Here is a 914550-nt window from a genome sequence, read left to right as displayed (position 1 = left end):
TTACAGTTATTGTCTTACTGTGATGCTTTTGCAAAGGTGTTTCATCTTTAGAGAGATTCATGGGAAGGACTCTGACAAGTACTCTAGAATGTAAGTTTCTGATAAAGACCATAAAAGTGACTTGGGTGAGAATTTCCAGAACTAATGGGAAAACTGTATTCAGCAGAACAAGAATTAATAACATGGGATAGAATGAACTGATGAGGATGATTATAATTTTTTTTACAACTTTTTCTATGAAACATTGCTGGATCTTTAATAATCTTTCCCCCCTACTTCCCAGGTTTAAGGAAAACTTTTTCTCTTTTTCTCTTAAGCTATCTATGACTTAGAGTAATTTTGTAAAGTATACCTTTATAAACAGAACTGGAACATTTACTTTTTCTCCCTACCCAATACCTCCAGAATTTAGAAAGTTGTTGCATATTCTTATTTTCATGGCAATATAGTTATTTGCATAAGTTCAATAAGAATATTTTCTTCTTATAATAAGATACAATTGGAGGGCTTCCCTGGTGGCGCAGTGGTTGAGAGTCTGCCTGCCAATGCAGGGGTACACGGGTTCGAGCCCTGGTCTAGGAGGATCCCACATGCCGCGGAGCAGCTGGGCCCGTGAGCCACAATTGCTGAGCCTGCGCGTCTGGAGCCTGTGCTCCGCAGCAAGAGAGGCGGCGATAGTGAGAGGCGCGCGCACCGTGATGTAAGAGTGACCCCACTTGCCACAACTGGAGAAAGCCCTCGCACAGAAACGGAGACCCAACACAGCCATAATTAAAAAAAAAAAAAAAAAAAGATACAATTGGAAACATTTGTTATATTACCAAAGCTTTGACTAGAATGTCATATTTGAGAATATGCATAAAATCAGATTTGACCTGATACTTTTAAGGAAGTCAGGTTGACTCTATGGAGCCAATAAAAGCCCCTTGGAAAAACTGGCCTCTTAACCTTGCTTAAGGATTCCTGGAAGCCCTACCAGGTGAATAAGGAAGCCCACTTCCTGGCAGGCCCAGAACCTTAGGGTACCCTCAGAAAGAGAGGAATTCACTCACATCTGTAGGTATGCCAGGTGTAGGTATGCCAGGTGAATCTCTATGGTCAGTCACTATTCTTGCTGCATTTATCTGAATAATCAGGCCAAATTTAATGAGACTACACTTTGCAAACAAATTTGTCTTACTATGATTATCTTTGATAGAAATGAGGGTGATTATAGAGGAAATAATTATATTTCATAGAAAATTATAACACAATCTTGTGGATATCGGATTCTAGTCCTGTTCATTGTCTTTGAGGTTTTGTTATATACCAGTAAACTGACTGGATCCTGAATTCTAGTTTCCTCAAATATCTGGCTACAACTCTCCAAACTAATGGTTCCAATTTTCTGCCACCCTTCTGATTTGGAATCACTAAGAACAAAGACTTATGCACAACAGAAGTCCCTAGGCTTTCTTGCTAAGGCAGTTTTACGTGATAGAATTGCTTTAGATTACTTGGCTGAAAAAGCAGTCTATGTCATAGCAAATACCTTCTGCTATACCTAGATCAACACCTTTGGTATTGTAGCAAATACAAGAAATTAACAAATAAGCCACTTGGCTAAAACAGGTTGATGCCCTTTCAGGTACCTTCTTTGATTTATTTGATATCAACTGGTTTGGTTCATGGGGTCCCTGGCTAAGGAGTATACTTAAGTCTCTTGGTATTATCCTCCTAATAGTTATCATTATAGTCTCCCTGGAGTGCTATTTTCTTTCTCTCTTTTTTTTTTTAATTTATTTATTTTTGACTGTGTTGGGTCTTTGTTTCTGTGCGCGGGCTTTCTCTAGCTGTGGCGACTGGGGGCTACTCTTTGTTGTGGTGCACGGTGCCTTTTTTGTTGCGGAGCGCGGGCTCTAGGCACGCAGGCTTCAGTAGTTGTGGCACGCGGGCTCGGTAGTTGTGGCTCATGGGCTCTAGAGCACAGGCTCAGTAGTTGTGGCGCACGGGCTTAGTTGCTCTGCGGCATGTGGGATCTTCCCGGACCAGGGATCGAACCCGTGTTCCCTGCATTGGCAGGCGGATTCCCAACCACTGCACGACCAGGGAGGCCCCTAGAGTGCTATTTTCTATCAAAGGTCTTAAATGCATGTTTGTAGCCATCAGCAGTACATCAGATGGTCTTGCTGCACTTGGAGAAACAGAAGCTAGATGAGCAACGAGATGAACAGCAAAAACAATTCTTCTGTGGATCTGACAACATATTCTGTGAGACAATGAGACAAGAACAACTTAACTTTGATGGTGATTGAGAGAGGCACTAATAGCAAATGTTTGGTCAGTCTCTCATGTATGAGAAGATAGCAAAAAGAGGGGAATTGTTAAATTAATTAAACAAGGAGGCTATTAAATTGGTGTAGCTTTAATGCTGTGGTGGCCTATGTAAGCAAATCAAAGTCTAAGCCTGTAAAGGCCTCATGGTTATGAAATCAAAACGCTAAGGCTGACCAGTCACAAACAGACATCTAGGCTTTGAGCTATAGCCAAACAATGATTGCCTTACTTTGCTTCTGCCTTTTCTCTATAAAAGTCTTTCCCCAAGCCCCTGTTGGTGGAGCACTCCTAACCACTTCTGGATGGGTGCTGCCTGATTCAAATCAATTTTGCTCAAATAAACTCTTAAAATTAAAAACAAAAATCATCTCCTTAAGAAAAATTATTGGGTTGAAAGTAATTAACTTTTTTTCATTTATTTTCCCCCGATTATTAAAGTAAGATACGTTTATTATAGTCAAGTAAAATATAATGAAACTGGGAAGGAAAGAATAGTCATTGAGAGTCTTCCACCTGGGGGCAACTCATGCTAATGTTTTGACATTATTTCTTCTGAGTTATTCGGTTATTTTCTCTTTAGTAAGGTTCAAGGATGTGAACATTTTTAAAGCTTTGGATAATACTGCCAAAGTTGTTTTCATTTTATCAATGTATGCTCCAGCTGGAGGTGTGTAAGTTGTGACTGTCCTGAAATCACTAACATCTAAAAATTATCAAGTAAGCATGATTGTTTCAAAACTTCCATGATTTTGGTCTGGCTTGCTGAAAGTCTGTTTGTGAACGTGGGAATGGGTGTGAAAAGTACAAAACAAATGTTACTTGGAAAACTCATTGCCAGTTTTTGATTTCTTCACATAACTAAAGGATTCTTTTTTTCATAGTGAGAATCCTATCCAGTTCATTCAGTTGTGTTCATAATTCTATCTTAGTCTAAGCTTAATGAATTTTCAAGGTAGCAGAAGCACAATTGTGCAAAATGCATCAATGTATACACTCTGGTTGAAATCTACCCTTTTGAAAGTCTACCTTTTTAATGATGTTTATTCTGTGTTCAGTGGAGAATGCCTATTTAACAGGTAGCCATGGAAGTCCACTCACTGGTCCTCTGGATGAAGATAGGCTATAAGTCACTTACTAGTACTTGTTTCCTGGGATGGATAGAAGAAAATGTTCTTCTAGTTAGGGCTTCCTGGTCTTTTTCATGGCATGGTATACTTAGAAAATAATGGTGCTGGTGTTTTACACTGGAGGAAATAGATGAGGCTGATGTCATCCGAGGTGAGCACCTGGGGGCCTGGGGCCCCACCTGCCTGTCCTGAGGGCTGAGGGATCCATGTTTCAGCCTCCTGTCATCCATTCAGGGCACATCACAGCCAGCTCTGCATCCTAGGGAACCTACAGGCATGTATCTTCTGATATTATGAAGACATATCTTTCTTTCTTTCTTGTTTTAAAATGTTGTTTCTGTGTGAGTGTGTGTGTGTGTGTGTGTGTGTGTGTGTGTGTTTAGTCTATTCCTTGCATTGATTACACAGAGACCTTATAACCGGGAAACTCTTTTTTAGTAGAAGTGTAGATGTTTTTCTTGACAACTTTCACCTCTTCACTGTTCTCCACAAAATGTATTTGTCTCCTGTTCCAAAAGTTTTATTTATTTGATTTCTCTCACCTGGAAGTCATTCATTGAATAATTATTAACTGAGTTTTATTAAATACCAGGTGTTTTGATAAAAACTAGGGGTAAAGAAATGGTCAAGATAGCGCCTGACTCTGATGTGGTCACGGTTTCATGGAGAACACAGGAATGGTAAGAGAAAAACAAGAAGCAGTTAATGGTGGTAGGTCCAAAGTCCCATGGCCTTCTCCTCGAGGCAGGTGGGAAGGCTTCCCAGGAGCTGTGACTTTGGAGGTGTGACTTGAAGGATGAGTGAAAGTTTGACATTTCAGTCAGGAAACAGAGTTTGTACTGGATAGGAGACAGAAATCTGTGGTTTTGAAAAATAGGTGAGATTGTCAGTATGCCTGGAACACAAATTCCAGGCAGCACCTAGAAGAGACAGAGGACCAGTCTGGAGAGGAAGACAGGGTTAGGTTTTGAGGAACTTTGCCTGCTGCATGAAGAGTTAGGAATTTTTATGCAGGAGAGTGACATCCGCAGACTTGTGCTTTGGAAGCATCGCTCTGGCATCTATGTGGAGAATGGACTTGTGGATGGGTGGGGAGGTCACCAGGAGGCTGCCACAGCTCTGAAAACAGAAGTGATGAGGGCTTGAGCTGGGGCTGGAGAGGTGGGGCTGGATGGAAGAAGGCAGTGGTGATAGAATCCATGGGAATGGCTGCAGAAGTACGGGAGAAGTCAATTTGGGCAACTAAGTCAATGTTGATGTCGTTAGCAAAGACTGGGAGAAAGCCCTGTCAGCTCTTCAAATCCAACTCGTTCTTTTTTTGCCAATCCAAGGGCCCTTCCGTTATAAGCCTTCTTCTTCCATCCTTGTCTCCTGAGGGACTGCTCTTTTTCCAGAATAGCTGTTCTGGCAGTTAGCAGTGGACAGTTTGCTCCCTAAGCAGGAGGCTGTTATTTCCTATGTGTTAGGCCTGTTTCCTAAACTAGATTATAGGACTGTCATTCTCAAGCCCCATGTCTTGTGCTTCTCTGATATTCATCCCAGCAACTCTCTCACAGTGTAGGCATTTACTAGGTGCTGTCTGCAGTAGGCATTGGGGCTCGTGCTGTTCTTGCAGATGAAATCTTAAATATAAAATAGATATAAAGTGAAGGTGCGTTGGTTAATGCAGGGGTAGAAGGCTCAGAAGGACCTGTGGCTTCTCCCTGTCTAGGGCTCCATGAGACGCGGTTTGAAAACTTTCGGCCTGGTGGACTGGCCATGGGTTTTGGAATCAGTTAGAACTGAGTTCGAATCCCTGCCCTGTCACTTACTTACTGTAATAGAGTGAACTAATGGAGAAACTGCTCGGGCCCTCAATTTCCCCTCTGTAAAACACAGATAATAATAGTTTCATTGTAGGTTTATTGTGAGGACAAAGTAAGAGAATGCATGTAAAAATCTCTGGCACCTATTAAATGCTCACTAGGTCATAGTTTTGGGTAAGAATAACAAGACCCTTGCTAACTGATCCCTGCTGAACTGATTACTTGTTCAGTCTAAATAAACCTACTCATGCTCATAGTAAGAAATGCCAGGGTTGGGGTGAAGTTATGGGTGAGTTTGGGATTCTGAGAGAACCCAGTCTTGTCTTATGCTACAACCACTCCATAAACCCACAGTAACCTGCCTCTGCATGAAGGCCTATCAATATTTAATGTGCAGGTGTCAGTTGCTGTAAACTGAGCGTACCCCAGCACCAGCTTGAATTAATTATATGCAGGAGAGAAAATAAAATGCCTTTTTCTCAGAGCCCCAAGTTTCACTGGCTACACCAAAGCCTGGAAACCACAAGGTGAACTTTCTGCTGATGGAGGACCCTGAGAAGAAGCTGAACCAGAAGAGTGACGGCAAACCCCGGAAAGTACGATTTAAAATCTCTTCCTCCTACAGTGGCCGGGTGTTGAAGCAGGTCTTTGAGGATGGGCAGGAATTAGAGTCGCCAAAGGAGGAGTACCCTCACAGTTTCCTCCAAGAGTCCCTTGAACCAATGGATGGTGTTTATGGGTCTGGGGAAGCCCCCAAACCCCGGTCGTACTCCCCTAAGCTGACTGCTCAGAGGATCAGCGTGTTTCGAGAGGGTAGTGCCTACACCTTGGCGAGCAGCCAGCCTTTCTTCAATGATTACAAGGCGAATGACCGGAAGGTTGGTATTGCCCATGGTGTATAAGCTTTAAGGACTAAAATGTGGTTAGAGAAACACCTGAATTGTTCAGATTTGTATCTGGCTCCTGCTCTGGTACCTACCAGAGCTATAGGTGCACCAAATGTGAAGCCACTCTCAGAATAATATTTCTGGGACGAAAATAACATTTTTGTTGACTACCTATTGGAAAGTGCAATATGCATAGCTAGTATTCAAATTCCATCCAGGGTAGCAAATTGTAATTGGGTCTTTGGCTGGGTAATCTTGGTAAGTAAATGAAATAAAGATGCAGCGGTTTTCAGGTTGCCAGTCTGCCGTTTTAGAAAATTATGTGGCAACGAGTTGTTCTTTTTCCTGAAAGAGCTAAGTGTTTGAAGGTGCTTATTTTATTCCAGCCAATTATGCAGCTTGTGGTTTATCCATGTCTTCTTTTATTTCTTATCTCCCTCCTGCTGCCTGCTTGTTTGTTTGTTTATTTATTTATTTTGCCTTTCCATTGCTTGTTAACATGAATGCTGGGTAGTTGGAGTCCTGGGAAGAAATGGTGAAAAGCAAATCAGCCGGAGGAAACGTTACATGGGAAGACATTTGAGCTAATATTTCACTTGAAACATGTATTTTATCTGTGAATTTCAGTTATCTTCTCCAGTACCATGGATATTCAAAAGCCCATGCATGATCTTCTTTGAAGCTAGAAGAACCTGGAAAATATTCGCTGATTTCCAAAAACTAATAGGAGATGTGTATATGCTCTCTGCCAGTAGGGCCATGAATGCCTTAAAAAAAAAAAAAAAAAAGAGTAAATACAATGATATAATGTACCAGGTTATTAATGAATAGCACACCAGGATATGTTCTCATCTTTAAAGTGTGAAATTCAGATAATTACTTTCTAATCATTTTTATTGTTCATTTCCTAAGGGAACAGATTATACATCTATAGCAGACAAATGTATTGGCCTTGCTGGCATTGGTAAAAGTGTAATTATGGGCATGTCCACATTTATCAAAGATAATACCAGGTTTCTTTTTGATATTAAAGGGGGCTGGAATGAACAACCCCTCATGTTAGTGGAGTGACTTATGCATTACAAAGCACTATCACATTCTATCTCATTGAGTCTTCTTCACAACCTTGAGGAGAAAGGCAAAGTATGGTCATTTCCATTTTGCAAATGAGGAAAATTGAGTTCCAAGTTGTAAGGGACCCACCCAATATTATAGGGTCATTAGGTGCAGAGTCAGAATAAGAACCCAGGTCTTCTGATTCCCCATGCCCTTGGCCCTATGGAATGTTCCTTTTAAGAGAATAAGGCCATTAATAATAGTGATGATGACGATAATAATAGTTACCATTTATCAAGTGCTTATTAGGTCCTAGGTACTTTGTTACATCCTGTACTTACAGTATTTCTTTTTAAGTAAATCTCATTTGTAGCTTTAGAATTTATAAAGTCATAGTTTATACGAACCTTGTACAAGGCCATGGTTTATAATATCGGACTGCTTGACCTTCATCAGTCATGTGTCGTACTTGGCATTTATGTAAAAGTATGATTAGGCATGGACTTCATAAAACCAGCTACCGGAGTCTTCCTGGCAGCACTGCACAGTGGTTTTAAACATAGTACTCTAGAGACAAGGTTCAGGGTTTGATTTCTGCTTCATCTGGTTACCCTTGTTTTCTTTGTTGCCTGAACAAATGCCACATCCCACTGCTAGCCCGCCTCTGGTGTGAGAGTGGTCAGGATGGATTCGTGCAGCTCCACCCACTGAAACAGCTTGTCAATGCAGTACTTAGGAAAAATAAGGAAATGAGAGCTGGGAAGTCATGATTTTTCAATAGTGAATCCAACTGTAAAATAACCCTTAGTAAATATTGGCTTTGCAGCAACACTGGGTAGCAGTTAAGCACAATAATTAAAAGTAAGGGCTCTGAACTTGAACAGATAATTGTACACCAGTGTTCATAGCAGCACAATTGCCCATAGGTGGAAACAACCCAAATATTCATCAATAGGTGACTGAACAAACAAAATGTGGTATATACATACAATAGAATATTATTCAGCCTTAAAAGGAAGGAAATTCTGATACACATTATAACATGCATGAACCTTGAAGACCTTGAGCTAATTGCAATAAGCCGGTCACAAAAAGATAATTGTATGATTCCACTTTCATGAGGTACTAGCATAGTCTAATTTAGAGAGACAGAAAGTAGAATGGTGTTTGCCAGGGGTTGGGGAGAGGAGAAGGTGGAGTTTAACTGAAGAGTTTCAGTGTGGGAATAAGAGAAAGTTCTGGAGATGGGTGGTGGAGATGGTTGCACAATAATGTGAATGTACTGATGTCCCTGAACTGTACCTTAAGAAGGTTAAAGTGGTAAATTTTATGTTTTGTATATTTTACCACAATAAAATAATAATCATAAAAAGCAAGGCTCTGGTGTCAATTAAACCTGGACTTGATGTCCGTTCTACCCACTTACTCTGTGAGCTTGAGCAAGCCACTTAACCTTGTGATAATTAAAGAACCTACTTTCAAAGATTATCATGGTGATTAAAAATATATGACATTAAAAGTACTTAGCATTGTGCCTGGCACATTGTATATGCTCAGTGTATGTTACCTACCATTGTGATAATGACCAGGTTCTTATCTAGGAAATATGGAGTCTTTTAAAATTTTATGTGATGGATAGAGAAAGTGGTTATAAACAATCAGATATTTTAAGGAATTGAAACTGACTAAAGTTTCATTAAAAAAATGAAAGGGAAAGGAAGAAGGAAAGTAACATTTATTGAACAGGTACTTTGTGTAAATTATGCAATTTTATCTTCACAGTAATTCTGTTGAGAATTTTACAAATTGGAAAAACAAGTTTATAGGGGTTAAAAAAACTTGCAAATCTCACACAGTTTGAGAGACTTAAAATTTGAACTCAGGTCTGCCTACCTCCAAAGCCCATTGAGTTTCTAGTACCCACTAGGCATGTCTGCATTTAAGCACAGAGCAGTGGAAAGGTTTCATGGTCCCTGAATGGCAATTCCCAGTCCTGTTGCTTTTGACATCAGAGTATTTATGAATGTTTAATCACATAAGTTGCCATTCCGGGCATTGGAAGGACACAAAAAATTCCTGGCTCCATCCTGGTCCTCTATAATGTAAGAGTGGGTATTCCTCACAGGCAATTGGGTGTAACTGGATAATGTGAACTTTAGTTACACCCAGAGAGTTTCCTTAGACACAAGGAAGAACTTGGCTGTCAGGGTGACTGAAACTTAAACACACCTTAAAGGTGATTTGGGACCCTCCATCTTTGGAGTATCTTAAAAATAAATTTACTGTCCTGGGTGTCTCAGATGCTGACCGGCTTAGAGGCAGGAGGTTGGACCAGATGAGTGCAATTTTTTTTTTTTTTTTTTTGGTATATTGAGAATTTTGCCTTGAAAACAACCAGCCCTATGTGTGAAAAAAGCTTCCTAGTACCTGAACCTCTTTGGCTATTACTGGAAAGAGATATGGAACCTTCCAAAAGTGCCACCATCTTTATCTTCTGATGCTCAGAAACTGATAGTCCAGAGTGTGAAACAGGAACCCAGCATGCATCAAACAGTAGGAAATGGAAGCTGCTACATGATCCCCTGAAGAGAGGGAGAGAATACAGGGCCAGGCAGGAAGCTTGTGGCTCCGTAAATAATTATTGAAAACTCCATGGGTGTTTCAAGGAAGGGGACCTGAAAATTGAAGTCCTGCTCAAGCCAGGTTGTGACTGAATGCCTGATGGCTTTAAACAGGAGACTGCTTAACTGTGGCATCTAAATAAATTTGGTTTATACAGTTCTGTAAAAGCAAGGCCAAATATTTTATGCTGGGGAATGTAGTTGTGTAGCATGATTGTACGTGCACTACTAAAGAAGTTTTTAATACTAATGGCAGTAACAATGCCCATCACTTGCATAGTATCTTCAGCTTTTGCAAACTCTTACATATTCTTCATTGCACCCTCACCCCTAGATGTTGATATAATTAGCCTCAAGGATGAGAGTCAAAATATTTAAGCACAGGAACACTGCTCAGTCAGCACAGAAGCCAGCAGAGTGCTGGGGCAGGGTCCTGAGACCTGGGGTCTTAAGCATTAATGTCTATGTTGCTGGGTTTGGGGATGTGAGAGGCTCCCTGAGGAGAGAGGCTGGGGAAACAGGAAGGCTCTCAGGAGTATCAGGACAGCACCTGATTACCACCCAGTATGGAAATATTCATATATTTTAATAAGTAGTTTGTCTCTGGTGGTGCCCATCAGTTGCATGTCAAACCATTTGCGTGAGCAAACAGGTTCTGAGAGGCCAAATGGCTCTCCACATCTCACAACTGGTGGACAGTGGAACTGGGATCTACTGTTGTTTCCCCCCAAGCTATCCTAGCTCTGCGAAACATTTCCTGCCCAGGCTTCTCTACTGCATTGTAGTATTGCCCAAGTTGTTTCTCAGCAAATGATGAAGTAACACATGATAAATCCATACAACGGAACATAGGCTATTAATAATGATGCTATAGAAGTGCATTTATTGACATAAAAAGATTTTCATATTATATGAATAATGAAAACACACACACACATACAAACACATATATATATCTTATCTGGTGGTGGTGGGGAATGTTTGTGAATAATACAGTATAGGTGTTAAGAATATGGTCCTTAGGGTGAGACAGACCTGGGTTTGAATCCTGGCCACAAACCCTGAGTAACTCTGTAAACGTGGAAGACTCTTAACCACACTGAACCTCAGTCTCCTTATCTGTATGTAGAAATCATAGCATCTACCTCATAGGGATGTTTGGGAGGGAAGTGAGGTAATGTTTGTAAAATGCTTAGTGTGAAGCCTGACCCAAAATAAATGCTATCCACTATAATAATAATAATAGTAGTTATTCAATAAATTGTGTCTATTGTTATTATTGATGCATAAAAATGTTGGAGAGATTTATTTATTTTTTAAAAAATACAGTTACTTTATTGATTTCTTACAATCAAATACTGCCAACTAGCATTACTTCCATTCATGCATCATTAAAAACAAAAAGATATTTCCTTGGTATTTTCAAATGATGCATTATACAATAAATAAAAAAAGTTAGAACTTAAAAGCCACCCTGATTAATTATGTAAACTGGTAATTTTTTTAAAAAAAGCATAACTAATAATTGGGTTGCTAAGAGATTTATTTTTTAAAAGCTTTCCTTTGTATGCATTAAGCACTCACTGTACCCAGCCCTGCACCAGATCCCATGGTATGTAGTAGGAATAGAAGCTCTGGACCCTGTCCTGCAGAGTCCTACATTCTAGTTACATGATTAATTCAGCTTTGGCTGGTTACCATCAACAGGAAGAAAGAAGCTGGTGTTCAGGGTTTTCAGACAGAGCAAAGAAACCAGAGAATGAACTGTAGCTTTGGGCTGTGATGGGATCCCTAGTGCCAGACCATATCTCTCTTTCCTGGGATATTGAAGAGATTCTGCAGCCCTGTATTTGGTGACTCCTGGTGAATCACCGTGCTCATTCTTCATTTCTCTAGTCCCCACCTGTTATAGATTTTGGAAAGATAATCATCTACACGAATAACCTGAAAATCATTCGAACTCCAATGGACAAGAGAGATTTCATGAGGAAAATGCTCCAGAAGGAAGAGGAGGCTGAGGAAGAGTCTCTGATGAGCAAAGAAGAAATCTATGGAGACCAGAACGATGGGCCTTTGGCAGAGACGGAAGGCACCTTCCCCCATAACCAGTACCCACAGGTATGTCAGAACGGTTCACTGCCCTGCACAGAGCTGGCCCTATAGCCGTTGGTTCCAAATTGTTTTGATTGTGCACTATTTAAGTAAGAACTTTTGAATGTGAATACTTATGTCTAAATGTTAAAGATGTTGAGGAATTTTAAGTTTATTATATTCTAGTGGTTTATCACATTTTATTGTTAGCAATAATAGTTATAAGCCCATATTTCAAATAGTCATAATTTGAATTATTTTGAATGATTTAAGATCTGATTAGGAGCTTATTGTTTTCACTTTGCATTGAGGCTTAGAACAGCTTGTTCTAGAGACTGAAAAAATCAGCTCTGTCCTTTTCTTATGGGTTTGCTTGTGCTCCTACTATTGGTGGTAGTCCTCAACCCACAGTTTCCTTGAGGAAATCTAATAAATCCACTTGTCTTTAGAGTTTGTGGAGATTAGTTTAGTTAAAACTAAGCAATATCATCTGTAAATCCACTAGACCAGACACGAGTGAACCACAACATGTTGTAATATGCTGAAAGTGAACGAATGAGCAGGGTCGTCGTTGTCACTTTATGTAAAGTGAGGTCACTTTACATCATGTATACAACAGGGTCCCTTGGGTACCACCTATGTTAAGTGACTGCCCAACTTAGTGAGGGTGCTGGTGTCACCTTGTTTATTAAAAATCAATATAACCGTTTCTTTTGAAGATATCATTAAAGCTTAATTTCTTGTTTTGTTTTCTTTAGATAAAAAATAAATATAGATAGTACGAATGTTTTTTCTCCCCACACCTTTCAGAGGTGTGCACTCCCCACTTTGGAAACCATTGCTCAGACATGCTCAGACAAGCGGGAAGGTGATGAGATTCGTTAGTTCACAGTGTGGGGTTGAGGGTGGGAAAAGCAATTTTGGTGAATTTAAGCTAAGAGAGTAAAAGCTTGGAAAGCAGCAGAAATGAATTTTCTCTTTTTAGATTCCGTCTCTTGGGACTTGAAGCTGAACCTCCCTTGGGTTAGCGTGACAAAATGGGCCAGGGGCTTCCTCGCACTTGAGTGATGTCAAGGGAATGAGAAAGCCGTGAACAGACTCCAGTTCTCCTCAGAACCATTCCTGTCTCTTTCCGACCTGATCTCACACTTGATAAAATATAGTTGAAATGCAAATCTGATCATGCCATCCCTTACTCACCCTCCCCCCGCCCTGCCACCAAAAGAAAACAACTTTCAATGGGCTCTTATCACTTGGGATAAAACCAAAACTCCTCACTTGTTCTAGAAAGCACTGTGTGGCCTGTCTTCTTCAGCCTCATCTCTTACACATATCTGCTCATTCTTTCTGCCCTAGACACACTGCCCATCTGGCTACCCCTCAGATGTTCCTTGCTCTTTCCTGCCAGAGGCAACTTCCCTGTGCCTAGAATATTCTCCAGACTCCCTACCTCCTTGCCCACATGTCTCGGCGGAGACATCACTTCCACAGAGAGGCCTCCCCTGGTTTCCATGAGGATAAAATCCCATGAGGATAAAAATCCACAAGGATGGACCCCTCAAGGCACCTCCCCCTCCCCCTGCACATGTAATCTTACATTTATTTGTGTGATTGTTTGGTTAATGTTTGCTCTTACCCACTAGGATTTGGTCTCTATGAGGTCAGGGGGCATGTTTATGTTGGGTGTAACATAGTGGTTCCAATGCCAAAAAACATAGAGCCTGGCATGTAACAGGTGCTCAGTAAATATTAGGTAAATGTTTGTGGAAAGAATACTGGAATTTGGAACGAAAGTGCCAATTGATAAGAAATATTCTGCCTCTGCCTTCTCTTGCCTTCTACAGAGCACTATTCAGAGACTAGCATAGCAGCAGTCAGACAACTAAACTTTGTGATCCAAAGCACTACCGTCCCACTTTAAAATTCATTAATTCTGTCCTTTTCCATACCATATTGTAACTTGGAGCATGCATTTTCAGAAGAGGACCAGAAATGCAGGTCACGTTGCAGGCCTGAATGAAAAAACAACAACAAGCCTGCTATGACAATTACCTTTAAATTCAATTTGGAGAGAACTGTGTTTTTTAGCTTTAATGCCATAAACCAAGACAGAGGTGTGCAGCAGAAAGTTGCTGTGAGAGGTTATACTCCGCTTGCCTGTCCTTTAAGCTCTATTTAATTTAATTTATTTATTTATAATTAATTAATTAATTGGTTGATTGATTTTTGCCTGCATTGAGTCTTCATTGTTGCACGCGGGTTTTCTTTTTTTAGTTGTGGCGAGCGGGGGCCACTCTTCATTGCGGTGCATAGGCTTCTCATTGCGGTGGCTTCTCTTGTTGCGGAGCACGGGCTCTAGGCATGTGGGCCTTAGTAGCTGTGGCACTCAGGCTTCAGTAGCTGTGGCTTGCAGGCTCTAGAGCACAGGCTCAGTAGTTGTGGCGCACGGACTTCGTTGCTCCGCGGCATGTGGGATCTTCCCAGACCAGGGTTTGAACCCGTGTCCCCTGCATTGGCAGGCGGATTCGTAACCACTGCGCCACCAGGGAAGCCCTAAGCTCTATTTTAAATTGCTATTTGTTTGCCCCATCCCTCATGCAGTAAATGCCCAGACAACTTTTATCCTAAAACAGAGGGTCAAAGAACAGCAAGGAGCCCATTCTGACCAAGAGACTCTTTGTTGTGTTATATGGAACAGGGAAACAGTAGGACCTTGATGAAAGAGCAGAGAGGGCTAAAAGCCAAGCCATGCTTGAACCTCTGTATTAACTGTAAAAGAAAAGGAGAGGAATAATTGAATTGAGCCACAATGAAAAGTAGAAGGGGAAAAATCTGGCCCTGTATTCAGTGGATTTGAGACCATAAGTCATCTGGGCTTCTTTATGCTTTATGTGATCTTACCTTTGAAACAGAATAATAATAATAATAATAATAATAATAATAATAATAATAATAATAATAACAACTGCCATTTTTTGAGGGTTCATGTTAGCCAGGCCCCATGCCCAGTGCTTTCCATGCAGTAGTCCATTTCATTCTCACAAGGACTCTGTGAGAGTAATACTCTGTAGTCTCATTCTGCAGCTGGGGAAACTAAGGCTCAGAGAAGTTAAGTAACTCTCCAGAGGTCACCAGAGTCAGTAGTCAAACCCAGGTCCATCTGACTACCAATCTCATGATCTTAATCACTCTGCTGATCGGCCTCCAGATGGTGCTGGTTACCATCTTCAGGGCCACGCAAGCCTTTGAGTCTCTGATGAAAGCTGAGACCCCTTTTCTTGGTCATGGAGCTAGTGAGAGGTGGTTTGGGTAGGTTGTTGGGTTCTAGAACCTAAGTTACGCTCTGCAGCAATGTTCTATATCTTCTTACTAAATGTTTTCTGAGAAGAATTTTTAAAAATACTGAGACTGGTACGCAGACGCTGATATCATGCATGCCTTATATAGAGTAGAGGCTCAATAAATACCTGTTGAGTTAACTGAATGATTAAAAAGAGCATATTGAGAGCAAACAGTTGGAGGAAGGGTGGTAACTTAGGGTAAGAATGGAAACTCCAGTGAAACCTCTAATGATGTGTCCTATTACCACGTGACGTGAGATGAAATTTGATTGATGATTGGTTCTTGCTCTTTATGGCGGGCTCACCAGGTCATTTCATGAATCTTTCAATATCTGGCCTGGCATTCTATGCAAATGAATTTTTGAATCACATGTATTAGCATTATGGTAGGATTTTACTGTATTTTCTTTGACAACATTGACTTATATCATTAAAATCTCAGTGAGATCAAGTGCAAAACAAAAACATGATGGATTTGGCAGAAAAATGGACCATGGCAATTTGCTTTAAGAATATTTTGGCAAATATATTTATTCTGCATACTTTAAGGGAAGAAAACCAATTTCCCCATTGTTAACGTATCAGAATACGGCAACAAGCAGTAAAATATTAACAAAAGGGAGCATGGACATCATCTGGGATTTTGTCAGCCGGAAAATGACCTCCATTCCCTACATCTAGAATAAATAAAATTTAATACCTACTTAGGCGCCTTGCAGTGCGATGCGGCTATTTTTAGAACGTAGGCCTCCCTTTTCAGAGATGATTTTTATTCTTAGGTTACAAAAGAAAGCTGTGTTAGCTGGTTGAGGCACCCAGTGAACTCCAGCTGTCTTGTTAGTTCCTAGAATTTAAGAATACTAAGGGATCTCCAGACATCATTGTTTTGTTTGTTTATTCATTCAGCAAGTATGTGAACAGAAAATATTGTGCCAGGTACTACACTAGATGTCAGGAAGTGATGGGGAGAGGCACGAGCCCAGAACACTTCCTGCCTAGTCAGCAGGAACTTTCAGGGGAGTGTGAGACCTTCCAGGCTAGGGGCAGTAGAGGCGGGGTGGGACTCCTGGTCCAGAGGTACGGGTGGGCAAGGCTTCCTGGAGGAAGAGCTGCTAAGCTGACATCTGAGAACAGGTAGGAGCTGGCTGGGTTGAGAGTGGGGAAAGTTCCCTCGACACCAGCTAGAGAGAGACCTAAGGATGAGAGCCTGATGAGAGAAGTAACTGACAATGTACGTCAGCTAAGGAGACTGGTTTTTTTTTCCAATAAATTTATTTATTTATTTATCTATCTATCTTTGGCTGCGTTGGGTCTTCGTTGCTGCACGCGGGCTTTCTCTAGTTGCAGCGAGCAAGGGCTACTCTTCGTTGCGGTGCGCAGGCTTTTCATTGCGGTGGCTTCTCTTGTTGTGGAGCATGGGCTCTAGGCATGCGGGCTTCAGTAGTTGTGGCGCACGGGCTTTGTTGCTCCGCGGCATGCGGGATCTTCCCAGACCAGGGCTCGAACCCGTGTCCCCTGCAGTGGCAGGCGGATTCTTAACCGCTGAGCCACCAGGGAAGTCCCAGAGATTGGGTTTTAACCTGAAGTTGATCTGGTGAGCAGGTGTTCATTACAGGGTTTCTTGGGTGCTTTCTATGTGGCAATCACAACTGTAGGTTCATGAGATTGGTATCCATGGTGAGAACATCCCACAAGCCCGGAGGCAGGAACTATGCTGAGTTCATGCCAGAATCAATAGGCGTCTGGATTGGGATTGTGGTTGCGGAGGGGAAGCTGGAGAGATTTGAGGGATGTTCAAAAGGTGAAATGGACAGGAATTGGTGCTGAATCTACCTGGTATCGATCTGGTATTACCCCTTATTTCACAGAAGGTTCGTGGTCTGTGCACGGTCATTGCATGGCAGTGCAAAATTGCCAGTTTCCTTGAGATGTCTTAGGGGAAGAGCACAGCGATAGCCAAGGGGCATAGTCTGGTGTCCCTGGCAGGAGGGGACAAGGTTTAGAAGTAAACTAACTTTAACGGAGAACCTGTAATATGCCAGATAATATATTAGGGCATTTACATATACTCTCTCATTTAATATTCCAGCTACTCAGAGAGGTAAGCAATATCCCTCCCAGATCACAGGTAAAGAAACTGAGATTTAGGGAGGTTAAGGGAACCGGCCCAGGTGCACAGTTGTTGTCAGAGGCAGGCCTCAGCTCCAGGCTGCTGACTCCAGAGCCGAGCTCTTAATCACAGGGCCTTTTCATGGTTCTCCAAGAGAATCAAGGTAAAAGTTCTGCAGGAATTCAGAGCTACACTCCAAAGGATTGCGACATCCATTCATCTGTCCCTCAGTCACACAGAACAATCCTGAGCCCCTACTGCTGCTGGGCAACTCCCATGAGGGCTGCATATGGAGTCATTAGGAGCATGATCTCTGGCGCCTGACCCCCTGGGACCCAAGCCTGCCTCCTTCTCTTCAAGCCGTGTGACCACTGGCACAGAGAGAGCTCTTAGAACAGTGCCCAGGGAATTCCCTGGCAGTCCAGTGGTTAGGACTCCGCACTCTCACTGCCGAGGGCCTGGGTACGGCACCTGACACCTCCCAGGTGTTTCACAAGTGTTCACTATTAGTTTGGCAATGAGGAGCATTAAGTCCTGCCCTTATGGGCACAGATATAACGTGTCAGATGGTGACAAGAGAGATGAAAAAGGTCAAGTTGTGGAGTGCACGGCCTGGTGGCATGGGCTGCTGTCTTAGAGAGGTCCATCAGGGAAATCTCGGATAAAGTGCTGAGCTTATTCTGTGCCTCTGGCCAGGTCCCTCATTGGCATGTGTGGGATGCATTTTCCTCTAATTCTGCCCCAGCCTCTGCAGGCTCCCAGTGCTATTTTGACTTGTGTGTGAACAATGGATTTGAACTGCTGCTGTAACTTAACCCTGACCTGTCTCTTGCAGGAAGGGGAACTTCCCGAGGACAACTGTTTTCACTGCCGAGGATCGGGCAGTGCCACCTGCTCTCTGTGCCACGGCAGCAAGTTCTCGATGCTGGCCAACAGATTTAAGGAGTCCTATCGGGCCCTGCGGTGCCCTGCCTGCAATGAGAATGGCCTGCAGCCTTGCCAGATTTGCAATCAATAGCCCGTGGCTTTGTATGTCTGCTTTTATCACATCCTCCCTAAAGCTATTTGTAATCAACTGCCCCTCCTCCACCTTCTCCTCCCTCTCCCAGCAAGGAAGCCACCATGGCTGCGATCACTTCCACCACTGGCACAACTCAGTTACTCGATGATATTTCGTGAGGCTGGTAACATCTCCGTGTGGGTCTAAGTGGCAGAGGCATTTTTGAATTAGAATCTGCTTTGAAACTGGTTCTAAAATGATCCTTCCAGGACCGTGTGCATGTATCTCACTTGACTTAGCTCAGGTTTCTCCTTGCACAAGTGAACAAATAAATGTACAATTCAGGCAGCAGGCTGAAGTCATTTTCTGGTTGGGAGTTATTTGAAAAATTATGCAGAGAGAAAGGAATAAAAAAAGGCAGGTTTCTGATGAACTGCATTCTTGTTGCTTATAATGCATTTCACACAGTTATTGGTCAAATTGCATTTTTAATTAAGCAGAAGAGGAAAGGGATGCCCAATGTTGAATGCACTAGCAAGGCCACTGAAAACAAAACAGGATGTGTTTGCTTCTTGCTGAAGAGAGGCAAACTGAGGAGCCCCTTTTTTTCAAAGTCCTGAGTCTCTCCTGTGTGATGTGCTTGGGTAATATGCATGCAGGCAATGAGCAATGCTACTTCTTAGGACAAGATGAGATAAGACATTTCTGTGTGCCTCTACACTACTGAGGTTATAAGCCAAGTCAAAGCTATTTATGATAAATTTGGTGCTTAAGTATATGGGTGTGTGTGATAACGACTTCTTCCAGCCCCCAAATTATTACCAAATGAATGCATTTATTTTAAGGCTAAGATATAGCCATGATCTCTTCATAAACGACTGTGGATATTTTATAGGTATCTATTGGAAACTTCTAAAAAAAAAACTAACCAAGGCTGATATTTAGTAATTATGTTTCTACTGTCTATGAATATGCATACTAAGGATAATTTTTCCTCTTAAAGTTGGTTGTAAAATTAGAAAAATACGTTTGTTAATGAACTTTTGCCGCTCTAACAGCCATTCCCCTTCCTCCTTGAGAATAACACTGTAAAATCTGTTATCTATTTATACGCATTGCTTTTCTATGGTAATTATTTTGATTTTCGTAACTTAATTTTTTCAAGATTTGTTTGTTATTCTCTAATATTCAGCTGTTAATATAATTCAACAGTGGAGTGATCTTCAGACAATATACATACTTCTAATAAAAATATTAAACTATTTTTCAAGACCAAGATAATTTTGCCTGTTCTCTTTTAGCCAAAACAATGGCACTATCGCTCACCAACTTTCTTTGCTTCTGTACTTAACTATTTCCTGACTCTGTTTATGTTTTCTTACAGCTATTGGCTCTTCTGTCTTTCCAGAATATCAGAGGAAGGAATGATGTCGAGAGATCCTAAGACCTTTAAGTGTATTCTTCTCCTTTTTGACAGGAACATTCGACCACAGATACTGTTTGTTGGACATGCAGGACGGTATTACCAGGTGCTTGATGCGCAGTGTTTCCCAGATGGGCACCACCCTTTGGTATCTTATGGGACTTAGAGTTTCAGTGGAGGAGACAGATATATAAACAGAAAATTACAATATAGTGTGACAAGTTCTGGGAAAGGGGAATTCCAGGGAGCATTTGGAGCACATAGAAGGGACACCTAACGTAGCCTGAGTGGGGTTAGAGTGGCTTCCCAGAGGAAGAGGTGTGAACTCTGTTGGTTTCTTTTCCTTACCCCAAGCTCTTAAGAGCATTTAATATTTTTCATTTCATAATCAATACATCTACTAATGATTACATTTATTTATTCAGTTAAGTATTTATTGAATACTGGGGATGTATCACTAGACAAAACGGACAAAGTCCTGGTCCCTGTGGAGCTTACATTTTGGTGGGGTGATATTGACAACTAAAATATATGTATTTAGAGACAACTAAAAATATGTAATACAGAATAAAAAGATACTTATCTGATTAAACTATACACATATGTATATAATGTATAGTGTGTTAGAGAAGGATAAATGTTTGATGAAAAATAAAACATTGCTGAGGATCGGGAGTTAGGAGGGGTTGCATTTTTCAATTAGTTTTCAAGGAAGTGTCCTTGAGAAGGTGTCCTTTAAATAAAGGCTGAAAGGGGATGAAGGAGTTGCGAAGTTATCTGGGGTAGGACTATTCCAGGCAGAGGAAACAGCACAGGAAGGAGAGCATGGTGTGTTTGAAGGGCAACGAAGCCAGCGTGGCTGGAGCACGGTGAGCAAGGTGACAAGAGGAGGTCAGAAAAGAAGGCGTGTGCGTGTGTCGGGACCAGGCGGTGCCTTCTTGTGAAACCATCGTAAGAACTTGGGTGTTACTGTGAGAGAGGTGCTGCTCTGGATGGGAGCTGTTTTCTGAAACCCCTCACCCTCTCCATCAGCTCCCTCCTCTTACTGCTGGGACAGGGGACCTGCAAACTACACTTCCCAGAGTCCCTTGCCCGCTGGCGTCCTCTTAGGTTCTGCCCTGGGAGGTGCTGGCAGGACTGCAAGAAGGGAGGAAGGAAGAGCCTTCCTTGTTTTTCCAGCTGAGAGTCCTGGCAGCCTTTCCCATGTGGCAGCTGCCCTAGCAGCAACGGCAACTGGGGACTCTGGCTCAGGCAGCTCCTTCCAGCCATGGTCCCTTCAGTGGCTCTGATTGCAGGTTCCATGTCACACCATATTCCCTTTGTTCCTCCAGCCTGAGGGTGGCAGTGGCTTCCTGCAGTTACTCCTCTTTGTCATCAATTCCTTATAATACGTATCCTCTCTCTGAGATATCTAGAGTGGTTTCTGGTTTCCTGATTGGATGCCGACGGATACAAATGTTTTGAGTAGCAGAGGATCACCATCTAATTTACGTTTTAACAAGCTACTCTGGCTGCTGTGTTGAGGGAAGATGCTACCGGGCAAAAGTGAGAGTGGGAGGCCATTTAGGAGACCACTGCAGTAAGCCTGGTGACAGCTAATGGTGGTCTAGGCCAGGGTGGCTCCAGCAGAAGTGGTAAAAATGGTCAGATTGTGGATATATTTTGAAGGTAGGGGTATAGGGTCTACTTACTGTCCTTTGTATGCAGAAATATTGCTTGTGACCTACTTAACTGTATGCAAAACTTTCCTGAGTTCTTTGCTTACTAGTGGAGATAAGTTTGCACAAAAATCCGCTTTCTGATTTGTGTACTACAAGCATTACCAGTGGGTTGGGCAGTGTCAGGGATAGGTTTAGGGCAAGGTTAGCCAACCAGGACGCCTAAGACTATGAGAATTCCTTCAGAGCTAGAGACAAATAAGAGGGTTAGAAAGTATCACAGTGATGCTGTGGTCAAAATAAAAATAATGCTATATCCTTTGAAAACTCAAAAAATTTTCAATGAATACATGTTTTCAAAAGGCACACTATCTATCCATTCATTTATATTCCAGCAAGATCAGATTCCAGGAAGCTAAAGTCTAAGCATTAATCTCTTTCTTATTTTGAGATTTAAAAAATATTATACATAAAAGACATTATATATAATATAATATCACAGTGTATTTGTATAGTCTTAGTAGCTTTTTTTTTCTGTTTGGTTTCATAGACTTTTGTGTATACTCTTTTTTTGTTTGTTTGTTATGTGTACTCTTTTAAATCATGCTTCTATTTAATAAAGAATTAATAAGTAGGGGATTCAAAGATGAAAATACACTTAGTATTTAGCATTAATGAGATTATAATCTTAGGCCTTTGGTCAGCATAATGAACAAATCTGGCTTTACAGCTCAGGGAGGATGCAGTTGCCTCCTCTGCTACTTCCTCCAGTGACTTTTGGTTCCTGTGCTGGCCCAGGTCAGCTGTATTGCAGAGTTAATTTACTTGTTTATTTTAACAAGTACATATCAGCTGTAGTGTGTGCAAGACACTGTTCTTTTTTTTTCTTTTAAAATTTTTATTTTCATTATTATAATAATACTTTTCTTCTGAATTTTAGAATTTTATTTATTTTTTTATACAGCAGGTTCTTATTAGTTATCCATTTCATACATATTAGTGTATATACGTCAACCCCAATCTCCCAGTTCATCACAAGACACTGTTGTTAGCACTCCACATTTACTAACACCTTGAATCGTCCTAACAATTGAATTAATTCAGTTTAGGGATCACCTCTTAGTCCCGATGCCGAAAACTCAGCCTCTCTGCACCAGTGCTGAACAGACTCTTGGAAACAGAGTTCTGGGTGACGTAGAAAAGAGCAGCTTTATTGCTTTGCCAGGCAAAGGGGGCCACAGTCGGTTTGTGCCTCTCAGAACTCTGTGTCCCAACCCGGGGAGATTTGGTAAGAAGTTTTTTTTATAAATTTTTATTTATTTATTTATTTATTTATTGTTGGCTGCGTTGGGTGTTCGTTGCTGCACGTGGGCTTTCTCTAGTTGCGGTGAGCAGGGGCCACTCTTCATTGCGGTGCGCGGGCTTCTCATTGCGGTGGCTTCTCTTGTTGCAGAGCACGGGCTCTAGGCACGTGGGCTCAGTAGTTGTGGCTCGCAGGCTCAGTAGTTGTGGCTCGCGGGCTCTAGAGCGCAGGCTCAGTAGTTGTGGCGCATGGGCTTTGTTGCTCCGCGGCATGTGGGATCTTCCTGGACCAGGGCTCGAACCCGTGTCCCTGCATTGGCAGGTGGATTCTTAACCACTGGGCCACCAGGGAAGTCCCTGGTAAGGAGGTTTTTTTTTTTTTTTTTCTTATAGTTGTGGCGCGTGGGCTTAGTTGCTCCATGGCATGTGGGATCTTCCCAGACCAGGGCTCGAACCCGTGTCCCCTGCATTGGCAGGCGGATTCCTAACCATTGCGCCACCAGGGAAGTTCCCCTGTTAAGGAGTTTTATAACAAAGGTTCAAGGGCGGAGTTGCTGATAGGGATCAGAGTGTGTGCAGGGCCTGCACTCCTTTAATCCGGCCTCCTGATGAACTTCTCTGGTTCCTTTAATCTGGCCTCGGGTAGTCCTGATGAACTTCTCGAGGTTATCAAACTGTGACCTTCTCTCTGGAACATCTTCCAGTTGGTGGAGGTTTTAGTTCTGCAGAAGAGCTTAAAGATATTGTTATGTCGTGTATCCCTTGAGGTGGAACCAGGATCCTGTTCCAAGGCTGCTCTATTGTTTCCTGGCGGCTCCGCCGGTGTCTCTGCATCCCCTCCCTTTCCTGATTAGCAACTGTTGGAATCTGCCCTTTGGATCTCAGGGAAGGTCATGGAGGCTGGAAACTATTCCCTACAAACAAGAAATGGGGGACATGGACATGGAAAGGCTTCCATGCCCAGGAGCCCCACAGGGTCCTGCTCGATTTCAGTTCCACACAGCATGTTCCTTTCCATTGGGTGCCACGTCCACCCAGACTATACACCTGCAGGCCCTTGCTGTGGTCCTCACAAACATCTTGCCTCACTATGCCTTTGTAAAAGGAAAAAGCTGTATGAAAACGGGAGCTGACCTTATATGATTGTAACGAGGCAACCTAACTTAGCAAGACTACCTTTGCTGACTGTGCTGGCCACTTGCAACCCTGGTCCTTCCTTTCTTTTCTAGTTCACCCTCTGTTTTTATTAATCTGTTGGGTAGAGTGACTTATCTTCATGGCCCCTATTCCCAAACACGGCTTAGCCTCAAGGCCTATCTGCTTCTCCACAGGCCAAGATCTGCAGGGCCAGGGGTTTTCTTTCACACACCCCACCCTTCTTGGAAGACGCTTGTGGTTTGAAATGACTTATCTTCCCTTCCCTTCCTGTCCAGGGGATTCTGTGGGGTGAGGAGGACAAGAGTCCATACTCCTGAAACCTTTGCCCCTGCAATAACTCTGCTATTTTTCTGTTTATATTTTGGCTTCCTTTTTTTTTTTTTTTCCAGATAAGATTCCTATTGAAGAGAATGTTGCATATTTAAAATATTTTTTGAAATCCACATAATTTACCTTTCCAAAGACATCAATTAAGCTTACATTTATAGGGAAGATGTTGTTCTTATCCTAAGTCTTCTGAAAACACGAATCGCTGTGGTAAAATATTCATTTAGACCTGTGCCAGTGACATTTGTAAAAAACTGTGGTTCACTAGAGCTTAAGCTGAGTGAATTTTATGCTAACGGTAAATTTGAAAGAAATGTTCACAGTTGTTTTTATCACCTGTCCTCATTAGTTGCGTCTCCTCATTTTCTAATTAACCACAGTAATTACAGAGAGTTTGCATTCCTGCAATTATGTGAGAGAGAAATGGAGTTATGTCAGTGTCAGATTGTGGCATATAATTACTGCCTGTGTTAAAGAACGTGTACAGCCCAGAGAAGAGAAGACTTGGAACCATAATACAGTAGAACTTCCTCATTGCTTGGGGGTGGGAGAGTGGGCGAAGGAAGTAGGAGGGGGAAGTTAAACCAGGCCTTGACAAAATTAGAGTCAACCTGTATCTCCTTTAACATGACGAGATTCCTCTTTGTACATTCCCCTTAGCATCACTTTTGTCCAGCTCCCAAGTCCTTCTTTCCCTATTAATGATTAATTCTCAGAAGACTGGGGCCGTTAATTCACGTTTAGGTGTGAATAGCTAGTAGATTATTGACCATGGCTGTTTTTTAGGTTCAAAGTGTTATGCTATTGAAAGCCTCCTATGAGTCAGGCCATGTGCAAGACACGAGGAGCCAGAAGATGAAACAGACATAGTACCTTCTCTCGGGGACATTATAGTCTCACAGGGAACCAGAGATTTAAATAAATATTTGCAAAATAAAATTATATTTGCCATAGGAGAGGAAGAGAAGAGAGAGTGGCTAACTCTCCTTGAATTGTGGGTCTCTTTCATTGAGCTACGAGCTCCTTAAGGGCAGGAAGTGTGCCTCATCTATCACTGTATCCCCAGCATCTCCTACAAAGCCTGGTGCATAGAAGGTGCTCAGGAAATGATTGGTGATTTGGTGTTTGCAGAGACATGACATTTGGTTGCACATACATGGCCCTCCTCAGTGTATTGCCGTATGGGCCAGTGCCTTGGGAAATTTTACACGTAGACAGCTTCTAAAATGGCTCCCAATGATCCCCACCTCCTGGTAATCATCCTGTGCAATCATCTCCTTGATGTGAACTGGACTGAGTGATTTGCTTCAAAGAGTAGGCTATGGCAAAAATGACGGGATGCCATCTCTGAGAATAGATTATAAAAGACTATGACTCTTTCTCTGGCTTTTCTTGCTTCCTCACCTGATGAAGCCAGCTGCCATGCTGTGAGCTGCATTATAGAGAGGTCACGTGGCCACGAACAGAGGGTGGCTCCTGGCCAACAGCCAAGGAGGAATGGAGGTCCTCAGTGCAGCAACCACTAGGAACTAAATCCTGCCGACAACCACATGTGTGAGCTTGGAAGAGGCTCCTTTCCTAGGTGAGCTTGAGACTCAACCAGAGCTGACCTCTTAATTGCAGCCTTGTGAGGGACCTGGGGCCACAGCCACCCAGTTAAGCCCTGCCCGGATCCCTGGCCTGTGGGATGCTAAACTTCGAGATAATAAATGTTGTTTTAAGCCAGTAAGTTTGGGAACCATTAGTTACATAGGGATAGATAATTAACACAAGGTAAGACTACCTTCTCTCTAGGTCTTTATTGACAGATCATTTCTTTGGTTTTGTTTTGTTTTTTTTTTTTTTGACAGATCATTTAAATCCAAAAGGTTTTCCCATGGAGAGGAATACACAGAATCATTTGTTCTTTGTTTAATGTTCAATTTATTAAACTCATGAATCTAATACCCCAAACTGAAAATGAATTTTTTCTTGGGGCCTTTAAATATTGATTACAGATTTATTAAGCATATCATTTTAAACAGTTTAAACTAACTGTAATTATATATTTAGAACAGCTGATCCTTTTAAACACTTCAAAACCATAATTCACAAACATATAAAACAAAGGCTACAGAACTTATTGTTATAGTTTCACTTAAATTTACTCTAAAGCATCAATAACATAGGTTTAATGTCTTTCTTATTTCTCTTCTTGTTTTTCTATATTTGTTTTTAGATATCCTCAGAGTTTCAGCATTATTAATTTTATTCCTTTCCTTGGGTCATAAAATTCTTAGCAGATTCTGAAGAAAAGATTACCTTATCAGAACTGCCTAGATTGCAGAGCTTTGGTTTATTGACTGACTAATTCTTGATCATACTTGTTTGTTTCTCTCAAGGTGATTCTAACCCAAACCACCTTTCTATATTAAGCTTTTCTATAAAAGCTTAACTATAAAAATTAACTATAATTTTCTATAGTTAAATTACACCTGTTAATGCCAGTGTGACGATTTCAGGCCTTATCTTATGCCTAGGGTTTTAATTTTGCAACCTAGTATTTATCTCTGATTGAAAAAAAAAATCACTTGGCCATTGTTATATATAACCTATAGTCTTGTCATAATCAAGTATTGATTTTTGTCTCTTAGCATTAAAAAGTTACATCTCCCTTATTAGCACTGAGATTTAATCTCCAAGGGGTTGAGAGATTAAGTCTGTGTAGTTAGTGTTCCTCTGTAGGTCATCTGGCAAACACTGTGGAACCCCCTTTCTGGTTGGTTATTGTGGGTGCCCACCCAAACTGAACAGTCCTTCCTGTTCTTGACATCTACATTTTCTGAGGCTATTTGACTTACAGCGTCCAGTGTTTATTCTTAACAGATAAAGCAGACATATGACTGTGCTTTATAAACATACAAGATTCATAGAAGAAATATCAAACCCTCTTAATTATTAAAATCAATAAAAAATAAACATGATCTATTATAGTCACTGCTTTCTATTACAGTCATCTTTCGGGCAAGCTTCATAATAACTTTTCTATTTTGAGTCATTTTGAATTCATGGTCTTTCACAAAACTCATCTTGTCCTGTAAACCATGATTATGATTATGATGGTGATGGTGGTGGTGATGATGGTGACGGTGCTTTTGATGCTCAAATTGTAACTTCATCCTAAGAGATACATTTTCTTTAAACGGGCAAGAGTAAACTACAGTGTTTAAGGGTGCACATTTGGGTGATAAAACCAAGAAAACAAAAAACAAGAAAGTCATTATTATAAAAGTGAGGATATGAAGAAGGGGAAGGCGGTGTCATCAGAATGAGGCTCGTGGAAGGAGCGTATGGAATAGGTGGCAAAGTTCTATTTTTTGACCTGGGCAAACATTTGATTTGTGTGTGTGTTACATCTGCTCTATTTGTATAATAGTAATTTTATTTAAAAAACTGTCACCGTATGGTCACTGGGGGGCCCTTTATGTTGACTCCTTTATCCTTTATACACTGCCCCTAATATTCTTGAAAACTCTCTTGCTTTTTGGCAACAATAGGATGTTGGAGAGGTGTTCTGAAATTTTTTGTTTTCCATCATAAATCATGAAATTAGCTACCTTCCAAAGGATTCTGTTTTCTTTTAATAGGAAATAATTCTAAAGGCCAGGAGCTGGGTTCTGGGGATGCACATGGAAATGTGTGGTGAGCAAGAATGCATTGCTGTTGCTACTGGGTCACTGAGAGCTGAAAACATTAAGGTTATTATTTCACACTGATATTTCCAATTTAACTTACGATATTGCTATTCCATACTTTTCTTGTATTATATAAGGTTTCATCAACTACAAGCCTTTCTCCTGAATTAACAATCTTTTTGGTCTGATGAAGCTCCTGGATGGAGCCAAGACATGCTTTATATCACATTCTGCTCTTTGGTACAATAATTCCCAAACTTCTGTCAGTCACATAATTCATAAATTTTTTTCTACAAATTTGCTAAGTGTATAATTTTGTAGCATTTATATTATTGTTTTCTTAATATTTTTGTTTAATCAACGTTAAAGTGACCCCCTTAAAAGAATGATATTCATATTAGGCAATAATATCTGTGGAAATATAAGATTTCATTAATGGGCCATGTATTTTTTCCAGTATCTATTAAGATGGATATGAGTGATGGAATTTGAGGAGACTCAATAAATGTCATCTTTCTCACTCAAGTTTAGCACAACATGAAAGGTAGACAAAAATCAGGAAAAAAAGAGCTCAAAATATGAGGTTCATTACTAATAAAGGCTGCACTGGGGGATGTTGCTTAGGAGCTGGATGATTACGGGCTCCCTTAGAGTGGACCCCAGGCTTGGACAGACACATCCACCGACAGGCCTGACCTTCAGTGTGGCCCCATTTCCCTCACAGCCAAGGACAGCACAGAAGTTGTCCTCCCTGAAGGAGACAGATTCAAAAAGTAAGGAGAGAAAGACTGAGCTACCATACTTAGTTTTTTCTCCAAACTCACCAATCAGGCAGGAATGAGTAAGGGAGCAGAGAGGGGCCAGGGAACATTAAGCTAATGGATATTTCTGTAAATAAAACACAAAGTCAGGGGAAATAACTACTAAAAATACATGTTTGTCCATGTATCGAGTTAAAGCATCTAAGTACAACTTTTGGGAAATGCTGCTATAGTGAACAGTGTTACGGTAAAGTGCCTGTGAAGTTCACCTTGTCCAATATTTCTTGGGTACCTTCCCTGCATCTCAATTTATTTGTTACATTTGGAGGAACACATTTAATGCAGAAGAATCTGTCTGAATCCAAATCAGAGTGAGTCATATTGACAATGTAGCACATATGCCATCTGGGTCATTTTTCAGATACTTGTGTTAAATAAACTATCATTATGAAATCATAATCAAAACGTTCCAGCCCTTCTTATGCCACTGGGTGTTATTTTACCTTCACTATTCACAAAATTACTATACAATGGCAAAATCTTCTGAGTTTTCATTCTTTATTTCCTTAATTGAGTCGGGGACACTTATTCCCTTCAAATATTTTGATATGGTAGTTTCCTCTGATCAGGCTCTATAGAATGACAGTGCTTAAAGGAAAAAGTAGAGATACCCTGACTCCCCCCTTGTTTTATAGAGATGAGAAGTGAAGGTCTGCAAAGGCAAAGGACTTGTCCAAGGTCACATCCTACTTAACTGACTTAACCCCGGATTTGGGGTCTTCTAACTCTCAGTTCATTAATTTTTTTTTCTTTTTTTTTTTTTAAATCATCAACAATTTTTATTTTTTTTAACAGGCAGTAAGTCTTTTTTTTTTAATTTTTAAAAATTTATTTATGGCTGTGTTGGGTCTTTGTTTCTGTGCAAGGGCTTTCTCTAGTTGTGGCAAGCGGGGGCCACTCTTCATCGCGGTGCGTGGGCCTCTCACTATCGCGGCCTCTCTTGTTGTGGAGCACAGGCTCCAGACGCGCAGGTTCAGTAGTTGTGGCTCACGGGCCCAGTTGCTCCACGGCATGTGGGATCTTCCCAGACCAGGGCTCGAACCCATGTCCCCTGCATTGGCAGGCAGATTCTTAACCACTGCGCCACCAGGGAAGCCCCATTAATTTTTTAATGCTGCCCCTGGGCTGTTAAACATAAAGTCAAAATGAGAAAGCAAGGGGTCTTAGCAGAGAAAAATTATTTCCTATCATTTTCTATCTCTAAAATATATTTTGAATCTCTCCATTCTTTTCCATATTCCACACCATCACCATAGTCCAGTCAACATCACCTCCTACTTGGATCACTGAAGTAACCTCAAAACACGTCTTCCCTATTTTCAACCTCCAACTCAGTTTCTTCCCTTCACATGAGTTGTTCACTGGAATGCTTTATCTTTTATTTTTCACCACTCAGAACTCAAGCCCTAACTTTTTTGATTCCTCATACTGTGATCTCTAATAGAACACAAACTTTCCCCTATATTTAGCTGATTTAAAGATCTGTAAAATGAAAATATAGGTACTAATTTATTGGAAAAAAATCCACCTATAAGTGGACCCATGCAATTCAAACCTGTGTTGTTCAAGGGTCAACTGTATATCTATTTTGTTTATTGATGTTTCCTCAGTGTCTGGAAAACTGCCTGTATGTGGTGACTCCCCCAAAAATATTTATTGAAAGAAGTAACAGCAAACACTACCCATTGGATACTTACAGATTTTAAGATAAAGACATGGAACAGAATTTTGGGGATTTTGGCTCAAAGATACTTGGCCTGATATGTCTAGGTTAACAAGGAGATGCATTTTATTTTTTTTAAATTTTATTTATTTATTTATTTTTGGCTGTGTTGGGTCTTCGTTGCTGTGTGCAGGCTTTCTCCAGTTGCGGCGAGCGGGGGCTACTCTTCGTTGCGGTGCGCAGGCTTCTCATTGCGGTGGCTTCTCTTGTTGCGGAGCATGGGCTCTAGGCATGAGGGCTCAGTAGTTGTGGCGCACGGGCTTAGTTGCTCTGCAGCACGTGTGATCTTCCTGGACCAGGGATCGAACCTGTGTCCCCTGCATCGGCAGGCAGATTCTTAACCACTGCGCCACCAGGGAAGTCCAAGAAGATGCATTTTAGTAAGACAGTACAGCTAACAGATTGCACTAATAGCATGGATTATCAAATGCTTCTACAATAACTTTTAGACTGCAGCAAAATGAAAAAAACGAGTTTCCAAGAATCTATAAATCAACATAGCATATTAAAGTGTTGTAAAAAACTAAGCAAATCTATATTTTTCAACCTCTCATCCTGTCTAGAAGATGAAACACAATCCTGTTATGAACTGGCTTAGGAAAGCCCTATTGGTTGAAGTATGGAGACTTTAAGATTTTCTTTTTATTAGTCATTAGTTAACTACTGAGAATTTTCATCTTAAGCAAACTTTAAGTATATGAGTAAGTGTGTTGGGCCTCAGCTTCGTTGTCTGTAAACTATGGATATAACAGTACCTGGCTATTGTGGTGAGGATGAAATAAGTTAACACATGCGAATTACTCAAAGCAATTACACAAAGAACAGTGCCTGGCTCATATTAAGTGCCCAAGAAATGTTACCTATTATTACGAACAGCTAGTATTAGTGCTTTAGTTCCTTTATTATTTTATTTGAATAGCAATTTCCTCTACCAGAGAACTTATTTGTACATCACCTTATCTGAATTGCATGAAAGATTCAGCACTTAGTGTTTGCAGGGTGCCAGAGATACAAAGAAATGTAAGACCCAGTCCCATCTTTGAGAAATTTGCAATCGAGTTCCAGCAAAGTACTTTATCCTATGGCTTGCTTTTAGAAAATACCCCTCCAGGGGAGCTAAATTTGGACTGTCAGCTTTTTACCAATTAGGATTCTCTAGGTTACAAGTAAGAGAAGCCAGCTCAGACTGGCTTGGACTATGAAGTGGATTTCTTAGCCCATGTATGCGGCAATGAAAATAGTGTGGTGTAATTGGGGGTAATTGGCGAGGGGTTCCATAGTGTTCACTTTAAGGCGGAGATTAAAAAAAAAAAGACTGGGAATTCCCTGGCAGTCCAGTGGTTAGGACTCCACTGGGGGGGCATGGGTTCAATCTCTGGTCAGGGAACTAAGATCCCACAAGCTGTGTGGTGCGGCAAAAAAAAAAGAAAAAAAGGTCCAGATTTTCCTATCTGTTGTTTCCTGTCATCACAGGGATGGCATCAAACCAAGGCTGTGGCCCCAGTAAACCTCTCTTTATGTCTCACTGGTCCACACTGGGTCAGATGCCCATTCTACTGCCAATCAGTGGTAATGAAGATCTGTCCTAGGCCAGTAAAGCCCACCACTGAAGCTAGGGGTCAAGTGAACACCTGAAGAAAAACAGGGTTCTATCCTGAAGACAGAGGGCAGGATGAATGCAGAGTAAACAACCAACAATTCCCAGCCTACCCTTTGAAGGGGGAACTGTATCTTACTTTTCTTTATGTTCTAACACGTTCTGTGCCAGCTGCACAGAAGATGCTTAATAAATACTAGCAGAAAGAATGGATAGTAAATAGACCTAGGAAGAATTATTTATTCACCTTACATAAGCCTCCTGAGTCCTAGAAATGTTTGTCCCAGGAACTAACATGACCAGTTCTTTCTTGTTTAATTGCCTTTTCCCTTAGCAACATAACCATGGACTCCGGTAGTGCTAGAGGGGAGGTCTGGATTGACCCTTCCTTCTGGAGCCCCATCGTTGATTAATTATAAGTTGTGATGTTCCTCATTCATTCCCAGGTCATGGGGCATCTTTTGGCTGGTTGGTATCATACGTCATGGTAGATGAGTCAATCTTCTAAGGTTTGTGCCCAGAGAAATTGCCATTTAAGCTCCCTCTTTATTCCACCTCTGAGGTTAGGGAAGCAGATGTTGATGGACTAATTAGCATCTTGGGAGGACTCAGAATGATCTCCCCATCCTTAAACTGTTGTTTAATCGGTTGTCCCAGAGAGACACTGAGAGCCTCGCTGGAATGTGGCTTCATGCAGAAAAAACAGCCCAGCCTAGCCTCCAAGTCACCATATGGAATGACAATGGTAACAGCTATAGTGAAAAAAAAAAAAAGCAAGTCTAATGCCTGGTCACAAGTAAGAATAATGTTAGGTACATGGGACATCGGTAAATGTGTTACATCCCTGGAATTAACCCTTTGACTTGCATGTTCAGCATCTCTTTTATCTCATCTCTAACTAAGAAAGCATCCATATTTTAGGGGTAGACTTGGGGTAACCAAGTACACACAACCACTGCATAATATCATCTACAATAAGTCATTTAAGCTTTTGGGGAGCTAAAAGCAAAGTCAGGAGCCACTTTATTCTGAGACATCACTACCACATTAATTAAATATGCTCTTACTGGTAAGATCAGCCTTCTTGGTGAGCAAACAAAGGCAGTTGCTTGATGGCTTAAGTTAATCTTGATGTGACCGTTCTAGGAAAAGAATTTTTTTTTTCCAACGAGGAAAGAATTATTCAGAGTCCTTGCATGAATCGTCTATTTCTAGGGGTAATTTCTCTAATATTTATGTTTACCTCGAATTTTATTTTCTCATGCTTTCATAAGTCACCAGTACCTCTTTTGATTGGCTTATTCTTTCTTCAGAAGTATGCATGCCTTTGCTCTAAACGCTCTTTTGTGTTCTGCCTTCAAATCATTCCAGTTTTCTTCCAGTGATTTTGTATCTATTAGTTTACACTTCTGCAGAGAAAAATTTTGGGAGACTGGATTCTACTCCCTTCGGATAAGTCAACCTCTGCAAGCTTCAGTTTATTCATCTGTAAACTGTAGGTAGGAATGATAATGGATGTGGTACTCTACCCAGATCCCCTCTTCAGGACCTATGCTTCCTCCAACCCCCAACTCAAAGCCGCGCTCCTCACTGGGAATTGTCCTGCACTGCAAGGGAATTGCCTCCCTTAGCCCTTCGCCTCAGTGGGGCTCTCCCAGAACCAGAGCTTCTGCTCCTATACGGTTGGCTGAGACTCAGTTGGAACCATATTTTGGGGCAGATTATCTCTTTGCCCAATCCTGCATTCTTCACTACCTGTAGTTGTATCTCCCAAAGCACCCCCAATCCTCCTGTACGTCATTGACTGATGACATTCACATTTCTGCCTGATCTCATCAATCAGATAGTCCTTTGAGAAAAGTAATAACTAACTCTAGGCAAAGTTAAGTTGTCTTAAGTTTGTTATTTGTCCCTAAACTCACTCTTCCTTTGCCCTGGGGCTCTTCATGGTTGCCTCTTTCCCCTCCAACAATTCCAGCGCTCCAGTGCCTTACTGCTCACCCCTTCTTGCCCTAGAAAAATAGGTGGGGAGGGAAAAGACTTGGTAAACTTATTCTCATTGAGGCTGAATATGTTACCCCTTAGCTTTCTAAGTTATACTTCTTTTGAAATTCTCTCTGTGTGCCTTTTGTTTTATTATTATTGTTGCCTGTATTATGAACACAACTGCCCTTCCGTAATTTCTGGTTTTCAGTCTGGTGTGAGATCAGTCTTTTCAAATTGGTCTTCTCAGACAGGAAATATCTTAGATTCTTTTAAAATTCATGCCATTAATTGCTACTGCTATTACAAAGAAAAATTCCCCTTTTGTATGAACATCATGAGGTAAATTGACCTTAAAGGATGCAGTTTTACCAAACAAAATGAATAAAATTCTCATTGGATTTCTAAACAATCAAGATGGAAAAAGTAAAAAGACAGAGTTGAAAATATAAATGTGAAAGGCAGCTCAACTTTCAAAGGTATCAAGAGTTGGGTTGATTTGCAGATGGAATAAGGCCTGGCAGGCAATAAGGGGTTCTTTTCTCTTTTCTTTTTTTCCTGGCATATGAACTCATAACAGCTAAATTTTTCTCCCACATTGTATTAGGCAGGAGTCTCAGTTGAAAGTGTTAGAAAACTCAACTCAAATTAAGTTAAGCAGAAAAGGCGATTTACTAGAAGGATTCTGGAGAAACTCAGAAAACCCAAGGAGCTGCAGGAAACAGGGCAATTCATGGGATTCAGGGACTAGACCTGGAAATCCGGTTCCACCAGACTCTCTTTTCATCTTTGATCTCTGCTCGTTTGTGTCTGGTGTTGTGGGTTGATACCTTTGTCCTCTAAAAGGTATTGAAGTCCTAATGCTCAGTACCTGTGAATGTGACCTTATTTGGAAAGAGAATTTTAACAGATGAGCAAGTTAAGATGATGTGTTAGTTTGTTGGGGTTGCCATAACAAAGCACCACAGACTGGGTGGCTCAGACAATGTAAATTTATTTCCTGAGAATTCCCTGGAGGTCCAGTGGTTAGGACTCTGTGCTCTCACTGCCGAGGGCCCGGTTTCAATCCCTGGTCAGGGAACTAAGATCCCACAGGCTGCGTGGCATGGCCGAGAAAAAAAAAGAAAGAAATTTATTTCCTTACAGTTCTGGTGGCTAGAAATCTAAGATCAAGGTGTTGACAGGGTTAAAATGGTCCTCAAAAAAAAGTCCTATCTTTTTACCCTGTAACTACCCTTCAAGGACTCTGTTCTAAAAAAGCAATGAAACATGCTGGTAAAAATTTACCCACCAGGATTTTCATGATAGCAATAGTTCCTATCATGTCCCTCCCCAGCTCAAAGTTTTCAGTAACTTCCCATTTCACACAGAGATAAAGCCAAAATCTTCACCAATGGCTTAGAAGACACTATGTGACCTACATCCTTATTACTTTTTTGACCTTTTCTCCCAGGACTCTGCTCCAGCCACAATGGCCTCAGTTCTCAAATACACCAGGCAAAGGAACGCTGTCTCAGGGCCTTTGAACTTGCTACTCCCTCTGCCTGCAATGATCATCCTTCAAATATGAGCATGACTCGCTCCCTCTCTTCTTTCAAATCTTCTACTTAAATGTCACTTTGTCTGGGAAGTCTTCCCTTCTGCCCTGCCCCCATTTATCATCCTTCTTCTCCACTTTTTCTCCTTAGCACACATACTTGTGTAATACCAGATATTTTACATATTTGTTTTGCTCTGCGTTGGAAATTGAATACCTTCTAGGTTCCCTGTAACACGTGGATGGTATGATGACCAGCTGGCTCCTTGCCCTGGAACGTTTCTTCTCTGCCTGATTAAAATTCTTGAACTTCCTTTGTATTGAGCTGCACCCCTCAGGCCTGCAAGCCTTGCCCAGCCTTAAGACTGAAGAAAGAGCCCAGAGTCAGGGACAGAGACATCACTGGTTTAATAGATGGGAGAGCTTACACGTCTAAAGCAAGGTCCTGGAGCTACACCCCACCGTCACCCCACTGTCTGCAGATGGAGGGCAGGGCATGGCAGAAGTCTTTGCCTGGGGAGGAATGTGTACGTGTCACCAGTTGCAGAGGGAATTGACGTCAGGTTACCAGGGAAACCAGCAGAGGGGCACGCCCCTTTGATAAATTAACATAGTGGAGGTAGTTCTGATCTAAAGATTAGAACAATCACTAGTTGGGGCTAGGGGCAAGTATGTAGGCATTTACCAATTAGGCTCTATGATTTAGAGGGAAGGTCAGTCATGTGAGGAGGTGTAGTTAAAGCAGGGGATGTACAGAGAGCAAGAGAACGGCTATCCTGAGTGGCCTGACCATACGCTTTGTCTGGTCAGTGTCATCCTTAATTGGGGGAAGAGAAGTCTGGTTCAATGATGCCATGGGTCTAACTTACCCTGACATTGTGAACTTGTTCTGAGATTTTGCCTTGTTTTCCCTGCAGATTTCTGCTTTGTGCCCTTGTATCCATGTTGCCTGCCCTGAGTCTCTAGTCCATATCTGAAATCTCAGGGAGCTAAAAGGGAATTTAGAGATAAAATTGGCCCATGTGGTCATTTTGTTGATGGTGAAACTGAGGTGCAGGGGCAGGAAGGAACTCGCTCAAGGTCATATGCTATGTTAAGTACATTCATGAATTTATTCAATATATACTATGTGCTAGGCACTTGTAGAATAATAGAAAAAACATATATTGGTCTCTGCCCCCCTCCCCCCTACACTCCCCTCTCCCACCTCTTAAACTCCTCCTGGCACAGAACTCCTAAAACCCTTGTCATATCCTAAGTGATAAAAGCACTAGGAGCATATTTTGTTCTAATATTTGGTCTTTGACTCTGTTCCTGACACCAAGCTCCTAAATCCCCTGGAAATTTCTGGGTGATAGGAGTGCCTTTTGTTCTAATGAGGCAACTCTGGGTAGGCTGCTGGATGGGGGCTGATCACCAGAAAGACCAAACCAGGATTAGAAACTTGGAATTTTCAGCCGCATCCCCCATGCTCCAGAAACGGGAAATGGGCTGGAAGTGGAGTTAACGATTGATCCTGCCTATGTGTGATGAAGCCTTCATAAAAGTATAAAAGCCCCAAAGTATGGGGCTTGGAGAGCTTCCAGGTTGCTGAACATGTGGAGGTGCTGGGGGAGTGGGATGGCCAGAGAGGGCATGGAAGCTCGATGCTCCTTCCCACCTAGTCCTGTGCAACTCTTCCATCTGGATGTTCATCTCTAACCTTTGTCATATCCTTTTATAATAAACCGGTACACAGTAAGTAAACTGTTTCCCTGAGTTCTGTGAGCTGCTCTAGCAAATTAATTGAACCGTGGGAACCTCTGATTTATAGCCCATCAGGTAATCACCTTGACTTGGGCTTGACATCTGGAGGGAGGGGCAGTATTGTGGGAATGAGCCCTTAACCTGTGGGGTCTGAAGCTATCTCCAGATAGATCGTGTCAGAATTGACTTAAATTGGAGGATACCCAGCTGGTGTCACAGAATTGCCTGATGTGAGGGAAACCCCTACGCATCTAGCGTCAGAACTGTTGTGAGTGTGGTAGTAATGTGAGAATAAAAGAAACACAAGAGGCGGACTGAGGTTTTTCCTACTCAGCACTGAATAGGGAAGAGTGAATACGACACAGTTCTTTCCAGTCTGGACAACCTCACAGTTCAATGGAGAATTCACATAAACAGACAATTACAAGACTGGATAAAAAGATCAGTGAGAGAGAGACGGTCAGCATGAAGAGGGTGAGAACAGCACAGAGGCGAGAGGGCAAGGAGAGTAGGTCAGGGCTGAAGCTCTCCATCCACTTAAACCTCAGAATATTTATAAAGGGCCAATCATCCATTCATTCCATCCAAATGTATTGGATGTTCTTCTACTGGGCCTTGCCTTGAAGATACAAAGATGAGTCTGGTATCTTTTTTTTTTTTTAATTTTACTTACTTACTTACTTACTTACTTACTTATTTATTTATTTATTTATTTATTTATTTATTTATTTATTTATTTTTGGCTGTGTTGGGTCTTCGTTTCTGTGCGAGGGCTTTCTCTAGTTGCGGCGAGTGGGGGCCACTCTTCATCACGGTGCACGGGCCTCTCACTATCGTGGCCTCTCTTGTTGTGGAGCATAGGCTCCAGACGCGCAGGCTCAGTAGTTGTGGCTCATGGGCCTAGTTGCTCCGCGTCATGTGGGATCCTCCCAGACCAGGGCTCGAACCCGTGTCCCCTGCATTGGCAGGCAGATTCTCAACCACTGCGCCACCAGGGAAGCCCAGAGTCTGGTATCTTAAAGGCCAAATAAGGTCATGAACTTGTGAGGTTGGCCAGCAAATTTCCAAACTCGAGTCCCTGACTGGTTAAGCCACTCAGTTTCAAAGCAAAGGAAATTTGTTTCACAGCCCTTTTCTCTTCCTTGCGACACAGCAGGTAAGCTGTGCAAACTGGCTGTGATTCTGAGCCACAAGACTGCTTGGAGGTGGCCTCCCTTGTCAAGCCTGGCACCCCTTTTCACCTTCAGAGTGCTCTGATATCCTTGGAATGGGCAGGTAGCGTTTGTTCTTACACAAGGCATTTGGCCAGCCAGCCCAAGTAGAGCCAGCAGGTGCTGGGTCCTTTAATCTTTCAGGACACAACCTTGGCCTTTTGTGGCTGGTTAATCAGGAGTGGGTGAGCAGCTGTCCAAGGATACATTCTGGAAGAAATCATTGGTCCAGGTGGAGCGTGGGCACAGGGTCCAGTCTGGTAGGAGCCTCTCTTTCACACCCAGTCTCCAGATGCTGTCTGGTTGCAGAGGCAGATTAGAGACACCATCAACTCCACAAGTAAATTATCTCTCCTTTGTAGGCCTGTGTAATTCCCCAGGGACATTGGTGTTTGTTTTTTTCCCCGTAAAGATGGGTTGGTGATATAGTAGAGTTGCTTTATACATACATTCAACATGTAATGGCTTTGGTGCCTAACTCTCCACCCCACTTCTCATGCAGTATTTCAAGGTGATGCAGCCCATAGGTTTAGTAAGGTGGGGATTAAGAATTAACTAGTGGGTTTAGCAATTTGGTCCTTGGTGACCTTGACAGCAGTAAGTTCAGTGGAGTGCCAGGGGCCTGAACTGGCTGGAATGGGTTCAAGAGATTATAGGAAAAAAATGGAGCAGAGAGTTGAAATAGAGCTGGAAGAAGATATGGGGTTAAGAGTTGATTTTTTTAAAAATATATTAATTAATGAATTAATTAATTTTTTGGTTGTGTTGGGTCTTCGTTTCTGTGCGAGGGCTTTCTCTAGTTGTGGCAAGCGGGGGCCACTCTTCATCGCGGTGCGCGGGCCTCTCACTATCACGGCCTCTCTTCTTGCAGAGCACAGGCTCCAGACGCTCAGGCTCAGTAATTATGGCTCACGGGCCTAGTTGCTCCGCGGCATGTGGGATCCTCCCAGACCAGGGCTCGAACCCGTGTCCCCTGCATTGGCAGGCAGATTCTCAACCACTGCGCCACCAGGGAAGCCCCTAGATTTTTTTTTTTTTTAAGATGGAAGAAATCACAGTGTACTTGTATGCTGGTTGTAATGATCCAATAGAGGCAAAACTGATGATGCAAAAAAGAGGGAGTAGATATGGCTTGAGATGTCCTTGAACCAGAAAGAGGACAAAGAACTTTTAGGGATGTGGTAGAGCTGTGTAGGGGAGGAAAAAGTTTTCCTTGACCCTCTTAGGGTCCCTGGCTGGATGTGAAAATTAAACTGACAAAGACAGATTAACAGGAGAAAAGCATACACATCTACTTACTGTAAATTTTATAACTGACATGGGAGCCTTCATCAGGAAATGAAGACCTGAAGAAATGGTTAAACCTAAGTGTTTTTATTCTAGGTTTGATGAAGAGTGGGCAGTTGTGGAGAAATATGATAGGGCAAAGGGTACGAGGTAAGTGTAGTAAACTGGGGGAAACTTGGCAAGGCCTGTTTGTTTGGATTCTTCCTGGTGACCCTTCATCCTGGAGATAAAGATGCTTCTTTCCTCCGGGTATAGAGGGGCACCTGTTAGAAGAAGGTCTTATGACCTGCTTCAGGGGAGAAGGGCGGGGGACAGCCAGCGAGATCTTCCTGCTTCTGCTGTTTTCTCAGACTCCTTCAGCTTAAAATATCCTATATGCTAAGGTGCAAGTTTTGGGCTACTGTGTTCTGACCCTCATCAGCTGGTTGTTAAACACAACTGTAATTAAATATTAAATTATATAAATTTACTATTAAATAAACTATATTTTAAATGGTAATAGATATTCAAAAATCTTCCCTTCCTAACTTCATTACTACCTTTACCATGGTCTGTGTTCTTGCAGTTATGTCTATCGTGAGTGGGTGGTGGAAATGACACCATGCTGGTCATTTCAAATTGGCCGTGGTGGGAGTATTTACATCACAAAAATTGCAGCCATTAGACATCAGGGCCTTGTTTCGGTTTGTTTTTTAAAGGAGAGCTGTTTGTTAACCATCTGCAGCCCATGCCCGGATTTGGTGGACAAGTGGAGAGATTGGCCCTCAACTAAGTGGCAACAGTTTGTCCACAAGAACAGGGGAGAAGGCAGGCCATTTGGACCGGTGGGTAGATAGATGTGGTAGAGAGATGTTTCCTCTTTACTAAGGGAAAAAGGAAGCAAGGTAATCACCTGAGAATAAGGCTGGGGGGGGAGGTGTTGGAGGTTTGAAGAGAGAGGAGCCTGGGACAGTAAGTAGGTTAGAGAATTGCAGTGTTTTTGTCTAAGCACCATTAAAAAGGCCCCTTGAGTTTGGTGGTTATGAATCTAAACAGAGGCCTGGGTGTATAGTTTCCTCCAGGCCCTTTCAGTGGCTTGGGTGAGGCAGTAAGTAAGTGGAGAGCTGGATTTATCCAAGGCTAGGGTTTTGCCAGTCCAGTATGACTGTGTAAGCGAGATTATAAAATTATAAGTGTAAAAGTCACCACCTCAGAGACCTCCCTTATTTATCCGAGCTAAAATCATGCCACCTGTAACTTTGACCTATTATCCTGCTTCTTTCTCTATTTTGTTTATTGGGTGTTAAATCATCTGACAGCAGGGACTGTGCTTTCCTTACTGCGGAATCCAGTGCCTACCACAGTGCTTGGCGCATAGTAGGTGCTCAGGAAGTAACATGTTGGATAAGTTATTGGATTAATGGATTCACTTGCCTGCTCTTGTAAAATCTGTACAGTCGAGTGAAGAACACTCAAAATTCTTGTTGTATCCCTTGTTTCCTTGCTCCATGGTGTTTAACTTTCAGGAGCGTAGGATTTCCTTACGGAGTCAGATGCAGATACGGGCAATTTTTAAGTACTTGAGACACAACCTAAAGCCTCAGAGGCAGCTGCCCGGGTCGTGTGGGTAATGCAGTTGTTGGCCTTTGTCACACCGGACTCGGCAACACGAGGAGGGTTATATTACAATCCCTAAACTTGGAAGGAGGGTAGTTTATGTATTTATTATTACTTTTTTTTTAGCGCTGCCAGTAGCGGCTTAAGGCTCCAGGAGAGGTGATAACAAAAGCCCCAGTTGCAAGGTCCAAGCCTCTAAGGAACTGTGCCGCGGCTCCTGGGCGGATACTTGGGCCCATAGGCGTGGTCGGGGGCGTGGCGCGGCCCGGACGAGGCGTGACCGGCGCGGGGAGGGGCGGGGCCGGGGCCGGGCCGCTCCAGGCGCTTCCAGCCGACCCCGCCAGGGGCCCCGGCACCTCCCGCGCCCGCCGCCCGACGGGACGCTGGCGGAAGGGGGCGGGGGCATGACCGACTGTCTGGTTCTCCGAGTGGACAATAAAGTTTCGAAAGTTTGAAAAAGGAGGAGAAAAAACCCCCCCACGCCCCTTCGGCTACCCTGGTGTGGACGCCTGCGGCCTGGCACACACAGAGCTCCAGCAGCAGTGTGCTCGCGGAGGCGTGCTCGGCGCGCCGGAATGGGGGTCACCGTGGACGTGCACGAGGTGTTCAAGTACCCCTTCGAGCAGGTGGTCGCCAGCTTCCTCCGAAAGGTATTCGCCCCGCTCCGTCTCGGCCGGGGCTCGCATTCTCCCGCGCTGCCCCGGTGGCCCAGCGGTCTGCGCTCCGGGCAGCGGGCGCCCGCAGCTCCCCTCTCCTCCACTCTGCACCCCTCTGCCCTCGGAGGTCCACACCCACGGTCGGTCTCCCCTTCCAACTGCGGGTTTCGCCTCTGGGATGTGCTGGCCGAGGGCGGGGGTGGATTTCCTTGAGAGCTCCCCCACCAGGACGAGGGAAAGTCTCCGTGCGCGGCATCACGTTCACACCCTGACCCAGCTGGAGGGAGAGTCGCGGGGAACCCAAGTTCTGGAGCCCCGGTGAGCTTGCACAGGGCTTGTCGATCTCTCTGGTACATCATTGACTCCTTCAAAGCTAGTGGAGGCTGTTGAAGCCGTCATCTACCACCTCGCCACTTTCTCTTTTATTAACAGCTTGGGACTTTGGGCAGTCTCCATGCCTTAGTTTTATAATATGTAAAATGGGAAAAATAATAGTACCAACTCAGGAGTTGTGAGGATTCAAGTGAAATAATTCCCGTAAAGTGCTTATCACAGTGACTGATGCTTGCTGAGTTCTTTAAAATATATTGTTGTTGTTTGTGCTACTATAACTGTACACCCTAGCCTCAATATTCAGTGGCCCTCTTTATCTCAAGGGCTGCTCCTGGGACTGTGGCTCGCAATGGTAGAATGGGAAATTTCTTTCTAGTCTGGCTCTGCCTTTAGTTAGTTCACTTGATGACCTTGGTCAAGGGTCGTTTTCTCTCTAGGCTTCAGTTTCTGCATCTAAGATGTGTCCACGTAAAAAAATGCACAACCTGAAAGTTGAGAATTATGTTCTATTGGGCAGACTTGCTGAGGACTTAAGCCTGGACACAGCCTCTGAGATAGCTCCTTGGGGCTGGTCTGAGGAGGTAAGGGAGGAACCAGGATATATAGGAGTTCAAACAGAAAAAAGGATAGTTGACCATCCAAAGATTACTGCTAATTAAAGAAAATGGGACATCTCAAGTTAATGAAATTAGCTTTTTTCTGTGTATGGAACAATGCAAGAGTCTGGGCTCATTGAAATTCCTTTGATAAGTGCCTTAACTATCTAGGACCTGTATCCTGTTTTTCTCTGTCCTGAATCCCCTCAGGGTGCACCGCTGGGGATGGCTGCAGAGGCTGAAGGACCTATGGCCACAACATCGCTTGTTTACTGAAATGGCAGGTGACATTCTTTGTCCACAGATGAGTGTTGTATCAGATCTTCTTTCAGCTTTCACAATCTTGAGGAAGATTTGCAAGAATTGTAATTTGCCTTGGACAGCTGCCACTGGCAGTGCTCCCAGTGTGCCACCTGGAAGCCTGGAGATGGATTTTTTTAAGTGATAAGACCTGACCTCCATTAGAGGATGCAGTTGGGGGCCCAGGTCACAAAGGAGTGAGTAGGACCCTGGTTAACATGATGGTGCCATGGAGGCCTTTTTTGGGGGAGGAATGTCAGCGGGTTAATATTGTTAATTATCTCCTGTATGTAGTACCTGGTACCTACTAGGTGCTCAGTACAAATCTGATGAATGATGAATGAATAAATGAATGAATAAATGAATTACAGATGTGCTGTAGACTTTGCCTTAGGCCAGGCTTCTGGGCCCTAAAGAGAAAAAGCCAACACCCCATTTTTGTTTTAGGACTGGCACTTTGGAGTGTGGATTCTCCGATGCCACTGCCCCTTTGGAAAGCCTTTCTGGGTTTTCCTCATCAAGAGGCAATCTCTGCCTTGTCAGAGCTGGAGGGACACTTTGGGCCTCAGTGACCGTCTTCTACAGTGTTGGGTAGTTACTACTGCATGTCTTTTCCCTCATTAGACTCTAAGCTTCCTCCGGGTAGGTCTCACTCCTGAAGAAGCACGTATCACAGTGCCAAGCTCTCATTTAGAGAGTACTTGGCATGTGTCAAGCTTCTGGGCTAAATGCTTTTCTTTCATTCAGCAGGTGTTTAGAGACACTTTGTGTGCCAGGCTCTGCGCTGGGTGTAGGGCACCACAGACAGACTCTCTTCTCATGGAGCTGATGGTCTCTGGTGGGTGAGACTGACATTAATAAATGATTAACAAGTGAACACATAACTCCAGCTGATGATGTGTATTTACACAGGGAAAGTTCACAGTGTTGTGAAGTCCCGGAGGGTGGCATGAGGGAAGCCTTCTTCGAGAAAGTGACATTTGTGAAGTGATGGCTGAAACATGAGACGAATTTCCTAGGCCAGCGGGGCGGGGGAGGAAGTGCTGTCATACGTTATCGTTTTTACTCCTCCCAGCAGCTTCAGGAAGTAGTTATGATTGACTTCCATTCCATGGTCTGGAGAAACTGAGGTTCAGATTCCAAGTTCCCACAGCTAGCAAGTGGGAGAGCCAGGATTTCAACACATCTGAATCCAAGCTCACACCTCCTAATCACCAGGCTGTGCTCCCTTGCACATAATAGACACTCAGATAATCACTGAGGGAATACAGTGCTGTAGACTCTACTTTGTGTGCTCTTTATCCAATCTCAGTTTCCTTTTGCCTGCAGTCTTCTCTCAGGGTTTATTCATCTCCGACGGGTTGTGTCTCGTCTAAGGGTATAGCTTTGAAGGTGCGAGGGTGAGAAAATACATTGTTTGGGTTATCTGCTGTGTAACAGATCACCCTAGTGATTTAGTGGCCTAAACCAATGGTAAGCTTTTGATGGAAAGCTTTTAATTCTCACATTTCTACGGGTTGACTGGGCTCAGGTGGGCAGTTTTTAGGTGCCATGTGTTATAGCTGAGGTCGCTTCTCTAGCTGGGTTCAGTTAGGATCTGGAAGAGTTCTTGTACAATACTTAGCAAAGTGCCTGGCACATTGTACATAAAAACTGAGGAGGACATTTTGGAAGGTAAGGCTAGGGAAAGTGGAGGAGAACATTTGTAGAAAAGGTCTAGGGATGGGACAGTGTTATCTCTATGGACACTACACTTCCATTCTTTCTATTCACAAAGCAGTCCTTCAGAGATCCCTGGATGGGGCTATGTGACTGTCTCTAGGATGTCAATAAATTCAGTTGCTCTGAGAATTTTCACCTTACATTATGCATTCTTTTTTCTTGTCTCTCTCTCTCTTTTTTTTTTTTTTTTTGGCCGCATGGCATGCGGGATCTTAGTTCCCTGACCAGGGATCAAACCTGTGCCCCCTGCAGTAGAAGCGAGGAGTCTTAACCACTGGACCACCAGGGAGGTCCCCACCTTGCATTATTTAAAGCCATGAACTGGAAGTCAGTAGACCTGGATTCCAATCATTGTGCTTCCTTCATTAAAAGCAGTTTTGAGGTGGCCTTGGGAAACAGTTTTCACCAGCCTATACTGTACCCTTGAGCAAATTAGAAAGAGGCATCATCTAGGTGGTCTACACCCATAAGCTCACAGTAAATGGGGCTAGTGGGAGGTGTATGGGGCTACTTATGCAAGTTAGAAGAAAGTGCTCCTTCTTCTAGGTGCCCAATGGCCTGCTTGACTGGAAAACCTTGTGCAGTGAGCAACATGCACAACCTTATGAGACAACCCTACTGTCTTAATTTCTTATCTGTGAAATGATATGCTATGTACCCCACCAATCTCCCAGGATTGTTGTGAGGATCAGATGTGTAACAGTCTGACAAGCATATGTTTCTTTTAAAGCATAAGGTAGTAAGAATGATCCTTTTGGCAAAATACACTTTTATTTTTCTTTTAGTCTTTTTGTATTTTTTTTTTTTTTATTCAAAGGAAAGCACTTGGCAGAAGGGACAATCATAGGATCTCTGGGAAGCATTTAATCTGATTTTGCACAATGGTATGTTTGAAAGTGCTACAGCGCTGAGGAAGTTCTATTTTAAATAGAGTCTACTGATCTCTGGCTTTTGGTATGTTAGGGCTTGCCTTCCAAGTTATAATATCCTGCTATTTTTAAAACCTGAGGAATGTTTGCTCTTCTTACACCTGCCTGTTGGATACCACAGGCAAAATATTAGCTACATGCTTTCAAAGCTAAGTGGCACCTTGAAAACAAACACCACAATACTCTTTGTTCGTGGAGTGCAATGTTTCTCAATGAACTCTTCATGGAGGAGTGCTGTGAGAACCAAAATGGTTTATTCATCAGATGCTAAACTGTACTTTCCATGAACTACAGTGTCAGTGGTCTTGACAGTGTGTTTTGGTTTCTTTCTTTGAATGACTCTTAGCTTTCTAGTTCTCATCATTTATAGCTGTTTCCTTCCTTTTACTTAAAACCATCTACAAAGAGAACACACTGTTGAATAGATGGATATAGCAGCTGATACGCTTACTCATCTCTGGAAGCTAACATGGGTCTGTTTAATGGGCTTGCCTTGCATGAGCTGGATTCCTAGATTTTCTAAAAATTTCTTCCTAAAAGACTTTCTAAAATTTGTCTACCTGAAATTTAAAGTCATAAAAAAGGCCATTATGTGGCCTGGATTTTTCTTGTTTATTCTTAAATGAGGCCAGAGAAGCGACAGTTTTTCTTACCATAGAGTTGTTTAGGTTGATTTTCTTGTTATGCTGTAGGTAAAAGAGTCACTGTGAATAGAGTGTAAGCTTCATGGGTGGAGATTTTATCATCTGTTCCTGATGTATCTCAAGTATCCAAAGAGATCCTGGACATAGTAGGTACTCAACAAATCCTTATTGAATGAATGAGTGAAATACTCTCTTCAGGATTTAGCCCTGTGTAATTTCAGACCGAAGCCGGTGTGGGATTCAGTAACATGTCCTTACTTTGGGTACTGTAATCAAACGGACAGATTAAAATAATTTCTTTGCTTCAACACAGTGGCCTCAGATTTTATTTATTCTAGCCAGGAGCTTGATGTTGTGAACAAAATGGTTTGAATGTTTACCCTTAAACTCAAAAAGGGGATTTATGAATGGCTATTTCCATTTAGAGTAGAAAGTTGATTGGGTAATTAATAATGTTTCCATTTCTGATCCTCTTTTTTCTCCCTTGCATATCTGACACATGTGTGGAACATCTCTCCCTACAGAGCTCCTGAAATATTTGGAGTGGACCCGTATTTCCAAAATAAGTGATTTGAAAATGATAGGCCTGGGTTAGCATAATGGTTATTTATCTTTTTGTTCACACTATAATAGTCTTTCTTCACTTTTATCTTCCTATCCTCAATTCTACTAGAAAATTAGGCACGACGGGAAGAAGGTGCAGACAGGAAGAGCGTGGGCTCTGGCATCAGCCAGGTGTCGGGGTGCTTCTAGCTGTGTGAGTTTGGGCAAGTCAGTTCATTTTTCTATGCCTCAGTTTCCTCATCTGCATAATATTAATAATAATAATATCTTCTGGAGTTGTTGGGGGAAAGTAAGTTGGATAATGCACACAGTTGCATACAATATACATAGTTTAATATCACCACACAGTAGGTGCTTTAGTACTTGTTTAAAACAAGTACTTTTAAAGTACTTGTTAAAAATCGTTATAGTAATACTAACAGAAATAATTTATGACATGAAATCCATGAACTTGAAAATAAAAAGCTGAGAGAAGTAGTCTGCAGAATTTTTTTTTTTTTTTTGCAGAAATCTTTTTAACTAGAAGTAATTAAGGGGAGAGTAAGCATGAATAAAGGTGCATATTTGAATTATGACTTATTTTTAAAATGTCATTTAAATACTATTAAAGCATACTTAGTAAGTTACCTAGTAGAGGTTGTGGCTTAATCAGTGCCTGAAAGATAGGAAAATTTTAATTATCAAAGTATAATAGTTAAACATTCATTATATGTCTCCTAATAGAAATCCACAATAGGTCTGTGTATCATTTGGCCCCTGGGAGATGAAAAGCTAAATAAAACATAGCCCTGGGGCTTCCCTGATGGCGCAGTGGTTGAGAGTCTGCCTGCCGGTGCGAGGGACACGGGTTCAAGCCCTGGTCTGGGAGGATCCCACATGCCGCGGAGCAACTGGGCCTGTGAGCCACAACTACTGAGCCTGTGCGTCTGGAGCCTGTGCTCCGCAACAAAAGAGGCCACGACAGTGAGAGGCCCGTGCACCGCGATGAAGAGTGACCCCCGCTCGCCACAACTGGAGAAGGCTCTCGCACGGAAACGAAGACCCAACATAGCCAAAAATAAAAATAAATAAATAAATAAATAAAACAAAAAAACATGTTTAAAAAAAAGACAAAAAAACATAGCCCTGGCCTCAAGGAGCTCACTGTCAAAGGGGACAAAAGAAAATAAATTAATTTTTGTGATAAGTGCCTTCTCAGGGGCATATCACAGACATAAAGTATGGGGCAAGAGTCACGTTTTAATTATAAATATTTAAGAGCTTTTAGAGTACTTAAGAGTTTGTTGCCTTTTTTAAAAGTAAGTATTCTCTCTATTCTCTTCTCCAGTGTGGGCTTTCCCTAATGCTAGTGGGTAGGGATGTGTCAAGGAGTCCTTGTCGTATCTTCTACAAATTCTGCAATGGTAAAGCATAAGCTTGTGAGGTTTTACTAGTCTAGGAAAATAAGAAATATCTTCTAGTAATTTTTGAATAATCATTTAAATATATCTGGATTGCAAATGGACACTAATAGTATACTTAATATGACACCACAGTAAGTTACAAGATAAAGACTGAAGTCTTGAAACTAAGTTTTCAAAAATATTGAGTCATTTTTTAGTAGCAAAGCAGTAAGGTGCCAGGTGTTACACTTCACATAAAATTATTTCCTTGAATTCCTATAACAACTCTTTGAGGTAGATTTTTTGTTTTGTTTTGTTTTTGTTTTTCTAATTTTACAGATGAAAAGACTGTGACTGACTGAGATAATTTGCCTGAGACTCCCATAGGTGGGCTTCAACTGAGGTCTCTTAGATTCTAAAACTCATTCTATTTCCCAGACTGTCTTTATTTTACTTTTGTTTATTTCTTAACTTTTCATTTAGAAATAATTTGACTTACAAAATGTTGCAAAAACAGACAGAAAATTCGTGTCCTTAACTTCCTCAAACCACTATATGATTTTTAAAATCAGGGAATTAACACTGATACCATGTTAGCTGTCCTATAAACATTATTCAAATTTTGGCTCTTGTTTACTAATACGATTTTTTTTCAGTCTAGGATTCAATCCAGGATCCCACATTACATTTAATGTGTTGTTGTATCTTAGTCTCCTCTTCAGTTCTTTAGTGCTTTCTGGACCATGGTGCTTTCCAAGAGTACTGATTAGTTATTTTGTAGACTTTGTAACTTTAAATGCATTGGGTTTGTGTATGCATTTTTTTTTAAAAAATAGATTTTTATTGGAATATAATTGTTTCACAATACTGTGTTAGTTTCTGTTGTACACCAAAGTGAATCAGCCATATGCATACATATGTCCCCATATGCCCTCCCTCTTGAGCCTCCCTCCCACCCTCCCTATCCCACCCCTCTAGGTCATCGCAAAGCACCAAGCTGATCTCCCTGTGCTATGCTGCTGCTTCCCACTAGCTAGCTATTTTACATTCAGTAGTGTATATATGTCGATGCTACTCTCACTTTACTCCAGCTTCCCCCTCCCTGCCCCCGTGTCCTCAAGTCCATTCTCTATGTCTATGTCTTTATTTCTGCCCTGCAACTATGCTCATCAGTATCATTTTTTTTTTTAAGATTCCATATATATGTGTTAGTATACAGTATTTGTTTTTCTCTTTCTGACTTACTTCACTCTGTATGACAGACTCTAGGTCCATCCATCTCACTACAAATAACTCAGTTTCCTTTCTTTTTATGGCTGAGTAATATTCCATTGTATATATGTGCCACATCTTCTTTATCCATTCCTCTGTAGATGGACATGTAGGTTGCTTCCATGTCCTGGCTATTGTAAATAGTTGTGCATTTAATGTTTAGGGAAAAGGATTTTCCTTGGTGTCACAATTGTATGAATGATTCTTTTTAAAAAACTTCATTATGTCATTGCCAATTATTGGGACATTTTGGTATGAATGAGTGTGAAGTGACGTTGGTTAGCCTTTGTTTAGAATCATAACTTGTCCCACCAGAAGGGCCTTTGAGGAACATCTGGTTGTTCACCACCCGGGCTTCACAGATGGCAGCATCACAGTCTGCACATCTTGCCTCCTTGTCCTTTGTTTCTTCTACTTCATCCTCCTATTGCGAAGGCCAATGAACAGCCATTCAAAATGTCTGTTGACTTAAATGTGTTTACTCTTTGGTCTTTGACATTTTGACTAATCATTTGGTCTTGGTATAAAGTCAGCTTTGCTTTTCTTCTAAGATAGACAATAGTATGTAGCTCATAAAGGGAATTTGGCACAGCTCGCAGTGATTTCCTTGTGTAGTTAAATGCCATAGCTCTTTTCAGCAGCTCCATCCCTTTGCACGTACATGTTTGGCAACAGCCCGGGTAGCAGAGATTCCCTTAATGCTTATAAAACTGATATGTTAATATACCAGACTTACTTTAGGTCTCCTTGGCCTTCTTTGAAGGACTAATACAGATATATCAGCTTAACTGCTTCCTTGTGTTCTCTTGGATAATGCCAGTTGGAAGTTGGTAAACAATGGCTCCTTTGGAGGTCATTGACTTTTTTGGTGGGAGTATTATAAAAGGCAGGCATCGACTTCTGAGCTTTTTGGAAAGTTGTTTCTTTCTTTTTTTTAAAAAAAAATTATTTATTTATTTGGCTGCACCAGGTCTTAGTTGCGGCATGCATGCGGGATCTAGTTCCCTGACCAGGGATCGAACCCTGGCCCCCTGCATTGGGAGTTTGGAGTTTTAACCACTGGACCACCGAAGTCCTGGAAAGTTGATATGTTAATAACTCCTTACTCTCTTAAGAGTCGGCTTTATGAAAGCTTATTATATTTTTCCCCTGTAAATAAGAAATGTAAATATACCCTATCTTCTGAATGTTATTCCTGTAGTTAGATGGACTCTATTTCTTGACCTCTCACTCTTCATAGCTATGTATTTGTTTTAATGCATATTTTGTTTTTTACCCATTATTTTGAAATTTTTGGGCTCTTGCCTTTTAATATGTAAAACAAATGAAAGCAAGGTATATGACAGTGTAGGAGAGTCTACGTTTTACCCTTGTTAGACTGTTACATACATATAATATAAGCAGTGATATTTGCAACACATTTATATCTTGGGGAAAGGGAAGGGGTTAGTTTTTATGTTCTGTGAAGAATGTAAAAATTATAAGTAAATTCAGAATGAACTCAAATATACCTTGAAAAATCCCTTGTGTCACCCAGAAAGTATGGCAAATGTGCAGAGCCCTGTGCAGTAATTATTAGACACTGCAGTTTGTGGTCCACTGAGTGAGGTCCAAGGATGGCAAGGGTTTTTGGTAGATATTTGGGTCATCAGTCCACTTTGCTTCCATGAAAGTCACTAGTGTGGAGCAGGGAGCGGAAGATCCCAGGGTTGCCCTGCTCGTGTGCAGGACTTATGCCATTATGTTTTTAACATGGAGACTCCTTATCTTAACGCTTGTTAAGAGATTTACTCATTTTGAGGAGGACAAAATGAGATAATACATATGATGACCTCTAATACAGCACTCTGCACGGGCAAAGTAGATGTGCAATTAAGTCTTCGATGGGCTTGATCCTGATATAGCTTAACCCTTTCCACTGTCACACTGTGTTTGTACAGGTGTCCAGAAAAACGTGGTCACCTGCTTCCTGTCTTCCCAATTGGCATTCCTGGTGGTGATCCTCTCTGAGCAGCCTTCCCTCTCTTGACCCCTTATTAGCTGACTTCAGATACATTTTTGTGAATTAAATCATGAATATTCAAGTTACCACAAGATGGTGTCAGAAAATTTTGAGTAATGCCAGGTAGGGGGCGCCTCAGCACAATAAATCTTTAATTTAAAAAAAGTTAAAATATATGCTGTTCATGTCATGGTATTTAGCTATTGTAAATAAACCTCTGATTTCTTTTTCCATTCTCATATGGAAGGAAACTTGAGGCTCACGTCTATTCAACTCCAAAAGTAGTTGCATAGGAAAATGCCTTGAATCTTGCAAATGAGTTTACTAGAGTGAATAGTTTAGGATTTCTTGTGTTTGGCTGAGACAACTTGCATTTTACTTTGTAATTTGCAAGCATTGTCTAATGAGTGACCCTTAAGTATTTTACAATGGCTCCTCTTCATGATTTCCCAAGCCCCTTTTATCCCTTAGTCTGATTTATTTTCTCCTTATATATTTTATTTTTTGTTTTTCTGACTGACATGTAAACTCTCTAAGAGGCTACAATTTTGTTTGTTTCATTACTCTATCCCTAGTGCCTGGAAGAGTGCCTAGGTAGTCAGAAAACTGTTAAGTGAAGAATAGTTTCACTATTATTTAAATCGATACCCTTCACCCTAATAAGCAGATATTAAAGTTATATAAAAGCGTGAGTAAAGCATTTGAATTTATAATCTTTAGGAATTTCACTGATAACTTTGTGAAGTAATCAGAACTTGGGAAATTTTTATCATTAGCCTTCTCTGGTGATTATGTTTCCAACCTCTTTCATAATTTAGTTCAGTCATCTTCGTATAACTTACAGTGTATTTATAATATTCAGTCAGTCAGGTTGTATTGATGAATATAATAAAATGAGTAAACTAGAATTGTAGTAGAGGCAATATTCTCATGCTCTCGTTTTACCTTAGTATAAAAGTTCTGATTTCTATACACACACACACACACACAATAAAAATTAAGGGCATCTGTGTGAGTCTCAGATATCACCCTCACTTCAAGGGTGTTGTGTAAGTGAAGCCCCCTTGCTGAGGGACAGAATAGCTAAACCTGACCCCCTGTGATGGACATTATCTTCACAAAAATACTGAAGGTTAAACTTCAGGAAAACAAGCATTGTAATTTTGAGCATTTTTTTCTGGAGCAAACATGAATGAATGAATAAATAAATATTTAAACAGCCATGTTGAGAAATTCCTTGGCAGTCTGGTGGTTAGGCCTTGGTGCTTTCACTGCCGGGGCCTGGGTTTGATCCCTGGTTGGGGAACTAAGATCCTAAAAGCCGAGCGTGTGGCCACAAACAAACAAACAAAAAAAAAGGCAAGTTGTTGATTTGTTATCAAGATTGCAGTTTCCCGGATGAGAGTGTGACTGGCAGAGTTTACGGCGTGGGGTGTCACGTGGTGTTGAGGGTGCCAAGGACTGAGCCCACTGCTTGCTTCATAGATTGGTTCCCCTGGTCCTCGAAGGGACTAAGGTTTAGTTTCCACCTTGATCCCGGAGGTCAGCAAGGTTTATCTTCCAGATTGTTCATTCATTCGGCAAATATTCATTGAGTGCCTCCTGCTACGTGCCAGACACCGTGCTGGCTGGTGGAGATACAAAATTCCTGCCCTTGCAGAGTCTGTGTTCTTATCCCAGGTCTTTTGGGGCCACAGATATCTTTAACAATGTGTGAAAGTGATGGATCCTTTTCCCTGAAAAATCGGTCACTCAGTCAACCTCTTATACAAACTGATGCATGCAGACACAGAGCTGCCGTGGGGTGGTGAAGAGCCCTGCTCACTGAGTTTTGTATACCATTTCCCTGGGTTCAGAAGGCTTAAAGCTCAAGCTTACCAAGAGGAGGGCCCTGTCCCCTGTTTGCCCACCCCCCCCAGCCTGTTCGCTGCTCTCATCTCCCCCTCAGCACCTTACAGTGTTTTGGATAAGACTTCCCTGTAATTTTCCTTTCATATTAGATTGCATGATGAAGCAGTAAACCTCTGGGAATAGAGCCCGGCAGGCGCTCAGCAGGCCTGGTCAGCAGCCTGCTTGTCCTCTGGCTTTGAGGACTTCTACTGTCTTGAGTCTCTTTTCACATCTGAGCAGTGGAAACGGTGGAGTTTGAGTGACTGCCGTGTTTGAGGGTAGGTTAGGTGGGCAGGCCTTGAAGGCAAAAGAAAGTGTCTGTGGCTAAATTGCAGTCTTGATGCTCATTAGCTGGGTGATTTTGAGCAAATGACTTAGTTTATCCAAGCTTAATTTCTCACAAGTGAAAGGGAAAGAAAAAAACCTAGAATGTAACTCATGGAATAGTTTTGAAAATTAAACTGAAATAATATATTAAACTGCCTAGGACAAAAATGGTAGCTGTTATCAGCTTTTTCTTTTTCATAAATTTATTTTTGGCTGTGTTGGGTCTTCATTGCTGCGCGCGGGCTTTCTAGTTGTGTCGAGCAGGGGCTACTCTTCGTTATGGTGCACGCATGGGCTTCTCATTTTGGTGGCTTCTCTTGTTGTGGAGCACGGGCTCTAGGCACGCGGGCTCAGTAGTTGTGGCGCACGGGCTTAGTTGCTCCGCGGCATGTGGGATCTTCCCGGACCAGGGCTCGAACCCATGTCCCCTGCATTGGCAGGTGGATTCTTAACCACTGTGCCACCAGGGAAGCCCTATCAGCTTTTTATTAACATGAAATTGTGTTTCAGGGGAATTTAATCAATAAATAAACTTTTTTTTTTGCATTTTTTTCCTTATTGAAATATAGTTGATTTACAGTGCTGTGCCAGTTTCTTCTGTACAGCAAAGTGACTCAGCCATACACTTATATACATAAATAAACTATCGAGCACCTGGCATAGACTCCTTCTGTGATTATACTCCTGGGATGCTGACCCAGCCACCAGGCAATAGTGAAGGAATTCACTATGTATTGATACTAGGCCTGATTTAATTTTGTGGCTCTACCACTAACCAGCTGGGTGACCCTAAGCTTTCTGATTTTATTTAGTTTCCATTTAGTTTCTGAAAGATGGGATAATGATATCCCATGACCCAGTCACAACAGAGAGGCTGATTTTAAAAAAGATCATGCAAGTAAAGCATTCAACACAGTGCCTCGTACAAAGAACACGCTTGATTTATGTAAGGCTGGTTCAACATTAATAGTATTATTTATTAATTAGCTTACCCTAACCTCCCCCTCCATCCAGAGCTAGGTTGACTCCAAAGAAGGTTTCTCCTGGTTTCATACAGGTCCAGTTGATGACAGCATCTCACTTACCTATTCCGAACTAGTAAAATTAAGACTCTTGATTGAAAACTGGCCTTAGAGATTGCTTGGATAATATTTACTGTTTCTGCAAATAACTGGTTGCTATGAAGTAATTCACTTTGTAAAAAAAAGAATGGTAATTTTTCTTTGTGTTTTCATTTAGTATCCAAACCCCATGGATAAAAATGTCATCTCTGTAAAAATTGTGGAGGAAAAAAAAGGTAAGTGCTAGTGATCTTTGTAAAGATGTGTGTGTCTTTGTGTGTGTGTATGGCCTGTTATATTTTAAACAGGTATATTAACAGGTATAATTCTGTATTTGAGGCGACTGATAGAAAAGAGCACCCGGCATTTCCCACAGTAGAAGGCTTGCCTTATGCTCTTGTCACTTTCTCCATTAAGAATTGATGACAGCTGTGACAGTTTACATTTTTGAACACTTAGTGTGTGCCAGGCACTCTTACTTTTATTAACTTAATCCTCAGAACAATGAGGTCACATGGCTATGCCTCTTGATATATTCATGTATCATTTTACAGATGGCAAAATAGATATGACTCATAGCATGTATATGAGATGTGACTGTAAAATGATTGGATTATGGAATCAAAACTGCTTAACAATACGGTTCAGTATTGACTAGAGTAGGGCTTGACAAATTATGCTTGTGTTGCCTGTTGTAAATAAAGTTTTATTGGCACACAGCTATGCCCATTTGTTTATGTATTATCTGTGCCTACTTCCTTATCACAACAATAGAGTTGTGGTAACAGAGACTGTATGGCCCACAAAACCTAAAATATTAATATTTACCATCTGGCGCTTTACAGAAGATGTTTACTGATCCTTGGACTGGAGTGTAGGAGTCTTTCCTGTTCTCTGTCATTCACATACATCTCCTCCGGTAGAAGCGTTTTCACTGTCAGTGTTTGAACTCGAGAGCTGGCAATGATGGAAGCTATAATGATGCACATCATCAATGTGTAAACCTTTGGAGACACCCAGGCTCGGTCTACCATGCTCTTGAACCTTCTGAGAAAATGTATGAGATGCTCATTTCGTGACTCTGAGGCCTTCTCTCTGCTTGGTGAAGAGAGAACTGTCTTTGCGAGGGTATTTCCTGCACTTCCATAACTCTGTAAATATGATTAAAAGCCATTTTCTCAGGTACCTGCACTCGTAGGAGAAAGGTTTTATATGGCATTAGAAAAGTCTGATTTCAGGTCCTGATTTTGTTACTATCTATACATGACCTAACTTCTTGGAGCCTCTATTTCTTCATCTGTTAAATGGGAAAATAATAACAACCTGCCTTTAGGTTGTTGAGAAGATCAAATGATAGAACAATGTGCATATTCCTAAGTGGTTAATTATAATTTCTACCACTGACAGGGGCTTCTTTGCCTCCGGGAGTGGCTCATCCATTTTCACTACATGTGCTGCAGACGTTGGATGAGATGGCCAGAGGCATGCCAGTGGGCAGAGGAGATGAACCAATTTCTCACCCTACCAACAACTTCTGGGCACTCAGGGTGTTTGCACCAAGGTTCAGGGCTGTTATAGCCAGAGCTTTGAGAAACTGTAGGAACATGGCTGAGTCACAGTAATTCACCGAGCAAAAGACAACACTTCAGAGTTTATATTTTTCTCTGATTTGGTTTCCTTTTTTTCTCAACTCACATTTATTGTGTGTTTTTTTTATGTCCCTAGTGCTATTCTGTAAACTTCGTTCCAAAACAGAATAGTTCCAGCCACGGTGGGGGGGGGGGGGTCTGCTCCCCTACGAGAGAAGAGTATGCCCAATATAATTAATAATAGGTTTAAGTTTGTAGCCAGAAACCTGTGCTTGAAAACACGTTTGGTGCAGAAGGTGGCAGAATCAGATTCTCCATTGTTTTGTTAAAACGTTCTCTTCGTTGGAGCTGAGCAGGAGGCTCATTGGCCATGGCCATTGGAGCGTTGACATTGATAGTCCAGAGCAGTGAACGATTTACGATTCTTTTGTCCTTGAATTTAGAATGTGCAGTGTGAGTGGCTAGCTATTTTATCCTTATTCCTTGCTCACAGATATTTGGAGGGATTTGGCCCAGAAAAGTGGTCAGGGATGCTGGGTTTTGAGTTAAATATTTTCTTTGGGAATTCTACATATAGAAAATTGAGATTGACATTAAAAGTTTTATTGACATTAAAACAAGAATACATTTCCTTCAGTTTTTTTTGAGTGTGAAAATTTTCTGTTTCTAGATGTGTCAACAGGGATCATCTATAGAAAGAGGATTGCAGTCTGTCAGAATGTGGTTCCAGAAATTTTAAGGAAGGTAAATTCATTTCAAAATTTAATCAGATTTGGTGTAACGCTGGGTGTTTTCCAAATAGTCATGGAAAGAGATAGCATTTTCTGATGTGAAGGAGTGTTGGAACTTCCCCAGTTCTCCTACCTCAGAGCCCTTCAAAGGAAGAAACCTGTCTCCTATCCAACCTCAGTTTTGACAGATGTTACCAGAGATAGTTTTTTTCCTGTCTGTTTTGTCTCTCTTGTGGAGGGCACTTAGTGTACATAGAGATGGGCTACAATTATTTTAAAAGATACTTTGGACATTTTGCATGAAGTGGCCATCTTTTCTAATCTGTCCATGGTTAGATATGACTCTTAGGTAAGAAAGATCAGAAGTGGGCAGATGGTAAATATTAAGCGTAATCTTCAGTAAGGAAAAGCTTCAGTTTCCATTTTACTGTCAGTGAGAATGGTTTTGGGAGTATAGTGTTTTCAGCACCCTCTGTAAGTCTTTTTGTGTGTGTGTTTCTGTAAAGTAATGGTATTGATGATGAAATCTTCATGATAGCAAATTGTTTTCTCTCTTTGAAATCCATGAGCACTCTGGTGATTGTTGGAAAAAGGTGAGTGAAATTTTTAATCACGTTGCTTTAACCGTAGAGGGATTATTGATAAGAGTCCTTTTAGAATCATTAGGAAATAGAGGAGAGTGTCTTGCTGTGCACTTTTAAAAATGTCTCAGTCTTTTCAACCTGGAAGTGATCCTGTGTGTGATATAAAACCCAGCGGGGCTCCTGCCGCTTAGCTTGCAAATTGCTTTGCTGTGCTGTGTGTAGAAAACATGGCAGCTTCCATCACTTTCTTATCATGGATTAAGACTCTGTTGCTTTCTTTAGTGGAAAGAAGGCTGATATGACAATGAAAATGAACTTTCTTTTATTTTCCAGATAATAACATGTTGCAGTATGTGCAGCAAATTATTGCAGGCTTTTTCCACAGAGTGTGTACCCTGCCTTTGCCCTGTATACATGCTTTGCATCTATTATTTAAAAAGGCATTCAACTTTGTCTGGTATCTCCATTCTTAAATAATTTAAGGACACCCTGACTTGTACAATTTTGCCTTTGTAGCTTTCCATGTTTCCTCCACCTAGGAAAGCATACATTTCTAGATATTGGGCAGAGTTTAAAATGAAGAACATATTTTATCTGATATTGTCCTGCATGTGAGCCCGTAAGTGGGCCCAATTAGAATCCGTCAATTTAAGAAAGCCATAACCAGCCCTAGAGGAGACACGAAGGAGGCTGATACTTTGCTTAGTGTTTAGCAGTTAGGGAAATCAGGCCAGGGACTATACAGGCTGCATAAATCCTTGGCCATTTGCATGTCCTTACCAGCATTTAGTAAGGTCATAGTATGTTTGATTATCAAGGACTTACAGCCATTGGTGTGCCATCATCCATATATCAGGATCACTTGTCCTCTTAATTCCCCAAGACTAAAAGCAACTCTGGACACAGTCCTTATGTAGCTTGTTCTTCCTAAATTCAGAAAGCCATCTTCCGTCTTTTGGACAGGTGAACATTTTAAAGGTACCTAATGTCCAGTTAGAAGAGGAATCATGGTTCAATCCGCAGGAAAGGAACATGGCTATAAGGAGTCACTGCCTTACATGGACACAATATGCATCCATGAAGGAAGAGTCTGTCTTCCGGGAAAGTATGGAAAATCCAAATTGGTAAGATCACCTCTGTGTGTGTGTGTGTGTGTGTGTGTGTGTGTGTGCATGTAGGTTGGGTGCGGGGAAGCACAAATGAGCACGCATATTAAAAAGCTATGATTCCATACTTATAACCTCTGTTTACAACTCACATAAATTATATACTATTAATTTTTAATCACACAAGTAATCAATAAATAGATTTCCCTTTGGGGGAAAAATGACAGCTCAACTCCTTTCTGACTGTCCTATCCAATTGGTGCCTTTTTGCCTTCTCCAGAGGCAGTGAGTGTTATCAGTGTATTGAGTATTCTTCCAGACCTTTAAGAGATACCTTTAGATACTCATAGAACCTGTATAGTATGGTTTTGATTATCTTTTTTACATACATGCTTTCATTCTGTGTAAATCATTGTGCACTTATCTTTTTCGTTTAGTAGAATGTTTCTAAACTTTATCCATTTGATGTCCATAAAATCTAGTTTATTCCTTTGAACTGCTGCATAGTGTTCAATCCTATCATTATACTACATTCTATTTAGCTTTTTTTCTTTTTGGATAGATGTTCAGATGGTTTCTAGTTACTCTTAGATATAAGCAGTACTGTAATATTTGTGAAGCATACGATCCTTGTGTATTCTATATGTGAATGTTTCTCTAAAGGAGAATTGATTTTATTATTGAAATATAGTTGACATACAGTATTATGTTAAAGGAGAATTTTTAATTGTCAGGTTTATTGAGTTATTATTTACATACAAAATTTATTCTTCTTAGTGTACAATTCAGTGAGTTTTGGCAAACACACACATATACAGTTGTGTAACCATTGCCACAATCAAGCTACAGAACGCTTCATGTAGATTTTAAAGAGCTGTATGCCAAGATAATTCCATGAGGAAAGAGTATTCTTTTCAACAAATGGTGCTGGCACAACTGGATATCCACATTCAAAAGAACGAAAATGGACCTCTATCTCACACCAAATACAAAATTAACTCAAAATGGATCAAAGAACTAAATGAAAGAGTTAAGACTATAAAACTCTTAGGAAAAAGCATAGGTGTAAATCTATGTGATCTTGGATTAGTCGGTAGTTTCTTAGATATGACACCAAAAGCCCAAGCAACAAAAGAGAAAAATAGGTAAAATTGACTTCATCAAAATGAAAAACTTTGGTGCTTCAAAGGACACTATCAAGAAGGTGAAAAGACAGCCCAACAAATGGGAGAAAATATTTGCAAACTGTATATCTGATAAAGGTTTAGTATCCAGCATATATAAAGGACTGTTACAACTCAGTAATAAAAAGACAGCCCAATTAATAAATGGGCAAGGCATTTGAGTAGATATTTATCCAAAAAGGTATACAGATGACCAATAAGAACATGAAAAGATGCTCAACATCTTTAGGAAAATGCAAATTAAAACCACATTGAGATACCACTTCAAACCTGCTAGGATGGCTATAATAAAAAAGAGACACAGTAACAAGTGTTGGAAAGGATGTGGAGAAATTGGAACCCTTGCACACTGCTGGTGGGAATGTAAATGGTGCAGCTGCTGTGGAAAACGGTTTTTCAGTGCCTCAAATAGTTAAATGTAGAGTTACCACTTGACCCAGCAATTCTATGTTGTATTGAAAAAATCCACAAAAATTTGCAGCAATGTTCATAGCCCCATTATTCGTAATAGGCAGAATGTGGAAACAAGCCAAATGTCCTTCATCTGATGAATATATAACCAAATGCGGTATATCCATACAGTGGAATATTATTCAGCCATAAAAAGAAATGGAGTAGTGATTCATGTTACAACATGGATGAAGCTTGAACACACTGTTTTCAGTGAAAGAAGCCAGTTACAAAAGGCCATATATTGTTTGAGTCAGTTGATTTGAAATGTCCGTAACAGGCAGATCCATAGGGACAGAAAGTAGATTAGTGGTTGCCATGGGCAAGGAGGACAGGAGAAGAGGGAGTGAACTGATGATGGGTATGGAATTTCTCTTTGGGGTGATGAAGATATCCTGGAACTAGTGTTGATGGTTGCACACCTCTGAAAATACTAAAACCACTGAACTGTATACCTTAAAGGGGTGAATTTCATGGAATATGAATTATTCCTCAATAAAAGAAAGTTATGTGGCTGGTTCTCAGGACATGCATATTTTAAGTTTATACAGATTCTGTCACCAATATATTAATAAGTTAACTTACACTCTCATCAGCAGCACATGAAAGCTCATTTCCTACAATATTGCCAGGACTTACTATTAACATACTTTTTAATGTTTGCCGGTATAATGGGTGAGAAATGATTAATTCCTTTGAAATAGGTTTACAAACAAAAGCAAACTATAACAAGTACCACATGTTAATAGTGATTATTGCTGTGAACTATGATTTCAGAGGATAATTGACTGTATGTTTTTCTGTTCTATATGGTTTGAGATTTTTATTTACCTGTCATTTTAAGGGAAATAAAGCCCTCAAACCCAAATAACTAAAAATCAGAAATCTAAAATCCATCTGAAGCCCCATCACTTGTTCAAATCATTTCTGCTCCCCATAATTTTGGTCCTATAGTGATAATTCTAGAATGCTCCAGCAGCACACTGGGTGAGTATGAATGCCAAGTCTTATTAGCGTCTGAGGTGGGCTTGCTCTGAACCACCCACTAGCTTTTTTTTTCTTAGTCTCCCTCATGTCAAGAGCTTCACATAGAACATAGATGTTTGGGATTAACTATAAAAGTTGTGGGTAAAGAATAGAGCTTTTTTTTCCCCTTTTTTTGTAGAAGTAGTAAAAGGACAGAATTGGCTGATTTTATGCAAAAAACACAGAAGTCTTTCGTTTCATATGCCTCATGTCAGCCTCATTTTATCAGCTATCTGGGCTGTCGGCTGGTCTGAAAAGCAGTACTAAACCTTCATCAGTTCTTTGTAAAATAATAACTGTCCTGGAGAATCCAGGAAAACTTCCTGCAGGACCTTTTTCCATTGTGTGTTTTTAAAAATTATTTTTTAAATAGTCATTCTGATTTTGGAAAAAATGTTACATGTATCTTGTAAAAAACACTAAATTCAGGGAAAAAAGAAGCAGTTTTCATCATCTAACAATAGTGCCTGTTTACATAATTTTCTTGATCCAATCCTAATGGCATTTAGATTGTTTCTGAATTTTTCGCTATTATAAACAGTGCTGTGATGAAATCCCTATGATTACATATTTCCTCACTTATTCAATGACCTTTTAAGGTAGATGGGACAGGTGGGATTTCTGGGTCAATTCAAAGGTTTTGTGCATTTTATATTTTGATACATATTACCAGATTCCTCTGTAAAAGAGTTTGACCAACTACACCTTTTCCTTTCTTTGGTTTGTTATGTTCTTGTCCTCTGCAAAACACTCTCTTATTAATGATTGACACAGCAGGCCAGTATTTATTGACTCCTATTATGTCAAGGTCAAAGCTAGATCCTTCACCTGAGGTGTTTTGAAGCTAAGGTTAGATAACTTACCCAAAGAGAGATGGTCACTAAGTTGCCCAGCCAATATGTGACCCCACCTTGAGCAAAGTGGTGAGGCAGGAATATGGACATTTTTAAAGGATGGACTTAATCTCAAACTGTAGGTTGCTTTGGATTCCAGGTTATGGAGAATGGGTTTTGTTCTTCTGGCAACAAGCAGTCACACAAAGGTTTCTGAGCAGGGGATGATGTAATGACAGCTGTGATTCAGGCTCTGGGAAACTTACGTTTTCTTAGGTCTTGACATGGATTTAGAAAGGCATTTTAGGCAGACATTCTAAATGAGTGGGTAATCTTGGGGGGACATGAAAGAAAGGACCCGTTATTATTTCCATTCCCGTCCTTTGCAGGGAATGTGAGAGTAAGGGCTATCCACTGCACCCAGAAGATGAAATATGGACCATCTTTTTTTAAAGAAAAAAAAAAAAAATGCTGTCACGGCTGCTGAGTCTAAAATTAGACCTTCAAGCTGTGTGTTGGTTAGCAGGTGCGGATGTGTGACGGGAAACCAGATGTCATTCTGTCCCTGTGCGTGGCCTGTCGGCTCAGTTCAGAGATGGCCTGAAATGGGTTTCCCGTAGAATCTGGCCAAGCCTTGACCTGTATCTCTTTACATAGATCCAGTTATGGCTTTCTGCTGATGTCTCTGCAGTTGCGGCACCTTCTTGGGCAAGAGCTCCTTTGGTCTTCCTCTGTCTGTGTATCACACAATTGGGTATTTCTAATATGCTTTCTTCCTTTATTAACTTCATTGGACATTTTTTCCCTGCAGTTTTTATGGAATGGAGTTTACATCCTTTTCAGAAGCTAGAGTGATGTGATGTTTCGCACTCATCTCGATTTTTCCAGAGTGCAGCTTGGCACTCCATGCCTCAGAGACGTCCTCCTATGCCTGTTCTGTCCCTTCTCCTATACCCATCAGGCCGCCTTCCACAGCAAATTACAGACACCCTGACTCAGGTGATTCCAGCCATCACTTATATACGTTTACTCTGTGCCAGGCTCTGTTCTAAGTGCTTGATATATGTATGTACTTGTGTATATATGAGTTTATATATAAAAATTCATTTAATTCTCATAGCAACCCTATGAGGTTGGAACTATTAGTATACCCATTGTACAACTTGAGGCTTAGAGAAGTTAAGTAACTTATACTAGCTAAGATGGCCAGTAAGTGTCAGAGTCAGATTCAAACCCCAGGTGGTATGGCTCCAGAATCTATGCTGCTGGCAATGACACTGTCCTTCCTCTTAGTAAGGAGCTCTATTATCTCATAACCAAGTGGGGTACAGTTTCATAGTTGTTCTTCTTTTGGCTCCACCTTTCCCTGTGTATCCAATTTTTTTTTTCAAGTTTGTTTAACTCATGGCTGCCAGCAGCAACTAGGGTAGCATGCATCTTTGTCCTCATTTAGTGAGGGAAAGAGACCTGTGAGAGTGAGAGAACCCATCCCAACCAAGAGGGAAAAGGCCTCTCCCTGAATCTCTTTGAGTCAGCCTCGATCACCTGCTCCCTCGTGAACCAGTAAGAGTGATCAGAGGCTGATACCGGCTGACTGGCCCTCACCAGTCAGGATCTGCCCGTAGAGCTGGGGTGGGATCCCTTCCCTCTGAAACACATGGGCTGCATGGGAGAGGGATGGGCACCTGGACACGAACACCCCTAGAGTATAGTAAGAAGGACCACTGCACACTGGTTTTCCCCTTCCCATTGTCTTTGTTATGCTTTGGAAGTGATAAACACTTATACTACAGCAAGTGAATACAGGGATATCTCTGTACCACCAGTCATTGGGCCTCCCAAGGGACAGGAACCAGGAACTAAGGCAGCCTCACAGTCTCTTGTCTTTCCATACCTGACTCGTTTGTCCAAAACACAGATCTACTTCATTCCACAGCCAGCCTGGCTCCTCCAGGCCTGTGCAGGGTCTCTCCTGTCCTGTGTCACAGTAACTGACTAGATTCTGGGGTTAGAAACCACCTCTGAAACTAAAATTATGTGCCCTTGCACAATTTATTTCTCTTCTCTAAGCCTCAGTGTGCTCATCTGTGTGATGGGGATGATATCCCTACCTTGGAGGGCTGTTGTGGGAATCAAATGAGTTCGTACACGCAGAGAGCTTCGAGCAGCACCTGCCCGTAGTGGTCAGTAAATGTTAGTGCTCAACATCGTGACTTTAATTGTTATCATCCTCATCGTCTTGAAAATTCACATGACTTTTGATTCTGATCCTAAGCATGTACTATTTTAATACAGAAACAGTGTTTATGGTTATTTCCATTACGCTGCGGGGAGATGTTCCACGTCGTGATTTTGCATTCCCCTGGTTCACCATCTCTGGGGGTATGAGCTCCTCAGTTCGAGCATCATGGGAGTAGGAACACTTCTCTTTTCGTTCCAGAGTGAGATTGAAGCGCTGGAGAGCATAGCATGCAGGGGTCAGTGCAAGCGTTTGGCATGGACTGAATTCTCATGGATTTGGGGCTCTCTTCTTGGCTCCTGCTATGACCACGGCTGCTGTAGACCCAGGACTGTCATGCGCAGTGCTCTGAGGAACTGACTGGGTTTCCAGAGTCAGAGATGCTGGGGGGCGATGCACAGCTTGGCCTTGGGACACTTGGGACAAATCAGAGAATAGAAAAATGAATTTTAATCTGAAATAAAAAATCGGAAGTCAGCTCTCATGGGAATGTGCTTTGTTTATATTTATTTATTTATTTATTTGGCTGTGCCACGTGGCCTGTGGGATCTTTCCGACCAGGGATTGAACCCCAGTCCCCTGCATTGGGAGCACTGAGTCTTAACCACTGGACTGCAAGGGAAGTCCTGTGCTTTGCTTATTATGTAGAGTAGGATACAGGCATTTACTCTTGGAAGTGGGGAAAGGAGTGCACTATTTTACATTTTTCAGAATGAAAAGTCATGATTTCTGCCCTCTGAAACATTACAGTCCAAGATAACCTTATTAATTTCTTACTCTTTTGTGTTTGCTTCTAGACTTTTTAATTTTTTAAAATTTTGTAACATCTTTATTGGAGTATAATTGCTTTACAATGGGTGTTAGTTTCTGCTTTATAACAAAGTGAATCAGCTATACATATACATATATCCCCATATCTCTTCCCTCTTGCGTCTCTCTCCCTCCCACCCTCCCTATCCCACCCCTCTAGGTGGTCACAAAGCACTGAGCTGATCTCCCTGTGCTATGTGGCTGCTTCCCACTAGCTATCTATTTTACATTTGGTAGTGTATATATGTCCATGCCACTCTCTCACTTCATCCCAGCTTACCCGTGCCCCTCCCTGTGTCCTCAAGTCCATTCTCTAGTAGGTCTGTGTCTTTATTCCCATCCTGCCCCTAGGTTCTTCATGACCACTTTTTTTTTTTTTTTTAGATTCCATATATATGTGTTAGCATACGGTATTTGTTTTTCTCTTTCTGACTTTCTTCACTCTGTATGACAGATTCTAGGTCCATCCACCTCACTACAAATAACTCAATTTCGTTTCTTTTATGGCTGAGTAATATTCCATTGTATATATGTGCCACATCTTCTTTATCCATTCATCTGTCGATGGACACTTAGGTTGCTTCCATGTCCTGGCTATTGTAACCAGAGCTGCAGTGAACATTGTGGTACATGACTCTTTTTGAATTATGGTTTTCTCAGGGTATATGCCCAGTAGTGGGATTGCTGGGTGGTATGGTAGTTCTATTTTAGTTTTTTAAGGAACCTCCATACTGTTCTCCATAGTGGCTGTATCCAATTTACATTCCCACCAACAGTTCAAGAGGGTTCCCTTTTCTCCGCACCCTCTCCAGCATTTATTGTTTGTAGATTTTTTGATGATGGCCATTCTGACCGGTGTGAGATGATATCTCATTGTAGTTTTGATTTGCATTTCTCTAATGACTGATGATGTTGAGCATTCTTTCATGTGTTAGTTGGCAATCTGTATATCTTATTTGGAGAAATGTCTATTTAGGTCTTCTGCTCACTTTTGGATTGGGTTTTTTGTTTTTTTGATATTGAGCTGCATGAGCTGCTTGTAAATTTTGGAGATTAATCCTTTGTCAGTTGCTTCATTTGCAAATAGCTTCTCCCATTCTGAGGGTTGTCTTTTCGTCTTGTTTATGGTTTCCTTTGCTGTGCAAAAGTTTTTAAGTTTCACTAGGTCCCATTTGTTTATTTTTATTTTTATTTCCATTTCTCTAGGAGGTGGGTCAAAAAGGATCTTGCTGTGATTTATGTCATAGAGTGTTCTCCTATGTTTTCCTCTAAGACTTTTACAGTGTCTGGCCTTACATTTAGGTCTTTAATCCATTTTGAGTTTATTTTTGTGTATGGCATTAGGGAGTGTTCTAATTTCATTCTTTTACATGTAGCTGTCCAGTTTTCCCAGCACCACTTATTGAAGAGACTGTCTTTTCTCCATTGTATACTCTTGCTTCCTTTATCAAAGATAAGGTGACCATATGTGCGCGGGTTTATCTCTGGGCTTTCTATCCTGTTCCATTGATCTGTATTTCTGTTTTTGTGCCAGTACCATACTGTCTTGATTACTGTAGCTTTGTAGTATTGTCTGAAGTCAGGGAGCCTGATTCCTCCAGCTCTGTTTTTCTTTCTCAAGATTGCTTTGGCTATTCGGGGTCTTTTGTGTTTCCATACAAACTGTGAAATTTTTTGTTCTAGTTCTGTGAAAAATGCCATTGGTAGTTTGATAGGGATTGCATTGAATCTGTAGATTGCTTTGGGTGGTATAGTCATTTTCACAATGTTGATTCTTCCAATCCGAGAACATGGTATATATCTCTCCATCTGTTTTTATCATCTTTCATTTCTTTCATCAGTGTCTTATACTTTTCTGCATACAGGTCTTTTGTCTCCTTAGGTAGGTTTATTCCTAGGTATTTTATTCTTTTTGTTGCAATGGTAAATGGGAGTGTTTCCGTAATTTCACTTTCACATTTTTCATCATTAGTATAAAGGAATGTGAGGGATTTCTGTGCAGTAATTTTGTATCCTGCGACTTTACCAAATTCATTGATTAGCTCTAGTAGTTTTCTGATAGCATCTTTAGGATTCTCTATGTATAGTATCCTGTCATCTGCAAACAGTGACAGCTTTACTTCTTCTTTTCCGATTTGGGTTCCTTTTATTTCTTTTTCTTCTCTGATTGCTGTGGCTAAAACTTCCAAAACAATGTTAAATAATAGTGGTGAGAGTGGGCAACCTTGTCTTGTTCCTGATCTTAGTGGAAATGGTTTCAGTTTTTCACCATTGAGGATGATGCTCGCTGTGGGTTTGTCATATATGGCCTTTATTATGTTGAGGTAAGTTCTCTCTGTCCCTACTTTCTGGAGGGTTTTTATCATAAATGGGTTTTGAATTTTGTCAAAAGCTTTTTCTGCATCTACTGAGATGATCATATGGTTTTTATTCTTCAATTTGTTAATATGGTGTATCACATTGATTGATGTGCATGTATTGAAGAATCCTTGCATTCCTGGGATAAACCCCACTTGATCATGGTGTATGATCCTTTTAATGTGCTGTTTGGATTCTGTTTGCTAGTATTTTGTTGAGGATTTTTGCATTTATGTTCATCAGTGATATTGACCTGTAGTTTTCTTTCTTTGTGACATCTTTGTCTGGTTTTGATATCAGGGTGATGGTGGCCTCATAGAATGAGTTTGGGAGTGTTCCTCCCTCTGCTATATTTTGGAAGTGTTTGAGAAGGATAGGTGTTAGCTCCTCTCTAAATGTTTGATAGAATTCACCTGTGAAGCCATCTGGTCCTGGGCTTTTGTTTGTTGGAAGGTTTTTAATCACAGTTTCAATTTCAGTGCTTGTGATTGGTCTGTTCATATTTTCTATTTCTTCCTGGTTCAGTCTCGGAAGGCTGTGCATTTCTAAGAATGTGTCCATTTCTTCCAGGTTGTCCATTTTATTGGCATATAGTTGCTTGTAGTAATCTCTCACGATCCTTTGTATTTCTGCAGTGTCAGTTGTTACTTCTGTTTCATTTCTAATTCTGTTGATTTGAGTCTTCTCCCTTTTTTTCTTGATGAGTCAGGCTAATGGTTTATCAATTTTGTTTATCTTCTTAAAGAACCAGCTTTTAGTTTTATTGATCTTTGCTCTCGTTTCCTTCATTTCTTTTTCATTTATTTCTGATCTGATCTTTATGATTTCTTCCTTCTGCTAACTTTGGGTTTTTTTTGTTCTTCTTTTTGTTTTAGGTGTAAAGTTAGATTGTTTATTTGAGATGTTTCTTGTTTCTTAAGGTAGGATTATATTGTTATAAACTTCCCTCTTAGAACTGCTTTTGCTGCATCCCATCAGTTTTGGGTCGTCGTGTTTTCGTTGTCATTTGTTTCTAGGTATTTTTTGATTTCCTCTTGGATTTCTGCAGTGATCTCTTGGTTATTAAGTAGTATATTGTTTAGCCTCCATGTGTTTGTATTTTTTACAGATTTTTTCCTGTGATTGATATCTAGTGTCATAGCGTTGTGGTTGGAAAGGATACTTGATATGATATGATTTCAGTTTTCTTAAATTTGCCAAGGTTTGATTTGTCACCCAAGATATGATCTATCCTGGAGAATGTTCCATGAGCACTTGAGAAGAAACTGTATTCTGTTGTTTTTGGATGGAATGTCCTATAAATATCAATTAAGTCCATCTTGTTTAATGTATCATTTAAAGCTTGTGGTCTGTCCATTGGTGAAAGTGGGGTGTTAAAGTCCCCTACTATGATTGTGTTACTGTCGATTTCTGCCTCGTGTTACTGTTGATTTCCCCTTTTATGGCTGTTAGCATTTGCCTTATGTACTGAGGTGCTCCTGTGTTGGGTGCATAAATATTTACAATTGTCATATCTTCTTCTTGATTCTTGGATTGATCCCTTGATCATTATGTAGTGTCCTTCTTTGTCTCTTGTATAGTCTTTGTTTTAAAGTCTATTTGTCTGATATGAGAATTGCTACTCTGGCTTTCTTTTGATTTCCATTTGCGTGGAATATCTTTTTCCATCCCCTCACTTTCAGTCTGTATGTGTCCCTAGGTCTGAAGTGGGTCTCTTGTATACAGCATATATACAGGTCTGGTTTCTGTATCCATTCAGCCAGTCTATGTCTTTCGGTCGGAGCATTTCATCCATTTACATTTAAGGTAATTATTGATATTTATGTTCCTACTGCCATTTACTTAATTGTTTTGCGTTTGTTATTGTAGGTCTTTTCCTTCTCTTGTGTTTCCTGCCTAGAGAAGTTCCTTTAGCATTTGTTGTAAAGCTGGTTTGGTGGTGCTGAATTCTCTTAGCTTTTGCTTGTCTGTAAAGCTTTTAATTTCTCCGTCAAATCTGAATGAGATCCTTGCTGGGTAGAGTAATCTTGATTGTAGGTTCTTCCCTTTCATCACTTTAAATATGTCCTGCCACTCCCTTCTGGCTTGCAAAGTTTCTGCTGAAAGACCTGCTGTTAACCTTATGGGGATTCCCTTGTATGTTATTTGCTGTTTTTCCCTTGCTGCTTTTAATACTTTTTCTTTGTATTTAATTTTTGTTAGTTTGATTAATATGTGTCTTGGCATGTTTCTCCTTGGATTTATCCTGTATGGGACTCTCTGTGCTTCCTGGACTTGATTGACTATTTCCTTACCCGTATTAGGGAAGTTTTCAACTATACTCTCTTCAAATATTTTCTCAGTCCCTTTCTTTTTCTATTCTTCTTCTGGGACCCCTGTAATTTGAATCTTGGTGCATTTAATGTTGTCCCAAATATCTCTGAGACTGTCCTCAATTCCTTTTATTCTTTTTTCTTTATTCTGCTCTGCAGTAGTTATTTCCACTATTTTATCCTCCAGGTCACTTATCCATTCTCCTGCCTCAGTTATTCTGGTATTGATCCCTTCTAGAGAATTTTTAAGTTCATTTACTGTGTCGTTCATCATTGTTTGTTTGCTCTTTAGTTTTTCAACGTCCTTGTTAAACGTTTCTTAAATTTTCTCCATTCTATTTCCAAGATTTTGGATCATCTTTACCATCACTATTCTGAATTCTTTTTCAGGTAGACTGCCCATTTCCTCTTCATTTGTTTGGTCTGATGGGTTTTTACCTTGCTCCTTCATCTGCTGTGTGTTTCTCTGTTTTCTCATTTTGCTTAACTTACTGTGTTTGGGGTCTCCTTTTCACAGGCTGCAGGTTTGTCATTCCAGTTGTTTTTGGTGTCTGCCCCCAGTGGCTAGGGTTGGTTCAGTGGGTTGTGTAGACTTCCTGGTGGAGGGGACTGGTGCCTGTGTTTTGGTGGATGAGGCTGGATCTTGTCTTTCTGGTGGGCAGGTCTGCGTCCGGTGGTGTGTTTTGGGGTGTCTGTGACCTTATTATGTTTTTAGGCAGCCTCTCTTCTAATGGGTGTTTTTGTGTTCCTGTCTTGCTAGTTGTTTGGCACAGGGTGTCCAGCACTGTAGCTTGCTGGTCATCGAGTGGAGCTGGGTCTTGCTGTTGAGATGGCGATCTCTGGGAGATTTTCGCCATTTGATATTACGTGGAGCTGGGAGGTCTCTGGTGGACCAGTGTCCTGAAGTTGGCTCTCCCACCTCAGAGGCACAGGCCTGATGCCCAGCCAGAGCACCAAGACCCTGTCAGCCTCATGGCTCAGAATAAAAGGGAGAAAAAAAGAAAGAAAGAAAGAAAAAGTAAAATAAAATAAAATAAGATAAAGTTATTAAAATAAAAAATAATTATTAAAAATATAATAAATTTAAAAAGTCATAAAAAAAGAAAGAAAGAAAGAAGAGAGCAACCAAACCAAAAAGCAAATCCACCAATGATAACAAGCGCTAAAAACTATCCTAAAAAAAAAAATCCAAAAGAAAAAAAAAGAAAAAACGGACAGACAGAACCCTAGGATAAATGGTAAAAGCAAAGCTATACAGACAAAATCACACACAGAAGCATGTGCATACACAGTCACAAAAAGAGAAAAAGGGAAAAAATATATATATCATTGCTCCCAAAGTCCACTGCCTCAATTTGGGATGATTCATTGTGTATTCAGGTATTCCACAGATGCAGGGCACATCAAGTTGTTTGTGGAGATTTAATCCGCTGCTCCTGAGGCTGCTGGGAGAGATTTCCCTTTCTCTTCTTTGTTCGCACAGCTCCTGGGGTTCAGCTTTGGATCTGGCCCCACCTCTGCGTGTAGGTTGCCTGAGGTCGTTTGTTCTTCGCTCATCAGTATGGGGTTAAAGGGGTAGCTGATCAGGGGGCTCTGGCTCACTCAGGCCGGGGGGTGGGAGGGGTATGGAGTGTGGGGCGAGCCTGCAGCAGTAGAGGCTGGCGTGACGTTGCAGCAGCCTGAGGCGCGCCGTGTGTTCTCCCGGGGAAGTTGTCCCTGGATCACTTGACCCTGGCAGTGGCGGGCTGCACAGGCTCCCGGGAGGGGCGGTGTGGATAGTGACCTGTGCTCGCACACAGGCTTTTTGGTGGCTGCAGCAGCAGCCTTAGTGTCTCATGCCCGCCTCTGGTGTCTGTGCTGATAGCCGCAGCTCATGCCCATCTCTGGAGCTCATTTAGGCGGTGCTCTGAATCCCCTCTCCTCGCGCACCTGGAGACAGTGGTCTCTTGCCTCTTCGGCAGCTCCAGACCTTTTCCCTGGCACACTCCGGGCTAGCTGTGGCACACTAACCCCTTCAGGCTGTGTTCACGTAGCCAACCCCAGTGCTCTCCCTGCGATCCGACCGAAGCCCGAGCCTCAGCTCCCAGCCCCCGCCGGCCCCAGCGGGTGAGCAGACAAGCCTCCCGGGCTGGTGAGTGCTACTCAGCACCGATCCTCTGTGCGGGAATCTCTCCGCTTTGCGCTGCGCTCTCCTCTGTGGCTCCGAAGCTTCCCCCCTCCGCCACCCGCAGTCTCTGCCCGCGAAGGGGCTTTCTAGTGTGTGGAAACCTTTCCTCCTTCACAGCTCCCTCCCACTGGTGCAGGTCCCGTCCCTATTCTTTTGTCTCTGTTTTTTCTTTTTTCTTTTGCCCTATCCAGGTATGTGGGGAGTTTCTTGCCTTTTGGGAGGTCTGACGTCTTCTGCCAGCGTTCCGTAGGTGTTCTATAGGGGTTGTTCCACATGTAGATGTATTTCTGATGTAGTTGTGGAGAGGAAGGTGATCTCCACATCTTACTCCTCCATCTTGAAGCTCCTCCTGCTTCTAGACTTTAAAATGTATTTATCTGTCAGTTCTGGTTCTTTTCCTTATAATGAATAGATTTTTATTGTACTATGTGGGAATGTAATTGATATGCACTGGATTTGGTATTAATAACATTTACTGTATCCAAGTAATGTAATTCTAAAAGATAATAATCTTGTAAAAGTATTTTCTTGGGCTTTGCCCTTTCACCATAACTGTGTGTGTTTTGGTGGTAAATAAAAACTGTTCTGTTATCTTCAAGCAGGATTTAAGTTATCACTGTCACTGGAGACTCATGCTGTTCATGATGGTACGGAGCTGGGTTTCTCTTGCTTTTGAGTGACAAGACCATAATCCCATACTCAGCATTGAGCATCTTGATGGCTCATGTCTTCACCTTTCCGTGTCTAAGAGCTTCTGCTTATCCATTGAGGCTTGCAGACCTTATTTCTGAGATTTGGAGATGTTCAGCCTAGTAGAATGTGTGTTAATAACATTGGTTATGTTGTCTCAACCTTTATAAGATATCAAAAAAAATCCCACCTGGAATATAGTAAAAGAAACAAAAAAGCCAAAATCAAACTTTATACACAGATTAAATGACTAGGACAAGCAGTTCTTCTTAGTTCAGTAAGTTTTCATTATCATTGAAGTGACTCATATGAATATTCTTTGTTCTGTTAAATAAGGTATATAATATTTTTAATTTTTAAATTTCTGGATTAAAACATCCCAAGTCTCAAGTATTCATTTGGTGATTCACAAATAGTATAATTTGCATGTTTCGAGGGACTAATTGTTGGGCATTTTTTGTTGTGTATTTGTTTCTTCCGTACTCTGATGTATTTTTTTCCCAGGAGCAAATTTGATAGTTTGGTGACTTGCATGCGTTTGGCAGTAGCCTTTTTAGTTGACCTCCAAGCTTGTTTTCACTGAGGTATTAAAATATTCTGGCTTTGTCAACTTTACTTAGGAATGATTCCTAAGCCTCGATCATGATGATAAAGGTCTTGAGGGTGTTGTTATCTAATATCCTGAATAAAAACCACTGTATTCATCCCCAAACAGGATGCCCTGTGCTTATATTGACCTTGATTTCCCATGCACCAGTGGGTGAGGAGATAATCAGCAGAACGTACTGCCAGTTATAGAACACGGAGCACCAGTGCCTTTTCTGTAAATATGGCAGGCGTCTGGGCAAGAGCCTTATTTTCCACTCAGTAAGACTGCCCTACAAAAGATACATTTGTGTCCATATAATCAGGGCCTTCTCTGCTCTTCCATCCTGTTGCACCCCTGCATCTGGCATAGTGCTGGGCTCAAAGAGGAGGCTCCGTGGCCGTTTGTTGAATGAATGACAGATAATGCTTCTTATGGGCTGAAAAGGGGACCGGCAGAAAGGGCACATGCAGATTGGGGAGGTCTGATAGGATATGGTAGGAAATTCGGTGTAGAGGGACTCTTGAACCCAGTAATGTGGATACTTCTCTGCTGGTTTTTGCTGCTTGGTCACTTATGTGCTGTTGGACTCTGGGAGAAGGGATAAAGCTGGCCTGAGCTCCCTCACAGAGTGTTGTGAAGATTTAATAAGATAATAAATGCCCTACACTTGGGGAGTATAAAGCACTAGATAATGTAGGTTGTCGTTAGAACTAATGGTGAATAAATGCTGTTTTCAAAGTGCCGTGTTTCCTTAAAGGTACTAACTTTGACAAGTGGAGTAAGCTGTTTTATTGAAAATGGAGGTGATGATTGAACTGGAAACAATGATGTTTAGCCAAGAGAGCATTCTGTGCCATTTACAAGTAAGAGCTTTTGAAATATATTAGTGAATGCCTATTGATTTTTTTTTTCCTCTCCCATCCTCCTTTGCCCTTTGGTTTTCAGTTGTGTATTAGTGAAGGGATGGGGGGAGTTTAAATGTGTGGATTCATTGTGGTGATTCTAGTTTTGTCGGCTTGGGCTGGCTTCTGGGAGTCAGTATATTTAAAGTTTTCCCGGTGAATCTGTTGAGCCTCCAGATTTGGGAACCCTTGATAACTAGTTAGTATCCTGTGGTTACAGTGGAAAGCAGACATACAGCTGGCACCCCTTTTGGAGCTCTGTTTTGTGCAATGTTCCTGTTAATCTTATAAAGCATGACCAGTTGATAATCTGACTCTCCAGCAAACAGTAAACACTTCTTGGCAGAAACACCCTGCTGAAAAGTTTAGCAAAATTTGGATTAACTCTTCTGGAATCTCTTATGGAGCAGAGAGACCAGTTTAATTTCCTTCCTCCCTTCCTCCCTCCCTCCCTCTCTCCCTCCCTCCCTCTCTCCCCTCTTCCCTCCTTCCCTCCCTCCTTCCCTCTCTCCCTCCCTTCCTCCCTCCCTTCTTTCCTTCCTTCCCTCCCTTCCCCCCTCCCCCCTTCCCTCCCTTCCTCCCTTTCTTCCTTCCCCCCTTCCTTCCTTCCCTCCCTTCCTTCCTCCCTCCCTCCCTTCCTTCCTCTCTTTCTCTTATTTTTTTTTCCTTTCCTTTTTACCTTCTCCCTCCCCTCCCCTTCTCCCTCCCCTTTCCTTCTCTTCCTCCATCCATCTCTAGTAAATAAAAAGTTTGGGTATTAAAAACTAGAATGTTTTACCAATCAAGAATCGATGCCATGCAGAAACCCTAACGGTCCTGGGACAGTAGCCGGGAGCCTGATGGCTGTCCTCCCAGTGTAAGGGTCTGCCTCCTCCATCAGGTTGCGGGTCAATGCCTGGGAGCTGTTCGCCCTTTTTTTAATCAAGGCTAGTATTGGTAGCTAAGCAAAGAGATGGGGAAAAAAATTGACCAGCTGAGTTCGTTTTCCTGGTTTGAATTCACAGCTACATTTTGAGACATTTTCTGTGCTGGAGTTGGAGGCTCTTCCATTTCATATGTGTCTGACCTCAAGAAGGGTGTAGTCTTGAGAGGAATCTAAGTGGTAATTCCTAGCTTGTTCTGTTTTATTCTCTGCTCTGCTCTGGGAAGACTCAACAGCCTCTTGTCTGAAGGTAGGAAAACCTTCTGGCCCTCACATAGGTCCTGTTTGGATGAGTCTTGCTCCAAGTATTCTTTATTACCATGTTTAAAAATAATGTTTCCTCTTTTTTTCACAAGTATTACATGTTCATTGTAGGACAGTTACAAGGTACATAGAAGAAAAAACAATATATTCATGCCCTCTTCAGGTCAGTGCTGTTTCTAGTCAGTGACCCCAGAGGGAACCAGTATTCTGACCTCCATCTTTATAGATTAGTTTTGTCTCTTGTTGATCTTCACATGGAATGGAATCGTATAGTATGTATTCTGTTGTATTAGTTTTTTGTCGTTGTTTTTTGTTCGGCATTGTGTCTAGGAGCTTCATCTTGTGTGTATCAGCAGTTTAGTTTGTTCTTTTCCCATTGCTGTGTAGCAGTCCATGGCAGGAGCATACTGCAGTTGCTACAATTTATTTACTCATTGTGCAGAATTTTTACAGACTTGGAATCATACTGTACATGGTATTCTGACTTTTACAATTTAACATTGCATTTGGGACTGTCTTTCCTTATTGAATGTGTCATTTTAAAATGATTTTTAAAAATGGCTGGTCAGATGTATTTATTGGATAAAATTATTCTAGTGTGTTTAATTATTGGGCATTGCATTATTTGCCATTATTTGCTCTTATAGATAGCAATGTGATGAATATGTTTGTAGCCTGGTGTATGCCCTCATCTAAGATTTTTTGCTCAGAACCCATTGTTAGAGGTAGATGTTATGGGTCCAAGGGTTTGCACGTATTTGAGGCTTTTATTAGGTATTGCTAAACTGAAGTATGTGTACCTAGGCATCTCATAAAACTTCCCAGAGACCTGGCAGTTGGCAGTGTTGTATAGACTTATGTTTGAAATGGGATCAGGAACAGCTACATAATTTGCAGGAGCCAGTGCAAGATGAAAATGCAGAGTCCCTTGTTAAAAAATAGGTAAGAATTTTGAAACGGTGACAGTGGAGCATTCAACTGAGTGTGTAGCCCTTCTGATAGCTGAGCCCTGTGCCACCCCGTAGAACGTACATCCTTGAAGCCAGCCTGAATGGGATACACACGCTGGTGGGCCCGATATCCCAAGACAAGCCTCCAATTGGACCAGTTCACAGACTTGTGTATTTTGAAGCTTTGTCCACTACTTAGGATGCCAGTAAGCACATTGCCAGTAAGCAAATGTGAATAGGCACATTTCTAGGAGGCAGGATTGTGGGAAGGGACACAGGAGCTGATGTTAACTGTGTGGATTCAAAAAGTGGTCATGCCAGTTATTTTTGTGTGACCTTAGCAAATTTGCCACTCTGAACCTCAGTTTTTTCATCTGTAAAATGGGGTTAATATTATCTACCTCATAAGATAGATAGTGAGAATTAACTGAAATGTGTATATAAAAGACTTAATACAGTGCTTCTCTGCACGATAGGCTGTTAATAAGATAGATTGTGAGAATGAATGCTATGTTTTAAGAGACTGAGCCACGCTGCCCTATAATGTTTACCCGCATTAGGCTGCTAGGCTCCTGAGATCCACCGTTTACTTACTCCCTGTTCCTGCTCCTGGTTAATCATTTAGGCCGCAACCCAGTGGTTCCTGGGATGGGTTAAAGGAGAGCCGCTCAGAGGGGAAGGGCTTCAGGAGTGAAGGTTATAGAGACCAGCAGGGTGTTTGGTCTCTGTGGCCGCTGTGCTGGGTGTGTGACATGTGATAGCAGGGAGGGAGGGAAGACTGGAAAGATGGAGGGTTCTGGAGCTCCGAGGGCCTTGAATGCCAGCATGGGGAGGGAGGGACTCCTTGCCAAGTAGTTTATGGGGATTGAGTGCCATCTAGATGCCAGTGAAGTGGACATACTTTGGAGTTTACTGGAGCTGGATTTGTACTGTGGGCATTTAACTTCCCAGACACCGTGCTCTTCTTTCTGCAAATGGGAATCATAATGATGGTAGTAGTAAATAGCATTATTACTACCAGTGTTAGTATGAGTAACTAACATGTATCAAATGCTTACGCATATTACCTTGAGTGCTTCACACATATTACCTTATTCACCTTTGGAACAAAGTTTGAGTAGGTGTGATTAACCCCATTTTACAGAGGAGACTGGGCTTCAGGAACTTGCCTACGTGGGCGGGTCCCCATTCCGTGTTAGAGAGGAGATGTGAGTCCAAGCCATCTGACTCCAGGAACCATATGCCTAATTCATGTCCTGTAAAGATATATATATTTAATACAGATATATAAAATATAAGAAGCGCATGTATAATTATGTGTGTTCGTGTTAAGGCTAAAAAGTGCTTAACACTGACGGAGCCCCCTGTAAATTGAATTGGGTCTCTGAGGAAGCACAGTTCTGTAAATGGGTCTGGTAAGCTGGGGGGAGGGACCGCGTGTCCTGGCGTGGCGAAGTGCACGCACGGGCAGGGCAGTCTCCGCAGCGGTGTCGGGCCCTGCCTGTCCCTTGGGCCACCCCTCTGTGTGGTTACAGGAGAATGCCGAGAACAGCCTGACTAGAACTGAGATGTCATCACAACAAGCATATCCGTGGAACCATTTTTCCTTCTCAAAGACACTTTAATTAAATTCCCATCGTGAAAACAATTGGGCAAGGTTTGCCATACCCAACCAGTCAATAATTCAGGGACAGGAGCTCATTAAGAGCTTTTGCTTTCTGGAAACTGCCGTTTTGAGGATTAAGAGCTGGTGGCTGTGTGCTCTGGGGATTAATTCCTGATCCGTGTTTCCTCTGAACTTTTTTATTTCCCCAAATTCAGAAGGAAACACATTTTTAAATGACCCCAGAGTAGGAGACTGATGGAATAAGCTGTCATTCACTTTCACAAAGGTGTTCCTAGCTTTGAGCTGTGTGCTCTGTCATGATTCCATTGTGTTCTGTGATGAATTCTGTCCGCCCATGGACAAAGCGATAGATGTGACTCAGGTATAGGCACCGTGTGAGTGAGTGAGCCTCCTCTTTGAACACGTTTCCGGATACTGTGCTGGCTTATCTCTCAGCCGGGTGAAGGCTGCCCCCTACTGACACTAGCAAGTGACCTCCTGAGACATCTGGTTCCATTTCCCTGACAGAAGTATTGAGATGTACCATAAATTTCTCTTCTTTTGCTTCTCCCCTCCCCTCCCTCCTCTCTCCATCCTTCTGCTGCTAATGCATTATTGATTTCTTACCATGTGCTAAGTCATTGCAATTGGAAATGATGCAATGAAGAAAAACAATATAGGTACAACCATTTAGAAAAACATTTGGCATGTATTCCCCCAGTTTCTTTTTTTTTTTTTTTTGGCCACGCTGCACGGTATGCCGGATCTTAGTTCCCTGACCAGGGATCGAACCTGTGCCCCGCTGCAGTGGAAGTGCAGAGTCTTAACCACTGGACTGCCAGGGAAGTCCCAGCATTTTTTAAAAGTTGAAACTGTGCATGTCCTGTGACCCAGATATTTGACCACTAGACACTCTAGAGACACTTGTGCACGTATGTAGCTGGATGCATTATAAATATTTACTTTACAGAACTATTAGTAACCCCAAACTGGGTCCACATTAAATGTCCATCTTCAGTAGAGTGGATAAATAATTTGGAGTATTTTCAAGCAATAGAACAGTATGCAGCAATGAAAACCAACAAACAACAGCTTCATACAACAGTATGGGTGAATCTTCACTGAGCATGCAGGTTTAATTCCCTGTGCCTTAGTGAACAGTGACAAGATCAGGGTGTGCTTAGGAAGCTGACGGGGCAGTGTGGGTTATGAGGAGCCCACGCTGGAGGCAAGGATCCCATTGGGAGGCAGTTGTGGTGGTCCTGGAGAGAGAAAGTGCTGTGCTAAACCCAGGCAGTAGCAGCAGCAAGAGAGAGAATGACATGGACTGTTGAGGAACATCAGAAGTTAAATAAACACAATCTGGGGACTGAGTGAATGTTTGGATTGTTTAGGAAAAGAACCATTTAACCTGTTGCTGAGATTTCTAGTCTCATAGACTAGGGTGATGGTTGTCTCCTTTGAGGTGGTAGATATGAATCTGCATGACATTAAGCTGTGACCTCAGGCAAGTTATTTAACTTCTCTTTGCCACAGTTTCCTCATGTGTAAAAGAGAGAAAACATATTAAGAGTAACAACCTCAGAACATAGTACAGTGTCTGATACATAATACACATTGTTACTATACAGTTTTTTGAAGAATAAGTGTGACCCTGAGTATATAACATCATAAATGGATGCAGTCATTTCTTTAGACTTAACAGAGATAAGACAGGTGTAGGAAAACTTGAATCATCTTTATATATCTCTTGAGTGAAACATCAAACAAAACCTGGGGGCAGGAGAAAGTCTTAGGTCAAAAGGCACAAAGAAATGGAGTTACATAGTGTGAGAAAAGGAAAGCCAAGAGGTGATTTAATGAGACTTTAAATGAAGGATAAGTCCAGAGTTAACATGTCCCGGGCCTCCCCTGGTGGCGCAGTGGTTAAGAATCTGCCTGCCAATGCAAGGGACACGGGTTCGAGCCCTAGTCTGGGAAGATCCCACATGCCACAGAGCGACTAAGCCCATGCGCCACAACTACTGAGCCTGTGCTCTAGAGCCCTCAAGCCACAACTACTGAGCCCATGTGCCACAACTACTGAAGCCCATGTGCTTAGAGGCCATGCTCCACAACAAGAGAAGCCACTGCAATGAGAAGCCCGCTCGCTGCAACTAGAAGAAAGCCCACATGCAGCAATGAAGACCCAACGTAGCCAAAAATAAATCAATAAAATAAAATAAAATACATTAAAAAAAAGTGGCAGGATACACATTTAAAAAAAAGTTAACATGTCCCTTTGCTGAAAAAGCTTCTTGGTAGCACAGAGCCTTTTAAAGAATAACTTTTTATTTATACAAAAATGATCCTCAAGGATTTATTAGTGATGTTTTTTGGTGATTGCCAAGTAATACATCTTTATTAAAGAAATTAGTAAAAAGAACAAAGTAAATAAATAACACCTATAATTCTAATGCCTAGAGAGTCTGTTCATAGTTCAGCTCTGTCTATTTTTCTGTCTGTCCATCCGTCCATCTATCCATCTATCTTTTTCTTTTTTTTAAAAAAGAGCTGATGACTTCCCTGGTGGCACAGTGGTTGAGAATCTGCCTGCCAATGCAGGGGACACGGGTTCGAGCCCTGGTCCGGGAGGATCCCACATGCTGCAGAGCAGCTAGGCCTGTGTGCCACAACTGCTGAGCCTGCGCTCTGGGGCCCACGAGCCACAACTACTGAGCCTGCGTGCCACAACTACTGAAGCCCGCACGCCTAGAACCCGTGCTCCACAGCAAGAGAGGCCACCGCAGTGAGAAGCCCACGCACTGCAACGAAGAGTAGCCCCTGCTTGCCATAACTAGAGAAAACCTGCACCCAGCAACGAAAAACCCAATGCAGCCAGAAAATAAACAAAGAAATTTAAAAAAAAAAGAGCTGAAATTAAACCCGTAAATTGTGTGTAAGCTGCTGTGTTTTGCGTAGGAACTTAAATGGAGGCTTATCTAGCATGAGGGATTGAGGTTAGCTATGTGTATTAAGAAGAAAATGTCTGATGTGCTTTGTCAATGAGTTATTGAGAGAAAGCACAGCAGTTCCTTCTCTGGCAGTCTTAAAATATAGTAGGATAAACTCTCATCTCATTGATGGCAAGGGCATGACCCTGCTTTACTGCCCTGTTATTCTCTTATATGTGGGCCAAGCCTGAGATTGCTTTTCTGAGCACTTGCTTCTCCCAAAAGTGGCAGAAAGAAATGTTGGTTAGAATATGATGTAAGTGAGACTTTTATTAATCCCTCACCTACGTTTTCCTTGCAGACTGAAGAGTAGATTTCTCCTAAGAGTGTAAGACTGCTCAACTTTTCATTTTGAAATATTAAAATCACTGTAAATTTCTACTCTGACTAATCTGGAACAAAGACAGGAAAGATTAGTGTCACCAGGATATAGTTTTACATGAGCAAATCATTTAAAATAGGCTTAAATCTAAGAGGTGGAAGCTGCTTTGCTTAAACTGACTAGTTGCCTAGACTATTTATGTCAGATTGGCTAGGATAACTGTGTGTGTGTGGAGGGGACGGGAGAGGGGAGAGAGGAGAGGGTGAGGGAGAGGGAAAGAGAGGGAGAGAGAAGTATTCTGAAGGCTTCCTTTCACTATATGCATGATCTAAACGTAGAGGCTACTGCTATTAGAGAATTAGAGAGAAGGTCTAATTAAGAGGTTATAGTAGCTATTTTTACCAAAATCACAGCTTTTTGAATTCATAGTTTTCTCAATATATTTCTTAGTGTTAGTGAATGTGCTCATATATACATGTACAAATACACCCAAGTACACCTATGGGAGATTTGGCTCCCATTTCCTTTCCTTAGAGATATAAGAAGGTAGGGGGAAGTTTTTTGTTGTTGCGGAATATTTTTGATTGTAAAGAAATTTAATATTAATTTATCCATTTAACAAATACTCATTGAGCTCATTGAGTGTAGGCACTGTGCTGAAAATGGGGGATAGGAAGTCATCTAAAAGCATTAAGGAATGGCAACAAGCCTTTTAGTCAATGGTGCACATGTAACTGTTCATCTGTACCTGTTACTTGGTGGCCTCAAATGCGAAGTCCTTCTTGCCTTCAGGGTGAAGTCTAAACTCCTCAGTCTGGGAATACCATTTGCAATCTGGTCTCCATCTGTCCTTCCAGCCTTATCTCCTAACATCTCCCACACCCACCTTATACTCTGGTCATTTTTATGGAAAAAACATTGATCAAGCCCCTTACCAAGTACTGGGTATTTTCAGATAACTGGCTGCTCTTCAGACCTTCTTGTCTGAGTCCTTGTGGTTTTCCTCTGGTGGAATGCTTTGCCTCCATTTGCTGGTGTGACACTCACCCTCTTGTCTATGTGTCTTTCCCACTAGTCAGTGAGATCCTGGAGGACAGAAACTGTCCTTCCCTGTGGGGCTGTTGCACCCAGTAAGGTTCTTAGTAGATAGTAGCCACTCAGTCAGTGTGTATTGAACAAATGAATAAATGAGGCAAAGTCCAGTATCTTGTGATGAACTCCCTCAGCTTTTGTTTATCTGGGAAAGCCTTAATTTCACCTTCATTTTTGAAGGATAGTTTTACCAAATACAGTATTCTTGGTTTACAGTTTTGTTTTGTTTTTTTTTTTTTCTTTAGCACTTTGAATATATCATACCAATTTTTTCTGGCCTACTAAGTTTCTCCTGAGAAATCGCTGAAAATTTTATGTGGGCTCCCTTGTATGTGACAAGTTGCTTTTTTTCTTGCTGCTTTCAAGATTCTCACTCATTGTCTGTGACTTGATGATTTGATTATAAAAGTCTTGATGTGGGTCTCTTTAGGATTTATCCTCTTTGGCATCATTGAGCTTCTTGAATTTGGATGTCCATTTTCTTCCTCAAATTTGGGAAGTTTTCTGCCATTATTTCTTCAAATAGGCTCTTTGCTTCTTTCTTTCTCTCCTCTCCTTCTGGCACTCCCGTAATGTGTACATTGACCACTTCATGATGTCCCATAAGTCCATTAGGCCATCTTAACTTTTCTTCATTCTTTTTTCTTTTTCCTTTTTTATTCTCCTCTGACTCAGTAATTGTAAATGACTTGTCTTCAAGTTCACTGATTCTTTCTGCTGCTTGATCAAATCTGGTGTTTAACCCTTCTAGTGAATTTTCCAGTTTTTATATTTTAGTCTTCAGTTCCTGGATTTCTGTTTTTTTTTCTTTTTCTTATAATTAGTTTCTATCTCTTTGTTGATATTCTTATTTTGTTCATACCTCATTTTCCTGATTTCATTTAGTTGTCTACCTCTGTTCTCTTTTAATTCATTGACCATCTTTCAGGTGGTTATTTTGAATTCTTTGTCAGGTAATTAATAGATTTCTATTTCTTTAGGATTGGTTTCCAGAGATTTATCTTGTTATTTTGGTTGGGCCTTGTTTCCTTGTTTCTTTGTTTACTTTGTGATCTTTTGTTGAGACTTGGGCATTTGAAAAGACAGCCACCTCTCCCAACCTCTACAGACTGGCTTTGTGCAGGGGAAGACCTTCACCCATCAGCCTGGGTAGAGATTTTGGGGGGGCCCCCCCTTGTGCCTTTTGTGAGGATGTTTCTCTTTGGGGCTTGTGTGTGTAATTTTCCAGTTAGAAGGTTTGCCCCTGTTATCAAGAGCTCATAGTCTCTTGCTCTCCCTGGTGTCTGTCCGTGGTACTGCAGATTCTTTGGTGCTATAACAAGCCACCATGCTTGCCTTTGTTCTTAGCAGCCCCCAGACATCCAAAGTATGCTGCTGTTCCCTTCAGCATTCTGAGTCAGGCAAGACAGAAACCAGTTCCTTGGACAGCCCACTGTAAGGTCAGAATGTTAGCTGTACATTCCGCTCTTTTCTTTCCTTCCAAAGGAGAAGCCAGGAGTCAGGGGTTGTTTCCTGATTGTGTTGCCCTATGCTGGGTGGATGGGGACTGTGGCAGGTAAATGCAACAAACATTCTTGTTCAGTTCAGTGTGGCTCTGCTTGGCTTTATACTTGCCTGGGGTGCTGCAGTTTCTTAGCTGGTTTATGCACTTCTCATAAAGGCAACTTGGCCCATAAGTTGGGGTCTCTGTGGGGGAATGAGGGCCTGGGGCTTCCTATCCTGCCAGCTTTATGACATCACTCTCAAGTGTTATTCAAATCTTTGCTTTATGAAATGGAGATAATTAATATTGGTAGAACTTTTTTTTAATTTTTAATAAATGTATTTATTTATTTATTTTTGGCTGTGTTGGGTCTTCGTTGCTGTGTGCAGGCTTTCTCTAGTTGTGGCGAGCAGGGGCTACTCTTTGTTGCGGTGCACGGGCTTCTCATTGTGGTGGCTACTCTTGTTGTGGAGCATGGGCTCTAGGCACTTGAGCTTCTGTAGTTGTGGCACATGGGCTTCAGTAGTTGTGGCTCACGGGCTCTAGAGCGCAGGCTCAATAGTTGTGGCACACGGGCTTAGTTGCTCCATGGCATGTGGGATCTTCCCAGACCAGGGCTCAAACCCGTGTCCCCTGCATTGGCAGGTGGATTCTTAACCACTACGCCACCAGGGAAGTCCCAATATTGGTAGAACTTTAAATAGGTTAGTGGCACATATAATCTGTCTCATCTCCTTTTCTGATCAAAGATTAAAGAAATCATTCCAGGCTTCTTTCCTGTCTCTGTCTGTCTGTCTCTCTTTAGTAATGGTGGCTAACATTTAATAAGTTCCTTACTGTGTGTCAGGAACTGTTCATGTTCCTGTTGTATGTATTCATTTACTTCTGACACTAGTTGTAAAAGGAAGATACTATAATTATTCCCAATTTACATGGGAGGAAACTGAGTTAAGAGAATCTAAGTAATTTACCTGAGGTCATACAGCTGATTATTGTCTCATACTCAATTTTAACAAGACATTTTGTAGCATGGAATGAGAAATATATATATAAATATATATATATTTATATATATATTTACTTAGAATAAGTTAAATTTATTTATTTTGGGTCAGGTAGAGATTCTTAAAGCTCATTGACTGTCCTGTCACAGTTTGATCATTGAATTATTTGTTAGGTATAAATAAAAATTCTGTGTTCTGCAGTTTTTCTAATCAGAATAAAGTACCCATGTGTTTTCTCTTCTTTCCAGCTTTATTGTGATGTAAGTGTCATGTAATATTGTGTGAGTTTAAGATGTACAGTGTAATGATTTGATATATGTATATATTGCAAAATAATTATCACAATAAGGTTATTTAACACATCCATTACCTCACATAGTTACAGTTTGTGTATGTGGTGAGAACTTTTAAAATCTACTTTCTTAGCAACTTGAAATGAATAGTCTTTAATTTGAATATAATATGTTGCTTATATTATATAAACTGGAAGTCTCCTTTTGATAAAATCTTTGGTGTAACAGGCAATTATTGAATTACTATAGATATTATTTTGTGTTGATTATAAGTGGTAATTATGCTGTTGGAAATCCCTATAATTTAAATATTCAAATATAGAATGACACCAAAGGTGTGTGTGTGTATATATATATATATTTTTTTTTTTAATTAATTTTTATTGGAGTATAGTTGCTTTACAACATTGTGTTACAAAGATGTATATTTTTGTTTTTTGCAGGACAGAGTTCATTCAAAAAGGCAGGATTTCAATTACAGGGGCTGGTTTTCTCAACTGCGTTCTGGAAACGTTTGCCAGCACATTTTTAAGACAGGGTGCCCAGAAGGTAAGCTTCTTTTCACTTTGAACCAACATTAATTTTAAGAAACCATGGAGATTCCCATTGGGTTCTTGAACAAGGCTCATGAACAGACAAAACAAGAAAAAAATACAATTAATAAATATATGAAAAGATAATTACCCTCACTAATTATTACATAAATCCAAATGAAAGTAAAACTAAAGTGCCATTTGTGGCTCATTAAGTTAAAAACATGCCAATGAAGAATATGTGATAATATGGGAATACTTATAGTCTAATAAAGAGAAATAATCAGAATGAATAATTATATTTACTGTATATACAATATGATGACAGCTGTTTAGTAAAAAAGATAATAATAGCTAATATTTATGGAGTGCTTACCATGTGCTACTCACTAAAAAGAATATTTAATCATTAATTCATTTAATGCTCACAAACCTTGGAAATAGCTGTTATTGTTGTCCTGATAGTCTGGACAAAGAAGACACAGAGTTCTGGAGCTCCTGATTGTCTTTTATTGTGGTTTTCAAGCTCTATACTTGTGGGAGCTTAGGCTTCCATGAATGTTATTCAGAGGCCACCTTGAAGTTCTAAGGTCCTGTGTTACCCTGTGTTTTAAGTAGTGCTATTCTTGTTTTCATCTGTTTTATATAGCATTACATATGAGATTGATATATCCTGTTTTCTTGCCTAGGAAAGTCCATTTCTTATGCACCTTTATATGCCTATTGTAGGTGTTCCAAAATATTTTAAAATTATTTTATTAGTATTTGTTTTATTTATTATATTTAAAATTATTTGTCATTATTATTGTTATTAATTATGTTGGTGAACATAATCACTTATTTCCAGGGTTTACTCAGGTATGATGCATATGTTACCTAGTTATGTTTTGTGGGACAGGCTTAATGGCTGGTCTAAAGAACTATCCTTACGACCTTAGAGGTTTTATGGGTAATAGACCTTGGTTCTCGTTTTACAGATCTAGGTTCAAGAATGAACCTGGACCACAATGTGTTAATCTGGGAGGCTGAGGGTGATGGATGAATATTTGGTGCTGTACTCTACTCCATAGACATACTGTCTAGATTGATGATGTGTTCCTGACCCTGGTGAGCACATCGCCAGGCTGGCCCCGCCTGTTTAAGCCTGGGCTTGAAGTGGATAGTTGAGCTTCTGTAAGGTCTGATGTGACTGTCATTTACTCAGACATTATTGCGGGTTTGCCCTGCTATACTGCAAAATATGCATTTGTAAAAAGCCCCATGTTCTGCAAAATTGCACTCTAAAAATAATAGTGCTGATGAGAAAAATAACTTTATTGCTATGTCCCTGACTGAGTTGACTTCTTGGACATTGTTTGTTTATTTATTTATTTATGGCCGCACCACGTGGCTTGCAGGATCCTAGTTCCCCAACCAGGGATTGAACCGGAATCTTTGCAGTGGAAGTGCAGAGTCCTAACCACTGGACCACCAGGGAATTCCCAGGGACATTGTTTAGATTAAAAGTGGCAAAGTTTTTCTGTAAAGAGCCAGATAGTAAATTTGTTAGACTTTGTGGGCCAATAGGCAAAATCAAGATACTGTGTAGGTGCTTTGTAACAAGAGAGAACCAAATTTGCACACATTTTTTATTGACAAAATTAAAATTATAATAATAGTAATTGAGTATAGTTTTTACAATAAAAGTCTACTAAGTATATAATTCTTAAAAGAATGGAATTCTTTTTTGGGAGGAGATAACATTTACCTGAGTTGGGGTTAAAAATTAGTATTCCCTGCCATCAAACTGGCTGCAAATGTTCATTTGTAAAAACCATTCTTATCTTGTGGACCATACAAACACAGGTGGTAGCTGGATTTGGCCTGTGGGCTATAGTTTGCCAGCCCTTGCTTTAGATAAATAAATATTGTTTGTTTAATCCGAGTGGGTCTCTATTTGACCTGCCCATCATTCTGAACCTTTTAATGACTTTTAATCACACAGTGATTGTGTATATTCTGATTCTGTGAGATACATAAAGAGAGACTATTATTCCCATTTTATTGGTGAGAAATGTCTTGAAGAGGTAGGTGCACCCAGTCTGTAGGTCGCTGCTTGCCCACAGTCCTTCCTCTTGAAGATATATTTTGCATACCTGCTTTGTGGGAGGCACTGCGTTGAGTGTGGGCTAAATGGATTTACTCAAGGTCACAGGACTGGCAAAGGGTGGAGACTGGACTCACATCCCCACCTTTTATCGCTTACTGTGCCACTTACTCCTTGCCACTTACTGTTCAAGATGTGCTCAGATGAATGAAGCAGAATGCTAGCCAGCTCAGCATCATGTTGTGCTTTAGATGAATTTGTGTTGCGGTCCTACTTCCTCTGTATTTATTAGGGCTCTTTGGTTGCAAGTAACAGAAACTACCTTAGGCTAGCTTGATATAGAGCTACAAGGGTGGTGAGGCTGGCAGGCTTCAGAATGGTCTGCACTGGAACTGAGAGCTGCCAGGAACCCAGGTGGTACTCCTTCTTTAGCACTTGTCCATACGAATATGCATCGGCTTCATTCCCTTCGTATGCAGTCTGGCTTTCTCTGCTTCACAGGCTGTATAGTGTGACGTGGGCCTCCGCAGTCCAAGTGTACTGTTATGTAGATTTCTGGCCAACAGAGAGACTGCTTATTTCTTCCTTTCCAAATTCTCTGGAAGGAACTCTCAGTGGCCTCCCATAGGTCAAACATGGCCAGGAGGGGAGAAGCCAGGTTGTGTAAATATGGCTAATCCTATGTCACAACTGCGTGGGTCAGCGTTAGGGGGTTAGTTCCCAGGGAAAGGGGTGGTAGAATGGGTAAATACTCCTAAAGGTTTCTGGCATGGTCTTAACAGTAGTACTAGGCTCTTGATGACAGAGAGACAGTTTTATTCATCTTACACCCAGTCCCCCCAACCATAGTACCTAGGACAGTGCTCAGTACATATACGTGGACATGAGTAAAAAGGAAATAGAATGCACAGCAAGGTCCACAGCTGGTTTCTGGTGACTGTTATCTGGAAATCATCAAGTGACTAAATTTTTAAAGTGAGTAATCCAGGTGATTCCTCTGAATTCCCACTTATTATACTCAGAAGGAAGAATATATTTTTCCTGCTAGCTTTTGCCTTTTCTGACTTTACTTTTTTTTTTTTTTTTTTAAAGAGGCTTAGTTTAATTAGTTAGCTTTTCAATTTTAGGAGCCACTCATGCTTAAGTGTCTTTTATCTTTTACCCAAGTGGTGATGTTTTCCGGTATCAGCCTGACTTCCTGATAAACCTTCACAGCTGAGCCTGCATTAAGTGGCTTCTGTAGAAGTCATCGTTAGAGTGTTTTAGGTGACTTTATTTTCAGTTTAGAACTTTATCCCTGAGGCTGTTTAGTGGGGACGTTACCAAATTGATCGTTGGACCATAGCTCAGCAGAAGCCCCCTGCCTCGGTGGCGAAGGTTCTTTTTCCATTTGGATTCAGACAGCCAATAATGAAACCGATGCTGTGACTGAAGCAGCACAGATTTTATTCAATGTCCAGAGAATGGAGAAGCAGGAAATTAGTTCGCAAATCAACTTCTGGGGGTGGGGAGTTGATCAAGGCAAGATTTTTAAAGGCAGGGTTAATGGTGGTGGCGGGTGCATATGCATTGGTTTTCTGGGAAAAGGCAGGGTTCTTCCTGCAACTGGGTGCCACTTCGTTTTCTTCCTTCTGTGGTCCGGTACTTCTTGTCATGGCACTGGTAGGTGTGTCATTCAGCATGTTATTGTTACCATGAGCATATAATGAGGCTCAGGGTCTACTGGAGGTCAGGTCTTCCACCTTCTTGCATTTGGCTGGTTCTAACCAATTCTGGTGGCCTCTTGTTTTTCTGTTCTGGTGGTTTCCTGTAAGACAATATAACACTTCCCTTTCTTCAAGAAAGCGGGCAGGTTAGAGCTTGAGGCTAATAGTCATGGTAACAGTGGTGAAGGTGGGATCTGTTTTTTTTCCCAGAAAAAGAAAAACTAGGTGCTCACTAAGTATATATATATATATCTGTGTGTATAAATTAAAACCTAGTCCTAGATATGGACCCCCAAGGTGAGATTGAAACCGTGCAACTCAGACTGGGACTTGAACCCACGTGCTGGGACTCAAACCTGGCCAAAACCCAGATTGGGACTTGAACCCACGGTCATTTTTTTTTTTTTTTTGGATATATGCATTCTACTTTAATGATTTTAATTGTGCCCTGTGTGACCATGGGAGAGAAGGAGATTAATCTTGAGATGTTATGGAATGCCTTCTTATTTATTTATTTTTTTAATATCTTTATTGGAGTATAATTGCTTTACAATGGTGTGTTAGTTTCTGCTTTATAACAAAGTGAATCAGCTATACATACACATATATCCCCATATCCCTTCCCTCTTGTGTCTCCCTCCCACCCTCCCTATCCCACCCCTCTAGGTGGTCACAAAGCACTGAGCTGATCTCCCTGTGCTATGCGGCTGCTTCCCACTAGCTATCTGTTTTACATTTGGTAGTGTGTGTACGTCCATGCCACCCTCTTACTTCGTCCCAGCTTACCCTTCCCCCTCCCCATGTCCTCAAGTCCATTCTCTACATCTGCGTCTTTATTCTTGTCCTGCCCCTAGGTTCGTCAGACCATTTTTTTTTTTTTTAGATTCCATATATATGTGTTAGCATATGGTATTTGTTTTTCTCTTTCTGACTTACTTCACTCTGTATGACAGACTCTAGGTCCATCCACCTCACTACAAATAACTCAATTTCGTTTCTTTTTATGGCTGAGTAATATTCCATTGTATATATGTGCCACATCTTCTTTATCCATTCATCTGTCGATGGACACTTAGGTTGCTTCCATGTCCTGGCTATTGTACATAGAGCTGCAATGAACATTGAACCCACGGTCTTTTAATTGAGATCACACACCTGGTCTCAGGACTTAATGAAACTCAGGTTCTTGATTCTCGTCACAGAAAGAATTCAGTGAGAGACAAAGTGATAGGTAAGAAGTGGATTTATTTAGAGAGAAACACACTCCACAGACAGCGTGTGGGCCGTCTCAGAAGGTGAGAGGCACCAGGGTATGGGGGTTGTCAGTGTTTATAGGGGTGGGTAATTTCATAGGCTAATGAGTGGGAGGAGTATTTCAGCTCTTTTGGGGAAGGAGTGGGGAATTGGACCATGGCCCACTTCTTGACCTTTTATGGTCGGCCTTGGAACTGTCATGGCGCCTGTGAGTTTGTCATTTAGCATGCTGATGTGTTACAGTGAGCGTATCCTGAGGCTCAAGGTCTACTGGAAGTCGAATCTTCCGCCATCTTGGACCTAGTTAGTTCTCACCAGTTTTTGTCATGTCCTATGGCTGTCATCCTTTTAAAGGTTGTGCCCTGCCCCCTTCCCTCCTGTTTCAGGATCACTTCTGTTTTTGTTCCTCTGGGGGCTTGTTCAACTGCTTTTCTCTTTTCCCTTTACCACTTTGAGGTGACTTGCAATTCGGGGGCCTTTCTGACACAAACGTTGCTACTATGAACAAGGGTGAATAAATATCTGTTTAAATCTCTGCTTTCAGTTCTTTGCTGGATTATATGGTAATTCTGTGTTTAATTTTTCAAGGAAACTTTCTAAAAGTCTCTTTTTGAGATAGCTGTCTATCTTTGTCCATGACAGCAATGGACAGTATCATTACTGTGTATTTTTCTCATACTGTGGACAAGTAGGATGCTAGTTGTCAAATACATATTTTGCCATATACATACAGATACATATGCCTCCAGGTAAGCAAGCACTCAAAAAACTGACTAAGGAAACAGAGGAAATCTGAAGGAAAATAGGGATTGGTGGAAATCTGGGACACATGTAAGGCTTCATACACATTTCTGCAGCCTAGGTGAATGGCCAGCAACTGTGAAGCAGAGCTGGTAGTAACTCAGGCCAGCCAAGTCCAACCTCAGGGATCCTCAGGACAGGAAAAAGAGATCAGGATATTACCTGGGGCAGACATGGCTCTGCAGATGCTCCCAGTTCTGGAAAGGCAACCCTCAGGCCGGTGTTGCTCAGTCTTTTTTCCATTATCACCCCCCAACTAAGGATCCTTTGCAGACTTTTTTTCCGAATTGTCCCCCCCACCCAATGTTAATACTAATATCCTATAGTATTATCCTATAATTACGATAAATATCCTAATTATCTGTTTATACACTGTATTATATCTTTGCTATATACATAAAAAGTGCAAGATATTTTTCACTTCCATGAACAAATTGTCATCTGGTTTCAATATTGTCCCCGCTGAGAAAGCGTGCTTTATACTGCATTGGGTGTAATTGTCTTTTGTAGTTTTTGTCTTCATCTCTCCAAATCAGAACAAAACAATCACCAGTTCACCCCCACTCCCCCACCACCCCCCAAATTCCAAACAAATATCAAAAGAACTTTTTGGTGAACTCCCATGTGGTTCTTGTAAATCCCACATTTTACTTTTCTGGGAGAGGTGCAGGAGATAATATGGGTGATAACAGTCTTGTCATGCAAGTGTTCTTTTTTTAGTCCAGTTGTCTGAGTACTTCGGGATGACTACAAATGCTGCGGAAATGCAGGGTCTTCATTATGCGCTCACACAGAGATATTTTTTTTAAGTTTATGAAATACATTTTCAATGTGTGATAAAATAATTTGTTATTTCAGCCACTCTCCTGGCAAGGCCCCATTATTGGTTCCATCATTATTCTTATTGTGTTGATTGGGAGGCTGAAGCAGAGAGAGATTGAATTCAACAGCATGTGAAATATTTGTCACTGAAACAATGTGGGCAAGTCAAACAACTTGTGCGTCTTTTTAAAGAAGGTCTGGCCTAGACATGTTATGGCTAAAGAGATCTGAATATGCTGCTTCCTTAGGGTGTGTGCTTATTTGAGCCTTATGAAATCCATTTTAATAGTGGAAGATAATTCTTTGAGACAGAAGATACTGTTCTTGTATATATACTAGTATATATATGTATATATATATGTATGTTGTGTGTGTATATATATTGGATGCATGTATATGTATATATGGATATATACACACACACACTATACGCTATATGTATATAGTATAGTATATTCAGGTACTATATATGTAGTCCAAATGGGCATTGGAAAAATCTGTTTGTTGCATCATTTTTTTAAACTAACTTAGTTATCTGTTGCTTTGTAACAGACTACCCCAACACTCCACAGCTTGCAACAGCACACGTTCATTGTCTCTCAGTTTCTGTGGGTCAGGAGTCTGGCATGGCTTAGTTGGGTGCTCAGCCTTATGGTCTCACAAGGATGTAATCAAGTTGTTGGCTGGGGCTGCGATCTCATCTGAAGGCTCAATGGAGAGGATTCAGTTCCAAACAATCACGTGGTTGCTGGTAGGATTCTGCCGGCCTCCCTTGGTTCCTTGCCGTGTGGGCCTCTCTATACAGCATCTCACAACATGGCAGCAAGCAAGAGGGAGGGCAAGAGGGTGCAAGCAAGGCAAAAGCCATAGTTTTTTTGTTTCCTAATCACAGCAGTGACATCCCTTTATTTTCTGTATTCTTTTCATTAGGAGCAAGTCACCAGGTGTAGCCCACAGTCAAGGGAAGGGGTTACACAAGGGCATAAATACCAAGAGGTGAGGAACACTAGGAGCAGTGTCAGAATTGCCTGTCATACTGACCTAAGCAGATTGGTATGCCAGGTTGTATGTACAGTTGTTAAGGTCTTTTTGGTACCTATTGGGAATGGTGAGGGTCAGCTGCACCCTCATAATCTCACTACCAGCTTATGAAAAAGTTCTGCAACACATACAGATGCTTTGTTAATCATTTACAAGGAAACCCAAAGTAGCTTCCTGTTCTGTAAGTTTGATTACATCTCCGTCCTTCTGGGTGCTTCGTTCTCTGCAGGCAGAGCTGATGATATTCCAAAGGCAAGATTCAGCTATTTTACAGATAGCATCAGGTAGCCAGAATCTTCAATCCAGTGTCTGTACAGGACTGTTTAGTCATAAACTGTGGGTGCCTTCCCTAAAGTTGGCAGGTGAAGGCATTGCTGAATAGTCTTAAATCCTCATTGCAAGGATGAGTGTCGCTCTAGAATTTTGAGCTAATCTGCATATCTTAAGTTCTTCTAATTGAGGTAATAAGAGTCCATTTCTAATATCCGTTATGCTAGTTAGCAAGCCAGTGAAAATTCACTATTTTAACATTCCTTATGCTAATTATCAAAGCCTCTGGTGGTTTCTGATAAAGATAACTGAGGTTTCTATAGAGTGAGATTGCTGATTAGAATGCTCATAGCCAACGCCTGGAGCGTGAAGCCTACATTAGGGCAACTTACTACCTGGTGTATAACTTGAACTAACACATGCACCATAACATTATGTTGCACATGCTGAAATATTTTGAAGCAAATTATAGACATCCTATTAATCGTTTTCCACATGCCAACTCCTGAACTAAAAGCCTAGTATGTTCTGCCTTTAGAAAGATTATTCGGTGTGAAACAAGGTTTTGCCTATGTGCTTAACAAATGTGAAGCTTTAGAGAAGTGCCCCTTGGTACATGATCTGGTTTTCTTATTTCCCAGATGTCACATTTCACATCTTGGACCCTCAAATTTCTCACCTCTAAAATGGAGTGATAATAATCTTTCACAGGGTTATTTTAAGGGTTAAGTGAGGGCATATATATGAAATATGCCTGGCACATAGAAAAACTTAAATAATCACTAGCATTAAGAGAAATTCTCTAATAAGAAGTATATATTTTAAGTAAATAGGCTTTTAAATATTTATCCAAACAAAAATTTTACATAGCAGCAGTATGGGTAAGGTTCGTTTCTTTAAAAATTATTTTTCTAATCATTTTTTAGATCCATAATTTTATTACTTGTTGTATTTACATTTAACATTTTGATATAGATCCTTCCATATGTCTTTGTGTATGTTTGCATATGTATGTATATGTATTTTTTTTTTGAATAACAAAATTGGAAGTGTCCTGTTTATTTAGCCCAACCTTGTCATTTATGGACATACTGTGAACATTTTTCTGTGTCATTACACATTCCTTGAAAACATGATTTTTGATGCTTTCATAATATTCCACTGGCATAATAGCTCTTATTGTTGTTTTCTATTTTTTTCACTATTATAGATAATATTGTAGTAAATCTATGAATGTAAATATTTGTGTATATTTCTGATCACTTCCTAGGCTAACGAGTGTGCACATTTTAAAGACCTTTGATATGTAACACCAATTTGCTTCCAGAAGAATTCTGCCCATTTGTAGCTTCCACCACCAGCTGGCTCTGGGTATTATCAGCTTTCTTGCTGTATGACTTGAATGAATCACAACCTCTTAGGAACTTGGATTTGTCACTAGGAAAGCAGGGCTAATTAGTCCATCCTCATGGGATTGTTGTGAAGAAGAAATGAAGTTGTTAGCTCCAGTCTTCTGATTCTTACTCCAAAGACAGTGAAAGTTAATGCTTCTGTCATTAACTAGTTGTGTGACCTCAGTCCTCCTCCAAGGTTTTGATTGTGTTACCTTGGGCTAGTTGCCCTGAACTGCTCAATTCCTTATCTATGAATTGACTATATAGTGTCCACACATGCATGGCAGTCACAACCCTAAAAAGAGCGGACATTTCAAAGCCCAGTAATAATTCCAAGATAGAAGAAAAGAGCAAATAAAACTGTCATTCAAAAGAATAAACTCACAAACATGACATAAGAACACTAGTGTAATGTTCTGCTGACTATATATTGGAGACTTCTATTTCCTGCTTGATGATGTGAATTCTTTCAAGATTCTTTTCATTACTTGAATCACTTGAAGAACTGATGAAATATGTTCTGTCCCTCTTATTTCCCAACTTTCAATTTAAATCTGTTGATAATACTTTTTAATCCCACTCTTCAGTGCTCAAATAGATTGATTTACTTGATATTTATTCATTAGATGCCATGAGAATATTACCAGGATTCTGATTTTCAACAACTTATTTCTAGATCAGTTAAGTAATAGTAACTGCTCTCTTTTTGCATACCCCACTCCCCATCAACTCATCTCAGCCTGCTCTTATCTCTAGAGTTTTTAGTCCCGAGAAATGTAACCTTTGCAGTGAAAACATCTTAGTGAAAATAGTATTCTGCAACTGATAACAGTTTTTGTTCCTTCCACGAAGTTTAAATCCATGCCTTTACCTTGACTGTGAGACTCAGGAATCCAAAACCCCTCAATGGCTCATTTGAATTCATCATGGTTGTGATAGACTACTCAGCGGTAAAGCTTTTGGGAATCTCTTAAGTCAGCCAGCTGAAATTCTGGGGTATTATCTTCTATGAAACTAGATGAAACCTGGGAAGTTAAGCTCTTTCCTGAAATGATAGAAAGTGGTTTCCTGAGCTTGAGATGAGTCTCTATGTCATTATTTGCATAGTGATCAGAAGTCATGTCCCTGCACAGTGGACTGTGCAGCACAGGGACCAGGAATCAGGAAACCTGAGCTCTGGCCCTGCCTTGGCTGCACTCTCCTGGCCACAGTGCTTGGACTAGTTGCTCTCACTTCACAATCATTTTTTGAAAATCAGGGATTGCACTAGGAGGTCATTTTCAATTCTGACATTGTATGATTTTTTTTTTTTTCGAACCCACCCTCCTTTCCCCCAATGTGTAAATACCAAGATTTTTAACTGTGATTAAAAATCTTCCAACAAACAAAAACCCAGGACCAGATGGCTTCACAGGCAAATTCTATCAAACATTTAGAGCAGAGCTAACACCTATTCTTCTCAAATTCTTCCCAAATATAGCAGAGGGAGGAACACTCCCAAACTCATTCTACGAGGCCACAATCACCCTGATACCAAAACCAGACAAAGATGTCACAAAGAAAGAAAACTACAGGCCAGTATCACTGATGAGCATAGATGCAGAAATCCTCAACAAAATACTAGCAAACAGAATCCAACAGCACATTAAAAGGATCATACACCATGATCAAGTGGGGTTTATCCCAGGAATGCAAGAATTCTTCAATATACGCAAATCAATCAATGTGATACACCATATTAACAAACTGAAGGATAAAACCCATATGATAATCTCAGTAGATGCAGAAAAAGCTTTAGACAAAATTCAACACCGATTTATGATAAAAACTCTCCAGAAAGTAGGCATAGAGAGAACTTACCTCAACATAATAAAGGCCATATATGACAAAGCCACAGCCAACATCGTTCTTAATGGTGAAAAACTGAAACCATTTCCACTAAGATCAGTAACAAGACAAGGATGCCCACTCTCACCACTGTTATTCAGCACAATTTTGGAAGTTTTAGCCACAGCAATCAGAGAAGAAAAAGAAATAAAAGGAATCCAAATTGGAAAACAAAAGTAAAGGTGTCACTTTGCAGATGACGTGATACTATACATAGAGAATCCTAAAGATGCTACCAGAAAGCTACTAGAGCTAATCAATGAATTTGGTAAAGTTGCAGGATACAAAATTAATGCACAGAAATCTCTTGCATTCCTATACACTAATGATGAAAAATCTGAAAGAGAAGTTAAGGAAACACTCCCATTTACCACTGCAACAAAAAGAATAAAATACCTAGGAATAAACCTACTTAAGGAGACAAAAGACCTCTATGCAGAAAACTATAAGACACTGATGAAAAAAATTAAAGATGATACAAACAGATGGAGAGATATACCATGTTCTTGGATTGGAAGAATCAACATTGTGAAAATGACTGTATTATCCAAAGCAATCTACAGATTCAATGCAATCCCTATCAAACTACCAATGGCATTTTTCACAGAACTAGAACAAAAAATTTCACAATTTGTATTGAAACACAAAAGACTCCGAATAGCCAAAGCAATCTTGAGAAATAAAAACGGAGCTGGAGGAATCAGGCTCCTGGACTTCAGACTATACTACAAAGCTACAGTAATCAAGACAGCATGGTACTGGCACAAAAACAGAAATATAGATCAATGGAACAGGATAGAAAATCCAGAGATAAACCCACACACATATGGTCACCTTATTTTTGATAAAGGAGGCAAGAGTATAAAATAGAGAAAAGACAGTGTCTTCAATAAATGGTGCTGGGAAAACTGGACAGCTACATGTAAAAGTATGAAATTAGAATGCTCCCTAACACCATACACAAACTCAAAATGGATTAAAGACCGAAATATAAGGCCAGACACTATAAAACTCTTAGAGGAAAATGTAGGAAGAACACTCTTTGACATAAATCACAGCAAAATCCTTTTTGACCCACCTCCTAGAGAAATGGAAATAAAAACAAAAATAAACAAATGAGACCTAATGAAACTTAAAAGCTTTTGCACAGCAAAGGAAAACATAAACAAGACAAAAAGACAACCCTCAGAATGGGAGAAAATATTTGCAAATGAAACAACAGACAAAGGATTAATCTCCAAAATATACAAACAGCTCATGGAGCTCAATATCAAAAAAACAAACAATCCAGTTAAAAAATGGGCAGAAGACCTAAGTAGACATTTCACCAAGGAAGACATACAGATGGCCAAGAGGCACATGAAAAGATGCTCAGCATCACTAATTATTAGAGAAATGCAAATCAAAACTACAATGAGGTATCACCTCACACCAGTCAGACTGACCATTATCAAAAAAGCTAGAAACAATAAATGCTGGAATGGGTGTGGTGAAGAGGGAACCCTCCTATACAGTTGGTGGGAATGTAAATTGATACAACCGCTCTGGAAAACAGTATGGAGGTTCCTTAAAAAACTAAAAATAGAACTACCATATGACCCAGCAATTCCACTACTGGGCATATACCCTGAGAAAACCATAATTCAAAAAGAGACATGCACCACAATGTTTATTGCAGCACTATTTACAATAGCCAGGACATGGAACCAACCCAAATGTCCATCGACAGAGGAATGGATAAAGAAGATGTGGCACATATATACAATGGAATATTACTCAGCCATAAAAAGAAACGAAATTGAGTTATTTGTAGTGAGATGAATGGACCTAGAGTCTGTCATACAGAGTGAAGTAAGTCAGAAAGAGAAAAACAAATACCATACGCTAATGCAAGTATATGGAACCAAAAAAAAAAAAAAAAAGGTACTGATGAACCTAGTTGCAGGGCAGGAATAAAGAGGTAGACATAGAGAATGGACTTGATTACATGGGGTGGGAGGGTGAAGCTGGGGCGAAGTGAGAGTAGCATCGACCTACATGCACTACTGAATGTAAAATAGTTGGCTGGTGGGAAGCAGCCACATAGCACAGGGAGATCTGCTCTGTGCTTTGTGATGACCTAGAGGGGTGGGATAGGGTAGGTGGGAGGGAGGCTCAAGAGGGAGAGGAGGTAGGGACATGTGTATGCATATGGCTGATTCACTTTGTTATACAGCAGAAACTAACACAACATTGTAAAGCAATTATACTCCGAAAAAGATGTTAAAAAAAAGATTTTTAAATTTGTCTGACAGTCTTGAAGTCTGCATAAAAATTCAGGAGTTGAAGCTAAGTAGGGATCCAAGAGCATCAGAGATAATTCATGTAACAAGTAGATGGTCAAGGGTTGAGGTGTTGGTAATAAAATATTTAAAAATAAGACACACACTTTTACCTTTTTTTTTTTTTTTTTAGCCATGCCACGCGGCTTGCGGGATCTTAGTTCCCCGACCAGGTATTGAACCTGGTCCCTTGGCCGTGAAAGCGTGAAGTCCTAACCACTGGACTGCCAGGGAATTCCCAGACACATGCTTTTAAAAAATACTAATTAGCAAGAGAGGGTAGTAAGCAAGTGGTACTGATGTTCCAATTTCATTTTAAAATCCTATGCACGTGAGCTGAATACACCGCATATTACAACGATTTGTAAATCTCGTAGATGTCTTTGAGTATTGGTGCCTGGTAATAGATATGTTGGCTTGTTTTCAGTCCACATCTTCTGTAAATGCAGACTCTTCTGGAAAATTTGGAGAAAGCCAGTTATAGTAATTATAGTTGTAGCTATAATTTATGGAGTGTTTACCAGGAGCCAGGCCCTGATGAGGAAGTGGAGGCACACGGAGGTTAAATTACTTGCACGGTGTCATCAGCCAGTATACAGAGCTTAGTATGCATACGACTTTGAAGTAGACACTCGAAGTGTACGGTATTGTACTTGCTTTGCTGTTGCTCTTTTACGTTCACAGCAGACTGGACTCTTTGGAAATTTGGGAGCCATGTTCTCCGCACTGTTCTGGATGGAATTTCCAACCAGTCTATTACTTTTCTGAGCCCGTTCTTGTACTCCGTTGTGCTAAATTCAGAGACAATGAGAAAATAGGAATTTGTGGCCACCATAAATCTTCACGTACCTCATGTAAACCTGAGGCAGACACAGAATTGAAAACTGAAACAGCTCTGGCTGGGCTGCATTGAAATAGCAGAAAAACAGGGGCTGCAGCCACAGCTCGTGTGGACTAAGAGTGTTTTAGTCACAGGTCTTTGGTGGATCCAATCTGTTGTAGGATCGGGCTTGGATTCACCTAGGCTCTTGGTGCAAAATTAAGGCTGTTAGTTTGACCAACAAGGCCAGGGATTAATACAGAATTCTGGGCAGAGCAACTTGAATTGAAAAGCTAATTTAATTTCTTGAAGGTACATCTAATAGTTAAACTTCAGTGGTGTGCTTAAGCCCTGGAGCATGCTAATTAAATGCCCCTTGAGCTCTCCGAGGTGTCCAGCTGTTCCTCTTGGTCATTCTTACCCCTTCTGTCAGTGGTCATTTCTTATTCTGTATCCCCACTCTATGGTAGAACTTCATCTCTTGCTGAAGGACCCCTTGATGTGCCCAGACTGTGTGGGACTAGGGGCACCAGGTAGAGCCCCAAGCAGATGATGGGGAGGACGCTGGGGTGTCTGCCTGTTAAGGAGAAAAGAAGCCTTGTATTTCATGAACCCAGGTTTCTTGGAGTGATATTTCTTGTCACTTTCAGTATCCTCGGAATTCCATTTGCTGCCTGGGATTTGACCCCTTATTCTTTGTCTAGCTTTCTTTCTTAGATTCTGGCTAAACTATTTTTTTCTCAATTTCCTTGGTAAAGGAAAATGGTGGGTTTTTGAGAGTTGAGTTGTTGGCACCCAGTTTAAGAAGAATTTAAAGGCTATAATTAAAAATTTTCTTGATCACTGGCCTTTGGTGAGGATGTAGCTTTTGTTACTTTTAAAGACATTGATGTTTGTTAAAGCCCACTAATTTTTCTACTCTTGGCACTTCTTGATATGTTTGAAATATTTCATAATTTAAAAAATTGCCGCAGTCCCCCCAAAAAGACTTGTTCTGTTTTTAAGCAGAATTTAAAAAAACATTTTATATAAAATGTTTTTGAGTGGGTATTACCTGCACATAAATGTTTTAAATTATATTTGCAGCAGAGCCATTTATGTTCTTTTGCTCTCGCACTCTCTGAAAGCAGCGTACCCTGTACTGACCAGCTGTGTGACCTTGGGCAAGCCGTTTAATTTTCTGAGTCTCACCGTTGTCATCTGTAGAATGAGGATAATATAGGAACCTATTTCATAGAGTACCTGTGAGGAGTGAATGAGTTACATACATAAAATGCTTAGGAGCCGACTTGGCATACAGTAAATGATCAGTTACTGTTTTTTAAAATATTTATTTATTTATTTATTTGGCTGTGCCGGGTCTTAGTTGCGGCATGCGGGATCTAGTTCCCTGCCTAGGGATCCAACCCAGGCCCCTTGCATTGGGAGAGAGGAGTCTTACCCACTGGACCACCAGGGAAGTCCCAGTTGTTACTATTATTTAAAAAGAAAAATGCAAGGAAATTATAGGCAAAAACTTAATTTTTTCATTATGACATGATAGACAAATGTTTAGCGGTTATAATGAGGCTGTTTTGGAGTCAACCCAACCTGATTTTAAATCTCTGTCCCCTCTCTGATAGGGTATATACGAACTTAAGATAAAAAGAGAATTATCTGGACACCCATTGGATTTGTTTATTGTCTAGGCATCAGTTGGATTTACTTACTCTTTTAGAGACAATTCATTGATTAAATGTACAAGCATGCTGCTAACCATTTTCTCTCTCAGAATAGGGAAGAAACAAGGGGAATTTATGACTGAGCTTAAATCTGATGAATAGTGAAAAAAATGGCTAATAAAGGGAATTGATAGGAACCTTGTTGTTTTTTAGTTTGGTAGTATAAGAGTTGGTACAAGACTTGGTACTAGGACCCTTTGGTGCCAGGCACCGAGCCAGTGCCGCTTCAATGTAAGGAAGATTGTCTTACAGTTAGGCCTGAGACAGAGGGAATAAGGAGTATAAAGCATCCCATCCATGGAGGTTTCTAAGCAAGATCACAATTGTCAGAAATGTCATGGGTGGGTGCGGCACTGCATGGGAGGCTGGCTTTGATGTTTAAAAAAATTACTGATAATTATACCCAACAGATACACATGAACAAGCCATATTTTGCATGAAGTCTAAGTCAGAAAAACTGAAATTATATACAAGTCACATTTAAAAAAACTAAAAATGGAAATAGACTTATTGAGTCACACTGGAGGGTGGGAGACCAGTGACTAAATGCCTTTTAGCCAACAAAAGGTTCATGTCAGATCAGGATTTATTTGCAAATTGGCAATATGGAAATGGCTTTGTCATCTTCCATTGTGATATTTGATCCCAGGACAACTCCTTAAACTGGATGGGCCACTTTCATTTCTTTGCTGAGAGTTTCCTATCTGGACTAGATAATATAATGTCCTTTCCAATTTTTAGATTTTATTGTTTTAGAATATATTCTTTCCCTTTACAAACTGTGAGATTAAATGTTCTCCTTCAAGAGAGAGGAAGCTTTATAATGTGAAACAAAGACATCTAAATTACTGTATCAGTTTAATGTTCTGCAGTTACACCTAAAGATTTTGAGTTACTTATCAAAATAAAAGTGAATCTTACTCAATAGTTTATTAGCCCCTGTGGGAAAATTATATTGAAGTCATATAGTCTGTTAGGATATTCCTACTTGAAAAACATTATATTTAAAATAATTTGTAGATGTGATTAAATATTGATTTGTATATTAAGAATCATGCCATTTAGTTTGGGTGTAGGGCTGAAGTACCTGCTTTATGTATCAGGCTTTTTGAACATAGACAATAGGGAAGCGAAGGAAAGCCCTTGCTGTGTACCCAGCATCATACTAGGTGTCTTCACACATGCAATCTCATTAAAACCCTACAGCCCCCAGTGTTGTAAGATCCTGGATCCTGGACTCTTAATCCAGATTGCCTTGGGTCAAATCAAGGCTTTACCTCTTGGTTATTATGTGATTTTGGTCCAGATGCTTAATTTCTCTGAGCCTTGGGTCTCATCCAAAAGAAGAAAATACTCTCTAAGGCAGATAGGAGGGTAAAATAAACCAGTGCAGATGAAGTACTCAGCACAGTTCCTGGCACACAGTATGTGCCAGTACATTTGAACTCTTGTTGTTTGGTGTTATCCTAGTTTTATAGCCGAGAAATCCTAAATATAAAAGAATTGGACAGCATCAGATTAAAAGATACTTTACTGTGGCAAAGAATCTTTTCCTGGAGAAGCATTGAGCAGTGTTTCTCTTACCTTTTGATGAGAAAACTGAATGCGGATTCCTCCCTGCCTCCCTCCCTGCGGTTGAAGTGGGCTAGAGGCAGATCAGACAGAGCCTTACGTTTTAAGAGCAGTGGAACACTGTTGAAGGGTTGAAGCAGGGAAGCGACATTTTCTTTTTTCTACCTTTTATTCATACTGTTATGATTCTACATAAAGTAAATGAAAAGATTCCGAGAAAGTTTTATGTAAACCAACTTAATAAAAAAAAGTTTAGAATCAAAAGGGAAGTGAGATTTTTAAAGTAAATTCGATGCGTACCTTTTTATCAAAAGGTGAGTGGTTTTATAACGCACACTTCAGCATCTGAGTTATGTCACTTTCTAACTCCTCTCGGCTAATCAGGATTCTTTTATTTTTTTTTTTAATTAATTAATTTATTTGTTTATTTTTGGCTGTGTTGGGTCTTCGTTTCTGTGCAAGGGCTTTCTCTAGTTGCGGCAAGCGGGGGCCACTCTTCATCGCAGTGCGCGGGCCCCTCACTATCGCGGCCTCTCTTGTTGCGGAGCACAGGCTCCAGACGCGCAGGCTCAGTAGTTGTGGCTCACGGGCCCAGTTGCTCCGCGGCATGTGGGATCTTCCCAGACCAGGGCTCGAACCCGTGTCCCCTGCATTGGCAGGCGGATTCTCAACCACTGCACCACCAGGGAAGCCCACGGATTCTTCAGGACCCATTTTAAATCCCTGCTCTGCTGTCAGTTCTTTCCACAGCATTCCCTTCCTTTTATCTTTCATTCTTTATTCTTTCCTTGTTTGGTTTTATTTCATTTCCTATGGCAGCCCCTGTTATCCTGACCTTTCACCACACTTTCTAGGATGCCAACTACTGGGCAGATCGCACTATAATTCCAAAATTCACACTCATCAGCCTGGCATTCAAAAGTATCAGTTGGTCTGTCTTATGATTCATCAACATCGAGCATGTATTTTGTGCCAGATTCTGCACTAGACAGTAAGGATTCAAACGTAAGTAACTTTTGTTCACCGTTTCTGAGCACCTTGCCATCTAGTGTGGTAGACTTGTAGGCTGATGATTGATGGGTTGATTGATAGATTCATTCGTTCATTCAGTAGACGTTTACTGCATGCCTTCTGTGTACTGGGCATTGTTCTCCTAGGGGTTACATCTTGAACAAGACAGACAAGGGCCCTAGCCTTACGGGATTTGAATTCTAGTGGGATTAGATGATCATGAAAGAGATTTAGATGAACAACCATGTACTGAGTGTTTACCAGAGGCTAGGTACTGTAGTAACCAGATCAGACATTATTTTGACAAATTCTTAGCACAAACCCATGTTACTATATTCTCCATTCAAAGATGAGGTAGTTGAAGGTTAGAGAATTTAAGTAATATGCCCAAGGTTTCACAGCTAGCTTGGACTCAACCCTAAAACCTTTTAAGAGTGTTGTTGCATAATTACAGGGCTATTTGTGAGATGTTTTATGTGCTGTTGTCTCTTCCGGGAAAGAGCAGAACTAAGGTGGGAGGGAGAGTATGTGTGAGCAGGTGGGGAGCTTGTGGGGGAGTGGAGACATTGGAAGGTGTAATAGTCTCATCCATTCTACTTTCTCATCCTTCAGGAAGGCAAACGCTTAACTGCACATGGACTGATGTTCCCACCCCCATGCCTTTTGTTAATCCCTCTGCTTGGACCTTCCCCTCACTCTGTGTGTCACACTCATAACCAGGCTTGGGTCTCATTCAAACCATTCACCTTCTAGCAGCTTCTGCAGGTCCTGCCTTCACGCAAGATCAGTCTCTGCTTCCCTTCTTCCATTGACCTTTTTTTTTTTTTTTTAAGTGTGGTAATGTTTCTCAGAGGCTATGTTGTTTTTCAGTTATTTTGCATTCCTCTGATTCCTCCCAAGAGACCGATGATGCCCTCTTGAGTAGAAGCATCATGTCTTATATGCATCTCATTCCTCACAGCAGCAGTGCAGTCTTGTACACACAACGGGCACGGATACTGTTTCCGGTACTTATTCCAAAGCCGTGATCCAAAAGAAAGCTTGTTTTCAGTGGTGGGAGGAGAGGTCTTCCAATGCTTAATCTGGTCATCACAGTACCTAGCTTCTGGTAAACACTCAGTACACAGACAGTTGTTCTTCATCTAATTATGGCCAATCTTTTATCATTGTGATAACTAACTGAGCAACTCTCTTTTGTTAAGATCTCCCTATATATGTGTCTTTTGAGAACTGCTTTAGAACTTTGTAATTTTTTTTTTTTTTTTTTTGGCTGTGCTGCACAGCTTGTGGGATCTTAGTTCCCCAACCAGGGATCGAACCCAGGCCCCTGGCAGTGGAAGCACAGAGTCCTAACCACTGGATGGCCAGGGAACTCCCCAAGAACTTTGTAATTTTTATAACGTCTAATATTACTCTCTTGTCCTCTGCTTGGACCTTCCCCTCACTCTGTATGTCACACTCGTAACCAGGCTTGGGTCTTATTCAAACCATTCACCTTCTAGCAGCTTCTGCAGGTCCTCCCTTCATGCAGACCTCTTCGGGGACTCATAGGTAAATCAGAGCTTCTTAAGGAAGCATCAGTTTGATAACAAAATAAAGATAGCATCTCGACCTAGCCACCTTTAGTTCCAACTTATTCTGCCTTCTCTTCAGGCAAGCTTTTCGTTTTCTGTAATAATCAGCTATTTTTCAGACACTTCTAGAGTGGGGAATTGGTGAAGTGTTTTGAATCTGAAAGACGTGACTCTGGGACTCCTCTGTGGGAACGTGTCTGGCCAGCACAGCCCTGGTATTAGCCTGGGAGGGCTCCCTTGTCTGTACATTGGCAAATAGAGAAAGATGGCCTGGTAACAGGGAGAAAAAATTCTCAGAGGGGAAGGACATAATAAAATCAAGCTGGTTTATGGTTTGTCAGTCCAAAAATCTTTTAAGTTAAGCTCTATCTATAAAGGTGGATCCACGTAATGTTTGTTCTGCATTTCAGCCATCACTGTGTGATAAGTGGTGTGAATTTAGCCCCTTTAAGCCTGATCTCTTGGGGGTTGAATTTTAAGCATTGAAACTATTCGAAAGGACTCTATCGACTGGGTTTTGATTTGGTCCTTCCTTACCAAAGAGACGGACTAAATAATGGCTTGGCCTCCCTGATAGGTTTTTTGTTTTTTGTTTTTTGTTTTCAATTCATTTATAGGTCTCTCTCTGTTTGCCCCTGTTCTCCACCTTCTATTTCTAACTGTTCTGCTTAAAAAGACTAAAGTGGTATGAGAGAGGGGGAAAAAAGGGAAAGAAAATCAACTGTCACAGTGTGAGCATAATTGATTCAATAAATAATGTCTTTCAATTCCCAAGGCAAACCCCAGCGTCTTCACTTACGTCAGTTAGCTCTCAGCTCAGTAAACGGTGGCGTTCTTAATTTAGACAGATGGGGAGAGCTCACCTGTGCTCACTTCCTAAGGAAGGAGTCTGCTTTTCTGGTTTTAAAGACATACCGACTAGAATTACGGCCCACTGCAAAAAGAAGCTTGCAACGGAATTAACATGGCTATTTTTATTCTTCCTGAAAATAGAAGGAAGGCGTTTAATTATTGCTCAGGGGTTTGTTGAAACAGACAAAAAAAGTTGAGACAAGGGGAATGAAATCTGTTAGTCTGTAAGTTCCATGAACGCAGGGACTTAGGTTTGTTCACCACTTAATCTTCAGTGCACATAGCAGGTATGCAATAAATATTTGTTAACTGTTCTGTTGTTGAGTGAGAGAGAGCAGAAGTGAGCACAATTCAGATCTTAAGGTTAAGAATTAAGTTAAATTTCATTCCACTGGTTGTTTCATCCCCCAACCCCTCCTTTTCCCCCTAATTCTTAAAAGGTGAGTAGCTCTAAGAGTACAAGAGTATATACTGTATCTTCACAAATGATTAAGGACAATTATTCCCTCAATTCCCAGGCTTGCAGAGGTGGTATCAAGCTGCTTTTTACAAATTCTAGTATATGAACTAGTTGTGCTTCAGAACCACATGAGGAATATTTGCAGATTCCATACCCCAGCCCTCGAAGTTCTGATTGAATGGGTCTGGGTAGGGCTTGGGAATCTGTATTTGCTTTTGTGGGTTCCCCTAGTAATTCTGGCGTGCGCCTGTACTATCCAGTCAACCTCCCAGCCCCCTTAGCTCTCTGGTCTAAGTTACAACTTTGTAAAAGTGATGAGCCTAAGGTACCCGGCAGAATAATTGGCAGGGCTGTGACCAGAACCCAGGTCTCTTGACTCTGACAACAGGGCTCCTGGTCCTACAGTCTCCTGTTTTGGCTCACCCCACAGTCCATGCTCCTTGGCATTGTCAAGATCCTTTAATTAATACTTCCTCCTCTCGGGCTTCCCTGGTGGCGCAGTGGTTGAGAATCTGCCTGCCAGTGCAGGGGACACGGGTTCGAGCCCTGGTCTGGGAAGATCCCACGTGCTGCGGAGCAACTAGGCCCGTGAGCCACAATTACTGAGCCTGCGCGTCTGGAGCCTATGCTCTGCAACAAGAGAGGCCGCGATAGTGAGAGGCCCGCGCACCACGATGAAGAGTGGCCCCCACTTGCCGCAACTAGAGAAAGCCCTCGCACAGAAACGAAGACCCAACACAGCCATAAATAAATAAATAATTAAAAAAAAATACTTCCTCCTCTCAAGCTAGTGGCAGTATTTGTGGTGATAGCCAGCTAGAATCTGAAGGACCTTCGGAAACCTCAAGGAAACGTTAGATTTTGTTCAGTGTACTTTAGTACTCAGTATATTTTATTGTCTTCTCTAGAGGTGCATCCCCCTCCCGTGGCTCAGAACAAACCCCAGGTAAGAAGTCCCTGCCTTTCTGTTGTAGGCCCACTCAGTGTCTCCCAGCCCTGCCTGACCATGGGGAGCAGCTGGTACTTGTTAAAGGTACAGCTCTCTGGGGCCTGCTTAAGTCCTATGAAATCAAAGCCTTCCTGTGCGGGGCCTGGGGACCTGCAGTTTAAGTTAGCGTTGATCATTATTACTCCCTCTCATCCACACTCCTGTCCCTGAGAGCATCGTGTCCCATTCCCCACAACCCAGCTTCGAGTTCCTTAACACCCCAGTTCATAATTACATCACAATCCTGCCTTTCCGTCTGAAGGTTCAGCCTCCGGTACAGAACTTGTCCTTGAAGGAGGAAAGAGGGAGTATCTGCTTTCCTCTTTCTTCCGGGGTAGAATTTGACCGGCCGGGGTGGGTGGGCAGTCAGCTTGATGCGTACAGTCATGGAGTGAGCCTTGCAAGGTTAAGGGGTGCCCCTGAAACCAGAATTCAGTGTCTGTTCTTTTCCTGGCTTTATTACTTAATAGCTGTATAACGTTGGGAAAATTACTTAACTCTTTGAATTTCTGTTTTTCTCATCAGTAAAATGGGGGTAAGAATAGTACTTGTTCATAGATTTTGTGTGTATTAAACAAGGTGTCCTAGTCGGCTCTCGGACACAGACTCAGATGGACATTTTTATGCGGAGGGTCACTGGAGAGGGCTCTCGGAAACAACTCTTGCAAGGGAGCGAGGCAAGCAGGATTAGGCAGAAGGTGACGTTGAAGTGCAATGCAGTTGTGATGTAGGTCCCAGCTGATCCCGTGGGGAGCTGTGGCGATGGGATGCCGTTCAGAGTTGTCCTGAATTGTGGGCGGGGGCTGGGCCTTTCTGCGGTATACCCACCAGCCATGAGATGTGGGCCACCCCTGCAGAGGGGCATGACCTCAGGGAATGCATTTCCCTTTGGCTGCGTGCCAGCCTATGGTGCTGGCAGAAGGGGAAGGAGTGCCGGAGTCCTGGGGGGATCTCCGTGGTGCACCCTGCACCTACTACCTCAGATAATGCACACACAGACCTTAGCAGTGAGTCTAGCACGTTTGTAAGTGTTCAGTGAACACAGGCATACCTCGTTTTATCATGCTTTGCTTTATCACACTTCGCAGATATTGCACTTTTTACAAGCTCAAGGTTTGCGGCTACCCTGCATCAAGCAAGTCTTTTGGCATTATTTTTCCAGCATCGTCTGCTCCCTTTGTGTCTCTGTGTCACATTTTAGTAATTTCAGTCCTTTTCGTTATCATTATACTTGTTATGGTGATCTGTGATTTTTAATGTCACTATTGTAGTATTAACTATTACCATGATTATTCCAGCTCTAGCAGTGCCGCTTAGTAACTGGGCCACTTTCAGGAAGTTCTTAATATCACTTGGATGGCTTTCTTATATTTAAAATGGAAGATTCACAGTTCTGCTCTGCCTGCTTCCCTGAGTAGTTCTGAGCACATGTGAAGATAATGTATGTGAAATTGCTGATTAGAATATTATAAAAATGTAAAGTATGACGACGAGCCTTTTCTGAAAAGAGTATATGGCCATGGCTTGGATTCCTTGAAGGGAAAGGTTGTGATAAATGTAAAAGTGCTTGTCCGTGAAATGTGGCATTTTGATTTTTCTTTCTTCTCTCCATAGGGAATTAGAATAATGGAGATGCTGTTAAAGGAACAGTGTGGTGCCCCCTTAGCTGAATAAAGAGTCATCAGTGAGTACCAAAAGCAAAATCAGAATTATTTACTCCAACCATGTCTTCATGCTTATAAGCCTGAGTATTATGTATCAGCCTCCCTGGGCTATTCATGCTGTACGTTTCCCAGTTATATGCATGGGATACTGCCTCACAGGTTTTTTGTTATCTGTTCTGTACCTTTATTTACTTGGTTCTTTGATTTTCAAAGCAGTTTTGTACTACGTTCTGGGTTACAACTGCACTCAAATTGTTTAAACTGTTTAACACAATCCACCATGATTAGCACCCTCAAGGTGGCATAGGTTTGTAGAGACTGCAGTTCAGAATTAACTGAAGCTTAATTTTATTGTCCTGAGAACAGTGAAAGGAGGGGTTTAAAATTGTATTTGGAGCAGCTTTAAACTGCCTCAACTGTTTAAAAGAAAACAAGAAAGGGGCATGTTGATTGGCCAGTGAAATACAGACATTTTACCAGTCATGTATACTCCTCCCGATTTGGGGGCGGGGGTGCTGCCTGAAATGCCATTGAGAAGGATTCCAAGGCCTTGAGAATAACTCTCCGGCTCTGGGTAAGAGTGCTATGATTGATTAGCAATGTCTGCCTTGGGCACAGGATGAAGAATATAGCACTCGTGCTGGAGCACATGCCACTTTTAGGGCAATTGATGTAGGGTTAACAGATAAGCAGGGGGATTTTGGAATTACTTCCTTTTTTTATTCCTTAAGTTTTCATTGTCTGCCTCAAGGACAATGGTCTTCATGGTGGAAAGGGCAGAACAAAATTATCTGAGAGACTCAAAGCCTAAAATAAATTTGTATAGTGGATTTGCATCTTACAAGATTTATTGGACTTTGATTTTTAACGTCTGAGAGAAGGTAAAACCTTTGAGTAGAGCACACATTGTTATGGGTAGTTCAAAATTACCTCAAATTTCCTTATGTTGGCTTAAAACTAGAGTATACATGGTTTTGTATAAGCAACTTGGTCTCTAATTTTGATATACAATAAAGTTTGAGAACAGTTAACCAAAGAGGAAGCAAAAGGAATATTTGTGTACGAGAACCTCAGCATTCAAAGCATGCTGGCCAGGCCTGTGAACGAGAATTGGAGAATTATAAAGGTTTCTGCTTGTTTGCAGGTTTGACTCCATTCTGATTAATATCAAGCCTCTGTATACATAACACATACTAATACATTTATTTATTATTGGAATGGCTAAGCAAGATAATTTCATTTAGCACAAGCCCGGAACATGGCAGGTGCTCAAAAAATGTTGGCATGGAATCTAAATGTGGCGTGCTCCCACATCTCTGTACGTGGAAAAGCTGTGGAGAAGAACTTGGCCATATCCCCCTGTTTTTCCAGACTGGCCTCCTGTGAGGCTCACCAAGCACCACTAGTACTTGTGCACTTGAGCACAGAGCCCATCTTATCCTGCAAGGTGGGATCTAAAGTCAGCTCCAAGTTAAAAGAGAGGACGAGGAAACTCCACTTACAAGTGTACATTGGTTTTCAGACTTTAAATTAGTGATTTGGAAACTTTAGTGAGTATCAGAATCATCTGGAGAATTTGGTAAACACAGCTTGGTGAGTCCCACTCTCAGAATTTCTGATTCATTAGGTCTGCAGGGAGGGGAGCCTGAGAATTTGTGCTTCTAGCCAGTTCCCAGGTGACGTTGGTGAGGCTGATCCATGGACCACACTTTGAGAACGATTGCTTTAAATAAGTTCTCATCTCTGAGTTTGAGATAGATGAAATGCAAGCCCCGCGAAAGCTAATAGCTGGGGTTTTGAAACTGTTGTCACGTATTCCATTGACTTTAGATTAATCAGAGGAGGAATGACTTTCTTTGTGGGGCCTTTCCCTGATTTTAGCATCTCAGCTTCTGCTTGTTTGCCCTTTTTTCTTTTTTTTTTCTTCTTCTTTTCTTCCCCCTGCTTGAATGTTGACAGGCTCCACAGTGGAGCAAAGATGACTGAAAAGAAGAGTTGAGATTCAACAACAACTCGTATTTGAAATTATCAACTTGTGTTTGTGATTTAAAGTGTTGCTAATGGGAAAGAGGAAACTAAACAAGTATTATCTCCTGTCTTAAATGACTCATGTTTTTGTTTTTTTGTTTTGCTTTTACTGTGGTGGAGAGCTAAGTCATGAACTCAGGGCTTTGTATTTCCTTTTTTTTTTTTTAATTTATTGTATTTTATTTATTTTTGGCTGTGTTGGGTCTTCGGTGCTGCGCACGGGCCTTCTCTAGTTGAGGCGAGTGGGCTCTACTTTGGTTGCAGTGCCGGGCTTCTCATTGCTGTCACTTCTCTTGTTGTGGAGCATGGGCTCTAGGTGCATGGACTTCCATAGTTGAGGCACATAGGCTCAGTAGTTGTGGCACATGGGCTTAGTTGCTCCCCGGCATGTGGGATCTTCCCGGACCAGGTATGGAACCTGTGTCCCCTGCATTGGCAGGCGGATTCTTAACCACTGTGCCACCAGGGAAGTCCCTGTATTGTTTCTAAAAAGCAACCAATTCCTCCTCTCTGAAGTGAAGTAGTTGAGGTCTGGATAACTACGAGTTTAGTGCAGGACAGGTGCATTTAATGCATTTAATGCAACGGAGTTCCCGAAGGATTTACATAGTTGGAACTGTCATAATTTATGACCAGTTTTCTCGGGAGCAAATATGAAGTAAGAGGTGTATACTCTTACCACTTGGATCTACAATTACTGCAAATTAGGGGCTATTGCTGAGACTTTAAGCTTTTTTCAAAATCAGCTTCATTTAAGTATCTGTGCACAGTTAAAACGACTAATTTCAATGTAGGATTTGGTAAGTTTTGACACATATGTACAGTTATGTAAGCATCACGAAAAACATGATATGGAACATTTTGAGGCATTGCTGTTGCTGCAGTGCTGTTGCCAGCTTATTACTTTTAGCTCATTTTCTTGACTGATTTTACAAAGTTTGGCAAGTTTGAAATACCCTTGTTTTAATGGAACTTTTTATTTTCTCAAAATTACATCTACTGGAAGTGGGAGAATGTTTGTAGATGGGGGATACCTTTTATGAGCCGTAAAATGCTACATTAAAAGAAAAGGCTGGGGTGAGGATTAGCTCCATAGCTGTAGAGCAGAGGTCAGCCAACTGTAACCTGGGGGCCAAATCTAGCCTGTGGCCTCCTTTTGTAAATAAAGTTTTATTAGAACACAGCTATGTTCCTGGCTATGTTCCAGCTACAACAGAAAAGTGAAGAACTGTGAAAGAGATCTTACAGCCTGCAAAGCCTAAAATATTTACTATCTGGTCCTTTAAGAAAAAGTTGTCTCTCCCTGGGATTAGAGTTTGCCTAAATTAACATCAGGTGGCCTCATGGTGGTGGTTTGGCCTTTTTTTAGTGTAGCATTTGATCACATCATACCTCTATTCCAAAGTTAATAGTGCAAGAGTTTATTTTCTCTGCATTAGCACCAACATAACCACTTGGATGCTATTATTTTAAGGCATAAAAAAGCATTAAAATGATCACAACAAGGAAGTTAAGATACCAGCAATAGTGATCATTAAAACTGCGTCATAAAGTTCCAATGCATGTGCATGAATGGGGTAGGAATATAGGCATTTTGTTTAGCAGATAAGATAGCACTGGGATGTGGCAATAGTGTAGGTGCCGTGTACAGTGTACTCAAATTTTGAGCTTTGGAATTTTGCAGTTCTTAATGTTTTAAAAAAACATTCCATGGGGTCTGCACAAGTGTGCCTAAGGAGACATTATTTAATATTTTTATATTCTACCACATTTCAAATTTGCATAATTTAAAGTCACATAGAACGTGACCACATTGTGTAGGGTACCTCACACTAAAGTTGCTCCCTAGATCTCTCTGGCCTGTATATCTAAGTGGGCGTTTGATAGTTAAAACGCTTAGAAGGTGATTTTGTCCTGAGCCAGAATGGAGGTGCATAAATCTCACTAATCAGTGGGCTTGGGGTGTTGCTGCTGACACATCCATCTGATAGATTTTTGATTTCCTGTCATTTTTGAAGAAAACAAATAGCCCCGACACCTGTTTGTTCTTGCTGCTGGCAGTTGGGAGACCGGGCTCGGTGAGGTTTGAAAACACAGTAGAGTTCTTTCACATCGGAATGATTAAGACCTCAGTTTTAGCTAATCTCAACTCCCCTTTGAACCAGCTGCTCTGGGCAGTTGGTAGTTTATTAATAAAATGAGGTACTTGCTTTGTTTGAAGATCATTAGGAGGCGGAAATGCAATTCCTTCAAGAATTATCCATAGTGATAGAATTCAAGTGACTCTTAAGAGTTGCTTCAGAAAAGAGGACAAATGAGTATTGATTGTTGAGACATGTTTACTAGGTGATAAAGCCTGTTTGCTTTCTCTTGCAGGGAAGCTGTGTTGTGTCTACTTTTGCTCGAGAATCTTTTCTCGGACACAACACATCCAAAGACACAGTTTTCGAAATACAGGTATAAGAATGCGGTGTTGGCAGCTTACAGAAGAGGAAACCTTTCTGCCGGGATATGACATGATACACTCCCCCTTTGAGCCGACCTCAAATAGCGGCTCTCGTGGAGCTGAGACCTTCTGGCTGATTCTTATGGCATAATCTCTACGATTTTACAAATAAAGGAAAAATCCCATAGAAGGTGATGTCTGCCCTTCTTCAGGATGTCCTGCTGATTGCCTGGTGGCAGTGTTGGGGCAGCCAAGGATGGGCCAGAGGCATGGAAAATGCTGCTTTTGCCTGTTTGTTCTCTACATCATTGCTCATAGGATTCATGAGAGGATTCTGGGATGAATAAAGGACTTAAACCTGATACCTGATTCTTAGGTGGCCTGGAACAGACAGGAATATACCATACCTGTGTTGAAGTTAAGCCATATTCACAGTAATGTTGAAGATTCTCAGAAATCAGGAGCATTTGATTTCTACCCATCAGTACTACATAACTGCCATCAGCTAGCTTGTATAATATAACACATGAACTGTGATTGGTCCTTAAAAGAACCTGGGGGGTGGGGAGACAGGCTATCATCTTGGCTCCTTCTAGCTCATTCTGGGATGTGGAGCAGATTATGTGACCTGTCTGTTTTTCATTGGGCAAATGGGGATAATTGGGCACAGATCTTTCTACTTGTGATGATTAAACAAGGTTGTTTGGTATGAAAAGCACAGGTTTGGGAGTCAGACGGACTCCGGTTTGAATCTGAGCAGGACCACACAGCAGCTCGGTGATTATGTATGTAATTTAAAATCTTTCTTAAAGATCTTTCCTAGATTCATTTTTTAGGTTTGTAAAATGGGATTATAGAGTTAACCTTATGAGGCTGTTGGAACAATTGGAGATCATGTGATAAAGTGCCTAGCATGCTATCTGGTACACAGAAGTAAATAGAAGCTATTATTAGTACATGAAACCATTTTGGAAATATACTTTTCTAACCTAAGGTAATGTAGTATTGTTTGAAAATTAGGTGACGGTAGTTTGCATTCCCCATGATCCGAAGCCAAAATGTAAATGCACACTACCTAAATGAAAGCTTGAAGAGGGGCAATAATTTGGAATTCATTGTCTTAAGATAAAACAAGTTGGGCCATTACTGGAAAGTCTTGGGGAAATTATTATTATTTTTTAATATTTGAAAAATTTTCCATTTAGTGAATTGATGAATTTCAAAGCAATTGTTTTTTTTACATTTCTTTTTCTTTTTTTAAATTTTAATACAAGCCTGCCACTGTGAGCTCCTCTTATCGCATTTGAGCTGTTTGTACTGCCTGAGTTTTGTGTCTTAGGATAATTTCCCTTCATTTCCTTAGTGTTTCATTCTTCAGTTGCGTTGGAGGGAAAATGAATGGTAGAAACCAGAACACAGTTTGACCTTTTTCCAGTTTGTAAACGGCAGTTGGTAGGCTTTTGGAATAAGAGCTCATTTACACAAATAAAAGGTGATGTGAATTATCACAGAGGTGAGAGGCGAGAAATCTGTACTTGGAGGTTGACGTTAGAATAAATGTAATTCTGGGAGTTCCCTGGTGGCCTGAGGGTTAGGGCTCCGAGCTTTCACTGCCAGGGTCCGGGTTCAATCACTGGTCGGGGAACTGAGATCCCGCAAGTCTCCTGGCGCAGCCAAAGAAAAAAAAAGAAAGAATAAATGTAACCCTTCATACTCAACAACTTGCATTCTGTGAAAGCAGGAGTTCTCAACCTTGACTGTCCATTAGAAACACCTGGGAGCTTTCTGCGCTCCTGCTGCCTACGTTACATCTCCGACCAATAAGTCAGAATCTCTGGGGGTGGAACCCAGTCAGCAGTATTTTTTAAAGCTCCCTAGGTGATTCCAATGGCCAGTGAACACTACAATCTGGGTGATATGCAGATATTATCTGATTCCTTTCTTCACACCTCCGAGGTAGGAAAGTATCTTTGTAGTAAGAATTATTGTTAGAGTGAAGCAGAGAGAGGCTGATTTTTTGCCTTAATTCCTTGAAGCTGGCATGGCCAATGCAAACGCCTGCAGGGGTCTGGCAGGTGATCCGATGTGTGCAGCAGGCTGGCGGCCACTGGGGAGACCCCAGGAGTACGTGGCTGTGGTGAAAGGTGGGCAGCTGCTGCCCGGCTCCAGCACGGTGTTGCCAAGTGTCTGGTTTTTCTAGTTCTTCCAATTTCCAATTTTCCAGGAAAAGATAGTATTAAAAAAAAAAAGAAAGAAATCACCCAATTTTTATGTGTTGGCAACGAATTCATAATTGTTTAAAACATTGTGCCAACCAAACAAAACATGTTTGCCAGTAGTTTCCAGCCTTTGCTTCAAGAGTGTTAAGGACCAGCTTAAACATCTCAGCCAACTTTTAAGAGATTTGCGTTTCCCTATTCTGGTTGTAAGCTGCTTTCTGCCTCTCCTCCAAGACTGCTTTTACATGTGTTTTCCTCCCCATTCCCAGGCAATCCTCTGAACTTGCATCAGACACTTATCCTCAGTTTTGTTTTTTTTTTTCCCCTGCGGGCATCCATTACTTCAGGTTTCACATATATGGCTTAGAAATCGTATGCTCCTTTTAAAATTAGTTAGGGCTTGTTAAACTTTTTTATTATGTGTCAGAATCTTCTTCCTGTGATAAAACATTTAGAAGTCCACATGTAATTTGATTATCTATAAAATGTCAAAACCGGGAGTATAGCCTTAACTTGGGTACATTAGGAACAAGGGTGGGAAGGGTTAATTCACAGACCTGGCCAGTCTCCTCCTGACTGGGTTGCTGAATCTACACACGAAGGTGCGGATGTATTACAGTGATTCCCAGGCTTCTACTTGTACCAGAAATCCTTGGGTAGGTGGGCTCAACTGCAGGTTCCCAGGGCCTCCCCCAGAGATTCTGATTCATGGAATTTCATTTGGGACTCGGGGATCTGCATTTTAAAACAAGTTCACCAGGATTCTTGGTTGTGCTGTTTCGCAGACCAGATTTTGAGAAACAGTGATTTAGGGGAGGTGTTGGTGCCCTCTGTGTCTTCTATCACTTAAGAAGGGTTTATAGTCAGTTGGGCCCACGGATCAATACAGCTGATCACTCAGGACACAATATAAAGTTCTCATGCACAGAGAAGCTGACTGAGGCTATCCCTACGTGATTGAGGTGCTTTTACCATGAACGGGCTTTTATGGTTTCAATCGTGGGGATAAAAAAAGGTGCTATATTCTTTTGATATAAATTGCTTTGTGTATTTTATAAGCAGTACCTGTGTAGTAATATCCCATTTATTCAGACATCGTGGGTGCATGGTATAGCTGACTCAAGGTTATTCTTTTAAGTCTCACATCTTTTTTGCTCTATTTCTGCCATTTACACAGCACTCTTTTTTTTTCACATCTTCATTGGAATATAAATGCTTTACAATGTTGTGTTAGTCTCTGCTGTACAACAAAGTGAATCAGTTATATGTATACATATATCCCCATATCGCCTCCCTCTTGAGCCTCCTCCTAATTTAGTATACATTTCCCTGCTTTTGCAAACAGAATCTACTGAAGATAATGAAATCATTTCAGAGTCATCATTTATGTTTTGAATTCTTTCAGGTCCTATTTAGGTTTGTTAAAGCCCCTCCACTGAATGGCTCTGCTCTTTGAGTTTTGCCATGGTTTTCATAGTTTCTTCTTTTCTGTCACTGTTCCCTGTCGTTTCTCTCCTCCTTAACTCTGCCTGTCTCTAGGAACTTTGCTCTCCTTTACTATATGGAGTTGGGAATTGCTGTAATTGCATACTGTGTCAAGTAACAGTAAACAGGAGCTGAGTGAGTCTTTGGGAGGCTTTTTTTAGCAGTGAAATGGATGAACGTTGCTGCATTGACTTGGTGACATTATTTTAGTGGCTCTGCTACTTCCTCTAACTTACTTCCTCATCCTCGACTGCAGTTGTCAGATCTGTGACCTCAAGATAACTGAGATATTGCTACAAATGATTTACTTAGATCTGTAAGCTGTTGTCTCCCCAGCTGTGTTAGTGTTTTTATATGTCCAGTTCTATAATGTGAAACGTAAGTAGATTACAAGTGAACATTTCTGTGCCAAGTTTCTGTGCAGGATAAAGTGTTTTTGATTCAGTGTTATTGTGATTTAGAGCTATAAATTAGTTGCATACCTGTGAAATTCAATCCTGCCGTCATTCTGAAATAAAGGTGTCACAACTAATATTTATGTGTGAATTTTAATTTCTTGAGGGTATCGTATCACCTGGCAGAGCTTGTGTTTATCATTTGTAGTAGTGATTTTAGTCCTTTCAGCAGCCCCAGATAAGAGTGTTATACCAGCCAGATGATGTTAGCTCCCCGCTTCCCCCAAGTTGAGCCATTAACGTTTCTCCCAGAAATAAGCAGAAGCTGCTCTTACTGGGTGACAGAATGGGCCATGTGCTAATGGAGCAAAGGACCAGGATATGCAGAGCAAGAAGAAATGAAGCACAAACAGTGGCATGAAGTCATGGGGTCCCAAAGGGGGAGGGAGAGAGAGCAACTGCTTGTTGACCTGCTTGTGAGGCTCAGCTATACCTTCTGTACTTTGTTTCCATGAGATTTGCCTTTATCCTTTTATTTGTCTGCCTTTTACTTGAATGTATGCGAGTGGATTTCTGTGCCTGGTTTCCAAAGTCCCTTGTCCAAGCCCTATTGATGCCTTTCTTTTGTTAGAGCCTGAGGACCTTTAGGGGTAGAGTCCTTGGTTCATCCAGCACTTACTGAGCACCTACTGCATGCAAGAGAAAGGCAGGATTTGTCTTCTCTTTTGACTTGATCCAGCGGGTTTCCAAGAGGCTTGCACCTTCATTGTACTGACAGAGGGCAGTAATGGGCACCAATTGATGGTAAGACCAGACACATTTACCTCTTGGGTAAATCACACCATGATTGCTTAAAGGGTGCAGAAAATAGCACAGGAGGCATAGCATAATGGAGAGCTTAGCACGAAATGTATAGCTTGATGGCCCCAGAGCCTCACCAGCAGATTGCATGGTTGTGTGATCATGTCTGAATTAGTGGGGGGCACCTCATACCTTTTTGGAAGATAACGGGTTCTCTCCAGCCTCAGCCTTATATACGGAAAGGTGGAGCTGCCCTGCATGAGACCACCTTCTCGTCTGAGCCACGTAGGGGCTGCACAGTACACAATGATTGCAGGGTGCAGGATTTTCTGGCACAAAAGTCTTTTACTTTCAAACTGTTCTATTACAGCCTGATCTGAGGACATCCCTGAATTCAGGGCTGCAGTATCAGCGTCTTGTTTCCCTGATGTCTGGGTGGTCATGCTAACTAGTTCTAGCTAATCCTGCAAACGCCGGAACCTTACCATGAGGCTTGGAGAGACTGAGGCGGATAGAGGGGTAAAGTCCTAAGAATAACAAACCCAGTGTGGTGAGGGCTCAGAATAAAAATTAACTTACAGAAACAATTGACGGAAATTTAAAATGCAGTATTTAGTTTTTAACACGCAGTATTTCTTACATTCCTCGACTGCCAATTGGAACCCCCTGAGGAGCTTCAGAAATATTGATGCTTGGATCCCACCCCCCGAGATTCTAGACTGCAGCCCCTGCATCAGGAATGCATCAAGCTCCCCAGGTGATCCTGATGCCATGGGCAGCAATTCTGTCAACTTCAGAAGTAATGTCTGGGGGGCTTCCCTGGTGGCGCAGTGGTTGAGAATCTGCCTGCTAATGCAGGGGACACGGGTTCGAGCCCTGGTCTGGGAAGATCCCACATGCCGCGGAGCAACTGGGCCCGTGAGCCACAATTACTGAGCCTGCGTGTCTGGAGCCTGTGCCCCGCAACGGGAGGGGCCGCGATAGTGAGAGGCCCGCGCACCGCGATGAAGAGTGGCCCCCGCTTGCCGCAACTAGAGAAAGCCCTCGCACAGAAACGAAGACCCAACACAGCCAAAAATAAATAAATAAAGTAGCTATTAGTTAAAAAAAAAAAAAAAAAAAAAAAAAAGAAGTAATGTCTGTTCTCCCAAAAGGGGTTATCCTTAAGCTAGCTGGCAGAAGGAGTTTGCAGTACGAGAACTCTTTTTTTCTAATGTTTTGCCTCTAGTCCTTAAGAAAAATATAACTCACTGTTTAAGAGAAAGGTGCTCCAGTGTCTCTGAAATGCTAATAGAAGAAAAGAGAGCCTAAAAATATTTCACCATGCTCAGCCTGCTTTGTTATGATCAAAAGTTTGGGGTTGTATTTGGTGGAACAGAATCCCATGCAGAAAAAGGATTCCATAGTAACTCAAGACCCTTACTTGTCTGAAAGGGTTAAACTGAGTAACTGTCCTTCCACACCTTAAGATGTAGCGCTCTGAGCTGCGGACAGCCATGCTGTGCAGGAGGCAACGGAGAGAAAATGCAGCCCCCATCCTGCTAAATTAAACTTCACGGAGCTCTTCTCCAGCATTCTCAGAGAAGGTTAGAGCCATTTTGTGCCTGCCATCTGCTAGGCTGCTGGTGCAATCATTACTTCTTTGTGTCGGTGCCAGGATGAACATTTAGATCCGATGACAAAGGAAAATGCTAACTGTTCAGTTGTGTGTTTTTGTTTTCCTATTTTGAGTTTAGGTGTCTTCTAAAATTCAGAAGTCCTTAAATTGTGCAAACTTTGAAATCATCACATTGCCACTTTCTTTAGAGGTTTAGGGGAAATTATTTTCTGGCCTGAAGCTCTTCTGTTATTTGTGTTTGTTTAAGGATGTAGTCGTTAGTGTAGTCAAAACCAAAGTCATTCTTGTCAGTCAGTCCAAAAAAAATTCCCCTGGTCCTCAGGACAAGAGGTTTACAAAAATAGCCAGAAATATTTTAATGAATGAATTACCCCAGAGTAACATTATTGTAAATGGGAACAGAATTTGGGGCAAGGCGGGGGGGAGAAATGTACAAGGTCATACCTGTCACTGATTAGGGTGACTACAAGGAAACCTTTACTGTCTGACAATTTCTTTCCCAAGTGACATTTCAGAGTTGGGGGATATAGCATGGAAGTTTAGAGCCTTAATTCATGTCTTAAAAAAATATTTCTGAACATATCCATAGGTACAGCAGAAAGAAGTTCAGTACAGTTCTTCTGGTATCTTGATGATTGGATTTAAAGCCTTTGGAAAACTTGGAGTCACATCTGAGGCACTAGATTGCTACGATTTTTAATTACAGTTTTAAATTGGATTAAACTATGCCTCAGAATACAATTAGAACGATTCCAGTATGGGAAGTAGTCTTTTTGTCTGTGTGAAGTTAGAGCTAGCATTATAACTTGTTTCCTTAGGTGTTAATCGTTCTGTCAAGTGCTATGAGTCCATTTCCTCCTGGAAAAATAAATGCTAACAATGTTTTTGGGCCTTATTAAAGGCAGAGATTTTGCAGAGAAGAACCGGGGAATAGCAAAGTGCTAGCCAGGCATTTATTTCCCTCAATCTGCCTCTGAAACCTCTTCCTGGGTTATCACCTGCCATAATCAAAGCAGGGTATTTGTAGTGGGAATGTACGGCCGTCTATGTGAGGGAGGTGTGGAGCCACAAGATAGACGGGCAAAATGTTCCTCTTAGAACATTTTTCTCAAAGATTTGTGGGAAAAACATTTTTATTAAAACGAATCTATAACTTCGTAGAGGGTAAGATTGGAATGGATTCTTAATTTCTCAAAAAGGAGACGTAGAAGACATTTTGCTTGGGACACTGCTTAGAAAGCTGCATTGTACGTAGCAGGTGTTATATTAGGTTGAATATACTGGAAATACCAAAGGATGACAATTACATATGCTCAGCCTGATAGAAGCACTTACAGTTAGTACATCCTCAAACACTGCAGGGCCTTGTTCTGCCGGGAAGAGGTCCCTCTTTGGAAAAGTTGGAGAAACCCTGATGTAGGCCATCTCCAATCCCTGGGACTCCCAGAATTCCCATGCCCCTCAGAGTCGGTCTTCCCTCCCAGCAGCATGGCCTTTGTCTGCCAATGTCTTGTAATATAAAATGGGTCAAATATCCAGTAAACTTGGGTAAACCTTGCCTTCAGGGGCATCACAGATCATTTTGAGGGCTGAGTTAATGTCTCTTAGTTGTTGAGAAGGAAGAACATAAGTAGGAAGAGCATTTATTGAATATTAAAATTTAAATTAGTTTTCACTATAATTTTTTTGGGGGGGGCAGTTGTGTTTCCACTTTTGTTCAGAGAAAACATTAGTCAGGAAATTTTTATTTGTCAATATAATGTTTTTCACATACTGTTTTCTCCTAAACAGAGGCAGTTCAGATGCACCTATAAACCACAGCTTTCTCTAACCAGGCTGTCTGCAGTGTTTAACCCAGGGTGCTTGTTAAAATCAATGGGAAAGGGTGTGATTAGTCTTGATGAGGTAAAATAACAAACGCAGGGAAAAATTAATGAAGCAGTGTTTTGATTCTTGTAATTATAGTGGTGTGACTGGCTCTGCTATAGTGAAGCTCTTATCATTTGCAATAAGAAACCTCTTTTCTGGTTTACAGATATATTTTAACTGTCATGTAGATAGAAATTGTATGGCAGCTGCTAGCAGGAATAACCTTTATTTTTGTTTACAAAACACATATTTCTGTTGAGAATGCCAGCTTTGGTATTACCCCAGCTTCTTTGTTGAAATAGCACATCCAGGTCAGATCTGAATTTCCCTGCACAAAAGTGATATTTGACAATAAATTTGCCATTAGATTAAAATACAAGAAATCTGAGCATCTGATTGGATTCAAATATAGCCCCAAGGTTTAAACTAGAATCCTAGTTATGCTCTGTGCTAGCTGTGTACATAAGCTCTCTGGGCTTCATTTTCCTCATATGGGATGGAGTGTAATAATAGGGACTATTTTATAGGGTTGTTGAAAGGATTAAATGAGTTCCAGACATGTAAAAACAGTTGGAATGGAACAGTGCCTGGCACATAGTAAACACTCAGCAATCTCTGGAAGAGACTGTGGCGTTAATTCTTTAAACATTTGGTAGAATTCGCCAGTGAAAGTATTCAGGCCTCAGATTTTTGTTTTAGGGAGATTTTTAATTACAGATGTGGTCTGTGTAATAGTTGTAGAGCTATTCGAATGTTCTGTTTCATCCTGGGTGAGTTGAGGTAGTTTGTGTTTTTCGAGTAATTGCTCTATATCATATAAATTGTCAAATTTATGTGTGTAGAGTTGTTCATAGTATTTTCATATTATCTTTTTGATGTCTGCTTGGTCTTTAATGATAAGCTCTGTTTGTCAATTTTATCAGTCTTTTCAAAGAACCCGCTCTTTCTTTCATTGATTTTTCTCTATTGCTTTTCCGGTGTATTTTATGGACTTCTGCTCTGTATTATTTCTGTCTCCTGCTTGCTTTGTGTTTATTTTTCTCTTCTTTTATAGGTCTTGAGATGGGAGCTTTAGATTATTCTTTTGAGACTTTTCCACTTTTTTAATGTATATATTTAGTGCTATAAATTTCCCTCCTAACACTGCTTTAACTGTGTTCTACAGATTTTGATATGGTGTATTTTCATTTTCATGCAGTTCAATGTATTTTTTAAAAATATCTCTCGAGACTTTCTTTCTGACCCATGGATTATTTAGAAGTGTGTTTGTTTAGTCTTCCAATTGGAGATTTTCTAGATGTCTTATTTTTTTTTTTTAAGCATCTTTATTGGAGTATAATTGCTTTACAATGGTGTGTTAGTTTCTGCTTTATAACGAAGTGAATCAGCTATACACATACATATATCCCCATATCTCCTCCCTCCTGTGTCTCCCTCCCACCTTCCCTATCCCACCCCTCTAGGTGGTCACAGAGTGAGGTAAGTCAAAAATAGATGTCTTTTTTGCAATTCATTTTAATCTGCTTACATTGTGATTGCAGAACACAACTTCTATGATTTCAACTCTTTAAATCTGCTGGGGTTTGTTTTCTGGCCCAGGATGTATAAACTATCTTGGTATATGTTTCATGGGCACTTGAAAAGAATGGATATTCTGCTATTGTTGGGGGAAGTGTTTTGCAAATGTTGATTAGCTCCTCTTGGTTAATGGTGTTGTTGAGTTCTTCTGTATTCTATCTGATGTTCTGTCTAGTTGTACTATCAATTGTTGAGAGAAGGGTATTGATATCTCCAACTGCAGTTGTGGATTTGTCTGTTCCTTCTTTTATGTCTATAGATTTTTGCTTTACATATTTGGTAGCTCTGTTGTTTGGTACGTAACACGTTTAGGGTTGCTATGTCTTCTTTTTGGATTAACCTTTTTATCATTTTATAACGTTGCTCTCTATCATTGATAATTTTCTTTGCCCTGAAGTTTCCTTTAGCTGGAGTACCTTTAATAGGAGTGCCTATATTTCTTTTTATTAACATTACATTTTAAGTGCATTTCTTATAAATAGCATACAGTTGAGTCATGTTTTTTAATCTGCTTTGCCAATCTCTGACTTTTAATTGGTGATTTAGATAATTTACATTTAATGTAATTATTGATTTATTAGGGCTTAAGTCTTTTCAAAAAAAATTTGTTCCTTTTGAGTGGGGGCCTTCCTTGGGGTTATTCAAACACATTTTAGAAATCGTGTTTGGTTTATCAATACAGTGTTTTTGAGTGAATCTCTTTGTATAGCCTTTTCTTTTAGTGATTGCTAGGCTGCTCCTTTCCTGGTCCTCTGCCTAGAGAGAGAAGGCTTTTATTGTTTTTGTTTGTTGTTTTTGTTTTTGTCTGTGCCTCTTGGCATTTCCGTGTTGCTGGCTTCTCTAGCACTCAGTCTGAAATATGAGTGTCATGGAGAAAATTCAGAAAACTCATTTCAGTGTTGTCATTTGGGTGTCAAGTTTCCTGGTTGGTTTGCATTCTTTACTTCATTTTTCCTGGCATTCTTGTTTTGTTTTGTATGTCATGTTCAGTGTTTTTTGTTTTTTGTTTTAATTGGGGTGTAGTTGCTTTACAATGTTGTATTAATTTCTGCTGTACAATGAAGTGAATCAGCTATATGTATACATATATCTCCTCCCTTTTGGACCTCCCTCCCCACCCCCATCCCACCCATGTAGGTCACCATAGAGCACCGAGCTGAGCTCCCTGTGCTATACAGCAGGTTCCCGCTAGCTCTCTGTTTTACACATGGTAGTGTATATATGTCAATTCCAATCTCCCAATTCATCCCCCTCCCCTGTGTGTCCACACATCCGTTCTTTACCTCTGTGTCTCTATTCCTGCCCTGCAAATAGGTTCATTTGTACCATTTTTCTAGATTCCACATATATGCATTAATATGCAATATTTGTTTTTCTCTTTCTGACTTATTTCACTCTGTATGACAGACTCTAGGTCCATCCACGTCTCTACAAATGACCCAATTTTGTTCCTTATTATGGCTGAGTAATACTCCATTGTCTACGTGTACCACATCTTCTTTATCCATTCCTCTGTTGATGGACATTTAGGTTGCTTCCATGTCCTGGTGAATTATTAGAGAAATGCAGATCAAAACTACAATGAGGTATCACCTCACACCAGTCAGAATGGCCATCATCAAAAAATCTAGAAACAATAAATGCTGGAGAGGGTGTGGAGAAAAGGGAGCCCTCTTGCACTGTTGGTGGGAATGTAAATTGATACAACCACTATGGAGAACAGCATGGAGGTTCCTTAAAAAACTAAAAATAGAACTACCATATGACCCAGCAATCCCACTACTGGGCATATACCCTGAGAAAACCATAATTCAAAGACACATGTACCCCAGTGTTCATTGTTCAGGGGTTTAAGTTTACTACTACTGACTTTTTATGAGTCCAAAGTCATTGGGCTCCTTTCTCTACTTCAATCCTACCTGTCTTTCAAGTCTTAGCTGAAGTGTCATTTCTGTGAGACTCCCTTTGAGTCTACACAGTAGGCTGGGGCTCCATTTCTCTTTCCCATGGCACTCTGCACTTCTCGTTCTAGTGACTTTGTTCAGTGTCTGTCTCCTCATTTGACAGCTCTGAGGGCAGGGATTTGGTCCCCTCCTGAATAAATGAGTGACATCATCATTTGTAAAACGAGGGAGTTGAAATAGATGCACTTGGAGATCCTTCATCTCTCCCTTCTTTTCCTTTTTTCTCCCCATTTTCTCTCTTTCTCTCTCCTTTTCTCCCACCTCCCCCTTCCAAATAATTTCCAAAATAGAATCATACCTGAAATCTTCTCCTTCTGTGCCTTGCCAACACTAGGTTTTATCATGAAAGACAAAATCAAAATTTTTGTTATGTTAGATGAATAATGACATCTTACTATGGTTCTATTTTGCACTTATTTGAATACCAGGAAAGTTTATTCATCCTGTCAGCAAATATTGAACATCTACTATGTTCCAAACTCTGTTGAAGAAGGCACTAGAGGTAGAACAATTCAGAAAACAAAGGCCTTGCTCTCATGGAGCTTACAGTTGAGGTTTTCTCATATTATTATTGATCATTTACATATCTTTTGTGAATTACATCTCCACATTAGTTGCTTATCCACCTGCCACCCTCTCTTTTTTTAGTGTTCATTTAACAAATATTTTGCTCAGGAGTATGGGAGATGTAAAGTTAAGACAGTCCATTTCACAATTCACTTAGCATCTATTTTGCCTCACCAGTACATACATTCAAACAAAAATGTTTTTCTCAAAAAACAGGTCTGAGCATCCCACTTGTCACTATATTGTACACTCGATAAAAACTTTTTTTTGAAAAAAAGGCCAAAGTGCTTGTGATTTTTGGCATTTTATTTTTATAATAAATGTGTGGCCTCACTATGTAGCAGCAGTTAAATATCATACGTTGGAAGAGGGAATTGAGCAGTTGGATTTAATGGAACCATTTTAACAAAGACCAGTTGCAGTGTTAGGTTGTAATTGCAAAGGAACCTGCCTGGACTTTAATTTGTCATCTTGTTTTATTTAAAAATGATACTTAATTTGCATTTTCCAGATGCCAGAGGCGGTAATGAGAGGTCCTGGGTGACAAGTCTGTAACATCAACAAGGTTTTATCTTTTTAATTTATTTTATTTTTAACATCTTTATTGGAGTATAATTCCTTTACATTGTTGTGTTAGTAGCTACTGTATAACAAGGTGAATCAGCTATACGTATACATATATTCCCTCTCTCTTGCATCTCCCTCCCACCCTCCCTATCCCACCCCTCTAGGTAATCACAAAGCACCGAGCTGATCTCCCTGTGCTATGCGGCTGCTTCCCACTAGCTATCTGTTTTACATTTGGTAGTGTACATATGTCAGTGCCACTCTCTCACTTCCTCTCAGCTTACCCTTCCCCCTCCCTGTGTCCTCAAGTCCATTCTATATGTCTACGTCTTTATTCCTGTCCTGCCCCTAGGTTCTTCAGAACCATTTTGTGTGTTTTTTTTTTAGATTCAATATATATGTGTTAGCATATGGTACTTGTTTTTCTCTTTCTGACTTACTTCACTCTGTATGACAGACTCTAGGTCCATCCACCTCACTGCAAATAACTCAATTTCGTTTCTTTTTATGGCTGAGTAATATTCCATTGTATATATGTACCACATCTTCTTTATCCATTCATCCGTTGATGGACACTTAGGTTGCTTCCATGTCCTGGCTATTGTAAATAGTGCTGCAATGAACAATGTGGTACCTGACTCTTTTCAAATTATGGTTTTCTCAGGGTATATGCCCAGTAGTGGGATTGCTGGGTCATATGGTAGTTCTATTTTTAGTTTTTTAAGGACCCTCCATTCTGTTCTCCATAGTGGCTGTATCAATTTACATTCCCACCAACAGTGCAAGAGGGTTCCCTTTTCTCCACACCCTCTCCAGAATTTGTTTGTAGATTTTTTTGATGATGGCCATTCTGACTGGTGTGAGGTGATACCTCACTGTAGTATTGATCTGCATTTTTCTAATGATTAGTGATGTTGAGCATTCTTTCATGTGTCTGTTGGCAACCTGTATATCTTCTTTGGAGAAATGTCTATTTAGGTCTTCTGCCCATTTTTGGATTGGGTTGTTTGTTTTTTTTGATATTGAGCTGCATGAACTGCTTGTATATTTTGGAGATTAATCCTTTGTCAGTTGCTTGGTTTGCAAATATTTTCTCCCATTCTGAGGGTTGTCTTTTCGTCTTGTTCATGGTTTCCTTTGCTGTGCAAAAACTTTTAAGTTTCATTAGTTCCCCTTTGTTTATTTTTGTTTTTATTTCCATTTCTCTAGGAGGTGGGTCAAAAAGGATCTTGCTGTGATTTATGTCCTAGAGTGTTCTGCCTATGTTTTCCTCTAAGAGTTTTACAGTGTCTGGTCTTACATTTAGGTCTTTAATCCATTTTGAGTTTATTTTTGTGTATGGCGTCAGGGAGTGTTCTAATTTCATTCTTTTACATGTAGCTGTCCAGTTTTCCCAGCACCACTTATTGAAGAGGCTGTCTTTTCTCCACTGTATATTCTTGCCTTCTTTATCAAAGAAAGGTGACCATATGTAGGTGGGTTTATCTCTGGGCTTTCTATCCTGTTCCATTGATCTATATTTCTGTTTTTGTGCCAGTACCATACTGTCATGATTACTGTAGCTTTGTAATATACTCTGAAGTCGGGGAGCCTGATTCCTCCAGCTCCATTTTTCTTTTTCAAGATTGCTTTGGCTATTCTGGGTCTTTTGTGTTTCCATACAAATTGTGAAATTTTTTGTTCTAGTTCTGTGAAAAATTCCATTGGTAGTTTGATAGGGATTGCATTGAATCTGTAGATTGCTTTGGGTATCTACCACATGAATTTTTACTTTTATCTATTATTTTCTTCTTTGTACTTTATTTTGGTTAACTTTACTGTTCTTTTAAAAAACAATTTTTGAGAGTAAACCTCAGAATATTGTGGAGGGCCTCCGTATGTCTGGGTTCCCTTTAAAAAGAAATATTTTTAGTTTGCAGTAAGCATATAAATCAATTTTTTTCTTCTGATTACTGCTTGAATGTATTCCATAAATTCTAATATGTAGTAGGTTCATTATCATATTTTAGAAATTTTGAAATTTGGAGCTGTATTTCCTCTTTCATTTAATATTTGTTTAAGAGAAAATTTTATTTCTTATTGCATTATAATTAGGGAGTGGTGTTTGTAATATTTCTTCTCATAGGACTTACTGATGCTTTCTTTGTGACCTAAGAGTTGACTGATCAATTTTGTAAATGTTCTGTGCTGCTTGAGAGGAAAATGTATGTTTCATTATCAGGGTTTAATGTTTGCTATGTTTCCATAAGATCTATTTTATTAAGAATGTTGTTTAGGTGTTCTATAGCCCTGTTAACTTTTTGTCTACTTCACCTGTGTTATAATGAGAGTAATTTGCTGAAGTCTATTATCAGGGTATTTTTGTGTACTTCTACTTGCTCCTCTTGTAGTTCCAGCTCTATGAAGATAATTGCTCTGTTATTTGGTGCATAGACACTTCTGAATATTATAGCTCTATTTTGAATTGCAGCTTTTAGCATTAGTAGTGCCCTTGTTGTCACATTAATATTTTTTTGTTTTTGACTTGCATCCTACTTTGACTGATATCAGGATTGCAAACACTGCTTTTGTATTGATTTCATTTGCCTGTTGTGCCTGTATCCATCCTTATGTGTTTAGCCTTTCAGAATCACTTTTTTTTTTTTTTTTCAGGTGTGGCTCTTGTATACCAGAGGTTCAATATTTCTTTATGAGTGATTTTGGAAATATTTTTCTCTTAAAAGATGAGTTAAGCTAACTCACATTTATTAATATACTTGTTACGTTGGGTCTCTGTCATTTTATTTTAATTATAATTACTATCTCACCTTATTAAATTTTCTCTGTTTCTCTACGTGATGTGTTTGCTTTGGTCTTTAATAACAAAACATTTTTTAAAAATTAGGATTAGGTATCTATTGATAAGCTCTGTACTTGTACCTTTTTAAATGCCCTTCTCTACTGTCTTCTTAGTTAACCTTTATTATCTGGTGTGTCAGTTTCTAATGTATCCTTTGACTCCTCCTTTTTATCTGTACAACTGATGTTCTCAAAGTGTGGTCCACTGGAGGCCCCTGAAACCCTTTCAGAGGGTCTGTGATGTCAAAACTGTTTTCATAATAATACTAAGACTTTACTTTGCTTTTCCACTCTCACTCTCATGAATGCACATGAACATTTTCCAGGGGCTACATGATATGTGATGATACTATCCCTTTGATAGCTAATGAAATGTGTGAAACACATATGGAAATTCAGGTGTCTTCTATTAAGCCAGACCTTAAAGGGATTTGCAAAAATGTGAAATGATGCCACTCTTCTAACTATATTTTTTGGGAAAAGCATTGTTTTTCATAAAAATGTTGTTTATGTTTCTATGTAATAGGCTTATTATTGTTATTTATAAGTAAATAAAATTCCATTTTCCCTCTCCCTTCTCTTGTACTTTTTATTTATATCATATTTACTTTGTCAAATATATTTATTTGCATTTTGTCATATGAGGTGTTCATATACACATGATTGTGTTTTTAAGATATTTATTCTGTTCCATTGGTCTATTTTTCTGCTATTGTGGCTTTATTGTGTGTGTTTATATATGGTGGCCAGCTTTTTAATTTTCTGTTTTATAGTTGATTTAGATATGCATTGACCTTTCTTCTTCCATGTAAATTTTAGAGTCAATATGATGACTTTCTCAAAGGTGTTCAAGTTGAAATTTTATTGGGAATTTTTACATTAGTGATGGGAAAATTTATATTTTAAAAATTATTATAATTTCCATTTATTCCGCTCATCTTTGTCCTTTATTGGATTTTAAAATTATTTTCTAGAGAGGTATTGAGATTTGTTGCTTAGATAAATTCCTAAATATTTAATATGTTTGTTGCTTATTATTATATTTTCTATTGGCTATTGCTGATGTTGAGAAATACTGTTGATTTTTGTAGGTCAATCATATATCAACAATATGGCTAAGCTCTCTGATTTTTTTCTAGTAGTTTGTCTTTAGATTATGTTGGTTTTTCTAAGTAGACAGCCATATATAATCTATAAGTAATGCTTCCACTACTCACTGTTGCATTTTGAGCATTTTATTTTGTACTTGGGTGAAATAAAAGTAAGAAAATATAGCAGTGTCAGGTTTGTTCTTTGTTGTCCCTGAGCTTCAATTATTCTTACCTGTACTGTCCAGTGTGATTGTTTGAGAGTTGGGGCAGCACCTGTAGGGGTGTGTGTGTGTGTGTGTATATGTGTGTATGTAGTATTATGTTGAGACTCATTATGAGTCCAAAAAAGTCATTCTTTGTAACATGGAGAGGAAAATATTCAGCCTCAAGGCCACATGTACTGAGGAGGAGAAACATTTCTCTGAAATCCTCTCATTTGTATGATACCTGCTGATCTTTTTTATTTTTTATTAATTTTATTGGAGTATAGTTGATTTACAATGTTGTGTTAGTGTCAGGTGTACAGCCTAGTGATTCAATTATACATATACATATATTCATTCCTTTTCAGGTTCTTTTCCCATATATTACTACAGAATATTGAGTAGAGTTCCCTGTGCTATACAGTAGGTCCTTGTTGGTTATCTATTTTATACATAGTAGTGTATGTGTGTTAATCTTGAGCTCCTAATTTATCCCTCCCCTACCACATTTGCCCTTTGGTAACCATAGGTTTGTTTTCAAAATCTGTGAGTCTGTTTCTGTTTTGAAAATAAGTTCATTTATATTGCTTTTTAAAAATTAGATTCCACATATGAGTGATATCATATGATATTTGTCTTTCCCTGTCTGACTTACTTCACTTAGTATGATAATCTCCAGGTCCATCCATGTTGCTGCAAATGGCATTATTTCATTCTTTTTAATGGCTGGGTAATATTCCATTGTATATATGTACCACATCTTCTTTATCCATTCCTCTGTCGATGGACATTTAGGTTGCTTCCATGTCTTGACAATATGTAAATAGTGCTGCAGTGAACATTGGGGTGCATGTATCTTTTCGAATTATGGTTTTTTCTAGATATATGCCCAGGAGTCAGATTGCTGGATCATATGTTAGTTCTATTTTTAGTTTTTTAGATATCTGTTGATCTCAATACCTTGGTGAGTTGACTTAACTAACAAAAATCAGACATTGTCTATTTTACTTATTTGATTTGAATTTTAAAAATTTTGTTATTGTTTTTATTGCACAATTTATTATTTTAAACTAAATAAGTAATAAATTAAAACATTTTAATTGTAAATTATTCAAATAGTATTCAAGTGATGTAGAACTAGACAGAATAGAAACCCCTCCTTTTATCTTATTTCATATGTCCACCCGCCCTTCCTTCTATCACTATCAACAGTTTTTGGGTGTATCTTTCATCCTGTTTCTTTATATTTAAATACATATGCTTATCTATTACACAACTTTTTTCTTCAGTTACTTTTTAAATATATTCTTTATTGAAACACAATTCACATGCCATAAATTCCACTGTTTTAAAGTGTACAATGTAGTGGTTTTCAGTATTTTCACAAAGTTACATAACCATTGTCACTGTCTATTTCCAGATCATTTTTATTACCCCAAAAGAAACCCCATAGTGGTTAATAGTCACTTGCCATCTCTCTCTTCCTCTAGCCTCGCACAACCACTAATATATTTTCAGTCATTGGATTTGGGTAGTTTGGATACTTCACATAAGTGGAATCAAACAATATTCTTTTACTTAGCTGCATATGACTTTTTAAAATAAGTATTAATGGGATCATAATAAACATATCATTCTGATTCTTTTTTCTCTTAGTATTTCTTCCATATCATCTTATATATTTCTGCATAATTATTTTTAGTGGCACTATAGCATACACGGACCTGATGCATCCTAGTTTATTCGTGTTCCATTATTGATGGATATATGGGTTGTAGCCAGTCAATATTATCAACAATCTCATACTGAAATTTGTTTTTGATACATGTAATGTGCATGTGCAAGAGCTTTATCTACCAGGGGAATCTAAAAAATAATAATAGTACCCACCTTAAAAATTTATTGTGCAGATAAAGCAAGATAATACCAGTGCTTTGAACAATGCCTGGCAAATAGCAAACTCTCAATAAATGGTAGCTCTTATTGATATTACAGAAATATTCAGATCTTCAGTAGCATAGAAAATGTTTATGATACAGTAGTGAGTTTAAAAAGCAACCCAGTAAAATAGTATATATTCTTTGGTTGCAATTTTGTGATAACTATATCTGCTTATGAATAAAAACTCAAAGGAAATATTTATATGTGGAAAGAATTGCTTTGCTATGATGATGGTATTGTGGGCTGCCTTTTTATGTTTTCAGAATGTCTTTCAAAATGTTATGTCAGTATAAAATGATAAGAAATGTAGAGAGAGAAGAAGAAATCTTGACTTGCCCTTGAGTGAGAAAGAGGTTCCCAAGCATCCTCCTACTGGGGCCCCCCACCCAAAACAATGTGGCTCTGACAGGAATGAGTCAAGACTAAGGTAGCTCACCATGATTTTTTCATCACCTTGTGAAGGCTTCCTCATGATTTTCTCTCCCTTCATTGTAAAAATCTTTGCTTTATCTCCTTGGTTATTCATTTATGCATCCATAATAGATATTTATTGAGAGCCCACTGTGTGCTAGGCGTTCTAGGCACTGAATGGACATTAGTGAACTATGTTGAACAATGGAGAGTTCTTGAGTTTTGCATTAGAAAAAAAATCTTAGCCTTATACCAACAAATAAATAAACAACAAAATACCAATGATAAGTGCTAGCAGATAATTAAAATACAATGATGTGATGATACTAGACAGGGTGGCTACTTTATTATTTTTTTTTAAACAAATTTATTTTATTTATTTATTTTTGACTGCATTGGGTCTTCATTGCTGCGTGTGGGCTTTCTCTAGTTGTGGCGAGCGGGGGTTACTCTTTGTTGTGGTGTGCAGGCTTCTCATTGTGGTGGCTTCTCTTGTTGCAGAGCATGGGCTCTAGGCACACAGCTTCAGTAGTCGTGGCTTAAGGGCTCAGTAGCTGTGGCTCGCAGGCCCTAGAGCACAGGCTTAGTAGTTGTGGCACATGGGCTTAGTTGCTCCACGGCATGTGGTATCTTCCCGGACCAGGGCTTGTCCCCTGCGTTGGCAGGCAGATTCTTACCCGGTGGCACAGTGGTTAAGTCCCTGGGGTGGCTACTTTAGTTTGGTGGTTAAGAAGACTTCTCTGTAGAGAGGTTTACCTGTTGAGACCTAAATGACAAGAAGAAGCCATCCATGGGAATGTCCTGGGAAGGAACATTTCAGGAGAGTGAATAGCAACACCTGAAGGCTTTAGAGCAGAAACCAAATTGGTGTGTGGGAAGTACAGAAAATGGGCCAGTGTGTGTGTTGCTGGATAGTGGTGGGTAAAGTGGGAGCAGAATGAGGTCAGAGAGGAAGGCAAGCATCGGATCGTGTGGGGCTCTGTAAGCTAGGGCAGGGAGTTTGGATTTTATTCTAAGTGTGGGAAGTATTAGGTGGCTTTAAGTAGGAGAGTGACTTGCTTGGATCTGTGTTTCAAAAAACATCTAACTGCCTGTTCTTTGGGAAATCGATTTTAGGGAGAATGGAATCAGGGAGATCAGTTGGGAGGTATAGCGACGGTCTAGACAAGAGATGATGATGACTCAGGATAGGGTAGGAACAGTGGAGAAGAAATGGTTGTTGCGATTCTTTTGAAGACAGTTACCTGGATCTGCAACTGAATTGTGGGGCATGAAGGAAGTAAAAGAGCCAAAGATAACTCCTAGATGTTTGACTTGAGTAAACAAGTAAGTGGTGAGGCTATTTCCTTTGAAGAAAACTGAAGACTGTCTGGGGAATAAAAAAAGTTCTGTTTTGATTGTAGTAAAGATTCCTATTAGATATGCAAATAGAAATGACAAATGGAGACTTGATTATATGAGTGTGGATTTCCAGGAGAGATACGGAAGTCCTCAATACAGCTGTGGTATTTATTTATTTATTAAGTCTAGTTTTCTTAACAGACTTCATTTTTTAGAGAAGTTTTAGGTTTACAGAAAAGTTGCACATATAGTAATTAGAGTTTCCACATTTGCCTCTCTTCCACACATGGTTGCTCCTGTTACTAATATCTTACGTTAGTGTAGTTACAATTGATGAACCAATATTGATACATAATTATTAAACTCCATAGTTAGAATAATTTACTCTTTGTGTTTTACAGTGAATGATGCATGTATCCATCATTACAAAATCATACAGAATAATTTCACTGCCCTAAAAATGCCCTGTGCTCCACCAATTCAGCTCTTCCTTCCTCCCCTTGAACCCTCTCATCCATTGATAGTTTTACTGTCTCTCTAGTTTTGCCTTTCTAAAATGTCACAGAGTTGAAATCATACAGTAGGAACCTTTTCAGACTAGCTTCTTTTACTTAGCAATATGCATTTAAGAATCTACCATGTATATTTGTGGCTTAATAGCTAATTTACTTTTTTATCACAGAATATACTCCATTGTATGTACCATAGCTTTTTTTTTTTTTTACCATTTATTATTGAAGGCAGATGTGGTATTTAAAACCAGGGGATTGGGTGGGCTCAGCTAGAGGGAGTGTGTAGCTAAAGAAGGAAAAGAGGTCCTGTCTTGTACTTTCATAGTGAGGCAGTTCTGATGTGAGATTTCAGATGGACCCAGAAGCTCCCCCTGCTCCTGATGAGAGAGATGACAGGAAGCCACATCATTTTATTTTTGAATGATTGTGGCTATGGTCCCTTCTGGAGTAAGATATTAATGAGGAAGGGGGAGAGAGGATTAATGATAGATCCATGGGAAAGCAGAACTGAGCACTACTAAGATTCACAGTGGGTGGGATGGGGGGGAAAGGCATTCTTGGGCCAGGAGAAGACACCAAAAACATGGCGACTGGAGGTCTAAAATCAAACCTGTTCTACAGAAGTTTTGCTCAGGATGGTCTTGTAGTCATTTTGGGAGGTGTCAGTTATATTTATTCCATGGGATCAGAGGTAGGGATACTTTCCCACTCAGGCACTTGCCCCAGCATAGCTCATGGCATCTCACTACCTTTGTGTGGTTTTCTGGCCATACCTGGAGGCAGCTGTAGACAGTGTCCTTGATGCCAGTTTGCTGGGGAATTTTCCACAAAAGCACATGAGGATTTGTCCCACCCGAATGAGAAGGCTGTTTTTCTGGATAGATCTCTGTTTATGCATGAGGAAACTTGGCACTGGTGAAGCGGTAGCTTATTTTCCTTTTTTGTTTGGTTTCATTTGTGCTTCAGAAATAGAACAGATTAAGCATCACTTGCTTTTGAAGGCTCCAGCTCTCCTTACAGCATGACTTTAAATTCTGTTCTCCCCAGGCGAGAACGTGGAAAACATCTCTTCTAGCTTTTGTTAAAAGCAAATGCAGGTAGCTGGGGAAACGCTATGTGGAGACTGGACTGAGTGGATGCGGAGCCCTGGAGCTGGGGAACTAGAGGGCGGATCTTGAATGGGATGCTAGACATTGCTCATGAGAAATCCGAGAAGGATACTAAAAAGACAACTACAGTTTTCCTGATGACTGCTGCCAAGTTTCTTGAGGGCCCAGCTGTTGCGGGTCTCTGGTTGAGTTTTTAAGCAGGATCAAGTTAAAAAGTGCCACACACCTATCCACAGGGGCTCTGATATGATGTGTTTTTTGGAGCTGAAATTCATATATACATCTAAAGCTATTGGTCAGAAAGCTCTTTGGTTCTAGATATTTATTGGATGTCTGTGATGCACCAGGCTTTATGCTGAGTACCAGCGATACAGGGTGAAGAAGACCAAACAGAATCTGCCTTGTAGAGCTTACAGTAGGGTGGTGAAGACACTGCTGAACAGGAGCTGACAGTCCTTGGGAGGGTAAAGAAGGAGCTGATGGCAGGTAGCCTTGTCCAGCTGTGTGGATGACAGGCTCTTGGTGCTCCAGCCAGGCGTCAAGGCTGTGACTCTGAGGTGGGAGAGCCAAGTTCAGGACACTGGTCCACAAGAGACCTCCCAGCACCACGTAATATCAGACGGTGAAAATCTCCCAGAGATCTCCATCTCAATGCCAAGACCCAGATCCACTCAATGACCAGCAAGCTACAGTGCTGGACACCCTATGCCAAACAACTAGCAAGAGAGGAACACAATCCCATCCATTAGCAGAGAGGCTGCCTAAAATCATAATGTCACAGACACCCCAAAACACACCACCAGACGTGGACCTGCCCAACAGAAAGACAAGATCCAGCCTCATCCACCAGAACACAGGCACTAGTCCCCTCCACCAGGAAGCCTACACAACCCACTGAACCAACCTTAGCCACTGGGGGCAGACACTAAAAACAACGGGAACTATGAACCTGCAGCCTGCAAAAAGGAGACCCCAAACACAGTAAGTTAAGCAAAATGAGAAGACAGAGAAACACACAGCAGATGAAGGAGCAAGGCAAAAACCCACCAGGCCTAAAAAATGAAGAGGAAATAGGCAGTCTACCTGAAAAAGAATTCAGAATAGTAATAGTAAAGATGATCCAAAATCTTGGAAATAGAATAGAGAAAATACAAGAAACATTTAATAAGGACCTAGAAGAACTAAAGAGCAAACAAACAGTGCTGAACAGCACAATAAATGAAACTAAAAATTCTCTAGAAGGGATCAATAGCAGAATAACTGAGGCAGAAAAATGCATAAGTGACCTGGAAGGTAAAATAGGAGAAATAACTACTGCAGAGCAGAATAAAGAAAAAAGAATGAAAAGAATTGAGGACAGTCTCAGAGACCTCTGGGACAACATTAACTGCAGCAACATTCGAATTATAGGGGTCCCAGAAGAAGAATAGAAAAAGAAAGGGACTGAGAAATTATTTGAAGAGATTATAGTTGAACACTTCCCTAATATGGGAAAGGAAATAGTTAATCAAGTCCAGGAAGCACAGAGAGTCCCATACAGGATAAATCCAAGGAGAAACATGCCAAGACACATTAATCAAACTATCAAACATTAAATACAGAGAAAAAATATTAAAAGCAGCAAGGGAAAAACAACAAATAACATACAAGGGAATCCCCATAAGGTTAATCGCTGATTTTTCAGCAGAAACTCTGCAAGCCAGAAGGGAGTGGAAGGACATAATTAAAGTGATGAAGGAGAAACACCTACAACCAAGATTACTCTACCCAGCAAGGATCTCATTCAGATTTGACAGAGAAATTAAGAGCTTTACAGACAAGCAAAACTAAGAGAATTCAGCACCACCAAACCAGCTTTACAACAAATGCTAAAGGAACTTCTCTAGGAAGGAAACACAAGAGAAGGAAAAGACCTACAATAACAAACCCAAAACAGTTAAGAAAATGGTCATAGGAACATACATATCGATAATTACCTTAAATGTGAATGGATTAAATGCTCCAACCAAAAGACATAGACTGGCTGCATGGATACAAAAACAAGACCCACATATATGGTGTCTACAAGAGACCCACTTCAAACCTAAGGACACATAGAGACTGAAAGTAAGGGGATGGAAAAAGATATTCCATGCAAATGGAAATCAAAAGAAAGCTGGAGTAGCAATTCTCATATCAGACAAAATAGACTTTAAAACAAAGACTATTACAAGAGACAAAGAAGGACATTACATAATGATCAAGGGATCAATCCAAGAAGAGATATAACAATTGTAAATATTTATGCACCCAACATAGGAGCACCTCAATACATAAGGCAAATAGTAACAGCCATAATTGACAGTAACACAATCATAGTAGTGGACTTTAAGACCCCACTTCCACCAATGGACAGATCATCCAAAACGAAAATAAATAAGGAAACACAAGCTTTAAATGATACATTAAACAAGATGGACTTAATTGATATTTATAGGACAGTCCATCCAAAAAAAACCAGAATACACATTCTTCTCAAGTGCTCATGGCACATTCTCCAGGATAGATCATATCTTCGGTCAGAAATCAAGCCTTGGTAAATTTAAGAAATTGAAATGATATCAAGTATCTTTTCCGAACACAACGCTATGAGACTAGATATCAATTATAGGAAAAAATCTGTAAAAAATACAAACACATGGAGGCTAAACAATACACTACTTAATAACCAAGAGATCACTGAAGAAATCCAAAAGGAAATTAAAAAATACCTAGAAACAAATGACAGTGAAAACACGATGACCCAAAACCGATGGGATGCAGCAAAAGCAGTTCTAAGAGGGAAGTTTATAGCAATAGAATCCTACCTTAAGAAACAAGAAACATCTCAAACAACCTAACCTTACACCTAAAGCAATTAGAGAAAGAAGAACAAAAAAACCCCAAAGTTAGCAGAAGGAAGAAATCATAAAGATGAGATCAGAAATAAATGAAAAAAAAAATGAAGGAAACGATAGCAAAGATCAATAAAACTAAAAGCTGGTTCTTTGAGAAGACAAACAAAATTGATAAACCATTAGCCAGACTCATCAAGAAAAAAAGGGAGAAGACTCAAATCAATAGAATTAGAAATGAAAAAGGAGAAGTAACAACTGACCCTGCAGAAATACAAACGATCATGAGAGATTACTACAAGCAACTATATGCCAATAAAATGGACAATCTGGAAGAAATGGACACATTCTTAGAAATGCACAGCCTTCCGAGACTGAACCAGGAAGAAATAGAAAATATGAACAGACCAATCACAAGCACTGAAATTGAAACTGTGATTAAAAATCTTCCAACAAACAAATGCCCAGGACCAGATGACTTCACAGGCGAATTATATCAAACATTTAGAGAAGAGCTAACACCTATCCTTCTCAAACTCTTCCAAAATATAGCAGAGGGAGGAACACTCCCAAACTCATTCTACGAGGCCACCATCACCCTGATACCAAAACCAGACAAAGATGTCACAAAGAAAGAAAACTACAGGCCAATATCACTGATGAACATAGATGCAAAAATCCTCAACAAAATACTAGGAAACAGAGTCCAACAGCACATTAAAGGATCATACACCATGATCAAGTGGGGTTTATCCCAGGAATGCCAGGATTCTTCAGTACACCCAAATCAATCAATGTCAAACACCATATTAACAAATTGAAGAATAAAAACCATATGATCATCTCAGTAGATGCAGAGAAAGCTTTTGACAAAATTCAACACCCATTTATGATAATAACCCTCCAGAAAGTAGGCATAGAGGGAACTTATATTTGATAAAGGAGGCAAGAACATACAATGGAGCAAAGACAGCTTCTTCAATAAGTGGTGCTGGGAAAACTGGACAGCTACGTGTAAAAGAATGAAATTAGAACACTCCCTTACACCGTTCACAAAAATAAACTCAAAATGGATTAAAGACCTAAATGTAAGGCCAGATACTATAAAACTCTTAGAGGAAAACATAGGCAGAACACTCTAGGACATAAATCACAGCAAGATCCTTTTTGACCCACCTCCTAGAGAAATGGAAATAAAAACAAAAATAAACAAATGGGACCAATGAAACTTAAAAGCTTTTGCACAGCAAAGGAAACCATGAACAAGACGAAAAGACAACCCTCAGAATGGGAGAAAATATTTGCAAACCAAGCAACTGACAAAGGATTAATCTCCAAAATTTACAAGCAGCTCACGCAGCTCAATATCAAAAAAAACAAACAACCCAATCCATAAATGGGCAGAAGACCTAAATAGACATTTCTCCAAAGAAGATGTATAAATGACCAACAAACACATGAAAGAATGCTCAACATTATTAATCATTAGAGAAATGCAAATCAAAACTACAATGAGGTATCATCTCACACTGGTCAGAATGGCCATCATCAAGAAATCTACAAACAATAAATGCTGGAGTGGATGTGGAGAAAAGGGAAACCTCTTGCACTATTGGTGGGACTGTAAATTGATACAGCCACTATGGAGAACAGTATGGAGGTTCCTTAAAAAACTAAAAATAGGACTACCATATGACCCAGCAATCCCACTACTGGGCATATATCCTGAGAAAACCAGAATTCAAAAACAGTCATGTACCAAAATATTCATTGCAGCTCTATTTACAATAGCCAGGACATGGAAGCAACCTAAGTGTCCATCAACAGATGAATGGATAAAGAAGATGTGGCACATATATACAATGGAATATTACTCAGCCATAAAAAGAAACGAAATTGAGTTATTTGTAGTGAGGTGGATGGACCTAGAGGCTATCATACAGAGTGAAGTAAGTCAGAAAGAGAAAAACAAATACCGTATGCTAACACATATATATGGAATCTAAAAAAAAGGTCATGAAGAACCTAGGGGCAAGACGGGAATAAAGACAGACCTACTAGAGAATGGACTTGAGGTTATGGGGAGGGGGAAGGGCAAGCTGGGACAAAGAGAGTGGCATGGACATATATACACTACCAAACGTAAAATAGATAGCTAGTGGGAAGCAGCTGCATGGCACAGGGAGATCAGCTAGGTGCTTTGTGACCACCTAGAGAGGTGGGATAGGGAGGGTTGGAGGGAGGGAAGAGGGAAGAGATATGGGGACATATGTATATGTATAACTGATTCACTTTGTTATAAAGCAGAAACTAACACACCATTGTAAAGCAATTATACTGCAATAAAGATGTTTAAAAAAAAAAGGGGGGGGGCTTCCCTGGTGGCGCAGTGGTTGAGAATCTGCCTGCCAATGCAGGGGACACGGGTTCGAGCCCTGGTCTGGGAAGATCCCACATGCCGCGGAGCGACTGGGCCCGTGAGCCACAATTACTGAGCCTGCGCGTCTGGAGCCTGTGCTCCGCAACGAGAGGCCGCGATAGTGAGAGGCCCGCGCACCGCGATGAAGAATGGCCCCCACTTGCCGCAACTGGAGAAAGCCCTCACACAGAAACGAAGACCCAACACAGCCATAAATAAATAAATAAATAAATAAAATATTAAAAAAAGAAATGCAGGGAATACTTGGGAGGGATTTTTTTTAGTTTAATTTATCTGTGGTTGAAAATAAATCTTTTCTCCCTACAAAAAAAATACATGCTTATTGTAAAGAAATTAGAACAAATTGGAAAAAATACAAAGAAGAAAGAAGAAAATTGGATGGTCATGAAAATGATGAAATAAGATTATGTTAAGAGCTGGAAGGGACCTTAGAAATAATCTAACTAAGCTCATCAAACTGTTTTATAAAGGATGAAACTGGGGCTCAGAAAAGTTAAGCAACTTGTTCAAGGTCACATGGCTAATAATGATAAGAAGACTTAGAATCTTTTTCTTTTTTGATTAATATTTTTCTATTGTACCAGGGATTGTGAAATTTTAATGTTTTCCCTTTTAGTGATGAGACTCTTTTTTTAGTCAAATCTTATTTCGAAGCCCAACATATAAAACAAAGATGTTCTAGTTGGATGGGAGCAGGTGGCGAGGGAGAGCTGCAGGTCTCTTCTCCCCACCTCCCATGACCCCCAGAATTCTTTGGAGATACCCCTAGAGAATGCCTTAGATTTTCCGGGGCAACATATAATACATGTAATAATCATTCCTTGATACCATTCATTCATTTATTTTTTTCACCAGCCATTTATTGAGTGTTTACTATGTGCCAGGCACTTTTTGAGTTGAAAGGAATGCATACAGCTTTGAACAGAAACAGGCCAAAAAAAGGCAGGATGTGTAGCGGCGGAGTGGGGGTGGTATAGCGTGTGTAGGCTGTCTCTCCTGGGCTCTGTCTCCTGCTGGCCCGCGGCAGCCTTTTCTGTTCCTTCTGTGTAGTTTTAGATACCCCTTATCATTTGAATCAGGGACAACAATTGTTCTAAAACATCCTGCAAGTCCTATTTTTTTTTCTGACTTGGTTTGAATAACTGTTTGGTCTTTCTTTGTTCTGAGAAGATCCAACATTCCTCATTGTTCATTAGGAGCCATCCATTTCTCTGACAGTGGGCTTAGGCATTGCCCTGAGACTAATTTCTGCTTCTACTTTGATTAGAGATGAGGAACTTGTCAGTTCCAAAGGCTGCCATTTTAGCATTTTTGGGACAAATTTTGTAAGGAAACTACACATCCTAATGTAACAGAAATTAAAAAAAAAACACAACTCATTTCTGGGGCAAATTGTCCCTTAATGTAGCTTATTAGAAAATCACCCTCTTTCCAACATTAGCAGTAAACTCAAATCCCAAAGGTTAACCGAACCTCTTGCAAGTTGGCTACGTGGTCCTTCACCTCCCTTTAGACCCCAACACAAAGCAAAAAGGCAGACAGAGCAGAGTTGGGGTCCTTGGGGTCAAATCCTGGCTCTGCCCTGCACTGGCTGAGGATGTTGGGCAAGTGATTTAACTTCCCTGAGCCTCAGGCTCCTTACCTATAAATATAATGGGCATGAAATCAGGGTCATTGTGTGATTAAAAGGAAAAGAATTCTATGAAAGTGGCACAGTGCCTGGCCCACAGATGGACACATAATACATCTGTTTCCTTCCTCCCTTTCCTTTGAATCTCTAGTTTGAATTTATTCTTTTCCTAAGAATAAATTTCTTAGGACAGTGACCTTATGGGGAACAAGACTCACCTGGGGATTGTGTCAAAATGCAAAATCAGAATCAGCAGGTCTGGGGGTGGTGGGGATTGAAAGTCTGCATTTCCAAGAGGTTTCCAAGTAGTAACTGCATATAAAGCCCCTGGACATGCTTTATATGCTTGGTCACTTTGGAGTCAGTCCTGTGATTGAATCCTGACTTTGCCAATCACTGGCTGGGTGATCTTGGGCAAGTCACTTCACCTTTCTGAGCCTCAGTTTCTCAGCTGGGGTGATTATGCATCACAGGTACAGTGAAGATTTAAAATGGGATAGTGGGTCCCAGGAGTACAGCACCATTACTATTTTTGCTTTTTTTATATTAAATATATTAAACTGAAGGCTAATAACACTGGCATTGAAAACATGACCTGCAGCTCTAGGTGAAGGGAGCACATCCTTTGAAGAGCGACTAGCCCAGTGCCTGGCACGTAGGAGGTGAAGCACAGATGTTGGCTTCCTCTGAACATTTGATGTTCATATTGGCAGAGGCTGGTTGAGAACTGGGAAGGGTTGCTCTGTGGAGGCATTCAGGCCAGGGTGAGAGTTTGGGTGGATGGTCCCTTGAGCTCCCTTCTATAAGCAAAACCAACTACTCATCAATCATCTGGGTCCAAAAAGAAGGAGTGATGCCATTAATTTTTGTTTTGTTCCTTCTGGAAACCACTATGATTCGAGGCTGTGGGGTTCTTATTATAACTTCTAGAACTGGAGGCCGGGATAGCTGAGGCTGGTGTGGTTGGTAAGGTGGCTCTGAGATGATGTGGGAGGCTCCTTTCAGACAGGATTCTCTGCCTTGTCCCAGCAGTGTAGTCAAGGTTCACAGTGAGACATGCATCCAGCCTAGCTCCCAGGGAGAGTGCCGGGGCTCCAGGGGGCCTCCAGCCCTGCCATTCTCATGCCTCCTTCTTTACCTATGTTTCATGAACTATATTTTATGACTCTGTTTTCCATTAAAATTTTTTTTAATTAAAAATAATTTTGTAAGTAATGTATGCCTATCCTAGAAAAATAGAAAGTATAGGTGATCACAAAGAAGAAAATAAGTAACCCTGAAACTCAACACCTTAAAATAAATTCTGTTAACATTTTTTTCTATTAAGAGCTTGAAGTAGTACTTTCTTTTATTTTAAATTTTTATTTTATATTGGAGCATAGTTGATTAACAATGTTGTGTTAGGACTTCCCTGGTGGCGCAGTGGTTATGAATCTGCCTGCCAATGCAGGGGACACGGGTTTGATCCCTGGTGTGGGAAGATCCCACATGCTGCGGAGCAACTAAGCCCGTGCGCCACAACTACTGAGCCTGTGCCATAGAGCCCACGAGCTACAACTACTGAGCCCACGTGCCACAACTACTGAAGCCCGAGTGCCCTAGAGCCCGTGTGCTGCAACTACTGAAGCCCATGCACCTAGAGCCCATGCTCTACAATAAGACAAGCCACTGCCATGAGAAGCCTGTGCACCTCAGTGAAGAGTAGCCCCCACTTGCCGCAACTAGAGAAAGCCCACGTGCAGCAATGAAGACCCAACACAGCCAAAAAAACCCCCCAAAAAAAGAAAAAACAATGATGTGTTAGATTCAGGTGTACAGCAAAGTGATTAAGTTATACATATACATGTATCTATTCTTTTTCAAATTCTTTTCCCATATAGGTTATTACAGAATATTGAGCAGAGCTCCCTGTGCTATACAGTAGGTTCTTGTTGGTTATCTATTTTTTTTCTTTTAATTTATTTTGTAATTTAAACAAGCTGCCAGATTTTTTTAAGAAAGACATCTTCATATTCCAGATTGATTTTTTTTTTAATTAATTAATTTATTTATTTATGGCTGTGTTGGGTCTTCGTTTCTATGTGAGGGCTTTCGCTAGTTGTGGCAAGCGGGGGCCACTCTTCATTGCAGCGCGCGGGCCTCTCACCATCGCGGCCTCTCCCGTTGCGGAGCACAGGCTCCAGACGCGCAGGCTCAGTAATTGTGGCTCACGGGCCTAGTTGCTCCGCGGCATGTGGGATCTTCCCAGACCAGGGCTCGAACCCGTGTTCCCTGCATTGGCAGGCAGATTCTCAACCACTGCGCCACCCGGGAAGCCCGGTTATCTATTTTAAATATAGCAGTGTGTACATGTCAATCCCAGACTCTCTGTCTGTCTCTCCCTACCCCTTCCCTCCTGGTAACGATAAATTTGTTCTCTAAGTCTGTGCATCTGTTCCTGTTTTGTAAATAAGTTCATTTGTATCATTTTGGTTTTTCTTAGATTCTGCATATAAGGGCTATCCTATGGTATTTGTCTTTCTCTGTCTGACTTATTTCACTTAGTATGATAATCTCCAGGTCCATCCATGTTGCTGCAAATGGCATTATTTAATTCTTTTTAATGGCTGGGTAATATCCCATTGTATATATGTACCACATCTTCTTTATCCATTCCCCTGTCAATGGACGTTTAGGTTGCTGCCATGTCCTAGCTATTATAAATAGTGCTGCAATGAACATTGGGGTGCATGTATCTTTTCGAATTATGTTTTTCTCTGGATATATGTCCAAGAGTAGCATTGCTGGATCATATGGAAGCTCTATTTTTAGTTTTTTAAGGAACCTCCATACTGTTCTCCATAGTAACTGTACTAATTTATGTTCCCACCAACAGTTTAAGAGGGTTGTCTTTTCTCTACACCCTCTCCAGCATTTATTGTTTGTAGACTTTTTGATGATGGCCATGCTGACTGGTGTGAGGTGATATCTCACTTTAGTTTTGATTTGCATTTCTCTAATAATTAGTGATGTTGAGCATATTTTCATGTGCCTCTTGGCCTTTTGTATGTCTTCTTTGGAGAAATGTCTAAGTCTTCTGCCCATTTTTTGATTGGGTTGTTTTTTTGATATAGAGCTGCATGAGCTGTTTGTAAATTTTGGAGACTAATCCCTTGTTGGTTGCATCGTTCGCAAATACTTTCTCCCATTCTGAGGATTGTCTTTTCGTTTTGTTTACTGTTTCCTTTGCTGTGCAAGAGCTTTTGAGTTTAATTAGGTCCCATTTGTTTATTTTTGTTTTTGTTGAAGTAGGACTTTCAAAGTTGTGTGTGTTTGTGTGTATGTACAGTGCACAAAGAATTTATTTTACACTTTATTTTTTAATGGTTGAAAAAAATCAAAAGAATATTATTTTGTGACTTGTGAAGTTATATGAAATTCACATTTCAGCATCCATGAAAAAATCTTTTTTGACACAGCCACACTCAGTTGTTTGCATACTATTTATGGCTGCTTCCTAGATGTAACAGTAGTGTAGTGACAGGAATTTTACAGCCCCCAAAGCATAAAATAGTTACTGTCTGCCCTTTTACAATAAAATTTTGCCCACCTCTGATATAAATAATGTCTGTGTTGGTAATCCGATCAGCTGCTTAATGATACATCTTTTTATTTTATTTTATTTAAAAAAAATTTATGTTGGAGTATATTTGATTTACAATGTTGTGTTAGTTCCACGTGTACAGCGAAATGATTTAGTTATATGTATACATATATCTATTCTTTTTCAGATTCTTTTTCCATATAGGTTATTACAGAGTACTGAGTAATGATACATCTTAAACATCCTTCCATATCAAGAAATTCCTCTCTCCAAGATAATGTTCTTCATTAGCAAAACAGGACACTTGTTTTGTCCAGGTCTATGTCTTTGTCAGTCACTATATTTATTGTCCTTACCAGTTTTTATAAGTACTTTCCATTTACAAGACATTATTATCTCATTTAATTCTCACAGCCACCCAGTGAGATAGACATTATGAGTTCATTAAAATCATTTTCTTGCAAGTAATAGAAACCAACTTAAATGTCTTAAACAAGAAAAGGGGATTTAGGAGGATTGATTTAAGATTATGGGATTTGCCATGGAACTCTTGAGCAGGGCTATAGCTGGAAGGGCCTGGAAGGTAGTCTCATGGTCCCCTCTCAGCCCTTTGTGTGTCCACTTTTTAATCTTTTTGCATAGATCGTCTTCCTCTGCTGGTCAGTACAAGTGGACTCTGGTTGCTAATAGTATGAGGTTCCGGATTACTGGCCCCACCACTCTGAAGGAGTTTAATTGTTCTCTTTTGGACCCAATTCTAAATATTATGAGGAAGAGTAATGCATTTGGCCCAGTATTGGCCAGATTTTACTCCTAGTTTGATCACCTGTAAGTTTCGTAGAAAACAGCTGCTGGGGAAACAGTTACAAAATGGTACCTCTATACATTGGGGAGAGTTAGGTGGGGTAATTGTGAATTACACAGCTACTTCAAAATGTATCAACTTCATTAAATTGCTCCCATCTTACAGAGGAGGAAATTGAGTCTCAGAGACACCAAGTGAATTACCCAAGTAGCAAAATAATTGGTAAAATATAAGTCTACAAACTCCAATCCCAGGCATGTTTTGAGTACAGCAGACTGCTGTTGGTTAACTGCCTTGCACTTGGGATGTTACAACAGTAACATTCTATTTGGCTGCAGATGGTGGTTCACTCATTTTTATCTCGTTGCTTTATATATTACTAGAAGCTGGGAATTCCCTCCGTGTCTTTTACTTTGTCTCCAGGCTGGGAGCTGGATGGACAGATGCAGGTTTTTGAATTTTCTCCTGGTTGATTGCTGTGCTCAGAGTACTTTGATCCATCCACGGAGGGAAATTGAGTGAAAATGATCCACTTGCCAATCTGTGGATATCATCCCTTAGCTTGGCTTTTGTTTCACATCCCTGTGTCTAATGCCAGTAACTAAATCTCCAAGCTTGATTAGCAATGGTTGCAGCCCAGTGAACATGCATCCTGAAACTGCTGTGACATGATGTTTCATCAGTGATGACTGTTGCTACAAAACCCACTCCTGTGCCAACCCAGGAGGACACTCCAGGTACCATGACTCTGATTCTGGGGCACTTGTTGAATAAAATATGCTGTGATTTTATGGATTTTTTTTCCTCTTAAGTTGAAGGAGTAAAATGAGCCATGTGGTTTTATAAAATGTAGTTCTGGAATAGCTCTGGAAACTGGGGACTTGCTGGAAGAATTCCTTTATCTAGAGGAACTCAGGTGTGGAGGACAGGTGTGGTGGAAATTTGTTGTTTGTCACTCCAATAACCATTCCTCTCTCCTCCCTTTCTCCCTCTGATATGCCCTGACCATATCCCCTTTCTGTGTGGTTTTGGGGTGGGACTGATCCCACACACAGTTCAAAAAGTAGGCTCTGATGGATCCACGCCAACCTGTGTAGTCTTTCCCCTGGTTACGGTTATTAATTTGGGTTTAGTCAGATGACTCATTTTAGGACAACGAAAGGTCCCAGGACCAGGGTATGTGCTATGGGAACTGGTATTTTCTTTGCCATAGATTATTTAAGATAAGGATGTGGGACCTGAAATTGAAGCAGCCATTTTGCCGTTAAGAGTAAAGTTTAAGCTGTTGCGTATATGTGGGGTGGGTGTGTCTGCCATCTGGAGTCTGATGATAAGGCTGACCCCATGGGAGGCAGAGCTAAGAGAAAGAAAGAAGACCAGGCACCAAGGGTTCTTGGTGATGATGTCTGAGCTGCTAAATCAACAAACTTCACTGAAAGCCACGCTGAGTGGGTTGCTTAAGCCATTTGAGCTGAGTTTAAAATCATTTGCATTAAAAAATTCCTATCAAATGTAAGTAGTGCCACCAATTGTCTGCTCTGAATAGATGATGTTTGCTTGGTTATTTGTCTTTTTCCAAAGGCTGAACACACTTGTTACTTGATGGCCAATGGGTGCTACACAGACCAGTAAAGGAACGGCAAATGTAGTTCCCAATTTGTTCCCAGCTTCCTGTTTGCATGGCTAGTGTACATTTATCAGGGTTGAGAGATGAATGATTGCTTTATTTGACAGTATTCGCTGTCTTTTGATAGAAATGGAAAAATTATATATCAGTCTGTTAAATTACTCCCTTTCTTCCTATGGTCTACCTTTATGAATTTTTCTAGTGAACGTAGAACTTAAGCCCAAGTGGTATCTTTTCTGCCTTTGGGCTGATGAAGCTTCACTAGGGGTGCTCTGGAATCTCAGGAGTGTCATGATAAATCTACGTCACTGGGACAATTCCTTCCCCTATGGGAGTACACAACTTAGAAGGATGTGTGTTGCCCAATTCTGGCCAAGGAGACAGAATGGAAGTCTGCTGGGGATGAGATTGCTTTAGGGAAAGGTTCCTTAGCTCATTGAAGAACAGAGGACCTTAATGTTATTGAATTGTTTTCCCTTTTGGCTTCTTATTTGGTGAGATTGTTATCTCACAGTTCTTAATGTCTTATTATGTGAGGCTGGTTGTTAGGGGTTTTTTTTTCTCTCTTTTTCTTTCTTAATTAATGTTATAGAATGTGTCCTGATGCATTCTGCCAGGACCACATGAAGTAAGGGAGTGTTGATTCTCCCAGGGAGGGATGCCGAGGACTAGCCCCATCCCCTGCAAAACAAATAAATAAATGAATAAATAAAATAATAAAAAAGGAAGGAAAGAAAGGAAGGAAGGTGGGATAGAGGGAAGGAAGGAAGATAAGAAAACATCTACTGTAGATCCTTTACATTTATCTGGATGTCATGAATCTCTGTGCGTGGCTCTAGCCCCAGCCATAGACAAGGAGTATTCTGTGTGTCTATGAGATTTGGAGGGCCGTTTTGTGCAAAGTTGTGGTGCTTGAATACTGTACTCAGATTACCATAAGTTTGCTAGCTCGCTCTAGTTCATACTTATGAAACGTCCTTTTTATAAGTGAATGCAGGGATGGTATTTAAAAACACTTAAGAAGCATTACATTAGTATAAATTAATGTGTAAATCAAGCTATATATAAAATTAGACATGCATTTCTCTTTATTTTCTGAACTAAACTTATAAAACTGCTTACCAAGTGACAGAAGTTGTAGTGCACACAGTTCACTAAAATGACAGTGATTTATAGGTCATTCACTGATTTTTAGACACTGTTGGTGTGATCTTTTTTGGCACGGCTGTCACATGCTACAAGGCACCATGTGGTTTGACGTGGGGAATCACATCCACCTCTTCTATCCAGCTCTCTATTCAATTGACAGTCATTAGGTTGTTTACAGTCTTAAAAAGTGGAGACTTTCTTAAAACTCAGTAATGTTTTTCATGGTCCTAAGAACTTTTTCAGCTTCTGCTGAACTAAGCAATTACATAAAAATTTTTTACTAGATTTTATAATGTTGCCAAAGATTTTTATATGGTCAAATTCTGTCCCATCAACTAAGCCATGAAAATCATTTACTGGAATGTCATTTTTTTTTTTTTTAGATTTTTATTTATTTATTTAATTTATTTTTGGTCAGGTCTTAGTTGTGGCACGCAGGGTCTTTTTTTTTTTTTAATAACACTTTTTTAAAAAATTATTTATTTATTTATTTATTTATTTATGGCTGTGTTGGGTCTTCGTTTCTGTGCGAGGGCTTTCTCTAGTTGCGGCAAGTGGGGGCCACTCTTCATCGTGGTGCGCGGGCCTCTCACTATCGCGGCCTCTCTTGTTGCGGAGCACAGGCTCCAGACGTGCAGGCTCAGTAGTTGTGGCTCACGGGCCCAGTTGATCCGCGGCATGTGGGATCTTCCCAGACCAGGGCTTGAACCCGTGTCCCCTGCCTTGGCAGGCAGAATCTCAACCACTGCGCCACCAGGGAAGCCCGCACGCAGGGTCTTAGTTGAGGCACGTGGGATCTTTCGTTGTGGCTCGTGGGCTCTTCGTTGTGGTGCGTGGGCTTCTTTCTTGTTGTGGCATGTGGGTTTTCTCTTCTCCATTTGTGGTGTGCAGGCTCCAGGTCTCATGGGCTCTGTAGTTATGGTGCACGAGTTACAGAGTGTGTGGGCTCTGTAGTTGTGGCGCGCGGGCTTAGCTGCCGCCACGCACGTGGGATCTTAGTTCCCTGACCAGGGATCGAACCCGCATCCCCTGCATTGTAAGGCGGATTCTTCCACTGGACCACCAGGGAAGTCCCTGGAATGTCATTTTTAATTAAGTTGAAACTATACTTCTGGTCAAATGAGAGGTGGTGAGTGTGAAGGTTAAGTACACACCCGCTGTCACTGACGTTTTAAATGGCCTCTTCATTCCTCAGTTTCCTTATCTGTGAAATGAGGAAAATCATAGTAATTATAAAAATTAAAATAAATTACTACAAAAAGTACTCTCCTCTTCTTTAGTGGCTCTTACTGTCTCCTGGCCTGACCATATGCCATCCCCATCTTTCTCTGGTTCTCTCAGAGCCTGGCTCACGGTGGCTTCATTTTCCGCAAGTGACCACACAGAGATGATTCTAGGGAGTGCTGGACCAAGGTGGGCAGTCACAGCCTCTGTGGTCCAGATGGGCATGGAGGGCTTGCCCACTTGGGTATAAGGAATGCCACCAAAGGCATCCCACACCCAACTTCTGCCGGATCAGAACACACTCTGGCAGGTGGAACAGATATTGGCATATGGGAGCATAGTGAATTGGCTGCTCTTCTATGTGGGTATCAGGATGGCCAGGGATTCCCAGGGCCTGGAGGAGTGCATGGAGAGAGTAGGGCTAGCCCTTGGGGATTATTTGGAGAATCTATGGTGGGGGGCAAGTACAGATACATTGGGCACATTGACTGTCTTGTGCATCAACCAATCATAAAGAATAGCAGCTGTGGGAACCTAGAGGTAGTGGATGTGCCAGTTACTAACACTTTTACTGCTGGGGATAGTGGGAAAGGGTTTCCTTGGAGAGCTCAAGGCAGTGCCTATTTATTAAAACTAAATAATATTTAATATTTTATAATGGCTACTGTCCTGCTTATGAAAGCCAGCAGAATATCAGTCAAACGAGATATAGGAATGTAAGTTAATATTTTTAGAACACATGGTATTAGTAAAGTAAGACTCAGATACATCAGGTAAGTTGCCCGAGGTCACATAGCCAATGTGTGAAGGATTTGGATCCAGGTCTGTAGGTTCTGGAATCATTACAGGTCAATGTCTAAAACAGAGGGAACATTGAGGACCAGAAACACCTCTGAGTTTCAATGCCTGTTTGGAAATATCATGTAAATGACTATTAGAGTTGCAAGGTCACATCACTCCACTCCAACCATTTTCATCACCTGTCAAGTGAGAATGAAATGACCACAAAGAGGTGTGTGGCTATGTCTATCCATATCTGTGTTTGCTCTAAAAGAAAAATGGTTTCCTGCCTGGGACTTAAACTCAGCCACCTGAGCTTGATATTGCATTCCCAGGAAATGAGGGACCCCATCAGGACCAGGAAGCCAGGTGCAGGAGAGATTGCATGTCACAGAGCACCAGGGTCTCTTTCTGGAAGAATCTCCAGGACTCTGAAGAATGGACGGTGATGCTTTCTTTCCAGAAAAGAAACCTGTGAAGCAACTTGTTATTGAGGGTGGGGAGAGTGTGTTGCCTGAGTGCTGGAGAGGGTGGGGCTGAGCTTAGTTTAAATGACAGCATCTGACATTTCTTCTCCCTGAATTTGGAAATCTTAAAGCAAGATCACATGGCTCTGAAATCAGTTTTTCCTTAGAACAGCACAGTGTCGCATGAACTGAAATGGGAGCTAGGAGTGGCACAAAGGCTTCCGGGTTTCCTTAGTGTCGTGGAGCAGGGAAGAGATGCATGTGATGTGGCAGTGGAAAGCTCTGGCCTCTGAGCCAGCCTGAAGTTGATCCCCAGACTTGCCATTTACTGCTGGGAAGTGGATGAATCGGCAGTTCTCCCAGCCTTAGTTGGCCCCTTTGTAAGTTGGGGTGTGTGTGTATCAAAGGGTAATAATAATACTAATATTCAACTTTCATATGTTAAATATTATTTTCTGGTCCCACTTTCCCCCAATCCTTAGCATTTCAGTGTGTGACCGTTGTGGTAGGGGTAAGGGTACTCTTCCCACAAAATTCATTTGGCTTTGCCCTGCTCCTCCTCTGGGAGATGACACTTCCTCCAGGGAGCTTTCCAAGTCTTCCAGTGGGAATGAGGTGGCCTATTATTCCCTTTCCTAGAAGGCTATTCTTCACGCATTCTGCACAGTTGTAATGATATAATTTTTTTTTTGCTATTTGTGTTTATTTGGGTTTTCTCTTCTCCAGTAGACTGCACACTGCAAGATACTAGGGACATATCTACTTTTTCCTCTTGTTTAAAGATGAAAAAATGTCTATCATTTCACTTAAAAAGGAGTATGTCATACTGGAAGGCTACTGACACTTGAGAAGTAACTGTTCTGTTAAGCAGTAGCAATGCCTGGCATATAGTAGGTCCTCAGTAAAACATTGTTGAATGAGTGAATACTTGAGATTTTGTGGATTGGAATTAAAATCTAAACTTTCTCTAGACTTATAATAGAGATTTATATAACGGAGCTTGCAAAGAAGAAAGGATGCTATTTTTAGTTGATAATACCCAAGGTCTTGAATTTATATTTTTCATTGCCTTGCAAGCCATAACATCTCTAAAATGATTTTTCATATTTGAGGGGCATCAGGAGAATCATAGGTCTCTTATGTGAACTTCGAAGTAAGCAGGCTGAAAATTTTTAGTGATTTTATTCTGGAGTGTCAGATAACAGGCAGCTGAAATCGAAACAGCTTCAAATGTCACAAAATGTCTTCCTGTAATTCTCCTCAAGTATTCAATGCATTAAATCTCAAAGGCACAGTCTGCGTATCCCAATTCACTGTAGATCTAAACTAAGCAGGCACAACCACACCCAAGGGATTTTCTTGTCTAAATGGATTGCAATTATTTCCCCTAAAACTTCAAATTAATTTTTTAAGTAAGATAATGGTTAAGAGCAGGGGTTGGGAAACTTTTCCTGTAAAGGACCATTTGACCATAAGATTTTAACCTTTGTGGGGCTTCCCTGGTGGCACAGTGGTTGAGAATCTGCCTGCCAATGCAGGGGACACGGGTTCGAGCCCTGGTCTGGGAAGATCCCACATGCCACGGAGCAGCTGGGCCCGTGAGCCACAACTACTGAGCCTGCGTGTCTGGAGCCTGTGCTCCACAACAAGAGAGGCCGCGATAGTGAGAGGCCCACGCACCGTGATGAAGAGTGGCCCCCACTTGCCGCAACTAGAGAAAGCCCTCGCACAGAAACGAAGACCCAACACAGCCATAAATAAAATAAAAAAAAAAAAAAAAAAAAAAAAAAAGGCGCTGCTATGAAATATATTGTAGTACTGGTTAATTAAGCTACATATTTAAAAAAAAAAAAAAAGATTTTAACCTTTGTAAAGTAGGACAGGAAGCTTGACTCCTTGGATACTACCTCTTCCTTAGCACCCAGCCTAGGACCTGGCAAATTCTAAGTACTCAGCAACTCTGTGTAATGATGAAGTGAATATTTGTATTTTTTTTGAATTTTATTTTTAAATTTTTATTGAAATACAGTGATTTACAATATTGTGTTAGTTTCAGGTATACAGTAAAGTGATTCTGTTATACGTATATATGTAAATATATTCATTTTTTACATTCTCTTCCATTATAGGTTATTATAAGATATTGAATATAGTTCCCTGTGCTATACAGTAGGTCCTTGTGTTTATCTATTTTATGTATAGTACTGTGTATCTGTTATAGTAGTGTGTATCCCAAATTCCTAATTTATCCCTCTCCCCCTCCCCTTTGGTAACTATGTCTGTTTTCTATATCTGTGAGTCTGTTTGTTTTGCTTATACATTCATTTGTATTATTTTTTAGATTCCACATATAAGCGGTATCATATGATATTTGTCTTTCTCTGTCTGCTTTACTTCACTTAGAATTATAATCTCTAGGTCCTTCCATGTTGCTGCAAATGGCATTATTTCATTCTTTTTTATGGCTGAGTAATATTCCATTGTACATACATACCACATCTTCTTTATTGATTCATCTGTTGATGGACCCTTATATTTATCAAAGGACTTTTCATCAGTTCTGGCATACATTGCCTGCTCAGTGAGGCTCAGTATGAACACTTTTAAAACCTGTAGTCCAACCTCCTTCCATCCCCTCTTTCTCTGCCCTCTGCTAAATCCCTGCCATGCTGCTTCATCTCTTTCAGACCCAATTATCATATTCTAGCATGCTGCATAATTTACTCGTATATTTTGTTTTTTTGTTTCCCCCCACTAGAATGTAAACTATAAGAGGGCAAGGATTTTTGTGTATTTTGTTCACATTGTAGGCACTTAAAATATTTGTTAAGTGAATAAATGAATGACATTTCTGAATATCATATAGGGATGGTTGATCCCAGGAAACAAAACGTTAAAAACAAAACAAAGGAAAACAAAACCACCTTACTTTATATCATGAACGTCACATTCTTTAACTGCAATGGATTTGTACTTAATTTCAAGTAAAATCTGTAGCTGGATATTACATTATACTGTAATATACTTGCTTTTAAAAATGGTTTTATTAATAAAATATTTTAAGAGCAAAAGCATATAAAAGGTGATTGATTAAAAGTTAACTGTTAATATTACAAAAATGCTGCAACTTTATCCTAGAAAAGTAAAAAAAAAAAAAACAAAAAAGTAAAGAAAAAATCTAAAAATTACCCTTAATCTCGTTGAGGTAATCATTGCTAATATTTTGGGGCATATTCGTCTAAGTATTTTTCCTGTGTGTAATATTTTCATCTGTTGTGTATAAAAACAGAAGCATACTGTAAATGTTAGTAAGAGCCAATGTTTACATTGCACTTACTCTGAGGCACTGTTCTAAGTGCTTGATTTATATTTATTTACATTAATTTCACAACAACCTTATGATCTAAGGTTTCACAGCAACCTTATGATCCTAGTATTACCCACATTTTACAGATGACGAAACTGAGGGCCTGAGAGGTTAACTTGCTTGAAGCCATACAGCTACTGAGTGGTAGAACTGGGATTTGAGCCAAGGCAGTCTGGCTCCAGCATCCATGCTCTTAATCACTATTTTTGCTGCTCCATATATTGCTTGTGGCTTGCTTTTTTTTTTTTTTTCTCCTCTCTTATCACTATATCAAGAACATTTTCCCAACTGTTATATGTTCTCCTCCAACATAATTTGTAAAGGCTGTGCAGTATTTCAATATTTGGCTACTCTAATTCTTCTATTTTTAAAAAATTGTTAGAAATTCTCCCTCCTTCCTCCTCTCCTCCCTTGCTCCCTCCCTTCTTTCCTTCCCTCCTTCCCTCTTCCCTTCTTCCCTTCCTTCCTTCCTTCTTTCTCTCCTTCCTTCCTTCCCTCCTTCCTTTCTCTTCTGCCTTCTGTCCTCTTCCTTCCCCTCCTCTCCCCTTTCCTCCCCTTCCCTCCCATCCCCTTCCCTTCTTGGCTACTATGAATAATTCTGCAATAAAGCAACTTGAAGGTAAATCTTTGCATAACGATATGATACCTTCCTTAGGTTAAATTTCTCAAACTGGTATATAAAGTTCAGCAAAATCATGAAATAAGGAAACTATGGGGAACAATCTTGAAAAGCAGACAATTTTGTAGTTTTATATATTTGGAGTATTAGGCAGTTGCTTTATGAGTTTCTCTAAGTGAGGTTGACCTGTATCCCCTCTTATCAAATGGTTGCTTCAGCTGAAAATCCCCTTGGTAACCAACTATGTACAAGTAAAAATGTGTTCCTAAATGGAGACCTTATGACTGTGGCAAGAGTTATAAATGACAGTGGAAAATTCAGAATGAAAATTCAGGTAAAGACTGAGCAAGTAAAGTAAACCAAATCCGTATACTTAACACTACAGGCAAATTGGAGTGTATTTGGAGCCAAACAAAAGATGTTGCTTAGGGCTTCCCTGGTGGCGCAGTGGTTGAGAATCTGCCTGCCGATGCAGGGGACACGGGTTCGAGCCCTGGTCTGGGAAGATCCCACATGCCACGGAGCAACTGGGCCCGTGAGCCACAACTGCTGAGCCTGCGCGTCTGGAGCCTGTGCTCCGCAACGAGAGAGGCCGCGACAGTGAGAGGCCCGCGCACCGCGATGAAGAGTGGCCCCCGCTCTCCGCAACTGGAGAAAGCCCTCACACAGAAACGAAGACCCAGCACAGCCATAAATAAATAAATAAATAAAATTAAAAAAAAAAAATTTAAAAAAAAAAAAAAAAAAAAAAGATGTTGCTTTACGAAGACACAGACCTAATTAATCTCTGTCAAATTGTTTTATAAATACTTGTCTTCTAGATAATTCAAACTCACTGTTGCAGGAATTAATCTATTTCTCCTTTGCCATTTGTAATTGTCAACCTGACAGGCATTTACTTTTTCTTTTTTTTTTTGGTAGGGTAAAGTGTTTATGGTGCAAAATTAACATCATTAGACAAAATGTCATCCTTTGGGTGAAAATACTGAACGTTTTTACCTCCTGAGGTGTCAGCTCAAACACTTATGATTGATGCATGGTGCTGTTCTGGGAGAAGGTCTCTAGCTGGTCAAGTGTTCCCTTTGCTAATAATCACAAACGCATGACATGGGTGCATCCAAGGCTTAGGGGTGTGTGTGTGTGTGTGTGTGTGTGTGTGTGTGTGTGTGTGTGTTTGTGTATGTGTACGTATAAGCTTGCAGAACTGGTTGGACAAAAATACATGTAAATATCTTCTGCCCCATCAACTGGAACTCTCAAAAATATTCAGGTTCAGTCAATTAAAAATTTATTTACTAATCAATTCATTTAGCATTTATCGAGCATACTGTATGTCTGCACTGCTCTAAATTTTGCAATACAAAGATGAATGAAAACCTCAAGAAGTTCATTGTATCATAGAAACATTTGCCAGGTAAATATTCCCAGGAAGACATTTATCATAATCTCTGTCCAACACCAACTGTGCATGGCCCTGCACTAGCTACTGTGCACAGTTTCCACTTCATAGTAGGCATATACTACATGTTTGTTGACTGAAATGTTGTTGGATGGTTATAAAGATGAGAGCTAGTACTTTATTTCAAGGAACTTCCAGTCTTCTTGACGAGATGAGCTATAAACATGTAAAGGACTCACTTACAATGCAAGATTTAAGTAATGGTTATATGCAAAAGAGATTTGATAAGATTACTGTAAACTACCCACCCTCCCCTCCAAGAAAAAGTTGAGCTTCATTAGTATACACAGAAATATTATTCAGGGTCCTGAAAATGAGTAGGAACACTGTATTCTACATTCTACTATATGTAAAGTATGGTGTACACTTTTAGTAATTAGTCTTTAAATAGGACATCGATGAACTACAGTTAGATGAGGAGGGTTGAGCAAGGTAGAGAATGGTCTCTGCAATTATTTTCTTAGGATACATTTATAAGAGTATGATTACTGGGTCAAAGCTTTAGACCATTAAATACATATTACAGTATGATTTCCAAAATAGCTATATCCATTTTTATGGTCACATGCATAAGTGTACTTGTTTCATCAGAACTGTGTTAGAGTTGGTTATTGTCATCTTTAAAGTTTTTTGGGGGGGGGCAATTTTAATTGAGTTGAGATCATTCTCATTGAAGTTTGCGTTTCTTTGTTGACTAGTGAAGTTAAATGATTTTCATTATGTTTAATAGAGGTATTTTCTATTGTGTGAAGTCATCTTCCTGCCAGTACTGTGATCCAAAAGGAGGGCAAGAAAAAGTTATTTTGCGAATAGAGAAAGAGTGGAGAAACAAATGCAAGACAAGCGTGCTGCATCAGTATCTCTATGTACTGTATTGTATTTTTTGTTGTTTTGTTTTTGTCACAAGTGAAAGAAAACCTCACTCCAAATGGCTTAAACAGAAGAAGAAAATTGAGTGGTTTACCTAACTGAAGAGTCCTGACAGTGGACTTGCCTTTAGTTACTGCTCAGGGCTCACATGGTATTACGAGGACCCATTTCTGTCTGTACTCTTCTTTTCGATGCAGTACTTCCAAATTCAAACAAGCTCTCCACTTGTGGTTGTTATGTAGCTGCAGCACATTCCAGAAGAAACTGTGAACCTGGGGGAGGAAGGAGGGCTTTCTCCTTCCTGTTTATGTAACCCAGCAATGCTTCTTCACCTTGCCCATGACACTTGCTTCTAGTAGCAGCAGTTGGTTCCAGTTTGTTTTTCTAACACTCAGAACCTGCCTCATGGTGCCTTCTCAGACATCAGTGCCTGCCAGCCAGCCTTTGTCTAAATTCCAGCTCTGTCAGGTCTTCTAACTTCTGAGAAATGAGCACCAGACAGGCAGTATCCTCTCCTCAGAGATTTGGGTGGAACTCTGCAGCAGCCCTCCTCTAAGCTTTTATATTTTAGTAATAACAACCTCTTCTCTTTGCTTCTCTAGCCTTTGAAGTGGTCACTACTTCCTGCAGTTAACTATTATGTTTACGATACCAGTGTCTCCTTTTGGTATTTTCAGTCTTCCAACATCTGGCAAATAATTCTCCATATTAAATTATCTTTCAAAATAACTGGTGGGGGCTCTGTTTCCTGTCTAGACCCTGACTGAAGCAGCCCCCTTCTGTCTACCTATGTTGTCTCGCCATCATTTGAACTAAGCCCAAAGAAGATCATCCTCATGGAAAGTTAACATTGGCTTCCCATTGCCCTTAGGATAAAGTCTAAACCCTCTTGCTGTCCCAGTGTTGCACCTAAACTCTAGGCACGTGGAGTGTCCTTAAATTCTTCTGATGTGCCAGGCTGTCACCTTCAGGCCATTGAATGTACAGTTCCTTCTGCTAAGGACTCTGGTAACTTCTACCCTTTTATCTGGGTAACTCTCACATATCCTTTAGATGCCAGTGGAGATGTCATTTCCACTGGGAAGGCTTTATTGATTTCTCCCCCTTTCCCATGGTATCCTATACTTTCCTTCTGATGGCATTCGTTTAATTGTTTGCCTTTTTTCCCCACTGGACTGCAGGCTCCTTGAAAGCAGTACCTGGAACTCAATAGGTAGCTTAATAAATATTTGACAAGGACTTCCTTAGAAAATCTCAATGCTTTCTTTTTACTTTTTTGGAGCAAGGACAAAAATCCAGCTACCATTACTGCTGATGCAAGTCATGCCCTAAATGATTACCGAGGATTTCATCTCCCATCCAAAGGACAAGCTAATGTTGTGAAAATTGCCAAAGTGGGACTTAAGGGCAACAAACAAGGTGCCTTAAAGACCTGAGATGACTCTGAGGCTGCCATATGTCACTGCAGTGTTGGAGGTAGACCGGGATCAGCCATTGATTCACCGGGTTAAAAGCCTTCCTGTCACCCACAGCCGCTGAAGGCGTTGTGTCAGACACAAGCGGCAGAAGAAAATGAAACCTTGTCAAGTTCTTACACAGATGATTTCAGGATGCTAATGAGAGGCATCAGATCAGAGGAGAAGATTGAATGTGCTTGCTTTCCTGAGGCTGCACCATGCAATGAAAGAACAAAGACTTTGGAGTCAGAATTTGGTTCAGGTCTTGGTTTTTGCCCCTAACTCCCGATAGAGTTAGGGACCTTGGTGAGATTCTTAGATTCTTAATCTGTAAAATGGGGCTGATAACATCTACTTCATTTTATTTGAAGAGAACTAAATGAGGTAGTTGATTTGAAGTGTCTAGCCCAGAGCTGAGACAGTATTGGTAATTTGTGGAGAATGATTGGATTGGCAGGTCTGATCCCACTTATTCATTCATTTTTTCATCCATTCAGAAACCATCATTGTACGCTGATGTGTATAAAATTGATGACTAATAAGAAAAAAAGAAACAAACCCATCATTGAACATCTCCTAAATGCTAGTGATCTACACGCAAATAAATTTTAAAAACGTTCTTTTCTTCATGGAGTTTCTACTGGGAGAGGAAAAATCTGAAACAGTAACACATCAATAAACAAGAGAATAACAATTTTGTCAGTTGATTTTATATTGTCCTTTATAGCATTTTTTTCTCCCGCCTGATCCAGGATCCAGTCCAGGATCACACATTGTGTTCAGTTGTCATGTCTCTTTAGTTGCCTTTACTTTAGAATAGTTCCTCAGCCTTCCACTGACTTCCATGATATTGACATTGACATTTTTGCAGAGTCCAGGCCAGTTGTTTTATGGAATGACTCAATTTAGGCTTGTCTGATTGTTTTTCTGACAATGTGCTTTTTAAGGCCATGCAGCCAGCAAATGACAGAGCTTAGACTGACCCTCTGTCTTGTACACTTTCCTCTTAAAAGCTGCCAGGAAACTTGGAGGTCAGACCCCATAGTTCCACACCCAGAAGAACAGCCCTGTTAACACAGCCAGGTTGTGAAATAACAGCAGCACTGGAATGGTAATAGCCAGAGAGCACCTCCTCCCGGGTAAACCTAGCTGCTTCCTTGGTTGTCGTCTAGCATCTCCAGGTCTGAGTAACAATTTAAAAAATCTGTAGTTATTTCATTAATTTTCTTTTTGTCTTCATCTCTCAAGGTGACAATCTGTCCTGCTTTAATAGAGCAGCTGGGAAAAACATGAGGAAAATTAGACCAAATGTGGGTAAAATGCCATAAGACCGTATCAGTTCTCTTATGATGTATTTTTCAAAACTGTAGGATGTTGAACAATACACACTAAAATTAAAAAAAAATTTTTTTTTAATTTGGAAAATTCTTTTTAAAAGCTGAACAGTTGCTGCAGATAATCTATAATTTACCCAAATGTTGGGTATATTATGATATTGGCATATTAGGAGTTAGCTCACTAAATTTTCTCAAAGAAATGGGAGAGACAAAGGGGCAAGTAATTGGTGTTCTGAGCCCATGTTCTGCTTCCCATTCCTTGAACTGGAACTCAAGTACATTTTAAAATTGGTCCAGATGTGAAAAAAATTTTTTCCAAACCAGCCCTAAATGAACTCTGCCTTTTCACAGCTTTCTCAATTCTAGATCAGCATTTCTTCTGCTCTTTCAAAAGTGGGATTAGGAGGATGGCACTAGGTAGGGCTGGGGGAAGACCCTTACCCCACTTAGCTCTTGATGGTGCGGGACATGGTGGGGGTGGGCCGTGAGGGGAAATATTTCACATCTTATGTGTCGTATTGGTGAGAAGTGATACAGATAGGTGGTCTGTTTATTTATATTATAAACATTCATTCATAATTGCTTATTGCATACAGCATTGTAAGCCAGGCACTGTGTTAGGTAGTGGATTTAGCAGGTGAATTGCTCAGATATGGTTCCTACCCTCAGGGAACTTATAATTTTATGTATGTGGGGTATGGGGGAGGCAGTTACGTAGGCTAAGCACAGGATGCTGCAGGGAGGCACATAATCAGACATGGGAGGGAGGTAGAGCCGGTGGGTTTAAGGGAGTAGTTTGCTCTGTAACAGACACTTTTCTTTTCCATTATGGTTTATTACAAGATGTTGAATATAGTCCCGTGTGCTATACAGTAAGACCTTGTTGTTTATCCATTCTGTATATAATAGTTTGTATCCACTAACCCCAAACTCCCACTCCATCCCTTCCCCACTCTCCTTCCCCTTGACAACCACAAGTCTCTTCTCTGTGTCTGTGAGTCTGTTTCTGTTTTGTAGGTAAGTTCATTTGTGTCATATTTTAGATTCCACATATAAGTGGAAATATAACCATCATGTAATCACATATAACCATCATATGGTATTTGTCTCTCTCTTTCTGACTTTACTTAGTATGATAATCTCTAGTTGCATCCGTGTTGCTGCAAATGGCATTATTTCATTCTTTTTTATGGCTGAGTAATATTCCATAGTATATATGTACCACATCTTCTTTATCCATTCCTCTGTCAGTGGACAGAGGTGGGTGCATGTATCTTCTTGAATTAGAGGTTTTTTTCCAGATATATGCCCAGGAGTGGGGTTGCTGGATCATATGGTAGCTCTAGTTTTAGTTTTTTAAGGAACCTCCATACTGTTCTCCATAGTGGCTGTACCAATTTACATTCCCACCAGTAGTGTAGGAGGGTTCCCTTTTCTCCACACCTTCTCCAGCATTTGTTATTTGTAGGTGTTTTTTTTTAATGTTTTTTTTAAATTGAATTATAGTTGATTTACAATATTGTGTTAATTTCTGTTGTACAACAATTTAATGATGGCCATTCTGACCGGGGTGAGGTGGTACCTCATTATAGTTTTGATTTGCATTTCTCTAATAATTAGTGATGTTGAGCATCTTTTCACGTGCCTATTGGCCATCTGTATGTCTTTTTTGGAGAAATGTCTATTTAGGTCTTCTGCCCATTTTTTGATTAGGTTGGGTGTTTCTTTGTTTTGTTTGTTTGTTTTTGTTACTGAGTTGTATGAACTGTCTGTATATTTTGGAAATTAAGCCCTTGTTGGTCACATTGTTTGCAAATATTTTCTCCTAGTCCGTAGGTTGTCTTTTTGTTTTGTGTAACAGATAGTTTATCCTATGGTAAAGAACAGAGCTATTGAGATTATGAGGATTAAATGAAGGCATAAGTGAGAAACCCAATGCTGCACATCATGAGCACAGAATAAAGGCTGATCGAGGAGAAGAAGAAGGAGAGGGAGAAAGAGATGATGTAGAAGAAGGTGATGGGTATATTATATTAGGTTTTTTTTTTCTTCTTTTTCTTCTACAACTTTCTGTCTGACACAACACAGTAGGATAACAAAAGTGGCCATTTGGGTAAAGAGGAAAAGAATCTTTTTTAGTAGGATGACATGAAGGAGGTATGCCAAGAAGAATGTATCTTGACCTTGTGAAAGTTCTGACTGGTCAACCCTGGGCTAGAGCCAAAGCTGGCGATGGGCCTACTGAGGTTTCCTCTATCTGGGCTGTCTTAGCTCTTTGCATGGAAGTTTTCCTCTCTCCACTTAAATGTCTTCTTCCTAGTCTTTGTTTTCAAATCTCAGTCTCCTGTGCCCTCCCTGCTCCTCCACCTGTCACTGTTTCCTCCTGCCTCTTCTCACAAAGTAGTTTCCAAAGGCTCTGGGCGTTTGTCCAGTTTCAGGAAGAGGTAGGGTATAGGAGCTCACGCTGGTTGAAGGTTGCCTTGCCTCCTGAAATCTCACCTTTCAGAAACATTGGATCACTCTGCCTAAAAACCTGACTTACCCTGAGTAGAGGTAGTGTTAAGACTCAGTGAATGATAATGATCATAACAGTAACAGTAACCCATTTGCATCAGTTCACTATGCTGGTTTTGTACAGTCAGCATCTATTCTGATTGGCCAGTGGTTAAGCAGCATCTTTTCTGATTGGTCAGCTCCCATGTAATACTGGTTGTTATGGGCTGAGTTGTATACCCTCCAAATCATTTTTTTGAAGCCCTAATCCCTAGTACTCCAGAATGTGATTATATTTGGAGGTAGGGCCTTTAAAGAGGTGATTAAGTGAGACACTGGGGTGGACTCTAATCCAATCCACCTGTTGTCCTTCTAGGAAGAGGAAATCTGGACACACAGAGACACATCAAGGATGTGCACACACACAGGAGAGACCCTGTGAAGACACAGTGGGAAGGCAGCCATCTGCAAGCCAAGGGGAGAGGCCGCAAGAGAGACCAACTTTGCTGACACCTCCAGAGCTGTGAGAAAATATATTTCTTTTCTTTAAACCACCCAGTCTGTGGCATTGTATGCCAGCCCTAGGAAACTAATACACCAGTGTGATATATTTTGGACTATCATGTCTGATAATAACAAGAATTTTATTAAGTGCTTACTAAATTCTAGAGGCAATGTGGATTACATCCTCACATCTTGAGATACTGTCCTGGTATTCTTATTCCCATTTTGCAAACAAGGGGACTGAGACTTGGAGGAGGAAATGACTTGCCTGAAGTCAAAGTCACAGAGCTAGAAAGTGGCGGGATTGGGCCCAAATATAAATCTTTTGAACACCAGGGCCAGGGTTCTTAACCACTATGCCATACTACCTAGAAATACTGGTATTCTCTGCCTGTTCCCCTTCTGCCGATGTAAATGATGCTGGTAGATGGCTCTCTGTTCTCTCCCTGGGAGCACTAGCTACACTTTGTAATCATAAATTTAATTCTATGATCATTTTTTTCAACTTCCACCTCTTCCAGTCCCAGAATGTAGCAGTGTGCTTATAATCATAGAAGATGGGGTTGGTTTTGGAACAGACTGCTTTCATTTTTCTGCCAGGTAGCAAGGCAGCCAGCCTTTTGCATATGGTGAAGTGATCAACCTCAGTGGGCACTGGCAAGTAACAGGAACTCCTGCTGGGCTCTTTATTTTATACCTTAATATTGCACCCATGTGGCCTCAGGAGTGGAGCGCGGCATGTAAGCTTCCCATATGGCAAATACTAGCGTTTGCACTCCTCACCGCTCCTGTCACGGAGAACGCTGCCTAGCCCCATGTTCTCGGACTTGTTTTTCCATTTTGTAATGCACTTCAAGGCAGGAAGCTCTGAGCCACCTGATGCTCCATTGGTGGCTTTTGTTTACTTTTCCTGACTTTCTACCCCGTTTAACACATCTGAGTGAAGTGACAGCTGCTTATTTTAGGAATAATGGAGTCTAAAAAAAAACGGAGCCCTGTCTGTTATACCAGATTGTGGCTCTTCAGTGAACAAGATCCCAGCAGATACTTGTTTTAGGGGTCACACTGGTTAATCACCACTTCAGCCAATGTAATATTATGATGAGAGTCCTTATTTTCCCAGTGTGTTTCCTCATTGGAGGTGCAAACACTTTGTACATTTCCCCCCAACCCCAACTAATAGAAAAATTCTATATACTTACCAAGGGCTGAATTTCATAAAGATATTATTTTTCTCTGTGTGGCTTTTTATATTTAGTTTCTCTTCTCCACCCCTCATTTTTTTTTTTTTTTTTTTTTTTTTTTTTTACCATTTAATGCTTTCAGAGAGAATGAATAGTATTCTACATTTTTATATTCTAAACACCTCTCCTGCATAATTCTCTTGAATTCTTTGTTGCTCTTTTTTTACAAGTTATGGTTTTAAAAATAATCTAGAACTAATTTGTCTAATGAATATGCAATTATTGCAAGAGTCTTTTGAAGTTTTTGAAAACCTTCAGTCAGCATCTTTCTGGGACATGGTGATGAATGTAGCATCAGGCACTTGGAAGCTGCTTCTAACTTGGCACGAGCAGGTGTAATTTTTGCACATTTCAAAGCTGGGCACAGTGCAGTCCTTTACTGTTTATTTATCATGTGTACTTATCTAGTGTGGTTGCTTTCTTCCTAGCCTATCTCCCTCTCCTGGAGGAATGGTTGTATCCTTGCTACTGGGGCACTTCTGGGGTTGAAATAAAAACCAGGTATAACAGTGATAATAGCATATGTGGGAGAGAAGGGGGCATAGTCTGGTTCTGCACTTCTCAGGCCAGTACCTACTAACAATAGCTCTCATTTGTAGTGTGTTTATCTCATGCATGACATTTTACATATGTCTTAGTTTTCACTTAACCGTAATCCAGAGAACAAGGGAATATTATTGCTCTTTTATAAGTAAGGAAAATAAGGCATGGATAAGTTGAGAAAATTTCCCAAGGTCACACAGGTAGTCAGTGGCAGAGCCTATGTCCTTAAACATTTACCACCAAGCATGTTTTCTGTGCCCGGCACTATGCTATGCACTTTGGCAAGTCTAGAAGTGAACTTGACCCGGATCCTACTCTCAGAGTGTTTATCTTCGGGTAGAAGAGTGAAGACAAACAACCATGATATGTAGCCAAGAAAATTCAGGAAACAGACAAGATAGAGGGCCATGTCATGAAGTGGAAGCAAAGGAAAGGGAGAAAAATTTTATCTCAGTAGAGGTAAGATTTATTCTCTGAGGGGACTGATGCTCAGAAGTTTTTGCTCACAACTCCGTTTCCTACCTACTTGCATGTTGTGTTTTTGAAAGTGACCCTTGGATAGAATTTTCAGTAATTGTTTTTGACCTGGGAAGCCAGCTTCCTCCTGTGTTCTTTTTTTCCAGTACCTGAATGAAGAAGCCAGCTGGGCTTTCTCCACTGCTGAAGCAGACAAAAGCATCCCAACCCCAACTGTGGGATTCATTAGCCTCTGCTATCAAATTGCTGTGATCACCAGGGTGTGGAAGGCACAGTGCCTTCCCAGACCTAGTGGGGTGCAGGCTGTCATAGCCCCCCATAAAAGCATGCAGGGCCTGCTGTTGAGTGCTGGGATGTGACATGTTGTGATCTGTCACTTTTGTGTGGGATTGCTTTTGTTTGATTAGGCAAATGGAACAAAGTGATTTCTCCCATACTTGGTCTGTGTTATACATTCCCCCCTTCTCTGGTCCCTTGTGAGTATCAACGCTCTGGTTGCAGGTAGTAGAAACACTCCAACTAGCTTAAACAAACAAAGGAGAATTTATTGTAAGAATCTCAGAATTTATTGTAGATCCAGGAACCAGAAAAATCTTTAGGAGCAAAGGCAGTTGGTAATAATTCTCTCTTTCTTCTTGTGCTTCTGGTTGTTTCTTCATATTTGTTTTTTTTCTTTTTTCTTTCTCTCTCAACCAGTTGTCTTTTCTCATGTGTTCATGCCAGGATAAGGCATTCCATATTCCCAAATGTCTGTCTTTGCAGTTTGAGCTACAAAAAGAAGCTCAAACTGTGCCCCAATTCTATTGCTGAAAGAGACAGGATGAATTATTCCAGGCTGGGTCCAATCAGCTGGGGTGGTGAAGAGTCATGTAACATGGACGTGACTTCAGGCCCCCATCCTGTCCCCAACCCCAGTGGGTGGGGCGCATTTTGCAGAAAAAGGAGAAATCGAGGGACAGGCCATCACATAGGTAATTGCATTTGTACATAAGTAATTTGACATAATTTAATATTTTCTTGGGAATCCACACAGCAAGCTAACTATCCATAAGAGGTCAGTATCTGTTGAAGTTCATTACTTCTTTCTTTTTGGAACAAACGGGCTTCACTTGGGCTGTGTAAATACTAGAATTGATGAAGCTATCTATATAATTCAGGTAAAACCCTGTTGCTGAGGGAAAAAGAGGTTGGGTTGTTTTGAATTAATTAGGCCTGTTAATGATACTCAAATACACAAGATAATTGGGAACCTAAGACTACCTTCCTGTCACATGCCTCTTCTGCAGAGAGTTCTCCTTGGTGTCCAAGGGTGAAAGTGATCTTTCCCTCTTTCAAATTTCCAAAGAAGTGCTTTGCACTTCTAGTCTATTTTACTTCCTTATACTTGTTTGTGTGCTCTTATCTCCAGATAGACTGCTATTTGCTGAGGACAGTGTCTGTCTTATTTCACTGTCTCTGACTGAGACAGAGTAGATTTACATAGTAGATTTCTAAATCATATATGCTAAACATGTGAGTCATTTTCGTGACCCATAGTAAAACAGACCAGCTAATTATTAGTTCAAAACTCTTTGAGTCAGAGATTCTTCAACTGGCCAATTAATTAATCAAATAAATATATTAGTACTGACAATGTGCCTAGCACTGTGTTTAGTACTACTAGAGAAGTGGCTTTATAGTTTATTAGCCAAGACCTTAGGAAAGCTTAATCCGAGTCTCAGTGTCCCCATCTGCAAACTGGGGGTGAGGAGGAGTGATATTACTTCTCTAGTGGGATGATTGTAAGGATTGGAAATTAGACACAGGAAACACCAAGCACAGAGTAACCTTTTTAATTTTTTGGTTTAATTTTAGTTATTACTTTATTTAGAATGAATTTTCATGCATAAATCTCAAGTGCAAAGAAGGTCACATTACTTTATTTCTTTGATTTATATTGCCTTCTCTGATCTCCCCATTTCCCTAGGAGAGAAATTCAGTTTCATTGTTCTAGAGACCTCTAACCCTTCCGAGGGTGTGAAAAGTCTCCATAGATCTTAGCAGTCCTCTGTACTTGGGAAGGGCTCTCTAGACCTCATTCTATTCTGCTGCCTCTTGATGAACTTGTTCATCTTCTTGGACCCTGAAGGTAGGTGGGTCCACATTTTTTCAGTTCATTGTGGACTTGAAGATCTCTTGCTGTGATTCCTGAGACCACAACTTGTTATTTTCCGTATTTCCCTTGGGCTGAGGAATCTTCCACTTTCCTAATTTGAACTCCCTTGCCCCGACTCCCCCAACCATAAAAGCCTGAGACTAGGTGGGAAGGGGTCTTCTAGGAATCTGGCAACTTCACTTTAGTTTCTGAAACATAATGTTGTTAGTTATCACTTACACTTGGTTACCTTCTTGATGTTTGGGAGTGGAATTGATATTTACGCTTTCCATTTTCTTCTTATTTTTTCTTTGGCTGCACTGTGTAGCTTGCAGGATCTTAGTTCCCCAAGCAGGGTTTGAACCCAGGGCCATGGCAGTGAAAGTGCCAAATCCTGAACTGCCAGGGAATTCCCTGCTTTCCATTTTCATACATCAACAGCAACCAAATATAAATGAGTGCCTCAGAAGATTATGGGTGCCACGCTTCCTCATCCTCAACATGCTAAAGTCCTACTGGTCTTCTTTCCATTCTTGAATATAGAGCTTTGCGCCAGGGCTCTGTGTTTGCATTTCCCTCTACTTGGAACATATTCTACTTAGAACATTCCCTCTACCAGATCATAACTGGGTTCTTTTCATTGTTTAGAGTCTCAGCTCAAATGTTATCTCTTCCTAAAGATCTTTCTAGAATACTCTTTCTAAAGTAGAGACCACTTCCAACTTCAACTGATTACATAGACCTATTTTATTATCTTTATGAAATTCATCACTACCTTATATTGATTATTGATTGTCTTTGTGTGCTAGGATGTAGTTTCCCCAAGAGCAGAGACCTTGTCTTATTTACAGTTGTATCCTTAGCACAAGGACTGGCACATATCAGGTACACAGTAAATAGTGCTTGAATGAAAGAATTAATTATCCTGTCAAGTTGTGATACTAAAGGCAATGAAGAACTTGATGAAAGAAATATGACAAAATATTTGTTTTAAGGTTGCTTAAACTATTTTGAATTAATATTCATGAAATAATTTGAGGATCAACCCAAGGGTTGGGTGGGGAATCTTGGAGAGGTGATGTGGCATTGATATACAGTTAGGAGAAAAAGTTCTTAAGTTCTTTAAATTCTAATGCTTGTATTAAGAACATTAAAGGTAGATACAAGAGCTTTATGTTTATCAAAAGGGGGCATGGATTTTAAAAGCTTGAGCACTATTGGTTTAAATTCTAGTACCAGAGTAAGTTCTGAGCTGGCTCCATCAGAATCACTGGGAATTTGTTAAAAATACAGGATAGAGGACACCACCCATAGCGATTCTGGCTTAGTAGAGTTGGGATGAGGCTCTGAAATTTTGAAAAAAGGTTCTCTAGGTGATTTTGCTTATCTAAATTTGGGAGCCTGTGGATTATACTAAAAGTCTATGGAATGTAAGGCAGAGTGAACTTAGGAAAGGAGACATTTATGGTTGATGCAGAATTTCATCTGAAAGGCCAGATTTTCCAAAGGGCAACTGTCATGCTCAGTGGTGAATTTTTAATGAAACCATAGGTAGTTACCAACTTGAAAACTCGTAAGTCACACTTTATGCCCAGTGCTTGAGGTGAATGATGGTGGTGCTACAGTTTTCCCCTTTTTCTGGTTTTATTGAAACACAACATTTTTATTAAGAAAAATTTCAACTATGAGATTGGTTCAAGATTGTGGAGTAGAAGGATGTGTGCTCACTGCCTCTTGCGAGAGCACCGTAATCACAACTAACTGCTGAACAGTCATCAACAGGAAGACACTGGAACTCACCAAAAAAAGATACCCCACATCCAAAGACAAAGGAGAAACATAATGAGACAGTAGGAGGGGCGCAATCACAATAAAATCAAATCCCATAACCACTGAGTGGGTGAATCACAAATTGGAGAACAATTATACCACAGAAGTCCATCCACTGGAGTGAAGCTTCTGAGCCTCACATCAGGCTTCCCAACCTGGGGGTCTGGCAACAGGAGGAGGAATTCCTAGAGAATCAGACTTTGAAGGCTAGCAGGATTTGATTGCAGCACTTTGACAGGATTGGAGAAAACAGAGACTCCACTCTTGGAGGGCACATACAAAGTAGTGTGTGCATCAGAACCCAGGCGGAAGGAGCAGTGACCCCATAGGAGACTGAACCAGACATAACTGGTAGTGTGGGAGGGTCTCCTGCAGAGGCAGGAGGGGAAGTGGCTGTGGCTCACTGCAGGGATGAGGACACTGGGAGCAGAAGATCTGGGAAGTACTCCTTGGCATGAGCCCTCCTGGAGTCCACCGTTAGCCCCACAAAAGAGCCTGTAGCCTCCAGTGCTGGGTTGTATCAGGCCAAGCAACCAACAGTGAGGGAACTCAGCCCCACCAATCAGCAGACAAGCAGATTAAATTTTTACTGAGCTCTTCCCACCAGAGGAACTCTACCCACCACCAGTCCCTCCCCTCAGGAAGCTTGCACAAACCTCTTAGATAGCCTCATCCACCAGAGGGCAGACAGCAGGAGCAAGAAGAACTACAACCCTGCAGCCTGTGGAACGAAAACCACATTCACAGAAAGACAAGATGAAAAGACAGAGGGTTATGTACCAGATGAAGAAACAAGATAAAACCCCAGAAAAACAACTAAATGAAGTGGAGATACGCAACCCCCCAGAAAAAGAACTCAGGATAATGATAGTGAAGATGATCCAGGACTTTGGAAAAAGAATGGAGGCAAATATCGAGAAGATGCAAGAAATGTTTAACAAACACCTAGAAGAATTAAAGAACAAACAAACAGAGATGAACAATACATTAACTGAAATGAAAAATACACTAGAAGGAATCAATAGCAGAAAAACTGAGGCAGAAGAATGGATAAGTGACCTGGAAGACAGAATGGTGGAATTCACTGCCATGGAATAGAATAAAGAAAAAAGAATGAAAAGAAATGAAGACAGTCTAAGAGACCTCTGGGACAACATTAAATGCACCAACATTCACGTTATAGGGGTCCCAGAAGGAGAAGAGAGAGAGAAAGGACCAGAGAAAATATTTAAAGAGATTATAATTGAAAACTTCCCTAACATGGGAAAGGAAATAGCCACCCAAGTCCAAGAAGTGCAGAGTCCCAGGCAGGATAAACCCAAGGAGAAACATGCTGAGAGACATAGTAATCAAATTGACAAAAATTAAAGGCAAAGAAAAAAAGCAACAAGGGAAAAATGACAAATAACATACAAGGGAACTCCCATAAGATTAACAGCTGATTTCTCACCAGAAACTCTGTAAGCCAGAAGGGAGTGGCACAATATATTTAAAGGGATAGGGAGGGTGGAGGTAGACACAAGAGGGAGGAGATATGGGGAAATATGTATATGTATAGCTCATTCACTTTGTTATAAAGCAGAAACTAAAACACCACTGTAAAGCAATTATACTCCAATAAAGATGTTAAAAAAAAAATAAAGTGATGGAAAGGAAGAACCTACAACTAAGATTACTCTGCCTGGCAAGGATCTCATTCAGATTCGATGGAAAAATCAAAAGCTTTACAGACAAGCAAAAGCTAAGAGAATTCAGCACCACCAAACCAGCTCTACAACAAATGCTAAAGGAACTTCTGTAAGTGGAAAACACAGGAGGAGAAAAGGACCTACAAAAACAAACCAAAACAATTAAGAAAATGGTAATAGGAACATACATATTTATAATTACCTTAAATGTGAATGGATTAAATGCTGCAACCAAAAGACACAGGCTTGCTGAATGGATACAAAAACAAGACCCATATATATGCTGTCTACAAGAGACCCACTTCAGACCTAGGGACACATACAGACTGAAAGTGAGGGGATGGAAAAAGATATTCCATGCAAATGGAAATCAAAAGAAAGCTGGAGTAGCAATACTCATATCAGATAAAATAGACTTTAAAATAAAGAATATTACAAGAGACAAGGAAGGACACTACATAATGATCAAGGGATCAGTCCAAGAAGAAGATATAACAATTATAAATATATATGAACCCAACATAGGCACACCTCAATACATAAGGCAAATGCTAACAGCTGTAAAAGAGGAAATCAACAGTAACACAATAATAGTGGGGGACTTTAACACCTCACTTACACCAATGGACAGATCATCCAGACAGAAAATAAATAAGGAAACACAAGCTTTAAAGGACACAATAGACCAGATGGATTTAATTGATATTTATAGGACATTCAATCTGAAAACAGCAGATTACATTTTCTTCTCAAGTGCACACGGAACTTTCTCCAGAATAGATCACATCTTGGGTCACAAATCAAGCCTCGGTAAATTTAGGAAAATTGAAATCATATCAAGCATCTTTTCTGACCACAACAATCAATTAGAAATGAATTACAGGGGAAAAAACATAAAAAACACAAACACATGGAGGCTAAACAATACCTTACTAAGTAACCAAGAGATCACTGAAGAAATCAAAGAGGAAATCAAAAAATACCTAGAGACAAATGACAATGGAAACACGATGATCGAAAACCTATGGGATGCAGCAAAAGCAGTTCTAGGAGGGACGTTTATAGCAGTACAATCCTACCTCAAGAAACAAGAAAAATCTCCAATAAACAATATAACTTTACACCTAAAGGAACTAGAGAAAGAAGAACAAAGAAAACCCAAAGTCAGTAGAAGGAAAGAAATCATAACGATCAGAGCAGAAATAAATGAAATAGAAACAAAGAAAACATAGCAAAGATCAGTAAAACTAAAAGCTGGTTCTTTGAGAAGGTAAACAAAATTGATAAACCTTTAGCCAGACTCATCAAGGAAAAGAGGGAGAGGACTCAAATCAAGAAATTAGAAATGAAAAAGGAGACGTTACAATGGACACCACAGAGATACAAAGCATCATAAGAGATTACTACAAGCAACTCTATGCCAATAAAATGGACATAGATGCAAAATTCCTCAACAAAATACTAGCAAACAGAATCCAACAACACATTAAAAGGATCATACACCATGATCAAGTGGGATTTATCCCAGGGATTCAAGGGTTCTTTAATATACACAAATCAATCAATGTGATACACCATATTAACAAATTGAAGAATAAAAACCATTTGATAATCTCAATAGATGCAGAAAAAGCTTTTGACAAAATTCAACACCTTTTATGATAAAAACTCTCCAGAAAGTGGACATAGAGGGAACCTACCTTAACATAATAAAGGCCATATATGACAAACACACAGCAAACATCATTCTCAGTGGTGAAAAACTGAAAGCATTTCCTCTAAAATTACAAACAGAACAAGGATGTTCACTCTCGCCACTATTATTCAACATAGTTTTGGAAATCCTAGCCATGGCAGTCAGAGAAGAAAATGAAATAAAAGGAATCCAAATTGGAAAAGAAGAAGTAAAACTGTCACTGTTTGCAGGTGACATGATACTATATGTAGATAATCCTAAAGATGCCATTAGGAAATTACTAAAGCTAATCAATGAATATGGTTTCAGGATACAAAGTTTCAGGATACAAAATTACTGCACAGAAGTGTCTTGCATTCCTATACACTAACAACGAAAGATCAGAAAGAGAAATTAAGGAAACAATCCCATTCACCATTGCAACAAAAAGAATAAAATACCTAGGAATGAACCTACCTAAGGAGACAAAAGACCTGTACTCAGAAAACTATAAGACACTGATGAAAGAAGTCTAAGATGACACAAACAGATGGAGAGATATACCATGTTCTTGGATTGGAAGAATCAATATTGTGAAAAAGACTATATTATCCAAAGCAATCTACAGATTCAATGCAATCCCCATCAAACTCTCAATGGCAGTTTTTACAGAACTAGAACAAAAAATCTTAAAATTTGTATGGAGACACAAAAGACCCCGAATAGTCAAAGCAATTTTGAGGGAAAAAAAAATGGAGCTGGAGGAATCAGACTCCCTGACTTTAGACTATACTACAAAGCTACAGTAATCTAGGCAATATGATATTGGCACAACAACAGAAGTATAGATCAATGGAAAAGCATAGAAAGCCCAGAGATAAACCCACTCACCTCTGGTCAGCTAATCTATGGCAAAGGTCGCAAGGATATACAATGGAGAAAAGACAATCTCTTCAGTAAGTGGTGCTGGGAATACTGGACAAATACATGTAGAAGAATGAAATTAGAACACTCCCTAACACCATACACAAAAATAAACTCAAAATGGATTAGAGACCTAAATGTAAGACTGGACACTATGAAACACTTAGAGGAAAACATAGGAAGAACACTCTTTGCCATAAATCACAGCAAAATCTTTTTTGAGCCATGTCCCAGAGAAATGGAAATAAAAACAAAAATAAACAAATGGGACCTAATGAAACTTAAAAGCTTTTGCACAGCAAAGGAAACCATGAACAAGACAAAAAGACAACCCTCAGAATGGGAGAAAGTATTTGCAAATGAATCATTGGGCAAAGGATTAATCTCCAGAATATGTAAACAGCTTATGCAGCTCAATATTAAAAAAACAAACAACCTAATCCAAAAATGGACAGAAGACCTGAACAGACATTTCTCCAAAGAAGACATACAGATTGCCAAGAGGCACATGAAAAGCTGCTCAACATGACTAATTATTAGAGAAATGCAAATCAAAACTACAATGAGGTATCACCTCACACTGGTCAGAATGGGCATCATCAAAAAATCTACAAACAACAAATTCTGGAGAGGGTGTGGAGAAAAGGGAACCCTCTTGCACTGTTGGTGGGAATGTAAATTGATACAGCCACTATGGAGAACAGTATGGAAGTTCCTTAAAAAACTAAAAATACAATTACCATACCACCCAGCAATCCCACTACTGGGCCTGTACACAGAGAAAACCATAATTCAAAAAGACACATGCACCCAAATGTTCATTGCAACACTATTTACAATAGCCAGGTCATGGAAGCAACCTAAATGCCCATCAACAGACGAATGGATAAAGAAGATGTGGCCCATATATACAATGGAATATTATTCAGCCATAAAAAGAAACGAAATTGAGTTTTTTGTAGTGAGGTGGATGGACCTAGAGTCTGTCATAGAGTGAAGTAAGTCAGAAAGAGAAAAACAAATATTGTATGCTAACACATATATATGGAATCTAAAAAAAAATGGTTTGAACAACCTAAGGGCAGGACCAGAATAAAGATGCAGGCGTGGAGAGTGGACTTGAGGACACGGGGAGGGGGAGGGTTGGGCTGGGATGAGGTGAGAGGGTGGCATGGACATATATACACTACCAAATGTAGAATGGATGGCTGGTGGGAAGCAGCTGCGTAGCACAGGGAGATCAGCTCTGTGCTTTGTGACCACCTAGAGGGGTAGGATAGGGAGGGGATATGGGGATATGTGTATACGTATGGCTGATTCAGTGTGTTATACAGCAGAAGCTAACGCATCATTGTAGAGCAATTATACTCCAATAAAGACGTTGGAAAAAAAAAAAAAAGCTTACGGAAAAACCCGAACGAACTTTTTGGCCAACCCAATTGATTGTGCTGTCTTCTTATACAGATGTTAATCCTATCAGATCAGGGTCCCACCTTTATGACCTCTTTTTGCCTTAATTACCTCCTAAAGACCCTGTCTCCACAATAACATTGGGGGTTAAGACTTCAACATAAGAATTTTGGAGGGACACAAACAGTCCCTAACAACTACTCCAACAGTGACCAATGTGCTGTTTTCTGTTTCTTTTATATCATCATGAACCTGTGTGTTTTATGTGTTTTAATCCTTTGCGGTGTGTTTTAATCCTTTGCAGTGTGCATTGTGTGAATGTACTGTGTTCATTCAACCAGTCAAGGGTTCAACAAACTTTTTCTATAAGGATACAATAGAAACATATTTGTCCCTTCTCCCCTGCCCCACCCACTTCTTCTTCCTTCTTCTCCTTCTTCCCACCCTTTAAAAGTATAAAGCCACACTTAACTTGAAGGCTGTATAAAATCAGGCCTGCAGATTTGGTCCGAGGGTTGTAGGTGGTGACTCCTGAGCCAGTTCCTGAGCTTTTTGGTTTGTCTACAGACTTTTACTGTAATAAATTATGCTGAGACACATAGCCTTTTGTATACATCTTCTGCTATTTTTGCCATTGAAATGGAGTCCTAGGAGTGCTGAGTCAAAGGGTAAAGGCTGATGAATTCTGCTAGATACTGCCAATTTCTTCTCCGTGGGTTCATTCCATTTTGTACCAGCATTGTATGAGAATGCTTATTTCTTCCAGCCTCGCTCAAAGACGTTGAACTGTCAGATTTTTGTCACTTGGCATTGAGTAATACGTAGAGTCTTAATTTGCATTTCTTTTATCATGAGAAAGATTGAGCTTCTTTTTGTACGGTTTAAGAGTCACATTTTTTGTGAACTGTCTTCATATTTTTTGCCCATTTTCTATAATTTATTGATCTATTAATTTTCTATTTTTAGAATATTAACTCATTATCCCTGCAAAAAGTGGCAAATATTTTTCTCTGGGTTGCCATTTTTTGTTTTCAGTTATGAAGTTTTTGCTATATAGAAGTTTTTATTTTAAAATATTTTGGGTCAAATTTACCAAACTTTCTCTTTATTGCATCTGAATTTTGAGTCATAGGAAAGTGTTTTCTACTTCTAAGTTTAGAGGAAATCATCCATGTTTTCTTTTATTACTTATATAGTATTATTCTTATATATAAGTCTCTGACCCATTGAGAATTTATATTGGTGTATGGAGTGAGAAATGGGTCTAATTTTACCTTTTTCCATATGACTCAGCAGTTGTTCCCATACAACTTATTAAGACATCCATCGTTTGCCTACTCATTTGAGATGCTGAATTTGAATTAATGAAAAAGTTCAATTATATAAAATCAATTATTAAATGCTAAATTTCCATATGTGACTAGGTTTATCTCTAGATTTTTTTATTCTATTTGTCTTTTTGTCTATTCATGCATCAATAAGACATTTAAAAATTTTTAAGTTTTAAAAATGTTTTTGTATAAAAGTCACCCCTGCTATTTCTTATAATTCTCCTTTTTCTCATAGTTTTCCCAAGTGAGCTTTAGAATCAACTTTATCTCCAGGAAAGTAAAAACCTGATGGCATTTTATTTGAGCTCATTAAGTATAAAAATTAACTTTGGGAGTGTTGACAACTTTATGATGTTGGCTTTTCCTAGCCAAGAATATGGAGAGTCTTTCTATTTGTTCAACTTTACTTCTGTGTCTTTCAGAAATATTCTGTAGTTTTTATCATGGGGATTTTGTTGAAGTGTTATTAGTATGTTAATAGTATCATTACTGATCTTATAAATGGGCTTTTCCCTTCCATTGTGTCTTCTAATAGGATTTTGCTTATATGTCCATCGCTTCACTTTTAACCTTTCCTAATCTCTTTGAGTTGGGTGTGTCTCTTGGTGTGTTGATTTAAATTTGTTAGCCAACCAGAAAATATTTTATAGGTGTCTTAAGCCCACTTACATTTATTGATGTGCTTGAGAAGTTTGACCTCAGTTATGATACACCGATGTGATGTGGGGTGTGTGTGTGTGTGTGTGTGTGTGTGTGTGTGTACCTATATAATATTTTACTACGTGTTCATTTGCTTGCTTTTTTTCCTCCTTCCTTCCTTGCTTCCTTCCTTCCCTCTCTCTTTCTTCTTTCTTTCCTTCCTTCCTTCTTTCCTTCCTTCTTTCTTTCCTTCTTTCTTTCTTTCTTTCCTTCTTTCTTTCTTTCTTTCCTTCTTTCTTTCTTTCTTTCTCTCTCTCTCTTTCTTTCTTTCTTTTCATCCTTCCATCCTTCTATCCTTCTTTTCCTTTCTTTTCTTTTCTTTTCTTTTCTTTTCTTTTTTCTTTTCTTTCTTTCTTTCTTTTCTTCCTTCCTTCCTTTACTTTATTCCTTTCCCCCTCCTCCTCTCCTCTCACCCTCTCTTTCTCTCTTCCTCTTTTTCTCCCTCCCCCCCTCTCTCTTTCTTTCTCTCTCACCTTTTCTCTTCTTCTCTCTCCTGGCATTTAGGAAGATCTGGAATTTTGTTCTAATGGCTGCCCTTAGGCTAATACCTTCATAAAATATACTTAAGGTCCCCTGTTTTGGGTGGTGTCTAATGCTTTCCTACCAGGAGAAATATTGAAATTAGCTATCAACCTCTTCCTTCACTTCCCCTCCTTTGCCCGTAATGTCTAATGTAATTCGATACCAAAGTAATGTTTTTTCCCCCTCAGTTAATACCTTTAAGGCAATTACGAAGCATAACCTCTTTTCTTTATGCTCTTTCCTTCTCTGTTTCCACTTTGATTGGCCATTCCTGAAAAAAAGGAAAAGGAAAATGGCAACATCTTTCCTCATACCTCATCCTACCTCTTCTTCCCACAGAGCCTGGGGAAGTATGTAGGTTGGGGAATGAGACCAGATTTTGACAGGTAAGAAGGAACCATTTTAGTCATCTGTTTTTAATAGCTTCTCTACCTTTTTAACAACAGGGGGATATTCTGAAGGTGTTTTATATACTTTCTTGAGTGCTTTATAAGAGGAGAGATAATTACCACTATGGGGACCAGTAGCCTACTGCCTTTCAGCACCCTGGGGAAAACTGAGAGGGAAGGCAGTTTTTAGTTCATGCATGAGTCTGGACACTAGATGCTTAGGGTCCCTCTCTCAGCAAACATCCTGTGCTCAAGTTTCACAAGAAAGCTGCAGTGCCATCTGTACTCAAAGGATGCTGCGAGTGTGTCTAATAGACATACCATTGAGAACAAGTTTGGACTTAAGGAGAACTCCGTAGAAGGCCCTTTCCCAAATATTATGAGCTGCCCATGTTATCAAGCATATGAGGAAGGCAATGGGCTTCCTTTAGCTTGACTGAAATTGAATTTCCAACATAGCCATCTGATAAAGAGAAATGAAAAATTGACTTTTGAAAAATATTCAGTGTTATGGAGTGAAATTTTGACCTCATCTCATGAAGTAAACTCATAACATATATATGAGATGATGAAATGGAAACTTAAGGTACCAAAACAGCAAGGTGGTTCAGGATGGAAGATAAAGCGTTGCCTGAAGCTATCCCCAGAAGTGGTGGGGTATAGCCATTGGAGTCCTGTTTTGGGTGCCTACAGCATTGAGTGGGGAGACATCTATTGGTTGTGGGGCTGATTCGAATATAAATGTCTGTTTCCAGTATGTCTGGTAGTCTTCAGAATCTCTGCACATTGCCTTCCTGAGCTCAAATATTTCCCTGTCCTGTAAAGACTTGCTTCTGACCTTGTGTGAGCTTTTCAGGTGCTCCATTTACCCCAGACCTCTGTCTTTGTCATCTCTCATAGAATTAGAATATGGGTGCTTGGTGTCCTGAACTGGAGAAATGACCCTGGTGAAGGATGCTTTATCCTGGGGTTCACAGCTGTGAAGGGTACATATTCCAGAAAAGTTTTAGAATTCGAATAAAATTGGATGTCAGTATGAAAATGTTTATGATCTAAAGCTGGAAGAAAAATTCTGAGTATCAGTGGAAAGATCAAGATTCCTTTAAAGTTATGGAAATGATGGCTATGGGTTATATGTTACATCAGCCCCCTTTTTTGTTTTTATTGCTCAGATCCTTTCTGTTTTGAGATGAGGTAAAAGCCAATGGAATTTTTTACTTGTTTTTAATTTTTGGTGTCTTTAATGAATGAAATCAAGGCTAACTCTCTTAAACAGCCTCTTTTTTCTTCTACATTTTGTATTACATGTAAAAGAAATGAGAGAGAGAAGTAGCTATACAGGCAGAAATAAGCTCTCATCATTTGAAGTGGCTGTTTTTTTTCCCACAGGCTCTGTGGGGAATTCTGAGCATTAGCTTCAAAAAAGCCATTCCTTATGCCAAAGCTGCTCTTAGATTTGGCTTGTTGAGACCTTTTCTGTGAACTACAACACTGATAATGGGAAATGTTGATTTTCAAAATGGTGGAAGGGTGAAGTAATAGGATAAAACCATAGGTTAGAGCTATCCAAAAATTTCTAAAGTGTGAGCATTCCCAATCCTTCCTCCTTCCGGCTGTTAAAGATGATGCTGATTTTGCTCTTTTCAGTATTTACCCCTTTGTGTCATTCCAGACTGGCTTTTTGCATTTTGGTAATATAAAACTGAAGAAAATTAGGAGTTCAAGAAGGGTGAAAAGGGCCTGTTATGGGGTTGGGTGACAAATATTTTGAAGAGTTTGACAAGTGAGCCATGACAGAAGTTGTATATAAAGGAAGTGGAGGGGAAAGAAAAGTGAAAATTTAAAAGAAATTATTCCTGAGCTCAGTATATCCCACTCATAGTATTTGAGAATGCAAGTAAAGAACTTAAGTTATTTAAAAATTGTTATTATTATTTTGTTTCACGACTGTAGTTCTTTGATTGCAATCATATTCTAAGACTAGTCCTCATGCGTGGTACCATCATAAGGTTTACACTTGTGTTTCTTACTGTGATAACTTGATTTCTGGTTTCTGATATAACATTTCCTTAAGTCCAGTATGGAAAATAGGTTACACCTTACACATCAAATGTGATTGAGTGGTGTAGCTTCTGGAGCTCTGTGTTGAGAAGGATTAAGAAATTTGAGTGTGGGTTTTAGTGGTAAAGAATACTCTGATTAACAATGTCTGCATGGGTGTGAGATGCTGGTGAACGATTTATATGCCATAGACTCAGCCACAGACACTGGAAAACATTCTTCTTGACTTTTCTTGTGATATAAAGCTAACATGAGAAAGAAGCCCTGCAGAATTCTTCTGTTTACAACTGCTTTTTGTTGTTAAAACTAAGTGGCAGAATATTATCAAGTTTTAATAGAGCAGAAGGAAGTAAGTTAATTCATACAGCAAAGGGGTTTTCCTTCAGCTTTATTGAGATATAATTGACTTATAACATCATGTAAGTTTAAGGTGCACGATGTATTGATTTAATCTGCTTTTATATTGCAATATGATTACCACCATAGCATTAGCTCACACCTGCATCACGCCACATAATTACCACTTCTTTTGTGTGGTGAGAACACTTAAGGTCTACTCTCTTTGCAACCTTCAAGTATAGAATACAGTATTATCAACTATTTTCACTATGCTGTACATTTGATCCCCAGAACTCATTCTTCTTACAGTAGGAAGTTTGTACCCTTTGATAACATCTCTTCATTTCCGCATCCCCCAGCCCATGGAAACCACCATTCTAATCTCTCTTTCTATGAGTTTAGCTTTTTTTAGATTCCATATATAAGTGATATCCTACAGTATTTGTTTTTCTCTGTCTGACTTATTTCACTAACGCAGCAAAGGTTTTAATGAAAGGAATCTAATCTATGACTGGGTTCTGCAAAATGGGAGAATTGACCTTGGTTTCACTCCTCTTTTGGACCTAAAATTTCCACTGGAGCTCAACATAGACTGAGTTCAAAAAATCAGGCACTTTGTTGTATGAATTATTCATAGTAACTACGTCGGCTGCCTGGAATCCCTACAGCAATAGTTCTTAAGCCCTTTTACCTCAAGTCAGCCCATCATTTTATTAAAGAGCTTGGCTCTTTATAGAAGCAGTGTTTCTGAGAAGAATATCTTTGTAGTTATAGGAATTTTATTTGTTAAAAATAGTTTCCATTTCTGGGCTAAAAGTTTTGCATATACTAACTTACTGAATATCTACAAAAATCTTATGAGATTAATATCATTATCCCCATTTTATGCTGAGATTACTGATGCTCAAAGAGATTATGTAACCAACCCAGCTACACGTTTAATATGTGACGATTTCATTATTGTATATTGCAGAACTTGAGCTCTTAATTATACACCATAGTGCTAATTTGTTTACTTGTTTGCTTATTTATTATCTACAGAACATTTTAAAACCTTGAGAAAACTATAGTTGTTTTCTAGACCTAGCGCATGAGATCAGGGCACACCGCGCGTGTATTACAAAGTGCTGAGTCCAACTCCATGGAATTTGTGGAGTCGAAGGAAATAGACGGAAGTTGGGAGTCAGGAGGTAATGGGTCATGGTGTGACTCTGCTTAAGCAGAACATTAGAGAAGAGGTTAAAAGAAGAGAGTGGAACTCTTGGTTTCTCTAATTTGTTTTTTAGTTCAACCAGTATTTCCTGACCACCTGCCATATGCCATGCAGTGTGATAGAAACCAGGGCTACAAACTAGCAAGCACAGAATCAATCCCTATCTTCATGGAGCTTACAGGCTGCTAGAGACTGAAGGTTTCTGTCCCCCACCAAATTCATATGTTGAAACCTAATCCCCAATACAATGGTATTAAGAAGTGTGGTCTTTGGGTGGTGATTAGGTCATGAGGTGGAGCCCTCAAAAAATGGAATTAGCGTCCTTATTAAGAGACCTCAGAGAGTGCTCTTGCCTTTTAGATTTAGGTTGAAGTCTAAATCTAGACTTAGGTTTCTTCTATTTGCAGATAAAAATATTGAAATCAATAAACTAGCTGTATAAACTTGGGAAGGTGAATTACTGTCTTCAAGCCACTTTATAATATGGATGAGTTATACTTGCTGTATTTAAATATAGTTGTGAAGATTTTATTATTTAATGCCCTTTATATGCTTAGTCCAGTGCCTAACAAATAGTTGCTCAATAAGTTGTTGCTATGGAGATGAATAATAATACTTTTTCATATTTGGGTCAATGAGGATGGACTTTGACTACATCTGGCCCCATGTCTACAGGTCATATACTAGCCAACTGGAAACAAATAAATAGCTATACTTTCTTTTTTTCCTACCCTGATGTATTTTGATTCTTGGGGTTTTGTCAGGACACATAAATGTACCCTAGACTTCCTGGATATCCTTTTTTTTGCCACCTTAATGCTCCATTTCAATATAATCATTTAGATTGGTTGTACAGATGATTCCATCTGGTTATTAGGTTGTCAGAAAATAACAGCTGAGTGGTTATTGAAGCCAAAAATTATTCCTCTGGCTGTGGCCTCCCTGCCTTTTGTTGAAGGAGTTCACACATATGATAACCACTATGTGGGGATCGTTTTGGCAGTATTTATTCACTTACTCTGTAGCAGGGGAACACTGAATCAACTTTGATATTTCTTGAATGTGCAGATCAATAGCCTAGTTCTTCTTTCCCGAAATCCTAAGAAGACTTTTGGACCACTGGCGGCATTTCACAAGTTAGGTTGACATTCCCAAAATGAATTGGATGACTCAAAACCAAAACTTGCTTTTGAGCATCAATCCTGAAATACTGTTTTTTCTTTCCTCTTTGTCTGTATCTCAATTCACTGGGTGATTTCTAGAATTGTGCTTTCCTTTGAAATGTTCCTCAAGGCCATTCCAACTCAGTGGCTGGGTTAGATGCTAAGCGTGTCTACAGTTAGCTTACTTGTGTCTGCAGGAAGAAATCTAACATTTGAGTACAAGGCATGGTGCTAGGGGATTGATATTATCTTCATGTAATAGATGAAGATCTAGGATCAGACAGATGAAAGGACTTGTCCAAGTCACTAGTTAGTAGGTGGTAGAGATGGAGTTTGAACCTAGCCCTGCCTCACTCCAAAGCCACTTTACTGGAGAAGCAGTTAGTACATGGTCAAAAACACAAACTGCAGTGTCAGGTGCCCGTGTCCAGTTGGTGGCTCTAACATTTACTGACTGTGAAATCCTAGGCAGGTTACTTAACTGCCTTGTGCTTCAGTTTTCTCACCTATATAATGGGAATCATATTAGTACCTATGTCAAAGGGTGGTTGTAAGGATGAAATGGGTAAATGTAAATGAAGTAGCCAGAATAATCCCTTCCATAAAGTAAGTGCTATATGTGTTTCTTAAATAAATAAATAAACGTTGTTCTCACTATTAGATAAATGTGTCCGCGTTGCAATATTTCTACTTTGGAATCAATGTCACGTGTGCTTTGTAATGCATGTAGAAATACTTTAAAGCCAGTTGGTTTTTCTTGGCAATAGAGCCAGAACATGGCAGGCTGGAATTTGAATGCAGAAATTAAAAACTGTAAAGCCAGTGTGTTTCCTACTACATCAGGCACAGAATGGGATACTTTAGGGAGTTCCAGAGGAAGAAAAACCCGCTAAAAGTATTAACTCTAAGAATAACATTCATACAAGCTTCTCAGACTTTTCAGGGATTACCCATGAGTGATCAGGGATTTTCTTTGCATATTGAGACTTAAAAATCAAATATGATTTCAAATAAAAGACTAGGGACAAGGCATATATATCTGTATTCACTAGACATTTTTCTTTTCCTTTTTTGTCTCTTGCCATTCACAAAGCTTCTCTTTTCTTATTCATTTTAACTCCCTTATCGTTTGTTTTTACAATAAGAGGTTTTAAATATTTTAAATTGGTCACATATAAGCCATTTTTTATTGACTGCATCAGTTCTGAATCAGTGTGTTATAAATAAGCACAAAAGCTGGAATAAATTTCATTAGCAAGTAAACATAATGTGTATCACAGAACACTTCACATAAATTCCCTTCTGTGCTTGTCAAGCAAGGACTCCAGAAATGCTTGTCTCTGCAAGCTGCACCAAAATTCATAAATTGCTTCACAGAATGAGGAAATATTCAGTAAACACAGACAGTTAATAACCATGTTCCCAAAAGACTGGAATGGAACTCCCATACACTTTCAAAGAGTTAAGGAAAAGTGCTTGTCCTTGTATTGTCCTTGAAGGCTCTGCCGCGGGCACCATGAATAGGTGTGATGGGCTCAGTTTGGTGGGGAAAAGAGACATATAAGCTCCAAATTCATCATTTTATGTGTGTGTGGATGGTATATTTTCCCTTCCTGGAACAGATGCTTCATTTTTCTGGAAACTAACACCCCTGTCTTCCTTTGATGAATCCAATCTTCCCCACTTTCAGTCCATATGGTTTGGGTGGAGTTGGTTTACTCCTCCTGCTTCAGGGGTGGAATCTGACTCAGACCTGGACAGTCAGCAAATTCTGTGCCCTTGACCACAATGCTTGGTCCAGGGGTGGGCAGGTGATCTAACACCGGCCAATAAGACTCAATTCTGGGCCTTCTCTTGGAACTATTAGGGAAGAAAACTCCCTGTAGGCTTGCGGCTAGAGCAGTCCCAACTGCCTGGAATTAAGGCAGTTCAAAGAAAAATGCCTGGGGATGAAGGAATCATCTGTGAAGACATCATTGAGCATCTTGATCCAGTCATGTTGGAAGACTCTATCTCCAAACTTTTCATTAACGTAAGGGAATAATAGCACATTCCTTCTTTAAAGTTATTAATTTGGTATTTTTCTTATTTCTTAAGCCAGTTTGAATTGGTTTCTATCACTTGCAGTGAAAGGGTCATCATTAATAAGACTGTGATATAAAAAGGACCATTATATGAACAAAAGGTCTTGGGGCATCCTGGAGGGAGAGACTAAGGGGTGAAGCTTTAATTGAGCTTTGAAGGATGTGTAATATTTAGCAAGAGGAGTATGGTAGGCAAAGCCATTTCGGATAAAAAGAGTAGCATGTGCCAAGAGGAAGGACATCTCAAGGAATGTGAGAACAGCATTGTGGTGAGGAGTGATGAGAGATGTGGCTGGAGAGATGGCTGGAGCTCAGTTGTCTAGGGCGTTATGCACCATGCTAAGACCTTGGACCATGTGAGCCATAGGAAGAATGATGTGTTAGATGTGCCCATTGGATTACTGACTATGGCAGTGGAACGGGGTGTGCATTGGTGTGTGGAGACCTGTAGGCAGGAAAGCTGATTTGGAGACTATAACAACAGCTCAAGAAAGAAAGAAAATATTCACAGACTAAAGTAAGTAAATATATGGCATAATGCTGTCTTTTCCAAATCCTGCATCTAAGGCAGACACTGCTAATTGACCACCTCCCCCCGACCCCTGCTCTGCTGCCAGCCTGCTTCCCAATTTAGTATTCTCAGCACAGTATTCCAGACAGCCATTCCCAATCTTTTGTCGATGCTGCCACTCAATTAGAAACCTACATGCTATTCCAGACCATCTGGCAAGTAGTCGATATGGATGCTGTAATGAGACTGGAATTCTCTTGCGTTGACTCTTGCTTTAGGTTCTTTGGGTTGTATCATAGAATTAGAACTTTTCTTCTTTCACTGGTAGAAGTAAATGGATGAGTGTTTGTCGAGCAGGAAAAATATTTTGGGTGAAATCCCAGCCTTTAAGGGAGGCTGCAACTTTTCTTCTCTCAATGCAAACAACAGCTCCGGCCCGGCAACCAAAACAAAGTTGATGGACTCCATGGGAGCCACTGTCTGGCTCAACTACTTTTAATGGGATGTGAGGCACGTGCATTTCCTTGAGGTCACAGCTTTAAATCTGACCTGTGGCCATAAGAACCACTGTCTGACAGCTCCTTGGCAGCCGCTGTGAAATGAGTTATCGGTCTCTGGACCGTTTCTAGTAGCATGAGTCTACTTGAGCAAAGCCGTTCTGGAGTTACTGCTGGAGAGGGAGTGCTAAACTGAAAGGCAAAGGAATAAATGGAGACAGAGCTGCTCCATCCACACATCAAAGGCGTTTTCCTACAGCCACCTCAAGACTCTTTGGGTTAAAGGTTACAGTGAGAGGATTCACTGGAGAAAGGACACTGCCAGGCAGTGAAAGCTGTGTTCTTTTACTGGCTCAAAGATTCACAAAACAGGAGCCTGAGTGGTTTTGCAGTTGAGAGAAGTGGCCCGCCGCCCAGATAGCAGAGAGGAGTTGTTTCTCCAGATCCATCAGATAAGGATCTTTAGAGTCACATCAAGTTTGTATTCTAATTACAGAAGAGAACCTGCTCATTTCAACAGAACCAGAGGCCATGTAAGAAGGAGTCTGGGTCTTGGATGCGAAGGTTTGAACTTTCAGAAGGCTTCCCTCATTCTGCTTGTTAGGACAGGCTTCTTGTTGTTGCTCATGTGGAAAGGAGAATACACAATTATTTTGGGGAATCCAGTGTTTTTCAATAAAGAAAGTGGGTCTAAAGTGGGGAATGATAGGGGATTTCAAAAGCCTGACAGTATCTGTGTTTTCAGAAATTCAAAGGAAACCTCTACGTAATATATATAACAAGAATTACCATTTATCAAACAAGAACAAAATGCCAGCCCTCTCTCTGTTTGACCTCATTGACATTCCTCAGCCGTGAGAGGTACTTACCATTACTTCTTTAATTTTACAAATGAAGTAACTTAGAGTTTTAAAAAGTAACTTACCTAGGCTGTACCCTTTGAAGTGGTGAAGCCTGTATTTAATCAAACATCTCTCTGCTGTTTTCACTCTACTTTGATAACTTGGGATAGAAAATAGCTTGATCTGGAACAGATATCCCTAACCAGGATGAAATAGAATGGTGTAAGTACTTAAAAAGAGTGGGTACTGGGGACCCTGCTGAGCACATTACAGGTATCCCCTTAATGAATCCTCAGAATAAGACTATGCATTGGGTTCTATTACTTACCCATTTTACAGATGAGGAAATTTAGAGATTTCAGTAACTTGCCAAGGCCTCCCAACCTATAAGTGATGGAGCTGGGGTTAGGATTCCGGTCCACCTTACTCCAAAGCACATACTTTTTAAAATTGAAGTATGATTGATTTACAATATTGTGTTAGTTTCTGGTATACAGCAAAGTGATTCAGTTATACATGTATATACATTCTTTTTTAAAATATTCTTTTCCACTATGGTTTATCATATTGAATATAGTTCTCTGTGCTATACAGTAGGACCTTGTTGCTTATCCATTCTATATATAATAGCTTACATCTGCTAATCCCAAGCTCCCAAACTATTGCTCCCCCAACCTCCTCCCCCTTGGCAAGGTCAAGTCTGTTCTCTATGTCCATGAGTCTGTTTCTGTTTCATAGATAGGTTCATTTGTGTCATATTTTAGATTCCATATATATGTATATTCTTTTTCAGATTCTTTTCCATTATAGTTTATTATAAGATATTGAATATAGTTCCCTGTGCTGTACAGTAGGACCTTGTTTATCTATTTTATATGTAGTATTTTGTATCTCAAAGCACATACTCTTAACCACTGAAGCTGGTATGGTACAGAGACCTATTAATAGAGGTACATGAGATTATCTTAGGGGGCATATAAACAAATATCTTAAAAGTAGTTATTATTTAAATTAACACATGCAAGACTGCCTTTTCTAGTGGCAGATATACAGTATTTCTATTTTAAAATTGATTTATTGAAGTTAAAAAGTGAGTTGATTTAAATAAAATATTAAGTGAATAATAATGTGACACATGGAGGTGGTTGAAATGGGCAAGATGGTTTGTGAAAGACTGAGGTTTGGGGGTCACTGTAGTGTGCTTAACTGCTTTTTAGGGTGACTCAACATGCTCTAGGCTGAGGAGTGGGAGTTGCAGTGCAGTGCAGGGCTGCAGGTACTACCCCAGGGTGGGGAGTCCCTTCCTAGAGTCAGGAGGGGCCCCACTGCCTGGAGGCCTTGAAAGAAAATGCAGATCTTCCTGTTAGCTCTTTGCGTTGGTTTCTTGAATGTTCTATTCTGTGGGCGGGTGTCCATGATTATTGAGTCTGTTTCACTTTTTAAATTCGACTCGAATGTCCACAGTCAGTTTAAGTCCCTCCTCCTCCATGAAGCTTTCCTTGGAATCCCTACTGCCTTAACTGTCTGTACCCCAAAACCTGGTTTTTCACAGTGCTGTTTGGTAATGGGCTGTTATTGTTACTCTGTTAATTGTGATTAGAAATGACAAATATATTTCGGATCGTGTACTAACTCTGAAATATGGATAGTGGCTATTTAAGTGCTGCCTTGGAGAGGATTCTGAGATTGCATGTGAGATCAGTAGAAAAGGATACCATGATTGATTAGTAATGTCTGTCATGGGGCAAGTTAGGTGAGAAGAAACATGCATGCTGCACGTTTGTCATCCCTGACTGTTGATTCTCCAACTAGATGATGGCTCTCTGAGGAAATGATCCATGGCTGCTTCATACATTGCACTTCCCTCAACATGTAGCATGTTAATAGATTCACTGCTTCTGTCTCTCATTTCCCATGAAGACTGAATCTGGAATTCCAAGAGAATCAAAAGCCACCTATGTTAAATTTCACTACAGATTGCAGGTGTAGAATCTGCACTTCTGGTTTGAAGACAAGGTAGCTGCTTACCAGAGAGCAACTGCCCTTTTCTTTCTCCCTACGCTAAAGTCCAGCAAGTAGTGAATAGGGGGTTTAAGGATGGGGGTGGGTGGAGAGGAGCCAGGGAAAGAATGCATCAGAAAAGCAATGTCTTTAGACCAAGACGAGCTTGCACGGAAACACTGGGAGACAGTATTTCCCCATATGTGAACTGAGTCATGGTCAATCATTTTTTCCTGTGATCTAACATCTCCCTGGTTTTCTCTATGATTCCATTATTTATTTCCAAAAGCGGATGGCCAACAGTTGGGAATGGTTGGTTCCCTGGTCATCTTTGCTTGAGATTTCATCAGTACCATGGTAGGATAAAGAGCAGCCATGGCCAGGATCCATTCACAGTGGGATATTGATCTAGACCAGTGCCTACACTGGACCCGGAGATATCACATCATAACGGGAAAAAATGACGTGCAGACAGAATCCTGTATATTCATCTGGTTTAAGCACTCCCTGAGCAAACTGTGAAGGCTCTGCTCATCTCTCCTTTGACTCTGCTCTATCTGTTCTCTTCGCTGTCCTGAGATGTTTACCACCCTCAGGGTAGGGCCCTCTTGGGAAAATACAATCTGTTCCTTCTCTTTTTTCCTCCTTTGCAAACTCACCCAACATCCTGGGTCACATTTCTTCAGAGTCTTTGCTTTTAACTCATTGGCTCTGTGCCATTTAGAATAAGTTATTCTCAGAGAGCTCATGCATTTTCCCTTCTCAACGGCACTTCTAAGCATAATGCTTTGTTTTTGATGGCTTGCTTGTTTTTAAGGTCATGGAATCAGCTCATGGTGTGAATCTCAGGCAGTGTGATACACCAGAGGAGGAGGTACTTTGGGTTCTAGAGGTTCCCATTGAATCAGACAGTGAAGCAGCTCATTCTGTCTCAATACTTCTAGGCAGTGGATCTCAACCAGCAACCCTAACAGAAGTGGGCTGTCAAATGATGAACAGTAAAGATGCTTGAGCTGATTTTTTCCTACGGTTAAAGTCATGCCTGCTGGATTGTAGAGTTAAGTAGGTCATGCACTGCTACAGAGAGTTGAGTATGACTGGGTGCAAAGAAAAGAAAAGACACGTAGTATACCATTAAGCTGGTACTGAAAGGGGCTGTATGTTTACTGAAACATGAAGAAAAATGACCTTGTGCACATAGGTGAAAGGCAGAGTGAAGGCAGTAAGTGGTTTCACTCAAATACCTGTTGAAAGTCACTATCCTAGAGCACTATGTATCTTGAGACTAGCTTGACACATGGTATAAGGAAGGCACTCAAGAGTGGCTTTGTAATCTAAGGAGTAAGGTTGAGGTTACTTCCTGCTACTTATACACATAGGCCCACATATATGGTATTTTTTTTTGACAGCATTCCTTTTTTTAAATTAATTTTTGTTGGAATATAGTTGATTTACAATGTTGTTAGTTTCAGGTGAACAGCAAAGTGAATCAGTTATACGTATATCCACTCTTCTGAAGATTCTTTCCCATATAGCTCATTACAGAGTGTTGAATAGAGTTCCCTGTGCTATACTGTAGGTTCTTATTATTATCTGTTTTATATAGTGTTATATGGTAATCTTGAATGTTTGGTGATCCTGCATTTTCTTCAAAAAGCATAAGATTTTAAAAAAATGGTTTTTGGTCCAATTGAACATATACACTTCTTAGAATATAGATGAAATAGTTACTGATCTACAAATAAAATTTATTTAGGTTATTCCACATACATAAGTCAAGAGGTAATATTAATTTAGAAGTACTTCTTTTTTTTCACTTTAAAATTTTTGACACAATTTTATTCAAACTCTTCAGATGCGTTTTTGATATGTGTCTTTGACATTGTTCCCTCTTCTCCTGCTCCTATACTTACTTTCCAAAAATTTATGTTGTTCAAAGGAAACTTAGGCTGTTGCCCAAAGATATTTCATAGTTGACAGTATAACACTAAATTATGCAGAACCCCATTGGCACCATTTGGCCTAATGCTGGTTCTGGAATACATTAATTCTTTGCTTCAAGAATCCTTTTGGTTGTTTAGAAAACACTGCTCTTAGTGCTGGAGCCATCAATTGAGCATACTTTTTTCTTGGGCTTCCCCATCAAGTAATAGAATATAACAAGAAGCTTTCTTCTCGGATTCACTTTTGGGCACTAGTCGGTCTAGAGAATTAAGAGGAGTGGCTGGGAGCTGGGGTAGGAGGATCAGAACAGGGAAGAAAGCCATGGGGTGCAGTCCAGCAGTGGGCTGGATTGTGAAGACTTTGGGGGCACAGAGCTAGAAGGGGTGGTAGAGATGATGGAATTCAACACCTTCATAAATTAGAAAAGAAACACACAAAAAGTCTAGGGGAGGCTTGTGTCCCAGTATATGGTTTTTTTTTTTTTTTTTTTTTTTTTTGACTTCAAACTCTTAACCATGGTACTGTCTGTCCTCCAGAGAAATCCGTGTGATTCTTGGTCTTGCTTGTTGTTAACTATGAACCCTTAGGCTAGAAATTTAGCTTCTATGAACCTGAGCTTCATTATCTTCAAAATGAGGTAATAATCCCCATGGTGATTTTGTGAGCAGAGATGAAATTAATGTATGGAAAGTGCTCATCACTATCTCTGACACAGTAGCTCAATAGACAGTAGCTTCTACTATTATTATCACTAGAGTTATTATTATTTTGTATTTTTAGGTCTTTTCCTAGGCATTGAGTGCCCTCCGGGTTCCCTTTTCCAATCCCTTCTGACCTAGACCCACTATACTTTGATACTAAACATATAATGAAAATTAAAAAAAAAAAGAATTCATCTATGGTGTTAAGTGAAGTTGTATTACATTATTAACAAGAGCTCCCTTTCCTTTACCAGAACCTTATCCATCCTTTATGACTCAGATCAAATATCACCTTTTTCAGGAAGTTGCCCTGTCCCTGCCAAACTGAGGTAGTGATGCTCTGAATGCTAGGAATGTGGGATAAAGGTGAGATGGTATGTGTGTGTGTTAATTCAAACCTAGAGCATAGCAAAAAGTATCAACCAAATACTGTGATTTAGCCACTTGACAGTTTGACTTGAAAGAAAAGAAAATGGGGTATTTTCTTTGCTGCAGTGCATTAGCAGGACATCCCAAAGCTCAAATTCTTTTATTTATCTTCCTCATTTAAGAAAATGAGCCCAGCTCCTGACAGAAGCAATAAATTAGATATTGGTAAAAGCTCGTCATCAGGGTTCCAATTAGCAGTGTCTTGCTGCTCTCACTGAGTACCTGTAATTAATAGAGAAGCTAGCAGAGGCCTGGAGATGCCAGTGTGGCATTCTCCAAAAATATGGCAACTAATATTTTCTTGTCCTAGCTGAAAAGCATAATTTAAAAACATCTTTTTGAGGAAGGACCTTAAAGATGGCAGAGTAGTAAGATGTGGAGATCACTTTCCTCCCCACAAATACATCAAACATACATCTACATGTGGAACAACTCCTACAGAACACCTACTGAATGCTGGCATAGGACCTCAGACTTCCCAAAAGGCAAGAAACTCCCCACGTACCTGGGTAGGGCAAAAGAAAAAACAGAGACAAAAGAATAGGGATGGGACCTGCACCTCTGGGAGGGAGCTGTGAAGGAGGAAAAGTTACCACACACTAGGAAGCCTCTTCACTGGCAGAGATGGTGGGTGGGTGGAAGGGAAGCTTTGGAGCCATGGAGGAGAGCACAGCAACAGGGGTGTGCAGGGCAAAGCGGAGAGATTCCCACACAGAGGATCGTTACCCACCAGCACTCACCAGCCCAAGAGGCTCGTCTGCTCACCAGCTGGGGCTGGTGGGGGCTGGCAGCTGAGGCTCTGGCTTCAGAGGTCAGATCCCATGGAGAGGACTGGGGTTGGCTGCGTGAACACAGCCTGAAGGGGGCTAGTGCACTACAGCTAGCTGGAAGGGAGTCTGGGAAAAAGTCTGGACCTGCCTAGAGGCAAGAGACCATTGTTTTGGGGTGTGTGAAGAGAGGAGATTCCTTCACTGTGTGCCCACAGAAGGCAGAGCACCACTTAAACAAGCTCCAGAGCCAGGGGCATGCTGCAGCTATCAGCTCAGGCCCCAGAGGTGGGCATGAAATGCTAACACTGCTGCTGCAGCCACCAAGAATCCTGTGTGCAGGCACAGGTCTAACTATCCACATCACCTGGGAGCCTGTGCAGCCCACCACTGCCAGGGTCCCGTGATCCAGGGACAACTTCCCCAGGAGAACACATGGCACGCCTCAGGCTGTTGCAACATCACGCTGGCCTCTGCTGCCACAGGCTCACCTTGCATTCCAATTATAACTACTGTACCAATCCCTCCCCCAGGCCTGAGTGAGCCAGAGCCCCCTAATCAGCCTCTGTTTTAACCCGTCCTGTCCTATCTGGGCAGGAGCAGAAGTCTGAGGGCAACTGACACACAGAGGTGGGGCCAAACCCAGAGCTGAAGCCCAGGAGCTGTGCAAACAAAGAAGAGAAAGGGAAATTTCTCTCAGCAGCCTCAGGAACAGTGGATTAAATCCCCACAATCAACTTTAGGTACCCTGCATCTGTGGAATACCTGAATAGAAAATGAATTAACCCAAAATTGAGGCGGTGGATTTTGGGAGCAACTGTAGACTTGGGGTTTGCTGTCTGAGACTGACGTGTTTCTGATTTTTATGTTTATCTTAGTATAGTTTTTAGCGCTTGTTATCATTGGTGGATTTGTTTATTGGTTTGGTTGCTCTCTGCTTTTTTTTTAAAATTTAAATTTTAATTATTTTTTTAATTTTATTTTTTATTACTATTTTTTCTTTCTTTTTTTCTCCCTTTTCTCCTGAGCCATGTGGCTGACAGGGTTTTGGTGCTCTGGCCTGATGTCAGGCCTGAGCCTCTGAGGTGGGTGAGCTGAGTTCAGGACATTGTACCACCAGAGACCTCCAAGGTCCATGTAATATCAATTGGCAAGAGCTCTCCCAGAGATCTCCATCTCAACGCCAAGACCCAGCTCCACTCAACAACCAGCAAGCTCCAGTGCTGGATGCCCCATGCCAAACAACTAGCAAGACAGGAAAACAAACCCACCCATTAGGAGACAGGCTGCCTAAAATCATACTAAGTTCACAGACACCCCCAAAACGCACCACAGGATGCAGCCCTGCCCACCAGAAAGAAAAGATCCAGCCCCACCCACCAGAACACAGGCACCAGGCCCATCCACCAGGAAGCCTACACAAGCCACTGAACCAACCATACCCACTGGGGAACAGACACCAAAAACAATGGGAACTATGAACCTGCAGCCTGTGAAAAGGAGACCCCAAACACAATAAATTAAGCAAAATGAGAAGACAGAGAAATATGCAGCAGATGAAGGAGCAAGGTAAAAACTCCATGAGACCAAACAAATGAAGAGGAAATAGGCAATCTACCTGAAAACGAATTCAGAGAAATGATAGTAAAGATGATCCAAATAGAATGGAGAAAATACAAGACACGTTTAACAAGGACCTACAAGAGCTAATAGAGCAAAGAAACAATGATGAACAACACAATAAAGGAAATTAAAAATTCTGTAGATGGAATCAATAGCAGAATAACTGAGGCAGAAGAACAGATAAGTGACCTGGAAGATAAAATAGTGGAAATAACTACTGCAGAGCAGAATAAAGAAAAAAGAATGAAAAGAATTGAGGACAGTCTCAGAGACCTCTGAGACAACATAAACTGCACCAACATTAAAATTAAATTGGTCCCAGAAGAAGAAGAGAAAAAGAAAGGGACTGAGAAAATATTTGAAGAGATTATAGTTGAACACTTCCCTAATATGGGAAAGAAAATAGTCAATCAAGTCCAGGAAGCACAGAGTCCCATACAGGATAAATCCAAGGAGAAACATGCCAAGACACATATTAATCAAACTATCAAAAATTAGATACAAGAAAAGATAGTAAAAGCAGCAAGCGAAAAGCAAGAAATAACATACAAGAGAATCCCCATAAGGTTAAGAGCTGATCTTTCAGCAGAAACTCTGCAAGCCAGAAGGGAGATGTGAGACATATTTAAAGTGATGAAAGGGAAGAACCTACAACCAAGATTACTCTACCCAGCAAGGATCTCATTCAGATTTGATGGAGAAATTAAAACCTTTACAGACAAGCAAAAGCTAAGAGGATTCAGCACCACCAAACCAGCTTTAAAACAAGTGCTAAAGGAACTTCTCTAGGCAGGAAACAGAAGAGAAGGAAAAGACCTACAAATACAAACCCAAAACAATTAAGAAAATGGTAATAGGAACATGCATATCGATAATTACCTTAAATGTAGATGGATTAAATGCTCCAACCAAAAGACATAGACTGGCTGACTGGATACAAAAACGAGATCCATATATATGCTGTCTACAAGAGACCCACTTCAGACCTAGGGACACATACAGACTGAAAATGAGGAGATGGGAAAAGATATTCCATGCAAATGGAAATCAAAAGAAAGTTGGAGTAGCAATTCTCATATCAGAAAAAATACTTATAAAGCAGAAACTAACACACCATTGTAAATCAATTATACTCCACTAAAGATGTTAAAAAAAATATATATCCCTAGAAAAAATAGACTTTAAAATAAAGACTATTATAAGAGACAAGGACACTACATAATGATCAATGGATCAAATCAAGAAGAAAACATAGCAATTGTAAATATTTATGCAGCCAACATAGGAGCACCTCAATACATAAGGCAAATGCTAACAGCCATAAAATGGGAAATCAACAGTAGCATAATCATAGTAGGGGACTTTAACACCCCACTTTCACCAATGGACAGATCATCTGAAATGAAAATAAATAAGGAAACACAAGCTTTAAATGAAACATTAAACAAGATGGACTTGATTGATATTTATAGGACATTCCATCCAAAAACTACAGAATACACTTTCTTCTCATGGAAAATTCTACAGGATAGATCATATCTTGGGTCACAAAACAAGCCTTGGTAAATTTAAGAAAATTGAAATCATATCAAGTATCTTTTCTGATCACAACACTATGAGACTAGATATCAGTTAGAGGAAAAAAACTGTAAAAAATAAAAACACATGGAGGCTAAACAATATGCTACTAAATAACCAAGAGATCACTGAAGAAATCAAAGAGGAAATCCAAAAATACCTAGAAACAAATGACAATGAAAACACGATGACCTAAAACCTATGGGATGCAGCAAAGGCAGTTCTAAGAGGGAAGTTTATAGCAGTACAATCCTACCTCAAGAAACAGTAAAAATCTCAAATAAAGAACCTAACCTTACACCCAAAGCCGTTAGAGAAAGAATAAAGAAAAAAACCCCCAAAGTTAGCAGAGGGAAAAAAATCAAAAAGACCAGATCAGAAATGAATGAAAAAGAAATGAAACAGTAGCAAAGATCAATAAAACTAAAAGCTGGTTCTTTGAGAAGATAAACAAAATTGATAAACCACTAGCCAGACTCATCAAGAAAAAAAGGGAGAAGACTCAAATCAACAAAATTAGAAATGAAAAAGGAAAAGTAACAACTGACACTGAAGAAATACAAAGAATCATGGGAGATTACTACAAGCAACAATATGCCAATAAAGTGGACAACCTGGAAGAAATGGACAAATTCTTAGAAAAGCAAAACCTTCTGAGACTGAACCAGGAAGAAATAGAAAATATAAACAGACCAATCACAAGCACTGAAATTGAAACTGTGATTAAAAATCTTCCAACAAAAGCCCAGGACCAGATGGCTTCACCAGCAAATTCTATCAAACATTTAGAGAAGAGCTAACACTTATCCTTCTCAAAGTCTTCCAAAATATAGCAGATGGAGGAACACTCCCAAACTCATTCTATGAGGCCACCATCACCCTGATACAAAAACCAGATAAAGATGTCACGAAAAAAGAAAACTACAGGCCAATAACCCTGATGAACATAGATGCAAAAATCCTCAACAAAAGACTAGCAAAAAGAATCCAACAGCACATTAAAAGGATCATACACCATGATCAAGTGGGGTTTATCCCAGGAATGCAAGGATTCTTCAAAATATGGAAATCAATCAATGTGATACAACATATTAAACTAAAGGATAAAAACCATAAGATAATCTCAATAGATGCAAAAAAAGCTTTTGACACAATTCAACATGCATTTATGATAAAAACTCTCCAGAAAGTAGGCATAGAGGGAACTTACCTCAACACAATAAAGGCCATATATGACAAACCCACAGCCAACATCATTCTCAATGGTGAAAAACTGAAACCATTTCCTCTAAAATCAGGAAGAAGAAAAGGTTGCCCACTCTCACCACTATTATTCAACATAGTTTTGGAAGTTTTAGCCACAGCAATCAGTGAAGAAAAAGAAATAAAAGTAATCCAAATCAGAAAAGATGAAGTAAAGCTGTTAGTGTTTGCAGATGACATCACACTATACATAGAGAATCCTAAAGATGCTACCAGAAAACTACTAGAGCTAATCAGTGAATTTGGTAAAGTAGCAGGATACAAAATTAATGCACAGAAATCTCTTGCATTCCTATACACTAATGATGAAAAATCTGAAAGAGAAATTGGGGAAACCCTCCCATTTACCACTGCAACAAAGAGAATAAAATACCTAGGAATAAACCTACCTAAGGAGACAAAAGACCTGTATGCAGAAAACTATAAGACTCTGATGAAAGAAATAAAAGATGATACAAACAGCTGGAGAGATATACTATGTTCTTGGATTGGAAGAATCAACATTGTGAAAATGACTCTACTACCCAAAGCAATCTACAGATTCAATGCAACCTCTATCAAACCACCAACGGACTTTTTCACAGAACTAGAACAAAAAAAAATTTTCCATTTCTGTGGAAACACAAAAGACCCCAAATAGCCAAAGCAATCTTGAGAAAGAAAAACTGAGCTGGAGGAATCAAACTCTCTGACTTCAGACTACAGTACAAAGCTACAATAATCTAGACAGTATGATTCTGGCACAGAAGTAGAAATATAGATCAGTGGAACAGGATAGAAAGCCCAGAGATAAACCCACACACATATAGTCACCTTATCTTTGATAAAGGAGGCAAGAGTATACAATGGAGAAAAGACAGTCTCTTCAATAAGTGGTACTTGGAAAACTGGACAGCTACATGTAAAAGAATGAAATTAGAACACTTCCTAACACCATATACAAAAATAAACTCAAAATGGATTAAAGACCTAAATGTAAAGCCAGACACTATAGAACTCTTAGAGGAAAACATAGGAAGAACACGCTTTTTTAAAAAAATTAATTAATTTATTTTTGGGCTGCATTGGGCCTTCATTGCTGTGCGTGGGCTTTCTCTAGTTGCAGCGAGTGAGGGCTACTCTTCATTTTGATGCACAGGCTTCTCATCACTGTGTCTTCTGTTGTTGCAGTTGCAGAGCATGGGCTATAAGTTCACGGGCTTCAGTAGTTGTGGCACGTGGGCTTAGTAGTTGTAGCTCATGGACTGTAGAGTAGTTGTGGTGTACAGGCTTAGTTGCTCTGTGGCATGTCGGATCTTCCTGGACCTGGGCTTGAACCCGTGTCGCCTGCATTGGCAGTCGGATTCCCAACCTCTGTGCCACCAGGGAAGCCCCAAAGAACACTCTTTGACATAAATCACAGCAAGATGCTTTTTGACCCATCTCCTAGAGAAATGGAAATAAAAACAAAAATAAACAAATGACACCTAATGAAACAAAAGCTTTTGTATAGCAAAGGAAACCATAAACAAGATGGAAAGACAACCTGCAGAATGGGAGAAAATATTTGCAAATGAAGCAACTGACAGAGGATTAATCTCCCAAATATACAAGCACCTCATGCAGCTCAATATCAAAAAAACAAACAACCCAATCCAAAAATGGGCAGAAGACCTGAATAGACATTTCTCCAAAGCAGATATACAGATTGCCAACAAACACATGAAAGGATGCTCAACATCACTAATTATTAGAGAATTGCAAATCAAAACTATAATGAGTTATCGCCTCACACTAGTCAGAATGGCCATGATCAAAAAATGTACAAACAGTAAATGCTGGAGAGGGTGTGGAGAAAAGGGAACCCTCTTGCACTGTTGGTGGGAATGTAAATTGATACAGCCACTATGGAGAACAGTATGGAGGTTCCTTAAAAAACTAAAAATAGAACTACCATATGACCCAGCATTCCACTGCTGGGCACATACCCTGAGAAAACGATAATTCAAAAAGAGTCATGTACCACAATGTTCATTGCAGCACTATTTACAATAGCCAGAACATGGAAGCAACCTAAGTGTCCATCAACAGATGAATGGATGAAGAAGATGTGGCACTTATGTACAATGGAATATTACTCAGCTATAAAAAGAAACAAAATTGAGTTATTTGTAATGAGATACAAATAATGTATCTGGATGGACCTAGAGTCTGTCATACAGAGTGAAGCATGTCAGAAAGAGAAAAACAAATACTGTACGCTAACACATATATATGGAATCTAAAAAAAAAAAAGTTAAGAAAAAATGATTCTGATGAACCTAGGGACAGGACAGGAATAAAGATGCAGATGTAGACAATGGATTTGAGGACACGGGGAGGGGGAAGGGTAAGCTGGGACGAAGTGAGAGAGTAGCATTGACATATATACACTACCAAATGTAAAATAGATAGCTAGTGGGAAGCAGCCGCATAGCACAGGGAGATCAGCTCGGTGCTTTGTGACCACCTAGAGGGGTGGGATAGGGAGGGTGGGAGGGAGACGCAAGAGGGAGGAGATATGGGGATATATGTATATGTATAGCTGATTCACTTTGTTATACAGCAGAAAGTAACACAACATTGTAAAGCAATTATACTCCAAGAAAGATATTAAAGAAATAAATAAAAACATCTTTTTGTTTTTATTTGAATTGCTTTGTGTGGAAAAATCGATAGCGCGCTTCCATGAGGCTGGGTTCTCAGAGGCCACATTCTGAAGGCCGTGTCTCTCCACCCAGAGTTTAAGTGCTAGTGACTGAAGAAGCAGTTTAAAGGAGGGACAGGAGAGGCTGGCTGGTGGCTCCCTTTCCTGCCACCCCTCCATCACCCTTATTCTGAGCTGGGAGAGTCCTTTTCCTCTCGACTCCCACCAGCCTTCAGTGATGAATCCTCAAACTTTCTAGCGTTAGATCTGTGCCTGCTTTTGAAGATCAGCTTAACTAACGTTTATTGAGCGCTTACTATGTTCAAAGCACTGGGATAGCTTCTGTGGACTCTGCCTTAAAACAAAATTATAGTCTACTAGGCCGAGAAAATTGCACGCGTAGGGTATGAGGAAGTAAAATGCGGACAAGGCGGTTTCTTTCTTTTTTTTGCTTATCCTGGTATGTATGTATGTATGTGTTTGTATTGGATAAATATGACATGTAACTGTGAATTTAAGGTGTACATAGTGTTCCTTGGATACATTTGTATATGGTAATTTGGTTGCCATTGCAACAATATTTATCACATTACACACTTACAGTAGAATATTATTGTCTGTGTTCAGTAATCTGTACAGGGAAGTTTCTCACTGTGAACTGAGGCTAAAAGGAACCAGGTGTAAAGTTCCAGATGGAAACCATGACATAATAGTGCTGGCCTTAATCCGCCCTGCACTGCTGTTGAGCACTCTCTGAGATCCAGGGAGTAACAATACATTATTGCCAGTTGGAAACTGAAATGTGTACAGGCTCGATCTCAGTCTGTGCTATGACCCTCCCACTTCCTGTGTGATCTGGCCGTCTCCTGACTCCAGCCTCAACTCGCATTAGACTCCACTTTTCTTCCTCCACTGCGGGCACAGTTCAATAGGCTGAGCTCTTCCGGCCTCAAGTCCTGATGTGTCTGCCTCTAACTTCCCACCTTTCCAATTTCAGCTAACATACCACATCTGCATGGAGGCTTTTCTGGAACACTCCACCAAAGAACCCTCTCCCAGTTGCTCTTCATCCCACTACCCTGTTTTATTTCCTTCTTAGCACTTTATCTATAACTATCTTGCTGATTTATTGTTTTACTTGCTCTGCCCTCACCCCCCACGAAAATGTAAGTCCATGCTGTGTAGAGCTGGGTACTAATTCCAGAAGGAGTCAGGGCTAGGGCTGAGTGGGGTGCGCGGCCACCCTTTGACCGCCATGTCTATCTGCCTTATGGTTTTGTTTTCACTCTTCTTCCTTTGACATCTTTTCCTCACAGTCCTAACAATTGTCCCATTGATATCTTAATACAAGAGGAGCTGTTTTTAGATTATGTGCTCAGGAGTGTCTTCTTCTGTTTCCTTCCTTAACTTATCGTCTTTGCAGGGACGTTGCCTTGTTCATTGTAGCCTCAGTACCTAGCACATTGCCTGGCACAGCACAAGTACTCAATAAATGTTAATTCGATTGTCTGCCACATACTGGCTATGTGACTTTGGCATGTTATATGACTTCTTCAAGCATCAGTTTACCTGTAGAATATGGGAGGGAAAGGGGGAATAATGGCACCTTTATTACCGAGAGAAGGCAGAAAGATAAAGAATGCAGTGCGTTTAACATACCATGGATGATAGAATGGAAATGTCATGAGCAAAAGGGGACCCTGTGAGCCTCTATCTCTCTTTCGGAGAAGTAACCTTAGATGCTCTGTCCCTGAGGCAGAGTCAACATTCACAGAGTCCAGAGTCTGTGCCTGATGCATCCGTCAGCAGGTAAGAGCTCACTTCACTTTCAGCTAATGTATCCTTGATGAGGCCAGAGTGTAGAGTCATCCAGTAATTGCCTGGTCTGAGTTCATCCTTCTTTTAAATTTGAAAACTTTCCTTTTCCATACTGATTCCCTACTTTAACAAAATTCACAACTTGATCTATTTTAAGGGAAAGAATAGTATAGCTGTACATCAGAATCCCCAAGCTAACACCAAATCCTTGCTTGCATGCTGGAACTCCAGTAGTATAGACAGCTATAATTGCTGTCTATTAGACTTCTTTCCTTCAAGCAATAATCTTTGAATAGCAAGAGGAATGATAAATAATCTCATTTCTACAAATTATGATTAAATTAGTATTTGTTGAATACTTACCATGGGCCAGGCGCTGTGCTAGGTACTTTTGTCTATTTGTTCTAATTAATCCTCCAAATAAACCTGTGAGGTAGTTAAGGTAGTGCTCTTATCCCTGTATTATGTATAAGGAGACTAAGAACAGAGAGTTTGTGTCATTTTCCTGGGGTGTCACAGCAAATGAGTTAAAACCAAGGCATGGTAGATTTAAAGTTCTGTACTTTTTCCTGTGAAAACCCTCTATGCCAACATAAACTTTCTTTCTATTTGCCTGTTCTTACACCATGTGGCTATATGAAATGGCTGGATGAATTTTAACCAAATTCAATGAATATGTTTGGGTCAACCAAGATATAAACACAGATTATCTGATATGCTCAAAATTTACCTTACAGGCATTCTTCTTCTGATAATGCCAGATCATGTTACTTCTGACTAAAGCTCTGCATAAGGACAACTTAAAAGGCTGGATAGTATATTTACAAATTCTAGTTGAAGGCATCAGAGAACCACCAAGGAAGGGAGGATTTGAAAGACAAAGATCTGAAAGAGGAGAGAATCTCTTAGTGGTTATCACAGCGTTCAATGCTGCTTCTCTCCTTGGGGGTAATTTTTTTTTTTACATCTTTATTGGAGTATAATTGCTTTACAATGGTGTGTTAGTTTCTGCTGTACAACAAAGTGAATCAGCTATATATATACACATATCCCATATCCCCTCCCTCTTGAGCCTCTCTCCCACCCTCCCCATCCCACCCCTCTAGGTGGTCACAAAGCACCAAGCTGATCTCCCTGTCCTATGCAGCTGATTCCCACTAGCTGTCTATTTTACATTTGGTAGTATATATGTGTCAATGCTACTCTCTCACTTTGTGCCAGCTTACCCTTGTTTGTAGATTTTTTGATCATGGCTATTCTGACCAGTGTGAGGTGATACCTCATGGTAGTTTTGATTTGCATTTCTCTAATGATTAGTGATATTGAGCATCCTTTCTTGTGTTTGTTGGCAATCTGTATATCTTCTTTGAAGAGATAACTATTTAGGTCTTCCACCCATTTTTGGATTGGGTTGTTTGTTTTTTTGATATTGAGCTTCATGAGCTGTTTGTATATTTTGGAGATTAATCCATTGTCAGTTGCTTCGTTTGCAAATATTTTCTCCCATTCTGAGGATTATCATTTTCTCTTGTTTATGGTTTCCTTTGCTGTGCAAAAGCTTTTAAGTTTCATTAGGTCCCATTTGTGTATTTTTGTTTTTATTTCCATTAGTCTAGGAGGTGGGTCAAAAGGATCTTGCTGTGAGTTATGTCATAGAGTGTTCTGCCTGTGTTTTCCTCTAAGAGTTTTATAGTGTCTGGCCTTACATTTAGGTCTTTAATCCATTTTGAGTTTATTTTTGTGTATGGTGTTAGGAAGTGTTCTAATTTCATTCTTTTCCATGTAGCTGTCCAGTTTCCCCAGCACCATTTATTGAAGAGGCTTTCTTTTTTCCATTGTATATTCTTGCCTTCTTTGTCAAAGATAAGGTGACCATAAGTGTGTGGGTTTATCTCTGGGCTTTCTATCCTGTTCCATTGATCTTTATTTCTGTTTTTGTGACAGTACCATACTGTCTTGATTACTGTAGCTTTGTAGTATAGTCTGAAGTCCAGGAGCCTGATTCCTCCAGCTCCGTTTTTCTTTCTCAAGATTGCTTTGGCTATTTGGGGTCTTTTGTGTTTCTATACAAATCATAAAATTTTTTGTTCTAGTTCTGTGAAAAATGCCATTTGTAGTTTGATAGGGATTGCATTGAATCTGTAGATTGCTTTGGGTAGTATGGTCCTTTTCACAATGTTGCTTCTTCCAATCCAAGAACATGGTATATCTCTCCATCTATTTTGTATCGTCTTTGATTTCTTTCATCAGTGTCTTATAGTTTTCTGCATACAGGTTTTTGTCTCCTTAGGTAGGTTTATTCCTAGGTATTTTATTCTTTTGGTTGCAGTGATAAATGGGAGTGTTTCCTTAACTTCTCTTTCAGATTTTTCATCATTAGTGTATAGGAGTGCAAGAGATTTCTGTACATTAATTTTGTATCCTGCAACTTTACCAAATTCATTGATTAGCTCTAGTAGTTTTCTGGTGGCATCTTTAGGGTTCTCTATGTATAGTGTCATGTCATCTGCAAAGAGTGACAGTTTTACTTCTTCTTTTCCAATTTGGATTCCTCTTATTTCTTTTTCTTCTCTGATTGCTGTGACTAAAACTTCCAAAGCTATGTTGAATAATAGTGGTGAGAGTGGGCATCCTTCTCTTGTTCCTGATCTTAGAGGAAATTGTTTCAGTTTTTCACCATTGAGAATGATGTTGGCTGTTGGTTTGTCATATATGACATTTATTATGTTGAGGTAGGTTCCTCTATGCCCAGTTTCAGAAGAGGTTTTGTCATCAGTGGGTGTTGAATTTTGTTGAAAGCTTTTTCTGCATCTATTGAGATTATTGTATGGTTTTTATCCTCCAGTTTTTTTGTTTTTTTTTTTGTTTTTTTGGTTTTTAATATGTAATTTTTTTATTATTCTGTAAAAGGTAACAAAATATACAGAATGAAACTTTCCCTTTTTTAAACTAATGTTACAAACCCACATTATCACTTATATATAAATACTATACTCTACAGCTGATCATTATTTAGGTGTATAAGTCCAACAATGTAGCCCTCTAACTGTTAAGCAAAAAAAGAAAGAAAAAAAATTATTATCCAAGAATACGGTCTCCTGCATTGTTTATCTTGAGTGATCGAATGATCACAGGATTTCATCAACTGAACTGAAGGCCTGGAGGAAGGAAATCGTGTGGGCAAGTGTGTGTGTGAGTGCTTCAGACTTTTCAAAAATTTCACCCTTCAAAAACCAAATATACAAAGATGTAGCCTTCATAGAAATCAAGAAGAAATCAATTTCAGTTAATTTCAAATAGAAAAAAGTATGGCACAGAATATAAGCCACGATGTGGTTTTAATTATATGGAATCTTGTATCACGCATGCCAGCACGGAGTTAGTTATTCAGACATTACAGGCATCTTAATTGATTCAGTCCTGCTCCAAGCATAAAACAGGAAGTGATTTAATAATAATAATAAAAATAAAAATCAGGCCTGTTTGGCACTATGATACAGTTTTTTAATATGGTGTGTCACATTGATTGATTTGCATATGTTGAAGAATTCTTGCATTCCTGGGATAAACCCCACTTGATCGTGGTGTATGGCCCTTTTAATGTGCTGTTGGATTATGTTTGCTAGTCTTTTGTTGAGGATATTTGCATCTGTGTTCATCAGTGATATTGGCCTGTAGTTTTCTTTTTTTGTGACATGTTCAGAATACTAATCACAATGAGGGGTGAAAATTGGAGTTCAGAACTTGCCAAGGAAGGAAGTCCCTGGTAAAATCCTAAGGTTTCAGTAAGGATCGTAGGAGTAAGTGAAATGGAAATAGTTTAGTGCTCACAGTAACTCAAACCCAACTTTGAATTATCTCACTATGTGATTAGATCAGTATTATTTGGGACACTGTTAGGAAAACAACATCATTCAGTCTCAGATATCTCTGTAAGTTTTACATAGAATATATCATATTCAATAAAAATTTAGGAGTATAAGGTGAGATTTGACCAAAACAACAGTAAACAAACCAGCAGGAGATAAAAACAGATATCGGAAACCATTCCCCAGGAGATATAGATGTTATAGTTAAAACAATTACAATTAATACGTTCAAGGAATTAAGACAAGATGGAAAAATTTGACAGAAACCTGGAAACTATAAGAAAAGAGAACCTAATAGAAAATTTGGAGCCAAGAGATACAATAACTGAAGTGAAGAATTAAGTGGACAAGTTAAACAGTAGGTTAGACACTGCTGATGGGGAATTTGTGAACTGGAGGATAAGAGAAAGAAAATATTCAGACTTAAGCATTAAGAAAGAAAAGGATGAAAAATGCACAAGAGAGTGTAGGAGACAAATGAAATGTGGTGAAATATATAAAAAATACATATGTAATGGGTAGACCAGAAAAAAGTAAAGGATAGTGCACAAGTAGTATTTGAAGATACAGTGATCAAGTATTTTTCTAAATTGTCAAAAATTCTCAAGTTATTGTTTCAGTAATTGATGGAGAGCTACAAACCTTAGGCAGGAAAGCACAAAGAAGATTATACCTAGACCCATCATTATAAAAGTGAGGTAAGCCAAGGTCAAGGAGAAAATATTAAAAGAGGAGAGAAAAAATTACCTTCAAAAAATCAACAATAGGGCTTCCCTGGTGGCGCAGTGGTTGAGAATCTGCCTGGCAATGCAGGGGATATGGGTTCAAGCCCTGTTCTGGGAAGATCCCACATGCCGTGGAGCAACTAGGCCCGTGAGCCACAACTACTGAGCCTGCGCGTATCAGCCTGTGCTCCACAAGAGGCCACGACAGTGAGAGGCCCGCACACTGCGATGAAGAGTGACCCCCACTCGCCACAACTAGAGAAAGCCCTCGCACAGAAACAAAGACCCAACACAACCAAAAAAAAAAAAAAAAATCAACAATAAATTGACAACCGACTTTTTCTTTTTTTTAACAGGTTTTGTTCTATGTTTATTTATTTATTGTATTTATAGCTGTTTTGGGTCTTCGTTTCTGTGCGAGGGCTTTCTCTAGTTGTGGCAAGCGGGGGCCATTCTTCATCGTGGTGCGTGGGCCTCTCACTGTTGCGGTCTCTCTTGTTGCAGAGCACAGGCTCCAGACGCGCAGGCTCAGTAATTGTGGCTCACGGGCCCAGTTGCTCCGCGGCATGTGGGATCTTCCCAGACCAGGGCTCGAACCCGTGTCCCCTGCATTGGCAGGCAGATTCTCAACCACTGCGCCACCAGGGAAGCCCCTGACAACCGACTCTTTAATGAAAACAATGGAAGCTCAATCCTAGTCATCTTCCCTTACTGAAGATAACAATTATCTTGAAGATGAAGTTTTGTTATTTTCATGATTACAAAAATACTTTTGCCATATATGCATGGGTTTACTAAAAATATAGCATTGTTTAAATACTTAAAACATTATTTAGTGTTTTAACTCTTTAAATGATATTTCAGTACACTTTTTAAAACCCCAGTGTTATATTTTGGGATGTATTCATGTTGATATATAAAGTGTTAGTTCATTCTTGGACATGTCTTCTTAGCATATATACAAGAAGGTCAGGATACACCTGTTAAGTGGACTTACTGAACTAATAGGTGTACACATCTTTACCACAACAATTTAAGAAATGTATACACATTTTCAACTTGACGAGTTTCACCCAATTCCTTACCAAAATGGGTGATGAAACAATTTCTAGTTCCCCCAGTATTGTATGAAATTCCCCATTTCTCTACATCAGAACCAACTTGGTTCTGTCAAGCTTATGTTTTTTGCCATTATTACATGTGAAATGGCATCTCATTCTTGTTTTAATTTGCATTTCTCTTGTTATTCAATGAAATTTACCATTTCTTATGTTGTTATTGGCCATTTAGAGGTTCTCTTCTGAAACTTGTCTATTAATATACTTTGTCTACTTTCTGTTCATTTTTTTCCTTATTGATTTGTAGTAGTTCTGGATACGACTCCTTTGCCAGATATATTTTTTACCAGTATCTTCTCTCAGATTGTGGTTTACATTTTAACTTATTTATGGTAACTTTTTGTTGAGAAAAACTATTATATTTTAGAAAGTCAAATTTATTTATCTTTTTCCTATGGCTTGCACTTTATACACATTGCTGAAGCAATTCTTTCCTAACTCAACACAATAAATGTATTATTCTGTATTTTCTCAAGTTTTAGAATTTTGCCTTTTTTGCATTTAGGGCTCTAATGCAGGAGGAACTGGCATACAATAATATTATAATTTATTTTGCAATATTGATATCCACTATGCATTGAACAAACCATCTTTCTTCCTTGATTAGTAATACCTTATATCATGTTACCATCTATCTATCATCAGTCAATCAATCAAGCAATCATCTATCTAAGTATTCCTGGATTATATTCTATTGATTGTTTATTTTCCATGTGCCAATATCACACTGTCTTAATTACTATATCTTTGTTACCTGGGGGATGAATCCTCCAACTTGTTGTTGAAAGTTGTCTCGAATACTCTTGGCCTTGCCTTTTCCAAGTGAATTTTTGATTCTTGTTGAAAAATATAGTTCTCTTTGTCTTTTGATTTCCGTTTTTTGATAGAGATACTGATTTCAAGAAACATCTGTGTACTATTAAAAAATGTGAGTGCAATGATAAATGCCGATAAACACAGACATTAAACACATACATTAAAGTTGGGATAAAATAGAAGATGGTGGAGACTGTGCAAAATTGGAGAGCACATGCCCTGTCCAAAGGGGGCAGATTCTCTTCAGCTTCAACTGATTTTTGCCATCTGGGAATATAGACTTAGTGCCAAAGAAAAATGGAAATTCAAGAGAATCTGGAAAGCTGATTTTTTTTCTTACAATATGGAATTTTCTATTTATTAAGTGTTGGCTCAATTATTTATAAACTGTTGTATAGGCCAAAGAAAACATCTCTGAAGGCCAATCCCAGGCACTTTCCTGATGTTAGACTTGAATAGTTTAAGCAGGAAAAAGGAGGATAGAAAGCTACGATTTGAGGTGAGGAATCTTGGAGCCATGATGAGACATTGAGGTGCTACCTTTGTAACCTCAGTGGATCTAGAGTATAGTCCTAAGACCCCAAAGCAATTATTCCAGTTCCACATGTATTGGCTTTGAATGCTTGAGACAGTTCTTGGGGAATTTGGCATGGGACATTTTAACAGAGGCCTCCATATGGCAGAAGCAGTGCATTCTACCTATGCTTGTACCACTATGACTCACCCCAGCCTTGCCCTCCTCCCTCTGATTTTCAAATTAGGCTTTGTTTTCTTAAGAGCTGATTTTGTAGTAATTAACTCACTCTTTTCCATATCAATGTTTATGTTTCTGAGATTGTATCCTAACAATGTAATATGACACCAAGTTGTCTTCTTAGAGCTTTATGTAGGAGATATTCCTTCTAACTATTAGGTACAATTTCAAAACTGCTATGTATGGACCTTTGTTAGTAGTCTTTCAAAGCCAAAGTTGCATGTTTTTGGAAAGACCAATCTATTTCTTAATCCTTTTGTAGTTCATTTGACGACTGATTCTCTTGAAGAATACACACTCTTATGACTAAAGCATCACTTAATCCACGTCTAAACCGTTATCTACGATCTAGCATAGATAATATGCTAGCCTGGCTTAAACCGGCTTCAATCTAACCTGGCATGAACTCGTGTGCCAAGAATTAACAGATATTGAACAATGGCTACAGTTGTTTTCATCACAGAAAAAACAAGCTAGGACAGCATATGAGGGCTTTTCTCTTGTCTGATTCCTAGGTGCTAAAAAGGATTTATGCTATTTACAAGCTTTATTTGATAAAAAACTATAATGCCAAGGATCACATCATTATAAGATGTATAAATATAGATATGTTCTAGGTTCCTCCCATCTTTTTTATTTTGTTTTGTTCATAGACTCCGTCTTGCTCCAGACAGATCTGGATAAAAGGGAACGTTCATGCATTGCACTGACTCAAGTCAATGGTGCCTCCCTCCATTCACTAAATATTTAATTCAAGGCTCTGGGGATATAGTGACATCCTAGACAAATGTAATTCATGCTCTCCTAGAGCTTACATTACATATCAAAGGGAGAGGGCTGACAGTAAACATCCAAACAAACAAACAAGATCTTTTTAGATAGTGTTAAGTACTTGGAAGATAATTCAATAAAAGAATGGGGTAGAGGGAGTGTGTGTATATGCAAGTGGGGTGAGGAAGACTATGTCATGTCATTTTAGGATAAAAGCTGCTTTGCATATGCCGTAGTAGTGGGTACCATCATCATGTACATAAAGCACAAGTGCCAGAGTATATCCTCGTGTCCATTTAGTGGGGAACACAGCATGGAACAAGTATCTCATGGGCTTTCTAATAATATCACTGTAGTCCTTATCATCTAGTAGTAATAGTAGTAATACTAATAGTAATAATAATGCTGGAAATGATAATAGTGGCTATTGTGAAGTACGTTAAGAGTGCTTTCTCATCTGTACCACGAAAGTAATGTTGAGACTTTGAAAAAAATCACTTTTCTCCTTGTCATCTGCTCAAAGATGCCATTGAAACCGATGACCTCTATGGTCCCTTCCACTCTCTTTTCAAAAGGGAAGAACATTAAATCCTCTAGGTCTTTATGTGCCATCTTCTTATACTGGATTTCCCTTCTACTTGGTTATTCATTATTCATTTCATCTTAATCAGGTTTTCTTCTAATAAGTAAGTGTGTGAATCAGTTCTGAGAACTGCTTTCTTTGGCAGAGAGAAATGCCAATTCTGAGCAAGTCCTTGAGACTTTGCCAAAGAGCCAACACAATACTGGAAATGTATAGATGTTATGTAGGGTAGAAATGAGGAAGTTAGGGTGCCGAGTCTAAGAGGCTTGGGTTTGAGTCCTGATTCCCCCACTTGCCAGGTATGGGTCACTGGACAAACAGCTTGATCTTGTTGAGATTTCATTTGCTTACTTGTAAGATGCTGGCAATGGTAGAACCTACCACATTGGATTTTTCTAAGGTTTATGTGGAATAGTAAATGTAAAATGTCTGTTATGTAGTGCCCAATAAATGTTAGTTGCTATTATTATCATTATTTCAGTGTGTCCAAAGGACTTTAAGACTGAATATCTTTTCTTGATCAGTTTCTGATCTGAATCAAATGTGAAATAATTGTAGCTGGAAGAGCCTTTGGGTCTAACCTTCAGTCTGAAGCTTAATGACCTTTATTCAGACCCCATAAATGATGGAAGTTTATTCTCTGCTTGATTATCTCCTGCCTTGAGCAGTTCACTTCCTCCTTCCATTAATAGAATAGTTTTCATGAGAAGATAGTACTTAAAAATAGTGGAAATAACTTGGAAAGGAAGACAGAGTAATTATCTCACCTCTGAAGGAATTATTTGCATTTAAAATATAGTGATTCAGTAATATTTCTCCCAAGGCTATAGTTTGATCACTAGGTTAATTCTTTCTTTTTTGTTGTTATTAAAATGAACTTTTAATTTTTGAATAGCTTTATTTAGATTCATACAAAAGTTGCAAAGAAAATTCTGCAGAGAGTTCCCACCTGGCCCACACCCCATTGTTAACAATAAGTTAATTCTTGAAGAATATGCATCTTCAAAGTTTGGAATCTTTGCCCCCCAAAGAACTCCCAGGCAATTTTATGCTTTAAGTTGTGAAACTCTGAACAAATATTTCCATTCTCTTTAGATATGTATCTACCTCTTCTGGTGGATAGAAACAGCTGTCTAATGACTGCCTAGCAGCATTGCTCAGTGGCTGAGGACAGACTAGGTGATGGTTTCACCCAGTGGAACACCCAAGGGCAATTAGAAAAACAATGTAATTATACAAGTTAGAAATAGGTCAAGATTTGGGACAAACATTCAGATGCTTGGGAAAGTAGCTTTGGGAATTGAATGCCCCTAGAGTGAGAAGTTATTTGGGTTGGTGTGCCTGGGGGCTCTCTCTGTTTTGTTCTGAGCACTTATGCAGAAAGAAAGTAATTCTAAGCATGCTCTTTAGGTACAAGCTTGGGTGATGCTGGTTGTCAGTGTAAGTTACAGAGAGAGATAGATGATATTGGAAGCAATATATAAAAGTGGTCATGAGTGTAGTCTATGGAGTTAGACCTATGTTTGATTTCTGCTCCTCTGCTTCTTTTTTTTTTTAAACATGTTTATTGGAATATAATTGCTTTACAATGGTATGTTAGTTTCTACTGTATAACAAAGTGAATCAGCTATACGTATACATATATCCCCATATCCCCTCCCTCTTGCGTCTCCCTCCCACCTTCCCTATCCCACCCCTCTAGGTGGACACAAGGTGCTCCTCTGCTTCTTAGCTGGTCATCCTAAGCAATATTAACTACTCTGTGTCAGTATTTTTCATTCCTACATTGGGTATAATAACACTTATATGGGGTTGTACGGAGTTAATAAGATAATGAATATAAAGTGTTTAGCACAGTGCCGGGTACTTGGAACATAACTCAGAAGGATATGATAAAATACTAAGCCCCACCCCTTGGCTGCAATCATGTGACCTGCTATGGACCTCCTTCCCATCCTTCAAGTTCCCTTGCAGAGTCCACACTCATGGCTCAATTGCCACATGTACAGAGGCATTTGTTTTATCTCAGGTATGTGGATTTGGACATGTGTAAGGTGGATGCTGGATTGTTGACCTGGTCGAGACTAATGTTGCCCAATTAAGGGGTATCACTGATGGACATGTGCATTTAGGGAGCAAATCTCCCACTAATAGACTATTGATTGCCTAAGACCTGCAAACCAGAGTAGGCATGACCCTGACCCCAGAAAAAGTTTTGTGAAACTTTGTAGGGCTGATTCATTTCAAGCACATTAAGATCCTATGGAAAAAGTAATACCAGGCTTCACTATGGAGACTTATGCTGTTGAAATGATGTGAACTTTTAGTTACATTGCACACTGAGAATGAAAATACAGTGTTAGTGGAAAAAGCTCAGGCACTGGACCCAGACAGACTTGAGTTCAAATCTTGGATCTTCTACTTACTCACTATGTGATCTTTGTCAGCTTACATAAATTAATTTTCAGTTTCCTCATCCGTAAGTTGGGAATACTAATATCCACTATGCAATTTGAGTAGATCACAAGGAATGAATATAAAGCATTCCTTTGGTGTATGGTATGCGGTTAATATCTAGTAGATATTATATTATTATTATTTTTAAAATTATTATTGCTATTATACCGTTTAATTCTAAAACCACATTAAAGCACACAATCATCTTGCATAAATGGACTATACATTACATAATATTATATATATTTATTGAGAACCATTTGAGGCTCTATGAAGACTAAAACACTGTTGCTGTCCTTAAGGAATTTATATTTCAGTTGAAAAGATAGACACAAAAACATCTAAGACAAAAACCCCAAAGTGCTAAACAGGAGGCAAAAGGAGGAACCAGAAATTAATTCTGTGTCGGGGAAACCAAATACGTTTACAGAGGAAATGTCTTGATAGTAGGATTCTGTTGTGAGGGACAGTGTGAACAAAGGCTCAGAGGTAGGACTGTATGGGGTGTAGATGGGAAATAATGGATGGTTCAGTATGGAGGGGTGTTGTAGAAGAGGTTGGGAAATTGCGTTGAGGTTTGATCCTGAAAGGCTTTGAATATGCAAGTATAATTTTTGCAAAAATATCTTTGAAAAGAATGACTTCATTCACTTGTTCCTTCCTTTCTTTGTTCAACGCCATTTTTTAATGCCTGCTCTCTGCCAGATACTATTATGGAGATAAAGCAGTGAACTGGATAAAGGCAGTGAGCTTCCAGATTAGTGTGTGTGTGTGAGAGAGAGAGAGAAACCCACGAATAAGTGATCCCAGTAGGGTGTGCTGAGTGCCTCCATAGCCAGGGAGGAAGGGAAGTGCCTTGCAAGTTTGTCCTGGCCCACAATTGAGGGATCAGAGAGTGCTTTTCAGGGGAAATGACTCTAAGCTGAGATCCAAGGGAATAAATCAGGGTTAATCAGGTGAAAGATGTAGAGGTAGAATATTCTGTGCAGAAGAAACAGCATGTTTTATAGTGTAGAGGTGAGACATCATAGTGGGTCTCAAGAATTGCAAGTGTGTTAAAAATTGGTGTAAGATGGCAGAGTTTGGAGGGATGAGGGAGTCATAGACTCTTTGGAAATCATGCTAGAGAGTGTGGGTTTTACTTAGAGGCCCCAGAATAATTTTGAGCAATGTTTGCTTTGCATATGGAAGGGCAGAGTGTTCACTTGACCTGATGACATTTGTATTTTAGAAAGGGAATTCTCAGCAAATTGAAGAATAGGGGTTGGAGGAAGAAAGACTGGAAGCAAGAAGACCGACTTTGAGGCTCTTGCAGTCGCCCAGACAAATGTCTGTGTTTACCTTTCCCCAAAGTTTACCAGAATGTGAGAGAAAGGAAGGCAACCCATTTTCCTGGATCATATCCTCACCCTGCTGATGTGCATAATGTACTTGGTTGCATAGGGTGAGGTAGGTCTCATGGTTTTTATCACATTAGGCAATGTTTCTAGCAATTGGTCAGAGGAACTGAGCCATCTGTGCTCTGTCAGGAAAGGGATCCTATCTTCTGCTATGGGGATGTTGGAAACGTGGCCTCTGCATACTTGGGCAATGTTTCCTGGATATCAGGAACCATCTCACAGAAGTATTTTAGAAGTGGTCGGATAGCTCTCTAAGAGACCCCCATTTGTCTGCAGAAGTGATAAGCAGGGAAAAACAATGCCCATTTACTCTAATGAGATGCAAAGCCAGAAGCATCTACTTTAGAGAGATATAAGTAAGGTGGCTGATTTGACAGCGATTGAGTGCACTTGTGAACTTTTTCTTTTTCTTCTAGGAAATCAGAATAGCAAACATCATAGAACTAGAGTGTGTTGATGCAAAGCTTCCCAAATCAGAGCTTGTCTGATACCCTGGTCAAATGGAGCAGTCTCCTAGATTTGTTAGAGATGATTGGAGCTGTTTTTCTTGATCCTGTGGATGTGTAGTTTATCTTCTCTGTTGCTGGCTATTTGCGTCTGCTATGGTTGAAGAGAGAGGGAGGGGAAAATGTGAATCTGTTATTCATGCTAAGACTGACTCAGATGTAAGACCTGGGGGCAGGCATGAAGCACATTGGATTTGAAAATCAGTTACTAGCTGGTTAGTGACTTGATTCTAGAGCCTGTTTCACTACTGTGTTAAGTTTTTTTTTTTTTTTTAATTGCTGCATAACAAATTACCACACACTTAATGTTGAAAGAACACAAATTTATTATCTCAAAGTATTTGTGGGTCAGGAGTCCAGCAAGGGTTAACTAGTCCTCTGCTCAGGATCACACAAGGCTGAAAGCAAGGTCTTGGTCAGCTATGTCCTCATCTGGAGGTTTGACTAGGGAAAAACATGATTCCAAACTCCTTCAGGGTGTTGACAGAATTAATTATCTTTCAGCTACAGGACCAAGGCTTCTTGATGGCTGCCAAGTCGGGTTGACCCCTCATGGCCGGGAGCTGAATGTCTCTCTCACTTTGAATTTCTCAGACTGATCTTAAGGGCTCACCTGATTAGGTCAGGCTCACCCAGGATACCCCCCTCCCCGTTTTGTTTAACTCAAAGTCAACTGATCTTAACTCTAACTGAAAAATCCCTTCTGCCATGTAACGCATCATAACTGTGGAGTGATATCCTATCATGTTCACAAGTTCGACTTGCACTCAAGGGGAGGAGATTGTTCAGGGTATGTACACCAGGAAGCGGGAATCTTGGGGTGGTCTTAGCACTTTGTCTACCACAAGTACCTACCAGATTTTGTCCACAGACAGGACCCCTAAATTTAAGGAGAATATTTCCTAATTTTCAAAACAGGTGTATTCTCAGTCTGGTCTACCCCTGATCAGGTAGAGTCTCAAGTGATATGATATTTGTGGTTTATAAATTAAGTGCTGTGCATACATGAGAGACTGTACCCTTGGAACCCAAGGAACCCTATGGATGTGATTTTTTTCTAGAGTTCACTATTTAAAAGTCGTTAGTTTTAAAAAATTATGAACTTATTGTTGGACATTTAAGTGGTTTATAATTTTTATTATTATAATTAATGGGGTTAAAGGGCACAACTTTAAGGTTTATTTTGTCTTTGATAGATATTGCAAAGTTAGGGTCTAAGAAAAGTGTCAGTGGTGACTATTTCTAAGTGTTCACAGCTTACCCTATATAAGAGAAATGTGCAGGGCTCTGGGGCCTGTGTCTACCCAGGGGTGAGAGAGAGTGGCTTCTCTGAATGGGATGAGGCAGGACATGGGATTCTAGAGCTACCATTAAAACCACTCTCCAAAGACCAACCATCTCAGTTCTTGCTTAGCTAAGACTTATGGCTTCTAATTTCTTTTACCTTGGCATTTCCCCTTATTATTGGTTAGATATTATATTTAAATAGTACAATTAGTTAATTAGTTCTGAAAATATCTAGGTGCCAAGTTTTCAGAGAATGACTTCCCTATTTGCAGGTGCCATGGTCACTGTAGAGTCTAGGGCATGGTTTTCTTTTATTTAAAATTGAAGTATAGTTGATATGTAATATTACATAAGTCACAGGTGTACAATACAGTGATTCACAATTTTAAAGGTTATATGCCATTTATAGTTATTATAAAATATTTGCTATATTTCTTGTGCTGTACAGTATATCCTTGTAGTTTATTTTATACATAATAGTTTGTACCTCTTAATTCCCTACTCCTATATTGCCCCCCCTTTCCCTCTTCCCACTGGTAACCCCTAGTTTGTTCTCTACATCTGTGAGTGTGATTCTTTTTTGTTACTATTCACTACTTTGTATTTTTTAGATTCCATATATAAGTGATATTATACAGTATTTGTTTTTCTCTGTTGGACTTATTTCACTTAGCATGATACCCTCCGAGCCCATCCATGTTGCTGCAAATGGCATTATTTCATTCTTTTTTATGGCTGAGTAGTATTCCATTGTATTGGGTGGGCCAAAAGGTTCGTTTGTTTTTTTCTGTAAGAGGGGTCTAGTGGCACTTAGTTGTCTTTAACTTCATTTGAGGTAATTTTGTTAGATTGTATATGACAGCTGTCATATCAGTATGCACTTAAAAAAAGACATCAAAATTGGTGAATTTTTGTGTAGCCATTTTAATATTGAAAATGGAAGAAAAAAGCAACATTTTCAGCATATTATGCTTTGTTATTTCAAGAAAGGTAAAAATGCAACTGAAACGCACAAAAAGATTTGGGCAGTGTATGGAGAAGGTGGTGTGGTTTGTGAAGTTTTGTGCTGGAGATTTCTCACTGGATGATGCTCCATGGTCGAGTAGACAAGTTGAAGTTGATAGCCATCAAACCAAAACAGTAATTGAGAACAATCAACATTATACCACGTGGGAGATAGCCGACATAATCAAGCATTGAAAATCATTTGCACCAGCTTGGTTATGTGAATTGCTTTGATGTTTGGGTTCCACATAAGTTAAGCGAAAAAAAAAAAAAAAAAAAAAAAACCTTCTTGACCATATTTCCACATGGGATTCTCTATTGAAATGTAATGAAAATGTTCCGTTTTTAAAACAAATTGTGACGGGCGATGAAAAGTGGATACTGTACAATAATTTGGAACAGAAGAGATCATGGGGCAAGTGAAATGAACCACCACCAACCACACCCAAGGCTGGTCTTCATCCAAAGAAAGTGATGTTGTGTATATGGTGGGATTAGAAGGGAGTTCTCTATTATGAGCTCCTTCCAGAAAACCAAACGATTAATTCCAACAAGTACTGTACCCAATTATATGAACTGAAAGTGGCACTCGATGAAAAGCCTCCAGAATTAGTCAACAGAAAATGCATAATCTTTCATCAGGATAACACGAGACCGCATGTTTCTCTGATGACCAGGTAAAAACCGTTACAGCTTGGCTGGGAAGTTCTGATTCATCTGCCGTATTCACCAGACATTGCTCCTTCAGATTTCCATTGATTTCGGTCTTTACAAAATTCTCTTAATGGAAAAAATTTCAATTCCCTGGAAGACTGAAAAAGGCACCTGGAACAATTCTTTGCTCAAAAAATAAAAAGTTTTGGGAAGATGGAATTATGAAGTTGCCTGAAAAGTGGCAGAAGGTAGTGGAACAAAAGGGTGAATATGTTGTTCAATAAAGTTCTTGGTGAAAATGAAAAATGTGTCTTTTATTGTTACTTAAAAAACCGAAGGCACTTTTTGGCCCAGCCAATATGTGTGTGCATGTGTGTATATATGTGTGTGTATATATGTGTGTCTTTACCACATATTCTTTATCCATTCATCTGTTGATGGACACTTAGGTTGCTTTTATATCTTGATAACTTAAATAATGCTGCTATGAACATTGGGGTGCATGTGTCTTTTCAAAAAAGTGTTTTTGTTTTTCTCAGATATATATCCAAGAGTGGAGTTGCTTGGTCATATGGTAGTTTTATTTTTAGTTTTTTTGAGAAACCTCCATATTGTTTTCCACAGTGGCTGCACCAGTTTACAGTCCCACCAACAAATGTACAAGGGTTCCCTTTTCTCCACATCTTGCCAACATTTGTTATTTGTGTTCTTTTTGATGATAGCCATTCTGACAGGTGAGAGGTGGTATCTCATTGTGGTTTTGATTTGAATTTCCATGATGATTAGTGATGTTGAGCATCTTTTCATGTGGCTGTTGGCCATCTGCATCTCCTCTTTGGAAAAATGTTTATTCAGTTCTGCCCATTTTTTAATCAGGTTGTTTATTTTTTTTTTTGATGTTGACTTGTATGAGCTGTTTATATATGTTGGATAGGAATCCTTTATCAGTCATATCATTTCCAAATATGTTCTCCTATTCAGTAGGTTGTCTTTTCACTTTGTTGATGGTTTCTTTGCTCTGCAAAAGCTCTAAAGTTTAATTTATGTCCCATTTGTTTTTTTTCCCTTTTATTTCCTTTGTCTTAGGAGATAGATCCAAAAAACTATTGCTATGATTTATGTCAAAGAGTGTTCTGCCTATGTTTTCCTCTAGGAGTTTTATGGTATCAGTATGGTATGGTGAAGACATTTAGGTTTTTAATCCCTTTTGCGTTTATTTTTGTATATGGTGTTAGAGAATGTTCTAATTGCATTCTTTTACATGCAGCTGTCCAATTATCCCAGTATCACTTATTGAAGAGACTGTATTTTCTCCATTGTATATTCTTGCCTCCTTTGTGGTAGATTAATTGACTATAAGTGCGTGGGTTTAGTTCCGGGCTCTGTATTCTGTTCCATTGATCTATGTATCTGTTTTTGTGCCAGTACCATATTGTTTTCATGACCATAGCTTTATAGTATAGTCTGAAGTCAGGGAGCATGATTACTCCAGCTCTGTTCTTCTTTCTCAAGATTGTTTTGCCTATTTGGGGTCTTTTGTGTTTCCATACAAAGTTTAAAATTATTTGTTCTAGTTCTGCAAAAAATGCCACTGGTCTTTGGTAGGGATTGCATTGAATCTATAGATTGCATAGTATGGTTTTCTATGTTCTGTTTCTTCGTGTATTTAAGAGAAAAATTGTTTCTATATTATGTACATTGAGGGGTTAATTTACACATAAGTTAATATGTACACAAAAGATGCTTTGAGTTTTAGACCTTACATTTTACATGCACATTTGGAAGAATAGTATTGGTGACAATGTGGAATTCTTACATTTATTAGTTATTCATTCATTCATTGACAAATATTTATTGAATATGTATTATGTGCCAGGCACTTTTCTAGATGCAGAGGATACATCAGTGAATAAAACAGCCCAAACTTCCTCTCCTCATGGTGCTTACATTTTTATAGAGGGAAACATTATATGCCATGGTAAAGTCTTTAGTGTTTTCAAGATTTCTTGACATATTGCCTTTGATCCACATCCTGTGAAGCCTGTAGGATAAGAAAGGGAAATATTATTATTCCTATTTTGTAAATGTGAAATTGAGGATCAGGTTGATTGTATAATTTATCCAAGATCTAATGATTCATAAAGGGGAGAGTTGCAGGACCTGATATTTTGTATTTTGGGGAGCAAGGCAGGCACACAGCCACATGCATTCTTGGGTTACCCACAAATAACTGAGTGATGCTGTGATACAATGACTTATCAACTGGTGTGCCTAAGGTCTTTCAAGCATTTTAATTCCTTGGAGGAAACTCTGTGGTATAATATTATTCCACAGGCAGTAGTGGGAGGAGTATTTGACTAAGAATCTTCTGGAGAAGTTCTGTGATTGGTGAATAACGGGGAAGGAATAGTTGTGCTCTTATTTTTGTGTGTGGTGTTTCATTTACAAAGCACATCTATAGTCGTTTCTTTCACTTATCTCCATGATCTTGTGAGAGAAACAGAATTGGTGGCTTATCTCCACTTTTCAGACAAGGAAAACTGAGTCATAGAGAAGTTAAGTGAGTTGGTCTGGACTTCACATTTAGTCACTGGCAGAACATGTCATGTTGGAGAGAGGTAAGCCCCAAGTGTCTGTATTTTCTTTGTATGTTTTCTCTCTGAAAATTTGTTGGACTATAGCATTCTAGTAATCACAGGAATAATGAGATAATTATGGGAGTATTATGTGTATACTATGTGTATGTTGGCCTAAAATATTACTATTGAAGGTCCCTTTTGCAGTCTTAGGTGAATTTTCTAAATTAGGCAGGCAATGGTATACCACCCAGACCTTCCCCATGGATTCAGGGTTGTTCTTTAGGGACAGGATCTCTTTTCATTGATCGAACTCTTTCGGAAGACCATGTCTGCTGAAGCTTATTTGGAGCCTGCTTCTCTTATCTAAGCTAACAGAACAAAGAAAGAACAGGTTACTAGGGAAATGGAAGGTAACCTTTACAGGTAACAGGATGTGTTGGTACAGTTGACTCAGACCTGATACTTAAAGCACAATTGTGAAATGAAGAATATTGGTCTTGTGTGTTCTTCCTTGCTCTTTTATGTATCAACTTAAAACAAATTAATTAAGTTTTGGAATGGGTAAGATATACACAACAGCACAAAATATTAAAGACACAAAAGGGTAGACAGTAAAAAAGGGAGACTTTTTCTGATCTCCTCCCCCAGTCACCCAGCTCCTCTTCCCATAGGCAATCAGTGCTACTTCTCCCCAATTTGGGCATCACCGTCATAGCTCCTTTGCCTTCAGTTTGCCCACTGACTGGTCTTGGAACCCAGTTGCCTTCAGTGAGAACAAATCCATCCATCCATCCATCCATCCATCCATCCATCCATCCATCCATCCACCTATCCATACACAAGTAGTTTTTTGGATACCTACTGTGCACCTGGTACTATGTTAGAGGCTGGATATGCTGAGGCAAAAGTTACAGTCCTTGACCTCAAAGAGCAGACATTTTTCCGTAATGTCTTGAATCTTTCATCCTCATTAAAACTTAAATGTCTTATGTCTCCCTTAATTAGGCCTCTGCTCTCTGCTAGCTAGTCTTCTAAAACAATTTATGTTAAGATTTTAATGGCTGATTATATGCTGTGCTTTCCAGATAATGTCTGTAGTTAATAGAGGTTTTCAATTCAAAGGGTTTATTTAATGTGAGAATTTTGAAAAGCATCAGGAAAAAGCCATTTTTTAAAGAGTGGAGCAAGATGGCTTTTTACCCTTCTTAGGAAGGCTGTAGTGTTTAGAAGTCATTAACTTCTCTAAGCCTCAGTTTTCACCTGTGTAAAATGAGGATGATAATAGTACAGCAATATTTATCCCATAGAGTGTTTATGAAGATCAATTTAGATGATTCCTGTAAAGAATCTAGCAAAGTGCCTGGCACATATTAAGTCACCGTAATTGCTTTAGTTGCTAACATTGTGATTAGCATCACATAGTGGGTGTCTAGGCCTGCCTGTCACAGGCCTGCCTGGTGAATGGCTCACTGCCTCCACATTCCTAGAGAAAAGCATGTTCCTCACATCAGTGGTCAGGACCCAGCACTCCTCATTTGTCATTAAGAAAACACAGAAGCACTGACAAAATGTCAAGATGCCCCTTGAAAATAAAAAGGACTTGGATGAACTCACCTTTGGGCTGGAAGACAGAGGTAGACATCACACTAGATTACTCACACCCCTCTCCTCATCAAGTGTGACCTTTCTGCTCTAGAAGCTCTTCTTGACACTTATTTTAAGGACCTCTGGTGCCCCACCACAGCTGTGTCCTCTCAGAGCTCCTGGGCCAAGGGAACAGGTGTGAGGAGCCATCCTGAGCTCCACGTTCTGTGTAAGCAGCCACGTGGAACAAAGGCTATCAAGGCCCAGCTGACCTGGCAGTTCTGGTAGATTACATGTGAGAACACTAATTTGTACTCTGAGACCAGGAATGAATTCCAGCCAGTGCAGGTAAAGCAAATTTTCAAGCCACCTTCCTTGCTCTCCACTCCTTTTCTGATTTTCTCTTGACGTTCTGTATGTGCTACAAGCTGGGCTGGGCTAAAGAATTCTTTATCTTACTTTTCTGGGAAGGAATTCCAATCATTCTGCAACCCTTGTGCATATGGACCGAGGTGAAGGATTATACTGCTTTTTAATATTGCTTTAATTGAGAAGCCAGATCAAGACTTAAATTATGGTTCTCCTGTCTTCTGTTTCCATTTTCTCCTCATAAAATGCTCAGTTAATAACCAGAGATCATAGTTCTTCCTGAAAGACTGGGAGGAGCTGGCTCTGATAAAGGAGCTATTCCTCCAAGTTCAGGTGATCATTCAAAATCTCATTAAGAATACATTTCTTGAGAATCCTTCATATTTCCTGAGAAAGAGTATTTAACAAAGAAAACACACTTCCTCATGGTGGAAGGCGGTGATTGTGATTATGGGTAGGTTGTGAGTGGAGCACGAGAGGATGATATATATTTGCACTTAATAGAACCTCTGCAGATTACCTTATAGAGATAGTATATTTTGGGAAATCAGACAATTCTGAATAAAATACAATGTGAAAATGTCTTCCAAGTCATGTGTATAAAAGGTTTCCAAAAATTCTTCAAAAGGAAGACACCACCTCCTCAGCATCAGACCTGATAGGAGGGTTTTATTATGTCACAGGTGCACAGAATTGGATCATTGATAAACATTGAATCACGGTGCATTTTTATCATTCGTTCTTCTAGGACCCATTTTTTAAAACTTAGTGATTTAACAATAGATACTAAGGCTCTAATGTGGCAGCCTGCTTTGCACATATAAGGACTGCCAAAAAAGTCTAGTGTGGCCAGAGTAGTAGTGAGTGTTAGAAGATAAAGTCGGAGAAGTAGCCTGAGGTCACGATCATGCAGGTCTTGGATTTAATTCTGTGTGAAGTGAGAAGCCACTGGTTGAGAGAATGTGGGAGTTGATTAGAGGAGTGATGTGGTATAAATTGCATTTTCACATGACCACTACCATTGCTACTTTGAGAAGAGCCTTGGTATGGAGGTAGTCAAGGGTTGATGTAGGAAGCTCAGTTAATGGGCTTTTCCTATGGTTCAGCTTAGAGAGAGATGGCAGTGGTTTGGGTCAGGGAGGTAGTGGTAGCAGTCATGAGAGATGGGTGGTTCTGCATATATTTTGAAGGTAGAGCCTGCAAGAGTTGTTGGGAAGATGGAGAGAAGTGGAGATTTATAACTTGAGAGTCCTTTTAACTTTGTAATCCACATATGGTTTTAATGGTAACTGTATTTAAACTCTTCATTTTGAGTAAACAAAGGTTTCCATTTTCTGACAATGCCAGAGAATTACAATGTTATCAGAGAGTGCGCTAATATTATCTTTCAGTATGCTAATTGGCTCACTCTAAAGATTTGCTTAACCAACCAAGAGAATTACAGTTACATACATTAGGTTTTCTGCACACAGTCAATTCCAATAATTCTGATTAGAGAAACAAAGGATGTTGGGTTTTTGTTGGGATTGTTTAAAAAATGACTCTTTTCCACCCTTGAAGAAAACTGAAAGTTTTATAAAAATGATATTTACTGAATGAGATCTAATGTGACTAGTTTTGTAATTCATTACTTTGTTTTTAAGATTCATCCATGATGATGTGTACAGCTAGAGGTCTTTCATTTTCATTGCTGAATAATAATTCCGCATATAAATACACATATAGCAAGTAATTCATTCATTTTCCTGGCAATGGTCATTTGATTTGTTTGCAGATTCTCACTGTTAGAAACAATGCTGCTGTGAACGTCTTTGTACATGCCTTCTGATGCATGTGAGCAAGGATTTCTGAATGTATATGACTGGTGTTATAATCGTTGGGTCATAGAATATATTAAAAAGTTCATCTTTAAAAGGTGCCAAATTATTTTCCAAAAATAGCAATTTATACTGTTGTCAGCAGTGTTAAGAAACATTTAAGCACTTGCCAACACTTGATGTTAACATTGTATTATCAACCTTTGCTCATCTAGTAGGTATAAAATGCTGTTCTTTCATGCATTTCCTGTACAGTAAGTCCCCTACATATGAACTTTCAAGTTGCGAACTTTCAAAGATGCGAACGTGCGTTCTCGTGTCCAATCACATAAGTTAGTTCATGTGTTTGGCGTACATTGTCAAGTGTGTGCATCCTCTACAAGTGGTTGTGCTTTTGTGTACTTGTACAGTACTGTATAGAGTACAATAGTACAGTGTCATTATTTCACGCCCAGAATGTCTGGAAGCAAGTGTAAAAGCAGCGGTATATATCAGATTGTGTTAGTTTGGTACCAAGACTAACTTTGTTGGACTTATGAAAGCGCTCTCGGAGCAGAACTTGTTCATATGTAAGGGACTTGCTGTATATTAATGAGGTTCACCGTTATATGTTTTTTAGGACGTTTGCTTTCCTCTTCTATGAAATTCCTGTTAGTGTGTTTTGCCAAATTTTTCCATTGTAAGGTTTATTTTTAATCATTGATTTGTAGGTGCTCTTTAGATATAATGGCTATTAATTTTTTGTTGGTTACATGTGTTGCAAATACCTTTTCCCAGTTTGTGCTTTGATTTTTCACATTCTTTATGGTATCTTTTGATAGACAGAATTTGTTAATTTTAAGGTAGCCAAATTTACACATTTCTTTTGTAATTAGTGCCTTTACTGTGTTGATTTTGAAATAATTTTTCACCTAGATTTTACACATATATTCTGTATTTTTAATTTTTACCTTTTGCATCCAGACTTTAATTCATTTGGAATTTATTTTTGTGTATGAAATGAAAAAGGAATATAATTTTATTTTTCTCCCCATATGAAGAACCATTTATCCCAGCACTATTTATTGAATAAGTCCTTCCTTTCCATAATGATCCATAATGTAATCTCTGTAATATATCAGTTTTCTATAGCTGCATGGATCAGTGTCTTGGTTCTGTATACTGTTTCATTGGGTAACTAATCTGTGCCAGTACTACATTGGACATTGTTTTAATTGCTGTGACTTTAGTTTAAAAGACGTCTTGATATTCAATTGTAAAAGTGATTCTTCTCCCTTTCTGCTCCCCACCAACTACCTTATTCTTTCTTCAGGGAAGTCTTGCCTATTGTCAAAGAACTTTGTATTCCATTAAAATTCTATTGAATATACAAACATATTTGTGGAAAGATAATATTTTTATAATATTCAGTTTTTTAAAAAATTATGATTTATAACCTTTTATTGCTGATATATAGGATTATAGTAGTTTGTATATCAGTTTTGTATTTAGCTACGTTGTTGAATTCTCTTATTTTAAATAATATGTTTGTATATTCTTTTGGCTTTTAAAATATAGGTAATTATATCATCTTTGAAAATAAACAATAGTTTCTCACTTGCCAATTGTTATATCTTTTATTTCTCTTTCTTGTTTTATCACCTGGCTAGGATCACTAGCACAGTGTTAAATAGAAGTAATGAAAGGAAATATCCTGATATTAAGAGAATATTTTGAACTTTTCATCATTAAATGTGGTATTTATTTTAGGTTTTTAGTAAATGTCTTTTAATGATTAAGTATGTTTCTTTCTATTCCTGTTTTGCTAAGAGCTTTTTTTCTATAATTGGGTGTTGAATTTTATTACATAATTTCTTGAATCTATTGAGATGGTCATATGATATCCTTTATCATCATGTTAATGAGGTAACTTGTATTTATATATTTTCTAATTATAAATAATTCTTTTATTCCTGGGATAATCCCAACTTGGTCAGTATGTGTTTTTTCAAGTATATTTTATTAGATTTGTTTACTAAGTTCCCAAGTAAAACTGATCTGTAATTTTCTCTATTACCTCTTGTTCTTGTTGGGTTTTGGTATCAAGTTTATGTGGCTGCATAGAATTAGTTAAGAGTATTCCCCATATTTTTCTGTTAAAGAGGTTGTAAAGCTAATCAAGCCTTACAGAACAAACAATCTAGGCCTTTGTGTGGGGGAAGGGAGGAGAAGAAATACTTAACTGCTAATTACTTTTAAAAGATGTTTTAGGACAATTTAGACTTTAATTTCTTTTTGAGTCAGCTCTGGTAAGTTATATTTTTTCTAGTAATTAGCCTAATTTATGGTTATAAGTTGTCCATAGTAATCACTTATTAGTCTTTAAACCTCTGTTCTATAGTCAGGCTTCTTTGTTATTCTTAACATTATCTTTTTTTTCTATTCATTAATTTCTCTTATCTTTATAATCCTCTATTTTCTTTGGGTTAGTTTTGGTGTTACTTTTCATACTTTCTTAAACTGGAGCTATAGCACATTCATTTTCTGTTCTTCTTTTCTAATATAAGGACACAGATTTCTCTCCATATACCAGTTTCATGTCATATTACTGGTTTTGATCTAGTCTTAATTTGTTACTATTTAACTCTAAGTATAGTTTAATTATTATTTATTCTTTTGACCCATGAATTAGAAGTGTAATTCTTTTGTTTATATTTTATGTTATTGATTTCTAATTTAATTGCATTTTGGCTATAAGTGATATCAGTTTTTTGAAATGTATTGAGATTTGCCTTTTGTCTGTATTTGATTACCTACATTTTCTAACCTGTGTATGCTAGAGAAAAATGCATATTCTCTAGTCGTTGAGTGAAAGGTTCTATGTATGTCCAATAATTTAAACTTGATAGTTATCATTTTCAAATATATATATTTACTTATTTTTTGTTTTCTTGAAAAACTAGTAATTGAGAGACATGTATTGAAATCTCCTCTCATGATATAAATTTACCACTTTATGTAGTTCCATCCATTTTTGCTTTTATGTTTTGATGCCATTTTGTTGGCTACATGTAAATTTAAAATTGTGATGTATTTCTGGATAATTGAAACTTCTGGCATTATGTAGTGACTATCTCAAACCTTAATATTCTTTGTTGTCTTTTGGTTGGTATTTTTTGGTGCATATTTTTACATTCTTTTGTTTTCAGTCTTCTGTTACTGTGTATCTCTTATAAAACTAGTTGATGTTTTCTTAATCCAATGTGAATATTTGTGTCTTTTGAGTGGTAAGTTTAGTCATTTATAGTTACTTCAGTTCTTGAAATATTTGTAAAAGCTTATTGCTTTCTATTTGTCCTGTTTTTTATATGCTTCTTTCCCTTCTGCTTTTTGTTAATTTATTTTGAATTTCTTATTCCATTTTTCTCTCTATGCACATTTGGAAGTTAAATCAAATTATTTACAATCTTTAAGTAGTTGCATTTGAAGTGTTTCCATGTGTATTTAACTAAAGAAAATCCAAGTATCTTAAACACCATTTTGAACCATACAAGGAACTCAGAATACTTTAATTACAGTCAACCTTCTCCCAATTTGTCATATTTTTGCCCAATATATTAGTTCTTTTACTTAAGCATACATATTAAATGTTGATGGTGGTGGTATTATTATTATTACTATTATTATTCCTATTATTATTATTTCATATGGATACTATTTGCTTTGGTTTACCTACTTTCCAACAATTTCCAATTGCTTACTAATCATTATATTGCGTATCTTTGGGAGAATATAATTTAGAATGTCCTCTAGTGTACGTAGTTAGTGCTATTAGTTTTTATCTGAAAATGCTTTTATTTTACTCTCATTATTGTTCTTAAATAGATACATGGAGCGATATTTCACTTACTGTACATTTTATCCATTTAAGGTGTACAAGTCAATGATTTTAGTATGTTCACAGAGTTATGCAACCATCACCATGTTTGATTTTAGATAATTTTTATTATCTCCCTCCAAAATATTCTGTTCCCATTAGCAGTGATTCCCCAGTTTCCCAGCCCTAGATAGCTCCTAATCTACTTTCTGTCTGTATGGATTTCTGGACATTTAACATAAATGGAATAATAAAATATGTGTTTTTTTTGTGACTGGCTTCCTTCAGTTAGCATAATATTTTCAAGGTTCATCCATGTTGTAGCATGTATTGGTACTTCATTACTTTTTATTTGCAGAATGATATTTCATAGTATGGATTTGCCACATTTTATTTATCCATTCATCAGCTGATGGACTTTTGGGTTGATTCTACATTTTGGCTACTATGGGTAGTGCTGCTATGAATATTAGTGTACAATTTTTTACTTGGATCTAGGTTTTCAAGTCTCTTGGAGTCTGTAGGAGTAGAATTTCTGGGTCATAAGGTAATGCTATATTTAACATTTTGAGAAACAGCCAAACTGTTTTCAAAGTGGCTCCAACACTTTACATTTCTACCAGCAATGTATGCGGGCTCTCACTTCTCCATATCTTTGATAACACTTGTTATTTTTAAATTTTTAATTGTTTTATTATAGCCATCTTAGTTGTTGTGATAGGTTTTATTTGCATTTCCCTAATGACTTAATGATGTTGAACAACTTTTCATATGCTTACTGGCCATTCATATCTACTCATTGTTGCCTTTGAGATGTCAGATATCAGTCTAATTTTAATTGTTTTGTAAATTATTTTCCTATGGATGCTTTTAAAATATTCACTTTGCTTTTAGTGTTATGTTTTGATGTTCACTATAATGTTGCTAGATGTGGATTTCTTTTTATTTATTCTACCTAGTATTACCTCTATCTTTGGACTGTGGTAATTTGGGGCTATTATAATAATGCTACTGTGAATAACATGAATGTCTTCTGGTGTACATACATATATAACTAGGAGCAGAATAACTTTGCCAGAAAGTATATGCATTTTCAGTATTACTAGAGAAGGCCAACTTATTTTCCAAAGGGGTTGAACTGATTTATAGTAGTTTATGACAATTTCCATTGCTTCTCATTCTACCAATATTTGGTATTGTCAGATTGTTTAATTTTAGGGAATCTGGTGGGTGTGTATTGTAACCTCATTGTAGTTTTGAATTTGAATTTTTCTATTACTAATCGGTTTTCAAATATTTACTGATTTCCCAGATTAATAATTAGTTTTCATATACTTAGTGGCCATTTTTATTTCCTGTTTTGCAAGTTGTCTATGCAGATATTTTACCCATTAAAAAAAATGAGTTGTGTTTTACATATCTGTAGGATTTCTTTAGGTATTGTAATTATGATTCCTTTGTCAATTATATATGTTGCAAAAGTTTTCTGTGATTTGCCTTTTGTGTTTTGGATAAGAGCATTTTCAATTTGAACATTTTTAAAGTATCCAATTGTTTCCTTTAGGATGAAAGAAATCTTCCTTTAAGTGATGAATATATTTACTTATATTATTTTGATTTTTTTTTAATTTTAATTTTTATGTATATTTTGGGGGGGGTAAGTTTATATTTTTTTGAATTTTACTTTATTTTTTATATAGCAGGTTCTCATTAGTTATCTATTTTATACATATTAGTGTGTATATGTCAATCCCAATCTTCAAATTCATACCACCGCCACCCATCCCCCACCACCCCGCCACTTTCCCCCCTCAGTGTCCATATGTTTGTTCTCTACATCTGTGTCTCTATTTCTGCCTTGCAAACCAGTTGACCTGTACCATTTTTTCCAGATTCCACATATATGCGTTAACATACAATATTTGTTTTTCTCTTTCTGACTTACTTCACTCTTTATGACAGTCTCTAGGTCCATCCACGTCTCTACAAATGACCCAATTTTATTCTTCTTTATGGCTGAGTAATATTCCATTCTATATATGTCCCACATCTTCTTTATCCATTTGTCTGTCAATGGGCATTTACGTTGCTTCCATGACCTGGCTATTGTAAATAGTGCTGCAGTGAACATTGGGGTGCATGTGCCTTTTTGAATTATGGTTTTCTCTGGGTATATGCACAGTAGTGCGATTGCTGGATCATATGGTAATTCTATTTTTAGTTTTTTAAGGAACCTGCATACTGTTCTCCATAGTGACTGTATCAATTTACATTCCCACCAACAGTGCAAGAGAGTTCCTTTTTCTCCACACCTTCTCCAGCATTTGTTGTTTGTAGATTTTCTGATGATGCCCATTCTAACCAGTGTGAGGTGATACCTCATTGTAGTTTTGATTTGCATTTCTCTAATAATTAGTGATGTTGAGCAGCTTTTCATGTGCTTCTTGGCCATCTGTTATGTCTTCTTTGGAGAAATGTCTATTTAGGTCTTCTGCCCATTTTTGGATTGGGTTGTTTGTTTTTTAATATTGAGCTGCATGAGCTGTTTATATATTTTGGAGATTAATCCTTTGTCCATTGATTCATTTGCAAATATTTTCTCCTATTCTAAGGGTTTTTTTCTTCTTGTTTGTAGTTCCCTTTGCTGTGCAAAAGCTTTTAAGTTTCATTAGGTCCCATTTGTTGATTTTTGTTTTTATTTCCATTACTCTAGGAGGTGGATCAAAAAATATCTTGCTGTGATTTATATCAAAGAGTGTTCTTCCTAAGTTTGCTTCTAAGAGTTTTATAGTGTCCAGTCTTACATTTAGGTCCTTAATCCATTTTGAGTTTATTTTTGTGTATGGCATTAGGGAGTGTTCTAATTTCATTCTTTAACATGCAGCTAGCTGTCCAGTTTTCTCAGCACCACTTATTGAAGAGGCTGTCTTTTCTCCATTGTATATCCTTGCCTCCTTTGTCATAGGTTAGTTGACCATAGGTGCGTGGGTTTATCTCTGGGCTTTCTGTCTTGTTCCATTGATCTATATTTCTGCTTTTGTGGCAGTACCATATTGTCTTGATAACTGTAGCTTTGTAGTATAGTCTGAAGTCAGGGAGTCTGATTCCTCCAGTTCTGTTTTTTCCCTCAAGACTGCTTTGGCTATTCGGGGTCTTTTCTGTCTCCATTCAAATTTTAAGACTTTTTGTTCTAGTTCTGTAAAAAATGCCACTGGTAGTTTGATAGGGATTGCATTGAATCTGTAGATTGCTTTTGGTAGTATAGTCATTTTCACAATACTGATTCTTCCAATCCAAGAACATGGTATATGTCTCCATCTGTTTGTGTCATCCTTGATTTCTTTCATCAGTGTCTTATAGTTTTCTGCATGCACGTCTTTTATCTCCTTAGGTAGGTTTATTCCTAGGTATTTTATTCTTCTTGCTGCTATGGTGAATGGGATTATTCCCTTAATTTCTCTTTCTAATTTTTCATTGTTAGTGTATAGGAATTCAACAGATTTCTGTGCATTACTTTTGTATCCTGCAACTTTACCAGATTCATTGATGAGCTTTAGTAGTTTTTTGGTGGTAGCTTTAGGATTCTCTATATATAGTATAATGTCATCTGCAAACAGTGACAATTTTACTACTTTTTTTCCGATTTGTATTCCTTTTATTTCTTTTTCTTCTGTGATTGCCATGGCTAGGACTTCCAGCACTATGTTGAATAAAAGTGGTGAGAGTGGACATCCTTGTCTTGTTCCTGATCTTAGAGGAAAAGCTTTCAGTTTTTCACCATTGAGAATGATGTTTGCTGTGGGTTTGTCATATATGGCCTTTATTATGTTGAGGTAGGTTCCCTCTATGCCGACTTTCTGGAGAGTTATTATCATAAATGGGTGTTGAGTTTTGTTCAAAGCTTTTTCTGCATCTACTGAGATGATCATATGGTTTTTATTCTTCAATTTGTTAATATGGTATATCACATTGATTGATTTGCATATATTGAAGAATTCTTGTATCCCCAGGATAAATCCCACTTGATCATGGTGTATGATCCTTTTAATGTGTTGTTGGATTCTGTTTGCTAGTATTTTGTTGAGGATTTTTGCATCTATATTCATCAGTAATATTGGTCTGTAATTTTCTTTTTCTGTAGTATCTCTGTCTGGTTTTGGTATCAGGGTGATGGTGGCCTCATAGAATGAGTTTGGGAGTGTTCCTTCCTCTGCAATTTTTTGGAAGAGTTTGAGAAGGATGGGTGTTAGCTCTTCTCTAAATGTTTGATAGAATTCACCTGTGAAGCCATCTGGTCCTGGACTTTTGTTTGTTGGAAGATTTTTAATCACAGTTTCAATTTCAGTGCTTGTGATTGCTCTGTTCATATTTTCTATTTCTTCCTGGTTCTGTCTTGGAAGGGCATACCTTTCTAAGAGTTTGTCTATTTCTTCCAGGTTGTCCATTTTATTGGCATAGAGTTTCTTGTAGCAGTCTCTTAGGATGCTTTGTTTTTCTGCAGTGTCTGTTGTAACTTCTTTTTCATTTCTAATTTTATTAATTTGAGTCGTCTCCCTCTTTTTCTTGATGAGTCTGGCTAAAAGTTTATCAACTTGTTTATCTTCGCAAAGACACAGCTTTTAGTTTCATTGATCTTTGCTCTTGTTTTCTTTGTTTCTATTTCATTTATTTCTGCTCTGATCTTTATGATTTCTTTCCTTCTGCTAACTTTGGGTTTTGTTAGTTCTTCTTTCTCTAGTTCCTTTAGTTGTAAGGTTAGATTGTTTATTTGAGATTTTTCTTGTTTTCTTTAGGTAGGCTTGTATAGCTATAAACTTCCCTTTCAGAACTGCTTTTGCTACATCCCATAGGTTTTGGATCGTCGTGTTTTTATTGTCATTCGTCTCTAGGTATTTTTTGATTTCCTCTTTGATTTCTTCAGTGATCTCTTGGTTATTTAGTAAGGTATTGTTTATCCTCCATTTGTTTGTGTCTTTTATGTCTTTTTCCCTGTAAATGATTTCTAATCTCATAGCATATTGTTTGGAAAAGATGCTTGATATGATTTCAATTTTCTTAAATTTATGGAGGCTTGATTTGTGACCCAGGTGGTGATCTATCCTGGAGAATGTTCCATGCGCACTTGAGAAGAAAGTCTAATCTGCTGTTTTTGGATGGAGTGTTCTATAAATATGAATTAAATCTATCTGGTCTATTATGTCATTTAAAGCTTGTGTTTCCTTATTAATTTTTTGTCTTCATGATCTGGCCATTGGTGTAAGTGCGGTTTTAAAGTCCCCCACTATTATTGTGTTACTGTCTATTTCCTCTTTTATAGCTGTTAGCAGTTGCCTTATGTATTGAGATGCTCCTATGTTGGGTGCATATATATTTATAATTGTTATATCTTCCTCTTGGTTTGATCCCTTCATCATTATGTAGTGTCCCTCCTTGTCTCTTGTAATAGTCTTAATTTTAAAGTCTATTTTATCTGATATGAGTATTGCTACTCCAGCTTTCTTTTGATTTCCATTTGCATAGAATATCTTTTTCCATCCCCTCACTTTCAGTCTGTATGTGTCCCTAGGTGTGAAGTGGTTCTCTTGTAGACAGCATAAATATGGGTGTTGTTTTTGTATCCATTCAGCGAACCTATTTCTTTTGGTTGGAGCATTTATTCCATTCACTTTTAAGATAATTATCAACATGTATGTTCCTATTTCCATTTTCTTAATTGTTTTGGGTTTGTTTTTGTAGGTCATTTTCTTCTCTTGTGTTTCCCACTTAGAGAAGTTTCTTTAACATTTGTTTTAAAGCTGGTTTTTTGGTGCTGAATTCTCTTAGCTTTTGCTTGTCTGAAAACCTTTTGATTTCTCTGTCAAGTCTGAATGAGATCCTTGCCGGGTAGAGTAATCTTGGATGTAGGTTCTTCCCTTCCATCACTTTAAATATATCGTGCCACTCCCTTCTGGCTTGTAGAGTTGTTGCTGAGAAATCAGTTTTTAACCTTATGGGAGTTCCCTTTTATGTTATTTGGTTTTCTTCCCTTGTTGCTTTCAGTAATTTTTCTTTGTGTTTAATTTTTGTCAGTTTGATTACTATGTGTCTCGGCATGTTTCTCCTTGAGTTTATCCTGCCTGGGACTCTCTGCACTTCCTGGACTTGGGTGGCTATTTCCTTTCCCATGTTAGGGAAGTTTTGACTATAATCTCTTCAAATATTTTCTCAGGTCCTTTCTCTCTCTCTTTTCCTTCTGGGACCCCTGTAATGTGAATGTTGGTGCATTTAATGTTGTCCCAGAGGTCTCTTAGACTGTCTTCATTTCTTTTCATTCTTTTTTCTTTATTCTGTTCCATGGCAGTGAATTCCACCATTCTGTCTTCCAGGTCACTTATCTGTTCTTCTGCCTCAGTTATTCTGCTATTGATTCCTTCTAGTGTATTTGTCATTTCCGTTATTGTATTATTCATCTCTGTTTGTTCTTTAATTCTTCTAGGTCTTTGTTAAACATTTCTTGCATCCTCTCGATCTTTGCCTCCATTCTTTTTCCAAGGTCTTGGATCATCTTCACTATCGTTATTCTGAATTCTTTCTCTGGAAGGTTGCTTATCTCCACTTGATTTAGTGGTTTTTCTGGGGTTTTATCTTGTTCCTTCATCTGGTACATAGTCCTCTGCCTTTTCATTTTGTCTATCTTTCTGTGAATGTGGTTTTTGTTCCACAGGCTGCAGGATTGTAGTTCTTGCTTCTGCCTCTGCCCTCTGGTGGATGAAGCTATCTAAGAGGCTTGTTGTTTTATTTTTTAAATTAGTATTTTGCCTTTTATATTTAGTCTGTAATCCACCTTGAGTTCATCTTTGTATACTGAATGAGGTGAGAATCAAGTTAAAACCTTTTTATTCCATAAAGGTATTCAATTGTCCTAGTATCGTTAAATAAGAAACCTACTTCCCACCTGCTCTGCATTGTCATTTTTGACATAGTGTTGTTTATATATGGCTCTGTTTCTTTCTGATCTGTTCCATTGGTCTCTTTGTTTATGCTTGTACCTCTATCATACCTTATTAGTAATTGTAGCTTTTTAATAGGTCTAGATTTTTCATAGAGCAAGTTCTACCATATTTTATTATTCTTCAAGTATGTTTTGTTTATTTTTGTCATTTTGCAATTGCATATTAATTTTAGGATCAGCATGTCAATTACCATAAAAAATAATCAAATAATCAAAAAAATCTGCTGGGATGTTGATAGAGGTTGTTTTGAAATTATAGATCAATTCATTAAAAATAAATTTAAAATGTGTTCTCCTTATCAAAAGATAGTATATCTTTCCATTTAGTTGTCTTATTTTACTCAATAATATTTATACTGTTTTATATAGAGTTATGACATATATTTTGCAAGACTTTTCCTAGGTATTGATAGTTTTGAAGCTATTATAAATATCTTAAAGTTTTTTTTCATTTTTAATTTGTTGCTGGTTAAGGAATTGCAATTGAGTTTTAAAATTTCACCATGCATCTGTCAACCTTGCTAAACTCATTTCTTAATTCTAATAATTTATCTGTAAAGTCTTTGGATTTTCACTGTGTAGAAACATATTATCTGCAACATTGACTATTTTATTCCTTCATTTATAATCCTTATTTTCTTTCTTTTGCTCTACTGCACATTCCAGGATCTCTTGTTCATTGTTATATAAATTTGGTGAGAGTAGGTTTCTTGTTTCTTCCTGATTTCAAAGAGAAGAATTTTGACATTTCCTCATTAACTGTGGTATTTTCTGTACATTTTTGTAGCTAACCTTTATAAGCTGAAGAAACTCTATTTCTGATTTGGCCACTTTTGAAGAGGATATGAGAGAAAATACCCATCTTGAGAGTTGAATATTTTTACAGTTGTTTATCTACACCTACTATTCAATCTCAAAGCCAGTACCATATATTTAAAGTTTTTATCATGATAGCACTCCACACTAGGTACCAATTTTTGTCTCAGCCAGATTTTAATAGATAACAAGAAAACATAGAATCTCAGTGTCATTCAACAGTCTGTATTTCTCACAAGCCTGTGGATTGGCTAGTGCAGTTATGATTCAGGCTGTGGTTCTGTGTCCTTATGTTCTAGATAGTTTTCTTGAATTATCACTTTTTCTTTGTGTAATTGAGACTAACAATATTTTCTCTTAACTTGAGGATATTTAATTCATTTCTATTCAGTATCATTACTCATATTTGAAATCAGTATCTTGTTAGGTAATTTTAATGTATCCTGTGTGTTATATATCACCTTTTGTCTCATTTCCTTTTCTGGGTTGAGTATTTTATTTTTTAATTATCCTATGTATCTACTTCTAGTAGACTAAAGGTTATTCACTCTTTGTCTATTTTTTAGGGATTACCCTAGAAATTATAATTTTTATTCTTCACTTAGGAAAATCTTTTAATAATTGACAACTTTATCCTCTCCCCCCAAAATCAATTCACCTTTGAACACTATAACTTTATCCCCTCCCAAATTAAATGCTAAAGTGTGTGTATGTGTGTGTATATGTAAAACCTCAGTTCATTATTTTATTCTTTCATAGAGTCAAAGCTTATTTAGGTATATTCATACAGTTATCTTTTTTCTCTCTTCACTTTTTTCTGCATCTTTGGTTTTCTATTTATAATAATCATTCTTCTGTCTGAGATCATCCTTGAGAATTTTCTTATTTTGTAGGTCTTCTGGTGGTGAAGTATCAATTTTTGTTTGTCTGAAATGTCTTTATTTTGCTTCCATGTTTAAAGTATATGTTCGCTTGGTAGAGCATTCTGGCTTGGTAATCATTTTACTTTTCCACATTGAAGAAATCATCTAAACATTGTTGCTATTGAGAAGTTAGCTCCCAGTTTAAATTTTACTTCTTTGAAAGTACTTATCTTTTTTTTTTTAGTTTGTTTCATTTTAAGATATTTTTCCTCTTTTTTTTTTTTTTTTTTTTTGGGAGGGAGATCTTATTCTGATATGACTAAGTGTACTTTTTATTTGTTCTATTTAGTTTTTGTTGATCTTTTTGAATACGTGACCTGATGTATTTCATCAGTTTTGGAAAATTCACAGGCATTATTTCTTCTAATACTAACTCTGTCCATTTGTTCTCTCCCTTCCTTTTGGTCCAACTATATGCATGATAAGTTTTCTCACTGTAGTCTCTCTATCTCTTACACTCTTTATATTTTTATATTTTTGGTGCTCTGTTCTTGATTTTGATTATTTTTCTTCTATATATCTTTCACTTCACTGATTCTGATTTCACTTCTGTGTAATCTGCTCTTAAACCTGTATATTGAGTTCTTAATTTCAGATTTATATTTTTCAGTTACAGAACTTCCATTTATTTCTTTTTCAGGTTTCTATTAAAGCAGTTTTTGTAGTTTCCAATTTTCTGTCAAAATAGTAATGCTTGGCTTTTATTTCCTTGACTGTAATAAACATACTTGGTCTGTGTCTGCTAGTTCCATTACCCTCAGTGCTATGGGTCTGTTGCTCTAGTCTGTTGTTTTTGCTAGTTAACCCTTATGATGTCTCCTGTTTATATCTTCTTTTCCTTTAGTGTTTCCTGGAAATTATATTTGAAAATTTATATGTAGAAATAACAATTTCTAGGATGATATTACCTCTTATCCAATGCAGATTTTCATTTTCCTCATTGTTGATAGGATTCATTCTTTTCAGGTCTCAGAACTAAGTAAAGGACATTTTACTAAGATCCCCATCTGTGGTGTGTGCTGAGCTTTGACTTTTTCCGTCTAGCTCTGTGAAATCACCTAAAGCAGGTGCTTATGGTATCTTACCCTTATCTCATTGAGCCTTACTGTTACGTACCATCCTGACTTCCAACTGCCTGTGCTTGCATCTCTTTGCCTGAGGGCTTTCTCTAGTAGCCATACATAGGTCAGCAGTGCCAGATGACAAATAATTCAGTGTGAGTCACACTTAACCAGTGACTGATTGGAGTTGATGTATGAATATCCAACTCCCTTTTCCCTAGGGTGAAATAATTTTTAGTCCCATGGTCTGCACTGGTTACAGAGTTCTGCAGTAGGATTAAACTTCAGTTACCTACAGTGGGAACATATTTAATAGTGCCATTATATGTTGCCCTTCCTTTAACTTCCTCACTCTCCTACGTGCGTTTTCTAGGCTTATCTCTCAATAAGTTACTTGCATTCAACTTTGCCTCAGAGAATGCAAAGTCACTGAGCCCAGGTGTACCTCAGGCTCTCAGATACCTTGTCTGGATCAGCAAACTCTCTCAGTGTAATAGTGGACCTAAGTCCTGGATTCACTTGTCTAGATTCATGCTTTCTATTGGAACTTGTTCAGTCATTTCTTACTCTCTTGTTAACTCCTTGATACTATGTAGCAGTCCTTCTCAGCCAATATTTTATTAATTTAAAAAATTTGTCTTCAGTGGGAGAGTTAGTTGAAATTTCCATCATTGACAGGTGTGGCAGCTTCAACTGTTACCTCTTCAAACATTTTTTTCTTTTCATTCTTCTCTTTGGGATTCTCATTAGACATATTTCAAACCTTCTCATTCTACCTTGAATATCTTGGAACCTCTCCTCTGTAGTTTCCATCTCTTTTTCTCTTTGTGTTGTAATCTGAACAATTTATTTATTTAGTTCTATCTTCTAGTGTTTCAATTCTTCCATCAACTGTTTCTAATCTGCCATGAATACCTTCTAAATTTTTATTTCACAGTCGTGTTTTTTCAATCTTCTTTTTTTTTGGCATTTTATTTTATTTTATTTATTCTTTTAACATCTTTATTGGAGTATAATTGCTTTACAATGGTGTGTTAGTTTCTGCTTTATAACAAAGTGAATCAGCTATACATATATATATATATATATCCCCATATCTCTTCCCTCTTGCATCTCCCTCCCTCCCACCTTCCCTATCCCACCCCTCTAGGTGGTCACAAAGCACAGAGCTGATCTCCCTGTGCTATGCAGTTGCTTCCCACTAGCTAGCTATTTTACGTTTGGTAGGGTAGTGTATATATGTCCATGCCACTCTCTCACTTTGTCACCTTACCCTTCCCCCTCCCCATATCCTTAAGTCCATTCTCTAGTAGGTCTGTGTCTTTATTACTGTCTTGCCAGTAGGTTCTTCATGACCTTTTTTTCCCCCTTAGATTCCATATATATGTGTTAGCACACTATATTTGTTTTTCTTTTTCTGACTTACTTCACTCTGTATGACAGACTCTAACTCCATCCACCTCACTACAAATAACTCAATTTTGTTTCTTTTTATGGGTGAGTAATATTCCATTGTATATATGTGCCACATCTTCTTTATCCATTCATCCGATGATGGACACATAGGTTGCTTCCATGTCCTGGCTATTGTAAATAGAGCTGCAATGAACATTTTGGTACATGACTCTTTTTGAATTATGTAAATTGATACAGCCAGTATGGAGAACAGTATGGAGGTTCCTTAAAAAACTAAAAATAGAACTACCATATGACCCAGCAATCCCACTACTGGGCATATACCCTGAGAAAACCATAATTCAATCTTCTTTTTTAACAAATAATTCTGCTGCTTGTTTTTTGACATTCTTTTCTTTTCTTTAAACATTTTACACATAGTTATTTATGATTCCAGCACCTGAAGTCCATTTTTTGTTGTTGTTTCTTCTGGTGGTTTATTTCCTTGTTTGTTTGTTGATCCTTGATTGTGAACTCAAATTTGGTTATCATTAACCTGTGGTAAACTTGGGACTCTAAACTGAGAGTTTTTTCTCCAATGAGAAATTATTTTTGATTCTGCTGAAAGCCAGGGAGTGCTAATGAACAGGGATCACTTTTTTCCCAGTCCAGGGTCCTTGACTTTATACGTGAGTCTCAGATACAGTTTTTTGTTTTGTTTTGTTTGTTTTTCCCTTCTAGTTTTATTGAGATATGACATACAGCACTGTAAGTTTAAGGTATATAGAGTAATTATTTAACTTATATACATCATGAAACTTACCACAAGTTTAGTAAAGATCTATAATCTCATATAGGTACAAAATTAAAAAAATAGAAAAAATTATTTTCCTTGTGATGAGAACTCTTAGGATATACTCTCTAAACAACTTTCATATATAACATACCATAGTGCTAATTATATTTACCATGTTGTACATTACATCCCTAGTACTTATTTATGTTATGATTGGACGTTTGTACATTTTGACTTCCTTCATCCAATTCCCCCCTACCCCACCCCCTTTACTAACCACACATCTGATCTCTTTCTGAGGTTGTTTATTTTTGAAGTATAATTGACCTACAACACTATGTTAGTTCCTGTTACACAACATAGTGATTTGATATTTCTATGCATTTCAAAATTATCACAAGTCTAGTTACCATCTGTCACTATGCAAAGATAGTTATTGACTATATTCCTCACACTGTACATTTCATACTCATTAATTTTGCAGCTGAAGGTTTGTACCTCTTAATTGCCCTCACCCATTTCTCTCTTCCGTCTATCCTCCTCTCCTCTGGCAACAACCTGTTTGTTTTCTGTATCTATAACTCTGTTTCTGTTTTGTGTTTGTTCATTTGTTTTTTATATTCCACATTATATTAAATCATAAAGTATTTGTCTTTCTTTGTGTGACATATTTCACTTAACATAATACCCTCTAGGTATGTTGTCACAAATGGCAATGTTTTGTTCTTTTTTATGGTTGAGTAATATTCCATTGTATGTTTATACCACTTCTTTAATCATTCATCTATTGATGGACAGTTAGGGTGCTTCCATATCTTGCTTATTGTAAAAATGTTGCAATGAACATAGGGGTGCATAATATCTTTTCTAATTAGTGTTTTCATTTTCTTCAGATAAATACCCAGGAGTGGAGTTGCTATATGATATGGAGTTCTCCTTTTAATTTTCTGAGGAATCTCCATACTGTTTTCCACAGTGGCTGCACTAGTTTACATCCCCACCAACAATGCTTGAGGGTTCCCTTTTCTCCACGTACTCACCAATGCTTGCTATTTTTTGGTAATAGCCATTCTGACAGATGTGATGTGATATCTCATTGTGGTTTTGATATTTGTACTTCCCTGATGATTAGTGATGTTGAGCATCTTTTCATGTGCCTGTTGGCCATCTGTATGTCTTCTTTGGAAAAATGTCTAGTCTGATTCTCTACCCATTTTGAAACCATGTTGTTTATTTTTTCTGATGTTGACTCATATGAGTTTTTTGGTATTTTTTGGATATTAACCCCTTATTGGATATATAGTTTGCAAATATCTTCTCCCATTCAGTAGGCTGCCTTTTCATTTTGTTGATAGTTTCCTTTGCTGTGCAAAAGCCTTTTAGTTTGATCTGGTCTTGTTTGTTTATTTTTGCTTTTGTTTTCCTTGCCTGAGGAAACTTATCCTAAAAAATATTGCTAAGACTGATGTCAAAGAGTTTACTGCCTAAGTTGTCTTCTAGAAGTTTTATGGTTCCATTTAAGTCTTTAATCCATTTTGAATTTCCTTTTATATATGGTATAATAAAGTAGTTAAACTTGATTCTTTTGCATGTAGCTGACCAATTTTCCCAACACCACTTATCAGATTCAGTTTTTCCACTTTACATCTGGGTCAAGGCTTGTCTACCCATCACAGTTGTGACATAAATTCTTTCCTCATAGCAAACCATGTTTTTTGGATGTACTTACTGTTCACCACTCTGGTATCAACACACTTCCCCCCTCTTGTTGGAGATTTATCTTATTTTCTAAAATTCTAACACTGTAATAAAAATGAGATTTCGCCAAGGATCTAGTTATTTTGTCATGCAAAAGACCTTTAGAGAAGCTAATGTGGCATATTAAAAGAAGCAGAAACTCTACAAATTTTAATTTTATTGCATTGAGGTTCTATGGTAAAAATATTTATTGGATGAAAATTTTGACTTTGCTTACTATTTAGAAAGCTAAACTTGAATTCAGATTCTTTTTCTTCTGGTTATTTAGATCCAGTGTTTGTAAGAACCTTAAAAATGTCACAGACAGCAACATGTAAAATATACATTTTTTGTGAGCCCCTAAACTTGTTCACAATAGGGCCACATTCTACTGGTACTATATTTGATTTTCTGTTTTGAAATTGAATGCTAGATCGGTAGATTTCAAACCTATTGCACATTAGAAATGCCAAGGAGGACTTTTTAAAACACAGATTTCTTAAGCCTAACCCAGATCTGCTCAGTCAGATTCTTGGGTGTTGGAGGACAAGGAAAGTGGAACCAGGCTTTTACATTTTGAATAAGCTACTAGGTTATTCTAATGTACAGTCGGCTTTAGAAACCATTCATCTAGAAAATGTCTGCTTTGCTTTTGCCAATGAGAGATACTTAAATGAATTTCAGGAAAGAACACAATCAAGACATTCGTTTGTTCATTCTCTTCAGTTTAATATATTTACTAGGCATATACCAAGTGCTATGGGGAATATAAGATTAATAAAACATCTTCAAGAATTTTATAGTCTATAGAGTAGGATTAGGTGTGCACTCAAATATCTTGCATAAGATATTTGAAATATTATAAGCATATGACAGAGTCCAGTGCTGAGAAGGAAGTGACCCTGGAAATTCGTGCAGTATTCATTAGGACTGTTGGCCAAGATACAAAGTTGAGACCTTCATGACCAAAGGCCAAAAGAGGAAAATCAGAAAAAACATAGAAAAATGGAGTCTTCTGAGGCCTTGGGGTCAGTTGAACAGAGATTCAATGATGATGATAAAAGAGTTTTCTTTCTCCTGATTTAACCAGGTGTTTGAATTCCCTGGAATTCTAAGGGTATAAACATATACTCTATCTTTCTAGACTTCACTAAATAGCTGCGAAAAATGGCTTTCAGCCTTGAATGGCTCTGCAGTAGTAGAATCGTCATGGGTGGAAAGATGACTTCCTGCCAATAAATATTTACTACTAACTTTTGGATTTATGGCAGCTATTGTCATCTCCATGTTGATTCTCTGCTAGTAAGGTAATGACTACCTCAGCAACACTTTCAGTCCCATAACTATTTCGGTTCATCATTAGTTGGAAAGGGTAACAACCTATGGGCTGAATCAAGCTTTCGTGTTTTTTTTTTTTTTTACATCTTTAATGGAGTGTAATTGCTTTGCACTGGTGTGTTAATTTCTGCTTTATAACAAAGTGAATCAGCTATACATATACACACATCCCCATATCTCCTCCCTCTTGTGTCTCCCTCCCACCCTCCCTATCCCACCCCTGTAGATGGACACAAAGCACCGAGCTGATCTCCCTGTGCTGTGCAACTGCTTCCCACTAACTATCTATTTTACATTTGGTAGTGTATATATGTCCATGCAACACTCTCACTTCGTCCCAGCTTCCCCGTCACCCTCCCTGTGTCCTCAAGTCCATTCTCTATGTCTGTGTCCTTATTCCTGTCCTGTGCCTAGGTTCTTCATAAGCATTTTTTTTTTTTTTTTGGATTCGAAATGTATGTGTTAGCATACAGTATTTGTTTTTCACTTTCTGACTTAATGCACTCTGTATGACTGTCTCTAGATCCATCACCTCACTACAAATAACTCAATTTCATTTCTTTTTATAGCGAATAATATTCCATTGTATATATGAGCTACATCTTCTTTATCCATTCATCTGTCGATGGACACTAAGGTTGCTTCCATGTCCTGGCTACTGTAAATAGAGCTGCAGTGAACATTGTGGTACATAACTCTTTTTGAATTATGGTTTTCTCAGGTATGTGCCCAGTAGTGGGATTGCTGGGTCATATGGAAGTTCTATTTTTAGTTTTTTGAAGAACCTCCATACTGTTCTCCATAGTGGCTGTATCAATTTACATTCCCACCAACAGTGCAAGAGGGTTCCCTTTTCTCCACATCGTCTAGAGCATTTAATATTTGTAGATTTTTTGATGATAGCCATTCTGAACGGTGTGAGGTGATACCTCATTGTAGTTTTGATTTGCATTTCTCTAATGATTAGCACTGTTGAGCATCCTTTCATGTGTTTGTTGACAATCTATATATCTTCTTTGGAGAAATGTCTATTAGGTCTTCTGCCCATTTTTGGATTGGGTTGTTTGATTTTTTTGATATTGAGCTGCATGAGCTGCTTGTATATTTTGGAGATTAATCCTTTGTCAGTTGCTTCATTAGCAAGTATTTTCTCCCATTCTGAGGGTTGTCTTTTCGTCTTGTTTATGGTTTCCTTTGCTGTGCAAAAGCTTTTAAGCTTCATTAGGTCCCATTTGTTTATTTATGTTTTTATTTCCACTTCTCTAGGAGGTGGGTCAAAAAGGATCTTGCTGTGATTTATGTCATGGAGTGTTCTCTCTATGTTTTCAACTAAGAGTTTTATAGTGTCTGGCCTTACATTTAGGTCTTTAATCCATTTTGAGTTTATTTTTGTGTATGGTGTTAGGAAGTGTTCTAATTTCATTCTTTTACATGTAGCTGTCCAGTTTTCCCAGCACCACTTATTAAAGAGGCTGTCTTTTCTCCATTCTATATTCTTGTATCATTTATCAAAAATAAGGTGACCATATGTGGGTGGGTTTATCTCTGGGCTTCCTATCCTGTTCCACTGATCTATATTTCTGTTTTTGTGCCAGTACCATACTGTCTTGATTACTGTAGCTTTGTACTGTACTCTGAAGTCAGGGAGCCTGATTCCTCCAGCTCCGTTTTTCTTTCTCAAGATTGCTTTGACTATTTGGGGTCTTTTGTGTTTCATACAAAGTGTAAAAATTTTTTGTTCTCTTTCTGTGGAAAATGCCATTTGTAGTTTGATAGGGATTGCATTGAATCTGTAGATTGCTTTGGGTAATATAGTCATCTTCACAATGTTGATTCTTCCAATCCAAGAACATGGTATATCTCTCCATCTGTTTGTATCATCTATAATTTCTTTCATCACTGTCTTATAGTTTTCTGCATACAGGTCTTTTGTCTCCTTAGGTAGGTTTATTACTAGATGTTTTATTCTTTTTGTTGCAGTGGTAAATGGGAGTGTTTCCTTACTTTATCTTTCAAATTTTTCATCATTAGTGTATAGGAATGCAAGAGATTTCTGTGCATTAATTTTGTATCATGCAAACTTATCAAATTAATTGATTAGCTCTGGTAGTTTCCTGGTAGCATCTTTAGGATTCTCTATGTGTAGTATCATGTCATCTTCAAACAGTGACAGTTTTACTTCTTCTTTTCCAATTTGGATTCCTTTTATTTACTTTTCTTCTCTGATTGCTGTGGCTAAAACTTCCAAAACTATGTTGAATAATAGTGGTGAGAGTGGGCAAGCTTGTCTTGTTCCTGATCGTAGTGGAAATTATTTCAGTTTTTCACCATTGAGAATGATTTTGACTGTGGGTTTGTCATATATGGCTTTTATTACATTGAGGTAAATTCCCTCTGTGCCTACTTTCTGGAGGGTTTGTATCATAAATGGGTGTTGAATTTTGTCAAAAGCTTTTTCTGCATCTAATGAGGTGATCATATGATTTTTTTCTTTCAATTTTTTAATATGGTGTATCACATTGATTGGTTTGCATATATTGAAGAATCCTTGCATTCCTGGGATAAAACCCACTTGATCATGGTGTATGATCCTTTTAATGTGCTGTGGGATTCTGTTTGCTAGTATTTTGTTGAGGATATTTGCATCTATGTTCATCAGTGATATTGGCCTGTAGTTTTCTCTTTTTGTGGCATCTTTGTCTGGTTTTGGTATCAGGGTGATGGTGGCTTCGTAGAATGAATATGGGAGTGTTTCTCCCTCTGCTATATTTTGCAAGAGTTTGAGAAGGATAGGTGTTACCACTTCTCTAAATGTTTGGTAGATTTCACCTGTGAAGCCATCTGGTCCTGGGCTTTTGTTTGTTGCAAGATTTTTAATCACAGTTTCAATTTCAGTGCTTGTGATTGGTCTGTTTCTAGTTTCCATTTCTTCCTGGTTCAGTCTTGGAAGGTTGTGCTTTTCCAAGAATTTGTCCATTTCTTCGTGTTTGTCCCTTTTATTGGCATATAGTCACTTGTAGTAATCTCCATGATCCTTTGTAATTCTGCAGTTTCAGTTGTTACTTCTCCTTTTTATTTCTAATTTTGTTGATTTGAGTCTTCTCCCTTTTTTCTTGTTGAGTCTGGATATTGGTTTATCAATTTTGTTTATCTTCTCAAAGAACCAGATTTTAGTTTTATTGATCTTTGCTATTGTTTCCTTAGTTTCTTTTTCATTTGTTTCTGATCTGATCTTATGATTTCTTTCCTTCTGTTAACTTTGGGGTTTTTTTCTTCTTCTTTCTCTAATTGTTTTAGGTGTAGAGTTAGGTTATTTGAAATGTTTATTATTTCTTGAGGTAGGACTGTATTGGTATAAACTTCCGTCTTAGAACTACTTTAGCTGCATCTCATAGGTTTGGGGTCATCGTGTTTCCATTGCCATTTGTTTCTAGGTGTTTTTTGATTTCTTCATTGAGCTCTTGGTTATTTAGTAGTGTATTCTCTAGCCTCCATGTGTTTGTATTTTTTACAGATTTTTTCCTATAATTGATATCTAGTCTCATAGTGTTGTGTTCGGAAAAGATACTTAATAAGATTTCAATTTTGTTAAATTTACCAAGGCTTGTTTTGTGACCCAAGATATGATCTATCCTGGAGAGTGTTCCATGAGCACTTGAGAAGAAAGTGTATTCTCTTGTTTTTGGATGGAATGTCCTAAAAATATCAATTAAGTCCATCTTGTTTAATGTATCATTTAAAGCTTGTGTTTCCTTACTTATTTTCATTTTGGATAATCTGTCCATTGGTGAAAATGGGGTGTTAATGTTCCCTACTCTGATTGTGTTACTGTCGATTTCCCCTTTTATGGCTGTTAGCATTTGCCTTACATATTGAGGTGCTCCTATGTTGGGTGCATAAATATTTACAATTGTTATATCTTCTTCTTGGATTGATCCCTTGATCATTATGTAGTGTCCTTCCTTGTCTCCTGTAATTGTCTTTATTTTAAAGTCTATTTTGTCTGATATGAGAATTGGTACTCCAGCTTTCTTTTTCTTTTGTTTTTTTAATTTTAGAATTTTGTTTTTCATATAGCAGGTTCTTATTAGTTACCCATTTTATACATATTAGTGTATATATGTCAATCCCAGTCTTCCAATTTATCACACAACCTCCCACCACTTTCCCCACTTGGTGTCCATACATTTGTTCTCTATATTTGTGTCTCTGTTTCTGCCCTGCAAAATGGTTTATCTGTACCATTTTTCTACGTTCCACATATGTGCGTTAATATATGATATTTGCTTTTCTCTTTCTGACTTACTTCACTATATGACAGTCTCTAGATCCATCCACATGTTACAAATGACCCAATTTCGTCCCTTTTATGGCTGAGTAATATTCCATTCTATATATGTACCACATCTTTTTTATCCATTCATCTGTCGATGGGCATTTAGGTTGCTTCCATGACCTGGCTATTGTGAATAATGCTGCAATGAACATTGGGGTGCATGTGTGTTTTTGAATTATGGTTGTCTCTGGGTATATGCACAGTAGTGCGATTGCTGGGTCATATGGTAATTCTACTTTTATTTTTTTAAGGAACCTCCATACTATTCTCCATAGTGGCTGTATCAATTTACATTCCCACCAACAGTGCAAGAGGGTTCCCTTTTCTCCACACCGTATCCAGCATTTGTGTTTGTAGATTTTCTGACGATGCCCATTCTAACTGGTGTGAGGTGATACCTCATTGTAGTTTTGATTTGCATTTCTCTAATAATTAGTGATGTTGAGCAGCTTTTCATCTGCTTCTCGGCGATCTGTATGTCTTATTTAGAGAAATGTCTATTTAGGTCTTCTGCCCATTTTTTGATTGGGTTGTTTGCTTTTTTAATATTGAGCTGCATGAGCTGTTTATATATTTTGGAGATTAATCCTTTGTCCATTGATTTGTTTGCAAATATTTTCTCCGATTCTGAGGGTTGTCTTTTCATATTGTTTATAGTTTCCTTTGCTTTGAAATGCTTTTAAGTTTCATTAGATCCCATCTGTTTATTTTTGTTTTTATTTCAATAACTCTAGGAGGTGGATCAAAAAAGATATTTCTGTGATTTATACCAAAGAGTGTTCTTCCTATGTTTTCCTCTAAGAGTTTTATAGTGTCCAGTCTTACATTTAGATCTCTAATACATTTTTAGTTTATTTTTGTGTATGGTGTTAGGGAGTGTTTTAATTTCCTTCTTGTACTTGTAGGTGTCCAGTTTTCCCAGAACCACTTATTGAAAAGACTGTCTTTTCTCCTTTGTATATCTTTGTCTGCTTTTTCATAGATTAGTTAACCATAGGTGCATGGGTTTATCTCTGGGATTCTTATCATGTTCCATTGATCTATATTTCTGTTTTTGTGCCAGTACCATATTGTCTTGATTACTGTAGCTTTGTAGTAGAGTCTGAAGTCAAGGAGTCTGATTCCTCCAGCTCCGTTTTTTTCCCTCAAGACTGCTTTGTGGCTATTCGGGATCTTTTGTGTCTCCATGTAAATTTTAAATTTTTTTGTTCCAGGTCTGTAAAAAATGGCATTGGTAATTTGATAGGGATTGCATTGAATCTGTAGATTGCTTTGGGTAGTATAGGCATTTTCAAATTATTGATTCTTCCAATCCAAGAACATGGTATATCTCTCCATCTGTCGGTATCATCTTTAATTTCTTTCATCAGTGCCTTATAGTTTTCTGCATACAGGTCTTTTGTCTCCTTAAGTAGGTTTATTCCTCGGTATTTTATTCTTTTTGTTGCAGTGGTAAATGGGAGGGGTTCCTTAATTTCTCTTTCAGATTTTTCATCATTAGTGTATACAAATGCAAGAGATTTCTGTGCATTAATTTTGTATCCTGCAACTTTACCAAATTCATTGATTAGCTCTAGTAGTTTTCTGGTAGCATCTTTAGGATTCTCTATGTATAGTATTATGTCATCTGCAAACAGTGACAGTTTTACTTCGTCTTTTCCAAATTTTATTCCTTTTATTTCTTTTTCTTCTCTGATTGCCATGGCTAGGACTTTCAAAAGTATGTTAAATAATAGTGGAAAGAGTCAACATCCTTGTCTTGTTCCTGATCTTAGAGGAAATGGTTTCAGTTTTTCACCATTGAGAATGATGTTTGCTGTGGGTTTGTCATATATGGCCTTAATTATGTTGAGGTAGGTTCCCTCTATGCTCACTTTCTGGAGAGTTTTTGTCATAAATCGGTGTTGAATTTTGTCAAAAGCTTTTTCTGCATCTATTGAGTTTATCAAATGGTTTTTATTGTTCAATTTTTTAAAATGGTGTATCGCATTGATTGATTTGCGTATATTGAAGAATCCTTGCATCCCTGGGATAAACCCCACTTGGTAATTGTGTATGTTCCTTTTAATGTGTTGTTGGATTCTGTTTGCTAATAGTTTGTTGAGGATTTTTGCATCTATATTCATCAGTGATAGTGGTCTGTAATTTTCCTTTTTTGTAGTATCTTTGTCTGGTTTTCGTATCAGCGTGATTTTGACCTCATATAATGAGTTGGGGAGTGTTCCTTCCTCTGCAATTTTTTGGAAGAGTTTGAGAAGAATGGGTGTTAGCTCTTCTCTAAATGTTTGAAAGAATTCATCTGTGAAGCCATGTGGTCCTGGACTTTTGTTTGTTGGAAGATTTTTAATCACAGTTTCAGTTTCATTACTTGTGATTTGTCTGTTTATATTTTCTATTTCTTCCTTGTTCAGTCTTGAAAGGGCACACCTTTCTAAGAATTTGTCCATTTCTTCCATGTTTTCCATTTTATTGGCATAGAAATGCTTGTAGTAGTCTCTTAGGATGCTTTGTGTTTCTGCGGTGTCTGTTGTAACTTCTCTTTTTTCATTTCTAATTTTATTGATTTGACTCCTCTCCCTGTTTTTCATGATGAGTCTGGCTAATGGGGTATCAATTTTGTTTGTCTTCTCAAATAACCAGCTTGTAGTTTTATTGATCTTTGCTATTGTTTTCTTTGTTTCTATTTCATTTATTTCTCCTCTGATCTTTATGATTTCTTTCCTTCTACTAACATTGTGTTTTGTTTGCTCTTCTTTCTCTCGTTCTTTTAGGTGTAATGTTAGATTGTTTATTTGAGATTTTTCTTGTTTCTTGAGGTAGGCTTGTATTGCTATAAACTTCCTTCTTAGAACTGCCTTTGCTGCATCCCATAGGTTTTGGATCATTGTGTTTTAGTTGTAATATGTCTCTAGGTATTTTTTGCTTTCCTCTTTGATATTTCAGTGATCTCTTGGTTATTTAGTAACGTATTATTTAGCCTCCATGTATTTGTATTCTTTACTTTTTTTCCATGTGATTGATTTCTATTGTCATAGCACTGTGGTCAGAGAAGATGCTTCTTATGATTTCAGTTCTCTTAAATTTATTGAAGTTTGATTTGTGACCCACAATGTGATCTATCCTGGAGAATGTTCCGTGTGCACTTGATAAGAAAGTGTAATCTGCTGTTTTTAGATGGAATGTCCTATAAATATCAGTTAAATCTATCTGGTCTATTGTATCATTTAAAGCTTGTGTTTCCTTATTAATTTTCTATTTTGATGATCTGTCCATTGCTGTAAGTGAGGTGTTAAAATCCCCCACTATTGTGTTACACTCCAATTTCCTCTTTTATAACTGTTAGCAGTTTCCTTATGTATTGAAGTACACCTATGCTGGGTACATATATATTTATAATTCTTTTATCTTCTTCTTGGAATGATCTCTTGATCATTATGTAGTGTCCTTCCGTGTCTCTTGTAACATTCTTTAATTTAAAATCTATTTTATCTGATATGAGTATCGCTACTCCAGCCTTCTTTTGATATCCATTTCCTTGGAATATGTTTTTCCATCCCCTCACTTTCAGTCTGTTACTGTCCCTATGTCTGAATTGGGTCTCTTATAGAGAGCATATACATGGGTCTTGTTTTTGTATCCATACAGTGAGCGTGTGTCTTTCGTTGGAGCATTTAATCCGTTCACGTTTAAGGTAATTATTGATATGTATGTTCCTATTACCATTTTCTTAATTGTTATTGGTTTGTTTTTGTAGGTCCTTTTCTTCTTTGTGTTCCCCACTTAGAGAAGTTCCTTTATCCTGTGTTGTAGAGCTGGTTTCGTGGTGCTGAATTCTCTTAGCTTTTGCTTGTCTGTAAAGCTTTTGATTTCTCCATCAAATCTGAATGAGATCCTTGGTATGCAGAGTAATGATGGTTGTAGGTACTTCCCTTCCATCACTTTAAATATATTGTGCCACTCCCTTCTGGCTTGTAGAGTTTCTGTGAGAAATCAGCTTTTAACCTTATGGGAGTTCCTTTTTATGTTGTCTGTCGTTTTTCCCTTGTTGCTTTCAATACTTTTTCTTTGTGTTTAATGTTTGTCAATTTGATTACTATGTGTCTCAGCATGTTTCGCCTAGGGTTTATCCTGCTTGGGACTCTCTGCCCTTCCTGGAGTTGTATGGCTATTTCCTTTCCCATATTACAGAAGTTTTTGACTATAATCTCTTCAAGTATTTTCTCGGTTCCTTTCTCTCTCTCTTCTCCTTCTGGGACCCCTATAATGTAAATTTTGTTGTGTTTAATGTTGTCCCAGACGTCTCTTAGGCTGTCTTTATTTCTTTTCATTCTTTTTTCTTTATTATGTTCCACTGCAGTGAATTCCACCATTTTGTCTTCCAGGTCACTTATCCGATCGTCTGCCCCATTTATTCTGCTATTGATTCCTTCTAGTTTCTTTTTCATTTCAGTTATTGTATTGTTCATCTTTATTTGTTTGTTCTTTAATTCTTCTAGTGTTTTTTCTTTGATTCTTCTAGGTCTTTGTTAAATATTTCTTGCATCTTTTCAATCTTTGCCTCCTTTCTTTTTCCGAGGTCCTGGGTCATGTTCACTGTCAATATTCTGAATTCTATTTCTGGAATATTTCTTAGTTGTTTTTCTGGGGTTTTATCTTGTTCCTTCTTCTGTTATGTAGCTCTCTTCCTTTCATCTTGTCTATCTTTCTGTGTATGTGGTTTTTGTTCCATAGTCTGCAGGATTGTAGTTCTTCTTGCTTCTGCTCTCTGCCCTTGTGGGGTTTAACCTTCAGCCCTGGGGTCCTGTCACCTCCCTGCACCAGGGCAGTTGCAGGTGGTGTGAGAGGAAAAGGATGAGCCCTTCTAGCTTTCTTTTGATTTCCATTTACATGGAATATCTTTTTCCATCCCCTCACTTTCAGTCTGTATGTGTCCCTAGGTCAGAAGTGGGTCTCTTGTAGACAGCATGTGTATTGGTCTTGTTTTTGTATCCATTCAGCCAGTCTATGTCTTTTGGCTGGAGCATTTAATCCATTTACATTTAAGGTAGTTATCATTATGTATGTTCTTTTTACCATTTTCTTAATTGTTTTGAGTTTGTTATTGTAAGTCTTTTCCTTCTCTTGTGTTTCCTGCCTAGAGAAGTTCCTTTAGCATTTGTTGTAAACCTGGTTTTGTGGTGCTGAATTTTCTTAGCTTTTGCTTATCTGTAAAGGTTTTAATTTCTCCCTTGAATGTGAATGATATCCTTGCTGGTTTGAGTAATCTTTGCTGTAGGTTTTTCCCTTTTATCACTTTAAATACGTCCTGCCACTCCCTTCTGGCTTCCTGAGTTTCTGCTGAAAGATCAGCTGTTAACCTTATGGGGAGTCCCTTGTATGTTATATGTTGTTTTTCCCTTGCTGCTTTTAATATTTTTTCTTTGTATTTAATTTTCGATAGTTTGATTAATATGTGTCTTGGCGTGTTTCTCTTTGGATTTATCCTGTATGGGACTCTCTGCGCTTCCTGGACTTGATTGACTATTTCCTTACCTGTATTAGGGAAGTTTTCAACTATATTGTCTTCAAATATTTTCTCAGTCCCTTTTTTTTCTCTTCTTCTTCTGAGACCCCTATAATTCAAATATTGGTGCATTTAATGTTGTCCCAGAAGTCTTTGAGAGTGTCCTCAATTCTTTTCATTCTTTTTTCTTTTTTCTGCTCTGCAGTAGTTATTTCCACTATTTTATTTTCCAGGTCACTTATCCGTTCTTCTGTCTCAGTTATTCTGCTATTGATTCCTTCTAGAGAATTTTAAATTTCATTTATTGTGTTGTTCATCATTGTTTGTTTGTTCTTTAGTTCTTGTAGGTCCTTGTTAAACGTTTCTTGTATTTTCTTCATTCTATTTCCAAGATTTTGGATCATCTTTACTATCATTACTTTAAATTTTTTTCATGTAGACTGCCGATTTCCTCTTCATTTGTTTGGTCTGGTGGGTCTTTACTGTGCTCCTTCATCTGCTGTGTATTTCTCTGTCTTATCATTTTGTTAACTTATCGTGTTTGGTGTCTCCATTTTGCAGGCTACAGGTTGGTAGTTCCCATTGTTTGTGGTCTGTGCCTTCATTGGCTAAGGTTGGTTCAGTGGGTTATGTAGGCTTCTTGGTGGAGGGTACTGGTGCCTGTGTTCTGGTGGATGAGGCTGGATCTTGTCTTTCTGGTGGGCAGGACCATGTCCAGTGGTGTGTTTTGGGGTGTCTGTGAAATTATGATTGTAGACAGACTCTCTGTTAATGGTTGGGTTTGTGTTCCTGTCTTGCTAGTTGTTTGGCATAGGGTGTCCAGCACTGTAGCTTGCTGGTCATTGAGTGGAGCAGAATCTTAACGTTGAGATGGAGATCTCTGGGAGAGCTTTCACCATTTGATATTACGCGGCGCCAGGTGGTCTCTGGTGGACCAAAGTCTTAAACTCGGCTCTCCCACCTCTGAGGCTCAGGCATGACACCCGGCCAGAGCACCAAGACCCTGTCAGCCACACAGCTCAGAAGTAAGGGGAGAAAAAAAGAGAAAGAAAAAAGAAAATAAATAAAATAAAATACAGTTATTAAACTAGAAAAGAATTATTAAAAATAAAAAAGTAATAAAAAATGAGAAAGAGAGAAAGAAAGAACAGCTAAACCAAAAAACAAATCCTCCAATGATAACAATCACTAAAAACTGTACTTAAAAAAGAAAAAAAAAAATTTAAAAAAACACCCCAAAACAGACAGTCAGAACCCTAGGACAAATGGCAAAAGAAAGCTATACAGACAAAGTCACACAAAGAAGCATACAGATACACACTCACAAAAAGAGAAAAAGAAAAAATATATATATATCTATAAAATAAAAAAAGGAAGAGAACCAAATCAATAAACAAATCTAACGATGATAATCTCTAAATACTAAACTAAAACAAACATAAAACCAGAAAGAAATTAGATGCAGAAAGCAAACCCCAAGACTACAGTTGCTCCCAAAGTCCACCAACTCAATTTTGGGATGATTCGTTGTCTAGTCAGATATTCCACAGATGCAGGGTACATCAAGTTGATAGTGGAGATTTACTCCGCTGCTCCTGAGGCTGCTGGGAGAAATTTCCCTTTCTTTTCTTTGTTCACACAGCTCTTAGGACTCAGCTTTGGATTTGGCCCTGCCTCTGCATGTAGATCACCTGAAGTCCCCTGTTCCCCACCCAGACAGGACGGGGTTAAAGGAGTGGCTGATTAGGGGGCTCTGGCTCATTCATGCCAGGGGCAGGGAGGGGTATGGAATGTGGGGTGAGCCCTTGGTTGCAGAGGGTAGTATAATGTTGCAACAACCTGAGGCATGCCGTGTGTTCTCCTGGGGAACTTGTCCCTGGATCATGGGACCCTGGCCTTGGTGGGCTGCACAGGCTCCCTGGAGAGGAGGTGTGGATAGTGACCTGTGTTTGCACACAGTCTTCTTGGTGGCTCTAGCAGCAGACTTACCATTTCATGCCCATCTCTGGGGTCCGTGCTGATAGCAGTGCTCGTGCCCATCTCTGGAGCTTGTTTAGGCAGTTCTCTGAATCCCCGCTTCTTGCGCACATCGAAACAATGGTCTCTTCCTCTTAAGTAGGTCCAGAGTTTTTCCCAGACTCCCTCCTGGCTAGCTCTGGTTCACTAGCCCCTTTCAGGCTGTGTTCATGCAGCCAACCCCAGTCCTCTCCATGGGATCTGAACTCTGAAGCCCGAGCCTCAGCTCCTAGCCCCCACCCACCCCAGCGGATGAGCAGATAAGCCTCTCAGGCTGGTGAGTGCTGGTCAGCACCGATCCTCTGTGTAGGAATCTCTCCACTTTTCCCTCTGCCCCCCTGTTGCTGCTCTCTCCTCCATTGCTCCAAAGCTTCCCCCTTGCCCACACCCCCGTCTCCACCAGTGAAGGAGCTTCCTACTGTGTGGAAACTTTTCCTCCTTCACAGCTCCCTCCCTGAGGTGCAGGTCCCAGCCCTATTCTTTTGTCTCTGTTTTTCCTTTTTTGTTTTGCCCTACCCAGATATATGGGGAGTTTCTTGCCTATTGAAAAGTCTGAGGTCTTCTGCCAGCATTCAGTAGGAGTTCTGTAGGAGTTGTTCCACATGTAGATGTATTTCTGATGTATTTGTGGGGAGGGTGGTGACCTCCACGTCTTACTCCTCCACCATCTTGAAGGTGCCCCTGTATCAAGCTTTGACATATAGCTGGAAGAAGAAAGGACAAGAAAGGGAGATTATGTTGTCTTTGAAATATATGGTTGCAGTTTATTTGTTGTTGTAGAACCAGGACTCTAATTATTCTTTCAGCTTTTAGCTTAATGGACATCTTCAACTCACTCTTTCTTACCAGTATCGTGGAGAGAATACCTCTCTTATATTCTGTCATTGCACCCAGTTTGTTTCCTTCATAATACTTATCACAGGTTTTAATGATATATTTATTTATTCTTCTTGTTTATTGTTTATATCTCTCACTAGAATTTAGATATTGGAGAGAATAGGTTGTATATGCTTAGTTTATCCTTGCATCCCCAGAGCCTAGAAATGTCTGGAACACAGAGTGCTTGTTAAATATTTGTTGAATAAATGAATTGCATAATGCTAAAACAGTGTGGAATGCTGAATTAGTTTCTGGTGAAATGAATACAAATTCATTCCCAAATTACTCATTCATTTCACTTCATAAATAACCTCCCTTTACATTATTTGGGTGCAATTTACTACATGTGTTTTAGTTATCCCCTTTCTTTTTTATAGCATAGAAGTTCTCTCTTAGCAGACTTCTGATTGTCTCTGCTTGCAATCCATCCTAAACAGGGATGACAGACCAGTTTTTCTAGAACAGTCTATCCTGTCGTGTCTCAACAGTATCATCCACAGATTATTTAAAGAATACTATGTGGGGTAGTAGTCAAGATGGCAGTGTGGGAAGATGCGGAGTTAGCATCTCCCCACAACTAGGGCACCTACTGGCTGCTGATGGGGAACTCTGAACCCCAAGGAGACGGGAGGAACCCCAGAGTGAACCGGTAGGATGTAGGGGGACCGAGGGGGGAGGAGAAGTGGAGACCAGACAAAATCATCACCCCTGATGCCAGGGAGATCAGGAGAGGCAGGTGGGAGGGACTCTTCAGGAAGAGCAGAAGAGGAGTGGAGGGAGACCACCTGGCCCAGTTGGGCCAGGGGACTTCCTGAGCTCCCAAGCCAGCCCTCCCCCCAAAGCCCCATCCAGGTCACGTGGGTCCTGGGGGCATAGGAGGGAGGCCGGGGAGATCAGTAGAGGCAGGCAGGAGGGGCCCTTGGGGAGGAGCAGGAGAGGAGCTGAGGGAGATTGCCCTGACCACTCGGGACCAGGGAGCCTGCTGAGCTCCCAGGCTGGTACCCTGCCCTCCAAGGCCCCCCCTTTCCCCCTTCCCCCCACCACCACACTGGTACTGGGGACATAGGAGGGAGGCCCAGGAGATCAGGAGAGGCAGGTGTGAGGGGCTCTCCCAGACCCCAGACCAGAGGAGCAGGAGAGGAGAGGAGGACATTTGCCCTGCCCACTCGAGCCCAGGAAGCCTGCTGGGCTCCCATGTGAGGTCCCCTGCCCTCTGAGATCAGTGGTGGGAGGCACGCCTGGGCCCCCACCCTTCTGTTCCATCCCCCAGCACCTTTTCCAGCCCTGTGGGTCCTGAGCATTGGCCCCACCCACTGCCCAAACCTTGCCCTTGCTTAGGCCCTGATCTCCACAGCCAAGGCCTTTCCCCCACCGCCTTTTTTTTTGTTTGCTTTTTTTCCTTTTCCCTTCTCCTCTTTTTTTTACTATTGTGGTACTTACGTACCTTCTGTTTGTTGATTCATCTATATTTTTATTTTTACATTCTTTCTAACATATCTGTTAGTTTCCTAGTCTAATTTTATTTTTTACCTCTTTTTTTTTTTTTTTTGCTACCCCATGTGGCTCACGGGCTCTTGATTCATGAGCCCGGGGTTGGGCAGAAGTTCCTGCTCAGGGAGGTCCAAGTCCAAACCACTGAGCTAACAGAGAACCTCAGACCCCAGGGAATATTCATCAGAGTGAGGTCTCCTGGAGGTCATCATCTCAGCACCAAGACCCAGCTCTACCCAATAGCCTACAAACTCCAGTGTTGGAAGCCTCAGGACAAACAACCAGTAAAACAGGAGCACAATCCCACTCATAAAAGAAAAAAAAAAAAAAGACAGCAAAAAAATATGTCACAAATGAAGGAGCAAGGTAAAAACCTACAAGACCAAATAAATGAAAAGGATATAGGCAATCAACCTGAAAAAGAATTCAGAGTAATGATAGTAAAGATGATCCAGAATCTCGGAAATAGAATGGAAGCACGGATTGAGAAAATACAAGAAATGTTTAACAAAGGTCTAGAAGAACTAAAGAACAAACAAACAGGTATGAACAACACAATAACTGAAATGAAAAATACACCAGAAGGAATCAGTAACAGAATAACAGAGGCAGAAGAACGAATAAGTGAGCTGGAAGACAAAATGGTGGAAATAACTGCTGAGGAGCAGAATAAAGAAAAAAGAATGAAAAGAATTGAAGACAATCTCAGAGACATCTGGGACAACACTAAACGCACCAACATTCGAATTATAGGGATCCCAGAAGAAGAAGAGAAAAAGAAAGGGTCTGAGAAAATATTTGAAGAGATTATAGTGGAAAACTTCCCTAACATGGATAAGGAAGTGGTCACCCAAGTCCAGGAAGAACAGAGAATCCCATACAGGATAAATGCTAGGAAAAACACACCAGGATACATATTAATCAAACTAACAAAAATTAAATTCAAAGAAAAAATATTAAAATCAGCAAGGGAAATACAAAAGATAACATACAGAAGAATCCCCGTAAGGATATCAGCTGATTTTTCAGTGGAAACTCTACAGACCAGATGGGAGTGGCAGGATATACTTAAAGTGATGAAAGAGAAAAACCTACAACCAAGATTACTCTACCCAGCAAGGATCTCATTCAGATCAATGGAAAAGCCAAAAGCTTTTCAGACAAGCAAAAGCTAAGAGAATTCAGCACCACCAAACCAGCTTTACAACAAAGGCTAAAGAAACTTCTCTAAGCAGGAAACACAAGAGAAGAAAAAGAGCCCAAAACAAACCCAAAACAATTAAGAAAATGGTAATAGGAACATACATATCGATAATAACCTTGAATGTAAATGGATTAAATGCCCCAACCGAAAGTCACAGACTACCTGAATGGATACAAAAACAAGACCCATATATATGCTGTCTACAAGAGACCCACTTCAGACCTAGGGACACATACAGACTGAAAGTGAAGGGATGGAAAAAGATATTCCATGCAAATGGAAATCAAAAGAAAGCTGGAGTAGCAATACTCGTATCAGATAAAATAGACTTTAAAATAAAGACTGTTAGAAGAGATAAGGAGGGACATTACATAGTGATCAAAGGATCAATCCAAGAATAAGATATAACAATTATAAATGTTTATGCACCCACCATAGGAGCACGTCAATATATGCTACCAACCATGAAAAGAGAAATCGACAGTAACACAATAATAGTAGGGGACTTTAACACCCCACTTTCACCAATGGACAGATCATCCAAAATGAAAATAAATAAGAAACACAAGCTTTAAATAACACAATAGACCAGATAGATCTAACTGATATTTATAGAACATTCCACTCAAAGTGGCAGAATACCCTTTCTTCTCAAGTGCACATGGAACATTCTCTAGGATAGATCACATCTTGGGTAACAAATCAAGCCTTGGAAAGTTTAAGAAAATAGAAATTTTATCAAGCATCTTTTCTGACCACAACACTATGAGGTTGGAAATCAATTACAGGAAAAAAACTCTAAAAAACACAAATACATGGAGGGTAAAGAGTACACTACTAAATAACCAAGAGATCACTGAAGAAATCAAAGAAGAAATTTAAAAAAAACAGAAAAAAATGACAATGAAAACAATACGACCCAAAACCTATGGGGCACAGCAAAAGCTGTTCTAAGAGGAAAGTTTATAGCAATTCAATCTCGCCTCAAGAAACAAGAAAAATCTCAAACAATCTAACCCTACACTTAAAACAACTAGAGAAAGAAGGACAAAGAAAACGCAAAGTCAGTAGAAGGAAAGAAATCATAAAGATCAGAGCAGCAATAAATGAAATAGAAATGAAGAAAACAGTTACAAAGATCAATAAAACTAAAAGCTGGTTCTTTGAGAAGATAAACAAAATTGATAAACCCTTAGCGAGACCCATCAAGAAAAAAAGGGAGAGGATGCAAATCATTAAAATTACAAATGAAATAGGAGAAATCACAACTGACACTGCAGAAATACAAAGGATTATAAGAGACTACTACAAACAACTATATGCCAATAAAATGGACAACCACGAAGAAATGGACAAATTCTTGGAAAGGTACAATTTTCCAAGACTGAACCAGGAAGAGTTAGAAAATAGAAACAGACCTATCACAAGTAATGAAATTGAAACTGTAATTAAAAATCTTCCAACAAACAAATGTCCAGGACCAGATGGCTTCACAGGCAAATTCTATCAAACATTAAGAGCAGAGCTAACACTGATCCTTTTCAAACACTTCCAAAAAATTGCAGAGGGAGAAACACTCCCAAATTCATTCTACAAAGCCACCATCACTCTGATACCGAAACCAGAAAAAGATATCACAGAAAAAAGAAAAGTATAGACCAATATTACTGATGAACATAGATGCAAAAATCCTTAACAAAATACTAGTAAACAGAATCCAACAGTACGTTAAAAGGATCATACACCATGATCAAGTGGGATTTATCCCAGGGATGCAAGGATTCTTCAGTATACGCAAATCAATCAATGTGATACACCACATTAACAAATTAAGGAGTAAAAACCATATGATCATCTCAATAGATGTAGAAAAAGCTTTTGATAAAATTCAACACCCATTTATGATAAAAACTCTCCAGAAAATGGGTATAGAAGGAACTTACCTCAACATAATAAAGGCCATATATGGCAAACGCACAGCAAGCATCATACTCAATGGTGAAAATCTGAAAGCATTTCCACTAGGATCAGGAACAAGACAAATATGTCCACTCTTGTCACTCTTATTCAACATAGTGTTGGAAGTCCTAGCCATGGCAATCAGAGAAGAAAAAGAAATAATAGCAATACAAATTGGAAATGAAGAAGTAAAACTGTCACTATTTGCCAATGACATGATACTGTACATAGAAAATCCTAAAGATGCCACCAGAAAACTATTAGAACTAATCAGTGAATTTGGTAAAGTTGCAGGATACAAAATTAATGCACAGAAATCACTGGCATTCCTATACACTAACAGTGAAGAATCAGAAAGAGAAATTAAGGAAACACTCCCATTTTCTATTGCAACAAAAAGAATAAAATACCTTGGAATAAACCTGCCTAAGGAGGTGAAAGACTTGTACTTAGAAAACTGTAAAACACTGATGAAAGAAATCAAAGATGACATAAACAGATGGAGAAATATACCATGTTCTTGGATTGGAAGAATCAATATTGTGAAAATGACTATACTGCCCAAAGCAATCTGCAGATTCAATACAGACCCTATCGAACTATTCCATGCAATGGCATTCTTCACAGAATTATAGCAAAAAATCTTACAATTCATATGGAAACACAAAAGACCCTAAATAACCAAAGCAATCTTGAGAAAAAAAATGGAGTTGGAGCAATCAGGCTCCCCGACTTCAAACTATACCACAGAGCTACAGTAATCAAGACAGTATGGTACTGGCACAAAAACAGAAATATAGATCAATGGTACAGGATAGAATGCCCAGAAATAAACCCACGCACATATGGGCACCTAATTTACAACAAAGGAGGCAAGAACATACAGTGGAGAAAAGACAACTGCTTCAATAAGTGGTGCTGGGAAAACTCGACAGCTACATGTAAAAGAATGAAATTAGAACACTCCCTAACACCATACACAAAAATAAACTCCAAATGGATTAAAAACTTAAATGTAAGACCAGACACTATAAAACTTTTAGAGGAAAACATAGGAAAAACACTCTTTGACATAAAGCACAGCAAGATCTTTTTTGACCCACCTCCTAGAGCAACAGAAATAAAAACAAAAATAAACAAATGGGACTTAATTAAACTTAAAAGCTTTTGCACAGCAAAGGAAACCATAAACAAGACAAAAAGACAACCCTCAGAATGGGCAAAAATATTTGCCAGTGAAACAACAGCCAAAAGATTAATCTCCAAAATATACAAACAGCTCATGGAGCTCAATATCAAAAAACAATCCAGTTAAAAAAATGGGCAGAAGAACTAAATAGACATTTCACCAAGGAAGAGTTACAGATGGCCAAGAGGCACATGAAAAGCTGCTCAACATCACTAATTATTAGAGAAATGCAAATCAAAACTACAATGAGTATCACCTCATGCTGGTCAGAACAGCCATTATCAAAAAAGCTAGAAACAATAAATGCTGGAATGGGTGTGGTGAAAAGGGAAGCCTCTTATACTGTTGGTAAGAATGTAAATTGATACAACTGCTCTGGAAAACAGTATGGAGGTTCCTTAAAAAAGTAAAAATGGAACTACCATATGACCCAGCAATCCCACTAGTGGGCATATACCCTGAGAAAACCATAATTCAAAAAGAGACATGCAGCACAGTGTTCATTGCAGCACTATGTGCAATAGCCAGGACATGGAACCAACCTAAATGTCCACCAACAGATGAATGGATAAAGAAAATGTAACTCATATATACAATGGAATATTACTCAGCCATGAAAAGAAACGAAATTGAGTTATTTGTAGTGAGGTGGATGGACCTAGAGTCTGTCATACAGAGTGAAGTAAGTCAGAAAGAGAAAAACAAATACCGTATGCTAATGCATATATATGGAATCTAAAAAAAAAGAAAAAAAGGTACTGATGAACCTAGTTGCAGGGCAGGAATAAAGAGGTAGACATAGAGAATGGACTTGATTACATGGGGTGGGAGGACGAAGCTAGGGCCAAGTGAGAGTAGTATCGACGTACATGCACTACCGAATGTAAAGTAGTTGGCTGGTGGGAAGAGGCAGCATAGTACAGGGAGATCGGCTCAGTGCTTTGTGATGACCTAGAGGGGTGGGATAGGGAGGATGGGAGGGAGGCTCAAGAGGGAGGGGATATGGGGACATGCGTATGCATATGGCTGACTCGCTTTGTTGTGCAACAGAAACTAACACGGTATTGTGAAGCAATTACACTCCAATAATGATGTATTAAAAAAAAAGTAAAGAATACTATAAAATATTCATTAGACTGCTTCCTCCACTATCCTTTCAACTTTCTTCTCCAATCTTACCCCTCATTCTCCCTTGGTAAAATTTCCACTTCACTAACACTTGAAACCTCTCTTCTCTTACCACCTTTGCTTCCTTCAAATACGCCATGAACATTCCACCTTGATCACACAGTTCCTTCTGATTGATATGACATCCATCTTTTACTGTCTATTGAAACCCTATATATCTAAAAATTCAAGTTTTAATGAAGACTTCCAGATCCATGTAGTCCATAGGATTCTTCCTTCCTCCTTATTTCCCCAAACTCAAATATCCCTTTATTTTCCCCAGTAGCATCCTAGGTTTATTATCTGATTTTGGTACATAAATTTTCTTGTATATATAATCAACACATAAAAGCAACCTATTGGTCCCCATGTATAGACTCTTTTGTATTTCCCCTAGCTCTTTACTCAGTGCTGTTTATAGGGTAGATGCTCAAAAAGTCATTGCTAAATGAATAAATGAATTAATTAATAAGTCTTGTAAGAACAGTGTGTTAAAAGAGGGATCTAGGTCTGGCTTGTCAGATAAGTTTCATCTCTTCTGAGGGTGATTGCTTGATATTGGATACGTTGAGCACAGAGTTGAGAATTCTTGGCTCAGCAAGAAAAGTACTGTATCAGTATGTTTGCCCAGGTGAGGCAGAGGAAGTGGCAGGCTGCATGCCGTAAGTTCATTTAAAGTGTATGAAATTGTGGTTTTCTCCAGGTATATACCCAGGAGTGGGATTGCTGGGTCATATGGTAGCTCTGTTTTTAGATTTTTAAGGAACCTCCATACTGTTCTCCATAGTGGCTGCACTAATTTACTATCCCACCAACAGTGTAGGAGGGTTCGCTCTTCTCCCCACCCTCTCCAGCATTTATTATTTGTAGACTTTTTGATGATGGCCATTCTGACTTGTGTGAGGAGATCATAATTTGAAAAGATACATGCACCCCAATGTTCATTGCGGCACTATTTACAATAGCCAAGACATGGAAGCAACCTAAATATCCATCAACAGATGAATGGATAAGGAAGATATGGAATACTTATACAATGGAATAATACTCAGCCATAAACGAATGAAATAATGCTATTTGCAGCAACATGGATGGACCTAGAGATTATCATACTAAGTGAAGTAAGCCAGACAGAGAAAGACAAATACCATATGATGTCACTTATATGTGGAATCTAAAAAAAAAAAAAGATACAAATTAACTTATATACAAAACAGAAATAGACCCACAGACATAGAAATCAAACTTATGGTTACCAAAGGGGAAAGGGTGAGTGGGGGAAGGGATAAATTAGGAGTTTGGGATTAACATATACACACTACTATGTATAAAATGGATAACCAACAAGGACCTACTGTATAGCACAGGGAACTGTACTCAGTGTTTTGTAATAACCTATAAGGGAAAAGAATCTGAAAAAGAATAAAATATATATATATCTGAATATATATATATAACTGAATCATTTTGCTGTAACTTGAAACTAACACAACACTGTAAATAAACTATACTTCAATTAAAGGAGTTTATGCAATTGCCTTGTTTATAGATAAAAAATGGTCATATATTGGTAACTTCATATTGTTGAACCTAATATTTGCTGATCTTGAATTATAGATTATTTCAAATTGATTTTTTTCTACCATGTGAAAATCTTGATGACTCCTGTCAGAATTCATGCCAATGAGTTAGATGAGTATGCATCTATCATCAAATAGTTGGTAAATATCCAGATCTGTTAGGTGGTGTAGCTACCACCAGACATGGTTTGAAATCTACACGTATTAAGACTGAGTACTGTCTTTTCTAAGGAGAATAAATGAAAAGAAATATTCTGGTACTAAATAGTGGTATATTAAATTACTTTCACTTACTCATACATAGGCTAATTTATTTATCTATTTAAATGCTATTTATAGGAGCCTTATAAGTTAATAAAATGTCACCGATTTTCTTAGATCTAGGAATCTTTGATCAAAATTCAGCTATTTAATTTTTATATCAATATTTGGTCTTGTAGTAGTAATAGTTTCTAATGACTTCCGTTCAGCAAGGTTAACTCTGCTAATGTGCTTATATTTTCTGCTATGTAGTATTTTTTGACCATATGGAGCCCTTAATTTGCATGTAGTGTTTGCCATCCATCTTTGCAATGGACTATGGAACAGTGACAAGTGACTAATCACTGAGGGGAGAAATGTTGGGTCTCAAACCAGGACAAGGCACTAATGAATAGCTCCTTTGGTTTGAAATATTTTCATTCTGCTTTTCAAGCAAGACTTAAGACAAATTCATAAGTTTCTCAGCACATTGTACTCTATATTTTATTTAAATCTCCATATTGAAAACTTGTCTTGAAGTCAGGACTTTCTGACATGTACTAACTCTGATATTTATTGTAGTTTCTGGCTGCCTAGAGGTCTTTACTGAGAAGAAGTCTGAGGGTTTGTCTGGAGGAAGTGCTCTGCGTTACTTAATCCTTCTAAATAGTGACTTATCACAGGTAGAAAGGCTTGATTTTAGCGTTTGAACAGGAAAAAGAAAAAAAACCAAGAACTTGGTTTTCAAATGAGAAGAATTGGGTTTCAGAGTTAGAACAACAAGACTCTTCCAATTTTTCATCTGAGTTTTGGTCTGGTGGAATGACCCTAAACTGTGGTTCTGAGGCCTCCTTCTAGGATAAATGCCAACTCTAACTACTATATCCTTATGCTTCCTGTCTGTAAAACAGAGATGAAACTGTGTTACCTTTTCCACTGTGCACTAATAACTTCCCTTCAGGTAAACCTAACCAAATAGGAGAGTTGAAGCCATCTAAATAAATTAAGTAATTAATTCAGACAGGGAAAATTATATTTGTAATCTTCTAAATATTTTCATGTGTGAGTTTTCTCTCTCCCTCCTTCCTTTCATTTTGTCTATTTCTTTCTTTCCTCATTCTCTTATTCTTTCTTTTGTTTTTCAGAGCCCAAATAGACTTTTGAGTAGAGAAGAAAAGGAATATTTGGAAAGGCTAACTATCAGCTTCATTTTATCTGAATTAATCTTTCAGGCATAGTGAATAACCCAGGGTGACATGAGAAAGTAGATGTGTAAGCATTAGAAAATGGGGGAAAATTTTTTTAAAACTTATTGAAATATAAATTATTAATACTTTGAAATACTGAAAGAGGAACATAACTTTGATGATGCCATTTTTTCTAGGTAGGGCAGAGACATTAGATGAATCTGATTTATCAATGGTCTACATTTAGCAGGGCAGGGACAGTAACTTGTAAAAACCTAAAGCTCTAAGCACGGTTCAATAATCTGAAGTCTTACTTTTCTACTAATCTGAGCTCATTACAGGCCAGGGTGTGTCATACGTTATAATAGTAACTTCTAGTCCATTGCCTAGCACTTTGAGGTGTTAAGTGAGAGTTTGCTGAATTAACGGATGGATAGATGAATTATGGATCTGTCAAGATGGAGCCCTGCAATTTGATTTACACTCTCTGTGAGGACTTCTAGGTCTTTGATTTGCTGTTTCCAACCTACAGTCCACATTTACCTTTTCCCTTTGGACACAAGGACTTAAAAGACTTTGCTTTCTCTCTTGGTGTCACTATCAATGAATCCGTCATTGGAAGGCTGTGCCCAAGAAATAAGTGGTGGTGAGTAACATGGTTGACATGTGATGTGCCTTTGACCTACTCTGGTTTTGTGTGTGTGTGTTTCTCTTATGACTCAAACTTTACTACTTGTTAAACTAATATATGTTCATTGTTTTAGAAAATATAATAATTAAAACCTCAAATTACTCATAATCCTATCACCTAGAGACAGTAACTCAATATTTTGGTGCATATCCTTATAGACCTTCTTCCTTTTCACTTGAATGTGTATATATATATTTTTAATGAACATGTTACAAAATATTTCCTTTTCATGCATTTTTAAAAATTAATTAATTAATTTTTGGCTGCACTGGGTCTTCATTGCTGTGCATGGGCTTTCTCTAGTTGTGGCGAGCGGGGGCTACTCTTTGTTGCGGTGTGCGGTCTTCTCATTGCAGAGGCTTCTCTTGTTGCAGAGCACAGGCTCTAGGCATGCAGGCTTCAGTAGTTGCAGCACGTGGGCTCAATAGTTGTGTTGTGTGGGCTCAGTAGTTGTGGCTCACGGGCTCTAGAGCACAGGCTCAGTAGTTGTGGCACAGGGGCTTAGTTGCTCTGCGGCACGTGGGATCTTCCCAGACCAGGGATCGAACCTATGTCCCCTGCATTGGCAGTCAGATTCTTGACCACTGCACCACCAGGGAAGTCCTTTTCATGCATTTTTTGGAGTAAGCAGAATTCTTCACAGCAAATTGAGATCATAAAAGTGATCAAATGTAAGCCACATTTCTGTAATTAGTAAGAGAAATGTTAATGTTATTTATTATTGATGCATCATGGACTAGATATACACTGACTGACTCAAACTAAAACATAATACTACTTATTATAACTCATTGTTAGTATGGATATACCCATGTTCTGTTTGTGGGACTTAACACTGGTACAATTTTTCTGAAGATTATACTAATTTATATATTTAACTCTTAGTTTGGAAAATTTCAAACATATGCAGAAGTAGAGTGAATATCATAGTAAATGTCTATGTATCCATCACCCCAGGTTCAGAAATTAGAACCTCATATCTAATCTTTCATTTATACCCTTGCTCACTAACAAATACTCCCAATTATTTTGAAGCAAATCTTATATATCTTTTTATTCACAAATATTATAGTATTATATCCAAAAAGATAAGTTTGTTTTAAAAATATGATCACAACACCATTATCAAATTAAAATATTTTAACAGGAATTTATTAATATCATTAGTGTTCAGCATTGCCTCATTTTGTCTTCTAAAGTTTGTCTGAGTCAGGATCCAAATAAGGTTACAGGTTGTAATTAGATGATATGTCTCAAGTCTCTCTTAATCAGTGAGTTCATCTGCCATCTCTCTCTTTTCTTTTTTTTTTTTTGGAAATTTTTGGTTGAGGAAGCCAGGTATTTTTTTCCTATAAGATTTCCATAATTTGAATTTTGCTGATTCCAACCCAAGTTATTAACTATTCAATTACTCTGAGGTAGAGTTCTTACGGTAAAGGTACAATATATACTTTCTTTCTGCCTTCCTTCCTCTTCTGCTAATTTTTCTTCTTTTTCCTTTTAATTAGTTTTCAGTCTGAGTTGATTCCTTGGCATCTAAAAGTGGCCTATGATTTCCTTTTTTAATCTCATGTTAAATTCATGGATTAAAACTATTGCATGTTTTAACTTACTGCAGTTATGAGTCTAATTGCATTTATGATTCAAATCACTCCGGCTTGAGCCAATGGTTATCTGTTAGAATTGGCTCCTGGGTCATTTTGAAATGACCCTTGAAGTCTTTCATGGATTCTTTGATGACAAGTTGTCTCTCACCATAGAGACTTCCTACACAGCTTTATATTTAGCCATTTCTCCAAGGAGCCCTGATTCCTTTAAATGGTAAATGGTGTTTAGAGACCCAACTTGGGTATCAGGGGTGCTCTTTGCAGCTGAGTCCATCCTTGTTTTTGTCTTTTCAGTAGACAAAGCTAGGAATATAATTTTTAAAAAGATAAAATGCATCATAAATTATACTGATGTTTATAATCCATATTTAGGACTATAGGCTTTTTCCTTCACCTTATCAATCTTATGTTTATTTCCTTTTGTCCCATGCTGGACATCTCAGCTCTCAGAAGCACCAACATAATTACTTTTTTGCTTAAACATGCAATACATTCACAATAGCCTCAGAATAAGAAAACCAACACTATTGCCAACAATAGGCTTACTAAAAATAAATTTTGTTTTCAATTCTTTCCTTTCTTACAGTATATCCACTTGGAAGTTATAGTCAGATCACTGGTTTTTAAAGGCCACTTGGAATAGTTATTTTCTGTATTCTTATGCCACAATTCAAAACATAGCTTAATTTATTTCATTTTATCAATGTTTAGAGATGGTATTTTTATATTAAATTTTATTTTGTAATTATCCAAGTATATGTTTTGGATGTCAAAGCTATAAAACAAGGTAGGTAAGATAAGCCTAGCTTCAATACTTATCCCTCAATCCTATTTACTTCTTTTTATAAGAACCAATTAAAAATATATGGCTTGATTTTTCAGTTTAAAAAAATATAGAAATATGTAGATATATTTGTTTCCTCTTTCTTAGATGAACAGTAGCAGACTTTACATACTTGCCTCCAACTTGCTTTTTTCACTTCACATTTTATTCTGGCATTCACTCCACAGTAGTATATATATGGCTAGTCCTCATTCTTTTTTTTTTTTTTTTTTTTTTTTACAGCTGCATAGTACTCCATGTTGGATTGAACAAGTCCTCTACTGATGGGTAATATGGTTGTTTCCCATCTTTTGCTATTACAAATCATGTTGCATTGATTATATATATGAGCCACTTTTGAGCCAGCTTAAATGTGTATTTCTCCAGATAGAATTGCTGCCTCTGGAGAAATTTCACTCTCTGAGCACATTCAGTGTGTAGTATACAGAATGTTGGATGAGGTAGAGGTGAGGTATATGTATCAAGCAATGAGACTGGAGTAGTTGATCTAGACCATAGATCAGCACCATTTAAAGCCAGATGTCTTTAATGTCATGCTGAGGAAGTTCAGTCTTTATTTCAGAGGCAAAGGAGATGGAGGGAAAGGTTTTGAGTGTGGGAATAAGGGCTCACGTGAGCATTAGTAAAGTGAGTCAGTGGCTTAGCTAAATGACGCTGGTAATTACAGTCAATATTTTATAATAACTTTAAACATAGTACAATATATAAACATTTTGAATCACTATGTTGTACACCTGTAACTAATATAATATTGTAAATCAACTATACTTCAGTAAAAAAACAAAGAACCCCTTACCTCCAAAATACCGAATGACTCTGGTAAGGAACAGGTTTCCTGGGAGGGTCCCTCACACAGCAGGCTTTTCTACCATGGAGACTTTGATTTAGTGCATGGTACTTGTGATTTTTCTATGGAAAAAAAAATCTCAAGAGCTTTTGAGTAATCAGTGAGGCCTGAGCACTTTGTCAGCTAAAGTGCCCTGAAATCAATGCCATGGTACTGCCATGAACATACTAATTTCATTCCAACATTCAAATTACATAGACGATTACTCTCCACAGTCCACTTCCCCTGGAAATCACTGAATTTCTACTTCCTCCTTTGTACTATGAAATGGTCTCTTCTCTAATGTAGGAAAATATTTGAAATTTTACTTTATTATTCTCATCACTATATTTTGATATAGATATTCATTTGTAAGTTTTTTTTTTTTGATAGAGCTAGTGTGATGTTATGGCCAAATCAATGTGGGTCTCAAATTCATATTGGAATAAGAAGCAAGTTGATATTTTCAGATTTAAGAATCCATGTTTTTATAGGCTTGAGCATCAGATGTTTTTCTCCAGTTTTATGAGAGCACTGAACAATTCAATATTCTCATCATTTTTAACAGTGTCAGTTCTTCCCTAATGTATTCATGGTTTGATTTAAGGTCAGTGTTTTCCTCAGGATGGGGATATATAATGGGATATAGGTGAGGCAAGGAATCTGACAAGCTGATTCTAAAGATTATCTAGAATAATAAACAAAGGTAATTTTGAAAAGGAATAGAAGAGGTGAATTTGTCTAACAAAACTAAGACTTTTTTTAGAGTTGTAATAATTTAGGAAGACTGGTAGAAAGTCAAGTGTAGACTGACATATTAATGAAATTCCTAGTTATTTATTCTTTTAATAGATATTTATTGATTATGTACCATGTTCTAGGCTCTGAGAATATAGTAGTGACTCAAACAGACAAGGTCCTAGTTCTTGAGTTTCTGTATTAGTGAAGGAAATAGTCAATAAACAAGCAAACACACAAATAAGCAAATATTATATTATGACAAATACTATGAAGAAAATAAAATAGTGTAAAAGAATGGAAAATATCTGAGTGCCTGAGGGGTGATTTTCATTGGGTGATCAGAAAAGACCTCTCATGAAAATGACTTTTGAAACAGAGACCAGAGTAATAAGAATAAAATGTCTGTTGAGAATTTTTATCATGAATGGATATTGAATTTTTTCAGTGCTTTTCCTGCATATATTTAGGTGATCATGTAATTTTTATTCTTCATTTTGTAAATGTGGTGTATCATGTTGATTGATTTGCAGATATTGAACCATCCTTGCATCCCTGGAATGAATCCCACTTGATCATGATGTATGATCCTTTTACTGTACTGTTGAATTCAGTTTGCCAATATATGTTGAGAATTTTTGCATCTATATTCATAAGGGATATTGGCCTATAATTTCCTTTTTTTGTAGTGTCTTTGTTTGGTTTTGGTATGAAGGTAATGCTGGCCTTGGAGAGTGGTTGTAAGTTTTTACTTATTTGTGGAATCTAAAAACAAAACAAATGAACAAATATAACAAAACAGAAACAGATTCACATATATAGAGAACGAACTGGTGGCTGTGAGTGGAGGGGCATGGAGGGATGGGTGAAATAGGTGAAGGTGATTAAGGGGTACAAACTACCAGTTATAAAATAAATAAGTCACAGGGATGTAATGCACAGCACAGGGAATACAGCCAATAATATAATAATAACTTCGGTGCATAGTGTATAAAAGTATCAAATCACTATATTGTATACCTGAAACTAATGTAATACTGTAAGTCAACTATACTTCAATTAAAAAAAAAGAATAAATCATCTGATAACCTGTAGGATTTTAGAGATCTATTAAGTGTGATTTAAAACTCCCTCCATAATCATAGTACAAAATTCATATGCAGTATATATAAGATTTTAATATATATTAAAGAAGGCACCTTAAACCAATGAGGAACTGATAAGCCATTCAAAAAATGGTGTTAGATAAATCTATTATTTGAGCAAAAAACATTATATCCTTACATCAAACTGTAAACAAAATGCATTACAAGTAGATTAAAATTTTTAGTATAAAAAGTGAAACCATGAAATACTAGAAGGAAACATAGATAAATATGTATATGATCTTGAGGCGGAAAGGAACTTCAAGATACAAAATCAATGAAAAATCACAAAGGAAAACATTAGAAAAATGTCTGCAATAAATATAGTAATGCATATAAAGCTCATAAAATAAGCCAAGAAAACACTAACCTCTCAATTAATAAGATGGTGAGAGAGAGAGACAGGTAATTCACATAAGAATAAAAACAAAGACTCTCTAAATTTATAAAAATATTCAACCTTACTAGAAATAAAATAAAATTTATTGAAAACAAAGGGGGTGATAAGATTTTTGTTTATTATGCTGGCAAAGAATAAATGATCATATTCAGTGACTTTGATGGTGGGTTGGTCTGTACATATTCAGGTACTTTTCATGTAAGTTGTATTCTTTTAACATTTAATCTTTACTTTTTGGGAATATGTATCAAAAATATTAAAATTAAAATTAAACTTGGATAGAGTTATATAACATCTGCTTATTCCCTTTTCAAAAGGAGTAATCAGAGGTGGGGATAAAAATTTAATGCAAGGATATTTGCCAGAGAATGGTTTAAAAGAAGAAGAAATGGGTAGCAACCTAAATGCTCAATAGTAGAGGAAGGGCACACAGTAAGTTTATGCAACCACTGAAAATTAAGCTTTTGCAGATATTTAAAGGATAAGGGGAAATACTTGTGATATAAAGCTAGGCATAAAAACAGAATTCTAAACCGTTTGTGCAGTAGGTATTTCATTCAAAAAAAAAATGCCAATTTTGTGTTTATACAGCCTTCCATAGCTCATTCGCAGTAACTCTATTTCTCTCTCTCTCTGGAAGAAAATATAACCAACAGCTGACATGGTAATAAACTGGAGGTAAGATTAGAGATGACTTTTATTTTCTTATTTTCCCAAATGTTTTACAGTGAGCACACATTACATTTATAATCTGGAGAAAATGACCATCATCTTAAATATAAAAGGCATCCCTTAAAGCGCAGTTATCTAGATTTGAACCAGTCCATTTCTAACAGTCATCGCAGGGCTCCATTTCCTCTCTACACCTACTCCCGCTGGGGCCATCCCGCAAGGGAGTATGGGAAAGAGTCAGTATCATTATTTTTGAGAGAATCCAGGCAAAGATTGGGCAAGAGAATGAAACTGTAAGAGGAAGTGCTTCAGGGGAGCATGAGGCAGGGCTGGCTGCCTTGTGGTCACCTGCCAAGTCAGTCCAATTTTAACACATGTGTACCCTCACTCTGTGAATTATTTTAATGCCATCTTATTGCATTACTTAAAATCCTACTAGTTAGAGATTAGTTGGGGGTAATGACCCCTATATATAAATAAGAGTATAAATATAAGAATGACTATCTCTGGGTAGGTTAAGGGTCTGTTTCATCATCCGTACTTGAGTATGATTTAGGACAAAAGCAATCAGATTGAATACATTTGAAGGAATAGGAGTTTTTTCAAGGATAAGGAAAGGCAGGACTTTTGGAATCTGCTGTTCTTTGGCTGACAGGAGCCTGTTGGGCGTTGTGTTGCACAGGGGTGCTTAGGCGACATGAACACTCTGTGTTTCTGGGTAGCTGGAGAGAAGGTGTGTGTAGGAGGAGCAGTTAGGACCTCAGGTTCTAGGTTCAGACCTGGGTTTGAGTTCTGGATCAATGACTGAGCCATTTTGGATAGTTTCTTAACATCTCTAAGCTTCAGTTTCCTTTCTTATATCATGGGAAAGATGCCTACTTCATAGGGTAAGATGGAGTGAGGGTAAGTAGGATATTAAATGCCTGGCACATTGTAGCATTCAATAAATGGTAGTGATGGAGATAATGATGTTGATGACATTGATGGTAATTGGAAAGGTGGTTCCAAAGGAAGGGAAAAGTACTAAACATCAGTGGGGCTGATGGAGGGGAAACAAATTTTTCTTCTATCTCCTTCTGGCAGTTTGAAGCTTCTTGTACTTAAAACCCAGAAACCAGGCAAGAATAATCAGTATAAGAAATTTTCTCTCTTTCTTTCTAAATTGGTGCCTGCTACTATGGCAGAAACAAAATCTTGCATGTTACTCATTTGCTATCATACTTCAAAGTAAATTACTCAGTGGTACCCCAGTGGCCTGAAAAAATTAATTCATCTTCAGAACTTGTTTTCATCCAGGGAGTATCTGAGTCATCCAAGGAGAATCTGAGTCAATTACTAGGGAATCAAGGAAATGGAAATGACATTTTACAATTAGGTTGCAACTGGATAAGGAGGACACAATTAGGCTGTCTGTAAAGTTTGCCTCGTGTACCTTATTATAATGTAATAAAACCCCATAAGGAATAGCTAATAAAATTGAGTATAATGTATCATCCTTTTTCAAAGTGACACAGAAAAGCCAAATTTTACTATTCATGCTCCTATGTAAACATCATTAAGACTAGGTTCTGTATTGCCTCCGAAGATATATTTTAGTATCTCTGCAAAATTAGAGCTGAATTTTATGACCCCCTTTTCATGGTTATATGTTCTGTCAGCAGAAGTTAACTGAAGATGCATGAAGAGGAGAAAGTCAACTTGACATCGGCCTCTTTCTAATGGTTGCTGATGTATAAAACATCCCAGCCACCAGAGCCCAAGGGCTGGAAGTAAACTGCGTTGTCCCAAAGCACAACATAAGTCTCTGTGTTCTCCAAGGTTAGGAAGAAGTATTTCCATAAAAACGCCACACACCAAATAGTAAACAGTTTTACACTCCTTTCCCAGCTCTATGACATCAGGGAGAGGCCAAGTTTAACCTGCCAAGTGTGGAGTTCCCTGGCTCCATGCTGTGTCTCATTTTCTGGCCACAATTACCCAATTGTGGGTATTACTCATCATTCATTCACAGCATCATTCACATACTCATCATTCATTCACCGTTGCCAGGCCAAATCAGACTCTAGGGCTATTTCTCCTTTACACTAACTAGTGACTTCCACTGAGTAGTGTGTTGTGTGTGTGTGTGTATTTTGTATTTAGTTCCTTCTCTATTTCTTTGTCATAGTTTCTTTCAGGATTATTGAAAATCACAGGGTAGTCTTGGCTCTGTAACCATATGCACAATATGTTTGAACTTGAACAAGTTATTTAACTTCTCTGGATCTGATATTTCTCATCAGTAATATTAGGGGGTTGGATTTAATGATCTTTCTTTCCTTTACTAAGATGTAGTGAGTGTGACCTATCACACGTTCAGTGATATGCGATATCTGGGGACTTGGGAAGAATGGAAGAGAAGTAAGACACAGCACACGCCCACAGGAAGCTTATATTCCTCTTGAGGGAGGAAGGGAATAATTAAATAACAAACTGAGATGGTGTATGATTAAAATAAGTGGTCAGCAAATGAACTGTTGACAGATATGAAAGTGCATGTTAGGCACTGAGTTAAGGGCCCTTCAAGCAATGCTATTAATGAATATGGAGTAGTCAGGGAAGGGCAGGTTAGGGTGGACTGCACTGATGGGGAAAGTTATGCAGCTGGAGATATTGGGGGTGAGCAGGCAGGGAACAGTGACAAAGTGCATTCCTGGCAAAGGAGTCGGCAGAAGCAAAGTGAGGACGTCAGATGAACAGTGCAGGTTTGGCTGCTGTCTACCCTTCTGCCCCTTGTATTTCTTCAATATGATTTTGCTTATAATAAATCCGCTTTTGTGGGTCAAATCTCACTTTCCCTTCTCTTTCTTCAAGTTCTACAGAAGGGTTATCAAGAGTCTGGAACAATGGACTCGAATCTCTAGATAAGCCTAGCATCTCTTTAGGTTCAGACAAGATTCATTGTGTGACCACAGTGGTGATTCATGAATTCACATCCTTTCATCTGTGATGATACCTAGGGGGACAAGTTCACACTGTGGTGTACTCTTCTTATGGGTCTACCAGGGCTTGGTGGTGGAGCTGGCTCTCCACCCCATGTTTTCCCACCAAAGAAAATATACTAGAATGAAAGTAAGCAGGGATGGAGATTGGAACCAAGATGGCAGAGTAGAAGGACGTGCTCTCACTCCCTCTTGTGAGAACACCAGAATCACAACTAGCTGCTGGACAATAATCAACAGGAAGACACTGCAACTCACCAAAAAAGATACCCCACATCCAAAGACAAAGGAGAAGCCACAATGAGATGGGCGCAGTCACAGTAAAATCAAATCCCTTAACTGCTGGGTGGGTGACTCACAGACTGGAGAACACTTATAACACAGAAGTCCACCCACTGGAGTGAAGGTTCTGAGCCCCACGTCAGGCTTCCCAACCTGGGGGTCCGGCAACAGGAGGAGGAATTCTTAGAGAACCAGATTTTGAAGGCTACTGGGATTTGATTGCAGGACTCTGACAGAACTGGGGGAAACAGAGGATCCACTCTTGGAGGCCACACACAAAGTAGTGTGCACATTGGAACCCAGGGGAAGGAGCAATGACCCCAGGGGAGACTGAACCAGACCTACCTGCTAGTGTTGGAGGGTCTCCTGCAGAGGTGGCATGGGGGGGGGTGGCTGTGGCTCACTGTGGGGGCAAGGACACTGGCAGCAGAAGTTCTGGGAAGTAATCCTTGGTTTGAGCCCTCTCAGAGTCCGCCATTAGCCCCACCAAAGAGCCCATGTAGGCTCCAGTGTTGGGTTGCCTCAGGCCAAACAACCAACAAGGAGGGAACCCAGCCCCACCCATCAGCAGTCAAGCGGATTAAAGTTTTACTGAGCTCCGCCCACCAGAGCAACAGTAAGCTCTACCCACCACCAGTCCCTCCCATCAGGAAACTTGCATAAGCCTCTTAGATAGCCGCATCCACCAGAGGGCAGACAGCAGAAACAAGAAGAAGTAAAATCTTGCAGCCTGTGGAACAAAAACCACATTCACAGAAAGAGAGACAAGATGAAAAGGCAGAGGGCTATGTACCAGATGAAGGAACAAGATAAAACCCCAGAAAAACAACTAAATGAAGTGGACATAGGCAATCTCCCAGAAAAAGAATTCAGAGTAATGATAGTGAAGATGATCCAAGACCTTGGGAAAAGAATGGAGGCAAAGATCGAGAAGATGCAAGAAATGTTTAACAAAGACCTAGAAGAATTAAAGAACAAACAAACAGAGATGAACAATACAATAACTGAAATGAAAACTACACTACAAGGAATCAATAGCAGAATAACTGAGGCAGAAGAACAGATAAGTGACCTGGAAGACAGAATGGTGGAATTCACTGCTGTGGAATAGAATAAAGAAAAAAGAATGAAAAGAAATGAAGACAGTCTAAGAGACCTCTGGGACAACATTAAATGCACCAACATTCACGTTATAGGGGTCCCAGAAGGAGAAGAGAGAGAAAAAGGACCTAAGAAAATATTTGAAGAGATTATAGTTGAAAACTTCCCTAACATGGGAAAGGAAATAGCCACCCAAGTCCAGGAAGCACAGAGAGTCCCATACAGGGTAAACCCAAGGAAAAACACGCCAAGACCCATAGTAATCAAATTGGCAAAAAATAAAAACAAAGAAAAATTATTAAAAGCAGTAAGGGAAAAATGACAAATAACATACAAGGGAACTCCCATAAGGTTAACAGCTGATTTCTCAGCAGAAGCTGTACAAGCCAGAAGGGAGTGACATGATATACTTAAAATGATGAAAGGGAAGAACCTACAACCAAGATTACTCTACCCGGCAAGGATCTCATTCAGATTCGATGGAGAAATCAAAAGCTTTAAAAACAAGCAAAAGCTAAGAGAATTCAGCACCACCAAACCAGCTCTACAACAAATGCTAAAGGAACTTCTCTAAGTGGGAAACACAAGAGAACATAATGACCTACAAAAACAAACCCAAAACAATTAAGGAAATGGTCATAGGAACATACATATCAATATTACCCTAAACGTGAATGGATTAAATGCTCCAACCAAAAGACACAGGCTTGCTGAATGGATACAAAAACAAGACCCATATATATGCTGTCTACACGAGATCCGCTCCATACCTAGGGACACATTCAGACTGAAAGTGAGTGGATGGAAAAAGATATTCAATGCAAATGGAAATCAAAAGTAAGCTGGAGTAGCAATACTCATATCGATAAAATAGACTTTAAAATAAAGAATGCTACAAGAGACAAGGAAGTACACTACATAATGATCAGGGGATCAGTCCAAGAAGAAGATATAACAATTATAAATATATATGCACCCAACACAGGAGTACCTCAATACATAAGGCAACTGCTAACAGCTATAAAAGAGGAAATCAACAGTAACACAACAATAGTGGGAGACTTTAACACCTCACTTAGACCAATGGACAGATCATACAAAATGAAAATAAATAAGGAAACAGAAGCTTTAAATGACACAATAGACCAGATGGATTTAATTGATATTTATAGGACATTCCATCCAAAAACAGCAGATTACACTTTCTTCTCAAGTGCACACGGAACATTCTCCAGGATACACCACACCTTGGATCACAAATCAAGCCTCAGTAAATTTAACAAAATTGAAATCATATCAAGCATCTTTTCTGACCACAACTCTATGAGATTAGAAATCATTTACAGGGAGAAAAACGTAAAAAACACAAACACATGGAGGCTAAACAATACATTACTAAATAACCAAGAGATCACTGAAGAAATCAAAGAGGAAATCAAAAAATACCCATTGAAAAATGACAGTGAAAACACGATGATCCAAAACCTATAGGATGCAGCAAAAGCAGTTCTAAGAGGGAAGTTTATAGCTATACAAGCCTACCTCAAGAAACAAGAAAAATCTCAAATAAACAATCTAACCTTACACCTAAAGGAACTAGAGAAAGAAGAACAAACAAAACCCAAATTTAGCAGGAGGAAAGAAATCATAAAGATAAGAGCAGAAATAAATGAAATAAAAACAAAGAAAACAATAACAAAGATCAATAAAACTAAAAACTGGTTCTTTGAGAAGATAAACAAAATTGATAAACCATTAGCCAGACTCATCAAGAAAAAGAGGAAGAGGATTCAAATCAATAAATTCAGAAATGAAAAAGGAGAAGTTACAACAGACACTGCAGAAATACAGAGCATCCTAAGAGACTACTACAAGCAACTCTATGCCAATAAAATGGACAACCTGGAAGAAATGGACAAATTCTTAGAAAGGTATAACCTCCCAAGACTGAACCAGGAAGAAATAGAAAATATGAACAGAACAATCACAAGCAATGACATTGAAACTGTGTTTAAAAACCTTCCAACAAACAAAAGTCCAGGACCAGATGGCTTCACAGGTGAATTCTATCAAACATTTAGAGAAGAGCTAACACCCATCCTTCTCAATCTCTTCCAAAAAATTGCAGAGAAAGGAACACTCCCAAACTCATTCTATGAGGCCACCATCACCCTGATACCAAAACCAGACAAAGATACTCCAAAAAAAGAAAATTACAGATCAATATCACTGATGAATATAGATGCAAAAATCCTCAACAGAATACTAGCAAACAGAATCCAACAACACATTAAAACAATCATACACCATGACCAAGTGGGATTTATCCCAGGGATGCAAGGATTCTTCAATATACGCAAATCAATCAATGTGGTACACCATATTAACAAATTGAAGAATAAAAACCATATGATCATCTCAATAGATGCAGAAAAAGCTTTTGACAAAATTCAACACCCATTTATGATTAAAAACTCTCCAGAAAGTGGGCATAGAGGGAACCTACCTCCACATAATAAAGGCCATATATGACAAACCCACAGCAAACATCATTCTCAATGGTGAAAAACTGAAAGCATTTCCTCTAAGATCAGGAACAAGACAAGGATGTGCACTCTCGCTACTATTATTCAACATAGTTTTGGAAGTCCTAGCCATGCCAATCAGAGAAGAAAAAGAAATAAAAAGAATACAAATTGGAAAAGAAGAAGTAAAACTGTCACTGTTTGCAGAAGACATGATACTATACATAGAGAATCCTAAAGATGCCACCAGAGAACTACTAGAGCTAATCAATGAATTTGACAAAGTTGCAGGATACAAAATTAATGCACAGAAATCTCTTGCATTTCTATACACTAATGATGAAAAATCTGAAAGAGAAATTAAGGAAACACTCCCATTTACCATTGCAACAAAAAGAATAAAATACCTACAAATAAACCTACCTAGGGAGACAAAAGACCTGTATGCAGAAAACTATAAGACACTGATGTAAGAAATTAAAGGTGATACCAGCAGATGGAGAGATATACCATGTTCTGGGATTGGAAGCATCAATATTGTGAAAATGACTATACTACCCAAAGCAATCTACAGATTCAATGCAATCCCTATCAAGTTACCAATGGCACTTTTTACAGAACTAGAATAAAAAATCTTAAAATTTGTGTGGAGACACAAAAGATCCCAAATAGCCAAAGCAGTCTTGAGGGAAAAAATCAGAGCGGGAGGAATCAGACTCCCTGACTTCAGACTATACTATAAAGCTACAGTAATCAAGACAATATGGTACTGGCACAAAAACAGAAACATAGATCAATGGAACAATATAGAAAGCCCAGAGATAAACCCACACACCTATGGTCAACTAATCTATGACAAAGGAGGCAAGGATGTTCATTGGAGAAAAGACAGTCTCTTCAATATGTGGTGCTGGGAACACTGGACAGCTACACGTAAAAAAATGAAATTAGAACACTCCCTAACACCATACACAAAAATAAACTCAAAATGGGTTAGAGACCTAAATGTAAGACCGGCCACCATAGAACTCTTAGAGGAAAACATAGGAAGAACACTCTTTGACATAAATCACAGCAAGATCTTTTTTGATCCACCTCCTAGAGTAATGGAAATAAAAACAAAAATAAACAAATGGGACCTAATGAAACTGAAAAGCTTTTGCACAGCAAAGGAAACCATAAATAAGACAAAAAGACAACCCTCAGAATGGGAGAAAATATTTGCAAATGTATCAACAGACAAAGGATAAATCTCCAAAATATATAAACAGCTCATGCAGCTCAATATTAAGAAAACAAAGAACCCAGTCAAAAAATGGGCAGAAGACCTAAATAAACATTTCTCCAAAGAAGACATACAGATGGCCAAGAAGCACATGAAAAGCTGCTCAACATCACTAATTATTAGAGAAATGCAAATCAAAACTACAATGAGGTTTCACCTCACACCAGTTAGAATGGGCATCATCAGAAAATCTACAAACAACAAATTCTGGAGAGGGTGTGGAGAAAAGGGAACCCTCTTGCACTGTTAATGGGAATGTAAATTGATACAGCCACTATGGATAACAGTATGGAGGTCCCTTAAAAACTAAAAATAGAATTACCATATGATCCAGAAATCGCATTACTGGGCATACACCCTGAGAAAACCATAATTCAGAAAGACACATGCACCCCAATGTTCATTGCAGCACTATTTACAATAGCCAGGTCACGGAAGCAACCTAAATGCCCATCGGCAGACGAATGGATAAAGAAGATGTGGTACAGATATACAATGGAATATTACTCAGCCATAAAGAAGAACGAAATTGGGTCATTTGTTGAGACGTGGATGGATCTAGAGACTGTCATACAGAGTGAAGTAAGTCAGAAAGAGAAAAACAAATATCGTATGTTAATGCATATATGTGGAACCTAGAAAAATGGTACAGATGAACTTGTTTGCAGGACAGAAATTGAGACACAGATGTGGAGGACAAAGTTATGGACACCAAGCGGGGAAAGCGGGGTGGGGGTGGGGGTGGGATGAATTGTGAGATTGGGATTGACATGTATACACTGATGTGTATAAAATTGATGACTAATAAGAACCTGCTGTATAAAAAAATAAAATAAAAATAAATAAATAAAATATTAAAAAAGAAAAATAAAGAAAGTAAGCAGGGATGACATTGTTCTAGGAACTGCCTTAGTTCACTCCATTAAAAAAGTATTCTCTTGCAAATTTGGGTAATATGATCACTTGTAGTCAATAGCAGTGATAGATTTCATTTATTGAGTGTTTAGTATGTGTTGGGCATTATGCCAAGCACTTTAGGACGATTATGTCATTTAAACATCACAATAACCTCATAAGGCAGGGACAGTTATACTCATCTTTTCAATGTGCCTGGCTCTATATCAGGGATCTTATATGCATTACCTTATTTAGTGCTAACCACGGCATTGTAAAATGTTTACTGTTATCACCATTTTATAGACGAGGAAACAGGCTCTGAGAAAGGAAGAGACCTGTAGAATTGTTTCTCTGGTGGTAAGTGACAGAGTTGGGGTCCAAACTAAGTTTTGGTGATCCCAGAGGCTGTGTTCCTTTTTTCTTTTCTTTTCTTTTCTTTTTTTTTCTGCATTGGGTCTTCATTGCTGCATGCGGGCTTTCTCTAGTTGCAGCGAGCGGGGGTTACTCTTCGTTGCGGTGTGTGGGCTTTTATTGCAGTGGCTTCTCTTGTTGTGAGCGTGGGCTCGAGGTGCACAGGCTTCAGTAGTTGTGTCACATGGGCTCACTAGTTGTAGCTTGTGGACTCTAGAGTGCAGGTTCAGTAGTTGTGGTGCACGGGTTTAGTTGCTCTGCAGCATGTGGGATCTTCCCAGACCAGGGCTCAAACCCATGTCCCCTGCACTGGCAGGCAGATTCTTAACCACTGCACCAACAGGGACGTCCCGAGGCTGTGTTCTTAACCATAGTAGTATGACTAAAAAATTACCTGTAGCACCTCTGACAACGGATCATAACCTGAAAAGAGGGCTGTCTCCATGGTTGAGAAACACTGGTGTGCAGGATTGTTTTCTGTGATTTCTTTTAAATTGCACTGAATATGGCTAATATGAAACCAGACAATATGGGGAGAAAAAACATAGCTGGTAACACTAGGACACTCATGCTTTGCTGAGCAAGAGCATTTGCTATTTGGAATAATGACTAGAATAATGATGTTTTTCCCGACTTTGTGATACTTGATTGACTCTCACTTTATCTTGTGCAGAACACAGGTGATGCACACAGGTTTTCTGGGAGCCCTCAGGTTAATGTAAAATCACAGGAGGATTACTCCCAAATGACCCTCAGTCTCCTCCATCTGGTTAGGGACCCTGTACTGCATATGCAGAATAATTAACACAACTTTCGATTAAGCACTTTGATTCTAAATGTTGGGACGTTATGTTCACATGGATGGAATGAAAGATTTCAACACCTACCAATGTATGAACTCAGGGAGGAAAAGGATGAGACTTGGTAGGCACCAAGTATCCATTGTGCAATAAAGGGGTCATGGAATGGATTTTAGGAGATTAAACAAATGCAAGACGCTTGTGTCACGACATTACTGCAAATCTCTACTGTGCCTATGGGTGCAGAGGCAGTCACCCTTCCCTCTTCCTTGCCTAAACGTTAGGCCAATTTGGGACAAACTGACCTGTACATCTAAGTCAAATAAACAAATTATTTATGTGGCATCTATAGAGTAAAAGGCATTATGCTCGGCACTAGGAAAACAGGGGAAGAAGTCGTAAAGAGCTTTCTAGCAGTTTTAGGCTTATGTGGCCTGGACAAGTGTGTGATGACATTGACATTGTATGCTGGCTCCTATGATAGCAAGAGGTCAGGGTGTTATGACAGCACTTAGTGAGGAGTGGAGGTGGGGTTGGGAAGGCCAGCCTCAGGAAGGGGTATCTAAACTCAGAATGAAACCTGAAGAGGAGTTGGCCAAGCAAGAGAGAGTTGGGACTTGTGTATGAAGCAGAGGGAAGAGCTATTTGAAGGCCAGGAGACAGAAGTCTGTGGTGGTGGAGGAGGTGGGTAGTAGGAAGAGGAGTGGGGAGAACAAGAGATGAAGCAGGAGAGAGAGGTGGGGTCCAGACTATAGAGGGCTCTGTAGTTAGTGCTAAGTATATTGGGATTTTACTCTAAGGGTAATGAGAAGTCATTGAAAGTTTTGAAGTAGGCATCTTGTAAAGCCAATTGCAGCTGATGGTAATTCTCATAGATAGCTCCAGTAATTCAAGTCCAATGTTAATCATCCTTGGATGGATTTCTTGGATCATATGCCTGTATTACTTTCCCTCTGTAACTGAAGAACACTCGATGCTTAGGATGGTGCCTGGGTTCACAGAACGTTTCTGAACACAGGGGCCTGGCTAGTTTAGGTGACTAGAATGTGACAGAAGTAAGACAGAGGGCTTGGTTCATGTATGGTGTGGGTGTTTTTAACTCTGCCTTTGGTCATCAAGTTAGTAGTCTTACAAATGCGTTCTTTATTCTAACGAGGAGGGATGAGTGTGAATTGGCTCAACTCAACTCAGCATTAGACTAAGTAGGGTTAGTGCCATAGGATGTGGCCTGAAAAGGTTTGTGTAGGCCTATGAGCCATGTGTTAGTGAATTGTGTAGAGGTGTTAGCTGTCCAAAGCTGGGACTCTTAGTCAAACCAGACTGACTTCTTGTCTGAACGTATATGATTAATCTGTACCCACCAGTGGACAGTGGAGTGGCTTCACTTCTGTTTTTAAATAAACCAGTTTAATGCTGGCCTTAAGTTAGGGGGTAGCGCTTGTTCACCATATAACTCTTCTTCTGGCAGAATATTCTGTAACTTGACCTTCTTGTTCCCTGATTGCTTTTGCTTATCTGTGGTCCATTGTGACACTATACAAGAATGTAGGACCTTGCCACTTACATGAATCAAGGCAACACAAGCTACCATAACAGATTCTTGGAGTGCCACAGTCTTGATCTGAAGGTCTCCCAGGATCTCAGAATGACTCTGAGCTTACCATAAAATGTTTTGGGAATGGTCAATAGATTGAATTGTATAGTTGAATAAGGACAATTATTATTATTTTGAAAATTATTTACTCAACTTGGTCAATTATTAATGATTTACCAAATACCTATTTTATAAAAAGCTGTTTTCTAGATGCAATGTAGGCTTATAGATGAACCACGTAAGGCTCTGCCCTTAAAACTAGAGGAGCCAAGGTGAGATAATATAAGACAGATGACATGCTGCTAAAATGTGAGTGCATTTTCCTTTCCTTTTTCATCAGCTAGGACCCGACAGCTTATGAGTGTCAAGCATCATGAAACTTGCTCAGCACCCCTCCTTAGACAAAGGAAAACTTGGCTCAGCTTCTTTTGCATGTGCCTATATATGAGATTTTAAGAAGTCCTTTTTTATTTAATATTTGGCATCAAAACATGATATGCAGGTGAGTCAGTGATTCACTCCAGGCAGGGCCCATATACAACTCTATTTGCTTTTTCTGAGTTTTAATGAAGTCAGGCCACAGAGTTAAATTATATGTTCAATAAACCTGATACTTGACTCCTCTTGTCATGGCTTGACAGTATCCTTAAACTTCAATGGACCAGAAAATACAATTGCACAATTATTGCTCTGACTGAGAGCAATAAAACTGATGGATGAAATGATAAGGATTAGCTAAGATGACATAACTAGAACCATATAGCACCCGTGAGTACTACCCCTTTCTTCCCTAAGTTTAACTACTGCAAACCCACTCCATCCAAACTAATAATTTACATGGATCATATATGTGGCTATTGGTCCTCCCTACCACCCCCCACTGGGAAGTTTGCAAATTATCAATTAGTGAAGACTTTATGCCTGATAGTAATCATGTTATATACATTTCCTTCAGCTTCTCTAGTGTTTTCACACTTTTCATAGTACTCTCAAATGTATTTATGTCAGCTTGATCCTCATACCCTGTAAGACTGAACAGACATTACTTTTCTTGTTTACAAATGAAAAGTCAGAGGCACAGAGTAATGAGATGACGCACTCATGGTCCACGCAACTGTTGTGTAACAGTGCTAGAGCTAGAATTGGGTCTTCTGAATAGCACATTTTTAGCATGGTGATTAACAACATGGAACTTGGCTGGGATCAAGTCCCAGCCCCACTACTACCAGCTGCGAACTTAGCTATAAAGTTCATAACCCCTCTAAGATCCCTTGGTTTCCTCATTTATAAGATAGGGTTAATTATAAAATCTATTTCTTAGCATCATTGTAAGGATCTGGCCAGGATAGTGTACCATGCTTAGTGCTGTGACTGTCATAGAGGAAGCACTCAAACATGGTTAGGTACCACTAGGACTAGTGCCTGGTGTGTCTTACACACTGTGTTATGCTGTGGTCTGTATTACAAGTATGAAGTGTTGCAACTTCAGCAAATAAAAAGAACACGGAAGCATCACTGTCTTAAAACTATGTCTGCATCGGACAGCAGACAACTCTCATTCACCCAAACTGCTGTCCCCAGCAGGGACTGCTCAGGACGGTCTGTTTTGTCTTTTCTGCTGGCAAACGTTTTGCTTTTCATGTATCTTTCAGCATAGCAGGCTGTGGTGATTCTTCCAAGTTGGCCACATTTTCCTTTGACTCCAGAGAACCAAAGAGAGCTAGACCTACTGGAGCATGCTTGAAAAGCTGGCAGCCTGAAACTCGAATTGTACTTGCTTTGTCCTCCCACCATTTGCAGCTCCACCAAGCTGTTACTTAAAAGGGCTTGCACATTTTCTGAATGGAAGTTGGGACATTGGGGATCACGTGCTGTGTAGGAGGTAGAATGGGCAGTTGTTTATGTCTCAGTCTTTGCAGGTACCCGTGGTCAGTATAGATGGAGTAGACACTTGATTTTAACACATGACAAGGTGGGACATATCTTCTTCAGGATTCTGCTCTTCTTGGAGGAGGCTTCTAATAGCAGCAAAGTCAAGTTGTCCAGAGTTTGGCTAAGCTGATGTAGTGCCTGGCATGTGTTATGTCCAAAGTTGAAATTATAGAATATTGGGGCAATTAGTGAGGAAAGTTCCCTGGATGAATTGAGAGGAGGATCCCTCTATTGAGAAGAAAAGTCATTCCTCTTTGGTAACTCCTATTTTTTGCTCAAACTCCTGTAGTTCATTCATTCATTTATTTATGTATTCATTTATTCTTTCATTCAACTAATATTTGTTGATGATGAGGACACAGTAGTGAGCAAAAAGCATTGACAATACTTGCCTTTAAGAGGCTTATTTCCTAGTATAAGAGAGAGACATTAAAGAAATAATCACATAAATATATAGTTACTGTTTATTAAATTTAAAGGTCCATGAAAAAGAACCCAAATATCCATCAACTGATGACTGGTGGTACATCCATACAGTGGAATACTGTTCGGCAAAAAAATGAAACAAAGTGCTGATACCTACTCTGATATGGATGACACTTGAACACATGCTGTTAAGTGGAAGAAGTCAGACACAAAAGACCACATATTGTATGATTCCATTTATATGAAATATCCAAAATAGGCAAATCCATTGAGGCAGAAGTATATTAATGTTTGCCTAGGGCTAGAGTGGTTGAGGGGAAAGGGAGACTGACTATTAATGGGTATAGGGTTTCTGTTTGGGGTTATGAAGATGTTTTAAAATTGAATGTACTAACGGTTGCAAAATTATGTGAATATATTAAAAACCATTGAGTTGTATACTCTAAATGTGTGAATTGAATGGTGTGTGAACTATATCCCAATAAAGCTGTTACAATAAGACCTATAAGAGCACACAAGAAGGCAGTCTGGTCTATTGTGCAGAGCCAGAGAAGGCTGCCCTGAGGAAGTGATGTCTGAATGGAATTCTTCAGGATGGGTTAGGAATTAATTTAGGTAAAGATGGTTAAGAGGTTGGGGGAAGAGTGTTCCCAATAGAAGAAGATCTGTGGAATATAGGAGGAGCAGAAAAAGGCCAGAGCATCAGGAGCTCTGAGAGCAAGAAGAGGAGTGCTACAAGGTGTACTGGAGAGATCATCATGACCACTTACTGTAGGCAGACCCTGTTCCAGATATAATGTATGTATTATCTAATGCAGTGTTCACCATGATCCCATGAGTAGGAACAGCTATAGGTAGGGGAAAATAATGTTGAGCTTTTTACATATTATGTTCAAAGTATTTTACTGGGGGCAGTGAAGAGAACACAGGAAAGAAATGATAAGATTTGTATTTTAAAGATCCCTCTATGCTGTTGTATAAAGAACATTAAAACTCAAGTGGCCATAAACCTTAAGCTCTGGAAGAGGAGATTACAGTCAGTTCCCACTACAAGCTAATTTCCTTTGTAATCTGTTATTTTTTATTTTTTTGCAGAGTCAGTGGGTGGACAGCATGGAGAAATGGAACTATTCAGAAAGTGTGTCCCACACATAATTTAAGAATGATTTGTCAAATGCATGAACCATAGCTCCTCCGTTCAATCAATTTTAGATCAATTAGCTGCCTTGAGTAGGACAGAACATGGAGTCCCTCACTTATCTCCCTGTACATATAAAGTTGTTGAAAAAAGACTTACGTCATGTGGCTTTATTGATCTGGGTTCTAGGAGGTAGTAAAGGGTAGGGATTTGGGGCATGGACTCTGGAGTCAGACAGATTCTGACTCTGGAATTATAGACCAGGTATTTGCGCTGAGCCAGGCCTGTTGAGTCAGCAGCAGGAAAGAGCTCATGGCTGGCTAAGAGCATCACTACAGGAAGGTTATGTACCATTTCTATTGCTTGGAGGTCTCAGTCGTTAAGCATGAAGTGTATCATAATTCATTACCAGTATAACATGATGGCATTAGCTGAAGAGTGCTGGGCTTGATGGAGAAGGCTCACAGTTGAGAACAAAGGTCAGTAAAGGCACTACATTCTAAGTTTAGAGAATTGCCTGCTGGTGAGGACAGCTACCTTCTCATCCTGCTGCTGAGGCGGGTCTCCTGCTATCACCTCAGAGGGAGACAACAAGGTAGATAGAGGGTTACATTTGGAGGAGGTATTGTTTCCTATTGCCACTGTAAGAAATTACCACCAACTTTGTGGCTTAAAACAACACGAATTTATCATCTCACAGTTCTGGAGGTCAGAAGTGTGACATGGGTCTCACTGGGCTAAAATGAAGGTGTCAGTAGGGCTGTGTTCCCTTCTGGAGGGTCCATTTCCTCACCTTTTCTGGTTTCCAGACCTGCTTCCTTGTCTGAGCTCAAGGCCCTCTTCCTACATCTTCAAAGCCAGCAGTGTTGGAATGAGTCCTTCTCATGCTATAATATCTCTGTTTCTTTCTCTTCTGCCTCCCTATTCCACTTTAAGAATGCTTGTGAATGCTTGTGATTGCGTTGGGCTCATTTGGATAATCCAGATTCATCTTTCTTTAAAAATTTTATTGTTACCTGATTAGCAACCTTAATTCCATCTGCAGCCTTAATTCCCCCTTACTGTGTAACATAACATCAAAGTTTCCAGGGATAGGACATGGTAATCTTTGGGGCTCATTATTCTGCCTACCACAGAGGGAATGCAGTTTATGGAATGGCAATCATATCTACCCTCTCTCTTCCTCTTGAAAGTAGGAATTTGATGTGGGCCCCTCTACTCCCCTTCTAAAAGATTGAAGGTACCTGAAACATTCTCTTCTTCAATTATTTGGAGAGTGGTTATTTTCTTCTGTCTGAAAGTTGTCAGATGTTGAAGTACTAGTGGACATGACACTGATGAAATATGGAGAAAGGGCTGGTAGAGTGATGGGAGAGTGATACAGAGAGTGATGTATAGGAGAGGTAAAGAGAAAGTAACCCCTATTCCCAGTATCTTGTATGGAGGAATACTTGAATTTCCTTTGGGTTGAGTAGAGACCTCAGAAGGTGGCCTGCTACTTCCTCTATATCTCCTTGCCCAACAGAGGGTAACCTGTTGGGCAATTTATTCATGAGTTATGAGGGCTGTTGATGGAATAAAGAGGTTGATCTGGGTCTCCCATGGTATAGGAATAATCATAAAGTGTACCCCACATGAGCAACAACAGAAAATACAGATAAATTGGACTTCACCTAAATTTAAAGCTTTTTGCATTAAAAGACATTATCAAGAAAGTGAAAAGACAACATGTAGAGTGGAAGAAAATATTTGCAAATCATATATCTGATAAAAGTCTATTATCCAGATTATATAAAGAACATTTAAAAGTCAAAAACAAAAAGGTAAACAACCCAATTTTAAAAAATGGGTAAAGGATTTAAACAGACATTTTATCAAAGAAGATACAAAAATGGGCAATGAACACCTGAAAAGTCTCTCAACATTCTTAGTCATTAGGGAAATATAAATCAAAATCACAATGATATACTACTTCATACCTACTAGTATGACTTTAATTTAAAAAATGCCCTGAAAATAGCAGTTGTTGGAGAAACTAGAACCTTTGTATATTGCTGGTGGGAATGTAAAATGATGCAGCTGCTGTCGAAAACAGTTTGACAGTTCCTCAAAAGGCTAAACACAAAATCACCATATGACCTAGCATTTCCACTTCTAGGTAGATGCCCTCCAAAATGGACAATAGGCAGTCAAACAGTTACGCATTCATGTTCATCAAAATGTTATTCACAATAGCCAAAAGGTGGAAATAATCTAAGTGTACATCAATGGATATATGGATAAACAAATTGTGGTACACAATGGAGAATTTTTCAGCCAGAAAAAGGAATGAAATACTGATACATAGTACAGTGTGGTTGAACCTCAAAAAAATTATGCTAAGTGAAAGAAGCCAGACACAATAGGTCACAATATTGTATAATTCCATTTATTAGAAATATCTAGAATATCTAAATCTATAGAGACAGAAATCAGATTGTTGATTGCCAGAAGCTGGAGGAAGGGTAATTGGGGAGAAATTGCTTAATGGATAAGGAGTTCCTTTTGGGTGATGAAAATGTTTTGGAACTAGATAAATGTGTGGTGATTGCACAATATTTTGAATGTACTAAATGCCACTGGATTGTTCACTTTAAAATGGTTAATTGATATTATGTGAATTTAATTTCAATTAAGAAACAAAAACCAAAAAGGGTACCCCACAAGAATTTGAGTCCCTTCTATAGAGAGGCGCTGACTTCCAGATAGCCTTAGAGAAGACAGACAACCAGCTTAGGGGTGAGCAGATCTTACTCAGACCAGTTACATAGGAGATAAGATCTACTTTCCTTCCAATACCACAGGGTATAGGCTCCAGTAAAGGAGGCACACATGCTTCTCCTACAAGCTAAACCAGAAGAGCCATGAATGTTTATTTAACACTGGGAATAGTAACAGGGACTGGGGAAGTTATTAGAAAAAATATAGTCATTTAATGTTTGAATCAGTCCAAAGTTAAGACTTCATAGTTAAAATAATTATAATAATAGCTAACACATAGCATTCAGATGCTATACACGAAGTGTTTTTATGTTTAATTCAGTAAATCCTTAAAAAATCCTGTGAGGTACGTAATTTCATTATATCCATTTTACAGATGAGGTAAAAGCACAGAGAGAATAAATAATGTGCCCAGCATCACACAGTTAGAAGTGGTAGAAATGGGATTTGAACCCTGAGAAATGAGGCTGAACTATTAAAGTTTTCAAAGATTAGATTTTTTTAAACATCAGGGTACATTTATGGGCAATTAGTATAAAAATGTTTTTCCCAGTCACTTGAATTCTGTTCTGTGTTTTTGATTCATTCATTCAGCAAATATTTGTTAAGAACCCAGCATGTCTAAGCAACAGCTGGAGCAGAGTAAGCAGGGGAGAGACTCATAGGAGATGAAGTGAGAGAGGAAATGGGCCAGGTTATGTGATGTCTTGGAGCTTCTGCAAGGCTTTTAATTCTACTTTCAGAATTAGAATTTTAATTCTACTTTCAGTTAGATGGAGAGCCTTGGGAAGATATTTAGCAGAGGAATGATATAATTTGATTTGTGTTTCAAAAGAATTACTCTGGTTTTTGTGTTTAAAATAGCCTGGGAGTTGGGAGGTAATAGTGCAGGAAAAACATAGTAATAGCTGGACCACTGGTAGCAGAGGAAAAAATGAGACATGGACAGATTTGAGATATATTTGAAGGTAGAGTTAATACAATTTATTGATGGATTGACTCTGAGATCTTAGATAAAAGCATGAAGTTACTGTTAATTCTAAGAATAACTTACAACCCACAGTGCGTCTCATTGGCACATCATACAGTCCCACGTTAATGGTTAGGGCTGTGCTCATTATTACAATGCCTGTGAAATGTAATTTATGGTATTTGAAAAAAACTACTCATGCAACATTTTTTTTGATAAGGGAGAGGGCAAAGCTAGAGTGCAATGGGTTTTGGGTTTTGTTAAATGGGTTTTGTTAAAACACACCTGTAGGAGTGTGCTCTTCATATGTATGTCATATTCACATGTCAGAGTGGAAAAATGGTGAGAACCTCTGTTCTGGAGGGCTGTTGTGGGTTGAATTGTGTCCCTAAAAATAGACACATTGGAGTCCTAACTCCCAGTACCTTAGAATGTGACCTTATTTGGAGATAGGGTCTCTATAGAGGTAATCAAGTTAAAATGAGGTTATTAGGGTGGGTCCTACTCCATTATGACTGGTGTCCTTATAAGAAGGGGAAATTTGGATGCAGACAAGCACTCAGGGAGAACACCAAGTGAACATGAAGACAGAGATCTGGATGACGGTTCTATAGGCCAAGGAACACCAAAGATTGCCAGCAAACTATCAGAAGCCAGAAGAGAGGCATGGAACAGATACTGTCTCGTAGCCTTCAGAAGAAGTCAGCCTTGCTAACACCTTGATCTTGGACTTCTAGCCTTTGGAACTATGAGACTATAAATTTCTGTTTAAGCCACCCAGTTTGTGGTACTTTGTTATGGCAGCCCTAGCAAACTAATACAGGGTCTCTGAATAAAGATGCTCAAGTCACAACTGAGCTGTGATAGAGGGCTGGAGGAAGGACTGGGGGCTGCCGATGACTAATAATGCTGAGACTAATGCTGAGCTGTCTACAGGTTGATGACCAAGGAGGTACTACCGCTACAGTACTCAGTATAGCGTCCGGCAAACAGTAAATCATCAGTAAACATTTGTTGCCTGATAGAATGCCTAAAGTATGTAGGCACCTAAAACATTATAGGTACTCGACAAATACTACTTTCTTTCTCCCCTGAATAGTAAGCTTGGGCACTGAAAACCATTGCCAACTATAATGGGTTTTTGAGACCTTCCAGAGGAAACCAGAATTGGAAGCAGATGTTCCAGTGTTAGCCAGTCAGATCCTGTTGCCAAGAGGGCCTCTGGGCTTCCCTTACACTGTGTCATTGTGTCAAGGTGCTATAATCCAGCATAACAGTAGAAGTTTTTAGGAAATCCAAAGTCAAGTCTCTATCCTCATGGACCATGGTAATGAGAATAGAGAATATAGAAATGGAAAGTAAAAATCCTAGCAACATAATTATACTCCTTTAAAAATGATAATTAAGGGCTGGATCTACCTGGTTTTGTTAAGAGTTTTAAGTTTAGAACTTCTGCTTTAGTAAAATTATGCTTTCTTATGACCTCCAATCGTTTTCTTTTTATTAACTCATCCGTAAAAATGAGAGAAACATTTTAGCCACTTTGATTCGTTTGCTCTGTTTCTAAGTTACTTTGAACTTAATTTTGTTAAATATTTCATTGCTTAGGTACAAACTGAACTGCCTCTTGACAGTTTTTCAGTCTGTACTTTTTATCACTCAATGGGTCATAACTGGTGAGGATGCTATATGATATTCCGGGTGATGATATAATAGATAACTTTTGTAAAATCTTTACAGTGTTTCTTTGAAGCTTCATGAAGGAAGCATGCAAATGGGAAAAGTTCCAAATAGCAATAGACCAGAAGAAGCAGACTGCCATGTTTCTTTATGAGAGCAGTAATAAAATATATGCCAATTCCAGTGGGCTGGATAAAACTTTGCTCTGAGATTGTGGTGGGGTGGCAGGCACAGTGTGTAATAGCCTGTCGGTGGCTTCTCAGTGACCTGAGGCCTCCTCTTTGAGAGTAATATTGTGCAGGCATACTGACAATGATTGGCTGCCCACGTTGTTCATAAATAAAAGCAGGTGGTTGCAACAAAAATCTAAGTAGCTGAGGCGTTATCATTATTTATGAGGCAGGCCTGGGAGAAGAAGAAGGCTCTAAAAGTACAACAGCGAACACCATCTTTCCCCCGAGAAAACAGCTGACTAGAGGGAAAATTCTAAAAGAGAAAGGAAGCCAGTGTCACATGCATTTTCATGTTATAGATGGTAAATAATAAAAAATAATTATCATAATGTAGGCCTTGCAAGTTCCCATGGAAACCAGTTTATTCGTCATGATTCCTGGTCGAATTGGTTGCTTTAGAGAAAATCCTTCTTATTATTGACTTCCAGTCATTGAGAAGAAGTTTGGGTAACCAAATCTTGAATAACGTTTTTAAAAACTCTTAATTACACTGATAGGGCTAATAGTTGATATATGATGATAATATGATGATAAGTTTGCAAAAGACTGTTTCAGGGCAAGGTGAGAGCACTGTTGTTTGGATGTGTGTTCCATATGGAGGGATCTCCACTAGAGTGTGCTTTGCCTCTTTTTCACTCCATTGCTCACTCTTTCCTAGGGGATTGAGTGATTTGATTGATGAGTTTGGGAGAAGTATCTAAGCATTCATGGCTCAACCCTTCTTTGTCTTAGGGTGGAACTCTGCCAGCTGGAAGCATTCTTTCTATGCTTCTCCGATATGCCATAGGTACTACAGGAGTAGACCTCCCTAAATGAAGGGGCAAAGTATCAGGGAGCCCAATTGTCTCACCAATTTGATAGCAATTGTTCCCTATCAGGTTTATTGGTAACAAAGCTGATTTTAAAAATCTTCCTTGTCTTTAAAAAAAACTGAAGTATAATTGACTTATTATATTAGTTTTAGATGTACAACAAAATAATTCAATATTTTTATACATTACAAAATGATCACCATAAGTCTAGTTACCATCTGTCACTGTACAAAGTTATTACAATATTATTGACTATATTCTCTGTGCTCTACCTTATATTCCTATGGCTTATTTATTTTATAAGTGGAAGTTTGTACCTCTTAATCTCCCTCACCATTTCACTCACCCTCCCACTCCTCTCCCCATTGGCAACAATCAGTTTATTCTATGTATCTATGAATCTGTTTTATTATGTGTATTCATTTTTTTTAGATTCCACATATGAGTGAAATCACATGTCTTTCTCTGTCAGACTTATTTCACTTAACATGATATCCTCTAGGTCCATCTGTGTTTTTGCAATGGCAAGATTTCATTTTTTGAATGGCTCAGTAATTATCCATTATTTATATATACCACATCTTTATCCATTTGTTTATCAGTGGACACTTATGTTGCTTCCATATCTTGACTATTGTAAATAATGCTGCAATGAACATAGGGGTGCATATATATTCTCGAATTAGCGTTTTTGTTTTCTTTGAGTAAATACCCAGAAGTGGATATGCTGGATAGCATCGTAGTTCTATTTTTAATTTTTTGAGGAACCTCCATACTGTTTTCCACAGTGGCTGTACCAATTGACATTCCTACCAGCAGTGAACGAGGGTTCCTGTTTCTCCACATCCTCACGAATGTTTGTTGTCTTTTTGATAATAGCCATTCTGACAGGTGTGAGGTGATATCTCATTGTGGTTTTGATTTGCATTTCCCTAATGATTAGTGATGTTGAACATCTTTTCTTGTGTCTGTTGGACATCTGTATGTCTTCTTTGGAAAAATATCTTTTCAGATACTGTGTCCACTTTTAAATTGTTTTTTTTTTTTTTTTTGATGTTGAGTTGTGTGAGTTCTTTGTATATTTTGGATATTAACCCCTTATTGGATCTATCATTTGCAAACATTTTCTCTCATTTAGTAGGCTGCCTTTTAATTTTGTTGATAGTTTCCTTTAATATGCAAAAGGTTTTTGGTTTGATGTAGTTCCATTTGTTTATTTTTTGCTTTTGTTTCCTTGCCTGAGGAAACATATAAAAAAAAAAATGGCTAAGACCGATGTCAAAGAGTGTTCTGCCTGTGTATTCATCTAGAAGTTTTATGGTATAAATTCTTACATTTAAGTTTTTAATCCATTTTGAGTTTATTTTTGTGGATGGTGTGAGAAAGTAGTCCAGTTTGACTCTTTTACATGTAGTTGTCCAGTTTTCCCAACACCATTTATTGAAGAAGCTGTCTCTTCCCCATTGTATATTCTTGTCTCCTTTGTCATAGGTTGACCATATAAATGTGGGTTTATTTCTGGGCTCTCTATTCTGTTGCATTGATCTATGTGGCTGTTTTTGTACCACACTGTTTTGATTACTGTAGCTTTGTACTGTTGTTTGAAATCAGGGAGTGTGATGACTCCAGCTTTGTTCTTCTTTCTCAAGATTGTTTTGGCTGCTGTGTTTCCACACAAATTTTAGAATTATTTGTTCTAGTTCTGTGAAAAATGTCATTGGTATTTTGATGGAGATTGCAATGTATCTGTAAATTTCCACAGGTAGTATGATCATTTAAACAATATTAATTCTTCCAATCCATGAGCATGGTATATATTTCCATGTGTTTGTGTTATCTTCAGTTTCTTTCATCAGTGTCTTATAGTTTTCCAAGTATAAGTCTTTCACCTCCTTGGTTAAATTTATCCCTAGGTATTTTATTCTTTTTGATACAATTGTAAATGGGATTCTTTTCTTAATTTCTTTTTTTGATAGTTTGTTTGTATATAGAAATGCAACAGATTTCTGTATATTAATTTTGTATCCTACAGCTTTTACTGAATTCATTTATTAGTTCTAAGTTTTTTTTTTTGGTGGGGGTGAGGCGTCTTTAGGATTTTCTATATATAGTATTATGTCCTCTGCAAACAGTGTCAGTTTTAGTTCTTTTCCAATTTGGATTTCTTTTATTTCTTGTCTGATTGTGGTGGATAGAATTTCCAATCTTATGTTGAATAAAAGTTGTAAGAGTGGGCATCCTGTCTTGTTCCTGATCTTGAAGAAATGTTTTCAGCTTTTCACCATTGAGTATGATGTTAGCTGTGGGCTTGTGGTATATGGCCTTCATAATGTTCAGTGAAGGATGGTTCAATATCCACAAAATAAATCAATGTGATATACTACATTAACAAACTGAAGAATAAAAATCATATGATTATCTCAATAAATGCAGAAAAACCTTTGGACAAAATTCAACATGTATTTATGATTACACATTTTGTTGAGCGTTTTTACTCATAAATACATGTTGGATCTGTTAAAAGGTCTTTCTGCATCTATTGAGATAATCATATGATTTTTATTCTTCAGTTTGTTAATGTGGTGTATCACATTGATTTATTTTGTGAATATTGAACCATACTTGCATCCCTTGGATAAATCCCACTTGATCATGGTGTATGATCCTTTTAACAGATTGTTGAATTTGGTTTACTAATATTCTGTTGAGGATTTTTACATCTATTTTAAATCAGTGATATTGACCTATAATTTTCTTTTCTTTTTTTTTTTTTTTGTGGTGTCTTTGTCTAGTTTTGGTATGAAGGTGATGCTGGTGTAGTATAATGAGTTTGAAAGTGTTCTTTCCTCTTCAGTTTTTTTAGAATAGTTTTAGAAAGATAGGTGTTAACTCTTCTTTAAATATTTAGTGTAATTCACCTATGAAGCCATCTGATCCTGAACTTCTGTTTGTCAGGAGGTTTTAAATTACTGATTCAATTTCATTACTGGTAATTGGTCTGTTAATATTTTCTGTCTCTTCCTGATTCAGTCTTGGGAGATTGTATGTTTCTAGGAATTTATCCATTTCTTCTAGGCTGTCTATTTTATTCATGTGTAATTATTCACAGTAATCTCTTACGATTCTGTGTATTTCTTTGGTGTTAGTTGAACGTCTCCTCTTTCATTTTTGATTTTATTTAGACCCTGTCTCTTTTTTTCTTGATGAGTCTGGCCAAAGGTTTATCAATTTTGTTTATCTTTTTAAAAAACCATCTCTTAGTTTATTGATCTTTTCTATTTTTTTCAGTCTCTATTTCATTTATTTCTGCTCTGATTTTTATTATTTTTTTCCTCCTACTAATTTTAGGTTTTGCTCTTCTACTTTTTCTAGTTCCTTTAAGTGTAAGTTAGGTTGTTTATTTTAATTTATTTATTTTTCCTCAGGTAGGCTTGTATCACTATTAACTTTCCTCTTGGAACTGCTTTTGCTGTGTCTCATAGATTTTGGAAAGTTGTGTTTCCATTTTCATTTGTCTCCAGTTATTTTTTGATTTCCTCTTTGATTTCTTCAGTGACCCATTGGTTGTTTAGTAGCATATGTGTTTAGCCTCTACAGTATTTTTCTGATAGATGATTTTCTAGTGTCATACCTTTGTGTTTAGAAAAGATGCTTGATATGAATTCAATTTTTAAAAAAATTATTGAAACTTTTGTGGCCCACCATGTGATCTATCCTGGAGAATATTCACTTGAAAAGGTGTATTCTGCTGCTTTTAGAATGGAAAGTTCTCTATATATCTATTAAGTCCATCTGGTCTAATGTGTCATTTAAGGCCAGTGTTTCATTATTGATTTCCTGTCTGGATGATCTATTGATACAAATGGGTGTTAAAGTCCCCTACTATTATTATGTTACTGTCAGTTTCTCCCTTTATGTCTGTTAATATTTACTTTATATATTTAGGTGCTCATATGTTGGATGCATAAATATTTACGTGTTATATCCTCTTCTTGGACTGATCCCTTGATCATTATGTGATGTCCTTCTTTGTCCCTTGTTACAGTCTTTGTTTTAAAGTCTATTTTGTCTGATATAAGTATTGCTACCCAGCTTTCTTTTTGTTTCCATTTGCATGAATACCATTTTTCATCTCCTTACTTTCAATCTGTGTGTGTCTTTAGATCTGAAATGAATCTCTTATAGGCAGCATATATATGGATTTTATTTTTTATCCATTCTGCCACTTTATGTCTTTTGATCAGAGCATTTAGTCCATTTACATTTCCAGTAATTATTGATAGGTGTGTGCTTATTGCCATTTTGCTAATTGTTTTCTGATAGTTTTAGTATTTTTTTGTTTTTTTCTCCTTTTGCTCTCCTCCCTTGTGATTTGTTGACTGCCTTTTGTGTTTTTTTTGGATTCCTTTCTCTCTCTCTCTCTCTTTGTATTTATTTTAGACTTCTGGTTTGTGGTTACCATGAGGCTTATGTATAACAGCATGTATATATGTATGTATACATATGTATATGTATATATAGTCATATATATATATATGAATAATCATTTTAAGTTGATGAGCTCTTAAGTTTGAACACAATCTAACAATTCTGCATTTTTTTACTTCCCCCACATTTAGTGTTTTTGATATCATATTTTACATCTTTTGGATTTTCATATTGCTTAACTACCTACTGTGGATATAGATAATTTTACTATTTTTGTCTGTTAACCTTCCTACTAGTTTTATAAGTGGGTTATCTACTACCTTTACTATATGTTTGCCTTTCCCAATGAAGTTTTTCCTTTCATAATTTTCAAATTTTTAGTTGTGGTCTTTTCTTTTCTGTTTAGAGAAGTCCCCTTAACATTTCTTGTAAAGCTGGTTTAGTGGTGCTAAACTCTTTTAGCTTTTGCTAATCTCTAATATTCTTTATCTCTCCTTCAAATCTGAATGATAGCCTGGCCAGGTAGAGTATTCTTGTTTGTAGGTTTTTTTCTTTCATCACTTTGAATATATTATACCACTCTCTTCTGGCCTGCAAAGTTTCTGCTGAAAAGTCAGCTGATAGTCTTGTGGAAGTTTTCTTGTGCATAACTAGTTGCTTTTTCCTTGGTGCTTTTAAGATTTTCTCTTTTGTTTTAATTTTTGCCATTTTAATTATAATATTCCTTGACATGGATCTCTTTGGGTTTATATTATTTGGAACTCTCTGTGCATCTTGGACCTGGATGTCTGTTTCCTTTCCTAGGTTAGAGAAGTTTTCAGCTATTACTTCTTCAAATAAGTTCTCTGCCCCTTTCTCTGTCTCTTCTCCTTCTGGGGCCTTATAAAGCAAATGTTAGTACATTTGATGTTGTCCCAGAGGTCTCTTAAACTATTATCATTAAAAAAAATTTTTTTTCCTGTTCAGCTTGGGTGATTTGCACTAGTGTGTTTTCCAGTTCACTGATCATTACCTCTGTATCACCTAATCAATTATTGGTTCTTTCTAGGATTGTTTTTTTTTTTTTGTATAAACCCTTGTGTTGAGAGCTGACTGTCAGTAGATTTCAGTGAGGGAGCTGCTCTGCTACATACAAAACCTTGATCCAGAAGCAGGTTGTCTAAGAATGGTTTAGCATCTGATTCCCCATATATGTGTGGTGTGTGCTGGGCGTTTTCTAGTGTTTTTAAATTCCAGTTATTGTATTATTCATTTTTGTCTAGTTCTTTTTTATATTTTCTAACTCTTTGTTCAACTTCTCACTGTAATCATCCATTCTTCTCCTGAGTTTGTTAGCATCTTTATGATCATTACCTTGATTTCTTTATTGGGTAGATGCTTTTCTCCACTTTGCTTAGTTCTTCTGGGGTTTATCTTGTTCCTTCATTTGGAACATGTTCATCTGTCTCATTTTGCCAAATTCTTTGTGTTCATTTCTTTGTATTAGGTAGGTCAGTCACCTTTTCTGATCTTGGAGAAGTGGTCTTATGTAGGAGATGTCCTATGGGGTTCAGCAGTGCACTTCCCTTTGGTCTCCAGAGCTGTATGCTCTAGGGAGTCCCCCCCTATGTGTACTGTGCGGGCCCTTCTGTTGTGGCAGGCTGACTAATGGGGGCACGCTGGTAGGTGGGACTGGCTTCTGGCTTGGTTGGCTGTCAGCCCCTGCTCTTGTGGTGGCTGGTGGTCCTTCCTTGGGTGTGCTGGGTCCTGGCCTGACTGGCCACATGGCTCAGGGGTCCCTGGGCTGATGATGGCCTGAAGGTGGTGGGTCTATGTACTGGTGGGGCTGCCTGTGAGTCTTGGGACTGGTGCCATCCAACTGGTGAGTGGGACCTGGTCCTGGTGACTGAGTGTGGGGCCTAAATGATCCTGGTGCTTGCCCACTAATCTTCCTTGTCTTGACTCCTCTGATTATCACTCAAATGGCTCTGAATTTTGGTTGGAGAAATAAAGAGATGTTATTTACTGTTAATTATTATTATTACTATTAAAACTCAAACTTCATATACAAAAATGATATATATGCTCTGTCCATAGAAAGAGACAGCTTGAAATGAATTCTTTTATTTATTAAACACACATCTTGTATAAATAAATAATACTTGCCCACTTAAAAAAACCTTTAAAAACTTTTGTTCTTTATGGAGATTACTCTCTTTTTTTTTTAAAGGAGAAAATAATATATTCTTTTTTGTGTGTATGTGTGTTAGTTTCTGCTTTACAACAAAGTGAATCAGTTATACATACACATATGTTCCCATATCTCTTCCCTCTTGCATCTTCCTCCCTCCCACCCTCCCTATCCCACCCCTCTAGGTGGTCACAAAGCACCGAGCTGATCTCCCTGTGCTATGCGGCTGCTTCCCACTAGCTATCTATTTTACATTTGGTAGTGTATATATGTCCATGCCACTCTCTCACCCTGTCACATCTCACCCCCTCCCCCTCCCCATATCCTCAAGTCCATTCTCTAGTAGGTCTGTGTCTCTATTCCCATCTTGCCACTAGGTTCTTCATGACCTTTTTTTTTTTTCATTAAATTCCATATATATGTGTTAGCATACTGTATTTGTTTTTCTCTTTCTGACTTACTTCACTCTGTATGACAGACTCTAACTCCATCCACCTCACTACAAATAACTCAATTTCATTTCCTTTTAGGGCTGAGTAATATTCCATTGTACATAAGTGCCACATCTTCTTCATCCATTCATCTGTTGATGGACACTTAGGTTGCTTCCATGACCTGGCTATTGTAAATAGAGCTGCAATGAACAATTTGGTACATGACTCATTTTGAATTATTTTTTTCTCAGGGTATATGCCCAGTAGTGGGATTGCTGGGTCGTATGGTAGTTCTATTTTTAGTTTTTTAAGGAACCTCCATACTGTTCTCCATAGTGGCTGTATCAATTTACATTCCCACCAACAGTGCAAGAGGGTTCCCTTTTCTCCACACCCTCTCCAACATTTATTGTTTGTAGAGTTTTTGATGATAGCCATTCTGACCAGTGTGAAATGATATCTCATTGTAGTTTTGATTTGCATTTCTCTAATGATTAATGATGTTGAGCATTCTTTCATGTGTTTGATGGCAATCTGTATATCTTCTTAGGAGAAATGTCTATTTAGGTCTTCAGCCCATTTTTGGATTGGGTTGTTTGTTTTGTTGATATTGAGCTGCATGAGCTGCTTATAAATTTTGGAGATTAATCCTTTGTCAGTTGCTTTATTTGCAAATATTTTCTCCCATTCTGAAGGTTGTCTTTTGGTCTTGTTTATGGTCTCCTTTGCTGTGCAAACACTTTTAAGTTTCATTAAGTCCAATTTGTTTATTTTTGTTTTTATTTCCATTTCTCTAGGAGGTGGGTCAAAAGGGATCTTGCTGTGATTTATGTCATAAAGTGTTCTTCCTATGTTTTCCTCTAAGAGTTTGATAGTGTCTGGCCTTATATTTAGGTCTTTAATCCATTCTGAGTTTATTTTTGTGTATGGTGTTAGGGAGTGTTCTAATTTCATACTTTTGCATGCACCTGTCCAGTTTCCCCAGCACCACTTATTGAAGAGGCTGTCTTTTCTCCATTGTATATTTTTGCCTCCTTTATCAAAGATAAGGTGACCATATGTGTGTGGGTTTACCTCTGGGCTTTCTATCCTGTTCCATTGATCTGTATTTCTGTTTTTGTGCCGGTACCATACTGTCTTGATTACTGTAGCTTTGTAGTATAGACTGAAGGCAGGGAGCCTGATTCCTCCAGCTCCGTTTTCCTTTCTCAATATTGCTTTGGCTATTCAGCGTCTTTTGTGTTTCCATACGAATTGTGAAATTTTTTGTTCTAGTTCTGTGATAAATGCCAGTGGTAGTTTGATAGGGGTTGCATTGAATCTGTAGATTGCTTTGGGTAGTATATCATTTTCACAATGTTGATTCTTCCAATCCAAGAACATGGTATATCTCTCCATCTATTTGTATCATCTTTAATTTCTTTCATCAGTGTCTTATAATTTTCTGCATACAGGTCTTTTTTCTCCTTAGGTAGGTTTATTCCTAGATATTTTATTCTTTTTGTTGCAGTGGTAAATGGGACTGTTTTCTTAATTTCACTCTCAGATTTTTCATCATTAGTGTATAGGAATGCTAGAGATTTCTTTGCATTAGTTTTGTATCCTGCTACTTTACCAAATTCATTGACTAGCTCTAGTAGTTTTCTGGTAGCATCCTGAGGATTCTCTATGTATAGTATCATGTCATCTGCAAAGAGTGACAGCTTTACTTCTTCTTTTCCAATTTGGATTCCTTTTATTACCTTTTCTTCTCTGATTGCTGTGGCTAAAACTTCCAAAACTATGTTGAATAATAGTGGTGAGAGTGGGCAACCTTATCTTGTTCTTGATCTTAGTGGAAATGGTTTCAGTTTTTCACCATTGAGGACGATGTTGGCTGTGGGTTTGTCATATATGGCGTTTATTATGTTGAGGAAAGTTCCCTCTATGCCTACTTTCTGGAGGGTTTTAATCATAAATGGGTGTTGAATTTTGTCTAAACCTTTCTCTGCATCTACTGAGATGATCATATGTTTTTTCTTCCTCAATTTGTTAATATGGTGTTTCACATTGATTGATTTGCATGTATTGAAGAATCCTTGCATTCCTGGGATAAAACCCACTTGATTATGGTGTATGATCCTTTTAATGTGCTGTTGGATTCTCTTTGCTAGTATTTTGTTGAGGATTTTTGCATCTATGTTCATCAGTGATATTGGCCTGTAGTTTTCTTTCTTTGTGACATCTTTTTCTGGTTTTGGTATCAGGGTGGTGGTGGCCTCGTAGAGTGAGTTTGGGAATGTTCCTCCTTCTGCTATACTTTAGAAGACTTTCAGAAGGAAAGGTGTTAGCTCTTCTCTAAATGTTTAATAGAATTCACCTGTGAAGCCATTTGATCCTGGACTTTTGTTTGTTGGAAGATTTTTAATCACAGTTTCAGTTTCAGTGCTTGTGATTGGTCTGTTCATATTTTCTATTTCTTCCTGGTTGAGTCGCAGAAGGTTGTGCATTTCTAAGAATTTGTCCATTTCTTCCAGGTTGTCCATTTTATTGGCATAGAGTTGCTTGTAGTAGTGTCTCATGATCCTTTGTATTTCTGCAGTGTCAGTTGTTACTTCTTTTCCATTTCTAATTCTATTGATTTGAGTCTTCTCCCTTTTTTTCTTGATGAGTCTGACTAATGTTTTATCCATTTTGTTTATCTTCTAAAAGAACCAGCTTTTGGTTTTATTGATCTGTGCTATCATTTCCTTCATTTCTTTTGTATTTATTTCTGATTTGATCTTTATGATTTCTTTCCTCCTGCTAACTTTGGGCTTTTTTTTGGTTCTTCTTTCTCTAATTGCTTTAGGTGTAAGGTTAGGTTGTTTATTTGAGATTTTTATTGTTTCTTGAGGTAGGCTTTTATTGCTATAAACTTCCCTCTTAGAACTGCTTTTGCTGCATCCCATAGGTTTTGTGTTATCGTGTTTTCATTGTCATTTGTTTCTAGGTTTTTTTTTTTGAGTTATTCTTTGATTTCTCCAGTGATCTCTTGGTTATTAAGTAGTGTATTGTTTAGCCTCCATGTGTTTGTATTTTTTACAGATTTTTTCCTGTAATTGATATCTAGTGTCATAGTGTTGTGGTCAGAAAAGATACTTGATAAGATTTCAGTTTTCTTAAATTTACCAAGGCCTGATTTCTGACCCAAGATATGATGTATCCTGGAGAATGTTCCCTGAGCACTTGAGAAGAATGTGTATTCTGTTGTTTTTGGATGGAATGTCCTATAAATATCAATTAAGTCCATCTTGTTTAATGTATCATTTAAAGCTTGTGTTTCCTTATTTATTTTCATTTTGGATGATCTGTCCATTGGTGAAAGTGGGTTGTTAAAGTCCCCTACAATGATTGTGTTACTGTTCATTTCCCCTTTTATGGCTGTTAGTATTTGCCTTATGTATTGAGGTGCTCCTATGTTGGGTGCATAAATATTTACAATTGTTATATCTTCTTCTTGGATTGATCCCTTGATCATTATGTAGTGTCCTTCTTTGTCTCTTGTAATAGTCTTTATTTTGAACTCTATTTTGTCTGATATGTGAATTGCTACTCCAGGTTTCTTCTGATTTCCATTTGCATGGAATATCTTTTTCCATCCCCTCACTTTCAGTCTGTATGTGTCCCTAGGTCTGAAGTGGGTCTCGTGTAGACTGCATGTATATGGGTCTTGTTTTTGTATCCATTCAGCCAGTCTATGTCTTTTGGTGGGAGCATTTAATCCATTTACATTTAAGGTAATTATCAATATGTGTGTTCCTATTACCATTTTCTTAATTGTTTTGTGTTTGTTATTGTAGGTCTTTTCTTTCTCTTGTGTTTCCTGCATAGGGAAGTTCCTTTAGCATTTGTTGTAAAGCTGGTGTGGTGGTGCTGAATTCTCTTAGCTTTTGCTTGTCTGTAAATTCTTTAATTTCTCCATCAAATCTGAATGAGATCCTTGCTGGGTAGAGTACTCTTGGTTGTAGGTTTTTCTCCTTCATCACTTTAAATATGTCCTGCCACTCCCACCTGGCTTGCAGAGTTTCTGCTGAAAGATCAGCTGTTAACCTTATGGGGATTCCCTTGTATGTTATTTGTTGTTTTTCCCTTGCTGCTTTTAATATGTTTTCTTTGTATTTAATGTTTGATAGTTTGATTAATATGTGTCTTAGCATGTTTCTCCTTGGATTTATCCTGTATGGGACTCTCTGTGCTTCCTGGACTTAATTAACTATTTCCTTTCCCATATTAGGGAAGTGTTCAACTATAATCTCTTCAAATAATTTCTCAGTCCCTTTCTTTTTCTCTTCTTCTGCTGGGACCTGTATAATTCAAATGTTGGTGCATTTAATGTTCTCCCAGAGGTCTCTGAGACTGTCCTGAATTCTTTTCATTCTTTTTTCTTTATTCTGCTCTGCAGTAGTTATTTCCACTATTTTATCTTCCAGTTCACTTATCTGTTCTTCTGTCTCAGTTATTCTGCTATTGTTCCCTTCTAGAGAATTTTAAATTTCATTTATTGTGTTGTTCATCACTGTTTGTTTGCTCTTTAGTTCTTCTGGGTCCTTGTTAAACGTTTCTTGTATTTTCTCTTTTCCATTTCCAAGATTTTGGATCATCTTTACTATCATTATTCTGAATTCTTTTTCAGGTAGACTGCCTATTTCCTCTTCATTTGTTAGGTATGGTGAGTTTTTGCCTTGCTCCTTCATCTGCTGTGTGTTTTTCTGTCTTCTCATTTTGCTTAACTTACTGTGTTTGTGGTCTCCTTTTCGCAGGCTGCAGGTTTGTAGTTCCCGTTGTCTTTGGTGTCTGTCCCCAGTGGCTAAGGTTGTTTCAGTGGGTTTTGTAGGCTTCCTGGTGGAGGGGATTAGTGCCTGTGTTCTGGTGGATGAGGCTGGATCTTGTCTTTCTGGTGGGCAGGTCCACTTCTGGTGGTGTGTTTTGAGGTGTCTGTGGCCTTATTCTGATTTTAGGCAGCCCCTCTGCTAATGGATGGTGTTGTGTTCCTGTCTTGCTAGTTGTTTGGCATGGGGTGTCCAGCACTGTAGCTTGCTGGTCGTTGAGTGAAGCTGGTTCTTGGTGTTGAGATGGAGATCTCTGGGAGATTTCCACCGTTTGATATTACGTGGAGCTGGGAGGTCTCTTGTGGACCAGTGTCCTGAACTTTGCTCTCTCACCTCAGAGGCACAGCCCTGATGCCTGGCCGGAGCACCAAGAACCTTTCATCCACACGGCTCAGAATAAGAGGGAGACAATAAAGAAAGAAAGGAGATAAAATAAAATAAAATAAAGTAAAATAAAATAAAATAATTAAAATAAAAAATAATTATTAAGAAAAAAAATGTTGAAAAAGTAATAAAAAAAATGAAAAAAAAAAAAAAAAACCGGACAGACAGAACCCTAGCACCAATGGTGAAAGCAAAGTTATACAGACAAAAATCACACACAGAAGCATACACATACATACTCACAAAAAGAGAAAAAGGGAAAAAATAATATATATATATATCTTTGCTCCTGAAATCCACCTCCTCAGTTTGGCATGATTCGTTGTGTATTCAGGTATTCCACAGATGCAGGGCACATCAAGTTGACTGTGGAGATTTAATCCGCTGCTCCTGAGGCTGCTGGGAGAAATTTCCCTTTCTCTTCTTTGTTCGCACAGCTCCCGGGCTTCAGCTTTGGATTTGGCCCCGCCTCTGCATGTAGGTCGCCTGAGGGCGTCTGTTCTTTGCTCACACAGGACGGGGTTAAAGGAGCAGCTGATTCAGGGGCTCTGGCTCACTCAGGCCGGGAGGAGGGAGGGGTACAGATGCGGGGCAACCCTGTGGCAGCAGAGGCCGGTGTGACGTTGCACCAGCCTGAGGCGCCGCGCGTTCTCCTGGGGAAGTTGTCCCTGGATCACTTGACCCTGGCAGTGGCGGGCTGCACAGGCTCCCGGGAGGGGCGGTGTGGATAGTGACCTGTGCTTGCACACAGGCTTCTTGGTGGCAGCAGCAGCAGCCTTAGAGTCTCATGCCCGTCTCTGGGGTCCGCGCTGATAGCCGCGGCTCGCGCCCGTCTCTGGAGTTCGTTTAGGCGGCGCTCTGAATCCCCTCTCCTTGCGCGCCACGAAACAAAGTGGCAAGAAAAAGTCTCTTGCCTCTTCGGCAGCTGCAGACTTTTTCCCAGACTCCCTCCCGGCTAGCTGTGGTGCGCTAACCCCTTCAGGCTGTGTTCACGCAGCCAACCCCAGTCCTCTCCCTGGGATCCGACTGAAGCCCGAGCCTCAGCTCCCAGCCCCCGCCCGCCCAGGCGGGTGAGCAGACGAGCCTCTTGGGCTGGTGAGTGCTGGTTGGCTCTGATCCTCTGTGCGGGAATCTCTCGCCTTTGCCCTCCGCACCCCTGTGGCTGCGCTGTCCTCCGCGGCTCTGAAGCTCCCCCACTCCGCCACCCACAGTCTCTGCCCACGAAGGGGCTTCCTAGTGCATGGAAACCTTTCCTCCTTCACAGCTCCCTCCCACTGGTGCAGGTCCCATCCCTATTCTTTTGTCTTGGTGTTTTCTTTTTTCTTTTTCCCTACCCAGGTACGTGGGGAGTTTCTTGCCTTTTTGGAAGTCTGTGGTCTTCTGCCAGCGTTCAGCAGGTGTTCTGTAGGAACTGTTCCACATGTAGATGTATTTCTGATGTATTTGTGGGGAGGAAGGTGATCTCCACGTCTTACTCTTCCGCCATCTTGAAGCTCCTCCATACTTTCTTTTTTGTAATTTCTTTTCTCTCTCCACTCTGTACTTTTTCCTTTCTCTTCCTCTTCTCTTTTCATTTTCATGCTGTATGCATTGCTTCCCCGAAGAGTACGTGAATAGACTGGCAAAGTATTGATGTTGGGGACAATCACTTTGTGTCTCAGTGCAAGCCCAGGGTTGCTTCTTTCTTCTGATGGGGTTGGAAGAGTAGGTATGTAGTTTACCTGGCCATGAAGAAGTGGCATATGTAGAAACATTTTGTAGTTTATAAAGCATTAAGAATATGTCACTTACACAGTCCTCTGTAGCCTATAGTCTCTTGCCTCTGAATTCTCTTTGTTTGGTCCAAGCTTAGTGGGGATACTAGGGTTAGTTTGCAGTTGTTCTCACTATTGCCAGAATATTTTGGAAGGCTGGTGACTTGAGTTGTATAGCAGAAGTCTGTTGCCTTTGCTCTCTAGCTTCCATTTACCTTTCTTCTTATAAGAGCATCTGATCCCTCCAGAGAAATACTCCTTTCCCTGTTCTTTGACCTAAGCTTCAAGTAGAGATGACTCCACTCTAAGGTGGCCATGTGATTATGTCTCTGCTTTCAGAGCATTATATTCCCCTGAACACAGTGATTGTTTCAGTGATGGGCATGTGACCTAGTAAGAGCCATTGAGGCTCATAGATACATGTGCTTAGACTTAGACCTGTTAACATGTAAGAACTGCTGTCAGCCCTCTTGTCACCACGAGGAGCCTGAAAATGAAGCATGTGAATGTACAGAGTTGAGGATGACATCATCTGAAATCCTGAATCCAGGGACAGATATACTCCTGGATTTTTTTAGTTAAGTGACCCAGTAAATTTCTATTTTTGCTTGAACCATTTATTTTTGTCTCTTCCAACCAAAAAGATCCTAACACGGTCTGGGTGAGCTAAAGAGTTGATATATCTGCCAGCAGACTAGTAGTGACCTGGCTTTTTGGCTTATAGATACTTGCATTACTGATTTAGCAACTGTCTGCAGTACGTGAGAGGTTAAATACACCTTTTTGAAGTCTTAGCTTTTGAGATTTACTATTGAATTGAACTAAGGAATAATATTTAGCTATTCAAGCTGGCAGCAAAGACACTTGGTCTGAGGCAGCAAGTGGTGCCAATGTCAGAATTAATATAACGGTTCCATGTCAAAACAATAAAGGGCAAATCACCTGGAAGGGCAAATCAATCACTTAGGCCTTATCACCACTGGCCAGTGGAGCACTGAGCCACCTGCTTTCCCTTGCTGTACACAGGTTTGCATGAAACTGAGCTGCCAACCAATTTAGATTTTTAAAAAATGGCTTTGGGAAATCACTGCTGTCTTAATGGCAAAAAATGCTCTTGTAATGATTTTCTAAGAGGTAATGGAAGCACCAGGAAGCTTTCGGGTACTGGGGATAAAGAAGATGAAGGCATGTTTGGGAGGAAGCTGTGAGCTCAAATTAGGAAAGAGGAACTTTAAAAAATATTTCTTCCTTCAATTTTAATATTTATCCAATGTATTCTAAGTGCTGGGCACTGGAGCTGAATAATGGTCTGTAGAGATGCATCTCTTACATGCAGTTCAGGAGAGAGACAGATAGTAAATATATAAAAAGGGAATAAAATAATAATATAATATAGATAAAAATTAAAAGTAGTTTTGAGTTAAAGAGTTATAGGGAGAGGGATCTGCTTCGTTGGAAGGTGTGGAGTAACACTGAAGCTGAGACCTGAAGGTGAGAAGGAATCAGCTGTGCAGAGTACAGGACAAGCATTCCAAGCCAGAGGGAAGAGCACGTGCCAAGGTTGGAGTGGGACAAGAGGGAGGGACATTAAAGGGCCTGAAAGAAAGAGAAGGTGACTGTGGCATAGTGACAAAGGAGAGTACTGTATGAGATGAGGTTGTAAGAGAGCCAGGGGTTTGACCAGTCAGCTGTGTGAAGACTATAGAAGGGAATTTGAATTTCATCCTAATAAAATGGAGAGCCATTGGATGTTTGCTGATGCTTGATGGGTTTTGATGCTCTGAGAGCAGATGTATAATTTTTTGTAAACCAATGTTTCTATCAAACAACCTTTGTTTATGGGTGGCATCTCAATTTCAAATGGTTCATTGTCTCCAAAATGAATCTTTAGTGACAAAATAGGAAAAAGACATTAGACTAAGGTATCTGCATTTGTGCCTAGATTCTGTTACTGATTACTGAGCAGCCTTGAGCAAGTTCTTATACCTCTTTGGACCTTAGTTTCTCCTCTGGAAAAGTACAAGGTTAGCTTGGATGCTACATTTATCATGACTTTTTATTAAAATTGATAGAAACCCAGTCCAAAATGACTTAAGCAGAAAGGGATGTATTTGTTCACTTATCTGTACAATCCAAGGGTAGTGGCTTCAGGTATGTTTGGATCTAGGAGCTCAGAGTAAGTCACCAGGATCTGATGCTTCATCTCTTGGCTCTGTATTGGCTTCAGTAACCAGGAGGTCCTTTCTGTGGATGGTTCCCAGCAGCACGAGGCTAACATCATTAGGTCAGAAATCCTTGTATAAAAGGGCATTTCTCTTCTGAACTGTGTTACCAAAATTTCCAGGATGGCATGTTGACTTGGGGCATGTGCCCATAGCTGAACTGTGACCAAGGTGTGAGGAATTAGATCATTGGCTAAGCCTGGATCATGGGCCTACCCTGGAGTCAGTCTGAACCACATGAACGTAAAGTAGGGAAGGAGTGGTTCCCCACATGAAAATGGAAGAGGGAATGGATTCTGGGTAGGTAAACAAGACTTGTCCATAAATATTCTTTTTGGCTTTAACAATTCCATGAAACCTACAATGGGAATCAGTTCTGCACACCTTCTTCTAAGAAATTAAAATTAGCCATTGGTTCTATAAAAAACTCCCACTTTGGGCTAAAATACCAGGATTGTATGTTTACATTGTGTAAATTATAGTATAACTACCAGTTCTCTCCTTCAATTTCTGCTCTGTGTCTCTAAACTCAGTTACCATGCACCTAGACTACCTCCAACAATTCTTTTTCACAGTTCATAAAACTGAGTGAAGAGCTTTGCTTCGGCACAACTGTCGACTTCCTGGCTGTGCAAGTATCCAGAGCCAAAATTTGTTTCCTCATTTATGTTTTTCAGATTGAATTGTTTGTTGAATTGCCAGAAAAAATTACAATGGGCTTATTCTTCAGTACTATTCTGGAGTTACTTTGTTTTAATAGAACTTGAAAAATGCTTTAAAAATCACCATGTATTCCGTATTATAGTGTTTTTTCCCACAAAGAGTGTGAAGACAACCCTTTTTTCTTTTTTTTTTAAAACATCTTTATTGGAGTATAATTACTTTACAATGGTGTGTTAATTTCTGCTGTATAACAAAGTGAATCAGCTATACATATACATACATCCCCATATCTCCTCCCTCTTGCATCTTCCTCCCACCCTCCCTATCCCACCCTTCTAGGTGGACACAAAGCACCAAGCTGATCTCCCTGTGCAATGCAGCTGCTTCTCACTAGCTATCTATTTTACATTTGGTAGTGTATATATGTCCATGCCACTCTCTCACTTCGTCCCAGCTTACCCTTCCCCCTCCCTGTGTCCTCAAGTCCATTCTCTACGTCTGTGTATTTATTCCTGTCCTGCCCCTAGGTTCTTCAGAACCAATTTTTTTTTTTAAGATTCCATATATATGTGTTAGCGTACAGTATTTGTTTTTCTCTTTCTGACTTGCTTCACTCTGTATGACAGTCTCTAAGTCCATCCACCTCACTACAAATAACTCAATTTTGTTTCTTTTTATGGCTGAGTAATATTCCATTGTATATATGTGCCACATCTTCTTTATCCATTCATCTGTCGATGGACACTTAGGTTGTGAAGACAACCCTTTAACATAACCCATCTTTCTCAGAGTATCTCCATTATTCCTGTCTACATTCCCACCCTTGTTCCTGTTATTCCCACCCACTAAAATGTTGCATTCCTTTAAGTTCTTGCTTTTCAATGAAATATTGGCAACTGCTAATCTGCCTCTGATTTCCATTTAGTACCAATCGTCTTTTGCTACTAAATTCTGATTCATTATTAATTACTTGAAATGCATGACCTTACAAAAATGAGACCTAATTTCTATACTATAACATTTGCCCCTTAAAATATATAATTCAGTGGGTTTTAGTGTTTTCACAATGCTCTGCAACCACCACCACTGCCACCACTATCTAATTCCAGAATATTTTCTTTCCTAAAAAGAAAATCTGTACTCATTAGCAGTCACTCGTCATGTCATTCATCCCTCAGAAAAGCATGAGTTCTGTCTTTGCTGTTAACTCCTTGAGGGCAGTGGCTGAGAACTTCACTTGTTTTGCGTGACTCTCACAGAAGCCCAGTTCTGGGGCCATAGGAAGCATTAATAGAAATGTATTGAATTGCTATCTCATTATGTTGATTGTTGTTTCAATTGAAGGCAAGACTAAGAGGCCGTGTGCTATAGAGCAAAGAATACTGAGCAGAGAGTCTGTTTCAGTTTTTCTTTTTGTTCTGCCCCCAGCTGTGTCCTTAGGTAACTCCCTCCCTCTCATTAGGCCTGGTTTTCCTCTTAGTGAGTGAGGGGCATGGACTCAATGATTTCTGTGTTGCTTTTGCAGTTCAAACTGGCACAGGACATTGTTAATTTTGAGATCAAGACTGACTTGAGACATAAGACAATTTATTGAATGAAAACAGCAGGGTTTCTTTCCATTTTCATTGGGGTTTTATAGGATATGTGAAATAATAAAGCTCCTTTCTGGGGGCTGAGCTTGGGAAGGTAACGTGGTCTGGCTCAGTCATGTTTGGGTTCAATTGGACCAAGGTGGAATGCACCAACCCAGGAAAAATGGGTGTGCTGTTCTGAGTCAAGGTCTCAACCTTAGCCTTAGTTATTTTGGGGGGAAGTTTACATCTGATTGCATTCAAAGTCTTCTCTCTGTAAATTATGAGCCAAAATACCATATAGAAGTAATGGCACAGAGAGGCCAAAATACACGAATTATGCACCATACTTTATTCCTGACTTGGAGACTGAGCATCTTTCCATTTCCACCTAATGAATATTTGTGGCCCTATGATTTCAATCATCCTTCAGCTCACCAAGGGTCCACTGTCTTCAAGAAGATCTTAGAGAAGAAAAGTGAATCAATCCTATTTTTCATGTTTCCCAGATGAGTGGTTCCACATCATGGAAATGAGGTCAGAATGGTAAACAGACAGCTGTTCTGTGTTTCTCCTTCTAGGGAGATGAAGGTCAAAGACACCTTCCTCCTGCTTCACAGATCCCTCCCAGATGTGTTGTAAACAAGACCGCAGTGCAGCCGGCTGCAGTGGTAAAGAAGAGAGGCATTTGGAACAGCCTTTAGAGGTGTTGAACATACAGATCTTTGATTCTGTTTTCTCATCTCTTTGCTGTGTCTGTCTTTCATGACATGAAGCCATTGATTGAATGAAGTTAGAATAACTTTTGACATAGCTAACCAAACTAGATAGCAAAGGGACTGGTTGCTAAGCACAGCTGTGCTGGGTTTCCCAGTTGACAGCCTGTATTAGCATGCAGGGCTTTGCAGAGGCAAATGCTTAGTTATCTGCGGCTCGTTGTTTAAACCTGCTATTGCCTCTCCAGGTAATAGTGAGTCAGCAGCACACGTGATATTAAGGAGGAATTACTGAAATTATATGCCTCCCAAACACGATATAAGCTACTTGAGGGTATGACTTATTCCAACATATATTTAACAAACAATATTGAGCACTTACTATGTTTTAGGTGTGTAGTAGGTTCTGGGGATATAATAATGAAGCCACAGTTCCTGTTGTCATGGGAACCGAAGCTTAGAGAGAGAAAGAGAAGGAGCAAGAGAAAGAGAGAAGCAGGTCTGATAGGACAACATTTCTTCGTGTACTAGTGTCTTCAGACTTCTTCTCCCGTTCAGTAAAGAGGGTTTTTGGTTTTGTTTTAACAAGGAAAAGGTACTCAGTATCTTCTCTTTCCATTCCCTCCTGCACTGATGGTCTGGTTCTTTGCTATTGGTAATGAAACTGAGAAAAAGGGAAGAAGTAGACAAAGAAAGGAGAAGCACAAGGATACTTTGGGAAAGACAAGAGGCACTCACACAGGGCGCTCGTGCTAGAAAAAAGGGGTTTTCCTAAATATGTGGGGGAAAAGAGACAATGGAGAATTGGCCATGGGACAATGGGAATGAAGTGGATGCCAGAGGAAAGAAGATTTTAAGATGTATTCCTGTGGATTTTGTCTATCACATCGTTTTTAGGAAAAAAAAATAATTTTAATAAGAAAAGTTATAACTGTTTATTGTTAAAAATTCAAACAATACCAAAGATGATATGATGATAGGTAAAAGCTGTCTGTTCCCCCACCTCATTCCCTCAAGCCATATGTCAGTGCCATTTTCCAGAAGTAACTACCATTTAGCATACTTGCAGATCATATACATATAAAGAGTAATATATGTACGCATACATACACTCACATATATTTTAAACAAAAGAGACTATATAATATATTTTGAAGTTTTGCAATCCTTTAGACTTAATATAACAGCATATTTTCAGGTCAGTAGACATTTATCTCATTTTTTAATGAGCCCCATGGCGTTTTAGTTTAGATGCTCTATTTGTAAAGCGATTTCTCTATTGATGGGAATTTATTACAATATTTCCAAGAGCATCTTTTTACATATGTCTCTCTATGTTTGTGTAAACATTTTTATAGAGTCTTAAAAATTAGTTTTCTGTATCTTAGGGAATGTGCATTACATTTTTTTCATAAACCTTGGCAAACTGTCCTCCAAAAATGTGTCATGTTACTCTACAAAGGGCTTGAGAGTGAATGTTTTTCACATCCTCACTGGCTCTGTCATTAAAGGCAAGAACTGCAGTGTCACTTGTGAATTTGCCTCAAAATCCTCAAATTCTTCAGCTTTTTATAAGAATGTGCACATAGCCAGATTCTCTGATTTGTGGAAGATGAACTGTTATGGGTATGTTCCCAGACATGTCTCGGATATGGAAGCGTTAAAGATTTTGACTCTCAGAAATACTTCTAAAGCCAGCTCTGAAGCTGCTTGGAGGATTCTGAGTGGCATAGAAGTTGAGTTCACTGTAATTGTCAGCATTTCTTAGGGAAAAATGTATCTACAGAGTTATTAACTTCATTCAACTGTCATCACTGGGGGATTTTTAGTCTTCCCTCAGGGGTACATTTAACTAATAAGGTTATCCATGTCATATGTATATCTGCCATTTGATCCACAGGTATAACAATAACAACAACAACAATAAAGTCCTTTATTCCTCCTTCTTCAACTCTGATATCGCAGCTCTGCAAAATGATTGTTTTTGGTTAATTATTGAGTGCATATGTTAGTTCTGTACTAAGGACTTTCAAATACATTATCTTATTTAACCGTTAAACACCTATATGAGCTGGGTATTAATATTCCCATTAAAGGCAGAAACCAAGTGTCAGAGAGTTTAAATAACAGCCCTGCAGCTAGACTGTGGCACAGCAAGTATTTGAAACTGTATCCATTTGATTCCAAATCCCATATTGTTAACCACTGTGACTTACTGCTCATTAACCAATGTGACATTAAATAATGCCTTTCGATGATCTGTTTAGGGACATCCGGTACCATCTGGTAAGATGCTTCCCTCAACTTATTTTGATTCTCACTGATTATCCCTCTTCTGATCTTACTTTATGGCTAACACAAGGACAGGCCAAAGTCATTAACAAGCCATTTTGGTCCCTAATCTCATAAGGAAATGGTACACTACTATGGTTAAAGGTTTAGAGTGAGTCTCCCCAGGTTCAAATTCTGGTGCTGCCACTTACTAATTGTTGACCTTGGGCAAGTTACTGAATCTCAGGTTTCTCATTTGTAAGACTGGTACAGTAAGTTTGCTGACCTCATTGGATTATTTTGAAGTTAAACTGAAATAATGTATTAAAGCATTTAGAAGCCTGTTGGCACATACTAAGTATAAATTACGAGTTTTGTTGTATGGCTATCATTACCAAGTTGACTCCCCTATGGCTCTTCCTTTCTACTGTCTTTCATCTTGTTTCAGCAGCAGCATCTCCTCTTGGGTTTCTATCCAGCTCCTTGACAACCCAGTTCATCCACTTTGTGGTCACTCAGTTATCTGTATCTTTATCCAGAATATAGCTCTCAGTTGGCAATCTTCCTATATTCCTGCTTTGGCTCCTGACCCTGATTTCTTGTCCTACTATTTCAACTCAAATTAATGATTTTGGTCTAGTATCTAACCAAGCTCTGGATAGCTCAAGCCCTCTGTTTTCTCAGTCTGTCCTGAATCAGTACCTTTCATAAATACACCTGACTTTTCCAACTTCTTTTTTCCCCATCTGGTCCTCAGCTTGGGCAAACCTATGCTTTGTCGATGAAAAATCTGGTTCTCATATACTGTTTCTGATTTTTGCTTACCTATTCCACTTATTCAACCTTTATTCAGTGAATACTTCTGAGAACTTATGATGTATCAGGCACAGAGTCAGGTGCTAGGGAGACAATGTGAACAAAACAGAGAAACATTGAGCTTACAGCCTTTAGATAATTATCAGATTATCAAATAGTCATGCAAATTTAATGTTGCAATTGTGATAAATATTATAAAGGTGAGTGATATGGTATTATGAGATTCTATACTGGGTGTATTTGACCTTGTCAGGGAGGTGAGGGAGGTCATTCCCTGGGGGAATGATGCTGAGATGAGGTCCAGAGGATGGGTGGGAATTAAGTAGGCAAATGGGGAGAACAGAGTGGTGAAGGCTGAGAGAAGAACATCTACAGAGGTGAAAGGGAGCATGGGAAGTGTTAGTTACTGAAAGAAGGCCAGTGAGGCTGGAACAGAGAGAGCAGAAGAGTACAAGTTGCAAGATGAGGTGAGGTTGGGTGAGATCACTCTGGACCTTGTGGGCTGTGCTAAGGATTTTGGTCTTTCTACCAAGTGCAACAGGAAGCCATTGGATGGTGATAAGCAGGGCAGTAGGGAAGTGATCAGATTTTCATTTTGTACAGGTCTATCTGGAGAAGACAAAGAGTGGACCATGGGTAGAGCAGCTAGAAGACAAGCAGGCAATGTTGGTAGCTTTGACTAGGATAGCAGTTATAGAGGGAAGAAATGAATAGTGTGGAGAGATACTGGAGATGAAATTAGCAATTCTTTTTTTTTTGGCCTCACCGTGTGGTATGTGAGATCTTCCCCGACCAGGTATCGAACCTGTGCCCTCTGCAATGGAAGTGCAGAGTCTTAACCACTGGACACCAGGGAAGTCCGAAAATTAGCAGTTCTTGGTGATATTGGATATGATAAGTGAGGGAGAAGGATGACCTCAAGGTTCCTGGCTTGCAAAACTGGCCAGAGGGTGATTCTCTTTACTGGGATGGGAGAAGAATGCAATTGAATACACTGGATTTACTCAATGATATGTTGTTTGCTCCAGATAAGGTTCTTATAATCTCTGGGAGTAGAAACCCACTTAAACTAGCTAGAGTAAAATTTTTTACGTAAGGATATAGGGAATCACATGGAAGCAATGGTAGAAGGGCCTTGGGGAAACTGGAAAGTTATCAGGAACTAAGACTTCATTCTCTGGCTCTCAAGGCCAATTTGTCTTTGCTTCTGTCTGTGAGTCTCCTTTACTCTTCTGTTTTTGTTGACTGGATACTTCTGCTGGCTCTCGTTGCATATGACTCACCATGGCCACCACCCTGAAATCTAGTCCTAATTGATCAGCAGTAGTATTCTTCACTAACTGCCTACACTTTCTGTATCCTACTTCAAATTATTGATAGAGACAGTATAGAGAGAGAATTGTTGGTCAGCTGTCCAGGGTGAGACCCTGATCCAATTAGCAGGACTGTGTCATAGTCAGTGATGCCCCAAATCTAGGGCTTGTTAACAAGGAAGACAATGGTATACAAGTCTGGTAAACCTCCTTCAAGGCAAGAAAAAATGTTATGCTTTTTGGTGATTTTTGGAGAGAATAGCAAATAATTTGCATCTAGTAGTTGCTCAGTAAATATTGTCCTTATTGAGTCATTGGTGATCTTTCAGTATTTTTGAAAAGCTGGGACACATAAGAATCTCCTGTGGCATTTAAAAAGAAAATAATAATAGTATTCATTATTCTAAATAATAAAAAAGTAATAGTGATAATAACAGTAACACTTATTACAAGAAAAATAGCAATACTTATTGTAAGTAATAATATAGTCATTTTAAGCACTGCTAATAGTGATAATAGTAATACTTAGAGTAATATTTATAGTAATACCAATTACTATATAGTAATGCTTATATTACTAATAGTAATGCTTATTACTATAATAGCAATATTTATAAGTAATAGTGGTAATTCTTATAGGTACTAACAAAAAATAGTGATAATAATGGTAACACATTACTATGAAAACAATAATAAACAACAATAGTATTACTTATCACTGTAATGATATAATGGTAGTTTCCCAATTAATGAGATCTTATCACAAGTAGGACACGTTGTCAATCACTTTACATAGATGCTTTCCCCCTATTCCAAACCTCATTTTGCTCATCTCTTAAATGGGGATATTAAAAATCCCAATTTTGGGGTTGAGGGAGGGATAAATGTGAAGGTTGGGATTAACATATATACACTAATATATATAAAATAATCAACAAGGACCTACTGTACAGCACAGGGAACTCTATTCAATACTCTGTAATAACCTATACAGGAAAAGAATCTGAAAAAGAATAAATATATGTATAAGTGAATCACCTTGCTGTATACCTGAAACTAACACAATACTGGAAATCAATCACACTCCAATATAAAATAAATTTTTAAAATTATTTATTTATTTATTTATTTTTGGCTGCGTTGGGTCTTCCTTGCTGTGCGAGGGCTTTCTCTAGTTGTGTCGAGTGGGGGCTACTCTTCGTCGAGGTGCGCGGGCTTCTCATTGTGGTGGCTTCTCCTGTTGCGGAGCATGGGCTCCAGGCGTGCAGGCTTCAGTAGTTGTGGCACACAGGCTCAGTAGTTGTGGCTTGTGGGCTCTAGAGCTCAGGCTCAGTAGTTGTGGTGCACAGGCTTAGTTGATCCGCGGCATGTGGGATCTTCTCAGACCAGGGTTCGAACTTGTGTCCCCTGCATTGGCAGGAGGATTCTTTTTTTTCTTTTAATTTATTTTTGGCTGCATTGGGTCTTCATTGCTGTGCGCGGGCTTTTCTCTAGCTGTGTCGAGCGGGGCTACTCTTCATCGAGGTGTGCAGGCTTCTCATTGCGGTGGCTTCTCTTGTTGCAGAGCATGGGCTCTAGATGTGCAGCCTTCAGTAGTTGTGGCTCATGGGCTCTAGAGCACAGGCTCAGTAGTTGTGGCACATGGGCTTAGTTGCTATGCAGCATGTGGGATCTTCCCAGACCAGGGCTCGAACCCATGTCCCCTGCATTGGCAGGCAGATTCCTAACCACTGTGCCACCAGGGAAATCCCAGGAAGCTCTTTTTCATATGGAGAAATCTCCAGGATTCACTCCCTTGGTTCCCAGGATGAACAGTTCTTGGAAAGGTGCTCTTAGAATGTGACTCCAGATTCCCATAATGTTGTTACCTAAGGGCAATCCTGCTTTGTTGTTTTCTTTTTTGTTTTTTGTTTTTGGCTCCACTTGGCTTCCAGATCATGGCTATCAGTTGGATTAAAGAGTCAGTGCTTGAGCTGAGTAGATGTCACAGCTCTGAGTCCATCCATGGAACCAGGATGCCCTCCTCAAGCATAGACAAGAGGAAATGCACAGGTGAGTAGGATGGAAAAACAGCTATATCCATGCTTCTGAGGCAGGATCAATACGAACTCTGTGCGGACCTTCTATCTTTGGGCAAAGAGAGTCCTGTGGCATTTTTAAAATTTCAGACTTCAAAGTCCACCTTTAGAGGAAAAGATCAATAGGTCTGAAGAGGGCCCCAGGAATATGCATTTCTGAAAAAAATACCCAACATAAATTTGATACAAGTGGTCCATGGACCACACACACTTTGTTGGACTCTGCCATAATGTGTTGGTGGAACATGGCTGGAAATCTCTATTGTGAACTCTGGACACTGAGTTCCTCTTGGATCTTGGACCTCTGTTTCTCCATTTATATAATGGGCCAAATATTTATTTCTTTCTTATATTCAAAATGAATTTGAAGGTTAATAAGATAACTTTGGAAATAAGTTTTGACCTGTCTTTTGCAGAATCATAAATATGAAAGATGGTGTTAATATGCATCTGGATAGCTTCTATATTGCTTGAATTACATCACATTCTTCCTAGCTGTTCACTATTTCCTTATGATGACCCAAGAATGAATAAGACCTCATCAGTGTTTTATTGTCTGCTTTTGGGAACTGGAAATGTAACTCTTAAATCACTGCTACTTGTCCTGACTGAAGTTCTTACAGGGGGAATAAAGTTCTTGGAAAGTCAGACAAAATGCTGTCTGTAACTGCCTGATTTTTCAAAAACAAGGCTTTTTGATTGTAAAAGATCCATTTTGAGGAGTGCCAGCTAACTAGACAGTCCCGTTATACTCATTGTTTTGTTACAACAGAGTCTGACTCTAAGGTCAGAGAATTTCAAAGTGAGGGAAGCCTGGGAGAATTGCCAACCAGCTCCTGGAAGGAGTGGGCCCTTACACCTGCTTCCAGATCCTCACCCTTCTCCTTGACCTCAGCCACTGCAGTCTGGCTTCTGCTTCTGCCACCTCCCTGAGACTTCTCTCACTGGGGTTAAAAATGATTGCTGTTTGCCAAGTGCAGTGGTGTCCTTTGAATCATTATGTATCTTAAGTGCTAGCTCTCTGTGCCCTTTATTTCTATAGGCTACTCCCTGAAGTTCTTTCCTCCCCTGCTTTTGAGAACTCCAGTCTCTTTCACCTCAACTTCTATTACACTGATGGTTACTTCTAAGACTCCTTTTCTGCTTCTTCCTACTTTTTGATTTGGTGATTTTCATGGTTTTAACCTTGTTGTTGGTCAGGTCCATCATCTCCCTTTCTTTAGCTGTAATAAATTTGCAGTTGATTCTCATGTATCCACCTCCTGCCTGGAGCTCTCTCTCTCTCTTTTTAAATTGTTGTTATTTTTTAATTTTTATTTAATATTGGAGTATAGTTGATTAAAAATGTTGTGTGTTTTGGGTGAATTACAGCAAAGTGATTCAGTTATACATATACATGTATCTATTCTTTTTCAAGTTCTTTTCCCATTTAGGTTATTACAGAATATTGAGCAGAGTTCCCTGTGCTATACAGTAGGTCCCTGTTGGTTATCTATTTTATTTTATTTTTTAACATCTTTATTGGAGGATAATTGCTTTACGATGGTGTGTTAGTTTCTGCTTTATAACAAAGTGAATTAGCTATACATATACATATATCCCCATATCTCCTCCCTCTTGCATTTCCCTCACACTCTCCCTATCCCACCCCTCTAGGTGGTCACAAAGCACTGAGCTAATCTCCCTGTGCTATGTGGCTACTTCCCACTAGCTATCTACTTTACATTTGGTACCCAAGGCAATCTACAGATTCAGTGCAATCCCTATCAAACTACCAATGGCATTTTTCACAGAACTAGAACAAAAAATTTCACAATTTGTATGGAAATACAAAAGACTCCGAATAGCCAAAGCGATCTTGAGAAAGAAAAACGGAGCTGGAGGAATCAGGCTCCTGGACTTCAGACTATACTACAAAGCTACAGTAATGAAGACAGTATGGCACTGGCACAGAAACAGAAATATAGATCAATGGAACAGGATAGAAAGCACAGAGATAAACCCACGTACATATGGTCACCTTATATTTGATAAAGGAGGCAAGAATATACAATGGAGAAAAGACAGCCTCTTCAATAATTGGTGCTGGGAAAACTGGACAGCTACATGTAAAAGAATGAAATTAGAACACTCCCTAACACCATACACAAAAATAAACACAAAATGGATTAAAGACCTAAATGTAACGCCAGACACTATCAAACTCTTAGAGGAAAATATAGGCAGAACTCTCTATGACATAAATCACAGCAAGATCCTTTTTGACCCACCTCCTAGAGAAATGGAAATAAAAACAAAAATAAACAAATGGGACCTAATGAAACTTAAAAGCTTTTGCACAGCAAAGGAAACCCTAAACAAGACAAAAAGACAACTCTCAGAATGGGAGAAAATATTTGCAAATGAAGCAACTGACAAAGGATTAATCTCCAAAATTTACATGCAACTCAATATCAAAAAACCAAACAACCCAATCCAAAAATGGGCAGAAGACCTAAATAGACATTTCTCCAAAGAAGATATACAGATTGCCAACAAACACATGAAAGGATGCTCAGCATCACTAATCATTAGAGAAATGCAAATCAAAACTACAATAAGGTATCACCTCACACCAGTCAGAATGGCCATCATCAAAAAATCTTCAAACAATAAATGCTGGAGAGGGTGTGGAGAAAAGGGAACCCTCTTGCACTGTTGGTGAGAATGTAAATTGATACAGCCACTATGGAGAACAGTATGGAGGTTCCTTAAAAAACTAAAAATAGAACTAACATAGGACCCAGTAATCCCACTACAGGTCATATACTCTGAGAAAACCGTAATTGAAAAAGAGTCATGTACCACACTGTTCATTGCAGCTCTATTTACAATGGCCAGGACATGGAAGCAACCTAAGTGTCCATCGACAGATGAATGGATAAAGAAGATGTGGCACATATATACAATGGAATATTGCTCAACCATAAAAAGAAACAAAATTGAGTTATTTGTAGTGAGGTAGCTGGACCTAGTGTCTGTCATACAGAGTGAAGTAAGTCAGAAAGAGAAAAATAAATACCGTATGCTAACACATATATATGGAATCTAAAAAAAAAAAAAAAACGGTTCTGAAGAACCTAGGGGCAGGACAGGAATAAAGATGCAGACGTAGAGAATGGACTTAGGACGCGGGGAAGGGGAAGGGTAAGCTGGGATGAAGTGAGAGAGTGGCATGGACATATATACATTACCAAAGTTTATCTGTTTTAAATATAGCAATGTATATATGTCAATCCCAAACTCCCAATCTATCCTACTCCCCAACCCTCCCCCCAGGTAACCATAAGTTCGTTCTCTAACTCTGTGGGTCTGTTTTTGTTTTGTAAGTAAGTTCACTTGTATCATTTTTTTTTTTTTTTTAAGATTCCCCATATAAGTGATTTGAACTCATATTTCCAATAGCTTCTGGGATTTTCCATTTGTGCAGCATATAGACAGCTCACACTTAGCATGTCCCAAATTTGAGTTTATTGTATTCTCTGCCAAATGCATTACTCCTTTTCTTATCTTTATTTATTAAACGTACCAGCATCCACCAGAAACTTTGTAATCTTCCTTGATACCTTGTGCATTTCTGTCAATTTTTCTCCATCTGTCCTGCTACTGTCCTGGTTCAGGCCCTCATGCCCTTATCATTTCTTGTAAGGAAGATTGTAACATCTCACTTTAACTTCAGTCTCTTCTCACTCCAGTTCAAGAGTCACGTTATTCTCCTAAAATACAAACCTTGTCATGTCTACTTAAAACCTTTGATGTTTGGGGTATATTAGCCACACTCTATAAAACCCAAATGTCTAGCAGAGCTCATAAGTATCTTCACAACCTGGTACCGGTCTGCCTAATCAATTATCTTTCTCCTAATAAGAACATACTTTTGAGTAATAGATGTTTTACATGTAATGGGACTTTTAATACTAACAACAAATATGACCAAAGTACCATTATTAGTCTTGTTTTACATATTAGGAAAGTGATACTAAGAAAAGTTAAGGAAATTACCCAAGATCACATAACTAGCAAAGGATGAAGGAACCAGGATAGAACCAAATTCTCCATATAATCACGCTGCTACTCTGTCTTTACTGAAGCTGCTTTGAACCTTAACATGCGAACATGCCTTTGTTCATGCTGCCTCCTCAGCCTGCATTGTTCAACTTCCTTGTCCAAGGTCCCTGGTGTACTTCAAGGCCTTGCTTAAAAGGCTTTGAAGCTTATCAGACTTCTTGCATTGTAGTAGAATTAATAACTCCTACTTTTGAGCTTCCCCAGTATCTTGTGTATTCTTCAATTATAATATAATATCACTTTGATATATCAAGATGAGCTTCTTGGTATGTCTCTGCTAAATTTGAGTGAACCCTTTGGTGATGTTATGTCTTAGTAATTTTTAGTCCCCAAAGTCTAGTACACAGTAAATCCTCAGGAGATATCTTCAGAATGTAGAGGGAGGAGTATTTTCAGAATCCATTAAATTGTTATTGGATCATCTAAACATTTCTTCTAATTAAAACAGTTTTAGGTATTAACATATAAATATGAAGCCTTCTCAGTAGCAGCTCAGAGTTTATTCATGATGTGCTGTAAGCAGGCATTTTCGAGAACATTAATTGAAACTTACCTAGGAATTAGTTACTTCTGCTTGAAGCACCCAGCATCCTTAATACAGTCAACCAGCCGTATGATACACTCAACCATATGATGAGATACCTCTCAGTTGTAAACCACAGAAAACCTGACTCAAACAATAAAGAGCATTTATTGCCTTGTGTTATGGAAAAGAATAGTGTCAGGGTGAGACTTGATCTGGTGAGAATAACATGCAGTTTCTTTTCTCTGTTGCTTCTGTTTTCAGCAAATTTCTCCTTTTGTGGCCCTAAGGCTACATGCTTGCTCATTCATACTAGAGGAGGGGAATGTGTCTCATGTGTCTCTTGCTCCAGTAGTCAGTAGGATTCAGTCTGTTTGGATCAATTAGGTCACACTTATCTCTAATAGTCAACTGTACTCGAGGGATGTGATTACACAGATCAGATAGTTCTCTGACATACCCCATCCTTAAGTCTGGAGTGGTACCAGCTTTTCTCAAGCAAATGGCCTGCAGTAGGAAAGAGTGGACACTTTAACAAAAGCCTGAGTGCTGATACCAAGTGGAGGGCAAATAGATGCTGGACAGTCAAAACCAGTAAAATGCCCTCCAAGTGACCATGATGATAGTGGATCAGAAAGACAGGGGAAACATGTGATCTGAAGGTGATTGCCCTGCTTTCCACAAAAGACTCACAGCTTGGTCCTGTTTCTGTGGAGGAGGAAGGCACACCACAATGTATCACTTTCCTACATTATCTGATACTTGGAAAGGAGTATGTGCTGGATATTGTCTGCTCTCTGCCAAGGAATGCTGACCTGCATGGTTTGCATCAATGAGATCTCCAGGTTTGGGATGGGTTTGGCCAATGGGGAGACCAGAAAGCAGGAGGAGGGTGCAGTTGGGGTATTTATTCCTTTGGCTCCCTGCCTGCTGGGCTGTGGGTTGGCTGTGTCACCAATCATGCCAAGTGGCCCTCTCTACATCCCTGCTTTCTCAGGATTCTAAACCATTCTTTGCCTTTCTCAGTCTTCATGCTGTTGCTGTTCCTGGGATTCTGCATTGTTGATTTCTCTAAACTCTGCCTACACCTTTGTAAAGATTGTTTTTAGTAAACTTGTCTCAAATTACCCAGTTGGAGTATGCCATCTGTTTTCTGCCAAGACCCTTACTGATACAGTGGGTAATCATCTCTCTTCTAGCATATTTTCAATTACTGCCAGTAACAATTTTCCAAAATAGAATGATCATGCTATCAGCCAAAGGTAAATTTTCCTTAATTGGAAGAAAGCAAAGCTTCCCTAGTCAATTTTGATCATTTGTGATTCAGTCACAAAATTAAAGGATTTGCAACCTGAGGACAAAAGCATTGGCCAGAATGGCAGAGAGTTTTATAATGGTTGTTAAGGAGGTGCCTCCTTTTAGTTGTCATGGGCATTTGCAAATTGGATAAGATTTCTCTTGACTCATTTAACTACAAATAATAAATAAAAATGTAAATTTTAGTTTAGTATTTTTGTGTTTTACATGATTTTAGCAGGAACATTTATTATCAAAATATTACTACAGTTTTTAACTACTAAAGGAAGAATATTTCTATAGTTGGATAGTTATGACAGTCGTATTTACCACTCAAATTAATGATGTAAACTTTCGTACAACTTAATATAAATGGCAACCCCAAGAGCAGATTACCTAAAATCATGTTAATATTATTTTTAGAAAAAACAGTAAACTTGTGATTTCTTTTATGCTGGGATTCAAGTCTTAGATAATGGGTCTAGAACTGAAGACCCCAGTGGGTTAGAATCATTAGTGTGGGTCATTTTATTCACTACTGACTGGATTCAATTTTTTCCCTTGGTTTGCTAGTTTCTTATTTGGGTATATTTCTGATGTCATTAAAACTTGTAAGAGTGATTGTGTCAATAGCTTGAAGTCCTTTCTTTAATGTAGGGAAGTTTAAATTTTTGAATACTTAAAAATAACTTGTGAAATAGATTTTTGGGTCTCATTTTTTGAGATTCTGATTTCATAGGTCCTGGTAAGTCCCAGACTTCACTTTTTTTCTAATTTTCTCCCTTGCTCATTATCTTCTTACTACAAAGACACTCCTGTTATTCCTCATTCATCAAAGTAGTTTCTGTCTCAAGGTCTTATACTGAAAACCATGAGGTTACACTGATATTTGTAATTCCAATTCACATTACAGGTTTCATTTGAATCCCTTCCTGTTTTTCCATATTTGTACTTTCCTTCTTCAACAGTGAGAAATTTGGCTTCCATTATCCTTAATATATTTGGTTATTTGTTTAATCTCCTGAAACTGTAGGCTAATTCCTTAACCCCATGGTCTGCTTTCTCATCTGGAATCCCTCCTTGTACAATCCCAACTCTGCTGGATAACCTTCCCAGTGCCCTCTGGTAATGGTGTTTTGTTTTTTGTTTTTTTTAACATGTTTATTGGAGTAAAATTTGGAGTATAATTGCTTTACAATGGTGTGTTAGTTGCTGCTTTATAACAAAGTGAATCAGTTATACATATACATATGTTCCCATATATCTTCCCTCTTGCATCTCCCTCCCTCCCACCCTCCCTATCCCACCCCTCTAGGTGGTCTCAGAGCACCGAGCTTATCTCCCTGTGCTATGCGGTTGCTTCCGACTAGCTATCTATTTTACGTTTGGTAGTGTATATATGTCCATGCCACTCTCTCACTTTGTCTCAGCTTACCCTTCCCCCTCCTCATATCCTCAAGTCCATTCTCTAGTAGGTCTGTGTCTTTATTCCCATCTTACCACTAGGTTCTTCATGACCTTTTTTTTTTTTCCTTAGATTCCATATATATGTGTTAGCTTACTGTATTTGTTTTTCTCTTTCTGACTTACTTCACTCTGTATGACAGACTCTAACTCCATCCACCTCACTACAAATAACTCAATTTCATTTCCTTTTATGGCTGAGTAATATTCCATTGTATATATGTGCCACATTTTCTTTATCCATTCATCCGATGATGGACACTTAGGTTGCTTCCATGTCCTGGCTATTGTAAATAGAGCTGCAATGAACATCATGGTACATGACTCTTTTTGAATTATGGTTTTCTCAGGGTATATGCCCAGTAGTGGGATTGCTGGGTCATATGGTAGTTCTACTTTTGGTTTTTTAAGGAAACTCCATACTGTTCTCCATGGTGACTGTATCAATTTACAGGTAATCGTGTTTTTTGACTGAATTGGAAGGAAGGAAAAAAGGAAAGAAGGAAGGAAATGACTTCAGCTTTTAAAATGAAATTATAAAAATTACCTATTTTCAGAATAGGTTTTAGGATTAGCAATGAAGAGCTTTATACTTTTACTGTAAACTAATATTCAATGGTTATTTGTACCCTAAAACCTAATATAGTCTTCATTGAACAAATATATAGACTGAAATGAATAATAAAATATACACCAAATTTAGTAGAGCCAAAAACACTAGACTGGTGTCTAGTCCTAAATATACTGTCAGTTCACTAAGAATTTGAGCAACTACTTTACTTTATTCATTCACTCATTCAAGAAATACAATTTAAACACCTTTTGTGTTCCAGAAACTATCCTAAGATCTAAGGATATAAGAATTGACATGATTGACTTGATCCCTGCCATCATAATGCTTGTGATCTGGCTCAGAAGACAAACACCTAACAAGCAGTAACAATAAAGGAGGCCACAGGCTTTGTTACAGATGTAGAGAGTTTTGAGAGTGCATTATGGGAGTGCTGAGCTGCATCTGAAGGAGTGGTCGAGAAGATTTCCTGGAAAACATGACAGTTCAGCTATAACCTCATGATGAGTAGGCATTAGCAAGTTGAAGAGGAGGGGAAGAAGGGTATTTTGGGCAGAAGGAGCACAGTGTGGGAAAGTGAGAGAGAGCATGTTGTCTTTGTGATATTAAATGAAATTTGATGTGGTAGGTGCAAAAATAGTGGCAGGCATGGAAGAGATGTGGTGGGAGAGGTTATCGGGGTCTTGTGAGTCTGTTATGAGCCTTGGGCATTATTTAGAGTGTGATGAGAAATTGCTGCAGAATGTAACACAGGAGTGGTGTATTTAGGTCTTTAGAAGCATTGCTCTGGCCTCTCAACTGAGGAGGGGATACAGGTTAGAGCAGGAGGGAAAGTGTGGAGGCAAAGCAAGAGCTCAGATGCAACCAGTCATGCAGGGGAGAGATGGTGAAGGCGTGGCCCAGGCAGAGATTGTGGGGCTGGATGGAAGTGGATATCAGTGAGAGCTATTTAGAGATGAACTCAACAGAAAGGATGCTCAGATCTCTGGTGTCGGCAATGCTCTTCCCTGAACTAGGGGACGTGACTAGACGAGTCGGTTGGAGTTGGAAGGAGGAGGAGGAGGAGATGAGAAGCTCGCTTTTGCAGTTGTAAAATGAGAAGGTTAGACTCCCAACAATAAAATTATGTGATCATCTTGTTTGTCTTCGTGTGGCCAGAGACAGAGCAATTTGAGGGCTGTGGAGGGATTCTCTAAATATCTCCCTCTTTCTCCTGTTGTCCAGGCATCTAACCAATCTAGCTTTTAGTTACCAATTAAGCTCAGGGAACAGAAAATGTTTGTATTGCTTAATATTTAAATCGAAACAAAAGAAAAGGAGTGGGGAGCTGGCATAAGCTGGTAAATATGATAGCTTTCATAAGCATGAAGTAACACAGAATTTATCATTCCACATTTTATAACTTGGATGATTTTAGATCTTCTGTGGCCAGGCTGACTTTATTGTCCTATAATTCTCAATTCTGTGCGTTTTTTCTTAGCTTGAGCAACCCTCCCGGTTGCTTATGACTTTACAGTTGCTATGGGGAGTCGTTATACACAGATGGCTTTTAGGAGGGGAGTCAATTTGCTAGGCACTTTCCTTGATTACGATGCCTTCTCTCTGCACTGATTGTTAAAGATTCTTGCATGTCAAATGGTGAAAATGTTTCTAGGGTCTTGAAAAAGGAAGGAACATTGCATTTGGTGGATGATCTGTGTATGATTATACTCTGATGAAAGGCTGCCTGGTTCCTTTAATTTATTCAGATAAATTTTTATAAACACTGGTAAAACCAGACCAACATGAGGCACCAAAGGGAAAAGACTGAGCAGAACTTGCCATAGAGAGTAGATATTGATTTGAACATATAATTACATCCACCTTGTTATATGGTTTCATTTTCGTCTCCTGCAACCTTGCAAATAAGTACAAAAATCTTACCAGACATAACTCGTACCCATTTTTTAAAGTACATTCAACTCTTCTTCCAGGAGAACACGGATTGAAAAAGAAATAAATACTTTTTTTATTTGAAGCCAGTTTTATTTCTTTTCTTATATTACTTTTAAATCAACTTTTTATTGCACCTTTGATACGAGTTTAATATAGAGATATCAGAAAATAGAAGCCAATGTTTTTCACCTAAATTTGTCTTCGTCTGAGGAAAGGCCTGATCCATATGAATGACCTTAGAGTCCAGAGCTGCAGGAGATAAAATAGACACCGTTGACTGGCCTGGGTGTTTTACATTCAGAGATTTTTTGATGTATAACAGAAAAGCCATGTCAGTATCCCTGTGTGGACTTTTCATGAGGCTTAAGAAAACAAAGCTAGGTGATAATGGGTGTCTTCTCCAGTTTTTTTTACCAGCTGTAATAAGTGGACTTTGCTGCCAAATTCTGAGAACCTGGAGCAAAGCAGAATGTATTCCCTGTTTGAAGAAATCTCTTTCCCGAGGTCTAAGAAGCATACTGCCAATGATTGAGCATTTACTGTGTGTCAGATGTTATGCTAAGTATTTCACACGTACTGTATTTAATTCTCATGGAAAGCCCACAAGGTAGGTATTACTCCCTCTTTAACAAGATGGAAATTCTAGTACAGAAAAATGAACTTGTTCCAGATCACAAAGCTTGTCCTCTTGACCATAAGACTAAGTCGTTTCTCATTTTCCCTCTCCCTTGCTCTACTCTTCTCTCCAGCATGAGCATGGGTCCATCTCATCTAAATTAGAATAGGCATTTCTTGCAAATCAAAACTACAATGAGATATCATCTCACACCGGTCAGAATGGCCATCATCAAAAAATCTACAAACAATAAATGCTGGAGAGGGTGTGGAGAAAAGGGAACCCTCTTGCACTGTTGGTGGGACTGTAAATTGATACAGCCACTATGGAGAACAGTATGGAGGTTCCTTAAAAAACTAAAAATAGAACTAACATAGGACCCAGTAATCCCACTACTGGGCATATACCCTGAGAAAACCATAATTCAAAACGAGTCATGTACCAAAATGTTCATTGCAGCACTATTTACAATAGCCAGGACATGGAAGCAACCTAAGTGTCCATCAACAGATGAATGGATAAAGAAGGTATGGCACATATACACAATGAAATATTACTCAGCCATAAAAATAAATGAAATTGAGTTATTTGTAGTGAGGTGGATTGACCTAGAGTCTGTCATACAGAGTGAAGCAAGTCAGAAAGAGAAAAACAAATACCTTATGCTAACACATATATATGGAAACTAAGAAAAAAAAAAAAGGGTCATGAAGAACCTAGGGGCAAGATGGGAATAAAGAAACAGACCTACTAGAAAATGGACTTGAGGATATGGGGAGAGGGAAGGGTAAGCTGTGACAAAGTGAGAGTGTGGCATGGACGTATATACACTACCAAACGTAAAATAGATAGCTAGTGGGAAGCAGCCGCATAGCACAGGGAGATCAGCTCTGTGCTTTGTGACCACCTAGAGGGGTGGGATAGGGAGGGTGGGAGGGAGGGAGATGCTAGAGGGAAGAGATATGAGAACATATGCATATGTGTAACTGATTCACTTTGTTTTAAAGCAGACACTAATACAGCATTGTAAAGCAATTATACTCCAATAAAGATGTTTAGAATGGGAGGAAATATTTGCAAATGAAGCAACTGACAAAGGATTAATCTCCAAGATTTACAAGCAGCTAATGCAGCTCAATAACAAAAAAACGAACAACCCAATCCAAAAATGGGCAGAAGACCTAAATAGACATTTCTCCAAAGAAGATATACAGATTGCCAACAGACACATGAAACAATGCTCAACATCATTAATCATTAGAGAAATGCAAATCAAAACTACAATGAGATATCATCTCACACTGGTCAGAATGGCCATCATCAAAAAATCTACAAACAATAAATGCTGGAGAGGGTGTGGAGGAAAGGGAACCCTCTTGCACTGTTGGTGGGAATGTAAATTGATACAGCCACTATGGAGAACAGTATGGAGGTTCCTTAAAAAACTAAAAATAGAACTACCATACGACTCAGCAATCCCACTACTGGGCATATACACTGAGAAAACCATAGTTCAAAAAGAGTCATGTACCAAAATGTTCATTGCAGCTCTATTTACAATAGCCAGGACATGGAAGCAACCTAAATGTCCATCGACAGATGAATGGATAAAGAAGATGTGGCACATATATACAATGGAATATTACTCAGCCATAAAAAGAAATGAAATGGAGGTATTTGTAATGAGGTGGATGGAGTTAGAGTCTGTCATACAGAGTGAAGTAAGTCAGAAAGAGAAAAACAAATACAGTATGCTAACACATATATATGGAATCTAAGGGAAAAAAAAAAAAAAGGCCATGAAGAACCTAGTGGCAAGATGGGAATAAAGACACAGACCTACTAGGGAATGGACTTGAGGATATGGGGAGGGGGAGTGGTGAGATGTGACAGGGTGAGAGAGTGTCTTGGACATATATACACTACCAAATGTAAAATAGATAGCTAGTGGGAAGCAGCCACATAGCACAGGGAGATCAGCTCGGTGCTTTGTGACCACCTAGAGGGGTGGGATGGGGAGGGTGGGAGGGAGGGAGATGCAAGAGGGAAGAGATATGGGAACATATGTATACGTATAACTGATTCACTTTGTTATAAAGCAGAAACTAACACACCATTGTAAAGCAATTATACTTCAATAAAGATGTTTAAAAAAAAAAGTTAAAAAAAATAAAGGCATTTCTTCAGGTTTCAGTGAAAAATAGCTGAGATGAAAAGGCATCTACTTCCTGAACACCTAGACATCAACATTAAGAGATCCAGCGGTTGAGGGAATCATGGTGGTGGGGAAGGGATGAAACGCTCCATCTCTGCTGTACCTGAGGCCGAGCCATATGAGGGATCCAATCTGGAGGAGACTGCTCATTTTGGCTCTCTGGCCAAACACTCTGTGCTGTGCTCTGATAACAAATCCTCCTGTTGCCACTTGCTCTGCAGTGTGATTCTACTTCAAGGGCACAATTTCTACAAAGCTGTTCTCCATGTCCCTCCTCGCAAATCTATGTCTTGGAAGGGGACACATATACCCTTTCATCTACACTTTACTGTACACGTTGTCCTTCCTCCAAATCTTGTTTAAATCTTGGAGATCATATTTATTCACCTATCTTTTAATTTTGAGTTTTTGCTAATGAGCGACTCTTTTCTTTTTCCCATTTGTTAAATATTGCATGTTAAAATAATTGTTTTCAGTCTATTTTCTGTTTCCCAGTTAGTTTCTTATAGATATCAATTTTTTTCCTTTTGCTCTTATATTATTTCCTCGATGGCTTGATAACTTACGACAATTACAGGATGCCTTGGAAAAGTGAAAGTATAATGATAATAATATCATGCACTTATACCACATACTTTTATATTTTATATTTTGTGAAACTTTTTTTGTGTGTGTATGTTTTTTAATATCTTTATTGGAATATAATTGCTTTACAATGTTGTGTTAGTTTCTGTTGTACAACAAAATGAATCAGCTATATGTATACATATATTCCCATATTCCCTCCCTCTTGAGCCTCTCTCCCACCCTCCCTATCCCAACCCTCTAGGTCATCACAAAGCATCGAGCTGATCTCCATGTGCTATGCTGCTGCTTCCCACTAGCTGTCTATTTTACATTTGGTAGTGTATATATGTCAATACTACTCTCACTTTGTCCCAGCTTCCCTTTCCCCCAGCCCAATATCCTCAAGTCCATTCTCTATGTCTGCATCTTTATTCCTGCCCTGCTACTAGGTTCACCAGTACCATTTTTTTCTAGACTCCATATATATGCGTTAGCATATGGTATTCATTTTTTTCTTTCTGACTTACTTCACTCTGTATGACAGACTGTTGCTCCATCCACCTCACTACAAACAACTCAGTTTCTTTTTATGGGTGAGTAATATTCCATTGTATATATGTGCCACATCTTCTTTATCCATTTATCTGTCGATGGACATTTAGGTTGCTTCCATGTCTTGGCTATTGTAAATAGTGCTGCAATGAACATTTTGGTACATGACTCTTTTTGAATTATGGTTTTCTCAGTGTATATGCCCAGTAGTGGGATTGCTGAGTCATATGGTAGTTCTATTTTTAGTTTTTTAAGGAACTTTCATACTGTTCTCCATAGTGGTTGTATCAATTTACATTCCCACCAACAGTGCAGGAGTGTTCTCTTTTCAGCACACCCTCTCCAGCATTTATTGTTTGTAGATATTTTGATGATAGCCATTCTGACCGGTATGAGGTGATACCTCATTGTAGTTTTGATTTGCATTTCTCTAATAATTAGTGATGTTGAACATCTTTTCATGTGTCTCTTGGCCATCTGTATGTCTTCTTTGGTGAAATGTCTGTTTAGGTCTTCTGCTCATTTTTTAATTGGGTTGTTTGTTTTTTTGATATTGAGCTCTATGAGCTGTTTTTATATTTTGGAGATTAATCCTTTGTCCATTGTTTCATTTGCAAATATTTTCTCCCATTCTGAGAGTTGTTATTTTGTCTTGTTTATGGTTTCCTTTGCTGTGCAAAAGCTTTTAATTTCATTAGGTCCCATTTGTTTATTTGTGTTTTTATTTCCATTTCTCTAGGAGGTGGGTCAAAAAGGATCTTGCTGTGATTTATGTCATAGAGTGTTCTGCCTATGTTTTCCTCTAAGAGTTTTATAGTGTCTGGTCTTACATTTAAGTCTTTAATCCATTTGGAGTTTATTTTTATGTATGGTGTTAGGTAGTGTTTTAATTTCATTCTTTTACATGTAGCTGTCCAGTTTTCACAGCACTACTTATTAAAGAGGCTATCTTTTCTCCATTGTATGTTCTTGCATCCTATGTTGTAAATTAGGTGACCATATGTGCGTGGGTTTATCTCTGGGCTTTCTATCCTGTTCCATTGATCTACATTTCTGTTTTTGTGCCAGTACCATACTGTCTTGATTACTGTAGCTCTGTAGTATAGTCCGAAGTCAGGGAGCCTGATTCCTCCAGCTCCATTTTTCTTTCTCAAGATTGCTTTGGCTATTTGGGATCTTCTCTGTTTCCATATAAATTGTAAATTTTTTTAATTCTAATTTTGTGAAGAATGCCATTGGTAGTTTGATAGGGATTGCATTGAATCTGTAGATTGCTTTGGGTAATATAATCATTTTCACAATATTGATTCTTCCAAACAAAGAACATGGTATATTTCTCCATCTGTTTGTGTCATCTTTGATTTCTTTCATCAGTGTTTTGTAGTTTTCTGAGTACAAGTCTTTTGCCTCCTTATGTAGGTTTATTCCTAGGTATTTCATTCTTTTTATTGTGATGATAAATAGGATTATTTCCTTAATTTCTCCTTCTGATTTTTTGCTGTTAGTGTATAGGAATGCCAGAGATTTCTATGCATTATTTCTGTATCCTGCAACCTTACCAAATTCATTGATTACTTCTACTAGTTCTCTGGTGGCATCTTTAGGATTTTCTATGTATAGTATCATCTCATCTGCAAACAATGACCGTTTTACTTCTTCTTTTCCAATTTGGATTCCTTTTATTTCTTTTTCTTCTCTGATTGGCGTGGCTAGGACTTCCAAAACTATGTTGAATAAGAGTGGCGAGAGTGGACATCCTTGTCTTGTTCCTGATCTTAGTGGAAATGCTTTCAGTTTTCCATCATTGATTATGATGTTTGCTGTGGGTTTGTCATATATGGCATTTATTATGTTGAGGTAGGTTCCCCCATGACCATTTTCTTGAGAGTTTTTATCATAAATGAGTGGTAAATTTTGTCAAAAGCTTTTGTTGCATCTATTGAGATTATCATATGGTTTTTATTCCTTAATTTGTTAATATGGTATATCACATTGATTGATTTTCATATATTGAAGAATCCTTGTGTTTCTGGGATGAATCCCATTTGATCATGGTGTATGATCCTTTTGATATGTTGGATTCTGTTTGCTAGTATTTTGTTCAGGATGATATTGGTCTACAATTTTCTTTTTTTGTGATATCTTTTTCTGGTTTTTGTATCAGGGTGATGGTGGCTTTGTAGCCCGAATTTGGGAGTGTTTCTCCCTCTGCAATTTTTTGGAAGAGTTTGAGAAGGATTGGTGTTAGCTCTTTTCTAAATGTTTGATAGAATTCACCTGTGAAGCCATATGGTCCTGGACTTTTGTTTGTTGGCAGATTTTAAATTATGGTTTCAATTTCATTACTTGTGATAGGTCTGTTTATATTTTCTTATTCTTCCTGCTTCAGTCTTGGATAATTGTACCTTTCTAAGAATGTGTCCATTTCTTTATGTTTGTCCATTGTATTGACATATAGTTGTTTGTAGTAGTTTCTTATAATCCTTTGTATTTCTGTAGTGTCAGTTTTGATTTCTCCTTTTTCATTTCTAATTTTATTGATTTGCGTTCTCTTCCTTTTTTTCTTGATGAGTCTGGCTAAAGGTTTATCAATTTTGTTTATTTTCTCAAAAAACCAACTTTTAGTTTTATTGATCTTTGCCATTGTTTCCTTTGTTTCTATTTCAATTATTTCTGCTCTGATCTTTATGATTTCTTTCCTTCTACTGACTTTGGGCTTTCTTTGTTCTTCTTTCTCTAGTTCCTTTAGGTGTAAAGTTAGATTGCTTATTTGAGATTTTTCTTGTTTCTTGAGGTGAGATTGAATTGCTGTAAACTTCCCTCTTAGAACTGCTTTTGCTGTGTCCCATAGGTTTTGGGTCGTCTTGTTTTTATTGTCATTTGTTTCTGTGTATTTTAAAATTTCTTCTTTGATTTCTTCAATGATCTCTTGGTTATTTAGTAGCACCCTGTTTAACCTCCATGTATTTGTGTTTTTTACAGTTTTTTTTTTTTTGCTATAATTGATTTCCAATCTCATAGCATTGTGGTCAGAAAAGATGCTTGTATGATCTCAATTTTCTTAAATTTTCCAAGGCTTGGTTTGTGACCCAAGATGTGATCGATCCTGGAGAATGTTCAATGTGCACTTGAGAAGAAAGTGTATTCTGCCACTTTTGTGTACAATGTTCTATAAATATCAATTAAATCTATCTGGTTTATTGTGTCATTTAAAGTTTGTGTTTCCTTATTTATTTTCTATTTGGGTGATCTGTCTGTTGGTGGAAGTGGGGTGTTAAAGACTCCTACTATTATTGTGTTACTGTGAATTTCACCTTTCATGGTTGTTAGCATTTGCCTATGTGTTGAGCTGCTCCTATGTTGGGTGCATAAACATTTATAATTGTTATATATTCTTCGTGGACTGATCCTTTGATCATTATGTAGCATTTTTCTTTATCTCTTGTAACAGTATTCATTTTAAACTCTTTTTTTCTGATATGGGTATTGCTACTCCAGCTTTCTTTTGATTTCCATTTTCATGCTATATCTTTTTTCATCCCTTTACTTTCAGTCTGTATGTGTCCCTAGGTTTGATGTGGGTCTCTTGTAGAGAGCATATATATGGGTCTTGTTTTTTATCCATTCAGCCATTCTGTGTCTTTTCATTGGGGCATTTAATCCATTTACATTCAAGGTTATTATCGATATCTATGTTCCTATTACCATTTTCTTAATTGTTTTGGGTTTGTTTTTGTAGGTGTTTTTCTTCCTTTTTTTCCTGCCTAGAGAAGTTCCTTTAGCATTTGTTGTAAATCTGGTTTGGTGATGCTGAATTCTCTTAGCTTTTGTTTGTCTGAAAAGCTTTTGGCTTCTCCATTGAATTTGAATGAGATCCTTGCTGGGTAGAGTAATCTTCGTTGTAGGTTTTTCTCTTTCATCACTTTAAGTATATCCTGCTACTCCCTTCTGCAGAGTTTCCACTGAAAAATCAGCTGATATCCTTATGGGGATTCCTTTGTATGTTATTTTTTGCTTTTCCCTTGCTGCTTTTAATTTTTTTTTAAGTTTATTTTTTATTAGTTTGATTAATATGTGTCTTGGTGTGTTTCTCCTTGGTTTTATCCGGTATGGGACTCTTTTTCCTGGACTTGGGTGACTAGTTCCTCTCCCATGTTAGGGAACTTTTCCACTATAATCTCTTCAAATATTTTCTTAGACCCTTTCTTTTTCTTTTTTTCTTCTGGGTCCCCTATAATTTGAATGTTGTCCCAGAGGTCTCTGTGACTGCCTTCAATTCTTTTCATTCTTTTTTCTTTATTCTGCTCCTCAGCAGTTATTTCCACCATTCTGTCTTCCAACTCACTTATTCGTTCTTCTGCCTCAATTATTCTGTTACTGATTCCTTCTAGTGTATTTTTCATTTCAGTTATTATGTTGTTCATCTCTGTTTGTTTGTTCTTTAGTTCTTCTAGATCTTTGTTAAACATTTCTTGTATTTTCTGAATCCCTGCCTCCATTCTGTTTCCAAGATTCTGGATCATCTTTACTATCATTACTCTGAATTTTTTTTAGGTTGATTGCCTATTTCCTCTTCATTTTTTTGGTCTTGTAGGTTTTTACCTTGCTCTTTCATCTGTGAGATATTTTTTGCCGTATCATTTTTTTTTTTTTTTTGATGGGTGGGATTGTGTTCCTGTCTTACTGGTTGTTTGGCCTGAGGCTTCTGGCACTGGAGTTTGTAAGCTGTTGGGTAGAGCTGGGTCTTGGTGTTAAAATGAGGACCTCCAGGAGACTTCACTCTGATGAATATTCCCTGGAGTCTGAGGTTACTCATGCTGGCTGTGTGACCTTGGCCAAGGCCCTTTCCCTCTCTGAGCCTCTTTTCACATCTGTATAGTAGGACTAGATCAGTGTTTGTTGGACTCTCCCACCAACATAGAGCAGAGAATCACGTTCAAGTCCTCAAAGAACTTAGAGCACAGCTGGAAGTAGTCCATTAATGATTAAAATTTCTTTGAAGTCTTGCCTTGAAAAGTAAGGTTTTTATTTAATGCCTTCTATTCCATCATATATGCGTGCTTTTTTTCAGTGTAAAAGCAATGTTTAAAATTAAACACCATTGAGTAAAACTGAAACCCCCATGGCTTCCCTTCCTGTTGCCCCACATCTCAGGGTTTCTATACCTGAGTTTGAGAATAGACTAGATGATCCCAAGGATTCCTTCCAGTTCTCTGATTTTATGATCTAAGAAAACTCTTTAAGTAAATTTGTCATTTAATGCACTGACCTCTGTCTCCAAAATGGATGTTCTCTGATGTCCAGGGAGTAGAAAAGTGTTCTGAAGGAAAAAAAATACTCACCTAAAAGGTGACTGTCATTATGATGTAAACGATCCAGTGCTAAATTTATTGACCTGATTCACAAAGGATTTTGTGATTCTCTAAACTCTCTTTAAGCTCAGTATGAATTCATTGGCCTCAGATTGAACTTGTACTTGCAAATAGTTATCAGCGTGTGGGTTTGAAGAAAAAAATAGAACTCGACATGAACATCCATACTGGAATTTAATGCAACTAAAGTTTGTTGAGGGCACTTTGTCACCCTTATTAAATGTATTGATCTTTCTGTGTCTTAAATCACCTTTCTTTGAACTCATTGGTCACTAATGATTCCTCCAAATTGGACATGTCTTGATCTCTTTGCTCTTAGAGAGAAAGATGATTTGACAAAAATATTAAGCAGTTTGAATTCTGTTATTTTCATAAGAAAACCTCACTAAGTTTCCAGTATACAACCAGTGAACTTAAGATGAACTCTGTTTAATTTTGTGGGAAGCAGAAGATGTGAAAACCACCACATAGGGGCGTTTCATTTTCCAGAATCTACCTGGTTCCTCAGACACATCTCCAGAGGGTGGCAGTCAATAACAATTGTCCTAAAAGCCAGGTTTCAATGAGACTCCAGTCTCTAGAATTGACTCTACTGAACTAAATTCACAAGCAACTGATGTATAAGATTATAGAATTCAATTTATTAATTTATTTTAAGAAATGTAATTTATAAGGGGGCTAAATATGTATATCTTTTAATCGGTACATTTGTATATCACCATATAAATGTGTACAAGAAACAAAATTATTATCTGCAGTATGCTTGGTGAGTATGGGATTAGAGCAAGAAATTAATTTGGATGATCTTGATAGCTTATAGGACACTAGAATACGACAGTGTGATGCATGCACCTATAGGCTGATAGTGAGCTAGCTTCATGGACTTAGTGGATCCTTATCATAGAGGTAATGGGCATGAACTTGGCACACAGGCTGCCTGGGATTAGTCTCACTCTGAAACTTACTAGCATGATTTTGATACCTTTCTTACACCCTGGCCCTCACCTTTCTCTTCTATCAATTCTACTCTACTTCATTCTATTCTTTTTGTAGATTTTAACTTGTGGTAGAAAATCCAATTTTCCTTATATCCTGGTTTTTGGAGTGCATCTCAGTGTCACCCACCTGTAGCCACTCAAACTTCAAGTTGAAATTTCACTGCCCTTCCAATTCTAAGAAAGAAAAGTTGACTGAAAGAAAACTCTTATCTCATAAAAGAGCCCAATGACCAACTTTATGAACTGTTTGACTTCTGGGAGAAAAGTGAAGCCTTAGTTCCCCATTTCTTTCTAGATGGCCTCCAAATGTGATAATTACTGATAGTCAAGGTTTCATAGAGGAGGGTTGTTGGAAGGGAAAAAAACACGAACTTCAACTCAGTAACTGTTCTCAGGACCTCATTAATCTCTCTATGTTTTCCGTGGATGCTACATGACGCTGTTGACATGCTAAATTGGAATTTTACTGGCTACTGTTCTTTTGGCGAGAAAGAAAGTTTGAGAAGGAGATAAAATTTTCAGTTCCCTCAGGTTAACTCAGCAAATCACTTACATTTGAATAAGGCAATGAAAATCATTGACGAGCAAATAAATAAACCTCCCTAAACATTCAGGAATCAAAGAAAGGCCTGCCTGCCAACAATTATACCAAAAGGATAAAGAGCCACAATTGAAAGTCCGTGAAAAATATTGTAATTGATTAACTTCCCTTAAGCCCAGACAATTTAGGAAAAGAGAAACAGATCATTAAAATAAAAGCCCTAATTTTCTTCATACATTCAGCAGATGTATATGGAGTACACTGACCCTTGAACAACTTGAGTTTGAACTGCAGGTCCACTTATATCTGGATTTTTTCTCTGAATACAAACTACAGTACTACACGATTGGTTGACTCCATAGATGAGGAACATGGAGGGCCGACTGTTAAGTTTTACTGGGGTTTCCGACTGCTCTAGGATCGGTGCCCCTACCCTCTCTGTGTTATTCAAGGGTCAACCATTAAGTGCCTGCACTGTGGTAGTTACTGGAGAGACAGTGGTGAGCAAAACTTGACTTGTCTCATGGAGAGCACAGCCTAGGGGAAGTCAGACAGTATTCACATGGTCACGTGAGCAAATGTGAAATTTCAAATGGGATACATGTTATGAGGGGGGCAGCCCTGATACTAGGTGTTCAGTAGGAATATTTGACCTGGAGAGGAAGGTCATGGAACACTCTCCCCAAGGAAGTGACACGTGAGCCAAGATGTAAAACATGAATAGAAGGGAACTGAGTAAAGAGCAGGAAGAAAAAGTTAACAGCTTGTGCAGAGCCCACTTGGCAAGAAAGATGAAGTGAGTTCAAGTGTGTAAAAGCAGGTGAGTAGGACGGGAGGTCACAAACCTTAGTACTTAGTTTGATAGGATTTGCACCACCGATGCAGGTATCACATAAAGGTGCATAAACAAAGGCATACTATGTGCAAAAGGAGAAAGAAAGACAGAAGAAGAAAGACAGAGAGAAAAAAGAGAACTTGCAATGTGTATTTACCATTTCTCTAATATGAGTATTTACTGGAAGAAGGGGGGGAAAGTGGTTTACAAACTGTTGCAAGACACCAGTGTCAGGAAAGCAGAGCTGTCCAGCATGCTGCTTTCATTCTTCATATGACCCTTAGGCAAAGCTCTCCACATCTTTATTCATGCCTTGGTTTCCAAAGACTTGGTGGTTGGGGAATCATTGCTTCTTACAGCTGTGGAGTTGAGAGCACCATGAAGGCAGGAGTCGGGTCAGTTGCATTCACTGCTAGAGCCCCTGTGTCTGTTGAGTGCCTGGCACAGATTAGAGGATCACTAATAGTTTTTGAAAAAAAGATCTGGAAAACTTAAAGGAAGCCCCATTTTCCCATTTGAATCCCCACCACATTTGCACTCTTAAACTGGAAATAGGAAGAGATGGGATTCTCCCAGGTACAATTCTAACTGCCACTGTGGAGCACTTAATGCGAGCCCATGGAGGGAACATCTGCTGGGAGCATATTGCAGTCGGGTGCTGTGTTGAGAAAGGATGGGAGAGAGCACAGTGCCCACAGACTGAAAGGTGGGCTCAGCCTGGTCGGGGCAGGACTGGAGGGGACAGCTTAGGGCTGCCAAGGCAAGGACAGCTACCATTGGGGGTAACAACCGTAACCCATTTGGTATGTATCCTTCCAGATCATTAAAAAAAAGTACAAATGTTTCACATTTATATATTGGTTTCTAAAACATAACAAAAGTATAATTACTTTTTGCTTGTCATGAATTTCCTCTTATGCAGAAATACAGATCTATCTCATTTTTTCCCATTTACATATTTTTACATAGAATTTGACAATTTTGTTTACTTCGTATAAATATTGTGATAATGTTTTTAAGTTCTTTTTTTTTTTTTTTTTTTTTTTTTTAGTTAGAGAATTATAAAAGAAAGCAGAAATGGCCCATATGTCAAAACCCAAATTATTCTTCTTGGTCTAAAAAAGCCATTTATACATGTGGTAAAAAAAACCCAAAACAATAAAGACAGTAATTAGTAAAAGCCAAATGTCTGCCACCCCCATGTTCTCTTTACAAAGCGAATTACCTGTATAATTTCCCGTGCATATTTATGGAGAGGAAACCTCATAACACATAGATGATACAGAGCAAAAGAAGGAGCATACCCTATCCAGTAGTCTGCACCCTGATTATTTCCCTTAATAAAATGTCCTGGAATCATTGTGCAGCCTGTGAGTAGCAGTGGGTGTATTGGTTTAGTTCTATGTAGTCTGGGTTTAAATCCCAGCTCTACTATTTAATGGCTTTGTGATGTTAGGTAATTTGTTTAACCAGTGAGTGCCTCAGTTCCCCTATCTCTAAAATGAGCATGTAAGGTACTTCCCTTAGAATGTTCCGTGAGGATTAAGTGAGTTAATCCACAAAATACATTCACAGCAGAACTTTCTACACACTAAACTATGTGCAGTAGCTGCTACCATTGTACCAAAATGTACTGTTATATCATTTCATTATACTAGCTAATACTATTTTTATTATTATGCCAACATGTAGAGATCTACATCACCCGTTTTTATTTTGCTTAAAAATTTGTGTTATGAAAAGTTTTAAACAGAAATGGAGAAAATAGGATGAAAAATCCTCATGTATCTGTCACCCAGCTTCAAAAATTATCAACACTTTTGCAAATTTGGTTCATCTATCTCCTCCACTTTTTTAATGGAATAGTTTAAAGCTTATCCCACATATTCTTTCATTTTACTTGTAAATACTTTACAATTTAAAACTGAGATAAGTTTTAAAAACATAACTTCTATGTCATTATCACACCTGATTCCTTAATATTTTCTGAAATCTAATCCATATTCAGATTTTTCTGACTGGCTCAAAAATGGTTTTTTTACAGTAGGTTTGTTCAAATTAGGTTTCAAACACAATCCATATATTGCATTTGGTTGTTATGTTTTTTATTCTCTTTTTGTCCTCAAACGGTCTCCTTTCTCTCCTACCCTCCTTTTATTTTTGCCATTGACTTCTTGGAGAAACAGGGTCTTATTTAATGCTTCATTTTTTGCACTTGGCTGATTGTTTCCTCATGGTGACATTTAACTTGTTTTCATATTTCTCTTTTTTCCTGTAACTAGGTAGTGAGATTTAGAGTCTTAGTTACTTGTACTTTCTAGGTGTCATATTCTGTTGACCCATCATAAGACTCATTTTTCTAAACATCCCAGGGTGTTCCTTTGGGTGGATGTGACATGTTTTATTTAGTTGTTGCTCTGTGGACAGTGCTACAAGGAACTGATGTGAGCAGATAACTTTGTTCACTTGTGTGAGTGTTACTGGAAGTGGAAAGTCTGTATCAAATGGTAGACTCCAGATAATGTTTATAAGACATGTGAAGCCTCTTATCTTCCCCTTATTAAGTTTCTAATTCTTTTTTTAAAATTTATGGATGGATGGAGGAGAATATAGGTAAACTCAGCTAAACAGACTGTGGGTAGAACCCAACTTGCAGAATATTAAAGCTAGTAGTATCTTTGCAACAATTGCAAGTAGAAAACATATAAGTTGTATGGATACAAGTTAGGGCTGAGATGCAAGTTAGTCTGGTCCAAATGTACAGTACAATAAAAGAGAAGGCAGTGTAGACTCTAAAGTGGTATTATTTTCATTTACTTTTTACATGCTAGTTGAATAATTGGAATTAGAGAAAAGTAGAAAGAAGAAAAAAACCAACCACCATAACTTCGTTACTTGGAGGCAACTTCTTTTTATTAATATTTTGGTTTATTTCTTTGTACCGTTTTTTCATATAATAATAACATTTTTCATAGTTGTGAACATATCTTAGAAATAATATGATAAAATGTTCTTTCACTTTACAGTATACATTCCCCCTTGTTATTAAGAACTTTCTACAAACGTAATATTTAATAAATGCATGCAAGACCACTGAGTGTGTTTATCACAGTTTACCATATTACTATTATGAGGGATTTATTTATTATTTACTAGAGATCCAGTATTACAAACATTTTTTGTGCATATAATTATGATTCAAAAAATATTTGTTAATGCTTTAGTTGTTACAATGTAAGTATTTGCACCAGATGTAAAAGTTTTCCTGGGTTTTGGAGTATGTTCTTCCTCATCCAAGAAAGGGAAAAAGAAAAAGAGGTAGAGTAGGAAGAAAGGCAGGGTGGAGTGGAGTAGGAGGAAGCAAATTAACCTAGTTCAGCAGTCCTCAAATTTCACTGTATGTAAGGGTCACTGGAGGTATTTATAAAACACAGATTCTTGACTCCACTCCCAGATGCTGATGTAGTAAGTAGTCTGGTTGGAGTCAAAAGCCTGATTTTGTTTTTAAATTTCATGGACGTTTAAACATCCAGATTCATGGATGTTTCTGACACGAGTGTTTTGTGGCATACCCTTGGAGAAAAGTTGCTATAGTCAGTTCTTCAGATACTAATGTGCTGGTGAGCCTTGGCTGTGCGTGTGTCCTCAAAATGAGACTGGTTCAGGACTGGTAATGAGTGCTCTGTAACTAACAGCCTGGGTCTGTTTACCACTCAGACCTCACCCATTATAAAACACTGCTGACTTTCTGCAAAAGGTGAGGTGCCGTTCCCTGGCTGAAAAATACTTTCTGTTTTAGGTGAGAGAGGAGCAAATATCAAGGGGTTTGAAGAGCCCTGTTAGTGTCAGGTGGCCCTGCTCCAGTAGAGAGGACTGCAGAAAGCCCCCTCTCTTTTTGGAAGGAGGCAGTTGGCATGGCTGTCTTTTTATCTCCATGGGACAGCTCACTCTGGCTATTTCTGGTTTTCTTCTCTCGTTACCTGTACATTCATTGGAAGCCCAGTGTTCGGCTCTTCTGATTCCTGCAGGTAAGATTGCTGTTTGGCTCCCTGGAGGCCTCTTACATGATTGGTCAGGATGATTTGTGGTGAAGCTGTCACGTATACTGAGTTATGCAGTGAGGCTCTCTGCTGATTGAGTATGTGCTTTTGAGCAGGAAATGACCTTTATAAATCTTTTCTTTAACAAGGGCTAAAAAAATTTGCTTCATTCATTGAAGCTCATAACTGTGTCCTCATATCAATAAACTTTTGCCCAGGAAAGATTGCTTGCTTGACGCACTCGTCTGTCTTTGGATGCCACTAAGCACAGGACAATCCATCTATCCAGGCAAGGAGGCTTTCATATTTCTCCAGGTAACTCCATGAATTATAAGCAAGGATAAATAAAAGTAGGAATAATCCAACACCAACTATCTGCAGAATTAAAAAGTCTCATGAATGATGGCAGACAGGGTAACATATACAACTAGACAGCCTCTTGTGGTACTCCAGGTATTTCAGTACCTGAATACTTTAAACTAGTGCTGAATAGTAGAACCTTCTGTGAGGATGGAAATGTTCCATAATCTGTCCTGCCCAATGCTGTAGCCACTTGCTACATGTGGCTATTGAGCACTTGAATGACTAAGTTGTATGACTTAGAACTGGAATTCAATTTAATTTAATTTCAATAAATTTAAATTTAAATAGCTACATGTGGTTAGCCCCTACCATATTGGGCAGTGCACCTTTAAACTATGCAGTGGACATTGCTCACAGCTTTGAATTAAAATAGAGAAAAGGTCAGCCAGATTGAGTTTTTAAAATAAATGTAGTTTATTTATTGTATATATAACTCCTCTCTCCTCTAACCGTGCCCCCCAGACTTGAAGGAACTATCACAATTGCAATTAGATAGTTGTAAGTCCAAAAGATGGTTCCAAATCATTCTTTATTTCTTGATTTAATAACCCTTAATCTGTAGAATCCACACTCTCTGGCTTCCTTTCTCCCTTTCTTCTGCCTCAAACTCCCTTCAGAACTTTTAGCCTCTCTATTCCTCTAGGATCAAAACATATTATTGAGTGAAACATGTAGATCACAAAACCATACGGATGGTCTCATTCAATTTTGATATGTAAAAACTATGCATAGAAAATGTTCTTTTACAGAGGGACCAGTAGTTATCTCTAAGAGATGGGATTACAGTTGTTTTTCATTTCCTTCTTTTTAACTTCTTTTTCTCATCATTTTTCTACAGCATGTAATACTTGTGTTATTTCATAATTAAAAAAATTTAAAAGTAAAAGTTAAAAAACTTTAATTCTCCCCCTCCACAGCAAAGTTATTAGAACTTCTGCTTTTTTCCTTTTCATTGAGGCTTCCTGTGAATACTCTCAGGAGTCCTCCATGAATTCAGGTGCTTCTGAAATATAAACCGAAAGGAACTAGAAAAGAGATACAAAGTATATTAAATTTTCTTTTATTCACCCTTTGAATCACTTTGTCACCTTTAGGCTTTGAGAAACTGGATGTGTCCTTATTTTCTTGTGGGCATTAAAGCAGATATTTCATTACAGCCTCTAAGAGGCCAGGACCAAGTTAATTGCCTTGAACTCTACAGAAAGAGCCTGTTTCCTGTGGACTCTAAGGCAGAGGGCACTGTCTCTTTTCTTCCCTTTCCTGATCTTTTAAAGACACAGAAAACAAATCCCAGCTTTCCCCCACCATCCCCCCTGTGAAATTAACAAGAAAGTGTCTTACAGATAACTGTGGGCACTTTAGAACATTTTGCAAAATAATGGAGAAATGAAGACCTTTACTCACCGGTGTCAACCAGCATCAGCAAGGTTGAGAGTTCTTGGCAGCTGCATTTCAAACTCATTGGGTCCATAAAATGATTTACTGTCCTGTTGTATACGAATGAGCAAAATCACATACTTCATTTTAGATTCTTCCGCAGTGATCATCTCTATTCCAGTTCCCCTGCTCATAATTTAAAATGGAGAAGGCTTATCTGCATTCATTTCTTAGATCATTGCTTTGGCACTTTCAAGATTTTATCCAAGCATGACTTTTATAACCTTGTGGAAATTGCAGCGATAAAGGACGCATCAGCCATTTTCAAACCCATTTCTTTTTGTGGAGCCATCCCTCAGCCCCCCTTAATAGAGCAGTAGAGAGAACCACAGGTCCTCTTCCGGTCCTCATTTTTAAAGAGCTTCGTTTCGGTCAATGAGACGTACACTGTGGAAACCAGGCCAACACAAACTTTGTGGTGCTCCTTCACTGCACATCTAACTAACCTTGATTAGATGTAAGGCATGGGGCTGGTCTGCCATCTTAGTCCCTAAAATTGGTTTCAGAGGAATTGGTTGTAATGGAAATGTCAAGCCCTTTAAATATCAAACCTTTAAATACCATGCAGACATATGGATGTGAACATAACTCTGCCCATTCTTAGATTCTGCTATGTCACATGTCAGAATTAAAGGAAGAAGCAATGAAATAAACTCTTGTTCTGGAAGAAGTGACTGAAACAATTGGATATTGTGAATGGATGAGGCCAATTTGTTCATCTTTAGAGTAAAGCTTTTCTGTGAAAGTCAGAGCCAAAATGAGATCTGTAGGACATTGGCAACTATGAAATTATGCACATACCTCATTGTTCCTTCCACCCCACTTCTTCTCATGCCCTGGAGGACTACTTTTCCTTGAAATTAAGCAATTGTGAGAGCAGCTCTTTGCGAATGAGTTCAGGAAGCTTGCCCTTTGAAAAATAATAATAATAAAAAAAAAATCTAATATTGGAGAGAGCAATAAACTCTACTGTTCTGTGCCTAATATAGATTAAGTACTAATTCAGTATTTATTGAGTTGAATTGAGTTCTGCTGATGACTGGGGACTGTATTAGGCTGGGAAGACATGGACTCGAGTCTCACTGTGTTCTTAACTAGCTGTGTGACCCTGGGCAAGTCACTTAAACTCTTTGGGCTATGGTAAAATAATGATTAAAAATACCTACCATGTATGAGGGGCGTGTCTAAGAACATGATCACCAGAACTTCTTTGAAAGTATAAGGTATAAATAAAAAAGATGAAACTGATGTGCAGAGAGGGCACTTTAAATGAAGAGCAGAGTGAAATGTTAACAAGTTCAAGCATGATTGAATCAATTGCTTTTAAAGAGATACGTGGCTGGGGGGAACGGCACATACGTCTATATTAGAAATAAGGCCTCTCCTGGGAGTCCTGAAGCCGTGCACGGTCTATAATTCTGTGGAATTGCAGACATGAGCTTGCTAAGTGCTGCCCAGAGAAAGGGTCTTATGCCAAAGGAGGTCTGAAAACTCTGTGTGACACATAATATCTTAGAAAAATATCAAATATTAGTCTTGGATCATGGAAATAGCAATATACTGATAGAATGACATTTCTTACAGGGAGAAAGTCTTTTAAAGTCACCTCACATAATGAGCTGGCTCCAGTTACAGACTGGAGATATTTTGTCACACGTCAGAGGCTTTTTCTGTAGTTAAAATTATAGGGCATGGGATGTTTAACCACTTCTGCGGTACCATTCGGCTTGGTCTTCTCAATTCTATCAGCACAAAAAAGAAACTAACATTTCTTGGGCAACTACCATGATGGGCCAACTATATTGCATTTAATATCTTGTTTAATCGAAGTCGTTTGGTTTGGTTAATTATCTGTCATTTTGCAGATGAGAAGATGAGGACTGAGGTTTAGTAGTGTGCTGGTGACAGGGGGAGCCAGGTTCTGCCAACCTTTCTCCATGGCCCATGTACTTTCTGGTGCACCAGTGTTTTCCCAAACTGAGTTCTACTGAAAGGCTCTGAGATCAAATAATTTGGGTACATGGTACATGCTCTTATAGCTTCTTAGAGATTTGTAAAACCTATTAACAGGTAAAAGGCTCAGCAAAGTCATATGATTAAGAGATTCTTAAAGATGCAGATGTAGAGAATGGACTTGAGGACACAGGGAGGTTGAAGGGTAAGCTGGGACGAAGTGAGAGAGTAGCATTGACACATATACACTACCAAATGTAAAATAGATAGCTAGTGCGAAGCAACTACATAGCAGAGGGAGATCAGCTGGGTGCTTTGTGACCACCTAGAGGGGTGGGATAGGGAGGGTGGGAGGGAGACGCAAGAGGGAGGGGATATGGGGATATATGTATACATATAGCTGATTTACTTTGTTATAAAGCAGAAACTAACACAACATTGTAAAGCAATTATACTCCAATAAAGATGTTAAATATATATATATATATATATATTTTTTTTTTTTTTTACTTAGTTTTCCTTTTCATAATTATAAAATAGCCATTTCCTATGTTTCTCAAGAAACACATTTGAAGAACAGGTACTTATGCATCATGGAACACAATTTGAGAAATGCTTGCCTCTTCCTAGTTTGGGTATGAGTGTGTTTAGTGTAAAAGTCTTATCATCTAAGAGTATGAGTGGGTGAATCAAAGGACCTAAATTGGATCCATTTCTTTTCTTTTATAACTGTATACCTTTGTTCATGGTAATTGACTTTGCTATTTCCTTTTACTATAATAAATACTCTTATTAAATATTGGAAGGTAAATTACAAAATTAGAGTCCAAATTCCTACCCAGTGTAGAATCTCCTCAGTCATGGGATTCATCAACTGATGCTTGGATACTTCTATGACTGGTAAGCTCATTAGTTGACAGCCTTGAGAAGGCAATCTGAATAGCTTTTTGTGAATCTAAGACAGGCAAATGGAAAGAGAAACATTGAATCAGTTGGTCATCTGGATATGCTTGCTTTGAGTAGCAAAGGACAACTCAGGTATTTTCACCAATATATTCAATGCAAATATTTGGAATCCTAAATACAAAAATCCAGGAGGCATTATTCACTGAATCCGCCACAACTTTCATCTGGCTGTGTTACTGAAAATGTGCAGCTTGAGCAAATTTACACACAAAAAAGAATATAATTTTCAAGAGGAAAATACATATGCCAGCTTTGCCTCTTATAACTGGATGACCTGGGATAAGTCACTTAATCCCTCCAAGTCTCAGTCACACATGGGACTAATAATTGTATGCTCCTCTGAAGGCTGTGTTGAGGAATAAATGAGATAGTGCATGTAAGACATTGAACAAAGTGTGAAATACCTAGTAATGCTTTTATCTCTAGTCTACCCAGAGAGGGATATTCTACCTGACATTCTTTTCTTGATTTTCACAATTCATAATACTAAAGAAAGGATCAATAGTAACTTTGATATTTTCTTTCTTGCTTTCCCACTTCTTACATAGGGTTCTTCTATTGAGCTTAAGATAGTGGGCTCAAATGCATAAGGGCTCTTTCTGTCTGTTCCTTTTTCTGTGATGTCATTAGAACTGAGAACTAGAACTCCACCTTAGCCCTAAATCCATTCAAATCCTTAGGGACAGAGGATGCCAAGGAGTGATTTCTAGAAAAATCAGAGTGATGCCTTCTATTCATACACCTCACGTTGCGGTACATATCACCAGTGTGTTGGCAATTAAATTGTGGTGTGGCTGAAAATAGTGATGATGATGATTAGGATAATAATAATCACAGTGACATATATTGAACATGTACCATGTGTCAAGACACATTCTAGTAGCCTTACATCTATTATATTATTCAATTCTTCCCCAAACCCTATGAGTAAGTATTATTATTAACATCCATATCTTGTTGCTGAGGAAGAAGACTGATCACACACTGAATGAGTGGTCTAGGTGGGATTAGAATGACACTCCCACCACTGATGCTTTTAACCACCACACAAGAAGCATAAGGCAAGAAAGAGAAGGATAATGATGGTACTGGTAATTCACCAGTGACATTTTTTGAATACTTACTATGTGCCAGACACTGTACTGACTTGTGCATATTTTGTTGTTTAATTTTTACATCACTCTTGTGTGACAGTTTCTCTTGTTACGACCGTTTTACTTGGGAACAAACAAACTTAAAGACCTTAAATAACTTTCTCAAAGTCACATGGCTAGCAAGTGGGAGAGCTAGGATTTGAATCCAGTTCCTTTTTGGTAGGTTTTTGGTTTTTATTTGGATATAAAAAATTTCACAGTGAAACTTGCACAGTAGATGTTGTTTAGCAAGTTAGTTTAGGTATTTAGACTTATTCTATATCTGGATAAATTTTTTTGTTGAACCAAGCTCCATTGATCCATATTTTTTTTTATTTTTATTTTTTTGCATCAGCACAAGGAATTTGTGCTTCTGTACCCAGCACAGAGGCTTTTCAGCACTTGGCAAGATGGCTCTGCTAATGCAGAGTGAGCAGTGAGCCTTCCAGATTCCTCAGCTTTGCTTTCCTCCTGGTGTAAGCTCAGTGAAAACTGCTTTGAGGTGAGTCACATTCCCAGTGCAGGATGAGACTTGCCAAATCGTTTTCTAGCCCTTTTCTTCAATTATCAAGGTTGGAGTTCTGACTCTTCACCCTTTGGGGAATGTGTCTGAACCACATTCATTTGCCCAGCAAAACCCAGCTTTGACACTAGCCAGAAGTAAACAACAATTACCTTCACTTGTCAAAACAGCCTTTTTTAGGAGAGAGAAAGTAAGTGAAGAAATGGGCAGTGCCTTTCAGTCTGTGTCAGAACAGTCAAAGGCTAGAGTCTTTCCCATCACCTCTCAAGGTGGGAATCAGGAGCTGTCTGACTCAGACTCTTCCTGAACATGCACGAGACTAGAGGATGCATGTGCGTGCACTGCATGATGACTCCTGCCTTGGGAAGTGTTTATTAACATCACAGAGGTGTGCAACAAATGACCATGATCCACATAATGAGGTAGATCAAAGAGCTTCTCAGGCGCTGGATGTACATGTATATATGGACTTTCAAACAACAGAATTAAAGCCCAGGGCTTCAATATTCTTTAATAATAATTCCAGTTAAAAGAAAGTAATACACAACTTTCAAGACTATACCAGGACCTGTAGAGGGCTTGGATAAAGGAAAGACATCTAGATCTTTGCTTTCTCCTCTGCCCATTATTTCTCCATAGAAGCTGAAGGGTTAGCTGCCTTTAAAATTGGCACTGTCCTAGTTCTGGACCTCTGCTTTTCTCCGTGGACAATTATAACTTTTATACTGCTCTCCTGCCACCAGCCACCGCCTGGCTTCAGCTCATTCTCTACTCTACCTTCAGAAGGCCTTTTCTAAGGTATTGATTGTATGTTATTATTCACAAGCTGTCAGTGCTCCAGTGCATTCCATTTCGAACAGAACGAAGTCCCCATTTCTTAACCTATCATTCAGTGACACTGACAGTTCGACTCTTGCTTAGTTTACGGACTCATCCTCTGCCTCAGTCACAAGAGTCTGATGGCTGCTTTCCTAACTCATCATTATCTTTTCTGTTTCTATTTGATCAGTTTCCTCTGGACCACCCCCCCCACCGGGTTTATTCTCTCCTTGGTAAGCCCCCGCTCATCCTTCAAGGCCCAGGTTACATGCTGCACTTGTAAAACTCCATCCCTTATTCCCCAGGGTGTTATGTTTTCCTAATGAGTTTACGTTTAATTATTTAAATGTTTTCCTGACTAGATTGGGAGCTTGATCAGGTGAAAGAGCCTGTCTTTCCCATTTTGAGTAATTTCTATCACTGGCAATTAACAGAACAACTATAGAAACTTCACACATGTTGATTAAACTAAATGAAGTTCTCTCTGTACTAGAAGTATATTCCGAAAAGGCATTGTAGTCAGTAGCCTTGATTTTGCATAACCCACTGGCTGTGTGACGTGAGGCAAGCCATAGCTTCCCTGCTAGCTCAATAGAGACAGCATTACCCACTTCTCAGCATCAAAGGAAAAATAGATGTAAAGGTATCTGAGAGGGGAAAGTAATATTATAGTACAAATTATTGCTTTTAGTTAAGCAGATCATTGTGGTTAATATAGTACTTGCTCTGGTGAAGGTGTGAGTAGGCAGAAAGTTGAAATAAATGGTCACCTCCAGTATTTTAATTGTTATTCATGGAGTAAAACATAGGCCAGTAGTTTAATCAAGAAGGTATTAAGCCTGTAGGAATAAGACATTTCTCAGACATACAAACATGGGACTTGAGGACTTGTGCTCAAATGTTGTCTCCTCAGAGAGCCCTTGGTGACATGCAATCTAAGGCAGATGCACAGTTATTCTGTATCATACATTATTTTGTTGACTTGTAGCTTACACGTTTTGTGTTTATATCTGTCACTGCAATATCAGTCTCCTTAGAAGAGGAACATTGTCCTGTTCACAGCTGTATTCCCATGCCTAGAACAGTGTCCAATACATAGTAGGTGCTCAATTAATACTCATTCATAAACGAATTATCTGTCATTGAGGACAAGTGGTAGGATTGTTAAATTTCATATATAATCACAGTTCTCAAGATTATTTAAGTGATTCCTTTGCTTTAGGAGATGAATCCAAAAAAATATTCCTGTGATTTATGTCAACGAGTGTTTTGCCTATGTTTTCCTCTAGGAATTTTATAGTACCCAGTGTTACATTTAGATCTTTAATCTATTTTGCGTTTATTTTTGTATATGGGTAAGAGAATGTTCTAATTTCGTTTTTTACATGCAGCTGTCCAGTTTTCCCATCACTACTAATTAAAGAAACTGTCTTCTCTCCATTGTATGTTCTTGCCTCCTTTGCCATAGATTAGTTTACCATAAGTGTGTGGGTTTAGTTCTGGGCTGTCTTTTCTGTTCCATTGATCTATGTGTCTGTCTTTGGGCCAGTACCATACTGTTTTTTTTTATTTTATATTTAAAATTTTTTATTGGAATATAGTTGATTTACAATGCTGTGCTAATATCAGGTGTACAGCAAAGCAAATCAACCATATATATATATATGAAACATATCCACTCTTTTTTAGATTCTTTTCCCATATAGGCCATCACAGAGTATTGAGTAGAGTTCCCTGTGCTATACAGTAGGTCCCCATCATCTATCCATTCTCTATATAGTAGTGTGTATATGTCAATCGCAATCTCCCAATTCCCCCCTCCCTCAAACCCTGATAACCATAAGTTTGTTCTCTACATCCGTGACTCTACTTCTGTTTTGTAAATAAGAGTACCATGCTGTTTTGATTACTGTAGCTTTGTAGGATAGTCTGAAGTCAAGGAGCATGATTACTCCAGCTTCGTTCTTCTTTCTCAAGATTGTTTTGGCTGTTCTGGGTCTTTTGTGTTTTCCCACAAATTTGAGAATTATTTGTTCAAGTTCTGTGAAAAATGCCATTGGTATTTTGATAGGGATTGCATTGAATCTGTAGATTGCCTTAGGAAATATGGTTATTTTAATAATATTGATTCTTCCAATCTAAGAACATGGTATATTTTTCTGCCTGTGTCATCTTTAATTTTTTCATCAGTGTCTTGTAGTTTTCCAAGTACAGGTCTTTTAACTCTTTAGATAGGTTTATTCACGGGTATTTTGTTCTTTTTGATGAGATGGCAAATGGGATTGTTTCCTTAATTTCTCTTTCTGATAGTTTGTTGTTGGTTGTATAGAAATGCAACAGATTTCTGTGTATTAATTTTGTATCTGACAACTTTACTGAATTCACTGATAAGCTCTAGTAGTTTTCTGGTAGTGTCTTTAGGAGTTTCTATATATAGCATCCTGTCATCTGCAAACAGGGACAGTTTAACTTCTTCTTTTCCACAACGGATTCCTTTTATTTCTTGTGGGAGATGTCAGTAGTGGGGGAGGTTGTGCACGTTTAGGGACAGCAGGTATACGGGAGCGCTCTGTAGTTTTCTCTCAGTTTTGCTCTGAACCTAAAACTGATCTGAAAAATGAAGTCTGTCTTTAAAAATGCCTTGGGAAAAAAGTGGGGAGAGTGGATATCCTTGCCTGGTTCCTGAACTTAGATGAAATGTTTTCAGCCTTTCACCATTAGGTGTGATGTTCGCTGTGGGTTTTTCATTTACGGCCTTTATACGTCGAGGTGTGTTCCCTGTATGCCCACTTTCTGGAGAGTTTTTATCATAAATGGATGTTGAACTTTATCAAAAGCTTTTCTTTTAAGGTTTTTATGGGATTTATAAAATTATGTGTGAAACTTCTGAAAATTGTAAAGCACTACAGAATTTAAAGAATCTTTCATTCAATAAAAAAATGACAGAAAAGGTAATTTAAGTGACATGATATACGTTTACGTACTTTGTAAACTATTAAATTCTAAGAGCTGATTCATAATTGTGGTCCACTGAAAAATCCTGTTCTGATCATTTTTGCACCATCTTTGTTTTAAAAATTATTAATTAACCTGGAGAGTTTGGTGTTATTTTATTGTCATCCCCATTTCACAAATGAAGATATGATAACAGAAGTTCCTGGCATATAGTAGGTAGTTGACAATGCTGGTTCTATTTTATGGCTTTTGGTTTTTCAACAGTCTAAATTCATAAATTAAATGTACTATACTCAAGGCAAGCCAGGGTACACAGCATTTGTTTCCACTGGGGGTATCTTCAGGTGTCCAGCCTGCTTTGTGACTCTAGCTTGGCAAACTGAACACCCAGGTTGGTTCTTTGTTCTGAGTTATTTCATCATCAGATCTCTCCTTGCTAACGAAGAGACTGTGCAGAGAGTTAAACAGGACCCAAGTTTCAGGTATGTGGCCCTAAGCCCACCCCCTTTCTCACCCCAAGGAATAGCTGAAGGATGGGTGCTTCTAGGTAGGCTTGCAGTTGGTGGTATGTTAGCTGAAAACACTTCCATCTGCCCAGGTATCTGGTCTGTTTCTCCAGAGCTGTCCCACCACAATGGGTGGTTGTGAGGCCAGGTCCTGGCTCCTCACCTATGTCTATTGTTATTAGTATTACTATTATTGTCATTATCATACACACAAAACCACTGGGAAGTAGGTGTTTTCGATGCCTCCTTAAAACTGAGAAAAGTGAGATTCTAAGACACCCAAGTCCATAGAATTAGAGCCAGGTTGTAGACCAGGCCTGTTGAGCTCAATATATGTCTTCTTTTGATGTTAAATTTTGGGATGATCATTTGATTAAGAGTAAAGTTACGGGTTTTTTTTTTTTCATGATTACTATTTGTCTGTGTATGTTGTGAGAACATTTAAGATCTACTTTTTTGGTACATTTCAATTATACAATACTGTATTATTAATTATAGTCACCATGCTATACATTAAATCTCTACAACTTATTCATCCTACATAACTGCAACTTTGTTCCCCTTAATTAACATTTCCCTCACCCCCAACTCTGGTTAACCACTGTTTCTTAGGCCATCTTCACAACTCAAGGAAAATAAGAAAGATCAAGTTCATCGAGTCTGTTTAGTGTTCGCTTATCTATTCCCATTTCTTGGAATTATACAGAGACTTTATAACTAGTTTAAATGCTTTGACAAATTCAGTGTGATTGCCTCTGGTTAGCACAGAGTGGTAATTAAGTCTGCAATTATATGTTCAGATTTTCATATTTTTCCTGTATGCGCATTTTGACAGTAATTGAACAAGGCAGGATTTGCAGTATCCATTCTGAAACTGTTTCACAATATTTCATTATATGCCAGATTAATTTGTTAAACTCACGTAGCAAATGAAAACTTCAACGTTGATCCAATTAATCCAACTGTGGGCCCTTTCTACTAACATGCCTTAGCAGGGAAAACTGAAGGAGATGTGGGCAAAGTGTCTAGAAAGACTAGGGGTATAATTGGGAGATGGAGGAAAGCCTGATGGTACACTTTATTTTTTTTCTCTAAGTTGCTCTTTTTTCTCATTTAATACCATTTACTTCCTTGAGAATCAGTACAGTGGGAAGATGAATAAACATTGATGAGATATGCATCTGTATGTTGAAAAGACCTGGGGAAATTTAGTTTTCTCTTTGGGTCCTTTTGTGTGCAAGTGAGAGTGACTGTGTTTGTGTGTGTGTGTGTGTGTGTGTGTGTGTATAGTTCAGAATGAAGAGGTATGGCTCAAAGCAGAATGGCATTTTGATTGTCTATGGCTCTATTATTTTTCACGTATTCCAGTGTAACTTACAAAGGGTGAGAGAATTAGAATCCCTTTTACTATGATAAAGATTTGAGATGACAGGTATGGAAATACTAGATGGAATATAAGATCCTTTTAAGTGTTAATGTTCTCTCTTGTGAACTGATGATAGAGCAGAAACCTACCGTCTGTTGGGTGAACAGCCTACTTTATAATGTCTTGCATATCTGTTAGCTTCTGTCATTATAGTTTTATTCATTCATTTATTTATTCAGTCATTCAACAAATAGTTATTGAGTATTTAGCGTGAGCCCAGGATTGCAGTAAGTGCTGAGGACACTCTTGAGAGCAAAATCAAATTCAGTTTTTCTCATGGAGTTTAAAATCTAGTGGAGAGGCATATGTCAATCACATAGCACTCCAGGTATATAATGAAACTACATTTAAGATAAATATTGTGTAGGGCTGAGCTTCATAAGAGCTTATAAAAGGAACATTTGACCTTGTCAGTGAGGTCAGAGAAGAATTCCCAGAGGAAGTGATGCTTGCATTGAGATCAGATGGATGAACGTGAAAGGTTACCATGTTGTATGAGGGTGAATAGGTAGAAGTTGGGAGAGGGGACAGCATATACAAAAGTTGTAGGAGAAATTATGGTTCAAGCAGAGCATAGGAATGGGAACACAGGGCCAATGAAGCTGGAGAGACTGGATGGAACTGATACCTGGCAGCCTTATAGATAATAACAGTTTTTGAGTGCTTATTATGTGCATGGTGCACTTGTAAATGTTTTACTATACTAACTAATTTAATCCTTATAAGTGTATGTAAAATTATAAATTTCATCTTACTAACTAGGAAACTGAGAGGTTAAACAACTTGCCAAGGTCAGTGGAAGGGTTTTGGAACTGTTAGAGTGAGGATTTGAATGCAGTCTTGTTCTAGAGTAAAAGCTTTTAATACAACACTATCCTTGGAATGGCAGAGCATCAACTTTCTGAGTGTCTGTATGGATCTGTATAATGGCAAAGAATACAGATTCAGAGGAATTTCAGGGGCTTCATGAACATTATGAAATTGTATGAAGAAAATTTTATGTGCATTTTTGTGGAAAAGAGTCTAAAGTTTTTGCCAGATTCTCCCGGTAACCCACAATAAATTGAGAACCACTCATTATTAAATCATATTTTGTTTTGAGATAACTGTAGATTCACACTGAGTATTAGGAAATGATATACAGGGATCCTGTATAACCTTCATTCAGTTTTCCTCAGTGGCAACATTTTGCATAACTTTGGTACAGTATGACAACCAGGAAATTGACCTTGATGCAATCTACTAGCCTTATTTAGATTTCACCAGTTTTACATGTACTCATTTGTGTGTGTATATTTGTGTGTATGTGTGTGTGTCAGAATTTAGTTCTGTGCGACTGTATCATATGTGGGTTTGCATAACCACCACCAGCACAGTCAAGACATAGAACAATTCCAAACAAGGATCCCTTGTGCTACCCTTTTATAGCCATAGACATTTCCTTCCCTGTCTAGATTATTTTTCAGGAAAAGAGTTTATATGTTATTCTGTCATTATTTATCATATGAATCTGAGACATCTTTTTTTCCCCTTGCCATTGTTCAGTATTATTGAACACTATGGATTACTTCATATTTAAAGAGTGATTAATGAATAAGATAGCTCAGTTGGCTTTTGGTTTCTCTAAAATTAAATGAATAAAAAGTTAACACTGATGCAAGAAAAGTTACCTAATTTGGCATTACTGTTCATAAAATACAATGTATGTGAAAAACTTGATTATAATGACATAATTAATTTTGCTGAATTTAAGGCAAGAAAAATAAAACATATAGAAAAGTTTTTTAAAATTCAGGTATAGAAATTCCTCTCCTGAAATCACTCAGTGGCTTCCCATGGCTTCCTGAGCCAAGCTCCACCTTCTTAGCCTGCCACACTGGGCTCTTCCTGGCCCTGGCACCAGCTTGCTCTCTAGCCTGGCCAGGTCCAGGTCCAGGTCTCGGTCCAGATCCAGCAAGGCATTTGCCATCTCTTTCCCTTGGGCCATTCCTTACACCTTTCAGACTCGGGGTGTTGCCTCCTCCATGAAGACTTCTGGATTGCAGCTTTTGTGTCCCTTCATTGTACTTTCTTAACAGTATTACAAAATAATTAAGAAATCAGGTTTTGGAATTAGGTCGATCTGGACTTAAATTCCATCCCTGCCATTAGTAAATGCATGATCTTGGATGAGTTATTTCCCTTGAATCTCTGTTTCCATATTTGTGAGAATAAGGACCCTGCTGGATTTTAATAATTAAAGGGGATGACACTGTGATGCACAGGGCCTGGTATGGAAAGGAGCTCAATAACTTTTATAACTAAGCTGTCACTCTGTGCTTCCCTCTGGCATTGCACTAGTCGTACTGTTTGGTTAGTGTTAACCTGCTGGTAAGGACTGTGTTTTGATGCCCTAGATTCCCAGCACCTTCCACAGGGTAGGTGCTTAGAAGTAGATGAGCGAATGAAGTAGACCAAGAAGGGAGAGAAAATAGATCAGGTCTTCAGTTGCTTCAGTGTCTATTCTTTTCAGAGAACTCCATCGTTTGGCTTCAAGTCATCTTTTAGTATGTTAGAGAGATCCACCTTTAAATGCAAGCCCCATACTCATTCCAAACCCCAGTAGAAACAAAACAATCGATTTCTTACAGGCTTTTTTTTCTAAACAGCTTTTTTTTTTAAAAAAAATACTCACATACTCATTCCTCAATCATTGAGAGTAAACTGAATCCTCTGAGCCTTTGAATAAAAGCTTGATTTTTGCTTGAGGGAAGAAGCGCTGGGTTAGAGAGAGAGAGAGACAGATTGTCTCACGGGGCAACTGCAGACCTGATTTGGAGAGTGCAATCATGCCTGAAAACAAGAGACTTCATAATGGGCTTTCCCTGTTGTGCTTGCAGAGTTTGTGAAGTGAGGAGATGAGGAAAATCAACTGCCCAGAGACTTCAGGTGGGAAAACCCCTCAACTACACATTATTTGGAAATTTTAAAAGGCCAATATCATTTTGTCTCACTCTTGGGGCAGTGTGTATGAATGAGATTCTTCCAGAGATTGCACCTAGAAGACAGCTCTGTGTAGAATAGGTACTTGGTAAATCATTAATAATTGACCAAGTTGAGTGAATAATTTTCATAATAATAATAATTGTCCCTATTCTTCTATAGAATTGAATCTATTGACCATTCCCAAAACAATTTCTGATAAGCTCAGTGTCATTTTTAGATCCTGGAAAACCTTCAGATCAAGACTGTAGCACTCCAAGAATCTGTTATAGTACCTTGTGTTACCTTGATTCATGTAAGTGGCAAGGCCCTACATTCTTGGATAGTGTCACAATGGACCACAGAAAAGCAAAAGCCATCAGGGAACAAGAAGGCCAAGTTACAGGATATTCTGTCAGAAGAAGAGTTATATGGTGAACAAGAGCCACCCCCTAAACTTAAGGCCAGCATTAAACTGGTTTATTTAAAAACAGCTGTGCAAGGTGGTCCGTCATGGTAAAAAAGGGGCTTTGTATTTGCAGCAATATGGATGAACTGGGAGGACATTATGCTAAGTGAAATAAGCCAGACACAGAAAGAAAAAAAACTGCATGATCTCACTTATATGTGGAACCTTAAAAAAGTTGAATATGTAAAAGCAGAGAGTGGAACAGTGGTTACCAGGGGTGGAGATATGGGTGAATAAGGGAAGTTGTCAAATGGTACAAAGGATGAATAAGTTGTAGGACTTAATATACAGCATGTGGGCTATAGTTATTAACACTATGTTGATTACTGGAAATTTGCTAAGAGAGTAGACTTCAGGTGTTATCACACACAAAAAAGGTAACTATGTGAGGAGGTATTTTAATTAGCTTGACTGTAGTCATCTTTCACTATGTATATGTAATCACAGCCTCATGTTTGCACCTTAAATATATAAAAATTTATTAAAAAAGTAAAATAGAAAGGGGATCTTGGAATTGGCTGAATCTAGTTTTGAGTTAGGCCACTCATTCACTGTCAACCTTGGGCAGGTTACTTAACCTAAGCCTGAATTTCCTCATTTGCAAAGTGACCATGAAATAATATTGATACCGTACTTGTGACAGTTGAATAAGATGACATAGCCCAGTGGCCCGAGATAATAAATATTCAATTACTGATATCGTTAGTAGTAGTATTGATATTCATATTAGCATTAGTATTGGTTCTGGTTACTTTTCAAATGAGAAGAGTAACGTATAATAGCTACCTTATATCAAACACTTCCTATAAAACAGATGTCACACACCTGTGTGATGACATCTAGTCCTCACAATAACCCCGTGAGATAGGGATGATTATTCTCATTTTGTAGAGGGGGATACTGAAGCTCAGTGGTTAAGTAACTTGCCCCAGACATCCAGGAGTAGAACTGCTGCTCAGATCCCATTACTGTATCCCTGAATGGCTGGTTAGTTCTGGGTTATTCCAGAAATCTTGGAGTTGGGCTTTTTCCAGGGGGATCTAATTTTGTGGGTTTACTAGCTTCCTGATGCATTGGATGATGTCAATGGGACTCCAAATATGTCAGCTTGCACTTGAGCCAAGGGCAAACTTAAGGAGTGACCACATGGAGAACTGAGCCACATTGCCTTCTTCGCTTTGCTTCTGGATCTGCTGCTTCTTCAGGTTGCTGATGGCTTCTATTCTTTCTCAAATCCCCAGTTAGTTTCACTCTTTAGTTTAACGAGGGGTAAGGCTTACCTTCATCCAGGGCCTCATTTCCTCTCGAGGCCTCTCTGTGCTCTCTAAATGGCCAAGACCTTCAAGCGTTCTGGTTGGAGCGCCCAGAGGCCATGCGCTGATGCTCGTTCTGGGATCTGAACTCCATAGTAATGAGGAGGGATGCCGCTCGGCAGAGATGGACCGAGGGTAAATAACAGAATCTCTGTGGCTGACCTATGACCCATTTCTGTGAATGTCGCTTTGAGACAGAGATTTTGGCTGGTCCCCAATTCACAAACAGTGGGGGAGGGCCTCAGCCAGGGGGGGAGGATTATCTCACACAGCATGGAGAGTGGAGAGTGGTGCTGCAAAGGGCTCCCTTATTAGAGTGACTTCTAAGAGGATCTGCCCTGGGATTTCAGCCTGGTTCTCAGTGGCTCTTTGACACCTGGAAAACAAAAAGTCCTTTGAGAAGCAGCACAGGATTCTAAAGACATTACAGGGTGAGAAAGTAATGCGCCAATTTTCCTTCTAAGCATATACACCAGAGAAATTCTTATTATTGGCCATGGGCAGGAGGAAACATGTACCCAGGTGTTCATTGCTACATTGTTTTTAATGAAGAAAAATTAGAAACAGTTTATCATATGCCTAAATATAAGGCAATTCCAGATATGCAGTGACTTCCCTCCCATTTTTTTCAATGAGACAATTAAAAGAGAGGTTTGGGGCCAAATTGAATTATTTAAACTTTTAGGGATGTAAAAGAAATACTCAACCATTTACTTAAAATGTTAAACATACATGTTTGGGGCTTCCCTGGTGGCGCAGTGGTTGAGAATCTGCCTGCCAATGGAGGGGACACGGGTTCGAGCCCTGGTCTGGGAAGATCCCACATGCCACGGAGCAACTGGAACCGTGAGCCACAATTACTGAGCCTGCGTGTCTGGAGCCTGTGCTCCGCAACAAGAGAGGCCGCGATGGTGAGAGGCCCGCGCACCGCGATGAAGAGTGGTCCCCACTTGCCGCAACTAGAGAAAGCCCTCGCACAGAAACGAAGACTCAACACAGTCATAAATAAATAAATAAATAAATAAAAGAACGTGAATTTCTTTAAAAAAAAAAAAAACCATACATGTTTGAAATCACATAATACATAAAATATCAATTTAGAAGTGTTCTTTTTCTCCAATCGCAGGTTTCAGAAAATGATTTGACTTAAACTTCTCTTATGTGCCTTCGACATCAGGATTCTTTCTCATCAGCAGAGAACTGCTTTCTGAGTCATAGAAATAGTGTCCCAGGGTGTATCATACTCAGTAATTTACGAATCAGTCAGTGATGTTTTCTCTGGAAAATGTATCTCAACTGCAAGAATCTCTATGCTTTAATATTAGGGCAATTGGCTTGTTCATTGTCCTATAGTTATATATTTGTTCTTCCCACAATAACCAATTACTGTATTGATTTAAAGTGATCTTTGAAGGTCTTACGTATAATGGCACACAACACTTGCAGCTATAAGGTCTTATAAGTCATTACCTGATCTATGTTAAATTTCTTTTTCTTTTCTCCCCCTCCTCCCCCTCCTCTTCCCCTTCCTTTTTCTTCTCCTTTTAAAGATATTCCATTAAGTGACTTCTATAAGCATCCAAAGCTACTATTGCATACTTATTTCTGGAGAAGTGTGTCTTCCTCAATGATGTGTGGTTTGAAATAAAGTAATTGAAAGATTGCACTATAACGTGAAAGACTGTAAAGTCTCAAACGTGAGTAATTCTTTTGCAGAGTGATAATTTGGGGGGGAAATTCTGCATTGTATTGTGGTATACATGCCATAATTTGGGAAAGAAAAACAATAAAATGAGATATGTTCATATGATGGAATACGTATAGAAGTTAAAAGGAATAAACTGCCTCTCTCTCTCTCTCTCTGTGTCTCCTTCTGCCTATAGATAGATTTCAAATACCTAGATGACTAGAGGAACATATTGTAGAGTGATACATACAGTATGATGACATTTGTGCTAATTAAAACCCCTAAAATAATGTAATATAGATGCCGTTTGACACAAATATATGCATATAAAAATGTAAAAAGGAACTATATAGGCATAGTTGAAAGACCCGGTCTTAAGAAAAGGGAAAAATGATGGGATTGGTAATTGAGTCAAAGAAACTTTACTTTCATTTGTAATATTTTATTTCATTTTCTTAAAGAAAAGACTTGAAGCAAATATGGCAACATTTTAACAGTTTTTACTTCTTGGCGATGGGTACATAACTTATTCTGTTTATTTTTTTGTTATTTTTTTAATGTCTCAACACATATGAATGAGTAAAAGAAATGAAAAGAAAAGCAGTATGGCACTTTTCTTTCACTGGTAGAGAGCTAGGCTGTACTGAAGAGGGGGTAAGTTGAATGAGGTTGACATTTTCTCCAGGCTGGCACCTTTGTGTGGTTAAATACAAGTTAGAACTGGTGCTTTTCATTCATTTCATAAATTCAGACTGCTTGTCACCAACGTGGTTTTCAGAGGGAGTGAAGATTGTGGAGATGTTGGTAATGGGGTAGTAGAGGAGTTTTCTTTGAACTTTGGGCCAAGAAGATACTACCTGGCTGTGAGTATGGTGTAGTCTCTGCCCTATACAGTACCTGGGTCCACCCCAGGCAGCATCTCTCACTACAGCCAACTCCCTGGTCCTGGAAGAACAAAGATAGGGATTGGGAAGCAGAATTGGCAACTGATGGTCCTCAGGTTTATTCATTTCAGAGATATGTTTTGTTTGGCCTGTACAGTGATTTTAAAAGTGGCCCTTATTTTAAAATAGGGAGATTTCACAAGCATATCACATTGGATTCCCATTTCTAATGTGGCAGCAGTTGACTACAGCTAACTTGAGTTTGCTCTTTCAGGTGAGGTGTGGGCTCTCCCGTGTGCTGCAGTGCCCCCTCCCCAGCCAACTTTGCTGGCGTTAACTGGCCCCTGTAGGAATTTGAGCATGCTGTCCCTGTGTAGAGTAACTGTGTGACAGGCAATAGCTGAGAGTCTGCAATAGGCTGTGCCAATCTTTTGCAGAGATGCTGGCAAAGCATCATACAGGAAAGTTCATTTTAGCTCCCCACTGTGCCTAATTATAAATAAATGGTTGGGACATTTAAACATGCCGCAGAAGAATGACTTGAATCTCAGCAGCTGGCAATTCTTCTTTCTTCCCAGCCTGGGATTAACTAACTGACTTTTCTCATCTTTAATTTCTGTGAATTAAACACTGTCTTTACCCGCGAAGGCTTCAGATTTGTTACCTCCCTGTCATCTTAGGATCTATATGCACATTAGCTAATTATACCCCGTGGGAAATATCTGGGAGACTCTTTTGCCTGACTCTCAAATGGGACCATTTTTAATGTAAACTGTGCCCAATTATATATATACTCAGAAAAGAAACAAATGAACGAAGGGAGGGCATGGTAATGATTCATAGGAAGTTTATATTTGTATTCATTTATTCAACATAGATGGCGTACTATGTTTTGGGCATTGTGCTAGTTTCTAGGAATACAGTGATAATATACAGCAGACAATCCTTGTCTTCTCACGGTTTACATTCTAGTGGGAGAAAGATATTAAAACATATTTCTATCATTAATTAATTACGATCGCATCATATCATGGAAAGCTCAGAGTGCTAAGGAAGGTCATAACTGTGGGAATTTACTTGCTGTGAGGTGTCAGGGAAGGTTCCTGAGAAAGGAATACAGTGGAAGAAGAGAAACTGTTTGGGTGAAGGTGGGCAGAGGGGAAAGAGGATGCGGTGATGGGAGCTGCAGGTGAGCAGGTGACGTGGAACGCTGTGTGTCTGGGGACCTGAAGAAGCCCGGCCTGTCTGGGGAGAGCAGAGAGGTACAAGATGAGGCCTGAGGGGTACTCCAGGGTGGACCTGGAAAGTGCAAGGGTTCAAGCTTTTCATTTTACTTTTTTGTTGTGGATGTTTTTTATAGAAAAATGATTTCCTTCTTTTCCTGCCTTTACCATTAGTTCAGAAGACACTGAAATGGCTGCTTTCAGAATCAGTTTGGACACATGGGATGAAAGGCCTCTAGATGTTCCATCTTTCTGCTGAGTAGGCTGTGCAGCAAATGGCCACTTGAGTTTCCTGTCCTGTATGCCGGCAGTAAAGAAGAATGCAAAATACACTAAAATAATATAGTCTAGGTTTTGGGAAAACATTTTTCCTTTTCAGATATTTTCTACTCCTAAAAGAAAAAAAAAAAAAAAAGCTCACTTAAATGGCAGCTTTACACAGGTGAGATACTCTCGAGGTTCTCACCAGGTGCTCAGATTGGTTGGAACTCCAGCTCTTCCCTCACTGTTGAGGTCCAACTTACCTCTAAATCAAAGTAGCTCAGTATTTAAATTACAAGGGGCATAAGCATGATTTTGAAGCATAATATATATCTTAATAAGTTTTACAACAGTTTCATTTGAGGTGTTTCAATTGTAATTTTAGACTAATTCTTCAGGGCAGAGGATAACCTAGCGCCTCCCATTTTATTTAATTTTTTGTAATGCAGAAGAAATCAATCTTGAAATGGTTCAGCACTTTCAATTAATTTTAATGGTCTGCTGCTTTCCACGTCATTGGATCAGAGCCTATGAATTCAGACATGTAGCTGAGCTTTTTAATAAGTTCTTACGAATTATGTGTAGGCTAGATTAGATTCAAGCTAAAAAGAGTTCCTACTCAATCGGTTTATCCTGAGAGTGTGTCTCAAGCAACTATATGGCCTTTATAGGAAAAGCAAGTTAACGTTTTTAAGTGGATGATCAGGAAAGTGCAAGAAAGTGACCATTAGAGGGAAACCAAGTAATGGTTTATGGGGTATGTGGCTATTCTTTACATCAACTTCAAAAACTTAGGACTGTGTTTCAAATAGCACAGATTTCCTGTTATAAATCCATGCTTAGTATTTGAGGTTACTAGAAATCAGCAATTTAGGTTACTCAGTATATCTAGGTTACTTCTCAGAGTAAAACATTTTGTCTAAAGTAGCAATTCTTTTTACGTTGTCCCAAAGGTTACCTTCAACATGTTCAAAATGCCTCTTAGATTCAGTGTCTTAAGAGTAATGATTGAATTCATTTATAAGAACTTTTTCTATGATCTTAATATTCAGGAGACTCAACTGTAAATTATGAACCACGTCAGGTTCTCATTTCCAGGGATGACTTTAAACATAACTTAAGTCAACGGTAGTACTCGTCTCCACGCATCACCACCAGAGGAGTCTTTGTGCTAGGAGAGCTGGTTCTTGAAAGCAGTTTTGCCTACTTTGTGCCCTGAACTTTAGAGACCTGATCTCAACCCCTCTAAGGGTTGGATGTTATTATCTCCTATCTATCAATGAAGAAACTTGAGATTCCGAAACGTTAAGAAATTAGTTAAGTAACTGGGCAAGATGCTCCATTTCTGCAACAATAAAAGAAAGAGAATAGCATCTCCTTTATAGTGTTCTGTTGTTCTGAAGAATAAAGTGGAGGGGGATGAAGAACGAAGAAAAAGGTTGGGTTTCTGTCAGGACAAACCAAAGTAGCTTGGGAAGCGATCAATACAGCAATGACTGTGCACTTTACAAGTAGTTATTACAGTTCCGGCAGAGAAGGCAAAAGGGAAAGGCAGAGTGGCCATGAGCCCTGGCCCTGGAAGCCTAGATAATGGGTGTTCAGACATGTGAACTTTTCCACTAGTGTGCAGGGCAGTCTAAGTGACCCTGTCTCTCTAAAAAGCCACTTAGAATGTCAGGGCAAAAATAACAGCATCTTGTCAGAGAGTGGTTGAGAGCATGGACTTGAGAAATCAGGCCAACATAGTTTTATTCCTGGCTCTGCCACTTATAATCTGTTGGATGAGTATTTAATATGGAAGATCAACATGGTAAATCTGTTGCAAGGATTTGATGAGAAAGTGTGTACAGCATGCTTCGCACAAAGCCTGGCTCAGAGTACATATTCAACAAATAGCCATTGTTGTTGTTGGGATTGCCAACCCTATCGCAGATACTCAAAGCCATTTTCCTATGACATGCACTTAATTTTTCCAGTGCATGATGGATGACGCCCACTCCATCTCTTACCTCTTGCATGGACCCTCCTTCTTAAAATAACTGGATTGACATATACATACTACTGTATATAAAATAGATAACTAATAAGAACCTACTCTATAGCACAGGGAACTCTACTCAATATTCTGTAATGACCTATATGGAAATAAAATCTAAAAAAGAGTGGATATATGTATATGCGTAACTGATTCACTTTGCTGTACAGCAGAAACCAACAAAACATTGTAAATCAACTATACTCCAATAAAAAATAATTTAAAAATAACTGAATTCTAGTGTTTGACCTTGACAGAGTGACCCTCATTTAAGCTTCTCTATGGATTGCAACTAAGAATTTGGACTCATTAAGGCAAGGATTCCAACGAAGCACTATTACTTCCAGTGTGGAGAGACAAACCTCACTTTCAAAAAGGACTGAAGAACAAGCTGATGCCTTCCCACAGTATGACATCAGATGATGGTGCACTAAAATCTTGCGTGCTGACCACCCACCCCAAGCCAGGGACTCCCTGCTGATTTGTTTTCTCCCTTGGCTGGCATCCTTGAGATGCTGAAGTCAATTATCTCGTTTTAAGAAGAATGTGTATGTTGTCCCTGAATTGGGAGCAAATGAACCAGGAACATGAACAAAAGAAGAAGTTGGGTGCCTTTAAATGTCTACTCCATACAATCCTGTAGGGACAGATGCATTTTCTTTCTCTTTATTTTATTAGTTACATATTTTCAAAATAAAATTAAAACCTACTCATGTGTAAAAATTCAATCATCATCCCATGAATGGAAAAAGAAAAGTTTCTCCTTTCCACTCCGTGCTTCTCTAATTCTCTGTGCCTTTGGTTCACTTATCTCCATTAACTGTTCCAAATAGTTTTTTGGTGCAGCCTTCCAACGTGTTTCTTGGCATATATAAGTTTAAGTAGGCTTGTTTGTTTCAATTTCAAACAATGCTGAGAAACAGAGTTATATAATCTTTATCTGTATACTCTTTAATATATGTATATATATTATATTATATACACACATATTCGTGCAAGAGTAACTGTAGCCTAGAGTACTAGAAACAGAGCTTCTCAGCCAAAGTGAATGTGCATTTTAAATTTGGATGTAAATACCAAATTACTCTTGGGAAATATTGTAGACTCACACTACCAGTAAGCAAGAGTAACTGTTTTCTTATGCTCTTGCCACAAAAGCATTATTAAACTACTCAATTTTGGTAATCATTATAAAATGGGAGGAATGATTGTACAGGAGGCCAATGCTAATTGAAGGTCAGTTCTAAAATAAGAGACTTAACCACATATTGTTGCAACTAGGAAAACTAATTCTGGGGTGAGTTCCTGCTCTTTGCCTTATAATTTATCCTTTTACCAAAACAGGGCTGTCTGATTGATTTCTTACCTACTTCATGGGAAAATTAACTCATTAGCACAGTTCTTCTAGGAAGCAGACTGTTCTGAAATGATGAGCATAAAGTCCTCTAAAAAACTAAAAGATTGAACCTAGCTCCATGGTCTCAAGATGGAATTTCATTAGGATCTGTTGGAAAAGTGTGACCATATCATTTAGGATTGATTTAGAGCTTGTTTCATAGAACTGAAGCAATGCCTGGGGAGACTGGAAACCAGTAAAAAAAAAAAAAAAAAAAAAAGAAGGCCATTGAGAGTCCCTCAGCACAGAGAAGCAAGGGCAGGCCAATGCAGCCACCAGCCAGCCCCAACCTGAATGGCCTGCGTGACAACAGGAACCAGAGGTCTGCTGATGCACTCCTTGCTCGGGAAAGCATTGGGGAAATCTGGTTGAAAAAGTTCAGAAGTAAGTGTCCCATCTGAGTCAACCATCAACACACTTTTCACATTGTCCTACAAGGCCTCCACTGTCTGTGCCATGTCTTACCCTTTTCAAATCACAGCATGCCACTCTCCCATCTTTAGGGTAAGTGTTGTACATGCATCATCTAATTTAATCCTTGCAGAAAATCTACAATTTCTATTCCCATTTCATAGCTAATAGCACTGAGTCTTCGGTCTTAAGATACTAGAGCTTGATTTGAAATCCTGTTTTATACTATATTACATTCTATATGTAATCATTCTCCCCAAATCTCCCACCCCTACATTCACACATTTATTCATTTATGACAGCAAGTAATTGAAAATTTGCCGAGGGACTAACACTGAACTGAGAAATAAGAATACAGATTTCTAGATTGTATTTATTCAACGAAAATTTATTGAGCTCTTACCCCATGCCAGGTTGTGGTTAGAGCAGTGAATAAGGCAGAGAAAATCCTTGCTTAAATTCTTAGTGGGGGCTTCCCTGGTGGCGCGGTGGTGGAGAGTCCACCTGCCAATGCAGGGGACACGGGTTTGAGCCTTGGTCCGGGAAGATCCCACATGCCGTGGAGCAACTAGGCCCGTGCGCCACAACTGCTGAGCTCACGCGCCTAGAGCCCACGCACCACAAGGAGGAGTAGCCCCTGCTCACCGCAGCTAGAGAAGGCCCGCGTGCAGCAATGAAGGCCCAACACAGAAAAAAAAAAAAATTCTTAGTGGAGGGAGATATGATAAAGATGTACGCCAAGATATAAATAAATGAATTTAAATCTGTACATACAATGAACAAAACAAAAATGGATAATGGATTAGAGAATCATTGGAAGAACATGAGCTGTGGCCATGTATCCCTGTGTATATGGTGGTGCGTGTACTTTTGGAATACAGTGGCCAGAGAGGACCTCTGTGAGGAGGTGGCATTGAAACTGAAGATCGAAGGAGCTAGCCATGAGGAAATGTGGGTACAGAGCATTCTAGGTGCTAGAAGCAAACTCATAGTTAGGATTATGGGTCCAAATGCCTCACTGCCCTATAACAGGATTACACATCCATTCTATTTGCCAGGTAACTTTGAGGTACACTCCCATTGTGGGTAGAGTGGATTTCCTGTCCCTCTGATGCTAGGCATAGTCATATAACGTATTTTAGCCAGTGGAATGGTCTTCAAGTCTTTAAACATATTTGCACAGTTCAACTTGGTCTCATATTCCTGCCACTTGCAATGAAAAGAACATGGCTGGGCAGCAGTGGTTGAAGAAGGATATGATATACCTGGGGCAGGTCTGAACCCAACTCATACCTTAGAGCCAGCCTCAGCCAACTTGCAGCCTGAAGCAGAGCTGGTCCCTGCAAAGCCACAGCTGACCTGCAGAACTGACACACAGGCACACCCACACATACAAGGTTTATTGTGTTCAGCCACTGACTTGGGCGGTGGTTTATCATGCAGCTTAGTTGACTAATAGAAGGAACCAAAACCCTGAAGTGGGAACAAACTCAGAGTGTTTAGTGAACAGAAAGGTGACCATTGTGACTGGAGCAGTGTGAACAAGTGGGTAGTATTAAGAGTGAGGAAGGAAGCAACCATATCTGGTAAGGTCTTGTCCGGCATGTCAAGAATTTTGAATTTTATTCCAAGGGTGAGGATTTCAAGCAGGAGAGACATATGATCTGATGTATATTTTGAAAAGATCAATTCAAGTGTTATGTTGAGAATAGGATATAAGTTGCCAAGAATAAAAAAGAAGGGAGACCAGATATTAGTACAGTAATTTAGAAAAAGATGATCAGGGCCACCCTGTATAGTTATTTGGGGTGTGTACTGCTGAGTGTATCCAGAGGGTGGGAAAGTGAGAGTTGAAGTCCAACCCAAACTTGCCCTATTGTGCATTCTGTTGTGAGGTCCAGAGAAAGTGCCTTTGGCTAATTTGCACAAAAGCATCATATGGACTCGTGATGGCATTGGCATTCATGGTGGCTTGTACTAGGTGATAGTAGATTCAGTTTATTACTTTTTTCTTTTGGTTATTTGATGACTAGTATTGATCAGAAGAGAAATCTACTGCATCAGAGGAGATAATATATAAGATGAAGTATACGTATAGAGCTAGTGTGTTTGCAAAGGTATCCTTTTGCCTTTATGTGTGTTGGAAACATTCTGTTATGTTATGTTATTGAACGAGAACATATCAAATTAGTGGGTTTGGGAGAATATGGTGTACTTGCTTAGGTACAAGACAGAGGCCAGGTGGGGCCAAAGAGACTGCAGAGTGTTTATGTTCCTGTGTCCCAAATGTGAGGTGAACAAGAACATTTGGAGGTTCAACTGTTTGGAGAAGATCTGGTGGTTCTTGGCCAAGTAGACACCATTCCCAGTAGCCCAGGTTAGAGTGATCCTGCTAGGTCATGATATAGTTAAATAAGCCATATGGAAATGAAGGCAACAGTCAACAAGAGTAGAGTGAAGTACATATGAAGACAGGTGGTTCCTCTTTGAAGGAGAATCTAAATGGAATCTGTAAAGGGTGGTTAGAGGACAATAAGAGAACATAGGAGGAAGGGTTGGTTACAACAAAAAAGGATACACTGAACCTGTGTTTGCATGTTTCCCTGTGGCAGTTGTCCCAACCAGACAAAAGAACCAAGTGTTTGTGACTCCACGTTGCCTTCCCTGTCCTGCCCATTGTCATCTGTGCCTCGGAAGATATTTAGGGGAGACAGTATCACCTTACCTTGAAAAATAGAACTCTTCTAGAAAACGTGATGTGCTTTGTTTGGAAATAAGTGGATAATTAGCGTATGTTTATCAAGCATTTACTATGGGCCAGTTACTAAGTCTTTAACCTTCACATCAACCTGTGGAATGTTGGTTTTATCGTTCTCATTTTATAGATGGAAAAAGTGAGGTTTGGTGAAGTTAAGTTGGCTCAGCCCAAGGTCACAGCCAGGCTCTGTCCTTTATCTTGTGCTGTTGCCATAGTAACATGCTACTGTTCAGGGTTTCTTGGTTGCTCACTGCTCCAAGTGGCAGTGGCATCATATACACAGTCCAGGAGTTCAGAGCATTGCTTCTGGGATCAGCCTGTCTGGGTTTGAATTCTCTTTCTTTCTTTCTCTCTTTCCTTTCTTCCTTCCTTCCTTCCTTCCTTCCTTCCTTCCTTCCTTCCTTCCTTCCTCCCTTCCTCCCTTCTTTTCCTTCCTTTCCTTCCTTCCTTTCTTTCTCTCTCTCTCTCTTCCTTTCTTTTCTTTCTTTCTTTCTTCTTTTTCTTTGTGTCTTCATTGCTGTGTGGGCAGAGAGCTGGGGCTACTCTTCGTTGCAATGCGCAGGCTTCTCATTGCGGTGGCTTCTCTTGTTGCGGAGCATGGGCTCTAAGCACGCAGGCTTCAGTAGTTGTAGCACACGGGCTCTAGAGCACAGGCTCAGTAGTTGTGGCACATGGGCTTAGTTGCTCCGCGGCATATGGGATCTTCCTGGACCAGGGCTCGAACCCCTGTCCCCTGCATTGGCAGGCGGATTCTTAACCACCTAGATGAAATGCATGGAAAAATGACAGGCATCTAGTAGATCTTAATAAGTTTTGAGTTCATTCTTACCACAATTATTCTTTTAAAAGTCTGAACACTGATACCATCTTATGTATATTTTTATGTGGCCTAAATATTTTTTTCTCTCTTTGTTTCATCAATGCTGTTATAATGTGTACCTTTTTACTAAATGTGGCTTTAAATTGTGGAGTTGGGTGGATGGGGTAGGGATGCTTAGGAAAAGGCGAGAGGGCCTCACGATTGCTTGGAAGATTAAATGGGGTCATGGACTTTGGGAAGTAGAAAGTACCACACCAATGAAATAGTTATTATCTGTCTTATTAGACCTTTCAAACATGCGGTGTTAGGGGAGTTGGGCCCTGTGATGTGCATTCTGGTGAGGGGTCTGCTGCCGCTGACCTCCCAGCTTTGACCACCCCTCAGCCTCCACCGTCTCTTGAATCGTCTCCTAGCCATTCACTCTGCTGCTTCTAAGAGCTACTGCCAGAGGCAAGGAAATTAAATTAAAGCTCATTTTAAAAGAGTGTGTACGCTGTGAGTCCTATCTGCCCTTCTTTCACTGAAAGATCAAAATGGGTTTTGGGCTCCTTGTAGTAGTAAGCCTGTCTCTCAGATAGATCTCATTTATTTGAAGTCCTCATTAATGATATCCATACCGACATGGCACAAATAAAACTTCTAGGGATCAAAAGCTAGAAAATCATTGATTTGCTTCCTTGTGTAACTGTCAGCACAACCATGGCTACTGGTGACCTGCTGATTATTGTTAATTAACTAATTCATGTGCTCATTAATTCATTATATGTATATTAAGTTGTTGCTAAGTGTCAGGTGTGCTCTCTATGAGAGCAAAAGAGATGACTGAGACTTGGTCTTTGCCCTGGAAAATCTCGAAATTCAGTTGGAAAGAAAATTCATGTGTACAAATGACTTTATTTCAAGGTAATTTTCGAAGTGTGTAATAGATACACAGCAGGATAAAGTTTATTAACCAGGTGGTGGTTATAACACCCCCTCTTTCCTATAGCTTCCTGTTATGTCTACCTTAATTTCCCTCCTTCCATCCCCTTGAGAGTGTCTGCCTCTGCCAGATGGTTTCTAGGTGTGTGTGTGTGAGAGAGACAAACAGACAGATAGACAGACACATGGAAGGGAGGGAGGGAAGGAGAGGAAGATGCAGAATCAGAAAATGTATACAGAAGAACAAAATAAAGACTTGCTGGAAAAGTTTGTCTTGTTTTCATAATATAGATGAGCAAGAGGAAAGCAGGAAATAAAGTAAGAAAGAGCTGGGGTAAATTAGGTGCTTCATGATGGGAGGGTGTCTGATATTTGAGAGCTCCATAGAATTAGGGAATGAGAGAAGAATTGTTTTGCCTGTACAGGCTCTCCTTTGTCATATAGCACCACTCTGAGACTGAACCACACATGAGTCATGGACTTCAGAGGGTTATAGACACGGAGTCTCAGAGGAGTTTGCAGGAGACAGAGTCGCTCTGGTAGGGATGGCTGGAAAACATCATGGAGGTGATGGCTTTTGAAATGGGCCCAAAAGAATGGATGGATTTTGTTATATAGTGGAAGAGTCTATAGAGAGACTGTGTTGTGGCCAGGGGGCATTTTTAAAGTAAAGTAGCAGAGTGGAGCAAAGTCTTTTGGAGATGCTGTTGCAAGTAGTCTGGGTTTTATAGGCAGTGATAGAATAAAACCAGAAAAGCTGGTTGAGGTGAGAAATCAGCAAACCAGCTTCTAACACAACACTGATTTTTATCACAATATGTCCTTCTTCATTTGAACCGATGATGGGGTGGCCTGGGCTCTTCGTTTGGCTTTTTGTGGTTGTGAGAATGAGACACACTCAGGTTAAGGGGGATTATCATTCCCCCACTGTGATTGGGCCTGTTGGCAGGGTAATTCCAGGAAACCACTTTCCACTGCAGTTTTAAGGGAGGCAGAGGTCCTCCCATTTGCCTTCGGAAAAACATCAGACACATCACCTATGCTCTGGCCCCTGGACTGTTGTAACTTGAGTGAATGACCCAAGGACAAGAGGGAGTGTTGGAGATGCAGCAGCAGTGGAATCTATCTCCCCTTGTAGCTGCTCTGGCAACAAGGCGGTTGTTATCCTCCTTGGACATCCAGACGTAATACAGTCCCTGCTCCTTTTGAAGCCTAGTACCCCAGCCACTCTTTCCTTTCTCTTGAACTCTGATAACTTTCCAACAAATCCTATTTATCTGAAGTTACTCAAAACAGATTTCTGTTACTTGCAACCAAGAACTTCAAGGATGCTTTGACCCAGAGCTGTCCATCGTCATTCTGTGAGTAGAGCAACATCAGGTCAAACATCAGGTCCTTCCTTACAGAGCTCAGGATGTTGACAAGCTCTCAGAGAGTTCTACCTTTTGCAGCTATTTTTGATGGGTCCTTGAGAAGATGCTTGCTGAATAACCTCCCTGGGAGCAAGGGCAGGATAATTATCATGCTCTCCCAGATATCAGAATGGGGAGTCCTGGGAGGTTAAGTGACAAACACCAAATACGAGAGCCAGTTGGTTCTTAATCCAAGATAAAAATCAAGTGTCTGGCTTGTAGGTATGTGTGCAGAAAGTTCAGCCTCAGGAATGTTACATTTGTTTGTGGAGTGAGAGCACAAAGCCCTTGGTTTTGTGTCTTTGAAGGAATTAATCTCCTTCATTCTGAAGAAAATGGCAAGGGAGTTGCCCGGGATCCTTCCATGATGCCTTCTGGTTGCAGGGTCAGGAGTTCACACGAGCTCCCTTTAGCAGCTTTGTTTTCCCACTAACCCAGAAGATGCCTGATGATCCCTTACATCTATTAACTAATTCTTCTCTTGCTGGGCAGTGTGACCACAGCTTTCCTCAGGCTCTGCAGACAGCTCAGGACACAGAAGAAAAAAATGAGTGAAAACTTTCCTTTGGCTGATTCAGTGTAGGTGCCTGACCCCTGGCCTTGCCCCACCCTGATCAAAGGGATGCCAGTTGTCTTTGGAGCACAATGACAATTTCTTCTTCTTTATTAACTAATATTTATCCATTTTCTTTCCTGAATATCAAAGGAAATCATATTCATTTTCAGAAAAATTGTCAACTTCAGAAAAGCATGCAGAAGAAAATCACTGTTGATTCTGCCATTCAGAAATTACCATTTGTGATAGATATCCTTCTAGTCTTCCTACACACAAGGATATATAAACACACACAGATACACGCATATATACATATATACGTACATACATATGTACATACACGTGTATACATATATATAACATACTTTAAAAATAATCTCCATAGAATTCTATCTATAGTTTTGTAATTTTCTTTTCATCATACCAGGAACATTCCTTCATGATTTCTAAAGGCTGTGTAGTATTTTAATCATATTGACACACTGTAATTCTATTTAACATATACCATATTGTTAAGCATTAGGTTGCCCTTTTGGCTGTGTAAAGAATATTGCTCCTCCTTCACTGTATTTTATTTAGATACATTTTTATAAGTAGAATTGCTGGGTCCTTTAGGTGATGCTCAAGGAATAGATTTAGCTTCCTAAAACTAGGCTCCTCAATCTTCTTTTAAAATTGCTTTGCAGTTGGACGAATGTCTTAGTCCATTTGGGCTGCCATAACAAAATACCACAGACTGAGTAGCTTGTAAATAACAAACATTCATTTCTTACAGTTCTGGAGGATGGAAGTCTGATATCAGAGTGCCAACATGGTCATATGGAGACTCTCTTCTGGGTCACAGATTTCTTATTGTCTCCTCATGTGGTAGAAGGGATAAGTCAGCTCTCTGGGGACTCTTTAATAAGGGTACCAATCTCATTCATGAAGGCTCTGCCTTGATGTTCAAAGTTTCTCCTCCTAATACCATCACCTTGGGGATTATGAATTTTGGGGGATCACAAGTATTCAGACCATAGCAACAAGTTACCCCAGGATGGGGTGGGGTGGCATGAGAAAGTTTTTAGCCATAGAGAATACAGAGTTGGATTATGAAGAGTTGACTAAAACTCGGGGCTTTAGGGAGTTAGCAGTGGTGTCCAATGGAGGGAGGCTTTCAGGTCCTAATTTAGGTGACGGGGAATGTTAGTGAAGGTCAAGTGTAGACAAAGAGAACACAAGGTCCAGGGCTGATCAAGCTCCACACTTTTGGATGCAGGGACCTTCTATAGATGCCTTATGAGACGGTTATGACAACCCTCAATTCTTTGACAACAGTAATAACCCTCTTGATCTATGCCCAGCTGCCCAAAGCATCCTCCCAGATGTGTGCTCTAGCATTTGGCTCACTTACTAAGCTTCTTCCCATTAACTGTACAATCTCTGCATATAAATAAACTCCAGAATATTTCAGCCATCTGTTGTGCTGGTGGGTCTTGGCAACGTGGAAATCCCAGACACTGCCTGAGTAAGCACAAGCAGCTTTGTGGCCATGTGGGTCTATGGCCATTTGAAATTTCCACTTACCTGTCTATTAGCTGGTGTATGAGTGTTTCTATCTACCTGAATGGAAGCTGTGAAACCCAACACCCCTAAGTTGCTGCTGGAGAATACTTAAAGCATTTTGATCGTTGTTCTCTCTTTAATATCTATCTTAGTATGGATTTCCTCAGATAAAAAGTTTCAAATGCAAGTAGTTTATTGGAAGGTGGAAGGGAAATGGGTAGGTAAGATACAGGGAAGGGAAGACAGCCAATAGAGAGCATGTTATTAGTCCAGATGCACAGTGGATGACTGGGGAATAATCCCCTGGGGAAGCTGAAATATGATGCTAAATTATCCTGGTCTGAAAAGCAGACACTAGATGAGAACAGACACACAAGGGATGTATTGAGGCAAACATCTATGAAAGGATCAAGGGAGTGTGAGCAGGAGTTGGAAGGGAGAACTTTCAGACCACATGGCTCATCTGACACTTGGGAAAGCCGAGAGGGAAGGAGGACTGGGTAGGAAGAGCCTCAGACCATAGCAAAGTCCTGAGAAAATCTCAGCCAGGCCAGTAGAGAGTCCCCAAGCAGAGTAGCCCACTAAGACAGGAATGGATTCACATTGGCATCCCCACTGTGCCCATTATTGGCTGGGCGCAGTCCAGGCAAAGAGTGGTCTTGACCGGGGACATAGTTTTCCTCCTAACTCGTTGGCCACTCCCTCTCAGTTCCTTTTGCTGGCCTATCTTTCTCATCCAGATCTCTACATGTTGGAGTTCCCAGACCATCTCTCCCTTTTTCTGTATATACTCACTCACTAAGTTCCCTGAAAATGTCAGGGCTTTAAATATCATTTATATGCTCATGATTTCCAAATTTATATCTCCAGCCAAGACCTTGCCTCTGAGCTCTACACTCACACATCCAACTGCCTATTTGGATGTCTAATAGGCATCCCAAAGTTATTAAGTACAAAATAGAGCCAAAATGCAACTCAACTTTGTATATTGTTTTTATTTGTGCTGTTAATCCTTTCTCCTCTATCTGAATGTATGATTCAATAAAGACAGGGATTTTGCCGGCCGTATCATGCTGTAGCCCCAAGAATAGCACACAGTAGTTTCTCTCTCTCTCTCTCTCTCTCTCTCTCTATATATATATATATATATAGATAGATATATAGATATATATATATATGAATAAAGGATATTCCCTGACCTTTGGGACAGGTTAACTGTTGTAAGATTGATCACAGTCTGGGCTAAAGCTGTGAAACAACCCAGCATGATCTAAGGGGCACATAGTAGTTGAAAACCTGACTCACTCTCATGAGCTGAGGTAATGGGCCCAGGCAATTTTTATTCAGTGAGGAAGTGTGATGAGTTGGTGCAAAACCCAGAGGCAGTAAAGACTTCAGTGCTTTAAAGAACACATGCTGCCCTAAGAGAGATAATGAAACTACCATCCTAGCAGAGAGTCCAATGAGCACAATTAAACCTAACACTGTTAATGCATTGCATTAAATGCCTTATATAAATCATTGCACATCATTGTCATAACAGCCATGTGAAAGAGACACTAACATTATCTCTGTTTTACAGTTGAGGAAACCAGGACTCTGAGTGCTTAGGAAAATTTTTTAAATAAAAGCATCTGGGATTCAAATCCAGGTTATCTGATCCCAGATTCCCCCCTCTTTTTAATGCTATCTTCTAAGATGTAAGTGAAAAATTAAGGGGACTAATATGAAACATTTTCGAGCTCAGAAAGTAAGGCTGAGTTCACTCATGATAAAATAGTTTCTCTGAGGGGAGTCAAAAAAGTTTCAGCATTTAGGTTCTTTAAAACAAGATGAGACCAAGTAAAAAATGTGGGTCTTGGAGTAATTTTGTGTTGGGAGAAAGCTTGAATGGACCAAATATGGAATTCAGTGCCCTACTGCCTCAACACTTCCATCTGAAAATAGATGTTATATATATATGGAATCTAAAAAAAAAAAAAAAAAAAGGTTCTGATGAACCTAGGGGTAGGACAGGAATAAAGATGGAGAGAATGGACTTGAGGACATGGGGAGGGGGAAGGGTAAGCTGTGACAAAGTGAGAGAGTGGCATGGACATATATACACTACCAAATGTAAAATAGATAGCTAGTGGGAAGCAGCTACATAGCAGAGGGAGATCAGCTCAGTGCTTTGTGACCACCTAGAGGGGTGGCATAGGGAGGGTGGGAGGGAGACACAAGAGGGAGGGGATATGGGGATATATGTATACATGTGGCTGATTCACTTTGTTGTGCAGCGGAGACTGGCATAGCATTGTGGGGCAATTATGCTCCAATAAATATGTTAAAAAAAAAAGATGTTATAGCAGTTTCTGAAGATGCTCCATTCCTACCCTCTGGATCCCTGCACCATTGTTATACAGAGCAGCCTATTTCCAGTGTCCAGATTGCCAGAAAAAGCGGGTGGTGGGGGGCGCGTTGCAGACTGCCTGATGATGGAGACACTGATGGACTGTGCCTTTAGTGCAGAGATGCTAAGGTAGTGGAGAAGTAAGAAATTTTCATTGGATTTAGCAACATGGAGATTTTTGGTGGCCTGGAGAAGAGCAGCGGTGGCTGCTTGGTAGAGGCAAAAAAATTCTAGAAGTGTATTAGGGAGAGAATGGGAGGAAAGAAAAGAGATGTGAGAGACAGCTTCTATGAAAGATTTGGTAACGACCTTCACCACTTCAAAAAACCATGGCTCAAATCACATGTTCTTCTAATAGGAAAGAAATATTGTCATCATCACACTTAATGTATTAGAATATCAGAGAGGAACAGTTTGGTGACAGCTGAATTAGGAATCATAAAACTGTGTTTAGGACTACTTTAAAATCTGACTAGGTTTATGGCAAGTCATTTCCCATTTTCTTAATCCCTTAGCTATACAGTGATTATCTTTCCAGTGATAGCCATCTGTGATTCAGTTATTTCCCCAAAGAAATTAATTTGAATTTTCTCAAGTAAGGTCTAATTTTCTTCTTTAGTTCTCATGGTACATAATAAATGTATCATGGTACATAATCTATTTATTGATAATATCTTCAATAAGAAAATATTTTTAAAATGTTCTATTCTCCCTCTTTTAGTTTTGTACCTGCTCACAAAATCATTTCTACAATGGCTCTAGAGTACTTGATGAGCTAAATCCCTTATTTCCCTTTGGTTATGACCTATCAGTTATCATTAATTTATGTGTGTGATCATGTAAAAATGTATCTACAGGATGGCTTTTCATTTAACCCACCATTACATAATTATGACATAAATGTTGACATGATACTAAAGTTGAAATTTATCATAGCTCATATTTCTTCAGTTAGAAAATTTGCCAATATCTGGAAAATACTCGAAGGAAGTCTTCTTAAAGACAGCATACTCATAAAAAGGAATGAAATTGTAATTTGCAGAGATGTGGATGGACCTAGAGTGAAGTAAGTCAGAAAGAGAAAAACAAATATCTCATAATATCGCTTATATGTGGAATCTAGAAAAATGGTACAGATGAACTTATTTGCAAAGCAGAAATAGAGTCACAGATGTAGAGAACAAACTTAGGGTTACCAATGGGGGAAGGGGGGAGGTAGGATAAACTGGGAGATTAGGACTGACGTATATACACTACTATGTATAAAATAGATATCTAATGAGAACCTACTGTATAGCACAGGGAACTCCACTCAATGCTCTGTGGTGACCTAAATGGGAAGGAAATGTAAAATGGAGTGGATATATGTAAACGTATACCTGATTCACTTTGCTGCACAGCAGAGTGCAGCATTATAAAACAACTATACTCCAATAAAACATAACATTGTAAAACAACTAAACTCCAATAAAAATTAATTTTAAAAATTAAAAAATAAAGATTGCATACTGTTTTGTGTCAATTTACTCACTCTTTCAATGTGCTAAAGTATTTGAATCATTTGATCAGTGTCATGTTTATTTTATTTTATTTTATTTTATTCATTTTTTTCATTCTTCGTTGCTTAGCTTTATTTTTTTTTAACATCTTTATTGGAGTATAATTGCTTTACAATGTTGTGTTATTTTCTGCTGTATACCAAAGTGAATCAGCTATACATATGCATACATCCCCATATTCCCTCCCTCTTGCATCTCCCACCCACTCTCCCTATCCCGCCCCTCTTCGTGGTCACAAAGCACCAATCTGATCTCCCTGTGCTATGCAGCTGCTTCCCACTAGCTAGCTATTATACATTTGGTAGTGTATATATGTCAATGCTACTCTTGCTTCACCCCAGCTGACCCTTCCCCCCGCCTTGTCCTCAAGTCCATTCTCTACCTTTACGCCTTTATTCCTGTCCTGCCCCTAGGTTCATCAGAACCCTTTTTTTTTTAGATTCCATATATATGTGTTAGCATACAGTATTTGTTTTTGGCTTTCTGGCATACTTTACTCTGTATGACAGATTCTAGGTTCATGCACCTCACTACAAATAACTCAGTTTCGTTTCGTTTTATGGCCGAGTAATATTCCATTGTATATATGTGCCACGTCTTCTTTATCCATTCATCTGTCAATGGACATTTAGGTTGCTTCCACATCCTGGCTATTGTAAATACTGCTGCGATGAACATTGCGGTACATGACTCTTTTTGAATTATGGTTTTCTCAGGGTATATGCCCAGTAGTGGGATTACTGGGTCATATGATAGTTCTATTTTTAGTTTTTTAAGGGAACTCCATACTGTTCTCCATATTGGTTGTATCAATTTACATTCCCACCAAGAGTGCAAGAGGGTTCCCTTTTCTCCACACCCTATCCAGCATTTATTGTTTGTAGATTTATTGATGATGGCCATTCTGGTGTGAGGTGATGCCTCATTGCACTTTTGATTTGCATTTCTCTAATGATTAGTGATGTTGAACATCTTTTCATGTGTTTGTTGGCAATCTGTATATCTTCTTGGGAGAAATGTCTATTTAGGTCTTCCAACTATTTTGGGATTGAGCTGCATGACCTCCTTGTATATTTTGGAGATTAATCCTTTGTCAGTTTCTTCATTTGCAAATATTTTCTCCCATTCTGAAGGTTGTCTTTCCATCTTGTTTAAGGTTTCCTTTGCTGTGCAAAAGCTTTTAAGTTTCATTAGGTCCCATTTGTTTATTTTTGTTTTTATTTTCATTTCGCTAGGAGGTGGGTCAATAAGGATCTTGCTGTGATCTGCCTATGTTTTCCTCTAAGAGTTTTATAGTGTCTGCCCTTACATTTAGGTCTTTAATCCATTTTGAGTTTTTTTGTGTTTCTGGTGTTAAGGAGTGTTCTAATTTCATTCTTTTACACGTAGCTGTCCAGTTTTCCTAGCACCACTTATTGAAGAGGCTTTCTTTTTTCCATTGTATATTCTTGCCTCCTTTGTCAAAGATAAGGTGACCATATGTGCGTGGGTTTATCTCTGGGTATTCTATCCTGTTCCAATGATCTATATTTCTGTTTTTGTGCCAGTACCATACTGTCTTGATTACTATAGCTTTGTAGTATAGTCTGAAGTCCAGGAGCCTGATTCCTTCAGCTCCATTTTTCTTTCTCAAGATTGCTTTGGCTATTCAGAGTCTTTTGTGTTTTCATACAAATTGTGAAATATTTTGTTCTAGTTCTGTGAAAAATGCCATTAGTAGTTTGATAAGGATTGCAATGAATATGTAGATTGCTTTGAGTAGAATAATCCTTTTCACACAATGTTGATTCTTCCAATCCAAGAACATGCTATATCTCTCCATCTGTTTGTATCATCTTTAATTTCTTTCATCAGTGTCTTATAGTTTTCTGCATACAGGTCTTTTGTCTCCATAGGAAGGTTTATTCCTAGGTATATTATTCTTTTTGTTGCAGTGGTAAATGGGAGTGTTTCCTTAATTTCTCACTCAGATTTTTCATCGTTAGTGTATAGGAATGCAAGAGATTTCTATGCATTAATTTTGTATTCTGCTACTTTATCAAATTCATTGATTAACTCTAGTAGTTTTCTGGTAGCATCTTTAGGATTCCCTATGTACAGTATCATGTCATCTGCAGACAGTGACAGCTTTACGTCTTCTTTTCCAATTTGGATTCCTTTTATTTCTTTTTCTTCATTGATTGCTGTGGCTAAAACTTCCAAAACTATGTTGAATAATAGTGGTGAGAGTGGGCAACCTTGTCTTGTTCCTGATCTTAGTGGAAATGGTTTCAGTTTCTCACCATTGAGAATGATGTTGGCTGTGGGTTTGTCATATATGGCCTGTATTATGTTGTGGTAGGTTTCCTCTATGCCCATTTTCCTGAGAGTTTTTATCATAAATGGGTGTTGAATTTTATTGAAAGCTTTCTCTGCATCTATTGAGGTTATCATACGGTTTTTCTCCTTCAGTTTGTTAATATGGTGTTTCACATTGATTGATTTGCATATTTTGAAGAATCCTTGCATTCCTGGGATAAACCCCTCTTGATCATGGTGTATGATCCCTTAATGTGCTGTTCAGTTCTGTTTGCTAGTATTTTGTTGAGGAGTTTTGCCTCTATGTTCATCAGTGATATTGGTCTGTAGTTTTCTTTTTTTGTGACACGTTTGTCTGGTTTTGCTATCAGGGTGTTGGTGGCCTTGTACAATGTGTTTGGGAGTGTTCCTCCCTCTGCTATATTTTGGAAGAGTTTGAGAATGATAGGTGTTAGATCTTTTCTAAATGTTTGATAGAATTCACCTGTGATGCCATCTGGCCCTGGGATTTTGTTTGTTGGAAAATTTTTAATCACAGTTTCAATTTCAGTACTTGTGATTGGTCTGTTCATATTTTCTATTTCTTCCTGGTTCAGTCTTGGAAGTTTGTACTTTTCTAAGAATTTGTCCATTTCTTCTAGGTTGTCCATTTTATTGGCATATAGTTGCTTGTAGTAGTCTCTCATGATCCTTTGTATTTCTGCAGTGTCAGTTGTCACTTCTCCTTTTTCATTTCTAATTTTGTTGATTTGAGTCTTCTCCCTTTTTTTCTTGATGAGTCTGGCTAATGACTTATCAATTTTGTTTACCTTCTCAAAGAACCAGCTATTGTTTCCTTCATTCCTTTCTCATTTATTTCTGCTCTGATCTTATGATTTCTTTCCTTCTGCTAACTTTGTATTCATTTGTTCTTCTTTCTCTAATTGCTTTTGTTGTAAGGTTAGAGTTTTATTGTTTCTGAAGTAGGATTATATTGCTATAAACTTCCCTCTTAGAACTGCTTTTTCTGCATTCAGTAGTTTTTCTGTCATTGTGCTTTCATTGTCACTTGTTTCTAGGTAATTTTTGACTTCCTCTTTGATTTCTTCAGTGCTCCCTGGCTTATTTAGTAGCGTATTGTTTGACTTCCATGTGTTTTTTTTTTTTTTAATTTACTATTAGGGTATTTTTTTTTAAAGACTCTTTTTATTTACTTATTTATTTATTTATGGCTGTGTTGGGTCTTTGTTTCTGTGTGAAGGCTTTCTCTAGTTGTGGCAAGTGGGGGCCACTCTTCATTGTGGTGCACGGGCCTCTCATTATTGCGGCCTCTCTTGTTGCGGAGCACAGGCTCCAGCCGCGCAGGCTCAGTAATTGTGGCTCATGGGCCCAGCTGCTCCGTGGCATGTGGGATCTTCCCAGACCAGGGCTCAAACCCGTGTCCCCTGCATTGGCAGGCAGATTCTTAACCACTGCGCCACCAGGGAAGCCCCATGTGTTTGTATTTTTGACAGTTTTCTTCCTGTAATTGATATCTAGTCTAATAGCATTGTGGTCGGAAAAAATACTTGATATGACTTCAGTTTTCTTAAATATACCGAGGCTTGATTTCTGACCCAAGATATGATCTATACTGGAGAATGGTCCATGAGCACTTGAGAAGAAATTGCATTCTGTTGTTTTTGGATGGAATGTCCTATAAATATCAATTAAGTCCATCTTGTTTAATGTGTCATTTAAAGCTTGTGTTTCCTTATTTATTTTCATTTTGAATGATCTGTCCATTGGTGAAAGTGGGGTGTTAAAGTCCCCTACTATGATTTTGTTACTGTCATTTTCCCCTTTTATGGCTGTTAGCTTTTGCCTTATGTATTGAGGAGCTCCTATGTTGGGTGCATAAACATTTACAATTGTTATATCTTCTTCTTGGATTGATCCCTTGATCATTATGTAGTGTCCTTCTTTGTCTCTTGTAATAGTCTTTATTTTAAAGTCTATTGTTTCAGCTATGAGAATTGCTACTCCACCTTTTGTTTGATTTCCATTTGCATGGAATATGTTTTTCTATCCCCTCACTTTCAGTCTGTATGTGTCCCTAGGTCTGAACTGGGTCTCTTGTGGACTGCGCATATATGGGTCTTGTTTTTGTATCCATTCAGCCAGTCTATGTCTTTTGGTTGGAGCATTTAATCCATTTACATTTAAGGTAATTATCGATATGTATGTTCCTATTACCATTTTCTTAATTGTTTTGGGTTAGTTATTGTAGGTCTTTTCCTTCTCTTGTGTTTCCTGCCTAGAAAAGTTCCTTTAGCATTTGTAGTAAAGCTGGTTTGGTGATGCTGAATTGTCTTATTTTTGCTTGTCTGTAAAGCTTTTAATTTCTTTGTCAAATCTGAATGAGATCCTTGCTTGATAGAGTAATCTTGGTTGTTGGTTCTTCCCTTTCATCACTTTAAATATGTCCTGTCACTCCCTTCTGGCTTGCAGAGTTTCTGCTGAAAGATCAGCTGTTAACCTTATGGGAATTCCCTTGTATGTTATATGTTGTTTTTCCCTTGCTGCTTTTAATATTTTTTCTTTGTATCTAATATTTGATAGTTTGATTAATATGTGTCTTGGTGTGTTTCTCCTTGGATTTATCCTGTATGGGACTCTCTGTGCTTCCTGGACTTGATTGACTATTTCCTTTCCCATATTAGGGAAGTGTTCAACTATAATCTCTTCAAATATTTTCTCAGTCCCTTTCTTTTTCTCTTCTTCTTCTGGGACGCCTATAATTCAAATGTTGGTGTGTTTAATGTTGTCCCAGAGGTCTCTCAGATTGTCCTGAGTTCTTTTCATTCTTTTTTCTTTATTCTGCTCTGTGGTAGTTATTTCCACTATTTTATCTTCCAGGTCACTTATCCATTCTTCTGCCTCAGTTATTCTGCTATTGATTCCTTCTAAGGAATTTTTAATTTCATTTATTGTGTTGTTCATCATTGTTTGTTTGCTCTTTAGTTCTTGTAGGTCCTTGTTTTTTTTTAATTTTTGAATTTTATTTTATTTTAATTTTTATACACCAGGTCCTTATTAGTCATCAATTTTATACACATTAGTGTATGCATGTCAATCCCAATTGCCCAATTCATCACACCACCACTACCACCCCCCTGCTGCTTTCCCCCCTTGGTGTCCATACATTTGTTCTCTACATCTGTGTCTCAATTTCTGCCCTGCAAACCAGTTCATCTGTACCATTTTTCTAGGTTCCACATATATGTGTAAATATATGTTTGTTTTTCTCTTTCTGACTTGCTTCACTCTGTATGACAGTCTTTAGATCCATCACGTCTCAACAAATGACCCAATTTCATTCCTTTTTATGGCTGAGTAATATTCCATTATATATATGTACCACAACTTCTTTATCCATTCATCTGTCGATGGGCATTTAGGATACTTCCATTTAATGGCTATTGTATATAGTGTTGCAGTGAACATTGGGGTGCATGTGTCTCTTTGAATTATGGTTTTCTCTGGGTATATGCCCAGTAGTGGGATTGCTGGATCATATGGTAGTTCTGTTTTTAGTTTTTTAAGGAACTTTCATACTATTCTCCATAGTGGCTGTATCAGTTTACATTCCCACCAACAGTGCAGCAGGGTTCCCCTTTCTCCACACCCTCTCCAGCATTTGTTGTTTGTAGATTTTCTGATGATGCCCATTCTAACTGGTGTGAGGTGATACCTCATTGTTGTTTTGATTTGCATTTCTCTAATAATTAGTGATATTGAGCAGCTTTTCATTTGCTTCTTGGCCATGTGTACATGTTCTTTGGAGAAATGTCTATTTAGGTCTTCTGCCGATTTTTGGATTGGGTTGCTTGTTTTTTTTTTAATATTGAGCTTCACGAGCTGTTTAAATATTTTGGAGATTAATCCTTTGTCCGTTGATTCGTTTGCAAATATTTTCTCCCATTCTGAGGGTTGTCTTTTCATTTTGTTTATGGTTTCTTTTGCTGTGCAAAAGCTTTGAAGTTTCATTAGGTCCCATTTGTTTATTTTTGTTTTTATTTCCATTACTCTGAGGTGGATCAAAAAAGATCCTGCTGTGATTTATGTCAAAGAGTGTTCTTCCTGTGTTTTCCTCTAAGAGTTTTATAGTATCCTGTCTTACCTTTAGGTCTCTAATCTATTTTGAGTTCATTTTTGTGTCAGGTGTTAGGGAGTGTTCTAATTTCATTCTTTTACATGTGGCTGTCCAGTTTTCCCAGCACCACTTATTGAAGAGACTGTCTTTTCTCCATTGTATATCCTTGCCTCCTTTGTCAAAAATTACTTGACCAGAGATGTGTGGGTTTATCTCTGGGCTTTCTATATTGTTCCATTGATCTATGTTTCTGTTTTTGTGCCAGTACCATATTGTCTTGATTACTGTAGCTTTGTAGTATATCTTGAAGTCAGGGAGTCTGATTCCTCCAGCTCCGTTTTTTTCCCTCAAGACTGCTTTGGCTATTCGGGGTCTTTTGTGTCTCCATACACATTTTAAGATTTTTCATTCCTGTTCCGTAAAAAATGCCATTGGTAATTTGATAGGGATTGCATTGAATCTGTAGATTGCTTTGGGTAGTATAGTCATTTTCACAATATTGATTCTTCCAATCCAAGAACATGGTACATCTCTCCATCTGTTGGTATCATCTTTAATTTCTTTCATCAGTGTCTTATAGTTTTCTGCATGTAGGTCTTTTATCTCCCTAGGTAGGTTTATTCCTAGGTATTTTATTCTTTTTGTTGCAATGGTAAATGGGAGTGTTTCCTTAATTTCTCTTTCCAATTTTTCATCATTAGTGTATAGGAAAACAAGAGATTTCTGTGCATTAATTTTGTATCCTGCAACTTTGCCAAATTCATTGATTAGCTCTAGTAGTTTTCTGGTAACATCTTTAGGATTCTCTATGCATATTATCATGTCATCTGCAAAGAGTGACAGTTTTACTTCTTCTTTTCCAATTTGTATTCCTTTTATTTCTTTTTCTTCTCTGATTGCTGTGGCTAGGACTTGCAAAACTATGTTGAATAATAGTGGTGAGAGTGGACATCCTTGTCTTGTTCCTGATCTTAGAGGAAATGCTTTCAGTTTTTCACCATTGAGAATGATGTTTGCTGTGGGTTTGTCATATATGGCCTTTATTATGTTGAGGTAGGTTCCCTCTATACCCACTTTCTGGAAAGTTTTTATCATAAATGGGTGTTGAATTTTCAAAAGCTTTTTCTTCATCTGTTGAGATGATCATATGGTTTTTCTTCTTCAATTTGTTAATATGGTGTATCACATTGATTGATTTGTATATATTGAAGAATCCTTGCATCCCTGGGATAAATTCCACTTGATCATGGTGTATGAACATTTTAATGTGTTGTTGGCTTCTCTTTGCTAGTATTTTGTTGAGGATTCTTGCATCTATATTCTTGAGTGATATTGGTCTGTAATTTTCTTTTTTTATAGTATCTTTGTTTGGTTTTGGTATCAGGGTGATTGTGGCCTCATAGAATGAGGTTGGGAATGTTCCTTCCTCCCCAGTTTTATGGAAGAGTTAGAGAAGTATGGGTGCTGGCTCTTCTCTAAGTGTTTGATAGAATTATCCTGTGAAGTCATCTGGTCCTGGACTTTTGTTTGTTGGAAAATTTTTAATCACAGTTTCAATTTTATTACTTGTGATTGGTCTGTTCATATTTTCTATTTCTTCCTGGTTCAGTCTTGGAAGGTTATACCTTTCTAGGAATTTGTCCATTTCTTCCAAGTTGTCCATTTTATTGGCATAGAGTTGCTTGTAGTAGTCTCTTAGGATGCTTTGTATTTCTGTTGTGTCTGTTGTAACTTCTCCTTTTTCATTTCTAATTTTATTGATTTGAATCCTCTTCCTCTTTTTTTTTTTGATGAGTCTGGCTAAAGATTTATCAGTTTTATTTATCTTCTCAAAGAGCCAGCTTTTAGTTTTATTGATCTTTGCTATTGTTTTCTCTGTTTCTATTTCATTTATTTTTGCTCTGATCTTTATGCTTTCTTTCCTTCTGCTAACTATGGGTTATGTTTGTTCTTGTTTCTCTAATTCCTTTAGGTGTAACATTATATTGCTTATTTGAGACTTTTCTTGTTTCTTGAGGTAGGCTTTTATAGCTATAAACTTCCCTGTTAGAAGTGCTTTTGCTGCATCCAATAGGTTTTGGATTGTCGTGTTTTCATTGCCATATTTCTCTAGGTGTTTTTTGATTTCCTCTTTGATTTCTTCAGCAATCTCTTGGTTATTTAGTAATGTATTGTTTAGCCTCCGTGTGTTTGTGTTTTTTACGTTTTTTTCCCTGTAATTCATTTCTAGTCTCACAGAGTTGTGATCAGAAAAGATGCTTCATATGATTTCAATTTTCTTAAATTTAATGATGCTTGAGTTGTGACCCAAGATGTGATCTATCCTGGTGAATGTTCCGTGCCCACTTGAGAAAAATGTGTAATCTGCTCTTTTTGGATGGAATGGCCTATAAATATCAATTAAATCTCTCTGTCTATTGTGTCATTTAAGGCTTCTGTTTCCTTATTTATTTCATTTTGAATGATCTGTCCATTGGTGTAAGTGAGGTGTTAAAAGTCCCCCACTATTATTGTGTTACTGTTGATTTCCTCTTTTATAGCTGTTTGCAGTTGCCTTATGTATTGAGGTGCTCCTATGTTGGGTTCATATATATTTATAATTGTTATATCTTCTTCTTGGATTGATCCCTTGATCTTTATGTAGTGTCCTTCCTTGTCTCTTGTAACATTCTTAGTTTAAAGTCTATTTTATCTGATGCAAGTATTGCTACTCCAGCTTTCTTTTGATTTCCGTTTGCATGGAATATCTTTTTCCATCTCCTCGCTTTCTGTCTGTATGTGTCCCTAGGTCTGAAGTGGGTCTCTTGTGGACAGCATATATATGGGTTTTGTTTTTGTAGCAAGCCTGTGTCTTTTGTTTGGAGCATTTAATCCATTCACGTTTAAGGTAATTATCGATATGTATGTTCCTATGGCCATTTTCTTAATTGTTTTGGGTTTGTTTATGTAGGTCCTTTTCTTCTCTTGTGTTTCCCACTTAGAGAAGTTCCTTTAGCATTTGTTGGAAAGCTGATTTGGTGGTGCTGAATTCTCTTAGGTTTTGCTTGTCTGTAAATCTTTTGATTTCTCCATCAAATCTGATTGAGATCCTTGCTGGATAGAGTAATCTTGGTTGTAGGTTCTTCCCTTTCCTCACTGTAAGTATATCATGCCACTCCCTTCTGGCTTGTAGAGTTTCTGCTGAGAAATCAGTTGTTAACCTTATGGGAGTTCCCTTGTATGTTATTTATCGTTTTTCCCTTACTGCTTTCAATAATTTTTCTTTGTCTTTAATTTTTGCCAGTGTGATTACTATGTGTCTCGGCATGTTTCACTTTCGGTTTATCCTTTATGGGACTCTCTGTGCTTCCTGGACTTGGGTGGCTATTTCCTTTCCCATGTTATGGAAGTTTTCGACTGTAATCTCTTAAAATATTTTCTCAGGTCGTTTCTCTCTCTCTTCTCCTTCTGGGACCCCTATACTGCGAATGTTGTTGCGTTTAATCTTGTCCCAGAGGTCTGGTAGGCTGTCTTCATTTCTTTTCATTCTTTTTTCTTTATTCTGCTCTGCAGCAGTGAATTCCACCATTCTGTCTTCCAGGTCACTTATCCGTTCTTCTGCCTCAGTTATTCTGCTATTGATCCCTTCTAGAGAATTTTTAATTTCATTTATTGTGTTGTTCATCATTGTTTGTTTTCTCTATAGTTCTTCTAGGTCCTTGTTAAAGATTTCTTGTATTTTTTCCATTCTATTTCCAAGATTTTGCATCATCTTTACTATCATTATTCTGAATTCTTTTTCAGGTAGACTGCCTATTTCCTCTTCATTTTTTTGGTCTGGTGTGTTTTACCTTGCTCCTTCATCTGCTGCATATTTCTGTCTTCTCATTTTGTTTAACTTACTGTGTTTGGGGTCTCCTTTTCGCAGGCTGCAGGTTCGTAGTTATTGTTGTTTTTGGTGTCTGCCACCAGTGAGTAAGGTTGGTTGAGTGGGTTGTGTAGTCTTCTTGGTGGAGGGGACTAGTGCCTGTGTTCTGGTGGATGAGGATGGATTTTGTCTTTCTGGTGGGTAGGACTGCTTCCGGTGGTGTGTTTTTGCGTGTCTGTGAACTTTATGATTTTAGGCAGCCTCTATGCTAATGGGGGCATCCTGTTCCTATCTTACTAGTTGTTTGGCATGGGATGTCCAGCACTGGAGATTGCTGGTCATTGAGTGGAGCTGGGTCTTAGCTTTGAGATGGAGATCTCTGGGAGACCTCTTGCCAATTGATATTACGTGGGGCCAGGACGTCTCTGGTGGTCTGATGTCATGAACTCTGCTCTCCTACCTCAGAGGCTGAAGCCTGACCACCAAGACCTTGTCATCCAACTGGCCAGTTACGTGTGGAGTTTCTTGCCTTTTGGGAAGTCTGAGGTCTTCTGCCAGCATTTAGTAGGTGTTCTGTAGGGGTTGTTCCACATGTAGATGTATTTTTGATGTATTTGTGGGGAGGAAAGTGATCTTCACATCTTCCTCCTCCACAGTCTTGAAGGTCCTCTCCCTATTTCCTCTTAATTTGTTTGGTCTGTTGGGTTTTTACCTTGCTACTTCATCTGCTACATATTTCTGTTTTCTCATTTTGTTTAACTTACTGTGTTTGGGGTCTCCTTTTCACAGGCTGCAGTTTCTTAGTTCCTGTTATTTTTGGTGTCTGCCCCCAGTGGTTGAGGTTGGCTCAGTGGCTTGTGTAGGCTTCCTGCCAGAGCGGACTGGTGCAGGTGTTCTGGTTGTTGGGGCTGTAGCATGTCCTTCTGGTGGGCAGGGCTGCATCTCATGGTGTGTTTTGGAGTGTCTGTGAACTTAGTATGACTTTAGGCAGCCTCTCTGCTAATGGGTGTGGTAGTATTCCTATCTTGCTAGTTGTTTTGCATGGGGTGTCCAGCACTTGATCTTGCTGGCTGTTGGGTGGAACTGAGTCTTAGTGTTGAGACAAAGATCTCTGGAGAGCTCTCGCCAGTTGATATTATGTTGGGCTGGGAGGCTTCTGGTGGTCCAATGTCCTGGACTCGGCTCTCCCACCTTGGAGTCTCAGGCCTGACACCTGGCTGATGCACTAAGACCCTGCCAGCCACATAGCTCAGAAGAAAGGAAGAGATAGAAAAAGAAAAACAAACTAAAAAACTAAAACAAAAACAAAGAGACAGAACCCTAGGACAAATGGTAAAAGCAAAACTATACAGACAAAATCATACAAAGAAGCATACACATACACACTCACAAAAAGAGAAAAAGGAAAAATATATATATATATATATATATATATATATATATATATATAAAAAGGAAGAGAGCAGCCAAAGCAGTAAACAAAGCCAACAATGATAATAAGCACTAAATACTATACTAAGATAAACATAAAACTAGAAAAAAATTAGACACAGAAAGCAAACCCCCAAGTCTACAGTTGCTCCCAGAGTCCACCACCTCAATTTTGGGAACATTCATTGTCTGTTCAGGTATTCTTCAGATGCAGTGTTTATCAAGTTGATTGTGGTGATTTAATCTGCTGCTCCTGAGGCTGCATGGAGAAATTTCCCTTTCTCTTCTTTGTTTGCACAGCTCCTGGAGTCTAGCTTTGGTTTTGGCCCTGCCTCTGCATGTAGGCAGCCCTCACGAGTCTATTCTCCACCCAGACAGGAAGGGCTTAGAACAGCAGCTGATCAGGGCTCTCTTACTCACTCAAGCCAGGGGGAGAGGCGGGTACAGTAGTCATAATTGGAATGTGGGGCGATCCTGACGTAGCAGAGGCCAACGTGACATTGCAACAGGCTGAGGTGCACTGTGTGTTCTCCTGGGGAAGTTGTCCTTTGATCTTGGGACCCTGGCAGTGGCATGCTTCACAGGCTCCCTGGGGGGGTGTCGTAGTGACTTGCACTTGCACACAGGATTCTTGGTGGCAGCAGCCCAGCCCTAGCGTTTCATGCACGTTTCTGGGGTCTGAGCTGATAGCCGCAGCTTGCGGCTGTCTCTGGAGTCTGTTTAGGTGGTGCTCTGCCTTCTGTGGGCAGACAGGGAAGGAATCCACTTTCCTTACACACCCTGAAACAATGGTCTCTTGCCTCTTAGGCAGGTCCAGACTTTTTCCCGGACTCCCTCCTGGCTAGCTGTGGTGCACTAGCCCCTTTCAGGCTGTGTTCACGCAGCCAACCCCAGTCCTCTCCCTGGGATCTGACCTCCGAAGCCTGAGCCTCAACTCCCAGCCCCCGTCCGCCCCGGCGGGTGAGCAGACAAGCCTCTCGGGCTGGTGAGTGCTGGTCGGCACTGATCCTCTGTGTGGGAATCTCTCCACTTTGCCCTCTGCACCCCTGTTCTGTGCTCTCCTCCATGGCTCCAAAGCTTCCTCCCCTCCCACCCCCCGTCTCTGCCAGTGAAGGGGCTTCCTAGTGTGTGGAAACCTTTCCTCCTTCACAGCTCCCTCCCAGAGGTGCAGGTCCCATCCCTATTCTTTTGTCTCTGTTTTTTCTTTTTTCTTTTTCCCTACCCAGGTACGTGGGGAGTTTCTTGCCTTTTGGGAAGTCTGAGGTCCTCTGCCAGCGTTCAGTAGGTGTTCTGTATGAGTTGTTCCACATGTAGATGTATTTTTCATGTATTTGTGGAGAGGAAGGTGATCTCCACGTCTTTCTCCTCTGCCATCTTGAAGGTCGGCCACTTAGCTTTATTTTGTCTAATGAGATTTAACTTAAGATTCTCTTCTTAAGCCAAATCCAGGTCATCTTTCTTACTTGCAAAATGTGCCTTCATGGGCTTCTGCGGCACAACTGATTTGTTTTGTTTAAGGTCTTTGACTTTAACAGCATGTCTCCTGTGGGTTGTCAGCAAGCTGGGAGACACTGGTCATCTGAGCATATCCAAACCAGAAACACGACTTTTTTTGTCCTTTGTGCTTAGTCTCATTTCACTTGCTCGTAGGGTACCACATGTGGAGGTACTGCAGTGGACACTTCAGATGAGAGTTCCTAATGTGAAACGGCTGCACCAGCACCTCAGCTTAGATGCTGTGGATGACTCTCCATGTTTATTTTAAAATAAACTTTTATTTTTCAATCATAACATGAAGTAAAGTTCAGTAGGGTCATGGTCTTTGGACTAGGACCATGTAATTGACCTAATTTTCAATCTTGGTTCTGCCACCTGCTTGTGTTTGGCCCTTCTGCTAGTTACTAGGCATTTCTGTGCCTCACTTTCCTTTTCTGTGAAACAAGAGGCTCTGAGTCTTGTGAGGAATAAAGAAGACATGCTTGCAAACTGTTAAGCAAAGTGTGCAAAACTAAGTAAATGTTCAGGAATTTGTTATTACTGTGAGCAAGCAACTTACTAAGTTTCAAAAGGATTAAAAAAATGTTATGACGTGGTACCTAGCCTCACGGAATTTATGCTCCAATGAGAACATTTGACATATACTTAGAGTACAAGGGAATTTATAAGAGCTTTTTAGACACTTAAAAGCCAAGCACTGTGGGGATGCAAAGAAGGAAAGGGTACTTTCCGTGTGGGATATTAAGAAAGGGTTCATGATAAATAGGATGTTCTTGAGAGAGAGTTAGGATTTTGTCTGGTGGGGAAGGAAGGCGAGGAAGGAGGAGTGGAGAAGGGAGAGAAGGAAAAGGAAGGAAAGGCTTTCCAGACCGAGGGAGCAGCTGGAACAGCTGGAGATAGGAAAGGTAAATAGTTCTGTGTGGCTGGAGCTGAGAGTGAGGTGTGTGGTGAATTGGGAGGTGAGAGTGGCAGATGTGGTGAGGATAGAGGTATGGAAATCATGGTGGATTTACGAAGCCATGTTATAGTGTCTGAACTTTTTATAAGCCATGGTAGAAACAACATTTTAGGAAACAGAATCACATAATCAACTCTGAAGCAATAGGTTGGAGGATGCAGGGGAGCTTGGAAATCCCATGTTTTGTTGGTAGTCTGTGAGAGCAGTTCACATGAGCCATAGTGAAAAAACTGGGTGGGGACATTTCAAGTTAAAGGAAAGACAGAAATAGATATATTTTAGAGGTGAACCTAAAAGGATCTGGTGACCATCTGGACATGGGTAGTGAGGGAGAGGGAAGTATTAAAGTAGAAAAATTTTGAAGACAGATGTTGGTAGGAGGGGATAGACTAGGGGCTGAAAAATCTCATGCCTATAAGGAGCAGACAGGTAAGGGAAATGAGTGAAGTAGGCTAGATTGGGAATATGACAGGGAGGGGTTGGTCTGTGGAAACTGCCCTGTCTGCTAAAGGGAGCAGCCTCTACTCAGCCTCGACTAGTCATTACCATAGAGAAATTTGTGTCTAATGGTATCAGATCTTTCAGTTTTCAAGAGAAGCTAAAATTTCAAAGTTGAAAGTAATTTCTCCTGATTTATTTCTTTAGATTTCATTTTTTAAAAAAACACTGTGTGGGTCAAACAAAACAGAGGGTGAGAGTTGAAAACTTAGGATGCATTGGTAATTTTCCTGATTGCCTGATATTCTCATCCATATATCTTCTGAAATTACTGCTTATATTTCCATTTAAAACATTTACATGCACTTTTCCAATTGTTTTAGGATGAATAGTATGAATACATACTGATTACTATTAGTACGTATCTCAAGCAAATAGTCCATTTGTTTCTGTTTCTACGGTGGTTTCTTTTGCAAGACATGCGTTTCAAGAGATCTTAAGATGTGATCAATACATCCAAAATATGGACTCTGAAATAAATGGTTAGTTTTTCAGACTGGGGGATATATGTGCATGCATGCATGTTGCTCTGTTGTTTATGCAGTTTCAAGGGAAAATGTAGACAATTGTATTAAATGCATTGGTGTAAGGTAGAATGGAGGTGTGATTTACAAAAATTCAGATCTTTCAATATAAGCATCCACATCAAATCTATGCATAATTTGTTTTTATGTAGCAAGCTTTGATGTCATTGAAATAATGGAAAAAATTTTTGATGGAAATATTATTTGTTAAGGTTTTGAAAAAATGAGTATGTATCTCATTACTGAGAAAAAGCTAACAGAAGAGAGTAGGGTCTCAGGCATAATTCTGAAAGTAAAATGGATCAATGAATTTTTCTCCCAATCATTTCATCTTCCCAATGTGCTATTCATCTTACAGCTGGTTGCCTGGTAACCTGGTGATTATCAGGGGCAGTCATGGCATATCAACATTGAGGGTACAGCTGATTGTGCATGTGATTCCTGCTCTCTTTCAGGCTGAATAGGTAGTGATGGGTGAGTCTCTGGTCTAAGAGGAAGGGCTTTGTTGGTACAGGGAAAGAATGCTGGATATCAGATGATAATCCCACCTCTAGTACATACTGGCTGTGACTCTTGGGAAAGTTATTTGACCTCAGACAGCCTCAGTTTCCTCATCTGTACAATGGCGGTAACTTTAGTTTCTACCTCTCAAAGTTGTGAATCTTACATGAGATCATGCATTAAAATGTGCAAATAGAAGGTACGATTATTTTAAATATTAACAGCCAGCACTACAATCACTACTACTAAAATGAATAAGGCATGCTGTTATTGGAGACCGTTGAAGTTATTTGTTACTGGAAGCTGAATTAAATAGCTAATGATGATGTTTTATGAATCGTGTGGAATTCTTCCATTGAAATTTAGAAAACCTGACTTTGGCCAGTTAAAGCGAAGAGGAATTTATTGAAGGATATTCATAGTGCATATATTCAGTGAGTGGCTCAAGTCCTTTATTTCTAGCTCTTAAGTACTGACAAAATATTTTTGTTTGAATAGGCACTATTCACAGCTGTCTTCAAACTGTCCTAGTAGATACAAAAATCTATGAAATCTACAAAGTGAGCTGTGCCCCTAGGATTAGGTAATTCCCTGCCTGCACAACTGTATGGATTCCTAGACACTTCATAAGTCCTCTAAATATGGTGGAGATCTTGTACACTCTGTGTGGGGACCATAGCACAAGGGAAGATCCTTGTCCCCTGAAAAGCTGGTCCTGAACACAACTGCTGGGAAATATCACTCTGAGTGGAGCAGAAGACATATTTCTACTGATGCATACAGTTTTCTTTTTCTGTTTTGGCATTTTCTTAATTTTATGGGTTATGCACCTACAGCACATACCACCTTACATTGTACACATACTTGCAATAAATTTTCCTCAGAGCGGTCTTACAGAAAAATACACTAAGATATAGCTTGGGGTGTGGTGTGTGATGATCAGTGTTGTGATTGGCAGAAAGAATTTCAGAGAACTAGACTCATTGCCTGAATTTGTTTTAGATTGAGAAAGGGCTTCTGAGGAATGGCTTCATTTATTCATTAATCCAACAAATTATGATTATAAATGGCTAAAAACTGAGGATAGCGTGATGTGATGTGATGAGCAAGATCAGTACAATTCTTATCGTTACTAAAGTAATACTGGAAACACACTGTAGCAATTAAGTGTCATCAATGCTATGATAGAAAAAGTATAGCCACTTATGGAAATGAGTAGAAAGAATGCCTAATCGAAGGGTTCTGGGAAGATGTTATTATCTTGCTTTCGATTTGGCTCTGTCCCCCTTTAATGAAATCATTGACTTTTTTACTCTGTGCTAGGCACCTAGACTGATTTCTAGGTGAAAACAAATATGGAACTCACATAGGAGCACAGCTGCCTTCATTTCCACTCTAAGCTTTGGGCCAGTGATAAAGGAAGGTGGATGAGAATTGGAAATGTGTATGACAAGGAAAGCACATGTCCCCATGTCCTTGTTACAGGCAGAGATAGACAGATTTGTACAGATAATTTTTCCTAGATAACATAAAAATTTTAATTAAGATCTCAGTAGGCATTTAATACAGAACTCCTAAATGAAGTTGTGTTTTTTTTTTTTTTTTCTCATTTGTTTTGATCAGCAAATTGTTTCCTGGGGTGAGAATGACAGACAGCATGGTTTGGCAGGAGGATGAGCATACACACCTTGCGTTCATAGATAAAACCATGCTGGCTGATGGCTCTGAGCCACCGAGAAGTCTCTAGTCAGTGACAGGCTTGGTGGGTGGAACGGGCGAGTGGATTGCTGTGGTTAACATTGCATTTCAGTGGAGACCTTCAGGATGGCGGAGGAGTAAGACGTGGAGATCACCTTCCTCCACACAAATACATCAGAAATATATCTAAATGTGGAACAACTCCTACAGAACACCTACTGAACGCTGGCAGAAGACCTCAGACTTCCCAAAAGGCAAGAAACTCCCCACATACCTGGGTAGGGCCAAAGAAAAAAGAAAAAACAGAGGCAAAAGAATAGGGACAGGACCTGCACCTCTGGGAGGGAGCTGTGAAGGAGGGAAAGTTTCCACACACTAGGAAGCCCCTTCACTGGCGGAGACAGGGGGTGGCGAGGGTGAAGTTTCGGAGCCATGGAGCAGAGTGCAGCAACAGGGGTGCAGAGGGCAAAGTGGAGAGATTCCCACACAGAGGATCAGTGCCGACCAGCACTCACCACCCCAAGAGGCTCATCTGCTCACCCGCCGGGGCGGGCAGGGGCTGGGAGCTGAGTCTCAGGCTTCGTAGGTCGGATCCCAGGGAGAGAACTGGGGTTGGCTGTGTGAACACAGCCTGAAGGGGCTAGTGCACCACAGCTAACCAGGAGGGAGTCCGGGAAAAAGTCTGGACCTGCCTAAGAGGCAAGAAATTATTGTTTTGGGGTGCACGAGGAGAGGGGATTCAGAGCACCGCCTAAATGAGCTCCAGAGATGGGTGTGAGCCGTGGCTATCAGCACGGACACCAGAGATGGGCATGAAACACTAAGACTGCTGCTGCAGCCACCAAGAATCCTATGTGCAAGTACAGGTCACTATCCACACCTCCCCTCCCGAGAGCCTGTGCAGCCCGCCACTGCCAGGGTCCCGTCATCCAGGGGCAACTTCCCCGGGAGAACACACGGTGCGCCTCAGGCTGTTGTAATGTCACGTCAGCCTCTGCCTCTGCAGGATGGCCCCACATTCTGTACCCCTTCCTCCCCTGGGCCTCAGTGAGCCAGAGCTCCCTAATCAGCTGCTACTTTAACCCCGTACTATCTGAGAGAAGAACAGACGCCAGAGGGTGACCTACACACAGAGGCAGGCCTAAATCCGCAGCTGAAACCCAGGAAATGTGCGCAAAAAGAAGAGAAAGGGAAATCTTTCCCAGGAGCCTCAGGAGCAGCAGATTAAATCTCCACAATCAACTTGATGTACCCTGCATCTGTGGAAAATCTGAATACACAACGAATCATCCCAAAATTGAGGCAATGGACTTTGGGAGCAACTTTAGACTTGGGGTTAGCTTTCTGTATCTAATTTGTTTCTTGTTTTATGTTTATCTTATTTTAGTATTCAGAGTTTATTATCATTGGTAGATTTGTTTATTGATTTGGTTGCTCTCTTCCTTTTTTTTTATATATAGATATATATATATATTTTTCCTTTTCTTCTTTTTGTGAGTGTGTATGTGTATGCTTCTTTGTGTGACTTTCTCTGTATAGCTTTGCTTTTACCATTTGTCCTAGGGTTCTCTCTGACCTTTTTTTCTTTATTACTTTTTAATTATTTTTTATTTTTAATAACTTTTTTATTTTTAATTTTAATTATTTTATTTTATTATATTCTTTATTTCTTTCTTTATTTCTCCCTTTTTTTCTGAGCCATGTGGCTGACAGGGTCTCGGTGCTTTGGCCGGGTGTCAGACCTGTGCCTCTGTGGTTGGAGAGCCGAGTTCAGAACATTGGTCCACCAGAGACCTCCTGGCTCCACATAATAACAAATGGCAAAAGCTTTCCCAAAGACCTCCATCTCAACACTAAAACCCAGCTCCACTCAACAACCAGCAAGCTGCAGTGCTGGACACCTGATGTAAAACAACTAGCGACACAGGAACACAACCCCACCCATCAGCAGAGAGGCTGCCTAAAATCATAACAAGTTCACAGACACCCCAAAACACAACACTGGATGAGGTTCTGGCCACCAGAAAGACAAGATCCAGCCTCATCCACCAGAACACAGGCAACAGTACCCTCCACCAGGAAGCCTACACAACCCAGTCAACCAACCTTACCCACTGGGGGTAGACACCAAAAACAACGGGAACTGGGAAACTGCAGCCTGCTAAAAGGAAACTCCAAACACAGTAAGTTAAGCAAACTGAGAAGACAGAGAAATGCACAACAGATGAAGGAGCAAAGTAAAAACCCATCAGACCAAACAAATGAAGAGGAAATAGGCAGTCTACCAGAAAAAGAATTCAGAGTAATGATAGTAAAGATGATCCAAAACCTTGGAAATAGAATGGAGAAAATGCAAGAAAGGTTTAAAAAGGACCTAGATGAACTAAAGAGCAAACAAACAATGATGAACAACACAGTAAATGAAATTAAAAATTCTCTAGAAGGAATGAATAGCAGAATAACTGAGGCAGAAGAACGGATAAGTGACCTGGAAGATAAAATAGCAGAAATAACTACTGCAGAGCAGAATAAAGAAAAAAGAATGAAAAGAATTGAGGACAGTCTCAGAGAGCTCTGGGATAACATTAAATGCACCAACATTCGAATTATAGGGGTCTCAGAAGAAGAAGAGGAAAAGAAAGAGACTGAGAAAATATTTGAAGAGATTATAGTTAAACACTTCCCTAATATGGGAAAGGACATAGTCAATCAAGTCCAGGAGGCACAGAGAGTCCCTCCCATACAGGATAAATCCAAGGAGAAACATACCAAGACACATATTAATCAAACTATCAAAAATTAAATACAAAGAAAAAATATTAAAAGCAGCAAGGGAAAAACAACATATAACATACAAGGGAATCCACATAAGGTTAAGAGCTGATCTTTCAGCAGAAACTCTGCAAGCCAGAAGGCAGTAGCAGGACATATTTAAAGTGATGAAAGGGAAAAACCTACAACCAAGAGTACTCTACCCAGCAAGGATCTCATTCAGATTTGACAAAGAAATTAAAAGCTTTACAGACAAGCAAAACCTAAGACAATTCAGCACCACCACAACAGCTTTACAACAAATGCTAAAGGAATTTCTCTAGGCAGGAAACACAAGAGAAGGAAAAGACCTACAATAACAAACCCAAAACATTTAAGAAAATGGTAATAGGAACATACATATTGATAATTACCTTAAATGTAAATGGATTAAATGCTCCAACCAAAAGACATAGACTGGCTGAATGGAAACAAAAATGAGACCTGTACATATGCTGTCTACAAGAGATTCATTTCAGACCTAGGGACACATACAGACTGAAAGTGAGCAGATGGAAAAAGATATTCCATGCAAATGAAATCAAAAGAAAGCTGGAGTAGCAATTCTCATATCAGACAAAATAGATTTTAAAATAAAGACTATTACAAGAGACAGAAAAAGCCACTACATAATGATCAAGGGATCAATCCAAGAAAAAGATATAACAATTGTAAATATTTATGCACCCAACACAGGAGCACCTCAATACATAAGGCAAATGCTAACAGCCATAAAATGGAAATTGACAGTAACAAAATAATAGTTGGGGACTTTAACACCCTACTTTCACCAATGGAGAGATCATCCAAAATGAAAATAAATAAGGAAACACAAGCTTTAAATGATATATTAAAAAAGATGGACTTAACTGATATTTATAGGGAATTCCATCCAAAACCAACAGAATACACTTTCTTCTCAAGTGCTCATGGAACATTCTCCAGGATAGATCATATCTTGGGTCACAAATCAAGCCTTGGTAAATTTAAGAAAATTGAAATCGTATCACGTATCTTTTCCGACCACACTATGAGACTAGATATCAACTACAGGAAAAAATCTGTAAAAAATACAAACACATGGAGGCTAAACAATACACTACTAAATAACCAAGAGATTACTAAAGAAATCAAAGAAGAAATCAAAAAATACCTAGAAACAAATGAAAATGAAAACGTGATGACACAAAACTTATGGGATGCAGCAAAAGCAGTTTTAAGAGGGAAGTTTATAGCAATACAGTCCTACCTCAAGAAGCAAGAAACACCTCAAATAAACAAGCTAACCTTACACCTAAAGCAATTAGGGAAAGAAGAACAAAGAAACCCCAAAGTTAGCAGAAGGAAAGTAATCATAAGGATCAGATGAGAAATAAATGGGAAAAAAAAATGAAGGAAATGATAGCAAAGATCAATAAAACTAAAAGCTGGTTCTTTGAGAAGATAAACAAAATTGATAAACCATTAGCCAGACTCATCAAGAAAAAAAGGGGGAAGACTCAAATCAATAGAATTAGAAATGAAAAAGGAAAAATAACAACTAACACTTCAGTAATACAAAGGACTATCAGCGATGACTACAAACAACTATATGCCAATAAAATGGACAACCTGGAAGAAATGGACAAATTCTTAGAAAAGTACAACCTTCCAAGACTGAACCAGGAAGAAGTAGAAAATATAAACAGACCAGTCACAAGCACTGAAATTGAGACTGTGATTAAAAATCTTTCAACAAACAAAAGCCCAGTACCAGATGGCTTCACAGGCGAATTCTATCAAACATTTAGAGAAGAGATAACAGCTATCCTTCTCGAATGCTTCCAAAATATAGCAGAGGGAGGAACACTCCCAAACTCATTCTACGAGGCCACCATCACCCTCATATGAAAACCAGACAAAGATCTCACAAAGAAAGAAAACTACAGGCCAATATCACTGATGAACATAGATGCAAAAATCATCAACATAATAATACTCGCCAACAGAATCCAACAGCACATTAAAAGGAACATACACCATAATCAAGTGGGTTTTATCCCAGGAATGCAAGGATTCTTCAATATTAGCAAATCAATCAATGTGATGAACCGTATTAACAAATTGAAGGAGAAAAACCATGTGATCATCTGAACAGATGCAGAAAAAGCTTTCGACAAAATTCAACACCCATTTATGATAAAATACCCTCCAGAAAGTAGACATAGAGGGAAATTACCTCAACATAATAAAGGCTATATATCACAAACCCACAGCTAGCATCATTCTCAATGGTTAAAATCTGAAACCATTTCCTCTGAAATCAGGAACAAGGCAAGGTTTTCCACTCTCACCACTATTATTCAACATAGTTTTGGAAGTTTTAGACACAGAAATCAGAGAAGAAAAAGAAATAAAAGGAATTCAAATTGGAAAACAAACGTAAAGCTGTCACTGTTTGCAGATGATGTGATACTATACATAGAGAATCCTAAAGATGCTACCAGAAAACTACTAGAGATAATCAATGAATTTGGTAAAGTAGCAGTATACAAAATTAACGGACAGAAATGTGTTGCATTCCTATACACTAATGATGAAAAATCTGAAAGAGAAATCAAGGAAACACTCCTATTTACCACTGCAACAAAAGGAATAAAATACCTAGGAATAAACCTACCTAAGGAAACAAGAGTCCTGGATGCAGAAAAGTATAAGGCACTGATGAAAGAAATGAAAGATTATACAAACAGATGGAGAGATATACCATGCTCTTGGATTGAAAGAATCAATATAGTGAAAATGACTATACTACCCAACACAATCTACAGATTCAATGCAATCCATAACAAACTACCAATGGCATTTTTCACAGAAGTAGAACAAAAAATTTCACAATTTGTATGGAAACAATAGACCCCGAATAGCCAAAGCAATCTTAAGGAAGAAAAACGGACCTGGTGGAATCAGTATCCTGGATTTCAGACTATGCTACAGAGCTACAGTAATCAAGACAGTATGGTACAGGCACAAAAACAGAAATATAGACCAATGGAACAGGATAGAAAGCCCAGAGATAAACCCATATACCTATGGTCACCTTATTTTTGATAAAGGAGGCAAGAATATACAATGGAGAAAAGACAGCCTCTTCAATAATTGGTGCTGGGAAAACTGGACAGCTACATGTAAAAGAATGAAATTAGAACACTTCCTAACACCATACACAAAAATAAACTCAAAATGGATTAAAAACCTAAATGTAAGGCCAGACACTATAAAACTCTTAGAGTAAAACATAGGCAGAACACTCTAGGACGTAAATCACAGCAAGATCCTTTTTGACCCAGCTCCTAGAGAAATGGAAATAAAAACAAAAATAAACAAATGGGACCTAATGAAACTTAAAAGCTTTTGCACAGCAAAGGAAACCATAAACAAGACAAAAAGACAACCCTCAGAATGGGAGAAAATATTTGGAAATGAAGCAACTGACAAAGGATTAATCTCCAAGATTTACAAGCAGCCCATGCAGCTCAATATCAAAAAAATCAAACAACCCAATCCAAAAATGGGCAGAAGACCTAAATAGACATTTCTCCAAATAAGATATACAGATTGCCAACAAACACATGAAAGAATGCTCAACATCACTAATCATTAGAGAAATGCAAGTCAAAACTGCAATGAGGTATGACCTCACACCAGTCAGAATGGCCATCATCAAATAATCTACAAACATAAATCCTGGAGAGGGTGTGGAGAAAAGGGAATCCTCTTGCACTGTTGGTGGGAATGTAAATTGATACAGCCACTATGGAGAACAGTATGGAGGTTCCTTACAAAACTAAAAATAGAACTACCATAGGACCCAGAAATCACACTACTGGGCATACACCCTGAGAAAACCAGAGTTCAAATAGAGTCATTTACCAGAATGTTCATTGCAGCTCTATTTACAATATCCAGGACATGGAATCAACCTATGTGTCCATCAACAGATGAATGGATAAAGAAGATGTGACCCATATATACAATGGAATATTACTCAGCCATTAAGAGAAATGAAATTGAGTTATTTGTAGTGAGGTGGATGGACCTAGAGTCTGTCATACAGAGTGAAGTAAGTCAGAAAGAGAAAAACAAATACTGTATGCTAACATATATATGGAATCTAAAAAAAAAAAAAAAAAAAGCTTCTGAAGAACCTAGGGGTAGGACAGGAATAAAGACACAGACATAGAGAATAGACTTGAGGACATAGGGAGGGGGAATGGTAACCTGGGATGAAGTGAAAGATTGGCATGGACATATATACACTACCAAATGTAAAATAGATAGCTAGTGGGGAACAGCCGCATAGCGCAGGGAGATCAGCTCGGTGCTTTGTGACCACCTAGAGGGGTGGGATAGGGAGGGTGGGAGGGAGACGCAAGAGGGAGGAGGCATGGGGATATATGTATATGTATAGCTGATTCAGTTTGTTATAAAGCAGAAACTAACACACCATTGTAAAACAATTATACTCCAATAAAGTTTTTAAACAAACAAACAAGACAGAAAAACCCCCAAAATTGCATTTTAGCACAGGCATCCAAGGGTGCCAAGAACTTGACAGCATAACAGATAGTGAGAGAGGAAGCCAAGGCAGTTAGGGGTGGCCTCCAATTCATGGTTGACAGCCAGGGATAATTTGTGCTTAACAGATCAGGCAAACTCGCAGCCTATACATGCGTCCTCACTCTGAAAGAGTGAGATTGTCTCAGTGGAGTCTGTGCCTAGCTTTTTTGGATTTTTGGGGGGCGGCTTTTTGCCTAGCTTTGAACTCTAAACACTGACTGTTTAGTGTGCCAGTATCTCTTTCTAAGTTGTCTTAAGTTACTTACCTCACTTTAAATAGTGATATATGTGATGTATAAGCTAGTTTATTCTAAACTTTAGGCCTATGTTTTGTTTTGTGTTTATTGAAGTATACTTGATTTACGATGTTTTGTCAGTTTCTGGTGTACAGCAAATTGATTTATATATATCTATTCTTTTTCAGATTCTTTTCCATTATAGTTTATTACAAGATACTGAATATAATTCCTTGTGTTATACAGTAGGACCTTGTTGTTTTTGTATCTCTTAATCCCAACTCCTACTTTAACCCTCCACTCTCCCCGCCCTTTGGTAACCATAAGTTTATTTTCTAAGTCTTTGAGTCTGTTTCTGTTTCATAGATATGTTCATTTGTGTTATATTTTAGATTCCACATATAAGTGATATCATATGATATTTGTCTTTCTCTTCCTGACTTACTTCACTTAGTGTGATAATCTCTAGGTCCATCCATGTTGCTGCAGTTGACATTATTTCATTCTTTTTTATGGCTTAGTAGTATTTCACTGTATACATATACCACATCTTATTTATCCATTGATCTGTCAATGAACACTTAGGTTGCTTCCATGTCTTGGCTAGTGTGAAAAGTGTTGCTATGAACATTGTGTTACATGTATCTTTTTGAGTTAGAGTTTTCTCCAGATATATGCTCAGGAGTGGGATTACTGAATCATATGATAACACTATTATTAATTTTTGAAGAAACCTCCATACTGTTCTCCATAGTGGTTGTACCAATTTACCTTTCCACCAACAGTGTAAGAGGGTTCCCTTTTCTTCATACCCTCTCCAGCATTTGTTATTTGCAGACTTTTTAATGATGGCCATTCTGACCGGTGTGAGGTAAACATAAGGCCTTTGAATTGCCACTCACACTGCCTAGAACACCCTGTCCTCAGATTGTCAGCTTAAATGGCAGTTCTTCAGAAAGTCTTTCCTGAGCCCCTATTTAAAGAAGTTAGACTCAATAGCTTTCTGTTATATTACATTGCTTTATTATCTTGTAGCATATATCACTTTTTGGAATTATCTTAAAGTTTTGTAATAGTATTTTTCTTTGTTGTAGGTATCCCCTTTCTGGTCTGGAAACTCTCTGAGAATAAGGACTTTCTCTGTCTCATTCACCATTGGATCCTCAGACGCTGGACTAGTCCCTGGCTTTTAAGTCTCTGTGCTCCTTCAAGGCAAGGATCGTATCTTAGACAACTTGCCAAGCCTGATGCCCAGGACAGTAAGTGATTCCCATTAATATGTAGACTTATGTAATAAATACAATTGAGCTTTGTAAAAGTAACCAATAGTGAACATTAAGTGAGCACCTTGTTGAAAAAAGGGCCATTTTTCTCTTAATCAACTTTTAAATTAATTTAAAACCAGCTATTATTTTTGTGTATTTGTGTGTTCAGCTTGCATTTGAGCATCATTTTGTGACAGGTGCTTTGAGAAATGAAAGAGAAGAGTACAAGTGGTCGTTGCCTTTCAAAGTCTTCTATTCTATTCTGAAAGACGTGGGTGAAACTCATTTTCCTTTCTAATCTTTGGAAATGGTGCCTAGCTGTGTTCTTAGATAAATAATGCTTTTTTAAAAAAAATGAATAAATGGATAAAAGTAAAAATCACTGAATGAATAAGAAATAGGTGAATTAAGTGATAGGAGTTAGAAGCAGATGCAGCCAATCGTCAGAGTCTTTGAGTCAGGGTGAAGGGATTTGATTGCATGAAGTCGTTGACTCATGAAGTAGACTTAATTTATTTTTCACCCAGTAGAAACCATTCACTGTTTCCTTGTGTTCATGTTATTGTTTCTTACTACCATGGGTTGTTCTTGATGTCCCCATGGCTGGAATGCGTGTTGATAATCTTTGTATGTTTAAAGTCCATTCGCTGAAGATAAAAGCAAATATCATCATCTCAGTGAAATAGTTTACTACCTCCCTTGCAGTAAGAAATTTCTCCACCTCTGAATTCCTAGAATGCTCTATTGACTCTCTGCCTGTCGCACATAACCCTTTTCATTTTATATTGCCATTATTTATGTCTGTGTTTAATCTTCTCTTTTAGACTCAGCTCCTTGAGGGTGGGCTTATTGCTGATTTATCTGAGTAGCAAACTTTTAGTAATTCATTCAAAAAGTATTTACTGAAGACATTGCATGTGAGGCAGAGTGCTAGTATTGGAGAAAGAGTTGTGAGCAACTAACATCGACAAGGCAAACACTAGTTTGCCTTGGATTTTAGAGTTTAATAAAGAGCAGAGTATTAATGGCTTTTATTAGTTGAGCACATCAGAAAATTTGATGAGATAATTATCTTAGCATATTGTAGCTGAAGACATAGGTTTTATTTATTTATTTATTTATTTATTCTGGATAAATGCATTTACTTTTTTTTATTGAAGTATAGTTCATGTAAAATATTATGTAAGTTACAGGTGTGCAATATAGTGATTCAAAATTTTTAAAGGTTATACTCCATTTATTGTTATTATAAAATATTGGCCTTATCCCCTGTGTTGTACAATGTATCCTTGTAGCTTATTTCATACATAATGGTTTGTACCTCTTAATCCCCTACCTCTTATGGCTCCTTCCCCCTTCCCTCTCCACACTGGTAACCACTAGATTGCTCTCTATATCTGTGAGTCTGCTTTTTTTTGTAATTGTTGTTATATTCACTAGTTTGTTGTTTTTACATTCCACATGTGCTATCATACAGTATTTGTCTTTCTCCCATTTATTTCACTTAGCATAATGCCCTCCAAGTCCATCCATGTTGCTGCAGATAGCATTATTTCATTATTTTTTATGGCGGAGTAGTATATCATTGTATATATATACCACACCGTCTTTTTTTTTTTTAACATCTTTATTGGAGTATAATTGCTTTACAATGGTGTGTTAGTTTTTGCTTTATAACAAAGTGAATCAGCTATACATATACATATATCCCCATATCTCCTCCATCTTGAGTCTCCCTCCCACCCTCCCTATCGCACCCCTCTAGGCGGTGACAAAGCACTGAGCTGATCTCCCTATGCTATGCAGCTGCTTCCCACTAGCTATCTATTTTACATTTGGTACTACATATAAGTCCATGCCACCCTCTCACCTCATCCCAGCTTACCTTTCCCCCTCCCTGTGTCCTCAAGTCCATTCTCTATGTCTGCGTCTTTATTCCTGTCCTGCCCCTAGGTTCTTCAGAACCATTTTCTTTTTTTCTTTTTTTAGATTCCATATATATGTGTTAGCATACAGTATTTGTTTTTCTCTTTCTGACTTACTTCACTCTGTATGACAGACTCTAGGTCCACCCACTTCACTACAAATAACTCAATTTCATTTCTTTTAATGGCGGAGTAATATTCCATTGTATATATGTGCCACATCTTCTTTATCCATTCATCTGTCGATGGACACTTAGGTTGATTCCATGTCCTGGCTATTGTAAATAGAGCTGCAATCAACATTGTGGTACATGACTCTATTTGAATTATGGTTTTCTCAAGGTGTATGCCCAGTATTGGGATTGCTGGGTCCGATAGTAGTTCTATTTTAGTTTTGTAAGGAACCTCCATACTGTTCTCCATAGTGGCTGTACCAATTTACATTCCCACCAAGAGTGCAAGAGGGTTCCCTTTTCCCCACACCCTCTCCAGCATTTATTGTTTGTAGATTTTTTGTTGATGGCCATTCTAACTGGTGTGAAGTGATACCTCATTGTAGTTTTGATTTGCATTTCTCTAATGATTAGTGACATTGAGCATTATTTTATGTGTTTGTTGGCAATCTGTATATCTTTGGAGAAATGTCTATTTAGGTCTTCTGCCCATTTTTGGATTGGGTTGTTTGTTTTGTTGATATTGAGCTGCATGAGCTGCTTGTAAATTTTGGAGATTAATCCTTTGTCAGTTGCTTCACTTGCAAGTATTTTCTTCCATTCTGAGGGTTGTCTTTTCATCTTGTGTATGGTTTCCTTTGCTGTGAAAAGCTTTTAAGTTTCATTAGGTCCCATTTGTTTGTTTTTGTTTTTATTTCCATTTTTCTAGGAGTTGGGTCAAAAAGGATCTTGCTGGGATTTATGTCCTAGAGTGTTCTGCCTATGTTTTCCTCTAAGAGTTGTATCTTGTCTGGCCTTATATTTAGGTCTTTAATCCATTTTCAGTTTATTTTTGTGTATGGTATTAGGGAGTGTTCTAATGTCATTGTTTTACATGTAGCTGTCCAGTTTTCCCAGCACCACTTATTGAAGAGGCTGTCTTTTCTCCATTATATATTCTTGCCTCCTTTATTAAAAACAAGGTAACCATAGGTGCGTGGGTTTATCTCTGGGCTTTCTATCCTGTTCCATTGATGTATATTTCTGATTTTGTGCCACTACCATACTGTCTTGATTACGGTAGCTTTGTAGTATAGTCTGAAGTCTGGGAGCCTGATTCCTTCAGCTCCATTTTTCTTTCTCAAGATTACTTTGGCTATTCGGGGTCTTTTGTGTTTCTGTACAAATTGTGAAATTTTTCTTCTAGTTCTGTGAAAAATGCCCTTGGTAATTTGATAGGGATTGCATTGAATCTGTAGATTGCTTTGCATAATATAGTCATTTTCACAATGTTGATTCTTCCAATCCAAGAACATGGCATATCTCTCCATCTGTTTGTATCATCTTTCATTTCTTTCATCACTGTCTTATAGTTTTCTGCATACAGGTCTTTTGTCTCCTTAGGTAGGTTTATTCCTAGGTATTTTATTCTTTTTGTTGCAATGGTAAATGGGAGTGTTTCCTTGATTTCTCTTTCAGATTTGTCATCATTAATGTGTAAGAATGCAAGAGATTTCTTTGCATTAATTTTGTATCCTGCTACTTTACAAATTCATTGATTAGCTCTAGTAGTTTTCTGGTAGCATCTTTAGGATTCTCTATGTCTACTATCCTGTCATCTGCAAACAATGACAGTTTTACTTCCTCTTTTCCAATTTGGGTTCCTTTTATTTCTTTTTCTTCTCTGATTGCTGTGGCTAAAACTTCCAAAACTATGTTGAATAATAGCAGTGAGAGTGAGCAACCTTGTCTTGTTCCTAATCTTAGTGGAAATAGTTTCAGTTTTTCACCATTGAGAATGATGTTGGCTGTACCACACCTTCTTTGTTCACCCATCTATTGATGGACACTTAGGTTGCTTCCATGTCTTAGCAAATGTAAACCATGCTGCTGTGAACATTGGAGTGCATATAGGAGGGTTCTCTTTTTTCCACATCCTCGCCAACATTTGTTATTTATCTTTTTTTAAAATTAATTAATTAATTAATTAATTTTTGGCTGTGTTGGGTCTTTGTTGCTGCATGTGGGCTTTCTCTAGTTGCAGCGAGTGTGGACTACTCTTTGTTGCAATGCTCTGGCTTCTCATTGCAGTGGCTTCTCTAGTTGCAGAGCACAGACTAGGCACGTGGGCTTCAGTAGTTTTGGTACGTGTGCTCAATAGTTGTGGCTCGTGGGCTCTAGAGAGCAGGCTCAGCCGTTGTGGCACACAGGCTTAACTGCTCCGTTGCATGTGGGATCTTCCTGGACCAGGGATTGATCCTGTGTCCCCTGCATTGGCAGACAGATTCTTAACCACTACACCACCAGGGAAGTACATTTGTGTTCTTTCTGATGACATAAGTTTTAGATTCCATAGATTATGGTTTCACTCCTGCTCTATTGTTTACTGGATATGTGACCTAAAGCTGGTAATGCGACATCTTGGAACTTCTGTCTCAGCTACTTGTTACCACAAATAATGCTGTATAACAAACCACACCAAAGTAGATTAAAATAGAATTTATTAAACTCATGAGTCTATGGTTTGACAAGGTGGTTCTTCTGGTCTGGGCCAGGTTAGGCTGTTTTTGTTTTGGCTAGCTCATATGTCTGTGAGCTGGTGAGTCAGCTGGGAGGATGGATCAGTCTAGATGTGCTTCACCCAAGAAAGATCTTTGGCACATGTTTTCTCACCTTCTACCACGTAAGCCTGGACTTGTCCACATGGTGGTTGTGGAGGTCCAAAAAAGCTAGTAATCTAGGCTCCAAGTTGGTAGTGTCACTTTTGCCACATTCTGTTGGCAGAAGAAAGTCACAAGATCAGATCAGATTCATGGAGTAGGGATTCTATCTTTTGATGTGAGTTACTGGAAAATCACGTTGTAAGAATGTGGATACAGGGGGACATGAACAGTTGTTGGTTATAATTTTACTTCATCTACTATTACTTCAGTCTATAAAAGAGAGATGATAATAATAGTTGCTACTTTATAGGTGGATTCTGAAAATTATATAAAATAATGTGGAAAAAACCTGGGGTGTTATCTGGCACTTAAGAAATGTTGGAAGTTTGTTATGATTTTTACATCACTTATCCTCACAACCAAGCATAGAGAGATATTATATTCCTCATTCAGATTACTTGTCCCTGACCACAAAGTTAGTCAGTTATGGGGCCAGGATTCAAATCAGGATTCAGTTCAAAGCTGGTATCAGAGACTTCCCAACTATTCACCAAAGTTGTTTTTCTTTTTTGTTTGTTTGTTTTTCCTGGACTACATTTCCCAGCCCCTCTTGCTGCAAGTGTGACAGTGTGATTATTTTCTAGTCCATAAATGGTGAGCAGTATTGCTCAGGAGGGAAGGAGTCCAGATCTCTGATTCTCCACGTGGAAGAGAACTTCCTACAGATTAGGAACACTGATTTTCGATTTTAGTGAGCTAGGAATAAACTTTTCTTGTGAATAGGCAATGAAATGTTGGAGTTCTTACAGTAATAACAAACTAACTACTCTGGTTTAGTTGTAACAAACTAGCTGTAACAAACTAATAGTACTGTAACAAGCCAACTGTAACAAACTAATACTAGCCATAACAAACTAGCTAGTTATAGCTGGTTGTTACTAGCTATAACAAACTAACCAATACAGAGTTTAATTTCTCAAACACTACGTGGTACAATTTAAGAGAGTGAAAACTTTTCTTGGTAGTATTTTGCAGGTATTAGGCTCTCTATCATTCATTGAAGAAATGAAGTTTCCAAAACTAAACATAAGCTTTCCAGTCCCTTAATACCATGTACCACTCTTTATCTCCCTTCTGTCTGCGATTTCCTCCTTTTCCTTCCACTCAGAGAAACACGTTCCTTTTTCATTAAACCAAACTGACTGTCGGGTTTACGTGCATCTAACCTGGGCCAGAAGATCAAATTCTCTGATTAGAGTACCATTATTAGGGTTCATTTTATCTACACGAACAAAAGCAAAACGAAAAAAAAAATCAAATGATCTTTTCTATAGATTGAAAATATTTGTTTCAGGGCCTCTCTTTTCCAATTCTGAGGACACTATCAAGGATTCGGTGGGGTTCAAGGAAATTCTCACAGGGTTGTGAAAGTGGGTTTTAAGCACTCTAATGGAAAGAGAGGAGTTGAAAATTAAAAGTGAAGGAAACTAAAAGGGTTCAAAAAAGCTGGTGAAAACAGAAAAAATATATCAACCTTACTTGAAACGAGAGAGCATGAAATTTACCCTCCCTTTGGCCCAGAAAGAAGATTCCATACTAAGTGGCACCATTATAGAAGCTGTAGAGAAACAATTAGGGCTTTAAATTATGACAAGTATTTGAGACCTCTGGTATTGACATCACTCAAAGAATTTGCCCTATGCCTTAGAGGAACATGGAATCATAGAGAGGCAGACGATGTAAACATTGAGCCAAGGAATAAGAAGTCTACTTACACGCCTTAAAAGGAGAACAATTAGCAATACAGTGAAATAGAATCCAACTTAAAAAAAAAAAAGTCATTTCTATTAGAAATTAGAAAGAAGAGGGCATGTTTGTATAGCTGAATCACACTGACTCCATTTTGTCAGCTCCATCTTGGTCCCAAAGTCCTACTCTCTCTCCCTTCTACGTGACTGAACTTTAGTCTACTCACAAGGAATATGCCCAAGCCAGATAAGTTCCTTATTGACTTTTACGCTTGCCTTCATCTGATATGAAAACTGGAAGAATGCCTTTTTAAAATTTTTATTTTATTTTTATTGGAGTATAGTTGATTTACAATGTTGTGTTAGTTTCTGCTGTACAGCAAAGTGAATCAGTTATACATATACACATGTCCACTCTTTTTTAGATTCTTTTCTCATATAGGTCATTACAGAGTGCTGAGTAGAGTTCCCTGTGCTATACAGCAGGTTCTTATTAGTTATCTATTTTATATATAACAGTGTGTGTATGTCAATCCCAGTCTCCCAATTTATCCCTCCCCCCACTTCCCCTTTTCCCCTGGGCAACCATAAATTTGTTTTCTACATCTGTAACTCTTTCTGTTTTGAAGATAAGTTTATTTGTACCATTTAAAAAATTCCACATATAAGCAATATCATATGATATTTGTCTTTCTCTGTCTGACTTACTGAACACTGGAAGAATGTCTTATGCTGACACATGGTTAGTGTTCGTGAGACACTTGGGAGGGGGCGGGAGGAAAAAAACCCTGGTTTCCATTGGTGCGAAAGTCTTTCTCACTTGGTAGTCAGATTCTATTCTTAGGTTTGGCCCCTTTAAATCCCCCTATACCCCTTTTAAGGGGTGCAGAATGTAGCTGCAAATGCTTCTGGATTGCTGTCTGCTCAATCCTGCCCGTAAGTAAGTACCCACAATAAACTTCATAATTGCATTTTATGGAGTTGCCTGTTTCGTGTTTCAGTCTCATAGTTCCTTCAGTTTGGAGGATATTATTCAATATCCCTGACATCCAACATGTGTGGTAGCCACTAAAAGTGTAGATAGAAAAGTGGTGACTCACAAAAACCTATCATGAACCACAAATATGAGTTATATAAGTAAACATGACTTATAATTTAAAATTTTATAGTAGTCATGTTAAAAAAAGTTTAAAAAATTGATCAAATTAATTTAAATAATATATTTCATTTAGCCCAATATATCCCAGATATCATTTCAATGACTAATCAATATAAAAATATTAATGGAACATTTTACTTCATTTTTTCATACTGTCTTTGAACTTCTCTGTGTATTTTATACTTAGAGCACAACTCAATTTGACCTAGCCACATTTCAAGTGCTCAGTGGCCAAATGGCTACCACATTGGACAATACAGGGATAGACAGTAAAACAATGGATTAAATGGTGAGAGATGGAAATAGACATGTAGAAGGAGCCAAATCCTGAGATGTTTTATTTCTTTCTTTGCAACCCAGTTACTTAGATGAGGTGGTATTTAAGGACCTTCTAACCCTAAAATTCTATGAACCTCTATCCTATTTCAGTGTAGGACGGCCAAGAAGTGTCCCAAACTGAATGTTCTTACCTTAACATCTCAAAATTATTTTAGCACCGTTGTTGGCATAGTTGTTGTCTCCTCCCCTCCTCTTCCCCACTCCTTTCCCTCCTCCTTCACCTCCTCATTCTCCTCCTCTTCCCCCTCTTCCTCTTCCTCCTTCTTCTTAACTCCAAAGGTATTTATATCCACCTCTGACCCAGGAATGCCATAATGAATACACTTACTCTCACATGAATTTTTCTTTAAAGCTCATTTCTCTTGGTTCGTCCAGAAGGACTTCAGTTTGACGGTATCTATTGTAGATTTTTACATAGTAAATTTCACATGCTGATTATAGCACCTTATTTTTTCTTTGAGAACTATTATGCCTCCATTCTCAGTCCATGTTGTTTGGGTGTGGCTAGCCATGCTCCAAGTCAAGGGATAGGTATGTTTCAGGCTTAAGGCTGTGTCCTTGGCCACAGTGATTGGTTCAATGACAGGTGTGTGGCCTAAGTCATGTTACTAGGTACCAATAAGAGCTCATCTGGGGGAAATTTTGCTCGAGCTATTGGCATAAAAGTACTCTTTTCTTTTTACTGGTAAAATTATGGGTAGCATGGGATGTGTAAATGGAGCTAATGGCAGCCTTCTTGTCATCACGAGGAGAGAGCTTGAATGAGAATGGAGCAAGCATAGAGAAATGCAGTAGAGAGATGGGAAAACTAGAATTTTGGGAAAAAACAACAACAACAAAACTTTGTGCTCTGGATCCAGCTGTACCTGAAGTCAAAAAATCCACTCTTGGTCTTCCCATTTTAAAAATCTCTATTTTTTTTCATGTTAAAGCCTCTTTGAACTAGAGTTTCTGCTGCTTGCAATGAAAAGATTACTGGCTAACAACTATTATCAACCTTAGTTGATAACACTATCAGATTAACACTATTATCAACCTTAACATCATTTTATAGAATGGGCCCCAGAATTATGTTACAAGAAAACTTTATCAGATAGACAATTCTGACGTCTGTAAAAATATATTTCTTCCTGTGAACGACTATAATTATTCATTAATTAAGACATTTGTTCATTTTATTAAACAAATATTCCTTGCAAATATACTCTTTTTCAGACACTGTGTTCTGTTTTATATATTATACCAATTATTTACTTGACTTTCTCTCTCACTTCTTTGTGATCTTTCAGTGGGCAGAATACTCCCGCCCAATACCAAATAAAACTAAGATTTTGGAAATAGAAATAGAGGCAAAATCTTTCCGTTTGAAGTGTTTTGTTCTCTTAAAAATTATGTAAGTCTCATGTTCTTTGAGAAGCAACAACTAATTCTCTCAAACTCCTCTTTTTCTACTCCCTTTACACACCTTGTATTAATTATCTCCATAATTTTCTGATTATAATTTTGGAACATTTTAGAATTTATTGTCTCCCAAAATTATGATTAGAATAAATGGGCAGTTTAAGAATAAATATACGTCTAGACCTTTCCCTACTGCATCAGAATTAGTTGGGATTATTATTTAAAATGAAAATTCGTGAGCTCCTTTTGCTCAGAGATTCTAAACTGGAGTCTTTGGGTAGTGTCCTAGAATTTGCATTTTAACCAGCTCTCTTGGAGAATCACATGTACACAAATGTTTTGGAATTACGTGGTTACTTAGGAAAAATTCTATAAGCATTCCAGGATATAGTGAAGGCATGGATTGACTTTGAGACCTAGATCATCGGCATTTAAATATTCTTTATCTGCTCTAGTCTATACCTGATAGCAAATAGTTACTTTAATAATCATAAACATTTCACACAGATGAAAGACCTGCTAAATATTATTCACATATTAATGTATGAGCAGAACAGTATTAATTAATCATAGGTAGACTCTATAGATCATAATATCTGTTTATTAAATTTAATTATAGAGTCCAAACTGTGTCTAATGAGGGATTTGCTGACTGATATTAAACTTAAGCTGGAAAAATTGGTCTAGTATTACTTTTTACAAACAAAAAAAATTGCTTGCTCCTAAATTCTGTTCTTATATATTTCATCTGAACTCCTAAAACATCTTGGTCATGCCTTTTTTTATATTAATTTGAGTTTGGAGGTTTGCTGGGGTTTTTAAAAATTTTTATTTTATTTATTTTTTTATACAGCAGGTTCTTATTAGTCATCAGTTTCATACACATCAGTGTACACATGTCAATCCCAATCGCGCAATTCATCACACCCCCACCCCCAACCCCCTGCCACTTTCCCCCTTTGGTGTCCATACGTTTGTTCTCTACATATGTGTCCCAATTTCTGCCCTGCAAACCGGTTCGTCTCTACCATTTTTCTAGGTTCCACATATATGCGTTAATATACGATATTTGTTTTTCTCTTTCTGACTTACTTCACTCTGTATGACAGTCTCTTGATCCATCCACGTCTCAACAAATGACCCAGTTTCGTTCCTTTTTATGGCTGAGTAATATTCCATTGTATATATTTACCACAACTTCTTTATCCATTCATCTGTTGATGGGCATTTAGGTTGCTTCCATGGCCTGGCTATTGTAAATAGTGCTGCAATGAACTTTGGGGTGCACGTGTCTTTTTGAATTATGGTTTTCTCTGGGTATATGCCCAGTAGTGGGATTGCTGGAGCAAAAGGTAATTCTATTTTTAGTTTTTTAAGGAACCACCATACTGTCCTCCATAGTGGCTGTATCAATTTACCTTCCCACCAACAGTGCAAGAGGGCTCCCTTTTCTCCACACCCTCTCCAGCATTTGTTGTTTGTAGATTTTCTGATGATGCCCATTCTAACTGGTGTGAGGTGATACCTCATTGTAGTTTTGTTTTGCATTTTTCTAATCATTAGTGATGTTGAGCAGCTTTTCATGTGCTTCTTGCCCATCTGAATGTCTTCTTTGGAGAAATGTCTATTTAGGTCTTTGGCCCATTTTTTTTATTGGGTTGTTTGTTTTTTTAATGTTGAGCTGCATGGGCTATTTATATATTTTGGAGATTAATCCTTTGTCTGTAGATTCATTTGCAAATATTTTCTCCCATTCTGAGGGTAGTCTTTTTGTCTTGTTTATGGTTTCCTTTGTTGTGCAAAAGCTTTGAAGTTTCATTAGGTCCCATTTGTTTATTTTCGTTATTATTTCCATTACTCTAGGAGGAGGATCAAAAAATATCTTGCTGTGATTTATGTCAAAGAGTGTTCTTCCTCTAAGAGTTTTATAGTGTCCAGTCTTACATTTAGGTCTCTAATCCATTTTGAGTTTATCTTTGTGTATGGTGTTAGGAAGTGTTCTAATTTCATTCTTTTACATGTAGTTGTCCAGTTTTCCCAGCACGACTTATTGAAGAGACTGTCTTTTCTCCATTGTATATCCTTGTCTCCTTTGTCATAGATTAGTTGACCATAGGTGCATGGGTTTATCTCTGGGCTTTCTATCTTGTTCCATTTATCTATATTTCGGTTTTTGTGCCAGTACCATATTGTCTTGATTACTGTAGCTTGGTACTGTAGTCTGAAGTCAGGGAGTCTGATTCCTCCAGCTCCATTTTTTTCCCTCAAGACTGCTTTGGCTATTCGGGGTCTTTTGTATCTCCATGCAAATTTTAAGATATTTTGTTCTAGTTCCATAAAAAATGCCATTGGTAATTTGATAGGGATTGCATTGAATCTGTAGATTGCTTTGGGTAGTATAGTCATTTGCACAGTATTGATTCCTCCAATCCAAGAACATGGTTTATCTCTCCATCTGTTGGTATCATCTTTAATTTCTTTCATCAGTGTCCTATAGTTTTCTGCATACAGGTCTTTTGTCTTCCTAGGTAGTTTTATTCCTAGGTATTTTATTCTTTTTGTTGCAATGGTAAATGGGAGTGTTTCCTTAATTTCTCTTTCAGATTTTTCATCATTAGTGTATAGGAATGCAAGAGATTTCTGTACATTGATTTTGTATCCTGCAACTTTGCCAAATTCATTGATTAGCTCTTGTAGTTTTATGGGGCATCTTTAGGATTCTCTATGTATAGTATCATGTCATCTGTAAAGAGTGACAATTTTAATTTTTCTTTTCCAATTTGTATTCCTTTTATTTCTTTTTCTTCTCTGATTGCCATGGCTAGGACTTCCAAAACTATGTTGAATAATAGTGTGAGAGTGGACATCCTTGTCTTGTTCCTGATCTTAGAAGAAATACTTTCAGTTTTTCACCATTGAGAATGATGTTTGCTGTGGGTTTGTCATATATGGCCTTTATTATGTTGAGGTAAGTTCCCTCTATGCCCACCTTCTGGAGAGTTTTTACCATAAATGGGTGCTGAAATTTGTCAAAAGCTTTTTCTTCATCTGTTGAGATGATCATATGGTTTTTATTCTTCAATTTGTTAATATGGTGTATCACATTGATTGATTTGCATATATTGAAGAATCCTTGCATCCCTGGGGTAAATCCCACTTGATCATGGTGTATGATCCTTTTAATGTGTTGTTGGATTCTATGTGCTAGTATTTTCTTGAGGATTTTAGCATCTATATTCATCAGTGATATTGGTCTATAATTTTCTTTTTTTGTAGTGTCTTTGTCTGGTTTTGGTATCAGGGTGATGGTGGCCTTATAGAATGAGTTTGGGAGTGTTCCTTCCTCCGCAATTTTTTAGAATAGTTTGAGAAGGATGGGTGTTAGCTCTTCTCTAAATGATTGATAGAATTCACCTATGAAGCCATCTGGTCCTCGACTCTTTTTGTTGGACGATTTTTAATCATAGTTTCAATTTCCTTACTTGTGATTGGTCTGTTCATATTTTCTATTTCTTCCTGGTTCAGTCTTGGAAGGTTATACCTTTCTAGGAATTTGTCCATTTCTTCCAGGTTGTCCATTTTATTGGCATAGAGTTGCTTGTAGTAGTCTCAGGATGCTTTGTATTTCTGCGGTGTCCATTGTAACTTCTCCTTTTTCATTTCTAATTTTATTGATTTGAGTCCTCTCCCTCTTTTTCTTGATGAGTCTGGCTAATTGTTTATCAATTTTATCTTCTCAAAGAACTAGCATTCAGTTTTATTGATCTTTGCTATTGTTTTATTTGTTTCTATTTCATTTATTTCTGATCTGATCTTTATGATTTCTTTCCTTCTGCTAACTTCTGGGTTTTGTTTTTCTTCCTTCTCTAGTTCCTTTAGGTGTAAGGTTAGATTGTTTATTTGAGATTTTTCTTGTTTCTTGAGATAGGCTTTTATAGCTATAAACTTCCCTCTTAGAACTGCTTTTGCTGCATCCAGTAGGTTTTGGATCATCATGTTTTCATTGTCATTTGTCTCTAGGTATTTTTTGATTTCCTCTTTGATTTCTTCACTGATCTCTTGGTTATTTAGTAATGTATTGTTTAGCCTCCATGTGTTTGTGTTTTTTAGGTTCTTTCCCTGTAATTGATTTCTAATCTCATAGCGTTGTGGTCAGAAAAGATGCCTGATATGATTTCAATTTTCTTAAATTTACTGAGACTTGATTTCTGAACCCAGATGTGATCTATCCTGGAGAATGTTCCATGCACACTTGGGAAGAAAGTGTAATCTGCTGTTTTTGGATAGAATGTCCTATAATTATCAATTGTGTCATTTAAAGCTTCTGATTCCTTATGTATTTTCATTTTGGATGATCTGTCCATTGGTGTAAGTGAGGTGTTGAAGTCCCCCACTATTATTGTGTTAATGTTGATTTCCTCTTTTATAGCTGTTAGCAGTTGCCTTATGTATTGTGGTACTCCTGTTGAGTGTATATATATTTGTAATTGTTATATCTTCTTCTTGGATTGATCCCTTGATTGTTATGTAGTGTCCTTCCTTGTCTCTTGTAACATTCTTTATTTTAAAATCTATTTTATCTGATATGAGTATTGCTACTCCAGCTTTCTTTTGATTTCCATTTGCATGGAATATCTTTTTCCATCCCTTCACTTTCAGTCTGTTATGTGTCCCTAGGTCTGAAGTTGGTCTCTTGTAGACAACGTATATATGGGTTTCCTTTTTGTATCCATTCAACAAGCCTGTGTGTTTTGGTTGGAGCATTTAATCCATTCACGTTTAAGGTAATTATCAATATGTATGTTCCTATGACCATTTTCTTAATTGTTTTGGGTTTGCTTTTGTAAGTCCTTTTTTTCTCTTGTGTTTCCCACTAAGAGAAGTTCCTTTAGCATTTGTTGTAGAGCTTGTTTGGTGGTACTGAATTCTCTTAGCTTTTGCTTGTCTGTAAAGCTGTTGACTTATCCATTGAATCTGAATGAGATCTTTGCCAGGTAGAGTAATCTTGGTTGTATGTTCTTCCCTTTCATCCCTTTAAGTATATCATGCCACTCCCTTCTGGCTTGTAGAGTTTCTGCTGAGAAATCAGCTGTTTACCTTATGGGAGTTCCCTTTTGTGTTGTCATTTTTCCCTTTCTGGTTTCAGTAATTTTTCCTTGTCTTTAATTTTTGCCAGTTTGTTTATTATGTGTCTCAGTGTGTTTCTCTTTGGGTTTATCCTATATCAGACTCTCTGTGCTTCCTGGACTTGGGTGGCTATTTCCTTTCCCATGTTAGGGAAGTTTTCGACTATAATCTCTTCAAATATTTTCTCAGGTCGTTTCTCTCTCTCTTCTCCTTCTTGGACCCCTATAATGTGAAGGTTGTTGCGTTTAATGTTGTCCCATAGGTGTCCTAGGCTGTCTTCATTTCTTTTCATTCTTTTTTCTTTATTCTGTTCCGCAGCAGTGAATTCCATCATTCTGTCTTCCAGGTTACTTATCCGTTCTTCTGCCTCAGTTATTCTGCTATTGATTCCTTCTATTGTAATTTTCATTTCAGTTATTGTATCGTTCATCTCTGTTTGTTTGTTCTTTAATTCTTCTAGGTCTTTTTTAAACATTTCTTGCATCTTCTTGATCTTTGCCTCCATTCTTTTTCTGACGTCCTGGATCATCTTCACTATCATTATTCTGAATTCTTTTTCTGGAAGGTTGCCTATCTCCACTTCATTTAGTTGTTTTTCTGGGGTTTATCTTGTTCCTTCATCTGGTACATAGCCCTCTGCCTTTTCATCTTGTCTATCTTTCTGTGAATGTGGGTTTTTTTCTCCAGGCTGCAGGATTGCAGTTCTTCTTGCTTCTGCTCTGGAGGTTTTTTATATTTAATTTTTAGTGTAGTTGATTTACAATGTTGTGTTAATTTCAGGTGTACAGCAAAGTGAATCAGTGATACATATACCACTCTTGTTTAGATTCTTTTCCCATACAGGCCCTTACAGAGTATTGAGCAGAGTTTCCTGTGCTATACAGTAGGTCCTTATTAGTTTGTATTGAGTAGAGTTCCCTGTGCTATACAGTAGGTCCTTATTAGTTATCTATTTTATATGTAGTAATGTGTATGTGTCAATTGAGTTTGGGGTTTTGAAGTTCATTTAAAAATTTGTATTGCCTTGCAAAAAAAAAGTCAGTACAGTGGATCCATGTAGCAGGAACTGGATGTGATAATGAGATCTTGTATTGTAGACATAGCAGCCTGAAGTTGGGATTTGGAGAGAAGGACTGAAATAGAAACTCAGATCAAAGTAGATGCTTATGATACTTCATTTGTCAGTTTCATAAATCAAGTGGAAATCTTATTGTGCTTGCAAAATTTTCTGGGCCCTGGTAATGTTTTTGCATTGTTTATATTTGGATAAAAACACTCATGCTAAATAAAGCAACTTGGGAAGGGTTTCTTTCTCAAGAAGATTACTCCAAATGTTGGCCTCTTATTCTGGCCAGCTAGGTTACATTTATTGATGTCATTTATTCATCCATCCATCCAACCATGTTTATAAAGTGCCTGCAGTATGCCCTGCACTGTACTAAGCACTTGGGATGGAATGTTGAACAACAGGGACCTAGCTCTGCTCTCAGGTATCTTATCATTTGGTGATTCTACTGATCTGTCCATCTCATCCTATGTGGAGGGACCCAGAGCATAGTCTTTCTCAACTTTCAGAAGAATATTATTTTAGTTCCCATAAATTATAGACTTATTGGCTTACTAGATATTTCATCTAAAATGCCTGATGATATATACCGTGGTTCTGTGCATCTCAGTCCAATGTCCTGCAGGAGGCATACACAGGTTATTCCACTAATTATCACTACTTTCTTGCAGAGAATCTTGTCATGGATTGTACAAGTCAGTACAAGATTATTGTGCCCTTCACTAATTTATGACTCCAATCTGTACAATGTCCACCCCAATTTACTTCATTAGAAAGAATATAAATATTCACACTGATCCCCAGAATAACTTTAGGATCAGGAGGCCCATCTTGAGGGGCCAATGATGACATTAATCACTTGTGGGTTCTGTTAGCCAATGTGGGCAATTATGATCAGTACTACTTAGAAAAATAATTAGATCAGGCTTGCCCATCACTCCAGAGTATGGGTTCTGAAGGAGCAAGTGCTCACACAGAACTGTTCAGTGAATTGTAGAGTATGCCAAATGACTGTCATTCTGGCTGATGATGGTCTGATAAATCTCTCTTAGTTGTCTAGATTTCTAGGTGGTGATGTTTTCACTGACAGGAAGATCTAGTTTTAGGAATCTGTGCTTGGGAGACTCAAATCTATCTTTTCTAGTTTTGTCAGATAATTAATGGGAAGAGACAATTAGTGGTAATATTGAGGCTCTGAGAACACTGGAAAAAGTCGACTTTAAGGTAATGTTTTAGTAACAAAATTACACAAGACTCATCACATCTACATCCTACATTTTTACTTCTATATTCTCTGATCTTGGGGAGACAGATTGATTAAGCAGTTTATTATTGTCATTTTTTAGTATTCTTTTAGGTCTTGGAATCACATCCGGTACATGCAGGTACAGTACTTTAGATTGGATGCTTTTTTCTTTTGCCATTAACATCAGGGTGAGGTTGATGTAGGTTTTTCCCTTAGTGGAGCCAGAAACGTTTTCCCACTCTCTGTTACAAACTAAGGTAGCTTCCATGGACCTAGTCATGACTTGGCCTCTGGTAATGGTGGTAAAACTAACACAATTGACATAAACATGCTCATATAGTATTTCATACTGTACAAAATATTGTCGTACAAATTTTTTTAACATCTTTATTGGAGTATAATTGCTTTACAATGGTGTGTTAGTTTCTGCTTTATAACAAAGTCAATCAGCCATATATATACATATATCCCCATATCTCCTCCCTCTTGTGTCTCCCTCCTACCCTCCCTATCCCACCCCTCTAGGTGGTCACAAAGCACCAAGCTGATCTCCCTGTGCTATGCGGCTGCTTCCCACTAGCTATCTATTTTACATTTGGTGGTGTATGTAAGTCCCTGCCACTCTCTCAGTTTATCCCAGCTTACCCTTCCCCCTCCCCTTGTCCTTGAGTCCATTCTCTGTGTCTGCATCTTTATTCCTGTCTTGCCCCTAGGTTCTTCATAACCATTTAAAAAAAATTTTTTTTTTAGATTCCATATATATGTGTTAGCATACACATTTTTATATTTGATTTTTGAAGCTGTGCCACGGGGTGGTTATTATCAAGCTTACTTTACAGATGAGGAAGTTAAGTCTCAGTGGGAGATTTATATAAGGTCACATGACTTGGAAGCCGTAGACCTAAACTAAAACCTAGCTCTTCTTAATCCAGTATCCTTTTCCTTTCCCACAGCACTGAATGCCATTTGAAAAGATAGTTGTTGCATTATGTGCTATCCAGATTTTACCCTGAACTGTCTTTGGATATATCTGATAATGAAGATAATGAAAATGCAATAATAGTAACAGTAATAATGATAGTTTAGTATTAAGGGTGTATACTCTGATAGACCTTTATTCAAATCCCATGGATTGTTTGACCCTGAGCAACTGATTTAAATTCTCTAAGACTCAGTTTCCACATCTGTTGAAAGCAATAAGTGTCTCTTAATATTGTAAGAATTAAAAGATACCATCCACATAATAACAGTAGTGAGATGATGATGATGATGACGATGACTATTGGCTTGGGATCCTAGGTATAGTAAGTGTCAGATATTTTACATACATCATCTCTGAGTTTTGTAATAATCCTGTGACATGTGTATTTTAGTTCTCAATTTAGGTATGAGGAAATGAAGATTAGAAAACTTATGTAACTGGTTGTAGATTAAATGGCCAGCATGAGCCAGCATTCGGATTTGAACCCACATTAGCCTGGCTACAAAATCCATGTTCTCTGCTGCCTTAGTTGTTTCAAAGCATTCTTTGAAAAGGATGGAAACCTTCAAAGGATCCTGGGCAATGACTTCACCTGAAATCAACTATCAGTCAATTCCTTCAAATCCCTGACATTCTCTGAGTACCAAGTCCATATCATACTCACAGTAGAATTTAGTGTACAAAGAGATATGCACAGTAAAAGAGGTTTGAATTTTGCCATTTAGCATAGGCAGTTGGTTGATGTGAATGAAAATGTGTCTTTTCGTGCTAATGAGCTCATATGTGTTATCCTAGCTTCTTAAAAAAAAAGTAGGTCAAAGTCGAAAGAAATTACGCTTTGGAAAAAAAATAGTTTAATGAAAATCTAAATTGTGCCCCACAAAATTGTGATTCTGTACTTAGCAGACCAGCAAATGGTGATTCAAGCTTACAGCAAAAGAGCTTTAGTGCTTTTTGAAGAACTTACACCTCTATTCTTACATCTTGCCTCCTCTATAAATCTGCGAGGTAGTCAAGGAAAAAATTCGCACACTTCACAGCCGAGGAAGGGGAGGCCCAGAGGAGTGAAATTTCCCATCAGAGATAACACAGCAAGTGGAATGTGTTTCTATCTCCCAGACACTTTTCCTCTGTGACCTTAAAATAGGCACATAGGGGTAGGGCTATTTCTTAGGCTCATATAATTTGTGGATGAAGATTTTTTTCCCACAGGGCATTGCAAAGGATTACAATCAGAAAGTTTTCTTTCTTTCTTTTTTTCCCCCAGTTGTATTAGTCTTCAATTTAGTTAGTATAAACTGAGTCAGTACTCAGGTTCCAGTCCTGCTCTGCCACATACCAGATAATAAAGTAGGTCATGTAGCCTATCTGGACCTACATTTCTTCTTGTAGAAAATGAGGATGTTGATAATTATTCTTATCCCACAGGGCTGTTAAGAGCATCTAACCAGAGGCTGTAGGTGATAAGAACGTGATCTCAATATCCAATTTGTGGATGCACTCTACCCACGCAGCATGACGTCCTCTTTCTTAACTACACCATGATTTCCTTTTCGGGAATCACCTCTTTCCCATTATGTGCAGTTTTGCAGGGGCTGGGAATCAGGATCTCCCTTTCCCACGATGGCAGTCATAAGTATCCTGGAGGCCACTGCAGGCTCCTCTCACCAGATCCTTCCTCCCCACGACAGTGCAGCCATAGGGCAGGCAAAGGCCCTAAGTCAGACAGATGGGGCTGGAACCGAATCCTCTGCAAAGTGACAGAGAGAGAATAAACAAAACAACTCCAACGAGTTAATCATTTGATTTCACTACAGCTCCTTCAGGAGACAGAGTAGTAGCTCCTCTACCCAGTAAGTAGTTTGTTGTTCCATTCTGGAGCTGGGTTCTCCATCCTACCCAGCAAGTCTATAGGAATCCATTCTCGTACCGAGTTTTCTATTAAGTTAGCCAGAGTTTGATTCTGTTGATTGCAGTAAAGGAATCCTATTATATTTCCAAGTTTGTAATCACATTTCCTTGATTTTAAGATGTCATAACTTTAATATGTACCATTGATTTTCTGGGACAAAAGAAAACAGCATTGCACTGTATTAAATAGTTATTATATTAATATATTGAAGACCAATAGGCATCCTGATTTGTGAAATGTGAGACATGAAAGGTGGAATGTGAAAAAATGTGTGTGTTAGAACTGAGTAAATATGGTACTTATGTTATCATTGTTAGTAAATTATAGCAGGATAATAATTATGACAACTAAGCATTTTTATGTGCATAGAACCCAGAGGAGTGAGGGAAGCATGTCAGAGGAGTCCATTCTAAAATTCTCTTGATTGCTTCTCTGAGAATTCCTGAATTTATTGCCTTTTGGTGTGAGAAGTCTCCAGTTTTGGCTGCCAGCTAATTTCCAAAGTTGAAGGCAGTTCTGGTTTACAGTGAGTGGGAGGTTTGCAGGAAAATAGCATACAGCAGTAGGGAGAAGCTCTCTGAAGTTGTTCTGAATATACAGCTAATAGGCAGTTATTTTTGATACATATTTTTATAGCTTTCTACATATAGTTGGTGAAAAATTAACCTTGATGTGGGGGGAGGAGCTTATCAATTTGGCTTCTCATCAAACTCAACTTTGTTAAGCAGCTGATTCTTAGGTGTTTTTATAATTTATTACTAAGATGTGTAAGTCTGTGTTGGCAGCCTTGATTAACAGATTAATGATCACTGCACCCTGCGATGTAATTCTCATTGTTGCCCCATCAGAACTATAAATTTATGTCTGAGTTTAAGAGCAGGTGAAGGTGACAATCTGGCATGGACATATATACACTACCAAATGTAAAATAGATAGCTAGTGGGAAGCAGCCACATAGCACAGGGAGATCAGCTTGGTGCTTTGTGTGACCACCTACAGGAGTGGGATAGGGAGGGAGAGAGGGAGACGCAAGAGGGAGGAGATATGGGGATATATGTATATGTATAGCTGATTCACTTTGTTATAAAGCAGAAACTAACACACTATTGTAAAGCAATTATACTCCAATAAAGTTGTTTTAAAAAAAGGAGAACAAAAAAAAAAAAAAAAAAAGAAACCATGGGAGGAATAAGAGTATTTGGGGCTGTTTCACTGAAGACAAAGAAATGCCCTAAAGAAATAATTTTCCAAGTCACCGTTTTGACTTGACTGTGGCAGTGACTTAATTGGAAGACAATGTGATAATGAACTGTAGCAGGATTAAGAGGAGGGGGGTGTCTATTAGTGATTCCAAACCTACTTGCTGTGCAGATCTTGCAACTCCGCTTTTGTTTCCATCTCCTCCTCTGTAGGGCAAGAGCAATTCTTCATAATTTGACTGCCATTTGCATCATGCTTAATGAGTTAAGGCTACACCTTCCCATGGCCCAGCTTATCACAGACGGGCTGCAGATTTAATGAGATGATGCATCTCTGCTCTGTCACCGCCTAGCTCTCTAAGCAACGGCAGTTATGTAACTCTTTGTATCTTACTTCCTCATTTGGCAAATGGGGATAATGACAACACCCACCTCATTGTTTTGTTATAAAAATTACTCTATGCCTGTGACAGGCTTAGCAGGGTAATATTTAGTAAACGTTAGCTACATTATTTAGTAGAAGGGCAAGAAGATATTTGTGATGGGTACTATGTAGATTAAATGCACTGGTTTATGATTCTTATTAGTGGGGGTTTGACAAACTATGGCCCCTGAGTCAAATCTAGCCTGCCATGTGTTTTGTATATAAAGTTTTATTGGAACACAGCCGTGCTCATTTGTTTATGTATTGTCAGTGGCTGCTTGTGTGTTATAAAAGCAAGGTTGAGTAGTTATAACACAGATCCTATGGCACATAAACTTAAAATGTTTACTATCTGGCCCTTTACAGGAAAAGTGTGCCAACCCCTGGTGTTTGTCAAGAAAACTGACACAAATCCCAAATTCATGTAATTTACATTTAGTAAATTTGGTTGAATTCTAATTTATTTAATCTTTACCCCACTGATAACTAATAGACATTCAGAAGGTTTCCCTTTTTTTTATTTGTAAATAATTCTTCAATAAATGGCACAGAATATATGTGAATATATCTGTAGGCTATGTTCCTACATATGAAATATTAGAGGTAAGTATTTGGGTCACCTCAGTTGATGCGCTTGCAGATTTACTGATGGGCCATAGTGAATATTCTCACCACCAAAGTTGTCAGAACTGAGTACAGAATTGAGCTGTCAGTTCTAATTCCCTGTAACAGAGTTTATCATTAATTAGCATCTTTGATCGAGCCAGAGGTTGTAGTCCCCAGAGAAAAAACACAACACTGAAGCTCCAGGAATTGACTACTTGTCAGATGAGGTTAGCTATCAGGATTCCTACCCATCACAAATACTCTTCTGGCTGGTCATTGCTTCCATCTCTCAGTTCATTGTTGCTGCCTTTGGGCCTCGTAATAGGTTGCCTGGATAGAGTCAGCAGGCTTAATGTAATTTTCCATCTGGATCATTACATCTGTTGTCCATAAAAGGCTTATGACTGCATAACTCTGGAAAAGAGAACAGTAGTAGTATTCTTTTATGCAAGGTGCTTTTATTCCTAAAACTTGAGCTCTTTATGAAACATGAAGACCTGATTGTGGAAACGGAAGTTTTATCCTTAGTAAAGGGCCCTTCTGTTTTTCTTGTGACATACTTAGGGTGATGGCACCACCTGCAAAGACATAACTGAGGGTTCACTATTGCTGCACATGATTATGATATACTGATTAGTAGATTGTAGAGATTCACTGACTATGACGAGATAGTATTTTAAAACAAGTTACTATGTTAAATCTGGAGTCAAAAACTCAAAAGGCAATAGGGGTCAGGCATATAATAGTAATGGTACACTAGAGAGTTCAGGTCCCATTTGAAGAGAAGGGCGGCTATCTGGTCCTAGCCAACTGTTGCTACACTGTCTTATTTTTCCAAAAGAAAAGTGAAACTCTTCCAAGTTTTAGAAATTTGCAACTACTTCAAAATAAAAACCAAAAGCATATATGGCAGGCCAATTGAAATATGTCTTCTTGTTTTACTCCATCTGTAAGCCATCAGCTGAGGTCTCGGCATTAGAAATTAATAGCAGAGCTGCGTAGGGCTGGGGGTGAAGTAGGAGGTCATAGGACTAGAAAGCTAACCTTCTAAAAGCAAACTAGCACACTAGAATTCAAGGAAGAACTTGAAACATAGTCAGGGGTAGGCCAGTCATGGCGATCATAAATAACACTGGTCCAGTGGCTGTAGGAAAAAAAAGATCCATATAGTTAGAAGCTAGAATGATTGAGTATGGGAATGGCTCAGGATGAGAAATTCATAGCTAAGGCCATAGAACATCTAGGAATTCCCCTTAGGAGCAAGGGCTTTGTCATCAGATAGACATACCAGCAGTGGGAATGACTTCTCTAAGCCTCCATTCCCATTCTGAGGACTAAATGAGAAAATGTGTGTAAAGTAGTTTGCACAGCCCTGATGCATGGCTGGTATTTAATATATATTAGCTGATGGAATTTAAAATGTAAAATGGTCCTGAGTTTGTGAAAATATATCATGCAATACACCTTTGATCTAGAATTCTTTTATACTCTCAGCACGTGTTTTGAGTTGGAATTATTTGCCATGTACCTATTTATTGGATAGTCACTATGGAATCCTGCAGTGTTGTTGTTTTGTGACTGGACTTGTGAAGGGCCCAGAAAACTCTGCAGCATATCAGGAACCAGAGCCCTGGGAATTCTGTGATGCAGATGCTCATTGTCAGGGCAAAGGGTATTTGCCCTTAGGGACAGACAGTAGTCCTCAGTGATTGTTATGAGTTATGGACCAGGGTAGTGGACTGAGTCAGAAGAGAGCTGTGAAGCATGTTCTAATGTGGAGAGGGTCCTGAGCTCTGCAACTTCTGTGAAAACTACTCCTGTGAGGTACTGTTGGGCCTCATAAGATCACCAAGGTCATCAAGAACCCTTCAGACTTGCCAGTGGCTCCAAAGAGGTCAAGACTAATGAGAGAGTTGATCTAGTGCTAGTAACATATTGTATTTATTTAGATTTGGTACTAGATTAGTATCTTATTTTTATAGACCAGTGAATTCAAGGTGGGTGTCAGAAGAGGTTTGTCATTGTGGAGGTACCTCTCCTTGCTTGCTGTCAGTTGAGCTGAGTGGGTCTGAGGAGGCCTGGGTGGGTGCATTTTAGAAATCTGTCCTGAAATACTCTGTCTTGGGCTTCATTATTTTCATGGTCTGCTTAAGCAGGAAACTGTTATTTCCTGGAGAAAGCCCTTTATCTATTACCAAAATGTTCTGTCCAGGGCTGTCAAGAGAAAATGTGGTCTTAGATTTTCAACTCAGAGGGGTTTAACTACCAGGTAATATTAAAATGAGATGTAAGATTTTCCACTGCAATTTTTTTTTCAATGCAGTTTTTCCACTGCATTGCCCATGCGTGTTACATAGAGAGATAGATCTACATATACATCTGTATGTATACATATGGATACATTTATACACATATATATATTAATGTAATACATATTCTAATTTGACTTTAATTACTAGTGTATTATTTAAATTAATGTTGTTTGATCACTATTTCCATGTAGTAAACTATACGCATAATTGTTTGTGTCACAAAGTCACTATTTTTCATTGTTTTTATATTAATCATAACGAAAAACAATATTAATATCATCATTTCTCTCAAGGTATCAATCTTGCCAAACTGGCATATGTATTTTTATTTATACTTTATTTTCCTATGGTAAGATACATTTCCTATGGAGAGCATCTATTTAGATATTTCTTATCTTTTTTTTCATTCATTTTATTAATCATGACCAACTGTTAAATAGTTCATCTTCCAAGGACTTTATTCCCCCAGTGCTTTTAATGACTAAGTACCTTGGAACAGCAGCAGGAAGAAAAATCTCTGAGGCAGAATCTGCTCACACAGATTCTGACAAGTCTCAGCTCAGGGCAAATTTCCAAAGGATAATTATAGATGTCACTAAAGTTGAATTCATGATGGTCAGATTGTCAGAAATCTTATTTATAAATGCTATCATAATGCTGTAGGGGAAACTCCATTTTACTTTGGAAAGTTTGAAATCAGCTAAGTTGCTTGAGTTGGCTTCTATCTCTGATTTAGCGTCTGAGTCACCCGTGGAGCTTTTGAAGGCTATAAATAAAAGTAAATTCAGCCCCTAGTATAAACTTTCTCAGCCAGTATTTATTATTAAGTAACACTGAAGTCATTCATTCACTCACTCACTCACTCACTCACCGATTGGCACTGCTCTATGAACTACAGATAACCCAGAGTTCTCCCATCAAGACTACGAGGCAGTTAGTTACCATTACAACGATTACTTTACCAATGAAGAAACTAAAACGTGGAGAGGTCAAGTTGCTTGCCCAAAGTCACATAAGTAGTAAGTTGCAGAGTCAGAGTTCAAACCCAGGCAGCTCAACTCTTGAGTTCATGCTTATAGCCATCGTATCTCACTGCTGCTCATCCTCAGGACCAGATCTGGATCTGGATTTGTCAGGATAATATCACAAAATGGAATTCATTGCCTGGTTCTCAATTCTTACTAATTTGATTTGAATATTTCCTTTTTTATCACGATTGATTTTTAGGGGATCAGACATACTGGTTGATTACTCTCTACTGAGCAAACAAATAAAAATTTGTCTCCAGTCTGGACTTTTTGGATCAGACTCCCTGATGGCTGGGGCCTGAGCATCTTTGACTTTGAATAGCTTCTCTGGCAATTCTGATGCATCGCTTGCCATATAAGATCAGAAGGAAGACAGGTAGCTGTACTATTTATTTCAATATGAGGTAGACTGAGGACCCTCCAAAGCTGTGAGAGGTACTATGGGGACACGGGAGTGAGAGACATTGATTCTGACCAAAAAGCCTTCTAAAAACCTGGCATATTGTAAAGTCTATGAAGGAATACAAAATAATAAGGACCATTTACTGAATACCTCTATGAGAAGGGAAAGAGTTATACTTGAATGCCCTCCTATAGGATAAACCTGCAGATGTTTGAAGTAGACTTCTTACTGTTTTGCAAGAGAAGATATTTCAGTTTCCTGGCATTGAGAAATATTTAAATATTAAGCTTGCTAAGGCCTAAGACTGTAGTACGAGAGGGTTAATATTAAGTTTCTAATGTTATAACAGAATTGGCACTAACTAAAAGTGAATAGTTGTTGCCCTTCTGTTTGTTCTGACATTATTTCCTCAATGCAAGAGCCTCAAACAGGCATACATTAGCATATTGGCTCCTCTATTTTTGCTTTATTTTTGTCTTTTCTGAACTCTCTCTGGAAGCATCTTTGCTTGGGATGATTAACGGCCCTCTATGAATCAGCATACGTATTAGAAAAGGTTCAGAATGTATGTATAAAATCTAGTAGATTTAATATTTTTTTAATTTAATTTAATTTATTTTTTTATACAGCAGGTTCTTATTAGTCATCCATTTTATACATATTAGTGTATACATGTCAACCCCAATCTCCCAGTTCATCCCACCCCCCACCCCCACTTTCCCCCCTTGGTGTCCATACGTTTGTTCTCTACATCTGTGTCTCAATTTCTGTCCTGCAAACCAGTTCATCTGTACCATTTTTCTAGGTTCCACATATATGCGTTAATATACAATATTTTTTTTTTTCTCTTTCTGACTTGCTTCACTCTGTATGACAGTCTCTAGATCCATCCATGTCTCTACAAATGACTCAATTTCGTTCCTTTTTATGGCTGAGTAATATTCCATTGTATATATGTACCACAACTTCTTTATCCGTTCGTCTGTCGATGGGCATTTAGATTGCTTCCATGACCTGGCTATTGTAAATAGTGCTGCAATGAATATTGGGGTGCATGTGTCTTTTTGAATTATGGTTTTCTCTGGGTATATGCCTGGTAGTGGGATTGCTGGGTCATATGGTAATTCTATTTTTAGTTTTTTAAGGAACCTCCATACTATCCTCCATAGTGGCTGTATCAATTTACATTCCCACCAACAGTGCAAGAGGGTTCCCTTTTCTCCACACCCTCTCCAGCATTTGTTGCTTGTAGATTTTCTGATGATGCCTATTCTAACTGTTGTGAGGTGATACCTCATTGTAGTTTTGATTTGCATTTCTCTAATCATTAGTGATGTTGAGCATCTTTTCATGTGCTTCTTGGCCATCTGTATGTCTTCTTTGGAGAAATGTCTATTTAGGCCTTCTACCCATTTTTGGATTGGGTTGTTTGCTTCTTTAATATTGAGCTGCATGAGCTGTTTATATATTTTGGAGATTAATCCTTTGTCCGTTGATTCATTTGCAAATATTTTCTCCCATTCTGAGGGTTGTCTTTTGTCTTGTTTATGGTTTCCTTTGCTGTGCAAAGGCTTTGAAGTTTCATTAGGTCCCATTTGTTTATTTTTGTTTTTATTTCCATTTCTCTAGGAGGTGGATCAAAAAAGATCTTGCTGTGATTTATGTTTTCCAGGGAGTTTTTATCATAAATTGGTGTTGAATTTTGTCAAAAGCTTTTTCTGCATCTATTGAGGTGATCATATGGTTTTTATTCCTCAGTTTGTTAATATGGTGTATCACATTGATTGATTTGCATATATTGAAGAATCCTTGCATCCCTGGGATAAATCCCACTTGATCATGGTGTATGATCCTTTTAATGTGTTGTTGGATTCTGTTTGCTAGTATTTTGTTGAGGATTTTTGCATCTATATTCATCAGTGATATTGGTCTGTAATTTTTTTTTTTTTTTTGTAGTATCTTTGCCTGGTTTGGGTATCAGGATGATGGTGGCCTCATAGAATGAGGAATGTTCCTTCCTCTGCAATTTTTTGGAAGAGCTTGAGAAGGATGGGTGTTAGCTCTTCTCTAAATGTATGATAGAATTCACCTGTGAAGCTGTCTGGTCCTGGACTTTTGTTTGTTGGAAGATTTTTAATTACAGTTTCAATTTCATTACTTGTGATTGGTCTGTTCATATTTTCTGTTTCTTCCTGGTTCAGTCTTGGGAGGTTATACCTTTCTAAGAATTTGTCCATTTCTTCCAGGTTGTCCATTTTTTTGGCAAAGAGTTGCTTGTAGTAGTCTCTTAGGATGCTTTGTATTTCTGCGGTGTCCGTTGTAAGTTCTCCTTTTTCATTTCTAATTTTATCGATTTGAGTCCTCTCCCTCTTTTTCTTGATGAGTCTGGCTAATGGTTTATCAATTTTGTTTATCTTCTCAAAGAACCAGCTTTTAGTTTTATTGATCTTTGCTATTGTTTTCTTTGTTTCTATTTCATTTATTTCTGCTCTGATCTTTATGATTTCTTTCCTCCTGCTAACTTTGGGTTTTGTTTGTTCTTCTTTCTCTAGTTCCTTTAGGTGTAAGGTTAGATTGTTTATTTGAGATTTTTCTTGTTTCTTGAGGTAGACTTGTATAGCTATAAACTTCCATCTTAGAACTGGTTTTGCTGCATCCCATAGGTTTTGGATTGTCGTGGTTTCATTGTCATTTGTCTCTAGGTCTTTTTTGATTTTCTCTTTGATTTCTTCAGTGATCGCTTGGTTATTTAGTAACATATTGTTTAGCCTCCATGTGTTTGTGTTTTTTACTTCTTTTTTCCCTGTAATTGATTTCTAATCTCATAGCGTTGTGGTCAGAAAAGATGCTTCATATGATTTCAATTTTCTTAAATTTACTGAGGCTTGTTTTGTGACCCAAGATGTGATCTATCCTGGAGAATATTCCATGCGTACTTGAGAGGAAAGTGTAATCTGCTGTTTTTGGATGGAATGTCCTATAAATATCGATTAAATCTATCTGGTCTATTGTGTCATTTAAAGCTCGTGTTTCCTTATTAATTTTTTGTTTGGATGATCAGTCCATTGGTGAAAGTGAGGTGTTAAAGTCCCCCACTATTATTGTGTCACTGTCGATTTCCTCTTTTATAGCTGTTACCAGTTGCCTTATGTATTGAGGTGCTCCTATGTTGGGTGCATATATATTTAAAATTGCTATATCTTCTTCTAGGATTGATCTCTTGATCATTATGTAGTGTCCTTCCCTGTCTCCTGTAACATTCTTTATTTTAAAGTCTCTTTTATCTGATATGAGTATTGCTACTCCAGCTTTCTTTTGATTTCCATTTGCATAGAATATCTTTTTCCATCCCCTCACTTTCAGTCTGTATGTGTCCCTAGGTCTGAAATGGGTCTCTTGTAGACAGCATATATATGGGTCTTGTTTTTGTATCCATTCAGCAAGCCTGTGTGTTTTGGTTGGAGCATTTAATACATTCACGTTTAAGGTAATTATTGATATGTATGTTCCTATGACCATTTTCTTAATTGTTTTGGGTTTTTTTGTGTGTGTCCTTTTCTTCTCTTGTGTTTCCCACTAAGAGAAGTTCCTTTAGCATTTGTTGTAGAGCTGGTTTGGTGGTGCTGAATTCTCTTAGCTTTTGCTTGTCTGTAAAGCTTTTGACTTCTCCATCGAATCTGAATGAAATCCTTGCTGGGTAGAGTAATCTTGGTTGTATGTTCTTCCCTTTCATCCCTTTAAGTATATCATTCCACTCCCGTCTGGCTTGTAGAGTTTCTGCTGAGAAATCAGCTGTTAACCTTACGGGAGTTCCCTTTTGTGTTATTTGTCTTTTATCCCTTGCTGCTTTCAGTAATTTTTCTTTGTCTTTAATTTTTGCCAGTTTGATTACTATGTGTCTTGACATGTTTCTCCTTGGGTTTATCCTGTATGGGTCTCTCTGTGCTTCCTGGACTTAGGTGACTATTTCCTTTCCCATGTTAGGGAAGTTTTTGACTATAATCTCTTCAAATATTTTCTCGGGTCCTTTCTCTCTCTCTTCTCCTTCTGGGACCCCTATAATGTGAAGGTTGTTGCGTTTAATGTTGTCTCATAGGTGTCTTAGGCTGTCTTCATTTCTTTTCATTCTTTTTTCTTTATTCTGTTCTACAGCAGTGAATTCCATCATTCTGTCTTCCAGGTCACTTATCCGTTCTTCTGCCTCAGTTATTCTGCTATTGATTCCTTCTAGTGTATTTTTCATTTCAGTTATTGTATTGCTCATCTCTGTTTGTTTGTTCTTTAATTCTTCTAGGTCTTTGTTAAACAATTCTTGCATCTTCTCAATCTTTGCCTCCATTCTTTTTCTGAGGTCCTGGATCATCTTCACTTTCATTATTCTGAATTCTTTTTCTGGAAGGGTGCCTATCTCCACTTCCTTTAGTTGTTTTTCTGGGGTTTTATTTTGTTCCTTCCTCTGGTACACAGCCTTTTGCCTTTTCATCTTGTCTATCTTTCTGTGAATGTGGTTTTTGTTCCACAAGCTGCAGGATTGTAGTTCTTCTTGCTTCTGCTGTCTGCCCTCTGGTGGATGAGGCTATGTAAGAGGCTTGTGCAAGTTTCCTGATGGGAGGGACTGATGGTGGGTAGAGCTGGCTGTTGCTCTGGTGGGCAGAGCTCAGTAAAACTTTAATCCCCTTGACTGCTGATGAGTAGGGCTGGGTCCCCTCCCTGTTGGTTGTTTGGTCTGAGGCGACCCAACACTGGAGCCTACCCGGGCTCTTTGGTGGGGCTAATTGCAAACTCTGGGAGGGCTCACGCCAGGGAGTACTTCCCAGAACTTCTGCTTCCAGTGTCCTTGTCCTCAGGGTGAGACAGAGCCACTCCCCGCCTCTTCAGGAAACCCCCCAACACTAGCAGGTAGGTCTGGTTCAGTCTCTATGGGGTCACTGCTCCTTCCCCTGCATCCTGATGCGTACACTACTTTGTGTGTGCCCTCCAAGAGTGGAGTCTCTGTTTCCTCCAGTCCTGTCGAAGTCCTGCAATCAAATCCCGCTCGCCTTCAAAGTCTGATTCTCTAGGAATTCCTCCTCCCGTTGCTGGACCCCCAGGTTCGGAATCCTGACGTGGGGCTCAGAACCTTCACTCCAGTGGGTGGACTTCTGTGGTTTAAGTGTTCTCCAGTTTGTGGGTCACCCGCCCAGCAGTTATGGGATTTGATTTTATTGTGATTGCACCCCTCCTACCATCTCATTGTGGCTTCTCCTTTGTCTTTAGATGTGGGATATTTTTTGGTTAGTTCCAGTATCTTCCTGTCGATGATTGTTCAGCAGTTAGTTGTGATTCCAGTGTTATTGCAAGAGGGAGTGAGAGCACGTCCTTCTACTCTGCCCTCTTGAACCAGTCTCTGATTTAATATTTTTGATGTTTGGTATAGGTTGTTGGGAGCACAAGGGTATCTGCCTTTGGTCTCTTTGAACTACAGTAGTCCCCCGCTTATCTGTGGTTTTGCTTTCTATGATTTCAGTTACTCATGGTCAACCATGGTCTCTATGACTAGAAATTAACAATTCATAAGTGTTAAAATGTGCACCATTCTGAGTAGTATGATAAAATCTTGTGTCTTCCTACTCTGTCCTGGCCAGGATGTGAATCATCCCTTTGTCCAGCATATCCACACTGTACACACTACCCGCCCCTTAGTATAGGAAAAAACATAGTATATATTTTAATGTTCAGTACTATCCACGATTTAAGGCATCCACTGGGGGTCAGATAAGGAGGGGCTACTGTACAGAGTCTAAGGTAAGGCCCCTAGAAAATGTAAAATTCTGCCTGTAATCTTTTTGTAATGTATTTTGTCCTAGTGATCAGAGAAGGCTGGAATAGGAGAAGTTATTGTCTAATACTAGTGTGTATAAAACCTTGGTAATTTTTTTCTCTCAATCAGGCATGAAGGACTAAAGCATTGTTTGACTCCCATACATAGTAGATGCCATGTGGAATAGAATGCTCCCTAAAGTTCTCTTAGCTGAAATCTGTTTTCTTTTGGTTTGTCTTTGGGTCTTTGTGGGATGATAACTGCGAAGATGAAGAGCTTTAATACTGGCAGTACCTTCATCCACAAGGACCTGGCTCTCTGTAGGCTGCTGTTTTGTCCCTCAAAGTTTCACACTCAGAATGAATCACACTAGACAGTGATTCTCATTTGTCCAGGACTCATATCAATCATTGCAATTACGGAGTTGTATAGGGAAGCACAATGGTCATAACATAATATTCACTAATTAACTATAATTGATGTAACCATTTGTCCAATGCAAATTAATTGCAAAATCAAATTGAAAACTATGCAAAATAGAATTTTATGAATTCATTAAAGTGAAATTGGAGAACTATTCCAATCACATGGACAACTGTTGAAAAAGGAGAATTTGACAAGATTATATCCATTAAAGTAAAAAAAAAAAAAGGTAGAGGATAATATGTGCTTCAAAGGGGATGATTTGAAGAAAATATGATCAGGAGATGTCTTTTTGAAAATTGTAATAGACAATTAATTTTTTTTTGCAAAGATTTATAATTGTGAGGAAATTTTAAACAAAAATGAAGGTCATCCTACGGTAATGCCACAAAATTATGTTGGTTAAATTACACCAAAAACAAACAAAAGGCTATGTTTTTCTTTGTTTATTCTAAAAAGGTACAAAGTTGCAGTTACAACATAAATTCAGTACACATAAGATAAACTTATTTTCCTTATGTTCAGTTTCATTATTCAACATAAAATCCCTAATCAAACTATCATTTTGTTTGCTATGTACTATGACATTTTGCTTAATTTGTATCAGTCAGGGTTTTGGCCAGAAGCAGAAGGCACAGTCAAACTGGTAGTTGAGGAGAGTTTACTATTTACAAAGGTCTGGAGAGGTTTTAGAGAAACTTCCAAGGGATAATACAGTACCCTGGGGCTAGCAATAGTGGGAAACCACAACCTTTCCTAGGATTGAGGAATCAGTTGGAGAGAGCAGTTACTTGAACTCAGAGTATTGTACGGAGAGTGCCATCTTTGGTAGGGAATGGGGACACAGCCAGCTCATGGTGATCACACAGGGAGGAAGTCGGAAAATAAACACTCTTACTTCACTCTCCTCCTGTCCTCTCATCTCCTGCCAGTGCCTCCAAATGGCCAAAACTAGTTAGAAGCCTGAGTGCAAATAGATCCATTTTCTTTGGCACAGAGCAGGGTGCAGAAAGATGGAGAGTAGAAGTGGTGAGGGCACATGGAAAATTTTAGCACACCCTTTGAAACGGATTACTTTTATTATTTATTATTTTAAATTAATTTTTATTGGACTATAGTTGATTTACAATGTTGTGTTAGTTTCTGCTTTACAGCAAAGTGAATCAGTTATACGCATACATATATCCACTCTTTTTTAGATTCTTTTTCCATATAGGTCATTACAGAGTGTTGAGTAGAGTTCCCTGTGCTATACAGTAGGTTCTTATTAGTTATCTATTTTATATATAGCAGTGTGTATATGTCAATCCCAATCTCCCAATTTATCCCTCCTCCACCTTCCCCTTTTCCCCTGGGCAACCATAAGTTTGTTTTCTACATCTGTGACTCTATTTCTGTTTTGTAAATAAGTTTATTTGTACCATTTTTTTTAGATTCCACATATAAGTGATATCATATGGTATTTGTCTTTCTCTGTCTGACTTACTTCACTTAGTATGACAGTCTCTAGGTCCATCCATGTCACTGCAAATGGCATTATTTCATTCTTTTTTACGGCTAATATTCCGTTGTATATATGTATAGTACCACATCTTCTTTATCCATTCACCCATTTGATGGATATTTAGGTTGCTTCCATGTCCTAGCTATTGTAAATAGTGCTGCAGTGAACATTGGGGTGCATGTATCTTTTCGAATTATGGTTTTCTCCGGACATATGCCCAGGAGTGGGATTGCTGGATCTATTTTTAGTTTTTTAAGGAACTTCCATACTGTTCTCCATTGCAGCTCCGCCAATGTACATTCCCACCAACAGTGCAAGAGGGTTCCTTTTTCTCCACACCCTCTCCAGCATTTACTGTTTGTAGACTTTTTGATGATGGCCATTCTGACCGGTGTAAAGGGATACCTCATTGTAGTTTTGATTTGCATTTCTCTAATAATTAGTCATGTGGATTACTTTTAAGTGGACTTTTCTTCAGAACCTAATATCCTCAGATAAAGAAGGTGGCTTCCTGTGCTCAAGGAGTGTTTGGCCAGCATAAAATAAAGGGACTTTTAATAGCTTATTTAGGATATGTTTTAATGTAAGATTAAAATAACATTTATAGTCACAATGTGTACTTCTACTGAAAAATTACTGACATGGTAATATCCTTCAGAATTCCACGTTCACACCGCTCCCCCATCTTGCCTCTCCAATTTTGCATTTGGGAAGTTGACTTTTTGGAGCTATGTGTAAGATGACATTTATTCAAATTAAGTTTTGTGGTATTCAGTTTGGATCATAATTTCAGTCTTCTGGGATCTTTCTGGAGCCTGATATTTATCATCTATCTTATCAGCTCCTCCTCCCAGCTTTTTGTCATGCTTAAATATGATCAGCTGCTAATGATCATCCAGTGACTGATAATAATGTTACTTTGGGCATGGCTGTGGATGGACTCCTGACGCACACTACTACAGACTCTACTCTAGGATGACAATAATTCAGTTTATTAGTAAGGTTAGACTAAGTTGTGCTGCAGTAACAATTAACCCCTGACATTTCAGTGACTTTCCATACCAAATTTTATTTTTCACTTACGCTTCAAGCTTACTGAATGTCCTTCTACTCATAGTTCACTGGCTGGAACTAGTTTTATGACACCAATCTAACCATAAGGCAGTTAAAAATATGGAGGACTGCAAGAATATTTAGTGAGCATTAAATTTCAGTATTTTTTAGATGAAGTCCTGTGACCAAATCCACCTGACACTACTCTTATCTCATCTGCATTGAATCCACCTGACACTGCTCTTATCTCGTCTACATTTCTCCATCTTCTAATGACTATTGTCATTTACTGAATGCCACTTATAGAATAGCAATTATTAAGCATATACTCTATAATTTAATCTTTATGACCATCCAGTGGGATAGGATGTATCATTTCCCTTTTATAAATGAGAAAACTAAAACTTAGAGGTTAAATATCTTGTCCAAGAATATACAGTCAACAAGCAGTAGGGAAAAGATTTAAACCAATCAATTCCAAACACACATATTGTTTCTTATTACCTATCTATCTAATCTCTTGGCCAATAATAGAATAAAAGAAAGGGTAAATCTCAGGTCACGTTGAAAATAGGATGAATTGATTTTTCATGCTGCCCAGAAATTATTTTCTTGTGCTCTCACACCACTTTCTTTTACTTATATTCATGCACCCTTAGCGCTCATTCTCTCTCTTTTTCCATGATCCATTGGTCTCACAAGAAGGTCTGGGAAGTCACTCACATTTAAGTAATAATGACTGAATAGCTTCTTTCACTTGTAAGAGTTTTTTATTTGTTAAAGACAGATCATACTGCAATGAAGAGGAATAAATCTTTAGTTGTGGGATAAGAAACATTTTTGAAGGAGCTTATTTGAACAAAGACATATTATTGTTATCTCTAATATTATATCATAGAACTGCTAGCAGTGTGGTCTTAGGAGGTAGTAGTATAGTGTAATAGAAAGCTTGGACTTTGGAGTCTGTGGATTAATTAAATCCATGTTGTACTTCTGGTATCTATGTGACCTTGAATAATTTATTTAAATTTCTGTAATTTTAATTTTCTCATCTGTAAAATGGGGTAAATAATTCCCACTTTGTATATTTTTGTGAAGTTTAAAGAGGTATTGTTTATGGTAGGTACTCAAAAATATTTGTGAAGTGAATGAATGAATGAATGATGTCTGTGATGTACCTAGCAGAGTCCTGGTACAGGAAAGAAAGCACATACTTGTAAAACTGGAACAGGAGCCTGGGGAGGGTAAGAGAGGGCAAGAAAATTTGGCAAATTGGAACCAAGTGTAGAAAATAAAAAGTTTGCATTTCAATCAGAATCATTTTTTATGCATTATAAGTTAATATGCTAATAGAGTAGATTCATTTATTTTGGAATCTATCCACTAGAAATATCCAGATATATGTTGTATGTCTTACCATTATAATAAATGAGGACAATTTGCTGTGATTAGGGTGGTGTGCATGGTAGCGGTGTGACCAGCCAGGATCCTTCATTGAAATCACTGGCCCAGCCTGAGAGACATTACCAAGTAGACTGGAAAATGATAGAGAATTGCAGTCAGGTTGTTGCTATCAACACAACTTGTGGCGACTCTTGGTCATTTTTGCATTGCTGGAGTAATAACTCAAAGTGTTAAATTGTAATTATGCAGTTATTTCCTACAAATTCCATTTCGGAAATTTCAGAAATGAGAGAAGAAGCAAGAGGATGCATCCAGCAGATGTTGGAGATATGATTGAACCTTTTAATTTTTTTTCTTTTAATCATTATACATCTCAAGGCAAAGAAATTTCAAATCTGAAAGTGCATCCAAGTAACAGGGGAAGTTTTGCTCTATGAATAAAAAGGTAAACATATTAAAATAATATGTGTCTCTGACTTAGACTGGTAATTAAATAGTCAAATTGTTTGTTGGGAATCATAGTTAATATCTATATTAATGGTAAATTTATGTGGAGGAATGGACTTTATGGGGAAAGGAGATATACATTTCTTTTTTCTTCTGCTACATTAAAAGAAAGTGTTTTCTGAGACAGCTTAAGGAACTTATCAATGGAAAATAAAAAAAGCTATTGCTCAGACTAAAGGGGCAGTAGTAGTGTCTCAAGAGTTTTCAGTTGTGGTGTAACATGCCAAGAAAAACAGATGAAGGATGTACAATTTGAAAATTATATGTACTCCAAATCACTGAGTCTCTAGGAGATTCCAGGGCACAGCTCCCAAGGGACATCTGAATTATCTGGTGATACAGCAGCCCAGTAGTCCTTGTTCCTGTCCCTCTTGTGATTGCCTCTTCTCGACTCAAGATGAAGATCAGTATCTGAATTACATAATAGCATGCTGCTTTTTGTTCCTAACACCCCAGGTGGCTGATGGCATTTCCCCATTTCCCTACCCAAGGAGTTAGAGCAGAAATAAAACCCCATGATAATTCATATTCATGCACTGTTGATCCTCCTCCTTCCATGTTCTAATTTTTCAATCTGTTTCTATGCTGACCTCATTCTTTATTGACTTACTTCAAAAAGGAAGGGCAAATTTGGAGTTTTCTTAATTGTTATTTTTAACAGATTATAAAAGAAAAATATGATTTGCAAAATATTTGTTAAATACAAAAATGTATAGAATCAATAAATCACAGATAAAATGTTATAATTAGAGGATATTTTCTTCCAGAATTTACCCTACACTTCAGGGGTTCTTTCTCAACCTCAGCACTGTTGACATTTTGGACAGAATAATTGTTGGTGGGACATGACCTATGAATTCTAAAATGTTTACAGCATCCATGGCCTCTACTCAGCAGAGATGTCAGCAGAATCTCCCCCCACCCAGTCATAATAATCAAGAAAGTCTCCAGACATTGCCAAATGTCCCCTGAGTAGCAAAATTGCCCTCAGCTGAGAAATATGTCTAACTATTAAAACAAAATTAGAATTTTACTGTCTGTACAATTTTATATTCTGATTTTTAAGCTAATGTCGCACGTTGGAAGTTTTCCTATATCATTAAAGATCCTTGAAACGATAGTTTCTGTTGGCTGTACTCCCTTATATAGATAGAATACTTATTTAGCTATCTTCTCATTGTTGACCCATTAGGTTGTTTCCTAATTGCCTTTTGGTTTATGAATAAAAATTTAATAAACATTCTTATACATAAATATTTGACCCCATCATTACCAGAAAATTTCTTATGTCTTTCAAAACCCATAATCTAATTTTCAAAATAACAAAGTACCTTTGAAACTAATAAGTAAGTTTTCAGAACTTTGAGGTCTTAGTGGAGTGGTAGACATCTTCCACTCAAAACAAGGCAGTGGCTAAAAAATCTCTGAGCCTGTTCTTAACCTGTTTTTTGTTTGTTTGTTTGTATGTTTTTATTGTTTTTGTTTAAATTTTTTCTTCTTAATCTGTTTTGAATAAAGATTCAAAGAGTTGAAAATCCAAATAAAGCTAAGGACACATGCTTTAAAAAAAAACACACATTGTTAAACACATACACACACAATTTTGTACACAATTTCAGGGGGCTGAGGATTTGTGAAGAATAGCCATAGACCTTAGGTTAAGGAATCCTGTTATAAAGACACCTGATCCCCACTGTACCTTTTTTAAAGGGGTAGGCATGGTGTATATTATAACCTCCACGAAGAGCAGAGGAAACCAAGATTAAGGGACATGTCTGTGACCATTAATCTGGTTCTGTGTCAGAATCAGAAGCCTGGTGCCCAATGAGCCTTTATAAATTTAATGAACTACATTAAGGAAAGCTTTGGAGACACAAAAGTGAAACATTTTTCTGGCCCTTTAGACCTGTGGTAGTATTTGACAGGTGGAGTCTAAGTTTTCTGAACTGACCTGACCCACCTGTGAAGTCCTTTTCTAATACCACCAGCAGTATGCAGTGAAGGTAAAACCAATACCAAGCATGAGACTTCTGAGAGCACTTATCTACATCTGTCCATGTCCATGAGGCTGAATATAATTTACTCCCCACTGTAGACTGAGAAATAATCATTTCTATGAGCAGTCCTCCCTGAAGTGAATTATATATTACAACACAGTGATGATGGTCATGGCCATTGCTTTTCAATATAGAGGTGGAAAAAAAAAAAAAAAGAAAGGGAAGGTAAATAGCATCTACTGCAACTGAGCATTTACTCTTTGCCAAACACCATTCACCATTTGCTTCCATACTTTTGTTTAAGCCTTACAATAATCTGGGAAATAATTGATATTACCATTATTTTACTGATAGTAATTCAGATGGTTGAACCATTTGCCCAGAATCAAGGAAAGCAGAATCAAGACTTCCTCCATCTCCTTTAACACCCTGCTACCACCACCTCCAATAAAGCCTGCATCTCCTTAAAAACAGGTATATCACTTTTTGGAGAGCCTTCTAAAACACTCTTAGATGGTCATGTTTTCTACTTTAGTAGACACTAATCTTGGATTTAGAAGACCTGGCTTTGTTTTCTTGCCCTTTATCACTTAGTTATGAATGATGCTGGACTAGTCACTAGTTTTCTTTGAACGTTGGTTTACTTCTCACCACAGATGCTGTAGTACTTAATACACAATATTAAGAGCTCATATTTATGAAAGTGCTTTCTAACTCTAAAGCAAAACAAAACTGTAAAAGATTGACACTTTAATAGACATTTCAACTCCCTGAACTTCAATTTTCTCAATTATAGAATTGGAATTATAACTCCTATCTCACAAGGCTGTTAAACTGTTCATTCAACAAATACTTAATGTGTATCTACTATGCACCAAGCACATTTTGTTTTGTTAGGGGAGAGGTAGTAGTGGTAGACATGTAATAAAAGAGCAGAGAAAACAAAATGATAATCGTGATAAGTACTATGAAAAAAATAGAGAAGCAATTGGATTGGAGGTGGAGGGTGCTGCTTTAGGTAGGGTAGTCAGAGAAAGCCTCTCTAAGGAGGTGATGGAGACCTGAGAGCTGAAGGTTGAGAGGTCACCAAAAAGGGTGCTTCTAGAGAGTGAAGACCCGTGTCACTAAAAGATATTGACACGAGGCGAGAGGGCTGTATGCCTTGCTATTCAACATGTGGTCCATAGACTAGTCCATCTCCACAGTCTCTGTTACTGGTCTGCAGCAAGCTTAGGAGCTTGCATAAGAGTGTAAATCAATGCAATTATTCTTTTATTGAGAAAATTTTTCTAAAAAAATGTCAGCTGAATGTAACAGTATGCTTAGTTATGTAGTTGATGTACAGCCTGGCATCCATAATGCATCATATCCCAGTAACAGTTTGCAGACTGGCTTCTTTTAGTAGAATTGGTAAGATGAAGCTGGAGAGTTGCAGAGGGCAAGGGCTAGACCATGTAGAACCTTGAGGTCATAATAAGGTTTCTGAATTTTATTCTAAGAACAAGGGGAAACCATTGGGGGATCTAAGCAAGAGAGTAGAATGATCTGTTCTTGAGAGAAACAGATGCTCTAATGCACTTGAAAACATTTTATGGACTGTGAAGTGATGATGAATGTGAGTTTTGACTTGATCATTTCATTCAATCAGGGATTTTTCTAGCCATTCTGCCAACAGTCTCCTCCTGGAGTGGTCTAAATAACATATGTCATGAATCTCTTGGAGGCATATTGCAGCATGTTTGTTTTGTTTTTTTTTCTTTTTTGTTTGTTTGTTTTTATTGTAGCAAAATATATGCACCATGATTCTGAGGTTATCTCTTTCCAATTCAAATGAAATTCCATGCTTGGAAAGTAAATAAGTTATATGCCTCTAGCTCAGGGGTCTCAGATCTCAAAATAAATCTCTTTTTGGCAACATTAGTATTCCATGTTCACACCTACAGAGCTTAGTATCAATTTGCACATATTTTGCTAAAGAGAACAACTGCTTAAGATCTAGAAACTTCATATCTACACTTCATTCCCATTGGGAGTTTTAGTGTTTTTCATGATAGAAACTGGCAAGTTCATTTTCTTCTCACCCAGGTAAATGGCTACATATTTTGAAAATCTGTGGCATTGATTTGTTTGCCCCAGAAATGATCATAGTTTCCCTTATTCTTCTCCCTCCCTTCCTTTTTTGATTATTTCCTGACTCTTTCCCCACTCCCTCCCTCTTTCCCTCCCTCCCTTCCTTCCAAACTACTTACTGAGCATTTATACTGTGGACTAAGAACCATTTTAGGCTCTGGAAATACCTCAGTCAAAAAGACAGATGTAGTCTCTACCTAAAAGGAAATTGCAATCTTGATGGGACGCAGATGAGTAACTAGAACGAGAATTACAACCCGGTGTGATCTATGCCACAGTGGGGGAAAATATAGATTGTATATTGAGAACATAAGCTGGGCATCTAACTTAGAACTGGAGTCAGGACAACTTCTGGGAGGAAAAGATGTCAAAGTTGAGGTCCAAAGAATAAAAAGTTATTATGTTGAAGGTTTGGATGTGGGTGGAGGGTTCTTGATAAAAATTTCATGTGTGAAAACTTGGAGATGAGATAGTGCAAATGTGAGTTGCTGTAAATAAAGTAAGTTAAGTGTAACTGGAGCTTTGGAGTCAAAGCAGAATAGGAGAGGGAAGAAGTCGGATATGTAAACAAGAAACAGACCATAAAGGGCCTTATACACCAAGCTAATGAGTATAGACTTTATCTCTAAAGTGATGGAGAGTCACTGAGGGATTTCAAAAGGCAGGTGATGTGATTATGTTACTTTATAGGGAAGTTATACTGTATCTAGGAAGGAAAGTGGATTAAAGGCAGTAAGGTTGGAGTTAGGAGACCACAGAGAAGGATATGTGTATGAATAAGAATGTAGAATGAACAGAATTAGAACACTATGCATGCAGGTGGTGAGATACTGTCCTTAATTAGATGCTCAGAAAGCTGCTGACTGGTTTTCTTGGGGTCAAAGGGCAGCTTGGAAAAGCAGGAATGGAGCCCAGGTCTTCCAATCTGTGTGTTGCTTTTCCAGCAAGAGCTGTTTTGAGACCAATCAACATTCATTCTTCTCTCTGCCCCCTTACCTACCCCAAATAGCTTGAGTTTTTCTTAGTCTTAAAGTGGAGAGTTTCTCTTTGATGATAATTTTACTCTTGGGAGCTGTCCAATATTCTCTTGCTGCATTAAAATATAAACTGACTTTAAAAAATAATGAACAGGATATTATGCAGGCAGCTGTCAAGGGAATGACTGGAAATTAGTCCTGAAATTCTGTTGTATCAAGCCTGCAGATTTTAAACTGTCCCCCTAAGGTTTTTCTCAACACACACCCATGATGGAAAGAAGTGGGATTGATCAAAAAACAAGTGTGTTCAGCACTATTCTGAGCTCCACACAGAATGAATCACCTGGGGACAACAAAGGGACATAAGACACTGCCTCTGCCCTGAAGTTGTCTAGTTTAAAGGCAAAAGCAAACATATATGAAAACACGAAGCCACTTGAAACAAAATCTAGGAATGTGTTATAGTTATATGCTTAAAAATGTAATATTCTAGTTGTTCAGAAAACAAAGAGGAACAAGTAGTCAGAAAAACCCTTCTGGAGGAAATGGTATCTGAACTAAGCCTTGGTGGGTAGAGGGCAGAGGGCAGTAGGCTGGGGAGCTGGCGTGGTGAAGATGTGGAGGTGTGAATGACTGGGTCATGTTGATGGTACTTGAGTGTGGATGGGAAAGTACTGAGAAACAGTGGGAAAGAAGTTCAGCCAGGCAGGGTGTGGGCAATAACAGATGACTCTGAAGTCAAGACACAGACAGTTTGAGACATGGGGACCCAGTGAAGGCTCTAAAATACAGGTGTTAAGGGCAAGAATGATACGATGTCCTTATGAGTGGGGAGCATGGTTATTCCCAACTCCTAAATAATTCAGCTCCCCTACTATCACTTATCTTGACCAAATTAAGTGACTCAATTCATGTCTATATTTCTTCCTGTCTCTGAGCCATCTTGCTGGTTAAATGAGACAATGCTTTGTAGATCCTCAATGATCGTGATCACGCTAATTATTGTTACCACCATTGCTGCCACTTTCACATTTTCCATGTCTTTGACGAAGTCCCTTTTAATTCAGTCTAAATAGCTGACTCTGAGCACTCCCTTCCTGCTCCCTTCCAGGCATCCTCTGCTTTACCACATGGCCTTTCAGAATTCTGTCTGGTTCTAGTCGATTGTGTCCTTTGATACATTTTCATCTCTAGCACCTTATACACATCCGGTTTGACAGAATCCAGTCTGATTAAACAATCCAGCAGAACAAACAGTAAGCTGAATTCAGCATTGAAGACAGCAGGGTGGTTTGATCTAAATTAATATTTAATTTTTGATCTGAGCATGGGGATTTGATGGTCATGGCCCGAGTCTTCTGTTTCTTTCAAAGTTCCCAACAGGACATTGCACAGCCTTAGTAACCGATGGCTTTTCTATTCAAGCTCCTGACTCACTGCCCAGGAGGTAGATTGTTGTTTCTCTGTGTGCTAAAAAGTGCCAGCTTAGTAGCTTTTCCATCATGGCCTCCAGCTAATATTTTTAGATGGCCAAGATGTTATCAAAAATAGTATTTAGTTGGGTGACTTCGATTATTACCTCTCGCTGACAACAGGATTTTAACTTCTTGGTCTCAGCTGTGTCTGTTGAAATCCTCAATTTCTGTAAATTCTCTGCAAGGCACTGTTCTGTGTTTTGCAATAAAGGGCTGTGCATTTTTCAATAGGTTCCCCAGGTAATGAAGATCCACAAAGACATGACTTTTGATTGATGACTGTATTTAAGAAGCTATTTAAGGAGTATTAGGTTTCCATGTTCTTTTTCTCAGAATCAGCTTTTTAAACTGCTCTTTCTCAGCAGCTTCATTCTAACAAGGAACATTTTGTTTGCATTTCATTTTTATTTTTAGGCATTTGCAAATGAACCTACCCTGAAACAGTGATCTGCTCTATCCAGAGGGGGGCAGACCAGTGTCAAAAATTCATGCATCCATTCCACAAATATTCATCAAGCAAGGGAGGCATGGCAGGTCCTGTTCTAGACATTGTAAATACAAGGATGTGTCAAGACAACCCAGTCCTTACCCTCAGGGAGTTAATAGGCCAGTGAGAGTCTGATTCTTTAATTATAATGATAATTGCTGTGAAGGAGAAATACTGGGAGGTGTTAGAGCCTATACTGGGAACTCATCTAGTCTGGGGGGGCTCTAGGAAGAACTTCTTGAAGAAGTGGTAACTAATCATTTATCTGAATGATACATAGAATTTAATAAGATAAAGAAGAAAAAGGGGACAAGGTTGGGGGTAGGAAGAATAAACAGAATAAATGAACTCCCTGAGGTTGGAAGAAACTAAAAATAACTTAAAAGTGGGGAGGGTTAACATATCTGAAACTTAGAAGATGAGGATGAAAATATAATGAGTTGAGGCTGAACAGATAGGCAGGGGCTGGATCATATAGAGGCCTAGTCGGCTATTGAAGGGATTTAATTTTTCTCTTCAGAGTATGGAGGAAGTCACCAAAGAGACCAAAGCAGTGGAATAACAGTATCTGCTTTGTGTTTCTAAAGGATATCCCTGGCTCTAGATTTCTATTACAATAGTGTGGGTTAGAGGTGATGCTGGCTTGGAGTGGAGTTGGCTGTGCAGGTGGAGTAAAGTGATTGCTTATGACACATAATTAGGAAGTGACATGGCAGGATTTAGTGACTGAGTGGATGTAGTGGATGAGGGAGAGGGAAGTATCAAAAATAACCAAGTTTCTTGGTATAGCACATAAAGGGGGGTCGGGTATGGAATCAGATGTGGTCAACGTGCCAACCTTTTTCCAGGCCAAGAGGAAGAAGTTACATCCATCGCTGATGCAGAGTAAGCATTTCAATTCCTAACAGTCAATGACTTTGTAAATATAGCTTCTTCAAGGGGAAGGGTTGCCCAGAAGCAGGAGAGCTGAGGAATAGATAGCTACTTTATTCTAAACTCCAGTTATACTGGTTCTGGTGGCCAAATTTTTTCCTGATATTTCCCCATTCCTTTTAGCTAAGTTGACTGCATCTTCTTCTGAGTGTACTTAACCCTCTGACCATATGTGACTTAGCCTTTACCAAATTGTACTTTTATCATCTATTGATGTGCTAGCTTCTTCTGATAGTTGGTTTGTCACTGGTACTTAAGAACTCTCTTCTTTTTAAAGCATCTTCAGAAATCACATCTCCTTTGGTAACTACACTTTAATTTTCATTGGGGAACTACTTGTCTTCCACTCTGGGTTCACAAGGGGCTGAAAAATCTTCTCTCCCCTATCTCCATGGCCACGTTGTTTGGTTCAAGGACTCTGAAAATGGGACCCAGCCTCAGCACTTTAATCAGAACCACTGAAAAAGAAATGGTCTTTTTGCAAAATCCTGGGGTTTTGGCAGAAGCAATAGTCATTTTGGAGCTTCTGGTGGTCATTTTACTCTTGAATAGGAGTCAGCCCGAGGATTAAGGCAACAGAAAAGGGAGCAGAGCAAAGAAACACAGAAAAAGCTTCCTGATGACATCATTAGTCTGATCTCTATGCCCTTAGCTTTTTCAGTTACGATCCAATATATTCCCTTCTGTTTAAGTGAGTTTTGAGTTCATTTTCTGTCACTTGCAAATGAGAGCTCTTGCAAATACAGTTATCTATGAAATCAGATCAATAGCCAGGATTAATGACTGACAATGATGATGCATATTTATTTAGCTCTTACTAAATGTAAGTGCCATTGACACTGAACATACTTTACTTAAATGTAAACAGCTCAACAACTCTATGACTTAAGTATGATGATCCCCAATTTATGGATGAGTTAAGTGAGATTCAGAGTTAGGATTCAAACCTATGCAGCCCGATTCCAAAGCCCATGTTTCACTCTACTTCCCTAGAGTAAGAAAAGATTCCATTATTACTGCTAAGGTAAAAATACCTGCTTGAGAATCATAACCAGTTCCTCTATTTGTCCAGTATATTTCCTGTAATGGAGAGGAAAGGGCAGCGATGGAAGCCATCGCTTATATTCCCTAGGTTAAGTCATGTGAAGTATCACCATTTAAAGTCTAGACATCATCAGATGTTGACTACTATAAAAGGGTTTTCAATCTCAGCCAACACTGCAAACCCAGTGAAGGCAGAGATCTCTCCGGTTTTAGGCCTATATAGCGAACTACCTCTTTTATGTCTTGAATTAGTTGTTTTACAGGAATCTCTTTACATGCCCAAAATGGGATTCATGATTCCCAAATGACACCTCAACCTGTTCTCTTGCTGACTTTCTCATTTTAATCAATGGAAGTCCCAGGTTCTCGGCTTCTCAAGGTCATAGTGAAGGAGAACTCCCAGATCTCTCCCTTCCTCTCTTTCTCTGTGTTCCTTCCATTAGCAAGTTGCCAGTCCTGTATACAAACTATATCTGAAAACCATTCACCAGCCACATAAGCTTTCTGCAGGTTCTTAGAACATTCCAAGCTCTTTTGTGTACTAGGACATTTATTCTTTCTTTCTTTTTTTTTTTTTTCAGTTTTATTGAAGTATACTTGACAAATAAAATTGTAATATACTCAAAGTGTGAAAGGATTCCTCCCATCCACCATCTAGTTAATTCCTCCCATCCATCACCTCACATATTTATCTTCTTTTAAAGTAAGAATATTTAAGTTCTCTCTCTTAGAAAATTTCAGTTGTACAATACAGTGTTATCAACTATAATCACCATGTTATGCATTAGATCATCAGACCTTATTCATCTTATAGCTGAAAATTTGAGAAAGTTTTCTTATATAATTGTTGTAAGTCTACAATTTCAGCCTTTTCATAGGAAGAGAGAATTTACTTCTCAAAAGTGAGTCAATTGTTACATCAGACTCATTTTGATTGACACAAGTAACTCATCCTTTTCTACATGGATTGTAGGACATTTTTTCCTGAGGTTTCTACTACCCCTGATGCTATCTCCCTGGTTCTTTCTCTGGCTAGCTCCTTCTTATATTTCAGTTTTCAGTTTAAAAATCTCTCTTCCCAGAGCCCTTCCCAGACTGCTCAGTCTGAATCAGTACTTCTCCCCACTGCCAGGTACTTTCTATCATATCATTTTATTTATAGCTCTTATCTCAAATTGGAAATTTTAATATATTAATTTGATTACTTATTTTCTGTGTCTCCCACGCGAATATAAGTTTCTTGAAAGCAGATTCCTTATTCCTTTAGTTGACCTTTGTACTTCCATACATAATGCAATGCCTTGTACATTGTAGACGCTCAGTAATCATGTAAGTTGAATGGACAAATGAGCACATCATGAGAGGAACAGTATAGTTAGAGAATCAGATACCTCCACTCTCCTTGTCTAGTTATATGTCATTGACTAAGTCTCTGAATCTCTCTGGACTTTATTCTCTTAACTTATCCAAAAAAAGAGAGAGGGGGCTAATGGTGACTGTGTTGCCCTCCTCAGCCAGCAGGATCACAAAGCCTTTAACTGGAAAGAGCATGGGCAGTGCAAATATCCAGGGAAAACTGTTAATTCATGACCCATGACTCAGGAGGCAGGCAATCAGAGCTATGGAATGATGACAAAAATGACAGTGTGGGGACCAAAAAAGAGCCCACTTGTAACATTTGAAGAGTAATTAGTGCCACACAGAGTGAAGTATTATCTAAATTTGTTGCAGAAATACACTCAGCCATGGGGAATTGTCTTTAAGTATTGGAAAGAATATTCCAGAATCCAGTGTTCATGCTAATGTCTACCACTTGAGTCCAGGGTTCACTGCTCTGGGTCTCTTCACTCAGTATAATTTTTGTGCCCAACAAAATTAAATTCTCAGGCAGAATAATTATATGTAAATGCTGCTGGGCTATTAGTCTCAAGGGGCCAATTTTCTAGCCATTTGTTGCCATCTGAAATGTCAAACTTATTACATGGAGGGCATGGTAATACATACAACATCCTTTCCTAAATAGGATATGAAAAGCACTAATCAGCACTGTGACTGCAAACGGTAAAGGCAGTAAGATGTTGCTTTAGCTAATAAGGTGAGCTAAATTAATTACATGGATTATTTTAAGGAAAATAAAACATTCTCACAATAGAAGTGCTACCTATACATAGGTTCCTCAGTTCAAAGGCTGTCTGCTCTTGAGAAGGCTAGTTATTCCCCACCCTCTCATATTTCATAGATTTCCAGGGCCCAGGAGAAAAGGCACTGGGCAAAAATGGAAGCTCTGGCTTTAAGTCCTGGCTGTCTATTGCCTTACTCTGTGATCTTGGGCAAGTCACTTACCCTCTCTGATCTTCAGTTTCAGTTTCTTACTTGTAAAGACAAAGCTTGTGTTGTTCTGGTGACATCCTTGAGGGATCAAAGGAGGAAATTGGTGGTTAAGAACGTTAAAGCTGAAAATGTTATATCAGTGTAGAACTGTGTTCTGTGCAGTGGGCACTTGCTGATTTTTACCTCTCCAGTGTCATTTCTACTGTTTTTATTAATCGTGAAAGACCCTAAACTTCATTTTGGGGAGATGCTCCTTCCTTTATTTTAGTCCACATAGTTCAGCTTGATTTCCTGAAAATTCAGAAATGGTTACGTGACCCAGGGTTGGCCAATTGAACATTTTCTTACTCTGGCCTCTGTGATTAGTTCACAGGTGGCATGTGACTGAGGCCAGGACAATGAGACTTCATTCTAATGTATATAGGGAGAGATGATGAAAAAGAGAAGCCTTTTGCCATTGGCAATGTAATCTGGCAGGGTATAAACCATGGTGCAGAACAGAGAGGTAGGGTAATGCTGAATTGTGAAGATATCTTTTGAGACCCTGGATCCAACCTACTGGATCCAACTCTAAATGCTTCGTTGAGTGCCTGATCTGTGCCAGGCACAACCAAAGGCATTAAGGATTCATCACTGTATGAAACAAATAAGTCTGACTCTTCTGGAACTCACATTTCAATTATATAAGCCAGTAGGTTCTCCGTTTGAGTTTTCTTCATTTGTGTTCTCTCTTGATCCTGAAAGTCTAGGATTTTATTTCCCAATTTATAAAATGGACAAAAAAAATACCTATTTTGCTGAAATATTGTGAAAATAATGTCTCTAAAGTCTTTGGCATATAGTAGATGCTAAATAAGTAATATTAAAGTGGGCATTAGTCATTGTTTTTGGCCACCCGATATCTAAATCCCTTTTTTTTTGTTTGGGAATCTCCCCAACAAAGGAGATTAGAGCCCATTTAGAGGCTGGCAATGCCAGCCCCCATGTGATTAGACCTGGGCTCCTGGCTGAGGTATCACAAATTGGATGCCTCTGACACAGATATGGAGTCTGCAACACATTAAGTAATAAAGTGCCAACAGCACGGACTTCTTTCTGGGGAGAGTGGTATAGGGTGGCACTTGCATGTGATCTTAGAGGCAGCAATTCTGGCAGCAATATCCAAAGCCCTGCCTCAGAGGTGCTAATGGTGCAAACGCAGAGTCTGTTTGGCAGTGAAAGCTGAGTACCATTCTCAGACTAACCCTGAGAAGAAAGGGATTCCTGGCCGTATAACCTCAGACATGGGTGTCTGGATTTCCTAAGGAATATAGAAACTACCCAGTATCCATTCAGTACATCCTTTTCTGCTTAAATTAGGCAGAGTGTATTTCTCTTGCTTGCAATTAAGACCTGACTGATTCTTTAGTTATGATAACATAATTTTAGTGACGATAATGGTGATGATAAGACCTGTCTTATAGGGAAAAAAAATAACCACTCAGTAATGTGGAGACTAAATAGGAGAGGGGTGAGAGGGGACGCTGAGAACAGTATGAGCTGATCATATATACTAAGAGAGATATGGAGTGGTAAGAAATGGTAAGGATGATATGGGTTGGTAGTGTGGCTCTAGCTATATAGACGGGCAGAAAGGAACACAGTTAAGAGAGATATTGGAGGTGAGATTGACATGACAGTTTCTTCAGCCATTAGACCACGTACAGCACAGAAATATTGAGGTTTCTTGGCCTTAGATGCTAATGTTATTTACCTAAGTAGAGAGATTTTGACTGCAGGGAGTACATTAAGCTGCATATTGTTTAAACTGGGTCAAAGAACAACGAAGGATAAAATTCAAGAGTGGATTCCCACATCTGGGTAGGGTACTAGCCTTCTCCACTTTTGGCTTTTCAAGTTGGTAAGACAGATGTTTCTCCAGGAGTCCCATATGCTGATGACATCCAAGTATTTTGCAAATGGTAAGTATGAAAGAAAAGTGCTCCTGAATAAATCATGGGCACTACTCATCACAATGTCCTTTGGTGCTTTCTCACTGTCCTGGATGCTGTAAGGCCAGCCTAATGAGCCACTTGTGGCCACGGGGTTGGAGCACAGGTCAGAGATGGTAATCGCTTCTTATTGAGATGTTTAATTTTCCCCTTAAATTCATTAAAAGTTTCTGAAACAAATAAATAAAACATAATTGATACAGATCCAGTCTCCTTTCCTTCCATAGATCATTAGGAAGTTGTAATTGCTTCCCAACCTCCAGGAAACTCTCATCTCTAAGAATAAAGTGTTAGTGTTCGACTCCCTGGAAATTGTTATTATTCTTAGGAATTAATTTACTCTAATTAGTTTTAAGCCCATTAACAGAAATAGAAAGCTGAGCAAGGGAAGGGAGGTCTGAAAACAACATTTTCCTCAGCCGGTTGTAAGAACTTTTCATGTGCTTAACAATTTGGCCACTGGAAATCAAATCTTGATAGAAACCAAACACAACACATATAAATTAGGATATAACTAGTATGATTCCTAAAAGGCACATTACCTCTTTTTTTATTTTATGAAAGTAAGAAATCAATTATAATTTTTCTCTCCCATGGGAAGGCTCCAAACTGAGTTCTAAAGGACCCTCCAAATCAGAGAAATGACTGAAATTGAAGCTCAGAAATGGTTGGTTTTTCTTAGGCAAAAACCGGTGCCTGCTTGGGATGCTTCAAGGGGATTTGGGAGAGTTCTACTCTCCCAGGAAGTAGTTTTCCCATCCCAAGTCACCCTGGCTAGAATTCTACCATGAGAGAAGGAAAGTGCCATCTTTGAGTTACTTTCTCCAGGTCTTTAAATGGTCTGTTCACCCAGGAGAACTTTTACTCCTTAGAGCTCAGCCTTGGGGTGAGAAGGTACAGAGTGATTTTGAAGACTGGGATGGAGCTGACTCTGGAAGATACAGAGCCAGTATGACCTTTAAGGTAAACTGGGGACAAATGGTGGAGGCTATGGTGTTCAGACTTGGCTTTATAGGCATTGGGGGATTTGGGGGTTTTTGAAGAGAGGAGTAACTGTCAAAACTGTGTCACTTGGTGGAACATGAAGGATGAATTTGAAGAACAGGGACTGAAGGATGGAAGGCAAGTTAGGAGATCCAGATAAAATGTAGGGATGGCCAGAGAGCAGGACAGTAGAAGTGGCAAGGAGGGGTTGGATTTTGGAAATGTTTCTGGGTGAATTGGATGGGATTTAGTGAGGGAAGGGGTGTAGCTGGAGAAACCCAGAGGCTTTGGTCTTGGGGAACCTGGATAGTGAGTTCAGCAATTGAGATAGGAAGGGAACAACAACAACACCAACAAAAAACACCCAGCGCTTTCCCAGAGTCTGAGATAATGGGCTTGGTTTTAGATAAATAGCTAATATTGATATTAAAAGTGATGGACTTCTGGGGAGAGTAATCTGAATTTCCTGTAGAGCAGACATTGATCAAACTCATATATCCTCCGAACCAGCCAGGAAATAAATAAATGAAGCTGGCTGGAATTTAGGGTCATTGGGTTTGAGAACATATCCCACATAGAGGGGCAGCTACCGCCTGGCTCCAGCAAGTTGCTGCTGCGCAAGAATGGGGCCGGGATTGTCCAATCATCCAATCCCTTAATAGAAGCCCCGAATCAAATGTTACTTAAAGTCTCTCGAATCTTACATGTTGGTAACTAATTCAAATCAGTTCTTTTTTTTTTTTTTTTCTTGAAACTATAAGTGAGCCAATCCCAGGCATGTCTGCAGAGCAGCCCTGGGGGCCACGAGTTTGAGATGCAATGAACTAACTTGCATAACCATGGAGAGGTGCAGAAAGGGAAGAAACAGCTAAAGGTGGATTGTTGGGGAAGGATTTTTTCGAGCAGCTGTAAGTTTACGAGCACAGTGCTAGTAACAGTGGGAGATATAATCTATGGTTGCTGCCTTCAAGAAGCTGGCAGCTGGGAATGCCAGGCCAGTGAAACAGCCAGAGAAGAAAGCAGCACACTCTGTGATCAAGGGCTATGGATAATAAAATTTCGAGAAAGGGAGAGATCAGCATTGCACAGAAGACTTAAGAAAGATAAAATGAAAGCTCTGGGTCTCAAATAGATGAAGGAGAGGTTTCAAGAAGAGGCAGGGGATGCACAAAGAACTAGAGAATTTTCTCCAAAGTCCATTTCCAAGTCAATAACTGCAGTTCAACAGGTTTTGTGTTTTCTCCAGGGAGGTAGACATGGAGTTTCTGAGAGCAGTTGGGAAGAACAAAATTATACGTGGAACCTGGTTCCACACTAATGATCACTCACCGACCAGTTTGGACTACTTCTTTTATATTATTTTTGAAAGGTTTTTCCCTGCTCCAATTGCTAGGCCCTTGGCATCAAGCTTAAGAATTAAAAAATAATTAAATTTTAAAAAACCCTGACAGTTTACATTAGGAGATAACACATCTCTCTAAAATGAGAGAGATAATCCCTGAAGCTGGAGCATCTCATCCACTGTTGGTTTATTTACGATTGCCCAAGGAGTGTGAAAAGAGGTTAACAGGGCAGTAAGAGTCTTAGGATAGAGGAGGATGGTACAAAGGGGAGATTTGTCATGTTTTTCATAACTAGGCTTTGGGGATGCAGCAGAGTGTCAAGTAACGTTTTCCCTGATAATACACTCCGTATTTCCTTCCCGATTCCTTGTCTCTCTTTTTCTAATCTTTGCTATTTTTTTCCTCCCAAATCTCTGACATTAGTAATGAGGACAGATTTATTTGTTGGGGGGATAAAGAAAATAGTGTCTTTGTCCTGAGTTGGTATCAATCATTTTATTTAAATGAGCTTTTTGCTGATAGGCAGAATCAATTTGTGAACCACATTTGATCACCTCAGTTCAATTACTGCGGAAAGCTGTTTCCAGGCTCAGGTGAGGTGAACTGAGAATATATTTTTGCGTTTCCCCTTCTGCGAGGGAGGACACAAGAGTGTAACAGCTTCATGGAAAACAGCATGACATTTGTGACTGTTCAGCTTTGTGCAGGCATGGCTCTTGGGGAAGGAAGCAGTTTCAGAGGGAAGATGCACTGTTTTCCATAAATAGGTATAGATTTGCATCTCCTGCCTTTCCAACCAATTACCATTATGTTTGGGTAAAAAGTTAAGACCATATTTTTCTCACAACAACATGGGTTCTGATACCTGACGCAATTTTGAGATTACGGGGATGCTATCTCTGCAGAGGGAGTGGGAAGGAATGGACCAACGGTTAGGGTTAGGACCAAGGGAAGCAGGGCTACGGTGCAAAACTCTAGAGGGCGCTGTTCCCACAAGATTTCTCTGGGACTGTCAGCTGCATGTCCAGTGATGTGGTAGATTGAACCCAAGGTTCTCATATGAGTCCTTAGGCCAAATAATATACCTCCCAAGAGATACTGTCTTCTCCATTATAGGAGGGACTATTTCCATTGTGCACAGTCAATGGGTACTTGAGAGAATGGTTAGAAGTTTCATTTCAGAGAACGCTAAAATATTAATGACATTTAATTGCTTTCTGGATGACTTTGAAAAGTCAGATTTTAAACATTCTTTGGGGATTAAGTGAATTCTTTTTTTTTTAATTTCCTCTTTTTAAAAAAATTCCCTGTTTCTTCCTTCAGTGATAAAATAACCAAGCATTGGAGCAATCGCAGGATTATTCCTTTGGGTTCACAGAAACAGTTAATGTTATACAATTCAGAAAACGTTGCAGTTATGTACATGCCTTGAGTTACAAAGAACAGACTAAAGTCATCCCTTACCCAGATGGCCAAGTTTTTTTTCTTCTTCCTTTCTCCAAGCCCCAGCAAGGGCTGCTCTCTCCATAGAGCTACTGAGATGTCAGAGAGCATTAATCAGTGGCTGGTTGTCTGGTCAAGAAGAATTCACTCTTGAATTTATCAAGCACATTGGGGATTTATTATTTGCAAGATATTGGGCTTTGTACTTGTGGTGCAAAGATGAATAAAGCACATTACTTGATATTAAGAAGCTAATAGAATAGAGGGATAGACATGGAAATAGGAAACTTCAATATGATGTGGTGAGTAGTAAGCCATAAAATAATGCGGGCCTGTGGGCCTTAACTCAGCCTGGAAATCTAGAGAAGATGACATCTGACTTGAGTCTTGAAGGAATAACAGAAAACAATCAGAAAAAAGAGGGAACATCAGTGTGCAAAGGAACATCAATAGTTAGCATTCATCCAGTGTTTTCCCTGCACTAAACTCTGTATCTTACACACATTCATTCACAGAATTTTCACAACAACCCTGTAAGTTATGTATTCTTAACTCTATTTTATACATGGAAAACCTAAGGCTTTGAGAAGCCAATTAACTTGCCCAGGTTAATATCACTACTGTCTGGAAGAGATAGGATTCAAATCCAAGACCTGATTCCAAAACTCAATAGCTTCCCCATTTTAGTCTATTGCCTCTCTGGCTCACAAGACATAAATTTTTGTGATTATTTCCTAAAAACAGAAAAATCTCTTTATAGGAAATGTGTGTGCACCTATTTGGTAAAGAGTGAGGAAGAAGACAGAAAATTGAAAGTAGAAGTATTAGGAAGTCATTGACCATTGGAAATTATGCAGTAAAAAGCTAACATGATAATGTAAGCAAATGAGAAGAATAGGACAATTGGTTTAGTGCTGTGCTTAAAGTATGTCCAAACAGATGACAGGTTGTGAATAGTTTTGTTTCTGCAAGGTCAACCTGACCCCACTCTCCCCATCACTCACTCAGGTCCAGCTGCGTTGGCCTGCTTTTCTCTTGCTCCACACAACAAACTTGCTCCCACTTGAGGGCCTCTGCACTCACTCTTCCCTCTGTCTAGAATGTTCTCCCTCTAGATCTTCTATTTTCCATCACCTCGTGAATCGGCTCCTCAAAGAGCCTTCCCTGACCTCCTGATGTAATGAGCCCAAGAAGTCTTTATCAAATTACCCTATTTAATCTTCCCGTAGCATTTATTGTTCTCTGAAACATCATATTTATTTATAAGCTATTTGTGTACTGTCTGCCTCCCTCTACTAAGATGTAAGCCTTAAGATGTTGAGGGTTTTGTTTTGCTCACTACTGTGTTCCCAGCTCCTAAAATAGTGCTTAGCCCACATATTTGTTGAATGAGTGCTTCTGATGGTTAATATAACTCTGAGAAGTAGAATAGGCATTTGTTGTTAATCTTTATCTTGCAGAGAATAAAATGGGGTTCTTTGTGGTAATATAACATGTTCAAGGTCAAATAATAAAAAAAAATGGAAGAGTCAGGAATTGAACCCAAGCTTCCTTTCCCACTGCATGTCCCTGTCAGTTATCTCAGGAAAAATATTTGCCAGTCTCCTGCTTTCCTTCCCTTCTGACTCTCACATTTGGGGATGGAATTCCCTTAGATTAAAAATGTTTTCTGTAATGACTAGTATTGTAATTCCTCCATCCCCTACTTAGTGCACCTTATTTATTCATCTTGCTTTAATTATCAGGAAGATTTCCCTTTTTAAGATACAGATCTCAGATTGACTGGGTGGAAGTAGGATGGAGGGTAGACTGTATGCCAGAAATCTGGGCCATGGCAGTGACTCTTGCTGTGTGGCCTTGTGTTCATCTCATCTTCTCTCTGGACCTGTTAAGTGAGGGGAATGATCTCAATAATCTATGAGCAAATGATTCCTAGATTGATGTTTCAATACAAGGTTTGTAATGCTGGGACTGGGTGTGTCAAGGGTATTTGTGTACGTGTGCACATGTGTGTATGCACATGTGATGTTATTAGGAGGATATCAGAAACTAATGACCCAGTTTTAAAAGCTTGAACATAGAGACCTTCAAGATGGTGAAGGTGTAAGACGTGGAGATCACCTTGCTCCCCACAAACGCATCAGAAATACATCTACATGTGGAACAACTCCTAAAGAACACCTACTGAACGCTGGCAGAAGACCTCAGACTTCCCAAAATATATATATGTATTTTCCTTTTTCTCTTTTTGTGAGTGTGTATGTGTATGATTCTTTGTATGACTTTGTCTGTATAGCATTGCTTTTACCATTTGTCCTAGGGTTCTGTCTGTCCATTTTTTTTTTTTAGTATAGTTTTTAGAACTTGTTGTCATTGGTGGATACGTTTTTTGATTTGGTTGCTCTCTTCTTTCTTTTTATTACTTTCTAATTCTTTTATTTTTAATAATTTTTTATTTTAATAACTTTATTTCCTTTTATTGTTTTTTCTTTCATTCTTTCCTTTTTTCCCCTTTCTTCTGAGCAATGTGGCTGACAGGGTCTTGGTGCTCCAGCTGGGAGTCAGGCCTCTACCTCTGAGGTGGGAGAGCCAAGTTCAGGACAGTGGTCCACTAGAGACCTCCCAGATCCACATAATATCAAATGGCGAAAGCTTTCCCAAAGATCACCATCTCAACGCTAAGACCCAGCTCCACTCATCAACCAGCAAGCTACGGTGCTGGACACTCTAGGCCAAACAACTAGCAAGACAGGACCACAACCCCACCCATTAGCAGAGAGGCTGCCTAAAATCATAACGAGGTCACAGACACCCCAAAACCACCACTGGACATGGTCCTGCCCACCGGAAAAACAAGATTCAGCCTCATCCACCAGAGCACAGGCACTACTCCCTTCCACCAGGAAGCCTACACAACCCACTGTGGGCAGACACCAAAAACAACAGGAACTACAAACCTGCAGCCTGCAGGAGAAACACACAGCAGATGAAGGATCAAGGTAAAAACCCACCACACCAATCAAATGAAGAGGAAGTAGGCAGTCTACCTGAAAGATAATTCAGAGAAATGATAGTAAAGATGATCCAAAATCTTGGAAATAGAATGGAGAAAATTCAAGAAACATTTGAGAAGGACCTAGAAGAACTAAAGAGCAAACAAACAATGATGAACAACACAATAAATGAAATTTAAAATTCTCTAGAAGGAATCAATAGCAGAATAACTGAGGCAGAAGAACAGGTAAATGACCTGGAAGATAAAATAGCAGAAATAACTACTGCTGAGCAGAATAAAGAAAAAACAATGAAAAGAATTGAGGACAGTCTTAGAGAGCCCTGGGACAACATTAAATGCACCAACATTCGAATTATAGGGGTCCCAGAAGAAGAAGAGAAAAAGAAAGCAACTGAGAAAATATTTGAAGAGATTATAGTTGAAAACATCCCGAATATGGGAAAGGAAATAGTCAATCAAGTGCAGGAAGTGCAGAGAGTCCCATACAGGATAAATCCAAGGAGAAACATGCCAAGACACATACTAATCAAACTATCAAATATTAAATACAAAGAAAAAAATATTAAAAGCAGCAAGGGAAAAACAACAAATAACATACAAGGGAATCCCCATAAGGTTAACAGCTGATCTTTCAGCAGAAACTCTGCAAGCCAGGTGGGAGTGGCAGGACATATTTAAAGTGATGAAAAGGAAAAACCTACAACCAAGATTACTCTACCCAGCAAAGATCTCATTCAGATTCAATGGAGAAATTAAAAACTTAACAGACAAGCAAAATCTAAGAGAATTCAGCACCATGAAACCAGCTTTACAGCAAATGCTAAAGGAACTTCTCTAGGCAGGAAACACAAGAGAAGGAAAAGACCTACAATAACAAACCCAAAACAGTTAATAAAATGGTAATAGGAACATACATAATGGTAATTACCTCAAATGTAAATGGATTAAATACTCCCACCAAAAGACATAGACTGGCTGAATGGATACAAAAACATGACCTGTATATATGGTGTCTACAAGAGACCCACTTCAAACCTAGGGACACATACAGACTGAAAGTGAGCGGATGGAAAAAGATATTCCATGCAAATGGAAGTCAAAGAAAGCTGGAGTAGCAATACTCATATTGGACAAAATAGACTTTAAAATAAAGACTATTACAAGAGACAAAGAAAAACACTACATAATGATCAAGTTCTCAATCCAAGAAGAAGATATAACAACTGTAAATATTTATGCACCCAACAAAGGAGCACCTCAATACATAAGGCAAATGCTAACAGCCATAAAACGGGAATTCAACAGTAACACAGTTGTAGTAGGTGAATTTAACACTTCACTTTCACCAATGCACAGATCATCGAAAAGGAAAATAAATAAGGAAACACAAGCTTTAAATGATACATTAAACAAGATGGACTTAATTGATATTTATAGGACATTCCATCCAAAAACAACAGAATGCACTTTCTTCTCAAGTGCTCATGGATCATTCTCCAGGATAGATCATATCTTGGGTCACAAATCAAGCCTTGGTAAATTTAAGAAAATTGAAATTGTATCAAGTAACTTTTCTGACCACAGTGCTATGAGACTAGATATCAATTACAGGAAAATAACTGTAAAAAATACAAACACATGGAGGCTAAACAATACACTACTTAATAACCAAGAGATCACTGAAGAAATCCAAGAGGAAATAAAAAAATACCTAGAAACAAATGACAATGAAAACATGATCACCCACAACCTATGGGATGCAGCAAAAGCAGTTCTAAGAGGGAAGTTTATAGTAATACAAGCCTATCTCAAGAAACAAGAAACATCTCAAATAAACAACCTAACCTTACACCTAAAACAATTAGAGAAAGAAGGACAAAAAATCCCCAAAGTTAGCAGAAGGAAAGAAATCATAAAGATCAGATCAGAAATAAATGAAAAAAAAAAATGAAGGAAACGTTAGCAAAGATCAATAAAACCAAAAGCTGCTTCTATGAGAAGATAAACAAAATTGATAAACCACTAGCCAGATGCATCCAGAAAAAAAGGGAGAAGACTCAAATAAATAGAATTAGAAATGAAAAAGGAGAAGGAACAATTGACCCTGCAGAAATACAAAGGATCATGAGAGATTACTACAAGCAACTATATGCCAATAAAATGGACAATCTGGAAGAAATGGACAAATTCTTAGAAAAGCGCAACCTTCTGAGGCTGAACCAGGAAGAAATAGAAAATATAAATAGACCAATCACAAGCACTGAAATTGAGACTGTGATTAAAAGTCTTCCAGCAAAGAAAAGCCCAGGACCAGATGGCTTTGCAGGCGAATTCTATGAAACATTTAGAAAAGAGCTAACAGCTATCCTCAAAGTCTTCCAAAATATAGCAGAGGGAGGAACACTCCCAAGCTCATTCTACAAGACCACCATCACCCTGATACCAAAACCAGACAAAGATGTCACAAAAAAAGAAAACTACAGGCCAATATCACTGATGAACATAGATGCAAAACTCCTCAACAAAATACTAGCAAACAGAATCCAACAGCACATTAAAATGATCGTACACCATGACCAAGTGGGGTGTATCCCAGGAGTGCAAGGATTCTTCAATATATGCAAATCAATCAATGTGACTAACCATATTAACAAATTGAAGGAGAAAAACCATATGATCATCTCAATAGATGGGGAAAAAGCTTTCGACAATATTCAACACCCATTTATGATAAAAACCCTCCAAAAAGTAGGCATAGAGGGAAATTACCTCAACATAATAAAGACCGTATATGACAAACCCACAGTCAACATGGTTCTCAATGTTGAAAAACTGAAACCATTTCCTCTAAAATCAGGAACAAGACAAGGTTGTCCACCTCACCACTGTTACTCAACATAGTTTTGGAAGTTTTAGCCACAGCAATCAGAGAAGAAAAAGAAATAAAAGGAATCCAAATCGGAAAAGAAGAAGTAAAGCTGTCACTGTTTGCAGGTGACATGATACTATACATAAAGATCCTAAAGATGCTACCAGAAAACTATAAGAGGTAATCAATAAATTTGGTTAAGTAGCAGGATACAAAATTAATGCACAGAAATCTCTTGCATTCCTATACACTAATGATGAAAAATCTGAAAGAGAATTTAAGGAAACACTCCCATTTACCATTGCAACAAAAAGAATAAAATATCTAGGAATAAACCTTCCTATGGAGACAAAAGATCTGTATGCAGAAAGCTATAAGACACTGTTGAAAGAAATTAAAGATGATACAAACAGATGGAGAGATATACCATGTTCTTGGATTGGAAGAATCAACATTGTGAAAATGACTATACTACCCAAAGCAATCTACAGATTCAGTGCAATCTATCAAACTACCACTGGCATTTTTCACAGAACTAGAACAAAAAATTTCACAATTTGTATGGAAACACAAAAGACCCAGAATAACCTAAGCAATCTTGAGAAAGAAAAACGGAGCTGGGGGAATCAGGCTCCTGGACCGCAGACTATACTACAAAGCTACAGTAATCAAGAACGTATGGTACTGGCACAAAAACAGAAATATAGATCAATGTAACAGGGTAGAAAGCCCAGAGATAAACCCACGCACATATGGTCACTTTATTTTTGATAAAGGAGGTAAGAATATACAATGGAGTTAAGACAGTCTCTTCAATAAGTTGTGCTGTGTAAACTGGACAGCTACATGTAAAAGAATGAAATTAGAACACTCCCTAACACCATACACAAAAATTAACTCAAAATGGATTAAAGAACTAAATGTAGGGCCAGACACTATAAAACTCTTAGAGGAAAACGTAGGCGGAACACTCTATGACATAAATCAAGCAAGATCCCTTTTGACCCACCTCCTAGAGAAATGGAAATAAAAACAAAAATAAACAAATGGGATCTGATGGAAGTCAAAAGCTTTGCACAGAAAAGGAAACCATAATCAAGATGAAAAGACAACCCTCAGAATGGGAGAAAATATTTGCAAATGAAGCAACTGACAAAGGATAAATCTCCAAAATTTACAAGCAGCTCATGCTGCTCAATATCAAAAAAACAAAAAACCCAATCCAAAAATGAGCAGAAGACCTAAATAGACATTTCTCCAAATAATATATACGAATTCCCAACAAACACATGTAAGGATGCTCAACATCACTAATATTAGAGAAATGCAAATCAATACTACAATGAGGTATCACCTCACACCATTCAGAATGACCATTATCAAAAATCTACAAACATTAATTGCTGGAGAGGGTGTGGTGAAAAGGGAACCCTCTTGCACTGTTGGTGGGAATGTAAAATGATCCAGCCACTATGGAGAACAGTATGGAGTTTCCTTAAAAAACTAAAAATAGAACTACTTTATGACCCAGCAATCCCACTACTGGCCATACACCCTGAGAAAACTATAATTCAAAAAGAGTCATGTACCACAATGTTCATTGCAGCTCTATATACAATAGCCAGGACATGGAAGCAACCTAAGTTTGCATTGACAGATGAATAGATAAAGATGTGGCACATATATACAATGGAATATTACTCAGCTATAAAAAGAAACAAAATTGAGTTATTTGTAGCGAGGTGGATGGACATAGAGACTGTCAAACAGAGTGACGTAAGTCAGAAAGAGAAAAACAAATACTGTATGCTAAGACATATATATGGAATCTAAAAAGAAAACAAAAACAAATGTTCTGAAGAACCTAGGGGCAGGACAGGAATAAAGATGCGGACGTAGAGAATGGACTTGAGGACACAGGGATGTGGAACGGTACGCTGGGACGAAGTGAGAGAGTCGCATGGACTTATATATACTACCAAATGTAAAATAGATAGGTAGTGGGAAACAGCTGTGTGTCACAAGGAGATCAGCTCGGTGCTTTGTGACCACCTAGAGGGGTGGGATAGGGAGGGTGGGAGAGAGACGCAAGAGGGAGGAGATACGAGTATATATGTATATGTATATGATATGTATATATATGATTCGCTTTGTTATAAAGCAGAAACTAACACACCATTGTGTAGCAATTATATTCCAATAAAGATGTTAAAAATAAAATAAAATAAAAGCTTGAACATAAGGTACTCAGGGAACCTGGGGTTGGTTTTATTTGTTCCACGTGCACTGCTTAGTGAATCCTTATGGAATGAAAGATGGAGTGAATGAAGTTGTTTGTGCAAACTTTCCTTCTTAGTGTCTTAGTATCATCTTATTTTCTTAAAGCAACAAAAACTAATTTTGGCTAAATGAAGAAAAAGGAATTTTTTGGAAGGTTTTCAGTGGGCCTACAGAATCCAAAGGAGGCTGGAAGATCTGGCATGAGGATGAACAGAAACAATGAGAGAAGGGGAGGACTTGTATAGTGGAAGTATGGCAATGGTTCTGTCACAAGAAAAACTTAGTCAAGACCACCTTAGGTCCACTTTGTAATGAAAACCACCAACCCCTCCTCATCAACTCCTCAGGGGTCAATATCCTGGGTGAGAGTGCCTGAAGCACTCAGGGGCTAGTAAGGAAGACAAAACCATGCTAGTTATTTTAACAGAGAGACTTTAGTGTAGGGATTGGTTGATTAAACAGAGGCTCGAGGATTGCAGTAGTGAAAACGAACACCAGGGCAACACAAATTTAGTAACTGCAGGAAGAAGTTACCATGCTAGGACTGGGAAACAAGAGAAAAAGTTGGTGCTATCAGAATCTAAAAGCTTGGAGAAGAAGCATGGAGGAGCTGAATCCCAGACCTTTGAAGGGAGGGCACCAGCTAGCCTCTGCTGGTATCTCAGGGGCTGGAACAGGATCCCCAGTGGGCTGGGGCTCAGACCTCAGAGGAGCAGGTACCGCCTGGCTGGTCCCTCTGAGGGAGTAAGATGAGGATGGTCCTAGGACCGTGGAAAGAAGCTGGAAAGGAACCAGTTGCTGTTGGAATGAAATGTAGCTGCTGAGGTGAAGAGCAACAGCTGGGTGAAAGAAAAACCAGCAAATGGGAAGAAGCAAGTTGCTTTTCTCTTCCCCCTGTTTCCAGTTTCCCTATGGGCAGAACATCAGAAGCCACCTGAGAATGGAGAACTATGGTCAACAGAGCCCCAGGTACGACATTACAAAGTTGGGTAGAGAAGTGAGTTTGTGGCTGAGACAGTAGCTTCATAACCTGCTGAGCATCTCATTGGCAGAACTTAGGTCAGGTGCTCACCCTCTATCTTACTGGGACAGGGCTAGGGGAGGACTTGACCTTTTTCTCCCGTCACTAAAAATGGCCTGCTGGAACAGTTTTCCCAGTACTACACCCATGGGGAAGAAGTACTGATAATTCTCCATGAAGAAATACAGGTGATCGTAGACGGAAGGAAAGGATTCTGGAGAGGCAAAATGCCAGCTATCTACTGTGGCCTTCTAGTAAGACCTGTCTTGGTGGAGTGCTGAATGTTGGTATCCTTTTCCTTTCTGTATAAATATATGGAATTGACCCTTCTTGTCCTTTTATAGCATTAAAGCTTGTTATTTATGTCAGGCTACAAACTGCAGATGCCCTGTTTAGGTGGGGATTATAAATTTCCCACATTGAACTTTAATTGGGGCCAAATAAAGAAAAAAGTTTGGGGTTATTTTCTTCCATGGTTTGGAGATTTATATAGGGTACTTACAACTTGTTTATCTTGGCAGGCAGAAAGATAGTTGCTTAAATGGATTTTCATGCTCTGGCTTCAAAACACAAAGCCCTGTGCAGCTTGGTGTTTGTTTTGCAAATCCTTATCACACTCAAATTACTGTTTGAGGAAGGAGGGAGGAAAACAGCTTGTAGCAGTGTCCTCCATCTCCCCCAATTTCTCTATTTTATGTCTAAAGAGATACACTCAAACATGTACTAGATCTGCATTTAGAGGAATTCAGTGCATGGTAATTAGTACACAGGCAGCTTTGAATTTCTTGAAATTAAGAACATTGATTCTTTGCTGAAATGTAAGTTACTTGCAGATACTTTACTCCTTTTATTCTAGGTTTTCTAAAACAACCTGAGCTTATTTTTCTAAGTCATTTATGTTTTACGCTGTTTGACTCAGAAGACTTAGGCGGGCAGTTCCTTAAAATTAAAAGCTCTCATGGATTTCTTCAAAGGCTGTTACAAAGAATTATTGACTGGCTAAACTACAACAGCCAAAAGGAAGTTCAATTGTCAATCTTGCATAATAATTTACTACTTGAAAAATAATGAAAAAAAGTTAAAATTGCCAACAGTAGGCTTAAAAAATATATATATATATCAATAAAGTGAAGTTTCTTCCTTCTCAAAAGTAAACTTATCAGCGTTACAAGATTTTTTTTTTAAATTTATTTTATTTATTTATTTATGGCTGTGTTGGGTCTTCGTTTCTGTGCGAGGGCTTTCTCTAGTTGCGGCAAGTGGGGGCCGCTCTTCATCGCGGTGCGCGGGCCTCTCATTATCGCGGCCTCTCTTGTTGTGGAGCACAGGCTCCAGATGCACAGGCTCAGTAATTGTGGCTCACGGGCTTAGTTGCTCCGCGGCATGTGGGATCTTCCCAGACCAGGGCTCGAACCCGTGTCCCCTGCATTGGCAGGCAGACTCTCAACCACTGTGCCACCAGGGAAGCCCCAAGATTTTTATATACATACGCGTACATACACACATATACACACATATATTAAAAATAGAACTATGATGTACATACTAGTCTGAAATTTAAGGTAATAATATATTAGAGGTATTTTCCAGTTCATCACATGTGAATTGCCTTCTGTTTTACATGGCATGATTTCTCGTAGTTTATTCAACTCTACCCAGTAGTGGATATTGAGGTGGATCGTATCCTTATTTTTTGTACTCAGATACAATGCCACAGTGAATGGCTCCCTCACACACCTATCGTTACACATACCTGCTATAACTTCTGTAAGACCGGTGTGGGGACACTGGCCTGTTGCCAAAGGATCCAGTTCAGAATCATGTTGTATTTAGCTGTCTTATTTCTTTAGTCTCCTTCAAGCTGGACTAAGTCTCCAGATTTTCCTTTATTTTCATGGTTTTGACACTTTTGAAACTACAGAAAGGCAGCTATATTTATTTCTTTTTACCAGATCTTTATTTCTTACCATATTTTTTTTTGAGAAAGTACCAAAAGCACTTATATGCAACATGGCATTAGGGGAGTGGAGTGATGCTCAACCCTGGCTACACACCAGGATCACCTGGAGGTATTTTTTTAAAAAGTGCCTTTGCTGGGGCCCAATTCCAGGAGTCAGATTTAATTGTTCTCAGTTGGTGCTTGGGTACCTGTATTTTTTTAATGCTCCCCTGGTAATTCCAGTGAGTACCCTGGGCTGAAAACCCCTAGATTAGCTATGGATAAGATGAACTGCATACCTTTGGGGGCTCAGGACAAGATGAAAATGGGAGACCCCCTAGTTCAAAAATTATTAAGGATTTCAAGATGGTGACAGCAGATCATTAAACCAAATGTGGGGTCCTAAGCAAGGGGCCCTGTGCAAGTGCATAGTATGCATGCCCATCAAGCCCGTCCTTGGGGTACCACATTTGGTATAAGAAAGAAAGCCATGCAAATGAAAGGCATAAAGCAATGGTGCCATGAGGAAGGATAGAGACATGACCAAGAGTCCATGGGCTCCTTTCCATTCCCAGCTCTCTTGCAGTTAGATGAGGCTGTACGATCAGGCCTGGACAATGGGCAATGAGTGGAAGTGGTGAAGAGCAGGTTTGAGTTCTCTGTGCACTCTCAGAAGCTTCCATTTGAGATGGCAGTGTCACAAGATGGTGCTGCTTGCGTCAGTGTGGGTCCTCGAGTGAACATGTGAAGCAGAACTCCCTGGCAACCTACATCAGCTATGTACCATGAGCAAGAAATAAGTCTGTGTTATACTAAGCCATGGACATTTGTTACTGCAGCACAATCCAGCCTATTCTGACAAATACAGAAAGGTACGAACCAAATGCCATAGGATCTCAGAGGAGTGAATGCTGACTTCTTGCTGTAGGCATCAGGCAAAGCTTCATGGAGGATGATACATTTAAAATGGGAAAGGTAAGATTTGAAACAACTGATAAAGGTTGTTTCAGTTCCCTGTTATTACATGGAAAACCACCACTACACTTGGTGGCTACCATACACTATTTCTCACGAGTCCATGGGCCAGTTACATAGTACTGCTCTTTTGGGCTGGATTCAGCTCATGCATGCTGGGCTCTCTTATGCATCTGTGGACAGCTACTGGGATGGTGGGGCCTGGCTGGTTTAGGTTGGCCTTATTCACATGTCTGGAGGTTGACAGGCCTTAGATATCCTGCACATGGTCTTTTCTCCTCCAGCAGGCCAGCCCAGGCTTGAATATACGGTGCGTATCTGATGGCAGGATCCCAAGAGGTAGAGTGGAAGGGCACAAGGCCTCTTTGAGCCTAAGCTCAAGACTAACACATTACCACTTGCACTCCATCCTATTGGTCGATGGAAGTCACAAAGCCAGGCTAAATTGAAAGGATGGGGAAATAGTCCCCACTTCTTTGTCTCATATTTTGGCATATGGGAGGTGTTGAATATTTGTGGAATAATTGTATGAATAATGGACTGGATTGCCTGGACAGCAGTTTTTTTTTTGGAGCTCAGACTTTGGACTTTAATTCCCTGTCTATACTCTCTCACCAGGTAATCTCATCCTGCACTCCCACTTGTGTATATCTAGCCCAGTCTCTTTCTTCAAGTTTCTACCATAAAATCAACTACCGACATGATATCTCACTTAACTCTCTAATAGGTAGGTCATGCTTGATATGTGCAAACCTGAGCTCCTTATATCCCCCTCCGAGATGCTGTCCTCCCACAGTTTTTCCCACTTCAGTCAATGGTAGCTCCATCGTTCCAGTTCCTCAGGCCATACACTTTGGAGTCATCTTGGTTTCCTTTTTTTCTCTCATACTTCATGTTCAATCCATGAGCAAATTTTGTCAGCCCTACCTTCTTCACATGTTCCGCATACAATTACTTCTATCCACTTCTACTGCTATCACTGGGTCCAAGTCATAATTTGTTTGCCTTGATTGTTGCAAAATCCTTTTCTTCTGTCTCCCTGCTTCTGCTCTGACCTCTGCAGTCAGTCTTTTCACATAGTTGCCAGACTGCATTTTTCAATATGTAAGTCATTTTCTGCCACTCCCTTGTTTAAGACCCTCCAAGAGTTTCCCATCTCCCTGAGAGTAAAAGCCGAAGTCTTTACAAGGGCTTTGAAAGCCATACAAACTATTCTCCTATTACCACCCTGGCCTCATTTCCTGTTCCTCTCTTGCTCCCGTTCACTCAGCTCCAACCACAGGACCTCCTCCCTGCCCCTAGAACACACCAACGCACACCTGCCCCCAAGGTCTTTAGTTTTGTTCTTGCCTCTGCCTGGACCACCCTTTCTCCTGACAGCTGCATGCCTCGCTCTCTTATTTCTTTCAAGTCTCTACTTGGATGTCACCTTTTTATCAGTGAGGTCCTTCTAGACCTCTGTACTTAAATAGCAACCTACCCCCCACCCCCGCTGAGCTCTCTCTACCCCTCACCCTGTTTTTATAATTTCTTCATAGCCCTTCCAATCTTTGACATATTCTGTATTTACCTGTTTATTTGTTTACTGTCTGATTCTCCTCACTAGAACATAAGTTCCAGACAGGCAGGGACCTTTTTTTTGTTATTTGCTCTACATCCAGAGCCTAGAAAAGCTTAGAAATATTTTTTAAATCAATGAATAAAATAGAGTCTGAGATTCTCACAATGGGTGAGAAATTGGATGAGATAGTCTCGAAGGTTACTGGAACTCAAATAGTCTATGATGTTAATAGGCGTAGAAATTGAATTGTTTAGAAGTTTTATTTGAGATTCATTTGCATCCAGTATCACTACTGTCCCCTCCAATCTGTTCTCTTCACCAGTGCCTCAATCTGATGATTTCTTTCTCCTCCTAATTACCAACTTCTCCTCCTTTAGATTTAAGTTTAATGATCACATTCTTGAAGTTTCTGCCCAAATTCTCTTTACACTGTCTCATAGTACCGTTCAATAATTCATTATAGCATTTATCACAACAAAAATTGTACATTTATTGCTGTGATTGTTTTCAGAGAGTTCTCCCCCTGAAAGCTCTATGAGGGCAGGGAATCTGGCTGGCTCTGTTCATCAGTAAATCCAGAGTCCAGCACAGGACCTGGTTTAAGGCTCTGAATGCCTACTGGGGACTGAATACAAGACTGAATAAGTGAATTTACCTTAAGCAGATTGTGCTGTTCTCTGATCCCTGATTCTGTAGGATTAACTCCTACCCCCAGTTAATTAGAAGGGAGCTATTTACAAATGCATGCCATCTTTAAAAGACTGTTTTTATTTTTCTTTCTTTTGTTTTTGCTTTTGTCTGTTTGTTGTTGTTTTTAGATCCTGGTCTCAAAAAAAAGCTAAGGCTGGGATAAAGGGTTGAGGAGAGAAGAGAATCTTAAATCTGATTAATGAAAGGACCATATCACAGGGGTCTTTCAATAACACATTACATTAGAGGGTTGAACCTCATAGTCAGGCACCTGGGATCCCAAGAGCTTGGGATCCATCCCTGGGAACTGTTTGTGAGTTTGTCAAAAGCCAGGACTTGGGGATTTTCTTGCAAGACAGTGTTGCACAGAAGCTCCTATCTTGGCAAGCTCTTTCTGGGAGGCAATGTCATATGTTAACACCCCAGGAGCAATTAGATTTATTTAACAAAAACAGAATTGTGTTTGTAAACTAGCTTGAAAGAGTCCATGGGACACAACAAAATTGATTTTAAAGTAGATCAGAGCTGTTCTGTACCTAGCCCGATTATGATGTGTAAGCAAGAGAATTCAGTTACCCAGTGATTTGGCTCAGAAAAAAAAAGCCCCCGTGGTAGGTAAACTGCATGTCTTTGGTTGCCTCCAGGTATGAGATCCTATAACACCATCTTAGTCAGAATCCTGGTGCCCTAGGTGGGAAGGAAGTGCCAAATTTGCCCTTTTCCCTCCCAATCTTCTCTTTTTGCATATTCTTTCTGTCCCAGGTAGTGTGATAGACTTGGAGCCCTGGATTCAACAGATCTGAGTTCAAATCCCAACTTTGCCACTTATTAGCTGTGTGTTCTTGGGTGAATGACTTCGCCTCTCTGAGCCTTAAAAGAGCAATCACAATAATAGGAAAGACTATGTAGGATTTCAGGAGAATTAAGTAGTGGATGCAAATGGTTTAGCAGTGTACCTGACATACAGAACATACATCATAAATGTTGATTATTGTCATTATTTGGGAGGTTCCCTCTGTATTACACATGAGAAAGAAATGAATAACATGGATAATTCCTCCAAGTCAGGCCTTCCTGGGGGGTTTCCCCCAGAGGTCAGACTAGATTCTGCAGCTCTTTAGGCATTTGATTCATCTTAGAGCACTTGCCATTTAATGTGTGGCTGAAAGTTAATTTTCCTCCGAAAACTCTCCATCCTCCCAGTTCCCTGTCTTTTCTTCACCAAAAATGAAAATTTAATGTCTGAAGGATATGTCAGTTGTTTCTATATTGATCTTGAGGGACAACTTATTTCTCTTTTAGAAAGCATAGATGTTTGGGCTGGACATCACTGAGAAACATGAGGAAAGCAGCACCAACCCTGCAGGCAAGCTACAGGACGGTATTAAAGATAGATTTTGTTTCTCTTCTCTCATCTGCCAGCTCTCATGGTTCTGACAGAGGCCTCTTCTTTTCCCAGTGGGATGTTTGGGGAAAATAATCAGCACATTTAATTCAGAGAGGGAAAGAAGGAGGAGTGGTGGTACTTGAGCTGAGCTCAAGGTAAAATTATAATAATGATGATGGGGCTTCTGGGTACCTTGCATCTCTCTGCTTCTGGTCTCCAAGAGAAAGCTGGGCAGGAGCTGGAAGGCAGAGTTGGTTTTTTAAACCCTTGATGAATTAATGCTGCGAACATCTCGTGTAAAAGAGGAGAATTAACCTCTGACTTGCAAGTCTGACATATTAGAGATTTGGGTGCATCATGTATTCATTCATTCATTCATTCAAAAAATAGATATTGAAGACCTACTACGTGCCAGCCACTCTTCTAGATGCTGGAAATTACCATAAACTATAAGACAGCTGAGTTTCCTACCTTCACAGAGCAGGAAATAATAATAGTAATAATAATGAATAAATAAATAAAGAGGGTAACTGCAGATTCTGAAGGAGTTTATTACAGAGATATGCTGGATGATGGGATAAATTTTCTGGAGGCCCAAAGGGCTAGTTTCAGTGGGTTGGTTATGGAAGAGTATCACCTTTGGCTAGATCAAGTGCAGCCAAGCAAATATAAACCCGGATTCTGTAGGAAATACGTATTAGAAAACTTGTTCTTATAAGTAGTTCAATTTCATGTGGCCAGAGATTATGAAATGTGGGGAATTCTTCATGTGCCTTTCACCAACCTTGTGAGATAGGTTTTTATTATCATTCCCATTTTTCAGATGAGGCAGATACGTACATTATCTTGCACACAACTTTCTTCCTGCAGTCCCCACACTGTGTTGTAATGGTTGGTCCTTTGGTCTGGCTCTGCCACTGTATTGTGCTCCTTGAGGGCTGGACATATTTCCTTCACCTTGGTGTCCACTTTGTCTGGCACAGTGCTGGATATGCCCTCGACAGTTTGAGGATGAATAAATGCACATGCCCAATGTCATGCTGCGGGGGAAAAGGCAAAGCTGATACAGGAATCCTTGCCTGTTTGGTCCCAGAGTCTCTGTTCCTTTTGTTGTCCTTTTAAAGGGCATCTCTGCCGCTGGTGCCTGAGCTAATGGAGGTGTACAGAATGTGGAAAGAGAAAAATAAGCCATCTTTCTTGCATAAGCTAAAGCTTCCGATACATTATACATTTTCTCTGTTCTGTGTTTGCTCTATTACTCAGAGTGAATGAGTCCACCGCTCAGTAGTTGTAAAGGATGGTGCAGAGCATGTTACATTGAATTTATCCTGCTGGCCTTCAGAAATCATAGAAGTCACAGATGCCATTGCCGACAGTTAATCCCCTTCAAATTAGAGTAGCTGCCATCTACAAATGAGACAGTTTGGTACACACATTTCTCTCAGTGTTAGTGCTGTGGCAGTTTAAAGAACCGACCTTATTCCCAGAAAAGATACACTGTCCTAATAAAAAGGATCCAGATTGATTTGGTTTTTCCTGGGAGCTAACATTGGCTGTTACAATGATGCAGTCTCTTTAAAAGTTTCTCTTTGGAACGTGACAGTATATCGAGTACAGGTTTTGGGTCTGATGGGCCTGAGTTTGAATCCCCCACTCCTCAATGGAATGACACTTGTCATGTGCCCAACCTTGCTGGGCTTCAGTTTCCCCATCTGTAAAACAGCCATAATAACACCCATGTCATAGGATTGTTAAGAGGACTAAGTAAGATGGGACACAGTAAGAATTCAGCATAGCACCTGGTGCATAGCAAAGCTGACATGAAGCTTTCTGACTTTTACCCACTATTTTCAAGTGTAGATGTTTGTGTCTGGGCAGGAAAACTGGCTGAGCATCCCTGCCATGATCCAGGGCATTCCCACTGCAGTTCATTCATTCTTCCTGGAAGGAGAACCAGGCCAGTGAGGGATGGGCCAGCATACAGAGGGCCCCAGACAAGACCCCCTTCCTCAGACTTGCAACTGCACATGGGTAAAGCAAGCACTCAAGCATTTGCCCCTTTTAAAACCACTTTCAAAGCTGTGAGCTTTTCGTTATAATCAGAAAAAGGAGAAAGGACACTGTCGGTCGACCTTAGACAAACTTCGTTCCCCAGTGACTCCTCACAGTGTTGGGACCTTTGGGAGTTTCGCCCCATTTTCATCCCCACTGGGTAAGCTCTACCTTCTGGGGAAGCTGTTTATGGTAGAAAGAGCATGTGTGGTGCAAGGAAGTGTGTCCAAATCCCAGCTCTGCCACTTCATCCCAAGGTGAGACCTTGGGAGTCACTGTGTCTCTGAACTCCAATTTCCATTCTGCAAAATGATGATAATAGCCCCCAGCCTCATAGCATATGGTATCTGGATGGCCTAGCATGGTCATTTTTTTTTGACATATTTATTGGAGTATAATTGCTTTACAATGTTGTGTTAGTTTCTGCTGATTAACAAAGTGAATCAATTATATGTATACATATATCCCCATATCCCCTCCCTCTTGCGCCTCCCTCCCACCCTCCCTATCGCACCCCTCTAGGTGGTCACAAAGCACCAAGTTGATCATCCCGTGCGATGCAGCTGCTTCCCACTAGCTATCTACTTTACATTGGGTAGTGTATATATGTCATTGCCACTCTCTCACTTCATCCCAGCTTACTCTTCCCCCTCCTCATATCCTCAAGTCCATTCCCTACTTCTGAGTCTTTATTCCTGTCCTGCCCCTAGGGTCATCAGAACCTTTTTTTTTTTTTTTTTTTTAGATTCCCTATATATGTGTTAGCAGACGGTATTTGTTTTTCTCTTTCTGACTTACTTCACTCTGTATGACAGACTCTAGGTCCATCCATCTCACTACAAATAACTCAATTTCATTTCTTTTTATGGCTGAGTAATATTCCATTGTATATATGTGCCACATCTTCTTTATCCATTCATCTGTCGATGGACACTTAGGTTGATTCCATGTCCTGGCTATTGTAAGCAGAGCTGTAATGAACATTGTGGTACATGACTCTTTTTGAATTATGGTTTTCTCAGGGTGTATGCCCAGTAGTAGGATTGATGGGTCGTATGGTAGTTCCATATTTAGTTTTGTAAGGAACCACCATACTGTTCTCCATAGTGGCTGTATCAATTTACATTCCCACCAACAGGGCAAGAGGGTTCCCTTTTCTCCACACCCTCTCCAGCATTTATTGTTTGTAGATTTTTCGATGATGGCCATTCTGACTGGTGTGAGGTGATACCTCATTGTAGTTTTGATTTGCATTTCTCTAATGATTAGTGATGTTGAGCATCCTTTCATGTGTTTGTTGAATCTGTATATCTTCTTTGGAGAAATGTCTATTTAGATCTTCTGCCCATTTTGGATTGCATTGTTTGTTTTTTTGATATTGAACAGCATGCGCTGCTTGTAAATTTTCGAGATTAATGCTTTGTCAGTTGCTTTGTTGGCAAATATTTTCTCCCGTTCTGAGGGTTGTCTTTTTGTCTTGTTTATGGTTTCCTTTGCTGTGCAAAAGCTTTTAAATTTCATTAGGTCCCATGGGTTTATTTTTCTTTTTATTTCCATTAGTCTAGGAGGTGGGTCAAAAAGGATCTTGCTGTGATTTATGTCATAGAGCATTCTGCCTGTGTTTTCCTCTAAGAGTTGTATAGTGTCTGGCCTTACCTTTAGGTCTTTAATCTATTTTGAGTTTATTTTTGTGTATAGTGTTAGGAAGTGTTCTAATTTCATTCTTTTACATGTAGCTGTCCAGTTTTCCCAGCACCACTTATTGAAGAGGCTGTCTTTTCTCCATTGTCTATCCTTGCCTCCTTTATCAAAGATAAGGTGACCATATGTGTGTGGGTTTATCTCTGGGCTTTCTATCTTGTTCCATTGATCTATGTTTCTGTTTTTGTGCCAGTACCATACTGTCTTGATTACTGTAGCTTTGTAGTATAGTCTGAAGTCAGGGAGCCTGATTCCTCTAGCTCCATTTTTCTTTCTCAAAATTGCTTTGGCTATTCTGGGTCTTTTGTGTTTCCATACAAATTGTGAAATTTTTTGTTCTAGTTCTGTGAAAAATGCCAGTGGTAGTTTGATAGGAATTGCCTTGAATCTGTAGATTGCTTTGGGTAGTATAGTCATTTTCACAATGTTGATTCTTCCAATCCAAGAATGTGGTATATCTCTCCATCTGTTTGTATTATCTTTAATTTCTTTCATCAGTGTCTTGTCGTTTTCTGCATACAGATCTTTTGTGTCCTTAGATAGGTTTATTCCTAGGTATTTTCATCTTTTTGTTGCAATAGTAAATGGGAGTGTTTCCTTAAATTCTCTTTCAGATTTTTAATCACTAGTGTATAGGAATGCAAGAGATTTCTGTGCATTAATTTTATATCCTGCTACTTTACCAAATTCATTGATTAGCTCTAGTAGTTTTCTGGTAACATCTTTAGGATTCTCTATGTATTGTATCATGTCTTCTGAAAAGAGTGACAGTTTTACTCCTTTCCAATTTGGATTCCTTTTATATCTTTTTCTTCTCTGTTTGCTTCCAAAACTATGTTGAATAATAATGGTGAGAGTGGGCATCCTTGTCTTCTTCCTGATTTTAGAGGAAATTGTTTCAGTTTCTCACCATTGAGAATGATGTTGGTTGTGGGTTTGTCATATATGGCCTTTATTACGGTGAGGTAAGTTCCCTCTATGCCTACTTTCTGGAGAGTTTTCATCATAAATAGGTGTTGAATTTTGTTGAAAGCTTTTTCTGCATCTAATGCGATTATCATATGGTTTTTATCCTTCTGTTTGTTAATATGGTATATTGCATTGATTGATTTGCATATATTGTAGGATCCTTGCATTCCTGGGATAAAATCCACTTGATCATTGTGTATGATCCGTTTAATGTGCTGTTGGATTCTGTTTGCTAGTATTTTGTTGAGGATTTTTGTGTCTATGTCCATCAGTGGTATAGGTCTGTAGTTTTCTTTTTTTCTGACATTTTTGTCTGATTTTTGGTATCAGGGTGATGGTGGCCTCGTAGAATGAGTTTGGGAATGTTCCCCCCTCTGCTATATTTTGTAAGACTTTGAGAAGGAAAGCTGTTAATTCTTCTCTAAATGTTTGATAAAATTCGCCTGTGAAGCCATCTGGTCCTGGGCTTTTGTTTGTTGGAAGATTTTTAATCACAGTTTCAATTTCAGTGCTTGTGATTGGTCTGTTTATATTTTCTATTTCTTCCTGGTTCAGTCTTGGAAAGTTATGCTTTTCTGAGAATTTCTGCATTTCTTCCAGGTTGTCCATTTTATTGGCATATAGTTGCTTGCAGTAATCTCTCATGATCCTTTGTATTTCTGCAGGGTCAGTTGTTCCGTCTCCTTTTTCATTTCTAATTCTATTTATTTGAGTCTTCTCCCTTTTTTTCTTGATGAGTCTGGCTAGTGGTTTGTCAATTTTGTTTATCTTCTCAAAGAAGCAGCTTTTAGTTTTATTGATCTTTGCTAATGTTTCTTTCATTTTTTTTTCATTTATTTCTGATCTGATCTTCATGATTTCTTTCCTTCTGCTAACTTTGGGGGGTTTTTTTGTTCTTCTTTCTCTAATTGCTTTATGTGTAAGGTTAGATTGTTTATTTGAGATTTTTCTTGTTTCTTTAGGTAGGATTGTATGGCTATGAACTTCCTTCTTAGAACTGCTTTTGCTGCATCTCAAAGATTGTGGGTCATCGTGTTTTCATTGTCATTTGTTTCTAGGTATTTTTTGATTTCTTCTTGGATTTCTTTAGTGAGCTCTTCGTTATTTAGTAGTGTATTCTTTAACCTCCATGTGATTTTATTTTTTACAGTTTTTTCCCTGTAAGTGATATCTAGTCTCATAGCATTGTGGTCAGAAAAGATACTTGATAAAATTTCAGTTCTCTTAAATTTACAAAGGCTTAATTTGTGACCCAAGATATGAACTATCCTGGAGAATGTTCCCTAAACACTTGCGATGAAAGTGTATTCTGTTGTTTTTGGATGGAATGTCCTATAAATATCAATTAAGTCCATCTTGTTTAATTTGTCATTTAAAGCTTTTGTTTCCTTATTTATTTTTATTTTGGATGATCTGTCCATTGGTGAAAGTGGGGTGTTAAAGTCCCCTAATATGATTGTGCTACTGTTGATTTCCTATTTTATGGCTGTTAGCATTTGCCTTATGTATTGAGGTGCTCCTATGTTGGGTGCATAAATGTTTACAATTGTTATATCTTCTTCTTGGATTGATTCCTTGATCATTATGTAATATCCTTCTTTGTCTCTTGTAATAGTCTTTATTTTAAAGTCTATTTTTTCTGATATGAGAATTGCTACTCCAGGTGTCTTTTGATTTCCATTTGCATGGAATATCTTTTTCCATCCCCTCACTTTCAGTCTGTATGTGTCCCTAGGTCTGAAGTGGGTCTCTTGTTGACAGCATATATACAGGTCTTGTTTTTGTATCCATTCAGCCAGTCTATGTCTTTTGGTTGGAGCATTTAATCTGTTTACTTCTAAGGTAATTATCGATATGTATGTTCCTATTACCATTTTCTTAATTGTTTGGGGTTTGTAATTGTAGGTATTTTCCTTCTCCTCTGTTTCCTACCTAGAGAAGTTCCTTTAGCATTTGTTGTAAAGCTGGTTTGGTGGTGCTGAATTCTCTTAGCTTTTGCTTGTCTGTAAAGATTTTAATTTCTCTGTCGAATCTGAATGAGATCCTTGCTGGGTAGAGTAGTCTTGTTTGTAGGTTTTTCTCTTTCATCACTTTAAATATGTCCTGCCACTCCCTTCTGGTGGGCAGATTTTCTGCCGACAGATCAGCTGTTAACCTTATGGGGATTCCCTTATATGTTATTTGTTGTTTTTCCCTCGCTGCTTGTAATATTTTTTCTTTGTTTTTAATTTTTGATAGTTTGATTAATATGTGTCTTTGCGTGTTTCTCCTTGGATTTATCCTATATGGGCCTCTCTGCGTTTCCTGGACTTAATTATTTCTTTTCCATATCAAGGAAGTTTTCAGCTATAATCTCTTCAAATATTTTCTCAGTCCCTTTCTTTTTCTCTTCTTATGGGACCCCTGTAATTCGAATGTTGTTGCATTTAATTTGTCTCAAAAGTCTCTGAGATTGTCCTCAATTCTTCTCATTCTTTTTTCTTTATTCTGCTCTGCAGCAGTTATCTCCACTATTTTATCTTCCAGGTCCCTTATCCATTCTTCTCCCTCAGTTATTGTGCTATTTATTCCTTCTAGAGAATTTTTAATCTCATTTATTGTGTTGTTCATCATTGTTTGTTTGCTCTTTAGTTCTTCTAGGTCCTTGTTCAACGTTTCTTGTATTTTCTCCATTCTATTTCCAAGATTTTGGATCATCTTTACTACCATTACTCTGAATTCTTTTTCAGGTAGACTACCTTTTTCCTCTTCATTTGTTTGGTCTGGTGGCTTTTTACTTTGCTCCTTCATCTGCTGCATATTTCTCTTCCCATTTTGCTTAACTTACTGTTTTTGGGGTCTCCTTTCACAGGCTGCAGGTTCATAGTTCCCTTTGTTTTTGGTTTCTGCCCCAGTGGGTAAGGTTGGTTCAGTGGGTTGTGTATGCTTCTTGGTAGAGTGGACTGGTGGTGTGTTCTGGTGGATGAGGCTTGATCGTGTCTTTCTTGTGGGCAGGACTGCCTCTGGTGGTGTGTTTTGGGGTGTCTGTGAACTTAGTATGATTTTCAGGCATAATGAGTGGGTTGTGTTCCTGCCTTGCTAGTTATTTGACATGCGGCATCCAGCACTGGAGCTTGCTGGCTGTTGGGTGGAGCTGGGTCTTAGTGTGAGACCGAGATCTCTGGGAGAGCTCTTGCAGATTGATATTACATGGGACTGGGAGGTGTCTGGTTGTCCAATGTCCTTATCTCAGCTCTCCCACCTCAGAGCCTCAGGCCTGACACCTGGCCAGAGCACCAAGACCCTGTCAGCCACTGGCTGCCTTGAGTCACGTGTACTGTGTCCAGAAGGTCTCAACAGCACAGTGCTCTCTCAGGGCTGCCTTCTTGAAGTAGCTCCCACTGTGGAAACTGGGCAAAATGCACATCCCAAAGATGAAGGAGGAGGTGAGGAGCCTCTGACCACAGAATCTAGCTTGAGGGTAGCATAGTCATTTTGAATACTTTGCGGTTCACTCATGTGTCTGAGAAAGGACTTATCTTCAGGAAGCCTGAATCAAACGTCTGGTATCTTCCCAGGCTTTTGTGTCTATTCATCATCACATCCTAATCATCACCATCAGGCATCTGACCTTCAGTCAGACCCACTCACACCTGCCAGTCACCACACTAAACCATTTACAGGCTCTAACTCATATCATCCTATCACAGACTCTATTATAATTAGGAAATATTATTCTTAATTAATAACAGTAACTTTGTTATGCCATTGTGCAGATGAGGAAACTGAGGCTTAGAGAGTTTAAGCAATTTTCCCAGGGTCACACAGCTGTTGAGAATTGGAATAGATTCAGAACAAAGAGATCTGCTCTCAAGCACACACTTTACTATACTGAGAATTTTAGTTTTCCTTCATGATTTTCCTGGGTCCAATTCAAACCAAGTCTAAAATGCCTCCTGGCATAAATTCAGTTTTTGCCCTAACTTTAAAATTATATATTTTAGAGATAAACCAATTTAAACATGTACAGATGTACCTTGTCACCTTTCTAGTATGAGTGCTTAAGTATCTCTGCTCAGGGCAGAGTGTTCTGAGTCTGATGAATTTATTCTGGAGATAAGGGAGCATACAGATATCTTTATCTTTTTCCCCCCCGCTCAGAAACCAGTTTTGCTAGGGGCACTTTAGAGAAAGCCAGTACGTCCCTGGGAAATCCACTTTCCCTCTCTGAGACCCTTCGATTCTCACTGTAACTCGGATATCTCAGTGTCTTTCCTTCCTTTGGGAAAAAAAAAAGACTTGGGGAACAGATTTCTTTTCTAGGCTTTGGTTGGTCCAAAGGAACAAAGCAAGACACTCTCTTTCTCACAGAATAGGTGATAAAACCAAGCATGTGTGCAAAGGAGAATGAAAAATGCATGTTATTTTCTGCAGGCTGGAGAATGATGTATGTTCCTGGGGGTAACCTACTACCTTGGAATTAGTCATTCCACATCGTGTTCTCTCTGCTGTTTGAAGTGCCTCATTTTAAAAATGTTAGGATTTTTTTTTCCTCTCACTTAACTGTAGGAACATTAAATGCACAACTTTATCAAAATGATATAAGATATATATTTCTGCCAACAGCAACAGGAGAGGATTAACAATTCAAATAGGAACAGGGAAAAGTTCCTCTCAAAAGATGGGAAGAAGAAAGTTTGAATGGAGATTCTGCTTTTTCCTCAGCCTGAAGCACATTATTGCACATTCAGAGACCTTGAAGTCCTGGTGGAAGAAAAGTTTTATGTTATGAGGGAAAAAGTTTTATTTCATGTTATTTTGTTCTGTCTCCTTGAGATCAGGACAAGCTTGAACACATTTGTTGAGTGTGCAACAGTATGCAGACATCTCTCAAAAATAATCCTTATTTACTTAATGGCCAATGCCTGAATTTGTTCACGGCTCACATTTCCAACCATTGTCAGATCCTCACAATCTAACCCAGTAATGAGCCAGAAAGCCAGCCTTCAGCAGATAGGGGAAGGGAGGAGAGCATAAGGGTGTGGAGCCCTTAGGAGATGAAGGGGTAGGAGAGAAAGAATCGCTTTGTAAGGTTAGTTGTGGCACACCAGAAACATGCATTGTAGATACATACATATAGATGACAAATGGTCTCCTGCACTATTTGGCTGGTGAAGGGAGGTATTCATAAGATTCAACTGGAAATTTTTTGAGGAAGAGAGTTTTTAGGATTCTAGATGAAGTAATAGAATTGCCTTGGTCTTATAAGGAAAAACATATTATTTTGCAAAACTTTGATATAGTTTTAGCAGGATATAGGACTGAATCTTTTGACTTCTCAAAATCCTTTTCTGGGATGTGATTTCCATGTATTGATATATTTTCTACAACTCTCTGTTTCCTACCTTCTTTACCAGGAATGCCTTTGACATTGGTTTTTCCATGCCCCATCTAACCAATCCCATCTCATTTTCCGTCACCACAGGGCATGAGATGGTAGCTAAGGCACTGACATTGACTAGACTCATAGGATGGGCTATGTAGAGTCCCCTTAATGACTAAGAGGAAAAGTCCCCCTCAGGGGAAAAGGACAAAACTTGTGAACTTTACCCAATAAGAATATTCTGGTGATTTGAGAGGAGGGGTAACTCTGTGTACAGTCTGGTGTTGGCCACTTGGATCAACCTTCACCCTCTCCAATCTCAGGAAACACCAGTCTCCCACTTGCTCAGTGGACCCCAGGCATGCTGTTAGAATTTATGGCCTTTGTACTCACTGCTGCTTTTTTCATGGAACCTCTTTCTATAAGATCTTTTCAGGAGTAGTTCCTTCTTGAGATTCAGGGCTGAGCTCAAATGTCGCCTCCTGAGAAGGTGGTGACAGGAAGTACCTCCTGAGGTACTTCCCTCATTATACTATCTAAATATCATTATACTATCTAAATACTATCTAAATTCATCTCACCGCCCTCTATCACTATCACATTCATCTTGTTTATTTTCTTCCTCACTTTATGAAATGACCTTGTTTCTTTGTTTACTTGAATGCAAGTAAAGTTTCTCCCCACTTGAATGCAATCTCTGATTGAATAGGAACACTGTTCATTGCTATATCCTCAATGCCTAGAAAAGTGCCAGGTGCATTGTAGGAACAGAGTAAGTATATGTTGCATTAGTGAATAAACCCACAGTCCTGTGGGTCACAACTTAAAAATCAGTGCTGTAGAGGACACCAAATGGCATCTATCTTAGATTCGTTTCCCCTGAAAGCAAAGACTGGGGAAAGACTGGTGTGCAGATAGTTTATTTAGGAATGTGATTCTGGGGAGCAGGCAAGAGAGACAGGGGAATGAAAAAAGGGAAGGCCATTAAAAAGGTGTGTTATTGATTTGGCTACTGCTAATCAACCAGTTAATTGGTTCTGAGAGTTGCTGAGGAGCTTGATGGAATGTGCCTCAGAAATCTTCATCTAAAAGAGGAAGAAGAAATAATGATACATCAGCCACCATGACCCATTCTGTGGTCAGCAGTTGTTCCATGGGACATTAATTCTTTTTTTTTTTTATTTAACTTAATTTTTTAAAATACAGCAGATTCTTGTTAGTTATCTATTTTGTACAGATTAGTGTATATATGTCAATCCCAATCTCCAAGTTCATCCCACCCCCCCACCCCCACTTTCCCTCCTCGATGTCCATACGTTTGTTCTCTACACTCTGTCCCTATTTCTGCCTTGCAAACCCGTTCATCTGTACCATTTTTCTAGGTTCCACATATATGCATTAATATACGATACTTGTTTTTCTCTTTCCGACTTACTTCACTCTGTATGACAGTCCACGTCCATCCACGTCTCTACAAATGACCCAATTTCATTCCTTTTTATGGCTGAGTAATATTCCATTGTATATATATGTACCACATCTTCTTTATCCATTCATCTGTCGATGGACACATAGGTTGCTTCCATGTCCTGGCTATTGTAAATAGAGCTGCAATGAACATTGCAGTACATGTCTCTTTTTGAACTATGGTTTTCTGAGGGTATATGCCCAGTAGTGGGATTGCTGGGTTGTATGGTAGTTCAATTTCTAGTTTTTTATGGAACCTGCATACTGTTCTCCATAGTGGCTGTATCAATTTACATTCCCACCAACAGTGCAAGAGGGTTCCCTTTTCTCCACACCCTCTCCAGCATTTGTTGTTTGTAGATTTTCTGATGATGCCCATTCTGACCAGGGTGAGGTGATACCTCATTGTCGTTTTGATTTGCATTTCTCTAATAGTTAGTGATGTTGAATAGCTTTTCATGTGCCTCTTGGCCATCTGTATGTCTTCTTTGGAGAAATGTCTGTTTAGGTCCTCTGCCCATTTTTTAATTGTTTTTTTTTTTTTTTTTTTACTGAGCTGCATGAGCTGTTTATGTATTTTGGAAATTAATCTTTTGTCCGTTGATTCATTTGCAAATATCTTCTCCCATTCTGAGTGTTGTCTTTTCTTCTGGTTTATACTTCCCTTTGCTTTGCAAAAGCTTTTAAGTTTCATTAGGTCCCATTTGTTTATTTTTGTTTTTATTTCCATTTCTCTAGGAGGTGGGTCAAAAAGGATCTTGCTGTGATTTATATCAAAGAGTGTTCTTCCTGTTTCCTCTAAGAGTTTTAAAGCATCTGGTCTTATATTTAGGTCTTTAATCCATTTTGAGTTTATTTTTGTGTATGGTGTTAGGAAGTGTTCTAATTTCATTCTCTTACATGTAGCTGTCCAGTTTTCCAAGCACCACTTATTGAAGAGACTGTCTTTTCTCCATTGTATATCCTTGCCTACTTTGTCATAGATTAGTTGACCATAGGTGCATGGGTTTATCCCTGGGCTTTCTATCCTGTTCCACTGATCTATATTTCTGTTTTTGTGTCAGTACCATATTGTCTTGATTACTGTAGCTTTGTAGTATACTCTGAAGTCAGGGAGTCTGATTCCTCCAGCTCTGTTTATTTCCCCTCAAGATTGCTTTCGCCATTTGGGGTCTTTTTTCTCTCCATAAAGATTTTAAGATGTCTTGTTATAGTTTTGTAAAAAATCCCATTGGTAATTTGATAGGTATTGCATTGAATCTGTAGATTGCTTTGGGTAGTATAGTCCTTTCCACAGTGTTGATTCTTCCAATCCAAGAACATGGTATATCATTCCATCTGTTTGTGTCATCTTTAATTTCTTTCATCAGTGTCTTATAGTTTTCTGAGTACAGGTCTTCTACCTCCTTAGGTAGGTTTATTCCTAGGTATTTTATTCTTTTTGTTGCAGTGGTGAATGGGATTGTTTCCTTAATTTCTCTTTTTGATATTTCCTTGTTAGTGTATAGGAATGCAAGAGATTTCTGTGCACTACATTTGTATCCTGCAACTTTACCAAATTCATTGATTAGCTCTAGTAGTTTTCTGGTGGCATTTTTAGGATTATCTATGTATAGTATCCTGTCATCTGCAAGGAGGGACAGTTTTACTTCTTCTTTTCCAATATGTATTCCTTTTGTTTCTTTTTCTTCTCTGATTGCCATGGCTAGGACTTCCAAAACTATGGTGAGTAGCAATGGTGAGAGTGGACATCCTTGTCTTGTTCCTGATCTTAGAGGAAATATTTTCAGTTTTTCACCATTGAGAATGATGTTTGCTCTGGGTTTGTCATATATAGTCATTATTATGTTGAGGTAAGTTCCTTCTATGCCCGCATTCTGGAGAGTTTTTATCATAAATGGGTATTGAATTTTGTCAAAAGCTTTTTCTGCACCTATTGAGATGATCATATGGTTTTTATTCTTCAATTTGTTAATATGGTGTATCACATTGATTGATTTATGTATACTGAAGAATCCTTGCATCCCTGGGATAAATCCCAGTTGATCATGATGTATGATCCTTTTAATGTGTTGTTGGATCCTGTGTGCTAGTATTTTTTTGAGCATTTTTGCATCTATGTTCATCCGTGATATTGGCCTGTAGTTTTCTTTTTTTGTAACATCTTTGTCTTGTTTTGGTGTCAGGGTGATGGTGGCCTCGTAGAATTAGTTTCAGAGTGTTCGTTGCTCTGCAACTTTTTGGGAGAATTTGCGAAGAATGGGTGTTAGCTCTTCTCTAAATGTTTGATAGAATTCACACGTGAAGCCATCTGGTCCTGGACTTTTGTTTGTTGGTAGGTTTTTAATCATAGTTTCAATTTCAGTGCTTGCGATTGGTCTGTTTATATTTTCTATTTCTTCCTGGTTCAGTCCTAGAAGGTTGTGCTTTTTTAAGAATTTGTCCATTTTTTCCAGCTTGTCCATTTTATTGGCATATACTTTCTTGTAGTAATCTCTCATGATCCTTTGTATTTCTTCAGTGTCAGTTGTTACTTCTCCTTTTTCATTTCTAATTCTGTTGATTTGAGTCTTCACCCTGTTTGTCTTGATGAGTCTGGCTAATGGTTTATCAATTTTGTTTATCTTCTCAAAGAACCAGCTTTTAGCTTTATTGATGGTTGCTATTGTTTCCTTCATTTCTTTTTCATTTATTGCTGATGTGACCTTTATGATTTCTTTCCTTCTGCTAACTTTGGGACTTTTTTGTTCTTCTTTCTCTAGTTCCTTTAGGTGTAAGGTTAGATTGTTTATTTGAGATGTTTCTTGTTTCTTGAGGTAGGATTGTATTACTATAAACTTCCATCTTAGAATTGCTTTTGCTGCATCCCATAGGTTTTGGATATTTGTGTTTTCATTGTCATTTGTCTCTATGTATTTTTTGATTTCCTCTTTGATTTCTTCAGTGATCTCTTCCGTATTTAGTAACGTACTGTTTAGCCTCCATGTGTTGGTGTTTTTTACGTTTTTTTCCCCTGTAATTGTTTTCTAATTTCATAGTGTTGTGGTTGGAAAAGATGCTTGATATGATTTCAATTTTCTTAAATTTACTAAGGCTTGATTTGTGACCCAAGATGTGATTTATCCTGGAAAATGTTGTGTGCGCACTTGAGAAGGAAATGTATTCTGTTGTTTTTGGATGGAATGTCCTATATACATTAGTTAAATCTATCTGGTCTGTTGCATCATTTAAAGCTTGTGTTTCCTTATTAATTTTCTTTCTGGATGATCTGTCCATTGGTGTAAGTGAGATGTTAAAGTCTCCCACTATATTGTGGTGCTGTCAATTTCCTCTTTTATAGCTGTTAGCATTTACCTTATGTATTGAGGTGTGCCTATGTTGGGTGCATATATATTTATAATTGTTATATTTTCTTCTTGGATTGATTCCTTGATCATTCTGTAGTGTCCTTCCTTGTCTCTTGTAATATTCTTTATTTTAAAATCTATTTTATGTGATATGAGTATTGCTACTCCAGCTTTCTTTTGATTTCCATTTGCATGGAATATCTTTTTCCATCCCCTCACTTTCAGTCTCTATGTGTCCCTAGGCCTGAAGTGGGTCTCTTGTAGACAGCATATATAGGGGTCTTGTATTTGTATCCATTCAGTGAGCCTGTGTCTTTTGGTTGGAGCATTTATTCCATTCACCTTTAACGTAATTACCTTTATGTATGTTCCTATTACCATTTTCTTAATTGTTTTGGGTTTGTTTTTGTAGGTCCTTTTCTTCTCTTGTGTTTCCCACTTAGAGAAGTTCCTTTATCCTTTGTTGTAGAGCTGGTTTGGTGTTGCTGAATTCTCTTAGCTTTTGCTTGTCTGTAAAGCTTTTGATTTCTCTGTTGAATCTGAATGAGTTCCTTGCTGGTAGAGTAATCTTGGTTGTAGGTCCTTCCCTTTCATCACTTCAAATATATTGTGCCACTCTCTTCTGGCTTGTAGAGTTTTTGCTGAGTAATCAGCTGTTAACTTTATGGGAGTTCCCTTGTATGTTATTTGTCAATTTTCCCTTGTTGCTTTCAATAATTTTTCTTTGTCTTTAATTTTTGTCCATTTGATTACTGTGTGTCTTGGCGTGTTTCTCATTTTCTCTATCCTGCCTGGGACTCTCTGCAATTCTCGGACTTGGGTGGCTATTTCCTTTCCCATGTTATGGAAGTTTTTGACTCTAATCTCTTCAAATATTTTCTTGGGTCCTTTCCTTCTCTCTTCTCCTTCTGGGACCCATATAATGCCAACGTTTGTGCATTTAGTGTTGTCCCAGAGGTCTCTTAGGCTGTCTTTATTTCTTTCATTCTTTTTTCTTTATTCTGTTCCACAGCAGTGATTTCCACCATTTTGTCTTCCTGGTCACTTATCCGTACTTCTGCCTCAGTTATTCTGCTATTGATTCCTTCTAGTGTATTTTTCATTTCAGTTATTGTATTGTTCATCTCTGTTTGTTTGTTCTTTAATTCTTTTAGGTGTTTGTTCTTTAATTCTTCTAGGTCTTTGTTAAACATTTCTTGCATCTTCTCGATCTTTTCCTCTATTCTTTTTCTGAAGTCCTGGATCATCTTCACTGTCATTATTCTGAGTTCTTTTTCTGGAAGGTTGCGTATCTCCACTTCATTTAGTTGTTTTATCAACTAAATGGCGTTGATATCTTGGGGTTTTATCTTGTTCCTTCATCTGGTACATATTCCTCTGCCTTTCCATTTTTTCTATCTTTCTGTGAATGTGGTTTTTGTTCCACAGGATGCAAGATTGTAGTTCTTCTTGCTTCTGCTCCTTTTGAGTTCAACCCCAACAAATGTCCTCCTGCCTGGTGTCCTTTGAGTTCAGTTCTGAAGCAAAGGAAAGCTTTATTCTTGGAGCAGAGAATGGAGAGGTGTGAGCTCCCACTCTGGCAATGACCCTCTCCTGACTGGGACATTAACTCTTTTACACCCTTTTATTGTACATGAATATGTGCCTAGTGGTTTCCTGAGGGATGCCCAGGGCGGGAAGTAGTGACTGAAGTGATGCGCTGTCAGGTTACACTCTTTGAAGCTGGTTTAAGCCTGCATAGAACTGGTCAGTGCAACCATGGATGGAAAATAGTGGGGCCAAGAGGCTTTAATTACTACATAGCAGATGCCCAAAGGTGATTTCAAACACAAGGTCATTTAAATAGCAAATGGTTCATTCAATTCCTTATTTCACCAATCATCACCTCACAGTTTTATTTTTATTCAGCCCAATGGATTAAGTATGATGAATCTTTCAGGTTAATTTCCTAATACTCACATTCCCCACCACACCTCCATCTGATGATTCTGAGCTAGTCTTTCTGCTTTGGCTCTCTCAGGAGATGAAAATGCAGTTCTCTCTTCTCTGATCATAGTGGCTAGTGAAGCCGAATCCAACCTCTGTACTCTGACACTGAATTAAATCTCAGAGACAGAGTTTAGGGTGAAGTAGAACAGAATAGCTTTATTGCTTTGCCAGGCAAAGGGGAACACAGTGGGCTAATGTCCTCAAAACTTTGTGTCCCAAAGTGGAGGGTATAGTGAGGAGTTTTATAGTAATGGTTGAAAGAGGAAGGTGTGATCAGCTCGTGGACATTCTTCTGATTGGTTGATTGGTGAGGTAATTTGGAGTCAGCATCACCAATCTTCTGGTTTCAACTGGTCTGGGGTCTACATGCTTGTGGGCTGCATACCATTAACTTTTCCTACCTGGTGGGGGTTTCAGTATCTGCAAAACAGCTCAGTTCCTTTGAAGAGGAACCAGGACCCTGACCCAAGTCTGCGCTATTGTTTCACGACTGTTTCTCCCTTGTCTCCACATCCCCTGACCCCTTCCCTATTTAGGAACTGTTTGAACCTGCCCTTGGAGCCCAGGGAACGTCATGGAGGCTGAATAAAGCCTATTTTCTGTGATCATGAAATGGGGGACAAAGAAAGGTTTTTGTGCCCAGGAGCCCCACAGGGTCCTGCTTGGTATCTCTAGTGGCAGGAATGGTTCATGATCTGGACCCACTATTTCTCAGCAGAAACCAGAATCCAGGCTTGTGATTTCTTAAAGGCTCTTACAAAGGTGCTGGTCAGTCTCTTGCCTCCCTCTTTTCCTATCTTCTTTCCTGGGGTTCCTGCTGAGTTTTGTGGGTGGCTAGTTGGTTATCAAAAAACGATTCAGAGGAGTGCAGAGGAGCTTGCTGAAGTCTTATCAAAACAGGTGTGGGGTTGGAGAACTTCAACGTGGCGGAAGACTAAGATGTGGAGATCACCTTCCTCCCCACAAATACATCAGAAATACATCTACATGTGGAACAACTCCTACAGAACACCTACTGAACGCTGGCAGAAGACCTCAGACTTCCCAAAAGGCAATAAACTCCCCATGTACCTGGGTAGGGCAAAAGAAAAAAACAGAGACAAAAGAATAGGGATGGGACCTGCACCACTGGGAGGGAGCTGTGAAGAAGGAAAAGTTTCCACACACTAGGAAGCCCCTCCACTGGCAGAGATGGGGGGTGGTGGCGGGGGACGCTTTGGAGCCACAGAGGAGAGCGCAGCAACAGGAATGCGGAGGGCAAAGCAGAGAGATTCCCACACAGAGGATCGGTGCCGACCAGCACTCACCAGCCCAAGAGGTTTGTCTGCTCACCCGCTGGGGCGGGCGGGGGCTGGGAGCTGAGGCTCGGGCTTCAGAGGTCAGATCCCAGGGAGAGGACTGGGGCTGGCTGCCTGAACACAGCCTGAAGGGGACTAGTGCACCACAGCTAGCCGGGAAGGAATCCAGGAAAAAGTCTGGACCTGACTAAGAGGCAAGAGACCATTGTTTTGGGGTGCACAAGGAGAGGGGACTCAGAGCACCACCTAAACAAGCTCCAGAGATGGGCGCGAGCCACGGCTGTCAGCACGGACACCAGAGACAGGCGTGAAACACTTACACTGCTGCTGCAGCCACCAAGAAGCCTGTGGACAAGCACAGGTTACTATCCACACCTCCCCTCCTGGGAGCCTGTGCAACGCACCACTGCCAGGGTCCCGTGATCCAGGGACAACTTCCCCGGGAAAACACACGGTGCACCTCAGGCTGTTGCAACATCATGCCAGGCTCTGCCGCTGCAGGCTCGCCCCACATTCCATACCCTCCCCACAGCCTGAGTGAGCCAAAGCCCCCAAATCAGTTGCTACATTAACCCCATCCTGTCTGAGCGAAGAACAGATGCCCTCAGGTGACGTACATGCAGACACAGGGCCAAATCCAGAGCTGCACCGCAGGAGATGTGCGAACAAAGAAGAGAAAGGGAAATCACTCCCAGCAGGCTCAGGGGCAGTGGATTAAATCTCCACAGTCAACTTGATGTACCCTGCATCTGTGGAATACCTGAATAGACAACGAATCATCCCAAAATTGAGGCAGTGGACTTTGAGAGCAACGATATATATATATTTTTCCCTTTTTCTCTTTTTGTAAATGTGTATGTGTATGCTTCTTTGTGTGATTTTGTCTGTATAGCTTTGCTTTTACAAATTGTCCTAGGGTTCTGTGTGTCGTTTTTGTTTTTGTTTTTGTTCTTTAGTATAGTTTTAGATCTTGTTATCATTGGTGGATTTATTTTTTGGTTTGGTTGCTCTCTTCTTTCCTTCCTTCTTTTTATTACTTTTTAATTTTTTTTAAATAATTAGTTTTAATTTTTTATTTTAATAACTTATTTTATTTTTTTCTTTCTTTCCTTCTCCCTTTTCTTCTGAGCCGTGTGGCTGACAGGGTCTTGGTGCTAAACCAGGTGTCAGGCCTGTGCCTCAGAGGAGGGAGAGCTGAGTTCAGGACACTGGTCCATCAGAGACATCCCAGCTCCACATAATATCAAACGGTGAAGCTCTGCCAAAGATCTCCATCTCAATGCTAAGATCCAACTCCACTCAATGACCAGCAAAATACAGTGCTAGACACGCTATGCCAAACCACCAGCAAGACAGGAACATAACCCCACCCATTAGCAGAGAGGCTGCCTAAAATCAAAATAAGGTCACAGACAACCCAAAACACACCACTGGACGTGGTCCTGCCCACCAGAAAGACAAGATCCAGTGTCATCCACCAGGACACAGGCACTAGTTCCCACCACCAGGAAGCCTACACAACCCACTGAAACAACCTTAGCCACTGGGGGCAGATACCAAATACAACAGGAACTATGAACCTGCAGCCTGTGAAAAGGAGACCCCAAACACAATAAGTTAAGCAAAATAAGAAGACAAAGAAACACACAGCAGAAGAAGGAACAAGGTAAAAAGCCACCAGACCAAACAAATGAAGAGGAAATAGACAGTCTTCCTGAAAAAGAATTCAGAGTAATGATAGTAAAGATGATCCAAAATCTTGGAAATAGAATGGGGAAAATACAAGAAACGTTTAACAAGGGGCTAGAAGAACTAAAGAGCAAACAATGATGAACAACACAATAAATGAAATTAAAAATTCTCTAGAAGGGATCAATAGCAGAATAACTGAGGCAGAAGAACAGACAAGTGACCTGGAAGATAAAATATCAGAAATAACTACTGCAGAGAAGAATAAAGAAAAAAGAATGAAAAAAATTGAGGACAGCCTCAGAGACCTCTGGGACAACATTAAACACACCAACATTCGAATTATAGGGGTCCCAGAAGCAGAAGAGAAAAAGAAAGGGACTGAGAAAATATTTGAAGAGATTACAGTTGAAAATTTCCCTAATATGGGAAAGGAAATAGTCGATCAAGTCCAGCAAGCTCAGAGAGTCCCATACAGGATAAATCCAAGGAGAAACACGCCAAGACACATAATAATCAAACTATCAAAAATTAAATACAGAGAAAAAATATTAAAAGCAGCAAGGGAAAAACAATAAATAACATACAAGGGAATCTCCATAAGGTTTACAACTGATCTTTCAGCAGAAACTCTGCAAGCCAGAAGGGAGTGGCCGGACATATTTAAAGTAATGAAAGGCAAAAACCTGAAACCAAGATTACTCCTCCCAGAAAAATCTCATTTAAATTCGACAGAGAAATTAAAACCTTTACAGACAAGCAAAAGCTAAGACAATTCAGCACCTCCAAACCAGCTTTACAACAAATGCTAAAGGAACTTCTCTAGGCATGAAACACAAGAGAAGGAAAAGGCCTACAATAACAAACCCAAAACAATTAAGAAAATGGTAATAGGAACATACTTATCAATAATTACCTTAATTGTAAATGGATTAAATGCTCCAACCAAAAGACATAGACTGCCTGAATGGATACAAAAACAAGACCCGTATATATGCTGGCTACAAGAGACCCACTTCAGACCTAGGGACACATACTGACTGAAAGTGAGGGGATGGAAAATGATATTCCATGCAAATGGACATCAAAAGAAATCTAGAGTAGCAATTCTTATATCAGACAAAATAGACTTTAAAATAAAGACTGTTGCAAGAGACAAAGAAGAACACTGCATAATGATCAAGGGATTAATCCAAGAAGAAGATATAACAATTGTAAATGTTTATGCACCCAACATAGGAGCTCCTCAATACATAAGGCAAATGCTAACAGCCATAAAATGGGAAATCAACAGTAGCACAATCATAGTAGGGGACTTTAACACCCCACTTTCACCAATGGACAGATCATCCAAAATTAAAATAAATAAGGAATCACAAGCTTTAAATGATACATTAAACATGATGGACTTAATTGATATTTATAGGACATTCCATCCAAAAACAACAGAATACACATTTTTCTCAAGTGCTCATGCAACATTCTCCAGGATACATCATATCTTGGGTCACAAATCAAGCCTTGGTAAATTTAAGAAAATTGAAATTGTATCAAGTACCTTTCCCGACCACAATGCTATGAGACTACATATGAATTACAGGAAAAAAATATGTAAATAATACAAACACATGGAGGCTAAACAATACACTACTTAATGACTGAGAGATCACTGGAAAAATCAGAGAAGAAATGAAAAAATACCTACAAGCAAATGATAATGAAAATACGAGGACTCAAACCTATGGGATGTAGCAAAAGCAGTTCTAAGAGGGAAGTTTATAGCAATAGAATCCTACCTCAAGAAACAAGACACATCTCAAATAAACCACCTAACCTTACACCTAAAGCAATTAGAGAAAGAAGAACAAAAAACCCCCAAAGTTAGCAGAAGGAAAGAAATCATAAAAATCAGGCCAAAAATAAATGAAAAAGAGATGAAGGAAATAATAGCAACCATCGCTAAAACTAAAAGCTTGTTCTTAGAGGAGATAAACAAAATTGATAAACCATTAGCCAGACTCATCAAGAAAAAAAGGGAGAAGACTCAAATCAATAGAATTAAAAATGAAAAAGGAGAAGTAACAACTGACACTGCAGAAATACAAAGGATCATGAGAGATTACTACAAGCAACTATATGCCAATAAAATTGACAACCTGGAAGAAATGAACAAATTCTTCGAAAAGCAGAACCTTCTAAGACTGAACCAAGAAGAAATAGAAACTATAAACAGATCAATCACAAGCACTGAAGTAGAGACTGTAATTAAAAATCTTCGAACAAAAAAAAAGCCCAGGACCAGATGGCTTCACAGACTAATTCTATCAAACGTTTAGAGAAGAGCTAACACCTATCCTTCTCAAACTCTTCCAAAATATAGCAGAGGGAGGAACACTCCCAAACTCATTCTACGAGGCCACCATCACCCTGATACCAAAACCAGACAAAGATATCACAAAGAAAGAAAACTACAGGCCAATATCACTGATGAAAATAGACACAAAATTCCTGAACAAAATACTTGGAAACAGAATCCAAAAGCACATTAAAAGCATCATACCCCATGATTAATTGGGATTTATCCCAGGAATGCAAGGATTGTACAATATATGCAATTCAATCAATGAGTTACACTATATTAAGAAATCTAAGGATAAAAACCATATGATCATCTCAATAGATAGGGAAAAAGCTTTTGACACAATTCAACATCCATTATTGTTAAAAAAACGCTCCAGAAAGTAGGCATAGAGGGAGCTTACCTTAACATAATAAAAGCTATATATGACAAACCCACAGCCAACATTGTTCTCAATGGTGAAAAACTGAAACTGTTTCCACTAAGATCAAGAACAAGACAAGGTTGCCCACTCTCACCACTATTGTTCAACACAGTTTTGGAAGTTTTAGCCACAACAATAAGAGAAGAAAAAGAGATAAAAGGAATCCAAATTGGAAAAGAAGAAGTAAAGCTGTCCCTGTTTGCAGATGACATGATACTACACATAGAGAATCCTAAAGATGCTACCAGAAAACTACTAGAGCTAATCAATGAATTTGGTAAAGTAGCAGGATACAAAATTAATGCACAGAAATCTCTTGCATTCCTATACACTAATGATGAAAAATCTGAAAGAGAATTTAAGGAAACCCTCCCATTTACCGTTGCAACAAAAAGAATAAAATACCTAGGAATAAACCTACCTAAGGAGACAAAAGACCTGTATGCAGAAAACTATAAGACACTGATGAAAGAGTTAAAGATGATACAAACAGATGGAACGATACACCATGTTCTTGGATTGGAAGAATCAACATTGTGGAAAGGACTATACTAACCAAAGCAATCTACAGATTCAGTGCAATCACTATTAAACTACTAATGACATTTTTCACAATTTGTATGGAAACACAGAAGAGCCTGAATAGCCAAAGAAATCTTGAGAAAGAAAAACGGAGCTGTAGGAATCAGGCTCCTGGACTTCAGACTATACTACAAAATTGCAGTAATCAAAACAGTACAGTACTGGCACAAAATCATAAATATAAATCAGTGGAACAGGATAGAAAGCCCAGAGATAAACCCATGCACATATGGTCACCTTATTTTTGATAAAGGAGGCAAGAATATAGAATAGAGAAAAGACAGCCTCTTCAGTAAGTGGTGCTGGGAAAACTGGACAGCTACATGTAAAAGAATGAAATTAGAACACTCCCTAACATTATACAGAAAAATAAACTCAAAATGGATTAAAAACCTAAATGTGAGGCCAGGCACTATAAAACTCTTTGAAGAAAACATAGGCAGACACTCCATGACATAAATCACTGCTAGATCCTTTTTGACCCACCTCCTAGAGAAATGGAAATAAAAACAAAAATAAAAAATTGTACCTCATGAAATTTAAATGCTTTTGCACAGCAAAGGGAAACATAAACAAGACAAAAAGGCAACCCTCAGAATGGGAGAAAATATTTGCAAATGAAGCAACTGACAAAGGATTAATCTCCAAAATTTACAAGGAGCTCATGCAGCTCAATATCAACAAAACAAACAACCCAATCCAAAAATGGGCTGAAGCCCTAAATAGACGTTTCTCCAAAGAAGATATACAGGTTGCCAACAAACACATGAAAGAATGCTCAACATCACTAATCATTAGAAAAATGAAATCAAAACTACAATGAGATATCACCTCACACCAGTCAGAATGGCCATCATCAAAAAATCTACAAACAGTAAAGCTGGAGAGGGTGTGGAGAAAAGGGAACCCTCTTGCACTGTTGGTGGGAATGTAAATTGATACAGCTATTATGGAGAACAGTATAGAGGTTCCTTAAAAAACTAAAAATAGAACTACCATATGACCCAGCAATCCCAGTACTGGGCATATTCCCTGAGAAAACCATAATTCAAAAAGAGTCATGTACCACAATGTTGATTGCAGCTCTATTTACAATAGCCAGGACATGCAAGCAACCTAAGTGCCCATCGACTGATGAATGGATAAAGAAATTGTGGCACATATATACAATGGAATATTACTGAACCATAAAAAAAAAGAAAACTGAGTTATTTGTAGTGAGGTGGATGGATCTAGAGTGTGTCATACAGAGTGAAGTAAGTCAGAAAGAGAAAAACAAATACCATATGCTAACACGTATATATGGAGTCAAAACAAATGGTTATGAAGAAACTAGGGGCAGGATAGGAATAAAGATGCAGACGTAGAGAATGGACTTGAGGACATGGGGAGAGGGAACGGTAAGCTGGGATGAAGTGAGAGTGTGGCATGGACTTATATATACTACCAAATGTAAAATAGCTAGTGGGAAGCTTCTGCAAAGCCCAGGGAGATCACCTCAGTGCTTTTTGGCCACGTAAAGGGGTGGGATAGGGAGTGTGGGAGGGAGACGCAAGAGTGAGGAGATATGCGGATATATGTATATGTATAGCTGATCCACTATGTTATAAAGCAGAAGCTAACACACCATTGTAAAGCAATTATACTCCAATAAAATGTTAAAAAAAAAAAAAAACCAAGCAGGTATGGGTTCTACAATATGGAGGGAAATTGTGAGGATGCAAAATGCAATATATTTTGACACTGCAGTTTATTGAATAAAGTCTTTTTTCCCTCTTTCCCTCCCTACCTAGATACATGATAAACGAGATAACCTCTTCCTTCTGGTCCCACTGTGGATAATATGATAACCATTTCTTGACAGCAAGCAACATGCTATTTCTTTTGGTGTGTGTTTTGTCAAAATATGTTTCCCTAGGAGATTCTCATGAGCCTCAGGTTTTTATTTTGAGGGTATTTTTGCTGATATCCCTAATTCTATCTGAAATGTTTGAACTCACTAGAGGGCCTTAGGACCATGTGAGAGGGAAACTGGATGCTTTATGGATCTTGGAAGGCCTCAGTTGGGCTTTTGGTGCTGAGATTCAATAACATCTCCTACTTTCCACTCAACAACTACCATTACAGCTTCACATTCAGGATGGGGTTTGACTGCTTTGTCTGGGGATGCTCTGGTCTTAGTGATAAGTATTTACGATAGCAGTGGACTCTTGTTCCAGTTGCTCTCCAGTGCATTCAGGATAACGTCCAGATGTTTTTCTGTATATAAGTTCTTTCATTTCTCACCTTTATTTACTTGTGTAGCCTTAAATCTCAGTAATACCTTGTATTCTGACCTTAGCTGGACCACTTGGATTTTCTCCAACTCCCTCTATTCTTTCGTACTTCTGAACATTTTCTTCTCTTCACCAGGGTAATTCATCCTCATCTCCCAAGTGATGATATTGATTTCTGATATGATTTCTCCTTTTGTGCCTCACTTTTCTAACTTTTATTCTTTCTTTGTTTCAAGAGAGAGTCTCAGGGAGCTTTACTTTGAGAGGTTATCTTAACTACCTGCTTAGAAATTAGAGTCAAATATGAAAGAAGGCTCTAGCTTTATATCTACTATATAAGTTTTAAGTAATGAAATGCTAAAATTTATTCTAGTTTGACGGTTGGTTGACATTTACCATAAAGGGCCAGAGAGTAAATATTTTAAGCTTTCTAGGTGAAATAGTGTTATGTATTTTTCTTTTTAATCTTATAGGCTATGGTACACATTTGATCCACAGGCTACAGTTTGCTGACGCCTGAGACTCTGGTTATTAATATTGTCAATAATAAAACATCAGTATTTTGCCAAGGCTCCCATGAGACTGTGAAGGACAAATAGCTCTGCTGAAAAATGAGACTTCATTTTCAGGCCCAATTATCTGATAAGTCCTGGTAGCTTGTTAGAGGACATTGGCTGTTTCATGATGGTTGAGGGGAAATTGGGAAATTGGGAAATTGGAGGAAAGTGTGCTTAATTTTATATAACCTTTGAAAAGGATTGCTTTTTTGAACTAGTCTTAAGAGGTCACATAACCTCTTATGTGACCTATGATGTTGATGGGCATCACCTGGTCAATGTATCTAACCTAGTTTCTGTGTTCCAGAATGGTTTCTGCTTTTGCCTTCTTCCTCTGGCCCCCAAAAAGCCACAACTATGAAGGCAAGTGGAGAAGGGGAGGTCTTTAGCAGCCAAGCCAAGGAGGTGGTCATGGAGACTATTGGTATCGTAGAACTGTGGCAAAGATGATGAGCCAGTTAGAGAATGTCAGCACTGGGAGGTAACTGACTCATTTGGGTAGAGAAAGTGAAGCCCAAGTTTTGGAATGAGGAACTGGCTGAGCTGGGACTGGAGTCCAGGTTCCAAAACTCCCAGCCCTGGGTTCTTTGCACCTTGCTTTGTTGCCTCCCTGGCCACGTTAAGTAGTGTAGACTCAGCTGGGTGGGTGTTTACTGCATGCCTACAACTGTCTTGTCTGGTTTACCAGCAAATGCAATGCTGCAGTCTCCCCGCAGCAGGCTTAACCCAAAGTCAGCCTATTCTTCTCCCACATGGGGGTGCTTCACTGACACTTGTCCTGGCAGAGTGAAACCTGCCAAGATGTATGTCCCCTGAGAAGACTGACAGCTGGGCTGTGGTTCCAAAATCAAAAATCCACAGATGGAGCCTCATATTGCTGGCCTTTTCTCCTTGATATGCCTGCTCTACCATACTGTGTCTTAATTAATAATGTCACTCTCCATAATGCTCTCGTTAAAGAAAGGCCAGCATCTGATTGTGTGATGGATTATACAAGATTCACATCGCTTTACACGTTAATCTTGCATATTAGCAGTCATCAAATAACTGAAGCTGCTCTTGGTGAGAAGTTTGGTGCTTCTCCAAACAAAGTAGCAAGGTGCAATGGAGAGAGAGGAAGAGGAAGGAGATTAAACCACTCAGCTAAGCAAATGAGATTTGACATAGGGGCAAAGTGTTTGGAGACAAACATAGTCAGACGACGCCACTAGACAATGTGGATACATCCCATCAGCTGTGTCACGGTGGGGGACGTGGTGGAAGGATGTCAGGGAAATATTTGAATGGCATGCTTGGAGAACACTCCTGTAGTTTTCTTTGAGGAGCTATGTTATTTGCTTGGCTGTAGGGCTATAAAGTCTTTAAAAAAAACCCAAACGATAGGCTCTTTTTGGTATATCCTAATAAAATTGATCGTAATTACAGAACAGATCATGGTTCTGTTTTTGTGTCTTGTATTCTCTGTAATTCAGCTATTATTTATTTAAATGTCCCTCATACTCCATACTTCCTCTGCATCTAGGACTATGTACATTCTGTTCTTTGTGTCTGGACTACTTCTCCTCGTTATTAGTCTGGATAACTTCTCCAAATGCTTTAAGGCCCAGCTGAGAAACTGCTTCCCTGAGAACCTTCTCTGATCTTCCAAAATAGAATTAGGTATCTTTCTTAGGTACTTTCCCTGACCTTATACTCATCGGAGCTCCATTACACTGTTTTGAAGATACTGTTTTACTCACCTATCTCCCTAACCAGCCTGGGAAGACAGGCATTTGTCTTGGGTTTTCATGGTGTTAACCTGGCATTTGCCTCCTAGGTACTGAATAAATATTTGTTGAGTATTTGAAAAAACCATACAAGTCCTTCTTACATGCAAATTCTAGTATTACTTACTAGAGACATTTCAGGGAGGTCTGACATAAGTTTCTGGCTTTCTCAATTAAGTGAACATAGATCCCTGAGCTGGCAGTGCAGGCACCTCTCCTATGCTACCTCAGCCTCTCCCCTGAACTACCAAGAATTTAAATTACAGAGACTAAGTGAGCAAGTCAGCTTTCATTCCAAATAACTCTATCTGCATTTTTTTCAAGTTTGTATGCATGCTGCTAAGAGAGATTTTTAGAACAACTCCTACAAGTTTTAATTTCAGTTCATTTGGACTGTGTGAGATGTATACTGTATTTTATGTGAGATAGAGTTGTTACCACTTATTTGAGCTCTTTGGAAGGAAGACATTACCCAAATGCAAAGGAGGAAGAATGGCAGATTTTACATTTTAATGCATTACTTTATCACTTTAGTAAAAACTCTCTGGGGAGCGGCAAACCTCAGACATTTACTGGTATTGACATTTTGGCTTTTGTAGATACTGCAGAGCAGGGGTGTATATTGCCTCTGTGTTAGGTGATGAGACAACTTATTACCCATTCTGGATGTGTGGAATTACATCATCCACAAACCCCTCTAAGATCACCTGTTTGTATTTCCTTAGTATCTGCCATCTCATTTAACAGTCACAAGCTCTGATCAATCAATCAATCAATCAATAAGTTATAGAGGGCAGATCCACCTGGAAGTTTGCTGTAAGCAGTAGGAGAGACAGATGAAATATGGAGCATGGTTCTTAGGGAACCATGGTTCTTATAGGGAAATTGTAATTTAATTGAGGAGGTAAAGAAGGAAATAATCCACAAGAACTACAGGGCAGAATGTGATACAGGACATTCCTTTGGCAAATATTGGGTAGACCAAAAAGTTCGTTTGGGTTTTTCATGTTACGGAAAAACCTGAACAAACTTTTTGGCAAACCCAATATTTATCACACAGCTATTATGTGCCAGGCAATGTACTAAGAGCTAGAGCTTCAGTGGTAAACAAGAAAAATCTCTCACCTTATAGTATAGTAGAGAAAACCAGAAAGTAAAAAGTAAACTTAGAAATTAAAAAGATAATATCTGGTAGAGATAAGTGCTAGGAGAAGGAAAATAAAACAGGATGATATGATAAATATGGATGGGAGGGGTGTGGTAGAGGATGGGAGAAGTGTTACTTTAGATTGGGTGGTCTTGTCAAGGTAGCCTTGACAAAGAAATGATATTTGAGCTTTTGCTTTGAGTCACAAGAAAGAGTCAGCCATGTGGAGGTTTAGAGGAACAGATTCCTGACAGATGGAATAATAAAGACCAATCTTTGATTCAGGAATGAGTTGGCATGTTTGAGAAACAGAGAAAAGGCCAACTGTGGCCAGAGCAAAGTAAGGGAGGAGGAGTGGTATGACACAGTGTTTGAGTGTAGGCAGGGAGCCTGGTATGCAAGTTCTGCCAGAGTTTAGAGAAGAAGGCTTCATGAGAGCCAGAGCAATCATTAAAAACATTATAAAGGTGACGGAGATCCAACTAGGCTTTGTAAAATGGGAGAGAGAAAAAGGAAAGCACTAATGGATAGTGGGAGTGTTGTTATCAATAGCCCAGAGAACTGTTAGCTTTGTTGTCTATATTGCTTGCATATTTTCACTTGCTGCTTGTGAGATTAAGATGCACTATTATTGTTACTTTGCAGAGATGGGTTATCTACTTGTTAATTTTTTAATGATTAAGAATGCCAATAATTTTTATTTTTATATTTTGAATAAGTAGTACTAGGATACAGAAGTCAAGGTAGAAAAGAAATACAGTGAAATGTGTTCTTTTTGGCTCACCCCACAGGCACCTAACTCCCCACCTGAGGTGTAATTAGTGCCAAGTGATGTGTTCATGTTGTAATATTTCTCCCATCCTCATCCTTTATTTCTTGAGCCTTCTCTTCTGGTTTTTATTAAATGTTTAGAATTTTATTTTACCTGTGTGTTAATGGTAAGCTTCCTCAAATGCTTTTATTTTTAAAGGGTATTTTGCCACTCTTAAGTTTGTAATAGTAGATTACTTTCTTTAAACCAGCCTCCAGAGGCCTAGGGGTCACATGTGGGCAAAATAGTGCAATTGTAACTAAACATCTTCAGTTTTCAAGTGCATAGAATTCGCTGGTTAATTGCTGATAAGTATAAATTCTTTAAAAAGAAACAGTGTAAAATAGTTGAAAAACATCCCTGAATTAGGCATCTGATAATTTGAATTCTAGATATGCCTCTCTCCTTAACTGATGTCATGACATTACATATATCACCTAACTTCTTCTGGTCTCATTTTCACATCTATTAAGTAGAAGAGGTGGTCCCTTCCCTCTTCAATATTCTCTAATTTTAGCTGAAGACCAAATTTTTGCTCCACATGCTTATATGTGGAATTTCACTAGCTCATTTTAGTCATGCAGCTACATTCCCATTGGAGAAGTAAAAGGTTTAAATAAGAGTTCACAAATATTTTTTTTGACATGTCTAAGAGCATCATTTAGGTTATATTTGCTCCTCTTTGATATGACAAATTGCATCATTTCATAAGTATATTTGGTCATTCACGTGACCTAATCTTCTATAATTTACAAAGTAGGTGCTATGTAAATATCTATCAATTTATTGACTTGTTGCTAATTAATGTAAAACAGTTTTGGGGGAGACCGTGAATTATCATGCTATGTCACTGATCTTTAGAGATGGCAGGAAGCTTATCCCTTAAAATGAAGCAGCTTGCTGAGTTCAATAAGAGAAACAAACCAGGCATTCAATTTTATCTGGGCTGCTCCCTGGAGAACTGGTGCTACAAAGTAATGTAGAATAAGCAGTTCCCTGATTCCAGAGAATAAGCAGTTCTGATTCCAGAGATCGAAGCTCCTCTGTGAAAATAATCATAAGTGCTCATTCATTATTTCAACGAGAATTAAGAATTTATTCAATGTGATATTTGCCTAATAGAGAGATATAGCTTCCATATCTCTAGAGGAATATGTAAACTTTTCAAATAATGCCAATAAAAGAGAGAAGATAATAAGAACTAAGAAAGAGAGAGATGTTCAGAGAAATAAAAGATGGTTCCAGTTTGTAGAGGATCTGAAAAGGCTTTATGCAGGATTCATGAAGGTGGCATTTGAGCTGGGCCTTGAAGGGTACAGTGTCATTTATGGTCTAAATATAAATAATTCCACTTTGAGGGAACAGTTCAATTGGATGGATTTCCATGAAAGGAAATGTAAAATGCAATAGTTCTCTGGTACTATCTGTACACATAGGCCAAGAGTTCTTGGTAAAAGAGGAAACAGTCCTACATTATTTACTACCATGTGTTACAGGGATAAAAAATGTATGAGTTGCAAAAATTTGATGGCTAAGATTGCTCAACGCTAAAGTGAATTGGTTTCCAACATGGATCCTATCAGACAGGGTGGTCACTTTGCATTTTTTCTGCCTACAATGTTGCCCAGGCAACTATCTGCTCTGATGGAAGATGCCATTAAGGCAGCACGTCCACCAGCATTTTCTGCAGAACATTAGTGCTTCAAGATGCTCTGGAAGAAGAAACAAATTCCATAGATAAATAACTCTGGGCAATAATAAAGACTCTATTCCTCCATAGACACAATGCCTATTGTCTTCTTAAAGGCTCTGAGAAGTCCCTCAGGAAAGAAACCTGTTTCACTTTGGTCAACTTGGCGTTTTCCAACCCAATTTTATTAAGAGACAAATTTTTAAATTTTAAAATGCTTTTATGGGGGAAGGGTAAATTAGGAGCTTGGGATTAACATACACATGCTAATATATATAAAATAGATAATCAACAAGGACCTACTGTATAGCACAGGGAACTCTATTCAATATTCTGTAATAACCTATATAGGAAAAGAATCTGAAAAAGAATGAATATATGTATATGTATAACTGAATCACTTTGCTATACACCTGAAACTAACACAACATTGTAAATCAACTATACGCCAATGAAATTTTCAAAACATACTTTTATTGAGGTAAAATTTACATGCAGTGTGATCCACAGACCTTAAGTATATAATTTAATAAATTTTGATAAATACAAACATTTATGTATTCATTACCCACACCAAGAGATAGAACATTTCTATTACCTCCTCAAATTCTCTCTTACCCTGTTCAAGTCAGTACTTACTCTCCATTGAAAATTACTCTTCTGATTTCTGTCATCACTGATTATTTTGCCTGGTCTTATATTTTATACACATGGAATCATACAGTATGAAATCTTTTGTTTTAGCCTTATTTTGCTCAATGTATGTTTTAGGGACTTATCCACAATGTTGTATCTGTACATAATTTATTTCTATTGCTAAAGAAGTATTCCATTGTATGAATATGCTACAGTTTGGTTATTCATTCTCCTATTGATGAATAATTGGCATTGTCTTCAGTTTTGGATATTATGAATAAGGTATTTTTGAATATTATTATGGAACTCTTTTTTTTGTGGACTTATGTTTTCATTTATGTTGGGCAAATGCCTATAAGAGAAGTTACTAGTTGTATGTCCAATTTTACATTTTCCCCAGAAATATATGAATGGTGTTTCACATATTACCCACATTTGATATTGTCATTCTCTTTAAATTTATCCATTCTAGTGAGTCAAAAAATGTACTTCTCTTAAATGTTGGAACTCAGCACTGAAACCATATGGTCCTGGAATTTTCTTTGTGGGAGGTTTTTTTTTGTGATAATACATTTAATTCTTTCTAAGAGGGGTTGTTTTCTGATAATATATTCAATTTACTATTATATATTTATTCTCTTTCTTCTTGATTCACTTTGACAGGTTGTGTTTTAAAGGAATTTGTCCATTTCAAGTAAATTGTCACATTTATTGGCATATAATTGCAATATTTTCTTAATATCTTTAAAAAATTTTTTTAATTGTATTGGAATATAGTTGGTTTACAATGTTGTTTTAGTTTCAGGTATACAGCAAAGTGATTCTGTTATTTATATATATATATATATATATATATATGTTATATATATATTCTTTTTTTACATTCTCTTCCATTATTGGTTATTATAAGATATTGAGTAGAGTTCCCTGTGCTATACAGTAGGTCCTTGTTGGTTACCTATTTTATATATAGTAGTGTGTATATTTTAATCCTAAATTCCTAATTTATCCCCTCCTTTGGTAATCATAGTCTGTTTTCTATGTCTATGTCTTCTATGTCTGTGAGTCTGTTTCTGTTTTATAAATAAGTTTATTTGTATCGTTTTTTTTAGAGTCCACATATAAGCGATATCATATGATATTTGTCTTTCTCTGACTTCCTTCACTTAGTATGATAATCTCTAGGTCCATTCATCTTGCTGCAAATGGCATTATTTTATTCTTTTTTATGGCTGAGTAATAGTCCATTGTATATTTATACCACATCTTTTTTTAATTTAATATTTATTTTATATTGGAGTATAGTTGATTTACAATGTTGTGTTAGTTTCAGGTATACAGCAAAGTGGTTCACTTATACATATACATATATCCATTCTTTTCCCATATAGGTCATTATAGAATATTGAGTAGAGTTCCCTGTGCTATACAGTACGTCCTTGTTGTTTATCTATTTTATATATAGTAGTGTGTATGTGTTAATCCCAAATTCCTAATTTATCTCTCCCTCCCACCTTTTCCCTTTGGTAACCATAAGCTTGTTTTCAAAGTCTATTAGTCTGTTTCTGTTTTGTAAATAAGTTCATTTGTATCATATTTTTAGATTCCACATATAAGTGATATCATATGATATTTGTCTTTCTCTGTCTGACTTACTTCACTTAGTATGATAATCTCTAGGTCCATCCATGTTGCTGCAAATGGCATTATTTTGTTCTTTTTTATGGCTGAGTGATATTCCACTGTGTATATGTACCACATGTTCTTTATCCATTCCTCTGTTGATGGACATTTAGGTTGCTTCCATGTCCTGGCTATTGTAAATAGTGCTGCTATGAACATTGGGATGCATGTATCTTTTTGAATTATGCTTTTCTCCACATATATGCCCAGGAGTGGGATTGCTGGGTCATATGGTAGTTCTATTTTTAGTTTTTTAAGGAACCTCCGTACTGTTCTCCATAGTGGTTGTACCAATTTACTCATACAACGAGTTTGGAAGTGCTCCTTCCTCTGCAATTTTTGGGAATAGTTTCAGAAGAATATGAGTTAACTCTTCCCTAAATGTTTGATAGAATTTGCCTGTGAAGCCATCTGGTCCTGGACTTTTGTTTGTTGGGAGTTTTTTAATCATAGATTCATTTTCAGTAGTATTTCCTTAATATCTTTTAACATCAGTAGGATTGTTTTGATATGAACTTCCTTTCACCCTAATGTTATTAAATTATGTTTTCTTGCTTTTTAAAAATTGGTCTCATTAGATTTTTATCAACTTTTGCTTTATTGTTTGTTTTCTATTTCACTGATTTCTGTTCCCACTTTTTTTTCCCCTTTCTTCTACTTACTTTGGGTATACTTTGAGTGCTAATTTAGCTTCTGTCCTAATACAAGTACTTAGAAATATGAATTTTAATATAAGCACTGCTTCATTTCACAGATTTTGATGTGTTGTGTTTTTATTATCATTTAGTTCAAAATAGTTTTTATCTTCCTTATACTTTCTTATTTGACCCACAGTATATTTCAAAGTGTGTTGTTTAATTTCCAGGCAGTTGGAAGGTTGCTCTATATATCTTATGATTACTGACTTCTGATAAAATTCTGTTGGGATCAGTAAACAAAGTCTGTATGACTTTGATTTTCTTGACAATTTTGGGACTTATTTTATGGCCCAACATATGGTCTATCTTTGTTAATTTTCTCTTTGCCATTTTTGTGTGTAGTCCTCCAAGAACATCAAATAGGTCAAGATGGCTAATAGTGTGTTCAAGTCTTCATATAGAATTTTCATAATACAGTTCTGCTGGTATTACATTCTCTCAGTTTTTGTATATTTGAAAGTATTTTTGTGTTATATTTGTTTTTGAAATATATTTTTCTAGAGCTGGAATTCTAAGTTGATGTTTATTTAATATTCACGTTTGCTCTTTAAAGCTCATTTCATTGTCTTCTGGCCTCCATGGTTTTGATGAGAATTTAACTGTCATTTTTATTGTTCTCCTGAATATAAGGTGTCATTCTTTTCACCTTTGTTAGAGATTTGACTATAAAGCATCACTTGCTGAGCTTTGTACACCTCTAGATTTATATTTTCACCAAACTTGGGAACTTTCTGGCTATTAATTAACATTTTTTCAGTCTTATTCATACTTTTATCTTGTTCTGAGACTTTAATTATACATATGGTGGATCACTTGACATTATTCACACAGGTCATGAATCTCTACTAATTGTTTTCAATATTTTACTATCTTCAGCTTAGATACTTTTTAATGTATCTGTCTTCAAGTTAACGAATCCTTTCTTCTGCCATGTCCAATTTGTTGACAATCCATCTGGTGACTTTTTCATTGCTGGTACTGTAATTTTAAGTTTTAGGATTTCTCTTTGGCTCATTCTTTAGGGCTCCATTTCTCTCCTATAATTCCCTATTCATTCCTTGGCCTTCATTATGCCTCCTCACCCCCTGCCCACACCTTTAAAGTTATTCAGTATACTTAATTTATGGTAAATCCAGCAACTGAGTAATCTCAGGGTCTATTTTTATGGATTTTTCTCTTGATTAAGCACCCAAGTTTTCTATTTTTCACATGTCTACTTATTTTAATGGACACTGTGGATGATAACATATAGAGACACTATATTCTGTTATAGTGTTCTACAGAATGCTGATTTTTATCTTAGACTGAACATCTTGAACGTGTGGTGTCTTGATTTTACTCTCTTATGGGATATTTATTGCATTTTTTTCTGAAGAAAATCTCTTAGTTCTGGATCATAGTATTTACTCCTGGGACATGACCTTTCTGGTATTTCCATGTAAAGCTCCAGGTGTTCAAATTCCAAGCCTTTCTAAGTGACTAGGATCCAACTCTGTCTCCCCTATGGTAGGCGGAAACTAAAATATCTCCTAAACATTTTCAGACTTCTAGCTGTTGCTTTCCACTGAGCTTTTTATAATGTTTCCCATACATGTATATTACAGGCATCAGCCAAGGACTGAAAAAAGTTTATATGCAGATTTTGTGGTTCCCCACTCTGTGGCATTCTATTTTCTCAGGGTTCCCTTCTCATTTTCCAGCCTCTTTGACAGTCCTGAATTTTTTTCTCTAATACTTCAATTCAGAAAGACTGAATCTTTCTGCTTGAGATTCAGATGTCTTAATGGAGACTGGCCTCCATGGAATAGATGTATAGACATGAAACTGACCATTTTTGGTTCCATTCTCTCAAGGATTGAATCCATTTTACTTTTTCTCCCTGCTTTTGACCATTCTTCAGTGCCTTTAAATTATTGTTGATGTGTTTATAAAATAATTTGTTTAAAGTTTATGATTGTTAATAGTGAAAGGTTCACTCCTATGCAAAATACACTGCTATTACTAGAACCAGAATTTCCAGTGGATCATTTAAAAACAAACCAAAAAGCAAGAACTGTTCTATCATGTTCCATGGAATCAGTATTCCATGTTACATCATTTTGGCTTTTCCAGAACATGTATAAAAGTTCAGCGTGTCCCATAGTTAAGGGATCACTGATAACTGGATTTATTTTATTCAATTACGTATATTGGACCCCTATATTGTAGATGGCAATGTTTTAGGCATTTGTGGAGACAAAAAAGGTAAAACTCAATCACAGCCTTCAAAGATCTTGTAGTCATTCATTCACTCAGCTAATAATTATTTAATGCCAATGATAGTGAGAAAAATAATGAAGATTTTGCTCTAAAAACTGGGTGAAGTCCAAAGAATGAACCAGAAATTACTTAAATAAATACAAGATCATATAAAAATAATGAAAAATTCTGTAAAATGTAGTAAAAGTCACTTTCTAGAATGTAGAGGATTGAAAGTGTGATTTAGAGTGAGAACTACAAAAGACTTTATTGAGAAAAGATATTTGAGCTGAAACTGTAAGTTAATTAGGCAAAGAGAGGGACAGAAAGGAGGACCTTTATGTCAGAGGGAACAGTATAAGGAAAGGCCCTGAGGGACCAGGGAGTAAATGAACTTTGAGAAATATTTATGAAGTAAATAAACAGTTCTTAGTGAGGATTGAATGTTAAGACTATATGAAGGACAGGGAAAAATCAAGGATTATATTAGAGGTTTGGTGTTCCAAGGCATTAGGTATGGTACTATTTACAGTGATATGGAATGCAGGAGGAGAAACTGATAAAGGCAGGGTTAAAGGCACTGGGTTGGTTTGGACATAGTGAATTCGAGATGCCTTGAAGAACCACTTGACGATATTAACTAGCATATAGGATGTATGATACTGCGGCCATAAGTGGATACATCAGCCATTCTTTTTTGGGGCGGGTGGTAGTAATTCTTTCTTCTTTTTTGAATTTTATTTATTTTATTTTTTAATATAGCAGGTTCTTATTAGTTATCTATTTTATCCATATTAGTGTATATATGTCAATCCCAATCTCCAAATTCACCCCACCACCACCCACCACACCTCGCTTTCCCCCCTTGGTGTCCATACATTTGTTCCCTACATCTGTATCTCTATTTCTGTCTTGCAAACCAGTTGATCTGTACCATTTTTCTAGATTCCACATATATGAGTTAATATACGATACTTGTTTATCTCTTTCTGACTTACTTCACTCTGTATGACAGTCTCTAGGTACATCCACGTCTCTACAATGACCCAATTTTGTTCCTTTTTATAGCTGAGTAATATTCCATTGTATATAAGTACCACATCTTCTTTATCCATTTGTCTGCTGATGGGCATTTAGGTTGTTTCCATGACCTGGCTATTGTAAATAGTGCTGCAATGAACATTGGGGTGCATGTGTCTTTTTGAATTATAGTTTTCTGTGGATATATATGCCCAGTAGTGGGATTGCTGGGTCATATGGTAATTCTATTTTTAGATTTTTAAGGAACCTCCATACTGTTCTCCATAGTGGCTGTATCAACTTACATTCCCACCAACAGTGCAAAAGGGTACCCTTTTCTCCACACCCTCTCCAGCATTTGTTGTTTGTAGATTTTCTGATGATGCCCATTCTGACCAGTGTGAGGTGATACCTCACTGTAGTTTTCATTTGTGTTTCTCTAATAATTAGTGATATTGAGCAGCTTTTCATGTGCCTCTTGGCCATCTGTATGTCTTCTTTGGAGAAATGTCTATAGAAGTCTTCTGCCCGTTTTTTGATTGGGTTCTTTGTTTTTCTAATATTGAGCTGCATGAGCTGTTTATATATTTTAGAGATTAATCCTTTGTCTGTTGATTCATTTCCAAATATTTTCTCCCATTCTGAGGGTTGTCTTTTTGATTGCTTATGGTTTCCTTTGCTGTGAAAAAGCTTTGAAGTTTCATTAGGTCCCATTTGTTTATTTTTGGTTTTATTTCCATTACTCTAGGAGGTGGGTCAAAGAGATCTTGCTGTGATTTATGTCAAAGAGTATTCTTCCTATGTTTTCCTCTAAGAGTTTTATAGTGTCTGATCTTACATTTAGGTCTTTAATCCATCCTGAGTTTATTATTGTGTATGGTGTTAAGAAGTGTTCTAATTTCATTCTTTTACATGTAGCTGTCTAGTTTTCCCCTCACCACTTATTGAAGAGACTGTCTTTTCTCCATTGTATATCCTTGCTTACTTTGTCATAGATTAGTTGACCATCGGTGCATGGGTTTACCTCTGGGCTTTCTATCCTGTTCCACTGATCTATTTTTCTGTTTTTGTGCCAGTACCATATTGTCTTGATTACTGCAGCTTTGTAGTATAGTCTGAAGTAAGGGAGTCTAATTCCTCCAGCTCCGTTTTTCTCCCTCAAGATTGCTTTGGCTATTTGGGGTCTTTTGTGTCTTCATACAAATTTGAAGATTTTTTTGCTGCAGTTCTGTAAAAAATGCCACTGGTAATTTGAGAGGGATTGCATTCAATCTGAAGATTGTTTTGGGTAGTATAGTTTATAGTATAGTCATTTTCACAATATTGATTCATCCAATACAAGAACATGGCATATCTGTCCATCTGTTGTGTAATCTTTGATTTCTTTCATCAGTGTCTTATAGTTTTCCAAGTACAGGTCTTTTACCTCCTTAGGTAGGTTTATTCCTAGGTATTTTATTCTTTTCTTTGCAATGGTGAATGGGATTGTTTCCTTAATTTCTCTTTCTGATCTTTTGTTGTTAGTGTATAGGAATGCAAGCGATTTCTGTGCAATGATTTTGTATCCTGCAACTTTACCAAATTCATTGATTAGCTTTAGTAGTTTTCTGGTGGCAGGTTTAGGATTATCTTTGAATAGTATCATGTCATCTGCAAACAGGGACAGTTTTACTTCTTCCTTTCCAATTTGTATTCCTTTTATTTCTTTTTCTTCTCAGATTGCTGTGGTTAGCACTTCCAAAATTGTGTCTAATAATAGTGGCGAGAGTGGACATCCTTGTCTTGTTATTGACCTTTGAGGAAATGGTTTGTTTTTCACTATTGAGAATGATGTTTGCTGTGGGTTTGTCATATATAGCCTTTATTATATTGAGGTAGGTTCCCTCTATGCCCACTTTCTGGAGAGTTATTATCATAAATCTGTGTTGAATTTTGTCAAAAGCTTTTCCTACACCTATTGATATGATCATATGGTTTTTATTCTTCAGTTTGTTAATATGGTTAGTCACATTGATTGATTTGCATATACTGAAGAATCCTTGCATCCCTGGGATAAATCCCACTTGGTCATGGTGTATGATTGTTTTAATGTGTTGTTGGATTCTGTTTGCTAGTATTCTGTTGAGGATTTTTGCATCTATATTCATCAGTGATGTTGGTCTGTAATTTTATTTTTTTGTAGTGTCTTTGTCTGGTTTTGGTATGAGGGTGATGGTGGCCTCATAGAATGAGTTTGGGAGTGTTCCTTCCTCTACAGTTTTTTGGAAGAGTTTGAGAAGGATGTGTGTTAGCTCTTCTCTAAATGTTTGATAGAATTCACCTGTGATGCCATCTGGTCCTGGACTTTTGTTTGTTGGAAGATTTTTAATCACAGTCTCAACTTCAGTGCTTGTGATTGGTCTGTTTATATTTTCTATTTCTTCCTGGTTCAGTCTCAGAAGGTTTTGTTTTTCTAAGAATTTGTCAATTTCTTCAAGGTTGTCCATTTTATTGGCATATAGTTGCTTGTAGTAATCTCTCATGATCCTTTGTATTTCTTCAGTGTTAGTTGTTACTTCTCCTTTTTCATTTCTAATTCTGTTGATTTGAGTCTTCTTTTTTTTCTTGATGGGTCTGGCTAATGCTTTAACAACTTTGTTTAACTTCTCAAAGAACCAGCTTTTAGTTTTATTGATCTTTGCTATCGTTTCCTTCATTTCTTTTTCATTTATTTCTGATCTGATCTTTATGATTTCTTTCCTTCTGCTAACTTTGGGGCTTCTTTGGTCTTCTTCCCCTAGTTCCTTTAGGGTTAAGGTTAGGTTGTTTATATGAGATGTTTCTTGTTTCTTGAGGTAAGATTGTATTGCTATAAACTTCCCTCTTAGAACTGCTTTTGCTGCATTCCATAGATTTTCGGTCGTCGTGTTTCCATTGTCATTTGTTTCTAGGTATTTTTTGGTTTCCTCTTGGATTTCTTCAGTGATCTCTTGGTTATTTAGAAGCGTATTGTTTAGCCTCCATGTGTTTGTATTTTTTACAGTTTTTTCCTGTAATTGATATCTAGTCTCATAGCATTGTGGTCGGAAAAGATACTTGATACGATTTCAGTTTTCTTAAATTTAGTAACGCTTGGTTTGTGACCCAAGGTATGATATTTCCTAGAGAATGTTCCATGAGCACTTGAGAAGAAAGTGTATTCTGTTGTTTTCGGATGGAATGTCCTGCAAATATCAATTAAATCTATCTGGTCTGTTGTGTCATTTAAAGCTTGTGTTTACTTATTAATTTTCTGTCTCGATGATCTGTCCATTGGTGTAAGTGAGGTGTTAAAGTCCCCCACTATTATTGTGTTACTGTTGATTTCCTCTTTTGTAGCTGTTAGCATTTGCCTTATGTATTGAAGTGCTCCTATGTTGGGTGCATATATATTTTTAATTATTATATCTTCTTCTTGGATTTATCTCTTCATCATTATGTAATGTCCTTCCTTGTCTCTTGTAATTGTGTTTATCTTAGAGTCTGTTTTATCTGACATGAGAATTGCTACTCCAGCTTTCTTTAGATTTCCATTTTCATGGAATATCTTTTTCCATCCCCTCACCTTTAGTCTGTATGTGTCCCTAGGTCTGAAGTGGGTCTCTTGTAGACAGCTTATATACGGGTGTTGTTTTTGTATCCATTCAGCTAGTCTATGTCTTTTGGTTGGAGCTTTTAATCCAGTCACATTTAAGGTAATTATCAATATGTATGTTCCTATTACCATTTTCTTAATTTTGGGGGGTTTGTTGTTGTCAGTCTTTTCCTTCTCTTGTGTTTCCTGCCTAGAGAAGTTCCTTTACCATTTGTTGTAAAGCTTGTGTGGTGGTGCTGAATTCTCTTATCTTTTGCTTGTCTGTATAGGTTTTAATTTCTCCATTGAATCTGAATGAGATCTTTGCTCGGTAGTGTAATCTTAGTTGTAGGTTTTTCCCTTTCATCACTTTAAATATATCCTGCCACTCCCTTCTGGCTTGTAGAGTTTCTGCTCAGAAGTCAGCTGTTAACCTTATGGAGTTCCCTTGTATATAATTAGTCATTTTTCCCTTGTCATTTTTAATAATTTTTCCATTTCTTTAATTTTTGTCAATTTGATTGCTATATGTCTCAGTGTGTTTCTCCTTTGGTTTATCTTGCCTGGGATTCTCTGTGTTTCCTGGACTTGGGTGGCTATTTCCTTTCCCATGTTAGGGAAGTTTTCCACTATATTCTCTTCAAATATTTTCTTGGGTCCATTCTTTCTTCTCCTTCTGGGACCCCTATAATGTGAAAGTTTGTGCATTTAATGTTTTCCCAGAGGTCTCTTAGGCTGTCTTTATTTCTTTTCATTCTTTTTTCTTTATTCTGTTCCACAGCAGTGAATTCCACCATTCTGTCTTCCAGGTCACTTATCCATTCTGCCTCAGTTATTCTGCTATTGATTCCTTCTAGTGTATTTTTCATTTCAGTTATTGTATTATTCATCTCTGGTTGATTTTTCTTTAATTCTTCTAAGTCTTTGTTAAACATTCCTTGCATCTTCTTGATCTTTGCCTCCATTCTTTTTCCAAAGTCCTGGATCATCTTCACTATCATTATTCTGAGTTCTTTTTCTGGGAGGTTGCATAGCTACACTTCATTTAGCTGTTTTTCTGGGGTTTTATCTTGTTTCTTCATCTGTTACATAATCCTCTGCCTTTTCATTTTGTCTCTCTTTCTGTGAATGTGGTTTTTATTCCACAGACTGCAGGATTGTAGTTCTTCTTGCTTCTGCTGTCTGCTCTTGGTGGATGAGGCTATCCAAGAGGCTTGTGCAAGCTTCCTGATGGGATGGACTGGTGGTGGGTAGAGCTGGGTGTCGCTCTGGTGGGCAGAGCTCAGTAAAACTTCAATCCGCTTGTCTGCTGATGGTTGGGGCTGAATTCTGTCCCTTTTAATTTTTTTATTCTGGGGTGACCCAGCAATGGAGGCTACAGGCTTTTTCGTGGGGCTAATGGTGGACTCTGGGAGGGCTCATACCAAGGAGTACTTCCCAGAACTTCTGCTGCCAGTGTGTTTGTTCCTACGGTGAGCCTTAGCCACCCCCTGCCCTCTGCAGGACACCCTCCAACACTAGCAGGTAGGTCTGGTTCAGTCTCCTATGGATCACTGCTCCTTCACCCTTGGTCCTGATGCACACACTACTTTGTATGTGCCCTCCAAGAGTGGAGCCTCTTTTTCCCCAACTCCCGTTGAACTCCTGCAATCAAATCCAGCTAGCCTTCAAAGTCTGATTCTCTAGGAATTCCCCCGCCCATTGCCAGATCCCCAGGTTGGGAAGCCTGACTTGGGGCTCAGAACCTTCACTCCAGTGAGTGGACTTCTGTGGTATAATTGTTCTCCAGTTTGTGAGTCACCCACCTAGTGGTTATGGGATTTGATTTTATTGTGATTGCACCCTTCCTACTGTCTCGTTGTTGCTTCCCTTTTTCTTTGGATGTGGGGTATCCTTTTTGGTGAGTTCCTGTCAATGATTGTTCAGCAGTTAGTTGTGATTCCGGTGCTGTTGCAAGAGGGAGTGAGCACACGTCCTTCTACTCTGCAGTCTTGAACCAATATCTATTTCAGCCATTCTTCCTGCCTATTCTTTGGTTAATCAGCATGTTGGTGACCTTAGAGCTCTGAAAGTTTCTGTGATGAACCTTCCATCTAACTAATTCAGTCAATTAGTATTTATTGAGTTCTATGAATATTCTAGGCCTCATACAAGTTGTTGAGGATACAATATTTATTTATTTATTTATTTATTTATTTATTTATTTATTTATGGCTGCGTTGGATCTTTGTTGCTGTGCATGGGCTTTCTCTAATTGCAGTGAGTGGTGGCTATTCTTCATCATGGTGCGTGGGCTTCTCATTGTGGTGGTTTCTCTTGTTGCAAAGCACGGGCTCTAAGCAGGTGGGCTTCAGTAGTTGTGGCACGCAGGCTCAGTAATTGTGGCTCGCCCGCTCAGTAGTTGTGGCTCGTGGGCTCTAGAGCACAGACTTAGTTGTTGTGGTGCACGGGTTTTGTAGCTCTGCGGCATGTGGTCTCTTCCTGGAACAGGGATAGAACCTGTGTCCCCTACATTGGCAGGTGGATTTTTAATTACTGTGCCACCAGGGATGTCTCGAGGATAAGATTTTAGATGAGACAAGGAGCTCGGATTCTTGTTGGGTGACACAGTCAAAACATACATAAACAAATGACTGAATAATAAAATAATATAAATAATAAATAAATAATAAATTTATTTATTATAAATAATAATAAATAATAATAATAATATATATTATTTAATTATATAAATAATATAAATAAATAACAATAAATAATAAATAATAAAATTTCAGACAATTAGTGCTTTGAAGAATGTTAAACTAATACTAAAATAGTATTTTGGGTTGGAAGTATGTGCAACTTTGTGTAGAGTGGTAAAAGAAGTCTTTTCTGGCGTTTCATCTGCAACCTAAATGATGAGAGAAGAGTCACAGGAGATTTTTGAGCAGGAAATTTCCAGATAGGGGAAACATCTAGAGAATATCCCAAGGTAGGAAAGAACTAATATTTTCTTGTGTGGCTGGATTTTAGTCAATGAGGGGAAGAATTCTAAGGAGCTGCTCATGTATGGATGTCTGGATAAAATGTCCTAATCAGACGAGCTTTCCAAATGATGGCTTTTGTAAGCCTTTTGACACCTTGTACACAGTCTGACCTGCTAAATCAGAAAAGTACTTAAATAGAGTAAAGAATGTCAGGAATATCACTTTTTGAGTATTTCCTTGAGACTGTAATAAATCCATAAAATAAAGCATCTGTGGGTATTTTTTTATTCTGAATCATCCTCATGTCCTCATTTGTTTGAGGAAAGAAGAGACAAGATTGGTATCTTTGAGCACAGTGTTCTCTTTTATGGGGCACAAAGGTAGGCTATGGTTTGTATGATTGTGAATGATTTCAACAGGAATAGTCAAAGTGGATCAGTAGTCTAAGAGTGGTATAGAACAAAAGATAATGAAATAAATTATAATGGAATATTTTTTGTCCTGTTAAGTTACTTGATGTGATTTAAAGGAGGAATCCTCCTGACAGGAGCTGCCACATCCTCTCAACAATGCTTAGTGACAGTTGAAGTTCCCTGTTTCCTTCCAGATTGTCACTATTTGGGGGTGGGGTGGGGGATATGACAAGTCACATTTGCCAACTAAACAATGCTCCAAATTCATGTTATTTTCTCCCTCCAATCATAGTTTTTCAAGTGTCAGAATCTTCTGTGGAAAATGATTGGACCTATTTGGAAAGCATAAATGTGCATGCAAATCAGAGTTGCAGACATGCATATAGAGCTATTAGTGTCTAATGGGACCTGTTCAGGTTATTTATGCCCTGGTTACTCCTTGGAAACAAGAATAAACTCCGTGGAATTTTGTGGATGAGAACATCACAAAAACCTAGTCTAATAATTGTGAAACATATGTCCTCCTACAATTTTCATAAAAATCCTTTTCTCCCCCACTTGTCTTCAGCATATCCACTTAGGTTAATTTAAGTAAAGTCTGCCCAGGTAAATTGAAGTAGAGAGGTGAGATAAATACACAGATATTTTAGAAATAGAAAATTGCTATTTAGAGAAAAAAAACACCCATTTTGGCCTGGATATCTAGAGAGTCTTTAAAAAAATTTTTTTAATACCATTTATATTCATCAGAGGACCACATATTCATTTTCTACTTTATCAGGATAAATTTTTTTTTTTTTGGCCTTAAGTATTTTGGGGACTTGGGACATCTAGTCAAATCACCTAGGCCCGATAGGTTTTCATGGATCCTAGAAAATTAGCCCTAAAAAGATTCTAAAATATCATCCTCTCCTACAGTCTTTTTTAGGCTCAAATGCTGAAACATTTGATTAAGGCTATTGGCAGAGGGAGGCCAAGTATTTCTAGCCCAGTGCTCTCTTGTCTAACCGAGAAAAGAATAACTCATCTGGATGTCATTCCCACTTGGCTTTGGTTATTCAGGTGCGTTCTTGTGGCTGCACACAGAGCCTGAGTAAAAGGGGCACATTTTACGGCAGGTGGTTTGGCCCAAATTAGGTTAAACTCCCTTCCCAGGTATTTCTCTTTAAATACCCACACATGAATCTGTGGACAGTTGACTCTATGTGTAAGTTACCATTATGTATAAAAAACTCAGCTTAGTTTTCTCTAGCAAGAGTTTGTCAATAACAATCCTTTCAGACTACTTTGCGTAGTCCAACAATTTTATATTTCACTTCCTATATTTATTTACCACAGACACGTCCTAGATTAATATTTCCTCTTGGAAATTTCCAGAAATGCTTTTGTATAGCACTTTGAGTTTGGTGGGCTGCAGTCAGATGGTCATGTATATGGAGAAGCAAAGAACAGGCAGAGCTTTTACCACATACAATTGATACATGTAAGAAATTATATAATTAGGTAAAATCGAACTGTTGTCTGCATATACCATCACATTTCAATTTTAGGCAAATAAAAGGCTTAAATTTGCTTACCAGGAACTGTTTCTCTCCTCTTATCTGTTGTCTTTCTACTGTTCACTTCTTCGATTTTCATTTGCTCAACATTCAATAGATATTTACTTAATACTGCTCTGTATTTGATACTGTTTTACAAGCCAAGAACCCAAAGGTAAATAAAACAAATTCCTGCTTCTCAGGGAGCTTACATTCTAATGGGGGAGCAGGAAAGTAAAGCAAGAAAATATGATAAGCGATTTAAAGGCCAAAATAATTAGACAAATACATAACTTCTTTCAGTACATATCCTAGCATGGAGGAGTTGTTTAGAGCATGGAAAATTACCCATTTTCTAGAAATTGTAATCCAGTAGCAGTAACACACCTCCCAGATGCCAAAAATCTAATGACATCATCGCCAGAATCCAGAAACTTAAAGGGACTGTGGAAAGAGAAAGCATTTCAATTTGGATATTGACAGAGTACTTCTCTTTGCATTTATTTCAAGCCAAATAGTTTTCCTTCCAGTTTTGTTTACATTTGGTATTTGTATCAAGCTCTTATTTTCTTCGGATAACCCATTAACTTAAAAGTAGCTCTTGTGAAGTAATAGTGACTTTTCCATTATTGAGTAACTGTTTCAAAGTCATTTAATCTTCCAAGCAGAATTTGTTGTGTGAAGTTTTATATGGCCAAGAATAATTTATTTGCAAATGTAGCAATAGCATACAATCAGCCAAATAAATCGAGTTTTTCCTCCAAATAATATTCTACTGGAAATTTAAATGTTTCTAGTCTATGTTTCATTAGAATTTGAATACGTATGTGCAGCTACTCAATATGTTCTCTGATAGTGAAATATTATTTAGGAAACAGAACCCTGTAAACATAGACCCTCCTTTCAGCATACTAACACATTCAAATGTCCTACTCACAGCAGATATTATGTGGAAGGCAACACTGTTTAAATGAAAGAATATAATTCCGATTATGATTAGAGTACTATGAACTAGCCAATTAATTTGGCAAATATAGGTATAAAGATACAGATGCATTTTCTTATAATAATTATTAAGAATTTTCCCTTTACACCTTCCAAGACTGAATCAGGAAGAAACAGAAAATATGAACAGACCAATCACAAGTAATGAAATTGAAACTGTGATTAAAAATCTTCCAACAAACAAAAGTCCAGGACCAGATGGCTTCACAGGTGAATTCTATCAAACATTTAGAGAAGAGCTAACACCCATCCTTCTCAAACTCTTCCAAAAAATTGCAGAGGAAGGAACACTCCCAAACTCATTCTATGAGGCCACCATCACCCTGATACCAAAACCAGACAAAGACACTACAAAAAAAGAAAATTACAGACCAATATCACTGATGAATATAGATGCAAAAATCCTCAACAAAATACTAGCAAACAGAATCCAACAACACATTAAAAGGATCATACACCACGATCAAGTGGGATTTATCCCAGGGATGACTGTACTGCTGAACTGAATGAATAAGCATTTTCAGAACTCTAATGAAAAACTGATGAACTCATAAAAGTGCTAACAAAAGATCAAGATGAAAAAAAAAATTAATTACATGGGACTGAGTGAACTGATGAGGATGAGTATAATTTTTGTGACTTTCTGTTTGAATTAAAAAAAAAAAATCCCACAAGGACTCAGAGGCAAAGAATATACAAATCAATTTTCACTGCAAAGTAAAGGAGCTGTTACAGTGGAGGATTACTGGACTGAATGTCAATATTATGACATAGTATGAGTGTGTTTCATGTTTGGTAATTGCAATCATTGTTGCTTTTGTTGTGGTCATCCATGTACAATGCTTGGTGTCAGTCTATTTATCTCTTGTAAAAATAAAATACAGTGTGTGTGTGTGAAAAAAAAAAAAAAAGTAACAATAAAGAATTTTCCCTTTACTTCAGCAGTGTTTTTCAAAAAGGTTGTAATAAACATTGAAAGTTTAAGGGAAATTTTAAAATGATCTATGAGGTCATAAGCTTTGTTGTAATACTTGTACAGTTAGCCTAAATGAGACAGGGGTTTACCTGTTAAGCTATCAGAACACTTATGAGTTTGCTTGTTTTGCATGGCTGGTCCCATTGGATTTGCATCCAAATTCCCTAATTTGGATGCTAATACATGTATATGGGGGCCTTGAGTTATTCAGTCTCCAGAACTTTGATATACCTCATTGGTATTGACAATAATAGCCAAACATCAGTGTTAGCCAGGTAATATAAACACTATTCTTTCTTATGGTGGAGATAAGTTTGTGCTGAACTAGCCTTGTCTTACTCTCTGGTTCTTTTGGCCATCATGTGTGGCTATAATCAAGAATGCAGGCCTTGTTTATTCCAATAATTTATGAAAATTTGAACCACATCTTTGGATGTTACAAGTGTAAGGTCTAAAGATCTAAATTAAGAGAGGGAGAGACTGAGGAAGGACTACCCATGATGTGCTGTTGAAACAGATAAAATTATCATGATTTCCCAGCCTTATATGGATGCTGGTTTCTAGCTATCAAGCATTGTCTAAATGTCTTAGAAAGATCTGTTCCTTTTACAGCAACCAAAACAGCACAGACATGAGGATACCTCTCAGACTTTTTGCCCAGGAGTCATCACTGATACATCATGGGAACAAGCATGACTCTGTTTATTCTCATGATTTTCCTGGTGTTGCAAAAGGATTTAGTAAGCCTAGATTGATCACAAGACTCTCATTTTTCTCCCTTAGTCCTAGATCCTTGACCTACAGCAGTTTTTTTCATTTCCATGAGTGAAGTATATTCCATTATTCATTCACCCAGCCATTTAGAAAATATTTATTCAGTGCATATTACATGCCAGTCTCTAGGCCATGCTTGGAGGACACAAAAATGAGCAAAACCAGAAACTTGTTTTCAGGGAATCAGAACAAACAGACAAGAAAGTGATCACAACAGCAATATGATTAGGTGGTGATAGTGGTATGAAAGTGTGCCTCTGTGGAAATACACAGCAGAAAGTGCTTTACTATGCTTGAAGATACCAGGGAAGGTTTCCCAACTACATGAAACTTGAAGGATAGGTTTGAAGACTCTGAAGATGGTCAGATCTCCCAGCCCCTCCCTCCTCAACCTCCATTTCTTTAAGTGAAAGTCTTCAGATGCTCACCATTTCAATACATTATCTTGACTAGGTGGTAATTCCCAGATTGTTTTTCCTATTTTCTTCATTAAACGTATACTTATTAGGCACCTAAGGTACACATAGAACTCTACTGGGCACTGAGAACAGTAATGAATGAGACGGATGATGGGCCCGCTGTTGTGGAATGCATATTCTAGTGAGGAATCTGATCATAATATCATAACGTGAGTACTTATTTAATCATGATTGTGTTGAGCACTATGCATGAGCATTACGAGTGCTCTGGGTCCATGTAACAGGGAACCTGGCAGAATCTGGGGTCAAAGAAGTTCCTTGAGCCACTAAACTTTCAACTGAAATATCAGGCACAATATAGAATTTTCCAGAGAAAAAAATGGGGAGGTAGGTGAGTAGGAATGTTGCTTTCTTGGCAGAGGGCAGCTTGAGTGAAGGTTCTAGAAACAGAATGAAGGCCAATCAGTGTCACCCAGAGGTCAGAGAAGAAGGTGAGGTGTGGTTCCAGAGGGACCCATAGAGGACTTAGATCATGAGGAGCCTTGTGGGTCAACTTTTTTTATTTTAACATCTTTATTGGAGTATAATTGCTTTACAATGGTGTGTTAGTTTCTGCTTGATAACAAGGTGAATCAGCTATACATATACATATATCCCCATATCTCCTACCTCTTGTGTCTCCATCCCACCCTCCCTATCCCACCCCTCTAGGTGGTCACAAAGCACTGAGCTGATCTCCCTGTGCTATGTGGCTGCTTCCCACTAGCTATCTATTTTACATTTGGTAGTGTGTATAGGTCCATGCCACTCTCTCACTTCGTCCCAGCTTACCCTTCCCCTTCCCCATGTCCTCAAGTGCATTCTCTATGTCTGTGTCTCTATTCCTGTCCTGCCCTTAGGTTCTTCAGAACCATTCTTTTCTTTTTCAGATTCCATATATATGTGTTAGCATACGGTATTTGTTTTTCTCTTTCTGACTTACTTCACTCTGTATGACAGACTCTAGGTCCATCCACCTCATTACAAATAATTCAGTTTCGTTTCTTTCTATGGCTGAGTAATATTCCATTGTATATATGTGCCACATTTTCTTTATCCATTCATCTGTCGATGGGCACTTAGGATGCTTCCATGTCCTGGCTATTGTAAATACAGCTGCAGTGAACATTGTGGTACATGACTCTTTTTGAACTATGGTTTTCTCAGGGTATATGCCCAGTAGTGTTATTGCTGGGGCTTATGGTAGTTCTATTTTTACTTTTGTAAGGAACCTCCACACTGTTCTCCATAGTGGCTGTATCAATTTACATTCCCACCAACAGTGCAAGAGGGTTCCCTTTTCAACACACCCTCTCCACCATTTATTGTTTGTAGATTTTTTCATGATGGCCATTCTGACTGGTGTGAGGTGATACCTCACTGTAGTTTTGATTTGCATTTCTCTAATGATTAGTGATGTTGAGCATACTTTCGTGTGTTTGTTGGCAATCTGTATATCTTCTTTGGAGAAATGTCTATTTAGGTCTTCTGCCCATGTTTGGATTGGGTTCTTTGTTTTTTTGATATTGAGCTGCATGAACTGCTTGTATATTTTGGAGATTAATCCGTAGTCAGTTGCTTGGTTTGAAAATATTTTCTCCCATTCTGAGGGTTGTCTTTTCATCTTGTTTATGGTTTCCTTAGCTGTGCAAAAAGCATTTAAGTTTCATTAGGTCCCAATTGTTTATTTTTGTTTTTATTTCCATTTCTCTAGGAGGTGGGTCAAAAGGGATCTTGCTGTGATTTATGTCCTAGAGTGGTCTGCCTATGTTTTCCTCTGAGAGTTTTATAATATCTGGCCTCACATTTAGGTCTTTAATCCATTTTGAGTTTATTTTTGTGTATGGTGTTAGGGAGTGTTCTAATTTCATTCTTTTACATGTAGCTGTCCAGTTTTCCCAGAACCACTTATTGAAGAGGCTGTCTTTTCTCCATTGTACATTCTTGCCTCCTTTATCAAAAATAAGGTGACCATAGGTGTGTGGATTTATCTCTGGGCTTTCTATTCTGTTGCATTGATCTATATTTCTGTTTTTGTGCCAGTACCATACTGTCTTGATTACTGTAGCTTTGTAGTATAGTCTGAAGTCCAGGAGCCAGATTCCTCCAGCTCTGTTTTTCTTTCTCCAGATTGCTATGGCTATTCAGGGTCTTTTGTGTTTCAATACAGATTGTGAAATTTTTTGTTCTAGTTCTGTGGAAAATGCCACTGGTAGTTTGATGGGGATTGCATTGAATCTGTAGATTGCTTTGGGTAGTAGAGTCATTTTCACAATGTTGATTCTTCCAATCCAAGAACATGGTATATCTCTCCATCTGTTGGCATCATCTTTAATTTCTTTCCTCAGTGTCATATAGTTTTCTGCATACAAGTCTTTTGACTCCTTATGCAGGTTTATTCCTAGATATTTTATTCTTTTTGTTGCAGTGGTAAATGGGAGTGTTTCCTTAATTTCTCTTTCAGATTTTTCATCATTAGTGTATAGGAATGCAAGAGATTTCTGTGCATTAATTTTGTATCCTTCTACTTTACCAAATTCATTGATTAGCTCTAGTAGTTTCCTGGTAGCATCTTTAGGATTCTCTATGTGTAGTATCATGTCATCTGCAAACAGTGACAGCTTTACTTCTTCTTTTCCGATTTGGATTCCTTTTATTTCTTTTTCTTCTCTGATTGCTGTGGGTAAAACTTCCAAAACTATGTTAAATAATAGTGGTAAGAGTGGGCAACCTTGTCTTGTTTCTGATCTTAGTGGAAATTGTTTCAGTTTTTCACCATTGAGAACGATGTTGGCTGTGGGTTTGTCATATATGGCCTTTATTATGTTGAGGAAAGTTCCCTCTATCCCTACTTTCTGCAGGGTTTTTATCATAAATGGGTGTTGAATTTTGTTGAAAGCTTTCTCTGCATCGATTGAGATGATCATATAGTTTTTCTCCTTCAATTTTTTAATATGTTGTATCACATTGATTGATTTGAGTATACTGAAGAATCCTTGCATTCCTGGGATAAACCCCACTTGATCATGGTGTATGATCCTTTTAATGTGCTGTTGGATCCTGTTTGCTACTGTTTTGTTGAGGATTTTTGCATCTATGTTCATCAGTGATATTGGCCTGTAGTTTTCTTTCTTTGTGACATCTTTGTCTGATTTTGGTATCAGGGTGATGGTGGCCTCTTAGAATGAATTTAGGAGTGTTCCTCCCTCTGCTATGTTTTAGAAGAGTTTGAGAAGTATAGGTGTTAGCTCTTCTGTAAATGTTTGATAGAATTCACCTGTGAAGCCATCTAGTCCTGGGCTTTTGTTTGTTGGAAGATTTTTAATCACTGTCTCAATTTCAGTGCTTGTTTTTATTTTCTGTTTATATTTTCTATTTCTATATATTTTCTAAATATTCTGTTTCTTCCTGGTTGAGTCTTGGAAGGCTGTGCTTTTCTAAGAATTTGTCCATTTCTTCCAGGTTGTCCATTTTACTGGCATATAGTTACTTGTAGTAATCTCTCATGATCCTTTGTATTTCTACAGTGTCAGTTGTTACTTCTCCATTTTCATTTTTAATTCTGTTGATTTGAGTCTTTTCCCTTTTTTTTTTAACATCTTTATTGGAGTATAATTGCTTTACAATGGTGTGTTAATTTCTGCTTTATAGCAAAGTGAATCAGTTATACATATACATATGTTCCCATATCTCTTCCCTCTTGCATCTCCCTCTCTCCCACCCTCCCTATCCCACCCCTCTAGGTGGTACAAAGCAATGAGCTGATCTCCCTGTGCTATGTGGTTGCTTCCCACTAGCTATTTTATGTTTGGTAGTGTATATATGTCCATGCCACTCTCTCAGTTTGTCACAGCTTACCTTCCCCTTCCCCATATCCTCAAGTCCATTCTCTAGTAGGTCTGTGTCTTTATTCCCATCTTGACACTAGGTTCTTCATGACCTTTTTTTTTTCCCTTAGATTCCATATATATATGTTAGCATACTGTATTTGTTTTTCTCTTTCTGACTTACTTCACTCTGTATGACAGACTCTAACTCCATCCACCTCACTACAAATAACTCAATTTCGTTTCTTTTTCTGGCTGAGTAATATTCCATTGTATATATGTGCCACATCTTCTTTATCCATTCATTCAATGATGGACACTTAGGTTGCTTCCATGTCCTGGCTATTGTAAATAGAGCTGCAATGAACATTTTGGTACATAACTATTTTTGAATTATGGTTTTCTCAGGGTATATGCCCAGTAGTGGGATTGCTGGGTCATATGGTAGTTTTATTTTTAGTTTTGTAAGGAACCTCCATACTGTTTTCCATAGTGGCTGTATCAATTTACATTCCCACCAACAGTGCAAGAGGGTTCCCTTTTCTCCACACCCTCTCCAGCATTTATTGTTTGTAGATTTTTTTCATGATGGCCATTCTGACCAGTGTGAGATGATATCTCATTGTAGTTTTGATTTGCATTTCTCTAATGATTAATGATGTTGAGCATTCTTTCATGTGTTTGTTGGCAATCTGTATATCTTCTTTGGAGAAATGTCTATTTAGTTCTTCTGCCCATTTTTGGATTGGGTTGTTTGTTTTTTTGATATTGAGCTGCATGAGCTGCTTGTAAGTTTTGGAGATTAATCCTTTGTCAGTTGCTTCATTTGCCAATATTTTCTCCCATTCTGAGGGTTGTCTTTTGGTCTTGTTTATGGTTTCCTTTGCTGTGCAAAAGATTTTAAGTTTCATTAGGTATGAAATTAGAACACTCCCTAACACCATACACAAAAATAAACTCAAAATGGATTAAAGACCTAAATGTAAGGCCAGACACTATCAAACTCTTAGAAGAAAACATAGGCAGAACACTCTATGACATAAATCACAGCAAGATCCTTTTTGACCCACCTCCTAGAGAAATGGAAATAAAAACAAAAATAAACAAATGGGACCTAATGAAACTTAAAAGCTTTTGCCCAGCAAAGGAAATCCCTTTCTTTCTTGATGAGGCTGACTAGTGGTTTATCAATTTTGTTTACCTTCTCAAAGAACCAGTTTTAGTTGTATTGTTCTTTGCTATCGTTTCCTTCATTTCTTTTTCATTTATTTCTGATTTGATCTTTATGATTTCTTTCCTTCTGCTAAATTTGGGGATTTTTTGTTCTTCTTTGTCTAATTGCTTTAGGTGTAAGGTTAGCTTGTTTATTTGAGATGTTTCTTGTTTCTTGAGGTAGCACTGTATTCCTATAAACTTCCCTCTTAGAACTGCTTGTGCTGCATCCCATAGGTTTTGGTTTGTCATGTTTTCATTGTCAAGTGTTTCTAGATTTTTTTTGATTTCCTCTTTAATTTTTTCAGTGATCTCTTGGTTATTTAGTAGTGTATTCTTTGCCTCCATGTCTTTGTATTTTTTACAGATTTTTTTCCCGTAATTGATATCTAGTCTCATAGCATTGTGGTCAAAAAGGTACTTGTTATGATTTCAATTTTCTTGAATTTACCGAGGCTTGATTTGTGACCCAAAATATTATCTAACCTGGAAAATATTCCATGAGCACTTGAGAAGAAAGTGTATTCTGTTGTTTTTGGATGGAATGTCCTATAAATATCAATTAAGTCCATCTTCTTTAATGTGTCTTTTAAAGCTTGTGTTTCCTTATTTATTTCTATTTTGGAGGATCAGTCCATTGGTGAAAGTGGAGTGTTAAAGTCCCCTACCACGATTGTGTTACTGTCGATTTCCCCTTTTATGGCTCTTAGCATTTGCCTTATGTATTTAGGTGCTCCTATGTTGGGTGTATAAATATTTACAGTTGTTATATATTCTTCTTGGATTGATCCCTTGATCATTATGTAGTGTCCTTCTTTGTCTGTTGTATAGTCTTTATTTTAAAGTCTATTTTTTCTGATATGAGAATTGCTACTCTAGCTTTCTTTTGGTTTCAATTTGCCTGGAATATCTTTTTCCATCCCCTCACTTTCAATCTGTATGTTTCCCTAGGTCTGAAGTGGGTCTCTTGTAGACAGCATATATACAGGTCTCATTTTTGTATCCATTCAGCCAGTCTGTGTCTTTTGGTTGGAGCATTTAATCCATTTGCATTTAAGGTATTTATCAATATGTATGTTCCTATTACCATTTTCTTAATTATTTTGAGTTTTTTATTGTAGGTCTTTTCCTTCTCTTGTGTTTCCTGCCTAGCGAAGTTCCTTTAGCATTTGTTGTAAAGCTAGTTTGGTGGTTCTGAATTCTCTTAGCTTTTGCTTCTCTGTAAAGTTTTTGATTTCTCCATTGAATCTGAATGAGATCTTTGCTGCATAGAGTAACCTTGGTTGTAGGTTTTTCCTTTTCATCTCTTTCAATATGTTCTGCCACTCCCTTCTGGCTTGCAGAGTTTCTGCTGAAAGATCAGCTGTTAACCTTATGGGGATTCCCTTGTATGTTATTTGTTGTTTTTCCCTTGCTGCTTTTAATATTTTTTCTTTGTATTCAATTTTTGATAGTTTAATTAATATGTATCTTGGTGTGTTTCTCCTTGGATTTATCCTGTATGGGACTCTCTGCACTTCCTGGACTTGACTGACTATTTCCTTTCCCATATTAGGGAAATTTTCTACTATAATCTCTTCAAATAATTTCTCAGTCCCTTTCTTTTTCTCTTCTTCTTCTGGGACCCCTATAATTTGAATTTTGGTGCATTTAATGTTGTCCCAGAGGTCTCTGAGACTGTCCTCAATTCTTTTCATTATTTTTTTCTTTATTCTGCTCTGTGGTAGTTATTTCAACTATTTTATATTCCTGGTCACTTATCCGTTTTCCTGCCTCAGTTATTCGGCTATTGATTCCTTCTAGAGAATTTTTAACTTCATGTATTGTGTTGTTCATCATTGTTTGTTTGCTCTTTAGTTCTTCTTGGTCCTTGTTAAACGTTTCTTGTATTTTCTCTATTCTATTTCCAAGATTTTGGATCATCTTTACTATCTTTACTCTGAATTCTTTTTCAGGTAGATTGCCAATTTCCTCTTCATATGTTTTGTCTGGTGGCTTTTTACCTTGCTCCTTCATCTGCTGTGTGTTTCTCTCTCTTCTCATTTTGCTTACCTTACTATGTTTGGGCTCCTCTTTTTGCAGGCTGCAGGTTCGTAGTTCCCATTGTTTTTGGTGGCTAAGGTTGGTTCATTGAGTTGTGTAGGCTTCCTTGTGGAGGGGACTTGTTCCTCTGTTCTGATGGATGAGGCTGTATCTTGTCTTTCTTGTCAGCAGGGCTTCATCCGGTGGTGTGTTTTGGGGTGTCTGTGACCTTATTATGATTTTAGACAGCCTCTCTGCTAATGGGTGGGGTTGTGGTCCTGTCTTTCTAGTTGTTTGGCATAGGGTGTCCAGCCCTGTAGTTTGCTGGTCGTTGAGTGGAGCTTGGTCTTTGTTGTGATGGAGATGTCTGGGAGAGCTTTTTCCATTTCATATTACATGTAGTTGGGAGGTCTCTGGTGGACCAATGTCCTGAACTCGGCTGTCCCACCTCAGAGGCACAGGCCTGACACCAGGCCAGAGCACCAAGACCCTGTCATCCACATGGCTCAGAATAGAAGAGAGAAGACAAGAAAGAAAGAAAGAAAGAAAGAAAGAAAGAAAGAAAGAAAGAAAGAAAGAAAGAAAGGGAGAGAGAGAGAAAGAAAGGAAGGAAGGAAGGAGGGAAGGAAGGAAGGAAGGAAGGAAGGAAGGGAGGAAGGGAAAGAAAGAAAGAAAGAAAGAATAAAATAAATTATTAAAATTAAAAAGTAAAAAATTATTAAAAATAAAAAAATTGAAAAGTAATTTTAAAAAAAGAAAGAAAGGAAGAAAGAAAGAAGAGAGCAACCGAACCAAGAAATCAAATCCACCAATGATAACAAGTGCTATAAAACTAAACTAAAAAACACACAAACAAACAAAAAACGGACAGACAGAACCCTAGGACAAATGGTAAAAGCAAAGCTACACAGACAAAATCACACAAAGTCCATTGCCTCAATTTTGTGATGCTTTGTTGTCTATTCAGGTATTCCAGAGATGCAGGGTACATCAAGTTGATTGTGGAGATTTAATCCACTGCTCCTGAGGCTGCTGGGAGAAATTTCCCTTTCTCTTCTATGTTCGCACAGCTCCCGGGGTTCAGCTTTGGATTTGGTCCCGCCTCTGCATGTACGTCACCTGAGGGCCTCTGTTCTTCGCTCAGAGAGGACGGGGTTGAAGTAGCAGCTGATCAGGGGGCTCTGGCTCACTCAGGCCGCGGGGGGAGGGTGGTGTACGGAATGCAGGGCAAGCCTGCGGCGGCAGACGCTGACATGTCTTTGCAACAGCCTGAGGCACGCCGTGTGTTCTCCTGGTGAAGTTGTCCCTGGATCACAGGACCCTGGCAGTGGTGGGCTGCACAGGCTCCCGGGAGGGGAGGTGTGGATAATGACCTGTGCTTGCACACAGGCTTCTTGGTGGCTGCAGCAGCAGCCTTAGCGTCTCATGCCCGTCTCTGGTGTCCACGCTGATAGCCGCAGCTCACACCCGTCTCTGGATCTCGTTTAGGCGGCACTCTGAATCTCCTCTCTTTATGCACCCCGAAACAATGGTCTCTTGCCTGTTAGGCAGGTCCAGACTTTTCCCCAGAATCCCTCCCAGCTAGCTGTGGTGCACCAGCCCCATTCAGGCTGTGTTCACGCCGCCAACCCCAGTCCCCTCCCTGGGATCCGACCGAAGCCCGAGCCTCAGCTCCCAGCCCCCACCCGCCCCGGCAGGTGAGCAGACAAGCCTCTCGGGCTGGTGAGTGCTGGTCGGCGCCGAGCCTCCGTGCAGGAATCTCTCCGCTTTGCCCTCCACACCCCTGTGGCTGCGCTCTCCTCCGTGGCTCCGAAGCTTCCCCCCTCCGCCACCCGCAGTCTCCGCCCGCGAAGGGGCTTCCTAATGTGTGGAAACCTTTCCTCCTTCACAGCTCCCTCCCACTGGTGCAGGTCCTGTCCCTATTCTTTTGTATCTGTTTTTTCTTTTTTCTTTTGTCCTACCCAGGTACGTGGGGAGTTTCTTGCCTTTTGGGAAGTCTGAGGTCTTCTGCCAGCGTTCAGTAGGTGTTCTGTTGGAGCTGTTCCACATGTAGATGTATTTCTGATGTATTTGTGGGAGGAAGGTGATCTCCACGTCTTACTCCTCCGCCATCTTGAAGATCTCTCATCTTAAAGATGTTGGAAAGGGGAAAAAGCTGAAGCTTTTAAGGGTTGAGTGGGGCATGGGGATCCTATGAGGAGATCTCCAAACTGCATTTAGAAAATAGCCCTCTGACTGTGGTGATTTGATCAAAGGAAAATTCCTCTGGGACCCTTTTACATACCAGTCTGTGTTCCTTAATGCAACCTGAACATAAGATTAAATAGATAAAGTCTCAACAGTGACCAGAGCTGTCTCAGGCTCTTGTCAGCTGTTCTAAGGGACTCAGCAGTCAGCAGAAGACACCCATTGAGGGAGGTATCTCTGGGAAGCATCATGGAAGTCGTATTGTTTGCTCATTGTTTTAGGCTGCCACTCATTTTCATACTTGCTATTATCTGCTTTCATTTAGAAAGCCTTTAGAAAGCTTTCATAACAGAATAAACCAAAACACCTTGATGTTCCTGCTTTTCCCTTTAAGCAATTGCAAATGTATTCTCTTCACTGCACAGCTAGCCTCCAACATTAAAGACATTCTCTGGACAGTGGATGCATAATTGGGTACCATGTAACTGAGCACAGTCGTTTCTCCGTTCTGCGCAGAACTGCTCTCACTCCAGCTGTTTTTATTGCCAAATGCTACTCTAAACTTTAGCTAAGGTATATATGAGGATGCATATTTATCACACAGGCTCGAATTATAGGAGAAGGCCTTACTTAAATAAGCAATTAGTTAGTCTCAACTTGATTACTGGACCAAGCTAATTGGTATTCTTGATTCCAGCTTCCACCTCCTCTGATGCATCCAACAAAATAGGATGGACCAGCCATGGGCAGAATTGTGCAGGCTAGTGAATCGTTGAACCCCTTCTGTACCTTCCTCCTTTCTTCCATTTCTTTCCTCCTATGAGACACAATTCCCTATAAGCTTCCTGCTGAGAGTCCCGAAAAGATCTTCAGTCCCAGCCTTCGTGGACTGCTACCTTCCCTCCTTCTTCCCCAAAAACTTCCTTGTTGTGGGTCTCATTCTCTCAATCTCTACATTTCAGCAAGATTAAACAATATGTTGTTTTGAGGTAAGGTGTCAAGAGCTGATTATAATTTATAATGCCACCTTCTCAGAAAACATTTACATTTTTTAACGTTAGCCTTTAGAGTTTTAACAGAGCTTTGAGTACTATGGCAATGCCAAAATACTGTGGCATGAACATAAAGGAGGTGGCTTGGAATAGAAGAAATGTTCCCATTTGGGTAGTGTTTTAAAGTTACAAATTATTTTTACCTTGGTATTTAATCTTTTTAACAACCTTGTAGGTGGGTAAATGAGAGGACTGAAGTAAGAATATCTTCTTGATTCCATCCACAAGACATAGCAATAAGATACAGCTATTATCATATCTTGATGGAATTTAGACTATGATGAGTACTATACAATAAGAATGTCATATTTATTTACTTATATGCCAGCTCTTACAACAAAAAGACATATGGAACAAAATTAGTATAATAGCATCATAAAGAAAAATCATGAGCTAGAAAGAAATGTGGAGGTAAGCTAATTCAAAGAAATAGGATTAGGTTTATTATGATGATGAAGTATAAGATTGTGTTATTGGCTTCCTAGAAGCCAAGTCAAAAAGAGAAAGGTGATGGATCTATTAGTCTTACAGTCAGGAAGAATAGGTGTTGGTAAGGGGTGTCAACATTTTTTGTTTTCTGGGTATTAAATTTGGAAAGGTCTTTCTCATACAACTTTTTATGGAAAGTATACTGAATGATGAAATGTATACTGAATGATAACAGCCTCAGTAGCTGTTATTTTACAGATCAAGTATAATTGGATGCTGGCTCTCTCCATTCTGGATTCCAGCTCAGGATGTTTTAAGGGTTTGTTCCTATGCCATCTGGCTGGAATCTTTGTCCATCCTCCTTGCACCTCTGTGAGAAATCTTACCTGCTATTCTGTGCTGACCACATTTCTGCCTCCCCACTATTCATTCCGACTGTTGTCTTTTCTCCCTGCTCTGGTGTCTGCTCTCATTCTACTCACTACCTTAGAGATGCCAGCACTGGCCTCCTCCTGCCAGTGTTTGCAGGCTGCCCACATGACAGTGTTGACATACTCTTGAAATCAAGGTATCCTCTGGGGGCTATTTTCCCTATTGATGTCACATTGTCTTCTTTATTTTCCAACTTAGTCTATACTTCCCTGTTGTGTGGCTTGCTTTTAAGAGAGGGGGGATCCCATCGGAGTGTGGGTGGGCCCCTAGTGATGCAGTTCTTTCAGCATTACTGGTCTTCCCAACACCTCCAGAAGCTCCAGGCTTCATGCAGCTTGACATGTCTGACTTCTTTCTCACTTATAGTCATTCTCACAGGAGTTCTGTTTTCTCTAGCTCTGCCTCAGTGTATCTTATATGTTTGTATGAGATTGAACTTCACTGTGAACCTGCTTAAAAAGTTTATTCCCATGAGGCTGTTTTGGACCAAGAGGAGCAGGGAACATGGCTTGCTAGCAAAATGTTACATAACTCAACATACCAGCATACATAAGCCTCAGCTCCACCCCAGCTAAGATCTCACTGAATAATGGAGCAGAAGTGAATTTCAAAAATTCTGTTTCTTATAGCAACCTCTGATAATAGTCATTAAAGAGCAATTCAGTGAGGAGTGTTCTATGAGGCTAATGTGGTACAAGTACATAGCTTTCTAGCTTTTTAACTTGTTCCAAGGAATGGCTTTTCAACAGAGGAGTGAATGGGTAGTTCTGAAACCATGCTTACTTTTATGAGATTGGAAAAATCGATTCTGCATCTTATTTCTACCACATGGATGTAATTGATGTTGTGCTAACCATGGAAGAGCAAAGAAAACTTTTTGTTTCCTTATTAAAATTCCCAGTGGTCATTTTGTTGAGAAATTCTAAGCAGTGTCTTTCTTAATAGGCAATCTCATTTCCTGCAGCCTTGCTCTTGATTGAATGTGGAACATCTGAGGACAGGGGGCGATTCATGGAGGATGGCCATTGTTCATTCTTAGTGGGCAGCTGTGATAGATTGAATGCCACTGGCTGCATTGCACTAGGTTTTCTGGCAAATCCTGTTTCTGACAATACACTATCCAGAGTATTGATTATGCTAACCTCTAGTTGTAAATTCATGTCTGGAGTGAAGACTTGCAATAAGGCCCATTTGTCAAGCACAGGCTTAATCAAAGATTATAATTGGCATTAATGAGTCCTCAGTAAAAGAACAGGATTGGAATGCCAGTTAAAGATTGGTCCAGGTCAGTGCATGCATCCATCATCACCATCTGAAAGGGAAGCTGACAGCTGTGCAGGGAATTAGGGGAGTTGCTGCTAGGATATTTCCCTTCTTGATGGGCAGGTGCCCACAGTCCCCATTATGAATTATGTTTGGAATGATGGGATGACCTTTTGGCAAGGCTCAGTACTATCATCCCTTAATCTTCTCGTGTGGGAAATCCATTCAAAAAGTAATTTAAAAGTTGACAAAGAGGAAGCAGAGGGCCAGTTTAAACTTAATTCCAGAAACTTGGGTTTCTCAGTCACAGTTCTGCAGATATTTTGAATGTGTATTTGAGAAGCAAAATCAAGACCTCTCTCTACTACTTCTCTACCCAAGGATCAATATCAAAAAGCATTGAAGAGACCCTTTTCCCTTTCATGGGATTCCATCTTTTGGGTACCATCTGTGTTTTAGTTCCACTACGTTAATGAGGTGACATCTTGCTCTTTTGCTTTCCTCTTCTCTTTTTTTGGTCATATTCTTGTCCATAAGGCTAGAATTAAAGCGGGCTAGCAGTTGTTTCCACCTGGAAAAAGACTCTGTCCTATCTTTCTCTGGCTCCCTTGGTTTTGTTTGTTTGCTTTTGTTTTTTTCTCACACCACTGATGAGAGACAAGACAGTTGAGCTTTTGCTAACTCAGCAAGAAGTACCTTTCTTGCACCTTGTCCGACCTTGTAGAAGGGCCAACAGGAGCACAGTGAGGCTCAGGGAAAAGGAAACCTTAGATCTCTCAAGCTGTCCTCCCACCTTCATGCAATCTAGTATAGTGTACAAGGGCAGGGGGGCAAAACCTAAGCCTATGGTCAAGTTCTAGTTTGCCTGGCCTTGTCTCTGTGCATACATTTCCTCTGTGAACTCCTATTTTGCGTCCGAGTTACCTTTCAATCTTTACATCCCTAACATTCTGGAATCTCACAAATACATAAGGCTTCATTAGTAATATCGGCTACATTCTTAAAACCTGCCAAATGTTCTCTGATTTCTTAATCCCCACTTCATTATGTTTTCTTGGCTTTGCATTTCTGAGGGATTATTACTTTTCACACTTAATATAAATCACTCTCCTCCTTGAAATAAGGTCTCTGCAAAAGATGTAGTTCTTTTATAAGGCCAAAGAAGATTGTTTCATTCTTAAATCCCCAAACCTATTCTTCTCCATTTTCGAACAGACATTTTGTGGTTCATATTGTGTCATTGTAAGGATACATGGAACATCAGAAATCCATGTCTTCATGTATGTTATACTTTATTGGCTGATAGGAGCAGTATCATTTGGAAAGGCCATTCAATCATGCATTCTTTCATCCAGTAATTTCCCATATGTGCCAAGCGTTGTGCTAAGGGCAGATGATGCAGTGGTGACAAAGAAAGACAAGGTCCCTAAACTCATGGAGTATACACTCTGAATTAATGTTAAATTACACTGTATGCTGAGAAAAGGCAGTAAAATAGGCACAGTACCTGATGTCTTAAAGAGTTTCAATGACTGGACGATTGTATGTTAAATTTATAAACGAGTTAAGTGTGTGCATTAGGGCACCTGTATAGTCAAATTGTAATTACTTTCTTGACTCACAGCCAAGTTAGAAAAAACTGTCTCCTCATATTCAAACCGATATGTGCAGAGACATAAGTTACTTCTGCACACATACAAAATGTTGCTGTTCATAAATGAAGGTTCAATTAGAGTGTCTGGCATAGAGCATGTACATGATGTATTTTTAATGTTACTAGCAGTATTTATAGTGCTAATAATAATTGCTACATTTACATGCCCACTGTGTAGCATTGCACTAGACAACTATGTATCAGCTCATGTAACTTTCAGAACAATTCTGTAAGACAGATATCACTATCCAGATTTCAAAGATGAGGTTATAAGAGGTTAGATAATTTATTTTCCGTAACATCATTAGTAAGTGTCAGAACTTGGATTTAAATCAGTGACCACCAGACTCCAAGGCTTGTGTTCTTTTTGCTAGATTCCTTTTTCTTGATGTCTTGACAACCATCTTCTTGGTGGATCTTTCAAGCATAAGTGTGAGTGTATGCATGGCCTACTGCCTCTGACTTCCCCCCAGTAAATTGTATAAAATCCCAAGGTCCTTTTGTGTTCTAAACTCAACTGACATATTAAAAACTTTAGTTAGCAAGGGACAGTGTCATCAGCAGAATCACCTTATTATGATAATAAATAAACATAGCTCTTTCCCTTAATCTCTACACACATGTATGCACACATGTGGAGAGAGAAAATTTTCAAAAACACTTGCAAATGCATTTTTTAACCTTTAATATTTCCATTAGTCTAATTACATATGAGCTTACTGCAATGTGTCAGAAGGTTGTCTCAACATCCATCCCATCAATGTTGTGGTAAATCCCATGGCAATTTTTCCACATATTTTTTTTTTAAGTTTTTCTTGTTTATTCAGGGAAGGTTTTTTTTTTTTTTTTAAACAATTTATATAATCTTTTTGCTCTTTAGAGAAAAATATCTTTAGGTTTCATTGCCATAACATACAACACAAAGCCCCAACTAAGGAGCCGATCTTAAAATAAATCACCAATTATTATAAATCATGAATATTAAACACTATCTTTAATTAAAAGGCTCATTATATACAAGATAGAGATTCTAGCCATTGAACCAATTTTCATTCCATCATCAATTTTGTTTGGTCTTCAATAGCACCAGTTGAGATACCCTTTATTGTTAGCACAACATAAAAAGAGAGCTTATGCAATCATTTGAGCCACTCAAATGAACAGTGTAGACATTGTGTGATACTTTAATTTGCCTAGTTGAGTAATTCTCTCTAATCTCCCCCTTTTCCCTAAAGTGACATAATGAAAAAGTTTAAGAATGAACCATGATTTCATTAAGAATTATGTAAATCCAGCCATTCATCCCTCTCTCTGGCATACTGTGGGTCAGTTTTACTTAGGAAATCTACCATTATTGTTATATTAGCCCACATATGGAATGGATTTGTTGTGGTGGACGTTGTTTTAAGAGCCTTATTGAAGTAATTCTGTACAGGAGCTGAGACAGAAAGTAGATGGGTATTGCTCTTGAGGTTAGAAATTTGCAATGCTTATCTGCCATAATCAATTATACAGGGCAGTAGAAAGGTTCAGTAATGAGAAGAACTAGTAAATTAGGGAAAACACAAATCTATGAAGGTAGGGAGATTGATTTCAACCAGGAATTTTCTTTTTCCACCATTCATTAATCCTGAGTATTGTCACCTGATAGCCACTCCATCAAGAATGAAGAATAGGGCTTCCCTGGTGGCGCAGTGGTTGACAATCTGCCTGCCAAGGCAGGGGACACGGGTTCGAGCCCTGGTCTGGGAAGATCTCACATGCCGCGGAGCAACTGGGCCCGTGAGCCACAACTACTGACCCTGCGCGTCTGGAGCCTGTGCTCCGCAACAAGAGAGGCCACGATAGTGAGAGGCCCGCACACCGCAATGAAGAGTGGCCCCTGTTCGCCGCAACTAGAGAAAGCCCTCGCACAGAAACGAAGACCCAACACAGCTAAAAATAAATAAATAAATTTATATTAAAAAAAAAAAATGAAGAATAAAGAAAATGTGGACAGCATCAAAATAAAATGTAAACATAGGATGTGGCAACCTCTCCAAACTGTGTCTCATAGTGTGGAAAACACAGTGGACTCGGGATATGAACTCAGGTTCAGCAGCCTGCTTTTGCGGTCTCCTAGTTATGGCATCTCAAGGAAAGTCATTGAACTTCTCAGAACCTCTTTCATTATCTCTAAGGGTGGGATGCTAATTCCACTCTCACAGACCTGTGGGGAAGATCAAATGAGAGTGTTTGGAAGGTGCTCAAAAATCACAAAGTGCCATCTAAATGAGAGGGGTTATGGTGCTGATGCCAGATTCCTTGGCTGCTGTCTCAGGGACTTGAACTCAGAGTATCCTTCTTTCCTAACTCTTGGGCAGGAGAAGGAAGTACACAGGTTTAATTTCACAGTAACCATTGGATATGGTAAGGACAACTCAGCAAAGTTAGTGAGAATCTAGAAGGCTGGGGAAGGACCTCAGGAAACCCTTTATGACCATGCATGAGGCTCTGTTACCCCTCCCAGAGTACCCAAGTGGATGAGACTTTGGGCTCTGAAGTCAGACAGTCAGACCGGAATTGGAATCTTAGCTCTGCCACTCATTGGTTGTGTAAGCTTAGGAAAGTCACTTCACCTTTCAGTTTCATTTTCCTCTGTTATAAATTGGGGTTAATTACACCTACTAGCTGCGTTGTGAGAATTAAATTATATAAAACATTCCAAGTGTTTACCTATTGAGTGGCCTGTATCAAATGCTCCATAGTAGTGTGCCATTAATCATTCTATGAGACATATCCTCTTCATGTTCAGTAAGTGGCTTTACTGGACATGCTCTGGGTTCAGACCTCACAAGCCAGGATGCTTTCTTCCGGGAAATTCTCAACCCAGAACATGGAAGAATGTGAGGTTCTCACTGTCTGGGCTGCTGCCATATATGCAAATCTTTGCTTTCCTTCCTGGAGCACAGGAATCTTATATACAGGAGTCAAGCTCCAGAATCATCTCAGTTCTGTGCTAGTGGTCCCCTCAAATCTGATTCCTTATGAGCATGGCAGTTTGATATAGATTATGTGTACAGACATGTAGACATGTGTAAGAGAGATTATGGATAAAAAATGAGGGTGAGTGATGAGTGACACCCCATAAGAGAGTGAGAAACAGATAACTGAATACACTTATTTTTCAGTCTCCTTGGCTGGGCTTAAATGAGCCCCAGTCAATCCTTAGCCTGCCTTCCTCGTCTCACCAGATGCTAGCCATCTCCCTGCTCACCATTACACTGACTCTTCCTTCTACTCCCTCCCTCCCAGTTTCCTCTACACATTGTAGGATTCCAAGCCTTAGAGCCTTTGTAGATCACTGTGCCTTCTGCCCAGAAGTGCCTTCTGTGCGTCTTAACTGCTTAGTGAATTCCTGTGCATCCTTCAAGACTCAGATCAAATATCACTCTTTGGAGAAATCCTTTCTAATGTTTTTCAGACTGATCATCTCTTCCTCATACAGCTTTTCTGGTACCGTGTAAATAACAATAAAATAAAGTTAAAAATATTAAAGACTAACATGATTGAGAATCTACTATATACTAAGCACTCCTCAGGTCATATGTTAGTTCACGCATACATAAACCTATGAAGCAGGTTCTGTAATTATGTCTCTTTTATAGAGGAGGAAAGTAAGGCTCAGAAAATTTAAGAAAATTTTTGTCCAAGGTCACAAGTATAGTAATCAGAGTTCAATGTGTGTCTAAAGCTTGTGCTCTTACCCACTAGGGTTCTGTTTATTTCATAGCATAATATCTCCTCTACTAGGCTGAGGTTATTGTCTTATTCCTCTTTAGATCTCTCCTTGGCATGTAGTAGGAATTTAATAATTGTTTCCTGAATAAATGTTGGCATGCACTCTCAATAAATATTTATTGAGTGATCGTTAAGCAGTAGCACTTACATTTAGGTGATTTGACAAACCATATTCTTCATTATTGAAGTACATTAATGGCACTATAATTTTACAGTTTGGATTGATTTTTTTGTGCATTTACTTATTAAAAACATATCTCAGAAATGCTTATGGATACCATGGATTTTAGTCTTTAATGCATGCTATTTTATAATGCATAATGTCAGCTGCAGAGATTTCTTCTTATTTTCTCTAATTAAAGGTGTGTGGGGGGAGAAGGGAGATGTTTTTTTCACCTTCGAGATTTGCTTTTTGAGCATCTCTCCCTAGTTTCAAGAAGCAATTATCCTTCTAGGTACAGAGTTTGAGAGAAAGAATCAAATTAAATCATACAATTGTGAGAGTAGCTTCCTCCTCTTAGTTCCTAGGCTGAGAGGTATATTTAGGATTTGATTTTTAAATTTGGACTTTGGAGCTTGGTTCAGATATCTGATCATGAATTCAAGTATCCGGAGAGTATCATGGAGATAATTAATAGTCACTGGATTTACCTGAAACTAATATAAATACTGTAAATCAACTATACCTCAATAAAAAATATTCATTGGATTTAATTGATTTAGCACAGGTAATATACTTTGTGTCAAAGGGAATACACTTTCTTAGTTCTGAATTTCAGAACACATGGATCTAAAGACATATCTGATGTTATCAGCTGATTTTATTGAAAAGATTACACTGAGAAAATGGACAGGCATTTATGTTATCAGGAGAGGAAACGTAAGCTTATATTAAATATGGGAATGTATTTCTAAGAAGGTTATATTTATTTATTATTTTTTAAAATTAAAAAAAATTTATTGAAGTATAGTTGATTTATAATGTGTTAGTTTCTGGTATACAGCAAAGTGATTCAATTATATATATATATATATATATATATATATATATATATATATTCTTTTTAATATTCCTTTCCATTATGGTTTATTACAGGATATTGAATATAGTTCCCTGTATTATATAGTAGGACCTTGTTGTTTATCTGTTTTATATATAGTAGTTTGTATCTGCTAATTCCAGACTCCTAATTTATCCTTCCCTCACCCTTTCCCCTTTGGTGACCATATGTTTGATTTCTGTGTCTGTGAGTCTGTTTCTGTTTTGTAAATAAATTTCATTTGCATTATTTTTTAGATTCCTCATATAAGTGATATGATATTTGTCTTTCTCTGACTTACTTCACTTAGTATGATAATCTGTAGGTCCATCCATGTGGCTGCAAATGGCATTATATCATTATTTTTTTAATAGCTGAATAGTATTCCATGGTATATATTAATATATGCCACATCTTATTCATCCATTCATCTGACAATGGATATTTAGGTTGCTTCCATGTCTTGGCTGTTGTAAATTGTGCTACTGTAAACATTGGGATGTATGTATAAGAAGGTTGTATTTAAAATCAATCTGTCTGCCATAATAGTCAAATCAGGTTAAAAAAAAAAAGAAAAGCCAAATAGTCAAACTGTTTGGATTAGACTGCTCTAAGCTAGCATTTCAAGTTTTTCCCTCCTAAAGTCTAACCATATTATATCCTCTCCTCATTATTGATTAATTTGTAAAAGAAAAAAATATATTAATATGGTAGCTACTCCAGATTGCCTAATCAAAGGTCTTTCTCAGCTTCCTTCTCCCTGGCCTGCCCAATGATAGAGAACCACTTTCCCTGCTTTCTTTGTATCAATGGGTGTCCATGTTTCCAAATTATGGTCAGTGACATATGAGAGAAATCTGCTGGTGACTTCTGGGAAAACATGTACTTCCCTGATTTAAAAGTACATAGGCAGCTGCTGCTATTTCTTTATACCCTTATTTCTGCCTGGAATTTGAAGATGATGCCCACAGATGTGGCAGTTTCTTTAACTTTGAGCTGCTAAGGATGAAGAGAAAAGTGAACATGTTAAGGACACCAGAGTAAAGAGAAAGAGCCTGGGCCCTTGATGGCATAGTTGTATAACCAAGGTCAGGAATTGATTGCCTTGGCTTCTTATTATGCAAGTATAGAAGATTCATTTGTGTAAGCCATAATTAATGAGGTTTTCTGTCACTTTCACCTAAAAAGTCAACATCTAGAATTGGTGGAGAAGCTTCAGGAGGACTTAAGGAAGCATCTGAGAGTTAGAGAGGAAGTGAACTGCCCCTTTTTATTCTCAGAAAGGAGCATTTCGGTTCTACCTTGGCCCCATATCAAGATAAGAATAAGAGCAGTATTATCAGCCTAACTTGTGACCCTTCCCTGGAAGCCAATCAACTATGACTATGATTGAGAGAGAAAATATCTGGGTAAATTTCTTCTTCATTTCTTGAGGAAAATGCATCTTGAGATCATCAGGACTGCGTAAAACCTGTTGGTTAAATTCTTTTTGAGGGTTTACCTAATGTGACTCCATGAAAAAGTCCCTGTGCTTCATTTATTCATTTAATAAATATTTATTGAATATCAGCAAAACCTAACATAGCCTCTCTTATATAGATTGTAACCTGATGAGCGACTGTGTATGTATGTATATGCGTGTGTGCATATATATATATGCACAAACGTATATATTTTATATTTATATTTGTATTATAAAAATGAACACACTTTTACAAGCTAAGGTAAGTGCTATGAAATAAAGGGACACAGTTCTAAGAGTACATGTAATAAGCCTATCTGGTTTTTGACATGCTACCAGTTGGAAGACAAGTCCTGTGAAAGTGATACTTGAGTAATAAAGGACGAGTGGATGTTAACTAAGCATAGAAGAGGAGGGAAAAGCATTCCCAGAAAAAAGAAGAGCCTGCAGAGGGGCTCAAGACAGAAGGCAGTGTGGTGAGTTTGAGGATCTCAAAGATCATTGTGATTGGAGTGCCGAGAATAAGGGAAAGTCTGGAGAGGCAGGCAGGAGCCAGGGCTTTGTGGACTACCTTAGAGTCTTTGGTCTTTATCCTAAGAACTGTGAGAAGCCATTGAAGGGTTTAAACTAGATTCATAAATACTTTAGTGCTTTGAGAAGGTCAGTCTGGCTGCATCATGGAACGTGGATGAGCAGGGAGCCAGTCTAAATGCATTTAGATGATTGAGAATCTATTGCATTAATTCATGGGGGAGAGGACAGTAGTTTGGTCTAGTTGGTGGTGGTGGCTGTGCTGTTGTTGGAGGTGGGAGAAATGGATGGCTCTGAGAATTATATTCAGGAGGTAAATGGGCAGACCTGGTGCTAGCTTGGGTATGAATTGCACAGAAAAGGGGGCTATGGTGATTGACCCCAAAGTCCTTTGCTTGCTACCTAGATGGATCATGATACTACTCTCTCAGATTAAGAACACAGAAAGAGAACCAGAATCAGAGGAGAATGTTATGTGTCATTCTTGGATCCACTGATTGTGTTTTAACAGGCTTACAGAGGGGTAGTGGTGGAGGTGGACGATAAAATGTGATGGAAAATCTTCGGTCACATTCACTAATCTGTTTGTTATTGGCAATGTTTTTCTTATTATTTCTGATGTCTTTAATTGACCATGAATTCCTTACTGACATGGAGGGTCTCAGGATAAATTGCCTGTTTACAGCATCTTAATGACTTCTTCTAAGACGTTGTTCTTTGGGGGATGGTTCTGAGCAGGTGAGGACCTGATCAGAGCCTTTTTGTAGATAAAAATACACCGTGATTCTGACCTAAAACATGGGAGACATTTGATTTAAAAGAGTAAAGTCTCTTTTTCCCACTGGTTCTGCTAGGGGAAAATCTATATTTAGAAAATGATTATCTTTTTTTATAGTCTTTATTTTTTAGAAGTTTTAGATTTTCAGAAATATTGAAGAGATAGTGTGGAGAATCCCATATATCCTCAACATAATTTATTATTAACATCTTACATTAGTGTGGTACATTTGTTATAATCAATTAACCAATGTTGGTACATTATGAATAATTTAAGTCTATACGCTATTCATATTTCCTTGATTTCTACCTAATGTCCTTTTTCTCATTCAGGATCATTCAGTTATCATAATACATTTAGTTGTCTTGTCTTCTTGGGCTCCTCTTGGTGGTGACAGTTTCTCAAATTTTCTTGTTTTTCATAACCTTAACAGTTTTGTGTAGTACTGATCAGGTATATTGTAGGATGCCCCTATTCTGAAACTTAATGTTTTTCTCATCATTAGACTGGGATTGTGGGTTTTGGGAGGAAGAATACAGGTAAAGTGTTATTCTCATGATATTGTATCAAGAGTACATAGTATCAACATGACTTACCACTGTTGATGCTACCTTTGATCACCTAGCTGAGATAGTGTTTACAAGGTTTCTCTACTGTAAAGTTACTGCCCACCCCCTGCCGCCTTCCCATACTGTACTCTTTGGAAGTTAAGTCACTATGCACAGCCCACTCAAGGAGTGGAGAATTATTTGGAATTCTCCAGCATGGGAGTTTTCTCTTCTTATTTATTTATTCAATCACTTGCTTATATCCTTGGACTCTTGGAAATTTATTTTTAACTTTAGGTTAAAATACAATGCTATTTTATTTATTCTATTGCTTAAACTATTCCAGCTCTGGCTATTAGGAGCTCTTTAGGTTGGCTCTTGTGTTCCTTTGATATACGTCTATTACTGTGGGTGTTTTTTCCTCTTTCTTACTTTCTGGCACTACAAGATGCTCCAGATCCATCTCATATATTTCCTGACCCAGTCCTAGAATCAGCCATTTTCCAAGGAACTCTCATTTATTTTATTAGAGAATAGTATTAGAAATGAAGATCTGGATGCTAGGTGTACTCTTTGCTGTTGGGTGGCATTTCTTTTAGGCCCTTTCAGATGACAGAGCAAAGAAATATATGAGTATGTACTAACCTAGTACATACAAGTATCTATAGATATTTCCTTATGTAATTATCTATACCTACATTAAGAAACAAGATTTCTTAGGGATGTCTCTTACTCTAGACCATTACCACATGGATCATTCTAGCTTCTCCCCTTGCTTAGTTGTAAATCCCCACTACAACAGTGAGCAACCTGGCTCCCACCATCTGCCATCCATTTATTTAATTGTTCGATCCAGTATGCATGCATATCAGAATTGTTACCCACCCGCCCATGGGCAGCATCCTTGTCAACTAGAATACACTGCTTATGTGCAGTTCCTTTTGCCTTTAACCTTACCTACTCTACTCTTTTCCAAAGTTACTTAGGTCAGCACCTTTCTCCCCACCCACTTCAGAGAAATTGTTTCATTCATTTGTAGCACAGTTAGATTCTTTTGTCACAGTCTGCATTTCTTCCTTGTATCCTGACCTCCCAAATGATAGTTTTCTAATTTGCATACATTAAGGTTTACTCTTTGTGCTATAAGGTTATATAAATTTTGACAAAAGCACAATGTTACATATCCAGTATCATACAGAACAATTTCACAGCCCTAAAAATCTCCCCAAACAGAATGTTTTATTTACTCAAAAGAAGGTGAAAACTTCTAGTAAGAGGCAGGAATGAATGCACACTTACCTAACTCCCTACTCTGAAGCTGCAAAAATGAGCACAAATAACTAAAAATAGAAAAAGTAAACTCAATAAATAATGAAATAGCCACCATAAACTGCTATCACAAGCCCAGAACATTTTTGAGTTACGATGAAATTTGGTTCAAATTTAAAGAGGAAATCCAAGTTGATAACATATTCCTTATTTTTGTGCAAACAGCTGTTTTCAGGAAAGGGCTCTGAGAGGCCATATAAATGCTGCACTTTGATGACTGTGACATAGGTGAACTAGGACACAAGCAAACAAGCATTCCCCTGGAGGCTCATTTCCTCATCACAAAGCTTTCAAAGAGGACTGAAAAGACCACATGACTATGCCATTTTTATTTTCTTCAACACACCTTCCTAAATTGGAGTGGTAGCCTGGAGGCCAGGCTGGGCAATGGAGCCAGACCCAGCCTCGTCATTACTGGGCAACACTAGTTGAGCAGAAATAAATAAGCACTGACCCACTGAGCAGAAGTTTCCTGAGATGTGGCATTTTCTGCTCTGACCCCATATCTACCCAGGAAGATCTGCTACCCTGGAAGGAAAAGAAGGAAAGGCTTCTCTTTCCCCTACAAGACCAGGCACCCCCCCACCCCCCACCCCACCTCCACACACACAGAAGCTTTAATGCTGTAAAAACAAGTGGAAGGTGGGACAGAATGACCACATCCTTTCTGGAGAATGTGGATCCATTTCTATATTCAGGTCAAGCAGCACTGAAGACCCTTGGTCCAGATATGCTCACCATCAATTTATTTGCTTTTCATTTCATCTCTCTCAGCCCTAAAACTGATATTCTTCCCTTCTGGTACTTAGAGATAAGAATAGTTCACACATAGGAAATGCAAGTCTGGAGAAATTATCAATGCTTTGAGACCAAAATTGGCTTCTCTCTCCATTGACAGACAAAAACATATCACCTGCTCAGAACCAGGGAGTAGGGTGTTCTCTTGCAAAGGGCCAGATGGTTTTGTCAATAATTTACTCTGACAGTGTAGAAATAGCTAGGCTCTAGGAAAAGAGATCCAGGTTTCTGATGCTCATTTTGCTATTATAGCCCCTCTAAATCTTATTCTTAGCTGCTATTAGTTTTAAAGCCCCTAAAATGGAACAGGCCTGTTGGACCATCTTTAGTCAATAATTCCCTTCCCAGTCTGAAACAATTTAGTGCATTATCTCATGCCAAGAATAGGAAGGGGGGAGAGGTAGCATTTTCCTTAAATGATGTCACTAATGTAACAGGCAATGTTAGTGATCCCACTCCTCACGCTCACTCTTGAGAAGAAGCTATAAATGCTGTCAGTCTTACATATCTGAGCAACCAAATAAATATGAGATTAAGATCACCAAGCTCTCACTGACTGTTTACAATTCAAATGTAAGCTTAACTTCCTCTGAGTTTCTGAGAGTTCCGAGTTTTTACCTTTAGCTCTGGAGGAATTATGAATGTTAACACTGGAAAATTAACTCATGAGGTATTAGTGCTGAAGGGCTTTTAATGTCTAGTTCAATCCTTTTGCCTCACAGATAAGTAAACAGGAGTGCACAGAGGTTGGGAAGTTTGCCTTAGGTCACAGAGCTGGTAAGAGGCAGAAAGGACTAGAGTGTGCATGGGTTCCTGGAGAAATGATATTTACCTTTATTATGTCACTGTCTGCACAAGCTGAGGCACCAGCCAACTCCCAGTGTTGCTGCAGTTTTCCATTTGCTCCTTTGTAGCTGAGACTCAGTTTATATATCTGAAATTTGCGATAAAAATGCCTGCCCTCATAGTTTGCCTATGATGCACGTGAGAAGTATGTGAAACGGCTGAGCGTGTATACATGTGTGTATGTGTGTATATAGGTGGCGGTAATTTTGCAGCTTCATCAATCTCCAAGCATTCATATTTCACAAGTCAAAAGCTCTAATGGCCCAGCATTCAGCAATTATTTTCAGATTACGTTAATGTGTTTTCCTCTCAAAGCACTTCACTTGCAGAGATTGCAATCTGTTTACATGTGATTCTGAAATGAGAAGGCTATTATTAGCTTGGAAGTAGGCAATACCAGATAAAGAGAGTTTCCCTTTGCTTGGATATCACAAGCTAAGATGCCAAGAAAGGCTTGGTTGAGGAGGTGTCCTGACTTTATTCTCAGCTCGTCCAGTCTTCCTTCAATATTCCTCCAGAGGGCATTGTGACAAGTTTGGGAGTTTCAAGGGTTTTGTTCCACTTATGGGTCAGTCTGGACTCCCTTATTCCAAGGGCTCAGGTGCTTCAGAAAATGAGTCTGTGGTTATACGAGTCACTTGACTAGGAGACAGACAGACAAGAACATGCCTTTCCTCAGCTCCGTGAGCTTGAGAAGAGAAGCTGCGTCTTATTCACCTTGTATACCCAGAGCCTCGCGAGAACACAATGATAATTAGTGAGATAAAAACATGACACATCTTTATTTCACAGTAAAAATCAAATGAATTCCAGATGGGCAATAAAAGATAGAAATGTAAAAACGAAACAGAAAAATGCTAGAAGAAAATATAGGTGAAGATTTATATGAATTTGAATTAACACCATAGGCAGAAACTACAAACGAAGCTTGATAGTTGTGATCAGGTAAAACAATCAGTTTTTGTAAGAACACAATACAAAATTTAAAAGGAAACTCTAAATTGGGAATGAGATTTGGAACTTGCACAGTATAGGTTAATACTGGTTATGCATAAAGAACACTTAAAAATCAGTAAAAGATGATGAATATTCCAACAGGAAAAGATGGGAGAAGGACGCAAATAAGCACTTCACTAAAGAAGAAATGTAAGTGCTCAATAAATATGAAAACATATTAAATCTTAGTAGTGAACAAATTGCATGTCTGAGAACAAAGAGGAAGTATTTGTAGCTATGAATTGGACATACGTTCTGAGAATATCATAATGTCCAACGTTGACAGGGTGTCACTCTCATGTATGACAGGTAGGGGTGTGCGTGGGTAAACTATTGTGCATTATGTACTCATTATCTTAAAGTCATATTTGCCTTTTGATCCAGCAATTAAACTTTAAAGAAATATTTGGGGGAGTGTGAAAAGACACATATCTAGTAAAACATAATTTATAACATTAAAAAATTAGATACATCCTAAATGTCCAAAACAGAGGATTTGTTTAAAAATTATTATATATTAGAATGTATTGGAATCTTCAAATTGTGATATATTAGAATGACATAATGCAACCTTATGCCACTAATACAAATGATAATATAGACGTGTAATTATTGATATGGAAATATATTTATGATCTATTACCACATGAAAAAAAACTTCCTATATATTTATATGATGATATATGAGTTGAAAAAGTCACAAAGATAATACTTCAAATACACGTGTATATTGAAGGTAGCTGTCTCTGGATAGTAGAGTGACAAGTAGTTCTTTAACTATTAAAGAGAGAAATTGAATATGCATACACTCTAACTTTTTCTAGACTGAATATATATAACATGTCCTTAGCAAAGAAATAGTAAGGGTTAAAAAACCAAGATAATAACACAAAATTAGTTCATGGATATTATTAAAAGCACATTGGGCCTCTTAAGAATTATCCTTACTTTTAAAGGGCCAAATGTTAGACTCAGAATGTAGGAAGCTGCAGTTTGGTTTCCCAGAAACTGACTCTGAGTCAAGGATCAAGTGCAAATTTTTGATTTGGGAAACATTAGTGGGGCAGTGGGGAAATGAGAGAGGGAGGAAAAGAAAGCCAATATTGTTTCCTTTGGGAAGGAAGTTACTATTGCAACTAGAGCTTAAGCTTACTAAGGAACTCAAGGGAACTGTGAGGAACCTGTACTTCAGAATTATATCGTGTAGGAGGAAAGGCAGCTGGGATATATATCCACCAACTACTATCAGTCACTGGCTGAGAGCTGTTCCTGGGGTATGTAAATTCACGGAATTTGTGGCCTTCTTTACTGTCAGGCAAAGAGATGCAGATCCTAGCAGTTGGGAATGGCCTGACATGTGTAGAAACAGTCAGGCTGAGATGACGTGGTGGGGCAGCAACAGTTGGAGTTGGAAATTCGTCTGTTAAACGGTGAAGACATGTTGGGTCATGAAAAGAAAGACATTTATTTGCATCAAGTTATATAATTAATGGCTGAGCCGGCCTCAAACATCAAGTCTTCTGACTTCCATCCGGGACTTTTTTGGTGCATGATGACCAGGTCCATCTTTGTCATGGTCACTTCTAAGCGTGACAGGTACCAAAGCTCTCTCCATTAAAGATAGGATGCAAGATTCTTGTGCTCTTATTCCATCTGCCAACTACCACCCCCTCTAAGAGTCCCCAGGTCAGTGGTTTGTAAATGGATTTAAGCCATGCAACCCTTATGTCTAATGAGAACTTATGAGGATGATGAAGACACAAAATGAGTGAATATGTTGCTGCTTAGATGGAAGCGGGCGAAGGGGTCCTCATTATGTTAGAACCCTAAGGAGGGATTTCAAGAAACACCATTCAAAAATGCTCATTTCCCCTGTATTCTGGCTAGAGAAAAAGGGAATAATTATTCCAAGGAGTCTCAGGTCAACAGTGGTTTTACAGAAGAAACTCAAGCAGGAGAATAAATAACGTAACAGATTTTCTTGGGAAAAAACACCACTTCTTTACTTTTTCTGCTAATTGCTCTTCTGTCAGATGTTTAAGTAGAATGGCTGGATCTAGATGTCCCCCAAGAACTCATTTTGTTTTAGAAAATTAAAGGGGGGTAACTGTTTTGAAAATGACCACCCTAATCTCAGATGAATTGATATTTCAAAAGTTAACACAATAACCCAGCACAGTGCAGTTGTTTGCAAATAACCTTAATGTATTTTTAAGAAAACATTTTTTTTTCTCTCTCTAGGTAATTTGTTTATATGTTAGAATAATGAGTATGTAAGAGCGAGAAATAGCCTATGAAGTTCTTTGAACTAGGCAACTTAAGGAAGAGTTGTTCTCACTTGATAACTCACTAAAATTCCTCCTCTCCCTTATCTAGACTTAAGGGGGGTGATTAGGCAGTACATTTAAATACATGAGCTATCTTTAAAACCTTGTCAAAATTGAGCTATTTTCATAATTTAGACCATTCACTTGAAATATACAGATAGTTGTGAATAAAACTAGTATCTACTTCAATCTCAAGTACTAAGATTGATTTAACTGACTGTTTATACCAACAGTTTGATTCATATATACTGCTGTTAAAAGCATGAACATAGGGGCATAGTGTTTAAGTACATAGGTACATGGCTTTGGAGCCAGACAAAGGTGGGTGCAAATCTCATCACCATGAATCAATAGCTGCGTGATGCTGAGCAAGTGTTATACCTATTTTGAGACTAACGTTCACCGTGATTGAAAGTCAGATAGACTGTGCTGGGTATTGTGGCTGGCACATAGTAAGTGCTTAAAAGGTAGTAGCTAGTGTTCTTTGCTTGACATATACAGGCTTAGGTCTGGTAAAAAAAAAAATCATTTCCAGCTGTGAAATGTGATGGGCTATTAAACATCAAAGTTTCATAGGCAAATTTGTTTCAAGCACATGTCAAACATAACACTAGCAAGAAAACTAATAGGTTGCTAAAAAAGTCTGCCTGTTCAGAGTGGGTATAAAAACTGATGTGTAATATAGCTGGTGTGTGTGCATGTGTGTGTGTGTGTGTGTGTATGTTTAAAAAGATTGCGGTTTCATTTCACAAGGTCATTAAAACATCATATCCCTATGATTTGTTACAAGGAAATGTGCAGCAGGTGGTCCAGGTGCACAAACTACCAGTCAGAGACAAAAACATCCCATCCAAGAAACAAATGGGAATGCATCTGAGTCTGAAATTAGAATAACAATGTTCCTTCCCAAGAGTGGTGCTTATTAGATCAAATTAACATGGAAAAATGAAACAGTGTCAACAGGGACAGAAACCAGAGTGACAGCAACATTTAAAAAGTTTTTTGTGACCATGATTTGATGTATTACTTGAAACTTACGTATAAAATTTTCAATATAAGGAATCCTATTATGTATATGTTTTTATTGAAAATTACTTTTAACAGACTTTTTTTCTTTTTTGGAGTTATAAATTACATTTTAATTTAAGTATGCACACAGTAAAATATATACATTTTGAGAATGACAGTTTGGTGAATTTTGACAAATGTCTACATGTATATCACCACCAGACTGATGAAGGGGTAGGAGATTTCCACCACTCCCAAAACTTTCCTCAGGCTGCTTTACAGTCACTTCTCCTCATTGACTGCCCCAGGCAATCACTGATCTGATTTCTACCGCTGAAATATTAGTGATTATTATTAGTGAATCATACTAAATATGAGTGAATATTAGTTTTGCCTGGTGTAGAACATCATATAAATGGAATCGTACACTATGTACTCTTTGTGTCTGGCTTTTTTTTCACTGAATGCATACCTTTGAGATTCAGCCACGTTGTTGCACTATGGTGGCCATAAAAATGTGCTGCTTAGAACTCGTGCTTCAGGGAACAAAACTGACCAAGAGCCCCGACTGTTGTGCCCTGAGCCCACCACTGTGGTCATGGCTGAGTCCCTACTTCCCTCAGCCTGCTCCCAGCTAAGACTGCACATGGCAGGGATGCTAGGGCAGGCCCTATCCTGTGAGAAGCAAGACTTTCTGACTAGCAGCTTTGGCTCAAGGATGACCTATTGGCCTGGCCAAAATCTTCTTAGAACTCTGGTGCCGTCTGAGATGATTCTTACCCAAACCTTTTTCTTTCCTTCTCTCCTTCACAGGAGCCATCTGCTGACGCTGGCTTCCTCCTCTTGTCCCTCCCATTTTTCTCTGAAGGTGTTTTCCCCTATAAGTCTCCCATCATGTTTACTTCCATCTTGTTGTTTGCTTCTTGGAGAATCTGAACTAAGTCATTTGCTATTTAGTAGTTCATTCCTTTTTATTGCTGATTATTATTCCATTTTAAGAATTTGTCATAACTGTTTATCCTTTCTTCTGCTAATTGAATACCTGGGATGTTTCCTATTTTTGACTACTATAAATAAAATTGCTATGAATATTTATATAAAAGTTTATGTGTTTTCACTTATCCTGGATAAATACCTAGGAGTATGTATGTTGCTGGGTCAAATGATAAGTGTACGTTTCACTTTAAAAGACATTGTCAAAAGGCTTTCCAAAGTTTATACCCTCTTACATTCACACAAGCAGTGTTTAAGAGGTCTTTTTGTTCCACATCCTCACCAATACTTGGCGTCAGTCCTTTTAATTTTAGCTGTTTTAGTGAGTGCATATTGCTATTTCATTGTCATTTTAATTTGCATTTCCCTGATGACTAAGGATTCTGAGAATCTTTGCAACAGCCTTTAGCCATACATATATTTATTTTTTGGAAAAATATGTGTTCAACTCTTTGACTATTTTTATTGGACAGTTTAGTATCTTATTGTAGAGTTGCAAGAGTGCTTTGTATGTTCTGAATACAATTCCTTTGTCAGTATATGTATTGGAATGTTTTCTCCCAGTTCTTGGCTTACATTTTCACTTTCTTACTTATGTCTTATGAGAAACTGCTGTTTTATTTTTGATAAACTACAATGCATCAGCTTCTCTTTTTTTTTTAACAGTTAGTGGGTTTTTTTTTTTGGTCTTCTCTAAAAAATCCTTGCCTACCACAAGGTTGGCACCTTTTATGGAAGTTATATATCAGTTTTTATGTTTAGTTCTATGACTCATTTTTGTTATTTTTTTCCTCTGTAGTGGGTAGTCGAGGGTTGAGGTTAATATTTTTTCATATGGATATACAGTTGTGCCCTCACTACTTGTTAAAAAGATAATCCTTTCTCCATTAATTTATCTTGATATGATTGTCAAGACTCAGTTGACTCTATATATATAGGTCTATTTCTGGATTTCTTATTCTATTCCATTGATCTATATGTCTATCTTTTTTCTAATACCACGTGGTTTTATTACTATAGCTTTAAAGTAAGTCTAACATTCTTCATCTTTGTTCTTCTTTTTTCCAAAGTTATCTTGTATTTTCTAGGTTCTTTGCATTTTCGTATGAATTTTAGAATCATCTTGTCTATTTACACACAGAAGACTGCTGGGATTTTGATCGGGATTGTGTTGATCAATTAGGGGAGAACTGACATCTTAATAATATTGAGTTTTTGGATCATATACTGCCTGTTCTCCAATGTCTATAAAGACACGTTTCATGTATTTTGGAAGGGCTAGTGTGGGACCAGTCATTCCATCATGGCTGAAGGCGAATTCTAATTGTATACAGAATTCCAAATAGGCTATCACTAGTGATTTTTCTCTAACTTCAAACAAAGTTTTCCCAGCATCAGTTTTGTTTTGTTTTTTTTTTAATTGAAGTATAGTTGATTTAAAATGTTGTGTTAGTTTTAGGTGTACAAAAAATGATTCAGTTTATATATGTGTGTGTGTGTGTGTGTGTGTGTGTGTGTGTGTATACACATACACATGTATATCTATTCTGTTTCAGATTCTTTTCCATTATAGGTTATTATAAGATATTGAATATAGTTCCCTGTGCTGTACAGTAGGTCCTTGTTGTTTATCTGTTTTATGTATAGTAGTGTGTATCTATTAATCCCAAATTCCTAATTTACCCCTCCCCTCCTTTCCTGTTTGGTAATCATAAGTTTTTTTTTCTATGTCTGTGGGTCTATTTCTGTTTTAATGTAAATTGATACAGCCACTACGGAGAACAGTATGGAGGTTCCTTAAAAAACTAAAAATAGAGTTACAGTATGATCCAGCAATCCCATTCCTGGGCATATATCCAGAAAAGACAAAAACTCTAATTTGAAAAGATACATGCACCCCAGTTCTAGTTTTGATACTTTTTTCCCCCTTTCCCTTTGATGTAGGGAGTAGGGGGGAAAAAAAAAAAAAAACACTACAAAAATCTAATCAACATAGGCAGCCAAAGTTCATCAGCAAAGAGGCAAACAAGGCAAATGAGAGAGAAAAATTTTGGAAGACCAAAGTTTGAGTACTGGCTTCACTTCAACTGGTATGGTCTTGGGCAAGCTACTTAATTTCTTCCAATTTTAAGTTTCTTATTAGAAAAATGGGTCTAATCCTACCTTGCTTTTTCCACAGAGATATTTTAAGTTCCTTGTAAAATAATACACGAATATGAAAACACGGTCTAAACTCTAAGGCACCAAACACAACTAAGAATTATTTTTATTATTCTTTAGTAAAATAAAATTCTGTCCTGTCAGACCACTCTAGTTTTCTCCCCACCTCTCCAATTACTTGGATATTTGTCTCAGAATTCTTTTATGCCTCCGCTTTTCCATTATTTTGTAGTTGGCAGGAAGAGAGGGAGGTCTCTGAGCACTCAGCTGGAAAGAAACAGTCTCCAAAGCATTTATATGTGGGAAAATTTCCTCCTCTCTCTGGGATTATGCCTGAGAAATAATACATTTTGGGCTTTCAGCCAATCAAGATAGGAACAGCTAAAAAACCTATTTACCCTCACTTAGAGAGGAAAATGATGATTTCAATTTTATAAGATTTCCTTATTTAAGAATATTTTTGCACATTTTAACAAAGTTTAAAATGAAACTTTTAAAAGATTATTGCTTATAGGAAAGTGTCATGACTGAATCCGTTGATGGCAGAAATTGTTCTGGCCTTGGTATCCTGTCATCTCCTGGAGACTCAAGCCCCTCGACTTTTCTGAAATGCTCACACATGAGATACAGCGCTAACCTTGTCTCAGTATATCACAGGAAACAGAACCTATGGATGCTCTGCTTTTCTTGATTAGTTCTGTATATTCTAAAGCTTGGAAACCAGAGTCCTTTCCTTCTAGTCCTAGCTCCTCCTCTTATTTAGCTATGTGACTTCAGGAAGTTATTCAAACTCTCTAGGCCTCAGTTTCCTCTTCTGTGAAATGGGTTAACATGAGTACCAATACACAGAACTGATGGAGGATTGAGTGAATTAACAAAATACAGCACTTAGTATAGTGCCTTGTGTGTGGTAAGCATACAAGGATTCAATAAGCATTCAAAAAGCATTATCATCAAAAAATCCTCCCTTGGTCTTGTGCTATTCTTTTAGTATATGTGATATAAAATTTACTGTGGGACTAAATATATTGGCAGGAACTATTCTAGTTTTTGAGGATATGAATTGAGTGGGCAGGAATCTTGACATTTCCAAGTCAGTTATGTTCCATAGCAGGGAACTCTTGGAACTCTCCATCAACAAACTTGCACAGATCAGTTGTTTGGGGGAATATCTAAGCTTACGCAGTCTACGACTTGGAACCTAGATTTTAGAGTTGAAAGTCCCTCCTTTGGTTTTAGGCAATCCAACTGCTTCATAGGTGGAAGATGCGAACACCTGTGCCTTTTTGGGCCTGTCTTTTTCATCATGGCCTTGGATGGGGGTTTGTGAAATGAGAGGGGTAGGATCCTTCCGTCTCAACGGTGCCATCTGGAGCATCCACAGAGATCTCCTAGCACCTTATAAATATCTCCAGTGAGTGATATTTCCCTCTTTTCTTGTAACTGCTTGTTAATTACTAAGTCTGGCTACCCTGTTAGTTTGAATTCTTTGTAGAAAAGGTCATTTGAGCCCTTAGCACCTAGCACAGTTCCTGGCATGTAATGGGTATTTAGTAAATGTTAAAATAACTTTAAATCAATTCCTGGTTTTACATTTCACTCTTCTTCTGTGTCCCTTTATGTTGGCTGGCCATTTAAATAAGTGGTTAAAAGAGAAAAAAAAAAATAGAAGGTAGTAATCAGTCCCATTCTTTGCTGAAAACCATAGTCCTTCAGTGTTTTGTGCATGTCTTCACTGTTTGCCCCAAGGAGAGAGTTGGGATTCATGCAGACCTAAGGAGAAGGAACTTAATGTCACTATCTCAACAATGCATATCTAGCTATGACTCTGACTTTCATGAAAACGTCTGCTCTTGACCCTTTCTAAATATATTCTCCATGTAGCAGACAGAGAACTGTTTTGAAAATGCAAGTCTGATTATATTATATATCTTCTCTGCTTAAAACTCTTTAATGGCTTCCCATTGGACTTGGAGTCAAGTCCACAACACCATAGCCTCCCAGACTCTTCTGCTTTAGCCCTTGCTGACCTTGCAGTTGACCTTGAAGCCATTCTCTCTCTGATTCTCTGTGCTCCGGTTGCTCCTAACTTTCTTACAGGTCCTCAAGCAAGCTCTCCAGATTTGAATGCTTAGTACATACTTTTTCCTCTGCTGGTCCTCTCTTCCCCACTGGTTTTCACATGCTTGCTCTTTCTTCTTTTGTGTTCTCCCTGAGAACTATTCTAGAGGAGAAGCTCTGCTTTAACTGACATCTCAGCACAGTGTTTATATGCTTCTTATCATTCACCACTATTTGTTTGTTTGGTTGGTAGTTTTGCCTTTTTATTGTCTTTAAAATTTTTATTAATATCCTCCATCAAAGATTTTTAACATCTATTGTCAATTTTTCTTAGGAATTTTATATATTTTTCTTGTCCTTGAATATGGTAACTTTTAAGTTTTTATTATGCAACAATATCAATCATGCTAATCTTGTTCGATTTATCCTCTCCTCTTTCTTTCTGGATTATTTGAAAGAAAACCCCAGACATTTTGTTATTTCACCTAAAAATACTTCAGTATTCATGTCTAGATAATATGGATTTTTTTAAAATTTTCTTTTATTTATTTATTTTACACAGCAGGTTCTTATTAGTTGTCTATTTTATACATATTACTGTATACATGTCAATCCCAATCTCCCAGTTCATCCCAACCCCCACCCCTGTTTTCCCCCCTTGGTGTCCATATGTTTTTTCTCTACAGCTGTGTCTCTATTTCTGCCTTGCAAACCGGTTCATCTGTACCATTTTTCTATATATATATGCGTATATATGCATATATTTTCACATATATGCGTTAATCTACGATACTTGTTTTTCTCTTTCTGACTTACTTCACTCTGTATGACAGTCTCTAGGTCCATCCACGTCTCTACAAATGACCCAATTTCGTTTCTTTTTATAGTTGAGTAATATTCCATTGTATATATGTACCACAACTTCTTTATCCATTCGTCTGTTGATGGGCATTTAGGTTGCTTCAATGACCTGGCGATTGTAAATAGTGCTGCAGTGAACATTGGGGTGCATGTGTCTTTTTGAATTATGGTTTTCTCTGAGTATATTCCCAGTAGTGGGATTGCTGGGTCATATGGTAATTCTATTTTTAATTCTTTAAGGAACCTCCATTCTGTTCTCCATAGTGGCTATATCAATTTACATTCCCACCAGCAGTGTAAGAGGGTTCCCTTTTCTCCATACCCTCTCCAGCATTTGTTGTTTGTAGATTTTCTGATGATGCCCATTCTAACTGGTGTGAGGTGATACCTCATTATAGTTTTGATTTGCATTTCTCTAATAATTAGTGATGTTGAGCAGCTATTCATGTGCCTCTTGGTCATCTGTATGTCTTCTTTGGAGAAATGTCTATAGAGGTCTTCTACCCATTCTGTGATTGGCTTGTTTTTTTTTTTTTAATGTTGAGCTGCATGAGCTGTTTATATATTTTGGAGATTAATCCTTTGTCCGTTGATTTGTTTGCAAATATTTTCTCCCATTCTGAGGGTCGTCTTTTTGTCTTGTTTATAGTTTCCTTTGCTGTGCAAAAGCTATTAAGTTTCATTAGATCCCATTTGTTTATTTTTGTTTTTATTTCCATTACTCTAGGTGGTGGGTCAAAAAAGATCTTGCTGTGATTTATATCAAAGAGTGTTGTTCCTATGGTTTCCTCTAAGAGTTTTATAGTGTCGGGTCTTACATTTAGGTTTTTAATCCATTTTGAGTTTATTTTTGTGTATGGTGTTAGGGAGTGTTTTAATTTCATTCTTTTACATGTAGCTGTCCAGTTTTCCCAGCACCACTTATTGAAGAGACTGTCTTTTCTCCATTATAAATCCTTGCCTCCTTTGTCATAGGTTAGTTGAGCAAAGGTATGTGGGTTTATTTCTGAGCTTTCTATCCTGTTCCATTGATCTATATTTCTGTTTTCGTGCCAGTACCATATTGTCTTGATAACTGTAGCTTTGTAGTATAATCTGAAGTCAGGGAACCTGATTCCTCCAGCTCCGTTTTTTTCCCCTCAAGATTGCTTTTGCTCTTTGGGATCTTTTGTGGCTTCATACAAATTTTAAGACTTTTTGTTGTAGTTCTGTAAAAAATGCCACTGGTAATTTGATAGGGATTGTATTGAATCTGTAGATTGCTTTGGGTAGTATAGTCATTTTCACAGTATTGATTCTTCCAATCCGAGAACACGGTATATCTCTCCATCTGTTTGTGTCATCTTTGGTTTCTTTCATCAGTGTCTTATTGTTTTCTAAGTACAGGTCTTTTGTCTCCTTAGGTAGGTTTAATCCTAGGTATTTTATTCTTTTTGCTTCAATGGTGATTGGGATTGTTTCCTTAATCTTTCTTTCTGATCTTTTGTTGTTAATGTATAAGAATGAAAGAGATTTCTGTGCAGTAATTTTGTATCCTGCAACTTTACCAAATTCATTGATTAGCTCTAGTAGTTTTCTGGTGGCATCTTTAGGATTCTCTATGTATAGTATCATGTCATCTGCAAGCAATGACAGTTTTACTTCTTCTTTACCAATTTGTATTCCTTTTATTATTTTTTCTTCTCTGATTGCCATGGCTAAGACTTCCAAAATTATTTTGAATAACAGTGGCAAGAGTGGACATCCTTGTCTTGTTCCTGATCTTAGAGGAAATGCTTTCAGTTTTTCACCATTGAGAATGATATTTGCTGTGGGTTTGTTGTATATGGCCTTTATTATGTTGAGGTAGGTTCCCTCTTTGCCCACTTTCTTGAGAGTTTTTTATCATAAATCGGTGTTGAATTTTGTCAAAAGCTTTTTCTTCATCTATTGAGGTGATTGTATAGTTTTTATTCTTCAGTTTGTTAATATGATGTATCACATTGATTGATTTGCGTATGTTGAAGAATCCTTGCATCCCTGGGATAAATCCCAATTGATCATGGTGTATGATCCTTTTAATGTGTTGTTGCATTCTGTGTGCTAGTATTTTGTTGAGGATTTTTGCATCTATATTCATCAGTGATATTCGTCTGTAATTTTCTTTTTTTGTAGTGTCTTTGGTTTTTTTTTTTTTTAATAAATTTATTTGTTTTATTTATTTATCTATTTATTTATTAATTTTTGGCTGCTTTGGATCTCTGCTGCTGCGCGCGGGCTCTTTCCAGCTGCAGTGAGCGGGGGCCACTCCTCGCTGTGGAGCACGGGCTCCAGGCCCACAGGCTTCAGTAGTTGTGGCTCGCGGGCTCCAGAGCGCAAGCTCAGTAGCCGTGGCACACAGGCCCAGTTGCTCCGCGGCATGTGGGATCCTCCCGGACCAGGTCTCAAACCCGTGTCCCCCGCATTGGCAGGCGGACTCCCAACCACTGTGCCACCAGGGAAGCCCTCTTTGTCTGGTTTTGGTATGAGGGTGATGGTGGCCTCATAGAATGAGCTTGGGAGTGTTCCTTCCTCTGCAATTTATTGGAAGAGTTTGAGAAGGATGGGTGTTAGCTCTTCTCTAAATGTTTGATAGAATTCACCTGTGATGCCACCTGGTCCTTGACTTCTGTTTTTTGAAAGATTTTTAATCACAGTTTCAATTTCAGTGCTTGTGATTAATCTATTCATATTTTCTATTTCTTCCTCAGTCTTGGAAGGTCATACCTTTCTAAGAATTTGTCTATTTCTTCCAGGTTGTCCATTTTATTGGCATAGAGTTGCTTGTAGTAGTCTCTTAGGATGCTTTGTTTTTCTGCGGTGTCTGTTGTAACCTCTCCTTTTTCATTTCTAATTTTATTGATTTGAGTCCTCTCTCTCTTTTTCTTGATGAGTCAGGGTAATGATTTATCAATTTTGTTTATCTTCTCAAAGAACCAGCTTTTAGTTTTATTGATCTTCGCTATTGTTTTCTTTGTTTCTGTTTTATTTATTTCTGCTCTGATCTTTACGATTTGTTTCCTTCTACTAACTTTGGGTTTTGTTTGTTCTTTCTCTAGTTCCTTTAGGTGTAAGGTTAGATTATTTTTTTGAGGTTTTTCTTGTTTCTTGATGTAGGATTGTATTGCTATAAAATTCCCACTTAGAACTGCCTTTGCTGCATCCTATAGGTTTTGGATCATTGTGTTTTTGTTGTCATTTGTCTCTAAGTGTTTTTTGATTTCCTCTTTGATTTCTTCAGTGATCTCTTGGTCTTTCAATAACGTACTGTTTAGCCTCCATGTGTTGGTGTTTTTTTACGTTTTTTTTCTCCCTGTATTTGATTTCTAATTTCAACCAACCGCATTGTGGTCGGAAAAGATGCTTGATATGATCTCAATTTTCCTAAATTTACCAAGGCTTGATTTGTGACCCAAGATGTGATCTATCCTGGAGAATGTTCCATATGCACTTGAGAGAAAAGTGTAATCTGCTGTTTTCAGATGGAATGTCCTATAAATATCAATTAAATCTCTCTGGTCTGCTGTGTCTTTTAAAGCTTGTGTTTCCTTATTAATTTTCTGTCTCGATGATATGTCCATTGGTGTAAGTGTGGTTTTAAAGTCCCCCACTCTTATTGTGTTACTGTTGATTTCCTCTTTTATAGCTGTTAGCAGTTGCCTTATCTATTGAGGTGTTCCTTTGTTGGGTGCATATATATTTAAAATTGCTGTATCTTCTTCTTGGATTGATCCCTTGATCATTATGTAGTGTCCTTCCTTGTCTCTTGTAACATTCTTTATTTTAAAGTCTATTTTACCTGATATGAGAATTGCTACCTCAGCTTTCTTTTGATTTCCATTTGCATGGAATATCTTTTTCCATCCCCTAACTTTCAGTCTGTACATGTCCCAGGTCTGAAGTGGGTCTCTTGTAGACAGAATATATATGGGTGTTGTTTTTGTATCCATTCAGCGAACCTGTGTCTTTTGGTTGAAGCATTGAATCCATTCACATTTAAGATAATTATCGATATGTATGTTCCTATTGCCATTTTGTTAATTGTTTTGCGGGTTGTTTTTTTTTTTTTTAGGTCCTTTTCTTCCCTTGTTTTTCCCACTTAGAGAAGTTTCTTTAGCATTTGTTGTAGAGCTGGTTTGGTGGTGCTGAATTCTCTTAGCTTTTGCTTGTCTTTAAAGCATTTGATTTCTCCGTTGAATCTGAATGATATCCTTGCTGGGTAGAGTAATCTTGGTTGTAGGTTCTTCCCTTTCATCACTTTAAATATATCATGCCACTCCCTTCTGGCTTGTAGAATTTCTGCTGAGAAATCAGCTGTTATCCTTATGGGGATTCCCTTTTATGTTATTTGCTGTTTATCCCTTGTTGCTTTTAATAATTTTTCTCTGTCTTTAATCTTTGTCAGTTGGATCGCTATGTGTCTCAGCATGTTTCTCCTTTGGTTTATCCTGCTGGACTCTCTGTGATTCCTGGACTTGGGTGGCTATTTCCTTTCCTATTTTAGGGAAGTTTTCAACTATAATCTCTTCAAATATTTTCTCAGGTCCTTTCTCTCTCTCATCTCCTTCTGAGACCTCTATAATGTGAATGTTGGTGCATTTAATGTTGTCCCAGAGGTCTCTTAGGCTGTCTTCATTTCTTTTCTTTCTTTTTTCTTTTTTCTGTTCCGTGGCCATGATTTCCACCATTCTGTTTTCCAGGTCACTTATCCTTTCTTCTGCCTCAGTTATTCTGCTATTGATTCCTTCTATTCTATTTTTCCTTTCAGTTATTGTATTGTTCATCTCTGTCTGTTTGTTCTTTAATCCTTCTTGGTCTTTGTTAAACATTTCTTGCATCTTCTTGATCTTTGCCTCCATTCTTTTTCAGAGGTCCTGGAGCATCTTCACTATCGTTGTTCTGAATTCTTTTTCTTGGAGGTTGCCTATCTCCACTTCATTTAGTTGTTTTTCTAGGGTTTTATCTTGTTTCTTCATCTGGTACATAGCCCTCTGCCTTTTCATTTTGTCTATCTTTCTGTGAATGTGGTTTTCGTTCCACAGGCTGCAGGATTGTAGTTCTTCTTGCTTCTGCTCTTTGCCCTCTGGTGGATGAGGCCATCTAAGGGGCTTGTGCAAGCTTCCTGATGGGAGGGACTGGTGGTGGGTAGAGCTGGGTGTTGCTCTCCTCGGCAGAGGTCAGTAAAACTTTAATCCATTTGTCTGCTGACAGTTGGGGCTGAGTTCCCTCCCTGTTGGTTGTTTGGCCTGGGATGACCCAGCAATGGAAGCTATAGGCTCTTTGGTGAGGGTAATGGCGGACTCCGGGAAGGCTCATGCCAAGGAGTACTTCCCAGATCTTCTGCTGCCAGTGTCCTTGTCCCTGCAGTGAGTCACAGCCACTACCCCCTGCCTCTGCAGGAGACCCTCCAACACTAGCAAGTAGGTCTGGTTCAGTCGCCTATGTGGTCACTGCTCCTTCCCCCTGGGTCCTGATGCAGACTCTACTTTGTGTGTGCCCTCTAAGAGTGGAGTCTCTGTTTCCCCCAGTCCTGTTGAAGTCTGCAATCAAATTCCACTAGCCTTCAAAGTCTGATTCTCTGGGAATTCCTCCTCCCGTTGCCAGACTTCCAGGTTGGGAAGCCTGACATGAGGCTTAGAACCTTCACTCCAGGGGGTGGACTTCTGTGCTATAATTGTTCTCCAGTTTGTGAGTCACCTACCCAGTGGTTATGAGATTTGATTTTATTGTGATTGTGCTCCTCCTACCATCTCATTTTGGCTTTTCCTTTTTCTTTGGATGTGGGGTATCTTTTGGTGAGTTCCAGTGTCTTCCTGTCAATGATGGTTCAGCAGTTAGTTGTGATTCTTGTGCTCTCACAAGAGCAAGTGAGCACACGTCCTTCTACTCCTCCACCTTGAACCAGTCTCCCACTATTTGTTAATTATATACTTATTAATGAGCTCCTTTTAGGTTTTTTTTTTTTGATAGTAACATATAATTTTTATGAGGCATTGAACTAAATATTTTCCCAGTTAAATATAAACATATAAATCTATAAAATTTCATGTTTGTGTTTGTGTTCATAAGGTTTGTGTTTGTCTCCTTGACTATTATATTCCCAGTGTCAACTACAATGCTGATTCCTAGTAAATATTTATTGAAATAATTATGTATTAATTGAAGTTTTCAAATTTAATTTGCATCCTTTTTCTTGTCTCACCAGGTAGGGAAAGAGTGTTTGGAAGTAACACATGCTAATATAAAGTGTGTCGAATCTGAGTATATGATCAGGTTTGCAGACTCACTGTGTTTAGTAGACTTCTTATTTTGGCTGAGCCATGAGGGAATTGTGTCTGAGAGGAAGGAATACATTAGATCAAAAGGAAGTTATAAAGAGACAGGTTAACCAGGTTTCAGTGTGGAGAGCTGAAACCTTATTCCCCCAAACCCATGAAAGGTCCTAGTGTGCATGGAAAGGATAGCCTAATATCCAGTTACAAGAAAGATATTTGGGGATAATGAAACGTAATCCTTGTGTGCAGTACTTTCAAATGGGCTGCAGAAGGGTAAGGAAACTTACTATGATTAACATTATTTCCAGATAATTTTTTTTGATCGTATAGATATTTTTGGCCACTTTCAAACCATTTGAGCAATTCACAAAGAAAGGCCAGGAATTATTAATATTTATTCAGAGTGGGCTTGCATTTGCAAATAAATTAGAATAAATATCTCTCTTCAGTAGACCTCAAACTGTAACGTGTTCTGTACACAAACAAAAATCAATCAAAATAAATCTCAAACTCAGTATACATTCATCTCCTGTTGAGGATGATGAAATCAAAGCCACATAATGGTGGACTTTCCAGATTGAATTGCCCTGCCTGCATATTAGGTCTCTATTACACAGGGCAATACCTTCTAGAATACTTTTTTTTTTTTTTAAGATTTTTTGATGTGGACAATTTTTAAATTCTTTATTGAATTTGTTACAATATTGCTCCTGTTTTATATTTCGGGTTTTTGGCCCCAAGGCATGTGGGATCTTAGCTCCCCAACCAGGGATCAAACCAGCACCCCCTGCATTGTAAGGCGAAGTCTTAACCACTGGACCGCCAGGGAAGTTGCTAGATTACATTTTGATGCATTAATTTATTTGCATGAGGAAGGGAGGGCAGCACAAATCATCTCATACCACGGAGAGGTCTTCTCAGCACAGAGGTAGCTTTGTATTTCTTCTGTAGGACAAAATCTTGGCAAATTATAGCTTCAAAATCTTAGTTTTACTGAGAGGCAATTGCTATGGCTAGACTAGTTTAAATTAATATCCAGACCTCAGTGTTTTCCCTTCCCTCTCGTGTCCAACACAACAAAATAGGGTCCTTGGGGTAAATGAAGAAGAAAGTATTTTAAGGGGGATCTATCAGTGGAGGAGCAAAATGTCCTTTTGTTCTCAAACTGATATTGTTAGTGGGCAATAAAAATTACCTGGACATAGTATTTACGTAGCATAGTTTCAGAAAGTGGAACGAACAGTTTCAATTGGCTTCTATAGCCATAATCAGCTACCCAAGAAGAAATATAGAAGAAAAGTACTATCTAAATTAACATCTTTCTAAATGGATTTCATGTTGCCTAACTCTGGATTTTCTTTAATATATAACTTCTCTTAACTCCTCTTTCCCCTTAGTAACTTAAAAAAAAAAACTTTATATACAAGAGAGATTGAATGGTTTTATTACATATTCTGATCACTAAAAAGGTCTCTTCCCACTCAGTGACAAATACTAACACAGCTACTCTGCTATACTGACTCATTAAAAGACGGTAATAATAGTGCGGAACCTGGGGCTTGAAACCAGGACCATCTGCTTTTAATTTCAGTTCTTAAACTGAATAGTGGTGAGACTTTGACCAATTCATCTAACCTCTCTGAGCCTCAATTGTTTAATCTCGAAAGTTAGACTAACAATACTGACTTTTGGGAATCAGGTGAGAATTGAGATAATGCATAAAAGTATTTAGCACAATGCAGGGCATGTAAGCAGCGCTCAACAGACAGCAGTTAATTTCAGTAACCATGACACTGGCCATTTTACCTGAGTTACCTTATGAGCCAAGTCAAATGCCTATTTGGATTATAGTATAAGTCTACCCTCAAAACTAGAGAGGAAATGGGAAACAAATAAATCAGCACAGTTGTTCTTCTCATTTTTCTGTCTTTTCAGATTATGGTACAGTTATTCTAAACTATAATTTCTTTCTACAGTGATTTAAAAAAAAAGCAAGGCAAATTTTCCCCAGCATTGGTCTTTCAGCATCACTCACTAGCAAAACAGGCAAAATCACGTGGAGAAATATTGTTACAAGCATTTGGAAAGGTGTATCTTTTGTATTAATTATCTAACTGTGAATTATCCTCTTTATGCTAACCCATCTCCCAGGTCACTCACTGTTCAGTACTTGGCTTCACTTGTCCATGTAGACAAAGCTGTTGTGTCCTGATGGGTTTTGATAGGTGACTAGTGCAGGCAGGAAATGCCAAGTGCAGGTAGCCTAGGGAGCCCTCAGGAAAACTATTTCCTGACTAAAAATATGATGAGACACTGCATCTTAAATTCAATCCAGCATGTAACCAGAGTAAATGGAACAGAAGAATAAAATGTATTTTATTCATAATGAACTGGGACTGCACATAAAAGAATCTTTTAAATATCCGAATGGTTAAAAATGGATTATATTTCCCTTTGGGAAAAGGAGCAGTCAAAGGGATAGGGCTGATGAACTGAGCTTATTAAATTGGTTTTTGGCGGTGATGAAAATGGTATTGACAAAAAGGCAGTGGTATATATTTCACACAGATTTGCGGGGTAATGAACATAAAGTACTGCTCTTGTGAAAGTTGAGATGCTTTATATTCTGACACCTGGACTCTGGTGGCATGCTTATCATCCAGAGTGGAGCTCAACTTTGAGAAACCAAAGTAATTTCATGAATAAGCACCTTTAATCATTGGTGGGGCTGGTTTCCAACATGAGACGATTCTACATTACTGGAGAAAAGATTCAGAAAGAGCACGGGTGGATACCACTTGCTTCAGTTGACATTATTAGGGAAAGTCCAGTCTTTTTAGTTCAATACCATGGAATCCTTGAGCACTGTGATGGAATTTATGGTATATGAAGGTGTGCCATTAACCTTGTTCTCAGAAACCCTCCTTTTCAAGAGTTTGCTGTAGAATACATGCAAGACTAGATGGTGAGTCATCTTATCATTCTTTATGGATCCCATCTGATTTAGACAAATTAGATTGCATGGAATTTCTGCCTCCATTAGCAAAATAAAATAGATGCTGAAAATTTTAACAAAGAAAGGCAATTTTGTGTGTGGAAGGTGGTGGCTGGAATGGACAGTTATGGCTCAGTTTCTGAAATTTGCATGCCTTTGCTGTATCTTCCTTAAAATGTGTGGCATCACCATGTTGGCCTTTTGGAAAGGTGGATACTCCCATAATACTTTAGTATAACATCAAAAAATAATCCTTCCCTTCCTTCCCAGGAGCCCAGTCGAGACTTGACTGTAACTCTAAATAATATTTACTGAACATTTGGGGATAGTATGAATACACACTGCCTCATTTTCTTCATCTGTAAGGTGGAATAACAAAAATTCCTACCCCAAATGGTTACTGAGAGTGCCCAGTTTTTAAAACAGTATCTGACATCTAATAGGCTTTTGGCAAATGTTAGTTGCTATTATTATTATTACAATGAGATCTATGGATCTAGAATTTTGATAATCTGTGTGTCCATCTGGATCTAAGTAGGAACACAGAAATCACTTCTACTATTTATAAGAGAAGGAATTTACAGCAGGCACTGGATACCCAGGTGAGGTGTTTACTGAGCATCAAACATGTTACAGTGAGGTACCCTAGAGATGAGTACCAGTGGGAAACTAGTACCATTCCTAGGCTAGTGGAACACAGGGAGTAGGTGGTGTTACTAGAGCCCCGGGGACAAGATCACCTGATAGAAGTGAACCTCGAAAGGTTCTTCTGGAGTGACCTAATGTCACAGAAGAGATTTAGCCTGCTGGGGCTATTCAATGACCACAGAAAAGAGAATACCCTGGCCTCTATCTTCTCTCCACCCTCTAGTCTCTCACCAACCCCTCTATTGTTCAAGTCAGTCAGAAGTCAAATAACTTGGTATCCTGGCAAACAAAACTTTCAGGGGTCAACTGTCCCCCACCCTCCATTATAGAAAGGATCAGGCTAAAGGTAAGAAAAGGATTTAAGGACAAACAGGCCTGAGAAAAGCACAAGCTGACTTAAAATGTAAGTTTGTTCTTGGAGTTCACAGGCTACCCTGAATCACCAGCTTCCTAGCTGCCGGACTTCTTCCATCGTAGGACCATTTTAAAACCCACCACTCAGGGGCACCCTTTTCTGCATCTTAGTAATGTCTTATCTAACTTTTATGCTCAGTGTGTTCTGGAAAAAATATTGTTAAAATGCACTGATACCCTTAAAGACCGTTGTCAGGACCCAATAGGATGATGTATATGAAAGCAAGCTTTAAACTGGACAAACACAAGGAATTGCCCTGAGTCCACAGTGGACCCCCAGTTATCTACTAATGAACTCTGACATTGTGTCTATTATACCCTTACTTTTAAAACACTGGTCTTCCAACTAGAAACCACTTCCTTCTACCACTGTGAGCCATAAAATGGATTCCAAAAGGGCAAGAAATATCTTGGTGGAATTTGATTTCTTCTTAGATAAAATGATCCTTTAGAAATGTGATGATTAGTGAGATCAAGACTATATTCTTCAAAGTTAAATGGAATTGTGGTAAATGAAGGGGAAAGGACTAAATGAGACATCATTTACATGCATACACATTTTCAGTGAGGGAGCAAACTTTGTTGGTGATTTTGATAGAAGCTCTTCTTTTATATGAAATGGCCTTAGGAACTGACATAAATGGGGTTCATCCAAACAAGCTGGGAAACATGATTTTTTAAGCTCTATTTCCCTAGTAGAAATGCACCTTGCTCCAATGAGTAGCCCTAACTCTCAGATCTAGGTCTAAGCTCCAGTAAATACAGAATGTTTTGTGAAAACTGCAGGCAGTGATATGATTATAGGAATTGTTCTTGTATTTTTATTTTCACTCTATTTCTAATCTGTCTAATAAACCTTTTAAATTACGGACATGTGGATCCAGTGGGGGAAGGGGAGGGTGGGACGAATTAGGAGATTAGGTTTGACATAAATACACTACCATGTGTAAAATAGATAGCTAGTGGGAACCTGCTGTATAGCACAGGGAGGTCAGCTCGTTGCTCTGTGATGACCTAGATGGATGGGATGGATGGACGGGAGGGAGGTCCAGGAGGGAGGGGATATATGTATACATATAGCTGATCCACTTCATTGTACAGCAGAAACTAACACAACATTGTAAAGCAATTTTACTCCAATTAAAAAAAAAGAGAGAAAAAATAAATAAATAAATAAGTTCTGCATCAGGTTTCTATTCTTTGCACATTAGGAGTGGAGGGAAGAGATAAAGATTTTAGTGATATGATGTATGTTTGGGGGGATTGACACAGTGGTGTGCTGGTACATGTTTAACAATTGGGTCTCCAAAAATATTTCCAACATGAATGTTGGTTGATGTTTTTCCTTATGTTAATGAGTAAGATCAAAGATAACAAAGACAGGGACTTCCCTGGTGGCACAGTGGTTAAGAATCACCTGCCAATGCGGGGGACACAAGTTCGAGCCCTGGTCCACAACTACTGAGCCTGTGCTCTAGAGCCCACGAGCCACAACTACTGAGCCCCCGCGTGCCTCAACTACTAAAGCCTGCACACCTAGAGCCCGTGCTCCATAACAAGAGAAGCCACCGCAATGAGAAGCCCACACACCTCAACGAAGAGTAGTCCCCGCTTGCTGCAACTAGAGAAAGCCCACACACAGCAACAAAGACCCAGTGCAGCTAAAAATTAATTAATTAATTAATTAATTTTAAAAAAAAGATAACAAAGACATGCGTCAGAATGTCACTAGTTTGTCAACAACGTGAGCAACTTCTTTGATGGTTCAGATAATAATTTTGAATACTGGAAAGATATTTCGTTTTTGTGCTATTCATAATATCATAGTTACAGCAAAATTTTAAATGTAATCCACATTACTAACATTTTCTCCACTTGGTTAGTCTGGACAGTGAAAAACAAAACAAAGAAAACAATAACCAGGCCCTGATTTGTAGTGTTTTCTGGTTCCTGTGGTGCCAATACTTTCACCATGTCCAATTTCAAGCTACACATGTGACATCACTGAACGTGGAGCTGGGAGAAGAAACCTAGTAGCACACCATTATATAGTGCTTCCACCATATACACACAAGAGAGGTAAATTACCTCAAGAGCACAGATAATAGTAAATGTAGTAAAATAATTAGGAAATTATGAGTTTTGAGTATGTTTTAACAGTTTTTTTGAGGTATAATTGACATATAAAATTGTATATATTTAAGATGTATGACTTGATGTTTTGATATACGTATACATTATGAAATGATCACCACAATCAAGCTAATTAACATATCCATGATTGCCATTTTCAGTGTCCTTCATGCCTTGTGTAGATTCAGTCTGGCATTCCATGTAAAATGTGCCACCCTCTGTTTAACATTTTTCATGGACATGTAGGTTATTTCCAGAATTTCCATCTTGTCAATTATATTTGAAACTGCCACTTGGTGCATATGTGTGAGGATGTGCCATTTCCAGAAAGAATGTCTAACTGGTATGATAGCTGCACAAAAAACAAAAAAGAAAAGAACAAGCAAACTTCAGGACTTTCAGGTCAATTAGTCACGAAGAGAAAAAAGCTGAAGAAAGGGAAACTAAAATGTTCATAATTCTTCACTTTATATAAAAAAGAGTTGGAGGTTATTCTTCCTTAGTAGATACATCTATATGCATAAATAGAGATTTAAGAATGATTGTAGAGTATATTAATAAAAGGGAGGATTTAAAGCACAGTTATAACCTTCTAAATTTATTTATCTTTCAAGATTAGAGAAAACAAATTATAAGTCATACAATAAAAATTACAATTAAAAAAACAATAGCAAAGTATAAAATTCAGAGTCAGATAAGATACAGGTAGTAAAGGATTACTGAAAAAGCAATAGGAGTAAATTACATAAATTTCCATTATTAAAAGTTAGAATCTCAGATGCAAATAAAGAGCAAATTCACAATGTTAACTTTTTAGGTGTCATAATAATATTATGTAGGAAACTTGTCCTTAGTTTTGATTGACTAGGAATGATATAGCAACTTACTTTGAAATGATGCAGAAAAGAAATTAAAACTATATGGCAAAATCTTAATCACTGTTGAACCTATGTGGTAAATGTAAGTATAATGTATTATTCTTTATACTCTTCTGTATTTTTGAAAATTTTAAAAATACAAAGTTAGAAAAATAAAAGAAATAAATGTCCCTTCAAAACCCCTCTAACTCTTTCAGTCACTTTCTTGAAAATTTGCCACAGTCTTACTAATTTTGAAATTTGTAATGCTGTATTCCTAAAGTGAATAAATAACTCTAAGTTGTCTCTAGTAGATGAAAAACAGATTTTGTTCTTTCCATTTTTTTTCTTCTTGCCAATTAGAAAAATAAAGTCTATCAGTAGAGGAGAATAGGCCAGTCCATTAACAATAGAAAGTAGATTAGTGGTTTGTGTTCTAGAGGTGAGGGTGTGGAGGAAAGTGGTTTACAACTGTGAATATACTAAAAACCATTGAACTGTACAGTTTAAAGGGGTGAATTGTAGGGTATGTAAATTGTATTTCAATAAAACTTATTTTAAAATATTGGCTACTTTAGGTTTAGCAAGCAACTAAACTAAACAAATTTTATAAGGCTACTTACATGAAAATGAAAGATTGAGTGAGGCAAAGAATGCAAGGCTAGGCAGAGATACATAACATGTGTTTCAATCCTATGAAAAGAAGAGGGGATTCAGTCTCAGCAGTGCTGCTTAGTAGAGCTGTGTTCTCAGCTGAGTAAGTGTTTTGGCATCTCCCTTTCCTTATCCATGACAAAGGTCTCATGGTCCTTGCCTATTTCAAATATCCTCTAACTATAAAATAATATAATTTAAAATGCTTTGGTCAACTGTACAGTGCTATGTAGTGTACTCTAATTACTTATGGCCAGGGTAGTCAACCTGTCAGTTGGAAAATAGACACTTTGAAATGGCCACCAGAAGAGCTCTAGGGTACTATGAGCTCTTAATGGTCACCAGTTCCCCTACTTACTAAAAAATGGGGGCTATCTCAGAGAATTTTTTCAAATTTATTTCTTTATGATATTAAACTATACCCTGGTACTTCAACAAACCATTTAACCTTTCTCAGTTTTTAAACCATGAGACTAGCCAAGAAATGTGATGCTGTGACTTTTCGGGGGGTGAGAAGTGGGAGAGAAACAAGATGAATATTCCTCTGCATACCCAGTCACAGAGTCATGCCACCTACTATGGAAGTGAAAATACATCCTCTCTGCTGCCATTCCAAATGAGCCCACTTTCCAACCTCTTTCCTGCCAGTACCGCCTCATGGTAGCCTGCAATAGTCATTGTAGTTTGGCTGAACAGAACAAAGGGGCTATTGTCTGAGAACAGATGCAGGAAAAGTTTTGCCAAATTGTGCATTCTCAGGTGAACAGGTTTTCACAAATGGAGCATTAATCACAATTCTCTGACAATATCAATTATGGAAGCAGACCAAGAATAAACCTGCAAATAAGAAGAGCCCTTTCCTCCTCTCTCACATTAAGAATGCAAACATACTGGAAATGCAAAGGAATACAGATTTGCTGGAGGATAGACGTCTCCAGCAGAAAAAAACTTCATTTTCTCTGATTTTCTTTATAATCAAAAAAAAAAAAATCTTAATCTTTTTTTTTTTAACCAGATGAGTATTTAGCAGTCATGCCTTTAAATATATATATTGTATTAACCTCCTGTTACATTATATATTTTTGTTTCATAGCATTACCTAGTACCTTGCTACCTACAGTGGGGTTTTATATGCTGGTAACCCCAGAATTACTTGGAAACTTGTAAAAGTGCAAAATCGCTGTCCCTTTTCAGAGCTATCAAGTCCAAAACTCCATTTTACTTAGGAGATTTGTATGCACATTAAAGTGTGAAAAGCACTACTCTAGAATATAAGCTTCCAGAGAGTAGGCATGTCATATCTTTCTGTGTTCTTCCATCTCATCAAACACCTGGGTTAATGGGAACCAATCCACATGCTGGATTGCATGAAATATGAGCAGAGTGTCCCTTTATCATTCTGTTTAGCTCTAAGCGGAGTGGAATTTGTGTTATTGCATAGGGACATTCATGTGGCAGGCAAAATACTATGTGTTCACCAGTAAATACGGTATTTTTTTTTTCCCCTTGACAAATTTTTTTTTTAATTGAGGTATAATTGACACATATCATTATATTAGTGTCAGGTATACAACGTAATGATTTGATATTTGGATATATTGCAAAGTGATCACCACAGTAAGTCTAGCTAACATCCATCATCACTTTTAAAATCTACTCTTAGCGACTTTCAAATATACAATACAGTGTATTAACTATCATCACCGTGCTGTACATTACATCCCCATGACTTTTTTTTTTCTAACATCTTTATTGGAGTAAAATTTGGAGTATAATTGCTTTACAATGGTGTGTTAGTTTCTGCTTTATAACAAAGTGAATCAGTTATACATATACATATGTTCCCATAGCTCTTCCCTCTTGCATCTCCCTCCCTCCCACCCTCCCTATCCCACCCCTCTAGGTGGTCTCAAAGCACGGAGCTGATCTCCCTGTGCTATGCGGTTGCTTCCCACTAGCTATCTATTTTACATTTGGTACTGTATATATGTCCATGCCACTCTCTCACTTTGTCACAGCTTACCCTTCCCCCTCCCCATATCCTCATAAATACGGTATTAAAAGCTACATTTCCCAGCTACCCTTGCAAAAATCAAGGCCCTGGACTGAGTACTGGCCACTGGGGTAGGTCAATGGATAAAAGATGTGGCCATAAGAGTACTTATGGAACCCTCAGGATTGACTGTATAATCTGTGGGGCCCCAGTGAAAAAATGAAAATGTGAGGCCTTTTACTCAAAAATTAAAATTTCAAGATAGCTATAGCAGAGCATTAAACCAAATATAGGCCCTTCTAAGTGGGGTAGCCATTTTGACTTATACATCTGGGTTGTTGCCCATCACAGATGAATCAAATTGAGAGGAAGAGGTTAAAACTTAGAGACTGATGGGGTTAAGGTAGGAAGGGTTGGCACGGAGAACAGAACTGGAATACCCAGTCTAGTAATAAAAGGAAAATATTCAAGGGAGGATTGGAACGTTTATTTTGAGAGAGTTTGAGGAAGAGAGAAAGGGAGAGGAAGGGAGCCTTCATCTGACACCTTTTTTCTTGTTGCTATGGAAGAAAAGTTATCTGGTAATCATGGATAGTGAGAGTCAGAATTTACAAAGATGCATTTTGAAATAACTACTGCTGGAAACTTCCTAGGAAACCAATAGGAGATGAATAAGAGGATATGTGTCAGAAAAGATCATGATGAATGTAACCTTTGGTGGGGTCGAGAAATCCAATAGATGGAGCTAGAGAGGACAGAAGGAAGAGGTGACCCAGCATCATGACCAAGAAAAGGTAGTTTGAGTTAAATTTTACAGAATATCTATCATCTCTATAGTTAAGAATTGATTGCTCCATTAATATAAATCACGACCATTTTGACAGTTTCAAATAGGTCCACAGACTCACACATGGTCATTGTCACTTGGATAAGGCATCTGGACACTCAGAAATTCTTCCAAAAGTGGCATTTTCTTTGGTTAAAATTACCATAGTGCGGATAATGACTGGTATCCTTGCAATCTTTGAAGTTGATGTTGTAAGGAAAAATACAAATGTCAAGCAGACCAGGCTAGAGTCACCATATTCTCTTCTACCCAAACTATTACATAGGAAATCAATTGAAATCAATTGATTACTAACTGATTAAATTTCCCCCAAATGAATACCGACAATTATAAACACTTACTAAGTGCTCACTCTGTGCCGGGTACTCTTCTAAATGTTTTACATGTATTCCCTTAATTCTCGCCACAAGCCTAGAAGCAAGATACCATTATAATCACCATTTTTTCCAGGTGAGTAAGGTGAGGCAAAGAAAGACTGAGTAATATATCTAAAGCCACATGAATAGTAAGTGGTTAAGCCGTGATTTAAATTGTTTGTCCATGCTCTGATTTGGGGGTTAAGAGAAGCAGTCTGGTATCATATCATTGGTAAAAACACACGATTGCAGGTTGACTGGAGCAGCCAACCTTTTCCTTAGGTAAGCTACAGGGAAGCTGTTTTCTTACAAGGCTTCTGAGAGAGGCAGGATGGCTTCATGGTTTCAGAGCATAGGTGTTGGAGTCACACTTTTGGGGTCATATCTTTGCTCTACCCTCTTGATCTCATATAATTCGGGCAAATTGCTAAACCTTTTGTTTGTTCCCTGAGCTATAAAATGTGGAGCTCATAGGGTTGTTGTAAAGATTAAGTGAGCTAGGAAGACGGAGCCAAGTACTTGGCATGTTAAGAACCCAATCGACATTAGCTACCATTACTAGTGAGCATGGAACTGGATCAAAGGCAATTACGGATTATTTTATTAGGCCCATCTCATACCATTGTCAGCAAACCCTCTTTAAACCCTCGATGCAACTGGTTCCCTAAGTTGCAACTGGTTCCCTAAGGGCCTCCTGTTTGCCAGCAGGGCAAAGTTCTGTTTAGCTTAGCTATTAAATCCTTATGCAGTTCTGCACCAATTTTTTTTTTTTCTGCCCTTAGTTTTTGCTCTTCTCCAGCATGAACACTTCAATACAGTCCCTCAAAGAAGCCCCTGTGACTTTACCCATGTCATTTTTCTTTTTGTCTTTCAGATCTAGTTTGGATGTCCCCTCTTCATGAACTCTGCTCAGAACACCCTGTTCTACAGTAATGCCCTTTCTCTTCAGAGCTTCAAGAACATCAATCTCTGGTAATATTCCTTGTGTTGATTAATTCTTACAGCTTTTTTCTCTTCTTTATGTTTGCTTACAAATGCAGAGGAGAGATAAATCCCCAGGCATCAAATACTACATTTTAATGCAACTGATTAAGCTCTACTACTTGACATGACCACTTTGAGGTAGAGATATTTTCATGTGTCAAAGTGTAAGAACAACTTCTAATGATCCAGTTTTAGACACAAAACAGATCTCAGACCTTTACTTCATCCCTGCTGCCTAAGACATTCCTGAGCCCTATTCCGTTCTCTGAGTGGGGTCACAGATTGATTGGGGCCTAGGGAATGTCTGTTTTGCCCCTTAATTTAGATAAAGGAAAAAAAAATTAATGGCATCAAAATGTCTCTGTGATCAACATGGCTTTGTGAAGACAGCTTTGTAAAAAGGACAGTGCCTTTCAGAAAGTGTTCACATCCTATTTGAATCCTTAGTTGCCACCACCCATTTTTGAGTTCTTTCTAGAAGCTATATTTCAGCACCCACAATATGTTAAGGCTCAGCTTGAAGAGCTGAAATTAATAAATGCTCAATAAATGTTTGCTGAAATAAGAGTACATTATCTTAGACAAAGGAATACCTTCCAACTCCTTAATTTAAAATATCTGTTTCTCATAACTCAAAAAGAGTCATGTACCACAATGTTCATTGCAGCTCTATTTACAATAGCCAGGACATGGAAGCAACATAAGTGTCCATCGACAGATGAATGGATAAAGAATATGTGGCACATATATACAATGGAATATTACTCAGCCATGAAAAGAAACAACATTGAGTTATTTGTAGTGAGGTGGATGGACCTAGAGTCTGTCATACAGAGTGAAGTAAGTCAGAAAGAGAAAAACAAATACCGTATGCTAACACATATATGTGGAATCTAAAAAAAAAAAAAAAGGTTCTGAAGAACCTAGGGGCAGGACAAGAATGAAGATGCAGACTAGAGAATGGACTTAGGACATGGGGAGGGGGAAGGGTAAACTGGGACGAAGTGAGAGAGTGGCATGGACATATATACACTACCAAATGTAAAATAGATAGCTAGTGGGAAGCAGCTGCATAGCACAGGGAGATCAGCTCGGTGCTTTGTGACCACCTAGAGGGGTGGGATAGGGAGGGTGGGAGGGAGGCACAAGAGGGAGGGGATATGGGGATATATGTATAGGTATAGCTGATTCACTTTGTTATACAGCAGAAACTAACACAACAGTGTAAAGCAATTATACACCAATAAAGATGTTAAAAAAAATCTACGTTATCTATCTACCTACCTACTAACTTATCCACCTACCTATCCACCTATCTATTATCTGTCCATTTATCTAGATAGATATGTAGATAAGTAGGTCTATACGATGACAGAGTAATCAGCATTAATTTGTAATTAATTAGAAGTATATAGTTAGAAGAAATATAACAATAATAATATTTCTTCTAAGCAATATAGTTAGAAGAAATTCAACTTGGAATTACAATGTGTGAAAACTGAAAAGTAAGCACAGGCAATAAAAAATGTTTTTAAAAATATCACATTACAAAAAAGGAAGGCAAAGTGACCATTACAGCAGAGGAGATTGATGATTCTTTCTGTAGCTTAAATCTTTGTCGATTAGCACATCTATTTTCCTCCTAGAGGTATGTCTGTTAGCACTAAATCACAGAGCCATCCATACAGACAGGATATATATGTACATATCCTAGAACTGCTGGGCATTCAGGTTCTACGCTTGTCTCTAAGAATAATGGCTAAGATACATAGGGGGCCATCAGTCATCTTGAGGCACCTAGTGCCCTCTCTCAGTCTGATAATGGCTCATGCCTGTTGGGTAGCATAGTTAGTGGTGGCATTTATGAGAGTTTATTACTGCCTTCTCCCTTCAAAAGACACCTCATTCACTGTGCTGCACTTCTCACTTTAACTGGACTGAACACACACAGGGCGCTAGAGCAAGGAACGGTTAGGGAAAATCATATGTTAAACAGACAGACCCGAGAATGTGGGGTTCAGACCACCTCTGTCAGGAGGCCTGGTAAATGATCACACATAAATGTTCAGGTCAAGGCTCTTTTTTCAGAGTTTTGGGAAAAGCACCAAAAGCTAATGGGATCTGAGCTAATATCCCCCTTTTTCCTGCCCTGATGGTCCAGTTCCTATGACTCACATTCCCTGCTGAGGATACATGGGCTACTGTTGGGTACAGTTGTCAGATCATCTCTCTGGTTCCAACCAGGGCCCTCCACACTGAACTGAAATGATCTGGGGACTCAGTCTCAGATGGCTGTATTCCAAATGGAGCTAATGAACACTTTTGGTGGGTGTAGGTGGAGTCAGTTGAGTAGGCGTGTCACACACAGAGGACTGGGAGACTCTGGAGTAGGTGGGGGTGGGTCAGATTTGACATATTGGGGGTGAGACGTAGTCTCCTTTTTGCAGAGTTACAGAGCATCTTTAGCAAGTATATCAGACTCAGTTTGAGTGTCTTCCTAGATTCACTTGGCTCTATCCACCCACAAAACTTAGCTGCTTGTGTCATGGAGAGATAGGCCACCAGCTCTCTGAGCTCCTTTCAGGGTGAGGATTGGGCTGTGGCCTGGGCCCCATTGTACCTGCCGCAGAGGGAGGTCTGCAGCCTCCTGCACCCAGGACTGCCCCAACCAGACCCAGGAAGCAGTGGCTCCTCACACCGCATCAACATGAGATGAAGCATCATGCCTAAGGCCATGGAGTCTGGCTTCCCCTGCAGTTGCCTGGAAGGACTAAACAACAGAAGATAAATAACAGAAATAAAGGAAAATTTACACTGTGTGTGGCAATTTCTAACCAGGTTCGCTGTTAACAATTGCAAAGCCTGGTAAAACTACTAAGATCATATGCAAATATGTAAAAGTTATAGACCAAATTAACCAACGGTAAAACTAAAATAAGTCATATAACTCCATCTTACTCCACTCGCAAAAATTAACTCAAAAAGACTTAAATGTAAGACCTGAAACCATGAAACTCCTAGAAGAAAGCATAGGAAAAAATTTCCTTGACATGGCAATGAATTTTTGATTGCAGAACTTAAGGCACAAGCAACAATATCAAAAAATAAACAAGTAGGACTGCATCAAGGTAAAAAGCTTCTGCACAACAAGAAAACAGTCAACAAAGTGAAAAGACAACCTATGGAATGGGAAAACATATTTGCAAGCTATATATCTGTTAAGGGGTTAATGTCCAAAATATGTAAAGAACTCATACAGCTCAATAACAAAATAAAACCAAATAATCCAATTAAAAAATGGGCAAAGACCTAAATTTTTCCAAAAAAAGATGTAAAATGGCCAACAGGTACATGAAAAGATGCTCAACATCTTTAATCATCAGGGAAATGCAACCCCAAACCACTATGAGATATCACTTCACGCCTGTTAGAATGACCATCACCAAAAAAACAAGAGGTAAGAAATGCTGGCAAGGATGTGAAAAAAACTGTTGTGCAGTATTGGTGGGGTTGTAAACTGGTACAGCCACTGTGGAAAACATTATGGAGGATCCTCAAAAAATTAAAAATAGAACTCCCATATGATCAGCAATCCCACTTCTAGGAACATATCCAAAGAAAAGAAAAGCACTAACTCCAAAAGATATCTATACCACCATGTTCATGGCAGCATTATTTACAATAGCCAAGACATGAAAACAACCTAAATCCATTGATGGATGAATGGATAAAGAAGTTGTGGTATATATACACAATGGAATATTATTCAGCCATGAAAAATGAAGAAATCCTGCTGTTTGTGACAACACGGATGGACCTTGAGGGCATTATGCTAAGTGAAATAAGTCAGACAGAGAAAGATTAATACCATATGATCACAATTATATGTGGAATCTAAAAAAAAAAGTTAAACTCAGATGAGATTTCTGGTTATTAGAGGCAGGGAGTATGGGGAGGGGGCAGTGGAGAAAGGTGGTCAAAAGGTACAAACTTCTGTACCCTGTAAGATAAATAAGTACTAGGAATGTAATGTACCACATGATGAATATAGTTAACATTGTTGTATGATATATAGGAAAATTGTTAACAGAGTAAACCCTGAGAGTTCTCATCACCAATTCTTTTTTGCAAGAGATGAGATGATGGATGCTAAGTAAACTTATTCGGGTAATCATTTCACAATACAGTATAAGTCAAACCATTATGTTGTACACCTTAAACTTATACAGTGATACATATCAACTATATCTCAGTGAAACTGAAACATATCTCCTACCTTGAAAGCATTACTTTTATAATAACAATATTAAAAATATGAATCAAGTTGTATTATTTATATGAACTAACATTGGTAAAATATCAAAGATGCTAAATTTAATAACTGTGACACATATCTAGGTAATCTATTGATGGACAGGTGATATTTTGATAAGTATTAAAAGCACAGATGTATATGTAATTTATAAGTTAGTATAATATTTATTTTTGCTGTATACTTAGATTTGCTGAAATCAGAAAAACCTAATTATTATAATCAAGATTTTTATGTAAGTTGGGTTGAACTCATAATAGTACTCTAAAAGATTAAAAAATAAAATAAGGTATACTCAAGTGTACACAACTTGAGTGTATTTTATCAAAAAGTAGATTAAAATAAATGTAAAATAAAACTATTTTTCACTTATGTTTTCAAAAAGATTGTTTTCTTTGAAATAACTAATATAAAATTAGTTATTTATTTTTCTATTAACGTTAAAAGGAAAACACAAATCAAGCATTAAGTTTTGCTTAGTTAAATCTTAAAATATTTATTTCATTTAAAAATTTTGATTAAATCATTAAATATTTTTATTAAACAAAAGTACTTTCAGTGGAAGTGTTCAAATTTCATCTAGTTGTGAATGTAAACAATCAGTAATATTCACATATTTTATATTCAGATCTACATGTAATTTATACAAATTTAAGAGGAATATTCATTGTTTACTATTGCAAAATATCTTTAAACCACCATATGTCACTGTTGTAAACACTGCAAAATTGTATAACACTCTGCATTGTGTTCACTTATGCATCAGCAGTGGCCCACCATAGGCTTCTGAATAAAGATGATTCACAGGATAAGAGATGCAGAAAAGTATTTCCCTGGGGCCTGTGTGGTATCAGCTATGAGAGTGACTCTTTAGGGTTAAGGGTTGCTCTGTGCCCGAGCTGAGTGCCCATGTGTTTTGTAATAAATTACTATTTTGGTGAGTGGTTATGCTTGGCAGGACCTTTAATAAAACAAGTTCAAGGCAGAGGCCTCTCTTGGCTTGACCGATGAAAGACCGGAGAAGAGAGTGAGCCCACTTCCCTTCCTCCCACTAATTTTTTTATTATTTTATTAATATTGTGATGATTAGCGGTTACACGTGATTTGCCTGGAAGTGACCAGTTGTATGTTCACTGTGGTACGTTACCCTCAGCTGTGCTGCATACCCCTACTATAAAGACACTCTGTGTTTTCCTTCCAGAGAACTGACTCTTTCCTTGGAGTAGAAAGGACAGTCATCTGGAAATAGAGTTGCATCTTTGAACCAGTCATTCTTTCCATAGCAGCATCTTTTGCTTGCAGAGGTACCTGCTGCCACTGATTTGTGAATCTTTGATTGGTTCTACAGTGCAGATTGGTTTGCTTTTCCATTTTTCCCACTGCCAGCTTATTTCACATTTGCATAGTTATTAACTCAATTACTACTCATCCTTTTGCTTTCCAACTTCCAAAAGTTTGTTCCTGTCATCTCTTGGCGTATTCTTTTTATCTCTGGGTCTATATTTATGCTGTTAAAAATCCCTTTACTGTCATTTTCAGTGAAGTTTCCAAAGTTAGTGGAAATAGTTGTATGTATTCAATCTGCCATCATTCATGACAGTGTAGTTTATCATAGTTATAAATTAAGAAACTTCTACATGTCCTCAATAGAAGATGGATTAATTATTAGTACTCCCAAAGCCATTTATTCATTCAACAAATATTTTCTGAGTCTCTACTATGTCAGGTGCTGTTTTATATTATCTAAGTTAAGTGCACTGATGGTTTTATTTACAAAACTTCTTAAATAATATAGAGAGATACTCATGAAGTTAATATAATATGTTTTTAAAAAGAAGGATAAGGCCTATGTATACCCTATGACTTTCATTGTAAAAAACTATATAACATGTATAACTTTACTAAAAATTAAGGAAAGATGCCTAAGGCTCTAAAAACCTCCTGCTAAATTATCTTCTAAAATGGGTTTTCCAGCTAAACCTCATGCAGTGGTGAGTGGGAGTACCAAAGGTGATTTCTTCCAATGCAAATGAAATGAATTATGTTAAATAAACTACTTGTTAACAAAATTCCACAATTTCATCCCAATAATGAAATTTAAGGAGATTAGCACTCGCCTATGTTTCATGTCTTTTCTATACTATGTAGAGAGAAATGTGTCCCATGAGGGCAGACCTACTTTGACCCCACAGAATGTGAATCTTTAAGTGGGAGAATGACCCAGTGAACATAGTCTTGGTGTCTGGAAGTCGAAGGCTTAAATCTCAGCACTTATATAACTTTAATATTGAGAAAATGGGGCAGTGATGCATATTGGAAAGACTATATGCTTCGGAGTCAGAGGTACATGGGTTAAAATCTGGGCTCTAACACTTACTACCTATATGTCCTTGAGCAGATTAACCAAACTGCATATTAGTTTTGTCATCTCCATAACAGGAATGATTCAATTCATTCCAAAATTTTGCTATAAAAATGGACAGAAATAAAATATTTAACTTGCCTAGCACAGTCATGATACAAACAAGATATATGCATGGGGGAAAACTATTAAAATATTGAGTGCTTGTCTCTGAAAGGTGGAGTTATGGATACATTTTTGTGTGACTTTGGACAAGTTACTTCACCTCTCAAAGGCTTAATTTCCTTTACTATATAAAGTGAATAATTATAGTAATGCTTTCAGAGGATTGTTATGAGTATTTGATTCATAAAATTTTTTTTTATAAATTTATTTATTTTATTTATTTTTGGCTGCATTGGGTCTTTGTTGCTGCGCGTGGGCTTTCTCTAGCTGTGGTGAGCAGGGGCTTCTCTTCGTTGCGGTGTGCGGGCTTCTCATTGCGGTGCCTTCTCTTGTTGCAGAGCACAGGCTCTAGGCGCACGGGCTTCAGTAGTTGTGGCTCGTGGGCTCTAGAGCACAGGCTCAGTAGTTGTGGCTCATGGGCTTAGTTGCTCCGCGACATGTGGGATCTTCCTGGACCAGGGCTCGAACCCGTGTCCCCTGTATTGGCAGGCGGATTCTTAATCCCTGCGCCACCAGGGAAGCCCGATTCATAAAATTTTGCAAATAAAGTATTAGGATACCACATGGCATGTATTAGGTGCTCAATATATGTTAGCCATTATGGGTTATCTTTATTTCTTTTGCTCTCTTTTGAAAATTTTAGATAAGTAGCCTGCTTTATTTTCTTAATCAGAAACAACTTTACTGTTTTTAGAAGAAAATGTCCTTTTACCTCCATATTTCCGAATGGAAGCCAAATTAGGAAGGTAAAAATAAAGCAGCGTATCAGTTGCTTCAGTTCCATCACCCTCTGATGATAGTCACTGAATATAATTATACAGCTCCAACAGAGGTATCCTGAGTGCTAGAGAATGAATACAAAGACACGCAGCACTGATGATCATTTCCAGTAAACTCACTGGTCCCTGAATACATCCTTGGGGTTTTATAGGACAAGCATCATCATCATGAAATGAAGCCCTTTTAATTGTAACAATAAAGTAGTCCCTTCAAGTTGGTGCTGTTATACTTTTTGTAATCAGTGGAAATTCAATTAATCCAGTTAATTAAACGTTGGTGAATCCAGAGTGAATTCTATTAATTAATGTTTCTGTATAAAGATATAGCAGACCACACAGTGCTTTCCATCAAGCTCGCAGATGTCTGCCCAATTGTAGCTGCCACATTTCCCATGTCACTCAGAAAGAAAGAAAGAAAGATACAATAAACTGTGATTCCCAGCCCAGGGTTTACAGATGTGATCTTAGGAGACCATTAAATCACTATAAGCATTTAAAACAAGCTTAATTTCTATTAGATTATAATGTAAAAGCAATATAAGACTCTGAATGTTCTGGACGATGACCTAAATGAAGCACTGCCACACAATTTTAGTGTCCACTATTCTCATGTGCTTGTAATCATATCAGGGTTATGTGGTTAACTTAAGGGAGTGGTGTTGACATCACCATTTCTGTTAGGTAAGCATCAGAAACAACCCTTAAGCACCACCTCTATACTGTGATGTAGCTTATTTTGTATTTTTCTCCTACTCTTTGGGGGTGCTTTACAAATGTTTTTCAAATCTAACAACATTATTAAGTTTTATATTATTGTTGTCAAGTTCTGAAGCTTAGAGAAGTAAAATAATTCTCCTAGTTCATACAACCAGTTAGTGATAGAGCTAAGGCTTGAATCTATAACTGCTTGACTCCAAGACTGAACTATTCCTATTGTTAACTGTGGTCCTAGAGCTTAAAAAATCAGATGGATGGAGTGGGGGATTTGTATTGTGTTGACAAAATGCCATGGTCTTAATAGCGTCGAAGCCCAAGTTTCCATCAATGGTTTTATGCTAGGCTCAAACAAATAAGCAACAAACCAGTGATCAGCTTGAAGAAATAACTAATTGATTAGCTGACCCAAGCAACATCTAGAACTTTGGGACCACTACTATGAAAGAATGGATTTGGGAACACAGAGTTATTTGTACATTCATATAGTTCTTAAATATATTCAGAAAAAAATATTTTGTACTTTGTAGATTCTTGACAATTGAAACTTGAATCCAGTTCAATTGTGCTTAATTCTCTTTCAATACTTTTTTACTCATTCAAAAGAATACTGGCTACCTGATTTGGATAAGTCTTATGATAGATATTTTAATGACATGACTAACAGTCCTTGCAAGAGTTCTATGAGGTCGGCATTACTAATCCTCATGACAGATGAGGAAACTAAGGCTCATGGAACTGAGTTAATTTGCTCACAGTCATATAGAGCTAGTAAGTGGCAGGGTCATGATTTAGAGTTGTTACTGTGCCATTTTCATACTGTTTACTATGTGCCAGGGATGTACATAACATGACCATATATATAACATGTATATAATATGTATGCCATGTATATAACATTTATAACCATGTATATAACATAGTCATATATATAACATGACCTCAAGTCCAAAGGTTAATCCAGACTATAGTCTGGTGGTAAGCATTAAATATATCTTTATTCCTGGAGCTAAACCTCAGTGATGAAATGGCTGTATGTTAACATTTTAAATAGAATATAATTATCAAAAACTGGAGGGGAATGGGACGGTACATGAGAAGTCTGGTAATTCTGATAGCTTTATGTTCTTAACTAGTTTTTTAAGTTGTTATCTATTTAAATCAGATCCTATTGGAGAGGTATGGGAGTTAAGTAATTCAATATTACTCATAGTAGAGAACAGTAGACAAAAGCAGCCCCCTCAAAGGGCACTAATGGTATTATATAAAGGTATCAGTATCAAGGATATTATTTGAACATATAATCATGTCTTACATTATGAAATAGATCAAGTGAAATGGAACATATTTTCAAAAGCTAATTCTATTGAAGGCTTGTATGCATTGATACAATACATTAAAATGACAGAATTGAGACTAAATACATTTAATATATTAAATGTAAATGGGCATAGCTCATCTATTTAAAAAAGTCATGTTGGTTAACAATGCAAATTCCAATCTTATCTGTGTATTGAAAGACACTTGAAGAGATTCAGAAAGGTTAAAAATAAAAGGATATGAAACTATATAGCAGACAAATTCAAATAAAAGGAAAGCAGGGTCAAAATCTTGATATCTAGAAAAATGAAATTTAAATTAAAAACTATTAAAAGAAGACCTATGTGAATAAATAAATGTACTATGTTTGAAGACTGGAAAATCCAAAATTTTTAAGATACAAACTTTCTTCAAGTTGACCTATTGAATCAATTCAATCTCAATAAAAATCTCCATTTTTTTTGGTGGAAATTGATAAACTGATTCTAAAATTATTTGAAAATGCAAATAACCTAGATTAACTTTTTTTAAAAAAGACCTAAAAAGAAGAACAAATTTGAACAATTTGCATTACCTGTTTTCAAGACATATTACAAAACTACAATAACCAAGAAAGTATGGTTTTGGTATAGGGATATACAAATTGATAGACAAGAACAGAAAGTCTAAAAAGAGCTTTGAAAATTTATAGACAATTAATTTTGACAAAGATGCCAATGAAATTTAGTGGGGAAAAGAAAATTCTTTTCTACAAATGATGATCAATCTTGACTTCTACCTCACACTGTATACAAAATTAACTTGAGATGGGTCATACATATAAACATAACAGCTAAAAGTATGAAGCTTCTAGAATGAAACATAGGAGAATATCTTTGTGATCTTGGAGTAGGCAGGGACCTTTTAGAGAGGACCTGAAAACATGAACCATAAAAGAAAGACTGATATATTTAGTTTAATCACAATTTAAAATTTCAACTCTTCAAAAGCCACCACTAAGAAAATGAATAGGCAAGTGTAGACTGACAGAAAATTATTCACATTATATGTGTCTGATTCAAGAATAATTAAAAGGTAACTACAAATATAGCAAAAAGTAAGATTTAAGAAGGGTACATGAGTTTTATAGTGTTTTTATATTGTTTCATATAACATTTTTAAACTTACAATATTTCAAAACAAAAAGTTTAAAATACAGTATTGTGTATATTATAATGTAAATGTATGAAAGGAGTACAATATACAACCTATTAAATATATAACATAGTAAAATATATAACATGAAAATACATACTGTACTATACATGCGTTTAAAAAGAGTGTTCTTTGCTGTCACTGAGATTCTGGCCTCATGGCATTCATCCATCAGTCTCATTTCTCTATATGTTTTCTGTTTCTGGAAATCTCCTTAGGAGCTTTACACTAAGACTTTCTCTTATCAAATATCTGTTCTAGTTAAGCAATTACTAATACCTAATTAATTTTTTTCAAATTCTCATCGGTAATTTCTCTGATTCTCCTTTTCTTAACAAAATACGGTTTTAAACAGCATTATTTACACATTCACTTATTAGTTCATTCATTTAACAAATGAATATGGTTGGTTCTCCTATCAATTTGCTATGTGAACACAGACGATCTCAGTTTTCACATGTGATAAATGAAATTCTTGGGTCTTATGATCTCTAAAGAATTCTTCCAGCTTTAAAATTCTACAGCACAATGATTCAATCATTTGTTTCTATCTGGCATGCATTACTTTTATGCACACCCTGGGGGTACTTCTGTTCTGTACTCTGTCAACACTTGGACCATCAAGAAATCAATAGTTAACTTCTCTTAGTTCACTTTTGTTTGCAGCAAAACAGACTGCACTTCAATCACCATATTGTAATGGCTCATTGAAAAAGGGTTCCACCTTCAAATATGTTTCAGAAACACTACAAAGTGGGCATTGACTTTTAACTACTCACCTAATTATTGAGAGTAAATTAGGTTACTGTGCTTCTATTTTAACCTAATTACTGTTTTAGACTTGAGTTTTCATAATAAAATAATTTTAAAATAAGTTTGTCATCAGAGGAATTTAGAAATCAAAATTTTTGGAGGACTGTACTTACAGAGATTTCAACTTAAATATTCACCTTTTCACTTGTATAGTCTAAGTTTGCTGCCCTGTATTCCAGTGTATCACAGATGTTTCCACTTCTGTATGGCACATCGGGCAAAATGAATGAGGCTGCTCATAGCCAAAAGCAACCAGCCTAGGACAGGCAACCAGCCCAGAAGTTGAGGAAATCAGTATCTAGGCTTCCCAGTAACTCAAACACAGCAAAAGGATTGGGAAGCTCTGATGTATTTTCTGCTCTCATGGAATGAAAAACATGTTTGTTGTTTGGACAGCAGACTTTTCAATATATCTGTCAAAAGAAAGTTCATACACCCAGGAACTCTCATTTTTTAGGCCAGTATAGTTGAATGGTATCCTCAAGCAGAAATTTTGCTCATAAGTTACCAGAGCTTCAGCAAAATACAGCATTAAATGTGGAACTAGACTATCACTGCAGAGATTCATAGCTCTATTATTTAAACTACATCAATCAGGATAAGGAACAAGTAAACAAGTTACACGAAGTACAAATATATGACTAGTCAGAAAATGACTTCAATATCCCCTGTGGTATTTGTAAATAATGACAAGCACTAGAAGCTACCCAATAAAAGTTGAGTTAATAATCTTGACATGGAAAACAAAGGTCTTAATGCTGTGAAATCATCAAGGTGACAGAATATTGCCCATACAAAGTTATCAGTGGAATTGTAGAATTGTTTATGTAACTGTGTACAGTGTGGATAAAGAATGTCTGGTTTTAAAAAATTTAAGAACTCCAAGTCATATGGTATTATCCCTTATCCTCAATGTTGTAACCCATTCTGGGTTGGTGAGTATTGATTCAGTGGTCTAGATTATTTAAACGAGCGTATTTGGCAACTTTCCAGAAAAGAATAATTCATTTGGATCTTAGAACTTCTTCTGTTCTATCATTGTTAGTCATTATTGATGTAAATGATTAAAAAAGTGTTTATGGAGGCACGTTGTCTCGTCTGTCCTGCATGATGGTGTTTCTACATGGAAGGAAACTGTTAGAGAAAGCATATTCAGTTCCACAGAAAGCATATTCAGATTTGAAGTCCAGTGTGCTAGTGTGAAGTCTAGGAATTTTTAAAAAAGAAGTGCCCTTAGGATCAAACCTGTAAAAGAGGAGAAGGATGCATAATTGAACAGGGAGAGAAGTTGAATTGATGCTGACCCAAAGTTGACCCTCAGTTGACCCAACGTGAAGTTCTGGACCTAGAGTGATACTCCAGTCTTGTCAGGTGTTGGGCACAGATGACCCAGCCTTTATAATGACAAATCAAGTGGTCACTAGATGTGGGCCTTTGGATGCCCAGGAAAGTGTGATGTTGGGCCAGGCAGCTCTCTGCAGCTGAGATCATTCCTGATGGGGCTGACACCTGATGTCTGCTGACAGCACTCCAGAAGCTGGGACAAAAAGTCCTTCATGAAAGAGGGATCTGAGCATCACATCACAGTGTCTGCTACAGAAACCATAAAGGAGGCTGAGTAGGTTGAATCAACATGGTTACTGCAAGGCTTTCCCAGTTGATCTTTTGCCTTGATATTTTCTCCCCACCATCTTCTGATCCTTTGCCACATGGAAGCCAGAGCATTTCTCTTCGGATATACATTTCCTAAAAACTTCAGTGATTCTCCATAGCCTTGAGAATAAATTCCAAACACTTGAATATAGTTCACAAGGTCTTTCTTGAGCTCTTCCTTTCTTAATTCTTTAGGCTCTTTTACTTGTCTGCATGATTTCACTCCTAAATTCAGGGCTTTCTGAATTGCTCAAAATTCCACAAACAAATCATGAGTTCTCTCACTTCTAGGTCCTTGCACATGCTGTTTTCTCTAGCTGGAGCACTCTCTCTTCTCTTTGCCATTATTCCCGACTTACTCATATTGCTCAACAAAGCTTGGTATTGCTTCACTTCCCATGGTGTCTGTTCCCTCCTTAAATTTCATTTGTCCAAGAAGGCTTCCTTGATCTTATAAGCCTTGCTCCTATTTTTTGCAAAGGTAACTTTTCCTTAATCTGCTGTACTGTCATTGACTGTTTACTTGAATCCACCCCACTTACACAAACTCTCACAAATTCATTACAGTATATTCAGCACCTAGCACAGTGCCTGGCACATGGTATATGTTCAGTAACTCTTTGATGAAATTTATAACTGAAAGCTAACTGCCTCTTATGTGACACATGGCAGGATACCTTGCAGAAAAAGATTTGCGTGTTTAGGAAAATAAAAAAGTGTGAAGTTACAAGGCTTTAGGTTTTTTGGCATTGTTCTGTTGTTATTAGCCTCTGTGGTCAGCCCTGGGGCCAGTAATTTGCAGTTTGGAATCAACCCAGAATTTGCATCCCTCAAAGGTCAGTAATTCCTGGAATTTCCTTGCTTCCCATGATCCCTGTTTCTTTTCTCCACCACCCATTTCATCTGAGAAAAATGCCCATTATTATGTCTCACTCTTAGTCATCTGGAGACCTTGTACTTTTCATTCTCTAACTGTAACATATACTTCTCTGTGACATATATTTAAGAACAACAGTGACCACAGATTGAGCATTGACTTTGTAGCAAGAACTGTGTACGAGCTTTAACTACATTTTCTTGAATATTCATGACAAGCAGTAAGGTTACTATTTACTCTCAACATTGTACATGTAAGTAAAGCAAGGGGTTAAAGGACATGCCAAGGTCGCAGAGCTAGTATGTAGTAAAGTTGTTTTGAACCTGTCTAGACTTTTCATTACACTCACACCAGAGCCCTAAGAATGAATGTGAATGACCACAAGTCACCAGGAATGAATTCATCCTGCTCTCAAGGGGCTGACAAGGTGGTTCGAATCATAGTGAGATGGTTATGAGTTCAGATTTGAGATTCTCTCTCTCTTCTGCCTTATACTTGGTATGCCTTTGAGCAAGATGATTAGCTCTCAGCTATAAAAAGGAACAACAACTGTAGTTACTACCTAGGATTTTTGTCAAGAATACAGCATATATTTCATGTCAAGTAGTTAGCATAAAGTATATAGCATGGCCTGGCATAGCTCTAATTTTCAACAAATGACATTTTCTTACTATGAAAACTATTATGAGAGAATTTGTTTGTTCTCCCAATCTCCTAGAAATCTCTGTAAATAGTGAGACACTCAAGTCTATATAAAAAGGGTTGAAAACTCAAATACGTTTATGAGAATCTGGTAGATAGGGTAAATGATTAAATCTGGCCATGTGTTTGACAAGTAGGAGAGGTGGGATTTGTGGCAAACTGTAGAGCACCTGCCCTCTCCAAATGGAGGAAAACTGTTCAGTACAGTTTCAATGGGAATAAAAGCTCAATGTTGCTGAATATTTTGAATTTTGTCAAGCTAAGACTGAAATCCGGATTTTTATAAGAATCATTCCCAGTTAAAAATGTTGGAAACTAATTCTGTTTATTTAAAAAAATACTATTTTTTTTAACTTTTTAAGTGTGAGACATGTAAAACACACCTGTGACCCAAATTCAGCCCTTGGTCCATCAATATGTTACCCACTTTATTTTAGCTTATTCAAGCTAATGACTTCATCTTTTGTGTGACTTTGTGCTTAGAGTAAGGAATACAACAGTCACCAAAAAAGATGAAGTCCTTATCCTTTTGAACCTTGCTTTATAACATTTGTGTGGCTCACAGTGGTTTGTGTGTCAAGGGGTGGAGGGGGAAGCGGAGTGTTCTGTTACTACTGCATTTTCATGAAGTCATAAGATGAGTCATCCTATAGAGCAGGACCTCATATTTCATAATAAATTCTTCTCTTTTCTCATTTCTCCCTAATGCAAAATTCCTCCACAGCTGATATAGAAAGCACACATCCCAATATTTAAAATTTCATAGTATGTATTTTTCTAAATCTCTAACTCCAAAGGAGAGTTCATCTTCTTCAATGCCTGAAGGTACAAATGAGAAAATGATTATGAATCATTTTCAGTTGATGCAAGAAATTTATACCACCATTTTTGTGTAATGCCTAGAGAAATTGAAGTTCTTCTTTTTGATGAATGATCTAGAGGAAAGGAAGAGCAATAAAATCTGCTGTTGCAAACATAAAAAAATTATGAAAGAATTTAATAGATTATATCATGTATGCAAAATAAACAAGTATTAAGTGTAGTTTAGACCCAAGCAAATATAGTTTAGAGATTTTTGACAAAGGTATGAAGGCAATTCAATTGAGAAAGGATAGTCATTTCAACAAATAGTGTTGGAAAAATTGTATGTCCACATGCAAAATATTGAAGCTAGACACACACCTTGCACCTTTCATAAAATTAGCTCAAAATAGATCATGTATGTAAATGTAAAATGAAAAACTTTAAAACTTCTAAAAAATACATAGAAAATCTAGGTTACATCGGGTTTGGTGATGAGTTTTTAGATACAGCACCAAAAGCATGATCCTTGAAGGAAATAAAAATGAAAAGTTGGACTCTATTAGTTTACCAGGGCTACCATAACAAAGTAACACAAACCAAGAGTCTTAAAATGACAGCAATTTATTTTCTCACATTTCTGGAGGCTAGAAGTCCAAAATTAAGGTGTTGGCAGATGCATGCTCCTTCTGAAGGCTCTAAGGAGGCACCCTTGCTTCAGCCCTAGCTTCTGGTAGCTACTGGCACCCCTTGTTGTCTTAGCTTGTAGATGCTTTACTCTGATCTCTGCCTCCATCATCAGAAGGCCTTCTTCATTGTGTATGTGTTCAAATTTCGCTCTCTTTTTTCTCATAAAGATACCAGTCGTATTTAGAGCCCACCCTAATCCAGTATGACCTCGTCTCAATTTGACTACGTATGAAGGAAACCTATTTCTAAATAGGGTCACATTCATAGATGGTGGGGGTTAGAACTTGGGCATATATTTTGGGGGAACACAATTCAACCCACAATATATATCACATTAAAATTTTTTTAATTCTGTTCTGTGAAAGACACTGTTAATAGGATGAAAAGGCAAGCCACAGACTTGGAAAATTTTTTTCAAAACATATCTGGTAGGGGCTTCCCTGGTGGCACAGTGGTTGAGAATCTGTCTGCCAATGCAGGGGACACGGGTTTGAGCCCTGGTCTAGGAAGATCCCACATGCCACGGAGCAACTAGACCCGTGAGCCACAACTACTGAGCCTGCGTGTCTGGAGCCTGTGCTCTGCAACAAGAGAGGCCACAATAATGAGAGACCCACACACCACGATGAAGAGTGGCCCCCGCTTGCCGCAACTAGAGAAAGCCCTTGCACAGAAACGAAGACCCAACACAGCCAAAAATAATATTAAATAAATAAATAAATAAATAATGATAATAAAAAAAATAAAGGAACAAAACATATCTGGTAAAGGACTTGTATTCCTGATATACGAAGAACTCTCAAAACTCAACAATAAGAAAACAAACAACCCAATTAAAAATGAGCAAAAAAAATCTGAATAAGCACTTCACCAAAGATATACAGAAGACAAATAACATATGAAAAAGTGATCAGTATTATTTTTCATTGCATAAATAAAAATTAAAACAATGATGAGCTACCACTACACATCTACTAGAATGGCTAAGGTTAAAAGAAAGCTTGACAATACTAATTTGCTGGTGAAGATGTGGAGCAACAGAAATTCTCATGCATTGCTGGTGAGAATGCAAAATGACACTGCCACTTTGGAAGACATTTTGGCAGTTTCCTACAAAACTAAACATTGTCTTCCCATACAACCTAGAAATAGTACTCCTAGATATTTACACAACTGATTTGAAAACTAATGTCCACACAAAAACCTGCATGCAAATATCTATTTGTGCTGTATTAACAATCACCCCCAAAAAACTGGAAGCAACGAGGAAGTCCTTAAATGAGTGAGTAGATAAACTGTGGCATATTCATACAATGGAATATTAGTCAGTAATGAAAATGAATGTGTTATCAAGCTATGAAAAGACATGGATATTGCTAAGTGACATAAGCCAGTCTGAAAAAGTGCATAATTATATGATTCCATCTATATGACATTCTAGAAAAGGTAAAACTATAGAAACAGTAGAAATCCTGCCAGTAATTTGGGAAAGAGTATTGAATAGGTGAAACACAGGGGGATGTTTAGGACAGAGAAACTATTTTATATGATCCTGTAATAGTGGATTCATGATACTATATAATTGTTATAACCTGTAGAACTTTACAGCAAGCAAGAAGACTAAAGCTTGATGTATGTAAACTACAAAAATTTTACTTAGCTGGGTATAAGGATAAAATGCATACTGTGATAAAGGAAATATAACTATATTAAATGTATGAAACAACCTTAATGAGGGAGGAAGTGGGAAAAGATCAGAAAGAGAAATTAAGGAAACCATCCCATTTATAAATGCATCAAGAAGAATAAAATACCTAGGAGTAAATTTAACCAAGGAGGTGAAAGACCTGTAATCTGACAACTATAAGACACTAATGAAAGAAACCGAAGACAACACAAATAAATGGAAAGATATACCATGCTCAAGGATTGGAAGAATACTAACCAAAGCGATCTACAGATTTAATGTAATTCCTATCAAAATACCAATGGCATATTCCATAGAACTGGAACAAATAATCCTAACATTTATGGAATCACAGAAGACCTTGAATAGCCAAAGCAGTCTGAGAAAGAAGAACATAGCTGGAGGTGTCATGCTCCCTGATTTCAAACTATACTATAAAGTTATAATAATCAAAACTGTATGGTCCTGGCACAAAAACTGGCACATAGATCAATGGAACAGAATAGAGAGCTCAGAAATAAACCCATGTACATATGGTCAATTAATTTATGACAGGGGAGCCAAGGATATACAGTGGGGAAAAGAGACTGTCCAATAAATGGTGTTGGGAAAACTGGATGGCTACAAGCAAAAGAATTAAGCTGGACTACTTTGTTATAACATATACAAAAAACCCTCAAAATTGATTATAGACTAAAGTGTAAGACCTGAAACCATAAAACTCCTAGAAGAAAACATAAGCAGTACACTCTTTGACACTAGTCCTAGCAATATTTTTTTGGATCTGTCTCCTCAGACAAGGGCACCAAAAGCACAAATAAATAAAAATTTAAAAATAAACTAAAAATCTCCTGCACAGCAAAGGAAACCATCAACAAAATGAAAATGAAATCTTTCCCTACTGAATGGAAAATATATTTGCAAATACTATGTCCAATAAGGGGTTAATGTCCAAAATATATAAAGAACACACAAAACTCAATATAAAAAAATCTAATTAAAAAATAAGAGGATCTGAGTAGACATTTTTCCAGAGAAGGCATACAGATGGCAACAGACACATGAAAAGATGCTCAACGTTACCAATCATCAAGGAAGTGCAAATCAAAACCACAATGAGATATCATCTCACACCTGTCAGAATGGCCATCATCAAATAGATAACAAATAACAAGTGTTTGGGAGGATGTGGAGAAAAGGGAACTTTTGTGCACTATTGCTGGGATGGTATATTTGTGCAGCTATATGGAAAACATTATGGAGGCTCCTCAAAAAATTAAAAATAGAACTACTGTATGACCTAGCAATTCCAATTCTGGATATTTACCTGAAGAAAACAAAACCACTGATTTGAAAAGATATATGCACCCTTAGGCTCATTGCAGTATTATCTACAGTAGCCAACATATGGAAGAAACCTAAGTGCCCATTGATAGATGAAAGGATAAAGAAGATTTGTTATACATACACACACACATGCACACATACATACATATACATACACATATAGTGGAATATTATTCAGCCATAAAAAGAATGTAATCTTGGCATTTGAGACAATATGGGTGGACCTGGAAGGTATTATGCTAAGTAAAATAAGTCAGGCAGAGAAAGAAAAATACTATAGGATCTCACTCACATGTGGAATTTAAGAAACAAAACAAATGAACAAACAAAACAAAACAGACACAGACTCACAGATGCAGAGAACAAATTTCTGGTCACCAAAGGGGAGGGGAGGGGGAGTTGAGCAAAGATGCTGAAGGGGATTAAGAGATATAAACTTCCAGTTATAAAATCAATAATACATGTGGATGTAATGTACAACATAGGGAATTTAGTCAATAATATCACAATAACTTTGGTGACAGCTGGTTACTAGACTTGCCATGATCAATTCATAATGTATGTATAAATGCTGAATCCCTATGTTGTACACTTGAAACTAACATAATATTGTGTGTTAATTATACTTCCATAGTATACTGCTATAACTCTATACTGGGAGTAAACAAATAAATGGATGGTGCAGCCAGGTTTCTCGTTGTTAGAGAGAGGAGCTGTAGACAAACAGGGGGAAGGTTATAATGACAGTGTGGTAACAAATTATAGTTGAAGACCTCAGCATGAATACATGTTTAAATTAATATAATATAGATGGATATTATATATATATATATACACACACACATATGTATAGACACATACAAGTTAACACACACATATGTCCTTGCTCTGTCAACTAAGGAAGGCTAGAAGCAGTGACACCCAGTAGCAACAAGCACACCTAACACTCAGATATTGGTTTGTAATACCATTCTTCAATTTAAAAACTTAGGGAAAATAGTTGATTCTAGGGTTCTGGCAAGAAATATACAAGATGAGCCTGGAACATCTCATAGTTCCAGAATTTAATGAATTGCTCAAAACCAAAACCAAAACACAATGATGGGTAAGCATCAAAAGGACACAGGAGCCAACTGAAAGAGCTTCCCATTGTCAAAGCTGGAACAATTTGAGCCACAAAATAAAGTAGAATTTGGTTATAACCAAGCATATTAAATAAATATTTTTGAGTCTATATTGATATAAATAAATAATTTAATAAGTAAATAATTGGGGTGAATAGACAGACCTCCCATGCATAACTCCTCACTCCTTAAAGTGTATTCTGCTTATAGTAACTTTCTTCCAAAGAGCACGGTATAGAAAGGGGGGAAAGTAGATTTACAGTGGAGAATACTAATACTACCTCAGCCATGGTTAACATCAATAGTTATGTCATGTTAATAGTATATACTTTTGATATGATGTGATGAGAATGGCACTTTACCAATGTGGTCTTCCTTCCCAAACCGGCAACCCAAGTCTAATCATGACATAAACTCAAACAAATCCCAGTTGAGAGACTCTCTCCAAAATACCTGACTAATTATTCCTCACAGCTGTCAAGATCATCAAAAACAAGGAAAGTTTGAAAAATTGTTACAGCCAAGAGGAGCCTAAGGAAACATGATGACTAAATGTAATGTGCTATCTTGGATGGGATCTTGAAACAGAAAAAAGACATTAAGTAAAATCCAAAGAAGTCTAGAGATCTGGATTTCAGTTAACAATATAGTTTCATTAAATTGTAACAAAAGTACCATACTGATGTAAGATGTTAATAATAGGGAGAAATGGGTGCAGGGTATGTGGGAACTCTCTTTGCAATTTTTTGTAAATCTAAATCTATTCTAAAATAAAATGTGTTTTAAAAGTCTTTAAAATATGTAACTCAAATGTGGGAGAGTCAAGTTTAAGTGTAGGAATGGGAGTCTCTGTTGGAAATCAAATCCCACTTGTTTATTTTCAGTTAGAAATCATTGCTCAGTGGTTAAGAGAACTTAAAGATTTAATGATGAAAAAAAGCCCTCCTTGAGATGTATGATGAGGGAGGGTTAGGCAGTTCTGCTGAGTGAAATGATCTGAGTTTGAGTTTTATTTTGATCAAAGACAACTGGGAAAATTGCATGTCATCTCTGAACCTTAGTCTTCTTATCTATAAAATGGGACCAATAATTACATATACCTCATTTAATTGTCATATTGATATAATGAAATAACATATGTACAGGCATACCTCAGAGATATTGTGGGTTCAGTTCCAGGACATCACAATAAAGCAAACATGACAATAAAGCCAGTCTCATAAATTTTTTGGTTTCATGGTGCATATAAAAGTTATGACATATATATGGAATCTAAAAAAAAATGCTTCTGATGAACCTAGGGGCAGGACAGGAAAAAAGACGCAGATGTAGAGAATGGACTTGAGGAGACGGGTGTAGGGGGAGGGAAAGCTGGGATGAAGTGAGAGAGTAGCACGGACATATATACACTACCAAATGTAAAATAGATAGCTAGTGGGAAGCTGCTGCATAGCACAGGGAGGTCAGCTCGATGCTCTGTGATGACCTAGAGGGGTGGGATAGAGAGGGTGGAAGGGAGGTGCAAGAGGGAGGGGGTGTGGGGATATATGTATATGTATAGCTGATTCACTTTGTTATACAGCAGAAACTAACACACCATTGTAAAGCAATTATACTCCAATAAACACGTTTAAAAAAAAGTTATGTTTACACTCTACTGTAGTCTATTAAGTATGCAACAGCATTATATCTAAAAAAGCTATGTACATGTCTTAATTTAAAAGTGCTTTATTGCTAAAATATGTTAACCATCATCTGAGCCTTCAGAGAGTCATAATGTTTTTGCTGGTGAAAGCTTTGAAGCATTGCAAGAATTACCAACATGTGACACAGAGACACTAAGTGAGCAAATGTTGTTGGAAAACTGATCCCGATAAACTTGATGCAGGGTTGCCACAAACCTTCAATTTGTAAAAAATATGCAGCATCTGTGAAGCACAACAAAGCAAAGCACAGTAAAACTAGGTGTGCCTATAAAGTGCTCAGCACAATTCTTATTGGCACATGGTAAGCCCCGAACAAATGGTGACTGCTATTAATATGGCAAAGGGCATTATAACAAGCAGAATGATAAAGAACACAGGCTCTACAGCCATCCTGGCTTTGTACCCCAGTTCCACCCTTTCCTAACATCACAATCCTTGGGCACATTTCTAATCTTTCTCTGCTTTAGTTTCCAACCTTAAGGTAGTGTTAATAATAGTACCTTTTTCACTGGATCATGGTGGGGATGAGTTAGCAGATGTAAATCACTTAGAAAAGAGTCTGGCATATTTATTAAGTAATGTATTAATTATGACTGTTACACTGGTACCTCTATCAAAGGACCTCAGGCTAAATGACTAACTGGCTTTGCAGGGCTGAGAAGTCACATAGAATACATTTTGAAATCTGGGTACCCAGAGCTGGAGACACCACAATCAATTAGAAAGATGAGGTCCTTATGCTCTTGCACTTTGGTTCTTGGATCCATTTTCATATTTTTCCTAGCATATACTTAACATTGTCACAAACTATCTTTTTAGACCCTCTTGCCAGAGGTTGAGATTAAGATTGCAGTCATTTGAAGGGTATTATGACACTACTTCATTCTCGGCTGTAACCTTGAGCCTGACAAGATCTTCAGTTCAGAGGAGAAACCTGAGTGCTGGATGTGGTCTCTGACTCCTTCTACAGTACAAGCATCCAGGGAGGAATGAATGTTGGACTTTTAATTTTTTTTTTTTTTTTTTTAGTCATGGGACTCTTTAAAATGCTTTTGTTTTTACTAAATAATTATATCGTGTTTGAAAATGCTTCACTTACAAAAAGTGATTTTTTAAAATGTTTTAATGTTTTGCGTAAAAAGAATTACTCATAAAAATTACTCATTTTATGTAAAATTTCTAGAATTTATCACTTTCCCAGCTTTGACCCAATGCACAAGTCAAGGTTATTTCTGCTGTTTGAGGAGATTCAAGGGAAATTGTGATGGAGAACTCTATAGGGGAGTGGTTCTATTGTTGGTGCTACCTTTACAGTGCCAGTATCAATGAGCATCTGCCCCAACTCCATCCTTGAACTCCCAACTCCCAAATTATAGTCCAAGTTTAGACTTAGAACAATATAGAACAATTTCCAAGATGAGGGAATCTTTTCTTTATGTAACCAGGCAAGTTGTTCATCTTCATTCTTTATAATGAGTATATGGGGTGATATATCTCTTAATGATTGGCCCTTTGTAATCAGTTTCCATGGTTATGACATCTTCTAATTCTGCCTCAGACCTATGGTGTGAAAGATGGGAAATGCTATCTCTGTTCAGTCATCTGGTTCCTTGAGACAGGGAAGAATGTCAGAAGTGGGCACAGATAAGCATAGTAAGGCCACAAGTTTTGATTGTACATACCCAGGGGTGAGTCTTGTTTCTCATCCTCATCAATTGCATGACTCATAGAAAGCATTCTAACCTCCAGTTTTCTTAATACCTACTCCACAGAGGAGTTGTTGTGAGGATGAAATTGGACCAATACAAATGAAGTACTTCACATAGTGCCAGGCACATGGTAGGTTTTGATCAAAATCAGTTTTATTTATTAATAAGACTTATTGAATGCATTCTTTACATCTTGAAATAAATTCTTCCAAGGATTGATTCACGAAACCCTCTTGGAATTTTGAAAAGTTTAGTTCAAAAATCTCTATTCTTAGTGCAGAAAACTCCCTGATACAGAAAATAAAAACAGCAGAATCCAAATCAGCTTTCAGGATAAGCTCTACCATTGCTTCATTGCATCATTTTGGGCAACTTTGTATTTGTTTCCTAATCTGGTAAAATGCAGTTCCTCCTCTCACCCCTAGGGTTTCATTAGACTTCACCAGAGAGAGCCTCCTTCTTTAAATAAAATAAGAACAAACAAAACACTTTCTTGAATCGGCCATTATCTCGTCTCATCCATATTATTCAGTGTTTGTTGTCCAGTCATGATTGGCGCATTTAAACGTACAGAACATTTATGGCAAACATTCTTTCCCAATTTCCTCTTGTTTTATTAGCTTGATATTTCTCAGTACGGATCATGTCCCTAAGTATATGAAATCATTTAGCTAACATTCCCTACTGTACCTAGGTAGATCGTTAAACCAAACGAAATAAAGTGAAACTACTTTCCATTCATGTTGCCGAAATTAACTTTGTATTCATTAGGATGTAGCGATAATTTTTTTAGTGTTAACATTTATTGAATACATGCTGTGTATCAGACAATGTGCTAAGCCTCTTATGTGCATTAATCCTCAGAATGAACATGTGAAGAAGATACCATTATTATCCTCATTTTATAGCTGAACAATATGCTTAGAGAGATTTCTAACTTTCCAGATTCAAACACTTCAAAAAATGGTAAGCTAGGTTTTAAACCAAGGTGTCTTTGACTGTGGCACTCTTACTTTAACTATTTGGTTTCTGGAGTCTCTGGAAATTAGGAATAACAGAAAAAACTACTACCTTTCGCCTGAAAATTTAAGAAAAAAAATTTAAAAACCAGGAGGAGGTCTTTATATTAAGAGCTTACTGAATGTAGTGATGGTTTTTAGCTGAATATACATAATTAATTTCCTCTCAAATCAATTTGACATCTAAATAATGCAGCACCAGCAAATGGGCTCTCAGCTGGCCAAACATTAAGAGATATATTGCCCCATATACTCATCATAAAGAATGAAGGTGAAAAACGTGCCTGGTTACATAACATTGTTTTACAACATAAATAAAAGATTCTCTCATTTTGGCAATTGTTCTGTACTGTTTTAAGTTTTGCTAAATCAGACTTCCTTCTAATCTAACAGATGCCAGCAGTTTAAAAGCAGTTCAAGAATCCTTATTTATATCTCGTGTTCAGCTTTGAATAAAATGGGTCAGCAAATGCAGAGGGAGAGGGGAAAAAGGCATAACTTAAAAATGGAATTTATTTCCAGCCTTCTAAACACAGATTTCCAATAAACATCCACTTAGAGAACCATTTCATTAAGCTAACTGCAGCCGAAAACAAGTTCCCTGATGTTTCTTTGAGCATTTTATTTTATAAAATGAATCATTACTTTCTATGTTTTGGCTTGACAATCTTTCCCCCCAAATTGTGTAATTTTTGCATTTGTCACTCAAATTGCTTGTATTTATGGAGACTTGTTCCAAGACATTTATGCTTTGGAATGAGACTCAATATGGTGGCATGAGTTAAAAGAAGCAAACCAGTAAGGTGCATTGCTTTGTCCTTTAAAAAACTGGAGAGGGTCTGACTTCCTCATTTCAATTACAGTTTAGCAACCGCTTAAGGACAATTCTGAGGTGGCTGCAATGAACTGGTAATAAACAGGATGGATAGCTGTGGACTATGAGAATGCAGGGAAAATGAAAACCAGGGCTTTCAAAGCTCTCCTTCATCTGTAGTTTGGTAAATAATCCAGATATCTGCAAACTCATTTTTTTTTTTAACATCTTTATTGGAGTATAATTGCTTTACAATGGTGTCTTAGATTCCGCTTTATAACAAAGTGAATCAGCTATATGTATACAAATATCCCCATATCTCCTCCCTCTTGCCTCTCCCTCCCACCCTCCCTATCCCACCCCTCTAGGTGGTCACAGAGCAACAAGCTGATCTCCCTGTGCTATGCGGCTGCTTCCCACTAGCTATCTATTTTACATTTGGTAGTGGATATATGTCCATGCCACTCTCTCACTTTGTCCCAGCTTACCCATCCCACTCCCCGTGTTCTCAAGTCCATTCTCTACATCGGCATCTCTATTCCTGTCCTGAACCTTGGTTCTTCAGAACCATTTTTTGATTTTATTTTATTTTTAGTTTGCATATATATGCATTAGCATATGGTATTTGTTTTTCTCTTTCTGACTTACTTCACTCTGTATGACAGACTCTAGGTCCATCCACCTCACTACAAATAACTCAATTTCGTTTCTTTTTATGGCTGAGTAATATTCCATTGTATATATGTGCCACATCTTCTTTATCCATTCATCTGTCGATGGACATTTAGGTTGATTCCATGTCCTGGTTATTGTAAATAGTGCTGCAATGAACATTGTGGTACATGACTCTTTTTGAATTATGGTTTTCTGAGGGTGTATGCCCAGTAGTGGGATTGCTGGGTCGTATGGTAGTTCAATTTTTAGTTTTTTAAGGAACCTCCATACTGTTCTCCATAGTGACTGTATCAATTTAAATTCCCACCAACAGTGCAAGAGGGTTCCCTTTTCTCCACACCCTCTCCAGCATTTATTGTTTGTAGATTTTTTGATGATGGCCATTCTGACTGGTGTGAGGTGATACCTCATTGTAGTTTTCATTTGCATTTCTCTAATGATTAGTGATGTTGAGCACCCTTTCCTGTGTTTGTTGGCAATCTGTATATCCTCTTTGGAGAAATGACTGTTTAGGTCTTCTGCCCATTTTTGGATTGCATTGTTTATTTTTTTGATATTGAGCTGCATGAGCTGCTTGTAAATTTTGGAGATTAATCCTTTGTCAGTTGCTTCATTTGCAAATATTTTCTCCCATTTTGAGGGTTGTCTTTTCCTCTTGTTTATGGTTTCCTTTGCTGTGCAAAAGTTTTTAAGTTTCATTAGGTCCCATTTGTTTATTTTTGTTTTTATTTCCATTTCTCTAGGAGTGGGTTAAAAAGGATCTTGCTGTGATTTATGCCATAGAGTGTTCTGCCTATGTTTTCCTCTAAGAGTTTTATAGTGTTTGGCCTTACATTTAGGTCTTTAATCCATTTTGAGTTTATTTTTGTGTATGGTGTTAAGGAGTGTTCTAATTTCATTCTTTTACATGTAGCTGTTCAGTTTGCCCAGCACCACTTATTGAAGAGGCTGTCTTTTCTCCTTTATCAAAACTAAGGTGACCATATGTGCGTGACTTTATCTCTGGGCTTTCTATCCTGTTCCATTGGTCTACATTTCTGTTTTTGTGCCAGTATGATGCTGTCTTGATTACTGTAGCCTTGTAGTATAGTCTGAAGTCCAGGAGCCAGATTCCTCCAGCTCTGTTTTTCTTTCTCAAGATTGCTTTCACTATTTGGGGTCTTTTGTGTTTCCATACAAATTGTGAAATTTTTTGTTCTAGTTCTGTGAAAAATGCCATTGATAGTTTGATAGGGATTGCATTGAATCTGTAGATTGCTTTGCTTAGTATAGTCATTTTCACAATGTTGATTCTTCCAATCCAAGAACATGGTATATCTCTCCATCTGTTTGCATAATCTTTAATTTCTTTCATCAGTGTCTTGTAGTTTTCTGCATACAGCTCTTTTGTCTCCTTAGGTAGGTTTATTCTTAGGTATTTTATTCTTTTTTTTGCAATCGTAAATGGGAATATTTCCTTAATTTCTCTTTCAGATTTTTCATCATTAGTGTATAGGAATGCAAGAGGTTTCCATGCATTAGTTTTGTGTCCTGCTACTTTACCAATTTCATTGATTGGCTCTAGTAGTTTTCTGGTAGAATCTTTAGAATTCTCTATGTATAGTATCATGTCATCTGCAAACAGTGACAGCTTTATTTCTTCTTTTCCAATTTGGGTTCCTTTTATTTCTTTTTCTCATCTGATTGTTATGGCTAAAACTTCCAAAACTATGCTGAATACTAGTGGTGAGAGGGGCAACCTTGTCTTGCTCCTGATCTTAGTGGAAATCGTTTCAGTTTTTCACCATTGAGAATGATGCTGGCTGTGGGTTTGTCATATATGGCCTTTATTATGTTGAGGTGAGTTTCCTCTATGCCTGCTTTCTGAAAGGTTTTTATCATAAATCGGTGTTGAATTTTGTCAAAAGCTTTTTCTGCATCTTTTGAGATGATCATATGGTTTTTCTTCTTCAATTAGTTAATATGGTTTATCACATTGATTGATTTGTGTATATTGAACAATCCTTGCATTCCTGGGATAAACCCCACTTGATCATGGTGTATGATCCCTTTAATGTGCTGTTGGATTCTGTTTGCTAGTATTTTGTTGAGGATTATTGCATCTATGTTCACCAGTGAAATTGTTCTGTATTTTTCTTTCTTTGTGACATCTTTGTCTGGTTTTGGTATCAGAGTGATGGTGGCCTTGTAGAATGAGTTTGGGAATTTTCCTCCATCTGCTATATTTTGGAAGAGTTTGAGAAGGATAGTTGTTAGCTCTTCTCTAAATGTTTGATAGAATTCACCTGTGAAGCCATCTGGTCTTGGACTTCGGTTTGTTGGAAGACCTTTATTCACAGTTTCAATTTCAGTGCTTGTGATTAGTCTGTTTATATTTTCTATTTCTTCCTGGTTCAGTCTTGGAAGGTTGTGCTTTTCTAAGAATTTGTCCATTTCTTCCAGGTTGTCCATTTTATTGGCATAGAGTTACTTGTAGTAATCTTTCATGATCCTTTGTATTTCTGCAGTGTCAGTTCTTATTTCTCCTTTTTCATTTCTAATTCTATTTATTTGAGTCTTCTCCCTTTTTTTCTTCATGAGTCTGGCTAATGGTTTATCAATTTTGTTTCTCTTCTCAAAGAACCAGCTTTTAGTTTTATTGATCTTTTCTATTGTTTCCTTCATTTCTTTTTCATTTATTTCTGATCTGATCTTTATGATTTCCTTCCTTCTGCTAACTTTGGGGTTTTTTTGTAATTTGTTTAATTGCTTTAGGTATAAGTTTAGGTTGTTTATTTGAGATGTTTCTTTTTTCTTGAGGTAGCACTGTATTGCTATAAACTTCCCTCTTAGCACTGCTTTTGCTGCATGCCATAGGTTTTGGGTTGTCGTGTTTCCACTGTCATTTTTTTCTAGGTATTTTTTGAGTTCTTCTTTGATTTCTTCAGTGATCTCTTGGTTATTTATTAGTGTATTATTTACCCTCCATGGGTTTGTATTTTATACAGATTTTTTTTCCTGTAATTGATATCTAGTCTCATAGCATTGTGGTCAGAAAAGATACTTGATAGGATTTCAATTTTCTTAAATTTACTGATGCTTTATTTGTGACCCAAGATATGATCTATGCTGGAGAATGTTCCATGAGCACTTGAGAAGAAAGAGTATTCTGTTGTTTTTGGATGGAATGTCCTATAAATATCAATTAAGTCCATTTTGTTTAATGTATCATTTAAAGCTTATGTTTCTTTATTTATTTTCATTTTGGATGATCTGTCCATTGGTGAAAGTGTGGTGTTAAAGCCCCCTACTTTGATTGTGTTACTGCTGATTTCCACTTTTATGGCTGTTAACATTTGCCTTATGTATTGAGGAGCTCCTATGTTGGGTGCATAAATATTTACAATTGTTATATCTTCTTCTTGGATTGATCCCTTGATCATTATGTAGTGTCCTTCTTTGTCTCTTGTAATAGTCTTTATTTTAAAGTCTATTTTGTGTGATATGAGAATTGCTACTCTAGCTTTCTTTTGATTTCCACTTGCATGAAATATCTTTTTCCATACCCTCTTTTTCCGTCTGTATGCCTCCCTAGGTGTGAAGTGGGTCTCTTGTAGACAGCATATATACGCGTCTCATTTTTGTATCCATTCAGCCTGTCTATGTCTTTTGATTGGAGCATTTAATCCATTTACTTTTAAGGTAGTTATTTATATGTATGTTCCTATTACCATGTTCTTAATTGTTTTGGGTTTGGTATTGTAGGTCTTTTCCTTCTCTTGTGTTTCCTGCCTAGAGAAGTTCCTTTAGCATTTGCTGTAAGGCTGCTTTGGTGGTGCTGAATTCTATTAGCTTTTGCTTTTCTATAAAAGTTTCAATTTCTCCGTCAAACCTGAATGAGATCCTTGCTGTGTAGAGTAATCTTGGTTATAGGTTTTTCCCTTTCATCAGTTTAAATATGTCCTGTCACTCCCTCCAGACTTGCAGATTTTCTGCTGAAAGTTCAGCTGTTAACCTTATGGGGATTCCCTTGTATGTTATTTGTTGTTTTTCCCTTGCTGCTTTTAATATCTTTTCTTTGTACTTAATTTTTGATAGTTTGATTAATATTTGTGTTGGCATGTTTCTCCTTGGATTTATCCTGTATGGGACTCTCTGAGCTTCCTGGACTTGACTGACTATTGCCTTTCCCATATTAGGGAAGTTTTTAACTATAATCTCTTCAAATATTCTCTCAGTCCCTTTTCTTTTTCTCTTCTTCTTCTGGGACCCCTATAATTCAAATGTTGGTGTGTTTAATGGTGTCCCAGAGGTCTCTGAGACTGTCGATTGTTTTCATTCTTTATTCTGCTCTGCAGTAGTTATTTCCACTATTTTATCTTCCAGGTCCCTTATCCATTCTTCTACCTCAAGTATTCTGCTATTTATTCCTTCTAGAGAAATTTTAATTTCATTTATTGTGTTGTTCATCATTGTTTGTTTTCTCTTTAGTTCTCCTAGGTCCTTGTTAAACATTTCTTATATTTTCCCCATTCTATTTCCAAGATTTTGGATCATCTTTACTATCATTATTCTGAATTCTTTTTCAGGTAGGCTGCCTATTTCCTCTTCATTTGTTTGGTCTGGTGGGTTTTTACCTTGCTCCTTCATCTGCTGTGTGTTTCTCTGTCTTCTCATTTTACTTAACTTACTGTGTTTGTGGTCTCCTTTTCACAGGCTGCAGGTTTGTAGTTCTCGCTGTTTTTGGTGTCTGCCTCCAGTGGGTAAGGTTGGTTCCGTGGGTTTTGTAGGCTTCCTGGTGGAGGCGACTGGTGCCTATGTTCTTGTGGATGAGGTTGGTCTTGTCTTTCTTGTGGGCAGGACCGTGTCCGGTCATATGTTTTGGGGTGTCTGTGATCTTATTATGATTTTAAGCAGCCTCTCTGCTAATCGGTGGCATTGTGTTCCTGTCTTGCTAGTTGTTTGGCATAGGGTGTCCAGCACTGTAGCTTGCTGGTTGTTGAGTGGAGCTGGGTCTTAGCATTGAGATGGAGATCTCTGGGAGAGCTTTCACCATTTGAATTTACATGGAGCCAGGAGGTCTCTGGTGGACCAATGTCCTGAACTCGGTTCTCCCACCTCAGAGACACAGCCCTGACACCCGGCTGGAGCACCAAGACCCTGTTAACAACACAGCTCAGAAGAAAAGAGACAAAAAAAGAAAGGAAGAAAGAAAAAAATAAAATAAAATAAAGGTATTAAAATAAAAAATTTTTTAAATTATTTAAAATTAAAAAAAATTGAAGATTAATAAAAAAAAAAGAAAGAGAGAAAGAATAGAGCAGCCAAACCAAAAAACAAATCCACCAATGATAACAAGAGCTAAAAACTATACTAAAAATAAAAAAGAAAGAAATGGACAGACAGAACCCTAGGACAAATGGTAAAAGCAAAGCTATACAGACAAAATCATAAAAAGAAGCATACATAAATACACTCACAAAAAGAGAAAAAAGAAAAAATATATATATCTATATATATAAAGAAAAAAGGAAGAGAGCAACCAAATCAATAAACAAATCTACCAATGATAATAAACTCTAAATACTAAACTAAGATAAACATAAAACCAGAAACAAATTAGATGCAGAAAAGAAACCACAAGTCTACTGTTGCTCCCAAAGTCCACCTCCTCAATTTGGGGTGATTTGTTGTCTATTCAGGTATTCTACAGATGCAGGGTACATCAAGTTGATTGTGGAGATTTAATCTGCTGCTCCTCAGGCTGCTGGGAGAGATTTCCCTTTCTATTCTTTGTTCGCACAGCTCCTGGGGTTCAGCTTTGGATTTGACCCCACCTCTGTGTGTAGGTAGCCTGAGGGCATCTGTTTTTTGCTCAGACAGGAGGGGGTTAAAGTATCAGCTGATTCGGGGCCTCTGGCTCACTCAGGCTGTGGGGAAGGAGGGGTACGGAATGTGGGGTGAGCCTGCGGCAGCAGAGGCCGGCATGACGTTGCACCAGCCTGAGGCGCGCCGTGTGTTCTCCCCAGGAAGTTGTCCCTGGATGACAGGACCCTGGCAGTGGCGGGCTGTACAGGCTCCCAGGAGGGGAGGTGTGGAGAGTGACCTGTGCTTGCACACAGGCTTCTTGGTGGCTGCAGCAGCAACCTTAGCGCCCCATGCCTGTCTGTCGTGTCTGCATTGATAGCCGTGGCTCACACCTGTCTCTGGAGCTCGTTTAGGCAGTGCTCTGAATCCCCTCTCCTTGCACACCCCGAAACAATGGTCTCTTGCCTCTTAGGCAGTTCCAAAGTTTTTCCCAGACTCCCTCCCGGCTAGCTGTGGCGCACGAGCCCCCTTCAGGCTGTGTTCACGCAACCAACCCCAGTTGTCTCCCTGGGATCCGACCTCTGAAGCCCGAGCCTCAGCTCCAAGCCCCCGCCCACCCCGGCGGGTGAGCAGACAAGCCTCTCAGGCTGGTGAGTGCTGGTCGGCACTGATCCTCTGTGCAGGAATCTCTCTGCTTTGCCCTCTGCACCCTTATTACTGTGCTCTCCTCCGTGGCTCCAAAGCTTACCCCCTCCGCCACCCGCAGTCTCTGCCAGTGAAGGGACTTCCTAGTGTGTGGAAACTTTTCCTCCTTCACAGCTCCCTCCCAGAGGTGCAGGTCCTGTCTCTATTCTTTTGTCTCTTTTTTTTCTTTATTCTTTTGCCCTACCTAGTTACGTGGGGAGTTTCTTGCCTTTTGGGAAGTCTGAGGTCTTCTGGCAGTGTTCAGTAGGTGTTCTGTAGGAGTTGTTCCACATATAGATATATTTATGATGTATTTGTGGGGAAGAAAGTGATCTCCACGTCTTACTCCTCTGCCATCTTGAAGGTCTCCTTTGCAAATCCATTCTTAACGACTTCACCCCCAAGTGATGAAGCTTTACTAATGGAGAATTAATGGAATGTGAAGAAAAATTGAAATAAGTTGTCAGAAGGAAAAATTTCAGTATACAAACTTTGCATAGGCAAGTGACACTTAAGAAAAACTCTCTCAGGAGTTAATTAATCTCAATAGAATTTGGCTTTGGTGTCTTTGGTTAAATAGTCAAACTGAGAGAAAAGATTCTATTTCATTTTTTCTAAGATGGTTGTACTTCATGCCTGGTAATAAGCCTAGGAGATGCACAGTTAAGAAGGGAGTATTTTGGCTTGTGGAGAAACTCTCAGCCTAGTAACTACATATTCATTCTGTTGTCAAAACTTGGCCTCTGTTCACCATGCCAAATAGAAACATGGAGACAGTTTTGGGTGAAGTAGAAAAGCATAGCTCTACTGCTTTGCCAGGCAAAGGGGGCCACAGCAGGCTAATTCCCTCAGAACTCTGTGTCCCCCTCTGGAGCGGGTAGTGAGGAGTCTTATGGTGTTCCAGGAGCAGGGTGCAGTCAGCTTGTGGACATTCTTCTGATTGGCTGGTGGTGAGGTGATCGGGAGTCAGTATCATCAACCTTCTGGTTCCAACTGGTCTGGGGTCTATGTGCCTGTGGGCAGCATACAGTTAACTTCTCCCACTAGGTTGGGGTTTTAATATCTGCAAAACAGCTCAAAGGACGTGGCTGAGAACATTATCTATAGTCCTTGAGGAGGAACTAAAGGTCCTTGACTTTGTTTAATGGCTAAAGTATTATTATTTTGTCTTGCTTGACCGTTTTTCTTTCTTTCTTCATATTCTCACTTCTCTGATTAAATTTATTCTTTGACTGAAGTTTTTCTACAGACAAAAGGCAGGCGGAGGACATGGGTGGGGGTCTATTCTGGGAAGGCCTCATAGGGTCCTGCTCGGTTACAATTCTACCTTTCAAAAGATCAGATACAATAATGATAATTAAAATAAGCAAACCCTAGAGCCATTTATTGAACATTTACTGTATGCTGGTAGGGTGCTAAGATAATAAAAGTAGGTTCAATCATGTCCACTTCATGATGGCCATAAAAATGAGTATGATTATTATTGTTAACAGCAACAACTATCATTGTGAACTGTTTACCACGTACAATATACTAAATACATTACATGGTGGTTTCACTAGATCTTCACAAGTAAGTACTGTAATTATCCCCAATTTTCAGATGAGAAAACTGAGAGGTGGAGTGATTTACCCAAATTTCATGGCTAGCTAAGATTCTAATTCAGGCAGTCTAAAACTCCAAAGTGTATGCTTTTGAGCACTGTGCTATATTCTCTCCTGTGTTCTTACTGTTTGCAGATAAGTTAACAGGCCTACAGAGGTTATGTCTCTTTACCAAGATCCCACAGTTGATAAATGGCAGACTTGAGAATCAAACACAGGTTTCTCTGGTTTGTAATCCAGGGTATCTAATGGATCAGGCATGGAATTAGTGAAAGCCCACTATAAAAATGATATGAAATAATATGTTGCAGAAGACAAGGTTGGAGGGCAAACAAAACTGTCTTTAGCTGCCTCACTTCTATGCATATGAACTCTAAACTGTAAAGAAACCTGGAAATGTATATTTCATTCCTTGCACTCCATCTTTGCTATACCTATAATGATGCCCAAAGTTATGGGATTTTACTCTTGTTTTATAAGGGTAAAATACATACCAGTTCTCTTGAAATTCTTTTTGTGCATATGCGTCTTTCCTAATTATATCTGTCTTTTCTAAAAACTGCATGTTGTGCTACATTTGCTGACTCTTTACTGTGTGTGTGTGTTTCAATTCCCTGATCTTCTTTTCTTACATGCCCTTCTCTTCTCCATTGTTGGTTTTCCAAAGTATCAATTATTTTCTCAGTAGCTTTGTATATCAGTATTAAAAGACTGTTCTTATTACTGAGGATAACAGCTATTATTTATTTCATGCCTATAAGACTCTTGCACTTAATTCTGCAGTGTCTGAGGCTCATTACAAATCTGCAAGGTAAATATCATTATCCCTATTTTAGAGATGATAAAACTTATGTTTAGAGAGGTTAAACATCTTGTCTAACATGACACAGCCAATTAATTAAAAACATAATAGCTATTATTTATTGAGAACATGAAGTAAAAATTTAACCCAAGGCTGTTGTCCTAAGTTGGATTCTCATTCTATTCTATTGATGCTGCCTTTTCTCCTTGGAGTTAACAAGCTATAATTATTAGGTTAGTGGTTTGTCACTGAAGGAACACATGAACAAAACTCTTTAATCATGAGCACAAGTATGCTTTTATATGCTCTTTTTATATGAGCACACTGTGGAACATTCATGGGTCCTCACATCATTTCCTTTGAAGGTATTGTCATTATTATCTTATTTCATGGTAGATACAGCAGGATAAGCTACCAGGATTGACCCAGGCAGGTACCATGCCTTATGTTAACGCTACAGGATCAATTATCAAAATGATAGAAGTTCTAGTATGTACTATAGGTGATTAGAGTTTAAATTGGCTTTGGACAGAAACAAAGAGAATAATCTTGGAAGGAGAGGGCACATCTATTTCCAATTGCCCACTGTAACTTAGCAGAACCTCTCTCTTACTCTAAGAGAGAGAAACCTCCCCAGTTTATAGACCACATGAGTTTTGGTAGTGGAGGCTGACTTCACTTCCAGGTCCAGAAGGTAAACAGTTTTTTTCCGTTCTAATGAACATGACCATCACATTTCTGTGGCTAGGGATTTATTCTGGTTTGGACCTTTGGACCAAGTTGGAGCTCTCAAATCATTGAATTATTGAGAAAAATGCATGCTTTTCCAGATAAAGTTTTTAGGCTATTAGGATATAATCCTGATTTGCTGGTTACAACATTTACCATTTCTTGGAGAGAACCTGAGATTTGAGCCAACAAAGAAGAACGCAGAATGGAGAGGTGCAGTGAGAATTCTGATTTCATCTTTCGAGCATATGGGTCCCACTGTTCCTAAGGGCAAGTACCCCATGGATTTTTCCATTGTGTGAACTAATACATTTTATTTCCACCCCAAAGCCAATTTTATCGGGTTGATGTCATTTGCAAGTAAATTATCTTGCGTAATCCAGCAAATAAGCAAAAAAAAATATATGTATATATATATAAAAATATATAGGAAAATTCCAATCTATTAATATTTTTTCATGAATCAAGCTGCACCTCATTATTAAGAGGATCTGCAAGCAAGGCAACGTCTAGAAAAACACGTCTCTGTTCTTCCTTCTTCCATCCAGACAGAAATAGTAGATTAAAATACAAACATTTCTTGACTGCCAGCACACATATGCATATATATATATATAAAAACCTTCATACAGCGCTGCATAATGGTTCGGTTAATACATGCCATACATCAACACTATGTTTAAATCTACAATCAGGAGTGTATTTCTTTTTAACAACATGGACAAAGAAATTATTTCCAGTTGCATTTTTACAAATTGCTCTCAATTGTGACATTTATCTTCCATCCCAATCAAGTGTAATTTACCAGAAAGACTGCATAATATTTCTGTATTTAAAATATGTGAGGTTTCTGTAATACCCTCTCATCCCTCCTACGGATGTTTTTGTAACATTCCCCCATCCCAAATTTCCCCACTAGGTAGGAGTGGGATGGATGTGGTTTAAGCAAACTCATCCATATATAACGGCTCCCCCGAACCCTATATACCACAAAAATATGATGATAAGTTGGTAAGAACTTTCATTGTTTTAGTTCACAGTGGATGAATTAAAATAGCTTAAAAGTTTGAGGCCCAGTTTGATGTCAGTTATCTTAATGAAAAACGTGTGTTGGTGTAGGGTGAGCTGATCATTCACATCGTGATTGAGATACAAGAGGGCAGTAATATAAGGTTTGTAACTCTGGTCTGATGGAACTTTGGGACTCTAATTCAGCAGTTGCCAAACCCAGGGCTGTGGATCTGTGGAAATCCATGTTGAGGTTTTCACCATGCTCTGGCAAAATAAGAAACATCAGTATTGGAGAGTTAGGTTTTTTATTTTCCAAAGCTAAATTTATTCCATTTAAAAGGACTGTTCTTTAATTCAAGATTATGTTCTTCCGGTTCTTTGGTTTGAAATATTTTTTCTTGGGTAAAAGAGTGGTGATATTAAATGAGTTTTGAAAATAAATAGGAAAATTTAAAAATTTGCAGTCCCATGTTTCTTGAATTTTTATTGGTTTGTCAACCAAGCACTGTTCTTGGCAATAATGATAATGTTAAGCACTAGCATTTGTGAAATGCTATCATACACCGAGCACTATGCTAAATGGTTTGTGTATTTAATTCTCACCTCAACACTACTGCATAGGTGCTATTATTATCTCCATGTTACAGGTAAGGAAACTGAAGCCTATGGGGCTTAAGGAACTTGCCTAAGATCACAAAGCACAATCAGAAAGTGAATTTGATGACCTTGTTCTTCAGAACTTCAGCATATCTGTCATTCAGAATGTGAATCTGCTAGATCACGGATAATGATGGTGACATCTTTTTGACCCAGCTTGGCAAGAGAAACCTGAGAATGATAGCTAGTAGATATTTAAATGAGAATGGAGGAGTGCATTGATAAGTCTCCTGTTCTGGAAAGTTTTCAGATATGACAGTGCATAGACTGACAAAATCAGAAAGGGCTGCAGAAACTGGGAACTCCTTTTTCATATTATTGGTTTAAAAAAAAAAAGAAAATTTTGCCTGGTAACTATCGTGGTTAATTTGAATAGCAGAGTCCTATGCACTTCCTACTATGTTACACTGCGGCAGTGTTTTTGTTCTGGATAAGAAGGGAACTGGGCCATCTCTGCTCACGTTTCGCCCCATGGTTCAGAAAAATTACTCTTGGATAAATTTCCTCAACTCTAGGGGATTTCTAGATCTCTTATTTTCCTTTCCACTCTAGGCCAAATATCTCAGAAAGGCAAGAGCCTAAAGCATCACAGAAGGCATTTTTTTTTCTACTATTGATGAATAAGAAAGTGTCACTCTAGGTGTGACTAAAATAAGCAAAATATAGTCCAAAGGTAGTGGACTGATTCTAAGGTTGCCCCTATGACTCCACCTCCTGGTGGTCACACCCTTGTGTGGGCTCCTCCCCTTGAGTGAGTTTCTGGCCAACTAAATATGGCAAGGATGATGGGATGTCACTTCTGTGGTTATGTTACATAGGATTGTAACACTTGTCTTGATAGAACTCTCTTGCCCCTGCTGGCTTTTAAGAAGCAAACTGCCAAGCAAAGAGGGAGGAGATATGGGGATATATGTATACGTATAGCTGGTTCACTTTGTTATAAAGCAGAAACTAACACACCATTGTAAAGCAATTATACTCCAATAAAGAGGTTAAAAAAAAAGAAAAAGAAGCAAACTGCCATATTGTGAACTGCCTAATGGAGAGGATCACGTGGCGAGGAACTGAGGGTGACCACAGGGCAACAGCCAGCAGGAAACGAAGGCCCTCATTCCCACAGCCTGCAGAGAACTCAATTCTTCCAATGACAAAATGAGCTTGGACATGGATCCTTCCACTCTGAAGGGATTCCATCCCTGACTAACACCTTGATTACAGCTTTGCCGAGGACCCTGCTGTGCCTGGTCTCCTGACCCCCAGAAACTATAAAATAAGTGTGCATTGTTTTAAGCTGTTAATTAGTAGTAATGTTGCAATAGATAGCTAATACGTCAAGTTTGTGGCTTGAGAGGCTTAGATGATGCTGGTGAGATCCCCTGAGAAGGAAAATCCAAGGGAGGATCAGAGTCTGGGTGTGTGGAAAACAAGATGAGTTCGGTTTGGGAATGTAGAGTTTGAGGTGACTAAGGAGATCCAGGTGAAAGGTGTTTAATAGGTAGAGAGATATATGGTTCCGAGGCTTGGTCAGAGAAGACTCAAATGGAAATAGAGGCTTGAGAGTCATTAGACCTTACAGGCTGGGTTCCCCAGAAGCAGATTCTCAGATGGAAATTCATGTGCAAGAAGTTCATTAGCAGTGTTCTGAGATCAATACCTGTGTGAAACAAGGAGGCCATGGGAAGGGGTAGTGGGAGAACATGTGTGTGTGATGCAGACTCAGCTTCGGCTTCTGCTGACCCCATGGTGAGCTCTGAAGCTAGAGTGGCCCAGTGAGGGGAGCAGGTCTTTACATCCCTCCATTGCTGGTTGTTCATTGGGTGTAGACCCTGAGAAGGCACGACCTTGAGTGAAGTAGCTCTCTTCAGCTGAGGGAAATTGCTGGAGGGGGCTGAGAGCTAGCAGTACTCCCAGCAGCTGGAGGGATAAATCCTTCAGTAGTACAGGGATTCTGGACATTCATAATAGTGTCCACTATATTGGGAGCTGGAGCTATACGTGTGGCTGTGAGTTCCCTCAGGAAGCTGGAAGACCGGGAGGTGGAAAGGGACAAGGACGGGGACGGAACCCTGGGGAACCCCAAGGACACCCTGAAGGGAAGAATGGGAAAACGCTGTTTACAAGTTAAATGAGTGGGGACTTGAGTTTTGTGTAAGGTGAGCAGCACTCCAGGTTTGGGAGGTTGAATGATAAGGCGTCAAGTACAAGGTGCATATTGTGTGGCACAAACATTTATATCAGATCTGACACACTAGATATTCAGATTCTAAAAGATATAAAGACAAGATTACTCGGGCTTCCCTGGTGGCGCAGTGGTTGAGAGTCTGCCTGCTAGTGCAGGGGAGGTGGGTTCGAGCCCTGGTGTGGGAAGATCGCACATGCCGCGGAGCACCTAGGCCCGTGAGCCACAACTACTGAGCCTGCGCGTCTGGAGCCTGTGCTCCGCAACAAGAGAGGCCGCGATAGTGAGGGGCCCGCGCACCGCGATGAAGAGTGGCCCCCACTCGCCGCAACTAGAGAAAGCCCTCGCACAGAAACGAAGACCCAACACAGCCAAAAATAAAATAAAATAAATAAATAAAAAATGATAATAAAAATAAAGGAATTCCTTTAATAAAAAAAAAGATAAGATTACTCTGGTTCCACATTACTCATTTATATATATATATTATATATAAGTATATAATATATATATTCTATTCTATTCTATATAATATATAATATTATATAGCATATAATAATATAATATTACATATAATGTTGTATAATATATGTAATCTAATTTTTTAAAATAACAATGAAGTCTTTATTGCTTCTCACCACTGAACAGAGTTTACCCAACACTTAGTAAGTGCCGGATACTATGCTGCTGCTGGAACACAAGAGTGACCCATGCAGTCTGGTGAGAGTCACATTCAGGAAAGACATTATCATTGTGCCCTGTGGCAAGTCCCAGGGTTGGGGCAGCACGGAGAAGGTGCCCTTAGCCCAGAGTTGTCCGGGGCTCGTTCTGCTCTGCTCACCATTCATGCAGGTGAGTCAGCCAGGCAGGGTGTGGCTTCGGAGTCAGGGAGACCTGAGCTTCATTTCCCCCTGGCTTTTACCATTGTGCAGCCTCAAATGGGTTATTTAACCTCTGTTAACCTCAATTCCTGCGGCTGTAAAATGGGGAAATAACCATTATTCTTCAGACTTGCTCTAAGGACTATTTCTGATTCATTGATTCAACAAATATTTATTAAATACCCACAGTATGCCAACCTTGTATTATCTTTTTTTTTTTTTTTTAAAGAAATTCACGTTCTTTTATTTATTTATTTATTTATTTATTTATTTATTTATTTTTGGCTGTGTTGGGTCTTCGTTTCTGTGCGAGGGCTTTCTCCAGTTGCGGCAAGCGGGGGCCACTCTTCATCGCGGTGCGCGGGCCTCTCACTATCTCGGCCTCTCTTGTTGTGGAGCACAGGCTCCAGACGCGCAGGCTCAGTAATTGTGGCTCACGGGCCTAGTTGCTCTGCGGCATATGGGATCTTCCCAGACCAGGGCTCGAACCTGTGTCCCCTGCATTGGCAGGCAGATTCTCAACCACTGCGCCACCAGGGAAGCCCCCAACTTTGTATTATCTTGTTCATGAAAGTTTTATCATCGCATCTTGAAAACATGAAATACAACATAATGCCAAATATGAACATTTACTATTGCAGAAAGTATTTCATGACTGTGACACAGCCATTAATGAACCAACTAGATGAATCAGTAATTCTTTGTGAACAAGTGAAAGTAAGAAATTGAGCTGACATTTTTTAAGAGTTAGGAATTTGATAATTGACCATTATCATCAGAGATGACAGGAAAATTAACATCAGGGATAGCATTTTACACAATGAATCTTGTTGGCCATTGTGATTTTAGAGAGTACCAATATTTGGATGATTCTCCTCTGGACCCTTTCAATCATTCAGAGGCACTTGCTCTCCATCATAGTCTTTCTCGAATCAAAGATGAATGCTTTTCTATGTCTGTGAGTCTGTTTCTGGTTTTGTATATAGATTCGTTTGTATTATTTTTTAAATTCCTCATGTAGGTGATATTATATAATATTTGTCTTTCTCTGCCTGATTTACTTCACTTAGTGTGATAATCTCTAGATCCATCCATGTTGTTGCAAATGGCAATATTTCATTCTTTTTTATGGTTGAGTAATATTCCAGTGTGTGTGTGTGTGTGTGTGTGTGTACACACACCACATCTTCTTCTTTATCTATTCATCTTTAGGTGGACATTTAGATTGTTTCCATGTCTTGGCTATTGTAAATAGTGCTGCTGTGAATGTTGAGGTGTATGCATCTTTTTGAAGTACAGTTTTCATCTTTTCTGGATATATGCCCAGGAGTGGGATTGCTGGATCATATGATAGCTCTATTTTTAGTTTTTTAAGGAACCTCCATACTGTTTTCCATAGTGGCTGCACCAATTTACATTCCCACCAACAGTGTAGGAGGGTTCAGTTACCAAAGGGGAAAGGAAGGAGGGGAGAGATAAATTAGGAGTATGGGATTAATAGATACAAAGTACTGTATATAAAATAGATAAGCAACAAGGATTTACTGTATAACACAGGGAACTATATTCAATATCTTGTAATAATCTATAAGGGAAAAATAATCTGAAAAATGTATATAACTGAATTGCTTTGCTGTACAACTGAAATTAACAAAATATTATAAATCAACTATATTTCAATTTAAAAAATATGAACACTTTGACCATGTGGAACATCTACCAAGACCACAAACCAGGCTGAAAAGAGAAATTTTAAACTGCTACAAAGAGAGAGAGGCAACTTAGGTGAAACATTTTAGTGGAATGGTATGCGTGAAAGGTGTTAACCTCCAAGAGCACAGCAGTACTTTTAACCAAAGCACATTTGCCACAGTGTGCTTCCATCAATTTCTTTAAAGTTTGTTTAAAGGAAAATTGTATCATGATCAAAAATGTTGTTGGAAAGTAAAAGAGGAACTAATCAATAAATGCTTGCTGCATTGATCATTGAGAAACAGTTCTGCTTTTTGCCTTTATCCTACATTCAAGTGAGATCTTCTTCGTGTGCTCAGTAGATTCTTATCTCCTGTCGTTCTTCCTAATGATAAAAGTTGACTGAATAATCACTGTGTGCCAGGAACTGCTAGAAGTACTTTATGTGTATTCATTCATTTAACTTGACTTATGAGGTATGTACCATGATTAGTCACAATGTGTAGTTGAGGAAACTTGGACAGAGTGTTAAAGTGACTTCCTGAAAGTCACAATGTTGGGACTTGGTAGAGCCAAGATTTAACCAACATAGTACTCTGGCCTGGAGCTCTAGTTCTTTACCATTGCACTAAATAGCCTCTAAGAATTGTGAGATGGTGTCTCCTCATTTACCTCTAACACACCAATATAACATGTGCCACTCTGCACACCATGTCACCATATCAATCACACTTTTGTTTTTCCCCAAATGGTCTATTGTCCACTTACAGCTCCAGACTCATTGCACACTGCTCTCTATTTTCCTATCTTAGTCCTGCTGATTTCACTCAGTCCCTCTAACACATGGCAGTCTCTTCTGCCTGCCCTTGGGAAACATGTTGTTTCCTCATTCTTGGATCACCCATGTCCCCTTCTTTTTCTGGCTCATACCTACATCGTCTTCTGGAATTGACGTAAAGCTCCTTTCCTCCGGCTACCCTTCCCTGACTCTCTTCTTTGCAGCATGTTGCACAGGAATGATTAATTACTAAATTATTTATTTACCTATTATCCCATATTAGATGCCTGTCTTCCCCGTTAGCCCCCAAAGTCCATGAGGACAAGGCCATATCTTCCTGTATCCCAGTGACTTGAATAGCACCCTGCACAGAGCAAGTGATCGGTTAGTATTTTGGGGCTTATGAGCTAAATGGCACCCCCCCCCCAAGTAGTGCGAATTCATATGTTGAAGTCTTATACCCCAGTAACTCAGAATTGACTGTTTTGGAAATAGTGCCTTTAAAGAGGTAACTAAGGTAGAATGAGGTCATATGGGTGTGATCCTATAGAACTGATGTCCTTGTGAGAAGAGGAGATTAGGACACACACACAAAAAAAACAGATGGAGGGGCAAATATTTGAGCACACAGAAAGAAGGCAGTCTTCTGTAAGCCAAGGAGAGAGGCCTCTAAAGAAAATAAATCTGTTGATATCTTGATTTCAGACTTGTAGCCTGCAGACCTATTGGAAAATAAATTTCTTTTGTTTAAGCCAACCAATCTGTGGTATTTTGTTTTGGCAGCCCCAGGAACTAATACACTGGGGAATTGACACTCTCTGTGTCAAACTGGTCTTCTTCAACTCTGATTTCCATTGTTTTCCATGTGTCAAGCTAAGGCTTCCTCTTTACTACATCCTACCTACCAGGCTCTGTCTTCTTTTCCTCTCTTCTTCACTCAAAGTAATTGATAGACTAGAATATATATGCAAATGCTTCTCATTGTCTTTACTAGTGTTATTTATTACTTCCCGCAGCCTGATTAAAATGATGTAAGCTTTCGTGCCAAGGTGCCCACTTTTTAACCTCTAAGTCTGTGCCTATCTCAAACAGTCATATAATCCTTTCGAATACTTGGCCTGAAAGCTGTTGATGAGCAAATGAGAGAACTTCTTCCAGCTGCCATGGGGTCTATAAATTCAAGTGAGCTCATTATTTTCTTTTCTGATGCATAATGTCACTCTAGAAAATTATCATTTAATCAGCAATAATGACTCTCATATTTCTGCAGCACTACTTGTTAATCTCTCTACCTAGTATAAAGAGAGAGAGAGAGTCTTTAGCAATGCAAATACAATTTCAGCTTAGAAACAGAGCTATGGAGAAGAATGTGATCTTACCCCATTCTTCTATTGTTATACGTATAGACTTTGATGTCCACAGAAGCAAACAATAATCAAACTTTATCTGATGTACTAAGTAAGATTTTCCCTGAAGGGTGGTCGAAAATAGGAAGTGATTCATCTGAATTCAATAATCATAAAATAGTCAAGTGCTTGCATCCCTTGGTCTATTTCAAGTGTTACACATTTATCAAAAGCCTGTGGCTTCACTTATTGAAAGCCCTTACCCCTCCATCCACATTGTGTGCCACCGTCTCTCTTGCTCACCCTGCTCTATCACTCTTAGTCTTTTTCTAGCCCTTGAACATCAAGCCCCTTCCAACCTCAGTGCCTTTGTACATGCTGTTACTTCTGCGTGTGACAGCTTTTCCGTGTTTTTTTTTTTCCTGATAATTTCAGCTTTTAGGGCTTGTTTTGCTGCCAACTTCTGGAGGAAGCCCTCCCTGAATTCTCCAGGACACAGTGGGTTCCATGGTAGTTCCCAAAATATGCATGGCATTTCTCTTGAATACTGCTCAAAATGACATTAAACACTAATGCTCACAACCAATAACCTATTAGCTCTTCCCTTAATATTTGGAAGGGCAAGAACGTAGGCCGTTTCTTTTAGACTGTCAATCACATACATGTATCCAGGATGGCTTATTAGTCACACCCAGTCCTCCTGTCTGGAACCTTCACTCCATCTGTGTTCCTTGGAGTACCTTGGCTCCACATCCCAACACCACCATCCACAGGATCCCTTGCTTCCTTTCGACCTTTGGTTCAGACAGCTGGCCATTTGGTTGCATCAGATTTTCTTCAGAATTTGGGGTGGATGGTAGACAGGGGAGGACTGGAGGATCGGGAGAGAACCCCCCAATCTCCCTAGAAGAGGGAGGTGCAGAAAAGCGTTTGCTTCCAGCCCAGTCAGGAAGGAACATCAGAAGGAATGTCTGAAAGAGAAAGGAATATTTTCTTAGTAACATTGGCTTCTTCTTATAGTGTAACTCCATCAAAAATAATTCGAGTGTCCTTGCTAATGTTTCTTCAATTCTCTCCTCACCAGAGTGACTTTGTAAAATACAGTTATGGGCCCAAATTTTAAAATGCTTCAGTGGCCCCCCTTGCCCTTGAGGATAATGTAGAGTCATGTCCACACTTTCAGCATGGAGGAAACAGGTTCCTCTGGGATGTGGCTTCAGTCCACCTCTCTGGCATCCCCTACTCCTGCACTCTTTTTGCCCACGCACTTTGTGCCCATGTAGCATTGACATTCTCAGAACTTTCCAGAAGGAGCTTACCGCCCCCCGCAAGTCCTATCTGTCTTATCCCCTCCTCTCCACCTGGCCAACTCTTTTTCACACTTCAGAACCGTATTTAGACACTTTTCCTCTGTGAGATCTTCACAGATCCTTATCTCATAAAGAGTAAGAAAATTTTATAGAAAATTAAAATATATCTTCATATTGTTATAAAAATTTAACATTTTCTTAGAAGAATTATTTGTCTACCTACCTGCCTGCCTGCTTCCCTCCCTACCTATCTAAAAAATTATAGAGTACGTACAATTTCTTAGCTACTAGCTCAAACACGCTATATATAATTTAATCCTCTCAACAACCCTTTTGACAGATGGGAAACTAAGGCCCCCAAACTTAAGCAACATACCCAAATTCCCACCATTTCACAGGGGCAAAATGGGAATTTAAACTGAAGTAATCTGTTTCCAGAGCCCATGCTATTTACCACCCCCCAATTTATCAATGCAGTGCTATATGTTGTATAAACAGCTATTAACTGTTTATGCATGCATCATACCACATAAGAGTAATTTATTATTTGTTTGATTGTGTTCCTTAAATGACTGCAAGAACAAAGAGTATTTCTGCTTAAATTTTTGTAGTGTTGGCACTGTCCTTAGCATAGAGTAATATTTGCTGAACTTATCTTTGGTGCAGGTAGTACAAATCTTAGAGGCTGGCTTCCTTGCCTGATCAAGTCGCTTGACTTTTGTCTTATCTTCCAGCTAAGGATTGAAATGTTAATCTTCTCAGTATAATCAAATTTAATTATTGCAGTTATGTTTCTGTGCCCAGAGGTGAAGATTGTGTGTTCTCAATAAGTCAAAGTAATAAATGAACATACTACAGTTACAAGGTAGGGCATTTGATGGTTCTAGAAAGAGAAAATGCCCCCATCTTATCATTCCAGATTCCAGGACCTCCACACTAAATGGGTGGGGAATCCACAGGGGAAAGAGCCAGCAGAGAAACTTAATGAGATCAGGAAAGTAATTCACAGGGAGTTTATTGGATATGCAATAGACCCTGCTGCTTGTACATTAAGAGTCTCTCAAATTAACTAATAAGATACTTCAGATATTCTCAAAATTGGTGAAATTTAATGATATTAAATTTAGCAAGATGTTTAGGAAGTAGTGTCCCTAAGTCTTGGGGATGGATTGGATGTTGGTGAATGAGACAAATGGCCAGATTTCTGGCTTTGACTGGTTGGAAGGAGGTGCCAATAATCAAGAAGGGACACGCCAGAGGAAGAACAAATCATATGCATTCCCCCAAACCAGGAGGGGGCCAAAATTATGGAAGAAAAATGTAATGGTTCTCCTGCTTTTTATTTTTTCTTTAACATCTTTATTGGAGTATAATTGCTTTACAATGGTGTGTTAGTTTCTGCTTGATAACAAAGTGAATCAGCTATACATATACATATATCCCCATATCTCTTCCCTCCTGTGTCTCCCTCCCACCCTCCCTATCCCGCCCCTCTAGGTGGTCAAAAAGCACTGAGCTGATCTCCTTGTGCTATGCTGCTGATTCCCACTAGCTATCTATTTCACATTTGGTGGTGTATATATGTCCATGCCACTCTCTCACTTTGTCCCAGCTTACCCTTCCCCTTCCCCATGTCCTCAAGTCCATTCTCTAGTAGGTCTGTGTCTTTATTCCTGTCCTGCCCCTAGGTTCTTCATGACCTTTTTTGTTTGTTTGTTTTTTTTTAGATTCCATATATATGTTTTAGCATATGGTATTTGTTTTTCTCTTTCTGACTTACTTCACTCTGTATGACAGATTCTAGGTCCATCCACCTTACTACAAATAACTCAATTTTGTTTCTTTTTATGGCTGAGTAATATTCCATTGTATATATGTGCCACATCTTCTTTATCCATTCATCTGTCGACGGGCACTTAGGTTGCTTCCATGTCCTGGCTATTGTAAATAGAGCTGCAATGAACATTGTGGTACATGACTCTTTTTGAATTATGGTTTTCTCAGGGTATATGCCCAGTAGTGGGATTGCTGGGTCATATGGTAGTTCTATTTTTAGTTTTTTAAGGAACCTCCATGCTGTTCTCCATAGTGGGTTCTCCTGCTTTTAATGCACGTCTCATTTGGGAATGATAGAAATCCAACTGGAACTAATTTAGGCATAAAATAGAACTGTGTTGACTTTGATAACCAAGTTTTAATAAGGGGAGATGTAGATTTGTCCTTGGGACAATTTTGAAAACGGGTACTCAAAATCATAATTTTATTTATTTATATTTATTTAACTAGTTGATTTACAATATTTTGTTAGTTTCAGGTGTACAGCTTCAGATTCTTTTCCATTTTAGGTTATTACAAGATGTTGAATATAGTTCCATATGCTACACAGTAAATCCTTGTTGTTTATCTATTTTATATATAGTGATGTGTATCTGTTACTCCCATACTCCTAATTTATCCCTCCTCCCCTTTCCTCTTTGGTAATCATTAAATTTGTTTTCCATGTCTGTGAATCTGTTTCTGTTTTGAAAATAAGTTGATTTGTATTACTCTTTTAGATTCCACAATAAGTGATATATAATATTTGTCTTTCTCTGTGTGACTTACTTCACCTAGTATAATAATCTCTAGGTCCATCCATGTTGCTGCAAATGGCATTATTTCATTCTTTTTTATGGCTGAGTAATATTCCATTGTATATAGGTACCACATCTTCTTTATCCATTCATCTGTTGATGAACATTTAGGTTGCTTCCATGTCTTGGCTATTGTGAACAGTACTGCTATGAACATTGGTGACAGTCAAGATTTTAGATATACTTTACATATAGTGGCATGCAAGGATATTAGTCGTACAGCTCTATATAACACACATGCTTATCAAGAAATAGAACATTACTGTCATCCCAGAAAATTCTTTAATATCCCTGTTTTTTTTAAACAACCATAATTTTATTTCCAACAAAAGTATCCATCAAAAATTAATAATCATGACATTTCAGGTAAGCAAAACTGAACAAGTTTATTGCTAGTAGATCTGCCCATTCTCTGGCTGAAGTGAGAGACATTAGAAAGTATAAATGCATAGGTAGAATAAAGAGGACTGGTTAAATTAAATACATAGGTAAACATTACATGGGCCTATATATAGCCACAATCTTGTGATTTTTGAGTCTTCAACTCATTTTATTTCTTACAAGATTTAAAAGACAAATGCATGTAGTAATAAGTACAAATATATGTAAATGGGAAACAAACTATAAATACATAATTAGGCACAATTACAACATAGCCGTTCACATTAGATTGTTATGAATTTAAGATGCTAATGAATAACCACTAAGAAAACAACTAAAAATCATCCAGGAAAAAGAGGAAAAAATAAAGTCATACAAATACAATTAAAAATAATAAAAGAAGGCATTGGTGGAGTATCCCTCTTTTGACAACACCTGCCTCTAAAAAACATTTTATAAGAAAAGTATTCATATTAGCTTTAATCATAGTAGCTAAAAACTCCTATTCTGATTTCAACAACCAGGTGTTTGTTTTGCTTATTCTAGAACTTCACATAAATCAGGTTCTATGGTATGCACTCTTTTATGACTGACTTCTTTCACTCAGCAGGTTTTTGAGATTCATCTACATTGTTGTGCTTATAAAAATGTGTTTTTTTGATTCTTTAGTATTATTCCATTGTATGAATATGGTACAATTTATTTATTCATTTTCTTATTGATAGAAACTTTGGTGTTTCCAGTTTTAGCAATTATAATTAAAGCTGTTACTCTTTTTTTTTGGCTGCGCCACAGGGAATCTTAGTTCTCCAACCAGGGATTGAACCTTGGCCATGGCAGTGAAAGCACTGAGTCCTAACCACTGGACCACCAGGGAATTCCCCTAAAGCTGGTTTTCTTGTAAAATATTTTTTAGGGGCTCATGCTGTCAGTCCTCTTGGATAAATACTTAGGAATTCAGTTGTAATTCCCAGTATAGATATATTTTTACTTTTTAAAAAGACTGCTGAAGAATTTTTAAAGAGGTCATATCATCTTACCAACTCCTACCAATAGTGCATGAGATTTGTGGTTTCTTGTCTACAATTAGCGATACTAGTCTCGTAAATTTAAGGTAAGCCAGGCTAAGCCCTGATGTTTGTTGGTTAGGTGTATTAAATGCATTTTCAACTTGCAATATTTTCAACCTATGATGGGTTTTTGGGGAAGTAACCCCATTGTAAGTCAAGGAAGATCTGGACATTTCAGCTTTGATAATTGTAATCCAAAAGAGTAGTGGTTTCTCTGGAAAGAACACAAAATCTGACACTACATTACCTTTCCAAACTGCCTTTCCATTTTATAAAGGCAACACAATTGAAAAATTCTAGATCTATAAAGAAAATACAGGTTCTGGATTTTCAATTAAATATTTTACAGCATGATTGTATGCACACTGTAATTGGCCATGCATTGAAGAGAGAGAGAACAGTAGAGAAACACATGGAAATGGTGTTGAGAAAGAAAGGAACTCCCAATTCTAATCACCTCGCTATTCATTGAGGCCAGTGCCTAATTTTAAATTATACTTCCTTTCTGGAAGAATTATAAGATTCCTTTAAGCATTCCAAAACAAAGAACTGAACTTCATAGTGGAAAGTAGGCCCAAGAACCTGTCTTCTCTGCTGGCTGAAATTTTAGTATTTTTCCTTTAAAATAATGTTGAAGGAAGGTGAACCTTTAAACCTACAGGTTTGCAGCTTAACACTGTAATTTATTTCTCTTGGCAACAGTTGCAATGTTCCTAGATTTATATAGAGAAGAAAAAATACAATTCCTCTCTCTGAAATGGACAAAACTCTAGAAAGAAAAAATAAATTGAGGATTTTTACCTTCACCATTAAGAGGAAAATAGACTTTAGGAATGTAACATTCTATCGTCCAATCCTCTGAGGGTTTTGGAAGGTAATTACACAAGAACATTTATATATTCACAATATTTAAAATTAAGTGTAAGGCTTAGATAGCCCAAATACTACTGAATTTAAAGAATCTTATCAACTAATAGTAATGTATGTATGGATGGAAAGGTTTAGAATTTAATGAAGTGTGAGAGAGATGACAGCAAAGTACTTATTAACTAACAGGAACTTGTGAGTTGGGAAGGGGGCCTGTTAAAATTTAATCAGCCTCATCTCTTTTGGGCTTGGTGCAAAAGCCAAAACAGGAGAATTCTAAATTTCTCTCTTCTTCAGCAAATCATTAATTTGTGGCTTTGTAATTTGTTAAAAATGAGGCTCATATTCTATTTTATATGAAATGTGGGGATGCTTATTAGTATGCAGGAAATATGCTGACAGCAATAGGAGGTAAAGGCTCCTAAATCTGAACAAACATCAGCGTAATGTTTATTGAGCTTATATAACTGAAATACGTGATGGCCTAAAATAATTGGTTGGCACTGAAAGTTTTCTTTGTGGTCTCTGAGACTTTTCCTTCTTAAATTTAGTTGTTGGCATCTGATTATTGCTCCAAAGGTTTTGGCTCCCTAAGGTTTAAGATGAGGAGAGAATGCCAGAGCTGATCAGCTTCTCGGATTTCACAGAAAACAGCCAAGGATAAACTTAGAGCAGTGATATTCCTGACTCTCCGGTTCTCTTCCCTCTTAACACAGAACTGTCTTCTCATTATATTCAAATGTATTAAGCATTTTTTATAATTACAATTTTAAGGGTTTTTTTAATTATAAAAGAAAATATACTTATTGTACAAACTTGGAAAATACATCTAAGCAAAGAGAACAACATAACTATCTTGGTCTCTTTCTTCTATTTTACCAACTGCCTCCATTTATCCCACTTGCTCTTCCCCCCACACACATACAAGAGGTTGAAAGGAAGAATGGAAGTACAAGGAATTTCACTTTTTCATTTACTATTATAAACTAAATACTTCCCCATGTCATCAAGATTTTGTTGAAGTGTCATCATCAATGGCTATTTAATATTTTACTGTAATTTACAAAACTATTTCTCTACTGTTGAATACAGTTAAATACCTCACAAGGCATATCAATCATAATTTTCTTCCTGGACTCCTGTGACTCTTCCAAATGTTGGAGTTACTCCACCTCTTCTTCTTTTTCACATTTCTCTTTCATTAATTTTATCCATTTCCATTTTTTCCTCAAGCCCCTTCTATATGCTACTGACTCCCTATATGCTCAGACCTCTCTCCTGAGTCTGAAGCCCTATATCCCTTTGTCTCTTGTATATCTTTGCCTAGCTTTCCACAAGGAACACAAAGTCAAAAAAGTTTTCGAATTTGATCCCTGTGCAATGCTCTCAATGTAACACTTTTCACCTGGTTAGCCAAATCAGAACTTTGGAAATTGTCAAAAATTCCTCTCTCTCATTGAGTTTGCACCTGTGATGAATAATCTGCCTTGGACCAGGTGCCTGCCTTGGTTTAAATGGTGCTCAATGGGGCTGGCAAGGCTATAGCAGCAGTGCACAGGGCAATTTTGCACAGAAGTGATTGTGAGCAGGGCACAGATCCTGATCGGCATGTCTAATTCAGTTCTTTAAAATATTTGTTTGGATTAAAGACAGTTAAGAATTGCCTTTTTGTACTTGAATTCAAGCTATCATCCTAAGTAAGGACCATCTGGGGAGAGTAGTGAATTCCAGGCTTTTGCCAAAGTAAGTGCAGGCAGGGTTTATAAAGGTCAAAACTTAAAACATTAGTAAAAAAAAAAAAATGCTATTAGCCACAGGGAGAAACAAAGAAAACATTTCCAGACTAGTTCTCCCATCTTACCAATAATTAGCAGCCCAAGCCCCATCTACTAACTCTTGATGGTTTCCAGTATCCCCATTCAAGTTCAAGGTCTTTGCAAGCCAGCCTCCTTTGTTACTAGCCACAATGCCTAGTATTCTGCCCAGATGCTCCTTGGTTTTGCTGATTGACAAAACTTGTCACAGTGTACATTTTCACATAGAATATTTTCCTTCCTTAGATATGATTCTAAAATGTCATGGCCACTCTTGTCCTCAGTGATAGAGACATGACAAAAGAAGGGAATAAAAAAAATATTTCTTTATATAAAGTTAAGAACAACTGTGGTAATGATGGATACATTAAATATTATATATATCATATGTATATAATTAATGTAGTATTTGTATCACTATACATATGTAGTTCACAAATATTTCTTGAATACAGTATTGACAAAGAAGACTCAGAGAGACATATTGTATTCTCTATTCTTGGGAAGTGTAGATGCAAGTGAAGACACATGTGGTTCATATGAGAAAGTGAAGTAAAAATAGTGGAGAGGGGTTGACTGTCACAGTGAAGAGTTTGGGCTTTCTTTTGTAGATAATAGGTAGCTCCTAGGAAGTTTTAGTGGTTGGAGGTGCCATGATGAAAGCTTTCTGGAAGATGAATCTGGAGTAGAATGCAGGATGGCTAAGAGTCAGGAGATGTATCAGTGCCAGTCAGACCTTCCTGACCTTTCCTCTAATTGCAGCACCTGTTTTGGGGACCAGCTCTGTGCAGGGCAAATAATAGATTGTTGTTGCCAAATCAAACTTGGGTCCATTCTCCCTTGTGCAGTAAAGCCAATCTACTGACACCAAGTTGTGGTGAAGGAAAACACAGCATTTATTGTAAAGGCGCCAGTAAAAGGAGGATGGCTGGCTTGTGCTCAAAAACCATGAACTCCCCGAAGTGTTTCAGCAAAGCGCTTAAAAAAAATTTTTTATTTTACATTGGAGTATAGTTGGTTTACAATATTGTGTTAGTTTCAGGTGTACAGCAAAGTGATTCAGTTATACATATACATATATCTATTCTTTTTCAGATTCTTTTCCCATTTAGGTTATTACAGAATATTGACTCGAGTTCCTGTGCTATACAGTAGGTCCTTATTGATTATCTATTTTATATATAGTAGTGTGTGTATGTTAATCCCAAACTCCTAATTTATTACCCCCCCACCAACCTTTCCTCTTTGGTAACCATAAGCTTGTTTTCTAAGTCTGTGAGTCTGTTTCTGTTTTGTAAATAAGTTCATTTATATCATTTTTTTTTAGATTCCACATATAAGTGATATCATATATTTGTCTTTCTCTGTCTGACTTACTTCACTTAGTATGATAATCTCCAGGTCCATCCATGTTACTGCAAATGGCATTATTTCATTCTTTTTTATGGCTGAGTAATATCCATTGTATATATGTACCACATCTTCTTTAGCCATTCATCTGTTGATGGACATTTAGGTTGCTTCCACGTCTTGGCTATTGTAAATAGTCAGCAAAGCACTTTTAAAGGCCAGGTGAGGGAGGAGGGTTGCAGGGTATGTGATCAGCTTGTGCACAATTCTCTGATTCGTTCATGGTGAGGTAACAGGGCAGTTAACATTATCAATCCTTTGGCGCCAGTAGGTCTGGGGGCTCATGATCATCAAACAGTTAATTTCCTCCATTTGGTGGAGGGTTTTATCATCTGTAAAACAACTCAGGAAATGTGCATCAGATACTATTATCTAGGAACTTCAGAGGAGCTACAGCAGAAGATATGGGGGAGGGATCTGTCCCTGGAAGGCCCCATAGGGTCCTGCTAGATTATATTGTCTGGGGTACTTACCCTATAACTCTTGCATTGCCCAGGGGCTGCTCAGCTGCAGTTACTGGCAGACCTGGCTGGCCCTTAAAACTAGGCATACGTGTGCAACCCAGAATTTGGGGAAGTCCAAAGCAGCCCATGGAGCAGCCTTTGAGTAATGTGGGACAGAAGCCCACCGACAAATGCTTTTTCTTTTCTTCTCTTAGGCAAAGGGTGCATAGAGGCATGTCATAATATTTCTCAGCTCTGTCTGATGGGATCAAGAAGTCAGTTGCCTCCCAGAGGAAAGGCAAATCTCATAACGTAGGCTTGTGTTGGCTCTCTTGGTCCCTGTCTCTCATGCTTGTCCCTTAAATAAACTACTCATGCACCAGCTTCCACTGCAGAGTAGGGTCTGGAAAAGCCTGTGCTAAGGAGGGAGGGCATATAATTGCCTTTCCCCAAAGCGGCCTTCTCAATCTAAATCAGAATACCCTTTAAAACATCACACTTTTTTCTGGAGTCATTACTGTATTACAAAAATGTATTTGTGTGACTATATATGTACAGTTCTCTCTCCCATTTGACTATAAAATTCTGGAAGCAAAGATCATATCTTTTTTATTCATTATCATATCCCTAGAACTCGATAAAAATTATTGAGTAAACGAAACAATGAATACAGTGTTCAAACTTTCCTCCAAACCCGAAACTTCTACGGACTGTCAAAAGCCACATACTCTATTTCACTTTTGTCGGGGGTGAGGGTTAGTGAGAAAGATCTAACTTTTTTTTCTTTTCAGTATTCTCTGATTTTCTCATTATGGGGTGATTGAAAAATACATTTGACATTAATTAGGATAAAACAGAATTTTATTAATCCTCTCACCAGGTTTACAATTTTCTAATCTAATTGCTTCAGCCCAATTTTGTACATTTCAAGTAAAATACTCCATCCCCAGTTCAAGGTTCCCATAACTGCAGATGATTTGCCCTGTGTCCCAAATTAAGCCAAGGGGTGGTTCTCCGACCTCCCTTCTGTTTCCAGAGGCTTCTTTGAAGATTAGCTGAGGCCAGCATAATTTTAAAAAATGGAAATGCACCACTGCGCTTTTTACATTGATATACGCAGCCCCACAAAAGGAGAAATCATCAGCCACATTTTTTTTTTTAACATCTTTATTAGAGTATAATTGCTTTACAACGGTGTGTTAGTTTCGGCTTTATAACAAAGTGAATCAGTTATACATATACATATGTTCCCATATCTCTTCCCTCTTGCATCTCCCTCCCTCCCACCCTCCCTATCCCACCCCTCTAGGTGGTCACAAAGCACCGAGCTGATCTCCCTGTGCTATGCGGCTGCTTCCCACTAGCTATTTTACATTTGGTAGTGTATATATGTCCATGCCACTCTCTCACTTTGTCACATCTTACCCTTCCCCCTCCCCATATCCTCAAGTCCATTCTCTAGTAGGTCTGTGTCTTTATTCCCGTCTTGACACCAGTTGAAGCAAATGAGGCTCAGAGAGATTAAAGGTACCGCTCAAGTTGACACAGCTGGTAAGTGGTCTCATTCCACACCCGGTGCTGTTAACTATTACATTTAAGAGCTGAATCTGCTAAATTCCAGTTTCTTCTGAGCAAACAGTGAGGTTTTTCTTGCCCTGTGCTATCGCCTTTAATCCTTCAGGGCAGCTGAGAAGTATCTTACTCAAGGCCTCAGACCTTGCATTCATTCTTTTTCTTACTGTTCCGTTAGTTAACTGAACAGGCACCCTAAGGAATGGAAATGGAACGGCTTCAGACTTCACAGTAGCCGGGCTAGCAGAGAAACTACCCCCAAGACCTCAGAGCAAGCCCAGGGTAATGCTTTTTCATATTAATTTCTCTCTCTCTCTCCTTTCTCTCCCCTTCCTCTCTCCTCTCTTCTCCTCACACCCTTTCTCTCTCCATCTGGCTGCTTGTGTGGTTCCTTTAATTTGGGTGGAAGTGAGGGTAACAAATAAGAACAACACCTTCACTTAACTCTCATTTTGCTGAAATGCATGTTTTTTAAAAATTGACCTCAGAGGATTTATAGGAGTTTTTACTATTGGGCACGGCAACAATTTAAACTGTAGCTTCTCAGCATTGAATCTAAATCTGTGGAAATAAATCATGGTGGAAAGCTCATTATTTCTTAATTACACTACGTATTAGTATCTAGCTTTCAGAATTCCCCAGTGGGTTAGGGAACATTTTGGTTTAGAGGAAACTTTCCACTTAACCATTCTGCCAGAGCGACATCAATGAGGTATCATTATCATTAGTTTAAAATAAAAATGGGACATAAAGAAAAACGTGCAGGGATGAAGAGACATGCTTTGAATACTTTGGAGATGAGCCAGAGGAGAGACATCAATTGTTTTTTAAACAATTCTCTTCTCACATATCTGGAGTAAGTCCTAAGGAACACTGATAAACTAGTGTTGATTTTATTTCAGGTAGCACTGTGGGTAGGCGAATTTGTTTTGCATCCAAAGAAAAATTAGGGTAAAGTTATAGCTGATTTGAGTTGGACTCAAAAAGTTATAATGAGATATTAAATTTTATATATTTGAATAACATTCAGTATATTATCTAAAGCCATTTGACACATGTCTTGCTATATAGAAACTTAAAATACTACAAGTTGAGATTAGGGAATAATTTAAATGAAGACTCCCTTTAGCAGCTACTTAAGTCCCTGCGTGTGGGAGCTGTAGGGCTGGATCAAGTCCTCCACCATTTTTCTAGTCATGGGGAATGTGGTCTCATCACAGCCTTTCCTTCAGTTCATTGCCCAAAGCTGTGTTACTGCAACTCCTGGTCTCAATTCAGGTCACCATGCCAACCTCTCACTCACTTTGCAAATGTTTAGGGAGCACCTGCCACCTGCCAGGCGCTGTGCTAAATGCTGGGAGTAGAGTAGTGGACAAGGCAGAAATGGTCCCTTTTCTCATAAAACTGTCAGTTTAGAGGGGATAAGAGGAGTGAGTAAACAAATTAGAGGTGAAAGAAATGTTACCAAAAAGTTGGGAGTAAAAGAAAGTAGATATAACAGGGGGAACCGGCAAACAGGACCTACATGACTCTAGGGAAATGCATGATCTACTTTTCAGAACCCTAGGAAAATGAAGCATTTATGAAATAATAACAATGCTAATGATAGGAGTAACAACAGTTAGTATTTGTTTAGTGTTTACTCTCTGCAAGACTTTAAAATGACGCTGTAAACCTTAAATGCATACTTTAAATGAAAGAAAGCAATCTAAAAATGCTACATACTGTATGCCTCCAACTATGTGACAGTCTGAAAAGGTAAAACTATGGAGACAGTAGATCAGTGGTCGCCAGGGGTTGGGGGCAGGGGATGAAGAGGTGTAGTACAGATTTTTAGGGAGTGAAACAATTCTGAATGATACTGTCATGGTGGGGGCATGTCATTCATTTGCCCAAATTCATAGAATAGATAACAAAGAGTGACCCCTAGTATAAACTATGGACTTCAGTTAGTAATCATGTATCAACATTGGCTCATCTATTGTAACAAATACAATAGATTTGTAACAAATACATCTTGTACCACAGAATACAAGAAGTTAATAAGGCAAATTGGGGGGCAGCGAGGTGGTATATTGAACTGTACTTTCTGCTCAGTTTTTTTGTAAACCTACAACTATTGGGAAAAAGGATTTTGATTAAAATAAAACAACCAAAAAATCTCTATGAGGAAGGCACTAAAATTAGCATGGTTTTTCAGGTGAGGAAACAAAGACTCAGAGACTCGCCTGCTCTTCCACGACCAGTGAGGAGCTCAGCTAGGACTGGAATCCATGTCTAAATCCCTGTTCAGGTAAGACCAGAAACACCTCGCTGTTTCCTCACTTTCATTTCTAACCTGCACTCAGCTCTCCTCTCTTCCCTTAGCTGTTAGTAGCCTCATTATTCCTCTGGGCACGTGGAATTAGAACCTCAGATGTAGTTTGTCTCCTTTGTTTCTCTCTTACAACCCTACAACTGCAATCATTCATCTAATGGATCCTCTTTCCACTGTTTTTCTTGGCCCCATAGTTCCTTTCCCCTTTTCTAGCCATCTATCACTGCTTCGGTCTACATAGTCATTAATTCTTCTCTATTTCTATTGCCTCTTAGTGATTTCACTTGCTTCTGAGCTCCTGGATTCTCTTTCCTCTCCCTTCATTTCCCCATATTAAGTCCAGACTGATTGTTCTAACAGTTATTCAGCACCATGTCAGGTTCTTGACACCCAATAAGTAGTAAATACTTCTTTGAGGATGATGATGGTGTTGATGATGATAATATGGAAGGAGATGATGTAACCAATCATTATCCTTCTTTAAGCTTAGCTGCCAAAACATCAAAGCAAAATTTCGGTGTCAATCTAAACAACTCTGGTAGACTTTATTATCTGGGTACTTGTGCTCACTTTTTTTTTTTTCTGATTTGGGAAAGAAAGATTTATGTAGCATCCCCATTCCTTTTTTTAATCTCCTTAACCCTGCTCACACCTCTGTAAGTAGTCATTTTATTAAAGTCTCTTTATTTGAGTCATCTGGGGTGAATTCTGTTTTCTGCTGCTGTGCTTACTAATAAAGAGGTATTCATGCATATTTGCCAAACTGATTTAGAACTGAAAGTCATTTCTTTTTTTTTTCATTGTTTTTTTGGATTTGTTCAATTTAGCATAAACATTTCATAATAACAGCAAAACAGGTTGAAATGCCTTTCAGTTCTTACCCTGAATTCCTACTTTACGTTTTGTTTGGAATATTCTTATTACATTTTCAAGAAAGTGTAATTTTCTTTTAAATGCATAATTATTTACAACTGTTGTATTTGTGTGATTTTATAAAAAGGTCTCTTAGCTGCTCTTCTTTTTCTAAAGAATTATGTTTCAGATGGAATAATGAAAATAAATAGGAAATAGGATTTAAATATGTAAATACTTGTTATATAGCTGTTTCTCAGGAACAGATGTGGAGGTTAAATTACACCACAAAAAGATCCAAAGCACTTGCTGAATCACTTTATTAGCCTAAAATTTTGTTTTACTTACTCTTTCCTGAAACCAGTATACTATTAGAGTGGGGCTTGGTAAACCTTTCGTATTTCAGGTATTTTCACTGGAATTATTAGAATAGGGTTTAACCTACTGCTTATTAAATGATTCAATTGTTCTTTTCTATGATTTAAGCTGGGCTAATTCAAATCCATCCACTTGCTCACATTTTCCTCTCATGGGCACATCTATAACTGTTTCATTGATTAACTTGATCATAGCTGTCACTTTAACCATTTCCAGAAAATTCATATGTGAAAATTTAAGCATGCACGCCACTCAGTGGATGATTACTTGTGGTTTATAACACTGTCCAGATAACCTTGGACAAACCCCTTGACTTTTCTGAATTTCAGTGTCCTATCTGGGGGGTGGGGCTGATGATGCCTTCCTTTATACAAAACACATTACAGAGCATGATGCAAATAAGGGGATAGCTGTTTAATTCTATATTTAGAAATATACATTTGATAGTGTTATTTAATATCTTATGGTCCCTCGAGTATCAAAATACTCTGAAAAATACCTCAGTTAGTCTCAGCTGGAAGCTCTAACCTTGGAAAAAGATTATATGGTTTATATTTGAATAAATTTGTGTCTCAATGCTCATAAAATGGCATATATATATGTATAGATATACATATATATATATATATATATATATTCATTCGGTATCATTCTTGGTATCATTTTTCCTTTCCTTTCCTTTCCTTTTTTCTATTTTTGCAAAAGGAACAGTGCCCTAAATTGAGCATTTTTCTTTCATGTCTATGGTTCTCAAGAGGAAAACTTGGGAAATATATTCCTGTTTGGTGCAACTTTGCTTTAGACATTTCATAACCATTATAGGGAACTTTCTCTTGTTGCTGTTGGATTTTGTTTTTTTTTTTTAATGCAATAGCCTTTCTTTTGAATATTTCTCTTTTTCCTGAAGAATGTTTCCTCCTGGATTTTCTCAGCTAGTACTTTGATATTTATGGTCTAAGTGTTTCAATAAATGTAAGAAAACAATGTTCACTGGTAAAGCTAAGAGGCGACATGAGGAATCTGTGCTTTTAAGTTGAATAAATCCATTTAGCTGTATTGAGATTAACCTCTTTAGCCTGGAGCCAAAATGAGAACTATAAGAAAGAAATGAGGTTAAAAAATAAAAACATTTCAGATAGACGAATGACCCTTGGAATCATGTATTATCAAGTTGTCAATTATCTGCAGCAAATTTTCAGTTCTGAACTCCTTTCATCTATCCACTCTTCATATTTTGAGATCAAAATTCTTTCTTCTTTAAAACAGATAGTATGTGATAAGAGAATAATAACAGGCACTCCACTAGTCCAGAAAGGCTAACTGCTATAACAGAAGCAACTAAACATTTCAAATGTAACACAGTACACATTTATTTCTCACTGATGTACTGATAGTTCAGTGTGGTTGGTGGAGGTGGGGCTCTTGTTCCATTCATTCATTCATTCATAGATCCAGGCTCCTTCCATCCTATGGTTCCACCTGCTTTAGGTCCTCGAGATTGTCTCTCTTTAGCTGGCTGACAGGGTAATGGATGAGGATCATGTCTTGAAGGTATTAATGAGTCAGGCCAGTAAATGACACACATCAATTCATCTCACATTCTAGTCTCATAGACATACATAACTGCAAGGCGGTGCTGAAAAATTAATTTAGTAGTTTTCCCAGGAAAAAGAAGAGAATGTGCAGCATTTATTGAAAATCTACATGTGTAAGGTACTCTTCTGAATCCATTTTATGGATCAATACAATTAATCTTCAGAACAACCCTAAGAGAGATACTTTTAATTGTCCCATTTTCCAGATGAGGAAACAAGCACAAAGAAGTATTTAAATTGGTTGAGGCATAGAACTAGTAGATGGCTGAATCAGGACATGGGATCAAGTAATCTGGCTTGAGAACTCACCTCTTAACTATTATACATTCTGCTTATATTCATAGACAGGGTTTACACAATCATGTTCCTGTTTACTAAATATAGAAAATAAATGAATATTAAAAATTTCTTTATCATACAGGCTTGAACAATGATACTACCCAAGATTGGTACAGTGTCTATATAAGGTGGGTCCAGAGAGAAATTTAGGCCTAAGCATCAGGAGGCTTTAAAATTGTCTTTCCCTTTGGCCCAGCGATTCTATTAGTTTTCTAAGGAAACTCTCAAATGAATGCAAGAAGTTTAAGTATAAAGACCTTTGTCACAATGTTGTTTAAAATAACAAAAATTTGGAAAAACCTAGCTGTCTGATATCAAGTATAGGTTAAATAAATTTTGAGATATAGATGTTGGATCTATAACCACTAAAGATGAAAATATACATGCATACTTATGATACGAAATATGCTTACTTATTATTTATATGCATATAAGTTACAAAATAATATATACATCAAGAAAATATCTTTATTTTTGAAAGTGTATATTTGCATAGAAAAATCTTGAAAAAGACATGAAACAAAATGTTAATATTGATTAACTCTAGGTGGTAGAATTATTTTATTTTTAAAAAGTTGTTTATTCTTATTTTCTAATATGTCTATAAAATGATATTTTACTTGTAAGCAATAAGGCAGAAAGTTTAAATTGAAAAGAAGACAAATTTGCTCAACAAGGAGGGTGATGGAGAGATGTACATTTATAAATTCCACAAAAACTTCAAGCCATTCCAAGGGACAGTCAATTATATTTGTTTACATACATTCAATTATAATATTTTCATCCATCTCATTACATGTAAATGCTTACTCTGTGCCCTCCACTTTGGCAGGACCCAGTGTATGGTAATAAGAAAGACACAGGCTGTGCTCTCAAAGAGCTTGTTGAGCAGGGTAGAAAAAAAGTTTAAGATGCCCCTAATTCTGAGAGAATAGCATTTATAGGTGCTGGGGGCCACAGTTCTATGTGACACAATTTTGTACAAACTGTGGATGCTTTCAGTCACATTCCGTTGTCATTATCAACTCTAAATCACCCAGTGTCAGAAAAATTAGATTCTAGGTTTGTCAGTTCCTTGGATTCTTTTACCTCCAATGCCTGTGAAAAATCTAAAGAAACTTCTAGAAGGATCTATTCAGCAGATCAAAGGGCCATTTGGTTAGGATAGAATCTTATAAAATTTCTTAAGGACTATTATGGGTTAAAATCTTCTGAAACATCTCCAGAGGTAACATACTTAGAAGCTCTGAATTAAGAAAAAAACACATTTCTAATTTTCATGGCTCATATTTCGTATTTGAGCTTCTGGAGAGCAAGGCAGCAATTTGATTTAATTCAACGCACATTTATTGTAATTGCATTATAATATTTATTATAATTGCATTATAGCATTTACCATCACTTCAGGAGAAAGCTCAGTAATTAGAGACCTCAGCAGTCAGTCATTTTTGCCTTCCCTCAAAGTGTAGGGTATCTGTGGGCCTCTGCCCACCCAGAACACTGCACCGTAATTGTCTGTTTATCCCATGAGACTGTGTATAGACTGGAAGCCAGAGACTATGTTCCCCCATCACCCAGTGTGGTTGCTGGAATATGGTAGGCACTCAGTAATTACCTTCTGGGAAAATCTACTCCTCATTCTTTTGCTCCGTTTTAACATTTAATTGCTCATTCGTATTTCTTTCAAAGGACTAGTTAGAGAGGGACAGAAATTCTTTGTCAGTCATAAACATTTAATAATATAGCTGAAGACACTGCAGTGGGAATTATAGGGTTACAAAATATTTTTTTAAATTAGTACTTGCCCTCGTAGAGCTCACACTCTTACTGAAACGATGCATACAGTCCTAGAAAAAATACTTACAAGGCTTAATTGGGCGTCACTGAAAAATAAACATTAATGTTTAGATATATATCCACACCTTAGTTAATATAAACCAGTATCAGGAAAGCAAGCTCAACAAAACAGATGAATAAGAAAGTGGTTATTCGGATGATTCAATGACTCTTTACTGTAGAAAAATGGTTTGGCATAGGGTTTCTTTCACATTAGGAGTATCCTAATTAATTTTAACTCTAAATCACTTTATCCTTAGAAATGCATGGACTGTGTAGTATGGCATTTACTTGGAGGGTGGAGGAGGGTGGCAAGGAAGACCTTTCACATGATGAGAATGTACAGAGTGGTCAGATGTGGGTGCAGCTATTCTGGGAATGCAGTTTTGAAAAGAGTTTGAAAGGAGGCAAGGAAAAACATTTTATTTATTTAGTCATTTATTCATTGAACAAATTTTTATTTAGCGCATATCTGTCATAGAGGGAAAAGACATGGAATAGTCAAGATAGGGGAAGTAAATAAGTGTATTTGGTTCTGTACAGACACATCTTCTTCATTGACATATTCTGTTGAGGGTTGACAAAACATCCTGAAATCGAAGAGCATTGAGCCAAATAAAGAGTTGGAAGTGCTGAATAGTAGAAGGAGTATCCGCATGGATATAAGCAAGACAAGGTTTTGAATGCTGGCTCTGCTTCTTGGTTGAGCAAAGAACACACTCTAAGTCCAGTTTTCTCATCTGTAAAATGGGGATAATAATAACTACTTTATATGTTTGAGTGAGATAAAGCATTCATTCTCCAACAATAGCATCCTGTCACATAGAGATGCACAGTAAAAATTACTTCTCTCCTCCTACTCCTCATTTAATTTGTGGTGTTTCTCCCTTTATAGCAGGCTAATTGAGAGGCTTGGGAAACGGTATTTGTTAGAGTGGCCTCTAGATGGCGCTCTAACAGTGTAAGAATGGTTTGTTGGAGGGTGGTTCTGTGAGAAGAAATATGGCATAGGCTTAGTGCTGATGCCTGATTACTACATGAAATATGTCTCTGGTTCACTGTTTTATGTCCCAGCCTAACCCTGAGTGAGCTAGTAGAATTGGCAAGAATGGGGTTTTGTGAAGATACCCCATTCAGCTCCGGCAAGAGTTACATGTGTTTTGTGTAAGACCAGTTACAGAGTCAGTAAAACTGACCACTTCTTTCAGAAGTACAGTAAGGAGTGATCAGAGAAGGAAAGCACACGGGCAGGTCATCCAGGGAAAAAAGATGAGTATTTACACTGACCCTGTACTCTGCAAAGAAGCCAGCCTCATTCACCACCACTCTCCCAGGTACTGCCACCAGAATTGTGAGATTCCAGTGAGGGGGAAGGAATATTTAGAAGGATACAGAGGAAGACAATGGACAATGAGGAAAACACAACATTCCTTTCTTTGAAGGGCAGGAAGGGTGGGAGAAGTTGAGGCCCTAGATGAGCAAACACATCATCTGCATCACCACCTCTCAATTCCATGCTCATGGCAGGCATTACCAACCAACTATGTCAATTTCCCCTGTTGAGGTTGTAGATAGATGCCTCCAGAAATGTTCTTACAGCCCTCCAGGCAACCATTACAAAATCATAGGAAATGACTGATGGGATGAAACAGCCCCAGGCAAAATCAGCCACCCCATTCAAAGGTGTTTATTTCTTTTGTTTTGCTTTGGTATTTGCTTTTTTCCTGTATGGCTAGCAATGAAATCCAAAGAGCTCTCTTAGAAGGTATGTTATTCAGATTTGCTGCAGTAACAAACAACCCCATTCTCTTAGGGATTTACGATTTATTTCTCACTTACATTGCATGTTTTTAACTATAGGTCAGCTGCTGTGGCCTTGCTCTACATTTCTTCATTTCTGCATGGTAGGAACCAGGGTAAAGGAGCAGACCTGATTTGGGACATGCCATTCTTATGGCAGAGGTAAAAAGATCAAGAGGGCTGGCAGTTACATTTGTATTTATATACCTTTACATACATATTTATGCAGCAATGACAAGGAAGGGGACTGCTCGGTGAGATGCTAATAGTCGGCCAAGGTCACTAGAAGCTGTGACTGTATCTTTACCTCCTGCATCGTAACATTCTTGTCCTGTTAGGTTTTCTCTTCATGAAATATACTATATTTCCTCTTATTTGGCTGACTGATGGTTGGGATTGCTGTTTTTGGTTTTGGTAAGCCCATAAAGAGGAACAACAACAACAACATTCTGGAGGGGAGGAAACAGGACAGTTACTGAGGCCACAGCTCACACAAATACACTTTGCCTTGATAAATTCTCTTCAGCCTCAAGTCTCAGCTCTGATGACGCTTCCCTTGGATCATTCTGAGCTGGGTGACCAGCCATGTGCTTCTGTGTGCATCTTGTGCACTAAAATCGTGTAAACTCTAAATTTCTTGAGGTTAACATTTCTCAAGCGCTTGACACATGTTTGGGTATAGACTAGGTCCTGAGCAAGTGTTTATGGAATGGATGGAATGAATGAATTCTTACTGCAGATGTTTGTTCTCATACTGGAGGCCAAAGAAAGGCCTTAGATTGGACTAGACCATGAAGAAAATGGTAACAAGATTTGGAGCACCTTGTTGGGAAGTACTCTGATCAAAGGAGACATGTGTCAGGATGCAACATTTTCACCACCTTTGGCTTTTGCTTCCTTTGTCAGGAGACTGTATAGCAGTCAAGACCAGAGACTAATGGCACGTATACCTGATGCTAAGTCCTCACTCCACCTTTGATTAAAGGTAAAAAGTTGTTGGGCAAGTTGACTTAAAATTGGTAGATCTCAGTTTTCTCAACTGTAAAATGGGGAAAGTAATAATACCGTCCTCATATGGTGGCTGTGAGAAGTAAGTAGGATTTTGAGTGTTTGGGCTTTAGTAAGCGCTCAGTAATTGTTAGCTGGAATCAATATTGTTATTAATTGGCATTTTTTTTCTGACTGAATTATGAGAATAAGAAGAGACAGGACAATGAAGCAGAGTGAAGCTCAGTATCTATAAGCAGCTTTCAAAAGACCATATGATTAAAGATTGTTGATCACTCATATTTTCTTGCTCATAACCTCCCACTCCCATCAATGCATTAAGCATAGTCAATGTAAATATAATCACCACTCAAATAGGACAGGCTATTAACCACTCACTTTGCAGAAGAGTAACATAAGCATAAATGCAAAGACGCTGCAAGCAACGTGTTTGGTAAATGTTACCCTCCACACCCACTCAAATCCCAAGATTGATTATATTTTAAAAGCACTCTTGCTTCATTAATCTGATTTTTAAAAGGCAGGGAGAAGTTGATTATACATAATGCTTAGCCCAGCTTGTAAGAAACTGGCCTTTTTGTCTTTTACTTAATAAAATTCGTTTTCTTAGTGATTACACAGTAGTGGTGATATTAGATGTTCTTTGCTACAAACAGAGATGCTGAGTGCCATGTGAGGGAACAGGTAACCTGGATCTAAATGGACTACCTCCTCTCCATGAATGGACTAGTGTGTGCTAAGACATGCTGGTCCAGGGGTATCTGTTTTAGGAAGCAAGACCAATCCTATCTTGTGAGCTGGAGGTCAACAGGAATAGATGACTGTTTTCTAGGTTCGATTCCCCATCAACAAGGAATTCCAGTGTCCAACCGGATTGTAGCTACTGCCTTCTCCAAGTCTGTCTTCTTTCACATGCCAGAGTGGTAATATTGTAGCCTCACTGAAAAGGTGGCGTTTCTCCTTCAAAAGAAATGTTGTGTCCCAGGGTAGGAAATAGGAGCATGCCTTGTGGACTGAGAGACAGGGAGCATTCCTATTAGTAATAACTCTTCACATCTTCGGAGGGGCCAGAGGCGTGGGAACCTGGCTCAGATTCTGTCCTTCATTTTAGGAGAAGTGCCATTGACTTTGAAATCACAAAGACTCAGATTTTTACTTTAGCTGTTGTACATTTTAGCCATCTGATCAAGGATAAATTAAGTTGACTCCTCTGAGCTTCATTGTTAAAATTAGTAATACCTATAAGTCACCTTCTAAAGTGCTTGCAAGATATTAAGTACTTAAGATTATTTTAAAAGCAATATTAGCATTATATATAGTATAATATATATAGTATTATATATATATAAACATACATATATACATACAGATAGACAGTTCATTTTAAACCAGTGGAAACCTGAATATTATAATATTAGTAATAATAAATTACATTGAGTGCCTACTCTGATGGGTTTTGCTAAGCTCTCTTCTGTAAATATTATCTCAATTACCTTCATGAAACTTTAAGAGGTATATTCTATTATTAGACAATTTAAGAAATTGAGGAATGAAGAGTAAGTTACTAAACAACATGATGAGGTGGTATAATTTCCTGAGAATTCTGAGAATCATGTCATTTGTTTTTCTGGTATTGAGGTTATTTATCCAGCATTTCCTGTGTACTCAGGAGGAAATAGAGGTCCCCAAGAGACAGACTCTATTCACCAGATTGCCAGTCTAATTGACAGACAAAAACACATGTCCAAATAATGAGAGACCATACTTTGTAATTGGTAGTAAGAGATAAAAGCTGTTAATAATAGGGCCTCTACTACTCTTCTTTTCCTTCTTCATCTGTTCCCTCCTCCACTAGGTAATTATTTTGGGTGCTCATTCTGGCTGGATTGAGTACTAGGAGTCAACATGAAATCTGGCTTCAGATTTCCTGGGCTTGAACACTTGCTTCACCACTTATTAGCTGACTAACCTCAGGTGAGTCACTGAACCTCTCTAAGACTCAGTTTCTCATCTGTCAAATGGGGATAATATTATTCATCTCCATTATTATGAATAATAATAGTATTCATCTCAGAGTTGTTGTGAGGAATAAATAATGTATTTCAAGCACCTAGTACAGTGTCTGAAACGTGACGTGGACTTTATTGTTATTATTATACTTGTGAAAAACTACTTCCACTCCCCTGGGGATGCTGGGCATTTCACAAGGGTGAGACTCAGCGTAACTGAGAATGTCTTTTGGATCCCTTATACTTCTAAGCAGGACACTAGGGTTCTAAAAGTTCCAATGCAGGTTCTAAAAGGTCAGATCTATTAGTTAGGATGGTGTATGTATGTGCGTGCGTGCGTTCATGTGTGTTTGTGTTTGTGGAAGAGAGAGAGAGAGAGAAAGAGAGAGAGGGCTCTCTATATTATTCATTGCACTCAGCATCCCAGATGGTCCAAGCAGAGTACGTAACAGAGGCAGACAGGAATATTCATTTGAGAGTCCACGTGTCTCCTGCAGCACCCCACAGAGAGAATTTTTAGCCAGATTTGACCTCAACCATCCTGACCCATGGAAACCAGAAAGTCACCTCTCTTTGGTTTTCCCTCTAGGGACTAGCTGTCTCTTGTTCTGCTTCTCCCACCAAGATGTCAATATATTGATCTCAGCTTAGCAGTGAGGAGAAGGCTGTAAAATTGAACATGCTCAAATAAAGTGTGGGGGACAAGAAGAATAACAGTCCAATGCTATTGTATCCTTTTGGAGCTCTTCAGATGGAGCTCTAGTGAGTGGCCAAACTGTCCACGAGAGATAAAACCGTTTAAGCCATTTCTTTATATTCACACACTGTCCTGAAATTGCCAGTGCCAATTTCAAACGTTTAAACTACAATGCCTTGCATTGTCCCTCGTAATCTGACTCTCTCCTCCAGCATAGACCAGTGGTAATGGCATGCATGGGATCAGCACTTATTCCATTTAAAGAATGGATCATCTTTGGGAGCTAACCTGACATGATATGCAGGCATTGCAGAATACGGCAAAGTCTCAGAAAGAAGCCTGTGGTAGCTTGAACTTAACATGTGTCTACAGATTGATACTCTTCCCTTCAAAAGGTCGATGCTAATTCCCCTCCTCTTAAGTGCGGGTTGTATTTAGTGACCTGCTTCTAACAGAATGTGGGGGTAAGGGAGGGTGTGTGATGTTTGACGTTAGTGATATATATATATATATATATAGTATTGTGGCTTCCTCCTTGCCCTCTCTCTGGGAGAAGCCAGTCGCCATGTCACAAAGACATTCAGCTGTGGAGAGGTCCATGTAATGAGGAACTGAGGCCTCTAACCTATAGCCATGTGAGTGCACCATCTTGGAAATGGAGCCACTGGCTCCAATTTTTTTGCTTTTTCTCATCATGTGTTGAATTTATTATATCAGCATACTAAGTGACACCTACCGGTGGCCATGACTGGACATGAAGGACCAAAAATGGGTAAAAAGGAGGTGGTACCCCACTCCCTTTGAAAAAGCCCTGCCCCTTCCCCGGAAGGCCTCTTCATCCCCATCATTAGCCTCACTCCTCCTCCCTCTGTCTTTACTCTTTAAAATTAAACCACTCTCTCCAGGTGGCTGAGAAGTTGATCTGTGAACTTAGTTCCCACTTCTCCATTCTTTGGCCACTGAATAAAGCCTGTGCTGTGTTGGTCTCAGCTTTGGTTTTGTTATTGCCATTAACTCTGATATATTGGATGCAGCTGGTCTTATGGACAACAGGTGAGGCCTTCCTTATGTTTTAGGAGATAGGCATGGTATTCTTGCTCTAACAAGAATTCTTTAGGTTAAACAACATATATATTTTTGTGCCTATGTGTTTGATATATAATATTATTATGTTAATCAACCTTCATGGTCTTAAGAGAAAGGAATAAGTCAAATATTGAGATTGAGACCTAATCCTTAGCAGTCAAGAAAGATTTAGGAGAAGAGGTTGCTTTTGAGTAGGGACCTCCCTATGGGCCTCGGAAGGGACACTGTGGGTGGGGAGTAGGTGAGTAGAGATAATGAGTTCTTAGTCATATGCTGTTGATGTGGCTTCTCTGTTCTCTGAAATATCCCTGACATCATTCTCATTAGCTGGATGATGTGGACGGAAGCTTGGTCTTGAAGTGAAGAGGCTTGGCTTATAGTCCTACTTCCAAACAGATCAGTTTAAAATTATGAAGTAAATTTTTCTCCAAACACTTTTTTCCTCCACTTCTTTAATGTAGTGGAGCACTAGTGTTATAGTTGAAAGACATATTTTTGAGGAAACTGTACAAAAAAATGGATTTTCATCATGACAATAATTTAAATGCATTTTTTTGATCTTGAGGGTGATGCTTTTTTTCCAGGAAGTTACGCTACAGTTAAATTAATTCATCTTTGCAATGAGACCGGTGGATGAAAAAGTCTGTAAAGTGTAAATTGGTTTTATTAATTTACAAGATAAAGCGCTTGTTGTCTTGGGAATCAGTCCCAGAGCTCACTGTTTTCACATAATCTTATATTGTGGGTAATTATACACAGACGTTAACTTGATAAAGATAATTACAAGAATCTATCATTGCTGGGGTTCCGATATATTTGATTGTGAACTTTTAGGGACTTTGTATTAGGTGATTAACTTATACTGGGTATTTATTTGTTGCTGAGTGCCTGAAATAGTTACTGAAATTAATATAGAGCATGTTTTTACCTTTTCACGATGAATTTGTTTGATTAGCAGCATGATATTTATTCAGTTGCTGATCTTAAATACCAGATGCAAATAATCACTTGAACAACTGAGTTCAAATATTTAACAGATCGGTGCAGAAAAGATTAAGTGGAAAATTTACTTTAAAGGACAAGTGTGTGTGAAAGAGACAGAGATAGGTAGAATAAGACATGGATAGATTTTAACTATTTCAGACCCCGTGGTATGGCAGACATATAGATCACATGAGGGTGATGTTTCCAATTTTTGGAACATTTCTATTCCTTACAAGTTTTATGTAACTTTTTCTGGTATGTTAGAGAACAGCTCCCAACGCTAGCCGTGTGTAAGCATCACCAGGAGATCTCATTGCAAATGCAGATTCCTAGGCCCCTTGGGATTCTGAATTGTAGATCTGGTTTGGTTCCTGCACACCTTTATTTTTAACAAACTCCCTAGGCGATTTGATGCATAGCTTGCTTTAGGAAGCACTAAATTAGCTCAACCCTGTGGAAGTCTGCTCCTAACTAGAAACATGATATATTACTTTCCTTTAAAAGTCATAAACAGGTAAATATAAGAAAAGACACATCATTTTCTCTTTTTTTCTCCCACTTATCAGGCTCTGGTCACAAACTTCACATGTCTTCTCTGCTTATTGCCAAAGACATCTATCAACTTCAAACCCTCTTTCCCCAATTTCTTACCCAAGGAAGGAGATGTTTACCCATTTCTATTCTGGTCTTCTGGGACTGAGATTCAAATTGCTCTTGAGGCTAACCCAGCTGGTCATTAGGCATCTACCTTGCACCCTGGATTCTGATCCCACATTTTACTTCAGTTTAAATTACTTGATCTCTGGATTTTTCCTTATGTCTTAGTCCTGAGATCCTGTCCAGTTGCTTTGCCCCTCTAGGGTGGAGTTCTGCCTTGGTTTCCTTCTAGTCTCCTCCCAAGAATGTAAGTCTTGCTTCAAAACTTTGGTCCAGAGACTAGGAGTCACAAGCTGCTAGATTTCCCCATGCAGCCTGGCATGCTTTACTCCCTATTCCTGCTCGGACACAGTGTTCCACCTACCCACCTATCCAAATACCCTGTGTTGGACCTTCCTGATGTCTCCTGACCCAGGGATTGTCCCACCTGAGAGAAGATGTCTGCTTCCAAGTTCATTTTCTGTTTCTGCTTACCTGGGCCTGGTCAGGTGTTGTCCTGTGACATGACCCAGCAAGCAGAACATCTATGGATCTCTCCAGATGGTGTACGAAGATTAATAGAGAGATTTAAAACTTGTATTTTCTTTTCTGATTTCATTATCCTCTGTCATTCTTTGCTGTCATGGGACATGATTTTAAAGCTATTTACTTTTGTTCTGATCTGTAAACTAAGTCTGTTCTGCCCTTGATTTCAACAAACTGATAACAGGATTTATCCTAGAGAAGAAAGGATTCAGAGGAATCATAACTGTCTTCAAGCATTTGAGAGGTTGTCATGCAAGTGAGGGTTTAAACTCATTGCAGCTATCCCCAAAGGGTGGCCAGTTTTGGCTCGGAAGGAGGAGGTTGTTCTCCAATAAAGGGCTTCCAATAAGGAGCTGAATGACTATGGTAGATATCCCATAGAGAGGATCAAGGAGCAGAGTGGATCTCATCCAGCTTTGAGCATCATGATTTGTTGACAGGCGAGTACCCATGGGTTCAGGGAGTATTCGTTGCTCTGTGGAGTGGCATGTGGGTGTCAACCCAAGAGATTATACTGGCTGGCTCAGAAGAAGGTGGATGGGCCAGCCCAGTACAAAATAACATCATGAGCATCCTGACGATATGTCCCTTGATACAACTTAGTCTTTTGTCTATCCTGAGACAAAAGTGCTAAAGCTACTTGTTCTGCAAAGCTGGTAACAAATCTGTTCTGAAACAGTGGCATATCTTATGATTAGGCCAAGGAAGTTAAGGCTGGTAATTGATGGTGCAGGAAATATGGTTTTGGACTGACTTCCCATTAAAACTTGGAAGTTTAATTATTAAATAAGTTTTATTGAGCCTCTATTATATGCTAGACACTGGACAGAGTTGGTTCACTTTCAGGATTATCTATGAGTCTTGATGGTTCATTCTCCCAGTGTCTTAAGTAGCATACAGTTTTTCTTTAACATCTTTATTGGAGTATAATTGCTTTACAATGGTGTGTTAGTTATTGCTTTATAACAAAGTGAATCAGATATACATATACATATGTCCCCATATCTCTTCCCTCTTGTGTCTCCCTCCCCCCACCCTCCCTATCCCACCCCTCGAGGTGGTCACAAAGCACCGAGCTGATCTCCCTGTGCTATGCAGCTGCTTCCCACTAGCTATCTATTTTACGTTTGGTAGTGTATATATAGCATACAGTTTTACCAGCCAGATAATAAGCTTTGAAGTTGCTGTACTGGGCATGTCACTCTAGGAGCTGTCTAGGTTCAACTATTCTGGTGGAAGATGGAAGCTTTCGGTTCCCATACCACTTGGCCATCCCTAAAATGGCTGAGGTTTCTGAGGAAGAATCATTGACTAAGAAGGGGGTTTAAAACAATTTCAAGACTTACTCTTGGCTGTTCAGATACATGCCCAGCTCTTTGGGCTAGACTGTAGCCAAGCTTATCTTTCAGCCATGGCTGATAATAGAATGCTAGATTTTGATGCCTAGGTCTGCTCCTTAGATACGAATTTATATGTGACTATGAGTCTAAGGTCCATTAGAGCAGGGCAGACTTTTGCATTAACATCCTGTCAACATCCCATCTGAGGGTTGTCTTTTCCTCTTGTTTATGGTTTCCTTTGCTGTGCAAAAGCTTTTAAGTTTCATTAGGTCCCATTTTTTCATTTTTGTAATTATTTCCATTTGTCTAGGAGGTGGGTCAAAAAGAATCTTTCTGTGATTTATGTCAGAGTGTTCTGCCTATGTTTTCCTCTAAGAGTTTTATAATATCTGGCCTTACATTTAGGTCTTTAATCCATTTTGAGTTTATTTTTGTGTATGGTGTTAGGGAGTGTTCTAATTTCATTCTTTTACATGTAGCTGTACAGTTTGCCTAGCACCACTTATTGAAGAGGCTGCCTTTTCTCCATTGTATATTCTTGCCTCCTTTATCAAATATAAGGTGACCATATGTGCGTGGGTTTATCTCTGGGCTTTCTATCCTGTTCCATTGATCTATATTTCTGTTTTTGTGCCAGTACCATACTGTCTTGATTACTGTAGCTTTGTAGTATAGTCTGAAGTCTGGGAGCTTGATTCCTTCCATTCAGTTTCTCTTTCTCAAGATTGCTTTGGCTATTCGGGGTCTTTTGTGTTTCCATACAAATTGTGAATTTTTTTATTCTAGTTCTGTGAAAAATGCCAGTGGTAGTTTCATAGGGATTGAATTGAATCTGTAGATTGCTTTGAGTACTATAGTCATTTTCACAATGTTGATTCTTCCAATCCAAGAACATGGTATCTCTCTCCATCTATTTGTATCATCTTTAATTTCTTTCATCAGTGTCTTATAGTTTTCTGTATACAGGTCTTTTGTCTCCTTAGGTAGGTTTATTCCTAGGTATTTTATTCTTTTTGTTGCAATGGTAAATGGGAGTGTTTCCTTAATTTTTCTTTCAGATTTTTCATCATTAGTGTATAGGAATGCAAGAAGTTTCTGTGCATTAGTTTTGTATCCTGCTACTTTACCAATTTCATTGATTAGCTCTAGTAGTTTTCTGGTAGCATCTTTAGGATTCTCTATGTATAGTATCATGTCATCTGCAAACAGTGACAGCTTTACTTCTTCTTTTCCAATTTGGATTCCTTTTATTTCTTTGTCTTCTCTGATTGCTGTGGCTAAAACTTCCAAAACAATGTTGAATAATAGTGGTGAGAGTGGGCAACCTTGTCTTCTTCCTGATCTTAGTGGAAAAGGTTTCAGTTTTTCACCATTGAGGATGATGTTGGCTGTGGGTTTGTCATATATGGCCTCTATTATGTTGAGGTAAGTTCCCTCTATGCCTACTTTCTGGAGGGTTTTTTTATCATAAATGGGTGTTGAATTTGGTTGAATGCTTTTGCTGCATCTATTGAGATGAACGTCTGGTTTTTATTCTTCAAATTGTTAATATGGTGTATCACATTGATTGATTTGCATATATTGAAGATTCCTTGCATTCCTGGGATAAACCCCATTTGATTTTAGTGTATGAATACTTTTAATGTGTTGTTGGATTCTATTTGCTAGTATTCTGTTGAGAATTTTTGCATCTATGTTCATCAGTGATATTGGCCTGTAGTTTTCTTTCTTTGTCTGGTTTTGGTATCAGGGTGATGGTGGCTTTGTAGAATGAGTTTGGAGGTGTTCCTCCCTCTGCTATCTTTTGGAAGAGTTTGAGAAGGATAGGTGTTAGTTCTTCTCTAAATTTTTGATAGAATTTGCCTGTGAAGCCATCTGGTCCTGGGCTTTTGTTTGCTGGTAGATTTTTAATCACAGTCTCATTTTTAGTGCTTGTGATCGGTATGTTCATATTTTCTATTTCTTCCTGGTTCAGTCTTGGAAGGCTGTGCTTTTCTATTAATTTGTCCATTTCTTCCAGGTTGTCAATTTTATTGGCATAGAGTTGCTTGTAGTAATCTCTCATGATCCTTTGTATTTCTGCAGTGTCAGTAGTTACTACTCCTTTTTTGTTTCTAATTCTATTGATTTGAGTCTTCTCCCTTTCTTTCTTGATGTAGTCTGGCTAATGGTTTATCAATTTTATTTATCTTCTCAAAGCACCAGCTTTTAGTTTTGTTGATCTTTGCTATTGTTTCCTTCATTTCTTTTTCATTTATTTCTGATCTGATCTTTATGATTTCTTTCCTCCTGCTAACTTTGGGGTTTTTTTGTTTTTCTTTCTCTAATTGCTTTAGGTGTAAGCTTAGGTTGTTTATTTGAAATGTTTCTTGTTTCTTAAGGTAGGATTGTATTGCGATAAACTTCCCTCTTAGAACTGCTTTTGCTGCATCCCATAGGTTTTGGGTCATCGTGTTTTCATTGTCATTTGTTTCTGGGTATTTTTGGATTCCCTTTTTGATTTCTTCAGTGATCTCTTGATTATTAAATAGTGTATTGTTTATCCTCCATGTGTTTGTATTTTTTACAGATTTTTTCCTGTAATTGATATCTAGTCTCATAGCGTTGTGGTCGGAAAAGATACTTGATACGATTTCAGTTTTCTTAAATTTACCAAGCCTTGATTTGTGACCCAAGATATGATCCTCCTGGAGAATGTTCCATGAGCACTTGAGAAGAATGTGTATTTTGTTGTTGTTCAAACAAATGTCCTATAAATATCAATTAAGTCCTTTTTGTTTAATGTATCATTTAAAGCTTGTGTTTCCTTATTTATTTTCATTTTGGCTGATCTGTCTATTGGTGAAAGTGGGGTCTTAAAGTCCCTTTGTATGATTGTGTTACTGTCGATTTCCCCTTTTATGGCTGTTAACATTTGCCTTATGTACTGAGGTGCTCCTATGTTGGGTGCATAAATATTTACAATTGTTATATCTTCTTCCTTGATTGATTCCTTAATCATTATGTAGTGTCCTTCTTTGTCTCTTATAATAGTCTTTGTTTTAAAGTCTATTTTGTCTGATATGAGAATTGCTACTCCAGCTTTCTTTTGATTCCCATTTACATGGAATATCTTTTTCCATCCCCTCACTTTCAGTCTGTATGTGTCCCTAGGTCTGAAGTGGGTCTCTTGTTGACAGTATATATACAGGTCTTGTTTTTGTATCCATTCAGCCAGTCTATGTCTTTTGGTTGGAGCATTTAATCCATTTACTTCTAAGGTAATTATCGATATGTATGTTACTATTACCATTTTCTTAATTGTTTGGGGTTTGTTATTGTATGTCTTTTCCTTCTCTTGTGTTTCCTGCCTAGAGAGGTTCCTTTAGCATTTGTTGTAAAGCTGGTTTGGTGGTGCAGAATTCTCTTCACTTTTGCTTGTCTGTAAAGTTTGTAATTTCTCCGTCAAATGTGAATGAGATCCTTGCTGGGTATAGTCATCTTGGTTGTAGGTTTTTCCCTTTCATCACTTTAAATATGTCCTGTCACTCCCTTCTGGCTTGCAGAGTTTCTGCTGAAAGATCAGCTGCTAACCTTATGGGGATTCCCTTGTATGTTATTTGCTGCTTTTCCCTTGCTGCTTTTAATATTTTTTCTTTGTATTTGATATTTGATAGTTTGATTAATATGTGTCTTGGTGTGTTTCTCCTTGGATTTATCCTGTGTGGGACTCTCTGCACTTCCTGGACTTGTTTAACTATTTCCTTTCCTGTATTAGGGAAATTTTCAACTATAATCTCTTCAAATAATTTCTCAGTCCCTTTCTTTTCCTCTTCTTCTTCTGGGACCCCTATAATTCGAATGTTGGTGTGTTTAGTGTTGTCCCAGAGGTCTCTGAGACTGTCCTCAATTCTTTTCATTCTTTTTTCTTTATTCTGCTCTGCAGTAGTTATTTCCACTATTTTATCTTCCAGGTCACTTATCTGTTTTCTGCCACAGTTATTCTGCTATTGATTCCTTCTAGAGAATTTTTAATTTCATCTATTGTTTTGTTCATCATTGTTTGTTTACTCTTTAGTTCTTCTAAGTCCTTGTTAAAAGTTTCTTTTATTTTCTCCATTCTATTTCCAAGATTTTGGATCATCTTTACTATCATTATTCTGAATTCTTTTTCAGGTAGACTGCCTATTTCCTCTTCATTTGTTAGGTCTGGTGGGTTTTTACTTTGCTCCTTCATCTGCTGTGTGTTTCTCTGTCTTCTCATTTTACTTAACTTACTGTGTTTGGGGTCTCCTTTTTGCAGGCTGCAGGTTCGTAGTTCCTGTTGTTTCTGGTGTCTGCCCCCAGTGGCTAAGGTTGGTTCAGTGGGTTGTGTAGGCTTCCTGGTGAAGGGGACTAGTGCCTGTGTTCTGGTGGATGAGGCTGGATCTTGTCTTTCTGGTGGGCAAGTCCACATCCAGTGGTGTGTGTTGGGGTGTCTGTGAACTTATTATGATTTTAGGCAGCCTCTCTGCTAATGAGTGTGTTTGTGTTCCTGTCTTGCTAGTTGTTTAGCATAGGGTGTCCAGCACTGTAGCTTGCTGGTCGTTGTAGTGGAGCTGGGTCTTGACATTGAGATGGAGATCTCTGGGAGATTTTCGCTGTTTGATATTACATGGAGCCGGGAAGACTCTGGTGGACCAATGTCCTGTACTCAGCTCTCCCACCTCAGAGGCACAGGCCTGATTCCTGGCTGGAGCACCAAGACCCTGTCATCCACACAGCTAAGAATAAAAGGGAGAAAGAAAGAAGGAAAGAAGGAAAGAAAGAGAGAAAGAGAGAGAGAGAGGGAGGGAGGGAGGGAGGAAGAAAGGAAGAAAGAATGAAAGAAAGAAGAAAGAAAGAAAGGAAGGAAGCAAGGAAGAAAAAAAATAAAATTAATAAAAAGTTATTAAAATAAGAAATAATTATTAAAATTTAAAAAAAATTTAAAAAGTATTGAAAGAAAAAGAGAGAAAGAAGAGAGCAGCCAAACCAAAAAAACAAATCCAGCAATGATAACAAGTGCTAAAAAGTATGCTAAAAAAAAAAAGGGAAAAAAAATATATATATCGTTGTTCCCAAAGTCCACCGCCTCAATTTTGAGATGATTCGTTTTCTATTCAGATATTCCACAGATGCAGGGTACATCAAGTTGATTGTGGAGATTTAATCCGCTGCTCCTGAACCTGCTGGGAGAAATTTCCCTTACTCTTCTTTGTTCGCACAGCTCCCGGGGTTCAGCTTTGGATTTGGCCCCGCATCTGCGTGTAGGTTGCCAGAGGGCATCTGTTCTTCGCTCACACAGGACGGGGTTAAAGGAGCAGCTGCTTCGGGGGCTCTGGCTCACTCAGGCCGGGGGAAGGGAGGGGTACGGATGTGGGGTGAGCCTGCGGCGGCAGAGGCCAGCGTGACGTTGCACCAGCCTGAGGCGCACCATGCGTTCTCCCGGGGAAGTTGTCCCTGGATCACGGGAGCCTGGCCGTGGCTGGCTGCATGGGCTCCCTGGAGGGGAGGTGTGGAGAGTGACCTGTGCTTGAACACAGGCTTCTTGGTGGCTGCAGCAGCAGCCATAGCGTCTCATGCCCGTCTCTGGGGTCCGCGCTGATAACCGCGGCTTGTGCCCGTCTCTGGAGTTCGTTTAGGCAGCGCTCTGAATCCCCTCTCCTTGCGCACCAGGAAACAAAGAGGCAAGAACAAGTCTCTTGCTTGTTCGGCAGCTCCAGACCTTTTCCCGGATTCCCTCCCAGCCAGCTGTGGTGTGCTAACCCTTTCAGGCTGTGTTCACGCAGCCATCCCCAGTCCTCTCCCTGGGATCTGACCGAAGCCGGAGCCTCAGCTCCCAGCCCTGCCCGCCCCGGCGGGTGAGCAGACAAGCTTCTCGGGCTGGTGAGTGCTGCTCGGCAACGATCCTCTGTGCGGGAGTCTCTCCACTTTGCCCTCCGCACCCCTGTGGCTGCGCTCTCCTCTGCGGCTCCAAAGCTTCCCCCCTCCGCCACCTGCAGTCTCCGCCCGCAAAGGGGCTTCCCAGTGTGTGGAAACCTTTCCTCCTTCACAGCTCCCTCCCACTGGTGCAGGTCCCATCCCTATTCTTTTGTCTCTGTTTTTTCTTTTTTCTTTTGCCTTACCCAGGTACGTGAGGAGTTTCTTGACTTTTGGGAGGTCTGAAGTCTTCTGCCAGCATTCAGTAGGTGTTCTGCAGGAGTTGTTCAACACGTAGATGTATTTCTGATGTATTTGTGAGGAGGAAGGTGATCTCCACCTCTTACTCTTCTGCCATCTTGAATCTCCCCTCAGAAGCTGAGTTCTTGAATGAAGTCTTCATGCTAAAGAGAAAAAATTCAAATCATTCTTCTAAATTAATTAGATCCATCAAATTTCATAGAACTTGGATTTTCTATGTTGATGCGGATATTCACAAAACCCTTTAAACACGTACCCCTGTTTTCATCTGTTTGTCCTTTGTTCTTTTTGGGTCTGTGGGGGCTGGTGGTAAAGTAGGTGTGGAGAAGACACACCTTCTTGGCTTGCCATAAATGAAGGTCAACAGTCTTATTTCTTCTCAAAGGAATATAGGCATTCAGAAGTGTGTTACTACTTGAGCAAATGTAAGCAGAGGCTCTCAGTTCATAGGGCCCATTTTTCTTGGGGATAATTATGTAAATAACTGGAACTTAAACATATTTCAATTGTTATTACTTGAACATGCATACTTGAGTAGGGTTTTTCATGACTGAGAAAAGAAATCTGAGGCCTGTGCATTTGCAGCATTCAGTAACATAAATGCTCATTTCTGAACCGTGATTGTATGTTGTTTCACAGCTCTTGCTGATACATGCTCAATTCCTGTCATGGCCTGGATGGTGTGCTTTGGGCTGATTACATTTCTACAAACTATGCAGATTCTAGGCATGGCCAATGTATAACAATGAGGCATATATATATATAGTGTGTGTGTGTGTGTGTTAGCTAGATGTAAACTTCCATCAGATATTTGACTAAAATACAATATTTTTCTAAATGTTTAAAGCCGTATTTGCCAGTTTAGATTCAAATTTGCTAATGTAAAGAGACAATTTTCCAAGCAAACAGGTGTGCACTTTTCTCTTTTGACTGAAAGTGGACATGTCCAGGGAGCACTGATTTTGTTGCAAGCAGTGATATAATAGAGAAGGAACCACAGAAATTAGGGCAGAGGGGAGTGTGATTGGCATTTTGATGAGGACTAAAATCCACACAGAGATCGGAATTTCTCTCTTCTGGCAGAAAAATCAAAGAAACAAAACCAAAAGCAAAGAGCTGGCAACATGCAGAGGATAGATAGTTAGGTAAGCAGATGATAGATAGATAGATAGATAGATAGATAGATAGATAGATGATAGATAGATAGATAGATAGATAGAGAGATAGAGAGAGAGAGAGATAGAAAGATAGACAGATAGATAGCCACAAAGGTATTGTAATTTCCCACTATTTTCTATTCCATTAAGACTATTAGAGGTGAGTAGCATATTTCAGAATAGCAGGGAGCCAGGAAAGAGCTATGATAAACCCTAGGTATAGGAATTACTTAAAATGTCTGAAATCCTTTACCCTACCCCCTCCCCACTGTCTTTAAGAAAAAGTCCAAAGTCCCTCAAGCGGCTGTAAGTCCTGAGATGATCCAGTCCCTACCTACTCTTTAGCCTCATTTGTGACGTTCTTTAAAAAATTGTTCTGCTTCTGTCAAACTGACATTCTTTCAGTTCCTTGCATGGCCATATCCTCCATGGAATCTGAGTATTCACACAACCTAATATTTCTGATTTTTGACCCTGTTCTCTCCTCCCACGCTTATACTTTCACATAGTAAAATGCTATTTGTCTTTCCGGTTTCAGCTCAAGAGTCACTTTCTCAAGGAGGCCTTCCCTGATCTTCCATCTCCCTGATGAGTCGAGGCCTCCCCACTATGTGTTCCTATAGCAATCTAAACTTCTCCTTCACAGCACTCATCACTGTTGAAACCACCTGTTTAAAGTCTGTCTTTTCTATTATACTGTGAGCTCCATGTGTTCATTGCAATATCCAAGAAACTCACCTGGTTTGTGACCACATTTTTGAATGTATCAAGACGTGAAGCCAAGTAGAGAGGCTCCAGGGAAAGTGAACACTTGTATGTAAAATGTGAGGAATAATACATACTTACAGGGTGTTGTTGAAATAAGTCACGTAAAACATCTCCTGAAGTTTCTGGTAAATGGACTAGTCAATTTGTAACATTAAGTAGCTTTGAGTTGTTTTTACTGGAATTAAATAGCATAGAAATAATAAACACTTATATATCTCTACCTGGATGTGTCAGAAGTCCTTAAACTCAGCATATTAAAATCAAACTTAAGATCTTTTTCCCCAAGCTTGTACTAATCTGCTATCATCAGCCTCAGTGGATGCAAGCACCATGTCCAGCCTGGATAGCCATCCTCAACACCTCTGTCTTCCTCCCCAGTAGCCAGTCCTCAATAAGACCTGATGACTATTTCTTCAGTCCAACCATTCCTCTCCATCTCCAGGTCTTCCTTCCTAGTCCACCTACCGTCACTCATTCCTGGACAGTACAGTATCTTCATAAGTGGTCTTCTTGTTCCATGCATGCCTTCTCTCTAAGTCAGTTGTCTCATTGTAGCTATAGTGATCTTTTAAAAACTTATGTCTAACCATGTCACACACGTGCAGCTTTATATTTTTCAGTTTCCAACAGAATAACAATGTTAACAAGTAACATGTTATATAGCACCTTATGGTAGTCATTATGTACCAGACACTGTACTAAGCGCTTTGTGTATTTCAACTCATTTAATCCCCACAATAAGTTGGGTTCTTATATGGATTTGGTCCATTGTAGAGAAACAAGAGCAGAGGGGTTGAGCAGAGCAGGCCACATATACTTATCACTCTTCAGTCTTTTTCTAATTGGGAGAGGCAATGCAGAGACTCAGTGTAGAGCTAACAAAGAGTATTGACTCAGGAAACTGACTGCCTGGCTTCAAGACTGTTCCCTTATGAACTAAATGGGGATAACAATAGCACCTCCTTTATAAGGTTGTTGTATCAAATGAATAAATATGAGTAATTACCTAACACAGTAATAAAATTTAATAAAAGTTATTGATATTGCTTTAGGATATACAGCCGTCCCTCGGCATCCACAGGGATTGGTTCCAGGACACCCTTGGAAACTAAAATCCGTGAATACTCAAGTCCCTTATATAAAAAGTTGTAGTATTTGCATATAACCTATGCCCATCCTCCCGTATACTTTAAATCATCTCTAGATTACTTATAATACCAATGTAAATGCTATGTAGATTGTTGTAAATACAATGTAAATGCTGTATAAATAGTTGCTGGCACACAGAAAGTTCAAGTTTTGAATGTGGGAAATTTTTGGAATTTTTTTCCAAACATTTTCAGTGCATGATTGGTTGAATCACTGATATGGAACCCATGGATATGGCCTAAATATATATATATATATATATATATATATATATATATATATAAATCTTGTTAAAACAGCATGAAGGACCTTGAAAATAAAGGGCCTGTCTACCCTTTCAACCTCATCTTTTGTGGCTTTTCCACATTCTCTTTACTCATTCTTTTCTGGTCTTCTTGCTGTCTCTCAGAGAATCATGCCCCTTGCCATAAGAAACAAGTTCCCTAATATTCTCTAACAATCCCTACCTTTCCTATTTAACTCTTTATTTTTTTAATTTTTTTTAATTTATTTATCTTTGGCTGCGTTGGGTCTTTGTTGCTGCATGCATGCTTTCTCTAGTTGCAGCGAGCAGGGGCTACTCTTCGTTGAGGTGCTCAGGCTTCTCACTATGGTGGCTTCTCTTGTTGCAGAGCATGGGCTCTAGGCATGCGGGCTCAGTAGTTGTGGCTTGCAGGCTCTAGAGCGCAGGCTCAGTAGTTGTGGCGCACGGGCCCAGTTGCTCCACGGCATGTGGGATCTTCCCGGACCAGGGATCGAACCCGTGTCCCCCACATTGGCAGGTGGATTCTTAACCACTGTGTCACAAGGGAAGCCCCCTCCTATTTAACTCTTAAGTATGTTTCACTTCTCAGCTCAGATGTCACTTACACTTGGAAGTCACTTACCAACCACAGGCTAGTTTAGATCTCACTGCTCTATATTCTCAGTTTACCCTGCAACTTACCTATGATTTGCTCATCACAATTGCAATTTTGTATTTATTTGTGTGATTTCCTAATTGTCAAACTTTCTCATTATAAGATTCACAGAAGCAGGCACCAAGTCTTGTTATATTCACCATTGTCCAGTGAGCCTGATACATATTTGTGTTCATGAATGAATACACATATGTCTCCACTATCTGGTACTTGTGATAGAAGGGGTACATTTCTGGTTTAAAAACAAACTTCACTCAAATTTCTTCAGTGTGGTTGTTGAAGATGTTAAATTCATGGAGGCAGATATAGGCTCTTCTTGTGAACCTCCAGGTAACTGAAACCAAAGATGCTGTTGGTTTTGTATTCATAGCTGAGGGTAAAAATCAAAGGCTGACTTTTTAAAGTGAACTTAACTTTGGAGCTGAATATGGATTTTAGTTGTATTGTAAATCTCTCATCAAGATCTAGGAAAGATACTCCTTAATCTTGGATATTTTTCCCCATAAATCACTCTTGAGAAATTATTTAGCTAAATCATGAAGCAGAATTTTATCTGTCCTAGTAGAAGTTACCAATAAAGCAGTTCATCTCATAAGGAATAAAAGTTCTGGTGAAAGGATTAGAGAAGAAATGTTAGCACAAACAGAACAAAGGGGTTTTCATTTGTACTAGGCAATCATAAAGGGAGTCTAAATCCTGATGAATCTTTTGCTTTCTTTGGAAGCAACTGGTCTGTTAGGCATTTAATACTCCAGTCCCATGTGGTAGAAGCTGTAACAGTTTTCTACACAACCAACATGTTTCTTATGCAGGTGTGAACAGATGAAATTGTGCATCTGCACAGATGAGATGAAAAAATAAACCATTGAAAATCTGAGCTAAAAATGGCCATATCCATTTGGCATAAGCAAACATAATACCATGGGAAATGACACAGGATATTAAGTTCAGCAGTTTCCCTCCAGTCTGGGACTCATGTCTTTGCTTCTTTGAGGTAGTGTGGTGGTTATTCTTGGGGATGTATGAAAGGCTTTTTTCCTAAAGCTTCTCTATTATTTCCTCTACATAATAAAATCCCTGGTCCTACAGAGAATGTAGATGAAGGATTAGGAAGAGGAATATTTAATGAAAAGATATCTTCAAATGTAGATGTAAATATAAGCCCTCGCATTTTCTGAGGCAGCTCATGTCCTTTGCACCGGCCCCAATATTAATTGAGTTCATTATTATGATTGGACAATAGCTTTCCACTAATGCACCTTGTCAATCACCATTTGAGATAAAGAAGTTTAATGTCTTTTGTCATAAAAAGCAACATGTTAAATGAGTTCCTTGGAAGAAGGAGTAGTAGTAGATTTTAAAGAACACTTATTAATTTATAAAAATTGACACCAACAGCGTTAGAGATACATGGGAGATGGAAAGAAATAAAAGACCAAACAAAGTTAATGATAACTTAAGAATTGTTTTCTATTAATCATTTTTTTTAATAAGGAAAAATACCATGTATATATTTGTTTGAGTAAGCCATATACAGTCATTTGTGATTACAGGAATTATATGGACTGTTTCCAAATATTTATGCCAGAAATTACAAATCAGATAAAGCTTATTACACCCTTCATGGGGCTTGAAACAATACTATGAAAATAGTCACCCACACCTGAGTTCACATCAAAATGCATTTTTTTCTAGGATTGCACTGCCACTCCACCCTAGTTTGGTTGGGTGCCTTTCAATTCCATGCTCACAGCAGAATATCCTTTATGCATATTGCCTTCGATGAGACTTTTACTATTCCAGCGCTCATGTTCTGGGTTCCCAGCCATGTCTGCAGGGTGAACTTCTCTACCTCCAGAAAAGTTAGAGATGGAAGTCTTTCTTCTGCAGTCACATGTTACGTATTCACATGTTCTTTGGGTTCTTTTGTACAATCACGTATATTTTCTTTCAGTCTTGAGTACAGTTGGCCCTTTTATCTTTAAAATACTCATTCTAATACAAGTAGTAAAGTTTAGTTTGTCCTGTATCTCTGTTATAAATTATAGCCTGGAAAACCAGTACAGCCCACACAAAACACCATCCAACTGTCGTGTAGACCTTTGGTTGTTGTTTCTCTTATTATGGTTTCTCCTTTTTTTTTTTTTTTTTTTAGAATAAGTCTAAATTCCTTACTATGATTTACAAGGCCCTAAAGGATCTGGCCCTGGCATCTTCCCTAATATATTTCCTGTCTCTCTCCTCCTTTCCTGCGGAACTCCAGTCTTCTTTCATTTTTCAAATAGATCTCCTTTTTCCTGCCTCAGATCTCTTTCTTCCTTTGCTTGGAACATGATTACCTCCAACCTTCACATGTGAGTCTCCTAGATAAAAATTAATATTCTCAAGGATGCTTTTCCTGATCATCCTGCATATAGTAGATTCATTCTTTTATAGTACTTAATATGACAATATATAATTAATTCATTTGTTTATTCATTTTTTGGTTTGAATCTCCTAGTGAAATACAAATTCCCTAAAGGCAGTGTCTGTACATGCTTGACCACCACAGACAAGATCCCAGCATCTATAGTGTCTTGCATTCGTAGTTGTTTGATAAGTACTTTTGTGAACTTGGGAATGTTAGGAATAACTTCTTAGCTAAGATAAAGTATTCTTCATTTGAAGAAAATTCTTTTAAGCAAAAATGAAATTTACAAAACTGATAAAGTGCATTATGATATCAACATCTCCATCTAAGAAAGGAGTATATGACATGTACTGCATAGTGACATCTGCCTGTAAAGTCCAACTTTGTGTTTTAATTGTACTATATCTCATAAACAATTACAGCATAGGCGGAGAGCAACTCATCCTGGGAACTAGGGACAAAGTGATACCAAACTTAGCTCTTAGCATGGGCTGTAAGTCCCTCAAGTGAGGCACGAACTCAAAGCTTGGAAAGTGCGATAAGATATGACATTTTGTTTTAGTGTCTGTCTGCTACATCCTCAGTCCTGGCATGATGCTGGCACGTTATAGGCGCCCAAAGATAAATGAATCCATGCAACATCTCACAACTTGGTAACCTTTATTTATAATTAAGCTATTTTTATTATTGAAGTTAGTCATCTTTTTCTTGCTAAAACAACATATTGCTGATTTTATATCAAAAGTCTGTAGGGAAACACGATTCACTTTACAGCCAGTTTTGCTGAAATGTATTGGCCCTGCAAAGCAAGAGATATTTACACTTTGAAATATTCATTGTCATTTACGCTTCACAAACACAGTAGTTTTCCTTAGCTGTTTCTTGGCTTAACCAGTCCCCAAAGTTGAATAAATGAAAGGAATGGAATGTGTATGAGCATTAAACTACAAGCAAGGTGACTTTTACTCTGTTCTCCTGCAATTATTAGTGAACCACTGTTTTGTCTAGATAATTATTTTCCTCATGAATTATTATTGGATTATGAAGTAAAGTAATTCCATGAAAAAGAAAAATGTTCCCAGTTTAAAGTCTTCCCAAACTCTTAAGTAAAAATGCTGTTACAACATTATTTCACCTGTTAAATTTCTGAAATTAAAAACAGAAAAGTAATACAAAGTAATGGTAAGGCTGCTATAGATATGGTATTCTAAAATATTGCTAGTGGGAAGGAAAATTTGTATAACAATTTTGAAAGCAATTTAACTATATGTACCTTAAAATTGTTACTGTGTTAGGAGCTAGTAATACCCCTTCTAGGAGTTAATAAATACAGATAGAGTTGTATTTCTAAAGGTTTATATACAAAAACGCTCATCAAAGCATTAGTAAGGATAACAAAGAGGAAACAATATGTTGTCTAAATATTAGGGATACAGCAGTATAAATAATGACATATGCCTATGATTTAATTCTGAACTGCCATTCAAATGAAAGTTTATACTTAGAAAGACTATTTAAGGATATAGGGGAAATGCTCAGTTGGTAAAGTTAAGTGAAAAAGGTAGGAAATTAAGAGTAAATAGAAGAGGTAAAAATCTCTCTTTTGTGGAATCTAGCCTGTAGATTTGTTTAGTTTAGCTTGCATGGTGTTAATTGTTTTAACTAGTTGCCAACATTTAAAAAACCAGGATATACCTCTTTAAAACAACCTTACTTTCAGGTCCTCCCTAAAATCCTGGAGATTTGGCACATTCAGGTCACACCCACCTGGAAGCATCAGTGGTCTGGAGATGAGGAGGCTCAGCTCCCTGAAACCTGGCCTGTGCTTTCTGGTTGGTCACAATCCCCAGTATGCCTAACCGTTGCCCCTCACCTGTTGCCTTACTCACTTGTGAGCTCTTGCCTCTTATGCATCATGTTCAGTTTTGCAAAATATGTATGCATATGCACGAAATGTTTCCAAAACTTCTCTCAGGGTGGTAGGATAATAGGTGAGTTCCATTTTCTTCTTTATAGTTTTTGTATTTTCCAAATTGTATAACAAAAACATGTATTGTTTTTCTGATTAGAAAACAATGACTTATTTTTTAATTTTCATTTTAAAAAATTCAAATATAGTTGATTGAGAATATTATATTAGTTTCAGATGCACAGCATTGTGATTCAGTATTTTTACAGATTATACTCCGTTAAAAGTTATTACAAGATAATGGCTATAATTTCCTGTGTTATAGAATATATCTTTATTGCTTATCTGTTTTATACATAGTTTATATCTTTTGATCCCACAACTGTAATTTGTCCTTCTACCCTTTCCTCTCACCTTTGGTAACCACTTGTTTGTTTTCTGTATCTGTGAGTCTGTTTCCATTTTGCATATATATTCATTTGTATTATATTTAGATTCCACATATAAGTGATATCACATAGTATTTGTCTTTCTCTTGTGTGATTTATTTCACTAAGCATAATATTCTCTAGGTCCATACATGTTGGAGCAAATGGCAAAATTTCATGATTTTTTTATGGCTGAGTAATATTCCATTGTATATATGTACCGCTTCTTCTTTATCGATTAGCCTGTTGATGGACACTTAGGCTGCTTCAATGTCTTGGCTATTGTAAATAGTGTTGCTATGAGCACTGGGGTGGACATATCTTTTCGAATTAGTGTTATGTGTTTTTTTTTTTTTTTTCTGGATATATACCCAAGGGTGGAATTGCTGGATCATATGGCGGTTATATTTTTAGTTTTCTGAGGAACCTCCATACTGTTTTTCATAGTGGCTCTACCGATTTACATTCCCATTAACAGTGTACAAGGGTTCCCTTTTTCCCACAACCTTGCCAACATTTGTTCGTTTTGATCATAGCCATATTCTATCAGATATTAGGAGATATCTCATTGTTGTTTTGATTTGTATTTCTCTGATGATTAGCGATGTAGAGCATTCTTTCATGTGCCTGTTAGCCATCTGCACGTCTTCTTTGGAAAAATGTCTATTTAGGTCTTCTGTCCATTTTTTGTTTGGGTTGGTTTTTTTTTTTTTTAATGTTGAGTTGTATAAGCTTTTTTTATATTTTGGATATTAGGCCCTTGTTGGTCATATCATTTGCAAATATTTTCTCCCATTCTGTTGGTTGTCTTTTCATTTTGTTGATAATTTCCTTTGCTGTTCAAAAGCTTTTAAGTTTTATTAGGTCCCATTTGTTTATTTTTGCCTTTATTTCGTTTGCCTTAGGAGACAGATACAGAAAAATATTGCAACAATTTACATTAAAGAATGTTCTATGTTTTCTTCAAGGAGTTTTATGGCTTCAGGTCTTACATTTAGGTCTTTAATCCATTTTGAGTTTATTTTTGTGCTAAGTGTGAGGAAATGTTCTAATCTAATTCTTTTACATGTAGCTGTCCAGTTTTCCCAGCACCACTTATTGTAGAGTCTCTCTTTCTTCATTGTATGTTCTTGCCTCCTTTGCAATAGGTTAATTGACCATAAGTATGTGGGTTTATTTCTGGGCTCTCTTTTCCACTCCACTGGTCTATGTCTCTTTTTGTACAAGTACCATGCTTTTTAAATTAGCTGTAATATAGTGTGAAGTCTGGGAGTGTGATACCTCTAGCTCCCTTCTTTTTTCTGAAGGTTGCATTGGCATTTTGGGGTCTTTTGTGGTTAAATATAAATTTAAGGATTATGTGTTCTAATTCTATGAAAAATAACATGGATATTTTGATAAGGATTACATTAAAACTATAGACTGCTTTAGGTAGTATAGCCATTTTAACAATATTATTTCTTCCAATCCAAGAATATGCCAAGAGTATGGGGTATCTTTCCATTTCTTTGTATCATCTTCAAATTCCTGCATCACTGTTTTGTAGTTTTTAGAGTATAGGACTTTCACCTCCTTGGATAAGTTTATTGCTAGGTTTTTAAAATTATTTTTGATATGATTTTAAACAAAATTGTTTTCTTGCTTTCTTTTTCTGACAGTTATCAGAGTATAGAAAAGCAACCGATTTCTGTATATTAATCTTGTCTCCTGCCACTTTGGTGAATTTATTAATCCTAATAGCTTTTAGGTGGAGCCTTTAGGGTTTTCTATATAAAGTATCTTGTCATCTGAAAATAGTGACACTTTTACTTCTTCTTTTCCAATTTAAATGCCTTTTTTTTTCTTATCTGACTTCTGTGGCTAAGACTTTCAAAATATGTTAAACAGAAGTGGTGAAACTGGGCATTCTTGTCTTATTCCTGAATTTAGAAGAAAGGCTTTCAGTTTTTCACCATTGTGTATGATGTTAGCTGGGGTTTTGTCATAAATGGCCTTAATTATGTTGAGATATATTTCCTCTGTACCTACTTTGATGAGAGTTTTTGTCATGAATGGATGTTGAATTTTGTCACATGCTTTTTCTGCATCTATTGAAATTATCATGTGATTTTTATCCTTTCTTTTGTTAAGGTGGTGTACCACGTTGACTGATTTACCAATGTTGAACCATCCTTGTGTTCCTGGAATAAATTGAACTTGATCAAGGTATGTGATCCTTTTTATATATTGTTGGATTCTGTTTGATAATATTTTGTTGAGGATTTTTGCATCTATATTCATCAAAAGTACTGGTCTGCAATTTTATTTTTCTGTAGTGTTTTTGGTTTTGGTTTCAGAGTAATGGTGGCCTTGTACAATGAATTTGGGAGTGTTTTGTCCTCTTCAATTTTTGAGAATATTTTGAGAAGGATAGTTATTAGTTCTTTTTATATGTTTGATAGAATTCCCATGTGACGCTGTCCAGTCATGGACTTTTGTTTGCTGCGAGTTTTTCTAATTGATAAGTTCAATTTCACTACTAGTGATTGATCTGTTCATTTTGTCTGTTTCTTCCTGATTAAGTCATGGTAGGTTGTATGTTTCTAGAAATTTGTCCATTTCTTCTAGGTTGTCCAATTTTTTGGCATAGAACTGTTCATAGTATTCTCTAAGGAGTTTTTGTTTCTCTGTGGTATCAGTCATTATTTCTTCTCTTTAATTTCTCATTTTGTTTATCTGGGTCCTCTCTCTTTTTTTTCTTAGCCTGGCTAAAGGTTTATCAATTTGTTTATCTTTTCAAAATATCAGCTCTTGGTTTCTTTATTCTTTTCTATTTTTTTAATCTCTATTTTATTTATTTCCTCCCAGATCTTTATTATTTCCTTTTTTCTGTTGACTTTGGGCTTTGCTTGTTCTTATTTTTCTGACTCATTTAGATGGTAGTTTAGGTTGTTTATTTGACATTTTCCTCATTTCTTTAGGAAGACTTGAATCGCTATGAACTTCCCTCTTAGAACTGCTTTTGTTGCACCCCGTAGATTTTGGAGTGTGGTATTTCCATTTTCATTTGTCTCAAGGTATTTTATGGTTTCTGCTTTGTCATTCACCCCCTGGTTTTTTAGTAGCATATTTTTTAGTCTCCATGTGTTTGCTCTTTTCCCATTTTTCCCTCTGTAATTGATTTCCAGTTTCACATGGTTATGGTCAGAAAAAAATGCTTGGTATATTTCCATCCTCTTGAATTTGTTGAGACTTGTTTTGTGGCCTGGTATGAGATCAATCCTGGAGAACATTCCAAGTGTACTTGAAAATAATATATATTCTGCTGTTTTTAGATGGAATGTTCTGTAGGTAACTATAAGTCCAGTTGATCTATTGTGTCATTTAAGACTGTTGTTGCCTTATTGATTTTCTGTCTGGATAATATTTCCATTGATGTCAGTGGAGAGTTAAAGCCTACTACTATTATTGTATTCCTCTCAATTTCTCCCTTTATATATCATATTATTTGCTTTATACATTTAGGTGCTCCTCTATTATGTGCATATACGTTAACAAGTGTATTATCCTCTTTTTCTATTGTTCCCTCATCCTTATATAATGCTCTTCTTTGTCTTTTCTTATAGCCTTTGTCTTAAAGTCTGTTTCATCTGATATGAGTATTACTACCCCCACTTTCTTGTCATTTTCATTTGCATGAAATATCTTTTTCCATCCCCTCACTTTCAGTCTGTATGTGTCTTTAGCCCTGAATTAAGTGTCTTGTAGGCAGTATATGAAGGGTCTTGTCTTTTTATCTGATAAGCCATCTTATGTCTTTTGATCAGAGCATTTAGTACATTGATATTTAAAGTAATTACTGATAAGTATGTACTTATTGTCATTTTATTGCATGTTTTTGGTTGCTTTTGTAGGTCTTCCCTGTTCATTTCTTCTTTTTGTTTCTTTTGTGGTTTGAAGGAAACTTTGGTTAACTTTAGTAGTATGCTTGTATTCCTTTCTTTTTCGTTTTTGTGCATTTGTTTTAGGTTTTTGATTTGTGGTTACCATGCAGTTTATATATGTTGACCTATAGTTATACCTACTTGTTTAAACTAGTAGTTATTTTAAGTTCAAACACATTCTAAAAGATCTACCTTTTTTACTCCCATCCCCCATATTTTGTGTTTTGATGTCTTATATCTTCATGCTTATCCCTTTAATGTAGTTATAGTTGCTTTTACAATTTTTTCTTTTAATTTACATACTGGCTTGTTTAGGTGGTTGATCCTGAGTACTTACTATATATTTTCATTTCCTTGAGGGATTTTCCCTTTCCTATAGATTCTTACTTTTTTATTTATAGAAGACCCTTTAACATCTCTTTTAGAGTAGGTTTAGTATTGCTGATTTCTTTTAGTTTTTCCTTGTCTGAGAAATTCTTTTTTTTTTTTTTTCACTTATTCAGAGACATTTTTTTTAAAACATCTTTATTGGAGTATAATTGCTTTACAATTGTGTGTTAGTTTCTGCTTTATAACAAAATGAATCAGCTATACATAAACATATGTCCCCATATCTCTTCCCTCTTGCACCTCCCTCCCTCCCACCCGCCCTATCCCACCCCTCTAGGTGGTCACAAAGCACTAAGCACTGAGCTGATCTCCCTGTGCTATGCGGCTGCCTCCCACTAGCTATCTATTTTACGTTTGGTAGTGTACATATGTCCATGCCACTCTCTCACTTTGTCCCAGCTTACCCTTCCCCCTCCCCGTATCCTCAAGTCCATTCTCTGGTAGGTCTGTGTCTTTATTTCTGTCTTGCCCCTAGGTTCTTCATGACCCTTTTTTTTTCTGGATTCCATATATATGTGTTAGCATATGGTATTTGTTTTTCTCTTTCTGACTTACTTCACTCTGTATGACAGACTCTAGGTCCATCCACCTCACTACAAATAACTCAATTTCATTGCTTTTTAGGGCTGAGTAATATTGCATTGTATATATGTGTCACATCTTCTTTATCCATTCATCTGTTGATGGACACTTAGGTTGCTTCCATGTCCTGGTTATTGTAAATAGAGCTGCAATGAACATTGTGGTACATGACTCTTTTTGAATTATGGTTTTCTCAGGGTATATGCCCAGTAGTGGGATTGCTGGGTCGTATGGTAGTTCTATCTTTAGCTTTTTAAGGAATCTCCATAGTGGCTGTATCAATTTACTTTCCCACCAACAGTGCAAGAGGGTTCCCTTTTCTCCACACCCTCTCCAGCATGTATTGTTTGTAGATTTTTTGATGATGGCCATCTGACTGGTGTGAGATGATATCTCATTTTAGTTTTGATTTGCATTTCCCTAATGATTAATGATGTTGCGCATTCTTTCATGTGTTTGTTGGCAATCTGTATATCTTCTTTGGAGAAATGTCTGTTTAGGTCTTCTGCCCATTTCTGGATTGGTTGTTTGTTTTTTTGATATTGAGCTGCATGAGCTGCTTGTAAATCTTGGAGATTAATCCTTTGTCAGTTGCTTCATTTGCAAATATTTTCTCCCATTCTGAGGGTTGTTTTTTGGTCTTGTTTATGGTTTCCTTTGCTGTGCAAAAGCTTTTAAGTTTCATTAGGTCCCATTTGTTTATTTTTGTTTTTATTTCCATTTCTCTAGGAGGTGGGTCAAGAAGGATCTTGCTGTGATTTATGTCATATAGTGTTCTGCCTATGTTTTCCTCTAAGAGTTTGATAGTGTCTGGCCTTACATTTAGGTCTTTATCCAGTTTGAGTTTATTTTTGTTGAGAAATTCTTTATCTCTCCTGTTCTAAATTATATGCTGCTGGGTAGAGTATCATCTGTTGGGATTTTTTTCCCTTTCACTACTTTATATCATGGCCCTTCTGGCCTTCAAACTTTCTGCAGAGAAATCAGTTGATAGCCTTATGGGGATTTCCTTGTATATGACTCTGTTTTTCCCTTGCTGCCTTTAGAATTCTATCTTTACCCTTTGCCACTTTAAATATGATATGTCTTGGTGTGTGTCTATTTGGGTTCATCTTGTTTGGGACACTCTGTGCTTCCTGTACCTGAAAATCTCTTTCCTTCCTCAGGTTTGGGAAGTTTCAGCCAAGATTTCCTCAAATACATTTTTGATACACTTCTTTTTCTCTTCTCCTTCTGGAACACCTATAATGCAATTGTTGGAACACTTTAATGTTATCCCAGAGATCTCAATAGATTGCTTCTTTTTTTTTTTTTTCATTTGTATTTCTTTCTGCTGTTCTGATTGGGTGATTTTCATTATTCTGTTTTCCAGCTCACTTGTGCATTATCATTTAGTGTGCTGTTCATTCCTTTTAGTCTTTTTAAAAAAAAAATTTAGCTATTGAATTATTCATTCTTGATTGGGTATTTTTTAAATATTTTTTTAGTTCCTTATTAAAAATATTCACTGTTTAGGTCAATTCTTTTCCCTAATTCAGCTAACATTCATATTACCAATGTTTTGAATTCTTTAACTGGTAAATTGTTTATTTGTTTCATTATTTTTTCAGGGGTTTTCTCTTGCTTTTTCAATTGAGAGTAGTTACCCCACATTTCCATTTTGCTTCATACTGTCTGTCTGTATGAATTTAGGTGAAACAGTTACCTACTGTGGTCTTGAAGTGGTGTTCTTGTGTGGGAGTGTCCTTATACAGACTGTGTGTGACCAGTGCCTTCTATGGGAGAGTTGGATTTGATGTGGATGCCAGTCCTGTTTTTCCTCAGTGTGTGCTGGCAGCTATCACATTGGTAGGGGGTTGAGCTGGAGAAGGAGGGGCTAGAGCCAGTGCTGGGTGTGAGTAGGAACTTCCTCTCTTGTCAGGGGTGGGGTCTGATCCCAAGTTGCTGAAGCAGAAGTCCTGAGTGTTGGGCTCTAGCTGGCTTTGTTCCAGTTAAGTGTGCATTTTTCTCTCTCCCTGCACTGGGACCTTTGCCCTAGAGGAGGGGAGTGCTGAAGCAAATGGGGCTCGTACATAGACCGAGGTCTGATGTGCTGCCTCTGTAGGTGTCTGCAGCCCCACTCAGAGGCAGCCTCAGGTGCAAGTCTCCTTTGTCTCTCAATGCTGATCACTGCCCTCTGGCTTCCATCACCCCTGCTCTCTTGTGGAACTGATCCACAGGGCTGCTGCATCCGATGGGGACTCTTGGCAGGTATTAGGAGGTTAGCTGTGGTGAAGGGGCCACCATCAGAGATTGGGCCGTTTCTGAGGTGCCGCTTGAGTAAACACCAGCAATGACCACCATCACCCTACCCAGGCTCTGCCCAGGGACCAGGTCACCTTTGTGTCCCATGGTCGAGTGTTTTCCCCAGTCGTGGATGCCCCAGGTCCATTGCTGCACTGTGGCATGGATTGAATGGGGCTGAAGCATTCACTCAACTTGGGGCAGGCTTGTGGCAAGGTGTTTCTGGGAAACCTGGCAGCAGGTAGGGCAGACGCTCCTCCACCCTGCCTCAAGGGCTAGCCCACATGTGTGCTCCTCGTGAGTGGAGTCCAGGCTTCCCCAGCGGCACTCCAACCAGCCAAGGGGGCTTGCCTTCTCCTCCACATAGGACCCCAAGACTGGGACACCCAATCTGTGCCTCGACCCACTCACTCCTTAGGGTTGGTGTGTGTAAGCTCCTTTTTCTTCTGAGTCCCCTCCCAGGGGCACAGGTCCTGACATGACTACTTTTCTTCCCTCCCTACCCAGTTACCTGTGGCTCTTTCTTACAGCATTTGTTGTCCAGGAGTCTTTCTGTCAGGTTCCAATCAGTTTTCTGTAGAATTGTTCCACATGTGGCTGTATTTTAGATGTGTTCATGGGGAGAGATGAGCTCCATGTCCTCTTACTCTGCCATCTTGACCTCCCCAGCCAAATAACTTATTTTTTAAATGTAAATCATTAAACACTATAGAGGCCCATGTGAAACAATTATAAATGGCAGATGTTAACATTAATCTTAAGGAAAATTACATTCCTGAGTCCCTTAGCCAAAATAATGGACCAGGTTATTGATGCTTTTTTCATGCACAGTGTTTTTTCCCATTATTTAATAAAAACAGCTTATTGAAATCTAAATGATATGAAACAGTCTTACTAGACTAAATTGCTTTTGTTTGCTTGCACAGTGTTATAACTTCACCTCAATTCTAAATAAATAATAGCCTCACCTTTAAGAAAACCATTTTGCTCACTGTTCAAGTAATAAATATATCTGATAATAAGAGGCAAAGGAATGAAACTGTTATCATTCATATCTTTGATTGTGTGAAAGATTTGTTACATTTTTATTAAAATACTAGTGGATTAGATAAACTAACTGCAGTGGAAGGAATATGCAATATCCCTGAATTGGTGATATTGAACTCCTCCCTTCCCAGTTTTATTGAGATATAATTGACATACAACGTTGTATTAATGTAAGGTATACATAAGGTATACATAATGACTTGGTATACATATATATGGCTAAACAATTACCACTGTAAGTTCAGTTAATATCCATCACTACATATAGTTATAAGTTGTTTTTTGTGTGTGTGTGATGAGAACTTTTAAGTTCTACTCTATTAGCAACTTTCAAATAACTGTACTGGTAAACATAGTAACCCTGCTGTATATTACATCCCCAGCACTTACTTATAACTGGAAGTTTTAACCTCTTGACCATCTTCATCCATTTCCCTACCCCTCACCTCCTGCCTTTGTCAACCACCAATCTATTCTCTGTTTCTATGAGTTCTTTTTTTTATTCAGATCCCACATGTATGTGAAATCATACAGTGTTTTTCTCTCTGGTTTATCTCACTTAGCATAATGCCTTCAAAGTCTATTTACGTTGTTGCAAGTGGCAGAATTTTCTTCTTTTTTATGGCTGAATATTATTCCACATTATTAATAATATCTCTATCTATATAAACATATACATATATATATATTCAAAAGCGCCAAGGCCAAGTAACACAGAGAAGGTTGAGTAACTCTTCTCGATTAAAAATACATTGCAATTAAATGCAATGTGTGACCCTAATTTTGATCTTGGACCATCAGAAAAATAGTTATAAAGGTCATTGTTGGAACAATTTATAAGACTTGGAATATGGCCCATGCACTAGATAATGGTATTACATCAATATAAAATTTCCTGATTTTTATGATTGCATTATGGCTATGGAAGAGAATGTCCTTACTCTTTATAAACACACCATGAAATAGATTAGTAAAGGAACATATTATCTCCTACTTACTCTTAATAGGTTCAGAATAAATAATTTGCATACAAATATAACCATATACATCTCTTTATTTACATCTCTGTATCTATCTAGAGGAAAAGAGAGAGATACAATAGAGGAAAATAGGAACAGTTAATGGATCTGATAAAGTGTATATGGAAGTAGTTTATACTGTTCTTGTAAATTTTCTATAATTTAAAATTATATCAAAATGAAAATTCCAAAAATGTTCTAGTTATAACTTACCCTTCTTTGTCTTATCACCTGACAATCTCAGCACTGAGCTCCAGTCCCATCACACAGCCTACCATGTGCTCTCCTGACTCTATACGTTTCAGCCCACTCTTTCCTCTCTCTCAAATTCCATATGCCTTCTCTGCCCATCTAAAGCCACACAAGACCTAGGCCAATGGTCATTACTTCTGAAAGGCTTCTAGAATTAGTCTAGCAGGACTTCTAGCCTTACTCAGATTTAATTGATCCTTCTCTGTTGTTTCACAGTATCTGATCCAGGTTGCTAATACAACATGCAAGTCAGAGTAGGCTAGGTTTTACTGTGGTAACGAGGACACAATCTCAGAGGGTTAAAACAACTGAGATTTCTTTCTCCTTATAGCTAAGTGTCTTGAGGATCAGCAGGTAGGGCTTTGTTCATGGCGGTCACTCAGGGTCTGAGGCTGATGGAAACTCTACCCTGACATGTGCTTCCATGATTGCACATCAGAGGGAAAGGAACATGGGAAATCATGAACTGGCTCTTCAAGCAAGCTCCTCATTAGAAATGGCTTAAGTAACTTCTGTTCATTTTTACTTGGTTAAAGAAGTCATATGAGCATGCGTAATTTCACAGGGGGTGGGAAGTGCAATCTTCTTGGAAGGAGACTATGGACGGCTCAAAGGTGTCCACTCACGGGGTTTTTTACATCACACAAACATTATTCGTGCATGTCAGTTTTCTTCAGTGAATTGTGACTGCAGCGTCTATGTCCTAGTCATCCTTGCATTCAACCCTTCAAGCCCAGTGTTTAGTACAAAGGAGGTGCTTAGTGCTTTTTGTCTGACTGAATGGACATCGAGAGACTTGCCCAAGGTCGTAGAGCCTGTGGGGTTTGGATCCTAGTCCTGTGCACTTTCCACTACACAATGCAATAAAAATCCCTAGACTTCCCTGATGTGGTCTCACTTTCATTAAGTTGCAATCTGCCAATAGGAACTACTCTAACTTTACTAGTTAATATTTTATAGGCCTCAGTCTATATGCAATAACCCATTTTAGAATATGCTTGCAGCCAAGAATACGAAAAAAATATAGTGATTAAAATCCCATAGATGAAAACACGTTTCATCATTTTTAACCTGCCATGATTTCTCACTTTTGCTTTTAAAAGAAGTCTTTCTTCCATTATTTCTCTTTCATGGCTCTTTTCATTGCAAACTTGACCACAGGGTCTTTTAGAATTGTATGCTTTTAATCACAAAGGCTAAGAAAATTCCAAAAGACTTAAAAGGTACAGAAAGTATCAAAGTCTAAAATAAATCTTCAAAGTAAATTTCACTGGGATGGCATATGTTCTTGGTTAACCCATGAAATTAAAAAATCTGATTGTGGTAGAATCAGATTCCCATTCATCTTTATTATTATTATTATTATTATTATTATTATTATTATTATTATTAATTTCTCAGGTCCCGGTGGAACACTGAACTACTAATAACCGTAACACTTTTCTCTTTGGAAACAAGAAGAGTGGAATTGACTGCGGCAACAGTGCTGAGCAGTGAGGTGCTCTGAGAGAGCTTTTGCCTGTTAGTTATATTGAATCATTATCACTTCAGTGAATGGTAACAAAATAGGCAATCTTGTGCAGATCAGGATGGCTTTCAGTGCAAGTCAGAATTTCAATGTGTGGCAGAAAATGAATAGAGATGATAAATTCAGGAGGCGGCATGCAGGAGTAACTGAAATGCAAAGCATCTGTTGTTGCCTGCATCCCAGGCAGCTTGAGTTATGTGGAGGGTTTCTTATTCTGCTGTAATGTCTGCCATGTTGAGGAGCCAGGTCAGGGATTGGGTAAGTATTGTGGCTACTTCTACCACCAACCACCGAGATAAGACAAAAGTAAAATTGCCTTGCTTACTCAGATTTCCAAATGCAGAATGGACCCAATTTGTATATCTTTGATTTGGGATGACGTTTCAGTATCTCCCTGTGAGCATGAGCAATCTCTTAAGTGACAGATCATTTTATGAGGCTTCTAAGATGAACAAGCCTGTTTTGCTAACATAAAATTGGCAGGAACTCGAGCTTGAAATTTGAATGGAGCCCAAACTGAATATTTGCACAAGTTTGAAGAGGCACAGATGATTTTATGCAAATTGTTTGTTTATGGAATGCTTCTCCTAGGCACATCTGCAGGCTCACGTGGGCTGAAAGTGCGAAAGAAGAGAGAAACAATTTAGTTAATATGACTATTGCCTTTTTTGGTGTGTTTCTCCCTAGTAGTTAGAAATTAAATTAAAAATTCATAATATCTAACATATATGCAGCACTTTTATTAAGATAGAACCTAGGCTAAGTGCTTTGAAATTACTTAGAGGTACAATTATTATTCTTATTTTACTGATGAGGAAAGTGAGGCTTAGGTAGATCAGGAGCTTAGCCAATGACCCACTGCAGTAAGTGGCAGATGGGGTTGTGAACATAGGCACTCTCTTTCCAGAATCCAGGCTGTCTAACTTATACCATACTATATGGACTTTCTTAGATAATACAGAGTAATTCTAGGGGATTGAGTTATTCTTTAATACGCACATGGACTAGTCTGATAAAAAAAATAACAGAAACTCAGATAAAAAACTTCAAATTTGTCACTCTTACCGTAAACTCTGCAGAACATTCTTTCTGGGATAGGGCTGCTCCATTCATTCCCAGGAAACTAAATAGAATACCCTGTTAAACTAATAGGCCTTTAGACTTTAACCGTCTAATCAGAGCCCTCCATAACATTATTAGTGAGAAAGATGGAGAATTCCTATCTTTTCCAATCTGATACATGCAATTCAGCTATTAGTATTACTGAGGCTTGACATAGTTTGCAGTAAAGGGTCCATTTATGGCTTATTTGATTGGACCTCCTTTCACTTCTATTTTCCCCATTCTCATGGTGAGAATTTGGAAAGTTAAGGTATTGGGCTAGAAGGACGATAGAAATGGATGAAGGGGACTTGGGAATTTATTGCAATTTAAGGGCTTATAATCTTAGGGATATCCTCCTTCCTGAGTAAGTTTTGGCCAGGCCAAAGATGCTGGAATCACCCCTGACTCCTTCTTTCTCTCATACCCCAACTGATGTATCAGCAATCCTATGAGACCTCCTTCAAAAGATACTTTGAATTTGGCCAGAAACCATTACTCCTGCCACCAGTACTCTAGGACGACCTCACGGCTCCTCTTACCTGGACTATTGCAACACTCTCTTCACTGGTCTCCTTGCTTCCACCCAATACCACTGTAGCTTAGCCTTCTTACAGAGGCTAGAGTGATTCTTTTAAAATGCGAGTCATACCCCCTTAACTCTTCCACCCAAACCCACTTCCCATCTCACTTAATGCCCTTTGGATCTCTCTGATCTCACTTCCCACCACCTTCCCATCTCACAACCCTGCTCCATCCACACCAGATGCCTCTCAGGATACTCCTGGCACAGAGCAGTTTCCCTGGACCCCCTCCCTGCCAGAAATCCTCTTTTCCTGGATCCCCTCAAGACTCTCCCTCACTTTGTTTAGATTTGTAAATGTTCAAAGAAACTTTCCTTCTTCCCATTTTTTTCCAAAACAATGCCTTTGACCACACTGTATACCCTTACCATGATTTATATTTCTCCTTAACGTTAATTATCACATGAGATATCCTATATTTAATATGTTCATTTGTTTATTGTCTGTCTTCCTTAAGTAGAATCCAAGTTCCATGAGAGTTTGGACTTGATTTATTTTGTTCACTGCTTAGTGTTTGATGAATGACTGAATGAGTGGCATGGAACAATGCTGTGGGACCAGTGAAATAGCTTTAGGGGGTTTTAGGTTTAGAGACCAGGAAACAGATGATAAAATTAAGGCCAATGTGTAAGAAATAATAATGTGTAAAATAATAATATGTAAAATAATAATGTGTAAAAAAACAGCATATTTGATAGGCACCCCCCAAATAGGCGCATTCCATAGGTATAACAAAATATTATTCCATAGGCATCCAAATTGTCCCTGAAAGTTGAGAAGGTCTAAATCAAATTTTGATGAAAGGAGTTTTGAAGGGAGGAAAGAAGAGTTTTGGGGGAAAATTCTGTCATCCAAAGTCTCTAAAATAATAGTTGAATGAGTATGTAGAGGTCAACCTGGAGTTTGGAGTTTTTTGTGTCTTTAAGACACAGCTCAAATTCCACATCTTAGCATATCAGGGACTTTGCTAAGTTATGACTTAAGTTGTCATGTCTAAATCTCTTAATGACTTCGTGATGTAGGCCATTGTGATTGTAGGTCAGAAAACTGAGGCTCAGAGATGTTAAATAATGTGTCCAAGGATGAACAGTTGCTATGATGACTCTCTTTTATGAAGCCTTACCCAGCTACTTTGGATCTTAAGGGATCTCTTTTTCCTTCTAGTTGCTGGACCATTTATGGGACTCTGACCATATACTGACATATTCTCAGATATTACATACCTATCTCATCAAGACATGTTGACCTGTTCTAAAAGAGTTTCTTTTTCTTCAAGTACATGTAGACTAAACAAATAGGACTGTATATATTCTATGAATGCCGTATTACATTGAATAAAAAGCCAGTTAATCTATGAAAAAAGCAATTCCAGTTTCTAGGAACAATTAATTTTAAAAGTATTGACACATTGAGATGACCACTCGTTTGCAATAGTTATTCTCTACGAAAGCCTCTGGTTATCACTTTTATTGAAGCATACTAGCATAGTCTTTCTACAGATATAAATATTTGATGATATGCTTTTTAATTTTTATAAAGAGAGCATTTTAGATTCTATAATTCTGCAAAATTTCATGTTGGAGAACTAACTGATAATATCAAAAGTATACATTTTAGAAATATGGAAGAGATTTCTTCCAACTATTCCAAAGATTCCAATTAAAGTTAGCATACACAAGAGGTTAAGAGTTAACTGTATAATGGTTAAGGCTTTAGTTTAGCCAACTAACTATGACACCTTGAGCAAGTTTCTTAACACCTCTGAGCCTCAGTTTCCTCATTTCTATAATGAGCTAATGCAGTTAAAGCATTTACCATGTTTACCAGCTTAGCACACAGAAAACACTTCATAAATGCTACTGATTATTGTGTTGTTATTACTGTTATTAGGAGGAGGTATAATATGACAGAAGATTGGAAATCCTACCCCAATTTTCTACCCCTAATATCAGTCTCTAAATCATGAATAGGAATGGGAATTATGCTAGAATATCACATAAATCAAAATCAATAGGAGGCAGAACTTGAGTCCTTTAAAATTATGGAAAGGCCACTTAAGTATAATGACAGAATGTAATTACACAGAGTTTCACTTCGTATGTGACATCCTGGCAAACAGAAAATAAAGCTGACATGGAACACATTTCTGTCGATATGAAACATTACTCCTCCCCTTCCTCATTTGTTACCAGGTTCTCTGTTATGTTGTTTTAAAGCCATTTTCTGGTGTGGTGCTCCTTCGTCTTGCTTCAATCGTTTTCTCAAAAATCTTGCCAGGAGATCTGAGAGCAGATGGTGACTTATTGTTTAAGAAAGTGGTACTTTTGCTGAGTGTTTGATCACACTTTTCTGTTGGGGACTGGCTTGTCAGCAACTTGTGCCATCAGGATAAGATACATGCCAAGGAAAATGAAAACGGCATATTTGCTAAGCCTTTCAGAGGATATATTGACAATTGCATCAAAACCTGAAAGTATGGCTTCAATTGTTAAAACATATGAAAGGAGTACTTTCATTTTGTCAAGTAAATCCAGGTTTGAAGGCTGTGTATGTACCATAATATGAAGACAAGCCATCTACACAGACACTAACCCTAACTTCTGAAAACATCTACCTAATAAAGGAAAGATAAAGATTGCTTCATTTAGTCAATAAACATTATTGAATACTCTATTCCTCGTGAATTGTGCTATGCACTGGAGGTGAATCAGACACAGTTTATAAGTTAACGTGATCCCAGTCTTGAGGGTGAGAAAACCATATTAACAGATAAATTAAGCTATGTAATGAAAAATGTGGTTATTCTTTACTTCCCTACCCCATAGATTCATTCTCTGTCTTTATGTTTCCTGCTCTGTGCCCTGAGAGACTGACCCCAATGAATTGCTCTCTTACCAGCTGCCTTCAGGTTGAGTTCAGCCAATGGCGTCATGGGCAAGACCCTCAGAGGCATGACGGTTTCCTCCCTCACTTCCTCCCAGCTTTCACACCTAGCTTCTAACAGTGGCTGTGTGCTTTCGTGTCTGCTACTCCTTCCATCCACTGCTCCTCCGCAGCTCCAACTCTCACTGGATTCTGGGCAACACTGCCTCTCCCTTCCCTGAAGGGAGGAAGCCTTCAAACCTGGGTTTATTTGAAAAACTGAAAATACTCCTTTCTTCCCACTTCAGCTCTCTTGGTGGTAGTGACTTCCATTGTTGCTATTCTCTGGGTGTCCCAATATTTCTTGCTTGTTCCCTTAACTGTGCATCCCTCAGAAGTGGACCTTTGTTTAAACTCTCTTCACTTAAAACAACTGACTTGAAGTCTGTTTCTTGCCAGAATTCTGACAGATATAAAGACTGTAATAGAGATACTAGTTTATTCAACATTCATTCAATCATAGACTATTTACTGAATGCCTATAGGTGACACTGCACTAGTTATAAGGTATACATCAGTACTTTCTAATAGAACTTGATGGAAATTTTCTGCACTGCCCAATATGCTAGCCACTAGGCATGTGTGATTATTGAACACTTGGAATGTGGCAAATGTGATTGAGCCATTGAAGTCTGAATTTTATTTAATGTTAATTAATTTAAATTTATGTAGCCACATGCAGCTATTGGTCAGTGGCTACTGTATTGGGTAGCACCAGTATGGACTCATTTTAACAGGAGCCTGAATAACTCTTCTGGCTACATGCACAGTTGGAGAAAGAGCCAGATTTGTTCTCAGATATGGCTAGGAAGGTGACATTTGAGCTGCTCTGTAGATGAGTGGGTCTTTACCAGGCAGAGAAATGTGGAGAGTGAATTCTGGGCAAAAGGAACATCTTATGTAAATGCTGAGAGGCTTTGGCATATGGAAGGTAAACTCAAGAGTATCACACAGTATTCAAAGCGGTTAGATCACAACGATTAAGAGGGATGTGTGGGAAAAGGAGCTGGGAACATGGGTTGGAGCTGCATGGTGATGAATCTTATTTCATGTCCATATTTTGCTAATCTTTTATACTCCATAATAACAGCACTGGGTAGGTCATTTTAAAACATGGATGTTAAGCATCATAGTAATGGTATATTTATATTCCTTTAAAAATATTCCACTGAGCTTTCAATTTCAAAAAATATTTTAGTGATTATTTACAGTATACTCAATTTTGTTGCCCTCTGTCTTTGGACTTTTTCTAGATACAGTGATCTAGCTTGATTCAAGGATGCCCAAGGTGTCACAGAGCATAGATGAGGTACATATAGACAAGACTTGAGAGGATCAGAGAAGAATTTCTGGATAAATTGTTAAGTCTATGTTTGGCCTAAAGAGTGGGTAAGGGTTTTCTAGGTGAATTTGTGTACCTGTGTGGGTTGGGTATTGGCTGGGGGGAGTGATGGGAGTGGAGCAGAATATGTTCCTGTCAGAAAACACTGAATGTGAGGTAATGACAGGAATGAGAGAAAGTTGGAGTGGTCTAAAGTATCAGATCTAAACAGATTTAAGTTATAAAACAATCACTCTGGATGGATATCTGTGTAGAATGGTTTGGAGAGATTAAGAATGGAATGCCAGTTAGAAGGCTGTAGTTACAATGCAGGGAAAACATAATGGTGATTGAACACAGGTAATATGTGTTTGAACACAGGTAATATGTGTTTGAACACAGGTTCTGAGAAATAATATATCTCATTTGTGATCTTTCACACTTCCAAAGCTTATTTATGTTTCTCTGAAAAGTAAAACAATGACTCCAGTTTTTTTCTGGGTCATAATAGTAGCTGTTATTTAACAAGTAATTATTATGTGCCACTCTTCCAAGCCTTTGTATGCTGTGTATTATCTTTACTTAATCATCAAAACAACCTTATTAGGCAGGTACTATTATGATCCCCTTATTTTACAGATGGACAAATGGAGGCTTAATGAAGTTAGGTAAAATTTTTAAGGTCACCCTTGGTAATACACAGAGCAGGATTTAAATTTTGGCCATCTGCTTCTAGAACAGACTATTAAGTTCTACCTTCTTCTGTAAACTTGCTAAAAATTACTCTGTGCTGATACTTGCTCAGCATTTGTTGATGAAGTTGTCTTTCCTTTTGTCTTGAATATTGAGTTAACCTGGAAATAAGATTATTTAATACAGAATAAACTTCAAAAGACTTATATCTGCCTTGTAGACTTTAAACAGGAGCGGATGGTCATTTTAAGAAGGATGGGAGAAAAATAAGTGTCAATGTAGCCAAGATCATCCCCTCTTAAGCCATCCAAAGAGATTACCTAATTTACTATACTGTGATTTTTCTTCCTAATATTCTTTTTTTTTTCTTTTTAAATTATTTATTTATTTATTTATTTTATTTATTTATGGCTGTGTTGGGTCTCCATTTCTGTGCGAGGGCTTTCTCCAGTTGCGGCAAGTGGGGACCACTCTACATCGCGGTGCGCGGGCCTCTCACCATCGCGGCCTCTCTTGGTGCGGAGCACAGGCTCCAGACGCGCAGGCTCAGCAGTTGTGGCTCATGGGCCTAGTTGCTCCACGGCATGTGGGATCCTCCCAGATCAGGGCTCGAACCCACGTCCCCTGCATTGGCAGGCAGACTCCCAACCACTGCGCCACCAGGGAAGCCCCCCTAATATTCTTTTTGATCAAAATACTTTTCAGTTTAAATATTTCAATGTGAATAATGTTAAATGTTAATATAATTATTTTAAAGAGATTTTAAGGGCACATGGTTGACAGATTTAGAAAATATCTTTTCTTTTCGTAGACCAGGTTATTGCCAATGAATACTGAAATATGTAAGTTACTGGATGCTTGATGAATATCTGTAGCTATTGGGATCTGTGTTTATAGGACTTACCTTAAGATCACCCATTGCAGTGTAGTATCATCAACTCTCATCTATTTTTTTTCTAGGGATTTTTCCTGTCCAAAGATAGATTCCAGCAAATTGAATTTAGAGATGTCCTTGACCAGAGAGTCCTGCAATGATACTATTTTAATAGAAAGTAGTTTATTGTTATTAGAAAAATTACCAAGAATATTTACTATAGGATGTAAATTTCTTCTCACTTCAAATATGTTGTACAAAGAATATAATTCGGTTAGAGGTGGGAAGTTGTCTGGGTGTCCTCAAAACCCAATACTAATTTAGCTCCTAGCTTAGCTATCTAACAACTCCCACTACTATGGCATTCACTTATGTATACTGGTGGTCCATCAGTCTTGCAGAATTCCATCATCATCATATGAGATGGCATTCACTGAAATAGATTATGCCAATCAGTTCAACCTTGTAAACTTCCCATTTTCCCACTGAATCTGACTTCATATTGATTTCCTCTCACAACAACCTGTCTTTCTTATAAATAGAATATTAGTTTTCATTAAAAAAACAAATAAAACAACAGCTATATGACAATGGGATGAAATGGAATGAGGGAGAAGAAGAGCTTATGACATTTAGTATCTTTTGACATTCTTCCTAACTGAATGCTTTGGATCTCATTCTTTAGTTGAGGGATGCTTCAAAAGAAACCATAGCACACACTAGTTTTTAGAATAATAACAATAGCAAGTCAATATTTAGAGATAAAACTTCTTAAGGTACAGAAATGTGGGACACTATGATATGTCTGGGAATCCAGGACCTTGAGAATTTTGGTTGTGTTGAAACATAGGATATGTGGGGAATATTTGTGAAAGGTGAGGCTTTAAAATGGTGTGAAGGCCAGGTCATGAAAGGTCCGGATCCACTCTAAAGAAGTTGGATTTTATCCATCTGCAATGGGGGACTGCTGAGGGCATTAAGTAGAGAAATTATATAAACACCAGAAAGCTCACTTGCACTTGCAATGATAAAACTGTAAGCCAGAGCTTTGTTATCATCAGACCTATAGCAGCATGGGATTTGGAAACTCAGCACTCCATTCTGGACCCACGTGTTATTTAACTAAAGGACTAGGGGACTCTCACCTCTTAAGCATTGATACCCAGCTTGGCACATGGAGATGGCTGATTTGGTTGAAGCTGAGAATGCTTGGCTGCATTGGAGTCTACCAATGGAGTTCTGCTCCTTTTTCTGGGGCTCCTAGAGCCAACAGAAATCAGTTGAAATCAGGTCAAGTTATCATCAGTGAACTAAAATCACAAGAGTGGTTAATCAACTGTTGTCAAGAGAAAATCCTAAGTCAACCATATGGGAAAATGAGGCTTATGAATCATAGCACCAGCTTGGCTTCAGCCCTCAGGCAAATGAAACTAAATCAGTAAAAATATATTCAGTAGAAACATGACTTGTTCTAATTCTGTCTAAGGCACCTCAGTTCTAGAAGCAGAGCACCCTCCACAGACCTAAAGAGAACAACTTTTTTTCTACCCCCGGAGTCAGACTGCAGGTTCAATGTGTTGGCCTGACTCTTTCCAACTGTGTAAATATTGGACAAGTAACTTAAATGCTCTAGTCCTCATTTTTTGCATCTTAAAAAAATTAAAAGTAAAACTGCCCAAATCTGCCTCAGAGGGCTTGTAAGCTCCCTTGTAAGGGACGCTGTTTATCACCTGTACAGCTGAGTCCCTACTGAATAGCACAGAATCAGGCACATGGCAGGCGTCTAATGGATGTTTGTGGAAGTTATGAATGAGTAAGTGAGGAGATCTAAATGCTGTAAGTACATCATGAAAATGCTTTGTAAGCCAGAGAATGCCATATGTATGGTGATATTATGATGCTTCACATTCTAAGCTCACTAAAAATCTACTCATGTTCACATCAAAAGTATATCACATATAAAAGATCTCCAATCACTTTTCCCCTAACACCAAAAAGAAAGAGCTAAACTAATTGTCACTTATTATTTTTTAGACCACAGTGTGCATTTTTTCTGTCATTCTTTATAACAATTCTAAGAAGTAGGAACTATCATTAGCCCAATTTATAGATGAGGAAATCCAGCCTGAGGTAGGCTAAGTAAATTCCCCAAGATAACACTGCAATAAGAGGTGGCGTCAAGACTCAATCCCAGGTTGGTCTGCTCCAAAGAACATGATCCATTCTACTTCTCAAATGAAAACCTTAGACTTTCCTTTTATTCTAAAATGTATTGTAGTTTAAAACAAAATCAAACGCCAAGCTGTCAGGTCCTACTGAGTCTACTCGGTGGAATAAGTCTACTTGGTGAAAATGGAATTACTGAATTAAACCGGGCATCATATTTAATTCAGTAGATGTCTTTTCAACCCCCAAACACTACAATTCTATTAACACTGTTTCTTCCTAAGGACACAATTTATTTGGCTTCATCTACATAAAATCAATATAGGAGGAAAGATTGGATTCTTCATTCACAGACCTGGGTTTCAATCACTTTTTGTATGCAATTCCACTTTTTAATCTATTACTTTTCATTTGTAAAGCATAAAATTCTCCTTAAACAATCAACGTCCTTCTCTAGAAGATGGTAGTTTGTTATTTATGCAATAACTTAATATATTTTTGATGCTTTTAGAAGTTGGAGGCATTATCCTAAGAAAAATGTAAAAAATACTGCCTAAAGGTCTAAGTAAAGTGTTATCATATTACAGTGAAAAGAAATGTAAAGTAGTTGAAGTCAAGCAAAAGGGAAGGTCATTATAAGTAAACAGGGGAAATTCATGGATGCCTTTTGCCAGAATTACTGCTTGGTTCACCCATTGTCTCTGTCTTTGCTTGTCCTTTGTTTCTTACTCTTCTCCTGTCTTCTCTCCTCTCTGCTCCTATCTCAACTCATCCTTTACGCACAGCCAGCTGTGCCTCAGGGGAACCTCAGCTCCTGCACCAGTCTCCCCCAAACCAACTTACTCAGTATTGGAGATATTATTTCAAAACCGTGGGAAAGGTGATCTAGTCAAGGACCCACTCTGTTCCACTCTGGTCAGGGCGGTTGGATTGCCATATTGCCTGTGATATTTACTGACATACACTGGCTCTCTAACAAAGGGTATAGGCCAAAAGAGGATAACTGATACTCTAATGTAAGAGGATGGCTCTTCTGAAAATACAACACAAATGGGAACATTATTAAAAGAATGATTAGCAACTCTGTGAAAGGAATGTCTGAGAATGTCATATACATATGTGCATCAAAGGAGATGGAATCTAAATTTTCAACTTCAAACACAAAATTAATTTCTATAAAATATTAAGTTCATGTATAAGTTCATGAAGAACCAATACACATTATCCCTTCGATACATTTGTTTTTAGTATAGGCTAAAAGTACATTATCCCCAAACAGTTCTCTGAATAATGAGAATACTATAGTGTTACTAAATTAATTTGGGTTATTTGATTGCTTTACAAAAATATTGGAAGGAAATATTACCTGAAAATAAAAGTACTATAAATATTTTAAATTTATAATTGGTATGGACTTTTATAACATACCCTTACTTATAGTTCAGTTGATCACAGTAGTTCAATTAAACCTTTTATAAGCCATTGAAGTCTGTTTATCTATTAGCATCCAAACATATCATCAAGAGAAATGAGAGCTCATCTAACTATTGTCATTAAATATTTCTGTCTTCTTTTATCCCTTAGCATCTCTGTGCTTCATTTCCTTCATCTGTCAAATGGAGATCCATCCATCTGAAAAAAAAAAAAAAAACCTTATTTTGAATACTTATTTTGAATAGGTACAAAGTATGGCACTACTAGTTACTGAGGGGTGTGCCTGGCTTGAACATTTCTCAGGCAACTTCTTGAGGGTCAAAGGAGCTGAAAGATGTAATGAATTGGAAAAGAATAAATTGTAACACACACACATGATATTGTTATTTTCTACTTTTGGATCCTGTAGAGTATCCAAGGAAACATAAAAGTCTTTTGGTCTTCCGGGCAACTAAAAATGGAAAGCTGCCACAGGAAGAATCCACTGCACAAATAGTGATTAATATGAAATAGCTAATTAGACTGAGCCCCTGGAGAAAGTACAAAAAGCTGAGAGATGGAGAGGTGCATATTGCTCTGTTTGTTCTACCAAAATGAAAGCCTTCTCCTGTTTACATTTCTTCTTATTAATATGCTACACGGACTACAGCAGATCCCATTTTATTCTGTTTGCAGGGCTATGAGAAGGTGACTCAGGGGCACCTAATGAAGAATGACAAGCACCTAATATCAGTCAAATGTTTCATTATTACTTTTACATTAATCTCCCCTTCTGCAAAGATTAGTCAATGCGCTTAACTGGAAAAACTAGGAGGAAATATGGACAGCATGGAGATCAAATTAATCCTGGCCTTTTGAACACAAGTAAAGAATTTGGATGAATACTGAAAAAGGTAGTAAAACAGGATTCCATTTGAACAAGAGCAATTTAACCACCACACAAAGCAGAATAGTCTGCATTTGGGCATCTATGGCTTCAATTGAACTCAGGAAGAACTGAGTGCTTTATAGATTGTGTGAGTCTTAGCTCAAGTCTGAACTGGCAAATAAAAAGTCCTGTACTTCCAGGTTGTATTATAAACTCAGAGTCCAGCCTCCGCGCCCCCCCACCACCACCTTTTAAAAGAAGTTTTCTGGATTATTTCTAGAAACATCTCTCAAGCACAGGAAGTAGACTTTCAGCAATTATCCATGCTCCCTGGACAGAAATTTCTCTGCTCCTCCTCTGAGTTCTTCTATCAGAGAAGTCCGGGGAGTTCTTCCAAGCTTAGACCATGGAGACAGCTTCCTGAGAACCGGGAAGAGAGGTGGGATAGAGTGAGCTCCATTTATCCACCTGAACCAGAGAAAGAAACTGTTTTCCTGTAAACTTGATCCAGTTCCTTTCGCACACTCACCAGTCATCTTCTGCCTAAATTGGCAAGGAGTGTTAAGTGGAAAGAACGCCGTTATCATAGCCATTTATTGAACTCTTGCTATTTGCTAGACACTGAAGTAAAGGGCTTTACATTTATGATTTGATTTAGCCTTCAAATGACATCAGTATATTTTTATTTTATAGATAAGGAGATTCAGCCTTTGTGCAGAAACCCTGAATGTTGAAGTAAAACGTGATTACTCAGGCAGAATTAAGTCCTTTTGGGATAGACGATAAAGATTCCAGTAGCAAGACATCTCTCCAAATAAAGCTGTCTTAGCCTCCCTGAACCTACCCTGTAAAATGAATCTGGATAGTTACGGTGCTGTGCTGGGAAACGGATTTTAATTTTGAAGTAAACGAAGTCTTTATAAAGTCAGCCATCTCTCTCCTAATACAACACTATATGTTACATTCAAAGCATGGGCATTACTATGCATCCAACAAAATCTTCTAGTTTCCCCTAGTCAGATGATCCTTTTTTAATTGTTGCTAGTCAGGACCAATGGGCCAGTATTACAGGGGGAGAAGTATAACTTTTTTTTTTAATACAACTTTCACATTCATATAGTCTGACTCTAAAATGGATTCTTTAAACCATTGCCATGTAACCTGCGGTCCAGGAATTAGTAGCATTTTCATCACCTTGTAATCTGCTAAAAAGGAAGAATTTCAAACTCTGCTCTAGGGCTACTGCATCATAATCTGCATTTAAACAAGATACCCACATAATTAGTATGCACATAAGAATTTAGTGGCATAGCTTTATGCCATCATTTCATTGGTGTTCAATCCTGGCTGGGTATCATAATCATTTTGGAGTTTTGTAAACCTACAGTCTTGCCAACCTCACTTTGGGGTGAGATTGGGGATACATAGGTTTGCTAAACTCCACTAGGGATTTTGATATTTAGCCAAAGTTAGTTTTGACCTCAGCCTTTGTGATTATCTAGGTAGGTAACAGAGACCTGGCCAAGGATGGAAAAACATCTCTCAAAGGTTGGGAACACTCTCTGGGTACAGTTTAAGATGGCAACAGCAGAAAGTCTTGTATTCTCTCCTGGGAGAGAAATTAAAGAATTTCTCCACTGAATTTTAAAGATGGTAAACCTTTCCAAAACCATTCTGTTGCTTCCTTTATCATATTCTCCCTCTTTTACCAAACTCTATCTACTCACCCTCCATTCACCACGAGAAAGAATAAGCAACAAAGAGTGTATAAAAATGAGAGATTCTTTCTTTTTTGTCCTCAATTCTGCTTCTGGGGAAGGAATGGAGCCAATAAAGATTGGGAAAACATTCTCCCCTATCTTCCTTTATGCTTTATAAGGCTACTTCATGTTCTTTTCTCACTAACCAACAAACGTCTAAACCTTTTGCCTTTTATGTGTCCTGACTTTATCTTATTATCTTTATTGATAATCTCTTTGGCCCAGAACATATTTTGGGAAAGTGAACATTTCAAAAGTGGGGTGTTCAGCAATTAAACCTTTCTACTGTCTTCAAGGCAGCAGAGCTAAAATGTGTTTGTTGAAATAACCATGGAATATGAATACATTAATTCATAAACCCACGTCTAAGCATATAAACAGGCTTCTCCTGGGTTATGTATTGTATTTGTGTCTTTGGCCATTTGTAAGCACTTAATGTTGAATCTTCTTTCCCAGAACTACCTTATAAGTCTCTTCTTACTTGTTCACCTAAAGAACAGAGAGGCAGTACTTAAAAGAAAGAGGAAGTAGTAGAGATGCTTTGCTTTGGCAACCATACTTTCAATATTTTGTTTTTCTCCCACCCTTACAAATTATCTCTTGGCAATGTTTATATTAATAGCTATCGTTTTAATAATGTTTATTTTTTGGCACCGTGTGTTTCAGGGCCACTAGGCGCCTGCACAAAATTTACTAAACAAAATGACAAAATTAACCAAATAAGACAATAAGTCCAAATAAAGAGTGCATAAGCCTAGAGCAGAGATTAAAGTAATACAGGCAAACATAATACTGACTTGCCCCTAACAATGAAGTATTGAAGCAGTAATATTTGGGGGATGCAGCTGTTCACTTGAGCATGGCACTTTGCAGGCTGCTGGGCAGGGATGCCATCATCGAGATCTTCATTTGAGGATTATATCTATTCTCTTCTTAGGGCAATTTACTTCTTTAATAGACAGACTTCTTCAATGAACACAAGGCTACCACTTAGACAAAATGTTTGGATGGATTTGAGATTGTGTCAGTGCTGTTCCAATTCCAACACTGTCACTCTCTGTCTATCACCAGAGATTCAATATTTTTCATCATCTATAAAATAGTAACTATATCATTTAGCGTTGCTGTGAGAAGTTAATGACATTATTTATGAAAAGTCATGGTCCAGTAAACACTCTATAGATAAAACCTATTATCAGTATTGCCACTGATTTTTCTTTTCCTTCAGATAGGTTTATTTTACAATGAACAATAAGTAACAGAGGAACATTTCCAAAAGTCTTTCATAGAGCTTCCTAATTTAAACTTAAGTCACAGGTTCCTTTGCTCAAACTAAAAAAATTAAACCACCACATTAAAATAAATTTCAGGAAAGTTCAGAAATTACCATTCTTTTATCTTTTATTCCAATAGGACTCACAGATAGAAATAATGCAATCAAAAAGGACACCTATGGCAAATAATTGCACCAATAAGATTTATTTTTAAAAATCAGTGGGATGGAGATTACATGAGTATATGTATTTGTAAATATTCAGTGAACTGTTCTCTTCAAATGGGTACGTTTCATTGAATGTAAAGTTTTGTTAACATCTTTATTGGAGTATAATTACTTTACATTGTTGTGTTACTTTCTGCTGTATAACAAAGTGAATCAGCTATAAGTATACTTATATCCCCATATCCCCTCCCTCTTGTGTCTCCCTCCCACCCCCCTCCCTATCCCACCCCTCTAGGTGGTCAAAAAGCACCGAGGTGATCTCCCTGTGCTATGCGACTGCTTCTCACTAGCTATTGATTTTACATTTGGTAGTGTATATATATCCATGCCACTCTCTCACTTCATCCCAGCTTACCCTTCTCCCTCCCCATGTCCTTAAGTCCATTCTATACGTCTGCATCTTTATCCCTGTCCTGCCTCTAGGTTCTTCAGAACCATTTTGTTTTTAGATTCCAAATATATCTGTTAGCATATGGTATTTGTTTTTCTCTTTCTGACATACTTCACTCTGTATGACAGATTCTAGGTCAATCTACCTCACAACAAATAACTCAATTTCGTTTCTTTTTATGACTGAGTAATATTCCATTCTATATATGTTCCACATCTTCTTTATCCATTCATCTGTAGATGGACACTTAGGTTGCTTCCATGTCCTGGCTACTGTAAATAGTGCGGCAATGAACACTGTGGTACATGACTCTTTTTGAGTTATGGTTTTCTCAGGGTATATGCCCAGTAGTGGGATTGCTGGGTCGTATGGCACTTTTTAGATTTTTGAGGAACCTCCGTACTGTTCTCCATAATGGCTGTATCAATTTACATTTCCACCAACAGTGTAGCAGGGTCCCTTTTCTCCACACCCTCTCCAGCATTTACTGTTTGTAGATTTTTTTGATGATGGCCATTCTGACTGGTGTGAGGTGATAACTCATTGCAGTTTTGATTTGCATTTCTCTAATGATTAGTGATGTTGAACATCCTTTCATGTATTTGTTGGCAATCTGTATATCTTCTATGGAGAAATACCTATTTAGGTCTTCTGCCCACTTTTGGATTGCATTGTTTGTTTTTTGTTACTGAGCTGCATGAGCTGCTTGTATATTTTGGAGATTAATCCTTTGTCAGTTGCTTCATTTGCAAATATTTTCTCCCATTCTGTGGGTTGTCTTCTTGTTGTGTTTATGGTTTCCTTTGCTGTGCAAAAGCTTTTAAATTTCATTAGGTCCCACTTGTTTATTTTTGTTTTTATTTCCATTTCTCTAGGAGGTGGGTCAAAAGGATCTTGCTGTGATTTATGTCATAGAGTGTTGTGCCTATGTTTTCCTCTAAGAGTTTTATAGTGTCTGGCCTTATATTTAGGTCTTTAATCCATTTTGAGTTTATTTTTGTGTATGGTGTTAGGGAGTATTCTAATTTCATTCTTTTACGTGTAGCTGTCCAGTTTTCCCAGCACCACTTAGTGAAGAGGCTGTCTTTTTTCCATTGTATATTCTTGCCTCCTTTATCAAAGATAAGGTGACCATATGTGCATGGGTTTATCTCTGGGGTTTTTAACCTGTTCTATTGATCTATATTTCTGTTTCTGTGCCAGTACCATACTGCCTTGTTTACTGTAGCTTTGTTGTGTACTCTGAAGACAGGGAGCCTGATTCTTCCAGCTCTGTTTTTCTTTCTCAAGATTGCTTTGGCTATTCAGGGTCCTTTGTGTTTCCATACAAATTGTGAAATTTGTTGTTCTTGTTCTGTGAAAAATGCCATTGGTAGTTTGATAGGGATTGAATTGAATCTGTAGATTGCTTTGGGTAGTATAGTCATTTTCACAATGTTGATTCTTCCAATCCAAGAACATGGTATATCTCTCCATCTGTTTGTATTGTCTTTAATTTCTTTCATCAGTGTCTTATACTTTTCTGCATACAGGTCTTTTGTCTCCTCAGGTAGGGTTATTCCTAGGTATTTTATTCTTTTTGTTGCAATGGTAAATGGGAGTGTTTCCTTAATTTCTCTTTCAGATTTTTCATCATTAGTGTATACGAATGTAAGAGATTTCTGTGCATTAATTTAGTATCCTGTTACTTTACCAGATTCATTTTTTAACTCTAGTAGTTTTCTGGTAACATCTTTAGGGTCTGCAAACAGTGACAGCTTTACTTCTTTTCCAATTTGGATTCCTTTTTTTTTCTTTTTCTTCCCTGATTGCTGTGGCTAAAACTTCTAAAACTATGTTAAATAATAGTGGTGAAAGTGGGCAGCCTTGTCTTGTTCCCGATCTTAGTGGAAATGGTTTCAGTTTTTCATCACTGAGAACGACATTGTCTGTGGGTTTGTCATATATGGACTTTATTATGTTGAGATAAGTTCCCTCTATGCCTACTTTCTGGAGAGTTTTTATCATAAATGGGTGTTGAATTTTGTCAAAAGCGTTTTCTGCATCTATTGAGATGATCATATGTTTTTTCTCCTTCAATTTGTTAATATGGTTTATCACATTGATTGACTTGCATATATTGAAGAATCCTTGCATTCCTGGGATAAAGCCCACTTGATCATGGTGTATGATCCTTTTAAAGTACTGCTGGATTCTGTTTGCTACCATTTTGTTGAGGATTTTTGCATCTATGTTCATCAGTGATATTGGCCTGTAAGTTTCTTTTTTGTGTGACATCTTTGTCTGGTTTTGGTATCAAGGTGGTGGTGGCCTCGTAGAATGAGTTTGGGAGTGTTCCTCCCTCTGCTATATTTTGGAAGAGTTTGAGAAGGATAGGTTTTAGCTCTTCTCTAAATGTTTAATAGAATTTGCCTGTGAAGCCATCTGGTCCTGGGTTTTTTTCTGTTGGAAGGTTTTTAATTACAGCTTCAATTTCAGTGCTTGTGACTGGTCTGTTTACATTCTCTATTTCTTCCTGGTTCAGTCTCGAAAGCTTGTGTTTTCTAAGAATTTGCCCATTTCTTCCACGTTGTCCATTTTGTTGGCATATATTTGCTTGTAGTAATCTTTCATGATCCTTTGTATTTCTGCAGTGTCAGTTGTTAATTCTCCTTTTTCATTTCTAATTCTGTTGGTTTGAGTCTTCTCCCTTTTTTTCTTGATAAATCTGGCTGATGGTTTATCAATTTTGTTTATCTTCTCAAAGAACCAGCTTTTAGTTTTATTGATGTTTGCTATTGTTTCCTTCATTTCTTTTTCGTTTATTTCTGATCTGATCTTTATGATTTCTTTCCTTCTGCTAACTTTAGGGTTTTTTTGTTCTTCTTTCTCTAATTGCTTTAGGTGTAAGGTTAGGTTGTTTCATTGAGATGTTTCTTGTTTCTTGAGTTAGGATTGTATTGCTATAAACTTCCCTCTTAGAACAGCTTTTGCTGCATCCAGTAGGATTTGGATTGTTGTTTTTTCATTGTCATTTGTTTCTAGGTATTTTTTGAGCACCTGTTTGATTTCTTCAATGATCTCTTGGTTATTTAGTAGCATACTGTTTAGCCCTCATTTGTTTGTATTTTTTACAGTTATTTTCCTGTAATTGATATCTAGTTTCATAGTGTTGTGGTCGGGAAAGGTACTTGATACGATTTCAATTTTCTTAAATTTACCAAGGCTTGATTTGTGACCCAAGATATGATCTATCCTGGATAATATTCCGTGAACACTTCAGAAGAAAGTGTATTCTGTTGTTTTTAGATGGAATGTACTATAAATATCAATTAAGTCCATCTTGTTTAATGTGTCATTTAGAACTTGTGTTTCCTTCTTTATTTTCATTTTGTATGATCTTTCCATTGGTGAAAGTGGTGTGTTAAAGTCCCCTACTATTATTGTGTTACTGTCGATTTCCTCTTTTATTGCTGTTAGCATTTGCCTTATGTATTGAGGTGCTCCTATGTTGGGTGCATAAATATTTACAATTGTTATATCTTCTTCTTGGATTGATCCCTTCATCATTATGTAGTGTCTTTCTTTGTCTCTTGTAGTAGTCTTTATTTTAAAGTGTATTTTGTCTGGTATGAGAATTGCTACTCTAGTTTTCTTTTGATTTCCATTTGTGTGGAATATCTTTTTCCATTCCCTCACTTTCAGTCTATATGGGTCCCTAGGTCTGAAGTTGTACTCTTGTTGACAGCATATATACAGGTCTTATTTTTGTATCCATTCAGCCAGTCTATGTCTTTTGGTGGGACCATTTAATCCATTTACATTTAAGGTAGTTATTGATATGTATGTTCCTATTACTATTTTCTTTATTGTTTTGGGTTTGTTATTGTAGGTCTTTTCCTTCTCTTGTGTTTCCTGCCTAGAGAAGTTCCTTTAGCATTTGTTGTAAAGCTGGTTTGGTGGTGCTGAATTCTCTTAGCTTTTGGTGTCTGTAAAGCTTTTAATTTCTCTGTTGAATCTGAATGAGATCCTTGCTGGGTAGAGTAATCTTGGTTTTAGTTTTTTCCCTTTCATCACTTTAAATATGTCCTGCCACTCCCTTCTGGCTTGCAGAGTTTCTGCTGAAAGATCAGCTGTTAACCTTATGGGGATTCCCTTGTATATTATTTGTTGTTTTTCTGTTGCTGTTTTTAATATGTTTTCTTGGTATTTAATTTTTGATAGTTTGATAATATGTGTCTTGGCGTGTTTCTCCTCAGATTTATCCTGTATGGGACTCTCTGCACTTCCTGGACTTGATTGACTATTTCCTTTCCCATATTAGGGAAGTTTTCATCTCTAAAGTCTTCAAATATTTTCTCAGTCCCTTTTTTTTCCTCTTCTTCTTCTGGGACCCCTATAATTCAAATGTTGGTGCATTTAATGTTGTCCTAGAGGTCTCTGAGACTGTCCTCAATTCTTTTCATTCTTTTTTCTCTATTCTGCTCTGTGGTAGTTATTTCCACTATTTTATCTTCCAGGTCACTTATCCGTTCTTTTGCCTCAGTTATTCAGCTATTGATTCCTTGTAGAGAATTTTTAATTTCATTTATTGTGTTGTTCGTCATTGTTTGTTTGTTCTTTAGTTCTTCTAGGTCCTTGTTAAACATCTTTTTTATTTTCTCCATTCTATTTCCAAGATTTTGGATCATCTGTACTATCATTACTCTGAATTTGTTTTAAGGTAGATTGCCTATTTCCTCTTCATTTGTTTGGTCTGATGGGTTTTTACCTTGCTCTTTCATCTGCTGTGTATTTCTCTGTCTTCTCATTTTGCTTGACTTACTGTGTTTGGGGTCTCCTTTTAACAGTCTGCAGGTTCGTAGTTCCTGTTGTTTCTGGTGTCTGCCCCCAGTGGGTAAATTTGGTTCAGTGGGTTGTGTAGGCTTCCTGGTAGAGGGGACTGGTGCCTGTGTTCTGGTGGATGAGGCTGGATCTTTTCTTCCTGGTGGGCAGGACCGCGTCCTGTGGTGTGTTTTGGGGTGTCTGTGAAGTTATTATGATTTTAGGCAGCCTCTCTGCTAATGGGTGGGTTTGCGTTCCTGTCTTGCTAGTTGTTTGGCATGGGTTGTCCAGCACTGTAGCTTGCTTGTCATTGAGTGTAGCTGCGTCTTAGCACTGAGACAGAGATATCTGTGAGAGCTCTTGCCGATTGATATTACTTGGGACCAGTAGGTCTCTGGTGGTCCAATGTCCTGAACTCAGCTCTCCCACCTCAGAGGCTCAGGCCTGTCAGCTGGCCAGAGCAGCGAGACCTTGTCAGCCACGTGGCTTAGAAGTTGTGTATCATCTGCAAATTTTCTTCAACTTTCTCAGCCTTCACTAAAGTCACTGATCAGCACAGACTCTCTCCTTTAATACAGTGCTCTTGGATGAAGAATGTATAAACTACTGACTTTGGGTCTGCATCTTTATTTATTTTCTGAGCAGCAACTACTGGTTTAAATAGAACATTTAGCTCTGGATGTTCTTTCTTCTCAATATTCGATGTATATCCAGAGGAAACAGCTGAGCCACCACTCTTGCTACTGTTTTTGTTACTGTCATCTGAGGTGACAGTAGAATTGGCAGCAAAATTTCAAGGGTCTGGTGTCAAGGATCCATTTGGAAGCCACGTCAACCTGATGAGGGTGAGCAAAGGTTTCTGTGGGTGGAAAAAAAATGAAATGATGTGTCAAGGTTCTAAGGACTGGCTGGATTAGCTGAGATATTTATGGGAGGCTGATAGAGCCACACATATGGCAAGAAACTAAATTATATTTTAGAAAACAGGCAAACTATTCAATATTGAAAATATTTTTAATAATGGAAAGACAGAATTGTAGGATGTCTAATGTTCTTTTTAAATTTATTTTCACGTGCTATGATATACCACCTTCCATTATGTCCCAAATCTAACAAAATTCAACCACTCACCCAATGATGATTAGGCTTGCAAGGATTATAGTCAAGTGGAAGGAAAGCCTATAGAAGCAAAATCCAGATGAGCAATAGAAACTCCAGCAGAGGTGGTGAGGTAGGAATACTTCTAATAACTCTCAGATATCCCCTTCCAACTCATCCAACACAACTCTTTGAGTCTTAATGGAGTGCTACTATGTCCCACTCATTTCCCCCCCAAAGTCTAGCCTTAGGGTCATTTGGCTTGCAAAGCTTACCTGGGACCCAGGCTAGTACTAAATTCCCTCAGTACTACTGGGTGCTCTTTTCTGGAAACGGATCCACTGGTTATTTTAGAAGAAATCTTCTACTCTCAGGTGAAGTTAAGTTGCTTTCACTATGTTTCTAGACTTGTTTCTAGCCCCCTTTTAGGCATGTAACTCTCGATTGTTGGAATCATTTGCTCATCCTTTCCTTCTTACAGTAATGCTTTCTAGGCACCTTCATGGGCCAGACATGGTTCTAGACACTGGGGATGGAGGAGTGAGCCTGACCGACATGCTCCTTGTCTTGGAGGTGAGCTGGATATACAGTGGATAACTGAAACCATGACAGTAATTATTCCCGTGGTGCCTCCACTTCCTCACAAACAGAATGGTGTTGCCTGGTTAGAATCATGATTCTTTAACCATATAAGGTATCCTAACATTTTTAAAATACAGTTATTTCAACCTGCCTAATAGCTCTCAGTGGGTGTGGCATATAGAACAATATCTGGCACATACCCACGAATTCTCACAGCCTTGAATGGTGACTATAAGATTTCTTTCTTTTTTCTACTGGTATGCTTCATACTTAGGTGTAGTGAGAAGAATATTAAACTAGGAGTCAGAACTCCTAGGCTCTGTTTTGTCACGTACTGGCTGTATTATTTTAGCTGAGTCAGCTGTGAGCTTTGGTTTTTACATTAGTTGAGGGGAACAATAATACCTGATGGCACACTTCCAAAGACTGGTGTAAAAAACAAATACGTGTGCAAAATCTAATGAATCTTTGTTCACAAACTCAGATGTGCAAAAATGTCAACAACATTTATTTAAATTCGATTCTGTGCCCTCATTCCAGCGGGTTAGTAGAAAATTCAATCTCAGCCATTTTGAGTTTTCCTCTTCCCTATAGTGGTACCAAGGTGTTTCAGCATCACTAAACCATCGGAAGACCCCTTGGGCCATTGAGTCATTCACTCTGATTAATACTGATATGTACCCACTGTCCTACCTCACATGCTCCTTGTTCCCATGCCTCACTAAGGACATGGGGATGCTTGCCAAGGTCTGGGATCCTATGCCAGGTAACAGCCTCCCTTGGTGCATACGTTGACCATCCCATCCATCCACAAGCACCTGCCACTTCCCAGTGAGAGTGATGCTCTCTTTTCTTCCTGCCTTCCCTAGAACACCCAACATCAAAACTTTAATATTCTGAGGACTTTGACCCCCAAATAGGAAGATCTACTGACCTCAAGCAGCTTTTTCTTTGCTTTCTACCCTGAAAAACTGGCTTGAGGCAAGGGGACCAGAAAATACATAGTGCCTGGCAACATGTTCAGAAGACAACAAAGGGAAAAATAGGGAGAACTAATACAAATTAATATATAAATAAATTACCCTGTCAAAGGACATTTAAAATACATAAACTCTGATATAGTCATATTAATATGTGGTAGAATTCACCTCTGAGTCATAGGCACCTTTGCAGAACAGTAGGTAACTAACCAGAAAAGAGGCACATCTTCTGCTGTTCACAGATGCTGCTCTTTTCCACTGTGGTTCATGCCACGGTCTTTACATTGTGGATTTCAGCTTTGAAGAAGCCTCCAGAGCCAGTATAGATCACTGAGTCTTTGATTAAACTCTTCTAAGGTCTAATAGTCTGGAATGTTTCATTATTTTCTTGGCAGGACTTGTGAGTTATTTTTTAGCAGCTGCAGAAAGCAAAACTTGGGAGAAGATATGTGTCATTGTTCGGGGACCCACAAACAAGCGGCCAATTACGATGCTTTTAAAAAGAACATATTCATTAGTAGGTTTAGCTACTTGCTGTGTGGGAGTCCGAGTTTCATTCCCCTACCTCTTCCACTCACCCACCAACATCCACCAAAATGGGCATTTGATAATAAGAACAACTTCCACAAATACAGTGCTTACTCTGTGTCAGCCTTTGTGCCTAGAACTGAAAGAGATTTGAGACACAAAAACCTAGAGGAGAAAAACACATGAAGACAGAGATTAGACTGAAGTGTCTACAATTCAAAGAACACCAAGATTGGTAGACAGCCACCAAAAGCTAGGGGAGGGCCATGAAATGGAAACTTCTTCAGAGCCTCCAGAAGGAACCAATCCTGTCAAGGCCTTGATTAAGGGTTTCTAGCTTCTAGAACTGTGAGAGAATAAATTTCTGTTGTGTTAAGCCACCAAATTTGTGCTAATTTGTTACAGCATCCCTGGGAAACTAATAAAACCATTTAATCCTGACAATAACCATGTGATAAGTAATATTATCCCCATTTTACTGAAAAAGAGATTAAAGAGAAGAGTGGTTAAGTAGCTTGTTAGCACCACACGAATTTCAGGTACACAGCTGGAATTCAAACTTGGGGTTAAAGCCTAGCTCTTCTCTATTCTGAAGCCCACACACTTAGCGATTTCACAAAAGCAATTCCCAATAGAGGCTAGGGAATATTTCTTTACCCGGAAGAGCCACTAAAAATAAAGCAGTCCATTTTTCTTGAGACACATAACAGAAGTGAAAACAACTAAATATAATTCCTAGCGTTTAAAAATTATTGAAATATAGTTGATTTACAATATTATGTTAGTTTCAGGTATACAGCATAGTGATTCAGTATTTTCACAGGTTAGACTCCATTAAAAAATATTACAAGATAATGGCTATAATTCCCTGTGCTATGCAAAATATCCTTTTTTTTCTCTCCATGTCTATAAAAAATGTTTTATTGAAACACAGTTATACTCCTTTATTTACATTTTACTGTGTCTGCTTTTTGGCTACAATGACTGAGCTGAGTAGATACAACAGAGATCATATGGCAAATCTAAACTATTTACTCTCTGGCCCTTTATACAAGTTTGCCAACCCCTGCTCCAAAAAAGCAGAATTATTATTATTATTATTATTTTTGAAGCATATAGGCTGGGAGTTATACTATTATTTTTTTAACATCTTTATTGGAGTATAATTGCTTTACAATTGTGTGTTAGTTTCTGCTGTATAATAAAGTGTATCAGCTATACATATACATATATCCCCATATCTCCTCCCTATTGTGTATCCCTCCCACCCTCCATATCCCACCCCTCTAGGTGGACACAGAGCACCAAGCTGATCTCCCTGAGTTATGCAGCTGCTTCCCACTAGCTATCTATTTTACATTTGGTGGTGTATATATGTCCATGCCACTCTCTCACTTCGTTCTGGCTTACCCTTCCCCCTCCTCGTGTCCTGAAGTCCATTCTCTATGTCTGCGTCTTTATTCCTATCCTGCCCCTAGGTACTTCAGAACCTTTTTTTTTTTTTTTTTTGATTCCATATATATGGTATTTGGAAGCATATGGTATTTGGAAGCATATGGTATTTGTTTTTCTCTTTCTGACTTACTTCACTTTGTATGACAGTCTCTAGGTCCATCCACCTCACTACAAAAAACTCAATTTTGTTTCTTTTTATGGCTTAGTAATATTCTATTGTATATATGTGCCACATCTTCTTTATCCATTCATCTGTCGATGGACACCTAGGTTGCTTACATGTCCTGGCTATTGTAAATAGTGCTGTAATGAATATTGCGGTACATGACTCTTGATGAATTATGGTTTTCTTGGTATATGCCCAGTAGTGGGATTGCTGGGTCATATGGTAGTTCTATTTTTAGTTTTTAAGGACCCTCCATACTGTTCTCCATAGTGGCTGTATCAATTTACATTCCGACCAACAGAGCAAGAAGGTTCCATTTTCTCTACACCATCTCCAGCATTTATTGTTTGTAGATTTTTTGATGATGGCCATTCTGACCAGTGTGAGGTGATACCTCATTGTAGTTTTGACTTGCATTTCTCTAATATTTAGTGATGTTGAGCATCCTTTCATGTGTTTGTTGGCAATCTGTATATCTTCTTTGGAGAAATGTCTATTTAGGTCTTCTGCCCAATTTTGGATTGCATTGTTTGTTTTTTTGTTATTGAGCTGCATGAGCTGCTTGTATATTTTGGAGATTAATCCTTTGTCAGTTGCTTCATTTGCAAATATTTTCTCCCATTCTGAGGGTTGTCTTTTCATTGTGTTTATGGTTTCCTTTGCTGTGCAAAAGCTTTTAAGTTTCATTAGGTTCCATTTGTTCATTTTTGTTTTTATTTCCATTTCTCTAGGAGGTGGGACAGAAAGGATCCTGCTGTGATTTATGTCATGGAATGTTCTGCCTATGTTTTCCTCTAAGAGCTTTATAGTGTCTGCCCTTACATTTAGGTCTTTAATCCATTTTGTGTTTATTTTTGTGTATGGTGTGAGGAAGTGTTCTAAATTCATTCTTTTACATGTAGCTGTCCAGTTTTCCCAGCACCACTTATTGAAGAGGCTGTCTTTACTCCATTGTATATTCGTGCCTCCTTCATCAAAGATAAGGTGACCATATGTGCATGGATTTATCTCTGGGCTTTTTAACCTGTTCCATTGATCTATATTTCTGTGTTTGTGCCAGTACCATACTGTTTTGATTACTGTAGCTCTGTAGTATAGTCTGAAGTCAGGGAGCCTGATTCCTCTAGCTCCATTTTTCTTTCTCAAGATTGCTTTGGCTATTCAGGGTCTTTTGTGTTTCCATACAAATTGTGAAATTTTTTATTCTTGTTCTGTGAAAAATGCCATTGGTCATTTCATAGGGATTGCATTGAATCTGTAGATTGCTATGGATAGTATAGTCCTTGTCACAATGCTGATTCTTCCAATCCAAGAACATGGTATATCTCTCCATCTGTTTATATCATCTTTAATTTCTTTCATCAGTGTCTTATAGTTTTCTGCATAGAGGTCTTTTGTCTCCTTAGGTAGGTTTATTCCTAGATATTTTATTCTTTTTGTTGCAATGGTAAACGGGAGTGTTTTCGTAATTTCACTTTCAGATTTTTCATCATTAGTGTATAGAAATGCAAGAGATTTCTGTGTATTAATCTTGTATCCTGCTACTTTACCAAATTCATTGATTAGCTCTAGTAGTTTTCTGGTAGCATCTTTAGGATTCTCTATGTATAGTATCATGTCATCTGCAAACAGTGACAGCTTTACTTCTTTTCTGATTTGGATTATTTTTATTTCTTTTTCTTCTCTGATTGCTGTAGATAAAACTTCCAAAACTATGTTGAGTAATAGTGGTGAGAGTGGGCAACCTTGTCTTGTTCCTGATCTTAGTGGAAATGGTTTCCATTTTTCACCATTGAGAACGATGTTGGCTGTGGGTTTGTCATATATGGCCTTTATTATGTTGAGGTACATTCCGTCTATGCCTACTCTCTGGAGGGTTTTTATCATAAATGAGTACTGAATTTTGTTGAAAGCTTTTTCTGCATCTATTCAGATGATCATATGGTTTTTCTCCTTCAATTTTTTAATATAGTTTATCACATTGATTGACTTGAGTATATTGAAGAATCCTTGCATTACTGAGATAAACCCCACTTGATCATGGTGTATGATCCTTGTAAAGAGCAGCTGGATTCTGTTTGCTACTATTTTGTTGAGGATTTTTGCATCTAAGTTCATCAGTGATATTGGCCTGTAGTTTTCTTTATTTGTGACATCTTTGGTTTTGGTATCAGGGTGATGACGGCCTCATAGAATGAGTTTGGGAGTTTTCCTTCCTCTGCAAATTTTGGAACAGTTTGAGAGGATGGGTGTTAGCTCTTCTCTAAATGTTTGATAGAATTCACCAGTGAAGCTCTCTGGTCCTGGACATTTGTCTGTTGGAAGATTTTTATTCACAGTTTCAATTTCATTACTTGTGATTGGTCTGTTCATATTTTCTATTTCTTCTTGGTTCAATCTTGGAAAGTTATACCTTTCTAAGAATTTGTCCACTGCTTCCCGGTTGTCCATTTTATTGGCATATAGTTGCTTGTAGTAATTCGTCATGATTCTATGTATTTCTGCAGTGTCAGTGGTCACTTCTCCTTTTTCCTTTCTAGTTCTGTTGGTTTGAGTCTTCTCCTTTTTTTTCTTGATGAGTCTGGCAGTGGTTTATGAATTTCCTTTATCTTCTCAAAGAACCAGCTTTTAGTTTTATTGATGTTTGCTATTGTTCCCTTCATTTCTTTTTCATTTATTTTTTATTTGATCTTTATGATTTCTTTCCTTCTGCTAACTTTGGGGTTTTTTTGATCTTCTTTCTCTAATTGCTTTAGGTGTAACATTACATTGTTTATTTCAGATGTTTCTTGTTTCTTGAGGTAGGAATGTATTGCTATAAACTTCCCTCTTAGAACTGCTTTTGCTGCATCCCATAGGTTTTGGGTTGTTGTGTTTTCATTGTCACTTGTTTCTAGGTATTTTTTGATTTCCTCAGTGATCTCTTGGTTATTAAGTAGTGTATTGTTTAGCCTCCATGTGTTTGTATTTTTTTAGATTTTTTTCCTGTACTTGATATCTAGTTTCATAGTGTTGTGGTCGGAAAAGTTACTTGATATGATTTCAGTTTTCTTAAATTTCCCAAGGCTTCATTGGTGACCCAAGATATGATCTATCCTGGAGAATGTTCCATGAGCACTTGAGAAGAAAGTGTATTGTGTGGTTTTTCAATGGAATGTTCTATAAATATCAGTTAAGTCCATCTTGTTTAATTTTTCATTTAAAGCTTCTGTTTCCTTATTTATTTTCATTTTGGTTGATGTGTCCATTGGTGAAAGTGGGGTGTTAAATTCCCCAACTATTATTGTGTTACTCTCAATTTCCCCTTTTATGGCTGTTAGCATCTGCCTTATGTATTGAGGTGCTCCTATGTTGGGTGCATAAATATTTACAATTGTTATATCTTCTTCTTGGATTGATCCCTTCATCATTATGTAGTGTCCTTCTTTGTCTCTTATAATAGTCTTTACTTTAAAGTCTATTTTGTCTGATATGAGAATTGCTACTCTAGCTTTGTTTAGATTTCCATTTGCATGGAATATCTTTTTCCATCCCCTCACTTTCAGTCTGTATGGGTCCCTAGGTCTGAAGTTGTTCTCTTGTTGACAGCATATATACGTGTCTTATTTTTGTATCCATTCAGCCAGTCTATGTCTTTTGGTTGGAGCATTTAATCCATTTACATTTAAGGTCGTTATTAATATGTATGTTCCTATTACCATTTTCTTAATTGTTTTGGGTTTGTTTTTGTAGGTCGTTTCCTTGTCTTGTATTTCCTGCCTAGAAAAGTTCCTTTAGCATTTGTTGTAAAGCTGGTTTGGTGGTGCTGAATTCTCTTAGCTTTTGCCTGTCTGTAAAGCTTTTAATTTCTCTGTTGAATCTGATTGACATCCTTGCTGTGTAGAGTAATCTTGGTTGTAGGTTTTTCCCTTTCATCCCTTTAAATATGTCCTGCCACTCCCTTCTGCCTTGCAGAGTTTCTGCTGAAAGATCAACTGTTAACCTTATGGGGATTCCCTTGTATATTATTTGTTGTTTTTCTGTTACTGCTTTTAATATTTTTTCTTTCTATTTAATTTTTGATAGTTTGATTCATATGTGTCTTGGCGTGTTTCTCCTTGGATTTATCCTGTATGGGATTCGCTATGCTTCCTGGACTTGATTGACTATTTCCTTCCCTTCTTAGGGAACTTTTCAACTATAAACTTTTCAAATATTTTCTCAGTCCCTTTCTTTTTCTCTTCTTCTTCTCGGACCCCTGTAATTTGAATGTTCGTGCGTTTAGTGTTGTCCCAGAGGTCTCTGAGACTGTCCTCAATTCTTTTCATTCTTTTTTCTTTATTTTGCTCTGCAGTAGTTATTTCCACTATTTTATCTTCCAGGTCACTTATCTGTTCTTCTGCCTAAGTTATTCTGCTATTGATTCCTTCTAGAGAATTTTTAATTTCAATTAATGTGTTGTTCATTTTTTGTTTGCTCTTTAGTTCTTCTAGGTCCTTGTTAAACATTTCTTGTATTTTCTCCATTCTATTTCCAAGATTTTGGATCAACTTTACTATCATTACTCTGAATTCTTTTTCAGGTAGACTGCCTATTTCCTCTTCATTTGTTTGGTCTGGTGGGTTCCTACCTTGCTGCTTCATCTGCTGTGTATTTCTCTGTTTTCTCATTTTGCTTGACTTACTCTGTTTGGGGTCTCCGTTTTGGAGGCTGCAGATTTGTAGCTCCCATTGTTTTTGGTGTCCTCCCCCTAGTTGGTAAGGTTGGTTCAGTGCATTGTGTAGGCTTCCTGGTGGAGGGGAGTGGTGCCTGTGTTCTGGTGGATGAGGCTGGATCTTGTCTTTCTGATGGGCAGGACCTCCTCCGGTGGTGTGTTCTGGGGTGTCTGTGAACTTATTATGATTTTAGGCAGCCTCTCTGCTAATGGGTGGGCTTGTGTTTCTGTCTTGCTAGTTTTTTTGGCATACAGTGTCCAGCACTGTAGCTTGCTTGTCATTGAGTGGATCTGGGTCTTACCTTTGAGATGGAGATCTCTGGGATCTTTGTGGCTGCAGCAGCAGCCTTAGCGTTTCATGGCCATCTCTGTTGTCTGCGCTGATAGCCACAGCTTGCGCCCATCTCAGGATCTTGTTTAGGTGGTGCTCTGAATCCCCTCTCCTCGAACACCCCAGAAACAACAGTCTCTTGCCTCTTAGGCAGTTCCAGACTTTTTCCCGGACTCCCTCCTGGCTAGCTGTGGCACACTGGCCCCCTTCAGGCTGTGTTCATGCAGCCAACCCCAGTCCTTTCCTTGGGATTGATCTCTGAAGCCTGAGCCTCAGCTTCCAGTCCCCACCCATCCTGACTGGTGAGCAGACAAGCCTCTCAGGCTGGTGAGTGCTGGTCGGCACTGATCCTCTGTGTGGGAATCTCTCCGCTTTTCCCTCTGCACTCCCGTTGCTGTGCTCTCCTCCGTGGCTCTGAAGCTTCCCCCCCCCTTGCCCACCCCCCATCTCTGCCAGTGAAGGAGCTTCCTAGTCTGTTGAAACTTTTCCTCCTTCACAGCTCCCTCCCAGAGGTGCAGGTCCTGTCCCTATTCTTTTATCTTTGTTTTTCCTTTTTTATTTTGCCCTACCTAGGTACATGGGGAGTTTCTTGCCTTTTTGGAAGTCTGAAGTCTTCTGCCAACGTTCAGTAGGTGTTCTGTAGGAGTTGTTCCACATGTAGATGTATTTTTCATGTATTTGTGGGGAAGAAGGTGATCTCCATGTCTTACTCCTCCACCATCTTGAAGGTCCCCCATACAATATATCCTTATTGTCTATTTTGTACATACCAGTTTGTATCTCTTAATCCCGTACACCTAATGTGCCCCTTCCTACTTCCCTCTCCTCTTGGGTAACCACTTGTTTGTTTTCTACATCTATGAGTCTGTTTATGTTTTCCTATATACATTCATTTGCATTATTTTTTTGATTCCACATGTATGCTGTATCATACCATATTTGTCTTTCTCTGTCTGACTTATTTCACTAAGCATAATATTCTCTAGGTCCATCTACTTTGCTGCAAATGGTAGACTATCATTCATCTTTAGGGCTGAGTAATATTCCATTGTGTATATATACAACATCTTCTTCATCCATTCATCTGTTGATGGATACAGTTTTCTTCCATATCTTGGCAATTATAACAGTGCTGCTATGAACATGGGCATGCATGTGTCTTTTTGAATTAGTGTTTTTATTTTTTATGGGTATATACCAAGGAGTAGAATTGCTGGGTCATACTTCTGTTTTTTTGAGGAACCTCCATTAACGTTCTCCATAATAGCTGCACCAATCTACATTCCCACAAACAGTGTACAATGGTTCCCTTTTCTCCACATCTTTGTCAACACTTGTTATTTGTGTCCTTTTTAAATATAGCCATTCTGACAAGTGTGAGGTGATATCTCATTTTGGTTTTGACTTTCATTTCTCTGAAAATTAGCAATGTTGAGCATCTTTTCATGTGCCTGTTAGCCATCTGTATATCCTCTTTGGAAAAAATGTCTGTTCAGGTCTTCTGCTCATTTTTGATTGGGTTGTTTTTGTTTTGTTTTGTTTTTTTGATATTGAGTTATATTAGCTGTTTATATATTTTGGATATTAATGCCTTATCAGTCATATAATTTGCAAATATTTTCTCCCATTCAGTAGGTTGTCTTTTCATTTTGTCAGTGGTTTCCTTTGCTGTACAAAAGCTTTTAAGTTTAATTAGGTTCCATTTGTTTATATTTACTTTTATTTCTTTTGCCTTAGGAGACAGATCTAGAAAAATATTGCTACAATTTATGTGAAAAAATGTTCGGCCTATGTTTTCTTCTAGGAGTTTTACGGTTTCATGTTGTACATTTAGGTCTTTTATCCATTTTGAGTTTATATTTGTATATGGTGTGAGGAAATATTCCAATTTCATTATTTTACATGTAGCTATTTCTCCAGAACCATTTATTTAGGAAACTGTCTTTTCTCTATTGTATATTCTTGCCTCCTTTGTCATAGATTAATTGATCATAGATGCACGGGTTTACTTCTGGGCTTTCTATTCTGTTCTGCTGATCTATGTGTCTATTTTTGTGCCAGTACCATGTTGTTTTGATTACTGTAGCTTTGTAGTGTAGTCTGAAGTCTGGGAGAGTAATATCTCCAGGTTTGTTCTTTTTACTCAAGATTGCTTTGGCAATGCAGGGTCTTTTGTGGTTCCAGTGAATCTTAGGGTTATTTGTTCTAGTTGTATGAAAAAAGTCACAGATATTTGGATAGGAATTTCGCTCAATCTGCCAATTGCTTTGGGTAGTATGGCCATTTGAACAGTAATAATTCTTCCAATACAAGAGTACAGGGTATCTTTCCATTTCTTTGTATCATCTTGAATTTCCTTCCTCATTGTTTTATAATTTTCAGAGTATAGGACCCTCACCTCCTTTATTAAGTTTATTCCTAGATATTTTATTAATTTTGGTGTGATTTTAAACAGAATGATTTTCTTGCTTTCTCTTAGTTCATTATTAGTATATAGAACAGGAACAGATTTCTGTATATTAGTTTTGTATCCTGCAACTTTGCTGAATTCATTAATTAGTTCTAATAGTTTTTAGGGTTTTCTATATAAATTACCATGTCTTCTGCAAATAGTGACAGTTTTACTTCTTCCCTTCCAATTTGGATAACTTTTATTTATTTATTTATTGTTTGATTGCTGTGGCTAAGACTTCCAATACTCTCTTAAATAGAAGCAGTGAGACTGGGCATCCTTGTCTTGTTCCTGAATTTATCTATCGGAAAGACTTTCAGCTTTTCACCATTGAGTATGATGTTAGCTGTGGGTTTATCATAAATGGCTTCTATTATGTTGAGATATGTTCCCTCTATACTAACTTAGATAAGAGTTTTTATCATGTATGGATGTTGAATTTTGTCACTTTTTTTTTTTGCATCTATTGAGATGATCATGTGATTTTTATCTTTCCTTTTGTTAATGTGGTGTATCACGTTGACTGATTTGTGAATGTTGAACCATGCTTGCACCCCTTGAATATATCCCACTTGATCATGGTGTATGATCCTTTTGATATATTGGTGGATTCTGGTTACAAATGTTTTGTGGACGATTTCATCAAAGATACTTGTCTGTAATTTTCTTTTTTTGTTTTTTGTAGTGTCTTTATCTGGTTTTGGTATCAAGATAATGGTGGCATTGTCAAATGAATTTGGGAGTGTTTTGTCCTCTTCAGGTTTTTGGAACAGTTTGAGAAGGATAGGTGTTAGTTCTTCTTTATGTGTTTGATAGAATTCCCCCATGAAGACATCCTGCCCTGGGGGTGGGGAGGGGCGGAGATTTTTTTTAATTTACAAATTCAATTTCACTACTAGTGATCAGTCTTTTAAATTGTCTGTTTCTTCTTGAATCAGTCTTGGTAGGTTGTATGTTTTTAGAAATTTGTCCATTTCTTCAAGGCTGTCCACGTTTTTGGCATATAACTGTTCATAGTATTCTCTATGATTTTTTTTTTTTTTTGTATCTCTGAGGTATCAGTTATTTCTTCTCATTCATTTCTTATTTTGTTTATTTAGGTCTTCTCTTTTATTGGTGAGCCTGGCTAAAAGTTTATCAATTTTGTTTACCTTTTCAAAAAACCAAATCTTGCTTTCACTCTTTTACATTTTTGTTTGATCCCTATTTTATTTATTTCTTCTCTGGTCTTCATTATTTCCTTCCTTCTGCTGACTTCGTATTACTTTTTTTCTTCTTTTTCTAATTCGTTTAGGTGGTAGGTTAGGTTGTTTATTTGAAAATTTTCTTGTTTCTTGAATAAAACTTGTATCACTAAACTTCCCTCTTAGATGTGCTTTTGCTGCATCCTATAGATTTCTGGAGTTTTGTGTTTCCATTTTCATTTGTCTCAAGGTATTTCCTGATTCCCTCCTTGATTTCTTCATTGATCCATTGGCTTCTTAGTAGCATGTTGTTTAGTTTCCATGTGTTTGTTCCTTTCCCACTTTTATTTCTATAGTTGATTTCTAGTTTCATGCCATTGTGGTGGAAAAAAATGCTGATATAATTCCCATCCTCTTAAATTTGTTGAGACTTGTTTTGTGGCCTAGTATGTGCTCTATCCTGGAGAATATTCCATGTGCACTCGAAAAGAATGTATATTCTGATGTTTTGGATATAATGTCCTGTAGATATTTATTAGGTACAACTGGTCTATTGTGTTATTTAAGACCACTATTGCCCTGTTGATTTTCGATCTGGGTCATCTGTCTATTTATGTAAGTGGGGTGTTAATGTCCCCTATGATTATTGTATTATTTTTAACTTCTCCCTTTGTGTCTGTTAATGTCTGCTTTATATAATTAGGTGCTCTTGTATTAGATGCATATATATTAGTAAGTGTTATATCCTCTTTTTTTGATCCCTTTTTCATTTATAATACCCTTTTTTGTCTTTAGTTATAGATGTGTCTTTCACCCTGAAATGAGTCTCTAGTAGTCAGCATATTGAAGGGTCTTGTATTTTTTATTCAATCAGCCACCCAATATGTTTTTATTGGAGCATGTAGTGCATTGACATTTAGATTAATTTTTGATAGGTATGTACTTATTATCATTTTATTACTTGTTTTCCAGTTTTATTTTTGTTTTTGTTTTTTTTACTTCTCTTCAGTTCATTTCTTCTTTTTGCTTCTTCCTTTGTGGCTTGATGATTTTCTCTAGTATTATGCTTGATTTCCTTTCTTTTTGGTTTGTGTGTATCTGTTATAAGTTTTTGATTTGTAATTACCATGGGGTTCCTTTATGCTGAACTGTTTTAAACTGGTAGTAATTTCAGTTCAAACACATTCTAAAGGATCTACATTTTTTACTCCCTGCCCCAAATTTTATGGGTTTTTTTTGTTTTTTAAATGTATTTATTTATTTTATATTTATTTTTGGCTGTGTTGGGTCTTCGTTTCTGTGTGAGGGCTTTCTCTAGTTGTGGCAAGTGGGGGCCACACTTCATCACAGTGCGCAGGCCTTTCACTGTCGTGGCCTCTCTTGTTGCGGGGCACAGGATCCAGACACGCAGGTTCAGTAGTTGTGGCTCATGGGCCTAGTTGCTCCACGGCATGTGGGATCTTCCCAGACCAGGGCTCGGACCCGTGTCCCCTGCATTGGCAGGCAGATTCTCAACCACTGATTCACCAGGGAAGTCCAAATTTTGTGTTTTTGATGTCATATTTTTCATTCTTCTTGCTTATTCCTTAACTGTTTATTGTATTTATAGTTACTTTTACAATTTTTTTTTTTTTTGTCTTTTAATCTAGGTACTGGCTTATTTAAGTGGTTGACTCTCAGTCTTTATATTTGCCTTTCCTAGTTGTATTTTTCCTTTCCTATAGATTCTTACTTCTTTTCCATTTAGAGAAGACCCTTCAACATTTCTTTTAGGGTATGTTTAGTACTGATGAATTATTTTAGTTTATTCTTGTCTAGTCCTTTATCTGTCTATTCTAATTGATAATCTTGCTGTGTAGAGTATCTTAAATTGGGATTTTTTCCCTTTCTGCACTTAGGATATATCATTCTGCTCCCTTCTGGCCTGCAAAATTTCTACAGGGAAGTCAGCTGATAGCCTTATGGTGGTTCCCGTGTATATGATTCTGTTTTTGTTTTACTTAGAGTTCTCTCTTTATCTTTAACTATTACCATTTTTAATTATGATATTCTTGCTGTGGGTCTGTTTGGGTTCACCTTGTTTGGAATCTCCGTACTTCCTGTACCTTGATATCTGTTTCCCTCCTCAGTTTTGGGAAGTTTTCAGTCATAATTTCTTCAAATACCTTTTTGATCCTCTTCTCTCTTTTCCCTCTGGTACCTCTGTAACACAAATATTGGAAAGTTTAATGTTATTCAAGAAAGCTCTTAGATTTCATTTTTAAAACTTTATTTTTCTTTCTGATTGGATGTTTTCTATTATCCTATCTACCAGATCACTTATGCATTCATCTGTTTCACTTAATCTGCTATTCATTCTTTCTAGTGTGTTTGTAATTTTAGCTATTGAATTATTCATTCTTGATTGTTTTATTATATTTTTAGTTCCTTGTTAAAATATTCATTGTTCAGATAAACTCCTTTTCCTAATTAATATTTTTATTACCAATGTTTTGAATTCTTTATCTAGTAAATTGTTTATTTCTGTTTCATTATTTTTTCAGAGGTTTTCTCTTGCTCTTTCAATTAAGTGTAGTTCCTCAGTCTTTTCATTTTACTTAACTTTCTCTGCTTCAATGAATTTAGGTAAAACAGTTACCTATTGTGCTCTTGAAAGAGTGTTCTTGTGTGGGAATGTACCTAAAAAAACTGTGTGTGACCAATGCCTTGGTAGGAGGGCTAGATTTGATGTGGACACCAGTCACATCTTTCCTCAGGCTGTGCTGGCAGCTGTCCCCTTGGCAGGGGTTGGGGATGGAGATGGAGGGGCTAGATCCAGCCCCAGGCATGAGGTTGTACTTCCTTTATGCTCAGTGGTGTTCACCACTGCCCTGTCAGGGGCAGGGTCTGATTCCAAGTTGCTGGAGCAGAAGCCCTGAAGGTTGGGCTCAAGCTGGCTCGGTTTGCTTTAAATATGTATTTTCCCCCTTCCCTGCTCTGGGATCTTTGCCCCAGAGGAGGAGATGCTGAAGCAAGTGGGGCCCATGTGCTTAAGTGGTCCAAAGCACTGTTTCTGTAATTATCTGTGGTTCTGCTTAGATGCAGCCCACCATCGAGTCTTGTCCCCAGTCACAGCACACCAGATCCAGTGCCATGCTGCTGCGTGGACAGAGCAGGGTTGGAGCTCAGCTTGGGCTTGGGTGCTTGGTGAGGTGGTCACAGGAAACCTGTCAGCTGCTAGGGCAGACCTCTTTCTATTCTGCCTTGGAGGCAAGTCCCCTCTGTTTCTCATACATAAATTACTACCCCTAGACTCTCCCACTCCCACCCTTTTGTGGAACTGCTCTGCAGGGAGGCAGAACCCACATGGTTTCTCTGAGCATGTCAGGGGGTGAGCTGTGGTGGAGTGGCTACCATCAGAAACATAGGCTGATTCTGATGCACTGTCTGAGAAAGTACCAACAATGGCTGCTACAGCCCCACCTGCACTCCATCCCATGACCAGGTCACCTCTGAATCCCAAGGTCAAGTATTTTCTCTGGTCCTGGCTGCCCCAGACCCAATGCTGCATTATGGAATGGAGTGAGTGAGTGGGTTTGGAGCATTCGCTTGGCTTGCTGGGATACGTGCAAGGCAGTCATGGAAAACTTGGTACTGACTAGGGCAGATGTCTCTCTGCTATGCCTCAGGCACTAGTCAGCTTGTGCATGCTCCTCATGAGTGGAGTCCATGCTTCTCCTGCCTTTTTATCTGTCTCAATAATACTCCAACCTGCCAAGGGGGCTTATTGTTTTCAGTAGGACCCCAGGACTGGGACACCCAGTCTGTGGCCCAATCTGCTCATTCCCCATGTTGGGTGTCCACCCATGAAATCTCCCTTTTCCTCTGAGTCTTCTCCCAGGGGGTCAGGTACTGACCTGATTAATTTTCTTCCTTTCTTACCCTATTATGTGTATATCTTTCTTACAGTCTTGGTTGTACAGGAGCCCCTCTGCCAGTTTGCAGTTAGTTAGTTTTCAGTAAGAATTTTTCCACATGTAGATATATTTTTGATGTTTCGGTGGGGAGGAGGTGAGCTCCACATCCTCTTACTCCACCACCTTGCTCTCCTTCTCTGATGTGATTTTAAATTTGTTGTGTTTTTTTTTTTTCACTTTCTCTTTCTGACAGTTCATTATTAGTGTATAAAAAAAGGAACAGATTTCTGTACATGAATCTTGTATTCTGCAGCTTTGCTGAATTCAGTTATTAGTTCTAATAGTTTTGGGGTGGAGACTTTAGGGTTTTCTATATGAAGTGTCATGTCATCTGTCATAGTGATAGTTTTACTTCTTTCCTTCCAATTTGGATACATTTTATTTCTTTTTCTTGTCTGATTGCTGTGGGTAGGACTTCCAATACTGTGTTCAACAGAAGTGGTGAGAGTGTGCATCCTTGTCATGTTCCTGCATTTAGAGGAAAGATTTTCAGCATTTCACCATTGAGTATGACGTTAGCTGTGGGTTTGTCATAAATGGCCTTTATTATATTGAGATATGTCCCCTCTATACCCACTTTGATGAGAGTTTTTATCATGAATGGAGGTTAAATTTTGTCAAAAATTTTTTTGCACCTATTGAGATGATCATGTGATTTTTATCTTTCCTTTTGTTAATGTGATGTACCACACTGACTGATTTCTGAATGTTAAACCATCCTTCCATCCCTGGAATAAATCCCACTTGATCATGGTGTATGATACTTTTTATATATTGTTGGATTCTCTTTGCTGATATTTTGTTGCAGATTTTTGCATCTACATTCATTAAAGGTATTGGCCTGTGATTTTCTTTTTTTGTAGTTTCCTTGTTGTTTTGGTATCAGGGTAATTGTGTCTCATAGAATAAATTTGGGAGTGTTCCATCCTCTTCGATTTTTTGGAGTAGTCTGAGAAGAATAGCTATTAGTTCTTCTTTAAATGTTTGGTAGAATTTACTTGTGAATGCATCTGGTCCTGGAGTTTTGTTTGCTGGGAGGTTTTTTCTTTTTTATTACAAATTCAATTTCAATATTAGTGATCAGTCTGTTTAAATTGTCTGTTTCTTCTTGATTCAGTCTTGGCAGACTGTATGTTTTTAAAATTTTTCCATTTCTTCTAGGTTGTCCAAGTTTTGGGCATATAACTGTTCACAGTATTCTCTTATGATTTTTTTGTATCTGTGTGGTATCAGTTGTTATTTCTCTTCTTCCATTTCTTATTTTGTTTATTTGAATCTCTCATTTCTTCTTGTTGAGCCTGGCTAAGTTTATTGGTTTTGTTTATCTTTAAAAAAAAAAATGCCGCTCTTGGTTAGAAAAGATGATCAAAATGAGATAAATAAAATCTATTTCTCATCTTAATATCCATTCAGCTAACACTGATTTAATGTCTATTTTGTTCCAAGCACTGTGCTGGATTCTGAGAGGACAAAGGAGGAAATATTTAGATCTTTCCTCTAAAGCATTAACTACTGAGTAAATATGAGAAAAAAACAATGATTCCAGGATGCTCTGGGAAGCTTGAGAGGTGCACCTAGCAGCTTCCTGGACAGTGGTGCATGAGTAACACTTCCAAGACATAGTGTGTCTTGAAATGTGAATGGGACTTATCACAAAGGGAAGAGAAATGGAAAATTGGCTGGGATAAGATGGGAATGAGCAAAGAAGAGCATTCTAGACTGAAGGTATGACGTGTAAAGCTTAGAGGTGAGAAAGAATTTGGCCCCGTTTGTTGTGTGTGTTTCCTTGTGGCCAGAGAACGATCTGGGTGCAGATGGAGGAGACAGCTGTAGGAAGAGCTCTGGATTCCAAGATGAAATATATTCTCAAGAGAGAGCAAAACTATGGAAAGAAATAAGGAATGCAATATTTCAGTGAGATACCATATTTCAACAAGTAATATCTCAGTCTTTCAGATGCTTTGAGCTAAAAGAGTAAGGTTCTGATTACATATTAAAATATTCTTTTTAAAACCTGACCTTCATTAATATCTGTGAAAGAAAAACTGCACCAGATGAGTTAAACAGACAAGGAAGATTTTGCTTAAGACTATTGCAACAGGAGAGAGAGATCGAAATCTACTCTGCTGAAACAAAATACAGGAGGGTTTTAAAGCACTAGGTGAGCTAGAGGAAAGGTACTGGCTGGACTTTAGGGGAGAGTTTGGTCATCGTGATTAGACTATGCATGTTTGCTTATTGGTGCTTATCAGAGTTAAGCTCCTACCCTTCCACAAGTCTGAAAGATAGGAGCGCTGTCTCCTTAAATAATTACATCTAACAGGGATAACTCTCAGGTCCTTGAGAAAGACATTCCTGGGTTGTAAAACTGGCATGATTTTGGAGGAAGATTTACATCTCCAAGAAGCACAGCAAGAATTTATAAAGAAAAGTTTTCTGAATTAAGTACCTAAGAAAAGGGAGGTCAGGGGCCTATAGTTAGCAAGCAAGCTGTCTAAATTTTAGGGAAGCCAAGGGGAATTTTAAGGCTGTCTTGGCCATATAGAACCAATTGGATTTTTTTTTTTTTTTTTAACAAATAAAACATCAATGAGTTTAAGTCATGGAGATTAAGGTGGCAGAAAAAGCCTGGTTTTTGTCAATAGGCAAATCTAGACCCTTATATCATGGATTTTGTTTTCTCATTTTATAAATATTTTGTATGGATGATTTGAGGATTTAGAAATCATGCAAATATAGTATTTAATAAATAAAAATAGCTTTGTATTTTTTTTAATCACATGGATATTTGGCCAAAAGAGGTAAATGACTGAAATTTTTAATCTTCAACCAATTGTATAAGCTATGGGGTATCATTCTTGCCAATGAAAGTGCTGCTTATATTTCCATCCTGTGATATTATGGACACAAAGACATTCAAAAGTACAATGCAAAGTGAGAAACAAGGGTGCAGAGAAAGCGTTTGCTTATTTGATATAATGTCTTTTGTTTATCTGAGTCAGTTTAGTGTTTACTTCAGCCATGCCACAGGCAGAAGCCTGTCTCTAGGGCTCAATGAGAGCTGGATGGATACACTGATGTGCTAAAATGTAAAGCCATTGAGATGACAAAAGTGAGAGGATTTAAAAACAAAGAGGTGGCTCATTGAATCTCCCCTCCCAACTTTTAGCTATATTGTTTCAACACCCACAACAGAATCACTGAAATCAGTCATGGGAGTACATCCGTTTGAAATAATGTATCCCAATTGCATCACAAGTTTTGATGGAATTTTTCCCCCCCAAGGTGAATTTGCAAAGCATAGGCAAGAAAAAGAGCAATTAGGGATTCAGAAAAAGTATACAAGCTGACCTCAATAGCATCTGTGTTGCCAAGGGCCACATTTTCCTTTTCAATCTTTAAACTTAAGTCCCTTTTACTCCTATGCCTTCAGCTCTTCTCATTTTAATGAACTATTTCACCACATCTTAAATTACACATCTCTTGAAGATACTACTGTCTGCTCTGCTTCGACTATTTTCATTACATTTTATTACAAGCTTGGTTCAAGAGAAGTTTTACACCTAATTTGGAGGACCTGCCCTGTCAGTTTCATTTTCCTCCAGGACTTTTATCAAGCTAATTTGATTCAAGTATGAGTTCTTTTTGTACATCCAAAGCACTCTTTTATTCCTCTTACTTTTTAAAAAGATATATTCTTTCTAAAGCTTGCAGGCACTACTGCAGTCTTTCCTCTCTTATTCCTGAAAAATCTCATGTACCTTGAGTTATATAATATCTAATTAATCTATTCAATAAATATTTATTGAGCACCTGTAATGTGTCAACAGTGCTGACTAAGAAAATATCTCTGACCTCAAGAACATCATAATGGTTAAAAATTCTATGAAATTCCAATGAATACAATGCATTGATGTGAATGCTATAATAGAGGTATGTTCACAGTGCTCTGGAAGCAATATCATGTAGAAGAGAAATCGGACATTTTACAAACTGGATGCTATTAGACCACACTAAGGGAAGGGGCACTTTAAAGGACATGTGTAATGAATCTTTTAATACATGAACTAATAAGTTTAAAAATTATAAATACATATGTAACATATACAGACATATATAATTTTCATATATTGATATCTAGATTTGCTTAAGCTTGGATATCACTCGTCTCCAAATTGCATTCCTTTAAAAAATAATCCAACCTGTTATTCAAAGAAAAAAGTTTCATAATCGAGTAAGTTTCAAAAGTAAAGCTTACTCTGTTGTTGGCATGTGAAGGCAAAGGGCACACTAGTATATTAAAGGTTTTTTTTAAAGTTCTAATGTGTTTAACTTTGGTAACCCAGCCTATCCTAATTTACTTGTACATGATACTTTTTCTGTTGTAAACAACTACTAACATCCCAAGAACTAGTGTTCTAAGGAATACACTCTGAAAGATGTTCTTTTACATAACTATTCAACTTGAAAGTTGGTGGAAAGTGTCAGACCAGCCCAGGTAACCAAACACAGTGAGTTGCAATGACTTAAGAAGGCATTTTCCAGTATCAATTAACACCATAAAGATTACTTTTTAAAATCATTATAAAAGTAAACATTTGGGGAAGTATAAAAGGGAAAAATAAATCAACACTGCCTTACAACCCAGAAATAGCTAGTATTAATATTTTGTATTCTTCTTTCTGGTCACTTCGCTGTTTACATTTTGAAACCTAGATAGATATAATGAAATATATACATATTTGTATATATAATTAATTTCATGTCTGTTTTTCTGATTATCAGAATAATCCATGCTCATTGTGGAGCCATAGTGAAGATTAGAAAATAAGGTAAAATCATGTTTAAGTCATAATTAATGCATCTTTTTGATTTTTGTTGTGATTATATACTTATATATAACTTTTTATTGAAGTATAGTTGATTTACAATGTTGTATTAATTTCTGCTGTACAGAAAAGTGATTCTGTCATACATACATAAATACTTTTTCATTTTCTTTTCCATTATGGTTTATCACAGGATATCGAATAGTTTCCTGTGCTATACAGTAGGACCTTGTTGATTATCCATTCTATAGATGATAATAGTTTGCATCTGCTGACCCCAAACTCCCACTCCATCCCTCCCCTTGGCAACCACAAGTCTGTTCTCTATGTCTGTGAGTCTGTTTCTGTTTCATAGATAAGTTCATCTGTGTCATGTTTTAGATTTCACATATAAATGATATCACATGGTATTTGTCTTTCTCTTTCTGACTTACTTCACTCAGTATGATCATCTCTAAGTCCATTCATGTTGCTGCAAATGGCATTATTTCATACTTTTTTATGGCTGAGGACTATTCCATTGCACATATGTACCACATTTTCTTTATCTATTTATCTGTTGATAGACATTTAGGTTGTTTCCATGTCCTGGCTATTGTGAATAGTACTGCTATGAATATAGGGGTGCATGTATCTTTTTGAATTATAGTTTTGTCTGGATATATGCCCAGGAGTGGGATTGCTGGATCATATGGTAGCTCTATTTTTAGTTTTTTAAGGAACCTTCATACTGTTTTCCATAGTGGCTGTACTGACTGACATTCCCACCAACAGTGTAGGAGGATTCCCTTTTCTCCACATCTTCTCCAGCATTTATTTATTTGTAGACTTTTTAATGATGGACATTCTGACCAGTGTAGGGCGGTACCTCGCATCATTTGCAAAGAGTTTCTCCCATCCTGAGGGGTGTCTTTTCATTCTGTTTATGGTTTCCTTTGCTGTGCAAAAGCTTGTAAGTTTGATTAGGTCCCATTTGTTTATTTTCGCTTTTATTTCTATTGCCTTGGGAGACTGACCTCAGAAAACATTAGTATGATTTATATCAGAGAATGTTTTGCCTATGTTCTCTTCTAGGAGTTTTATAGTGTCGTGTCTTATGTTTAAGTCTTTAAGCTATTTGGAGTTTATTTTTGTGTGTGGTGTGAGAGTGTGTTCTAACTTTATTGATTTACATGCATCTGTCCAACTTTCCCAACACTGCTTGCTGAAGAGACCATCTTTTTCCCATTGTATATTCTTGCCTCCTTTGCTGAAAATTAATTCACCATAGGCATGTGGGTTTATTTCTGGGCTCTCTAGTCCAGTCCTTCGATCCATATGTCTGTTTTTGTGTCAATACCATGCCATTTTGATTACTATAACTTTGTAGTATTTTCTGAAGTCTGAGAGGGTTATGCCTCCTGCTTTGTTCTTTTTTCCTCAGGATTGCTTTGGCAATTCTGGGTCTTCTATGGTTCCATATACATTTTAGGATTATTTTTTCTAGTTCTGTGAAAAATGTCATGGGTAATTTGATAGGAATTGCATTAAATTTGCAGATTGCTTTGGGTAGTATGGTTATTTTAACAATATTAATTCTTCCAATCCAAGAGTATGGGATATCTTTCCATTTCTTTGAATCATCTTCAGTTTCCTTCAATAATGTTTTGTTGTTCTCAGCGTGTAAGTCTTTCCACGCCTTGGTCACGTATATTCCTATGTATTTGATTTTTGGTGGTCTGTGATTTTGAAAGGTGTTTTTTTTTTTTTTTTTTTAACATTTCCTTTCTGATATTTCATTGTTAGTGTAAAGAAATGCAACCAATTCCTGTGTGTTGTTAATCTTGTATCCTGATACCTTGCTGAATTCATTTATCAGTTCTAGCAGTTTCTGTTTGGAGTCTTTAGGGTTTTCTATATATAGTGTCATGTTATCTGCATATAATGACAATTTTACCTCTTCAATTTGGATACATTTTATTTCTTTTTCTTGTCTGACTGATTGCTGTGGCTAGGACTTCCAATGTTATGTTGAATAGAGGTGGTGAGAGTGGGCATCCTTGTCTTGTTCCAGATTTTAGTGGGAAGGAGTTCAACTTTTCACTGTTGAGTATAATATTGGCTGTGGGTTTGTCATAAATAGCTTTTATTATCTTGAGATATGTTCCCTCTATACCCACTTTGGTAAGAGTTTTTATCATGAATCAAGAAGAAATAAATAATTTGAACAGACCAATCACTAGAAGTGAAATAGAATCTGTTATTTAAAAAACTCCTTACAAACAAAAGTCCAGGATCGGATGGCTTCACAGGTGAATTCTACCAAGCATACAAAGAAGAACTTATACTTATCCTTCTCAAAGTCTTGCAAAAGATTGAAGATGAGGGAACACTCTCAAAGACATTCTATGAATCCACCATCACCCTGATACCAAAATCAATGATACCACCAAAAAAGAAAATTACAGGCCAATATCTTTGGTGAATATAGATGTAGAACTTCTCAACAAAATATTAGCAAACTGAATCCAACAACACATAAAAAAGATCATACACGGTGACCAAGCTGGATTAATCCCAAGTTCACAAGGATGGTTCAACATATGCAAATCAATCAATGTGATACACCACATCCACAAAAGAAAAGACAAAATCCACATGATCATCTCAATACATGTAGAAAAAGCATGTGATAAAATTCAACATCCATTCATCATAAAAACTCTTACCAAATTGGGTATATTGATATGGTTTTAAAAATATTTATTCTAAATAAAATATAGTAAGGGACAAGGGCATAATCACCCCATAAGCTGCTTTAATATATACTAAAGTGAGCAGAACATAGTGAAAATCATAAGTACCTTATGTTTCTCTCTAGAGTGAGGGACATCGGAGGTATCTTGCAGTTAAAAGAGTTCTGACAGTATATAAACTCCCTAAGAGGAAGGGAGATCTAGGAAGCTATAGCTGGACAATTGGACTCTAAAATCTTAAACAGTTTCCCTGTGTACATGGTTCAGAAATATTCCATTTAGCAGCCAGTCTGTTTGGGTTTTGCTTTTCTTTCCTAGGTCTGGTGATCTATACTATTCTGTACATGGCTATCATTTAGCCTGGCAACTTTATTGTATTGCTCTTCTGAAATTAGCATCACTGTACCATGAACAATTCTTGAGCAGCACTTCCATTTGTACTGTGGCTATAGTTCTCTCTCTGGCCACATTTCACATTCCTGCTTGATCTGTTTGGGATTTTCAATTTGCTCAGTGGGTTGGCAGGCATAATTTACAGGGCCACAGGCTAGCTGTGGTTTAAGGCTACTTCAACCCTCAGCTTTCTGTCTTGGCGCCTCCCCTAGTCTTTGCACTAGTTCCCAGCATCCTCCTCAATCCCCAAATTTCCTGTTTGCATGAACAAAGCCAAAGTTAACTGAGTTCAACACTAATCCCTGTGCTGTTCCATGGGGAGCAGAATGAGAGTGTGTAACACTTTGGAAAAAAACACTGCTCAGAAAGAAATAAAGCCAGAGGGACTTCAACTCAGCAGAATGGTTCTAATGATTAAGCATTCAGGCCATTTTCATCTGGATTTCAAATTTGGGGGAGCATAAGACTGTCACACAGAGAACATGTCAAATGAGAAGGCAGCTAGATAATATGACAGGATTGCTAGTGCAATCAAAATGAGAGAACCATGGTGGAGGCTGGGTGACCTATGGAGACCAGCAATAAGAGAACAATTTCTGAATATTGCACATTTAGTTGCCTTGATGAGGGAACACTGCCATACCACTTCTGTCTTTTAAGTAAAATATTTGAGCTTCTCCTCTCAGGGAGCTGACATGCACCCAAGATCTTATAAATCCAGGAACTGTGCTAGACATTTTCTACTGGGTTTTTCCACTTTTACAACAATTTTGCAAGGTTGATATTCAATTTCAGAGATGAAAAAAGAAAGGGAATCTCAGAGAGAATAATTAATAGATGAAAGTTCGCAGCTGTGGTAACTGGCAGACCTGAATTTGGATGGAGTCTTCACGTCTCTGAACTCCATGTTCTTAGCACTGAAACAATTTTCTTGGTTCACAGACTTTGTGAGAACCTTATGAAAATTTTGAATCTTGAGCATTGAAAAATGCATATGGCCCAACATCTTTGTTTGGGTTTTATGGCCTTTATGGTTAAGAAGCCCTTCATTTTGCATCTATTTTTCTTGCTAAAAATAGTATGACTTAAAGTTTAGAAGAATATATGCACTTCTTTCCTAACTAAATTGACTTCCAATCAGAAATAGGATAGAGAGGAAATGACAGAAGTTGTGATCAGCCTCCCTTTCACACCCCTGATGTATACCCTCCAAATATCTCTGGGAATTAATGTTGTAAGAAAGAACCGTTGTTACTGATGTCACTGTGTCTCATTTTTTTAGTGTGTTGGTGCTGAAAAACAAACAAAAAAAATGTTGAAAATTACTGTCATTAAAATGACAATAAAATATCTGGCTAAGTCCAAATCCTCTGTATGTTAGCATAATTTACTTTAATGAACATCACACATGGATGCAATTTTTTGGTTATCAATCACCCACCTCAAAAGAGTTAGTTAGTTAGGTGAAAATAGACAATATACAATCGTTTTTAATCCTTGGAATTTCTACATCTATCATCTTTTTTTCTTTCTACTTAAAACAAACATCATGAAATGTGTGTGTTGCCAGTTTTATCACATCTTGTATGGGAAATGAAAAGAAGTTTCCCTTCCCAAGTGTCATGATTCATGTTCTAGCCCTGTCCTCTTGGAGTCTTTCGGGGGTGGACTTGTTATGGTAACGTAGAATCAGCAGGTAATACAAACACTCATTTATCTTCTGAAGGGGGTATTAATCACCCAGATGCACGGGAAAGATGCAAGTGATTTCTGGGAAAGTTGGTTGTGTGACTATAAACTTCACTCCATAGGAAGTTAAGAGAACCCTTCCCTACCCTGAACATAAGTTATTAATGAGCTTGGGGATGAAAGGCATGTGGTGGGATTCAGAAATATAAAATGCTTAATGTTGTCTCCGTGTCAAGGAGAAACACTTTTATCTTCATGAAAGAACAGAAAGAGAATGCTTTTTCCAAAAAAACAACTTTTGTATTTTCCATGATACACATGGTACAAAATGAGTTTTCTTCCTTCTCCCTCTCCCAGCCCTGATCCTCACCTCACCCCCAAACATCTTGGAATCTTAACATTGTAGAGTTGTTAGGTTTAAAAAAAAAGAATTAAATGAGAAATAAAAATGTTTAACATGTACATAGTGATATCTCACAATATTTATTTACCCATTCTAAAAAAGTGTTTGCTTATCATATTATTTGGTTTTCTGTCACTGGCATCATAATTTTATAAAATTGTATTCTAGTAAGTAAAAATAACAAGCACTGATAGTTAGTTATTAATGCTCTTCTGTGCCAAGCACTATGCTCAAAGCACATTATTTAATTTGCTGCTTGCAGAGATCACCTGAGATGGTGGAGTAGAAAGACCCAGAGCTCACCTCCTCTCACAGGCACACCAATATTACAACAATTTACAGAACACGTATTGAAAAAGGCAGGAACCTGCCAGAAGAGATCTTCTACAACCAAAGATATAAAGAAGGAACCACAATGAAACAGGTAGGAGGGACGAGTTGTGGAACAGTCAAGAGCCATACCCCCAGGTGGGCAATCCACAAAATGGGAGAATAATTGTAATTGCAGAGTTTCTCCCTACAGTGTGAGAGGTCTGAACCCCACATCAGGCTGCCCAGCCTAGGGGTTCTGCACTGGGAAGACAAACCCCTAGAATGTTTGGCTTTGAAGGCCAGTGGGAAGGAAATGGAAACTCTACTGTTAAAGGGCACAAACAAAATCTCACATGCTCCAGAATCCAGGGCAGAAGCAGTAATTTGAAAGGAGTCTAGGTCACACCTACCTGCTGATTTTGAGGAGTTTCTGGGAAAGGCAGGAGACAACTGGAGCTCACCAGTGGGACATAGAAACTGGCAGCAGCCATTTTTGGGAGCATGTTCTACCATGTGGACACTGGTACTGGCAAGTGCAATTTTAGAATCCTCCATCTGGCTTTTTAGCCTCAGGATGCAGCCCTGCCCATACCCAACAGCCCATAGACACCAGTACTGGGATGTCTCAGGCCAAGTAATTAGCTGGGTGGGACACAGTCCCACTGACTAGCTGACAAGGCTGTCTTAAGAACCCCTGAGCCCATAGTCACCCCTGGACATGACCCTGTCCACCAGAGAGCCAAGGACCAGGCCCCACACACCAGTGCAGGCACTAGATCTGGGATCCCCAAAGCCTTACAGCCAGAGACTCTGGGATCCAGATCCACCCACTAGCAAGCCTGTTCTAGCCTTGAGAACACCCATACCCACCAGCAGGTTGATATCAGCTCCAGGGAAACCATAGCCCCACAACCTGCAGATCCTGCTCACCCATCAGCAGGCCAGCACCAGCCCTAAGACGGACTGGGCCCTGGCCCTAACCACTGGTGGTCTGACCCAAGCTCTGGTATCCCTGGGCCCTGTAGCCAGACCCCAGGACCCAGCTCTGTCCACTAGTAGGCAGGCACCAGCCCTGGGATATCCTGGGTCTCAACTCCACCCACCGAGCTAGCACAAGCCCTGGGGATCCCTGGGTTCCACAACCAGCTGCCTTGTGACTCAGTCCTATCAACAGCAGGTCCCAGCAACCAATCAGACTGGGTTGCAGCCCCACCTACAAGAACACCCACAGTATTCAGCCTGCCACAACAGAAGGACCCATGCAGCCCACATAGGGGGCACCACTAGAGCATATTGCTCTGGTAACCAAAGGGGTGTATACTGCTTGGAAACACAGGACATCTCCTATAAAAGGCCACTTCTCCAATATCAGGAAACAAACATAACTAACCTACCAAATACAAAGAAATAAAAACAGCAAGTTGGGCAAAATGTGATGACAGAGGAACATGTTCTAAACACAGGAACAAGATATAAAACCCCATAAGAAGAACTAAGTGAAGAGGAGACAGGCAGTCTATCTATCTAAGAACAAATTCAAGATAATGATCATAAGATGATCAAAGAATTTGGGAGAAGAATGGATCAGGAGAACGAGAAGGTAGAAGTTTTTAAAAAATAATTAGAAAATATAAAGAACAACCAAACAAACAGAGAGGAAGAATAAAATAACTGAAATGAAGAATATACTAGAAGGAATCAACAGTAGATTAAATGGTACAGAGGAATGGATCATCAAGCTGGAAGGCAGAATAGTGTGCATTACTGAAGTTGAACCAAAAAAGCAAAAAGAATAAAAAGAAATGAGTACAGCTTAAGAGACATCTGGGACAACATCAAGTATACTAACATTTGCATTATAGGGGTCCCAGAAGGAGAAGAGAGAGGCTGAGGACATTTAAAAAGACATAATAGCTGAAAACTTCCACAACCTGGGAAAGGAAACAGACATCCAAGCCCTGATATCACAGAGAGACCCAAATAGGATCAGCCCAAAGAGGACCACACCAAGACATATTGAAATTAAAATGGCAAAAATTAAAGATATGGGAGAATATAAAAAGCAGCAAGGGAAAAGTAACAACTTACATACAAGATACCTCCCATAAGGTTATCAGCTGACTTTTCAGTAGAAATTCTATAGGCCAGAAGGGGGTGGCATGAGATATTTAAAGTGATGAAAGGGAAAAAGCTACAACCAAGAGTATTCTACCCAGCAATGCCCCCATTCAGATTTGATGGAGAGATCAAAAGTTTTACAGACAAGCAAATGCTAAAAATGTTCAGCACCACCTAACCAGCTTTAGAAGAAATGTTAAAGGGACTTTTCTTAGTGAAAAAAGAGGCCACAACTAGAAAAATGAGAATTATGAAAGGAAAAATCTCATTGGTAAAGGCAAACATATAGTAGATAGTAAATCAACCATGCACAAAGCTAGTAGGAAGATTAAAAGATAAAAGTAGTAAAATAATCCATAATAAGCAGTTAAAGGATACACAAAACAATTAGATGTAAAACATGATGTCAAAATCATTAATTATGAGGGGAGGAGAGTAAAAATGCGTGGTTGTTAAAATGCATTTGAGGGGAGGAGAGAAGATGGCGGAAGAGTAAGACGTGGAGATCACCTTCCTTCCCACAGATACAGTAGAAATACATCTACACGTGGAACTGCTCCTACAGAACACCCGCTGAATGCTGGCAGAAAACGTCAGACCTCCCAAAAGGCAAGAAACTCCCCACGTACTTGGGTAGGGCAAAAGAAAAAAGAAATAACAGAGACAAAAGAATAGGGACGGGACCTGCACCAGTGGGAGGGAGCCGTGAAGGAGGAAACATTTCCATGCACTAGGAAGCCCCTTCGTGGGCAGAGACTGCGGGTGGCAGAGGGGGGAAGCTTCGGAGCCACGGAGGAGAGCATAGCCACAGGGGTGCGGAGGGCAAAACGGAGAGACTCCCGCACAGAGGCTCGGCGCCAACCAGCACTCACCAGCCCAAGAGGCTTGTCTGATCACCTGCCGGGGCGGGCGGGGCTGGGAGCGGAGGCTCGGGCTTCGGTCGGATCGCAGGGAGAGGACTGGGGTTGGCGGCGTGAACACAGCCTGAAGGGGTTAATGCAGCACAGCTAGCCGGGAAGGAGTCCGGGAAAAAGTCTGCAGCTGCCGAAGAGGCAAGAGACTTTTTCTTCCCTCTTTGTTTCCTGGTGCGCGAGGAGAGGGGATTCAGAGCGCCGCCTAAACGAGCTTCAGAGATGGGCGCAAACTGCAGCGATCAGCGCGGGCCCCAGAGACCGGCGTGAGACGCTAAGGCTGCTGCTGCCGCCACCAAAAAGCCTGTGTGCGAGCACAGGTCACTCTCCACACCGCCCCTCCCGGGAGCCTGTGCAGCCCGACACTGCCAGGGTCCCATGATCCGGGGACAACTTTCCCGGGAGAACGCACTGCGTGCCTCAGGCTGGTGCCACGTCACGCTGGCCTCTGCCACCGCAGGCTCACCCCGCCTCCTCTGTACCCCTCCCTCCCCCCGGCCTGAGTGAGCCAGAGCCCCCGAAGCAGCTGCTCCTTTAACCCCGTCCTGTCTGGGCGGGGAACAGATGCCCTCAGGTGACCTACACGCAGAGGCGGGTCCAAATCCAAAGCTGAACCCCGGGAGCGGTGCGAACAAAGTAGAGAAAGGGAAATCTCTCCCAGCAGCCTCAGAAGCAGCGGATTAAAACTCCACAAACAATTTGATGTGCCTGCATCTGTTGAATAACTGAATAGACAACAAATCATCCCAAATTCAGGAGGTGGACTTTGGGAGCAGGATATATTAATTTTTCCCCTTTTCCTTGTTTTGTGAGTGTATATGTATAGGCTTCTGGGTGAGATTTTGTCTGTATAGCTTTGCTTTATAATAGCTTTATTTTACTTCACTGTATTATAGCCTCTTTCTATTTTTCCCCCTTTTACTCTGAGCCATGTGGATGAAAGGCTCTTGGTGCTCCAGCCAGGCATCAGGGCCGTGCCTCTGAGGTGGGAGGGCCAACTTCAGGACACTGGTCCACAAGAGACCTCCCAGCTCCACGTAATACCGAACGGCAAAAATCTCTCAGAGATCTCCATCTCAACCTCAAGACCCAGCTTCACTCAATGACCAGCAAGCTACAGTGCTGAACACCCTATGCCAAACAACTAGCAAGACAGGAACACAGCCCCATCCATTAGCAGAGAGGCTGCCTAAAATCATAATAAGGCCACAGACACCCCAAAATACACCACCAGATGTGGACGTGCCCACCAGAAAGACTAGATCCAGCCTCATCCACCAGAACTCAGGCACTAGTTCCCTCCACCAGGAAGCCTACACAACCCACTGAACCAACCTTAGCCACTGGGGACAGATACCAAAAACAACGGGAACTACGAACCTGCAGCCTGTGAAAAGGAGACCCCAAACACAGTAAGATAAGCAAAATGAGACGACAGAAAAACACACAGCAGATGAAGGAGCAGGGTCAAAACACACCAGACCTAACAAATGAAGAGGAAATAGGTAGTCTACCTGAAAAAGAATTCAGAATAATGATAGTAAGGATGATCCAAAATCTTGGAAATAGAATAGACAAAATGCAAGAAACATTTAACAAGGACGTAGAAGAACTAAAGAGGAACCAAGCAACGATGAAAAACACAATAAATGAAATTAAAAATACTCTAGATGGGATCAATAGCAGAATAACTGAGGCAGAAGAAAGGATAAGTGACCTGGAAGAGAAAATGGTGGAAATAACTACTGCAGAGCAGGATAAAGAAAAAAGAATGAAAAGAACTGAGGACAGTCTCAGAGACCTCTGGGACAACATTAAACGCACCAACATTCGAATTATAGGGGTCCCAGAAGAAGAAGAGAAAAAGAAAGGGACTGAGAAAATATTTGAAGAGATTATATAGTTGAAAACTTCCCTAATATGGGAAAGGAAATAGTTAATCAAGTCCTGGAAGCACAGAGAGTCCCATACAGGATAAACCCAAGGAGAAACACGCCAAGACACATATTAATCAAACTGTCAAAAATTAAATATAAAGAAAACATATTAAAGGCAGCAAGGGAAAAACAACAAATAACACACAAGGGAATCCCCATAAGGTTAACATCTGATCTTTCAGCAGAAACTCTGCAAGCCAGAAGGGAGTGGCAGGATATACTTAAAGTGATGAAGGAGGAAAACCTACAACCAAGATTACTCTACCCAGCAAGGATCTCATTCAGATGTGATGGAGAAATTAAAACCTTTACAGACAAGCAAAAGCTGAGAGAGTTCAGCACCACCAAACGAGCTTTACAACAAATGCTAAAGGAATTTCTCTAGGCAAGAAACACAAGAGAAGGAAAACACCTACAATAACAAACCAAAAACATTTAAGAAAATGGGAATAGGAACATACATATCGATAATTACCTTGAATGTAAATGGATTAAATGCTCCCACCAAAAGACACAGGCTGGCTGAATGGATACAAAAACAAGACCCATATATATGTTGTCTACAAGAGACCCACTTCAGACCTAGAGACACATACAGACTGAAAGTGAAGGGATGGAAAAAGATATTCCATGCAAATGGAAATCAAAAGAAAGCTGGAGTAGCAATTCTCATATCAGACAAAATAGACTTTAAAATAAAGACTATTACAAGAGACAAAGAAGGACGCTATATAATGATCAAGGGATCGATCCAAGAGGAAGGTATAACAATTGTAAATATTTATGCACCCAACATAGGAGCACCTCAATACATAAGGCGAATACTAACAGCCATAAAAGGGGAAATCGACAGCAACACAATCATAGTAGGGGACTTTAACACCCCACTTTCACCAATGGACAGATCATCCAAAATGAAAATAAATAAGGAAACACAAGCTTTAAATGATACATTAAACAAGATGGACTTAATTGATATTTATAGAACATTCCACCCAAAAACAACAGAATACACATTTTTCTCAAGTGCTCATGGAACATTCTCCAGGATAGATCATATCTTGGGTCACAAATCAAGCCTTAGTAAATTTAAGAAAATTGAAATTGTATCAAGTATCTTTTCCGACCACAATGCTATGAGACTAGGTATCAATTACAGGAAAAGATGTGTAAAAAATACAAACACATGGAGGCTACACAATACACTACTTAATAACGAAGTGATCACTGAAGAAATCAAAGGGGAAATCAAAAAATACCTAGAAACAAATGACAATGGAGATACGACGACCCAAAACCTATGGGATGCAGCAAAAGCAGTGCTAAGAGGGAAGTTTATAGCAATACAAGCCTACCTCAAGAAACAGGAAACATCTCGAATAAACAACCTAACCTTGCACCTAAAGCAATTAGAGAAAGAAGAACAAAAAAACCCCAAAGCTAGCAGAAGGAAAGAAATCATAAAGATCAGGGCAGAAATAAATGAAAAAGAAATGAAGGAAACAATAGCAAAAATCATGAAACTAAAAGCTGGTTCTTTGAGAAGATAAACAAAATTGATAAACCATTAGCCAGACTCATCAAGAGAAAAAGGGAGAAGACTCAAATCAATAGAATTAGAAATGAAAAAGGAGAAGTAACCACTGATACTGCAGAAATACAAAAGATCATGAGAGATTACTACAAGCACCTCTATGCCAATAAAATGGACAACCAGGAAGAAATGGACAGATTCTTAGAAATGCACAAACTGCCGAGACTGAACCAGGAAGAAATAGAAAATATGAACAGACCAATCACAAGCACTGAAATTGAAACTGTGATTAAAAACCTTCCAACAAACAAAAGCCCAGGACCAGATGGCTTCACAGGTGAATTCTATCAAACATTTAGAGAAGAGCTAACACCTGTCCTTCTCAAACTCTTCCAAAATATAGCAGAGGGAGGAACACTCCCAAACTCATTCTACGAGGCCACCATCACCCTGATACCAAAACCAGACAAAGATGTCACAAAGAAAGAAAACTACAGGCCAATAACACTGATGAACATAGATGCAGAAATCCTCAACAAAATACTAGCAAACAGAATCCAACAGCACATTAAAAGGATTATACACCATGATCAAGTGGGGTTTATTCCAGGAATGCAAGGATTCTTCAATATACGCAAATCAATCAACGTGATACATCATATTAACAAACAGCACATGCAGCTCAATAACAAAAAAACGAAAAACCCAATCCAAAACTGGGCAGAAGACCTAAATAGACATTTCTCCAAAGAAGATATACAGATTGCCAACAGACACATGAAAGAATGCTCAACATCATTAATCATTAGAGAAATGCAAATCAAAACTACAATGAGATATCTCACACCGGTCAGAATGGCCATCATCAAAAAATCTAGAAACAATAAATGCTGTAGATGGTGTGGAGAAAAGGGAACACTCTTGCACTGTTGGTGGGAATGTAAATTGATACAGCCACTATGGAGAACAGTATGGAGGTTCCTTAAAAAACTACAAATAGAACTACCATACGACCCAGCAATCCCACTACTGGGCATATACCCTGAGAAAACCATAGGTCAAAATAGTCATGTACCAAAATGTTCATTGCAGCTCTATTTACAATAGCCAGGACATGGAAGCAACCTAAATGTCCATCGACAGATGAATGGATAAAGAAGATGTGGCACATATATACAATGGAATATTACTCAGCCATAAAAAGAAATGAAATGGAGGTATTTGTAATGAGGTGGATGGAGTTAGAGTCTGTCATACAGAGTGAAGTAAGTCAGAAAGAGAAAAACAAATACAGTATGCTAACACATATATACAGAATCTAAGGAAAAAAAAAAAAGGCCATGAAGAACCTAGTGGCAAGACGGAATAAAGACACAGACCTACTAGAGAATGGACTTGAGGATATGGGGAGGGGGTGGGGTGAGATGTGACAGGGTAAGAGAGTGTCATGGACATATATACACTACCAAATGTAAAATAGATAGCTAGTGGGAAGCAGCCGCATAGCACAGGGAGATCAGCTCGGTGCTTTGTGACCACCTAGAGGGGTGGGATGGGGAGGGTGGGAGAGAGGGAGATGCAAGAGGGAGGAGATATGGGAACATATTGTATATGTATAACTGATTCACTTTGTTATAAAGCAGAAGCTAACACACCATTGTAAGGCAATTATACTTCAATAAAGATGTTTAAAAAAAAATGAAGAAAACACAATAGAACACTTTAGATTCCACCACTGTAAAAAAAAATGCATTTGAAATTAAGAGATTAGCAACTTGATATAAATACACACACACACACACACACACACACACACACATTTCATGGTAACCACAAACTAAAAATCTATAATAGATGCACATGCAAAAAACAGAAAGGTATCCAAATATAACACTAAGGATAGTCATCAAATCACAAGGGAAAAGAATAAAATGAAGAAAGAAAGAAAATAGAACTACAAAAATAACAGTAAAACAGTTAACAAAATGGCAATAAGTACATACATATCAATAATTACTTTAAATGTGAATGGGCTGTATGCTTCAATCAAAAGACACAGACTGGCTGAATGGATACAAAAACAAGACCCATCTACATGTTGCCTACAAGAGACTCACTGCAGATCTAAAGACACATGAACTGAAGGTGAGGGGATGGAAAAAGGTATTCCATGCAAATAGAAATTGAAAGAAATCTGGGGTAGCAATATCATATCAGATAAAATAGACTTTAAAACAGAGACTTTTACAAGAGACAAAGAAATATATTACATAATGATCAAGGGATCAATCCAAGAAGAAGATATAACAATTGTAATTATATATGCACCCAACATAGGTGCACCTAAATACATAAAGCAATTGTTAACAGACATAAAGGGAGAAATTGACAGTAACACAATAATATTAGGGAACTTTAACACCCGACTTACATCAAGGACATATCATCCAGACAGAAAATCAATAAGGAAACACTAGCCTTAAGTGACACATTATACCAAATGAACTTAATAGAGGTATATAGAACATTCCATCACAAAGCAGCAGAATACACATTCTTTATAAGTGCATATGGAACATCCTCCAGGATAGATCATATGCTAGGCAACAAAGCAAGCCTCAGTAAATTTAAGAAAATTGAAATCACATCAAGCATCTTTTCCAGCCACAATGCTCTGAGACTAGAAAGCAACTACAAGAAAAAAACTGCAAAAAACAGAAACACTTGGAGGCTGAACAATGTTAGTAAACAACCAATGGATCACTGAAGAAATCAAAGAAGAAATTTTAAGATACCTGCAGACAAATGAAAAAGAAAACACAATGATCCAAAATCTATGGGACACAGCAAAAGCAGTTCCAAGAGGGAAGTTTATAGCTATACAAGCTTACTTCAGGAAATAAAATCTCAAATAAACAACCTAATCTGACACTTAAAGGAACTAGAAAAAGAGAAAGAAAAAAAAAAAAAAACCAAAGTTAGTAGAAGGAAAGAACTCATAAACATCAGAGCAGAAATAAGTGAAGTAAATAGAGACAAGAAAAATTAGAAAAGATCAATAAAACTAAAACCTTGTTCTTTGAGAAGATAAATTGATAAACCTTTAGCCAGACTGATCAAAAAACAAAAAAAGAGAGGGCCCAAATCAATAAAAGCGGTAATAAAAAAGAATTTACAACCAGCACCACAGAAATACAAAGGATCATAGGCGATTACTATGACTAACAATATGACAATAAAATGTACAACCTAGAAAAAATGAAAAAATGCCTAGAAATGTACAATCTCCCAATACTACACCAGGAAGAAATAGAAAATATGAACAGGCCAATTACCAGTAGTGAAATGGAACCAGTAGTTAAAAAAACAAAAACAAACAAAAAAACTCCCAACAAACAAAAGTCCAGAACCAGATGGTTTCACAGGTGAATTCTACCTAACAATTTGAGAAGAGTTAACACCTACACTTCTCAAACTATTACAAAAGTTTGCAGAGGAGGGAATGCTTTTGAACTCATTCTACAAGGCCAGCATCACTCTGATACCAAAACCAGATGAAGATAGGACAAAAAAAGAAAGTTACAGGCCAATATTACTAATGAACATACATGCAAAAATCCTCAACAAAATATTAGCAACCCAAATCCAACAGTACACCAACAGGCTCATACACCATGATCAAGTGGGATTTATCCCAGGAATGCAAGGATTTTACAATATCAACAAATCAATCAGTGTAATATACCACATTAACAAACTGAAGCATAAAAACCATATTATCATCTACATAGATGCAGAAAAAGTTTTTTGACAAAATTCAACAGTCAGTTATGATAAAGCTCTCCAGAAAGTGGGCATAGAGGGAACATACCTCAACATAATAAAAGCCATATATGATAAGCCCACAGCTAATATACACAATGGTGAAAAACTGAAAGCATTTCCGCTAAGATCAGGAACAATACAAGATGCCCACTCTTACCACTTTTATTCAAAACAGTATTGGAATTCCTAGCCACAGCAATCAGAAAACAAAAAGAAATAAAAGGAATCCAAATTGGAGAGGAAGAAGTAAAACTGTCACTGTTTGCAGATGACATGGTACTATACATAGAAAATCCTAAAGACTACTAAAATCCAAAAAACTACTAAAGCCCATCAGTGAATTTGGAAGTTGCAGGATGCAAAATTAACATACAGAAATCTGTTGCATTTCTATACACTAACAACAAACTATCATTAAAAAAATTAAGAAAACAATCCCATTTACCACTGCAACAAAAAGAATAAAATACCTAGGAATAAACCTACCTAAGGAAGTAAAAGACTTGTGCTAGAAAAACTATAAGACACTTAGGGAAGAAATTGAACATGATACAAGCAGACAGAAAGATATATCATGTTCATAGATTGGAAGAATTAATATTGTTAAAATACCATACTACCCAAGGCAATATACAGATTCAATACAATCTCTATCAAAATACCCGTGGTATTTTTCACAGAACTAGAAAAAATAATTTTAAAATTTGTATGGAAACATGAAAGACCTCAAATAGCCAAAAAAATCTTGAAAAAAGAAGAACAGAGCTGGAAGTATCTTACTCCCTGACTTCAGACTATACTACAAAGCTACAGTAATCAAAACAGTATGGTACTGCCACAAAAACAGACACATAGATCAATGGAAAAGAATAGAGAACTCAGAAATAAGCCCACACATTTATGGTCAATTAATCTATGACACAGGAGGCAAGAATATACAATCAAGAAAAGACAGTTTCTTCAATAGTGGTGCTAGGAAAATTGGACCAGTAAAACAATGAAATTACAATATTTTCTCACATTATATACAAAAATAAATTCAAAATGGATTAAAGACCTAAATGTTAGCCCAGAAACCATAAAAATCCTAGAAGAGATCATGGGCAAAACTCTCTTTGACATAAATATTAGTAATATTTTTTGGCTCTGTCTCCTAAGGCAAAGGAAAGAAATGCAAAAATAAACAAAGGGGAATTAATTAAACTTAAAAGGTTTTGCACAGCAAAGCAAACTGTCAACAAAATGAAAAGACAACTTACTGAATGGGAGAATATTTGCAAATGATATCACTGACAAGGGATTAATACCCAAAATGTATAAACAGCTCATACAACTCAGTATCAAAAAGAACAAACAACCCAATTGCAAAATGGGCAGAGGACCAGAAGAGACATTTTTACAAAGAAGACATACAGATGGCTAACAGGCACATGGAAAGTAGTTCAACACTACTAATCATCAGAGAAATACAAATCAAAACCCCAATGAGATACCACCTCTCACCTTTCAGAATGGCTATCATCAAAAATCTACAAGTAACACATTTTGGCAAGGATTCAGAGAAAAGAGAACACTCATATACTGTTGGTGGAGATGTAAATTAAAGCAGCCACTATGGAGAATAGTATGGAGGTTCCTCTAAAAATAGAACTACCACATGATCCAGTTATTCTACTCCTGGGTATATATCAGGAAAAATCCAAAAACACTAATTAAAAAAGATACATGCACCCCGGTGTTCATAGCAGCACTATTTACAATAGCCAAGACATGGAAGCAACCTAAATGTCCATCAGAGGATGAATGGATAAAGGAGAAGTGGTATATATATACACAATGGAATACTACTCAGCCATAAAAAAGAATGAAATAATGCCATTTGTGGCAACATGGATGGACCTGGAGGGTATTGTGCTAAGTGAAGTAAGTCAGGCAGAGAAAGACAAATAGTGTATGATATCACTTATACATGGAATCAAAAAAATAAAACCAGAGAACATAACAAAATAGAAACAGACTCACAGATATAGAGAACCAACTTGTTCTTATCAGTGGGTAGAGGGCAGGGGGCAGCGTCAAGACAGGGGTATTGGATTAAGAGGTGCAAACGAATATGTATAAAGTAAAGTAAATAAGCTACAAGGATATACTATGTAGCAGGGAATATAGCCAATATTTTATAATAACTATAAATGGAGTATCATCTATGAAAATTTTGAATCTGTTGCACACATGAAACTAATATAATATTGTAAATTAGCTCTACCTCAACAAAAAAATTACAATACTAGGAAGTAGGAACTGATCCCCATTCTACATTTTACAGATGGAGAAACTGAAGTCCAGAGAGATAGGAGTAGAAAATGTCAAACCAGTTTAGGCAACCAAATACAGCAAGATAAAATGCCATAAGATAACTTATTAGGTTATACAAGTTACACTTACTTAAGAGATAGAGTCAGAATTTATTCCTAGACCTGGTGACTCCAGTGCCTGTGCTATAAATGCTTCCTACTCAAAGCTGGTTTAGGAACCAGCAACATTCACATCACCGGGAATTTTTTTAGAAATGCATAATCTCAGACTTCATCCCCAGTGGTGTGCTGGTAAATGTTTTACAATCAGCTTTTTTGGGTCGTGTGTATGGAGGGGGCTCCTTTGTAGTGTTTATTGATTTCCATGCTATTAATAATCCTGCCATGGCATATTACAAGCTCCCAAAGTGAAGTCACTGACTACAGAGTCAGGAAGAGAGGTTAATGATTGGCTCTGTCAAGGAGGTTGAAGCCAGTCCCCCACACCACTGCACCACAGACCTACTGAATCAGAATCTTCATGTCAACAAGCTCTCCAGGCAATTCATATGTTTGAGAAGCACTGGTCCAAGCCACTGCTTTGTGTTGCTTTGTTTTATGGATTCCAGTGAGGTGTTTGGCCCTAGCCCAGTGCTTTGCTGCCCCTTTATCTCCCACCATGCTGAAACTTGCAGGACAGGAGTCTAGTTGGCACTGCTGGAACAGAGCACAGATGCAGTCTGCCTTCTGATCTCGGGCACTCCTGACAGGGGCTCAGTGTGAAGAAAATAGTGTTCAGGAAAATGATCTGCTGTGAATCAGCAGATACTTAGCCAGGCACTCTGAGGGAGGCTCAGGAGAGCTGAAAAACCAGCTCCCTGCACCATTATGCAAGACTTTTCCTGACAGAGAAGAGCATGTGTACTGCAAAACATCTGGGGATCAGAAAGTTAGGATCTTTTGCTTTCCTCAACTATTGCATAAGCCATTTGGTCATGCCTGAGTGCATTTAGGTAATAGGCTTATATTTTGCAGAACTATATATGCCTTTTTTCTGGAACTCAGACTGAAAGCAAGTATATTTTTTCTTCTTTTGCATGAAGAAAAACAGAGATTTACTCAAGGAAGTATTTCATAGGATATGAATTAAAAATATAAATTTTCATTTTTGCCCAATCTCCAACATTCCATCTACCTGCAGACTTAATATAATAGCTAATGGATGAACAAATGCCATTGGAGGAGAGGGAATTTGAAAATTACCTAAACAAAAACACTCCTACGAGAGATAGGGAAGGTAAGCCTCAGTGGGTTAGAGAAATGAGGTATCTGTCACACTATTGCGGAGCTAGTTAGTGATGGGGCCAATAACTGCTACTTTAGCCGCTACTTCTTAAGCTCCATGGTGGCTTACTGAACTTACTTGTAAATGCCCCCCTTCCCCAAACAGGACTATCTCCTATAATTTCTTCCCGTCTCATCCATTCTGATGACTTCAAAGACTGACTATAAACGAATGAATCCCAAATCAATTCTCTAGCCCAAATCTTATTAGCCTATTAGATGTCTTCATTTGAATGCTTCTCTGATGTCAACTCAACTTGTCTTTCAAGTTTTTTTTCTTAAGGAAGCTTCTCCTGTGTTTCCATAGCACCCACATCTCCCCATCAGAGTACTTATAATACTATATTTAATTGTCAGTTTGCTTGTCTGTATATGGCATAGATTCTCAGCCTGTGATAACAGTGGCAGTGTTTGGTTCGCTGTGTGATCCCTAGCATCTAGCACAATACTTTGTATACAGTAGAATGATCACAAAGTGCTTAGTATAACAGTGGCAAATTATCCAGAGTTCCCCCGAAGGCAGAGACTGAGGCAAAGAATTATTGCTACTACTTTGCTAGAGAGTGCAATCCATGGCACAGGAGTGAGGTGCAGTAATTAAGCAGAGAATGAGAAAGAGGCAATACAAAGATGTGTTATCAAGTTGGCCACCCAAGAAGTTGTTTAAACTAGTCTCAGAGAATGGGAATACTTTATCCACGGGCTTTTTCTCCCATTGTTTATAGATTTGCCCCCAAGGAGCATTAACACCTCTTCACTTCTGTGTTATGCATGGGTTGGTGGCAAGTGGTTCTATGGCTTCTCACGCCTCAGAGTCAACAGGGAAGCCCTGGGACAGAAAGCAAGAGGTGCGCAGAATGATATATGAAGTGATGCCCAAATTAGGACCCAGGGTTTATCCTGGATCCTCCATCTCTTTTGGGTAGCTCCCCATCTCCAGTGAGTAACATAACTTTATCAAAATACCTGTAACATATACCCTGTTATCTCTTCCTCCACTGCTGTTTTTTTTTTTTTTTAATTTTTAGAATCTCTCTGTTCCTCACTTATGTTTATGCCACAATCTTACTTGATCTTCCTGTGCCCAGTCTTGCCCACTGCAAATCATTGCTCTGATTCCAATCCCTCAAGGATGCTCCATTCCTTTCAAAATAGAATTGAATCCCATCAACATGACTTACAAGAATTTTTGTGATCTGATCCATTGCATTTAACCGGCTGCATCTGTCCCCATATCCCTCCCGCTGCACATCAGGATTACTAAGCTTTGGTCATATGGAATGGCTTGCAATTCGCTGCGTGGTTATGCTCCCTCACATCCCTGGAGCTGGCCATGTGGTTTCTCTTCCTTGGAACACTGGTCTTTGTCCAGCGAGTTTCTTTCTATCCTTCAAAACTCAACTCAGGCATTGGACTCTCTAGAAATCCTACCGTGATGCCTGTGCTCTAGACCAGTGATTCCCAAACCTCAGTGCATTAGAATCACCTGGAGGGTTTGTAGAAACAGAGATGGCTGGATCCCACCCCCAGAGTTTCTGATCCAATAGTAGGTCTGGAGTGGGGCTCAAGAATGTGCATTTTTAACTTGTTCCCAGGTGATGTTGATGTTGCTAGTTCAGGACCATACTTTGAGAACTATAGCTCTGGAGAAACGCCTGTACTTTTCTTTTACATAACAGTTTACACAGCTTAGATCGTAGTTTGTTTACTGATTTCTTTCCCCAAACAGCATGTATTCATCAGAGGGAAGGGGTAATGTGTTATCAATCTCTATAACCCAGCACTTGGCACTGAGCCTGGCACATAGATGCTATATATTAATGGACAGAAGGAGAAAGGGGGGAAAAAGGAAGAAAGACACTTTGAACAAAGACTGGAAGACAGAATTAGATGCAGAGGTCTTCAGAGTATGTCCACAGACCAATATTATTTATTTTCGGCATAAAATACTATTATACTACAAAGTCAATATACTCTACTAAATATAGTGGAACCAGTGCAGTGTAGTGGCTACAAGTGTGGGCTCTGATATCATACAGCCTAATTTTAATTCCTGGTGCCACTATGTGATATTAGACCTGTTACTTAATCCCTCTCTAAAATTTAGTTTTTATACTCATAAAGTGGGACTAATAAAAATGTTACCTAATGGGGTTGTTTGAATATTTAACTGAGGTAATACTCAGTGGTTTTTAATAGTCCTTAGCATATCATAAGCACCCAATAAATGTTAACTACCATTTTATTATCTGTTCCTTTTAATAGCTTAGTTACAAAATGATGTGATTTTAATGACTTAATAGACATGAGCACCAAAAACCAAATATAAGCTAAGTTGCTTGTGTCTTAGGAATTTTTGTGCTTTTCAGCATTGTGTTTAAGACTCTACATATATTTTTAAATTTGGATGATTGTTATCAAGGTGGAATAATGGATTCAGAAAGAAACTGATTTTAGTTTTATAAAATAAGTTGTACATTTTCTACTTGAAATTTAGTTTTTAAAAAATACTCATATCACAAAGGGAAAAATTCTTCAAAAGGACCCATCTGCTAAAAGAATATTTCCATTAAAACAGCTTATGGTTAAAGAGAAAGTTTTATCCAAAGATCTCAAGAGACTTTACAGTCATTATCTAAGTATCCCTCTGAAATATCATTAACATATGCTATGACAATTTTATGGTTAGAAAATGCCTGTCAAATGAAAATGTTCAGAAGCAGGATTCTGGTGCTCCCATTAGTAGTCTAGGCCAGAAGGTAAAATTTTACAATTAAGAGAGGATGAACCTGACAAGAAAGAATGATGGACACCTGTATGGAGGAGTCATTTATAGACCTTACATGAAGATGATCTTTCTCTCAAAGACCACGAATGCAAAGGAAATAATTTGTAAGCACTTGAATGGTGTTCCTCCTCCTCTTTCTGTTCATTCATTCAATTGTTCAATAAATAGTTAGAATCTAAGATGTACCAGGCTATGCTAAACATTTATCTTGTACTATGTCATTTGATTTTTATACATATTTACAAAGTAGATACTGTGATTAACTCTACTTACTGAATGGAAGCTTGTAGGGATTAAGAAATGTACATGAGTCACAGAATAACTGGAGAACTGAGTGTTTCTAACTCTAGATGTTGGGTTCTAACCACCGTGCTACTCCATGGTGTTCTACTACAGGGTCTTCACAGAGCTGGAGATGCATGGCAGCCAAAGGGGGCTTTGAAAATGGCTCTCTGCATATGACTATATAAACAATTATTTGTGCAAATTATAAAAGTTTACCTCTGATATATAATTTATTAATGTAGTTACTTATGTATTTTAAATAGTGTATTCTGAAAGTGATATATTAATTTGGAATATAGCTTTTCTCCAAACTCATTTTTCATGGGAGTATTTGATTTAAACTCTGGATGTGCATCTTCTTTGCCCTATTATAACCAAAATTTGAGTTTTCTAACAGTTTTCTAGAGAAAATGATTTTCACTTTTGTTTAGACTGTTTAATGTTTGTGGTGACATAGCACTTTTGGCATCTGTGTCTGCTGTTATCATGGAAATGTTATGCTAAGCCACCAGGACTTAACTGTATGGTTTTGATGGCTGTTTTTTCTTATTCACCTTATATTCACCTTAATCCATATTATAGTAATTACATATAGTATAATACATAATATATGTTATAATGTAACATGTGTATATATATTTATACATTATATTAATGTAACTTATTGTGTGGACCCTCAAAATGTGATAAAAAAGTCTTTCTTAAAATTTCATTCCACACTTTCAATTATAAAATTATACCTCCAAAGAATAATTATTGAATTCGTGCTAAGTTTTTCTTTTCTTTTTAACAGATTCTGTCAGGTAACTTTTATGAACATTCCAAGATAGTACTGATTGATTCTTAGGCTAAAATGACTTACTCAAATAGTATTAATTTCTTTTCAAAATTAAATATTTAAGAGAACATCCTGTATTATGAAAGACGTTTTAGGGTTCTAATAAAGCCATCGTTTCTTTATTGAGAGAGTTTTTTTTTTTTTTTTTGAGTGGTAGACTAAAAATCTTACTGCCTTATACTTAAGCATTTTCAGTAACCATGGTATTCAAAGGTAGAATATAAAGATTTTGAAAAGTGACTCAAGAGGGTGAGCCGATTTCCATTCTTTTTATCTTTCTGTCTCCGATGGTGTCTATTTCATCCTAAGACTGGTTCCTCTTCAGCCACAAAATGGCAGCTGATGGTGCTATGAACATGGAGAAATGGAAAAAAGGAAAGCAGGAGGGAGGGGGAGAGAGAGAGACAAGGATAGAGAGACAGAGAGCAAGCCAGCACTGTTCTTCTAACCATCTAACAAAAGGATTTCATTTAATATGATGAGGCCAATTTATATTACATGCTAACCCTTGAATCAACCCATGTGACCATGGAAATGTCAAGCGTAAGTTGACGTGTGCCAATTAGGGTGCATCTGTGAAGCTGGACATGGAAAAATCCTCTCCAAAGTGCATGGCTATTCCACAGTGAAGAAGGGATGAAATAAATGCTGGTGTGTCCACTATATGTTTCATTATAGCAATATTGACTTTCATGGGGATAGTGCATAATAAATCCCAAAACACTCTCATGCCCATTCTCTGATTTCCAGAACAACTCCTCTTGAGTAATGTGGTATAAGTAGGATCATTTCCATTTGATGGGTGAGGACATTCAGTTCAGTGTGGTTAAGTTACCTTGAACTCATAGTTTCTCCCCCTTAACTCCAGATTCAACACTTTCTGGACACTTGCTCATTTTGTCAAAATAACTAGTTGAAAAGTGAATAATTCAGTCAAACTACATATTTGCCATCATGTTGCCTAAAGAGACTTGCAATGCTGAATTTTAAAACTTTTGCTGTCCTATTATTCCAAAATGGTAGCAAGTGACAGTAGAAAATGTTGCTTAGGCATATAAGGAAGAGTCAGAAATCACACCTGCCTTGGTTGGCATCTTTGTTCTCTAACAAACAGTCTCTCAGTTAAACAGGGTCACAGACTGAGAGTCCACTTTCTATATTTGTCTTAGAAAGTTTGCTGTCACCTTTCTACTATTGTAATTGGGAGTTGTAATTTTTGTGTTCTGCCAAGACATTAATATATGAGAAAGCCTAAGTGTCAATATGCCAGGAGAGCTAGAGTTCATCTAAAAACTTTCCAGTGTTCAAGGCATGGGTTCTATGTAACAATTTGCCAAGAGTCTCAGAAGAATAGAAGATTCTTGAATAAAAACTCAAAGAGAAAAATCTCCATATTGGAAGAAAATCCTTCATTGGCAGGCTTGCTCACCTTGCTTCTCCTGATAATGTCTCTTCACTATTTAATGTGGATATTGGTGATTATAATAGGAAATGGCTGGACTGAGAGGACATTGTAAAAATATCACAGTTGGGGGCTATAAGATTTAGTAATAATTAACTCCTAGTGCCGGTCTTAATATATTCCATTGTTTGTTTTCACAATGCCATTGAATGCCATGATGTCAACAATCTTCCCTAAAATTCTTGTGGTCATGTATATTCTTTTTTCTATGTTATCTCAGTACCCTAAAGAGCTTACAACTTTATGTGGCATGGACATTGAGAAGGTGATTCTAGTGGCAGTAACAGACACGCCCAAGGAGTAGAATGTTCATTCAATATACATACCCACAGATAGATATTCCTATCATAAGGTGGAAAGAAATATTTATACAATAGAGGTTAAGTTCTGTAACTACCGGGCAAAGCCCTTTGCCAAATGCTGGGAATAGAGGAATGAATCAGACCTACTCATTTCTCTTAAATATATCAAGCATAGCAGGGGGTCAGATATACAAAAAAATAATAAAATACATTGGACTATTTTTAATGATAAGAATTTACATAAATGCCAAATCCGGTAGGGAAGAGGAATATATTTGACCAAACAAAAGTAACTAACAAAGAACTGAGTACAGATAAGTGTCAAATATGGGGTGCTGTTAATAAATGTTAGAGAAAATCAGAAGACAGAGGCTCTCAAAAGGGTGTTCTCAGAGGAGATAGGATTTTATGTAAGAGATTTATGAAGGAGAAAGCCCCAGATAGGCAATAAGTGGGTTCAGTATTAGTGAATTCATGGTGAGATGGATGATGTTTGTTTCAGGAGAAGTGTGCTCAAGTCTAAAACTAGTGAAAAAAATGGTTTGAGGCCAACTTGCAATATGCCTTTGAGAAAAGACTGAGCTCCATCAATCCCTTGCCAGACTTGCTGCCCAGTGTTCACTAGAAATTTTCTTACTTCCTAGATGTCAGGAGTGCAAGAACTTGTGCCTACTTATATTATTTCCAAAGTCTTCAGCATTATTCTCCCCAACCACACAAACACATACACTGTTCCCTGGGTTACAGCTCCTATTCTTTTCTTGGGGAAGATTCATTTTTTCAGCTACATAGCCAACTTGGAATTTCTCTGCTAGTAATTCTGGGCTTCAGATACAGTATTTCCCTTGGCTGGTAACCACCATGAATTTTGCTGTAGATTAGGACTTTATTATCATTTTTTCTTCCTACTCTACTCTTTTTCATGTTTCCACTCTCTTACCGTAGAATTTAAATCAATAATGCATTTAGGTAGATAGTTTCTATGGAAAACACAAATCAAGATAGAGTCATAGCATGTCTAATTTGCTGTGCACTGTTAGTGTTTTATAAAGGGCTTGTAACTGAGAAGGATTCAGCTCCTGTTTTATGCTCTCTTATCATGGTGATTATCATGGAGATTAAGAGAAGCAAAACAAAACAAAGCCTTCGTTTTGGGGAAAAAAAAGATAAATATGAGTAACAATCACTAAAAAAGACATAACATTTATGGAATGGTGTTGATATTTTGAAACTGGTTGTGTCTAAATATAAATCAACATTTTGTTCAAAATCTGAACTATTAATAGTAAAATATCTAATCTAAAACTTTACTCGGTTTTGAAAAAGCTTAAAACACAAAGGCAAGGATGGAGAAAGTAGAAAAATTGGATGATAATTTAGTTTAAAAAAAGAAATCTTGGGCCCTTTATTATTCCATGAAGCTGAGAATTCCTTCAAGATGACTTCTGTAAGTTGCAGATGGACTCTTTTCAAATTGCCCATGAGCATGTGACCTTCTTGAGGACAGCATCAGAGGGAGGCTTGGGCCTCTGTTTACAGTCACCTCCAAAGGTCAAAAAAACATTCTAAAAGCCCTCATTTCCCACAATAACCCTTTTATGGACAAAATTCAAGATGGCAGCAATTTTCCAAACTCCATAGAAGAGTTGAAGAATAACTTAAATTTTCTTTAATATTTCAAAATTTGTTTATAATTGAGGTAATACAGTCATTGAAAATGGAGAAAAATGAAGAAATACTCAAAATGAAAATATAAAATCACTTGAGATCCCACACTTTGTTACTAATACTTTGCTAGAGTCTATTCCAGTCTTTTGTTTCTTTATCAATAAATGCATACATAATATTCATGTATTCATTAATTTACTCAGTAGTATATAATTATTATGGAAGAAAGGTAGGAACAAAGGAAGGAAGGAAGGCCGGCTGAAGGGAGAGAAGGAAGAAAGAAAGGAAGGCAGGAAGGAAGAGAGGGAGTGAGGGAGGGAGGAAGGGAAGGAAGGAGAATATGCTTTGTTTCAGGCGTTTTTCTAAATACTGCAAATTTGGTGACAAGTAGATCAGACCTAGTCCATACTATTACAAAATTTGACTGTCTAGTTTTGATCATTGCTTTTTTTATAGAATAAGACACTATAAAATACTTGAATCTGTGACTTTTAATAACTGAATACCATTCCATTCTATGAATACCATATTTTATGTATCCATTTCTCTATTTAAAAGACTGATTAGCTTCCAAGTTTTGACTTTTACATGTAGCAATAAAAGAACTATACTTGCTAGGAAACCTCATAACAACTCTGATTATTTCCTTAGGACAGATTTCTAGAACAAGATTACTGGCCTAAACTTTCTAAAGGTTCTTGGTTCCAGTTGCCAACATACTTGGGACAGGAGAATTCAGAACATACATTCCCAGGATGCTGGTAATTCTGACCTCCATCTGTCTGTGTTTTGAAGGAGGAAGGGAAAGGCAGATGTCTTCCCAGTTTTTAAGGATAATAGGTATGAAAGTTCTAGGTTTTTTCTTATGACATTGTTGTTTATTAGTGAAGCCAATTCTCTGCCTGTACAGTCAGTTGGAAAGGTTGCAGAATCAGAGTAACATTCAGATATTTTTCTGCCTCATTCACATAATGAACAAGGAACTAATTAATTCTGACATTTGAAAGGGTCTTTGATGTCATAATTTTTAAAAAATCCAAAAATATCAGTGTGTGTAACTTTGGAGGGGATAATTCTGATATCATTTTACTCAGATTCACAGCTTCTACTGAAACATCATTCATAGTGCATGCGATCTTGCCTTCAAGTTAAGTTAAGAGGCTTCAACTTAAAACACTCACAGGAAGCAGCAACATGATCAAAACACTGGTTGGATTCTGCATATAAGCGATATCATACGATATTTCTCTTTCTCTGACTTACTTCACACAGTATATCGCTTATATGCAGAATCTAAGAAGAAATGATACAAATGAACTTATTTACACAACAGAAACTGACTCACAGAACTAGAGAACAAACTTATGTTGAGTAATTGAAGAATTGAAGGAATGACTATATCAGTCTTCTATGTAAATTTACATGTGTGGCACTATTGCTAAGGAACACTGATTAACCATTTTCCTCTTAGCACTGGCATCTCCAAGGGACTTCACCGGGCCATACAGAATGACCATTCATCCATTCTAGGAAAATGATTTACTCTACTATCTCTAGAATATTCCAGATGTGTTCTTGCCTCCATGACTTGGTGACAAAATTCCCCTTCCAGGAATGCCCAAACACTTATGCTCCTATGTTTCTAAAACTTCAGCTACACATGTTCAACTGTCCTAATGTTGCCATATCTGAATTGCAGCTATGTTCTTATTATATATATGTGTGTTTGTGTGTATTTGACTCACTTAAAAGAAACATAAGTACCTACCAGAGCCATATACTAAGCATTAAAATCTATATGATCATATTATATTCAATATCAAACCTATATTTTAAATAGTTATGTATATATTTAAGTATATATATAACTATTATACAAAGGGCATCTGTGTTTTAACTTAAAATTCTATCCTCTGCTACCAAAGGTTATCTATGTCACACAGTATTCTAGTCCAGTTCACATTGACTCTAGGCTTTTCTTCCATTTCCAACTCAACTCCCACCTTGTATGGGAAGCCTTCCTTCAGCACTCTAGCTCCTGGTGATATGATGACTTTCAGAGTGCTGTAGTCTGTGTTCTTTTCATTTGTATCAGGCTGGGCCAGGGAGAAGAATGGAAAGGGATTGGACAGAGTGGCCTGCAGGACCCTTTACTTTTCAAGAACCAGTAATAGCTCAGCAGTTTGTGTCTTCATTGTATTGGCGCCAGCACTCAAACAGACTTGATGAGGTCTTTGAAACTGATGTCTTCTGGGAGTGATTCTTTACTATATTGGGGTTGCAGTCCTCTTTTAAGAAGTTCTTGAAAACTGAACTTTCTCCTCCAGAAAGAATACACATGTAGCATAAATGTAGGCACATATTTTCAGGGTATTTAAGGGACGCCCCCAAAACCCATCAGTGGAACTCTATTTCCAGGTGTTATGGGCCCCACGTTAAAATAAAACAAAACAAGCAAAAACAAAAAAAACCAACCCTGCCAAATAATCGGCATTCAAAAAGAGCTTACTATGTGCCAGACCTGGTACTCAATAATTCACATGCATTAGGCTTTGTATCTTTTAAGTCTTCTCACAATCCCCTATGGTGCATGCTACTGGTATCCCTATTTTACAGAGAGGAGAAAACAAGAGATAGAGAGGAAGTTCAGTAATTTGCTGAAGGCCAAACTTCTAGGAAGCTATAGAGGCTGGTTTTGGAATCGGGCAGTTTGAATCACTCCCTTAGCCATACTCTTATTGCCTTTCTTCACTGTGTTACTTGTGCTTAATCATGATGAGGGGTGACTAGCACATACATTTGGTGAGGGAGTATGCTACCAGAAACCTGGGTGATTGACAACAGCACCAGATGTTACTGTTACAAATTCTTCCTCCAAGAATGGAAATCATCCATTCTGGGATACACAGAAAATAAGGATAGATTTGAAAGAGCCCAGGTGGTAATTAACACCCTCCCTACTACTTTTTACCCAGAGACTTACTCAGTTTCTATTTTCTAAAATGAAGTTTTAAAAAAAATATAGTAGAATAAAATTTGTCTTCATTCTAGCTGTAACATATTCTAATTTTAAGAGATCACAGGTTAATTAAATTCATTTAAAAACAACTTTTGGGTACCACCTTAATTAACCTTCCAGGTTTCCTTGTTATTCTGCTCCTATTCGGTGCTATCAGTCTGCCAGAGTGAGGGTTGGAACCCCTCACCTTTTCAGGTAGGAGGGGAGGGTAGGAAATAGCATTTGTTCCTCGGTTTGATTAATGGAGCTCATTAGCTGTCAAATATAAGGCACGAGCAGTCCATCAGAAGAGAACAGCAACACCAGTGACATTTATTACACGGCTAGTGTTCAGAGGCTCCTTAGAAACCAATTTCCATTCTTATAGCTTCTGTCCCTAAAATGGGACTTCTCTAGGATTCATAAGCAAGCCTGATCAAAATGCCAAAGAAAGAAATGAGAAAGAAGAGAAAAAAGGCCTTAAGATAACCAAAGCACAAAACCAACCCCAAACACTCAAGGCAGAGATACAGCAGCAAAATTGTCAGCTGCTTCCCTTTATACCCGCTGAGCCTGGGTGTTATTTACACAGTTTCAGAAAAGTTGCTGTTTTTGGGTTTTCCTGTAACTTCACAAAGTCATTGGGCATCAAAGATGTTTGATTGATGGTCCCAAAACAGTGGAAACTGACACTGGTTTTCTGAATTGATCACTATATTCATACCTGTCTGTTTTCCCTACTTGTCCTAAAATGCTTCCAGACCACAAACTTGAATGAGGACTTGGCCTGACTACACAATGGGCTGATGTTTCAAGTGCAAAACCTCAGTGCAGTGAACCAGGCAATCCTCTGAAAGCATTTATGCTCTCTAGCAGTGCGGCAAGACTTTTTATTATTTTAAACTTATAAATAAGTATCAGGAAAGGGTACTTCTCCTAAGTGATCTGTGGTTTACCCAGAGAAATGGATATGGAATGAAATCAAATTTTTGATTTCTATAGCGATGGAATCCTTTAAAACCTGGCCTCTAGTTCTCATTTGCCACCAAACCAGCTGTGAGTCTTATTTTTCTTACCTACAGTGTGAGTGTATTGGATGTATTTACAGCCTCTTCTGGCTCAAAAGTTATATGGCTTTCTGATTATCGGTAGTTTTGTGTCAGTCTTTGTTCTATTACTTTACAACACCGTGAAGTGGGTATTGTTATTTTCCTCATTTATAGAGGAGTAAACTGAGGTACAGAAATGTGAAGTAACTCTCGTAAGGGCACCCAGTTAGTAAATGCAGAAGGCAGGAGATGAACAGATCCTGTTGGCTTAACCAGTAGGTTGTTTCTAAAATCTTTTCTAGCTCTAATGGTCTATGATTCAAAGCTACATGAATTGCAATTTTTCTTTAAGTTACTATCATTGGCTAGCCTGGGGAGATTTTAATAAAATGTAACACTCACAACTTATTCCTCAATCTCCTCCAACCACTTCTGTTCACAACAGAAAGTGACAATGGGACAAAGCCAGAGGACCCTATGAATTCCCAGTGCCCCCTTGGTTTCTCCTGCCTCTGAAGAGCAGAGAAATGAACCAGGAAATGGGAGAATTGCTGTATTACTCTAAAACAACTTCAAGGAAGTATCTTTAACTTGAAGGAAAGATGGGTCAAGAAGTACAATTTCCTGAAAAAATATCAATACCTCAGAACAGAGGTCTTAAAATTTTGAAAGGCATTAGAATTACCTGTGGAGTTACTAGAAATGCATATTCATGGGCACCACCATGGAGATTCTGATCTGATATGTGGGACTCAAGTGTCTGAATTTTTATCAAACTCTCTACGTCATTCTGATGCAACTAAATAACATTAAAGAAAACCTGTCCTAGAGACTCTCTGGAGTTCATTTGAGCTGCTATGACAAAATACCATAGACTGATTAGCTTATAAACAACAGAAATGTATTTATCACAGTTCTGGACACTGGAAGTCTGAGATCAGGATGCAAGTATGGTTGGGTAAGGGCTCTCGACTGGTTTCAGACTTTTCTGTGTATCCTCACACAGCCAAAAAGGCTAGGAATCTCTCTGGGTCCTCTTATTAGACACTAATCCCACTCATAAGAATCCAGTCTCATGGTTTATGCTCCTCCCAAAGGCCCCAGCTTCTAATACCATCATATTTGGGGGTTAGGATTTCAACATCTGAATTTTGTGGGGTCACAAACATTCAGACCATAGCCGGCAGTGTAGCCAGTTGTTCTCGAAATAGTTCCGTGCTGTCTTTGAGGTCTTCCCATAGATTTTTACACTCTTAAGTCAAAATTCAAGGTTGATGTGTTCATCTTCCTTCTTACCATCTCTACCTGGCTGTCTCTTAGTCATCTCATATTTAGCTTAACACAAAGCTTTTGATTTTTTCTCCCCTGAGTATTGTTCTCCACGTCTTCCCCAACCCTGATGATTAAAACAAAAAATCAGTAAGTCCTCTGTGCCTCCTCCTGTCCTGCCCATACTTTGACTTTCCTACTCTCCATCCCTTCCTCCAACTTCTAATCTACCTCCAAAAGAGATCTTTTGTTTACTTTTCTCCATTGCCACTATCATCATGTTAATCCAAGCCAACACTATATGTTACCTGGATTTCTAAAGTAGTCTTCTCACTGGTCTTCATGATTCCAGTCTTATCCCTGCAGCTGACCTTCTACATAGTAGCTAGTGATTTTTCAAATATGTTAATCAGACCACAACATTTTTCCCACTTGAATCACCCTAATGGCCTCTCATTGAAAATAGAATGAAATTGACCTTCCTTAGCATAGCCTGCTAAGCCATGAATGGTTACTCCCTGCCCAGCTCCAGACATACCAGCTTTCTATCAGCATGTAGGCTGAGCCTTTCCCTCTGCCCAGGGCTGCTATGCTCATATGTCATCTGCCTGCAAAGTTTTCCCCCTGAATCAATTCTGATCCTTTAGATCTCAGGTGAATTGTCACCAACTCAGAGAGGTGGGTCTTGACTTCTCTGGACACCTTCTGCCTCATAATCTCTTCCACAAGTTATTTGTATTTCCTTCATAGGATCTATCTCTATCTAAAATTACTTGTTTATTGCCTGCTTCCCCCAACAGAAGGTAACCACCATGGAGTCAGAAACTACATGTGTCTTGTTCTCTATTGTACCTTAGTGCCTAGCACCATACCTGGCACTTAGCAAAGACCTGACAAATGTTTATTGCATTTAAATCCTGTGTTAATAATTGTTTGAATATTTCCTTCTTTAAAAATATGTAAAAATGGGATTATGTGGATAAAGGTATAATTAATCTAGAAGGTAAAATTCTGGAAAAACAAAAGAGTAGATTTTGTGCAGTATATCTCCTTTATCCCTTAAAATCCCACACAGCAGAATCTTTTAAACTAGGAGAGCCCATCCACATTAGTCCCATCCATGCTGATTATATCTAAGCTGAGCGAATTTCTTAACTCATGGCTCTCTCTTCTCAAGGCAAAAGGCAGCTGATCTCCTGATTCATAACCCAGCCCACCGTGCTCAGTGTGGCCTCCCCAGCCTGGATATAGAGTGTTCACTGAACATAATGAAAGATACTTGGCTCCAAGCAATTACAAAAACAAATGATGATGAACTGCTTTGTGCTCTCCTCTGCTGTGAAACTCCTTATCTGCTGTTAGCTCACAAAGCATCCTGTTGTGGAAATGTGATTGCACTTTGAATGATCAGATGAATGAAACACAGGTAGATTCCTCCAAAGACTGCATGAGGGTAATTCTCTTTGCTTAAGTGTTACAGACAAATTAGGTTCAAATTCTTTCAAACAATAGAATGTTACTTTTTTCCCCTTAGCTCACATTTAAGAATTAGCTCAAATATAAATCTCCTTGAAAGCTGCCACTTTGTATTTTGAAAGACTTTAATCATGCTCCCCCTCTATGCCAGAGGGGTCAAGTAAAAAAGTAGTAATTAAAAATCTTTTTATTTTTGCAGTTATTTTGGGGTTGTTGTTTTCTTGGCCCCAGTACATTCTCCCTTCCTCTGGTAGGACATCTTGATTTTGCTTTAGCAAAGAATCCTTCCCTAACTCTTACTCCAAGTGATTTAGCTGGGATAAATCCACCCTGGATGTAAGAATGGAAACAATTCATGAACTGTTCCAATCAGATTGTTTCTCCCTGGAATTTTAATCTTGAGTAGAGTAACTCAACCACTGAAAATGGTAGTATGTGATGGTGGTCCAGAAGAGAGTTTTCATTGGTTTCTGTTACTAAAGTTTCCAGAGCTCCTGGCTCCTGTGTTTTCAGAGACCTGTTTCTTAAGCTTTTCGTTTAATTGTAAGAGCTATTCCATGTTACTACACTTGTTCTGATTATCTATTGACACTCCACTCCAGAGTATAGTGGCATAAAATAACAATGATTTTTATTAAACCTATGGTTCTCTAAGTTAGGAATTAGGACCGGGCACAGAGTATGTGGCTAGTTTCTGCTCCACCATGACTGGGCCCTCAGTCCAGTAGGTACTGTACACCTGTAATAATTTTGTAGCCACCTCCTACTGCTGTTGTGGCAAGCTCAAGTGTTGTGAGTACCTGCTTAAAACACCAGGTGATGCTAGTCACCTCCAGATGAGCAGTTCGTCTCTCCAGTAGATTGTGCATCATGGTAAAAGTGATCTCTCATGATTCTCTCATACTTTTCATCATATTTAGTGCAATACCGTAAACCTTGAGTAACACCATGGGACCCATATGAAGTGCCACTAATGATGCTGGAAATGCTTCCAAGAAGCAGAGAAAAGTCATGGCATTACAAGAAAAAGCTAAATTGCTGGATATGCACTGTAGATTGAGGTCTGCAACTTCAGTTGCCCACCGTCTCAAGATAAATGAACCCAGCGTAAAGACCTAAATAAAAAGAGGAAAGTCGTGAAGCTGTCACTGAAGCTATGCCAGCAGGCGCGAAAACCTTGCACATATTATGAAATACCTTTGTTATCTTGTATCAAAAATGTGGGTGCAGGACTGCTGTAAGAAAGGCATACCTATAGATTCTAATATGGTTTGAGAAAGAGTGAAGTCATTACATGACAACTTAAAGCAAAAAGAAGATGAAGAGTCTAAAGCGGAGAATTGGATTATAGCAAAGGATGGGGTTTGATAATTTTAGAAAGATTTCTGGCTTAAAAAATGTCAGGATAATGGGAGAAGAAACTTCTGCTGACCAAGAGGCAGCAGACAAGTTCCCAGATGCCATTAAGAAAATTATTGAGGAGAAAGGATATCTGCCTGAATAAGTTTTAAATGTAGACAAAAGTGCCCTATTCTGGAATAAAAAAATGCCACAAAAGACACTTATTAATAAGGAAGAGAAGCAAGCACCTGGATTGAAGGCAAGAGGGATAGGGTAACACTACTGTTTTGTGCAAATGCATTCAGATTTATGATCATGATTGCCCTTATCTATAAAGCTGTTAACCCCTGAGCCTTGAAGGGAAAAGATAAACACCAGCTGCCAGGCTTTTGGTTGTACAATATGAAGGCCTGGACAATGAGAACGCTTTTTCTGGATTGTTTCCACTGATGCTTTGTCCCTGAAGTTGGAAGTACCTTACCAGTAAGGGACTGCCTTTTAAAGTTCTTTTGATATTGGACAATGCTCTTGGCCACCCAGAACCCCGTAAGTTCAACATTTAAGGCACTGAAGTGGTCTACTTGCCCCCAAACATAATGTCTCTAATTCAGCCTCTAGATCAGGGGCTCATAAGGATCTTTAAGCCTCATTACACACAGTACTCTATGGAAAGGATTCTCAACAACATGGAAGAGAACCCTGATAGAGAGAACATCATGAAAGTCTGTAAGGATTATACCAGTGGAGATACCATTATTTATAGAAAAATCTGTGAAAGCCATCAAGCCCCAAACAACAAATTCCTGCTGGAGAAAACTGTGTCCAGATGATGTACATGACTTCACAGGATTTATGACAGAGCCAATTAGGGAAATCATGAAAGATTATGGGTATGACAAAAAACGTGGGGAGTGAATGGTTTCAAGATATGGATCTTGGAGAAATTCAAGAGCTAATAAACACCACACCAGGGACCTCCTACACCACAGAGACCAAGACAGTCTGCATTAGAAGGGTAAGAGAAATGGCTACAAGGTGACTGTATTGCCCCTCCCTCAGACCAGTGCAGCACCACATGGAGAGCTCTTCCCTGAGCCTCTGGTTTCTCCAGTGGGAAAAGAGAAGCTGGGAGAACAACCAGCACTCCCAAAGCTGCCCAGGATTGTGGGTTGCTTTGTGGAAGCCCCTATTCTGATGTTGCACCACAAGAATTGCAGAGGAATCTGCAATATGACTGTGAAGGAGAAAGGGGGAAGGGCTTGAACAACCAGCAGCTCTTGGCAGACAGAGTTCATTCCTGTAGAGCCCAAGTAGTAATCCCAAACAGTGGCTTTACTCATCTGCAGATCCAAGTTGGGGGCACACTCTGACCAGGGAACTCAGCTGGGAGCAGATCTGCCTGATTTAGATCCTCAAACAAGTTTTGCTAGCCCTAGAGCTCAAGTTTGCCCATATCTAGGCAAGGAGCTCAATGACAGCCCCATCCACTGTGGAGAGTGTCTTCTGGCCCCAGCTGACTGGAAGGGCTGGTGACAACTCCTGGAAGCAGTGCAGCCCAGAGGCACTTGAGCTGAAAAGTGAGTGGGCAGAGCTGATCATCCCCAGAGCAAAACCAGTACTGGGCCTGGAGTGTTCTGGTGTTACACACAGGCCGGGAGATTAATTCATAGCCAAGGCTGAGGGTAACACCCAGCCTCTCCCAACCAGAGAGCTTATTTGGGAAACTGAGAGTAGCCTGGAATGGCCACTCCTTCTCCACCCAGGCAAGGGAGCTGAGGCATAGCACCACTCACTGTGGAGAGTGGCCCCATCTGACTAGAAGGGCTGGTGACAACTCCTGGAAGCTGTGTGCCCCAGTGGCACTTGAGCCTATAGGTAGGCAGGCAGAGCTAAGGGTTTGCAGGACAAAGCCAGTAGCCCTGCTTGATCAGGGAACTTAGGAAGTGGGTCAGCTTGAGGTAAGAAAACAAAGAGCTTTAGCAGCTTTAGAGCTGTTTCTCCCACTGCATCCAGGCAGGGAATGTAATTTGTAGTCTCACTCATTGCTGAATATAGCCTTTAGCTTGTTCAAATAGGTAACCTAACCCATGCAACATATGGGAAGCTGCATAGCCCATTCAACAGCCCTATGTCCAGTGGCACTTGAACAATCCATGGCTACCTCCATCTTCAGAGCAAACGTGGTGACCTCAACTGACCAGGGAATTAAGTGCACACTCTGGCCTGATTCAGGTTCCCAAATAATGAGGTGTATGGGCCCTGAGTCCTGTCCTGCTGTTCTGCCAGGTCAGGAAAGCTAATTCATAGGCCCATTTACTACTAAGTATAGTACCCAGTCCTGACAGTCTAGTAAGCCTGACCAGAGAATCCAGGCAACTGTGGAGCCCATCCTACAGCCCCACTTGGGTAGGGAACCATCCCATCAGTCCTCTCCAACTATTGTCAGCCAGTGATCCTCCCCACCCCCATCCCCATCCTCAGAGTTTGAACAGTTGCCTCACCCAAAAATAGACCATAATAGTAGGTCCCAACTGCCCAAGGACATTACCAGCAGACACACCCAAAACCCAAACTGAGCTGACTGGTGAAGAACTGTCCCTGCCAAAGCAAACCTATAAAGTCTGGAAGAGGAACCCGATTAATCAAATACGTAGATACCAGTGTAAGGATACAAGGATCACAAAAAGTCAGGTAAATATTATGCCACCAAAAGAAACTAATAAAGCTTCAATAACTGATCCTAAAGAAATGCAAATTTATGAATTATCAGACAAAGAATTTGGAATAATCCTCTTAAGGAAGTCTAGTGAACTACAAGAAAACACAGACAGATAACTAAACAAAAGTAGGAGAATAATGTATGAACAAAATGAGAAGTTCAGTAAGGAAATAGCAACCATCAAAACAAAACAACAACAAAAATAAAGAATTCCTAGAGTTGAAAAATATAATTGAACTAAAAAATTCAATCAAGAGTTTCAAAAGTAGATTTGACAATGGAGAAGAAAGAATCAGTGTCCTGGAAGATTAAACATTAGAAATTACCCAGTCAAAAGAGAAAAAAGAAAAATAAAGAAGAAGAGTAGAGACAGCCTATGGGAATAACGGGACACAATGAATAGAAGTAATATTTGCATTATGAAAATTTCAGAAGGATAAGAGAAAAAGAAAGGAACAGAAAGTATATTTAAAGTAATAAAGGCTGAAAACTTACTGAACCTGGGGAGAGAAATGGACATCCAGATCTATGAGGTCCATTGGACCCCAAATAGGTTGAACATGCATAGGGCTACCTTGAGACACATTACAATTAAATTGTTAAATGTCAAAGACAAAGAAAGAGGTTTAAGAGCAGCAACAGAAAAGAGAGGAATTACATACATGGAACTTCTGTCAGACAATCAGTGGATTTCTCAACAAAAACCCTTTAAGGCAAGAGAGAAAAGGATAACATAGTCAAACTATTGTAAGAAAATAACTCTCAACCAAGAATTCTATACCTGGTGAAGCCGTCCTTCAGAAACAAAGGAGATATAAAGACTTCCTTAAACCAACAAAAGCTGAGGGAGCGCTTACCCCAGACCTGGCTTACAAGAAATGCTACAGGAAGTTCTTTGAGTAGAAGTAAAAGAATGCTAATTAACATCATAAAAACATAAAAAGGTAGTGTAAATCTCACTGGTAATGGTAAATATATAGTCGTAATTAATTCTACAATATGGTAATAGCAGTGTGTAAATCACACACAACTTTAGTTTGAACATTAAAAAATAGTAGTAAAAGGGCTTCCCTGGTGGCGCAGTGGTTGAGAATCTGCCTGCCAATGCAGGGGACACGGGTTCAAGCCCTGGTCTGGGAAGATCCCACATGTCGCGGAGCAACTGGGCCCGTGAGCCACAACTACTGAGCCTGCACGTCTGGAGCTTGTGCTCCACAACAAGAGAGGCCACAACAGTGAGAGGCCCATGCACCACGATGAAGAGTGGCCCCCGCTCGCCACAACTAGAGAAAGCCCTCACACAGAAACGAAGACCCAGCACACCCAGAAAAATCAATCAATCAATAAATAAATTTATAAAAAAAAATAGTAGTAAAAATAACCATAACTACAACAATCTATTATTAGTAACACAATGTAAAAAAAAAGGTACATCATAACAAAAATAACCTAAAATGTGAAGGAAAGAAGAAGTAAAACTGTAAAGTTTATGAATTCTATTGAAGTTATCAATTTAAAATAAGGTATTATAAATTTAAGATATTTTATGTAAGCCTCATTGTAACCATAAGGGAAAATCGTCTATTAATTACACAAGAAAACATGGTAAAGAGGTCAAAGTACACTGATACCAGAAGACATCAAAACACACACATACACAAAGATAGCAGGATAAGAAATAAGAAACAATAGATCTATAAAACAGTGAACAAAATGGCAATAATAGGCGCCTACCTATCAATAATTACTTTAAATGTAAACAGATTGAACTTACTTAAATAAACAAATAAATAAATGTAAAAAATATAGAATGGCTGAATGGATTAAAAAAATAATATCCAACAATATCCTTCCTACAAGAGATTCACTTTAGCCTTAAAGACATACATAGACTGAAGTTGAAGGTATGGAAAGAGACATTTCAAGCAAATGGTAAACTTAAAAAGAAAAAGAAGCCAGGATGACTGTACTTATATCAAAAAATATAGACTTTAAATCAAAAATGGTAAAAAGACAAAAAACTATTATATAATGAGAAACAGTTCAACCCATCAGGAAGCTATAACAATTGCAAATATTTATATGCCCGACATTGGAACACCTAAATACATAAAGCAAAAACTAACAGATAAAAAAAGAGAAATTAACAGTAATATGATAAGAGTTGGGGTTTTTAATACCCCATTCTCAATAATGGATAGATCACCCAGACTGAGAATCAATAAAGTAAGAACAGATTTGAGCAACACTATAGACAAAATAGACCTAACAGACATATACAGAACATTCTATCCAACAACGGAATACACATTCTTCTCAAGTACACAGGAACATTTTCTAGAATAGACCATATATAGTCCACAACACAAATGTTACCAAATTCAAGAAGACTAAAATCATACCAAGTTTCTTCTCTGACTACAATAGTGTGAAACTAGAAATCAATACAAGGGGAAAACTGGAAAATTCATAAACATATGGAAATTAATCAACACCTTCTTGAACAACCAATGGATCAAAGAATAAATTAAAGAGGGCATAAGAAAGTTTCCTGAGACACAAAAATGGAAATACTACACACCAGAACTTGTGGGATGAAGCAAAAGCAGTTCTAAGAGGCAAGTTCATAGCAACAAATGTCTACATTAAGAAACAAGAAGGATTCCAAATAAATAAACTAACTCTATTCCTTAAGGAAATAGCAAAAGAAGAACAAACTAAGCCCAAAGTTAGCAGGAGAAATGAAACAATAAAGATTATTATTATTAAAAAGTACAGAAATAAATGAAATTGAGAACAGAAAAAACAATAGAAAAGATTAACCAAACTAAGAGTTGGTCCTTTGAAAAGATTAACAAAACTGACAAACTTTTAGCTAGACTAACTGAGGAAAAAGCGAAAGGACCCAAATCAACAAAATTATAAATAAATTTAAAAATGGGGACATTACAATTGATACCACCGAAATTCAAAGGATCACAAGAGCTACTATGAACAACTATATGCCAAGAAACTGGACAGCCTAGAAGAAATTTTAAAAATTCTTAGAAGCACACAATTTACTAAGACTGAATCAGGAAGAAGTAGAAAATCTGAATTAACCAATTACTAGTAAGGAAATTGAATCAGAAATCACAAATCGCCCAGTGAAGAAAAGCCCAGGACCAGATGGTTTCACTGGTGAATATTACCAAACATTTAAAAAATAATTAATACCAATTCTTCTCAATCTCTTCCAAAATATCAAAAGGGGGGGGAGGGGACACTCCCAAACCCATTGTATGAGGCCAGCATTATCCTGACACCAACACTGGAAAAACACGACTAGAAAAGAAAACTACAGGGACCAATATCCCTGATATAATACAGATGTAAAAATCCTTAATAAAATACTAGCAAATTGAATTTAGCAGCACATGAAAGGAATCATACACCATGATCGAATGGGATATATCTCTGGGATTCAAAGATGCAACATACATGAATCAATCAATGTGATACAGCACATTAATAGAATGAAAGAAAAAAATCATCTGATAATCTCAATTGATGCAGAAAAAAAAGCACTTGACAAAATTCAGCATTCATTCATGATAAAAACTGAACATATTAAGGAACATATTAAAGGCCATATATGATGTGCCCACAGCTAACATGATACTCAATGGTGAAAGGTTGAAACCTTTTCCTCTAGGATCAGGAACAAGCCAAGGTTTCCCACTCTCACCACTCTTATTCAGCATAGTACTAGAAGTCCTAGCTAGAGCAATCAGGCAACAAAAAGAAATAAAATGTATCAGAACTGGAAAGGAAGAATTAAAATTGTCTTTATTTGTAGACTACATGATTTTATATATAGAAAATCCTAAAGACTCAATCAAAAAATGCATAGATCTAATCAATTAATTCAGTAAAGTTGCAGGATACAAAACTAACATATAAAAATCATTAGCCTTTCTATACTCTAACAATGAACTTTCTGAAAAAGAAATAAAGAAATTTATCCCATTTACAACAGCATCAAATACAATAAAATACTCAGGAATAAATTTAAATATGGAGGTAAAACTTATCTACTCTGGAAACTATAAGACACTGATGAAAGAAATGAAAGAAGACAAAAATAAATGGAAAGTCATCCATGTACATGGATTGGAAAAATTAATGTTGTTAAAATGACAATACTACCAAAAACCATCTATATATTGAATGCAATCCCTATCAAGATTGCAATGGTATTTTTTTTTACAGAAGTAGAGAAAAGGACTTCTAAAATTTATATGAACAACAAAACACCCTGAATAGCCAAAGAAGTCCTGAGAAAGAAGAACAAAGCAGGAGGCATCACACTTCCTGAGTTCAAGCTATACTACAAAGCTACAGTCATTAAAACATTATGGTACTGGCATTAAAAACAGACAAAGAAACTAATGGAACAGAATCAAGAGCCCAGAGATAAACCCAAGAATATACAGTCAACTAATACTTGACAAAGTAGTCAAGAATACTGTACAGTTCAGTACAGCCAGGGTTTAGAGTGAGAGAGCCTCATTGGTGGTATAGTTGCCAATGGAGATTTAGGCAGGGGCAAGCTCGTGACAGGCTCCAGAACCATCACTGTTTTCCATACTATCTAATGCAAAAAGTGGGAAGTGTGCTGTTGTTTGTGCTTTTGCTGGAAGGGCTCCTTTTGACAGCCCATAAAGCCATGATGGATGTCAAAAATAATATTTCTCAGGACTTCCCTGGTGACACAGTGGTTAAGAAGCTGCCTGCCAATGCAGGGGACATGGGTTCGAGCCCTGGTCCAGGAAGATCCCACATGCCATGGAACAGCTAAGCCCGTGTGCCACAACTACTGAGCCTGCCCTCTAGAGCCCGCGAGCCACAACTACTGAGATCATGTGCTGCAACTACTGAAGCCTGCATGCCTAGAGCCCATGCTCTACAATGAGAAGCCACCTCAATGAGAAGACTGCGCACTGCAACAAAGAGTAGCCACTGCTCGTCACAACTAGAGAAAAGCTCACATGCATCAACGAAGATCCAACACAGCTAAAAATAAATACATAAATAATAAAATAAATTTAAAAAATAATATTTCTCAGCTTTCGCCACCTTGCTATATAGTTCCCACATGTGCTTAAGAGAAAATTTGAATCACCAGAGTCATTGATAAGCTTATACTATACTATTCTTGAAAGGTTCTGAGAAGAGCTGGTCATCCTTCTTTCTGTCTCAGACAGATTTTTGGAGAAACATTTTAGTGTTTGCATGACCTTTAGTCAGATATACTGCACTTTTTAATTTATTTTTATTTATTTATTTATTTATTAAAAAATTATTTTAAACATCTTTATTGGAGTATAATTGCTTTACAATGGTGTGTTAGTTTCTGCTTGATAACAAAGTGAATCAGCTATACATATATGTATGTCCCCATACCTCCTACCTCTTGGGTCTCCCTCCCATTCTCCCTATCCCACCCCTCTAGGTGGTCACAAAGCACTGAGCTGATCTCCCTGTGCTATGCAGCTGATTCCCATTAGCTATCTTTTTTACATTTGGTAGTGTATATATTTCCATGCCACTCTCTCACTTCCTCCCAGCTTACCCTTCCCCCCCCCATGTCCTCAAGTCCATTCTCTACATCTGCATCTTTATTCCTGTCCTGCCCCTAAGTTCTTCAGAACCATTTTTTTTAATATTCCATATATATGTGTTAGCATATGGTATTTGTTTTTCTCTTTCTGACTTACTTCACTCTGTATGACAGTCTCTAGGTCCATCCACCTCACTACAAATAACTCAATTTCATTTCTTTTTATAGCTGAGTAATATTCCATTGCATATATGTGCCACATCTTCTTTATCCATTCATCTGTCGATGGACACTTAGGTTGCTTCCATGTCCTGGCTATTGTAAATAGAGCTGCAATCAACATTGTGGTACATGACTCTTTTTGAATTGTGGTTTTCTCAGGGTATGTACCCAGTAGTGGGACTGCTGGGTCATAAGGTAGTTCTATTTTTAGTTTTTTAAGGAACCTCCATACTGTTCTCCATAGTGGCATCAATTTTCATTCCCACCAACAGACTGCACTTTTTTAGATCCCAGTAAATTACTGCCTTCCTATAAGTACTGGGGGGACTTAATGGTACCATTAAGAAATGCATTAAGTATCATCTTTTTATTTTTTTCTTCATGCAGGTTTTATTCCTGCCAGAAACTTTCTTTTTTCAGTTTTGCCTATGGAAATTAAGCATGATTTAATTAGCAATAAAATTTTTCCAAGTTATCTTCCTTCTGGGTCTAATGTAATTCCTAGAGCCCTTCTTATGCTATAAAAGGACCGAGTTCTTCAAAATCTCTCCTTCTTAATCATCAGTAGCTCATTAGCATCACCTCTCTTCACTCTTCCTTCTTTTCTCTGCCTCTGAAGAATAGTGACACTGATCTGAAAATCAGGATACATTTCCACGTAACTGAACATTCTTTACTAGATGTCATATCCAACTTCAAAGTATGAGAATTGCATTCCTATATTAGCTAGGACTGTCTTGTTTTCAAGTGACAGAAATGAATTCAACCTGGTTTGAGCAAACAAAAGACATTTATTGGATCCCGTAATGGAAGGGTCCAGAGTATCCTACTTCAGGCCTGGTTGGGTCCAGGGACTCAAATTACATTGCAGTCTCTCTCCCCAGCTCTTTGCTCTGCTTTGCTGTGTGTTAGCTTCAATTTTAGAAGGTTCTTACCATGTGGTGGCTATTTGTGTCCTGGGGAGGCAATATTCCTACTGGCTAGGAACTGGACATATGTAGATAGAAGTGGTTTCATGAAAAACCAAGGTTTTGTTACTAAGTAAAGGGGGATGGATGACAGAGAGGCAAAAATGACAGATTTCCCTATACAATTAATTTTATGAATAGTTTTAAAATTTATGATACCTAAAATATAGTAAAATCATCATCTTATTTTACAGACATGGTAAGGCCTCATAATTTAGTCATTGTATTTTTGAGGTCCCAGGATTTCAAATTATGTGATATGTAAACTTTGAAACTCATGTAAAGAGTTCTACAGTTTTCACAGGGGAATTTCATCTGAACAGTGAGGTTATTAAATAAAAAATTCCTTTGTCTCCATTTCTTCAGACACATTGCTAACATTTTCATAAGGACGATATAGTTCTGATTTGGGGAAGACAAGAATCTGATAAACCCTAACTTTTCAGCCCTGATCTCATCTTCTTAGCAGGCTTTTCTGTGACTAAAAGGAGTCTATTATCCTTTGCTTCATTGCATATGCCCACATGTAATGCAAGAGCACTTTCTGGTAGGTGCATCTAAAACTCCGCAGGATACCTATCAACACCCAGGGCTCTGCCTGCAGAGGGATCCGTAACAGTTCATTTTACCTCTCTTGGAGCAACAAGAACATTTTTTGCCACCCTCACTAATTGAAAGAAACTGGACACTTCTAATGAAATGTTGACATTTCTGCAGATTACGCTGTATAAAGGGCAAGTCAGTTTCTTTTTATTAAAGACAATATAACATCCTCATTATATCCTCTGACTTTGTAGAATTCCTATCTATATTCTATGGAATAACATGATTGATGAGTTGAGGTCTTCACTTACAGGAAGCAAATAGTTTCCCCCCCCTTTTTTCCCTAAATTTAGGATGACTTTGAATCATTTGCCTTGGCCTGTTGTGCACATTAACATTTGCCTCATTCTCTACTTCTTTGCAGCAAGCCATTGAATGCTGGCCTCACTTCTTCATCCAACTTGCTTTTGAAGATGAGATTTCAGTTTCCTGAATGAATGCCTTTAGTCCTGTTCTTTTCAGGTAAAATGAAAATAGCTAATTAGCAGCTCTCTCGTCTTCATGATCTTAGGGTTTTGCATATGAGTTATGGAGAGGATTCAGAATTATTATTATTTTTGAGCTAATTATCCAAGTTGATTAGAGAAGACTTTAAAAATTAAAAAAAAAAAAAACAAACCAAACTCTCCCTGTTTATTACCAATGAGTGTTCAGATGCCATCTGGAGCTGTTGGGAGAGATGAGAGTGATTTGGTGCTTTGATTAGATCACATGATTGGCCACCAGCACTGATAATCACATCATTAATGGCATATGGACAGAGGAAATTACCTGCAGCAAGAGGAGAGAACATAGAGCGAGACCGTTTTCCACCCTGACCTTTAGCACACAGTTTTTCAAGCAGAGAGCGAGGGAAGGTAGATGCACAGAGAAGACCTCAGTAATGTGCCACACAGTGTAAATGGATCCATAGCTCCAGGGTGGCTAAACAAACACATCATACCTGACCACTGGGCAGAGTATAAGAACAGCTACCATCTGCTTTGAGTTTACTAGATCCAAGGTGCTGTGCAACATATTCTACAACATCAATTTGTTCTTTAATCTCACAACAACTATACAAGGGATTACTATTGCCTCCATTTCATATATGATAAACCGAGTCTAATAGACATTAAGTAACTTGATGAAGTTCACACAGCTAGCTGGTGAGCGGCAGACTTGAAATTTGAATCCAGATCCACTTAATGTCAAACCCTGTTCTTATCCATCAGATCTACCGATTCCAGGATGCTACTGGTAGATGGACCCATAGAAGGGCAGATAATAACCTTGAGACTCATGGTGTTTTTGTCCACTTATATTCCCTTCACCGGGGACAGTGTGAGCTTTCTGAGCGGGCATCAGATGAGTAAGCACATAATAATAATGATAAAACTACAAAGCCTAATCTTTATAGTACAGCTTCCCATATAATGTGTCATCATTTGATCCTTTCATGTACCCTCTAAGAAAGGAAGCTCTATTAAGTGATTCAGGAAGGGCTGCCCTTGGCCTAATACTACTATACTATCCACTGTACACAAAGTGGAATGGAGACATAGTATCAAACATGGATGGAGCAGAGTCAGATGTCAATGGTTGGGTGAAGATAATAACTAGAGAAAAAATAATAACAAGAATAATACTCTCCTCATATTGAGAACTCTGAGCCAAGCTGGGATCTTAGCACTTCACTTATTTTGTTATTTTTAAGTCAACTTTGCTGACATATAATTTACTTATGATGAACGGCATCCATGAAAAGTATATAATTTGATGAATTATGACAGATATATACACCTGTGAAACAACCACCTCAATCAAGACAGAAGACGTCCGTCATCCCTAGAAGGATCCTCATATCCCTTTACAGGCGATGCCACCTTCTACCTTTGTTCTCAGGCAATCTGAGATCAATCTGCTTTTTGCCTCTGTAGATTAGTTTGCATTTTTTAAAGAATTTATGTAAATGGAATAATACACTATGTGCTATTTTGTATCTAGTTACTTTCACTCAGAATAATGATTTTGAGTTCATTCATTTTACTGTGTATATAGTAGATTATCCTTTTTACATATTAGTGGTATTCTACTGTATGGATATATTTGTTTACCCATTATTTATCTATTGATGGACATTTGTATTGTTTCCAGTATGTGACTATTCCAAATAAAGATGCAATGAACACTAACATTTATGTCCTTGTGTGTTTTTATTTCTCTAGAAGTAGATACTTATGATGGAATGGCTGAGAAACTGCTTAAGAGACTGCCAAATATTTTCCAAAGTGGTGGTATAATTTTATATTTCCATAAACAGTGTATGAGAGTTTCAGTTGCTCCACATTCTCATCAACACTTTTTACTTTCTTTTTGATTTTAGACATTCTAATGGGTATAAAATGGCATCTCACTGTGGTTTTAATATTCGGTTGCTGATGATTAATGATATTGAGTATCTTTTCAGATGATTATTCACCATTCATATATTTTCTTTTGTGAAGTATCGGTCCAAATCTTTTGCAAATTTTTATTAGATTGCTTGTCTGCTTATTATTGAGTTGTAATAGGACTTTATATGTTCTCACTAAGATTCTGTTGTCAGCTAAATGTATTCCCAATATTTTTACCATTCTGTTTTGTCTTCTCATTTTCTTAACTCATTACTGACCAGGGGATTTTTGCAGAAACTAACACCTGTGGCCATAATACGTCTCCAGTCAAAACTGTGTTAATAGTGTCTTTCAAAGAGAAAACTTTTCATTTTGAAAAAATCCAATTTATGATTTTTTCTTTTATGTTCGTATCACTTTATTTACTACAGCACATTTAACTTCTCATCAACCTTGTATGATATTGTAATTGTCTGAATTTTTCAGATGATTAAATTAGCTCTCTCAGAGATTATATAAGTTGCCCAAATAACACATCTATAAGAATGCTAAATTTGAACCAATGAATGGGTGTGAAGTCAGAGGAATGTAGTCAGGGGGTTATTAGCAGGAGAATGCAATGGAGATTCAGAAATGTCTGTGTAGGCAAGTGTGAAGATCAGAAACTAGGGCAACATTTTGAATTCTGTTGAAGGGATGATGATTCATTTCCTGGGAGGAGTTTGATATGAGGCTCTATCCAGCTCCTCTTCTTGATTGAGATTTTTCCAGGCTGAAGGATAGGAATTTTTGTGCCTGATGCCTGATGCCCAGCTTATAATCACAAGAACTAAGATAAGAAGCAGTGGGTCTCCTTAATACTAGTCCAGTGCTCTGCCCACACCTCTGGGAGAAAATTCCCATCACAGTCATTATCATGATTTCACAGAGAAATCTATGATTAGCTTAGTTAGTAAGACAAAGTTTTATTTTTCTTCTTAGAGAGAATACAACTAGGACATAATTTTTCTTTTGAAATATAAATGGCAAAGTAGTCTCTTGACTTCACAAGAGTCAAAAAGGATTGAAGAGTCACTGCCCAACTGGATCCTCCCACAACTCTTCTCAGAGGAAAACTCAAGAAAACCTCCCTTCCCTCCTCATTCCCTATTATTCAGGCAGACATCATAAACTGCAATTTATTACTCCCTCATAATGGCATCCTGCCCTTTCTCCTGCCACGTTTCTCTAGCCAACTCGATGCTCAGATTTATTTTGGCAGATGTGAGTTCTATATTTCTCTTGCCCCTGGCTACCTTTGAATTACCACAGCTCTGCCGCACTGTAGGTCTATCACCTGAAGGTGTGACAAAGAATATTGTACAACTACCGTCGATAGCAACTTTAAATGGAAATTAGATTCTTTCCCTCCTTATTTTTATGTTCCACTTTAATTTGGGCAAACTACATTTCCAGACATCATGTTCACTGCAATCATCTATCTTTTAGAGAGCAATAGTGGTCCTGCTTGCTTAAGTACCTTGCATTTTTCCTATCAGTCTTTCTTTCTTTCTCTCTCTCTTTTTTTTAGTAGCATACTTGTGCCACAGGGCAGGGCATGATGTGCTTTCATGAATCCGACTGCTCTTTCAAGCAATAGGAAATGGGAGAGTCACTTACCCTGCTGATGAAATGCACTGCAGTGGTCTGGGGGACTTTAACTGCTGGATTCTATTACAAGAGTTATATGCATCTTCAGGAGAAATGCCCTGGAGCCCAGATAGATCTCTGGAAGACTGAACTTTAAACCTTATAGTATCTTTGAAAATGTAAGGGGGTGGCAGCATCTATGGGAACACCAAAAAAGTAACCAACAAACAACCAGTAAACCCTTTGAAATAAAGTAGTCAAATAAGCTGTTTGAAAAAACTGAATGCTCAAGTCCACCAGAATAGTAGATCTAACCCAGTGTGAACATCTCAGGTTATCTTTATTTGACAAAATGTTTTGTTCATTTATTAGGGGAACAAAGGTCATTTGGGTCAATCTAATTCTTGAAAAGCTTATAGACAAAAAGAATATTGTTGGGTTTAATGGTCATCCTCAGCTTGCCTCCATCAGCTTTATCTTGCCCTTCTCTTCCCTGCTCTTTGTCCCAGGAAGGCTGACCTCTGTGCATTGAATGGCCTAGGCTCTTGCCCTCTGGTCTCTGGTTGAGTTGGACCAATGGGAGACACTGATAGGAGACTGGAGAGTGGAAGGAGACAGAGGGTAGAGCATTTATTCCTCCCTTGCCCTCCCTTCTTCTTTCTTACGGTGCTGGCAGTGACTATGCTCCTCTGCAGTCCTTGCATCTACCAGCCAGCCACTCCTGCATGGCTCCAACTCTTCTGGGTCTGGTAACACCTTTTCCCCTCCTGCTCCTTCAAACCTAGGGGTGATAATGGATTCCCACTGTTGCCATTCTCTGGCTGTCTTATATCTCTAATTGTTTTCTTCAATCCTGTCTATACTTGCATAATTGTCCAATCATGAAATTATTTTTAAATAAAAAATTTTTGCATCCATTTCTTAAAATGATTCAACTTGAGTTTTCTTGATAGAAACTTTCTCTTTCTTGACAAGTTGGTTCTTCTCTCAGTGTGATTACTTAGCAACCTACAAATGCTTATTGCTAATGGTATCTTAAGTATGTTTTGAGCAAACAAAAGCACACACAAATTCTCTAATAGTCATGAATTGAATAATCACAAATAATTCCATTTATACTCAACCCCTTATCTGCCTAGCCTCTTCAGATATTTGAGTTTGTAACCTGCTATGTTGCTTCCTTGGCTTTGAAAAGTCCCAGTAAAGATTCAGGTGAGGCATTTACAAAAGTGTTTGAAACATGTTTAATTTCTCTTTAGGAAGTCTTCTGCTGCAGGTGAGCTGGTATTCAAAGAACCTCTTGCCTTGGTGCCTGGCAAGCATGATGCAACTATCCTCTCCCTGCCTCCCTTCCCAACATCTCATTCTAAGTCCTAGGCAATTAGACCACTATAGTGATTGTTTCTAAAGCTCACTAACTCTTTAAGGGCAGAATCTACACATTAAAACACACTCCTTTAAATTTTTTTTCCTGGGTTAGCGACAACACTTCAGCCCATTAAAACAGGGTGGTGGGGGAGGGGGGACCTTAAACTGTAATGGACTTTTGGAAAACTGACCCAATTTGCTGCTTATACATTTTACCTTTTTTTGGGTGAAATGAAGCTAACGAGCTTACTGTTTCCATTTTCTGATTCCACTATTTTTCCAAAAAGGAAGATGTTTGCTTGCTGTAAATTAACTCCTTGGAAACTATACCAATTCCTCTTCTAATTTTAGCTTTTCCAAATTAGTTTCATATTTTTAGGTATTGCCAATCAAGAAATTGCTAATGGTAATTTTAAAAATACTTCAAACACTCATGGTGACTAGATTCTATAACTGAAAATGTACAAAAATGGTATTTCTTATCTTTTTTTTTTCAATTAGGGTCCCTCTCTAGTGTAATTCATTCAATAAATACTAAGCACTTATTATGAGCCAGTGCTGGTGATGGCTATGAATATAACTATAAAAAATAGACATAGTCTCTTATCCTAAATGAATTCAACTGCCAGCCCATGCAGACATACCATAATTTGACAAGTTCCACAGGAAATCTTGGAAAATTCAATATTTGCTGTTGCAACTATTCCTGAGCACTGGAGATCCAGAAACCAGGGTAATTTATGACTTTGCTTAAGCATGGATTGAACTGCTCAGACTCTGGGATTGGTCTGAGAACAGAGCAGATAACTGATCTAGTGGGTGAGCAAACCTGACATCTCAATATCTACATCTCATCATGGCCTTAATGCTCACAACCCACATTAAGTAATAAAAACTTTATATTTGAAAAGAAATCCAACTGCAGTGTTTGTGACAATGTGAGGAGAAATTAAGCGGTCTAAGAAAATGCTGGTTTTTTACAGAGTGTAGGAATGCTGGATAATTTAAGAAGTAGCATGTCACATTCCTTTATGGGTGGGGATATGTGACGGGAATGTGTCACAAGTTTTATGTAAGTGGCTTTCAAACTTCTTTTATCCATAACCTATGTTAAAAATGACTTTTCTTCACAATCTAATAAACACACACACATAATGAACCAGAACTTCAATAGCACAATACTTGCTTTTACTGTAGGTCATATAGTCTGATATTTTCCCAATCCTTTCTCTTTTTCTATTTCTTTTTTAAAAAATGCTGATTGTGCCCCACTAAACTGACTTTATGACTGAGTAATGGTTTGAAAATCACTGCTCTGTATTAACAATATAAATGAATAAGAAGTCAGTTGATAAAGCCGTTCAGCTGGTTATCCAGCCAGAATTTATTTTAATAGTATTATAAATTACTTTAATCCCATGTTTATAGATTCATTAAGGGTCTTATAGGGTCACTTAAATTTTTCATTTCTTCTTCACTGCACTTTGTGCAGTGTGGAAGGAATTATATAATACAATAATACCTTGAATATAGGGGTTTGCAGAGCTCTCAGGAGAAAGTCAAATATAAGTTCAATAAATAAAGTGGCTTATGAGTATGAATGAGGGAAGGATAATGGTTGAGTGACTGATCTGAGAAAGTACCATATGATAGAATTGTAGAAGATGAGTAGAGTTTGTTAGGTAGAGATTGGGAAAGGACAGTTCAGACTGGAAGGGTGTGATCTAGCTGGGAGAACAGTGAGAAGTAGCTTGTATCTAAGAGGTAGGCAAGAAGATATAGTGAGGACTCAATAAGTGAGACTGGAATGTATCGAGTGGCAAAATCAGGGCCTAGTTGCTTCATTTACTTGATGGAACATGAAGTTCCCTTTCACTGAACAAATGGACAATTTTATAGACATAGATTATTGTATTACAACTGGACAGAACAGGATCCTAAAGTTTCTTTGAGATCTGGGGTGGAATTCAGGAGGAGAAACAAAAATAAAATTTATAAGATTATTTCTGTCCTAGACTGCAAACTCCTTAAGGAAGTAGAGACCTCAGTTTGATTCATTCATATTTCCTGGCATCTAAATAGACATCTCTCCAAAGAAGACACACAGATGGCCAAAAGGCATATGAATTTGGCCAAAAGGCATATGAAAAAATGCTCAACACTGCTAATTATAAGAGAAATGCAAATCAAAACTACAATGAGGTATCACCTCACACCAGTCAGAATGGCCATCATCAAAAAGTCCACAAATAATAAATGCTGGAGAGAGTATGGAGAAAAGGAAACCCTCCTACACTGTTGGTGGGAATGTAAATTGGTGCAGCCACTATGGAAAATAGTATGCAGGTTCCTCAAAAAACTAAAAATAGAGTTACCATATGATCCAGCAATGCCATTCCTGGGCATACATCCAGAGAAAACTCTAATTTGAAAAGATACATGCACCCCAATGTTCAAGGCAGCACTATTTACAATAGCCAAGACATGCAAGCGACCTAAATGTCCATCAACAGATGAATGGATAAAGAAGATGTGCTATATTTATACAATGGAATATTAGTCATAAAAACAAATGAAATAATGCCATTTGCAGCAACAGGGTTGGACCTGGAGATTATCATACTAAGTGAAGTAAGCCAGACAGAGAAATACGTACATCATATGATACCACTTTTATGTGGAATCTAGAAAAAAAAATGATACAAATGAACTTATTTACAAAGCAGAAATAGACCCACAGCCATAGAAAACAAACTTATGGTTACCAAAGGGGATGGGGGGAGGGGTAAATTAGGAGTTTAGGATTAACATATACACACTACTATGTATAAAATATTAGATAACCAAAAAGGACCTACTGTATAGCACAGGGAGCTACACTCAATATTTTGTAATAACCTATAAGGGAGAAGAATCTGAGAAAAATAGATATATATATATGTATAAGTAAATCGCTTTGCTGTACATCTGAAACTAACACAACATTGTAAACCAACTATACTTCAATAAAATAAATAAATAAATAAAACAAGGCATGGTGCATAGTAAGTATTCGAGATACTTTCTAAATGAATAAATCATTGAATGAATGGATAAGGGAGTGCACAGATTATCTGGGCTGGTGATAATCAACTGAATGCTACTTGTCCAAGGTCTCTTGTCCTTTAATGTGGTTATATAGAGTTTGCATTTATTCTAATTCTAGTAACATTCTAAACATTCTAAATTCTCTTTCTGTCCTCTTCCTGGCTGATCTATTCTAAGTTCATAAGCATCCTCTATAATATTCTATCTTTGCTGATACATTTTATTCAGAACATCTCTTTTTTTCTACACTGTCTTTTATGTATCTTAGCCAGCAATCCTGTACTCCGAATGAAATCTTATCCATGAAGACTTGCTTGGAAATATTTTATCTATTAGTGCCCTTGATTCTCTTCTCATTTAATTTTTAAATTTACTAATTATGAGATAAAAATAATTTAATAATTATTTAATATTTTAATATATACATATATATTTTAAATTTCAGAATACTTGAAAAATGAAGAAAGTATCCAATATTAACAATTTCTATAATCCTATTACCTAGAGAAAACTCTGTTAACATTTTGTTGCTTGCAGTTACTAATATTTTAATATGTCTACATTAATGAATTAATAATATATACATATATATGAATATAAATTGAGATTAGGCGATGTGTAACATTTTATATATCACTTTTCACTTAATTAAATGTGAATTTTTCCTCATCTTCTTAAATATTTCTTAAGAACCTCACTTTAATGTCTACAGAGTATCCCATTATTCTATCATATTGGAACATATATTTAATTAAGCTCTTCATATTTTTTGTTGGGCACTGTGTTGTTTCCAATTTTTTACTTCTGAACAACCCTGTGATAGATATTCTTCAAGCCAACATTTTATATTTGTACCTATAATTTCCTTTGCATAAATAAATAGAATTGAAAATATTTGGAAAAGGGGTATAAGCATTTTAAATACTATCTCTAAATGTGACAAATGGCAAATTGCCCCAATGTCTATCCCAGAAGGTTACAGCAATTTACACTCTCCCCAGGAGATTATGAATGCCTTATCTCTATGTACTTATCACCTTTAGAGCTTCGTAATTTGAGAGCTAAAAAAATGACATCAGCACTCAGTGAATTTTGTTCTGTTTTGTTTTTTAACATGTGACCTCTAACATTATTGCATATTGTTTATTTTCCATTTTTTCAAGTGGCAGTTCATGGCCTATATTCATTTTTCAACTCAAATATTAATCTTTTTTCTTTTTGTTTGAAAAAGCCATTAGTTTTAAAGAATTCTCTGAACTTCTACAGCACTTGTCCATTCCTCTCATATAATGTGAGCCTTACTTCTTTTTTCACTGAAGCATCCATTTTTATTCATATTTCGTTTCAATTTTATTCACTAAAATTGTAACTATTAACCATTATTTAAAAAAAATTTTTAACATCTTTATTGGAGCATAATTACTTGACAATGTTGTGTTAGTTTCAGCTGTACAACAAAGTAAATCAGCCATATGTATACATATATCCCCATATCCGCTCCCTCTTGCGTCTCCCTCCCAGCATCCCTATCCCACCCCTCTAGGTGGTTACAAAGCACCGAGCTGATCTCCCAGTGCTATACAGCTGCTTCCCATTAGCTATCTATTTTACATTTGGTAGTGTATATATGTCCATGTTACTCTCTCACTTCGTACCAGCTTACCCTTCCCCCTCCCCGTGCCCTCAAGTCCATTCTCTATGTCTGTCATCTTTCCTTCTCCTAAAAAAAAGAGGACAAATAATATGTCTTCTTCAGAGTGTGGTGACAATTAGATGAAGTAATTTATGTAAGGCCCTACCATAGTGACTGGCATGTGGCGCAAAATCATAAATATTAACTACTTTTATTCTTATTTAAGTCTCTGCTTTTTGCATAATATTTATCACAATGTCTTGAAACATACTAGGTGCTTAATAAACATGATAAACTAGTCAATTCTGTTGAATGAACAAAATAGTCCAAAGAGTTTATTAACTTGTTTTTCAATGTAACATTTAGAGAAATTTGTACCAAAGTTTGTTTTCTCCTCTTTCAAATGCATTCCACCTCCACATCATTTAAGGTTTAACTAGTCTAAATCCAATAAATTCTCAATTCTCATGCTTAAGCTGTACGTAGGCATATTATAATCACATTTTATGTCTTAATAAACTAAGAATAACCAGAAGGCAGTGCTTTTCCACATCTGGACCCTTTTCCACATAAAATACATGACATCTGCATTAGTAAGCTCTTGAATGGCTTTTTCAAAATAGGGTTGTGGAGTGACCTGGTCCAAGCAATTCCATATCTCAATTTGGAATTTTGCTTCAAGGACTGAGGTAGTCAGAAATATTTGGGGCACTTCCCTTTGATGAAACCTGCCATTATATTCTGACTTTCACCAAATATGTAGTGCTTAGAATCACTTTAATTTGCTCTCCCCCTACCCTATCTTATTTTGTAGCACTATCATTTAAAGAGACCTTTGAAGAATGCTTTTAGGGAAAGCTAAACAATTTCTTACAGCTGCAAGCAAAGTTTCCTCCTTTGATTGATAATGGCTCTAGAGATCCATGAAGTGAAACATTTTGCTTTTATTTATGCCTTTATTTATTTTACTGGCTATGCACAATCAAAAGATCTTACGAAATTGGTTTCTAATCATTTCCCAACCCCTCTTTGCATTAATGGGAATCAGTCCCATTCAACTGATATTGTTTCTCTTGATTCTTCTGCCTTTTAGGTCAGTTTCACCTCATCTGGCCAGTGGCTACTGTGAATCAATAAATAATGGCACTTTAATACATCCTTATTGATGTAGACATAGCTGAAGTTTGACTGCATGTCCACTGGTCCCCAAGTCATTTCCCCATCAACAGGGATCTTCCTCTTTATCCTCTACCCACTTTCTTCATATGCAAAGATAAAATGGAAGGTAAATTACCCTTGCTGAACTATTTCTGTCCCTTCAATTTTCTGACTTACTTTTTTGAGACAGACAGCTTCCTATTTTCTTTAACATTTTTCTTTCTTGGGTAGGGAATTGAAAAGACATTCTGTCATCTGAGATATTGTTGTCCATTTTCTTTCCTTTCTTTTCATCTATATTTCACTTGTGTTAGCTTTTTCAGACTTTAGTCAATCTTTTCACATGCAGTTCTTTCCCAGCATCTTTATATCAGTTTTATCAATGTACAATTTACATACCACAAAATGTATCTTTTAGTATTTTTGAGAGGAAGTAGAATGGAGGAATAAGAGCAACCATATCTTTTTGGTCACAATTTTTATCCCCATCTTTTATTTCCGCCTTAGTCAAAAATTAAACCTACTTTTAATATTTGCATGTTTTTTAAAGATTATTTTTACATTGTTTCTTGTCAACTTTTGTTTTCTTTCACATTAGATTGATAATTTCTCTGGTCCATGGTATGCCCTTCTTTCTGGTAAACATTTATTTGTCTATTTTTTATTGGACCTCAGGAGCTCAGATTTTTAAAGTACTCATAATTTTTGTAAACCTCTAAAAATTTGTCAATGAGATATTTGGTATGATATTAGCCCTACCTTGTATACTGACAGAATATCTAAAAAATAGATCATAGCACAGTAGAAGGAACAGAACAAGGTTAAATTAATGCACAATAATCAGTATAGTCTAATTAAAATATGCACTAAGAATTGTTAGTATAGGTAGGAAAATGATGGCTACTAGAAAATATTGATTTTATAGGATAATAACAGTTCTAGGCTTGGTGAATTTGTGACACGATATGTTTGTCAACCAATTCACAGGAGGAAAATGGAAAATATGCACTGGGACTCACAGTTTCATTAATTCAGAAACTATGTATGGAGTACCTCCTGGTACAGAGTCTGGTTCTAGGTACTGGAATTATAGTTAATGAAGACTGACCAATTCTGCATTTTTTATGGAGCTTATATTCTAGACTCGTGCTGTCTAATAAAATAGCCATTACTCACATGTGGATATTAAAATTAAAATTAAATAAAATTAAAAATTGAGCTCCTCAGTTGCATTGGCCACACTTTAAATGCTCAGTAGCCACATGTGGCTAGTGGCTATCATATTGCACAGAACAGGTGTAGAGCATTTCTAAGATCACAGAGCGTTCTATTAGAAGGGACTATCACTAAAATTGTGTTTTTATTTTTACAAGCTTAATAATAAGTCATCTAAAACACCCAGAAAAGCAAAAATAAATAAATAATATTATAGACATCTATGTAATCTTTACCAAGATAAAACATATGTTCGTTGCTACTTGTCACATTTGTCTCAGCTGAGTCTTTTTTAAAAGTAAGACATAAAACATTATAAAAGAGGAAAATCCATAGTCCTTCTCCTTCCCTTCTGTCTCTTCCTAAAGATAACCATTATCCTCAAGATGATGCGAATCACTCATAAGCATGTTTTTGAACTTTAACTACATGGGAATATACTGATAAACAATATAAACTATTATTATGTGTTTCACAATTTTTACATAAATGCCAGCTATTTGCAACTTCCTTTTTTTGTTTGTTGTTTCCATTGAACATTTTATTTTGATATTTAACTGCAGTGATGCATACCATTCTACACATTCATTTTTCTGCTCTATGATATTTTTTGTGTAAAAAAAAACACCTCACTGTGTATTTACCCACAAACCAGAGAAGAAACTGTTAGGAGCTTTCCAAGTAGAGTCTATTTCCTAAACATGTTACAAGCTCTGTTGGACAATCCAACCTCTGTCCTACGCTTGAAAAGAGTTCAGCAGCCCACAGATCCTAACCCTTTCATGAAAGTGCACAGAAGGGAAGGGTCCCTCTGTGGTGCTGTTGGATGCCCCACCATGGCCTTTCATCAGTGGGGGACACTCTGAGAGGTCATCTATTTATGCTCTGATAGGAGCATAGGAGACAGATAAGCAGTGACACTGCAGCCCTAGAGCATCTGATTGAGTTGATGCTCTTCTCTGGAATCTTATTTATTGATTCTTTCCTAAATAAATGGGTCTCTATGTAAATCAAGTCCTAAGTAATAGCTTGTAAAACACATGCACTCATTTCTTGAGGGGAAAAATAAGTCACTAAATTTATGTCAAAATTTACACTCTATCTGAATATATTCAGCTGCTATCTTTTGATGTTCTGATATCATAAATTTAAAAGCAACACTTGGATCCTAGCTAGGGAGACAGGCAGCAGGGATTAGGTCTATTTCTCCTTACTTTAGCCTTCTCCTCTCAAATAATTCTGTCCTTTATTAAATGTGAAATCAGCCTGGAGGTTTAAGAATTTCAATGTAATACTGACTCTACGTTCTCCGTCCTGGGTGTCTGAAGTACACCTTTTTACTTGCCTTAAGTACAAACCAAACCTTGTTTCACCTACAACATGAAGCTGCTTTTGTACCATTTCAAAGACAGGGCAACTTTGAAAACATTGATATATTCCATTGTTATATTTCAGGCATTTCCACACTTCAAATTATTGGTTTAGGAAACACATTAGTAAATTGGGCATTTCAACAAATTGAGGATTCAGAGGGGTCTTTAAGATTGATTATCAAAGTAGGCTTGAGGGTCATTTTTCACGAATTGTATATTCTAGGAAGCCCACACAAAACATATTAGGAAAGTAATTGCTCAGCCCAATCCAGTTCAATAAGGCAGTGTATATCATCTTAGGTGCCTCCTAATGGCTGGGACTAATTTTTTTTTCAGTTTAATTTCTTTTCCCTCAGCAAAACATTTTTTCCCAAGTTAAATCTCATGTAAAAGTAGGATAATGTAGATGGAATGATGTGGGACCCTTCTTCCCACCCACTGCCTTACATACTCAGCCACCCCTTTGCCCCCACAGATTACAGAATACAGGAGTTCTGAGGGATACACTGTTAGTAAGTGTTAAGGATACACATGAAACCTCTAGAGGACTTTTGTTCCTAGCCCTTTGATGGATTGGTTATTCTAAATCACTGTGCAACTGAAAGAACTACATATTCTGGATAAAATATTTTTAAAATCCGTTTTAAAAATATCCACCATTGATGTGGCCAAAATGCAAAGTACCTGTAATCTGCAGACACACACACACACAAACACACACACACAAGGAAGGAAGGAAGGAAGGAAGGGAGGAAGGAAGGATAAAATAAAGGCATTCAGATTTTTAAAGAACATTGCAAGTGTTTACCTCACTAAAAAAATACCTAAAGGGTGTATTCTGCGTAGAAGAAAACTAATCTCAGATAAACAGTCTGAAATAGAAGAAAGAACGGGAACTATGACATTATTATCATGTAAAGAAATCTAAACAATTATTACATAAATGTTTAAGTGTTATAAATAAGACAAGATAAAACTTAAATAGGGGAAGAAATATGCACATGGAGAGTAATGATGGTCAGAATTAAAACATGTTAAAGTTTTTATATTGTTTACAATGACAGCAAAGGCACTGGTTCATTTTTGACTTCAGTTAATTAAGGGAGCATGTTGAAATGGTCTTAGAAGGAATAACATCCAAATTACTATTCTTCGGTTATGCTAGATGAATAAGTTCTAAAGACCTACTCTACAACATGGTGCCTATAGTTAACGATATGCTATTGTGCACTTCAACATTTGTTAAGGGGTAGATCTCATGTAAAGTGTTCTTACCACAAAAACAAACAAACAAACAAACAAGAAAACAGAAAAACCCAAAGGGGCACAAGGAAACTCTGGAAGGTGTTGGACATGTCTGTTACCTTGATGGTGGTGATGGTATCACAGGTGTTTGCATATGTCCAAACTCATTAAACTGTATGCATTAAATATGCACAGTTCTTTGTATACCAATTACATCTCAATAAAGCTGCTTTAAAATCCAAATTACTACTTAGTGCAACAGAAATCAAGAAAGAAGTGAAACAAAGTCAAAAAAATCCTGAAGATATATGTCAAATTGAAGGTATAAAAAAAGATTGTGAAAAATCCAAATATTTGTATAACACAATTAATGTAAATTAACTAAATTCTCCAGTTAAAATATGAAAATTGTTGGGATAACTTAAATTAAAAGCAACAAACAGAACTATGTGCTCTTTACCAGAGACAGACCTAACACTTAGGAACACAGAAAAGTTGAAAGTAAAAGTATAGAAACATTTAACAAGTCAATAATAACCAAAACTAGACTAGTATATTTATGTAGATATCAGGCAAAATAGCTTTAAGGCAAAAATATAGTTAAAATAAATAACATAAAGAGAGATAAGCAAATGATAAAATATTCAATATATTAGGGAGATAAAAATTCTAAATATGTATGTGTAATATACCTTCAAAAACTAGAAAGCCAATATTGATAGAACTTTAAGTAGAATAAACAAATCAAATTTCACAGCAGGACATTTTAAAGCAACTCTCTAAGATATTAGAAATCAAACAGACAAGTCACAGCACATGTTAGAAAAATTGATATTATTCAGACTATTATGAACATAAATAGATATAGTTAGAAAACAGTAACAAAAACAATATATTTTTTAAAGTATTCTAAACAATATCTGGGGGCAAAGAGGAAATCAAAATGGACAAAAATGAAATAGTAAGTTAGGGAAGATTAGAAGAGCACATTTAACCTTCAAATGGTCATTCAAGAACATCCTTGTAGTCTCCAAAGTCATCCTATGAAATGAGCCATACCTCTGGGTGCTCACATCCTGTGTAGCCCTACATACATTGAATATGGGAATACCCTGTGTAATCAATAAGGTGGGATGCTGTGTGAATTCCAAGGTTAGATTATAAGAAGCCTTACAGCTTCAATCTTGTTCAATAGGAATGTATGATCTAGGGTCAAACAGCAGCCCCCATGTAAGAAATTCAATTACCTGGGGACAGCCATATGGTAAAGAATCCCAAGCTACTCAAACAGAGTGAACACAAGGAAAGAGATGCCCAACTAGTCCCCAGATATTTCAGTTCTTCCCCATGAGTTGCCAGAAATATGGTTGAAGGTGCTTTCTTGGATTTCTGGCTCTCTCAAGCCTTAAGATATCTCCAGTATCAGCCCCCCCTCACTGAAACTGCATATGAGAATCCAGTCTCTAAGTTCAGCTGTAAAATTGTGAGAGATAAAAATAAATTATTATTTCAGCGAGCAAATTTTGGGACAGTTTAGTATTCAGTAGGAGATAACTGAAATAACCCTATAATTGGAGATGAAACAGTCTTTACAAACAGACCTAAGAGCAAGCATCACAATTTACAGGATTAGTATCATTCGGATTATGTTTTCTGAATATCAATATAATTAGAAAAACAATAACAATAAATGATACATTTAGAAAAAAAGTGTTTTGAAACATTGTTCCATGTCTGGAACAAAGAGGAAATTCAGGTGGAAATCTAAAAATATTTATTACTTAGCCATAAATAAAATATAAGCTTACGTGATATAGCTTGTGGGCACTGATATACAGGTGGAGGAAATTTTATTGCCTTAAATTTTTACATTTTTAAAAAGGAGGAGAGGGTGATAATTAATGAATTAAATGAATCAGGGTCCAGTTAGAAGACAGAAACCATACCAGAAATTTGAGGAGGGAACATTTAATATAAAGAATTGTTAGTTGAGAAAAAATGGTGAACTACTATTGGAAGGGCAGAAGGGAACTCCAAGATGTAACAGAGAGAATGACTGCAGAAAGCAGCTGCCATCCTTACTGCTTGCAGAAAAAAGAGCAAGGAAGATACACAGACGAGAGGCTCTGTAATGATAAAATTTAGACCTCTGAGAGATGGCACAGGTTTTCTGCAAACACACAACCTGCCATGGCAGTTGCTGGAGGCCGCTCACCAGGACCAGGAGAGCATCATGACCCCCTGGTGAAGAACATTTCTGAATAGACAGCTGCACATGGCACTGACTGCCCTTGCTGGGAAGGCTGCAGGGACCAGCCATGCACCAGTCTACCTGCTACAGTGGAAAAACAGAAAGAAGCCACTTCTTCCTCCATCCTTGCAGTCTTCTCCCAGTGCCCCTTACTGTCAGGGTCTAACATAGAGGCAGATGGAAAAGGAAATATTTGATTTGCAGAGTCCAGCTCCAGAATCAAAAAATAGGGCAAAAAAAAGGGTGATTCTGAACTGAGAGCAGATAAATTAATTTCTGACAATCTGAGGATTCAACATAAAAAGAAACTGCAGAATTAGCATAAAGAAACTAAGAGGAAGGAAAATTAAAGATCAAAAAAGAATAAAAAGTTAAATAAAATAGGATCAATGGACACAATAATTTTTATGTTCTCCAAACTAATAAAAGTAATAAACCTCTGGACAGATTAATAAAATAAATATTAAAACATGATATAACTACAGATATGACAGAAATTACAAATATATATTGAATAATTTTATGTCAATAACTTAGAAAACTTAGATGAAATATACTAAATTCTAAAAGATACAAATTACCATAACTGATTCAGGAAGAAATAGAAAATGTAAATTATCCTATAATCATTAAAGAAGTTGAATTAGCGATTGAAAATTTTCCTACAAAGAAAATATCAGGCCAAATGAGTTCAACTAACATTTAATGAACAAAGAACTCAAATCCTACACAGTTTCTTTCAGATAATAGAGTAAAAAGTAATGCATCTTGAGTATTTCAAATTAGTTGCAAAGTGTTGACTGGAACTGAGAATAATCAGATAAGGATAGTATCAATATAAGAACTAAAAACTACTCTCTTTTCCCTCAGCAACGTATATACAAACATCTTAACCAAACTATTAGAAAACTAAATATACAACAGAAAAAATACAGAAGCAACCAAATTGTACATCAGAAATAGGATATAATAATTAATTGTGGCATATTTATTTAATAAGCTACCTACTATGCAGTACCTTAAATGGGAAAACTATGGCTACATGCTACACCGTGGATGAATTTCAAAAACAATGTTGAGTAAATAATATAGGAAATATAAAAACATATATACTATTTTACACTTTTATTTGGATCTTGTTTCTCAACAGTAATATTTTTCTGCCTCTCCTTCCTCTCTTCCTCTCTGATTCATCTTGCCTAACACAGAACCTGGCAGAAAGAAGAGTAGATACCACTAAATACTTGATGAATGAAAGACTATATGATCGGAGTTACAATTGAAGGATTGGATTAGGTATCTTTGCTGTGTTAACAGAGTTCCAAAATTTAGTGGGTTGAAATAACATTTATCTCACAATTCCTGTAGGTCAAAAATCCATTCATGGGTAAGTTAGGTCCCTGGCTCAGAGTCTCATGTATGGCTACAATTAAGATGATAAGTTGGGGCTATGGTTATCGCAACACTCAAATGAGGTTTACTCACTTACAAGCTGACTCATGAGAATGTTGACTGGATTCAGCTCTCTGGTTATGGCCTTCAGTCTCTTCCTACATGAACATCTCTATATGGTAGCTCACAATATGACACCATCTTCCATCAGAGTAAGTGATAGAGAGCAGTAAAGAGAGAGTGTAAGAGGAAAGTCATAGCCTTTTATAACCTAATCTCAATAGTGACATCTCATCACTTTTGCCATAATCTATTCATTAAAAGTAAGTCACTAGGTCCAGCCCACAATCCAGGGAAAGGGATTATATAGTGTCCATTATAGTGGTATAAATAATAAAGTCAATAGGATAGGTGATCAAGGAAAGTTCATTTATCACTGAGGTGATCTGAAAAGACTTCATGGACTTGGGATTGGATTTGAGATTTTAAGAGTGGTTTGCACTTTGTTAGGCAGAGAAAGAGAAGGACACCCATGCAGAAGACTCATGAAATACAGAGTGAGGAAAAAGAGAGAGAGAAAAAAAATCACACTAGTAGTGTTTGAACGGCATAATTTTAATGCCAGATAATTGACTCTAGGTAAATGCTTATGAAGAAGAGTGAATGGAGATTAGGTCTCCAGGACCTCGTACAAGAAAATGTATGATAAACATTTGTTAAATAAATGAATAAATAAAATCCTAGGCCTTTTTCTATTTGCAGCTTTAAAGGATACACAGATTAAGAAACTAACCCTTTAAATGCTTATATCCACAATTATCTAACTGACTACCGTGAGCAGTCAGGGATGTAAAGACTTTCTGAGATCCACTGTCACAGGGGGACTGGGGCCTTTGCAGCTCTTACAGTTGCAGATGGGAAGTGAGAAGTAAGCCACACAATAACCTGCCAGCTCCAGGTGGGTTCAAGGTTTTTGGGAGAAGATAGCTGGGACAGGCAAGTAGGGAGGGGGTCAAATGAAAGGCACTAGTCATGACAGAATACAAGAAGCTGTATGTTTCACTGGACGATATACGTTGTCTTCTGTGATTGGCATCACTCACTAAACACTAATTAAACCTCACTAATTCCCTTCTGTAGCATGAAACCACCATATATTATTTCACACATGTCAATTACAAGTTCCAAGTAAAACACATTGGACTTTGCAGTATGAGATTCAAGATGTGCCCATTAATTTTTGTTTTATGAATGATGATGATGATTTTTGGGTAATAGGTTGAAGATGGGCAGTACTTACGGTGGTTGAGAATCATTATCATCACCATTAGCTCTCACTTCTCTTTTTCTTTGCCCAAAATGACAAAGTTGAAAGTGGAATGTGTGCGGGTGTATGTGTGCATATACAAAAACTTTCCTATTTTTTCATGGCAATTTAGAAGTTTTGCTTTCTAAACTGAAGTTCGAGTAGATATATGGGTACACACACACACAGAAACGCACACACTTACACCTTTTCTCCTCCTCTAATGGGATCTTGAAGGCTAGTCAGTGACCACAGTAGCAAGATGCATTTCTTTCCTTGAAGTCGATAAATTGTGAATTATGCTTCTGAAGGGGCCAGTAATGTTGACTGGGAAATGGTAGAATCTGAGGAGTTCTAGAATCTGGAATTTACATGGAATGCTCTCCTAGATTCTATTTCAGCCTCAGCATATACACAGGTAGATATAGGACTGACTGACGGTGTCAGTGCCTCCCCAAAGAGACAGAAGTGATGTAACTCAGTGCTGTAAACTCTCAGAGTACATCTGAATTAATATTCAAAGCCTCTATGCATGTAAGCAATGAGGCCAAATGCATGTCATTTTCACTCACCTGAAAGTGTTCTGTTTGTTTGCTTTTTTGGTGTGTGTGTTTTTTTCTTGGGGAGGGGGGACAGAAGGCAACTATACAGGCCAGAGTGTTGCTGCCTTTCATCTAATTTTAAATCCTTTATCCAATACTGATATCACACGTTCACATTTTTGGTTGTTTCTTCCCACCTATTCCATAATGAAGCACTGCACTGTATTAGCATAGGAGAAAGGAAGTGCAGCTGTGTGAAGCTATGTTCTCAAGACAGTACAGGTCCCTTGGGAAGCAAGAACCATGGTCTCAGACTTTTGATATGCGATCCAATATTCTAAGTATGCGATTTTATTCAGCGGATTTTAGAACACTTCCCTTTGCTTTAGGTTTCTTATCAGTATGGTTAGTTATGGTGCTAAGGTGGTCAAAGTTTCTAAATAAATGCCTTTGTTTTTTCATTTCTGCTTATGCTATTACCTAAATCTAGAGAAATTTATTTTCTAAAGCTCAAGGAAAACATCATTATACCTGATTAATCAAGATGCTACAATGACTTTGTCTTTTGCTTTTTAATGAACCCAGTATTCAAACTGCCTCCTTTTTCTTTCTTTCCCATTATCTTTTTTTTTCTTTTCCATTACCTTATAGACCTGTCAGGGCAGTAAGTGGGAAAATACTGTATTCAGAATTTAGGAGGTTTGCTTGCAATAACTTTACTCTGTCTGCACCAACCAAGAACACAAGACTCTAGGGATTTAGCTCCAAAAGCAAAAGTAATTCTAGTCAGGATTATAACCAAGGGGCTGAAGGATAGTAATTGGCAATTTATGGAGAAAGGCCTTATGTGCTACGTTCATTTATTTGAAAAACTTAATTGCAATTTTCTGGATGTGCTTTTCTAAGTTTCCATAACTAGATTTTTTTTGAAAAAATCCCTAAGCTTTGAGGAATATATGGATAGGAATCTGAGCCCCAGCACACTTTTTCTAAATGTATCTAGAAAATTGTTTTGGTATCTAGTGTTGAGATTATTATCATTATTGATCACCTACTATGTGTAAAAAACTCCATAAGGCACAAAAATCTGAAAATTTCAATAAGTACTTATAGGGAGTTTAAACATTAAACTTAAACATTAAATGTTAAACATTAAACATTTACTTTTTAAATTGAACAGATACTGAATTCCCAGCTATAGCAATGCCATTTAAACTGAGACTTAAAAGATGAAATGGGTCTAGTTAAATAAGTCCCTTTAACATAGAGATATATGAAAGCATCTTTCAAAATTCTTTCCAATGTCACTTCTTCAGAGAAAATGTCCCTTGATTCTCTCACTCTAAATAATGCCTTCATGCTAAAATTTCCCTTCTACATTTTATTCTACTTTCTTATAATTTACTGTTAAGTTGTTTCTCCGTAGTGAAAATACTCTTTATGATACCACAATGATAGATACATGTCATTATACATTTGTTCCAACCCATAGGGCCTACAATACCAAGAGTGAACCGAATGTAAACTACAGACTTTGGGTCATTATGATGTAGGTTTATCACTGTAACAAATGTACCACTCAGGTGGGGATGTTGAAAAGGAGGGACACTGTGCAGGTGTGGAGGCAGAGGGCATAGGAGAAATCTTTGTACCTTCCCTTCAGTGTTGCCGTCAACACTAAACTGCTCCAAAAAGTCTTAGTTAGAAAAACAAAAAAGAATCAGTGTCCATAAATGATACAGATCATGATTTGAGTCTTTACTTTGTAACTTACTAGCTACGTGCTCTTTGAGAAAAATGAGGATAACAATAGCGCTTATCTCAGAAAGTTTTTGTAAGGATTCTATGACATCAATCACAGGAGGCACTAAACATAGTGTCTGGCAAACAATGATCTTGAAATCGATATAGTCCTTATTATTATTATTTAATTATATTGCTAGTTGGTCTCTGAAACCAAGCTTCAAGTCAAATGACTTTGACAGACATTAAAATATAGTGTCCCAAGTGAGCTCCAAGAGACAGGTCAGCTATATTGCAGGGAATACTTCAACTGGAAACTGTACTTCACACCGCCTGTCTTCTGCTCTTCCAGTGACACATTTCTGCTCAGAGTTCTCAGTAGCAGGAAACAAAAGGCACACAATTTGATATTTGTATTTGTGTCCAGGACTAAGACCTTGGTCTTACAGCTGAGATGAGATTCTCTAGGAATTGTACGTGCATGGAACCCAGTCTTCTGTCATTTAACAAGGATCAGAAGGGTTTAGGGTTGGTTTTCAGGGAATAATTCAGAAATATTCCTGCTTTGTTCAATGGGAATTAGCTGGCCCAGAAGGAAAGATGTTCATATTGCAGTCTTAGCCATACTGTTAAGACTGTCATAAACTTGAGAAAGTTGTTTCAATTTCCCCATGATACTTTGCTTATATTAAATAGCATTCTCCCTAACTCACCTTGCAGAGGCTTTTGACTCTAAGAATTAACTATTCGTTGTATACAAATAGGAAAATATAGAAAAGTATAAAGAAGAAACATAACCACCCAAAATCAATCTCCTAAACATATGCACAATTTAGATTTTGTGGTATATTCATTTTTCAACAATTGATTTATCATGTGCCTACCATGTGCCACTGTGATTTTAACTTTGTTAAACATGTGTGTATATTTACATATATAATTTAAAATTACAAAATTGGTATGATGGTGTTTAATTTCATATCCTCTCTTTTTGATTTAAGCCAGAGCCTCAGAGGTTTGGCCTTTGAAAATATCTTTTTGTACGGGGTATATAACAATGCATCAGTTAGATGGTTATACAGTAACTAATTATTTAAATTTATCCTTCATCTCTTGATAGTAATTATGTTGCAGCTTATATTTCTCTTCGTTCATACAATTTCAGTCTCTGAATGTTTCCTTAAGATAGTTCTCCAGAAGATATCTTATTGGATAACTAGATTGGATATTTTTAAGGTTTCCGGTAGCTTTTCCAGTAGGATGTACCAATTTGTGTTTCCTCCAGTAATGTATAAGCATGGCATTCTCTCAACTCTCATTTTTAACATCTACACATAGAACACTAGGACAAAGTTAGAAATGATCATGCAGAGAAAAGTAGAAGGTTCCAGGATTCTCACTCCTGGAGTGAATCTGGGCACCTTGTGAGCTAAGACAGACACCAGAGCTTGTGGAGCACCAAAGGTTTTCTCCAGTGTCCTGAGATGCTCTTATTTAACAGGCATCCATCAAGGTTCTTGATCAAAGTTGACACTCTATCAATGGTGCTGATGGGTGCCTAACTGCACAGAGGTGATGGAGACAAAGGCAAATACCAAATTAAAAAGAAAAAAAAAAAACACAGAAGAACGTTTTCTTTTATTTTAGCCAGATTTTCTCCGTGGTTGAATACATCCGCTGTATTTCCATTGAAAACACAACATTTTGGTTGGTGTGAAAATCTGTGTCAGGAAATAACCCCAAGAGAACAAAACATGTATCAGGTGATAATGGATGTTATTAATGGAAGCAACATTTGTCTCCTTTTTTTTTCCCCTGACTCTCATTCAACCGTAGTAAATTTTAATATGTGTGTCAGGTTTCCTGCAATTTATGTAAAATGAAACTCTTTGGGGAAGATAACACCCAAGTGTCCATATGATTTCGTGCTGCAGTCTCAGCTTAGATCTAAAGTTAATGTGAGTTTCTGGTTCCTTCTCCTGGGGAGATGTCAATGGAATATGCTGGTTCAAAATGAATGTGTCTCTGTGACTGGTATTTTTGATGGACCTGGCTGTGCATCTGCTCTCAGAAATCACCCCCTTCTGTGATCACAAGAAAAACAGGCCCATGTGTTAAGACAGGAATAATTTTTGCTTCACTAAGCACTGTTTCTTAAATTTGTTTTTAGGTTTAAGATCTATTGCTTAATCTCTGTGTTATATCTCATTATGCAGAAAAGTATAACGTATGCTGGTTACCAAAACAGGCCCTGAGGTCGAATGGAATATGATTGGTTCTTGAAGGTTTCAGAACCAGATGATTCTTTCTTCTATTTTTCAGTCTTCTTGATTCACCTCTCCCAGCAATTATTCTTTTGCCCTTTTTACCACTTGAGGGTTGAGATGTATACTTGGAGATACTATGAGATATACCATCAATAGACACTGAGACGGTATGTATATGGACTACAGTAACTAGAATGATAGAGGATGTCAGACTGTGGTGTTTGAATGACAGTTGGGAGGACCACAGCTGTGTTGCTTAGATAAATACTTGGAATAAGGGAGAGGAGGGGCAATGCTTGCCTTCAAAGAGCTGAAGTGTGGTCAAGTGAAGGTGTGAAGCTCCCTAGGTTGTGAAATTGAGCAAAGGGAACTAGCATCAACACGTGGGTTCAGCCTCCCAAATATCTCTCATTGTTCAATTTTTCTCTATCTCAACTCTCCACCACTCTAGTCCAAGACATTTTCATCTCTTGCCAGGAGTATGACCACAGCCTCATAACCCATCTCCCTACTTCACTTTTGCTTTCCACCAAGTCATGTCTTTCCTCTGCTTATACCCCTTGGATAGTTTCGCATCACTTTAGGTAAAGTTTGAATCTTAGACAGCCTGCATGTCCTGAATGATCTTGTTATTCATCTCCCTCCAGCCACATCTCCTTGTCCCTTGGTCTTTGCTCCAGCCACAGTGGAATTCTTTGAGGAAGATAACATTCAAGTGTCCATGTGATTTCATGCTGAAGTCTCAGCAGCGCATTCAAAGTTTTAGAATCTTCAGACACATTTTTCTCTTTGCTTGGAACCACCCTTCCCTCTTCAAGAACACAACTGACTCTCCTCCCTGTCCTATCTACCCCCTATTCATTCTCTAGACTACATACACACACACACACACACACACACACACACACACACACGCATGCACGCACACACATAGCCCTCCCTTCATGTCCAGGTTACATCCCTCAGTTATGGGTTCTAATGGCACCATCTACCTCTTTTCTAGTGCTTTTCTTGTAATTATGTATAGGAAATCTATTTTCACAGCTTCCTTGAACACTCTGTGGAGGAAGAGACTGCTTCTAATACTCACTACTGTACTGTAGCCCTTCATATTCCTTCACAGAGCTAGCACAGTGGGTAACCCATGGCAAGATGCCTACGTCATCAATATGTGTGATGACAGAATAAATGAAAGAATAAAAGGAAGTTTATTTTTCCCTATATGCAACAGTTACAACATTGGAGGTTGTCAGAAGATAAATTGGACTATCTTGTGTGTGTGTGTTGGGGGGGGGTCCTCACTGACTGGAAATATTCATGTAGACATGAGAAAACCTCTTAGTAGGAGTAATGCAGTGGCATATGAAGCAATAAGTGGGATAATTGGACTATACTCTTTAGTTGCTCTTTCAAGGCAAGTAATTCTATGGTTTGTAAATTATTTTAAAGCTTTTTTGGGGGGTGAGAAGAAAAGTAATTCTGATTAAAAACTTTAGTGAGGAAGAGATTTAATATTTGGCCAAGGTGAATGTTTTGAACATCTGGCTTTCCAATACATTTAGAGGGGTTTGTGCATATGTGGATTCTATGTCCCCCAAACGTGGATGAGGGTGACATTCACTCACTCACTCATTCATTCAACAAATGTTTCCTCTGCTGGGGATATGGTGAAGAACAAGATAATAAGCTCCCTCCCCTACAGATGCTTCTATCCTAGTGGACATAAACACAAAATACATTTAAAAATAAGAAAAAAAAATTAGTAAGTAATAATTAATGATGATGATGGGAGAGGGTGGCCTCCTTAGAGTAAGCAGAGAAGCCTTACTGAAGAAGGTGGCCTTTAAGATGAAATTTGAATGACAAGAGGGAGAATCTGTGAGAAGATCTGAAGGAAGAGAATGAAGAGCAGAATGGACTCCTAGACAAAGGTACTAAGGCAGAAACAAGATGGGCATGTTGGAAGGGGGAAATGAATGCCAGCAGAGATGGTTCAGAATGAAGAAGAGTGGTACATGGTGAGGTGGCAGTGGTGGGTGAGACCAGACGAAGCAGGAGTTTTAGCTATGGTGAGATGACTGAATTTCATCCTAATGAAATCAGCAGTCATGGAAGTTCTGAGGAGAGAAGTTACCCCCTCAGACTTTGGTTTTTCCCACTTATCCTTATAAAATCTTTTAGATCTGTTTACCCCAGGGCTCACTGTAGTACCTTCTGATCTTCCTTACATGTTTCCCCTTTATTCCTAGTTAGAAAAGAGCTCTGTTTGTGCTACCAAGAGCTATCCCAAATGAATATCTTTGAAAACTATTGGTTGAGAAACTGGAAACATGTTGCAAAAGCTCAGAGTTGAAAGCACTAACAACAAAAACCTATTTGACTGATGCATCAACTTCTATATGCTAAAATCCCCCATCTTCTCTTTTTAAAATTTAACATCTTTATTGGACTATAATTGCTTTAAAATGTTGTGTTAGTTTCTGCTGTATAACAAAGTGAATCAGCTATACATATACATATATCCCCATATCCCTCCCTCTTGCGTCTCCCTCCCACTCTCGCTATCTCATCCCTCTAGGTGGTCACAAAGCACCGAGCTGATCTCCCTGTGCTATGCAGCTGCTTCCCACTAGCTATCTGTTTTACATTTGGTAGTGTCTATATGTCAGTGCTACTCTCTCACTTAGTCCCAGCTTACCCTTCCTCCTCCCCGTGTCCTCAAGTCCATTCTCTACATCTGCATCTTTATTCCTGTCCTGCCACTAGGTTCATCAGAACCACTTTTTTTTTTTTTTTTTTTTTTTTAGATTTCACATGTATGCGTTGGCATACGGTATTTGTTTTTCTCTTTCTGATTTACTTCACTCTGTATGACAGACTCTAGGTTCACCCACCTCACTACAGATAACTCAGTTTCGTTTCTCTTTATGGCTAATATTCCATTGTATGTAGGTGCCACATCTTCTTTATCCATTCATCTGTCAATGGACACCTAGGTTGGTTCCATGTCCTGGCTATTGTAAATAGTGCTGCAGTGAGCATTGTGGCACATGGCTCTTCTTGAATTATGGTTTTCTCAGGGTATATGCCCAGTAGTGGGATGGCTGGGTCATAAGGTAGTTCTACTTTTAGTTTTTTAAGGAACCTCCATACAGTCCTCCATAGTGGCTGTATCAATTTACATTCCCACCAACAGTGCGAGAGGGTTCCCTTTTCTCCACACCCTTTCCACAATTTATGGTTTGTAGATTTTTTGATGATGGCCATTCTGACTGGTGTGAGGTGATACCTCATTGTAGGTCTGATTTGTGTTTCTCTAATGATTAGTGATGTTGAGCATCCTTTCATGTGTCTGTTGGAAATCTGTATATCTTCTTTGGAGAAATGTCTATTTAGGTCTTCTGCCCATTTTTGGACTGGGTTGTTTTTTTGATATTGAGCTGCATGAGTTGCTTGTATATTTTGGAGATTAATCTTTGTCAGTTGCTTCATTTGCAAATACTTTCCCCCATTTTGAGGGTTTTCTTTTCGTCTTGTTTATGGTTTCCTTTGCTGTGCAAAAGCTTTTAAGTTTCATTAGGTCCCATTTGTTTATTTTTGTTTTTATTTCCAATTCTCTAGGAGGTGGGTCAAAAAGGATCTTGCCATGATTTATGTCAAAGAGTGTTCTTCCTATGTTTTCCTCTAAGAGTTTTATAGTGTCTGGCCTTACATTTAGGTTTTAATCCACTTTGAGTTTATTTGTGTGTATGGTGTTAGGAAGTGTTCGAATTTCATTCTTTTACATGTAACTGTCTAGTTTTCCCAGCACCACTTTTTTTTTTTTTTAACACATAAGGATATTATTTAATCCACACAACAAACCTATGACTTAGGGAGAATATCAATCCTATTTTATAGATGAGGAAACAAGGCACATAAAGGTTCAGCAACTTGCTCAAAAACATTCAAGTAAAAATACAAGAGCAAAGGACATGGAAAATCGTGAGTTTTGGTTAAAGATTAAACCGTTGCCTAATCCCAAATCACAAAGTCATGTACTCAACTTTCCCCTACAGTATAAACCCTTGTGGTTTATATCAGAAAGTCACATGTTCTCCAGGTGCTCCTAGAGGTGAATCAGCTAACCCAGCACCACTTATTGAAGAGTCTGTCTTTTCTCCATTGTATATTCCTGCCTCCTTTATCAAAGATAAGGTGACCATATGTGTGTGGGTTTATCTCTGGGCTTTCTATCCAGTTCCATTGATCTTTATTTCTGTTTTTGTGCCAGTACCATACTGTCTTGATTACAGTAGCTTTGAAGTTTAGTCTGAAGTCAGGGAGCCTGATTCCTCCAGCTCCGTTTTTCTTTCTCAAGATTGCTTTGGCTATTCGGGGTCTTTTGTGTTTCCATACAAACTGTGAAACTTTTTGTTCTAGTTCTGTGAAAAATGCCAGTGGTAGTTTGATAGGGATTGCACTGAATCTGTAGATTGCTTTGGATAGTATAGTCATTTTCACAATGTTGTTTCTTTCAATCCAAGAACATGGTATATCTCTCCATCTGTTTATGTCATCTTTGATTTCTTTCATCAGTGTCTTATAGTTTTCTGCATACAGGTCTTTTTTCTCCTTAGGTAGGTTTATTCCTAGGTATTTGATTTTTTTTTTCTTGCAGTGGTAAATAGGAGTGTTTCCTTAATTTCTTTTTCAGATTTCTCATCGTTAGTGTATAGGAATGCAAGAGATTTCTGTGCATTAATTTTGTATCATGAAAGTTTACCATTTCATTGATTAGCTCTAGTAGTTTTCTGGTAGCATCTTTAGGGTTCTCTATGTATAGTATCATGTCATCTGTAAACAGTGACAGCTTTATTTCTTCTTTTTCTATATAGATTCCTTTTATTTCTTTTCTTTCTCTGATTGCTGTGGCTAAAACTTCCAAAACGATGTTGAATAATAGTGGTGAGAATGTGCATCCTTGTCACATTCCTCATTTTAGAGGTAAACGTTTCACTTTTTCACCATTAAGAATGATGTTGGCTGTGGGTTTTTCATACATGGCCTTTATTATGTTGAGGTAAGTTCCCTCTATGCCTACTTTCTGGAGAGTTTTGGTCATAAATGGGTTATGAATTTTGTGGAAAGCTTTTTCTGCATCTATTGAGATTATCATATGGTTTTTCTCCTTCAATTTGCTAATATGGTGTATCACATTGATTGATTTGCATATATTGAAGAATTCTTGCATTCCTGGGATAAACCCCACTTGATCATGGTGCATGATCCTTTTAATGTGCTGTTGGATTCTGTTTGCTAGTATTTTGTTGAGGATTTTTACATGTATGTTCATCAGTGATATTGGTCTGTAGCTTTCTTTTTTTGTGACATCTTTGTCTGGTTTTGGTATCAGGGTGATGGTGGCCTCGTAGAATGAGTTTGGGATTTTTTCCTCCCTCTGCTATATTTTGGAAGAGTTTAGAAGTTTATATTTTGGAAGGATAGGTGTTAGCTCTTCTCTAAATGTTTGATAGAATTTGCCTGTGAAGCCATCTGGTCCTGGGCTTTTGTTTGTTGGAAGATTTTAATCACAGTTTCAATTTCAGTGCTGTGATAGGTTTGCTTATATTTTCTATTTCTTTCTGGTTAAGTCTCAGAAGGTTGTGCATTTCTAAGAATTTGTCTATTTCTTCCAGGTTGTCCATTTTATTGGCATATAGTTGCTTGTAGTAATCACTCATGATTCTTTGTATCTGCAGTGTCAGTTTTTACTTCTTTTTCATTTCTAATTCTGTTGATTTGAGTCCTGTCACTTTTTTTCTTGATGAGTGTGGCTAATGGTTTATCAATTTGTTTATCTTCTCAAAGAACCAGCTTTTAGTTTTATTGATCTTTGCTATAGTTTCCTTCATTTCTTTCTGATCTCATTTTAATGATTTCTTTCTTTCTGCTAACTTTAGGTTATTTTTTGTTCTTCTTTCTCTAATTGCTTTAGGTGTAAGGTTAGGTTGTTTATTTGAGATTTTTTTTCTTCTTGAGGTAGGATATTATTGCTTTAAACTTTCCTCTTAGAACAGCTTTTGCTACATTCCATGGGTTTTGGGTCATTGTGTTTTCAATGTCATTTGTTTCTTGATATTTTTTGATTTCCTGTTTGGTTTCTTCAGTGATTTCTTGGTTATTTAGTAGCGTATTGTTTAGCTCCATGGGTTGGTGTTTTATACAGTTTTGTTTTCCCTGTAATTGATATCTAGTCTCAGAGTGTAGTGATCAGAAAAGATACTTGATATGATTTCAATTTTCTTAAATTTACTGATGCTTGATTTGTGACCCAAGATATGATCTATCCTGGAGAATGTTCCATGAGCACTTGAGAAGAAAGTGTATTCTGTTGTTTTGGGATGGAATGGCCTATAAATATCAATTAAGTCCATCTTGCTTAATGTGTCATTTAAAGCTTGTGTTTCCTTATTTATTTTCATTTTGGATGATCTGTCCATTGGTGAAAGGGGAGTGTTAAAGTCCCCTACTATTTTTGTGTTACTGTCGATTTTCCCTTTTATGGCTCTTAGCATTTTCCTTATGTATTGAAGTGCTCCTATGTTGGGTGCATAAATATTTACAATTGTTATATCTTCTTCTTGGATTGATCCCTTGATCATTATGTAGTGTCCTTCTCTGTCTCTTGTAATAGTCTTTGTTTTAAAGTCTATTTTGTCTGATATGAGAATTGCTACTCCAGCTTTCTTTTGATTTCCTTTTGCATGGAATATCTTTTTCCATCCCCTCACTTTCAGTCCGTATGTGTCTCTAGGTCTGAAGTGGGTCTCTTGTAGACAACATATGTATGGATCTTGGTTTTTTATCCATTCAGCCAGTCTATGTCTTTTGGTTGGAGCATTTAATCCATTTACATTTAAGGTAGTTATCAATATGAATGTTCCTATTACCATTTTCTTCATTGTTTTGGGTTTGTTTTTGTAGGTCTTTTCCTTCTCTTGTGTTTCCTGCCTAGAGACGTTCCTTTACCATTTGTTGTAGAGTTGGTTTGGTGGTGCTGAATTCTCTTAACTTTTGCTTGTCTGTAAAGGTTTTAATTACTCATTTGAATCTGATTGAGATCCTTGCTGGGTAGAGTAATTGTGGTTGTAGGTTTTTCCCATTCATCTCCTTAAATATGTCCTGCCACTCCCTTCTGGCTTGGAAAGTTTCTGCTGAACAATCAGCTGTTAACCTAATGGGGATTCCCTTGTATGTTATTTGTTGCTTTTCCCTTGCTGCTTTTAATATTTCTTCTTTGTATTTAATTTTTGATAGTTTGATTAATATGTGTCTTGGCATGTTTCTCCTTGGATTTATCCTGTATGGGACTCTCAGTGCTTCCTGGACTTGACTGACTATTTCCTTTCCCATGTTAGGGAAGTTTTCAACTATAATGTCTTTAAATATATTTTCAGACCCTTTCCTTTTCTCTTCTTCTTCTGGGTCCCCTATAAGTCGAATGTTGGTGCATTTAATGTTGTTCCCGTGGTCTCTGAGACTGTCCTCTTTTTCATTATTCTGCTCTGCGGTAGTTATTTCCACTATTTTTTCTTCCAGGTTACTTATCCGTTCCTCTGCTTCAGTTATTTTGCTATTGAGTCCTTCTAGAGAATTTTAAATTTCATTTATTGTGTTGTTCATCATTTTTTGTTTGCTCTTTAGTTCTTCTAGTTCCTTTTTAAACGTTTCTTGTATTTTCTCCATTGCATTTCCAAGAGTTTGGATCATCTTTACTATCATTACTCTGAATTCTTTTTCAGGTAGACTGCATATTTCCTCTTCATTTGTTTGGTCGGGTGGGTTTTTACCTTGCTCCTTCATCTGCTGCATACTTCTCTGTCTTCCCATTTTGCTTAACTTACTGTGTTTGGGGTCCCCTTTACACAGGCTTCAGGTTTGTAGTTTCCATTGTTTTTCATGTTTGCCCCCAGTGGGTAAGGTTGGTCCAGTGGCTTGTGTATGCTCCCTGGTGGAGGGGACTGATGCCTGTGTTCTGGTGGATGAGGCTGGATCTTGTCTTCTGTTGGGTAGGGGTGCGTCTGGTGTTGTGTTCCGGGGTGTCTGTGAACTTAGTATGATTTTAGGCAGTCTCTCTGTTAATGGGTGGGGTTGTGTTCCTGTCTTACTAGTTGTTTGGCATGGGGCTTCCAGCACTGGAGCTTGCTGGCCATTGGGTGCAGCTGGGTCTTAGCAATGAGACGGAGATCTCTGGGAGAGCTCTCGCCAATTGATATTACGTGGGGCTGGGAGGTGTCTGGTGGTCCATGTCCTTAAGTCAGCCCTCCCTCCTCAGAGACTTGGGCCTGACACCAAACTGGAACACCAAGACCCTGTCAGCCACACAGCTTCTCTAGGAGACAGTCCTTTGGAAGTTGAAGGAACAATTGGTCATTGCACTTCACAGTACCAGCTGCGTGTTAAGTAGGACCTTGAACAGAAGACTTGTTATTTTGATACAGTCCCAAAGGAAGCTGGCTTCATCTGTCACTAGATTGTTTGGGAAACTTGGACCGAAACCACCCGCCCCGGCCAGGTGCGATAATAACCGCTTGCATGAATTGTCTCTCAACCGGAGTTTCTGGTAAGGAATATGGTGCTGACAAGCTGGCGCCAAACTGGAAGAATTCAGGAGGGGCCCCCCTCCACCCTCTTTTATGTAATTATCGAGAAATCATGTTTTCTCCCGTAAGATCTTTTATATAGTAGATAAAAATCATATAAAGTAAAATAAGTCAACCTGATCCTACATGAATTTCAAAAACAATCCAACGCCTCCCAATATTTCTATATATTTCCAGAGAGTGATTATATGTCCTGGTTGTTCTTCTCCATTCTTGCTCTGAACTGTTACTTCTAGCTCTTCCCCCTGTCACTTTTGGAGATTTTGTCACTGCCTCTCCTTGTCATTTAACTCTCTTCCCTTTGTTCTGCCTTAAAATTTTGACCACTGTAACCCTTCCCTTCATTCCCAAGACAGTGCTAACAAGAGGCTAAAACCAAGTTGTGGTGGATAATAAATTTCCCTAAAAGTTGAAGATAATACAGATTTATGTAAATTGAGAGGAGGAGAGTTTGACTTAAAATTAGTTATTGTTACCTCCTCCCCATAAATTGATCATCTTTCCTCTGTCACAGGAAGCTCCTTCTGGGCTGTTGCTCACCGTGGCCCAGATTTTTGCCATATTGATAACACCTCTCCTATTTCTCTCATTTTGCATCTTCCACCAATGCCTTGGCCTCAATTTTTTGTTTCTTGGTCTGTCAAGGGAATCTGCAATTAGCATCTTTGTCATGGCCTGAATTACGTTCCCCCCAAATTCATGTGTTGAAGTTCTAACCCCAAGGACCTCAGACCATAACTGTATTTGGATATATAGCAAGAGGTAGTTAAAATGAGGCTGTTATGGTGGACCCTAATCCAGTGTGACTGGTATCCTTATAAGAAGATGAAATTTGGACAAAGACACACATAGAAGGATAATGCCACATGAACATAAAGATAGCCATCTACAAGCCATGGAGAAAGGTATCACTTAGATCTTGGACTTCCAGCCTCCATAACTGTGTGAAAATAAATTTCTGTTTTTAAACCACCCAATCTGTGGCACTTTATTATAACAGCCCTAGGAAACTAAGGCAACCCTCCAGCCTCCTTCCCATATCTCTGCCAATTTTCTTTTCAGAGTTGCACTGTCTCTCATTAAGGTACTCACTTAGGTTATTAAACCAAACACTTATAACCAAAGCCTGCTGTGTTAGTATTATATCGTCTCTATTCATGGCCAAATTAACTAATATCAAATATATATTTGAATGCCAGTAGTATGATCAAGAGAACTCTCTAAGTGATCCCTCGCAGGAAAAGGAAGAATCTGCCCTAGAGACTTATTCACATCTCTGAGAAATTTTTGGTATTCTTAGAGTAGGCAGATCATCTCCTGTTTCTAGTCATCACTGCCTCAGAAGTATTGACGTTTGACCTCAGAGTGCTCTACTGATTGCCTTTACAAACCTAGGCTTGAGTTAAGCCTCTTCTTAAGCTCTAAAAGCACCCATTTACAAATATTGATGTTCTAGGTATAACAATCATCCCTGGGCTTTTCACACCTCTCTGTCAGTATCCACCAAGATTGCCAAACTCAGCCCAAGCAAACCTGTAGCCAAGCAGGATGCACAAAGATGTGTGGCTGCATTATTTGCTTAACCATCACATGCACCAAGTGGACCAGTCGCTAACATATTACACACTCAGCTGTGCCAGTCTAACTTCCATGTCTTTATTAAAGCCTTATATAAATTTTTCTGGGCCAAAGTTATGCAAAGCACTTGAATATTTTATCCCACTAGGTCCTCGTCACAACCCCAAGATATACAAGTTACCACACTTTACAGATGAGGAAATGGAGGTTTGAAGGTCTTTAGTGGCTTACCCAAAATAACAGGTAGTATAAAGTGGTGCTGGGTTCATGTACCCAGGTTCATGTGCCACTAAAGTCCAAGCTTTTCATATCTCTGTAAGGCTTAATTGTAAGCCTTTCTGTGTTTCTTTAGCCTTCACTCATCACTCACTTCTCTCAACTCCTGCATCGAATGTTGCTAGAACCACTCAGCACTTAATTGTGGCTCACTTTGAATTTTCTGTTTAACCTGTGCTGCTCTAGTGTCCCCAGTTACATTGTAAATTTTCTGTGATGGAAATAGTACTTACTATACCATGTTCTCTTCTGTACCTAGTTTTGCACTCAGTGGAAACTCCATGCTTCTGATTTCCTAGGAGCTCAAGGAAATCTTTTGGAATCCTCCCTTGGAATCTCTCATAATAACACGAATCAAAGAGTCATTTGAGGGACATTATTTGAGAAGTAGTATAATGTAGGGGTAAATGTTGTGGTCTAATACTCAGAATAGCACAATTTCAGACTCATCTTTTAACTCTTGCTAGCTCTTTGGCCCTAGATGATTTGCTTTAACTTCTCTGATGCTTAGTTTCCTCATCTATAAAACAGAGGTGATAAATACCACCTCAGTGACTTGCTGTGAAAATTGGAGGTAAGACTAGGCCTGAAGATGCTTCATAAACTGTAAAGTGCTATTCACCCACAAGAGATTATACTTTTTCAGCATTAGTAGCTATAGTGTCAATAGTGACCAACAATGAACAGCATCTCTCAGTCTTATTTTCTCCATGGAAAAATAATGCGGTGGTCTACAAAGTTTCTTCTTGTTTTAACACTCTCTGAATTTCTCCTTATGGTGAGGGTATGTGGGACTGGCCGGGGTGGCTGTGTGGGCCAGACCTTCCAAAGTGAGAACTGATGCCTTGCACTCAAAGGGCTTATCGCTCACATCCCACTTGCTAGCAGCAGGATCACATCTCACATGGGGGCTGTCTGTCTTCAGGGAAGACGTGGTGTGGTTACATGAATCATGTTGTTGCTGGTGCAGATAGAGAAATGCCACTCTCCCTGAGTGTACAGTTCTAACGACTCTTTCCTGCACTGCATGTGTCAATTCACAACTGTAGGCTGATGCATTTGAACCCTGGTCCCAAAGAGGAAAAACTAAAATCTGAAGATGAATATTTTCTCACTTTCCTTTCTTTCAGAGTACAATTGTTTTTCAAGATACCTTCCCTAGACCCCCAAACACAAATTCCTTGGTATCTCTCTTCTCTTGACAAAGAAAGTGAGAATGAAGGCATGTTAACAGAGGTGGAAATGGAACAAACCTATTCACAGACTGACTGCTAAAATGCAGGCTAACTTAATGTTTAACAGAAGCTCTGAGAGTGCTAAAAGGTTCTGGAGATTTCCCCCAATGGCATTAGGTAAAAACATGAAGGTATTAATGACTCTGTGTTCCTGGCCTTTGCTGCAACTTAGTCTTGAATAAATTGAAGCAAAGTAGGCCATGCAATCACAGACTTTAGCTTCTTCTCTAGGAATGGTGACAGTTTTAAAAAAGATTTATTTTTACTACTAAAGTGCGTAGCTAGTGAAAGTCTATTTTCTTCAGAGAAAATGTTCTTAAATATTTTAAAATGTCTAATTTCTTCACAGATTCCCAGAGATATAGAAGCTAAATGGAAGGGTCAAAAGAGTTGGGTTGATTTTAGGGACGACAGCACTTATTAATACCAGTTATTCTTCTCTAAGTTATCTTTGAAACATAGATTATTTCACAAATGATTCAATTTCTTGACCCCAAACTGCAGTTGCTTGAAAATATCTATGGAAAATAGTTGACATTTCTTGGTCTGAAGTCCAATATTCTCCATAATTTATCTCCTCGTCATCTTTCTGGTCATATCCCTTTCTCTAACCTTCTAGGTATCCTGAATTTTGGCCATACAAGTCACCTATCATTTTTTCAACTATTCATACCATTTCACACCTCCTTGCCTTTTATACCTAGTGTTTCCCCAGCTTGGAACAATCTTCTAGGTATTGAAATCTTTTTTTCATTATTTAAGTCCCCACTGAAATGCCACTTTCTTTACAACACTGCTCTTGAATTCCCAAATAGAATATTCATCCTATATTTAATATTTAGTAGTTAATTATTTATACTGTTACTGAATATTTCATTCTGACCTGCTTAGCAGTTATGAAGCATCTGTCCTCCCCCTTTTTCTGAAAGTAAATATTTTAATTAAGCAGCTTGGGATCATTCATTCACTTATTCATTCATTGAACAAAAATGAATTGATCCATATTAATAAACCAGCATCTCTGTATATTGCCTAATTCCTACCCAAATATGTATTTGCAATATCTGTCTTTCCCTTTTGATCTTAGGCAACTAGAGGAAAAAATCACACGCTATTTAGTTTTGAAAATTCCTTAGCTACTTTTAAGCGGCGGGTGCTTCATAAACATGTAGTGAATGGATAGATGGATAGAAGGATGGAAGGATAAATTAGGCAATAGCAAAAGCAGATGGAATAAATTATGAATTAAGAGTATTACTCTTTCCTTGCCTTAAGACAATTGCTTTTGCTTTCAACCAATGCAGTGTGTGTGCTGAATATCTGTTATTTTTGGTTATAATTTTTGTGCATCTCATAGCCCTTCATTTGGGGAACCATCTCTTACTCATTCCATAGTAATCTGTTTGGTCCATGAGGCTCAGATGAGTTCACTCATTCCCAAATTTTGTCACAAGGTCCAAGCCTAAGAGAGTATTCCATTTACTTGTGGGTAGAGGTTGCTCAGGGATGGAAATAAGATCTAACCTGGGACAATTAGACTCTTCCCAAGAAATTAAACAAAATTAGTGGGGGAGACTCTTTTTTTGCTCTGAGGGACTATGAGTATAAAGTTTATATAAGCTGGAGCTACAGCAGACTTTGTTCCCACCATCAGAGAAAGAGCTTATATAAGAATAAAGCCAGGCTGAGAAGCAAAAGTAGGATTGAGGGATACAAAGAGAGAAAAAATTGTGACTATTGTGCTTTAATCATAAGATCTAGCCAAGCCTGTAGCCTACTTTTCAGTATGTGAGTGAATAAGTCCTCTTATTTTTTTTACATTAGTTAATATTCAATTACTGTTATTTTGAAGCAAAAGAATTCTAATTAACACAAGAGGAATCTAAAGAAATTGTCCCAGTATTGTCACTCTTTATATTAAACACTTTTATCTCTGAGGAAAATCACTGCAATCAGTTGGGAATTTAGTCACCCACTAGGAGATGGGGAAAAAAATCCCTGAAAAATTAAGGCATATAAAAATCTGTATCTCTATGACTTCCCTTTAACCTTAACCCCTGCAAGTCCTTTCTTTCCCTTTTTTTCTTTCTTTCCCCACCAGTTTTATTGAGATAAACTTGACACAAAATGTTGTATTAGTTTAAGATGTACGACATAATGATTTGATGTATATATATATATATATAACTAAATGATTATCAAAGGAAGTTTTGTTAACATCTAACACCTCTCATAGTTACATTTTTTAAAGTGCAAAGTCCTGTAAATCCTTTTAAACTAAGTGTCTTATTTCTTTCCCAAATACATAACTTATCTCCCTCTGGATGGCCACTCCTATGACTCACACCACCATCCTCTCTCACCTCCACTCCAGCAGCAGCCTCCCAACTAGAGTCTTGTCCTCAGCTGTCTTCATGCTCAATTCTCTGCCCAAAGCCGGATGATTTCTCTGAAGTACAGTATGTATGATACTAATCTTTTATCTGAAACATCACTATCTCCCATTACTCTCAGAAAAAAGTCTGAATCCTTTCATTGACAGACCCTACTTTCTGGCCACCTTTATATCTTTCAATTCTCCCTTAGTCCTCCTTCCTTCAGCACATTGACTTTTTTTTTTTTTTTGTCTTTTTTTAACATCTTTATTAGAGTATAATTGCTTTACAGTGGTGTGCCAGTTTCTGCTTTATAACAAAGTGAATCAGTTATACATATACATATGTCCCCATATCTCTTCCCTCTTGCATCTCCCTCCCTCCCACCCTCCCTATCCCACCCTTTAGGTGGTCACAAAGCACTGAGCTGATCTCCTTGTGCTATGCGACTGCTTCCCACTAGCTATCTATTTTACGTTTGGTACTGTATATATGTCAATGCCACTCTCTCACTTTGTCTCAGCTTACCCTTCCCGTTGCCCGTATCCTCAAGTCCATTCTCTAGTAGGTCTGCATTTTTATTCCCGTCTTGCCCCTAGGTAGGTTCTTCTGACCATTTTCTTTTTTTTTAAGATTCCATATATATGTGTTAGCATACGGTATTTGTTTTTCTATTTCTGACGTACTTCACTCTGTATGACAGTCTCTAGGTCCATCCAACTCACTAAAAAAAACTCAGTTTCATTCCTTTTTATGGCTGAGTAATATTCCATTGTATATTTGTGCCACATCTTCTTTAACCATTCATCTGTTGATGGACACTTAGGTTGCTTCCATGTCCTGGCTATTGTAAACAGAGCTGCAATGAACATTGTGGTACATGACACTTTTTGAATTATGGTTTTCTCAGGGTATATGCCCAGTAGTGGGATTTCTCGGTCGTATGGTAGTTCTAGTTTTAGTTTTTAAGGAACCTCCATAATGTTCTCCATAGTGGCTGTATCAATTTACATTCCCATCAACAGTGCAAGAGGGTTCCCTTTTCTCCACACCCTCTCTAAAATTTATTGTTTGTAGATTTTTTGATGATGGCCATTCTGACTGGTGTGAGATGATATCTCATTGTAGTTTTGATTTGCATTTCTCTAATGATTAATGATGTTGAGCATTCTTTCATGTGTCTGTTGGCAATCTGTATATCTTCTTTGGAGAAATGTCTATTTAGGACTTCTGCCCATTTTTGGATTGCATTGTTTGTTTTTTTGATATTGAGCTGCATGAGTTGCTTGTATGTTTTGGAGATTAATCCTTTGTCAGTTGCTTCATTAGCAAATATTTTCTCCCATTCTGAGGGTTGTCTTTTCATCTTGTTTATGGTTTCTTTTGCTGTGCAAAAGCTTTTAAGTTTCATTAGGTCCCATTTGTGTATTTTTGTTTTTATTTCCATTTCTCTAGGAGGTGGGTCAAAAAGGAACCTGCTGTGATTTATGTCATAGAGTGTTCTGCCTATGTTTTCCTCTAAGAGTTTGATGGTGTCTGGCCTTACATTTAGGTCTTTAATCCATTTTGAGTTTATTTTTGTGTATGGTGTTAGGGAGTGTTCTAATTTCATTCTTTTACATGTAGCTGTCAAGTTTTCCCAGCACCACTTATTGAAGAGGCTGTCTTTTCTCCACTGTATATTCTTGCCTCCTTTGTCAAAGATAAGGTTACCATATGTGCATGCATTTAACTCTGGGCTTTCTATACTGTTCCATTGATCTATATTTCTGTTTTTGTGCCAGTACCATACTGTGTTAATTACTGTAGCTTTCAAGTTTAGTCTGAAGTCAGGGAGCCTGATTCCTCCAGCTCCGTTTTTCTTTCTCAAGATTGCTTTGGCTATTTGGGGTCTTTTGTGTTTCCATACAAATTGTGAAATTTTTTGTTCTAGTTCTGTGAAAAATGCCAGTGGTAGTTTCATAGGGATTGCATTGAATCTGTAGATTGCTTTGGGTAGTAGAGTTATTTTCACAATGTTGATTTTTCCAATCCAAGAACATGGTATATCTCTCCATCTATTTGCATCATCTTTAATTTCTTTCATCAGTGTCTTATAACTTTCTGCATACAGGTCTTTTTTCTCCTAGGTAGGTTTATTCCTAGATATTTTATTCTTTTTGTTGCAATGGTAAATGGGAGTGTTTTCTTAATTTCACTTTCAGATTTTTCATCATTAATGTATAGGAATGGAAGAGATTTCTGTGCATTAATTTTGTATCCTGCTACTTTACCAAATTCATTGATTAGCTCTAGTAGTTTTCTGGTAGCATCTTTAGGATTCTCTATGTATAGTATCATGCCATCTGCAAACAGTGACAGCTTTACTTCTTATTTTCTGATTTGGATTCCTTTTATTTCTTTTTCTTCTCTGACTGCTGTGGCTAAAACTTCCAAAACTATGTTGAATACTAGTGGTGAGAGTTGGCAACCTTATCTTGTTCCTGATTTTAGTGGAAATGGTTACAGGTTTTCACCATTGAGGACGATGTTGGCTGTGGGTTTGTCATATACGGCCTTTATTATGTTGAGGAAATTTCACTCCATGCCTACTTGCTGGAGAGTTTTTATCATAAATGGGTGTTGAATTTTGTCAAAAGCTTTCTCTGTATCTATTGAGAGGATATTATGGGTTTTCTCCTTCAGTTTGTTAATATGGTGTATCACGTTGATTGATTTGCGTATATTAAAGAATCCTTGCATTCCTGGGATAAACCCCACTTGATCATAGTGTATGATCCTTTTAATGTGCTGTTGGATTCTGTTTGCTAGTATTATGTTGAGGATTTTTGCATCTATGTCAATCAGTGATATTGGCCTGTAGTTTTCTTTGTTTGTGACGTCTTTGTCTGGTTTTGGTATCAGAGTGATGGTGGCCTCGTAAAATGAGATTGAGAGTGTTCCTCCCTCTGCTATATTTTGGAAAAGTTTGAGAAGGACAGGTGTTAGATCTTCTCTAAATGTTTGATAGAATTCGCCTGTGAAGCCATCTGGTTCTGGGCTTTTGTTTGTTGGAAGATTTTTCATCACAGTTTCAATTTCAGTGCTTGTGATTGGTCTGTTCATATTTTCTATTTCTTCCTGGTTCAGTCTCAGAAGGTTGTGCATTTCTAAGAATTTGTCCCTTTCTTCCAGGTTTTCCATTTTATTGGCATAGAGTGGCTTGTAGTAATCTCTCATGATCCTTTGTATTTCTGCAGTGTCAGTTGTTTCTTCTCCTTTTTCATTTCTAATTCTATTGATTTGAGACTTCTCGATTTTTTCTTGATGAGTGTGGCTAATATTTATCAATTTTGTTTATCTTCTCAAAGAACCAGCTTTTACTTTTATTGATCTTTGCTATCATTTCTTTCATTTCTTTTTCCTTTATTTCTTATCTGATCTTTATGATTTCTTTCCTTCTGCTAACTTTGGGGGTTTTTTTGTTCTTCTTTCTCTAATTGCTTTAGGTGTAAGCTTAGGTTGTTTATTTGAGATATTTCTTGTTACTTAAAGTAGGCTTGTATAGCAATAAACTTCCCTCTTAGAACTACTTTTGCTGAATCCCATAGGTTTGGGTCGTTGTGTTTTCATTATCATTTGTTTCTAGGTATTTTTTGACATCCTCTTTGATTTCTTCAGTGATCTCTTGGTTATTAAGTAGTGTGTTGTTTAGCCTCCATGTGTTTGTATTTCTTACAGATTTTTTCCTGTAATTGATATCTAGTCTCAGCGTTGTGGTCGGAAAAGATACTTGATACAATTTCAATTTTCTTAAATTAACCAAGGCTTGATTTGTGACCGAAGACATGATGTATCCTGGAGAATGTTCCATGAGCACTTGAGAAGAATGTGTATTCTGTTGTTTTTGGATGGAATGTCCTATAAATATCAATTAAGTCCATCTTGTTTAATGTATCATTTAAAGCTTGGGTTTCCTTATTTATTTTCATTTTGGATGATCTGTCCATTGGTGAAAGTGGGGTGTTAAAGTCCCCTCGTATGATTGTGTTACTGTCAATTTCCCCTTTTATGGCTGTTAGTATTTGCCTTATGTATTGAGGTGCTCCTATGTTGGGTGCATAAATATTTACAATTGTTATATCTTCTTCTTGGATTGATCCCTTGATCATTATGTAGTGTCCTTCTTTGTCTCTTGTAATAGTCTTTTTTTAAAGTCTATTTTGTCTGATACGAGAATTGCTACTCCAGCTTTGTTTTATTTCCATTTGCATGGAATATTTTTTTCCATCCCCTCACTTTCAGTCTGTATGTGTCCCTAGGTCTGAAGTGGGTCTCTTGTAGACAGCATATATACAGGTCTTGTGTTTGTATCCATTCAGCCAGTCTATGTCTTTTGGTTGGAGCATTTAGTCCATTTACATTTAAGGTAATTATTGATATGTATGTTCCTATTACCATTTTCGTAATTGTTTTGGGTTTATTATTGTAGGTCTTTTCCTTCTCTTGTGTTTCCTGCCTAGAGAAGTTCCTTTACCATTTGTTGTAAAGCTGGTTTGGTGGTGCTGAATTCTCTTAGCTTTTGCTTGTCTGTAAAGCTTTTAATTTCTCCCTCAAATCTAAATCAGATCCTTGCTGGGTAGAGTAATCTTGGTTGTAGGTTTTTCTCCTTCATCACTTTAAATATGTCCTGCCACTCCCTTCTGGCTTGCAGAGTTTCTGCTGAAAAATCAGCTGTTAACCTTATGGGGATTCCCTTATGTGTTACTTGTTGTTTTTCCCTTGCTGCTTTTAATATTTGTTCTTTGTATTTAATTTTTGATAGTTTGATTAATATGTGTCTTGGCGTGTTTCTCCTTGGATTTATCCTGTATGGGACTCTCTGTGCTTCCTAGACTTGATTAACTATTTCCTTTCCCATATTAGGGAAATTTTCAACTATAATCACTTCAAATATTTTCTCAGTCCCTTTCTTTTTCTCTTCTTCTTCTGGGACCCCTATAATTCGTATGTTGGTGCATTTAATATTGTCCTAGAGGTCTCTGAGACTGTCCTCAATTCTTTTCATTCTTTTTTCTTTATTCTGCTCTGCAGTAATTTCCACTATTTTATCTTCCAGGTCACTTATCCATTCTTCTGCCTCAGTTATTCTGCTATTGATCCCTTCTAGAGAATTTTTAGTTTCATTTATTGTATTGTTCATCTGTGTTTGTTTGTTCTTTAGTTCTTCTAGGCCCTTGTTAAACATTTCTTATATTTTCTCTATTCTATTTCCAAGATTTTGTATCATCTTGACTATCATTATTCTGAATTCTTTTTCAGGTAGACTGCCTATTTCCTCTTCATTTGTTAGGTCTGGTGGGTTTTTACCTTGCTCCTTCATCTGCTGTGTGTTTCTCTGTCTTCTCACTTTGCTTAACTTACTGTGTTTGGGGGTCTCCTTTTTGTAGGCTGCAAGTTCGTAGTTTCTGTTGTTTGTGGTGTATGTCCCCAGTGGCTAAGGTTGGTTCAGTGTGTTGTGTAGGCTTCCTGGTGGAGGGGACTAGTGCCTGTGTTCTGTTGGATGAGGCTGGATGTTGTCTTTCTGGTGGGCAGGTTCACGTCTGGTGGTGTGTTTTGGGGTGTCTGTGGCCTTATTATGATTTTAGGCAGCCTCTGTGCCAATGGATGGGGGTTGTGTTCCTGTCTTGCTAGTTGTTTGGCATAGGGTGTCCTGCACTGTAGCTTGCTGGTCGTTGAGTGGAGCTGGGTTTTGGCATTGAGATGGAGATCTCTGGGAGATTTTCACCGTTTGATATTACGTGGAGCTGGGAGGTCTTTTGTGGACCAGTGTCCTGAACTTGGCTCTCCCACTTCAGAGGCACAGCCCTGACACCTGGCTGGAGCACCAAGATCCTTTCATCCATACGGCTCAGAATAAAAGGGAGAAAAAAAAAGAAAGAAAGAAAGAAGAAGATAAAATAAAATAAAGTAAAATAAAGTTATTAAAATAAAAAATAGTTATTAAGAAAAAAAAACTTAAGTAATAAAAAAAAATGGACAGACAGAACCCTTGGACAAATGGTAAAAGCAAAACTATACAGACAAAATCAGACACAGAAGCATACACATACACACTCACAAAAAGTGAAAAAGGGAAAAAATATGTATATATCATTGCTCCCAAAGTCCACCTCCTCAATTTGAGATGATTCATTGTCTATTCAGGTATTCCACAGATGCAGGGCACATCAAGTTGACTGTGGAGCCTTAATCCGCTGCTTCTGAGGCTGCTGGGAGAGATTTCCCTTTGTCTTCTTTGTTTGCACAGCTCCCAGGGGTTCAGCTTTGGATTTGGCCCCGCCTCTGCGTGTAGGTCACCTGAGGGCGTCTGTTCTTCGCTCAGACAGGATGGGGTTAAAGGAGCAGCTGATTCGGGGCTCTGGCTCACTCAGGCCGGGGGGAGGGAGGGGCACAGATGCGGGGCGAGCCTGCGGCGGCAGATGCTGGCGTGCAGTTGCACCAGCCTGATGCGCACCCTGCGTTCCCCGGGGAAGTTGTCCCTGGATCACGGGACTCTGGCAGTGGCGGGCTGCACAGGCTCCCAGGAGGGGAGGTGTGGATAGTGACCTGTGCTTGCACACAGGCTTCTTGGTGGTGGCAGCAGCAGCCTCAGTGTCTCATGCCCGTCTCTGGGGTCCTCGCTGATAGCCGCGGCTCACGCCCGTCTCTGGAGCTCGTTTAGGCGGTGCTCTGTATCCTCTCTCCTCACGCACCAGGAAACAAAGAGGCAAGAAAAACTCTCTTGTCTCTTAGGCAGGTCCAGAGATTTTCCCAGACTCCATCCCAGCTAGCTGTGGTGCGCTAACCCCTTCAGGATGTGTTCACGCAGCCAACCCCAGTCCTCTCCCTGGGATCCGACCGAAGCCTGAGCCTCAGCTCCCAGCCCCCGCCCGCCCCGGTGGGTGAGCACACAAGCCTCTCGGGCTGGTGAGTGCTGGTCGGCACCGCTCCTCTGTGCGGGAATCTCTCCACTTTGCCCTCTGCACCCGTTGCTGCGCTCTCCTCCGTGGCTCCAAAACTTCCCCCCTCCACCCCCCGCAGTCTCTGCCTGTGAAGGGTTTCCTAGTGTGTGGAAACCTTTCCTCCTTCACAGCTCCCTCCCGCTGGTGCAGGTCCCATCCCTATTCTTTGTCTCTGTTTTTTTTTTTTTTTCTTTTGCCCTACCCAGGTGCGTGGGGAGTTTCTTGCCTTTTGGGAGGTCTGAGGTCTTCTGCCAGTGTTCAGTAGGTGTTCTGTAGGAGTTGTTGCACATGTAGATGTATTTCTGATGTATCTGTGGGGAGGAAGGTGATCTCCGTGTCTTACTCTTCCACCATCTTGAAGCTCCTCCCCCACATTGACATTTTTAAAACATTTCTTGAGTGTGCCATACTCTTTCTTCATTCTAGGCCTTTGCATATTCTGTTCTCTTTGCCTGGAATGCCCTTTCACCAATTATTCTCTAACATAGTTCCTACTCCTTTGTAGTGATTGAATAATGTCCCCCGAAAATTCATGTCTACCTGGAGCCTCAGTATAAAACTTTATTTGTAAATACTGTCTTTGCAGAAGTAACTAGGATAATTATTGAAATGAGATTATATTAGATTAGGATGGGCACTAAATCCCATGAGGATGTCCCTGTAAGAGACAGACAAGGACATACAGAGAGACAGAAAAGAAGGCAATGTGAAGATGGAGTCAGAGATTGGAGTGATGAATTTATAAGCCAAGGAAAGCCAAGGATTGCCTGCAACCACCTGAAGCTAGGAGATGGGCATGGGACAGGGTCTGTCTCAGAGGCTCCAGAAGGAACCTGTGTGGACACTTTGATTTTGGATTTTCAACCTCGTGAACTGTGAGATTACATTTCTGTTGTTTTAAGTTAACTACTTTGTGGGACTTTGTTACAACAACCCTAGAAAATCAATATATCTTTCTTTGGATATCACTGTACATGGTACCTCCTTTGCAAAACCTTCCCTTATACCACTAGTCTGAATCAAGTAGCCCTTTAACGTGTTGCCCTAGCATCTTCTATTTTTTTCCACTTCATTATGTTTAAATTTCTTTTTTGTTTTGCTTCTAGGAAGCTATACTACACAGCCTTTCACAGATGTGTGCCTAGGACCTATCACAGTGACCAGCATGTAACAGGTTTCCACAAGCATGCTCTGACTGATTTACTGTACCTTATTACTCTCTCTCCTTCTGGCACCTAGTAAAGTGGCTGCTACATAGCAAGTGCTCAGTAAATGTTGTTTACTCAGTGATGGATTCTGTCAGTTGGCTCATACTGCTAGTAGTGGCGTGGACCATTGACTATGGCTCACACCCATCCTTAGCCTCACTAAAGTGTGTAGAGCTTGCCCAGAGGAGGTTCCATTTGTATAGCCCTTAATTATTCCACAATCCCTTCTCACCCAAAACTGAAGGTGAATGTCCAAAAGCCCTGTGAATCTTGTGTAACAACTGTTCTTATAACCAATTTGAGGGAAAAAAGCCAGATCTTATAACTAGACAGTCACAGTAGAACTGAGAAGTTCTGATTCCATATTCATCATTCCTGCCACTGAATTCTATGACCCTGTTAACACTGGCACAAAAACAATCCAATCTTTCAATTATCCATTTAAACAAAACGCTTTTACTGATCCTTGTGACAGGTAAAGGAAAAACTGTTGAGAGGGCTTAAGCAAGATGACAGGGAGTATAGGGCAATAGGATTCTAAGGGCATATATCCCAGGAGAATCTCAAGTGATGGCAGATAGTCATAGCTGTCATATGAGCTCTTGTTAGTCTTCTTGGTCATTTCCAGATGTGTCCTACCTCATCAGAAACATGCTATGGAGCCAGCAAACCAGTAGGTAATGTGAAAACTAAATGGAAAAAGAAGTAAAAGAAGAACTAGAGAGTGCATACTTGTTCTGAATAAAACAAGAGGAAATGCAATTGTGCATTACAATGAGTCAGTGTTCCACAAAAGCCATGGAGTTGGCCATGTGATTGAGAGTGAAAAGCAAAGAACTTTGGTAGTGGAGAGGAAGGCAAAAATAGCAACATATTTTTTCTTTCAAAATTCCACTTGAGGAGTAGTTGGAAGCTAGTCAGGCCTGGGATTTCCAGATTTCTCCTGAGATGAATAAATGATGTTTGCTCTCTTTGTGTGTGTGAAATAAGCTCACAGAAATATATGTATATCTCCATAGTATATCTGTCCCCTGAGAGAAGAAAAAACTTTTTTTATTTGTAAGACTGAAACAGAAAATGTGTTGCAACAGTACACACTCTTTGGGAATGGAAAATTCAAGACAGTGTGTATGTTACATAGGTTCAAACAGGAGGAGCAAAGAAGTCTCTGCATTTTTACTGCAGGTGGTACCCTGTGTGGTTAAATGCATAGGTTTTGCAGTTACACTGACTTTGTACAAATCTTGGATCTATTACTAACTCATCTGTATAGGCTTGTACAAATAATTTCATTTCTTCATGCCTCAGTAGAAATCTATAAAATGGGGACAAATAATATACATAATTTATAGGGTTGAGATAAGCGTAATAGGAATTATGACATAAATAATGTAAAATAGTACACAGCATGCAGTAAACACTCAATAAATATAAGCCCTTAGTTTTAATGTTTATCTTATGTGGATTCAGCAATAAAAATATAAAGGTGAAAGAGAACTATGCACAATAGTCAAATGCTCGTACTATCGGGACTGGAACACCCTGTGCCTTGTTGGTTGTGTGCTATTAGGGAGTGATTTAATTTCTCTAAGCCTCATTGTCTTCTTTGGTAAGATAAGATGATGATAATACCTTTCTCACAAGGTTGTTTTGTTATATAAAATACTTACTTGATTACCTGGCACATAGTACAAGGTCTACAAATGGCAGCTCTTTCTATTACAGAGTCAGAATTCTTCTGAATTGGCTGGGAGAACTGATTGCTTTAGCAAAACACAGTATGTAAAGCAGTAAAGCTTTTCATTCCATGGGCCACTAAGAGGAAAAGCCCTTTAGTTCAGTTCTTTAAAGAAAAAAAAAAAAAAAGCAAATAAACAAGCCAACAAAGGAAATAACCTTGCTGAAAAAAGATGAAAGAAGATATTGAATTTTTAATAGTAGAGTAAGGCATGTTTCTGGGGTGTGTGTGTGTGTGTGTGTGTGTATGTTCCTCCTATAGGTATCAAAGTGATAGTAGGTGTTCCTCTGTCACACTTTATTTGGGGATAGAACAAATACTGAAGTTGCACAAACCTCCTTTGTAGAGGCAGCTCAACTGATGTAGCCATGTGCTGGTGCGTTCATTGGAAGCCTATACAGTTTTGAAAAGCTTTAAGAGGAGAGCATGGAGGTGGTCAGTGATTAAAATGTTTCACAAAATTCAGCTTTCAGTTGGAACTAAAAATGTAAATTCAATATGAAATAGCATAGCTAAGCATCAGGGTCTGACAGCTGAGGTCCCACCATTAAGGCAAGAAAGTATTCCTATAGATACCCCTTGAGGTGGCTTGAAAGCTATGCTAAGAGTCAGGGGGGAGGAACAGTAACTATTCTTAATAAACACATATATATCAGGAACTACATTGAGTATTTTCCTCCATCTAATCCCTATCATAAGGCTCTGAGATATGTAACATGATGGGTATTTAAGATCAGATATTTGGATTCAGGTAGGCTGGGGTTCTAATCTCAGCTCTTCCAACTTCTACCTGGGTGAACCTGGGCACAGTAAGCCTCCATTTTATCATGGGGCTAATAAAGCTGCCTTCCTGGGCTCTTCTCAGGGTTCTATAAAACAATGAATGCAAAGATCCTAGCACAATGCCTGCCACATAGTAACTGGTCAATAAAAGGAAGTTACAACCCGTGTTGTTATCCTCATTTTACAGAAAAGAAAATTATGACTTAGGAGAGGGCACAAAAGGCTAAAACGAAAAATCTTAATTAATGGAGAATTTTGCAAGATGATATGAAATCCATGTTATTTCTAGGTACTACCAAGTTTCTCAATTCTCGGTCCACAGCCATGTTTATGGAGAATTTCCTCAAGAGCTCCCACACCCATCTCCTCATGCTGTGACACTTAACATTCTCCTTCCTTACAGTAACAACAAGACTTACTGCCACATGTGCAATATTTACCATGTAGCAAGTTTGGCACTAAATTTTTTATATGCATTATTTTCAATTTATTGCAATAAGTATCTATGAGGTAGATATTGTTTTTGACATTTGAAGATGAGGTAAGTAGAGTATAGAGAGAATAAATAATTTGCCCCAAATCTCACAAACAAGATAGTAGGAGAACAGGGATTTGAAGTCAGTTTGTTAAACTTTAAAGCTCATACTCATAACACATCACTCCCAATATTAACCTGTAGCCTTCTGCTATGTTATTGGATCTGAGACACTGAAATAAAATTTAAATAAAAGAATGAACATTGAGTGCCCTTTTTAGGATCCAAAGACTCAGTAAATATAGACTTGACAAAATATAACACATATGCCACTACAAGACCCTGCTTGGATACTGAAAGCGATGTAGCATCAGAATTCTTTTCAACAGAGATTCATGATCAATCTGAGTTCATAAACAAAATGTATATTGTTTGCAATCTCACATCTATTTTGGCGGGCTCCTTTTTTACAGGAGGATATGCATATCCTGAGAAGGAAAGTTATTTTCCCAAGATAATGCTATCCCAAGACAGCATGTCAATGGCAGATGCAGCCTGGGAAATGGATCCCAGACTTCCAGCACGTGCTCTTTCCACGAATCCCCAGCACTTATTCTGACTTGTTTTGCTCTAGGGAGACTCTGCTTGTGATTGGGCAGCCTTTGGAAATCACAAGCAAGAAGCCACTAATAGCACACACCCTATCTGAGTATTTGTGAATAAACCTCCGACTCTTGCCATGGAGAGGATATACACTACTTTTCAGTTAATATTTCTGTATGGTTCTAAGCCTCCTATTAGCCTTTTGCTAAAATAGGGCTCATATAACCTGGTTTCAGATACAATCCATAGGTTAATTCATGTGCTTTGATCTGTCCTAGTTATAAATTGCTTGTTAAGAGGAATGTAAATTAGATCGGCGGCTGCTTGCAACATCTCAGAAGGTATCAAAATGTATACTCTGGTGAAATAGCATCTGTAGTAGTCACGATAGGCTAACTGCTATAAAAAGAATAGTTCCTGAGCTAAGGGCTTAATACAATAAAAATTAGTTTTTCACTGTCTGAGGTAGGTTGGTGGCCAGGAAAGGATTGATAGTGGAGGGAGGCTGTATTTCATGCAGTAATTCAGGGTCTGATGTAACTCTGCACTCAGCAGGTAGATGGGAAAAGAGAAAGAAATTGGGGATTCCTGTGGAAGGTTTCTTATGGGCTAGACCTCAAAGTCATACCCATTTCTTCCTACTTCCATTGTCTAGGGCCCAATCCCATGATCAAAATTAATCATAAGGCAAGATGGGTAATGCGGTATCTACCTGGGTGCCCAGGAGGCAAAAGTGTTGGTACACAGCTTGCTAGTGTGTCTGCAACAGCCAGCAAACTCCCTCCCCATCACAATTCATACGCATATAGACACACACACTTACAGAACTGGCCTGAATGAGGGGACGTTCAAACCTTGGCCATAACATTAACAAAGAAAACAAACAAGAAATCAGCCTAATAGTTATTTTTCATCTGGGCATGAGCTTTTAAACATTTGAAGCAGGGGAGGAGAAATATGTATCAATTTTAGACATGAATTATTTTTTATCCATTAATTCTGATTCTAGGTACTCATCTGAAGTTAAGTAAGTAGAAGATGCACAAGAATATGTGTAAAAAGATGCTCATTACATCTTTACTGGAATAGGAAAATAGTAGATTAAAATGCACATAATAGAAGATGGATTAGGTAAATTATGGTGCATTTATACAACATAGTACTCTGTGGCTTTATATACAATAAAGTATTTCCACATACAGTAACATTTCTATAATAACAAGTAGCAAAATAACAAATACAGTAAGTTCTATACATTCATCAGTGCCACCCTAGGCCGCAAGTACTATGTGAAGGCTGTATGGTAGAACTGTACAACACAGCAGCCCTGGCAATACCTAAATCAATATCTATGTTTATATCTCTGTCTATATGTAGCTCCTCTCAGTTCTATCCAGTAGATAGTGCTTTACAAACTTGGGGAACAAATGTAGTCCCATCTCTTTTATTTTACTCAATTAATTGCTGAAGTTTCCACATACCTTAATTGCAGAAAATCCAGAATCTCCATCAAAAGGCTCTTTGATCCCTTTGAATAATCCAAGAAAGTTGGGAGCATGGATGGTGCAGATGTGGGGATGTGTGGAATATTTGGTTTCCATTCCCTGGGGGAAGTACACTACAGTACACTGCTTCCCTATGGAGTTACTGACAAAAGCTGCACACGGCCTGAGACACAGTGTTGGTCTTCTTCTCTACTTTGGCATCAGGCACAACCCATTATCACAAAAGCTTTTAGGTGATAGACAGCTTTTCTCTAAATTCTCAAAACAAAAATTGTCAAATTGCATGAACTGTCCCTTATTAGAGATATTACTCACCAGTTCTTCTGAGGGATTGTTTCCTCAATGATTGCCCATCATTTTGTCCTTCTAAGGAAGGCTCTCTAAGGAATTTCAAAGTGTGCCCACATGAGCTCTTCCTGGAGGAGGGGAAGGGAGAAATTTCATCAATGACTAGTGATTCTGGCATCACTCACACAAGAAAATAAACAGGCAAAAATCTCACAAACGTAACAGGGGTTTATATGCACTTGTATAAAATCCTTCTTTCTCTTCACAGATCATATATATGTATTATGCATATACTTTTTTATATATGATCTATAAAATCTATACATGATATATATGAAGAGAGAGATGTCAGGAAGGATGTTTCCCAAATCATACCAGTTATTGTCTCTAATAGTGATGTTGTTTTGCTTTTAACATCCTTACTGGAGTATAATTGCTTTACAATGGTGTGTTAGTTTCTGCTTTATAACAAAGTGAATCAGCTATACATATACACATATCCCCATATCTCCTCCCTCTTGCATCTCCCTCCCTTATTTTTACTTATTTATTTATAACTAAAATTGCATTTATTTTACATAATTTTAATGTAAAAATCCCTCTTCCTTGCATTTTTACATGCTATAATTTGTCTTCATTTAGCATGGTGTGTGGGAGTAATTGAATGTGTATGGGTTCATATTTGAGTAAATCCATGTTTAAATGTGTTTTAAGTACCTCAGGGGAAAAGTGTTAGGACAAAGATATTGAGTGGTATGTTAGTGGTTAAAATTGAAGCAAATTGAGGATCTGAAAGGATGTAGGTGAAATGTGGTTACTTCTCTAAGCAATTTTAAATATATGGCTCCTTCTCTTTCTCATTAATAGCCATGTCTCTGTTCACGTGCCATCATCTTAGTCCTCTCCCTCCAGCCTTTACAGAGAAGTGCTAGTCATCAGTTGTGGTGACATCACATTATGCTTGTGGGAATAAGGCCACTCACTAAGTTTGCCACAAACAGCATGCTGATCATACAGATATTTGGAAACCTTCAGATGGTGTCCCTGTAAGTTTACAGCCCCAGAAAAATGGAATTCAGGCAAGGTTTGGGCCAGAAACTCTTGGGGACAAGGATATATTATTGTTTCACTGTTTCCCACAGAATTTGGCAATGCTTGCACATAGTAGGCCTTCAATGAGTATTTGTTGAACTGAATTGACCTGAATTACTTTATTATTTAGAAGTTAATCTGCTTCTTTCAGGGCTTGCAGTATCTCATTTTTTTCTCTTCCCATGTAAAGTTTCAAAATATTTCAAACAAAGAAAATTAAGGCCAATTCTGAGAATATCTGGCACTGTTTAATGGACCTTGAGCAACACAAATGAAAAGATTTCCTAGTGGCTCTAGTTTAAAAAAAAATAAATTCTTTCTTAGCAAGCAGTCCACTGGGAGCTATAAAAGAATGAGAATACTTTCTGGGGGAAAGCTTCAGGGAGGTGGAAAGATGTTCAGGTGACCGAGTAAATAGATTCTACTGACAATCTTTCCCAGGCGGGAGAGTTGCCTCTGGAGCACATTATTTGTTATCAAAGCCCGCCAGAAGCAGTGTAGCTGAGGCAAGACTCAGATTTCAAACTCTTCTGGTTTGAACATGATGGAAGATCCCTGGGTAATTTGGCTTCTGACTGAAGGTTTGGGGGATCCTGAGCCTTTCCTGAGTCCTGGCTGAGGTAGACAGAGCTGATCTTCAAAGCTCCCTCAACTTATTTCCTGAAGTTACAATCCAGCTCTATGTGGGCTGTGACAAAATTTCCCCTCCAACCATCCTCTGGCTGTGAGCTGCTGCTGCCTTGAGTCACCTACTGATTTAAGTAAGATTTTTTTTAAAAAAATTAAAAACAAGCTTTACTTCCTAATACAAAGATATGTTTTCATTGTAAAAAATTAGAAAATTATATACTTAAAAGGAACAAAACTAAAGAGTACCTATAATCTCACCGAATACATACACACACACACACACACACACACACACACACACACGTTTGAGTCCATGATTCAGAGTAGAATTTTATGTATTATAGTACGATTAATATACATACACCTTTAACATATATTCACACATATATACATCTTCAATAATATCTTAGTATCAGGGAAAAATGTACTATAACTGATTTGTCTCATCTCCTTTTTTGGTTGATATTTTGCTCGCTTTCAATTTAAGCAGGGAGTAGATGACTAAAAAAGAGGCAGGGAGGAATCTCAACTGGTGGGCAGACAGATATTTGGGGTGTCAAGGGAAGGTATTACCTAAAAGTCTTTAAATCTTGTTCATTCTTGGAAGAACTAGTTCTTTTCAAGACACTACTGTTTAATTTCCAAATAATTAATTACATTTAGCAAAAGATTCAAGAAGATTTTACAAGGATTTCTCAACTTCATAGAACCTTATTTTGAGAGACTCAAATGTTTCAATGTCTATGTATCTAAAATTTTAAAATAATAAAACACACCCACACTCAAACACACACAAACACTATTTGGGATCAGGACCTCCACTTAGATCACTGGTTTGGACATATTCCTCCTCCTCTAATGGGAAAAATTTCCTCATTTGTAAAATAAGGAAAGTACTACGTGGACTTTTCTAATCTCATGTTTGAAGTTGTATTAATCTAAGATTTAAAAATCTCTAAAAATTCCAATACATATTTCTTAAATTTTTTTTGGAAAGGCCATTAGAGTAGTATTTAGAAGTCAAAATACGTGGTTAAATCAATTCTTTTCACAAAACTGGAAGACATTAATAAATTTGCTGCTTTAAAATGGTAGGAGTAGGTAAAGGAACATATGAAAACAAGATTTTAACAAGGCTTTTAAAAATCTATGTGCATGTTGTATGACCAAAAGTATCTCCTTTGCTTTCTTCTGCTTCTAATTTAGGATGCTAATGTTACTTGATGTGACTTTTACAGTTGTGTTGTCTATATAGTCTTATATTTTGAATTCTGTGAAACAGTTCTCCATGTGAATGAGAACAATTCAAGAAAAGTCGCAGCTCTCTCTCTGATTTCTCTCTAAAGAGACACCTATAGTTTTATATTCAAACAGAACAGATGATACAGATACCTTGACAGCACTGCCTATGGACTTTTTAAAACGATGACTGCAAGTAGATATAAGTGAATGTCAAAATGGCAGGTTCAGACAGAGATATGAAATGGTTCTAAACAGTGGAGAGGCAGCTTTGACATAGTGGAAAGATGTTTGATATCCAAAGGCCTAGATTCAATTTTTGGGTCTGTGAATCCCTATTCAAGGGAACTTGGGCTAGGCCTTTAACTCTCTTACACAGCAATATAGTACTTCTCTCAATGTGTGAACATATGAATCAGATATAATAATGAATGGAAACAAAAACAAAGTATATCAAAATTTGTGGATTTAAGTTAAATCAGAAATTATTATTAGAAAAAAAGAAAGATACAAGATTAGTGATTGAAGTGTGCATCTTAAAAATAAAGTAAAAGATGGGAAAATTAAACACAAAGTAATAGAAGAAAGGGAAAAATAAGAATGAGAGCAAAATCGATGAAATAGAAAACTGATAAAATAGAGATTATAAGAACCTAAAGTTGATTCTTTTAAAAGATTAATAAGATTAATAAAACTTTAGCTAGATTGATCAAGCAAAAAGAAAAAAAAACACAAATTAACCTTATCAGTAATGAATAAGGGGATCACTATTTAGATTCCCCAGTCATTAAAAAGTTAACAAGGGAATTTTACATACAACTTTATAATAATAAATTTGTCAATAAAATAAATACACAAACCTTGTAACTGACAAACTGGCAATATTGACATGAGAGGAATTAGAAAATATCGATAGTCCTATAAATGTTTTTAAAACCACTTAATTTATAATGAAAATGTTTATTATTGAATTATCTTAACATCCTTGTTCAAAACTGATTGACCATAACTGTACTGGTTTATTTCTGGATTTTCAATTATATTCCAGTAATCTGTATCTTAATCCTTATGCCACTACCATACTTGGTTACTGTTACTTTGTAGTAAGTTTTGAAATTCAAAAGTGTGAATCCTCCTACTTGGTTCTTCTTTTTCAAATTGCTTTGGCTATCTGAAGCTCTTTGCAATTTCATATGAATTTTAGAATCAGCTTTTACATTTCTATAAAAATAGCTGTTGGAATTTTGATAAGGATTGCATTAATTTGTAGATCATTTTGGGTAGTATTGATATCTTAACAATATTAAATCTTCCTACCTATGAACATGAAATATCTTTCTATTTTTTTAGGTCTTTAATTCCCTTCATCCATGTTTTGTGTGAGATGTATGTGTGTGTGTGTGTGTGTGTGTGTATGTGTGTGTGTGTATCAGATAAATAAATATATATGTCTGCAATGTGTGTATATATATATATATATATATATATATATATATATATATATATACACACAGTGACATATGTTGAAAATTCCAGAAGACAATGTTATAATTTTTGCTTTAAAAAATTATACAAAGTATTTAAGAGGAAAAATTATTTTTTATATTTATTCATTTCTCAGATATTTACCACCTCTGTTCCTTCTATATTTGTAAAAATTCAAGTTTTCCTTTAGCAAGATGAACTTACATCAGCATTTCTTGCAAAGGGTTGACAACACGTCTGTTAACTTTTCATCATCTGAGATGATCTTTCTTTTGCTTTCATTCCCGGAGAATGTGTTTGTTGGATATAGAATTCTGTATTGATAGTTCTTTTATTTAAGTACTTCAAAGATGTTTTCCACTATCTTCTGGTCTCTGTTATTTCTGTTCATCAAAGACATCATGAAAAACAATGAATAGGCAGGCTACATACTGAGAGAAAATATTCATAATACTTATTTCTGAAAATGGACTTGTATCCGGGTTATATAAAGAACTTAACAACTCAATTATGTAAATACAAATAACTCAATAAAATTTGGTGAAAAGTCTTGAATAAAATCTTTACAAAGGAATATTACAAATAACCATTAAGCATGTGAAAACTGTTCAACATTATTAGTCAGTAACAAGATGCATATTAAAACCACAATGGGATTCCACTTCACACACAGTAGAATTGCTAAGACTGACAAAAGAAAATATTGAAAAAAGTGTGGAACATGAGAAGTTTTATACTTTGCCGATGCAATTATAAACTGGTATATCTGCTTTGGAAATTGTTAGTTTCTTTTAAAGTTAAATATACATCTGTCCAATGACTCTTCAGCTTCACTGATAGGTATTTACCTGAGAGAAATAAAAACATATGCCCACATGTAGACCAGGATAAGAGTATCCTTGGTAGTTTTCTTGATAAAAGCCACAAGCTGGAAACCAACCAAATGCTCATCAGCAAGAAAACGATTAAACAAATTATGGTATATTAATAAAATGGAAAATTATTCAGCTGTTTATACACACAATAACAATATTCTCAAACATATATTGCTGAGCATTCTGTGGCTCACATAAAAAAGCATATATTGTCCATAATTTTGTTTGTATAAAGTTCTAGATCAGGCAAAGCTATGGTGATAGATATATGGTGATACATGATAGAAGTTTTGTTGCCTCTGGGGGGAGACTCAGGAAAGGCAGGAAACTTTGATATTAGTGTAGGTTACATAGTTGTCTGTATTTGTCAAAATTAGTGAACTGTATACTTTAGATCTGTACATGTTACTTTATTTAAATTGTACCTCAATTTTTTTAAAAGAATAAGCATGAACAAAAGTGATCAGAGACTATACAAAAAAGGAAGTTTTAAAAGTTGACGAGGGCTTCCCTGGTGGCGCAGTGGTTGAGAATCTGCCTGCTAATGCAGGGGACACGGATTCGAGCCCTGGTCTGGGAAGATCCCACATGCCACAGAGCAACTGGGCCCCTGAGCCACAATTACCGAGCCTGCGCGTCTGGAGCCTGTTCTCCGCAACAAGAGAGGCCGCGATAGTGTAAGGCCCGCGCACTGCGATGAAGAGTGGCCCCCACTTGCCGCAACTAGAGAAAGCCCTCACACAGAAACGAAGACCCAACACAGACAAAAATAAATAAATAAAATAAAAAATAATTAAAAAAAAAAGCTGACGAGCTTTAATTCAACAATATCTGAGGTTAATTTGAAAGAAGACATTCTGAACATAAACCTCTCACTTGAAAATCCAAAATATCCACATGATGCAGTTACTCCAGATAAGTCATAATGAGCTGGGTTCCTAGAGTCATGGTATGTTGAAGTTCCCTTGACAAACTAACCCAAGCAGTCATCATTCTACTCACAAAAGCACTACAATATTTGTTGGAAGAGAGCTTCTAGTTTTGGATTTGTAAGTACAGAAAAAATAGAGGCTATAAAAGAGAAAGTGGTTTTTCACCAGGCTGCTAACTTTCCACTGATGAAAATCCTTCAACATGTCGCTCAATAAATATAGATATAGAAGAAATATACCAATTTTTTGTAATTCTGGGTCCAAACTGGTTGATTAATATCTATCTACCTATTCTACACACACATATACATTTATTACAATCTTGCATGTTGAAAGAGAATGAGGGAGACAGTGGGTTAATACAATAATAGTAATATATAGACAGGCTATTATATACATTATCTCAATTAATAGTCTTCTATTTTCTTCCCATGCCCTATTTCCTAGTCAGTTTCAACACACTATCTCATGTCCATTTCAATCTGTCATCTGCCTTAGCCACACCATGGGAATGGCTCTCATGAAGGTCACCAATGATATATACTTGGCTATATCCAGTGGATACTTTTCAGTTTCTAGTGATGACAACCTTTCTATTAAAGTACCTTAGTGTTTCATAATTTCCCCTCTCCATTTCAGGATGCTTCTTGTAACTCCTTTTTGGGCTCATCTGCCTCTACCTAACCATTAAAACTTGGCATTGTTCAAGCGTAGGTCTCACACTCTATGTTCTTCTCAGTCTATAATCTCTTTATGAGAAACATCAATCATCTATAGCTTCATTCCTCTCCAGTTCATATTTCCTTCTGGATCATTTTTTTTTTTTTCTGAAGGTCATACCTGCATATCTAACTCCCTAGAGAAATGTCAATTTGGATGGTTCAAGATGCCTCATTCTTTTTTTTTTTAATTTTGTCATAAACCTTTTTTTAAATTTAATTTTTTTATACAGCAGATTCTTATTAGTTATCTATTTTATACATATTAGTGTATACATGTCAATCCCAATCTCCCAGTTCATCACACCACCATCACCCCCACCCCACTTTCCCCCCTTGGTGTCCATACGTTTGTTCTCTACATCTGTGTCTCTATAACCGGTTCATCTGTACCAATCTTCTAGATTCCACATATATGTGTTAATATATGATATTTTTCTCTTTCTGACTTACTTCACTCTGTATGACAGTCTCTAGGTCCATCCATGTCTCCACAAATGACTCAATTTCATTCTTTTTTATGGCTGAGTAATATTCCATTGTATATATGTACATCTTCTTTATCCATTCGTTGGTTGATGGGCATTTAGGTTGCTTCAATGACCTGGCTATTGTAAATAGTGTCACAATGAACATTGGGGTGCATGTGTCTTTTTGAATTGTGGTTTTCTCTGGGTATAAGCCCAGTAGTGGGATTTGCTAAGTCATATGGTAATACTATTTTTAGTTTTTTAAGGAACCTGCATACTGTTCTCCATAGTGGCTGTATCAGTTTACATTCCCATCAACAGTGCAAGAGGGTTCCCTTTTCTCCACACCCTCTCCAGCATCTGTTGTTTGTAGATTTTCTGAGGATGCCCATTCTAACTGCTGTGAGGTGATACCTCATTGTAGTTTTGATTTGCATTTCGCTAATAATTAGTGATGTTGAGCATCTTTTCATGTGCTTCGTGGCCGTCTGTATGTCTTCTTTGGAGAAATGTCTATTTAGGTCTTCTGCCCATTTTTGGATTGGGGTGTTTGTTTTTTTAATATTGAGCTTCATGAGCTGTTTATATATTCTAGAGATTAATATTTTGTCCATTGATTCATTTGCAAATATTTTCTCCTATTCTGAGCATTGTTTTTTCGTCTTGATTATAGTTTCCTTTGCTGTGCAAAAGCTTTTAAGTTTCATTAGGTCACATTTGTTGAGTTTTGTTTTTATTTCCATTACTCTGGGAGATGGGTCAAAAAGGATCTTGCTGTGATTTATGTCAAAGAGTGTTGTTCCTATGTTTTCCTCTAAGAGATTTATAGTGTCTGGTCTTACATTTAGGTCTTTAATCCATTTTGAGTTTATTTTTGTGTATGGTGTTAGGGAGTGTTCTAATTTCATTCTTTTACATGTAGCTGTCCAGTTTTCTCAGCACCACTTATTGAAGAGACTGTTTTCTCTCCATTGTATATCCTTGCCTCCTTTGTCATAGATTAGTTGACCATAGGTGCATGGGTTTATCTTTGGGCTTGCTATCCTGTTCCATTGATCTATATTTCTGTTTTTGTGGCAGTACAATATTGTCTTGATTACTGTAGCTTTGTAGTATAGTCTGAAGTCAGGGAGCCTGATTCCTCCAGCTCTGGATTTTTCCCTCAAGATTCCTTTGGCTATTTGGGTCTTTTGTGTCTCCATACAAATTTTAAGATTTTTTGTTCTAGTTCTGTAAAAAAATGCCATTGGTAATTTGATAGGGATTGCATTGAATCTATAGATTGCTTTGGGTAGTATAGGCATTTTCACAATATCAATTCTTCCAATGCAAGAACATGGTATATCTCTCCATCTGTTTCTGTCATCTTTGTTTTCTTTCATCAGTGTCTTATAGTTTTCTGAGTACAGCTCTTTTACCTCCTTAGGTAGGTTTATTCCTAGGTATTTTATTCTTTTTGTTGCAATGGTGAATGGGACTGTTTCCTTAATTTCTCTTTTTGATTTTTTGTTGTTAGTGTGTAGGAATGCAAGAGATTTCTGTGCATTAATTTTGTATCCTGTAACTTTACCAAATTCATTGATTAGCTCTAGTAGTTTTCTGGTGGCCTCTTTAGGATTCTCTATGTATAGTATCATGTCATCTGCAAACAGTGACAGTTTTACTTCTTCTCTTCCAAATTGCATTCCTTTTATTTCTTTTTCTTCTCTGATTGCCGTGGCTAGGACTTCCAAAACTATGGTGAATAATAGTGGTGAGAGTGGACATCCTTGTCTTGTTCCTGATCTTAGAAGAAATGCTTTCATTTTCTCACCATTGAGAATGATGTTTGCTGTGGGTTTGTCATATATGGCCTTTTTTATGTTGAGGTAGGTTCCCTCTATGCCCACTTTCTGAAGAGTTTTTATCATATATGGGTGTTGAATTTTGTCAAAAGCTTTTTCTGCATCTATTGAGATGATCACATGGTTTTTATTCTTCAATTTGTTAATATGGTGTATCACATTGATTGATATGCATACATTGAAGAATCCTTGCCTCCCTGGGATAAATCCCACTTGATCATGGTATATGATCCTTTTAATGTGTTGTTGGATTCTGTTTGCTAGTATTTTGTTGAGGATTTTTGCATCTGTATTCATCAGTGATATTGGTCTGTAATTTTCTTTTTGTGTAGTATCTTTGTCTGGTTTTGGTATCAGGGTGATGGTGGCCTCATAGAATGAGTTTGGAAGTGTTCCTTCCTCTGCAATTTTTTGGAAGAGTTTGAGAAGGATGGGCATTAGCTCTTCTCTAAATGTTTGATAGAATTCACCTGTGAAGCCATCGGGTCCTGGACTTTTGTTTGTTGGAAGATTTTTAATCACAGTTTCAATTTCATTACTTGTGATTGGTCTGTTCATATTTTCTATTTCTTCCTGGTTCAGTCTTGGAAGGTTATACCTTTCTAAGAATTTTTTTACAGGTTGTCCATTTTACTGGCATACAGTTGTTTGTTTAGGATGCTTTGTATTTCTTCAGTGTCTGTTGTAACTTCTCCTTTTTCATTTCTAATATTATTGATTTGAGTCCTCTCCCTCTTTTCCTTGATGAGTCTGACTAAAGGTTTATCAATCCTGTTTATCTTCTCAAAGAACCAGCTTTATTTTTATTGAACTTTGCTATTGTTTTCTTTGTTTCTATTTCATTTATTTCTGCTCTGATCTTTATGATTTCTTTCCTTCTACTAACTTTGGGTTTTGATTGTTTCTCATTCTCTAGTTCCTTTAGGTGTAAGATTAGATTGTTTATTTGAGATTTTTCTTGTTTCTTGAGATAGGATTGTATTGCTATAAAATGCCTCATTCTTATTAACAACTAAGCTCATCATCTTTGTGCTGGCAGTACCTCAACTTACTCCTTCTCCTGATCTCAATGTCATATCTACCTAAGTTATCCAAAACTCTCCTCTCTCACTGCACTGTCCATATGCCTCATAATCCCTCTGGCATCATTTCGTTCAAGGTATTGTCATCTCCTCCCAGACTATTGCAGACAATCCCTAAGTGTTCACCAACCCGTTCTCTACATAGCAACAAGAGTGATCTTTCAAAGAAAATCTGATCTTGTCACACATGCCTGAAATTTTTCCCCTCCTTTTGTCCCTTAATCCCATATTCAAGTTTATTTATTCTTAATTTGTAGTGTATAATCCTTCAAAACTTAAATAAAATGCCAAAAAATTCTTTTCTGACCACTCAGTCTGGCTCTTTTCCTTGAATCACCTTTAGAAGACTCTACCTGCTCTTCATGCCTCTTATCACAATTACTGTGGAATAACTGATTCTGAAATTATTTGTATAATGTCCCTCTCCCCAACTAGAATATCAGTTTAATGAAGAGAATAATCATGTCTATTTACATGCTTGTTCTATTTACAGCTCTTAGCCCAGTACTTGGCACATGGCATATACCAGTAAATGCTATTAAATTACTTTGCTCTTCCCTCCAGTTAGCATCCTCTTCTATCCTTTGCCCTGGTGCCCTTCACTTAGCCAATCCTTCTAGTCTTTTAGCTCTCCTCTCAGACAGCACTCATTCAGAAAACCACCCCTGTTGTCCCCAGACACCACCTCTGTGCTCCTATGGCTCCCTGTATATTCCTATTCTATAAACATATTATCATATAATTTTCTTTTTTCTGAGTACCTATATCCCTCACCTGTGAAATTTTTTAGGAGAGGAATTCTGTCTTTCATGTACATATACCCAAAGATTGGCCATAGAAATGACTCAATAAATATTTATTAAATGAATAAATGAGTTAGTAATTTGGGATGATACTTCATTTATAGGTAAAGAAACTGAGGTTCAAGGAAGTTAGATAGTTTTTAGAATATGTGATGTTAGAATCCAACATTTTTTCATTTTTTACTGGAACTCATTCTTCTTCTTGGCCCTAAGCAGTGAAATTCTCGGTAATTCCAAGGCTCCTAGCTCAAAGAACCTTCCCTGTTCAACATCTTAGATGGTCACAGGCAATAAAATTATCAGATTCAACTTTTGCCCACTTTCTTCTATTTTTCCCCTTTGGAAAGAAGTTCTAATACTATTTTTAGAAGTAAAAGTGGTATGAAAAGGGAGAAGAGTAAAAAATAGTCTTGCAAAATTTGCTGATTGTATAAACAAGTTCTGCATTATTGAGAACAGCCTGGGTTTTAAAATGCTTCAGATCTCCATGAATCAGGAGGCATTTGCACTTGCATGAGTGAAAATGTCAGGGAATGATTTTGAAAGGCCTCATTTGAGGGTGAAATGTTTCTGTGTGTGAAATCCATTTTACTGAGCAAACTACAGTAGTCATAAAGGCTAAGAGGTTTTCATTTCCATCATTTCATCAGTTCTTTTCAGAAAGAAGTAGAAAAATCCAAAATTATAAATTTAGACCTTCACAGCTCAGCAAGAAATACATTTTAAATAATTAGTTCTGACTGGTTTGACAAAGAAAATTCACAACTTTGTGTGAGGTGTCTCATACAGCTTTGTCCAGCCTCTTTGTTGGATAATTCCAATACCTTTGGATTTATGTCATGTTGTATAGCATTTCTAACTTTGTAGTAAGCACCTTTTGCTTTCTGAATTCCTGAGAACAGCAGAAGATCCAGTTCACTCACTAACTTCAGTAAACCTTTATTGAAAATCTTCTATGTGTTAAGGAATTTTCAACAATTAGGTAAACAGCAGTGAACAAACCATACAAAATTCTTTGCTTTCATGGAGTCAACATTCTGGTGGAGGAAGACTGACAATAAACAAATTAGTAATTAAGAAATAAAGAATATCCAATTTGTAAGTAGAGAAAAGTAAAACAGGGGATTGTGGTAGAAAGAGAGGAAACTGAGTTACTTTTTTTTAAATAAAATGCTCAGAACAGACTTCACTGAGCTATTATTTGAGCTGAGATCTGAAGGAAGTGAAATAGTGTGCAATATATGAAATATGAATTTGCTACTAGATATGCACACTAGATTTGCACACTAGATATTTCATATTTAGTGTGCAATCTGGAGGACACTTTACAAAATAACTAGGCAGTACTTTCAGAATCTCAAAATCTTGAAAGACATGGAAATACGAAGGAATTGTCACAGTTGGAGGAGACTAAGGAGACATGTCAGTCAAATGCTATCTGGTAACCTGGATTGAATCCTGGAATTGAAACCAAGGACTTAGTGAACAGACTGGTGAAATCCAAATAAAGTCTGCAGTTCAGTTACAGCATTATACCCATATTAATTTCTTAGTTTTGATAATTGTACCACGGTTATGTAAGATATTAAGGGAAGGTAGATGAAGGGCACATGGAACTCTGTACTACTTCTGCAACTCTTCTCTAAGTCTATAATTATCTCACCAAAAGAAGCAAAAACTAAGTGCACATACTATGGAAAGAGTCTTCTGAGGAGAGAGAATAGCTAAGTGAAAAGTTTCTAACTTGTTAGAAAAGGATCAAAGACACAGTGTGGCTGAGCTGAGTGAGTGGTTGAGGAGAGAAGCAGGATGTGTAACATGGGCAGGAGTGTGCTTGGCTCTTCAGGCCATTATAAGGGCTTTACCTTTTACTTTCAGTTACACGGAAGCTAGCAGAACTTTTTGAGCAAAGAAATATCATGATCTGACTGAGATTTTATGAGAATCATTCAGGCTGCTGTGTGGATGGGCTAATGTAGCAAGTCAAGGGAGAAAAGATGGCGGCTTGGACTAGGATGTAGCAGTGGAGGTGAATTAGTGAATTGATAGACTATCAATTCTGTCTATCAAACTTAAAAGTAAAGCAAATAGTTCTTAGTAAAAGTTTAAAATCTGTGATTTTTTTCTCCACTCTGGCTTCCCACTTCTATGTTCTTCCATCTTAGCCATGTATGATTCATTTTCAATTTCTCCCTTTATAAAATGGGGTAGGGAGTTGATTTAGATGACCATCCTCTAGATTTCTTCTAGTTCTAAGGAAGTAGGGCTTTACTATTCATAATCTTCTTTTTCTCTTATAATGCAGAAAATTAATATGATTGATTCATTCAGTTTAAGGTAGTTAAGAACTTGATAGGTCCCCCTTCTTAGGAATGTTGAAAAGGTTACCAGGAAGCTAGAACTATGTATTCATATATATTCAAAGGAATGAATAACTAATTTTGGACTGATACATCAGAAGGAGAAAGAGATTTGGGCATGAGTCTTTCATGGTACCTCTCCTTTTCCCCCCGTTCCACAGGATCTCCATGAATTTAGTCAACATACATCCATGGAGTACACCACTAGGCTACCCTTTTTAAAGATCTGTAATAACCTCAGGATCCACCCCTAGCTGCTGAATGAAAGGCTTGCTCTTCTCAGACAACCCGAGCAAGGACTGCATAAGGTGGGTTACCAAGGCCTGGCCATTTCTGATCAAAATAGGACTCCTCCAAAGGGTCATATTGACCAGGGAGCTCTCCTTTGTGTTGGTTGTAGTCTGATCTGCTCATGGTCTGAGGCAATCCTGGCTCAATCTTATTTCCTCTTCTGTTTCCTAAATATCACACACATGTTTTAGTCTGAAAGCTAACATTTAAACCTCCCCTCTCATCTTTCACTCCTAACTGTTGCAGTGCCTTCTTCCTGGAAGATCTGTCTAAAGTATTGAACTTATCTGTAAAATCAATCCTATCTTCTGTCTACCTCGTATGTCTTTTTTCATTATTTCATGCTCAGCATTGTATATAATTTCTGGCACATACAGAAACTCAGTAAATGTTTGTGTAATAGAATCCAGGGAATTTGGATCCTAGTTCAGCCTTTCCACAAGTATTCTGTGTTACTGGACAGTTACTATTCCCCTCCTGGATTTTTGTCTCACCCTATAATGAGGTGGAAGTAGAACTTCTACATATCTCATCCTCCTGAAAACACCAGGCCCTGAGGGAAGAGCACATCTCTGTGTGCACCTACACTTCTTTCTGGCGGAGACCAAGCCTAGCACCTCCAGAAGCATTATCTGGTTTGACAACAGGTTGAACCCACTAACCATGGTGTTGAGTTGCTTTCCTTCAGAGGACAAATTTGGCAGCAGAGGTATTGCTGGCAGAATCACCACAAATTAGTCTCAGTTGAGGTGGGTGGTGATAAAAAACAAAAGTCACAGCCAAACCTTCTAGGGCAGGGGTCAGCAGACTTTTTCTGAAAAGGGCCACACAGTAAATATTTTAGGCATTGTGGGCCACACACGGTTTCTGTTACATATACTTTGTTAATTTTTACAACGCTTTCAAAATATAAAATCCATTCTTAAGCTTGAGGGCCATATGAAAACAGACACGTACTCTATTTGGCCAACCCCTATTTAGATGACTGTCTTTGTGGCTACAAAATACTTTGGGTAAATAAAAATGAATGAGTGTGGTGTCCTCTCTATACTTAATGCAGACTCATGGCTCTGCCTCCTCTGTGCCCTGGGCTGACATGTTTCTCTACTATGTGGTTCTTGTCCCCAAGATTACTGCACCTTGCTGGTTTCTAGACTAGCTCCCTAGGAACTTCCCAGAAGTGCCTTAGTGATCCTGAGGGAGGAATCAGGTAAGGACCAATCCACTCCCCTAACCCATACACATCCAGAGAACTGCTCTACACATTTACTCTAGTAGTTTTCCTTTCCACAGAAACTATTTTCCTCCCTCCCTCCCTCCCTTCCTTCCTTATTTCCCTCTCTTCATCCTCCCTTCTTTCCTTCCATAAAGTTTCTTTTGAACCAAAAGAGTACTCTATTTTTTCACTTATATGTGGAATCTAAAAAATAAAGCCAATAAACAAATATAACAAAAGAGAAACAGACTCACAGATACAGAGAACAAACTAGTGGTTACCTGTAGGGAGTGGAATAGAGGTAGGGGCAAGAATAGGGGAAGGGGATTAAGAGGTACAGACTGCTAGGTATAAAATAAGTAAGACACAAGGACATAATGTACAGCACAGGGAATATAGCCAGTATTTTATATTAATTTTACAAGGAGTATAATCTATAAAATTTTTGAATCACTATGATGTATGCTTGAAACTAATATAATAGTATAAGGCAACTATACTTCAACTAAAAAAAGATTTTAAAGAAGAGTTTTCCTTGACTCAAAAGTGTGAGAGGAGTAATTCCCTGGTAGGCTTGATTAGAGAAAAGCAAAATAGGGCAAGTGGGTGGGCCCTGAAATAAAGCCCACCTGGCTTCTAATTCAGACCATGTCCTTTTAGCAACTATAACAATTGACTTACATTCCCCCAGGCTCAGTTTCCTCATCTCCTTTTGGGGATTGTTACTCTTCCCTCACAACCTCTCCATGAGGATTAAGCAAGTCAATTCATGTAAAAAAGCTTATTTGAGTGCTTGGCACATACTGGGTACTTCTGTATCCCTTTGGTGACCTGTATGGTGTCCAGAAAAGGTGCCCTCCCCAACTTACCACTACAGGATATGCATTTTATATGCAGAGGCAAACACAAGAGGTGAGGCAAAATGATTGCAAATTCTGCAAAGCCTCATCATCTGCATATATTTCTCCACAACTCCCATAGATCCATATTTTCATGATTAGAAACACTTGCAGTTACCTGCTGCTTGTTGGAGGGGTAGGAGCACAAAGCTCTGCACTTTCAGTCTTCTCTCACCTCCCCTGTGGTGTATCTATGAAACATGCCCAGATGAAGGCATTAGGAGCTTCAAGGTCCCCAGATAAGTATGAATAACCTAATACTAATATAATAGCAGAAACATTCATTCATGAGAGCCACTGCTATCTTTGCAGAGTTTTGCTCTTTGAATAATTCTATGGGCTTCATTTTTTCCTTTTCTGATAAAGATGATAAAATTCCTCAATCTCTGGCTTTAAATATTTGTCTGACTAATCTAAAGGATACACAGGGCTAACCAGCCTTGGCTGAACTTGGACATCTGTCTGGAAGCTTGGAGAATGCATTCTGCTTGGTATACTATGCTAATCAAATGGAAGTATAAACAAAAGGGACATGAGTGTAACTGACTCCTAAAAGCATAGAAGGGTTTGTAGTAGGCAAGAAGGAAGAGGAACTTAGGATCAATTGAAGCTTTAGGTCTTTAACTCAGGGGATCTTTCAGTTCAGCAAAAATTATACAAACTAGCAGAGGGATGTTGGAGTGTGTGCCCTAGGAAGTCTCAAAGGGATAAGACTCCTTCCTCATGGAGTCACTTAGAACCCAATGGATGTTCAGTCCCTAGGTATGGACACAAAGGATTCTCTGCCATCTGGTTTCACTTTAGTCCATGTGGCCTTGAGTGGTAATAAATGAACCAGCATCCTTAACCAAAGAAACTGTTTTCTAGCAACAAATGTGGCACCATTTGTTACATCATCCAAAAAAATAGCAAAGGTTCCACTTGACTGAAGGAACCAATATGATTTCCCTGATTACCTACTCTACTCTTAGGGGACCGAGAAGAAAACAGAAGATCTAGGGCAGGAAGCCCAGAAGCAGGGACTGAGTCCATGCAGAATGGACTTCTGGAGAATAGTCAGGGGTCAATCCCAAGTCCATCTTATTCCCTTTTATCCTACATTTACAAATGACCCTAATTCACTACAACATATTTAAATACTCCAGAAATGTTCATCATGTTCATTAGAAACCTACAAGTATAGGAGAGAGAGTGAGTTCTCATATGAATTATCAATGATGAGAGGTGAATCTAAGATTTCTCAGTTTGAGCCCAAGGTAACTAGAATTCCATGAATTCCCTGAATATGCTGGATGATTGAAGTTCTGCTGCACAGTGAATGGGGAGCATGATGGTTGGGGCTGTTCCTCTACCATAACTCCTTTTTAGTCCTTCAATCAGAATTTTATGAAGACAGTATGAGATCATTTATGTAAAGTGCTTAATCCAGGACTGACTCAACTAGGCACTTAAAAATTGGTCGTTATTATTTTTATTTTTCTCAAATTCTTCCACTGCCACAAGATCTTGGTCACTCACAATATCTAACCAAAAAAGTCAGCATCTCTATGAAGAACCAAAATGACTACCCCCCAAATAATCTAGAATATCATGAGCAGTGAGCTTGTAAAGACTAAACACATTTTGTAGTTAAGATGTTTCTCTTAAATATGTTAGTATTTTAGTGCCATTTAGGTATGAACATAACTGTTACATAAAAAACAAAATAAAATTGCAGAATGCCAAACTTTCACAACTCTATAAATGTACATTCAATGGGATGAATACTCTGATAAATTTCAGTGGAAAAATACGATTAGTATTTGTTGCTTAAAGACACTATTTTAGGCAAGGAAGAGACACGGGAATCAGACAGGTTACCAGCAGCCCCTGGGAGTTAGTAACTTCTTGCTGACTGATGGAACATTTCTGTGCTTCTTATTTACCATTTAAGAATTTTCTAAGTATATTTTCCTACCCATATCCTTGTATTTAATGTTTAATTTGAGCCATTAAACCCCTGGGCCACAGGGTGAATCTTAAATAGTGCCCTTTAAACACCCTGTCCCATCTTTTCATGGTTAAATTTCCATTGCTGCCTGTGGTTCACTTGGGCTCTTACCTGAGAATAGCATGACTTTAATGGTACTAATAACAACCAGGTATTATTCTGGTATAGCTGCTTCCTTATAGAATTCTGATAGATTTGATCTATCAGAATTGATCTTTTTGTTGCTTCTTTTGCCCAAAATGCCCTCTACAAAATGGCTTGTTTGCCTTTGCAGCCTTCATGTATAGCCTCTCAGCAATATGTCAATTCTGCCTCTCTGTATCATGATAAGTTGATGACCAAGGCATTTTCTTGGACAAGTGGAGTGAAACAGGATCAAGAGACCCAGATCCATGTGCAAGCTGAGCTGATACTAATGAGTTTAATTTGCCTACTTTATCTACTTGTCACCTAGAGATACAGGTAATGTTTCTAAAGGGAGACCTTTCCTATCAAAAATTAAAAAATAAAGCCTAAAAGCTATTGGAATCTCTTCTGCTTAACCAAAATCTAACGCAACCTGAGATGAATTTTTTGATCTACTTCAAGTTAAAAAAACAACGACACAATAATGTATGTTAATGTTACCTATTTAGAACTATAACAATGTTTCATATGTACAACACAACTTTCTTATCTAAATAAATGGCAACCAATTTCCAACTGTAATTTTTTCCCTTCACTTCTCATCACTCCTACAAAACAGCTCCAGTTCTGCTCCCAACCAGATTGGGTCTCGCTCTAAAATACATTGCATTATCAATATAGTTCTCTTCATATTCACTGCTACCCTCATAGTCTAAACTACCATTGCCCCTTACCTAGAACGTTAAAATAACCTCTAACATTTCTCCCTTCTTCCTCTCTTGCCCCTACAACCAATTTTCCATAGAGCAGCCAATGTAATATCCTAAAAATATAACTTATGTTAGTATTTTCCTCTGCTTAAAATACTCCAGTGGTCCCCCCGATTATAATTTGAATAAAATTCATTATTATGTGGACTATAGGATTCTCAGTGATTTCACCTCTGCCTACATCTGTAATGCCTTCTGTAACACTCTTTCTCTTGCTCATCATGCTTCAACCACTCTTACCTCTTCTCATCAATTGGCAACTCTATAATTATTCTCACCTCATAGCATTTTACTAGAAATGTTCTCCAGTTATCTCTTCACATGGCCACCTCTTCTGATTCATTCATATCTCACCTCAAAAATCTCTTAGCCTAAATACTCAATCTAAAGTAACACTCTTCACTCCAATCATTCAACTCTGTGTGATAAACTGAATTATTGGCCCCAGTTATTCATCTTCCCTGCATCTTTTTCTTTCCATAGCTTCATCTCTGGGCAAAGTATATATCTTTGCTCCTTAACTTTTGGTTTGTCCATATGATTTCCTTTCACCAGTGGTATATGGCTATAAGTGATAGCTTGCCGGTTTCAAACCCATAACCTTAAAAGACCTCCCTTGTTTTTGTTTGCTTCCTTACACATCTGGCATTTCATTGCAGGGGACATGTTTAGATAGCCCTCTGATTTAAAGAAGATGAGAAATCTATAGACCAGATCCACCCCAGCTGCCCCAGAGACAAGCAGTCATGCCAGCCCCTGCAGCCTGGAGCCAAGCCCCCTATCTGAGCCTATCTGAGTGAGCTGAATTCAACAACACCCCCAGATGAAAGTAATTTCTCTGCAAGCCACTAAGCTTTGGATTGATTTGTTGCACATCGTTATTGTTGCAATAGGTTACTAAGGCGCTATATTTTTATAGCACTTAACATAAAGTTCCTTTTTTTTTTTTAATGTAATTATGTGTCTTTACTATTACAAGAATGTAAGTTTTCTAGGAGCAGGAATTTTATCTGTCTTGTTTTCCCTGAACCTGTAATAAATAAATAGTGTCTGGCACACCAGTCACATGCTAGATGTTCACTAAATCTTTGCCAAAAGAAGCAAACTGTTGAAACGGTTTTACCGAAGGGCCTAATTAGCAATGTAGAATTGAGGGAAAACTGAAAAAAATTCACAGAGCCACGGTAGACAGAATAATTGGAAAATAATATTCTGAGGAAAGGTTGAAATCTATTGATCCCAATTTTCCTATTAACAGTTAGGCTTAGAATATCAGAGATATGAGGATATGCAGAGGCAAAAGGTACAAAGTTAGTAGAATGTAGAGCTGACTTTCAAGTGTTTGTAACATGGTATTTTGTGAAAAAAATCCTCAAAGCTAAACTTGAACAAAATTGAACTCTCAAGAAATAAATCTCTTAATCTAAGTGCTCCCAGTATCACCACATCTCCCAAGTGATGTATTTACTGCTTTGTATAAGAACATATATCAGTTCCCAACTCAAACAGGTCTAAACAACAGAGAAAATGGAATTGTTCACATTTTAAAAATATCTAAAAGAAGAGTAAATTTTCAGAAGAGTAGGATTTAGCAATTCAGGAATAACACTGAGGGCCTGTTTCCTTTTTTCCTCTCTAGCCTCTCCCTTCTATGGTCAGTGTCATCCTAAGGCTGACTTACTCTCTTGTCACCGGGTAACTGCCCACAGCTCCCAACACTACCTGATTCATGGTTCTTGGTCCATGTCAAACTTTTTCTCTTTTCTCCAACCTTTGAACATAAATCCTGGCTTCCGCTTCAACTTAGCATCTTAATCATATGGCTACTCCCAAACCAATCATCACAGCCAAGGGAATCCCATGTACTAACTGGTTTACTTTTGGTGGTGGTATCCTTCCTGGAGATAGAGATAAATTAATCTCACTCAAACATATAGACTTTAGGCACTGTTTGTGGTGGGAGGACAGAGTCACAGGGAGCTCCCAAGGTGCTATCTTCCTTCTTTCTCCTTGCATATCATTTTCTGTGAACCTGACCTGTTGCCTGACCCTACCTGGAGCTCTACTTAGCCAACTTTAGCTCCCCTCCTAGCAGCTCCAGAAAGTATCCTGTCTGCCTATGACTCTTATGTTTATAAATATGACTTTGATATCTAAGCTACCTTTTTCCTTTAGATAGAAGCTAAAGTAAACAGAATAATGGCCTCCCCAAAGATGTTCATGTCCAAGTCCCCAGAAACTGTGAACTGTTAGTGCAGCAAAGGTGAATTAAGGCTGCAGACAGAATAATCTTGCTAATCAACTGACCCTGAGATGGGGAGATTACCCTGGAGTATCCAGGTGGGCCCAAAGTAATCACAAGAGTCCATATAAGTGGAAGAGGGAGACAGAAGAGTTAGAGAGAGATGTGAAGATGCTATGCTGCTAGCTTTGGAAGCTGAAGAATGGGGCGGCCTCTGGAAGCTGAAGAATGGGGCGGCCTCTAGAAGCTGAAAAAGGCAAGGAGAGGGAATCTCCCCTAGAGTCTCTGGGAGGAATCAAAGCCCTGATGACACCTTGATTTTGGTTCACTGACACCCATTTTAGACTTGTGGCCTTTGGAATTGTAAAATAATAAATTTCTGTTGTTTTAAGCCACTAACTTTGTGGAAATTTGTTACAGAAGCAGTAGAAAACTAATACAGAAACATACTTTAATGTATTTTTTTTCCTTTGCCCTTTTAAAAAAACATGCTTCCTACAAGGAAGATGACTACAACAAAAATGAAAAGGAAACCATCTAAAATGAAGGCTCAGCATTGGACTTTTCTTGTGAACCTAACCCCAAACCTTGCCAGCAAGTTACCACAAGCATCTCAGCCAGTCAGAAACTGGCTCTCTGAACCCAATCTTCTGCTTCTTTCAAGCTGCACTTGCTGCCAATAATGGGCCTTCTCTGCCCAGCATGAGTTCTTGTCAGACACCTTGGTTCTAAATCATAGCCTCGCCTCTTGTGAGCTGAGTGTCCTTGTTCTTCTGGCCTCAGTTTCTTCATCTCAAAAAGGCAACGAATGACACTGCTTACATCATGGAAGGTGTGTCAGTTTGCTAGAGCTGCCAAAACAGACTACCTACCAAAGACTGGATGGTTTAACCAATGGAAATTAATTTTCTCATAGTTCTGAAAGCTGAAAGTCCCAGATCAAGGTGTCATCAGGTTTGGTTTCCTTTGAGACCTTTCTCTCTGGCATGCAGGATGGCCATCTTCTCCATGTGTTCTGATGGTTTTTCCTCTGTGTGCATGCATCCCCAGTGTCTCTCTGTATGTTCAAAATTTTCATCTTATAAGGACACCAGTCATATTGGGTTAAGGCCCACTCTAAAGGCCTCATTTTAAATTAATCATGTCTACAGAGATCTCTCCAAATACAGTCATATTCTGACGTACTGTGGGTCAGGACTTCAACATGTGAATTTTGCAGGGATGGGGGGACACAAGCAATTCATAACAGGGGAGTTTTGAGACTGAGAAGATATGACCAATCAGAAGCCCTTTAGCAGAGTCCCTGGTTCACCATAAATCTTAGCTTTTTCATGATTATCTTTACTTTATGACAAGACCTGAATTTTTGTTAACCAACACAGATAGCTGCTATAATCTACGAAAGGGGAAAATCACATATTAAAGCTAGGACTGAACCTCTTAGCAACTGAGAGCTGGAGAAGATCAGAAGGGACCCAGGCTGGTGGTCAATAGGCTGGGACATAACGTACCTGGTTCTGCAATCCAATTTCACTGTCGGAAAAACCCAGCCAGTTTTCTAGCTGGCTTATACAAAGACATATATGTTCTGCAAGCCCAACTCATTTATTGCACAGAGAGAAATACCCTTCAGAAGCAGGTGCAGCTAAATATAGCTCAGCTGCATTGAAGGTGCAGGTCCCAGTTTCACAATTCTCTCCCAGGCCTGAGAGACTCCCTAGACTTCAAGGTAGCCAAGCTAAAAGTCGACCCACTCAGCTTTTGATAAAGACTAATATCATGCATATGTGCTGATGTCTTAGGATTTGATTCAGTTAACATTTAAGGAATTTAATTTTTTAAAACTATTAATGATAATAGTAATAATAGTACACAATCATTTGTAGTAGTCTTACAGTATCTAGACATTGTGTGTAGTGATTTACACACATAATTTTATTTGCTTATCCAATATATACTTATTGAGTGCCTACTTTGTGCCAAACTCCATTCTGGTTTCTAGAGATATTGCAGTAAATCAGACATACAAAATTCATTCCATCAGGGAGTTTGCATATTAGTGGGAAATAAAAGATATTAAATTTATATATATATATATATATGTGTGTGTGTATGTGTGTGTATATATATGTATGTACATATATATACACACATATAATATATATCAATTGATGGAAAGCATTGTGGAGAAAAATAAAGCAGAGAAAATGAGTAGAGGGATGCTGCAATTCTTTAGGGGTTGAGGGGAGGGATGCTCACTGAGAAGGTAACCTTGAACAAAGACTTACAGGAGGGGAGGAGAAGGTATGAGTCACAAGGAAGAGAACATTGCAGGAAGAAGGGAGAGCATTTCAAGAATCTGAGGTGCTAATGTACCTACTGTGCTCAATCGTGAGGACACACATGGTATCTGAAAGGAAGTGAGAGGATGGGGAAACATACAGACAGTGTCATCAGAAGTAATGGGAACATACTGATTATGTAGGGTATTATCAGATCTTATGGGGACTTCTTACTTTATTTTGTGGAGATAGGGAGCCAAAGGAGAATTCTGAACAGGGGAATGACATGATCTGACTTATGTTATAAAAATATCACTCTAGTGCTCTATTGAGACTCTAGAGGGGCAGATGAGGTATTCAAATCCAACCTGACTAACTCCAAAGCCGGGATCCTACACACGTTTCATTTTTACAATTTATGTTGTTTTCACAATGCTCTCTGTGCTGTGGAAACAATGAGAATGAATTAAGTATCCTTTATTCAGATGCTCACAATATGAACCTCCTCTCTCGGGTCTGTCTTTTAATTATTCTCCCCAAAAGTTGTTGAGTACAAGAGTTCAGACCTACCTTCTACTCTCAACCTGGGACTGAGCCTTCTCTTCCTTCATACATAAAGTAACTGTACCAAGTGTTTGAGAAAGACAAAGGAGGACAGCCAGCACCTACCACCAAAATCTGACAATTATTCTTCAGAACTACATAATCTTGCATTATTTGTACTTGTATAGATTTTGTCTACAAACTTGACAATAATGAGAATTGGACTGTAAAATTGCCTTGTGGACTTCTAATTTCACTGGCCCCTTCCTACCAGTCACTGTGGCTAGTTCCTTAATTCTAAGTATTATGGTGACACAGGACTCCCTTCTCTATATACCCTCTCTAGGGAATCTTATCCCATACAAAGGTTTTAAATATCACAAAGACTCAGTAATTCCCAAATGTAAATCTCCAACCCCACTTAAGTAACAGACTCATGCCTGATTCAGATCACTTCTCTGAACTTCAATTTGTATAGCCATCTAATTACTTGACATTTTGTCTTATACATTTAAAAGACATCTTGAACATAGCATCCTAAAAGAGACTTTATTTCCCATCTCAAAATCTGTTCTTCCATCTGTGGATCCCATTTTTTTCTTTGCCCCACATTCCTCTTCTTCCCTCACAGATAATGTCCAATTCCTCAGCAAGTCCTTTTACCCTACCTTCAAATTATCTCCTGAAATTGATGTTTCTTACCATCCCTGGCATGGCCATCTTCATTCACACCACTATCATCTTTCACCTTGACTATTGCAATAGTCCTCCTAACCACTTTTTGTCTTCCATTCTTCCCTAATACTGTCAGCTTCCAATCAGCTACCAGAGTGATGTATTAAAAACAAATATGAAAGGCAAAAAAAAAAAAAAAGACAGAAACATGGTGGGTCAAGATGTAAAGCAATTCCACTCATACATTGTTAATGAGAAGGCAAAATGATGCAGGTACTTTGGAAAACACTTTGGCAGTTTCTCCTACATTTATACATATCCTCATCATATGACCTAGTAATCCTACTTCTCAGTATTTACCCAAGTAAAATGAAAACCTGTGTTCACACAAAACTCTATATGTGGATGTTTACAACAGATTACCTTTTAAACGGGGAAAAAACAGGGGAAAAACTAGGGAACAGGTAAATTATGGTACATCCATTCAATAGCATTCTATTCAGTAATAAAAAGGTACAAACTACTGATACACTCAACAACGTGGAGGAATCCCAAATACCTTATGCTAAGTGAAAGAATGAAAGGCTATTTACTATATGATTCCATTTACAAGATATTCTGAAAAGGCAAAACTATAGTGATAGTAAAAAGGTTTAGTGAGGGTGGAGGTTACTACAAAGGGACATTGGCAATTCTTTTGAGTGATGGAACTGTTGTATATCTTGATTGTGGTGATAAATGCATGATTGTAAGTGTATGTCAAAATTAGCAGAACTTGCACACTTTTCAAAAAAGTAAATTTTACTGTATGTAAATTATACCTTAATAATTAATATAGAAAAATAATCTGGTATATTTGCTAGAACAGGTAGATAGCTAGATATGAGCAGAGAAAGGGGGGTGTGGGCCAGATGGCAGGAAACCATACATCTTGTAAACAACCAGGGTCCTTGGGCAAAGAAGAGCAGGGACCTTCAGACTGGCAGGAAACCACATATTTTGGGGTGACAAGGGTCCTAGAGGCAGACAAAGAAACGTGGGAAAAGGCAGGAATCTCTGGAGTAGGGATGTAACATTTTGCTCATTATGCTCTCATTACAATAAAATTAACCTTGCAGATAAGAAATGCCTATCATGCACCAGTGCCATGACACTTCTGATCAGGACTAAATAAGGACAAAAATCCCTCTTCTTCTCCATAAGGTGGAGCTGGAATGAAAATCAGAAAATACGACCCCAAACCACCTCCCTCCTCAGTGAATATTCCACCCATTCATTTTCACGCCCCACGTAACTGGCTTGCCGAAGAAACTCAGGGCAGCCACTAACCTGAGTCTGCCCACTTTCCCCATGAGAGAGTAGTATTGCTTAATAAATCCTCACTTTGCTTTCTTAACCTCCATGTCTCATCTCTGAATTCTTTCAGTGACAGGACAAGAACCTACTCTCCAGTAACATATTCAATTTCCTGTTTAAAACACTGCAGTGACTTCCCATTAGACTCAGACTAAAATCCAAATTCCTAATACGCATACCCCGGTTCCAGCCTACTCTCTGACCTCATCTTGTTGTTTTGAGAAGACTCTGAAGTTAGTTCTCCTTTCAGGGCCTTTGCATTTTCTTTCCCCTACTGTGAAAGCACTTCCCTAGATCTTCGCATAGCTTACCACTTTTTAAATGCAGATTTTCTGCTCAAATGTTCTCTCTGGTTTCTCCAGCCAAACAACATTGTCTATCTTCTTACTCTATTTTTCTTTGTAGTATTTAACACAATTTAATGTTTTTGCTAATTAATTTCTTTACCTGACTGGAATGTAAGTCCCACTAAGGAAGGGACTTAGTATGATTTGGTCACTGCTATTTTCCTAGCACTTAGAATGGTAGCCCAAAAAAGAAGTATAATTAATATGTAATGTTGAACATATGTTGACTAAACTGATGACTGGAGACCCTATGATAGCACCAGAATATTTGTTCAGATACCTGTAAAATAATTGCTGAATTGATATGCATTATCTTGCCTGGTTCTCATGGTGCTGCCAGAGAATCAAACCAGGTAGAAAACAATTCTGTACTTACTGCACATGAGCTGACTGATTATTTAGGAATATAGGAAGAGTTATGTGGAAAGTCTGGTGGCTAAGATCTCAGTAGTTTAATGCTGATTCTGTGCCCATCTTCCTGTGTGAATTCCAGGACCACACAAAAAAAGAGAAGCAACCTATCTCATAGGATTATATAGATGCCTAATAAATTAGACTTTTTTTTTTTGCAAAAATGAAGCTCTGCTTCAGTTTTTTTCCCTTCAGTCTTTGATTTCTCTGATTCTATAATTAGGTTTCTCAGATTCAGTGATTATGGTATAATTAGGCTGTGGTTAATAATGACTGTCATGTGCACATAAGCGTGCAGTTGAAGAGTTTAAGCATTGCTGAGATGTGTAAGAAAGTTATTTAGCTATATAATATACTTATAACTACCATATATAGAGTAATTCTTACACAATATTGCATTCACAACCTTGGTAACACCCAGAGAGTTTTAAAATTTTTATTTTTTTAGTTCCAGATTTCACAAATTCTAGACAAATGTAGAAAGCCAACCTAGAAAACACACATATAATTAAGTTAAAATTGGTATAGAAAAAAGAATAGAATACTCTGTAATTGGTAATTCATATTGTTGGTGTGTAAATGATGCTACTAATATAAATTAGGATGCTAAACATAAATTTAAATTAGATTAAATTCTTCCTTTTTACCCTAGACAATTAAATTATTGGAAACTGTTTATTCACCAAGGGAGCAAAAACAAACTTCAGCTAATATGAATTATCAAAATCTCTGAATTAAAAGTACAACCCCAATAATTAGATTTTATTGAGGATGAAGTCAATAATTGGACATTGGTGCTCTGCCCCTTTCTTTCAATCTGGGAGGAGAGAAAAAGGGGTGCGGGTAGTTGGTTGAGCTCAATTAACTCCTGGGAGAATCCCTAGGACACTGGAGAATAAAAATAATTCTATGAGTAGTTGCAGAAAAGTGTTATTTCCAAACTCAGTGCTTAGCTAACATCCAATTAACTGGCAGGGTTTTAGATTTCCAGGCATCCCCTTTGGATCAAGGGGAGAAAAAGGAGAAAAACTGACTTCATTTCTTTCTAATATTTATTCATTGCTCTAGCCAGGAACGTATTCATTTCTAAATAGGGTTATAGTGTGCTTGATGCCAAACATCTGAACAAAACCAGAAAACTGCATCCAAAATATCCTTTATTTTTTATGATGGATTGTAGATGCACATACCATTTCTTGATAACTGAGGGCTACTTGAGCTTCTGGGCATTATCCAATCTGAGTCTCTCCACTGGGGAGTAGTAAGTTTAAACTTCCTTTGTCATTGTTCTTATCTGCCCGTCTACCACCTTGGTTAGTGGCACCAAAAACATTTACACCTTTCAGTCCAGGTCAGATTCTGTCCTAATTCAAATCAACCTTATTTCCTCTTTGTGCCTGCTTTGAGATTCCTGTAGGGGAGATTTTTTAAAAATTAATTGACCTCTTTTATACGCCAGGCACTATGGTAATCACTTTACAGCCAATATCTCATTTAATCTTAACACTGCAGAGTGGAAATTATTTGAAAATAGGAAAACTGAGCATTAGAGAGTTATAGTATTTTCAGGATAATACAGCCAAAGAGAAACAGAGAAAGGATTCAAATGCACTTCTTCCCAAAGCATTTCCTCCCATCATATCATGCCTTGATAATGCCAAATCTCAAGTCAATCAACAAACTAATGAACCAGTACTTAAGGTGTTCCAGTCTCTGGTTTAAGTAAAAATTTTGAAGGACTGGCTCTTTGGATTCATTCAATTCTGCCTAATTCCATTTTTAATCACATACTCACCCATGGTTAATAAAAACTATTCTAGAAGTTATCAAGCCATGAAGCCGACAGGATTGGCTGTTAATAGAGTTGAAGAAATGAAAGGCGGTTGTTTTGGGGGTTTTTTTTAACATCTTTATTGGAGTATAAATGATTTACAATGGTGTGTTAGTTTCTGCTTTATAACAAAGTGAATCAGCTAGACATATACATATATCCCCATCCTCCTATCTCTTGCATCTCCCTCCCACCATCCGTATCCCACCCTTCTAAGTGATCACAAAGCACCAAGCACCAAGCTCCCTGTGCTATGCAGCTGCTTCCCACTAGCTATTTTACATTTGGTAGTGGATATATATACCAGCCACTCTCACACTTCGTCCCAGCTTACCCTTCCCCCTCCACGTATCCTCAAGTCCATTCTCTACGTCTGCATCTTCATTCCTGTACTGCCCCTAGGTTCTTCAGAACCATCTTCTGGGTTTTTTTTTTGGATTCCATTTATATGTGTTAGCATACGGTATTTGTTTTTCTCTTTCTGACTTACTTCACTTTGTATGACAGACTCTAGGTTCATCCACCTCACTACAAATAACTCAATTTCATTTCTTTTTATGGCAAATATTCCATTGTATAAATGTGCCATATCTTCTTTAGCATTCATCTGTTGATGGACAATTAGGTTGCTTCCATGTCCTGGCTATTGTAAATAGAGCTGCAATGACTATTGTGGTACATGACTCTTCTTGAATTATGATTTTTTCATGGTATATGCCCAGTGGTGGGATTGCTGAGTTGTATGGTAGTTCTATTTTTAGTTTTTTAAGGAACCTCCATACTGTTCTCCATAGTGGTTGTATCAATTTACGTTCGCACCAACAGTACAAGAGGCTTCCCTTTTCTCCACACCCTCTCCAGAATTTATTGTTTGTAGATTTTTTGATGATGGCCATTCTGACTGGTGTGAGGTGATACCTCATTGTAGTTTTGATTTGCATTTCTCTAATGATTCGTGATGTTGAGCATCCTTTCATGTGTTTGTTGGCAAGCTGTATATCTTCTTTGGAGAAATGTCTATTTAGCTCTTCTGCCCATTTTTGGATTGGGTTGTTGGTTTTTTTGATATTGAGCTGCATGACCTGCTTGTATATTTTGGAGATTAATCCTTTGTCAGTTGCTTCATTTGCAAATATTTTCTCCCATTCTGAGGGTTGTCTTTTCGTCTTTATGGTTTCCTTTGCTGAGCAAAAGTTTAAACTTTCATTAGGTCCCATTTGTTTATTTTTGTTTTTATTTCCATTTCTCTAGGAGGTGGGTCAAAAAGGATCTTACTGTGATTTATGTCATACACTGTTCTGCCTATGCTTTCCTCTAAGAGTTTGATAGTGTCTGGCCTTACATTTAGGTCTTTAATCCATTTTGAGTTTATTTTTGTGTATGGTGTTAGGGAGTGTTCTAATTTCATTCTTTTACATGTAGCTGTCCAGTTTTCCCAGCACCACTTATTGAAGAGGCTGTCTTTTCTCCATTTTTTGCTTGCTTCCTTTCTCAAAAATAAGGTGACCATATGTGTGTGGGTTTATCTCTGGGTTTTTTATCCTGTTCCATTGATCTATATTTCTGTTTTTGTGCCAGTACCAAACTGTCTTGATTACTGTAGCTTTGTAGTATAGTCTGAAGTCTGGGACCCTGATTCCTCCAGCTCCGTTTTTCTTTCTCAAGGTTGCTTTGGCTATTTGGGGTGTTTTGGATTTCCATACAAATTGTGAAATTTTTTGTTTTAGTTCTGTGAAAAATGCCAGTGGTAGTTTGATAGGGATTGCATTCAATCTGTAGATTGCTTTGGGTAATATAGTCATTTTCACAATGTTGATTCTTCCAATCTAAGAACATGGTATATCTCTCCATCTGTTGGCATCATCTTTCATTTCTTTCATCAGTGTCTTATAGTTTTCTGCATACAGGTCTTTTGTCTCCTTAGGTAGGTTTATTCCTAGGTATTTTATTCTTTTTGTTGCAGTGGTAAATGGGAGTGTTCCCTTAATTTCTCTTTCAGATTTTTCATCATTAGTGTATAGGAATGCAAGAGATTTCTGTGCATTAATTTTGTATCCTGCTACTTTACCAAATTCATTGATTAGCTCTAGTAGTTTTCTGGTAGCATCATTAGGATTCTCTATATATAGTATCCTGTCATCTGCAAACAGTAACAGCTTTACTTTTTCTTTTCCGATATAGATTCCTTTTATTTCTTTTTCTTCTCTCATTTCTGTGGCTAAAACTTGCAAAACTATGTTTAATAATAGTGGTGAGAGTGGGCAACCTTATCTTCTTCCTGATTTTAGTGGAAATGTTTTCAGTTTTTCACCATTGAGGATGATGTTGGCTGTGGGTTTGTCATATATGGCCATTATTATGTTGAGGAAAGTTCCCTCTGTGCCTACTTTCTGGAGGGTTTTTATCATAAATAGATGTTGAATTTTGTCAAAAGCTTTTCCTGCATCTATTGAGATGATCATGTGGTTTTTCTCATTCAATTTGTTAATTTGGTTTATCACATTGATTGATTTGCGTATATTGAAGAATCCTTGCATTCCTGGGATAAACCCCATTTGATTACGGTGTACGATCCTTTTAATGTGCTGTTGGATTCTGTTTGCTAGTATTTTGTTGAGGAGTTTTGCATCTATGTTCATCAGTGATATTGGCCTGTAGTTTTCTTTCTTTGTGACATCTTTTTCTGGTTTTGGTATCAGGTTGATTGTGGCCTCATTGAATGAGATTGGGAATGTTCCTCCCTCTGCTATATTTTGGAAGAGTTTGAGAAGGATAGGTGTTAGGTCTTCTCTAAATGTTTGATAAAATTCTCCTGTGAAGCTATCTGAACTTGGGCTTTTGTTTGATGGAAGATTTTAAATCACAGTTTCAATTTCAGTGGTTGTGAGTGGTCTGTTTATATTTTCTATTTCTTCCTGGTTCAGTCTCAGAAGGTTGTGCTTTTCTAAGAATTTGTCCATTTCTTCCATGTTGTCCATTTTATTGGCGTAGAGTTGCTTGTAGTAATCTCTCATGATCGTTTGTATTTCTGCAGTGTCAGTTGTTACTTCTCCCTTTTCATTTCTAATTCTATTGATTCAAATCAACGAGTCTGGCTAATGGTTTATCAATTCTGTTTATCTTCTCAAGAAAAACAGCTTTTAGTTTTATTGATCTTTGCTACTGTTTCCTTCATTTCTTTTTCATTTATTTCTGATTGATCTTTATGATTTCTTTCCTTCTGCTAAATTCCGGGTTTTTTGTTCTTCTTTCTCTAATTGCTTTAATTGTAAGGTTTGGTTGTTTATTTGATCTGTTTCCTGTTTCTTGAGGTAGGCTTGTATTGCTATAAACTTCCCTCTTAGAACTGCTTTTGCTGCATCTCATAGGTTTTGGGTGCTCGTGTTTTCATTATCATTTGTTTCTAGGTATTTTTTAATCTTGTCTTTGATTTCTTCAGTGATCTCTTGGTTATTTAGTAGTGTATTGTTTGGCCTTCATGTCTTTGTATTTTTTACAGATTTTTTCCTGTAATTGATATCTAGTCTCATAGCATTGTGTTTGGAAAAGATACTTGATACAATTTCAATTTTCTTAAATTTACCAAGGCTTGATTTGTGACCCAAGATATTATCTATCCTGGAAAATGTTCCATGAGCGCTTGAGAAGAAAGTGTATTCTGTTGTTTTTGGATGGAATGTCCTATAAATATCAATTAAGTCCATCTTGTTTAATGTATCATCTAAAGCTTGTGTTTCCTTACTTATTTTCATTTTGGATGATCTGTCCATTGGTGAAAGTGCAGTGTTAACGTCCTCTACTATTACTGTGTTACTGTCAATTCCCTCTTTTATGACTTTTAGCATTTGCCTTATGTATTGAGGTGCTCCTATGTTGGGTTCATAAATATAAACAATTCTTCTATCTTCTTCTTGGATTGATCCCTTGATTGTTATGTATTGTCCTGCTTTGTCTCGTGTAATAGTGTTTATATTAAAGTCTATTTTGTCTGATATGAGAATCGCTACTCCTGTTTTCTTTTGATTTCCATCTACATGGAATATCTTTTTTCATTCCCTCATTTTCAGTCAGTATGTGTCCCTAGGTCTGAAGTAGGTATCTTGTAGACAGCATATATATTGGTCTTGTTTTTGTGTCCATTCAGCCAGTTAAAATTTTTGGTTGGAGCATTTAATCCACTTACATTTAAAGTAGTTATCGATATGTATGTTCCTGTTACCATTTTCTTAATTGTTTTGGATTTGTTATTGTAGGTATTTTCCTTCTCTTGTGATTCCTGCCTAGAGAAGTTCCTTTAGCATTTGTTGTAAAGCTGGTTTGGCGGTTCTGAATTCTCTTAGCTTTTGCTCACTAAGCTTGAGTGTAAAGTTTTTAATTACTCTCTTGAATCTGAATGAGATCCTTGCTGTGTAATCTTGGTTGTAGCTTTTTCCCTTTCAACACTTTAAATATGTCCTGCCACTCCCTTCTGGCTTGCAGAGTTTCTGCTGAAAGATCAGCTGTTAGCCTTATGGGGATTCCCTTATATGTAATTTGCTGCTTTCCCTTGCTGCTTTTAATATTTTTTCTTGGTATTTAATTTTTGATAGTTTGATTAATATGGGTCTTGGCGTGTTTCTCCTTGGTTTTATTTTGTATGGGACTCTCTGTGCTTCCTGGACTTGATTGACTGTTTCCTTTCCCATATTAGGGAAGTTTTCAACTGTAATCACTTCAAATATTTTCAGTCCCTTTCTTTTTCTCTTCTTCTTCTGAGACCCCTATAATTCAAATGTTGGTGTGTTTAATGTTGTTCCAGAGGTCTCTGAGACTGTCCTCAATTCTTTTCATTATTTTTTCTTTATTCTGCTCTGCAGTAGTTATTTCCACTATTTTATCTTCCAGGTCACTTATCCATTCTTCTGCCTCAGTTATTCTGCTATTGATTCTTTCTAGAGAATTTTTAATTTCATTTATTGTGTTGTTCATTATTATTTGTTTGCTCTTTAGTTCTTCTAGGTCCTTGTTAAACGTTTCTTGTATTTTCTTCATTCTATTTCCAAGATTTTGAATCATGTTTACTATCATTACTCTGAATTCTTTTTCAGGTAGACTGCCTATTTCCTTTTCATTTGTGTGGTGTGGTGGGTTTTTACCTTTCTCCTCCATCTGCTGTGTGTTTCTCTCTCTTCTCAGTTTGCTTAACTTACTGTGTTTGTTGTTTCCTTTTTGCAGGCTGCAGGTTCATAGTTCATTGTTTTTGGTGTCTGCCCCCAGTGTCTAAGGTTGGTTCAGTGGCTTGGGTAGGCTTCCTTGTGGAGGGTACTGGTGCCTGTGTTCTGGTGGATGAGGCTGGATGTTTTCTTTGTGATGGGCACAGCTGCTTCTGGTGGTGAGTTTTGGGGTGTCTGTGAGCTATTGTGATTTTAGGTAGCCTCTCTGCTAATGGGTGGGGTTGTGTTCCTGTGTTGCTAGTTGTTTGGCATAGGGTTTCCAGCACTGTAGCTTGCTGATCGTTGAGTGCAGCAAGGTCTTAGCGTTGAGATGGAGATGTCTGGGAGAGCTTTCTCCATTTGATATTACATGGAGCCAAGAGATCTCTGGTGGACCAATGTCCTGAACTCAGCTCTCCCACCTCAGGGGCACAGGCCTGACACCCAGCCAGAGCACTAAGACCCTGTCAGCCACATGGCTCAGAAGAAAAGGGAGGGAAAAAAAAGAAAGAAATAAAAAAATAAAAAAATAATATAGTTATTAAAATGAAAACAATTAGTAAAAATTAAAAATTAAAAAGTCATAAAAGAAAGAAAGAAAGAAGAGAGCAACCAAACCAATAAACAAATCCACCAATGATAACAAGGGCTAAAAAGTATATTAAAAAAAAAAGAAAAACGGATAGACAGAACCCTAGGACAAATGGTAAAAGCAAAGCTATACTGACAAAATCACACAAAGAAGCATACACATACACACTCACAAAAAGAGAAAAAGGAAAAAATATATATATATCTATATATATAAAAAAAGGAAGAGAGCAACCAAATCAATAAACAAATCTGCCAATGATAATAAACTCTAAATAGTAAATTAAGATAAACATAAAACCAGAAACAAATTAGATGCAGAAAGCAAACCCCAAGTCTACAGTTGCTCCCAAAGTCCACTGCCTCAATTTTGGGAAGATTCATTGTCTATTCAGGTATTCCAGAGATGCAGAGTACATCAAGTTGATTGTGGAGATTCAAATCCACTGCTCCTGGGGCTGCTGGGAGAAATTTCCCTTCCTCTTCATTTTTTGCACAGTTTCTGGGGTTCAGCTTTGGACTTGGCCCCGCCTCTGCATGTAGCTCACCTGAGGGCATCTGTTCTTCTTCGTTCAGACAGGACGGGGTTAAAATAGCAGCTGATTAGGGGGCTCTGGCTCACTCAGGCCAGGGGGAGGGAGGGGTACGGAATGCCGGGTGAGCCTGCAGTGGCAAAGGCCGGCGTGACGTTGCAACAGCCTGAGGCATGCTGTGTGTTCACCTGGGAAAGTTGTCCCTGGATCACGGGACCCTGGCAGTGGCAGGCTGCACAGGCTCTTGGGAGGGGAGGTGTGGATACTGACCTGTGCTTGCACACAGGATTCTTGGTGGCTGCAGCAGCAGCCTTAGCATTTCATGCCCGTCTCTGTTGTCCACGCTGATAGCTGCAGCTCGCGCCCATCTCTGGAGCTCACTTAGGCAGTGCTCTGAATTCCCTCTCCTCACACACCACGACACAATGGTCTCTTGCCTCTTAGGCAGTTCCAGTCATTTTTCTGGACTCCCTCCTGGCTAGCTGTGGCCCACTAATCCCCTTCAGGCTGTGTTCATGCAACCAACCCCATTCCTCTCCCTGGGATCTGACATCTGAAGCCGTAGCCTCAGCTCCCAGCCCCCGCCCGCCCCGGCGGGTGAGCAGACAAGCCTCTCAGGCTGGTGAGTGCTGGTTGGCACCGATCCTCTGTGTGGGAATCTCTCCGTTTTTCCCTCTGCCCCCCTATTGCTGCACTCTTCTCTGTGGCTCAGAAGCTTCCCCCTCCACCACCCGCCCCCCGTCTCCACCAGTAAAGGGGCTTCCTAGTGTGTGGAAACTTTTCCTCCTTCACAGCTCCCTCCCCGAGGTGCAGGTCCCCTCCCTATTCTTTTGTCTCTGTTTTTTTCTTTTTTCTATTTCCCTACCCAGGAACGTGGGGAGTTTCTTGCCTTTTGGGAAGTCTGAGATCTTCTGCCAGCATTTGGCAGGTGTTCTGTATGAGTTGTTCCACATGTAAATGTATTTCTGATGTATTTGTGGGGAGGAAGGTGATCTCCACGTTACTGTTTGCCATCTTGAAGTTCTCTCCCCAAGGCAGTTGTTTTAACTGCATTACTGAGGTTCCAATCTTTACCTTTCTTTGTCAGACAAGTTGTTAGATTAGAACATAGGTGTTGAATTTCACTCACTTTGTATTTGCCTCAAAGGTCAACCATACAGTTTTATCCTAATTAGAGTTTCAGGGAGTTGGTTGACATTCTACCTCTGTGAAAATTCTAACTCAGGTAAAAGCCAAAAATTCCTCCAAGAACTAAGGAAAAAAAAATCATATCAAGGGGATTCAATGATAAGTAAAAGTAAATGCATTTATCTTTTCTTTACTGGATTTTGTCCTTATATTCTTAAAATATTATAAATTCTTAAAGTTGGAAAAGAAATTTGACACAATCTAATCTAAACATCTCATTTGACAGAGAGTAAAACAGGATCTGAGTTCACAGATATGCTGTAGCACCATTATTCTCATTTCACACAGTTCACATAGTTAGTAAGTGAAAGACTCAAAAACAGGTGTATATGGCACTATTGCACATTCCAACATGTCTGGAATTGTCCTATTTTATACAATTTCAAGTCAAAAAATGAAAATGGGTTATTTTAATAATAATGGTTTATTCAAGAAAAAAAAAACTATTAATTAAAAAGTTCCAGGGGCTTCCCTGGTGGCGCAGTGGTTGGGAGTCTGCCTGCCAATGCAGGGGACATGGGTTTGAGCCCTGGTCTGGGAGGATCCCACATGCCGCGGAGCAAGTGGGCCCGTGGGCTACAATTGCTGAGCCTGCGCGTCTGGAGCCTGTGCTCCGCAACAGGAGAGGCCGCGATAGTGGGAGGCCCGCGCACCGCGATGAAGAGTGGCCCCCACTTGCCGCAATTAGAGAAAGCCCTCGCACAGAAATGAAGACCCAACACAGCCATAAATAAATAAATAAATAAAATTAAAAAAAAAAAAAAAAGTTCCTTTTCTCACTTCCAATTTCATGTTATCTTTACCTAGACCAGTACCTCAGCTGATCACGACTGTTTTATATGGGGTGATCGGAATATTTATTCCTCAAGGGTCTCACCCCATAGAAATCATGTTCTGGTAGAAATCATGATCTTCTATTAACATTTACCACTCTACATGGAAGTAGACCTTGATAATCCTTTAGATTCTGGATATATTCAAACTTAACTCCTTGTGTGGCAAGAATCTATTTTCCCTTGTTAATTGGAATTCTTCACTACAGCCTATTCCTTGACTATTGATTTAGTGTCATAGTGAACCCAAAATATCCAGGTCGCATTCTCAATTCCTGGTTTATTGGAACCACTTCGTATTTCCTGGTGAAAAGAGACTTTTTTGCTTTGTTGTTTTTTTGTTTTGTTTTGTTTTTACCTTAGGAAGCAAGACCTTACAGATCCCAAAGGTGTAGAAACATGCAGGAATGAAATGCAAAATTTTGTGAATGGGCCATTAGGCAAAATAGTGAGAGTAGTTACTCTTATTCCCGCCCCTAGTTAGATAGAAAAGACAGTAGACACTGGTTGCTGTGTCGTCACAATTTAAAGGGTCAGCTTCCCAACGCTCCTAAGTGTTGTCATCCAGGCAGCACTATGACTGAGCCCTTAACAGCCTTTCCACATTCCTTCAGGTCTGTTGCTTCTGGATGATGGAGTACACTGACAAGCACATCACAAAGGGTTGAGCTCTTTGCCTGATTTCTGTTTGCTCTAAAGTGAGTTCCTTTGTCAGAAGCAATATGTGTATGAGATCATGACGGTGAATAAAACATTCATAAATCCATAGATGGGGTGCTGGGAGAAGCATTGTAAGCAGTGAAGGGGAATTCATGCCTTACGAATTATTTTCAGTTGGGACAAATCATGATGAAAGGGTCTTATATGAGCAATCTGACACCAGATAAATGGTGATATATCAGTACTGGACTCTCTTGTTCTCAGCACTTGTGGTAGCCAGATCATTCTTGGTGAAGGAAATCCCAGGCAATGTTTCTGTTTGCGTAGACCTGGCTACTTTATTCATAAACTCTTTGATTAAGCACTAAGTGGTTGGGAAAACTGTGTATCACATCCACAGAATGGGCCATCTTGAACATCTGATTATTGAGATTCTTCCAGGAAGGAAATGGCCTTTGATGAACATTCAGGGGAGATGTAAATATTCTCACCCTCTATGCCCATTCCAAGAGGTCTATTCACAAACTACTCTCCAATCTTGTTGCTCACAAGTCCATGACAATCTCATCAAACTGTTATCCACTGACCATGTATCATTATAGAATGCATTTCTGGCCCTCTATCTTCCCAGAAAAAGTACTCAACAAGATGCACTGCTCCAGATTCTGCTTGCTGGGAGGTTTCCTTCTATACTGTAATTTAGGGCGACCTCTGAGAGGGGTTTTAATGCTTCAGCTGACAGCTTAGCCAATGTCAGCATATTACGTAATATATTCAGCATTGAGGCCCCAGTCTTTTATCATTAATGTAGTCAAGGAAAATCTCTATGAGGAATGTGGATGGATGGAGAGGTAGCAGTGCAGTAGGAGTTAATGCCTTCATGAAAGTCAGAGTCAATAGCTCATGTAACTCACTTTCACCTTAAGGACACAGTGGAGCCTCTCCTCAAACATACTGCTTCTATTTCATGAGAAACAGCTTCTCTGCAAGCCTGAATTTATGACCTGTAAACACCTAGTTAATGACTGGAAGTTTAGGTTGTAGAATTGGTTGCAAGCATTATCTGGTGATAAAAGATTTGTTTCTACCAGTGCCAATGAGTAAACAGAAAATATTTCTCAATAGAATAATAGCATTGTGATGTTTTCCTTCAACTGCCAGGTATCTGTGTTGTGATTTTCCTATCAGAGTTTACCAGAAGCTCAGCCGGGCATCTTGATAAGTAGACACTTGAGCATCATAAGTCAGGCCACTGGCCCAGAAAGAAAAACAGCTTGAAATCCAGCCTGGACCAATTGCAGACCTTTTTCTTTCTCTGGACTTCACTGAAAACAGCCAACCACACAGATCATTTTGTAAATGGGCTGAAGAAACACTTTCAAATATGGTGTCTATTAAGCTAAACTCTAAAGATGCCCTCCAAGTACTGGGACTCTTTTCTACTAAAGGAAGTAAAAAATGCAACAGCTTGTCTTTCAGGTAGGAGGGAATACATAGCTATGCCCTAGATGCAGTAGACCTCTAAAAAGCTCAGTGATGTCATAGTCCCTGGATATTTTTAGATTTTTATCTCTTACTCTCTGGCACACATGTATCTTACCACATCACTCTGCTGAACAGATCTGATGGCATTATAGCATCCATTTATAGATCAGTATGATGCCATGTGGGATGGCAAGGTGATGAAGATTACTGCAATGCCAGATTTTGACAGAGAACCAGAAAATTGTCAAGACTGAGGTAAGACAGTGAAGTAAACTGCTTTCTCTGTAAGGTGGAAGAAAACTACCTGGTGGACTTTGTTAATTGGTATAAAAAGAAGAAATTTGCCAGATCAATAGCTGCAAACTAGATGCTATAGCCTCTGCTGATCTGCTCTAATAAAAAGACAATATTTGGAACAGCAGCTAAAGTTGGAGTCACTACCTAATTAAATACATGAGAATCCAATCTAATTCTCTAAGACATGTCTTCTGCATAGTCCAAAGAAGTAAGTTTTATGTTGTAGGCACTGCTACTCCATATTTCACATCTTTGATACTGCCAATAATCTCTGCAATTTCTCCTGGAACACAGTTGTATTTTGAGCTTACTATTTGGTGATTATATGTTTGCGTGTTTTGGGAGGTGGTGAGGACAGGAATAAAGTCTTTCAATTCGTCCTTCTTCCCATAATAGGTTTCGCCCCATAGGTCAAGAAGTGAAAGTAAGGATTCATCCAACAAATAAGTATATCTGTTCTTATTATACATTCCGAAACTGAGAAATGACCACTGTGTGGGTTCTTAAACTCATCTGGTCTACTGTGAGATGGATATTAAAAAAATCTTCATTATCAACCTTGATAGGACTCTCCCTGGTGAACCACAGTGGAGTTTTAATTCCTGAAGGATTAGTGTAGTCTCCGAGCCTACATGTAATCATCCTTTAGATGTTTGAGTATTCCCCTTTCCCTTGGAAATGGCAGCAGGTGCCTTTGAAGAAGGATGGATGAAAGATTTGGGATACTGAGTCCTTCAAAGGGACTTGGACTCCCTTTTATTCAAGGGAGTCTGTATTTGTGAACTGGCTTGGGTCTGAGAATTGGGTGAGGGATTATGTGGTAGATTATATTATTTTCAAAGCCCTACTTCCACAAGTGGACCAGAATGCTTGAGTTAGCTTAAATAGGTCAATTTTCCCCCTATTGGCAAGTTACATGGGGAGCCAAATGATCAAAAGATTCATTGGGGAGGATGGAGTCAGAAGAGCTTAATGTTTAAAGTATCTTATAGTTACAGTATCTAGTGGCCCGCTCATTCAGTACAATTACTACAAGAACAACCTTCACAAAACAGCTGTATATATAAAGTTATCTGCCCTAGACTAGTATTTTCATAGACAGGGCTTATATGGGTATTGACACAAGATTTCTTTATATTCTCTCATGTCTGGCTGATCATCTCTTTGATCTCATTTATTTATTTATTTTTCAAACAGGTTACACATGCATTTCATTATTTTTTTTTTTTTCTTTTACCAAACACCTCCCAGTCCTGAATTTGGAACACTGCAAAATTTTTATTCAAACTGTTAGAAACATTCTAATTTGCTCCCACAAATGGATGACAGACCTAATATGATAATTTTATGACTTTAAAATAAAGAAAGTCACTTTATTTCTAATTTAGGGTAGAAAGTGGAGGAGAGGCAACTCACCGTAGCTTTCAATAACCAACAACAGTCATCATTAGAGGAGGAAATCAAGATGGCAGAGAAGGAGAATGCAGAACTCTCCTCTCCCCATGAACACAACAAAAATACATTACATATGGAACCACTGTCACTAAAAACTAATTGGAGACTGGCATAAAGACTCTATACAACCAAGGATGTAAGAAAGAGCTACACAGAATCAGGAAGGAAGGGAAGAAAAGCAAATGGGTCAGTACCTGTGCCCTGGGGAGGGGACTCAGAGAAGAAGGGAGATTACATGGGTGGACACCCTACCTGGGGAGTGAGGGGCTCAAGCCACACATGGGGTGTCCCAACCATGGGGTCAAACACCCAGAAGACAAATCCTCTTAGCTGGCTGGAGGATGATGGGACTAATAGCAGGGCTGTAGGAAGCCATGCTTGCTTCCTCCTGAAAAAGGGTGGAGACGATAGATTGAGACTGAACTGGTAACTGGCCAGTTTTCCCCAACTGCCCTGGTGTGTGTTTCAGCCTGAGTTGAGTGACTACTCTAGCCCTGCTCACTTCATGACACAGCTCCACACTGTGAAGAGGACCACTGTGACGAAGGAGAGAGCTGGGCTGTTAGACACAGAGGTGGCTTAGACTCTAAGTGGGGCAGAAGCAGCATTACTGGTGCTTACATAGGCAGCACACTGGAAGCAGTTCAGGTCTCTGACCTCAGCTGGACCACCACAGCCTGTGCTCCAAGCCATGCTGAGTGCCCACAACAGCCCAATTTCCCCAGCACTGTTCATCTTTGCAGCAAGGGAGCCAGTACTGGGAGCGGAGAGAGAACATATTGAAAGGAAAAGAAGCCAGCTCAGACCAGGCCCTCAGGGCTTCTGCTCCAGTAACTTGGGACCTGCCTCAGCCCCCACAGGGTGGTGACATCCTCTGAGCAGAGGAGAAGCCCTGGCTCACACTTTGCTCTGGCTGTAGCCCCTCCATCTCCAGGCACACCTCACACCAGATGATAGCTGCCAGCACATCCTGAGGAAAGATGTGACTTGTGTTCATGTTAGATCCAGCTCTCCCACCAAAACCACTGGGCATGCTCCAACACAAGGACACCCTTTCAAGACTGCAATAGGAAGCTATTTCACCTAATTTCACAGAGACAGGGAAAGTTAAGCAAAATGAGAAGACCAAGGAATTTGTTCCAATTGAAAGAGCAATAGAAAACCACTGAAAAACAACTAATGAAACAGAAATAAACAATTTAACAGATAAAGAATTCAAAGCATTAGTAATAAAAATACTAAATGAATTAGGAAAAAGAATAGATGAACAGTAAGAATTTTAACAAGGAATTAGAAAATACAAAAAAGAACCAGTCATAACTGAAGAAAACAATACATGAAATGAAAAACACATTAGAAGTAATTAACAGCAGACAAGGTGATACACACGAGTACATAAGTGATCTGGAATACAGAATAATAAAAATCACCTAACCAGAACAGCAAAAAGAAAAACAAATTGAAAAAATGGAAAAGTTTAAGGGATCTTTGGGACAACATCAAGTGTACCAACATTCACATTATGAAGGGCCCCAGAACGCAAGAAGATAGAGAAGGGTATCAAAAATGTATTCAATATAATTACAGCTGAAAATTTCCCAAACCTGAAGGAGTAAACAGATATCCAGGTACGGGAAGCACAGAGGGATCTAAACCAGTTGAACCCAAAGAGACCCACATCAAGACATAATCATAATTTAAATGACAAAAGTTAAAGATAGAGAATTTTAAAGGCAGCAAGAGAAAAACAAAAAGTCACATACAAGGGAACCCCCATAATGATATCAGCTGATTTTTCAGCATAAACTTTGCAGGCCAGAAGACAGCAGCATAATATATTTAAAGTACTGAAAGGAGAAAACCTATAACCTAGGATACTCTACCCAGCAAAGTGATCTTTCAGAATTGAAGGAGAGAGAAAGCATTTCTGAGAAAAGCAAAAACTCAAAGAATTCATCGATACTAAACCAACACTATAAGAAGGGTCTTAACTTTAAGTGAAAAAGAAAAGGTTAAAACAAACATAAGAAATTATAGGAAGGGAACAATCCCACCAGCAAAGGATGGGATCAACAACTTAAATAAACTAGTATAAAGATTAAAATACAAAAAATTGTAAAATCAAGTATAACTACAATAAGTAAAGGGAGAAACATGAAAATGTAAAATGTTACATAAAAACCACAAAACAAGGTGAGTGAGTAAAAAATGCAGACCTTAAAAAATGTGTTTGAACTTAAAGGACTACCTGTTCAAAATAAATAGATATAGTTATAGGTCAATATATGAACCCCAAGTAACCACACACACAAAAAAAAATCTACAATAGATATCAAAAACTAAAAAGCAAGGAACACAAACATACCAATACAAAATCATCAAAACACAGGGGAAGGAATTAAAGAGGAAGAAAGAACAAGAAGTAGTACAAAAACGAACAGAAAACAAGTAACAAAATGGCAAAATAAATACATACCTATCAATAATTACTTTAAATGTCAATGTACTAAGTGCCTAGGTCAAAAGACATAGGGTGGCTGATTGGATTAAAAAAAAAAAAAAAACAGACCCATCTATATGCTGCTTACAAGTAAGTCACTTCAGAGCTAAAGACATACACAGACCGAAAGCTAGGGGATGGAAAAAGATATTTCGTGCAAACGAAAATGACAAGAAAATGGGGTAGAAATACTCGTATCAGACAAAATAGACTTTAAAACAAACTCTATTAGAAAAGACAGATAAGGACATTATATTATGAAAAAGGCATCAATACAAGAAGAGAATATTACATTCATTAACATATATACACCTAATACAGGAACACCTAAATATATAAAGCAAATATTAATAGACATAAAGGGAGAAATTGAAAATAATACAATAATAGTAGGGGACTTTAACATCTTGCGTCCATCAATGGACAGATCATCCAGACAGAAAATAAAATAAATAAGGCAACAGTGGTCTTAAATGACATATTAGACCAGTTGGACTTAATAGATATCAAGAGAACTTTTCATCTAAAAACAGCAGCATACACATTCTTTTCAAGTGCACATTGAATGTTCTCCAGGATATGGAGGACACAACTAGTCTCAACAAATTTAAGAGGATAGAGATTATATGAAGCAATATTTCAGACCACAACAGCACAGAACAAGATATCAATTGCAGGAAGAAAAATGGGAAAAGCACAAGCATGTTGAAACTAAACAAAATGCTACCAAAAAACCAATAAGTCAATGATGAAATCAAAGAGAAAATCAGAAAATACCTCAAGACCAATGAAAGTGGAAACACAACTTTCTAAAATCTTTGGGACACAGCAAAAGCAGTTCTAAGAGGGAAGTTTCTGGCAATACAGGCTTAACTCAAGAAACAAGACAAATCTCAAGTAAACAACTTAATTTACCACCTAAAGGAATTAGACAAAGAACAAATAAAACCCAAAGTGAGCAGAAGGAAGGGAATAAATACAGATCAGAGAAGAAATAAATAAAATAGAGATCAATAAAAACAACAGAAAAGATCAATGACACCAAGAGTTGCTTTTTTAAAAAGATAAACAAAATTGATAAACCTTTATCCAGGCTCACCAAGAAGGAAATAGAGATGACCCAAATAAACAAAGAAATGAAAGAGGAGAAATAACTGATATTACAGAGATATGAAAAAATACATAAGAGAATACTGTAAACTGTTATATGCAACAAATTGGACAACCTAGAAGAATATGACAAATTTCTAGAAATATACAACCTTTCAAGTCTGGATCAGGAAGGAATAGACAATGTGAACAGACTACTCCCTAGTAGTGAGATTGATTTTTTAGTTAAAAAACAAACAAACAAACAAAAAAAACAGCAGAAGGGAATTCAAGATGACAGAGTAAGAGAATGTGGAACTCACATTCCCCCATAAACACATCAAAAATACGGATAGATTTGGAATAATCCTCATGGAAATCTAATTGGAAACTGGCAAAAGGACTCCAATACAACAAAGGCTGTAAGAAAGAGGCACATAATTGGGTAGCACAATATGAAAAACATTGGGTCAGGACCTGTGCCAATAGGAGGGGTCTAGGAGGAAAACGAAGATTGCAAGGGTGGACACTTGCCCTGGGGAGTGAGCGGGTCAAGACACAGACTGGGTTTCCCAATCCTGGAGTGCTCTGCCTAGGAGACAAGAACGCTTGGCTGCTTGGATAGAAAGGCTGGAGAAGCCTAGAATCCACTCATGAGGAGTGTGTGGGTACTGGCATGATCCCAGGAAGGGCGAAGAGAGGTCTGCCTAAGCAGCTGCCACCTCATCGCATTCCCAAGTCTGAGCCAGGTGAACGCCCCAGTCATGCTTACTCCATGCCACAGCTTGGAACTGGATCTAGGGTGGCCAGGACGTGGGAAAAAATTGATCTAGGGATGCAGAGGTGACCTGGGGATTCAGGGTGAAACCCAGGTGGGGCAGTGGCAGCCACTGTTGGTGCTTACTCTAACAGTGCCCCAGGAGCAGCCTAGACTTCTGACGACCGGAAGTCCCACCACCGCCTTGCTGAGCACCCCAGCTAAGCAAATGCTCTGGCCCCACATTCTCGACACCACAGCCTAGCACAAGATCCAGGGTTGCTACAACAGAAGAAAAAATGTGATTCTCCCATTTAAAATTGCATTAAAAAAAACCCTAGGAATAAACTTAACCAAGGAGGTGAAGACCTATACTCTGAAAACTATAAAACATTGATAAAGGAAACTGAAGTTCATTCAAAGAAGAGGAAAGATATCCCATGTTCATGAATTGGAAGAATTAATATTGGTAATATGGCCATATTACCCCAAGCAATCTGCAGATTTAATGCAATCCCTACCAAAGTACCCATGGCATTTTTCACAAAATTAAAACAAGTAAGCCTAAAATGTATTTAGAACTACATAAGGCCTCAAACTACCAAAGCAATCTTGAGAAAAAAGAACAAAGCTGGAGTTATCACCCTCCCAGATTTAAGACTATACTACAAAGATACATTAATCAAAACAGCATTGTATTGGCACAAAAACAGACACATGAATGAGTGAACAAAATAGAGAGCCCAGAAGTAAACCCACACACTTATGGTCAATTAATTTACCACAAAGGAGGCAAGCATATACAATGGAAAAAAGAATCTCTTCAATAAGTGGTGCTGGGAAAACCAGATGGCCAAATGTAAAACAATGAGATTAGAACATTCCCTCAGACCATATACAAAAATAAACTCAAAATGGATTAAAATCCTAAATGTAAGACCTGAAACCATAAAACTCCTGGAAGAGAACATAGGCAGACCGGTCTTTGACATAAATCGTAGCAATAATTATTTGGATGTGTCCCCTAAGGCAAAACAAAACAAAAACCCAAACAAACTAAAGCAAAAATAAACAAATGGGACTTAATTAAACTTAAAAGCTTTTGCCTGGCAAAGGAAATCCAGCAGCAAAACAAAAATACAACCTATTGAATGGGAAAAAATATTCCCAAATGATGACCAATAAGAGGTTAATATCCAAAATATATAAACAGCCCATACAGCTCAATATTAAAAACAAACAAAAAACAACAACCTGATTAAAAATGGGTAGAAGATCTGAATAGACATTTTTCCAAAGAAGACATATAGATGGCCAAGAGGCACATGAAAAGGTACTCAACATCATTCATCACCAGAGAAATGCAAATCAAAACCCCAGTGAGATATCACCTAACACCTATCAGAAAATGTCTATGAATAAGAAATGTTGGTGAGGATGTCGATAAAAGGGAATCCATGTACACTGTTGATGTGACTGTATACTGGTGGAGCCACTATGAAAAATATTATGGAGGTTCCCCAAAAAACTAAAAATAGAACTACCATATGATCCAGCAATTCTACTCCTGGGTATATATCTGAAGAAAAGGAAAACACTACTTTGAAAAGATACATGCATTCCAATATTCATAGCACCACTATTTACAATAGCCAAGATGTGAAACGGACATACTTGTCCATTAACAGATGAATGGATACAGAAGATATAATATATATTGAATACAATGGAAATATTCTGCCATTCACAACAGTGTCAATGGACCTAGAAGGTATTATGCTTAGTGAAATAAGTCAGACAGAGAAAGACAAATTCTGTATGTTATCACTTATATGTGGAATCTGAAAATAAAACAAATGAATGTATATAACAGAACACAAACATTGTCTTTTTCTTATAGAAATAGAGAACAAACTATTGATTATCAGTGGGGAGAGGGAAGTGGGGAGGGCCAAGATAGGAGTATGGGATTAAGAGATACAAACTACTGTGTAAAAAAAAGAGAAGCAACAAGAATATATTTTACTGCACAGATAATTATAGCCATTATTTTGTAATAACTTTAATGGAGTATAATCTCTAAAATATTGAATCACTATTTTGTACACCTGAAATTAATATAATATTGCAAATCAACTATACCTCAATTTTAAAAAGTCATAATTAGCTAGATCTAAACAAACAGGTCTCTAATACTGACAGAGCAAAAGATTTTTGAGAATTATAGATTAAAAAATTTTTTTTTCCTTCTGTATAGGAGGTGAACTTAATCTCAGGACTTAATAGTCTCAGTATAATTCTTCTCTTTCTCCATGGTCATAGAAGAAAATTTGTCAGACCTAAAAATGGATGAAGGTGGAATGAAATCCACATCTTCAAAGCTATCTATAATAATGGTGATATGCATGTTGTGCAAACCCATTAAAATGAATAATGGTGCCCTGATACATCATTCAAGTCATTTTACTATAGGAAATCATTCATCACAAATGCATATAAATCTGGAATTCAATTAATCATCTTATGCAATGGGTTAGTCTCTTGCAATTTTTATTCTAATACATTTTTTCTTTGAATAAAATGTAGTTGTCACTGGAAAATATCAAACTAGCACTTCTCAACAAATACATATGGATTTGTAATTAAACCCAATAAAATTTATGATGGAATATAAAAAGTAGAAAGCCAAAATCCAATTAAAATTGTGATTGGAAACAATACTGGCTTACTTTTGGGCAGAGTACAACACATTTTGACTTTTAACAAAATGCATTATTAGGGGTTTTAATAATGAAAGTTAACATGAGATTTAATGGTGCATTCAGTGAATAGCTGATGGCAAGAAAAGTGTAGCAGACATTTAAAAGTTCCAATGGTGATCTAATACATTTTATTAAAATAGTCAGGCATGCTACATGTTGACTTTAAAAATAATATGAAAAAGAGAAGAGATTGTGACTGGGAAAATATATGCTATATTGATGCTGGGAATATACAGCTAGACAATTAGAAACAAACAGAAATAATTATCAAGGTTTTTATTTTTTTTCCTTTTTTTGCAAATGGTCAAATGTTACTGCTAAATGAATAACTGATTCAAAATTTTAGTGAGTTGGAGAAATCTAGCAGTGCCATTTTATTTTCCCTATTTTTTCTATTAATGTAACCCTGATGCCAGATGAATTCATTGAACTATCCAATTAATTTACAAACAAAAAGCACATTGACCTCAAGTACAATTGATAAGAAATTCTGACAATGCTACTGTTTGCTTCAATCCTCCTCCTGATTTCCCTAGAATGAACCTAATTTAGATTTCTCTTTTAAAACTGTTCATGTAACCAAAATGAAAAATATGAATTCCTCATCTCACAATGCTATTCTTACAACTATCTAGTGCCTTTGATGCACTTGTGGAGATCTGAATTAACTAGGCAATACTACTGACACTATGGGAAGTAAGAATTACAGCATACATAAGTTTGTATGTTAAATGGCAGGTAGTTATTTCAGTTTCATGTCTTGCTCCAGAAAGACATACTCTGATGCAAGCTCTTGTTTTAAATACCCCTCCCGATGAGCCCAGAGAAAGAAGGTATTTAAATTGACTCCGTTCTAAGTATACCAGGTCACAAATAAGAGTTACATTCATCCATATCCATTTTTGTCTTCTTCTCAAATTTGTACCTATTATATGAGAAAAGCTGATGTATATTGTATTAGTTTCTTATTGCTACTGTTAACAGATTATCACACATTTAGTGGCTTAAAAAGACACACACTTATTATCTCATAATTCCAGAAGTCAAAAGTCCTAAAATCAAGGTGCAGGTAGGGCTTCATTATATCTGGAGGCTCCAGGGGAAAAGGCATTACCCTGCCTTCTCCAGCTTCTAGAGGCTGCCTGAATTCCTTGGCTCATCCCCTTTCTGCATCTTCCAAACCCAGTAGCATAGTATCTTCCAATCTCTTTCTCTCTCTCTCCTGCTTCCATTGGCACATCTTCTCTGACTCTTCTCTGTCATCACATCGTCTTCTTTGACTTTGACCCTCCTGCCTCTGTCTTATAAATATTCTCAGGCCCACCAGAATAAGCCGGGATCATTTCCCCATATGAAGATCCCTAATTTAATCACAGCTGCAAAGTCCCGTTTGCTATAGAAGATAACATATTCACAGATTCTGGGGATTAGGATATGGACATTTTGGGGGCGGGGGGATTATTCAGTCTACCATAGGTAAATTCGGGATATCCATTTGTTTTGTTTTCACTTTTCTTTTACTTGGAAAAATCTGCTCAAATATTCATTCATTTAGTTTTAGTATCTTCCGGCAATATCAATACTGCCTTGCCAGAGTGATCCATTAATTAAACAAAATCATATTGGCACTCATATGTGATAAACACTGTGCTAAGTGTGGGAGACACTGTGATGAATATGGCAGACAGATCCATGCTCTCAAGGAGTTTATAGTATTTTGAGAAAAAGGCCCAAGTAAACAGGCAATTGTGTCATAGTTTACTACACCCTTTCGGATCGACAAGGACAGATGCCTAACACAGACTTAAGAAACCAGGGAAGCCTGCATGGAAGAGGTGCCATCAAGGTTGAAACCTGAAAGTTAAGTACAAAAGGGGGATTGTGGGAAGCATTCCAGGCAGAGGGCACAGCATATGCAGACATATAGAGGCAAGAGAGGGCAGAGTGCCTTGGAAGATGCACAGCTGGTTCTGGAATGTAGCTAGTGAGGGAGGGAGTGAGAGGAGAGACGGATACGGAGTAGCCAGTGGCCAGCAATGGGTGCCATTAAGAGGTTAAAGGGAGGCCCTGTGTAACTAAGTTTTTATTTTATGAAGAATATTCTGGTTACAGTATGGGAAAACATATTGTAGAAACAAAACAAGATTGGAGGAGGACAGAAAGCAAATTCAAGAGACTTTCTAGCTGGAATAAATTACTTCCTGTAAATGTCTGCAAATTAGTTTTTAGATTATTTCTCCAGTTCTATCTTGAACCACTCTCCTACTCAACATTTACATGACTTTCTTTCTTTCTGTACAGTGCCAACATCTTTCCTGCTTCAGGGCCCTGATGCAAGTTCTTCCCTCTGCTTAGAATACTTTTCTCCCTCTCTTAACTTGGGCAACTTAACCGATCCTTGGGGCTTATTCTTAGAAATCACTCTTTCAAATAAGTCCACGGGGAACTCCCAAATACAGGGAGGTCTTCTGTTATCTACTCCCATAATGTCTGGCACCTCTTCTTTGTGATATTTATTACACTTGCAATTAATTTTTATTGTCTTTCAGCCTCATAGACGGAAAATCACATGAGGCCAAGGTGAGTGAAGTCTTGTTGATGGCAATTTCCAGGACCTAAATAAGTGCCTTACACTCCCAAAAGTATTTGTGGAATAAATAATTTAAAAAATCAGTGAATGAAATGGAACAAATTGGACCACAGACCAATATTGCTTCAGGTAAAATTATGAAATTTGAAGCATAATAAAGTAATATGTGGCTTCTACTGTTAAAATTATTAAATTACAATTTTAAAATGTTTATTAAAGTACAATGTGCAAACATAAAATGCACATATCATAAATGTGTCTCCCGATGGAGTTTTGTAAATTGAATAGACTTATGTAACCAGCATTTAAATTAAAAAATTAAGAATATTTTCAGCCTTCCTGAAACATCCATCCTACTTCCATTTTGTCACTACCCTACACCTACAAGAGCAACTGCTATCCTGACTTTTAACAATATACCTTAGCTTTGCCTGTTTTTTTTTTTTCTTTTCCTTTTTTCCTGTAAAAGGAATTATTCTCTCTGTATTTTTTAGAATGTCTGGCTGTTTTCCCCCTCAACATCATTATTTTGCAATTTAACCACACAGCCATAGTTTATTTTACATTTTTAAAAACTTTACTGAGGCATAATTCACACACTCTACAATTCAATGGTTTAAAGTATATAATTCAATGATTTTAATAAGTTCACAGGATTGTGTAGCCATCATCACAATCTACTTTTCAAACATACTTGTCCCTTCAAGATGAAACTCCATTAGCTGTTGCTCCCAAATCCCACTCTGGTTCCAGGCAATCACTAATATACTTTATGCCTCTATAGAAACAAGTTCTTTGCCCGTTATGGACTTTCATATAAATGGAATCAACACTATATGGTCCTTTGTAACTGGCTACTTTAACATCCCTTTTTATTGCCAAATATTCTACTGTGTGGAAATTCCACGATTTATCCATTCATTATTTGGTGAACATCTGGGTTGTTTCCACATTTTGGCTGTTCTGAATAATGCTACTATATACATTCTTATACAAGATTTTGTGTGGATGTAAGCTTCCAATTCTCTTGGGTATATAACTAGAGATAGAATTGCCGGATCATGTGATAATTTTATGTTTAATATCTTGAGGGACTGCTAGACTGTTTTATACAGTGACCGCAGCATTTTACATTCCCACCAGCAGAGTATGAGAGTTCTCATTTTTCTTCAACTTTGGCAATGTTTATCTGGTTTTTTATTTTATTTTAGTCATCCTAGTGGGTATAAAGTGGTATCTTGTTATAGTTTTGCCTTCCATTTCCTTAATGACTAACAATGTTAAACATCTTTTTAGGTGCTTATCTGCCAAATGTGTATCTTTTTTTGAAGAAATGTCTATTAAATGTACTGCCTGCTTTTGAATTGGAATTTTTTGGCCTTTTTATTATTGAGTTGTAAGAAGATATTCAAATCTCTTATGAAATCTACCATTCGCCAATACTGTCTCCAATCCTGAGGACTGTCTTTTCACTTTCCTTATAGTGTCCATGCTCAGATTATTTTTCCTTTTTTTCCCTTTTAGTCTAAGTTCCTAGGGGCTACCCCTGGGTTGGTCAAACAAGTCAAGCTTTCTTAAACAGGTAGATTTTCACCCTTTACCATTGGAGGTCTGTGTGGCTTGGGGTCTGCTATAACAGTTCATGAAGTTTGTGTTGTTTTTCCCCATGTTCAGCCAGGGGCTGGTTGAAGGTTCCCTCTCTGTTCTCTCTTGAGAGGGTATAGCCTTCAACATGGACACAGTCTTTCAGACCCCTAGGGGGGAGTGTGATTTTACTTTTAAGCCTGGCTTTCTAGGAGGTGCCCCTGATTCAGAGTAGCTTATTGTTCAGTGTTTGCTCAGAGATATAAGCCTAACCTGACAGTGAGGCCTCTGATTCTCTGTGCAGCTTTCAGGTCTGTCCTCCTCCTGCTCTACCTGTTCCTGTGTGAGTGCAGCCCTGATAGCTGCCCTGACCCCTAAAGTTTGCTGCGATCCCATGAGAGTTATTCTTAGCTTTATATTTCCCTGGTACTGTCTGTTAAACTTCTGGATGCCCTGCTGTTTTGCTTGTGTCAAGGAGCCAACATCCTCCTCTTAATTACTTTCTGCCAAGACTATAATGTTTTTTGACGACACGCTTAGTCATAGAGTTCTCAACACTCCACTCCAGGTCGAGCCAGCCCTCTCAGGGAGAAATGGGGAGCTCTTATTCCTTATGGCCCGACTTTTATTCTGGGAATAAACCCAGTACCCCTGCATCAGAGCTGGGAGCGGGTCTTGCTTTCCGGGAGTGACACTCACTTTTCCTGGAGGTGAACACCGTGGGTGATGACAGCCCCTGGATGTCTCAGCTTTACCTCCCATTGTGGAACTTTTTCCCTGGAAGAAAGTCGGGACGGGGCAATCAGGGCCCATTATTCTTGGCCTGATGTACTGGGACAGAGCTTCTGTCTTACAAGTGAGAGCTGGATTGGAGAAAGTAAACCTGATCACCTCTGCCATGCCTTCTGGAAGTAAACCTTCTGCAACACTGGGTGGGGATCAGGAAAGGTGGCAGCCTTCCTTCCTCTCCCAGGTTGAAATTGTAGCCTCAAACTGGGACAGGGAGGAGAGTGAGCTCAGGTCTTCTTGGCTTGACCTGCCTGGAATAGAGTACCTGGGGTGAGGTTTCCAAAACACTACCTGGGGAGCATAAGGAAATGGATCAAATGCCATGGAATGATTGTTCTGAGATTTAGTAGATTTTCATTAGTGAATTTTATTTTTCATTTGCTGTGTGCCCTTAGTATATTTTACTGAGAACTTAAATGATTTTTTTAAAAATAAGTTTTATCAATAAAATTGTTGTTTTGTTGGGAGAGGGCCCATCCATCTCCTTCATCATTCTGAAATTCCTGCTCTATCCCTGTCCTCTATAGTTTGCTTATACTCACTGTTGTTTACTCAGTGTTATATAGAAACTTGTTATTCCACTGGGTATTTGTAGAAAGTCTATTTATGCATTGTATGTTGATAGACATTTAGGTAAGCTTCCCGTCTATGGTATTGTAAACACACTGCCGTTACAGTGTACTCATGTCTCTTGGTGAAAGCACAGACACATTTCTGTTGGATATTTACAGAGAAGTGGAATTGCTGGTCTTATGTTATGTGCACATTTAGCATTAGCATATACTGCTGAATAGTTTTCCAGAGTCCTTACACCAGTTTACACTCCTACCAGAAGTTTCTGAAAACTCTGGATGCTTCCTGTCATCACTGATACTTTTTATTGTTTTGCTATTTTTGTCTATTCAATTTAGTGTGTGTGTAGTCAAGTATCACACTGTGGCTTTAATTTATACTTCTCTGATGACTAACAAAGTTGATCGCATCTTCATATTTTCATTGAAAGTTTGAATTGTTCTCTTTGTGAATTACCTGTATGAGATTTTTTTTACCTAATTTTCTATTGGGTTGTCTGTCTTGCTAATTGATTTGTACAAGCTCTTTACATATTATCAATGCCCTATTATTTGTAAAAAGAAGAGGAAATGCATGAACAATGAGTCTGATAGATGTATTTTGAGATAATGTTAAGAAAATCTTACTTTGTCCCAGCTTACCCTTCCCCCTCCCCGTGTCTTCAAGTCCATTCTCTAGTAGGTCTGCGTCTTTATTCCCATCCTGCCCCTAGGTTCTTCATGATCATTTGTTTTTTTTTTTAGATTCCATATATATGTGTTAGCATACAGTATTTGTATTTCTCTTATATACACTACCAAATGTAAAACCGATAGCTAGTGGGAAGCAGCCACATAGCACAGGGAGATCAGCTCAGTGCTTTGTACCACCTAGAGGGGTGGGGCAGGGAGGGTTGGAGGGAGGGAGAGGCAAGAGGGAAGAGATATGGGGATATATGCATATGTATAGCTGATTCACTTTGTTATACAGCAGAAACTAACACACGATTGTAAAGCAATTATACTCCCATAAAGATGTTAAAAAAAAAATCTCAAATCTAAGAGGTGATTTTTTAAAAAAAAGAGTTGGTAGATGGGGTTAAAAAAATGTGAGGCATTTTAGAAGTTGAAAAGTACTCTCAAGTTAAATGGTTGTTATTTATCGTCATTTAGGGTCTCGGATACTATTGAAGATTAGATGAATCTCTACTCTAAAACTCCTGTAACAATAAGCCATAATTTTCAATGAGTTCTAGGCACTATGCTAAATGCTTTGCATTCATCACATTTAATGCTTCCAATCCTGTAGGGAAGATTTTATTAAGTCCATTATAAAGGGAAGAAAGTGAGGCAAATTTGTCCAAGATCACACACTGGGACTAAGGATTGTTGACACCATAATCTGAGTAATACCAAACTATAGAAAAAGACAAATCGGTATTCCAAATATACAGAACCATTGATGAAAAAAAGATATTTAAGAGATAGAAAATAGGTCTTAAAAGAAAATGTTAAATAAAATTAGTGTAATTTATCTTGATGAATAAAGTTGTGTCTAAAATAATGCTTTTAAGTACTAAAAAGATGTTTTATTAGAAAAAAGCCTTGGAAACTATAAGATATGGAAAAAAGATGCATACATATTGAAGCATGCAGGATTTCAATTATTAACAATAATAATTTCCCTGGTAATTGTTGATAGCAATTCAAAAATTATTGAGGACCACATTCAAAGCTTACCCTCATTACCTTGTTGCTCAATATTCCTTTCAGCCCCTTACAACTGTCCAACAAATTGCTAGGTCCCAGATACATTTTCGTGTCTCTCTGACTTTTTGTATACACAGAATGTTTTAACTCATCTCCTTAATTTGATGTCTTACTTATACAAGATCTTATTTAAATACCACCTGCTCTGTGAAGCCCTCCCTAATTTTGCCTCCATATCCAGGAAAAAGTCTAATATCTCTTTAAATAAGTTTTAATGGAAGTACATATCCTGTGCTGTAACTGAATGAATTATTTATATATTTATCTCTCCCACAGGATTGAGAGCTTCGTGGAGGGAAGGATCTTTCCATCATTATCTGTAGTTGGCATGTGGTAATTACTTAAGAAATATTATCTAATAAATGTTAGTGCCACAAAAGTGCCAGAAGTTGGGTACAGTAAGTCGCCTACATACGAACCTTCAAGTTGCGAACTTTCAAGAATGTGAACGTGCATTCTCATGTCCAATCATGTAAGTTAGTTCACATGTCTGGCATACACTGTCACGTTTGTGCATCCTCTACAAGTGGTTGTGCTTTTGTGTACTTTACCGTACAGCACTGTACAGAGTACAGTAGTACAGTATCTTTATTTCAAGCCCAGGATGTCTGGAAGCAAGTGTAAAAGCAGCGGTGATGTAGCTGGTATCTCCTATTGCTGATGATCCTTTGTCTCTACCATCTCCCACCTCCTCTCCCTCCTCCAGTCAGTAACTCTTCTTGCCTGTTCACTGTATGCCAGCCCCTGTATGCCAGCTATTATACTTTTCTACTGTACTTTCAAGGTACTGTACTGCAAGATTAATAATGTTTAATGTTTTCTTTATTTTTGTTTGTTTTTTATGTATTATTTGTGTGAAAAGTATTATAAACCTATTACAGTACAGTACTATATAGCCAATTGTGTTAGTTGGGTCCCTAGGCTAACTTTGCTGGACTTACGAACCCACTCTTGGAATGGAACTTGTTCATGAATGTAGGGGACTTACTATATATTGGAAGACAAAAAAAAAAAAAAAAGTATCCTGGCACTATGAGATACAGCAGCTGACACTTGGCCTCAGTATTGAGGGACAAGAAGGAGGGCAAGGACCCCAGAGAAAGGAGAGTATCTACCCAAGTTAAATGGAACCCACTCTTGAGTTCTGGCCAGTTGTTTCTAAGTTAGAATGCAGGCCCCATATTGACAAATAGTAAGGTAAATCAAGAGAAGCTGAATTCCAAATCTGTCCATCCATCCATTCATCCATATATGTGTGTCTATGTGTTTGTATGAAACCTCCTGATGTTTACATCTTGCAAAGTAATTTTTAAAAATCACTTTGCATGCCAAAAAACAACAACAACAAAATATATCTATAGGTAAGATTGGGCTAGTATGTCTCCAATTTGTAATTACTGGCACAAAGGAATATTTCTAAACATCTAGTAAAGGATTTTGCTACCTCTGCTTCCGAGAAACTTAGGAAAACATTTGAAAGGTCTCTAATAAAACTCAGGATACTATAGCCTGAAATGGTTTGGAGAGGACTACTTGTCAATCTGTTGTTAGATAACTTAGTCATTAACTTCAAGTCATCTCAGAGGAGACCATCTTGTAGGACCCCTCCTACTCTAGAATCTGACATTCTGTGAGATAACTCACTAGGGAAAACATTCGGTGGGCTAAAATATGACCCTGTATTTGCACTTTCTGTTTCATAAAGCATATCAGATTCTACCAGGGCCTTACGTAAGCACTGTGTGTACTCATGAGATTTTTGGAGGGCCCTGAGGGTTGACAGATCATGGATGGTGAACTGGCTTACTAAGCACACAGTTAGCTGGTTTTTCCAACCTTACAAAAATCAGACAAAACAAACAGACAGACTACAACCAAAACTCAATGTTATCCTTCTGAACACATCTCGTGAATACCAATCAGTAGTTTAGTTTGACTAAGCTTTCAGTGATGAAAGCAAAGAGTTTCCAACTTTTACCTAAATATGTTTAATCATACAAAAACAAAAAGACCAACTCTTATGAGGAATAGACCTATAACTCTTGATATCATAAGATTCATTCAGTAACCAGCCTCATGGAGTTTTTATAAATATTAAGTGGGATTCCATAAAGAAAGAACTTAACATTGCATCTTGGAACATAGTAGTGGCTTGATAACTATTGGTAATTCTTTTAATTTTATTATTTAGCAAGCTACCCAAACATAAAAAAATGTGTAATTTAAAAATAAATGGTTATTATCTGGTTATTTTTAAGGATGATTGTAGGAAATTTCTCATGCCAAAGTTGATAGGATGCCATTCCAGGATAGTTAATTGGAAGCCATCAGAAATAGCAAAGCAGGGTGCAGGGATGAACAGGCTTACCTGCAGGCTTTCTCATTCCCATTTGAACTCCCCAATCATTTTGCTCTAATCCCCTGATGATTCAGATCATACACTCCCCATGCTCAAGGGAATATGGGATTTACTAAAGTGCCTGGAGAGAATCGGAATCTATTTCACATATTCACAGGCTTCAAGTTGTGAATTTCAGACACTATGTCTGGATGAGTGTCCGTTACATTTATAGGACCATAGAATTTACAATGAAATATAAATTAATGTTTTAAAAATAAATCCTGAATTTTTGAGTGGAGAATAGTACAACAATATTGAGTTATAATTATCAGGATTAAACTTTTAAATGTAAACATTAAAAATGTATTAAAATTTTTGAAACTCTATTTTGGGATTTCTTCATTTTTAACATACCAGATTTCTTAAGTAAGTGAGGTGACCTGGGCCTCTCTTCATCTTTGAGATGGTCTGTGATCCTACAGCCCTTTTCATAGAGTAGGTTTGTTAGATGGTAAGCTCCTTTAGGTCAAATGTCCATTTCCAGGATAGGGACATTTTTCTTCATTTATTTATTACCTCGTGTTTTGCACACAATCATTTCTCTGTAGCCACTCCAAGAACAAATAATACAACTTCCTTGAAGGTTGCTGAATTGCTCTGTTGATTACACTGCCTTAGTTTACAATGTTAGCAGAAGCAGTAGAGAAAATCACTTTTCTTTCTAGCAATTTTGGTGATATTTTTGATACACAACTGATGTTAGAGGTAGAAACTATGCAATCATTTGGAAAAAATGAAGCCATTTCAATGAAATGAAAAGCGTTTCTGATACTCGTATGTAGCATGACTGGTATATAAAACATTCTGATATTATGCTTTATTCCTCTTGTTCTCTCTACATATATACTCACATACACACATATCCACACATCTTATGGAAAAGATGAGTCACTGGAAAGAAAAATGCCTTCAGGTTGTCTGAGATGAGCAGTGGGTGCAGTACTTGCAGTAAGGTTGCCAGATAAAACACAGGATGCCCAGTTAAATTTGAACTTCAGATAAACAACAAGTAATTGCCTTAGAATAAGTGTATAGTATATATCTAGTGTAAATATAATTCACATAATGCTGGCAACTCTATGTAGATTGGCAGCTCTAACTTGGAGATAAAGAAAGAAGAGAACCACCCTATTTGAAGCAGCCATGTGAAGAGTGGGTGAGAGAATTCACACAGAAGTGACACGCATGCTGTATCTGACACATAGTAGGTGCTCAGTAAATGCCAGCTTTGAACATTCTCCAGGTGGATAGGGTAAGTGGGAAATCCTCCTTTCAGATCCTCTTGAAGGAGAAGAGAAGCTTGGAAACTCCCAAAACAAATTTACCACACTCTGGCATATTTTAAATATTTATATTTAACAAATGAACATCTGTAGCACCATTAAAACCCCGAGGTGATATTATGAGATATTTTTCAATGTTAATTCACTAGGCTTGAGGTGCTGTGTGGTCCAGTGGTGGTTAGAAGTTTAAAATTGCCTGACAGCTTCCACCTTCCACATTGCCAGTTCATCATTTTGACTGTTAAAATCACTTGGCCCTTGGTGATTACAGGGTCTGGGTTGCTGAAAGGTTCTATTCTCATCTGGCAAATAAGGAAACTGAGGTCTAAAAATGTAATGTGCAGCCCAGGCTCAGAAAGCCAGAAATGATGGGATAGGGGTGAGAACACAGGGTCAGCACTTGCTTCATTGGCTGAGACCTGCACCGTCACACAGGGCCCCCTGTTCAGAAGGGCCTTGGGCTTGTGCTTCAGTGCTTTGCAGTCACTGTCTTGAAATTCTCAGTAATTCTGTCTTTGAATTTGTGTTTCGTACATCAGTGGGACAATGGACCTTGCCCCGGGGCTTAGAGCCTCAGCTCTTACGCAGTCTTCCTTCCTACCGTCTCCTCATAAGGGGTTCTTGGCCGCTTCCTCCTCTAACCCCTGCAACCCCTCCCACCCCATCCACTGGCACTATCTTCCTCTGGCAGGGACCTGGCTGCCAAAAGAATATCTCACCAGGTGAGCACAGTGCCTGGTGTCTCAGGGTGGGGCATGCTGGCAGCTGTCTCCAGCCTGGGCTGGCAGAATCATAGCACAGCTGGTGGGTGGCTGGCCAGAGGTCATATCTATGCAAATACAAGCCTCTCCCTTGTCCATGATCCAGGTAACAAGCAGCCCTGGCATGGAGGATGCAGTACCTTTGAGAGTCACTTCTCCCTGTTTGGTGGCAATGGGTCTGAGGGAAGGGACATGACCGGTTCAACTTCCCTAGATGCTGCCCCACTGGGACATCACATGTCAGTCTGGTGGCTGCAAAAGGGGGAAGCCAGCAGCCTTCAGGCCTGAACAAGGCCACATGTGCCCACTGTGGGCAGTGGAGACCCTGGGAACTTGAAGGATCTTACTCAGTTCATGAGTATCCCTGTGGCATAGGAACCACTCCCTTGGGCCCTCTCCATGCCTGGGTCAGAAAGACTTCTCTTCCTCCTTCCAAGGTTCCTGAGCCTCATCTATGTTTGTCTCTTCTGCTCGTTCAAGGCATCCTTCAGGGAAATATAAGTTGTGTGGTTTCCATGATTTTGAACATGAGTTAAATATTCTGATGTTTGTATTTAAAGTTGGCATTCCACAATATAAACAGGGAAGCTCATGCTAACAATTTAACATTTTAATTTTTCTTTACTTAAAACAACATTGAAAAGTAAATTAAAACACCACGGCAAGTTGAGAAAGAAGTTGCCAATGACAGGTAAAAAGCTTCATATTTTAATACCTTTAACAGAAACTTTTCCTGCTTTTAGAACAAGGGCCCTCGTGTTGTATATTTTGCACTGGGTCCTGCCAATTATGTAGCCAGTCTTGCTCAAGACTCCTGCTTCGTGATCAAATTGCCATTCCAGCCAGCAGGGTCTCCTAGTTAAGAGACTTCTGGCTTCAATGCCCCTTCTCTCTGTCCCACATAGATCAACTGTTGATTTAACACATCATGTTATAAAGAGAAAATTTATCTGAACAAGGATCTGTCTTAGAATATCACAACGAGACTAAAGGTAGTGTAACAATCCTCTTGCTATTTTGGTACTCTCAGGTTATTGGGTAAATTGCCATGTAATTTAGAGGTTGCTCTATAAAAGCTAAAAGTATTTTATTCATTTTACCTTCCACATATAGTTGCATGAAATGCAGGAGAGGCTCAATAAAGGGTTAATGAATACATGAGGAATTTGTAGGAAGTGATATTGTGTGGTGATTATTAAGGATTTCTTTAGAATCAGCCAGACCACTACGCATTTCTCTTAAAAAGTTTTTTTTTTTTCCTACGTTGTGTTGGCTAATGAGTGTAATACAACATCAGAATTATGGAAGAGGCAACAATGCAATCAGCTTAGGTGTCAGAATCATATGGGCTTGCTCCATCAATCTCTGGATGTAAGAGTTTGGTTAAATCACTTATCTAAGTGAAAGTTTTGTCATCTGGGAGGAGATCAAGATGATGGAGTAAGAGAACATGCAGCTTAACTTCCCCCCCACAAACACTTCAAAAATACATCTATATGACAGACAAATCTCAATGAAAACTAACTGGAAACTGGCAGAAAGACTTCTGTACAACAAAGGCAATAAGAAAGATACACACTAATTGGGTAGGACAGGAAGAAGGACCTGTGCCCCAGAGAGAGGACTCAGAGGAAAAGGGAGATTGCAGGCGTGGACACCCACACTGGGGAAAGAGTGGGTTGAGCCACAGAGTGGCCATCCTAGTCGTGGGGTCCTATGTGGAGGAGACAAGCCCCCTTGGCTGGTTGGAAGACCACTGGGAGAGATAGAAAGTCTGGAGAAGGCTGGATTCCACTCAGGAGGAGCACATGTGTACTGGCTTGCCCCCAGGCAGGGCGGAGAGAGGTCTGCTCTAGCGGCTGCCAGGTTTCCCACAGCCACCTTCCCCTGCATCCTAGACTGAGCTGAGCGAAGGCTCCGACCTTGCTCACTCCATACCACAGTGCAGCACTGGACCTGGGGCAGCCACGACCAGGGAAAAGACTTGACTGGAGATGCAGAGGTGACCCGATCCTGGGGCGGAGTCCAAGTGCGGCAGTGGTGGCCGTTGCTGGTGCTTTCTCAAGCAGCGCCCTAGAGGCTACCTAGATTTCTGACGATACACACTCTGCCATAGCTCATCCCCGATACACGAATAGAAACCACACAAGCCCTTCCTCCCCTGTAGAACAGTTTCACAACAGAGTGGGAGTTGGCAGAGGCTGGTGATAGTCATCAGCTGTGAGAGACAAAGGGGTCTTGATCCTGAGGCAGGGCTGAGAGAGGTCGTCTCTAGCGGCTGCCTGGTCTCCTGTGACTGGCTCACCATGCGCCCCAGCTAAACCTGTGCAAATGCTCTGGATAGGCTCACTCCATGCTGTAGTATAGCAATGGATCCAGGCCAGCCAGATTCAGGGAAAAGGCTTGACCTTGGGATGCAGAGGTGACTCAGTTCCAGGGCAGAGCCCAGCTGCAGCAGCAGTGGCCATTGTTGTCACTAACTCAAGCAGCGCCCCAGAGGCAGACCAGATTTCTGATGGCAGCTACTGTGCCACAGGTCACACCCTTCCCTATACACACAGAGAAACCACACAGGACCCACATTCCCTGAGGAACAGTTCCACAACAGGGCAGGAGCTGGCAGAGGCTGGGGGCAGCAATCAGCTGTGAGAGACAAAGGGGTCTTGCCCCCAAGGCAGGACAGAGAGGTCTGCCCTAGCAGCTGCTGGGTTTCCCATGACCGCCTGACTGCATGATCTAGCCCAAGCTGAGCGAATGCTCCAGCCTGCTCAGTCCACACCGCAGTGCAGCACTAGATCTGGGGCAGCCATGATCATTGAAAAGACTCAACAGTGGGCTATGTCTGAGTAGAGCTACAGATGCCTACACAGGCAGCACATCTGATTTCTGTATGCACATGGGCCCACTTGCTTCATCACTCCACTCCTCTGGGGTAAAGTCCTGGTGTGAGGAGCAAAAACACACACACTTAAAGGGAACAGAGCCAGCTTGAGTGCAACCCTCAGGGCTTCTGCTCTAACCACTTGGGATCAGACCCCAATCCTGAAAGGGCAGTGATAGCCACTGAGCAGTAAGGAAGTCCTATCTCGCACCCATTACTAGCTCTAGCCTCTCCATCTCCAGCTCCACTTCTTGCCAGGGTGATAGTTGCTAACACAACCTGAGGTAAGATGTGGCTAGTGCCTGCATCAAGTCCAGCCCTCCCACCAAAGGCTGTGTGCATAGAAATGTTCACTCTTAAGGAGGGATGCTTAAGGATGCTCTGAGACTGTAATAGGTAATTGTTGCACCTAAATCCATTGAGGCAGAGAAAGTTAAGTGGAAAGGCAAAGGAACTACTCCCAATTAAAAAAGAGAAAATCCATGAAAGAATAAATAATGAAACAGAAATAAACAATTGCCAGATAAAGAATTTTTAAAAATTGATAATAAAAATGGTAATTGAACTAGGGAAAAGAATTGATCTAAAAACTGAATATTTTAACAAGGAACTAGAAGATATTCAAAGACCCAATCAAAAATTAAAAATTCAATATCTAAAATTAAAAGAAAAATATACTAGAAGGGATGGAGAGCAGACTAAGTGATACAGAAGAATGTATAAGTGATCTGGAGATAGAATAATGGAAACCATCCAACAGAATAGCAGACTGAAAGACAAATTAAGAAAAAAAAAGAAAGTAACATACAAGATCTATGGAACAATATTAAATGTGCCAATATTTGCATTACAGGGGTTCCAGAAGGAGAAGAAAGAGAGAAGGGTATTGAAAATGTATTTGAAGAAATTATGGCCGAAAACTTCCCAAACCTAAAGAACAAAACAGATATCCAGGTAGAGGAAGCACAGAGGGATCCCAAAAGATGAACCCAAACACACCTATAACAAGACATATCATAATTAAATGGCAAACATTATGTATAAAGAGAGAATTTTAAAGGTTGCAAGAGAAAAACAAAGAGTTATATGCAAGGGAATCCCCATAAGGCTATCAGTTGATTTCTCTACAGAAACATTGCATCCCTGAAGGGAGTGACATGATATATTCAAAGTGCTTAAAGGGAAAAAAATACCAAGCTAGGACACTCTACCCAGCAGATTATCATTTAGAAGAGAAGGAGAGGTAAAGAACTTCTCAGGCAAGCAAAAACTAAAATAATTCATCAATACTAAACCTACCCAAAAATAAATGTTGCAGGATCTTCATTAAATGGAAAAGAAGTAAGAATCTACAGGAAAAGAAAAATACAACTAGGAAAGGCAAATATATATTAAAAATTGAGGATCAACCACTTAAATAAGCCAGTACATAGATTATAAGACAAAAAATTATAGAAGTAACTATAAGTACAATAAACAGTAAAGGGATAGGCATAAAGATGTAAAATATGACTTCAAAAATACAAAATGTGGGGTAGGGGAGAAAAAAGTAGATCATTTAGAATGTGTTTGAACTTAAAATGACTATCAGCTTAAATCATGTAGATATAATTATGCGTCAATTATAATTATGGTAGCCACAAATCAAAAACCTAAAATGGATACACAAAAATCAAAAAGAAAGGAACCCATGTATACTACTAAAGAAAATCATCAAAACTCAATGGGAGAAACAAAAAGAAGAAGAAATGAACAGAGGAGAGCTTCAAAAACAGCTGGAAACAAGTAATAGAATGGCAATAAGTACATACCTAGCAATAATTACTTTAAATGTCAATGGACTAAATGCTCTGATCAAAAGACACAGGGTAGCTGATTAGATCAAAACAAAAAACAAACAAAAAAACCCAGACCCTTAAATATGCTGCCTGCAAGAGACTCACTTCAGTATTAAACACACTGAGACTGAAAGTGAGAGGATGGAAAAAGATATATTATTCAAACAGAAAGGACAAGAAAGCTGGGATGGGGATACTTATATCAGATGTAATAGACTTTAACACAAAGGCTGTAACAAAAGACAAAGAAGGGGGACTTCCCTGGTGGTGCAGTGGTTAAGAATCCGCCTGCCAATGCAGGGGACACAGGTTCAAGCCCTGGTCCAGGAAGATCCCACATGCCACAGAGCAACTAAGCCCATGCACCACAACTACTGAGCCTGCGCTCTAGAGTAGCCCCTGCTTGCCACAACTAGAGAAAGCCTGTGTGCAGCAACGAAAACCCCACGCAGCCAAAGATAAATAAAATTAATTAATTAATTAATTTTAAAAAAAGACAAAGAAGGGCATTATATAATGATAAAGGGATCAATACAAGAAGAGTACATTATACTCGTTAACATATATACACCCAATATAGGAACACCTAAATAGATAAAGCAAATACTAACAGACATAATGGGAGAGACTGACAATAATACAATAATAGTAGAAGATTTTAACACTCCACTGGCAGCAATGGAAATACCATCTAGACAGAATATAAATAAGGTAACAGTGGTCTTAAATGATGCAATAGACTGGTTGGACTTAACTGATATCTACAGGACATTACATCCAAAAATAGCAGAATACACATTCTTTTCAAGTGTACATGTAACATTCTCCAGCACAGATCACATCTAGGTCACAAAACAAACCTCAACAAATTCAAGAGGATAGAAATTATATCAAGCATTTTGTCCGACAACAAGGATATGAAACTACAAATCAACTACAGGAAGAAAAATGGGAAAAGCACAAACATGTGAAGACCAAATAACATGCTAAAAAACACAAAACAAACAAAAAAACAATGGGTCAATGATGAAATCAAAGAGGAAATCTGAAAATATGCCAAGACAAATCAAAATGGAAACACAAATTTCCAAAAAAAATCTATGGAATGCAGCAAAAGCAGTTCTAAGAGGGAAGTTCATAGCAATACAGGCCTTCCTCAAGAAATAAAGAAATTTTCAAATAAACAACTTAACCTACCACCTAAATGAATTAGAAAAAGAAGAATGAACAAAGCCCAAGTTCAGCAAAGCCCAAGATCAGAGAGGAAATAAATAAAAATAGAGATTAAAGAAAAACAATAGAAAAGGTCAATGAAGCTAAGAGCTGTTTTTCTTGAAAAGATAAACAAAATTGATAAAATTTTAGCCAGGCTCACAAAGAAAAAAGACAGGATCCAAATAAACAAAATAGGAGATGAAAGAGGAGAAATAACAACTGATCCCACAGAGACACCAAAAAATCATAAGAGAATCCTGTGAACAGTTATGTGCCAAAAAAGTAGATAACTTAGAAGAAACAGGCAAATTTCTAGTAACATACAATCTTCCAAACTGAATGAGAAAGAAACAGAGAATCTGAACAGACTGATCACTAGTAGTGAAACTGAATTTGTAATTAAAAATCCCCACCAAGCAAAAGTCCAGGGCTGGATGGCTTCACAGGGGAATTCTACCAAACATACACAAAAGAATGAATACCAATTCTTTTCAAACTATTCCAAAAAATTAAAGAAGAGGGAATACTCCCAGATTAAATTGACTAAACCCCATTACCTTGATAACAAAAGCAGACAAAGACATTACAAAAAAAGAAAATTATAGGCTAATATCTTTGATGAATATAGATGTAAAAATCCTCAACAAAGTATTAGCGAACCAAATCCAACAATACTTATAAAGGATCATGCGCCACGATCAAGTTGGATTTATTTCAGTGTCACAAGGACTGTTCAACATACACAAATCAATCAATGTGATACACCACATTAAGAAAAAGAAGGATAAAAGTCACATGATTATTTCAATAAATGCACAAAAAACATTTGACAAAATTCAAAATCCATTCATGACAAACTCTCTCATCAAACTGGGTATAGATGGAACATATCTAACATAATAAAGGCCATTTACAACAAATGCACAACCAAAATAATACTCAATGGTGACAAGCTGAAAGCCTTCCCACTAAACTCAGGAAAAAGGCAAGAATGCCCAGTCTTACTGCTTCTATTTCACATAGTATTGGAAGTCAGAACCACAATAATTGGACAAGGAAAAGAAATAAATTGTATCCAAAATGGAAAGAAGGTGTTAAAACTGTCTCTATTTGCAGATGACATGACACTCTACATATCCTCAAGTCACCACTGAAAAACTATTAGAACTAATAAATGAATTCAGCAAGGTTGCAGGATACAAGATTAATATATAGAAATCTGTTGTGTTCCTACACACTAATAATGAATTATCATTAAAAAAATTAAAAATCAGTTCCATTTAAAATCATACCAAAAAAATAAAATGCCCATGAATAAACTTATCCAAGGATCTGAAAAACCTATAGTCTGGAAACTATAATACATTGATGAAGGAAACTGATAAAAATTCAATGAAATGAAAAGATAGCCCATGCTCTTAGATTAGAAGAATTAACATAGTTAAAATCGCCATCCTACCCAAAGTAATCTACAGATTCAATACAATCCATATCAAAATACTCATGACATTTTTAACAGAACTAGAACAAATAATCCTAAAATTCACATGGAACCACAAAAGACCCTGAATTACCAAAGCAATCTTGAGAAAAAAGAACAAAGCTGGAGGTAGCATGCTCCCAGATTCCAACACTACAAGGCTACAGTAATCCAAACAGCATGGTATTGGCACAAAAACAGACACACAGTTCAATGGAACAGAATAGAGAGCCCAGAAATAAACCTGCACACCTATGGTTAATTAATATACCACAAAAGAGGCAAGAATATTCAATGGAGAAAAGACAGTCTCTTCATTAAGTGGTGTTGGGAAAACTGGGCAACTACATGTAAAACAACAGGATTAGAACATTACCTCATGCCATATATAAAAATAAACTCAAAATGACTTAAATACCTAATGTAAGACCTGAAATTATAAAACTGGAAGAGAACATATGCAGAACACTTTTTTACATAAATTGTAGCAATATTTTTTTTAGATATCTTTCTTAAGGCAAAAGAAATAAAAGCAAAAACACACAAATGGGTCCTAATTAAACTTAAGAGCTTTTGCACAGCAAAGGAAACCATCAGGAAAACAGAAAGACAACCTATGGAGTGGGATAAAATATTTGCAAATGATATGTCCAACAAGGGGTTAATAACCAAGAATATATCAACATCTCGTACAACTCCATATCAACAAAACAAAACAAACAACCCAAACAAAAAGTGGGAAGAAGTCCTAAATAGATATTTTTCCAAAGAAGACATACAGATGGCTAACAGGCACATATAAAGATGTTCAACCTCACTAATTATTAGAGAAATGCAAATCAAAATAATCATGAGATATCACCTCACACCTGTCTTCAGAATGGCTGTCATCAGAAAGTCTACAAGTAGCTGTTTGCAGGAATTTGTGCACTGACTAATGAAAACAATATGGAGATGTCTCAAACAACTAAAAATAGAGGTACCACATGATCCAGGAACTCCACTCCTGAGTATATATCCGGAAAAAATGAAAACACTAATTTGAAAAGGTACACATACGCCAATTAGCAGGACTATTTACAATAGCTAAGATACACAAGCAACCCAAACGCCCAACAACAGACAAATGGATAAAGAAGCTATGGTATATATGTACAATGGAATATTACTCAGATGTAAAAAAAAAAGAAATTTGCAGCAGTGTGGAGGAACCTAGAGAATGTTATGCTTAGTGACATAAGTAGACAAAGACACATACTTGTATGTGGAATCTAAAAAATAACACAAATGAGTACATATGCAAAACAGAAACAGATTCACAGATTACAAAACAAACTAGTGTCAACCAAAGGGAAGAGGAAATGGGTTGGTATATTAGGGGTATGGGATTAAGAAATACAAACTACTCTGTATAAAACAGATAAGCAACAAGGATATATTATACAGCACAGGGAATTATAACCATTATCTTGTAATAACTGTTAATGGAGTATAATCTGTAAAAATACTGAATCACTGTGCTGTACATCTGAAACCAACGTAATATTGTAAATCAACCAAACTTCAATAAAAACTTGTCACCTGGAATAGGAGAGTCTATTGTTACTCCTGGTCATTTTGCAAGTTAATTCTGATAACACTCAAGGTGGTTGGCATTCAGCAATCTTTTGTTCCCCTAAATAGTGCTTTAACTTATTTTGCCATTTACAAAAATTTATTAAGCATATGCAATGTCATTGTACTTGGTATACATCCATGAACAAAACAAACTAAGATACCTGTTCACATGGAGATTGCATTCTAGCGAAGTTTTTATTATTGTGCCAATTAAAAAAAAATACACTAAAGTAAAAGAAATAGCACAATGATCTCTGATGTACTAAGTACTCATCTGCAATATTTATCAATGCTTGCTAATCTTAATTCCCATATTCCTCATGGGTTTTTTTACTGAAATATTTTAAAACTAATCTCAGGCATCATTCATTTCATCTGTAAATTTTTCAGTTGCCCAAATACACTATATATATATTATATATATGTATATATATGCATATATATATACATATACAAAGCATAACCAAATATACAATAATTCCATAAATCATGATACATTCAGTTCATTTTCAAAATTCCACAAGTGTTCTCAAAAATGCCTTTTTTTAAGTCATTGTCTTACTCGATTCAGGTTCTAAACAACTCTGATATACTGTATCTTATTTTTATGTCTCTTAAGTCTTTCTCATTTTATAATACCTACCTCTCCCTTTTCTAAAGCCATTAATTTGTTGGAGAAACTGTTTCTTGTCCTGTAGTATGTTTCATATACTGCATTTGGCCTGGGTCATTAGCTATTGTGGCACCTGCCTGGCATGATGTAGCTTGAGTCCACCTAAAGAAGTCAAAATGTGAAGATGGGAAATCAAATTCTTATCATCATTACATGTTGATGATTTACAAATCTTATCTCCAGCTCAGACCTCTCCACTGAACTTCAGACCCCTGTATTCTACTGCTTACTGAAACCTTCCCCTCTTTTACATGTCCAAAACAGAACCTGATTTTTCACTTTCTCTTTGAAAGCTCATATTGCAAAGTTCCCTTATTCAGTAAATGCAACTGCATCTTTCCAGTCTTTCAGGCAAAAACCTTACAGTCATCCTTGACTACTCTCTTTCACCCAAACCCTACATATTTTCCTGAAACAAAACCTGTTTATTCCACCTTCAGATCTATACAGAATATGAGCACTTCATTCCATCCCCACTGCCATCAGTGTCATTCAAACCATCACCCTTTATCTCCTGGATTACTGGAATAGTCTCAGCTGGTCTTCTTGCTTCTGCCCTTTCCCCCAAGTTCTAGTCTCAACACAGCTATAAGAATTATCTTGTTAAAATCTAATCAGGTCATTCTGCTCAACATCTTGCATTAGTTTCTCATCTCGTTCAACATAAAAGCCAATGTTTTTACAATGAAGTACTAAGAACTACAAGTCTTATGTTATCTGGCATCCCATTAACTTTCTGACCTTATATCATGTTCTATTGCCTTTTGTCTATTTTATTTCTTGAGCTACGCTGCTTTTCCTGCTGTTCCTTCAACATACCAGCCATGTTCCCCCGTGAACTTGCTATTCCCTATTCCTAGAATGCTATTTCTCAGCTCCTTTACTGGTAATCCTCACTAAAATATCAACCTCTTCAGTATTTCATATCTCCCTTCCCTGACTGATTTTTTTTTCTCTTTAGCATTATCACTCTATAACCGCTTTAGACTGAATATTTGTGTCCTCCTGAAATTCATATGTTGAAATTCATATGTTGAAACCTAATGCCCAATGTGATGGTGAGATTCCTATGTTGAAATTCATATGTTGAAACCTAATGCCCAATGTATGGTATTAGAAGGTGGGGCCTTTGGGAGCTGCTCAGGTCATGAGGGTGGGGTCTTCATGATGGGATTAGTGCCCTTATAAAAGAGACGTCAGCGAGATCCCTTGCTCCTTTTGCCATGTGAAGATACAGTGAGAAGACAGCCATTTGTGAACCAGTATCGCACCAGACACTAAATTCGCCAGTGCCTTGTTCGTAAACTTTGCATCCTCCGGAACAGTGAGATATAAATTTCTGTTGTTTATGAGCCACCAGTCTATGGTATTCTTTTATAGCAGCCCAAACAGACTAAGACAATAACTTATCTTGTTTATTATTGCTCCCACTAGAATGAAAGCATCATGAGGGTAGAATTTATTTGCCTGTTTTATTTACTACCATATTCTCAAGCACTAAGAACAGAACCACTCAACAATTCAATAAGCAGTTGTTGAGTAAATGAGCCATAACTGTCATCATCATCATTATCGTCTTCAACATCTTCCATGCATGTGGGTATTTTCCTTTGATTTCTAGCTGTGTGGTGCCTCCCTCCTTATGTATATATCTGCTTCTTTTTTATTTTCCATTTTATCCTTTTCATAAACAGATTGACAAAAATCCTTAAGTGCTTCTGTATCCTCAGTTTTTTCTACCCTCAGTGGTCAGTGGTACGATGGCAGTAGCTCTAATTACCTCACTAGAAAATTATTTCTTTAGTGTGCAGAACTGCTTCTGTTTCTGGTCCTCCAGGCACAGAGACATCAAGAAAACAAAGTTAATTAGGCATTTCAGTCTAGACGATTTCTTGACAAAATCAAGCCAGAGGATTTCCATTTTACCCTGAAGGTTGGTAGAGTCTGTTTCTGTGAGAAGTGATTCAGAGATGCCCTAATAGAAAATGAAACTAATCAAGCTATCACTGAAAGGCAATTCAGCCATGAATTGGGTGTTCTGCCCTTTTGTCTAGAGTGAAGGCTGCTAACTTTCTGTTGATGATTCTCTACCTTCCTTATAGAGGACCAGCTCTGCCTTAACCCCAAGGATTTTCTTCTCCCAGTCTTCTGGGTTTTCATCTTGGCAGGAGCTAATAAACGAGAATAATGTACTTTAGAATATGTGTAGAATAGTGGTTCTCAACTGGGGCCAATTTTGTCTCCAAAAGTAAATTTGCCAACGTCTGGAGAATTTTTGGTTGTTGCAACTGGGACCATGTTACTGGCATCTAGTGCATGGTGACCAGGGATGTTGCTAAACATCCTACAATGTCCAGGATAAACCTCCACAACAAAAAATTATCTGGTCCAAAATATCAGCTGTGGCTCAGTTGAGAAATGCTGATGTAGAAGAATAATATCTTAGGTCTACAAGTATTACTCATATCATGTGACTTAAAAGCAACATAAAAGAATAAGAATCGCCACTATCTTCACTTGATTTCACTTCCTGCTTGCTCTTTTTCCTCTTTCAGCAAACTTTATGAGGCTTCTTGGCTGTTTCTCCTTATCTTCCAGCCCTCTTAAAGTTGCCATGCTTCAGGGCTCAATCCTGAATTTTTTGCTTTGCATACTCACTCTCTAGTTGACCTCATCCAGTCTCCTGACTTTAAACAGCACTGACAGGTTAACGATTCCTAAATTCATACCATTCCAGATCTAGAACTCCAGACTTGTATATCCAACTGCCCACTTGACTTCTCTATCATATGCCTATTAGATATTTCAAACCTAATGTGTATAAAATTAAACTTCTAATTCTCTCCTACTTCCCAAATCTGCTCCATCCACTGTCACTCAGTTAATGGTCAGGTCAAAAATATTGCAGTCATATTTTACCTTCCTTTTTCTCATGTCCACATTCCATCTGCCAGCAAAACATTGATGGCTTCAACTTCAAAATATATCTAGAATCGGATCAATTCCTGTTATTTCCACTGACCCATTGTCTTAGTCCATTTGAGCTGCTATAACAAGACACTGCAGACTGGGTAGCTAACAAGAAACAGGAATTTATTCCTCTCGGTTCTGGAAGCAAGAAGTGTGAGATCAGGGTTCCAGTCTGGTCAGGTGAGTTCCTCTTCCGGGTTGCACACTTTTCATTGTATCCTCACATGGTGGGAAGGGCTAGGGAGCTCTGTGGTATCTCTTTCATAAAGCACGAATTCCATTCATGAGGGAGCTATCTCATGACATAATCACCTCTCAAAGGACCCATCTTCTAACACTATCACACTGAGATGTAGGATTTCAAGATGTGGGTTTGGATGAAACATAAACATTTAGTTCACAACACCCAGGTTCAAGCCCCCCTCATCTGGTCCCAGGCTTACTGAAATAGCCTCTACACTGCTTTGCAACACTGGCTTGTCTATTGAGGTCAGGAGGACTAAAGATCTCTCAGTGTTCAAAAATATATGAAAGCATGTTTGTGAACTTACACAAGTAAGTCATATGCAAATACGTTTTATACAAATAAGACACAATTACTATTGCTAATTATATTAGTTTTCTTTTACTGTGTGGGCAAGGAATGCTGCCTGCCATTCCAGTAAATAAAAAATGTTGCATGCCATTCCAGTAAACAAGGATCAAGCCATCAGCCACCTCAGCTGCAACCCCACCCTCACCCCGGATAGTGAGCCTTGAGGAAAATTCAGGCTAGAGAAACACAGGAAGTACTGTGTGCTTTGGATACTGGCCGGAGTTAGCTAAGATGAGTATCTAAAGAATAATTTCAATGAACCTAGACTCTTATCTTCCTGTACATAGAAAAGCACTAAAGTCATTAACTTGAGATGTCTGTTTCTGTGATTAGGAGTAATCTTTTGATGTTCAAGTACATTTTTTTTTCCAGCAAAACACTCCTATATATCCTGGTTTCTCCCTTACCTTTTTGGAACAGTTCCTCAGAGCTATCTGAAAAGCTGCCTCTTGGGCTATAGTCCTCAGAAAGGCCTCCGAATAAAACTTGAATGACAATTTTAGGTTGCGCATTTTACTTCAGTCAATAACTGGTATAACAAATTCCCACAAACTGAGTGGCTTACACAGCACGAATTTACTTTCTTATAACTCTGTAGGTCAGAAGTCCAACACAGACCTCACTGGACTAAAATCAAGATGTCCACAGAGCTGTATCCCTGTTAGGAGGCTCTAAGGGAGAATTTGTTGCCTGTCCTTTTCCAGACTCTGGAGGCATTCTGCATTCCTCTGTCTGTGGTTTCCTTCCTCCATTTTCAAAGCCAGCAGCAGTGAGTCTAGTCTTCCACACATCCCATTACTCTGACCTCGACATCTATTTCCTTTCTCTACTTTTCAGGACCCTTGTGATTGCATTGGGCCCACCTAGATGACCCAGGAAAAATTCCTTATCAACTGATTAGCAATCTTAACTCCATATGCATCCTTAATTCTTCTCTGGCAATCAAATTTGCATATTCAGTTTCTGGAGATGAGGACATGGATACCTTTGGGGTGAGACTTGCAGGGGGGAATTATGCTGATTACCACACTAATCAGAGTTTTTCTAGTCCAGCACTGAAGTATTGATACGTATTGCTTGACTCCTCCAATTTAATTTAATTAGAGCTAACACTGGACATTATATATTTATAAAATAAAACAACAAAAGAGAATATTTTATCATAAACAGAACACTGATGTTTAAGCCATATAGTCTTTCATGGGAATACGTCTTCATTAAAAAAAAAAAAAATCAAGTCAAAGGAAAAAACATTATTTTGAGATGAAATGTCTTCCAAAACCAACTTTTCAGGGTAACGTTAATGTAGAAAAATGAGTAATATATGACCTCACTTCTTCTTTGATCAATTTGTCTGCTTCTCCATATATTCAGTTATTTAGATAGAAGTAATGACAATAATTAGCTGAGTGCCTGCTCTGTGCCAAGCTCAGTTTTAAGTGTTTCAATGTATGATTCATTTAAGTTCACATGGCATTTTGAGAGAGGTGTTATTCCCTTCTTACAAATAATAGAACTGAAGTTTAGAGTGACTTGCCTACCATAATAAGAGATAGAGTCGGCATTTGAACTGAAACAGGAAAGCCTGAGAGGTTTAAGTGACTTTCCGTTGGGAACTCAGAAAGACAGTAGCAGAAACACATCTGGAATTCACAAGTATCAAATTCAATCCAGTCATTTTGTCAGTAATCAGGCAAAAGATTGAGATTATGCTGATTAAGCTTTTTTTTTTTTTTTTTTAAAGAAAGATTTTTCTTTTTTTCTCTTCTGCCTGGGAGAACAAGGGGTTGGGAAAAGCCAATTTCCAGTCGGCATGTTTACCATGTTCTTCATTTGGAGAGAGCGTCCAATTCCAGGACTATTTTTGCCAGCAATAAATTCACTTTAACCGGAAAAATTACAGAGGATTATCTTAAGTGCCTGCAGAGCAGAAATGACAAGTCAGAGGAACTATCCATTACGTTCGCTGGTAATTGGATACAAAGTGCTGACCCTAAAGATTGTGCTCCAATAATGCAATTATTTGCCAAAATCTTAATAAAAAGTACATTTCTTTTCCTCATGCTTCTCAGAGGCAAGCCACTTTAAAAATCCCAAGCAAAGTCAAATGCAACGATCCAGAATGCTTGGTTTTGGTTACATACCTGATCTCTGATCTTTCTATGCTAAGATGATGAATATTAACGGTGCTGTCAGGACCAAAACATTGCTAAATGTGACACCATGAATCATCTCCATTAGTAAATGTAGTGTCAGGTTCTCATATATTTCAGTCTATTTTAAATCCACACTCCATTATTTCATGCTATGCTTGAATGAATCCTGGTGGTTTGATATAGGAAGTGGGTCAGCAGTGAAACCAACTTGTCGTGAATGTCTGAACTCCCAAGAGCGTCTTGGAGGCTGGACTCCCAGTTTCAGCCTGCATCACCTTACTTGTTTCCCCAACTGCTGGATTGATGGGATCCACTTCTCTTCCTCCACAGAAAAATCATTTTATCTTTTAAAACTTATTTTACCACTGGAGGGTGTGAGGACTGGCTAAGACTGCACATGTCTACTTCACTGGTTCTACCATCCAGGTAGGGAGGGGCTGGGTGTCCATTTCCTCCCCTAAACCAGAATGACAGCATGACCTTTTACTTCAAAAGTTCATTTCTCCTTTAAAGACCCTGATTTACACAACCAAGTTTCCTTGCCTTTTATACTTAAAGGTTGAGATCTATCAGGGGACCCTCACTGTAAACAGCCTCAGGGTTCTCCAGGAATTATATGCAAAATTTTATGTGTATAAGGGGGAAATATGCATTTTTCAGGGAGAAGAATTCAGCAGATTTTAAAAGCCGAGACCAAAACCGAACCAAAATAAAATAGACAAAAAGTCCTGTGACCCCTAATAGCTTAAAAACCACCTGGAAAGAGGATTGATAAAGTCTTTTCTTTCTCTAAAATTGAAATGTTAATTCTAATGAGCTGATGTTGCAGTTTGATGGATACTGGTGCTTGTTCATGTCAGAAACGATGTAAAAGAGGCTATATATAAATAAATAAATACACAAATAAACAGAAAAGCAAACAAATAGATAAATTAGGCACTTGTGATGGGCAATTAAGGGGAAAAAAAATCCTGCAATTCACAAAGTATTATGAAAGCAAAAGGGCTGCCTGCATCTACATTTTATGCTGTCAAAGGCCATGCAAAAGCACCACCTGCAAAAGCTTTTGCCATAATTAATCATAGCAGGTTCCTTCCTCCTCTACTATTTCCTTTTATGTACAGATATCACTGAAAATATAGCAAGATAAGAGCTTCTATCAGGCTAAGCACAGAATGCTTCAAGCAATTACAAGGAGCACCTAGCCTAGTTTAAGGAGTGGATGGATGTGGGAAGGCTTTTCAGAGGAGTTGAAATCTAAGTGTCATGCTCAACTGTAAGGTGAGAATTGGCTAGGCAAAGAACAGATGTTACAGCTAGGGAGAAATAATATTCCCTGGCAAAAAAGAATAGGATAGAGAGGAGAGAAGATGGCGGAAGAGTAAGACGCGGAGATCACCTTCCTTCCCACAGATACAGTAGAAATACATCTACACGTGGAACTGCTCCTACAGAACACCCACTGAACGCTGGCAGAAAACGTCAGACCTCCCAAAAGGCAAGAAACTCCCCCCGTACTTGGGTAGGGCAAAAGAAAAAAGAAATAACAGAGACAAAAGAATAGGGACGGCACCTGCACCAGTGGGAGGGAGCTGTGAAGGAGGAAAGATTTCCACGCACTAGGAGCCCCTTCGCGGGCAGAGACTGCGGGTGGCAGAGGGGGGAAGCTTCGGAGCCACGGAGGAGAGCCCAGCCACAGAGGTGCGGAGGGCAAAGCGGAGAGATTCCCGCACTTCCCGCACGGAGGCTCGGCGCTGACCAGCACTCACCAGCCCGAGAGGCTTGTCTGCTCAGCCACCGGGGCGGGCGGGGCTGGGAGCTGAGGCTCGGGCTTCGGTCGCAGGGAGAGGACTGGGGTTGGCGGCGTGAACACAGCCTGAAGGGGTTAGTGCACCACAGCTAGCCGGGAGGGAGTCCGGGAAAAAGTCTGCAGCTGCCGAAGAGGCAAGAGACTTTTTCTTCCCTGTTTCCTGGTGTGCGAGGAGAGGGGATTCAGAGCGCCGCCTAAACGAACTTCAGAGACGGGCGCGAGCCGCGGCTATCAGCGCGGACCCCAGAGACGGGCGTGAGACGCTGGGGCTGCTGCTGCCGCCTCCAAGAAGCCTGTGTGCGAGCACAGGTCACTCTCCACACCGCCCCTCCCGGGAGCCCGTGCAGCCCGACACTGCCAGGGTCCCGTGATCCAGGGACAACATCCCCCGGGAGAACGCACTGCGCACCTCAGGCTGCTGCAACGTCACGCCGGCCTCTGACGCCGCAGGCTCGCCCCGCCTCCTCTGTACCCCTCCCTCCCCGCGGCCTGGGTGAGCCAGAGTCCCCGAAGCAGCTGCTCCTTTAACCCCGTCCTGTCTGGGCGGGGAACAGACGCCCTCAGGCGACCTACACGCAGAGGCGGGTCCAAATCCAAAGCTGATCCCCAGGAGCTGGGCGAACAGAGAAGAGGAGGGGAAATCTGTCCCAGCAGCCTCAGAAGAAGCGGATTAAAACTCCACAAACAACTTGATGTGCCTGCATCTGTTGAATACCTGAATAGACAACGAATCATCCCAAATTCAGGAGGTGGACTTTGGGAGCAGGATATATTAATTTTTCCCCTTTTCCTTTTTTTTTTTTTGTGAGTGTATATGTATATGCTTCTGGGAGAGATTTTGTCTGTATAGCTTTGCTTTACAATAGCTTTATTTTACGTCACTATATTATAGCTTCTTTCTTTCTTTTCTTTCTTTCTTTCTTTCTTTCCTTCCTTCCTTCCTTCCTTCCTCCTTCCTTCCTTCCTTTCTTTCTTTCTTTCTATTTTTTCTCCCTTTTACTCTGAGCCGTGTGGACGAAAGGCTCTTGGTGCTTCAGCCAGGCATCAGGGCCGTACCTTGGAGGTGGGAGAGCCAACTTCAGGACACTGGTCCACAAGAGACCTCCCAGCTCCACGTAATACCAAACGGCAAAAATCTCTCAGAGATCTCCATCTCAACATCAAGACCCAGCATCACTCAATGACCAGCAAGCTACAGTGCTGAACACCCTATGCCAAACAACTAGCAAGACAGGAACACAGCCTCATCCATTAGCAGAGAGGCTGCCTAAAATCATAATAAGGCCACAGACACCCCAAAATACACCACCAGACGTGGACGTGCCCACCAGAAAGACAAGATCCAGCCTCATCCACCAGAGCTCAGGCACTAGTTCCCTCCACCAGGAAGCCTACACAACCCACTGAACCAACCTTAGCCACTGGGGACAGATACCAAAAACAATGGGAACTACAAACCTGCAACCTGTGATAAGGAGACCCCAAACACAGTAAGATAAGCAAAATGAGACGACAGAAAAACACACAGCAGATGAAGGAGCAGGGTCAAAACACACTAGACTTAACAAATGAAGAGGAAATAGGTAGTCTACCTGAAAAAGAATTCAGAATAATGATAGTAAGGATGATCCAAAATCTTGGAAATAGAATAGACAAAATGCAAGAAGCATTTAACAAGGACGTAGAAGAACTAAAGAGGAATCAAGCAATGATGAAAAACACAATAAATGAAATTAAAAATACTCTAGATGGGATCAATAGCAGAATAACTGAGGCAGAAGAAAGGATAAGTGACCTGGAAGATAAAATGGTGGAAATAACTACTGCAGAGCAGGATAAAGAAAAAAGAATGAAAAGAACTGAGGACAGTCTCAGAGACCTCTGGGACAGCATTAAACGCACCAACATTCGAATTATAGGGGTCCCAGAAGAAGAAGAGAAAAAGAAAGGGACTGAGAAAATATTTGAAGAGATTATAGTTGAAAACTTCCCTAATATGGGAAAGGAAATAGTTAATCAAGTCCTGGAAGCACAGAGAGTCCCATACAGGATAAACCCAAGGAGAAACACGCCAAGACACATATTAATCAAACTGTCAAAAATTAAATATAAGGAAAACATATTAAAGGCAGCAAGGGAAAAACAACAAATAACACACAAGGGAATCCCCATAAGGTTAACATCTGATCTTTCAGCAGAAACTCTGCAAGCCAGAAGGGAGTGGCAGGATATACTTAAAGTCATGAAGGAGAAGAACCTACAACCAAGATTACTCTACGCAGCAAGGATCTCATTCAAATGTGATGGAGAAATTAAAACCTTTACAGACAAGCAAAAGCTGAGAGAGTTCAGCACCACCAAACCAGCTTTACAACAAATGCTAAAGGAACTTCTCTAGGCAAGAAACACAAGAGAAGGAAAACACCTACAATAACAAACCCAAAACATTTAAGAAAATGGGAATAGGAACATACATATCGATAATTACCTTGAATGTAAATGGATTAAATGCTCCCACCAAAAGACACAGGCTGGCTGAATGGATACAAAAACAAGACCCATATATATGCTGTCTACAAGAGACCCACTTCAGACCTAGAGACACATACAGACTGAAAGTGAGGGGATGGAAAAAGATATTCCATGCAAATGGAAATCAAAAGAAAGCTGGAGTAGCAATTCTCATATCAGACAAAATAGACTTTAAAATAAAGACTATTACAAGAGACAAAGAAGGACACTATATAATGATCAAGGGATCGATCCAAGAGGAAGGTATAACAATTGTAAATATTTATGCACCCAACATAGGAGCACCTCAATACATAAGGCAAGTACTAACAGCCATAAAAGGGGAAATCGACAGCAACACAATCATAGTAGGGGACTTTAACACCCCACTTTCACCAATGGACAGATCATCCAAAATGAAAATAAATAAGGAAACACAAGCTTTAAATGATACATTAAACAAGATGGACTTAATGGATATTTATAGGACATTCCACCCAAAAACAACAGAATACACATTTTTCTCAAGTGCTCATGGAACATTCTCCAGGATAGATCATATCTTGGGTCACAAATCAAACCTTGGTAAATTTAAGAAAATTGAAATCATATCAAGTATCTTTTCTGACCACAACGCTATGAGACTAGATATCAATTACAGGAAAAGATCTGTAAAAAATACAAACACATGGAGGCTACACAATACATTACTTAATAATGAAGTGATTACTGAAGAAATCAAAGGGGAAATCAAAAAATACCTAGAAATAAATGACAATGGAGATACGACGACCCAAAACCTATGGGACGCAGCAAAAGCAGTGCTAAGAGGGAAGTTTATAGCAATACAAGCCTACCTCAAGAAACAGGAAACATCTCGAATAAACAACCTAACCTTGCACCTAAAGCAATTAGAGAAAGAAGAACAAAGAAACCCCAAAGCCAGCAGAAGGAAAGAAATTATAAAGATCAGGTCAGAAATAAATGAAAAAGAAATGAAGGAAACAATAGCAAAAATCAATGAAACTAAAAGCTGGTTCTTTGAGAAGATAAACAAAATTGATAAACCATTAGCCAGACTCATCAAGAGAAAAAGGGAGAAGACTCAGATCAATAGAATTAGAAATGAAAAAGGAGAAATAACCACTGACACTGCAGAAATACAAAAGATCATGAGAGATTACTACAAGCAACTCTATGCCAATAAAATGGACAACCTGGAAGAAATGGACAGATTCTTAGAAATGCACAAACTGCCGAGACTGAACCAGGAAGAAATAGAAAATATGAACAGACCAATCACAAGCACTGAAATTGAAACTGTGATTAAAAACCTTCCAACAAACAAAAGCCCAGGACCAGATGGCTTCACAGGTGAATTCTATCAAACATTTAGAGAAGAGCTAACACCTATCCTTCTCAAACTCTTCCAAAATATTGCAGAGGGAGGAACACTCCCAAACTCATTCTACGAGGCCACCATCACCCTGATACCAAAACCAGACAAAGATGTCACAAAGAAAGAAAACTACAGGCCAATATCACTGATGAACATAGATGCAAAAATCCTCAACAAAATACTCGCAAACAGAATCCAACAGCACATTAAAAGGATCATACGCCATGATCAAGTGGGGTTTATCCCAGGAATGCAAGGATTCTTCAATATACGCAAATCAATCAATGTGATACACCATATTAACAAATTGAAGGAGAAAAACCATATGATCATCTCAATAGATGCAGAGAAAGCTTTCGACAAAATTCAACACCCATTTATGATAAAAGCCCTGCAGAAAGTAGGCATAGAGGGAACTTTCCTCAACATAATAAAGGCCATATATGACAAACCCACAGCCAACATTGTCCTCAATGGTGAAAAACTGAAACCATTTCCACTAAGATCAGGAACAAGACAAGGTTGCCCACTCTCACCACTATTATTCAACATAGTTTTGGAAGTGTTAGCCACAGCAATCAGAGAAGACAAAGAAATAAAAGGAATCCAAATCGGAAAAGAAGAAGTAAAGGTGTCACTATTTGCAGATGACATGATACTATACATAGAGAATCCTAAAGATGCTACCAGAAAACTCCTAGAGCTAATCAATGAATTTGGTAAAGTAGCAGGATACAAAATTAATGCACAGAAATCTCTTGCATTTCTATACACTAATGACGAAAAATCTCTAAGTGAAATTAAGAAAACACTCCCGTTTACCATTGCAACAAAAAGAATAAGATATCTAGGAATAAACCTACCTAAGGAGACAAAAGACCTGTATGCAGAAAATTATAAGACACTGATGAAAGAAATTAAAGATGATACAAATAGATGGAGAGATATACCATGTTCCTGGATTGGAAGAATCAACATTGTGAAAATGACTCTACTACCCAAAGCAATCTACAGATTCAATGCAATCCCTATCAAACTACCACTGGCATTTTTCACAGAACTAGAACAAAAAATTTCACAATTTGTATGGAAACACAAAAGACCCCGAATAGCCAAAGCAACCTTGAGAACGAAAAATGGAGCTGGGGGAATCAGGCTCCCTGACTTCAGGCTATACTACAAAGCTTCAGTAATCAAGACAGTTTGGTACTGGCACAAAAACAGAAATATAGATCAAGGGAACAGGATAGAAAGCCCAGAGATAAACCCACACACATATGGTCACCTTATCTTTGATAAAGGAGGCAAGCATATACAGTGGAGAAAAGACAGCCTCTTCAATAAGTGGTGCTGGGAAAATTGGACAGCTACATGTAAAAGTATGAAATTAGAACACTCCCTGACACCATGCACAAAAATAAACTCCAAATGGATTAAAGACCTAAGTGTAAGGCCAGACACTATCAAACTCTTAGAGGAAAACATAGGCAGAACACTCTATGACATACATCACAGCAAGATTCTTTTTGACCCAGCTCCCAGAGAAATGGAAATAAGAACACAAATAAACAAATGGGACCTAATGAAACTTAAAAGCTTTTGCACAGCAAAGGAAACCATAAACAAGACCAAAAGACAACCCTTAGAATGGGAGAAAATATTTGCAAATGAAGCAACTGACAAAGGATTAATCTCCAAGATTTACAAGCAGCTCATGCAGCTCAATAACAAAAAAACGAACAACCCAATCCAAAAATGGGCAGAAGACCTAAATAGACATTTCTCCAAAGAAGATATACAGATGGCCTACAGACACATGAAAGAATGCTCAACATCATTAATCATTAGAGAAATGCAAATCAAAACTACAATGAGATATCATCTCACACCGGTCAGAATGGCCATCATCAAAAAATCTAGAAACAGTAAATGCTGGAGAGGGTGTGGAGGAAAGGGAACACTCTTGCACTGTTGGAGGGAATGTAAATTGATACAGCCACTATGGAGAACAGTATGGAGGTTCCTTAAAAAACTACAAATAGAACTACCATACGACCCAGCAATCCCACTACTGGGCATATACCCTGAGAAAACCATAGGTCAAAAAGTGTCATGTACCACAATGTTCATTGCAGCTCTATTTACAATAGCCAGGACCTGGAAGCAACCTAAATGTCCATCGACAGACGAATGGATAAAGAAGATGTGGCACATATATACAATGGAATATTACTCAGACATAAAAAGAAATGAAATGGAGGTATTTGTAATGAGGTGGATGGAGTTAGAGTCTGTCATACAGAGTGAAGTAAGTCAGAAAGAGAAAAACAAATACAGTCTGCTAACACATATATACGGAATCTAAGGGAAAAAAAAAAAAAAAAAAAGGCCATGAAGAACCTAGTGGCAAGACGGGAATAAAGACACAGACCTACTAGAGAATGGACTTGAGGATATGGGGAGGGGGTGGGGTGAGATGTGACAGGGTAAGAGAGTGTCATGGACATATATACACTACCAAATGTAAAATAGATAGCTAGTGGGAAGCAGCCGCATAGCACAGGGAGATCAGCTCGGTGCTTTGTGACCACCTAGAGGGGTGGGATGGGGAGGGTGGGAGGGAGGGAGATGCAAGAGGGAAGAGAAATGGGAACATATTGTATATGTATAACTGATTCACTTTGTTATAAAGCAGAAGCTAACACACTATTGTAAGGCAATTATACTTCAATAAAGATGTTTAAAAAAAAAAAAAAAAAAAAAGAATAGGATATTCCAAAGCCCAGGGACCACACAGAACATGTTATCTTTGACAAACAGAAAGAAGTTCCAAATGGCTGGAAATTAGAATGGTAGGTCTTGGGCCTCCTATGATCACACTGTCCAAGTAGCCTGCTCTCAATCACCAGTGAATTTTCATGTCAAATTCCTTTATATCACGTGTTGCCATCTGAAATTCCTTTATTCAGTCATTCATTCAACAAATATCAACTGAGCACCTTCTATGTTAAGGTCCCATTCTTTTTTTTTTTTTAATTTTTATTGGAGTATAGTTGATTTATAATGTTGGGTTAGTTTCTGCTGTACAGCAAAGTGAATCAGTTATACATATACATATATCCACTCTTTTTTTAGATTCTTTTCCCATATAGGCATTACAGAGTATTGAGTAGAGTTCCCTGTGCTATACAGTAGGTCCTTATTAGTTATCTATTTTATATATGGTAGTGTGTATATGTAAGGCCCCATTTTTTTTTGTTGGGGATAGGGCAGGGAACAGGACAGATCATATTCTGCTCATATGGAGCTAAGCATCCACTTTATTTACTCATTTATCTAGTCGTCTGTTTCCCTCAGATGCAATAAACTGTCCATTCCGTGAAGGCAGGGACTTTCCATGTCTTCTATATTAGTCTCAGCCCAGTGTGTAGGACAGTGCTGAGAATGCAAGAAGTGTTTAAATGTTTTCTGAATGAATTAATTATGAAGGGTGTAGTGAGAGATGAGTTTGGAGAAGTGACTGGAATTCAGCGTGTGAAGCTCCTGATAAGCCATGGTAGGAAGACTGAATTTTATTTTATATGCAATGTGGATATTTTAAGGAAGAATACATCTTCCAGATATATTCCTTCCGGGCTATGTTAGAAAGGCCATTCTGACTACATTACGGAAAATGGGTTGGTATGGGAAGATTATAGACAGAATAACTGTTTTACATCCTTGCTTCCTCCATGAAACACACTGTTCTTTGTATGCCAGGCCATCATTATCACCTGATTTTCCTCCTGAGTTACAACTCCTGCTGCTTTCTCCCCTTGGTCCTCTTAACTTTGGAACCCTCCCACCCCCTGCCTTGGATGGTGTTGGACTTCTCCATCTCACTTCTTACCTAGTTTACCTCATTTCATTCCTTGGTTTTAAACATGATTTATAATGCTGACAATTCCAAATATTTATCACCAGAGGGACCTCTTCTTTGAATCCTAGATTTACCTTATGGATTTCACAGTAGCTGTTCCTCTGTCTGGAATGTTCCTTCCAGTAAGTTCATATAATTTCTTCTCTCATCTTTTTCAAATCTTGGTTGAAATGCCACTTTCTTGGTGAGGTTTTCTCTGATTTCTCGGTTTAAAATGGAAACCTCCTCTTCATTACTCCCTATATTTTCACTGCTTTTATTTTTACCCATGTAATTTATTACCTTCTAAAATACTATATGATATACTTATTTATTTTGTTTATTGTCATCTTCCTCCACCTATAATGTAAGTTCCTGGAGGTAAGGAATTTTTAACTATTTTGCACATACAGACACACATACACACACATACTGATGCACACAAACATGCACACAAACATGCAGAGTAATGTGAGTAATGTTATTAAGTGAGCATTATTCATTAATAATCTGCAACAAAATGAATATCAAAATAACAAAATTGTGGTAGTTATAAATTACTGAGCACTACAGTGTGCCAAGAAAGAAGCCAGACCCTCAAGACGTAAGGATGAATGTCATCACTCTTGACGTAACAGACTTTAATTTGTCTCTGTGTATGTATATACATTCATTCTAACAGCAAATAGTAAAATAGGTGCTTAATAAACATTTCTGACTGACCTATGACTCAAAATATGCTTTTACTATTTTTTGAACTGGACTATACACAAGGAAACTCAGAAAGTAAGTCACTCTAGGTTTTATATAGAAAAAACACTTAAAGGGATAGGGGAGTCTGTGTGTGTGTGTGTGTGTGTAAATGGAAGTACGCAGAATTCCTACATTAAGTGTACTAAAAAAAAAAAAAAAAAGGAGCTTTAATTTCACTCCTTCACTTTTTGGATAGTTTTGCATAGTGGTTAAGCATTACAAAGTCTGGGTTTTAGAATGTATATATATGTATAACGGAATCACTTTGCTGTACAGCAGAAATTAACACAGTGCTGTAAATCAACTACACTTCAATTAAAAAAATATTGATAGAAGGTCTAGGTTTCTATTCTAGCTTGACAGCTGTGTGAACTAGGGCAGGTAACTTGACCTTTCTGAACTTCATATTTATTATTTGTAAAACTGAAATAACATCAGTTACTGGATGTTTTATGGAGAGGACAGATAGTAAGGACTAAGTGGGATAATATCTGTTAAGCCCTTAGAGTGACTGGTGCCTAGTGAATATTTAGTTTTCTGACATTCAACAAATACCAGATGTGTATCTACTAAATACTTGGCACTATCTTTAATTCTGTATATACAGTGATACAGAACAGGCATGTTCCCAGAATTTATTACTGTTATCAGTATCATTATGAGCAGGTACAAGCTTCTCATTAACCTCTGACTTTTATCTTTCCTTTCCTTTTCCACTCTGACAATTCAATCAAACTCAAGAAGTTGAATTTATAGAGCAAATCTGCTGTTCTACTCTAGTATGGAAACAAATTCAGTATGGTTTGGCCACAGTCTATATCCATGCTCACTTGGCTGAGAAGCATGTCCTAGTGGGACACTGTCAGTGACCTGGAGCCTTCATATGGTGACAACATTACCAGGGTCTCCAAAAAGAAGGATAACATGGGAACAGTTTTTATGAATTGAATTCAGTTTCCTGAAGAATTCTTCCATATTTTACAATCTTGTGAAAGTAAAAGAAGGACAATATTCCAGTCCCCGGGGAGGTACCTTCTTCATCTCTGAGATAACATACTCTGTAATGAAGAGCCTTTGTAAGGGCAGGGGATTAGGCTGGGTTGACTTGAAGGAGGTGGAACTCTGTTCTTCTCTCACATCACTGCCATGCTTAACACTGTTACAATTATGAACTGGCTTGCTGACTAACGGAATCAAAGTGGCTAAAAACAAGCAAACAAATGAACAAAGGCGTTCTGCCAAGGAATAAAATACTGAATTTTAAAACTCAACACTCAAGGAAAGCCTTCAAGATCATATATCTTTAGTTTAAGATAATAACCTTATGCTTCCTTAATTCCATCCTAGCCTGGGTTATCTCCCTAAGTCCTTCCTAGGAGAAAAATATTGACTATATATATATCTGATAGAAGACTTGCATGCAGAATTTATAAGTAGCTCTTACAACTCAATAAGACAAACAACTGGGCTTCCCTGGTGGCACAGTGGTTGAGAATCTGCCTGCCAATGCAGGGGACACGGGTTCGAGCCCTGGTCTGGGAAGATCCCACATGCCGCGGAGCAACTAGGCCCATGAGCCGCAATTACTGAGCCTGCGCGTCTGGAGCCTGTGCTCCGCAACAAGAGAGGCTGCGACAATGAGAGGCCCGCTCACTGCGATGAAGAGTGGCCCCCACTTGCCGCAACTAAACAGACAGCCCTCGCACAGAAACGAAGACCCAACATAGCCATAAATAAAAAATAAATTTAATAAAAAGACAAACAACCCGATTTTAAAAAACGGACAAAGGATTTGAATAGACACTCCATGACGGAAGATATATGAATTTCCATTAAGCACATGGAAAGATGTTCAACATCCTTATCTAGGAAAGGAATGCAAATTAAAACCTCAATGAGATACCACAGCACACCATTAGAGTAGCTAAATGAGCTAAATGACAGTGATAATAAATGACAAGTGATAATACTAAGTGAAGGTGAAGATTTAGAGCAACTGGAATTCTCATACATTGCTGGTAGAAATGTAAAGTGGTCCCATCACTTTGGAAAACTATTTGGCAGCAGTTTTCAACAAAGGTAAATATGAACCTGTCATATGAACTAGCATTTTAATACTTGACATTTCCAGAAGAGAAATGCAAATGTATCTGTACATTGGTATCACTGGGAGCTTGCTAGGAATGGAGACTCTCATGCACCATCCCAGACTGATGGAATCCAAAGATACACTTTTAAAACATCATTATGGAGTTTGTGTGCACATTACAGTTTGAGAAGTACTGTACTGAAAGGTATTAAGCTCTCTCAGGGGAAGATATTTCTTTCACATTCTTCAAGTAAGAATTCTCAAATTTTCATGTTTCAGTCACTCAAATCACCTCTGATAGGTAAATGACATCACTTAAACTAGTGGGCCATGGATGTCACTTAGAATCACAGCCAGAGAACTTTTCAATCCCAGGTCATTTTGAGGGTTGATAGAAGAAAATTTACTCCATTGTCAGGTACCCAAACTCATGAGCAGAAAACTATCAAGACATATATATAGCAACGGTGGTAAGCCTAATAGCAGACTATAATAACAATAAGAAGTTTTACAATTGCTAATAGCATTTTCTATCTGCCTGGCACTGTTGTAAGTGTATGAGTGTATAAGAACACATGTAACAATTTATATCTGACCACAACCCCTCGGAGGTCAGTATTATTATTATTCTCAGTAGCCTGAAAGATGGAATAATTTTCTCTTTTTTTTTAATGATTAGTGTTTTTTTTTAACATCTTTATTGGAGTATAATCGCTCTACATTGTTGTGTTAGTTGCTGCTATATAACAAACTGAATCAGCTATATGTATATGTATACATATATCTCCATATCCCCTCCCTCTTGCACCTCCCTCCTACCCTCCCTATCCCACCCTTCTAGGTGGTCACAAAGCACTGAGCTGATCTCCCTATGCTATGCGGCTGATTCCCACTAGCTACCTATTTTACATTTGGTAGTGTATATATGTCCATGCCACAAACTCACTTCGTCCCAGCTTACACTTTCCCCCCCACCGTGTCCTCAAGTCCATTCCCTCTGTCTGCGTCTTTATTCCCGTCCTGTCCCTAGGTTCTTCAGAACTCTTTTTTTTTTCTTCAGATTCCATATCTATGTGTTAGCATACTGTATTTGTTTTTCTCTTTCTGACATACTTCACTCTGTATGACAGACGCTAGGTCCATCCCCCTCACTACAAATAACACAATTTTGTTTATTTCTACGGCTGAGTAATATTCCATTGTATATATGTGCCACATCTTCTTTATACATTCATCTGCTGATGGACACGTAGGTTGCTTCCATGTCCTGGCTACTGTAAATAGTGCTGCAATGAACATTGTGGTACATGAACTATGGTTTTCTCAGGGTTATATGCCCAATAGTGGGATTGCTGGGTCATATGGTAGTTCTATTTTTAGTTTTTTATGGAACTTCCATAATGTTCTCCATAGTGGCTGTATCAATTTACATTCTAACCAACAGTGCAAGAGGGTTTCCTTTTCTCCACACCCTCTCCAGCATTTATTGTCTGTAGATTTTATGATGATGCCCATTCTAACTGGTGTGAGGTGATACCTCATTGTAGTTTTGATTTGCATTTCTCTAATGAGTAGTGACGTGGAGCAACCTTTCATATCTTTGTTGGCAATCTGTATATCTTCTTTGGAGAAATGTCTATTTAGGTCTTCTGCCCATTTTTGGATTGGGTTGTTTGTTTTTTTGATATTGAGCTGTATGAGCTGTTTGTATATTTTGGAAATTAATACCTTGTCAGTTGCTTCATTTGCAAATATTTTTTCCCATTCTGACAGTTGTCTTTTCATTTCATTTATGGTTTTCTTTGCTGTGCAAAAGTTTTTAAGTCTAATTAGGTCCCATTTGTTTATTTTTGTTTTTATTTTCATTAATTTAAGAGGTGGGTCATAAAAGATCTTGCTATGATTTATGTCAAAGAGTGTTTTTCCTATGTTTTCCTCTAAGAATTTTATAGTATCCGGTCTTACGTTTAGGTCTTTAATCCATCTTGAGTTTATTTTTGTGTATGGTGTTAGGGAATGTTCTTATTTCATTCTTTTACATGTAGCTGCACACTCTTCCCAGCACGACTTATTGAAGGGGCTGTTTTCTCTCCATTGTATAGTCTTCCCTCCTTTGTCAGAGATTAGGTGACCATAGGTGCATGGGGTTATCTCTGGGCTTTCTATTCTGTTCCATTGATCTATATTTCTGTTATTGTGTCAGTACCATACTGTCTTGATTGCTGTAGCTTTGTAGTATAGTCTGAAGTCTGGGAACCTGATTCCTCCTGCTCCGTTTTTCTTTCTGAAGATTGCTTTGGCTATTTGGGGTCTTTTGTGTTTCCATACAAATTGTGAATTTTTTTGTTCTTCTTCTGTGAAAAATACCATTGGTAGTTTGATAGGGATTGCATTGAATCTGTAGATTGCTTTGGGTAGTAGAGTCATTTTCACAATGTTGATTCTTCCAATCCAAGAACATGGTATATCTCTCCACCTATTTGTATCATCTTTAATTTCTTTCATCAGTGTCTTATAGTTTTCTGCATACAGGTCTTTTGTCTCCTTAGGTAGGTTTATTCCTAGATAGTTTATTCTTTTTGCTGCAATGGTAAAAGGGAGTGTTTCCTTAATTTCTCTTTCAGATTTTTCATCATCAGTGTATAGGAATGCAAGAAATTTCTGTGCATTAATTTTGTATCCTCCTACTTTACCAAATTCATTGGTTAGCTCTAGTAGTTTTCTGGTAGCATCTTTAGGATTCTCTATGTATAGTATCATGTCATCTGCAAACAGTGACAATTTTACTTCTTCTTTTCCGATTTGGATTCCTTTTATTTCTTTTTCTTCTCTGATTGCTGTGGCTAAAACTTCCAAAACTATGTTGAATAATAGTGGTGAGAGTGGACAACCTTGTCTTGTTCCTGATCTTAGTGGAAATGGTTTCAGTTTTTCACCATTGAGGACGATGTTGGCTGTGGGTTTGTCATATATGGCCTTTATTATGTTGTGGAAAGTTCCCTCTATGCCTACTTTCTGCAGGACTTTTATCATAAATGGGTGTTGAATTTTGTTGAAAGATTTCTCTGCATCTATTGAGATGATCATATGGTTTTTCTCCTTCAATTTGTTAATATGGTGTATCACATTGATTGATTTGCATATATTGAAGAATCTTTGCATTCCTGGAATAAACCCCACTTGATCATGTTGTGTGATCCTTTTAATGTGCTGTTGGATTCTGTTTGCTAGTATTTTGTTGAGGGTTTTTGCATCTATGTTCATCAGTGTTATTGGCCTATAGTTTTCTTTCTTTGTGGCATCTTTGTCTGGTTTTGGTATCAGGGTGACGGTGGCCTCGTAGAATGAGTTGGGGAGTGTTCCTCCCTCTGCTATATTTTGGAAGAGTTTGAGAAGGATAGGTGTTAGCGCTTCTCTAAATGTTTGATAGAATTCGCCTGTGATGCCATCTGGTCCTGGGCATTTGTTTGTTGGAAGATTTTTAATCACAGTTTTAATTTCAGTGCTTGTGAGTGGTCTGTTTATATTTTCTATTTCTTCCTGGTTCAGTCTCGGAAGGTTGTGCATTTCTAAGAATTTGTCCATTTCTTCCAGGTTGTCCGTTTTATTGGCATATAGTTGCCTGTAGTAATCTTTCATGATCCTTTGTATTTCTGCAGTGTTAGTGGTTACTTCTCCTTTTTCATTCTAATTCTATTGATTTG

The 914550-nt window shown here is 38.3% G+C and overlaps 2 protein-coding genes and 1 long non-coding RNA gene across 8 annotated transcripts; all 3 read left to right on the top strand.

Moving 5' to 3' along the window:
• The first annotated feature begins 5790 nt into the window (after positions 1–5790).
• On the top strand, positions 5791–18618 carry GRXCR2 (glutaredoxin and cysteine rich domain containing 2). The gene is made up of 3 exons (XM_059919534.1): positions 5791–6126; positions 11709–11930; positions 18190–18618. The coding sequence occupies exons 1-3, from the start codon at positions 5791–5793 to the stop codon at positions 18370–18372; spliced, it is 741 nt and encodes a 246-aa protein (XP_059775517.1). The 3' UTR covers positions 18373–18618.
• Positions 18619–41700: 23082 nt separating this feature from the next.
• PRELID2 (PRELI domain containing 2) lies at positions 41701–640197 on the top strand. Of its 6 annotated transcripts, XR_009502406.1 has the most exons (12): positions 41701–42047; positions 47251–47334; positions 55254–55311; positions 57335–57408; positions 57965–57988; positions 58943–59103; positions 86018–86123; positions 110302–110371; positions 165891–166037; positions 411184–411348; positions 583757–583854; positions 640158–640197. XR_009502406.1 is itself a non-coding variant. In XM_059917385.1 (9 exons), exons 1-8 carry the CDS (start codon positions 41973–41975, stop codon positions 110359–110361), a joined length of 642 nt encoding a protein of 213 aa, XP_059773368.1. In that variant the 5' UTR covers positions 41701–41972; the 3' UTR covers positions 110362–110371; positions 114756–119061. The 6 variants fall into 6 exon arrangements, 5 of the variants coding, with proteins under 5 accessions (XP_059773368.1, XP_059773370.1, XP_059773369.1 ...); XM_059917385.1 differs by lacking the exons at positions 165891–166037; positions 411184–411348; positions 583757–583854; positions 640158–640197 and adding an exon at positions 114756–119061; XM_059917389.1 differs by lacking the exons at positions 41701–42047; positions 165891–166037; positions 411184–411348; positions 583757–583854; positions 640158–640197 and adding exons at positions 46663–46723; positions 114756–119061.
• A 1990-nt stretch (positions 640198–642187) lies between these two features.
• LOC132362604 (uncharacterized) lies at positions 642188–771489 on the top strand. The gene is made up of 3 exons (XR_009502405.1): positions 642188–642272; positions 674454–674528; positions 771469–771489. It is a non-coding gene; the product is annotated as an uncharacterized LOC132362604 (long non-coding RNA).
• Positions 771490–914550: the final 143061 nt, after the last annotated feature.

The sequence above is a fragment of the Balaenoptera ricei genome, chromosome 3, assembly GCF_028023285.1.
Source record: "Balaenoptera ricei isolate mBalRic1 chromosome 3, mBalRic1.hap2, whole genome shotgun sequence".
Lineage (NCBI taxonomy): Eukaryota > Metazoa > Chordata > Mammalia > Artiodactyla > Balaenopteridae > Balaenoptera > Balaenoptera ricei.
The sequence above is the reverse complement of the archived record's forward strand: the minus strand, read 5'-3'. Positions and strand labels throughout refer to the sequence as shown.

Bases quoted from the DNA above. Each gene is read 5' to 3' on its own strand.
- PRELID2 (XM_059917385.1), top strand. From the start codon at position 41,973: ATGGGGGTCACCGTGGACGTGCACGAGGTGTTCAAGTACCCCTTCGAG. The intron at 55,312-57,334 runs GTAAGTGCTAGT...TTCTGTTTCTAG, and splicing joins AATTGTGGAGGAAAAAAAAG to ATGTGTCAACAGGGATCATC. The intron at 86,124-110,301 runs GTAAGCTTCTTT...TTCTCTCCATAG, and splicing joins TAAGACAGGGTGCCCAGAAG to GGAATTAGAATAATGGAGAT.
- GRXCR2 (XM_059919534.1), top strand. From the start codon at position 5,791: ATGGAGGACCCTGAGAAGAAGCTGAACCAGAAGAGTGACGGCAAACCC. The intron at 6,127-11,708 runs GTTGGTATTGCC...TCATTTCTCTAG, and splicing joins ACAAGGCGAATGACCGGAAG to TCCCCACCTGTTATAGATTT. The intron at 11,931-18,189 runs GTATGTCAGAAC...TGTCTCTTGCAG, and splicing joins CCCATAACCAGTACCCACAG to GAAGGGGAACTTCCCGAGGA.